This window comes from Bos grunniens, chromosome X, assembly GCF_055505025.1.
Source record: "Bos grunniens cultivar Pamir isolate PY7600 chromosome X, Bosgru_T2T1.0, whole genome shotgun sequence".
Classification (NCBI taxonomy): domain Eukaryota; kingdom Metazoa; phylum Chordata; class Mammalia; order Artiodactyla; family Bovidae; genus Bos; species Bos grunniens.
The window spans coordinates 19163172-20007500 of NC_141194.1; the positions used below are offsets into that span (position 1 = coordinate 19163172).

General features: G+C 38.3%; 1 protein-coding gene and 1 long non-coding RNA gene across 45 annotated transcripts; one reads left to right on the forward strand and one right to left on the reverse strand.

The window, feature by feature from the left end:
• Positions 1–11271: 11271 nt before the first annotated feature.
• Positions 11272–795384, reverse strand: LOC147339896 (uncharacterized). 44 transcript variants are annotated; one of them, XR_015159691.1, is made up of 12 exons: positions 795157–795380; positions 761124–761253; positions 759219–759287; positions 753032–753139; positions 751364–751479; positions 728488–728577; positions 718377–718569; positions 667796–667874; positions 575987–576079; positions 258341–258482; positions 254185–254345; positions 245683–247471 (listed from the first exon to the last, which is right to left on the reverse strand). It is a non-coding gene; the product is annotated as an uncharacterized LOC147339896 (long non-coding RNA). The 44 variants fall into 44 exon arrangements; XR_015159683.1 differs by lacking the exons at positions 245683–247471; positions 753032–753139; positions 761124–761253 and adding exons at positions 11272–11372; positions 151877–152058 and having other exon boundaries at positions 795157–795350; XR_015159703.1 differs by lacking the exons at positions 753032–753139; positions 761124–761253 and adding an exon at positions 727335–727385 and having other exon boundaries at positions 245721–247471; positions 795157–795371.
• Positions 492303–497016, forward strand: DDX53 (DEAD-box helicase 53). The gene has a single exon (XM_086389328.1). It carries the CDS (start codon positions 493884–493886, stop codon positions 496551–496553), a length of 2670 nt encoding a protein of 889 aa, XP_086245454.1. The 5' UTR covers positions 492303–493883; the 3' UTR covers positions 496554–497016.
• Positions 795385–844329: the final 48945 nt, after the last annotated feature.

Genomic DNA, 844329 nt, shown 5'->3' on the forward strand with positions numbered 1-844329 from the left:
TCAACAAAAGAGATGTTATCCTTGTAACTTCAATTGCCAAAGGGACTGCATGTGGATTCTTAAAAAATGAAAGAAAACAAAATTCACAAAAGACATTCCTGAATTATCAGTATAAGAAAATGAACATTGGCTCAATGTTAAAGTTGGTTAAAGGTACAGCACAAAAATAATGTTTTCCCCACTTGATTTCATTTTATAGGACAAAGAAAGATTGTTCTCCATTGCTTCACTTGCTGCCATACTGTTTCAGTTCCCATTTTGTTGATCTTCAGTAGCCACCACTTCTGCATATATGAAGACAAAAACAAACTCAATACTACAATTCTTGTTTCCAATAAACTGCTACCAAGAATAGGACAGCATGGAAGACAACAGTGAATTAAGAGATGGGATTGCTTAGCTTTTCACTTTGAGGGAAATTTCTCAAAACATTGTTTTTATGAACCTTAGTTTTGAGGTGGGCTTCCCTGGTGGCTCAGATTGTAAAGAATCTGCCTGTAATGAAGGAAACCCGGGTTCGATTCCTGGGTCTGCAAGATCTCTTGGAGGAGGGTATGGCAACTCCCTCAATATTCTTGTCTGGAGAATTCCATGGACAGAGTAGCATGGCAGGCTACAGTCCATGGGGTCACATAGAGTCATTTTAACACATGTATTCTAAAGTTTAAAACAATTTCTTACCACTGCTTCCCACCTCACAAGATCGTATGGATAGATTGATATTGGTATTGCACAGGGGAGTCTGTAACTGGCCTAAAAATGGATTTAATGGTTTTTGTTTGTTTGTTTTGGCTGTAAGGACATCAAGAAGATAGGCAGAAACCTATTTTCTATGATTTTTACCTGTTTCTTATTTTCTAAGCTATACTTTTTATTTTCCAACCATAATTATGTTAATCACCAAAATTTTAGGGAATTTAACTTCTTAAACCTATGGTGGGCTTCCCAGTAAGAAATTCAGGTTTCATCCCTGGGTTGGCAAGATCCCCTGGAGTAGGAAATGGCATCCTGTTCCAATATTCTTGCATGAGAAATCGCATGGACAGAGGAGCCTGGCAGGCTACAGACCAGGGGGGTTACAAAGAGTAGGACAGGCAATAACCTCAGATATGCAGATGACACCACGCTTATGGCAGAAAGTGAAGAGGAACTAAAAAGCCTCTTGACGAAAGTGAAAGAGGAGAGTGAAAACGTTGGCTTAAAGCTCAACATTCAGAAAACTAAGATCATGGCATCTGGTCCCATCAATTCATGGGAAATAGATGGGGAAACAGTGGAAACAGTGTCAGACTTTATCATTTTGGGCTCCAAAATCACTGCAGATGGTAATTGCAGCCATGAAATTAAAAGACCCTTACTCTTTGGAAGGAAAGTTATGACCAACCTAGACAGCATATTCAAAATCAGAGACATTACTTTGCCAACAAAGGTCCATCTAGTCAAGGCTATGGTTTTTTCAGTGGTCATGTATGGATGTGAGAGTTGGACTGTGAAGAAAGCTGAGTGCTGAAGGATTGATGCTTTTGAGCTGTGGTGTTGGAGAAGACTCTTGAGAGTCCCTTGGACTGCAAGGAGATCCAACCAGTCCATCCTAAAGGACATCAGTCCTGGGTGTTCTTTGGAAGGAATGATGCTAAAGCTGAAACTCCAGTACTTTGGCCACCATGAGTCATTGGAAAAGACTCTGATGCTTTGCATGAGTCATTGGAAAAGACTCTGATGCTGGGAGGGATTGGGGGCAGGAGGAGAAGGGGACGACAGAGGATGAGATGGCTGGATGGCATCACTGACTCGATGGACATGAGTCTGATGAACTCCGGGAGTTGGTGATGGACAGGGAGGCCTGGCGTGCTGTGATTCATGGGGTTGCAAAGAGTCAGACACGACTGAGTGACTAAAGTGAACTGAAGCACACACACAAGCCTATGGTAAGAAAGATGCTGCAAAAAAAACCCTTTGTATTTTCCTGTTTAATAAGGTCACCATACATTTTTTTTTCTTATGGATTTCCCCCTACTGAACACCAGTTCTGGAGTAGTGGGAGGCTCTATGCTTCTTTGCTGAGAATACCTGAAATGAATAGTACACATTAACTAACACCTTAAAGATGATATGAACACAGGGACTGCAATAATATAATACAAGAATAACTCACTACAGTAAAGCAGGGCTTATCTCACAAATGCAGGAATGATAAAATGTAAGGACATGCATTACTATAATTATGTTGATAATACAATAGTGGCAGGAAGGCATGTATGAAAATTGAACACTTGAAGGTAGTTTTAAAAAAGGAATGGAAGGTTTTTCCACTAATATATATAATTAATAGTTCTTATCATAAACTTGTCATCATTATAGTCAATAGCAGAAGTCTTAGAGAAAGTCCCTGTAGACTTAGGAACAATGATAACAAATATCTATGTTAACTGTTTATATAGTAGCATTTTGGAAAATTTCAGCAATGCAGTAAGTAGTGTCAAAGAAATTGGAGTAAAGGAAAATAATACGTAAAAATTATTATTTTTTAGGTGACTTGATTATATTCTTAGAAGTCCAAGGCATTCAGCTAAAAATAATGATCTCTAGTATTAATGAATGTTTAATCAGGGTAACAGTATCTGATACATACTCAGAAGTCAGTAGTACTCTGTACCTTTATAAAAAAAGAAAACTAAAACATAATTTTAAGAAGGTCCATTCATAGAAATATAATGCCCTAAAAGCCGAAGAAACAAACATAAAATGTATCGAAGTTGACTAAATAAAAATGCAAAATTTTATTTGTACATTGAAAAGAGGACCTGAAAAAATGGCTAATTGTAACATATTATCAGATGGAAAGACTGAATACTTTCTCATTGTTCTCTCCAAGTTACATTTTAGATGACCTGGAATTCAATTTTTAATCTTAAATGATTTTTTTTCTGGGAGTTGAAAATTATATTCTATAGTTCCACCATGAGAACAAATAGCTAACATTTGTAGATATACACTTGGAAATAGGAATCCTCACAAAGGGACAAAGAGCTCTAGAAATGTTAACTGTATAGGTGAATACAGAAGATTTTAAAATTTAAATCATAATTTAAATTTTTATTTAAATATTTTCAAAAGATTAACTGTTTTTCATAGAATTTCTATGTAATCCAACAACTCTACTTCTAGGTATATACCCAAAGATATTGAAAGCAGGAACTCAAACAGGTATTTATATACCAATGTTCAGAGCAGCATTATTCACGATAGCTGAAAGAAACAACCCAAGTGCCCATTGTTAAGTGAGTGGGTAAACACCATTTGATATATACAAACAGTGGGATATTATTCAGCCTTAGAAAGGAAGGAAATTCTGGTACATGCTACAATATGGATGAACCTTGACAAGAGTATGATAATGTCAGTGACATAAGCCAGACACAAAAAGGACAAGTATTGTATGATTCCATTTACATGAGGACTCTAGGGTAGTCAAATTCACATACAAAAAATAGAATAGTGGTTACCAGGGTCTGAGAATTTAAGGAACGGAAGTTATTACTTAACAGGTATTGAGTTTCAGTTTGGGATGATATTTTAAAAAGCTCTGGATATGGATAGTGGTGAGTATTGCACAACAATATGAATGCACTTAATGCCACTGAAATGTGCACTTAAAATGGTTAAGAAAGGATTTCTCTGGTGGTCCAGGGGTTAAGAACTTGCCTGCCAATGCAAGGGATATGGGTTCTATCGCTGCTCTGGGAAGATTCCACATGCCTTGGGGCAGCAAAGCCCATGCTCCACAACTATTAAGCCCACACTCTGCAGCCCCTGTGCCTCAACTACTGAAGCCCATGCATCCTAGAGCCTGTGCTCTGCAACAGGAGAAGCCACCACAATAAGAAGCCTGTCCCCAAGTAGAGAGTAGCTCCTGCCCAGCACAAGTAGAGAAAGTCTGCGTGGCAACAAAGACCCAGTGCAGCCAAAAATAAACATACAAAATTAATACATTTTAAAAAGTGGTTAAGGGAGTTAATTTGATGTTACACATATTTTCTACAATAAAAAGAGTATTGTTTTAAAGATAACAACATATTATGGAAACACACACAGATCTGGAGGGGGAAAATGTAAATATAGTATGGTAAGGTTTTTATATTCTATGTGTGAGGTTTTGCACAGTTACACAAGTAGTATACAGTTGAAATTTAACAGAGGTAAGTTAAAGATCTATATTATAACCTCTAAGTTCAGTTCAGTTCAGTCGCTCAGTCACATCCGACTCTTTGTGACCCCATGGACTGCAGCACGCCAGGCCTCCCTGCCCATCACCAACTCCCGGAGTTTACTCAAACTGATGTCCATTGAGTCAGTGATGCCATACAGCCATCTCACCCTCAGTCATCCCCTTCTCTTCCTGCCTTCAATCTTTCCCAGCATCCCAGTCTTTTCAAATGAGTCAGTTCTTCGCATCAGGTGGCCAAAGTATTGGAGCTTCACCATCAGTCTTTCCAATGAATATTCAGGGTTGATTTCCTTTAGGATGGACTGGTTGGATCTCTTTGCTGTTCAATGGACTCTCAAGAGTCTTCTCCAAAACCACAAAAAAAGTAATTACTAAAATAAGAAAACAGAGTTATAAGCTAATAATCTAACAAAGTGTTAGTCGGTCATCATGTCTGACTCTCTGCAACCCCATGGCCTAGAGCCCATCAGGCTCCTCTGTTCATGGGATTACCCAGGCAAGAATAGAGGAGTGGGTAGCCATTTCCTTCTCCAAGGAATCCTCCTGACCCAGGGATTGAACCTGAGTCTCCTGCATTTCAGGCAGATTCCTTACCATCTGAGCCACCAGGGGACATAACAAAGGAGATAAAACAGAATAAAAATATTCAATTAATCCAAAAGAAAGAAGAAAATGAGGGAAAAGAGGACAAAGAATAGTTTTGACAAATAGAAAACAAGAAGTAAGATAAAAGGTTTCAACCTAACTGGATCAATAATTATGTAAAATATAAAGTTCTAATTGTTCCAAATAAAAGTTAGAGATTGTTACAGTGGATAAAAATTCAAAAGTCTATAAGAAATATACTATACATATAAAGACAGATGTTAACAGTAAGGGAATGAGAAAGTATACCATGCTAACACTACTCAAAACTTGAGTGGCTATGTTACTATCAAAGATTGCAAAGGAAATAATATTACAAAGGAAAGAGATGATTATTTCATAATAAGAACAGGGTCAATTCATCAAGAGAACATTATTATTCTAAACTTTTGTACACAGATGGCAAATAAGCACATGAAAGGATGCTCAACGTTATTAATTATTAGGGAAATGCAAATTAAAGCCACAATGAGATACTGTTATACACCCACTAATAATGACTAAAATTAAAAAGACTAATCATATCACATATTAGTGAAGCTATGAAACAACAAAAAGTTTCATACATGGCTGGTGGAATATAATATGAAACAACTGATTTTGAAAATGGTTTGACAGTTTCTTAAAAAGTTAGACATACACTGACAATATGATTCAGCCATTCCACTCTTAAATATTTACCTGTGAGAAATGAAAGCATATGCCCACACAAAGACTAGAACACCGATGACCATAACAGTTTTATCTTTAATAGAAAAAAAAAATGAAATGAACCTAATGGGGTCGCACAGAGTCGGACACGACTGACGCAACTTAGCAGCTGCAATGTACATCAACAGAAGAATGGATAAACCATCTAGGGTATATCCATCTAATGGAATGCTACTCAGCAGTAAACTGAATGAACTATTGAAACACACTATAATATGGATGAATCTCAAAATATTTACGTTAAGTGAAATGACCCAGGACAAAAGGGTAGGTTCTGTATGGTACAATGTATATAGAATTCTAAAAAATGAGATCTAATCTATAGTGGCTGGTAGTTGCCTGGGGTTGGTAGAGACTATGAAGGACAGGTGGGGAAAGAGGGAGAGCATAAAATAAGGCAAGAGAAAACTGGGGGTAATGAAAATATTCATTATTTTGATTATGATGGTGGTATATTTCATGTATGCGACATGTATTATGTGTAAGTATACCTCAGTAAAGCTACTAAAACATATAGAACATATTGTATATATATTTAAATATAAAGTCATTTCATATCTTTAAGACAGGAAAAGAAGGCTAGGCAAAGGTAGGCAATATATAAAATTGGAATAACTCATCAAATGGACAATAAAATGAATATACCTCACACTAAATATGAATAAAAAGTTATATATAAATAAACTTCTAATATAAATAAAGGAATAAAATCTAGCAAACATAAAATGGAAAGAAATTGAATTGTACTGATCATTTATCAAGAACTGCAGAGTATGCTGAATTTCTAAGTATACAAGAGAAACAGTCACAAAGTAAAAGATGGACGAATAAGTCCATATATTCTGTATAAAAGAAATAATGGCATCTGGGAAACATATTTGCAGAAGAAATACCTGAGGGTGAACATCTCTAAAGGATCCAAAAAATGGATCAACCCTAAGATCAAGCAAGTAAACAGGAAAAGCATGTGAACAGATAATTCACAAAAGAGAAAATTCAACAAATAAATGTCCAGTTAAAAGCAGGTAACATTTTCACCCACTTAATTACTAAAATCTGATATCCTTCTATATTACTCCTACCCTGAATATTAGCCTACACTTTAGTCAATGTAACAGCTTTAGCTTTTTAAGAACTATAAAATTACTCAAATCCTTTGATATAGCAATTTTCCTTCTGGGACTTTAGCCTAAGGAAATAATCCAAACTCTGGAACAGTCTTGCATTAATATAGTTTTCAAATAACAATGAAAATTAAAAACAGCCCAAATAGCTAAAATAGGAGACTTGTTAATTAAATTAGTGTATAACTGCTCAATGGAATATTTTATAGGTATTAAACAAAACATAGGCACTATATAGCAATATGGAAAAGGCATATAATACTGGGTTTAAAAGTATGATGTTAAATTTTATGCACTTAGTGATTAAAATAATGTGAATATTTGAATGCACCAAATGTGAATGATAAATCTAAAACCGACAGCACTAGATTGATGGGTAGTTTATTTTCCTATTTTTAACTTAAATGTTCTCAGTTTAAAAAATTTTGAAACAGTTCATGATAAATTGTTTTACAGTAAGTAAGATATAAATGTCAAGAATCTTGAAAAATGTCTATGTGTAAGTAGCCATATAAACACAAGCGCTTTTCGTGTACAATTTGAACATTTTGGGGTTAATTTTCTGGAACTCATTTTCTTCCTGAGTACACTGATTTCTAAAGGCCCTGTAAATCTCAAATTTTATGTTTCTTAGGGCTCCATCAATATTAAGTTAAGCTTGGTTTCCACTGATTTTCATTGTCTATTTGTGGACCACAAAATGCTAAACCAATCAGTTTATACAAACTGATCAGTTCAATGAAAAAAGTCAAACTGCTAATTGTGCATTATATTGTCCCTAAGAAAGCTAAATGGATCTTGGTTCTTTAAGGGATTCTCCACACTTTGGTTAAACCTAGAGGGATGTGCAGGCATGGAGGAGGATCTGGTTATCCCTAAAAGCTTAAAAATGAACCTTTTGGAGCTCACAGGGCCACTGTGTATTGCAAACCACACTAATTTCTAGTAGTATAATTCTGGATGGTTCGGATGGAAAGAATTATTAGATCTCTGCTTAATGTACTTATTAACCTTTAGAGGGGCTTCCTTTGACCATCCTTTGCAAAAAAAAATCTCCTGCTCTAATGTCACATCCCATATGCTTAATTTTATTTTTGTACAGCACTTACTGCTATCTGAAATTATTTTATCAACGTGTTCACTTTTTATTGATCTTTAACCACATGATCTTATCTGTCTTATTGACTGAAATATCCCTTGGGTCTAGAACACTGTATAGTAAATGAAAGGTGCTCAATTAATAGTTGCTGAATGAATAAGTGAATGAATCTGACACCAGTAATGGTAAGGACTTAGACATAAGAGGACTGAAACCTAACATCCAGAACAAGATGAAGATGAAGGAGGACACTCAAACCCAGAGTTGGACCAAAGAGGACAGCCCAATGGGGTAAAACAATCCCAATCCTCACTGCGGAAAAAGGTTGGCAGCAGGGTATTCAACAAGATGGTCTTAATGGGAAGTCTATACTATTGGGAAATCTATCCTATTCTGTGATTAAGGAGTAGAGTAAGGGGGTAAAGCTGTTTGATCATCACAATTTTACGCTCATTTTGGAAATTCTCAGAAATCACCAAATCTTAGAGGGTAGGTAAGGATTGGTGTCTCTACTACAGCTTGGTAATAAAAAAAAGACTCAGACCAAATCCTAGTACACACACAGACATTTATTAACAAGCATGCCAAAAGAGCCATATACTCCCAAACTAAAGAAATCCTAGATTCTCTCCTTTCTGGTGGTCCATAAGTAACATGCATAAAATGTTCACCTGAGACAAATAGAATATTATTGTAGCAGTGGGTGTAAGCATCCACTCTAAAAGGATGATCAGGAACATTCCAGAACAATAACAGGGTTCTGGGTTTTGGGTTAAGCATGTGCCAAAACTAATGATCAATGTAAAGAGCTTGTTTTGTGACCCCATGGACTGTAGCCTGCCAGGCTCTTCTGTCTGTGGAATTATCCAAGCAAGAATACTGGAGTGGGTAGCCATTCCCTTCTCCAGGAGATCTTCCTTACCCAGGGATCGAACCGGGGTTTCCTGATGGCAGGTAAATTCTTTACTATCTGAGCCATCAGGGAAGCCCCTGCAAAACTCCATACCTATTTACTCAAAGACAGGTGGTGTCTTTAAAGTATTTAGCTAATAAATACATCTCGAATACCACCAATTGTACCTATGACAACCCATTTCTAACATTCTTTAATCAAATAAGCAAGCTATAAATTTCACTGAAGAAAATATAGTTCTACCATTAATTATGCTAAGCAGCAAAACTTTCAGCAAAGTCATTTGTATTAGCCATCCCTGGAATGGCTTTTCATAGTCACTGTTACCTCATATTTCCTAGGATATAGATCCTTGATTAGGATCATTGATTGCTCCTAAGGCTAGATTAAAAGTGATACATTTGTATCAAGCAGTCTATGCTGAAGTATTTTAAAGAAAGTTACAGATATTTCAAATGGTATCTCTCTTCCTAACCAAGAGGGCCTAAGTCAGGGAAGCTAGAGATACAATGAGGAAGTCTAATGGCACCCCACTCCAGTACTTTTGCCTGGAAAATCCCATGGACAGAGGAGCCTGGTAGGCTGCAGTCCATGGGGTCGCTAAGAGTTGGACACGACTGAGCGACTTCACTTTCACTTTTCGCTTTCATGCGTTGGAGAAGGAAGTGGCAACCCACTCCAGTGTTCTTGCCTTGAGAATCCCAGGGACGGGGGAGCCTGGTGGGCTTCCATCTATGGGGTCGCACAGAGTCAGACACGACTGAAGCAACTTAGTAGCAGCAGCAGCAGCAGCATACTGACAAAATATTGAAAGATATGAAGCCACAAGGACCAAGTAGGGATTTAAAGCAGGCAACAATTACACTTAAGAGAAGAAAGTTACTCAGTTGACTGAGCAATCCACAGAGGTGGGACTAATAAGTGGGTCTGCCTACAAGTGGGAAAAAAAGGCAGAGGTGAGACATTTAACCAGGAGCAACATGGGTAAAGCAGAACTTCTCTCCTGGAGGCACAAAGTCTTTACAGTCCTCCGATCTTGGCACGGGTGAGCCTGAAGACTCCTGAAAGTCAGCAACTGTGTGAAACCATGGTTTAATAAGTCCCAAAGCTTTATGAGGGAAATGAAGAGAAATGATAAGGCCCACATTTCCTTAGGCTTAGATGTACATAAGAATATATTCTTATCTAGAGTCCAGGTTACAAATAATATTTCATTGTAACTTTCTTTTCATCTGTAATCCAATATACTGGGTTGGCCAAAAAGTTTATTCAGGTTTTTCCATAACATGGTACAGAAAAATCTGAACAAACTTCTTGGCCAACCCAATACTTAATTCTATGAATTTAAAAACATCCTGATATGTGTCCACAGGATGTCAAGGATTTTATAGCATAAAAATGCTAATAATCTGTGTATGTGTGTTAGAAAACCTCTATGAGGACTCAGAAGTTGACAGAAGTTAATCTAGGAGTAGGTTAGGGTTCATTATAAGGAGATCCGTGATTGTGCAAAAGGCAGAGACTAAGCAGATGCTGACATATGAGGCAGGAGCCAATTCCCCATTTAGATCCAAATGAAATCAAGTAAAATTTAATCATAAGGGGAAAAGCTGCCATAAGATGCTAATAGCCATTGGTGGAGGTATATAAAAGAGATTGGACTGAATGAATATGAACCTTATGTGACAAAGCAGCTCATCTTCTGCTTTTAGAGTCCACATGCCAAAACCATGTCTTTGAAGCCAGCCCATAGACACAAATTCCAGTGCAAGTAGTTTATTTAGGGTATAATCTCAGGAGACACAGTAGAGGAGCGGGGAAATGAAAAGAATGGAATCCAGACAATAAAATGTTGTATTATTATGACTGTGGGCAATTGGAACTTAACCTCACTGGGGGACTCTGGGACCCAGAGTAGGAAACACCTCAGAGATAATCCCATCTGAGGGACAAGGGCACTGAGATATTTATGCACCAACTTCAGTTAGTTGCTGGTCAAAGGTTATTCTTATAGGAAGGCATTTATTTCTTGGCATTTCTGGCCACATTTTTCTATGGCAGAGTAGAAGTGCTGAGGAGTTTGAGTTCAGAGAAAGCCCAAAGACAGGCAGATGCTGGCAGTTGGCAGGGAACTGAAATGGGAAGAGCTGAGCAGATATGAGTGTGGTGGCAGTGATGGGGCAGATCTGCCATACTTGATGAGTAACAGTTGCAATTCACTCTGCATGATGGAATGGCCAAAGTCAGATTAAGGGGGAATTCAGAATTGTGTGTACCTTCCCCTCCTTGTTTCAACTTTCTTAACCACTACTACGGTTTTCCTCCTCTGTGGCAAAAAGAAAGAGGTAGAGTCCAAAATTTCTTCTCCAAAATGACTTTCATAGTTTCCAGAGTCTGAGCAGCAGATCCTTGTCTGTAACCAGAAGTAAACATGGAGGCTGTACCCAAAGACTGCAGTGCTATTTGTCTTTATTACCAGTGCGGGTAGAGGGTGAGTGGAATTAACTGAAGGTTGAACATATAAGGCACTTAGAGAACCGCTTCCCCTTACCAGGCAGAGGACGGAGAGTCTTCAGTCTAGCTCCAAGCTCACACTGTTCATCCTCTTGGATGACTCAGGACAATGCATCTTTTCAAAGGCATTAAAAGGACCTGTGGAAAGAAAGATGGTTTTAAAAGTATGATGAAATTAAGAGAAAAACTCCTGGCATCTGTGCCCTGAAATATCATCCAACTCCTCTGACAAGTGTGTCAAGCACAGCCTTTCACTTGGGAGTGCTTGTGGTCCTGGCATTCTTCCCTCCTTGAAACTAGAGAGAACCATCTCTATGCCCAGGTCATTGAAAAATAAAGATTATGTTGCTACTGTTGACACTGATTTTGCCCTGACCACAAAATGTGGGAAAGAGCCAGATTTCTGTGAGAAGCCACAAAGATTTGAATGTAGTAGATGAAAGGTTTTTTTTTTTGAATGATACATTATTATTATTACCCAAATTGCTGTTTCCTGGATAAGTGTATAAAGCCTAGAAAACATTTTAAAGCTGTACTCATAGAAGGCTGGTCCATGCTAAATGGAAGATGGTGAGTCTCTTGCTGGAGCTGGGCCTCCATAGTTTTAATCAGGTCAGAAGAGAAGGAATTAACCCTTTATAATCTGAAAATTGGTTTTTGAAGATGATCCTTGCCTTTTAAAAAATATTTTTGTCTTCAAAACTATCCAGAAAAGTCTTTAGAATATATATGGGCTCAGAAGTAAGGTTTCTTGCGACTGTATGTGTCTAAGTGTTTCTATTGACCCCTTCCAGTCAAGGATCACTAGAGAGAAGAACATCTTAACCAGAAGTGACAGTGATGACTCACAAATACAAATGGAGGGCTTCTTCTCAGTAAGTAATTGAAAATAATTTTTATAGTCATCACTGAAACTCTTCTTTCAGTTGAGGTCAGAGTTCACCTGCTAGTATTCCCTAGGAAAGTACCTCATACTTTTAGTAGGCTCTTTGATTTGAAATGATAAGAAGACTCATCCTTTTAAAGAAGAAGAATCACTGATGATTTATTGGGGATTAGGTAGGCTTCGTTTATCTGGATGGTAATACTGAAATGGGGCAAGAACGGGAGATATATTTCATTCCAAATGGCCTCTGATAATGTTCAACAAAGTAAACACCTGTCCTTCTAGTGGCCCAGTGAAATTTCACAATGGTTTTATTCTGAAATTTTTGTCGTGGCTTTGATTTGAGTCAGCTTCTGAGAACGTGCCAACATGGATCTGACTCAATTGAAGTGGCTCAACCTGGCCTTGGAGAAGTCACCAGGTAACTGAGAAAAAGTGAGTTTATCTATAAAACGATGGCTTCTCTGAAGTCCTTTCCTCAATTATAGCCAGGGTTATGTCTATATTATTTACCTTTGCACCTATCTGCTGGTGAATAAACTAGTCAGAAAGAAGAGGGAGACTCTGAAAAGGAGGAAGAAAGAAAAATAGAAATAAGGAGTATTTCAGTGCTTTCTTCTAGAAAGTTTTTTTTTTTTTCCTGCTGAACCCTGATTTATAGCTTAAAAAAAGAGTGGCTAATCTACTTCATTATTTCTTTTATACTTAATAAGGCTATATGAACATTGCTTCTCAGGCTCATAAAGGAAAAAAGAAGAAAAAGTGTCTCTCTATTTCTATCTCATTTTCCTCAACAGCTGAAACATTTTCTCTAGGATTCCAGACCAGCATACAAATGTGAATTCGAGAGGAAGATGTATTTGGAAGGGATACCGGCAACCTTACTACAGGGCTAGACCTGCAGGGATGTGTATCTCCTCTCCTTTAATCCTCAAAAAATAGAGTGTTGGATGTTAAAGATAAATTTCTGGTGTACTCTATCAGCATGGTAATGATTCAGCTGACTGGGTCAATATATATTTCTTCTTACAGACTAGGCAGGTACTTTTAGTTTCAGGACAACTAGTTAAATGGTTTTCTATTACCTCTATGCCAGAAGGCTCTATGCAAGGACCCTTAAGTTAGTCACACATAAGCACACATGCTTCTTTTCCATAGGTTCCTTCCTTATAAGTAAAATTTGGGTAGGTATTTGGGTAGGGAAGTCACCAGGACCTCCCTGGTGGCTCAGCTGGTAAAGAATCCACCTGCAATGTGGGAGACCTGGATTTGATTCTTGGGTTGGGAAGATCCCCTGGAGAAGGGAATGGCTCCCCACTCCAGTATTCTGGCCTGGAGAATTCCATGGATTTTATAGTCCATGGGGTTGCAAAGAGTCAGATACGACTAAGCAACTTTCACTTTCACTTCAAGCCTACAGATTGTTATGAAAAAGTTTTGCAATTGCCATTTGGCACAGTTGAGAGTGGCACGCTATGTGAACAACAGAAAAATAATCACTTTTTCAATAAATAATCAATAACCAACTTTTATCATACTTTCAGAACTCACAGAGAAATGTAATTTCAAGTATTGGGCCCTTAATGAAGACTAAGTTTTTCAGTATTAAAACTCAACATAGTTGAAAATAGTACCCCATTAAGGTTTTAAACTGTCATTCTTGATCCTTTTCAATATGAGTTGTTTTTCTTTCAGTATATAATATAAAAGCAATGTTATCATTAATATTCACTCATCTGAGGCCTGCAGTGTAGCCTGATGCTGGCAGAGCAGTATCTCCGTAGAACCGAACACTCTCTGTATTAAGAAAACTGTCCATGATGAGTCTAGCTAAATAGCAGATAAAACGTAACCTCATCTCACATAGACTTAGCATTTACAGGAAAATTCATTAAATGAGCTCCAGCAAGAAAGGCAAAAGGGCACATTTCTCTACATTGATAGAACTGGTAGATTTTTTTTTTTTTTTTTTAATGAAGACTCTTAGAGCCAGGGGTGGATGAGATCCCAGTTTCCAAATGTCTATACACTGGAGACAGGATTGATAGTCTTATTAGTCTGTCCTTTGTGTACTTAAAACATCCCAAGTCTCTGGTGCTGAAAGATTTATACATCATTTTATATTTATAACTCATTTCTATTCATTACTCTTCAGGGTAGATGCAAGCAGGTTGTTCCGGTACTGGCCCCAGGTTTCAGAGAAGATGACAGCTGCCACTGAGAGATTATGTGATGGTTTAGAAGCTTGCAAGTGGCAGCAATACGATTATAACTGAGTTTTTATTGTCTCTTAGAATATGTGGTCAGAAGTGAAAGAGAAGTTTTGGAGATTCAGAAGATTTTGCTCAGGTTAGATAGATACCCTCAAACTTTGGTAGCTAGAACTTTACCCAGTATGGTTAGATCCTTAGAAATCTACACTGGCCCTTAGACCCCTCCTCGGGACACTGCGTTGTGGTTACTAAATTAGCAGAGTTAGGTAGAGGAGACGGTTGCTCTTGACCAGCCCCGAACCTTCTCTCCATGTCTTCATTCCCTGACACCATATATTTAAAGATGGAGAGAAGAGACCAACATAATAATATATTAGGAGTTACCTATCAGGAAACAAAATGTAACTGTGATTTTCACCCACTCTCAATTAAGAGGAAACGAGTGGGTGTTCCATTACATTGATTATCTTAAGAATTATATGCTGGAAATTTCACAGAAAAGGAAAGTTAGCCATCACCATTTCTTCCTATAAGAATGGCTTTGCTCCCATGTACGTGCCTTTGGGAGCAACATATCATGAAATTGTTTTGGCATTGTTTCTAAAAATATTTTTTTTAATTTAAATTTATTTATTTTAATTGGAGGCTAATTACTTTACTGATAATACTGTTCTGTGGAGTTAAAAATTTTTCACTGTGGTAAAATACACATAAAATTTACTATGTTAACCATTTTAACAGTTCATTGGTGTCAAGTAAATTTACATTGCTGTGCAACCAATCTCCAGAACTCATCTTATAAAACCGGAACTCTATGTTCATTAAAATACAACTGCCCATTCCTGTCTCCTCCCAGGGCCTGACAACCACCATGGTATTTTTTGACTGAGTTTCCTTGCTGGCTCAGCAATAAAAAAAAAAAAAAATCTACCTGCCTATGCAGGAGACGTGAGTTCCATCCCTGGGTTGGAAAGATCCCCTGGAGGAGGGCATGGCAACCCATTTCAGTATTCTTGCCTGGAGAATCCCATGGTCAGAGGAGCCTGGTGGGCTACAGTCCATGGGATCACAAAGCGTTGGACATGACTGAGCAACTAAACAACCAGGACAATGAATTTGGTTATTCTAGATACCTCATGTAAATAGACTCATACAGTATTTTTTTTTTTTTTTTGGTGACTGTCTTATTTCACTTCGCATAATGTCATCAAGTTTCATTCACGCTGTAATATATGTCAGAATTTCCTTCCTTGTTAAGGCTTTATAATAGTCTACTGTATGTTTATACGACATTTTGTTTATCCATTCATTCGCAGATGGACAGTTGGCTTGCTCCCACCTTTTGGCTACTGTGAATAATACTGCTATGAACAGGACTATACAAATATCTTTTTGAAACTCTGCTTTCAATTATTTTGGATATATACTCAGAAGTGGAATTTCTGGATATATTGTACTTTTATTTTTAATTTTTTGATAAACTGCACATCTGTTTTCCATAATGACTGTACCATTTTGCATTCCTACCAATGATCCTACCACTTCCTCTACATCCTTATCAGTATTTGTTATTTACTGTTTTTTAAATAGTAACCATCCCAATGGTTGTGAAGTGGTATTTCCTTGTGGTTTTAATTGGCATTCAACTAATTATTAATGATGCTGAGCATCTTTTTATATGCTTGTTGGTTTTTTATATGTCCTCTTGGGAGAAATGTTTATTCTAGTCCTTTGTATGTTTTTAAGTCAGGTTTTCTGTTGTTATTGCTGTTATCTGTGAAATTTTGTGGTAAAGGACCTCATGGTCAAAGAGTATGGAAACCCTGATTGTTTTATCACCTTCTGAAAGATTGCAGTAAACCTGTATCATTTTAAAGGCTCTGAGAATTACTACAGTAAAGAAAGTTGCTAACTCTGCATAATACAGTATTTTCCATACATAACTACTGTGGAATCATTCTGCACTGAACACTTATTCCCATCTTGAGCCAGTGGGTAGCCACTGAATGCAATTTGTGAAAAGCTCTTCTAAGGGCTTAAAAAAATAGTCCATGAAGAGACATTTCCATATGAGGAGGAAAAGCTGTTATAGCAGGCTTCATCATGCTGTGTCTCCCACCCAGTCAAGCTTTTCTCTTTCATCACTTTGCAGATATTTATTGAGTGCTGACTCAGTGCTGGGGATATGAAAAAAAACACATTTTAGCCACTTACTTTGAGAATCTCAATGGGGAGGTAAATAATTACAGTCGAATTTGGTAAAGGTGCTGTGATAATGGTAAGACACATTATCTTAGGTTGTTTGGTCACAAGTAACAGAAAGCAAATCAAACTAGCTTTTGCAAAAGAGAGGCATGTGTTACAAAGGATACAGAGCTGTCGCATGAAACTCAAGGGCAGGAATGCAGCCAGTTTGAGGAAGGATCTGGAAAGCAGCCCAAATTCTCTATTTGTCCTTTCTTCTCTTTGAGGATCTGGATAGATGTTTCTACTATGCACAATATTCTTTTTATATGACTGCCTCAAAGCTTTTTTTGCTTTACATATTATAGTTGTACGCACCTGCAGAGAATATTTTGCATTTTTGTAAATCCTAATTCTAAATTCCAGGGAAAAGAGAGTAAGTGACTCTTGGAACAAGTACCTATACATGGTCCAGTCAACTGTGGCCAGGGTGATGGAATCACTTATCAAAACATGACTGCTATGGACCTAACATCTCTTACTTCTTCTCCTGTCACTTTCAGCATCCAGTTCCTGCTCTGCTGATACTGATAATGATTGTCTATTGAGAAAACCAAATATAATTAACATAAAAGTTTAATACTGATAAGGTAATTCTGAATAAACATTAGAAGACTTACCTACATACCAGCAATGAATAATTAAAGCATGTAATGGAAAAGTACAACCCATTTAAATCATAAAAAGACAATGTAAATAAATATTATTCTTAACAAGAGTGTTGTTTAGTCGCTAAATCAAGTCTGACTCTTTGTGATCCCATGGACTACAGCGTGTCAGCCTCCTCTGTCCTCCACTACCTCCTGGAGTCTACTCAAATTCTTGTCCATTGAGTTGGTACAGGAATTATTGGATACAGGAATTAACAAGAATACACAAGACTAAACATTTTAAAATTTAAATGAAAAACTGGGATTTCCCTGGTAGTCCAGTGGGTAAGGCTGAACTTCCAATGCTGGGGACCAGGCTTTGATCCCTGGTCAGGGAACTAGTTTCCACATGCCTCAACTAAGAGTTCACATGCCAAAACTAAAGATCCCACATGCTGCGACAAAGCTGGAAGATCCCATGTGCCTCACCTAAGACCTGACACAGCCAAATTAAAAGAAAATTTAAATGAGAAGCCATTGATCTTGAACAAAATATCTTAATTGGGCTTTCCAGAAGTTGACTTTTGAAACTCAGTTACTGTCATCCTTTAAGCCTCTCTCTTTTATACCAACTTGGACAAAAAGTAAGAGTAGTCATTGAAGTGAACCACCTAGTTTCAATGAGACAGACAGTGGATATTCATTTGCTGATTTACACTCCTTACCTGCCTTTACATATGTTAGCAACTTGCACTAATTGTTGAGGTAATGAATGAGTAAGAGAGGACTTAGGCCATTTCAAGAAAGATAGATTAGCTGCCAGAAGCCAGAGAACGATAAATCAAAGTGGCATCCATGTCTAAGAAGTTGGCAGAGACCAAATTCATCACATACATAAAATATTTTAGTTAAATACTACTCACCTGAGGTTCTGTCTTTTCCAGATTTTCAATATGAGGAAAATTTTGTAGATTCAGAAAGGGAAATGTTTGGGGATAATGGTTTATATATTTTCACAGGGAAGCATCTTCATCTTACAGGTTTTTAGAATATTTATTCTATGAATGATTTCCCAAAATACTATATTTTTACCATAGCTATTAGAGTATTTTATCTTAGGTAATAAAAATCCTAAATTGGGATTACCCTGTTTTTTAAAACCTATTCTTTAAATCCCATTCTTTAAACCTATTATATTACTTTGTTCTGCTAAAATTTATATGCTTTTCATTCACATAACTCTTCCTCTTCAAATAGTTTAAATTTGTGAGGCTAGGTAGTACTGTTTTTCTCTTATCCTGTGAACCTTTAACTCTTTAACCCTGTGAAGACCTCTTATTTTTTTTAAGATGATAATTTCTTGAGGAATACAGTTTCTTTAATCCTAGGTGCTTTAGATTTTATTATAATACATTTCTTACTGAAGAGATTGGAAAATTATCATTTTCAAATGGTAATTAAGTGGAAATAGCTCATTGTTTGCCTTGTATTATTTAGATTCAAATATTATTATTTTTTTTTGCCAGGTAGAGAATAAAATGGAGAAGGCAATGGCACCCCATTCCAGCACTCTTGCCTGGAAAATCCCATGGACAGAGGAGCCTGGTGGGCTGCAGTCCATGGGGTCGCTAAGAGTCGGACATGACTGAGCGACTTCACTTTCACTTTTCACTTTCATGCATTGGAGAAGGAAATGGCAACCCACTCCAGTGTTCTTGCCTGGAGAATCCCAGGGACGGGGGAGCCTGGTGGGCTGCCGTCTATGGGGTCGCACAGAGTCAGACATGACTGAAGCGACTTAGCAGCAGCAGAGAATAAAAGAAATTTCAAGAGCAAACTAAGTGACTTTTTCCCCTTTTCATCTGAACTTCGGATACTGATACATAGTAACTCCAATGATTAAGGCTCCAACAGCCGGAGTGCATAGGTTATTAAAATTCTGCTAATTGACACTTTTAACAGAGAAGCACATGATTGGCATCATCAAATATCTTGAAGACATTTTAACATGCAGACAGAATCATTCACTTATTGATCTGCTCAACAAATTAGACAGTCAACTAATTCCAGCATTGAGGATTTTCCATGTATTCTTTAAATAGGAGTCAGCAAACTATGGCCTGCAGGACAAATCCATCCAATTTCTTGTTTTGGTAAATTAAGTTTTTGTGGAACACTGCTATCACTAAACTCATTCATTTACATATTGTCTCTGGTTGCTTTGATGCTGCAACAAAAGAGGTGATTAGTTACAACAGTGACCATATGGCCTGCAAAGCTGAAAATATTTATTATATGGCCCTTTACAGAAAAACTCTGCAAGGAATTCCAGTTTTGGGCCCCAAATGTAAAGATCTTGGAAGCTGTCATTTCTGTCCTTATAACTCTTACCCTTTCAGCTGAGCGAACTAAAAGTCAATTATTTTTAAAGGATGCATTAGAAAACAAGGCCACACAGCAAACTGCCATTCCAAAATCTGGGGGGACCGGTGAGTGCAGAAAGTCACCATCAAGATTTGCTCACCTGGATCAGAAGCCACTGGATCATTAACTAGTAGGAACACTCGCATAGTTATCTTCATTAAGTGCTTCAGCTTGAGTATGGGCTAGCCTGAGCATAGGTAAATCCTAGAGTCTTTGGGGACCTCCAACACTTTCATGGAATTTACCTCCAAAAATATCACCAGTGTTAAATGCCGAGAAAAATGCATGAGGAACAGAAATTCTCTCATTCAAGGTATCTTTAGCCTTTCTGTCTCACCCAAGGAGGGCAAACTAAGGAACACCTGTGGAGATCACAACCTAGGGACACAGGTCCAATAAAAGACTGAGATTTAATCATAAGGTTATAGCATGCTTTCCCTCACCCACCCCTATCACCACACCAAACAGGAATCCAGTGTAACAGCAGTGAGTCACCCAAATGAGCTATAAGACAGATTCTGAGAAGGAGTATTTAGGGAAGTAAAGTCTAGAGGAGAGACAAAGACAAGGACACAAGAGGAATTTGAAACCTCTGGCCTCTACTGCTGCAGGAAACATTAAACACAGTGCAACTCCTAAACAGATGAGCATAAAATATCATACTAAAGGCCTATTTCCCTCAGTTTCTATTACTTGGTAAATCATGTCCTGCTTTCAACAAAAAAATTAAAAAGGCATTCTAAAAGGCAAAAAAAGAAAATGTTCTGAAAAGACTAGGCAAGTATCAGAACTACATTCAGAAATGACAGAAATGTTGGAACTATCAAACAGGGAATTTAAAATAATTATGATACTGTAAAGGTTTAATGAAAAGAGTAGATAACATGCAGGAACATGGGTAATGTAAGCAGAGAGATAGAAATGCTTGGAAAGAACAAAAATACTAGAAAAAAATTAAACCAAACCACAGATCCAGGAAGCTCAGAGAACATTAAGCAAACGAATACCCAAAATACCATATCTATTTATACTATATTTAAACTGCAGAAAACCAAGACAAAGAAAATTTGAAAGAAACCACAGGGGAAAAATATTTTATCTACAGAGAAACAAGGATAAGAATTACAGTATGCATCTTGTCAGAAACCATGCACTCTAATGGAAATTAAATGTCTTTGTCAAGGCTGAGTAGAGAATCAATGAACTTGAAGACAGGTCCATAGACACTTCCCTAGTGAAAACAGAATATCCAAAAACTGTGCGACAATTTCAAAAAGTATAACATACGTGTAATAAGAAAACCAAAAGGGGAAGAGAGAACAGAGCAGAATAAACATGTCAAGTAAGAAAACCAAGAATTATGCTCTTCTCTTATAAAAATTCATCATCAGCTGAGTGCCTTGCAAGAAATATTTTAACAAGTTCTTCAGGGAGAAGGGAAATTATGTAAATCAGAAACTCGGATCAAAATAAAGAAAGGAAATATTTCATAGAAGGAATAAATGAAGGAAAATAAAATGTTATAATTTTCAATTCTTTATGGAACTAAAATATGACGTTGCATAAATTACTACTAGTAACTGGATAGGTGAACTGAATGACAGCAATATCATAAGGAGTGATGTGAAGGAAGAATTGGGAATTCTCAGTTACAGTGTACCTATACTACAACTGAAGCATTATAGTGTTATTTGAAGGTGGGTTTATATCAGTTAAAAATATATATTGCAAACTCTAGAAAAACTGCTAACATTTAAACAAGTAAGTATAATTGATATGTTAAGAGTGGAGATAAAATACAATCACAAGAAATAATAAAACCAGAAAAGGCAGAAAAAAAAAGATGAACCAAAAAAAAGAGGAAATCAATAAAAGCAATTATACAATAGATATTAACCCAACTATATCAATAATCACTTTAAATATGAAAGTTATAAATACAATCAATTAAAAGACAGACATTGTCAACCTGTAGTGAAATACCATGTTTAACATACAACTGGTAAAATCTAAAAGATTGAGAAAATGCTCCATAGAGACAGTTCTTAGAAAACAAATGCTCTCATTCATTTACAGTAACTTAAAATGATGCATTCTTATGTAGGATAATTTAAAAATATTTATCTACATATTGATATTAGCCTTTGATTTTTGGATCACATCTGTAGATTCTGGCAAATATACAAAATATACTATAAGCAAGGCTATTAGTTGTGGCATTAAAGATCTATCAATAAGGAACTGGTTAAATAGTCTATTATACACTCACTCAAAGCAGTAGTATGCATCTTTAAAGAATAATGAGATAGATGTCTATATCTTGATAGATGACTCTAGAATACATTTTAAGTGAAAAAAGTACTGAATACTATTTATAGACTGATACTATGTATATAAGAAAAAGGATGTTGTATATGTACATATACACATGTATGTATTTTATTAAAATTTCAAAATACATGCCATGTAAATATACAACAAAAAACAATAAAATTTTGCTTATGCAGAGAGTAGGGGGGAAGGATTAATAGACCAGGAAAAGAAACGAGAATTCAGTGACTTTTTCCTAGTTTGACTTGGAACTATGTAAATATTTTACATAATTTAAAATTATACTTCAAAAAAACTTAAATATCTAAAACTGTAAAACATCGTATAACAACAGCTGTCACAGTGAGTGAGTGTCAGTTTATATACCAGCTAAAAGAGAGTGAGCTGTTTAGGTTCTCTGCACCCTCAGTGGTGATCTTGTATATTTTCCACGTGAACCTGTAAAACTTTCATATTACATATTAGAAATTAAAGGCTTTAAAAAATAAAATAAAGAACAACAGATTTGCAGAGTGGATTAGAAAAAAAGATTCAACACTATGTTGTCTGTACGAAATCCACTTTAAAAATGAAGACCCAGATAATTTAAAGGCAAAGGGATGGGGAAAGATATACTATGTGAACACTAACAGAAAAAGATTAAGTAGCTACATTATTTTTACATAAAGCAGACTTCAGTATAAGAAAATTATAAAGGATAAAAAAGGGCGCTATCTAATGATAAAGGAATAAATTCTCTAAGACACAGGAATACTAAATGTCTGTTCACCTAATAGGAGCGTGTCAAATATATGAGGCAAAAACTGGCAGAACTGAAAGAAGAAATAGAGAAATCCAATATTGTAGTTGGAGACTTTGACATCTGCCTCCATAAGTCATTGATAGCTCAAGCAGTCAGAAAATAGATAAGGAGAGATTGATCAAGTTGATCTAACTGGCATTTATGAAATACTTCCAACAAAAGCAGAAAATGCATTCTTCTAAAGCTCACATGGAACTCAGTAAAACAACAGATTTGGGGCCATAAAACACACATTAACAAATTTAAAAGAATTGGTATCATATTCTGAGTTATTCAGACTACAATGGGATTGAAATAGAAATCAATAACAAAAATATTGGAAAATAACAAAAAGATACTGGAAAATCCTCCAGTATTATGAAATTAAACAACATACATCTCAATACCACAGAGGTTAAAGAAGACTCAAGAGAAATGAAAAATTATTTTGAACTAAATGGAAATAAAAATATAACTTATCAAAATTTGTGAGATATAGCAAAAGCAATACTTAGTGGGAAATTTATAGCATTAAAAGCACATATTAGAAAAGAATAAAATGCTAAAAATCAATCATCTAAATATGACTGTAGCTCGCCAGGCTTCTCTGTCCATGGAATTCTCCAGGCTAGAATACTGGAGTGGGTAGCTGTTCCCTTCTTCAGTGGATCTTCCCAACCCAGGGATCAAACCCAGGTCTCCCTCATTCTTTACCACCTGAGCCACCAGAGAAGCCCAAATAAGCATATACCTTTAGGAAACTGAGAAAGAAGAACAATTTAGACCTAAAGCAAGAAGAAAAGAAATAATACAAACTAGGAAAAGATGGAATAACTAGGCATAAATCTGAAAAAAGTTATGTAAGTTGTAGATGTAGAAAACTATAAAACTCTAATTAAATAAATGAAAATGATTTAAATAAAGGGAGAGATAATTACATCCCAACATTCAGAAAACTAAGATCATGGCATCTGGTCCCATCACTTCATGGCAAATAGATGGAGAAACAGTGGAAACAGTGACAGATTTTATTTTTGGGGGGCTCCAAAATTACGGCAGATGGTGACTGCAGCCACGAATTTAAAAGACACTTGCTCCTTGGGAGAAAAGTTATGACCAACCTAGACAACATATTAAAAAGCAGAGACATTACTTTGCCAACAAAGGTTCGTCTAGTCAAAGCTATGGTTTTTCCAGTAGTCATGTATGGATGTGAGAGTTGGACTATAAAGAAAGCTGAGCACCGAAGAATTGATGCTTTTGAACTGTGGCTTGGAGAAGACTCTTGAGAGTCCCTTGGATTGCAAGGAGATCCAACCAGTCCATCCTAAAGGAAATCAGTCCTGAATATTCATTGGAAGGACTGATGCTGAAGCTGAAACTCCAATACTTTGGCCACCTGATGCAAAGAACTGACTCATCTGAAAAGACCCTGATGTTGGGAAAGATTGAGGGCAGGAGAAAGGGACAACAGAGGATGAGATGGTTGGATGGCATCACCGACTCAATGGACATGAGTTTGAGTAAACTGGCAATGGATAGGGAGGCCTGGCGTGCTGCAGTCCATGGGGTCGCAAAGAGTCGGACATGAATGAGTGACTGAACTGAGAAATATTCCACGTTCATGGACTAGAAGACAGCATATTATTAAGATGTCACTTCTCAAATTGATCTATAGATTCAATACAGTCCCCATCAAGATCCCCCAAAGCCATTTTGTAGATACTGATAATTTGTTTCTGAAGTTTATATAGAATACAGAAGACCTAGAATAGCTGACACAATACTGATTAAGAAGAACAACTGGAAGACTCACACTAACTTCAAGATTTACTCTAAAGCTACAGTAATGAAGAGAGCGTGGTATTGGCAAAATATTATAATAAACAGATAGATGAATGGAACATAATAGAGATCCCAGAAATAGACCCATACCAATGTAGTCCATCGATCTTTGACAAAGGGTTTAAAGCAATTCAATGAAGACAGTATAGTTTTTTTTTTTTTTTTAACAAATGGTGATGGAATAACTGGGTACCCATATGCACAATTATGATGATGATAACAAAAGAAATCATCTACTCACTGACCCAATAACTTTCACAAAAATTAAATCAAATTGGATCATTAGTTCAGTTCAGTTTCTCAGGAGCCTTGCGGGCTACAGTCCATGGGGTCGCAGAGAGCTGGACAGGACTTAGCCACTGAGCATACAACAGCAACATTCAAAAGGCTTAATGTAGGCTCAGTTCAGTTCAGTCACTCAGTCGTGTCTCTTTGCGATCACATGGACTGCAGCACACCAGGCCTCCCTGTCCATCACCAACTCCCAGAGTTTACTCAAACTCATGTCCATTGAGTCGGTGATGCCATCCAACCATCTCATCCTCTGAGACTGGATCATACACAAATATAAAACAGAAAACTATGAAACTTCTAGAAGGAAATATAGGAGAAAATCTAAGTGATCTTGGGTTTGGTGATAAATTTTTAGATACAATCTAAAAGCATAATCTATAATATAAAAGCAAAAATTGGTAAGTTGTATTTAATTGAAATTAAAAACCTCTGCTGGGCTAAAGATCTGAAGAGACAACAAAGATGATACACAGTTGGCAAATAAGCACATGAAAAGATGCTCTCATTAGGGAAACTGCAAATTAAAATAAAAATGTGATACCACTATACACCAGTTAGAATGACTAGATGAGTAAGTTCTGGTGACATAATGTGTAGCATGGTTAAATTACTCAACAATATTGTATTGTACACTTGAAAATTACTAACAGAGTAGATCTTAAATGTTCTCATTACACATACAAAAAAGGTAACTATGTGAGGTAATGGATATGTGAACTAACCTTATTGTGTTAATCATTTCACAATATAAATGTATATCAAATCACTGCATTTACACTTTAAACTTACACAGTGTTATATGTCAAATATATCCCAATCTGGCAAAAGTAGCTAGAATAAAAAAAATGATAATCCTAACAGCTGGTGAGGATGTGGAATCATAGGAACTCAGTTATCGCTGACTAATGTTACAGCCAGCTTTGAAAAGAGTGTCCTGCAAAGCTAAACATAGTCTTATGACCCAGCTCTTGTACAGCTAGGTATTTATAAAATTAATTTGAAAACTTATATCTACACATAAATGAGCATGTGAAGGTTTATAGTGGTTTTATTCACACCTGCCAAAAAAACTGGAAATAATCAGGATGTTTTTCAATAGGTGAATGGATAAACAAACCTTGAGACATCCATATAATAAAATACTATTCAATGACAAAAAGAATGAGCTATCAAATCATGAAAATGTTTGCATTTCATTAAATGTATATGGGAATCTATAAGGAGCCAAGCTTATTCCATTCCTATTTAATTTCCAAATATATTACTTTCTGAAAAAGGCGAAACTATAGAGACATTAAACTTTCCAGTGGTTTCCAAGGTTGAATACATAAAGCACAGGCAGTTTTTCTTTTTTAGGGAAGTGAAATTATTCTATAGTTATTATGGTTACTATAATAGTGGGTTTGTGACACACAAGCTTGTCAAAATTCATAGAAATTTGCAGCACAGAGTGAACCTTAATGTATCCAAATTAAAAACAAAATCATTTAGGAGGTCAGAGAACCCCAGGAGAGAATGCATAATGTGACAAGATAATCTAACCACATTACAAACGTGTGAAACAATTTCACTAAAAGTGGGTAGAGGGGATGGTAGTGACCTGAGTAACTTTGGAAATGAGTAGAATCTTTAAGACTATAGGCAAAAGAAACTGTACATACTTACTCCACTTTAGTTGATAAACATTTTTTACTATGGAAGTATAGATTAAAAATTCTGATACCACTATACATTTATACTGGTATTGAACAATGAAGTAAATTAACAGTAGATGGTGGAAGCCAGGTTTTTTAATGTTGGAGGGGGAGTTTATAGTTAATCACTGGGAGGAGGTTAGAATGATTTTTCTGGTAACTGATTAGAGCTGGGGATATCAGTATGAACTATGTTCAACTTAATATAGAGACAGATGGTTGCACACAGAAATGGTGATAGATATGTGTATATGCCCAGACTAGGGATACACATATATTCTCTTATTCTATCAGTCGAGAGAACATAGGAGCAATGATACCTGAGCAGCAATGAGCACATCTAGCACCCAGCTCTTGGTTTCTAATACCATTTCCCAGTCAAAGGAACCAAGGCTCCTTAGAGAAATAGCTGATTCTAGGACTTGGTCAGGCAAAATAGAAGATTAGGGGGGAGGATCGTATAGTTCCAGAAAGTAATTGAGTACTAAAAAATAAAAAAGTAACCGGTAATGATTTGTATATATCAAAGGGACATAAGAGCCAGAGTCATTTTCAAAAAGACATTTGGTAGAGCTTCAAATGGCCAAAACTGAAAAAATTCAAGCAAATACATAAATATACACATAAATATTGGATTAGAATCCAAAATACATAGATATCCACAAGTTCAATATACATATTGAATAACTAACTAACTAAATGGAGGAAGTAAGACAAATCTCCCATGTAGAAGAATTTTAAATAATTTATGTAAATATTACATCCTCAATTAACATAGTGTTATTCTCCACTCTTTAAGTATGGGCTGCACATGATGACTTTCTCCCAAAAATCATAGTACAGAGAAAGAGGGAAAAAAGAGTAACTTCAGAGTGCAAACACTACTTCAGTCAAGTGATCAAGGTCAGTACCAACAATGATGTCATGCTGATATTAATAGTATATTGTAGCCATGATACTATGTGATGAAAATCACAGTTTACCTCTGTGACCTTCCTTCTGAAAAGCTGTAACCCCAGACTAATCTTAAGAAAACATCAGATAAACCCCAATTGAGGAACATTATATAAATAAAATATCTAATTGATAGTTTTCAAAATTCTCAAGGTCACCAAAAACAAGGACAATCTGAGGAACTATCATATCTCAGAGAAGCCCAGAGAGACATGACTAAATGCCTAAATGCAATGTGGTACCCCAGATGGGATCCTGGAACGGAAATAGGACCTTATATACAAATTAAAGAAATCCAAATGAAGTTTCAACTTTAATAATAACGTGGCAATAGTTGTCCATTAATTATAATAAATCTACCATATAATGTAATATGTTAATAACAAGAAAAACTGGGTATAGTGTATATGGGAACTCTCTGTACTCCATAATTTTTCTGTAAATCTAAAATTGTTCTAAAATTAAAAGCAAAAAAAAAAAAAAAGAAACTTTGCTGATCCTACTTTAAGTGAAAGAAAAATGGAAGTGATTGGTTTATACACTGTTTTATGAGAGGACAAAAAAGCGAATTTGTTAAAGGAAGAAAACAAGATGGTTTCAGATTGTTCCCATCTACTGAAGACTCAGTTTGCACTGATTCCCCTCAGTGCAAAATTAACTATCTTCCAGCGTGGGAAGACAGCATATTGCATGGCATAGGAAACTGGAAAGAAATATACAAAATATTGTGATGTTCAACACAAAACAGTTACTTGCAAATATTTGATAGGGATTCATTACATATGTCCTTTACTTAAAAAATTACAATTTAAATTCCCAATTTTATTATATTTAGAGAGGGAAGTATTTGTTTGTAGAAATGAATTCTTGTCAACAAATGAAATGAAATGTGAATAAGGGACCCTTCTGGAAAAAAATATTATTGCATAAGGTAAAAGCAATGGAAAATTCATTACTTGTTTTTTGAAGCAGCCACACAGAGTTAATTTCTTCGGGGTGCTGAAGGCTTTTGCTTTGAAATTCATTTTATTGACCTAAAGCTTAAACTGCAGGGTGACTCAAGGATAATTGACAGGAGGGAGAGAACACCATGCTCGCACTGTCACGAATGCTCTCACTCATTCTCTTGTTAACAGATGCATTATGTAAATGGATCCTCCACAGCAATTTGCTAGCATTTTTTTGGTCCTTGGTAAAGTACTACCCATGTTTGTCAAGGAGGAAGAGTAAAATCTACCCTTTCAAAGGGTTCAGTGATTATGTCCCTACACTTTAATTTCTGCCTGAAATTCAAAGTCCACATAAAGGTTTCAAACCCTAAAGGTAGTTTTACTCAGTACCTGACTTATGTGTATAATGTGGGTTTAGGAAAAACAAAGCCTATGTAGAAGCAGGAAATAGATGTAATTAGACTCTGAGACATATTTCTTTAGAGAAGTACTTTTCCAGATGTAACTCATAGCTGCAGAATCCATCTCTATCACACCAGCCAAATAAGTGATCAGTTTTCCATCCAGTTATGTGTATGTCAATCAAAGCATAGACAAACCCGACTGATGCGTGAAGCATAGAGAGTAGCAACAGCCTGTTAGGCTACTCGTTAATCAGAGTTCAGATTATTTTCCAATTAAACACTGTGGAAATTACAGGTGAAGGCAAGGTCTTCTATCTTTGATGGAGTGGTTAAAATCTTTCTCAGTGAAACATTATTCCTATGGATGGTTCTCATAAAGCATATAAGAAAGCACTGTTGGAAGGAATAAAAAGAGTAGGGGGCTTTTATGAAAAACAGTTATGACTGATGAATAAATAATAAATGTCTTTAGTTCACCTTTGTGCTGATGTTATCCATGCTTTAATATCAGCCTTTACTAATAGGAGCCTCTGAGAATTTGATTCTCCCTTTTAAGGCCATAAAGAGTACCCAATTAATGCAGAGGGACACATAAAAACTGATCCGAAAAAAACCTCTATGTCCTTGGGTTTGGGAAATAAAAATTAGCTTTAAGTTTTTAATTTGCAGTGTATTTTTCTAGCATTAATGGAAAAAAGGGACTCTCATTTGATAGTCTTAAAATCTCTCATATCTGTTCTTTTAGTATCAGTGTATTTGAAGAGAAAATAATTTGAGCAAAATAAATTATGGCCCTGATCTTCACTGACTTTTAGCCTGTGTTTCCCAGAATCCAGAGCTGCTCGGCAAGCCTGTTTCCTCTTAAACCTGAGCCTGGGCCATGTAAAAAAGCTCGTTATACATGAATCAGAAGTGTATCCCTCCAGGACTTACACATTTTGGAGAGGGACATCAAAATGAAGATCCTGCCTACAACTTGTGGCAGCTTTCATTTCTATTGGACCATTCATTTGAAACACTTTGTGACAGCGAAAGAGTAATCGAACCTCTTTATCTTCCCTTTAAAAAAAGTGCGTGGGGGATTGACTCAACGTAGGTACATGCTTGGTGTCAAAACTTAGTCATGCAAGGAGGGTAGGACTTCTTAACCAGAGGAAATCAATACCGGCATTAGTGTCACAGAGCTATGGAGGCAAGCAATCCTCAAGCCTTTCTTTTTTTTTTTCCTCTAATTTTATTTTATTTTTAAACTTTACATAATTGTATTAGTTTTGCCAAATATCAAAATGAATCCGCCACAGGTTTTTATTAATATTACTTTATTATTTTTTTTAACCCTGTATGTGAGAGAGCAAAAGAGACACAGACGTATAGAACTCAAGCCTTTCTTGAACAGACTTCCCCATCTCACCATGCAGGACGTTAGGATGCAATGGGAAAATGCCAGCACAGAGCGTACCAAAGCAAACCAAGAAACAACTCAAGGGAGATTTAAACTCCATGACTATACATATTCCCATTCAGTTTAAAGAACACGACCACTCACTGCAGGTCAAAGCCCCACAGTTTTCTTTTAGGGAAACAATTCCTATTGCCCCTGTGGCTAGAAGGATGAGAAAATCGAAGTACCTGCAGAATGGTGGTGATATCCTTGGTCAAAAAATGGAAGCATGTTTTTGTATCCATTCAGCCAGTCTTTGTCTTTTGGTTGGGGCATTCAACCCCTTTACGTTTAAGGTAATTATTGATAAGTATGATCCCATTGTCATTTACTTTATTGTTTTGGGTTTGAGTTTATACATCATTTTTGTGTCTCCTGTCTAGAGAAGAACCTTTAGCATTTGTTGGAGAGCTGGTTTGGTGGTGCTGAATTCTCTCAGCTTTTGCTTATCTGTAAAGCTTTTGATTTCTCCTTCATATTTGAATGAGATCCTTGCTGTGTAAAATATCATACAAGAAACGAATCACCAGTCCAGGTTCGATACAGGATACTAGAAGCTTGGGGCTGGTGCACTGGGATGACCCAGAGGGATGGTATGGGGAGGGAGGTGGGAGGGGGATTCAGGATGGGGAGCACATGTACACCCATGGCGGATGCATGTTGATGTATGGCAAAACCAATACAATATTGTAAAGTAAAAAATAATAATAATAATAATAAAAATTTAAAAAAAAGATTGACTTAAAAAACAAAAGCATGGAATCCCTTCCATCGTCTCAGATCTATCGCTTGTTCTGATACAAAGTGGCCTACTGAGGTACTGACTGTAACATCAGACTGGAGGCCTGGTTGTGGGCTGATAGCTACATGTCTTAATCCCAACTGTTTCTCTGCACTACAAGTAAAGCAGAAGATGGGGCCATTCGCAGAATGTTGAAATTAATTCACAGTGCCAATCTTACTTCGTCTGATATTGTGAGAAAAAGTATTATCTTTGTTTCAAAACATTAGCATTAACAGTTACCAAGAATTGCAAGTATTGCATGCTAATATGCACCAGGCTGTGTGCTATGGGCTTTAGGTACATAATTCATCTAATCCTCAAATAGGTCTAAGAGGAAGATATTATGATAGATATGTTAAATATGAGGAAACAGAGGCTCACAGGGGTTAACCTTCTTTGTCACATGTTTCACACTTAGATGGGGCATAAATTTACTAAATCCCAGGTTTATGTGTCTCTGTGCTTGCATTCAACATTCTTCATTATACAGGCTTACCTAGTTGCCTAAATTCTTCACATTTTACCAGTTATATGCACATCTGTAGTGGAAGATGCATTTGTTGTAACTTGGTCTGGACAACTTAGGGCTGGACAATAGCTTGATAGTAACAGCGACATGTTTGATCTCCAGAAATACTGATTGACATGACTGGAAATAACCTCTGGCAAAGTCATTCAGTTGACTTTTGTGATACCATGATCTCATTTTTGAAGATCATTTTGCATTAACCTCTTACTCACGGATTGTATCCAGAATGCAGCCACATTGCTTCACCTAAACAATGAGAAAACCCTGACCTGTCTTCTCCTATTTCATTTCCTTGGAATGACTCTAGATTTGTTTATTTCCCCAGATTACAAAGAGAAAGGGACAAGACATTTTCATTGGTGACCAAGTCAATTACATTTAGGAATAAATGAATAATCCAAATATGAATCAATAAGGGCTGAGGGCTTTTTTGGAGCAATAAGCAAATCATTTCCAATTTAATAGGAAAAAACTTGGCTTTAGTTATCCAAGTTCGTGACTAGGTTATTTTAATCAAATTCACTACATAATGACTTGCTTGTCCTCTATTTTGCTGGCAGCATTATTAGAGCACCTATCAATAGAAAACTTGGGAAAGTTACAAAATTAGCAGAGATATTACAAGTTCATGGGAAGAAACTCATTCATTCATTACACAAATACATTTGAGTTCTTTCTGTATAGCGGGCACTGCTTTAGGTACTGAGGCTACACTAGTAAATAAAACAGGATAACCTCTATCCTCATGGAGCTTACATTCTGGTAATGGAGGGCATATATACAATATGTGAGATAATATTAATACTTGGTAGAAAATAAAAAGAGATGAGGAATATTGAGGGTGAGAGTAATTTTAGATAGAGTAGTCTGGTAGTTTTAAAACATGTCTGCAAATTCTTTGACACCTTTCCCATGGAGAGAAGGAACCATCCCCCTGAATCTGGGCTAGTTTCTGTGACTTGCTTGTAACCAAGAGAGTTCAGTGAAAATGAAGTTGCATGACTGAGATGAGACCATACATAACAAGCAATGTGGCTTATGATGGAGTCACAAGTGTTTTCCCAAATGTACCCTACAAGGTGGTAGAACCTACCCCACTTTTCAGAATCACTGGTCTAAAACTTCTATTAGCTTGAATACACTGTAGGTGATTTCTTCCTGGCTTAAGTGAGGACAGCTGGTTTTCACCCACTTAAAGTAAGGATATGATGACTGTATGTTCTTATCTACTCATTTTTATTTAATTCCAAATCCTGGGAGAGGACAATAAGGAAAACCTAGGAAGAGCTGGCAGTGGTTTAGTTCTTGGGGGAAACTTGTGTTCTATATTCTCTTCATTATCCTTTGCTACATATTCAGGGTTTCTTCCATCTGCTCAGTGGTCTTCTCCACTCCTGTAGAGTTTGACTTATGCTCCAGACATAGATCAGCATTTTTAAAGTTCAATGTCAAGTGCCAACAGTACTTTCTTCTTTCTTCTTCCAGCCAAGAAAAAAGAAGTTGCTCTATGTATTTCAAGTATGAAAGGTTTTAATACAGGAAATGAAAAACTTATGTAAATTTTAGAAGATCTAGGGGAGCAAAGTTCAGGGAAGTGGCCAGCAAAAACCTTGGTACGAAGCATCCAAGCAGGTGGTTCTTAAGAAGTAATTTGGAGACTGCTGCAAATTAAACAGTCCTTGGTAAAGAATCTACCTGCAATGCAGGAGAAAGTGAAAGTGAAGTCGCTCAATCCTGTCTGATTCTTTGCAACCCCATGGACTGTAGCCTATCAGGCTCCTCCATCCATGGGATTTTCCAGGCAATAGTACTGGAGTGGGTTGCCATCAGTTCCTGGGTCAGGAAGATCTGCTGGAGAAGGAATAGGGTATCCACTCCAGTATTCTTGGGCTTCCCTTGTGGCTCAGTTGGTAAAGAATCTGCCCAATGTGGGAGACCTGGGTTTGATCCCTGGGTTGGGAAGATCTCCTGGAGAAGGGAAAGGCTACCCACTCCAGTATTCTGGCCAGAGAATTCCATGAACTGTATAGTCCATGGGGTTGCAAAGAGTCGGACACGACAGAGTGACTTTCCCTTACTTGGGAGATAAGCAACAAATACCTTAACCTGCATCAGTGGTGAATGGTCCTCAAGGGATCCCCCTAGAAGCTCTGCAAACTTCATGTTTGTTCACACATCTCCCCAAATCTCCCACATCTTTCTCCTTTTGGCAGAATCAACCCTGGAGCCAAGTATAAAGAGGGTAACCTGGAAAACGTAGTTCCCTTTTTCTCCTCTGCAATGACGGAGAAGTTGGAAGCGAGTGGTGATGGGCAAGTTGACAACAGACAATCCAGCCCACCTGCTTGATAGAGCCTTTGTGATGATTAAATGAAATGATGCATATGAAATGATGGAAGAGCATGCAACTGGAATACATGTTATCTATTATTAGCATTAGTATATTGTTATTGGCATTTGCATGCTTAAGGAGAAAGATATGATCCTGTTATGTACTGATATCTTTACTTAGAAATAGAAATTTCACCCCACAACTCAGATTCCTTGTCTCTTAGAATTATACCTTCCCTTTTGCCCAGACTGAGGTTCCTTTCCAGAAGAGGATTATGAGGTACATGTATACATGAATTAAATGTAACTCTCACAGGAAATTAAAATACCATCATCCAAAACTCTAAGCTGGTATAGCTTAGGACTCTGCATACTAATTTGGAGATATGGAAACCTTTCAAGAGTCGACAAAAATAAGAGAGGCAGTTGGAAAGTTATAATTGGAAAATTATAATATCACTTTTACTGACACAGAAAATATTTTCTAGTGTCTCTTTCAAACTAACAAATACGTATTTGATATAAAGGGTTTAAACTCTTGAGATATTTTGTGTTTTTTTTTGAGTTGGGGAAATAAAATTAAAGAAACAAATAAATGTTACTTTTCAACTATAAAGGAGAAGATAAGAATGAGCAGGTTGTTTATCTGAAACTGCACACTTTTATGATAATGAATATATTTCATATTTCTTCATTCATATGAGGTAAGCATTAACTGAGGGGTTTTTTTCATTTTTTTTAATTGAAGGATAATAGCTTTACAGAATTTTATTGTTTTCTGTCAAACCTTAACGTGAATCAGCCATAGATATACATACATCCCCTCCCTAACTCAGGGTTTTGATTGGAACTTTCAGAATGCTTCAGTGAACACTTCATACATAATTTAAAGGTAATTATGTAATCAAGCTTTGCATCAGAATTGTTCCCTCTTAGTGCTAACAAGGGCATGATCTGACATATTGTTTGGGCAAAATGACCAGAATGGTCAATACAGTTGTTGCTACCTCTGCTCTCTTGAATCCCTTTGTTACTGTGTTAGAATATTCAAAGCAACAAGCAAATAAAATAAATGAAGGCAGCTTGAGAGTTCCAGGAAACTCTTCTACTTTGGTAACTGAAAGCAGATGATGTTTTTCCTTCATGCAGTCTCTTACAGATACCTTCAGTCTCTACAGATACGCTTTTAATGAATGGAGAACAGGGACTAGATTTCATCAGTCTTCTGGGATTAAAAAACATCCGTAGCATGTCAGCAGAGTCAGGAGAGCCAGTCTCAAAGATTATTCTGTAGGTAGCCAAAGAGGCACTTTTTTGTTACTTTTCCATCTTGAAAAAATATCTATATATGATATATAAAATAAAAGGTGATGCGGAATGCTGCATTTATTTAAAAAATCTTTAAAAAATATTGGAACTTCATGTTCTTCATTTAGTTAAGTGCAGAAACACTGCTTGGAGGGAACTATGGTCTAAAGCTGCTTATGTTCACCTCATCTGCTTTCGCAAATAATACCTCTTTGAAGTTGGTGGTTATTTCCAGAGCTGAAGGAAGGGGATGTCTGTGAAAAGGGATAAACATGCAGGGAGCTTCACTTGCTTGATAATATTCATTTTATTAAGCTGGATCGTGCGTGGTTTTCATTATTGTATTTTTACCATATGTAGAAGCATGTAATTTTCTATGTTGGAAATGTTTTTATGATAAAGTTTCTGGGCTGTTGGTTTTAGACATCTCCCAATTTAATACTGTTTTCTAAAGCAGTAATACTAATTAATACTAATATTTATGTACTAATACATATTTACTAACTTGTATTTGTATTTATACTAATGTATACTGTCATGAGCAATGTATAAATGTTCCAACTATATTAGTTTCACCAAAACTGGGCATAATCAAACTTTAATTTTATTTTTGGTGGCAACTTGGAGAGTGGAAAATTGTGTTTCCAGATGTCCCAGTAAAATGGCAGACTGAACATGACCCTTTACTTCTACTTTTACCCAAAACTTTGGGTAAAACTTAAATAGCAGGGGAGGATTTTAGAGGCACAAACCCAAAAAGATAAAGGAAATTAGAGAAGACAACAGAAACGAACTTTTGAAATGGGAAACCAGATAGATGACTAGAATCTTTCCCAGCAGACCCAGGAAAGCTGAACTATAGGCTCATAATGGGAGAAGCTAATAAGGAACAGACTTATAGTGAGTAATAAGCAATGCTGGTATTTCTAGAACCAGAAGTGTAGATGAGACAGAAAAAAGAAGAATATGTGAAATAGAAAGCACTTATATTCCCTAGATATATTCCAGGTCATTAGGGCTAGTGAAGAATTCCTTTGGCATTCTGGGAGAAAATTAAACAGATAATTATCTAGGATTTGAAGAAAACAAAATAGAGGACCTGGAAGACATGAGGTATAACCAAGGGCAAAGAAGGAATACAAAACAATAATACTGCAGGTCAATTAAGTGAATTTCTAGTAGCTGAAAATGGAACTCCCAGTCATTTCCCCAAATTTTGGCATCAAGGCCTATATCCTCAATACACTAGATTAAAGAGTTATTTTCTAGCATTTGGGGCCAGGAAAAGAAGAAAGAACATAAAATCATGACATTAAGGTTTCTCCACCTAACTGGTCCAACTTACACGTGCCTACATTGAGGCTTACAGTCAATAACTGCCAGCGTACTCCATCAAAACCTTTAGTTACTTCAGATGACCAAGAAGCACAAAGATTACAAGATACTTGGGAAAAGTCTCTATCATGAAAGAGACAAAATGAATAAATGAAAATGGCTTGTAGAAAATGAATATACAAGCAGAAGAAAAGCTAAATAGATATTATATTTTGTATATATGAAAAAAAATAGGCTGTTTAAAAAATTCAAGAACATTCACAAAACAAAAATGAACTTATGGAATTAAAAATATGATAGCAGGAAGGAAAAAAAAAACTGAACAGTTGATAGTTCAGGCCAAGAAAAAAAAAAAAGAAGAAAATGAAAAGAAATACTCAAAAGTGATCAAGGAATTTTTGTCAGAACAGAAGAACATGAGTTTCCAGATTGAAAGGATCAACAGAGGGCCCAGCAGACTGGGTGAACACCAACCTACACAACTGTGACATTTTGCAACAGTAACATAGGGATCACCACAAACTGGAAGATTCTTAAAGAGAATTTTAAGACCACCTGACCTGCCTCTTGAGAAATCTGTATGCAGGTCAGGAAGCAACAGTTAGAACTGGACATGGAACAACAGACTGGTTCCAAATAGGAAAAGGAGAATGTCAAGGTTGTATATTTTCACCCTGCTTATTTAACTTATATTCAGAGTACATAATGAGAAACGCTGGGCTGGATAAGCACGAGCTGAAATCAAGATTGCCAGGAGAAATATCAATAACCTCAGATATGCAGATGACACCACCCTTACGGCAGAAAGTGAAGAAGAACTAGAGAGCCTCTTGATGAAAGTGAAAGAGGAGAGTGAAAAAGTTGGCTTAAAATTCAACATTCAGAAAACTAAGATCATGGCATCTGGTCCCATCACTTCATGGGAAATAGATGGGGGAACAGTGGAAACAGCGACAGACTTTATTTTTTGGGGCTCCAAAATCACTGCAGATGGTGACTGCAGCCATGAAATCAAATGGCTTTTTCCTTGGATGAAAAGATATGACTAACTGAGACAGCATATTAAAAAGTAGAAACAATACTTTGCTAACAAAGGTCTGTCTAGTCAAGACTGTTTATCTAGTAGTCATGTATGGATGTGAGAGTTGGACTATAAAGAAAGCTGAGCACCGAAGAACTGATGCTTTTGAACTGTGGAGAAGGCTCTTGAGAATCCCTTGAACTGCAAGGAGATCCAACCAGTCCGTCCTAAAGGAAATCAGTCCTGAATATTCATGGAAGGACTGATGCTGAAGCTGAAACTCCAATACTTTGGCCATCTGATGCAAAGAGCTGATTCATTGGAAAAGACCCTGATGCTGGGAAAGATTGAAGGTGGTAGGAGAAGGGGATGACAGAAAATGAGATTGTTGGATGGCATCACCGACTCAATGGACATGAGTTTGAGTAAACTCCAGGAGTTGGTGATGGACAGGGAGGCCTGGAATGCTGCAGTCCTTGGGGTTGCAAAGAGTCGGACATGACTGAGCAGCTGAACTGAACTAAACATAGGGACGATCTCATCATCTTTCAGATAGAGAAGAAGTAAAAGTGAAAGTGTTCAGTCGTGTCAGACTCTTTGTAACCCCATGGACTAGTCCATGGAATTCTCCAGGCCAGAATACTGGAGTGGGTAGCCTATCAAACTGGGGATCAGATGCGGATCTGCATGGCCTTTGGTTTTTTACATGTGGGAGTGGAAATTTGAAAATAAATGAAAAAAATGGCTTCAGTTTGCTTTAACTTTTTATTCTTAGATGGTTGTAGATGTATTTACATGTGGTTTTGAGAAATGATACAAAGAGATACTGTGTACCATTTAGCCAGCTGCCGCGGTGATAACAACTTATAACATTATAGTGGAATATCACAACCAGGATATGGACATCGGTAGGATTTATCAATCTTATTCAGATTTCTTGTTTTAATTTTTTACTTGTACTCATTTGTGTGTGCGTGTGTGTATGCGTGTATTTACTTCTATTCAAATTTATCATGTGTAGCTTTGTGTATCCTTCACCATAATCAAGATATAGTACACATCTATCAGCACAAGTTTCTGTTGTTTTCATTGCATTTTTATAACTACATTAATCTTTTTCCTATCTGCCCCTCAGTCCCTGATCCATTAAAATCACTAATCTGTTCTCCATTTCTTTAATTTTATCATTTGAGGAGCATTATATAAATAGGATCTTATAGCATGTAACATTTTTGGATTGACTTTTTCACTCTGCATGATTCTTTAAAGATCTAAGTTGTTGAGTATGATAATAGTTTGCTTTAAAAAAAAATTGCTGATTAGAACTCCATGGCATGAATGTATCATAGTTTGTTTACCCATTCACTTGTTAAAGGACATTTGGGTTATACACAATTTTTGTTATTACAAATAAAGCTCCTGTGAATATTTGTGTATACAGGTTTTTGTGTGAGCATAGATTTCCATTTCTCTGAAGTAAATGGCAAAGAGTTCAACTGTTGAGTCATACAGTAATTTCATCAGATTTGTAAAAAAATGCTGAACTGCTTTCCAGAGTGGCTCTGCCATTTTATTTTCCCAGTAGCCATGTATGAGACATGCAGTTTCTCCAAATATTTACCAGCATTCGGTGCGGCACTTTAAAAATGTTTTTTTTTTTTTTTTTTTAAGTATCTTAAAAATACACTTTTAAAGTGTATAGGTCTATCTCATTATGAGTTTAATTTTCATTTCTCTAATGACTAATGAAGTTGAACATTTTTTCATGTTCTGATTTACCATCTGTATATCTTTGTCAATGTAATGTCTGTTCATGTCTTTTGCCCATTTTATAACTGGACTGTTTGTTTTTTAATGTTGAGTTTTGAAAAATTCTACATAGTCTAGATACTAATCCTTCATCAAAATAGGGTTTAAAAATTTTTAACCAGCCTGTAGTTTGTCTCTTAATCCTCTTCACAGGGTCTTTTGTAGAGCTTCATTTCTAAGGTTGATAAGGTCCTATGCATCATCTTTTCCTTTTACAACTTATGCGTTTTGTGTCAAGGCTAAGAACTCTGTGGTTAATACCTGGAGATTTTCTCTGTTTTTATTCCTTGAAATTTTTCATAGTTTTAGGTTTTATAGTTAAGTCTGTAACTCATTTTGAGTTAATATTTGTATAAAATATAAGGTTTAAGTTGATGTTCTTTTTGTGTGTTTTTTTTTTTACATATGAATATCTGACTGTTCTAGTACCATTTGTTGAAAAGGCTGTTCTTTCTTCATTCAATTGTCCTTGCCCTATTTCACAAAATTATCTTAGGCACATTTGTGTGGTTTTGTTTTTAGGTTCTCTTTTCTATTCTGTCGATATATGTTTCTATTCCTAAGCTATTTCCACACTGTTTTGCTTACTGTACACATGGTAAGCCTTAAAATCAGGTAGAATGAGTCTTGTTTTCCAAGACTAGTTTAGGTAATTTACTGCCTGTGCCTCTCCATCTCAATTTTAGAATAAGCTTGTCTACACTTACCTTGCTGATATTCAGAAAAGAATTGATTTTAACCAATAGATCAGTTTTGGGAGAGTTGACATTGAGTTTTCCAATCCATGGATAATGGTGTGTCTGACTTCAAGTGTTTGATGGGAAATATTTACAACCTAGAAGCCTATGTCCAGCTATACATTAGAATACAAAGATATTTTTAGACTTCTGGTTTCTGGTTCTGCACGTAAGGAATTTGGAAGACACTACTCTGTCCTAGCAACAAATAAAAAAGTGAACAAACGAAAAAGATCAGTAATTCTCAGATTTGCAAGAGAAGTTAGGTCACAGGGCAAACTGTAGACCCCAACACTGGAGAGATTGACAGGCAAATACAAAGAATCACAACTTATCAAAGCAGAAGATTATAAGCTAAGACCTCCATGGGGACCAATGCTGAGGTATGAAAACCAGAACTATAATTGATGAACTGCTGAAAGCTCAGAGTAGACAAGACTGCGAGTTAAAACTCCAGGGGACCCAGTCATAGGAGGCTTTCCACACTTTAGTGAGTTTAACTTCAATCAGGTTCTCACAGTAAATATCACAGTGAAAAATACCCTTGAGCTTCTGGCAGGGGAGGAGAAAAGGAAGCATTTTGAAATATAGCATTTTGAAAGATACATCGTTCAAAATATACTCTATTTTTAAAAATAAGGTCTGTCCTCAGGACAAACTACTTAACCAGAACTTAACCCACTGTGATGTTATCATAGCCTAACTGACCTGGAGGAAGGGAAATAACCAACTTCAGTCCAGTCTAACCATCTTATCCTACCTAAGGGCGGGGGCACTGAGAAGCACTGGTGAAATTTACAGCCCATAGGCACAGGCTCAGTAAAAGACTGAGGCATAATCAAAGAATTATTAAACACTATCCTGCCCCTATATCTTACCACAACATTATTAAAGGTCCATTTACAACAGTTCCTTCTATCGAGTACATCGTGTTTGGCTATAAAGAAAAAAATTATATACAAAAAGGGATAAAAATACACTTTGAAGAAACAGAACAAGCATCAAAGCCAAACATGACAGGGATGTTGGATTATCAGATCAGGAGGTAAAAACAACTATGATTAATATATGAAGGTTTCTAATGGATAAAGTAGACATCAAGCAATGTAATGCATGTAAGATGTGCAATGTAAGCAGAAGGTTGAGAATACTAAAACATACTTTTACAAGTGCTAGAAATTTAAAAACACTTATAACAGAAATGAAGAATGCCTTTGATGGGCTCATTTGTAGACTGCTAAGAATCTCTGAGCTTGAGGACATCTCTAAAAATCTCTAAAACTGAAAAGCAAACAGAAAAAAATGACAAAATACCCAGAAGAGAATACCCAAGAACTGTGACACAGGTACAGAATTTTAATATACGTGTAATGATAAAGCCAGAAGGAGAAGAGAGAAAGGAACAGAAGAAATAGTTGATATAATATTTAATATTGAGACATTATATATCAATATTTGATATAATGTACAATGAAACAATAATGACTGAGAATTTCCCTAAATTAATGTCAGACACCAAGCCATAGATTAAGGAAGCTCACAGAACACCAAGCATGATAAATGCCAAGAAAAACCATACCTAGGCATATTATAGTCAAGTTAGGATATCAAAGATAAAGAAAAATCCTGAAAAAACCACAAGGGAAAAATTTATCTATTAATATATAGGAACAAAGATAAGAATTATATCAAAAGCCTCCTTGGAAACCATGAGAGCAAGGAGAGAGTGGAATGAAATATATATAGTGTTGATATAGAGAAGCCACCAATCTAGAAATCTGTACTTGTGAAATCCTCATTCAAAAGTGGAGGAGAAATAAAGATGTTCTCAGACAAGCAAAAATTGAGGGAATCTGTTGCCAGTAGACCTGTCATGCAAGAAATGCCAAAATAAGGTTTTTAGAGAGAAGGAAAATAATATAAGTCAGAAACTCAGATCCACATAAAGAAAAGAGGATCACTGCAGAAGAAGTAAGTGAAAATATAGTAATAATTATTTTACTCATTCTTAATTGATATAACAGATAAGTTTCACTCAAAATAAGAATAGTAATGTATTCAATTATATATATGTATCTCATGTGTGTGTGTATATATATATATAAATACATACATATAAATATGTATGTGTTTTATATATAAGTGACATGAATGGCAACAATGTTACAAGGGACTGGAGGGAGAAATTGGGATTATTATAAGGTACTGAAACTACCCACAAAGTGGTAAAGTGTATTTAAAAATAGAATTGGAATAGTTGTAAATGTATACCACAAACTCTAGAATAACCACTGAAAAAAGTAAAATGGAAAGTACAATTGATATGCTAAGAAAGGAGAAAAAAAGGAATCATGTAAATGCCCAGTTAAAATCAGAGTAGAACACAAAAATAAGAACAAAGAACAAGAGCAACAAATAGAAAATAGTCACAAGTATGGTTAATTTTATCCAAGTACATTAATAATCACTTTGAATATCAGTGTTCTAAATGTCCTAATTCAGAGATCAATGGAACAAATTAGAAAGTCCAGAAATAGAACCCAATGCGTATATGGCCAATTAATTTGCAACAAAGGAGCCAAGAATATACAATGGAGGAAAGGATAGTATCTTCACTAAATAGTGCTGAGAAAACTGGACAGACACATACAAACGAATAAAACTGGAGTACTATCTTCCACCATACACAAATATCAGTCCAAAAGAGATTAAAGAGTTGAAGGTAAGGCCACAAACCATGGAAGTCCTAGAAGAAAATATATGAGGCAATCTCTTTGACATCAGTCTTGGAAATGATTTTTTTGATCTGACAACAAAAGCAAAAATAAATAACTGGAATTATATCAAACTAAAAAGCTTCTGTATAGCAAAGGAAACCATCAATAAAATGAAAAGGCAACCTACAGAATGGGAGAAAATATTTGCTATTCCTATAACTGGATAAGGGGGTAATATCCAGAATATATATAAAAAACTCATATAACTCAATAGCAAAAAACCTAACAATCCAGTTTAATAATGGCAAGGGAACTGAATATACATCTTTTCAAAGAAGACATACAAATGAGCAACAGGTACATAAAAAGGTGCTCAATATCACTCATCATCAGGGAAATGCAAATCAAAACCACAATGAAATATCATGTCAAACCTGTTAGAATGGCAATCATCAAAAACACGTGAGATAACAGGTATTGGTGAGGATGTGGAGAAAAGGGAACCCTCAGGCATTGTTTGTGGGAATGTAAATTGGAACAGCCACTATGAAAATCATCCAATTGTGTACATAACAAGGCAGAATTTGCTTAATTCTTTAATGCCTATCAAGAATATTGGAACATTGCAGATCTGAGAACTCCTGCTTCTCTACACCCTTGCAAACGTGTATCCTCTTACTGGATAAAACTAATGGGGCTTTGATGTAAAATTACAATCTGAGAAATTTAAGGCTCTGAAAAAAATCACTCTGGCATTGCATGAATTTTACGTTAATAAGTGAGTAATTTCAAAAATATCTGGCCTTATATAGAGTGAAAGTGTTAGTCACTCAGTTATGTCCAACTCTTTGAGATCTCAAGGACGGTAGCCCACCAGGCTCTTCTGTCCATGAAATTCTCCAGGCAAGAATACAGGAGTGGGTAGCCACTCCCTTCTCCAGGGGATCTTCCAGACCCAGGGATCAAATCAGGTCTCCTGCAATGCAGGTAGATTCTTAACCATCTGAGCCACCAGGGAATATATAGAGTGAGGAGACATTATCATCAGTATTTGTACTTTCCTGGTAATTTGTTTTCTTTTTATTGAAATAATATTTAAGTCCTGTTGATACATGAAACAAAATAGGAGGGTGATTGAGAGGCTGTTTAAAACCTTGAGTTCTAAAGTACACTGACTTGAGTTTGAACTCTCGATTTGCAACTACTAGCTAGATGAACAAAGGAGTATAACTCAACCATTCTGAGGCTCCGAGTTCTAAAATGTTCACAGATTTCTTACACCATCAACTGGAAAATAAAATGCAATTGAGGAGTAAGTCCTAAATTTTCTTTAGAATACTGACAGATTATTCTACCTTAGTATTTTTATTTATACAGAGAAAATAGTTAGCAGAGACAGAACAATTTATACCTTTGTTTCTAAAGATTAATTATCAACAAACAAGATAGACACGTGTACCTATATTGTTTCAAAGTCCCTTTGTACATTAATTATAACAGTAAGATTTTTTTTCTGATTGTCAAATCCCCTCAATATTTTCTACTTGCATTTATCTCTCATAGATTCATTCATGAGGTATTTGTAAATCTTTTAAAAATGATTCACAGCTCAAGTGGTATGATTCCCAACAGCATATGCTTGGGCAAGAATGCCATACAAGTCTAAATAATGGGGTTCCCTTCCCAATGAGACTCCTTCCCTAGCCCAACAGGCAGCATTTTCTAAGTTTGCAAACTTTTTGAAACTAAACACAGGTTGTGTGACAGCTTCTATTATTTGCCCAATAACAGCTCTTGTGTGCCCCTCCTTCTTAGGAGCTGTGCCAATGTTTGATCACAGCTGTGAGCAATTTGAGTCAAAAAGGAAGATGATTAATTGGGGGAACCAAGTCATGGAGCATTGGGTGCCTGCCAGAGAACTGATGAAGGACTCAGATTAATACCTGTGAATCACAGCTTTATCTAATGCTTAGAAAACCCAAGGCATAAAATATGCAAAATATGACATGTTCCATGGCTGCAATGATCCCTCCCAGCCAAAAAGCATATTAAGACCTCTTAAAGTAGGCTACACTCAGCATGGCTGGCCCTTATTGTAGCAGGTGTGATGTCCCTTTGTGAGTTAACTCCAGGGCAAACTGGGTTTGGACCTGACTTGATGCTACATACTAATTACCTCTTTATTTTTTCATGAGATAAACTTTAAAAATCTTACTGATATCGGAATGGGGTGAACACTATTAAAAATTCACAAGATTGTTGAGTCATTTGGCAGGTGAAGTCCTTGTTTTACACTGTGGAGATTAGGCCAAAACTCATGTTGTTCCCCAGTAATGGTCCCATGTAACATCACCAAGTTAAAAATGGCATCACCACTTCTCAATTCCCCATTTGAATTACACTCTTCGTGTACTGGATAAATTAACTGTGATACAGATGTCAGTCAGAGCCTAGAGAAGTTTGTTAACCTGTTAATTTCATGTCTGGTATTAATAGAAAGTTCCATGCCATTTTCTAAGTTTCTGCATATTCTCAGGCCATGCTCATGATTGCTTGTTTATTTTGAATTAGTCATCATATAAAGTGTTTTATTATCCAGGGTATTGTGCATAGCATCACTTACTCACTTATTTATTTATCAAATATTTATTGATGACCTATTATTTGTTAGGTCAAGTTATATGTCAGACATTGGGCTGGTTTTAGGAGAAACATTAGGCTAGTATGTGGAGGAGACATTTGTTAAATGATGATACAAATAATTAGAACACTGTGAATGATAAGTGCTATGATGGAGGGGAGAATGTGGACAGAAACACTTATTTTTATCTAGCCTAGGAGGCTGTGTGTGTTAGTTGCTCAGTCATGGCCGACTCTTTGCGATCCCATGGACTGTAGTCAGCCAACCTCCTCTGTCCATGGTATTTTCCAAGCAAGAATACTGGAGTGAGTAGTCATTCCCTTCTCCAGGGGATTTTCCTGACCCAGGGATCAAACCCAGGTCTCCTGCATTGCAGACAGATTCTTTATGGTCTGAGACACCAGGGAAGCCCATAGAGACAATTTTCCTGGAGAAAAAAAGGCCATTAATATGTGATCCGAAAGAATGGTAGGAGTTAATTAAAGGAGAGGGTAAGAAAACTCCATGTTTAATTTAATGACTTAATGGCTTGAGAGCCCTCATGTAAAGGATTCAGTTCCATGAGAGAGTTTGGAATATGAGAGCAATAAAGGGATTCAGTTCCATGAGAGAGTTTGGAATATGACAGTAATAAAGTTACCAAAGGGTAACAGAAAATGTACACTTCATGAGGTGGAAGAATTTACCTTATGTAGGAGGAGAGGTGGCCCTCTCTTTTCAGAGAAGCAGAAGAGGATGCCCCAGAGTTCCTTGATTGGTATGTTGGAGGGCAGGGAGATACGGGAGTTACCATTTGATGCAAATGGAGTTCCATATAGGAAGGCCCATGGTGAAAAGGAAACCATAAAGGAAGGTCATTGTGGCTGAAGTACACAAATCAGTAGGGACTGTGGTATGGAATGACATTGGAAAAATAGCAATGGCATGTATGAAGTTGTAGGCGATGTTATAAACCTTGGTCACTGTCCAAACAAACAACACCGATGTAATGAAGATATGGTCTCATCAGTTTGCATTACAAATCATCACCTTGGTCATTCCAATTTGGAGTATGAATGAGTGAAGAGGCCAAGAATTAAAGTAGGCTCTTGCAGTAGTCTGGGCTTCCCAAGTGACTCAGTGGTAAACAATCCACCTGCCAGTGCAGGAGATGAGAGTTCGATCGTTGGGTTGGGAATATCTCATGGAGGAGGAAACTGCAATTCACTCCTGTATGCTTGTCTGGGAAATCCCATGTACAGAGGAGCCTGGCAGGGTACAATCCATGGGGTCACAAAAGAGTCAGACACAACTGAGCACGCATGTGTGCGTTCGTGCACACACACACTGCAGCAGTCCAGTTGACAGCTGGAGATAGCTTCCTTAGGCTAGAATGGTGGCAGTAGATGTGGAAAGGCATGAGAAATTTGTCTATATATTTAGAAGGTAAAATTGATAGCCTCAGGACTTCCTTGGTGGTCCCATGGTTAAGAGTCTGCCTTCCAATGCAGGAGATGCAGGTTTGATCTTTAGTTGGGGAACAAAGATCCCACATGCCATGGGGCAAATGAGCCTGCACGCCACAACTAGAGAGATGCCAGCAAACTGCAAGAAGATCCTGTGTGCCATGACTAAGACCTGATATGGTAAAAAATAAATGCATAAGTAAATATTTTTCAAAAATTGATAGCCTTGTGATGAACTGGATATGAGGGCTGAAGTTCAAGGAAGAGTCATGGGTTATTCTTAAGTTTCTTCCTAATATAAGTAGTTAGATGGTGATACCATTCACTCTTCAATAAGAGGACCAGGTTCAGTTCAGTCGCTCAGTTGTGTTTGACTCTTTGCAACCCCACGGACTGCAGCACACCAGCCTTCCCTAACCATCACCAAATTCCAGAGCTTGCTCAAACTCATGTCCATTGAGTCGGTGAGGCCATCCAACCATCTCATCCTCTGTCATTCCCTTCTCCTCCTGCCTTCGATCTTTCCCAGCATCAGGGTCTTTTCCAGTGACTCACATCAGGTGGCCAAAGTATTGGAGTTTCAGCCTCAGCATCAGTCCTTCTAATGAATATTCAGGACTGATTTCCTTTAGGATAGACTGGTTGGATCTCCTTGCAGTCGAAGGGACTCTCAAGAGTCTTCTCCAACACCACAGTTCAAAAGCATCAATTCTTTGGTGCTCAGCTTTCTTTATGGTCCAACTCTCATATCCATGCATGACTACTGGAAAAACCATACCTTTGATTGGGCAGAAAAACCATAGCATTTCTTTCTGCTCCTCCACCTTGCTCTCACCAAGAGGACCAGATAGGATATCAAAAATTTGATTTCTGACATGGATTTGAAGCCATCTAAAAAGAAATGTTAAACAGGTGTTTGAAATTGTGGTCTAGAGTTCCAAGGTGATTTTGGTTTGTGAAAGAAAATTGTGAATCACCAGATTATGGGTGCTAAATGAAACCCTGAATGACAATAAGATCACTTAATAGGAGAACACAGAGTAAGAAGAAAAGAGAACTTAAGTTTTAGTTTTGAGGAACTTCAACACTTATTATCCTGGGAGCAGAAGAGTATGAACTACAAATAAGGCAGCCAGTGAGAAGTTAGAACAGAGGGGAAAAAAGAGAGGGTGATGACTTCCAAGCCAAAGGATGAAAGTTTTTAAAGAAGGGAGCAGTCAACCATGTCAAGAGCTGTGGAAATATTGAATAAGGTAAGAATTTAAATTTGCCATTGGATTTAGTGAGATGAAGGTATTGGGAATAGTCCAGATTAGAGGGGTTTGAGAAGTAAGGGAATGAGGACAATTTTGCCAACAACTCTTTCAAGAAGTTAAGTGGTGAAGGAGAGAAAGGGCAGTAGATGATAGTGGCATGTGGGTAAAGGTGAGTTTTGTTTTTGCCTCTTTTTTTAAATGATAATGATTTAAGCACTGATGTGGAGAATTCAGTTCCACAGAGAGTCTGCTGTATGAGAGTGATGATGGATAACAAACAGTATACAGTTTGTTCAACTCTATACTGAACAAACAGTTCATGAGGCAGAAGTCTCTACCTTACATAGGAGGAGAGAAAGCCCTTTGTCTCTTTTTGAAGAAGGGAAGGAGGATACTCCAAAGTTAGAGGCTCCTTGATTAGTATGTTAGGTGGGAGGAAGATAAGGGAGTCACCATCTGATGCTTTCTCTTTCCATCTAAAATGCCTGGTTATCATATGGTAAGTGGAGGGGAGGAGGGGGAAGGCTTGATGCTTTGAGTAGAGTGGATAAGGTTTGAAATAACTGTCGTCAACAGACCATGGGCACTGTTGAGGGCCACACTGAGGTTAAAGTTTTAGTTCTTAAATTTATAACTGGACCAACATGGCCTGTTAACAGAACCTTCCCTCGTATTGTTTAACTATAAGGACAGAGAAAACAGATGATCGAGCTATCGAAGGTTGGGATTTAATTAAATGCCACACATACAGCAAGAATTGGCTCAGACAAAACTCAGCTTCCTGACTGAATTCCTCCCCCTCCAACAGACACATCTTTAAAAGCCCATTCATAAAACGCCTTTGAATTGTGCATCAGTCTTTTCTATAATTTTTGAGAACAATAGAGGGTTTGCACTGCAACAATACAGTTGATAAAAAATTGACCAGACGTATATTTCTTAACATGTGTTCTTCTACCATGGTGTTCCATCAACTGACTCTTCTCTCTTTCCCTTTCTCTACCTTCCCTTTTTTGCAGAGCCACTGAATCATCCTTTTTATTTCATGGCTTCCTATTAAATTCTGCCTTCAGCGTGTCACCTTCTGCCAGAAGGAGCTTACCAATATGTTTTCCTAAACAAAGACAGTTCCTTCCCTAAAAGAAATTCAGGTGCCAACAGCTAGGTGGATAGTTTTTTTCACCCATCATAGACTACTGTTTATTTATCTATGTCCCTTGTCTGTGACAATCAGCTCTGAAGATGTCTGTTGTTTCTGAAGACAGCAGAAATATTTTTGTCCTCTCTGCTGTCATTAACTATCAAATGTGTGACCCTGGGAAAGTCATTTCATTGTTCCAGATTAGGAATTGGAAAACTGCAGACTGTGGGACAAATCTTATCTATGGCCTGCTATTTCTTTTTGAATTTTCATTGGAGTACAGTTGCTTTACAATGCTGTGTTCAACACTGTACAGCAATGTACAGCAAAGTGAATCAGTCATATGATACATATATCCCCTCTTTTCTGGGTTTCCTTCCCATTTAGATCAAAGCTATGGTTTTTCCAGTAGTCATGTATGGATGTGAGAGTTGAAATATAAAGAAAGCTGAGCGCTGAAGAATTGATGCTTTTGAACTGTGGTGTTGGAGAAGACTCTTGAGAGTCCCTTCGACTGCAGGGAGATCCAACCAGTCCATTCTAAAGGAGATCAGTCCTCAATATTCATTGGAAGGAGTGATGCTGAAGCTGAAACTCCAATAATTTGGCCACGTGATGGAAGAACTGAGTCATTGGAAAAGACTGATGCTGGGAAAGATTGAAGGCAGGAGAAGGGGACGACAGAGGATGACGTGGTTGGATGGCCTCACCGACTCAATGGACATGAGTTTGAGTAAACTCCTGGAGTTGGTGATGGACAGGGAGGCCTGGTGTGCTGCAGTCCATGGGGTCGCAAAGAGTCGGACACGACTGAGCAACTGAACTGACTAGGTCACCACGGAGCAGTAAGTAGAGTTCCCTGTGCTATACAGTAGGTTCTCATTTCACTGCCTGTGTTGCAAACTAAGTTTTGTTAGAACACACCCACACTCTTCATTTATGTACTATTTATGGCTGTTTTTTGTACTATAACAGTAGAGTAGTTATGACACTGACACAGGTTGTCTAGTGAACAAAACAGAAATATTTACTGCTGGGCTCTTTAAAGAAAAATGTTTGCCAACCTCTATTTTAGATCCCAGTTTATGCTTCTGTGAAATGAAGGAATCTGAAAATATGTTCTCTCATTATCTTTTCAGTTATAATATTTGAAGATGTAAAAGCTTTAAGTATTAGGTCTTTGCATAAAAGTCACCTCATCTGAGAGGATTTATTTGACTCCTATTGAAAATTAGAAATTCTGGCCCTCATCATTCTCTATACTTTTAATATGCTTTATTTTTATTAAGATAACCTATTACTTTGGCATAATATATATCTATTAAAACATAAATTTTGTGAAGGAAGGACATTTGTTTTGTTCATTGACTTACCTCAGGGCCTAGAATAACATGGCACATAACAGATGCTTAATAAATATGAGTTAAGTAAGTGAATAAGTGAATGGATGAAATACTTACTGAATTGTTCTTTCTTTTCAGTCTTGTGTGTGTGTGTGTGTATATATATATATATATATATATATATATAGACATGAAAGGCTTGGGAATAAATGGAAGTGAGTACTTATTATTAAAGCTTTCTTAAATTGCTCAAGGCTCCTAGGAGATGGCTATGGGTCAAGAGTTTGTATCTCTCTGAAATTCATATGCTAAAGCTCTAACCCCCAATGTGTCTATTTTTAGAGACAGGGCTTTTGAGGAGGTGATAAAGGCTAAGTGAAGACATAATGGTGGAGATCTAATCTGATAGGGGAAGTGCTATTATAAGAAGAGAAGGAGGGGACTTCCCAGGTGGTCCCATGGCTAAGACTCAGCATTTCCAATGCAGGGTGCCCAGGTTCTATCCCTGGTTGAGGAACTAGATCCCGCATGCCACAGCTAAGAGTTCACATCCTGCAACTAATACCCAACACAGCCAAATAAATAAAAGAGTAAATATTTTTTTAAAAAAAGAAAAAAAAGAGACACACACACTCTTTCTCTGCTATGTGAGGACACAGTGAGAAAGTGGTTGTCTACAAGCCAGGAAGAGTCCTCACCAGGAACCAAATGGGCCGGCACTTTGATTCTGGACTTCCCTGCCTCCAGAATTGTGAGAAAATTTAGAAAATACCTCAGTCTGTGCTATCATGTTAGGGCAGCTTGACCTGACTAATGGAGGGATGTTTGCACATGATCTCTGGAGATATGCTTTGGTGACCTCTTAATACTCTTTTTGTTTCTGAGGACAACAACATTCAGGCATATCCTACAGGATTAATAAGCAGTGGGCTGTAGGCACGTGAAAGTGAAAGTCGCTCAGTCATGTACAATTCTTTGCGACCCCATGGACTGTAGCCCATCAGGCTCCTCTGAATCAAGGAATTCTCCAGGCCAGGATATTGGAATGGGTAGCTGTTCCCTTCTCCAGGTGATCTTCCCAACCCAGGCATTGAACCCAGGTCTCCCACATTGCAGGTGGATTCTTTACCAGCTGAGCTACCAGGGAAGCCATATGCATGTGAAAGTGATTTGTAAATACTAAAAATATGTCCAGGTTAAATGAATTAATATAATCACCTCTCTATGCTTAGAAATTAAGTTCAGGGTTCCACATTATGTTAGTGGACATTCCTTCTTCACAATAAGTATATTACCCACAGTTACATATAAAATGAGTGATGGAGTGAGACTTCTTGGTTTGACTTGAGTTAAATTCTATTTAACTTGTGGTGTCATCTGGACAAATAACTTATCCCTATTTTCCTCCTTTGTAAATTGAAGAAGACAGTAAAAGTAATTATCTATGTCAGTCAGAATGGACTTGGCTATGTTGCAATAACAGTCCTCAAAATCTCAATGGTTTAACATGAAGTTTCTCTCTCACTCCCTTTATATTTTCATTGTAAGGCAGCAAGAAACTGTGCCTCAGTGGTTCTCACTCTAAGATGGAGGGTAAGAGAATACCACCTCTGAAACATTGTTAATTGTAATAGCACAGCAGAGATCTGGATGAACTGTACATTGGCTCTTATGACACACATCATTTCTGCTTACATTTTATTGGCTAAAAGTAAGATATATGATCATATCTAACTCTAAGAGGGGAGAGAAGAGCTTCTTATCACTGCCCGAGAGAACAAGAAATATTTGTGATTAGTTTTAGTGAGTAGCATGTTATCTCATAGGGTTTCTGAGAGTATCAATTAAAAAGCTTACAAAACATGAAGTACAGTTCTTCTCTCTCTCTCTTTCACACACACACACACACACACACACACACACAAGAGCACACTAAATGCTAGCAATTGCTTTTATCCAATATTGAATTACACAGAAAACTCATACTATGAAAAATGGCTATTTTTAACCTTGCAAGGAAACTTGCACCCCAGAAAATATAAGAGATTAAAGATGGGGTTAGTGAGAGAAAACTTGCTTTCTTTCTCTAACTACCTTTATAATTCTCCATAAGAGAACTCAATCACCTGGCTGCAACCAATATTTTCATTGTCCCCCCCTCAAATAGATTTCTTGGAGAACACAATATAAAAAGAATACAATGGAGAGGCATTATTCTGTTATCTGATTTTGATAAGATGCCTTACCTCTTTTCTCCTAAGTCCAAGATTTTGTTTGTTTCTAAAAGCTACATGGATTATTGCTCTTTGTTGGGCTATATAATATTATATCTCTCTTACATTAACATTATTTACAAGTCTTGGCTTTCCCATACATTTAATTCCTATCAGTTTTCTGAAAAAGCAAGTAGCAAGTTAAATAGTTATGTGACCACTATTTTTAAATAAAAAATATAAAACTAGTGGCTTGTATATTGACACAAGACTTAAACCAGTTTGGTTCCAGCTCTTGATTTAATTAACTACTCAAACTATTTAGATCAAGTAACTTAATGTCTTCTAAACTAAGATTCTTTACCTGAAGAATTAAGGGAGTTAGTTGAAACTTCACTTACTTCTACCACACCATCTGGGAACACTGGAGATAATCTTTAAACTCTTCTTTAAATTCAAATATTAGCTAATGATGCTGAACCCTTGGCCCATAGTTATTCTACCACATGATATGCATAAATTCAATTAGAACTCTCAACGTCATATCAAGCCACTTTTCTAGAAGCTTAGTTGATTGGAATGAATTTAATTGCTCAATTGTTTGACTTTTCTTATTCATGTGAAACCAAATTTCACAATCCTGTGCAACTCACTCATCAATAATTATTAGCAGCATAATTTGAAATATATTCAGTCTGCAATTAAAAAAGAAAATGCTCTGTAAGTAACAAAGTCAAAGAATGAGAATGATTCATGCAAACCATAGAAGCTTGATTGATTGTTCGAGCCATCCTCATTAGAAATCTAATGATTATAGATTCCAATAACATCCAGTTAATTTCTCAAATCTCTATTTACCACATTACTTTTCAAACAATGACATTAGTCTTTCTTTTTTAACTTTTGAAAATTTTGGTCAAGAGCTTATACAGCTGATTTTTAAGTTAAAAAGGAATAAATTCCAGTAATTTTCTCAAAATCTCTTTTTAGGATTTATTTTTTTATCTTTCACAGAATGACTGACATTTGTAATAAGTCACTTTTAATTCATGGTAATTTTTAACCAACTCAAAGATTTATATATAGAAAGAATAGTTTATCATGATAAACCTCTGCAGGAAGTTTTCTCCCACCATGCCAGTTTTCATGAATTTATCTTCTAGAGTCACAAGATGGTATGTGAGACAAGGATTTGTAAAACCCAATTAATTTAATTTGTGTATCAAATACTCATGGTTATCTAAGCTAATAGTCATCCAAACCCACCACCCTTCCTTTTTTCTCACTATAAAGGATAAAAATACCAGAGAATCAGTTTAACAACTTTCATGAAGCTGGAAGTGACCATATGACCCATCTTCAAGCAATGAGCTTTAAGGGGCTATGTGCTAAAGTCATTCTAAGAATATTTTGCTTTTGTGATAAAAGGGATATGCGAGACAGTATGAGCTATTACCCCTCTTCCTGTATTGATCGTACACTTCTCGATGGAGCCATGAAAACTCCATTGGCATCATGATGTCAGAGTATAAAGGCCAAATGGCAACACACCCAAGATGGTAGAAGAGAAAAAGAGAAGCAATCTCAGCCTTGAATGACATTGGGGGGCAGCTGTGTCAGGGGACATTTAAGGAATCCAGTATGCTGCACTTTTCTTCCTTTGTGTGCCAGTTCTCAAGGATTCTCTGTTCCTTATCAGTTCCTATTCGAGGAATGAGTAGAGCTGCATGCAGTTCTCAGGACTGAGATCATGGGAAAGGGTACCTGCTTGGATTCCTTTCAGTAACTCCCTTCAGTGACTCTTTTCAGCGTCAGCAACCTTGTATATATCAGACTATCCATTTTGTTGCAACTGATGGAATTTCATTCTTTGTAATAGCTGAGTAATCATCTTACTGCTGCTAAGTCACTTCAGTCGTGTCCGAGTCTGCGACTCCATAGACGGCAGCCCACCAGGCTCCCCCATCCCTGGGATTCTCCAAGCAAGAACACTGGAGTGGGTTGCCATTTCCTTCTCCAATGCATGAAAATGAAAAGTCAAAGTGAAGTCGCTCAGTGGTGTCTGACTCCTAGTGACCCCATGGACTGCAGCCCACCAGGCTCCTCTGTCCATGGGATTTGCCAGGCAAGAGTACTGGAGTGGGGTGCCATTGCCTTCTCCGAATCATCTTACTAAAGATATATAAGCCTGCATTTCTGCTAATAAAATACCCTTGCTCCACTAGAGACTGGGGTCCCCTGTATCCTTTTTGTCTTCATTCTTGTCGGAGCATGGAAACCTGCTGAGCTCACTTTCTTGCCCAGGCTTTCAAGACCTCCTTGAGAGGATGCCCTGTGCCTTCGTGAGAGGTAAAAGTCCTGTGTATGGGCTTTATTGATTTCCCAAGTAACATGAGAGATACTGCTCTCTCTCTCTGTCTCCTTTTCCCTCTTTCTTTTCGTCCACTCCAGTCCACCAGGCCCTGGTCTGTAAAGAAGACCACACAGCTGTACCAAAAATATCTACTATTATCACACATCTTCTTGTGTGAAACCTTCATTTCCTTTGGCCAAAAGCATCTCTTGCCAAGATAGTTGACATGTTAGCTTGCTTTGATTTCCATGCTTAAAAAGTTTATGACATTCCACTTGCTAAATTTATAATTCTCTCTCTTCCAGGATTTTAATTAAAAATGTTTTTATAGTCATTGGACAAAACGTCCTTATAGATTACTTAGATCTTTGTACCCTCATATATAAGCTAGGAAGTCCCTCACACATGGTTATTTCACTCCACATTTAACAGGAAAAACATTCTACATCCTTTATCACTAACCTCTTCCAATGACTTTTGGGAACATGAAGAATATGGAAGAGGAAGTGGAGAATAGCCTGGAAAAATATCAGTTGGCTTCTGGCAGTTGCTGTAAATCCTAAGAGAATAGTACAAAGTCAGGCAGTGTGAATTTAATAGCATCTCTGGGTATCCTGGGAATCTCCCATAGCGCCTCAATATGGCAGGCAGGTTTTGTTGTCAGTGCCCTTTATGCTTCCACTTATTTTACCTCTGGACATTCCCTTTATTTTTTTCTCTAAAGTTGTTTCTCTCACCTTTTATGAGACATATCCTATATTGGGTTATTAGATCAATAAAATTTGATGGGTGAGATATGAAAAAATCACAATGAATAAAAGTAAGAAGAAAGGAAAGGGGCAACACTCAGTGTTCCATCAGCCATGTTTAACATTCAATTTTACAGATAATCTAGTCAGGCATGCATATATCTGATATGATCAATTGGATGGAAAACAGAATCTTCTGGTTTCAAATAAATGAATGAGAAAACCTATACAAGAATCTTACATTATTCTGATGTAACTTCTCCTAGGACCTTCCGTAAATTTTTTCTCAGAATAGGGCAATCTGATAATGAAATCTGGGACTATATTGAAAAGAATAACTTGGGTTGGGGATAAGGTGACAGCTGTGAGAAAAGTGGGCTTAGAGTTCCTAAGACAACCATCTACTGACAGTTATATTCTGTAAATGTGGAAAAGAACTACAGATATATGTTCATAATATTTCACTGACGTGGAAGATTTAAACATTTTTTTTAATAATGTTTTTTTTTTATAACCTTCTTTCCCAAATTTGTTATTTTGTGGAACAGTGCTACGTACACCATCAAGGAAACTATATTTTAATATTTCCCCTCAGAGTCAGCAACAATGATTTTGTCCTATATTCATTTTTACTTCAACAAGACCTGCCAGACTGAGGAAAATAAATATACTTATATACTCTGAATATGCTATGCAAAGATAAGTTGGTATGAATAGAAAAGTTAATCAGATATACAGATGGGAATGGGTGAGGAAGCTGTAGATGAATATGTGTACATAAAATAAAAATATGTTACAGTGGCATTACAAGAAGTTGAAAGTCTGGGAAGCAAGAACGAGGGTTTGAGTGACATATACTTGACATTTTGTTGCCTGTTGTCATGTTCATATCGTTTTCACTGAGATATTAATTTCATAATACAAAGTACCACAATAAACATTATCAGTAACTCACCCTCAGAATTATTGTTCCAGTTTTCTATTCACTTAAAAAAATGTTATGTCCCTCATGTTCTCAGAACTCTTTCTTTAAAATTGGGGAACATAAATACTAGACATTTTGCAACAGGCAGGACAGTCTACAAAACAGTTGGTCACCCAACATGCCCACAGCACCTCCACTGAGAAAAACTGGTTTCAGTTTAGGGATGGATTTTGTTAGTTTCTCTGCTCACACTCTTTCTGGTATCTGATGCTATCCTCTTCTATGAACTCTTTTTTAGTTTTGCTGGACCATATCTTTCAGTCATATTATTTTTCAGGAAAAGACAACATGCACCTAGTATATTTCCCAAATGCCTTTCATGCTTAAGAATCTCTTTTTCCCCTGTGATTTAACAGGTCTAGAGTTCAAGGTACAGAAACCTGTTGCCTTCATACTTTTGAAGACATTTCATCTTTGCCAACTAGTATCCCCTATTGGGAAAAAAAGGTTGATTTCTCTTTTATTTTATAGCTATCCTCCCCTCCTTTTTTATAGGAAGTTATATTTTAGGTTCAGAAACATCTCTAGCATGTGTCTAAATGCAGTTCTTATTTTGTTACTTCTTCCGTATTCAGAACCTGTATCCTTGAACTTTTATATTGGTATTAGAACAAATAAACTCATGGAAACATGAAAATGTCTCAATAATGCCAATGCTAGAGTGTTAGGGAAAGGATCGATCAGGAAAGTAGATGGATAAGATTTAAATTCAGTTAATTTTAATTATTTATTATAATTGTAAAGAAAATGCAGTTATTTTTTTAAGTTTCTTTTTAGCCAGTGATACCTAGTCTTTCACCAGGGCTTCCCTGGTGGCTCAGACAGTAAATAATCTGCCTGCGATGTGGGAGACCTGGGTCCAATCCCTGAGTTGGGAAGATTCCCTGAAGAAGGAACTGGCAACCCACTCCAGTATTCTTGCCTGGAAAATTCCATGGACAGTCCATGGGTCACAAAGAGTTGGATATGACTGAGCGACTAACAAACACACCTAGTCTCTCAAGGGTAAGAATTTCACTCCTCTCAGAATGGGAGTTTCCAAAAGCAATGATCTGTTTTTTTGCAGTTTATTTAATTGCCTAGAGATTTAATTGAGAAAATTATCTGACAGAACCTGCAATGCCTTGGTTTCTCATAGGAATGGGCAAATCTGCAAATGAGTCAACTTGTGCAAAAGAATTAATGGACATTTGAAGACTTCTGTAATAACACTTTTAATTCAGTCCAGCTATCTTTACCAAAGCAATTTGAGACAATTTCAGAAATTTTATCCAAATAAATGAAGGTTCAACTGGTTATCATTTGTGTGATAAATCCCATCACCAGGATGGCACCCATTTCTACTTGCTTCTTAACAAGTATATTTCACTTTATTAATATTCACCCATTCGTGTATCATATTCTGGGGAGAATGAAACAAATCCTTTCCTCACCATTTTGTAGAAAATTGGATTCAAATCCAAAGGAAAATAAATGATAATCTGGTTTTCATTCATTTTCTATTTTCTCAGATGTTTCTTGAGCTCATACTAAATCCAGGCACTACCATAGTTACTGATGATGCAAAGATGAGCAAAGGGTTTTTTAGTGTATTAAGACAGGCATATAAAGAAATTACCACAATACAATGTCTACAGAGTTAGAGAGTATTTCCAAATTAAACAGAACTTTCCCTTGTATCAAAATCTGTGCTATGGGGACTTCCCTGGTGGTCCAGTGGTTAAGACTTAATGCTCCCAATGCAGAGGACCCGGGTTCAATCCCTGATCCAGGAACTAGATTCCACATGCCACAACTAAGTTCATATATCACATCTGAAGACCCCCCATGCCACAACTAAGATCCAGCACAGCTTAATAAATAAATAGATAAATATTTTAGAAAATCTACAGTATCCCAGTCTATTAGTCTCTCTCTTTGCATCCACCCTTTCTATTTGTCACCATGTTTTTCCTCCCAATGATATTCCACAATGATACTTCTGAGGCTCAAGTCTAATCATGTTCTTGCCTGATAGAAACACTCAAATCACCCTCTCAACCCCAGGAAAAAGGTATGTGAGATTACACATAAGGCCAAGTCTCATTATTTGTTCAATCGTATCCCTTTAGTGTCTCCACTTCATTCAACACTTAAACCATACCCCAAACCTACCAATTCCCTACAAACCCCAAACATTAGATTTCTGTGGTCTTCAGTTCAGTTCATTTCAGTTGCTCAGTCATGTCCGACTCTTTGTGACCCCATGAATTGCAGCACGCCAGGCCTCCCTGTCCATCACTAACTCCCGGAGTTCACTCAAACTCATGTCCATCGAGTCGGTGATGCCATCCAGCCATCTCATCCTCTGTCATCCCCTTTTCCTCCTGCCCCCAATCCCTCCCAGCATCAGAGTCTTTTCCAATGAGTCAACTCATCCCATGAGGTGGCCAAAGTACTGGAGTTTCAGCTTTAGCATCATTCCAAAGAACACCCAGGACTGATCTCCTTTAGAATGGACTAGTTGGATCTCCTTGCAGTCTGTGGTCTTAACACACTTCAAATTGCCTAGAATTGACCATTTGCACCTCCTCCAAAGGCTCCTTATAACTGTTACCTCCACTTAATAAAGTCTGATGTAATCTGTAGAAAAAAGAAGTAACCACAACTTCTTTGTCTCCTGGCCATATCTTATGTTCCCACTGTCATAGTGTATCATGCATTTATTCATCTATATACATGTCTCCTACTAAGCCATGAATTCCTTGAAATCATGGATACAAACTTCTTTATCTTTTTATACACACTACCTATAAATGCACTGAGATATGGCAGATGGTTTTAGTAAACTGTCAAATGACTGAGTTCTCAACAAGAGTACTATGAGATACAAATGTGGGTAGAGGGGCTTTCTTTTCTACTCAGTCTGAGGCAGTGGTTTTCAAAGTGTGGTCTCTGGAACTCTAGTAGAAACATCATCTGGGAATGTGTTAGAAGAACAGAGTCTCAGGACTTGCTTGACTCCTGTTCCAAGACCTGTAAAATCAGAAATTCTGGGGGTGAGGCTCAACATTCTGTGTTTTTACCAGTCCTTTATGTTTTTATAAAGGTTGAGGACTGCTCTAAGGAAATAGTCCTCCTGTGAGCACAGTGCCTGGTGGTGACTGTATTGCTCCCCATATGAAAGAGACAGAGTAGATGAAAAATAAGTAAATCCTTAACTTTTTAGAAGATTAATTATGGATAGGTTCTAAGAATTGGCCCATAGAAGAGAAGGCAAATTTGCATGGGCATGAAGGTCACAGAACAATTGCATGAAACGTAATGTCAAAAAAATAGAATGTGTCAAGCATGAAGTGATAGAAATGGAGCACCGTGTATCAGGAAGCTACAGCAGTAATGACCAGAAGATGATCAGTCATCAGGAGACAGAAACTCCAGAATAGAAGAGCATGTGAGCAAGCGCTGGAAGCAAAGGGAGTTAGCAGCAGAGTCTCAATAACTAGAAACAGAAAACTAGAGACTAGGTTACTGCAAAAAGACTGTTTAAGTCTTTACCATACCTGGAAGAAGACTGCAGCAGATAAAAGAGGGAAAGTAGTAACACATAAAGGGAAAAGACCACTGAAAGACAGACTGAAGAATTTCTGGTTACAGGTAAGTTATTAACCTCCTCTGTGAAGGATTGGGAGTCAGTGACAGACCCATATCTACCATAATATTTGCAACATTCTAGTTGTGTAACACAGCCAAGTTGTCAGGGAATGAATGGGCTTTAGCACTCTACACATTGAGATTCTAATCCTGTCTTCCCTGATTATCACCTGTGGTGGTCTGAACTTGAGTATTCTTATTTAAAAAATAGGAATAAATGGATTTCCCTGGTGATATAGTGGATAAGAATCCACCTGCCAATGCAGGGGACATGGGTTCGATCCCTGGTCCAGGAAGATTTCACATGCCACAGGTCAATTGAGCCTGTGTGCCACAACTATTCAGCCCACGGCCTAGAGCCTGCAAGCCACAACTACTGAGCCTGCAAGCCACAACTACTGAAGCCCGTGTGCTCTAGAGCCTGTGCTGTTCAACAAGAAAAGCCCCTGCAGTGAGAAGCCTGCGCACCTCTATGCAGAGTAGCCTCCACTTGCCACAACTAGAGAAACCCCGGGCGCAGCAAGGAAAACCCAGAACAGCCATAAATAAAAAGATAAAAAGACTTAAGAATTGGAATAAATATGTACATCACAATAGATTAATTTTAATAATAGATGATAAAATGGCAGCAAAGCATTGTGTGTTCTAGATAAACATGTAAGATAGATACTCAATACATGATAGTGATTATTATATTTACATTAAGAATTTGATCAAAAGTTGGTCATAAGGCCGTTTTATAATTATCTATGTAAAAATTCCCATAATATGATAGTGATTCTCACTGAAATCCCCTTGTGTCATAAGTGCTAATTAGTAGCCTTAGCCTACAGTGGCAGTAGTGGGTATACAGGCAAATTCTCCAATACCTGATTCCCCTTCAGTTCTTTCCTACCTACTTTTGGGTTTATATTTATCCCTATTCCCACAACAAAAGAAGTTACCTGGTCGCTACAGTGAAACAATTGATTAGATAACATTGGAGGCAAAATAATTCTGTGGTATCAGGTTATTAATTTGGCCAAACTAGATTTAATACATTATAGTGTGGTCTACTCAAAAAGAGAACATGGGCCTTCCCTGGTGGTTCAGTGGTTAAGACTCTGCGCTCCCAATGCAGGAGGCGCAGATTTGATCCCTAGTCTAGGGATCCCATATGCCTCATGGCGTGGCCCAAAATATAACAACAAAACAGAATGTATTTTTTTTTTTTTACTAAAACAACACAATAAAGGGCTCCACATTGCGTCTTCCATCTTTTATTAAAACCCTTCAAGGAATAAAGTGGGAATGGATTTCCTTTACTTTGCCATATGTTCATATTGATTTGATTAAGCCCTGAGAGATTCTAGCAAAAATCTAATTTGTAGGGCTTTAATCACATTGTGGTGGAAAACGCACTATGCAGGATTTGAGTATTAACTGCCAGCTTATTAGCTGTGAGATCTTAGGCAAGTCACTTCATCTCTTTGAATGGCACTGTAAAGTGAGGGTGAGGTGACACGCCCACTCTCTTTCACAGGGTTATTTTGAGATGCAAATCCATGTGAATACACTGTTTAAAATGTGCAAATGTAAGCTATTCTCTATTCTTAGTTGCTCTATTAGGCAGTATTTCTTCATACTTCACCAAAGGTTTCATATAACTCTGCCTGGATCCTGACTGTTTTGACTTGCTAGGACACAGATGTAGATGTATGCTGCTTTTGATTTGTAATCAATTCATGCACAGAATAAACATGATAATCATCACCTTGCTTTGCTCTATAATCAGACATTTTAGTTCCATCCTGTTAGAGAAATAAAAATTCCCTATTCTCTCAAATTGTCTACTGATGAGTAAACTGCTTGCTACCCCCCTCCCCCAAATGCTATGGTCTTTAAAAAATGAATATACTGAGCATAGTGTTTATTATTAATACAAGAGGCATTAATAACAGCCTGTCAAATAAAGGCTGTCTGTTATATGTCAAGTGGTCCTAGAGTACTATGCCTTGCAGTTCAGAAAATAAAGCTAACCTAAAAAGCAGGTGGTGAATCGTAATTCAAGGAAAGATATTGGTTGTAACAGGTTGTTCTTAGAGCTAAGGAAAGTCTTTATCATCTGTCTGAGCATAAGGTGTTCTGGTATTTGGGAAATGGGTAAATAAAGAGTTACTATGTAAGTTGTAGAGGGCTGGCCAATTACAAAAATAGAATATAGGATGTGAGCTAGCATTAAAACTGTATAGAGGCAGCACTGGGTGGAGGAAGACTGGTTTCAAATGTGATCTAGAGAGGTTCAATTCCTAGTTCTCTGCCTTCCTGCATATGGTGTGCGTGTGTGTATGTCAGTTGCTCAATCATGTCTGACTCTGTGACCCCACGGACTGTAGCTCTCCAGGCTCCTCTGTCCATGCAATTCTCCAGGCAAGAATACTGGACTGGATAGCCATTCCCTTCTCCATGGGATCTTCCCAACTCAGGGATCGAATCCAGGTCTCCTGCACTAGAGGTAGATTCTTTACTAGAGAAGCAGAGGATGGAGCAAGTCAATGAAATCTTGAAGCTCTGCTTTCTTATCTATAAAGTGACAATCATTATCTCTACCCTGAGAAATGGTTGCAGAGATACAATGAGAAGTTATGTGTGAAACTATTTTGGTGCCTGACAAAGAAAAGGTACTAAAAAAGTCTGTTTCTATGACTTTTCTTTTTTTTTCTTTTCCTTTTCTTGCTCTCCTTTTTGTCATCTCTTATCTTCCTAGGGTCTACGTCATCCTTTTGGAGGGATTTAGAAGGCATTTTAGAAACTTTTATAGTGACTTCAAGCTAGGTTAGTGAGTTTTGATTTTCACTTTAGTAGTTGTGAAAATGGCTGCTTAATAGAGATTTCTAGATATTAAGTTACCTGTATTATTCATCTGCATATATGCAGAAAAATAAGACCTGGTGAGTGGTCAGAAAGAGATGTTAAGAACAAAAACCAACCTCAGAAAAATGAATGATCCCATGGCTGAAGCTGGGAAAGTATAAGGGTAGACCTGGAATATTTTGTGGTATCAAAAAGTAAATGCTCAAAAGATGATCAAGACCTATTCATAGAAAACAGGAACAAGCACAAAGGGGATCAGTTCAGTTCAGTCACTCAGTCATGTCCAACTTTTTGTGACCCCATGGACTGCAGCACACCAGGCCTCCCTGTCCATCACCAACTCCCAGAGCTTGCTCAAACTCATGTCCATTGAGTCTGTGATGCCATCCAACCATCTCATCCTGTGTCGTCCCCTTCTCCTCCCGCCTTCAATCTTTCCCAGCATCAGGGTCTTTTCCAGTGAGTCAGTTCTTCACATTAGGTGGCCAAAGTGTTAGAGTTTCAGCTTCAGCATCAGTCCTTCCAATAAATATTCAGGACTGATTTCCTTTAGGATCCACTGGTTTGATCTCCTTGCAGTCCAAGGGACTCTCAAGAGTTGTCTCCAACACCACAGTTTAAAAGCACTGAGACAATTACCATAATGTTAATAAGGTCTATTGATTAGATAATAGTATTGTATCAATGTTAGTTTCCTGATTTTGGTAGTCATAATGTAATTATATAGGAGAGGGTCCTTGTCATTTTGGAAATAAACCCTAAAGTGTTTGGCAACTTAGTATGTTCAGGCATCTATGATAAAAATATTATAACAAAAGAGGTTTATTTCTTACAGTTCTAGAGGCTGGGAATTCCAAGGCCAAGGCATTAGCCAATTTGGTGCCCGGTGAGACATACTGGGCATTAATATTTAATGTATGAATTTGGGAGGGACACAAACATTCACTCTATAGCAGAGATAAGGGGGCATCATGCCTGAAACTTACTATTAATTGATGCACAGGAAAAATTATCAATCCATCAATCTACTACCTATTGAGAGGGTGAAGAGAATGATGAAGTAAACATAATCAAATATTACCACTGGGGAACCTAGCTAAGGATATATGGGAATTCTCTGTACTATTCGTTCAATGTTTCTTTAAGAGTAAAATTATTTCAAAACAAAATGTAAAAGTTAAAAAAATTAAGAAAACAAACCACTGTGAAAATGGAAATATTTTTTGACCCAAGTTTTGGCTTCACTGATGGGCAATGTGCCAGTGAGCTCCACACTCAAGTTTTCTGATGTGTAAATGGAGGGAATGATAGTATTTGTCTCCTGGGTCATTACAATAATTAAACAAAATAAATCATATTAGGTGCTTAGCACTGTGTGTGAAATGTATTAAGTACTCGATGAATTGCAGCTACGGTTGTGATTGTTATATTACAGACCTAAAACAAATTTAGCATGTCATTTCTCTTTTAGACTGTTCTTTGGTTCTCCTCCATGTGCTCATGAAGCCTTATACCTAACTTCATTTTACTACCAGTTAATACTTGGTTATAATTATTTGTTAGCATGTCTGTCTTTCTCACTATACAGGTAGCTCCTTGAGGATGGAAAACCTGTTTTGTCACCTGTATGGTTCTAGTGCTTAGCGTCCAACAAGATGCCTTTACTCTGAGGAATCTAACAAAAGGCAACACACTAGCGTATAGGTGCTTTATGAGTATGGTCGACTAAATGACAGTGGTGGGGGTTGGTTTGCACAGGGAGAGCAAGGAAAGAAGTCTTATAATCCAAAATGTATAAGCTGTTGATTTATTTGCACCAAGCAAATGTTTCTTACGTTCTGTAAGGCTCCATACATTCAACTGTGATTGAATTTGAGATTCTCAGTTCATTAGGATAACCAATCACAGACGATTAACTTTGGTTTGCAAAAGAGGGGAAAAAAGGAAGCAAATGAATGGATGCATTGAGAATATTGTCCTTTGAAATTTGGCAGCTTGGACTTAGAAAATTATTCACCAAGACTGTTCAAGCCATCATGATCAGTTATAACTCAACACAAATGAGAACAAAGACTGCTTACCTACTACCCATGAGAAATTCCAATTCTTTAGGTTCTTTATAGCTCAACATACAAAAAATTTGTGCCAGGTTATAGAGTGGTTTTGTAAAGGAGACAGATGGGTCCATTACAAAACCATTTATTTAGAATTTTGCCTTGATTCTGCCAAGGTACCCATTTCCACACTAATATTACTGTGATTGTTTAATTTGCCTTTTTTAAAATTATTGTGTTTTGCTTTTCTCCCAGATCCATTCAAGTATCGCAGGGTGATGAAATTGAAAAGGATTTTTTTTTCCCCCAACAGATCGATTTTCAGGGATGACTTTTCTTCTTCCTTAGATTACTCAAAAGATTCTCAATATTTGCTCAAGAGTTAAACTGCTCTTCAAAAGCCCTTTTTCATTCTGAAACATAGGCACTGAAAACATTTCCCATAATAATTATTCTTCAGTTTTTGGAAGAAATTTGTCATTCAATTTGAAGGCAGACTAAAAATGGTCAAATGTTTGTGCATCCAAATATGGTAAATGCCCTACAAATAAATATGAGCTTCATTTTCACTTGACATATTTGCTGAGCTGCTTGAAATTGCTTTGCCTCTCTTTCCAAAACATACAAAAGGCCTTTAAGGGAGCTGTTTCAAAGGATTAACATTTAATGCCAGTTACCAGAGACCCTTGAGTGTGTTTGTGTTCGTTGTCTGTTTTTGCTGTGTGTTTCTTCCTACATATGCACAACACAGTAGAAGAATATAGCTAGAAAAGAAGGTGTGGTTACATGTTATTTTAATAAGTATAAAGTCAGAAGATGAAAATATGACTGAAAAATATTAAGGAAAAGAGAAAACTAAAATTCTTTAAAATGAACAGAAACTGGCAAAATGAATGACAGAAATAATGCATAAATCTTTAAGACAAAGGAAATCTTCTACTATTTGGTTGGATATTAGAGAGACATGGAAATAGCCAGTTACTAGTTTAAGATCATCAATGAACTAATAAGTATTTTATTTCTAGGGATTAAAACAATCATTACTTTGGTTGTATCCTTGCAGGGAGTGTGAAATATACTCTAAGGAATCTTAAAAAAGATAAGCAAATAACATTAAACACAAGTTTGTCTTAGGTCATTTTTAGCTATCATATGTGTCTGCTATCTTTTAAATGAATATTTTGAATAAAAGGAGAAAATAAAAAGCCCCAGATAATTCCCCTGTTGGATATGAGTAACTATCCACATACCTTCTGAGAAGGACAAGTAAATGAAGTAACCATTAAGAAATACTGAGTTTAAGTAGATGCTTAAGAGGGTGTAAGGGAACCCTTTTGCATTCTTAGTAGGAATGTAAATTGATATAGCCACTATGGAGAACAGTATGGAGGTTCCTTAAAAAACTAAAAATAGAACTACCATATGGCCCAGCAATCCCACTACTGGGCATATACTCTGAGAAAACCATAATTTAAAAAGACACACATACCCCAATGTTCACTGCAGCACTATATATGATAGCCAGGACATGGATGGCCCTTGACACATGACTAGATAAAGAAAATGTGGGACATATATACAATGGAATATTCAGTTCAGTTCAGTTCAGTTGCTCAGTCATGTCTGACTCTTTGCAACCCCATGGACTGCAGCATGCCAGGCCTCCCTGTCCTTCACCAACTCCCAGAATTGACTCAAACTCATGTCCATTGAGTTGGTGATGCCATCAAACATGTCATACTCTGTCATCCCCTTCTCCTCCCACCTTCAATCTTTCCCAGCATCAAGGTCTTTTCAAATGAATCAGCTCTTCGCATCAGGTGGCCAAAGTATTGGAGTTTCAGCTTCAGCATCAGTCCTTCCAATGAACACCCAGGACTGATTTCCTTTAGGATGGACTGATTGGATCTCCTTGCTGTCCAAGGGACTCCAACACCACAATTCAAAAGCATTAATTCTTCAGTGCTCAGCTTTCTTTATAGTCCAACTCTCACGTACATACATGACTACTAGAAAAACCACAGCCTTGACTAGACGGACCTTTGTTGGCAAAGTAATGTCTCTGCTTCTTAATATGCTGTCTAGGTTGGTCATAACTTTCCTTCCAAGGAGTAAGCATCTTTTAATTTCATGGCTGCAGTCACCATCTGCAGTGATTTTGGAGCCCCCCAAAATAAAGTCTGTCACTAAAAGGAATGAAATGGGTCATTTGTGGTAATGAGGATGGACCTAGAGTCTGTCATACAGAGTGAGGTAAGTCAGAAAGAGGAAAACAAATACCACCATATATTAACACACATATATGTGTGTGTGTGTGTGTGTGTGTGTGTGTGTGTATGAAATCCAGAAAAATGGTCTGATGAACCTATTTGCAGGGTAGCAATACAGATGCAGACATAGCAAATGGACTTGTGGACACTGGGAGGGGAAGGAGAGTGTGGGATGAATTGAGAGAATAGCACTGACGTATATACACTCTCATGTGTAAAATGGATAGCTAGTAGGATGCTGCTGCATAGTACAGGCAGCTCAGCCCGGTGTTCTGTGATGACCTACCTGGGTGAGATGACGATTTTGGAGGGAGGATCAAAATGGAGAGGATATATATGTACATGTCGCTGATTCACTGTTATACAGAAAAAATTCCTCCAAAACTGTAAAACAATTATACTACAATAAAGAATGAAGTAGAGTTTAGGAATTAAAACTGTCTGAACAACATGGTTTCATTCACAATTCAGTTGTGTTTCCAAGACCACAGTATGACCTCAAAAGGCATCATGCTCCCTGAACTGTCTTACATCTAGATCTAAGATGAAAGCATATATTCTCCATCAGATAGTGGACTTGAGGGCTTGCGGGGAGCTTCAGTTGGCTCTCTACCTAGGGAGTATTTTATCATCATGTTGGTTAAGATCTAGTAGGGGAATAAACACAACATTCTTTTGCAAAGTAATAACTACTTACATTATATGGTCTTTTCATGTCAGACAGAAGTCTGAATTTCTGGCTAGCTGCATGCAGACCTTAGTATATTTGAAAGTTGAATTGAGGAAGCAATGAGTAACTCAACACAAAGACCATTCTGTAATCCTTGGAAGCCCAAGATCATCCTCAACGATTGTTATTTTGAGAAATTTACGGGAACTGAAGCAGGACCTATGTAAAGGGTCAGCTTGTTAAGATTTTAAAAATCTATAAACTCAAATAGCTTCTGAGAATCAAGACATCCGCCCTGAGTCATCTTATCTTCATTTTGCATAGTGGAATATTTTCCTGGGCAATAATGCCTACTAGATAATCTATTATGTTTTATCCATACAAGGGAATTTCTTAGCTCAGAATTGAGCTTGAACATTATATATACAAACACAAGATTACGACAGAGAAATGCAAAGTCACTTTAAAGCATAGAGTAGAGTTTCTTGATCAGAAAAATATAGTTTCAAAGGAAAGAGGAAATAGATTTAAAAAGAGGCTATCATTTGAAGAGGCCATTCATTAATTCATTTTAAGCAGTACTGAGATTGTCTTTGAGCCTCAGGATATGCTAGCCAGGCACTGGGAATACAAGGAGAAAAAGGAATGTGAGAAGCTAGTGTTATTCAAGCTTTTCCAAATGCTAAACAACAGAGCCTTGCCCCTCTGGCAGGAATATCCCTGTTATGGGCCATCTGAGACTGCTGCAGGAAATTTTTGAATCGCTTCTTCTCTCCTTGCTCTGATTCTTTACTCACAAAGAAGCCTGATAATAGTAATTTGCTTTCTTATGTAATATGGCAACAAGGAGAAAATGCATTTGCTCTGTGATCACAGCCAAGTAGCTACTGAGGTCGGGCTGGAAAGTGATATTTCATACTGCAATCTAATAGACTGGCATTGCAGTTTATAGACCCCAGGCTTATGTAGGATCACTCTGAGCAAGTCTCACCAAATGTTCTACTTGAACGCTTTTACTAATGTAGTTTCTGCATCTTCAAGGCTGAGGACCACAACCTAAAGTTGCTCTTGGTTTACTGATACCTTTCTTCATGTGTTCTGCACACAACACTAGCTCTTTTCTAAGGTTTCTGTATCACCTTTATCCTCATTTCTTCTTGGTGAAACATAATGAAAGACAATGGGTTTTCTGCCATCTTTTTTTTTCTGGTATGATATTGTAACTAAATAAGCTTATTCTTATTTCTGCCTTGGAGTTGTAGTATTTATTATTTTCCCTGGGATGTTCTTGGTGCCTTCTTCTCATTCAGGTCTCAGCCCAAGTGCCACTTCTTAGAAAGACCTTTCAAGACCATCCCATCTAAGGTACCTCAGCCATCACTCTTTTTTAAAAAATAATGTTATTTATTTATTGGTTGTGTTGGCCCTTCATTGCATGGGCTTTTCTCTCATTGTGGCGAGCAGGGGTTACTCTCTCGTTGCAGTGCATGGGCTTCGCAACTGTGGTGGCTTCTCTGGTTGCAGAGCACAGGCTCGAGGGCACGTGGGCTCAGCAGTTGCAGCTCCCGGGCTCTAGAGCACGGGCTCAATAGTTGTGGCTCAAGGGCTTAGTCACTCTGCAGCATGTGGTATCCTCCTGGACCAGGGATGGAACCCATGTGTCAAACATTAGCAGGTGATTCTTACCACTTAGCCACCAGGGAAGTCCCATCATCACTCTTCATTGTATTCATCTTATTTATACTTTTTATGAACTTATTTTCTGTCTCCTCCCACTACAACATAAGCTCCCTAGGGGCAGGGGCCTTGTTTGTTTTGACCACTATTCACTCCTCAAGACCTAGAACAACACAGAAGCTAAGTAAACATTTGTTTCTATGAATAAATGACTGAGTGAATTAATGAATGAACAAACATAGCTCACAGATTTGGGTCGGAATCTGACATCCTGAAGGAAGTTACTTGAGGGTAACTTAACTTTTCTGAACCTATCTTCCCATCTGTAAAATGAGGATAATATCTCCTTTCAGAGAAGATTAAATGAGATGATTTATGTATGTGTACAACAAGATACTTGTCAATAAATATTTTTGATTTCTTTTCTAGTCCCCTTTAATATACTTTTGTAAAACAAAGCAAAGAAAGTTGTTTTCAAATTCATCTAATTAGTAACTAACAATATTATTTTGCATTTTTCCCCTGCACACTTTAAATTTCTGGGCTGTAGTCTCACATATCTTGATTTATAATTCCTTTTCTGTTCTAATACAGTATTCTCACTTCAATGGAAGTGAGCCTAGAACAGTGACTTTTTTTTTAATCACTGATTCATTTTTTGGCTCTTCATCCTGAGGAATATACAACAGCGCAACTTTCTTTCCTCAAATATTTGCTGTACTAATACAAAGAGCTATAACATACTAAGTACTCTTAACACTATGTGCTTGGCAGTGTGCTAAATATTTTACATATATGATTTTATTTAATTCTATCTGATAAATATAATGTTTAGGTGAGGATTATAATAATCATTGGAGATGTTAAGATTAAAATGCAAAAGGATGCTGATGGTCACACAATTGGTGAGTAGAAGAGAAAGGAGTTGAAGTCAACCTTCTGACTCCAGAGCCTTTTCTCTTCATGATTGGACTATATTGCCTTCTCTGGCACCTACTGGGTCTTTGAGATCCAAAGATCAATAAGACTGAATCTTTGTCCTTGAGATGCAAGGAGTCCACAGTTGCAGGTGGAAATGAACATGAGCAATTAACACATATATGATGAGTATGAGGATGAATGACTCTGTATATGGAAGTCTTGGCAAAGCTTTAAAGAGTACTAAAACTTTCATATAAAAGCAACTGACAAACAACTAATCTCAAAAATATACAAGCAACTCCTACAGCTCAACTCCAGAAAAATAAATGACCCAATCAAAAAATGGGCCAAAGAACTAAATAGACATTTCTCCAAACAAGACATACAGATGGCTAACAAACACATGAAAAGATGCTCAACATCACTCATTATCAGAGAAATGCAAATCAAGACCACTATGAGGTACCATTTCACACCAGTCAGAATGGCTGCGATCCAAAAGTCTACAAATAATAAATGCTGGAGAGGGTGTGGAGAAAAGGGAACCCTCTTACACTGTTGGTGGGAATGCAAACTAGTACAGCCACTATGGAGAACAGTGTGGAGGTTCCTTAAAAAACTGGAAATAGAACTGCCTTATGATCCAGCAATCCCACTGCTGGGCATACACACTGAGGAAACCAGAAGGGAAAGAGACATGTGTACCCCAATGTTCATCGCAGCACTGTTTATAATAGCCAGGACATGGAAGCAACCTAGATGCCCATCAGCAGATGAATGGATAAGAAAGCAGTGGTACATATACACAATGGAGTATTACTCAGCCATTAAAAAGAATACATTTGAATCAGTTCTAATGAGGTGGATGAAACTGGAGCCTATTATACAGAGTGAAGTAAGCCAGAAGGAAAAACACCAATACAGTATACTAACGCATATATATGGAATTTAGAAAGATGATAACAATAACCCTGTGTACGAGACAGCAAAAGTGACGCTGATGTATGGAACAGTCTTATGGACTCTGTGGGAGAGGGAGAGGGTGGGAAGATTTGGGAGAATGGCATTGAAACGTGTAAAATATCATGTATGAAACGAGATGCCAGTCCAGGTTCAATGCACAATACTGGATGCTTGGGGCTAGTGCACTGGGAAGACCCAGAGGGATGGTATGGGGAGGGAGGAGGGAGGAGGGTTCAGGATGGGGAGCACATGTATACCTGTGATGGATTCATTTTGATATTTGGCAAAACTAATACAATTATGTAAAGTTTAAAAATAAAATAAAATTAAAAAAAAAAAAGAAAAAAAATGGATGAAGGGAGGGGGGGTTTTGAAACCACTCGACCATTAGGTGCCAAGCTTAGAGGCATGGGATAGCACAGTGTGCTGAGAAAAGACTAAACGTCTATGAAGCTGAAACCCAGAGTCAATCTGTAGGATTTGGGGAGGAAAATGGGAGCAAAATGCAGGAAAAGAGGTGTGGACCTGAGAATCAAGTTTTGAGGTAGACTGTCAAGGAGTCTGGACTCGACCCAGTTTTAATTCAGAGAAGAATATCATTAGATCTGCATTTCAGAAAGATCACCTAATTCTGGCCTCTCTCATACACATTTGAGTGGTAAGAGCAAAGCCTTATTTATAATGTCATCACTACTCAAAATGCAAATCCAGCCCCTTTCCAAATGTGTACTTCATCATTGTTTTCAGACTCTACTGACCCAAACCAACCCACTTTCCTCTTTTTCTTTCTCTGGATTCCCCTTAAAAATAGATGATAATTCATTAGGAAAGAAAAAAAAAAAAAAAAAACAACTCATCTCTAACATTCCAAAAACAGTAGTGTTTCTTTAAACAACTATTCTATTTAAATTTGTAATTGTATATACTATATATATATATGTATGTATATATACACACACACACACACACACACACACACACACACACATATATATATATATATATATATATATAGGAATTGTCCCTCCTTTATCCCTATGCCCTCCTACCTTAGCTACCTTTAGGTAAATTGAGGCTTTGAATATTTCTTTGGCAATAACTTCTGAAAAGACTTTCTCCTTATTTAAAAAGAAGTCCCCTCTCCCCATCCCCCTAAAATTACTCCAAATTAGTTTTAATTTTTTTCTTAATCAGGTCTGTACAATAGGTTGAACACATGGTGGTCTGAACCCTTCTGGTTTTTGGCATGCCATGGACATAGACCTGACAGGCACTCCATGTCCTTGATTAGGTGGTTGCTAACCACCAAAGGAGAACATTCCAATTGTGCTCTCCCATGACACTGATATTTGTGCTCAGGAAGAAACTTATTTTTTGCCTCCTCTGTCCCTTCAGTGATCACTTCCAAGTTATTTTCCAATTCTTGTTGCTGTCTGCTACCCATACTAAATGAATACTAATAGTGTTTATAAAAACCTTTGTACCCATCTAAGCTGATAGCCTATTCAGGTCATTTTCTTTAGAAACATTTTCCTCTTTCAGTCTTATGTTTTGCCCTCATTATTCTGTCCTTGTCTGTTTTCAAAATGTACTATCTTTTTTTGGCATGTTCAAAGGCAAGGAAGTCTCTTTATTAGTTAGATGCGGTCATTATAGGTATGGACGGATCCACTGGCATTAAGGTAATCATCAAGGATCCAGAGAAACACCTGAAAAATGAACAGCTTCTTTGCCTTGGGACAAAAACAAAACTACACAAATCCCACCAACTTAAATGCTCTGAGACAAGGCTAGACATATTTTCCCTTGAGAAAACTCTTGATCAGTCTCCAAGATGCCCCGGATATCAGGGCAGCAGTGGAGAAACAGACTTATGGACACAGGTGAGAGGGGAGAGAGGGTGAGCTGTATGGAGAGAGTAACATGGAAACTTACATTACCATATGTAAAATAGACAGCCAATGGGAATTTTCTGTATGACTGAGGGAACTCAAACAGGGGCTCTGTATCAACCTAGAGGAGTGGGATGGGGAGGGAGATGGGAGGGAGTTTCAAGAGGGAGGGGACATATGTGTACTTATGGCTGATGCATGTTGATGTTTGACAGATAACAACAAAATTCTGTAAAGCAATTTTCCTTCAATTAAAAAACAAATTAATTAAAAAAAAAGATTATCTAGGTAAACTTTTATATTACAAGTCACTTCAGGACCTGAAATCAACCAGCTGGTACTTGTCACAAACTTTATCCAATAATACTTTTCATGTAAACGATCCTGCAAAAGTTCACATCTTACTGAAGGATGTACCACTGGGGATTACTATCTCTGATGTAGAAGGGGAACAGGGCAACAGGTCGCCTGTGCACTGTCATCGTTGGGACTCATGCCAAGTACATTCTAGAAAGCCTCAACTGTTGATTGATGGCAAGTACAGCAGCTTGTTTAAAATACCATGGGGAAAAAAAAAAAAGAAAAAAAAATACCATGGGGTTCTCCAGGCATTTCATTTCTTAATTGTGAACAATTATTTGCATTTAATTTAGATCTCGTCTTGCTGCCTGCAAGTCAGATGGCAACACCACCAGAGCCAGAGGAAGTAATTACATAATCTCGAATATCTTTCCATCAATTAATTTATTTGGATGAGTTTAAATGGTAACATAAGGAAGTGCTTGATAGTGTTAGCTATGAGCAGGCAAGAGAGGTGGTGATTGTAAAATGTAAAATGAGTCATCTACATTCTCCAGCTCAGCCATATTATGGTTAGCTTATGTTTATTAAAGCAACATTGCAATCTTAAATTTGCTTTTCAGTGAAGATTAATGGAAGTTCTAGTAGGGTTTTGGGATATAGTAAACATTTTTTTCTGATAATTTACCAATGTTTTTATGCAGTTTATCTAATTACAATCAGAAAGTCATGAGTTAAGGATAATAATAACCTCTTTGAAAGTTGTTCTCAGTCTAAAATAAGATTATATATGAAAAATTACTTCAGTTATTGGCCAATGGCTGCAATTTCTTAATGCATGAAAGTCATTGTTTTTGTTACTATTAACGTCAATTTATTTTGAGAAAATAGAAGGCAGCAACTTATCAAGATAAAATATCTCAGTAACGAAATCCTTTTACTAGAAATGAGTCAGAAAGAAGGAAGAGTTACTCCCTCTCATTCTTTCAAATGGTAAGAGGGAGAAAAGAGGCTCATGTGACTAATCTTGGTTTTGATTAGTTATTGCACATTTCATGGAATAGTGGTTCTCATACTTCTGGTATCTGTAGTCTGTTTTGTTGAGACAAAAGACCATACAGACATCTAGTCAACCTACTCCCAGATGCCAACCCCAAATAAACCAACCTTGGAAGTTGGAGTTTAGAAAGAACAGGAGTGGATAAGAAAGAAAGAAAACTGGTGTCTTGTGTACCAACAATGTACTTGGAGTTGAGCTAGACTCTTGACATAAATCCATGTGCAGATTTGAGAATTCATCTCAATGCTATGAAGCACATCATCTCTTTTTCTTAGTCAGCTATGTTACCAACTCTCACACTTGTGCACTAAGATGGGTAAGGAGGACAGGGGAATGGTGTTGGGAATAAGGTCAGAGTAATAAATGGTGGTAAAGATAGACTGTCAGCAGAGATATTCTCAGAGGCTTCTTGCCCAGCCTCTTTCCCCTTTCACTCACTGCCTGCTGGTGGCTCTCCAACAGTTACCCTGAGATGATGGAAATAAACTGCATTGCTTATCAGCACCGTGTGAGAGGCAGCGTGGTAGCTTGTCCAGACCTTCCCAGCTGTACTGGTGCGTTTACAGTCACAAAGTAATTCAGATTAAAGGGACTTTCTTCTTTCTCTTCTCCTTCTGTTGTCGGGAATCATCATCCTGATACCACAGGCGTATTATCTCATCTGCTTTTCAAAAAGAAAACCTTTCTAGCTTACTGAGGATTATGAGGCAACCATATTAATTCTATCCTTCTTAAGTGGTTTATCTCTATCATTATGGAATGTGAGTGGGGGTGAATTCTTCCATGTACATCCATTTGCTTATGGTGGCCAAGAATTGAGAAGGAACACAAAACGGACGTATCTGCGTGTGTTTGTGTAAGAGGCAGCATCGCTACATGCATCCCCCAACAAGGACAAAATGAACATTTTGTTTTGAATTATATTTTATATTTTTAATAGAACTTTGGGTTGATTTACAATTTTGTGTGGTTTTGAATTATTAAATCATTAACTTTCCCTCTGGTAAGAAAAGCATTTATAGATTGACTATCTTTCCTTAAGCCCCTTTTAATCCAGAATGTTCTTAAGCCTAATGACATTTCTCCATGGAAACTGTAAATAGTTAAGCATGCTCCACTTTAAAAAATATTCTTCCTTTATGCCTTCCTCCCATTGTAGACATATTTTTTTCTCCTCTGCCTCTATTTCTGATTTTTCTGACCTCTTTCCTATTCCATTTCACCTCTCTTATTTTTACTGCATTGTATTGTCCTTGCTGCTGCTAAGTCGCTTCAGTCGTGTTTGACTCTGTGTGACCCTATAGACGGCAGCCCACTAGGCTCCTCTGTCCCTGGGATTCTCCAGGCAAGAACACTGGAGTGGGTTGCCATTTCCAAGACTCCTCATGTTCCATACAGATTATATAGTCCTAGCTTCTTTTAATTCATGAAAATAAGTTTTGGTAAACAAAAATGTCTACATGCAGATGGCATCATGAAACCAGTTTGCTTTTAAACTAAAAAGGGAAACCCTTATCATATTTAGAAGTGCAAATGATGAGCTTCAGAATCTCTGGGGGCTTATTTGAGCCTCTCCATCAATGTCTAATAAATATGTCATTTGCAAATTCTATTAAGTGACAATCACACATCAAGCCCTACATGCAATCTGGAATACATAAACAGCCATGATGCCTTGACACATGTTTTCAGGCATTTAAATCCCCACCTGTAAAGTGGTAGTGGGCTTTCAAAATCACAGAGACCCGAGCAACTCAACTATCTTTGGCTTGCCAACAACTCTGACTGATTTCAAGAGTTGTTAATGCACCTCACAGAGTCTGTTCTCATAATTTCCCCCCTTTTTCAAGTTCGCTTTCCTGGCAGTGACAGTAATGCAGTATCTACAGGCAAATAGCCACCATGAGGCTGTTTCCCATTTCATGCTGCCTCTGTCAGCCCCCTCTCTGTGGCAGAGTAAGATTTATAAAAATGCGGAGAATGTGGCAGGGAAGCACTGGAATTGTTCCAAGCACTGGCTCTAGTTAGAATTAATTTCCACTAAAGTGACTTGTTCCTGGAAGCTGGAAAGTTGAGTCATGCACCACAGTTCATAGGATGAAATCTGGAGAAAGAAGAACCTGAGTTCAAGTCATGTCATTTGCTCTAGAATTTTATTAATAATTCAGTTTCTTGTTATTGATAGACTTCAGATTCCTCATACAGAGATGGTGATGATTAAACAGTACCGCTTTCATAGCGTCGCTATGAGCAACTCAGTCAATAGGCCAGAAACATTACTTGGCACATTGCCAGCTAAGTAATAGGGGCTCAATTTATGATAGTTGCTATTCTTTCTACAGAGTTACCTCATATTCTCTTTCAACCTACATCCCCCTAAACTGCTGGTCATCTGTGAAAATACAATTAAATAAAAACAGGAAAAAAAAAAAAAAAAAAACAACTTCTAAGTCACGTCTTCCAGTTCCTGACACTGCCTTCTACGACATTTACTGATGATGGCAATGATCAGAATAGGTGAGGTTATGTTGCTTTGATTAAAAAAAAAGAAGAAAACAAAACTCTAGAATCTAGGTGACTTTCTAGAAAAAAGGTTTATCTCTCAGTTATTTCTCAGCCCAGTGTCAGTTGGGCAACTGATCTCTTGCTAGTTTAACTCTGGGATCCAGGCTCCTTTCATCTTACAGCCATCTCTGGGGATTTTCATGGACAATTACATATGGGGAGGCCTTGGAAAGGGATACAGCTCACCTGCTCATCTTCTACTTGTCAGAATCAGTCACATGGCACTCAAATAACACAGATGGATAGGCACGTGGGCTACCTATGCTACTGTGATGATCATAGTGAGGAGCGAATGATGGAATGCTAAGAAATTTTTGTTATTGCTAGGTTAAGATTATGCAAACGTTGGGCTGCTTTCTCATCCAGACACTTAGGAACTTATGTCAGAGATTCAAGTGTTTGGACTTCAGTCCTTCAGAACTGCAGGATGAGCACATTTGCTCATTCTTCTTTACTTATGGATAATAAATGCTTTTAAATCAGTTTCAGATTGTTTTTTTTATTTTTTTGCTTTGACCCTTTGCTGGTTCATATTCTGTGAAAACTTGAGGCAAGTGAACATGCAGCATTTGTTTTCCATTAACTTAATTAATTGGAATAAGAGCTGTATAAAAGGGGAAGGCAAGAACTACAGCTACACATTAACATGGATACACCTCAAAAACACACATTTGAAAAAAAATTAAAAACATACATTTGAGCAGAACTAACTGGCCAAAATACATACATAAACACATAAAATCCCACATTGTATGTTTCCATGCTCACAACCTGGCAAAATAAACGATACATTGTTTCAGGAAGTGTATGTGAGCTGAAAACTACACAGATAAGTAAACAAATGAAAAATTCAAATTTTGGCACAACAATTACCTTTGGGATAGAGGAAAGGAGGCAATTCAGGAAGACGAACTTAGGGGAGACTTTAAAGGTGCTAGCTATACTAAGTTTTTGTAGTTGGGTGGCAAATGAGTACACAAATATTCATTCTGTTACCAGTCTTTAAACAGATATATTTATATATTAATTTCTAGACATATTTAACACAAATAATGAAGAGGTAAAATGAGATCTGAAAGAAAAGCAAAGAATTTATCCCTTGGTACATTTTTTTTAAACAAATTACATTATTTTGCAAATTTATCTTCCAATGAGAAGTTCTTAGATGTACCATTTACATAAAGTCTCAAGATCATGAGTGAGTTTTGGATAGTTAATTCAAAATCTGCTGCCTAGTTTCAAATTCAAGACAAGGTTAGTGGACAAATCCAATACAAGGTAGCACTACAAGTTTATTTTGTATGATCTGAATCCCACAGCGTTCCATTTACCTTGTGCCTTGTCACAAATCACCCCCAAACCTAGTGCTTAAAAACACTGCATTATCTCTCACGTTTTCTGTGGATCAGGATCTCTCATGTAGTTGCAGTCTAAGGATATCTAGAGGGACTTCCCTGGTGGTCCAGTGGCTAAGACTCTGAGCTCCCAATGCAGTGGCCCTGGGTTTGATCTCTGGTCAGGGAACTAGATCCCACATGTCGCAACTAAGAGTTCATATGGTACAACCAGAGATCCTGCGTGTCACCGTGAAGATCAAAGGTCCGGCATGCTGCAATGAAGACCCAGCACAGCTAGACAGCTAATCAATCAATCAATTCATCAATCTATAAATAATGATATCTACAGCTGGAGCATCTGGGAGCTGGCTGGGCATCTCTCCTAAGTAGTTTCTGGGCTTCTCCATATGATCTCCTTACACATGCAAGTTTGGGCTTACTCACAGTATGGCAGAAAATCAGAGTGCTTACATGGTAACTAGGCTCCAGTGTGGACTTTCCACTGAGTAATGTTGCAGCAGAATGGCTTATGTCCTCAGCTGGGAAGTCCAGCCGTGTCTCTTCTATTGTATTCTGTGGGTGAGAGGTGGATCACAGGCCCTTCACCTTTCCAAGGGACAGAAATTAGACTCCATCTCCTGATGGAAGAGTGGCATGTGGATAGGAGGCACTGCTGCAACTCCTTTGGAAAAAGATAGTCTGCCACACATGGGTAATTGGGATGGTGACTATATAATTTATCATTCAAAATGGTACTATATTTTAAGACTAAAGGGAGATATTATTAGTAATTACACAGAAATAATAGGTGCAAATCTAGATGGTACTAGGCATACCATGACATATGGTCATTCTGGTAACAAAGCTTAAGACTTGGATTGGGCATTTCCTACCTGAAGATATGATTTAAAACATAACACCTTTGGGAGGTACCTCATCAAAATTCAGCGCCTTTATCTCACAGAGACAAAATGCACAGACATCAGAAGATTTTTTTTTTAAAAAGAGTAATCAGAATGGAAAAATGCTTTGTAATTGCTCTTTGTTCTCTCTCTCATTTTATCATGGCTAGGTCACCCTTCCCTCCCACAGAGAGTCAAATATTTAAAACTGCAAGTTGAGAATATTATCAGTGACACACACAACAGAAATTTCAATGTCTCTGAACAACAGGCCTTTAAGCTCTACGCAGATATTCTTCTTGCTATTAATCATCCTACTCTTGCTAGGGTTTTAACCCAGTGTTTCCCATATTGTATCTCAGGGAACACGACTGCTGCTACATAGCTGACACAAGATATTTTCCATGGTGAAAGCAGCTTGAAGTCCCCGAAAATTATACCCCTTCTCAGGGGATCCACAACTCGTAGTATTAAAGGTTCTAAGAAGTCCCACAAGAAGAAACTTGTTAAACTTTGTTCCTGGTCTAATTGAGCATTTCCAGGATTCATTTGACCGTGCAAACAGTTTTTCTTCCCTTGAACACCATCAATTAACACTTGCAAAATTAGTATTCTGTGAAATTCTTTGCGGAACACTGCTTTCACCTAAGCCAGAACATGAGTCTTTTCAACATTTATCAAGAAACCTGGAATGATCAAATACAATTAAATCAACCATTTTAAATATAGAAGAACTGAGAAGGAGGACTTTGAACTCTTTTACTAACACATTGATTAAATGTTTAAAAAAGTTTGTTGCTTCCAAATGGAAGGGCTTAGATTAATAAATTTGCCCTGGGCTAAATTTTAATGAACAAGTTCATCAAATAAAACTTATTGTTCAAAAGAGGAGCTTATTAACACCAAGTACTGAGGAGGACACAGATGAATGTTATTCATATTCTACTGATATGTTGCCATGTGGAAAGTGGAGCACAGGTTTAAGGACAACTGTAGACTCTGCATTCTTCTGCACATTTTAAGATTTTACAAGATAAAAATTTGCCAGCATCCGCTGGATCATAGAAAAAGCAAGAGAATTCCAGAAAAACATCAACTTCCGCTTCATTGACTATGCTAAAGCCTTTAACTGTGTGGATCACAACAAACTGTGGAAAATTCTTCAAGAGATGGGAATACCAGACCACTGTACCTACCTCCTAAGAAACCTGTATGCAGGTCAAGAAGCAATAGTTAGAACCAGACATGGAAAAACAGACTGGTTCCAAATTGGGAAAGGAGTATGTCAAGGCTATATATTGTCACCCTGCTTATTTAACTTATATGTAGTATACATCATGCGAAATGCCAGGCTGGATGAAGCACAAGCTGGAATCAAGATTGGCAGGAGAAATGTCAATAACTTCACATATGCATATGACACCACCCTTATGGCAGAAAGTGAAGAGGAACTAAAGAGCCTCTTGAAAGTGAAAGAGGAGAGTGAAAAAGTTGGCTTAAAACTCAACATTCAAAAAATGAAGATCATGGCACCTTATCCCATCACTTCATGGCAAATAAATGCAGAAACAATGGAAACAGTGAGAAACTTTATTTTGGGGGGCTTCAAAATCACTGCAGATGGTGACTGCAACCATGAAATTAAAAGATGCTTGCTCCTCAGAAGAAATCTATAACCAACCTAGACAGCATATTAAAAAGCAGAGACATTACCTTGCCAACAAAAGTCCATCTAGTCAAAGCCATGGTTTTTCCAGTAGCCATGTATGGATGTGAGAGTTGGACCATAAAGAAAGCTGAGCACCAAAGAATTGATGCTTTTGAACTGTGGTGTTGGAGAAGACTCTTGAGAGTCCCTTGGACTGCAAGGAGATCAAACAAGTCAATGCTTAAATAAATCAGTCCTGAATATTCATTGGAAGGACTGATGCTAAGGCTGAAGCTCAAAAACTTTGGTCACCTGGTGTGAAGTACTGACTCACTGGAAAAGACCCAGATTCTGGGAAATATTGAGTGCAAGAGGAGAAGGGGAAAACAGAGGACAAGATGACTGGATAGCATCACCGACTCGATGGACATGAGTTTGAGCAAGTTCTGGGCATTGCTGATGGACAGGGAAGCCTGGCATGCTGCAATCCATAGGGTAGCAAAGTGTTGGACACGAATGAGTGACTGAACAGAACTGAAATACAGAGCCTTCCAATGTCAGTTTTAGATGTCTAAACTGAGGAGGGTACTGGAAGAGGAAAGAAAATCCCACTGTCTGGAACAGCAGTAAGGGAGTAGAGCTTTTAACACTCAGAGAAGAATTCTAGAAAGTTTAATGACATAGGGTATTTTAAAATTTTAGATACCAAAAGAATAGACAGTTTTTAAAGATAGAGATTGAGCAAACTACTCTTACATATCTGTAAGTACAATTTCAGTTTCAGTTCAGTTGCTCAGTCGTGTCCGACTCTTTGCGACCCCATGAACCGCAGCACACCAGGTCGCCCTGTCCATCACCAACTCCCGGAATTCACCCAAACTCATGTCCATCAAGTCGGTGATGTTGTCCAACCATCTCATCCTCTGTCGTCCCCTTCTCCTCCTGCCCTCATTTTTTCCCAGCATCAGGGTCTTTTCAAATGAGTCAGCTCTTCGCATCAGGTGGCCAAAGTATTGGAGTTTCAGCTTCAACATCAGTCCTTCCAATGAACACCCAGGACTGACTTCCTTTAGGATGGACTGGTTGGATCTCCTTGCAGTTCAAGGGACTCTCAAGAGTCTTCTTCAACACCACAGTTCAAAAGCATCAATTCTTTAGCACTCAGCTTTCTTTGTAGTCCAACTCTCACATCTATACATGACTAGACGGACCTTTCTTGGCAAAGTAATGTCTCTGCTTTTTAATATGCTGTCTAGGTTGGTCATAACTTTCCTTCCAAGGAGTAAGTGTCTTTTAATTTCATGGCTGCAATCACCATCTGTAGTGATTTTGGAGCACAGAAAAATAAAGTCAGCCACTGTTTCCCCATCTATTTGCCATGAAGTGATGGGACCGGAGGAGTTACCTGGGGCGTGGCTGTGCGGGCACAGGAGGGCCTAGAGGAGCTATCCCACACTGAAGGTCAGGAAGGGCGGTGGTGAGGAGATACCCCTCGTCCAAGGTAAGGAGCAATGGCTGTGCTTTGCTGGAACAGCTGTGAAGAGATACCCCACGCCCAAGGTAAGAGAAACCCGAGTAAAACGGTAGGTGTTGCAAGAGGGCATCAGAGGGCAAACACACTGAAACCATATTCACAGAAAACTAGTCAATCTAATCACACTTGGACCACAGCCTTGTCTAACTCAATGAAACTAAGCCATGCCCATAGGGCAACCCAAGACGGGTGGGTCATGGTGGAGAGATCTGACAGAATGTGGTCCACTGGAGAAGGGAATGGCAAACCACTTCAGTATTCTTGCCTTGAGAACCCCATGAACAGTATGAAAAGGCAAAATGATAGGATACTGAAAGAGAAACTCCCCAGGTCAGTAGGTGCCCAATATGCTACTGGAGATCAGTGGAGAAATAACTCCAGAAAGAATGAAGGGATGGAGCCAAAGCAAAAAGAATACCCAGCTGTGGATGTGACTGTTGATAGAAGCAAGGTCCAATGCTGTAAAGAGCAATATTGCATAGGAACCTGGAATGTCAGGTCCATGAATCAAGGCAAATTGGAAGTGGTCAAACAAGAGATGGCAAGAGTAAATGTCGACATTCTAGGAATCAGTGAACTGAAATGGACTGGAATGGGTGGATTTAACTCAGATGGCCATTATATCTACTACTGGGGCAGGAATCCCTCAGAAGAAATGGAGTGGCCATCATGGTCAACAAAATGCAGTACTTGGATGCAATCTCAAAAACGACAGAATGATCTCTGTTCGTTTCCAAGGCAAACCATTCAATATCACAGTAATCCAAGTCTATGTCCCAACCAGTAATGCGAAGAAGCTGAAGTTGAATGGTTCTATGAAGACCTACAAGACCTTTTAGAACTAACACCCAAAAAAGATGTCCTTTTCATTATAGGTGACTGGAATGCAAAAGTAGGAAGTCAAGAAACGCCTGGAGTAACAGGCAAATTTGGCCTTGGAATACAGAATGAAGCAGAGCAAAGACTGATAGAGTTTTGCCAAGAAAATGCACTGGTCTTAACAAACACCCTCTTCCAACAACACAAGAGAAGACTCTATATATGGACATCACCAGATGGTCAACACCGAAATCAGATTGATTATATTCTTTGCAGCCAAAGATGGAGAAGCTCTATACAGTCAGCAAAAACAAGACCACGAGCTGACTGTAGCTCAGACCATGAACTCCTTATTACCAAATTCAGACTTAAATTGAAGAAAGTAGGGAAAACCACTAGACCATTCAGGTATGACCTAAATCAAATCCCTTATGATTATACAGTGGAAGTGAGAAATAGATTTAAGGGCCTAGATATGATAGATAGACTGCCTGATGAACTATGGAATGAGGTTTGCGACATTGTAAAGGAGACAGGGATCAAGACCATTCCCATAGAAAAGAAATGCAAAAAAGCAAAATGGCTGTCTGGGGAGGCCTTACAAATAGCTGTGAAAAGAAGAGAAGCAAAAAGCAAAGGAAAAAAGGAAAGATATAAACATCTGAATGCAGAGTTCCAAAGAATAGCAAGAAGAGATAAGAAAGCCTTCTTCAGCAATCAATGCAAAGAAATAGAGGAAAACAACAGAATGGGAAAGATTAGGGATCTCTTCAAGAAAATCAGAGATACCAAAGGAACATTTCATGCAAAGATGAGCTCGATAAAGGACAGAAATGGTAGGGACCTAAGAGAAGCAGAAGATATTAAGAAGAGGTGGCAAGAATATACAGAAGAACTGTACAAAAAAGATCTTCACGACCCAGAAAATCACAATGGTGTGATCACTCACCTAGAGCCAGACATCCTGGAATGTGAAGTCAAGTGGGCCTTAGAAAGCATCACTACGAACAAAGCTAGTGGAGGTGATGGAATTCTAGTTGAGCTATTCCAAATCTTGAAAGATGATGCTGTGAAAGTGCTGCACTCAATTTGCCAGCAAATTTGGAAAACTCAGCAGTGGCCACAGGACTGGAAAAGGTCAGTTTTCATTCCAATCCCCCAAAAAAAGGCAATGCCGAAGAATGCTCAAACTACCGCACAATTGCACTCATCTCACACGTTAGTAAAGTAATGCTCAAAATTCTCCAAGCCAGGCTTCAGCAACATGTCAACCATGAACATCCTGATGTTCAAGCTCGTTTTAGAAAAGGCAGAGGAACCAGAGATCAAGTTGCCAACATCTGCTGGATCATAGAAAAAGCAAGAGAGTTCCAGAAAAACATCTATTTCTGCTTTATTAACTCTGCCAAAGCCTTTGACTGTGTGGATCACAATAAACTGTGGAAAATTCTGAAAGAGATGGGAATACCAGACCACCTGATCTGCCTCTTGAGAAATTTGTATGCAGGTCAGGAAGCAACAGTTAGAACTGGACATGGAACAACAGACTGGTTCCAAATAGGAAAAGGAATTCGTCAAGGCTGTATACTGTCACCCTGTTTATTTAACGTATATGCAGAGTACATCATGAGAAACACTGGACTGGAAGAAACACAAGCTGGAATCAAGATTGCTGGGAGAAATATCAATAACCTCAGATATGCAGATGATACCACCCTTATGGCAGAAAGTGAAGAGGAACTAAAAAGCCTCTTGATGAAAGTGAAAGAGGAGAGTGAAAAAGTTGGCTTAAAGCTCAACATTCAGAAAACGAAGATCATGGCATCCAGTCCCACCACTTCATGGGAAATAGATGGTGAAACAGTGGAAACAGTGTCAGACTTTATTTTTCTGGGCTCCAAAATCACTGCAGATGGTGACTGCAGGCATCAAATTAAAAGACGCTTACTCCTTGGAAGGAAAGTTATGACCAACCTAGATAGCATATTCAAAAGCAGAGACATTACTTTGCCAACAAAGTTTCGTCTAGTCAAGGCTATGGTTTTTCCTGTGGTCATGTATGGATGTTAGAGTTGGACTGTGAAGAAGGCTGAGTGCCGAAGAATTGATGCTTTTGAACTGTGGTGTTGGAGAAGACTCTTGAGAGTCCCTTGGACTGCAAGGAGATCCAACCTGTCCATTCTGAAGGAGATCAGCCCTGGGATTTCTTTGGAAGGACTGATGATAAACCTGAAACTCCAGTACTTTGGCCATCTCATGTGAAGAGTTGACTCATTGGAAAAGACTCTGATGCTGGGAGGGATTGGGGGCAGGAGGAGAAAGGGACGACAGAGGATGAGATGGCTGGATGGCATCACTGACTCGATGGACATGAGTCTGAGTGAACTCCGGGAGTTGGTGATGGACAGGGAGGCCTGGCGTGCTGCGATTCATGGGGTGGCAAAGAGTCGGACATGAGTGAGCGACTGATCTGATCTGATCTGATCTGATGGGACTGGATGCCATGATCTTAGTTTTCTGAATGTTGAGCTTTAAGCTAACTTTTTCACTCCCCTCTTTCACTTGCATCAAGAGGCTCTTTAGTTCTTCTTCACTTTCTGCCATAAGGGTGGTGTCATTTGCATATCTGAGGTGATTGATATTTCTCCTAGCAATCTTGATTCCAGCTTGTGCTTCATCCAGCCCAGCATTTCTCATGATGTACTCTGCATATGTTAAATAAGCAGGATGACAATATACAGCCTTGACATACTCCTTTTCCTGTTTGGAACTAATCTGTTATTCCATGTCCAGTTCTAATTGTTGCTTCCTGACCTGCATACAAATTTCTCAAGAGGCAGATCAGGTGGTCTGGTATTCCCATCTCTTGAAGAATTTTTCACAGTTTGTTGTGATTCACATAGTCAAAGGCTTTGGCATAGTCAAAAAAGCAGAAATAGATGTTTTTCTGGAACTCTCTTGCTTTTTCTATGATCCAGCGGATGTTGGCAATTTGGTCTCTGGTTCCTCTGCCTTTTCTAAAACCAGCTTGAACATCTGGAAGTTCACAGTTCACATATTGCTGAAGCCTGGCTTGGAGAATTTTGAGCATTACTTTACTAGTGTCTGAGATGAGTGCAATTGTGCAGTAATTTAAGCATTCTTCGGCATTGCCTTTTTTGGGGGGATTGGAATGAAAACTGACCTTTTCCAGTCCTGTGGCCACTGCTGAGTTTTCCAAATTTGCTGGCAAATTGAGTGCAGCACTTTCACAGCATCACCTTTCAGGATTTGGAATAGCTCCACTGGAATTCCATCACCTCCACTAGCTTTGTTCGTAGTGATGCTTTCTAAGGCCGACTTGACTTCACATTCCAGGATGTCTGGCTCTAGGTCAGTGATCACACCATCGTGATTATCTGGGTCATGAAGATCTTTTCTGTACAGTTCTTCTGTGTATTCTTGCCACCTCTTCTTAATATCTTCTGCTTCTGTTAGGTCCCTACCATTTCTGTCCTTTACTGAGCCCATCTTTGCATGAAATGTTCCCTTGGTACCTCTACTTTTCTTGAAGAGATATCTAGTCTTTCCCATTCTACTGCTTTCCTCTATTTCTTTGCATTGATCGCTGAGGATGACTTTCTTATCTCACTTATACCAAAATTATGAAAGTCCAAATGAGCTTTAACCAGTCTATTTCCTTAAATACAAAATGATGCTAACAAGGAATTAATAAGAAATTCTACAGAATACTCAGTGTCAAAGACAATCTCGTGAAATAGTGAATTGTATGTTCTACATGATTAAAAAAAGTGAATTCTAAGTTCTAATTAAAATACTATATGCTTACCTCACCTATAATGCATACATTCTGTAGCAGCACATTACTGTATATACAGAAATAAAACTGCCTTGAGAAATTTGCAGTGATAATAAGATAAACCAGATAATGGTGAATTTATTAATAACTCCAAAAGGAAATTTTACTGCCAAAGAAAAAAGTTCACCATATCACAGATGACCTGGCTTTACTGAATTGAATATTTAACTTCTAGAAAGAGTTGAACCATGATTAGACTTGGCAAAGAATTTTGTTTAAGTGTATTCAAAATTTATCTGTCAAGAAACATCCTTGAACTTCTGAGAGGCAGTTCAATATAAGGGTTAAGAGTGTTGTCTCTGGAATCAGATTGCCTGGGTCTTATTCACTCATTCAGTGAATATTTGTTGTGGGCCTAAAATATGTTTAGTGCTGTTCTAGGTATTGTGGATGGAGTAGTGAAGAAAGGAGGCTGCAAAGTCCGTGCCTTCATGGACCTTACATTCCAGTGATGGAGGCAGAACAGGAGACACATGAGAAAGTCAAATACAAAATGTGTTGATGAACAATATGTGCTAAGGAGAAAAAGAGCTCAGCAGCAAGAAATAGGAAAGGTCATTAGGTGGGGGCCATTGTAGTTTTAGCTAAGTGATCTGGGAAGGTCTCATTGAGAAGAGATGTTTGAGGAAGGATCTGATGCTAATTAGAGGGTGAGTCCTGTGTGCATATTGGAGAAGGGCATCTCAGGTAGAACAACAGTAACTGCTAAGTCTTCAAGGCAGGAATATATCTGAAATATTTGAGGAACTGGGGGGAGTCTGTGTAACTGGAGGTGAATAAGAAAAAAGAAGAAGGAAGTGAGGCCCTGTGGTTGGGGGAAGGTAGCTCGTCAAGAACTGTGTGTACTTTGGCTTTTCCTCTAAGATGGGAAGCCTCTGCAGGGTTTTGAGCAGAGGGATAACTTCATCTACTTATGTTTTAACAGGATCATCCTGGCTTATAGTTTGAGAGCAGACCAAAGGAAGGCAAAGCAAGACTCAGGGGGTCTAGTTAGGAGGCAACTGCATTAGTCATGAGACGTAGTGATTTGGACCAGGGGTAGTGAGGAGCGATCAGATACTGCATATGTTTAGAAAGAACCTTGGATGTGATGTGTGGAAGGTTCAGTTGATACCATGCAGGGCCCTGTGGAGCTCCTGGGCACAAGGCCTCTCTGTGTCCCCCATTTCTTTGATTATAGGAAACAGCCTTCATTCAGCCTCCATGACCTTCCCTGAGTTCCACTGGGCAGATTCAGTTATTAATTAGAGAAAGGAGGGTGGACCAGGGAGAAACAGTCAAGAGCAGCCTTGGTGTGAGGTTCTGTTTCCCCATCAAGTGATTCACACAACAATATCTTTGAGCTGTTTTGCAGACACTGAAGCCCCCTCCAGTGGGAGAAGTTGACGATTCATGATGGTATGCTGCCCACAAGCACGGAGATCCCAGACCCATTGGACCTGAAGGTTGATGAGGCTGACTCCCACTTACCTCGCCACCAACCCATTAGAAGAATGTCCACAAGTAAATCATACCCTCTTGGAACAATTTCTATAAAACTTCTCACTGTCTTCCCCAAGTGGGGACACATGGCTTTGGGGGTATTAGCCCACTGTGGCCCCCTTTGTCTGGCAAAGCAATAAAGCTATCCTTTTCTACTGCATCTAAAACTCTGCCTCCGAGATCTGATTTGGCACCAGTGTCCAGAGAAGCTGAGCTTTCAGCATCACAGTCATGGGTGTAAACAAAAGCAAAGGAATGGCAGAAATGCCTACAGCACAGGCCTTAGACTCGGACATGTGTGTCTTTGAATCTAGTTCCATAATAACATCTTGAACAACTTACAGAGCCCCCCTTTAGCATCATTTACTCCTCTTTAGAATGAGCATCACAATATCCACCACCCAGAGTTGTCATGAGTATTCAATATAATACTATAAAATAACATATAAAAATCTCTTACCACCACACCTGATACATGATCAGCTTCTCTCAGGGTAAGTGTAACTTCTCTCAGGGTCAGTTCGTACTCAGCTTTTTCTCTCTTTATTTTCCAGACATCTGTCTTCCCCTCCAGCCAGACCAGTTTACTACTGTGGGTCCTAAGCACTCCATGCTCCTTCTCTACTCGAAGACTTGGCTCAGACCCTCACCACTGTCTGGAATTCAGTCCTACTTCCTTTCTTCTCCTCCTAACTCCAGGTTAAAACCTATCTCCTATCTCCTCCCTGAAATTCTTCCCTTCCTCTCTTGAAAGCCCATAATACCTTCTTCCTTCTCTAAAATTTCATGTTTCTCCCTGTATACATTACCCATTTCACACACATTCGCTACCTTTTCAGGAAGGTGAGAGAATATAGAGGAAATTGGAGTGTTAACCAATAGTCCAGGCTATGAATAAAGGCCCTACCTATTTGGGCTGGGTTGCCCTGCCTTGGTCAAGTTATCTCATTTTTTCCTCCTGTAAGACAATGACAGCAGCAGCTCTGTGTCTGAGACTGTCAGGAGAACTAGATGGAATAACCTGTGCACCTTGATTGTGCTGAGTGGTGAATAAAACAGTTGTTTCTTTTTCCTTCATGTTTCTTATTTCTAACTAGATTTTAAGATTCCAAAGGACAGCTGTATATATGTGCTTGATATTTATTTGTATCTTTCTTAGGATCTACATCAATGGCTTTCAAACTCTTTTGATAAGGTACAGTAAAACAATGCATTTATATCGTGTCTTAATCTATTTATCTCATATATAAAATAAATTTACATATACATCTACTTATAAATGGATATATACCTATAGACACATCTTCACATATGTATGCTAGACATGCATGCACACAACTGATACAAGTTGCATGAAATTATATCCTGACAATCTGCTATATTTTATTTTCTTCCACTCTAGTCTATTCTTTTTTTTTTAATTTTATGTCATTAAAAATCCAGTGGATACTGGTAAAATTGATTCCATGACCCACTAATAGGCTTGTGAGTTTTAAACAATGAAAAACACTGGAATGTCACATAGTAGGCACTATATATTATATAATTGAATGAGTACTTGTGACACAGAAATTTTCCTCATAGTCCCTCTCCCACTCTCTTGGGCAATCTCCCTGCCAAAAAGGACAAGACAAAAGTGTTTGTCATTTGATAACTTAGACGCTGGGTCACTCTTTATTTGGGATGTGCCCTTTCCTATAAGCCACACTGAAGACATATGCTATGGACTCTGACATGTTGCTTACAATTTCAGCAGGTGTCATTACACACCAGCCTTCTGCTGGCATATGACATTGTACCTCTGAAGCCAGCTACATAAAGCCCTTAGGGTTCTGGACCAGTAACGGGCCCTTTGTCCTCTGTACATGCATTTGGCTTTTTTGTTTTCCCAGAACCGTCACTGGCCCCCTGCTTCTCCTCTTGTCTATATTAGAGTTCTGACAGGCACAGAATAAATTGGCTCTCTTTAACTCCAACTCAAACTGAGAATCAATATTCCTTAAAAAAAAAAAAGCACAGGAGAGAAACAGTACCATGTGTGGCCAGTACACTCTCCACATCATCTCAGGAACATGGTACCCCTTCTCAATTCCAATGACTAAACTCCAAGGGAAAACATCTGAGTTTTTCTCCAGAGTTCATCCAAAATCGACCACTATCTCCAAATGAAACTACCTCCCAAAGCTTCCTCCTGAGGCTTTTTGCACAGAACAAAGTGAGATAGAAAGCACTGCAGGCATGCCTACTCATCTCTCCCACACATTTTCTAGAGTTCTACTCTTATAAAATTATAGCCCCTGGCAGGAGGACCCTGGTACTGTACTGAAAAATGATTGGACTAACAGAAATTAAAGCAATATGTGCCTGGAAATTAACTGCTTCTTGCTGTGCAGTGGAAATATGTAGAAAATTACTACCCACCTGGCCTGTAGCCAATGAGGTATATCAGCAGCTGAAGGAAGCACTGGCAACAAACTGTAAATAAGCTTTTGGCATGTATTTGAATTAGGTTCATTTTGACATCAGAAATAGATAACCTTACAAAATGTAGAATCTTAGAACCAGGTATTCAAACACAGCTCAAGCTTGTATAAAAATTAAAAAGATTTCACCGTTTACCTGTTCCTTGGTGTTTATCACACCCAAATAAAATGAGATTAAAAAGAGAGACTGCTTTCTTTCTCAAGATCCATAGGAGTTATAAAAATGTAATCAAACCTTGGTTGACTGGGTGGAAATCTTGGAAAAGAGATAAATACGCTTACACATATAACTGTGCCTTCCAGCGGCATTTATTTTCCTATTTTGATTTCTGTGTTTCTTTCTTGCTTAGCACATAGTAGGACATCTATCAATACTGGCTGCCTTGAATGGGTAAATGACTGCCACTTTAAACTTCTATTAAAAAAAAAAACAGGCATTAGCATTTATTTTATTGACAATAATCGAGGGTCTCCTGTGTGTAGATCCTTTGCTGGGGGGAGAGGATATAAAATGAAGAAATGAACTCCTCTATAACTCAAGAAATTCTCAGTCAGTAAGAAGGGTGAATAAGAACAATTGCAATAAGATGTGATAACTGTTCTTGCAGAGCTATAAAGAAGGATCCATGGCATTATACAGGAAAAAATGATGACAGAATCAGGGAGTACTTTAGAGAAGGAAGGGATTTATGTCAGGTTTTCCCCACCCACTTGGTATCGCATCATGTAGAAGTGCAGGGTTTAACGATATGGTCTATTTTGTCACAGTCATGTGAGTCCTAATCCATCATTTATAAATAGGAAAAAAAAATTTTTTTTAACTTTGATTACGAAGAGTCAATGGGGCTTCCCTGGTGGTCCAGTGGTTGAAAACACACCACCAATGCAGGGGACATGGGTTTGATCCCTGGTCCAGGAAGATCCCACATGACATGGAGCAACTAAGCCTGTGTGTCAAAACTACTGAAGCCCACATGCCCTAGAGCCCATGCTCCACAACAAGAGAAGCCACTGCAATGAGAACCCACACACTGCAACTAGAGAGTAGTCCTCACTATCCACAACTAGGGAAAGCCCGCTCGCAATAAAGAAGACCCAGCACAGCCAAAAATAAATAAGTAAATCAGATCAGATCAGATCAGTCACTCAGTCGTGCCCGACTCTTTGTGACCCCATGAATTGCAGCACGCCAGGCCTCCCTGTCCATCACCAACTCCCAGAGTTCACTTAGACTCACGTCCATCGAGTCAGTGATGCCATCCAGCCATCTCATCCTCTGTCGTCCCCTTCTCCTCTTGCCCCCAATTCCTCCCAGCATCAGAGTCTTTTCCAATGAGTCAACTCTTCGCATGAGATGGCCAAAGTACTGGAGTTTCAGCTTTATCATCAGTCCTTCCAAAGAAATCCCAGGGCTGATCTCCTTCAGAATGGACTGGTTGGATCTCCTTGCAGTCCAAGGGACTCTCAAGAGTCTTCTCCAACACCACAGTTCAAAAGCATCAATTCTTTGGCGCTCAGCCTTCTTCACAGTCCAACTCTCACATCCAAAGAGTCAATGACTTTCCCATGATAACATAGCCAGTGAATTTCTTCTGTGACTCTTTGTCTGGGACTCACACAGACAGTCAAACCAGATATGTTGCCACACTGTTCCACATTCTCTTTGATCACTATCATGGTCCCCATTGTTTCTCTACCTTTCTTTTTTTTCTATTTAAGATGATCAATCTGTGGATGTTTCCCTTTCCTCCCTCAGATCTGTTTTTAGAAAATGGCCTAAGATCATTCACAGTGAAAATGACTGTAACAGCTTCTACTGTGACACTCATCAAGGATATTTTTATTTCATTTCAGAAATTCACTTGTGATCAGGGGATGGAAGGGAGGTAAACAGGATTGCTCTTTGCAAGTCTGAAAATACCTTCATTTATTACATTCTCTGAGTATGTGGCCCAATGTTAGACCTACTATGCTTCAACAGTAATTCTATGAGATAATGCCGATAAGACATTTAACATGACCCACGAAGTGCAAAAGGAAGCTTGAATGGAGCATCCATTTCCATCCCTCCTCCTAAGTGGGAAGTGACCTTTGCTCCAATGTTTCTTCAATGTTATTACCAAAGTTCATAAAACAGGACTCCTGAAAAGAAACTCCACCAAAGAGAATGCAGACACTTTCAATATATAACAGAACTGCTGATAACAGGAAGAAATGAAGGTGGCAGGAAACGCACAGACCCCAGACAGGAAAGGCCTGAGTTCCTGCACGGCCCCTTAACATTTTTTAAGCTTTAGTTTTCTCATCTGGCAATTTGTGCTACTCAGCTTTGCCTTCTTGAGCTCACAGGCATGTGGCAAGGATGTCATTAGTTAAAGGATGAGAAGATAAGGTATACATATTATCTATATATGAGTAGCCATATAGGGTATATATTTGTCCTGTTTTCTGCAAATAGGTTTTTAAGGGCTTTTCAAGGTATATAATGAATAATGTATTGTTTTTTTTAAGGTCTAACTTTGCCATCAAAAAATGAAGAAACTCAAAACTGGAACTATATGCTGGGAAAGAATGCACTATGTGATTTCCCACTACCATTGATTTTGTGCATTCTCATTGTCAAAGTTTTTAGTTTGGAAAGGTGGTAAGAAAACTACAAATTGGTTACTAGTGCCAGTTATATATTCCAGATACCTCTCTTCAAGTTCAAAGGAGAGGGGGGGGAAACATTAAAATAATAGAATTTTATATCTGGAAGGAAGCTTTGTCAAATTCTGCCATTTATTACATGAGACAGTACGTAGTTGGCTGACCTTCCTGAGGTTAACAACTATGTGTTATTTTGGGTTCCCCCAGAAGGAAAAGAGAAGTAGGGAAATGAGACATGGGAAGCGGGGGAAGCCAATCCAAGGGTGCTTTATCAAGGCACCCCACCATGGGAGAGTGGGGATGAATTCTGCTGGGAAAACTCTGGGAGCTAGAGTAGACCATGTGTCTCAGTTGTCCTGCTTAGGCTGAGGGAGGTGGAGTTTGTATACCCTCATTGTTTGAGGGTTGCTCCCAGGAGGCAATTATACTTCACTCAGCATGTCCAGCCTGCTTCACTGGCAGCGAGGTGAGCATCAGTGCACGAGCATTCTCTTAAACAGGTACAGGTGCTGGTAAGCCGAAGTCAGGGCTCAGCCATATAGATACCCTCTATAGGGACTCATACACACACAACATGTGCACCTTACATGGTCACCTTTGTCATCCTTGCAACACCCGTTGAGGCACAGAGGGCAGAGCCGAGCACCCCCAATTGCCAGAGCGAGGAGACACAAGCTGGGCCCTGAGAGTACCTGCTACACACTGTCAAGCAGCTCAGTCAGAACTTGAATCCAGGACTACAGGTGCCTTGTGTTGCTGTTCAGTTGCTAAGTCATGTCCAACTCTTTGTGACCCCATGGATGGTAGCCTGACAGGCTCCTCTGTTCATGGGATTTCCCAAGCAAAAATACTACAGTGGGTTGCCATTTCCTTCTCCACAGTATCTTCCCAACCCAGTGATCGAACTTGCATCTCCTGTACTGGCAGACGGATTCTTTATTGCTGAGCCACTTGGGAAGCCTCCTTTAGATGCCTATACCAGGCATGGCATAAGCCAGCCTAGCATGCTGTCTTCTACTATACCTCATCCCTCTTGCCTACCAGTCATGTTAGGTTCTGTATTAAACGCTTGCAAGAAAGCAGGGAATGTGTAAACAATTTCATGAAAACAGTGAAAATATGGAGTGATGGTTATGCATTGGTGTTAGCATGATTTTTTTTACATATTATTTATTTTTTCTTGCCTTTTTTTTTTGCTTTTTCCTTTTTTAGCATGATGTTTTAAGGCATTTATTTTTGAAAGTGACATTAGTTCAGTTCCACTGTTTGGAATTTTATAACTGAATTGAATAAACAAGTCTCTGATTGCTCTCTTGACTAGAGAGTATATTTTTGTTTCTTTAAAAGAATGTTATGCTTATATAAAAATAGGCTTGAGAAATTTGGTAAAGCTTCAACTGTATTTCAGGAACATACACAATTTAAAAAAAATACATATTTCTGCCAATGTCAGTGAGCTTCCTGCTGAGACCAGTGAGCCCCTAGGCTGCATCAACAAGCCCAACTCCACTACTGTTTATAAGGGGAATTTATCATCTACATTCTGTAGAGAAATAGTACAAACCTGTGGATTTATGCTGCTTAATTCATCATACAGCTCGAAGCCCCAAATCATTTTCCTACAGGGGGTTTAGATGAAATGACAACTTAAAGCTCAACAAGGTTAAAAGTCATGCAAATGGGTCATATACTGACTTAATAACGGGCCTGAAATAATAACAATATAGAACAGTCTTATGGACTCTGTGGGAGAGGGAGAGGGTGGGAAGATTTGGGAGAATGACATTGAAACATGTAAAATATCATGTAAGAAACGAGTTGCCAGTCCAGGTTCGATGCACGATACTGGATGCTTGGGGCTAGTGCACTGGGATGACCCAGAGGGATGGTATGGGGAGGGAGGAGGGGGGAGGGTTCAGGATGGGGAACACATGTATACCTGTGGCGGATTCATTTTGATATTTGGCAAAACTAATACAATTATGTAAAGTTTAAAAATAAAATAAAATTAAAAAAAAGAGGTTATAATTTTAACTATCATAATTTAATATTATTATTCTCTCTCTGATGAGCAACATGAGTGATTTTTTGGTATTAATATTTTCAATTATTGATGGCCTCATGGTTACTTAAGAAGAAAGAAGGTGTCTTTATGTGTATGAGTCCACCCTTCCCCACAAGGTGATTGTCTAAGTTAGAACAAACATTTCACTGAAACTAAGATACAATCCCCATGGTGAAAGGGCATCTCCTTGGGCTTCTCCCCAAGCCATGCAGAGAGTAAACTGTCCCAAGGGTTGAAGAAGCCCTGAGCATGAAGCTCAAGCACGTCCTGGTTGTATCTCTTTTCTTCAGTCCAACAAGCCACCCAGAAACAATTTATGATAAAGAAGTGACTCCTTCTCTTGCCCTTCTCTAACTTTCCCAGAAGCTCAGGCAGATGCTTATTCTCTAAGGAGAGCAAGGTATCAATACTCACAGAATGGAGGACACTGGCCAAGAAAATAATGTATGTCCCTTTGAAGTGCTGAATGATAATGATGCAAAATCCTAAAGCAGACAGTGCCAAGGATGATTTCATTATTTTTTTAATGTAAAACTAATCCAACCTCATAAACAAATATTGAGAGTTTTATCCTTTCAGAACATCCTTTCTTTCTTTAAATTAGAGTACAGTTGATTTACAGTGTTGTGTTAATTTCAGGTGTACAGTGTATGAATTCAGTTATTTTTTCCAGATTATATTCCATTATAGGTTATTACAAAATTTGAACATAATTCCCTGTGCTATACAGCAAATCCTTGTTGCTTATCTATTTTATGTAGAGTAGTTTATATCTATTAATCTCATATTCCCAATTTGTCTCTCTCCGCTCCCTCTTCCCTTTGGTAGCCATATGTTTGTTTTCCATGTCTGCGAGCCTGTTTCTATTTTGTATATAGATCTATTTTTATCCCTTCTTAAAGTTGCTGTAAATTTATTTACCACTTGGTGGTGCCGTGCTTACTTGTGTCTGACTCTGCGACCCCACGGACTGTAGCCCACCAGCCTCCTCTGTCCAGATAATTTTCTAGACAAGAATACTGGAGTGGGTTGCCATTTCCTCGTCCAGGGGATTTTCCTGACTCAGGGATCAAACCTGCATCTCTTGTGTCTCCTGCATTGGCAGGCAGATTCTTTACTACTAATGCAGTTACTTACTTTTAAAAAATAGATTACATCTCTGCCAATGAGTAACCCTATTTTCCTAAGCTTGCACCTTCTATTCTGAACTGTTGATTCTATTTAAAATGATACTGTGGACTGTCTTTGAAGGACGGAAAAGAGACTTCGAAAAACCAAGTTCTGTCACACAAATCCAGGTGACTTTCTCCTCAGCTTTTGACAGCATCAATAGTCCAGAGTGCACATCCCTTAAAAGAAGACAGAAACCACTGAACTTAAACTCTGCTGCTCTGGGGAATGTTTTCTGCTTAAAAAGATGCTGTGGAATTGGCAATGAGCAACATAAGGCTGTTTTAAATGGGGCAAAGCAAAGGTGGGAAGTGGAACAACTATATGGATAATTCAGACCAACTAGATAATTGGAGCATAATTAGCTGCTAACTTTGAGGCATTATTTAGCTGAAAAATTGGATCTGTTTCCAGCAATCCCTCAAATCTAATACATCCATCATTTAAAAAATTTTAATTGGTTTTAAATAAAAATAAGTCACATTAGCATCATTTCACATTAAAATAAAAACACCCTACCTATTCCCTCTTCTTCATATATTCTCCTACCAAGGCCAATTAATTCTGCCATGAAAAGGTTTAGGAGGAGGTTTCTTATTTGTCCTCTATCCCCTTGGTTTGGAGAAGGCAATGGCACCCCGCTCCAGTACTCTTGCCTGGAAAATCCCATGGACGGAAGAGCCTGGTGGGCTGCAGTCCATGGGGTCGCTAAGAGTCAGGCACGACTGAGCGACTTCACTTTGACTTTTCACTTTCATGCATTGGAGAAGGAAATGGCAACCACTCCAGTGTCCTTGCCTGGAGAATCCCAGGGATGGGGGAGCCTGGTGGGCTGCCGTCTATGGGGTCGCACAGAGTCCGACACGACTGAAGCGACTTAGCAGCAGCAGCAGCATCCCTTTGGTTACCACCACTGTCTGCCTCTCCTCTTACTTAGCATCATTATTATTGTGTTAAAGTCCTAGTTGCCTATCTCTTTAGATTCCTACCCTTACTTTGTAGTCTCCTGAGACCAAATTTCTTAAGGTATTTTTTTCACTAAAACCACCCCTTTATTTAAGAACCTATTTCCTACTACATCAAATCCAAATTTCTTACAATTAAATGTTATTCAAAACATTATCCCTCTCTAGCCAACCTTGATCTCCTCTATACAGAACATATCATTTTTCACTTAGGGTTTCACATTCAAATGCTCATTCAAAACTAATTTGTGAGATTTTAAAGGTAGCTAAGACATAGAAATGAGTTAGAGAAATAAACTGGGGTGTATGGATGCCAAGGGAGAAAAAGGAGGAGTGGGATGAACTGGGAGATTGGGATTGACATATATACACTATTGATACTACGTTGAAAATAGATAACTAATGAGAACCTACTGTATAGCACAGGGAATTCTACTTCAGTGCTCTCTGGTGAACTATATGGGAAGGAAATCCAAAAAAGAGGAGATATATGTATATATATATATAGCTGATTCTGTGAAGAAAGCTGAGCGCCAAACAATTGATGCTTTTGAACTGTGGTGTTGGAGAAGACTCTTGAGAGTCCGTTGGACTGCAAGGAGATCCAACCAGTCCATTCTGAAGGAGATCAGTCCTGGGTGTTCATTGGAAGGAATGATGCTAAAGCTGAAGCTCCAGTACTTTGGCCACCTCATGGGAAGAGTTGACTCATTGGAAAAGACTCTGATGCTGGGACAGATTGGGGCAGGAGGAGAAGGGGACGACAGAGGATGAGATGGCTGGATGGCATCACCGACTCAATGGACATGAGTTTGAGTGAACTCTGGGAGTTGGTGATGGACAGGGAGGCCTGGCATGCTGCGATTCATGGGGTCACAAAGAGTCGGACATGACTGAGTGATTGAACTGAACTGAATTGCTGATTCACTTTGCTGTACAGCAGAAATTAACACAACACTGTAAAGCAACTAGACTCCAATAAAAATTAATTTTAAAAAAGCTGGGGCAAGATCATATAAGGGTCTTGTGAATAATATTAAGGCATTTATTTTTTTTCATCCTAAAAGGAATGAGAAACTATTAAGGAGTTTTAAGCCAAGAGTGATATGATCAAATTTTAATAGAAAGATCTGGCTACATTTTAGAGAGCAGAATTAAAGGGTAAGAGAGATTATCTATTGACAACTCAGTATCACCACAACCTCTTCTCCAATTCTCTTCTCCATTACCTTTCCCAGAGTACTCTTCGACTTATTGTTTTACATTACAGTTGATTAATGAGAGGCAGTCATGCAAGATTTTTAAGGCAGAAAAGAAGGCAAAGCCATTATTTTCTTCAAGGAGTTGCACTAAGACCCAAGGGAAAATGTGACATTCACAGCATCTTCCTGGTGAGCTTATTGCTTCAGGATGAGTCTTTAGGTGTCAGCCTCCCTGATCTAATATCAGCTTCCTTATTCTCTGCTCTCCCAGTTTTCCAGCACTTATGCAGCATCATTTCCTACATGAAACCCTTTATACCTGGCATAAATAGAGCAACTTCTGCTTCCCTAACCTCTCCCTGACTGATAAACAGGAGGCCAAACAATGACATTGAGAGCTCTGTTAGAACGTTGAAGGCATGATCCAGGTGAGACGAGACGGACGTGTGAATTGGTTCAACAGCAATGGGAGTGGTGGGGGCAGTGACACATGTGGGAAGTGGACTGGCCTGAGCTTGCTGGTTGGGTAGAAGGATGTGTCGTGTGTTGGTGTTAGTCGCTCAGTCGTGCCCAACTCTTTGCAAGCCCGTGGACTGTAGCCCACAAAGCTTCTCTGTCCATGGAATTCTCCAGGCAAGAATACTGGAGTGAGTTGCCATTTCCTTTTCCAGGAGATCTTCTCGACCCAGGGATCGAACCTGGGTCTCCTGCATTGCAGGTGGGTGCTTTACCTTCTGAGCTACTATGAAAGCCCTGGGTGGAAGAGTGAGGCCAGTAGTTCCTCAGTGTGAATTGTCCTCCCAGTAGACACAGTGCTGTGGTGCCTGAGTGGGGATGTCATCACTAACATGGAGGAAACAGGTGTAGAATTCAGAAGAGGAAAGATACAAAAATCAATATTTCAATTTGGTTCTGATGCTGGAGTCAGTAGTGACCCCAGAGTGAGCACCTTGCATACATGACATGCAGACATGCACAGGATTCATATGCATGTCACAGAACCACAGAACAATAAGCTTCCACAGCTGGGAGGTTTTACACAGCATATGACCAAGTACCTCTTTGTGCAGATGGGGAAATTGAGGTCTGAGGTAGCCCAACCCCACATAGGTGGTAGATGGCAGACTTGGTTCCAGAACTTGGTTTTCCATTCCCCTAGTCTGCTTCCTCATATTCAATGCTGTCTCATGTGCATTTTCTTTAATGGATGCTATTAATTCTTCAAGGGCAAACCCAGCCTTCTTTAAGGATCCCAGTAAAGCATACCCTTGCAGAGGGCCTGGGCTTCCTTCTAGATTTCATTCTAAAGAGGTTAAATAGAGGGTTTCACTTTCAAATGTTCTCTTATCAAACTCTAGGCACAAGCCAGATCTCCCCTACCACCAACAACAGTTAATATTTAGCTACTTGGAAAGTTACATATTCTGTTGTTATCCAGCCAGTAGATGAATGATTGCCAACAGATAATGTTCTTTTCAGCACCTAGTTCCTCAGTTTGCATCATCTGACAGTGATTTTTGTCCATCATTCTTGGTTTTCAACCCTGTAATTGCTCTCAAGCCATTTATTTAATGCCATGTAAATGTGTACATGATTGTCATCACATATTAATCTTTTGGGTGGAATGGCATTAAGCTTTTAGGGGAAATGAATGAGGTCCCTTAATTTGCTTTTATCTTGCTTCTTGCATTGTACTTATTAAAATAACACAGGCTTATCAAATTGGGACTCCTTTTTATAAATCAGTAATGATTTGTTAACCATTATGCATTTCCAATGCTCTATATCCTTTCCCTGAACACTGCTCCACATCTCTTTATGGTTTAGGATGGGTTTCCTGATCTCTAAATCTCCTGAATTTGCTTTTGAACTTTCACTGATGTGATGAATTCCAGTCCTTTCAAATGTTGTATTGTTCTATCATGCCCTGTTTGGTGTTATACTGTGGTCCCAGTGTTACAGCCCAGACACCATATCTGACCTCCTGCAGGGCACAGAGAAGGGTCAGGCAGCATAGGGAAGGGCTGCAGGAAATAACCAAGGCCTATGTAACTAAATAAAGCAGCCAGGATAGAATTAAGAGCCATTAAGTTGTGAGGTTAGACGAGCCTGGGGTTCAAGTAAGGAAGAAGGAATAGGGGTCAGCTTAACGAGGATGTTTGTCAGCCTGTGGTCTCACAGTAGCAACTGCAGATAGAATGGTGGTAGCATGCACCTCTCTTACAGACCACAGTCTCAAGGAGGAAAGGGGTGAATCAACAAAGGATTCTAGATTCCTGCTAGGAAAACAAGCAGGACCCAAAGCAGAGACCTAGACATCAAATGATGAAACCGGCGATTATTAATTAAACAAGAGTCTGAAGCCAAGATTCTCAAGCTTTGATCCAAGGTCAGAGTGGCACACAAAGTCAAACAACATGGAGCTTCCAAACTCATGATCTGGGATCCTTAATTTGTCCCTGACTTGAGAACATTTCGCTTTCCGCCTCCAAGTGAGTGCCCAGGCTTGGCTGAGTTTGTTGGTCAGAGTTAGGAGGCTCCAGCTGTGAGACCGGGATGACTGCCCAAGAGAGAATAGGGCTGGCTGCGATGAAGAGTTATAAAAGGACTCTAAGTCGGATGTTCTTTAGCCTCCCTCAGTGCATTCTTTACTTTCACGGAGGTAATTCATCTGGATTCAATGGCTTATTGGCCTCTGATAGTTTCATATGGTTAACTATCTTGTCCAAAGTAAATAAAAAGCCTTTAATATCTTTTACAGAGGAGAAAGTAATTCTGAAAACCCAGGTGTAACCTTCTGTGTTTTTTCTTCCTCTCTTCCTCCCTTCTTCCCTTCCTTCCCTTTTTTAAAATCCTTCTTTCTCTTCCTCTTTCATTCTTCCTGCCTTCCTTTGCTTTTCTTTTTTCCTTTCTGGTAATTCTATAGCAAACGTCTCAGTGGCTCAGCCTCTCTGTATTAGACGTTCTTTGAATTTTATGATGTCTCAGGAGCCATGAGATCTTTGATTGGAGCGCTTCTAAAAGGACATCTAGATGACTAACAATGGTCACTGCAACTATGTACCACTTGTGTGTAGGATATATTTTCTGGAAAGTGTTATTAAGATTTTACTATTTCATTTCTGGGCTTCCCAGGTGGTTCAGTGGTAAATAACCCACCTGCCAGTGCAGGAGAAACAGGAGACATGGGTTTGATCCCTGGCTCCAGAAGATCCCTTGGAGGAGAAAATGGCAACCCACTCCAGTATTCTTGCCTGGGAAATCCCATGGACAGAGGAGCCTGGTGGGCTACAGTCCATAGGGTCACAAAGAGTTGGACACAACTGAGTGACTGAGTAGGCATTTCATTTCTACCTCTCTTAGCTTGATACCTGGTGAAATAGCTAGGTTGTTAGAGGAAGAAGAGATTAAAGAGGCTTCATCAGAGATTTTAGCTTTTTGTGGGTCAAGGAACACTTTTGGAACCTGGTCCTTTCTTATCTAAAGATGCACATATGGACACCACATGTACAGACATTTACGGAGCTTCAAAGTAACTCTGGTCCCTGTCCATGGACACTATGTTAAGGATCTCTTCCTGGGCAAAACATGTCAAATGAAGATAGTGAAACTGGGGACCACAAAGATTAAATGCTTTGAAAACCTTGAATTCCACAGTTGCTGAGTCGTTCCTTGTCTGGGCTCCATCGTACTCTGGGCATGACAGTGCAAGTGTTAGTTGCTCTGTAACCCACCAAGCTCCTCTGTCATAGGACTCTCCGGGCAAGAATATTGGAGAGGGAAGCCATTCCCGCAGCCTTGCCTTTATCCTACCATACAATACTGACCCATTTCCTTGCTGGACTGTAAGCATCTTAAGGCCAAAATCCACATATCAGTTATTTGTATAGCTCCAGCACATACAAGGCCTGGCACACAGAAAGCCCAGTTAACTGATAAATAAAGTCCAGATCCGACAATCTGTAAGTGAGAACTCAAAGGGCTGTACTCTCTGACCAGGATGATTATCATTTTCTTGTGTTGCCACCATCAGAAGGCAGGTTCTGGGGTCCCCTCTGGCTCCCTCACTTTCTCAATACTTTTGTTCATATCACTTAACATTCTGGTTTTCAGTCTCGTCCTCTTATAAATAGTGATAGGAGCATGTAGTTGTACTGTTGCCATGAATACAAAATGAATACTGCATGTAAAGCCCTGTGCACATGGTAATTATCTTTTTTACAATATAGCAATTAAACATTTGGAATGCAGTCTATGTCTGAGAGGCTCCACTGTGTGGTCTGAGAGCCCAAGCTTCAAGTCGAAATAAACAGCATGGAGATTGGTGAAAAGGAGAAAGAATATCTATCTTGTGGATGACTTTTGGAGGTTTCTGAGCCAAGCATCAATACCAGGCTAAGAGCAGAATTGGGTCTTGGAGGCTCTAACTCCTATTCCTTCAGCCTTTCTGGTGGCCAGAGTACTCCTTGAGCTTTTCGTCACCACTGTTTCTGTATTTGTCCTGCAGCTTGTAAACCTCATCTCATTGATGTAAGCAGAAGGAAATAAAAAATGATGAGACCTGACACTTACGCAGCATTCAAAAGTTTCCTATCTACTGAACTACTTTTAAAAAAGCACCTTCTAACAAGCACTGAGGAAATGAAACCGCAGGGATAGTTATTAGGTTAGGGATGTGGGAAAAGGTAAGTCCCCTCACCCCATCTCATCATATTAATTGATCCAAACGATAGCTTTTGCTCCTGTATCATCCATCACAGACCTGGTGGCTGGCAATGCTGAAAAGGGGTGCCAGCCAATCAGATGCGTCTGCCTGTGTACTTCAGCATCTGTGACTCATCAACGACCAATTAGATGCCTTCAGTTGGGGAAAATTCTCCTCACCAGGGTAGAAACAAGCTCTGCACGCTGCTGACCTTTACATCAGCAGCTTCTGTTTCTGATCACGATGGTGAAAGGCCAGTGCGGGCCTGGAAGCCCCACCCTGCCACATGAAAAGAAAGCCTGTGCTTTCCTTTTGTGCAAGAGAGTTATTGTATTTGGTGCTGTTTGTGCTTGGCTCTCTGCCTTAGAAGCAGCTCTGAGCTCTGTCTCAGAAATCCTAATGACTCTTGTGGGGTAGATTTGTTGGCTGCCTTTTTCCCTGGGGAGTCCACAGCTATTCCACAGTGTTTAAAGTTGGGACTCACTGTGCCTTTCAAGAGAAATTTTTCTGCTCATCCCATTAGAGACTGCATAACCTCCATCTACTCTGTGGCCTGGGTTGAATGAGGTAACTGAGACTTTTGTATAAAGCACTGGGATTGTAGCCGCTATCCTAGCATTTGTGAATCTGTGTGCTTTTCTATCCTCTGCCACCCTTGAATGTGTGAATGAGACAGAGACAGAGAGATTCTAAGTCTAAGCCATCTGCATTTTGTCTTGGTCAGAGAATAAAAACCAGAGCTTTTACTGTGGAACTGTAGTCCTTCCAGAGTTTTCTTTTCACTGTGTCTTGACCTTGCTGTTGTTATTCAGTCGCTCAGTCATGTCTGACTCTCTGCAATCCCCTGGACTGCAGCACACCAGGCTTCCCTGTCCTTCACTATCTCTTGGAGTCTGCTCAAACTCATGTCCATTGTGTTGATGATGCCATCCAACCATCTCATCCTCTGTTGTCCCCTTCTCCTCCTGCCCTCACTTTTTCCCAGAATCAGGGTCTTTTCTAATGAGCCAGCTCTTTGCATCAGGTGGCCAAGGTACTGGAGCTTCAGCTTCAGCATCAGTCCTTCCAGTGAATATTTAGGGTTGATGTCCTTTGGGACTGACTGGTTTGGTCTCCTTGCTGTCCTAGGGACTCTCACGAGTCTTCTCCATCATCATAGTTCAAAAGCCATCAATTCCTTGGTGCTCAGCTTTCTTTACAGTCCAAGTCTCACATCTGTACATGACTACAGGAGAAACCATAGCTTTGACTATAAAGACCATTGTTGGCAAAGTGATGTCTCTACTTTTTAATATGCCATCTAGGAGAAGGAAATGGCAAACTACTCCAGTATTCTTGGCTGAAGAATTTCATGGACAGAGGAGCCTGGCAGGCTCCATGGGGTCACAAAGAGCGACTAATATTATACACCAGGTTTGTCATAGCTTTTCTCCCAAGGAGCAAACATCTTTTAATTTCATGGCTGCAGTCATCGCCTGAAGTGATTTTGGAGCCCAAGAAAATAAAGTCTGCTACTGTTTCCACTTTTCCCCCATCTATTTGCCATGAAGTGAAGGGATCAGATGCCGTGATCTTAGTTTTTTGAACCTAGGGCCCCTTATCAGCAGCCATGCATTTTGTGGTGGTGGTTTAGTTGCTCAGTCATATCCGACTCTTTGTGACCCCATGGACTGTAGCCCACGAGGTTCCTCTGTCCTTGGGATTTCCCAGGCAAGAATACTGGAGTGGGTGACTATTTCCTTCTCCAGGGGATCTTCCCAACCCAGGGATCTAACCCACATCTCCTGTGTTGCAGATAATCTCCTGCATTGCAGGTGGATTGTTTACTGACTTAGACACCAGGGAAGCCCTCAGTCCTAAAGTAATGCAGAATGTTCAAAGATAAACATGATTCAGAGAATCTTAGCAAGTTTTATTGATGTCCTGCCTCATCCTGAACTTTTCTGATCCAAACGTTTCTGATCAAACTCATATAACTTACAGGAAAATACCTTCCTATAAATACTGCAAGGCAGTATTTCACTATGTTTGCTAGTTTTTCCTCTTCTCCTCACCATAATAATCAGGCCTGTCACTGTGAAAGGAAGAGAAAGGGAGCTGTATTGTATGTTATGTGCTTTCTGATATCACCCAAAGCATAAGTAGGCCCTCAAGCAATGCTTATTTATTAACTGATGGGTATAATGTAAATTTATTAAACTTTTCCCCCCAAGTCAACTGCATTAGTCAGGGTTCTCCAAAGAAACAGAACCAATAGGATATGCATGTATGTGTAATTTTTTGAAAGAAATTGTCTCATGTAATTGTGTAAGTTTGGCAAGTACAAAATCTGACAGCAGAGGCTAGCAGACTGGAGACACAGGAGAAGCCAGTGCTTCAGTTTAAGTCTGAAAGCAGTCTGCTGCAGAATTTTCTGTTGTGTGGCTTAGTTCAGTCTTTTGTTCTATTCATGACTTCATCTGATTGGATGAGGCCCACCCACATTAAGGAGAGCAATTTACTTTACCCAAAGTCCAATATTTTAAATATTAATCTCATCAAAACTACCCTCAAAGTAATATCCAGAATAATGTTTGATCTATCCAGGTACCATGACTCAGCCAGGTTGACACATGAAATTAACCATCACAGTCACCAATTTGAAATTTATCATAAATCAAAGATTAGCATGGTTCCAAATATCTACATATTCCACACAGTTCAGTTCAGTTGCTCAGTTGTGTCTGACTCTTTGCAACCCCATGGACTACAGCACCCCAGGCCTCCCTGGCCATCACCAACTCCTGGAGGTTACTCAAACTCATGTCCATTGAGTCGGTGATGACATCAAACCATCTCATCCTCTGTCATCCCCTTCTCCTCCCACCTTCAATATTTCCAAGCATCAGAGTCTTTTCCAATTAGTCAGTTCTTTGCATCATTGGCCAAACTGTTGGACTTTCAGCTTCAGCATCATCCGTTCCAATGAATATTCAGGACTGATTTCCTTCAGGATGGACTAGTCGGATCTCCTTGTTGTCCAAGGGACTCTGAAGAGTCTTTTCCAACACCACAGTTCAAAAGCATCAACTCTTCAGTGCTCAGCTTTCTTTATAGTGCAACTCTTACATCTGTACATGACTACTGGAAAAACCATAGCTTTGACTAGACGGACCTTTGTTGGCAAAATAATGTCTCTGCTTTTTAATATGCTGTCAAGGTTGGTCATAACTTATCTTCCAAGGAGCAAGTGTCTTTTTTCATGGCTGCAGTCACTATCTGCAGTGATTTTGGAGCCCCCCAAAATAAAGTCTGTCAATGTTTCCAATGTTTCTCCATCTATTTGCCATGAAGTGATGGGACCTGATGCCATGATCTTCGTTTTCTGAATGTTGAGTTTTAAGCTAACTTTTCCACTCTCCTCTTTCACTTTTTTCAAGAGGTTCTTTAAGTTCTTCTTCACTTTCTGCCATAAGGGTGGTGTCATCAGCATGTCTGAAGTTATTGATATTTCTCCCAGCAATCTTGACTCCAGCTTATGCTTCATCCAGTCCAACATTTCTCATGATGTAGTCGGCATATAAATTAAATAAGCAGGGTGACTCTATACAGCCTTGACATACTCCTTTCCTGATATGGAACCAGTCTGCTGTTCCATGTCCAGTTCTAACTGGTGCTTCTTGACCTGCATACAGATTTCTCAGGAGGCAGGTCAGATGGTCTGGTATTCCCATCTCTTGAAGAATTTTCCACAGTTTGTTGTGATCCACATAGTCAAAGGCTTTGACAGAGTCAATAAAGCAGAAGTAGATGTTTCTCTGTAACTCTCTTGCTTTTTTGATGATCCAATGGATGTTGGCAATTTGATCTCTTGTCCCTCTGCCTTTCCTAAATCCAGCTTGAACATCTGGAAGTTCATGGTTCATGTATTGCTGAAGCCTGGCTTGGAGAATTTTGAGCATTACTTTGCTAGCGTGTGAGATGAGTGCAATTGTGCGGTAGTTTGAACATTCTTTGGCATTGCCTTTCTTTGGGATTGGAATGAAAACTGACCTTTTCCAGTCCTGTGGCCACTGCTGAGTTTTCCAAATTTGCTGCCATATTGAGTGCAGCACTTACACAGCATATGCCACACAGCTTCCCCTTATTAGTTTTATATTAATGTTAACTGGAAAATAGGGAAAGATGAAGTGAACCAATTAAAAAAGGTAGACAATAATGATAGATATCAGTTTTCCATCTGGAAACACCCTAAACTACAACTTGTGCCATAATTTTATGTTTCCCAATGTGTGATGATTCCAGGTGGTTCACAGACAAACATTTAAATTGAATATAACTAGCATGTAAAAACCATGACAATAGATATTCTTCCTCAGGGTAAAGCTAAATATAAAAAAGTAGCCATTAAAATATATTATGCAGATACCAGTTTTTTTTTAATTAAATTTATTTATTTTAATCAGCAGCTTCCTTTTGGGGCTTCCCAGGTGGCACATTAGTCAAGAATCTGCCTGCCAATGCAGGAGACACAAGAGGTAAAAGATGCGGGTTCAGCCTCTGGGTCAGAAGATCCCTTGGAGTACAAAATGGTAATCCACTCCAGTATTCTTGCCTGGAAACTTCCATGGACAGAGGAGCCTAGTGGGATACAGTCCACGGGGTCACAAAGAGTTGGACACGACTGAGCACAGCACATCCCAATAATACAGGACTTATAAAACACCCAATCATTCTACCAAATATTTAAGGAAGAATTCCTAACAATCCTCTCAAACTGTTCCAAAAATAGATGAGGAGGGAACACTTCTGGAATAACTTTTATGAGTCCAGAATTACCCTAATGTTAAAACCAGACAAGGATGGCACAGGAAAAGAAAATTATAGGCCAATATACCCAATGAACATAAGGGCAAAATCCTCAACAAAATATTAGCAAACCAAATTCAACACTACATTAAAAGGACCATACACCATAACTAAGTGGGAATTATTTCAGAGATATAAGGACGGTTCAGTATCTGCAAATCAATTAACATGATATATCATATTAACAAATGATAAAAAATTATATGATCATCTCAACAGATGTAGAAAAAGCATTTTGCAAAATTCAACACTCATTTATGATAAAAACTCCTGACAAAGTGGGTATAGAGAAAACATATCTCAACATAATAAAGGCCATATATGACAAGCCAACAGCTAACATTACATTCAACAGTGAAAAGCTGAAAACATTTCTACTAAGATCAGTAAGAAGACAAGGATTCCACTCTTTCTTTATCACTATTATACAACATAGTATTCAAACTCCTAGCCAGAGCAAATTACCACCTTTATATAACATAGTGATGCAAGTCCTAGCCAGAGCAATTAGGCAAAAAGAAACAAAATGCATCCAAATTGGAAAGGAAGAAGTAAAACTGTCACTACTTCCAGATGACATGATATGTGATACTACATTTAGAAAATCCTAAAGACTTCACATAAAACCTGCTAAAAGTAATAGATTTAGTAAAGTTATAGAATACAAAATCAATATGCAAAAATCTGTTGGTTTCTATTCACTAATAATGAACCATCAGAAAGAGAAATTAAAATAATCCCATTTACAAATGCATCAAAAAGAATAAAATACCTAGAAATAAACTTAATCAAGGAGGTGAAATGTCTATATACTGAAAACTATAAGACATTAATGAAAGAAATGAAAGAAGACACAAATAAATGAAAAGATATCTCATGCTCATGGGTTGCTGCTGCTGCTGCTGCTAAGTCACTTCAGTCATGTCCGACTCTGTGAGATCCCAGAGACAGCAGCCCACTAATCTCCTCTGTCCCTGGGATTCTCCAGGCAAGAATACTGGAGTGGGTTGCCATTTCTTTCTCCAATGCATGAAAGTGAAAAGTGAAAGCGAAGTCGCTCAGTCGTGCCTGACTCTTAGCGACCCCATGGATTGCAGCCCACCAGGCTCCTCCGTCCATGGGATTTTCCAGGCAAGAGTACTGGAGAGGGGTGCCATTGCCTTCTCCTGCTCATGGGTTGGAAGAATTCATATTGTTAAAATGTCCGTAATACTCACAGCTTGTATAGGTTCAATGGAATTCTGATCAAAATTTCAAGGACACTCTTTACAGAAACAGGACAAACAATCCTAAAATGCATATGGAACCACAAAAGACCCTGAATAGCCCAAGAATTCTTGAGAAAGAAGAGCAAAGCTGGAAGTATCATGTTCCTTTAAACTATATTACATAGCTATAATAATGAAAATAGTATGGCACTGGCATAAAAAATAGACACATGGATCAGTGAAACAGAATATAGAGCCCAGAAATAAACCCACATATATATAGTCAATTAATTCATGACAACGATGGCAAGAACATATGATGGGCAAAGGACAGACTCTTTTGCCCTTGCAAAAACTGGAAAAATTGCAGAGGCATATGCAAAAGAATGAAATGAAATCACTATCTTATACCATTCACAAAAATCAACTCAAAATGAGTTAAAGACTTGAATGCAATATCTGAAACTATAAAACTAGATGTAATCATAGTCAGTAAATTCCTTCTCATTGGTATTGGAGATGATTTTCTTGGATCTGACATCAAAAGCAAAGGCCGGAAAAGCAAAAATAAACAGGTGGGACTATGAAAACCTGAAACACTTCTGCATGGCAAAGGAAACCATCAGCAAAATGAAAAGGCAACCTACAGAATGGGAGAAAATATTTGCAAATCCTATATATGAATAAGGGGTTAATAGCCAAAATATGTAAAGAAATCATACAACTCAGGGGGGAAAAAATCTGATTTAAAAATGGGTAGACATTTTCCCAAAGAAAACATACAGAATGCCAACAGGTATATGAAAAGGTGTTCAACATCACTAGTCATGAGGGAAATGGAAATCAAAACCACATTGAGATATTACCTTACACCTGTTAAAATAGCTATTATATGAAAGACAAAAATAACAAGTCTTGGTGAGGATGTGGAGAAAAGGAAACTCTTGTGCACTGATGGTGGGAACATAAATTGATGCAACCACTGTGGAAACCAGCATGGAGGTTTCTCAAAGAATTAAAAATAGAACTACCATTCAATCTAGCAAATCTACTTCTAGGTATTTATTTGAAGAAAATGAAAATATTAATTTGAAAAGGCATATGCACCCCCATGTTCATTGAAGCATTATTTACAATAACCAAGATCTGAAAACAACCTAAATGTCCATGAATAGATGAATGGATAAAGAAAATGTGGTCTATATATACAATGGAATATTATCCAACCATAAGAAATGATGAAACCTTGCTAAATGAAATAAATCAGATGAAAAAAGATAAGCACTATCGTATGATTTAGATTCCACATATCAAATTTAAAAGATAAGCAAAACAAAACTGAACTCAGAGACACAGAGAACAGTTTGGTGGTTTCCAGAGGTGGCGGTGAGAGGAAGGCAAAATGCGAAATGGGTGAAGGGAGTCAAAAGGTACACATTTCCAGTTATAAAATGAATAATCTATAGGGATATAATATACAACATGGTTATGACAGTTAATAATACTGTATTTCATATTTTAAAATAGCTAGGATATTGGCTCTTGGAAGTTCTCATCACAAGGGAAATATTTTAACTATGAATGATGACAGATGTTAACTGGACTTATTGTGGTGGTCATTTTACAATCTATCTAAGTATTGAATCATTATATTATACACCTGAAAAAAAAAAAAAAACAACAATTACTGTTCAACAGAAAGTCAAGACTCTGGACTCAAAGAGTGAACCCTGCATGAAAATGTTCCTGCCTAGGAGGGAACTTCATTAAGCACAGGGCTTATGGTTTGAGGAATGAGGCTTGCAGAAGGAAATCTGGGATACTTTTTTCTCTTTTAACTGAAAACTGAAAAGTCTGTGTGGCCTATATTGAGAAAACAAAGTAGTCTCTGAGGTCCTCTGACTGGCTGGCATCATCTCGGCTAATCTCTTTGGCCATGCATAAGTGCTGAACTAGTTTTTAGTGGGTTTTCCAAGGAGTGGTCTTTGCTGTGGGACAGATTCAAGATTGTGCTGCAGTAGGTATTCTCACTAGACACTTGTGCCTCCTGACAGGCTTAGGGTGATCAAGAGTCCCTTTAGAGAGAAAAGGGAATAGGGATAAAATAGGAGCTTGGAATTAACATATACACACTACATATTTAAGATGGATAACCAACCAGGGCCTACTGTATAGCACAGGGAACTCTACTCATTATCTTGTAATAACCTATAGTGTAAAGTGAAAGTGAAGTTGCTCAGTTGTGTCCAACTCTTTGTAACCCCATGGACTGCAGCCTACCAGGCTCCTCTGTCCATGGGATTTTCCAGGAAAGAGCACTGGAGTGGGTTGCCATTGCCTTCTCCAGGGGATCTTCCCAACCCAGGGATCGAACCCGGGTCTCCCACATTGCAGGCAGACACTTTATCATCTGAGCCACCTATAGTGGAAGAGAATACAAATATCTATCTATCTATATTACTTTGCTATACACCTGAAACGAATACAACATTGTAAATTAACTATATTTCAATGCATTTTTATTTTAAAAGAGGCCCTTAGCACAAGCCAGGCCTGTGCCACTGTCAGGAGGCTAGGCAGCCTCATCAGGATTTATCATTGCCCTCTGCATATCCCTTCCCAAGATACTTTTTAGCTGTGTACACCCACCTTTGCCTGTCTTTATAACTTTTGGTAAATTTATTGGGTGGTGAAGACTGTACCATGTATCACTTCATGGGAAATAGATGGGGAAACAGTGGAAACAGTGTCAGACTTTATTTTTTGGGGCTGCAAAATCACTGCAGATGGTGACTGCAGCCATGAAGTTAAAAGACGCTTACTCCTTGGAAGAAAAGTTATGGCCAACCTAGATAGCATATTGAAAAACAGAGACATTACTTTGCCAACAAAGGTCCATCTAGTCAAGGCTATGGTTTTTCCAGTGTTCATGTATGGATGTTGAGAGTTGGACTGTGAAGAAAGCTGAGGGCCGAAGAATTGATGCTTTTGAACTGTGGTGTTGGAGAAGACTCTTGAGAGTCCCTTGGACTGCAAGGAGATCCAACCAGTCCATTCTGAAGGAGATCAGCCCTGGGATTTCTTTGGAAGGAATGATGCTTAAACTGAAACTCCAATACTTTGGCTACCTCATGTGAAGAGTTGACTCATTGGAAAAGACTCTGATGCTGGGAGGGATTGGGGGCAGGAGGAGAAGGGGATGACAGAGGATGAGATGGCTGGATGGCATCACTGACTCGATGGATGTGAGTCTCAGTGAACTCCGGGAGTTGGTGATGGACAGGAAGGCGTGGCGTGCTGAGAGATTCATGGGGTCACGAAGAGTCGGACACGACTGAGCGAATGAACTGAACTGAACTGAAGACTGTACCAAAACCTTCTCCACTACATGAGATATACCAAGAAATCCTTCTGGAAAAGATGAGGGCTGAAAAGCAGAGAATGATTGTGCTCAGGGCAGGATCTCCATGTTGGGCTATATGACCTATGAATCAGTTTTCTTTATTTTGAATGCTAATCCTTCTAACTCTGCTCCTTCCAATCCCCCTAGGCCTAGGTAGCAGGAACAAATTTTATAGTTCCAGACATTAAGTGTGCAAATTGTGATATTCTCATATAATTTACTAAAATTAAACTTATTTTTTATCTTGAACCTCTATTATAGCTAGTGGCAAAATCTTAATATTAGATATTTAGAGTAACTGAGTCATTTCAATACTTTTAAAGCCAATTTAGAATTTTCCCCCTTCTCTCCTCTCTTCCTGAAATGGCAGCTAAGGTCTAGAAACAGAGAGGGGAATGTTTATGTGGCTTTCAGACATTAGGTAGAGTAGGCGTTTTGTTGGCGGCCATCTTCTATCGTTATCTTTTGCTGGTCTATAATTCTTTTCCTCTGACTTTGGGCACCTGGTCAGGTGGTGGGTTAAGGCAATGGTGGGTTAAAAGCAGGCCTTTAACCCTGCTTCATCTCTCTGCTGCTCTTCTGGGCTCTGATTCTTAATCTGAGTTTTCTAAATACATCTGACTGTCAGGTCCCACGGCTGGCTAGCTGGCTGGCTGGCTCTTATTCTTGTGCCTTCTCTTTCTCTTTCTCTCCATCTCACTCTTGCTCTCTCTCTTTGTTACATCCACACCCTTTGGAAGGAAGGACTTAGGAAGCATTTACATGTTTTTTCATGAATGCTGCTCCATACAGAGAGAGGGGCCACCCTTTCAGGCCCCTTTCACCCAGACCTGCATGGGCATCAAATCTACTCTCAGGCTGATAGACCATTTTAGCACCAATTCTTCCCCCAAACTGCCATCCATTCACCTCCATGATCTCTGTTCAATGAATTAAACACAGATTATATACACATATACAAGGACTCCTTCAATCCACCTTATCTGGAATGTCCTCCAATTGAACTTGTCTGAGATTTCTGTAATCCATCCTTCTGTGACAATGAGTTTACAGGGGTGAGGGTAATGGGCCTCTACTTAGGTAGGCTATCAAGTCAGCTTTCAGGGAAAACATCAGTTGGAAGATGGGGTTTAGGATTTTTATGCAAACTCATAGTTCCACAATGCATTTTTTTTCTTTGCTGCTGGTTTTGCCATAGGGCAGGAAAAAATAAATGGGAGTCAAAGGAGGTGCTCCAAAAGCTACTGGGAGCAATAAGGAAATATAATAGCTTCTCTGTAATAACTGCAAGCAGGCAGTTCAAATAAGTGAAACAGAAAAAAAGGATAGGCCAAGAATTCTAAAGCCCTAAACTGGAACAACTGAAAACCACTGCTGTCTGTGTAGCAGAATAGGCTTCTGGCTTTTAAAATGTTTTTGGGTGACAGAGAAATGTGACTTGTAGTCTAATCTGGAAAGAGAATGAGAACCAAATTAAGCAGCAATGAAAGTGATTAAGAGTTAATGAGAAAAGTTGCTCCTAGATTTCATATTTCCTTCATGTTGTTCTGTATCTTGTCATGAAATTTAAACCTTCTATATTATATTTTGATAGTTATATTTTTGGATATAAAAACAGATTGATGTGTGAGTTTAGCACCAATAAAAAAAGTTTACCTATTTATGCTCAGGGATGGCAAACTCTGGCCAATGGGACAAATGTGGCCCATCACCTGCTTTGGTAAATAAAAGGTTATTGGAACAGTCACCTCAATTTGTTTACAGATTGTCTATGGCAGCCATGGCAGAATTGAATAATTGCAACCAACTGTATGGTTCACAAAGCCTCAAATATTTACTGTCTGGCCCTTTACAGGAATAATTTCTTGGCCCCTGCTTTAAATGATGAGGCCATAATCCAGGCATCATTATCCACTTGGTGGCAATTTATATGAATCACTAGCATAATGCTTGTGAAAATTTAAGAAGTTCTTCAGGACTGGCCTAATGACATTACACTTCAAATTGATGATAGGAAATACAATTTGTTAGACAGGAAACAATCATTCATCTCTTTCTTTCCCCACTCCTAATGGAATACACTAGTTAATAAGAAAATATCATAGTCTCCTTTTCCTTAGTCAGCTGATCATATTGAAAAGATGAATCTTTTAAAATGATCAAAGTGAGACCTGTGAAAAATAGTTAAATCCTTGTTTCCCTTAATGAGCACTTGCTCTGGGCACCAGCACTGCTTGTGATTATTATCATTTTCTTTGAAGTTTTCCATTGCCGTCACTATTTAATAGTATTGGCATGGTATGGTATGAAGAGCTCATTTCTCAAGTTTACTTTTTTCTTCCTTGTAAATACTACATGATGCTATTATCTGATATTGTGCCTGCTATGTCTGCACCATTGGTTCTCAATCCTGGCTATGCATGAAAATCATTTGCAGTTTTCCAAAAGTGCCAAAGCTCCAGCACCACCCCCTTTTCATAAAATGAAAATTTGGGGACTTCCTTGGTGGTCCACTGGCTAAGACTCTGTGCTCCCAATGCAGGGGGCCCAGGTTCGATCTGTGGTTGGGGAACTAGATCCCCCATGCTGCAACTAAAGATCCTGCATGCAAATAAATCAATTCAAAAAAAGAGTTCATCCAAGAGGCCCTCTTTGCTTAAAATAAATGAACATTTATCAGGAAGAGGACAAAGTCACCAGTAAAATATGCCTCAGATGATTCTAAGTTATAGCATCCAATGAGAGCCAGAGACCTAAATATAAGCAAGCTGTGCTTCCCACAAGTGTATTTCCTAAGTTAGAAGATCACGTTTGGTCTTTCTCAGAAAAAGCAAACCAACCTCAAATCTAGGAAGTCACAGATTCATTCTGTAGTACTCCCAACAGCAAACCAGATGGATCCTCAGACACACTAATATGAAAACCTAAGTACTGAGGAAAAGACTCTAGGACATCATCAATTAGAAGTGAAAATGAGAAAAGCGTTTCCTTGAATAAGTAACTTTCCTGGAAAGGGAGGCAGACATGCTTGTCTGGTTTCCTCCCATAATTGTGAACATTCAAGACAAACAGCCTGACTTGGAGGTCAAGCTTTTTTGGTCTGTTTTTAATTGCAGATGTGGCTGGGCCCAGCCTGGCTGTGGCCCCCTTCACCAAGGGCCCCTCTCAGTCCTCTTGGGCACTTGAGGCAGTTGTCAGATAAGGTCTCCAGCCTGTCTGTAAGCGGTGGTTGTAGAAACAGGGACTCATCCGCCCTGAGTCAAGAGCTCTTGAAATCACTTGTGCCATGGGTACCTGAAGCTTTCCTTTGCACGTTTTCCTTTCCTCTCTTTGCACTTCAGTGGTTCTGTGCCAGCGCTTCTCGAAGTCTCTCTTTACCCAGGCCTCATTCAGATTCACTTGGAGGTTCCTGCTGTCAGCCTCCTGGCTTGCCTGCTTATTTCTCTAGCTCATCTCCCTCCAAACGCATTCTGATGTGCTTTACCTTATCTCAAAGTGGTAAATAGTTTTCTTCAGATCTTTCAGCCTCATCAGAGTTTTGTTTCTTTTTTTTTTCACTCTGAAATGAGTATTTTCTATCATATGTACATCTGATTATATTTTTTAACTTTCCTCTAAGTAAGTCCCAGGCTCATCTTCAATTTATAGGAATCTGTCTTGTAATTGATAGTGACATCTGGTCAAGAAACATCTTAATTGCTTTCTATTATTTGCATAAATCTTCCATAAAATACAAAATGGGTTTTTAACCTTACTAATGAATAAACATGTTAGCCCATACAGGTGAAGTGTTAATTGCTTTTTTCAGTTAACATTTTGAATGACAGCCCAATACAGGTGAGCTGTCAAATTTGGGCGTGTCTCTAAAATTTGGCTTCTTTACCCATTCAATCTCTCATTTTCCAAATGATCTAACTTGTCACAATAGCAGCTTTGAAAATTTTCATTCTTAAGGACAGATTTTTTTCCACAGAGATGAGTTAAATTTATTCAAGTATATTAATAAATTAGTCATATATCTTTGCTCATACAATTCAATATAGAAAGATCTTAAGGCCTTGATTAAGGGTTCAAAATTGTTAAAAGGTATAACATTACAAACCCATATTTTTTCTTGCAGAAATTACACACACAAACATACACACCTATACCCATACCACGTATATAAATTCCAAGTAGCTGCTAATTAATTAAAAATATAATTTGACTCTGAAGTACTCTTTACTGTGTTTCTTTAAGATGACATAAAACTAATCAATGATCTAAAGACACATACGAACTGAGAATGGAGGAAAGCAACCCAAAACATAATGGAGGATAAATGAGTTTCCAGAGGATCATCCACAAAATAGGTTATGTACAGATAATGGAAAGCTGATAGTAAGTTATTAAGTTTTTCTGTTTAGAACACGTGAAAAATACAATGCCTGCCATAACTGCAGAAACTTAGGGCTGGGAACATTTACGTGTTTATTAGCCAGTACTGAATTTATTACTCTGGGTGCAATGTGCCCACATCTCTCAGCTCACATATTTGAGTGGTCACATTGCATCACACTCTACTTGAAATAAAACAAAATGCATTAAATGTTTCTTCACTTGTACTTCCCCAAAACGAATTTTTTCCCATCCTGATTTTGTGCAGTTGATTGAATGGTCCCTGGGGCTATCTTCTCTTTTTTTTCTAACAAGCATCATTATTAGCCTCTAGGGGGAGCTCTTCTACCCTACGTCCTTGCCACTCAACATGTGGTCTGGAGAAGCAGAGCATCAGTATCAACAGATAGAAATGCAGAACATCTGGACCCACTCCAGTCCAACAGAATCAGGATTTGCATTTTTAGTTAAGATCCCCAGATAATTTTCATATTAAATTTGGAAAAACATTGCTGTCTACACTCCACCATTTTCCTCTCTCTCAAGAGAAGACAGTTTAAGAGCCAAAGAGCATTTGATTGGCTAGTCCAATATTAGAATTTTTCAATGACAAGAGCAAAATAACTGAAGATTAACATCTCACATGATAATACTCTCTTTTTAGATGAACTTCTTTTAATGGCAGTAAGATAGCTTAGCTATGTGACAATTAGATTCTGAGTTTCAGTTAAACTCCTTCCATTATCTTATTGTGTAATTTTAGGCAGGGGTACTTTGTGGGGTGGGACTTCCTTGTAGCTCAGATATTAAAGACTCTGCCTGCAATACAGGAGAAGTGGGTTTGATCCCTGGGTCAGGAAGACCACCTGGAGAAGGCAATGGCCACTCACTCCAGTATTCTTGCCTGGAGAATCCCATGGAAGAGAAGCCTGGTGGGCTATCGTCCATGGGGTCACAAAGAGTTGGACACAAGCGAGGAACTAACACTACTACTACTACTACTTTGCAGGGTTCCTGCGCCAAACAAAAAATGAAATGAAGAGATGCAGTTAATGAAGTGAATTTATGTTAAGATATAGTCTATCATAGTAAGTAAGAGCATGATCTCTGAAGAAAGACTTCTGGACTCAAAATCTTGGCTCCATCATTCATTAGCTGTGTGACGACTTTCTATGCATAATGGGGATGATACTGATGGCATCTACTTCGTGGGTCTGTTATTAAGAATAAAGGAGTTGATGTATAAAATATATAGAACCATTGTCTTGTACATGATAATTACTTAAATTAAAAAAAAAAAACTATTACTATTATTGGGCATTAGGTAATCTCTATGTCCAAGAGGGCAAATACAAAACTATAAAACACTTCCAGTTGAACACTGAGTTTTCTTAAGAAAAGTACGGTTTAAAGTCATATCAGAGTGTATTAATGTCAGCTGCCTATACCATAGGGCTAAGCTTTAGTTTACAATATATTTACTTCCATATAGACTGGGTTAGATTTGTTCCACCCCAAGGTCACCAACCATAGTCTAAAACCCCACGCAACCATCTTGATAGTGTACATGGAGGCTCATAACTGCAGCATGAGGACATAGCCACTCCCATCCCTGAGAATGTTAACACGGAGTGCAGGCCTTAGTGGCTGTGTGTTGTGTGACAAACATACCCAGGTCAGTGTTGGTATTTCCAGATTCTCCTACCCTGCCTACAATACACGGCTTCTTAAAACTAGTACATGGCAAAGGGGTAAAAGCATTTGGAAGAGAATATACATTTGCCCTGCATCCTGAGCACTTCAGAATCCAAAATTTTAAACCCTGTATTTATCCTCCAGTGAGGTGGCAGCAACTTGTTAATGAGGACGGACAACCGATCCACTGATGGTACAGAACGGGGTCCGCCTGCAGTGCTGAGAATCTGTTTTCATAAAGAGTGATGCTCCACTCTTCTCAATTTATTTTCAGTTTTAACCTGATCAGTTCACTGATTTGAGTTCAATGTTAGACTATTTTGTGAATTCGCCCTCATGCCCAAATTGCTAAAAGCCACAAGAAAACATTAACAGTAGCAAAAATCTAAGCCTACACTCTGTGATTAAATTTTTTCCAGTGCTTTTCTAGCAAAAATAGTTCTCCAGTGACATAGTCGCCAACAACCTCGAGGCATAATCCAGAAGTATCCACAATCCTCATGGAGTCCCCAAAAGAGGTTAACTTATTTTCCTTTGTCTGCTCCTAACTGAGCTCAGTGTGGGTTCACCACACTCAGTCATCTGTTCCCTGCTCAGTTAACTTCTCCAGCTTGTGAGTCATCATTTGGCAACTTAAATGCATCAAAGGCTCTTTAAATTCTGTTTCAGTAGAAAACCAACAGAATCACTATTGTGGTGGATTCCTCGTAACCCCAGCTGCTGTTAGTGCCGTCAGAACACAGCCTTCCATCCTCAGCCCCTTTAGTATAGCTGCATTTCAGGGATATGCCTCACTCAAAATCAAACTCCTTTTTTGGGGTAGCAATGGTGTTCTGGTAAATGTTTAACAATGGTGTCACCAATAAAACAAGCAAACAGACTCAGATTTGTAATCTTTGTTGATTGATTTTTTAATTTTCATGAAGTAAATACTCCTTCCAGTTCTGATCTCAAGCTACAGATGTGACTGACTTCACTGAATGTTGAGCTGTGAACACATACAATCAGCTCGTGGGAGCCGGAGTGAGCACACTCCAGCACAGTACTGCATGGTGGCCCATATCCAACAGCTGATTATGTGGGAGTAGAAAGACCTGGCTAACTCAGGACAACTCAGAAGGCACTTTCCTGGGGTTGGTTGAGGCGACTGTCAGGCCAACAGCATAACTCATTGTTTCCATCCACCCAACTATTCCTTCCTTCCACAGGGACTGGTCCCAAGGACACTCCTTAATAAGCATTATGCATCCTAAATTCTGTCTATTTCTTAGGGAACCCAACCTGTGCCAGTAATTTTTTTTTTATTTCTGTGTCTGCTGCCATAGATTCCCTTCTGTTTTAAAGAAAAAAAAATACTTTGTATGCTTTTATACTTTTTGTAAAACAGAGACCCAATTTAAATATTAATAAAGGACCTCCTTCATGGTCCAGTGGTTGGGAGTTCACCATACAATGCAGGAGATGACCTGGGTTCAATCCCTGGTTGGGGAACTGGAATCCCGCATGTCAGTGAGTGGCTGGGCCCCTGTGCCGCAGCTACTGAGACCATACGCCACAACTGGAGAGTTTGGGCATCACAATGAGGATGCGCGTGCTGCAGCTGAGACCCAGCACAGCCAACTAAATAAATACATATTAAAAATATTAATGGCAAGGCATCAGATTTGCAAAAAGATCATCAGGATTATAATTACAAATTTTTGTAAGTTAATGAAAACCTTCAGAGGACATGGCAACATTCTCTAAACTTGAGTGTCTTTTTTGAGACTCCTGAGTCACAAATAACACTTACAGGATACATTATAATGCAAAATGCTGTCTGCATTTCTGCAACTTCAGGAAAGAAGAACCAGTTTTTTTCCCTTCCCATTCTGATAAAATTTATTTCATAGACTGTTAGAAGTGATTGCTATGTCAAGGCAAAACCACTGGAAGTATATACTAACTAACATAATGGAGAAGGATATCAGGCTGGAGTAGCCCAAAACTTTTCATACAAAATAAAGGGCAGAAAAAGAATTTTTAACAAAAGATCTGTGGTACACCTAGTGTTCTGTATCTACACTTTGATCTCATTCACAGTACTCTTTTGGACCTGGTGCCAAATCCTGCCATACCCATGTCACCTTTGAAGGCACAGATGACTCACTCCCAGGAAATACCTTGAGATTGTTTCAGGTTCTCTCTACCTAGGCTTACCCTGAAGCCCCTTGTACTTCCATGTCACTCATGAGCACACAAGTGGCATTCTGGAATCTCTGTTCAGCTGTGACCTCACAACATTAAACATATTCCAAATCTCTATATACAACCCAGAGTCACTTCTAATCTGGTGGTTTGCTTCCTTGTTTGCTAGGACCCATGAGGCATAAGTACCCCCAGACTCATGGATTCCCCTAGGTTTGTTCACAATGCCACTCATCCTCCACTCCACTCAATCACACTGTTAAAAATGGGGCTGTCTTCAGAACACCAGGACATAAAGTGGCGTAAGAAAGAAAGTTGGAGGACTAGTTGAGCTCAGACAGTGCCTGTGTTGAGACACTATAGTAAAAGAATAGGTTATCGTCATTGTAATAATAAGTTATAATAATAGTCTTAATGATGGTTGCTATTTGTAGGTGACCCAGTGGGTATCTGAATACTTCCTAATTTGGCTTTTACACAATGATAAGTTTCCTAAGGGCACAATTCATATCTGATTCTGTATGATAAAACAACAGCATAAAAAATAAAACAATGGCAGTGGTGATTCAGGTGATTGCAGCTCAGTTGTGGGGAGTGGCACGGAGAGGAGAATCTCATAACTAAGGTGCAAAGCACTTTTTTCCTTAAGATGTAAGTACTGGAGCACAATGCCTTAAAGTGGAGTTTCCATTGGAAATGAACCATGCACATCAAGAAGTCTATAAACAAGAAATGCTGGACAGGGTGTAGAGAGAAGGGAACCTGCCTATGCTGTAGGTGGGATTATAAATTGGTTCAACCATTATGGAGGTTCCTTAAAAAAAAAAAAAATAGAACTACCATATGACCTAGCAATCCCACTCCTGGGCATATATCCAGTCAGGAAGAGCTCCTGGAGAAGGAAATGGCAACCCACTCCAGTATTCTTGCCTAGAAAATCGCTTGGACAGAGGAACCTGGTAGGCTATCGTCCATGGGGTCGCAAAGAGTCAGACATGACTGAGCGACTTCACTTTCCTTTCCTTTCCAGGGTAAGCCAGACAGAGATAGGCAAATGCCATATGCTATTGCTTATATGTGGAATCTAAAAGAATGATACAAATGATTTATTTCCAAAACAGAAATAGAGTCACAAATACAGAAAACAAACTCATGGTTACCAGGGGTGAAGGCGGGTTGAGTGATAAACTTGGAGATTGGGATTGACATACACTCACTACTATATATGAAATATATAACTAATCAAGATCGACTGTATAGCACAGGGAACTCTACTCAATACTATGTGATATATGGGAAAATAAAAAAGAGTGGATATATGTATATGTATAACTGATTCACTTTCCTGTACACCTGAAACTAACACAACATTGTAAATCAACTATACTCCAATAAAAATTAAACAAAAAAAGAAATGAACCATGCAAATGTTGAAGTCCTGTGTCAGTTTGAGTTCTAAAATTTTGACACGGATTAATTTTTTGACTTATTTACTAATGATGGAAAACTAAAAAAAGTACTTGCACACTATATGAACTGATAAAGAATGCAATTAATTCCATGATTATCCATTTTAAAAAAGTAAAAAGGGAGGATAATATTAGTAATAATAGCAACAGCAACCATGTGGCCATCTGCTTTGAGTATCTGCAATGTGCTAGACAATTGACATTCATTTATTAACGGTCAATAAAGTTATTGTTGTTTATCTATTAATAGAAACACGATATCGTAGACATGATGGCTTCAGTTTGTAACAGAAAAGTTTACAAAGAGAAAAGGAATCTGGATTACTAATGAAATACTGTCTCATTGCCCTCCCTCTGGCATTTGTCTGCAACCAGCCTGCCTTGTGGGGTGAACAGACTACGCTGAACTTGGGAGGAGCAATACAATTCCAACAGAAACTCTGCTTCCTACAAGCTCTACGATTTCACTTTGAATAAGATGCATAAGTCAATCCTACACAAACAAATCAGACACAGCAGGATTGTGTGTGGATAACTGAGAGGCAAGAGGATATAACAATACATATGCGTCCAGTTTATTTAGATCAAAACTAATAAATTGTGTTCAGCTTACAGACCTGAATATATCCATAGAAACATAAGAGCTAATAGAAGACTTCTAGGAATAATCAATATTCTTTGCTGTTAAAGGCTTTATGATGACTTTTCTAGTTATTTTGTATGTTTATTCCCTGGATGGTTTACTGCCAGTTTGTTTCTGTTCAGCCTTGACCCCATTGCTCCTGCTTATACTGTGCTGCTTTTTGAAATGTTAGCTATTATCACCAATTTTACAACCTTCTACCATTTATCTCCTTGGTACTGAAGCAGTTCCTCATTTTTTTTTTTTACCTCAGTCAATTCTGTTTCCTCACATCCAAAAAATGATTGAAGTAGCCTGATTTGTTTTCTGTCTTCCTACCATAGCCATGAGAAGGTGATCGTGACACACATAATGTGGTGAGTCATTGTGACGGTTTGGTGAGGTACAGTATGTGACTGACACTGAGGCACTTAACAAATGTTAATCTCCCCTCCCACACCCTCATTTTTCTGTTATATAAGTTATAGTTGTTATTATTACAGTATCTGGCTCTGGCTAATCTCCTTTGGAACAAAATTCTTTAGGTGAACAATTCATTCCTGTTGAACTGGTTGCACCCATCAAACAGAACAAGACCTAAAACAAACAGCTTTGTATTTACTTAAGCAGAACAAGACCTAAAACAGCTTTGTGTTTCCATCATTTCCACAGGGCTCAAGAGCCTAGACGTCATTTTCTTCTGCACTTTTCATTTGCACCTCATGACGAGCCTCTGAGGGAGGTAATAATCTAAGGAAAACTGAGGCACAAGATAGTAATGGCTTGTTAATGTCACCCACCCAATTAGTAGAAGAGGTGGGCTATGCTGTTTTCCTGTTTCTCAACTATTCTGTCCATGAGACTGTGATGTTTCCCAAGGAAATGATTGCAAACAACCCTTTGCAATTAAAAATACACATAACAGATACAAAATCTCCTAACTTAGTCTATATGGGGCATGAGGATCTCTGTTCTCAGCTGGAAAGACTCCATTTTGCAAAAGACCTGCACGGCATTTAGTATAAACCTACTTTCAAACACACACACACACACACACACATACCCCTTAAGAGTTCTCAGTCAGAAACAGCCAGGCAACAGCCCACTTGACCCAAAGCCAATTTCAAGAGCCAACTTTTCCCCGGCCACAGCAAGGCAGGATGGAGCAGCCATAATTATTTCTATGAGATAATCCTACCACCTCAGGTCTGCTAAGGTACAAGTGAATGCACTTAATTGCTCATCTGTGTATTTGCTTGAATATAATCAACCACTTACTGGGAGTTGCTGTCTAACTATTAGGATATTGGCACAAGAAAAGCTAAATAAATTAGAGAGAGTTCACTTACTATAAAAGCTGCCTCTGGAAGCAAAGGCATGAACATTCCCCCGTGTTCAGAGGCAGGGGGGACTGAAAGAGATTGAGGCTGGAAGTCAGGCTACAGTCATAACCAAATGCTTCCTCCTCATGGGCCCTGCCTCCTCTCTGTTAATGCAGGCAGGGCCCAGAAGTGCTGACCTCTGGAGACTGCACATGGGTCACGCCGGAGCAACGACCAGTTGATCGAATGTACCTATTACCCCCGGAGCCAGCACCAGCCTGAAATGAGCTGTGCTTGATGAGCAGAGAGCCAAAGGCTGGCTTTTTATAGCACTGTATAGGATGAATAACAGCTGTTACTTCAAGCATGAATACGACAACAAGGGGAGGAGAAGGCTAGACAAGGCAGAAAAACAAACAGCATGATGTTTGGTCTCTGGAGTAATTATGTTGATATCTGGGTGTTTGTCTTTTGTCCCCAGGGTCTCCCGCATTGGGCTTGACCATGTTCCGCCCCAGGGCTGGAGCTCTGAGAAAAGTGGCAAGCCCACGGGCTGCTGCAGAAAAGATTCCATGTGCTCCTTGAAAACAGGATAAAAGGATAATTGGGCCCTCTCTCCCCCAAAGAGACCTTTCTGAGCAAAGACTAGAGGGAGATGTCCCCTCAGGTAACAGCCACATTTAAAAGAAAGATTACCTGTGAAATGATGGGTCCTCGAAGATTAAAGGACCCACAGCTGAGGTTTTCTTCTTAGATCTTAAGTGACTCTTTGATGTTTTGAAGGTTCTATCAAATGCCACCTTCCTTCACCTATTGTCCCAGCCTCTGGTTCCTCTCTATTTATTGTACCCGATCCACTGCTCTGGAACTTCAGGTACAGTTTTGTGGGCTCTTTGCTTGTTTGCCTGCATGCACATTTGCATTTAGAATGAAATCAGTATTTAAGAGTGAAGTCCGAAAGAGAAAAACAAATATTGTATATTAACACATACATATGGATTCTAGAAAAATGATACCAGTGAACCTATTCACAGGGCAGAAATAGAGACATAGACATAGGGAACAGACTTGTGGACACAGGGGGAAGGGAGAGGGTGGGGTAGATTGGGAGAGTAGCATTGACATATATACGCTATCATGTGTAAAAGAGTTAGTTCATGGGAAGCTTCTGTATGGCACAGGGAGCTCAGCTCAGTGTTCCGTGATGACTTAGAGGGATAGGATGGCAGCATGGGAGGGAGGTGATATATGTATACATAAGATTCATTCACGATATTGTACAGCAGAAACTAACACAACATTGTAAAGCAATTATATTCCAATAAAAAATGAAAATTAAAAATGTATAATGATATCAGTATTTAAAACAGTATCATTTGTATGCATTATAACACATAGGAAGAATTCATCTATTGCTATAGGAAGTGCCAGTCCTCTTGGCTTTTGTAATAGATTGCACTCTTTCCAGTGTGACCTTCAAAGATCACGTGTTCACATCCTCTTCTCTCCAATCCAATCATGTGTTGTTTCCTAATTTGTTTTAGCCCAGAAATGCACCTCTATGTTCCTTGCTATTTTCTACCCTCAAGCAGAACTACCTACAATTTATGGGGCCCAGTGAAAAATGAAAGTGTGGGATATTCTGTTTACAAAGCAGAGGAAAAAATGCCATGAAAGGCAATAAAATATAAAGCCATTCCTTTCTTCTGTGGTCTCTTACTCTCTCTAAACGTGGCAGTGTGTTTAATTAGCTATTTAATGTTATTCAAAGTTAAGCAAAATTAAAAATTTTAATCATTAGCATACACTTAACCGTTCATCGTTATATGGTGCAATGCCATTTTTAAATGCAAATAGAGGAGCACTTAACTTGTTTACAGAATCACAGAAATTATACAATTCATTTTCATAGCTTATACAAGCTTTTACCACAAGAGAGGAAATGCTGCACACAACCAACCCAGTTGATTTTGCTTCATTTCTTGATAAAAGCACATTTACCAATCTCGTCTACCTTCAGCTTACCGATGAGTAAAGAAGACCATGTAAAATATCATGTATGAAACGAGATGCCAGTCCAGGTTCAATGCATGATACTGGATGCTTGGGGCTAGTGCACTGGGACGACCCAGAGGGATGGTATGGGGAGGGAGGAGGGAAGAGGGTTCAGGATGGGGAGCACATGTATACCTGTGATGGATTCATTTTGATATTTGGCAAAATTAATACAATTATGTAAAGTTTAAAAATAAAATACAATTTAAAAAAAATAAAAAATAAAGGAGCTGGAACCAGAGGTCCTCCTATCTTTCCCTTTCCTTTTATGTCATCATCTCAGTGACAGTGGTTGGCTAGTACAGGAAAGTAAATGAATAAAAAAGTTTATGATAAGGTTCTCTGCTTCCACGTGGTTCCTAGAACATTCTTAGCTTCTTTCTGTGTGTTAGAAGTAAGTTTCATTAAAAGAAGACAGCAAAATACATGTCCAGTGTGACCTAATTTTGGTAAAGAGTAGCTATGGATAGGGGCTTCCCTGGTGGCTCCGTGGTAAAGAGTCTGCCTACAAATGCAGAAGATGAGGGTTCAATCCTTGGGCCTGGAAGATCCCCTAGAGAAGGAAATGATAACCCACTCAAGTATTCTTGCCTGGGAAATCACATGGACAGAGGAGCCTGGCAGACCACAGTCCATGGGGTTGCAAAAGAGTCAGACACGACTGAGTGACTAAACAATAACAGACATGGATATAAGTAGATATAGGTGGAACCTATTCTGGAAAGATATGCACTAAAAGGTTAATAGTGATAATCTCAGTTATAGAAATAAAATGCCTTTCTTATTTTTGCTTATCTGTGTTCTCTAAGTTTCTACAGTGCATATACACTGCTTCTGTAATGATGAATATTATTCTGTTGTTGTTGTTTAGTATTATTTTTAAATAAAATAATTCTGGAAGGTATGTTCTAAGGGAAGGAGGATATATGAAACTGTTTAATAAGATTTCTTTGTATGGTGGTATTTTTCCAGATCTCAGTGCAATAACCCTTTATCCTTTTCTCTTATTTGATACTCCTTGGGTCCCCAGCCCCTGCAGATAGCCCAGTAGATACTGGGATCCATCTCTATTTTGACATAAATTTCTCTTGTTCAGCCTGTCTTGTCTCCCAGCCAGCTCTTATAATTGTGACTCTGGTTCTGCAAGCACTTAGTCCTTCAGCGTAACTGTCCTTGGGGCTTTGGGCTTTCCCTCTGTCGGCACTGGTGCTGCCTGTTCAGGATGGCATTGGCCTTGATAATGTCTTTTTTTGTTCCTCCAGCAGTCCCAGCTCAAGGCCTGGAGGGAAGTGTCTTTGCAAAGACACACACGCACACACAATTCAATTATCTGTGGCAGAATAGGCAAATGCATAGAGACAGAAAGTAGATTAGTGGCTGCCAGGGGCTGGGAGAGTAGCTTCTCATGTGTGTGGGTTTTCTTTGGTGTTAATGAAAAATTTTAAATTAAATTGTGGTCATGACTGCACAACTTTGAATATACCAACAGCCACCAAATTGTACACTTTAAATGGGTGAATGGTATACATATCAATAAATTTGTAAACAAATATCTGTGGCACTAATTTTTTAAGATGAATCAACTTCCCCTGAAATCAACATGCTTCTTGTTCGCCTCCTGATACTGTTAATTAACTTCAAGAATACACACTGAGGTTGGTCTAACGGTCCTTATGCACTCTTCTGTTTCTAAAATTATTAATATTAGCTTAAAGGAAGTATCGCTTTTCAGAGAATTCAAGGATCTTCCCAAAGGAAATAGATATTTGTAGGTATATTTAGCGTTGCATTGTGGAAAGAACAAGGACAAGAAGTAAGCAATTCTGAGTTCCTCTACTGACCCTACTACTCACAATTTGTGTGAGTTTTACCAAGTCATTGCACCCCTTGGGCCTTGCTTTTCTATCTGTAAAATGGGTGGATCAGATGACATGACTGCCAATGTTGCTTTCAACTTTAAAGGTCAGTGATTCTATACACCTGGCCAGGTATTTGACTATTTTTGGAAATTAGATTAACCTACTAGGACATCACTACTAAGTTCTTTCTAAATAAAATCTTTTTGAAAAGTTTAGACCTTATTGTCAAGTCTTGAATAACCTCACATATCTCAGTTAGAGCTTAAAACATGATTAGTCACAAATGTGTGTGGGAAATAGTAACATAAGTGTGTGTGTGTGTGTGTGTGTGTGTGTGTATTCTTGCTTTTAATTATGAAATGTCTGGCATCTCTCCAGAAAGCATCTATCTGCTTTCACCTAATGGAAAGGATTTTAAAAACCAAGCTGTGTTTCTCCTGCCTCCCCTCCAAGAGACAGGAGGCAGCAGCCAGCTCAGCAGGGCTAACCTCAGCTGGCCGGTCCAGTAGTTTGTGATCACGGGCAATGGAAAGCCAAGGCTGCAGAAGCCGCAGGAGATGTCAGTTCTGACACATGGGCCCCCATGGTGTCCAGTGCCTGTACTGGCTGACGCAGCCATGCAGGTGCCCTTGATTATGAAGGCAGAAGCTGAACTCTCAGAAGCAGTTTGTGTTTTCAAGCCCCCTCTGAGGACCCTGAGGTAGTGCAGCCAGGATGAGGCTGGAGATGGAAATTGTGGAAGGAACAAGGGGTAAAGGAGCAGCCCTTTTCAGCATTTCTGCTGGACAGCTTAGTATTTTGAATGGTTCCGACACTTCCAAAATAAGATTCCCATGTTTTCCTTGCCAGAGCTCTTAAACATTTTAAGCAAAAGTGCATTTGATTCTGAGATTGAGTTCATCCTGTTCAAAGGATTAAGTAATGGAGCACTGCCAAAGAATGGAAAGGAATCCTAAAACCAGCCAAACTAAAATTCTATGCCTTTCTTTTTCATCTCCCCATCTCCCATCCTTTCCAGTTTTGATTAAAGCTATTTGTAAATAAAACAAAATAAAACAGATCTGACCTATTCAAACTGTCTTTTGACAATATACAAAGTGTATTTTGCCCCTCAAATGGTCTTTGGTACTCCGCTTGGTCTGCGACTTTCTAACATATTCCATTAAAATCTTGGTATTATTCCTTTTCCCTCCTCTAACAAGCTCTCTCTTGGTGAAAATAATTCCTGATGACAGCAGCTCTGGTAGCATGTTGGCGAGCCTGCCGAATTCAATTTCTAGGCCTTCTAGAGCAAGGCACAAAACGTTCAGGGATACAGAGTTACAGGTATGAAAATTTAAACCTTTGATAGCTTTAAAATATGGAATCAAGATAATTACTATATTAAAACAGACAGAGAAAGACAAATATCACATGATATCACTTACATGTGGAATCTTAAAAAATGATGCAAATGAATTTATTTACAAAACAGAAACAGACTCACAGACAGAGAATCAATTTAGTGTTAGCAGAGGGGAAGGGAAAAGGGGGGAATAAATTGGTAGACTGGGACTGATACATACACACTACTATATTTAAAATAGATAACCAACAAAGACCTAATGTACAGCACAGGGAACTCTGCTTAATATTTTATAATAACCTAAATGGGAAAATAATTTGAAAAAGAATATATACATATTTATGTATAACCAAATCACTTTCCTGTCCACCTGAAACTAATGCAACATTGTAAATCAACTATAGTCCAATATAAAATAAAAATTTAAAAAGATAATACCTATATTGATACTCAAAGGTCAACTTATACAATGGTCCAAATTTATTGCAATTACTTTGCTTGATTCCTCAAAAAGGGGGAAAAATTATTTCAAAGTTCATTGAATCATCATCACTTTTGGTCAAATGGATACTTAGACTTTTGACTTTGCTTCTCTGCGTCTATTACCAGTTGCACAGAAATGTAATTTGGTTTACAACAATCTCATAGAGACATGTTAGTGGGTAGGAAGAATTGTAAGGCAGACCACCAGGTCAAGAAGTTAGTAATGTCTTAAAGAAAAAATATCCAAATTATTCCTGTAGCGAATTATCTGTACTTTTGAAGACACTGGTGGTCATTGTATGCAGAGAACTACTCTTAGTAGTTCCATGTAAAGATTTAATAAAGATAAAAAGCACCATTTGGAATACAATGTGTTATTGTTCACAAATAATGCCAACCCCTACCTATAGGACAGTTACATATTCCTACACACTGAACTCGGGCATGGCTGTGTGAGTTACTTTGGCCAGTAAAATACCATAAGTGACTTGTATCTCTTATGGACAGAAACTTTAAAAGCCAGAACATGGTTCTCTAGTTTCTTTTTTCCTTCCCTCTGGAATTACATAAGCAAGTATCTGGAAGCCTCCATCAACCTGGATCAGTGAGAAAAGACAAGCAAAGTCTTATCTCCGCCCCCTCACCTCCACTGCTGACCTCCACTGCAACAGACATGAAATATGAGTGATAAATAAACACCATTCCTTTAAGTTGTTGCTCTTTGAAAGTTGTTTGCTACTGAGCCCTAACCTTATTTGGCATGACTGATACATCAAGCCTGCCTTTAAGACTTTTAACTAATGTAGTATGGAGGACAAATACACATACTGATGCTTGCATAAATAATACATACAAAAATGCTTAAAGGTACAAATTCAAATCTTACGGTCCAGGGACGCAGATCAAATTATGAAAGAATCAGGAAGGGAACATGCACATAGAGCAAAATTTCTAGATGACCTGGAACCCGATGCAGCTACTTCAGGAAATCCTAGATGTGAATCTTGAACAAAGTTCTGAAGATGAAGAGGTAATTGATTCGTGGGAGAGGCTGCTTCAAGGAGGTGACAGTTTGTAGGAATGATAGCAATAATTTCAATAACTTCTTCACCATGTTACTGTGTTCCCATTCCTTCTTCCCTGGGAACTTCAGATCTACGGATTCTTTCTGTTCTCTCTCACTAGTGGCCATGTCAGGTCAAATCACATACCTTCATTAAATTTAATCCCGATTGCTGCCCTATAAAAAAGTAAATCTTCCTGAAAACTTAAAGAAAGGTGTTTATCCAATTAACAAAATTGTGCATCCCTCGGCCTACCCCAAAACATAGAGTGAAACAACTGAAGACGATTTTCATCAGCAACAGAAAGAAGTAATCCTGCTCATCTGCTACCATCAGGCTTACTGTGGGGGCTAGCTTTGGCACCTTAATGCTGTAAGTTTCTCTCCCCATCTTGCTCTATCATATTTCCTCATCTATATTACAGAAACTTTCATTTCAGTCTATTATTTCCTTCAGCCCTAATTTATTTTCTCACTTTTAAATTCACCATTAAAATGAAAAGCAAAGGCACGCATATTTGCCAGACAGTTTCTCTGAGGTTCTTAGAGCCCTAATTATGATATGAAAACATGATTTCCAACTTTGCAGATGATGCTAAATTGAGAGAGAATAAAAACAAATGAGGAATAATTAGGTAGTGCAGCCAGATATAAAAGGATGTACAGCATTTACATTTCTGGACTAATAGATGGCAAATGCAGGGCTATACAGATAAATGGAAGATAATTAGCACCCCCCCAAGTAGTAACAGAAATGGGGATCTCTACTAAATCAGAAGCTGCTGACGAAAAGTGGTGTGAGTGAGAAGAAACACAGCGGGATGTGGGGGTCAGAGAGGGTGACTCCAGCCTGGCAATGATTGCATCATGGAAAAACTCCAGCGATCTGGCCTATTCTCCAGCCACCCTTGTAGTCTGCAGCCCTCCCTCCCTCTATCACAGAGAGGCATTCTGCTGTTAACAATGTGCTTCTTTAGAGCCTTACATAGAGCCTGGCTCTCTGCAGTCTTTGCATGGCAGGCAAGCTCTGTAAGAAGAAGCATAACTTCAGAGGAAGAGCATTTTCTTTAGTCAAGAAATTTTACTTGGCAGTACATATACAGCACACAATTTCTAGTAGTTGTTAAAGGATTCTTCTGGTGGATTAAAACGGAAATCCCATTCTGACTGCCTTGACAATGCAAAAGAAAACACATGCACATTATCTGCTTAATTCTTGTTGCAGGAGTCACTTTCCTCCAATGGTCAGTCTCTCATGCTCTCTGAGTGGGCTCTTGGCTCGAGTTTCTATTCCTAGACCTACAATGAAATCCAACTTATCATCATCTCCCTTTCCACTTGCAACTACTCTAGCTTTGGTTTTCTAATGACAACTAAACAACACTGGCTGACATTCTAGAACAATAACAATAATCGATCATTAAAGAACCATGGCATGCATATCCAAAGACAAGGGCTGGCCAGTCACTGAGAATTCCTCCTTCCTCACTGCTCTTGACCCTTTTATGGCGTAAGGTATCATTTACCAAACATTCATGGATCTCTTTCATTTTTAGCTTTGTACTATATGATGTGATCACTCACCTAAAGCCAGACATCCTGGAATGCGAAGTCAAGTGGGCCTTAGAAAGCATCACTACGAACAAAGCTACTGGAAATAATAGAATTCCAGCTGAGCTATTTCAAATCCTAAAAGATGATGCTGTGAAAGTGCTGCACTCAATATGCCAGCAAATTTGGAAAACTAAGCACTGGCCACAGGACTGGAAAAGGTCAGTTTTCATTCCAATCCCAAAGAAAGGCAATGCCAAAGAATGTTCAAACTACCGCACAATTGCACTCATCTCACACGCTAGTAAAGTAATGCACAAAAATCTCCAAGCCATGCTTCAAATAGTACGTGAACTGTGAACTTCCAGATGTTCAAGCTGGATTTAGAAAAGGTAGAGGAACCAGAGATCAAATTTTGAACATCCATCGGATCATTGGAAAAGCAAGAGAGTTCTAGAAAAACATCTATTTCTGCTTTATTGACTATGCCAAAGCCTTTGACTGTGTAGATCACACCAAACTGTGAAAAATTCTTCAAGAGATGGGAATACGAGACCACCTCTTGAGAAATCTGTATGCAGGTCAAGAAGAAACAGTTAGAACTGGACATGAAACAACAGACTGGTTCCAAATCAGGAAAGGAGTACGTCAAGGCTATATTTGTCACCCTGCTTATTTAACTTTTATGCAGAGTACATCATGTGAAATGCTGGGCTGGATGAAGCACAAGCTGGAATCAAGATTGCTGGGAGAAATATCAATCACCTCAGATATGCTGATGACACCACCCTTATGGCAGAAAGTGAAGAAGAACTAAAGAGCCTCTTGATGAAAGTGAAAGAGGAGAGTGAAAAAGATGGCTTAAAAGTCAACATTCAGAAAATGAAGATCATGGCATCTGGTCCCATCACTTCATGGCAAATAGATGGGGAAACAATGGAAACAGTGTCAGACTTTATTTTGGGGGGCTCCAAAATCACTGCAGATGGTGATTGCAGCCATGAAATTAAAAGACATTTGCTCCTTGGAAGAAAAGCTATGACCAACCTAGACAGCATATTAAAAAGCAGAGACATTACTTTGCCAACAAAGATATGTCTAGTCAAAGCTCTGGTTTTTCCAGTAGTCATGTATGGATTTAAGAGTCGGATTATAAAAAAAGCTGAATGCTAAAGAATTGATGCTTTTGAACTGTGGTGTTGGAGAAGACTCTTGAGAGTCCCTTGGACTGTAAGGAGATCAAACCCGTCAATCTTAAAGGAAATCAGTCCTGAATATTCATTGGAAGGACTGATGCTGAAGCTGAAAATCCAATACTTTGGCCACCTGATGTGAAGAAATGACTCATTGGAAAAGACCCTGATGCTGGGAAAGACTGTAGGTGGGAGAAGGGGACGACAGAATATGAAATGGTTGGGTGGCATCATTGACTCAATGTACATGAGTTTGAGTAAGCTCCGGGAGCTGGTGATGGATAGGGAAGCCTGGCATGCTGCAGTCTATGGGGTCACAAAGAGTCGGACATGACTGAGTGACTGAATTGACTGACTGATTATATCATGACCTGTTCCACTCCTTCTCTCTTGTGCTTTTCTTCCCACTCACCTTGTGGTCCTCAGTGGACCTTCATAAAAATACAGCCCTTCACCCATAGCCTTTTTATATACTCTATCTCATAGATACTATCCATTCTCTTATTTCCAGCTATCACACCGCTACACTATACTTTGAGTTTCAATTCTAATTCTTTGTGATCCATGAATCCTTTTTGTTTTTTCCCCCAAAGTGATTTCTTGTTGCATTAAACTTCTCTGATCCTCAAGCTATACTTCATAGCCATTTTTTTTTTAAACTTTACAATATTGTATTAGTTTTGCCAAATATCGAAATAAATCTGCCACAGGTATACCCGCGTTCCCCATCCTGAACCCACCTCCCTCCTCCCTCCCCTACCCTCCCTCTGGGTCGTCCCAGTGCACCAGCCCCAAGCATCCAGTACCGTGCATCGAACCTGGACTGGCGACTCGTTTCATACATGATATTATACATGTTTCAATGCTATTCTCCCAAATCTCCCCACCCTCTCCCTCTCCCACAGAGACCATAAGACTGATCTATACATCGGTGTCTCTTTTGCTGTCTCGTACACAGGGTTATACAGAGTGAAGTAAGCCAGAAAGAAAAACACCAATACAGTATACTAACACATATATATGGAATTTAGAAAGATGGTAACAGTAACATAGCCATTTTTATACCTAAAATGTAAAACACATCATTATAATAGAATGAAATCTTGGAGATATGATAATGAACAGACTGGTTCTCCTTTCCTTCTGTTAATTTAATATCTAAATAGGTTCCTGTTCCAGGAGCACAGCTGCTTCTCAGAGCTTATCTCCTATTGCACCATCTAAAAGTCTTTAATGGGCAAAGAATTAAGCTTTCCCAATCTCTTTCTACTCTCCTCCCATTGGTTTCTACATGCCACATAAAAGAGTGACTCACTTGGAGTATCTCTATGCTTATCTACCCCAGTCCCTCATCAGGGTTAGGCTAACTTTTTTTCTCAGTGTAGTAATTTATTTTCATATCTTGGCACTTCCTCATTAGATCAACTGTCTAGCTTTATTCCTTTAGGATGGGTGTCTACTACAACCCACTGAAGGGGCCCAGCCTCTTCTCATCCCATCCCCTCTATGTCCAGCTAACTCTGAAGCTTCTTGACATTTTCTGCCTACTCCTTTCTAACACCACTGCTGGTCTCCTTGCTATCAGCACCGCTACTACTCCTATTCTCTTCCAGAGATGACAAAACATCTAGTCTACTCACCTTTTTCAGAAGAGCAGACAACACATAAACATACATACATCTCATTGCCATCAATTTCACCAGTACTCCAACCCAAACCAACAGTTCCGAGACATACACCAGAGTACTGTCACCTCTATTCATACTCAGCCCCTCAGGCAGTTGATAAAATAAGGTATTCCTTGTTTTATAAAATTTCTGTTGACTGTTCCTATGGAGGAGGGGAACGAACACAGGCAGGTCAGCTCTCAGCACAGGAAGGCAAAGCAAAGGTTTCTCGCATTTGCAGCACAGCAGATGCAGGGACCACTTGGGGTCTAATGCAGACTTAGGGCATCTATTTGGTAGATTCCCTTTATATACTAAAATGTGAACCTGTTTTTTTTTCACCCAAACTGCCCAGTATTTCAGCAGGAGGAGAAATGCCCTTGCCACCTACAGTCACTCAGGTTCTATAGTCCCTTGGCATATGTGGATAACCAGAGGACTTCCATCTGAAAAAGATCTAAATCTTTGGGTTCCTGGCATGCTACTTTTCATTAGAGTTATTTCAGGATGATTCTTATCTTCCTAAGCCATTGTAAGGTCCTAGAAGTCAGGATGTTGTATTATATTGATACATTTAATAAGCCTGTCTGCTGTTAGTTTGGCACCCCACTCCAGTACTCTTGCCTGGAAAATCCCATGGATGGAGGAGCCTAGTAGGCTGCAGTCCATGGGGTCGCTGAGGGTCGGGCACGACTGAGCGACTTCACTTTCACTTTTCACTTTCATGCATTGGAGAAGGAAATGGCAACCCACTCCAGTCTTCTTGCCTGGAGAATCCCAGGGACGGGGGAGCCTGGTGGGCTGCCGTCTATGGGGTCGCACAGAGTCGGACACGACTGAAGTGACTTAGCAGCAGCAGCTGTTAGTTTAAGTTCTTAAAGGTATCAATAGTTACCATAAAGAGCATTAGGCTTACAAGTGCTGGGTTGGCATTCTGCTAATAGGATGTGCCTTCTTTTACTCATGTTTTACTTATTTTTCTATTTTTTATCATGACAATTTAAAAACATATACAAAAGTACCCATGACCCAGCTTCAATATTTAGAAACAATTTGCCAGTCTTGTCTCATCTATACACTGTATTTTTTCCTCCCACTTGAATAGTGTGAAGCAAACAAGAAATATCAGATGTCTGTTCCTCAAACAGACGCTTTTTAAAACTAGGTTTCTAAAAATTATTAAGATATAATCTACATACAGAAGGAAGATTCATTCATTTTAGTAAGAATGTTTTTTTTAACATACATCAGTATAATTATAATCCAACTAAAATTAACAATAATTTCTAAGTGGCATCTAATACTTGATTCACATTCAAATTCCCATAACTGGGTCCAAATTGTCTTTTTCAGTTGATTTGTTCAAATGAAGATCTCAACAAGGCCCACACATTGCATTTTTTTTTTTTTAGATTTTTTAAAATGTGGACCATTTTTAAAGTTTTTATTGAATTTGTTACAATATTGCTTCTGTTGTTTGTTTATGTTCTGGCTTTTTGGCCATGACGATATGGGATCTTAGCTTCTCCACCAGGAACTGAACACATACCCCCTGCATTGGAAGACAAAGACTTAACAACTGGACTGCCACAGAAGTCCCTGTATTTGTTTTTTATGTCTCTTAAGCTTCTTTTTATTTTACAATAGTTCCTCCATTCCTTTTTTTCCCAACATGAAACAAATTTGTTACAGAATACAGACCATTTTTTCCCTGTATATTTAACTATATTCTGGATTTGGCTGATTGTATCATCCTGGTAGAGACCTCATAGACACAGAAGAGATCAAGAAGAGATGGAAAGAATAAACGGAAGAACTATACAAAAAAAGATTTTAATGAACTGGATAACTACAATGGTGTGGTCAGTCACCCAGAGCCAGACATTCTGGAGTGTGAAGTCAAGTGGGCCTTAGGAAGCACTGCCGTCAATAAAGCTAGTGGATGCGATGGAATTCCAGGAGAGCTATTCAAAACCCTAAAGGATGATTTTATCAAAGTATTGAACTCAATATGTCAGCAAATCTGGAAGACCCAGGATTGGCCACAGGACTTAAAAAAGTCAATCTTCATTCCAATTCCCAAGAAGGATAGTACTAAAGCATGTTCTAACCATTAGACAATTGCACTCATCTCCCATGCTAGTAAGGTTATGCTTAAAATCTTACATGCTAGGCTTCAGCATAATGCAAACCAAGAACTTCCAGATGTCCAAGCTAGGTTTAGGAAAAGCAGAGGAACCAGAGACCAAATTGCCACCATTCGCTGGATCATAGAGAAAACAAGGGAATTCTAGAAAAATCTACCTCTGTTGCATCAACTATGCTAAAGCCTTTGACTGTGTGGATCCTAACAAACTGTGGAAAGTTCTTAAAAGAGATGGGAATATTAGACCAGATACCATCTTATCTACCTCCTGAGAAACGTGTAGGTGGGTTAAGAAGCAACAGTTAGAACCCTGTATGGAACAACTGATTGGTTCAGGATTGAGAAAGGAGTACAACAAAGTTGTCTGCTGTTACCCTGTTTATTTAATCTATACAGTGAGCACATCATGAGAAATGCTAGGCTGGATGAGTTACAAGCTGGAATCAAGATAGGCGGGAGAAACATCAACAGACTGCAGATGATACCACTCTAATGGCAGAAAGTGAAGAGGAACTAAAGAGCCTCTTGATGAGGGTGAAGAAGGAGAGTAAAAGAGCTGGCTTCAAACTAAATATTAAAAAAACTAAGATCATAGCATCCGACCCCATTACTTCATGGCAAATAGAAGCAAAAAAGGTGGAAGCAGTGACAGATTTCCTCTTCTTAGGCTCTAAAACCACTGCAGATGGTGACTGCAGCCATGAAATCAGAATGATTTCTTCTTGACAGGAAAGCAATGACAAACCTAGATAGTGTGTTGAAAAGCAGACATTACTCTGCAACAAAGGTTCATATAGTCAAGTCTATGGTTTTCCCAGTGGTCGTGTATGGTTGTGAGAGCTGGACTGTAAAGAAGGTGGAACACCAAAGAATCGATGCCTTCAAACTGTGGTGTTGGAGAAGACTCCTGAGAGTGTCTTGGAAAACAAGGAGATCAAACAAGTCAATCTTAAGGGAAATCAACCCTGAATACTCATTGGTAGGACTGATGCTGAAGCTGAAGCTCCAATATTTTGATCACCTGATGTAAACAGGTGACTCACTGGAAAAGTCCTTGATGCTGGAAAGATTGAAGGCAGAAGGAGAAGAGGGTGTCAGAGGATGAGATGGCTGGATGGTATCACCAGTACAAAGGACATGAACTTGGGCAAACTTGGGAGATAGTGAGGGACAGGGAGGCCTGGCATGCTGTAGACCACAGGGTTGCAAACAGTTGGACATGACTGGGTGACTGAAAAACAACATCATCCTGGTATCATTTAACATGTTTCTCCATCCTTTGTATTTCCTGTTAGGATATTACTTCCCACTGCATCCCTTCAGGCGGTACATGAAGACTGGCTGCCTCCTTTTGGTCATGCTAAGATGGATCAGTGGGTTCAGGTACTTTCAGCCTCATCTATTCATTTTAAATTTCTTCATCCACTTTTCAATGAATAATCTTAGCAGCCTGAGATGACTGCTGCCTGGATCTAGAATTTTATTGTAATTACACAATTGTGATTTTTGTAATATTATCATTCCTTATGAATTTATTACTTGGCATTCTAAAAAGGATGTTCTTACAGGCTATTCAGTGACTCTAAAATACAGTTCAAACACAAATAGTAGGTTAAATGTTGCATTCATTTACATTATTTACCAATTTTGAGAATGGGAAGTTGATTCTTTAATAAACTCTGAAAGAGCTAGATTGATTTTAGTACTATTATTAATCCTCTTATGTTCACAGGCCCACTATGTTTATTAGTCTTAAGTGAGTGAAATTGCTCAGTCGTGTCTGACACTCTGTGATCCCATGGACTGTAGCCTACCAGGCTCCTCCATCCATGGGATTTTCCAGGCAAGAATACTGGAGTGGGTTGCCATTTCCTTCTCCAGGAGATCTTCCTGACCCAGGGATTGAACCCGGGTCTCTTGCATTGTAGGCAGATGCTTTACTGTCTGAGCCACCAGGGAGTCCTTCTTAGTCTTACTACGCTTAAATTATTCCAAATCTGACAGTAGGATTTTTCTGTGTTCCTTTAACAGGACAGTAATGACACTACCTTTTATATTTCTGGAACTAGATGCCCCAAAGTTCATCTTGTACATTTCCTGCCTCAGAACTGAAATCACCCATTTCTCTAAGGAACTCTGGTTCATTTAATAGGACTTCATATTTAAAGATGACAACTTAGATGCTAGGGGTAATCATTAGTTCTATGCTTCTCTTCAGAGAATTGAGGAATTGAGGTAGGAGATTTGCAGTCTACAGAAAAGAAAACTAAACCTTTAGTTTATAGTGATGTTTCAAATTCACATGTAAGATTACAGGGACTATATTTAACTCCTTTGATTTCATAGTTTTATCTTCTTTTGTTCATGACCCAAATCTTAGTTCTTAAGGACATTTATATAAATCACCCCATATAGATTCAAAATAACAATACCATATTATTTCTTACATAGGTGTTTGATTGCAGTCTAATATTTATTTGACTCTTTTTGTCCTTTGAATAGATAATATAGCAGATACAGTGTCAAAACTCTGTCTTTTAAAGTCACTTAAAATAATTCTTCCTTATGTGCTTATCCTGCGGCCTGATACATAAAATATTTTAAAGTAAATTTTAAATTTGTGAGGATTAATTTTATGCTTTATTTTGTTTTAAAATAATATAAACCACTTAGATATTTCCCAATTCAAAACTATAGTAAAAGATAGTTACAGATAAATACAGAGTTGATCTTTTTCCCTTCCAAGCTGTACTCTTTCTTTTCTCTTACAGGTAAACATTTTTATTAGTTGGTTTAGTCTCCATTGTTTCTATCAAAAAATAAAAATAACACTGGAATATTACTCAGCCATAAAAAGACCCAAATAATGCCATTTACAGAAACATAAATGTACCTGGAGGTTATCATACTAAGGGAAGTAGTTCAGAAAGAGAAAGACAAATACTATATGATCTCACTTATATGTGGAATCTAATATAGACACAATGAACCTATCTTTGAAGCAGAAACAGGCTCATAGATATAGAAAACAGAGTTGTGGTTGCCAAGGGGAAGTGGGCTGAGGGAGGGATGGACTGGGAGTTTGAGGTTAGCAGCTGCAAACTATTATGTAAAGAATAGATAAACAACAAGGTCCTATCGTATAACACAGGGAACTATATTCAACATCTTGAGATAAACCATAATGAAAAAGAATATAGAAAAGAATATATAAATATAACTTGAGTCACTTTGCTGTGCAGCAGAAATTAACACAACACCAGGAAAATAATCGGGTTGGCTGAAAAGTTCATAAATCTACTATACTTAAAAAATAAATCAATATTTATAATAAAAAATTTATATATATATATATATATATGCATGAAATATATCATATGGAGTATTCTTCTCCTTACATTTAACAGTATGTCCCGGAGAGACCATTTCATAGGACATTGACATCTTTCTTTTTCCTTTTTACAGCAGCATAGTACTCCTTTGGGTGGATGCCCTATAGTTAATTTATTCAGTTTCCTCTTGATAAACACTGGTTTATTTCTAACTTCCTGCTATTATAAATAGTGTTATAATTAATAGCTGTTTACAAGGATCATTTCATATTTTGCCACTTCTGTCTTGAGACAGATTTCTAGGAGTGAAGTTGCTGGCAAGGGATAAATATTTATATAATTTTGTCAGATACTGAGAAATTGCTATGTGCAGTCTTAGGAAACTCATGTACATGTCCCTGGTCCTTCATTTGCAAAATATAAGTAATACCTCCTTCCCAAAATATTGTAGGATCAAACCGACAGTGGAACTCAAAGCACCTTTAAAAAAAACATAAAGCAATAAACAATTGTAAGTGATTAGAATTAATGAATAACAATTCATTGTTAGAGGAGATTCATGTAGCCATGCCAGTGTCTGGAAATGATCTCATTGGCTGAAGTAGAGAATCAATCTAAGACATAGGGAGAAAGACACAGAAAATCTTGAGATCTATGTAAGATGCTATGTGACAATAAGAGAACAATTATTTCCCCATGTATGAAGACGTTGAGGAAGCCAACAGCAGAGCTGAATTTTGAAGCAGACAAGGAGATTACTAGATGGAGATAATTGGGCATTACAGAGTAATGGGTCGGGGGAGAGACTGCACCAATAATAGAGGAAGGAAATTTTACTGGGAGAATAAGAATTCTGGTATAGGGGATCTTAGTGAACATGTGCTGGGGATTGTATGAGATATTAGAGAAATAGGTCAAAGTCAGGATGTAAAGGGTATTTATGCCATGCAAAGAATGTTTTGCTTTATAATATATATTGATACAATATGTGTGTGTGTGTCATGGGTGGTTGACCTAGAAGTTTTCTCAAATCTCCTATTTTATATATTCTTTGTAAATGTGAAAGTAAGTTACTGATAATTATTAAATACATGCATTATCTATTATATAAAATGAAGTGATATTCCAAACTATTAATATTGAGTTCATTTTGAAACAAATGTTTGAAAGGCCAACTGCAGAAAAAGAATCCTTATTATACTAAGTCACATTTTGTCTTTGGTGATACTTTCCAAACACAGAAGGATAACACAAAACCATATTCCCCTGTCTTCTTGCTATCTGGGTGAGTCAACAGAATCAGGGTAGTTGCCTACCAATTCTATTACCATTTACCTAGCTAAGCCATCTTATGGGTGTATGTGGATTTCCAGAATACTAACCGGAAGGAAGAGAGGAACCTGACAGGGCAGCCAAAAACAAGCTCTGCTTTCCCCAAAGCTCCAATGCATTCTTCCTTCTGGGGCTCTGCAGTCTGTGACTATCTAAACCCTGACTATGTAAAAAAAAAAATCAGCGATATACTGGGTTGGCCAAAAACTTTGTTCAGGTTTTTCCTGTAACAACATCTTCTTTTTGGCCCATCCAATATGTGTTGGGAGCTGGAATTTTAGGATGTATTTTTTAAAATATTCATTTATTTGGCTGCTTTGGGTCTTAGTTGCAGCATGCAGAATTCAGTTCCTTGACCAGGGATGGAACCTGGGTCCCCTGCATTGGGAGCACAGAGTCCCAGCCACTGGACCGAGGGAAGTCCTTGTATTTGTTTTAATAGTTTCATATAGTTAAGTTTTGGTAGTGAAGTAAATCTTTAGTTCCAATGTCAAGAGTAAACTTGTAATACCAGGAATAGTTGTTTGTCTCTGTAAATGTGGTTTCATGAGTTGCATGACTCATATAATCAATTATTCCCTCTCTGCTTCAAATGGCAAGAAGCTTACACCCAAATTCATGGTCTTCTCCAACTAGACTTCTTATATTTGAGATTCTGTTGTTGTTCAGTCACTAGGTCATGTCCAACTCTGTGACCCCATTGACTGCAGCTCGCCAGGCTTCCCTGTCCTTCACTATCTTCTGGAGTTTGCTCAAATTCATATCCATTAAGTCGGTGATGCCATCCAACCATCTCATCCTCTGTGGTCCCCTTCTCCTCCTGCCCCCAATCTTTCCCAGAATCAGGGTCTTTTCCAATGAGTCGGCTCTTCGAATCAGGTGGCCACCAAGTATTGGAACTTCAGCTTCAGCATCAGTCCTTCCAATGCATATTCAGGGTTGATGTCCTTTAGGATTGATTGGTTTGGTTCATATTTATTGGGTTGGCCCACAAGTTTGTTTGACTTTTTCCATAACATCTTATGGAAAAACCTGAATGAACTTTTGGGCCAAACCAATATTTGTGACTGCATGTAGTGTGTGTGTATATCTATATATATTAATACATTCCTCTATTCTCCAATCTCTAGGCATTTGGATCGTTTCTGGCTTTAGACTGCTACAAACAGTATGTCTATGAAGATTCCTATATGGTTCTCTTGGTGAAAATGTGTAAGAGTTTTTCTAAATCACATTCCTAGATATGAAAGTATTTGGTCATAGGATATGTAAATACCCTGCTTTGAGAGAGACAGAAAATTCATTTTCCAAAGTCACTCTAATTTATATTCCTACTAGCTGAGCATAACAGTATTTCTGTTGATACACATCCTCTGTCAAGCTTCTCAATATTTTGCCATTCTGGTGGGTGTGTAGTGCTATATTATTTCACTCTTAATTTGCATTTGCATTAGTAAAAGATTTATGAATCTTTCCATCTGCTCATTGGCTATGGATATTTCTTTATTTTGGTGAATTGCTCGGTTTCTGAATTTATTCTAATTTACTTTTGGGCTGTCTTTTTCTTATTCAGTTGTATTTTTAACATACTCTGGTCACTAATCCTTTGTTAGTTACATGCTTTACGAATAACTTCACCCAGTTGTTGGCTTCAATTTCCTTTTCTTTCTAGTATGTTTTAATGCATAATGGTACTTAACTATAAAGCAGTTAAATTTATACATCTCTGGTTTTATGCACAGATCTTTTGTGTCTTAAAAATACCCTTTTCTATACAGAGGTCAGAAAGATTTTCCTATATTTTCTTCTAAAAGTTTTAGTTTTGCATTTCACAAATGAGTCCTCAAAGCTTCTAGAATTGATTTTATGAATTGTGCAATTTAAGGATTTATCTAAACGCTTTAAATTTTCTACATGGAAAGATGATTGTTCCCAGTATCATTTACCCAAGAGTCCTCCTGTATTCCACAGTGGTAAGCAACACAACATCTGTCATACAATCAAAGTTTTGTACACACACGCACATTTCCTAGATCTCTATTCTAATTTATTGCTCAGTTTGTTTTCATTATGTCCACTAACATACTGTGTTAATTATAAGAGCTTTAAAATCTTGGTATCTGGAAAAGACTGCTCACCCCAGACCGACAAATATTTGACTGTTAAATTTAAAAACTGACTTCATGTACTATAGTCTTTATAAGTTATATAGTATCATACAGTATGTATTATTTTATGTTTGTTTTCTTTTACTCATCATTACGTTTGTGAGCTATGTACATACTGTTGATGCAGCTATCGCTCATTTATTTTCAGAGCTGTCATAGCTGTACAGCATTCTATTTTATGATTCTATCATATTTTTTCTCTGTTTTACTATTAAATGAATATTTGGGTTGTTTCCAGTTTTCTTTCATTATACTTGATAATTAAAAATTCTTGAGTTTATTGAGAAAGGTGTGTTAAAATTTTCCACCAAGTTTCTTAATGGTGAATGTATGAATTTACCCATACAATTGTATCAATTTCTTGCCACACCAAATTTGACACATATATTAGATTCATGCAAGTTTAGAATTATGTTATCTTCCTGGTGGACTGATCTTTTTTCAACTTTATGTAGTGACCTTCTTTATTTCTAATGCTTTTGGTCTTAAAGACTTTTTGGTCAGATATCAATATAATGATCCCAGAATTCTTTTCCTTTTAGTCAATATTTACCCAGTTTATTTTCTCATGTCCTTTGGTTTTCTAGCTTCTGCACTGCATGCTTTTGGCTTGCCTATTATAAAGATCATACAGTCAGTTGATTTTTTTTCTATTTTAACCCAATACGATAATCTGTTTTTCACTGGTAAGTTTAGTTTATTTATATTTATTGAATATATGTTAAGACTTACTTATATTATCTTACTTTAAAGTTTATATTTATATTTATCATGCTTTTAAAAATTCTTTTTATTCCTTTCAATTTTGGGTTGATTTTTTTTTCTCTAATGTGCTTTTTGTCTTTACTGTTTTGTTAATTATATTTCTTAACCTTCACCCTTGAAATTTTACCTTATGTATTTAACTAAACAATATCATTGGAATATGTTAATTCTAAATATGACTTTCCAAAATTACATGCTGTTTTGTTTTCCAGCATTATAAATCTGTTATTGTTATTATATTGCTTACTCTGTGGTTAATATTTGTTTTTACCTTCTTATTTGCTCAGATTGTCTTTCTGTGATAATATAACTCTTTCCTGAAGAACATCCTTTAGCAGCTCCTTTAGCAAAAGTGATGGCTCAGACGGTAAAGCGTCTGTCTACAATGCGGGAAACCCAGGTTCAATCTCTGGGTTGGGAAGATCCCCTGGAGAAGGAAATGGCAATCCACTCCAGTACTATTGCCTGGAAAGTCCCATGTACAGAGGAGCCTGGTAGGCTACAGTCCATGCGGTTGCAAAGAGTCGGACACGACTGAGCGATTTCACTTTCACTTAGCAAAAGTCATTGGTGGTGAAGGTATCATAATTTATGGTGTTCTTCAAGAATCTTCATTTCATTTTAGAGGTAGTTTACTGAATACACATTTCTAGGTTGTGATTCATTATTTTTAAGCACACTTTCTAGTTTTGATCTTGCTAATTAGTAGTCTGCTACCAATCTAATTGTCTTTCTTTTATGGGTAATCATTCCTACTCCTAGGAGGATACCTTTTAATACATTTTTGTCTTTGAAATTCTGCAGGTTCTCTACAATGTGTCTTGGCATGAGTCTGTTTTACTTATTGTGCTTGAGATTCATTGTGTTTCCTGTATATGTGGATTCACATTTTCCATCACTCTGGAAAATTCGCACCCTGATCAGAATCTCAGAAGAAGTAATAGAATCAAGAAAGGCAAATTGGTGATGTGGCTGTTGTTCATATGTTTTCATAGCTTAATATAATTTCACTTTATGAATATATTATCACCTTTTTATTCTATTAGTTAAAACTTTTTACAAGTTCTCATTTCATTTACAAACATTTCCAGTCTCTTCTCAATGGGCTCTTATTGTTTGCAAATGTTTCTTTAAAAAAAAAAAAACATTTCAAACATAATGGTTTTGTATTATGTGCCTTCCAATCTGTGTATCAGTGATTTGGGGAGTCTTAATGTGTGGTGGTTGTTTCTCCTTACTTTCATTCATTTCAGTTTCCTTCTCTATTCTTGGGTGCTATTTGATTGTGAGGCCATCACTTGATACTACTGTGTGGGAGTGCTACCTAAGTTAAGAACATTTTCCCCAAAGAGGATTTGCTTTTGTTGCTGATGACCAATGGCCACCACCAAGCTGAGTCCACTTTTACTTCCCTTTAATGTTGCAGTTTACCCTCCTTTCTTTGTGGGACAAATCGAAAGTGGCATTGACATATATACAACACGGTGTGTAAAATGGATGGCTAGTGGGAAGCTGCTGTATAGCACAGGGACCTCAGCTTGGTGCTCTATGATGAGGGAGGGGATATATGTATACTTATAGCTGATGTGCCCTGGAATAGGAAATAGCAACCCACTCCAGTATTCTTACCTGGAGAACTCTAAGGACAGAGGGGTCCATGGAGGTGCAAAGAGCTGGACATGACTGTGAGCGCGTGCGCGAGCACACACACACACACACACACACACACACACACCTGATTTGCATTGTTGTATGGCAGAAAACAAAACAATATTGTAAAGTGATTATCTTTTAATTAAAAAAAAATAAAATAAAATTTCACCTTAGTACAAAATCATACCTTTAATTTCCCTACTTTGCTTCTGGATCAAAGCTCACAGTATCCATACAGACAGTACTTCTATTCTCATCCATATTCAGGATCCCTCTTTTTCCCAGCTATCCTCCATTTTATACTCCCAGCTCATACTTCAGACCTCTTTTTTGGGTTAGAGGGCTTATTGGGATACTCTCTTGCCTTCTTTAAGTCCACTACTATGCGGTGGATCCATATGTGAATATGCTTTACTCCCTCGGAACACTTAGTCTGCTATAACACTAGAAGCAATGCCATAAAAGAAGAGTTAAATAAAGCCATATGCAGCAACACAGATGGACCTAGAGACTGTCATACTAAGTGAAGTAAGCCAAGCAAAGACAAGTATCATATGATATCACTTGGAATCTAATTTTTAAAAAATGATACAAATGAACTTATTTACAAAAGAGAAACAGACTTACAGATTTCAAAAACAAACTTATGGTTACCAAAGGGGAAAAGTGGGGGGAGGAGGGATAAATTAGGAGTTTGAGGTTAATGTATGCACGCTACTATATTATAAGACAGATAACCAACAAGGACTCTTAATATTCCGTAATAACCTATATAGGTAAAGCATCTGAAAAAAGAATAAATGTGTGTATATGTGTAACTGAATCATTTTGCTGTACACCGGAAAGTAACACAACATTGCAAATCAACTACACTCTAAAATTTTTTTTAAATAAATAAAAAGGAGAGATATATACTGTAAAACTAAGAAACAGAAAAGGTACAATGACCATAGTTTCTCACTCCTTACCTCACTCCTCAGTACCACTTTCACAACACAACTTATTTAAGTGTTTCTGCTCAGAGAATTTATGATGGTAATCTCCATATCTCTAAATAATATCAATATATTTTCTTACCTTTGAAACATGTGGATTTAGTTTATTAATTTTCCCTTTTCTCTTTCCTCCTCTATTTTTTTTTTTTTACTGAGCTTAATTCTCTAATTAGTCACATTTGTAGCATTAAACAGAATATTCCACTAGCTCTTCTTCTAACCTCCATCAGTATCTCCATCCTATTTTTCTGGCCTGGGAAATCCCATGGACAGAGGAGCTTGGCGGGCTACAGTCTATGCAGTCACAAAGAGTTGGACACAACTGAGCTCATGTGCACAAATTCCCTGACTTTGAGGATATGAGCATACTGACCCTTTCTTCCATGTATCCCAGGATCCTCCACTCGTGTTCTAACTAATTTGAATTATGTACTTACTTTTATATTACCAGATTGTTAACATTTAAATTGTTTGCAACCAAAGTCAACATTTCAATAATTGTTTCATAGAATGATTGTAAAACCTCAAAATCAATAAAGAACATTTTCATTTTTGGGACAACATAAATACCTTCAGTACAGGCCAAGTTCTATTTTGAGACTGCATTCCCTTCACCCTGAGCTCAATACTACGATCCTCAAGCCACATGAAGAGGATTGGTTCAAGTGCAAATAAGTATTGTCTTCTATATATATATATATATATATTTTTTTTTTTTTTTAACTCCTGAACATCATAGTACAATTTGTTTCACAGTTACATCATTCATGACTTTTTATATAGTTTTCAGGCTTTCTTTTCCCCTCTGGAGTTTCAAATGGCCTTTGCTTATTTCTTGCATGATTTAACTTTATAATTCCATTCTTTTTTTCCAAGTGCTGAATTACACATTCTAGTCTATCAATTTCTTCCACCACCACCCCCATCCTACTACCTGGAAGCCTTCCTCCTAGAGTCTCTATCGACTAGATCCAAACTGGCTTGGTTGTTCTGCAAGCCTGCCAAACTGCTGTCATGTTGAGATGTCACTTCAGCACTTACTTGAATTGGAGCCATCGTTTCCCAGTTCCCATTGATTCCTTTTGCTTGGTTTACCTCAAAAAAATTGTTTTTTTGGGCAGAGTTCATCCTTGAGATATTCTTTAGAAAAGGTGTGTAAGAGATAAAATTTACAAATCCTTGGATGTTTTCATTCTTTCTTTACATCTATGTTTTTTTCTCACTATAGGAACATGGACTATAATTTTGAAGCAGTTGCTCCATTATCACATAGGATGCATGCTGTGCTGCTCAGTAATCTTAATACTATTCTGATTATTCACATGCCCACTTATGTAACCTTTGTGTTGTTGTTGTTGCTTAGTTGCTATATCATGCTCAACTCTTTCACAACCCCATGGACAGTATCCTTCCAGGCTCCTCTGTCCATTAGATTTCCCAGGCAAGAATACTGGAGTGGGTTGTCATTTCCTTCTCCAGGAGATTTTCCCAACCCAGGGACCGAACCTATGTCCCCTGTATTGGCAGGCAGATTCTTTGCCACTGAGCCACTTGGGAAACCCAGGTAATCTTTATAAGTACCCTTTAAAACTCTCTCCCTTTGGCACACCTTCATGAAGTCATTTTTTGAAATCTCTCAGTTTTTCATGGCCTGCTCTCCCACTTTCTTCACTCTTACCCTTGGATAACTTTTTTCCTTCTTATTTTAGAAAGAAATCTAGAAGGGTATGAGGCAAATATGAATTCCATAGTCTTTCATCTCAAGTCTCCATCACTTATTTTCAATATATTATATTGTCATATTGTATTTACCTTGTCAGGTGCCCAAACTTCTTTTTGGAACAGATAAGGATAAAATATTTATGCAATCATTCAATAACATTCTAAAAGTTGAGGGCAGCTGAAATGTTCCTTAATTCAGACTAATACATTTTTAATTCTATAATCTTGGAAAATATTGGAGTATCGATTCCCTGGGCTAGCTAAGAATAAATGCAGACCCATGGGACTCAGAGTCTAACATCTAACAGTTCAACCTCCAGAGGGATGAATGGGATCAAACAGCTGCAAGCAGGGAAAAATCTTAAAAGCACCAAGGTAACTGTGATGATGGAAAGTGTTGTTGCAGAGAGAGCCAAAAGAATAATTTGGGGTAAATATAGTTGTGAATTATTTTGCCCAAGGCTGCTCTTGGACTGACAGTCAGATCCTGTATTGCCTGAGGCGAATAGATAATTAGCAATGGCCAGAGATACTTGAGCAACAACCTATAGTGAGAAGGAAGGAAGGAACACCCAAAGGAAATAAAAAGGCCCATTAAAAGTTTCTGGTTTATGAAATACAAGTTACATGGCCTGGAATATCTAATTAGCTCCCACAGCGATAGACCTCATTACTTTTCACATAGTGTCTAAAGTCACCATACTTGGCATTCAAAGAATTGTTAAAACGTCCAAGACAGCTGGTTTCACTTCCTACCTTTGGCACCCCGGCAGGCCACCACAGAGAACTGCCAGTTTACATTCTCACAGGAAGCTGTACACCTTGAATCCTTGCATTGTGGAAGTCAATATCAAGTATGGGTGTGAACATGGCCACCAACCACCCCCATTCTGCTTGTTTCAGGGGAGGAAGATCTTTTGCCGAGGTGACGAGTAGTCCTGTGGGAACAGAAAGAATCAGTTGTCCTAGCTTTCTTTCTTTTACCAATTTTTTGAGTACTACGTCATTAGTTTTAGGCTTTGTACAAGGCATTGGGAAGAAAACAGTGGAGACATGGATAGGTCATTAGACCATGCCCTTTGTATACATGTAGTAGCTTAGCTTTTTATGCATCCTTTCCAGAAGAAAGAGAATACCCTAATTTAATAGAACCCATAGCTTCTATCTTTTTAAAACAAGACAGCTGCAAGGCCAGGATAGACATTCCCATATTCCCTTTAGCATAATCAACAGGGTTGTCTTTGCATTTGGTTTATCTTTGAGATAAAGTTTCCCAGAAACTTACAACCCTGGTAAAAGATAGGTCCTTTTATTCTATAGCCCCACTTGGGAAGAAAGGGAGAAAAGAGGTAGAAAGGGCATAGGGAAGAAAAAGTTGCATACACTAAACCAGACACAGCAGATTCAAATTAATTTATTTATCTGGCAAATATTGACTGAAATCTCACTTTGTATCAGTCCCTGTTTTGGCATATGGCTTTAGAAGTTAAAATAGACAAACATTTCTGTCTTCACGGAGCTAGTATTCTAGTTGGGGAAAGGCAGATAATATAAATAAATATAGGCAAAATATGCATTATATAAGACAATGATCAGGATTTAAAAGGAAAACTAAGAGAGACAGGAAGTGCCGAGGAGAGAAAGGTTCAATTTTTTTATATGTGTTCAAGAAAACTGTCAGTGAGAAGATGATATTCAAGAGACATGGGAGGAAGGGAAGCAGTGTATGTAAATAATATAAATAGGTGGCAGTAAAATGTTCTAGGTAGTTTGATAAAAACAAGTGTAAAGGCTCAGAGGCATTTTCAAGGGATGCTGAGTAAGTGTAACTATATTAGAATGAGAGCAGGTGAGAGAAATAGATGATGGGGTCAGATAGGGAATGAAAACCTAGATCATGTAGGGTCTTGTAAGTCCTTTTAAGTACTCATACTCTGAAATAAGCAAGAGCCATTGAATTTGAAGAGCTTCATGATCTATCTGATCTAGGTTTTAAGGGATTATTGTGTAAGGGTGGAAAGTCAAATGCAAATGAACATACTGGAAAGTAGCACCATAAGGACAATAGCAAGAAGACAAACATTTCAACATGAAATGTTTATGCCTTCTCAAGAGAACTGTGAAATTTGACACCATTTACAAATCTTTGATGCCCAGAGAATATTATTCTGGGTTCCTAAGAGATATAAAAATTAATGATAAGTGAGGCCAAAATAGACCATTCAAGTATGACCTAAATCAAATCCCTTACGATTATTCAGTGGAAGTGAGAAATAGATTTAAGGGACTAGATCTAACAGAGTGCCTGATGAACTATGGACGGAGGTTCATGACATTGTACAGGAGACAGGGAGCAAGACCATCCCCAAGAAAAAGAAGTGCAAAAAAGCAAAATGGCTGTCTGAGGAGGCCTTACAAATAGCTATGAAAAGAAGAGAAGTGAAAGGCAAAGGAGAAAAGAAAAGATACACCCATTTGAATGCAGAGTTCCAAAGAATAGCAAGGAGAGATAAGGAAGCCTTCCTCAGGGATCAGTGCAAAGAAATAAAGGAAAACCATAAAATAGGAAAGACTAGAGTTCTCTTCAAGAAAATTAGAGCTACCAAGGGAACATTTCATGCAAACATGGTCACAAGAAAGGACAGAAATGATAGGGACCTAACAGAAGCAGAATATATTAAGAAGAGGTGACAAGAATACATAAAGAACTATACAAAAAAGATCTTCATGACCCAGATAATCATGATGATGTGATCACTGACCTAGAGCCAGACATCCTGCAATGTGAAGTCAAGTGGGCCTTAGGAAGCATCACTATGAAGAACACTAGCACACGTGATGGAATTGCAGTTGAGCTATTTCAAATCCTAAAAGATGATGCTGTGAAAGTGCTGCACTCAATATGCCAGCAAATTTGGAAAACTCAGCAGTGGCCACAGGACTGGAAAAGGTCAGTTTTCATTCCAATCCCAAAGAAAGGCAATGCCAAAGAATGCTCAAACTACTGCACAATTGCACTCATCTCACACGCTAGCAAAGTAATGCTCAAAATTCTCCAAGTCAGGCCTCAACAGTATGTGAACCATGAACTTCCAGATGTTCAAGCTGGTTTTAGAAAAGGCAGAGAAACCAGAGATCAAATTATCAACATCTGTTGGATCATTGATAAAGCAAGAGAGTTCCAGAAAAACATCTATTTCTGCTTTATTGACTATGCCAAAGCCTTTGACTATGTGGATCACAACAAACTATGGAAAAGTCTTCAAGAAATAGGAATGCCAGACCACCTGACCTATCTCCTGAGAAATCTGTATGCAGGTCAGGAAGCAACAGTTAGAACTGGACATGGAACAACAGACTGGTTCCAAATAGGAAAAAGAATATGTCAAGGCTGTATACTGTCACCCTGTTTATTTAACTTATATGCAGAGTACATCATGATAAATGCTGGACTGGATGAATCACAAGCTGGAATCAACATTGCCAGGAGAAATATCAGATATGCAGATGATACCACCCTTATGGCAGAAAGTGAAGAAGAACTGAAGAGACTCTTGATGAAAGTGAAAGAGGAGAGTGAAAAAGTTGACTTAAAGTTCAACATTCAGAATACTAAGATCATGGCATCTGGTCCCATCACTTCATGGAAAATAGATGGGGAAGCAGTAGAAACAGTGGCAGACTTATTTTTCTGTACTCCAAAATCACTGCAGATGATGACTGCAGCCATGAAATTAAAAGATGCTTACTCCTTAGAAGCAAAGTTATGACCAATCTAGACAGCATATTAAAAAGCAGAGACATTACTTTGTCAATGAAGGCCCATCTAGTCAAGGCTATGGTTTTTCCAGTAGTTACGTATGGATGTGAGAGTTGGACTGCAAAGAAAGCTAAGCGCTGAAGAATTGATGCTTTCGAACTGTGGTGTTGGAGAAGACTCTTGGACTGCAAGGAGATCCAACCAGTCCATCCTAAAGGAAATCATTCCTGAATATTCATTGGAAGGAATGATGTTGAAGCTGAAACTCCAATACTTTGGCCATCTGGTGCAAAGAACTGACTCATTTGAAAAGAAAGATTGAAGGCAGGAGGAGAAGGAGATGACAGAGGATGAGATGGTTGAATGGCATCACTGACTCAATGGACATGAGTTTGAGTAAATGCTGGGAGTTGGTGATGGACAGGGAGGCCTGTCATGCTGCAGTCCATGGGGTCGCAAAGAGTCAGAACCGACTGAGTGACTGAACTGAACTGAAGTCAATATGGCTGAACTTGGACCCATGGATAGATAGCCTTTCCAAAAAGCCACGTTAATTTGTACCTCAGACTTAATTTGCTCCTTCAGCATATGATGAAGCACATCTTTAATAGGGTGTGACAACTGACAAGAGAATTAAATTGATGCAAATTAAAACTTTAACAATAACATTATATGAAGCTTAAAATCCTTTGCACTTTTGACACTGAATTTATGCTAGCTGCTAAAAAGCACTAGAATAAAGGGTCCTTACAGAACTACCAGTCAAGGACAATCTATTGTCTTTATAAGAAAAACAATACAGAAACGCTTAGTATCAGTTATAGACTGAGTTGATAAGCTGAGGATGGAAGCATTTTATCTCTTTGATCAAACCATTGGATAAAGTTTAAAATTACAATTCATTACTAGGAAATATAGCAATTCTGACTGAATCAGGAATGAAGCACATATCTGGTTTTTATAGTATCCAAGGAACATATGTATGACTTGCCTTTACCTTGTTATCCATGAAGAAATTAGAATTTATCTCTTTCAAAACAGAACAATAAACAATAACTAGTATTAGGAGCTGAAATGTTACATGTAAGGCAATGTTTCCTTCACCTCCTATTTTATTCCAGTGGTAACAACCCTGCCAGTGCTCAATTTGTTGCCATATTTGAATCAGTATTGCAGTTTGAAATTACTTTTTCATTTTGTTACTAATGTTAAACTTATCACCATGGCTTTCATCAATCTATAGAAAATGCAGGGCCAAGACAGAGGTATCAAGGTACTAATAGGAGAGCTACTATTTTGCCTGAGCTTCACTTTCCTATTGCCAGCTACCAAATGGACACTTCCATGTAGAATTCTCACAAATATATCAACTCAACAGCATATCCCAAAGTGCCCTAGCTTCAGTTAATGGGATTGCCAATCTCAAAGTTAGCATCGCCTTTCTTGACATCACAACAAATAAGCCATTATATTCTGTCAACTTCATCTCAAAAATATCTTTAAAATTCCTACTGGCTTCATAATGACTCATCAAGACAATAGTAATAGCATATATTTACTTCCTTGTCCATATTTCAGAAGTTACTGCTTTTATAGTCACACATTTGATTGTTACTTTGCCTCTCAGAAACTTTGTCTTTGTTTATCACCTTAATAACAGAATCAGTGTCCCTTAATCTTGGGTTCAAAACTCTTTAGAGCTTGACCCTAAAGACTTTTCCATCCTTTATATCTGTCCTTGGTAAACGATACCCAGACACCCTCATTTTTTCCCCACAGTAGTTCTTCAGTCTTCTTTTCCTTACTTATCTCTGAAGCTTGTCTACAAATTCATTTCAGTAAAGGGCCAGATAGTAAATATTTTAGGCTCTGTGGGCCATGTGGTCTCTGTCGCAATTACTCTGCTCTGCTCCTGTGATATGAAAACAGCCAAAGATAATACATAAACAAATTAGCATGGCTGTATCCCAATAAAGCTTTAATTACAAAAGTAGGCACAGGCTAGAATTAGGCCCACGGGTCCTGATTTGCTGGCCAATGACCTAGATCATAGTACAAAGTGACATTGTTTTATCAGGCAAGCATCAAATGAGCTTTCTGTTGCTCACACATCATGAGAAGTTACAAAATCTCTAATACTTTGGAAATGTCAAACATATTTTGGATACATTTACTTTCATTAAAAATAGAAACAAGAAGGCAAGGTAGGGAGGAAAGTACATCCAATATTGTTAGTAACTATGCATCTGAAAATTCCTTTTCCCCAAACTCTACAGAAAGCTATTTCTCAGAAATATTTAACAAAATACATTGCAAGTGAAGAGATTAATTTGCCAATAAACATATTTAAATTAGTTTTGGAATCTAAGACAGTAGTTGTGGTCCCTGAGGTTCTCCGTTACATTTGTGTAGATATCTTTGATTTATAGTTCCTTAAAATTTTCTCTCCTATGCCCTTTTAATTGGTTCACTAGGTTTAAAAGGATTTTAATTTGTATAAACAAATACATTTGCATTGTTTGTATTGCTCTTAATAATCTGTGAATTTCTATAGCCTACACATTATTTGAATTTTACAGTTTAAAAATGATGTGTGGAGAAACAAGGAATCAGAAGAACAGAAACAACTTTGTAAAAGAGGAACAAGTTGGATGACTACCTCATTTCAAGATTAAAGTTAGAGTAGTTAAGACTTGTGGCATTGTTGTAATGTTAGACATAAAAATCAATGGAGAGTACAGAAATAGACTGACACATATATGATAAATTGATTTTTGACAAAGATTCAAAGGTAATTCAATGGGTAATTGATGACATTTTCAACAAATGGAAGAATAGTGTAGGATTAATTGGACATGTGTGAGACAAAAAGAGGAAGCAGGAGGCGAGGGAAGAAAGGAGGGAAGAAGAAGGAAGGAAAGAGAGAGAGAGAGAGACTTGCAGGGTAGCAATGGAGAAACAGACACAGAGAACAGACTTATGGACATGGGGAGGGGGGAGGAGAGGGTGAGATGTATGGAGAGAATAACATGGAAACTTACATCATCATATGGAAAATAGACAGCTAATGCGAATTTGCTGTTATGTCTCACGGAACTCAAACAGGGGCTCTGTATCAACCTAGATGGGTGGGATGGGGAGGGAGATGAGAGGGAGGTTCAAAAGGGAGGGGATATATATATATATATACACTTATGGCTTATTCATATTGAGGTTTGACAGAAAACAACGAAATTCTGTAAAGCAATTATTCTTCAATTAAAAAATTTTTAAAAATCAAAAAAAGAGAAACTTCAGTCATTTTCTCATACATTATTAAAAAAAAAAAAAAAACTTGAAATGGATCGTAGACCTAAATGTAACCCTTCAAAATATGAAGGTTCTATGTGAAAACATAGAAGACATATTTCTGCCTTTGACTTAAGTAAAGATCTGTTATATAAAAAATAAAAAAAATAACAAAATTCTCTGCAAGAATTAAGAGATAGATAGTTTGGAAGAAAATATTTACAAACACCTATCTGACAAAAGATATATCCAGAATATATAAAGACCTGTCAAAACTTAATAATAAGACAATGAATAAACCTGATTAAAAATGTTCAAAAATTTGAATAAACATTTCACTGAAAAAGAGGTATGGGGAAGAAATAAGCACATGCAACATTAGTCACCAGGGAAATGCAAAACACAACCACAATGTGATACCATTACAGCCCTATTAGAATGGCTATAATTAATACAAAAGAAAACCAAAAAAGCCAACAAAACCTCACAAATGCTGAAGGAAATGTGGAGCAAATAGAATTATCTAGATGTGGAGCAACAGGAATTCTCATACTTTGCTAAAATGAACGCAAAATGGTACAACTACTTTAGAAAACAGATTGGCAGTATCTCACTTTTAGGTATTTACCCCGAAAAGTTAAAATGTGTCTACACACAGATTCATATTGAAAAGTTTATAACAGTTTTATCTGTAACCACAAAATGCTGGAAACAATCCCACTGTTGGGCATACACACTGAGGAAACCAGAAGGGAAAGAGACACGTGTACCCCAATGTTCATCGCAGCACTGTTTATAATAGCCAGGACATGGAAGCAGCCTAGATGTCCATCAGCAGATGAATGGATAAGAAAGCTATGGTACATATACACAATGGAGTATTACTCAGCCATTAAAAAGAAAACATTTGAATCAGTTCTAATGAGGTGGATGAAACTGGAGCCTATTATACAGAATGAAGTAAGCCAGAAGGAAAAACACCAATACAGTATAATAACACATACATATGGAATTTAGAAAGATGGTAACAATAACCCTGTGTACGAGACAGCAAAAGAGACACTGATGTATAGAACAGTCTTATGGACTCTATGGGAGAGGGAGAGGGTGGGAAGATTTGGGAGAATGGCACTGAAACATGTAAAATATCATGTATGAAACAAGATGCCAGTCCAGGTTCGATGCACGATACTGGATGCTTGGGGTTAGTGCACTGGGACGACCCAGAGGGATGGTATGGGGAGGGAGGAGGGATGAGGGTTCAGGATGGGGAACACATGTATGCCTGTGGTGGATTCACTTTGATATTTGGCAAAACTAATACAATTATGTAAAGTTTAAAAATAAAATAAAATTTAAAAAAAAGTCTATTTCCAGTTTTTTAAGGAATCTCCACACTGTTCTCCATAGTGGCTGTACTAGTTTGCATTCCCACCAACAGTGTAAGAGGGTTCCCTTTTCTCCACACCCTCTCCAGCATTTATTATTTGTAGACTTTTGGATTGCAGCCATTCTGACTGGTGTGAAATGGTACCTCATAGTGGTTTTGATTTGCATTTCTCTGATAATGAGTGATGTTGAGCATTTTTTCATGTGTTTGTTAGCCATCTGTATCTCTTCTTTGGAGAAATGTCTATTTAGATCTTTGGCCCATTTTTTGATTGGGTCATTTATTTTTCTGGAGTTGAGCTGTAGGAGTTGCTTGTATATTTTTGAGATTAGTTCCAGCAATCCCACTGCTGGGCATACACACTGAGGAAACCAGAAGGGAAAGAGACACATGTACCCCAATGTTCATCGCAGCACTGTTTATAATAGCCAGGACATGGAAGCAACCTAGATGTCCATCAGCAGATGAATGGATAAGAAAGCTATGGTACATATCCACAATGGAGTATTACTCAGCCATTAAAAAGAATACATTTGAATCAGTTCTAATGAGGTGGATGAAACTGGAGCCTATTATACAGAGTGAAGTAAGCCAGAAGGAAAAACACCAATACAGTATACTAACGCATATATATGGAATTTAGAAAGATGGTAACGATAACCCTGTATACGAGACAGCAAAAGAGACACTGACGTATAGAACAGTCTTATGGACTCTATGGGAGAGGGAGAGGGTGGGAAGATTTGGGAGAATGGCATTGAAACATGTAAAATATCATGTATGAAACGAGATGCCAGTCCAGGTTCAATGCACGATACTGGATGCTTGGGGCTGGTGCACTGGGACGACCCAGAGGGATGGTGTGGGGAGGGAGGAGGGAGGGGGGTTCAGGATGGGGAACACATGTATACCCGTGGTGGATTCATTTTGATGTTTGGCAGAACTAATACAATTATGTAAAGTTTGAGAATAGAATAAAATTAATTAAAAAAAAAAAGTCTATCAGTCAGTGAATGGATACATTCATGCAATGGAATGATAGCAATAAAAATACATGAAATACTGATACAGGCAACAACATGGGTGGATGTCAAAAGCATTCCACTCAGTGAAAATACAAAAGGCTATATAACCATGATCCTATTTATATGACATTTTGGTAAAGGTGAAGATATAAGGACAGAAATCAGATCAGTGGTTGCCTCAAGCTGTGGGTGGGAATAGGGAACTGAATATGAAAGAAAAGAACTTCTTGGAGTGATGAAAAGATTCCCTATCTGGAACGTGGTGGTGGTGGTTACATAATGAATATATTTCTCAAAACTCACTGAACTGTTTATCTAAAAAGGATGAGTCTTACTATATGTAAATTATACCTCAATAAACCCAACTACAAAAAGATGATATTACTCTGAGGCAAACTCTATCCCTAAACCTTTATGAATATCCTCTGAATTTTTATACATTCATGAATCTCTTTCTTGAGTCCCTAATCCACCCATGGTTTCATTCTATACCCATGCTTCAGTGATCAGACATAATTTCCTTCCATTAATTTTTCTTTCATTGTAGTATCCTGAATCACTTTTTGAAATTTCCCATGACTAAACTCAGGAAATTACATATTTACTTTACAGGTAAGTTGTAAATTTAGAGTTTGCTTCTCAGTCTGTACCTAAGCATTAAAGTAAAAGGCTCACATCATAAAACTCCCTCTCATACATCCCAAATCTAACTGCAGAACTGCATTCTTTTACACTTACAGACTTAGAGAATAAATGTATGGTTGGGGTAGAGGGAAGGATGAGGGAAAGAGATAGTTAGGGAGTTTGGAAGGAATGTGTACACACTGCTGTATTCAGAATGGATAACCAACAAGAACCTACTGTACAGCACAGGAAGCACTGCTCAGTGTTACATGGCGGCTTGGATAGGAGGGGAGCTTGGGGGAGAATGGTTACATGTATACGTATGGCTGAGTCCCTTTGCTGTTCACCTGAAATGACCCAAAACTATCACAACATTGTTAATCGGCTATACCACAATACAAAATAAGAAGTTAAAAACAAATTGCATTCTTTAAGCATGCCCTCAGATAATAAAGTGCTTTTGGCAATTCAGTTATTAAAATACATGGTTTGAGGAGAATTTAATATAGACTTTGCTAATACTTAATATCCCACTTTATATTTAATAATCCAAGTTCAAAGATATTGTTGGCTGTTGGAAAATTACAAGCCAACTTGAGGACCCAGAATCTGGACTCTCTCCCTTCACTGAAGAATTCTAAATGACAGCTATAGTCAGAAGGGTTTACAATGTGTCACATCTTCTTTTTTTTTTTTTTTCACATCTTCTTTAGAACAGAACATTGTTAGTAAGGACATCACTTTCAGAAATAAAGGAGACAAACCTCGTTATTGTGCATTGAAAATATTTGCATTCCATCCATGTTACAGTCAGGATTAAAGAACTTTGGCACCGACATTACTCTTTGCAAACCTGAACCTAATTTCCCAAACAGTTAGAGTGACAAAGTACAAAGGATAGGATTTGTAGTTCATTTGCTCTGTCAACAGATCTAGGTCTCTATGTAAAGTCTGCAAAATTAAAAGCACAATTAAAGTAGATGTTTAAAGAGTAATGGTGCATGCTATATCTCTGAGATGCCACATAAAATCAAGGCCCTTGGGAAAGTTGAGTTGTTAAGTAAGGAGTATTGATTTAAATTACTTCACAACAGCAAGGGTACACAGACTTTTATCTCAAGGAGTTTTTTTTTTTTTTTTTCTTTTCAAAATAAAAAGTCACAGTGATTTGCCAATAGACTCATTTCAAAGATTTAAATGTCAACAATATCAACAGTATAAACATGAATGTAATATATCTTTCAGAAAAATATTCTTTGTATACACTTTGGAATGGTTATGATTTTGTCTGACACACACACACATAAAAGCACTTCTGGGATTCTTGAAAAAGATTAATAGGAACTCTACGAGTTTTTTAACCAAAGTGAATGATGGAATAACAGTTCGTATTTATTGAGGAACTTTTATTGTCAGTTCAGTTCAGTTCAGTTGCTCAGTCGTGTCTGGCTCTCTGCGACCCCATGAATTGCAGCACACCAGGCCTCCCTGTCCGTCACCAACTCCCGGAGTTCACTCAGACTCACGTCCATCGAGTCAGTGATGCCATCCAGCCATCTCATCCTCTGTCGTCCCCTTCTCTTCCTGCCCCTAATCCCTCCCAGCGTCAAATCTTTTCCAATGAGTCAACTCTTCGCATGAGGTGGCCAAAGTATTGGAGTTTCAGCTTCAGCATCATTCCTTCCAAAGAAATCCCAGGGCTGATCTCCTTCAGAAGGGACTGGTTGGATCTCTTTGCAGTCCAAGGGACTCTCAAGAGTCTTCTCCAACACCACAGTTCAAAAGCATCAATTCTTTGGCGCTCAGCTTTATTCACAGTTCAACTCTCACATCCATACATGACCACTGGAAAAACCATAGCCTTGACTAGACTTTTATTGTAGATTAATATTAATCAATACTATTACAGAATTAGAAAATAAGGAGACAAAAAATTTGTAATTCAGTGGTTAGATATAGCCATGTATTTATTCATTAATTCTACAGATATCTACTGACTGTGTCTATGCACCAGGCAGTGTTTCAGGCACTTCAGGTTCAGCAGTAAACAGAATATATTAAAAAATTTCCTGTCCTCATGGTGTTTGCAGTAACCTTTACCATTTTATTGCACAGTGTTCAAGAATTTAGATGTATATATATTACATACACACACATACATATACACAGAGAGGAGAAAACAAGGTGTTATTTGGAAGATATTATTTGTAACCTGTTTTTTAAGACCGCACATGACTGTGATCATTTAAATATTTTTTACTCTTGTAAAAACACATGAGATCTACTTTTCTGACAAAATTTTAAGTGTACAATATAGTAATGTTAAGGGCTTTCCTGGTGACTCAGTGGTAAAGAATCCACTTGACAATGCAGGAGATGTGGGTTCGATCCATGGGTCAGGAAGATCCCCTGGAGAATGAAATGGAAACCTCCTCCAGTATTCTTGCCTTGGAAATCCCATGGACAGAGGAGGCTGATGGGCTACAGTCCATGGGGTCACAAAGAGTGGGATATGACTTGGGAACTAAAGAGCAACAACAGTACCGTTAACTATAGGCACTACATTGTACAGCAGATCTCTGGAATCTGTTCATCTTGAATTACTGAAACTGTAAACTTATTGATTAGCAACTTCTTTTTTTTTTTTGATTTTATGAAATTTTTTTTCCTTTTTTAAATTTTATTTTATTTTTAAACTTTACATAATTGTATTAGTTTTGCCAAATATCAAAATGCAACTTCTTTTCTTAGCACCAAAAATACACTGATACATTTTCAGTGACCTCTTTATATACTATTATATGGGTTATCCTCAATTATTTAACAATCCCCCTTGTTAGACATTTAGTTTGTTTATTTTTTGCATTATAAATGGTAATAGGTAATATAAAGTATGACTATAATAGCATATATTATAATCCTATATATATAATTACACACTTATCCTTTTTTTTTTTTAAACAGGGTCAATTCCTAGAAGTGAAAATGTTGTTTCAATAGGGCATTAAGAAGTTGAAGGCTTGTATGACTTTTCTCTATGACTGGTTCTTTTCTAAAACAGAAAAGAAGTAAGCAAAGTATAGCATATGTGCTTCATTCAAGGTGTGAAAACAAGGCTATCGACCTCTAGAGTAGGGTTTATCCTCTGAGGTTGTCATGCTGGTGGCAGTGTGTTAGAATGTTGGCAAGACGATCAAAAGGGCAGATCAGGAATGAAAACCAGTGGTTATGAGGTTCTTTTCCACAAGCAAAACCAAGCTTAGGAACAAAAAACCAAATTAATTGAGATGTTTTTAATATTTCCACATATTTTCCCATTGAAACCTCATTAGACTTATATTCCAAATAATATCCTTGAATTCTTCTTTGCTTTAACAGCAGGGAAGCATCCCAGCTTTTAAAATTAGTTTGTTTTCCTATAATCATTCTTGAAATGCCTATAAACTGTTTTAGTAACCAAAATATTTATAAAACATTAACTATAATCACTGGAAAAGGAAATGGCAACCCACTTCAGTATTCCTGCCTGGAGAATCCCACAGACAAAGGAGCCTGGTGGGCTACAGTCCATGGGGTCGCAAAGAGTTGGACATGACTGAGCAACTAACACACACAACTATGCTATGCTATGCTAAGTCGCTTCAGTCGTGTCCAACTCTGTGCGACCCCACAGACGGCAGCCCACCAGGCTCCCCCGTCCCTGGGATTCTCCAGGCAAGAACACTGGAGTGGGTTGCCATTTCCCTCTCCAATGCATGAAAGTGAAAAGTGAAAGTGAAGACGCTCAGTCGTATCCGAATCTTAGCGACCCCGTGGACTGCAGCCTACCAGGGTCCTCCGTCCACGGGATTTTCCAGGCAAGAGTACTGGAGTGGGGTGCCATTGCCTTCTCCGACACACAACTATAATCACAAATAAAAATGACATGAGATTTTTCTTTCGGGCATTTTAAAAATACCTGTAGAAATTTTAGAATAAAATTTGGTAGCTCTAACATAATGTTTTATTCTGCCTACAAGATGTAATCTTATTATACATGATTTTAAGAGACAAATTGATCAATCTTTTTTTTCTGTTAAATTTTCTAGTTCCACATACATAAATTCTGTATTTAATTTATGGGGAAATAAGTCATTAGTCATACACAATCAACAAACACAGGTTTATAATAAGGAACTAAGATATGCCAGATTTGAGAAATGTTTGATTTCATATGACAGTTAAATACATTTGTAATGGAATAGATTTGTTTTTGAATACAGATTTATAGTAAGAAATCAGCTACAATCAATGACAATATAATAAATTATTGTACTTGTTTTAATTCAATGCAATAAAATGGATAAGTAAGAATTACATTGATCCTTAAATTCAACTTGATGATCTTTCAAGATGTTCAACATTCCCTTACTCCTCACCTGGGTCACAGTAGGTGTAACTGCGTGTCTCCTATTCCTCTAGTTTACAGTGTTGCTTATTCCGTGTCCTATGTATTTATTAGATTTTGTAACACACAGTTCCTCACCTCATTTAAGAGCTGCCTGCCAAGTAACATCAGAAGGATTCCAGGACCAAAAGCATTCCTTCTTCACAGAGAATTAATTTTTTGCCTTATATGACCTACGAGTTAATAGTCTTTCAATTGAGTTGGTTCTCGATTGAGTTAGCATCATTGACTCAATGGACATGAATTTGAGCAAACTCTGAGAGACAGTGGAGGACAGAGCCTGGTGTGTTTCAGTCCATGGGGTCACAAAGAGTCAGACATGACTTAAGCAACTGAGTAACAACATTGAGTTGAACAAAAATGTGGTTTGGGAGAGACATGCTCAAAAATAATGAGGAATTTTAAAATTATTATTAGGTGCTGAGAACTACTCTCGGGATATCTGCAGGAAAAAACAAACAAACAAACAAACTCTAGGATTCCTTTTCATAGTGTGGGCTCTGCAGGCTGATTAGATCCAGGCTTAATTTTCTTTTTTTGGTGAGAATATTCATAGGTGCTGCTGTGTCCTGATGGCATCACCTGGAAGGCAATTCTAGTGATAATATTGGTAAGTGGGCTAAGATTTCACAAGCCTGATTTATCTATTATAAAGTTCCCATCATTTATCTAGTAGTTTTAGCATTATCAATAATTTTGACAGACATCTATTATTCCGGAGTAGTACAAAGTAGGGACTTGTAAATTTTATTGTTTTTTTGAAAAGCATGTATTAGCTAGGATTCTTCAGTCAAGGAGAATGGTCATCAGTTATTCTGTTATCTTGAAATGCACATAAAAAGCAGTACAAATATTGATTCTTACTGCTGACCATTATTTCGAATACTGAGTTGATGTAACAACTTCCAAAAGGGACCAATGAAGTTTACATATTTTTAGTACCTCTATGAAGTCATGGAATTTTTACAATTGATGATATTTTACAAACTACCACATTAATGATTTGAGTTTTGGTACTCAAATTTTCCTATGTTAGGGTGTACTCTTTTGACACAATCCCTTAGTCTTTTTATTCATACTGTTATTTTTAATTTAAAGTTTCTAGACTTTTTATTTATAACTTCTTTGATTTTCTGAATCTTTTTTCTTATGCTTAAAATCTTGTTTCCTATATGACATGAGCATAATTATTTATATGCTCTGTCCTGCTATATTTCTAACTACGTACCATAGTTTCATAATAACAGCTAAAACTGTTACTAATAATAAAGCTTCTGACCACATTTAAGATTTATTTATAGTTATTTATTCTAGTAGAATCAAAAATATTGTATTTTAATCACTTGGAATAATTCTTCTCATCATTGTTATATTACCAATTAGATCAACATTTGGAGCTCATTTGTTTTAGTTTTTCATTTGAGAGATTCTTTTCCTGACTTAACTTTGTTTGACAATTATGAAAACCATTTATATGGTTGCAAAGTCAAAATTATACAGCAAGGTACGTTCAGAGAGATCTGGCTTCTAATTCTGTCTCCTTTTCTATCTCCCCTCCATTCCCCATACACAGCCATTAGAAAAAAAATGCTTTTGCTTATTCTTCTATTGTTTCTTTTAAAATAAAACCAAATCCCATATTTTTCTATTACAATCAGTGCTGCAATCAACTTTGGGCATAGATGAGTTCATATTTTTTCCCAATCTTTGGGGGAGATTCCTACCTGGGTATAAACTCTGAATCAAAAGTTAAAAAAGAAAAAAATAAACAATATGGTTAGATATTGCCAACTTCTCTTCCATACGAGAAGCATCATTATCAGCAGCAATGTAAGAGAGCCCTTGTTTTCACACAGTCTGGTTACAGATTATGTTGAATTTTGCCAGGTAGGGAATATGAAACACTATTTGTGTAGTTTTAATTACACCTCTATTATCATGATTGAAACTGAGAACATTTTACAAGGTAAGGATCATTTGTACTTATTTTTCTGTGAACTATTGTTTATATCTTTTGCTCTTTTTATAAAATCAGACTCAATATTTTTCCACTCAATTTTTAGAAACTCTTTAAATGTTAGAGATATCGTTTGTGATATTTGCACATATTTTCCCCAATTTATATTTTGCTTGTGGTTTTTATTTCTTTCTGTTCAACAGCTTTGTAATATATTTGTATATATATCTTTAACTCTCTTACTAATCAAATTATCAGTATTTCCTTTTATTGCTTCTGTATTTTTAACCATTGGAAATGTCTCAGGTTAGGTTCCCCAGAAAACTGACTCTGACTTGGAAACTATAGTGTTGGACTTTATTAAAGAATCCGTCTTAGCTCTGGCTGTTATAATAAATACCACAGACTGGGTGGCTTAAATAACAAACACTTTTTTCTCAGAGTTCTGGAAGCTGGGAAGTTCCAGATCATGGTGCCAGACAACTTGGTTCTTGGTGAGAGTCCTGTACCTGGCTTGCAGATGGCTGCCATCTCTGTACTCACATGACCTCCTTGTATGCATGCAGAAAGAAAGCTCTGTCCTATCTTCCTCTTTCATACTGTTAGTAATACCATTCTGGGACTCCACTCTTACAACCTCATCTAAACTTACTTATTTCTCAGAGCCTCCATCTCTCCATACCATAGTGTTAGAGGTTAAAGATTCAATATATGAATCATAGAAGGGACACAAGCATTCAGTCCATAACAGAATCCTTGGGACTAATAGGTGTAGACCAAAGGACTCCCAATGCTAGGGTAGTACACTCTTTATTCCTGAAGAGGATCTAGGTGGCACATCAAAGCATTTACCATGGGAAATTTTCTCTACTCCAAGAAATGAAACAAAGGGATAACAACACAGTTAATAAGGTATCCATCTATGGCTTCTTATACTACTTTAATAGTTTTATTTGGTACATTAAATCTCTGATCCATTTGAAATGGTGTGACAAACTGAGCTGATGTTATATTTTTATACTTTCAGTGGTCCCAATAACATATTAAAAAGATGATTTCCCCACTGATTTGAAAAAACTTATTATTTTTCAAAAAGTGGAAATTTCTATATATGTTTAGGTGTGTTTCAGGATTTCTTTTTTGGGTTTATTTGTATATCTATTCAAGTGCTAATAACACATCGTTTTAATTATTTAGGCATTGTTAATGTGTTTTACACAGAAGAACTGTAGAAAAAAGATCTTCATGACCCATATAATCACGATGGTGTGATCACTCACCTAGAGCCAGACATCCTGGAATGTGAAATCAAGTGGGCCTTAGGAAGAATCACTATGAACAAAGCTAGTGGAGGTGATGGAATTCTAGTTGAGTTATTTCAAATCCTGAAAGATGACATTATGAAAGTGCTGCACTCAATATGTCAGCAAATTTGGAAAACTCAGCAGTGGCCACAGGACTGGAAAAGATCAGTTTTCATTCCAATCCCTAAGAAAGGCAATCCCAAAGAATGCTCAAACTACAGCACAATTGCACTCATCTCACATGCTAGCAAAGGAATGTTCAATATTCTCCAAGCCATGCTTCAGCAATACGTGAACCGTGAACTTCCAGATGTTCAAGCTGGTTTTAGAAAAGGCAGAGGAACCAGAGATCAAATTGCCAACATCCACTGGATCATAGAAAAAGCAAGAGAGTTCCAGAAAAACATTTCTGCTTTGTTGACTCTGTCAAAGCCTTTGACTATGTGGATCACGATAAACTGTGGAAAATTCTGAAAGAGGTGGGAATACCAGACCACCTGACCTGCCTCTTGAGAAGCCTGTATGCAGGTCAGGAAGAAAGAGTTAGAACTGGACATGGAACAACACACTAGTTCCAAATAGGAAAAGGAGTACGTCAAGGCTATATACTGTTACCTGGCATATTTAACTTATATGCAGAGTACATCATGAGAAACGCTGGGCTGGAAGAAGCACAAACTGGAATCAAGATTGTCGGGAGAAATATCAATAACCTCAGATATGCAGACGACATCATCCTTATGGCAGAAAGTGAAGAAGAACTAAAGAGCCTCTTGATGAAAGTGAAAGAGGAGAGTGAAAAAGTTGGCTTAAAGCTCAACTTTCAGAAAACTAAGATCATGGCATCTGGTCCCATCACTTCATGGCAAATAGATGGGGAAACAGTGGAAACAGTGGCTGCCTTTATTTTTCTGTACTCCAAAATCACTGCAGATGGTGACTGCAGCCATGAAATTAAAAGACACTTACTCCTTGGAAGGAAAGTTATGACCAACCTAGACAGCATATTCAAAAGCAGAGACATTACTTTGCCAACAAAGGTCCATCTAGTCAAGACTATGTTCATGTATGGATGTGAGAGTTGGACTGTGAATAAAGCTGAGCACCGAAGAATTGATGCTTTTGAACTGTGGTGTTGGAGAAGACTCTTGAGAGTCCCCTGGACTGCAAGGAGATCCAACCAGTCCATCCTAAAGGAGATCAGTGCTGGGTGTTCATTGGAAGGGCTGATGTTTAAGCTGAAACTCCAATACTTTGGCCACCCGATGCGAAGAGCTGACTCATTTGAAAAGACCCTGATACTGGGGAAGATTGAGGGCAGGACGAGAAGGGGACAACAGAGGATGAGATGGTTGGATGGTATCACCGACTCAATGGACATGGGTTTGGGTGAACTCCGGGAGTTGGTGATGGACAGGGAGGCCTGGTGTGCTACAGTCCATGGGGTCACAAAGAGTCGGACAGGATTGAGGGACTGAATGGACCTGGATTATAAATGTAATCTGCTCTTACACCATATTCTAACTGTTTTTCATTCAGGTTCCTTTAGGATGGACTTGTTGGATCTCCTTGCAGTCCAAGGGACTCTCAAGAGTCTTCTCTAACACCATAGTTCTAAAGCATAAATTCTTTGGCACTCAGCTTTCTTTATAGTCCACCTCTCACATCCATACATGACTACTGGAAATACCATAGCTTTGACTAGACGGACCTTTGTTCACAATACTTTGGCCACCTGATGCAAAGAGCTTACTCATTTGAAAAGACCCTGATGCTGGGGAAGATTGAGGGCAGGAGGAGAAGGGGACGACAGAGGATGAGACGGTTGGATGGCATCACCGAGTCAATGGACATGAGTTTGAGTAAACTCTGGGAGTTGGTGATTGGCAGCAAGGCCTGGCTTGCTCCAGTCCATCAGGTCGCAAATAGTCAGACACGACTGAGTGACTGAACTGAACTGAATTGATTCAGGTTCCCTGCTTTATTAAGTAATTAAGAATTTAAATCTCTTTTAAAATTATATTAGTTCTTTTAAAATTTTATAGTATAAAAAAATCTCTGACATATACAAAATTGAGAAAAGTGAATGAAAAATCTCTATATGCCCGTTACTAGATGCAACAATTATTGCTTCATACTAATCTTATTTCATCTAAAATCCAACCTACTTCCTCTCTTCTAGACTATACTGAAGCAAACCCATGGTATCATATCATGTAATGCCTATGTATTTCACTACATATTTCCAAAAGACAAGTACTCTATCTAAAACATAGCTTCAATGCTGTTATTGCACCCAAAACCCCAAACCATAATAATTCTGTATTATCATATTATCATAAAATATTTAATCAATGGTGGCTCTGTCAGTAAAGTTTCTGCCTGCAATGCAGGAGACCTGGGTTTGATCCCTGGGTTGGGAAGATGCCCTGGAGGAGGGCATGGCAATCCACTCTAGTATTCTTGCCTGGAGAATCCCCATGGGCAGAGGTGCCTAGCAGGCTGCAGAGTCGGACACGACTGAGCAACTAAGCACAGCTCATTGCCTCATCAATTCTTTTAAAGTCCTGTTTATGCTAATCAGTACACATATAATGTGCACACATTGCAATTGATTATCTCATTTAATCTATAGGTTACCTCTCCATCTCCTCTTTTTCTTCCTTTGACTTTATTTCTTGAAGAAACTAGATCATCTGTCCTGTACAGTTTTTCATAGTTTTGCTGACTGCATTCCTGTAGCATTTTAAAACATGTTCCTCTTTTCACTGAATTTACTGTAAATTAGTAGTAGGAACAAGAGGCTTCATTAGACTCAGATTTTTTTCTTTTCTTTTTTGGTTAAGAATACTTCCTAAGTGTTATAGTAAATTTCCATGAGGGAGCACATAAGGTCTGATTGTATCTGCTGTAAATCTAATAATGCATTAGGGTTTGCAAACTGATGATATTCTAATTTTACCAGCCTTTTATTTATTGGCTAGAACTCTTCTATAATGAGAAACTTATCTTTATAATCTATCTGATTACCCGAAATACAGTTCATAGAGGAAAAGTAGAATAAATGCTTGATTCTTCTTCTGTATAATAGCTTTTAAAATTATGTGCTATATTTGTAGTATGCTCCAAAGGTCACAATATGCTTTTCTTATTACCATTATGGAGTCATGCATTAAATATAGTTGATGTATTAAGATCACTTGTAAATTTCCCATTTGGGTGGTCAGTGGGAGACTTCAAGTTAGCTCTTTTTGATATGACCCTAATAGTGATTCTATAGCTTCCTTGTTTTCTTGAAAATATGTTCCTAACTGTCTTTCACATTCCCTGTTCTAAACCAGGGATCAAGCTCTTCTCCCAGAAGCGGTGGTTCCTTTAGTAGGAAGCAGTATTTTGAGATCACAGTCTAGGTACTTAAAATGCTCTTTGTTATTGTTTTTCCATTGTTCCTAGACCTTTTCTTGTTGCAGAGCTAGGAAATGTGTTTTTTGTTGCTATTGAGATAAAATAGATCTTGCATACTCACAGATAATTCTAATTCAGATATAGCACAATATAGCATTTTTATTTAATCTCATCAAACTTATGTATGCTTCTCCTTTTTCATGTCACAGGTATCTGGGTTCTCAGTGACATCAATATAATTATTAATTTGCTTAATCCCACAGCACATACAGGATAGTTTCAGGATAATAGGAAAACACCATTACATTGAAACACCATTACATTCATTTCTTTCATTTTATTTTGATGTTTATTGATTACCTTTTAAAACGATTCTTTATAATTATGCAGAATATTTACGTAGTTTCAAGATCAAACCTAGAAAATATGTCTAGCCACCTACAATTTCTTCTCTCCTGTGTGAAAGTGAAAGTTAGCCTCTCAATTGTGTCTGACTCTTTGTGACCCCACAGACTACAGCCTGCCAGGCTCCTCTGTCCCTGAAATTCTCCAGGCATGAATACTGGAATAGGTTGCCATTCCCTTCTTCAGGGATCTTCTGGACCCAGGGATCGAACCTGAGTCTCCTGCATTGCAGGCAGATTCTTTACCATCTGAGTTTCTAGAGAAGCCCATTTTCTCCCCTTTCCTTCTATAAATATTTAGACACATAATTTGAGACAAAAGAGAGAAGGGAACTAAAGGAAAAAAAAAAAAAACACTTGAACTCAGAGGTTATTAAAGTGCAATCTTTGCATGGAATTTGTGGATCAAGAGTTGAAAATATTCATATTACAAAGTTAGAGGGGTTATTTAAGATATTTCATTGGATTGGCTAAAAGAGAATAATGATGGAACATTCTTCAAAATATGAGGAAAAAACGTGCGAGAGGAAATAGTTAACAATGCCAAAGTCAGCAGAAAATCTTGATAAAAGTTGACAGAAATTAAGCTATTGGATTTTTCAGTAATAAAGCCTTTCAAAAAAAATTTCAGAGAGGGAAGTTTCTTTGATTGAACAAAGCAGAGTTTCAGAGTAATAAGGGAATGAGTGCAAAGGAAATGGAGAATGGCAGCCTAAAAACTTCCTTGTTGATGCCAGATGTCTGAAAGGTAGGAATAAGAAACACACAGGGCTATAGCTAGCTTGAGAAATACAGTGAAATGAAGATTATTTTCCAACAATGAAAATATTCAAGTCAAAGAAGGAGCTATCAGAAGGAGAAGCCAGAATGAGTGAGGTAGGAGACAGATGGGCCTCTGGGCAGAGCAGCTGGAGTTTGTCAAGCAGAGTAAATTGGAGTTTTGCTTTGCCTAGAAATTCCAAGGACAAAGTTAATGGCAGGAGCTGAGTGCTGCTTGAGTAAAGAAGTAAGAGGACCACATCTATCACTCTTGAGGTAAAGGAAACCTCTCTGATTGCACATGGTCCTTGGGGATCAAAAAGGGAGGGGGTGCCACCCCATAATAAGTGTGAACATACTCCCTTTAGCCTTTGCACTGGAATTCATCTTGGCAAAATGTGCACACATGTTGGGAGGGATTTGGACAGGCCAAGTATGCCAAAGAACTGAGATAACTGGTCAGAGGAGAACAAAGACCCGGAAGAAGTGCCCTGTGTAAGTGATTTAAATCACCTCTATGGCATACTCCTCCTCATTAGGGCGGATGCCCACACCCTTTCTCTCCAAGTGTATACTTCTGCCTTGCTCCTGTCTCAAATAAACAAACTACTTCTCTGTGTGCTTTTCCATATGTTGTGCTGTGCTAATAATAATAAACTTTTTTTTTTTTTTTTTTTTTTTTACAGTTTTTGCCTCCTTGAAACATTCTTGCTTTCAAACCGGGACAAGAGCCAGGACAACTTCTAGCCTCTAGCCCCTGGTGGACTAGGGGTTAGGATTCCTGGTTTTCATCCAGGCTACTCAGGTCAAATTGCTGGGCAGGGAACTAAGATCCTGCTTCAAGACTGCTCCCTGCTGTCTCCCCAAGAACATGAGAGCATGGATATGCTGGAACAAATCTCTCAAGAGTAAGGAAGGAATGAATTTAAGGATAGAGAACAGTCAGCAATTTGGCCTCTGTGTACAGAGACCAGGGCACTAAGTGAGAATTTTGGGACATGCAGCATATTCCAAGGAAGCATGTAATAAATTTAGACTATTGACTCCACACCAGAGTTGAATTTTTCCACAGAAGTGGATTCTACTTCTCATTCTAGATCCCTGCAAATAAAAATATTTGCATGGCAGACTTATTTCCCTGAGTTAGAATTCCCTGTGAAACAAAATTAATCGAGTCCACTGCTAGTTTATTCTGAGTGCAGAAACCACACTTTCTACTCTACTCTGAATACACTGTACTTGATTCTTTTGGAAGCCTGGAACTTACCATGGTCACATCTTTGTTATCTTCAGTCACTGTCCAGGTTGGACAATCTTTCAGTTCAGTTCAGTTCAGTTCAGTCGCTCAGTTGTGTCCGACTCTTTGCAACCCCATGAATCACAGCACACCAGGCCTCCCTGTCCATCACCAACTCCCGGAGTTCACTCAGACTCATGTCCATTGAGTCGGTGATTCCATCCAGCCATCTCATCCTCTGTTGTCCCCTTCTCCTCCTGCCCCCAATCCCTCCCAGCATCAGAGTCTTTTCCAATGAGTCAACTCTATGCATGAGGTGGCCAAAGTATTGGAGTTTTAGCTTTAGCATCATTCCTTCCAAAGAAATCCCAGGGCTGAACTCCTTCAGAATGGACTGGTTGGATCTCCTTGCAGTCCAAGGGACTCTCAAGAGTCTTCTCCAACACCACAGTTCAAAAGCATCAATTCTTTGGCACTCAGCTTTCTTCACAGTCCAACTCTCACATCCATACATGACCACTGGAAAAACCATAGCCTTGACTAGGCGGACAATCTTTAGATCATCCCAATTCTTGCAAACTCTTATTTCCATACTGCTCCATTTAAGCTTACTGTGCCCATATCCCACCTTTCTTCTTCCTCTTGAACCTTCCTACTGTGTACTATGGTAACTCTTGTTTCATGGTAAACTATCTTATATTTCAACTTCTTCGTCAGATGTTCCTGTTACCTCCTATCCCTAATCTGTATTCATCACTGCTATTTCTAAACCATTATTCGTTTTCTTTCTGACAACTGTTCTTTTGAGGCAAATAGTGTCCCACTGAATCTGTCAGTCATTAATGTCTCATCTTGTGTCAATTTCTCAGCTTGGTTTGTCAGTCACTTGACAGGGTCAAGAAGAAAAAACTGGATATACAGCAGCTAAATTGCTAAGGAAGAGTATGGAGTGTCTGAGGAGCAGAATTAGACCAGACACAGGAAAGGTGGTTTGAGGGGGTAGGCAGAATGTGTGAACCACATAAAATCCTTAAATAATGGATAAGGTATGTGGTATGTTGGGGCTGGCTCATCTCAGTTTACCAAAACCAGTTGTTAAGTTTTCAGAAATTTTGCAAGCTATTATGTTGGTAGCTTGAAATGGGACATCATGAGAATATTTATACCATGGAAATCTGCAAACACTACTAATCAGGACTCCTTTTCCTTCTGGGAGTCAGTTCTTAAATATTTACCAGCATGCCACTGGCTGATAGGGAGGAAGAGGAAATGAAATACTGAGTGGATAGCAGGTCAGGGAAATTGAAGACAGATTTTACCTAATTCAAAAATTATGTCTAGGACCACTATCACCAAGAAATAAAGAAGCAGAAGGTCAAAAAAGAAAAAAAAAAAAAAAACAGGAAGATTTAAATGGTAGATCCCCAAAAGGAAACATTAAAGACAGATTCCAAAGAAAAATAACTGGAACATATCCTCCTTTAAGCTTAAAAACAGGTTTCATCTTCATTAATGAGGCTGAACCACAATTGTATGGAAATGAATGGAGATGATACTGGCAGGTTCTCCTATATCATTGAATACTCTGCTGTTCACCTCAGCAGACAGCATTTGTTTATTCTGTGCTTAACTAGGCTACTGGGTATAGCTTCAGTTCCTCAAAATTAGATGGGTCAAGAATCTAAAAATGGACAAGAATAATGAGAATATGGAGAAGATATGACTCTTATGAGCGTCTATACAGTGAAAATAAAAAGAGTGGAGTTTATATCCTGTCTACCCTTATCCATTGAAAGATATCATGCAAGTCATATAACCTCTCCAAACTCATTTCCTAGGCTATGATATAGCAATGGAGATTCCTATCTCTTAGTGTAGCTGTGAAAATTCCTCAAGTGTATGCAGTTTCAAGTGCTGAGTCTGGTGCCATGCTGATAGCAGACACTAAAACGTTTCTTCCCATCTCATTCCTGAACCTTTCTTCCCCACGAGATAATAAGGCTAAATACATATTCTTGAGAAGATGAAAATAAGAAGTCAGACCAAAGTGCGTGTGGGAGTTTCTCAGTTTTCTTTTTTTCCCACATGGTTGGAAAGTTCTAATCCAGGGCATGGCAAACTTTCTGTAAAGGGCCAGAGAGCAAGGCTTTGTGGTCCATATATTCTCTGTCCCACTGATTCAACTCTTCTGTTTTAGTGCAAAAGAAGCCACAGACAATACCTAAACAAACCTGTGTGTGGCTGTGTTGTAATAAAACTGTATGTATTAACACTGAAATTTAAATGTCAAATAATTGTTCATGTTGTGAATATCTTTTGCTTTTCGTTTCAACCACTTAATATATAAAAATCATTCTGAGCTCACAGATCATACAAAAACATATGGAAGGCTGAATTTTGCCTGTAGGCTGCAGTATGCTGACACCCACTCTCATCTCATTCTTCAGGAATAAATGGGGATAGGCCAAGAGTTTGGAAACATATTTTAAAATCTTGGAAACCTTTGTTCAAAGAAAATCTTGCCTGATAATCACTTGTTCCCAGAGTTTCTGTGAGGATGGGAATCTAGCATTCCTCCCATTTCCTCAAAAACCTACATTTCCACCAATATTAACACTCATAGACACACACACTCACACAGACACACATATACAGAGTCTCTAGAACGGATTTTATGGGACACTTTTCTGAAAGTCTTACGATGAAACATCAAAAAGAAATACTGAAAATTTTGCACTATTTGACCCCTTTTTAAGGCAAACAAGATCCAAACAACAAAACAAAAGACAAGGCACAGGAATTCAGAGAGCCCTCCAAAGGCTAGGCATCCTTAAAGCTGTTTTCTCCTTCCCCTCCATCAGACTTCTTATTAATGCTTTCAGATACTTATCACTTGACTGAATCTTTCTCTCCTCTGATGAGAACCTCCATCAACTGAACACTCTAGTTTATCTAACTTGTCTGCATGGTGGTTTGCTCCTCTCTCCTTTCTGGGCTGTACTGGTCTCTGTTATTGGGATGTGGCCTCTGCTGTGGTCCTGAGCACATGACACATGCATTCACTCTGCTATCCCAGATCCCTGGCCACAACAGCCAGATCTTAGTTATGAGAAATGCCCTCTAGACAAACATCAGAAAAATCTCAACTGAGGGACATTCCAAAAAATGCCTGACGGGTACTCCTCAAAGATATCAAGGTCATCAAAAATAAGGAGAGCGTGAGAAACTGCCATAACCACGAAGAGCCTGGGATCAACGAGACCTGACAACTAAATGCAATCTGGTACCTGTACAGGATTCTTGAACCGGAAAAGGACATGAGGCAAAAAGGGAAATCTGAATAAAGGGGTTTTAGTCAATAATAATTGACTCTATTTGGTTCACTATTTCTGACAAATGTGCCATAGGAATAGAAAATGTTAATAATAAGCAAAGGTGAATGTGAAGTCTATGAGAACTTGCTGTACTATCTTTACAGTAATTCTATACATTTAATTGTTTATGGCTCAGACAGTAAAGAGTCTGCCTGCAGCTCGGGACAGCCGAGTATGATCCTTGGGTTGGGAAGATCCCCTGGAGAAGGAAATGGCAACCCACTCCAGTATTCTTGCCTGGAAAATCCCAAGGGTGGAGGAGCCTGGCAGGCTACAGTCCATGGGGCCGCAAAGAGTTGGACACGACTGAGCCACTTCACTTGCTTCCTTCCAGTCAATTCAGTTCAGTTCAGTTGCTCAGTCATGTTCAGCTCTTTGTGACCCCATGGACCGCAGCATGCCAGGCTACCCTATTCATCACCAACTCCCGGCTCTGGCTCAAATTCATGTCCATCGAGTCAGTGATGCCATCCAACCATCTCATCCTCTGTTGTCCCCTTATCCTCCTGCCTCCAATCTTTCCCAGAATCAGGGTCTTTTCCAAGGAGTCAGTTCTTCACATCAGGTGGCCAAAGTATTGGAGTTTCAGCTTCAGCATCAGTCCTTCCAATGAATATTCAGGACTGATTTCCTTTAGGACGGACTTGCTTGATCACCTTGCAGTCCAAGGGACTCTCAAGAGTCTTCTCCAACTCCATAGTTCAAAAGTATGAATTCTTCGGCACTCAGCCTTCTTTATGGTCTAACTCTCACATCTATACATGACTACTGAAAAAAAACATAGCTTTGACTAGATGGACCTTTGTTGGCAAAGGAATATCTCTGCTGTTTAATATGCTGTTTAGGTTTGTCATAGCTTTTCTTCCAAGGAGCAAGCGTGTTTGAATTTCATAGCTGCTGTCACCATCTGCCATGATTTTGGAGCCCAAGAAAATACAGTCTCTCACTGTTTCTATTGTTTCCCCACCTATTTGCCATGAAGTGATGGGACTGGATGCCATGATCTTTGTTTTTTGAATGTTGAGTTTTAAGCCAGCTTTTTCACTCTCCTCTTTCACTTTCATCAAGACGCTCTTACTGTTCTAAAATAAAAGTCTATTTTTAAAAATTTCCCTCTAGTCAATTCAGTAGGAAGAAAATCCATGAGAGCAAAATCTCTGTAAAGACATCCCTGGAGAACTGTCAAATGACAGACTTTATGTTAATAAAAGTTGTAAGGAAGGAAACAAACATTTAGTGATGTCTGCTGTGTGCCCAGTGATGTGCTCATCATTCACGTTAAAATTAAGAAAAATCTGACAAGCATTTTATGAATGGCGTAAAGTGCAACTCAATCTTAGGAAAGAAGTTATTAATAAAATGAATGATTTTCTAAGTCCTCCCCCTTCAGGTGAAGTATGAGTTCCTTCCTTCATCCAGCTCTGTAGATACATTTTCTAGTAAGGACAGATACCTGCAGAAAAAAGAGATTCAAGAAAAAACTGTTTTGAAAGACCATTAAAGGCTTTCACTGGCATCTGGGAAAATCAGACTACTGTTTGTACAAATACAAATAGAGACATTGAAAAGAAAAATAGGAATAGAATATGTTAAAGAAAAAAAAAACTCATCCTCTATCACTAACACTAGCTGATAGATGAACAGACTTTCCTACGCACACAGCCCACTACGTGGTTGAAAGTGAACGTGTTAGTGGCTCGGTTGTGTTCAACTCTTTGTGACCCCATGGATTGTAGCCTGCCAGGCTCCTCTGTCCATGGCATTCTCCAAACAAAAATACTGGAGTGGGTTGCATTCCATTCACCTAGGGATTTTCCCAACCCAGGGACTGAACCCAGGTCTCCTGCACTGCAGGCAGAGTCTTTACTATCTGAGCCACCAAGGAAGCTCAGCTGCATAGTTAGGAGCTCTTATAAAGGAGTATTTCAAGATGCCATTGTTTGGTTTGAAAATAAAGAAACCAACAAAACAAAAACATAAAGAAAACTTTTGGCTTGAGGGTTAATTCCAGAGTGGCCATGTTATACCATACACATAATCTCAGATATTATGGGTCAAGTGAAATAAAACGACTGAGTATTTACATTGAGAGTGTGCTTTAGCTCCTATAAAAATTCAAATACATTTTCTTCCAGGCAATATTTAAAAGTCACTGCTTCTAATCTTTCATTACAAACTTCTGGTCTGTACTAGAATAAAAGAATACATACCAACTGAGACTTGAGACAAACCAAATGACCTGCATGTACTAATTAACTACCATGTGTCTCCTTTTCTAGGACTTGTAGATCTACTTTCTAACTTTCCCCACACTGCTTTATAACCTGGGGAAAGAGTTTTAGGGACTGCATCAAATGAGCTTCCGAGCCCTCTACTTTGAGTTGGGTGCCACCAATGAAAAGAATTGGGTTGGCCAAAAAGGTCATTCAGGTTTTTCCATAAGATGGCATGAAAAACACGAATGAACTTTTTGGCCAACCCAATACCTCTCAGAGATCAGCAAGGACCATGAGGTGAAGGTTTTTATTTCTCTGGCTCTTTCCTTGTTTGACAAAAGTAACAAGGGCTCCGTTTCTCTCCTGAATGCTGACACTCATGTGTGCCAGAAACCATTCTCTGTCCCTTGTATCTTCAGGCCAAGGGGTGATAATGGCTCCCTATGTTACCAATCTGTGGGTATTTTATTGTGCCTTGTTAGTTTCCCTTAACTCTGCTCACACATTTGCAGGTAGTACATTCATTAAGCTCTGCTCAATTCTTCCCATAGGGTTACCATCTATTTCCTGTGCTGATCCTGAGGGATAATGTCCCTATTTTTCACTATTATTTATGGCTGAACAAAGAGAATCATATTCACTTTTGTCCAGCCAACATTGCATATTGGTATTCTTTATCATACACCTGTTGCACTAAGTTCTAAGGAGTGAAAAGGGGCATACAGGAGGCCCACAGAGCCTTCAAATGTTGCATTTTTCAAGCATACCAGTTCAGGAAGACTTATGTTACCATCTTTGGATATCTTGCATGTATTCTTTTTGCATGTGAAACAATTCATCATAAAAATACAACAGTGAGACAAAGTTATTTGCAGCAAGTAAAGCTTTTCTATTTATATATGCATAGGAAAGGCTTTGAAAGGAATTAGAAGATAATATTAGTTTCATTAGGTCATGAGATTCTGAGTGATTATTTTCTTTGATTTTTCTATCTTAAATCAAAATAGATAGCCAATAATTAGCAGTAAACACTTGGAACAAACAGGAAGAGCTTCAGATAAGTTCTAGACCAGTACTGAATCATTTTGCTGATGATTGGATCCACGCAAAAGAGGAGACCCCAAATAAAAGTTCAGACATATAACTAAAAGACAAAAAGAAAATGCCCCAGGAGCCAATGAGAGTGTCACCTGTTACAACGATTATGTCATAGGGGAAAGATTTCAGGAGACTATTAGAATGTGAACTTGCTTAGGAAGCTGCCAAAGGTGACCTTAATCGTTCAGTCATGTTCTGTTCAGAACCATTATTTGGCTTTCAGTTGCTATGAATAGTAGCTGTGTGATACAGTCATGTTTAAGGGGATAGTGGCTGTTCATTTTAATCAGCAGTCTCTCCTTTAGGCTGTTATTAAGATTTCATGGAGTTTGCAGAATGTCTGTCCTTGGAGACCTTGCGAAAAGAGTGGCAAGTATAAAGACTTTTCACGCTCAATGTCATGAGGACGATTCACTTGGCTGTGCTACAGCCCAGCAACACCAAGACCTGTTATTAAGATGATATTTCATAACAAACATGCCAATTATTGAACTTTCACTAACTGTGTAAGTGAAGTATAGATATAGCAAAAATGGTGTTTGGTACCATCATGTTGATTCAGTAAGGTCTTGCCAGCATTATTCATTATAACACAGTATGCAATTTTGAAATTTAGATTTGAGTCAGGTAGTATGATTTTAACCTATGGTCTACTATCATAACCTTTTCCTAGTGTCTCTCAAAAAAATAAATTAGGCCGAGGTTCTTGCTTAGCTTGACCCCTTTCCACTGTCAGCACAAATGTCTAGATCTTTCTTTAACCTTTTATATCATTTTTTTTGTACTAAACATATTAATAATTAAAAATTCCAATCACTAGTGTTTTTCCTGATGGTTTTAAGTACATTTAAAAAATCTGGTCCCTTAATCAAATTAAACTAAACATTCTCCCTATATATCATGGCATGAGACAATGAGAAGCATGCTAGGATAATTATTTGTGGACATAACATAATTAACTTTGAGTAGGAAACCAAGAAGCTTTTTATAAGAGGCTGCATAGACGGTGTCATAAACTCACAGAATATTTGATTTGGAAATGATGTTAAAGATCAGCTAGTCCAACCATCCGTTCAGTGCTTGAACCCCTTCTAAAACATCTCCATCTATCTGTCTCTGTCATTCTTAAAGTGCTCCAGAAAAGAAGATTTATTTTTCCTAAGCAACTGAATTGAAACAGGCGGTACTAATTCTGCAGTCATCTGTCAATATCTACAGGGGATTGGTTCCAGGATCCCTGTGGATACCAAAATCCATGGTGCTCAAGTCCCTTATATAAAATGGGTGCTAAAGTCCCTGACATAAAATGATACAGTACAGTCAGCATTCCATATCTGTAGGTTCACATCTACTGATATGAAGGGCCAGCTGCACATATGTATATAAAAAATACTACTCCAAACATGTTTATTACTTACTTTAAATTTAGTATGAAATATGTAACTGGGAAAAAGAGAAGAAAAAGTTCTTTTTTGGTTTTCTTACATGTATTCCTTTCAAAAACAAATTTGACAAATCCTGGAGGACTCAGAGCTTTCCTCCTCTTTGACCCATAAAATGAAATGGTTAAACAATGGTAAGGACCCTAGTTTCTAGGACACGTGCAAAGATCTAAAACAATACGTCAAATGAAACATGACTTTCATTTTTAAAATTGATTTTGCCCACCTGTGTTTCATCCAAGCCAGTCAAGTCAAATGGGCTTCTTGCCAAGATTATACTTCAAACAAGAGACACAGTGAAAAACTCACACAGTCCTCAAAAAGTTGTACTGTACAGGAATGTGAGATAACCACCAGAAAATCATTATCAGCTGTTAAGAGTTCACAGGATACTTTTAAGTTTTGTGGGTCAAAGAAAGTTTTATGAAGAAGTGATTTTAGAAATCTTCTGACTCTAGCTATAAAATGTGTTTGGCAAATCTTGGAACACAAAATGCCTTATTTCCTTAAAAATGTGATTTGCTGCAATGCCTGAAATCCCTCCCTCCACACCCTGCATTAGAGAAGCATGGCTTTGGGGTTTAAAGGCCTCATCATTTTCAGGATCCCCTGGCACAAAGGCCCTAACACAGACTCATTATAGTATAAAGCCTTAGTGAAAAGGTGACTGGTCTGTAATGAGATACTGAACAGGCTTTTGGCAGATAGCAGGGATCTCAGAAGCTGAAAGATACAGAAAGAGGAAAAGGGAGGTGAAATAAAGATACACTTGACCCCCTCCTCAACTTTCTCAGGGCTAGGCCTGCCACTGTGCATGTGTGCTCAGTGCTCAGTCGCGTCTGACTCTTTGTGACCCCGTGGACTGTGGCCCGCCAGGCTCCTCTGTCCATGGGATTCTCCAGGCAAGACTACTGGAGTGGGGTGCCATTTCCTCCTCCAGGGGATCCTCCCCACCCAGGGATCAAACCCTCATCTTTGTATTTTTTGCACTGGCAGGCTGATTCTTTACCACTGTGCCACCTACATTACCTTATTTACTCTTATATTTTGGGTTGTATTGCAAGTCTTCTTATAGACTTATCTAAGGCCAGGGGAAAGACTGTCAAGCACTTTTGTTGAGCCAAATGCATGGAACTAAATTTTTTTCAGAAATCAAATCTGTCCCTAAATCTTGGGAGGTATCTTTGCAAAATCATAAACAGTCTGAAGGATTAAAGCTCTTTCTTATTTAACATTGTGCTGGGTACCTATTAGGTGATTCATAAAAGTACTTTATTGAGAATAACTGAAGAGCATCTCTAACGATAAAGCAAGTTCCATTATGAATCATTTACTGAGCTACTTTCTAGTCTGAGGAATTAAGTAAGAGTCATTAAGACTTAATCAATTTCTCTATATACTTTCACCTTCTAAACTGGCAAAAGAATCTCAGCTAAAGAACAGATTTAAAGTGAGTACATTAAAAGAAATAAATAATCTGTTTATTTTATATTCAGTTATGACTATTGCAAATAAATTCATCTAAAAGCTGAAAGACATTACTTAAGTGCATGGAATAATCAAAAGTAAAGTGGGTACAATTCATAAAAATGAGAGCAGGGAGAAGAAACCAGAAAAAAAGGCTTCATTAACGGTAAAATATTGCAAAATACAAATGAAACTACGTAGCACCTTTGAAAAGGTGAACTAAATTGATAAAACTTTAACCAGAATCATCAAGAAAAAAAAGTAGAGGACCCAAATTAATAAAATCAGAAATAAAAAGAAGTTACAACAAACATGACAGAAATAAAAAGGATCATAAGAAACTATTATGAACAACTAAATACCAATACAGTGGAAACCCCAGAAGAAATGGACAGATTCTTAGAAAGGTACACTTTCCAAAGACTAAACCAGGAAGAAAGAGAAAATATGAACAAATCAATTACTGGTAATGAAATCCAATCAGTAATTTTAAAACTCCCAACAAACAAAAGACCAGATGGTTCTATTGGTGAATTCTACCAAACACTCAGAGAAGATTTAACACCTATTCTTCTCAAATTATTCCAAAGAATTGCAGGGGTGGAATACTTCCAAACTCATTTTATGAGACCAGCATCACCCTGATACCAAAATCAGAAAAAGATATCACAAGAAAAGAAAATATCTTTTCTTTTCAGGCCAATATCACTGATGAATCTGAATGCACAAATCCTCAACAAAATACTAGCAAACCAAATCTAACAATGCATTAAAAGGATCATATAACATGATCAAGTGCGATTTATCCTAGGGATGCAAGGATTTTTCAATATTCACAAATCAATCAATGTGATACAGCGCAGTAACAAACTGAAGAATAAAAACCATACAGTCATCCCAATAGATACAGAAAAGGCTTTTGACAAAATTCAACACCTACCTATGATAAAAACTCTCTAGAAAGTAGACACAGAGGAAACATAACATAATAAACGCCACATATGACAAACCTATAGCTAACATCATACTCAGCAGTGAAAAGCTGAAAGCATTTCCTCTAACATCAGGAACAAGACAAGGATGCCCATTTTCAACACTTTCATTTAACATGATTTTGGAAATTCTAGCCATAGCAATCAAAAAAAAATTAAAAGTGATCAAATTGTAAAGGAAAAACTAAAACTGTTACTGTTTGCAGATCTAACTACCAAGTATCAGGAAGAGAACATAAGGAAACAATTCCATTTACCATCACATCAAAAAGAATTAAATACCTAGGAATAAAGCTTAGGCGGCAAAAGACCAGTACCAGGAAAACTATAGGACACTGATGAAAGAAACTGAACATGACACAAACAGATGGAAAAAGATACTGTTTTCCTAGATTGGAAGAACACTGTTAAATGAACATACTATTCAAGTCAATCTTCAGATTCAATGCAATTTCTCTCAAAGTATCACTGGTAGTTTTCACAGAACTAGAACAAATAATTTTAAAATTTGTATGGAAACACAGAAGACCTTGAATAGGCAAAATAGTTTTGAGAAAGAAGAACAGAGCTAGAGGAATCATATTTCCTGACTTCAGACTATATGACAAAGTACAGTAAACAAAACAGTGTGGTACTTGCACAAAACCAGACACATTGATCAATGGAACAGGGTAGAAAGGCCAGAAATAAACTCACGCTTATGGTCAAGTAATCTATGACAAAGAAGGCAAGCGTACACAATTGAGAAAAGACAGTCCCTTCAAACAAGTGGTGTTAGGAAAACTGAACAGCTACATGTAAAAGAATGAAACTAAAACATTCTCTAACACCATATACAAAACTAAACTCAACATGGATTACAGACCTAAATGTAAGATTGGATACTATAGAACTCCTAGAGGAAAATATAAGCAGAACACTCTTTTATATAAATTGCAGTAATATTTTTTTGGATCTGTCTCCTAATGCAAAGAAGATAAAAGCAAAATTAAACCAATGGACCTAAATAAACTTCAAAGTTTTTGCACATCAGAAGGAAGCACGGACAAAATGAAAAGACAACGTAATGAATGGGAGAAAATATTTGCAAATGACATGACGAGTAAGGTGTGAATATCCAATATATGCAAACAGCTCATATAATTCAACACCAAAAAAGAAACGATCCAATTAAAAATTGGGCAGAAGTACTAAATGGATTATTTCAAAGAGGAAATGCACATTGCCAACAGTCTCATGAAAAGATGCTCAACATTGCTAATCATCAGGGAAATGCAAATCAAAACCACAATGAGACATAACCTATACCTGTCAGGGGGCCTATCATTAAAAAGAACACAAATAACAAATATTGGTGAGGACGTGGAGAAAGGGGAACCCTCTTGCCTTATTGGTGGGAATGTAAATTGGTGTAGTCACTGTGGAAAACAGTATGGAGGTTTCTCAAAATGCACTTCAACGTTCATAGCAGCATTATTTACAATAGCCAAGATATGGAAGCAACCTAATTGTCCATCAACAGATGAATGAATAAAGATGAAGTGGCATGTATATACAAAGGAATAATACTCAGTCATAAAAAAGAATGAAATCTCCCCACTTGCAACAGCATGGATGGACTTGGAGGGCATTATGCTGAGTGAAATAAGTCAGACAGAGAAAGACAAATACTGTATGACATCACTTATATGTGGAATCTAAAAAATACAACAAACTAGTGACTATAACAAAAAGAAGCAGGCTCACAGACATAGAGAACAAACTAGCAGAGAAGGAATGGAGGAGGGGTAAGATAGAAGGGGATCAGGACATACACATTATTCGGTATGAAATAAGCTACAAGGATATATTGTACAACATGGGGAATGTAGCCAATACTTTATAATAACTATAAAGGGTGTATAATCTTTAAATATTGTGCAATAAGTGCACAATACATTGTACACCTGTAACTTACATATTATTGCATAGCAACTATACTTTAATAGAAAAGAATTTTCAGCAACAACAAAAAAAGCAGTGCTAGTCTGAGGATAAAGTCCTCAAAGTACATTCCAAACAAAGTTATATACTGGTAAGAGAGAGTTCCTGGGAGGGTACAGGTATTAGAGAGATGAATGCAGCTGCACTGAAGGAATAAGGCAATCCTGTACAGGAGGGAGAAACACTAAAGATTCCCACTTCCAGAGAAAAGCTTTTCTTATTTTAGCACCTGGGAACTCCCACTTGCCTGCCTGAGTAAAAAAAAAAAAAAATACATAGGCTTTTCTAAATCATAAAATCTTCAGTGAATTCAAACTTTCAAGCACAAAGGAATAGGTAAATATCAAGTAGTTTTTGATTGCATTGGCCAGAAAGGAAATAATTAATAACACAATAAAGTGAATTGGTTTTTACCTTTATCACTGTCTTATTCTGGGGTTCCCCAATACCCAAGTTAGAGACAAAGATCACCTTTCTTCTATAGGTTAAGTGTTGCTATTGGCCTCTGCATCCCAGAATCTTCCTCTTTTCCCCATGGGTATTAGGAAGCCCATTTCCATGGCAGTATCTCCTTCTATCAATCCTGGCCTTCACGGGATACCACTGAGCATCTTAATGATGTCACTGCTTATTGCCAGGACATTTCTTATTGCTTTAACGAAGGAACAGTCCCATGGCCCTTCTGTGGAACATAGTCAAGTAATGGGTTTACTAGTCTCGCAAAATAAATCAGTTCTAATATTCCACCTCCTTAATTCTTCTGTTGCCTTCCTCACTATGATGCTCAGGTGCCTGACATCACTACCTCATTTACTGCAGGCCATTATTATGACAAAACTTCAAAAAGCCACCCCAGAGTATATGAGAGCAAAATTCAAGAAAGCAGACGTCTGTGCTAATATTTTGAACCTCAAATCACAGGTGAGTGGTTGGAGTTCAATGATCCCCTGGTCCAATACCCTTATTATTCACCCCCACATGAGATCCCCTGGTCCCTGACAATACAAATTACCTGGTCCTGCAATTCCTTCAGAGGTAAGTTATTTGCTTACACAACAGACACCGTGTTTCTACACCTGGGCTGGGCTACAACCTAACCTTGGTTCCTACTCTTGAAGTATGAGAATGGTAGCACAGTTTTTGAGAAAGACAGACATCATATTTCAGTAACATGCCTCAGATAAGGTCTTTCCAGTGTATCCAAGCAACAGAAAGTTCTCTCTTTCAGCAAATAGCAGGGTAAGCCTACCAGCTGGAAAGCTTTAGTGGAATCTGGGGTTCGATATTCTAAGGCTGTTCCATCCATATGTGTCCACCCAAGTCCCATAATCACACTCGCTTCTTCTCACAGCACTGACTCTTATATAGGATACCTGTCAAGACTGTACTTTTAATTTTCACTGCATTTCTGCCTTCTTTAAAATTAGTTCTTGGGTCTGGTTTCTAGCATAGTTTTCTCAGAAGCTGCAGGAGACTCAGGTCTCCTTATTTGCTTCCATAGGGACAAGTTTCCATAGGGCTTTCAGTTTCTTGAGCTGCTGTTTGGCTGACCTTATCCTGCCATTTTTAAAAACATATTTCTGTGTCTCTTTTGCTCTCTCGCATACCGGGTTATCGTTACCATCTTTCTAAATTCCGTATACACCCGTGGCGGATTCATGTTGATGTATGGCAAAACCAATACAATATTGTAAAGTAAAAAATAATAATAATAATAAATAAATAATAAAAAACAATAAAATTTGCCACATCCAAAAAAACCACAAACATATTTCTGAAGTAATACATTAAAAAAACTTTATTTTGTATTGGGGTGTACCAATAACAATGTGACAGTTTCAGGTGAACAGCAAAGGGACTCAGCCATACATATGTGTGTGTCCAGTCTTCCCAAAACTCCCCTCCCATCCAGCCTGCACATAACATTGAGCAGAGTTCCCTGCCCTATACAGTAGGTCCTTGCTGGTTATCCATTCTAAATATAGCATTATTCATTTACCTTCATCATATCATTATAACTATCGTTTGCTCCCATACTTTTCTTGTTATATTGCTATCACATGCCCAACCTTTCACCTTTCACCTGCACTTTACCCCAAACTAAGGCTAAAGTCTTAGTAAGTAAGATGCTTCTAGAAGCAAGGTGAATAATATTATTACTGCACTCTAGCATCAACTCGTTTAGTCTGGTTCCCTTAAAAGCAGAATCTGAAAGAAAGGCCTTTGTGCAAATAGTTTATTTGAGAATATAATCTCATGGAAAGGTGGTTCAACAACAGATGAGGGTCCTTATCCTGAAAAGGAAGGAAAGCTGATACAGGGAGGTATTATCAAAGTTGGCCACCAGTAGTATAACTTGAACTTGATCCTAATGTGCCTTGAGAAACATTATGAATTCCATCTCAGAACCCTCTTTTTTTTTCCTTGAAGATGAAAAGAGAAGGAAATTATCCTTTGGCTTCTGTTTCCCATTGTTTAATGTGGTTTGGTGGGTCGAGGCTTTCTGGGTGGTGTATTCTTGAGTGCTGAGCAGTTTCCTGTGGTTGACTCACTGTCTCAAGCCCCACAGCAAAAAGCCAGCCTGAGGCAAGGCACAGTCAGATTACACCTGTCAGACTGAAGTCTCTGGTGAACCAGTCACTACACCAGTAGTATATGGTGAGCTGATAGGATTTGAGGCAGATATAAGAGGATATAACTGTCAGCCATGGCTAGCATTTATTGTGAGTTCTTCATTGACACAGCACTGTGGTAAATACTGAGGATTACTATGTTCTATGAACCTGCATGCAAATTACAATCTGGTTGGGAGGATCAGTTCAGTCACTCAGTCGTGTCTGACTCTGCGACCCCATGGACTGCAGCATGCCAGAATTCCCTGCCCATCACAGTTGGTGACAACTCCCAGAGCTTGCTCAAACTCATGTCCATTGAGTTGGTGAGGCCATCCAACCATCTCATCCTCCATCGTCCCCTTCTCTTCCTGCCTTCAATCTTTCCCTGCACCAGGGTCTTTTCCAATGAATCAGTTCTTTGCATCAGGTGGCCAAAGTATTGGAGATTCAGCTTCAGCATCAGTCCTTCCAATGAATATTTGGGACTGATTTCCTTTAGGATTGACTGGTTGGATCTCCTTGCAGTCCAAGGGACTCTCAAGAGTCCTCTCCAATACGACAGTTCAAAACCATCAATTTTTTGGTGCTCAGCTTTCTTTATAGTCCAATTCTCATATCCATATATGACTACTGGAAAAACCATAGCCTTGACTAGATGGACCTTTGTTGGCAAAGTAATGTCTCTGCTTTTTAATATGCTGTCTAGGTTGGTCATAATTTTTCTTCCAAGGAGCAAGTGTCTTTTAATTTCATGGCTGAAGTCATCATCTGCAATGATTTTGGAGCCCAAAAAATAAAGTCTCTCATTGTTTCCCCATCTATTTTGCATGAAGTGATGGGATCAGATGCCATGATCTTAGTTTCCTGAATATTGAGCTTTAAGCCAACTTTTTCACTCTCCTCTTTCACTTTCATCAAGAGGTTCTTTAGTTCTTCATTTTCTGACATAAGGGTGGTATCATCTGCATATCTGAGGTTATTGATATTTCTCCTGGCAATCTTAATTCCAGCTTGTGATTCATCTAGCCCAGCATTTCACATGATGTACTCTGTATATAAGTTAACTAAGCATGGTGACAATATACAGCCTTGATGTACTCCTTTTCCTATTTGGAACCAGTCTGTTGTTCCATGTCCAGTTCTAACTGTTGCTTCTTGACTTGCATACAGATTTCTGAGGAGGCAGGTCAGGTGGTCTGGTATTCCCATCTCTTTAAGACTTTTTCCACAGTTTGTTGTGACCCACATAGTCAAAGGCTTTGGCGTAGTCAATAAAGAAGAAGTAGATGTTTTTCTGGAACTCTCTTGCTTTTTTGATGATCCAACGGATGTTAACCATTTGATCTCTTGTTCCTCTGCCTTTTCTAAATCCAGCTTGAACATCTGAAAGTTAACAGTTCACGGTTCATGAACTGTGAAGTTCGTGAAATGAATGAAAAGTTCACATTTGAAACCTGGCTTGGACAATTTTGAGCATCATTTTGCTAGCATATGAGATGAATGCAATTGAGTAGTAGTTTGAGCATTCTTTGGCATTGCCTTTCTTTGGGATTGGAATGAAAACTGACCTTTTCCAGTCCTGTGGCCACTGCTGAGTTTTCTAAATTTGCTGGCATATTGAGTGCAGCACTTCCACAGCATCATCTTTCAGGATTTGAAATAGCTCCACTGGAATTCCATCACCTCCGCTAGCTTTGTTCGTAGTGATGCTTTCCAAGGCCCACTTGACTTCACACTCCAGAATGTCTGGCTCTAGGTGAGTGATCACACCATCATGATTATCTTGGTCATGAAAATCTTTTTTGTATAGTTCTTCTGTGTATTCTTGCCACCTCTTCTTAATATCTTCTGCTTCTATTAGGTCCATACTGTTTCAGCCCATCTTTGCATGAGATGTTCCCTTGGTATCTCTAATTTTCTTGTAGAGATCTCTAGTCTCCCCCATTCTATTGTTTTCTTCTATTTCTTTGCACTGATCACTGAGGAAGGCTTTCTTATCTCTCCTTGCTCTTCTTTGGAACTCTGCATTCAAATGGATATATCTTTCCTTTTCTCTTTGCTTTTGTCTTCTCTTCTTTTCACAGCTATCTGTAAGGCCTCCTCAGACAGTCATTTTGCTTTTTTGCATTTCTTTTTCTTGGGGATGGTCTTGCTCCCTGTCTCCTGTACAATGTCATGAACCTCCATCCATAGTTCATCAGGCACTCTGTCTATCAGATCTAGTCCCTTAAATCTATTTCTCACTTCCACTGTATAATCAGAAGGGATTTGATTTAGGTGTTGTTTCAAATTATAATAAAGTCCTAAAAGAAAGTATAAGCACCAATTTTATTCCATATGTCTCATTTGCTGCTTAACTATTTGGATCAGATAACTTTTCTTACTTCAACCTATTTCTGAAGAGTTCTAACACTGAGGCTACAATACGAGTTTATTTATTAATTGAAACAATTCAATTTAAAACTGTCAAATGCATTATCCTGGCACCTAACAGAATTACCCCTATGTTGCAACAAAATCAAACTTATTTAAAAAAATCCTATGACATAAATGTTATAGCAAAACATACCCAAATGGGGGTAGTATCAGAATGATTGGCCTAAGATGGAAGCTCTGTTGAAACACCACAGTGCAGTCAGTTAGCATATCTTCAGGATTAAAAACTATGAATGAGGCAAAGAAATATAAATAAAGATCATGAATTAAGGGAGTAGAGGATAGAAAACAATGTACACATAATTATCTGAATATTAGAACACTCTCAACACTGAAAATCTGAATCATCTTGTAGGATGATGCAAGAATATTCCAATCTGAGAATGGATGTATTAAATAAAATCTCACAGGGCTCATTCCGCAGTAGGGGTTCACTCCTAGGAGAAATGATGAGCTCCATGCAACAATTAGTGACAGTTATGAGCATAAGGTTATAATCGCATTTTTGTGACAAATACAGAAAGAAAAAGTGCCTTTGGCAGCTGCCTGCCCTGCTAATTGTATCAATGAATGAGAAGTCAAATATAAACCCATCCTACAACCCTGTGGTGAAACTACTTCCTAGCTATTCACAAACACCTAGACTGGCTGGGGCAAAAAGACAGTAGCAGCTAAGGCACTGATGCTTCTGTGTCTTTGAAAAGAATATTGAAAGTAAATTATCAGTGTGCTCGATATGAGGGTCTATAAGTCACCACAGATCCAACAGGAAATCTAGTCATTTTCAAGATAAATACGACTAATTTTAAAATCTTAACCATCTATCTGTAGCAGTTTTGAGGGGGAAAAGCAAATTTGTAAGAAGTAATAAATAATATATTTAAAAATACATGTTTCATGGTAGTAGTCATGTGAGCAGCTAGTTCATCTAAGGATTCATCAGTTATTCTGGAAGAGGTGGGTTATACAGGGATAGAATTCTGATAAACAAAGAATTATTTATTAAACTGTTCTATTCTTGATGGGCTAAACTTGCTTATAGTAATCAGAAATTTATGGAGCACTTACCACATGCTAAGACATGCTTTCATGTGGCATTCATTCATTTAATAATCATAGCACTGTAAAGTAGGTATTATTATTATTCCCATTTAAAAAATTAGGAAACAGTGGCTTCCAGTGGTTAAGTGCATGTCCAGTTTATAGGACCAGACAGCGGTAGAGTTGGGATGAAAGTATGCCTTTGTCGACAGAGCCCAAACACATAACCATTTACGTGGTTACTTCTATGGATGCTGCCAATGAAGATAGGTTTAATCTCTTCAGTTGTGTCCAACTCTTGCGACCTCATGGAGGGTAGCCTGCCAGGCTCCTCTGTTCATGGGATTTCCCAGGCAAGAATACTGGAGTGGGTTGCCATTTCCTTCTCCAGGGGATTTTCCCAACCCAGGGATTAAAGCCAAGTCTCCTGCATTGTAGGCAGACTCTTTACTGACTTAGCCACCAGGGAAGTCCTACAAATTCTGAAACTATTCTTGAATTAATCCTCCAGGGGGTTGAATCTTGCTCCTTGAAAAGTTCCAGTCACATACTAGGTGTTCTATTCTAATGCATAAGCTTCTGCACACTTCCAAAGGAAAAAGGCATGATTTATAATTTTGTACATGGGAGGCATCTTCTTACCTAGCATCTAAGATAACATCTGCTTCTCTTCTTTCCTTCCTCTCCTCTTATCTGGTCTTCTCATTCTTTTAAAATGAGTAAACCAGAGCCCAAAGGGGTTCAATTACCCATAATTGGTTGGGAGGGCTCCCCAATGTCTGGAATCCCCATTGAGTGCTTTTTCCTATTATGTTACAGTAACTTCCATTGCTGACTCATGTTTTTCCAGCCACCTGATGCAGGAAAGGTATCATGAAATCATGTTTTTCAGTCTCAGAAAAGAGAGGATTTACCACTGGTATTTGGACTATTCTCATGTTATAATAGAAACAATGAAAGAGGCTTTACTGAGCTTCTCTATTACATCCACAGGCTAACTGTGACACTGGACACAAACAGTCCTGAAAACCAATCTCAATTTCCTATTTGAACTAAAAGGAAGAAAGTAAACACGTGAATGTGTCAGACTGGGGATTTAACTTGGAGAAGAAATAAAAAGCCAGGCAGAAATAGAAAAGCAAGAAAGAACATAGGAAATACAAAGGAAAATATCAGCTGTATAAAGTAGATTAACACTAGGCCCCCCGGTCAATGTCAAGGTTTCACATTTCTGGTACATCAGAGAGTTTTCCTGTCTCCATTTCCTCTGCCTCTCAACAGCCCTTGTTTCTGGCACAAATTGGAAAAATAATCTATAAACTAATTAGTAATTGACACAAAATTAACTAAAAAGGGTGGTTATACACACACAGATGCACACACATACACATGTATTCCTAGAACCTCTACACTACCTACAAAGTCATGTTAACAATTATTTACACATATTCGAGCAGCAGTCCCCAACTTTTTTGGCACCAGAGACCGGTTTCATGGCACGCAATTCTTCCATGGACCAGGGTAGTAGGGGATGGTTTTGGGATGACTCAAGCACATCACATTTATCGTTTATTTTATTTCTATTGATATTACATCAGCTCCACGTCAGATCATCAGGCATTAGATCCTGGAGGTTGGGAACCTCTGGATTAGAGGCTTATTATTAAAATGCATTATCTTTCTTGTGGTGTTTTTCAGGGTGTTACTGACATTTTGAGTGAAACAGTTATTCCTTGGTTAGACTGTCCTATACATTGGACAATTCTTAGCATCTCTGCCTCCTTCTGCCACCAAATCCTAGTAGCTCACTTAGTCATTGTGATAACCTGAACACACCCTTGAAAGTGAAAGAGAAAGTGAAGTCGCTCAGTCATGTCTGACTCGTTGCGACCCCATGGACTGCAGCCCACCAGGCTCTTCCATCCATGGGATTCTCCAGGAAGAATACTGGAGTGGGGTGCCATTGCCTTCTCCCACATTGCAGGCAGATGCTTTAACCTCTGAGCCACCAGGGAAGCCACCCTTAGGCATTTCAAAACCCGCCCCCTGCAATGGGATGGGATTGTATTTCCCCAATTAAGGAAGAGTGGGACTCAGAATAACACCCTAGGTCCAACTCAGAGAAATTATTCACATCCTAGATTCATAGATTTTATTTAAGACTTCTTTATTGAGTGTCTGCCACACACAAGGCCCTAGGCTAGTTGCTGGGAGGTATGCATGAGTCCAAAAAGATTTTGCTGTAATGGAGCATGTAGGATGGTGTGAGAAACAGATAATGATTAAATCTTCACACATACATAAACACACATAAATATATACATTCAGAATTCTGATAATAGCAACAAAGACACATGGTGTTATTAGAGCCTCTAACAGGAAGATTTGCTGAGATTAGTTAGTGAAGAGTCCCCAAGGAGTCTTTAGCTTGAGCTGAGATCTGAAGCATAAGTCAGAATTTACTTGATGATGGTGAAATGGGAAAAATGTTCTTAGTAGAGGAAATAGCATGTGCAAAGTTGCCCTAATAAGACCAAGCATGTCAAGTATAAGAGATGGACATGAGGTGCATGTGACTAGACCTGAGAGAATGAGGGAGAGTGTCCTGTGACATGAGGTTACAGAGACAAATAAGGGTGAATCCACATATGCTCTTGTAGCCTATGTCAATAAGTTTAATTTTCAGACATAACTAAGCAAGTGAAATGTGGTCTAAGGCAGAAGAAGGAGGTGGAAGAGCACGTGAGACACAAATCAACTGATAGGTGTCACCCCATGAAACTGCTAATCAAATCAATCCACATCTGAATGGAAGTCAAGTTAGCACAGATAAAAAGACCTCCAGCATGTCATAATTGTGTGGAATTTACCCAGTGAATAAATTTGGTGTCATGCCAGGTTCTATGGAGGCTGCAATATATAAGAGCAGAAGAGCAGATGTCTGTCCAGGAATGTTGGGGGAACCTGGAGACAACTTAGAGAGGGCAAGTGTTACAGGGGAATAAGCACTGAAATTGAAGGGCCAGCAATTGGTTTTTACTCCCAGACTTCCCTGCCACATAGAAAGTTTGCCAGTCCCTGATCAGGGCTTTTATTAGTAAAATAAGGACAATAACACCCCCAGGTTTCTGAGTAGGATAAGTTGAAATATCCTGAGGAAGAAAGTCTAACCTACTGTCTGGCATATTCCAAGTGCACAACTCATGCTTTTAATGAAACTAAGTTTCTTCAGTTGTAAAATGAACTCAGTAATAACTGATTTGACATTCCAAGTCTGTCATAAGGGCAAATGGGATAAGTTAGTGAAGAAGCAAAGGGTATTATTATCATCAATAAAGGAATGTGGCATGAAATCCAATCTGAATTCATCATCCCTTAATTGTTTTGTCAGTGGGCTACATTCATAGAAGCAAACTGCTCCGTGGAATATCTCTCCTCCTTTAGTCCTCAGAAAACTCAGGGATGGGGGAAAGAAGAAATAATAATATGTAATTTTTTTGTCCTGATATAATAAGAATAACTGTGATAAGCTGAAGCCCTATAAACATATGTGTACAGAATTTTTCTTTGGATGTGCTAAAGAAAATGAAGTGAATTTTGGACCAGCTGATGGACCAAAATTTTGTGAAATATTGACTGACCAGGGTTCTTTTTCAAGAAAATACAGTTTATAGCAATGCATTCTCAACACATACACATTCTGTGCATGCTCCGCCTCTTCTCCCCTCAGCCCACTTTTAAACGAACCTGCAGTTCTGATGACCAGTTACCAGTGCACTGACAATTTCCACTTAAGTTGCCTGTTCTCACTGTTTATCTATCCAAGAGCTTTCTCTGGAGCCATGAGTTCTTGCTCAGTCTGCTTGCTTGGAAGCTTAGAACTTACTTTGTCCTTTGAGGGAGCTTCCCATGTGGCTCACTGGTAAAGAGTCCACCTGACAATGCAGGAGACATGAGAGAGGAGGGTTCAGTTTCTGGGTTGAGAAGATCCTTTGGAGGAGAAAATGGCAACCCACTCTAGTATTCTTGCATGGGAAATCCCATGCCTGACGGGCTACGGTCCATGGGGTTGCAAAGAGTCAGACATGACTGAGCACACGCATGCACGCACACACACACACACACACACATGCACACTTGTTATCCTTTGAGAGATTAATTCAGAAACTTGTTTCACATGGTTCCTCAGAGAGTCTCTAATGATTTGACACCCAGTTGGCCATGGTGATAACCTGCCCATTAAAACTCTTTTAGAAGGTTTGCCCTTTCTCTGCTTCGCTTTTTCTACTTTGTTTCATGTTCTTATTACAATTCTCTCTCAAATCAACACCCTGCAACCACATCATGTCTCATGATGTACTTTTGGGGAAACTCTAATTTAGATATAGGATTCCTGAACTGTCCAGTACATGATCTGCATTTCTAATGACAAGATGGTGTGTAGTCTGAAAAAACTCATGGCTCCATGGAAAGAGGAAATCACTGTTCTGTAATGCCTCTTAAAAGAAAAGAAAACAAAGTCATGGAAATATTCCCTAGGAGAGAAAGTAGGCCTACTTTTAAGAGCTCGCCCTACTGGCAAGCCTTTTCAATAAGTCTGTTGGCCTTTCTAGGTCATTGGCTTCTAAAGCCACTTTGCCTCTGCTCAGGAGAAGACTCTTGAGAGTCCCTTGGACAGCAAGGAGATCAAACTAGTCAATCCTAAAAGAAATCAACTGTGAATATTCATTGGAAGGACTGATGCAGAAGATGAAGCTCCAATACTTTGGCCACCTGATACAAAGAATTGACTCATTGGAAAAGACCCTGGTGCAGGGAAAGATTGAAGGCAGGAAGAGAAGGGGATGACAGAGGATGAGATGATTGGATGGGATCACCGACTCGATAGACATGAGTTTGAGCAAACTCAGGGAGACAGTGAAAGACAGAAGCCTGGCGTGCTGCAGTTCAGGGGGATGCAAAGACTTGGGCATGACTTAGTGACTGAACAACAACAACCACAACAACAGGAGCACTCTCTACGATTCCTTAAGGCCCCAATCATATCACATTTATAGAATAGGAGCAGAAATTTAGCCTTTCACCATTTACTTGCCACAACAGATTGCTTTATTAAGAACATCTCAAATACTCAGAATTATAAGAGGCAGCCCAAATCCATTTCAGGGGATACTGAAAGTACAGAAATATTGCTTCACAGGAAATAAAAAGCTTCTCCTTCAGTATCTGTACCCAGCAAGGTCAAGCACCTTGTTTTTCCCTTGTATGATCTAACACAATTATGTAATAAACAAATATGATGTTAATAGGTAGCAACATTGGCAACATTTTAGGATTCTTAAAAGTGCTTTTAAGAAGAGTAACAGAGAAAGGATAAATGCTCAAAGTTGTACACTAGCACACAAGTAGGCATGCTTTGCATAATAATTGCATTTCTACAGAACACAGTATCTTCTCATTATGTAGGAAATCAGTCCTTACTCAGTCCAAGAATACTTACATATTCTTTGAAAAAAAAGTAGAATTTCTGAAGCTGATGAAATGAGATCTTAGGAGGGGAAGGAACAGAATATCACCAATGATTAATGAGATGAGTTTTTAGGACTATTATCAAACATTGCAAATATGAATAGTTTGATTTTGTTTCATAATCCTTTGCTGAATGAACATGTAACAAATTTATTTATGTCTATATAAAAAGTCATTCTGTTCATAAGTTCAGAAATGGAACAATACTCTAAATGGTAATAATTATGTGAAAACCACAGAACTGGAAACCAGAAAATCTGTATTTAAGTTAGGTCCCAAACTCTCTCGGGGCCTTTGTGTAAGTCACTTCGTGGGGCCTCATTACCCTATTTGAAAGAGGCAAAGTTGATCAATTCTAAGGTCTTTTGGAACTAGACAGTTTGGTAACTCTACCATTATTATATAATAAAAGAGTAGCTTATAAAAGAACAGATCCCAAGACATTGTTTTTACTCTATCTTAACTCAAGGTCCCTAAAAGTAGAGCCTAAGATGAGGATTCTGTAGCAGGAATTTCCTGAAGAAGAGTTCCCAGAAGAAACCTGTAAGGGAGTGAGGGCAGCAAGATGGTAGAGGAAAGAGCTAAGCACAGATAAAGTTTCGGGAGCCTGATCCTATAGGGAGCTCTGGAGCCTCAAGTGTAACACCAAGGTTTTCTCATTCAGAACCAAGGATCCTGAGCTTTTATATTTCCATGTTATTAAGACATTAACCAGCAAACAGCTTGGGAAATGGAAGCATACCCTTTCCTGGATGGGGCAAACTTCTGGAGAGGAGGATATATGAGCTGGTAGCAGCCAACACCACAGCGGCCATGGGATGCTTGGACTGGTATGGTAAAGAGAATCTGGATGGGGGCCAGTGATATCTTTATATACGAGTTCTTCTTTGTGTGTGCTCAGTTGCTCAGGGACATCCAACTCTTTGTGACCTCATGGACTGCAGCCTGCCAGGCTCCTCTGTCCATGGAATTTTCCAGGCAATAAAACTGGAGTGGCTTGCCATTTTTTACTCCAGGGATTCCTTCTTTACTCTAGTTTTTATATTGAAGTGGCATTACTAGGTTACAAAATATTCACATTATTTATCTCATCGGACTTTGATAATTTTTCACATTATCAGTCTTTGATAAATACACATAAAAGACAGGTTACTATGTTCTACAGAAAGGAAAAGCTCATGTAGCAGTAATTGTTTTGTTAGTATCTCACTTAGATAGTATAGGGTATGAAATGGTTAGTAGATGAGAAAATAAAAAAATGGAACTCAACAATTAAGGCTTCTTGGACAAAAAGTACTCTTGAATTTTATTTTACTTCTGTCAAGTGGCCTTGTTTCAGAAATTCATACTACATTTTGAACTGACTGAATACTGGATAAGGATAGCTTATGAGAACCTAAAACAGAGCATATGTAAGGCTGATAGTATTTGCTTTTGTTTAAAAAGTCTGCTGTCCGTGGTAGAGACTAGGTTTCTACCTACAAAGTGTTCCCTTCAAAGGGATTACCATTTGAAATATGGTATAGGGGTTTAATTTTTTAACACCCAGATAACCATTAACAATAGAATAATTAACCTTTTAAGCTATTAGTAGCACACTCCTCATACTGAAGCAACACTAAAGAACACATTTTTTAAAAGGAAATTTAGTGGGTATGTCTTGCCATTCCCTCCTGGCTTGAAGAGTTTCTATTGAAAGATCAGCTGTTATCCTACAGGTATACCTGTGGCGGATTCATTTCAATATTTGGCAAAACTTAATACAATATTGTAAAGTTTAAAAATAAAATAAAATTTAAAAAAAAAGGAAATTTAGCAGAGATCACAAGAAAATCGTGGACTTGAAAAAAAGCTGGGCAAAGGGGAAATGCACATATTAAAGACAAATGTTGTTGATTTCACCATGTTGTCTTGGAAAGTCTTAAAGGATGCTCTAGAGTAATGGTCTTTAATCTTTTTCAGGTCATGGACCTCTCTGAGAACTTGATGAAAGTTATGGACTTTCTCCCCAAATGGGAAAAGACATATGCATATGAAGTTTTGCAATCAGTTTAGGGTAATTATAGAATATTGACTCCCTCAAAGAAACACTACTTTAAAAATAAATGGAAGTACATTTGAGACTATGAAGAAGAAATGACAATAACAGGCCAGAAGAAAACTTCTGTTTCGAATATCTATTTCCTGTTGCTTTCACTTAGAGAAAGTGCATCTCAGGTTTAATGATGCTAATGAAGCTTAAGTGAATAAGAAATACACTTAAGAATATCTAATACAATATTCACAGAGATTTTGTGCGTGTGAGGAAAAGAAAGTAACTATGGTTAGAATTTCATTAGGAGGACTGAGGAGGTGTTTTATGACTGACTAGGCTGAGATTAGATTTCTGAACCAATAACAACTACCCATTAAACTTATTTTCATAGCAAAATTTTACCTTCCTTTTTACATTATCAAATGAGATTCTATTTAATTACTTACTCTCCTGACATCATTACAGCCTCTCTGTTAACTCAGGATGCAGTCTGACAGGAAGCCCTTTGCAAACCAAGTACTTTTCTAACTCTCCCACTTTTGAGAAATGTAAGTGAGATTAGTCTGATGGAGATTGATGCTGATTTTTATGTATTTCAGCTCCATTTTTAACCACTGGTTTTGGGGGACCTCCAAGGTCCATCCCTTGCTTCTTCTTAGAACCTGTCCTATTATACAGAGTGAAGTAAGCCAGAAAGAAGAACACCAATACAGTGTACTAACACATAAATATGAAATTTAGAAAGATGGTAACGATAACCCTGTATGCGAGACAACAAAAGAGACACAGATGTATGGACTCTGTGGGAGAAGGCGAGGGCGGGATGATATGGGAGAATGGCATTGAAACATGTAAATTATCACATGTGAAACGAATCGCCAGTCCAGGTTCAATGCATGATACAGGGTGCTCAGGGCTGGTGCACTGGGATGACCCAGAGGGATGGGATGGGGAAGGAGGTGGGAGGGGGTTCAGGATGGGGAACACATGTACACCCATGGTGGATTCATGTCAATGTATGGCAAAACCAATAAAATATTGTAATGTAAGATAAATAAGTAAAACTAAAAATAAAATAAAATAAAACCTATCTATTGCTTTGGTTTCACAGAACGTGGCTGTCTTCTGTGTATTTATAATTCACCACCATCTACTTTCTTTGGGGGTTTTTATTGACCTCTGTTCTCCAGTAAGATCTTCATGTAGGTTTCTGGAAACAGAATGGGCCATCTAAAGTGCTCCAATTCAAGAGTTTAAAAAATCACATCATACTCTTAAAGTACAGTGTTCACAGTTAAAGAAAATTTAGTTGCTTCAGATTTTCATTTCTATTCGAATTGCATGTAAGTGGAGCACTTAATCATTGTGAGATTCACTTATACGCTCCACAGTGCTCACGCACTCCATGTGCAGATTAGGACAGACTAATTCATCTTTCCTCCTAAATTATTAAAACAGGTAATGCACTTTTATTAATGTTATAACCAAGTGAAATAATTCTGGAAAATTAATGCCCCCAATGAATGCAATTTCAGAGCTCGGTGAGTACATTATAGGCTTATTATTCTTACTCTGTATGGGATGTGATATTCAGCAGTTTTGATTTCTATAGAAAACTAGGAATAATTTCTCTGTCTCTTCTCCATGATAACCTGATGACCTAGCACTTTTCCTGAAATGAAAAGGTATCATTGTAGCTTGGGATGCCATAATCTTTTAAGAGCTATTCAGTTAAAATATCAGAGGGCAACGGAAGAGGATTTGGGTTGTTAAATTTTCTGACATAAGCCTGGAGATATGGCATGCATGCACCAGTTTTTTCTATCTTTGTCCCTCTCACAAGCACACACATACAAATATGAATGATATACATAGATGTATATTAATCAAGCATTTAACAAGGTATAAGGCATATCAGTGGTAAAAACAGACTAGACAATATATGCCCTTGTGGGAGGTTATTTTCTAGTGGATGAAACAAAGAACATATGCAGAGGACCTGTTTATTCAGTAAGAGGCAAGACTCTCCCTAAGACTTAGAGAGCAGAGGAAGTAGGTTCATAATTTGGTAGTGGTAAGTGCTTTCTTGATACTTATCATTTTCCTCCATGAAGTGTGAGATAAGATCATATGGTCAGAGGAAGGAGAAAAGATTCAAATTAAGAGATTTAAACAGAGAGGAGAAAGGTTAAACTTGTTATTTTGGAGACTAGGTAACTATCAAGTTACTGGGCAGTGCTAAGGATACATTTAGGTTTGTGCTAATGAAGTGAAGGTGAAAACAACTTGCCATTGTGTGGTTCTTTGCAGTAAAATTAAGTAGCTGGCAAGCAAGTGTGGAAAAGGCAAATGGTTGGTTTAAACAGAGGATAGACTTTTCAAGGAAAAATACAATGGAGTAAAATGGGGAAAGAAACAAGAGGGTATTTTCAAGACAGGACCAATGAGATTCAGCTTATCATGAAGGAAGTGGATGAAAAGAGGAATGGTGGATAAAGAAACAATGGATTGGAAGTAATCACTGCTCTAATGTGAGTATTAGAGAGAGGAACTCAGAAAGAAGGCCGTGTTGAAGGAGCAGAATGTTTGCATGTTGGATGTTGAAGGTAGTGTGGTTTATGGGGACTTGGTTCCGGCTGATGAGAAATGGAGGAACAGCTGAGTGGTGGTGGGGAGAAGTCAAAGAATTCAGAGTGAGCTTTTGGTTACGTGGTTGTTAAAAGTGCCATGAATGATAATAGTTTGAGTGTGAAGAAAGAATATAAACCAGATGGTAAGTTCTTCAGTGAATGAAAGAGAGATGGTGAAGAACTCTAAAGAGCATATAGAATGCCTCAGGGTGGGGGTGGGGGGAGCTCCTCAAAGAAACATTTGCTTTTAAACAAAAGTGTAAGAGGAGCATCATGAGCAATAATTACAAATGGAGAGAAAGGGGAGATATCTGTCCTGAAATACTGGAGGAGGGTAATAAAGCTTTGTTTTAAAGGAATTTAGTGATCAATATCCTCTGAAGATAGTCAAGTTTCAATAAAGGTAAACAGATAATATAGGTAATGAGTCTGAGGAAGTTTTAGCTGTGCTCAATATGTATATGTTTGTGTGTACACATATCTGTATAAATACACATGGCCTTTTAATCATGGCTACATCCTTTTTGTTTCCAAGAATTTGGTAGATAAGAATATTATTTCACTAGTGAAAAACTATTTCTTGAATACATTTGCATATGTTTCAAGCAAGAATCATCAGGCTTATCTGTAGACAGACTATGGATTTCAATCCTTTAGGATCTTATACTGAAAATCAAAGCAAATATACCTAGGGCTCAAAAAAAACTTTTTAAAAATTGTTCTTACTTATCTGCAAAGTGGTAGACTTTGCACCTTCTGGCAGACTTTGTACCTTCATTGAAACAAACCAGTGGTTTTCAAACTGCACACCAAGGTTCTTAGAGACACGAGTACTTTATGGACCACTCTGGAAGAGCACTGGGGTGAGATGGAATGTCATACAAGTTGGTGTTGGGATCCACTCCATTTGTATTTAACCCAAAAGGCTACTTGATTCATTTATTGAGTTTCAAAATTTTAAGAATGATTACTCTTAAAAAAAGGCTTGAAAATTTTAGGCTGGTGTACTAAGTCTCAGAAAATGCTACTAGTTTGTCTAGAATGTGAACCCCAGCCTTTATTGTCTATTACTTGGGACTGAAACACTTCCTATCTCATCACTGCAATTTTTTAAAAAATAAATTTATAAAATGGTGAGAATAATGTTCGCCCAGGGTTGTTAAGAGGTCTGTTGGGGTGGTACATGGAAAAGTACTTTGTGATGTATATACAATGGAATTTCCTAATTACTGTCCAGGAGAAAGGCTTTATTCACTGACTAATGAGTTGGTGGTCTCTAAGAGACCTGGACATAATGAGGGCCAATGATGAATCACAATATTGGTTCATCTTTTGAGATTTTTATTATTTATTAGATAGGGACAGAAATAACTCTGAAATAAAATCTCTCCAAATTACGTATTTTTAATAAAGTATGCTTTAATGCTGTGTCTTTGGCTTTAGTCCAATATTCACATAAGAAACAGTGAAATGAGGACCACCATACACTTTGTCCAGACAATTACTGGCAATATTATCAATTCTGTTGCTCTATATTCCCTGTATAAGGCCTTATTACAGTTCTTTCAGTACTAGGGAAAAGGCTTGCCTGTTATGAAAAAAGAGTACGTATCTTTTGATCAGACTATATATTCTATTGTGTCCTGCTTTTTGCTTTAACTGCTTGCAAATCCAGAACACTGCCTAATGCTCTGAAACAATATCTATATTAGCCTAGGGACTTGATATTATAAGTCTCTCTCTCTCCAACACAAGCGAGAGTACACATGTAGTCTCTCGCATATACACATACACACATACACAAGCACACACAATTTCAATATCACTTTCTAGGAATACAGAAAAAGGTTCACAGATTAAAGAACTAAATATAAGGCTAGACACTATAAAAATCTTAGAGGAAAACACAGGCAGAACACTCTTTGACATAAATCACAGCACGATTTTTTGACCCACCTCCTAGGGTAATGAAAGTGAAAATTAACAAATGGGACTTAATTAAATGGAAATGCTTTTGCGTAGAAAAGGAAACCATAAACAAGATGAAAAGACAATGTTCAGAATGGGATAAAATATTTGCTAATAAACCAACTGACAAAGGATTAATATCCAAAATATACAAACAGCTCACACAGCTCAATAACAAAAAGACAAACAACTCAATCCAAAACTGGGTGGAAGACCTAAGCAGATATTTCTCAAAGAGGACATACAGATGGTCAACAAACACATGAAACAATGCTCAAAATCATGAATTTATTAGAGAAATGCAAACCAAAACTACAATGAGATAACACCTCACTCCCTTCAGAATGGCCATCATTAAAGAATTTACAAGCAATAAATGCTGGCAAGAGTGTGGAGAAAAGGGAATCCTCTTGCACTGTTGGTGGGAGTATAAATTGGTACAGCCACTATTGAGAACAGTATGGCTATTCCTTAAAAACCTAAAAATAGAAATACCATATGACCCAGCAAACCTACTCCCAGGCATGTGCTTGAAAGAAACCATAATTCAAAAAGACATGTACCCCAATGTTCACTGCAGCACTATTTACAATAGCCAGGACATAGAAGAAACCTAAATGTCCATCAACAGAGGAATAGATAAAGAAAATGTGGTCCTTATACACAATGAAGTATTACTCTGCCATAAAAAGGAATGAAGTTGGGTCATGTGTAGACATGTGGATGGACCTAGAGACTGTCTTACAAAGTGAAGTAAATTAGAAAAACAAGTATATATTAATGCATACATGTGGGATCTAGAAAACTGTATACATGATCTTATTTGCAAAACAGAAATAGACACACAGATGTAGAGAACAAACATATGGACACCAAGAGGGGAAGGGGGGGTTGAATTGGGAGATTGGGATCGATGCATATACATCATTGATATTATGTATAAAATAGGTAACTAATGAGAACCTACTGTATAGCTCAGGGAACTCTTCTCAGAGCTCTGTGGTGACCTAAATGAGAAGGAAATCCAAAAACAGGGGTCATACACACACACACACACACACACACACACACACACACACATATATATATCGCTGGTTCACGTTGCTGTACAGTAGTAATTAACACAACATTGTAAAGTACATATACTCTAATAAAAATTAATTTTTAAAAGCTCACTTATTTTCAGTCATCGCTCATTATTTTTTTAATTAAATTCATTTATATATTAATTTGACCTATTACACATTTTAATTTTTACACAGGCAAAGATAATTATATTATGTGTTCAGTTTAGTTCAGTTGCTCAGTCGTGTCTGACTCTTTGTGACCCCATGGATGGCAGCACACCAGGCTTCCCTGTCCATCGCCAACTATCGGAGCTTATTCAAACTCATGTCCATCAAGTTGGTGATGCCATCTAACCATCTTATACTCTGTCGTCCTGACCTTCTCCTCCTGCCTTCAATCTTTCCTTGCACCAGGGTCTTTTCCAATAAGTCAGTTCTTCACATCAGGTGGCCAAAGTATTGGAGTTTCAGCTTCAGAATCAGTCTTTCCAATAAATATTTGGGACTGATTTCCTTTAGAATTGACTGGTTGGATCTCCTTGCAGTGCAAGGACTCTAGAGTCTTTTCAAACACTGCAGTTCAAAAGCATCAATTCTTCGGTGCTCAGCTTTCTTTTTAGTCCAACTCTCACATCCTTACATGACTACTGGAAAAAAACATAGCTTTGACTAGATGGACCTTTGTTGGCAAAGTAATGTCTCTGCTTTTTAACATGCAGTCTAGGTTGGTTGTAGCTTTTCTTCCAAGGAGCAAGCGTGTTTTAATTTCATGGCTGCAGTGATTTTGGAGCCCAAAAATATAGTCATGAAGTGTATGAAGTGATGGGACCAGATGCCATGATCTTAGTTTTCTGAATGTTGAATTTTAAGCCAACTTTTTCACTTTCTACCTTCACTTTCATCAAGAGGCTCTTTAGTTCTTCACTTTTTGCCATAAGGGTGGTGTCATCTGCATATCTGAGGTTATTGATATTTCTCCCAGCAATGTTGATTCCGGCTTGTGATTCATCCAGGCTATTTCACATGATGTACTCTGCATATAAGTTAAATAAGCAGGGTGACCATATATAGCCTTCATGTACTCCTTTCGCGATTTGGAACCAGTCTGTTGTTCCATGACCACTTCTAACTGTTGCTTCTTGACCTGCATACAGATTTCTCAGGAGGCAGGTCAGGTCGTCTGGTGTTCCCATCTCTTTCAGAATTTTCCACAGTTTATTGTGATCCACACAGTCAAAGGCTTTGGCAGAGTCAATAAAGCAGAAATAGATGTTTTTCTGGAACTCTCTTGCTTTTTCCATGATCCAGCGGATGTTGGCAATTTGATCTCTGGTTCCTCTGCCTTTTCTAAATTCAGCTTGAACATCTGGAAGTTCACAATTCAGATACTTTTGAAGTCTGTCTTGGAGAATTTTGAGCATTACTTTGCTAGTGTCTGTGATGAGTGCAATTGTGTGGTAGTTTGAGCATTCTTTGGCATTGCCTTTCTTTGGGATTGGAACGAAAACTGACCTTTTCCAGTTCTGTGGCCACTGCTGTTTTCCAAATTTGCTGGCATATTGAGTGCAGCACTTTCACAGCATCCTCTTTCAGGATTTGAAATAGCTCAACTGGAATTCCATCACCTCCACTAGTTTGTTTGTAGTGACGCTTTCTAAGGCCCACTTGACTTCACATTCCAGGATGTCTGGTTCTAGGTGAGTGATCACACCATTGTGGTTATCTGGATCATGAAGATATTTTTTGTATAGTTCTTCTGTGTATTCTTGCCACATGTTCTTAATATCTTCTGCTTCTGTTAGGTCCATAGCATTTTTTTCCTGTCCTTTATTCAAGGGATTATATTTGATAGACAGAGTGCCTGAAGAACTATGGATGGAGGTTCGTGACATTGTACAGGGAGGCAGTGACCAAGACCATCCCTGAGATAAAGAAATGCAAAAAGCCAAAATGGTTGTCTGAGGAGGCCTTACAAATAGCTGAGAAAAGAAAAGAAGCTAAAGGCAAAGGAGAAATGGAAAGATATACTCATTTGAGTGCAGAGTTCCAAAGAATACCAAGGAGAGATAAGAAAGCCTTCCTCAGTGATCAATGTTGTGTGTGTATATATATATATATATAATTCATAACTTATCAAGAAAGAATTTACTGAGCTATTTAATATAATTTTTCCATCATTAACTTATTTGTCCAGAAAATTATCTATTGAACCCCAACTATATGTGTGTGTATTTATAAATATATTACAGAGACCAGTAAGACTTGGCCTTACTGAGGCCTCAATGAGTTCAGAGCTTGGTTCAATACAAAACAGAAGTAATATACAACCATTATATAAGCTCTTGAACAAGAGTCAGTGAACTATGGCCCACTTTTTTCTCTAAAAATAAAGTTTTATTATAAAGTATTCGAACTCATTTATTTATATATTGCCTGCAACTACTTTAGCACTACAAGAACAGATAGTTGTGACACAGATCTTACCATCCACAGTCTCTAAAATTGTTACTGTCACTCTACCGATAAGTTTTGCTAAAGCCCTGATATACAGACATTTGTTGGTGTATATATTTTTATCCCCAGGAACAATGAAAAACACCTCTTCAGAAGCTGATTAGACAATGACTTCTGGGTCTTAGTCTTTGTGTCACATGTTCAAGATTGAGTAAAAATCAGTTTTTCACTGAGCAGATGATGTGGCGTTGGTGGAACGGGGTGCTGTACCTAGTTTCCCCAAGGTTGGATTGGTAAGGGCAGTGAGTGAGGGGTTAATTTCAGTGGACTGTCTGAAGTACAAAAAACTGCTTTGACATAGCTGGTAAGAACAGTTGCAGTAAAAGTAGCTACTAATTTTGAGCACTTACCATATGTTAGGTGCTCTTCTAAATGTACGCAACCTGGATTTATTCCATGCTCAGAACAGTCATATGACATATCTAGTACTATTTACATTTAGGAGATGAGAAAAGGGAAGTTCCAGGAGATTCTGTACCTTGCTCATGGTTATGCAGCCAGTTAGTGGTAGAAACCAGATTTAAACCTGAGTATTTCTGACTTCACACCTCAAGTTCAGACTTCCCTGGTGGTTCAGTGGTGGAGAATCTGGTTGCCAATGCAGGAGACACGGGTTCCATCCCTAATCTGGGAAGATCTCACGTGCCACAGAGTAACTAAGCCCATGTGCCACAGCTATTGAGCCCGTGCTCTAGAGCCTAGGAGCCACAACTACCGAGCCCACATGCTGCAACTACTGAAGCCCTAGAGTCCAAGCTCTACAGCAAGAGAAGCCACTGCAATGAGAAGCCAGAGCACCACATCTAGAGAGTAGCCCTCACTTGGCACAACTAAGCCTGCACAGCAACGAAGACTCAGCGCAGGCAAAACAAACAAACAAAAACCCATAAATAAATAAACTGTAAAGAAAAAATCTCAAGCTCTTACCTACTAAGTTATATGGTTTCTCTGCTGGAAGAATTCAGTGTGTGATCTTATTGGGACTTCTCTAAGACCTTCTGAATAATGCCTGCTGCTGCTAAGTCACTTCAGTAGTGTCTGGCTCTTTGTGACCCCATAGACCGCAGCCCACCAGCCTCCGCCATCCCTGGGATTCTCCAGGCAAGAACACTGGAGTGGGTTGCCATTTCCTTCTCCAATGCATGAAAGTGAAACGTGAAAGTGAAGTCACTCAGTCGTGTCTGACTCTTAGCGACCCCATGGACCGCAGCTCACCAGGCTCCTCTGTCCATGGGATTTTCCAGGCAAGAGTACTGGAGTGGGTTGCCATTGCCTTCTCCCTGAATAATGCCTACCATATTATTATAATTATCATCATCATTTACTCCCTGTATCTGTGAGCACCTGGAGTTATGACACTCTAATATTCATCTTGGTATATCTAACACTTAGCACAGTGATTCTTGACAAAAATGGTTCATGGGGGATGAATAAGGAAAGTTTTCTGGGGAAATGTGGGCTGAATTTGGCTGAAGGGAATGTAAGACTCACTTTCCTAGCCATATCACCTTGTAAAGAGAGAACCAGAGTAACTCAAAGAAAGTGGAGAGGGAAAGCATTCTGCATCCTGTAACACACTATGAGTCCTTCTCAAAAACTTCTAACCATGGTTAGAAAATTTCTACCCATAAATCATACAGTTGGAAGCTACTCCCTGTATTAATTACCATAATGTTATTTATTCTTATGCCCACAACTCTTCTGCTGATTAAATAGAATTCCAGATGAAAATAAACTTGACATAATAATGAATATTTTAGTCAACTTTATATTGGAATTATAAACTATTCCCAACTGTATTTTACATCATGGTAATTTGCATACACAACGAGAATACAGTGCAATCAATTATATTCTTCTACAAAGAAAATGTTCAGTTTAAAACACTATTTCCAAATGTCACCATATAAGATTCCATATTCAATAAGAACTTCAGTATTTTCTCATGCACTTGTGAAAATAAATAATTCAGATCAGATCAGATTAGATCAGTCGCTCAGTTGTGTCCGACTCTTTGTGACCCCATGAATCATAGCACGCCAGGCCTCCCTGTCCACCACCAACTGCCCGAGTTCACCCAGACTCACGTCCATCAAGTCAGTGATGCCATCCAGCCATCTCATCCTCTGTCATCCCGTTCTCCTCTTGCCCCCAATCCCTCCCAGCATCAGAGTCTTTTCCAATGAGTCAACTCTTCGCATGAGGTGGCCAAAGTACTGGAGTTTGAGCTTCAACATCATTCCTTCCAAAGAAATCCCAGGGCTGATCTCCTTGCAGTCCAAGGGACTCTCAAGAGTCTTCTCCAACACCACAGTTCAAAAGCATCAATTCTTTGGTGCTCAGCCTTCTTTTTTTTTTGGGGGGGGGGCTTTATTTATTTATTTTACATTTTTTTTAAAATTTTATTTTATTTTTAAACTTTACAATATTGCATTAGTTTTGCCAAATATCGAAATGAATCCGCCACAGGTATACATGTGTTCCCCATCCTGAACCCTCCTCCCTCCTCCCTCCCCATACCATCCCTCTGGGTCGTCCCAGTGCACCAGCCCCAAGCATCCAGTATCGTGCATCAAACCTGGACTGGCAACTCGTTTCATATGTGATATTATACATGCTTCAATGCCATTTTCCCAAATCTTCCCACCCTTTCCCTCTCCCACAGAGTCCATAAGACTGTTCTATACATCAGTGTCTCTTTTGCTGTCTCGAACACAGGGTTATTGTTACCATCTTTCTAAATTCCATATATATGAGTTAGTATACTGTATTGGTGTTTTTCTTTCTGGCTTACTTCACTCTGTATAATAGGCTCCATTTTCATCCACCTCATTAGAACTGATTCAAATGTATTCTTTTTAATGGCTGAGTAATACTCCATTGTGTATATGTACCACAGCTTTCTTATCCATTCATCTGCTGACGGACATCTAGGTTGCTTCCATGTCCTGGCTATTATAAACAGTGCTGTGATGAACATTGGGGTACACGTGTCTCTTTCCCTTCTGGTTTCCTCAGTGTGTATGCCCAGCAGTGGGATTGCTGGATCATAAGGTAGTTTTATTTCCAGTTTTTTAAGGAATCTCCACACTGTTCTCCATAGTGGCTGTACTAGTTTGCATTCCCACCAGCAGTGTAAGAGGGTTCCCTTTTCTCCACACCCTCTCCAGCATTTATTGCTTGTAGACTTTTGGATTGCAACCATTCTGACTGGCGTGAAATGGTACCTCATAGTGGTTTTGATTTGCATTTCTCTGATAATGAGTGATGTTGAGCATCTTTTCATGTGTTTGTTAGCCATCTGTATGTCTTCTTTGGAGAAATGTCTATTTAGTTCTTTGACCCATTTTTTGATTGGGTCATTTATTTTTCTGGAGTTGAGCTATAGGAGTTGCTTGTATATTTTTGAGATTAAAAACAAACAACTAATCTCAAAAATATACAAGCAACTCCTACGGTGCTCAGCCTTCTTCACAGTCCAACTCTCACATCCATACATGACCACAGGAAAAACCATAGCCTTGACTAGACGGACCTTTGTTGGCAAAGTAATGTCTCTGTTTTTGAATATGCTATCTAGGTTGGTCATAACTTTTCTTCCAAAAGTAAGCATCTTTTAATTTCATGGCTGCAGTCACCATCTGCAGTGATTTTGGAGCCCAGAAAAATAAAGTCTGACACTGTTTCCCCATCTATTTCCCATGAAGTGATGGGACTGGATGCCATGATCTTCGTTTTCTGAATGTTGAGCTTTAAGCCAACTTTTTCTCTCTCCACTTTCACTTTCATCAAGAGGCTTTTTAGTTCCTCTTCACTTTCTGCCATAAGGGTGGTATCATCTGCATATCTGAGGTTATTGATATTTCTCCCAGCAATCGTGATTCCAGCTTGTGCTTCTTCCAGTCCAGCGTTTCTCATGATGTACTCTGCATATAAGTTAAATAAACAGGGTGACAATATACAGCCTTGACGTACTCCTTTTCCTATTTGGAACCAGTCTGTTGTTCCACGTCCAATTCTAACTGTTGCTTCCTGACCTGCATACAGATTTCTCAAGAGGCAGATCACGTGTTCTGGTATTCCCATCTCTTTCAGAATTTTCCACAGTTTATTGAGATCCACAAAGTCAAAGGCTTTGGCAGAGTCAATAAAGCAGAAATAGATGTTTTTCTGGAACTCTCTTGCTTTTTCCATGATCCAGCGGATGTTGGCAATCTGATCTCTGGTTCCTCTGCCTTTTCGAAAACCAGCTTGAACATCAGGAAGTTCATGGTTCACATATTGCTGAAGCCTGGCTTGGAGAATTTTGAGCATTACTTTACTAGTGTGTGAGATGAGTGCAATTGTGCGGTAGTTTGAGCATTCTTTGGCATTGCCTTTCTTTGGGATTGGAATGAAAACTGACCTTTTCCAGTCCTCTGGCCACTGCTGAGTTTTCCAAATTTGCTGGCATATTGAGTGCAGCACTTTCACAGCATCATCTTTCAGGATTTGGAATAGCTCAACTGGAATTCTATCACCTCCACTAGCTTTGTTCGTAGTGATGCTTTCTAAGGCCCACTTGACTTCACATTCCAGGATGTCTGGCTCTAGGTCAGTGATCACACCATCGTGATTATCTGGGTCGTGAAGATCTTTTTTGTACAGTTCTTCTGTGTATTCTTGCCATCTCTACTTAATATCTTCTGCTTCTGTTAGGTCCATACCATTTCTGTCCTTTATCGAGCCCATCTTTGCATGAAATATTCCTTTGGTATCTCTGATTTTCTTGAAGAGATCCCTAATCTTTCCCATTCTGTTGTTTTCCTCTATTTCTTTGCATTCATCGCTGAAGAAGGCTTTCTTGTCTCTTCTTGCTATTCTTTGGAACTCTGCATTCAGATGTTAATATCTTTCCTTTTCTCCTTTGCTTTTCGCTTCTCTTCTTTTCACAGCTACTTGTAAGGCCTCCCCAGACAACCATTTTGCTTTTTTGCATTTCTTTTCCACGGGGATGGTCTTGATCCCTGTCTCCTGTACAATGTCACAAACCTCATTCCATAGTTCATCAGGCTCTATCAGATCTAGTCCCTTAAATCTATTTCTCACTTCCACTGTATAATCATAAGGGATTTGATTTAGGTCATACCTGAATGGTCTAGTGGTTTTCCCTACTTTCTTCAATTTAAGTCTGAATTTATTTTTTTTATAAATAAATAATTATATATACTTAAATATATACACAAATTTGTATAGAATCATTAAGGAATGTATAAAACAATATGCTAAGTCCTTTTTAAGTGATTCTATAAATGATATACATCTGGTTCAATAAAACTTTATATTCTATGAAAAGAATTCAAATCATATTTGATGCATTCATTTTAGAGACAGTACACTTATTTGATATGGTTCCTAGCTACTGCAAACTGCTTCTAATATCATGGTTGGAAAATAACCATTAGTATCTTTTCTCAGGAGCTCATTATTGTGCTTTATTGTGCTTCAAATGTGCTTTATTTGGAAATAGAGTCATTGCAGATATATTAGTTGAAGCTATGATGAGGTCATACTGGATTAGGACGGGTCTAATATGACTGGTATCCTTATTAAAAAAAAAGATATTGTAAAGTAAAATAAATTAATAAAAAAAAAAGAAATCTTGAACATGGAACTATAGAGAGGAGAATGTCATGTGAAGATGGAAGCAAAGATTGGGTTGTTATACCTGCAAGTCGAGGAGCATCAAGAATTACCAGCAACCATGAGCAACAACAAAGGCAGGGAACAGATCCTTTCCTAGAGCCCACAGAGGGAGCACTGCCCTACTGAAAAATTCATTTTAGACTTCTAGCCTCCAGAACTGTGAGAGAATAAATTGCTGTTGTTTTATGCCACTCAGTTTGTGGTATTTTATTTTAGCAGTCCTAGAAACTAATGCATTCTCCTTTCAGTTAATCAATGTAACTTAATCTCCCCTTTACCTCTGCCTGCCCTTACAATTTTCTTTATCTGATCAAAATAATAGCATCCAGCTGGGGTGGGGAGGAAGATAAGAGAAAAGGGAATAGATGTGAAACAGGTAAGTGTACCTTTCATCCTGGCGCTATGCAGCAATTACAAGTAAAACACTGAAGGATGGAATAAAGATAGGAAAGCTTTGGTACAGGTGCATGCTGGGAACATTGCCTTTCCTCAGCACACTCTGCATTCTCAGTCTGCACCACTATGGGGAATTATGCAGAAGAAAATAATTCTACTTCATTCCACTATAATCAAAGGAAGGGTGTGGTACAGTAATGTCACTTTTAAAAAAAATTTTTAATTTAAATTTATTTATTTTAATTGGAGGTTAATTACTTTACAATATTGTATTGGTCTTGCCATACATCAACATGAATCTGCCACGGGTGTACATGTGCTCCCCATCCTGAACCCCCCTCCCACCTCCCTCCCCATACCATCCCTCTAGGTCATCCCAGTGCACCAGCCCCGAGCATCCTGCATCCTGCAGTATAATATCATATAAGTAATGTCACTTTTTATGTTATAAACCATGACAGATTTTGAAAGACACTTATATACCCCAGTCATCATTTTGTACCATGCTCTTTCACATTGGCAGACAGTTTTCCAAAGTGGCTACACCATTTTACATTCTCACCAGTGATGGGTGAGGGTTCCAATTTCTCCACATCCTCATAAAAAAGTGCATATTGTTCGCTTTGATTATAGCAATCCTAATGGGTGTGAAGTGGTATCCATTGTGGTTTTGATTTATATTTCCCTTATGACTAATGATGTTGAGAATTTTTCAATGTATTTGTCCATTTACATATCTTCTTTGGAAAAATATCTTTTCAAGTCATTTGCCCATTTATACAGTGGATTATTTATCTTTTTATTATTGTAAGAATTCTTTATATACTCTGGATAAAGGTCTCCTATGAGAGACATGATTTTAAAATATTTTTTCCCATTCTTTGGGTTGTCTTTTCTCTTGTTTGATAGTATCATTTGCAATAAATAAGTTTATAAGGCTGTGAAATTTATCTATTTTTTTACTTTTTTCATTCACGCTTTTAGGGTCATATCTAAGAAACTACACGTTAAGCCAAGAAAATATCTTCTTCTTAAGAGTGTAGTGTTACCTCTTATGTTTAGTTCTATGATCTATATTGAGTTAAGTTTGGAGTATGGAGTGAGGTGAGAGTCCAAATTCATTCTTTTGTATGTGGATCTCTAGTTGTATCAAATACTATGTGTTGCAAAAACTAGTCTTTCTCAATTTTATTTTCTTGGTACCCTTGTCAAATATACTTAATTGACTATAAGCGTAAAGATTCATTCATATACTTTCAACTACTGTGCTGATTTATATGCCTGTCCTTATACCAGTACTATACTGTCTTGATTACTATAGCTTTATAGTAAGTTTTGAAATTAGGAAGCATGAGTCCTCTAATGTTGTTTGTTTTCAATATGGTATGGGCTACTCTGGGCTTTGATTTATTTTAAATGCCCTTTCTCATGCTGAATGAGTTATCTTCTATTTCGAGTTAGTTGGGTGTTTTAATCACAAAAATGCATGGAATGTTATCAAAGCTTTTTTCTGTATCTTTTCAGATGATTGTGTGTTTTATCTTTTCTTCTATTAACATGGTATATTAATTAATTATTGGATGCTAAATTAGCCTTGCATTACTGAGATAAACATCATTTGGTCATGGTGTATAATTCTTTTTACATGCTACTTGGTTAGGTTTGCTAATATTCTGATGAGGATCTTTGCCATCTATATTCATAAGATCTTTTAGTGTTTATTTTTCTTTCATTGTGATATTTTCTCTTGTTTTGGTATAAAAGTAATGCTGACTTCACAGAATAGTCACTCATCTCCGAATTTTGGAAAAGTTTATGAAGAACTGGGATTAATTTTTCTTTAAATGGAAGAATCACTTATTCATAAGACCAGGAGAACTTGGGGTCTAATTATACTATTTATGGAGACTTACTTAGAATGTCAAAACATTCTTTTAGCCAGGAATATACTTAACATTATAAATATAATTTATATTTAATTATATATTATGAAAAAACACCAAGAGCAAAGCTTAGCTTTTATGTATCTTCTTCAAATGAGAGAATAATAACAATATTTCATAGAATATTTTGGTATATAGAATAACAATTTACTATCCATGTTTAATGAAAATAATCAGTGAGAAGCTTAAGAAATGCCCTGACACAGAACAAAGGTATTCCACATGCTCTATTTCTGATAGGAGATAATCAAGAAGGAGTATATGATGATCAGATTTATTTAGCTACTTAAAGAAATAAAGTGTAAGTACAATAACAGGAAACCATTCAATCTAAAGGCATCTGATATTGTAATGTACTTCAGTTGGTTATACTGAGTATATGTTGATTGTTACTTTCTTTTGAGGTTCCAACTTCTGTTTTCTCAGGGTTGACTTGATCCTTTAAAAACAGGGGTGAGACAATGACCCAAACATGCATTGTGACTTACATTGGACCAATAAAATGTCTGTTTTATTGTGGTTAGGACAATTTGGGAAAGAGAAAACATTGTGGGCTAAAAGACATATAAATGAGAGCTTATGAATGCGATTATCTTTGCTACTCACTTTGCATGGGAAAAGCCCACCTGAGAATGAAGCAAACATGAAGGAGGAATAGAGAGCTAAGGGCTGAAAAGGGTTAGATATGTGATGACACCAATCAAACCTTGGACTGAGCCATACCTACAGCTAGTTGATTCTAGGATGTTCAATTATGTGCTAAGTTGCTCAGTTGCTAAGTCATGTCCAACTCTTTGCCACCCCATGGACTGTAGCCCTCCAGGCTCCTCTGTCCATGTGATTCTCCAGGCAATAATACTGGAGTGGGTTACCAGTTCCTTCTCCAAGGGATCTTCCAGACCTAGGGATTGAACCCATGTCTCCTGAATTGTAGGTTGATTCTTTACCACTGAGCCACCATGGAAGCCCTTGCTCTAAATTATGCTAGCTAATAAATACTCTGTTTGGTGTAAGCATTTTGAAATTGATTTTCTGTCATCTACAGCAAAACAGTTATTATCAATATAGGAATACAGAATTTTAAAAGCCAGATCAAGGGTTTCTCTACTTATTTATATTCAAGCATAAATGATCATTAAATCACATGAGGATTAGACTGTAGTCAAAGTATTTGAAAAACCATCCTATGTAAATTTGAAGGTGAAGATTAAAGAATAGTGCTATGGGGTTTAAAGGTACTATTAGGAAAAAAATGTCATTATAGAATTATATTGTTTTAACTAATTATACAATTCTATTTAGCTTCAAATTTAGGACACATATAAATCAAATTTAATGTGACATAAATGGAATATGAATTATTAAAATAAGATGTAAACTATCTCAACACTCTCAAGAAAGCTAAAATAATCGATTCATTTATTTAAACTTATAGTATCACAAAATCATTGATTTTTAACAAAGGATTAAGAAGAAACATGAACAAATTGCAACAACTGCTAAGGAAAATGCTAATCATAGCAGTGCCTTATAGAGTTAGAATTAAGAGATTAAAAAGATTTCTTTTAAAAATTGTACTGTCAAACTCCTTGCAGGACAGGAATAGAGGTACAGATGTGGAGAACGGACATGTGTACATGGGGGAAGGGGTGGGTGGGACGAATATGACACTGACATATATACACTACTATGTGTAAAATAAATAGTTAGCAGGAAGTTGCAATATCACACAGGGAGCTCAAGCCGGTGCTTTGTGATGACCTAGAGGGGTGGGATGGGGTAGGTGGGAGGGAGGCTCAAAAGGGAGGGGATATATGTATACACACAGTTGATTCACGATAATGTAGAGTAAAAGTGAAAACAACGTTGTAAAGCAAGTATGTTTCAGTTTAAATTTTTTTCAATTAAAAAAATTCTGTTAAATAATACTTAATTTAAAGCATTTCTACAAAGAGATTTTAAGTTAGGAAACTTCATTAGGAAAATGAAGGAAAAGAGAATGTCATAGACTGTTCCATTTTTACAGGTTTTTGCCTAAGGACAGGTCCAGGCACAGTGTGGGGCATCCAGAATTCAGACAAAATTCCACAATTTATGAGTTCAATAAATTAGATGACAGAATTTTGGGAAACCACAGCAGCTGAAAAGTAAAAGTTAAAATCTCAGAAAATACAGAGCCAGAGATGGGAAGGCCCAGATTCTGCATATAAATCTCTACATCAATTTCTGATTGATTCTTTTTTTGCTTTTTAATCAGAGGAAAATTGCTTTACAATGTTTTGTTAGTTTCTGCTGGAGAACAACATAAATTAGCTATAATTATATATATATTTATAATTTATATAAATATATATATATCTCCCCTCTCTCTTGAGTTTCCCTTCTACCTCCCTCATCCCACCCCCTTAATGGTACTGATGAACCTGTTTGCAGGGCAGGAATAGAGATGCAGACATACAGAAGAGACTAGTGGACACAGGGGAGGAAGGAGAGGGTGGGGTGCATTCAGAGAGCAACACTGACATATACACACTGCCAAGTGTAAAATGGCTAGCGGTAAGCTGCTGCATAACACAGGGAGCTCAGCTTGGTGCTCTCTGGTTGATTCTTGAATCACATGTCCTACACATGTGCAAGGCCTGCCCATCACCAGTGATGCTCAATCAAGTCCACTGCCTATTTAAAGCAAAAACAGTCAACACTATTCAGGGAAACATGACAGGCAACAAGTTTATGAAACATATCAATAAAACTTCCATGATGCAATTCAAAATTAAATGACTTAAAGTACAGAAGCTCCTATAACTACATTGAATGAAGTATATGAAAATATGCTCATAATAAACAGGCCCAAAGGACATTTCAACAGAGAAATAAAAACTACTTAAAACCAGAAACAGAGTTTCTAGGACTGAAAATTATAATATCTGAGCTACAAAAATTCACTTAATAGAAGACTGGAGATGACAGAAAAAGAGTAAGTAAATTCAGTGATAGGTGAATGGGAATTTTCCAGTATCATTAATTACCTGAAGAATAATACAAGATAATACAAAAATCTAATTTTTGTGGATGTGGAGGTCTGGAGAGACAGGAAAGAAAGAATGGCACAAAAAAATATTTGAAGGGACTTCAAGAAATATGTGACAATATATTCCTTTTCAAAATTTTTAGGGCTTCCCTGATAGCTCAGTTGGTAAAGAATCCACCTGCAATTCAGGAGACCTGGTTCAATTCCTGGGTCGGGAAGATACCCTGGAGAAGGGATAGGCTACCCACTCCAGTATTCTTGGGTTTCCCTTGTGGCTCAGCTGGTAAAGAATCTGCCTGCAATATGGGAGACCTGGGTTCAATCCCTGGGTTGAGAAGATCCCCTGGAGAAGGGAATGGCTACCCACGCCAGTATTCTGGCCTGGAGAATTCCATGGACTATACAGTCCACGGGGTCGCAAAGAGTTGGACATGACTGAGCGACTTTCACTCACTTTTGGCTATTCTAGTTCATGTACAGTTTAGAATTATCTTATCTATATCTACAAAATAACCTTGGTGGGATTTTGATAGGAATTGCATTAAGCCTATATATCGGAGAAGGCAATGGCAACCTACTGCCTTCTCCGATATATAGGCTTAATGCAATTCCTATCAAAATCCCTATATATAAATTTGGAGAGAACCGAGCTTACTATGTTGATCTACAGTCAAAGTGGTTTATCCTTCCACTTAGTTGCTCTTCTTTGATTCTTTAATCAGACTTGTAGAGCTCTCCTTATACAAATTCTGTACATTTATTGTTAAATTTATATACAAGTATCTCATTTTGGAATGAATATAAAATGTACTCTTCCAAATTTATCTTTTACATGTTCATTGCTCATCCATAGAAATGCAGCTAACTCATTTTTGTGTGTTGATCTTGCATTTCTTGACTTTGTGGAAATGATTTATTCTAGTAGCTTTTTCTTCTCCTTTTGGGAGATTCCCTGGATTTTTCTATGTAGATAATCATCTCATTTGCAACTAGGGAGAGTTTTACTTCTTTATTTCCCAACTGCATGCCTTTTAAATTTCCTTTTCTTGCCTCATTTTTCTCTCTAGGATTTCCTGTACCATGCTAAATAAAAATGGTGAGAGAGGACATCTGTTTACTGCTCCCTTCTTAGGGGTAAAATATTCAGTCTTTGGCATTAAGTATGATACTGGTTTAGGTTTTAGATAGACACTGTTTATCAACTTGAAAAAATTTCATTCTAAGTTGCTGAGATTATTTTATAGCAGGAATGTGTGTTTAATTTTGTCAAATCATTATTCTGTATCATTTGGTATAATTGTAACATTTTTTAGGTTGTTAATAATTGGATGACATTGATTGATTTTTTAATTAATGTACAGCTGATTTAAAATGTTGTGTGATTGACTTTTGAATCTGGAACCAGTCTAGCGTTCCTAAAATAAATCTCACTTGGTCACTGTATATATTTTAAAATACACTACTGCATTTCATTTACTAATATATGTTGAGGATACCTGGATCTATGGTCATCAGAAATGTTGGTCTTTGATTTTTGTTTTTGTTCTTGAGTTTTGTCTTGTTTTGGTATCAAAGTAATACTGGCCTCATAAAGAGAAATGGTGTTACTTCCTCCTCTTCTGTTTTCTGAAAGGTAGTCTGTTGAATTGGTATTAATATCTCTTTAAATATTTGGTAGACTTTGCCGAGAAAAGTACTTGAGGTTGAAGATACTTTTTCAGGAGGTTTTAAATTATGAATTAATTTTCTTTATTTGCTACTGCACTATTCAAATTTATTTCATTTTAAGTGTATTATAGTTGGTGTCTATTTTAAGGTAGGGAATTTTACTACCTTTGCACTTTCTTTCATGGCTTTGACTATTACTGTTTCTACATTTTCTCCTGTCAAGTTGGGGTAACACATTTGCCTGGAAGATTTATCTATTCAATCCCATCTACTTTCCATTTTTCAGCTTTCTCCAAATTTTCTTGTATACTGGTCATCATCTAAGTTCTAGTGGTATGTGTGTGTGTGTCTACATTTAATTTGATTTATTTTCATTCACAATGACATTTCATGCACACACACACATACACGGAGATGAACATGTATATACATATATTATATATGGTGGTTTAGTCGCTAAGTTGTGTCCGACTTTTGCAACCCCATGGACTGTAGCCTGCCAGGCTCCTCTGTCCATGGGATTCTCTAGGCAAGAATACTGGAGTGGGTTGCCATTTCCTTCTCCAGGGGATCTTCCCAACCCAGGAATCGAACCTAGGTTTCCTGCTTTGTAGGCAGATGATTTACTGACTGAGCTATTAGGGAAGCCCTTATATTATATATATTTGGTGCCATATATTTTATATATTTTGTTCCAATGTTCAGGATTTTTAATCCTAAGTAGAAAGGTAGCTTAATTAGCCTAGTCTGCTATTTGATAAAATACTCTCTATACTTGTTCTTATTGTTTTCTCACTTGTTGTTTTCTCACTATTACTGTCCTACCTCTTCCTCTATGGTGAAATCTAAGTCCTATGGGCAATCCCCAGCATTGTCTCTTTGCTGAAGACCTTTCTGATTTCCCTGGAAGTTGATTGCTCCCTTATGATTTTGACACCATCATTATTACATTTTTCACATTGTAATACAATGATGCTTTCCCACTCTGGTGTCCTCATTAGGGTTTGAACACCTTGGTAGCAAGAATCATGCAGTTTCCAATTTGGGATTCCTAAGTACAGTTCTTTTAAGATCCCAAGAAGCCAGTCACTGTATTTATTATGCTATGCATAAATGATATACTTTTTTAAAGTTTTCATATAATGTTTCATAGAAACATGCTTTTATATAGATTGATTCATTTTAATATTATTTCATAGATTTTAAACTTAATTTATTAAATGTTATTCCTTTCTTATGCTGAATAACTATAATTAAAGTAGTTTCCACTAAAATGATTCTCTTTGAAATGTGGATTATTTTCTTGTTCGTGTAATACAAGTGTTTCAAAACCAGTAATAAAGACTTAATACACTAGGAAGGATATTTACACAGTAATAGCATTAAGACTGGAATTAAGTACATGTATTTGATTTCTCCATGAACCATATGCTCTCAGTTATGACTGGAACTGGCTCCATCACTAGGTATGCCTAATTAGGCATTTGCTTAGTCACTTTAGAGTCCTGTGAAATCCTAGGACTCACATACTTTACTTACATAAGAATTAGACTCTATGGTCATTTTCTTATTTCTGTATCCCATTATCCCTAATGTTTAGTTCTACCTGGAGCATTTCATCTCATTATATTTGATGGTCATTGTGAATGAAAATAAATCAAATTAAATGTAAATTTCATTAATTTTGACAAAGTGGCAGAAAACTAGATCTAGATTTCTGAAAAGACCAGAACATAAGTTTTGAGAAAAAAAAAAAGGCAATCAAATATTCTTACTGTGCTGATTTTAATGAGGTTAACAAAGTTGGGCAATTAAAGGGTTTTGAGCCCCTGCATTTATACATATATATGAAAAAAACATGTAAATGGTACTAGTAAGATGTTGGAAACAAATTAGTGTCTCAAGCAGGTTAAAAGATGCTCCCTGTATCAATTTATTTGTTAATACATTTTTATCATTAGAGAACATTTAAACAGTCTAGGCAGGCCTTCATTTAAATTACCAAAAAGCATGACTTTGAGGAATTCAAAAGATAAACATGTCAGTATGTTATGTCTATTAAAAAGTATACTAGTTTATCTCACAGAGAAGGCAATGGCACCCACTCCAGTATTCTTTCCTGGAAAATCCCATGGATGGAGGAGCCTGGTAGGCTGCAGTCCATGCGGTCGCTAAGAGTTGGACACAACTGAGTGACTTCACTTTCACTTTCATGCATTGGAGAAGGAAATGGCAACCCACTCCAGTGTTCTTGCCTGGAGAATCCCAGGGATGCGGGAGCCTGGTGGGCTGCCATCTATGGGGTCACACAGAGTCAGACACGACTGAAGCAACTTAGCAGCAGCAGCAGCAGTTTATCTCATCTTTATCTGTTTTAAACATGTATAAACTCTAGTAAACAGAGATAATGAAGCGAACAGCACAGGAACGCTTACAATAGCAGGTAAAATCAATACTAACAAAAAATTTCTAATTAATAAGGGTTTAATAAAATAAGAACCTGCCTAGCCTAAAATCTGATGGAATAGTCTTGCAGAGCACTCACATTAGACTGCGGTTAAAGTCCTTACTTCTATTAATATTTACAGCTGCTGAAGCATAAAGCATTCCAGTGAATAAAAACAGCTTTATTTAGCTCCCCAGTCACCTTCAACAAGGAAACAAATCACTTCAACCTAATAGAAATTAGTAGTTTTCTTTTAAATAAACATAATATGGAAACCTTTTATTAGGTTTGTTCTAATTGACATTTCTTCTTATAATTCCCTGAGAGAAACTCTTCTGTTCCAATATTAAGAAATGTTGCAGAGTCTAGAGGTATGGTGGAATTAACAAATGCCTTAAAGACTAATTGGGTTTGAATGTTGCTGGTTCACTAATATATTCAGTGAGTGCCCATGGCCACATTAGTTGACCTCCCTAAAACTTAGTTTATTCAGCTGTGAAATGGGGTTGTAAAAATACCTGACCTATTGGATTATGGTGAGCATTTAGTGAGAAAATATTTCATTTGTGGTGAATACATTTTTCATCTAGTGACTGCCTAACCTTGGTAAGGGTAGAGCAGGAATGAGGAGAGAAAATTAAAATTGAATCATGTATTGGCTTGTTTATACTTTCCCACCTTTCAAGTGGCTTATTCCATATGTTGAAAAAATAGAAGAATTTTCAGATAACAACACACTGCTTTGAATCTAAGATGCCAATTATTAAATATTTCCCAATTTTAGAGAAGTCAAAATGTGATTAAATGTGCATCTCAGAATTCATGATTTTTGGTAATACAGTAGTGCCCCCATTATCCATGAGGGATACATGTCAAGATCCCCAGTAGATGCCTGAAACCATGGGTAGTACCGGATTCTCTCTCTCTACATATATACACACACACACACATATAAATATGAGATAAAGTTTAATTCATAAATTAGGTACAGTAAGAGATTAACAATAACTAAAAATAGAATTACTAATAATATACTTTAATATGCTGCAGTTATAACAATATACTGTTAAGTTTTAGAAGTACTATAATAAGTTATATGAATGTGGTCTGTCAAAAAAAATCTAATTGTAAACTTTAATGCTTTTCCATCCTAACTAAGCATTTAGCATGCACTATGGCCATAACTTTGGCACTTCGAGGCGTGACAGTAAAACTAGCATGTGTTTTTTTCTTCCTTTAGATTTTCATGGATAGAAGATTTGTTCTTACTGATTATCTTAGCAAACTCAGCATATAATTTTTTTCTTTCCTTTATAAGATGATAACTTCCACCTTTTCACTTAATGGGAGCACTTTCCAACTTGACTGGCATATTTGAATTGCCAGCATCATTTTGCACAGCAAAGAAAACCATAAAGAAAGCAAACAGACAACACACAGAATGGGAGAAAATGTTTGCAAACAAAGCGACTGACAAAGGATTAATCTCCAAACTATAAGGGATTAATCTACAAACTATACAAAGAGCTCATACAACTCAATATCAAAAAACCAAACAACCCAATCAAAACATGAGCAGTACTAAATAGACATTTTTACAAAGCAGACAGACATTTGGCCAAAAGCCACATGAAAAAAAAAATTTCAATATCGCTAATTCTTAGAGAAATGCAAATTGAAATGACAATGTGATATCACCTCACATAAATCAGAATGGCCATTATGAAAAAATAAACAATAAATGCTGGAGAGACTGTGGAGGAAGGGAACCCTCCTACTCTGCTGGTGGGAATGTAAATTGGTACAACCACTACAGAGAACAGTAAGGAGGTTCCTTTAAAAACTAAATATAGAATTACCATATGATCCAGCAATCTCACTCCCAGGCATATATCTGGAGAAAACCAGAATTCGAAAAGATACAGGCACCCCAGTGTTCAGTGCAGCAATTTACAACAGCCAAGACATGGAAGCAACCTAGATATCCGTCAGCAGATGAATGGGTAAAGAAGACGTGCTACACACACACACACACATATACGTATACATATATATACACAATGGGATATCACTTAGTTGTAAAAAAAAAAAAAAGAACAAAATACCATTTTCAGCAACATGGATAGACCTAGAGATTAACAAACTAAGTGAAGTAAGTCGAAGATAAATATATGACTCTAATAAAAAAAAATTGAACTTTTTGACAAAACGGAAACAGACTCACAGATTTTGAAATCAAACTTACGGTTACCAGAAGGGAAATGTGTGGGGAGGGATAAATTAGGAGACTGGGATTAACATATACACACTACCATATATAAAATATATAACTAACAAGGACATCCTGTATAGCACAGGGGACTACTCAATATTCTATAATAACCTATATGTGAAAATAATCTGAAAAAGTGGCAAGAATGGCTATATATATGTGTGTGTATGTGTGTGTGTATATATATTTGTGTGTGTACATATATATGTATATGACTCAATTGGCTGTACAACCGAAACTCACACCCTGGAAGCCATTTTCAAGTAAAATTAGGGTTACTTGAACACAAGCACTATGACTGTTTTTGTTGTTGCTTAGTCGCTAAGTTGTGTCCGACTCTTTGGGACCCCATGGACTGTAGCCCACCAGGATCCTCCATCCATGGGATTTCCCAGGCAAGAATACAGGAGTGTGTTGCCATTTCATTCTCCAAGGGATCTGATCTTCTCAAGCCAGGGATAGAATATACATCACCTGCATTGGCAGGCATATTCTTTACTGCTGAGCCATCATGAAGTCCAAGCACCATGCTACCCATACTGATATCATAATAGTCAATCTGATAATGGAGATAGCCTGACTAAAAGGTGGATTACACTGGACAAACAGATGTTTCATGTTTTTGGCAGAAATGAGCAGGAAGGTACATGATTTCGTTACACTACACAAAAAGGTATGCAATTTTTAAATTAGGAATTATTTATTTCTGTAATTTTCCATTTAATATTTTCAGACTGTGAGTGATCATGGGGAATTGAGGTCGCAAAAAGTGAAACAATGGAAAAGGGAGGACTACAATAGCTAATAACTATGAGCACTTACAATATGCTAGGCACTATTCCAAATGCCAAAGGACTGGAAAAGGTCAGTTTTCATTCCAGTCCCAAAGAAGGGCAATGCCAAAGAATGTTCAAACTACCACATGATTACACTAATTTCTGCTGCTGCTGCTGCTAAGTCACTTCAGTCGTGTCCGACTCTGTGTGACCCCATAGATGGCAGCCCACCAGGCTCCCCCGTCCCTGGGATTCTCCAGGCAAGAACACTGGAGTGGGCTGCCATGTCCTTCTCTAACACTCATTTCACATGTTAGCAAAGTAATGCTCAAAATTCTCCAAGCTAGGTTTCAACAGTACATGAACTGAGAACTTCCAGATGTTCAAGCTGGATTTAGAAAAGACACAGGAACAAGAGATCAAATTGCCAGCTTCCACTGGATCATAGAAAAGGCAAGAGAATTCCACAAAAACATTTACTTCTGCTTCACTGACTATGCTAAAGTGTTTGACTGTGTGGATCACAACAAACTGTAGAAAATTCTTCAAGAGATGGGAATATCAGACCACCTTAACTGCCTCCTGAGAAACCTGTATGCAGGTCAAGAAGAAACAGTTTGAACTGGACATGGAACAATGGACTGGTTCAAAATTGGGAAAAGATTATGTCAAAGCTGTATATCATCACCCTGGTTATTTAACTTATATGAAGAGAACATCATGGGAAATGCCAGGATGGATGAAGCACAAGCTGGAATCAAGATTGCCAAGAGAAATATCAATAACCTCAGATACACAGATGACACCACTCTAATGGTAGAAAGAGAAGAGGAACTAAAGAGCCTCTTGATGAAGGTGAAAGAGGAGAGTGAAAAGCTGGCTCAAAACTCAACATTCAAAAAACTAAGATCATGACATCTGGTCCTATCACTTCATATCAAATAGATGTGAAAACAAGCGAAATGGTAAGAGATTTTATTTTCTTGGGCTCCAAAATCACTGCAGATAGTGACTGCAGCCATGAAGTTAAAAGACATTTGCTCCTTGGAAGGAAAGCTATGACCAACCTAGACAGCATATTAAAAATCAGAGACATTACTTTACCAACAAAGGTTTATATAGTCAAATCTATGGTGTTTCCAGTAGTAATGTATGGATGTGAGTTGGACCATAAAGAAGACTGAGCATTGAAGAATTGATGCTTTTGAACTGTGGTGTTGGAGAAGACTCTTGAGAGTCCCTTGGACTGCAAGGAGTTCCAACCAGTCCATCCTAAAGGAGATCAGTCCTGAATATTCATTGGAAGGACTGATGCTGAAGCTGAAACTCCAATACTTTGGCCACCTGATGCAAAGAGCCGATTCATTAGAAAAGACCCCGATACTGGAAAAGATTGAAGGCAGAAGGAGAAGGGGATACCAGAGGATGAGATTGTTGGGTGGCATCACTGTCTTGACGGACATGACTCTGAGCAAGCTTCGGGAGATGGTGATGGACAGGGAAGCCTGGTGTGCTGCAGTCCATGGGTTCTCAAAGAGTCAGAAACAACTGAGCAATTGGACAACAAAATTCCAAATGCTGTACACACATTAACTTACTCTTTATTTAAAAAATCAAGTAGTGACTATTATTATCTTTATTTTGCAGAGATAAAGTAACCTCTCAGCTAGTATAAACAGCTGAGCCTTAACTAGGGAGGATGGATCCCTATACTGAATCTACCTACACCAATCCATGGTCACTCCCAAGAGAAACACACATGACCATGAGATTCTTTTGTGTAAGAGCCAAAGGTGGTGGGACTTCCTGGGCAGTTCAGTGGTTAATACTTCATGCTCCCAATGCAGGGACACAGATTCAACCCCTGGTTGAGGAAGTAAGATCCTGCATGCTGTGCAGTGTAGCCAAATAAAATAAACGTTCTTTTTTTTTTTTTTTTTTTTAGATTCAAGGGTGGAGAATTGATGAAAGCAGTAAAGGGAAATAGGAACTGTTATCATGTAAGTCTTCCACCATGCTCATGTCTGTTATTTATTAATGTTACCTAATGTTAGTGCTGAAATAAGTATAACCTTATAAGTGAGTTAGGGAGACTTGAAACAAGAATCAAATGTTAAAGTTTTTCAAGTGAAGCTATTCTGGGGAACAAAAGAAGAAAAAAACCTCACTGACGTGCAGTTACAAAACCCCTGGAAATCACTAGTTTGTTTACTGTCACTATACTTTTATCTTTTCCAAGATGTCATATAAGTCAAATCAGACAGTAGGTAGCCTTTTCGGATTGTCTTCTTTCACTCCAGTTCAGTTCAGTTCAGTCGCTCAGTCGTGTCCGACTCTTTGTGACCCCATGAATCGCAGCACGCCAGGCCTCCCTGTCCATCACCAACTCCCGGAGTTCACTCAGATTCACGTCCATCGAGTCAGTGATGCCATCCAGCCATCTCATCCTCTGTCATCCCCTTCTCCTCTTGCCCTCAATCCCTCCCAGCATCAGAGTCTTTTCCAATGAGTCAACTCTTCGCATGAGGTGGCCAAAGTACTGGAGTTTCAGCTTTAGCATAATTCCTTCCAAAGAAATCCCAGGGCTGATCTCCTTCAGAATGGACTGGTTGGATCTCCTTGCAGTCCAAGGGACTCTCAAGAGTCTTCTCCAACACCACAGTTTAAAAGCATCAATTCTTTGGCACTCAGCCTTCTTCACAGTCCAAATCTCACATCCATACATGACTACTGGAAAAACCATAGCCTTGACTAGACCGATCTTTGCTGGCAAAGTAATGTCTCTGCTTTTGAATATGCTATCTAGGTTGGTCATAACTTTCCTTCCAAGGAGTAAGCGTCTTTTAATTTCATGGCTGCAGTCACCATCTGCAGTGAAATTGGAGCCCAGAAAAATAAAGTCTGACACTGTTTCCACTGTTTCCCCATCTATTTCCCATGAAGTGATGGGACTGGATGCCATGATCTTCGTTTTCTGAATGTTGAGCTTTAAGCCAACTTTTTCACTCTCCACTTTCACTTTCATCAAGAGGCTTTTTAGTTTCTCTTCACTTTCTGCCATAAGGGTGGTGTCATCTGCATATCTGAGGTTATTGATATTTCTCCCAGCAATCTTGATTCCAGCTTGTGCTTCTTCCAGTCCAGCGTTTCTCATGATGTACTCTGCATATAAGTTAAATAAACAGGGTGACAATATACAGCCTTGATGTACTCCTTTTCCTATTTGGAACCAGTCTGTTGTTCCATGTCCAGTTCTAACTGTTGCTTCCTGACCTGCACACAGTTTTCTCAAGAGGCAGATCAGGTGGTCTGGTGTTCCCATCTCTTTCAGAATTTTCCACAGTTTATTGTGATCCACACAGTCAAAGGCTTTGGCAGAGTCAATAAAGCAGAAATAGATGTTTTTCTGGAACTCTCTTGCTTTTTCCATGATCCAGTGGATGTTGGAAATTTGATTTCTGGTTCCTCTGCCTTTTCTAAAACCAGCTTGAACATCAGGAATTTCACAGTTCACATATTGCTGAAGTCTGGCTTGGAGAATTTTGAGCATTACTTTACTAGTGTGTGAGATGAGTGCAATTGTGCAGTAGTTTGAGCATTGTTTGGCATTGCCTTTCTTTGGGATTGGAATGAAAACTGACCTTTTCCAGTCCTGTGGCCACTGCTGAGTTTTCCAAATTTGCTGGCATATTGAGTGCAGCACTTTCACAGCATCATCTTTGAGGATTTTAAATAGCTCAATAGGAATTCCATCACCTCCACTATCTTTGTTCGTGTGATGCTTCCTAAGGCCCACTTGACTTCACATTCCAGGATGTCTGGCTCTAGGTCAGTGATCACACCATCGTGATTATCTGGGCCGTGAAGATCTTTTTTGTACAGTTCTTCTGTATTCTTGCCACCTCTTCTTAATATCTTCTGCTTCTGTTAGGTCCACACCATTTCTGTCCTTTATTGAGCCCATCTTTGCATGAAATGTTCCCTTGGTATCTCTAATTTTCTTGAAGAGATCTCTAGTCTTTCCCATTCTGTTGTTTTCCTCTATTTCTTTGCATTGATCGCTGAGGAAGGCTTTCTTATCTCTCCTTGCTATTCTGTGGAACTCTGCATTCAGATGCTTATATCTTTCCTTTTCTCCTTTGCTTTTCACTTCTCTTCTTTTCACAGCTATTTGTAAGGCCTCCCCAGATAACCATTTTGCTTTTTTTGCATTTCTTTTCCATGGGGATGGTCTTGATCCCTGTCTCCTGTACAATGTCACGAACCTCATTCCATAGTTCATCAGGCAGTCTATCTATCATATCTAGGCCCTTAAATCTATTTCTCACTTCCACTGTATAATCATAAGGGATTTGATTTAGGTCATACCTGAATGGTCTAGTGGTTTTCCCTACTTTCTTCAATTTAAGTCTGAATTTGGCAATAAGGAGTTCATGGTCTGAACCACAGTCAGCTCCTGGTCTTGTTTTTGCTGACTATATAGAGCTTCTCCATCTTTGGCTGCAAAGAATATAATCAATCTGATTTCGGTGTTGACCATCTGGTGATGTCCATGTATAGAGTCTTCTCTTGTGTTGTTGGAAGAGGGTGTTTGTTATGACCAGTGCATTTTCTTGGCAAAACTCTATTAGTCTTTGCCCTGCTTCATCTTTCACTTAGCAATATGCAATTAGGAATCATTCTTGTCTTTGGTTGGCTTGATGGTTCATTACTTTTTATCACTGAGTATTACTGAATTGTATAAATAAACCATGGTTTGTGTATTCATTCACCTGTCAAAGGGTATGTTGGTTGCCTGCACTTTTGGGTGTTTATGAATGAAGCTGATATATTTATTTTCAGGTATTTGTGTAGATATATTTTTAAAACAGTTGAATAAATATCTGGAGGTGTGATTGCTAAATTGCATGGTAAGGTTATGTTTAGCTTTGCATTGGCTTCATTCTTTTAGCTTGGTAACTTAAAGTAAATCATCAAGCCTTAGTTTCTTCATCTGTAAGAAGGAAGCAAATTTTTAATAACTCCAAAAGCTGTTGTGATATTTAAGAGAACATTTAACATTGTTCTTCACTCAGCAGGATTAATAAGTGCTAGGTTAAGTGTATTTATTATTATCTTTGACTCTATTTTTAAAAGCTAAATATAAATTGGTCCTTGTTATTCAATCCAGAAACCAAAACTTGTCCTTACATCACTCTCTCCTAAACTGATCAGTCAAGGAGTCTCAGTAAGTCCATATCTCAAATATCTCTTAAATTCTTTTTATATTCTTCCTTTTGCTGAGTCAATGGTTTGCCTCTAACTTCCATTGTTTTTCATATGGAATACTATAGTTCCTAAAAATCCTCTCTCGGCTTTCTTCTCATCATTTTCCCATCTATTGTCTATACTACTTGTTCCCAAATGCTGATCATATGCACCTAGAATAGTGACTGATGTATTGTAGGCACTCAATAAATATTTACTGAATAAATGAAAAGCATCCAACTAGTGTTCAAAGTGATAAAATGTCCAACACTCCTTTGTAAATAATGAAAATTAATGACTCGTCTGTACTTGTATATATAAATATCTGCCAATAATTTTACACATTTTCACCTCTGCATCTTGTGTTATCACCACTTCAAATGTATTTTAATTCTTCTGTGACATTGCCTATGCTGTTTGTTTATCTCTGTCTGGATCTTGCCATATACATACCTTTACTCTACTGCACACCTTACCCACAGCCAGATTCTACTGGGTGCTCTTCTCATATCTGTCTATACTACTGCTTACCAAGCTTTAATATGCATATTAGACACCTGCAGATCTTTTTCAAACTGCAGAGCATGATTCACTAGGTCTGGCATGGTACCTAAGATGTCTGCACTTCTAAACAATTCTTAGGCAATGCTGATGCTGATGATACATAACACACGGTCTTATAGCTGCTTTTCTTGTCTATTTCCACGAGACAAGGAAATCCTCTAATATTATTTTTTATCATTCAGTTCAGTCACGCAGTCACGTCTGAATCTTTGTCACCCCATGGACTGCAGCACATCAGGCCTCCCTGTCCATCACCAACACTCGGAGCCTGCTCAAACTCATGTCCATCGAGCTGGTGATGCCATCCAACCATCTCAACCTCTGTCATCCCTTCTCCTCCAGCCTCCAATATTTCCCACCATCAGGGTCTTTTCAAATGAGTCAGTTCTTTGCATCAGGTGGCCAAAGTATTGGAGTTTCAGCTTCAGTATCAGTCCTTCCAATGAATATTTAGGACTGATTTCCTATAGGATGGACTGGTTGGATCCCCTTGCTCTCCAAGGGACTCTCAAGACTCTTCTCCAATACCACAGTTCAAAAGCATCAATTCTTTGGTGCTCAGCTTTCTTCACAGTTCAACTCTCACATCCATACATGACTACTGGAAAAACCATAGTTTTGACTAGAAAGACCTTTGTCAGAAAAGTAATGTTTCTGGTTTTTAAGATGCTGCCTAAGTTTGTCATAGCTTTCCTTCCAAGGAGCAAGTGTCTTTTAATTTCATGGCTGCAGTCAGCATCTGCAGTGATTTTGGAGCCCAAGAAAATAAAGTCTGTTACTGTTTCCACTATTTCTGTATCTATTTTCCATGAAGTAATGGGACTGGATGCCATTATCTTTGTTTTTTGAATGCTGAGCTTTAAGCTAGCTTTTCAAAAAACACCATTTTCACTTATATTTTTCATATGTTGCTCATAAGGTTCTGGTTTTATTTATAATGTATTTTACTTCATCACTATCAGCATCATCACTAAATGACTAAAATTTTGGCAACATAGTAAAGAGTATATATAACAGGGCTAGAATCACAAATTATGTCTAGGGATTAAGCTACAGAGGTCCTATAATAGAAGTTGATGAGAACTGATTAAGATTTATATTGTAAGAGAGAGAGGCAAAAGACAAAACCATCAAACAAAATAGAAATTTGAGTATCACCTCCTTCCTTCACAAACAAACAGCCATCATTTCTAGAAATACAATAAGATTCCTTTAATGCCAAGATCATGATATGGATTTATTTTAATTTATACACAGACTTGCTTTTTTGACTTCAGAAAAAAGATGCATAAAGCAGCAGAATTCTCTCTTTGGGATGATGATACACAGCATAACCCATGTTAGAGGTACAAAAGAAAAAAAATCATAATTTTTAAGTTAGAGTTTTAAGCCTTTTTCTTATTAGTCACCAATTTACTTGAACACCAACCTAACAAATAGATCTTTCTAAAATGCTTTTTCCTGGTATATTTTGCACCTCTAGGATGCCCTATCACTCTTATATTTTTTTCAGGTTATACTAAATGACTTTGTATTCTCCCACTCAGAATTCCCACAGGCTCGGGGACAGTCCTAAGAGGGCAGAGGAATAGGACAGGGAGATCACTTTCTCCCCCACAAATTCATTGAAAGATCATTTGAATGCTGAGCAAATACCACCAGACAACTTCTGAACGCTGGCAGAGGACACCAGGCACCCAGAAAGGCAGCCCATTGTCTTCGAAAGGAGGTAGGACAAAAGATATCTTTAATAAAAGATAAAAAGAGAGACAAAAGAGTTAGGTACAGATACCCGTCCTGGGGAGGGAGTCTTAAAAGAGAAAACTCTCTCACCGGCGGGTCTGTGGGGAGTTTTGGAATCTCAGAGGGCAAAATAACTGGCAGGAAAAAATAAATAAATAAAACCCACAGATAATGTGCCTAACCACAATTCCCAGTGGAGAAGTAGCCCAGACATTCATGTCCACCACCAGCAAGCGGGGGAAGAACAGGGAGGCATGGGCTGCATTGCTTAGGGTCAGGACTGGGCCTGAATGCCCTGAGAGCAATCTGAGGGAGCTAACTTGAGATAGCAACCCAAACCCTAGGATAGCCACAGGCGGGGGGGTGGGGTGGGGAGAGAGAGAGAGAACTTTCCTGTGCAAAGCTCTAACCTAAGGCACTGCCAGGCCCGCTCACAGAACAAAAATGAAAAGTGAAATCGCTCAGTTGTGTCCGACTCTTTTCAACCCCGTGGACTGTAGCCTGCCAGGCTCTTCTGTCCATGGGATTCTCCAGGCAAGAATACTGGAGTAGGTTGTCATTTCCTTTTCCAAAGGACTGAGCAAATACCAGAGGAGAGCTAGCCAGCTGTGGACCGACCCATCCCCCACTGGAGGCAGGAAGGCAGGCAGGCGGCAGCCTGAGCCAGAAAGGGGCAAATTCGGCCCCAGAGACGGCATCCCCTAGCAAAATGCAAGCAGGCTTCCAGTTGCTAACTAAGTCTACCTGGGATCCTGGATGGTTGACATCCGCCGGGAGGGTTACAGCCAGAGATCAGCTCTCCAGAGGAGACCCACAGCACACCTGAGACGGCACTCCCGCTGTGCACCCAGGAAACCGAGCGGCTGGGACTAAGGAGGTGATAAGATGCACTGTACCTGGGGAGAGTTTACTCGCCAAGCACCTGGTCGCCTGAGCTGCTTGGATCTGGGTAGGGCACAAAACGCAGGTCCAACCGAGTCTGTGCCTTTGTGGAGTACCCAAGAACCTGAACCTGAGCAGCGTAGATCTGGGAAGTGCACGCAACCCAGGGCCTGCCTTAGTTCCCCAGCAGAACAAACTGGAACCTGAGCAGTGTAGATCGAGAAAGCACACACACCATGAGCGAGGTCAACCCAGTACGGTCCAGTCACTGTGAGCACTCCCCACACACGCCAGTGATATTTGTTTGCAGTGTTCATCCCTCCCCTCAGCACAATTGAACAAGTGAGCCTAAATAAATGACCACCTTCACCCCCTTGTGTGAGGGCAGAAGTTAGGTACTGAAGAGACTTGCAATCAGAGGAAGCCAAAATAAAGAAGAGGGAAGGGCTTTGTAAGTGACAGGAGCAACAGATTAAAACCCTGTAGTTAGCACTGGCTACATAGGAAGGGACCTATAGACCTTGAGAAGTATAAGGTGGAACAAGGAACTATCTAAACTGAACTGACCACACACTGCCCTCAATAGTGCCAGAGAAATTCCTAGATATATTTTACTATTATCATTTTTTATTTTTTTAATTTTTAAGTTCTTTATTACTATTTTAAGTTTCATTTTAAAAACCTACTATTATCTTGGGAAAAAAAAAGACCCTATTTTTAAAGCAAATTTCTTATTTTTTTATATACATAACTTGTAATTTTGTTTTGTTTTTTTTTTAATATTGTATTTTTGAAAGTCTAACCTCTACTCTAGACTTTTAATCTTTGCTTTTTGGTATTTGTTATCAATTCTGTACCTTTAAGAATCTAATCTTCAGTACCCATTTTTACTTAGGAATATGATTACTGGCTAGATTGCTCTCTCCCGCTTTTGACTCTCCTTTTTCTTCCCCAGATCACCTCTATCTCCTTCCTCCCCCTTCTCTTCTCTACTTAACTCTGTGAATCCCAGGCTGTGGAGAAAACTTAGGGTACTGATCACAGGCTAGATTGGTCTCTCTCTTTTTGATTACTGGCTAGACTGCTCTCTCCCTTATTGATTCCCCCCTTCTCCTCCTGGTCACCACTATCTCCTTCCTCCCTTTTCTCTTCCTCATGTAACTCTGTGAATCTCTCTGGGTGTACCTCACTGTGGAGAATATTTTCACCATTAACCTCGATGTTTTATCATCGGTGCTGTATGGATGGAGAAGTCTTGAGGCTTCTATAAGAATAAGACTGAAAGCCAGAAGAGGAGGCCTAAATCCAAAACTTGAGAACACCAGAAAACTCCTGACTCCAGGGACCATTGATCGACAAAAGCTCATCCAAAAGCCTCCATACCTACACTGAAACCAACCTCCACCCAAGAGCCAACAAGTTCAAAGCAAGACATACCAAGCTAATTCTCCAACAAAGCAGGAACATAACCCTGAGCACAAAAATATAGGCAGCCAAAAGTCACATCAAACCCATAGACAACTCAAAACTCACTACTGGACACTTCATTGTACTCCAGAGAGAAGAGATCCAGCTCCACCCACCAGAACACCAACACAAGCTTCCCTAACCAAAAAAACCTTGACAAGCCACTCGTCCAACCCTACCCAAAAGGAGGAACCTCCACAATAAAGAGGAACCACAAACTTCCAGCATACAGAAAGGACACCCCAAACACAGCAATCTAAACAAGATAAAAAGGCAGAGAAATATTCAGCAGGTAAAGGAACATGATAAAAGCCCACCAAACCAAACCAAAGAGGAGGAGGTAGGGAGTCTAACTGAAAAAGAATCCAGAATAATGATAGTAAAAATGATCCAAAATTTGAAAACAAAATGGAGTTACAGATAAACAGACTGGAGACAAGGATTGAGAAGATGAAAGAAAAGTTTAACAAGGACTAGAAGAAATAAAAAATCAATCAATAATGAATAATGTAATAAATGAGATCAAAAGCACTCTGGAGGGAACAAACAGTAGAATAACTGAGGCAGAAGATAGGATAAGTGAGGCAGAAGATAAAATAGTGGAAATAAATGAAGCAGAGAGGAAAAAAGAATTACAAGAAGTGAGGACAACCCCAGAGATCTCTGGGACAATGTTAAATGCCACAACATTCAAATCATAGGAGTCCCAGAAGAAGAAGACAAAAAGAAAGGACATGAGAAAACACCTGAGGAGATAATAGTTGAAAACTTCCCTAAAATGGGGAAGGAAATAGCCGCCCAAGCCCAAGAAACCCAGAGAATCCCAAACAGGAGAAACCCAAGGTGAAATACCCCAAGACACATATTAATCAAATTAATGAAGATCAAACATAAATAACAGATATTAAAAGCAGCAAGGGAAAAACAACAAATAACCCACAAGGGGATCCCCATAAGGATAACAGCTGATCTTTCAGTAGAAACTCTTCAGGCCAGAAGGGAATGGCAGGACATACTTAAAGTGATGAAAAAGAACAACCCACAACCCAGATTACTGTACCCAGCAAGGATCTCATTCAAATATGAAGGAGAAATCAGAAGCTTTACAGACAAGCAAAAGCTCAGAGAATTCAGCACCACCAAACCAGCTCTTCAACAAATGCTAAAGGATCTTCTCTGGACAGGAAACACAGAAAAGGTTTATAAACTCAAACTCAAAACAACAAGTTAATGGCAATGGGATCATACTTACCAATAATTACCTTAAATGTAAATGGGTTGAATGCCCCAACCAAAAGACAAAGACTGGCTGAATGGATACAGAAACAATACCCCTATATATGCTGTCTACAAGAGACCCACCTCAAACCTAGGGACACATACAGACTGAAAGTGAAGGGATGAAAAAAGTTACTTCACGCAAATGGAGACCAAAAGAGAACAGGAGTAGCAATACTCATATCAGATAAAATAGACTTTGAAATAAAGGCCATGAAAAGAGACAAAGAAGGATACTACATAATGATCAAAGGATCAGTCCAAGAAGAAGATATAACAATTATAAACATATATGCACCCAACATAGGAACACCACAATATGTAAGGCAAATGCTAACAAATATGAAAGGTGAAATTAACAGTAACACAATAATAGTGGGAGACTTTAATACCCCACTCACACCTATGGATAGATCAACTAAACAGAAAATTGGCAAGGAAACACAAACTTTAAATGATAGAATTGACCAGTTAGACCTAAATGATATCTATAGGACATTTCACCCTAAAGCAATGAATTTCAACTTTTTCTCAAGTGTACACGGAACCTTCTCCAGGATAGATCACATCCTGGGCCATAAATATTGTCTTGGTAAATTCAAAAAAAAAATGAAATCATTCCAAGCATCTTTTCTGATCACAATGTAGTAAGATTAGATGTCAACTACAGGGAAAAAAAACTATTAAAAATACAACAACATGCTTCTGAATAAACAACAAATCACAGAAGAAATGAAAATATGCAGAAACAAATGAAAATGAAAATGCAACAACCCAAAACCTATGGGACACTGTAAAAGCAGTGCTAAGGGGAAGGTTCATAGCAATACAAGCCTACCTCAAGAAACAGGAGAGAAATCAAATAACCTAACTCTACACAAAGCAAGTAGAAAAGGAAGAAATGAAAAGCCTCAGAGTTAGTAGAAGGAAAGAAAATTTTAAAATTAGGGAAGAAATAAATGCAGAAGAAACAAAAGAGACCATAGCAAAAATCAACAAAGCTAGAAGTGGGTTCTTTGAGAAGATTAATAAAATTGACAAGCCATTAGCCAGACTCATCAAGAAACAAAGGGAGAAGAATCAAATCAACAAAATTAGAAATGAAAATGGAGATATCACAACAGACAACACAGAAATGCAAAGGATCATAAGATACTACTATCAGCAACTATAGCCAATAAAATGGACAACTTGGAAGAAATGGAGAAATTCTTTAAAAAGTATAACTTTCCAAAACTGAACCAGGAAGAAATAGAAAATCTTAACAGACACATCAAGCACAGAAGTCCAAACTGTAATCAGAAATCTTCCAGCAAGCAAGCCCAGAACCAGACAGCTTCACAGCTGAATTTTACCAAAAATTTAGAGAAGAGCTAACACCTATCCTACTCAAATTCTTCCAGAAACCTGAAGAGGAAGGTAAACTTCCAAACTCATTCTATGGAGCCATCATCACCCTAATACGAAAACCAGACAAAGATGCCACAATAAAAGAAAACTACAGGCCAATATCACTGATGAACATAGATGCAAAAATCCTTAACAAAATTCTAGCAAACAGAATCCAACAACATATTAAAAAGATCATACATCATGACCAAGTGGGCTTTATCCCAGGGATCAAGGATTCTTCAATATTCACAAATGAATCAATGTGATACTCCACGTTAACAAATTAAAAGCTAAAACCACATGATTATCTCAATAGATGCAGAGAAAGCCTTTGACAAATTCAACATCCATTTATGATAAAAACCCTCCAAAAAGCAGGAATAGAAGGAACATACCTCAATATAATAAAAGCCATGTATGATAAACCCACAGCAAACATTATTCTCAATGGTGAAAAACTGAAAGCATTTCCCCTAACATCAGGAATAAGACAAGGATGCCCCCCCTCACCACTGCTATTCAACATAGTTTTGGAAGTTTTGGCCACAGCAATCAGAACAGAAAAAGAAATAAAAGGAGTCCAGATTGGAAAAGAAGAAGTAAAACACTGACTGTTTGCAGATGACATGATCCTCTACATAGAAAACCCTAAAAATCCCACCAGAAAATTACTCAAGCTAATCAATGAATACAGTAAAGTAGCAGGATATAAAATTAACACATAGAAATCCCTTGCATTCTTACACACTAACAATGAGAAAACAGAAAGAGAAATTAAGGAAACAATTCCATTCACCATTGCAATGAAAAGAATAAAATACTTAAGAATAAATCTACCTAAAGAAACAAAAGACCTATATATAGAAAACTATAAAACAATGATGAAAGAAATCAAAGATGACACAAATAGATGGAGAAATATACCATGTTCATGGATCTGAAGGATCAACATAGTGAAAATGAGTATACTACCCTAAGCAATCTATAGATTCAATGCAATCCCTATCAAGCTACCAATGGTATTTTTCAGAGAATTAAAACAAATAATTTCACAATTTGTATGGCCAAAGCAATCTTGAGAAAGAAGAATGGAACTGGAGGAATCACCCTGCCTGACTTCAGGCTATATTACAAAGCAACAGTCATCAAGACAGTGTGGTACTGGCACAAAGACAGAAACATAGATCAATGGAACAAAATAGAAAGCCCAGAGATAAATCCATGCACCTATGGACACCTTATCTTTGACAGAGGAGACAAGACACCTTATCTTTGACAGAAGAGGCAAGACTATACAATGGAGAAAAGGCAATCTCTTTAAGAAGGTTGCTGGGAATACTGGTCAACCACTTGTAAAAGAATGAAACTAGAACACTTTCTAACACCACACACAAAAATTAAACTCAAAATGGATTAAAGATCTAAACGTAAGACCAGAAACTATAAAACTCCTAGAGGAAAACATAGGCAAAACATTCTGACATAAATCACAGCAGGATCCTCTATGACCCACCTCCTAGAGTAATGGAAATAAAAGCAAAAATAAATAAATGGGACCTAGTTGGACTGTGAAGAAATCTGAACACCAAAGAATTGATGCTTTTGAACTATGGTGTTGGAGAAGACTCCTGAGAGTCCCTTGGACTGCAAGGAGATCCAACCAGTCCATTCTGAAGGAGATCAGTGCTGGGTGTTCTTTGGAAGGAATGATGCTAAAACTGAAACTCCAATACTTTGGCCACCTCATGCAAAGAGTTGACTCATTGGAAAAGACTCTGATGCTGGGAGGGATTGGGGGAAGGAGGAGAAGGGGACGACAGAGGATGAGATGGCTGGATGGCATCACTGACTCGATGGACGTGAGTCTGAGTGAACTCCGGGAGTTGGTGATGGACAGGGAGGCCTGGCGTGCTGTGATTCATGGGGTCACAAAGAGTCGGACACGACTGAGCAACTGAACTGAACTGAACTGAATTAAACTTAAAAGCTTTTGCACAATGAAAGAAACTATAAGCATGGTGAAAAGACAGCCTTCAGAATGGGAGAAAATAAAAGCAAATGAAGCAACTGACAAGGAATTAATCTCAAAAATATACAAGCACCTCCTGTAGCTCAATTCCAGAAAAATAAGCTACCCAATCAAAAATTGGGCCAAAGAACTAAACAGACATTTCTCCAAAGAAGACATACAGATGGCTAACAAACACATGAAAAGATGCTCAACATCACTCATTATCAGAGAAATGCAAATAAAAACCATAATGAGGTACCATCTCATGCCGGTCAGAATGGCTGCTATCAAAAAGTCTATAAACAATAAATTCTAGAGAGGGTGTGGGAAAAAGGAACCCTCTTACACTGTTGGTGGGAATGCAAACTAGTACAACCACTATGGAGAATAATGTGGAGATTCCTTAAAACCTGGAAATAGAACTGCCATATGATCCAGCAATCCCACTTCTGGGCATACACACTGAGGAAACCAGAACTGAAAGAGACATGTGTACCCCAATGTTCATCACAGCACTGTTTACAATATCCAGGACATGGAAGCAACCTAGATGCCCATTGGCAGACGAATGGATAATAAAATTGTGGTACATATACACAATGGAATATTACTCAGCTATTAAAAAGAGTGCATTTGAATCAGTTCTAATGAGGTGGATGAAACTGGAGCCTATTATACAGAGTGAAGTAAGTCAGAAAGAAAAACACCAATACAGTATATTAATGCATATATATGGAATTTAGAAAGATGGTAACAATGACCCTATATGGGAGACAGCAAAAGAGACACAGATATAAAGAACAGACTGTTGGACTCTGTGGGAGAAGGCAAGGGTGGGATGATGTGAGAGAATAGCATTGAAACATGTTTATTATCATATGTGAAATAGATCCCCAGTCCAGGTGTGATGCATGAGGCGGGGTGCTTAGTGTTGGTGCACTGGGATGACCCTGAGCGATGCGATGGGGAGGGAGAGTCAGGACAGGGAACACATGTACACCCATGGCTGATTCATGTGAATGTATGGCAAAAACCACCACAATATTATAAAGTAATTAGCTTCCATTTAAAAAAAAATGAATTCCCACAGGCTAATGTTGACCAGTTAGTTTGTATTCCTGCCTTGAAAGAATTTCTAATAAGGAATCCATATTAATTTATTAATTCACTCAACAAATATTATGGGGCATCAAGAACACGTCCAGGAGTGTGGAAGGTACTGGAGACATGTTGTTGTTGTTGTTTAGTTGCTATGTCATGTCCGACTCTTTCATGACCCCATGGACTGTAGCCTGCAAGGCTCGTCTGTTCATGAGATTTCCCAGACAAGAATATTGTAGTCGGAAGTCATTTCCTTCTCCAAGTAATCCTCCTAACCCAAGGATTGAACGGGCATCTCCTGCATTGGCAGGTGGATTCTTTACTGTTGAGCCACCTAGGAAGCCCACTGGAGACATAGCAGCGGAGAAAATAAAGTCCCCACCCACCTGAAACTTAAACTGTAGCAACATTCTTAATAGGTCTTAAGTAGAGTGCAGGTAGCTTTCAGCTCTTCCTTAGGTATGGAAGGAGTACCATAAAGATCATAGTTCTACATAACCTATCCATTGTAGTTTTGGAAAAAGAATCTAGTGATCATAGGCACTAGTGTCTGAGTTTACAAATCTAGCCACTACTCTCGTCCCAAATTTGTTCGTGGTGGTATGGAAAGAACATACTGTCTGATTATAGATTCATGGATATTTCTTACATTTCCTTTCAAATTACTCACCTTCTGCCATTAAAGTAATCCTAGCTGCTTAATGTTTTTAATCAACACAGTGCAATTCTCCTAACATAATCATATGTCTTTTTCACATTTTTTCTGGGTTTGATTAGAAAACCCTTGACCATATATACCATCAGTTAGCTTCATAAAGCTACAGTTAAGGAATTTCATAATGTTTTAGAAAGGCTACTAAGCAGTTTTTTCACCTCTTACATATTCAATGAAATTATCATAGACAATTCCCAGTTCTGTCGTGGTTCTGAATACAGTTGAGAGCTTAAATCAAAACATGTCATAGAATAATTAATCCACTACTGAAAAGGACAGAGGATTCTCATGACTACTTCTTACTATGTATATTCAAATTAGTCAAGGGTCATTATAGGGGTTCTACTAAGATTCTCCAAATAGGGACCCATTAGATTTTATGTATGTCTCTCTTAGCATAAATTCAGTGTTTCTGATCACCCAGAAAACTCCCTAGCTTTTTGTTTTAGCTTGTAAAACAGAGGATAATTTCATAGTTCTGAATTGTATCAGCTAATTAGTCTCTGTTTCATTTAACCCTGACATGGGCTCTTCTTGGCCATAATCTTTATTTTAAACAGAAGGCTTACAGTTTTTTAATTAAGAAATAACACTAAGAATTGGATTTCTTAAAAAATTGAATGTTTTTTCCAAATACGTGAACTTAAGAAATGTTGGTGTCACTTCATCTTCTATAATCAATAAAATGCACATTCCATTACCATAATATAGATAGTGATGTAAGAGAACATAGGATTACTAAGAATTCTTGGATTTAAATTCAGCATAAAAATACTGACATGTGCCTATTTGTAACAGTTTCTTAAATGTACATTAGAGTTTATGGTAATTGCTAATACTAACTGGTTTATAGAAAATAACTTCATTATTCTTCTCATTCTCATACAGCTACCCTCAGTAGCTATACTTAGTTAACAATCATTGACAATCAAATTACAGAAGCATTTTAAGGAAGAAAAAGCAGGTATAATTTTAAGAAATGTCACTCCCAAGTATGCCATATATACAAAGACATCAGGAAGAAAGTTTGTGTCTACAACATGTACCTCTGTCTTTCATAGGCCTGAAATTCAAAATTATATATTCTATTCTCATCAGCTAAATCTTTATGTCTGTCTTCTACTAAATACTGCACATCTTTTGAATAAAACATATTAACCCTAGTTGGTCAATACTAACACTGTGGCTAAGACTTAGATTATTTTCTGTGCAAAGTTTTGACCATTACTAAATAAAGGCAACATTAAAAATGCATCTATCTTGGTCCTTGTTCATGTTAAGGGTTTAACAAATATTTGCTCAATGAATTCAGCAAACTCTTATTACCTGCCAGCTCTGTGCCTGGCATAATAGTAAGAACCAAGGAAACAAAGTTATTTAAAGGATAAGCCTTGATATTAAACTCTAGAGGCAGATGTATGTACAACTAAGTGGATTAGTCTAGAAATATACACAGGATTCTACTCCAAAAAAGGAATTCTTCTGCGATAGATGTCAGAGAAAACAGTAATTAACTTGGGCCTTGAATTATCACTGGACAAGTTTATTAAGGCTGAATTCATAGTTAAAATAAAGACAGGAGAATTCTAATCCATATTCAAACTAATTTTCATATCTAAAATTAGTCTTGTTAGAAGTAATAATGCTTAACTCCTTTGTTTTTTAATCATCAGACTATAAAAATTTGCAAAGAAATGTGACCTACCTCTAAGTAGCAGATTTATATACATTAAAAAAAATCAACTGTGGTACAATACACATAACAAAATATGAATTAGGTTTAAGTTGTATAGTTTAGTAGTATTAAGAATATTCACATTTTTGTGCAACCAATCTTTTAACCTTGCAAAACTAAAACTCTATACCCACTAAACAACAACTTCCCATCTTCCTCTCCCCCTAGTCTCTGGCAACCACCATTCCACTTGATATTTCTATGATTCTGACTACTCTAAGTACCTAATACATGTGGAATAACACACTATTTATCTTTTTGTGACAGACACAGATCAAATGACTTCACTGGTGAATTCTACCAAACATTTAAAGAAGAATTAATACCAATCCCTTTTCAAATGTTTCCCAAAAATTCAAGAGGAGGGAAGACATAATTCCAAACTCATTTTATGAATCCAGCACTACCCTGAAACTAAAGCCAGACAAAGACACCATGAAAAGCAAAACTATAAGAAAATAATCCTGGTGAATATAGTTGGAAAAATCCTCAATAAAATACAAAGTGAGTCCAACAGCACATTAAAAGGATTATACATGTATACCTGTGGCGGATTCATTTTGATATTTGGCAAAACTAATACAATTATGTAAAGTTTAAAAATAAAATAAAATTAAAAAAAAAGGATTATACAATGTAACCAAGAGGGATTTGCCTCATGGATGTAAGTATGGTTCAAAATATGAAAACCAATTAATGTGACACATCATGTTAACAGAACAAAGGATTAAAATCATAATATCATCTCAATAGATGCAATAAAACAAGTGTTTGACAAAATAAGGAGCCCTGTCATAACAAAAACTCTCAAAAAATTAGGAAAGGAGGGAAAATTCCTCAACATAATGAAGGTCATACATGAAAAGCCCACAGCTAGCATCACATTCAACTGTGAAAACCTGAAAGCTTTCCCTCTAAGATTGCACACAAGACAATGATGTGTACTCACACCACTTTTATTTAACATAGTAGTGAACATCCTAGCCAGAGTAATTGAGCAAGAAAAAGAAATAAAAGGTATCTGAATCAGAAAGGAAGAAGTAAAACTGTCACTGTTTGTAGACAAACATCTTATATATTGAAAATCGTAAAGATTTCATATAAAAATTATTACTACTAAAAAAAAATTCAATAAAGGTGCAGGGTACAAAATCAAAATGCAAAAATCAGTTATACTGACTACAAACTAGCTGCAAAGGAAATTAGGAAAATAATCCCCAAAACAATAGCACCAAAAATAATAAAATACTTAGGAATATATTTGATTAAAGAGTTGAAAGACTTGTATACTGAAAACTACAAAGTAATTTGATGAAAGAAGATGGAAACAAATGGAATGGCATCTTCATATCCATAGGTTGGAAGACTTAATAGTGTTTAAATACATACTATCTGAAGTGATCTACATATTCAGTGCAAACTCCATAAAAACTCCAATGTTGTTTTTCATAAAAATAAAAAAAATCTAAAATTCATATAGAACCATAAAAGAGCACAAACAGCCAAGTCAATCTTGGGAAAGTAAAACAAAGATGGAAGCATCACACTTTCTGATTTCAAAATATATAACAAGCTCACAGTAATCAACAAGGTACAGAACTGCCATAAACATATAATAATTGTAGCCATTATATACAATTTGCTATTTCATAAGGATTTAGATAAATTAACATATGTAAAGACATAGAATGATTTCTGATATAGTGTAAGTAGACAGCAATTATTTGTTTTTATAGTCACAGACTTGTAACAAGAACTAAATTAGATTTTCCATTTTTCCTTCATTCAAATATTTGTCACTGAGCACCTACTATGTGTCAGGTACTGTTTTAATCTCTGTAAAGAAAACAGGAAATAAGAAAAGACAAATTCCTCGCTCTCATGGAGATCACCTTCGGAACAAACCTCCCTTGTACCACATTACTATTTAAATGCTTCTCTCTTTCAATGCATGGAGATTCCGATTTAAATGGATTTCCGTTGCAATTCACCCTTTGGGTTACAAGAAATGAAGTAAGCTAGAGTTAATTATTACTCTACCCACAGATTTCTGCCACGTATTAAACCATTTTCCAAATAATGACATGCTTCAATCTCACTCAGTAGCATTATTGACACTTGCTCCTGTAAAATCTACCATACTAAGAATGATTCTCAAAATATACCCATGTTGACTCATCTTTCAGCTAACTGTACAGTTTTATATTATTCAACAATTATGTTAAGGCTCATTATCTTATCTTTGGAGAAACAATTAGGCTTGTATAAACTGACAAACATTCTAAAACTTATACTGATGTAAAGAATACTCTCAATATCTTTGAAAAATTAAATGAAATGGATAAATAATCTACAAACTATAAATACCAAAAGTAACTCAAGAATAAATAGAAAATGGTCAAATACCAGTAACGTTTGAAGAAAGTGAACCATAGGGGAAAAGAAATAAAAATACCAATTTCTATTTCATAAATGATAACAAGGCAAGATGACTCTGCAGGCAAATCTTTACTGAATATTCAGGAAATGTTACAAGCCCTATCTTATACAAAAATTTTAAAGAACAAAAACGAGAGAAAACTAATTATATCCTTTCTGTGGCTCATACAACCTTAATAGCAAAACTGAACAAGAACAGTAAGAGAAAAAATATTTATAAACATTGGTAAAAAATCCTAAATATACTTTCAGCAAAGGGAATTTGGGCAGTGTGTTTAACTTCTTGAGAGGCTAAGACATCACAGTTATTTGGGATTTCTTGTGCAAATAGGTACAATAAGCTTCTCCTCACTATGTGTTACTCTGGGCATGAAAGCAGGGCTTTTTCAACCCCAGTGTTTTCTGGAGTGACAGTCTATTTCAAAATAGTCTCTTAGAAGTAAACTGTCAAATCTGGGTATTGCTAGCCTCCTGCAGCTCCACAATTCAATTAAAGTCATCTCTCCCTATCTCCCAATGTTAGACTCTCATTTTTCCAGCTTGAATCAATTCCTAGAACTGTAACAGCTTATCTTCCTTAACCCAAATTCCAACTTCAAACTCTGATCCTCACTTCTGACCCACACAATGCCATCAGTCTCTCAACCTAACATCAGTATCACGTTTCACACAGCAGACATACACAACATAAAAATGTCCACAAGGCTCAGGTTTCTTTCTATTAAAAAATGAGACAAAAACAAAAAACAGGAAGAGAAATGAACCCAGAGGCCACTGATAGTTTTTTTTTTTTTTTTTAAGGTCTTGGTTTCCTAAAATCCTCCAGGTCAGGACTCAGTTTCTAATTTTTCAATATAACAAATGAACAAACTAATGAGAAAGCTGGTTTTCTTTTACAGAGGTTTTTCATCACAGTTTTAAAATTTTGAAATCAACCAGGTTTTAGAGTAGCCCTTCAAAAGATTTTTATTTGAAAGTTAAAAATCTCCTGATTTAAAGAAGAAATATAACGGTCTGTAGTTCTTATCTCTTGAACCCCATGCCAGTTAGCACAGATATTAGTCGGTTCCCTCCGTATGTTCTCATTCTCTTAATTTTTCTAAGTTTTCTTCAAGTATCTATCTACTCTGCTTCACAGGGCCATATGTTTTGGTAACCAGCCCCTAAAGACGGCTCTTGACTGGACTGATTCTGTAGTGGCAGCACCGTTTTCTTTGCTTTGGGCTTGTGGCATAATTCTGATCAATTAAATCGTGAGAGGAAGTCTTCTGAGTGGCAAAGAGAATGCAACTTTGGGGAAAGTGTTACTTGTTTTTTTAAAGGAGACAAAAGAAGGCCAAGGGATGTTTTTCTTGACATTGTCATGTTTGGCTGTGATGCTTGGAACTGTGGGAGCCATGTTTCTGTTTTGAGGCAAATTAGCCTGAGAACCTCCTTAAAACAGGAAGGATGGCAAAAAGATATTGGAAAAAATGTGATCATTAAAGGTGTCATTAAGATCATGGAGATGTCTTTTTGGTCTTCTTGAAATCAGTGAAATAAAATATTTCCTTACTTTTAAAATTTGAGTTTATTCTTGTTCTATTTACCATCAAAGACAGTCACATCAAAACAGCAGTTTTAGAATAGAAATATTATTCTGCCTTCCTCTCTTCATGTGTGCATACAGATTACTGACAATGATACATATTTAGTTTTCATACAAGGATGTCTGATATAAAATATTCGGGTTTTCACTTAAGTGATTTTGTTTTTATTCAACAATAGAAGCAAGAATAAGAATTTGATGTCTGGAAAAAAAGGCATGATTAATAACCCTGCCTGATGTTAGGCTATCTTCCCAAAGCAGGCCAGGGAAATTCCCTCTGGATAGTTCAGGTTTCATCTATTTCTTTCTCAGTAACTCACTATCAAAGACAGAATTCTTGATTAAAAAATAAAAATGGATTCTGCTGTTAACAAGATCAGAGGCACTAACTAAAATGACACCAGGAACATTCAAAGCAAATGAACACTATTTAGATGTATGGGTCACCAGAAAAATATGAATAAAGAAGAGTTTATTCTGTTTATTCATGTTTATTCCCAACTTTTAAAAAGTTATCATGGAAAACAAAACCATTAAAGTAAGATCAAATTTAGAGCCTGCAGAAGACCATCTTTTTTTCATCTTGGCTTAGAACACTAAATCAAAAATGACAATTACTTCTGCCTGTGCTTATCTCAAAGCCAGCCAAGTAATGTGATTGAATGTAAGCTTATTCACTCTCAGGAATGTAAATCCAAGATGTAGAGATACTGTACTGTCGTGTGCATTTGTATCCTCTTAAGGTGGTAGTCTGGTCAATTTCACAAATTTGTACCTAATATCTACAACATTTGAGTTTCTGTGCTAAGGTTTTGAGGGGCAGAGAGAAGGATAGAAACAAGGCAAAGACAAACAAGGTGATTGATGTGTGAGAAAGGTGCTTCTAAGCTGTCCGCAAAGTTCATTAGAGTGTTAGTTTCTGATGCTCTTTAAAATTGTATCTAAAGAAGACATCAAAGGGCAGAAAGAAGTAAGACGCTACCTCAGCAGAGGAAGGAGGAAAATAATCCAAGAAAAGACAGAGTTTGAACCTGGGAAAAATATTTAGAGTTCCAGTAAGTAAAAACTTGAGTCAAGTATTTTCTTATTTGAAGAAACAGGTAAAAGATTACATTTGGGAAAAAATATTCATCATCAAGAAACTTCTTAAAGCCTAATGCTTCATCTGCATCCCAAACCAGAATCTCCAAGGGGTGGAGCGGGGGAAGCAGGCAACAGAATTTTACAAAAGTCTAAGTGATTCCAATGCAAGGGGCAAGACCACGATTCTTTTCACTCTAAGGACTTCCCTGATCCAGCCTCCACTATCTTCTGAGCATTTATCACCTGCCACTCCTGTCACTCAGTGTGCTCCACATACATGGGCTTGCTTTCTGCTTCAGAATTATCTTTTATTTCCTTTTCTCAAAGCATCAAAAGTGCTTCTCCCCCCTGCCTAAAGTGCTTTCCCTCTGGGACTCAAATATCAATTCTGAAAGCATTCTTAACTTCGGAATCAAAATTAAATCCTGCTGTTAAATACCCAGAGTTTCCCATTCAGTTCCTCCTTAGTACTGAGTACCTGCATGTGCGCTCTGTCGCTTCAGTCGTGTCTGACTCTTTGCGACCCTATGGACTGTAGCCCACCAGGTTCCTTTGTCCATGGGATTCTCCAGGCAGGAATATTGGAGTGGGTTGCCATCCCTCCTTCAGGGGATCTTCCCGACCCAGGGATCGAACCTGTGTCTCTTATGTCTCCTGCATTGGCAGGCTGGTTCTTTACCACTACTGCCACCTGGAAAGCCTTAGTACTGAGCACAATTTACCACTATAAGTGCAGTTGTATGATTGCTGGTTCATGGTTTCTTCTTTGACCTAACTATTAAAACCATGACAGCGGGGAGTATGTGAGTTTCACCCACTCTTTCCTCACCAGTTGCTAAAACCATGTCTAGTGGATAGCAGGAGTTGCAACAAAACTTGTGGGGTTAATTAATACATTAATGAACATAAGAAGAAATGAACTGACTATTTTAGGGGACTTGAGGAGATATGCAAGCTATTAATTGTAGAATTATATGAAGAATTTCCATCAGAGAGAATGCCCTGTTCTTATATAGAAACACTGCCTACTCACTACCTACTTCTTCACTCTCTCTTTTATTTTTCTTCACTGCAGATAACACCACTGAAATAAATATATATTTATGTTTATATGTGTGTGTATGTGTTATACAGAGAGAGAGAGAGAGGCACAGAGAGAGAGAGAGGAAAAAAAAAGGAATAGACTGTTTCAGTTGGAATAGACTATCACCTTAAGAGGAGACAAATGCACGTGACAGTATATCCATCTCTCTGTCTCTTTCTCTCATTTATTTACGTAACATCCTATTAGAACTTTGGGCTTCCCTGGTGGCTCAGCTGGTAAAATATCCACCTGCAATGTGGGAGACCTGGGTTCAATCCCTGGGTTGGGAAGATCTGCTGGAGAAGGGAACAGCTACCCACTCTGGTATTCTGGCCTGGAGAATTCCATGGACTGTATAGTCCATGGGTTCACAAAGACTAGGACACAACTGAGCGACTTTCACTTCACATTAGAACTTTGAGGCCTACAAGAAAAGATCTTGCCTTTTTGTTCACTGCTGTATCTTTAGTATCCAGAAAAGTGCCTGGTACATATTACGTTCTCAGTAACTATTTATCAAATACATTATGTGGTATAGGGGGGCATGTGTATTTATGAGGTTGAGTGACCAACCATCCAGATTTGCCTGGAACTGATACAAGACTTTCATTGTTAAAACCTGGAAAATCCAGGCAAACTGGTGTGAACTGGTCAGTTTAGACTGTGAGTATGTTACGAGGGGTTGGGAGATTTAACTAGGGGGAAAAGGAAGGATCCAGAATAAAGCCAGGCTATGCAGAACTGCACACAGTTTTGGACTTGCCTGTATTTATGTGTTTGGGGGGAGGAGGTTGATTAGACTACAGGAATAGGATACAGGACAGATTTGATTAGATGAGTAGGGTGAGGGGAGAGGTTCTCTTGAGGGAATTTTTTCAATAGCGCAAGAAATGATAATGAGGACCCAAGCCTGAGAAAGGGGCTGGAATGCACAAGGGATGCACTGAGAGAATAGATACGCAATGACTGAAGGTCAAGGCTGAAGGAGAGAAAATGGCCTGATGAGTAACTCCTGCCTTCTGTGATTGGGCTGGGAAGGGCAGTGAGATTTGGCAGCGTTGCAGAACACGGTATGATACCCATAGTTCTGGGAGGTTTGGTGATTTATCTGAGCTCTGAAAAATTGGAAGTGTCACACTGGCAATGTTAAAGAGTGACTCAGGTAACTGAGAAAGGCTGGGTAGAGATTTCCTTAGCAGCATTCACTTATCTCTTCACAATACATTGATTCTGAGAAAGAAATGCCTACTGAGCATGTGGGCTTTTTTCCCTCTATGGTGCTGATTTATTCAAAGCAATTTTCCAATGCCATTTCTGAAACAACTGAAATTTATTTTATCTTTTTTTTTTTGGTAAAAAGAAGGAGGATTATCCATATGCCAGATATATTCAAAGACACTACTGAAAAATGTCTTATCTAAGAAGGTTATTTGGTTGCTTGAATACTTTCAAATGTCCTATTCTTATGCACTACAACTTCAAATACAGGTGTGTGGGCATGTGTGGGTGAGAGAGAAGGGAAGGGAAGGAAATCCTCTGTTCACAAGAATTGATTCAGATTGTGTGGCTAGTTTGTCTGCTGCTGTCTTCCTCCATTTCCAATTACTTTCCTCTCAAAGTTGAAAAAAATGACATTTCTACATAAGAAAGATACTGTGTGTGTGTGTGTGTGTGTGTGTGTGTGTTATCCTTATGTATACCTATGTATGTATATGGAGAAGACATGTGATATTTGAGTTTACAACATAAGGTAGATCACATTAATGGCTCCAATTCTTCTTCCCTCTTTGATTCCAGGCCACTTTTCACATGACTTCATCTTCCCTTTGTTAAAGTCTTTTTCCCTAACCCTTTATTTTACATTAGACCCTGTGACTTCTTCCGGCCAAAGAAATGATAGCAGAATTTACGCATGCAAAGTCTTGACAAGCGCCTTGTAATTGAGCTTACTCTCTTGCACTTCTGCTATTATGAGAAAACATGCCCAGGTAAGCATGCAGACCTCAGAAAGGAGATGAAAGACATATGGTACAGAGTTGCCCCAGAAAAATTACAACAGTTATTATATCAGCCAACCTATTGCCTACCCTCAGACATGTGACAAAAAAAATGCTTATTATCACATGCTATTAAGATATTTGTGGTTGGTTGTTATGCTTCATATTGCTGTAATATTTGACCAATCAAGAAAATATAGTGGTTTTAAGAGAGAGTTAATAATTTGAATCAACCAAATAAAAAATACTAACTCTAGATGTTTACAATTCATATAAAAGAACAGAAGAAGATGCAGTAATCTACTTTTATTTTCATGTATCAAGTGTACTTTATAGAAATACAGGTAAATTCCAAAATATTTCCTGACAGCTAAGAGCATTACAATTTCAATTCACCTGGAGGAAAAATTATAGAAAAGGTTTTTGTGAAGGATTTTAATTTTAAAAAGAAAATAGGATGTTTGATAGCAAAATGCCTAAGAGCCAGTTCCCCATACATAATTAATTTGCTTACCAGGGATGTGTCAACAAAATCATTGTTTCCATGTCAGCTAGGAATTTCCTTTTCTTCCTTCCCTTTTCCTGCTTTTGCAGTTGATCTCACTAGAATATGGATACCCACAGGGTCATGAATTTCCACATAAATCACTTAAGTCTGGTATGTGTCAATAAAATCTGAAAGTGACAAAAATAAAAGCAGTGATGACTGAAGGGGAAAAAGCAGGTGGTAAAAATGAAGACAAAGCTCCACTTGATTACCAGCCCCCATTTCTTTTCATCAGTGTTCCTAAGTTGCCCTGCTCATTTCCACTTTTTTCTCCCCAACCCCCCACCCCCTGCTTTGTTTCTAGTTTGGCCCCTTATTCTTCTACACCTTACCCTTAAGTCCATATCTCAGACACGGAAGCCATCTCAAGAGGCTTAGAAATGAGAAGATGAGTTCACCGCCTATTGTAGTTGGTGTTGACACATTTTTGAAATAGAACTCAAATTTACTTTCCTATCAGTTGAGTTCAGTTCAGTCGCTCAGTCATGTCTGACTCTTTGCAACCCCATGGACTACAGCATGGCAGGCTTCCCTGTCCATCACCAAATCCTGGAGTTTACTCAAACTCATGTCCATTGAGTCGGTGATGCCATCCAACCATCTCATCCTCTGTCATCCCCTTCTCCTCCCACCCTCAATATTTCCCACCATCAGGGTCTTTTCAAACGAGTCAGTTCTTCATATCAGGTGGCCAAAGTATTGGAATTTCAGCCTCAGCATGAGTCCTTCCACTGAATATTCAGGACTGATTTCCTTTAGGATGGACTGGTTGGATCTCCTAGCAAGGATTCTAGCAAGGATCCAAGGGACTCTCAAGATTCTTCTCCAACACCACAGTTCAAAAGCATCAATTCTTTGGTGCTCACCTTTCTTTATAGTCCAACTCTCGCATTCATACACAACGACTGGAAAAACCATAACTTTGACTAGACGAACCTTTGCTGGCAAAGTAATGTTTTTGCTTTTTAATATGCTGTCTAGGTTGGTCATAACTTTTCTTCCAAGGTGCAAGCGTCTTTTAATTTCATGCAGGCACCATCTGCAGTGATTCTGGAGGCCCCCAAAATAAAGTCTGTCACTGTTTCCATTGCTTCCCCATCTATTTGCCATGAAGTGATGGGACCAGATGCCATGATCTTAGTTTTCTGAACGTTGAGTTTTAAGCCAACTTTTTCACTCTCCTCTTTCACTTTCATCAAGAGGTTCTTTAGTTCTTCTTCACTTTCTACCATAAGGGTGGTGTCATCTGTGTATCTGAGGTTACTGATATTTCTCCTGGCAATCTTGACTCCAGGCTTGTGCTTCATCCAGCCCAGCGTTTCTCACGATGTACTCTGCATATAAGTTAAATAAGCAGGGTGACAATATACAGCCTTCATGTACTCCTTTCCTGATTTGGAACCAGTCTGTCGTTCCATGTCTAGTTCTAACGGTTGCTTCCTGACTTGTATACAGATTTCTCAGGAGGCAGGTAAGGTGGTCTGGTTTTCCCATCTCTCTAAGAATTTTCCACAGTTTCTTGTGATCCACACAGTCAAAGCTTTGGCATAGTCAATAAAGCAGATGTTTTTCTGGAACTCTCTTGCTTTTTCGATGATCCAATGGATGTTGGTCATTTGGTCTCTGGTTCCTCTGCCTTTTCTAAATCCAGCTTGAACATCTGGAAGTTCACAGTTCATGTACTGTTGAAGCCTGGCTTGGAGAATTTTGAGCTGAGTGCAATTGTGTGGTAGTTTGAGCATTCTTTGGCATTGCCTTTCTTTGGGATTGGAATGAAAACTGACCTTTTCCAGTGTTGTGGTCACTGCTGAGTTTTCCAAATTTGCTGGCGTATTTAGCACAGCACTTTCACAGCATCATCTTTTAGGATTTGAAATAGCTCAACTGGGAATTCCATCAGCTCCACTAGCTTTGTTCGTGGTGATGCTTCCTAAGGCCCACTTGACTTCGTATTCCAGGATGTCTGGCTCTAGGTGAGTGATCACACCATCGTGATTATCTGGGCCTTTGCTTTCCTGTACTTTTTGGCTATTTGACTATCTAATAGCCAAATCCATATACTATTTGGCTATTGTGTCTGAAGTCAGAAATCCAGAAAGTATACAAATACTACATTGACTTTCAGATATACTGTTTCTGATATGGTATGAAAATGGAATGCAGATTATTACAAAAACAAAAGTAAAAAATGAGAAACATAAAAGCTCTCTGGGAAGATCTAGGTTACTCACATTCCCAAATAGACTGAAAGGTGCCTAGAGGGTCAACGTGTACCACAGTTTCAAGTGTACACGGGATTTTCCAATGATAGACAATTACTTGAATGTGAGATGTTATTTTTGTGAGGATGGCCTTTAATGTCTGCCCTGAATCTTAGCAGATACAATATTATAATTACTTGATTGCCTATGGTTGCAAGCTACATAACATGAACAATAAGAAATGTTTTTCTTTGTAAATCCAGAATATACACTGGCTTCTACTTAAATATAAGCATTATATGAGGATATTAATTGAAATCTAAAAATGGATGAAGTATTCTTGTGTTATTCTTATTTCCCTATGCATTCTATTAGAGATTAGGGAATACACCAAGTTCAAAAAATTTGTCAGCTCCAATTGAATTGGCATTAGTGATATCCATATTTATGAAAGCAAAGTCTCTTACTACAGCTAACATATTCTATTGCCTCTCCTTACATTTAGCTGAATATCAGTATGCAACTGATATACTCTACTGTCAAACATGCATTTCAATGAAAGCCTTAAAAACTAAGAAAAATTGACAAAGACAAGCCCATTTTATAGGTCCATGACATACCCACCTTTTTAGAACCCTGTTTTCAGTCTTAACTGGGATCTAAACTATGAGTTAGAATGCAAGGGTACCATAACCAGTTAGTCCACAATAGAAGGTCTATGTTAGGGACTTCCAATACTAAGTTGTTTTAGTGAAAATTATTCTTTCTTACTGTGAACTCTGCTAATACACCAATATAAAATTAAATCTTCTTATGCATGAAGGAAGATACTAACAAAAGTTACAATGCCATACAGTGCCACAGACCTAGAGTTTCCTGAGTTCAAAGCCGTTTTATGCTCTCAAGGAAGGTTCTTGTCAACAAAAAATTCTGGTGATAGTTCCTGTCAGTGAACTGTTCTCAAAAGCAGTAGTTCGTATAAGTATCTGTGATTCTCAGTACGTTCATTCATCTTGGAGTGGCTTTTATCATCAATATTTCTGGTGAGTCACAGTTTTCAAGACCGTTACATAAAGGAAGCTCCTAGTATAGAGAATACCATACACCATTTTCTTTTCTATGTATGAATTAAAAAAAAAAAAACTGAAGTGTAGTTGATTTACATTTTGGTTAGTTTCAGCTAAACAGAAAAGTGATTCATAGATACACAGACACACACACATATTTCAAATTACTGCCAACTGTGAATTATTGTAAGACATTGAATATAGCTCAATATAGCTCCCTGTGTATATAGTAAATCCTGGTTGCTTATCTATTTAATGTATAGTAGTACATATCTGCTAATCCCAAACTCCCCATTCCCCTTTGGTAACCATAAGTTTGTTTTCTATGTTTATGACTTTGTTTCTGCTTTGTATTGTTGTATTTTTTAGACTCCCCATATAAGTGATAGCAAATAATATTCATCTTTCTCTCACTTACTTTACTGGTGGGCACTTGGGTTTTTCCCATGTCTTGGCTATTGTAAGTAGTGCTGCTATGAACATTGGGGTGCATGTATCTTTTTGAATTACAGTTTTCATCTTTTTTGGAATAAATGCCTAGGAGCGGGATTGCTGAATCATACTGTAGCTCTATTTTTAGTTTTTAAGAGAACTCCATACTGTTTTCCATGGTGGCTACACCAAGTCACTTCCCACCAACAGTCTAGGAGGGTTCCCTTTTTTCCAGATCCTCTCTAGCATTTATTATTTCTAGACTTTTTGATGATGGTCATTCTGATTGCTGTTGAGGTGAAACCTCATTGTGGTTTTAATTTGGATTTGTCTAATTATTAGTGTGTTGAGCATCTTTTCATGTGCTTGTTGGCTAAGTGTATGTCTTGTTTGGAAAAATGTCTGTTTAGGTCTTCTGCTCACCTTTTGATTGGGTTGCTTTTTGGTATTGAGTTTTATGAGCTGCTTGTATATTTTGGCTATAACGCCTCGTCAATTGCATCATTTGCAAGTATTTCTTCCCATTCCATATGTTGTCTTTTCGTTTTCTCAGTGGTTTTCTTTGCTGTGGAAAAGTTTAAGTTTGATTAGATCCCATTTATTTTTACTTTTATTTCTTTTGCTTTGGGAAACCAAGAAAATATTGTTACAATTCATGTCTGAGAATGATTTGCCTAAGTTTTAGGAGTTTTATGGTGTCATTCCTTACAAGGAATTCTTCAAACTTCTGTATTGTTGCAATTGGAGATCTTGGGAGACACCATAGAGGATTACCACATCACTTACTGTTGTCTTATTCCCCCATTTTCTCTGCTTTGTAATGTGGCATAGGTAAATTTTCAAAACCTTAGGATAGGATGAAGATTTCATACTTGCAAAGGTTGGACTCACTGGTGGTCACAATTATTGGGCTGGCCAAAAAGTCTGTTTGAGTTTTTCCATAAGATACTACAGAAAAACCTGAAGGTGCTGTTTTGCCAAGCCAATATATTCCTTATTTATGTAAAAATATTAATACAAGCCTGGGTAGCTATGTCACCTATACCACTGCTGCTTCTACACTTGCTTCTGGACATTCTGCACTTGAAATAAAGATACTCCACTACTATACTCTATACAGTGTATGCATACTCAGTCACTCAGTGTTCAACTCTTTGTGACCCTATGGACTTTAACCTTCCAAGCTCCTCTATAGGATTCTTCAGATAAGAATACTGGAGTGGCTGTCATTTTCTCCTCCAGGGGATCTTCCTGACCCAGAGATCAAACCTGCATCTCCTGCATTGCCGGCAGATTCTTTGGTGCTGAGCTATCATGGTAGCCCTTCATGCCACACATTACTGTACAGTAAAGTACATAAAAGCACAACCACTTGTGGAGGATGCATGCGTATGACAATTTATGCCAGACACATGAACTAACTTACATGAACAGATGTGAAAAATAGCCTGAGCAACATGTTTTCTTATCACATAATGAAAATCCTAAAGCCCGAGGCTTTAAAGAAAAATTCTTCAATTTAAGTCTAGATCTTTGCAATCCCACACCTGGGCTTCCCAGGCAGCGCTAGTGGTAAAGAAACTGCCCTCACCCCCGCGCCCCCTGCCACCTCCTCGTGAATGTAGGAGACACAAGAGATATAGGTTTCAGTCCTGGGTTGGGAATATCCCCTGGAGAAGGAAATTGCAACCCACTCCAATATTCTTGCCTGGGAAATCCCATGGATAGAGGAGTCTGGTGGGCTACAGTCCATGGGGTCACAAAGAGTCATACACAGGACAAAACCACCACCACCAAAGAAAAGTAAGTGAATTCTGATAGCTATGTTCTGCCTTGGGAATAAACTAAAGAGCAGAATTATATACATCCCTAAATAATCAAAATGCTCCTTCCTTTACAGAGAGAGGGAGGGCATGAGATGGCTCTATGTGACTGAGTTTCAAATAAACTCTAAAAACATACAACAACAACAAAACATTAGGAACCTCACTATATATTGAGGGATAAAGGTCCATCTAGTCAAGGCTATGGTTTTTCCTGTGGTCATGTATGGATGTGAGAGTTGGACTGTGAAGAAGTCTGAGCACCAAAGAATTGATGCTTTTGAACTGTGGTGTTGGAGAAGACTCTTGAGAATCCCTTGGAGAGCAAAGAGATCCAACCAGTCCATTCTGAAGGAGATCAGCCCTGGGATTTCTTTGGAAGGAATGATGCTAAAGCTGAAACTCCAGTACTCTGGCCACCTCATGCGAAGAGTTGACTCATTGGAAAAGACTCTGATGCTGGGAGGGACTGGGGGCAGGAGGAGAAGGGGACGACAGAGGATGAGATGGCTGGATGGCATCACTGACTCGATGGACGTGAGTCTGGGTGAACTCCGGGAGTCGGTGATGGACAGGGAGGCCTGGTGTGCTGAGATTCATGGGATCGCAAAGAGTCGGACATGACTGAGTGACTGATCTGATCTGATCTGATACTGTGTTCATTGGTGAAAAGTGAAAGCTGCTCAGTTGTGTCCAAGTCTTTGTGACCCCATGGACTATACAGTTCATGGAACTCTCCAGGCCAGAATACTGGAGTGGGTAGCATTTCCCTTCTCCAGGGGATCTTCCCAACCCAGGGATTGAACCCAGGTCTTCCACATTGCAGGTGGATTCTTTACCAGCTGAGCCACATTGGTAGAAAGAGTCAGTATTGCTTAGATGTCAATTGTCCTCAAATTGACCTACAGAAAAAGTCCCTGGTTTACTTCAATATATGTCATCAAGGTGATTCAGTCGGGCAATATGATCTTACATTCACTTTACCAAGAGGCTTCCTACAATTTTTATTAAAAACTCAAGATCCTCATGTAGTAGACTTCATCATTGGCTCTAATGCTTAACTCTTCCTGGTAGCCAAACCCTTTGCCATGTGACTTTGCAGTTCCTACCCAGCAGGTATGTGATTCAGCAGCACAGATTAGTGAAAATAAATGCTGTTTTGAGTCACTGAGGTTTGGGGTGGGTTTTTAAGCAACATCATTGTAGCAACAGTTAACTAACTGATTACCCCCATGAAGAATGTCTAGATGACACAATTAACAGTTAACTACCCCCATGAAGAATGTCTAGATGACACAATTTTGGCTTATATTAAACTGGGGAGTGTTTTAACACATGTATGTCTAACATTATCACAGAGGCCATGCTATGTGAAATGCAAGAAAAATTCCTATACTTGATGAACCTTTTATCTGAAGGTAAGCATCTTTCTTAATCTAACCATTACTTATAATATAGAGATGGCAGTTTTCTGTGCTATTTCATGTGATGGTTCATGAATACTGCTGTCTGGCTGTTTTAAATATTTCAATTAGTTACCCACTTTACTGTACTCCTGCCCTGAGGCTTAAAGCTAGCAGCATAATTTAAAGAGAGAAAAAAGACACTAAAACACTACTCTTGCTGAAGCAATGATAGAGATCATCATAACTGTGCCAAGGTCATTACTGTCATATATTCTGAATTCTAACCATACAGCCTTAAGGCAGTTGGAACAACCCTGGGGAGGAAAGTAATCGCCATATAATGTTTATCAGTGTGCACTTTCTTTTGTGAACTTTTCTCTGCCAATATCTAGTGTTCAAAAAATTAGTTATTTTTGGAAAAGCGTGACTTGCTCCCTATGTCTTTGACATATATATATAATGTTGGTGAGGTTTTAAATGGCCCAGAATGTTTTTTCAAATTTCAAAATTCATGAGGCCAATAAATGGTTCAATAATAGTCTCAGTAATAGTAATTTGCTGAGGTATAATATACATAAAACAGAGATCATAATTATTTAGTTTGATGAGTCTTAACAAGTGCATAAATCCATATATATATATATATATATATATATATATAAATTCAAAACAAAATACAGAAATTTGCTATTATTCCCAAATCTCCTCTTCTGTCCCTTTGGACACAACCATCCTAGAAGTAACCATTTCTGCTTTCAATCAACATAGCTTAGTTTTGCTATTCTTGGATTTCAAATTCGTGAAATGATAGAATCTGTACTTTTCATTTCTGATTTTGCTAGATCTTATGTTTTTGTTTTTAGGTTCATTCATGTTTTTGTCTTTCAGCAATTTTCTCCTTTTACATTGATAGATTAGTATACCATTATAAGAATGTATCATACTTCTCCACTCACCTAGATAGACAGGTGAGTTCTTCCAGATTTGGGCTATCATAGGAAGTGAAAGTGTCCAACTTTTTGCAACCCCATGGACTATACAGTCCATGGAATTCCCCAGGCCAGAATACTGAAGTAGCTTTTCCCTTACCCAGGGGATCTTTCCAACCCAGGGATCGAACCCAGATCTCCCACATTGCAGGCAGATTCTTTACCAGCTGAGCTATCAGGGAAGCCCTAGGAAAGGCTACCAATATTCTTAAATGTCCACCAACAGAGGAATGGGTACAGATGTGGTACATGTATACAATGAAACATTACTCAGCCATTAAAAAAGAACAAAATAATGTCATTTGCAGCAACACAGATTGACCTAGAGATTCTCATTCTAGTTAAAGTAAGTCAGACAGAGAAAGACAAATATATGATATTTCTTATATGTGGAATCTAAAAATAGGGTACAAATAAACTTATGGACAAAACAGAAACAGAGTTACAGATGTAGAAAATAAACTTATGGGTATCAGAAGGTAAGAGGGGAAAGATAAATTGGGAGACTGGGATTGACATATACACACTATTATATATACAATAGACAATAAGGACTGTACAACACAGAGAACTCTACTCAAAAATCTGTAACAGTCTACATGGGAAAAAAATCTTATATAGAGTAGATATATGTATAAAGAATTAAAAAATCTCATCTAAACATCAAAAATTCTTCTACAAGTCATTCTGTACATATAATTTTCAGTGTATGTATATGTACACAAACAGATACTCCTAAGTTAATTTTTGATTGTGGATGTGCTGCATATATAGATAAATTTAGAAAGAAGGGACATCTCAGAAATGTTGATTCTCCAAAATGATGAATGTGGTATTTTCTCCCATTTATTTGGATGTACTTTCCCTGGTGACTCAGATGGCAAAGAATCTGCCTGCAATGCAGGAAACTCAGCTTTGATCCTTGGGTCGGGAAGATTCCCTGGAGTAGGGAATGACAATCCACTCCAGTATTCTTGCCTGGAAAAGTCCATGGACAGAGGAACATGACAGGCTACAGTCCATGGGGTTGCAAAGAGTTGGACATGACTGAGCGACTAACACTTCACTTCTCTTAGGAACTGAGAGAAATACATTTCTTTCATTAAATATATTCTAGGTATTTTTTATCACTTATGACCTTGTGGATTTTTAAAAAATATTTCTCAAATGTCTGTTTATAGTACACAGAAATGCAATGGCTGTATATAATGGGTTCATATACTGTTACTTTAATAAATTATTAGTTCAAGGAATTTTCTTTGAAGATTCTATAGTTTTTTCTACATACATAATCCTATCATCTGTAAATAATGACAGTTTTCTCATTTCTAATAATTATGTTGTTTCTTTGTATTGTCTCACTATGGATGATGTTGTGAAAGTGCTGCACACAATATGCCAGCAAATTTGGAAAACTCAGCAGTGGCCACAGGACTGGAAAAGGTCAGTTTTCATTCCAATCCCAAAGAAAGGCAATGCCAAAGAATGCTCAAACTACCGCACAATTGCACTCATCTCACACACTAGTAAAGTAATGCTCAAAATTCTCCAAGCCAGGCTTCAACAATATGTGAACCATGAACTTCCTGATGTTCAAGCTGGTTTTAGAAAAGGCAGAGGAACCAGAGATCAAATTTCCAACATCCACTGGATCATGGAAAAAGCAAGAGAGTTCCAGAAAAACATCTATTTCTGCTTTATTGACAATGCCAAAGCCTTTGACTGTGTGGGTCACAATAAACTGGAAAATTCTGAAAGAGATGGGAATACCAGAACACGTGATCTGCCTCTTGAGAAATCTGTATGCAGGTCAGGAAGCAACAGTTAGAACTGGACATGGAACAACAGACTGGTTCCAAATAGGAAAAGGAGTTCGTCAAGGCTGTATATTGTCACCCTGTTTATTTAACTTATATGCAGAGTACATCATGAGAAACGCTGGACTGGAAGAAGCACAAGCTGGAATCCAGATTGCTGGGAGAAATATCAATAACCTCAGATATGCAGATGACACCACCCTTATGGCAGAAAGTGAAGAGGAACTCAAAAGCCTCTTGATGAAAGTGAAAGTGGAGAGTGAAAAAGTTGGCTTAAAGCTCAACTTTCAGAAAATGAAGATCATGGCATCCGGTTCCACCACTTCATGGGAAATAGATGGGGAAATAGTGGAAACAGTGTCAGACTTTATTTTTCTGGGCTCCAAAATCACGACAGATGGTGACTGCAGCCATGAAATTAAAAGATGCTTACTCCTTGGAAGGAAAGTTATGACCAACCTAGATAGCATATTCAAAAGCAGAGACATTACTTTGCCAACAAAGGTTCATCTAGTCAAGGCTATAGTTTTTCCTGTGGTCATGTATGGATGTGAGAGTTGGACTGTGAAGAAGGCTGAACGCCAAAGAATTGATGCTTTTGAACTGTGGTGTTGGAGAAGACTCTTGAGAGTCCCTTGGACTGCAAGGAGATCCAACCAGTCCATTCTGAAGGAGATCAGCCCTGGGATTTCTTTGGAAGGAATGATGCTAAAGCTGAAACTCCAGTACTTTGGCCACCTCATGCGAAGAGTTGACTCATTGGAAAAGACTCTGATGCTGGGAGGGACTGGGGGCAGGAGGAGAAGGGGACAACAGAGGATGAGATGGCTGGATGGCATCACTGACTCGATGGACGTGAGTCTGAGTGAACTCCAGGAGCTGGTGATAGACAGGGAGGCCTGGCGTGCTGCGATTCATGGCGTCGCAAAGAGTCGGACACGACTGAGTTACTGATCTGATCTGATCTGATGGTGCCTAAGATCTCTAGTACAAAGTTAAATAGAAATGTTGAAAGCTGATATCCTGCCTTCCTCCCTACCTTAGGGGAAAATATTTAATTTTTCATCAGTAAGCATTATGTTAGCTATGAGTTTTTCATAAGTGCCCTTCATCAGGTTAAGAACATTTCCTTCTATTCTTAGTGTGTAGAGGATTTCTTTTTAAAAAAATCTTGTATATTTGTTGAATCTTTTGAAATACATTTCTACATCTTTCATGTGATGATATGGGTTTTCTCCTTTATTTGACAATATGGTTCTTATATTGAATTTTCCCAAATATAAAACCAACTTTGCATTCCTAGCATCAGAACAATTAATATTATTAGGTACAAAGACAGAGATTACCTAGAAACAAAGGAATTGCTCTGTCAAGAATTATCAATCTCCAATTTGCATGTACCTAACAGCAGAACTTCAAATTATCAACCAATTTGGATTAACTGATATGTTTAAAACTCTCCATTCAATCATTAATGTGACAATGACTATACTACTCAAAGCAATCTACAGACTCAACGCCATCCCTATCAAATTACTAATGGTGTTTTTCACAGAATTAGAACAAAAAAGTTTGCAATTTGTATGGAAACACAAAAGACCTTGAATAGCCAAAGCAATCTTAAGAAAGAAAAATTGACCCATAGGAGTCAGGCTCCCTGACTTCAGGCATGTGTGCTCAGTCATGTCCGACTCTCTCAGAACTCACTGACTGTAGCCAGCCAGGATCCTCTGTCCATGGAATTTTCCAGGCAAGAATACTTGAGTGGGTTGCCATTTCCTTCTCCAGGGAATCTTCCTGACCCAGGGATTGAACCCACATCTCTTGCATCGCCTGTATAGGCAGGAGATTCTTTACCAGCTGAGCCACTGGGGATCTACATTAGTTAAAATAGTATAGTACTGGCACAAAAAACAGAAACAGAGATCAGTGGAAAAGGATAGAAGGTCCAGAGATAAACCCATGCACCTATGGTCTCCTACTTTATGACAAAAGAGGCAAGAATATACAACAAAGAAAAGACCATCTTGTCAGTAAGTGGTGCTGAGAAAACTGGACAGCTACATATAAAAGAATGAAGTTAGAACATTCCCTAACACCATACACAAAAATAAACTCAAAATGGATTAAAGACCTAAATGTAAAGCTGAACACTATAAAACTTGCTGATTTTCTGTATAGTCATTCTATTAGTTGTTGAAAGACAGAGGTACTGAAATCTCTAATTATAATTGTACTTTGATGGCATCATCAACTCAATGGACATGAGTTTGAGCAAACTCTGGGAGACAGTAAAGGACAGGGAAGCCTGACATGCTGCTGTTCATGGGATCACAAGAAGTCAGACACGACTGAGCAAATGAACAACTTTCTCCTTTGAGTTCCATCACTTTCTGCTTCACGTAGGCAGGTATTATTTTCCTATTTAAACTTAGGGGTTAAAAATCCACAAGTCAATTTTCTTATAATTCTGGATGTCGGAATTCCAAAATAGGTCTTATTGGATTATAATCAAGATGTTAGCAAGACTTAGTTCCTTTTTGAGGTTGTAGAGGATAATCCATTTGCTTGACTTTTCCAGCTTCTAAAGGCTTCCCTAATTCCTTGGCTTGTGGTCCTCAGTTAGCAATCCTATCACTCTAACTTCTGTTTCCATCACATCTTCATCTTTCACTTTAATTTTCCTGCATCCCTCTTTCCCTTATACAGACTCATTGTGATGACAAAGGGTCCACTCAGAAAATCAGAATTATCTCCTCATTAAAAAGTCCTTTATTCAACCTATTCTGCAAAAGTCTCTTTTGCCATGTAACGTAAGATGTTAACACACTAGGGGCAAAAGAACTTGGACCTCTTTGGAGAGCAATTATTCTATCTATCATAGTCCACCCTCTAGCCACCAAAGATACATAACCCTATACACAAAATACATTCACCCTATCCCTGGGGCCCCCAAAGTTTCAATCCACTACAGCAGTACTCAAGCCCAAATTCTGATCTAAATCTTATTAGCTTGAAAGTCCAAATTCTCATTATCTAAAACTAAATTAGGTATGGGCGAGACTGTGGGTATAATCCCTCCTCTGATTTTTAAAAATCTGCACCTGTTAGTATTTCTGGGTTGCCAGCTTCTTCAGCTCCAACTCAGGAATATATGAGGCAAAAACAAAACAAACCAAGGAACTCACCACTATGGTTTTCCTCAGGTCCTGAGATCCCTAGCAGATCCTTTTTCTTTCATTCTTAATGAGTCTTATTATATTTTTTAATATATAATATCCAGAGTTTTTTAGTTGAGTTTAGTGGGGAAAATGGGCTTCCCAGGTGGCACTAGTGGTAAAGAATCACTCTGTCAATGCAGGAGATTTAAGAGATGTGGGTTTGATCCCTGGGTCGGGGAGATTCCCTGGAGGAGGGCATGACAACCCACTTCAGTGTTCTTGCCTGGAGAAGCCATGGACAGAGGAGCCTGGTGGGTTACAGTCTGTAAGGTCACAAAGAGTTGGACACAACTGAAGCAACCTAGCATGCATGCACACAGTGGGAAGTAGATTTACTCCATATTCCAGGAGTCATTCAATAGAGACAGTATATGTGTAAAGGCTATACAACACACTTTAAATATTAGTATCTATTCCTGTAATTTTCCTGTCCCATTCTATGTAGCTATATTACTTTTCTAACAAAGAGTTCAAGTTTGTTCTATTAGTCATCAGTATCTAAATATATATTAAAATTTTGATCAATAGGATAAAAAACATTTTATTTTGTCATAAATATACTTCAGAGCATTTTCAAAAAGCTTCTGTAGATGGTAAGCAAATCATATTTAATTCATCTAAGTCTTTAATTTAAAGCATCTTGCTTAATGGAGATTAAATTAATTTTGAGAAATCTATGTTATCTTTTTAATCTGTCTGGATTTTACTCTGTAAATTAATTTTAAAATAATTAGGGCCAATACCAACTAACAGCTCCTCTAATCATTCATCATTAATTGAAAAAATTATAAAAGTAGAATTACTGATCAAAGTAAGTATCCCAATTTAAAGAGAAATTTATGTTTTTAAAAGTTCAGCAAAAGTTAGGCATATACGCTTGAGGAATAACCTTTATTTGGGCTCATATTCCAAGAATGGATGCATGAGTCACAAAATTAGGCCAATTAGAGAATATTTGGCTCAAATTATTTTTCTCATTCTTTAGGAATCCTAGGATGTGCCAATTATTACAGAATGCATGAAGTCCAAAACATAGTGTTTGAGTGTGTTTCAAAAAGCATTGAGAACTTTTTGAAAGAAAAGATTCAAACTATTCAGATAAATTCAGATAAAATATACAGATTAATTTGTCTCAGAATTATTTTCTTCTAATTTCTAAGAAACTGAAGCTGAGCATCAAAGAACTGATGCTTTTGAACTGTGGTATTGGAGAAGATTCTTGAGAGTCCCTTGGACTGCAAGGAGATCCAACCAGTCAATCATAAAGGAAATCAGTCCTGAATGTTCACTGGAAGGACTCATGCTGAAGCTGAAAGTCCAATTCTTTGGCCACCTGATGTGAAGAACTGATTCATCAGAAAAGACACTGATGCTGGGGAAGATTGAAGGCAGGAGGAGAAGCAGATGTCAGAGGATGAGATGGTTGGATGGCATCACTGACTCAATGGACATGAGTTTGAGTCAACTCTGGGAGTTGGTGATGGACAGGGAAACCTGGCGTACTGCAGTATACGGGGTCTCAAAGAGTCGGACGCTACTGAGTGACTGAACTGAATGACTTTATCACACATAACATATAGCCTTAAGCAAAAGCACCTTTTCTTAACAGTACTATCATCAGATTTGAAACTTTTATACTAAAGCAGTACTGTTAGCTAATATATTGTACATGTGTCCATATTAAAACTTTGACAACTGTACAAACAATATTATTTATATTGTTTTTCCTCCAAGATCCAGGACATTGTCCAGGATTACTACTGCATTTAGTTGTCATGTCTTTTTAGTCTCTTTTTAGATGGAAAGGCTCCCCAGGGGACAGGCCAATTATTTTGTATAATGAACCTCTTCTTATGTTTACCTGAGGCTTTCTCTGCTCACTGAATAGTCCAGGCAAAATACTGGAGTGGGTAGACATTCCCTTCTCCAGGGGATCTTCCCAACCCAGGGATCAAACCCATGTCTCCTGCACTGCAGGGAGATTCTTTATCGTCTGAGCCACAAGGGAAGGTCTTCTCATGTTTAGATTCAGGTTATGTATTTTTGGCAGGGGACAGTATATGGATATTGTCCTGTTCCTGGTGTTTCGTATCAGGAGCCGCATAAAGTCTGCTTGTCTCATTATTAGTGATGTTAACCGTAATTTGAAAAGATACATACACCCCAATATTCACTGCAGCACTATTTACAGTAGCCAAGACATGCAAGCAACATAAATGGCCATCGACAGAGGAATGGATAAAGCAGATGTGGTATACATATTCAATGGAATATTCCTGAGCCATAAAAAAGAATGAAATAATGCCATTTGCAGTGACGTGGATAGACCTAGAGACCATTATACTGAGTGAAGTCAGACAGAGAAAGACAAATATCACATGATATGGCTTATATGTGGAATCTAAAATGATATGGTACAAAAGAACTTATTTACAAAACAGAAATAGAGTCACATATAGGAAACAAATGTATGGTTACTGGGGTGGGGGACAGGGAGGGATAAATTGGACTATTGGAACTGACATATACACACGACTGTATGTAAAATAGATAAATAATAAAGACCTACTGTAGCACAGGGAACTTTGGCATCCCACTCCAGTACTCTTGCCTGGAAAATCCCGTGGATGGCGGAGCCTGGTAGGCTGCAGTCCATGGGGTCGCCAAGAGTCGGACACGACTGAACGACTTCCCTTTCACTTTTCACTTTCACGCATTAGAGAAGGAAATGGCAACTCACTCCAGTACTCTTGCCTGGAGAATCCCAGGGATGGGGCAGCCTGGTGGGCCTCCATCTATGGGGTCTCACAGAGTCAGACACGACTGAAGTGACTTAGCAGCAGCAGCAGCAGCACAGGGAACTTTACTCAATACTCTGTAATGACCTATGTGGGGGAAAAAAACCTTAAAACCCAGTGGATATATGTATATGCATAACTGATTCACTCTGCTGTGCATCTGACACTAACACAGCATTGTAAAGATGAACTCTACCCAATAAAAATTTTCAAAAAACTTTGATGACTTGGAAATGGTGTATGAGGATGCCAAGTTTCTCTACTGTAAATTTCTTCTGTAATTAAGGAACCAGTAACAAAATATTCTTAGACTGTGTAAATATCCTAATGTCCATCTAATTTTTAGCTAATAGCCTTAATATCCAGTGATGATTCTTATCTGAATTAGTGATTCCAATAAGAAAAATTGTCATTGTCATTTCCTCAGCATTTAGTAGTTGGTATTCTCCTGCACAGAAGAGCTTTCCCTCCTCCCCATGTATTTGTTTTTTGCATGTGAAAGTATTTTTATGGACTCAAATTCTCATCCTGTACAATGGATTATACTTAATTTCTGTCTTCATTCATTTTATTACTTTATTTACCCAAATTTGGTTAGCATGAGCCCCTTCAGATTGGCTTCTATGTCTTTTTGACATGTCATTCTCTTTTTTGAGTGCTTCCTTAATTTCTGGCACAAAATGATGGTACAGATGCATCTTAGACACAAAAAAATTCATGACACTGAATTTGAGTTAGAAATATCAATGGGACGGAGTGGCCCTAAGATGACAGAGGAATAGGATAGGGAAACCACTTTCTCCCCCACAAATTCATTGAAAGACCATTTGAACGCTGAGAAAATTCCACAAAACAACTTCTGAACACTGGTGGAGGACACCAGGCACCCACAAAGACCGCCCATTGTCTTTGAAAGGAGGTAGGACAAAATATAAAAAATAAAAAGAGAGACAAAAGAGTGAGGGACAGAGACCTGTCCCAGGGAGGGAGTCGTGAAAGGGGAAAAGTTTCCAAACACCAGGAAACCCTCTCACTGGCGGGTCTGTGGGGAGTTTTGGAATCTCAGAGGGCAACATAACTGGGAGGAAAAAATAAATAAATGAAACCCCACAGATTACATGCCTAACCACAACTCCCAGCAGAGAGGTAGCACAGATGCTCGTGTCTGCCACCAGCAAGTGGGGGCTGAACAGGGAGGCACGGGCTGCATTGCTTAGGGTAAGAACCGGGCCTGAATGCCCTGAGGACAAGCTGAGGGAGCTAACATGAGATAGCAACCCAAACTGTGGGATAGCCAGAGAGAGGGAAAAAAAAAAAAAAAAAGAGAGAGAGAGAAAGAGAACTTTCCCACAAAAAGCTTTAACCTAAGGCACTCCTGGGCCCACTTACAAAACAAAGGACTGAGTGAATTCAAGAGGAGAGCTAGCGGGCTGTGGGCCGGCCCATCCCCTGCAGAGGCAGAGAGGCAGACAGGTGACAGCCAGAGCCGAAAGGTGAGGGGCAATCTCACCCCAGAGATGGCATCCTCTACCAAACTGTGAGCAGGCTCCCACTTGCTAACCAAGTCTTCCTGGGATCCTGAACAGTTGACATCTGCCAGGAGGGTCACAGCCAGAGATCAGCTCCCCAGAGGAGACACATGACACATCTGAGATGGCACTCCCTCTGCACATCCAGGAAACTGAGCAGCTGGGACAGGGGATTTGATAAGATGCACTGCCCACCTGGGGAGAGTGCAGTCGCCAAGCACCTGGTTGCCTGAGCTGCTTGGACCTGGAAAGGGCACAAAACGCCTGCCCAACATTGTCTGTGCCTTTGTGGAGCACCTGAACCTGAACCTGAGTGGCTTAGACCTGGGAAGTGCATACAACCCAGGGCCCACTTTAGACAGTTCCCCCGCAGAGCAACCTGGAACCTGAGCAGTGTAGATTGGGAAAGCACATACACTGTGAGTAGGGGCAAACCCAGTGGGGCTCAGACACTGCCAGCACTCCCCACACACACCAGTGATATTTGTTTGCAGTGCTCCTCCCTCCCCACAGTACAACTGCACAAGTGAGCCTAAGTAAGTGACCACATTGGCCCCCTTGTGTCAGGGCGGAAATTAGACACTGAAGATACTTGCAAACAGAAGAAGCCAAAATAAACAGAGGGAACTGCTTTGGGAGTAACAGGTGCAACAGATTAAAATCCTGTACTTAGTAATGACTACACTGGAAGGGGCCTATAGACCTCGAGATGAAGTATAAGCTGGAACAACGAACTATCTGAAACTGAACTGATCCCACATTGCCTGCAACAGCTCCAGAGAAATTCCTAGATATATTTTACTATTATCATTTTTTTTTAATTTTAAGTCTGTTAATACTCTTTTAATTTTCATTTTTATAACCTATTATCTTGAAAAAAACACTATTTTTAAAGCAAATTTCATATATATCTTTTTATAATTTTGTGATTTTGTTTACTTTTTTTAATATTGTATTTTTGAGAGTCCATCCTCTACTCTAGATTTTTAACCTTTGCTTTTTGGTATTTATTGTCAATTTTGCACCTTTAAGAATCCAATCTTCAGTACCCATTTTTACAAAGGAGTATGATTACTGGCTTGACTGTCCTCTCCCACTTTTGACTCTCCTTTTTCTCCATCAGGTCACCTCTATCTCCTTCCTCCCCTTTCTCTTCTCTACACAACTCTGTGAATCTCTTTGGGTATTGCTGGCTGTGAAGAGCACTTCAGTTCAGTTCAGTCGCTCAGTCGTGTCCGACTCTTTGTGACCCCATGAATCACAGCACGCCAGGCCTCCCTGTCCATTACCAACTCCTGGAGTTCACTCAGACTCACGTCCATTGAGTCAGTGATGCCATCCAACCATCTCATCCTGTCGTCCTCTTCTGCTCCTGCCCCCAATCCCTCCCAGCATCAGAGTCTTTTCCAATGAGTCAACTCTTTGCATGAGGTGGCCAAAGTACTGGAGTTTCAGCTTTAGCATCATTCCTTCCAAAGAAATCCCAGGGCTGATCTCCTTCAGAAGGGACTGGTTGGATCTCCTTGCAGTCCAAGGGACTCTCAAGAGTCTTCTCCAACACCACAGTTCAAAAGCATCAATTCTTCGGTGCTCAGCTTTCTTGACAGTCCAACTCTCACATCCATACATGACCACTGGAAAAACCATAGCTTTGTCTAGACGGACATTTGTTGGCAAAGTAATGTCTCTGCTTTTCAATATGCTGTCTAGGTTGGTCATAACTTTCCTTCCAAGGAGTAAGCGTCTTTTAATTTCATGGCTGCAGTCGCCATCTGCAGTGATTTTGGAGCCCAGAAAAATAAAGTCTGACACTGTTTCCCCTGTTTCCCCATCTATTTCCCATGAAGTGATGGGACCAGATGCCATGATTTTCGTTTTCTGAATGTTGAGTTTTAAGCCAACTTTTTCACTCTCCTCTTTCACACTTAGGGAATTGATTACTGGCTAGATCTGTCTCTCTCGTTTTGACTCCCCCTCTTCTGCTCCTGGTCACCTCTATCTCCCTCCTCCCTGTTCTCTTCTCCATGTAACTCTGCGAACCTCTCTGGGTGTCCCTCACTGTGGAGAATCCTTTCTCCATTAACCTGGATATTTTATAATTGGTGCAGTATGGATGGAGAAGTCTTGAGGCTACTGTAAGAATAAGACTGAAAACCAGAGGCAGGAGGCTTAAATCCAAAACTTGAGAACACCAGAAAACTCCTGACTCCAGGGAACATTAATTGACAAAAGCTCATCCGAAAGCCTCCATACCTACACTGGAAGCAAGCTCCACCCAGATCCATCAAGTTCTGGAGCAAGATATATGATGCTAATTCTTCAATAACCCAGGAACATAGCCCTGACCATTAATGTACAGGCTGCCTAAAGTCACACCAAACCCACAGACACCTCAAAACTCACTACTGGACACTTACTTGCACTCCAGAGAGAAGAGATCCAGCTCCACCCACCAGAACACTGATGCAAGCTTCCCTAACCAGGAGCCACTCACCCAACCCCACCCACAAGGAAGAGCCTCATAATAAAGAGGAACCACAAACTTCCAGCATATAGAAAGGCAACCCCAAACACAGCAATCTAAACAAGATGAAAAGGCAGAGAAATACTCAGCAGGTAAAGGAACATGATAGATGCCCAACAAACCAAACAAAAGAGGAGGAGATAGGGAGTCTAACTGAAAAAGAATTCAGAATAATGATAGTAAAAATGATCCAAAATCTTGAAAACAAAATGGAGTTATAGATAAATAGTCTGGAGACAAGGATTGAGAAGATGGAAGAAAAGTTTAACAAAGACCTAGAAGAAGTAAAAAAAAAAGAGTCAATCAATAATGAATAATGCAATAACTGAGATCAAAAACACTATGGGGGCAACCAACAGTAGAATAACTGAAACAGAAGACAGGATACCTGAGGTGCAAGACAGAATTGTGGAAATAAATGAAGCAGAAAGGAAAAAAGAAGAAAGAATTAAAAGAAATGAGGACAACCTCAGAGACCTCTGGGACAATGTCAAATGCCCCAACATTAGAATCATAGGAGTCACCCAGAAGAAGAAGACAAAAAGAAAGGACATGAGAAAAGACTTGAGGAGATAACAGTTGAAAACTTCTCTAAAATGGGGAAGGAAATAGTCATCAAGTCCAAGAAACCCAGAGAGTTCCAAACAGAATAAACCCAAGGTGACACACTGCAAGACACATATTAATCAAATTAACGAAGATCAAACGCAAAGAACAGATATTAAAAGCAGCAAGGGAAAAACAACAAATAATCCACAAGGGGATCCCCATAAGGATAACAGCTGATCTTTCAGTAGAAACTCTTCAGGCCAGAAGGGAATGGCAGGACATACTTAAAGTGATGAAAAAGAACAACCTACAACCCAGATTACTGTACCCAGCAAGGATCTCATTCAAATATGAAAGAGAAATCAAAAGCTTTACAGACAAGCAAAAGCTCAGAGAATTCAGCACCACCAAACCAGCTTTTCAACAAATGCTAAAGGATCTTCTCTAGACAGGAAACACAGAAAAGGTGTATAAACTCGAACCTAAAACAATAAAGTAAATGGCAATGGTTTCATACTTATTGATAATTATCTTAAATGTAAATGGGTTGAATGCCCCAACCAAAAGACAAAACTGGCTGAATGGATACCAAAATAAGACCCCTATATATGCTGCCTACAAGAGACCCACCTCAAAACAAGGGACACATACAGACTGAAAGTGAAGGGCTGAAGAAAGATATTTCACGCAAATGGAGACCAAAAAAAGCAGGAGTAGCAATACTCATATCAGATAAAATAGACTTTGAAATAAAGGATGTGAAAAGAGACAAAGAAGGATACTACAGAATGATCAAAGGATCAATCTAAAAAGAAGATATAACATTTATAAATATATATGCACCCAACATAGCAGCACCACAATATGTAAGGAAAATGCTAACAAATATGAAAGGGGAAATTAACAGTAACACCTATGGATAGATCACTCACACCAATGGATAGATCAACTAGACAGAAACTTATCAAGGAAACAAAAAATTCAAATGATAAAGTGGACCAGTTAGACCTAATTAACATCTATAGGACATTTCACCCCAAAACAATGAATTTCAACTTTTTCTCAAGTGTACATGGAACCTTCTCCAGGATAGATCACATCCTGGGCCCTAAATCTAGCCTTGGTAAATTAAAAAAAAAAAATGAAATCATTCAAAGCATCTTTTTGATCACAATGTAGTAAGATTAGATGTAAACTACAGGGGAAAAAACCTATTAAAAATACAATAATATGGAGGCTAAACAACACGTTTCTGAATAACCAACAAATCACGGAATAAATGAAAATATGCATAAACGAATGAAAATGAAAACACAACAACCCAAAACCTATGGGACACTGTAAAAGCAGTGGTAAGGGGAAGGTTCAAAGCAGTACAAGCTTACCTCAAGAAACAAGAGAAAAATCAAATAAATAACCTAACTCTACACCTAAAGCAACTAGAAAAGGAAGAAATGAAGAACCTCAGGGTTAGTAGAAGGAAAGAAATCTTAAAAATTAGGTCAGAAATAAGTGAAAAAGAAACAAAGGACTTACCACTGCTTTTACAGTATCCCATAGGTTTTGGGTTGTTGTGCTTTAATTTTCATTCGTTTCTGCATATTTTCATTTCTTCTGTGATTTGTTGGTTATTCAGAAACATGTTGTTTAGCCTCCATATTATTGTACTTTTAATAGTTTTTTTTTCCTGTAGTTGACATCTAATCTTACTACATTGTGATCAGAAAAGATGCTTTGAATGATTTCAATTTTTTTTTAATTTACCAAGGCTAGATTTAGAAAAAGAAACAAAGGATACCATAGCAAAAATTAACAAAGCTAAAAGCTGGTTCTTTGAGAAGATAAATAAAATTGACAAACCATTAGCCAGACTCATCAAGAAACAAAGGGAGAAGAATCAAATCAATAAAAATAGAAATGAAAATGGATAAATCACAACAGACAATACAGAAATACAAAGCATCATAAAAAACTACTATCAGCAACTAAATGCCAATAAAATGGACAACTTGGAAGAAATGGACAAATTCTTAAAAAAGTATAACTTTCCAAAACTGAACCAGGAAGAAATAGAAAATGTTAAAAGACCCATCACAAGCACGGAAATTGAAACTGTAATCAGAAATCTTCCAGCAAACAAAAGCCCAGGACCAGACGGCTTCACAGCTGAATTCTACCAAAAATTAAGAGAAGAGTTAACATCTATCCTACTCAAACTCTTCCAGAAACTTTCACAGGAAGGTTTGGAAGAGAAACTTCCAAACACTTTCTATGAGGCCACCATCACCCTAATACCAAAACCAGACAAAGATGCCACAAAAAAGAAAACTACAGGCCAATATCACTGATGAACTTAGATGCAAAAATCCTTAACAAAATTCTAGCAAACAGAATCCAACAATATATTAAAAAGATCATACATCATGACCAAGTGGTCTTTATCCCAGGGATGCAAGGATTCTTTAATATCCCCAAATCAATCAATGTGATACTCTACATTAACAAATTGAAAGATAAAAACCATATGATTATCTCAATAGATGCAGAGAAAGCATTTGACAAAATTCAACATCCATTTATGATAGAAACCCTCCAGAAAGCAAGAATAGAAGGAACATACCTCAACATAATAAAAGCCATATATGATAAACCCACAGCAAACATTATCCTCAATGGTGAAAAATTGAAAGCATTTCCCCTAAAGTCAGGAATAAGACAAAGGTGCCCACTCTCACCACTACTATTCAACATGGTTTTGGAAGTTTTGACCCCAGCAATTAGAGCAGAAAAGAAATAAAAGGAATTCAGATTGGAAAAGAAGAAGTAAAACTCTCACTGTTTGGAGATGACATGATCCCTTACATAGAAAATCCTAAACACTTCACCAGAAAATTACTAGAGCTAATCAATGAATACAGTAAAGTATCAGGATATAAAATTGACATGCAGAAATCCCTTGCATTCCTATACACTAACAATGAGAAGACAGAAAGAGAAATTAAGGAAACAATTCCATTCACCATTGCAACGAAAAGAATAAAATACTTAGGAATAAAACTACCTAAAGAAACAAAAGACCTATAGATGGAAAACTATAAAACACTGCTGAAAGAAATCAAACAGGACACACACAGATGGAGAAATATACCATGTTCATGGATTGGAAGAATCAATATAGTGAAAATGATTATACTACCCAAAACAGATTCATGCAATCCCTATCAAGCTACCAACAGTATTTTTCACAAAACTAGAACAAAGAATTTCACAATTTGTATGGAAATACAAAAAACCTCGAATAGTCAAAGCAATCTTGAGAAAGAAGAATGGAACTGGAGGAATCAACCTGCCTGACTTCAGGCTCTACTACAAAGCCACAGTCATCAAGACAGTATGGTACTGGCACAAAGACAGAAATATAGATCAATGGAACAAAATAGGAAGCCCAGAGATAAATCCATGTACCTATGGACACCTTATCTTTGACAAAGGAGGCAAGAATATACAATGGAGAAAAGAGAATCTCTTGAACAAGTGGTGCTGGGAAAACTGCTCAACCACTTGTAAAAGAATGAAACTAACACACTTTCTAACACCATACACAAAAATAAACTCAAAATGGATTAAAGGTCTAAACGTAAGACCAGAAACTATAAAACTCCTAGAGGAAAACAGGCAAAACACTCTCCAACATAAATCACAGCAGGATCCTCTATGACCCATCTCCCAGAGTATTGGAAATAAAAGCAAAAATAAACAAATGGGACCTAATTAAACTTAAAAGCTTTTGCACAACAAAGGAAATTTTAATCAAGGTGGAAAGACAGCCTTCAGAATGGGAGAAAATAATAGCAAATGAAGCAACTGACAAATAATTAATCTCAAAAATATACAAGCAACTCCTACAGCAGCTCAATTCCAGAAAAATAAATGACCCAATCAAAAAATGGGCCAAAGAACTACACAGACATTTCTCCAAAGAAGACATACAGATGGCTAACAAACACATGAAAAGATGCTCAACATCACTCATTATCAGAGAAACGCAAATCAAAACCACAATGAGGTACCATGTCACTCCAGTCAGAATGGCTGCGATCCAAAAATCTACAAGCAATAAATGCTGGAGAGGGTGTGGAGAAAAGGGAACCCTCTTATACTGTTGGTGGGAATGCAAACTAGTATAGACACTATGGAGAACAGTGTGGTAATTCCTTTAAAAACTGGAAATAGAACTGCCATACGACCCAGCAATCCCACTTCTGGGCATACACACTGAGGAAACCAGAATTGAAAGAGACATGTGTACCCCAATGTTCATTGCAGCACTGTTTATAAAGCCAGGACATGGAAGCAACCTAGATGTCAGCTGATGAATGGATAAGAAAGCAGTGGTACATATACACAATGGAATTTTACTCAACCATTAAAAAGAATGCATTTGAATCAGTTCTAACTAGTTGGATGAAACTGTAGCCTATTACACAGAGTGAAGTAAGAAAGAAAATCACCAATACAGTATATTAACACATATATATGGAGTTTAGAAAGATGGTAATGATGACCCTATATGCGAGACAGCAAAAAAGACAGATGTAAAGAAGTCTTTTGGATTCTGTGGCAGAATGCTAGGGTGGGATAATTTGAGAGAATAGAAATGAAACATGTATATTATCATATGTGAAATAGATCACCAGTCCAGATTTGATGCATGAGACAGGGTGCTCAGGGCTGGTGCACTGGGATGACCCTGAGGGATAGGATGGTGAGGGATGTGGGAGGGGGTTCAGGATGGGGAACACATGTATACCCATGGCTGATTCATGTCAATGTACAGTAAAAATACTACAATATTGTAAAGTAATTAGCCTCCAATTAAAATAAATTAATTTTTAAATAAAATAAATATCAATGGGACAATTAATGCACAAGTGTGTGTGTGTGTGTGTATATATATATATATATATATATACACATATACATATACATATAAAATTTTCCTTAAGCAGGCATTTCCCCTTGTAGTGTGGAATGTTATTTAGAAACCACAATCTGGGCATTTCTAGCTCAAATTTAATGCTATGATTTTTTTTTTTTTTTGTCTTGCCTACTCCTAATTCATGTTATATTTCTTTCATCTTAAAATGAGAGAACTCTGGCTTCCTAAAACAGTTTCTTTTTCATTTCTAAAGTACATATAAAATAGTTTCAGAATTGCTATACCCATGTCAGTATGGAAAACAAACATACAATGAGGAGTTCAAGATTTCTTTCCAGTTCTTTTTAGTAATTCAATTGATGACTTACAGTCAAATTACTCTGTTCAAACTTATTTGAATAGTTTTTTCTTCTCCGTGTAAATTATGTTATTCACCTGAAAAACAGTTATGTTTGTTTCTGTTTACTTTTAGCTGTTTTATTCAACCTAACCTTGTTGCCTCAATTTTATTTTCCAATATGTAATTCATTAACAAATTTCTAAAAGTGAAAACTATACAAAAACAAATTCAAAGAGATCTCTCTCCTATCCATTCCACCCTGTTATCACCTACCCTCATAAGTAACTAATTTCCTTAGTTTTTGTTCACTATTTCTTGCAAAAATAAGCAGATATATACTTACCTCTGCTCTTATTCAAAATTATCATATAACATATGCCCTTTTATTTTTTGTGTGTTTAACTTAACAACATATCCTCAAATCCATACCATATCAATTCATGGAGATAATCCTTGTTCTTTTCTATGGCTTCAGAGTTTTCCATTTTGTAGATGTACTGTACTTAATTTATTCAGCCACCTCCTATGGGTGTGAATTTATTGCTCAAAATATTTTATACTTGTAGATAACGCTGGAGTAATTAACCTATCATATACATTTATTTTTGTAATTCTATAAGTATAAAATAATTTAAAAATCAGTTTAGTTACATAATCTATAACAATTAGAAATAAATCTTGGGTTACTACTGTTAGAATTTTAAGAAATCCAAGCCAAATAACACTACTCACCCTCTTGAAATCCTAAATCAACTCAAAAATAGATAAGAAAAGATAAGGTATATGGAGACTAAAATATCAGCTTTATTACTGATAAATCTGATATTGGAGAAGGTGATCAAAGCAGAGGCATTTGGTGCCCTAAACCAAATCACTTCAGCCTACTTCCAATTTTAACTGCACCAGTTACAAGTTAATTTGAACAACTTGGGATTGAACTGTGCAGTTGACTTACACAGAGATATTTTTCAATAGTAAATACTACAATACTATGCTATCTGCAGTTGGTTTAATCTGTGGATATGGAGGAACCACAGATACAGAAGTGAAGTGAAAGTTGTTCAGTCATGTCCAAATCTTAGGGACCCCGTGGGCTGTAGCCTGCCAGGCTCCACTGTCCATGGAATTCTCCAGGCCAGAATACTGGAGTGGGTAGCCTTTCCCTTCCTCAGGGGATCATCGCAACCCAGGGATCTAACCCATGTCTCCCACATTGCAGGCAGATTCTTTACTGTCTGAGCCACCAGGGAAGCCCAAGAATACTGGAGTAGGTAGCCTATCCCTTCTCCAGAAGATCTTCCTGACCCAGAAATCAAACCAGGGTCTCCTGAATTGCAGGTAGATTCTATATCAGCTGAACTACTGGGGAAGTCCTACAGGTATAGAGGAACCATATGTATGCAGAGCCTACTATACATCACATACAGATTTTCAACTCTGTACAGTTGATGCCCCTAACATCTGTGCTGTTCAAGGGGGTACTTGTATTTTTCTGTGTCTTAACATCATCCTGCCTTAATAAGTCACATTTTATACAAAGCCCCAAGAGCTTAATCAGCAGTCCAGTAGAGCAGTCAGGAGGAGTGGCAGTGTCTGGAGTAAACACTTGGCCAACTAAGACAGGAGTGGGTGAATAAATGCTGCATCTCAGAGGGACAACTCCAAATATATTCTACATGGTTTCCCAAAGGGATTGAGCCTCAGTGGCCCCAATCAGTTACCAGTTCAGTATCATATTCTTTAGTGATGTTTTTCCTTCGCTGTTCCATTCTACTCATTCCTTCACTCTTGCTTCCTGGAGCCAATCCCAGATAAACTATCTGTACACAAGTCCTTGTCTGAGACTTTTCCTTGGGAGAGAAACTGAATTAAGACACTCAATTAGATGTGCAGCAACTAGATGGAATGCCAATATCAGAGTGATTCACCTACCCAAGCAGGCAGTGCTGAATCATACCATACCAGTGATGTGAGTTGTTAACCCCTGTAAGACATTCGGCATGGACAAAAAGAACACAATGTGTGCAGCAGGTCACTTAGCTGAAAAGAGAAGAGCCTGAAATGTTCCCACACTGTTTCTTTCCCAAAGCCTACAGTCTAGACATACCTCTTTGGGTAAGTGTAAGTGTGGAAGAGGAAAGCAGTAAGTTTAACGAACATCCTCACAGTGAAAATCAGAACACTGGAGGTGTAACATTCCCCTCCCCCCATTAATAACTTCTCATCAAAATCTTAGGGAATAAGACACTTAACATGTACAAGATACTAATAAATATGATGAATTTTACCCTTAAAAAGCTTAAGCAGGAGGTACAACTTTAAGTTTTTTAAAAATAAACTTTCCTACAAGTATACAGACACGAATTTTTCATAAAGGAAAGCAAGCCCACAAAACAGTCATCCAGATCCAGATGTAGAAACCTGGAAGCCCCTGTCATTGCTCTACCATCCTAGCTGCTATGGCCGAGACATACCTACTAGGTCAGCTGATGCTGGGAATTCTGAACCTAGAAGGACTCTTGGAAATTGTGACCAGTTGGGGTAGGACGGGCTTCCCTGACAGCTCAGATGGTAAAGAATCTGCCTGCAATGCCAGGGTAGGATGGATTGGGAGACTGAGATTGACATATATATATTACTGATACTATGCATAAAATAGGCAACTAATGAGAACCTGCTGTGTAGCACAGGAAACTATGTTCAGTGCTCTGTGGTGACCTAAATGGGAAGGAAATCCAAAAAAGAGGGGATATATGTTTACATATAGAGCAGATTCACTTTGCTGTACAACAGAAATTGACATAGCAGTGTAAAGCAACTGTAATCTAACGAAAAAAAAAAAAAAAAAAAGAACCCCTTCAGTTGGTGAAGAGGGCTGGGCCCTTACATCTCCTCCTCAATTAGTCATTGGATGTGGCCAAGGTGGCTCTCTTCAGCAAAGTCATCCTTGCAGGAGTATGATAACTGAGGACTTCCTACAGTCAGCACTTTCACAGCTGAGGGTATTCATTTTTTCATTTTTAAACCAAGATCTCAGTAGTGTATCACCCTATTGGCTACAAACCAGATATACTTGGATCAATGAGATTTTAAAAAACAACAATCACTTATTCTTCTTTGCCTCAAATCTCTCTTTTTTTTTTTTTTTTGAGACTTTAAAGCTTTTTATACTTCTCTATCATAACAAATGCCTATTGAATTAATCTGGTTTCTTGTCTGTTTGCTCTGAGTCTTTGAGCTAGGGAAACACATTTTATTAGTTGTATACCCAATACCTACCTCAGTCCCTGGCTGAGAGACAGTGTCCAATTATTATTTGATGAAAGAATAAATTCAAATGTATAACTGTTGGAATGATCTTCTGAAATGATTAATGATTACATATACCTGTCTGCATGTAGATTTTAGTGCCTAGCTCTAGGCTCTGTCTTCATGCCTATCCCAAACTATAGTTTTACCAGTGATAAAGAGTAAGGTATGGGGTAGCAAGTAAATGTTCCACGTGTGAATGGTGTAAGACTAAGGATTAAAACCTCACTGGATGAGAGAGTAAAGATTCAAAAAGAATGAAAATAGGCTGAAATAACGGTCTGAATCTAATGAGGTGAAATTTAAGAGGAAATGGTGTAAGGCACTGTCAGTAGATTCAATAAACCATCTGGACAGGTTTTCAATTGGCTGTAGTAAAGAATCAGGGCTTTAGATGATGATAATACTAATAAAAGCCAACACAATTACGTGGCTATGAGAAAAAGCCAATATCATCGTAGACCTTATCAGCAGAAATATATAATCTGTAAGCCAGGAAGAAATAACCCTGTTCTAGGTCAGATTGTCATCATCAACCCTGTAGTTTCTAGCACTGCCATTGGAGTATAAAGACCAGACAATTTAGAATGCATCTGGAGGTGAGCAAGTCAGGGATGGAAATACTCTACAACTTGCAAGATAACCAATATCTTAATAGAAAACCAAACAAATATGAAAAAAATAATTAATAACCCTCATTAATATAGCTGAAGAAATCCTAAAAGTGGTATATTGAATCTAGCAACATGTTAAAAAAAAACACCACTACATATCATATACTTTTTGGCAGAATGTAATGTGATTCAGTATTAGAAAGGCTATGGGTCACATCATTATGTCAGAGAAATATTATGAGTTTTCAACAGGAGACTTAAATGGCGATTGGTGAGATGAAAGTTACATTCATTTTTGAAAATTTAAAAATGCAAAACTCATTAAATTAGGAATAGATGGGCAGGTTATAAACATGATCATTTATATGTTTCTCATTTACATATATTTACATACTTGTATGTATTTATTATATATGTCATATATACTTCTTATGCTAAATGGTAAAGCCATATCTTTTCTTTATTTTCTTGGGCTCCAAAATCACTGCAGATAATGAACGCAGCCATGAAATTAAAAGATGCTTGCTCCTTGGAAGCAAAGCTATGACAAACCTAGACAGCATATTAAAAAGCAGAGATATTACTTTGCCAGCAAAGGTCCATCTAGTCAAAGCTATGGTGCTTCCAGTGGTCATATATGGATGTGAGAGTTGGACCATAAATCAGGTTGAACAGCAAAGAATCAATGCTTTTTTATTGTGGTGTTGGAGAAGACTCTTGACAGGCCCTTGGAGTGCTAGGAGATCAAACCAGTCATTCTTAAAGGAAATCATTCCTGAATATTCATTGGAAGAACTGATGCTGAAGCTGAAGCTCCAAAACTTTGGCCACCTGATGCAAAGAGCCAACTCGTTAGAAAAGAACTTGATGCTGGGAAAAACTGAAGGACTTGCCTAATAAGATAACAAAATGTGTTCAAAAGACAAGCCAAAGAAACATGGTGAAAATTCTAGGGGAATTGTACATTTAAGAATTTATGATATTAGTATAAACTGATCCAATAAAGAAATAAAAGATACTATAATAAATGTTGCTGAAGAAGCAACGTTGGAGAAAAATCACTTAATTTCTACTTAGCCCCAAAATAAATTACAGATGAACAAGTGATTTACATTTTTAAACAGAATCTTACAATTTCCAGAAAAATATTGTATCATCTCTCACCCAGGTGGATCTTTCTCAGCGTTAAAAAAAGAGAGAAAGCAGGATAGGGAACACATGTATACCTGTGGCAGATTCATGTTGATGTATAGCAAAACCAATACAATATTGTAAAGAAAAAAAAACATGTTTTAGATGTCTGAAAAAATAAAAAAAAATAAATAAACTTCTTTGATGCCAAAAAAATATCAATTTAACTTTACAATATTCATTTTTAATTTATAAGAAAAAGTAAGCAGAAATTAAAACCAAAAATGATGCCAGGGAAGTATTTCAAAAATGACAAAGGGTAAACAGCTTTCCACATAAATAATTCTTAAAAACAAAAAGGTAAATACCCATAAACAGAAAAAAAAAGGCAAATAACATTCATGGATGATCAACAAAAGAAAAACTACAATGGCCAATAAAAAACACATAAAATTATTTCAACTCACTAATATTGAAATAAATTAAGGTGTTTTACCTACATTCACTCATTCATCCAAAATATATTTATTTATATTCAATGTTATTTCAGGACTTTTGTGTGCCAGTAACCTGGTGGCTCAGGGGTAAAGAATCCACCTGCCAATGCAGGAGATGCAGGTTCAATCCCTAGGTTGGGAAGATCCCTTGGAGGAGAAAATGGCAACCCACTACAGTATTTTTGTCTGGGAAATCCCATGGTCAGAGGAGCCTGGCACGCCACAGTCCATGAGGTTAAAAAGAGTTGGACATGACTTAGTGACTGAGGGTGCACACACACACACATACACACACACACACACACATACACACGAAATACTGCATCTACTCTCATGAAAAAGAGGTAGACAGTAATCAGATAAAAGAATAATAGCATGATTTCAGATACTGATAAATGTATGAGGAAGATAAAATAGGCTAAATGGCTCTCTAGCCATTAGGGGATACTATTCAAATGGGAGAAAATCGACATGATATTCTTAAAAAGTATTTTGGCAATATGTATCCATAAATTACGAATGTTTATACCTTTTGAAAAATTTTTACCTTGAAATAGTATAAGACTCACAAGAAGTGGCAAATATAGGAGAGAATTCCTATAGTGGATTCACCTGCCTTTCCTCAATGACAGCATCTTATATTTGTTGTTGTTGTTACATAGTCAAAGTAAAATACCAAAACTCGGAAATTGACATTGGCACGATACTATTAACTAAACTGCAGACCTTGAGTCATTTTCTTCAGTTTTTACATGGACTTCTCTGTGGGCTTGGTGTGTAGTCCTGTGAGATTTTTTTCATATGTGTAGATTCGTGTAACGGAAGTATTCCATTGTCACAAAACACTGTCATCACAGCCCTGTATAGTTTTATCTCCTCTAACTCTAACCTTTGACAACCACTGATCCATTTTTCATCACTATAATTTTATCATTTTGAGACTGTTATATAAATGGAATCATAGAGTATGTAATCTTATGAGATTGGCTTTTCTTCCCCCTCACTCGGCATAATGCCCTGGAGATTCATCCAAGTTTCTGTGGGCATTAGTAATTGGTTTCTCTTCATGGCTGAGCAATATTCCCATTACATGGATGAACAAGTTTCTTTATCCATTCACCCATCAAAGGGCATTTGAGTTATTCCCAGTTTGGGGCTATTACAAATAAAGCTGCTATGAACATTTGTATACAGACTTCTGTGTGGATATCTGTTTTCAGTTCAGTGAGATAAACACCCATAATTGTAATTGTTGGATCCTATGGCAACTACAGAGAAGGCAATGGCACCCCACTCCAGTACTCTTGCCTAGAAAATCCCATGGATGGAGGAGCCTGGTAGGCTGCAGTCCATGGGGTCGCTAGGAGTTGGACACGACTGAGCGACTTCACTTTCACTTTTCACTTTCATGCATTGGAGAAGGAAATGGCAACCCACTCCAGTGTTCTTGCCTGGAGAATCCCAGGGACGGGGGAGCCTGGTGGGCTGCCATCTCTGGGGTCGCACAGAGTCAGACACGACTGAAGCGACTTAGCAGCAGTAGCAGTATGGCAACTATATGGTATAACTTTGTCAGAAACTACCAAACTGTTTTCAGAAGTTTGTAGCATTTTACATTTCCACCAGGAATGTATGATGGATCCAATTTGTCCACATTCCAAAAGCATTTGGTATTGTCACTGTCTTCTGTTTTAGCCATTACAATAGATGTGTACTGGCTTCAGGCCTTCAATTTGCCTTTATCTAATGGCTAATGGCATTGAACATACTTTTAGTGTCTACTTACTCTCTGTACATTCCCTTTGGTTGTATATCTGGTTCAGACTTTGGCCTGCTTTATAATGGGAATGTCTTACTATTGAATGTTCTGGATTCAAGTCTTATGTTGAATATGTGACTTATGAATATTTCTTATAATCAGTGGCTTGTCTTCTCATCCTCGTAATAGATTCTCTCATAAAGCAAAGTTCAAAGCTTCTGACAAAGATCAGTTTGTCATTTTTTTTCTCCCATGGATTGTACTTTTGGTATCATGTATAAAAACTCTACCTAACACAAATCATAAAGGTTTTCTCCCATGCTTTTCTATAAAAATTTAATAGCTTTACAGTTTACATTTTTTAAGTTAATTTTGATGTAAGGTGGAAGGTTGAGGTGTTTTTTTTTTTTGTTTTTGTTTTTTTTGATCTGCAGATGTTCAATTGTCACAGCATGATTTATTGAAAAGATCATCCTTTCTCCATTAAATTCAGTTGCATGTACTTTCCTGGGTCAATTTCTAGACTCTACTCTGTTCCATTGATTTATATGTCTATTCATTTTTCTATAAGACACTTTGTTGTGTTCATATATTTTTGATTCAACAGTTTTATTTCTAGGAATTTATCCATAAGAGATAAAGAGAAGAACTAGCCATAAAAGATAGGGTATACATGGGAAAATGCACATATAAGGATGTTCACTGAAGCATTAATGTAATGAATAACTGAAAACAATCTAATATTTAATGACAGAAAAAAAGTTAAAGACATCACGATAGATTTCAGATTACAGAAAGATGATTCACTTGACTGGTGCAGAAACTCTCCCTGTAAAACCTAGTTGTTAAATAAACATAATATCTTTTACTGTATACAGTAGCTGACTTCAAAAAGTGTGAGCTCTCCAGGAACCTGAATTAGAGTTTCCTGACAGCCATAATTCCAAGAGTACATGCTGATTTTGCTGTAGCCTTGAACATGTTGCATGTGTGTGTGTGTATGTGTGTGTGTGTGTGCTCAGTCGCACACTCATATCTGACTCTTTGCGACCCCATGGACTGACATTTTACTAGCCCAATATTAGTAGGATCTTGATTTGAATACACACAAAGGCACAGATGATAAGAGCTTTGCTCATTCATGGTAGGACACTAAAACTAATACCTGGGAATAAGGCTGAGCCCCTCAAAAGGGAATGGAAAATAAAAATGTTCCATGTACCTACGCACTGTGATGGAAATAAACATTATATAAATACAATGTATTAATATAAAGAAGTATGTATATGAGGTGTTATATGAAATTATAGGAAATAAGTATTATAAAATCAGTGATGTGGCTCATTCATTCAACTATGACTCACTGGGCACCTACTATGTATGAGAAACTACGAAACTGCAGTGCACTGAACAAAGTCTCTGTATTCCTGTAGCTTAAGTAGTAATGTGTGTGGAAGAGGGAAGCAGCTATCGAGAAACAGGTAATTAGCAAGAAAACCTATATTATGCTAGGTGGTGATATGTGCTATAGGGAAAAGAAATAAAGCAAGGAAACAAAGATAAGGAGGGCTCCTGTGTGTGTGTGTGTGTGTGTGTGTGTGTGTGTGTAGCAGAGGGGTATTATTTAACGGGCAATGAATGAAGGTCTCACTAATCGGGTAATATTTAAGCAGAGACATGCAAACCAAGAACCAAATACTGGTATATAGAATATCTGCTAACAAATATAGTCACGGAGATTTTAAAACAACTCAGTGCATGGATTAAACAGGGGATTAGACATAGCTGAAGAAAGGATTAGGATTCAACTTAGAAAATACAGAATAAATATTTTGAAAGTTTTTTCAGCTACAGAGTAGCTATACTGTATATAGATATCTACAAATAGCCTTTGAAATTTATGAGCTTATTTTAAGAAAATGTACATCAGCACTGTCTAAATATAATACAAGAAATACAAATATTAGTATATTTTACACATGGAATCTAAATAAAAAGTCAAACCCATAGAAAGAGAGTAGAAAAGTGGATTCCAGGGGCTGATGAGTAGGAGAAATAGGGAGAGATTAATAAAAGGGAATTAACTTTCAACTACAAGATAAATAAGGGAGAGGATCTAATGTAAGATATAATGACTACAGTTGAAAACAATGTATTTTTAAAATAAAAATAAACATAATATGAACTACACATGTAATTTTTTTTTTGGAATCACATTAAAAATTTAAAAATAATAAGGAAATTATTCTGATAATGCACTGTTAGTAAATGAATAATTGTTTAATTCAACACATCCAAAATATTATTTCAACATGTGGAATCAGCCACCTTTCACACGCTTAGTAGCCACAATAGCTACCGTATTAGACAGCACAGCCCTTGATATAGCATATATTACTGCAGGCAGCTTTTCCATGCTTTGCAAAACTCGAGGTATATTTAACCAAAAAAAAAAAAAGAAACTGATACTGTGGAAATCCTAGGAATTTTGCCTTCCTTAGGTACTTCTACTCCTTGGGGTTTTATGGCCATGCAGAGTCAAGGGACATGACCTTGGGATAACCCAGGACAGACATCCAGAAAGAGATGCAAAGGGAGATAAAGAGAAACACTGAGAGCAAGAGACAGAAAAAAAGTGTATGTGTGTGCACATGCATGCTCATGTATACACACACAAGGGAGAATGATAAGGGGATTGGGAGACAGAAGAGGCTCTTCCCTTCAGTCCAGATTAGAAACTCAGCACGGAGCCTCCTTCCCCCTCCTTGAATCAGGAGGGCCCTCCACTTCAAGTTGTGCCTCTGTGAGTACCGCTCCACAGTAGGGGACACCACTGGCTACAGAGACCATGGCTAAAGCTTAAAACCCATGAATCTGAGCTCATTCACTTCAACCTTCAACCAAGGCTCTACTTCTCCAGAGAGAACAGGCTTGAGATCAGTGACTCCAGAAAGCAAATAAGCTGAATTCAGCAGAGACATGGAGGTGGTAGCAAAGGTACCCTACCAGGTCTTTAAAATGTAGAGTGTGATGAACTGTTTTTGCCTGAGAACTCTCTAAAAAGAAAGGACAGATCTTATACCCCGGGTTTCTCAGCACCATTTGTACACTAAAATGAGGGACACACACACGGTATAAGCCTGTTTCTTATCTCAGTTACATTTTGACAACTACCAACTGAATCAACAAGTACATGCCACTTTGATATCATTCGAAAGTGTGATGGAGGTTTTGGCTAGTAATCCTAAAATGCTACTACTCTAAGCAAGGACCTTATTTGAAGAGACAAAGTAACACTATAGTAATAGCCCATGGACTGTGAATCTGAAGTCTGTATCTCAGATCTGGTCCTACCATTAAATAGCAACATGACACTATCAGCCAATTATCCTTCCGTGTAAAGCCTTCCTCTGTTTCCTTACTTATGAAAGCATCACACTGGATCATAAAGTCACTCTCATTCTACAATGTATTGCTTCACTTTTATAGAGAAAAAAATGATGAAACTGACTGTTTTTATTTAACAATGAAACAGAATGAGAATTGTTGGATTCCTAAGGACTGTCTAGATTATTCCAGGTCTGTTCATGGCAAGGCCACAAGGTAATTTCACAGGAAGTGGATTCTCAGGAAATTAAGTGAACTCCAATTCCCCCACTTCTATCAATATCCCTATGAGAGTGGAATTTATGTGAGTCTGTGCATGTTGGTTTTTTAGAGAAGGGTGATTCTTAAATAATGTACAAATAGAAAATTTCACAATTATTTAGTTTTGAAACACCAGTGGTCAAGTAACATCATAATGAATTTGGAGGAAATTAAAATATTTGTATGTATAGAATCAAGTTTTTCAGTTTCCTACCATTATTCATAGTGAACACACATCTTAAGTTCAAGTGTCTGCTTTCATGAGACCACATGCTACCAGGCCATGCCTTGCAGTTAAGTCATCCTCAGCTTTTCTCTTATATCAGAAAAATTTTGGACCTAAAATGTCACTAACACATATTAATAGATACTTGATCATGGAGTAGTTTTGTTTACCAACTTCCTAGGAGACAAAAGCTGGGATACACATTTCATTTATAGAATTTTGTTCTTGCAGCTGCTCAATACCAAATACAATGACATATGCAATTTGGTGACGTGTTTCAATTTGCAGACTTCACAGAAGCCTCTGCCTAGAACCAGTAATCAGCAGGACCAGCAACAACACTGCCAAAGATTCTACAAAAGCCATTCAAACAACCCTATAATTTAACTTTCATTTTTATCTAATAATGTTTGTGTATTATTTCAAATTGAAATGCAATTAGTTTAGAGGCTTACTATACAGATTTTGGGGTAAGCATCACTGATTTTACAAAGACAGGCCAAGGCCACCTAATATTGTTCACTATAATTAGTTTTCTGATTGACAGTTAAATCCTCCCATTGACTCAGGTTTTTGACACTTCCACATGTCAAGCTGAAATACTGTTATTCTCTGAACCATAAAATTTCAATGAGATTTTTTTGACTCTGCAACCAAATAACCAAATTAAATAAGAACACTTGAAAGCTACCTGCTTTATTTCCCAAACTCACAATTTCTTGAGTTTGGTTTAAGTGCAACTCCTGATAATGGGTAATAATACTGTAAATATTTTATCACTCTACACTGCTGGAAAGCAGTCTGATATCTATGGGTTTTGGCGTTAAGCAGCTGGAGTTTGAATCTTAGCTCCAAGCCTACTCTGCACGATGTTGCATATAGAGTATATGCTCAGTAAATAATGCTTTCCTCTCCTTATTGGTTTCCACTAAAGTCAACTAGGGGAATGAATTTGGAATTCATTTCATGAGCAATGAGGAACTATGTAAAATGCTGCTTTAAATTGGGGAAATTAATATGAACTTTTAGATAAGTGATAAAGAAAGAGATAGAGGCAAGGAGATTGGATATGAACCTGTTTCAGTAGGCTAGATAGAAATACCCTATTCATTGATCAATTGATAGGATCATAACTAAGATGTGGGCAGGAAGCAAGATTTCAGATTATCTCCTTACTTACCTATCTGCCTATTCATTTATCAATAATCATTTGTTTGTTCAAAAAGAACATTCACATCACCAAAAAGGAGTCTAAGAAATAGCTATCATTACTTAATTTTCACAGATGAGAAAAGTGATGCTCAAAGAGGTCATGTATTTTCCCCAAGGATAACATAACTATCTAGCTGGTTAGTGTTGGACCCAGAATTTGAAGATGAATTATCTGTGATCATTTCTATCATATACTCCATCTCACGAAAACATCAGAAAGTATGAGATTATTTATTGGAGAAATATTGGAGACCAAAGGAAGAATCAAACAATAGTAAAAGTTTAATAGTGATAACATTAAAAGAAAGAGTAAAGTCAGAGAAAGAATTGATACAGTATGGGACCAGGACACTGATCAAATATGTAGCTTGGATATGCTGATTTTAGAGTGGGATTGAACATTCAAATAGAACTTCCACTAGATATCTGGAAATGTGGGAAAGTTAGAGTGTCTGGCCTGGCTCTATAAAGGTGCTGAGTGAGAGAGGAGACCTTAAGAATAAATATAAACAGAGAGAGAAACATTTTGAAATAGAAGCTTGCTAACAGCACCTATGGAACAGCCCTATTCTGGCTATGAGATGCAGTATATTAACTGACCAGAAAGATAGTGATGAAGCAAGCAAAGGTATAACCAAACATGTGCAGCTCAGAAAACAAGAGAACAATCAGAGGATTGTCATTTTGAACATCCATTGCCAGATATTCAATACTTTATGTGTTAGCATTCAACTCAAAAATAGATTCATATGCTATATTATTTCCATTATTTAAGGAGTAGACACTAAGGCCAAAGAAGAAACCTAACTTGTTCAAGAACACACAAGAAGGAAATAACAAAATCAGGATTCTAAGTTAGTTCTGGGAGGCTCCAAATCTCTGTTCTTTGCATTGTAAGGAAGAGGGAATAGTCACTAGTGATTAAATGCTGCTATATTATCAAGAAGCAATGTTGTACAGCAAAAACTAACACAATGTTAGCAGTTATACTCCAGTAATGGAGAAAGAAATGGCAACCCACTCCAGTATTCTTGCCTGGAAAATCCCATGGACAGAGAAGCCTGGCAGACTATAGTCCATGGGGTCACAGAGTCGGACATGACTGAGTGACTTCACTGATCACTGATGCTCCAATAATAAAAATAAAATAGATTATCAACAAAGACCTTCTGTATAGAATAGAGAACTCTACTCAATATTCTACTATAATCTAAATGGGAAAAGAACTTGAAAAAGAATAGATACATGTATATGTATAACTGAATCACTTCACAGTACACCTGAAACTAACACAATTTTGTTAATCAACTATATGCCAATAAAAAACAAAATAATCAACAAAGACCTACTGTATAGCACAGGGAACTCTACTCAATATTCTATAACAATGTAAATGGGAGAAGAATTTGAAAAAGAACAGATACATGTATATGTATAACTGAATCACTATGCTGAACACTTGAAACTAACACAAATTTGTTCATCAATTATACTCTAATACTAAATAAAAATTAGGGAAAAAAAGCAATGTCAAAGGGTTTGGCAATTAGAAGGTTTTGAGAGAGATTTTGGAATGTGGCTAAAATTTCAAGTAGAAAGGATTGAGTAGGAGGTGAGAAAGTGGAAACTGTGCTGGGGACCACTCTCCAGAGCAGTTGGGCACTGCCAGCAAGGGGAAAGAAGATTCGAAATGAAGGAGAAATCTGATCTGAAGATGCCTCCACTCACTACTTTCTCAGGTGGGCATTCCAGTTCTTTTGTAATTTTATGACTTACTGAAACTTTTCAAGTTGGAAGGTACTCGCCAATCATCTGAACCCCTCAGGTGATAGATAAGGAAAACAGTTCTAGAGAAGTAAAATGGCAGGCCCAGACAGTCCAGTCCCCTGCAAAACTGAATCTATAAACCCAAGTCTCTTGACTCCTCATTTAATGCTCATTTGGAAGGTACTGACTTGAGCATGATAATTTATCCATTTTTGTTTATGCTAGATGCAGCTCACACTTGCTTAACACGTACTTTGCCTGAAAGTCCTCTGGCCTACATGTCCATCTAACTGTAGTCCAGATATTGGAAACAGAGATTTCCTTTAAAAAGTAGCAGAGGAAAATGATTAAAACTATATATTAATACCTTTGAAAATGAATATTTCAGTTAACTTTCAGAATTACATCATTCTCTTCTCTGAACTTCAATATGAATAGAATCCATTAAGTTATTTAGCAAATAACTACCACAATTTTTCTACTATGGCCAAGTACTTATCATTTTTCTTCTTTAGGACTTGAACTTCCTCAAAGGTAGAGATGATTTTATGTGTGTATTTGTTACAAGAGATAGCACAGTGTAGAGTATATGGTGGACAATGAATATATAGTTGTTGAAAGAGAAGTCTGCACTAATATACAGATTTAAAAATTCTTTGGAACAAAATTTTCAAAAGCATGTTTTTAAGCAGTCATGATTCAATTGCCCCATGGAAAATGTTGTGTGAAATCCAATTACTTTCCCATTTGGGAATCAGCTTCTTACTTGATGACTCAAATGGCCAATTCCAAATGTACTGAGACAAGGTCAAGGAGGAATTTGGTAAAATTCGTAATATATTATCTATTTCTTTAGTTTATCATTTTCTACTAATAAAAATAAAACATGGTCATTATAGATAATGTGAGCAATCTAAGACTAAAACAAAGAAGAAAATAGTCACTGAGAAAACCATCAACCGTGGAGAACTGTAGCTGGTATTTTATTTCCTTTTATTAAAAACACACATATTTTTACATAATAAGGGTGAAAATGAATGTAAATATTGTATATATTTAATTTAATATTGCATAGTGTTTTTCTATGAATATTCATGGGAAGGACTGATGCTGAAGCTCCAATACTTTGGCCACCTGATGCAAAGAAAGACTGAAGGCAGGAGGAGAAGGGGACGACAGAGGATGAGATGGTTTGATGGCATCACTGACTTGACGGACATGAGTTTGGGCAAGCTCTGGGACTTGGTGATGGACAGGGAAGCTTGGCATGCTGCAGTCCACAGGGTTGCAGAGCGTCAGACACGACTGAGAAACTGAACTGATTTGTATTTTTCTATGTCACTAAACATCTCTCAATGACATCATTTTAAAATATGAATAATGTAGTATGAATGACATCATTTAAACTATTTTGCTATTGGTTATTCAAGCTGCTATCAAGTTTTCATTGTTCCAAATACTTCTGTGAGTAAAATTTTTGTGCCTAATAAGGTTGCTAAAATTTATGGCCATTTCCTTAGACTAGATGCTGAGAGGCTGAATTATGAGATCAGTTCAGTTCAGTTCAGTTGCTCAGTTGTGTCCGACTCTTTGTGACCCCATGAATCGCAGCACGCCAGGCCTCCCTGTCCATCACCAAATCCCGGAGTCCACCCAAACCCATGTCCATTGAGTCGGTGATACCATCCAACCATCTCACCCTCTGTTGTCCCCTTCTCTTCCTGCCCGCAACCTTTCCCAGCATCGGGGTCTTTTCCAATGAGTAAGCTCTTCACATCACTGGAACTTAATTCTATTTGCTGTTTGTGTAACTACATAAAAAAAGGATTTTTCCATTCAAATACCTCATACCCAGAAGAGTCAAACAAAATATGTGAATGGTTTTCTCCAATCAACATGACAAAACCTGATCATTCATTTGACACCTACAACATAGGTGGTATCTTAAAATTCTTTTAAATTATCTTGTAATTATGCTAATTCTTATTGTGTTATTTTGTTATTAGCAATGGGAAGGATGGGTATAAGGTGGTGGATCTGGACTGATGAGCTCTTCTCACAAGTATTGGGCTGGCCAAAATACAACAGGACTATGACATTAGAGAAGTAGGCTGTGGCTAAGAAACTGTCTCTCCATATGTTTTGTATCCATATCCCACAAACCTCATTGCTTGAGCCTTCTTCAGGGTCATTCTTAATAATTTATCACTGTCTACAGTGTTGGCAGTACTAAGAAGATGATGTTACCATAAGAAATAGTATACACAGCATACAAACAGGTCAATAACCAGCTCATTTTGATATATGTCAGAAGCCTATTTTATCCAGGGACACAGTTTCTCTGCCTGCAAAAATCCATTTTCAGGGGAATCCTACAGGCTAAATCACAACATCATTCCAGTTAGGTAGAGAAAATAACTTTAGCTGCAGTCTGCCTTATCACATTCAAAGCACATACATGTTTGCAATCAAATTCTCCCAAAGATTATACATATTTCTACTCTCAGAAAAAGAAATGTGGGATGCTCTTACACATAACTGCTAGATTTAGAATCTAACTTGCAATTACATATAAAAAACCAATGAAATTTCAGGTTGGAAAGTATCACTATTACAATTGGTTAATTTTGTTTTAAAATTGAACTTAATGATTTTTTTGGTTATAAAAATAATGTTCATTGCATAAAATTTAGGTAAGTATTAATAAGGGAATTTAAATTACCTCCGTACCTATAACCAAGTGATAACTACTGTTAATTATTTTGTGCAATAGTTCAGCCACTTTTCTTATCTCTGCATGTGTGTGTGTGTGTGTGTGTGTGTGTGTGCATAATTGGGGTTATACTGCATATTATCTTTTACAACTTGTTCTATGCTTATTAATGCACCACAGACAGTCTACACAACCTTTATATAATACATATGTAATTAATCATAATCATGTTTTCTATTAACTGTATATTATTTAGTTAAAATATATGGAACTTATTTAAGTGTTACTCTGTTTTCAGAATTAGGTTGTTCTTTATGGTGTACAATACACAATAATGTTACATTTAGTATCTTACTTATCCCTATTTCCTTAAGTAAATTTCCAGAAGCTTAATTGCAAAGTTAACAGGATATAACCTATGTAAAGAATTTTCATACATATTCCTATATTATCATTATGTATATATATTTAGGTATATAAACTAAACTATGCCCTACTGTACACACTGTACTGCCAGCTATAGCAGATGGTGTTGGTCCCCCGTTCAGAACCCATTGCTTACACAAGAGACAGTTTTCATGCACAGGCTCTTCTCCTGCCTCAGAATCCTGCTCAGTCCCCATTGGTGAAGCAAGCGGGAAGTGTGGAGAGGGTACCATCCTGAGAATTGTTCTCAACCATTAAGGGGTAGGAGTCTGAATATAAGCACCCTAGATTTCTGACCTCTTTGTGGGGCAACTGAGTTGTGCTCTAGTTTCTTAAAGGTCCCCAGCAGGGTGACCTTCAGTTGCCCACAAACAAGTACTTATTGACATTCTCTATACTGACTTTATTCCCTTCCCTGTCTCACTTTCTTACTCTCTCATAGTCCTTACTGGGAATATCTCCCAAATAAACTACCATATCCAAATCCTTGACTCATATTCCGCTTTTAAAGAAAACCAAACTAGCATAAGATTCCATTTTCTCTTACTTTTAGTTGCAGGATTATTTTTAGACTGGGGAAAGATTAAGATAGAACTGATAACATCTCTAAAATATATGTAAGACTTAATAGTAAAATTTCAGAGAACTATTTGAGAGTAGAGCAGGGAGGGGGACTGCAATGATCAGATAGGATAACAACAAAATAATTTTAATTAACCTGAACTTGAACAAAATTGCCCTCTACTTTCAATGGAAAAGTTCAATTCAGATATTTCTAAGTCTCTACCTTTGTATTTATTTATTTATTTCTGGCCATGCCACAGCACCTGTGTGATTTCAGTTCCCTGACCAGAGATCGAACCCATGTCCCCTGCAATGGAAGCATGGAGTCCTAACCACCAGACCACCAGGGAAGTCCTCATAATTCTCTATTGATTAAAAAATGCAAAATTTAACAACTTGAATATCTAGACACTATGATGAAAATTCTCAGTGCTCTTTCCTTGCTTCAGAGAGGAGTTAAGAGTGTCCAGTTCAAAGAGAAGTATCTTGCTTATGTTCAGCAAATCCATCTCGTTATAAAGTGAGAAATTCATAGACGCCAATACACTGTGAGCGAGAGAAGACTTGCAGGAGAGTCAAGTGGGAAGGATTGCAGATGCACCTTTTGACCAGGTAGATTTACATGATGATCTGGACAGAAATGAGTGGCACTGTTTATTACACAGGAGGAAAGAATACACAGAGCATCAGAATCTTGGTCATTAGCACTGTCCAAAGAGCTTTCTGCAGTAATGGAAATGTTTTATATTTGTGCCACTTAATGCAGTAAATACTTATTACATGCGACTATCAAACACATGAAATGTGGCTATTGTGACTAGCACAACTAAAAATTTAAATTTTTTAATTTTAATTAATTTAAATAGCCACATTTGGCTAGCAGTTACCCTTTTGGACAGTGTAAATCTAGGTCCTACACTGATTGCACTACACCATGGTAACTCTCCAAAGGTCTAAATTTCAGTTGTTAACTTAATTACAATCAACTACTGGAAAAAATAGTGTCTTTTTAAGTTCTAGTCTACAAAGGGCTACTTTAAATTCTGATATTGTTTGGGGGGAGCTAAAATGGGGAAAGACATTAATAATATCAAGTATTTACATGGTACTATTATCAGTCACTCTTCTAAGCACTTGTATTTTAACTGGTTTTAAACTCACCACAACAGCATCAAAAATATTTAGGAATAAATTTTAACCAAGGAGATAACAGAAATGTATAATGAAAGGTGTAAGAGACAGATGAAAGAAACTGAAAACACAAATAAATAGATATCCTCTGCTTACGAATCAGAAGAATTAATATTGTTAAAATGTCCATACCACCCAACGTCATCTATAGATTCAATGCAATCCTTATCAAAATACCAACAGCATTTTTCACAGAAATAGAACAAACAATCCTAAAACTTGTAGAGAACTATGAGAGACTCAATAGCCCAAGCAACCCCAAGAAAGAAGAATGAAGTTGGAGGCATCACAATTTCTGATTTTCAAACTTTATTACAAAGGTATAGTAATTAGAACAAGTATGATTATGGCAGAAAAGCAGAAACATACACCAAGGGAAAATACCCAAATTTCCCAATGGGAAAATACCTACCCAAAATAAAGTATTCACATGTAGTCAACTAATACTTGATAAGGAACCAAGAATACTCAAATAGTTTATGGTCTCACTTATAGGCAGAATCTAAAAAATCAGAATTCACAGAAATAGATGGTACAATGTTGGTTGCTAGGGGCTAAGGGTGGGGTGAAATTGGGAGGTTTGATCAAAAGGATATAAACTTACAGCTATAAGTCTTGGGGATCTAATGTACAGTATGGTGACTATAGTTAACAATTAACTTGAAAGTTGTTAAGAGAACAGATCTTAAATATTATCATCACACTAAAAGAGTTGATTGTGTGTGGGGATGGAGGTGTTAACTAACCTTTGTGTAGCAATAATTTTGCAATATACAAGCCAAATCATCACATTGTATACCTTAAACTTACATGTGTTGTATTTCAAAAATAGATCAATAAAGCTAGAATAAAACAAAAAAACTATCACAACCTTATGAAGTATATACTGTTATTGTCTCCATTTAACCCTTAAAGAAAATGAGGCATAGAGAGGTTAAATGATTTACCCACCCAGCTAGGTAATTGAAGAGCTGGGAATTAAACCTGAGTCTGTGCTCTCAAACATGACACTACACTAGCTCTTAGGATTTCAGGGTTTTTAGGGAGGACTGTTATTCCCAGTCACCTAACATATGCTAATAAAAAAGCTAAGTCATGTGTCTCCACACAATAAAAGAAAGTCTTTATGAGTCTTTTCCGGTAAAAAAAAAAAAAAAAAAAAAATTTGGAAAACATTGGATACTTTGGTATTCTAAATAGACCAGTTCTGCCTAAAAACATTTTCCAGCATCATATGTGAAAGAAGTCTTTCTTTCTGATCCTAAGTGATGTGTTCCTAGATGAATGATACCTATTTTTATTACTCTCGCTGGAAAAATAAAAGATAACTTAGACACAGAGTTCTTTGTCTGATCTCTGTTCTGTTCTTCTATCACACATTTTTTGTTTCAACTTTCATGGAACAAATGCAGAATTAGCAATGGAAATCCACAAAGAGATTCACAAAGAAAGAAATGTTACATTTCTTTTGAAGGGTGAGAAGATGGTATGGTAAGAAAAGGATCTTCCAATTTAAAAGAAAATACAGTGTTAATGATGGGATATTATTTGAGCAAAAGTGAAATACATTTGTAAAATCTGGATATCTCACTGTTGAGTAGATTACAGATTTTAAATTTGAACTCTGTAAATTATGGATTTTAATGTTTGAACTCTGGCCATAGTTACTAACCGAGATCAAGAGAGAAAAATATCCTTTCACATAAGTATAATGAAGTACTTCAATATAAATACTCAGGTAATCCTAATAACTCACAAGGGAAGATATGATACATTTTTCACACTGAGCTTGACACTAGCATCAGCAGATGAACTCCATACTAGACTTTAATCTCTAAACCAGGTTTTCTAAGAATAATAAGGTACCTACTGTTAAGCATAGATTCAGTTCAGTTCAGTCACTCAGTCGTGTCCGACTCTTTGCGACCCCATGAATCGCAGCACGCCAGGCCTCCCTGTCCATCACCAACTCCCCGAGTTCACTCAGACTCACGTCCATTGAGTCAGCAGACTTGCTTTAAAGGTTGAAGATTTGTTGGCCATGGAAAGAAAAGTCAGAGGACCACTGAGACCAGAGATTTTCTTCAGGGTCTCAGTGTTTGAGATTATTTACCAACACATACCAAGCTCATTAATGGAAAAAAATCACAGCCAACAAATTTCCATATTCACCTTTCTTGATGAAGAGAGATGCTTGACAAAATGACAAGGTGAGAAGAGGAAAGGGAATAGCAAAATCATAAGGCTAGAGTTTAGAGTCTGCGTCAGGTTGTGTGCCTAGTGTTGATACCAGACACACAGGCTGAAGCTGCATTATGGAAATCTTTGTGGCCCATGTTAAAAGGTTTTATCCTTTATCCTGAAGATGGAAGAAATACTCAAAGGGTTTAAACAGAATACAATTTACTTAGATTTGCAGTTGAGAATATAATTGTGGCAGAATTTTGAGAGCTAATGCTGGATTCAGAGAAGTGGATTAAAAAAGTTTTTTTCCAATGAGATTTAAGTACTGCTCAGTTATTACACTACTAAAATTGAAAACCCTTTCTAAACTGAATATGCTTGGGTCCAGGTGACACACTTGGGCATAGTCGCTAAATAATCTTCACTATCCAACTAGTTTTTGACATGCAAGAATCACTTATAAGTCAATTCAATATACAGAATTTTGCTTTAAGTGGTAAATCAGGTAAAAGGTACTAAACCTAAAAAGTATCCAATGTAAGAACTATTTAAATACAGATTATCTGTGTTTGCTGCACTTAGTGCAAAAGCAAAAATGCTTCCCAAGTCTTTAAGACACTGAAAAAGTCCCAGTATGGAAAGGACCTGCCATTTTTCCTGAGCGTCTGCATTTGGGGTTGCACAAGGCATGTCAGTTTAAAGCTACTGGCCACTATGTACAGGGATTAAGAAGGTGATTTACTGAGGTTCAAAGAAAATAAACTCTGTACTAGATGAAGATAATGTAAGATGTTTCTTGGAACAGTGTAGGTGTAATCAAAATGTATCCTAAAAAAAATTTACAAAAACACCACAATATTCAGAGACAAGTTAATATATCTCAGTATATGTCAGTGAGAAAGTAGGACAAGAGAAAAACAACTTTGGTTAGTCACGGGAGGTGGTCTGGATGGGGAGATTTGGTGCAAAGAGTGAGCAATAAATAGGAGGGGAAGACTTAAAAAAATGTATTATTAAATTTGGAGGTTGCTTTTTCTTTTGTCAACTTGACGGCAGGACATAACCCTTCCTACTTACTAAAGTCCAGAGAAGAACATGTAAAGCATTGAAACACAAAACAAGCAGCAGTTAGGAAATATAGAGAAGGAACAGCCCTTCCTCGGTTAATGGGCAATAAATGGTTTTTTCCAAGGACACAATGGAAGATCCAGCAGTGGATGAAGGATCTCTGGATTAGAAAATTCAGACCAGCAATAGCTGGAGCTATAGAAAATCAGGTGAGGATTATGTATTAAAGAGCAAGTTTTTGCGAAAAACTGGATTTGGATATGAGAACCTTTGCAGTAGGTTTTGTTGTTGTTCAGTCGCTCAGTTGTGTCTGATTCTTTGCAGCCCTGTGGACTGCAGCAGGTCATCTCATTCTCTGTCACCCCCTTCTCCTCAGTAGGTGCAAAACATGCTAAAAGGAAGAAGCAATCTGACACAGATCAGTGAGGACACTGGAACGGCAAAGAAAATCTGTAGAACACTAGACTGGAGACATTTTCCTTCAATAATTTTCAGGAATTCACCAAGAGTTTAGTGGGAGTGATTTAAAGGAAGTGTCAGAACCAACAGGTATGCTGTTTATAGTTTGTAATATTTTTTAATGTAATCCTATGGATATGTTCATTACACACATACTCCCCCAACCACTACTTTTCAACATGGACCATGTCATTTTAACTCCATCAATGTGGACAGTATCATTATTACTAGTTCTCTCTGTTGTCTTTGTTGCTGTTGTTCAGTCACTAAGTTGGGTCTGACTCTTTGGGACCCCATGGACTGCAGCATGCCAGACTTCCCTGTCCTTCACTATCTCCCAGAGTTTCCTCCAATTCATGTCCATTGAGTCAGTGATGCCATCCATTCATCTCATCCTCTGTTGCCTGCTTCTCCTCTTGCCCTCAATCTTTCCCAGCATCAGGGTCTTTTCCAATGAGTCAACTCTTCACATCAGGGGGCCAAAGTTTTGAAGCTTCAGCCTCTGCATCAGTCCTTCCAATGAATAGTCAGGGTTTATTTCCTTTAGGATTGACTGGTTTGATCTCCTTGCAGTCCAAGGGGACTCTCAAGAGTTTGCTCCAGCACCACACTTTGAAAGCATCAATTCTTCAGTGCACAGCCTTCTTTATGGTCCAACTTTCATATCCATACATGACTACTGGAAAAAACATAGCTTTGACTATATGAACCTTATCAGCAAAGTGATGTCTCTGATTTTTATTACTCTGTCTAGGTTTGTCATGTTTTTCCTTCCAGAGAGCAAGCATCTTTTAATTTCATGGCTGCAGTCACCATCCGCAGTGATTTTGAAGCCCAAGAAAATAAAATCTGTCACTCTAATTCCCCTCCTTCTATTTTCCATGAAGTGATGGGACTGGATGCCATGATCTTAATTTTTTGAATATTGAGTTTTAAGCCTGCTTTTTCACTCTCCTCTTTCACCTTCATCAAGAGGCTCTTGAGTTTCTCTTCGCTTTCAGCCATTAGAGTGGTATCATCTGCATGTGGGGTTGTTGATATTTCTCCTGGCAATCTTGATTTCAGGTTGTGAGTCATCCAGCCCAGCATTCCACATATTGTACTCTGCCTATAAGTTAAATAAGCAGGGTGACAATATATAGCTTTGATGAACTCATTTCTTAATTTGGAACCAGTCCATTGTTCCATGTCCAGTTCTAACTATTGCTTCTTGACCTACATACAGGTTTCTCAGAAGATAGGTAAGGTGGTCTGGTATTCCCATCTCTTTAAGAATTTTCCAGTGTTTGTTGTGATCCACACTGTCAAAGGCTTTAGCATAGTCAATGAAGAAGTAGATGTTTTTCTGAAATTTCCTTGCTTTCTCCATGATCCAATGGATGTTGGCAATTTGATCTCTGGTTCCTCTGCCTTTTCTAAATCCAGCTGGTACACCTGGAAGTTTTCAGTTCACATACTGCTGAAGCCTACCTTGAAGGATTTTGAGCATTACCCTGCTAACATGTGAAATGAGTGCAATTGTACAGTAGTTTGAACATTATTTGGCATTGCCCTTCTTTGGGATTGGAATGAAAACTGTCCTTTTCCAGTCCTGTGACCACTGCTGAGTTTTCCAAATTTGCTGACTTACAGAGTATAGCACTTTCACAGCATCATCTTTTAGGATTTGAAATAGCTCAGTTGGAATTCCATCACCTCCACTAGCTTTGTTTGTAGTGATGCTTCCTAAGGCCCACTTGACTTCACACTCCAGGATGTCTGGCTCTAGACGAATGACCACACCATCGTAGTTATCCGGGTCCTTAAGACCTTTCTTGTATAGTTCTTCTGTATATTCTTGTCAGCTCTTCTTAATCTCTTCTGCTTCTGTTAGGTCCTTGCCATTTCTGTCTTAAAGGACAGAAATATGCCAATTTCTGTGCCCATCCTTGCATGAAATGTTCCCTCGATATCTCTAAATTTCTTGAAGGGATCTCTAGCCTTTCCCATTCTACTGTTTTCCTCTATTTCTTTGCAACATTCACATAAGAAGGCTTTCTTGTTTCTCCTTGCTATTCTTTGGAACTCTGCATTCAGTTTGGGTGTATCTTTCCTTTCTCTTTTGCTTCTCTTCATTTCTCAGCTATTTGTAAGGCCTAGTCAGACAGTCACTTGCCTTTTTGTAATCTTTTTCTTTGGGATGGTTTTGGCACTGCCTCCTGTAAAATGTTATGAACTTCTGTCCATAGTTCTTCAGGCACCCTGTCTACCAGATCTAATCCCTTGAATCTGTCACTTCCACTGTATAATCATAAGGGAGTTGATTTAGTTTATACCTGAATGGCCTGGTTGTTTTCCCTCCTCCCTTCAATTTAAGTCTGAATTTTGCAGTAAGGAGCTCATGATCTGAACCACAGTGAGTTCTAGGTTTTATTTTTGCTGACTATACAGAGTTTCTCCACCTTTGGCTGCAAAGAATATAATCAGTATGTATACTTATCTGTTGTCTTTACCTGGTCCTTTATTTAAAGAATATGATGAGGGGCTATTATGGTAAATATTCAGACTAAAGGACTTCATTGTTCATGGCCTTCAAGATTCTGTTTGCCAGAGAGGACACAAAGGTGAGCAGTAAATCTTCAATTCATTGACATTTCTCCAGTGTCTGGAATAGTGCCTGCCACATGCTAAGTTCTCAAGATAACTTCCCAATGAATGAATGAATCTGTTAACGAATGGTACTTTAATAAAGCTTATTCTTGGCCAATTGTGCCATGTAAGCTATTTAAGCATGGCACATTACAACCAGCCCCTGGGGAGAGTCACAGAGAATATTTTATTCCTCATTTAAATAAAAATCCATTATTTTGTATCTACTTAAAATAAGGGACATGCCAGCATTCAAATCCTAGAAGTCACATCAACCTGACTGAATGTCTGATCTGAAGTTGTGCCATTATGCTCTTTGACCTGAAAAGTAGATTTTCTTTCACTTTTCATAAGGGTCAAGACCCTTGAAATATCCTTCAGCATGAAACATGAATTCTTCATCAGAGTTGTAGATCTTCCAGAGATAATATAATGCAAGAGTAGGAAATAGCTTACAAAGGTAATAATGATGCTTTAAATAGTATCAATAAACATAATGTGTTAAAAATATGAGAGACATTGTCCTACTGGGCAATATATTAATACTATCTCCACTTTGAGTCAGGAGGATCCTCTGGAGGAGCAAATGGCAACCCATTCCAGTATTCTTGTCTGGGAAATTCCATGCATAGTCCATGGGATCGCAAAACAGTCATAGACAACTGAGCAAGTAGAACAACAACAACTACTACCATTTCTGGACAAGAAACTTTAAAGGGGAAAATGACAAATTGGAGTTTGTGGGGGAAAATGTGGCCAGATATCAAGGAGACTTTAAATCTTGTCATATGTATAAAACTTTGAAGAACTCATAATTTGCACCCCCCAAAAAATTTCCTTATCAGTTTGCCATATCTTTCTGTAAAAGATACATCTATTTACCAAAATACTAAAAGTCTAAGAATCAATCAGAATTTTCTTCCCCTCAACTGAATTATCAATATTAATACCAATTACAATATTAATGCTAATGCAATTATTTCTAATAAGCTGAGTATTACTGAGTATTTATGCTTTGTCAGGCACAGTGCTAAGAGGTTTGCATGTATTCTCTTGGTTAATTTTCATAACAATTTTACCTTTCATCTTTCAGATGATGAATCTGAAATGTAGAATTATTAACACAAGTGCATATAGTCATAAATGGTACAGTCAGGATTTAAACCTAAGTTTGTCAAATTTCACAAGCTGAACCAAATCCTGTCATGCCAATCTCCCAAAATATTTACCTCTTCCCACATCTGCCCTTCTTCACTGCTGCTAGTCTCATGAAAACCAGCATCATCTCTTATCTTATACTACTCCAGTAGTATCTTACTCCAGGTTGTGTTAAGTGTCTACATAGTATTATTCCAATGAACTCTGTGTTTGAGTATTATATCATGCAAAGGTGAGAAAACTTAAATCAAAGAGGTTAAATAAGACACTGAATGTAATATAACTACTGAACAGAAGAAAGAAGTGAATATGCCATGTACTACTCACTTAAATTCACTTTGGAGAGGGTCAATGGGATTAGCAGAGTGGAATGAAAGTAAATTAGTTTCCTCTTCCAACAATTAATCAAATTAATTAAAATAACAGTAAATATCAGCAAAAAAAAAAAATAGTTTCAATTCCAAAGAAAGAAAGGAATGGGACTTAAAGTTCTGAGATTCAAAACTGTTGTCAAAGGGAAAAGGCAGAATCTATAAGAGTGGTAATGAAAGTTTACTGACCGGAGATCAACCCCTGAGCCAAATGGATGAGTTGGCAAAGTAACAAAAAATCTCAAAAATACCCCTGATCTGGGAAAGAAGCAAACTTAATAGATGTTCTTATCGTCTTCCTCTCTGACTGGGGGCAAGGGATGAAATTAAGGAAGTATAAAATAGAATTTAAAACTCTTTCTAAAGAAAACAAAGTTTCCAGGACTCATACATTTGGAGAAGTGAAGTGAAACTTAAATCTGTCTCTCCAAGGAAGCAGACACAACCCCAAGTGGAGAAAACTAATCCTGACTTAAGAAGGTGAAGGAAATCTGAAGAATGAGAAATTAAAAAAAGACCATGTTTCTAAAAAAGACTGCAGAGTCTCAACTGAACTTTTCTGTCCTCCAAGATACCACATATCTTCAATATCTAGTCCTCAAATGGATGCTTAGATATTGTAAAAAGAGTCAGGCAAAGCAAAAATGCAAGTCTGCATTGCATGTCTAAACATGCATGTCTAAACATGGGAAAGACAAAAAGAAAAAAAAATCCAGATACATGAAACATGTAAAAACAAACATATTCCTAAGCTGAACAGACTGCATACTGTATGATTGCCAGTACATGACATTCTGAAAAAGGTAAAAGTATAAAGACTGTAAAAACATCAGTAGTTGTCAAGGGTTAGAGGAGAGGGAGGGATAAATAGGCAGAGAATGGAGGATTTTTGTGGCAGTGAAACTATCCTGTATACATGTTATTATATATTTGTAAAACTCTACAGAATGGACAACACCAGAAGTGAACTCCAATGTAAAGTGAATTTCAGGTGATAATGCTGTGTCAATGTAGGGTTACTGATTGGAACAAATGTGTGTATGTGTGTATGTGTGTGTGTGTGTGTGTGTGTGTGTGTGTAAGATACATAGGGGATCTTTCTACTTCCTGCTCAGTTTTGTTGTGAACCTAAAATTTCTCTAAAAAATAAAATCTTAAAATGAATGTGATAAACTCAACAAGTGGAGTATTTATCAGTATCATAAAAATCCTCTGAACTGTAGACATAATTGAATCTAGATTAAATGTGCAAGAAAATTTCTAGGAAAGCACAAAAGATCACACCTTGGTAAAATGACTGAATTTCAACTATAAATAAAGAATCTGAAGTATCTAGCAAAAGTACCTCATTTCAGGGAAAGACAACATTCTCAAGTCTCTCAACAACAGTCTAATGCCAGAAGACAATGGGGCATGGGCACTCATTTTGGGGGAAAGAAATTATGTCCCAAGAACATCACAGTAAATCAAAAAGTTTTAAAAATATACAGGCAACAAGCACTAGTTTTCAGAGTAATGATCTAGAGAAGACAGGACTCTGAGCTCTTCTTGAAAGAACTACTTGACAACATAATCCAGACAATTAAGAAATCACTCAGAACAAAGAATTCCATACTGGTCATGGCAAAAGTCCAGGTAATGAACACTGCATTCATGTCAGTATAGAATAATACTAAACAGATGCCAAAATTACTGGTACTGAACAGAATAAAATTGTTATGAACTGTAACATGTTTTTAGACAGGAATATTTAATGAAGAATAAATCAAAAAATAGGGAAGGTGTAGGGGAAAATGTGAGAGAACAAATGAACTATTTCTCTCATGCTATAAATTTCATCAGCTCTGACTAAAATTTAAACATATAGTTAAATAAAAGACCATAGCTCTAACTCTTCAATGCATTCAACATTTGGGTAAACTCTAAATAGAGCATTTAGAAAATAAAATATACTGTACTGAAGAAATTTTCATCTGAATTGCTTCAGTTTCTTTTTCTTCTATTCAAGAAAAATAAAATTGAATACTCTATTCTAAAATCACATTTGTAATATAATTCTGTTTTATAAATACTTTGTAGTGCTTTATACTGTGTCAACTTGGTTAAGCTAGACATATATTTCCCAGAACTCCCCTCCTTGTATGGTCTGGCTCCTGGTGGGTTCTAGTTGTCCAAACAATGGATCTGCACAAGATTCAGAAGACATAACTGATGCAGAAGCCACTACTCTGATTTTGATTCTATAGCTGAACCCTGTCTGATACAAATATTTTCTATCTTTCTTCAAAAACATCTAGAACAATAGTCTCCTATTAGGGAACATGGTTATTTCTGATTAGCTTAATTTTATGATTTTCAAGAATTTTTGTTATTTTATACATTTCTTTTGGGGGGGGCTTTGTCGCAGAAACAGACCACCACTCAACCTGGTTCTTTCTGAAAAGAGCGCTACTCAAAATAAAATGTGTGGAATCTCTTCCCCAAGAAATATTATCTGCCTCTGTTCTAGCTTCTCAGGATTTTATTCAGGGATTAGGAAGCTAATTCTGCCTAAGCTATAATAATTATAGAGCCTAATATATTATTCCTCCTGGATAACATTCTTGCAATTAGTGTCAACTAACTTTCAGCATCTTAACCCAAAGAAAAACTAGACAGGATTCCAGATAAAATAGTTGGCAAGTAGTTCACTTATGAAAGCACTTGCTTAGAAATTCAGAACAAGGCAGATCCTTCGTAAACTCTGAGGAGGATGCACGGGCATGAGTGCAACGAGGTAATTGGTTCTCAGAATTTGATGCCTTGAAAATTTTGCTATGATGATTTTGAAAGTCAGAGAATGAACATAAATAGTGACCAGTTTCTTAAAAGCAGTTTGTCATAGTTTGGTGCTCAATCAATATTTGTTGACTTCATAGATGAAACTAGTTAGAAGTCAGACATTCAAGGTTTGTTAACTCTGCATACCTCAGAGTCAGCACTTCCTAAACTATAAGCATGAAAGTGGTGCTTTGCCTGAACAAACTGTCAATTAAAAAAAATAATGAAACATTCAGTTAAACACAATTTAACAGGTAGTTTTAAATAGGGATTTTCAGTATTCCTGAGGTTGTTGTTGCTATTTAGTTGCTAAGTCATGTCCAACTTTTTCGTGACCCCATGGACTGTAGCCCACCAGGCTCCTCTGCCCTTGGGATATCCCAGGCAAAAATACCGGAGTAGGTTGCGATTTCCTTCTCCAGGGGATCTTCCCAACCCAGGGATCAAACCAGCATATCCTACTTGGCAGGCAGATTCTTTACCACTGAGCCACCTGAGAAGCCCCATTTCCAAGGTAGAGTTTCTAAATTTGGTTACAATGGGGTAGAGAAATGAGTTTTTGCATGCATTTGTGTTATTTTTCTAAAGATCTATAAAATATTTTTAAATGAATTTTTATTGGAGTGTAGTTGCTTTGCAATGTTGTGTTACTCTCTCAGATCAGACCAGTCGCTTAGTCATGTCCAACTCTTTGCGACCCCATGAATCGCAGCACGCCAGGCCTCCCTGTCCATCACCAACTCCCGGAGTTCACTCAGACTCACGTCCATCGAGTCAGTGATGCCATCCAGCCAACTCATCCTCTGTCATCCCCTTCTCCTCCTGCCCCCAATCCCTCCCAGCATCAGAGTCTTTTCCAATGAGTCAACTCTTCGCATGAAGTGGCCAAAGTACTGGAGTTTCAGCTTTAGCATCATTCCTTCCAAAGAAATCCCAGGGCTGATCTCCTTCAGAATGGACTGGTTGGATCTCCTTGCCATCCAAGGGACTCTCAAGAGTCTTCTCCAACACCACAGTTCAAAAGCATCAATTCTTTGGCGCTCAGCCTTCTTCACAGTCCAACTCTCACATCCATACATGACCACAGGAAAAACCATCATGGCAAAATAAATCAGCCAAACATATACATATATTCCCTCTCTTTTGGAGTTCATTGTGCTATACAGTATATTCTCATTAGATATCTATTTTATATACAGTATCAATAGTGTATATGTGTCAATCCTAATCTCCCAAGGGACCTATAAAGTCTTGAAGTAGTTCACAGAGCAAAATTTGGCACAGGAATTCTGTTTATCTTTGTAGGTGGTTTTGTGGGCATTTCCATTGTTATGTTAACACTGCAAGTTGGAGGAACTGTTTTGCAAGTATTATAGTCTACACATATGTCCACAGGGATAAAATTAACATTCAATTATTGTTTTACTTTAAAAAATATATATTACAATTTTTATCATAAGTTTTAGATGTCAAGGGATATTTCATAAACATAAGAATGAGCAGAGCCATCTATCTTGCCTCCTGTAAAATGAAATTACATTTTCTAATTTCTTTGTAAACTAAAAATAATCATAGATATCATTTTTGACAGAAGCTAGAAGTGTCTTCTGCCTGCTCAAGAAGTATGAAAGCAAGACCATTATATATTATTCTGAGAAAAACTTGATATTTTAATAAAAACTTTCTCAATTCTTACTTTTCAATAATGTTCTGTGCTGTGGGAGCAAAGATCATTTCACCAGCATATAAGTAAACATGAGCTACATTCCTATTTGCTCAACACAAACATATTTTGTATTTATACTCTTGATATACAAACAGCTAGACTTCTTTCCTTTCCATGCCCAAAATTTATCAAGGAAATGGTAGCATCATTAAATTAAATTACAAATGGCAAAAATAATTATTTATTTTTTACAATCTATTTTATAGAAATAATTATATGAAAGCATTTGACCACATCATACAATTAGAACATTTGCTTTAGAAACTAGCTCTGATTTTGACATTATTTGTGTCTTAAATTGAGTTTTTCTCTCTGCATCTAATCATTAGTATCAGTTTTATCACAGAGAGCTCTTACCCCTTAGGGGAAAATAAAATGGCATTATTGGCATTATTAATCACTAAGGTATAAGTCTGGACTTTTATAGTTTTATATTTTGTCAGTTCAGTTTAGTCACTCAGTCATGTCCAACTCTTTGCAACCCCATGGACTGCAGCACGCCAGGCTTTCTTGTCCACCACCAACTCCCGGAACTTGCTCAAACTCATGTTCATGGAGTTGGTGATGCCATCCAGCTATCTTATCCTCAGTCGTCCCCTTCTCCTCCTGCCTTCAATCTTTCCCAGCATCAGGGTCTTTTCCAATGAGTCAGTTCTTTGCATCAGGTAGCCAAAGTATTGGAGTTTCAGCTTCAGCATCAGTCCTTCCAATGAATATTTAGGACTGATTTCCTTTAGGATTGACTGGTTGGATCTTCTTGCAGTCCAAGACACTCTCAAGACTTCCCCAACACCACAGTTCAAAACTGTTATATTTTATAAACTGTATAAAACTGCTATATTTTATAGGGCAAACTGTATAAAACTGTTATATTTTATAGAGTAAACATAAAGTTGAAATATTATAAGAGTTTCTTTTTCTGTAATCATTTAAAATGCTTAACTTTAATTTTTATAACCTGGTAACAAAATTGGTCTCTAAAAATCAATCAATCAATTGCCATATCCACATTCACCAAATTTAACCCAAAATCTGTTTATAGATGTGTTTTAGGGTCAAAAAATGAACTGTCATAACCTGAAAGTGTCTCCTGAGATACTGGGGTCAAGTAAAACAAACACCATAGCTTGGAGTTGAATGACTAATTTGCAACTTAGCACTAACTGGTGACTTTTAAAAAGGCACTAAACCTCTAAGGCATTCATTTTCCTTATTTGTGCAATTAGGGGGTTTGAGTTTGTTATTATGTTTAAGATTCCATTCAACTGTAACATGATTAGTTCTGTTAAAGATACTTATTAAAAAAGCAAACATTGTGCTGTATAGTCTATGGGTTTGGACAACGGTATAAGGACATATGTCCAGTATTATAATACCATATAGAATATTTTCTCTGTCCTAAAAAACTCCTCTGTGCTCTGCCTATTCATATCCAAGGCACTACCCTTGGGAACCGCTTATCTTTTTAATGTTTCCATAGTTTTACCTTTTCCAGAATGTCAAACTGAAGAGCACTTTGATTTCTATCAGCGTTGAATAGGAGTTCCTGTTGTTCTAGCTTCTCCAAGCAAGTGGTGGTGTAAGTGTTTTGGATTTGGCTGCCTAGAATTGTTCCTTCTGGTATTTCATTTTGGTCTTAATTAGTAATTCTCTAATAACATATGATATTGAATATATTTTATCTGCTTGCTTGCCATCTGTATATTTTATTTCATGAGATGTCTGTTCAAGTCTTAGGCCCATTTTTTAATTCGGTTGTTCATTTTCTTATTGTTGTTAAGACTTCTTTATGTATTTTGATTAATAGTTCTTTATTAGAATGACTTTTGCAAATATTTTCTTCCAGTCTATAGCTTGTATTCTCATATTCTTGATACTGTATTTGATAGAGCAGAAGTTTTTAATTTTCATGAAGTCTAGCTTCGTGAAATCAAGTCCAGCCTCATCAGTTCATTCTTCTATGGATTGCGCCTTTGGCGTTGTATATAAAATGTCATTGCACTAAACTTGGTTATTAATTTTAATAGTTTCTTGATTCTTTAGGAATTTCTATATGTAAGATTATGTCATATGCAATTAGAGATAGTTTACTCCTTCCTTTTCATTCTCAGTCTCTGTTTTCTTCCCTAATGAGAACAACCTTTGGTACAATACTGAGTAGAAGTAGAAAGAGTAAACATTCTATTTTTTGTTCTTGATCTTAGCTTTCTGTCCTTTGCCATAAAGTATGTTAGCTATGGGTTTTTCATAGATGTCCTTTTCAGGAGTTACCTTCTATTTTTACTTTGTTGAGTACTTTTTATCAAGAAAGGGTGTTAGATTATAACAATACTTTTTCTGCATCTATAATGCATCTGTAATGTGATTTTAGTCCTTTATTGTTTGTGATTTACCAAAATCATTGATTTTCGTACATTGAGCCAACCTTGAATTTTTGGACTAATTCTCATTTGTTCATGGTGTACTGTGTGTGTGTGTGTGTGTGTTGCTGAATTTAGTTTTCTAGTATTGTGTATAAATTTTTGTATCTTTTGAACATATTTGTAAGGGAAATAATTCTATAGATTTCCTTTAATGTGATATCTTTGCCGAATTTTGTCAGCAGAATAATACTGGCTTCATAAAATTAGCTGCCATGTGTTCTTTTTTTGGAAGTTTGCCAAGGACTGGTGTTAACCCTTTAGATGTTTGGTAGAATTCTAGAGTCCTGGGCATTTCATTGTGGGAAGTTTTTGTTTACTAACTCAGTCTCTTTGTTATTGTTATTAAGTCAACTAGGATTTTTCATTTATTCTTGAATTAGATTCAGTAGTTTGTGTCTTTCTCACAATTTTTCCATTTCCTCTAGGTAATCTAATTTTTTGGCATACAACTGTTCATAGTATACCTTACAATACCTTATTTCTGTAAGGCTAGTAATCATGCCTCCTCTTTCACTCCAGATTTTAAAATTTGATCATCTATTTTCCTTAGTAAAGCTGAAGGTTTGTCAATTTTATTGATATTTCAAAGAACAAACTTGAGGTTTTGTTGATTTTCTCCATTGTTTCCCTGCTCTGCATTTCATTTATTTATACACTAATCCACATTTCCTTCCTTCTGCTTGCTTTGTTTTTTTCTTTTTCTATTTCTGTAAGGTTAGGTTATGAAGTTGAAATCTTTCTTCTATAATATAGGCATTTATAGCTATGTATTTCCTTCTGAACTATGCATTAGCTGCATTTAGTGAGCTTTTCTATATGTTTTTTTCCATAGCTTCAAAGCATTTCCTAATTTATCTTGTCATTTCTTCTTTTCCTCCAGATTACTTAAGATTGTTCTTAATTTCTACCTATTTGTGAGTTTCTCCAAAGACTATTGTTGATCACAGTAAAACTGATCTCATTATGTTTTATCTCATTATTTATGTAAGTGCAACAGGAGTAATAATTAATCATAAAGTTCCTTGAGCATATAGCATTTAGAAATTACATCCTAAGTTTTTTTGTCTAGATATTTTCAAAAGGAATTTGGGGTTGGGCTTGTAAAACTATCTATTTTTGTCATTATAACCTAAGGCTAGGAAACTAAGCCTAACATACTCTCCTACGAATTTCACTGACAGTATCTATACATTTGAGTTATATCCTCTCTCTTTAGGTTCCCCAAATTTTCTAACATCTACTGCCTGACAGAAATGGATCTTTTTCAGCACTTATGAGACCGAGACCCTATATAAGCCAAGTACTAAACTGGTTTTATTGAGACGACTCTGTAAGCTTTGGCTCTATTTATATAAAGTCAATTTTTATAATGAGATTTCCATATTTGATCAGATTAGTATAATATTTAAATGTAACACTCAAAATAGGGTATGGCCTTGGTCAAACAATTGATATATTCAATTACATCCTGGTAAAAATGAGGACGGGTTCCATTTAAGCCTATACACATAATTAAATTACCATGAAAAGTTTCAGTAAAAATGTTATTTGAATTAAGAAAGGGAGTCAATGAGATGTAAATATCATTAGCAGTATTTTCAGTTTACACAGTCGTATCTACTAAATTTAGAGTTAAGAACAGTTTATAAGAAATGGAGGCTTCTCTAGTGGCTTCCCTTGTGGCTCAGCTGGTAAAAAATCTGCTTGCAATGTGTGAGACCTGGGTTGGGATCCCCTGAAGAAGGGAAAGGCTACCCCTCCAGTATTCTGGCCTGGAGAATTCCATGGACTGTATAGTTCATGGGGTCTCAAAGAGTCGTACACGACTGAATGACTTTCACTAGTGGTAAAGGATGCATCTGCCAATGCAGGAGACACAGGTTGGATCCCTGGGTCAGGAAGATCCCCTGGAGAAGGAAATGGTAGTCCACTCCAGTATTCTTGCCTGGGAGATCCCATGGAGAGGGGAGCCTGGTGGGCTACAGTCCACAGAGTCACAAAAGAGTTGATTCAGTGACTAAACAACAACAACAACAAATGGCTGGAAAAAACAAAAAGACAGAAAACCCAAAATCATATCAACATCATTCCAAACACATAACCACAGTTATAGTTTCCTCAAAAGATTTAGTCCTGTGTCATTAATTATTTTTATTCTTATCAGTAATCTGTGTTCATGAAATATGCCCACTTACAGACTAAAAATACCCCTATTAATTCCTAGCAGTCCATAGCACATCTTGAAAGTTGTCCAAGTATCATCAGCTTGAAGTCGTACCCAAGAGTGTATTCTCTGGAGTATCAATAGTTCATGGTACATGGTAACATCCTTTCCGCAGGCCCTGAGACTGTTTTGTTTTGCTTTCTACAAATTTTAGCCTGAAGCATTAATACCAGAGCCTTCATGAATACATCAGGGGTAAGGATAAAGCTGATAATAAACATGTATGGTTATGGTTAATTTATCAAAGTTACCAATATTATAAGAATGTAGAAGAGTAAAATTCTCTATTGGGGTGCAGTAAATAACTATTTTGTAAAGGTTTGATCAAGGATTTCCTTGAAAGTAACATTATATTGCAGACTATTGAAGGCATTGACAAATCTCTGAAATATTGCTATTAATAAAATTTACTTATACAAACTTAACCTTGGAAAGACTGAACATCTCTTCTTATTTGGAAATTCTTCCCATAAAATTTTTACAGTAATGTTAAGCTAAAGAAGAAATATGGAGTTACCAAAAAAAAAAAAGAAAGAAAGAAGCTAATTACTTCTGGCAGCCCTTTTTGATAAGGTGAAATAGCAAATTTCTACCTTTCCAGGGACCATCTGGGAAATCTCAAAGATAGTTTTAAGTGTTGAAGGCATCCTAAAATTTTAATTTATTTTTAATGTAGGTTTTGATCTTGCAAAGTCACAACTGAAAAAGTTTTCAAAGGAGATACGGTCAGTCTATTAAGATAGAATCATGGATTCCTGAGAAACAATGCTTTTTATTGAAAGAGGCAAAATATAAACAAATAAATACAGAAAAAGACAGCATGATTGTAAGGAAACTCAGCTCTTTCACAACTGAGGACTCTTAGTATTTTGCTAAAAAAAATAATGATCATTTTCATTGACACAAATCATACCTCAAGTCAAGCAATCCATCCAGACTGTTCTTACAACTAACATGGACAAAACTAGGTTTTATAGATGGGGGACAAATGCTGTAAATCTGTTTTTCCTCCAGCCTCTCTTCCCTAGCCCCTTCCTTCCTCCCTTTCTTTGTCTCTTTCACAAAAGTACTTATTATACAAAGTAATAATAATAAAGATTATAGTCAAGTCAACAAAATCAAGTAATATTATGGTGAGATTTGGAAACTGCTATCTGGAGAGATTATAAGTAGGATAAAGAATAACATCTAATAACATTCTTATGACTCATTTGAAAAGACCCTGATGCTGGGAAAGACTGAAGGCAGGAGGAGAAGGGGACAATGGAGGATGAGATGGTTGGATGGCATCACCAACTCAATGGACATGAGTTTGAGTAAACTCCGGGAGCTGGCAATGGACAGGGAGGCCTAGTGTGCTGCAGTCCATGGGGTTGCAAATAGTCAGACATGATTGAGTGACTGAACTGAACTGAACTGAAGGAGTTTTAAGACAAATCTGGATGGCATCACTGACTCAATGTACCTGAGTTTGAGCAAACTCCAGGAGATGGTGAAGGAGAGGGAAGTCTGGCGTGCTGCAGTCCTTAGGGTTGCACAGAGTTGGACGCGACTTAGTGACTCAAGAACAAAGACAAATTTATCATTGAAACAGACAGAAAGCCAAATTCTAGCTTTCCATTAAGATATTATTTAGCAATAAAGGTTTAATAGACTTTTTTTTCCCTTAAAATTAAAACCACTCAAATCAAGCCAACTTTGTAAAAATTTAAATACATTTTGTTGCCTTTTTTGTATTCATGCAAAGTCTGAACCACAGACAATAACCAAAGAAACTAATATGTATTTTTATAGAAAAATTAAAAATGGATAGATATTCAAGGACATTGTATATTATGTAAGCATGTTAGCTGGAGGAGGAAATGGCAACCCATTCCAATATTCTTGCCTGGAGAACCCCACGGACTGAGGAATCCGTCAGGTCCTAGTCTATGGGGTCACAAAGAGTTGGACATGGCTGAAGTGACTTAGCATGCACACAAGCATGTTAGCAAACTAAATACAAATTGTACAACTCTCTGCAGTCACTCAGATATCTTTTACATCTAGTTAAAATGGCAAAAAGGAATATTAGTGGTAAGGAATCTGCCTTCCAATGCAGAAGACATGGGTTCAATCCCTGATCCAGAAAGATCCTACATGCCCTGGAGCAATTAAGCCCATGCACCACAACTATGGAACCTGTGCTCTGAGCCCCAGAGCTGCAACTACTGAATCCCTCACACCTAGAGACCGTGCTCCACCACAAGACAAGCCACCTCAATGAGAAGCCCGCTCACCGCAACTAGAAAGTAGTCCCCACTCACTGCAACTGGAGAAAATCAATGCAGCAAGGAGACCCAGCACAGCCAAAAATAAATAAATAAAATTATTAAAAAAAAAACATTAAAATGACTCATTGTTCATGTTCATTAAAATGACTCAAAGATAAGGCCACTCTCGAGTGTAGTAGAAGAAAATGTTTCAAAAATAGAAGCATATAAGCTTTGTAATAATATTTTCAATATTCATTCTTAAAAATTGTCTTGATATTTAATAATCCATAAAAATTCAATTTAAGATTAGTCCAAGATGTTATGGCTCAGCTGGTAAAGAATCTGCCTGCAATACAGGAGACATGGGTTCGATCCCTGGGTTGGGGAGATCTCCTGGAGAAAGGAAAGGCTATCCACTCCAGTATTCTGGCCTGGAGAATTCCATGGACTGTATAGTCCATGGGGTCGCAAAGAGTTGGATGTGACTGAGCGACTTTCACTTCAAGGATGTTTAAAATTATGTAATTATGCTTAAGCTTTCAAACTTGAAATATAATAAATTTTAACTTAAAAAGTTTGTGAGAATAAAGAAATAATTTAGTTGAATATAAATTTGTATTTTTCATAATTTTCATTATTATGGAGGAGTAATATAAGTTGATTTGATTATTAAACCAAGATTAAAAGTTAAGAGAGTTCAGAATAACTATTCTCTTTAAGAAGGAACACAAATCAAAATCTTATTAAATATATATGATGCCATATGATGTAAGGGGAAGGGGTAAATTAGGAGGTTGAGGTTAACATATACACTACTAAATATAAAATAACCAACAAGGATCTACTGTATAGCACAGGGAGCTGTGCACTTGAAACTAAGACAACATTGTAAATCAACTATACTCCAATATAAAGTTAAAAATTAAAAATACACAGTATACCACATTTTGATAAACTCAAGGAAAAGGTTCATATCTATCATTTTTAAACCAAAATTATTTAGTCAAATGTGTCAGAAGAGTAATCTTTATGATGTGAACTTGGATTTTTTTAAGTGTTTCTGGACTAGCAATTTCTAAAATTTTAGAGGTTTGATTTCTGTTTTTCCTGTGTATTTGAGGGAAATAAGGACTTATTTTCAAAAGAAAATAGATATCCACTATTCATCCCATTGACATCACCAAATGCTCAAATGATAAAACCAAAGTCCCAATTAATGCTGCCACAAATGAGAGTAACTTATTGGCCATATATTAACTGGAAACAAGAACAAACAGTAGGAAAAAAAAGAAAGCTAAACAAAAGCAAATAAAAAAGTAAACAAATATAAAGCTCTGTTGTTGCTTGGGACTTATTTTGAGAACTAAGAGAAGACCTAACTGGGATGAATGTCTTCATGAGGTATGTATTCTTTCTCAGCAATGCAGTTTACTTGGTTCATGGGATGAGGCCACACGGGCATCTCAGTGGATGATCCACAAAACTGGTAGGTATATTTTTCCAAAAGAGCAATCAAGACCCAAAACAAATATGTGTCAAATATTTCCTGTCATTCCTTCATTACTTAGGAAAACAGTAAGATGATAACCAGTCCACAGAGCATCTGAGAAGCTAAGTATTAATAGGTCATGTTATGATGAGACTTCTGAGTTAGAAACCAAACTGGCTAACGACCTACATGGTCATAAACTGAAACTTCAGGGATGGAATCACCAAATAAAATACAGGATGCAGAGCTAAACATGAATTTCAGATGAACAGTGAACAATTTTTTCAATATAAATAAGTCCCAGATATTGCATGCATATTTATTTGTTAAATCTGGCAACTCTCTAATGGTATTATCTGTTTCATTAGACAAATTATTTGCATTTCTTTTTGATAAAAATTTACAAATCAGTCTCTACTTCTCTAGAGATATAAATGACCCAGATAATAAAAAGTTAAGCCTAGAATTACAGGATATAGGAAGCTTGGGGCTGGTGCACTGGGATGACCCAGAGGGATGGTATGGGGAGGAGGTGGGAGGGGGGTTCAGGATTGGGAACACGTGTACAACCGTGGCGGATTCATGTTGATGTATGGCAAAACCAATACAATGTTGTAAAGTAATTAGCCTCTAGTTAAAATAAATAAATTTAATTTTAAAAAAGAATAATAATAATCTCTTTTATCAAAATTTAGTGAACTTGAGTTTTCCAAGTTGTAGACAATTTTCCCAGTGAAGCACAAGTAAAAAACTTACACTGGAAAATACTATTTCTTACAAAATAACATTAGGAATTAAGATATAAAACAACAAGCATATAGACTGCCTCCTTAAGTCTCTTCATATTCAATCTGAGAACACTTTGGTCATTTTTTTTTTTCTAGAGTACTATTTCATGCAGGAGGCACTCTGTTATTATCACAAACACAGGTTGGAAAGGTTATTTTTAGACTTATGATGTTTTCAACTGCAGAAAAAAATTTACTTCCAGAAAAGAAACCAAAACAAACCATACAATCAGATAACAGGGCAAAAATTGTTCACAAGTATCACTTGACTAAGGTCAGGATCTGTATTCCCCTGCTGTGCTCACCTCTCTCTAAAGCAGATCAAGATAAGTCATTCTACATTTCTGAAATACAAGTCTATCCCTCAAGGAATTATTTTAACCACCAGGAAGCTGTATAAAAACAATACAAATTATATTAAACTTTTTATATTATAATGTAATTTAGCAATTAACAATGCTATGATCATTTTAGGTGAACAGTGAAAGGACTCAGCCATACATATACGTGTTTCCATTCTCCCCCAAACTCCCCTCCCATCCAGGCTGCCACATAACATTGAGCAGAGTTCCCAGTGCCATATAGTAGGTCCTTGCTGGTTATCCATTTTAAATATATGCATGTCCATCCCAAACTCCCTAACTATCCCTTCCCCCATCCTACCCCCCCACAAAAAATAAGCTCATTTTCTAAGTCTGTGAGACTATTTCTGTTTTTTGAATAAAGGAACTATATAAACTTGATTTTGAAGGAAAAATTAGTGAGTAAATGATCTTAGTTGCAAATCTTCAGCAAAGAAGAAATTTCCCCAAGAGCTAGGCAGGTAGCTATATATGTTAACTATATAAAATACAATCTATTGTTATATATTCATTCATTTATTAAAGACATTGAGCTCCACATATTTGTTGATTCAGGTTATATCAATACAAACAACAAACAAGCTGGATCTCTATCTTTGTGAGAGTATGTTTACTTGGCATTTGTATGAAAAAACAAAACAACTGAAAAACTGAAACTAAGCCACCCAACTAAAATGAATTTTCTCTACAAAAGGATTTTAAAACTTAAAGTTTAATTATATATTTTGAAATACTGACAGTTTAGTGAAATGCTGGTATTAGCTTGACAATGGAATTATGATTTTTGTTCATTGGTTTAAACTTCTGCAATTCAGGAAGCAATGTCAAAAACAATAACATCAGACAAAGGGCCACTTGGGAGAGACAAAGAATGAAAATAAATATGAACCTAAAAAGAGAAGGAGAAACTTTAAATATTAGAAAGGCAACAATGTTTGAATTCACAATTATAAAAGTATTGATTAGTACTGAATGATCTTATAATTATCAGCAGATAAGAATGAGTCTTGTTTACATACCATTATTCAAGAAATGATGAATATGGTAAAGCAAGCACTTACCAGAAGCAATATCCCTACTATATAGCACAGGGAACTCTGCTCAATGTTATGAGAAAATTTTTTCAAAATAAATAGAAGTACGTCATCCTCCAGATTCAAATACATTTTTGGTGGCTGTAACACCTAGCTGCCTATCCAAAATGGATTCTCCCCTTATGAGAATACGGATTTTATTGACAGAGCACTGTGTCCATTAATTCTCCCCTCTCCAGACTTCTATAGTTATACTTGACCCTCTGACTCAGTGAAAGGGAAAGTTGCTCAGCTGTGTCCCACTGTTTGCGACCCCATGGACTATACAGTCCGTGGAATTTTCGAGCCAGAATACTAGACTGGGTAGTCTTTCCCTTCTCCAGGGGATCTTCCCAACCCAGGGACTGAACCCAGGTCTCCTGCATTGCAGGCAGATTCTTTACCAGCTGAGCCACCAGGGAAGCCCTCTGTGACTCAGTGGAAGTGGAAGTGAAGTCTCTCAGTCGTGTCTGACTCTTTGCAACCCCATGGACTGTAGCCCACCAGGCTTCTACGTCCATGGGATTTTCCAGGCAAGAATACTGGAGTAGGTTACCATTTCCTTCTCCAGGAGATCTTCCCAACCCAGGGACTGAACCCGTGTCTCCCACATTGTAGGCAGACACTTTACTGTCTGAGCCACCAGGGAAGTACCTTATGAAATAAAAATAGAAATGTGCTGAGTGAAATTTACAGTTTTCCTGAAAAGAGAGACAAATCTATCTGATGTGTTTTTCTCTTTACCATTCTCCCTTTTTCTTGCCTGCAGTGGGGAATAATAACTTTCAAAGGGTATGCCAATGACTTTCCACCATGAGGAACCAAGCTTTCCTCTAAGACTGGAGGATATGAGGCAAAAAGGAGCCTGAGTCACAGTCACTTCCTGGAGCAGCTGCACTTCCCCTAGGTAGACTATCTCTCAATTTCTTGGTTAGCAAGAAAAAAACAGGTTAACTCCTATTTAGGCAAGTCACATAATTTGGTTTCTCTTACCCAGGCCTCTTACACTGCAGGCAGATTCTTTGCATCTGAGCCACCAAGAAAGCCCTACTTGCAGCGAAATCCAACCCTAAACGTATGACAGAAGCAGAGGGAGAAGAAGGGGGAACCTGAATAAGCATATTTTGAAATTTCTCCATGGGAAATTCTAATGGGAACCTTATTTCGCTCTATAAAGAAGGGTGTTCACCTCCATGTCATTGAGATGCATGCACATGTGTCAACTGTATCCGAAAGTTCCTTCTAAACCAAGGTCTTAAAATGAAAGTGGAATCTAACTCATGGGAAAAATTACTCAGTGTCCTAAATAATGTGCATTTTCTCTCTCTCTCTTTCCCTCTTCTTCTCTCTCTCTCTCTTGATTTTTCTATCCATACACATATTACTAAAGTATACTTTTCAAAATTTTAAAATTATAACTCTCATGTCAAACATTTCATTTAAAAAATTAATGAAGGAACCAATAAAACATTAAGACTGATTTCAAAAACATTTGAGGAGCTAATTGTAGGCAGTGTAATAAAGAATGCTAGGATAAGATTGTTGGGTTAAATACAGAACTGGTAATTGTCTACAGAGTAATAAATTATAATTTGTGGCATCACTCTTTCTACATGATAGAAATTATTTGCACCTCTACTGGATAAAAATGTGCAATTGAATATGTAACCTCACTACATTCAGATTCTTTAATCGATAGTCTTGATTTGTGTACATAATATACAAACTATATCTCATATAAGTATATATTTAAATATAATAAGTCTATAACATAAATATAATACATACATATTACCATGCATGTGTGGCTACTCAGTTGCTTCAGTCGTGTCCGACTCTTTGTGACTCTACGGACAGTAGCCCACCAGGCTCCTCTGTCCATGGGATTTCCCAGGCAAAAATACTGAATGGGTTGCCATGCCCTCCTCCAGGGGATCTTCCTGACCCAGGGATTGAACCTGCATCTCCTGTGTCTCTTGCACTGGCAGACAGATTCTTTACTGCTGAACCACCAGGGAAGTCTCATATTTTAATATAATAAATACATATTTAAATTTAAAATCTATAATAAATAAATATGTAATGAACATATGAGATATAATTATTAACAAATACTGTTGTGATGTGAATGGTATTAACTCCAACCCACACTTTCTGGGAGCTAGAAAAAGCCTTAGCTATGAGTAGCTGAAGGAAACGGTAGGTTCTGATTTGCTTCTATTCTTGTTCTGGTTCTTTGTTATCCACTGATCTTTATCTTATCACAGCTCAGTTTACCATCCATGACATTCTACCGGGAAAATACCTCTTTAGTTGCCTCAGAGAAAATCCCATTGACATCTTAGTTGTACAAGGAAATGGCAGCCCAATCCAGTATTCTTGCCTGGAAAATCCCATGGATGGCAGAGCCTGGTAGGCTACTGTCCATGGGGTCACAGAGTCAGACACAACTGAGCGACTTCACTTTAAGCAACTACTCAAAAGTGGAGACTAAATAGCAGAGACTATGCCCATTGCATTTTTCTTTTTTTTTAAATTTTATTTTATTTTTAAAACTTTACATAATTGTATTAGTTTTGCCAAATATCAAAATGAATCCATCACAGGTATACATGTGTTCCTCATCCTGAACCCTCCTCCCTTCTCCCTCCCCATACCATCCCTCTGGGTCGTCCCAGTGCACTAGCCCCAAGCATCCAGTATCGTGCATCAAACTGCATTTTTCTATACAATTTTTTATTACTCTTGTAGCTCAACTACTAATTGTTACTTAGCACACACATATAAAAATTCTGTATAATTAATACAGAATATGTCAATACCAGTGCACACTTTGCAAAACAGGCTAACTATAGTTACATTTTACATATAGGTGGGTGATTTCTTCTCTCAGTTGTTGGTGCAGAACTTGAAGAGATGACCCTGGATTTTGAGGAACAAAATTTTTTAAGGGAGCACAGCCTTCAAACTTTCCCACTTATTGTTGAAAATATCCTAGCCCCAGATAAACCTCTGGTGATGGCTGAGTGAGGAGTCTGGCAAATCCTCTCCCCCAAAAGCAGCTAAAAAGCTGAAGAAAATTGACAAAAACAATCTTTTCAGTACTATGGCAGTAGTCCAAAGGCATATAACAATGTAAGAAGTATTTATGCTTGAACAATTGCTGAATATTGAGTAGAAATAGTAGGAGTCTATGGCATTTTTGCCTGGGATGCTACCAAGAGCCCTCCAGCTCCATTGGCACAGATGTTCTGCCAGAGCAGAGCAGGCCATAAGGGCCGACAGCTTCACTGATGCGATCAAAATAGAGTGTGGCTCTTAACTGGCGGTAATGGAATATACATTCTTTCCAAGAGAACAGGGGACATTTACAAAGATAGACAGTACTTGAGGTCATAAAATGAGCCTCAAAAGCATTAAAAAAATTCAAGTCACATTAAATATATTCTCTGACCACTATGAAACTAAATTAAAAATCAATAACAAAATGATTTCTATAAAATCTCCCAGTATTTGCAAAATAAATACTCTATTTCTTTAAGCTCATAGATCTAAGAGGCAAACCAAAAGTTAAATTAGAAGTCTTTTGAAGTGGATGCAAATGAAAACAGAATATATTAAAATGCGTAGGATGCCTCTAAATATGCAGTCAAGACAAAATGCCCACATGAGAAAATAAGAACATTTCAAATCAATGATTTCAATATCCACCTTCTGAAACTAAGAAAAAATAGCAAGTTGCATCCATAATTAATAAATATCAAACAATAAAGATTGTGGTAGAAATTGGTGAAATAATAACAGAAAACAATAGACAAAGATCAGTAACTGAAAAGTGATTCTTTGACAAGTTCAGCAAAATTGATAAGCCTTTAGCTGAATTGGCTAATGAAAAAATATACAAATTATTGGGAGTTGGTGATGGACAGGGAAGCCTGTCACAGAGAGTCGGACACAACTAAGCAACTGAATTGAACTATGAATATTAGGGATGAAAGGAGTGACATCACTATAGAGTATAGAAAATTTTAAAGAATCATGAAATACTTTGAAGTACTTTGTGCCAAAATGTTTTAAAACTTTGATAAAATGGACAGATTGCTTGACAGCTCAAACTATCGGAGCTCCCTGAAAAATAAATAGCCTGAATAACCTTATATTTATTAAAAAATGATATTGTAGCTAAAATCCTTTCAACAAAGATAACTTCAGAATCAGATGGCTTCAGTGGTGAATATCCAAACAGTTAAGGAATGAATGATACCAATTCTATACACACTATTCCAGAAATTGAAGAGGAGGGAATCTTTTCCAGTTCACCCACTAATACCAACATTATGCTACTACCAAAACAAGCTAAACTGTTATAAGAAAAGAAAACTAAGGACCAATATTCCTCACGGACATAAATGCAATAATTCTAAACAAAGGTTTGGCAAATCTAATCCAATACTAACAATAATAACGAAAGAACAGGCAAAGAATTAACAAAAACTTCATCAAAAAAGACATAGGGATGGTAACTAATCACATGAAATTACCCTCAACATCATTAGTCATGAGGCGAATAAGAATTAGAATCAAAGTGAGAAACCATTCACATGCTAGCAAAGCAATTCTCAAAATTCTCCAAGCCAGGCTTCCACAGTACATGAACCATGAACTTCCAGATGATCAAGCTGGATTTAGAAAGGGCAGAGGAACCACAGATCAAATTGCCAACATCCATTGGATAATCAAAAAAGCAAGAGTTCCAGAAAAGCATCTACTTATGTTTTATTGACTATGCCAAAGCCTTTGACTATGTGGATCACAATAAACTGTGGAAAATTCTTAAAGGAATAGGAATGCCAGACCACCTGACCTGCCTCCTGAGAAATCTGTATACAGGCCAAGAAGCAACATTTAGAACTGGACATGAAACAGACTGGTTCCAAATCGGGGAAGGAGTAAGTCAAGGTTGTATATTGTCACCCTGCTTATTTAACTTATATACAGAGTACATCATGTGAAATGCCAGGCTGGGTAAAGCACAAGCTGGAATCAAGATTGCCAGAGAAATATCAATAACCTCAGATATGCAGATGACACCACCCTTAAGGCAGAAAGTAAAGAACTAAAGAGCCTCTTGATGCAAGTGAAAGAAGAGAGTGAAAAAGTTGGCTTAAAGCTCAACATTCAGAAGACTAAGATCATGGCATCTGGTCCCATCACTTCATGGCAAATAGATGGTGAATCAAAGGAAACAGTGACAGACTTCATTTTGGGGAGCTCTAAAATCACTGCAGATGCTGACTGAAGCCATGAAATTAAAAGACACTTGCTCCTTGGAAGAAAAATTATGACCAACCTAGACAGTATATTAAAAAGCAGAGACATTACTTTGCCAACAAGGTCCATCTAGTCACAGCTATGGTTTTTCCAGTAGTCATGTATGGATGTGAGAGTTGGAGTATAAAGAAAGCTGAGTGCCAAAGAGTTAATGCTTTTGAACTGTGGTGTTGGAGAAGACTCTTGAGAGTCCCTTGGGCTGCAAGGAGATCACACCAATCAATCCTAAAGGAAATCAGTCCTGAATATTCATTGGAAAGACTGAGGCTGAGGCTGAAACTCCAATATTTGGCCACCTGATGCAAAGAATTGACTCATTGGAAAAGACCCTGATGCTGGGAATGATTAAAGGAAGGAAGAGAAGGGAACATCAGAGGGTGAGATGGTTGGATGGCATCACCAACTTGATGGACATGAGTGAGAAATCTCCAGGAATTTGTGAAGGACAGGGAATCCTCGCATGCTGCAGTCCATGGGGTTGCAAAGAGTCAGACATGACTGAACGACTGAAGAGAACTGAGAAACCACTACAGACCAATGAGGAAGTCTAAAATTAAAAAGACTGACAATAGCAAGTATTAGCAAGGATTTGGAACAACTGTAATTCTCATCCACTGATGGTTGGGGTGTAAAATGGTGTGGTTACTTTGGTAAAGAGTTATAGTTTGGCATTCACCTACTACATGATTTGGCCATCCCCTCAGAGGTATAACCCAAGAGAAACAAAAGCATATGTCCGTACAAATACTTGTGTGTGACTATTTATAACAGTATTATTTATAATGGCCAAAACCAAGAAGGAGATCTGAACTGTACATCAACAGATGAATGAATTAAAACAAAACAAATCTCTGCTACAGTCATACAATAGAACACTTCTCAGCAGTAACAAAACAATGAACTACTAATACATGCTATAATAGAGATAAACCTCAATGTAAATGTGCTGAGTGAAATAAATCGTGCCAAAAAAGAAAGAAAATGTATGGGACTTTCTTGATGGCTCAGTAATAAAGAGTCTGCCTGCCAATGCAGGAGACAAGGGTTTGATCTCTGATTTTTGAAGATCAAACATGCCATGAGGCAACTAAGCCCATGTGGTACAACTGCTGAGCCTGTGCTCCAGAGCCCGGGGGCCGCAACTACTGAGCCCACATGCTGCAACTACTGAGCCCACATGCTGCAACTACTGACGCCTGTGTGCCCTAGAGCCCATGCTTCACAGCAAGAGAAGCCATGGCAACGAGAAGCCAGCACATCACAACTAGAGAGTAGTCCCTACTTGCCACAACTAGAGAAAACCCCACGTGCCGCAGTGAAGACCTAACATAGCCAAAAACAAAATTTTTAAATGAAAGATGATGTATTATTCAATTTGTATAAAGTTAAAAAAATGGAAACTAATCTATAGTGACAGAGAGAAGAGCAGTGGATTCTAGGAGATCTGGGGTCAGAGAGGAATGGACAGAATCATGAAGACAATTATATTGTGGAGGTAATGTATATGTTTATTATTGTGATAATAGTTTAAATATATGTGAAAACTTATTGAATTATAGGATTTAAATATTTCAGTTTATCGTACATCAACTATTGCAAAATAAGGGTTTTTTTTTTAATCCCACAAAAAAGGCCAGGTAGAAATGATTGGTGAATTACATCAAATATTTAATGAAAAAAATCCAAATTTTTGCAAGCTCTTTCAGTAGATAGAGAAGGAGGGAATATACTTTATAATCCATTCTATGAGGCCAGTATTAATCTGATATCAAAGCCAGAAAAAGACATCACCAAAAAAACTACAAACCAATATCCCTCATTAACATAGTCAAAAAGATTGCTTGACAAAAATTCATTCAAGTGGACCCTAAACCAAAATATAAAATGCAAAACTATAGAAGTTTCAGAATATAGCACAAGTGAAAATCTAGGTGACCTTGGGTTTGACACTAACTTTTCAAATGCAACTCCAACAGTGTGATCTAAGAAAGAAAAAATGATAAGATGGGCTTCATTAAAATGAAAAACTTCTGCTCTTTTAAAGACACCAGTAAGAGAATGTAGGGTAAGCCATGGGCTGGAAGACAAATTTTGTAAAACATCTCATAAAGGACTAGTATCCAAAGTATGCAAAGAACTTTTAACACTCAGCAATAAGAAAACAATGTAATTACAAATGGGCAAAAGATTTAAAAAGACACATCACCAAAGAAAACTGGTGACAGAAAATATACATATGACAGATACTCAACATCAAATGTCATCAGGGAATTGCAAATTAAAACAGCAGTAAGATAACACCACACACCTATTAGAATGCCTGAAGTGGGAAAACACTGACAATATTAAAGGCTCACAAGAATGGGGAGCAATAATTCTCATTCACTGCTGGTGGGAATAAAAAGGATACAGACATGCTGGAAGACACCTGAACTGTTTCTTACAAAACTAAGCATACTTTTACCACAGGATCCATCAATCATGCTCCTTGGTAGGTACACAAATGAATTAAGAACATAGGTCCTCACAAGGTCTGCACACAAATGTTTATAGGACCTTTATTAATAAGTGCCAAAACTTGGAAACAACCAAGATATCTTTCAACAGGTGAATGGATATACAAATTGTGGTACCTCCATACAATGGAATGTTACTCAGTGCTAAATAAATATGAGATACCAAGGACAAAAAGACACAGAGGAAATTTAAATGAAAATTTACAAGTGAAGAAGTCAATCTGAGAAGGCTATATATACTATTTTATTCCCATGATATGGCCTTCTAGTAAAGGCAAAACTATGGAGACAGTAAAAAGATCAGTGGTTTCTAAGCGTTTGAGAAGGATGGAAGGAAGGTGGAACATGGGTTTTTTTTTTTTTTTTTTTTTTAGGGCAGTGAAACTGTTCCATATGTTACTATAATAGTAGACAAATATTACTAAACACCTGTCAAAATCTAGAGTATGTACAACACAAAGAGTGAACTCTAATGTAAACTATGGACTTTGTTAAGAATAATGTATTAATGTTAGTTCATCAACTGTCACAAAAGTACCACACTAATGCAGGACATTAATAAGAGGGAAAACTGTAGGAGAGGGAAGAAGGAGGTGTATGGGAACTGTGTACTTTTAGCTTAAGTTTCCTTTAAATCTAAAACTGCTTAAAAAATAAAGCATTACACACACACACATAAGTATTTATCTTCAAACTATTTATGTAACCCTTGTAAAGTTCAATGTATATGGTTCCCCACTTAAAATTGTGGCTTTAGCTTTAAATATCAAATTGTCAAAATAAAATAAAATAAATAGAGGTGAAGGTAATATTCTCATTTCCAGGATTATTCTGCTATAGTCACTCATTCACTTTGCTATACTAAATTGCACTTAACTTTTAAGAGTTAATTGATATCATATTTAATTCCCTAATAAACCTCATCATTTGTTCTTACACTGAGCCTATGCCATGTATTTTGGACCCTAGTTTGTTGCTTGAAGCATAGCATTATCTTCTTAACTAGTACTTCTTATCATAAGAGAATAGGATCTCTTATTCAGTATTTCTGACAGACCTCAGTACCATGTGGAATATAAAGAATGTTTTAAAATATTGCTTTACTTTCATGCTTATAACAAATGTATTATAGTTTAAGAATTCTGAATAGCATGCATTTACTCTTGACTATTAGCTCAACATCACTAATCATATGGGAAATGCAAAACAAAACCACAATGAGATATCACCTCACACCTGTCAGAATAGCCATCATCAAAAAGTCTACAAATAAAACATTGGAGAGGGTGTTGAGAAAAGGGAACTCTCCAACACTGTTGGTGGGAATGCAAATTGGTGCAGCCACTATGGAAAATAGTATGCAGGTTTCTCAAAAAATAAAATAAAATAAAAATAGAACTACAATATGACACAGCAATTCCACTTATGAGTATATATCAAAAAAACCCAGAAACACTAATTTGAAAAGGTACATGGACTCCAATGTTCATAGCAGCATTACAATTGCTAAGACATGGAAGCAACATAAATGTCCATAAACAAATGAGTGCATAAAGAAGATGTGATAGACACACATACACACACACACACACACACACACACACACACACTGAAATACTGCTCAGTCATAAAAAAAAAAAAAAATTTTGGCACTGGCAGCAACATGGATGGACTTGGAGGGCATTATGCTAAGGGAAATAAGTCAGACAAAGACAAATACAGTATAAAATCACTTACATGCAAAATATATATTAAAAAAATACTACATCTTAGTGAACAAAAAGGAATCAAACTTACAGAAATAGAGAACAAACCAATGAGGGTAAAGAAGGGAGAAGTTGCAATATAAGGGTGGGAGATTAAGAGGTACAAACTAGAATATAAAATAAGCTATAGGGATATACTCTACAACATGAGGAATATAGCCAATATTTTTAAAATACACATTAAACTATCAAAAAATAAATAAAATTTTAAAATTTAAAATGCCTCTTTATAGATATGTCCCTTAAGGGGTTTCCCTGATGGTTCAGTGTTTAAAGAGTCCACCTTTCAATGCAAGGAACACTGGTCCAGGAAGATCCCATGTGCCATGGGGCAACTAAGCCCGTGTGCCACAACTACTGAGCCAGCACTCTAAAGCCCATGAGCTACAAGTACTGAGCCCACACGCAGCAACTACTAAAGCCCTCACGCATTAGAGCCCATGTTCCTCAATGAGAAGCCACTGCAATGAGAAAGCCTGTGCACTGCAACCAGAGACTAGCCCCCACTCTCCACAAATAGAGAAAGCTTGCATACAGCAACCAGGATTCAGCACAGCCAAAAATAAATAAATAATTTTTTTATAAATAGAGATTTTTTTTAAATCTCTCTGGAAAAGAATGAATTGATACTTCATAATTTTCCAAAGTTATGTAAACCCCAACAGCTTCTATCATCTCCAGCTGGGGCCATGAAACTAATACTATCTCAACCAAAAGAAACAAAACTAAGACAGCTCTTCTTTCTCTGTTCTGCATTCTCTCTTTCATCTTCCAACCTCAAGGAAGTATGGAAAAAATATGGATAAGGTGCAGCAGCCCATGGAATTAGGAAAGGAGAGAAATCACATAAAGAGTGACAACCATGCTAGATATGAGGAGAAATGACCTAGGATATCCTGGGTTGGGCAAGCCATGGGTCACCTCCATGTGATGGGCCTAAGTAAAAAATGCAAATGAGTGAACAAGGAAATGGAAGGACTACACTGAAAGAAAAGGAAGAGACTCTTAAAAGTTAATTTTTTATTTTACTTATTTAAAACATTCATATAGTTTTAAAATCAACTCTATAAAGAAGCAATATTCTGAAAAGTTTGGCTTCTAATCTGTTCCTTTTCCTTATCCCCTTCCTCCAACATAGTAGGGCTTCTAGTTTAAAATAAATAGAATCTGGTTATAAGCCTCTATTTCAGTTTTACTTAATCTTCAATGAAGGTAACTTGGATGATATGAAAAAAAAGACAACTCAAAACAACAAAACACTAGCCTATAGATTTGTTTGCAGAACATCAGAGGAATTTCGACTAAGACAAGGCTCATGGAAAGAGATTGAAAACACTGTTCCTGGTATACTATGCTGCTGCTACTGCTACTGCTAAGTCGCTTCAGTCGTGTCCGACTCTGTGCGACCCCATGGACTGCAGCCTACCAGGGTCCTCCATCCATGGGATTTTCCGGGCAACAGTACTGGAGTGGGGTGCCATTGCCTTCTCCCGCTATACTATGCTAAGCTCTTCTAAAAGTTAGTTGGAGACCCACTGTTCCTCTGAATTCTTCATTCAGAAACTTAAAGTCTATATCAATTAGAGAGCTGGGTATCCATCCCTCTACTGACTTCTTTCTGTCTCCATCTCTTTCATCAACTAGTACACTATCTTGCTACAATCAGAGATTAAAATTTCCAGAAGGCTACAGGACCAAACATGGATAGCAAGCTTTCAAAAGCATACTGAAATCTAAAACATAGGGTATTTACATGTAAAACACCAAAGAGAGTATTAAATGAGAGTCCAAAAGGAGTATACAAAGGAATGATAGTATTCTCTAAATTATGTATTAATTTCCCCAGATAATGAGGATAGAATATTCTAAACCAGTCCAATAACATATTAGAAAATAATATTATAAGTGCTAAGAACTGGTCTGTAGACATCAACTAGTCTTCTAGCTTTTGGTATAAAAAGGACAAAGGCATTCATAATAGTGTAGTGCATACATGCTCAGTCGTGTCCAACTCTTTGCAATCCCCTGGACTGTAGCCCACCAGGCTCCTCTGTCCATGGGATTTCCCAGACAAGAAGATTGGAATGGGTTGCAATTTCTTTCTCAAGGGGATCTTTTTGACTCAGGGATTGAACCTGTGTTTCCTGCATTGGCAGGTGGATTCTTAACCAGTGAGCCACCTGGGAAGCCCAAACACATTCATATATTGTACCTTGTCAATTCACAAACATCATCTCAGGATCTCTCCTTAGTTATGTGAAGAGAAGCAAACAGAAATACAAACCAACATACCACCTATGAAATATTAGGGAAAGGCACACCATCTGTAACATTCAGGAAAGGCAAAGTTGAAATTCTCAAAGGATTACAAGAGGATACCAACTCAATAGAGTAACAGTACAGGCAGAGGATAAAAGATAGGAAAACAATATACAAAGGAAATTGGATGAGACAAGAAAAAACTGGAGTAAAATTTAAAGCAACATAAAATTAAACTCCATTGGAGATAGTAAAGAATGTACTTCATCTTGAAGAATATCAAATTACCGAAGTGGACACTAACTTAATTGGTGGATACGTTTGGGAAGTTCTCACAGAAAGCAGAGAAAAGGGAAACAAGTATAAACTATCTGATAATGTATAAAATACAGACTGAAGAGCCAATTTAATAATTAAAGTCTTTTTCAGGAAAACGGGAAGTAGAAGAGAAGTAATGATCAAAATCATAATTTTTAAAAAATGATTACGAGAAAAAATGCACAAAGCAAATTAAAAGGGCTCACCATATACCAGGCAAAAGTGATTTCAAGAATTCCAACTTCAGACATACTGACTGACAAAAATGCTCAACTTTAAAGATACTGAAAAAAAGCTAATAATTAACCATGTTGTATAACACAGATTAACTACAAAAGAGTAAGATTGGGCTACATTTTTCTGCTGTAACTAAAACAACACCTGGTACTTATCCAAAACTCACTAAATCTTTATTGAATGAATGAATAAAATAATGAATGAATGTGTAATGACAACAAAAAACAGCATTCATAACATAAAATATCTATGGCCTTTGTTAAAAAAAAAAAGTGATGACATTAGCATAGCTTCCTACAATATTATTCATGTAAATCTCCCAGATATTGGGAAGTTTTGGTAGAAAAACCCTGGTAGACCTCACTATGGGACTATGTGATTATAAAATGGTCAAGTAGACAGAAGACACCACAGGAGAGAAATATTTACTTTGAATATTGTCAGTGTCATGGCTACTAGAGAAGAGTGAGCTTCAGGGGGGATTGGAGTACGTGACTGATTGCAAACTAAAATAGAACTAGAGCTAAATATAAATTGTTTGAAAATTTTAGAAAGAAGGGAACAACTACAATTATATGCGTATAACCCCTCTTCCTGCTGTCTTAGGCAACTTTTCCCTTTCTCTTGGAGATACTAGATATGGAGCATGCTTCTGCTAGTACCTATAATGGGGTGGAGTGGAGGATAATTATAAGGGAGCTTTTAGGAACACTTAGAATAGAATAGCTGAGGGACTTGTAAGTTCTTAAATGGCCTGTAAGAACATGTACAGCCACTTCACTGACTGCTCTCAAGTGGCAAATAAAGATAGCATCTTTAAAACATATTGATCACTGTCTTACTCCAGTAAACCCAGAAGACTTAGTTTTTAGGGGCAAGGAGAATATTCAGGACTGATACTATCATGGAAGTCGCAAGTATAAGCTCATAGCAAGAGATAGGAGGAGAATCTTTAACTAAATAAACATGCAATACATTAATGACACTGATTACTTAATCATAATTATGTAACTAAATACACTGAGAGGCTTTTTGTATCAGTCATCTATCACCACATTAATGCTGCATAACAAACTATTTCAGGGTGGTCCTAAGATGGCAGAGGAACAGGACAGGGAGACCACTTTCTCCCAAACAAATTCATCAAAAGATCATTTGAACGCTGAGCAAATTCCACAAAACAACCTCTGAACGCTGGCAGAGGACACCAGGCACCCGGAAAGGCAGCCCATTGTCTTCAAAAGGAGGTAGGACAATATATAAAAAATAAAAAGAGAGACAAAAGAGTTAGGGATGGAGACCTGTCCTGAGGAGGGAGTCTTAAAAGGGGAGAAGTTTTCAAACACCAGGAAACCCTCTCACCAGCAGGTCTGTGGGGAGTTTTGGAATTTCAAAGGGCAACATAACCAGGAGGAAAAATAAATAAATAAACCCCACAGATTATGTGCCTAATGGCAACTCCCAGCAAAGAAGGAGCCCAGACACTCACATCTGCCACCAGCAAGTTGGGGGCTAAATAGGGAGGCGTGGGCTGCATTGCTTAGGGTAAGGACTGGGCCTGAATGGCCTGAGAGCAATCTGAGGGAGCTAACGTGAGATAGCAACCCAAATTGTGGGATAGCCAGAGAGAGAGAAAAAAAAAGGAGGGTGGAGAGAGAACTATGCCTCGAAAGCCTTAACCTAAGCCACTAACAGGCCTGCTCACAGAACAAAGGACTGAGGGAATACCAGAGGAGAGCTAGCCAGAAGCAGACAGGCCCATCCCCCGCCAGAGGCAGTGAAACAGGCCAGAGGCAGCCAGAGCCAGAAAGGGGCAAACCCCAGAGGCATCCTTTACCAAACTGCAAGCAGGCTTCCAGTTGCTAACCAAGACTTCTTGGGATTCTGGATGGTTGACATCTGCTGGGAGGGTTGCAGCTAGAGATGAGCTCCTCAGAAGAGACACACAGCACACCTGAGAGTGTGCACCCACTGCCACCCAGGAAACTGAGCGGCTGGGACCAGGGAGGTGATAAGACGCACCGCCTACCTGGGGAGAGTGTGCTCGCTAAGCACCTGGTCGCCTGAGCTGCTCAGACCTGGGAAAGGCATAAAATGCCTGCCCAACCGAGTCTGCGCCTTTGTGGAGTACCCGAGCACCTGAACCTGAGCGGCTTAGACCTGGCAAGTGCACGCAACCCAGGGCCCGCTTCAGACAGTTCCACTGCAGAGCAACCTAAAGCCTGAGCAGTGTAAACTGGAAAAGCACACACGCCATGAGTGGATGCAAACCCAATGTGGCTGAGACACTGCGAGCACTCCCCACACACGCCAGTGATATTTGTTTACAGTGGTCTTCCCTCCGAACAGCACGATTGAACAAGTGAGCCTAAATAAGTGACCACCTTGGCCCCCTTGTGTCAGGGTGGAAATTACACACTGAAGAGGTCAGCAAACAGAAGAAGCCAAAATAAACAGAGGGAACTGCTTCGGAAGTGACAGGTGCAACAGATTAAAACCCTGTAGTTAGCACCAACTACATAGGAAGGGGCCTATAGATATTGAGAAGTATAAACTGGAACAAGGAACTATCTGAAATTGAACTGACCCCACACTGCCCACAACAGCTACAGAGAAATTTCTAGATATATTTTTACTATTATCTTTTTTAAAAAATTTTTAAGTCCTCTATTACTCCTTAAATTTTCATTTTTATAACCTATTACCTTGCAAAAAAAAGACCCTATTTTTAAAGCAAACTTCATATATATTTTTTTATAATTTTTGTGATTTTGTTTTGTTTTTTTAATATTGTATTTTTGAGAGTGTAACCTCTACTTTAGATTTTTAATCTTTGCTTTTTGGTATTTGTTATCAAATCTGTACCTTTAAGAATCCAATCTTCAGGGCCCATTTTTACTTAGGAGTGTGATTACTGGCTTGACTGCTTTCTCCCTCTTTTGACTCTCCTTTTTCTCCCCCAGGTCACCTCTATCTCCTCCCTCCCCCTTCTCTTCTCTGACCAACCCTGTGAATCTCTGTGTGTGTTCCGGGCTGTGGAGAACACTTAGGGAACTGATTACTGCCTAGATTTGTCTCTCTCCTTTTGATTCCACTTTTCTCCTCCTGGTAACATCTATCTCCTTCCTTCCACTTCTCTTCCCTATGTAACTCCGTGAACCTCTCTGAGGGTTCCAGATTGTGGAGAGCACATAGGGAATTGATTACTGGCTAGACTGCTCTCTCCCCTTTTGAATCCCCCTCTTCTCCTCCTGGTCACCTCTATCTCCCTCATCCCTCTTCTCTTCTCCACATAACTCTGTGAACCTCTCTGCGTGTCCCTCAGTGTAGAAAATCTTTTCACCATTAACCTAGATGTTTTATCATCAGTGCTTTGTGGATGGAGCAGTCTTGAGGCTACTGTAAGAATAAGACTGAAAGACAGAGGCAGGAGGCTTAAGCCCAAAATGTGAGAATACCAGAGAACTCCTGAATCCAGGGAACATTAATCAATTAGAGATCATCCAAAACCCCCGTAACTACACTGAAACCAAGCACCACCCAAGAGCCAACAAGTTCCAGAGCAAGACATAACACACAAATTTTCCAGCAATGCAGGAACATAGCCCTGAGCTTCAATAAACAGGCTGCCCAAAGTCACACCAAACCCACTGACATCTCAAAACTCAGTACTGGACACTTTATTGCACCCCAGAGAGAAGAAATCCACCTCCACCCACCAGAACACCAATGCAAGCTTCCCTAACCAGGAAACCTTGACAAGCCACTCCTTCAACCCCACCCACAGTGAGGAACCTTCACAATAAAAAGGAACCACAAACTTCCAGAATACAGAATACAGAAAGGCCACCCCAAACACAGCAACCTAAACAAGATGAAAAGGCAGAGAAATACTCAGCAGGTAAGGAAACATGATAAATGCCCACCAAACCAAATAAAAGAGGAGGAGATATCCCTATCTACCTGAAAAAGAATTCAGAATACTGATAGTAAAGATGATCCAAAATCTTGAAAACAAGATGGAGTTACAGATAAATAGCCTGGAGACAAGGATTGAGAAGATGCAAGAAAGGTTTAACAAGGACCTAGAAGAAATAAAAAAGAGTAAATATATAATGAATAATGTAATAAATTATACAAAAACATGCTGGAGGGAAAAAACAGTAGAATAATGAAGGCAGAAGATAGGATAAGTGAGGTAGAAGATAGACTGGTAGAAATAAACGAAGCAGAGAGGAAAAAAGAAAAAAGAAAAGAAATAAAGACAACCTCAGGGACCTCTGGGACAATGTTAAACGCCCCAACATTTGAATCATAGGAGTTCCAGAAAAAGACAAAAAGAAAGGCCATGAGAAAATACTTGAGGAGATAATAGTTGAAAACTTCCATAAAATGGGGAAGGAAATAGCCACCCAAGTCCAAGAAACCCAGAGAATCCCAAATAGGAGAAACCCAAGGTGAAATGCCCCAAGACACATATTAATCAAATTAACAAAGATCAAACACAAAGAACAAATATTAAAACCAGCAAGGGAAAAACAACAAATAGCACACAAGGGGATTCCCATAAGGATAACAGCTGATTGTTCAATAGAAACTCTTCAGGCCAGAAGGTGATGGCAGGACAAACGTAAAGTGATGAAAGAGAAAAACCTACAACCCAGATTACTATATCCAGCAAGGATCTCATTCAAATATGAAGGAGAAATCAGAAGCTTTACAGACAAGCAAAAGCTCAGAGAATTCAGCACCACCAAACCAGCTCTTCAACAAATGCTAAAGGATCTTCTTTAGACAGGAAACACAGAAAGGGTGTATAGACTCAAACCCAAAACAACAAAGTAAATGGAAACGGGATCATACTTATCAATAATTACCTTAAATGTAAATGGGTTGAATGCCCCAACCAAAAGACAAAGACTGGCTGAATGGATTAAAAAACAAGACCCCTATATATGCTGTCTAGAAGAGACCCACCTCAAAACAAGGGACACACACAGACTGAAAGTGAAGGTCTGGAAAAAGATATTTCACACAAATGGAGACCAAAAAAAAAAAAAAAAAAAAGCAGGAGTAGCAATACTCATATCAGATGAAATAGACTTTAAAATAAAGGCTGTGAAAAGAGGCAAAGAAGGACACTACATAATGATCAAAGGATCAATCCAAGAAGAAGATATAGCAATCATAAATATAATGCACCCAACATAGCAGCACCTAAATATGTAAGGCAAATGCTAACAAGTATGAAAGGGGAAATTAACAACACAATAATAGTGAGAGACTTTAATACCCCACTCACACCTATGGATAGATCAACTAAACAGAAAATTAACAAGAAAACACAAACTTTAAATGATACAATGGACCAGTTAGACCTAATTGATATCTACAGGACATTTCACCCCAAAATAATGAATTTCACCTTTTTCTCAAGTGCACATGGAACCTTCTCCAGGATAGATCACATTTTGGGCCATAAATCTAGCCTTGGTAAATTCAAAAAAACTGAAATCATTCAAAGCATCTTTTCTGACCACAATGCAGTAAGATTAGATCTCAATTACAGGGAAAAAAAAAAAACTATTAAAAATTCCCATATATAGAGGCTAAATAACTCACTTCTGAATAACCAACAAATCACAGAAGAAATAAAAAAAGAAATCAAAATATGCATAGAAATGAATGAAAATGAAAACACAACAACCCAAAACCTGTGGGACACTGTAAAAGGAGTGCTAAGGGGAACGTTCATAGCAATACAGGCTTACCTCAAGAAACAAGAAAAAAGTAAAATAAATAACCTAACTCTACAACTAAAGCAACTAGAAAAGGAAGAAATGAAGAATCCCAGGGTTAATAGAAGGAAAGAAATTTTAAAAATTAGGGCAGAAATAAATTCAAAAGAAACAAAAGAGACCATAGCAAAAATCAACAAAGCTAAAAGCTGGTTCTTTGAGAAGATAAATAAAATTGACAAACCATTAGCCAAACTCATCAAGAAACAAAGGGAGAAGAATCAAATCAATAAAATTAGAAATGAAAATGGAGAAATCACAACAGACAACACAGAAATACAAAGGATCATAAGAGACTACTATCAGCAACTATATGCCAATAAAATGGACAACTTGGAAGAAATGGACAAATTCCTAGAAAAGCATAACTTTCCAAAACTGGACCAGGAAGAAATAGAAAATCTTAACAGACCCATCACAAGCACAGAAATTGAAACTGTAATCAGAAATCCTCCAGCAAACAGAAGCCCAGACGGCTTCACAGTTGAATTCTACCAAAAATTTAGAGAAGAGCTAACACCCATTTTACTCAAACTCTTCCAGAAAATTGCAGAGGAAGGTAAACTTCCAAACTCATTCTATGAGGCCACCATCACCCTAATACCAAAACCAGACAAAGATTCCACAAAAAAAGAAAACTACAGGCCAATCTCACTGATGAACATAGGTGCGAAAATCCTTAACAAAATTCTAGCAAACAGAATCCAATAACATGAAGAAGATCATACATCATGACCAAGTGGGCTTTATCCCAGGAATGCAAGGATTCTTCAATATCTGCAAATCAATCAGTGTTAATACACCACATTAACAAATTGAAAGATAAAAACCATATGATTATTTCAATAGATGCAGAGAAAGCCTCTGACAAAATTCAACATCCATTTATGATAAAAACTCTCCAGAAAGCAGGAATAGAAGGAACATACCTCAACACAATAAAAGCTATATATTACAAACCCACAGAAAACATTATCCTCAATGGTGAAAAATTGAAAGCATTTCCCCTAAAGTCAGGAACAAGACAAGGGTGTGCACTCATCACTACTATTCAATATAATTTTGGAAGTTTTGGCCACAGCAATCAGAGCAGAAAAAGAAATAAAAGGAATCCAAATTGGAAAAGAAGAAGTAAAATTCTCACTGTTTGCAGATGACATGATCCTCTACATAGAAAACCCTAAAGACTCCACCAGAAAATTACTAGAGCTAATCAATGAATATAGTAAAATTGCAGGATATAAAATTAACACACAGAACTCCCGTGCATTCCTATACACTAACAATGAGAAAACAGAAAGAGAAATTAAGGAAACAATTCCATCTACCATTGCAACGAAAAGAATAAAATACTTAGGAATATATCTACCTAAAGAAACAAAAGACCTATAAATAGAAAACTATAAAACACTGATGAAAGAAATCAAAGGTGACACGAAGAGATGGAGAAACATACCATGTTCATGGATTGGAAGAATCAATATATTGAAAATGAGTATACTACCCAAAGCAATCTATAGATTCAATGCAATCCCTATCAAGCTACCAACAGTTTTTTTCACAGAACTAGAAGAAATAATTTCACAATTTGTATGGAAATACAAAAAAACCTCGAATAGCCAAAGCAATCTTGAGAAAGAAGAATGGAACTGGAGGAATCAACCTGCCTGACTTCAGGCTCTACTACAAAGCTACAGTCATCAAGACAGTATGGTACTGGCACAAAGACAGAAATATAGATCAATGGAACAAAATAGAAAGCCCAGAGATAAATCCATGTACCTATGGACACCTTATCTTTGACAAAGGAGGCAAGAATATACAATGGAGAAAAGACAATCTCTTTAACAAGTGGTGCTGGGAAAACTGGTCAACCACTTGTAAAAGAATGAAAGTAGAACACTTTCTAACACCATACACAAAAATAAACTCAAAATGGATTAAAGGTCTAAACTTAAGACCAGAAACTATGAAACTCCTAGAGGAAAACATAGGCAAAACACTCTCTGACATAAATCACAGCAGGATCATATATGACCCACCTCCCAGAGTAATGGAAATAAAAGAAAAAATAAACAAATGGCACCTAATTAAACTTAAAAGCTTTTGCACAACAAAGGAAACTATAAGCAAGGTGAAAAGACAGCCTTCAGAATGGAAGAAAATAATAGCAAATGAAGCAACTGACAAGGAATTAATCTCAAAAATATACAAGCAACTTCTGCAGCTCAATTCCAGAACAATAAATGACCCAATCAAAAAATGGGCCAAAGAAATAAACAGACATTTCTCTAAGGAGGACATACTAATGGCTAACAAACACACGAAAAGATGCCCAACATCACTCATTATCAGAGAAATGCAAATCGAAGCCACAATGAGGTACCATCTCACGCAGGTCAGAATGGCTGCTATCCAAAAATCTACAAACAATAAATGCTGGAGAGGGTGTGGAGAAAAGGGAACCCTCTTACACTGTTGATGGGATGCAAACTAGTACAGCCGCTATGGAGAACAGTGTGGAAATTCCTTAAAAAACTGGAAATAGAACTGTCATACGACCCAGCAATCCCACTGCTGAGCATACACACCGAGGAAACCAGGATTGAAAGAGACACATGTACCCCAATGTTCATCGCAGCACTGTTTATAATAGCCAGGATATGGAAGCAACCTAGATGTCCATCAGCAGACGAATGGATAAGAAAGCTGTGGTACCTATACATAATGCAATATTACTCAGCCATTAAAAATAATACATTAAATTAAAATTGAAAAAAAAAAAGAAATACAATTGAAAAAAAAAATTATCTAACACCTTTTTCTTCAGTGCTGTGGTCTGCAAACAAAAATAAATCAATGAAACCACATTAAAAAAAATAATACATTTGAATCAGTTCTAATGAGGTGGATGAAACTGGAGCCTATTATACAGAGTGAATTAAGTCAGAAAGAAAAACACCAATACAGTATAATAACACATATATATGGAATTTAGAAAGATGGTAATGATAACCCTATATGTTGGACAGTGAAGGAGACACAGATGTATAGAACAGTCTATTGGACTCTGTGGGAGAGGGCGAGGGTGGGATGATCTGAGAAAATAGCATTGAAACATGTATATTATCATATGTGAAACAGACCGCCAGTCCAGGTTCAATGCATGAGACAGAGTGCTCAGGGCTGGTGCACTGGGATGACCCAGAGGGATGGGATGGGGAGGGATATGGGAGGGGGGTTCAGGATGGGGAACACATGTACAATCATGGCTGATTCATATCAATGTATGGCAAAAAACACTAAAAAAAAAAAAGCTTTCAAGTCAAAAAAGAATAAATGTATAGTGATTTTTAAGAAACTTGATTTAATAAACATATCAAACTTTGTACATTGAAAATAAAAACAAGCTATTTCAGAACTCAGTGGTCAGGGAAAAGGATGGTGGAAGGGATAGTTAGGGAGTTAGGGATGGACATATACACACTGCTATATTTAGAATGGATAACCAACAAGGACCTACAGTATAGCACATGGAACTCTGCTCAAAATGTTATATGGCAGCTTCCAGGGGAGGGAAGTTTGGGGGAGAACAGGTACATGTATATGTATGACTGAGTCTCCCTTCACTGTTCACCTAAAACTATCACAACATTGTTAGTCGGCTATATCCCGATACAAAATAAAAAGTTTAAAAAAAAAAACTCAGTGGCTGAAAAAATAACATTTATTATTTCTCAGGAGTCTATGGTCTGGCTGGGTGGTTCTGGTGATCTGATCCAGACTCAGCTGATCTTGCTGGGGCTTGTTCACATGTCTTTGCTCAGCTGGCAGTCTAAATGAGGTCTAGCTGAGCTAAGATGACTTTGGCTGAGATGACACAGCTTTACTCCATGTATCTCTCCTAATATTTCAGGAGGCTGTACTAGGCAGGCTCTTGTGGTAGAGAGAGAGGAACATAAAAGGAAGCCAATGTGTGCAAATCACTTCTCAAGACTGCTTACGTCAAGTTTGCTACTGTTTCAATGAATAAATTAAGTCATGTGTCAAGCCCAAACCCAGTATGTAGGTAGGTACGACCAAAATGTGAGACTATAGAAAGGTGTAAAATGGCAACACAACCATCCTACCATACTATGGAAATGGACAGACGGCATTACTCTAGTAGTTTCCTCTAGACAGAGTTCATCACCAGTAAGCGAAAAGCAATTAAACCTGATTATAGCCATGCTAGGGCTTCCCAGATGGTGCTAGTGGTAAGGACCCACATGCCAATGCAGGAGACATAACAGACTTGGGATCGATCCCTGGGTCAGAAAAATCCCCTGGAGGAGGAAGTGGCAACCCAGTCTACTATCCTTGGCTGGAGAAACCCATGGACAGAGGTGCCTGGCAGGCTCACAAAGACTCAGACATGACAAGCAACTAAGCACACATAGCCATGCTAACAAATATATAGAAATAAGACTAATAGGAAGTGTAATATGATATTGTGGTCTTGGGGGGCACTATCTTTAGTTTTTTTCAGTAGTTTTTTGGTGATTTCCAAGCTTCCTTTCCAGATGAAATATATATTGCAAAAAACACATTCATTTTCTTTAGTTTCTCCATTTTGATGTATTATTATGCTACCTCCTTTTTTTTAATCACACAGATTTTCCCTCAAAACTCCTAATTTTATTACTGTAAAAGAATCCAAATATACAAAGATACCACACACACACACACACACACACATACTCCCATGCAAACACCTACCTACATGTATACACACACTCTCCTTCCACAGCTGAGTCCCTAAAACAGCAATATTTTCTTAAGAATTAGTACATTCTATGGAATACTTAAAGAAGTGGTTCTCAGCAATCTCTGCTTAATTGGAATCACTTGGGAACATGAAAACACTGATGTTTGGGTCTCACTTACAAACGTTCTGATATAGCTGGTCTGAGATATGGCCTGCACATAAGGCTTTTATAAGTCCTCCAAAAGACTGGTCACTAGTTAAGAATAAATGTTTATAGCGATGGCAAAATGATTGAGTAGTAGCAAAAACTCTAAGTCAGTGGTTCTCCAACCTATTTGTGCATTAGACTTGGTCAGAGAAGGCAATGGCACCCCACTCCAGTACTCTTGCCTGGAAAATCCCATGGATGGAGGAGCCTGGTAGGCTGCAGTCCATGGGGTCGCTAAGAGTTGGACACGACTGAGCAACTTCACTTTCACTTTTCACTTTCATGCGTTGGAGAAGGAAATGGCAACCCACTTCAGTGTTCTTGCCTGGAGAATCCCAGGGACGGGGGAGCCTGGTGGCTGCCGTCTATGGGGTCACACAGAGTCGGACACGACTGAAGTGACTTAGCATAGCATAGCATAGTATGTTTTGATACGGTATTTTAAAACAAGAGTCAAACATAATTTTTCAGAGCAATGACCCATACTAGAAAATGATGACAATGGAAACAATGAAGTAAATACACATCTACTCTTGAAATTTCCTTCTAAGCACAACATTAACAAGCAGCAAGATTAAGAAAACTTTCTAGAAGGGACACATGAATTAGTACCAATTAAATCTTCTATAAATTTAAGGAGATCGTACTAAGTCATGAAGACCCAAAATGGAGTACCAGTATCTTGAAGTCAGATGATATATTCATGATATAACAGGATGATGAGTTAGTTTTAGCTAATTAAGATCCAGTGGAATACCAATTGATCTATGGTAAATGCCTCACTGTATAGCTCTTAAGTAATGAGAATTCCATGAGCATCTAGAAAACGTTTTCAAATAACTGAAGGATTAACTGGTTGGTCTCAAAGTTCCAAAAGTCTTTTAAAACTGAAGACCAGAGTTGATTATTTAGAAGAAATTACTCAAGTTTATATAACATTGTTGTTATAAGACTAGGACCAGTCCATCTGCCATCATTACATATACTATCATTAGGGTAACCATATGTCTGTCTTTCCTAAGACTGTTTCTCTTTATGGGCTTCCCAGGTGGCACTAGTGGTAAAGAACCTGCCTGCCAGTGCAGGAGATGAAGGAGATGTTTGATCCCTGGGTCAGGAAGATCCCCTGGAGGAGGACACGGGCAACCCACTCCAGTATTCTTGCCTGGAGAATCTCATGGACGGTGGATCTTGGCAGGCTGTGGTCCATGGGGTCACAAAAGGGTCAGACATGACTGAAGTGACTTAACACGCACATTCCTGTTTATATATGCTGTAGATCAATCAATGCCTGCTACTTATATTTAATTTCTATATATAATTTTCTCTTTCATTCTCAAAAATGTCCAGGCTTGGATAATAAAGTAGAACACATATGTAAATAATGTCTTAAAATGTCTTCAAATGTAATTTAATTACACACAATTGCAGGAGAATCTTAAATTTGGTCAATACATTCTTAGTGTTGCCCAAAGCTAGACTTAAGCTCTTATTTTAAGCCAACACATTATATTCTAGACACCAATTTATATTTGACATAGCTCTATAGCTTTCCAAAAGGCTTTCATAAGCAACATTTAATTTTACTTCACAAGAACTGTATCAGATTGTAGAGTAGAAATATGTATAGATTTTCACAAAATTTGCTTTCACATCACAGGGAAAGATCTGTAAAGCAAGATCTCTAAAATCTGGCTATTCCTTTCCAGAAACTACAAGGCAGAATTCTCTTATGTCAAACATCAAGCCTTCAATCCTACAGTTGATTACTCTGATATAGCTGGTGCCTCCTGCCTCCTTCAGAGTCATTTGGAAAGCTGGTAGCAGATGGAGAACAGTTCCCGTTAAGGGCAATTAAGTCATTTTATGTGTGACTATTTAAAAGGCAGAAGCTTTAAAACACATATGCCTGTCAGTTATTTTCTATAAAATGTCTTAAGGACTATTATAGAGAGAAAAGGAAGCCCAGTAGCTCTGTCTGAGCCTCCCGCTTAGACTCCGTCCTGGGATTCTGCAATTTTATCTCCTGGCAGGTTAAGTTTCTTGTAGGCTTTTAGCAAGGGAAATGTGTGAAAACTAGAGGTTTTGTTCAAACTACTAATTTCACAGGTAAGAAAACTCTGGTTCAGAAAGTTCAAATGCCTTTCAAAGAGCATTTAAATATTGCTTTTCTGTTTTCAGTCCACAGCCAAGTCAAAAAATAAAAATCCTTCCTCATGCTAAATGTTAAATACCATCAACAAACAATTTTTATCTTAAACTTAACCTGAATTTTTTTCAGAGCAGTACTTTCTCAGACTTTGATTGTTAAACAATAATCTGTCCATCTCTGATGGGTCAAGTATATATATAAATGAGAGGTACCACTTTCACCTACCTGGTTCAGCTCATCAAGCAAAAACAGCATTTCCTTAGAAGTGTGTTTATCTTTGTGGGTAGAACAGAGTTCATCCAAATGCCAAATCCCCCCTTTATATCCCCGTTTATTATTTTCTTTACTTGGGAAAAGTCTCTAAGGAAACATGGCCTTGTGTAGCCTCTTAGACTATCTTGAGTTCCAGTAGGGAAAAAGTGTTATCAGTTACCATGACAACTTTATTTTTCCAGAGCTCCCTGCTGCACCTCATTTGTACTAAATATAAGGAATCATTATTATTCAATGTAGGCTCTGATAAAGACTTTCAATAGTTTGCAATACTTCTTGAAGCCCTCCTTTCTACAAAGTGAAATACATTTAATTTTCCAAAGACAATGTTACCTTTGCTACCTATCCATCAAGCACATATAGCACTAAGCTCAGCCCACAGCATCTCTACCTTCTAGGCATTTTCAGTGATTTCTACTGTGAGATGGAGAAGACTCTTGAGAGTCCCTTGGACTGCAAGGAGATCCAACCAGTCCATCCTAAAGGAGATCAGTCCTGGGTGTTCATTGGAAGGACTGATGTTGAAGCTGAAACTCCAACAGTTTGGCCACCTGATGTGAAGAGCTGACTCATTGGAAAAGACCCTGATGCTGGGAAAGATTGAGGGCAGGAGGAGAAGGGGACGACAGAGGATGAGATGGTTGGATGGCATCACGGACTCAATGGACACGGGTTTGGGTGGACTCTGTGAGTTGGTGATGGACAGGGAGGCCTGGCGTGCTGTGGTTCATGGGGTCACAAAGAGTTGGACACGACTGAGTGACTGAACTGAACTGAACTACTATGAGTAGAATTTGATTTAATTAGAAATTCACGTGAGATTTCTGATCTTTGTTAACTAACCAAGTTCTCTCACTTCTCTATATCTACTTCCTTCAAAGGTTACTTCTCCTTAATGACACACAATATCAGCCTTTAGCTTCTACAAACTCCATAACTTTTGTGCATGAAATAAATACATCTTATGTAGCTTTAACCAACATCTCCCCATTTCCCCACCTCCATACCCTGGTAACCACCAATCCCTCTGTTTTTATGATTTCCGATTTTTAGATTTAACATATGATATTGTGCAGTGTTTGTTTTCTCTGACTTATTTCACTTAGCAGAATGCCCTCAAGGTTCACCAAAAAAATCTTTGAAAACTAGGCAGTGAATTCAGCAAAGTTGCAGGATACAAAATCAACATACAGAAAACAGTTACATCTCTTTACATTAGCAATGAAATATCTAAATATCAACTACAATCAGAGAGCAAAAGTTTACTTCCGGGCTCTCAGTTCTGTTCCATCACCATATATGCCTATTTTTAGGCCAGTACCATACTATTTTGATCACTAGAGCTTTGCATTATAGCTTGAAATCAGGGAGTATGGTGCCTCCAGTTTTTTTCTTTCTGAAACGTTGTGACAATTAGGGGTCTTTTGTGATTCCAGAGAAATTTCAGGATTTTTTTTTTTTTTTTTTACTATTTCTGTAAAAGAATGCCATTGAGATTTTAATAGGTATTGCACTGAATCTACAGATGGCTTTGGGTAGTATGGACATTTCAAAATCAATTCCTCTGATCAATGAACATGGAATATCTTTCCATTTGTTTGTGCCTTCGATTTCTTTCATCAAAGTCTTGTTTTCAGTATACAAATCCTTCACTTACTTTGTTGTATTTATTCCTAAGTATTTTATTATTTTTGATGCTATTGTGAGTACAATTTTTTATTTCTTTTTTAGATATTTCATTGCTAATATAAAGAAATGTAACTGTTTTCTGTATGTTGATTTTGTATCCTGCAACTTTGCTAAATCCACTGCCTAGTTCTCAAAGATTTTTTTTGGTGAACCTTGAGGGCATTCTGCTAAGTGAAATAAGTCAGACAGAGAAAAACTGCACAATATCATATGTGAAATCTAAACATCTGAAATAATAAAAACTGAGGGAATGGTGGTTAACAGGGTATGGTGGTGGGGAAAGGAGAAGATGTTAAAGGGGACAGGCTTCTAGTTATAAGATTAATGAGTTCTGGGGATCTAATACCTCATAGTGATCATAATTAATACTGATTGTATACTAGAAAGATGCAAAAAAAAGTACAGATCATAAATATTCTCATCACAGAAAAAGAAATGACAATAAGGCTATGGTGCTAGTCATTTTGCAATATAGTAAGTGTATCAAATCAACACATGCACTTTTTTTATTTTTTAATGAAGCAGTTGATTTATAATGTGTTAGATTCTGCTACATAGAAAAGTAATTGTCATTTATCTATATGTGTACACATACATATATAATATTCATATGATATATACATGAAAATATGTGTGTGTATATATATATATATACTTATATTCTTTTCCAGATAACTTTACATTATAGTTTATTACAAGATACTGAATAATATAGTTACCTGTGCTATATCGTAGGGCCTTGCTGTTTATCTACTTTATAATACTAGTTTGTATTTGCTAATCCCAAACTCCTAATTTATCCCTCCCTGCTTTTCCCCCTTGTTGAACATAAATTTGTTTTCTATCAATGTGAATCTGTTTTATAAATAAACTCATCTATATCATTTTTAGACAGCACATGTATTTAAATCTTCCAGCTTTATCACACACACACGTGTGCATGCACATGTTTCAGTCTCATCCAAAACCCAGTTTATAAGTGAACAAATCAAGACCCAGATATGACCATGATTATAAAGCCTCTTTAGGTACTGGTTCCTTGACCAGCAGTCTGGTCTCCTGTCCCTGGACCCAGCTCATTCTTGAAATAGAGCAATAGAAGTAGAAATGCAAAGAAATAAAAGTATTCCAGAATTGTTCAAATGCCACAAAGCCAATCATTCTTAATTTTATCTTAGGTAATACATTGGAAAAGATCAAAGGTAATGCTGGGAAAGATCAAAGGCCAAAGGAGAAGGGGGCGCAGAGGATGAGATGGTTAGATAGCATGACCGACTCAATGGACATGAATTTGAGCAAACTCTGGGGGACAGAGGAAGACAGAGAAGCCTGGCATTCTGCAGTCTATGGGGTTGCAACTAGTTGGACATGACTTAGAGGCTGAACAACTACAACAAATGCATCACTCTGTCTCTTTTTCCTGCCTACTTCCCTCCCTCTCTCTCACCCCTGCTGCCATTTTTCCTCTGGCTTTTGGGACAGAGTTAGTTTGCTATATCACACCATGCATTCTTAAAAGCTCATCTCTAATATTGATATTACTCTTATAGTACTGTCATTATTCTTATAATATTTTTATTACACATAACTTTGGTATTATTTTTATTTTGGCATTATTATTGGTTGCAACTACTGTTGATATTATTTTAATACTGTTATTATTCTTAAAGGCTCATTTTTCTAATATTGGTCTATGCAATTTCTAATATTGTGCTATTAAAGTCTCTTTGTCTTCCTGCTTTGCCCTCTTCAATTCTACATGGTACCTCTGGCTGGTCCTACTTTGCTTCTGCCCTTAGAGCATTTGCTTCTCTGCCCTAATCCAAGACTGCTCCCTAGTCTGTGCTGCCACTTTCAGTCTTAACTTGCTGTGATTCCCCCAAATGTTCAGGATTATAGTTTCTTTTCTGGACTTGGGCTTTGATCTATGGCTGTCGACTTCATCCTCTTTCCTGTCCTTTGCTCCAGTAGCTAGCTCCAGGTTGAAGCTGTATTTTCTAATAACCTTAAGCTAAAGATCTACCACAGGCAGTGTTCAAAATTGACTCTTTTTGGCCCTGGAAGCCGAAATGCAAGGCAGAGAAAACAACTGAACAGAAGAGTAAATCAAACAAATGCAGTCATGTTGGTGAGCATTGAGTTTAGTTCATTAGCTTCTGCTCACCACCACATCAGCTGGAAACTGTATAAACTTCCCCAGAAAGACAACTGCAAGCCTATAAAACACTAGGCTTTAATGTGCAGTGAGAACAAATTTAATGGAGAAACTCATAATATTCTCCCCATCCTAGGTTCTATGAGATTATCCAAAAACAATAATTACCTAAGAAACAAAGCACTTTAATTTGTCTTTTGGGATTATTACTGGAAAGTTCTTCAATGCTATGATTTGGACTTTTTCACTAGAGATATTTTATTCCAGTTTAAAAAATAACTGGAGTCAAGTATTTGTTTTTAATGCTAAAATTTTCCAAAACAGTAAGCCTTTTCCAGTACAAATTTCATTAGAGACCAAACAAGAAACTGAGCATATATTTCACTGAAATTTTCTCCTTCCCACTGAGACTAAGAGGATAAATTAGATTAAAAACAAACACTTATAAAATTAAGTAGCTTGGAAGCTCTGAAGCTCTGCTTAGAGTTGAGGCAGAGATTTGTCAATATGCAGTTAATCTTATTAAAGCTGAGCAATCTTGATGCAGGTACCCACATTCACACAGTGCTATGTGCTTAGGACATCAGGAAAGAAAGGCCCTGAGAAGATATTTGCTGGAAAAATTTCAAATTATATTTTAAAGAAAGCCTTAGTTATAATCTTCATAACAAAAATCAGAATTTTCTATCATTTAATATTGTTCTTGTTTTGAATTCTATTTAGAGGTAGCCATAAAGCTTTTCAGGAATAGGGTTTCCAAGAATCTTATTTTGACCCAGCTCACACATGTGCACACATGCACACACACACATACCTAAGTAAAACTTATACCTTCAATTTTTTATTCATCAGAATTTAAAGCCATCCAATTAAAAGAATCACATTTCCAATTTTTCTAGTCCAATTACAATACAACTCAATTAAAAAATAAACACAGCTCTTTGGGAACACTTCTGTTACACGAAGAAAGAAATATTGATATTATACTTTGCTTTATTAATAACTTTAATCCTATTGAGTATTTGGGACCACATTTTCAATTTGCTTCATGACTTTTACTTCAAAAAATAAAGCCATGAGCCAGGTTGATATGATCCAGGTTGATAACTGGCTAGTTTAAGAAGAGAGATGGGAATTTCAGATGTGAACTGACAAAAATGCCCACATACAGGCCCATGACCCAACCAGGATTAAGCACTTTTTCAGAACTGGAAACATTCAAAAAAAAATATTTTCAGTGCATACAAATAATTAATCTCTAACATCAGACATGGAATCAAAAAAGAAAACTTCTGAAGAGACTAAAGTGGAAGATCATGACATGAAAATTCAAGTAGCTTTATGTTGTGTTATCATGAGATTAACAACTTTCAGCCCTTAATGTTTTATCACAAAAGAATAGAGAATCCAGGGACTTCGCTGATGGTCCACTGGCTAAGACTGTACTTCCCAGGTAGGGCACCCAGGTTCAATCCCTGGTCAGGGAACTAGGTTCCACATGCCACAACTAAGAGTTCACAGAGCCCAACAAAGATGGAAGATCCTACATGCCACAGCTAAGACCCGGCACAGTCAAATAGAGAATCCAGTGGTCCAGGACGAGCTATCAGATCTAACTTTCACTTCTGACTTACCCATGTTAAGCAGTCTGGTAAATTACTGAAAACAATTCTGTTTATACATCAAGATCATGAGTTGCATCTGATAGTTTTCTATTTCATTTCAGGGAAAGAGCTTCTAAAAGAGTCATCTGATTAAGTATGAAAACATAAACAGTATTGTTTCTTCTGTTTATCTTGATACATGACGATAGAGTCAGAAGCAACATTCACTTTCAGTAAGTATTTGAATAAAATAATGGAGACATATCTAGAAGATTCTTCTTACAAATTTCTGGATGATCATGTCCAGTATCTCATGACTATGTGAAAGTCCTAATAATCTGAGATGCACTTGTGTTTCTCACACATATATTGTACTAAAGCCATAAATAGTGGCTGAGATTCTGGGAGAATTATATGAAAAGCCTATGGTACATTTGATCTACTTTTTTTTTCTGACAGCACTACTAAGCATGTGTATTCTTTTAAACATACACTTCAGATAATTTATTCAAATATACTCAAATGTGCCCATTTATTTATATGTCCTGTAATGGAATCTAAAATCTCCAGATAATCATTATATATTTCAAGGTGTGCTCTCCATTATTCTTTAAATTATTGGTTCCTTTCACAATGTTTAAAGTGAAAATAACAGGGGCAGGGAAAAATTGCCTTGCCTTTCATTCCCTATTTTCTGATCAATGTGCCTTTTTCTCCATGTGAAAAATGTTCCCCTTCTCTTGCTTCTCTCCCCCAACTGCTCTCCCTACACCATCGCCTTGTTAAATAGGATGTTCCTGAAATTGAAAAGAGGAATGACTAAGCCTAGTGACCCAGGAGCTGCCAGCAGGTTCTCAAAGGGTAGGACTGTCAAGGGAAAGAAAAGAGTACCATCCTTTCTTTTCACATTCCCCTCTACAATTTAAGTGTTTCCTCTTTTTAATTTTCCTGCCCAGATGAAATACTAGATAGTACTTCTTTTCACTCCATTTTCTGCTTCTGTTGCCTAGTGCTACTTCAGCTGAGGTCAAAGAGATGAATGCCTAGGCTATTAATCTAGTACAAGGAGCAGCAAGTCCCCTCTCTAATGATGATGTATAATAACTATGAGTTAAGAGGAAATCTTCTGCTTTATGCTTTATTAACTACACTTCATTTTTTATACTTACCAAACTTAGTCCAACTTAGAAATTTATCAGTATTTCTTTCCCTGTTATCTCCTCTTCCTTTTAACTAATGGGGTAACCACTTAAGATAATTAATTGTTGGAAATTGGCTTGGAATATGTCTAGTTGCTCTAAGCTTAGTTTCAGTTCAGTTTTATCTTCAAATGCATGAGCTTTCCTAAGGCTTAGGACTGTGGACCTGACTGAAATTAAGTGAGGGGCATTATTCTAGAAGTCTACCAGTCTACTTACTCCATGAAGAGAGAGACGATCCCCATCTCATTCAGCATTGTATTTCCAAGACCTAGTACTGTTCAGGCTGAATGAATAAATAAAGGCTCTTTTCCCAGAAAGCCATCAAAAAATTATTCAAACTAGTGTTTGTGTTTGTCTTTATAATCTTACTACACAGAATTAAATAAATAGCTGACTTAAATTTGAGTGATGTTCTACAGGAAACTGAGGATTGGAACATTCACAGAGGATTATGTGTGATTATTACTATTATTATTCTTACAAATGTTTCTGTGACAAGAAGGCATTACTTTCTCAACTAAATCATAATCTACATCAGGAAATGAAAGCAGAATAGTATTACTGGTGTTCTACCTTTGAACAATATCCATATCCAACTTCTACTTTACTATGACAGTAGAGAGTTATTAGTACTCTGATTTTAATGAATGTTCGATCCTGGAAACATATTCCTAAGAGGCTTACTATTCAGTCACTGTTAAGGGTAAATTATGTCTGTTTCCATAAGCATTTATTGACCACCATTTTGTGTAGGATAATGTGCTAGGTCCCATGAAATCTATCCAAAAATTGGGAAAGAAACAAGCGAGTCATCAAAGTAAGTAAAGAAAGAGAAAATGAAACTCTCCACAACAAAAACTGCTCCACTTTCTTCAATACATTTTGGAATACTTTTATTCCAACTGATTCCTGCAATAGCTGAAAAACTTGTAGGAAGGGGAAAATGAAAAGTTTGGAAAAGTTTATTGTTATTCAGTTAGAATATGCAAGCATGTTTATGTTAATGCAGCAACTACCTGTAACTATAGGTAAGGTTAAAGGTAAGTTTAAACTATTCATCATTCTCTTATTTTAGCTCTTTTGTTCCCGCCTAAGGCTTTCGTGTGATCATGTCCTAGAATTCCTTCCAGGTGTAGCATGAAACATAGCCATCTTCCTCACAGAGACAGGAGTCCTCACCGTTGGTCCATTTTTCATTGTCCATGTTACCGTCCTCAAGTTCTCCCTAGTCCGAGCTCCAGTTATCTTCTGGTCCAAATTTGACTGCAGTTCTTTTTCATACTTTATTGTATTACAAAGTCCAGCACATGATTAGTTCTGTCTCAACTATGTAAAAATTAGTAGAGAACCACAAATCAAAACCATAATGAGATACTACCTCACACCTGTCAGAATGGCAATCATCAAAAAGTCTACAAATAACAAATGTTGCACAGCATCTGAAGAAAAGGGAACCCTCCTACACTGTTTTTGGGAATGCAAATCAGTGCAGTCACTGTGGAAAACAGTATGGAGGTTTTTTTTTTTTTTTTTTTTTTATTCTTCCAATTTTATTTTATTTTTAAACTTAACATAATTGTATTAGTTTTGCCAAATATCAAAATGAATCCGCCACAGGTATACATGTGTTCCCCATCCCGAACCCTCCTCCCTCCTCCCTCCCCATACCATCCCTCTGGGCCGTCCCAGTGCACCAGCCCCAAGCATCCAGCATCATGCATCGAACCTGGACTGGCAACTCGTTTCCTACATGATATTTTACATGTTTCATTGCCATTCTCCCAAATCTTCCCACCCTCTCCCTCTCCCACAGAGTCCATAAGACTGTTCTATACATCAGTGTCTCTTTTGCTGTCTCGTACACCGGGTTATTGTTACCATCTTTCTAAATTCCATATATATGCGTTAGTATACTGTATTTATGTTTTTCCTTCTGGCTTACTTCACTCTGTATAATAGGCTCCAGTTTCATCCACCTCATTAGAACTGATTCAAATGTATTCTTTTTAATGGCTGAGTAATACTCCATTGTGTATATGTACCACAGCTTTCTTATCCATTCATCTGCTGATGGACATCTAGGTTGCTTCCATGTCTTGGCTATTATAAACAGTGCTGCGATGAACATTGGGGTACACGTGTCTCTTTCCCTTCTGGTTTCCTCAGTGTGTATGCCTAGCAGTGGGGTTGCTGGATCATAAGGCAGTTCTATTTCCAGTTTTTTAAGGAATCTCCACACTGTTCTCCATAGTGGCTGTACTAGTTTGCATTCCCACCAACAGTGTAGGAGGGTTCCCTTTTCTCCACACCCTCTCCAGCATTTATTATTTGTAGACTTTTGGATCGCAGCCATTCTGACTGGTGTGAAATGGTACCTCATAGTGGTTTTGATTTGCATTTCTCTGATAATGAGTGATGTTGAGCATCTTTTCATGTGTTTGTTAGCCATCTGTATGTCTTCTTTGGAGAAATGTCTATTTAGTTCTTCGGCCCATTTTTTGATTGGGTCGTTTATTTTTCTGGAGTTGAGCTGTAGGAGTTGCTTGTATATTTTTGAGATTAGTTGTTTGTCAGTTGCTTCATTTGCTATTATTTTCTCCCATTCTGAAGGCTGTCTTTTCACCTTGCTAATAGTTTCCTTTGATGTGCAGAAGCTTTTAAGGTTAATTAGGTCCCATTTGTTTATTTTTGCTTTTATTTCCAATATTCTGGGAGGTGGGTCATAGAGGATCCTGCTGTGATGTATGTCGGAGAGTGTTTTGCCTATGTTCTCCTCTAGGAGTTTTATAGTTTCTGGTCTTACGTTTAGATCTTTAATCCATTTTGAGTTTATTTTTGTGTATGGTGTTAGAAAGTGGTCCAGTTTCATTCTTTTACAAGTGATTGACCAGATTTCCCAGCACCACTTGTTAAAGAGATTGTCTTTAATCCATTGTATATTCTTGCCTCCTTTGTCGAAGATAAGGTGTCTATATGTGTGTGGATTTATCTCCGGGCTTTCTATTTTATTCCATTGATCAATATTTCTGTCTTTGTGCCAGTACCATACTGTCTTGATAACTGTGGCTTTGTAGTAGATCCTGAAGTCAGGTAGGTTGATTCCTCCAGTTCCATTCTTCTTTCTCAAGATCACTTTGGCTATTCGAGGTTTTTTGTATTTCCATACAAATTGTGAAATTATTTGTTCTAGCTCTGTGAAGAATACTGTTGGTAGCTTGATAGGGATTGCGTTGAATCTATAAATTGCTTTGGGCAGTATACTCATTTTCACTATATTGATTCTTCCAATCCATGAACATGGTATATTTCTCCATCTATTAGTGTCCTCTTTGATTTCTTTCACCAGTGTTTTATAGTTTTCTATATATAGGTCTTTAGTTTCTTTAGGTAGATATATTCCTAAGTATTTTATTCTTTCCGTTGCAATGGTGAATGGAATTGTTTCCTTAATTTCTCTTTCTGTTTTCTCATTATTAGTGTATAGGAATGCAAGGGATTTCTGTGTGTTGATTTTATATCCTGCAACTTTACTGTAGTCATTGATTATTTCTAGTAATTTTCTGGTGGACTCTTTAGGGTTTTCTATGTAGAGGATCATGTCATCTGCAAATAGTGAGAGTTTTACTTCTTCTTTTCCAATTTGGATTCCTTTTATTTCTTTTTCTGCTCTGATTGCTGTGGCCAAAACTTCCAAAACTATGTTGAATAGTAATGGTGAAAGTGGGCACCCTTGTCTTGTTCCTGACTTTAGAGGAAATGCTTTCAAATTTTCACCATTGAGGATAATGTTTGCAGTGGGTTTGTCATATATAGCTTTTATTATGTTGAGGTATGTTCCTTCTATTCCTGCTTTCTGGAGAGTTTTTATCATAAATGGATGTTGAATTTTGTCAAAGGCTTTCTCTGCATCTATTGAGATAATCATATGGTTTTTATTTTTCAATTTGTTAATGTGGTGTATTACATTGATTGATTTGCGGATATTGAAGAATCCTTGCATCCCTGGGATAAAGCCCACTTGATCATGGTGTATGATCTTTTTAATGTGTTGTTGGATTCTGATTGCTAGAATTTTGTTAAGGATTTTTGCATCTATGTTCATCAGTGATATTGGCCTGTAGTTTTCTTTTTTTGTGGGATCTTTGTCAGGTTTTGGTATTAGGGTGATGGTGGCCTCATAGAATGAGTTTGGAAGTTTACCTTCCTCTGCAATTTTCTGGAAGAGTTTGAGCAGGATAGGTGTTAGCTCTTCTCTAAATTTTTGGTAGAATTCAGCTGTGAAGCCGTCTGGACCGGGGCTTTTGTTTGCTGGAAGATTTTTGATTACAGTTTCAATTTCCATGCTTGTGATGGGTCTGTTAAGATTTTCTATTTCTTCCTGGTCCAGTTTTGGAAAGTTGTACTTTTCTAAGAATTTGTCCATTTCTTCCACGTTGTCCATTTTATTGGCATATAATTGTTGATAGTAGTCTCTTATGATCCTTTGTATTTCTGTGTTGTCTGTTGTGATCTCTCCATTTTCGTTTCTAATTTTGTTGATTTGATTTTTCTCCCTTTGTTTCTTGATGAGTCTGGCTAATGGTTTGTCAATTTTATTTATCCTTTCAAAGAACCAGCTTTTGGTTTTGTTGATTTTTGCTATGGTCTCTTTTGTTTCTTTTGCATTTATTTCTGCTCTAATTTTTAAGATTTCTTTCCTTCTACTAACCCTGGGGTTCTTCATTTCTTCCTTTTCTAGTTGCTTTAGGTGTAGAGTTAGGTTATTTATTTGACTTTTTTCTTGTTTCTTGAGGTGTGCCTGTATTGCTATGAACTTTCCCCTTAGGACTGCTTTTACCGTGTCCCACAGGTTTTGGGTTGTTGTGTTTTCATTTTCATTCGTTTCTATGCAAATTTTGATTTCTTTTTTGATTTCTTCTGTGATTTGTTGGTTATTCAGCAGCGTGTTGTTCAGCCTCCATATGTTGGAATTTTTAATAGTTTTTCTCCTGTAATTGAGATCTAATCTTACTGCATTGTGGTCAGAAAAAATGCTTGGAATGATTTCTATTTTTTTGAATTTACCAAAGCTAGCTTTATGGCCCAGGATGTGATCTATCCTGGAGAAGGTTCCATGTGCGCTTGAGAAAAAGGTGAAATTCATTGTTTTGGGATGAAATGACCTATAGATATCAATTAGGTCTAACTGGTCTATTGTATCGTTTAAAGTTTGTGTTTCCTTGTTAATTTTCTGTTTAGTTGATCTATCCATAGGTGTAAGTGGGGTATTAAAGTCTCCCACTATTATTGTGTTATTGTTAATTTCTCCTTTCATACTTGTTAGCATTTGTCTTACGTACTGTGGTGCTCCCGTGTTGGGTGCATATATATTTATAATTGTTATATCTTCTTCTTGGATTGATCCTTTGATCATTATGTAGTGACCTTCTTTGTCTCTTTTCACAGCCTTTGTTTTAAAGTCTATTTTATCTGATATGAGTATTGCTACTCCTGCTTTCTTTTGGTCCCTATTTGCATGGAAAATCTTTTTCCAGCCCTTCACTTTCAGTCTGTATGTGTCCCCTGTTTTGAGGTGGGTCTCCTGTAGACAACATATGTAGGGGTCTTGTTTTTGTATCCATTCAGCCAGTCTTTGTCTTTTGGTTGGGGCATTCAACCCATTTACATTTAAGGTAATTACTGATAAGTATGTTCCCGTTGCCATTTACTTTATTGTTTTGGGTTCGAGTTTATACACCGTTTTTGTGTTTCCTGTCTAGAGAATATCCTTTAGTATTTGTTGGAGAGCTGGTTTGGTGGTGCAGAATTCTCTCAGCTTTTGCTTGTCTGAAAAGCTTTTGATTTCTCCTTCATACTTGAATGAGATCCTTGCTGGGTACAATAATCTGGGCTGTAGGTTATTTTCTTTCATCATTTTAAGTATGTCTTGCCATTCCCTCCTGGCTTGAAGAGTTTCTATTGAAAGATCAGCTGTTATCCTTATGGGAATTCCCTTGTGTGTTATTTGTTGTTTTTCCCTTGCTGCTTTTAATATTTGTTCTTTGTGTTTGATCTTTGTTAATTTGATTAATATGTGTCTTGGGGTGTTTCTCCTTGGGTTTATCCTGTTTGGTACTCTCTGGGTTTCTTGGACTTGGGTGATTATTTCCTTCCCCAGTTTAGGCAAGTTTTCCACTATTATCTCCTCAAGTATTTTCTCATGGTCTTTCTTTTTGTCTTCTTCTTCTGGAACCCCTATGATTCGAATGTTGTAGCGTTTAATATTGTCCTGGAGGTCTCTGAGATTGTCCTCATTTCTTTTAATTCGTTTTTCTTTTATCCTCTCTGATTCATTTATTTCTACCATTCTATCTTCTAATTCACTAATCCTGTCTTCTGCCTCTGTTATTCTACTATTTGTTGCCTCCAGAGTGTTTTTAATTTCACTTATTGCATTATTCATTATATATTGACTCTTTTTTATTTCTTCTAGGTCCTTGTTAAACCTTTCTTGCATCTTCTCAATCCTTGTCTCCAGGCTATTTATCTGTGATTCCATTTTAGTTTCAAGATTTTGGATCAATTTCACTATCAATATTCGGAATTCTTTATCAGGTAGATTCCCTATCTCTTCCTCTTTTGTTTGGTTTGGTGGGCATTTATCCTGTTCCTTTATCTGCTGAGTATTCCTCTGTCTCTTCATCTTGTTTAAATTGCTGAGTTTGGGGTGTCCTTTCTGTATTCTGGCAGTTTGTGGAGTTCTCTTTATTATGGCGTTTCCTCACTGTGTGTGGGTTTGTACAGGTGGCTTGTCAAGGTTTCCTGGTTAGGGAAGCTTGTGTCGGTGTTCTGGTGGGTGGAGCTGTATTTCTTCTCTCTGGAGTGCAATGAAATGTCCAGTAATGAGTTATGAGATGTCTATAGTTTTGGGGTGACTTTGGGCAGCCTGTATCTTGAAGCTCAGGGCTGTGTTCCTTTGTTGCTGGAGAATTTGCTTGGTATGTCTTGCCCTGGAACTTATTGGCCCTTGTGTGGTGCTTGGTTTCAGTGTCGGTATGGAGGCATTTGATGAGCTCCTGTCAATGAATGTTCCTTGGAGTCAGGAGTTCCCTGGAGTCAGGGTTTGGACTTAAGTCTCCTGCTTCCGATTATCGGTCTTATTTTTACAGTAGTTTCAAAACTTCTCCTTCTATACAGCACCATTGATAAAACATCTACATTAAAGATGATAAGTTTCTCTACAGTGAGGGTCACTCAGAGAGGTTCACAGGGTTACATGGAGAAGAGAAGAGGGAGGAGGGAGTTAGAGGTGACCCAAATGAGATGAGGTGAATCAATAGTGGAGAGAGTGGGCTAGCCAGTAGTCACTTCCTTATGTGCACTCCACAACTGGACCACTCAGAGATGTTCACGGGGTTATACAGAGAAGAGAAGAAGGAGGAAGGTAACAGAGGTGGCCAGAAGGATAAAAGGGGGGAATGAAAAGGAGGGAGACAGATCCAGCCAGTAATCAGTTCCCTAAGTGTTCTCCACCGTCTGGAACACACAGAAATTCACAGAGTTGGGTAGAGTAGAGAGGGGTTAGGGAGGAGACACAGGCGACCTGGTGGAGAAAAAGGAGGGTCCAAAGGGAGAGAGAGCAGTCAAGCCAGTAATCTCACTCCCTAGTGAAAAATGGGTCCTGAAGATTGGGTCCTTAAAGGTACAAAATTGGTAACAAATACATAAAAGCAAAAATTAAAAATCTAGAGTAGAGTTTGGAATTTCAAAAATACGATGTTAAAGAAAAGAAGAAGGAAAAGAAAGAGAGAAAGAACGAACAAACAAAAACAAACAAGGTCGCGAAAATTATAAAGAAAGTACAGGTGCAAAATTGATAACTAATACCAGAAAGCAAAAATTAAAAATCTAGAGTAGAGTTTGGAATTTCAAAAATACGATGTTAAAGAAAAGAAGAAGGAAAAGAAAGAGAGAAAAAACGAACAAACAAAAACAAACAAGGTCGCGAAAATTATAAAGAAAGTACAGGTACAAAATTGATAACTAATACCAGAAAGCAAAAATTAAAAATCTAGAGTAGAGTTTGGAATTTCAAAAATACAATGTTAAAAAAAAAAAAAGAAGAAGAAGAAGAAGAAAAATAAAGAGAGAAAACAAACAAACAAATACGAACAATGTCACAAAAATTATAAAGAAAATACAGGTACAAAATTGATATCAAATACCAAAAAGCATAAATTAAAAATCTAGAGTAAAGTTTGGAATTTCAGATAAACAATGTTATATAAAAGAAGAAGAGAAAGAAACAGAGAAGAAGAAAAGAAAAAAAAAAAAGTCACAGAAATTATATAAAAAAAAACTATAGGTACAAAATTGATAACATATACCAAAAAGCGAAAATTAAAAATCTAGAGTAGAGTTTGGAATTTCAAAAATACAATGTTAAAGAAAAGAAGAAAAAAACAAAAACAAAACAAAAAAAAAAAACAAGGTCAAAAAATTATAAAATATATATATATGAAGTTTGCTGAAGAAGAAAAAAATAGGGTCTTTTTTTTTTTTTTTGCAAAGTAATAGGTTATAAAAGTGAAAATTAAAGGAACAATAGAGGACTTAAATTTTTTTTTTTTTAATTAAAAAAAAAAGAAAGAATGATCGTAAAAATAATAAAAATATATCTAGGACTTTTCTGGGGTTTTTTTGTGGGTGTTGTGGGTTCAGTTCATTTTTGGCTAGTTCCTTGGTCAGATTTATATTTCTCAAGATCTATAGGCCCCTTCCTATGTAGTCCGTAGTAACCACAGGGTTTTGATCTATTGCCTGTAGCTTCCAAGGCGTTTCCCTCTGTTATATCTTCTTCTGTTTGCTAGTCTCTTCAGTATCTGGTTTCTGCCCTGACTCAAAGGGCACGGTGGAGGACACTTTTTTTTTTTTTTTTTTAGGCTTACTTGTTCAGTCGCGCTGTGGGGATGGAGGGAGGGATGCTGCAAACAAATAACACTGGCGTGGGCTCGCAGTGCCTCAGCCACCCTGGGTCTGCCCCCGCTCACGGCGCGTGTAGCCTCCCTGTCCACACTGCTCGGACTCTAGGTTGTTCCGCCAGGAACAATCCGAGGCTGGCCCTGGGCTGCATGCACCTCCCAGGTCCAAGCCGCTCAGGTTCAGGCACTCGGGTAGTCCTCAGAGGCGCAGACTCAGTTGGGCCTGCGTTTTGTGCTCTTCCCAGGTCCGCGCGCCAATTTGCTCTTCCCAGGCGAGCGCCAATGCTGCGACTTATCGCCTCCCCGCCACTCGGTTATCTGGATGTAAAACCGGCGCACCTTCTCAGGCAGATGTTGACCGTCCAGACCCCCAAAAAGTTTTAGTTAGCAAAGAAGCCTGCTTCCAATTTTATAGATAATGTCTCTCTGGGGCTGCGATTGCCCCCTTCCGGCTCTGGCTGCCTGTCACCGGAGGGGGAAGGTCTGCAGCCGGCTATCTCTGTTCAGTCCTTTGTTCCGTGCGCGGGCCTGGCGGTCTTAGGTTAGGGCTGGCTTTTCGCGTGGTAGGTATCCCACAGTCTGGTTTGCTAGCCCAAATTATTTCGCTCAGATAGCGCTCAGGGTATTCAGGCCAGATTCTTACTCTCAGCGATGCAGCCCACGCCGCGCCTCCCTGCCCAGCCCCGATTTGCTAATGGCGGATGCAGGCGTCTGCGCTGCTTCTCTGCTGGGGGAGTTACCGTAGGGCTCGCAATCTGCGAGTTTTAAATTGTTTATTTATTTTTTCTCCCTGTTATGTTGCCTTCTGTGCTTCCAAAGCTCGGCACAGATTCGGCAGTGAGAAGGTTTCCTGATGTTTGGAAACTTCTCTCTTTTTAAGATTCCCTTCCCGGGACGGACCTCCGTCCCTCCCTCTTTTGTCTCTTTTTTTTTGTTTGTTTTTAATATTTTTTCCTACCTCCTTTCGAAGAGTTGGGTTGCTTTTCTGGGTGCCTGATGTCCTCTGCCGGCATTCAGAAGTTGTTTTGTGGAATTTACTCGACGTTTAAATGCTCTTTTGATGAATTTGTGGGGAAGAAAGTGTTCTCCCCGTCCTACTCCTCCGCCATCTTGGCTCCTCCCCAGTATGGAGGTTCTTCAACAAACTGAAAAGAGAACTACCACATGATCCAGCAATTCAACTCCTGCATATATATCCAAAACAAACAAAGACACTAATTTGAAGAGATATATGCATCCCAATGCTCATAGCAGCATGGAAACCAAGACATGGAAACAACCTAAGTGCCCATCAACAGATGATTGGATCAGGAGATGTGGTACATATATATGATGGAATATTATTCAGCATCAAGAATGAAATACTGCCATTTGTAGCAAGGTGGATGGACCTAGAGAATATTAGGCTTAGTGAAATAAGTCAGACAGAGAAAGACAAATGTTGCGTGACTCCACTTATATGCGGAATCAAAAAAAAAAAAAACACAAATAAATGTATATGCAAAACAGAAACAGACTTAAAGACAGAGAAAACAAATCTGTGGTTACCAAAGGTGGGAGGAAAGCAGGGAAGGACAATTCAGGGGGGTTGAATTAATAGATATGAACTACTATATATAAAAGAGCTAAGTAACAAGGATATATTGTATAGTACAGGGAATTATGCTCATTACCTTGTAATAATCTATAATGGAGTGTAATCTGTAAAAATACCGAATCACTATGCTATGTACCTAAAACTAACACAATGTTAATCAACTATACTTCAGTATAAAATAAAGTAAAATGCCGAAGGAAAAGTGGTTTCTTTCGTACATTTCTGCTCTCTGAGGTAGGGCTAATTTCATGGGAGTGTAATCAGTCCGAGCAGTCATACAGGCCCATACACTTGGGCTCTTGTTTTCACCATCTTGAAATTCTTAATTTTATCTTTGAACTTGTGTTTTGCATGTATACTTCAATAGGACAAGGGAGCATGCATAAGAGCAAAGAGAATATATGGAGGAAAGAAAAACTCTTTAGATTTTAGTGCCATTATAGCACAGTCTTTGTTCTTCATGAAAAAGAGGCCCAGTACTTTGATTACGAATTGAGTTCTGCAAATTATGTAGTCTTGCTCTGAGGAGAAATATCTGAAAGGGATCCAAACTGTAATTTCTCAGAGGAAAAAATAAAAAAGAACAAAACAAAAAATGCCTTCATAGAACTGAATTTTCAAAACTGCTTTTGAGTACCCTCAAAAAGTTTTGCTACAGTGAATCTTTATGATAAATACAGTACCTATCTGGTAGAGCAATTTAATTATCAAAGGCTGTATTAATTACCATAATAATCTCCACTCCAGTAGGACTCTAGGTAGACAAGTCTTCTAGCCTCAGGCCTCTCCTCATTAAACTGCAATTAGCATGATAAATGGGGAGTATGATTTTGCTGCAGCCAGTATCAGCCCTACTTACTCATGAGGTGACAGAGGAAGCCATCAGAGACAAGAATTAAAGATATTTAAATAAAAATGAAAATGGTAGGGTTTCCTGTCACAGAGCCATTAGGCCTACTTTGGCGTGCAGGGATACTTTACACATTTCAGCCGTAAATGATAAAGACCTCAAGTAAGTACCAGTGTCAGTATCAGTTAGTGCAAACTGATGACTAAATGCAGTCTCTCCTAGGAAGGTCCTAAGTTGTGTGAGAATTCAAAATGACGATCATCTTCCTAAGCATAAATGGGCAATCTTACTAAATAAGATGGCTGTTAAGGATGCCCTCTGACACAGTGTGTGCTCAGTCAAGTAATGATATATTTCACAATTGCCAATGGTATAGCTTCAATAGCACTGCACTACTGCCTGTGTTTTGTTGTTGCTGTTCTTTAGTTGCTAAGTCATGTTTGACTCTTCTGTGACCCCATGGATGTAGCCCACCAGGCTCCTCTGTCCATGGGATTTCCCAAGCAAGGATACTGGAGTGGGTTTCCATTCCCTGAATTTCCATTCTGCCAGGGGATCTTCCCAACCCAGGGATCGAACCTGTGTCCCCTGCATTGGCAGGCAGATTCTTTACCATTGAGCCACCAGGGAAGCCCACTGTAAGTATTAACATGTGTTTAATTTAGAAATCATACCTTAAGAAGATGACTTCCAAGTTTATTGAAACCTAAAGCAAAGACAAATGACAACATCTGATTTTAAGTTGGGGCAATATGTTTTAACATGGGATGATATGCTATAATTTTAATAATCAGATTCCAGGAGAATCCCTGTATCCTTGAGGAACACTCACTTTTAACCCAAGTGTCTTTAAATGAGTTTCATTTCCCTCATATTAAATAGTCTACAAGACAAGATGTTTCAAAAATTGCCATTTTAATGAATGAATTCTCAGGGGAAGGATACCTCACACAAAATACTATATCATGCTCTGCTAGCATTTTAAATTATTTAAAAATAAGTACTATCTACTGTATTTATTTTACCTAAAAAGGATGATTATTTTTACTTCTCTGTTCTCATCTACATATTCCATTACCTTCAATCAAGGAAGAGAAGTATCTATACTGAAAATCATAAAACACTGAGGAAAGAAATTAAAGACAGAAATAAATGGAATAATATTCCACATTTATGGATTGGAAGAGTTAATATTTTTCAATGTCCATACTACTGAATGCCATTTATATATTCAGTGCAACCTGTATCAAAATCCCAATGGCATTTTTAAAATAACTAGAAAATATAATCCTAAAATTCATATTAAACCACAAAAAAAGTGAATAGTCAAAACAATCTTAAGAAAGAAGAAAGATGGTGGCACACTTCCTGATTTCAAACCATATTACAAAATAGTAGGGTACTGGCCTAAAAACAGACACACACACCAATGGAAGAGAATCAAGAACTTAGAAATAAACTATGCATATGTAGTCAACTAATATTTGACAAGACAGCCAAGCATATTCAATGGGGAGAGGATGGTCAGTTCAATAAATGGTGTTGATGGAATTGGATATTCACATGGAGAAGAATGAAATTAGATCACCGTCTTACATCATTCATAAAAATTAACTGAAAATAGGTTAAGAACTTTAATGTAAGACCTGAAACTACGAAACTACTAAAAGATAACACAAGGGAAGAGCTCCTTGACGTTGGTCTTGATGATGACTTCTTGGATACGATGACAAAACCACAAGCAGAAAAGGAAAACAAGCAGGACTACAGAAACTACAAAGTTTTTGCACACAGAAATAGAAACAATCAACAACACAAGAAGGTAACCTACAGAAAGGGAGAAAATGTTGGCAAACCATCTATCTGGTAAGGGGTTAATATCCAAGATATATAAGGAACTCATACAACTCAAGAGCAAAAAAAAAATATGATTTTAAAATGATAAGAAGATGAACAGGCATTTTTCCAAGCAAGACATACAAATAGCCAACAAGTACATGAAAAGGTGCTCAATATTACTAACCATCAGGGAAATGTAAATCAAAACCACAATGAGATAGCACCTTACACTTGTTGGGAATCTATTGTCAAAAAGACGAGAGATAAATGCTGGCAAGGATGTGTAGAAAAGGGAAGCCTGGTGCACTTTTGGTGGAAATATAAAGCCACTATAGAAAACCATATGAAATTTCTTCAAACAAATAAAAATAGAACTTCCATATGATCCAGAAATTCCATTCCTGGGTATATATCTGAGAAGATGAAATCACTGCCTCAAACAGATATCTGCACTTTCATGCCCATGGTAGCATTATTCACAATAACCAAGATAGGGAAGCAATCAAGAGTTCATCATAGGATGAAAGAAAATATCACTCACTCATACACACACACAGAATAAAGAAGCATGAAATCCTGCTAGTTGGGACAATGTAGATGGACCTTAGGAGACTTATGCTGTGTGAAATAAGTTGTACAAGGAAAAACAAATACTACATGATCTCAATTTTATATGGAATTTAAAAACATAGAACCTACAGAAACAAGGAGTAGAAGGGTGGTTACCAGGGCCTGAGGGGTGGGGAAAATGAGATGTTGATTAAAGTGTATTAACTTTCGATCATAAGATGAATAAGTTTCCAGGATCTAAGATACATCATGGTGACTGTAGTCTATGGTATTGTACTGTATACTTGAAAGATGTTAAGAGGGTAGAGCTTTAATGACTTCACCATAACAACAAAAACAAAATGGTCATTGAGTGAGATGACAGAGGTGTTAACTTACCTCAATGTGGTAAACATTTCACAATATATACATGTATCAAATTAAATACAACTTCAAGGTTAACATATAGATTGTTTAATTGCATTATTACTTAGGTTTTATAAATATCATCAGAATATATAAAATATTTATCAATTAGAAAAATTTCTGTACCTATTGATACTATGTCTTACTGTGAGTCTCAACTCCTAAAATATTAAAAACAGCAAAAAAAAGATAGTAGAATATGAAGAATAAGATGGTAACTATTAAGCATGAGAAGCACTTGCTTTGGGCCAGGCACTGTGCTGACTTTAAATGTATTATTTCATGTAACCTTCATAAAAATTCCATGGAGGTTATCAATCAAGTGCACATTTTAACTATAATTTTTCTTCTACACATGAGAAAACACTTGCTCATTTGAAACATTAGACCATGTTTTAAAAATTTGCCACTTCTGGTGCCAAACATCTGTAATCACACACTTCCTATAATTACTCTAGCTAGGGTCCTATCTCTCTATATCCTGCTGGCCTTAGTGAAGCAAAGTTTCTGCCAGAAACCAACTAGTTGTGTGTGTGTGTGTGTGTGTGTGTGTACACACGTGCTTAGTTATTTTAAAAAATTTACTGGGTTATATAATTGATTTACAATGTTGTATTAGTTTCAGGTGTACAACAAAATGAATCAGCTCTACATATACATATATCCACTCTCTTTTTAGATTCTTTTCCCATATAGATCATTGCAGAGTATTGAGTAGAGTTCCCTGTGCTATACAGCAGGTCCTTATTAGTTTATCTATTTTACATATGTGTGTGTGCTAAGTCACTTCAGTTGTGTCCAACTCTGTGCAACCCTATGGACTGTAGCCTGCCAGTTTCCTCTGTCCATGCCAACCCACTCCAGTATTCTTGCCTGGAGAATTCCATGGACAGAGGAGCCTGGTGGGCTATATAGTCCATGGGGTCGTGCAGAGTCAGACATGACTAAAGCAACTTAACATGCACATACAGTGTGTATATGTGAATCCCAGTCTTCCAATGTATCCCCCTCCTCTTACCCCCTTGGTAACCATAAGTTTGTTTGCTACATCTGTGACTATTTCTATTTTGTGGATAAGTTCATTTGTTCCATAAACTGGCTTTCTTTGTATGTCTTCCTTCCATGAGCTCTCACATCCTACTTTTTCTCTGGTAGTACAAGTGGGGTTAAAAAAAGAGGAGGACATGGTGCCAGGCATATGGTATCATTCATCCTCTGAGAGCTGTGTTTTGCTAAGTGCATGGCTTGGCACTACAGAAAATTTGCAGCTGTCACTTGTTCCTTAATCTCCATAAGGGTGATGAACCTGCATAGATGTATCTCTTGCTGCAGCAGGCCTAGAACATATGATTTTTCTTTTTTTTTCTTTCCCAATTTGCTTCAATGATTTTTTACTTTTTATCTTTTTGAACATGCTACAAGACAATATGAACAGAATAAGTTCAAACATGCTTTATCAATGTTTCCTTCTGGTCTCAAATGCATGATGCCTACCCATGTCCTATGACCATCTTTAGAAGATCTGTCACTACATCGTGCCAGGGGACAGCTCTTAGTATTGATTACAGGCACAAATGTATTGGGAAACAAACAGAGTGGAAAGGGAAGAAAATAGTGACTATGGTTGATGGCTAGCCCTCCCTCTCAATGTTCCTTAAGCCAACCTTGAGTAGATTCTGGGCCCTGAGTAAAAGGTTATACACTGTACTTGATTTTCTGTTTATTGTCCTTCACATGTTACCCTCTAAGGACACTGCGCTGCTTACAGTTTTTCTAACATGTCAAGCTACTTTGCATTTTGCTGCCTTGGCACATACTATTTCCTTTTTCTGGGATTTTCTTTCATCCCCCTGTTCACTTAACAAAATTAACAATACTTCAAAACCTAGTGCAGCTGACCTCCTGTTAATCTACTTCACCTTGCAACATCACTCCCCTTTTCAGTTATCAGTTGTATATCTAGTGCGACTGCTGCATTGATCACACTGGTTCTAACTGCCCTTTTCGTAGTTATATTTCTATTTCTCCCAGAGAGTAGAATCCATACCTAGCATAACTTCCTAGCACTTAGTAGTTTCAAGGTTTATGAAAACATAGTTGTTGATTATTAACTAAAAACTTCTCCACTTACATCAATTTTAGGTTACATATTCTTCTGTTCCTGTGGATAATATAACCTTTTTCAATGTGGGGACTCCGTTCCCCCTACTAGCCACACTCACTAGAACTAAAGTACATGCAATGTCCAAGAGAACTGGTGATGGGTAATTACTCTTGTCAGATGCTTTTGACTAGCATCAAAATTGGGCCCTTTATAGCACAGTCACATAAATGACAGCATGAGTCAAACCTGTCTATTTCCCTAAATAGATGGAACCATTTCCCACCCTTCAAACATTCTTTTCTCTCTTCTAAGGTTATGTCAAAAATCATCATGATTAATAGTCAACATGTCCACTCCACTCAATGCAACTTCTGAAGAATTTGTTATCTTTCTTTTAGAATTCTCTAGGTAATAAAATCTTTCCAAAGCAACTCTATGGCTCCAAAGAAATCTTCAAGGAAAATATAGCTGTAATTAGTAGATATCTAATAAAATTATCAGTAGCATTATCATCATTACCTTCACATAATACAGCCCTCTGTGATCAATCTATTTTGAGTACAAAATCACTCAGTGGAAAAAAAAAAAAAAAGGTCACTCATTGCACTTCAGAAATCTGTCTCACAAGCTCTTTCAACATAAGCAAATAGACCTAACTCTGACTCATTCAAGAGCATATGTATGTATACTGATATGTTTCATGGTATTTTTTCCCTACTTTTTGACTGTATACAAAGCAAGAAAAAAGGTAAAGTAATAATTTATATCATTTAGATATGCTACATATGTATTATATATATTACATATGTGCTATACACATATTATATATCACATATATTTATTATATATAAAATATACATATTGTACATGTGTGTCTGTGTGTGTCCAGTCAGGAGACAGAAAGCACAACAGCTATTTTGAACTGAGAGAATATAAATATTATCTAAGATAAAGAAATGTTAACTAGGTATAAAATCATTAACTAGGTAACTGACAGAAAATTCTAACATATGGCAGAGGTAAAAAGTTCAGGAGTTGCCATCCATAGGACTGGAGGAACAAAGAAGAGCCTGAAACTCTGAAAACAGTTGCTTAGTGGAGGATGCTCAGAGAGCTCAGCTTGTGTTGATGTCTGTAACAGTGGTAGGATGAAGCTGGCTCTACTTGAGCACTGAAAAAATAGCACTCGAGTTTCAGCTGCTCCTATAGGTAGGCGCTAATGCTATTAGGGTAAAGAAGAGTTGTCGCACTGATGTTGTCAGAAAAATAGCAAATGGACCGAAGTTCCTTCCCCCTGACCCAGCCTTGTAGGCAGGCAGAGGCCATCAGTCTCCCTCCCCTATAGATCAGAGAGCAGCTGGCAACAGAGAAATGTGTTTTTGCAGAGTCCCAGCTCTGGCTAAGAGAGTAGAGCATGGAATGGCAGGTGAAGAGCTATGAGACGATAACTTGATACCTGGCATGCTTCCTCTTTTTCTCAGGAAGACACTGAGGCATTCCACAGATTATTTTGATAAAACAACCAAAGTTTTTGTATGCTTAAGAATCTCAATAGATTTAATATTAATATAGGATCTTCTTTTAAATATTTGGCCTAGAATATTCTTTCCCAAAAGGAATTATTAGCCTTGGAAGATCACATCTATAAGATTTTCAACAGGCAATATTTAAAGTAAAGGATGTGATTTCCCTATGTATTTCAATGCCTATTTTCTTCCTTCCTTCCCTTCCCTTCTGTTTTCTTTCTTTTTTTTTTTTTTTTGATTCATTTTAGGAAGGGAGATCACTTGCTGTATGTCCCAGGTATAAATGTTATCTGTATCTCAGGTCAGAATGAATAGGAGGACCTTGTAAAAAGAAGTAAGTGAAAATCAAGCTGATGAAGAATAGAGGTACAAATGGGTAGATAGAATGTTAAAATTCAGTGCTGGTGAAAAGCAAACATTTGGACTATGAAATGCATTTCTGGAATTCTGCAAAGTCTCTGTAAGATGTAACATAATCAAGCAAGACTCTCAAGAACCAAACAGAATATTTAGTGAAGGGAGAAGATGCATCTTTATAAAATGGGAAGACTGACATTATATCTACTGATTAAATAGTATTTCCTATTGTAAGAGCCGATGTTATTCTAAGAGAAAGAAATGAAAATTAGCACTCATCTTTTATCATGAACAAACTAATATTTATGGGGGGTGGGAGATGTTCCTTCACATTCTCCTAATCAATTTCCCCCAGAAATATTTCCACTACACAGAAAAACTGCACTTTAAAAAGGCAATTTGAGTAAGGCTGAAATTCTGCTATGTTGTGGCTTCTGTGATTTCTCAGATCAGCAACCATGCACAGAAGAGAGTGCTAAATGTGAACTGTTCTCTTCCGCACCCTCATCCATATCTCTCTCTACTATTTAGGAGCTGACAGACAGTAAATATCCACACAACAGAGCAACAGCAAATGATAGATTGACTAGAGATGAGTTTCTCTCACTTGCCAGGGAAGATTTAGAAAATGTACCATAATTCTGTGTAATACTAGAGCAGCAGGTGAACCTAGAAAATAATTTTATATTTTTATTTCAAACAGAATTCCACTTTATACTGGCACATTACTACTCTTCTAAAGAAGGCCCTCAAAATTCCTTAAAAGATCATTTTTCCTTTTCCCCTGACTCTTTTCCTGTCTTGCTAAATTTTATGATTGCTCTCCAACATTCTACTAAAAGTATTGTCAATTTTGTATATCTACAAATCAAGAAGGAAAAGACACACCACCTAATAGCAAATTGGGCAAGTATTTAAACAGGCATGAAAAGCGACATCTAAACATCCAATGTGAAAGTGAAGTGAAAGTCGCTCAGTTGTGTCCGACTCTTTGTGACCCCATGGACTGTATAGTCCATGGAATTCTCCAGGCCAGAATGCTGGAGTGGGTAGCCTTTCCCTTTTCCAGGGGATCTTCCCAACCCAGAAATCGAACCTGGGTCTCCTGCATTGCAAGTGGATTCTTTACCAACTAAGCTGTGAGACAAGCCAATAAATATATGGAAAAGCGTTCTACCTTATTAGAGAAACACAAATTAAAAACACCATAAAATATTATTACATAAGCAAGAGAATGACAAATTTTTTAAAACACTAACAATATAAAATATGATGAAGACATGGAACAAGTAGGATTTCTAGAAACTCTTGGTACGAGTGTATGTAAATAAACTACTTTGTGAAACTGATAGTGTTTATACAAGTGGATGGCAGGCATGAAATATATGCCCCCCAAATCCAGGTACTAGAGTGTTCATAGTAGCTTCATTTGTGATGAGCAAAAAAGCCTTTTAGTTGATAGAGATAGTGCCATCGCTATGGAAAACAGCACGGAGATTCACCACCAAATGTAAGAAAAGAACTAATATATGATCCAGCAATTCCAGTTATGGGCAAAAATTCAAAATAATTAAAATCAGGATATAGGAGAGACATCCAAACGCCAATGTTCACTGCCACATTATTCACAATAGCCAAGATATGGAAATAACCTAAATGTCTATCGATAGATGAATGGATAAAGAAAACATGGTATGGACTTACAATGGAATATCATTCAGCCTTAACAAAAGAAGGTAATCCTGCAATGTATGACAACATAAATGAAACTGGATGACATTATGCTAAGTGAAATAAGCCAGTCACTGAAGTAGAAATACTTCATGATTCCACTTATGAAGCATCTAAAATAGTCAAATTCATAGAAACAGGGTAAAACAATAGTGATCATGGGCTGGGGTGAGGGGGAAATGGAAAGTTGTTTAATGACTATAAAGTTTCAGTAAGATGAATGAGTTAAGAAATCTGCTGTACAAAATAAGGCCTACAATTAAGTATTGTACACTGAAAAATTTGTTAAGAGGGTAGATCTCTATGTAAATATCCTTACCACAAAAAGAGGGACAGAAATCAGGAGGAATCTTTTTGAAGTGATGGATATGTTTATTATATTGATCATGGCGATGTTTTCATGGGTGTATCAGTTCACTTCAGTTCAGTCGCTCAGTCGTGTCTGACTCTTTGCGACCCCATGGACTGTAGCCTACCAGGCTCCTCAGTCCATGGAATTTTCCAGGCAAGAGTACTGGAGTGGGTTGCCATTTCCTTCTCCAAGGGATCTTCACAACCCAGGGATCGAACCCGGGTCTCCCGCATTGCAGGCAGACACTTTACCATCTGAGCCACCAGGGTATGGATATCACCAAACTCATCAAATTGTAAATATTAAATATGTCTTGTGTTTTGTATGTCAATTATACCCTGATACAGCGTCTTTAAAAAATATTTCAAAAAGAGAAAGTGAATGAGAGAACATGATAAGCAGTATTTATGCATCCAGTTTCTTGAAAATAACTTTTTTATGTGACTCAGGCTGTCATCATTTCTCCCCTTGCAGCAGGCTCCAGCCCAACCAGTCTTTCTGCCTCTTCGGTCTGCTCTTGCTTCCATTCATTCTTTCCTTTTTTAATAACATATTTGTGTTTTAAAACATACCATTTATACAAAATAGTATGCTAATAAATGAACAGCTCACAGGATATGAACAAAAAAAAATTGTAAAACTGAACACCCATATACTTATACCACTCTGATTAAGAAGTAGACATTAGTTTGGAGTCTTTTCTAGTCCCTCACCAATCCCAAACCCCCCTCCATCAGAGATAATCATTGTACTTAATTTTATGTTAAACATATCCTTGCATGTATTTAGATTTACAACACTGCAATGTTATAAAATGAACATGAACTAAAAATAATTTTAGTGGCATTCTGTTAGGTTTCTCTTGTTTTAAAATTTAAATGAATGGGATCATACTAATTTATTCTACTGTGAACTTTTTCATTTTGATATGTTACTAAGATTCATCTACACAGATGCCTGTATCTTTACATCATTTTGGTTTTCAGTGTTGAATAATAGCCATTGTATATCAGATGTCATTTATTCTATTTTTGATAGAAACTTGCACTGTTCATGGTTCTTTTGTTACTCCAAAGACTAATCTTAAGAGCATTCTTCTGTATATCTCTTGTATATGTATGAGAGTTTTTAGGGAATATATCTAGGAGTGGAGCCACTGGGTCATGGGGAATGTATATTTTAAAATTTACTAGGTACTGCCAAAATATATTTCAAGGTAACCAAAAAATTTCCTTCTATTTTATACCTTTACTTAGTCCTGTCATTAATTGTACTCATTCAAGCTAATGTGTAATTTTATCTTAACATTTTCATATGTTTCAATGGCCATGTTATTTCTTCTTCCATGAAAATATAGACCATGTCATTTGCTCATTTTTTTTAGGGTCAGTGTCTTTTTCTTACTGATTTCTGATAGGCTTTATATACTCTGAACTCTACAGGTTTCCTTTTAGTAATCAGTGTTGCAAATATCATTAATTTCCCACTTGCCTTTTATAGCTTGCCTTTTACTCTCTTTTTGTATCTTTTGATGAAGGGAAGTTCTTGAATTTCATATAGACCTGTGCTTAGTCACTCAGTCGTGTCCAACTCTTTGCTACCCCATGGGCTGAGGAACCTGGTGGGCTACAGCCCATGGGGATTCTCCAGGCAAGAATACTGTAGTGAGTTGCCATGTCCTCCTCCAGGGGATTTTCCCAGCCCATTTCCCAACCCATACATTTTCTCTCCTCCAGGGAAGACCAGGAGAATCCTGGTCTCCTACATTGCAGGTGGATCCTTTACCATCTGAACCACCAGGGAATCCCTCATATAGACTTAATTACCAATATTTTCCTATATAGTTTATGCTTTTTATTTATTTTTTTGCTTTTTATATTTTAAGTCCTTCCCTACCCAAAGGTCATAAAGATTTCTCTTCTATTTAAAAAAAAATAAAACATTTTCTTCCCTATTTAAGATCTTGATCGGTCTGGAATTGATTTTTGTATATGGAGGAAGTAGTTGTCTACTTTTATGTACTTCTTTTCACATATAGATAACTGCCTCTCTTTATCATTTAATGAATGGCCCATCCTTGTTCCATTGTGTTAAAATGATTCTTTGTCATATATCAAGTTTCCAAACACATGTGGAACCTTCTTTGGCTCATCCATAACTGAATCAATTCCATGGTGTTTTAAAGCATTGCCTTTATAAAAGAGAAATTACAAATATTTTTATTCATTCAGTTAAGCCAAAGTAGAATTATTAAGCAATAATTCAGTAATTAAAAATCTGTGTTCTGCAGTGAAGACCTATGGAACAAACAATAACAATGAAATAAAAAAAAAAAACATGAAAACAGTTCCTTAAGCAGTACAGTTTATCAGAAAAAGTTTCATTGTATACAAGAAGTTCTCTCTAATCATTTAGAAACTCAGGTAATTACACCTTTGGAGAGCTTTCAGTGCTCCTGTATAAACTTCATAACCTAGGACACTTTTTCCTACAATATGTATTATGGTTTTGTTAAAATTATTTCTGGGTCAACTTATACTTTGATTAAGCCAAGACATATCCAATTAGAAAATAAATGAAAATATATACATATTTAGTTCTTATTTATCAAATTTGTATCTTTGGGCCCATCTTCATCAATCATTAATCTTTAACAATCTTTATTTCTATGAAATCTGTAGTTGTTTTAGATAAATATCCTATGGAGTGTATCCCTGGAGAATTTTGAAAATACAATGATTAAAAAGTACTTCTTTTAGGATTTTGTTTTTCCTGAGGTTGAAAACAGAATAATGTAAAACTTCTCTATTTATGGAGAAGAATTTTGCACCCATGCATTACATTTCAATAGTAAACATGCAGCCAAGCTAGGAGTTCATCATTGAAAAACTAACACTGACTCATTCAGAAATCAAGTTAGTTAATTGGCCAAACTATTGATTCTAGCCAAATTGCAACCTCCCTGTAAATTAAGGACAACTGATCCAAAGAAATATCTTGTGGCTATGGCAACATAATTTTCACAATGATGTAAATATAAATGCATTTTTAAAAAGAATAAATTTTCTTCATATCATCAGATATACAGTAACAGGTATGTGATGCTATCAGTCTAACATACCTCTCTCTCTCACACACACACACACACACACACACACACAGACACACACGAAATAAAGAACACTGAGTATAACAGTAAAGCTTCACTTGTGTGGCATTTTTCTTTGTAATTAATTTAAAAAATCAGAATCTAAGGTTATAACATCCAGGGCCTTTTATATACTATTTCCTCAAAGAAATCGAGTCATCATCCCTCAGTTTATGTGGGGAATTTGTTCCAGGACTCCTATGGATATCAAAATCTGTAGATACTCAAGCCCTCATAGGACAGTCTGTCCTCAGTACCTATGGGCTCTGCATCTAAGGTGGACTGTGCTACGACTTTGCTTTACAGCATTAGTCAGACTTAGAACAATTTGGGTGACAAGTTTTTAATGGTCCCTCTTGCCAAATCTAAATTCTATGAGAGTAGGGGCTGTGTCCCTTATGTTTTGTTCAAGACATTGTCCCTATTTACTGGGACAGTATAAGCTCTCAATGGGAAGTTTGTTGGATGATTAAGTCCCTGTATAATCTGGCCAAAACATTTTTGACAATGGTCATAATTCCTTGTTTTTATCTTCTCAACTATTTATACTCCAATGGACAGAGGGGCCTGATGGGCTACAGTCCATAGGGTCACAAAGAGTGGGATATGACTGAAGCAACTTAGCACACATGCATATTAATTAATACATCAATATTTTCAAGAAAAAAATGGGGCTTTGGGTCTATTAACATATTACAACTCTACTGAGTATAGAAAAGGTTAATCTGTAGGAAAGCAGAGTGTTTAATATCTACCCTTGTGGTGCCTCAGATGCCATCATCTAAGGATTTCTTTCTGTTTTCCTGTATTGCTTTTCCCAATAGTCTTATTTTAGAATGCAGATTCTCTAGGGAGTGAATGTTCAGAGTCTAGCATATAGTAGTATAATTTAGTTTCGCCATTTCACTTTGCAATTGGGTTTCCCTGACAAAAACTCTAGACTGAAATGATCTTGGTGTGAATTTTAATCTCTTAATTGGTACTATATATACATGAGATACAGAGGATACAGAAAATAAAAGACTCAACTAGGGGTCATCAAAGAGGAGGGGAGAGTCATCAAAGTTTTAGGCACTTTATATTTGATTGACAACTCTCTACCTTAATGATTTTATTCAAAAACATTTAAAAATATGTAATCTTCTCTCATATTATTATATCCTGGAGGTGATTACAGTTGTTGTAGCTTAAATTTTCTGATGTATTTTTTTGGTTAAAAAAATTTGATCAACATACAACATAAACACAGAAAAGTACTCAACTCACAAGTGTACAGCTTCAGTGAATTTTTACAGCTAACATAGTCATTAACCCAGCACCCAAAACACTAGCACCCCAGAAAAGCTCCCCTCATGCCCCCTTCCAATTTTTTTTCACACCAAACATGAGTTTGCTGAAATATTTTCAGCTAACAGCTCTTTATAGAAAGTGTGAGCACTTATAACCTATTTTATTTTGCTTCTGAGATTTAGCCAAAATTCTGAGAAACTAAAAACAATCCCATTTGACATCCTCTGACATATCTTTAAGATTACAAAGCCAAATCTCTTAGGATAATTTTGAGAAAGGAGAAATACTCTAATTTATACATTTATTGTTTGACATGTTTCCTTAAAACTGTATCAAGGAATCAATTTCATTTGTTCTTATTACTTTTTGACTTTAAGGATGGCAACAAACTTTTCTCCTAGAAGTAACTCTTTTTAGAGACAGGTTCCAGTCAATACTTCCCTTCCACTGAGTTAAGGAGAAAGGACATCCGCATTTTCAAAGATCTGCAGATTTAGAGGACTAAATCTGCAAAAGACCTTATTCACCATTTCATCCAGACAACCCAATTTACAGATGAGAAAGTCAAGGCTCAGGAAAGCAAAGTGTTATATCACTGTATTAAGTAAGGCAGACCTGTACTAGGAACTAATCCCTCCATATCGAGTGCATACTACTACTACTACTACTACTACTACTACTACTACTAAGTCACTTCAGTTGTGTCCAACTCTGTGCGACCCCATAGACGGCAGCCCACTAGGCTCCCCTGTCCTGGGACTCTCCAGGCAAGAACACTGGAGTGGGTTGCCATTTCCTTCTCCAATGCATGAAAGTGAAAAGTGAAAGTGAAGCCGCTCAGTTGTGTCTGACCCTTTGCGACCCCATGGACTGCAGCCTACCAGGCTCTTCTGTCCATGGGATTTTCCAGGCAAGAGTACTGGAGTGGGGTGCCATTGCCTTATAGCTCTTTCCAAACTATAAACAGAGCTGCTTCTAAAGAGTGTGATGGCCTGAATGTCAGCTCTAATTCCACCTCTGACTGGTTGGGTGACCTTAGGCATACTGCTCATGTCTCTAAGGCTTAGTTGACTCAAGTTCATGGTTATTGTGTGTACTTGGCAAATAATCAACTACACATAGTTACAGTCATGATAGTTAATGCTACTACTGTTGATGACAGAGGGAAGGAAATGCAGATGTGATCCCAGTGCATACACTCTCATAAATATGGGACATCCAACATTTCACAAAACTCTTATGGATGCCTTAATGGGGATGGAACTTGTTGCCTGGCAGCCTTCTGGAATATTTTGTAGTTACCTCTGCAAAAGTAGTTTGATTGAAGAACAGTAAAATGAGACCAACAAATGTGTTCCTAGGTCACTTGTCCTGACCAACAGTTAGATACTTACATATGACTGCCAGGATATCTCAGAAGGGTACCTTTGGGAGATACAGTAAAAATTGGGTATTAATGGATTGATTAGAGTATGGATGATCATCACAAAGAGAGAATACATCTCCCCTGCTACTTCACATATAAAGAGCTGTAAGACTCTGCTCTCCCTTGATTTGGACACCAGCACAAGGTAGCCAAAATGGAACTGACTTTATGAGTAGACACATTCCATCATCAAATCATTTTGTTCTCAGAGTCAGTTATTCTGCAAAAGTTCCATGATTAAATATTATCCCCCATATTTCTCTTTTGTATTTACCCCACTAAAATTCATTTTGATTAACTCTTATCACTCTAAATTATCAAGGTGATTTTAGACACTGGCTTGACATCCAGTGTTAGCCGTTTATCCCCAGTTTTTAACAACTGAGAAGTCGTCATCGTATCTTTTGTGCTTCCCTTTGAGTTTTATATATTGAAAAGACTAGAAGAGAAGGTTGGAATACTCTGGGATGTCTAAATATATTTCCATCACAAAAATACTGATACAGTCCATTGTCCAATGTACTTTGAACATAGCCATTTAAAACACCTGCGAATCAACTCAAGCATACAATTATCTAGTTCTTACATTATCCTCTTTTTCATCAAGACTAAGTGATAAAGATTTTGGGTTTAACCCTATAGAAATAACAGGATCCAAATACATGCGCAACTGCTAAAATATTAACCAATTGATAATAGCCAATCACCTTAAGTTACCACAGGTTAGGTTCCTTTTACCAAGATCCTTTAGTTACTCTCAATATTTGTTTCACTGACTTGGAAAAGCAGAAGTTTACTAAACTCGTTTAGCTTTTTTTTAAATTGAAATCCATATATATACTCCCTGGAATAAGGAAATCATTGTAGTATTACTTGTCAGGTTTGCATACTGGAAATAATTTTATACTCCATTCAGTCTAGCTGCCCAACAGAACACTAGATTATTCAGTGTAGTAGACATCAGGAAAATGGCCTAAGATTCTGTTACACAGTTCTCAAAGGAAATATTTGCATGCCTCAACATCATTCTTATTCAGTAAATAAATAAGAGTCCTAATCTGAGAACTTTCCTGCTCACAGGGAAGCTTGCTTGTTCAACAATTTCTCTGGGAGTTTCAAGACACCCATCTGCAGCTGTTCTTTTAACTGGACTTTATTAAACACATGCTTTACAAAGAAAACTCAATCTGCTCATTCAGAGGCAGAGTAATACTGGAACACATTTCATTTGGGAAGGGGAAAAGAAAGTGACCACTAGAAAAGGATGTGGTTTCATAGGGGTCAGTGTAAGAGTTATGTAAAAACCCATTTTCTGTCATCATTATAGACCTCAATTCATGTAAGAAATGCAACTTATTCATCACATACTGATGATTTGAATGGACTTCAGAAAGGATATTTGAAACTCAAAGGAATTTTTGCAGTTACTGTCATTTTTTTAGCTATATATTCCAGTTATTTATATTTTGTCTCTCAGTTGCAAATGGAGCATTTTGTATTCTACAAATGCAAGGGCTGAACTCTGAAAACTGTTATTTTCCAGACTCCTTTGCCAGTTGGCTTCCTGTTAGATTCAACTAATAGAAGACATTAGAATGAGACTGGAAAGCTGGGGTAAAGACTGTGGTTTTGTTTCAGGTCCAGCATCAGCAGTTTCTTTCAGTTGACTTTCTTTTCAGCATTCCCATAACACCAGTCTCATTGTGCCTACTCAGAGATACCACAAGCAGCCAAGTGTCCCTATCCCCTCAGAAGTGTGAACTCCAGCTATGTACACTCCCTTCTCTAAGATCCTAAGTTACTAGATGGAAATGTAAATTGGTATGACCGCTAAGGAGAACAGTATGGAGGTCCCTTTAAAAACTAAAAATAGAGCTACTATATGGTTGGATGGCATCACAGACTCGATGGACATGAGTTTGAGCAAACTATGGGAGATGGTGATGGACAGGGAAGCCTGTTGTGCTGCAGTCCATGGGGTCACAAAGAGTCAAACACAACTGAGCAACTGAACTGAATTGATGTGATCCAACAATCCCACTCCTGGGCATATGCCCAGAGAAAACCATAATTCCAAAAGATGCATGCACCTCAGTGTTCACTGAAGCACTATTTACAATATCCAGGACATGGAAGCAACCTAAATGTCCACAACAGAGGAATGGATAAAGAAGACGTGGCACATATATATGATGGAATATTACTCAGCCATAAAAAGGAACAGAACTGTGCCATTTGCAGAGGCATGGATGGACCTACAGGCTGTCATACTAAGTGAAATAAGTCAGAAAGAGAAAAACAAATATCATATATTAACACATATATGTATAATCTATTTGTGAAGCAGAAATAAAGACACAGATGCAGAGAATAAATGCATGGACACCAAGGGGGTAAAAGAAGAGCTGGATGAACGGGAATATTGGGATTGAGATATGTATATATACATATACACACACACCTTTGTATAAAATAAGTAACTAATGATCACCTACTGTATAGCACAGGGAACTCTATTCAGTGCTCTGCGGCGACCTAAATGGGAAGAAAATTCAAAACTGAGTGGATATATGTATACATACATCTGGTTCATTTTGCTGTACAGCAGAAAGTAACACAACACTGTACAGCAACTATGAGCATGTGTGCTGAGTCTCTCAGTCATGTCTGACTCTTTGTGAATCTATGGACTGTATGTAGCCTGCCTGGCTCCTCTGTCCATGAGACTGAGATTCTCCAGGCAAGAACACTGGAGTGGGTTGCCATTTCCTTCTCCAGGGGTCTTCCTGACCTAGGGATTGAACTCGCATCTCCTGAATCTTCTGGATTGGTAGACAGGTGCTTTACCACTGAATCACCAGGGAAACAACTATACTCCAACAAAAATGTTAAAAGAAAGATCCTAGTTTACCAGAATTCGCTGGATGGTAACCTAAGTCTGAGATCCAATTCAGCCAGTCTCCTCCTCCCAGGTCCTAGGTTCTGGCTACCCTTAATTTCTTCCCTTTAATACTCTCAGACTTAGAGCTGGTAGATGTCTCTCACAGTTATTATCTTTGGGTCACCAGTCTTCCTTTTGCTCTTTCAGCAAAATGGATAAAGAAGATGTGGCACATATATATGATGGAATATTACTCATAAATAAAGTTTATTTATGTTACATAAATAAAGTTGCACATATATATGATGGAATATTACTCATAAATAAAGTTTATTTATGTAACATAAATAAAGTTTATTTATGTAACATAAATAAAGTTACATAAAGGTATACCAATCCCTTATGTTAAATTCCTTCTGCTGAATACCTAGTGTGGTTTCTATTTAACTAAATGGATCATAACTGATAAATTATAAATGACTATTTTCCCCAAAATGTTCTTTAATAAAATTTTTAAAGTATTGCTTGTTAATAAGTAGTTGCTTTGTGCATATTTTTCTCTTGAAAAAAAAATTAAGACATTCAACATTTGAAAGTGACCAAGCTGCTGTAATGATTCAGTTCAGTTCACTCACTCAGTCGTGTCTGACTCTTTGCGACCCCATGAATCGCAGCACGCCAGGCCTCCAGTCCATCACCAACTCCCGGAGTTCACTCAGACTCACGTCCATTGACTCAGTGGTGCCATCCAGCCATCACATCCTCTGTCATCCCCTTCTCCTCCTGCCCCCAATCCCTCCCAGCATCAGAGTCTTTTCCAATAAGTCAACTCTCCACATGAGGTGCCCAAAGTACTGGAGTTTCAGCTTTAGCATCATTTCTTCCAAAGAAATCCCAGGGCTGATCTCATTCAGAATGGACTGGTTGGATCTCCTTGCAGTCCAAGGGACTCTCAAGAGTCTTCTCCAACCCCACAGTTCAAAAGCATCAATTCTTCGGCACTCAGCCTTCTTCACAGTCCAACTCTCACATCCATACATGACCACTGGAAAAACCATAGCCTTGACTAGACGGACCTTTGTTGGCAAAGTAATGTCTCTGCTTTTGAATATGCTATCTAGGTTGGTCATAACTTTCCTTCCAAGGAGTAAGTGTCTTTAAATTTCATGGCTGCAATCACCATCTGCAGTGATTTTGGAGCCCAAAAAATAAAGTCTGACACTGTTTCCACTGTTTCCCCATCTATTTCCTATGAAGTGATAGGACCAGATGCCATGATCTTAGTTTTCTGAATGTTGAGCTTTAAGCCAACTTTTTCACTCTCCACCTTCACTTTTATCAAGAGGCCTTTTAGTTCTTCTTCACTTTCTGCCATAACGGTGGTGTCATCTGCATATCTGAGGTTATTGATATTTCTCCCAGCAATCTTGATTCTAGCTTGTGCTTCTTCCAGTCCAGCATTTCTCATGATGTACTCTGCATATAAGTTAAATGAGCAGAGTGACAATATACAGTCTTGACATACTCCTTTTCCTATTTGGAACCAGTCTGTTGGTCCATGTCCAGTTCTAACTGTTGCTTCCTGACCTGCATATAGGTTTCTCAAGAGGCAGGTCAGGTGGTCTGGTATTCCCATCTCTTTCAGAATTTTCCACAGTTTATTGTGATCCACACAGTCAAAGGCTTTGGCAGAGTCAATAAAGCAGAAATAGATGTTTTTCTGGAACTCTCTTGATTTTTCCATGATCCAGCAGATGTTGGCAATTTGATCTCTGGTTCCTCTGCCTTTTCTAAAACCAGCTTGAACATCAGGAAGTTCATGGTTCACTTATTGCTGAAGCGTGGCTTGGAGAATTTTGAGCATTACTTTACTAGTGTGTGAGATGAGTGCAATTGTGCAGTAGTTTGAGCATTCTTTGGCATTGCCTTTCTTTGGGATTGGAATGAAAACTGACCTTTTCCAGTCCTGTGGCCACTGCTGAATTTTCCAAATTTGCTGGCACATTGAGTGCAGCACTTTCACAGCATTATCTTTCAGGATTTGAAATAGCTCCACTGGAATTCCATCACCTCCACTAGATTTGTTCGTAGTGATGCTTCCTAAGGCCCACTTGACTACACATTCCAGGATGTCTGGCTCTAGGTCAGTGATCACACCATCGTGATTATCTGGGTCGTGAAGATCTTTTTTGTACAGTTCTTCTGTGTATTCTTGCCACCAATTCTTAATATATTCTGCTTCTGTTAGGTCCATACCATTTCTGTCCTTTATCGAGCTCATCTTTGCATGAAATGTTCCCTTGGTATCTCTAATTTTCTTGAAGAGATCTCTAGTCTTTCCCATTCTGTTGTTTTCCTCTATTTCTTTGCATTGATTGCTGAGGAAGGCTTTCTTATCTCTTCTTGCTATTCTTTGGAACTCTGCATTCAGATGCTTATATCTTTCCTTTTCTCCTTTGCTTTTCACTTCTCTTCTTTTCACAGATATTTGTAAGGCCTGCCCAGACAGCCATTTTGCTTTTTTGCATTTCTTTTCCATGGGGATGGTCTTGATCCCTGTTTCCTGTACAATGTCACGAACCTCATTCCATAGTTCATCAGGCACTCTGTCTATCAGATCTAGTCCCTTAAATCTATTTCTCACTTCCACTGTATAATCATAAGGGATTTGATTTAGGTCATACCTGAATGGGCTAGTGGTTTTCCCTACTTTCTTCAATTTAAGTCTGAATTTGGTAATAAGGAGTAATGATTATGTGAACCTTAAAAATGTAAACACACAAACTTGTTCAATAACTATAAATATTTGATTCAGGGAAATAAATTTTGTTAAAGAAGACTCTGAAATAAAGCTTATTCCTCATGATTATGCAAATATGTTGCCAATAAACAAAGTTTGCTGGTCACCTATCATGAGTAGTAAGTCAGTCCCAAACTGACAGTCTGGGTCTATAGGAGCAATTAGAAGATGAGACTGATGGAGACTGATGTTTGTTAAAGGCCTATGTAGTAGACAAGTACTTTTAACACATTTTTCTTTGGTTTATCATCACAGAAATGAATAAGATAACTATTATCTCTATGTTGTGGAAAAGGAATACAGGCTAAAGAGGATAAACTACTACTTGGGTCAGTAGCTCAGTCATGTCTGACTCTTTGCGACCCTATGGACTGCAGCCAGGCTCCTCTGTCCATAGGATTCTCCAGGCAAGAATACTGGAGTGGGTTGCCATTTCCTTCTCCAAACTATTGCTTCAGTTTAGTTCAGTCACTCAGTCATGTCCAACTCTTTGCGACCCCATAAACCACAGCATGCCAGGCCTCCCTGTCCATCACCAACTCCCGGAGTCCACCCAAACCCATGTCCATTGAGCCGGTGATGCCATCCAACCATCTCATCCTCTGTTGTCCCCTTCTCCTCCTGCCCTCAATCTTTCCCAGCATCAGGGTCTTTTCCAATGAGTCAGCTCTTTGCATCAGGTGGCCAAAGTTTTGGAGTTTCAGCTTCAACATCAGTCCTTCCAATGAACACCCAGGACTGATTTCCCTTAGGATGGTCTGGTTGGATCTCCTTGCAGTCCAAGGGACTCTCAAGAGTCTTCTCCAACACCACAGTTCAAAAGCATCAATTCTTTGGTGCTCCGCTTTCTTTATAGTCCAACTCTCACATCCATACATGACCACTGGAAAAACCATAGCCCTGACTAGATGCACCTTTGTTGGCAAAGTAATGTCTCTGCTTTTTAATATGCTGTCTAGGTTGGTCATAACTTTCCTTCCAAGGAGTAAGTGTCTTTAAATTTCATGGCTGCAATCACCATCTGCAGTTATTTTGGAGCCCAGGAAAATAAAGTCAGCCATTGTTTCTGCTGTTTCCCCATCTATTTGCCATGAAGTGATGGGACTGGATGCCATGATCTTAGTTTTCTGAATGTTGAGCTTTAAGCCAACGTTTTCACTCTCCTCTTTCACTTTCATCAAGAGGCTCTTTAGTTCTTCTTCACTTTCTGCCATAAGGGTGGTGTCATCTGCATATCTGAGGTTATTGCTTAATGTCATATAATTGGTATGAGACAGACATAACTTTAATCCAAAGGTCTGTCATCACTTATACCATACTCCATTCCTGCTTAGAGGTCATGATTCTCTAGTTTTAATAACTGTATACACACACCATCACAAAAATGACTTAATATTTACACAACTAAATATAAATATATATTATGGAAAGTAACAACTTGATCATTTAGCTTGTCATCACCATACATTACATATTTTAAAATCTAATTTTGCTATATAAAATAAAATGAAGTGTTCAAAAGGTATAAAGAAGTAATTCAATGAATCCTTCTGCTATTAGACAAGTCTTCACCTAGTGCCCATGATAAAGTTACATAAATAAAAAAGAAATAATTAGTATGGGAGAAGGGAGATAAAACACTGAACAATTTAATTGGATTTTGTTGAAGTAAGAAATGACAGACTAAACTATAAATAGGGAAATGGTACAGTTATCTGGGTAGAACAGAAATAATAGCTGATCAGGGACAAAGACATAGGGATTTCAAATCCCATTTTACCACTGACTCACTTCGTAACATTTGACAAGTTATAAACTGGCTGATTTTTACTTCTCCCATAAGAAAACAGAGGGAAGATGATATGACAGTAAAGCTCTATATCATAGGATCATTGTAAGAAATAACTATTCAAAGAAATTATCATAAGGTACTCAGACAATATCAAATACTGCATAATAATACAGTTAAGTAGACAAAATGACTCAAATTCACAGATTAATATAGTGACTAAGCTTTCATGTGACCCTCTGAAAACAGGACAAGAAGCTATTTATGAAATTAAGGGTGGAATTTATTGCTATATACATTCCAGTCATCCCAATGAAAAGGTTGGCTTATATAGGTGTGAACATACAGCAATTGTGCAAACATTCAATTGATCTAGTTCTACAGGGGCCAATCACCTAAGTTTCAGTGAATCAGATCCCTTGAATGTTAAATTTTGTCCAACTCAGATACCTTTCTAGAAACAACGCCAAAGGCTATAGACAGACACCAAGAATATAGTGTCTATGAAAGTTTCACAAGGGAGCTCCAACATACTGCAGCCAGCCCGTAGCATGCTCGCAGAGAAGTACCAAACTATAGGGAATGCATTAGTTGGCATGCAGGGAAGTCCTTGACAAAAATAGTAACCCCCAAGTAATGGATAATTATAATCCAGACAGGAATATCAACAAGCCTTAACTGAAATGTAAGCCTAAAGCAAAATGTAAGATTCAACACTCAATACAACTCACAGGGCTGAGAATCTAGTACAATTTTAGTCAGATATTGAAATTAAACAGGTGATATAATCTGGAAGAATGGGCTAATGGCATGAACTTATATATAATAGAATATCTTGAGAAGTAAGGTTGCATTTAGGGCAATTTATCCAAGATATAAGAGGAAGATGTGGAGCTAAGAACTCAGTTCTGTGAAATAAATCTCACTTTCTAAAGAAAATCAGGCTCTGATTAGTAAGCCAGGAGCCTTTGTCCCCTTCTAGGCTCTAGAAAGGAAGAGACAGAAGTAGACAGGGAGATAAACCTCTAACCTCTCAGTGGGGGCTCAAAGAGATTATATTCCAAAAGTGTCCCTAGGGTACAGAGAATATCTAGGGTTAGTTTCTCCCCAGTCCCCTCAAACCCCCATCCCCTGAATTTCTGAGGACCACTATAAGCCTTCCTTTTATCCTCGCACCAGGTATTTAGAAGAATTGCCTAATGATTTCTCAGTCTGGGCTGCACTGATACCAAGGTCAAGGAGAGTAAGGCTGCAGATTACTGGAAGATTAATTTGTTCAAGGGAGCTGCACAAGGCAATGAAAAGGAGATTGACATACAGGATTCTTCTGTAAGTGAAGTAAACATTTATAAAATCATTTAAGTGTTCCATTGAGTTCTGAATCTCAAAATGAGAAAGTATTACCTTAAATTTATCAGAGCTTTTTACAAAGAATTAACACAATTGATCTAGCAATTGGCCAAGAGGAAAGCAACATGTACCTATGGGAAATGAATGCATACAATTAATTACAACCAGAAAAGGATTGCTAGCTGAAATCATTTGAGCAAGTTCATGAGAAGTTTGAATAAAAATATATTATAGAGGGCTCACTTTTAGCCACAGGAGAGGTCATGGTACAGAAAAATAGAAGGCAAATATCTCTTAACAAAGGAAGTTAAGATGCTAACATAGTGTGTATTTACTGTGTGCCAAGAATTTTTATATTTTTCACAAGTGCTAATTTAACAAATCCTCAAAACCACCCTTGGAGAAGGCAATGGCACCCCACTCCACTATTCTTGTCTAGAAAATCCCATGGATGGAGGAGCCTGGAAGGCTGCAGTCCATGGGGTCACTAAGAGTCGGACATGACTGAGCGACTTCACTTTCACTTTTCACTTTCATGCATTGGAGAAGGAAATGGCAACCCACTCCAGTGTTCTTGCCTGGAGAACCCCAGGGACAGGGGAGCCTGGTCCCCATAGGGCTGCCATCTATGGGGTCACACGAGTCGGACACGACTGAAGTGACGCAGCAGCAGCAGCAAAACCACCCTATGAGAGGGTATCATTTGTATTCCCATATTACAGGTGAACAGACTGGATCATAGAAAGGTTATGTGACTGGCCCAAGGTCACACAGTTTATACATTGTGGTACTAAAGTTCCAACTCAGGCAGCCTGACCCCAGAGTTCATTTTCTTAACCAATACATGGTTCGGCCTATTCAAGAGCTGACTCCAGACTGACGATTCTAGCTGTAAGGCAAGTTTCTTTAATACCTGACTCCATGCTGATTATTCTTGTTCTGGAGCAAGGAGAAGCCCACACACCCCAGCTAGAGAGTAGGTCCCACTCACAACTAGCGAAAAGCCTGAGAAGCAATGAAGACTCAGCACAACCAAAAATAAATAAATAAAATTATTAAAAAAAAAAATAAATTGACTGAAAATCGATCAGGGCAAATGCTCACGGGTGTTCAGGATTCACATGCCAACGTAACCAGTAAGTATAGTGTTAAGGTCACATGGGATTCTGTGTCTCATGCGGAAAGAGTATCAGTGTCCTCATTTTTCAGATACAAAAACAGCCTGAGAATGAGGGACTGACCATCTGAGGTCACACAAGCGGTTAGGAGCTGGGCTGCAGACCTCAAGGCAAGCATCTGATCTCTGTTCTTTGACTCTCAAGTCCATTGCCCCACTCACTTAAATTCAATTTAAGGTTGGCAAACAGTGATGCCAAAAGAAGGAATGGAGATAAAAACATCAGAAGAAATTCTTCGTAGAACAAACTTTTCCACTGAAAGCTAGATGGTAAGAGCACTTTTTAGCTCATGATTTAAAGAAAAACTCTATTTAATACCATCTTTGACAATACTAACGATTTACAACTATGCAGTTGCAGTTATCCAGTGTAAATAATTCACTGGTGTAAGATTTACCCTGTAAACTGCAGGGACAACAAGGGGAAAAAAAACTGTTGCTGTGAAGTTATTTATAATTTGTGTTTATATAAGTCAGGATTCCTAGCAGGAAACACAAATCACTGTAGTTATTCTAAGAAAGAAAAGACTTAAATCAGGGATTTAGTGATACAGAACCATTGAAAGCCAGAAAGGACCAGAAATCAGGGGCCATCACTTAAATTCTTGGGTTTAAAAACCTGCCACCATAGATGTGATCCAAGGATTAGGAGGTTGCCTCTGGACAAATGCCTCTGCATACCAATAAAATTGGTTATTTAATTCTGAAACCCTGATTTTGACTGTCATAGCTTTTTCTAGACACTCTTGGCTTCACCACCTCTGCAGGCCAGGAGAAGGAGCATGTAGAATTTGGCCTCTGCCTAAAGTCTGCATTCTAAATCTCTTAATGAATGAATCTAGTTGAAGGGAGTTAACTCATAGTTGTCTAGGAAATAGTGTTTAGTTTCTAGTCTCTGTAGAATTAGATAGTACATAGAAAAATGTGGGGATTATTGGAGTGCTCCAATCATGTTCATCATGGTGTCAGCTGTTTATAATTTAATAACAGGAAAAACACACCTTAAAGTTTTGAGAAACCGAAGTGTTAGAGTAAGACTCTTTTTGTTCAACCTTTTAACGTGAGGAGAGAGGGTAGAGGAAGAATGAAGAAGGAAAACACAGTCTGAGTGTTATTCCTTTCATTCCTGTTGTCCTGCTGTGTAGCAAGGCAGAGAGCCAAAACTTAAATGATGGTCTTCATAAATTACTAACTTTTTAAAATATTAACATCCCTGGATAGGGCCATGTTTTAAGCACCTATCTTTTAATAGTTTGAAAGTTATTAGCAGGATTGATGGCATGGTTCATGGGTGGGTTTCTGAGACAGATTTTATCCATTTTACATTTTTGCCCAAAAGGAAATTTAAAGCTAAGTGTAACTCAGACTCAGGTTTGAATAACAGCTCCTCTACTTTTTGTGATCTTAAGCAAGTTGCTTGAATTGCCAATGTCATAATGATTTTGTATAAGAATGAAAACTGCATATTTACAGGGTTTTGGGATGATTAAGTTAATTTCACAGTGCTTCCAATGCTAAATGACAAGATGAAGACAACAAAGGTTTGAATCATAATTAAAAACTCAGAGAATTTACCAGGAATTAGAATAAAAGGGCCATCATAGAGCAATTAGGACTGAGGTTGGGATTTTATAGGTAGTAAAATTGGCAGAGACTTTGTAGGCAGAGGAAGTAAGTGTCAGACTTGGTAGATGGAAAGGAGATGGTGAGGGTCTGGTCTCAGAACATCTTCAGGAGTAAAGGGACGAAAAAGAAGGGGCCACTGAAACCTTCTGGTAAATGTTCATCTAATAAGACCTCATGACGGTACTGAATAGAGGAGAAATAATGGTGAATTCTTTTCTGTGGGAAGTTTTTATTAGGATATACCTGGTCTAAGTTGCTTATAGTAAATAAACCTGGATTTTTTTTTTTTTAATGAGGCATGGCATACTGGAAAAAGTCAGTATTAACTATGTAAATACCATAGTGTTTAATGGAGATGTTTATGACTAAAAAACCAAAAAACTCACTCTGTGTAACTGGTACCTCCTATGGATTACTCAGACAACTCATGTAAAATCTGATCCAGAGCCAACACCAATATAGAAAAGAAGAACTTGGCAGTTGCACTGGCAGTCTATGATTCCATGCTTCACCTGTGTCTAGTAATTCCCATGTCCTTAGAATTATTAGTTTGAAACAGGGTAAAATCTCTAGTTCTAGAGAGTGTGATTTAAAAATCCAACCCTTTAATTTACCGCCATGGCATAGATGATTCATACAGAAGACAGTGAGTAGAACACATCCATTGAGGCAAGGACTTGATTTGACTTATGAAAGGCAGTCTTTGGAAAAGGGAGTTGTAATTTAATTTGAGAGTTTAAAACAAGAGGTTTTGGAATTTGGATTTCATGTTATAAGGGAATGATAGTGGTGGATTTAAATAGGATGAAATAGGTGTGTTAATCCAGTAAAACAGTACATAGGAGAACAGGAAAGAAATGAGCTTTTTGGTAAAAGATCTTGTAGATGAGTGTGGTAATGCAGGCAAAAGTGGTGAGAAGACTGTAACAGCTTGAACAGATGCTTGAGAAACTATAATGAAAATAAAGTGTTCTTAGAGATTTATTAGTTATAAAAAATAAGGAGTTAAATGTAGTAGTTTTTAGGCTGACTGACAGATGCTGTCTCAGACAGAAACAGTTAAGTCTGGAGTTAGTTTGACATAGGATGAATTTTATGGAGCTAGTAGAATACACAGGCACATACCCAAACTGTCTCGCGCATATACACACACACATAATCCATGTCTGGAGGTGTAAAGACATACAGACATGTAGTTGATCTCGGAGTGTAAATCAGTTACCAAAGTAATTATTAAGTCCTCTGAGAGTGATGAGGATATATAAAGAATTTATGCCCAATTGAAAGGATAACCAAAAAAAAAAAAAAAAATCACAGAAGTGGTCCCAATGATCCCTCTCCTGTTCTCCATCCTCTAGTCACAAAGTGTGACAAATGTGTAGAATGACCAATGTCACATTCTTGATCCATTTAGAACCATGACTTTTCAGTGAAAAGACTTCGGTACATTGTTTCCTTGGCTTGTATCAGGGGAGAAATATCTGGGGTTTAGGTTGAGATTCAAACCATCACGTGAAGCAAGCTATACATTACAGTAACTCCACAACTCTGACTAGGGCATCTTTTTCTTCACTCTCTTTGTGACCATTCTTGTCTATCAAAAGCACAAATCATACTTCCCAAAGTTGTTTCATCAGAAGTGGGTTTCTCTTCACTTGGTGTATGAGGTCCAGTCAGAGGAGTTCATCATTGTGGTAAGTTGAATAATGTTCACCCAAAGATGGCCATGTCCTAATCGCTGGTACCTATGAATATGGTATCTTACGTGGACAAAGGAACTTCACAGATGAGACTATGGAAAGGGTTTTGATCTGGGGAGCATGTCCTAGATTTTCCAGGTGAATCAAATGTAATCACAAGGGTCCTTAAGACAGGAAAGCAGGAGAGTTAAAGTGATAGAGAAGACGTGCTGATGGAAGCACAGACTGGAGTAATGCATTGAGGGGAAGGAGCCATGAACCAAGGAAAGCTCGTGGGCTGTAGAAGCTGTGAAAGTCAAGGAAAAAGATTCTCCTGTTTAGCTCAGTGAGATTGATTTTAGACATCTGATGTCCAGACTGTAAGATTTGAAATTTCTCTTGTTTAAAGTCAATAAAAGTGTGGTAATTTCTATAGCAGTGATAGGAAACTAATGCAGGCTTCTAATCATTTTTGGAGCACCTATGTCATCATAGTTAGGAAGATAGTATTTAGGTAACTTACAAAAAAGGAGGAAAATTTGTATAGACAGATTGTTCTGATGCAGAGAATGTTCTATCTGATCTAGGGTGCACTTTACGTGCCAAATACTCACATTTTAAGCCCCAAATTTAACATAATCCCTGCCACTTCCCTCAAGAGGAGGAGAACATGGCATTTTTCTATAAGAAAGTTCCCAATTCACAGACTAACCCACATTTATCTTTTAGAATTGCAGCCCCCTATGTGATTATCACGAATTGAAACTTCTTCAAAATATCCTCTGGGATAAATCAGAGGCATTAAGAGAAAAAGACCCAAGAAAGTATCATTAATATGGCAATTGAAATTGTACTGATTACTTTAGAGAGAATAGTTCCAGTTAGGTTGAGGTTGAAAGATCACCTCAATCGAGAAGTGGTTCTCAGTCAGGAACAATCTATCCCCCAGGAGACCCTCAGCAAAATCTGGAAACACGTTTGGTTGTCACAAGTCTGGGAATGCTGCTCGCATCTAGTGGATAGAGGCCAGGGATGCTACTGGACATCCCACCGTAGACACAAGACAGTTCTCTCCCCAACCAGGCAAGAATTATACAGTCCAAAACGTCAGTGGTGCTGAGGTTGGAAACCCTGCATAGAATAAATAAGAAAATCTGTGTGACTATGTTTATTTTTCAGAAAATAAAACTGGAACTAAGAGAAAAGAAATGATCAAATGTATGCCATCTGAGTCCTAGCTAGATACCTTTCAATAACATACCCTGTCTAAAATTAATCTCAATCAATAGAGAAGAATGCATATGTTCTCATATATACTGAAGGTATGTAAATGTTAAGGCCCTTTCAAGTATAAAATAAATCTCAGTGTAACCCTTCAAGAAGTTCTAATGGAAATTTATAACTTACAGAAAGAATAAGCCTTTGTAAGTAATTCAAGTCATCTGTATCATTAGTTTATACAAACAAATAGCTTTCATTTAAATATAAGCCTACCTTCAGAAGGAAATAAGAAGCCCAACTTCAGAAAGAAATCACTTCATCACCGGAAGATTTTATTCCAGAGGAAAAAATTAACTTCTTTGTTCATATGGATTTTGAAATTTTATTCCTATGTGGATCATTTATTTTAATCTTAGATGAATAAATTCAATGTTATCCAGTTAATTATATTTGAGGGGAAAGCAGAATCATTGTGATATATTGTACACACTGCTATAAAACTAATACTGGGTATAAGAACATTTCATAAGCTAATGATAGCATATAAGCCCATAGAAATGATAAAGAGAAAAATAGACCAAATTTACTTTCTTATCCAATTAGAATAAAAGAATATTCTTCCATTCATTTAGGAAATACTTATTGATCATTAACTCAGTGTCAGGGCCTATGCTAAATGTTTAGGAAATAAAAAATGGGTATCGAGGTGCCATCCTAAAGAACTTCACAGTTAAGCGAATAAAGCAGTGGGGGAGAATAAAAATTACATTTAATAAGCCTTAATAGTGATATTGCAGGATAGTTTCCATGTGATGCTGGCTCTGAGAAGCTTAATTATGCAGGATTTCTTTTGAGGGAGTGTTCTATGGATCAACACCTATGGAGGAAGGGAAGGAAGAGACATTTGACACAGGGAAAGGCTGGCTGCACACAGATGAATTGATGCTGTCAGACTGTGGTGCTGGAGAAGACTCTTGAGAGTCCCCTGGACAGCAGGGAGATCAAACCAGTCAGTCCTAAAGGAAATCAACCCTGAATATTCATTGGAAGGACTGATGCTGAAGTTAATGTGCCAATACTTTGGCCACCTGATGTGAAGAGCTGACTCACTGGAAAAGACCCTGATGCTGGGAAAGATCGAGGGCAAAAGGAGAAGGGGACAACAGAAGATGAGATGGTTAGAAAGCATCACCGATTCATTGGACATGAATTTGAGCAAACGCCAGGAGATAGTGGAGGATAGGGAAGCCTGGCATACTTACAGTCCATGGGGTCACAAAGAGTCAGACACAACAAAGGCTGGTCTGTCATGTAGTCTCAACAATGTCCTCAGATGACCCCAGGGGGAACTCTAAAGATGACATGGCCTTTCAGAGTTGTTCTACTTTGGGACAAGTGCACATGCTCAGTCACTTCAGTCATGCCCGACTCTTTGCAGCCCCATGGACTGTAGCCCACCAGGCTCCTCTGTCCATGGGATTCTCTAGGCAAGACTACTGGAGTGGGTTGCCATGTCCTCCTCCAAGGGATCTTCCTGAATGAGGGATTGAACCTGAGTCTCTTATGTCTCCTTCATAGGCAGGCAGGTTCTTTACCATTAGCACCACCTGGGAAACCCAAGCTGGGACAAGAGAGTGGATCTTTATAACCTGAGTATCAATAAGTCACTGGATACTGTCTGTCCCTGAAAAGAGTGCAAGAGTTTCGATGGGGCAGCTCTTGCAGATAAGGGGAATTCCCAAAGAGAGGTGAGGGCTGAAGGCTGTCCATGGCAGCATTCTCCACAGATAGGGGAAATTCAGTCCTAAATAGACTGAATAGACTCCCCACAGATAGAGTCATTCAATCCTAAATGAGAATCTAAGCAAAAAGCACAGCCTCCATAAATGGTATGCACAGAGAGTCCTAGGGAGCTAGTTGAAGGGCATGAACTAACTGAGTGATATGGGTAGAACATATTTGTTGTTGATCAGTTGCTCGGTGGTGTCTGATTCATTGTGACCCCATGGATTGCAGCACGCCAGACGTTTCTGTCCATGGGATTTCCCAGGCAAGAGTACTGAAGTGGGTAGCCATTCCCTTCTCCAGGGGATCTTCCTGAACTAGGGGTCAAACCCGGGTCTCCTGCATTGACAGGCGGATTCTTCACCACTAAGCCATCAGTAGAAAGAGCCAAGTAGAAAGTACAGGATGGGTATAATGCTACTGAACTGGAATTTGAACTGAAACTTGGACTATGATGAGGATTGTTCCAAGTAAAAAAGCTAGGGAATCACCTTCCAGGCAGAGGGAACAACATGTATAAAGTAATGGAGCCAAAAGGGCAAAGCATATATAATTATTAGAGAAATGCAAAATCAAAAGTAGCATGAGACATCACCTCACACCAGTCAGAATGGCCATTATCAAAAAATCTACAAACAATAAATGCTGGAGAGGGTATGGAGAAAAAGGAACCACCTACACCATTGGTGGGGATGTAAATTGGTATAGCCACTATGGAGAAGAGCATGGAGGTTCCTTTAAAAACTAAAAATAGACCATATGACCCAGCAAGCCCACTTCTGGGCTGATATCTGGACAAAACTATAAACTGAAAAGATACATGCACACTAATGTTCACTGCAACACTATTTACAAAAACTAACGCATGGAAGCACCCTGTGTCCACTGAGAGAAGAATGGATAAGGAAGATGTATATGTGTATCACACACACACACACACACACACACAATGGAATGTCAGTCAGCCATGAAAATCAATGAAATAATGTCACTTACAGTTACATGGATGGACCTAGAGATTATCATATTGAGTGAAGTATGTCAAATAAATAGAAACATCATATGGTATCACTTTTATGTGAAATCTTTAAAAAATGATACAAATGAACTTATTTACAAAACAAAAACAGGCTTACAGACTTACAGAAAGAACTTATGGTTACCAGAGGGGAGGGTGGGGTAGAGGATAGTTAAGGAGTTTGGGATGGACATGTACACACCACATTTAAAATGGATAACCAATATGGGCCTACTGTAGAGCACAGGGAACTCTGCTTAATATTATGTAACAGCCTAATTGGGAAAAGAATTTGAAAAAGAATAGATACATGTATATGTTAAAAAAAAGTTCTGGTTGTGATACCATACTAGACTTTTTCAAGGTGTTACCACTAAGAGAAAGTAATACAGAGGAATAGGTGGATCTCCCATTTATTTCTTACAACTGCTTGCAACTCTACTATTATGTCAAAATAAAAGTTTAATTAAAAAAAGAAAAAGCAAAGCCTAATCAGAGGAAGGTCAAAGTTTAATTAAATTGGAGCTTAGCATAAATGTTAGAGGAGAAGCAGGCCTAAAGAAGGGACCTGAGGAATCATTTTAAAGTAAACTAGAATAAAAGATACAGGATTTATCCTATTGAGAAATCTAGATCTAACAAGGGCTTTAGGGGAGGAACTAATAGGATTTTATTTGAAGAAGACAATTCTGCAAGTATGGAGTATGGGTGATTGAAACAGAGGGAAACAGAGCAGGAGAATGTACTTTCAGTGACTTGAACACTGAACTGTGATAATGAACTGAAATTATTTTCTCTTCCAGGAGAGAAAAGCGTCTAATAGAAGATAAAAAATGAACCTTAGACTCCATGAAATTAATAAGAAATTTACCCCCTTCTACCTACATATACCTCATATGTCACTACCTAAGGACCAGGTGCACTTCTAGTTATTATTTCATACCAACATGAAATAATGACTGTTACCATTGAAGAACTCAAGAAGTTTTGAATATACAGATGCCTTCTAATTTAGACCAGAAGGGTAGTTTCGAATGGCAACCAGATGAACATGGAGGGCAACCAGTGATGATCCATCAACCCTATTAAATGGCAATTAATGGCATGGACTGAATGTCTTCCATGTAAACAAGCTAACAAAATCTCCCAGTATGGGACACAAGAATATTCTATACTAGCTTGAACACTTGGGAAGCAGAAAAATATTTGCTATTATAATAAGTATACTATATAATGAATTCTCTTGTGACTTTAATAAAATAAAAAATAGTCTTTAAAACAAGAGATAAAATGAGTTGGAATAACAGTATAAGAAGAGTGGGATGACAGAAAAATTTATTAATTGATTCAATATTTATTGAACAGTCTAAGGTTGGCAGATGTAAGAGGCAGATCTTGAAATAAGGATTTCCAAGTGAGTTTTTTTTTTAAATTAATTTATTTATTTTAATTGGAGGCTAATTACTTCACAATATTGTAGTGGTTTTTGCCATACATTCACATGAATCAGCCATGGGTGTACATGTGTCCCCCATCCTGAACTCCCCCTCCCACCTTCCTCCCATCCCATCACTCAGAGTCATCCCAGCGCACCAGCTCTGAACGCCCTGCCTCATGCATCGAACCTGGACTAGTGATCTATTTCACATATGGTAATATACATGTTTCAATGCTATTGCTTCCAGAAAAGACCAGTGAACAAAGTGGTAGAGACCAGAGATGGAAAGGTGAGCACTCAAGCAAGATGTGAGCTTCAGGGTGAAGTGTAAGTTACACCTGCATTATTCTCAGAGTCTTTGGCTGAAATCCACCCAGAGTGGCTATATCAAATCCCAAGCTGTTACAACCCTGTGTGTGCAGAAAAGCAGCTCCAGTAGCCAAAGGTTCAGACATTATGCAGGTGTTAGAAACAAAGCCTGGAGTAGCAGGCACCCAGAAAAATAGCAGAAGGTATTCTAGGGGATCTGAGCACCCACTGTGAAGTCACCACTGAGACGGGTACTAGGACTACAAGGGTAAACAAGGCAGAAAGGGTCCCTGCACTAATAGAACTTATATTCTAGGTTGGGAAATGCTGACTATATCAAAGGGAAAAAAGAAAAAAACATGAACAGGATAATGAAAGTCTACCTGAAGTATGATAAAGTGAATTAAAATGTAAAAGAAAGAATGAGGAGAGGGCATTTTGTATGATGAGCTCACAAAAGGCCTCTTAGACAAAGGAATATTTGTTCAGACACATGAAGCTTGAGTATTAATGGGAAAAAAAAAAAGATACCAAGGAAATATTGGGGGAAAATGAAAGAAATAAAACTCCTATTAAAAGCATAAAAGAAAAAAAATCAGCTGAACAAAACATAGACCTCCAAGTCTAACATGACAAGCTCCTGTGGATAGTGACTTAAAGCCTGAGTTTTAATGGTTAAATGTGTGGGAATAGGAAATAAAGCCTGAGATCCAAGAAGGCTAGGGATTTAGATCAAAGATCCCTCATATATATACAGTTCCTTAAAGGGCACACCTTTAGTGAGAAAATTAGCTAAAAAAGTGATATTCTCTGTATTAGTCACAACTTTGCATAGAATAGGGGGGACAAACAAAACCCCCAAATGCTTAACCACTTGTTGGTATCAGGTGGGCTTGGAGTCTTAATTTAAACTATCTGTATGACTCAAAAAATCTAGGATGAAAAACTAGACTATATAATCCTAGGATGATAGAGTCTCTAGGGTCCCGGCAAAAGAAAATACAAATTCTCATTGGAACAATGTGCCATAGAAATAGGTGTCAAATTCCCGCAAAACATGAGCTCACAATCAAAAGGAAATATATGAGTAAGACGAGTAAACCATGAAGAACTAAGATACAGCAAAGGGCAAAAGTAGACCCACTGAGTTTGAAGATTTTGGTTTTATCAAATATAGAATATAATGTATATTTGCTTATTATATTTATAGGACTGAAAGATTAACAATAAAAAGAGATTATAAAAATCACCAGTACTTCTGATGCTGTCCAGTTTGATAAACACAGGCTTATTTAGTTGCTTCCCAAATATATTTTGAATGACTGAGCAGAAACACTATTGATATACTTGCAAACCAGATATCGTTTGTTGAATTTAGGACCAACTCCCATCTCTCTTTAACTCTCCCTTTTATGATAGAGGCATAAAACCTGGAAGCTACATTTCCCATACCCCACTGCCAGCAGAGTTTCATCTAGTCAATGAAAGACCTCTGCAGAAGCCTTGGACAGTACAAGGCAAAGAGCATTATTTTTCTCTGGAAACTGCATCTAGAAACATAGACATCAGGAGAGAGTAGATTTCCTGAAATCTACCCTCCTGACTTTTCTTACCACAAGATCCAGTGGTTGCGTGAGCCTCTAATTTCCAATATTAAACCTCTTCCTGCTGGAAATACCTAGAGTAGCTACTGTTGTCCTGAGCAAGGCTTGGCCAGTGACTATGAGGCATAGCTGACAGGAAGTAAGAATGAATAACATTATCCACACGAGCTTTGAAGGGAGTCCTGACAACAGTGATTTATAGCCAGAGCTGAGTTTTGACAATTGGATTAAATACTGAGATTTAGAAACATGGGATCAGTAATGGGACAGCTGAACAAACTGCTGAATATCTTCTGGCTGCCAAGGCAAAACAAGGATAAAGAGACAAATTCTGCAATGTAATTAGTGGAATTTTTCTACTTATAAAAATGGATCAACATAAATATTGCAAAACCTGGACAAGATGTCAGACCCCCACATCAAATTAACGCAATCACAAACACAATGATAAATTAGGCAAATGGCAAGCATAAAGCCTAACGCACCACCAAACTAGGCTTATTCTTATAATGAAGGACTCTGGTGGTCATGTTAACTGCTGACTCCCTTGTGATTATTTCATTTCAAGGTATTGATTATTTGTAGTCTTTCAGATTTCAGGAAATGGAAACTATTTTTAGATGCTGCAAACGTTGCTGAACATGGAACCTGGAACCTTAGGGAATACACTCAAGTTTTCCTTAATACATTCACTGACAGAAACAACTCAGCTCCATAGTATTCAGGCTGCAGAGGTGTTTTTTTTTTTAAACAAAGAAACAGTAAAATATCTTAAGCTATTAGAGTCTTCAGTTACAAAGGACATAGAAATCACTCAGCAATAGAGTAACGAAAATCTAGGTAGGCTCAAAGCATCTTATTTTAGAGTTTCCATCCCACATTAAACCAAATTTCTTAGAATGTACTCATATCCCACAATTAATATAAATGTTTTACTATATAATATTTAAAGACTTTTTGCAGGTTAGGTTTTGAAATTGTATGTATTTGCATAATTTTTTTAATTTATAATTGGACATAACATCTTAGAAATCATGCTGCACACTCAAGAACTCTAGCAAAGTGAGGGCTTTCTTTTCCTATTTATTTATTTTTTAGATTCTTTTTTAAAGAAAATATTATTTTAATATAAATTTATTTAATTGGAGGCTAATTACAATATTTCATTGGTTTTGCCATACATTGATATGAATCTGCCACAGGTGTACATCTGTTCCCGATCCTGAACCCCCCTCCCACCTCCCTCCGCATACCATCCCTCTGGGTCATTCCAGTGCACCAACCCTGAGCATCCTGTCTCATGCATCAAACCTGGACTGGCGATTCGTTTCACATATGATAATATTCATGTTTCAATTCCATTCTCCCAAATCATCCCACCCTCACCCTCTCCCCCAGAGTCCAAAAGACTGTTCTATATATCTGTGTCTCTTTTGCTGTCTTGCATACAGGGTTATCATTACTATCTTTCTAAATTCAATATATACGCGTTAGTATACTGTATTGGTGTTTTTCTTTCTGGCTTACTTCACTCTGTATAATAGGCTCCAGTTTCATCCAGCTCATTAGAACTGATTCAAATGTATTCTTTTCAATGGCTGAGTAATACTCCATTGTGTATATGTACCATAGCTTTCTTATCCATTCGTCTGCTGATGGACATCTAGGTTGTTTCCATGTCCTGGCTATTATAAACAGTGCTGCAATGAACACGGGGGTACACGTGTCTCTTTTCCCTTCTGGTTTCCTCAGTGTGTATGCCCAGCAGTGGGATTGCTGGATCATAAGGCAGTTCTATTTCCAGTTTTTTAAGGAATTTCCACACTGTTCTCCATAGTGGCTGTACTAGTTTGCATTCCCACCAACAGTGTAAGAATGTTCTCTTTTCTCCACACCCTCTCCAGCACTTATTGCTTGTAGACTTTTGGATAGCAGCCATTCTGACTGGCATGAAATGGTACCTCATTGTGATTTTGAGTTTCATTTCTCTGATAATGAGTGATGTTGAGCATCTTTTCATGTGTTTGTTAGCCATCTGTATGTCTTCTTTGGAGAAATGTCTGTTTAGTTCTTTGGCCCATTTTTTGATTGGGTCATTTATTTTTCTGGAATTGAGCTGTAGGAGTTGCTTGTATATTTTTGAGATTAGTTGTTTGTCAGTTGCTTCATTTGCTATTATTTTCCCCCAATTCTGAAGGCTGTCTTTTCACCTTGCTTATAGTTTCCTTTGTTGTGGAGAAGCTTTTAATTTTAATTAGGTCCCATTTCTTTATTTTTGCTTTTATTTCCAATATTCTGGGAGGTGGGTCATAGAGGATCCTGCTGTGATGTATGTCAGAGAGTGTTTTGCCTATGTTCTCCTCTAGGAGTTTTATAGTTTCTGGTCTTACATTTAGACCTTTAATCCATTTTGAGTTTATTTTTGTGTATGGTGTTAGAAAGTGTTCTAGTTTCATTCTTTTACAAGTGGTTGACCAGTTTTCCCAGCACCACTTGTTAAAGAGATTGTCTTTTCTCCGTTGTATATTCTTGCTTCCTTTGTCAAAGATAAGGTGTCCATATGTGTGTGGATTTATCTCTGGGCTTCCTATTTTGTTCCATCGATCTATGTTTCTGTCTTTGTGCCAGTACCATACTGTTTTGACGACTGTGGCTTTGTAGTAGAGCCTGAAGTCAGGTAGGTTGATTCCTCCAGTTCCATTCTTCTTTCTCAAGATTGCTTTGGCTATTCGAGGTTTTTTGTATTTCCATACACATTGTGAAATTATTTGTTCTGGTTCTGTGAAAAATACCATTGGTAGCTTGATAAGGATTGCATTGAATCTATAGATTGCTTTGGGTAGTATACTCATTTTCACTATATTGATTCTTCCAATCTATGACCACGGTATATTTCTCCATCTATTAGTGTCCTCTTTGATTTCTTTCATCAGTGTTTTATAGTTTTCTATATATAGGTCTTTTGTTTCTTTAGGTAGATATATTCCTAAGTATTTTATTATTTTCGTTGCAATGGTGAATGGAATTGTTTCCTTAATTTCTCTATTTTCTCATTATTAGTGTATAGGAATGCAAGGGAGTTCTGTGTGTTAATTTTATATCCTGCAACTTTACTATATTCATTGATTAGCTGTAGTAGTTTTCTGGTGGAGTCTTTAGGGTTTTCTATGTAGAGGATCATGTCATCTGCAAACAGTGAGAATTTTACTTCTTCTTTTCCAATTTGGATTCCTTTTATTTCTTTTTCTGCTCTGATTGCTGTGGCCAAAACTTCCAAAACTATGTTGAATAGTAGTGGTGAGAGTGGGCACCCTTGTCTTGTTCCTGACTTTAGAGGAAATGCTTTCAATTTTTCACCATTGAGGATAGTGTTTGCTGTGGGTTTGTCATATATAGCTTTTATTATGTTGAGGTATGCTCCTTCTATTCCTGCTTTCTGGAGGGTTTTTATCATAAATGGATGTTAAATTTTGTCAAAGGTTTTCTCTGCATCTATTGAGATAGTCATATAGCTTTTATTTTTCAATTTGTTAATGTGATGTATTACATTGATTGATTTGTGGATATTGAAGAATTCTTGCATTCCTGGGATAAAGCCCACTTGGTCATGAAGTATGATCTTTTTCATATGTTGTTGGATTCTGATTGCTTGAATTTTGTTAAGGACTTTTGCATCTGTGTTCATCAGTGATATTGGCCTGTGCTGCTGCTGCTGCTGCTAAGTCACTTCAGTCGTGTCCAACTCTGTGGAACCCCATAGACGGCAGCCCACCAGGCTCCCCATCCCTGGAATTCTCCAGGCAAGAACACTGGAGTGGGTTGTCATTTCCTTCTCCAATGCATGAAAGTGAAAAGTGAAAGTGAAGTCACTCAGTCGTGTCCAACTCTCAGCGATCCCATGGACTGCAGCCTACCAGGCTCCTCTGTCCATGGGAGTTTCCAAGCAAGAGTACTGGAGTGGGGTGCCATTGCCTTCTCTGATATTGGCCTGTAGTTTTGTTTTTTTTGTGGCATCTTTGTCTGGTTTTGGTATTAGGGTGATGGTGGCCTCATAGAATGAGTTTGGAAGTTTACCTTCCCCTGAAGTTTTCTGGAAGAGTTTGAGTAGGATAGGTGTTAGCTCTTCTCTAAATTTTTGGTAGAATTCAGCTGTGAAGCCGTCTGGACCTGGGCTTTTCCTATTTTAGAGCCAGTAATCCGTTTTTTCCATATCTCAGACAATTTCATAAGCCCTTGAGAAGCTATGATTGGTATGAAACATGAGACCATCAATAAGCAATTTGCAACTTGGGCTGAGACTATGAATTCATATGGTCATCTGACTGTTGACAAGTTTTCTTCTTCCCAATACAAGATAACAGAAAGGAATAAGAAGACAGACCTTGATTTATCTGTCCAACACCCTTTGAATTTAGAAGACCACCTAGACTCTGCTATTGTCAATCCACCAATCTCTCCACCTCACATCCCATAAGAGGTGCTCTGCATCCTACCTGACTACTATCTGACACCCAGCAATTTTGTGGCTACTTCCACAAGGTTTCCACAGGCTTTAGTCACTGAGCCCAGTATGGCTATTAAGACTACTAAAGTCATCACCAATGGTCTGGAGTCCAGAACATTGTCACTGCTCAGACAAAAGTGCCTGATTTAGTTAACAGCCTGGATAAGACCACTCACTTTTTCTTCTATTTACCCTTAGAGAGAAGGTGTTTTGTTAAGTGTCTTTCAGGGTAGGATAAACTGGTCTCTTCCTCTAGTAATCATGGCTTTTGAAGGAAGAATACCTACATGAAGATCAGTTTCAAAGGGCAATGTTCTTCTTCTCCATCAATTTACAGAACTTTCCAGCACAACAGGTGCTGATAGGATGTCTATTCCTTTGTGAGAGAGAACTAACTTTTATCAAAAAGCTACCTTGTGCCATATACATTCTAATCTAATTAACATTGTTACATAAAATAGGTGCTTCATTGTCCCTATTTAAAAAAAAAAAAAAAACAACAACAACAAAGTTATGAGCGCTTACCAGAAGCTATTTTGTCAATCCCTGGTTATGAATTCAAATCCTCTGATATTAAAGCCTGTCTGTGGCCCACTACCACGTCCAGTGCCTCCAAAGTGAATGCACTTTCACATGCACTCTGTCTTTTTACCACAAAGCCAAGTCCATCATTTAAAAAGGTTGGGAGTAATTAAAACAGTAGTTTTTAATTAACCTTTTAAGATGTTCTGACATAAAAGGTACTGCACAGACTCCACACAAGTGTCCATTAAAAACCTCTAGACTGATACAGTACATTACAGGGTAATTTCCTTCCTGAACATTGTTTAGTCAGATACAGAGAAAATTTAAATAGAGTCTGAGCCAAAGAAAAATGTTTTGCTCTTCAGTAAGTCAAGGTGCTATAATAACCTCATAAACCCTTAGAAAGATAGCACTGCCATACTCATATGCTATATGAGAAACAAAGAAACTGACTTGATGACGTCTATTTTAAAATTATGATTAGTGGATGAAACCAATATGTGCTACTGGAAGGCACTTATTAAGAAGCCTTGCCCACCTTTTTTTTAAAGTTATTAAAATAGCATGTCTGCAAGTTATCTGCAGACATGCTATTTTACCATTTATGAATTAACCTCTTGTTTATATAACAACAATAGCAACATTTCTGACGTGATCCTGATGGATGTAAGAATCTTGGTTTCAAAGATGTGTAAATAAATGGTTAAAAAAAAAAAAAAAAGAGCCCACTGCCTTAAAAAAGTGGTGAAAGCAGCAAAGGTGAGTTTTGAAATCCATGAGGGCCATCAGCTTAACTCTTAGTATTATTTTAGTATATTTATATTATTATCCATGAGATACTTTAAAATATCTTGCAAACTTGTTTCTAAATATTTACATATAATGAAATATATCAGGCTAGCCTCAGGCATATCTGTCACACCAAACAGTAAAAGACAAAGAAGTAATTTATACTATGTTTTATGGAAAAACATTCTGATTTCAAATTTTATAGCCCACTAAACTTGACTTATGGTAAGGGCATCAGAAAGATGTTTGCAGGTATTCAAAGGCAGACAACATAGACTATTTCATGCCATTTCTGAAGAAAACATTTTGTCCTTTTTTCAACTTATGAAAAATTAACTAAAAATTAGAAGTTCAAGAAGAAGGAAAACATGGAATAAAGCATTTGAAAATGAAAATCTAGTTAATACAGAAATATATAATCATTTACAATAGTTATAAACTGAAACTTAAAAGTCAATGATAACTCTTGAAAGAAAATACTTTATGTAATGTAAAAATATACCAATAACTTCATACTTAAGATGCTTTTAACAAAAACCAAGAATGTAAACAAGTAGGAAAAGTGAAGCATATTAAAAATTTAATCTTGGGACTTCCCTGGTGGTCCTAGATTCCATGCTCCAAATGCAAGGGAGCTGGGTTTGACCCATGGTCAGGGAACTAGGCTTCCCTCATGGCTCAGCTGGTAAAGAATCTGCCTGAAATGTGGGAGACCTGGGTTCGATCCCTGGGTTGGGAAGATCCCCTGGAGGAGGGAATGGCCACCCACTCCATTATTCTGGCCTGGAGAATTTCATGGACTGTATAGTCCATGGGGTTGCAAAGAGTTGGATACGACTGAGTGACTCTCACTTTCAGGGAACTAGATTCCACATGTGGCAACTAACAGTTTGCAGGCCACAATTAAAACATCTTGTATACCACAACTAAGACCTGGCAGACAAATAAAAAAAAAAAAATTAAGTCTAGTCTCAAAGACATGTGAGTAAAACACACACACACACACACACACATGCACACAATCAGCTCACCATGACTAATAAATTGAAAGAAATAATTTAAGGAATGATTATGAAATAGCTGAAATTAAGTACTAGAAAAACTGGAATGAAAAATAATTTTCAATGTAATTTGTTACATAAACAATATTTGAAGCCAAACATACAAAATAATAGGTATTTTAAAATAAAAGGTTCACAATTTATAATGTTATTATAAATGTTATGAACCTTTAATGGAAATTCTAACTTGGAGCTCCATATGTGTCTGGATAGGACATACAAATTGTCCACCTTTACTTTAAAATACTGAAAAAGAAGCACATGTTAGTCTTAGGAACCTCCATGTGCTACAGTTGAGACTGACTTGCATTAGTGTCAGCAACATGAAGCCCCTAACACATTACTCAGTTTCATCAGACAAGTCTTCCAGTACCTTTCTTTACATCAAACACTAGCCCTCACCCGAAAAGAACGTGTTCAACTCACCATCCCCTAAATAAATCCTATAAGCTACTTCAGTTCAACTCAGTTCAGTCGCTCAGTCGTGCCCAACTCTACGGACACGACTGAGTGACTGAACTGAACTTAGATCTCTTAAGTGATTCCCTATTTGTCCTTCATTCATATTCCTATTCTCTCTCTCTACCCCTCTCCTTTCCCTTCCTACTCTATATGTGTGTGGGTGAGGGAAGTGTGTGTTGGGGAGGAGAGATTAGGTAAAGTATCTTCAATTGTTCTTCAGTTAATTCCCCAATTTTCATACCCACATTTTGCTTTTGCCCTCTACTCTGTCTGCTGATGCCAAGTCCCGGGTTTGCCTGCTAATCCTTGGAAGCCCCTTACAGCATATTATTGTCTGCTTATTTCATCTTTTGACTTATTCCCATCTGCTTTCAGATTCTCACATGTTCCTGGATATCCAGCCAGTTTCTCCCTCCCTCCCTTGTTTCTACCTCCCTCTATATATACTCATCTATCAAATCTTTGTAGATAGAAAGACATCATGGATGAGGAATGATGCTGTCCAAGTGTTAAACATTTTTCACCAAGTATTGGAATTTTTGTTAATTTCCTGCTTTTATTTTTCTTCTCTTAAAATGATGATGTATTTGTTCAATAAAATATTGAAATAATTATTATTAAAACAAGAAATCCTGCAAAGACCCTCTCAGCTGGCAATTTTGCTCAGTAACTTATTCTTAAGAATAGTAAAATAAATATCCACAAGGATAGTTTTGGCAGTTGATTTTTATAATATAAAAAAATCAGAGAAAAGGAAATAATTATTAATAGAGGATTGATTAAATTATGGTATAGCTGATCAATGCAATACTACATAGTCACTGAAAATTATAATCCAATTATATACTGGCATAATTTGAAAAGGTCAATTGTAATATGATGTGTTTTTCAGTATTTGGAAGTATATGCTTAGAAAATATCTGGAATTATAAATACCAAAACATTAGCAAAGATATTGCATGGGCAATTGTTTCTTTTTCTTCCTTATTTTCTCTATTTTCTTTTTTTTTTTAATATAACAAGCATGTATTACTCACGTACACTCAGAAAACAAATCTATTTCTAGCTTGAAAAATACAGAGGAAGAGAGAGGGAGAATGAGAGGGAGAATGAGAGATTGACAGCAAGCTGAAATAAATGATAATATTTACAATGATGATGATGATAAATGATGATTTTTATGACTAAACAATATTATTGTAAAAGATGCTAGCACCTTAGTATTTGTCTTTACAACATACATTGAATATCTGACATTTTTAAACTGCTTTTACAAGGGCCATTATTTCTATTTTTTGCCATTGTTTTTCCATTAGCACTACAGATATCACTGGACATATTCCGCCTTATTTGCTGGTACTTAAAAACACATTGAAGCACCTTAACTTTTTTGCTATATTGACTATATATCAAATGTTTTACAAAATAATATTTCTTGTAGAGACCATAGTTTTACAATTAGTTAAATCACAAAAATTTCACATGATCTCAGCATTCAGATTAATTCAATTTCATTTTGTGAGTATTCTTTTCTGGGCTTTGTTACCAGATATTGGTTCTACTCCTACTTTGGTATCAGACTGCTCATCTTATTCATATATGCATCAGTGACAACAGCAATATCACAGGGGTTAATGAGCTTTTCACCAGTCATCTGAATTTTCTTCATATATTTGATACCATAACTTTATCTGAATGATTTTTAACATGTATTTTCATCTTCATTATCTTTGCTGAAATACTAAAGAATGTCTAAAAATCTTAGAACTCTAATAGAACAGAGCTTGGAAACTAAAAAGGCCTTCACAAATTTTTCATAATCTCTTCATTTCTGGAATAAATGGTTTTTAGAGGTCCAGTTCATTTCAGTTCAGTTGCTCAGTCCTGTCTGACTCTTTGTGACCCCATGGACTGCAGCACGCCAGGCTTCCCTGTCGATGACCAACTCTTGGAGCTTACTCAAACCCATGTCCACTGAGTCAGTGATGCCATCCAACCATCTCATCCTCTGTCATCCCCTTCTCCTCCTGTCTTCAATCTTTCCCAGCATCAAGGTCTTTTCCAATAAGTCAGTTCTTTGCATCAGGTGGCCAAAGGATTGCAGCTTCAGCCTCAGCATCAGTCCTTCCAATGAATATTCAGGACTGATTTCCTTTAGGATTGACTGATTTGATCTCCTTGCAGTGCAAGGGACTCTCAAGAGCCTTCTCCAACACCACCGTTCAAAGGCATCAATTCTTCAGCACTCAGCTCTCTTTATGGTCCAGCTCTCCCATCCATATATGACTAATGGAAAAACCATAGCTTTGAAGTCCACTCTTCCTTTAAGTGTTCAGGATATTGTCCTTCACTTATTTGGCAGTGTATTTTCTGTAAGTGCCATCTGTATTATTTTTCAATTCATTCAGGCCCCTGCCATCTAGAGTGTATGTGGCTTTTCTTTGGCTGTATAATCTGTCCCTTTTCTTTGGCTGTATAATCTGTAGCCTATCCCTTCTCCAGTGAATCTTCCCTACCTAGGAATAGAACTGGGGTCTCTCACATTGCAGGCGGATTCTTTACCAACTGAGCTATGAGGGACCCCATAATCTGTCCACATGAGTGCTATTCAAAATTTTATCTCATGTCTACAGCTGGAATGGCAAACTATGCTGATAGTCCTTCATCTTGGAGTCTTCTTCTAGTGTTTCTGTGCTTAGTGACCAAAATCTATTTTTTCCCCATTGTTGCCACTCCCTGGTAACTTTGAAAATAAATGAATAGTACTAACAACAGTATCAATAAATTATAATTTTTAATATATATTGCCATGATCAATCCCTATTTCAGGCCTAGCTTTGCCCATGCAGTCTGTATTTCAAAGGATGTGTGAGTTACTGCCACCACTCCACTCGCTACTCAATCATTCTCTTAAAGTTGTAGGATTAGAAGAGATTGGGATTAACATATATACACTATGTATAAAACAGGTAACTAATGAGAATCTAATGTATAGCACAAAGAACCCCACTTAATGCTTTGTGGAGACCTAAATTGGAAGGAAATGCCAAAAAGAGGGAATATATGTATACATATGGCTGATTCACACTTTACTGTATAGCAGAAACTAACATGCCATTGTAAAGCAAATGTACTCCAATAAAAATGTTTAAGAATATGAAGAAAGGTACAAACAGGAATGGGGAGCAGCGATAGCAGCCCCCTGCAGAAGAGCACCCTCATTTCTAATCACTATTAATCTTGAGCTTCTGGGTAGTGAATGAGTGGGAGGGGAGATTCAGATTGTACCGAGTCAAGGAGTTTTTCTACCCCTCTGCACTTGCTGACTTGGATCTTGCCTATTTTTCCAGCATCACCTTCTACCACCACCCCCACTCAAATGTCTCATGACTCAATTATCTTGAATTGCAAGTCCTTCCTTGACAGGGTACCCTATTTCCTGCTAGAGAAGCCCCTTGAAAGCTTCTGTCTTGTTTACCACTATATCTAGCACTCAGAATGTGCCTGGTATATATTAGGAGCACCACAAGTATATGTTAAAGAAATAAATGAATGCCTCTATGTCTCTTCTCTTGTACGTTTTTTCTGTAATACCTGTTTTCTCACTTTTCTACCATACACAAGCCTTCTCTTTCTGAATATCACCTTATGTCATTTCCTATGAAGGACATACTGAAAGTTTCCAACAATGTTACATGTTTTCTAATCTATTGTAATTCATTTCACAGTATTATAATTGCTTATTTGCAAACCTAATTTCCCACTAGCCTATCAGCATCAGAGCAGTAATCGTATTCTTTTCATATTTATAAACCCAAGTATGATGATACCAGGTAAGTGCTTAGTAACTGACTATTGGATAGAAAGTATTCTAACCCCAGATATAATAGTATTATTTATAATAATAATAAAATAGTAAATGTTTATAGCATAGTGGTTAAGAGCCACTCAGTCAGAGAATGAATCCCAGCCCTACTCTTTTTTGTTTTAAGGAATACATTTTGATTTATTTTAAAATTTTGAACATAATTGTTTTCCAAAATATTTTTGATGTGAGTTACAGAATTTCTCTTCATGAAACTGTGGTTCCTAACCTGAAATGCTACACTTTTCTGTGAGACTGAATGTGCCCCCAAAGGATCAGGCACATCATGCCCTTTTCACAAGGCTGTGCAAGTACTAATAAATCAACCCTTTTGGGATTGAACATACATTTGGTATGCACTTTAATTTTCATAGATATATAGAATACTCTTTCAATTTTGTCCTTTAATACTAAAGGAAAGGAGGAAACCTATACATGAGTACTAAAATATCTAATCATCTCCAGAAATCAAAACAGTATCAAATAATAGTTGTCCTTCAGAACCAAATATGTGACTGTTAGCTGGTGAGTTTTTTTTTTTTTTCTCATTCTTTCTTTTGAAAGTGAAAGTCACTCACTCATATCCAACTTTTGCAATCACATGGACTGCAGCCTGCCAGACTCCTCTGTCCATGGAATTTTCCAGGCAAGAATACTGGAGAGGGCTGCCATTTCCTACTCCACAAGCCCTACTCTTAATTAAATTTTAGGCCCTGGGATCTTATTTACTCTCTCTGCTCTTCAATTTTCTCACATATAAACCAGAAGTAATAACAGTATTTGTCTAATAGGATTAAATTAGGTAATAATATACAAAGAGTGGTTAGAATAGTGCCTGATATCTACTGAAGAAAACCTTCAGTATCTGTTAGCTATAATGTTAAATGAATTCTTACAATATAATAGACCCAATGCAAGACACTTCATTATATAATTTATTCCTCACAACAATGTTAAGAGGCTTTTCTTTAAAGATCAGGAAACTGAGGCAAAGAGAGATTAATCAATTTGCTTAAAATCATAGAATATTTTATTGTGGTATATTTTTTTTTGTGGTATATTTAATTTACAATATAGTACACAGAGAATTTACTGGAAAAGGTCAGTTTTCATTCCAATCCCAAAGAAAGGCAATGCCAAAGAATGCTCAAACTACTGCACAATTGTACTCATCTCACACGCTAGGAAAGTAATGCTCAAAATTCTCAAAGCCAGGCTTCAGCAATACATGAACCATGAACTTCCAGATGTTCAAGCTGGTTTTAGAAAAGGCAGAGGAACCAGAGACCAAATTGCCAACATCCGCTGGATCATCGAAAAATCAAGAGAGTTCCAGAAAAACATCTATTTCTGCTTTATTGACTATGCCAAAGCCTTTGACTGTGTGGATCACAATAAACTGTGGAAAATTCTGAAAGAGATGGGAATACCAGACCACCTGATCTGCCTCTTGAGAAACCTGTATGCAAGTCAGGAAGCAACAGTTAGAACTGGACATGGAACAACAGACTGGTTCCAAATAGGAAAAGGAGTATGTCAAGGCTGTATATGGTCACCCAGGTTATTTAACTTATATGCAGAGTACATCATGAGAAACGCTGGGCTGGGAGAAGCACAAGCTGGAATCAAGATTGCTGGGAGAAATATCAATAACCTCAGCTATGCAGATGACACCACCCTTATGGCAGAAAGTGAAGAGGAACTAAAAAGCCTCTTGATGAAGGTGAAAGAGGACAGTGAAAAAGTTGGCTTAAAGCTCAACATTCAGAAAACTAAGATCATGGCATCCGGTCCCATCACTTCATGGGAAATAGATGGGGAAACAGTGGAAACAGTGTCAGACTTTATTTTTGGGGGCTCCAAAATCACTGCAGATGGTGACTGCAGCCATGAAATTAAAAGACGCTTACTCCTTGGATGAAAAGTTATGACCAACCTAGACAGCATATTCAAAAGCAGAGACATTACTTTGCCAACAAAGTCCATCTACTCAAGGCTATGGTTTTTCCAGTGGTCATGCATGGATGTGAGAGTTGGACTGTGAAGAAAGCTGAGTGCCGAAGAATTGATGCTTTTGAACTGTGGTGTTGGAGAAGACTCTTGAGAGTCCCTTGGACTGCAAGGAGATCCAACCAGTCCATTCTGAAGGAGATCAGCCCTGGGATTTCTTTGGAAGGAATGATGCTAAAGCTGAAACTCCAGTACTTTGGCCACCTCATGCGAAGAGTTGACTCATTGGAAAAGACTCTGATGCTGGGAGGGATTGGGGGCAGGAGGAGAAGGGGACGACAGAGGATGAGATGGCTGGATGGCATCACTGACTTGATGGACGTGAGTCTGAATGAACTCCGGGAGTTGGTGATGGACAGGGAGGCCTGGAGTGCTGCGATTCATGGGGTTACAAAGAGTTGGACACGACTGAGTGACTGAACTGAACTGAACACAGAGAATTGGGAGCTTCCCTGGTGGCTCAGATCATGAAGAATCTGCATGCAAGGGGAGATCTGCATGCAGGTTTGATCCCTGGGTTAGAAGATCCCCTGGAGAAGGGAATGGCAACACATTCCAGTATTCTTGCCTGGAGAATCCCATGGACAGAGGAGCCTGACGGCTACAGTCCACAGGGTCACAAAGAGTCAGAAACAACTGAGCAACAACAGATAATATTGTACAACACAGAATATTAAGTGTTAAAGTCTGCAAAAATTTTCACCTGATACCATACAAGATCCCACAAGAGTCTGAACATGTGATAATTAATTGTCTCAGAGCTTATAGTCTATGAGTAATAAACTATTTTATTTGAAAAGTGCTCTTGTGTCACGTCCATTATACTTGCCACACAGACAGCAAGCATCGTGTTTAAGAGCTGATTGGAGGGGCAGCAGTCACACTAACACAGGTTCTAACCCTAGCTTTAACATTTTACTACCGTGGAAAATTGCTTAACCTCTTTAAGTTTTGGGTTCCCTTTGTAAAATGAGCATAATATCATCAACCTCAGAGGGTTATTTATTCTGAGAATCAAATGAAATCAAATATGGGTAAAATGCTTAGCAAAATACCTACTGCATTCAAAGCTCAATAAAAGGAAGCTCTTATCCACCATTGGTTGTCAATTTTATTTATTTTATTAGTTTCTGTTTTGCATTGTACAATTTTTAATCTTATTCAGAAACTTGGGGGAGGTTATTTCCCTGAATAGTAATATTTCTCTCTTAAGCTGAGTTAGGCATACCTTTCTCCATGCTCCCACTACATTTAAAATATACCTCTATTTAGAAGCAGATCCTTGGATTTCTCCCTTTATCTATGACACAGGAAGGAGAAAAAACATTTTTAAGCACCTAAATGCATAATGAGGCATCCACGTGCCATTTCAATAGCTCTAATCTGTGTCCTTGGAACTTGGGCTGCTTGTCCTAGGGAACAAGCCTACGTGCTCAGTCGTGTCCAACTTTGTGTGACTCTATGGACTGTAGCCCACCAGTGTCCTCTGTCCATGAGATTTTCCAGGCAAGAATACTGGAGAGGGTTGTCATTTCCTACTCCAGGGGATTTTCCCAACCCAGAGATCAAGCCTGAATCTCTTACATCTCCTGCTTGGCAGGATGATTCTTTACCAGTGTATCACCTGGGAATCCAGCCCTAGGGAATCTGGTACCAGCAATACTGCAGTCTCTGTATTAATATGCAGACAACCATGGGAGACATGTGTGCTGGTAAACATGTGAAAAAATCTCTCAAGAAGAAAAGAAAGCCCAGTTTGTTGCTTACCAATTTTTATGGTGTAAACATTCTTACCACAGCCAAGTTCAAGTTCTTGATATGATGTCAGTGTACAGAGTTGAAATGTACAATCACTCCATTATATAGTATTTCTACCACACAGGTAAGAGAGACCTAAATAGCCTTCAGAGTACAGATAATAGTAAAATGTAATCCAGTAATTAGTAATTCATTATTTCTGAACAGTCATTATATTTTATAATACAATTAATTGTAAGTTAATATAATTTCATTCTTATTGGCTATGTTTACAACCTCCTTGCAAAATTCTTGGTAATGTCACATCAGCTCTCGTAAGATATAAAAACTGACCCTGGCATACTACTGCCTTTAGAGGTAAGAATGAAGCATGCCGGGCAAAGGAAGATTGAGGTTATACAATGGAGAGGGTTCTCTTTAAGGAAAAAGAATGCCTACATGGATGCAAAATGAGTATTTAGAAGAGAATCTTTATGTTTAATGACCACAGCCACTCCAAAACCCCTAACATAAGGGAGTATGTAGGAAAGGAACTACAAATGGAAAGAGACAGTATTAACCTACTGTAGTTAAAAGAGCTGAATTTCCAAAGGTTTTCAAAGATATATAATGTGAACACATTGTTAGAACCTTTCCTAGAGGGGGAAGTCGCACAAGAGAGGATCCTAAAGCTAAAGCTTCATCAGTTTAATGCTAAGTCTGTCTCTGCTTCTGTGTGACCAGGACAAAGCTACTTCAGTTATTTAGACATCTGTGATGCTACTACATACCCTAATAAATAATGGCCCACTTGGGAACGTTGCACTCTTAGCAAAAGCAGGTTGCAAAAGTGACATACCTACAAGGGCCACCAGGTCACCTGAATGAGTGAGGCATGTCTGCTGGGTCCTGTTGTTAACAGAAGGGCCCCTGTCCTTAAAGCTGCTCAACTCAGGGTGAGTTTGTTAGGGTCTACTATGGGTCCAATATTACCAGATGTTCTAGTTTTTTAGAAGAAACCAGAAATGCGGATTTTTATGAAAAATGTGATTTTTATATGCTGGCAACTAATTAACAAAACCCTGAAGGTCAAACAAAACTGAGGCCACCATTTTGTAATAATATAGGTCACCATTTTCGATAATATAGGTATATTACTTGAGTGCCTTGTTTATATATTTCACCCTGACTATCCCCACTCCTCACCACTAGCATTTGGTAAAATAAACCATGTATCAGCAATTACTGAGGAGTATCATAATTGCTTGTCAGTGAGTTTGTCTCTCAATTACATCTTGTATTCTTGGAGGTCACGGTTCATATATTCTCTTCTTTGTTGTCCTGATGTACCCAATACCTGGCAGATAGCATCGGGCATGTTGAGCTGCACATGTCATCTAGGATCACATACAGAGGCAGTGTAGCATAGAGGTAATGAATATAGATCCTAGGACCAAATTGCCTGGGTTATAAATCCAGCTATTAGTCAACTGTAAAACAAACAAACAAAAAAAAAACATCTTTTTTTTATATTGGAGTATAGCTGATTAACAATGCTGTGACAGGTAGACAACAAAGGGACTTAGTCATACATATACATGTATCCATTCTCCCCGAAACTCCCCTCCCATCCAGACTGCCACATATCATTGAGCAGAGTTCCCTGTGCTGTACAGTAAGTCCTTGTTGGTTATCCATTCTAAATATAGCAGAGTGTACCTGTCCATCCCAAACTCCCTGTCTCTTCCCCTCCTTCTTCGCATCCAACAATCATAAGTTTGATTTCTAAATCTGTGAGTTTGTTTTGGTTTTGTGAATAAGTTTATACCATTTCTTTTTAGATTCCACATATAAGTGATGTCATACAATATTTCTTATTCTCTGTCTCACTTCACTCAGCATCACAGTCTCTGGGTCCAGCCACATTTAGCTGACTGTTTTTTGACAAGTTACTTTACCTCTCAGTGGTTCAGTTTCCTCACATAAAATGGAAATAATCATAATAGTCTTCTCCCAGGATAGATATGTGGATTAAGGGAGCTAACACAAATAAAGCACTTTATAGATGGAAGGACTGATGCTGAAGCTGAAGCTCAAGTACTTTGGCCACCTAATGCAAAGAGCTGACGCACTGGAAAAGACCCTGATGCTGGGAAAGATTGAAGGCAGGAGAAGAAGAGGACAACAGAGGATGACATGGTTGGATGGCATCACCGACTCGATGGATATGAGTTTGAGCAGGCTCTGGGAGTTGGTGATGGACAGGGAAGCCTGGTGTGCTGCAGTCCAAAGGGCCACAAAGAGTCGGACACGACTGAGTGACTGAACTGAACTGATTAGGTTGTTTACATGTTTGTTTCTAAAATGACCATATTACTTTTACACTGTGGATCAAACATGAAGAGGCTGTTTTTTTCTAAAACACAAATATCCCTCATAATGCTATTATTACTAATATAGTAGGTTCTCAATCAATATTGTAGATTCATGCTTTTAAGTTTCTACCTGGTGTTACTTGTTTATATTTATATATTTTTTCATACAGAATTATATACTTCCTCTAATGTGTTTTATGTGGAGTTGGTCTACCAATTGGTATTTGTAGCTTTATTTGTATTGAACTATGGCACCTATAAATTGACCTGAATAAAAGATTCAATTGAACTATAAAAACATCCTCACTGGGCATGTCTATGGCTCCTTTTAAATCTCCTGCTTGCCTGATTAATCTGGGACATGATCAAAATCTTCCTCCAATGATGCTAAGGCTGCTGCTAAGTTGCCTCAGTCATGTCCGACTCTGTGCAATCCCATAGACGGCAGCCCACCAGGCTCCCCTGTCCCTGGTATTCTCCAGGCAAGAACACTGGAGTGGGTTGCCATTTCCTTCTCCAATGCATGAAAGTGAAAAGTGAAAGTGAAGTCGCTCATTCATGTCCAACTCTGTGTGACCCCATGGACTGCAGCCTTCCAGGCTCCTCCATCCATGGGATTTTCCAGGCAAGAGTACTGGAGTGGGGTGCCATCGCCTTTTCTGGATGCTAAGGCAAAAGGTGGCTATTCTTTGCCCTGCAATGGAAGGCTAAGAATTGGAGAAGAAAAACATTATCTTATTTTTTTAATATAATACATCTTTCTATCTCACTAGGCTGAGTTTTATGGCAGGTGCTAATTCATATTCCCTCCTTTAATTCCTTACAAGCATGATGTTCATCATGTGGTAGTTCCTACTATGTTTTTGATATAAACTAAAGGGAAACACCAAATGGTTTCCATTTCCCACTAAAGAGAAAAGAGCCTTTGAAGAAGGAGAAAAGGAACCAATATTTATTGAGCCCATACTGTGGGTGAGATCATTTGCTAGATATTTTACAAAAAGGCATTTAAATCCTTACAAAAACTCTGATTTATTGTCTCCATTTTCCAGAAGGGAGGCTGAAGCAGAGAGAGGTCAAATGAATTACTCAAGCCTTCACTGTTAACAATTAAGGAGCTACTGTGCACTTTCCAATGAACTTGGCTGTTCTTTCATCCTAACTCAGCACTGAAACATTTTACTGATCAGCAACTGTGTTTAAAAAAAAAAAAAAACATTATTGAGGGTATGAGGAAGTTAATTACAAAGATAATTAGAGGCACTAACTTTTTTCAATTTGCAACGATGCTTCTTCAAACAGTTATGCTTCTTCAAACAGTTATGGTCCATCCCTGATGAAAAACACTAAAATGTGTCAGAGTTGGTTAGGAGTCTCTATCTATAAAATGTTTAAGTCAGATACAAATTATCTTAGATTATGATAGAAATGTGTGTTAATATTTTGATGGTGGGAACAGAAAACATGAAAGGACTATTGAAGTATTTTTGAAAATATACAAATATGATCACGTCATCCCTCCCACCTGGCTTCTCTGGTGGTCAAATGTTAAAGAATCTGCTTGCAATGTGGGAGACTCAGGTTCAATCCCTGGGTTGGGAAGATCTCCCAGAGAAGGAACTGGCAACCCATTCCAGTACTCTTGCCTGGAGAATCCCATGGACAGAGGAGCCTGGCGGGCTACAGTGCATGGGGTGGTGAAGAGGCGGACACAGCTGAGTGACTAACACACACACACATCCCTCCTATCCTCTAGTGACTTTCACATGCCTTTAACATAAGTTCTAACATTCTTTAAAAGCATGATGCTGAGCCCATCTCTATACATCATGTCTCAACTCCAAATCTCACTCAAAATCTTCAATCTCACTGCAGACCTAACTGAAATTCCTTCAGTATCCATGCTGTCTCCTACTGTAGGATCTTTTCACAGACTGTCCTGCTGCTGCCCACCTCACCTGGTTGACCCATCCTATCCCTTCAAGTCATCTTGGATCAAGTACCACTAGGAAACCAGTCTTCCAGAAGCCCATGAGACAGGAAGAGGTGGGCACATAACTGAGTCCCCACTCCCAGCACAGTCTTCATCTCATTTTGCAGTTACTGTTTAATTATCCATCTTTATTTATTCATTGCTAATCATCTGTAGGCTTTCAGAAGGTGAGAACTATGTCTACATTGCTCATTTGTAAGGAACTCTTCAGCATCTCCTAAAATACCTGGCCCACAGTATGTGTGTATTGAATATGTGCTGAAATAGTTTTATGGATAGTTGGATGAATTAAGTAATGTGCTGGTTTTACAGTTAAGAAAAATACCAGCTCTATGTATAATAATATATGATTATGGATATTAATAGTACTTTTATTCCATCCAGTAAAATACAAGCAAATTAAAGACTTAATTAAGATCCTCAGGGCAAGAAAAGGCCTTAGAAGTTTCCAAGTTTAACTTTGTCATTTTCCAAAAAGGGAAACTGGGTCTGAAGAAGTAAAACAATTGAGCCTAATTACATGGTCCCTTAGACCAGCAACAAGTATGTATTCACAGGACACTTATAGCTGCCTACTAATTCCATTGGACATGGATAGATGAGCAGAGAGTAGACAAGACAAGAATAAAGTCCCTGCCCTTAGGGAGAATACAGTCTGGTTGGGAAAAGACGACTTTCACTTATCAAACAATTAGAGGACAATGAGAAACTATGTTATTAGGTGCTAAATTAGGCAGAACATATGATAAATGCCACAGCCATTCAAAGTGAAGGGAAAGATAAATTAACAAATGAGCTCAGATTGATCACTTATTCTTGCTTGTGTTTATGATTGACTATCTCCCATGTCATGGCCAGCTCCTTTGGAGCAGGGACATTTTTGTTGCCTTAATACTTCCTTTGCCATGGATAATTATCAGTTGAAGGAAGCGAACTTATACTGTCACTTGGATTTGCTGAAGGAACCTTTCAGAAATCACAATATTCTCTCCCCTTTAATGATGTTAAAAATTTATCAAAATAAATGAATAAACTATAGCATTAATGTTGTATTCAAGTTTTCTGAATCTTTCAAAGCACCACCACTGAGATGATTTTATTCTTATTTCCTACACACAGACATGCATTCCTGCACACACACACACACACACACACACACACACACACACTCCTCTTGCAAGCCTGGGAATCCTTTTTTACATGCAAAACAGTTTATGACTAAACTAAATGTTCATCACTGTAACTAATGGCATTAATTATAATAGCTCATATAAGAAGTAACTTGTGTCCAGCACAGAATAGTTCAATTATGGTGAATCTGTAAAAGATTCATCTTTTAAAAGATCACAGTGACTGGCTACTTTTGTCTACTTAACTAATACACTGTTCTTTAGGGCTGTCACCTCAAATTCTTCTGAAGACTTCTTCTACCTGATCTTTCACTGGGAATATTTCACTATCCTCAGGAAGCTCTGGACAGTATACCTGATCATTCTAATTTCCCAGGAGTCCTGTAAAAGTGAAATTCACTCAGTCCTGTCCGACTCTTTGCAATCCCATGGACTATACAGTCCATGGAATTGTCCAGGCCAGAATCCTGGAGTGGGTAGCCTTTCCCTTCTCCAAGGGATCTTCCCAACCCAGGGATCAAACCCATGTCTCTCACATTGCAGGCAGATTCTTTACCAGCTAAGCCACCAGGAAGCCCAAGAATACTGGAGTGGGTAGCCTATCCCTTCTCCAGCAGATCTTCCTGACCCAGGAATTGAACATGGGTCTCCTGCATTGCCAGAGAAGGCAATGACACCCCACTCCAGTACTCTTGCCTGGAAAATCCCATGGATGGAGGAGCCTGGTAGGCTGCAGTCCATGGGGTCGCTAAGAGTCGGACACGACTGAGCAACTTCACTTTCACTTTTCACTTTCATGCATTGGAGAAGGAAATGGCAACCCACTCCAGTGTTCTTGCCTGGAGAATCCCAGGGACGGGGGAGCCTGGTGGGCTGCCATCTCTGGGGTCGCACAGAGTCGGACACGACTGAAGCAACTTAGCAGCAGCAGCAGCTCCTGCATTGCAGGCAGATTCTTTATCAACTGAGCTATCAGGGAACCCCAGGAGTCCAGTAGGTGTTTCCATCTCTTCCAGAAGCCATGGCAGGTGGGGAAAGACCAGGGTGGTACCAAACTGTATCTTCTGTGTGTGTGTGCGTGATTCCTCCATGCTTCACACTATCTCAAAGCCAAACAAGAAAATGGCTTAATACTCTACTGGCTCTTAAGCCCAGTTCTTCTCTTCCACCTTTCCTAAAGTTCCCAGGCAGTATGAGTCATTTCCTGTGCTGTGCATCTCCAGCTCTCTATGGAAACATCTAAAGTCTGTCACTATAGAACCAAACTGTAATAATTTGTCATCGAGTTTATCCTTCACCTATCACTTCTTCAAAGAGGATCTCTGCAGTTTTTCTATTTTACTCCAGCTAACTTCCTGACACATAGTAGGCCCCAAAGATGTTTTGTATGCATGACCCTAGAGGTCATTAAAACTTAATTTTCATTCAGTGTGTTTATCTAATTTTTAAGCAAATTTCTCAAAACAGTGGTCCAAGCTAACTGCTTTTCTGACCTAGGCCACCTACTCTGGAATGGATCATATTCCTTCTCAGAAAAGTATTTTTAAAGGGTACTATAACATGGGTAGTTAAACTAAGATAAAATGAGAGTTCTCAAATTATGAGCCCTAGGCCACCAGTAAAAATGGTACAAGTTTATAGACTGAACCAGATTTTATCTAAGCTTTTCCTTGGAAGATATTGGCTTCTTTCTCTCCTAGAAACTCTGTTCAGTGGCCTGGTACCTTGAACACGGGCTTGGCCTATTTTGAGTTGTTAGTCTGACCCTGAAGTATAGCCAATAAAATATTCATAACCTCCTTTAAGGTACATAGATTTTTATTAGTCTTCTATGGTATATATACAGCACACAGGAAAAAATACAATGGCGTGATTCAGATGGATTAGTGCCTCATGGTGACTTGACCAATAAACCAATAATGCAGTTTAATGCAGATAAATGTAAAATAATAAGTCTAGAGACAATGAACCAAAACAAAGGATCCACATAAAGTGGTAGCAATGCAATGCAATGAACAGGAAAATGATTTAGGGATTCTTGCGTAATAATGCTAGAAGCTCAGTACTGGTTGCTTGCTGAGCAAAAGGCTTAGGTGATGCATAGAATACAAATCAAGTTATATGGCGCAAAATTGTGAAAATAAGAGTAGTAACATACCGAAACCTCCAAATGTGACTGTCACCGTTTTATCAGAGAGAAATAAACACAACCAATTTCAACTTGGTTAGTTACAGAGAGCTATGGCAAACGAATACATGTCAGTCAGATATTAGGAAGAACTTCTTGCCCCTACAGGCCATAAAGCACGACCATTATTTAGAACAATAGCAATGTTTCATTTTTATGTGGAATTTCTCAGAGTGTTTCATATTAACAACCTCATTTGCTCCTCAACATAAAGCCATGAGATGCACAGGAGAAATAGTATTTCATTTAACAAAGAGTTAAACTGAGACACAGAAGCCAAAGATACTGGCAAGGATGGGTCATAACCACAAAGTTTTTGAATATGAATCTAGTACTCTTTTTTACCATAAAACCTCTTATCTACATATCACCAAAGGAAACTCTGGAGCCCGAATTTTAGAAGATTTTTTAAGGATCATATAGAAAGCTGTGTTTCCTCAACAGAGGCATGAAAAACTGATTTCAATTTTAAAGACACCCCCTACAAGAGGTTTTTCACTCTGTGTACTGACTTACACACTTTGAATCCAGAAGAGTTGAAATTTTCTAACTGTAGAGAGAAAGTATAGCAGTGTCTATATTCCAAGATGGCCACAACAATATTTCCCACCTCATGTGGCTTTTTGCAACATGATTTTGATGCTCTTACCATTGAGAAATAGATCATCTATCTCACCTCCTGGAAACTGAGGAGGCTTATAACTTGCTTATAACCACTAGAATGTGGTAGAATAACAATAACACTGAATGTAGTTCACAGAAGGCAATGAAACTTCTAACTTGTCAACTGGAATATTCTCTGATGAAGACTTAGAGCATCTTGAGACTGCCATGCTATAAGGACCAGACCAGTTCATGAATAGAGACCAAACAGAGAAACCTGAGACCACATGAAGCTATTCCTGAGAAGCCCCTAATTGGTCCAGTCCCCATTGTTTCAGCTCCATCTGATCGCAAACATGAGAACAGAGCCAGAACCACTCAACCAATCTCTTTCTAAATTCTTGATGCACATGGGAAATAATAAGGTGATCTGTTGTGCTAAGCTATTAAGTTTAGGAGTGGTGTATTATACACCAATCTACTGAAAACACATTTGTTGAAACTCACAGAAAGTATTAACAAGAGTGAACCCTAATGTAAGCTATGGACTTTGGGTGACCATGATGTGCCAATGTAGGTTCACCAATAACAAAAATACCACTCTGGTAGAGGATCTTTCTAAAGGAACAGGATATATGTGTTGGGGGAGGGGTAGGAAAAATATGGAAATCTGACCTTCCTTCCCTTAATTTTGTTATAAATCTAAAATTGCTCTTAAAAAAGTCTTAATTTTTAAGAGTGGGTTGATATCCAATCAGTCATCTTTAAATGTCTCATACTGCAAAAATCAGTGCCGTGATGGTAGTGTTCCCCATAACTGAAGGGTGGGAAGCACCAAACTCAAAGGACATATTGGAATTCATGTCCAATTTATTTCTCTGTATAATTGTTTATAAAGATTAATTTAAAATAAAATGTTCTTGTTCATTAAAAAAACATAACCTATGTCAAAAAACTAATGAATTTTAAAAGTGATTGCTTCTTGGTAGTGAGTCAGAATAATTTGTTTTCTTTCTAGTTTTCTAGCATTATCCAAATGGCCTATAATAAGTATATATTAATATTGCAGTGAAAATTACTATATTAACTTATTTCCATTTTAAAAACATTGTGTTCAAGTAGTTCTGTTCAGTTATTAATGAATTAATATTGTGCTGTGCTTAGTCGCTCAGTTGTGTCTGCTTCTTTGCGAGCCCGTAGACTGTAGCCCACCAGGCTCCTCTGTCCATGGGGATTCTCCAGGTAAGAACACTGGAGTGGGTTGCCATGCCTTCCTCCAGGGGATCTTTCCAACCCAGGGATCAATCTCTCACAATGCAGGCGAATTCTTTACCAGCTGGGCTACCAAGGAAGCCCAAATTAATATTAATCCCACAAGAAAAGAATAGCAACCAGAACAGAAAACCAAAGTCCTTTAGTGGCAGACATTTGATTTTTACCATATTCAGCATTCCATCTTCTTTCCTATAACACTCTAATTTCATCTAAAAATTAGCTATAGTCTGTCTCCCCCAGCCAATGGGAATATTCCTCTCTGGCATCTTACTTTTTAACGGAATAATAATGATAAATATCCATTATCCCATTTCCCCAGTCTGAAAATGGTAGAATCTATTCATTAAGCAGAAGAGACTCCCTAACCAGATGTTGTCAGGCATGAGGTGCTTCTTTCTGTTTCCTTAGTCTCTGAAGTTGCCTTATGTCCTGCTCCATGCCAGATCTGGCTCTTTCAGCCTTCCTAAACAGTTCTGTTAAATTCCCCATGTCTTTGCCATGAATTCTCTTTAATTTATACCAAGGCTTTCTATGGCTTACAACCAATGAGTCATGACTGATATATTCAGTCTCATCCAAGGAAAACTATGTCTTTAAAACTTTTGTGAGCTATAACTGACATAGAATAAACTGCACATATTTAAAATGTACAACTGAACAAATTTTTGTGTATGTACATACTTATGAGACTGTCACTGAAAAGGAGGATATCAAACATGTCCATCAACCCCAAGTTTCTGCATATCTCTTAGTAATACTTCCATCCTGTATTTCTACAACTCAAACTCCTAGCACCACTGTGTATTTCTACAACTCAAACTCCTAGCACCACTGTGTTTTCAGTAGAGATTAGTTTGCATTTTCTAGGATGTTTTATGAATGAAATTACACACTATATAATCTTTCCTAGGGCTTCCCTTGTGGCTCAGCTGGTAAAGAATCTGCCTGCAATGCAGGAGACTGGGGTTCGATCCCTGGGTTGGGAAGATCCCCTGCAGAAGAGAAAGGCTGCCCACTCCAGTATTCTGGCCTGGAGAATCCCATGGACTGTATAGTCCATGGGGTCGCAAAGAGTTGGACACGACTGAGCAACTTTCACTTTCACACTATGGCTTCTCTCAGGCAGCATAAATATCATGAAATTTATACAAATTGTTTTGTGTATTCCATTGTATGGATGTACCACAGTAGTAGAGGTTGAATACTTATGTATCCCCAGAATTCTTATGTTGAGAATCTAATGCCCAAGGTGATTATATTAAAAGTAGGAACTTTGGGAGATAATTATGTCATGAGGGCAGAGCCCTCCTGAATGGGATTAATGTTCTCATGAAAGAGGCCTGAAAGAATTCTCTAGTCCTTTTCACCACATGAAGAAACAACATAAAGCCTATGACCCAGAAGAGAGCCCTCACCTGACCATGATAGCATCCTGCCTGACTCCATGAAATGGATACAACTTAAACTATGACTTTTGTTATGGATCTACATAAGGCAACACACAGAAAAAGAACAAGAGAAAAAAAATGCCAAAAGTGATAAATTATTACCTCTACATGTTAGAATTATACGCAAGTCTTTTTTTTTTTCTGCTTCTTTAAACTTTTCTGCTTCTCCTTAATATTTATATTGAGAATGTATTATTGTGCTCTACAGATAAAATAATCAAATGGGGATAAATGTAGCTATAATTTGCCCTTGGATATACAAATGGCCCAACTGTGGACATGTTTTTGCTGTTCCTTTTCCACCACGAAGAAATCAGAGAATGACCATGTGTTAGTCAATGCATACTCGTTTCCATAGCCAGTCACCTATAATCAGGGCAACATTGGGCAGAAAATGCTTTTCTCCTGGAGAATTGGATGGTGGGTGTGGGGTTCAGTTTTTTAACAAATATCTCAGATTAGATGAGGTTTCAATGAGTGGGTGTTAACACCAACTCTTCTACGTGGAAGAGTTTCAGTCTGAAGGCAATCATCATATTTAAAAATTATCAAAGCAAGGAACTGGGACCTCAGACATGTGCACATAATATGTATGCTGCATACATATCTCAACAGAGATGTGACATTCTTCTCTACTACAAATATTCAAAACGGTCTCCTGAGACTAGCTTTCAGAAGATGCTACACTTGAAGATTATTTAGAATATTTCACACATGCTTAGCTAAATACTGAACCAAATAACTCTTTAATGGACTGTTGAGTAATTTCAACCCAAAGTTGCACAGGGATAGGCAGGCATTTGACTTTCTTGGTTTTGCAAGTACAGCTTTCAAGGAAAAGCTTTCTACTCTCTACAGATCCAGATTGTATGGTTTGATTGTCATCCCCTAAAGGGGAGGTGGATCACTGAAATGCAGATTGTTAGTAATGAGGCAAATGCATTCTAAAATGAATATGAAATTTTCTAAGATAAAATTGTGACCTACTTTTCTGCTGGATATCACTTGAATTATGAAGGGAAAAATAGTTGCCTGAGCAAAATTAAAATATATTTTCATTTATTTAGAACCCATATATACAGAATTGGATTTATTATAACCCTTCCTTCATGCAACATTCACATAACTGGCCACCTAATATTTATAATTTATCAGTATTTTGGTTATTTCCAATTATGTCATAAGCATGCAAATCTACCACCCATTCCTAAAACAATTTTTCACATGAATCCAGAAATATGAAAATATGATAGTATCAGCACTGAAGGTTATAGTAAATGAAGGATCAAAATTGGTGAGTCAAGAACAGAAATTGGTGTTGGGGAATGGTCATAAGTCAAATTTATGGATGAAAATTTATTACCTACATGAAGAGAAAAACAGAAAGTAAATCTAATCTAAGAAAACAGGCAGAGCTAGATCCATAAATGGGTCAACAAAAACCATGTCAGCATACAGTTTAGCTGGAAGCTCCTTCAAACCCTGCTGCTGCTGCTGCTAAGTCGCTTCAGTCATGTCTGACTCTGTGCGACCCCACAGACGGCAGCCCACCAGGCTCCCCCGTCCCTGGGATTCTCCAGGCAAGAACACTGGAGTGGGTTGCCATCCCTCCCTCTAGCATGTAGAAAAGGAATGAGTCCCTGCCCTAGAAGCTAGGTAAACTCCCTTAGTTTGGAGATAATTCACAGATGAAGGAGAACAATCAAGTAGGAGGTATACTGATAGTGCTGGGTTTCCCTGGTGGCTCAGACAGTAAAGAATCTGTTGCAATGTGGGAGACCAGGGTTCAATTCCTGCATCAGTAAGATCCCCTGGAGAAGGGAATGGCTACTCATTCCAGTATTCTTGCCTGGAGAATTCCATGGACAGAAGAGCATGGTGAGCTACAATCCATGGGGTCGCAAAGAGTTGGACTCAACTGAGTGACTAACACTTGCACTTCACTTTCATACCGACAGTGTGAATACTTGTGGATCTACAAAACTTACTTGGAGAAAAATTAATGAGATATGGATTGACGTATACTTTGTGTAGGTGTAAGAAGCCATAGCACTAAAGCAAGCTCTGGGAGAATTACCAGAATCATGCAATTTAGTACTGCTACCTCAGCAAAGCCCCAAGGCTCTTGATAAAAATACTACTATCTGTTTCCTGCCAAAATAGAACAACTCCCCTAGCACGGGGTCATGACACAATTGGCCAGTCTGCAGTCCCCATGTCACTGACCTCCAAGTTAGTCACTGGGGTTGCATTTCTCTGTAACAAGTTCAACTGCAAGTTATGGGGAAAAAGCTGGATAATTGAAGAACTGGGTTTAGAGGACACAATATAGCCATGTTGTGTGTGCATGTCTGCGTTTGTGGACAGCACTGACTAGTGGTGTAAATTTCAGTGTCCAAAAGAGCTGGGCTGGTGGTCATAGGTGACATCTGTATCTAGGTAGGGTGAACTGACTCTGCAGTTGGTTAAATCATAAGACAGAAGAAAAATGAGATTTCAAACCAAGTATAGAGATGAATTTAATTTTACATGCTGAGCACACACAGTGAGATTAGGAGGGGGTAGGAACAGGGAGAGGGGAACATATTGGCAGGCACACAGGGCTCAGAGCTCACACCAGGCTGAGTTCATGTCAATATTAATTCCAGACATGAATATATGGTGGGTGTGATGTTAATATAAGCTGTTTGCCTTGGTCAAGACTGAATATGAAAATAAATAAGGCTACATTTACCAGATGAAGATACTAGTGACTACTGCTGAAAAGGATAAAGGAGAACAGGTGCTGGCACTCTCTCACCAAGCTTATTCATTTATGTATTCTGCTTTTTGTCTTTTAAATAGAAATTCTAATACCTGCAAAGTAAAGTGCTCTGTGGATACAGAAATGAATGAGGCATGGTTATTGCACTCAGGAGCTTTAAATGTAGTAGTTTCTCAGGTACCTGAGTCACTAAAAAGGAAATGAAAGCACTGTTTTATGAGAGTGGTATGACAAACAGAGCATCAGCGCTATGAAGAAGGAAAGGGCCCTTATAGTCAAAGGTGGGAAAATTAGTAAAGAATTCAGGATAAAAATATTTGAATGAAGGCTTGAAGGGTGGATCAAAAGAGAAAGGGGAAGAGTTGACATGCATAGAAAGATCAAGGTGTAAGGAGAAGCAGAAAAAAGGTGGAAAGAGTTAGAACAAAGTTCTTATACTTTAATGTGCCTATGAATCAACTGTAGAATCTCATTAAAAGGCAGACTGGGATGAAGTTAGGCCCATGGGTGAAACCTGAAATTCTGCATCTCTAACAAGCTCCAAGGGTATTCCAATGCAACAGGTTCATGGTGGACCACCTTTTTGGGTGGCAATATAATAGTAGAGAAAATGTATATTAGCATTGCTCTACTGTCAGGCACAGGGTTTTAGAGTATGTGATAAGGCTGGCAACAGAGGTTAAGATTGGATCACAAGTAACCTAGAGAACCATGCTAAGGAATGTGAAGGTTGTGAGTCCAGGGGAACTGCTTATACATGGAGTAGTTTTCACTTGCTTCATCAAACTCTCTTTCATATTGTCACCAGAAGTATTTTTGTGTAATACACACCTGAGACAACCACTTCTCTTCAAAAAAAATCCTCTGGATTTAAAGAGTGCTAGGTTAGAAAGTATGAAATGATTAAGGTAGCTAGCTTGACTGACTGGGCAAATAAAGAAATATAGTTGCCTGAGATGAGAGCAGGGAAAGGGAGAGGGAGGAAGGGAAAAATCAACCTACATCCTCAAAATTCTGTGGTTTCTAAACTTGGCTGTACATTGGAAGCCACCTGGGGTGGGGGGTGGTTTAAAAAGTATTGGATGAAAATCACCTGCAGAGATTCTGCTATAATTAATATAGGGAAGGGACTGCACATGAAGATGTCTTAAAGTTCTTCAGTTCCAATATGTATCCAAGCTTGATAACCACTATAATAACTATGCAGCATTTCTTAAGTATCAGAATCACGAAAATTATTCCCATTTTATTTTCATAATAACCTTATATAGGAACCAATCTCAAAAGGGCTTCCCATTGATGAAAAATAAGATAATATAAGTCTCAGAAAAATATTAAAAGGGATTGAAACAAAAATACATTATAAAAATTCTGTGTATTCATAACAATTATTTTTGAGATGATGGAAATTAGATTGCAGTGATTGATGGCACAACTCTGTAAATATACAAAAAACCATTGAACTGTACATTTTAAAAGGGTCAATATATGGTATATAAACTAGATTTAAATAAAACTGTTAAAAACAATTCAGGCATTCATATGATAGTTAAAAAGTCCAATGGTTACTTTGGAAATATTAGTGAAACTATTGATTATTCTGAAAGTGGGAACTAAAGGGACAGAATCATTCATTCATCTAGCCTTTCTTTCACAAAACTGTCCAGTTCAGTCACTCAGTCGTGTCTGACTCTTTGCGACCCCATGAATCGCAGCACGCCAGGCCTCCCTGTCCATCACCAACTCCCGGAGTTCACTCAGACTCATGTCCATCGAGTCAGTGATGCCATCCAGCCATCTCATCCTCTGTCGTCCCCTTCTCCTCCTGCCCCCAATCCCTCCCAGCATCAGAGTCTTTTCCAATGAGTCAACTCTTCACATGAGGTGGCCAAAGTACTGGAGTTTCAGCTTTAGTATCATTCCTTCCAAAGAAATCCCAGGGCTGAACTCCTTCAGAATTGACTGGTTGGATCTCCTTGCAGTCCAAGGGACTCTCAAGAGTCTTCTCCAACACCACAGTTCAAAAGCATCAATTCTTCGGCACTCAGCCTTCTTCACAGTCCAACTCTCACATCCATACATGACCACAGGAAAAAATATAGCTTTGACTAGACGGACCTTTGTTGGCAAAATAACGTCTCTGCTTTTGAATATGCTATCTAGGTTGGTCATAACTTACTTTCCAAGGAGTAAGTGTCTTTTAATCTCATGGCTGCAGTCACCATCTGCAGTGATTTTGGAGCCCAGAAAAATAAAGTCTGACACTGTTTCCACTGCTTCCCCATCTATTTCCCATGAAATGATGGGACCAGATGCCATGATCTTCGTTTTCTGAATGTTGACTTTTAAGCCAACTTTTTCACTCTCCACTTTCACTTTCATCAAGAGACTCTTTAGTTCCTCTTCACTTTCTGCCATAAGGGTGGTGTCATCTGCATAGCTGAGGTTATTGATATTTCTCCCAGCAATCTTGATTCCAGCTTGTGCTTCTTCCAGTCCAGCGTTTCTCATGATGTCCTCTGCATATAAGTTAAATAAGCAAGGTGACAATATACAGCCTTGACATACTCCTTTTCCTATTTGGAACCAGTCTGTTGTTCCATGTCTAGTTCTAACTGTTGCTTCCTGACCTGCATAGAGGTTTCTCAAGAGGCAGGTCAGGTGGTCTGGTATGCCCATCTCTTTCAGAATTTTCCACAGTTTATTGTGATCCACACAGTCAAAGGCTTTGGCATCGTCAACAAAGCAGAAATAGATGTTTTTCTGGAAGTCTCTTGCTTTTTTGATGATCCAGTGGATGTTGGCAATTTGATCTCTGGTTCCTCTGCCTTTTCTAAAACCAGCTTGAACATCTGGAAGTTTGCTTTTCACGTATTGCTGAAGCCTGGCCTGGAGAATTTTGAGCATTACCTTATTAACATGTGAGATGAGTGCAACTATGCGGTAGTTTGAGCATTCTTTGGCATTGCCTTTCTTTGGGATTGGAATGAAAACTGACCTTTTCCAGTCCTGTGGCCACTGCTGAGTTTTCCAAATTTGCTGGCATATTGAGTGCAGCACTTTCACATATAAAAGAGTAGTAGCAAATAAACTGAATGATAAAATTACTATATAATCATTTTCTAAAGCCTAATGAACAGTATGAAAGGGCAAAAAGATATGACACTGAAAGATGAACTCCCCAGGTCAGTAGGTGCCCGAAATGCTACTGGAGAAGAGCAGAGAAATAGCTCCAGAAGGAATGAAGAGGCTGAGCCAAAATGGAAACAATGCCCATTTGTGGATGTGACTGGTGATGGAAGTAAAGTCCGATGCTATAAAGAGCAATATTGCATAGGAACCTGGAATGTTAGGTCCATGAATCAAAGCAAATAGGAAGTGGTCAAACAGGAGATGGCAAGAGTGAACGTCGACATTCTAGGAAATCAGTGAACTAAAATGGACTCAAATGGGCGAACTTAATTCAGATGACCATTGTATCTACTACGTGGGCAAAAATCCCTTAGAAGAAATGGAGTAGCCATCATAGTCAACGAAAGAGTCTGAAATGCAGTACTTGGGTACAATCTCAAAAACCACAGAATGATCTCTGTTCATTTCCAAGGCAAACCATTCAACATCACCGTAATCCAAGTCTATGCTCTGACGAGTAATGCCAAAGAAGCTGAAGTTGAATGATTCTATGAAGACCTACAAGACCTTCTAGAACTAACACCAGAAAAAGATGTCCTTTTCATCATGGGGGACTGGAATGCAAAAGTATAAAGGCAAGTGATACATAGAGTAACAGGCAAGTTTGGCCTTGAAATACAAAACAAAGCAGGTCAAAGGCTAATAGGGTTTTGCCAAGAGAACGCACTGGTCATAGCATACAACCTCTTCCAACAACACAAGAGACGACTCCACACATGGACACCACTAGATGGTCATTACTGAAATCAGATTGACTATATTCTTTGCAGCCAAAAATGGAGAGGCTCTATACAGTCACCAAAAACAAAACCAGGAGCTGACTGTGGCTCAGATCATGAACTCCTTGTTGCAAAATTCAGATTTAAATTGAAGAAAGTGGGGAAAACCACTAAACCATTCAGGTATGACCTAAATCAAATCCCTTACAATTATACAGTGGAAGTGACAAATAGATTAAAGGGATTAGATCTGATAGACAGAGTGCCTGAAGAACTATGGACGGAGGTTCGTGACATTGTACAGGAGGCACGGATCAAGACCATCCCCAAGAAAAAGAAATGCAAAAAGGTAAAATGGTTGTCTGAGGAGGCCTTACAAATAGTTGAGAAGAGAAGAGAAGCAAAAGGCAAAGGAGAAAAGGAAAGATATACCCACCTGAATGCAGAGTTTGAAAGAATATCAAGGGGAGAAAAGAAAGCCTTCCTCAATGATCAATGCAAAGAAATAGAGGAAAACAATTGAATGGGAAAGACTAGAGGTCTCTTCAAGAAAATACCAAGAGAATATTACATGCAAAGATGGGCACAATAAAGGACAGAAATGGTATGGACATAACAGAGGCAGAAGATATTAAAAAGAGGTGGCAAGAATATACAGAAGAACTATAAAAAAAGATCATAATGACCCAGATAACCATGGTGGTGTGATCACTCACCTAGAGCCAGACATCTCGGAATGTGAACTCAAGTGGGCCTTAGGAAGCATCACTACGAACAAAGCTAGTAGAGGTAATGGAATTCTGGCTGAGCTATTTCAAACCCTAAAAGATGATGTTGTGAAAGTGCTGCACTCAGTATGCCAGCAAATTTGGAAAATTCAGCAGTGATCAAAGAACTGGAAAAGGTCAGTTTTCATTACAATCCTAAAGAAAGGCAATGCCAAAAATGTTCATACTACCACACAGTTCCACTCATCTCACATGCTAGCAAAGTAATGCTCAAAATTCTCAAAGCAGGGCTTCAACAGTATGTGAACCGAGAACTTCCAGATATTCAGCTGGATTTAGAAAAGGCAGAGGAGCCAGAGATCATATTGCCAACATGTGTTGGATCATAGAAAAAGCAAGAGAGTTCCAGAAAAAAACATCTTTTTTGCTTTATTGACTACACCAAAGCCACTGACTGTGTGGATCACAACAAACTGTGGAAAATTCTTCAAGAGACGGAAATACCAGACCACCTTACCTGCCTCCCGAGAAATCTGTATGCAGGTCAGGAAGCAACAGTTAGAACTGGACATGGAACAACAGACTGGTTCTGGATTGGGAAAAGAGTATGTCACAGCTGTATATTGCCACCCTGCTTATTTAACTTATGTCTAGAGTACATCATGCAAAATGCTGGGCTGGATGAAGCACAAGCTGGAATCAAGATTTCTGGGAGAAATATCAATAACTCAGATATGCAGATGACACCACTCTTATAGCAGAAAGCGAAGAGGAACTAAAGAGCCTCTTGATGAAAGTGAAAGAGGAGAGTGAAAAAATTGGCTTAAAACTCAATGTTCAAAAAAACAAAAATCATGTCATCTGGTTCCATCACTTCATGGCAAGTAGATGGGTAAACAATGGAAACATGTGACAGACTTTATTTTCTTGGGCTCCAGAATCACTGCAGATGGTCAGTTCAGCCATGAAATTAAAAGACACTTGCTCCTTGGAAGGAATGCTATGACCAACCTAGATAGCATATTAAAAAGCAGACATTACTTTGCTGGCAAAGGTCTGTCTAGTCCAAGCTATGGTTTTTCCAGTAGCCATGTATGGATGTGAGAGTTGGACTATAAAGAAAGCTGAGTGCCAAAGAATTGATGGTTTTGAACTGTGGTGTTAGAGAAGACTCTTGAGAATCCCTTGGACTGCAAGGGGGCCAAACCAATCAATCCTAAAGGAAATCAGTCCTGAATATTCATTGGAAGGACTGATGCTGAAGCTGAAGCTCCAATACTTTGGCCACCTGATGCAAAGAACTGACTCATTGGAAAATACCCTGATGCTGGGAAAGATTGAAGACAGGAGGAGAAGGGGACGACAGAGGATGAGACGGTTGGATGGCATCACCGACTCAATGGACATGAGTTTGAGTCATCTCCGGGAGTTGTTGATGGACAGGGAGGCCTGGTTGCTGCAGTCCACAGGGTTGCAAAGAGTTGGACATGACTGAGCAACTGAACTGAACTGAACGAAACAATGAATCAAGGCAATGATGATTAATAGCTATTAAAATCATTAGGTGAAAACATGGTTATAAACTTGAAAAGAGATGGATCTGACTGATAAAACTTGAATCCAGTAATCAAATGTTGCCAAGTATTGAAACTGAATCTGTTCAGCCCCTTTTGTTTGGTCTGTGTATGGGTATATAAGAAGTACAGAGGACAGAGGAACATGATAAATAACAATGGGGAGGGATACAATCATCAAAATGTAGAATATGGAGAAACTCTGGAGGAAAGATGACCTGGTTTCTTCAACAAATATATTCAAAGAAAAAATAGGACAGGGGACATATAGAGGCAAGGGCTTAGCAAACATTTTCTGTAAAGGAACAAAAACTATCTTTCTTTGCAGGCCTTATATTACACAAAATAACCACTCAACTCCACTGTTGTAGTTGGAAAACAGTTATGAACAATTTTAAATGAATGAGTACGGCTATATTCCAATAAAACTTTATTTACAGATACAGGATATGGATCATAGTTGTAGACCCTTACAGTGGAGATAAGAATTAAGAGGTGAATCAACCAAATACATTGTGCAGAGCTTATTTGGATTGAATGACCAATTGCAAAAGTATTTATGAAACAATCAGACAAATTTGAGTACTAACTAGCTATTCAATGATATTAGAATAATATTTTATGAGAAAACGGCATAAGTATGTTTTACAAAATCCTTACATTCTGGGTTACACATTGAGTATTTAAAGATAAAATAATGATACCTGAGATTTATTTGCCTTTCAAAATAATGAAGCAGAAGTGGGAAAGCTGATGTAGGAGGAGGTAATAGGTCGGTGGTCCTCAAAGTGTGGTTCCCCGGACCAACAGAAGCATCTGGAACCTTGTTAAGAGATGTGAATTCTCTGGGCACCAATCCTGATTTACAAAATCATAAACTCTAAGGTGAAGTTCAGAAATCCATTTTAACAAGGCCTCAAAGTGATTCTCATGCATGTTAAAATTTGAAACCACCCACATAGATAAAACAAGAATGAGCATGATATGTGATAAAGTTTTGTGCTGAATACATGAGGATTGACTGTATTATTTTGAATATTTTTATATGCTTGAAATTTTCCAAATACAATAGTAAAATAAAAGGGACAACTAGGAAGATTGGGAATGCGAAGGAAAGCCTAGGCCCAACATTCAGATAAGTGAACACTTACAGGAGGACCAAAATAGGAGTCAGCACCCAAAAACATCAGGAGATGAAATGACCTGGTTTCCCTCCCCTGTTGATCCATCCCCACTTCCACCCACTTGTACTCCTCTGTAAGCCTGCACAGTATTCCAGCTACACAACTATGACCAACTAGTCACTTCCTTAAGGGAGACCTCTTAAGGTTTGTGGATAAATCATCAACCTAATAAATGTTCAGTCAAACAGCCCGTTTTTGGCCTCAAGGAGAAACTCTTTAACTTCCTTATCCCTAGTGGAAAATGCTTTTTAAGTGTTTCCTCAAGGACTTTCACCCATTAAGGATCACCTCTCTTTCTGTCTGCCTCTAGCCCAGTGGTTCTAAATCTGATTGCATGTAACAGTTACCTGGGAAATCATTGAAAGTTCTTGATGCCCAGAACATACCTAGATATATCAATTGTAATTTGTGGGGATAAGATGAGTATTTTTAAAAACTCCTCAGTGATTCCAAGGTGCAGCCAACATTGAGAACCACACACTGTTGATCCTTCTCAAACAAGCTTCTAGCTAGACTAGTCCACACTAGCCACACCTACGTCCAAACTTCTCACTCATCCTCAGACATTACCTCCTGTTTTTCCCATTATTCCTTCTTTGGGAATGACCTCAGCTTCTGGATTCAAAAAAAAAAAAAGAAAATCTTGAGGGTTTTTTCCTTAAATGTTCTGTAACACTTACTTATCTACACCCTTTCTAAATGCATCACTTTTTTGTCACTATACTCCTTTTCCTTGTTTTTATCATGCCTATGATTGCCCTGTTCCCTTTCTTTTGCAAGACTCTTCTTCATCACATCCTTAAATGTTCTTTTCTATAAGCCCTGCACTAAAGATTCCTCATCATCTCATTCTATGCACTTAATTTGGGTCATCTTGTCTTCTCCTCTACCTTCAACTGTCTGTACACTGAAGACCCACAAATACATTATTTCCACCCCAAATCCAGCTATGTACTTCAGACCCACATGGCAAATTCCCTGGTAAACCTCTCCTGCATTGCCTGTAGATACTCCACCTCACTCTGTTAAGAAGTAAATCTACCCCTGCTCTCCAATCTGCTAGTGTGTCACTGTAAGCACAGCCTCAGGGCCAGATTGCTTGGGTTTGAAATCTTGATTCATTCATATAATAAATTTGGATGAATGAATTAACCTTTTTGCAACTGTCTTTCCTCATTTGTAAAATAGATAAAATAATGATAACTTCCTCATAAGATTATTATTAGTATGAAGATTAACTAAATTAATATGTATAAAGGGCTTAAAGCTGTGCCTGGCAAATCATAAGCATCCTATTTGCTACTACTACTACTTTTTCATCAATATTATCATTATTCTAAATTCCCTATCTCAGTGAAGGGTGCTATCACCTAATTAGATACAGAAGGGAAATATTTGAGTGTCATTTTTTTGCCTCATTACATTTACTCAGTTTTTCTTCAGACACTTTCCTTATTTTTCACCACAGCTTCAGGCCAGGCCCATTGTGTGCTGGACTGAAAGCTGATTCTGCACATCTCCTCTCGGCTTTAGTAGCTCTAAACTGGCTATTATGAAAGTTTTTATACCATGGGAATCAGCAAACTCTACAAATGAGGAATCTTTTTTTTTGAAAAGCCAGTTGTTAAAAATGCAGGCCCTCATGATTTCTCCTCCAAGTTTCTGCAAAACATCCCAATTGTCTTATTTCTACCACTGTTGTGCCACTCTGGTCCACTCTTAGTCTTGACACTAGGAAAAAAATTCTAAAATACAAATCTCATCATATGACCACTCTCCAGATGACAATAATTCAGTAGCTCCCATTTTCCTCAGGCTAAAAGCCTCAATCCTTAGCATGGCACACACGGTCAGTAGTAGAGGCCACACGTGTCCCTGTAAATCCCTTGAGGGCTTTCTTCAGTCTCAGGGCAAAGCCCAAAGAGCCATGAAGTTAACTCTCCTGGGAGCAGGGCATGAGAGATGGCTGGCATACATCCCAGCTCCCACCACCAGACAGGACAACTCAGATGGAGTCACTCCAGACAGCCCCACTGAACTGAGCCCAATCGCCCACAACAGTAATCTGCTCTCATCACCCTCTCCTCTACCAGTGTTCCCTGCCATCACCTCCCAAATTAACCACTGGCCCTCAAGTCCTTATCACAGGGTCTGTGTCTGGGGGGAACTCAACCTAATACATGGCCATTCATGGCCTTTTCTCCACTTCAGCCTTGCCATTTCTCCCTTCAAGCTGCAGCTCTACTGAACATTTTACATATAGTTCTCCAAAGGTCACATGGTGTCTCACACTTTGTTCTCTTGCAGACGCTGCTCACTTTATATGGAATAAGCCCTATTAATTCCATGTTCTGTACCCAGAAAATTCTAACCTGTTCTTCAAAATGCAATTCAGTATCCACCTTTCCCCCTAATCATTGCCATCCTCCTCCTTCAATGGAAGGGTCTCTCATGTGTTCTTATGCCATCAAGTACTTACAGATCTGCTTTCTCTAATCCAATAAGGGCTCCCTCAGGTCCTTCTCCAGTCATATACCCATCCCCCACGCAACCAACAGCCCTGGCATGATGCATACTGTTTGTTGTAGTGCTTAGTCGCTCAGTCAGGTCCAGCTCTTTTGTGACCCCATGGACTATAGCCCACCAGGCTCCTGTGTCCATGGGATTTCCCAGGCAAGAATACTGGAGTGGGTTGTCATGCTCTACTCCAGGGGATCGTCCCACCTAGGAGACCTGAACAGGTCTCCTGCACTGCAGATGGATTCTTTACTGACTGACCCACCAGGGAAGCCCCAAGAATACTGGAGTGGGTTGCCATTTCCTACTCCAGGGGATCTTTTCAACCAAGGATCAAACCTACCTCTCCTGCATCTTTACCACTGAGTCACTAGGGAAGCCCATGATGTATATTATCAAGTCAATAAGGGTGTGTTGAAGGGACATAGTTTGCATGGCCTATTATCCCTTATGTTTTCATCCCTGGAGGATATGTTCAATGAGGAGTTTACCATCTAGTTTGAGAGACAAATCTGTTTTCTCCTATTTCCCAATAATCGCTGTATAACTACAAGCATTATCAGAAACTAAGCTATTTGCATAAATATAGCCAGACACCAATTTTGGTGTAGCCCTGTTGGTGTTTCACCAAGATCCTTAGCTTTCTAGCCCTGACATTTTCTTATTATCTCTGCATTTCAATGTTACCTTCCAGGCTCTGCAATTAAGCAAATTCTTCGGATTTTAAGCAAATAAGCTTGCACTGTTTTTCAAGTGCCAAAACACCCTGGGGGCACTACTTAATCCTCTGATTCTCCCTTTCGAAGGGGATTCTCAGCTGCAGCTGACAGCTTTGTGAGTGCAGAGCCTCTGTGTCCAACAGGGCTGGGCTCTCTCTCATCTGCAACACAGTACGCTGCGTCCTCTGCAGAATATATTTATTTGCAGCATTTCAGCAGGGAGACCCTGGGAGGATGAGTCATCGTCCTGATCCAGAGAGCTGCCCTTGAAGCCACACTGAAAAAATTCTCTCCCTCTTATTGTATCGAACAGGCCCTAATTGGAAAGCAAGTGCTCTGTTTACAGAAAAGTTTCCCACCTAGGCAGGAAATGACACTTAGGAAATGCTGAAAAATAAATGCAGGGGGAATAGCACGTAATTTCTTGGACCCAAATGCATTGCAAGGTAATAAATTCAGTTTTAAATGCACTGAGCACCCACTACATGTATGAATCTATGGTTAAGTATGAGGTCCCTGCACCTGGCCCTCAACCCTGGGGGAAATTATTCCTTTAATGTTTTAAGGATATTTAGGATTTGCAAGGAGAGAGTTTACATCAAATGCCTGTACATAAAACTCTAGCACTCTCATGCTTGAATTTAAGTGGACACATGTGTGAACACCTGACTCTATCTCTGTATTCTATACTTATATAAGGACTTCCCAGGTGGCTCAGCGGTAAAGAATCTGCCTGCCAATGCAGGAGACACAGGAGACCCAGATTCGATCACTGGGTTGGGAAGATCCCCTGGAGGACGGCATGGCAACCCACTCCAGTATTCTTACCTGGAGAATCACATGGACAGAGGAGTCTGGCGGGCTATGGTCCATAGGGTTGCAAAGAGACATGACTGAGCCACTAAGTATATATACTCATATGACCCTAACAGTTTGGTGTGCTAGTCAGAATGCCTTGGGGGGACTTTTCTAGGAATCCCACTGTTACAAGTCCTTCCTGGTATCATTATCAGTATCTAGAACATGGAGACAACAAATGAACTATAAGGGGGAAGCAGAAGTCAGACAAAGGAAGTTAAGATAAGGCTGAGGATAAGCTGATGGGGAGTTCAGTTCAGTTCAGTCACTCATTCATGTCCGGCTCTTTGCAACCCCATGGACTGTAGCACGCCAGGTTTCCCTGTCCATCACCAACCTCTGGGGCTTACTCAAATTCATGTCCATCGAGTCGGTGATGCCACGCAACCATCTCATCCTCTGTCATCCCCTTCTCCTGTCTTCAATCTTTCCCAGCATCAGGGTCTTTTCCAATGAGTCAGTTCTTTGCATCAGGTGGCCAAAGTATTGGAGTTTCAGCTTCAGCATCAGTCCTTCAATGAATATGGGGAGTTAGCTACAGGGAATGGAAGGAGGGCAGGCCTGAGGCTTGACCCAGGACTTCAAGAGCCTGGAGCAGCAGAGCAAATGTTTACAGCACACAGGTATCAATGATACAAGGTACAGACAAATCCAGGAAGTTAGCTAACCTAAGAAAGCTTAGAGCAGCCAAATGTGCCAGAATTCAGACAGCTTGAGAAACAAGAGTAAGTGAGACAGTCCGTTGTGGAGTTTGTGGGGAGCTTACAGCAGTCTGAGCCACTGGGTGTGAGCCAAAACTCTGGAGCCAAATCATCTGGTTTCAAACGTTTATTCTACCAACTAGTAGTTGTGAGTTATTTAATATCTCACCACGTCAGGTCTCTCACCTATAAACAACACTCAATTTTCTCACCTATAAATGACAACAAAACAGTATATTATTTATTCAGTTCTACAATCCCCTTGGGGCTTCCCCCATGGCTCAGTGGTAAAGAACTTGCCTGCCAATGCCAGAGACACAGGTTCGATCTCTGGATTGGGACAATCCCCTAGAGGAGGGCATGGCAACTAACTCCAGTATTCTTGCCTGCAGAATTCCATGGATAGAGGAACCTGGGAGGCTGAGGCCCAAAGGGTCACAAAGAGTTGGACATGACCGAGTGACATGCATGCAAGCAAGCAACATCCCCCTGATTGTAAGATGCATTATCTTGCAGCTTTATCTATTCTTCAAAATATTCAAAAATAGATAATTCCCAGGATACATAAGCTATTCCAAATGACAGAAAAGGAACACAGAGCTACCCAATTCATCTCATAATGTGAGACAACTCTCATACTTAAACCTGAAAAAGGCAGCACAAAAGAGAACTAAAGCCCAACTCTACCTGTGAAAATTATACAAATTCTATATTAAGTACTTAGCAAAAAGTTTAATAACAACTTCAAACCTTATACAATATGACAAGTAGAATTATCACTAGGATGTACTGTAACTTAAGACAAATATTAAATATATGCTACACCAAAGAGTCAAAGAAGAAACACTATATATGTGAAAGTGGTATTTAATAAAATTCAGTATCTATTTCTAAGATTTTTGTTAAATAAAAATTAGAATAATGTGACCTCACATAAGTAATTTAATTTTTCACCTTTACCTAAACAATGAACACAAAAATAATCCCATTAATTCCTAAATAGAAGTGTCATTTAAAATCATATTCCTACTTTTGTCAGTAATCTGGAAGTGCTGGACAATGCAGGAAAACAGAAAACAATAACAATCATATCACTTAGGGAAAAAGAGACAAAAATTTCCTTATAAAACTCAAGATACTCCATTGAAAAGTCACAAAATGCAGAAAAACACAAAATGTTTTATTTACCAAAAATTAATAGATATATGATAACAGCAACAAAACACATATGTACTTCAGATAATCTTGGGTATATGTACTCTGGAAAACCAAAAAAGATTATTTGCATAAATGGTGATCGGTACTACAATCCACCTATAATGAGTAAAGTAAACCAATTGCTTCAAGTTAATTTATAAATTTAAGTAATCATAATATAGATTTTATTCTGAACAAAGTGAAGTGGACATGGAAGAATATACTATGAAGTAATTATTCTTTTGGTAAAAGAATGATTTCAAAAAAAGATAATGCTGTATACTTAACACATTATAAAACTTTATCAGTTGAAAGTGTGTCCAGCTCATAATAGGCATTCTATAAATTTGTTTTAAAATAAGGAGAACACAAATCAATGCATGGAACAATGAAAGAATTCATTTAAAATGAACCTTAAAATACATAAGAATGCAGTATTTTTCTAATGAAAATTTAACAGGCAGTATAAGTGCTTGAAAAGTATAAGTGCTTAAAAGAAGCATAAGTGTTGAAAAGTTAGTGGAAAGGTATCAATATATAGTTACATAAATATGGTGAATATATAAAGCAAATACTAACAGAACTAAAAGGAAATAAACAGCAATACAATAATAGTTGGAGGTTTTAATATCCCACTCTCAACAATGAATATCTCATCCAGACAGAGAATCAATAAGGAAATAGTGGAACTACACGAAACTATAGACCAAATAATCCTAAAAGATATATACAGAATATTCCATCCAACAGCAGGAATATACATGTTTTTTCTCAAGAGCACATGGAACATTTTCAAGGATGAATCATATGATAGGGCAAAAATCAAGTCACAAAATATTCAAAAAGAAATAAATTATATCAAGTATCTTTTCATGCCATGATGGTATAAAACTAAAAATCAAAACAGAAGGAAAACTGAAAAATACAGAAATAATTTGAAATTAAACAGTTCAACCTATACAACTATTGGGATAAAAAAATAAATCAAAAAAATATTTTGAGAAAAACAAAAATGTAAATACAACATATCAATACTTATGGGATGAAACAAAAGCAACATAATTTATAGCTATAAATGCATAAATTAAGAAGATCTCAAATAAAGAATCTAACATTATAATGAAAGAAACTAAAAAAAAAAACTAAGCCAAAACTTGGCAGAAGGAAGGAAATAAGAAAGGTGACAGCAGAAATAAATGAAATATAGACTAGAAAAGCAATAAATAAAATGAACAAACCTTAGAGCTGGCTTTCTGAAAAGATAAAGAAAACTGACAAATCTTTGACTAGATTAATCAAGAAAATAAGAGATCTCAAATATATAAAACTATAAATGAAAGAGGAGATATTAAAATCAAGACCGGAGAAATACAAAGGATCATAAGAGACTACTATGAACAGTTTTTTGCCAACAAACTGAACAACCTAATGTATAAATTCCTATAAATATACAAACTGCCAAGATTGAATCATGAAGATATACATAATCTGAAAAGACTTATAATGAATAGAGATTGAGTCAGTAATCAATAATCTCCCAATGGAGAAAAAGCACAGACTCAAATGACTGCACAGATGAATTCTACCAAATATTTCAAGAGAAATTAACACTAATTCTTCTCAAACTCTTTACAAAAATTGAAGAGAATATCTCCAAACTCAATCTACAATGCCAGCATTACCCAACATCAAAGACAGATACAAGTAATGAAATCCAAAGGCTAAATATTCCTCATAAATATAGAGGCAAAATTTCCCAACAGAATATTAGTAAATCAAAGTGTATTAAAAGGATGGTATACCATGATGAAGTGGGACTCATCCCTGGGACATGATGATGGCTCAAAATATGCAAATTTAATAAAATTGATAAACCACATTAATGAAATGAAAGATAAGTATCATTTATGATCATCTCAATAGATAAAGAAAAACCATTCAACAAAATCCATTCATGATAAAAATTCAACAAAATGAGTTTAGAAGAAATGTAACAACATAATAAAGTTAATACATGACAAGCTCCCAGCTACCAACTTACTCAGTGGTCAAAGCCTGAAAAAAATTTCTCTAGGATTAAGGTGTCTACTCTCACTACTCCAATTCAGCATAGTACTGAAAGTCCTAGCCAGAGCAATCAGGCAAGAAAAATGAAAGTACTGAAATGAGAAAGGATCTGTTTTCTCTATTTGAAGATGATGTATATACATAAAACTCTAACGACTAGATAAAAATCTATTAGAACCAATGAATTTAGTAAAGCTTCAGGATTCAAAACCAACATGCAAAAATGAGTTGAATTTGTATACACTAACAACAAACTAGATGGAAAAGAAATAAACAATCCTTTTTATAATGACATCAAAAATATTTAGGAACACTATAATCAAGGTGAACTATCTGTACACTGAAACCATAAGACACTGAAGAATAAAAAATGAAGATACAAATAAATGGAAATATATGCCATGTTTATGCATCAGGAGAATTAACATTGTTAAAATTTCCATACTACCCGAGTCCATCCATGAATTCAATGCAATTTCCACCAAAATTCCAATAGGATTTTTTTTTTTACAGTAGAAAAAAATCCTATAGTCCATATGGAACTATAAAAGCCCTGAAGTTGCCAAAGCAATGATGGGCATGAACAAATATGGAGGCATCACACTTCCTGGCTTTGAATTATACTACAAAACTAAGTAACCAAAACAGCGCAGCACTAAGACAAGTGGAACATACTTGAAAGTTCCTAATAAAGCTATGCGTGCCTAGTCCACTAATATTTGACAAGAAAGTAAAAAGTAGTTCATAGGAAAAGATATTCTCTTCAACAAATTACATTTTGAGAACTGGATATTCAAATGCTAAAGAATGAAACTGGACCCCTATCTTACACATACAAAATTAACACAAAATTGACTAAAGACTTACTGTAAGAGTGCAAAGTGTAAAATTCCTTGAAAAAAATAGGGGAAATTTTCTTTTACATTGGTCTTGGTAATGATATTTGGATGTGACACCAAAAGCACAAGCATCAGAAGCAAAAATCAACAAGTAGAGTTACACCAAACTAAAATGTTTCTACACAGCAAAATATGCAATCAGCAAAATGAAAAGGCAACAATAAAGAATGGCAGAAGATATCTGCAAACCATATATCTGATAAGGAATTCATACTCAAAATATTTAAGGAACTCATATAATAGCAAAAAAAATGTGAAAAAACAAATAATCATATTGAAAAATTAGCAAAGAACAGCCTGAATGGCATTTTTTTCCCAAAGAAAATATATATACAAATGGCCAACAACTACATGAAAACATGCTCAATGTCACTAATCATCAGGGAAATACAAACCCAAACCATAATGAGAATCACCTCACCTTTGTTAGAATGGCTATTATCAGAGACAAGAGATAAAATGTTCTAGTGAGAATGTGGAGAAAAGGGAATCCTTGTACATTGTTGGAGGGAATTCAAACTCGTATAGCCACTATGGAAACAGGATGGCAATTCCTCAATAAACTAAAAATAGAGCTACCATATGATACAGCAATAAACTTCTGGGTATACATCCAAAGAAAATGAAACCACTATTTCAAAGAGATATCTGCACTCCATGTTACTGCAGCATTATTTATAATAGCCAAGACATACAAATGTCTGTAGAAAGATGGACAGATAAAGAAAATGTGTGTGTACACATACATACACACACGTACACAATGGAATATTATTACACTTTCTGATGAGGATACTCTAGCATGGAGATATTAAGTAATTACCCTAGGTCATATGGTTATTACATAATTAAAAGAGGATATAATTCCAATATATTAGGCTTTGAGGTTTGCAGTTTTGTTGTATCTTGACTATAGAGGGAAATGCTGAAGAGAGGGTAGATGAAATGAAATGTCAAGTGATAATTTTACTGGTTATTTTCTTAATTCTTTTGTGAATGTCTAAAAGGTTTATTTGATGACTGTTTAAGAATGAGAATGATAAAAGAAAGCTCAAATGTTACCAGCATGTACTACATCAACTCTTGCTGCAGACAAGAGATTTGACTTGTTTGTAATTCTGCATTTATGCATAATTTATTATGCATTATCTAAAGAAATGTTAGCTGTACTATGGCTGCCCACGGGAAAGGGGAAAAGCATATCTCCCACTTCACTGTTAAGTTATGATTCTAATATTCTAATCAAAATGCTTGACAGATAATAACTGTGGCTATTCATAAACACATGCATTTACTATACCAATACCCAGTGTCCTGAGTGTAGAACATTTGTGGTGTCAGATGAATGACAAGTTAATGAATTTTTCTCCTGAGTAGTTGACATCACATCCAATAAACTTTTTTTTTTTTTGCACAGTGCAGAACACATAGTAGGCCTGTGATACCTATATGCTGAATAAAAAAGAATCAAGTCCTATGAATTTCAATTTGGGATTTCTGCTATGCTGCATAATTTAAAAATGGCAATAGTATTTCATTCCACCAACATTTTTGAGCATAGGCTTTGTGTCAGGGTTAAAGAACCAAGAGTGAAACCAAGACAAGGACCTCACAGTGGCTCATCAGCAATTCAAATTCTGGAGGAGGAGTTGGCAAGCTATGACAGGCAGGGCAAATCCAACACATTGTTTTTCTACATCCCATGAGCTAAGAATGATTCTTACAAGGTTAAATCACTGAAAATTTTTTTTTATAAAAGAATATTTCATGAAAATTGAGAAATACATGAAGTTCAAATTTTACCCATAAGTAAAGTTGTATTGGATGCCCTTCTGTTTACATACTGTTAGTGGCTTCTTCCATTCTACAAAGATGAGTAGCTGTAGCACAGACCACGTGGCCCAGAAAGCCTCAAATGTTTGGAACCTGGCTCTTTACAGAAAAGGTTTGACTGACCCTTGGATCTGTTTTAGTCAAAGACCTATGAGGACTGACTCTTATTGTTGTTTGGGGGGCTTTTTGTTTCATTTTACCAATGTAAAACAAAAAAAAAGTAGTAAATGGAGTACCAGTCCTGCTTCTCAGACTTTATTATGTACATGAATCTCCTGAGGTTCTTATTAAAATGCAGATTCAGGTACAACTGTGGCTAAAGCACAGATTCTGCATTTCTAACCAGCTCCTAGGCAGAGATTTCTAGCTAGGTCTAGAGAGTGGGTCCTGTGAAATTGTTCAGGAACTTGATGGATAAGAAAGCTGTGGTACATATACACAATGGAGTATTACTCAGCCATTGAAAAGAATACATTTGAATCAGTTCTAATGAGCTGGATGAAACTGGAGCCTATTATACAGAGTGAAGTAAGCCAGAAAGAAAAACACCAATACAGTATACTAACGCATATATATGGAATTTAGAAAGATGGTAATAATAACCCTGTATACGAGACAGCAAAAGAGACACTGATGTATAGAACAGTCTTTTGGACTCTGTAGGAGAGGGAGAGGGTGGGATGATTTGGGAGAATGGCATTGAAATACGGATAATATCACATATGGAACGAGTCGCCAGTCCAGGTTCGATGCACGATACTGGATGCTTGGGGCTGGTGCACTGGGATGACCCAGAGGGATGATATGGGGAGGGAGGAGGGTTCAGGATGGGGAACACATGTATACCTGTGGCAGATTCATTTCGATATTTGGCAAAACCAATACAATATTGTAAAGTTTAAAAATAAAATTAAATTAAAAAAAAAAAAGACATCATAGCAGAAAAAAAAAGTAGCTCTGGAAACTAGCTTAATGCAATAGGCGATTTTCTGTCACAGGTTTTAGGGCAAAGATAAACAATAGACATGTTAATGTTCATTTCTCAATTATCTTTGGTACTTTCTTGGCAAAGCTTACGTGAATCATTTTCCAAAGAGTAAAGAGGAACAGCAGTTGGTTATTTGTTACTATTAACTATTTGTGAAGCAAATATTGGGGAAAACTAATACTAGTGTCTGAATTCTGTTCAGAGGAAAGAAAAAAAGATAAAATCAGATAAACACTGATATTTTTTTTTTCTTTTTTTGGCCACACCTCGAGACATGCAGGATTTTAGTTTCATGACGAGGAATCAAACTTGAGCACCCAGCATTGGAAGCACAGAGACTCAACTACTAGATCACCAGGGAAGTCCCAACACTATTAATTTTTGAAATAACTTCTTTGCCTCTTTAATAAGAATGGAATATTAGGAAAGTATCTAGCTTTATGTCCTCTGATTAAACATAACTAATAAAAAGATTATTTAAATTTCCCAGAACATACTGCCCCCAAATCTTTTGATTTTTAAAATAATCCAAAATTTTTGAATCTTGATTATTTCCTATAAACAAAAGCTAAATGTTCAGTATCAAGCATTGCCAAGGACATGGAACAACTAGAACCCTCGTTTCTTGCTTTCCAGAGTGTAAGTTGGTATAATCACTTTGAAAAACTGTATCTACCAAAGCTTAATACGGGCATTCCTCATGACTCAATAATTCTACACCTAGTGAAGAGGAAAAGTTAAAATATTTACATATTCTCCTTCTTCTGCCTCTGTAACTCAGTTTGCCCCTTGCAAAGTCTAGATCATGTAGGTAACATAGTCTTAGAAAGTGGGGACTTGCAATACTAGGAACTGGAGTTTATCTCACTCACCCTTGTCCTGCTCTTTGCAATTGCCCAGCCCCTGCAAACCTGCTTAATCATGCCTGTCCAGGCCAGGCATCCCCCTCCCCATCTTGACTGCTGTTCCCACACCGGTGAAACCCATCAGTTTAAACCAGCCTATTAACAGCTAGTGTTGCCCACTACAGTCTGTCTACAAAAACTCTGTTCGGGGCTCAGAGCTTAGAGTGTTAACTCCTCTGGGCCCACCAGCAGAATAAACCTGAGTTCTCCAACTCTCCAAGCGTGGTGCTTGGTTTCTCGAGTACTGGTTTCTGTAACATTAGTATATATTCAACAAAAAGGCACATATATTTGATGTCAAAGCCTATAGGCATTTTTACTGCAGCCTTATTCTTAAGAAACTCAAAACTAGGAAAAAACCTAAATGTTCACCAATAGTATAATGAAAAAAATGTGATGTTATTTACAATATAATATACACAGCAATGAGAGTGAAAAAAGAAAACTGTGCTCAAAAATATGGATTAACCTTACAAATATAGTACTGGGCAAGACAATCCTGACACAAAAAAGAACAAACTCCATAAAGTTTCAAAAATATAAAATCTATCTCTGCTATTAAAAGTCAGATAGTGGTTACCTGGGTAGAGGGATTAGTGTCTGGAAGTGGAAGCAATGGAGGCTTCTGGGGTGCTGCTGATGTTGTTTTTGGACTTATCTAAGAAGCCTTTTTAGAAAAAAAAGTTATGAAGCCAACAAATTTTAATAAATTTATCTATACAACCATAGGAATGTGAAGGGCACATGTCAGGACTCCCCACCACAAACCCATTTGCCACCTTATGAACTGAGGAAGGCTTGTGTCAAAAGGGTCCTCATTTTTAAACAATAATCTAGGAAGGAGGAGTGGTATTCCCACCACAGTTTTAAGATTAGTATAGAGAGACTGTCAGGCTGAGTAAAGTAAATCGGACAGAGAATGAAATATCATGTGGTATGGCTTGCATGTGGAGTCTGAAATTTGCAGAAGAGAGGTGGAGTCATAGATGTAGAGAGCAAACCTGTGGTTGGAGGGGGGAGGGATACACTGGGAGACTGGGATTGATATATGCATACTGCTGTATATGGAATAAATAGCTAACAGGTACCTGCTATATCGCACAGAGAACTCTACAATGTTCTGTAGCGACCTACGTGGGAAGACATTCTAGAAAAGAGTATCTGTGTGTATACTGTAAAAACTAGGATAACATTATAGATCAACTATACTCCAATAAAAATTATTAAAAAAGAAAAAGATTAGAGAAGACTTCAGTTTGTTTTCTATGCTGGGTCTTCCCAGACTGTTGTCATCAGTGTGAAATAAACTATTGCCTGCTATATCAGTAAACAAAGGATATCACAGTCAACAGCAATTACAGCCACCTCCTCTGGTGAGCCCTGAGGGAACACAGGAAGAAAACAAAGAATCCCTGCCATCTAGCAGCCATCAGGCTGCAGCCACACACAATGGTGAGCCCTGAGGGAACTTGGGCTGGGAAAAAACACAGGATTTCATGCAAAGATGGGCTTGATAAAGGACAGAAATGGTATGGACCTAACAGAAGCAGAAGATATTAAGAAGAGGTGGAAGAATACACAGAAGAACTGTACAAAAAAGAGCTTCACGATCCAGATAATGACAATGGTGTGATCACTCACCTAGAGCCAGACATCCTGGAATGTGAAGTCAAGTGGGCCTTAGAAAGCATCACTATGAACAAAGCTAGTGGAGGTGATGGAATACCAGTTGAGCTATTTCAAATCCTGGAAGATGATGCTGTGAAAGTGCTACACTCAATATGCCAGCAAATTTGGAAAACTCAGCAGTGGCCACAGGACTGGAAAAGGTCAGTTTTCATTCCAATCCCAAAGAAAGGCAATGCCAAAGAATGCTCAAACTACCACACAATTGCACTCATCTCACACGCTAGTAAAGTAATGCTCAAAATGCTCCAAGCCAGGCTTCAACAATACGTGAACCGTGAACTTCCAGATGTTCAAGCTGGTTTTAGAAAAGGCAGAGGAACCAGAGATCAAATTGCCAACATCTGCTGGATCATGGAAAAATCAAGAGAGTTCCAGAAAAACATCTATTTCTGCTTTATTGACTATGCCAAAGCCTTTGACTGTGGATCACAATAAACTGTGGAAAATTCTGAAAGAGATGGGAATACCAGACCACCTGACCTGCCTCTTGAGAAACCTCTATGCAGGTCAGGAAGCAACAGTTAGAACTGGACATGGAACAACAGACTGGTTCCAAATAGGAAAAGGAGTACTCCAAGGCTGTATATTGTCACCCAGGTTATTTAACTTATATGCAGAGTATATCACGAGAAACGCTGGGCTGGAAGAAGCACAAGCTGGAATCAAGATTGCCAGGAGAAATATCAATAACCTCAGATACGCAGATGACACCACCCTTATGGCAGAAAGTGAAGAGGAACTAAAGAGTCTCTTGATGAAAGTGAAAGAGGAGAGTGAAAAAGTTGGCTTAAAGCTCAACATTCAGAAAACAAAGATCATGGCATCTGGTCCCATCACTTCATGGGAAATAGATGGGGAAACAGGGGAAACAGTGTCAGACTTTATTTTTGGGGGCTCCAAAATCACTGCAGATGGTGACTGCAGACATGAAATTAAAAGACACTTACTCCTTGGAAGGAAAGTTATGACTAACTTAGATAGTATATTCAAAAGTAGAGATATTACTTTGCCAACAAAGGTCCGTCTAGTCAAGGCTATGGTTTTTCCGGTGGTCATATATGGATGTGAGAGTTGAACTGTGAAGAAAGCTTAGTGCTGAAGAATTGATGCTTTTGGTGTTGGAGAAGACTCTTGAGAGTCCCTTGGACTGTAAGGAGATCCCACCAGTCCATCCTAAAGGAGACCAGTCCTGGGTGTTCATTGGAAGGACTGATGCTGAAGCTGAAACTCTTGGCCACCTCATGTGAAGAGTTGACTCATTGGAAAAGACCCTGATGCTCGGAGGGATTGGAGGCAGGAGGAGATGGGAACGACAGAGGATGAGATGGCTGGATGGCATCACTGACTTGATGGACATGAGTTTGAGTGAACTCTGGGAGTTGGTGATGGACAGGGATGCCTGGTGTGCTGTGATTCATGAGGTCAAAAAGAGTCGGACATGACTGAGCGACTGAACTGAACTGACTGACTGGCCCCAGATAGCTGAGGTACATATCAAAGAAATGATTTCAGTGAGCCCACACTCTTGTATTTTTCAATACAAAGAAAAGTGCTGCTGCTGCTGCTAAGTTGCTTCAGTCGTGTCCAACTCTGTGTGACCCCATAGACAGCAGCCCACCAGGCTCCCCCGTCCCTGGGATTCTCCAGGCAAGAACACTGGAGTGGATTGCCATTTCCTTCTCCAATGCATGAAAGTGAAAAGTGAAAGTGAAGTCGCTCAGTCGTGTCCGACTCTTCACGTTCCCATGGACTGCAGCCTACCAGTCTCCTCCATCCATGGGATGCCTTAAATTGAGATAATCTGGTTTTCTTTAATTAACAAGAATCTTTTGACTTTAAGACTACCTGCCTTTTGTTGCCAAACTCCTGTATATTCACCTGCCCCCTTGCCTCCTCAGAGTAGTTTTCTAAGGGTTACTTGAGATGTTGCCTCCCAGACTTGAAGTCCTAAGTGTTTCCCTCGAATAAAACCTAACTGTCAACTTTTAGGTTGCCTATATTTTCTCAGTCGACATCAGCAAGTTAGCATGACCTCCTTTTTGGTTATTCCAATTTACAAAGCAGTTAAAGGAGGAAAGTCCAGGACAAAACACTTCTGATTTACCCCTCTGCACTCAGTAGTATTATGGGCTTCCCTGGTGGCTCAGACAGTAAAGAATCTGCCTGCAATGCAGGAAATCCTGGGTTGGGAAGATTCCCCTGGAGAAAGGAATGGCAACCCACTCTAGTATTCTTGCCTGCAAAATCCCATGGACAGAGGAGCCTGGTGGGCTACAGTCCAAAGGATCACAAAGACTCAGACACGACTGAGCGACTACTACTTTCACTTTCATACATTGCAAACAATACTTAATTCAAGAGTGAAGCCACGGTCAATGAGACACCATTGGGAACAATCTATAATTCCAATAATACTTAAGATATTGAGCCCTAATGGCATAATCCTCAAGAAAGAAAGTGGCTCTGTCTTGTTGACATCTGTAACTTCAGAATGTAGCCAAGTGCCAGACACATAACAGAAAGCAGCTAAGTGAAATGGTATTTTGTCATTAAAAAAAAAAAATCATGTTTTTGAAAACTAATGATTTGAGGAAATGCTCACAACATAAAATTAAGTGAAACAAGTTAGGGAACATACATAATAAATAAACAGGTGTATATATTTTATGATACCACTGTTTTAAAACCCCAAACAGCATGTATAAGTACCAAAAGAGAAAAAACAGGAAAAATAATGAACTAAAAAAAACATGGGATTATTGGTGATTTGCTGACTTGTTTTTGCTTATCCATATTCACCAAATCTTTAATCATTAAACGTATTACTTTTAAAAATAATTTTAAAAGAAGATGAAAGCACAAAACTTTGAAGATAATGTCAACAACAGAGAAGAATAAAAGGTGAAAGACATCATGCATCTGACACATTCACTGACTCAAAGTTGACTTTTGAGCCACTATCCTGGGTCCCTTCCTACTCATGCTAACAAGTGCTCTCCATTTCTCCCCATTTTCAGCCACTAGCCTGAGGCCAGGTCTCTATCTGGACACCTGTTTCTCTTCCTTTCTAGGAGAACAAGCAGGTCACTGCTAGCATTTTCCTCCTCCCATGTTGGAGGCAATGGTTTTGAGAGAGTTAATTCTTAGGTAAGTTGATAAGAAGTCCAGCATCCCCAAGGAGGAGAAAGAGGTCTGGGACTCTCAAGGAGGAGAAAAGAACAAACTTTTTTTTTCTACATTGCTTTGTCTTAGTCACATAAGACATTATTTTCTTTAAGCCCAGAGCTAATGATTACGTAACAAAACAGCTCGTCTTAAAACAACTCCATACTAAGGATTCCATCCCCCTTCTGATGTCTATGTCAGAAGCTTTCTCTGCCCTTTTTCACTGTAATAAAACTTTTGCCACACCAAAGTTCTGAGTAATCAAGCCTGGTCCCTGATTCTGAAGCTAAATCTTCTTGGGAGATCACGAGTCTGACATCGTTCACTGTAAGGTATCATCTTGGGGGCTCATCCAAGATCTTCAGGACAAGGAAGAACACTCAGAGCTCTAGCCTCTGCTTTCTCAGTATACATGTTTCCTGATTTATTTTTACTAACTACGGTGTAGCTGTGTGTGAGAGTGATTGAAAGCATGTGGACGTAACTTTCCTTTCTCAGTCAGCTTTTTTGGTCTCTTTGACCATTCCATAACTGCCTGGGGAATTAGAACTACTAACCTAATCTGTTGGATCATAGACTTTTGAGGGACTTGTGATCCATGTCATTACTGTGTACTTTTACTTAGATGAGCACCCCGCCCCCGCCCCCATCAAGCTTGGGTTTCCCTTGTGGCTTTGAGGGTAAAGAAATTGCCTGCCATGCCTTAGACCTGGCTTCAGTCCCTGGGTCAGGAAGACCCCTTGGTGGAGGAAATGGCAACCCACCCCAGTATTCTTGCCTAGAGAATCACATGGACAGAGAAGCCTGGTGGGCTACAGTCCGTGGTGTTACAAAGCCTGGTGGGCTACAGTCCATGGGCTTGCAAAGAGTTGGACAAGACTGAGCAACTAACAGGAAGGACTATATAACAACAAAGTATCTTGCTTGATACACTATCTTTCATGGTGACTGCAACCTTAAAAGACCCTTACTCCTTAGAAGAAAAGTTGACCAACCTAGACAGCACATTAAAAAGGAGAGACATTACTTTGCCAACAAAGGTCCATCTAGTCAACACTATGGTATTTCCAGTAATCATGTATGGATGTGAGAGTTGGACTATAAAGCAAGTTGACCACCGAAGAATTGATGCTTTTGAACTGTGGTTTGGAGAAGACTCTTGAGAGTCCCTTGGACTGCAAGGAGATCCAACCAGTCCATCCTAAAGGAGATCAATCCTGGGTGTTCATTGGAAGGACTGATGTTGAAGCTGAAACTCCAATACTTTTGCCACCTGATGCGAAGAACTGATTCATTTGAAAAGACCCTGATGCTGGGAAAGATTGAAGGCAAGAGGAGAAGGGGACGACAGAGGATGAGATGGCTGGATGGCATCACCGACTCGATGCATATGAGTTTGAGTGAACTCCAGGAGTTGGTGATGGACAGGGAGGCCTGGCGTGCTACAGTCCATGGGGTTGAAAAGAGTCAGACAGGACTGAGACTGAACTGGATTGATTTTGCTTGAGGACATATTTCTCCTTTTCAATAAGAACCTTCTGACTAATCTTGTTATCTTATGTGGGAGTGGGTCTGGTAAGACCTTTCTATTGTTAATTCTAATCTGTTAATTTAAGATGTATGTTGTAGGAGTGGGTCTGGTAAAAGTATATAAGGCTTTGATAAGACTAGGGAGGGGGGCACTCTCCATCCCCCTTTATAGGTCTATGTCAGAAGCTTTCTCTGTCCCTTTTATACTTTAATAAAACTCTGCTACACAAAAGCTCTTGAGTGATTAAGCTGGTCCTTTAGCTAAATCATCTTCTTTGGAGCTCCAACACCATTCACTGTAAGCTATTGGTTTTGGCACTCTGGTAGACTTCCAGGGCATTGTGTTACCTGTTTGCCTATAAGTCTATAAATAAATTTCTTTTGTCTCTTTGCTTTACATTTCTGAAACTCAGTTTACTAAGCAAGGAAAAGTGGTTCAGCCTCAGAACACCTCAGTTTTGGGCCTTTCCTGAATCCACATCATCTGCCTCCTCCTTATCTCCCAGAGAAACAGGCTTCTGGGTCAGGGTTTCTTTGCCTCAACTTTGCTTTTCTTCTGGAACCAACTCCTGGGCTCTCCTTGGGCCCCATGTCCCACTTAACTCTTAACCAACTCAGCAAGATTCTACCAAAGGACTCTGATATACAACTTGAAAATGCCATCATCATATCACCTTAAAGAAATATCGCCTGCACCCATGTCACAGATGAAAGGATGAGAAAGGGCTGGAAGAAGCACAAGCTGGAATCAAGATTGCTGGGAGAAATATCAATAACCTCAGATATGCAGATGACACCATCATTATGGCAGAAAGTGAAGAGGAACCAAAAAGCCTCTTGATGAAAGTGAAAGAGGAGAGTGAAAAAGTTGGCTTAAAGCTCAACATTCAGAAAACAAAGATCATGGCATCTGGTCCCATCACTTCATGGGAAATAGATGGGGAAACAGTGGAAACAGTGTCAGACTTTATTTTTGGGGGCTCCAAAATCACTGCAGATGGTGACTGCAGCCATGAAATTAAAAGACGCTTACTCCTTGGAAGGAAAGTTATGACCAACCTAGATAGCATATTCAAAAGCAGAGACATTACTTTGCCTACAAAGGTCCATCTAGTCAAGGCTATGGTTTTTCCAATGGTCATGTATGGATGTGAGATTTGGACTGTGAAGAAAGCTGAGTGCCAAAGAATTGATGATTTTGAACTGTGGTGTTGGAGAAGACTCTTGAGAGTCCCTTGGACTGCAAGGAGATCCAACCAGTCCATTCTAAAGGAGATCAGTCCTGGGTGGTCTTTGGAAGGAATGATGCTAAAGCTGAAACTCCAATACTTTGGCCACCTCATGTGAAGAGTTGACTCATTGGAAAAGACTCTGATGCTGGGAGGGATTGGGGGCAGGAGGAGAAGGGGACGACAGAGGATAAGATGGCTGAATGGCATCACCGACTTGATGGACATGAGTTTGGGTGAACTCCGGAAGTTGGTGATGGACAGGGAGGCCTGGTGTGCTGCAATTCATGGGGTCGCAAAGAGTCGGACACGACCGAGCAGCTGAACTGAACTGAACTGAAGAGATGTTCATGCTCATGTCCTCAGAATGGATATGTTTATTAGGAAAAAGAGCAGAATAGGGTTTAAGGTAGGCCTTAGAAAAGCAAAAATACATGAAAAGGAAAGATGAAAGGCCACCAAAGACAGATTCTAATGTTTTACAATCTGAGAGACCTTGAAGCCAGAGACATCAAAGGTAATTAGACCTGCGAAGAAGCCTCTGAGCTCACTGTCACCATTGCTTTATTCAGAAGGGGTTAACGGATTTTCTCACAAATATATAGCTAGCAATCATTGAAATATCTATACACTTTTTATGTCTTTGCATCTTCCATGACAACTGTGCTCTAAGACTTTTAGATTTTTACAGACAAGCTCAATTTTAGAAAAGGAAAATTGCTGGTTTCTGGGTTTATTACATAGTTGCCAACCTATCATTCACTGAGTAATTTTATTTTTAAAAAGGAAAAAAAGCCATCTATTGTGAATATCATTTTATAAAAGACAAACTCAGAGGAAAGGCCATTCATTTAAATTGTAGAAATTGTAGAAATGTGAAAAACTGTTAGTGTATCCTGCCCCAGTTTATCAGCCAATTGCTATGCATATGGCATATTCTATCTGAATACTAAGACCTGGGAATACTGGTACTGCCTCCATGGGCACATTTTAATAATCCAGTAGGAAATTACATTGACTGTCCATGTCTGTTTCTAGTCAATGTCTTAGTTTGACTTTCCCAGAAATAGACCCCAAGACAAGGATCTAAAGATAGTTTATTAGGGAGGTGAGCCCAGGAAGCACTGGAAGGTCAGTGGGGAGATAAGTCAGGGAAGGAAAGAAGCAAGTACAAGCAGGCACTATGCCCAACTGGGCACAACAAAGAACTGCTGGAGACTTCTAGGAACACCAAAGATACGTGTCAATTCACTCCCTATCCGCCATTTGTGGAGTACCATTCCCAGGAGCATTGACTCTTAGTACCACCGGTCTACAATCACGGGTCAAGCCTGCTCTTGTGACCATATCAAGTCCTCAAGGAAATATATACAACCACCAGTGTGAGAGTCCTCTGGCACATAGAACGCTTGGGGAAAGTATGGTCCTGGCAACAAGAGCATCTGCCACAGCACTTTGTTAAGCATTCTCAAGCACAGTGGTTAATTAACTTCACATTGAGACCATTTCTTTATTCACTGTTGGCATCAAATAAAGATATAGAAAAGAATTTGTAGGTTTCAAAATAAGAGCATTTCCTGTTTTCTCTGGAGATTCCTAAAAGCATTCTAGACACTCTGTGATCTCTTTTTTAGTAAGGACTTGACACATCCAAGAGAAAACAGGAGTAAGAACTATGGAAGCCTCTAGAGCACAGATGGTGATAGGACTGACTTATGCCGTGTTTTGCCTCCTCAGGCAGTTAGACAACGGGAAAAAAACACTTAGTATATGAGGGATTTAGGAACTGTCAGAAAAAGTTTGTAAAAAAACAAAAAAGTTAAATTTATTCACCATCCTAATAAGCTAAAATTAGTCACCACTGAATAAATCACAAAGGATACTGGAATCTCTTCTCAGAAGCTTGCCAAGTTATGATGTGTAAGACTTTGTTATTTTGTGTTTTATTTTAACTTTGGATTCATATTTGTTTATAACATACTTTTATCCATGCTATTTCTTCAAATAGCCATCTATAGTTATGTAGATAGACATGTTAAGACTTGCTGGGCCAGATCCTGGGAGAAGATTTAGTTATTCCTTTACCCCAGAGATATTTGCTGATCCTCTGATATCTGGCCCAGAGCGCAGGCTCAAGATTCAAAGATCAGGAAGATGTTTCTTTGCCCTCTAAGGAGCTTACAGGGTAACAGCCATAAAATGCGGAAACAACACAGAAAATGAGGAATCAGAATATCCACTGGTGTAAAATCAAGCCAAGGGTTTTGGAACCAGAAGTCCAACTCAGGTATAGGAAAAGGATAACAAGATTCACTGCTTAAGGAAAGAGCTTGGGTCAAGTTAGGAAACAGAAACATCAATGAGAATATAGGGATGAGCCTAAAACTTGGCCAGAAATTAGACCCTTGTCTTCAACAGTCTTCATGAAGGGTTTTCTCCTGGCAACCAGTCCCCAAACCAGGTCTCAAACAGACTCCAGCTGTGGCAGGAACAACAGTCCCACCATCTGGACTTGAAGGTGGTTCTGTTGTAGATTCCATAGCAGGTAGGCACGAGGTGAGTTCTGGATACCCATCTTGCCATCACTCTTGCTATGTTCATTCATCTTGTAGGATTGAGTTTTTACCTTTTTACCATATAGATATTAAGCATTTCTCTAGACTTTAGCCCTCTGGATCAGAATCCTATTTCTTTTTCAGACATCTTCCCTACACAAATAGAGCATCTTGCCACATGTCTCCTGGTACATCCCCCACAACCTTCTGTAAGGTTCCTGGATCTTTTCCTAATTACTCATCTTGTACTACATACACTTGGATGATTCTAAGTACCAAACAGTGCCCATGTACCCCACTCCTATGCCCCATCCAACATACTGGGATATCAGCATCAGCAAGGATAAGAAAGATATTCAACTGACATTTATTCATACCTAGGTACTGGACTATTTCATTTCATCCTCAGTCTTTGAGGAAAGCATTCTTGCTAATCCCTTTATAATTATTGTCATTTAATCACTAACTCATGTCCAGCTCTTGGTGACCCCATGGACTTCAGCCCACAGGGCTCCACTGTCCATGGGATTCTCCAGGTAAGAATACTGGAGGGGGTTGCCATTCCCTTCTCCAGAGGATCTTTCCAACCCAGGGATTGAACCCATGTCTTCTCACTGGCAGGTGGATTCTTTACCACGGAGTCACCAGGGAAACCAAATCCCTTTTTATAGAAGAGGAAACAAGGTTTAAAGGACTTAAGGTGACAGCTGATAAGGTGAACAACCAAGTATGGGATCCAGTTCTACTGAAGGCCTCTGTCATGTTTTAAGTGTCTAACCCCTGCTATGCTGAGCACTATTTAGGCACCATGGAGAGGGATGATGTTAACTTGCCTTTTAGGAATGAACCCTCAGATCCTCAGGCCCAGGCCCATAAGGCCAATGCTTTCTCTTTCCTTCTACAAGTCCATGTACTATTACTAAAGCCCCAAGAAGCTTCACAGAGGAGCTCCACTGACATATGACACTGGGCTTAATTTCCAAGTTATTTCTTCCCAATGAGATAGGAAGTGCTCTCAGGTTACGAAAATAAAGGGGCCTGCTTGTAAGTGAGAAATGAATGCAGCTGATTACAGAAACAATAGAGCTGTCATTGCTGCAGATGTGTCTCTGTAAAGAGATAAGTCTCTTGAAGACAGAGAAAATATTTTCTCATGAATTTAACAAGGCAGTTACTCACCTATTTAAAGTGATGATGGTACTGAGTTTCCCATTTTCTGATAATTCTTCTAACATTAGTGATCTTAACCAAACATCCAGTATTGACACTGGATATATCTTGTGTTTTGAACTGAGGTCACAATAGATATATGAGCAGCATAACCCAGTGGCAAGAACAAGTGCAAATCTCACAATTCATGCTGGAACCATTTCTACCACTTCCTCTCCAGTCACCTTCTAGTTGAAGCTATAGAGATTAGATGGAATCTATAAAAGTTTCAGCAGCTGCTGGCACACAAATGCCATGCTATTATTTTGAAATTTTAGCTATTGCTCCACCACACTATAAGTCCAAAACAGGCCTCTCTGGACCAGCTGGCTGGCTGCTTGACCTTGAGGCCTGCTGGTAAGGCTCCAGCAGAATTTGCTTCTCCCAGGATTTCCCCAATGCTCTACAAACAATCTCCCTCCATTCCAATTGCCTTATCTTGGTTTCCCATCTCTGAGTTTCACCAACTAAACAGATTTGGCACCACTGTCCATTAAAAAGAATGATGTACAGGACTTCCCTGGTGGTCCAGTGGTTAAGGGTCCACCTTCCAATACAGGGAACTCGGGTTCAATTCCTGATCAGGAAATTAAAATCCCACATGCCTTGAGGAAACTAAGCCCTCGTGCCACAACTAGAGAAGCCTGTGTGCCACGACAAAAACCCAGTGCAGTCAAAAAAAAAAATTTTAATTAAAAAAAGACATAAATAAAAAGAATGATGTATAGAGACAAATCTCATGTAAGGATTGAGTGAACAACTTGGTACTTCTCAGGACCATGATGTGAATCATTGGACAGTAATTTATTCTAGGCTTTCTCTTCCACTGATCTTGGGCCTTATTCTTAAATTGTAACCATTTAAAAAATACGGTGCATTGACAACAATTCTGATATTGATATTTACTTGAAGCTCTTAATACAACTGTCAAAAAGGTAATTTATATGATTACTATCAATCACAGTTTGTCTGTGTGTGTGCTAAGTCGCTTCAGTCATGTCCGACTCTTTGTGACCCCATTCCTTTTCGGGATGATGATATTTAAGTGTATGCAATGATCTATATGATCATATTCTGCTAATATTTCTCTATTCCATATATCTTCCAGTCCTCTGTAGCCGCCTCTAAGAAAATGAGAGCAATTCATTGGTCCCTAAACACCAGGGGAAAACAGCAACACAAGAAGTAAACCATCACTGGATTTAGGGACTGAAGGGAGTTGAGGGAATGAAACAAGCATTTGAACATGACAGCAAGATGACTTTGCTTTGTGACGCACACATACCCTCTCCCTCCCCACCCTACACTCCCTCCCCCATATACACATACTCCAAAAACAACTGTGTGAGCAGTCTTGAGGCCATAATCCTACTTGCCTACAGGATAGCACAGAGAACAAAGCAATTTTTCCTGTCTTAGCTGCACTGACAGTACTTAGAGAGGTTCCAGAGGCAACCTCAACCCTGCTGCTACAGATAGTTCAACTTATAATTTAATATTACAAGCAAAGGATTTCCCTGGCAGTCCAGTATTTAGGACTCTGCATGGGTTTGATCCCTGGTTGAGGAATTAAGATATTGCATGCCATGTGACACAGTCAAAAATAAATAAAGAAAAGTGGTTCTTACTTTCTAAAAAAAGAATCCAAACAAGATCTCCTTTTAGTGTACTTTCCTTTTCACTATAGTCTACAACAACAAGTTAAAAGCATTAAAATAGTCATAACATCCTTCCATTCTTGAATTGCTCATGGCCACAGTGGATACAGTGTATAATATAAATTTTAAATTTTAAATTCTTTTAAAATAGGACTTCCCAGCATTTCCCCCTCACCTTATTATTAGCACATGACACATGCAAACACACACACACACATACATGTTCACCCATTCTCATCCCCTTGAATACACACAGACAAGTTCAAGAGAACACACCTACCCTCCATGGCTTCCACCACACTCACGTGCTTGGAGGAAAGATTAGGAAGTGTCAGAGAAATAGCAATTTATCAGAAGAATCTGGTCTTTTGGAGATTTGAATTCCAAAGAGTATCAGAGAGAAAATGTGATCTAATAGTAAGTAAAGGAATATTTAGGACTAAGGAAACATTATTATAAAAATAGAAAGATACAAGTATATGTTTTAGTTTGGGCTCCCTATAAGCAGAACCTGAGTAAGAATTTGAGGGTAGGTAGTTTCTTTGGGAGGGAACTAGAAATGACTGGGGAAGGAAGACAGCCAGTAAAGAGTACATGAATGACTAGGTCTACCATATAAGACACTGGAGCTTGAGCCCTCTGGAAAAATCAGTGATGGGCAATTCAGAATTATCACCCCTCACCTAGCAGTGAAGGAGGTAGAGGATTTATACATTAATTCCCTTCAGCCATTGGTTGAGGGTTAGGGGTGGGAAGTGAGTAATCCCATGACACTTTTTATGGCCTGGTACAAGTGGCCATACAAGACCCTGGAAGGCAGAGAGAACCCTCAGACCAATAAACTCAGTTGATGTCAGCTTGTATGAAATGGTGAGGAACACAAATGATGTACGCTACCTAAAAGGTTTGCTTCTGTCTGTATTTTAGTATATTCGAGTGTGTGAGTTTTAGTATATTGGTATGTGAGAAAAATGTTCATATAAATGTGTACCACAGAAAACAAGAGCAGACCAACAGTGAAATGAAAAAGGCTCTCCAAATGGCAAGGGAAAAACTGATTGAAAAGAAAAACAGAGTGACTAAGCTGTACAGCATGAACACCAGATGTTGGCTTGAAAAATGCCACAGTGATAAAATGTTTCTGCAGTAGACAGGAATAGCCTTAGTTCATTCCACTCATGGCCATGACAAAAAACACATGCCAGCATCACTTTGAAGAGACAGCTATCTGGATTTAAAATATCTTGCATGTTTCAAAATTAATTAACAAAAAAGATCAGGTTAAAAAAAATATCAGAGCCATCGGTGATGTCGAGCAGTTTTAGAGAGAGACATGACCTTCCATAGAATAGTATAAAAAGTTTGTACTAGATAATATTCAGATGGAGAAGATAGTTTACTGAGTAGAAATAGTCATGTGGCTCAATAAAAGAGAGACCAATCAACTAGACGAGAAAGAACCAAGGGCAGTGGTAGATTGCAAAAATGGCCACAACTTCTCCCCTCCTTATCACTGTTGCTGCTGTTACTGTTAAGTCGCTTCAGTCGTGTCCAACTCTGTGAGACCCCATAGACGGCAGCCCACCAGCCTCCCCCGTCCCTGGGATCCTCCAGGCAAGAGTACTGGAGTGGGTGCCAATCAAAGTGTTTTTGTAATTCTACCCACCTTGGACTGGAATCCAGTGGTCCATCACTAAAACCTGGGTGGATTCTCAGAATCTTGACCAATAGGAGAGAAACCTAAGCCAAGCTGAAGCCTGCAGGATGAAGACCAGCAATGAACCAACTTATCTTCTCACATGGCCCCAATTCCAAACAGTCAGACATAGCAGACACACCTATGTTGAAAGCTCAAGAAATATGCTGAGCCTGGCCCAGATCAGACAAATAACCTGGCAGATAGTGGTCACTATGTCACTAAGATTTGGGATGGGTTTCTCATACAGCAAAAGCTCGCCAATCTCCAGAACCTGACAGAACTTGGGGGTCAACATACATTTTGTGCTTTACAAATATGTGTTAATTGCTTATCATGGCTTGCTACTGTTCTGGGTTTAGGGAAGATATAAATGAGAAAAGAATAAAAGTATCTAGTATCATATTCAGATGTGAAGAAACATCTAAGCAGATAATAAACATAGAACATGCCAGAGAGTGGTTAAGTACCAGGAAGTAAAGAAAAAGGGATATAAGAGTTAGCGAGTGGCAGAGGTTGGGGTCATCATTCTAGATAAGGGTTGGAAAGGGCTCTCTGTGGATGTGGCACTTGTTCTGGCCTCCAGCTGCCTCCTTGCTCCATCTCTCACTTGTCTCCCTGTAGATTACTTCCCTCCAGTCACACTGGCTTCCTCTTGTAACCAGCTGGGTACCCTGCTGCCTCAGGACCTTTGTGCTCACCATGGCTTCTATTAACACTTCAGCCAAGGAGCTGTCTTATAGAGCCTTCTGAATGGAGGGAATAGTGAGTGGAGTTGCTATTCCCTGAGATGGGGAAACTGGTGAGGAGTGACTAACAACGGTTTCCCTTGTTCTCTTCTCTAGAGTCTAAGCTTAAATGTCTGGCAAGCAGGGAAGATTGCACAAAAAGCCTTAACTCTGAACATGAAGCAATATCCCCCTGGCCACACGGGCAACAGAGATGGCATGAAATCACCCCATTTCTGAAGGTGAATATGGATGCTTTCAGTATGCGTGCATGCGTGTGTGCTAAGTCACTTCAGTCGTGTCTGACTCTTTGCGACCCCATGGAGCACAGCCCACCAGGCTCCTCTGTCCATGGGGATTCTCCAGGTGAGAATACTGGAGTGGGTTGCTATGCTCTCCTCTGGGGGATCTTCCTGACCTAGGGACTGAACCCATATCTCTTATGTCTCCTGAACTGGCAGGCAGGTTTTTTATCACTAGCGCCACCTGGGAACCCCATTTGCAGTATACCCACCTTCTTACAGTACAGAAATCTTGAGCCAGAAATGGATTCTCTTGATCAAAAGAATCTGCTATGCAATACATTCTACAGACTGAAGCTCTATTTAAACACAGAGCATTACAGTCTTTCCTTCACAAGGTGACCAAGGCCATTATTTATAGTCTTCAGTCATTATACAGTTTGGGAAGGGGGATAAAATTCTGTATTCTATATGTTTAGCCCCAGGAGGTAGCACTATTATTCCTTTTTCAAAAAGAAAAGCCCAAGCCCAGAAAAGTTTACATAGTAAATTATCTGTTTAAGATTCCAAGTCATGTTCGTCTCATTCCAACTATACTGTGAGTGTTAAATTCCTTCTCTGGAGCCCCTGATCAGTCCTTCTTTGGCTGAACAATTCAAAATCAACCCACTTTGTCTTTTACGATTAGAGGACAGCTCTGATGTTTTACATTTTCTTTTCTTTTACAGAATGAATGTCTCCAATTCCCTTAACACTTTTTTGGGTAACATGGTGTCCATATCTTTTCATCTCACTCAGTGATGTTTTTCCTACAGCAAGGGGCCTGGTCTGACTCACACCTAAAGCCTGAATGATAATAAGTGTAAAACCTTACTTGATCAGAACACTAGTTTTCCATTTTTGGAATCTGAGATGGGAATAATTTCCTCTCCCACATCACAAGGACTCCCTGTGAGCACAACTGTGCTCCCTGATCTCCCTCTCAGTCTCCTCACTGTGTTTTGTTTTTTTTTTTTTAATTGACATGTGTCTTTTGCTTGCTGCTGTTGCTGCTAAGTCGCTTCAGTCGTGTCCGACTCTGTGCGACCCCATAGATGGCAGCCCACCAGGCTCCCCGTCCCTGGGATTCTCCAGGCAAGAACACTGGAGTGGGTTGACATTTCCTTCTCCAATACATGAAAGTGAAAAGTGAAAGTAAAGTCGCTCAGTCTTTTGCTTGGGTTCCTCTAAAAGCAGATGCATTTTAGTTCCTCTAAAAACAGAAGCATTCCCTGGTGATGACCAGGAAGCCTGGAGTGCTGCAGTTCGTGGGGTAGCAAAGAGTCGGGCATGACTGAGCAACTGAACTGAACTGGAAAGAGACTCTGCAACAGGCATGGAAGCATGAGTGGTGTTGTAGGAGGTGATCCCAGGAAACCTTGGTAGTAGAATGAGGAAATTAGCAGAGAAAGGAAAGTATGTAATAAAACATTATCGATCACATTTCCTCTTGGGCAACCCAAGCAAAACCCCGCTAGGGAACTCCAGGAGTGCCCTACAGAAAATATTTCAGAAGTATGGTGGCTCAGCACTGAGGAACTGCATCATCTGTCTCCCAACAACTCTTCATGTGACAAATAGATCACTATGTAATACCTCCACCCCAGCCTCTGACAAAATGTCCACAAGGGCATGCATAAAGCACTGAGCTATTCCATCCAGGCCATGGGAGTTTCATATTCCCAAATGCTATCAAGTAAATTCAAGTTAGCTCCTTCCTTAAGCACAGCCCCAATGATGCCTACTTTTTTAAAATGCCTTTTTCTCCTGAATTCCTTATTGTTCTGAATTATACAGACTACTAGAACACTTTCTTCTGGTGAATTAGAATTAGTACCTGCTGGCCATAAGTCATCATCTAATCCCCTTCGCCAGGAAAGTGACCCTGAGTTCAAGAAAACATTGTCGTGGAGCCTGCTTCCTTCTGGCATGAAGATTTCAGCTGGGAATCTTTACTGCCTCATGTCCGGAGAACTTTACACACATTTACCAATACTTCAAGAACAGAGTTACTTTGTGGTGTAACTGTAGGGAGGCACAAAGGGGTTTACTGGGAAAATTTTGTTCTCACTAAGCTTTTAGAAAAGGGCTTTTAACTTTGTCCTATTTCCTCTGCTGGATGGTTTTCTGATATTCAAAGGGCACATTGGCAAGACAAACATTAACAGGATCAACGCCTTTCCTTCGACAAGACAAGGATTCTTCTTTCTCAAGGAAAGACAAGGCTAGATAGCAGCTTAGTTTCATCAGGACCTGCATTCCAATTCAGTGAAGAAGCTGCATCATTGCAAGCCAAGGAGGACAAACCTCTGCCACTGCCTTTTCTAGGTGCCCCTTCACATTTTCATAAAAGTATTAGATCGTTATACAAATCAGAATATTAGACAGCATTCAATCATGTGTGTATGTGTGTGCAATAGCTCACTCATGTCTGACTTTTTGTGACCCTATGGGCTGCAGCTCACCAGGTTTATTTGTCCATGGAATTTCCCAGGCAAGAGTACTGAGGCAGATTGCCATTTCCTACTCCAGAGGATCTTCCAAACCCAGGGATCGAACCTACACCTCTTGCGCCTCCTGCATTGGCAAGCAGATTGTTTACCATTACACCATGGTTGTAATGGGTGTACATTGGGTACACCCATTGAATGGGAAACCCCATTCAATCACATACTGGGATTTAAAAGTTTTTTCAGTGAACTATGGGTCTCCATTGGAGAAGGCAATGGCATCCTACTCCAGTACTCTTGCCTGGAAAATCCCATGGACAGAGAAGCCTGGTGGGCTGCAGTCCATGGGGTTACGAAGAGTTGGACACAACTGAGCAACTTCACTTTCACTTTTCACTTTCATGCATTGGGGAAGGAAATGGCAACCCACTCCAGTGTTCTTGCCTGGAGAATCCCAGGGACGGGGGAGCCTGGTGGGCTGCCATCTATGGGGTCGCACAGAGTCAGACACGACTGAAGTGACTTAGCAGCTTAGCATGGGTCTCCATGAACACTAAGCTTTGAAAATATCAAATCCCCATGAGGTATTTTGTGGTTTGAGTTCTTTCATGCAAGTACTTTTTTCCTAGAGCAACACATTTCTTGGTTCCTTTCAGATATTTTAGTCATTAACTTTTATCTCCTTTGCAATAGGGTTAAAAATTATTGGGCCATGATGGCACTAGGTAGGATTGTTCAATGAACAGTTGTTTAAAATATTGATGGTATCTTCACGTCCCATAATATCCAGAGAACAAGGCAGCAGTGTAGCTGGAAGAACACTTACCAAGTTGATATAATACTTCAGCAGCTGGACTTTTATCAAATTGTCTAACTTAAATGATTTCCTTAAGACAGAAATGGGAGATACACGTTTTCCATGGGCTATCTCCCCTTACCAACATATGACAGATACCATAAATCAATCAGAGCCCTAATAATTTTTCTCAATTAGCCCTGTAGGCAGCCACAACTAATGGACCCCTGTGGGCAACAAAATGAAATCAGTAGATCCCTGTTTATGGTGGTGTGATCCAATATCTAGATATATTTCCTAGTTTCCTGATAGGAAACATATTCACTTTCAAGTCAAATGCACTCAGTCTATAAAGTCAAGGTACTGGTTATATATGGTGCTCAAACACTTCATCCATTTAGGAAAATATGAACTAAGAATTGTGAAGGTGTTGAGCAACTGACTCAGCTTCACAGGTGTCTCATCAACTACAGAATATAAAATACAATTACGGCTCCACAACTTCTTCTTGGATGGAGAACTTGACATTCACTAGCATAAGCCTAAGCACATAGTCAACATCAATAATATTTTTTAGTCAATGAGTAACTGAAAAATTCATCCTAAGATTTGAAGGACAAGGTATGCCATCTCTCCATAAAACAAGTGAGACTTAACCTCGTCCTGCCTGGCGTATACAGTGGAGCTAAAACTGACAAAATCTACATAATTTTACATGTGTCCCTTCATAAAGAAATCTAAATTGGTCCCTTGCTCTTTGAATGATATGCACTTGTATTTTTTATATGGGTTCACATCATCTTATAATCCTTGGTGGGCTTGACCTCAAGACTTCAAACATCTTGTCATGACTCTTCTTAAAGAGCTCTCTGCATATCTAACAGCCTGTGGAAATCCACTCTGCCTTAGTTCCCATTGCTGCCTATCAGCTAACATTGTCAAGAAACAGGCAAATCTGCAGAGAAAATTGTGCTCTTTTGACACTTTTCTCCTCCTACTTCTGTCCAACAGTTTTTCTTTACAACACCATGTCACAAAATAAAAAATGTTTGTCTCTACTCTGTCTACCCTTCTGTAGTTTTCATCCCTCCCCCCCCCCCCACAATGATCTAAACCAGTAATTCCTAACCATTTCAGGCAATCTTAACCGTTCAGCCAACCAACTGATGGTACATAACCTTTTTGTTTTTCATTTCAAGAATGACACTTCATATGACAGACCAAACTTGCGATTATTACACTGGCCTGCATATTGCTGCTTCCCTTGGAAACTGCATTTTCCATTGCTGACATCATTTGTACTCTTAACAATTTCAGAGAGTCTTTTCATGTGGTTCTGAAAAAATGCTCCCAAGCTTTAGCAGAACAAGGGGACACAAGGTGAATCAAAAGTTCCTAATATTTAAAAGGCTGCTACTTCTTTCCCAATTTTGCAGGTAGCCGCACAGATCACTGATGCAATGCAGTATGATATTTGGCAGATTGATAGTAAATAGATATGACTTAGATATTGTTCTATAGGGGGCAATTATTACTTGGTGTAATCATTCAGGGCATCAGAACTTAACTGCAACTGGCATTGGTGACAGCACAGGCATGCAGCTACTCTTCCTTGAGCTTATTTTGAAATAAGAGGGATGATTTAAGAAATGTCTGATGCTACTCCTCCAACAGCTGTTGGGGCAGGGATCCACAGGAACAGGCATGTACTCCTTACCTCTTGTCACAGCTCAGAGGAGACAACCAAGAAGGGCTCCTGTCTGAAAAGGGTCAGTTAGGTAATAAAAGCCAGGAGTGATCAGCAGTGATGAGTGATAAGGAAAATCATGATGCAGAGCCAACTAGAATTGAGGAAGTCAGCATATAGTAAGAGGAGCTGTAATTACAACACAGGAGAAAATATGAATCTGAACGTATTCCACTGGAAAGTAATTTATCTCAACTCATAGAATGACTTTTCAAAGGATAAGCTAGATGTCTTGAAAGGCAAAGGATGAGGTAAAGAACAATAGGCTGGGCAATTAACAATGTCTGATTTATAAAACAATTTTTATAACCAAATAACATCCATTCTAATAACAAATAATACACACTGTAAATCTTGCATCACTTCTAATTGTTCCTCAGAAAGAAAAGGTGAGAACCTCAGCCAGTGCTATCTTAAGTCTTCCTCTTCTAGCTCTGGCTTCTATGATTCATTCGTTACCCTACTTCTGTGTCCTTTGCTTATTTACACAGCAATTTAGAATGGTCTCATCTCTGAGATAATTGAAAGCTCTACAAAACTCTCATTCTATCATCAATAGGCTTACCTTCTCCAACTCTTGCATTTCCATCTGGCTCCAACTTAGTTCTGTCCTCTAAGCAGGTTTTCTCTCTTTCAATGTATTACCTGCAAATATGGGCTGCAAATAACCTCAGTTATCTCAGGATGGTTCCTCCACCTAAGCATTAGCATATGAAATGGACTTCTCCCTCTCATTAGCCTGAATTTCTGAAAGAGGTAGAATGCGTTCTAGCATGTGTGTTACAAGAACCCCCAGCAAATATTGCTGCCTCTGATTCTCCTGTCACAGAATCAAATGTGTCCTCTGGCTACACTGAGGTTCATGTGTAGCTAAAACTACCAGATCATGGTTACGCTAAAGCAGCATGTATGGTATTTTCTGAAAAAAAAAGCTAGAAAATCCTGTTGTTGTCTTCATTCCCATCACCAGGAACAGAGAACTCAAGAGCCCTCCTTTCATCACTCACTCGATCCACAGCTCCCTGAGCCCCCAGCATGACATTCTCTGTGTAAGTGCCTACTGCTTCTTTACTGGTAAGATGTACTGTGATACCCACATACAGAAGTGTCCTCTATTTCTCAAAGCACCAAATACAGAATACACTATGTTTGGACTCTCCCATATATCACCCATCCAAAGGCTAAGTTCTACAATGAGTCTTTCTTATAACCTCTTATTAAAATGGTCCATGGGTGTACACATGTTCCCACATGTACACCCATGGCAGATTCATGTTGATGTATGGCAAAACCAATACAACATTGTAAAGTAATTAGCTTCTAATTAAAATAAATAAATTTAAATTAAAATGGTCCATGGTTCCCCATGCTGTACCTTCCCCTTCTCCGCAGAAAGTTAACCAAACTTTATTGATTACTGGTGTATTCCTGGAGACTATGGACCAAGATGGAGATTCACCATCAAGATTCAGCTGAAGAAATCACTGCCTTGGAATGGAACGTTCCACTCTATACTTGGATGAACATTTCATCTCTCTTGTGTTTCTACTTATTCAAGGTGTCAACTGAGCTTGATTGGGACATAAGTTCAACTTGAACTGTGTTCTGATATTTCCCTGAAACCCTTCAACATAGGATTAATTTTGCTGGCCTAAGAGGAAGGTCCCTTGGAAGTCTGTTTTGTTTTGTTTTGTTTTTTAATTGTATGATCAGATTCCCATTGTTCCTTGTTGAGATTGTTTTTCTAGCTTTCTAACACCTGCTCCTATGGTCTTTCTGCTTGTCTGGTTTCTTAAATGCTGTTTGTCTAAAAGATGAAAATTATATATTAGAGAGAACGGACATAGGTCCAGAAGTCCACCTTTGGGCCAGCTGTGGGGGCTGAGGACTTCAGAAACCCTCCTCAGACCAATGTCGATTGAACAAATTTCACCCTGAATCACCTTTTCAAAATGTTATAAAGACTTCTTCCTCAGTCTTATCTTTATGCTGCCAAGAAGTGCTTTGTTTACTTTCATCTGCCCGGAATTAAAAGGTTTTGTCCAGCACTTGATCGGTGACAACTGGCTTGTGGCCAAGTTCTGAGGATAAAAAAAGTCACCCAAGTGCTCAGGGACTGTTTCAGTTTTCATGATGCATTCTCAGTATAAAGGGGCACCTCTTCCAGGCTAAATATCGGTTTCCTTCATATTTTCTCACCATAACACTAACCTGTCCACTTAGCTCTCTAACTGGCATGATTTTACCACAGAAAATTAGGAACTGCAGTGGTCACTATCAGGAAATTTTGATATAAATAAGAGTATTCATTTAAGAGTAATCTTAAAACAAAAAATTTAAAAAGCCCCGTGAGGAGATTCTTTGTTTAATCTGTCTAACAAACAAATTGTCTTTTTAACCTGGGAAATATCTTTGCCTTCAATTCCATACTTAAGGGATGAGTTAGTGCTGGCATTTTTATCATACAGTTTTATAAAGTCATATCTGTATCATGTCAAAACCAGCTGTATGTCACTCTCTGGTGTCCATTTCAAAACCTTTCCCACATTAATTTTTTTTCCCTTTCCTTACAGAAAGAACATAATGAGCTTTTACAATGATCATTATGTATTTGTCTAAAGATATCATCTAAAGTCATTTAAAGATAACTCTCATTTCTTCTGGTTCATTCCCTATCTTTTTCCCTCTCCCAGGAAACTTTTAAAAGTCACTAATGATAAAAATCAATGAGTTACTATGCATATACACTAGGAATATCTAGTCCACATGAACTGTCAAAAATGTTTAAAAGAAAGGGTTCTTAAACTGTGCTTTTTTGTGGACAGAAAAGTATATTTCCATAATAGCTTTTATTAATGTAATGACAAAATTATAAGGGAAAGTTTGTGTTTCAAGATAAAAGAATTTTGGTCTGATTTTTAGACTTTAAAATTAGTTTTCTATATGAAAACAAGGTTGGCCAATGATTTGGTTTGTTCAAGAACAGTTTGTGCAAAGTCACTTTAGTAGTGTCCAAATCTTTGCGACCCTATAGACTGTAGCCCACCAGTTTCCTCTGTCCATGGTATTCTCCAGATAAGAATACTCAAGTGGGTTGCCATGCCCTCCTCCAGGGGATCCTCCCAACCCAGGGATTGAACCTGACTCTGTTACATCTCCTGCTTTGGCAGGCAGGTTCTTTACCACTAGCGCCACCTGAGAAGCCCCTTTGAATGCCTACACACCTTAAAAAAGAAAATACAACATACAGGTTACTAAATATAATATTAACTGGCCATTATTCCCTAAAATGTCAAGAGAACATTTGGAAGATAATATAAAAAATATTTATTTTTACCATTTAAAAATAAGTACTTGGGAGACTGAGATTGACATAAGGACCTACTGTACAGCACAGGGAACTCTACTCAATACTCTGTAATGATCTATATGTGATAAGACTCTAAAAAAAGAATGGCTATATGTATGTGTACAGTTGATTCACTTTGCTGCACAGCAGAAAGGAACACAACATGGGAAATCAACTATACTCCAGTAGGGCTTCCCAAGTGGCGCTAGTGGTAAAGAATCTACCTGCCAAAGTAGGAGACTTAAGAGGCTCAGCTTCGATCCTCGGGTCAGTGAGATCCCATGGAGGAGGAAATCGCAACTCACTCCAGTATTCTTCCTGGAGAATTCCATGGACAGAGGAGCCTGGCGGGCTATAGTCCATAGGGTTGCAAAGAGTCAGACATGACTGAAGTCACTTCACACACATATACACTTTCCAGCAAAAAGCTTTTTTAAAAAGAAGTTATGAAAACAATACCTAATTTTTTTGTGCTTCTGCCCTCTTATTTTCCCTTACGCCTAGAGAAAAGTTGGTACTTTGACTAAGGATAATAAATGACATTAAATTTTAATTATATAAGGTACGGTAATTTCAGAGAAATATAAATATTTACAAATAGGAAAAGGAGTACGTCAAGGCTGTATATTATTACCCTGCTTATTTAACTTAAATGCAGAGTACATTATGAGAAATGCTGGGCTGGAGGAAGCCCAAGCTGGAATCAAGATTGCTGGGAGAAATATCAATAACCTCAGATATGCAGATGACATCACCCTTATGGCAGAAAGTGAAGAAGAACTAAAGAGCCTCTTGATGAAGTGAAAGAGGAGAGTGAAAAAGTTGGCTTAAAGCTCAACATTCAGAAAATGAAGATCATGGCATCTGGTCCCATCATTTCATGGGAAATAGATGGGGAAACAGTGGAAACAGTGGCTGACTTTATTTTTCTGTACTCCAAAATCACTGTAGATGGTGACTGCAGCCATGAAATTAAAAGACGCTTACTCCTTGGAAGGAAAGTTATGACCAAACTAGACAGCACATTAAAAAGCAGAGACATTACTTTGCCAACAAAGGTCCATCTAGTCAAGGCTATGGTTTTTCCAGTGGTCATGAATGGATGTGAGAGTTGGACTATAAAGAAAGCTGAGCACCAAAGAATTGATGCTTTTGGACTGTGGTGTTGGAGAAGACTCTTGAGAGTCCTTTGGACTGCAAGGAGATCCAACCAGTCCATCCTAAAGGAGATCAGTCCTGGGTGTTCAATGGAGGGACTGATGTTGAAACTGAAACTCCAATACTTTGGCCACCTGATGCGAAGTGCTGACTCATTTGAAAAGACCCTGATGCTGGGAAAGATTGAGGGCAGGAGGAAAAGGGGACGACAGAGGATGAGATGGTTGGATGGCATCACCGACTCAATGGACGTGGGTTTGGGTGGACTCCGGGAGTTGGTGATGGACAGGGAGGCCTGGCGTGCTGCGGTTCATGGGGTTGCAAAGAGTCAGACACAACTGAGTGACTGAACTAAACTGAACACAAAATAAAGGATGCAGTTTGGGGTTTATTTTAAATTGTTGCAGTCCATGATGTTGTAAATATAGTTTTATTTAATATACTGATATGTTATTATTTTAGGCTATTTAAAAGTTAATTATCTTAAGGTAATTTGGCTAAGTTTTAAATAATTTACTACTGAAACTTATATAACTCTGCATGCATAAATGTATTCTATACAGGTATTAATAAATATCTCCAATAAAATATTACATAAGGAATATATCAAAAAAAGTAAAATCAGAATTTGGCATTGTTATATAAAACAGCATGTGTTTTATGCCTAGATTTGTAAAGGGTCCTACAACACATAACTAAATTATTCTGTTAATTATTCTGTTAATTCTCAGTGCTTTTGGACATGCATTTAAATCATATTTTAAAAGTTCCTAGTAGTCACTGTTGTTTATTTAGTTTTGACTGTAAATAGTTCTTGCTTCAGATACTCATGACATATCTTGCTGTCTCTTCTAACAAGTATTATTGGTTTGCATTTCCGAATTTTGAATGGTAAAATGATTAAGAAGTCTTTTATGCTTAAATTCACTTCTTGTTTCCTAAAATGTCCCTAAAGGAACAAAAAGACTTTCTTTTTTAATCTATTTTTAAAAACACACAAAAGGACAATACAAATATCAGTTTTTCTGAAATTCTCTAAATACTAGGTTAAATTCATTATGAAAGTGTTTGTCTAACAAATAACTTTTTAAAGACAAAATAAAAGAAAGCTCACCTGCCTACTTAATTGTACCTAAAGAAATTAACATAATGCTCTTGTAATAACTCAGAATGGAGCCTTGCAGAAATTCAAAGAGCTTATTGTTAACTATCAAAGAAAAGCTCCCAATTCCAGGAAAAAAAAAAAAAAACAGGAAGCATTGAAAAAAAATTAAATGTGTCATGATGATCCCAGGAGAAGGGAATGGCAACTCACTCCATGGGTTGCATAGATTTGCACACTATTGAGCAACTAACACTGCATAAAGATAAAATGTTGTGCTCTTAGAATGCCAACTAGTAGCACCTAATCATTTAGAGTTTTTTTTTAAAAAGCTCCATGATATTAGCCACAATAAGAGATAAATACTCAGCCATATTAAAGTAACATCAGTAAGGGATTTTCCAGTTATTGACTAAGATGTTTCTAACACATGTTCTATAGTCCTGTTGAAATGGTAAAGATGAAACTCAGGGAGGGACCAAACCTCTAGGGTCCTTTGACCACCTCCAGTGGATTACAGACTAATGTCTCCTAAAATGAGCTAGGATAATACAATTCTTCTTTCTTTATTCTCAGGGTGTAAGAAGAGTATTTTTCTTGCTGGAGAGATATGGCCCTAAATCTATCTAACCTATTTCTCTCTGTCTCTAATACACACACCCTACTTGATTTTGTCAACCTTGGGGAATTCCAGTTTGACTCAAGTGACAATCATTGTATTGACACTGCTATTAAAGAATTATTTAAATTTCTACCTTTTACTTAGAAACTATACTCCCTTCATCCACAGTCCTTAGGAAAAATGAAACCAGGCTGGCTAAAAATACAATTTTAAAATGTATTTTAAAATGTAAAATAATAATTTTATATTTATATTTATAAAATTTATATTATTTTAAAATAATTTTAAATAAAAAGATATTATTTTTAAATAATAAAAGATATTATTTTCTAATACCTCAAAACATGATTCATCCATTTTGCCGGTATTATATGATTTATACACAATGCAGATAAACACACATGCACTCACCCTTCCTCAGCCCCTTATACTCATACATATGATAAACCCTTCTCAAACTGCTACACATACAAGCACCATACATAGACACAAATGTCAAATGCACATCATCCACCACCACCCCAACCACACACAGATGTGCTCACATGCACATACACTCACTCCTCCTCAACTGCACTGACAAAGACACATTGAGAAGGACTCACCCCTTCTCACCACAACCCCAACACACACAGATTCTCATACACACACCACACACACACTCCTCCCCATTGAAACTCTTGCAAACAAACACATACATGTGCTCAAACACACTAACATTTCTTCAAACATTTACACACATAGTTGTATTCTGAAACATCCCTCCTCATAACCACCCACCCCACACAAGCACATACATACAGGTTTACACACAAATATACATCTCTTTCCCTGCCACCACCCATATCCACCCCCACACACATGCTCATCTACAAACATATACTTGTCCTCCACACTCCTGCCACTATGAAATGAACATGCGCTCACACAATACTTATCCCCACCAACCACAACTCTACACGCACACATCCATACATGCTCATATTCACTCACACCTTCATTCCACCTCACCAGAATACACAGACACAATCACCATGCCATACACCTCTAAACGCACACACACACTAATATATACACATTGGTATATTAGCCCATCCTACCACCACCCCCTACACACATGCACACACATACACACACCTGTGGCTGAGCCTCCACCACTACAAACACACCAGAGATGCAGGGATAGAAACAGTGCCAATATGGACTGCTAATAATCTCTGTTATCTCAGGATGGTTACTCTCTTTGCACAGTAATACAGGAAATGAAGCTCTGACTGTCCTAAATTTCTGAAAGAAGTAGAACCCATTCTAGCACATGTGTTGTTCTAAATAACTATGCGGGGCTTCCCTGGTAGCTTGGTGGTAAAGAATACACCTGCCAATGCAAGGGAACACAGGAGATATGGGTTCAATCCCAGGGTCAGGAAGATGCCCTGGAGAAGGAAATGGCAACCCGCTCTGGTATTCTTGCCTGGAGCATCCCATGGACAGAGAAGCCTGGAGGGCTACAGTCCATGTGGTCACAAAAGAGTGGGTCATGACTTAGTGACTGAACAACAACAAAGAACTGCCCAGCAGAAATCACTGCCTCTGATGCTCTTGTCACAGAATCAAACCTGTCCTTTGGCTACACTGAAGTTCGCCATACAGTCATTTCCTACCAGACCATGCGTGGGCTAAAGCTACATGCGTTGTATTTTCTGGAAAAAAGATAAAGCTAGAAAATCCTGTCTTTGTCTTCACTCCCATCACCTGGAGTGTAGAATTCGGGAGCCCTCCTTTCATCTTGTCATTCACTCACTCGATCCACAGCTCCCTGAGCCCCCAGCATGGGATTCTCTGTGGATCACCTGTGAGTGCTGGGGAGGGAGGAGGACAAGGAACAGGGAAGGTGCTCCTGAGTTCATGTCTCACCTCACTGGACAGACAGGCCCGGCAAACCCACACAGCTTGTCCCAGATCAGCAGGCGAGCGCTGTGGGGTTTTCATCTATGGTCTCTGGGTCCTAATGGCCCCCCTTCCTGGACCTGCTTTGAGACATGGGGGCTCGGACTCAGGCCTTATTTCTGCTTTGCTGGCTGGAGACCTTTTCGGCTCTAGAGGGAACTGCAGGGCTGGAGGAAGCAGGAGGGATGTACCATTCCTGTCTTCTTCCTGGGAGGATGCCTACACTAACCCTCCCTTCTTCCCCACTGAGGTGCCAGGGCATCTTATGACAGCAGTGGAATGCCATTTGAGGTTTTTCCACCCCTGGTAGAACAAGCTTTATCACTCTCAGGAACAACAGAACTCCTCATCTTCGGAGATCTGGGTTTAACTCCATGGAGATCCTCCTCTGAGCTGCTAAATTTTAAAAATAAACTTCAAGGATTTCCACCTCTTCTTTTTGTTCCCCTAGCTCCAGAGGTGGCTGGTGTTTCCTGGAGTTTCTCCTTCCCTGATTCCCTAGTGTTTTCTATTTTTGCTGTTCAGTTTCTTCATTAGCTGTGTTATACATTAAAAAAAAATTCTTTATAACTCAGTACAGATTTTTTCCTGTTAAAATACTGAGGCTCCTCACTGGATGGAACCTGACTGATACACAATTCAAAGAGCACCCAGTCTTTATAACAGAACAGGTCCTTGGAAACCCTCTGAAGAGTCAGAATGCCACAAAAGGCCTCTGGCCACTCACACAGCTGAATTTCTTTTTTTCTTAACAAACACAAAGTCCTCAGCAATCTTTGAATGAATTGGCAAAGTCATGAGACTTAAAATCTACGTAGTTACTTGTGGCATCCAGTAATGCACACTCAACATGATGTGTGCAAATCTGGGACTCTGTGCCAGCCGGCTCCAAATTGATACTCCCATGCCCCACAGGGGACACAGATGCCTTACAACCTTTCTTCAGTGAGAATATGCTTGACGGTGGTACTAGGAGCCTCCAAGAGCCACAGCTGCTCCCTGGCTCCCACCCCTCTCTATCCCTGGGCTTCTGCTCCAGTACTGGGCTGGCCTCATCCTGGCTTGGTGCCAAATCCCTTGCCAGCTTCCTTTCCTGAAGAGCTGTAGCCTGGTCTTTCCACTTGCTCAGATTCCACCTCAATCTCAATCAACTTCCCTGGAAAGAAAAGTTACAACCCAGAGGTTCCTGCTGCTAAGACCCTACCGACTCTCTAATCTCTCCAGGTACAATGGCAGTTCAACTCTTAACAGAGATTTATAAAAGCCTAAGATAATGACTCTGATTCTTAAGAATCTTCCTGCCAGTGCAGGAAATGCAGCAGACATGGGTTAGATCCCTGGGTCGGGAAGATTCCCTGAAGAGCATGGCAACCCACTCCAGTATTCTTGCCTGGAGAATCCCATGGACAGAGGAGTGTGGTGGGCTGCAGTCCATAGAGTCACAAAGAGTTGGACATGACTGAGCACACACACGTGCAAGACACTGACTCTCCAGCTAGGTCAATCCATTAAGGGCCCTCAGGTCTCTGTTTAGCTTTGAATAGGAAAGGACAGAGGCAGAGGCCCAGTGGGCCTGCCAACTGGAAACACACAGTTTATAACACACTCCTTTGCTCAGTTTCCCCTTCAAATCAAAGATGTATATTTGGAGCCACTAAGATCTGTAGGGTGGGGCCATGGAAAAATTATGGATCATCTATGATCCATGCTGTTAAAAGACTGCTTTCGGGGAATATGATGTGACTCTGGCAAGTTTTTACTGGAGTAATTTTAGCACAAGCAAACACTGAATGAGGAGGCATTGTCCTGGGAAGAGATCCAGTCCCAAACACAATCATACGGTAACTGAGAAGCAATGCTCATCTCACCCAAAAGATCTCCTCATCCCACACTTAGCTCAGACAGACAGCCAATGCTATCATATCTCTGCTTACTTCCTAGGTCCCCAAAGACTTTGAGGGAAAAGCTTGGAAGGACCTTCAAGAGCTGTCTCAAATTTCCCTTTTGTTTCCTTATAATCTGATCAACCATACTGCCTGTTTTGTACATTTCCCCCCGCCAGAACACAGCCATGCATATTCATTAACATAATGTCTGTAGCTCCTTTCTGACTAAAAGGGCAGAGTAGAGTAGTCCCAACAAAAATAGTCACTATCTGGCCCTTACAGAAAAAGTTTGCCAACTCCTATTTATCATCACTTTGGAATATATATTCACTATGTGAGGCAATATATTCACTATGTGAGTGTGTTAACTAACTTGACTCTGGTAATCATTGCACAGTATAAACGTGTATCAAATCATCATATTGTATACCTTAAGTATATACAGTTTTGTCAATTATACTTCAGTAAAACTAGAACACATAGGAATTAGTTTATTTAGTTCACTAAAGCTGTGCTGCTGTTTTAGGATCATGGTGTGGGACATATAAAGTCAAAGGCATGGCAATAGCTGACCACATCTGAAACCCTACAAATTATTACTTGTCATTAGTATTTCCTAGAAATCAGAGATTGCATTGCATGTACCTTGTTAGAGTACTATAAAGTATGCTAACATGTTATTTCCTACACTCTTTCACAACCACAGGGCTTCCCTGGTGGCTCAGACAGTAAAGAATCCCCCTGCATTGTGGGAGACCTGGGTTCGATCCCTGGTTGGGAAGATCCCCTGGAGGAGGGCATGGCAACCCACTCTAGTACTGTTGCTTGGTTCACAATCATAATACATATTTATTATTCTATTTTTAGAGATAAGAAATTAGAACAGTTAAGTAACTTGAACAACTTTATATAGGTAGTTAAGTGGTGAAAGCAGGTTACAAAATCTTAAGGTAACCCATTCTCAAATCTCTTTTTCCCAGTTTTAATGAGATATAATTGAGATCTAGTGCTATGTAAGTCTGAGGTATATAGCACAATGACTTGACTTACATTCATTATGAAATGATGACCACAATAAGTTTAGTGAACATCCATCATGTCTACTGTTACAAAACTTTAGAAATAGAAAAAAAAAATCTTTGTGATGAGAACTCTCATAACAACTTTTATATACAATACACAGGAGTATTATTTACATTTATCATGGTGTTCATTACATCTCTATTATTTATCTTATACCTTGAAGTTTATATCTTTTGATTGCCCTCGTCCAATTCCTGCTCCCTCAGCCCCGTCACAAATCTGATCTCTTTTTCTATGAGTTCCTTTGTTTTTGAAGTATAATTGATGTACACTATGTTAGTTCCTGGTACACAACACAGTAATTCAGTATTTCCATATATTTCAAAATGATCACCATGATAAGTCTAACTACTGTCACCACACAAATATATTATAGAATTACTGACTGTATTACCCATACTGTACATTCCATACCCATAACTGATTTATTTTTCAACTAGAAGTTTGTATGGCTTAAACACCCTCACCTATTTTTCTCCTCTTCCATCCCCTCTGCTCTGGTAACCACCTGCTTGTTCTTTGTGTCTATGACTCTGTTTCTTAGTTATGTCTGTTCATTTGTTTTGTTTAAGATTCCATATATAACAGAAATCATATGGTATTTGTCTTTCTCTGTATGATTTATTTCACTTAGCATATAGCCTCTAGGTCCACGCATGTTGTTGCAAATGACAATACTGCATTCTTTTTTATGGCTAAGTGATATTCCATTGTGTGTATGTGTGAGTATATATGCACACATGCATTTTCCTTTGCCATTCATCTATTGATGGGCACTGAGGTTGTTTCCACATCTTGGCTATTGTAAATAATGATGCTGTTAACATAGGGGTGCATAAATCTTTTCAAATTAGTGTCTTCATTTTCTTTGGATAAATACTCAGGAGTGGAATTGCTGGATCAAATGTGAGTTCTGTTTTCAATTTTCTGAGGCATATCCGTACTGGAGATTTATAGTCTCAACAATAGTGTATAAGGATTCTCCTTTTTCCACAGGATCACCAACACTTGTTATTTGTTATCTTTGGACTTCCCTGGTGGCTCAGATGGTAAAGTGTCTGCCTACAATGTGGGAGACCTGGGTTTGATCCCTGGGTTGGGAAGATCCTCCGGAGAAGGAAATGAGAACCCACTTGAGTACTCTTGCCTGGAAAATCCCATGGACAGAGGAGCGTGGTAGCTTACAGTCCATGGGGTCGCAAAGAGTCTGACACGACTGAGCGACTTCACTTTCACTTTATTGATAATAACCACTCTGCCAGGTGTAAGGTGATATCTCATTGTGGCTTTGCTTTGCATTTCCCTAGTGATTAATGATGTTGAACATTTTTCATATGCCTGTTGGCCACCTGTGTATCTTCTCTGGAAAAATTTCTATTCAGATCCTCTGCCCATTTTTTCATCAGGTTGTTTTCTAACACTGAGTTGTATGAGTTATCAGATAAATTGTTTGCAAATATCTTGGTCTTTTTTGTTGATAGTTTCCTTCACTGTGCAAGAGGTTCTGTAGTTTGATGTAGTTACTTTATTTTCTTGGACTCCAAAATCACTGCAGACAGTGACTGCAGCCATGAAATTAAAAGACATTTGCCCCTTGGAAGAAATGCTATGATAAACCTAGGCACCACATTAAAAAGCAGAGACATCACTTTGCTAATAAAGGTCCATATAGTCAAAGCCATTGTTTTTCCCATAGCCATGTATGAATGTGAGGGACCATAAAGAAGGCTGAGTGCTAAAGAATTGATTCTTTCAAACTGTGGTGCTGGAGAAGACTCTTGAGAGTTCCTTGAACAGCAAGGAGATCAAACCAGTCAATCATAAAGGAAATCAACCCAGAATATTCATTGGAAGGACTGATGCTGGAGCTCCAATACTTTGGCTACCTGATGTAAAGAGCCGACTCATTGGAAAAGACCCTGATGCTGGGAAGATTGAATGCAAGAGGAGAAGAGGGTGACAGGATGAGATGGTTGGGTGGCATAACCAATTCAATGGACATGAGTTTGAGCAAGCTCCAGGAGCTAGTGAAGGACAGGGAAGCCTGGTATGCTGCAGCCCATGGGGTCACAAAGAGCAACTGAACAACAACAACAGTCCCATTTGTTTATTTTTCATTTTGCTTCCCTTACCTAAGAAGACACAGTCAAAAAGCTACTACTAAGAGCAATGTTAAGAGGATAGTGTCTATATTTTCTTTTAGAAGTTTTATGGCTTCAGGTCTTACATTTTAAGTTGTTCATCCATTCTGAATTTATTTTTGTGCATGGTGTGAGAAAGTAATTCAGTTTTATTATTTTGTATGCAGCTCTCCAGTTTTCCCAACATCGTTTAGTGAAGAGGCTATCTTTCCCTCACTGTATATTCTAGCCTCCTCTGTCATAGATCTTCTCAAACCTTAATGTACATAGGAATTATCTGGTGGACCTTATTCAAATGCAGATTCTGATTGAGGAAGACGAGGATGGAGTCAGATTCGGCCTCTTTAACAAGTTCTCAGGTGACATTGTTGGTTTGTCTACCAGACTGAGTAGCAAGGCATTCTATCAGAGTATACCATGCTGACCTGCTTTAATTAAAGAAATTCCATCCTTCCAGATAGATCAAAGCCTGAGTGACAAGATCAGTGTCCACAATTGGAAGGACTGATTTAATAACTGCAGCAGTAAGAATAGCTAACATTTACTGGCATGCTATTATGTGCACATAATGTGAATTGTCTCATTTTACCCTCACAACCCCCCTAAGAAATAAATATCATTTTTAACTCCATTTTACGAAATAAAACTGAAGCACAGAGAAGTTAAGTAATTTACCCAATGTCATACAAATAGTAAGTAGAAGAGGTGAAACTCAGATTTCAAGTCTCTGCTCATGATCAGTACACTCTTTTGGGTCTTACTGCATATGTCTGGCTACATAATAGTGATGATTGTTGATGATATCTGTGGGTGGGTATCAGCCCCTGTCTTTCCCTCACACTCCTACCTGGACTCACCAAAAGATGGCTCCTCCTTAGGTCCTGATCATGGCATGAACTTTACCACCAACATTGGCTCACCTCCTTCCACTGGGGCTGGAATTAGCCTTGCTGTCATTGAGATAGTATCATGTACCACATGGGCTTGGCCTCACATAAGCCCCACCCCATGCTGCAACGGTCTACACAATCAACTTTCATCCTATTTCCTTCTGTCCAATATTTCCATTTTACATCAGCAACAAAATCCCACCCTGAAACATAGCCTCCTTGGGTGGGATCCTGACACTTCACCAATTACTTGTTACTGCTGCTGCTGCTTCTGCTAAGTCACTTTAGTCATGTCCGACTCTGTGCGACCCCAGAGACAGCAGCCCACCAGGCTCCACCATCCCCGGGATACTGAGAACTAGATAATCTCAAAGGCTCTCTGCCTGGCAACTTGCCTGAAACACAGTAGCCTCTTAGACTGCTGTACTGCCAGCTGCAAAATTACAGCTATGGTATTAGAAGACCTTTGTCTACCATGGAACTGGACGGGGTCTGATAAGCATGCTTTTTGGACACTGCATATTAGAAAGGCTGATTCTCTTTTGGAGTCATCCTCAATGACCAAGCGAGTTTCCCTCACCTCCACCCCACTTCCTCTCAGCTTCTTCCCCTTCCCACTGGTCCATCCGTGAGGATCCCAGTCTGCTGGAGCTAATACATAAAAATCTCAAAAGTTTCCAGATTTTGACTCACAGCTGCCATCCAAAAAAATCTGTGTCATTCCAAGTAGAGACTATTCAGATCAAACAGTCTAGAAAATACCACTTGATGTTCTCCCTGAATGATCTTTAAATAGCCCCACACGTCAATTAGTTTTCTGCCATACTTCACTGGGGTTGTAATCCTTTTCAGCAAATTGAGACAGAGACTCCATAATGAGAACAAAACTACATCAAACACCATTTCAGCAAAAATTGAAAAATCAAAAGTGATAATATTTCTGAAGCAATGGCTTTGTTGAAAAGAGTAAATGCCATCAAATGCATCTATTTTCCTGTCAAGTACTATAATGAGACTGACAGAAAAACAAGATGCCAAATTAATCCACCCTTGAATGCTATTGCCTTTTCTTCCATCAATTTTCTATGCCTATCATTTAGGAATATCAATAAACTCCCCAAAAGAAGTTTTAGCAGTTGTTAACATTGTCATTTGTGTTTCTCTTCCCCTACAGTGATTCGTACTAAAGACTTAAGTCACCTGCTATCTCCTTCAATGGTAATGCACACTGCAAAGAATTGAGCATAAGCCCTTGCCCCAAATCCTTAGTCTGAATGGTTTTATCAACTACAAGCAGTCCTGAAGCCCAGAAGGAAGGCAATAAAAACTACTGTCACACTGGATTGCCTTTTTTATCCCAGATTATCACAACTGAATATGTTTATTGGAAATGGTTTCCATGTCTTGCCTTCCCCAGATTTCCCCAGCCTATTGTTAATCGCCCTTGTGTGTAGTCAGGAAATGTTTGTGTTTGCTTCGTGGAGCTCAGGAGTTAGCCGGGTCAACTTGGGAAAATAACAAATGCTTTGTGCCTCGGTTTTCTCACGTGTAAAGTGTATTGCCTTCAGAGGGGAAAATTAGATGATAAAATTAAATAACATAAGAAGGGAAACAAGGTGCTTAGAAACCTCAAAGTCATGTAGTTCCACATATTATTTAATAATTTATTGAGATACAAGTCCATACCATGCTATTTGTGGTCCAGTGGTTAAGACTCTGCCTTCTAATGCTGGGGGTGTGGTCTCAATCCCTGGTCAGGGAACTAAGGTCCCACATGCCATGGGGTGTGGCAAAAAAAAAAAAAATTAATGGTTTTTAGTATATTTAGAGAGTTTCAAAACCATCACAACTGAATTTTAGAATATTTTGTCACTCAAAAAGAACCTCTGTAGCAGTCACTCCCCATTATCCCTCCCATCTCGCAAGTTCACCTCACCTTCTGCTGCCATCCTCAGCCCTAGAAAACCACTCATCGACTTTCTCTACATGTATTTACCTATTCTAGACATTTCATATAAATGGAATAATAAAGTAAGTGGCCTTTTGAGACTGGCTTCTTTTCCCATAATGCTTTCAAAGACCATCTACATTATACCATTTATCAGTATCTCACTCATTTTTTATTGCTGAATAGTATTCCATTATATGGATATAACATTTTGTTTATCCACCCACCAGCTGATGAACATTAGGGTTATTTTCACTTTCTGATTACTATGAATAATACTGTTCACATCTATGTACAAGTTTGTGTGAACACGTTTCCATTTCTTTTGGATAGATACTCAAGAGGGAAAACGCTGGGTCATATGGTAATTTATTTTTAAGGTGGTTTTAGGTTAAGCATTTTGAAAAACTGCAAAAATGTTTTCCAAAATGATTGTACTATTTTACATTCCTATTAACAATGCCTGAGAATTCAAATTTCTCCTTTTACATCCTCACCAATACTTGCTATTATGTATCTATTTTATTTTAGCCATCCTAGTTGGTGTGAAGTGCTATCTTATTGTGGATTTGATTTCTATTATCCTTATGACTAAAAATTTTGAGCATGTCTTCAGGTGTGTATATCCTGTGGTTAGCTGAAAACTTTTTCAGAACTCCATTTTAGTTTATCTGTAGTGCTTTTTAAAATTTTACTAAAAAAATAAAAAATAAAAAAAAATAAAATTTTACTAAGATTGTTTGCAGCATCATGTAAGTTTCACATGTACAACATTATATTTGGACTTCTGTATACACTTACTTGTGGTTCTTTTGAGTATATATATTTGTATGGCTGTTTAGTGGTTGTTCCAGATATTGCTTTATCTATAACTTATCATAGTATACTGGTATCACTGATGAAATTTAGAAACCTTACCTTTCTGTATGTCTCTTTACTCTCCCCTATAACTGCTTTAACTATTGGTATTTTCTCTAAACACATTTAAAATCATATTGGACGTTGTTATAATTTTGGTTCAATTGTCAAAAAAACAATTTAGAAAACTCCAGAAGAAAAGGATGCTCTTGTATTTACCTATATTTTTGCTTATTGTTTTCTTTCCTTCTTCCTAATATTCCAAAGTTCCTTCTGTTATCATTCCCTTTCCATTTAGAAAAAGTGCTTTAGCCATTATTTTAGGTTAAAACTCCTAGCAAAAACTTTTCTTAGTTTCCCTTCACTTGAGAATACCTAGATTTCATTTTCATTTCTGAAGGTATTTTTCTCTGGATATGGAATTCTGGGTTGATCATTCTTTCCTTTCAGCATTTGAAAAATATTATGCATCTTCCTTCTGGCCTCCATTTGAACTGGAATTCCCCCTAGAAAATGTGTCCTTTCTATCTGCTGTTTAAGAATTTTCTATTGTCCTTAGATTACAGAAGTTTGATCTTGATATGTCACGGCATGGATTTCCTTGGGATTATTATGTTTTGGGTTTACTTATTTTCTTGAATCTGTAGGTTTATACCTTTTGTGCAATGGGAGATTTCCAGTCCTTATTCTATTAAATAATTGCTCATACCTATATTTGTTGTCCTCTTCTGGAACTCCAATGATACGAATATTCAAATTTTTTATACTGTGCACAGGTTTCTGAAGCTCTATTAATTTTGTCTCCATCTATTTTCTCCAGCTTATTAAGACTGGGTAGTGTTTAATGTTATATCTTTATGTTCCCTGCTTTATTACTATCTCTTTTCTATTCATTTTTTAAAATTTATTTATTTTATACATGCAGGAATTTTGAGTATTGTATTTTTCAGTTCTAAAATATCTATTTGATTCCTCTTTGTATCTTCTTATTCTTGCTAGTACTTTTCTTCTCATTTGCTTCAAGTATGCTTATAACTGCTCACTAAAGCTCTTTTTCCCCCCCTAAGAATGGTTGCATTCAAATTCTTTTCAGATAATTTCAATGTCTGTTTCTTTTCAGTGTTGGCATCTATTTTTCCCCCTAATTCAAGCTGAGACTGTTTCAGTTCTCAAGAGGATGAGTGATTTTTCAACTCTTAGACATTTTGTATATCATGAGACTTCGGATATTATTTAAATCTTTGTTTTAGCAGACCGCCAATGACACTATGCTGGTGTGGCAAGTTGAGCTCTGCTTCATTACTTCCAGGCAGATGTGAAGTCCTGTCTCCCTATTTGGACATCTCATGCACTGTGGAGAAAGTGAGGTATGCCTCATTACTGATAGGTGAGGGTAGAAGTCCAGGCTCCCCATGTGTGTCATGGGTTTCCAGTGACATGATGAGGGGGGTGGGGATGCAGAAGGAATCTCATTCCCTCTGGCCAGTGTTTAAAACATAGACTAAGAGACTTGGCCTCCTTGGACCCACCCCAGTAGTGGAGGAAGTGTATCTCATTACCAATGGATGAGGATGGAAATTTAGGCTTTACTCTTGGCCTTTGTTGATGGAGCCAGAAGTACACTGTGGTTACTATCAAAACGATTTTTTCCCCAGCTGCTCCTTTCCTGGTCATTTGGCTAAAAAACAAACAAACAAAACATTCCCACTCCCAAACAAAACAAAATGAAACAAACAAAAAAGTTTTTCTTGGAACTTTTTTTTTTTTTTTTTATTGTGCTTGTTTCTGGGTTGCAGACTCTTCCAGCATAGAATCCAAGATATAAAGGAGAAAAAAACAAACTCCAAGAACTCACCATTTTGTCATTCCTCAAATCATTCCTTAGTTGGTCTGCTTTCTCTCCAGAATTCAGAGACTTATTGTTTGTCTTACATGTAAAATAAATAAAAGAGGAGGAATAGGGAGGTGTGTCTACACCACCTTGTCCAGAATCAGAAGTCTTCCCTTATTCTTTTTATAATGTGGCCACTAGAAAATATAAAATTGTATCTGTGACTCCCATCATCCTTCCAGTGGAGAGAGCCACTGTAGACTTTAGCTTTCTCACTTGTAAATGAGAGGGTTATAAGAGATGCTCTCCACAGTCAGTCCTTTCCACCTCTAAAACACCATGATTCTAAGGGTTCTTGTGGTTCTGTATATAAAGCAAATACTGTAGATAATGCTGTTGTTCTTTCCATTTACCTCCACCATAGATATCAGAATTGAAACAGTCCTGGAAAGCCCTTCAAATGCCTCAAAATAGAGCCAAGGGATTAACTGAAGGTTATTATTATTTTAAAAATGAATGCCAATATGTTAAATTTCCATAGGAAATAGTTGGTAAGCAAGAATTCCTCCAAAGACGCTTATTGCAGGTGCTAATCAGCTTACAATATTTTTTCTTTACTGTTTGTGCTGAAAGAAGAATTAATTACCTCTATAGCCTCACTTCATATACCTAAATAATGCATTCCCTCACTCTGTGGAGAATAAACTAAATTTGATACAGAAAGGCTTAATGGGCAGCTAAAAATAGCACTGTAATCTCCTTGAAAGAACTCCCAGCACTCTCTCTCTTTTAGAAAGACTTTCCTTTTCTAAAACAGCTAATGAATGGTGCTTGTTTCCTTGTGATTCTCTCCCTCATCCTATCCTCTCACACATTTTGAAAGACTATTAAAATGCATTTTCTTACAATATTCATGATAAGCCATCTTCTCGAAATCCACTGGATCATTCAGAGAACAATCCCAGTAACTTGTCCAGGAAATCCTAGTTTCCTAGACTCCTTATTTAAACATTGTGACACTGCTTTTCAGACTTTCAGTACGAGATATACAGTTCTCTCCCCAACCCTGCAAAGTTCCCCAGGCATCCAGCCATGTCTCATCCCAATTTCTTTCTGTGAAATATGTGTTTCTCCATCACTCCACAAAAAGGGACTTCTTGAAAGTCATTGCTAATTTCCTTCTCCCAAATTCAGTAGTCTATTTACCTCCTGTCCTCTATGAAGCATTTTACACTATTTCCCAGGCCTCGTCAACATGTTCTCCTGCCTTCTGTCCTATTATCATGCTTTCTTTGGATTCTCTTGAAGTTCTCTTGCTTCTTCACTGGGCTTTCTGTCCTCCTAGTCTCATTATCTAACTATATGAATTCTGATGCCTAAAGGTATTTGTAAACCTGTCTTTCATTACTCTCTATTTCTTGGAAAGAATAGCTAAGTTATTTGTCATACCTTGCATGAACTTGACTATATTCTATAGCATCTACCAGTTTCAGTGTTTCCACATGAAAGAGGAGGAAAATACCTACTATGAACTTGCTATGATGTAATACATTTTAAGCGTTTCATATACAGTGAGACTAAAAGATATTAGCTTCTTGGATCTCTTTTCCTTCTAGCTATTATTTTCTATGAATTACTACTGCCACAGTCTGTTCACATCTCAGTCCAGTGTACTTAAAGTACCACAAACACAGTCCTATCCTTTACTTCACTGCATCTTGCTTTCACCATATGGACCTAATTAATACTGACAGTGTCATATGACTCCTTCACTTTAGGTGCACTCCTTTTTAAACCATATTAAATTGAAACTCATTTGAATGTCTTTATGGCCCCGAGAGTTCCCTTCTCCTGATCCAAACTATCTTTCTCCAAATCCCCTTTTTCTTAACCTGAGTCTTCTGTCCGAGTCCTTCAGGCCACCTTCATTATTTTCCCAAGGCCACACTGGTTTCGTCCCCTGAAACTCAAAACATCTTTTGATCTTTAGTTCTACCCTCAGAGTGGCAGATCAGGCCTACATCCTTTACAGGACTTTGTCTCAATTTTCAGTCTCCCAGACCTTCTTGCTTGCCATCATGAGCAATAACTGAATTATCTATATTTGCTACTGTGCTAGATGACTGCTTCTATTAATAGTTTGCAGGGTTTCACATACCAATAACAATTGAAAACCAAATTTAACTTCTGGTACTAGTTTAATACTTTCTGCCCAAGTAAAGACCCTTAAAAATCATTTGTGACTCTCATTTCCTTTCTAAAAGGATATTTTACAAAAGAAAATCAGAGGGTACAATGCTAGAATAAAAAAGTTTAAATTGAATAAATTTAATTTATGAAAAAATGTAAGGCCCTTATTTTTATTTTATTTTTTTTTCATTTGGATATGAACCAGAGAAAACTTTCAGGGAAATTCTTGAACAGGCATTTGAGAATCTTTCTATAAATCTAAAATTATTCCCATAAAAAGTTTAATGAAAATACTGAGAAGAGGTTCCACTGGCAAATTCTTTTGATAAATTTGGGTTAAACAAGGCCCAATTGTTGTACACTTGAAACTAACACAACATTATAAATCAACTACACTTCAATAAAAATTCAAAAAAAAAAAAAAAAAACAATGCCCAACTGAGTTTCTCAACTCCTGTAATCATCAGAGCTTCTGAGATACCTAATACATACTGTGACTCTAAGAAGATACAAAGTGCTATATTTCCCAAACATATTTGGCCAGTAACCTTTCTTTTTTCTTTAAAAAGCATCTTTGCAGGAGAAATACTGAAACAGAGAAGCCTTTTCCCAATGTATCACAGACTTGTACCTGATATGCAACCATGTTCAAATCTTAATCAGCAACTTTGGCTTGAAGAGAGATCATACCATGAACATTTAATTGGCAGAACATGAAACTACAGGGTAATATGACAGATGAGAGAATTACCATTAAAACTGCATTTACTATTCTGTTTCAATTGCCCAAAGTTAACAGGACAAATATTAAAGGATAAATATTTAGTGTATTTTAGTCAAACAAGGGGGAAAAAAAATCAACCATGTAAGTACGGGATGAGGAAGAAGAGACTTAAGTGTCCATAATGTGCCTATGAGCAGTTATGTGTCTTGAGTTTGTAGGTCATGGTCAGTGAAGAGGATCTAACGGGAAAGGTTAGGTCATTTCTTTGTTTAGTTTATGGCTACATCTTAAAAGGTCCACAATGAATCCTTTCCAAAGGAGAAGGAACAAGATGGGAGGCATTTTGGAAACTACATCATATCTAGAAATGTTGAAAACACTAGAAATTTTACCCTGTTGAATAGGAAAATTAAGGGGATTTGAGAGTGGCCATTAATTATAAAAGGATACAATGAAAATTCGGGTGACTTTTACACTGCACCTAATAAACTGCTTTTACATAGCCTTAATGGCACCCCACTCCAGTACTCTTGCCTGGAAAATCCATGGATGGAGGAGCCTGGTAGGCTGCAGTCCATGGGGTCGCTAGGAGTCAGACACAACTGAGCGACTTCACCTTCACTTTTCTCTTTCATGCACTGGAGAAGGAAATGGCAACCCACTCCAGTATTCTTGCCTGGAGAACCCCAGGGACAGCGGAGCCTGGTGGGCTGCCGTCTATGGGGTTGCACAGAGTTGGATACGACTGCAGCGACTTAGCAGCAGCAGCAGCTAGTGCTAATATCCCCGAATCTATGAGACTACACAGAAAGGGGAAAATTAAGAGGCAATGACAAGAGTGGGAAAGTATTTAAAACACCTTCGAATTTAACGGAGACCCTAACAGAGATTTCTCTTCTAAGCAGCATCCCTGATATAATAATCAGAAACTGCCTGAACAAATGTTGGAGTTTAGCTGAAGAATCAGAGGCAAAAATGCCATCCCTCACAATGAACCTAAGAGATTTCTGAAGGTATAAATTAAGAAAACAGGGAATTGATGAATTTATTTAGATCCAGTACTGTTGTTGCTCAAAAAGAAATTTACTGAAATAAACACACAAATCTATAAACAAGTAAGTTGATTTTCAAAATTCACTTTTTTCCTCCTAGGTAAATAACTGGATCACAAGAAAAGACTTGGGTAAGTTCAAGGCGTGCTTCAAGTCTGCTCCCACACTAAGCCAAAACCAGCATGAGCCCAGAGACTGAGGCACCTGTGACACTGAAGCTGGGCAAACACTCTCAGGGCCCTTTAAGCATAGGTAGGGTCAGCCCCTGAGAGTGACTGTTGCTTTAAATTTTACCTCACAGGCACCTGCTTACCTCACAGTAGGCCCAGCCCTGTGATTGGTCAGCCTATCCAAAGCCCCGCCCCAACTGACACTATATCAAAGACAAACTTCCTAGGCAACAGCAGTATAGCTGCAGACCAGCTGGCTGTCAGTTGGTCTCCAGCCGGAGGAGATGAGAAAGGAGCCAGATGATACCTCTTTTTCCAGCCCAAGTTAGACGAGAGGCCAGCACTTACTTTACCATTGCCCACAAATGGCGTGGGCGCCAGAGCAGAAGACAATAGAACCTACTTTGAGAGATCTGCGAGATCGCCAGGTCAGTCGGGATGGCCGGGGTGGCAGAGGCTGTGGCTGGAGCCACACCTCTGGCCGCGCAGAGTCTAGGGCGTCCAATTACCGAGAACCACCACTCTGCTTTCTTATCAAGAGCAGCATGATTGGTGCGGTGATTGGTCGTGGGGGATCAAAAATAAAAGATATCCAGGATTCTACCAGTACAAAAATACAGATCGTAAAAGGTGGTCCTGAAGCTGAGGTAAAAATTTTTGGCAGGAAAGACATGAAGGCCAAGGCCAAAGCGGCTATAGAAACTCTTGTTAAGAAACAAGAAAGAACCTACAGTTCAGAATGCAGTGTTGATAGTGATGCCTCTCAAGCTTTGGCCGAGAGAGGCTGGAGCAGAAATAACACCACCAGAGCCACTCAGCCCAAAGATGACACCACCAAAGCAACCCAGCCCAGAGACTATGCGGCCATCGTGGCCCAGCCCAGAGGCTATGCGGCCATCGTGGCCCAGCCCGGAGATGACAATGCTGTCAGAAGGGCCCAGCCAGGAGACGACATGGCCAGAGAGGCCCAGGCTGAAGACGACAACACCACCAGAGGGGACCAGCCCAGAGAGACTGCCTCCAGAGCTTCCCAGCCCAGAGACGAGGATGCGGACAGAGACCATGCAGCCAGAGAGGCCCAGGCCAAAGACAACGACATCACCAAAGAGGCCCAGCCCAGAGACTATGCGGCCATAGTGGCTCAGCCCAGAAACTATGCGGCCGTAGTGGCCCAGCCCAGAGACTATGCGGCCATACTGGCCCAGCCCAAAGACAACGCTACCAGAAGGGCCCACCATGGAGACCATGAGGCCAGAGACCCCCAAGTCAAAGACGATGATGCTGCCAGAGCAGCGCAGTCCAGAGATGATAATGCCACCAAAGGGGTCCAGCCCAGAGACTCCATAGCCAGAGAAACTCAGTCCAAAGATGACACCACCACAGTGGCTCAGCCCAGAGATGATGATGCCATCAGAGGGGCCCAGCCCAGAGACCCCACAGCCAGAGAAACTCAGGCCAAAGATGACACCACCACAGTGGCCCAGCCCAGAGATGATGATGCCACCAGAGGGACGGAGCCCAGAGACCATGGGGCCAGAGAGGCTCAGGCCAAAGACACCAGAATGGCCCAGCCTAGAGACTATGCGGCCATAGTGGCCCAGCCCAGAGCCGCCCAGCCAAAAGATGTCACTGCTAGAGCAGCTCAGCCACGGATAGACTGGGATCAAGTAAAAGCTGGAGTGGTAGAGTGGAAGAAAAGAAAATGGGCAGATTTACCACCAATTAAGAAAAACTTATACATAGAATCCAAAGCAACACACTCATTGTCTGAAGCCCAAGTGGAAATTTGGAGAAAGGAAAATTTCAACATAAGGTGTGATGACTTGACAGAGGGTGAGAAACGTCCCATACCCAAGCCCACCTGTACATTCGAAGATGCTTTCCAACAATATCCTGAGATTATGCAAAGCATTAGGAGAGCTGGTTTTCAAAAGCCAACGCCAATTCAGTCTCAGTCATGGCCAATAATTCTACAAGGAATAGATCTTATAGGGATTGCGCAAACTGGAACAGGCAAAACACTATCCTATTTAATGCCTGGGTTTATACATATTCATTCTCAACCAGTATCCAGAAAGCAAAGGAATGGACCTGGCATGCTAGTCCTTACACCCACTAGAGAATTAGCTCTGCAAGTAGAAGCTGAATGTTCTAAGTACTTATATAAAGGTCTTAAAAGTGTTTGTATATATGGTGGTGGAAACAGAAAAGGACAAATACAAGATGTTACCAAAGGTGTAGACATCATTATTGCAACTCCCGGAAGACTGAATGATCTACAAATGAATAATTTTGTCAACCTAAGAAGCATAACCTACTTGGTCTTGGATGAGGCAGATAAAATGCTGGATCTGGGGTTTGAACACCAAATAATGAAGATCTTATTAGATGTGCGCCCAGATAGACAGACTGTTATGACAACCGCATCTTGGCCAGACTCTACCCGTAGATTGGCCCAGTCTTATTTGAAACAGCCTATGATTGTTTATGTTGGTACTCTGGATCTAGTTACTGTAAATACTGTGAAGCAAAACATAATTGTTACCACTGAAGAGGAAAAACGATCTCTGGTCAAAGAATTCCTACAGAGTCTGTCACCCAAAGACAAAGTCATCGTGTTTGTCAGCAGAAAACTTGTGGCTGATGACTTGTCAAGTGATTTAAGTATTCAAGGCATACCTGTCCAGTCCCTGCATGGTGACAGGGAACAGAGTGATCGAGACCAAGCATTAGAAGACTTCAGAACTGGGAGAGTGAAAATACTGATTGCTACCGATTTAGCAGCCAGAGGTCTTGATGTCAGTGATGTCACACACGTATATAATTACAATTTTCCACGCAATATTGAAGAATATGTACACCGAGTTGGTCGTACTGGAAGAGCAGGGAAAACAGGTGAATCAATCACCCTTGTGACCCAAGATGATTGGAAAATTGCCGATGAGTTGATTAAAATTCTCCAAAGAGCCAACCAGATTGTGCCACCCAACCTCCGATCAATGGCTGATCGGTTTAAGAAGCGTAAGCAAAATTAGGAGATAGGAAAAAGATCAAAGAAATCTCAGGAAAAATGCACTGAGTTTTATTAACATCCACACCTTGAAAAATTTCACCTACTAGAATATCTAAGAATTGGATTTATTAACATCTGCACCTTGAAAAATTGTACCTACAAGAATATCCAAGACTGAGTTTAATTGATGTTTCCACCTTGACAAGTTGAACCTAAGAGAAGATCCAAGATTGAATTTTACTGATGTCTTCCACCTTGAAAAGTTGCATCTACAAGAAGATCTAAGATCAAGTTTTATCATGTCTACAACTTGAAAACTTGTAGCTACCAGAAGATCCAAGATATGTTCAAGTTACGCAGTACTCAAGTTACCTAAGAAAGTAATGGGAACATACTGTCAGTTATAGGACATTTAGCTAATTCTTAAACCATACCACTAAGCTTTCAACGTATGTTCCTTAATAAAATCAAAAGTGCTTTGAAAATGAGAGTGTTATGTGTTTGTTAAAGTCTGCTTTCTTTTATAGCCTGCCATGTCCAGCTGTGTCTTCTCAAAAAGACTTGGTAGACAATAACAATGGTGCTTTTCTTGCTTTAAAATAGTTGTACTGAATTGGAAACTAGTTTTCATCAAGCTTAACCCAGTCAAAATATTTTATTTACCCCCAGTGGTTGGTGACAGAATTCCTAAAACTATCTCCACTATCATTCCCTACTTTTAAAAAATTCATTAGGTACCAGAAACCAATAAGACAATTTTTCCATGGATGGGCAAAGTGGGGGTGGGGATGGTTTGGGGATGATTCAAGCACATTACATTTATTGTGCTCTTTATCTCTATTATTGCGTCAGCCCCATCTCATATCATAAGGCATTAGATCCTGGAGGTTGAGGGCCCCTGATTTACAGGACAGCGCCAACAAAACAGAGGATTACTTGGTCCAAAACATCCATAGCACTGAGATGGACAATCCCTGAGACAGCATAAGCAAAAAAACCAACCTCATAGTAACCAAGAAAGAACTTCAGGGGAAGAAATAGAGGATTTTAAAATTATATCATGCAGGTTGTACAGAATATGACCTTACAACTTTCCTATCCTTGGTATAGTCTGTATCAGTGGTTCTCCACCAAGGCCAACTTTGCCGGATGTGGCGGTCACAATTCAAGGGGAGGGCTGCTGTCATCTCTTGGGTAGATGCCATTCATGCTGCTAAACATTTCAGTGTGCAGTATAATCCCTCTAAAGAGAGAATTATGTGGTTAAAATGTCAGTAATGTCATAGTTAAAACTTGCAATAGCCTAAGCAAAGCATCTTCTGTGCTAAAGTCAATTGCAGAAAAACCAAGAAGGGACTTCAGCCAGGGAAACAAAAAAAGGATATATACTTTGTGTAAACTGTTCAATGGCTTCTCAGGTGACACAGCTTGGTAAAGAATCCACCTGCCAATGCAGGAGACACAGGAAGACATGATCCGTGGGTAGGGAATATTCCCTGGAAGAGGAAATGGCAACCCACTCCAGGATGCTTGCCTGGGAAATTCTATGGACAGAGGAGCCTGGCATGCTATATAGTCCATAGAGTTTCAAGAAGTCTGACATGACTGAGCAACTGAGCACACAAGCAAATACACTGTTCAATAAAAGACTCTCCATCAGCTTTCATTATCTTTCAGTTCAGTTCAGTTCAGTTCAGTCACTCAGTCGTGTCCGACTCGTTGCAACCCCATGAACTGCAGCACGCCAGGCCTCCCTGTCCATCACCAACTTCCAGAGTTCACTCAAACTGATGTCCATTGAGTTGGTGATGCCATCAAGCCATCTCATCCTCTGTTGTCCCCTTTTCCTGCCCTAAATCCCTCGCAGCATCAGAGTCTTTTCCAATGAGTCAACTCTTCGCATGAGGTGGCCAAAGTATTGGAGTTTCAGCTCCAGCATCAGTCCTTCCAATGAACACCCAGGACTGATCTCCTTTAGGATGGACTGGTTGGACCTCCTTGCAGTCCAAAGGACTCTCAAGAGTCTTCTCCAACACCACAGTTCAAAAGCATCAATTCTTTGGCACTCAGCTTTCTTCACAGTCCAACTCTCACATCCATACATGACCACTGGAAAAACCATAGGCTTGACTAGATGGACCTTTGTTGGCAAAGTAACGTCTCTGCTTTTGAATATGCCATCTAGATTGGTCATAACTTTCCTTCCAAGGAGTAAATGTCTTTTAATTTCATGGCTGCAATCACCATTGGCAGTGATTTTGGAGTCCCCCAAAATAAAGTCTGACACTGTTTCCACTGTTTCCCCATCTATTTCCCATGAAGTAATGGGACCAGATGCCATGATCTTTGTTTTCTGAATGTTAAGCTTTAAGCCAACTTTTTCACTCTCCTCTTTCACTTCATCAAGAGGCTTTTTAGTTCCTTTTCACTTTCTGCCATAAGGGTGATGTCATCTGCATATCTGAGGTTATTGATATTTCTCCTGGCAATCTTGACTCCAGCTTGTGCTTCTTCCAGCCCAGCGTTTCTCATGATGTACTCTGCATATAAGTTAAATAAACAGGGTGACAATATACAGCCTTGATGTATTCCTTTTCCTATTTGGAACCAGTCTGTTGTTCCATGTCCAGTTCTAACTATTGCTTCCTGACCTGCATACACATTTCTCAAGAGGCAGGTCAGGTGGTCTGGTATGCCCATCTCTTTCAGAATTTTCCACAGTTTATTGTGATCCACACAGTCAAAGGCTTTGGCATAGTCAATAAAGCAGAAATAGATGTTTTTATGGAACTCTCTTGCTTTTTTGATGATCCAGTGAATGTTGGCAATTTGATCTCTGGTTCCTCTGCCTTCTCTAAAACCAGCTTGAACATCTGGAAGTTCACGGTTCATGTATTTCTGAAGCCTGGCTTGGAGAATTTTGAGCATTACTTTACTAGAGTGTGAGATGAATGCAATTGTGCAGTAGTTTGAGCATTCTTTGGCATTGCCTTTCTTTGGGATTGGAATGAAAACTGACCTTTTCCAGTCCTGTGGCCACTGCTGAGTTTTCCAAATTTGCTGGCATATTGAGTACAGCACTTTCACAGCATCATCTTTCAGGATTTGAAATAGCTTGATGGGAATTCCATCACCTCCACTAGCTTTGTTTGTAGTGATGCTTTCTAAGGCCCACTTGACTTCACATTCCAGGATGTCTGGCTCTAGGTGAGTGATCACACCATCATGATTATATTGGTCGTGAAGATCTTTTTGGTATAGTTCTTCTGTGCATTCTTGCCACCTCTTCTTAATATCTTCTGCTTCTGTTAGGTCCATACCATTTCTGTCCTTTATTGAGCCCATCTTTGCATGAAATGTTCCCGTGGTATCTCTAATTTTCTTGAGGAGATCTCTAGACTTTCCCATTCTGTTGTTTTCCTCTATTTCTTTACACTGATCACCAAGGAAGGCTTTCTTATCTCTCCTTGCTATTCTTTGGAACTCTACATCAGATGCTTATCTTTCCTTTTCTCCTTTGCTTTTTGCTTCTCTTCTTTTCACAGCTATTTGTAAGGCCTCCCCAGACAGCCATTTTGCTTTTAATAGAATCTGTATCAATGACTATCAATCGGAGTTGATTTTGCCTCCTGGAGGATACTTTGCAATGTCTGGGAACATTTTTGGTTGTCCCACCTATGCAGCAAGATTGCTACTGTCATCTAGAAATCAGGACAAACATCCTTCAATGAACAGGACAACACCTTACAACACTGGATTTCTTTTTTTTTTTAGACCCAAAGTCTATAGCATTAAAGTCAAGAAAATGTGGTTTACATTGACCAACAAAATTTTGTGAGTGAGTGACTCAAATCAATATTGAGTTTTGTGTCCATTAGAATAGAGTGAAACAAATTAGAATATGCGCTGACACCGGAGACAAACTGTCTGAGGATTCAACTGATCTCAGAGTCATGCCTGCAAAATTCTTAGCATGATGATTTACATTCAGTAGGTACTTAACAAATGTTAGATCCCTTCTACCCTGTCTCTCCTATCACCCATTATGTAATGCTTGTTTACAATTCTGGATGCCATTACTCACACTGTTTCCCCCATCTGGAATGCCCTTTCTCTGTCCTCTCTGCCAGGTCAAATCAGAGTCATCATGCTGGGTCCAGCCCAAGTGCTATATCTCTCCCAAGATCCTATCTGCTCTCTTTCACCTCAAAACTTCTGTAGCTTTTGCTATCTACCAACCATGCTGACATCAGTACCACAATAGTTTGCATACCTACAGAGACAATTTTGAAAAATTCCAATTAATTAAGATGAATGTCACTATCAAATATTTAAGTGAAAGTGAAAGTCGCTCAGTCTTGTCTGACTCTTTGCGACCCCATGGACTATAAAGTCCATGGAATTCTCCAGGCCAGAATACTGGAGTGGGCAGCCTTTCCCTTCTCCAAGGGATCTTCCCAACCCAGGGATTGAACCCAGGTCTCCTGCTTTGCAGGCAGATTCTTTACCAGGTGAGCCACAAGGGAAGCCCTATCAAATATTTAAATAAACTACAAAAATCTAACAGTTTAAACAGTTTTATCCTAAGTATTGATAAATCATGAGAGAAACATCCAGAGCTAAATCTGCATAAAAAGCAATTATAAAGATGGAATTTTTTAATCGGTGAAGAACAATCTACCCCCCACCAAAATTGTGGGGGTGGGGGGAGGGTCATGCCTCACAGCTTTTAAGATCTTAGTTCGCTGACCAGGGATCGAACCCATGCCCCTTGCATTGGAAGTGTGGAGTATTAACCACTAAAGTGCCAGGGAAGTTCTCCAAAAAAATTTTTTTAATTAAAAAATATATCATACATACAAACATACCAAGACAACTGATCAACCATAACTCTCCTACTATATTAAAATATTTTGCTTTTTATAAGAAATACAATAACTTCAAACTTGTAAAGAATATAATTTCTGGTATCAAGATGGAAAAAATTTAAACATAGAAGAAAGCACAGAAAATTCTAGGTAAATATCAATAGGTTTAGCAATGTAAACATGAAATGCTAAAAATACTAAAATAGGCAAAGGAAACATGAGAAAAATGATTTAAAATATCACATATATTTTATTCACAGTTACATATATATATATATTCATAGTTACTTATTTTTAATATACAGAGGTTTTTTACAAATGAAAAATAAAGAATGAATTCCCAAATAGAAATAAGGACAGAAATGTAAAATACAATTTACCAAACAGATAAGTGAAAAATACACATGTAAAAAAGTTCTTAACTTCTCTATAATCAAATGAATGAAAATTAAACCAGTGAGAGAACATTTTTCTCTAGAAAAATTAGCTGCAATAAGGAAAAAACTGGGATCTTAGTTCGCCAACCAGGAATTCAACCTGGGCCCTCCTCAGTGAAAGTGATGAGGCCTAACAACTGGACTGCCAGGGAATTTCCAGGGAATACCTAATAATAGTAGTGATGCAGGAAAATAAACATTCAGTTCAGTTCAGTTGCTCAGTCGTGTCCTTGAAGTAAGAATGCCTGAGTGACTTGGAAGTTCTAGGATCTGGTTTATTCTTCACACCTTTTCTTCTTTACGACACCATGAACTGCGGCATGCCAGGCCTCCCTGTCCATCACCAACTCCCGGAGTTGACTCAAACTCATGTCCATCAAGTCAGTGATGCCATCCAGCCATCTCATCCTCTGTCATCCCCTTTTCCTCCTGCCCCCAATCCCTCCCAGCATCAGGGCCTTTTCCAATGAGTCAACTCTTTGCATGAGGTGGCCAAAGTATTGGAGTTTCAGCTTCAGCATCAGTCCTTCCAATGAACACCCAGGACTGATCTCCTTTAGAATGGAATGGTTAGATCTCCTTGCAGTCCAAGGGACTCTCAAGAGTCTTCTCCAACACATTTCAAAAGTATCAATTCTTCAGTGCTCAGCTTTATTTATAGTCCAACTCTCACATCCATACATGACCACTGGAAAAACCATAGGCTTGACTAGATGGACCTTTGTTGGCAAAGTAACGTCTCTGCTTTTGAATATGCCATCTAGATTGGTCATAACTTTCCTTCCAAGGAGTGTCTTTTAATTTCATGGCTGCAATCACCATCTGTAGTGATTTTGGAGCCCCCAAAAATAAAGTCTGACATTGTTTCCACTGTTTCCCCATCTATTTCCCATGAAGTGATGGGACCAGGTGCCATGCTCTTAGTTTTCTGAATGTTGAGCCTTAAGCCAACATTTTCACTCTCCTCTTTCACTTTCACCAACAGGCTTTTTAGTTCCTCTTCACTTTCTGCCATAAGGGTGGTGTCATTTGCATATCTGAGGTTATTGATATTTCTCCTGGCAATCTTGATTCCAGCTTGTGCTTCTTCCAGTCCAGCGTTTCTCATGATGTACACTGCATATAAGTTAAATAAACAGGGTGACAATATACAGCCTTGATGTATTCCTTTTCCTATTTGGAATCAGTCTGTTGTTCCACGTCCAGTTCTAACTGTTGCTTCCTGACCTGCATACACATTTCTCAAGAGGCAGGTCAGGTGGTCTGGTATGCCCATCTCTTGAAGAATTTTCCACAGTTTATTATGATCCACACAGTCAAAGGCTTTGGCATAGTCAATAAAGCAGAAATAGATGTTTTTATGGAACTCTCTTGCTTTTTTGATGATCCAGTGGATGTTGGCAATTTGATCTCTGGTTCCTCTGCCTTTTCTAAAACCAGCTTGAACATCAGGAAGTTCACAGTTCACGTACTCTTGAAGTCTGGCTTGGAGAATTTTGAGCATTAATTTACTAGTGTGTGAGATGAGTGCAATTGTGTGGTAGTTTGAACATTCTTTGGCATTGCCTTTCTTTGGGATTGGAATGAAAACTGACCTTTTCCAGTCCTGTGGCCACTGCTGAGTTTTCCAAATTTGCTGGCATATTGAGTGCAGAACTTGCACAGCATCATCTTTCAGGATTTGAAATCGCTCAACTTGCATCACCTCTACTAGCTTTGTTCATAGTGATGCTTTCTAAGGCCCACTTGACTTCACATTCCAGGATGTCTGGCTCTAGGTCAGTGATCACACTGTCGTGATTATCTGGGTCGTGAAGATCTTTTTGGTATAGTTCTTCTGTGCATTCTTGCCACCTCTTCTTAATATCTTCTGCTTCTATTAGGTCCATACCATTTCTGTCCTTTATCGAGCCCATCTTTACATGAAATGTTCCCGTGGTATCTCTAATTTTATTGAAGAGATCTCTAGTCTTTCCCATTCTGTTGTTTTCCTCTATTTCTTTGCATTGATCGCTGAGGAAGGCTTTCTTATCTCTTCTTGCTATTCTTTGGACCTCTGCATTCAGATGCTTATATCTTTCCTTTTCTCCTTTGCTTTTCACTTCTCTTCTTTTCACAGATATTTGTAAGGCCTCCCCAGACAGCCATTTTGCTTTTTTGCATTTCTTTTTTGCAAATTATATTCCTTGGAGGGATAGTTGAAATTATGCATAAAAAGTGTATATGCTTTAATAGACTTGGACCCAGTAATATCAAATCTAGGCATTTACCATAAGGAAATAATTTTATATATAAATACACACACACACACACACACACACACACACACACACACACACCAAGATGTATATACAAGGCTATTTGCCATATTAATTAAAATAGTTAATTTTTGAAAAATCTTTCAAGTCCAATGATAGGGTCCTAGTTAAACAAACTGCAGTATATCTATTCCTGACTTGGAATAGCAGAAATCATGCTCTTAAAGAATATTTGAAGGAAAGTAGTTTATAAAATCATCTCTTTTGTTTTAGAAAGTTATATCTGTCCAGTTATCAATATAGAATAAAACAGATGAGCTGGATACATGCAGGCACACATAAATGATAGTAATAGTTTTATATATTATATAGCTATAACTGGTTTTAATTATTTTATTTCTAAAATTTCTACAAAATAACATTGCCTTCATTATAATAAAAATTATTTTGATATATCTGGAGAAAATGCTAATTCAAAAAGACATATGCAGCCAGTGTTCATAGGATCACTATTTACAATAGCCAAGCCATGTCAAAGGTATGGTTTTTCCAACAGTCATGTATGGATGTGAGAGATGGATCATAAAGAAGGCTGAGCACTGAAGAATTTATGCTTTTGAACTGTGGTGTTGGACAAGACTCTGGAGAGTCCCTTAGACTGCAAGGAGATCCAACCAGTCCTTTCTAAAGAAGATCAGTCCTAGGTGTTCATTGGAAGGACTGATGCTGAAGCTGAAACTCCAATACTTTGGTGACCTGATGCGAAAAACTGACTCATTGGAAAAGATCCTGATGCTGGGAAAGATTGAAGGCAGGAGGAGAAGGGGACAACAGAGGATGAGATGGCTGGATGGCATTACCGACACAATGGACATGAGTTTGAGTCAGACTCCAGGAGTTGGCTATGGACAGGGAGGACTGGTGTGCTGCAGTCCATAGGGTCGCAAAGAGTCAGACACGACTGAGCGACTGAACTGAACTGAAGGTATGTAAGCAGTCTAGATGAATGGATGAAGAAGATGTGATACATATATACAATGGAATATCACTCAGCCATAAAAAGAAATAATACCATCGGCAGCAACATGGATGGACCTGAGGTTATCATACTTAGTGAAGAAGTCAGAGAAAGACAAATATCATATGATATCACTTATATGTGGACTCTAAAAATGGTCCAAATGATCCTATTTATAAAACAGAAATAGAGTCACAGATGTAGAAAACAAATTTATGGTTGCCAGAGGGGAAAGGGGGAGATAAGAGTTTGGGGTTAAAAGAAACACACTACTATATATAAAATAGATAAACAATTAGGTCCTAGTGTATAGCACAAGCAACTATATTAAATATCCTGTAATAAACCATAATAGATAAGAATATAAAAATATATGTATAACTGAATCACTTTGCTACACACCACAAGCTAACAAAACACTGTAAATCAACTATATTTCAATGAAGCTTTTTAAATGATGTTGACATAATTTTTCAATAATTGAAGAAATCAGTTCAAGTAGCATTGTAGTGAAGGTGTTCTAATATAAGCATCTCTTGTTTCACCTGCTAAAATGTAAAAATTATTAATAAGAAACTTGTCCCTTTTCCACCACTGCCTCTTAAATGCTAAAAACAATGTCTATGGAACATAGTAGGAGCACAATAATTATCTAAATGAATTAATAAGGGAATGAAGAAAGGAAGAAAAGAATGAAGGGAAATAAGTACATTGTTTTATTTTCATTGATCAAAAGTAAGCATTTCTGTTGCTTGCTTTGTCTGGTAACATCTACTGGCCTACACCTCACCTTCTGTTCAATAATAAGAAAAATGTTAAGTATTCTTACCACAGACAAAACAAAAAAACAAATAAACAAAGGAACATAGGAAAGTTTAGTTGTTGGATGTGTCTATTTCCTTGTTTGTGATGAGAGTATAATGGGTGTTTGCATATATCCAAACTCAAATTGTACACATTAAACATGTGCCATTCTTTGTATATAAATAATACCTCATTAAAACCATTCATTCAAAAAATAAAGGAAAGAACAGAGCAAGGCTTTCAACTCGGAGATCTCTTTTTGTCATACTTTTACATGTGAATAATGGGAACTCCAGTTCTTGGTTTTTGTTTGTATCATTACATAGATTTCACCATCAGGTTTTCTAACTTGTATCAAGATAAAAAGTCAAAAATTATTAGATGGTATTCTTAAAAGAAAAAAATAATGATGTTGCAGTACTGCTGAAGAATATGATTGCAGTTTTATTTAAAACCACTGACTATAATTGTGTATAAATATCTCATTCATGTTGTCAGTACTTAGGGACAAATTTGCCAGAATACACCAAAACATTAATAATGGCTGTCTCTGGGGAGAAAATTTGGGGAGAACAATCAATTATGAAGTTCTCCTACTTTTATAATAAAAACTATTTGATTTATGAATAATATAGATGGTATATGTATTACATCCAAGACCTGAACACTTTACCTTCTTTTTCAAGAAACTGGAGAATATCACAGAAATCTGCACTTGTATAGAATTAAAATTTGTGAGTTCTTTTGTCTTACTTGCAAAATTCAGAATTGTCTTCTTTTTAGGAAAAGACAGATATCTACATGAAAATGTTAAAAGAGAAAGACATAATTAGTTAGACAGGTATGATTAATTCTGCACATGGAAAAAATTTCTTTCTTGTGCCATTAGTAAATGACCAGGAAAGAGGAGGAAGAGGAAAGGGAAGAGGAGGAGGTGGTTATGATTTGTTGTTTGTGCATGGCACCCACATGAACACCTATGAAAGAAAAAGAGTAGAGGATCAAGAGTAGTCAGAGAAATCCTTGACCACTTCTCACAGCTAATACATTTAAGAGAAAAAAGGAGGATTGGGTAGGAAGAACCGAAGATTACTCTTCATGTTTCATATGTGTTATGTCCAGAAAATACTGGAACCAACAAGAACACCCAGGAATCTCCTATCTCTGAGCACTGTACAATATGAAATAATAAATATTTAAGTCATTATTTGCTGAGTATTATATTATCCAAAGCATCTTAACTGGTAAATAGGAAAAATTGACTGACAGAACCTCCTATCGGGGCAGTGAATTTTCCCTTATTCAGAAGAGCCTCCAATGAGAAGCACTTTACTAGGATGAGAGCTGACTATAATAAGCAAATTAAACACTTCCTCTAGATGTTTATTTAATGGGGACGCTAAAAACACAGGTTTCTACAGGGAATGGATGTAATTTTATTTTTTTTTAATTGGAAGCATATCAAACAAGGCCAGCTTTTGAACAGTCAGCAGCAATTAGAGAAAGCAGTAAGAAATCAGAAGAGTAGAGAACTTGAGCATCAGTCATAAAGAGACCCAATATCAAGGTCATCTGAGCCAATAGTTTTAACAGCTTTCACACTCGGATGCACCTGGAATACATCACTGGCACTAACAGATTTCAAATGTAGCCGACCAGATGATTTCTTACAATGAACAACCTTGAGGGGCTCAGAGTGAATAATTCTACCTTAATGGAAATACATTGGAAACAATGGAAACAGTGACAGATTTTATTTTGGGGGGCTCCAAAATCACTGCAGATGATGACTACAGCCATGAAATTAAGACGCTTGCTCCTTGGAAGAAAAGCTATGCCCAATCTAGACAGTATATTAAAAAGCAGAGACATTACTTTGCTAACAAAGGTCCATCTAGTCAAATCTATGGTTTTTCCAGTAGTCATATATGGATGTGAGAGTTGGACTATAAAGAAAGCTGAGTGCCAAAGAATTGATGCTTTTGAACTGTGGTGTTGGAGAAGACTCTTGAGATTCCCTTGGACTGCAAGGAGGTCCAACCAATCCATCCTAAAGGAAATCAGTACTGAATATTCATTGTAAGGACTGATGCTGAAGCTGAAGCTCCAGTACTTTGGCCACCTGATGCAAAGAACTGACTCACTGGAAAAGACCCTGATGCTGGGAAAGACTGAAGGTGGGAGGAGAAGGGGACAACAGAGGATGAGATGGTTGGATGGCATCACCGACTTGATGGACATGAGTTTGAGTAAGCTCTGGGAGATGGTGATGGACAGGGAAGCCTGGCTTGCTGCAGTCCATGGGGTCACAAACAGTTGGACATGACTGAGGGACTGAACTGAACTGAATGGAAATACATAGCCAAAAGCAATGGGAATCTTCTCTTGAATACAAGGAATTCTTCAAAAGTTTTTTCACACAGAAGGGAATAAGGAGAGAGGAACTGATGGACCATCTTGGCTTTTCCACCCGAGTTTGAAAATTCAATTAAAAAAAAAAGCAAAGAGCGAGTATTTTCTAAAGGATGAAGAAAGTCAGCAAAACATTTCTATCCTCTCCTTCTCTTCCTGTAACCCAAGTGCTTTGCCCTTAATTAAAAAAAATAATTGGGGATTTCTTGGCATATTGTATTGATTGGATAAAAATCTATAATTACGTGGAGAGATGCAAGAACTGGTCCTCTCTCTTTATGCTGACAACTCCATTTCACTTCCCAGGTATTGCTGAAGCGGGTCAGTGCCATTCAAGTTCACAAAACTAATCCTTGAAATTTCCTCCTTACCCAGGACACAAACAATAGTGCAAGCCTGTTACTGCTGACCACTACCTGTAAGTATTCCCTTTCAGCTCCCTTCTACAGCAAACTTCTATTTCCTTTGAGCCCTTCCAAAAGGGTAAAATGTAAAATGTCTGTAATGAGGTTTCCCCAGGTTAAGTAAAGTACATGCAAACATCCAAAGCTTGCAATTTGTGGTGAACTTTCAGCAGTAAGTTTACTGATATGTTTCAGGGCCCCAAATAAATTTTCAACTGGAACCCATTCCTCAGAGTCAGTAAAATCTCTATGAAGCCTGAACTAACTGCTTTTAGGCTTGTGTCCTCTGATGAACCATATGGTGTTTTACATAAATATTTTAACTTCCTCTGGAATCAATATATGTAGCCTTGTGGCATCTCTTCCTAGGCATTTATTTTTGCTCTTTGTAGGCCTTTCCTATAACACAAACACTCTTTTACAATGCCTTCCTATGAAGCACTATATGACATTCCATTTTAATTTTACTATCTCATGGATAGGATGGAGTAAAATGATGTTAACTACATCATGAGAAATGCTGGGCTGGAGGAAGCACAAGCTGGAATCAAGATTGCTGAGAGAAATATCAATAACCTCAGATACGCAGATGACACCACCCTTATGGCACAAAGTGAAGAGGAACTAAAGAGCCTCTTAATGAAAGTGAAAGAGGAGAGAGAAAAAGTTGGCTTAAAGCTCAACATTCAGAAAACTAAGATCATGGCATCCAGTCCCATCACTTCATGGCAAATAGATGGGGAAACAGTGACTGACTTTATTTTTCTGGGCTCCAAAATCACTGCAGATGGTGACTGCAGCCATGAAATTAAAAGACGCTTGTTCCTTGGAAGGAAAGTTATGACCAACCTAAATAGTATATTAAAAAGCAGAGACATTACTTTGTCAACAAATGTCCATCTAGTCAAGGCTATGGTTTTTCCAGTAGTCATGTATGGATGTGAAAGTTGGACTATAAGGAGAGCTGAGCACAGAATTGATGCTTTTGAACTGTGGTGTTGGAGTAGACTCTTGAGAGTCCCTTGGACTGCAAGGAGATCCAACCCGTCCATCCTAAAGGAGATCAGCTCTGGGTGTTCATTGGAAGGACTGATGTTGAAGCTGAAACTCCAATACTTTGGCCACCTGATGCGAAGAGTTGACTCATTTGAAAAGACCCTGATGCTGGGAGGAATTGGGGGCAGGAGGAGAAGAAGACAACAGAGGATAAGATGGTTGGATGGCATCACTGACTCAATGGACATGAGTTTGGGTGGACTCCAGGCGTTGGTGATGGACAGGGAGGCCTGGCATGCTGTGGTTCATGGGGTCACAAAAAGTTGGACACGACTGCGTGACTGAACTGAATTGAAAGGGAATAAGCATTTTCTGCTTCTGCAAAACAGTCCTCCTTACACCCTCTTCTATAGTATACACACATGTGTATCTCTGTGTGTGTTTATGTCCAGTTTTGCTGAGAACACACAGCCTGCCTGATCACTACCTACTCCAGACCTCATGCTGTAAATCAGAGCTCAGAACACCACGCATAATATGCAGAGTAAGCTGAACTTACTGTTACTATAGATGAGGGACAAACATCTTCCCTTTATGGAAGATACTGGTTGCTACCCCAGATTCAAGTACAACATAATGGTTAAGGGTGAAGTCTTAGGAATCTGAAGGAGTCTCAGTTTGGCCACTTACAATCAGTTCCATGAATTTGGGTGAGTCCTATAAAGGCCCTAAATCTTTGTTTCATCAGCTGTAAAAGATGAATGGTGATTTTAATTTCTACTTTAGGAAGATTAGATGATATGCACATAAAGCACTAAGGATAAAAAGAATATTAAGATCACACTCAATGGTTTTTTAAAATAAATAAAATGGTATGGGGAAATGATAGTCACACTCAGGCCCATTCAACCTGTCAGTCTTACAAATCGATGTTAATGTATTACAAACGAATTTTTAAAATGTGGTAAATGAATTTCAAAATGTGTTTAGGGAAGTGCTTCCATGGGGAGGATACCTGCTGGGTCTACCTGGGGAACATGTATATTCTTGATCATTGTCTCCCACTGCATGTATGTTCCACTCTTCTCCCTCCATAGGCTGCCTTTTACTGTTTTTCCATGGACATGCTGGAAGGTGGCTGATTTCACAACTCTCTGGTTTAAATTACATTTGTTCATGATATCAGTGTAGATTGAGCTACGCTGTCTTAGCTCCCAGTTTACAGTTCTATAAGACATGCTCTGATAGGTCCAATTTGGATCAGGCATCCCCTATGGTCCAAACAAATGTTGCAGGTAGGAGGGCAGCAGTAACAGGACTCTATCAAAAACAGAGCTGCTAGAACCCCATCCTTGTCTTTGAGGGAAGGTAAACTTCAGAGAAAAGGAACCTTCAAGACTACGGTGTTAAGGTGTTTTCCTCATAAAGCAAGCTCGTGTATTTATCATGTTACAGATACAGTTGCTGCTGCTGCTAAGTCGCTTCAGTCGTGTCCGACTCTGTGCGACCCCATAGACAGCAGCCCACCAGGCTCCCCCGTCCCTGGGATTCTCCAGGCAAGAACACTGGAGTGGGTTGCCATTTCCTTCTCCAATGCATGAAAGTGAAAAGTGAAAGTGAAGTCGCTCAGTCGTGTCCAACTCTTCGCGATCCCATGGACTGCAGCCTACCAGGCTCCTCTGTCCATGGGATTTTCCAGGCAAAAGTAATAGAGTGGGGTGCCATTGCCTTCTCCACAGATACAGTTAGCAGTTCCAATTGTCATGCAGAGACTATCAAAGTTCTTTTTAGACATTTCTTTAAAATATGAACATTTTCCTATTATTTAGGGAATCAACTCATTTATATATTCATTATTATTTACTTTATCACATATTTTATCTATCTCATTTCTGGAAACTTTAAGATAATCTGATGAGCAATATCTACTTCTAATGAATTTTAATAACTGTTTTCAAGGAGAGTACTCACAGTTAACTTTTACATCATCACTTCCTAAGCCTGTTCTCTGTAAAATCTTAAAGTGTTCAATTAATAAATTTTCATGTCTAAAATAAGACAACTCATATCACTTAAATTTATCTGGCCCCAAAACATTTACATGAAACTTAGCTTCATTATCTTAGGTTCACACTTAGATATTTATATATTAGCACCAAAAATATATGTTGAGCTTTACACTGGTGATTTAGACAAAACAAAGATGTTTCTTGGCACTATCTACTTTTTACATCATTCTCAACCACAAATAAATTGATTTAGGGTAACTCTCTCAAATACAACATAGATTTTTTTTCTTATTTACTACAGATCGAATTCATTATCATATCTCATTCATTTATTATTGATGTGTTAGCTCAATATATCAGTTTGCTATGCTGAGATTTTAGTAGTCTATGTAGAAAACTAAATAAATATTAATCACACACACTGACTGCTTCAGAAAATATCTTAAAGCATAACATTGGATGTGCCAGAAAATATAAATCTTAAGATCACAAAAGGTATTACGTGAGGTCAAAAAGCCATGAAAATAAAGAAAATAAACTATGTGGTTAAATGTGGATTAAACCACTGAAGGAATGGTGTTTCAAAGCAAAACTGGTTGGTTCAGAACAAAAGTTTCATGGAATTTTTCTTGCCAGTTATTTTCTTTGCTAGCTTATATATTTTTTGAGATATTCAATCACACAAAGTATTATGGTAGGGCTAGGAGTTGAAGAGCATTTTCCTAGCTTTATTAAGATGTAACTGGCATACAGCATCATGTAAGTTTAAGGTGTACAACATGTTGACTTGATACACTTAAATACACTGCAAAATGATTACCACCATAGCAACAGCTAACACTCTAATTCATCACATAATCATTTCTTTTCTATGGTGAGTACATTAAAGATCCACTCTCTTAGCAACTTTCAGGTATATTATACATTATTAACTACAATCACTGTGCTCTACATTAGCTGCTCAGTTGCTCCATTTCTCTGACCCTAAAGATTTGATATACATCCTGTCCGTCCCAACTCTGAACAGAGACTCCTAACTCAACCAAAATTTTGTGTAAAGAAGAAATGACCTAGATCACTGGGTTGACGTGCTTAGATTGCCAAGGCAAATGATCTCCATCACTGGGGGCAAGGCCCACTGTTAATTCAGAAACCTAACTCTGTAAGTTTTCATGGCAAACCATAATATCTCCTGAACCCTCAATCATGAGCTGGTATAGCTGGTATAGCTGCTTTACCTAGCAGCACAGTGAGAAAATGAATGTGCACAGAAAAAGCCCTGTGTTTAGACTGATGACAAAACTGAAATATGGAGTCTCTGGCAAGTATACACATCCCAATCCAGCACCTGAGCCCTAATTCCTCTGACTCTGGAATGTACACAGAAAGCCATGTAAAATCATTATTCATTATTCTGCCAGCAATTCCACCACTTGACCACCTGAACTCCCCTTGGATAGCAGGCACCACCACAGAGATTATCACTAAAAACACTACCATTGTGACAGTGGGATCTAACCATGTTCCTAACAGTACTGGGAAGACACAGCTGCAACTGTGAGGTCAAGGCAGGGTCTTTCTTCTGGAGCTTAGGTCATGAAAAGCTCTCTGGCTTTGAAAGCCAACAGATCTGGGTCCAGTATAAGCTCTACCATATTACATACATATCTTAAAAAAAATAAAACATATATAAAATTTTAAAATAGCAGATATTGACACTTAAATTCAGCAAATATTAATTTCTGTCATGTTTATTCTGTTAAGAAATTAAAGATTATAGAGTGCTACAACTCTTCTCCTTTATCCTACTTTCCTTCTTTGTACTCCAGGGTAACTATTTGAAGTTGGTGTGTATTCTTCCCATGTATATTTTATATGTTTACTACATATCTACATGCTCATAACCAGTATATAGTATTTTCTTCATGTTTTAAATTTTACATAAATGGTGTCATACCATATGAATTCTTTCGAATTCTTTTTCTCATTGTGTAGTAAAGTTTAGCAAAGCTGATTTATGTAGATCTGGTCCTTTCATCGAAACTGCTGAATAGCATGCTATTCTATGACTATGAGACAATTTATGCATTACTCTAGGGACAGACATATAGGTTATTTGCAGAGGGTTTTTTTTGGTATTACAAACAATGCTGTTTTGAATATTCTTAGACATGTCTCTTCATGCATGTGTGTAGGAGCTCCTCTAAGGTATATACAGGACTATTACTCAAATAAAATACACCAATATGACAAAGTCAGTCATTTGTAGCATATGTTTAATTCTGATTGGTTGGTGCCTCTGATAGCAATCATCAAATACTTTGAATATCACCTAGAAGAGAAGAATATCACCTAAAAGAGAATATCACCTAGAGGTATTTTGAATATCACCTATATCACCGAGGTCATAAACTATGCACAACTTCACCTTCACCATACCAATAGCTCTTCAAAATTATTAAACCAACTTACAACCAAACTAGTAGTTTGTGTATTCTTGTTTCCCCACAATTGATATGGTTAGGCTTTCTAATTTTCAGTGGTCCAATGAATATGAAATGTTATCTTGTTTTGATTTGTAGTTTCCTGATTACTAATCAGGTGAAACATCTGTTTTTCAGCCAGTCAGAATTCTTCTCTTGTAAATTGCCTCTCCTTTTGTAAAATGGAGCCTTTACTCCATCTTCTATGGGGCTATACTTCTCTTCAAGAGGATTACAAAAGTAGAGGGGTATAACTTCTAATTAGGGGGCCATAGAAACCCCATTAGGAAGGTGATCAAAGCTGAAACCTGGAAGAATTGAGGAAGGGGGCCATATAGGGAAGTATGTACAAAGACCTTGAGACATATTTGTCAATTAAGGAGAACAAGGACAGAGTGAGGGAAAGAAATAATAAGAGTGATAGGAGTAATCAGAGACCTAACAATGATATTGGAGGTCATGATAAGAATTCTGAATTTTATTTTAAGTATGATAGAATGACCCAGGAGGATTTTCAGCAGAGGAATGGCATGTTACAATTTCAGTTCAGTTCAGTTCAGTCGCTCAGTCATGTCTGACTCTTTGCAACCCCATGGATCACAGCATGCTAGGCCTCCCTGTCCATCACCAACTCCTGGAGTTTACCCAAACTCATGGCCATTGAGTTGGTGATGCCATCCAACCATCTCATCCTCTGTCATCCCCTTCTCCTCTTGCCCCCAATGCCTCCCAGCATCAGGGTCTTTTCCAATGAGTCAACTCTTCGCATCAGGTGGCCAAAGTATTGGAGCTTCAGTCTCAACATCTGTCCTTCCAAAGAACACTCAGGACTGATCTCCTTTAGGATGGACGGGTTGGATCTCCTTGCAGTCCAAGGGACTCTCAAGAGTCTACTCCAACACCACAGTTCAAAAGCATCAATTCTTCAGCGCTCAGCTTTCTCTAGAGTCCAACTCTCACATCCATACATGACTACTGGAAAAACCGTAATTTTGACTAGATGGACCTTTGCTGGCAAAGTAATGTCTCTTTTTAATATGCTGTCTAGGTTGGTCATAACTTTCCTTCCAAGGAGTAAGCATCTTTTAATTTCATGGCTGCAGTCACCATCTGCAGTGATTTTGGAGCCCCCCCAAAAAAGTCTGCCACTGTTTTCACTGTTTCCCCATCTATTTCCCATGAAGTGATGGGACCAGATGCCATGATCTTAGTTTTCTGATTGTTGAGCTTTAAGCCAACTTTTCCACTCTCCTCTTTCACTTTCATCAAGAGGCTCTTTAGTTCTTCTTCACTTTGTGCCATAAGGGTGGTGTCATCTGCATATCTGAGGTTATTGATATTTCTCTCAGCAATCTTGATTCCAGTTTGTGCTTCATCCAGCCCAGCATTTCTCATGATGTACTCTGCATATAAGTTAAATAAGCAGGGTGACAATATACAGCCTTGATGTACTCCTTTCCCAATTTGGAACCAGTCTTTTCTGTGTCCAGTTCTAAGTGTTGCTTCCCGACCTGCATACAGATTTCTCAAGAGGCAGGTCAGATGGTCTGGTATTCCCATCTCTTTCAGAATTTTCCACAGTTTATTGTGATCCACACAGTCAAAGGCTTTGGCATAGTCAATAAAGCAGAAATAGATGTTTTTTCTGAAACTCTCTTACATCCCTCCAGATGGATTGGGAGTCTGAAATTAGCAGATGCAAACCATTATATACAGAATGGATAAACAACAAGGTCTTACTATAAAACACAGGAAACTATATTTAATATCCTATAATAAATCATAATGGGAAAAAATTTTTAAGATAAAAAGGACCAAAAAAGACAGTAAAAGTTTCCCTCCAACTACAGAATGAAGAGAGGGCTGTATGAGTAGAGGAGAAGTAGGGAGACCATAACAGGCTCTTTGTCTTTGTCACATTGAAGGTTTGTAAAGTTACGAAGCCATTGCGATAATTTCCTGGGACTCATAAAAATATGCTACTCTGAACTGAAATCTCAAATGCAACAAATGGTGTTCTTTCTACTTACTTTTATTGGACAAGCCACATTTAACCCCAAACCCAGCAAAACATAAGAAACAGTGGAAAAAACAAGTGATGTTAAAAGTGTTGCTAAACTTGTTTACCTCTGTTTGTACTGGCCGGTTTGTGCATTTTTCTTTAACTCAAAAGAAATCAAGGCCTATTGAGGACAGTTACTATCTGTGGATAAAATGGTGTCAAATGGCTCAGGTGAAAGCAGTAGTTCTCCCTAGATTGCTGTATGAGCACTACTCCTCAGTGATGTTGAGGGGTCATAACTTGCCTTCCCTCTCAAGACACGCTGGCTATCTGATAATGAATTTTCCCAATCCTGTCTCACTCTCCAAGGTGTTCTAATTGATTTTTCTCTCTGTTGTTTAGAATCTAAGGCTATTTCATTAATGGGATTCTTTTACACAAACAGAAAAACTCAGCATGACCAAAGTCAGAGTGGTCAACAGCTCAGTGCTTTCCTGCCTCCCAGCTCTAACACCTTATTAGGTCTGATAACCCCAGCCTGCCTGCCAGTCCACAGCTGCTTCATGTTGTGTTCTTCAAACACATTCTGCTTCTGCATGGAAATCACCAGTTTGATGTGTTATGTGTTATTCCTTAGAACTGATTTCCCCAAACTGTGATGTGAAAATGAATCACCTAGAGACCTTGGTAAAATGCAGATTTGAATTTAGTCCATCTGGGGCAGGGCCTAGGATTGAGCATGTACCAGGGGATGCTGATGCTGGTGATCTGAGGACCAGATTTCAGTAATGAGGTCCAAGGCTGAAGTCAACCACAGTTTAAAACATTATTAAATTTGTTCCATATATATATATAAAACATATATATGGTATATATACAACATATGCATATATAATATATGAAATAACATATATGTGAGATATATATATATATATATATATATATATATATATAACAAAAAGAAGGCTGAGTGTCAAAGAATTGATGCTTTCAAACTGTGGTGCTGGAGAAGACTCTTGAGAGTCCCTTGGACAGCAAGGAGATCAAACCAGTCAATCCTAAAGGAAATCAACCCTGAATATTCATTGGAGAGACTGATGCTGAAGCTGAAGCTCCAATACTTTGGCCACCTGATGGGAGGAGCCGACTCATTGGAAAAGACCCTTATGCTGGGAAAGATTGAAGGAAGGGGGAGAAGAGGATGACAGAGGATGAGATGGTTGGATGGCATCACTAACTCAGTTGACATGAGTTTAAGCAAACTCAGGGAAATAGTGAAAGACAGGGAAGCCTGGTGTCCATGGGGTTGCAGAGAGTCAGACATGACAGCGACTGAAAACCAAATAGATAACATATATATATATATATGATGCATATATATATATAAAATATACACTTATATAAAAAGAATGTATTTAAAACAGTTACAACTCATGGATAAAGAAGTGTCAAATGGCTTGGGTGGTAGTTATCACCATGACTTTTTCTTAGAGGATTATTTGGTAAAAGAAATTTTGAAAACATATCTAGGTATGGTATACATAATAATGACATACCATCTTGCATTGATAGCCTAAATACTATCTCCCGTATGTAGTAAGATCTTTTTTTATGAAAGGGGGGATGTATACTCATCTTTGGTAGAATTTCTTCAAGGTCAATAGCTCACAATGCTGAATGCATGAAACCCTCAGCCCTGGCTATCAAAGTACACCCTCAAGACCAGCAGCAACAGAATCACCTGGAAACTTGTTAAAATTCCAAACTTGGGGCTTCACCCAAAATTTACTTAATCAGAAATGCTCTTCATAGAGCCTAGCTATCCTCTTTGAACAAATCCTCCAAGTGATTCTGAATTTTCAGAACTATAGCTCTAGAGGACTAGTTGCTTTATTTCCATTTCTAAATATATAGCATTCATATGATTTTCTTAAATATACAGAAAGGGTAAAAAGAAAATATGACTCCCATAAACTTCATCTTAATAGTGCTTTGCACATATAAATGAATTAATAAATACAAACCAGGCAAAAGGGGGAAGATTAGTATAATTTTCCTCATAATTTACAGTATATCTTCCTTCTTTACTAATGCAACTATTAACTATTCATTGCACAAATGAGGAAACCCAAAATGTGATACAGATATTAACATTTTAAATTTTAGGCAATTTATAGCCAGCAGTAAGCTCTCTGGAGGCCAGCTTGATATTGCTTTGAGGGCCACTTCTCAATTTCTTATACAAAGAGTATCTAGTCATTGTTCTTTTCTCATCTCAAAGTTTATTCCTCCTGGGAAGAATCCATCTGAACCATCCCCTCAATATAATTGACTATTTATATGCAGCTATTACTGGCAAACTTCACCCTCTTGAGGGCCACTAACCATGCCTGGGCCTGACTGTGGGATACTTTTATGATGAAATGTCACCAGAAGATGTGAATCTAACTATGGAAAAACTTCAGGCTGGCTTTCTAAAGTGTTCTATGGAAAAATTACATCAGGTGGCACGCATGGGTCCACTTCAGTCCAGGGCCCTATTATTAATTTAAAAAAAAAATGCTTCTCAGAAGTAACTGGTAAATTCTAATCAATTTCTCAGTGAGAGCATTCCCCTGAGTTTTCATCATAACATCTAGTGCTGGCAGTGGCCCTAAAAGAGCGAGAAGTAATTTCATGTCATCATTGAGGATTAGAATCTGTAACATTTCAACAGCAAATACACTTCATAAATCACAAATATCTCTGCACTGCATTTTAATCAAGACTTCTTGGAAAAGTTACATTTCATATCATAACTTTTGCTCACCTTTTACATGGTATGTTTTCAATATTTTTTTAACCAGTATGTAACTACTCATTTAAAAAACAATATTTTAATGTCCTGAAAATCAATGTTATCTAACAAAAGAATAAATCAAGCTAATAGCTTTGTAATAATATACAAAATATTAATGAAAAATTTAGGCAAAATTATTAATAAACTTACAATGGTTAATTTTATATGTCAATTTGGCTAGGCTACAGGACCCAAATATTTGGTCAAACATTACTCTGGATGTTTCTGTGAAGGTGGGTTTCAGATACGATTGATGTTTAAATAGATGGTCTTTGAAGAAAACAGATTAATTCCATAGTGTAAGTGGGTCTCATTCAATAAGTTGAACGCCTTTAATAAAAAAGAATCTGAATGTTCCTCAAGCAAGAAGGAATTGTGCCAGCACACCTCCTTTGTACCAAAGTACACTCTTCCTTGCGTCTCCAGACGGCTAGAGTAACCTATCAGGTTTTAGACTTGCCAAGCCTCCACAACCATGTGAGCCAATTCCTTGATCTCTCTCTCTCTCTCTGATGTGCACAATCTACGCATATGTGTTTGTATATAAAAATAAATGCTACACAACTATATTCAATAACCTATTATAAACCATAATGCAAAATACTATTAAAGCCAGAATATATATATGTATAAATGAATCACCTTGCTGTACAGCAGAAATTAAAAAAACACTGCAAATCAACTAAACTTCAACAAAAATATTTTTAATTCAATGCTAGATACAATGTGTATCCTATATATATAGAATATATATATATATATATAGGATGTATATATATATAGGATTATATATCAGAGAAGGCAATGGCACCCCACTCCAGTACTCTTGCCTGGAAAATCCCATGGACGGAGGAGCCTGGGAGGCTGCAGTCCATGGGGTCCTCTAAGAGTCGGACGACTGAGCGACTTCACTTTCACTTTTCACTTTCATGCTTTGGAGAAGGAAATGGCAGCCCACTCCAGTGTTCTTGCCTGGAGAATTCCAGGGACGGGGGAGCCTGGTGGGCTGCCGTCTATGGGGTCGCACAGAGTCGGACACGACTGAAGCGACTTAGCAGCAGCAGTAGCACGGTTATATATATATAGGATATATATATATATATATGGACATATATATATCTGTGTGTATACAAATGGTATTAACAGAAAATTGTATGTAAAACCACATATTTTATCATTTAATGAAAACCAATCAGAAAAGTTTATCTGATAGAATTCCCAAAGAGAAAATACTGTCTCTAAAGCAGCCACTCTGGTGTGCTTATTTACTAACCCAGGGACAATGTCTCCCCACCCCTCCCCCCCAGGGAAATTCTTCCTGGAAGAAGAAATAGGCCTTTAAAAATTAGATAGGCTCTTATCTGTCTGGCACATGCCCAGCATGGGACAGTTGGAAGAAAGGATCTGTAAGGATTCTGCCTCCCCTTCAGTGCAGCAATAGTTAATTTCTTGGGTTAGAACCTACCATTTCCAAGAATAAGGTCCCTCATCTTCCTTGGCAATAAAAGATAACCTCAACGGTCCATTCAGGACTGCTCCAGCTCTGGAAGACGGGAAACTAGAACTTTATCTTCTTGACACATGTTGTTTTAGCACTTAATGAAATAAATGGCTTCTAGATTGCACATCATTATTCACATACTAAAACTGTTTTAAAAGATTTTCAATTTGGACCATCTCTTATCATTTTGATTTTTTCAGCTATGTTGAGGGAGTTCCATGTATTAAAAAATCATAAATATCCAGCATTAAGTCTGCAAGAAGAACAGATGAAAAATTAATAGTATGTCATTGACAAGTTCAAATTAAAGTAACTGTGCCCTGTGTTCACCTCAGGTAGCAGTTTTAAGAGGTCAGTGTCAATTAAAAAATTAACTATTCTTAAAACTGGTAAAATATCCCTTTTCTCATGAAAGTTCAGGCTTTTTTTTTTTTATTAACTAAAAACACATGGGCTTTACGTTTGTGTTCTTTGAACTTGCAACCAAATATATTGGTTATTATGCACCACCTCAGGTAGGATTTCTCATAAAATTCCAAGTCTTGTTCAAGGCTGCACAACAGAGAGGAAGCTGGAGAATCATCAAAGAGTCCAGATAAAAGAACGATAATGATGGAAACAGGGTTGCAAAATAAGGTCTTCCCAGAGAAAGAAAATTGAAAAACTAAGGAAAAATTTAATAACCAACTTCAATTGCTAAAAATGACGATGAGCAACCAAGGCATAGTGACTTCATTTGAAATGTAGACCAAGCTAAAATAATAGCATAAGCTTGCAACAAGTATATCAGGTAAGACAAAAAAATAATGTTTTTTAATTTTCTCTCCAAGTTAAAGATTAATAAATCTTAACATATATTGTAGAAGATAGATGATGGAAGTTTTTTCTATACATTCATTGGCACTTTCACCAAGCAAACCTGTCCCTGCCACCTGTTACTCCAGGTTACTCATCTCCTCCCTCCATGTCGTTTGCTCTGTCTTAAACCTCCAGACAGATGTATTTCTACTTTAGACCTCTGCGTTTATGATTTCTTCTGACTGAAAATTTCTTCCTACAGGAAGACACTTGGGTCATTTCCTCTTCTCCTTCACATATTTCCTCTAAAGCTACAGTCTCACTGAAATCTGCCCTGACCACCCTCCCTTTCAACTGCTTCTATTACTATTCCTTGACTCACTTATTGTCTTTAGTAGTCTGTCTCTCTCTCTCTCTCTCAGGAAACAAGTTGCCATGTTGGAAAAGCCCACATGGTAAAGAAAAGAGGATAGTCTCCAGGAGACAACCACAAAGAAGGTGAGGCCCTTAGTCTGTCTCACAGCCCACCAAGAAGAGAATCCCACTAACAACTGCATAAGCTTAGAAGTGAATCCTTCTCCACTCAAGACTTAGATGACAACAGACTACCTCTCAATTAAAGCGTCTGAGAGACCCATAAAAATGAAGCCAGATAACCTCTGTCCAAATTCCTGATTTACAGAAACTGTGAGGTAATAAATGCACATTTTAAGTCACATTTTGGGTACACAATAATAGAAAGCCAATACACATAATTTCTGTAGGCATTTTTAGTGGGGCTGTGTTAAATACAGAGATCAATACTATAGGGGAAAATAGAATCTTTGCTATGTGGAATCTTCCAATCTTTGTACACAGTATGTTCTCCATTTATTTCAGTTTTCTTTGATTTTGTTAATCAGTACTTTATGGTTTTCAGCATACATATCCTTTACATATTTTGTTAGATTTATACAAATGCATTTCAATTTTGGAGTGATTAAAATTTCAGTTTCCATTATTCATCGCTAATATATAGAAATATAACTGATTTTTTGTCTTTTTACCTCATTACATTCATTTATTAGTTCTAGGAAGTGTTGGTAGATATAGGGGTATTATCCATAAAGAATTGTGCTGTTTGGAAATAAATAGTCGTATTTATTTCTTTCCTTTCCATTTATACACTTTTTCTTTTTTGTTCCTTATTACATTATCCAGGACTTCTAGTACAATATTGAACAGTAGTGGTAAGAATGGGTATCTTTGCCTTGTTCCTAACCTTACAGGGAAAGTGTCCAGTCTCTCAAGAGTAAGCAATGTCAGCACTGGGAGTTTTGTAGCTGCCCTTTACCAGGATATTCCCTTCTATTTCTAGTTGATTCTAGTTGTTTTCTTGTTGATTCTTTTATTTACTTTCTTGACAACTTTCATAATGGATGTTGAATTTTGTCAAATGCTTTTTCTATGACAACTGATACAATCACTGTGAGGTTTCTAAACTTAGATTGTCAATATGGTAGAATTTATCAGTTGATTTTCAAATATTAAAACAGCCTTTCATTCTTGAAACACACCCTCACTTGAACTGTGATGTATTATTCTTTTTATATGTTGGTATATATTTTTAGCTAATATTTTGTCAAGGATCTTTAGGTCTCTGGTCATGAGGAATATTGGTCTATAAGTTTATTTTTTAGTATTGCCTTTATATGGTTTTGATATCAAGGTACTGGTGGTCTCATAAGATAAGTTTGGAAGTGTTCCCTCCTCTTCAATTTCCTGGAAGACACTGTGTAGAATTGGTATTATTTTCTCCTTAAATGTTTAGTAGAGTTTGTGAAATGATCTTGGCCTTTAGATTTCCTTTTTTGAAGAATTTAATTATGACTTCAAGAGTCATGGAATTACTTGGAATATCTATTTCATCTTCCCCAAAAATGTTTAGAGTTTTTGATGTTTGAAGAATTCTCCACTCCACTGAAGATGTTGAAAGCACATTTGGAAAATTATTCATAGTATTATCTTATTACTTTTTTGGGTTTTTTCAACTTTATTGAGGTATAATTATAAGATAAATGTTTTAAATATTTCAAATAAAATTTTAAATATTTAAAGTGTACAGCATTATTTGATATTCATATACATTGTGAAAGAATTCCCATAATCAAGTTAACATGTCTATCACTTTATATATTTATATCTTTTTGGTATTTACCTGTTTTGTGTTAACATTTAATTTCTACTTTCTTAGGAGATTTCAATTTTACAAAACAGTGTTCTCAACTGTAGTCATCATGTTATACATATTTTATATGACATTCTCAGAATTTATTCATCCTGTAACAGAAAGTTTGTATCCTTTTACTCACCTCTCCTTATTTCCCCCAGCAACCACTTTCTACTCTGTTTCAATGAGTTTTTTTAATATTCCACATATAAATGATATCATGCAGTATTTGTCTTATTTCACTTAGCATAGTGACTTTATTTCCTTCATATATATATATATATGTAGAAGTGGGGATGATGGACCATATAGTAGTTTTATTTTTATTTCTTGAGGAACCTCCATACTCTTTTCCATAGTGGCTACACTAATTTACATTCCCACGAACAGTGTATAAGGGTTCCCTTTTCTCTACATTCTCACCAACATTTATCATCTCTTGGCTTTTTGATAATGGACAATCTAACAGGTGGAGGTGTTATCTCATTGTGGTTTCGATTTGCATTTCCTTGATGATTTGAGATGTTGAGCACCCTTCAATGAACCTGTGGGCTATTTGTATGTCTTCCTTGGGAAAATGTCTATGCAGGTCCTTTGCCCATTTAAAAAATGGGGTTAATTTTTTTGCCATTGAGTTGTATCAATTTGATTCCTATGTCAGAGAATATAGTAGCATACATTTTATGATTTCAATCTTTTTAAATTTAGGTTTTGTTTTATGCCCTATAAGGCAGTCTCTCCGGATGAATGTTCCGTGTGCAGTTGAGAAGATTGTGTATTCTGCTGTGGATTGGTTGACTGGTATATAAATGTCAATTATATTCAGTTTACTGATGACATTGCACATTCTTCTACATCTTTGCTGAAGACTTTCTATCAGTTTTTATTAATTACAGAGAGGAGAGTATTGAGGTTTCCAACTATAAATGTGGTTGGTTTTCAGTCCTTCCATCTATTTTTCATTCCTCTGATCTCTTTTGTGCTTTTAGTTATTTTTAACACTTTTAGTGTTTCATTTAACGTTTTTCTTTCTTTTTTAACTACATCTCCTTATGCAGGGTTTAAGGAATATACATACTGAAAATTTTTTTAATTTTTTATTGAATGATAATTGCTTTACAAAATTTTGTTGTTTTCTGTCAAACCTCAACATGAATCAGCCATAGGTGTACGTATATCCCCTCCCATCTCCTGTCCCATCCCAACCCTCCAGGTTGATACAGAGCCCCTGTTTGAGTTTCCTGAGCCATACAGCAAATACACATTGCCTATTTGACATACGGAAATGTAAGTTTCCATGTTACTCTTTCTATACATCTCACTCTCTCCTCCCCTCTCCTCATGTCCATAAGGCTATTCTCTGTCTGTTTCTCCATTTCTGCCCTGTAAATAAATTCTTCAGTACCATTTTTCTAGATTCTGTATATGTGCATTAGAATATGATATTTAACTTTCTCATTCTGACTCACTTCACTCTGTATAATAGGTTCTAGGTTCATCCACCTCATCAGAACTGACTCAAATATGTTGCTTTTTATAACTGAGTAATATTCCATTGTGTATATGTACCACAACTTCTTTATCCATTCACCTGTCAATGGACAACTAGGTTGCTTCCATGTTCTAGCTACTGTAAATAGTGCTTCAATGAACAATGGGATATATGTCTTTTTCAATTTTGGTTTCCTCAGAGTATATGCCTAGGAGTGAGATTGCTGGGTCATATGGTGGTTTTATTCCTAGTTTTTTAAGGAGTCTCCATACTGTCTTCCATACTGTACCAATTGATACATTGGCTGTATCAATTTACATTCCCACCCACAGTGCAAGAATATTCCCTTTTCTCCACATTTTCTCCAGCTTTTATTGTTTGTATATTTTGATGATGAATATTCTAACCAGTGTGAGGTGATATCTCACTGTAATTTTGATTGGCATTTCTCTAATAATGAGCAATGTTGAGCATCTTTTCATGTGTTTGTTAGCCATCTGTATGTCTTCTTTGGACAAATGCCTATTTAGGTCTTTTTCCCACTTTTTGATTTGGTTGTCTGTTTCTCTGGCATTGAGTTGTATGAGCTGCTTGTATATTTTGGAAATTAATCCTTTGTCAGTTGTTTAATTTGCTATTGTTTTCTCCCATTCTGAGGGTTGTCTTTTCATGTCATCTGCAAACAGTGAGAGCTTTACTTCTTCTTTTCTGATCTGGATCTTTTAATTTATTTTTCTTCTCTGATTGCTGAACTAAGGACTTACAGAACTATGCTGAATAATAGTGGGGAAAGTGGACATCCTTGTCTTCTTCCTGATCTTAGGGGGAATGCTTTCAGGTTTTCACCATTGAGAATAATGTTTGCTGTAGGCTTATCATATATGGCCTTTACTGTGTTGAGGTATGTTCCTTCTTTTGTAGAGTTCTAATCATAAATAGGTGCTGAATTTTGTCAAAGACTTTTTCTGCATCTATTGAGATGATTATATGGTTTTTATCTTTCAATTTGTTAATATGGGGTATCACATTGATTGATTTGCATATATTGAAGAATCCTTGCATTCCTGGGATAAACCCAACTTGATCATTGTGTATGAGCTTTTTGAAGTGTTGCTGAATTCTGTTTGCTAAAATTTTCTTCAGGATTTTAAAATCTGTGTTCATCAGTGACATTGGCATGTAGTTTTCTTTTTTTGTGCTGTCTTTTTTCTGGTTTTGGTATCAAGGTGATGGTGGCTTCATAGAATGAGTTTGGAAGTGTTCCTTCCTCTGCAATTTTTTGCAAGAGTTTTAGAAGGATAGGCATTAGCTCTTCTCTAAATGTTTGATAGAATTCTCCTGTGAAGCCATCTGGTCTTGGACTTTTGTTTCTTGGGAGATTTTTGATCACAGCTTCAATTTCAGTGCTTGTAATTGGGTTGCTCATAATTTCTAATTCTTCCTGGTTCAGTCTTGGAAGATCAATCTTTTCTAAGAATCTGTCCATTTCTTCAAGGTTATCCATTTTATTGCCATATAGTTCTTCATAATAGTCTCTTATAATACTTTGTATTTCTGCATTGTCTGTTGTAACATCTCCTTTTTCATTCCTAATTTTGTTGATTTGATTCTTCTCTCTTTTTTTCTTCATGAGTCTGGCTAAAGACTTGTCAATTTTGTTTATCTTCTCAAAGAAATAGCTTTTAGTTTTATTAATCCTTACTATTTTTTCTTTCATTTCCTTTTCATTTATTTCTGTTCAGATCTTTATGATTTCTTTCTTTCTACTAATTTTGTGGGTTTTTGTTCTTCTTTTTCCAGTTGTTTTAGGTGTAAAGTGACGTTGTCTACTTGATGTTATTCTTGTTTACTGAGGTAGGATTGTATTGCTATAAACTTCCCTCTTGGAACTGCTTTTGCTGCATCCTATAGGTTTGTCATGTTTTCATTGTCATTTGTTTCTAGAAATTTTTTGATTTCCCTTTTGATTTCTTCAGTTACCTGTTGGTTATTTAGAAACGGGTTGTGTAATCTCCACGTGTTTGTATTTCTTACAGTTTTTTCTTGTAATTGATATCTAGTCTCATAGCATTGTGGTCTGAGAAGATGCTTGATATGGTCTCAATTTTCTTAAATTTACTGAGGTTTGGTTTGTGACCCAAAATGTGGTCTATCCTTGAGAATGTTCCATGTGCACTTGACAAGAAGGTGTACTCTTCTGGATTTGGATGAATGTCCTGAAGATATCAATGAGATCCATCTCATCTAATGTATCATTTAAGACTTGTGTTACCTTATTAATTTTCTGTTTTGATGATTTGTCCATTGGTGTGAGTGGGCTGTTAAAGTCTCCTACTATTATTGTGTTACTGTCAATTTCTCCTTTTATGTCTGTTAGTGTTTGTCTTATGTATTGAGGTGCTCCTATGTTGGGTGCATAGATATTTACAATTGTTATGTCTTTCTCTTAGATTGATCCCTATAGTGTCCTTCCTTATCTCTTGTAATCTTCTTTATTTTAAGGTCTATTTTGTCTGACATAAGAATTGCTACTTCCAGCTTTCTTTTCCTTCCCATTTGCATGGAATATGTTTTTCCATCCTCTCACTTTCAGTCTATATGTGTCTTGAGGTCTGAAGTGCGTTTCTTGTAGACAGCATATATATGGGTCTTGTTTTTGTATCCATTCAGTTAGACTGTCTTTTGGTTGGAGCATTTAATCCATTTACACTTAAAGTAATTATTGATATATATACTCCTGTTGCCATTTTCTTAATTGCTTGGGGTTGGTTTTGTAGATTTTTTTCTTCTTTTGTATTTCCTGACTACATAAATCCCTTTAACATTTGTTGTAAAGCTGGTTTGATGTGCTAAATTCTCTTAACTTTTGCTTGCCTGAAAAGCTTTTTATTTCTCCATCAATTTTGAATGAGATCCTTGCCAAGTACTCTAATCTTGGTTGTAGATTTTTCCCTTTCAGTACTTTAAATATATTTTGCCATTCCCTTCTGGCCTGCAAAGTTTCTGCTAAAAGATCAGCTGTTAAGCATATGGGCTTACCCTTGTATGTTACTTGTTGCTTCTCTCTTGCTACTTCTAATATTCATTCTTTGTGTTTAGTCTTTGTTAGTTTGATTATTATGTGTCTTGGCATGTTTCTCTTTTGGTTTATCCTGTAAGGGACTCCTTGTGCCTCTTGGACTTGACTATTTTCTTTTCCATGTTGGGGAAATTTTCAACTATTGTCTCTTTAAAAAATTTCTCATACCCTTTCTTTTTCTCTTCTTTTTCTGGGACCCCTATAATTCGAATGTTGGTCCATTTGATATTGCCCCAAGGTCTGTGAGACTATCCTCAGTTCTTTTCATTCTTTTTACTTTATTCTGCCCTTCAGAAGTTCAGTTCAGTTCTGCCACTCAGTCGTATCTAACTCTTTGTGACCCCCATGGACTGCAGCACACCAAGCCTCCCTGACCACCACAACCTCCTGGAGTTTACCCAAACTCATATCCATTGAGTTAGTGCTGCTATCCAACCATCTCATCCTCTGTCATCCCCTTCTCCTCCTGCCCTCAATCATTCCCAGCATCAGGGTCTTTTCAAATGAGTCAGCTCTTCACATCAGGTGGCCAAAGTACTGAAGTTTCAGCTTCAACATCAGTCCTTCCAATGAACATTCAGGACTTATCTCCTTGCAGTCCAAGGGACTCTCAAGAGTCTTCTCCAACACCACAGTTCAAAAGCATCAATTCTTTGGCGCTCAGCTTTCTCTACAGTCCAACTCTCACATCCATACATGACCACTGAAAGAACCATAGCCTTGACTAGATGGACCTTTGTTGGCAAAGTAATGTCTCTGCTTTTGAATATGCTGTCTAGGTTGGTCATAACTTTCCTTCCAAGGAGTAAGTGTCTTTTAATTTCATGGCTTCAGTCAGCATCCACAGTGATTCTGGAGCCCCAAAAAATAAAGTCGTTACTGGTTGGGGCACAGACTTGGATTACCGTGATATTGAATGGTTTGCCTTGAAAGTGAACAGAGATCATTCTGTCACTTTTGAGATTGCATCCAATCTTCAGAAGTTATTTCTACCATTTTATCTTCCAGCTCACTGATTTGTTCTTCTGCTTCAGATATTCTGCTATTGATTCCTTCTAGAGTATTTTTAATTTCAGTAATTGTGTTGTTTTTCTCTGTATGTTTATTCTTTAATTCTTCTAGGTCTTTGTTAATTGATTCTTGTATTTTCTCCATTTTGTTTTCAAGGTTTTTGATCATCTTTACTATCATTATTCTGAACTCTTTTTCAGGTAGTTTGCCTGCTTCCTCTTCATTTATTTGGACTTCAGTGCTTCTAGTTTGTTCCTTCATTTGTGCAACACTTCTCTGCCTTTTCTCTCTCTCTTTTTTTTTTAAACTTATTGTGTTTGAGGTCTCCTTTTCTCAAACTTCAAGGTTGAATTCTTTCTTCTTTTTGGTTTCTGCCCTCATAAGGTTGATCCAGTGGTTTGTGTAAGCTTCATATAGGGTGAGATTTGTCCTGAGTTTTTGTTTGTTTGTTTGTTTGTTTGTTTTTCTTCTGATGGGCAAGGCTGCTGCTGCTCGTAAGTCACTTCAGTCATGTCCGACTCTGTGTGACCCCATAGACGACAGCCCACCAGGCTCCACCATCCCTGGGATTCTCCAGGCAAGAACACTGGAATGGGTTGCCATTTCCTTCTCCAAAGCATGAAAGTGAAGTCGCTCAGTCGTGTCCGACTCTTTGCAACCCCGTGGACTGCAGCCTACCAGGCTCCTCCATCCATGGGATTTTCCAGGAAAGAGTACTGGAGTGGACTGCCATTACCTTCTCAGAGGGCAAGGCTGAGTGAGGTGGTAATCCTGTCTGCAGGTGATTGGATTTGTATTTTTGTTTGTTTGTTGTTTAGATGAGGTGTCCTCCACAGGGTGCTACTGGGTCTTGTATTCAAGTTGTTTCCTTTGTGTGAACTCTCACTATTTGATACTCCCTAGGGTTAGTTCTTGCCTGGAGAATCCCAGGGACGGGGGAGACTGGTGGGCTGCCATCTCTGGGGTCACACAGAGTCGGACACGACTGAAGTGACGCAGCAGCAGCAGCAGCAGGGTTAGTTCTCTGGTAATCTAGGGTCTTAGAATCAGTGTGGGAGTCTTGGAGTGTTCTTGATCTCTGGTCAAGAACAAAAATTCCACAGGTGGCTTGTTATGGCATTAAGTGAGATTAAAACAAATATTTGGAAACGAGAAACCAAAGATGAACCCCAGATAAATGGCAGTTACAAAATCAGGCAAATAATAATTAAAATAATAGAATATATACAATTCATATAAACCCATGAGCAAAGTCAGAACAGTCCAACAAAAATAAAGTACAGTAGGTTGAACCTGTGAACAAAGAAAATAAAAAATTACATTTACCAATTAAGAACAAAACTAACTAAAGCACAAATGGAAAACAAAACTAAAGCAAGGTGCCGAGTGGGGAATAAAGCAATGAAAACAAACCTAACAAATATGTTGAGAGGAAAGGAAAGGAAAGAAAGAATAGATATGCAAAGTTAGATAGAGATAGATGAAGAAGATTTATATACATTAAAGTTTAACTACAAGGGGAAAAGAACAGTAGGAAAGGCAAACAAAGGAATAAATGCAGAAAAATATAATAGGTTTAAAAAATTAAAATTATAAAAAAGAGAAAAGAAAAAAAAAAAAAACAAACAGAAAAAGAAAGAGAAAAGGAAAAAAAAGAACTCCACACAGCTGCAAAGCCCAGTGTAGAGGCAGAGGTTGATAGCAACAATAAAAAGTGTTACTGAATATACACATATACATATACACCCATAAGCAAAATCAAAATAGTCCACCAAAAATAAAGTACAATAGATTAACCTGGCCAACAAAGGAAACCAAAAATTGTATCTACCAGAACAAAATTAACTAAAGCAGAAACTGTAAAACAAAACTAAAGCAAGGTGCCAAGTGGGGAATAAAGCAATGAAAATAAAACTAACACATATATTGAGTGGAAAGGAAGGAAAGAAAAGAAAGAAAGAATAGATATGCAAAGTTAAATAGAGGTAGATGAAGAAGATTTATATACATTAAAGATTAACTGCAAGGTGAAAAGAATAGTAGGAAAAGCAAACAAAGCACGTCAGGCCCATAGAGGGGCTCCCCTAACTGGGGTCTTACTCTGTAGTTCAGCGCATCAGTCACTTAAAGGAGTACCCTGGGTGGGGTCCTGCTCTGTAGTTCAGTGTCAGGTGTTTGATGGGCCAGCTTCTCTATTGTTCAGCTGCAGATGCTGGCGTGTGGGGGGAGAGAGGCTATGGTGATGGCTCCAACCCCTACGCATGACTCAGCAGTATCACCTTGCTTCTATGTGTGCCCAACTTTCCCCCACAGGTATTTCCCACCACAATCTCCTCCCTCACTTCCCCTGGATCTGTCTCTCTGCAGTCAACAGCAGCCCTCGCCCTGGGATTACTCCACAATCCCTAAATTTCAGCTCCAAGCCACTGCACCTTCCATGAGACTTGTGTCTCTGTCCGAGTTATGTATGGCTGTGGCAAGGACTGTCTGATTCTCATTCCATTTAGGCTATCAAAGGTTAGCTGTTTCACCCTCAGCCTTAAATGTTTCTCCTCTGATTCAGACAAGTGCCTCGATGTGGGGATCAGACCCCTGTTTCAGTTCCCCTACTGGCCAAGGGCAGGTCCAGTCCTACTAACACTCCTGTTTTCCCCCCTCATTCCTTTGTCCTACCGAGTTTTGCATGGTTCTGTATATTCTTTTCCTCTGGTCAGGTACTCCTGTCTACTCTCGGCTGGTGTTCTGCTTGCACTTCTGTGTCTGACGATGTATTCCTGATGTATCAGTGGAGAGGGCTATACTCCACGTCTACCTACTCCTCCACCATCTTGTTCTCTGTCCCATACCGAACATTTTGTCTATACAGAATCCATATTTTGGCACTTAAAGTGCTACAGAAAACTCCATTATATATGCTCCTTTATCCTCTGCCTTTATGTTGTATTTGTTTTATGTTTAACACTGATTAACATTGGAAACCAATCAGACAGCATTATAATTTTTGCTTTCAATCATCAAACATTTTAAATAACTCAATGGGAAAAGACTGGCTTATTACATCGACCCAAATATTTACCATTTATGTTTCTCTTCATCCCTGATGTTTCAGGCCTTTATATGGAATGTCTTTCCTTTCTGAACATCTTCCTTTATTAATGCTTTCATAGTAGGTTTTCTGGCCACAAATTTTCTTAGTTTTCCTTTATCTGAGGGTGTCTTTATTCCATTTTATTGCTGAAGAATTATTTTTGCTAGATATAGAATTATGGATTGTACAATTATTTTATCACTTTAAAAATGTTCTAATTCCTTCTGCCACCATGGTTTCTAATGAGAAATCAGCTCTCAAATGAATAATTGTTCCTGAGTGTTATGTTTTTCTCTGGGTACTTTCAAGATTCTTTCTTTGACTTTAGCTTTCAGCAGTTTGATTATGATATGTCTGGGGTTGTATTTCTTTGACTATCTTGTTTTAAGTTTCCTGAACTTCTGAATCTATAGGAGGTTCATGTCTTTTGACAAATCTGGGAAGTTTCTAACCATTATTTCCTCAAACGTTTTTATGCACCTCATTATTTTTTCATTCCTTCTGGGCTTCCAATGACATAAAAACTCTTCTTTTATTATCTCAGAGATTTCTGACATTCTGTTTACTTTTTCATCTTTTTTGAAACTTAACTGCTCAAATTGGATAATTTTTACTGACCTATCTAAAAATTAAGATTTTTTCTAATTTTCATTCTATTAAACTCTTCCAGTTATTTTAAATTTCAATTCTAAAATTTCCATCTGTTCCTCAATTCCATTTGTTTGCTGTCATTTCTGTCTTTCTATTTTTCTTCAAGAGTGGCCATCCAACTAATTAAAGCAGTTATATAACAGTTGCTTTAAAGTAACTGTCAGAGAATTCTAACAATTGTGTAATATCAATGTCAGTGTCTGTTGATTCTGTTTTCTTAGGCAAGTAAGATTTTCCTGTTTCTTTGGATGCTGTGTAATTTTTCATTTTATCCTAAACATTTGGAATATCATGTTATAGGACTTCAGATCATGTTTCCATCATACAGAGAACTTTTGTTATTGCTTTAGGAGGTAATCGACCCAGTTGGGTTCAGGCCACAAGTTTTGATTAGCCTTCTATAGACTGCAGTTTCAACAGCTATTTCAATTTCAAAGACTTTTCCGTGCTGTTTGGACCTGTCCTTCATGTGCACCACCCAGTGGCCAGTCTGGGACCTAGGCAGTGGTCTACCTGTTCAGTCTTCCAAGTCTATGGCATGCTACACAGATTAGATGTGTGCACACACAGTCATGGATGAGTCTGGGAACTCAGTGAACATTAAGAGACTACTTTCCCAAATTCCTGTCTCTATCATCTCCCCAGGACTTTCTGGTGTCCTGGTGCTCTTTTTTGATGGTACTGTAGCCAGAAAACTGTGGGTTTATTCATCTTACTTTGCCACACATTTCCTGCCACCTCTGTTGCATTTTAGGGCCAAGTGACAGAAGTACAAAGAAAGAAAAATGTCAAAAAGAGTTTACTCCCAACCTCTTGGGATCTTGGCTCTTTCCATCAGAGACAAAGAATCCCCTTTCTCAATGTTTTAGTGTGTTCTTGTTGTTAGGCTCACATCTGCTGCTCTAGGATTGCTTGGGCTGAGGCATGAGAGAATGGAGGAAAGAAAAAATAAGTGGGAGACTGCCCAGTGCTGAGCATTAAGAGACCTGTTTCCTGCTCCTAGAGTCAAAAACAGAGGTCCTCACATAGAGCTCTCCCTCTTCACCCCGAGTTTGCTTCTGGGTCTTAAGGTGCATTATCTTCATACTGGGGAATACTCAAGAAGAAACAGTTGTAAACTAACTGCCAGTTCTGTGCCACTTTTAATTCTGATCTTCCTTCCCCTTCTGCACACTACTGTTTATATTTTAGAGCCCTCAAATAACTGCTCTACATTATGTCCAAGTTTTATAGCTGTATTCAGCAGGAGACACAGAGTGGAGCTGCTTATTCAATCCTACCTCATACCAGAACTCCCCAGATATTTTATGGTCTCTAGGTCATGGCTTTTTTATGAGTTAAGCTAAAAAGACAGTGGGATCACAGATTTTGTCTTTTTCACTACTGTATCTCCAAACTGACACATAGTAGGCTTAATACAAATTTTGATGACTTACTGAATAAATAAATAATTAATTTGGATTATTAGTCTCTTAAATCCTAAGGCTATTATTTTATTAAGTAATAAATTTTTTCATTTTCTTTAAGGAGATAGATATAATACCTTATTGACTCATATTGCATTCAGATGTATAATTATACCTCCACATGAAAAAACATTTTACATAGTTGAATAGAAATATTCAACTATGTAAGCTAATTTCATCTGCCCCAGTTCCCACTGAAGAAAGTGCTAATTTAACTACAAAATATCTTGTATTTGAAAGTGAAATAACCACAAACATTTCAGCTAGGCAGAAAAAATAAACCCAGTAAACCTTAATAAAAAAAACTATTTGAAGAGATAAAAATTAATCTGTCCCTTAGAGACAAATGTTTTTCTTTCCTTGTATTCAGGAACATATTCACATCATTGCGAACTTAAGAGACAGACCTTGGTGGAAATTTGCCTGTCTGATGGGTTACACAGACATTCCAATTAGTTAGTAGGTAGACTTGGGCTCCCTACCATGTGACCTGTGTGTGACAATCATTTTGTATAAGTTAAAGTGTAACAAGGCAAGAGGGGGACAAGGGAAGTAATTTTTTAAATGCTGCTGCTGTCTGAAAATAAATTTAATAGATCTATAGGCTATTAAAATGCTCAAAAGGGGGCGGTACTAAGATGGTAGAGGAATAGGACGGGGAGACCACTTTCTCCCCCACAAATTCATCAAAAGATCATCTGAATGCTGAGCAACTTCCACAAAATAACTTCTGAACACTGGCAGAGGACACCAGGCATCCAGAAAGGCAGCCCATTCTCTTCAAAAGGAGGTAGGAAAAAATATAAAAGACAAAAAGAGAGTCAAAAGAGTTAAGGACAGAGACCCATCCCAGAGAGGGAGTCATGAAGGAGGAGAAGTTTCCAAACACAGGAAACCCTCTCATCAGCGGGTCTGTGGGGAGTTTTGGACTCTCAGAGGGCAACATAACTGGGAGGGAAAAAAAAAAAGAATATGTACCTTAACCACAACTCCCAGTGGAGAAATAGCCCAGACACTCGTGTCTGCCACCAGTGAGCGGGGGGAGGCATGGGTTGCATACTTAGGGTACGGACTGGGCCTGAATGTCTTGAGGACAATCTGAAGGACCTAACGAGGGATAACAACCCAAACTGTGGGATAGCCAGAGAGAGAGGAAAAAAAAAAAAAAGAGAGAGAGAGAGAAAGAACTTTCCCGCAAAAAGCTCTAACCTAAGGAACAGCTTGGCCAGCGCAGCACTGTTTATAATAGCCAGGACATGGAAGCAACCTAGATGCCCATCAGCAGATGAATGGATAAGAAAGCTGTGGTACATATACACAATGGAGTATTACTCAGCCATTAAAAAGAATACATTTGATCAGTTCTAATGAGGTGGATGAAACTGGAGCCTATTATACAGAGTGAAGTAAGCCAGAAAGAAAAACACCAATACAGTATACTAACACATATATATGGAATTTAGAAAGATGGTAACAATAACCCTGTATATGAGACAGCAAAAGAGACACTGATGTATAGAACAGTCTTTTGGACTCTGTGGGAGAGGGAGAGGGTGGGATAATTTGGGAGAATGGCATTGAAATATGTATAATATCATATATGAAATAAGTTGCCAGTCCAGGTTCAATGCACGATACTGGATGCTTGGGGCTGGTGCACTGGGACGACCCAGAGGGAGGGTATGGGGAGGGAGGAGGGAGGAGGGTTCAGGATAGGGAACACATGTATACCTGTGGCAGATTCATTTCGATATTTGGCAAAACCAATACAATATTGTAAAGTTTAAAAATAAAATAAAATTAAAAAAAAAAAGAATAGAGAATTGAGCAAATACCAAAGGAGAGCTAGCTGGCTGCAGACTGGCCCATTCCCCCCACCAGAGGCAGAGAAGCAGGCAGGCAATAGCAAGAGCCGGAAGGCAAGAGGCAATCTCAGCCCCAGAGATGGTATCCTCCACCAAACTGTGAGCAGGCTCCCAGTTGCTAACCAAGTCTTCCTGGGATCCTAGACAGTTGACATCTGCCAGGAGGGTCACAGACTGAGATCATCCCCCCAGAGGAGACACACAGCACACCTGAGACAGCACTCTTGCGGTGCACCCAGGAAACAGAGTGGCTGAGACAGGAGAGGTGATCAGATGCACCACACACCTGGGATAGTGCACTCACCAAACACCTGGTCACCTGAGCTCCTCAGACCTGGGAAGGGCACAAAACACAGACCCAACTGAGTCTGTGCCTTTGTGGAGTACCCAAGAACCTGAACTTGAGCAGCTTAGATCTGGGAAGTGCATGCAACCCAGGGCATGCTTTGGACAGTTGCCCTTCAGAGGAACATGGAGCCTGAGCAGTGTAGACTGGGAAAGCACAGGTGCCATAAGCTAGGTCAAACCCAGTGTGGTCCATACACTGTGAGCACTCCCCAAACACACCAGTGATATTTATTTGCAGTGTTCCTCCCTTCTCACAGCACAACTGAACAAGTGAGCCTAAATAAGTGACCACTTTTGCCCTCTTGTTTCAGGGCAGAAATTAGACACCGAAGAGGTTGCAGACAGACGAAGGCAAAATAAACAAAGAAGAGCGAGCCACTCTGGAAGTAACAGGTGCAACAGAGTAAAATCCTGTAGTTAGCATTGACTAAGCATTGGAAGGGGCCTATAGACCTTGAGAAGAAATATAAGCTGGAATAAGGAACTATCTGAAACTGACCCCACACTGCCCTCAACAGCTCCAGAGAAATTTCTAGATACATTTTTACTATTATGATTTTTAAATTCCTTTCATTTTTAAGTTCTTTATTACTCCATTAATTTTCATTTTTATAACGTACTGCTGCTGCTGCTGCTGCTAAGTAGCTTCAGTCATGTCTGACTCTGTGCGACTCCATAGATGGCAGCCCACCAGGTTCTGCCGTCCCTGGGATTCTCCAGGCAAGAACATTGGAGTGGGATGCCATTTCCTTCTCCAATGCATGAAAGTGAAAAGTGAAAGTGAAGTCGCTCAGTAGTGTCTGACTCTTCATGACCCCATGGACTGCAGCCTACCAGGCTCCTCTGTCCATGGGATTTTCCAGGCAAGAGTACTGGAGTGGGTTGCCATTGCTTTCTCTGTTTATAACCTACTATTACCTTGCAAAACAAGACCCTGTTTTTAAAGCAAATTTCACATATATATTTCTTACAGTTTTTGTGACTGATTTCATTTTGTATTTTCAATATTGTATTTTTGAGAGTCTAACCTCTACTCTAGATTTTTAATCTTTACTTTTTGGTATTTGTTATCATTTTTGTACCTTTAAGAATCTAATCTTCAGTACCCATTTTTACTAAGGGATGTGATAACTGGCTTGATTGCTGTCTCCCCTTTTGACTCTCCCTTTTCTCCCCCAGGTCACCTCTATTTCCTCCCTCCCCCTTCTCTTCTCTACTTAACTCTGTGAATCTCTCTGGGTGTTCTGGGGTGTGGAGAACACTTAGGGAACTGATTACCGGCTAGATTGGTCTCTCCCCTTTTGACTGCCCCTCTTCTCCTCCTGGTTACCTCTATCTCCCTCCTCCCTCTTCTCTTCTCCATTAAACTCTGGATTATATGAGTTAATCACATAACTTCTCCATATAACTCTGATTATATGTGAACCTCTCTGGGTATCCCTAACTGTGGAGAATCTTTTCACCATTAACCTAGATATTTTATCATCAGTGTTGTATGGATGGAGAAATCTTGAGGCCACTGTAAGAATAAGACTGAAAGCCAGAGGCAGGAGGCTTAAGCCCAAAACTTGAGAACACCAGAGAACTCCTGACTCCAGGGCACATTAATAGACAAAAGCTCATCCCAAAGCCTCCATACCTAGACTGAAACCAACCTCCACCCAAGAGCCAACAAGTTTCAGAGCAAGATATACCATGCAATTTCTCCAACAATACAGGAACATAACCCTAAGCATTAAAACACAGGCTGCCCAAAGTCACACCAAACCCATAGACACCTCAAAACTCACTACTGGACACTTCATTGCACTCCGGAGAGAAAAGATCGAGCTCCACCCACCAGAACACAGATGCAAGCTTCCCTAACCAGGAAACCTTGACAAGCCACTCGTCCAACCCCACCCACAGCGAGGAACCTCCACAATAAAGAGGAACTACAAACTTCCAACATACAGAAAGGCCAACCCAAACACAGCAATCTAAACAAAATGAAAAGGCAGAAAAATATTCAGCAGGTAAAAGAACATGATAAAGGCCCACAAAACCAAACAAAAGAGGAGGAGATATGGAGTCTACCTGAAAAGGAATTCAGAATAATGATAGTAAAGATGATCCAGAATCTTGAAAACAAAATGGAGTCACAGATAAATAGACTAGAGACAAGGATTGAGAAGATGCAAAAAAAAAATGTTTAAGAAGAACCTAGAAGAAATAAAAAAGAGTCAATCAATAATGAATATTTAAATAACTGAGATCAAAAGCACTCTGGAGGCAATGAACAGTAGAATAACTGAGGCAGAAGATGGGATAAGTGAGGTGGAAGATAGAATGCTGGAAATAAAAGAAGCACAGAGGTAAAAAGAAAAAAGAATTTAAAAAAATGAGGACAACCTCAGAGACATCTGGGACAATGTTAAATGTCCCAACATTCAAACCACAGGAGTCTAGAAGAAGAACACAAAAAGAAAGACCATGAGAAAATACTTGAGGAGATAAAAGTTGAAAACTTCCCTAAAATGGGAAAGGAAATAGCCACCCAAGTCCAAGAAACCCAGAGAGTCCCAAACAGGATAAACCCTAGGTGAAACACCCCAAGACACATATTAATCAAATTAACGAAGATCAAACACAAAGAACAAATATTAAAAGCAACAAGGGAAAAGCAACAAATAACACACAAGGGGGTTCCCATAAAGATAACAGCTGATCTTTTGACAGAAACTCTCCAGGTCAGAAGAGAATAGCAGGGCATACTTAAAGTGATGAAAGAGAAAAACCTACAACCCAGATTACTGTACCCAGCAAAGATCTCATTCAAATATGAAAATGAAAGAAAGAAAGTGAAGTCGCTCAGTCATGCCCGACTCTTTGTGACCCCGTGGACAGTAGCCTGCACCAAGCTTCTCCGTCCATGGGATTTTCAATGCAAGAGTACTGGAGTGGGTTGCCATTTGAAGGAGAAATCAAAGCTTTACAGACAAGCAAAAGCTCAGAGAATTCAGCACTACCAAACTAGCTCTTCAACAAATGCTAAAGGATCTTCTCTAGACAGGAAACACAGAAAAGGTGTATAAACTCGAACCCAAAACAACAAAGTAAATGGCAACAGGATCATACTATTATCAATAATTACCCTAAATGTAAATTGGTTGAATGCCCCAACCAAAGGACAAAGACTGGCTGAATGGATACAGAAACAACACCCTTATATATGCTATCTACAAGAAACCCACGTCAAAACAAGGGACACATACAGACTGAAAGTGAAGGGCTGAAAAAGATATTTCACACAAATGGAGACCAAAAGAAAGCAGGAGTAGCAATACTCATATCAGATGAAATAGACTTTGAAATAAAGGCCGTGAAAAGAGACAAAGAAGGACACTACATAATAATCAAAGGATCAATCCAAGAAGAAGATATAACAACTATAAATATATATGCACCCAACATAGGAGCACTACAATATGTAAGGAAAATGCTAAAAAGTATGAAAGGGGAAATTAACAATAACACAATAATAGTGGGAGACTTTAATACCCCACTCACACCTATGGATAGATCAACTAAACAGAAAATTAGCAAGGAAACACAAACTTTAAATGATATGATGGACCAGTTAGACCTAATTGATATCTATAGGACATTTCACCCCAAAGCAATGAATTTCACCTTTTTCTCAAGTGCACACAGAAACTTCTCCAAGATAAACCACATCCTGGGCTATAAATCTAGCCTTGGTAAATTCAAAAAAATTGAAATCATTCCAAGTATCTTTTTTGATCATAATGCAGTAAGATTAGATGTCAACTATAGGAAAAAAAAATACAAATATATTGAGGCTAAACAACATGCTTCTGGATAACCAATAAATCTGAGAACAAATCAAAAAAGAAATCAAAATATGCATAGAAATGAATGAAAATGAAAACACGACAACCCAAAACCTATGGGATTCAGTAAAAGCAGTCCTAAGGGGATGGTTCATAGCAATACAAGCTTACCTCAAGAAACAAAAGAAAAATCAAATATATAACCTAACTCTACACCTAAAGCAACTAGAAAAAGAAGAACTGAAGAACCCCAGGGTTAATAGAAGGAAAGAAGTCATAAAAATTAGGGCAGAAATAAATGAAAAAGAAACAAAGGAGACTATAGCAAACAGCAACAAAACTAAAAGCTGGTTCTCTGAGAAAATAAATAGACAAACCATTAGCCAGAATCATCAAGAAACAAAGGGAGAAGAATCAAATCAACAAAATTAGAAATGAAAATGGAGAAATCACAACAGACAACACAAAAATACAAAGGATCATAAGAGACTACTATCAGCAACTATATGCCAATAAAATGGACAACTTGGAAGAAATGGACAAATTCTTAGAAAAGTATAATCTTCCAAAATTGAACCAGGAAGAAACATAAAATTTTAACAGACCCATCACAAGCACAGAAATCAATACTGTAATCAGAGATTTTCCAACAAACAAAAGCCCAGGACCAGATGGCTTCACAGCTGAATTCTACCAAAAATTGAGAGAAGAGCTAACACCTATCCTACTCAAACTCTTCCAGAAAATTGCAGAGGAAGGTAAACTTCCAAACTCATTCTATGAGGCCACCATCACCCTAATACCAAAACCAGACAAAGATGCCACAAAAAAAGAAAACTACATGCCAATATCACTGATGAACACAGACGCAAAAATCCTTAACAACATTCTAACAAGCAGAATCCAACAACATATTAAAAAGGTCATACATCATGACCAAGTGGGCTTTATCCCAGGGAAGAAAGGATTCTTCAATATTTGCAAATATACACCACATCACAAACTGAAAGATAAAATCCATATGATTATCTCAACAGATGCAGAGAAAGACTTTGACAAAATTCAACATCCATTTATGATAAAAACCCTCCAGAAAGCAGGCATAGAAGGAATATATCTCAACATAATAAAAGCCATATATGATAAACCCACAGCAAACATTATCCTCAATGGTGAAAAATTGAAAGCATTTCCCCTAAAGTCAGGAACAAGGCAAGGGTGCCCACTCTCACCACTACTATTCAACATAATTTTGGAAGTTTTAACCACAGCAAGCAGAGAAGAAAAAGAAATAAAAGGAATCCAGATTGGAAAAGAAGAAGTACAACTCACTGTTTGCAGATGACATGATCCTCTTCATAGAAAACCCTAAAGGCACCACCAGAAAATTACTAGAGCTAATCAATATAGTAAAGTTGCAGGACATAAAATTAACAGAGAAATTCCTTGCATTCCTATACAATAAAAATGAGAAAACAGATAAATTAAGGAAACAATTCCACTCACAATTGTAATGAAAAGAATAAAATACTTAGGAATAAATCTACATAAGGAAACAAAAAACCTATATATAGAAAACTATAAAACACTGGTGAAAGAAATCAAAGAGGACACAAATAGATGGAGAAATATACCATGTTCATGAATCAGAAGAGTCAATATAGTGAAAATGAGTACACTACCCAAAGCAATCTATAGATTCAATGCAATCCCTATCAAGCTACCAATGGTATTTTTCAAAGAACTAGAACAAATAATTTCACAATGTGTATGGAAATACAAAAAACCTTGAATGGCCAAAGCAATCTTGAGAAAGAAGAATGGAACTGGAGGAATCAACGTACCTGACTTCAGACTATACTACAAAGCTACAGTCATTAAGACACTACATGCTGGCACAAAGACAGAAATATAGATCAATGGAACAAAATAGAAAGCCCAGAGATATTTTCATGCACCTATGGACACCTTATCTTTGACAGAGGAGGCAAGAATATACAATGGAGAAAAGACAATCTCTTTAACAAGTGGTGCTGGGAAAACTGGTCAACCACTTGTAAAAGAATGAAACTAGAACACTTTCTAACACCATACATAACCGTAAACTCAAAATGGATTAAATATCTAAATGTAAGACTAGAAACTATAAAATTTCTAGAGGAAAACATAGGCAAAACACTCAGACATAAATCACAGCAGGATCCTCTATGACCCACCTCCCAGAGTAATGGAAATAAAAGCAAAAATAAACAAATGGGACCTAATTAAACTTAACAGCTTTTGCACAATGAAGGAAACTATAAGCAAGGTGAAAAGACAGCCTTCAGAAGGGGAGAAAATAATAGCAAATGAATCAATTGACAAAAAATTAATCTCAAAAATATACAAGCTGCTCATGCAGCTCAATTCCAGAAAATAAACGACCCAATCAAAAAGTGGGCCAAAGAACTAAACAGACACTTCTCCAAAGAAGACATACAGATGGCTAACAAACATGCGAAAAGATGCTCAACATCACTCATTATCAGAGAAATACAAATCAAAACCACAATGAGGTACCATCTCACGCAGGTCAGAATGGCTGCTATCAAAAAGTCTACAAACAATAAGTGCTGGAGAGGGTGTGGAGAAAAGGGAACCCTCTTACACTGTTGGTGGGAATGCAAACTAGTACAGCCACTATGGAGAACAGTGTGGAAATTCCTTAAAAAACTGAAATTAGAACTGCCATATGACCAAGCAGTCCCACTGCTGGGCACACACACTGAGGAAACCAGACTTGAAAGAGACACGTGTACTCCAGTGTTCATCGCAGCACTGTTTACAATAGCCAGGACATGGAAGCAACCTAGATGTCCATCGGCAGACAAATGGATAAGAAAGCAGTGGTACATATACACAATGGAGTGAAAAGAATGCATTTGAATCAGTTCTAATGAGGTGCATGAAATTGCAGCCTATTATACATAGTGAAGTATTTCAGAAAGAAAAACACCAATACAGTAATATTAATACATATATATGAAATTTAGAAAGATGGTAATGATGACCCTAGACTTTTGGACTCTGTGGGAGAAGACGAAGGTGGGATGATTTGAGAGAATAGCATTGAAACATGTATATTACCATATGTGAAATAGATCGGCAGTCCAGGTTTGATGCATGAGACAGGGCACTCAGGGCCGGTGCACTGGGATGACCCTGAAGGATGGGGTGGGGAGGGATGTGGGATGGGGGTTTAGGATGGGGGACACATGTACACACATGACTTATTCATGTCAATGTATGGCAAAAGCCACTACAATATTGTAAAATAATTAGCCTCCAATTAAAATAAATAAATTAATGTAAAAATAAAATAAAATGCTCAAAGAATGCAAAGGCAATACTCAAAACACAATCCATGGTTGGTTAGTGAGAATTAGCACTTTGCTATTTTTCTTAATTTCAGATCAGAAATTCTGCAACAGAGACTTAACAGCAACTTGCAAATAACCAGGAAGATCTAATGTCAATGGGTAAATGAAGTCTGGGAGGGTTAGCACAGAAATACCTGTAACTATAATTTCAGCTTGCTTCACAGTATTATGTTCTTATGTTCTCTAAGGCAACTAACATAACTGGATCATTACATAAACAGAGGCTTGAAAAAATAATATAAAATGAATACAGCTTTTCTTGCATGCTGAAATTTTTCCATTTAATTTGAGAGCTTTTATTTCCATAGTTTCACTATTCAGAGGGTCTTAGAAGGTTGACCATGGGCATTCTGCTAGGTCAAACTCTACTGTCCATGCCTCTGACACTGAATTGCAGGTACCTTTTCTGGTCACAACTCTTACCCAGAAATAGTTATGAACACAGAGTGTCTAGGTAGGCACCAACTTTCCAGATAAACATGAGTTTTCACTCTATGCGTGTGTGTTAAGTCGCTTCAGTCATGTCCGACCCTTCTGCAACCCATGGATTGTACCCACCAGTCTCCTCTGTCCATGGGATTCTCCAAGCGAGAATACTGGAGTGGGTTGCCATGCCCTCCTCCATTCACTGTATAGTTGACTATAATGCTCATAATGACTTTCCTGGAAGATGAGGGCAAAGGGAATCAATACTGAACTAAGATACAGAATAAAGAAAAAAACATTATGGTACTTTGCGTTTGTGAAAGAGATACACATTTGGTGGTCCACATTCTTGGCCACAAATCAGAATATTTAATTTCTACTATAAACTCTACTATTGACTACACCACCACAAGTATGTAATGTGCTTTCCCTACACTAATTTTTTCATTCTTAAAACTGAAAGGAACGAAGTCAATCTTTTTATTTTTATAAAGAAATCACTACTTCATGAATAATAGTAGCAATTTCAAGTACAGAACTCATGTTTCACAGTTCCCATGTCTTGTTTTCTTTTTAATTATATAAATATAAATGTAAGGTTCACAAATACTGATTTAATGACATATACTTTGTAATGATCTCAGTTATAGAAATTATTAAGTTGAAGAGCGATGGTTTATAATTGCCAATAGATTAATTACAAGTGACCATATGCATATGATTGTATATATGCATATTTACTATATAAATAATAAAAAAATAAGATTCATTTGTAAAATATCTTAAGATAAATATTTTAAGGAAAAAAAAAATGCTCCAGAAATTCTATGAGGCATCTCTGATGTGCATAGGGCTCCATGAGGACTGGAGCTGAGTGCTTTACTGCATTCTTTGTAGGGTTCTGCACACCAATGATCTGTACATGCATTGACACCCAGATGCAAGGTGAAGAAACAGAAAAATGCTTACATATGGTTTCTCAACACATATGGTTTCTCGCACTCACCCCCAAACCCATCCCTCCTCTGCTGGTTAGTCCTGTCTTTGTCCCTCTTCCACAACTGTAACCGAGGTATTAAAATGTTTTCACTTACCTTTTCTTCCTTTGAACTCTGATGTTGCTATTCTTCCTAAGGAGCTATTCTCAGGGTCTGTCCTGTTATATTGGATTGTCATGCAGTTTTTTGGTCCAAAACAAACTATGAACATTCGTTCCTGTAAATTCAACCTGTCTAATGTCCATTCCCATGTAACATCTTGAGCAAAGAAGGTTAGAAGGAAATTGAGGGTAACACTTGACTACAGGGAGTCAAGGGTACCTGGAGAGCCTGGGTATCTATGGCACCACCTTCATTTTGAGATTAAAACCATTTTATAATATTTCTTACTACAAATAATTCATTAAAAGTTTTCAAAGTAGAAAACTGAAATATTAAAAATAATGAATAAAAGCCATATGTCACCTTAAGATAAAAACCCTGATGTGCCTAGTGGCAGTCTTGTTCTATAAACTAGGAATAATATAGTAAGGACATTTGAAAACCTTTCACCGCATAATATAATATTGATAATATAACATTAGTAATAAGTAGTCATGCACAATCTTATTACTAACAGGTGATTATAATTTGATTGCATAGGCTGTATCATAATTTATTAGGTTGATTTCTACTAATAGGTCTTTTGGGCTATTTTGAGAGTTTTGTATTACAATTGCTTAACACATTTTTCAATTATTCTATTCAGCTGATTTGTACAAAGTAGACTGCATTAAAAGTTATAAATATTTTTAAGACTTTATGACAAGGCCTTGTTATAAATAAATGAATTATAAAATGAAGTATATCTATATAATTTTTAAAGTAATAATTTTTTTAACCAAAACATGTATTTTGCTAACATTTAAAAAACCAAGCAATGCTTTAATAAGCAATTAAACTAAAATGCCATCACCCAGATAGCTAGTCTCATCATTTATGAGCATCTCCTTGTACACATACATGGATACAACGAGAGATAAATAGTACACCTGAAACTAATGCAACACCGTTAATCAACTATCAGTTCGGTTCGGTTCAGTCACTCAGTCATGTCCAACTCTTTGCGACCCCATGTATTGCAGCACACCAGGCCTCCCTGTCCATCACCAACTCCCAGAGTTCACTCAAACTCATGTCCATCGAGTCAGTGATGCCATCCAGCCATCTCATCCTCTGTCGTCCCCTTCTCCTCCTGCCCCCAATCCCTCCCAGCATCACAGTCTTGTCCAATGAGTCAACTCTTCGCATGAGGTAGCCAAAGTACTGGAGTTTCAGCTTCAGCATCATTCCTTCCAAAGAACACCCAGGACTGATCTCCTAACAGAAGCAGAAGATATTAAGAAGAGGTAGCAAGAATACACAGAAGAACTGTTCAAAAAAGATCTTCACAACCAAGATAATCACGATGGTGTGATCACTCACCTAGAGCCAGACATCCTGGAATGTGAAGTCAAGTGGGCCTTGGAAAGCATCACTACGAACAAAGCTAGTGGAGATGATGGAATTCCAGTTGAGCTATTTCAAATCCTGAAAGACGATGCTGTGAAAGTGCTGCACTCAATATGCCAGCAAATTTGGAAAACTCAGCAGTGGCCACAGGACTGGAAAAGGTCAGTTTTCATTCCAATCCCAAAGAAAGGCAATGCCAAAGAATGCTCAAACTACCGCACAATTGCACTCATCTCACATGCTAGTAAAGTTAATCAACTATACTCTAATATAAAGTAAAAAGTTGAAAAAAGAGATAATAAATGATTGCTTGATAGCCATAGATAAGGAGTCAAAATTACTTTAACAAAAGATTCATATATACAATAAGCTACTTTTTTGAAATACTAAATTTAATTCCACTAAAATATAACAGGACAAAAGTGAATCTCAAGGAAATGCTGAGTATAATTGTTCCTTTGTCACAAAAATCTTTCTTTCTAAAAGACCCACCTAATGCAATAGTTCTCAAATAGAAGAAATTTTGTCCCCTAGGGAACATCTGACAACATTCTGACAACATTGCTGGACATCACAACTAGGTCTTACTGGCATCTAGTGGGTAGAAGCCAAGGAGGCTGCTAAACATGCTACAGGGCAAAAGAGAGCTCCACAACCAAGAATCACCCAGCAGAAGATGTCAATAGTGCCAAACTTGAAAATATTAAGGGAAAAAAAATTAGAAAACATTTGACGTTTGGAATCATTATTTTTTCATGTACCTGCTTCAATTTTAGATGTGACCAGATGCTATGAAAGGTAAGGTGGTTATCACACTTAATACTTCTCTCTTCCCACTGCCCCTAAGCATTCCATCTGCAGGCCTAATCCCTAATATATTTAATCTAATTTTTGTATACTATTTCTGCAAGTTTTTGTTTTGATGTCTAAGAACTTCTCAAGTTCTTTCCAGTCTGGGAGTGGTGTTCATCGCAGCACTGTTTATAATAGCCAGGACATGGAAGCAACCTAGATGTTCATCAGCAGCTGAATGGATAAGAAAGCTGTGGTACATATACACAATGGAGTATTACTCAGCCATTAAAAAGAATTCATTTGAATCAGTTCTAGTGAGGTGGATGAAACTGGAGCCTATTATACAGAGTGAAGTAAGCCAGAAGGAAAAACACCAATACAGTATACTAACGCATATATATGGAATTTAGAAAGATGATAACAATAACCCTGTGTACGAGACAGCAAAAGAGACACTGATGTATGGAACAGTCTTATGGACTCTGTGGGAGAGGGAGAGGGTGGGAAGATTTGGGAGAATGGCATTGAAACATGTAAAATATCATGTATGAAACGAGATGCCAGCCCAGGTTCAATGCACGATACTGGATGCTTGGGGCTGGTGCACTGGGATGACCCAGAGGGATGGTATGGGGAGGGAGGAGGGAGCAGGGTTCAGGATGGGGAGCACATGTATACCTGTGATGGATTCATTTTGATATTTGGCAAAACTAATACAATTATGTAAAGTTTAAAAATAAAATAAAATTAAAAAAAAAATAAAATAAATAATTAAAAAAAAAAATTACCTGGCTATGTGTCGTATTCTAAGGTTCCACTTTCTTTTCTCTTGGAAACTTTAGGAATCTCACCACTGTCTCAAGGCATTAAATATTACCATGAAGAACTATGAGACTGCCTTGATTTTTTCTACCTGTGAATTAATTTTTCTGCCTGAGTATATGCAGAATTGTGACTCTTTAAGAATTGCGTCTTTATCCTTCAGTACAATGGGTTAACCGGAATGTCTCAGTTTCATTGATTCTAAATAATTTTTCTTGCTATGAGGTATACTCCTTTAAGTTTTAGTTTTTGTCTTTATTTGTGATTTTCCTCTATACTATATCTAAATATTTTTCTTATCTAGATTTTATACTATAATTTCCTTTTATGCTGAATCTTTCTCATTTATTTATAAGCTAGGAATGTGATATCTTTGTTCTCAATTTGCTTACTCAATCTTTTTTGGCATCTTATTCATCTTCTGATCCTTCTGCGCTGCTTGTACTTGGTCAATATTCTTTGTAAATTCTTCCATAGCATGAAGAATTTTGAAATACTTTCACCTTTATTTTAGTGTTTTTTTTTTTTTTTCAAGATTGGGTTCCTTTGGTTTTCCTTTTACAATTTGCACTCATTATTTCCCTCTTTCATTTCTTTTCTGTTTTTGTTCCACTATATTATCACAGCTGATATTTTACTTTATATCATCTGTATTATACTTGGTGTATTTCACATTTTGTCTGTTAAGATATACATGTGAGTCAATTCTCCTGGACAGCATTCACAATTTATTTGAGATTATTTTTTCCTATTCTTCTAAGCTTCAGTTTGAGCACTTCACTTCTTGCCTGAGTTATGGGGAGTGGAGGAGGAGTCAACATTTGGCTTCAACTTTATGAAATACTTGAGAAATTTAAGTTCCTCCTTCTCTTCTGAAATCCTGTACCAAGGCCTAGTGTATCCAAATTGTTTTCTGAACTTTGCACTTTTCCTTGGAAAACAAGATTTGCAGTCTTCTTGCCCTTGAATGTAAGAGCATGTTGTCACAAAGATTTATTTCTCCCAGTACTGTTTATTTATACCCTTACAACGTTTTCCTCCAAATTCAGTGGTATCAAGGGGAATTCTTAGGATTTTACTGAATCCTCCTTTGCTAAGTGTTCTTTTCTGCACTAGAACATGATTTTTCAACTAAACACCACTTTTTAAGTTGATTTCATAAACTCATATGTTAGTTTCCTTGCCTGGTTTCTGCTTATTTATTTTTGACCCTGTTTTGGACAAATAAATTGCTTTCTCTGTGTAATTAATAAAGCTTCAGGAGGAATTTTCTGTGATCTTGCCCCCTTTAGCAATTGTTTAATAGTTTTCTATGTGTGTGTCATTATGTTATTTACTATTACTGCAAGCTTTCATTTGTTTTGTATAGTACAATACTGTCGATATTACAATCAACAACATTGCCAAATTTATAATTTTTTAATAATAATTTGGGCTGTCTATATGGAGGTAATCATATGTATTAATGTAAAGAACTATTAAGGGCTCTATGAGGAGCAATATGGAGGGCATAAATTGACTATAAACCTGTCAGATGTAATGTCAAAGCTTAAATGCATGGAACTTTTCACATTTTATATATAAACTGTGGCTGTATTACCTGCAAAGTTTAATGTGTTCTGATATGTCTTATTATAATGCTAGACATCATCCACCCTGAGCACAGAAAGAGGATGGATTCATGGAATAGAGGTGGGATTTCCAGATTTCTGACCACCTTTCTGAATTGACACATCACATCATGGCTCTTCCTATCCCCCAACTATTGGATACCCCTTCATCACCCTCTGGCTCAGCCCTGAATCCTTAGGGCTAAATAAATGATTTCTGCCAAAATTCAAGTGAGCATCAACATGTATCAATCAGGTTGTTCTTGTTCAGTTCAGGTACAATATCTTAAAACTCAAAAGCAAAGGGAAGTCACCTCAGCCCCCCGAGAATATTGTCTTCTTTCTTAGAGTGAATATAAATCTGGGCCATAGAAAACACCTAAAAGGAGGCCTTCATGTTGGAACATGTTGGATCTGAGTCTAGGAAAAGATGCAAGAGAGTTACCTTTCTGAAATTACCCAGAACTTGTGACTTCATCCAGCGCTCACCAAGATGCCAGGCTCTGGATGCATTTGAACTTTAGAAAGGTTGTAGTTGCCCATTCTTCTGAATTTTCTATACTATGTCTTTTAGAAATTCTCCATATAAGACTGAAATTTATACTGTGAAGGAGATGAATGGATGGCAGTAATACACTGGTACTGTTTAACAATGGGTTCCCCTGGGATAGAATGGGGCAAGTCCTGATTCTTTTCACTTTTGCATTGGTGTAAATACTCCTGCCACAGCTAATTTTGCTACCAATATGATGCTCCTGGACACAACATTGAGAACAAATGTGCCCAAGTCAACTCTCTCAAGGTGGTAGGAAGCAGCTCCAGCACACCACTGATAGATAGCTTAAAATATAGTCTTGCAATGACTTCAAGAATAGTTTAGACACATGCAAGATTACTCCTACCCTGCCAACCCTGACATGCAGTTCTTTCCTGTTCTAAAGAAGGCAATCTTCTTGGGAGCTAAAGTAAACAGCGAGAAACCCTTTTCTATCCCCAGATGACTTTGGAATAATTCCTTCTATCCAAAAGCCTACAAAAAACCCAAATAACAGAAGTTTTGACCTTTAGAATTCTTTTTCTTTTCCACCAAATACTTCAGGTACTAGTATGAATGGTGTTATTAAAAAGTAAACTCTTATTATAACTTTTAACTTCTGGAATTACAGTTATTAATGAGGATTATACAATGTCTTCTATAAGTTAAGGCAAAGCCTACATACAATTAAACCCAACCACAGTAAGAATAAATAACAGTTACTACTCCAAGGTTATTTCATACACTGTTCAACGACAACTGCAGCTGTGCCACTATTTAAAGTATAGCTGTGAAATTAATATAATGTATTATGAAAAATGCTATGTACAGCTCGTGGAGATGAAGAACTCTGAGTGGGTGGTAGAAAAAAGAGAAAGTAACAGCAAAACACAGTCTAAATGTAAACTTCAGCTATTTTGATTTATTTGTAAAGAATCTGTAAAGTCTCCTTAACTTGATACTTCTCCATGTTCAGTATAAACTCCCATCTTTCTTTTATTCCCCAAACAAAACTTATCTACCATATATATCAGTCCCTCAGAATTCTAGGCTCTTCCTTTCAGTTTCCAGTTGTATGATTGAGAACTATGTCAACCTTGATGTGATAATGTCTAAGAGCAAAACCTAGCTCTACCTCCTAGGAATAACATGGGATTTCTGAAAACAAAATGCCTTCATTCAGCCTTTAAATGGAATGGATCATATATAAAATAAAACTGTTTGCATAGCACCTGGGATAAGTGGTCAAGGTATTGGATGACACCAGGGCTCCCACTGGCTCTAAACCACGCCTGGTCATGCTTCAAGACTGATAGCTCTATACAATTTCATCTTCATGGCAGACCAGGGTCCCACATTACACTGGTTGGGGAACTGACTTAACCTAAAAGAAAAGATCTTGGTGTAATTTGGGTTCCTTAGGAATCACCTTCTGAGATAAGGTTTTGGTGACTGTGTGGTGTTTATTTAAGGAGTATCCTTGGTACCAACACTTTAGGAGGGAAGGATGGCAGCACGAGTGGGCAGAGAGGTCAAACTACAATCTAGGCCAAATGGCAGACTCAGCCAAATCCACTCTGAACTCTGGAGCTCTAATGGCCCCACAAAGTGATCCTAAGGTAGGCCAAGGTGGTTATGTCTTTGTATTTTCATGTCAATCAGTCAATGGATGTAGCCCATCTGAGGAAAGGGTGTGACTGTAGAAAAGACTGTCCTCTACAACTGTGATAATTCCTGAAGGAGCTGGAAATTGAAGGCTTTTTGATAGCAGTGCTCAGAGCAACTGATGAAACCTATCTTTCAAGGCAAAGAGGTCTGGCACGAGCGTTACACTGTCTACTGAAGATCTCCAAACTGGATTTTTTACACATTGGTCTGCCTCAGCACCATCCACTTGCAACACACTCTTGTTCAGAGAATGTCTCAGTAGATACAGTGGAGACATGGACAGGGAAAGACATACTTGCATGACTGCAGGCAGAGCTGCCTCTCCCACCAATATGATAGCCAGGAAGGTTCAAGCCCAAGAGAAGAATCCATTCAACTGATCTCTTGTCTCAAAAACACACTGCATGTGATACCCATTCTTAATTGGACTAACCACTGCCTCCAATTTAAGTACAGATGTCTAGCTTACTTGCCTTATTCAAAGCTGAGGTTGATTTTCACCAAAGTACAATACTTTAAGTCGTACTGATTTATCATCTAAGACAGGGTCTACTGAGTAGGGTTTGATGTGTCTTCCTGACCCGACTCTGAAAATGCCAAAACTCCCTGAATGCTATTACATTTATGGCTAGTCATTTGGGTTTAATGAGATTCATTTATCAAATTGCTTTAACAGAGGGGGAGAGCACAGGCAAGGCACAACAGAAAGCTACTACTAGATAAAAGGAATAACTATAAGCACTGGGGAAGGGGGACCCTAGGAGAAGAATGGGCCAAAGAAACCCTGTTGCAGACGACTTCCACTTTCCAAATTTTGCTTCCATTTGGTCTGTTGTGATTGCTTTCTTGGCAGTCCCGGGGATGGCGCCATAGCATATTTTCACCCAGTACTTGCTGGGAAACAGTGAATGTGTTCATCAGTCAAAATCTGGAAATTGCCTGGTGGTCCAGTTGTTGGAAATCCACCTTGCAATGCAGGGGACATGACTTCGATCCCTGATCTGGGAACATTCCTCATGCTGAGGAGCAACTAAGCCCACATACTACCGAGCCTGAGTTCTACAACTACTGAAGCCCACGTGCCTAGAGCCTGTGCCCCACAACAAGAGAAGCCACTGCAGTGAGAAACCTGTGCTCCACAATGAAGAGTAGCTCCCACTCACTGAAACTAGAGAAAGCCTGTGCGGCCCAAAGAAGACCTCGACCCAGAGATCGAACCTGCATCTCTTACATCTCCTGCATGGGCAGGCAGGCTCTTTACCACTAGCACCACCTGGGAACCCCCAAAAAAGACCCATCACAGCCAAATAAATAAATAAAATCAATGTTAGAGAAAATTTACATTAAAAAATCTGAACATGACCATGCAGATAAGAAAATACAAACATAGATTAAAAATAAAACAGTTCAGTTCTATCAATTGAGATTTAAAAAAGGTCAAATTGAGAGGGAAACAAATCAACTGGGAAGATAGCTACATATTTCCTTCACCTAAAATACTTCCCTTGCTTCCATACCTTGGAAGCATGCCTACCTGTTCAAGTCTAAGTTTAAGTCCTACTTCATCCATGTCTTCCCCCAATCACTCCAATTCCTTTTCCCACCCAAGTGTGTAATGCTCAGTATCTCTGTAAAACATGCAAATGTCATTATTTTTGTTGTAGTCCATTGAATACCCTCCCCATGTCAAGTACAGCATTTATAAAGTTTACATACTATTGGGTTGGCCAAAAAAATTCATTGGGTTTTTCAGTAAGAGTGTATGGAAAAACCAGAATGAACTTTCTGGCCAATTTAATATTTTATCAGATGGATCCTCGCATGTACACTCTTAGCCAGCTTTGAGTATCCCCATTTGACATCTAAGAAAACAGAGGTCCAGAGAGGTGAATTAGGACTGTAGATAAACTGAGAGAAGGTGTTAAACCCAGCTTAGCTACACTACAATGTCTAATGTGTTTCTACTAATATGCTGCCCATGTTGTGTGTGCTTCTCATTTCCCCCAAGTAGACTTGAGAAGGAACTGAGTCTAATACCCCTTCCTTGTCCTTCTCTGTACCCCACCTCCAACATCATCTTGAATAACAAAGAGCACATAACATCATACATATGCTTGAGAAGAACTCAGGAGATAGGGAAGCCATGAGAAGATTCCCACAAGTATCCCAGATTGCTCCTGATGAATTACAAACATAACAGAAGGACATGTGGTTTATAAAAAGGTTACCAAGAATTGTGCATCAGTCTTTCTCCATTTCCCTGTGCTAGTACCAATTTGTGACTTAGTTAAGCCTTTGGCTTTCTCACACAGTAATACAGAAAGCAAGTGATTGGGAAAATCGATTAAGAGCGCAGGTTATCAAAGACATAAAGCAGATTAACACAGATACATGTCTGTTTGCCTTTTATTAAAATAAATTGGAATGATTTATCTTCAAATGATAACAATACAAATGGAAACACTTGGCAGTTCCCTTGAATATATAATGAAGGATTACCCTCACACCCACATTTATATGCTGTAGTGAGCATAGCACTGAGAGAAGGCCAGGAAAGTGACAACTCCTTAATTAGTTAGCACTCGGTGACAAATTGGGGAAACTTGCTCTGGAATCTGTAGGGAGGGAGGAGATGGGAGACTGGTTTGAAAGTCTCTCTCTCTCTCTTCTTTATTATATGTTTCACAAAGCATACGTTTTTATTTCATTGTTAAAGTACAAACCCAGGGAAATAAGATTCACTAAGTACCATGCTAAAAACCAAATGAAGGGTTTTACTTCATTTCTTACCTGAATCAACACTACTTTACCTATCAAGGCAGACCTGAAACCTCATTTATCCAATTTTTCTTGTGATAGGAGCAAAGCAATTAGAACCAGTACCAAATTTTACTCCTCAGCGCCCCTCACAGCTGTATATAAATAGTTTATGTAATTTTCCCTAAAACATTACCCTTTAAGCAGTTGCACCTCCTTCTAGAGCTATGACTCAAATTATTTATTGAATTACATCAAATGTCATACAAAATTTAGTAATGATAGCTGTATGCAATAATTACATGCTACATTGCCTCCATTTGGAAACCATGGTAACCAATCAGTTACTTTTCAGCCTGCCGCCATAGCTTAGAGTGGCACAGAGGAGAAAAGGTACTCTAGCCATAATCACATACATTCCATCTTGAGATAACAGCAGAAGGGCTATTTATTTGTGATTAAGCTAATATACCATTTTAATTGCAGCCACAATTTACCCTGGGGTTGATTTATACTTGCAATTATGAGAGGGCATGGGGAGAGAGAGATAAATACTACTAATAAAGATAATAATAAAGACATTTTAAAATACCAACTTTGGGGGACTTCCCTGGTGATCCAGTGGCTAAGACTGTGCTCCCAATGCAGGAGGCCTGGGTTCGATCCCTGGTCAGAGAACAAGACCCCACATGTCACAACTAAGAGTTCAGATGCCTCAATTAAAGATCCCATGTACCACAACTAAGAACCACCACAGACAAACAAATAAATAAAAATAAAAAATAAATATTTAAAATAGCAATTGGTTTTCTTTTCTAGGAAGAGCTATAGCGATAAGGAACAAAAATACTTCTTTACCATCCTATGTGATTTTTAGGATGGTTAAGACTTGGAGAACATCCCCTCCAATGTCTTACTTGTAAAATTCTTCTCTGTACCTTCCCTGATGAGTCACCTGGCCTGCATGGGAATGTATGTGTGATGAGGGGCTCACTCTCCCTTTCATTGCTGTATGTTGCCATTGGTAGGAAGGTCCTCCAAAATCCGTGAATCACAATCTACCTTTGGACATCTGGCCTTTTCATCCTCATGGTCCCCATTTCATACCATCCTAGACCACACCTGGCTCACTCCTTCCTCACAGTCTTTGCATCTACTCTTCCTTTTACCTGGAATGCTCTTCCATTAGCTCATCATATAGCTAGGGCCATGTTGTCACTCAGACTTTAGCTCAAAGGCCTTTCCTGACCACTTGATGCTTTCAAACTAAACTAGCTTCCCCCAAGTCTATTATCTATAGATTACTTAAAAGTTTCTGAAATAATATTGGCAAATGTTTACTTAATGAATATTACCTGTACACTTAGTGAACTATGTACCACATTATCACTGTATTGTTACCTCCTTTAGGACAGCCACTTTCTTTTTCTTACTCACACATAGTAATCTTTTATTTATTTATTTTGGCTGCACTATATGACATGCAGGATCTTAGTTCCCCAACCAGGGATCGAACCTGCACCCCCTGCAAGTGAAAGCTCAGAGTCTTAACCACTGAATCACCAGGGAAGTCCCCACAACAGGAATCTTAATGCCTAGCTCCTTACCAACACCCATGTGCAGTCTTTCTTTTTTTATTCTAACAAATAAAAAATAGAATATATCTGCTCTTGTTGGTCTTATCCTACTTAATATTTTAATGATAGGCATATTTCAATGCCATATACACAGTAGGTGCTCAATAAATATTTGGTGAAACAAAAAATGGAAAAGATGAATCACTGAACTGTTAACATTCTTTTCTCCTAAAGACATTGCCCCAAAATACTTTTTAAAAAATGATCCTACCTTATCTAAGATGTCTCTCAAAGTTGTACATTCATGATTTCTTCATTTCTTCTTAGGATCGGTTTCTAAAATCTCTCATTACTTAATTCTGTCTCCTGGACCTGCCAGTTTATTAGCACTCCATCTTAAAATCTGACATATGGAAATTAGGAGGATTTCTCAGATATTATCTAACCAGTGCAGACATGGTTACTTACAAATGTGATAAAATAAAAAAGAATAATAATGCCATCCCATGAGGTCCACTCAAGCCACTAGCCAACCAGCCAGCCTTCTCCCCAAATGATGTTACTTTTTTGTCTCTATAATGCTAACCTGAGGCAGGTGTGCTTCTCAAGTTTTACTGTGCAGACAGTTCCCCTCAGGATCCAGTTAAAATGCAAATTCTGATTATGATCCAGGAGGTCTATGCCAAACCTGGCACTAGGAGAAGTAAATTTGAATTGCAGTTCTAACATTTAGTAGCAGCATACAGATGAACAAATTAATTTGGTTTTTTATCTGTAAACTAGGAATAAGTATAACTATCTTGGAGAGATACTAATATAAGAGTTAAATAATATAATGAATGTAGTTGGCACTTAGTGGGGCTATAACAAATACTTTTTCAATCAACTGTCTTCTATCAATGGAAGTTGGAGGCTCACATTGAGATTATAAGCCAAAAAATAACTGACTTTTCACCCCACAGAAATGGCCTCTAAGCCAAATTTCCTCTCATCCAGTATTTGTACAGTTGGGTTTTTTTGAACCTAAACACAGGACTTAACATTTATATCTATTAAACTTCATCTTGTTAGCTTTGGCCAGAGTTCCAGCCTGTCAAGATTGTTTTGAATTAAGATTCAGTTACTCAGTGTATTAGCTATTGCTCCAAGCTTTATGTCATCTGCAAATTTGATAAGTATGCCTTCTGTGTCATTATACATATCATTAAAATGTTGAGTAGGACAAGACCAAGAGCAGAAATATTGCACATTTTATTTGTTTTGAAATAAGGACTGTGCATGGGGTGGGGGTAGGAGCTGAAATGATTTGATAAACTGTAAATCCATTTTGCTGAATATCATCCAATCTACATTTCTCCATTTTTCTCTATAAATAGATGTCACAAAATATTTTTGAAATATATTAATTAAATCAAAATACATTATATCTATGGACTTTTTTCCGTATCTTTCCACTTACAATTCAAAGTAAAAAGTGAAAAAATATGAATTTGCCATTTCTTAGTGTTAAGGAACCTATGCTATCTCTTAGTAATCATTATTTTGTTTACTAAGTGCTCAATCTAGCAATCTATTAACAATCTGGCAATTTCAACAAGCAAGAATTAGTTTTATAGTCATTGGTAGCATATGCATTCTGTGACTGGAGACTGTTAGACACAGTTTTTACACAATTCTCAGAAAGGTTCCATATATTTTTATCATATACAAACACCTGTTCCTATATCTTTGTAGGTAATTCATCTAGTTCTGAAAATAGATTCATTCATCTAAAGCAGCTCGGTATCCCTTATTCCTTAGATATCTTTTTGTTTACTTGCCTTTTAGTCATTTTCATCCTACTTGCTATGCTTTTAGTACCATGATACTTAAAATTAAAAAAAAAAAAAAACTAACACAGTATGTAAATATGGTTCTTGTTTCTTCTATAATCCACTTTAATTTTGGAAACGATTTTTAAAAATCTAGACTGATAAGAGACCTCCCTGCATAGTCACCATAGTCTCTATAGATGGCTGACTCTCCAACAGTATACTGTGGATTCCTGTCCCTTGGCAATTATATTTCAACTCTGCTTTAAAATCACTGACAATGAGATAAAACCTTTCTCTTGCCTTTCTGAAAACACTTTAGGAATAAATAATATCTGCTTTATTTTTTAAAGTTCCTTCTATTTTGACACTGTAAAACACCATACCTTCCCCATACATACTTATATGAATTCATATATAATACATCAGCTCAGACAAATGCAGAGACTTCCTTGGTGGTCCACTGGCTAAGACTCTGCACTCCCAATGTAGGGGCCCAGGTTTGATCCCTGGTCACGGAACTAGATTCCACATGCCACAATTAAGAGTTTGCATGCCACAGCTAAGGCCCAGCATGGACAAATATATAATTTTTTTAAATGGGTATCTTAATATGAATTATCCTGATGTGCCATCAAATCAAAGGAAACTGAAGCATCTTTCACACATATGTGCATGCACACACATTAACACACACAGAGATCATGCCGCTATCAGATTCCTTGCTTCTCCTCTGGTCTTCTCATCATTCCTTCATTGGCTCCTTTTTAAGAGCCTCTGTGGTAAACAAATACTCAAGGTGATATTGGCTTTTCCTGAAACCAGTGATAGACATTATAAGGGGCCTGGGATTAGCAAGTACTTCCAAGTTACAGGTTTCAAACACAATTTACATCAGCTTCAACAGACAACCAAGGAACCCAACACAGTCAGACATGTGTGTTGTCAGACATTGTGTGTCTGTGTGCACACATGCATGTGTGGACACACAGATGTGCAAGATGGTTGAGTGAACTCTGTTTTGATATAGCAGGGCAACTAAAAAAATTAATTTCCTATGTGTTTTAACTGATTCATTTAATAGAAACAACATAATTATATGTAGATATGAACAGGGAAAGTGAAGTATTATCATGTGGGCTCAGGAGGGCTGATGACAAGCCAAAGGTCACATAGATAGTAGAAAGTGGAGCCCAGATGCTACTTAAAGGACTTCAAGTAGCTTGTGGATGTAAGACATGAGCACTAGAGACAGATCCACAGACAAGAGCAGAGGGCGATGGCACATGGAGTTTAGGGTGAGGTAGAGAAGTATATGGAAAATGCACTTTCATCTTTTCAAAATATTTATATTCATGTTCACTATACCCCTTTTCTCCATAGAATCCTTCTTAGAAAGGTGTCCTGGGTGCTAAATTTTCCTTCTAACCTGTAGATGCCAAAGGTTTTAAGAAGTTTGGGAAGGACCTGAGCAAATGAGTTTGGATGACACGTAGCCAATAGCCATCCCAGCAAAAGAAATTCCAATCACATCACAGGAGTATCCCAGGACAAATCCTATAAGTTTTGGCTACTGCTCTCTACTTGACACCAATGAAACTAGGACTGGACATTAAAACTTCTCCACACATGCCTCAGAAGAGTCAAATGACTTCATCACCACACCTATCAAAAGAATTGCTGGTCTGTGCCATGTGTTACTTGCTTTTGCCTTACTGATCTCCTGTGTGTGTATACATACAGATCCCTTTGGCAGAAGCTAGATCACATAAGAAACATCATCTTCAAGAGAATTGGGAATGTAATCTTTAACATTCCCATGTTTGGGGCACTGGAAGACAACTAGAAGCAGATTGGGATGGTGTTTAAGCAGTCTGTTGTGTGATACACAAGCAGGGAACTACTGCCTAGATTCCCATTGTCCTTTTTAAGGAATTCAATTCACACTTCATGCAAATTAATGGGACTGCTCCTGTATGCACTCCCCAAGGAAATATTTGATCAAAACTGGTGACATCTTAAGGTGTTTGTTCTCTTCTACTGATGTTACAGAGCAACGAATGTTCATTGTATACATCATCCATCTTGTCTTTCCTACAGCTTGTTTCAACTGCAATTAAGGGTTTGATAGTTTTTGGCTACGTTTCTCATGCTTATAAAAATTCTGGTGGTGTTCAAAGAACAGATGAACACACTTTCTAAGTGCACAGGAAAAGCAAAAACAAAACTTTCAGTTCCATAAAGCATCACACCAACTGTCCTTTATGGCCAGCATAAGCTGCTGCTGGCTTTACAAAACAATAACTGTATCTTTTCACTTCTCTCTCCTAAAATATTATTCGCCCCTGTTCTCAAGGAGACAAATTTTCATTTTTCTCTGATTTTAAGGATTTATTAATCTCAGAAGTCAATTCCTAGAAGCAAAAGGATGTCAATGAAAGAAAACATGAAGTACAGATCTGGGAGATAAATGAGCAGAGGGAAACTCAAGGGTATTTTAAAGTTATTACTGATGCCTTCTCCAGCATGGAAACCAAAAGTTTACAATTTCTAAATTAAGGCCTTGAGGTAACATTAAATATTGTAATTTTATCTGTACAACCGAAGAAGCCACATGTGGCTGAATCCTAAGATGATCACTATAATGGAGGTTTATACTTTAGGTGTCTCTGCCTAACGTGAATGGCATCATCCTAAAGCTATTTTTAACAACAAAAGATATGAGAATGTGGGCCAAAATACTTGTGTTGTACAGGCATCTATCCATATGTCTTCAGAGATACTGGGTACCTCTGGGTAGAAAGCACTTGCTTGCCTTTTGAAAATGCACAGAGCTAGCCAGTCCTCAAAGAATAACTTGACCAATGCATTGCCCATTGGTTAATAGATACACAGTGAAAACATAAGACTTAAATCACATAGAAGACATTACTATCTATGCTTGCATATTACACAAGTCATTTTTTCCACAAATTACTTCTCCTTCACATTCAGTCACTTCAGTTCAGTTGCTCAATTGTGTCCAACTCTCTGTGACCCCATGGACTATAGCACACCAGGTCTCCCTGTCCATCACCAACTCCAGGAGTTGAGTCAAACTCATGTCCATTGAGTCAGTGATGCCATCCAACCATCTAATCCTCTGTTGTGCCCTTCTCCTGCCTTCAATCTTTCCCAGCATCAGGGTCTTTTCAAATGAGTCAGTTCTTCCCATCAGGTGGCCAAAGTACTGGAGTTTCAGCTTCAACATCAGTCATTCCAATGAACATTCAGGACTGATTTCCTTTAGGATGGACTGGATGGATCTCCTTGCAGTCCAAGGGACTCTCAAGAGTCCCCTCCAACACCACAGTTCAAAAGCATCAATTCTTTGGCGCTCAGCTTTCTTTGTAGTCCAACTCTCACATCCACACATGACTACTGGAAAAACCATAGCTTTGACTAGATGGACCTTTGTTGGCAAAGTAATGTCTCTGCTTTTCAATATGTTACCTAGGTTGGTCATAACTTTTCTTCCAAGGAGTCAAGGTCTTTTAATTCTATGGCTGCAGTCACCATTTGCAGTGATTTTGGAGCCCAAAAAAATAAAGTCTGACACCGTTTCCACTGTTTTCCCATCTATTTGCCATGAAGTGATGGGACCAGATGCCATGGTCTTCATTTTCTGAATGTTGAGCTTTAAGCCAACTTTTTCACTCTCCTCTTTCACTTTCATCAAGAGGCTCATTAGTTCTTCACTTTCTGCCATAAGGGTGGTATCATTTGCATATCTGAGGTTATTGATATTTCTCCCAGCAATCTAGATTCCAGCTTGTGCTTTATCCAGCCCAGGGTTTCTTATGATGTACTCTGCATGTAAGTTAAATAAGCAGGGTGACAATATACAGCCTTGACGGACTCCTTTTCCTGTTTGGAACCAGTCTGTTTTTCCATGTCCAGTTCTAACTGGTGCTTCCTGACCTGCATACAGATTTCTCAAGAGACAGGTCAGGTGGTCTGGTATTCCCATCTCTTTCAGAATTTTCCACAGTTTATCATGATCCACACAGTCAAAGGCTTTGGCATAGTCAATAAAGCAGAAGTAGATGTTTTTCTGGAACTCTCTTGCTTTTTCGATGATCCAGCAGATGTTGGCAATTTGATCTCTGGTTCCTCTGCCTTTTCTAAAACCAGCTTGAACATCTGGAAGTTCACGGTTCACGTATTGCTGAAGCCTGGCTTGGAGAATGTTGAGCATTACTTTACTAGCGTGTGAGATGACTGAAATTGTGCAGTAGTTTGAGCATTCTTTGGCATTGCCTTTCTTTGGGATTGGAATGAAAACTGACCTTTTCCAGTCCTGTGGCCACTGCTGAGTTTTCCAAATTTGCTGGCATATTGAGTGCAGCACTTTCACAGCATCGTCTTTCAGGATTTGAAATAGCTCAATAGGAATTCCATCACCTCCACTAGCTTTGTTTGTAGTGATGCTTCCTAAGGCCCACTTGACTTCACATTCCAGGATGTCTGGCTCTAGGTGAGTGATCACACCATTGTGATTATCTGGGTCATGAAGATCTGTTTTGTACAGTTCTTCTGTGTATTCTTGCCACCTTTTCTTAATATCTTCTGCTTCTCTTAGGTCCATACATTTCTGTCCTTTATTGAGCCCATCTTTGCATGAAATGTTCCCTTGGTATCTCTAATTTTCTTGAAGAGATCTCTTCACATTAGATTCCTTATAAATTTGCTATGCTACATACTATTCTGTCAATTAATTTCATTTGAAAACATGCTATTCAAGGAAGACATATGAGCCAGATAAGTAGGTTTCCACTTAAATGTATCACCAGGAGGGCCTGTTAAAGTCCAGAATGCTGAGCTTCACCCCTGGAGTTTCTGATTTAGTGTGTCTAGGGTGGAGCCCAAGAACTTGCATTTCTAACAAATATCCAGGTGATGCTGTTGTTGCTGACCTGAGGACCTCAGTTTGAGAACCACTACTCTAGCAATGCTAGTGGGTTAGATCAGCAGTTCTCAACTCTGGATGCACATTTGAATCATCTCGAGACCTTTCAAAAACGAAATTTTGGGTTCCATCACAGAGAAAATAAATTATAATATTAGGGAAGAGCCCACTAGAATCCCCACTTGTAGTTATTAATGCTTTTCTGGTGATTCAAGGATAAATCCAGAGTTGAAAACAAAAGTTTTAGATAAATGCCAATTAATTTCAGCTAAAGAGTTTCTTAAAGAAGCAAATACATTTGACCCACATTCAGTAATTCTTCCTAGAGCGTGTGACCTTACATTTGCAAATGATAATACATGGTTAATCTGTGGAAATTACTTTCCTGAGCCTAAAGGAAAGAATGGAAAATAAAGAAATAAAACATTGTTCTCATCCCACAGTCATGGGTTTTTGCAGCTTGGATTATTTTCCAATAACAGCACCACATGAAGTAAGCTTGAGCAACACAGGAAGTAGAGAAGATGGTATCTTCTGGAAAACGATGTTAGAGAACCAAAAGGGCTAACTACAGTGATCATAAAACAGTGATACTTAAGGTATAGATGCAAGTTTGAACAAAATTTTTTAAAAAAATGTTAGAGACAACCAGTGATGTCTTTCTGGGGGAGATGGCCTCTGAACTTGCCTTCATACAATAACTAGGTATTCATCAAATAATTCAAGAGTAGAAAGTCCCTATAGGCAGAAAAAACCACAGAGGTGAAGAAATGCTAGTAAGAAAGTAAAAGGTAACTTCTGGGGATATGAAGAAGAAAGGTAATACACTACAAGATTATGGAGCCTTTAACATCAGGATAAGGACATTTTCCTTTTAATTAGAAAAGTTTCTAAAAACTGTCTCTTCCAGTATTAGAAACCTGCTTATTTCTTCTCACCCCTCTTCATCCTTTCCTCCTATTCAAAAATGAGTCCAAATGATGGCCTAATATCTGTATTGCTAGTCCTCATTTGAAATTACAGAACTTTACAGTCATAGTTTATTTTGGGGGCTCCAAAATCACTGCAAATGGTTACTGCAGCCATGAAATAAAAAGACGCTTACTCCTTGGAAGGAAAATTATGACCAACCTAGACAGCATATTCAAAAGCAGAGACATTACTGTGCCAACAAAGGTCCATCTAGTCAAGGCTATGGTTTTTCCAGTAGTCATGTATGGATGTGAGAGTTGGGCTATAAAGAAAGCTGAGTGCTGAAGAATTGATGCTTTTGAACTGTGGTGTTGGAGAAGACTCTTGAGAGTCCCTTGAACTGCAAGGAGATCCAACCAGTCCATCCTAAATGAAATCAGTCCTGGGCGTTCATTGGAAGGACTGATGTTGAAGCTGAAACTCCAATCCTTTGGCCACCTGATGCGAAGAATTGACTCATTTGAAAAGACTGATGCTGGGAAAGATTGAAGGCAGGAGGAGAAGGGGACAACAGAGGATAAGATGGTTGGATCACATCACTGACTAAATGGACATGAGTTTGACTCAACTCCTGGAGTTGGTGATGGACAGGGAGGCCTGGTGTGCTGCAGTCCATGGGGTCGCAAAGAGTTAAACACAACTGAGTGACTAAACTGAACAGTTACAGATGACCATGGGCAGTTAGAGATCCTGAAGAAATAAATTATCTGTCACATGAACTGAGTATTTCAATTATCTAGTGGTGTGTAGCAAGCATCCCAACATTAGGTGGCTTACAAAAACAATTTCTTATCTTGCATGATTCTGTGAACTGACCAGGCATTTCTTTTGCTTCAGATGATGTTGGCTGAGAGACGTGAGAGCTAAAAATGGCTGCAATCACATGGCCACCAGCCAGATGGTTGTAAAGCCTGCACTTTCAGCTGGATGATTTACTTCTCCTCCAGACAGGATTCTCCACAGAGCTACTTGGGCTTTTTCACAATATGGCATATGGGTTTTAAGTAGGAACATTCCCAAAGGTTAATGAGGAAGCTGCAGATCTCTTAAAGTTCATCCTTGGATGTTACACAATATCACTTCAGTTGTGTTCCATTCCAAACAAGTTAGAGGGATAGACCAGACTCAAATAGAGGGAAAATAAAGTCTACCTGTTGGTGGAGTGGCAAGATCACATTGCAAAAGAGTAGATGAGATAGGAGATAGAGCTGAGGCCATCTTTGAAAATATAATCTACCACACTTATTACACAAGTCTATATACTAACCCACACACAGAGACATCAAGGCTCAACAGTAAATGTGATGAAAAACTTATACAAAACAATACAACCTTTATACGCTGTCTTAAAAACTAATAAGAAATTTAAAATTTGATTGAGAAAATAAATATCTACCCTGATATTCATCAGGATGGAATAGCAGATACAGATAAAACCAGCTGCAAAGCTAGCAGCTAAATAGTAGATCCTAAATCATAACAAATTCCAAGTAGATTTGAGTTTTAATGAATAATTGTGGTATCTATACTTTTTGTGAACACCTTTATTCTTCAACTTGATTATGGTACTGATGGTGATAGTAGAAGGATCAGAAGTAGAAACAAAAAGAAAAACATCATTTATTGAATTCTTCTCTACTGGAACTGCTGCTGCTGCTGCTGCTAAGTTGCTTCAGTCGTGTCTGACTCTGCAACCCCATAGATGGCAGCCCACTAGGCTCCTCTCTCCCTGGGATTCTCCAGGCAAGAATACTGGAGTGAAGACATCATCTAATCCTCATCCAACATTTAATTCTCACAACCATCCTTTGAGAAAAGTACTACCATCTAAATTTTGCAAAGACAAAAGGGAAGCTTGAAGAAATTATATATTTTCCCAAAGGGACACTGCAAGTTGGAAAGACAGGGTTCCAATTCAGGGGTTGACAATTCTTTTTTTCTATAAAAGGCCAGAAAATAAACATTTTTGGCTGTGTGGGTCACATGGTCTCTGTTGCTGTTATTAACCTCTGTGGTTTTATCACAGAAGCAGCCATAGGGCTTCCCTGATGGCTCAGTGGTAAAGAATTTGCTTGCCAATGCAGGAGACAGGGGTTCGACCCCTGGTTCAAGAAGATCCCACAAGCCGTGGAGCAACTAAGTCTGTACACCACAACTATTGAGTCTGAGCTCTAGAGCCCTGGAGCCACAACTACTGAAGCCTCACCCTACAACAAGAAGTCACTGCAGTGAGAACCTCATGCACAGCAATGAAGAGTAGAGCACTCTTGCCAAAACTAGAGAAAAGCCCACACAGCAATGAAGACTCAGCAGAGACAAAAGTAAATAAATAGAAATTATTTCTTAAAAAGCACCCATAGATACTATGTAAACTAGTGAGCATAGTTGTTTTTTTAAAAAGTCATTTACAGAAAGAGATAGTGGGCCAAATTTGGCCTCCAGGCAAGAGTTTTCTGACCCCTGTTATTACTGAAGACTGATATAAACTTCTTGACTCAGATTTTATGAAAAAAGAGTCTCTATATCTTTACAGCTGATGCAACATCTAGCACAGAATCATGTGTTCACATGTACTCAATAAATATATATGTTGGAATGACCAATAAATAATTCGACTATGTGAGTGTCTATTATTTCCTGCTGCTGCTGCTGCTAAGTCGCTTCAGTCGTGTCCAACTCTGTGCGACCCCACAGACAGCAGCCCACCAGGCTCCCCCATCCCTGGGATTCTCCAGGCAAGAACACTGGAGTGGGTTGCCATTTCCTTCTCCAATGCATGAAAGTGAAAAGTGAATGTGAAGTCGCTCAGTCGTGTCTGACTCTTAGCGACCCCATGGACTGCAGCCTACCAGCTCCTCCATCCATGGGATTTTCCAGGCAAGAGCACTGGGTGCCATCGCCTTCTCCACTAGGCATTATTATAAGCACTTGTTGTATATCACTGAACAAAATATAGAAATCCTGGTCTATGAGTGGTTTAAAAATCTATAAAGTGCTCAAATTATATGGTGTGTCTGTATTCTACTGCTGCCATAGCAAAATACCACAAACACAATGGCCTAAAACAACAAATTTATTATCTTACTATTCTGTAGGTCAGAAGTCCAACATGAGTCTCATCAGACTAAAACGAAGCCCTTGGCATACCTGTGTTACTTTCTAGAGGATCTGTTTTCTAGCTGATGATGATTCTTGGCACAATGCAATCCCTTAAACACAGATCCCCACATCTCAGAATGAGCAAACTTCACTGAGTCATTCTCCTGCTGCCATTTTTCTTTCTGACTACACCCAAATGTAGTGAGGGGGTTCTCTGATTTTAAGGACTCATGTGATCAGATTCAGCCCACCTAGATAAATCAGGACAATCTCCTTACCTTAATCACATCTTCAAAGTCCCTTCTACCATGTAAGGTAACATATTTACAGGTTCTGGAGATTAGGACCTGAACATCTTTAAGTAACCATTATCTGTCTACTACAAATATCATCACATAATTTTATACTCAATCTGATTAATTTGATTTTTGCCAGTGGACAATATTTCCAGTGAGCTGATACATAATACAAATGCTATTGACATGTGTGGTAATCCATTTATATTCAATAGAACAAATTATACCTTCTCTAGCTTTGCCCAAACCTGATAGATTTAGGCCTAATGATTGAGTCAGTCCTAAATGAGATCAGAGTGTTTCAAAAATTCTTACCTAACATTAAAAACATTAAAAGCAAAGTATTTTTTACCATAAGCCTGACACATTGGGTAGGTTTGTTCCGTTTTGAACACATACATTGCCCTGGGTCCTGCCTAAAAATAGGATTCCTACGTGTGCCTGACAGTGACATGTTAGCCCAGGCCATTTGACTAGGACTCTGCTTTGGTTTCAGAGAAGGCAAAGGCACCCCACTCCAGTACTCTTGCCTGGAAAATCCCATGGACGGAGGGGCCTGGTAGGCTGCAGTCCATGGGGTCGCTAGGAGTCGGACACGACTGAGCGACTTCACTTTCACTTTTCACTTTCATGCATTGGAGAAGGAAATGGCAACCCACTCCAGTGTTCTTGCCTAGAGAACCTCAGGGACGGGGGAGCCTGGTGGGCTGCTGTCTATGGGGTCGCACAGAGTCGGACACGACTGAAGCGACTTAGCAGCAGCAGCAGCTGCTTTGGTTTTCTGATTTACCTTTCAATCCCATTCATTGATTAGAACGTTAACTGAAACATTAGATAGAATAAATCTGACATCTTCCTTGACCCTTGCCAATCTATCCAACTGTGCTTATGTTCCAGGCACTCAGGTCCTCTTCCAACTGAGATGGACCACACCCAACCATAACCCAACTCTCAGCTCCAGGAAAGCCACTTACTCAAGATTCCTGATGACAGTTCAGTTCAGTTTAGTCACTCAGTCGTGTCCAACTCTTTGTGACCCCATGAACCGCAGCATGCCAGGCCTCCCTGTCCATCACCAACTCCCAGAGTCCACTCAAACCCATATCCATTGAGTCAGTGATGCCATCCAACCATCTTATCCTCTGCCGTCCCCTTCTCCTCCTGCCCTCAATCTTTCCCAGCATCAGGGTCTTTTCAAAAGAGTCAGTTCTTCACATCAGGTGGCCAAAGGATTGGAGTTTCAGCTTCAACATCAGTCCTTCCAAAGAATACCCAGGACTGATCTCCTTTAGGATGGACAGGTTGGATCTCCTTGCAGTCCAAGGGACTCTCAAGAGTCTTCTTCAACACCGCAGTTCAAAAGCATCAATTCTTTGGTGCTCAGCTTTCTTTATAGTCCAACTCTCACAAGCACTATCTAAATTAGCTTTAATTCCACAATTTTGCAGTATTATGGTTTGGTTTGTGCTCCAAACCCAACTTTCTCTATACCATCTACATCTCCCTTAAAAAGTCCATAATTCACCCATGCTCAAGTTAAAAACTTTGCAGTCATTTTCAATTCCACTCTGCCTTTATCCACCACTATTCAATCACCCTATTGTTCTGGTTACCAGAAACAAATGACACAGAAGGCGGACAGGATTGGCAGGAGAAATAAGTTTCTGTTTTAGAGGAAAAAAAACAACTTTCAATGTTCGCCTTTCAGAAACATTTGCCAATGAAGCTCCCCCAGGTCAGGGGAGAAGTTTCTATGCAAGATCCAGAATGAAGAGAGACTTCTATTGATATCTGAAAGCTCTAGGTCTATATGAAAGAAAATTCATCTTGGAGTTTTAAAGACTTGGTGTCTGATCAAAGCTCTGCAACATACTTTGACAATTTGTTTTCAACTAGGAAATGCAAATAACACCTACCTCATGGGGTTGTTGGAAAAATTAAATGAGATCATGAGTACGAAGGCACTTTGTAAACTGCAGATATTAACTGTTACCATTATGATTATCCCACAAGTGCCCTCCTATCTCTACTGCAGCAAATATTACAACTGTTCAGGGTAAAGAGTGAATATCTTAATGCTAATCATTCAGATTCATGCAGGAGGCAATTTACTTTTGTTCTATGGTGTTAGCAAAGGTCATTTCATTCTAATCCTGTCCATCAAGTTACATTTTGGACAAAGTTCAGTTTCATCAAAACTGCCAATATTAGGCTTGGCTCAACTTAAAGACTCATTCAACTACTTTCTCTGAAAACACAAGCCAATATTTGTGTATATTTGTATCATAAATCACATACTAATGAAATACCAAAAGCAGTCACCTCTTTTACAATCACTCTCTGATTCCCAAGGCTGAATTAGCCCCTTCTTCTCTACTTCCTATTATGTGTTGCCAACACTACTATAGCACTGATGCTATGACATGATAATGGTGTTTCTGATCTTCTTCCCCATGAGACTGTGAGCAGTAGGGTGGATATTCAGTCTATGCATTCTCACACATGGTAGACAGTGGATAAACAATACAGGTTTATTGAAGCAAAAGGGGAAACACAGGAAGTTCAAGCTATAGGGAACTTTGCTTCTTAGAGAGTTATACTTCACTAGCTAATTTAAGGAAATCAGGGATATCAAATAAAGGAAAAACATGCTAAGGAAAAACTAATCTTTTCAAAAATCCCCCATTAATCTTTCTACAGCATGTTTAAAAGGTGTTAGCAGTTATTTTAAGTGCAATGTAAATTAGATTAATTATTCTAAACAATTCATATTTGAGACTTGGGAAAAGAGAAACATTTTATTTGACTCTCTCAGCCCCTAAATGTGATGCCCTGTGCTTTCTGGAGAAACTCAGTATTACAAATAAAGCATAAATGCACTGATCTGAGAGGATAGGGAGGAAGTTTTCCCATTTAGAAAGTTGTTCCGTTGTCGAAGATAAAGTGTACATAAGTGTGTGGATTTATCTCTTGGCTTTCTATTTTGTTCCATTGACCTATATTTCTGTCTTTGTGCCAGTACCACACTGTCTTGATGACTGTGGCTTTGTAGTATAGTCTGTAGTCAGGCAGGTTGATTCCTCCAGTTCCATTCTTCTTTCTCAAGATTGCTTTGGCTATTTGAGGTTTTTTATATTTCCATACAAATTGTGAAATTATTTCCTCTAGTTCTCTGAAAAATACCATTGGTACCTTGATAGGGATTGCACTGAATCTATAGACTGCTTTGGGTAGTATACTCATTTCCACTATATCGATTCTTCCAATCCATGGATATGCAATTCTTTCAATTCCATATCCAATTCATGAGATGTTTCTCCATCTCTTTGTGTCACCTTTGATTTCTTTCATCAGTGTTTTATAGTTTTCTATATATAGGTCTTTAGTTTCTTTAGGTAGATTTATTCCTAAGTATTTTACTCTTTATGTTGCAATAGTGAATGGAATGGTTTCCTTAATTTATCTGTTTTCTCATTGTTAGTACATAGGAATGCAAGGGATTTCTCTGCATTAATTTTATATCCTGCAACTTTACTATATTCATTGATTAGCTCTAGCAATTTTCTGGTGGAGTCTTTAGGGTTTTCTATGTAGAGGATCATGTCATCTGCAAACAGTGAGAGTTTTACTTCTTCTTTTCCAATCTGGATTCCTTTTATTTCTGTTTCTTCTCTGATTGCTGTGGCTATCTCTTTAACAAGTGCTGCTGGGAAAACTGGTCAACCACCAGTAAAAGAATGAAACTAGAACACTTTCTAACACCATACACAAAAATAAACTTAAAATGGATTAAAGATCTAAATGTAAGACCAGAAACTGTAAAACTACTAGAGGAAAACATAGACAAAAGACTCTGACATAAATCACAGCAGGATCCTATATGACCCACCTCCCACAGAAATGGAAATAAAAGCAAAAATAAACAAATGAGACCTAATTAAACTAAAAAGCTTTTGCACAATGAAGGAAACTATAAGCAAGGTGAAAAGACAGCCTCAGAATGGGAGAAAATAATAGCAAATGAAGCAACTGACAAAGAATTAATCTCAAAAATACAGAAGCAGCTCTTGCAGCTCAATTCCAGAGAAATAAATGACCCAATCAAAAAATGGGCTAAAGAACTAAACAGACATTGCTCCAAAGAAGACATACAGATGGCTAACAAACATATGAAAAAATGCTCAACATCACTCATTATCTGCTGCTGCTGCTGCTGCTGCTAAGTCGCTTCAGTCGTGTCCGACTCTGTGTGACCCCATAGACGGCAGCCCACCAGGCGTCCCTGTCCCTGGGATTCTCCAGGCAAGAACACTGGAGTGGGTTGCCATTATCAGAGAAATGCAAATCAAAACCACAATGAGGTACCATCTCACGCAAGTCAGAATGGCTGCAATCCAAAAGTCTACAAATAATAAATGCTGGAGAGGGTGTGGAGAAAAGGGAACCCCCTTACACTGTTGGTGGGAATGCAAACTAGTACAGCCACTATGGAGGACAGTGTGGAGATTCCTTAAAAAACTGGAAATAGAACTGCCATACGACTCAACAATCCCACTGATGGGTATACACACCGAGGAAACCAGACTTGAAAGAGACACGTGTACCCCAATGTTCATTGCAGCACTGTTTATAATAGCCAGGACATGCAAGCAACCTAGATGTCCATTGGCAGATGAATGGATAAGAAAGCTGTGGTACTTATACACAATGGAATATTCAGTTCAGCTCAGTTTCTCAGTCGTGTCCAACTCTTTGCAACCCCATGAATTGCAGGACACCAGGCCTCCCTGTTCATCACCAGCTCCCGGAGTTCACCCAAACTCATGTGCATCGAGTTGGTGACGCCATCCAGCCATCTCATCCTCTGTTGTCCCCTTCTCCTCCTGCCCCCAATCCCTGCCAGCATCAGGGTCTTTTCCAACTAGTCAGCTCTTCGCATGAGGTGGCCAAAGTATTAGCGTTTCAGCCTCAGCATCAGTCCTTCCAATGAATGCCCAGGACTGATCTCCTTTAGAATGGACTGGTTGGATCTCCTTGCAGTCCAAGGGACTCTCAAGAGTCTTCTCAAACACTACAGTTCAAAAGCATCAATTCTTTGGTGCTCAGCTTTCTTCACAGTCCAACTCTCACATCCATTCATGACCACTGGAAAAACCATAGCTTTGACTAGATGGACCTTTGTTGGCAAAGTAATGTCTCTGCTTTTGAATATGCTATCTAGGTTGGTCATAACTTTCCTTCCAAGGAGTAAGTGTCTTTTAATTTCATGGCTGCAATCACCATCTGCAGTGATTTTGGAGCCCCAAAACGTAAAGTCTGACACTGTTTCCACTGTTTCCCCATCTATTTCCCATGAAGTGATGGGACCAGATGCCATGATCTTTGTTTTCTGAATGTTGAGCTTTAAGCCAACTTTTTCACTCTCTTCTTTCACTTTCATCAAGAGGCTTTTTAGTTCCTCTCCACTTTCTGCCATAAGGGTGGTGTCATCCGCATATCTGAGGTTATTGATATTTCCCCCGACAATCTTGATTCCAGCTTGTGCTTCTTCCAGCCCAGTGTTTCTCATGATGTACTCTGCATATAAGCTAAATAAGCAGGGTGACAATATACAGCCTTGACTTACTCCTTTTCCTATTTAGAACCAGTCTGTTTTTGCATGTCCAGTTCTAATTGTTGCTTCCTGACCTGCATATAGGTTTCTCAAGAGGCAGGTGAGGTGGTCTGCTATGCCCATCTCTTTCAAAATTTTCCACAGTTTATTGTGATCCACACAAAAACTTTGGCATAGTCAATAAAGCAGAAATAGATGTTTTTCTGGAACTCTCTTGCTTTTTCGATGATTCAGCCAATCTTGGCAATTTGATCTCTGGTTCCTCTGCCTTTTCTGAAACCAGCTTGAACATTTGGAAATTCACAGTTCACATATTGCTGAAGCCTGGCTTGGAGAATTTTGAGTATTACTTTACTATCGTAATGGAATACTATTCCGCCATTAAAAAGAATGCATTTGAATCAGTTCTAATGAGGTGGATGAAACTGGAGCCTATTATACAGAGTGAAGTAAGTCAGAAAGAAAAACACCAATACAGTATATTAATGCATATATATGGAACTTTAAAAGATGGTAATGATGACCCTTTATGCAAGACAGCAAAAGAGACACAGATGTAAAAAACAGTGCTTTGGACTCTGGGAGAAGGTGAGGGTGGGATGATTTGGGAGAATAACATTGAAACATGTATATTACCATATGTGAAATAGATCACTGGTCCAGGTTCAATGCATGAGACAGGGCACTCAGGGCTGGTGCACTGGGATGACCCTGAGGGATGGGATGGGGAGGGATGTGGGAGGGGGGTTCAGAATGGGGGACACATGTACACCCATGGCTGATTCATGTCAATGTATGGCAAAAACCACTACAATATTATAAAGTAATTAGCCTCCAATTAAAATAAATAATTTTTAAAAAAGAAAGTTGTTCCTGTAAGAATTTTAACTATACATTTTCAAAATTCTATGATCATCTACCAGCATATCACGTAATCCCTTCTTAGTGTATCTTTATTAATAGTTTAATTAAAAATTAGCCATGTAACCCTTGGATTAAAGGCAAGAAAGAAAGTCTGTGAGATACTTTCCATGCTTTTTTTTAGAAAGCATGGCTACCATTGGAAAATATGCTCTTTTTGAGCCAGATGAGAAGGTTTCAACAGAGTTTCAATGACCATGAAACTACACTTTAATCTCATGCTTCTCAAATTTTAACCTGCACACAAATCCTTCAAGAGTTTTGTTCAAAATTCACATTCTGATTCCATAATTGTAGGATGGGTCCTGAAAGTGGATTTCTAACAATTTCCCAGGTGATGCTCAAGCTACTAGTCTGCAGATCATATCTTGGGTGCCAAGGTTTTAGTAGACATTGCAAATATCTTCAGTGAAATTTCTAATGTAAGCTGCCACTGTGTTTCTCCTATGCCAATAGTTTTAGAGATTTTTCCTATTAATACCTTTTACTCAAGAGGATAATTGCTTTGATAACCAGTTTTTAAAGAGACTGAACCCTGTAGTTAGTTTGAATTTAATCACTATATAAAATGTGGCTTATGCAATGATTAAGAAATGATAATATCCCTGGAAGACAGAGAAACTATGTTTAACCTACACTTTCCCTTTAAAAATTCCTTTTTCTAAGACTCAATTGACATACAGCTTTTGAGAAATGTTATTGAAGACATCATAGCCTGTTAGTGATACAGTGTAGAGTCCAATAGTCCCACTCAAAGCAAAGCTGATGTGTCCAAAGGAATAAAACAGATTCTCATCTCATGTGAGCATCTCCCAGTAATGAGATAGCTCTTGGGATAATCTGCCTGACCAGGAGAGCCAATCCTGACAGCCCTTAATTGGTAATGACAAATTGAAGAGCCTTAAAAGCAAAAGAAGCTGTGTTTTTCCAGTGCTTGCCCTATTAGATTTTAGACATGCCCTAGATGTATGAAACTGCATTCTCACCAATCCATTTCATGCACCTAAAATCACTTATTTGGGCTAAGGATTCAAGAGTATAATTTCTAAACCAAAATGATAGATGTACAGTCATTACACAGCAAAATGTCATCTATAGCAGTATTCAAAATCTGCCAGCCCTCACAAAAAAATTTAAAAATTTTCCCCTTTACTTTTCCCGCTGCCATTAATCTTTGTTCTCAGTTTCTCCCTGCTTTAATCATTTGATATACTGTATAAAGTTGTGCATATACTAAATTTCAATGAGAGAAATCTTATTTTAAATGCACTTAAAATAAGTTAGTGTTTTCTGTGATGAATTCTATGTAAAGAAATAAATTCTTCTTTATGAATAGTCATCTGCAAACACCTGCTAACATATTTTGCAAGTTCTATGTTCATATATCTCTTTATTTCCATGTAGACTATATCTGTACATTCACTTTACACATGACTCTAAATATCTCTTTTATGTTCCAGTCAAGGAAAGGGAAACTAACACCCATGGTATGGAGAAGTACCTGGGCTAGCAAGAGCATGAGGTGGCTACAGGCCGCAGGACTCCAAGGGCAAGGGAAGAGATCAATTACCTAGAATCCAGGAAGACCAGTGGTTGTACACAAGGGCCACTCTATGCCCTTTAATATGGAAATATAGTCACTTCCCTCCCACTGGTCAAATCTCATCTCAACTGATGATATCCACAGAGGTCAGGCTTCTAAAGCACAGAGCACAGTACATAAGCATGGACATGGAACTTGTGGGACCACACAAAGAATACCAGGCACAGTGGAAGGTACAAGTAGTATACAGGAAATATGGTAATTAAAGGAAAATTCGCTTACGGAATGTTGAGAACACTGATCTCCCCGTCAGCAACTCCAGAAGGTCAGCAGCCAGAGTTTGATGCTCCAGTCAGGAGACTGGATGGTTGATCTCTGTAGAATGACAATGAAATGAAAAGCTAGATTAAAAACTTGGAAGATAAAATTGAGAAAAATTTTCCAAATGTAAAGCAAAAGACAGAAATTTAGAATGACAGAAGAAAAGTAAATCAAGCCAAGAGTTTCAACATACAACATGACTAACCATAATACACCTCTAGAAAGAAAACTTAAACTCAGGAGAATTTTTCCAGAAGGATTTTCAGATTGAAAGCACTCACCAAATACCAACACAATAAATTAAACCAGGCCCTCATCAAAGGAATATTACAATGGAATTTAAGAACACCAGGAGACAGAATTTCCTGATGGTCCAGTGGATAGGACTCCACTCTTTCACTGCTGAGGGCCCAGGTTCAATGCTTGGTCCCTACTTGGGGAACTAAGATCTAACAAGTCCCATGGTACAGCCAAGAAAAGGAACACTGGGAGATAGTGAATATTCTTCTAGAGGAAGGGTTGGGGGGTAACCAGGTCCCATACAAAGGATCAGAAATCAGACCACTTCTAACCTTTTAACATCAACACAAGAAGCTAGAAGGCAATGGAGTAATGACTCCAAAACTTTGGGGAATATGATATCCAACCTATAACCCTACCTTCAAGCAAACTTCAAACCAAATAAAACATTTTTCAGGTGTGCAAGATCTTAAAAATTTATCTCTAAGCATCTTTTTTTTTCATTTAGCTACTGAAATAAGTGTTGTACCAAAATGGAAGGGGTAAACCAGAACAGAGGAGGAAACAGGAGTAGGAAATACAGATCTCAGAGACAAAGGTACCTCAGAACAATTCATATGCACCAGGCACAGAAAGCGTTAATAACCAGTTCAATTTACAACTTAACAAAATATCTCATGTGTTTGAATACATTAAGGGGAGATTTAGATAATTTGGGAAAGGAACTGAACTAGTGAGAAGTACATGAAAAATAAGTAACCATAACACAAGGCAATTATTAGGTTCAGGGTAAAATATTCTGCAAGAAACAAAAAATGATTCACAATATATTATGTAATTCAGCTATGGATAATGTTTACATAGTTACACTAATGTGAAGATTGCACTAATGTAACCTATCATATAACTATATTGCCAGGACAGAATGACAGGCAATCTTAATATATGTGCATGGAGAGAAAAGAAAGCTAAATTATTTTCCTTTCTAAGATGTCAATCAGCATATTCAAATCTTGGAAATCAAAAAGTCGAAATGAAAAAATGCTATTAAAAAATGGAAATAAATACCCAAAGATGCAACTAAAATACTATTGATTTTTTCTGTAATAATGTATACAGAATTAATGTGTGGAAATATATTTTTGTATTTGAAATTTAGTGAAAATTTTAAAGTAAGTTAAAATATGAAACATGATTTTCAATATTTTAAGTTTAAATATCACTATAAAGAATGTGCTTCTGTCATTTTTGAGGTATGGCATCTCACAAATTACAGTATGCAATTCTCATCTTTCTTTTAATGATTATTTTTTAATATGCTTACCAGAAAGGGGAAATGTCTGTTATTCTTGCTGTTTAATTAAAAAAACTAAAGTGATTCTTCCTATTGTTATGGTTAATAAAACAAATGCAAAACCTAGAAGCATCTTTGTGAATTTGTACAATTTGTATCATACTGATGAATCTCTGTATTAGAATTATACTGTCATGATTGAAACTCCTTCTGAAAATAGATATACTCCCTACTGAAATGCTGGAATTTTGAAATAACTGAAACTCAGTGCTATATAATAGATGAAAATTATAAACCTTATTTTGCAAGACTAACATTCTGTATGAAGATTCTGATGACTAAGTTCTAATAATGATATTTTTCCTAGGACAATTTAAAGACTGTACTTTAGAATTCAAGTAATGTTGCTTCAATATGCCAACACTATAGTACATCACCAATACAATTTTCAGGACTTCCCTGGTGGTCTAGTGGCTAAGACTCCAGGCTCCTAATATAGGGGGCCCAGATGCGAACCCAGGTCAGGGAGCTAGATCCCAAACAACACAACTAAAAGTTCACATGCCACAACTAAGATTGTCCATGCTGCAATTTTGATACTGGATGCTTGGGGCTGGTGCACTGGGATGACCCAGAGGGATGGTATGGGGAGGGAAGAGGGAGTGGGGTTCAGGATGGGGAACGTGTGTATACCCATGGTGGATTCATTTTGATGTGTGGCAAAACCAATACAATATTTTAAAGTAATTAACCTCCAATTAAAATAAATAAATTTATATTAAAAAAAAAGATCCCACATACTGTCGCTAAGACCCAGCACAGTCAAATAAATAAATAGATACTTTTTGAAATGTGATTTTTCTCATCCACTTTGTATGCATGCCTGCATGCTCAGTCACTAAGTCGTACATAACTCTTTGTGACCCCCATGGACTGTAGTTCTCCAGGCTCCTCTCTCCATGTGACTTCCTAGGCAAGAATACTGGAGTGGGTTGCCATTTCCTCCTATAGGTGATCTTCCCAACCCAGGGATCCAACCAGTGTCTCCTACATGACAGGTGGATTCTTTACACTGAACTGCCTGGGAAGCCACTCCACTTTGTATAATGTCTTTCAAAAATCTATGATAGTAAAAATTTATCTTGCTCATTTCAACATTCACCTAATTAGGACAAAAGAAGTGGATGATGGGCACATATTTAGTTAAGTGAGTGGATATAATATAAGAACTATGCTAACAAAATACAAAGGTTTACCTGCAATTCATTTGCACAGTAATTTGAAAAGAATCTGTTACTGCTTTCATCATGCAAAACAAAAAGGAAAACCAAAGTGGTAAAACATTATGATAAATTCATACATTTTACAGTGAAAAACAGTAGTATCAGGTTCTTTGATGCATTTTTAATCCTGAAACATATCATATTTAACTTTTAGCTAATGCTGATATTCAAAATGATGATAGTATTTGTGTGTGGCAATTGATCTTGCACCTGGTTTACTTTCAGTTTCAAAGCACTATTTCCAATGTTTGTAATCCAATCCCAACCTGGTTTCTTAACAAATAGAACAAATGAGGGGATGGATCCAGTAAAAAAAAAAAAAAAAAACCTCCCAACAAAGAAATGTCCAGGTCTGGATGGCTTTACTGGTGAACACTACCAAATACTTAAATAAGAATTAATATGAATCCTACTTGAACTCTTCCAAATTTAAAGAGAAGGCATGATCCTTCCAAACTCATTCTATGAGGCCACCATTACCCTGATCCCAAATTCAGACGACACTACAAAAAAAAAAAAAAAAAAGAAAGAAAGAAAATCACAGACCAATATCTCAAAATGAACATAGATGCAAAAATATTCAAAACAACAGCAAACTAAATTCAACAGTATATTAAAGTATCATAAACCAAAATAAAGTGTGGCCTACCCCTAAGATGCAATGAGAGTTCAACACATACAAATGAATATAACACACTACAGTAACAAAATGAAGTGTAAAAACCATATGATCATCTCAATAGATACAGTAAAAGTATTTGACAAAATTCAGCATTCATTCATGATAAAAAAAAAAAACTCTCAACAAATTAGGTATAGAAGAAATATAACTCAACATAATAAAGGCCATGCATGACAAGCCCACAGCTCACATCATACTTAACAGTGAAAAGCTGAACATTCTTACCATAAAATCAGGAATAATGCAAGTATGTATGACCTTATCACTTTTATTCAGCATGAAGTCACAGCCAGAGTAATTAGGCAAGGAAAACATAAAAGGCATCCAAATCAAAAAGGTAGAAGAAAAATTGTCAGTGTTTGCAGATGACATAATCTTCTACATAGAAAACCGTAAAGAGTCCATCAAAGATTGTTAGAATTTAATAAACAAATTTAGTAAACTCATAAGATACAATATCAGCATGCAGAAACAAATTTTGTTTCTATATGCTAACAGTGAACTGTACAAAAAAGACCTAAATAAAACAACTCCATTTAAAATAGCAAAAAAAAAAACCAAAAACAATACTTAGGAATAAACTTAGCAGATGAAAGATCTGCATAAGATTTGTGCTATAAATGGCAAGATTTTATTCTTTTTTATGCTTTAGCAGTAGTCTATTGTGTGTATCTATGTGTGTGTGTATGTATACACACACCACATCTTTTGTATCCAACTGTTAATGATGCTTGAGTGGTTTCCATGTCTTGGCTATTGTAAATAATGCTGTGACACTGGGGTACATGAATCCATTCAAATTACTGTTTTAGTTCTTTTGGATATATACTCAGGAGTGGAATTGCAGAATCAAATGGTAACGCTGTTTTTAGCTTTTTTGAGGAAGCTGCATACTGTTTTCCGCATTGGCTGTACAAATTTAGATTTCTACTACCAGTGTACGTGAGTTCCCTTTTTCACATATCCTCACCAACATTTGTTATTTGTGTTCTTTTTTTTTAATTTATTTTTTACTGTGGGATAATTGCTTTACAGAATTTTGCTGTTTTCTGTCAAACCTCAACATGAATCAGCCATAGGTATACATATATCCCCCCCGTTTTGAATCTCCCTCCCATCTCCTTCCCCATCCCACCCCTCTAGGTTGATACAGACCCCTGTTTGAGTTTCCTGAGCCATAGAGCAAATCCCCATTGACTATCTATTTTACACATGGTAATGTAAGTTTCCATGTTACTCTTTCCATACATCTCACCCTCTCCTCCCCTCTCCCCATGTCCACAAGTCTAATCTCTATGTCTGTTTCTCCATTGTTGCCCTGTCAGTAAACCACAGCACGCCAGGCATCCCTGTGCATCACCAACTCCCAGAGTTCACGCAAACTCATGTCCATTGAGTCGGTGATGCCATTCAACCATCTCATACTCTGTCGTCCCCTTCTCCTCCTGCCTTCAATCTTTCCCAGCATCAGGGTCTTTTCAAATGAGTCAGCTCTTCACATCAGGTGGCCAAAGTATTGGAGTTTCAGCTTCAACATCAGCCCTTCCAATGAACACAGGAGTGATCTCCTTTAGGATGGACAGGTTTAATCTCATTGCAGTCCAAGGATAGGCATTAGCTCTTCTCTAAATGTTTGACAGAATTCCCCTGTGAAGCTATCTGGTCCTGGGCTTTTGTTTTTTGGGGAGATTTTTGATCACAGCTTCAATTTCAGTGCTTGTAATTGAGTTGTTCATAATTTCTATTTCTTCCTGGTTCAGTCTTGGAAGATTCAACTTTTCTAAGGATGTATCCATTTCTTCCAGGTTATCCATTTTATTGTCAAATAGTTGTTTATAATAGTCTCTCATAATCTTTTGTATTTCTGCAATGTCTGATGTAACCTCTCTTTTTTCATTTCTAATTTTGCTGATTTGATTCTTCTCTCTTTTTTTCTTGATGAGTCTGGCTAAAGGCTTGTCAATTTTGTGTATCTTCTAGTACAACCAGCTTTTAGTTTTATTAATCTTCACTATTGTTTCTTTCATTTATTGTTTGTTTCTGCTTGGATCTTTATGATTTCTTTCCTTCTACTAATTTTGGGGGTTTTTTGTTCTTTTTCCAGTTGTTTTAGGTGTAAATTTAGGTTGTCTATTAGATGTTTTTCTTGTTTCTTGAGGTAGGATTGCATTGCTATAAACTTCCCTCTTAGAACTGCTTTTGCTTATCCTATCCGAGGTCGACTCATTGGAAAAGACTCTGATGCTGGGAGGGATTGGGGGCAGGAGGAGAAGGGGATGACAGAGGATGAGATGGCTGGATGGCATCACTGACTCGATGGACGTGAGTCTGAGTGAACTCCGGGAGTTGGTGATGGGCAGGGAGGCCTGGCGTGCTGAGATTCATGGGGTCGCAAAGAGTCGGACACGACTGAGCGACTGAACTGAACTGAATCCGAGGTCAGGGGCGACGGCCGAGAGGAGTTACCCCACATCCGAGGTCAGGGGCGGCGGTTGAGAGGAGCAACCCCACATCCGAGGAGCGGCGGCTGTGTGGGTGCAGGAGGGCCAAGAGGAGATACTCCACATTCAAGGTCAGAAGGGATGACCTCGTCCAAGGTAAGGAGCAGCAGTTGTGCTTTGCTGGAGCAGCCATGAAGAGATACCCCACATCCAAGGTAGGAGAAACCCAAGTAAGACAGTAGGTGTTGCAAGAGGGCATCAGAGGGCTGCTGCTGCTAAGTCACTTCAGTCGTGTCCGACTGTGTGCGACCCCATAGACGGCAGCCCACCAGGCTCCCCTGTCCCTGGGATTCTCCAGGCAAGAACACTGGAGTGGGTTGCCATTTCCTTCTCCAATGCATGAAAGTGAAACGTGAAAGTGGAGTTGCTCAGTCACATCTGACTCTTAGCGACTCCATGGACTGCAGCCCGCCAGGCTCCTCCATCCATGGGATTTTCCAGGCAAGAGTACTGGAGTGGGGTGCCATTGCCTTCTCCAGGCATCAGAGGGCAGACACACTGAAACCATAATCACAGAAAACTAGCCAATCTGACCACATGGACCACAACCTTGTCTAACTCAATGAAACTAAGCCATGTTGTGTGGGGCCACCCAAGATGGATGGGTCATGGTGGACAGGTCTGACAGAATGTGATCCGCTGGAGAAGGGAATGGCAAACCACTTCAGTATTCTTGCCTTGAGAACCCCATGAACAGTATGAAAAGGCAAAATGATAGGATACTGAAAGAGGAACTCCCCAGGTTGGTAAGTGGCCAATATGCTACTGGAGAAATAAATCCAGAAAGAATGAAGAGACAGAGACAAAGCAAAAACAACACCCAGTTGTGTATGTGACTGGTGATGGAAGCAAGGTCTGATGCTGTAAAGAGCAATACTGCATAGAAACTTGGAATGTTAGGTCCATGAATCAAGGCAAGTTGGAAGTGGTCAAACAGGAGTTGGCAAGAGTGAACGTCGACATTCTAGGAATCAGTGAACTAAAGTGGACTGGAATGGGTGAATTTAACTCAGATGACCATTATATCTACAACTGTGGGCAGGAATCCCTTAGAAGAAATGGAGTAGCCATCATGGTCAACAAAAGAGTCTGAAATGCAGTACCTGGATGCAATCTCAAAAATGACACAATGATCCCTATTCATTCCCAAGGCAAACCATTCACTATCACGATAATCCAAGCCTATGCCCCAACCAGTAATGCTGAAGAAGCTGAAGTTGAATGGTTCTATGAATACCTACAAGACCTTTTAGAAAGTGAAAGTGAAGTCGCTCAGTCGTGTCCGACTCTTTGCGACCCCATGGACTGCAGCCTACCAGGCTCCTCCATCCATGGGATTTTCCAGGCAAGAGTACTGGAGTGGGTTGCCACTTCCTTCTCCAGGGAATCTTCCCAACTCAGGGATAGAATCCTGGTCTCCCGCATTGCAGGCAGATGCTTTTAACCTCTGAGCTACCAGGGAAGCAACTAACACCCCAAAAAGATGTCCTTTTCATTATAGGGGACTGGAATGCGAAAGTAGGAAGTCGGGAAACACCTGGAGCAATAGGCAAATTTGGCCTTGGAGTACAGAATGAAGCAGGGCAAAGAATAATAGAGTTTTGTCAAGAATGCACTGGTCATGCCAAACACCCTCTTCTAACAACACAAGAGATGATTCTACACATGGACATCACCAGATGGTCAATACCAAAATCAGACTGATTATATTCTTTGCAGCAGAAGATAGAGAAGCTCTATACATTCAGCAAAAACATGACTGGGAGCTTACTGTGGCTCAGATCATGAGCTACTTATGGCCAAATTCAGACTTACTTGAAGAAAGTAGGGAAAACCACTAGACCATTCAGGTATGACCTAAATCAAATCCCTTATGATGATAAAGTGGAAGTGAGAAATAGATTTAAGGAACTAGATCTGATAGAGTGCCAGATGAACTATGGACGGGGGTTCGTGACATTGTACAGGAGACAGGGATCAAGAACATCCCCATGGAAAAGAAATGCAAAAAAGCAAAATGGCTGTCTGAGGAGGCCTTACAAATAGCTGTGAAAAGAAGAGAAGCAAAAAGCAAAGGAGAAAAGGAAAGATATAAGCATCTGAGTTCCAAACAATAGCAAGGAGAGATAAGAAAGCCTTCCTCCACATCAATGCAAAGAAATAGAGGAAAACAACAGAATGGGAAAGACTAGAGATCTCTTCAAGAAAATTAGAGAGAGATACCAAGGGAACATTTCATGCAAAGATGGGCTCAATAAACGACAGAAATGGTATGGACCTAACAGAAGCAGAAGATATTAAGAAGAGGTGGCAAGAATGCACAGAAGAACTGTATAAAAAAGATCTTCACGACCCAGATAATCACGATGGTGTGATCACTCACCTAGAGCCAGACATCCTGGAATGTGAAGTCAAGTGGGCCTTGGAAAGCATCACTACGAACAAAGCTAGTAGAGGTGATGGAATTCCAGTTGAGCTATTTCAAATCCTGAAAGATGATGCTGTGAAAGTGCTGCACTCAATATGGAAATTTGGAAAACTCAGCAGTGGCCACAGGACTGGAAAAGGTCAGTTTTCATTCCAATCCCAAAGAAAGGCAATGCCAAAGAATGCTCAAACTACTGTACAGTTGCACTCATCTCACATGCTAGTAAAGTAACGCTCAAAATTCTCCAAGCCAGGCTTCAGAAATACATGAACCGTGAACTTCCAGATGTTCAAGCTGGTTTTAGAAAAGGCAGAGGAACCAGAGATCAAATTGCCAACATTTGCTGGATCATCGAAAAAGCAAGAGAGTTCCAGAAAAACATCTATTTCTGCTTTACTGACTATGCCAAAGCCTTTGATTGTGCAGATCACAATAAACTGTGGAAAATTTTGAAAGAGATGGGCATACCAGACCACCTCACCTGCCTCTTGAGAAACCTATACGCAGGTCAGGAAGCAACAGTTAGAACTGGACATGGAACAACAGACTGGTTCCAAATAGGAAAAGGAGTACGTCAAGGCTGTATATTGTCACCCTGCTCATTTAACTTATATGCAGAGGACATCATGAGAAATGCTGGGCTGGAAGAAGCACAAGCTGGAATCAAGATTGCTGGGAGAAATATCAATAACCTCAGATATGCAGATGACACCACCCTTATGGCAGAAAGTGAAAAGGAACTAAAAAGCCTCTTGATGAAAGTGAAAGAGGAAAGTGAAAAGTTGGCTTAAAGCTCAACATTCAGAAAATGAAGATCATGGCATCTGGTCCCATCACTTTATGGGAAATAGATGGGGAAACAGTGGAAACAGTGTCAGACTTTATGTTTTTGGGCTGCAAAATCACTGCAGATGGTGATTGCAGCCATGAAATTAAAAGACACTTACTCCTTGGAAGGAAAGTTATGACCAACCTAGATAGCATATTCAAAAGCAGAGACATTACTTTGCCAACAAAGGTTCATCTAGTCAAGACTATGGTTTTCCAATGGTCATGTATGGATGTGAAATTTGGACTGTGAAGAAAGCTGAGCAACGAAGAATTGATGCTTTGAACTGTGGTGTTGGAGAAGACTCTTGAGAGTCCCTTGGTGGACTGCAAGGAGATCCAACCAGTCCATTCTAAAGGAGATCAGTCCTGGGTGTTCTTTGGAAGGACTGATGCTGAAGCTGAAACTCCAATACTTTGGCCACCTTATGCGAAGAGTTGACTCACTGGAAAAGACCCTCATGCTGGGAGGGATTGGGGGCAGGAGGAGAAGGGGATGACAGAGGATGAGATGGCTGGATAGCATCACCAACTTGATGGACATGAGTTTGGGTGAACTCTGGGAGTTAGTGATGGATAGGGAGGCCTGGTGTGCTGCAATTCATGGGGTCGCAGAGAGTCAGACACGACTGAGCGACTGAACTGAACTGATGCTCCTATTGCCATTTTCTTAATTGCTTGGGGTTGATTTTGTAGATATTTTTTCTTCTCTTGTATTTCTTGACTATATAAATTCCTTTAATATTTTTTGTAAAGCTGGTTTGGTGGTACTGAATTCTCTTAACTTTTGCTTATCTGAAAAACTTTTTATTTCTCTATCAATTTTGAATTAGATCCTTGCTGGGTACTGTAATCTTGGTTGTAGATTTTTCCCTTTCATTACTTTAAATATATCCTACCATTCCCTTCTGGCCTGCAGAGTTTCTGCTGAAGGATCAGCTGCTAAGCCTATGGCTTTCCCTTGTATGTTACCTGTTGCTTCTCCCTTGATGCTTTTAATATTCTTTCTTTGTGTTTAGTCTTTTTTAATTTGATTAGTATGTGTCTTGGCATGTTTCTCCTTGCGTTTATGTGTGTATGTGACTCTTTGTGCCTCTTGGACTGGATTGACTATTTCCTTTTCCATATTGAGGAAATTTTTCAACTATAATCTCTTCAAAATTTTTTTCTCATACCCTTTCTTTTTCTCTTCTTCTTCTGGGACCTCTATAATTCGAATGTCAGTGTGTTTGATATTGTCCCATTGGTCTCTGAGACTATCCTCAGTTCTTTTCATTCTTTTACTTTATTCTGCTCTTTAGAAGTTATTTCCACCATTTTGTCTTCCAGCTCACTGATTAGTTTTTCTGCTTCAGATATTCTGCTGTTGATTCCTTCTAGAGTATTTTTAATTTCAGTAATTGTGTTGTTTGTCTCTGTATGTTTATTCTTTAATTCTTCAAGCTCTATGTTAATTGATTCTTGCATTTTCTCCGTTTTGTTTTCAAGGTTTTTGATCATCTTTACTACCATTATTCTGAATTCTTTTGCAGGTAGTTTGCCTATTTCCTCTTCATTTATTTGGACTTCTATGTTTCTATTTTGTTCCTTGGTTTATGTAGTATTTCTCTGCCTTTTCATTATATTTTTTAAATTATTGTGTTTTAGGTCTCCTTTTCCCAGGCTTCAAGGTTGAATGCTTTCTTCCTTTTGGTTTCTGCCCAATTAAGGTTGGTTTGTGTAAGCTTCTTATAGTGTGAGATTTGTTCTGAGTTTTTGTTTGTTTTTCCCTCTGATGGGCAAGGCTGAATGAGGTGGTAATCCTGTCTGCTGATGATTGTGTTTGTATTTTTATTTATTGTTTATATGAGTTGTCCTGTAAAGGGTGCTACTGGTGGTGGTAATGCCGGGTCTTATATTCAAGTTGTATCCTTTGTGTGAGTTCTCACTATTTGATACTCCCAAGGGTTAGTTCTCTGGTAGTCTAGGGTCTTGGAGTCAGTGCTCCCACTCCAAAGGTTCAGAGCTTGATCTCAAATCTAATTTGGATCCACTTGTCAGTCCTGCAGTAAAGTTGGTTTACTGCCTCCAGGTTGTGTGAGGGGAAAATACAGCATTTATTGCAGAGTATGGATGGAGGAGAAGGGGTGGCTCAACCCGAAAGACCACAACTCCCCTATTTGTGTGTTTTTTTTTTTAAATGACAGTCATTCTGCCAGGTGTGAGGTGATTTGGGGTTTCTGATTTGCATTTCCCTGAGATAAATTGTGTTTTACTTGTAAAGAGATATCATAGACAAAGGAGACAGATAGTCTAAACATCTTACAACTATACTACATATAATTCGTATGTTACATGTGTATTACATAGGGCATATAGTTAAATTCGCAGTGATTGGTAATTTGATCTTGATTCTAAAGTTGTTATAACTGGCTTTAAAAAGTATTATTACTTTGAGTCTATTTGTAAATTTTCTCCCCCTGATATAATCACACTGTAAGAAATAAATTTCTATTCAAACTCTGACTCTAGATAAGTAGTTGTTTTTTACAAAGCTTATTTACAAGATCATCTAAATGTAGATACAGTTGTTCAATGAGCATTTTTTTGTTTCTAATTCATTATAGTTCTGTCCTTTCAAAGTAAAGATAGAAATGTAGATTGAGAACTGTTCAAAGGACATTGTTCCTTTCTTTATATAATTTACAATCTTTTCATTATACACCCAACATTGTTATCATTCATGTGCTCTGCTCCAAGCATTTTGGTAAGAGTCGCTTCATAAACAAAATGTAGCAATGTCTGTAAAATTTTTAAGAAATATACCTCAGACATACTTGAAATAGAGCACATTTTTGACATGTCACACCAATAATAATTCATAATCTAGGGGCCTTTTTTCAATCTTATACATCAGAAAGCTAGAAACTATCTACAGACAGGATGAGTAAACTTCCCAAGCCTGTGTGCCACGTTTCCAAAAGAAGTGAGCTAGGGCTGCTCCCTCTAAACATATGACATTTTCAAAAAATCCATATCAACTAATGGCCCCTCAAGCAAACCCTTGCTATTTAGTGATGCTGTGACATGGCATGAGAGTTCTCACACATCTCACTAGGGCACATTACTGTTGCTGCTGCTGCTAAGTTGCTTCAGTCGTGTCCAACTCTGTGCGACCTCATAGACGGCAGCCCACCAGGCTCCTCTGTCCCTGGGATTCTCCAGGCAAGAATACTGGAGTGGGTTGCCATTTCCTTCTCCGATGCATGCATGCATGCTAAGTCGCTTCCGTCATGTCCAACTCTGTGCAACCCCATGGACAGTACCCCACCAGGCTCCTCTGTCCACAGGATTCTCTAGGCAAGAATACTGGAATGGGTTGCCATTTCCTTCTCCCAGGCACATTACTAGCAGTGCCAAAGGGAGAAGAATTGCCTGCCTTTAAGTTATGTCCAGCTTTTGAAAATCTGCTAAAGAATAACAATACAGGTTTTCAAAATAAACTAGTATTGCAAGAAATGTGTTTTTAATGTGAAGACAAAGTATAGAATTCTCATCTTCTCCAAATTGAACATTAATTAAGCCAAAATGAATATGTGAAGTACTTCTTAAACACCGTCCCTCATGCCTCATGATTTTTCCAAAATTCCATACTTTATGTTATCTTAATTTACAATTCAAAGCACCACAAATACTATATATATATTGAAATACACCTGCTTTTGCTGAAGACACTGATAACTCTCTCTAGTTGCAGAAACTATCTGTTATTTTATCTTATCTTGCTTAAATACTCTCTCTAGTATTTGAAGATACTGAGCTATTTCTTTCACTCACTCAAAAAAAATTATTGTGCACTTATTTGATCTCTGGCAGTGGAATACAATAGTTATTTTTTTTAAGTCTCTAAGCTCAGTGGAGTTTAGAATATCGTTCAAAAAAGAGTAATTACCAGATAATTATAATGCCGAGTGGTAACATCACAAAATAGCAATAAAACATTTCAATAATGAAGGGCTCCAGTCCCACACTTTGGACACTGGTAAAGACTCCAACAGCAAGTATCATTCAAACTGAGTCTGGAAGAATTAGTCAAGTCATCGAGGAAGGGGTTTGAGGAAGGAGTTCCAGAAAAGGGGTCAGTATGTACATGAGCTGAGAAGCAAGAAATAATAGAGATCATGGGTAACTTTCAGTAGCTGAGGATGGTGAGAGCTCAAAGTGTCAGGTGCAAAGGCAATGAGAGAAGAGGATGCGAAGTCTGAGGACACTTCGCATGTCATGCTGGGGAATTCTGGATTATTTTGCAAAGAAATGGAGAGCTTTGAACTGCTTTCAGCAGGACATATGATCAATGTGGCTGTCTGTTAGAGCACTGCTTAAAGGGGTCAAAAGTTTGGAGACCTTTTGTAATGGTGGTGAGTGAAGTCGCTCAGTCGTGTCTGACTCTTTGCAACCCCATGGACTGTAGCCTACCAGGCTCCTCTGTCCATGGGATTTTCCAAGCAATAGTACTAGAGTGGATTGCCATTTCCTTCTCCAGGGGATCTTCCCAACCCAGGGATTGAACCTGGGTCTCCAGCATTGTAGACAGACGCTTTACCATCTGAGCCACCAGAGAAGTAGTAAAGAATAAAGAGAAAGGGATGACTCCATTTAATAGCTATGTGACATGTAGAAGCATTAGTTTTTGTGGGTTTTATTTTTTATTTTATATATTTTAAATGGAGGATAATTGCTTTACAATATTGTGATGGTTTATGCCATACATCAACATGAATCAGTCATAGTTATACATGTGTACCCCCTCATCCTGAAACCCCCTCCCACTTCTCTCCCCATCCTATCCCTCTAGGGTATCCCAGAGCACCAGCTTTGAGTGCCCTGCTTCATGTATAGAACTCACACTATTCCTCTGTTTTACATATGATAATATATATGTTTTAATGGTATTCTCTCAAATTATCCCACCCTCTCCTTCTCCCACTGAGTCCAAAATTCTGTAGGATATGCACAGTAACTGAGACAGAGAAGTTAAGGATGACCTTGGGTTGTTTCACAGAAATCTTCATGTTCAAGTTGAGTTGCCCAAAAAGTGGCTGGATAGATAAGCCAGGGTTGCAACTGGGTTGCAAAGTAGGACTGATCTGGTTTTCATTCTGCCTCTCTGGCTTCTGCTTTTCTGAACTTATTTTATTTGACACACAACTATACATCATATTTCCCATGCCTCCACCTCAGACATTATTCTCTTTCACTTCACATACTCTCTCCTGATGATTTCATGTATGCACTCAGTTTTAACTACCGACCTTGTCTTTGGATTCTCTATGGAAGCAATTTGTTTGGGACGTGATCCTGGTAAACATAAAAGAAGAGCAAAGTAAGATAGGGAGAGGAAAAGAGCCCCAAAAGGTGAATTTTCCAAGCAGTCATTGGTCAGGGTTGCTGGTTTGGCTCTTCTAGCTTACTAAGAACATGGATCCATAAATAGAGCATTCTTTGGACACTAGGAAAAATCTTTAGTCATTAAAAAATACAACTGGAAGTGTGGACTAGAAATAAGGGTCAAGGACATATGGGCAGGATACCTATAGAATCTGCTCCAACACATGCAAAGAGACTACCAAATCTCTCATTTTAAAAGAAGGACAATACTGAAAAGTTGAGTTCCACTGTGAGGCCATAAATTGTCATTTAAAATCAGCTATTCATCAAAGGGACCCAGAAAAGAGAACAAAGAGACAAGATATAGTATCAAACAAACACAAGAGAGGACTTCCCTGGTGGCACAGTGGTAAAGCATCAGTCTGCCAATGTAGGGGACACAGGTTTGATCCCTGATCTGGGAAGATCCCACATGCCATGGAACAACTAAGCCCAGGTGCCACAAGTACTGAACCCAGGCTCTAGGGCCTGAGAGTTGCCACTACCGAAGCCCACGTGCCATGGAGCCCGTGCTCTGCAATAGGAGAAGCCACCACAATGAGAAGCCTGTGCACTGCAACAAAGATTAGTCCCACTAACCACAACTAGAGAAAGCCTGCACAAAGCAACAAAGACTCAGCAAAGCCAAAAATAAAACAAACACAAGAGAACCAAAGAAAGTGAAAATGAAGATGAAACATTCAGAGTGCAGTGGATGGCTAGAACTTTGCCACTCAAAGTGAGTTCTGAGCACCAATAGCATCACCATCTCTTAAGAAAATGTTAGAAATGCAGACCTATTGAATTAGAATCCATGCTATCAACATGCTCAGTTATTATATATTCACATGAAAATTTTGAGAAATTCTTTTCTATCTTCTTTAAAGCTTGCCTCATCATAACAAAGGCTTTTTTAATTTACTCAAAGCTTATATTTAGGTGAGCATCCATATTCATTGTATGGATGCCTTAAGTATTTTAATTAGCCCTTAAATCTACTAAGTGTCTAAGCCAAAATCCAGAGTCCTTTTCTCTATTATCCCCCTGGTAAGGTGACTATTTTTAAGACTCTCTGCTGATGTCACAGGTCAAATCTGTATCCTTTCTAAAAGATTAATATAATATTCTTTACAGTGATCTTATTAAGTTCTGAGTCGTCCCACTCCAATTTTTCCTCCAAAATGACACCGGGCAATTTTCAAAGTACAAATTACCAGACCATTCCCTCACTTGAATAATACAGTGGTTGCCCATCAACTTCAGGAAAAATCCTAACCACTTAGTCTATCACCATGGGATAGTCCACGATCTGGTATCCACTTACCTTCTTGTAAATATACTGGTCTAATGTAGTTACTATTGTTTGAGCATTAAATTTAGTAAACTTCCTGTCAATCAAAGCATGAAGGGCATGAGGGATGCATAATCATTATTGTTAAAAGTTTGGCACTTTAAAATTTCCTTTTCTGCTACATTTACAAAAGCAGACATTCTATAGAAGACCCTCTCTCTCCAAGTATGATGCCTCATGGATTATTTTCAAGTTCTAGCCTATAAATAAGTATTGTATTTCTACATTGAAAATACAAAGTGTTATGTTTAAGACTTTTTCTGTATTTCCAGATATCCTTCACCTGGGATATAGACAACAGTTGCCCTTATTCTTGAACACAGGTCGTAAATTTATCCTGTTGCCTACCACACATAACCCCAGCTAGGGGAGCATCATCCTAGGCAGAAATCATGAGGACCTTTTTCAAATATGAGGACAAATCAGGCAACAATCATACTGTGATAGATTTTTTAAGGGATAAATATATTACTGGTATTCAACTGAATGACTTTATTACCAGGGCCATAACATAAGGGGACTCAAACTACATGATGAACAATGTCTTTAAGACTGTTTACAATAATAAAACTATGTTCATATTTTAATTTTATGAATTATCTGTCAGTGTTACAGATGTGATAAATTTCAACCTCAAAAAAACCTGGAATTGGAATCAGAAGCCTTGGTTTATACTCCAGATTGCAATTTGTTGCCAGCAGGAACCAAAGTCAGTCAATTAATGTCAGTTTCCTCACATAAAAATGTGGATAATAATACTTAGTCTAAATGTTGGTAGAGAGCTGAATTCACCACCAGATGTGAAAGCATTTAGAAGAGCGCCCTGCTGCTGCTACTGCTGCTAAGTCACTTCAGCCGTGTCTGAGTCTATGCGATCCCATAGATGGCAGCCTACTAGGCTCCTCTGTCCCTGGGATTCTCCAGGCAAGAATACGGGACTGGGTTGCCATTTCCTTCTCCAATGCATGAGAGTGAAAAGTGAAAGTGAAGTCGCTCAGTCGTGCCCAACTCTTAGGGATCCCTTGGACTGCAGCCTACCAGGCTCCTCCGTCCATGGGATTTTCCAGGCAAGAGTACTAGAGTGGGTTGCCATTGCCTTCTCCAAGAAGAGTGCCCCAAAACAATAAATACAAAATAAATATTACTGTTCTCAGTGTATTTCTCAAATATCAAATATCCATAATCAAGGATATTTTTCAGGGGGGGAAGCTAATTCCCATGATACATTCACCATTTAGAAAACCAAACAATTTCTAGAACTAGCAATATGACTGATGTGAAATTGCTCTTGCAGTAGCCTCTCAGTTTAGTTCAGTCACTCAGTCATGTCTGACTCTTTGCAACCCCATGAACTGCAGCACGCCAGGCCTCCCTGTCCATCACCAACTCCCAGAGTTCACCCAAACTCATGTGCATTGAGTCGGTGATGCCATCCAGCCATCTCATCCTCTGTTGTCTCCTTCTCCTCCTGCCCCCAATCCCTCCCAGCATCAGGGTCTTTTCCAATGAGTCAACTCTTCTCATGAGGTGGCCAAAGTATTGGAGTTTCAGCTTCAGCATCAGTCCTTCCAAAGAACACCCAGGACTGATCTCCTTTAGAATGGACTGGTTGGATCTCCTTGCAGTCCACCAAGGGACTCTCAAGAGTCTTCTCCAACACCACAGTTCAAAAGCATCAGTTCTTCGGCACTCAGCTTTCTTCACAGTCCAAATTTCACATCCATACATGACTACTGGAAAAACCATAGCTTTGACTAGATGGACCTTTGTTGGCAAAATAATGTCTCTGCTTTTTAATATGCTATCTAGGTTGGTCATAACTTTCCTTCCAAGGAGTAAGTGTCTTTTAACTTCATGGCTGCAATCACCGTCTGCAGTGATTTTGGAGCCCCAAAACATAAAGTCTGACACTGTTTCTACTGTTTCCCCATCTATTTCCCATGAAGTGATGGGACCAGATGCCGTGATCTTAGTTTTCTGAATGTTGAGCTTTAAGCCAACTTTTTCACTCTCCTCTTTCACTTCATCAAGAGGCTTTTTAGTTCCTCTTCACTTAGTTCCACACAACCATAAGGGTGGTGTCATCTGCATATCTGAGGTTATTGGTATTTCTCCCAGCAATCTTGATTCCAGCTTGTGCTTCTCCCAGCCCAGCATTTCTCATGATGTACTCTGCATATAAGTTAAATGAGCAGGGTGACAATATACAGCCTTGACATACTCCTTTTCCTATTTGGAACCAGTCTGTTGTTCCATGTCCAGTTCTAACTGTTGCTTCCTGACCCGCATATAGGTTTCTCAAGAGGAAGGTCAGGTGGTCTGGTATGCCCATCTCTTTCAGAATTTTCCATAGTTTATTGTGATCTGCACAGTCAAAGGCTTTGGCACAGTCAATAAAGCAGAAATAGATGTTTTTCTGGAACTCTCTTGCTTTTTCGATGATCCAGCAAATGTTGGCAATTTGATCTCTGGTTCCTCTGCCTTTTCTAAAACCAGCTTGAACATCTGGAAGTTCACAGTTCATGTATTTCTGAAGCCTGGCTTGGAGAATTTTGAGCATTACTTTACTAGCATGTGAGAGGAGTGCAACTGTGCAGTAGTTTGAACATTCTTTGGCATTGTCTTTCTTTGGGATGGGCATGAAAACTGACCTTTTCCAGTCCCGTGGCCACTGCTGAGTTTTCCAAATTTTCTGACATATTGAGTGCAGCACTTTCACAGCATCATCTTTCAGGATTTGAAATAGCTCAATAGGAATTCCATCACCTCCACTAGCTTTGTTCATAGTGATGCTCTAAGGCCTATTTGACTTCACATTCCAGGATGTCTGGCTCTAGGTGAGTGATCACACTATCGTGATTATCTTTGTCATGAAGATCTTTTTGGTACAGTTCTTCTGTCTAGTGATGCTCAAATAAAAAACATTTCTAAACTAATAACAATATTGCTGAAAAAAATAAAGAAAAAATCCCATTCACTATAGCATTATAAAAATTAGTAATAATTTAAACCAAAGAGGTGAAGGATTTGTACACTGAAAACTACAAGGGTTTGTTGAAAGAAATTGAAGACAGAAAAGAAATGTAAAGATAATCTTGTGTTCTTGTACTGTGAGAACTAATACTGTTAAAAATGTCCAACTATCCAAAACCATCTAAAGTTTAATGTCTATGAAAATTCCAATGATATTTTAAACAGAAATAGGAAAAAATGCCTAAAATTCAAATGACTCCCAATAGTCAAAGTAATCTTGAGAAAGAAGAAAGGTGGAGACAGAACAACTTCTGATTTCAAACTATACTACAAAGATAAAGTAATCAAAACAGTATGGTATTGGCATTAAAATAGACACATAGACCAAAGGAACAAATCAAGAGACCAGAAATAAACCTTCACAGACACCATCAACTAACATTTGACAAAGGAACAAAGAACAATGGAGATATGACAGTCTCTTAAATACATGGTGGTAGGGAAACTTGAGAACTAATGCAGAAGAATGAAACTAAACCCCTATCTTACACCACAGACAAAAAATAACTCAAAATTGTTTAAAGACTTAAACCTAAGACTGGGAACTATAAAACTCCTATAAGAAATCAAAGGGAAAAATCTATTTGTTATTGGTATTGGCAATAATTTTTTGGATATGACCCAAAAGTGGAAGCAACAAAAGCAAACAATCAACACGTGGGACTTATTCAAACTGAAAAATGTCTGTGTAGCAAAACAATCAACAAAATGAAAAGGCCATCTATGGAATAGGAGAAAATATTTGCAAAGCATATATCTGACAAGAGGTTAAATCCAAAATAAATAAATAATTCAAACAAATAAATAGCAAAATTCTTATTTTAAATTAAACAGAAGAGAGACTTCCCTGGCAGTCCAGCAATTAAGACTCTGTGCTGCCAGTGCAAGGAGTGCAGGTTTGATCCCTGATCAAGGAACTAAGATCTCACATGCCGCATGATGGAGCAAATAAATAAATTAGTTAAATAAAAATGACAGAATAACAGAACAGACATTTTTTTCTGAAGAAGACACACAACTGATTAACAGGTACATGAAAAGATGCTCAATGTCATCAATCACCAAGGAAATGTAAATCAATATCAAAATGAGATAGCACTTCACACCTGTTAGAATGGCTTTTATCAAAAAGACAAGAGATTAAAAAAAAAAAAAAAGACAAGCAATAACATGCAATGGAAAGAATGGGGAGAAAGGGGAACCTTTATGCATCAGTGGTAGGAATGTAGATTGATACAGCCAGTATGGAAAGTAGCATGGAGATTCTTCAGTAAATTAAAAATAGAGTTACCACATGATCCAGCAATTCCACATCTGGGTATATATATGAAGGAAATGAAAACATGATTCCAAAGATATATTTGCACTCTTGTGTTCACTGCAGCATTATTCACAATAGCCAAGACACAGAAATAACCTAAGTGTCCACAGATGGATGAATAGATAAAGAAAATATGGTTAGATAAAGAATAGATAAAGAAAATATGGAATAGGAGAAAATATTTGCAAAGCATATATCTGACAAGGGATTAAATCCCAAATAAATAAATAATTCATACAAATCAATGGCAAAAATCCTATTTTAAATTAAGCAGAAGAGAGACTTCCCTGGCAGTCCAGCAATTAAGACTCTCTGCTGCCAGTGCAAGGGGTGCTATTATCCAGCCATGAGAAAAGGAAACCTTGTTATGTGCAACAACATAAAGGGAGTCTGACAGCATTAAGTCAGATGGGGAAAGACAAATATTGTATAGTATTACTTACATGTGGAAATTAAGGCAAAGTCATAGAAAGAGAGAGTCACAGTTGTTACGACAGATTCGGGGTTGGATAAAATGGAAAGATGTTGATCAAACAGTAAAAACTTCCAGTTTTAAGATAACTAAATTCTGGAAACCTAGTGTACAACATCAGTAGAAAATTAAATTAAAGATTTATTGAGCATGGCCCCACCAACCAGAGCAAGATTCAGTTTCCCCACAGCCTTTCCCTCCCATCAGGAAGCTTCCACAAGCCTCTTATCCTCATCCATCAGAGGGCAGACAGAATGAAAACCACAATCACAGAAAACTAACAGAACTGATCACATGGATCACAGCTTTGTCTAACTCAATGAAACTATGAGCCATGTCATGTACGGCCACCCAAGAAGGATGGGTCATGTTGGAGAGTTCTGACAAAACGTGGTCCACTGGAGAAGGGAATGGCAAACCACTTCAGCATTCTTGCCTTGAGAACCCCATGAACAGTATGAAAAGATAAAAAGATATAACACTGAGGGATGAACTTCCCAAGTCGGTAGGTGCCCAATATGCTCCTGGAGAAGAGCAGAGAAATATCTCGAGAAGGAATGAAGAGGCTGAGCCAAAGCAGAAACAACACTCAATCGTGGATGTGTTTGGTGGTGAAAGTAAAGTACTATGCTGTAAACAACAATACTGCAAAGGAACCTGGAATGTTAGCTCCATGAATCAAAGTAAATTGAAAGTGGTCAAACAGGAGATGGCAAGAGTGAACATTGAGAATTTAGGAATCAGTAAACTAAAATGGACTGGAATGGGTGAATTTAATTCAGATGACCATCATATCTACTACTGTGGGCAAGAATCCCTTAGAAGAAATAGAGTAGCCCTCATAGTCAACAAAGGAGTCCAAAATGCAGTACTTGGGTGCAATCTCAAAAATTATAGAATGATTTCTGTTCATTTCGAAGGCGAACCATTCAATACCACAGTAATCCAAGTCTATGTCCCAACCACTAATGCTGAAGAAGCTAAAGTTGAGCAGTTCTATGAAACTTACATGACCTTTCAGAACACCAGAAAAAGATATCATTTTCATCACTGGGGACTACAATGCAAAAGTAGGAACTCAAGAGATACCTGGAATAACAGGCAACTTTGACCTTAGAGTACAAAATGAATAGGGCAAAGGCTAACAGAGTTTTGCCAAGAGAATGCACTGGTCATAGCAAACACTCTCTTCCAACAACACAAGAGATGATTCTACACATGGACATCACCAGATGGTCAATACCAAAATCAGACTGATTATATTCTTTGCAGCAGAAGACAGAGAAGCTCTATATAGTCAGCAAAAACAAGACAGGGAGCAGACTATGCCTCAGATCATGAGCTACTTATGGCCAAATTCAGACTTACTTGAACAAAGGATGGAAAACCAGAAGGCTATTCAGGTATGACCTATATCAAATCCCTTACAATTATACAGTAGAAGTGAGAAATAGATTCAAGGGATTAGATCTAATAGACAGAGTGCCTGAAGAACTATGGACAGAGGTTTGTGACAGTGTACAGGAGGTAGTGATTAAAACCAGCCCAAGAAAAATAAATTCAAGAAGACAAAACAGTTGTCTGAAGAGGCCTTACAGATGCTGAGAAAAGAAGAGAAGCTAAAGGCAAAGGAGAAAGGGAAAGATATACCCATCTGAATACAGAGTTCCAAATAATAGCAAGGAGAGATAAGAAAGCCCTCTTAAGTGATCAATGCAAAGAAATACAGGAAAACAATAGAATGGGAAAGACTAGAGATCTCTTCAAGAAAATTAGAGATACCAAGGGAACATTTCATGCAAACATGCATACAATAAAGGACAGAAATGGTATGGACCTAACAGAAGCAGAATATATTAAGAAGCGGTGGCAAGAATATACAGAACTATACAAAAGATTTCTTAATGACCCAGATAACCACGATGGTGTGCTCACTCACTTAGAGCCAGACACCCTGGAGTGCAAAGTCAAGTGGGCCTTAGGAAGTATCACTATGAACAAAGCTAATGGAGGTTGAACTATTTCAAATCCTGAAAGATGATGCTGTGAAACTGTTGCACTCAGTATGCCAGCAAATTTGGAAAATTCAGCAGTGGCCACAGGACTGGAAAAGGTCAACTTTCATTTCAGTTCCAAAGAAAGGCAATGCCAAAGAATGTCATTTCAGTTCCAAAGAAAGGCAATGCCAAAGAATGTTCAAACTACTACACAATTGCACTTGTCTCACATGCTAGCAAAGTAATGCTCAAAATTCTGCAAGCTAGGCTTCAACAGTACTTGAACCTAGAACTTCCAGATGCTCGAGTTGGCTTTAGAAAAGACAGAGGAATGAGAGATTGAATTGCCAATGTCTATTGGATCATAGAAAAAGCAAGAGAATTCCAGAAAAACAACTCCTTCTGCTTCATTGACTTTGCTAAATCTTTTGACTGCATGGATCACAACAAACTGTGGAAAATTTTCAAGAAATGGGAATACCAGACCACCTTACCTGCCTCCTGAGAAACCTGTATGCAGGTCAAAAAGCAACCATTAGAACTAGACATAGAACAAAGGACTGGTCCCAAATTGGGAAAGGAATATGTCAAACTGTATATTGTCACCCTGCTTATTCAACTTACATGCAGAGGACATCATGTGAAATGCCGGGTTGGATGAAGCACAAGCAGGAATCAAGATTTACAGGAGAAATATCAATAATTTCAGATATGCAGATGACATAATCCTTATGGCAGAAAGTGAAGAAGAACTAAAGAGTCTCTTGATGAAAGTGAAAGAGGAAAGTGAAAAAGCTGGCTTAAAACTCAACATTCAAAAAACTAAGATCTTGGCATCAGCTCCCATTACTTCTTGGCAAACAGATGAGGAAACAATGGAAACAGTGAGAGACTTTATTTGGGGGGGGGCTCCAAAATCACTGCAGATGGTGACCCCAGCCATGAAATTAAAAGATATCTGCTCCTTGGAAAAAAAGCTAAGACAAACCTAGACAGCATATTATAAAGTAGAGACATTACTTTGCCGACAAAAGGTCCATTTAGTCAAAGCTACGATTTTTCCAGTACTCATGTATGGATGTGAGAGTTGGACCAGAATGAAGGCTGAGTGCCCAAGAATTGATGCTCTTGAGCTTTGGTGTTGGACAGGACTCTTGAGAAAAGAGATCAAACCAGTCAATCCTAAATGTAATCAACCTTGAAAACTCATTGGAAGAACTGATGCTGAAGCTCCAATACTTTAGCCACCTGATGCAAAGAGTCAACTCATTTGAAAAGACCCTGATCCTGGGAAAGATTGAAGGCAGGAGGAGAAGAGGACAACAGAGGGCGAGATGGTTGGATGGCATCACTGACTCAATGGCCATGAGTTTGAGCAGTTCCAGGAGATGGTGAAGGATAGGGAAGCCTGGAGTGCTTCAGTCCCTGGGGTCACAAATAGTCAGACACAAATGAGCGACTGAACAATGAAAAACAACATTGTACAACAAAGTGATAATAGTTAACAATACTGTATTATATACTTGTTAAGTTGCTTCAGTCGTGTCCAACTCTGTGTGACCCCATAGACGGCAGCCCACCAGGCTTCTCCATCACTGGGATTCTCTAGGCAAGAACACTGGAGTAGGGTGCCATTGCCTTCTCCGATTATATACTTGAAAGTGGGCAGAAGAATAAATCTTAAACGTTCTTGCCACACACACACAAAGACAACTATGTGAAGTGATGGAGCTGTTAACTAACCTTATAGTGGTAATCAGTGCTAATTATATCAAATCAATACAGTGTAGACATTAAACATATGCAATGTTGTATGTCAATTATATCTCAGTAAAGCTAAAGAAAATGACAATGCAGAAGAAGAAAAACAGAAAAATATTATGTGCCAGAAATGCGGGACTTGAAAGTGAAAGTAGTACACTAGCTGATATGCTAGCCATGCCAGGGGATGTTATCTTTGTTTTATATTTTTAATAACACTTGATACAGTTTACATATGATTAAAATGCATTTATTTTGCAGTGCAATCCAGTGCATTTTGTTCAATGTACATGCCATGTAGCCACCATGATATTCAAGCTATAGAGCATATTCAAATCCCCAAAAAGCGCCTCTACCCAGTCTAGACTATCACCAATGCAGCTTAGCCTTTTCTAAAATTTTATAAATAGTATATTACTCCATGTACTCTTTTATGTTTAGCTTCTTTCACTTAGCATGTGTTTTAGATTCCTTAATAAAGAATGTATCAGTAGTTCATTCTTTTTTATTGCTGAGTAATATTCCACTGTATAAATACGCACTACTTTGTTAATCCATTCACCTCTTAATGTCCATTTGGGGTGCTTCCATAGAGTAGCATTTTTGTGGAGATATATTTTCAACTTTCTTGGGAAAATATTAAGGAATAGGATTGTTGGGTTACATGTAAGTATATGATTGCCTTTCTCACAAACTGCTAGATTGTTCACTAAAGATGCTGTACCATTTTACCTTTTACAAACAATAGCTAAAACTTTCAGTTGTTCTGCATGCTTATCAACACTTGGTCTTGACTGCCTTCTGAATTTTAGCCTAAAAGGTGTGATTTTAATTTGCACTTTCCTGATTAGTAATGACTTGAGCACATTTTCATAGGCCATTTGTGTATCTCCTTTTGTAAAGTGTTATTTTAAATACTCCACTAATTTTTTGTTTTTACAGTGGGTTGTTCAGGTTTTAAATTTTTAAGATTTTTTTATATATTCTTGATACGGAATTTTTGTTCTAATCAACAAAAAAAGATAATAAATGAAGGCTTAGATGGGTACAAAACAAGAATTTGGTGTTGAGACATTTTTCTTAAAACCAGAACCCTCAAAAGAAGGGTTGCATATATAGTGAAAGACATACTCCACCAGCTCAATAAAATGGCAAAAAAAATTGAGCCTTTTGTCTCTAAATTGGGCTTCCCTGGTGGCTCAGACGGTAAAGCGTCTGCAATGCGGGAGACCCAGGTTCAATCCCTGGGTCAGGAAGATTCCCTGGAGAAGGAAATGGCAACCCACTCCAGTACTCTTGCCTGAAAAATTCCATGGACTGAGGAGCCTGGCAGGCCACAGTCCACAGGGTCGCAAAGAGTCAGACATGCCTGAGCAACTTCACTTTCACTTTGTCTCTAAATGTAAAACAAATCTCATGAGGAAGTGAAAATTCAAGATGGTGTCACATACCAATTTAGAATTGAAATGTGCCCTCTTTAGTGATGCTGAATTTTTTTTTTTTCTTCCAATTTTATTTTATTTTTAAACTTTACATAATTGTATTAGTTTTGCCAAATATCAAAATGAATCCGCCACAGGTATACTTAAGTTGAGATATTAACCAAAAAATTAATCCTGAGCTAGTAATACTCCTGGAGTAACTAGAATAAGCAACCAGAAAACCCCTCTGTATATGTTTCAATAACTCAGGCACATTAATTCCTACTGGGAAAAAAAAAAAAAAAAACCCTGCTAAAGATGTTGAGAAGATTTTTTTTAAAAAATGAAGACATGATTCATCACAAAAACTTCATATAACAAAAAAAATGGCAGGAAATATGACATGAAAGAGGAGGAATGGGTCACAAAATCTTTGAATTAATACAAAAAAATTCATAAAGGACACTAGAAGGAAAGAACACTATTCTATGGAGGGAAAAAAAAAAAAACAACTGTCAGATGTAAAAATAAACTGAATGACTTTTATAATGAGAAATACAGCTTTGAGGCCTATGATCTGCCTGACTGGAAGGTGAGTTTAGATGGTCTTTTAAATCACATTTATTGCTATCATTCTTTGATTCCACAGAGTGGCTGCCATTTTCAGATTCTGTCAATCATACCAGGTGGATGAAGGAGGTCTATACTTGCTTGTTGTCCCACAGGTTGAAGACATGAAACAACACAGTTTTGACCTGCAATACTAAGTTGAGCCTTGAAAATATCTTATTTACATATGAGAAGGTGTGAATGAGGAAATACATAACAATGAAGAACAAGTCTCCTTAGAAACACTAAAAGTAATAACAATCTCCTCATCCTACCTTTGAGCCAATGCTTGAATTCTTTCATAGTAGCCTGAAAGTAAAAGTGAAGTTGCTCAGTCATGTCTGACTCTTTGCGACCCCATAGACTGTAGCCTACCAGGCTCCTCTGTCCATGGGATTTTCCAGGCAATAGTACTGGAGTGGATTGCCATTTCCTTCTCCAGGGGATCTTCCCAACCCAGGGTTCGAACCCAGGTCTCCTGCATTGCAGACAGACGCTTTACCATCTGGGAAGTCCACCAGGGAAGTCCCATAGTAGCCTGGTAAGTAGTAATTTAGCCTCTGCTAGCCTAGCTCAGTGACAGCAATTTCACCACCTCCAGCAGCTTTCAGCTTCATTTCAGAACAACTTTATCAGAATACCGTCCTTATTATTTTTCCAAACTTTTTCCAGTTCTGCTATTTGAAGTTATTCAGATCAACCTTAACTTCACTGTCCAATGGCATATCAAAAAGTTATACCCATTTAACATACAAATGAAATGCCCCAGTTCCTTTTACTAGTCACCAAGTGACATGACTTCAGTTCTTTGATCACTCTGATCACTTTTTTTATTTTTAGCTATGATCCATAGTCTGTTTTCCTTAAAAGTGACAACCAGAACTAAATACAATTTCCATCTGTAGTCAGCCAGTGGAAAAGTAGGATTGAATATTTTAAGATATATGAAGCAAAAATATGAGAAATGAAAAGTTTAAAAATAAAACAGTCATGATAGAGAATTCAATATATCTCTCTAAGAAACCGGCAAATCAAATAAGCAAGCCAGAAAAAGAGTAACAGTGACTTCAAATACTATAAATAATGAGACTAGCTTAAACTACCAGGGTCAAGAATGTTATCCTACAAAGAAGTAATAAAAAAAAGAAGTAATAAAAAATATCTTATTTTTCAAAATGCATTCAACATTTACAAAAAATAAACAGATGGGACCTTCAAAAATCTACTATACAACTTTAATAGAACTGGATATTAATAACAAAGAATAAAGAGTTCTAGCCATTGGGAAATGTAAATACTCTATTTGGAATGACTGCAATTTAAAAAAAACCTAAATTTCATATGTAAACTGTTTACAAATTAATGACACTAAGCCTATATATGAAATTCAGGCAAAGCTTGCTCAGATAACTATAGAATTAAAAGATGTTTAAGGCTATACAAAATGTGAAAATAAATGAACTAAGAAGTCAAATTCAAGAATTTTGAAAAATCACAGTACAATAAATTAAAAGAAGAAGGAAGGATTTTTAAACTAGGAAGCAAAATAAAATAGCAAAGACTAGAAATGATGAAACCAAGAGCTAGTACTTCTAAAGGACTAATAAAAATTGCCTGCCTCCTGAAAATCTGAGAGAAAAGAGAAACTGCAAATATGCAACATGAGTCAGAAACAAGATTTAACGATAAGAATGGAGATTTTATATAAATACATTTATTCTAATAAATTTGAAAATCTTCATGAAATGAACAGCTTTTCAAGAAAAACTATCAATATGCAAAATTAACCAAGGAAAGAAAAAACTTTAATAAAACAACATTCACTGAAGAGATCAGTTTGGAATTCAGATGTCCTATCAGAGAATGGAAGGATTATCTATCTAATATTAAAGGAAAAAAATGTTTTGTGTAATTTAACTTCCTTGGTGGCTCAGATGGTAAAGAATCTGCCTGCCGATTCAGGAGGACCCAGGTTTGATCCCTGAGTGAGGAAGATCCACTGGAGAAGGGAATGGCTACACACTCCAATATTCTTACTTGGAGAATTCCATGGACAGAGGAGTCTCACGGGCTAGTCCATGGGGTTGCAAAGAGTCAGACACAAGTGAGTGACTAACACTTTCACTTTCAAACATAATAAAAGTGAGCTGTCCAATTTAATTCATGAAGTTAGCAAAACCATAATACTGAACCTTAAAAAGTATAACATAAACTGAGGCCAGAACACACACAAGCAGGGAAGCAAAAATCTAAAACTAATTGCAGGGTCAACCCATCAGAAAATTTTAAAGTAATTCACCATGACCAAAATTGGTTTACTTCAGAAATGCAAATTGGTTTAACTTCTGGATATCTATTAATGTATGATCAGCCTGATAGAAGTTGACAGGCCATCTGATAAAATTCAACAAGCATTCATGATTGTAAAATAATAAAATCTCCTTGTCTATTAGAAATTAGAGGGTACCTGCTTAACATTGAAAATATATCTATCAAAACCAACAGCTGCCCACATCATTATGGTGAAAGGTAAAATAAGAGGCACTACCATCATCATTAAATGGAAAGAGACTAGACAATAAGCAGTAAGTGATAGGGCTACTATTGTATTCATTGTATCTAGCAAAGGACCGGATACTTGTAGTTTTCCTTCTGTCTCACTAGCTTCTCCTTATCTTCCCAGTTCTGTTTCCCTTGGACACTTCATGGTCTTTATATATGCTCCCTGGGTGACATCATCCAGTCCCATGGCTTTAAAGGTCTTCTGTATGATGATTCAACCTTCTCATTTTGCTATTTAACACTTCTAGAAAAGAACTATTGGCCTTTGTCCTTAATATGCACTCCTCCTCAAGCCGCCCCCATCTCAGGAAGTGGTGCTACTGTACAACCAGTCATTTAGGCTGCAGTTCTATGCACCTGCCATCAGTGCACCCTAACTTGCCACCTATTAACTGTAACTAGTCACCTATCAGCATATTTCACTGTCATAATACCAAAATGTTTGCTGAGTCTGACCATCTTTCATATTAGCATCGCTTACAACCTAGCATAAGCCACCAACCTTTCTCACACTTGGCTAATTACAAAAACCTCAGTCTCCCTGTCTCCACTCTAGATTCTCTATTGTCATCCACTCAGCATCCAGAGTATTCTTAAAGTTCAATTTGTATCTTGCCCTTGCTTACCAATTTCCAGTGGCTTCCCTGTAGTTAGAAGGGCACTGAGCACCTGCACCCCACCTCTATGACCCTAAAGTCTACCTCTTTCACACTGACCAATTACATCCAGCCACAGGAACCTCCTGGTGCCTTCAACATGACAAGCTTGTTCAATCTCAGAGTTTCTGCACATACTGTCCTCATTCCAGCAACACTCTTGCACCAGATTTTCATATGACTGCCTTTTCCTCTTACAAATCTCATCTCAAATGCTACCTCTTCTGAAAGGTTTTTCCAATTACAAAACAGCACCCTGTAGCTCATGTGCTTAGTTGCTCAGTTGTGTCCGACTCTGCAATTCCTATGGACCTAAGCTTGCCAGGCTTCTCTGTCCACGGTATTTCCCAGGCAAGAATACTAGTGGATTGCCTCTTCCTTCTCCAGCGGATATTTCTGACTGATTGAACCCGAATCTCTTACAGCTCCTACATTGACAGGTGGGTTCTTTACCACTAGTATCACTCATGCTGCTGCTGCTGCTGCTAAGTGGCTTCAGTCGTCTCCGACTCTGTGCGACCCCATAGACGGCAGCCCACCAGGCTCCCCCATCCCTGGGATTCTCCAGGCAAGAACACTGGAGTGGGTTGCCATTTCCTTCTCCAATGCATGAAAGTGCAAAGTGAAAGGGAAGTCACTCAGTTGTGTCCGACTCTTAGTGACCCCACGGACTGCAGCCTACCAGGCTCCTCCATCCATGGGATTTTCCAGGCAAGAGTACTGGAGTGGGGTGCCATTGCCTTCTCCATATCACTTATAGTCTCTATCTATTGAGATACTCAATTATGTTTTCTTCATAATCTTCACATTAATATGCAAATCTGTATTTCCTGTTTACTTATTTGTTGGCTGCTTCCCTCTGTTAGAATTTAAGTTCCTTCTACGGTGAAAGTGGAAGTAAAAGTTGCTCAATCGTGTCTGACTCTCTGCAACCCCATGGACTATACAGTCCATGGAATTCTTCAGGCCAGAACACTAGAGTGGGTAGCCTTTCCCTTCTCCAGAGGATCTTCCCAATTCAGGGATTGAACCCAGGTCTCCTGCATTGCAGGCAGATTCTTTACCAGCTGAGACACCAGGGAAGCCCAAGAATATTGGAGTGGGTAGCCTATCCCTTCTCCAGTGGATCTTCCTGACCCAGGAATCAAACTGGGGTCTCCTGCATTGCAGGTGGATTCTTCACCAGCTGAGCTGCCAGGTAATGCATGCATTAAAGGAAATATTTTGTGTTTTAATCAGTTACATTCCCTTGTGGCCTTGTGCATTTATTCTTTGATATGACCTTTAAAGTAATTTGGTCAATATGAAAAATATTGTTGGAATTTTATTGGAATTGCATTAACCTTATAGACTAGAATATAGTAGGCACTTAATGAATCTTTTGAATAAGTGAATGAGAGAATTTATCAAGAACACAGGGCTAATAATTATCTTTATTCAATACTGTTTCAGAAGTTCTAGAAAAATGCCATGTGATAAATAAAAGCACTAGAGATTTAAATATTTCAGAAACAAAATAGTAATTAAAGTGATATGATTATCTTACTAGACATTCCAAGAGAATCATCTTAAAACAATTAAAACTATTAAGAGATTCAATAGGGTGGCAAGTTGCAAGTTATTTTTAAAAATCTCTTCTATATACTAGAAATAACCAGATAGAAATATTGTGAATATAACATTGAATTCTCTTTAATGATAAAATATATACAATAGTTAGGAAAGAGACTTAACAAAAACATGTAAAATGTATATGAAAAGAATTACAATTCTTTACTCAGGAATACAAATGAATACTGAATAAACAGAAAGTTATACCATGACGAAGAACTAAAGAGCCTCTTCATGAAAGGGAAAGAGGAGAGTGAAAAAGTTGGCTTAAAGCTCAACATTCAGAAAACTAAGATCAAGGCATCCAGTCCCATCACTTCATGGCAAATAGATGGGGAAACAGTGGAAAACTTTATTTTGGGGGGCTCCAAAATCACTGCAGATGGTAATTGCAGCCATGAAATTAAAAGATGCTTATTCTTTGGAAGGAAAGTTATGACCAACCTAGACAGTATATTAAAAAGCAGAGACATTACTTTGCCAACAAAGGTCCATCTAGTCAGGGCTATGGTTTTTCCAGTAGTCATGTATGGATATGAGAGTTGGACTGTGAAGAAAGCTGAGCACCAAAGAATTGATGCTTTTGAACTGTGGTGTTGGAGAAGACTCTTGAGAGTCCCTTGGACTACAAGGAGATCCAACCAGTCTATCGTAAAGGAGATCAGTCCTGAATATTCATTGGAAGGAGTGATGCTGAAGCTGAAACTCCAATACTTTGGCCACCTGATGGGAAGAACTGACTCATTTGAAAAGACCCTGATGCTGGGAAAGATTGAGGGCAGGAGGAGAAGGGGACGACACAGGATGAGATGGTTGGATGGCATCACTGACTCAATGGATATGGGTTTGGGTGGACTCCTGTAGTTGGTGATGGAGAGGGAAGCCTGGCATGCTGTGGTTCATGGGGTCACAAAGAGCCGGACACGACTGAGTGACTGAACTGAACTGATACCATGACCCTCTATAGGAATATTCAAAGTTTCAATATTATTATTTCCTCAAATGAACATGTAAGTTTAATATAATTATACTAAAAATCCCAGTAGCATGTTTTTATATTGAGGAAATGACTTTAGGACCAGTTCAAAGGACAAATGCACACTGAAAGTCAAGGATCTCCTGATAGGGAAGGATAAGAACGGACTGCTACTGCTAAGTCGCTTCAGTCATGTCTGACTCTGTGCGACCGCATAGACGGCAGCCCACCAGGCTCCCCCGTTCCTGGGATTCTCCAGGCAGGAACACTGGAGTGGGTTGCCATTTCCTTCTCCAATCCATGAAAGTGAAAAGTGAAAGGGAAGTTGCTCAGTTGTGTCCAACCCTCAGCGACCCCATGGACTGCAGCCCTCCAGGCTCCTCCATCCATGGGATTTTCCAGGCAAGAGTACTGGAGTGGGGTGCCATTGCCTTCTCCGAAGAATGGACTTCATCCTATCAATTATTTAAACATAAAACCACATCAGTTAAAAATCCAGCCATTGCTCATTTATACACACGGATCGAGGAAGATCCATTCCTACACAGAATAGCAAGCTCAGAAATACCAAAATATATAATATTTTATATATGTTAAAGAGGGTATTTTACTATTACTTCCCTAAATTTATTTTATTATTTAAAGTGATCAAGAATCCATCTGCCAACGCAGGAAATGAAAGAGATGTAGGTTTGATCCCTGGGTCAGGAAGATCCCCTGGAGTACGAAATGGCAACCCACTCCAGTATTCTTGCCTGGAAAATTCCATGGACAGAGGAGCCTGGTGGGCTACAGTCCATGGAGTCACAAAGTCAGACATGACTGAACACGTACATACGAAGAGGGTATTTTAATATCTTGTGGAAAGAATGAATTATATACTAAATGATGTCAGGAAAACTAATGATATTTTTTTAAAAAATCAATTCCTCTTCTCACTTCTTTGACTAAAGTAAATTTCAAAATATTAAAAAAATAAATATAAACGGCATATCATAATAATTAGCTGTACAATTTAAAATGATATTTACTTTACTATCTATATACAAAATATCTTTTCTGACTCCAGTTATATCTATGCTAGTAGTTTTCACCATTTCCTAATATGCCTCTTACATTTTCATCTTCATATTTCATATTTTTTGTCTGTGTGCTCAGTCTTCATATTTTCTCCAGAGCCATCCAACAGTTCTGTAACATGCCTTTTTATTGTTATTTGTAATTCTCCCTTTTATTTTTTGTTTGTCATAACTTAGGACAATAATACTATCAACAATAAGAATGAGGAGGACTTGTGGGGAGGAGACAAGAGACTTTTAGAGGCTTGAATTCTCAGTAAATGATACCCAGCAGGACCCTGTGGGGCTCCTGGGCACAAAACTATTTCTGTGTCCCCCATTTTTTGACTACAGGAAATAAGCTTCATTCAGTCTCCCTGATCTTCCCTGAGTTCCAAAGAGCAGGTTCAAACAGATGCTAACTAGGGAAGGGAGGGGTTGCAGAGACCGGGGAGGAGTCTTCAGAAGAAAAGAACAGCCTTGGGGCAGGGTCCTGGTCCCCTCTCAAAGAATACACACAAAAAATTATCTTTGCACTGTTTGCAGAGAATGAAACCCTCACCAAGTGGGAGAAGTTAACTGTGTGCTGCCCACAAGCACTATACCCCAGTCTGGCTGGAATCAGAACACTGATGATACTGATGCCCACATACCTCATCACCAACCAGTCAAAAGAATGTCCAAGAGCTGATCATGCCCTCTTTGAACCATTACTATAAAACTTCTTACTACCCTCTTCTGATGGGGACACACAGTTTTGAGGGCATTCGCCCACTGTGGCCCCCTTTGCCTGGCAAAGCAATAAAGCTATTCTTTTCTACTTCACTCCAAACTCTTGTCTCTGAGATTTAATTCGGTGTTGGGTTACAGAGGCCAGATTCAGCTTCATAACCTCAGCAGGGATTAGGAGATTGTTCAAAACACCAAGAGGTCAAGTGTATTTCACTGTCTTTGGTGATAGGCCCTATTTCACCATCTAAATAACCTGGCTATCATCAGAGACTTGCTCAAAGGCTCTGCTGAAATTCATATGTACTTAATTCATAGCACTACACTGACCTAAGAGTAGTTTTTACATGAATTTGTCATGTTGAGGAATATCTTTTTAGAAGTACTTATTTGATACGGAATTTAATACTGGTCTCAGCAATAAGGAAGATATCTAGAAAGAAAAGAATATCAGCAATTAATTTTACTTTAAGTCAGGACTAATGAAAACTATGCCATTTTTATTCTCTGCTCATGTAAGAAACAAAGGAAGGATATTTAAAAGTTCACTAATTAAAGGGCAAACAGCTTATAGTCCCCTCTTTAAAACCATAGAATCAGAGTTTTCATGTCACTAACACTTAGATATTATGCAGATAAAATATTAAGAAATTAGAAGAAGCTGACTCAAAAGAATATATGGATCTTATAAAAATCCAGAGAAACATATCAATGTTTTTGAACACACAGGAAAATGCCTAAAGGCAAACCAGGTGGCAATAAATTATTTTTGGAAAAAAAAATAATATAAGTTGCAAGGAAGTGGCCATTTACTGTCAAAGGGTCAAATCAAAATAATATGGAATGTTTCCACATGTGTTTTAATGATTTACTAGTTAAAGTAGGGCCGAGTACTCTTCTCAAAAATTGCTCCTGGGAATATTACATATTTAATTTAGTCCAGTTGAGAAAGGTTATAGCATGTAGTCCTCAATTTGAGTGACTACGTGCACTCTTAAAATTCTGTTTTGGCTCAAAGTGAGGAACGGTTTTGATTGCAAATGATTCAATTAAAACACTTTCCTCAGTGAAAACAAAATGATCAACTTCTTGAAATCTGAAGCAGCTGATTGGGGGACGGAAAGGTTGCTGCTGGTTTCTGAGATGATGTCAACCAATCAGCAGGGCTTGCTGAGAGCTGAGTGAGGGTAGTCCTCATACCAGCCCAGGGATTTGTGAAGGAGCATGTATACATGTATTCTTTAACACATACACATAAAGAACTACAGCCTTATTTTCTGGCTGAATGACCACCATGAAAACTGTGACCAATAGCCATTATGTGGGTAAATGTGCATTTAGTTACATGTACATTAGGTGGGGAATTTAATCTGTGTAAATGATAACCCAGAACATCCCTATTTAAATTACGTTAATAAAACATAATGCCATATATGGAGGAGACTGCTATGGTTAAGGTTGAAAAGCCAATTGCCTACTAAATGCCATATGTTTATTGTAGCTGAAATTAATTTCTCCCACCTCCATGAAGCTGTTCTGAAACAGCTATAGCAAAGACTATTTCCTTTAAGCAGAGAGTTGTCTAAGTTAAAAGGTTGGAAGTTTTAAAAGAAAATAACCTAGCATCTGGATTTTTAAACAATATACCAAATTTGTTCAATTCCTCTTTTAAAGTATAGTATATTTGAATGAGGGAAGCACCTACTTTGCATAAAATTTTATAAAAACTACATTATCCTAAAGGCAGCCTGTTGCAAACAAGAATCACAGTGACCTCTAGTTTTTATTCTTTACAATTACCTAAATTTTAAAATTTTTTATGTTTTCTGATTTGTCTAGTTAATTCTTACTAAGAATTTCAAGTTTGCTTTCAAAGATAACAGACATTATGAGATGAGACAATCTATGAAAGCTAAAAATACTGGCATGTATGATGCTTTCAAACTGTCATAGGTCAATGACCTAAACTAGACTAAATAAATCTTGTTTTAAGGCATCAGTACTTGAAAAAGCTAAATCATCCTGGACCCCTTCCCTGAAATGCAAAACAAACACTTCAAAAGCATTATTCTTTACTCCTGGGTATCAATGTGCTGATTTAATAAAAGAAGAAATGGACCCAGGGTTCTAATAAAGAATTGCTAATTGGTTGCTAGTTCTTGGTTTGTAATTGTTCTTTATGTCTAAGTGTCCTTACACATAAGGACACTGTGAGAGTGCTCACTTGTTCTTGCTTTTACACTCACAACAAGGGAAGAGTATCTTAATTTACCTACTTAAAAAATAACTGTAATACATAGTGGAACTATTATGTAAACTTGTTCTGTATTTTTCAAGTCTCCTGTAAATGTGTTATCATACTTTCATAATTTATAAAAATAAAAAAATTTAAAAAGTAAGGGAAGAGTAGAAAATACTCACATTGCTCTTATCCAACAATCAACCAACTAGCATCCAACATAAAATCCTTGGTTCACAAAGGAGCAAACACTAGCTATTATGAAGGCAATCATTTTTCATGGTTTTTTAATGGTAGAATAAAATGTGTTGGCCTAATCTGGAAACCTGGAGAAGGCAATGGCATCCCACTCCAGTACTCCTGCCTGGAAAATCCCATGGATGATGAGCCTGAGAGGCTGCAGTCCATGGGGTCGCTGAGGGTTGGACACGACTGAGCGACTTCACTTTCACTTTTCAGTTCTATGCATTGGAGAAGGAAATGGCAACCCACTCCAGTGTTCTTGCCTGGAGAATCCCAGCAGCCTAGTGGGCTGCTGTCTATGGGGTCGCACAGAGTCAGACATGACTGAAGTGACAGCAGCAGCAGCAATCGGAAAACCAAAGTGAAGTCTATGTTGTTTTACTAAAAGTTCTCAGTGGAACTACCCTCTCCAGAATTATTTTCCACATAGGATCAAAGTGAACAGTTGCCCTTAGGACCAATGGTATAATTTAGAAATCTCTTCTCTCAGGGATCTATAAGCAAAGCCCAATGGCACCCCACTCCAGTACTCTTGCCTGGAAAATCCCATGGATGGAGGAGCCTGGTAGGCTGCAGTCCATGCGGTTGCGAAGAGTCGGACATGACTGAGTGACTTCCCTTTCACCTTTCACTTTCATGCATTGGAGAAGGAAATGGCAACCCACTCCAGTATTCTTGCCTGGAGAATCCCAGGGACGGGGGAGCCTGGTGGGCTGCCGTCTATGGGGTCACACAGAGTGGGACACGACTGAAGCGACATAGCAGTAGCAGCAGCAGCAACATAACTACATCTACAAGCAATTCTGATTCAGGCATTGCCAACACACAACCCTGAAGTCATCATACCACTGACCTACTAAAGAAGTGATTCCTAACCAGTGAGGATTCTCTCTGCCCCCTCTCCTTCAACATACACACATACACAAAACAGACACCATTTTACATATTCTTTCTGGTTTCTAGAACTTTGATGATTCCATATACACTAATGAAATACAGGTATCTATGTCCATGCTTGTCACGCTGTAATATTCTTACTACAGTATTGTTTGGTTAATCCTAACCAAATCAGGACTGCTTTTTTATATTATTCAGAATCACAACTGTAGCCATACAAAGTGTGCTTACTGATCTAATATATACTCATCTGACAGATAAATAGAAAAGAGAATATAAATTTGATAAAAATCTATATATTGGCAGCAATCCAGGCATCATTTAATTTAGGACTCACCACAGGCTCAAACTATATTATTTTAGCACATTTGCTTTCCTAGACACATAAATACTTTGCAAATAATGAAGACTGTGATATGTCTGTGTGTTTAATCTCAGGGTTATTTACAATGAAGTCAAATCTTAAAATTAACAAATGATTTAATAAAGTAAATGGATTTTACAAATAAATGCCATTTTAATACAACCCTTTTCCAAATGTAGTCCCAAACTTGAGATAACTGCAGTATAATGCTTAATGCTCCATGTTCTAGCTTTAGGTGACCTAAAATTGTGCTTATAAATATAGTAATAATATAAACATATAGACTCACAAAAGATAAATGTCAAAAAAACACAACTGGAAAGAAAAGAACTGCTTAGATGGAACATAGTCCCATATTTTGACCATTAAAATGTAGTAGATAATTTGGGCTTCCCTAATGGCTCGGTGGTGAAGAATTCACTTGCCAATGCAGAAGACACAGGTTTGATCCCTGGGTAGGGAAGATCCCCTGGAGAGGCAACCCACTCCAGTATTCTTGCCTGGAGAATTTCATGGACAGAGGAGCTTGGCTGGCTACAATCCATGGGGTCACAGGAGTCAGACACAACTTAGCAACTAAAACACCAACCACCACCACCATTTAATATGTGGTTGAGAGACCCAAGAGTTATGTTTTTCCCAAAAATATCCTCATTTGCCTTCTATGCTGCTCTGTATCAATCATAATTCACTCATCATTTGAAAAATCTTTACTGTGTATTTCAAACAGAAGCAAATGTAGTGGTGATTGTTAGCCCCAGTAATACAGGAGATTGGATTTTAATCCTCATGTAGAAAAAGGAGGTAAGCCCTAGTCTCTATGAAGAGCAAGATGGCACTGAGACTCAAAGAAGTCCCAGAACAAGAGACTACACCTTTGGGGAAGGGATTAGCAAGAAAAAGTTTGCCCATCGGTAAAGAAGTTTAAAGAGGAAGATCCCTCTGCCAGAGTTCTGCATCTCATAAAGGTTTAAGTTAAAATTTTCACAACCTACATGGGCTAGAAACTCTCAAACTGGGAAAATAACAATAAATATTTGTCATATGATGGTGATATGCTGGGACTCCTGGCAAAAGCAAAACTACTTTGGAGTAATACTTCCATTACCCCAAATCCTGGTATCACAGGATTTTCATGAGGGACCAGGAGATGGGGGAGACAAGACAAAATCCCATCACCATCAGTGAGAATTAGCAATAACACAGCAGAGAAATGAAAATCCAATAACCTAACATACTAGCAATCAGAAAGAATCTTTAAAGTACATGTATTTAAAGTTATGAATTCCCCTAAATTTTTAAAAGCCATAAGAAATAAATATCATGACAAAGGTACATTTAAAAAAAGAATGAATTAGAACTTTCAGAAATAAAAGTTACTGAAATGAATAAAAAAGAAGTAAACAGCATTTAAAAAAATAAAAAGAGAAAATAAAAAAACAAGATACAAAGCAATATAGAGATTTTTATATATTATATATATGTATATGTAATATATAGAGATTTATATATTATATATTTATGTATATGTAATATAGAGAAATTATAAATAAATAGAAAATATTAGAGGTTAAAGGGGCTTGCCGGAGAAGGCAATGGCACCCCACTCCAGTACTCCTGCCTGGAAAATCCCATGGATGATGAGCCTGAGAGGCTGCAGTCCATGAGGTCACTGAGGGTCAGACACGACTGAGTGACTTCCCTTTCACTTTTCACTTTCATGCATTGGAGAAGGAAATGGCAACCCACTCCAGTGTTCTTGCCTGGAGAATCCCAGGGACGGGGGAGCCTGGTGGGCTGCTGTCTATGGGGTCACACAGAGTCGGACACAACTGAAGTGACTTAGCAGCAGCAGCAGCAGCAAAGGGGCTTTCCAGGTGGTGCTAGTGGTAAAGAATCTGCCTACCAAGGCAGGAGATGCAAGAGATGCATGTTTGATCCCTGGGTCAGGAAGATCTCTTGTAGGAGAAAATGGCACCCCTCTTCAGTATTCTTGCCTGGAGAATCTCATGGACAGAGAAGCCTGGTGGGCTATAGTCCATGGGGTTGCAAAGAGTTGGACATGACTGAGCATTAAAAGACTTGGAGGTTAGAGGTTAAAAGACTTGAAGAGTGTAATTAAGAGATCCAACATGTATCCAATAGTAATTCCATAAGAAAGAAGCAAATTAATTCACTGCCACCACCTTGGCCTACCGTCATTGCTGCCTTTCCACAGGGCTCGAGGATTCTCTTCTGAACACTTTGAAGCAGTGCTGTAGTCCTATAGGTTGATAGGGTAGCAGTGGAGATTCCCCCAAGAGATCCTGAGAGAGTTGCCATAATTTTCATCTGTTCCTCACCCTCCAGCAGTGCTATGGTGCTGCCATAATACTTCCATACAAAGGCCACATCTGATGAGCCACTTCTGACTTTTGTCTTGAGGTAGATGGAACAAGCAATTTTACTCTCCAGGCGTTGTGAGAGAAGCACGAAGTAAACCCAAAAGCTGTCTCCTGCAAGTTCGGTCCATCACTGTATCTGCTTGCCCTCGCTCCAGTCTACCATCACCCAACCAATAGCTTTCAGATTCCCCAGGGAAAGCCCACAGATTTTCTGTTAGTCACTCTGATCCAGGCTTGCTTCCATTTCTGTGGTTTGTATAGGTCTGAGTTTGAGGGAGGGAACTATCCACCTGTGCTCCTTCACCAAGTTTGAAAACTTGTAAGTTGCTATCTCTTATTTCATATTATTTTATATTCTGTTTGTTGCAGTGTATTTAAATGCAGCTGTCACCCTGCTAAACATCCTTCTTTGTTTCAAATGTGTTTCTGCATGTTCTTCTATGTCTTTTCTAGGTAGAAAACCACATCAACTGAGAATGGTAACTGGGCTTCTTCAGTTACAATCTTTGCATCTTCTTTTGCCTGAGTTGTCACAAATGGATGGCCTACGACCCCATTACAACACTGAATGAGAATGGGCAGTCTTGTCTGGACATAATGACTAAGCAAGCCCTTGATATTCTGTACTACACTTTATTGGGATAGGAAATTCCCTTTGTTACCTATTTTGCTAGGTTTTTTTTTTTTTTAATCATGAATTGTTGGATTTTATTAAATCTATTTTCTTCCTCTACTGAGATGGTTGTTTTCTCATTTTTTTATGTGCTAATGTGGCGAATTACATTATTAGATGTTTCCAATGTTGAAACAACCTTGCATTCCTAAAATAACCCAACTTAGTCATGACATATTATGAATACTGTGCATTGTTAGTTTCCTTGCTAATAACTTGTTTACAGTTTTCACATCCATATTCATGAGTGAGGTTGCCCTGTAATTTTCCTTTCTTACACAGTCCTGATTTAGTAATGGGTAGCCAGGTTACACCTGCCACATAAAATGAGTTGAAGAATTTGGGGGGAGTTTGTATAAGATTAGATTTATCAGTCCCTGCCATGCTTGGTAGATCATCTGGACCTTGTGTTTGCAGTAGGAATTTTTGGATTTAATGATTCAACTTTTTTTTAAAAGGCTATAGAACCACTGATGTGTTTCTTTTTTTTTTTTTTTTTTGTGGTTGTTATTTTTATTTTTATTTTTTTAATTAGTTTTATTTTTTTTTCTAATTTTATTTTATTTTTAATCTTTACATAATTGTATTAGTTTTGCCAAATATCAAAATGAATCCGCCACAGGTATACATGTGTTCCCCATCCCGAACCCTCCTCCCTCCTCCCTCCTCATACCAACCCTCTGGGTCGTCCCAGTGCACCAGCCCCAAGCATCCAGCATCGTGCATCGAACCTGGACTGGCAACTCGTTTCCTACATGATATTTTACATGTTTCAATGCCATTCTCCCAAATCTTCCCACCCTCTCCCTCTCCCACAGAGTCCATAAGACTGTTCTATACATCAGTGTCTCTTTTGCTGTCTCGCATACAGAGTTATTGTTACCATCTTTCTAAATTCCATATATATGCGTTAGTATACTGTATTTATGTTTTTCCTTCTGGCTTACTTCACTCTGTATAATAGGCTCCAGTTTCATCCACCTCATTAGAACTGATTCAAATGTATTCTTTTTAATGGCTGAGTAATACTCCATTGTGTATATGTACCACAGCTGTCTTATCCATTCATCTGCTGATGGACATCTAGGTTGCTTCCATGTCCTGGCTATTATAAACAGTGCTGTGATGAACACTGGGGTACACGTGTCTCTTTCCCTTCTGGTTTCCTCAGTGTGTATGCCCAGCAGTGGGATTGCTGGATCATAAGGCAGTTCTATTTCCAGTTTTTTAAGGAATCTCCACACTGTTCTCCATAGTGGCTGTACTAGGTTGCATTCCCACCAACAGTGTAAGAGGGTTCCCTTTTCTCCACACCCTCTCCAGCATTTATTATTTGTAGACTTTTGGATCGCAGCCATTCTGACTGGTGTGAAATGGTACCTCATAGTGGTTTTGATTTGCATTTCTCTGATAATGAGTGATGTTGAGCATCTTTTCATGTGTTTGTTAGCCATCTGTATGTCTTCTTTGGAGAAATGTCTATTTAGTTCTTTGGCCCATTTTTTGATTGGGTCGTTTATTTTTCTGGAGTTGAGCTGTAGGAGTTGCTTGTATATTTTTGAGATTAGTTGTTTGTCGGTTGCTTCATTTGCTATTATTTTCTCCCATTCTGAAGGCTGTCTTTTCACCTTGCTAATAGTTTCCTTTGATGTGCAGAAGCTTTTAAGGTTAATTAGGTCCCATTTGTTTATTTTTGCTTTTATTTCCAATATTCTGGGAGGTGGGTCATAGAGGATCCTGCTGTGATGTATGTCAGAGAGTGTTTTGCCTATGTTCTCCTCTAGGAGTTTTATAGTTTCTGGTCTTACGTTTAGATCTTTAATCCATTTTGAGTTTATTTTTGTGTATGGTGTTAGAAAGTGGTCCAGTTTCATTTTTTTACAAGTGGTTGACCAGATTTCCCAGCACCACTTGTTAAAGAGATTGTCTTTAATCCACTGATGTGTTTCTGACTCACTTTTAGTAATATTTTTCTAGCAGTTTGTCCATTTTACATAAATTTTCAAACTTTCTGGCACTTATAGTTATTTGTAGTCTCCAATTTATTTCTTTTTTGTATCCTCTTTCTTCATCAGTCTTGCCAGAGGTTTGTAAATTTTGTTATTCTTTTAAAAAACACAATATATGGCTTTTGGCTACTACATGTTTTTTCCTGTTTAATTCTGCTTTCTGTATTTATTTTCATCCTGCATCATCTGAGCTTACTCTGTTCTTTTATTAACATCTTAAGTTGGAGGCTTAAATCATTTTGCTTTTTCTCATTTACTATACATATTTAAGGTTATAAATGTTTCTCTATTATTTTAGCTGTATGACACAAATTTTTATATATACAGTATTATAATTATGATTTGGTTTTATTTTATATCTACTATGATTTCTTCTTTCATGCACAAGCAATTTAGAGGTGCTATTAAATGTAAAAATCTAGTTCTTTTGAAACTTAATTCTACTGTGATAGGACAATGTGGTCTAGGAGATATCAATTCATTAATATTTGGTAAGAGACAAATTCACATATATTTTTGAAGAACGCAAAATACATTCCTCAGTTTGGAGTATAGATTATTTTTTTTGCTTAGTTGAAAAAGTATTCAAGGAATATTAGTTGTTGACATAATGCTTTATATATTTGAAGCTATGCTTTTAGCAGCATGCAACTAAAAATAAGTCATATTTCCCTGCTGAGCTCACCCATCTATTAATTATTTATTAAAGGTATTGAATTTATTCATATCTAGTAATACTTTTTACCTGAAAATATTCAGAGAGCCAATGTTCAGAGAGCTAGATCAATCTTCTTGTCATTGGTGTTTCCATGGTATGTTTTTCCACCCTTTGACTTTCAAGGCTCAACAGTTTTTTTTGAGATAGATATGCTTCTCATGATTTACCTGGATGATTTTTTAAAATTCAATCTTACTCTTTGAACTGAAAAGATTAAAAGATTAGTCAATTTACATCAAGTTTGTGATACACATATATAGTCACATATGGAGTTCACCGCCAGGCTCCTTTGCCCATGGGATTTCCCAGGCAAGGATATTGGAGTGGGTTGCCATTTCCTTCTCCAGGGGATCTTCCTGACCCAGGGATCAAACCCAAGATTCCTGCATTGCAAGTGGATTCTTTACCGCTGAGTCACCAGGGCTGACTTGCTGTATAATCCAACTCACAATGTCCTACAAAACCCTATTTGATATTGTCTTACCACTCTTCCCTGGTGGCTCAGACGGTAAAGGGTCTGCCTACAATACAGGAGACCCGGGTTCGATCCCTGGGTCGGGAAGATCCCCTGGAGAAGGAAATGGCAACCCACTCCAGTATTCTTCCCTGGAAAATCCCATGGACGGAGGAGCCTGGTTGGCTACTGTCTATGGGGTCGCAAAGAGTCAGACACGACTGAGTGACTTCACTTCACTTCACTTACCACTCTAAGAGAAAGGCCTAACTACCTACCTTGTTTGAAATTGTAATCCTTCTTCTCCCAGCATCCCACTACTCCTTACCCTGTTCTAACTAATTCTTTTCATAGCTCTTACCACTTCCTTAGACAGTCTAATTTACTAAATTAGTATTATATATTGTCTGTCTTCCCTACTAGAATGCAAACACCACAAAGAGAGGGATCTCTGTTTTGTTCTCTGGCATCTCAAGTGCCCAGAGTGCCCGGCATGCAATAGGCATTTAATCAACATGTGTTAAATAAATGAATGTGAATGATTTTGTGGTACTCGACTATGAACAGAATGATGTGTCCAACATCCTCGTAAGTACAGAACAATGTGCCTCCACTTCTCTTTCCTGTTCTCCAGGCTGAAACAAGGACCTAGAACTGGGAAGAAAATTGTTTTCATACAAATAAGAACAGCGCTCCAGGAGATGGCAACATGGTATGATGAATAGAACCTGAACTTGTCTGCAAAAGTGGTATTGCTTGCTTTTGGAGTCCATGAAGGTCATTATCAAGGAGACAATTAGAGTGCTGGTTCTTTTCCATTTGCCTCTTTAAATCCACTCTCTTCTCCACACTACTCCCAGGATGCTGACCTTTGTGGATTATCAGCAAGGCTTCCTTGTCCTCTGGCTTCCAGGTTAAGTCTGGTTAGAGAGAAGCACCAGCAGGAGATCAGAGAACAGAGAGAATCTGAAGTGTTCATTCCCCTGCTTTCTCTCAGTGCAGTTCAGGAACTCAACTACCTTTGACCACAGACCCTGTCAGGCAGGTTTACGGGCACAGTCATAGTTCTCACTGGGTTCTAGTAACAACTTCTTCCCCTCTCCCTTTAAGGCCCAGGGGTAGGGATGGTTTCCTGCTGTTACTAAGTATTTGACCATCCAACAATGTTCCTTTAACCCTTCCCGCTGCTGCTTCTGCTACTGCTAAGTCGCTTCAGTCATGTCCGACTGTGCGACCTCATAGACGGCAGCCCACCAGGCTCACCTGTCCCTGGGATTCTCCAGGTAAGAACACTGGAGTGGGTTGCCATTTCCTTCTCCAATGCAGGAAAGTGAAAAATGAAAGTGAAGTAGCTCAGTCATGTCTGACTCTTAGCGACCCCATGGACTGCACCCTTCCAGGCTCCTCCGTCTATGGGATTTTCCAGGCAAGAGTCCTGGAGTGGGTTGCCATTCCTTCTCCGAACCCTGCCTAGTCCTCTGTAAATACTCACTTCCTTTTTAAAAAGCATACACAAAAACTCTTCAGTTATTCCTTGGGACATGTCACCTATGTCCTGCTGTGATCTTGAGCAATATAAACAGAAAGCTCCAACACACTTTCCACTCTTACATTTCTCTAGCCATGAAGGTTTTCAGCCATATGTTCTATTTTCCTCTACTACCACTCAAATATTCTTTTGAAAATAACTCTGTAAATGCTTAGTATTTTTTACCATACCATGGGGCATCTTGAGTGAGAAGGGAGTTTGAAGTTATTGGACACTTTTCAGCAGTCTAATTGTCATTATCTTTTTTAGTTATCCTTCCCATTTGAAGAGAGATCATGGCTCTAATTGCAGCATAAAGAGAGCATTTTGGAGGCCCATTTTTCTTCCTCTTCTTCTTCTTCTTCTTTTTTTTTTTTTTTTGCCAAGGAAATCAGATTGTAAATCAAGTCTTGGACCTCCTCCACTTCCTTATAAAGAATTTTAACAATAGTTAATCTAATCTTGTCTCTGCTGAAATACTGCAGGCACCTAAGGCTGTCAGAATGCCACACAGAAAAAATATTGGTTAAGCATTCTACTCCCAGCAGTAGGAAAAATGTGGCATTTTCTAAGTAGGATCTTAGGATTACTGTACCTAACAGCTTATGCTATCATCACACAAAATCTAGAATTCCCTAGAATCATAGAATTTTAGACTTAGAAATATAGAGGTAACTGGTTCAGTTTTTATTTTTTATAAGAAAGAATTTTTTTCTCCTAAGATGTAGGAAGATAACGAGGCAGTCACTGATTAAGCAAACCACTTCAGTATTCTTGCCTTGAGAACACCATGAACAGTATGAACAGGCAAAGTGATAGGACACTGAAAGGGGAACTCCCCGGGTTGGTAGGTGCCCAATATGCTGGAGATCAGTGGAGAAATAACTCCAGAAAGAATGAAGGGATGGAGCCAAAGCAAAAACAATACCCAGTTGTGGATGTGACTGGTGATAGAAGCAAGGTCCGATGCTGTAAAGAGCAGTATTGCACAGGAACCTGGAATGTCAGGTCTGTGAATCAAGGCAAATTGGAAGTGGTCAAACAGGAGATGGCAAGAGTGAACGTTGGCATTCTAGGAATCAGCGAACTAAAGTGGACTGGAATGGATGAATTTAACTCAGATGACCATTATATCTACTACTGTGGGCAGGAATCCCTTAGAAGGGATGGAGTAGACATCATAGTCAGCAAAAGAATAAAAAATGCAGCATGTGGATGCAATCTCAAAAACGACAGAATGATCTCTGTTCATTTCCAAGGCACACCATTCAATATCACGGCAATCCAAGCTTATGCCCCAACCAGTAATGCTGAAGAAGCTGAAGTTGAATGGTTCTATGAAGACCTACAAGAGCTTTTAGAACACCCAAAAGAGATGCCCTTTTCATTATAGGGGACTGGAATGCAAAAGTAGGAAGTCAAGAAACACTTGGAGTAACAGGCAAATTTGGCCTTGGAGTACGAAATGAAGCAGGGCAAAGGCTAATAGAGTTAAGCCAAGAGAACGCACTGGTCATAACAAACACTCTCTTCCAACAACACAAGAGAAGACTCTACACATGGACATCACCAGATGGTCAACACCGAAATCAGACTGATTATATTCTTTGCAGCCAAAGATGGAGAAGCTTTATACAGTTAGCAAAATCAAGACCGGGAGCTGACTGTGGCTCAGATCATGAGCTCCTTATTGCCAAATTTAGACTTAAATTGAAGAAAGTGGGGAAAGCCACTAGACCATTCAGGTATGACCTAAATCAAATCCCTTATGATTATACAGTGGAAGTGAGAAATAGATTGAAGGGACCAGATCTGATAGACAGAGTGCCTGATGAACTACAGACAGAGGTTCATGACACTGTACAGGAGACAGGGATGAAGACCATCCCCAAGAAAAAGAAATGCAAAAAAGCAAATTGGCTGTCTGAGGAGGCCTTACAAATAACTGTGAAAAGAAGAGAAGCGAAAAGCAAAGGAGAAAAAGAAAGATATAAGCATCTGAATGCAAAGTTCCAAAGAACAGCAGAGAGAGATAGCAAAGCCTTCCTCAGTGATCAATGCAAAGAAATAGAGGAAAACAACAGAATGGGAAAGACTAGGGATCTCTTCAAGAAAATTAGAATACCGAGGGAACATTTCATGCAAAGATGGGCTCGATAAACGACAGAAATGGTAGGGACCTAACAGAAGCAGAAGATATTAAGAAGACGTGGCAAGAATACACAGAAGAACTATACAAAAAAGAGCTTCATGATCCAGATAATCACTAGGGTGTGATCACTCACCTAGAGCCAGACATCCTGGAATGTGAAGTCAAGTGGGCCTTGGAAAGCATCACTATGAACAAAGCTAGTGGAGGTGATGGAATTCCAGTTGAGCTATTTCAAATCCTAAAAGATGATGCTGTGAAAGTGCTGCACTCAATATGTCAGAAAATTTGGAAAACTCAGCAGTGGCCACAGGACTGGAAAATGTCAGTTTTCATTTCAGTCCCAAAGAAAGGCAATGCCAAAGAATGCTCAAACTACCGCACAATTGCACTCATCTCACACGCTAGTAAAGTAATGCTCAAAATTCTCCAAGCCAGGCTCCAGCAGTACGTGAACCGTGAATTTCCAGATGTTCAAGCTGGTTTTAGAAAAGGCAGAGGAACCAGAGATCAAATTGCCAACATCTGCTGGATCATCAAAAAAGCAAGAGAGTTCCAGAAAAACATTTATTTCTGCTTTATTGACAATGCCAAAGCCTTTGACTGTGTGGATCACAATAAACTGTGGAAAATTCTAAAACAGATGGAAATACCAGACCACCTGACCTGCCTCTTGAGAAACCTATATGCAGGTCAGGAAGCAACAGTTAGAACTGGACATGGAACATACCGGTTCCAAATAGGAAAAGGAGTCCGTCAAGGCTGTATATTGTCACCCTGCTTACTTAACTTATATGCAGAGTACATCATGAGAAATGCTGGACTGGAAGAAGCACAAGCTGGAATCAAGATTGCTGGGAGAAATATCAATAACCTCAGATATGCAGATGACCCCACCCTTATGGCAGAAAGTGAAGAGGAAGTAAAAAGCCTCTTGATGAAAGTGAAAGAGGAGAGTGAAAAAGTTGGCTTAAAGCTCAACATTCAGAAAATGAAGATCATGGTATCTGGTCCCATTACTCCAAGGGAAATAGATGGGGAAACAGTGGAAACAGTGACAGACTTTATGTTTTGGGGCTCCAAAATCACTGCAGATGGTGTTTGTAGCCATGAAATTAAAAGACGCTTACTCCTTGGAAGGAAAGTTATGACCAACGTAGATAGTATATTGAAAAGGAGAGATATTACTTTGCCAACAAAGGTCCTTCTAGTCAAGGCTATGGTTTTTCCAGTGGTCATGTATGGATGTGAGAGTTGGACTGTGAAGAAAGCTGAGCACCAAAGAATTGATGCTTTTGAACTGTGGTGTTGGAGAAGACTCTTGAGAGTCCCTTGGACTGCAAGGAGATTCAACCAGTCCATCCTAAAGGAGATCAGTCCTGGGTGTTCATTGGAAGGACTGATGCTGAAGCTGAAACTCCAGTACTTTGGCCACCTTATGTGAAGAGTTGAGTCATTGGAAAAGACCCTGATGCTGGGAGGGATTGGGGGCAGGAGGAGAAGGGGATGACAGAGGATGAGATGGCTGGATGGCATCACCAACTCAATGGACATGAGTTTGAGTGAACTCCGGGAGTTGGTGATGGACAGGGAGGCTTGGCGTGCTGTGATTCATGGGGTCGCAAAGAGTCGGACACGACTTAGTGACTGAACTGAACTGAACTGAGGGAACCCAATGTCAGCTTTTAAATATTCCTTTAAGTGTTTGTTATAAAAAATTTGTTTTATTACATTAAATCAAAATCTTCACAACTAAAACTTCCACAAATTAAAGCCAATAACACTTGTAGGAGGAAAAAGAAATCTTTACCTCATTCATGTGTTTACTTTTTTCATTTCCAGGACTGAGCACAGTACTTGGCACATCACAGGCTATCAAAGTTATTGGAGAACTTAAATGAGCCAAATACTTAAAAGCCATTTATCAAGATCTCCCCAAGTCTTCAGGACAATCATGCCCAGTTCCCTTAATTTCCAATTGATGGCTTCTAAATACATTATAATTGATTGCATTCATTTAGACAAATTCAATTTTTACATGAACATCTAAAAACGTGGTAATCAGGATTAACAAATAGCTCCAGAAGTTGGTTGGTAAGACAATGGCCAAATCAGTCTATTCTTTTTTTTTTTCCTTTATTTAAGGGAATGTATTTCTGTTAATGGAATGTAAGTATGTGTTAGCATATCTGATAACCCCACTACTGGCTCACACAGAACTTGCACTTATTTAAAACAACCAGACTATCTATTCCTTCACTAACTTACTTTTCAGACTGTTGCAGACAATGAGAGTACAGGATGAATAAGACAAACCAAACATGTACTGTTACGAATGTGCATTTTTTTCAAAGCTTGAAATCATTATCATGATTAATAAAAAGTACTATTAAAAAAATGAAGCAGAGTAAAGAGTTAAAAAGGGATTAAAAAGAAGCCACAATAAATTGAGGTTCAGGGAAGACCTCTTTTAGGAAATGATATTTGAACAAACATCTGACATATATAAAGTAAGAAGCCATGAAAAGATTGGAGAGAGAGCTTCTGAGGCAAAGTATTGGGTTGGCCAAGAAGTTTATTCTGGAACTCGAACAAATTTTTTAGCCAACCCAATAATGGCTCTGTTATATACCAGACATTTGAATACTTGAGAAACAAGAAGCCACTACAGCCGGGAACGAGAAAATAAGAGGAAGGATGGTAGGAGATGAGTTGTAGGAAATGAGTGACCAGATCATGTAGGATTTTATATACCATGGTCAAGGGTTTGGATTTTATCTGAGGTATTATGGAAAGACACTCTAAGGTTGTGGGGCAGAAAAATGTGATAGGATTGACACTAGGAAAAATTTCTCTGGCTCCTCTGTGGAGAGGAGATGAAGAATGGGAACACAAAGACTGAATTGAAGACTTCAGTGATAAAGAATGAGCATTAGGATTAGAGTGTTAATCCAAGTACAGAGGGTTGGTATTCATCTCTATTAGATTTTTTAAATTTTAGGATGCTTTTAAATTTCAAGAGAAATTGCAAAGACAGTACAGAGAGATCCCATATGCTCTAGACCCAGTCTCCCTTATTAACATCTTACACAAGTATGGTACTTTCATAACAACAAATGAAAAATATTGATACAGAAACCTTCAGTTCAGTTCAGTCACTCAGTCATGTCCAACTCTTTGCGACCCCATGGACTGCAGCACGCCAGGCCTCCCTGTCCATCACCAACTCCCACAGTTCACTCAAACGTGTGTCCATTGAGTGGGTAATGCCACCCAACCATCTCATCCTGTCGTCCCCTTCCCCTCCCACCTTCAATCTTTCCCAGCATCAGGGTCTTTTCAAATGAGTCAGTTCCTCACATCAGGTGGCCAAAGTATTGGAGCTTCAGCTTCAGTATCAGTCCTTCCAATGAATATTCAGGACTGATTTCCTTTAGGATCGACTGGTTTGATCTCCTTGCAGTCCAAGGGACTCTCACACCACAGTTCAAAAGTATCAGTACTTCGGCACTCAGATTTCTTTATGGTCCAACTCTCACATCCAGACACGAATACTGGAAAAACTATAGCTTTGACTAGATGGACCTTTGTTGGCAAAGTAATGTCCCTGCTTTTTTTTTTTTTTTAATTGTCTTCAGTTCCATGTCTGGGGGTAGTTTTTTTTTAATTAATTTATTTTTTAATTGAAGAATAATTGCTTTACAGAATTTTGGTGTTTTCTGTCAAACATCAACATGAATCAGCCATAGGTGTACATATGTCACCTCCCTCTTGAACCTCAATCCCATCTCCCTCCCCATCCCACCCCTCTTGGTTGATACAGAGCCCCTGTTTGAGTTCTGCTTTTTAATATGCTGTCTAGGTTGGTCATAGCTTTTCTTCCAAGGAGTAATCATCTTTTAATTTCATAGTTGCAGTCACCATCCATGGTAATTTTGGAGCCCTTGAAAATAAAGTCTCTCACTGTTTCCATTGTTTCCCCATCTATTTGCCATGAAGTGATGGGACCAGATGCCATGATCTTAGTTTTTTGAATGTTGAGTTTTAAGCCAGGTTTTTCACTCTGCTCTTTCACTTTCATCAAGAGGCTCTTTAGTTCCTCTTTGCTTTCTGCCATAAGAGTGGTGTCATCTGCATATCTGAGCTTATTGATATTCTCCTGGAAATCTTGATTCCAGCTTGTGCTTCATCCAGCCCGGCATTTCACATGATATACTCTGCATATAAGTTAAATAAGCAGAGTGACAATATACAGCCTTGACGTACTCCTTTTCCTATTTGGAACCAGTCCATTGTTTCATGTCCGGTTCTAACTATTGCTTTTTGACCTGCATACAGATTCCTCAGGAGGCAGGTAAGGTGGTCTGGTATTTCCATCTCTTTAAGAATTTTCCACAGTTTGTTGTGATCCACACAGTCAAAGGTGTTAGCGTAGTCAATGAAGCAGAAGTAGATGTTTTTCTGGAATTCTCTTGCTTTTTTGATGATCCAACAGATGTTGGCAATTTGATCTCTGGTGCCTTTTCTAAAGCCACCTTGAACATCTGGAAGTTCTCGGTTCACATACTGCTGAAGCCTAGCTTGGAGAATTTTGAACATTTCTTTGCTAGCATATGAGATGTGTGCAATTGTGTGCTAGTTTAAAAATTCTTTGGCATTGCTTTTCTTTGGGATTGGAATAAAAACTGACCTTTTCCAGTCCTGTGGCCACTGCTGAGTTTTCCAAATTTGCTGGCATATTGAGTGCAGCACTTTCACAGCATCATGTTTTAGGATTTGAAATAGCTCAGCTGGAATTCCATCACCTCCACTAGCTTTGTTCGTAGTGATGCTTCCTAAGGCCCACTGACTTCACACTCCAGGATATCTGGCTTTAGGTGAGTGATCACACCATTATGGCTATCTGGGTCACTCTTTTTTGTATAGTTTTTCTGTGTATTCTTGCCACCTCTTCTTAATATTCTGCTTCTGTAAGATCCATACCATTTCTGTCCTTTATTGTGTCCATCTTTGCATGAAATGTCCCCTTGACTCTTTTGGGACCCCATGGACTATAGCCTGCCAGGCTCCACTGTCCACAGAATTCTCCAGGTATGAATAGTGGAGTGGGTAGGCATTCCTCTTCTCCAGGGGATCTTCCTAACCCAAGGGTTGAACCCAGGTCTCCTGCATTGCAGGCAGATTCTTTACCATGTGAGCCACCTGGAGTCATTACATATATCTGTAGATATTTCAAAATCATCAATATGTATCTATATTAAGCTAAATGTGAGGTCATACAGATGTCCCCAAATATAATCCATTACAACATAGTTCATGCTATGAATAACTGTAACCTTTGCACCTTTATTTAAAAAATACTCTCATTATAATTTCTACTGTTAATTTTGACCCATCATTCCATCTCATCAAAACAGTCTTATGCCTTCATTTTGTCAGATAGTATATCATTTATCCCAAGATCGACAATAACTGAGTAAGTATATTCTCCAAGAAATACTTAACAAGCATGTTGAACACTTCAGTACTGTGGACAGTGCTCAGAAGCATTCCACTAGAAACTTCCTCCAGGTAGGTACTGATTTAAGAATCAAGGCTTTCATTTAGCTTCTCTACTGTTTTCCATAATTCTTCAAAATAAACAATGATGATATACAGTGCATGCATATTTTGACAGTTTCCCAGAGGTAATTCATCTGGACAAAGTTTAATTCATTTGATATTGCAAAATACTCTGTAATTATCTTCTCTTATATCTGAGGTTTCAGTCTGCCCTAAATGGAGTTTTTGTTACCCTTTCCAACTTGCAATGGTATTGCGCCCTCTTTTCTCCACATCATAGGTTATCATTATATCACCTTTCTGAAGTTCCCCTTTATTCATGTGGCATAGAAGATAACTAAACACATTGTGTAAACAAATAAACCCAGAGTATTTGTATCAGAGTATTGAGAGCCTGGAAACAAACCACATAAATATAGTCAACTGATCTTTGACATAGGAGCAGAGGCAATACAAAGGGGCAAAGATAGTTTCTACAATAAATAGTGCTGGAAAAACTGAACACTCACATACTAGAAAAAAAATGGTAGACCACAGACCTTACATCCTTCACAAAAATAACTCAAAATCGATCATAGAACTAAATGTAAAATGCAAAACTATAAAACTATTAGAAGGTAACACAGAAGAAAGCTTAGATGATACTGGGTATTGGTATGACATTTTAGATACAACATCAAAGGCACAAACCAAGACAGAAATAAATAATAAGCACAGACTTCATTAGAATTAAAAAATTCTACTCTGTGAAAGTCGATGTTAAAAGAAGATGACAAGCCACAGACCAGGAGAAAAGTATTTGTGGAAGACAAATCTGATCAAGAACTGTTACACAAAACATAGAAACAACACTTGCAAGAAAACCACCTGCTCAAAAAATGGGTCAAAGACCTTAACAGACACTTCACTAAAGACGACACACAGGTGGAAAGCAAACATATGAAAAGATGCTCCATATCACATGTCATCAGGGAATTGTAAGTTAAAACAACACCAAGATACCACTGCACACTTATTAAAATGGCCAAAATCTGGAACACTGACAACAGAAAACACTGGCAAGGATGTAGAGCAATAGGAACCCTCATATAATGCTGGTGGAAATGCAAAATAATACGGGCATATGGAAGACAGTTCTTACACAACCAAATATGCTGTTAACATACAATCCAGCAGTAACACTCTTTGGTATGTACCCAAAAGAGTTGAAAGTTTATGTCCACACAACAAGCTGTACCCAGATGTTTAAAACAGCTTTATTCATAATTGCCCAAACTTGGAAGCAACCAAGATGTCTTTCAGTAGATGAACAGATAAACTGTAGTATATCCACACAATGACATTTCAGTGCTAAAAAGAAATGAGTTATCAAGCCATGAGAAGACATGGAGGAAACTAAAATGCAGATTACTAAGTGAAAGGAGCCAATATGAGAAGGCTATATCTTATACAATTCTAACTGTATGATACTCCAGAAAAGGCAAAACTATGAAGACTATGAAAAGTTCGGTGGTTCCCAGGGGTGGTGGGAAGAGATGAATGTGATATTAAAATGGATACGTGTCATTATACATTTGTCCAAACCCATTGAATGTATACCACCAATAGTGAACTCTTGGATAAACTATGGACTCCAGGTAATTATGATGTGTCAATACAGGTTCATCACTGGTTAATTAAAAAAAATAAAAATAAAAGATATCCTGGTGACTGGCAAGTTGACAACAGTAGAATACTTGCATATGCTAGAACAGGGGGTATACTGGAAGTCTCCTTACCTTACTTGCAATTTTCTGTCAACTTAAAAATGCACTAAAAAAGTCTTTTAAAAAATCATTTTGTTGCTTGTGTTTCTGGGTTTAATCTTCCCTTTGGGATTTTATCACTCATAAACTTGTCCTTGGTCATATATCCATTCTTTCACAGTCTAGAATATGTCTTTTTAAATCTGAGCTCATCAGTCTGAAGAAGAACATATGGCAATTAAATGCACTGCATGATTCTGTACTGGATCTTTTTTGCTATTAAAAACATTGGGACAACTGGTGAAACGTGAATGAGGTCTAAGCATTAGATGGTAGTAACGTGTCAGTGTTAATAGTGTTGATTTCATCATTTTAATGGCTGTATAGGAGATATGTAGGAGAATATCTTTGTCTTTAGGAAATCTGTATTTAAGTGTTCAGGAAGGATAGAACATCATGCTGTCAATATACTCTCAAAGGATTCTAGAAAAAAGGTTCTTTGTACTGAACTTGCAACTTTTCTGAAAGTTTGAGATTGTTTTATGATAAAAAGGTATTGATTTGTGTCGATGCGTGGCAGGTGCCACCACAGTGTTGTGAAGTGACTGTCCTCCAATTAAAATAAATAAATAAAATTAAAATATATATATATATATATATATATATATATAGATGAACACAGTTTTTTAACATGCACTTAGACAAAATTTAAGGGTATTAACATTAGCTTCTTAAAATATCCCTTCTCCCTTTTCTTCCCTGAAGGAAACATAATCATGAAATTGAAAATGCAGTTTTCAGAGCTTCGCAACGCCTTTGATCCATATTCCCCTTTCAAGTTTCTGTACAAGTTTTATGTTATTTCCTTGTTTTTGGAAATCATCTTTCCTTGTCTAACCATGCTGATGAATTTTCAGACCCCACGTTCAATCTTTAGCCTCAAACGCCCCATTCCCTATGTATCAGCAACTATCTCTGGACCACTAGTTAAACAAAAGCCCAGCATGGCACTCCCCTATCTCTTCACCACCTCATAGGAAAGGAAATTATCAGGAGAAGTAGGGCAATATTTTTTGGATATTCTGGGCTTTTTGTTTCTCCTTTTACCCTCACTCTTTCCTGTGTTTTCCTTCCTCCTGACTGGAGCTTTTGGAAAAGCATATAGATGTGTGCCATATGCATATAGATGTGTGCCTTCCTAATTTAAAAGAACCTAGTTCTTACCTGGAGAATCCCATGAACAGAGGAGCCTGGCAGGCTACAGTCCATGGGATCACAAAGAGTCAGACATGACTGAGGGATTGAGCAGTCAATGTATCATCAAAATTCCTACAGATCACATGATTGAGGAAGTTGAAATCCAGAGGTCTACTTGAGACCAAGAAGGTGTGATGGGCAAGCCTGCTTAAGCCTCCATGATCTTCCAATCAAAGGGCCTAGGATATTTCTGAGCAACAGATTTTCTGACACTTCCTGCTCACTCTGAGTAATTATTCTCAGCAAGGAAAATGGTCACCGTCACAGTATGTCCTATTCTTTCTTGACTCCAGTTTCTGAATAGCTACTTCCTTTCAAACCTTAGGAAGAAGAAATGAAGCCATGACTACTAGCCTTCGTGTTATCTGCCTCCCTCCCTTCCTCTCTCTGTATATACGTATATTTTTTTCTCTGTGCATATCATTTCTGGCAATTTATATTTTACTCATAATTTAGGAACCTAACTGGAGACCTTGTAATCATTTAATCTAAGAATTTATTTTCTGTCCTGTTATGTGAAAAAAAAAAAAAACTTCAACTCCATGTCACTTCTACTTTGACTTTATTTTCTGTCATAGAAGAATCATTTTGATATGTGTACTGAGAAGGGGAATAAGTTCCAAACACTGACAGCAAAATTGTGCCAAGAGGCTTTGACATTAGGCATTACACAACAATCCAGGTTGCATAAAACTTTCTGTTTAACACAGGGATTACATGGTCATTCTTCTAGAAAGCGAAATTCCATTATATCAGGCCTATATGTAATGAGTGTTCCACAATAATAATAGATTAATGTATTAATCAAATTGGAAAGCCTTGGCCAATGGCCTATAAAGCCATTTCCCCCACGTTTCACATCATCCAACTTTAAAATCCATATGTATTTACTTTAAGGCCTTTAAAAAACCTATTGGTGATTTCTTTTATCTGTAAGGTACATGGTGTTGGTATTTTTATCATATACATAATGCACAGAATTAAGCAACCATGTTTACAAGACAGTAAAGAGGAACAAATTAATAACAGTCAATTAAAACAAAAACTTAACCACAATATGTTATGGTTTAAAAGGTCTCGACAGGCAATGAGATAATGCAAAGATAGTGAGGCAATAAGCTGAAAGCAACCACTGTATAAAAGAGGCACTAACTAAATATTAATTCATAGAGAACTACCCTATTGATGCAAGCTGAGAAGAATTGCCTCTCAGGCACTCTGTTATGAGATAGGGAAATGCTGTCACATCTCTCAACCAAGCTCTATTTCCTGGAAGCCTGACTTTCAAAATAGTTCCGATTGCCTCTCATACTACTCACTAGCAAGTGACAATCTTTAACCCTTGCCATGCAATCACAGGATGTGAGAGTTGGGTCATAAAGAAGGCTGAGCGCCGAAGAATTGATGCTTTCTAATTGTCATGCTGGGAAGACTCTTGAGAGCCCCTTGGACTGCAAGAAGATCAAACCAGTCAATCCTAAAGGAAATCAACCCTGAGTATTCACTGGAAGGACTGATGTTGAATGTTGAAGCTGAAGCTCCAATACTTTGGCTACCTGATGCAAACAGCTGACTTGTTGGAAAAGACCCTGATGCTGGGAAAGATTGAGAGCAAGAGAAGGAGACAACAGAGGATGAGCCAGTTAGATAGTATCACTGACTCAACAGACATCAAGTTGAGCAAACTCTGAGAGAGAGTGGAGGACACCCTGGTGTGCTGCAGTTCATGGGGCTGCAAAGAGTCAGACATAAGTTAGAGGCTGAACAACAGCAGCAGCAGCAACAACATGCTTTTTGAGTATGAGGGAGCGATCCCATTGAGCCAGAACTCTAGATCTAAATTCAGGTTCTCTTTGCAGAGGCTGAAGTGTTTATGATTTAACCTGGACCTGAGTTGGAAAAAATGCACCCCATGTCTAAAAGAAATGGTGAGTTGACCATCCATTTCTTCTTCCTAGATACCCACCTAGACTGTTTCCTAGCTGTCCTTAGAGGTGGGTGCAGCCTTTGATTGATTTTTTATCCAATAACAGGCAAGTAAATGAGACATTAGGCCACTTCCAAGCTTAGCCCATAAAAGCCATCCCACACATCATCTTTCCTGCTCTGTCCTTTTTCCTGCATGGCCTTGGAAGCTAAGAACAGAACATGATGGAAGCACAAGGTGAAAGGAGTCCAAGCATCAACACCATCACAGAAGTTCAGCTGCCTGCTCATGAGTAGCACCGTGAATGAGAAATACATTTTTATTGTGTTAAGAGATTGAGAGTGGGAGGTTTCTCTTCCAGCAGCTGGCATTACCTTACTGAATACACTACAGTTGTCATCATTATTTGCAGGGGCTCAGAGGTAGAGGCATCCCTCATTACAGAGTTGTCAGAGTCACAATCTTACCAAGACTGAAACTGCCTAAGACTCACACAGTTAGGCAAGGGCAGAGCGAGAGAAAGTTTTGCTTGTGCTGGGAACCAACGAGGAAATAGAATTCTGCATCAAGGAAAGAGACTTAGTGTGGGTCATCTGTCCTTTTCCACATCAGACACTCCAGCAGGTTCATGCTCCCAGCAGAGAATAAATGCTGTACTGAACGTGTACAACTAAGACGACAGATTTACTGGAACACACACACACATACACACACTCTTTCCAATCTTTTCATTACTTCCTTTCACATGGTATCAAACTTTCATTCACTCACTCGACAAAATATTCATTAAGCAATTAGGAAATGGAAAATATTTCATCAGAAGTGACATGCAAACCATTGCCTCCAGCTGTTGAATCAATTTACTGAGAAAAGATGAGAGCTACAAAATTCTTGGGAGTGAACCCCAGGCAAAAACTACATTTTATAAAGGAGATTGAAATTTTGATATTTCGACTAAATGACAGACTCTGTCAAATAATATTTCTGTTTTTGAATGAGAAAATATTCTGACTATATTCACAATCCACATACAATATGGAAAGAGTTCTTCATTTTGGGTAGAAATGGACATCTGGGCCCAACATGACTGGAATAATCAATAAATATTAGCATTTGTCAGTAAGTACTCAGTCTATGTAACCAACACAAATCTAGGAAAGTTTCCCCCATATCACACCAGAGAAACAAAATAGCTCTTAGCACAGACATACGGGAAGCTTCAAGGAAAGATATAATCTAACTGGACTTTGAATTACAGGTCTATGTAGACAAAGCAAAGTGAGGACAAATTTCAAGAAGACAATGAAATTCCATGATACCAAATTGGTGGAAGAATCAGGAGGGCAGATCTCTATAAAAAATAGTACTGGTCTTGGTTTGTACAAAGGGATCCTGTTAGAGAAAGTCCATATTTGTTCCCTCCTCTGTGTATCATCTATGTTTGGTTCTTGCCTGCCTGAACACTTCCTGTTGAACTACACTGATAGCAGCCACCATCTCTTGTTCATTTTTATCCCCAGCATTTAGCTAGAATAAGCACAAGCCCAGTAAATGCTATTTGGAAGGGACGGATGGATGAATGGATGACAAATATTTGTGGCCAGGCATAAGCACTCTCCTCCCCGCAACCAAGCAGCACAAACACCAAGTAAACACAGAAATACTCTTCAGTGTGGTCCAGCCCTGATAGGAAAACGGCTACCTTGTTAGCATCTTCTTAAATTCAGAAAGGACTTATTCCATTATTGAGCCAAATATACCTATCATGCATTGGAGAAGGAAATGACAACCCACTCCAGTGTTCTTGCCTGGAGAATCCCAGGGACTGCGGAGCCTGGTGGGCTGCTGTCTATGGGGTCGCACAGTCAGACACGACTGAAGCGACTTAGCAGCAGCAGCAGCGGCAGACCTATCTTTTCTCCTACACTAAGTATTTCCAGGTTCTTTCTCTGAGATCACCATTGTTGACTAAAACATAATTTCATCCATTAGGGCTCTCTTATTCTAATCATACAACTATTTTCAAATCTAACTTCTGAGAACTATATACCTAATATGGGTAAGTAATTCATCTTATTATAAATTACCTGTAGATAACAGGCCCAGTTCAATAAATGGGCTTCTAAAAAAATATACTATTTTAGTAATCAGGGTATTTGTTATGAGAATCTGTCAGAGTTGCCCCAGCCAAATTATCCTTGACACCTGCTATTTCAGACATGAAAATGATCTCCAGGCACAATTCTGGAGAATCCATTAGGGTTCTAAAGTAGTTATCATGGTATTAAAACTCTCCAAAAATGATAAATTCTGCCATTTGCCTCAGATCCAAAAAGAGAATCTGGAGATATTTTAAACATGATTTTTAGCCCTAACTGCATTAGGAAGAAAAAACTGCTCAACTTTAACTATTTAATCAAAGTAATTTTTAGATTTCTTCCAAAACTGAAACAGAGGAAGATACAGACTAAATTTTTGTCACTGGAATGCATTGTGCAACGTGTTTTAAGTTTAGAGATTTGTTTCTATATTAGAGTTTCTAAATTGAATAGTTAAACTCCAGAGAAATACAGAAACATTCAAGTACCGTCTTTTTCCATATTAAGAAAAAAATTAAATAGCTTCGTGGATATATTAAAAGAAATAGCCTTACTTCCCTAGAGCTATCTGGTAAAAATCCATTTTTATGAACTCAATTGACTTAAAAGAAAGAAATCTTATGAACATTACATTTCATTTCTACAATTTCTGTTATTTGTGCTACACATATAAATTACTTTTACTTGGTTTAACTGATGTTTATATAATTTTTAATTTTTTTTTTAATTTGAGTGATTAGTCAACACATTTCCATGGATCAACTTGATGCTTATCACTTTAATGTTTGTGCATCATTCTTTGTATTAGTGGACCAGAGATTTTGTCATTCCAACACTAGTGGGCATTTTTATCCAACTAGTACACAATTTAATTCTTTCTTAATTTGAGTTTTTTCATCTGTTTTTGTTCCCTAAAGTATATATATCAAGTCAAAGTATCATGACTCTTGTAATAGATTCCTAGGCTGTTCCCCACAGACAAAAATCAGTGTACAGTTCAGGTGGCAGTGCCTACCATATTTAATCAAATCTAAGATACCATCAGTTGTAAAGCACACCATTGTTTTCTATAGGACTTAGAAAGTAAAAAAAAAAAAAAAAAGCTGCCAATTCAATGGTGACTCACTGTTACAAAAACATTTATCATAGGTGACATCCTTATTTCAAGAAATTAAAATGTTAAGAGATGTGCATCTTACTATCATTTAAAAGCAGAATTTTTTCAGTGCTCCACTAATACTGATTATATCAACATTTTTCTTCTGATAGTTTAAATTTAATGTCTATATGATGTTCCTGAAGTGTTTAAATTTGCATTCTAATTACTACTAAAGCTGAGCATTTCTATTTCCATGGGATGATTTCCTCATATTCAAATTGGCTTCTCATATCCATTTTTTAGCAGGGGGAGAATTTTATGAATGGTTATCCATATTAAGAGAATTTACCAGGTATGTTGGACACATACTGAGCTTCTCTCACTCTGTTCTGCTTCTTTCCCTTTGCAGCTGCTGTCGTACATTTTGAAGAGTGAAAACTACTTAGTTTTATATGTTTAAGTTGTTCTGTAATCAAAATCTCCATTTCTTCAATAATCAGAAATGCATGTCTGAATAGTATTAAGATATGATAAGGAATTTTCTACCTTTATATGTATTATTTTACATTAATCCTTCATTCCAAATAGAAAATACTGTAATGTACAGTCTGAGATTTGGCATGTGTTTATGTTGACGAGTCCCCATATTGCCTTCCAGTTTTCCCAACCAGATATGTTAACTTTGTGTTTTTTTCCCCATAGCTCAGTTGCTTCTAGCTTTTCAAATATATATATTTCTTACAAGTTACAGAAGTACATAAATTATATGGTTGATATGTGGCTTATGATGCATATCACAATCTCATACAATAACAAAAGCTCTTTGGGAGAAAGCAGAAATTCCCCATTTTGCAAATGAAAAACCTGAATTCATAAATACTAAGTAAAATGCCCAAAGTTAATACCAACAATGCACCACAGAGCCATGACAAGAACCATGTTTCTTGTCCTGATTTAGAATCTTTCGAATACCCCACCCTAATAAATACAGTGATTTGAGTATTTTTCAGGAAGCTCTACTCCACTCTTTCAATGGTTTTATAGCTAACTCGGTACCAATCAGTTCTCACATGCGTCTAGTTAGAATACATTCTGAAGTTTGAACAAATTCATTAAATCTGATGGAGACCACCCACCATCATTACATTTTTAAATGTTTATTAGTATTATTAGAGATGTATTCTTCCAGATGAAAATCACTACTTTCAAAATGTATTAATAAAACTACAAAGGTATTAGATTACATTAAATCTATAAAATACCCTAGAGAAACTACCATCTCTGTTTTAGTTAAGTAAGATGTATCACCTTATTTGTACATCTTTCTTCAATCTCCCATAATTTTAATTATACTACTACTAAGTCGCTTCAGTTGTGTCCGACTCTGTGCGACCTCATAGACAGCAGCCCACCAGGCTCCCCCGTCCCTGGGATTCTCCAGGCAAGAACACTGGAGTGGGTTGCCATTTCCTTCTCCAATGCATGAAAGTGAAAAGTGAAAGTGAAGTCGCTCAGTCGTGTCCGACTCTTCGCGACCGCATGTACTGCAGCCTACCAGGCTCCTCCATCCATGGGATTTTCCAGGCAAGAGTACTAGAGTGGGGTGCCATTGCCTTCTCTGAATTTTAATTACATCCTGTAATAAATTCCATGTGCCCTGAATTATATTAACACAAAATTATTTTAAAGTTATTGTGACTAGATTCTGTATTCATTGCATCTTCCAGCTGTCTTTCATTAATATATCAGTGTGAAATGCTTGTGAATTCATTTTATACCCTGAGACTTTCCTACACCATCTTACTGCCTCGTAATTTCTTTTGTCTGCTAAGACAGTCTTAGCAGATAATTGGCTCCTTTTAAAAAATAGGACATATTTTCTATCCCTTTTTAGATGTAACCTTATGTTTTTTGGAGGGTTATTTCAAAGAGCAACTTCAAAATTTTCTGTTTTTAAGGCAATAATTCCACTGTTTTCTGTTATTCTTTAGTTTTAAATAAATTATGTGGATATTTGATTTTTAGTTTAAATTAATACTTTCTTATATGACATCTTGGCATCTCTGAAGTAATGTGATAAACTATAAAAATAGACCATAAAGAATACCTGGGTTCATTCATGTATTCACTCAACAAACTTTTGTTGAGATCTGTTGTCAGCCCTGGTAAAGATACATTGGTGAACAAAGCACATGAAGTTATTGCTTTCATCAAACTTGATTTTCACTAGGATGGTAACTACTAAGTTCAAATAGAAAATTATTCTAACTATAAAATTATTCTATAACATAATCTGTATGCTGAAAGTATACTGAAGAATTCTAGATCCTTAGTAGGGAAGAGAACTATTAACAATGGGTCTGTAACTTGATTCCTTCTTCCTTGGGGGCCATCTAAATCCATTTAGATCTCAACCAATATATATATAAAATATAAAAATTTACTAGATATAAAACAAAGCAAACTCTTCCAGTACTTGTATAAGGAGTCCATTTCCCAGGGTATATATGATCTGTTTGGATTATTTATTGAAAATAACTCTGCAATTTATGGATAAATGAGCCAACTGGAGAATGGAAGTCAGTTACCTAGGCACTTTGGCTACATGGGTAGTAAGGTCTAAAAATGAGAGATTCCTGAACTGAGTGGATCTCCTGATCTAACTTTCACTACTCACAGATTCCTCCTTTTCCCCAGCACAAACATTCTGATATGGAAAGAGGATTAGGAAGCCAAAGCTCATGGATTTGGGCATCCTGGATAGCAATGTGGATTTGCCAAGGCTCTTTTCATGTATTCTTTGCTAAGTACTGGCAAATTATAGTTCTGGGTAAGATTTCTGCTTGCATGAATCTGATTGACCATAGAGCCCTGAATGTAGCCCTAAGTAAAGTGTGTCATTCTGGGCTTTTCCCATCCCCTTTCTGCAGATTGAGCCCCATCTGGTTCCTAATCAAAGCAATACCAACCAATTCAGTTCAACAGACACAAATCAAGTGTCTGGGCACGTGTCAGACACTGACTCAGCACTGAAAACACAAGGGCAAATCAACTCTATTTCTGGCCTTCCTTCAGTTATAGTCCATTGAGTTAGGAGATTCAGGCCCTTGAAAGCTAGAGAATGAAATCTGTCTTGCTGACATGAGTCTGGTATGAGGTGTGCCTCAGATGAATGTATGTAGCCCACTCGGTAAACTGCAGTTTTGGGTTGAAATTCAATCCTACCACCACCAATGTCTCCACCATTCACGTAACTGAGATTCTGGCATCATTTATGTCTCTGGACTCTCTTCCTTAATGAAAGAGGAATATTACCCAGGGCTGGAGATCTTTCACCGGCCTTTCAGAAGCTGTCAGTAGTCCCAGAACACCCCTGGGGACCTCCTACAGTGAGTTCCTATACCAACCACGTGCTGTGTCTTGCCTGCAGGTATGGTCTGGCTGTAGGGTCTGCTCTGCCTGCCCCCGGGGCAGCCCCAAAGAGTAGCATTACAAGACAGACCTCAACCAGTGAGGGATGAGAGTTGCTGGATAAATACCCCAGTTTCCTTCCAGCTTGGTAGGTCCATCGATTCTAAAGGACGTTCCCCCTGTTCTCTCAGAGCACCCCACCCCGCCAGAGTAGCAGTTCAATTGACTACAGGCTTCCCATTTTATTGAATTTCTTCCTTCCCCTCATTTTCTCAATCTCTTACCATACTTGGGATCATCTCCCAAATAAACCATGTGCACATGCAGCCTCATCTCAGGATCTGTCTTGGAAGAATCCGAACTAAGACAATAGGAATTTTTTTTGCAATTTTCTTAGCTGTGGTCATCTTTCTCCAGGGTTACACTCCATTCCAGGCCCCTTAGGCAACACCCAAAGATCTGCTAGAAGTGAGGACAAAGAGACCAGTTATAATGTCCTGTGTTCCTCTCAATAGATTAGTTAAGTGAGGTGTTTACATCAGACTCTTATCTCACAGATTCTGTAGGTACTACACATTAGACGAATGATTAACAGATGTCAAGGCCATTTCTAAAGCTAGATGAATTCACCCCAATACCCCTCTGCAAGTTCCCCACAACTCACTACACAAAAGGGAGACCAATATTGTTAGCATTTTTAGCAGTACATTGTTTATATGGGTCAATTCTTTGTCTCTTTTACATAATAATTTTGAGGGTACAGACAATTTCGTATTTAGTGCCTGACACAAAGAGGCATTCAAAAAAAGTTTCGGTATAAAGGAATAAATAGCCAATATCTCACTAGATACAGTCAGACAGACAGTCCATTTGGCTTTTCAAACTCAGCATATTAAAAACTGAATTCAACATTTCTCACCCAACTTTCTGCTCTCTGTTTTTACTTCATATCTCACAGATTATCACTGTTTTTATCTTATTGATATGTGTTGAAACAATTTCTATAATGTGGAAATTATTCCTTAATGATTTGGTAGAACTTGTATACAAACACTATGAATCTGGTGGCTGTTTTAGGGGTAGAACTTTGACAAATTCTTCAGTTTTTTTCTATGGCATTACACTAGAATTAAGATATTTTTATATTTTTATCTGCGATATTACTAACTTATGCTTTCAATTAATTGAGCCAACAATATAAATATATTTTGTCAATTTTGATCATAAAGTATCTGCTGATTATCAATCCTTTCATAGTTTCTTTCACTTATTGAAGCATAAATTTCCCTTTTTATTCTTTGTTCATATTTATTTTTGTGTGTTTTAGCCTAATTTTTTAATTAATATATATTCAAAGAGAAAGGAATAAACCTACTTACAGTTTTGACTGAAACACATTATTTTTTATGTTACACTTTAATTTTTTATTGTTAGTAGTGTACTAGATTTTCTTCCTGATTGACACATTATTTAGAAAATACTCTTATTTCTATGTGGATGCCCGATTTTAAAACATAAATTTTTTTACTTATCTTAATATGTGATAGATTATCTCAGCATCTCTGTGTCCACACCTTTCATTATTTTCCATAAGAAAAGTTATGTAGACTTTAAAAAATACATTTTCTACTCAGTAACACAAAATTTTCTTCTTTTTCACACTGCTGAATAACAATTTCTAGTTTGAGTCTTTTTTTTTAAGTTTGTTCTATTCTGATGTAAACATGGAAACCAACTGTGGGTTTCCAGGATTAGACAGAAGGAGTAATGTCACAACGAGGTGGATTTCTGGGTATAGCATCAAGTGACAATACAGTGGCTTAAAAAATGTCAGGGTCAAAGAGGAAAGGGAAATGTGAGCAGGATGGAACTCTGATGACCATCTGTCCATATAGGAGCAAAGTTTTTTATTTTGTTTTTTAGACACTATTTATTTTGTAATCTTCACTGTTTATGTAACTTCAAAAACCCTTCAACTTGAAGAAAAATGTGTTTTTTTAATTATTCACTGTGTAAGGATTCTGGATTCTGCTGTTTCACTGTAAGTTCTAACAAAGTTATATGGAATATTTGTGAGTTTTTTTTTTTTTTTCTATACCATCAAAATGCACGGCCAGAAAAGGTTATACAGGCAAAACATACTTTCTTGGAGGGAGGAGACAAATTGTTTAAAATTTCTCATTATAATTTGTGAGCAACAAACCTGTTTGTATAGGTTTTTTTTTTAATAAAAAATACCTATTTTGAAAAAAATATAATATGGTATGACAGCTATTATACATGAATTCGACATTAGGGTTTGGGTTGCTTAATTTATCTTTTATTGTGGTGATCAATTTGTTTGCAAAATTTACCTTCTTTAATACCAAAATAACAACTCCTAGTTGTATATTCTGCATTAATAGAATAGGCCTCACATGATCTAATTATTTGTAAATGCATATTAGTTTTATATGTCTTGTTTTGATTCAATGTCTAATATAGTTGTTGACCTTTCTTGTTCACATTTAATGTTATGATTGATTTTTATATTATTCTCTATCACTCTGGGTTCATTTTTTATATTTTTATTGACTTGCTCTTTGAATTAACCTGTTTCTGCAGATGATTTCACAATCCTTAGCCTCAGTCAGAAGATAATTTCATTTAGTTTTCTATATCCTTATATCCACTAACATTTGTCTGAGGCTTTACATTTCATAAAATACTTTTATGGGGCATTACTTACTGTATGCATGTTAATTATTTCCAATATTCCCTATGGAAATATCAATTGCCATTCCCAATACTTGTCCTATCTTAAGTTTGCATCTAAGTAAGTAGGAAACATCACTAATGTGGGTAGGTCTTATCCAATCAATTGAAGATCTGAATAGAACAAAAAGGACGAGTAAGATAAAACTTGGGGCTTCCCTAGTAACTCAGCTGGTAAAGAATCTGCCTGCAATGCAGTGGACCCCAGTTGGATTCCTGAGTCAGGAAGATCTGCTGGAGAAGGGAGAGGCTACCCACTCCAGTATTCTTGGGCTTCTCTAATGGCTCAGCTGGTAAAGAATCTGCCTGCAATGTGGAAGAACTGGGTTTGATCCCTGGGTTGGGAAGATGACTTGGACAAGTGAAGACCAAGTTTCCCTCTCAGTCAGTCTCTCCCATCAGGAAGCTTCCATAAGCCTCTTATCATTATACATCAGAGGGCAGATAGAATGAAAACCACAATCACAGAAAACTAATCAAACTGATCACATGGACCACAGCCTCCTGTAACTCAAAGAAACTATGAGCCATATCCTATAGGGCCATCCAAGATGGACAGGTCATAGAGGAGAGTTCTGATGAAACGTGGTCCACTGGAGAAGAGAATGGCAAACCACTTCAGTATTCTTGCCTTGAGAACGCCATGAACAGTATGAAAAGGCAAAAAAAATATGACACTGAAAGATGAACTCCCCAGGTTGGTAGGTGCCCAATATGCTACTGGAGAAGAGCAGAGAAATAACTCCAAAAGAATGAAGAGATGGAGCCAAAGTGAAAACAACACCCAGATGTGGGTGTGACTGGTGATAGATGTAAAGTCCAATGCTGTAAGAACAATATTGCATAGAAACCTGGAACATTAGGTCCACAATTCAAGGTAAATTGGAGGTGGTAAAACAGAAGATGGCAAGAGTGAACATCAACATTTTAGGAATCAGTGAACTACAATGGACTCGAATGGGTAAATTTAATTCAGATGACCATTGTATCTACTACTGAGGGCAAGAATACCTTAGAAGAAATGGACTAGCCCTCATAGTCAACAAAAGAGTCCAAAATGAAGTACTTGGGTGCAGTCTCAAAAATTACAGTATGATCTCTGTTTCCAAAGCAAACCATTCAAATATCACAGTAATCCAAGTCTATGCCCCAACCACTAATGCCAAAGAAGCTGAAGTTGAAAGGTTCTATGAAGACTTACAAGACCTTCTAAAACTAACACCAAAAAAAGATGTCCTTTTCATGATAGGGGACTACAATGCAAAAGTAGGAAGTCAAGAGATACCTGGAGTAACAGGCAAATTTGGCCTTGGAGTACAGAATGAAGCAGGGCAAAGGCTAACAGAGTTTTGCCAAGAGAACACACTGGTCATAGCAAACACTCTCTTCCAACAATACAAGAGACAACTCTACATATGGACATCACCAGATGGTCAATACCAAAATCAAATTGATTATATTCTTTGCAGCCAAAGATGGAGAAGCTCTATATGGACAGCAAAAACAAGACCAGGAGCTGACTGTGGCTCAGATCATGAACTCCTTGTTGCAAAATTTACACTTAAATTTAATAAAGTAGGGGAAACCACGAGACCATTCAGGTATGACCTATATCAAACCCCCTATGATTATACAGTGGAAGTGACAAATAGATTCAACATATTAGATTTGATAGACAAAATTCCTGAAGAACTATGGACAGAGGTTCATGACTTTGTACAGGAGGCAGTGATCAAGACCATCCTCAATAAAAAGAAATGCAAAAAGGCAAAATGATTGCCTGATGAAACCTTACAAATAGCTGAGAAAAGAAGAGAAGCTAAAGGCAAAAGAGAAAAGGAAAGATATATCCACCTAAATGCAGAGTTCAAAATAACATCAAGAGGAGAAAAGAAAGCCTTCCTCAGTGATCAGTGCAAAGAAATAGAGGAAAACAACAGAATGGGAAAGACTAGAGATCTCTTTAAGAAAACTAGAAATTCCAAAGGAACATTTCATACAAAGATGGGCACAATAAAGGACAGAAATGGTATGGACCTAACAGAAGCAGAAGATATTAAGAAGACGTGGCAAGAATACACAGAAGAACTACACAAAAGACATCTTAATGACCCAGATAACCATGATGCTGTGATCACTCACCTAGAGCCAGACATCCTGGAATGTGAAGTCAAGTGAGCGTTAGGAAGCATCACTACAAACAAAGCTAGTGGAGGTGATGGAATTCTGCCTGAGGTATTTAAAATCCCCAAAGATGATGCTGTTAAACTGCTTCACTCAATATGCGAACAAATTTGGAAAACTCAGCAGTGGCCACAGGACTGGGAAAGGTCAGTTTTCATTCCAGTCTATAAGAAAGGCAATGCCAAACAATATTAAAATTACTGTGCAATTGCACTGACTTCACATGCTAGCAAGATTATGTTCAAAATCCTCCAAGCTAGGCTTCAACAGTACATAAATCAAGAACTTTCAGATGTACAATCTGGAAATGAGAGGAACCAGAGATCAAATTGCCAGAGTCTACTGGATCATAGAAAAAGCAAGGGAATTCCAAAAAAGAAAAAAACATCTACTTCTGCTTCATTGACTATGCTATAGTTTTTTACTGTGTGGATCACAACAAACTGTGGGGAATTCTTAAAGAGATGGGAATACCAGACCACCTTAACTGTCTGCTGAGAAACCTGTATGCAGGACCAGAAGCAACAGTTAGAACCGGACACAGAACAAGAGACTGGCTCAAAATTGGGAAAGGAGTATGTCAAGGCTATTGTCTCCCTGCTTATTTAACTTGTATGCAGAGTACATTATGCAAAATGCTGGGCTGAATGACTCACAAGTTGGAATCAAGACTGCTGGGAGAAATATCAACAACCTGAGAAATGCAGATGATACCTCTTTAATGGCAGAAAGCAAGTAGGAACAGAAACTAAAAAGCCTCTTGATGAAGGTTAAAGAAGAGAGTGAAAAAGCTGCCCTAAAACTTAACATTCAAAAAAACTAGGATCATGGCATCTTGTCCCATTACTTCATGGCAAATAGATGGGGAGAAACTGGAAGCAGTGACAGATTTTATTTTAGGGGTTTCCAAAATCACTGCAGATGGTGACTGCAGCCACAAAATTAAAAGATGCTTGCTCCTTGGAAGAAAAGCTATGGCAAACCTAGACGGCATACTAAAAAGCAGAGACATCACTTTGCTCACAAAGTTCTGTATAATCAAAGCTATGATTTTTCCAGTAGTCATGTATGGCTGTGAAAGTTGGACCATAAAGAAGGCTGAGCGCCAAAGAATTGATGCTTTCAAATTGTGGGGGTAGAGAAAACTCCTGAGAGTCTCTTAGACTGCAAGGAGATCAAATGAGTCAATCTTAAAGGAAATTAACACTGAATATTCATTTTGTGGTCTAACGCTGAAGCTAAAGCTCCAATCCTTTGGCCACCTGATGTGTACAGATGACTCACTGGAAAAGACCCTGATGCTGGGAAAGAAAGAAGGCAAAAGGAGAAGGGGGTGACGAGGAAGAGATGTTTAGATAACATCACCGAATCAACGGACATAAATTTCAGCATATTTCAGGAGATCGTGAAGGACAGTGATGGCTGGCATGCTGTGGTCCATGGGGCTGAAAAAGCGGGACAGGACTTAGCAACTGAGTAACAAAAACGCTGTACTTAACCCTGATTGGCTGACTCCTATCCTGTACTTAGTCCTGACTATCTGACTCCTAGCCTGTACATTGTCCTGATTGGCTGACTCCCAGCCTGTACATTGTCCTGATTGTCTGACTCTTAGCCTGTATTTTGCCCTGAGTGGCTAACTTCTAGCCTGTCTTTGCTCTGAATGGCCAAATCCTAGCCTCTATGTGGCTCTGTTTGACTGATTTCTAGCCTGCACGTTGCCCTGATTGGCTGACTCCTAGCCTGTACTTTGCTGTGATTGGCTGAATCCTAGTCTGTACTTTGCCCTGATTGGATGACTCCAAGCTTGTACTTAGTCCTGGCTGGCTTACTGCTAGCCCGTACTTTAATTGAATAAAATAGAGAAAACACTAGGCCATTCAGATATGACCTAAGTCAAATCCCTTATGATTATACAGTAGAGGTGATGAATAGATTCAAGGAATTAGATCTAGTAGACAGAGTGCCTAAAGAACTATGGACAGAAGTTTGTAACACTGTACAGGAGGCAGTGATCAAAACCACCCCAAAGAAAAATAACTGCAAGAATGCAAAGTGGTGGTCTGAGAAGGCTTTACAAATAACTGAGGAATGAAGAAAAGTGAAAAGCAAGGGAGAACAGAAAAGATATATCCACTTAAAGCAGGATTCCAGAGAATAGCAAGGAGAGATAAGAAGGCCTTCTTCAATGAACAATGCAAGTAAGTAGAGTAAAACAACATAATGAGAAAGACTAGAGATTTCTTCAAGAAAATTGGATAGCAAGGGAACATTTCATGCAAGGATGGCCATGATAAAGGACAGAAATTGTAAGGACCTATAAGAAGCAGAAGAGATTAAGAAGAGGTAACAAGAATACACAGAACTATCAAAAAATGTTTTCATTACTGGGGATAACCACAATGGTGTGGTCACGCACCAAGATCCAGACACCCTGGAATGTGAAGTCAGCTGGGCCTGAGAAAGCATCACTACAAACAAAGCCAGTGGAGGTGATGGAATTTCAGCTGAGCTATTTCAAATCCTAAAAGATGATGCTGTTAAAGTGCTGCATTCAATATGACAACAAATTTGGAAAATTCAACAGTGGCCACAAGATTGGAAAAGGTCAGTTTTCATTCCAGTCCCAAAGAAGGGCAGTGCCAAAGAACGTTCAAACTACTGGACAGTTTCTCTCATTTCTCATGCTAGCAAGGTTATGCTCAAAATCCTTCAAGGTAGGCTTCAGCAGTACATGAGCCGAGACCTTTCAGATGTACAAGCTTGATTTAGAAAAGGCAGAGGAACCAGAGATCAAATTGCTGACATCCACTGGATGACAGAAAAAGCAAGGAAATTTCACAAAAATACCTACTTCTGCTTCATTGACTATGCTAAAGCCTTTGGCTGCTTTGACTGTGTGGATAACAACAAACTGTGGAAAATTCTTCAAGAGATGGGAATACCAGACCACCTTACCTGTCTCCTGAGAAAGCTGTATGCACGACAAGAAGCAACAGTTAGAACTGGACATGGAACAATAGAATGGTTCAATATTGGGAAAAGAGTACATCAAGGCTATATATTGTTGCCCTGCTTATTTAACTTGTATGCAGAGTACATTATGCAAAATGCTGGGCTGGATGACTCACAAGCTAAAATCATAACCGCAGGGAGAAATATTAACCTCAGACATGCACATGATACCTCTTTAATGGCAGAAAGCAAAGAGGAACTAAAGAGCCTCTTAATGAAGGTGAAAAAAGAGAATGAAAAAGCTGACTTGAAACTCAACATTCAAAAAACGAAGATCATGTCATCTGGTCCCATCACTTCATGGCAAATAGATGGGGAAAATGTAAAAGCAGTGACAGATTTTCTTGGGCTCTAAAAATCACTGTGAATGGTAACTGCAGCCATGAAATTAAGACACTTGCTCCTTGGAAGAAAAGCTATGACAAACCTAGACAGCATATTAAAAAGCAGTGACATCACTTTGCCAACTAAGGCTCATATAGTCAAAAGTCTGATTTTTTCAGTAGTCAGGATGGATGTGAGAGATGGACCATAAAGAAGGCTAAACACCTAAGAATTGATGCTTTCAAATTGTGGTACTGGAGAAGATTCTTGGGAATCCCTTGGATAGTAAGGAGATCAAGCCAGTCAATCCTAAAGGAAATCAACCCTGAATACTCATTGGAAGGACTGATTTGAAGCTCCAATACTTTGGCCACCTGATGCGTACAGCTGACTCATTGGAAAAGACTCTGATTCTGCAAAAGATTGAGGGCAGGAGGAGAAGAGGGTGAGAGAAGATGAGATAGTTGGATGGCATCACTGACTCAATGGACGTGAGTTTGAGCAAACTCTGGGAGATAGTGAAGGACACGGAAGCCTGGCATGCTGAAGTTCACGCGGTCGCAAAGATTTAGACATGACTTAGGGACTAAACAACAACAATCTGAAGCACCTTCTTCAGGAAAACAGATGCCAGTTCATAGTCATCCGCCATTTACAGCATCACCTCCATTTCTATGAGCTTTCCTTCAATCAACTGAAACTACTCTTTCAGCCTCTCTTTCATTTACCAAACTATCTCTCTGTCACAGAAAGAAATTAGGTTTGTGAGTGTTTACTTGTTCAGAAGCTACACTAGTTTCTGATCAACATAGTCTATATTCCAGGGTACATATAATTTGATACTACAATAAAGCATCTGCTTATTCTGGCATATAAAAAAGCTCATTTATTGATTTCAGGTTTCCTCTTAATACTGGCACTGCCTATATTCATCTATATTTGTACACTTTATGAGTTCTCCAAATTATACTAAGCCTTGAGCCCACTTATTGTAGGCAGAAAAGAAAAATACTTCTCTAACCTGACTCCAGGTTTCCTATATTGCTAAGCAGATGAGCTTAAAAGAACTGGGGAAAGGGCTGTTGTCATTGATAGCAACAGCTAGTTCTGCACTATAATTCTTAAAGATTTTTTTTCTAAAACAGGCAGCTATTTCAGCCAATGTTTCCTTAATGGAAGAATTCACAACAAAAAGTGTGTGTTCATCATCCATGTTATCTTAAAGCTACAGTCCTTTTTCAGTGGCAAAGGAATTTTGGATTTTGTTTATTCCTTCTTGATTTTAGAAAAATAATGTGTACTTTGTAAAAAAAAATAATCTGAAGGATTTATTATGAAGAACTTCAATCCCATACACACTAAAATCAGTCCAGCTCTTCAGAAGCAAACTATTTGTGATAGATTGAATTTTTACTTTTTCTGGTAGTTATCTTCCCAAATTTATATAAAATTTCACATCTATCCCCCTTCCAATTTGGGGTAGTATTATTTCTAGTCATCTTGGTAGTGCATATCATTCTAAGTTTAAACTGGTTTTCTCTTCAATTTCTCCCTCCATTGTCTCCTATCTTCTAGAGTGCCAAAGAGAAATCTGATGCAAATCTGATTCTGTAATGTTTGGCAGGTAAGCTCCTACCCCTGCCCTCAAAGCTTTTATGATCTTTTATCAGTTGTGCCCTGACATTGCATAACATGTCCACCTCTGTCTTCTTCTATTCCTTCACTCCAGAATTCCTTGGATTCCTTCAGTAAACATTTCCTTTTTCAGCTTTAGGAAATGTATTTCTAGTACGTCTTCAATGATTTCTTCCCCTTTGTTTTCCATTATCCTTCTCAAACTCCTCTTAGCCAATGTGAGCCCTCCCATAAATCCTTTGTGTCATTTTTTCTCTCATATTTTCTACAAATTTTCTATTATCAGAGTTCTCCTTGACTTCATGTTCTAAAACTTCTATGCAAAATTACATTCTGGTAATTGTATGTTTAATTCCCATTAATACTCTTTAATTTTCTTTGCCATATTTTTCTGTTCTTGTGTGGTAGTATCTTCTCATCACTCGTAAGATACCTATTTTTGTTGTGTTATTCTATTTCCAAAACTACCACTTACTTCTAGGGTCAATTGGTCTTTTTATCTCCTATCTGTTGCTCTTTTCGTTACATGTCTGGTGGTCTTTGGTTAAACTTTCATAATTAAAAGCAATAGCTGCTCTACATGTAGATCTTATCTTGCTAGACTTCTCCTTAGATAAACAACTCTTTGACATAGTTGGGGCTTATTAATGGGTAGGTAAATTAACGGGTAGGTAAATTAATTTATTTTACAAGGCTCCAAAATTCAACAATGAGGATACCAGCATCTACCACAGTAATCCTACTTCCTCCCAGGAAATCTATACATTTTCCTTAAATAAAAGCCTTTCAAGTCTTTGTGGTTTGTTCATATGATTTTCTTTGGTTTGTTTTCATTTTTGCCTCAGAGTGAAATGCTGGGTGACCTACTTTCTGCCTACTGTGCATTCTGAAGGGGGGATTGGATTATGAGGAGCCAATTACTCTGCACGTAATGTTTCATGTAATCATCTCCTGCAGTCTTGTCCCCCATTTAAAATTACCCTTCTAACTTCCATTGTCCACTGTTGCTGGCAACTTTGAGCCTGAAGCTGTCCAGCAATCATCTGAGAGAATGATACAGATCTTCTCTATTAATACATATCCTAGCTTGCTGCTTCCCATTTTATTTTATCCATTAACATCCATAAATCCTCTTCCTTGGATGTCATACATTTCCTTCTTCAAGAAATGAGATTCTCTTCCATATTTGGTGGTGTTTTTTAAATATTTTTATTGCCTTCTAAGGACAGAGAGAAGAAAACCACAAGGACCTGGTCTGTCTTCTTGAACCAGAAGCCAGAAAAGATTATTCTGCTGTTCCTTCAATAAATGAAATAGCATTTGTCTATACAAGTGATAGTCAAAGCATGATCCCTAGAACATAGACATCACCATCACCTAGAAACATTTCAGAAATGCCAATTCTCTCATGCTAAGCCTACTGAATCAGAAACTCTGGGGGTGGAACCTGGCATTCTGTGTTTTCACAAGACCTCTAGATGATTCGCTGCATGATCACATTTGAGAATCTCTGCACTCAACACCTGCGATGTGCTTCCGTATGACTAAGGACACCTATTTGCAGCTCCAGTGGCCAGGGCCTCTCAGATCCAGCATGATTCCCAACAGTTCCACCCCTCCTCCATCTTCAGTTTAAGGCCACTGATTCTCATATGAGAACTAAGACATCCCCCAAGTCCTGGGTGCAAAAAGCATTACAGCAGACAAGTCCAGCTGGGATACTAGAATCAAGTCTAGAGCTCTGTGATTCACCTTGTCTCAGCTCCCATATTAATATCCCATGTATTATGTGAATATCTGCATTTATCCTTGCTTTGATGACCATTCTAATATCCAAGGACCTCCAAGAGGCTGTCCTAATTTCCACCACAATGACTCTGGTTATTTCTGGCATAAAATTCAGCAAATAGGCTGGAAACCCTGCTTGATTTTGGATTCTCTATTACAGTGCTCAGCCCACTTGTCAGAACGCCTTAGATACTGTGTTTTCCTGCAGTACTGAAGTGTATCTTCTATTTGCACTTGTCCTTGGGTCTGACAACTCAGGCCTGATGGGGATCCAGTATGTAACCACAAAGGAGGAATCAACCAGTAACCCAGTAACCTTGTTCGCATTTACTCTGCATCCTAATCAAAGATGCTGACTGGTCACCCACAAAATCGATTGGCAACTGACACAAGCAATTATATGTGGCATGCCATTTTCAAAGTGTCAGTTGTGAGAACATTTAGACTCGATGTAAAGAGGAAAAGTGCATTTGCTAGGTGACCTACAGAGCAGCTTGCTGAGGAAGACTAAATAAAGGGAGTACTGACCATTTGGTCCCAGGAAATGACACCTTGGCTTCCCCTCATGGGAGTTTCTCTGATTTACTTTGATGGAGGCCATCCTTCTCCATCTGCAGTGATCTCAACAGGGATCCACACAGTGTAATGCAAACAGTGATGAGCAATCAACTCATGCCAGCAAATCAAAGGTAAAGAGCTTGAGAGATGAGGAAAGGAAACCTAGGGGGAAACTTGCAGGCTTCTTGGAACCTAGCAAAACCATGACCCAAATGCTGATTTCACTCAACTGATGCCTCCCAACTTGGATCCCAAAGAGCAGAGGTGACTTCTTGATCAAATCATATTTTGTTCCTGGTTGTATTTATAGAGCAAACAAATAAAACAAATTTCTAATTCTAGGGCATGTAATTTTGTAAATCAATTAAAAGTATAATAAACATTATGGATAAAAATCCTTGACTCATATTTTGTATAATTTATTACTAAAGTGATAGATGAACAATTGAAAGAATGCTTTTGCAAATAAAATTTACAAATGGAATTATGGAATTTTTTGAGAATTCACCCAATCAAGCTTTGCTAAAACAATTAACATCAGTAATATAGTAAGGTGCCAGAAAAAAAATAATGAGAGAGAGGGGGATAATATACCATTTAGCATAATGAATTTTTGTCAAGGTGACAATGGCCTAGAGAAATCTGGTATGTAGAATAAATATGAGTTATAAAAGTGAATATATTTTTATTTTGAATGAGATCATTGAGCTCTTTCTGATGAAAAATACATGGAAACATGGAAAAGAATCCATAAAGCACTGTGGTCTCTCATTGTGTTGTACACAACTCCCTTTGCCCCCATGCATAATTTCCTCAAAACTCATCAATACAAAGAGAGTCAGGTGAATGTGATGAGTGTAATGTTAAATATTTTTCATTGCACCTCACCTGACCATCCAGTTAATACTTAAATTGTTTGCATTTTTAATTGTCTGCAATAACATTAGAAAAAAATAGAAGATTGCACACTAGTAGATATATCTCTGTTTTTTGTATTCCTAGTATTTTTGTATATGGAAATTGAAGGAACTTAAATAAAACCATTTTAATTCTGGATGCTATTTTTTGTTGCTATGCTTATGAGAAAACATATCTAATCATTGTAAATACAGCAATGTATAGATCTTCAATCCCCCAAGGTATTGAGCATTTCAAAGGATTTGTATAACAAAGTACAAAGGGTCACTATGAACCGTTGTATAAGCTGTGCACTATGCAAATCTAGAACACAGCATCTACCTAGTCTAGGATATGAATGGGGAGCCTTTGGTCTAGAGTATGAATGTGAAGCCTTTAGAATCACACATTTCTGCACTCCTGAAAGCTGCTTAACTTCCAAGAGGTAATTTAGAGTCACATGTATGTGATCTTAACAGAATGCCTGGCCACTACATTATATGCATCCATATGCCTGAAAAGGCATCAAATGGCATTGTTTTCATTCTATCAGACATTACCATCATAACTTGCTGCTGTTCAAATGGCAATGCCCCATTAGAAACATTCAATATTTTAGTCTCTCACCCTCCAGCTACCTATCATGCATGATGGGTTCAAAAGTGCCATGTGACTCAAATGGTATGCTTGGCTTAACTCTAGTATAATTAGAGACACTGGAACTATTTCATGAAAACAGACAACCATATTTATAACCATACTCTACTTCATGCCTGGAAGGAAGAAAACACAATGTGCAGTATGATGAAGAAGAGGATGCCTTTCATAAACACCATCTCATATTCCAGGAAAACATAAAAGCACACTCCAGAAATTTCCAGGAAATAGATGCAAAGTATGCCATACACATACTGAAGGTGAGTTTAGTGAAGATCATCTCTTAAATTTGTTTCCCATGACTAGAAGTAGTGTTTTATCATCTCTCAGTCCCTGTCCTCTTTTGACAGTCAACTTCTGATTGACAATGAGAGGAGTGTTAGCACAAATGCAAAACACAGTTCAATCCCTATCTTTTCCTTGATTCCTGAAGTGGCATTTAAAGCCAGTATTCCAATTACAAGCAGGAGTCAGAGAGCTGGAAGATCGTTCCAAGTAGGCTTGAGAAGATTGATTTTACTTCCACCCTTTGGTAAGAGAGCAATCCAGTAGTTATCTGTTCTTCTCAGCAAGAAACATAATCCACTATGCCAGTAAAAGCCTTTGAAACATGGTCATCTCCATGGAACATGCCAGGGGAAATGACATAGGTCATAAGTTCATCCAGCAATTCCCCTGGCCAGGCCTAATTTCAGACATTTCACACAGTATAATTTTTAGCCAAGCCCTGATCTTCTTTGGTCCTGTCCCTGTGAACTGGCAAAATACATAAATAGCTAGAGGAATCAAAGTTCTTAACGAAATATCAGCACTCCAAGTCTATCTCAAAAGTTCATGTTCAGGATTAGTGGACCACAGTCTTCAGTTACGTCACAAAAATGACATGGTCTGAGAGACAACAATGTGGGCTGTGGGGAAGTACAGGAAGCTCAGCAACTAGTAGTTACCACTAAGGAGCAGCAAAGGAAGCAACTGGGACAAGCCACATGGAAGACCTGTCAAAAACGAAATGACTGGATGTCTTGGAAACAGGGGTGAACTTAAAGATGGAGTCACTTGTTACAAATACCAGGTCTTTTTACTGCTACTTATTAGCTAGATGCCCTTGAGTGACCACTAAAACTCTGAGACTTGGTGTCCTCAGCTATAAAATTGGAAAGATAATTTTTATCCTGCTAGCTCCAGGATGGCAGGATTGTTGAGAGGAAAATTAGACAATAAACATGAATGTATTTTAGGAACAACCAAGAATGAAACTAAGGCATTCATTTTTCTGGGAGACACTAGTCATAGGACAAGAAAAAAAATCCCTGAAGTGTAGTAATAATACAAAGAGAGAATTAAAAAAAAGAGAAAGGAAATTTAAAAAAGAAAAACCAATGACACCTAGCAATCCGAACCCAAGATGTATCGAGAACACATACACGTCTTCAGTCGCAATGGAGTTGTTACAAAAACTTCAGAGAAATCATTTTCTCTCATCATGTGTAAACTTTATTATGCGTTAAGGTTTAAAAGAAGCTATAATTTATGAAATAAAGGTCTATCTGTAGAGGAAACTGCCAGTTCATTCTTCTTCTCCTTCTTATAGATTGTAGCAATACAGGAAGGAAAAAAGAGAGGGAGGTATGGAGAGATTGAGGGAAGGGAAAAGGAGGCAGTAAGGGAGACTACAGTCCTCAGCCTACTATAGAGTGATAGCGAATGAGATGGAAGCAGAAGTCTGTAGGTGTAGCTTCTAAGAACCCTTTAAAGGGGACTGATTGAAGTGGGGTCACATATCCTTCCTTCTTCCTTTGTCTGGAACATGGCTATAAAGACTGAAATGGAGATAGCCATCTTTTCCACATGGAAGCAAAGAACTAATGTGACAAGGTGAAGATAGCACGCCTCTCCTGGAATGCAACCCCCAAGCCTCTATTTACACTGTTTTTATAATGGTAACATAATTTCCAGACTTTAGTATATAATAAAGGCTTACAATTCATGAATAAGGTCCTGTTTTATAAAACTAAACTTGGGTTAAATAAGATATCATATCATTACTTCCAAGGCTATTTCACATCAAACTCCCTGTCCCATTATCTTAATTAACATCCATAAGTGTAGCTTTGTTTTTCTATTTTTTTAATATTCCAGGCAAAGCCAGAACACATTCTTTTGGCTTCTACAGGAATTAATGTTGCCAAGACAGCTGGATAAGACTATGAAAGCTCGTTGGACCATGCAGTCAAGCTTTGTGTGTATTGAGGGAAAACAGCTGAGAACTCTGAGTCCTAATTTACATAATAAGGACAAACTTGCATTTCAAAGCCACATTTAGTTCAAGCACCCAGTCTTCATACAGTGATAACAATATCTAGCAACAGCTAGTCCAATTTCTTCTCTAAATATTTATACTAGATTTCAATGGGAAGCTACTCATTACACTGGGCTAGAATTAGTTTAAGCGCACCAGCAAACTCAGCCAGAGTCCCACTCATTTTCAGACACAAGAGCATCATTCTTAATGTGATGAGCTGGCATCTATGTGAATAGAGTACAAATGATTCCATTTTTTCCCTCGATCCAAAGGGCTATCATTACATACATGGGGTTTCTAATTGATATTATTTAAAAATTGAATAAATCAAGTCACTTGCATGATATCTCACTATTGTGCCTTTGATTGAGGTTACTTGAATGTCACTCCCTTTCTCTTCAAACTTATAAGATCATTAAAGACAGAAAGAGGATCTGAATAATCTTTTTTTAATCCCCCAAAGCATCTAAAATGCTGCCTTGTAGATACATTCAGTAAAAGTTGGTTCAGTTGAATTCAATCAATTGTTCAGGATATTTATGGGGTGACTTCTGAGAGAGAGACATGGTTTAAGGGTACAGAGAATCTGCCACTCTCTACCATGTGAGCTGAGGTGTATCAACCTCTCTCAGCTTTGGTTTCTCATTGATAAAAACTCAACATTTTTTGCCCAGCCTATTATTTGGTGTCATTGGGTAGGTCGAATGAGGTAAACCTCTGAAATACTTTTTGTTATTCTTTGTTATCTTGCAGTGCAATATATTCAAGATGCTTTTTGTTTTGAAGCTTTTTGTGACAATATTAGTTTTTCCCTTTATTTATCCCTAGTGAATCTTTGCTTTGTTTGTGAAATTATGCCATCCAACAAAGTGCTACCCTGCAGCACTGTCTCTGTGTCAATTCCACCCACGCTCAATTGTGGTCACTTGTCCAGTGATGCTCTTCCAGCAGAAAAAAGGAATTTAGAATTCCTCCTTACATAACCACCACTTCTTTTGGATATAAAGTGAGCTCAAAGACAAAGCGAAGACATTATACACATTTTCTGCAGAGGCCCTTAGCCTCAGAAATCAAGATCAGCAGCAAGAAAGGGAGAAATGTGAGAGGGGACTAGGTGGGTTTCCTAACTCTCACATATGATTGTTTCAGAAATGAATGTAAAACCACTCTGTAAACTGCATATCTAAAGCAGCTGGGCTGCTTCCATCAGTATGTCTGTGACAGGTGGAGGGTTTAGAATTCTGGCCTGCTGCTGCTAAGTCGCCTCAGTCGTGTCCGACTCTGTGCAACCCCATAGACGGCAGCCCACTAGGCTCCTCTGTCCCTGGGATTCTCCAGGCAAGAATACTGGAGTGGGTTGCCATTTCCTTCTCCAACGCATGAAAGTGAAAAATGAAAGTGAAGTCGCTCAGTCGTGCCCAACTCTTAGCGACCCCATGGACTGCAGCCTACCAGCTCCTCCGTCCATGGGATTTTCCAGGCAAGAGTACTGGAGTGGGTTGCCACTGCCTTCTCCAAGAATTCTGGCCTACCAATACCCAAATATAAGTACAAATTCCAAGACAAAAAGGAACTTGCATTTGGATTAGAAACCATTTGGAATTATCAACAACATAGAAAACATGGGAACTACACTTACACATATTCTAAATTAAAGGCCTCACTTTGGAATTTTTGTTAAGCTTATAGACCATAATATGATTGAGAAAACTGAATTCCTTTATACCACAACTCATCTCCCTGAATCATTTGAAATATGCTCACCAATTCAAGATCAAACTAGAGAACAGCCATAATACAACAAATACACATTCCATGACACTATGGATACTCCCAAGAGAGTGACATATTCTGTCCTCAAATATAGCCCTATGGGCCTCCAGTAACCTAATAAAAGTGAAATTAGAAAAGGCAGAAAAATATTTAAGACTGTTCCTCCTCCCTCATTTTTCCATGGGGAAAAACAAAAAATTAAAAAGTGTATATCATCTTAATCATCATTTTACTTAACATTTCTTGAGCATGAGTTAACACAAAGAATGAGATTACCAAATCAGACCAAATATGAGTCAGAGCTACTAGCTAGTAACAGGCTTTACTAATCATTTCAAGGATACAGGCACCGGGAGGCAGATGTGAAGCTGGGACACCCAGGACAGGGTTCCCTGCCCCTTGCTTCCCACATAAGAGATGCACTCTCTGACCTGTGTTCAAAGATGAGTTCTCTAGGTTGGGTGTACAGTTACCTTGCACAGAAGGCAGTATTTTACGTTATGAAACATCTCCATTTACAGCCAGATAATTACATAGCTTATGTGACATTTTCCAGAGAGCCATGCCCCATAAATCCACAGACCCTAGGTGTGTTTACCATAAGCAACCCTAAACCAAAGACACTGTGTCAAAAGCAGTCTGAAGACATGACCTCTCTTCCTCAACAATGTCATTAGTCTATTCACCAGATCATTTATTAGCATTTGGGGGGGGCATGCTGTATGCCTTTTGATATCTTAGTTCCCTGACCAGGGATCAAACCCCGACCCTCAGCAGTGAAAGCATGGAGTCCTAAGCACTGGACCACCCGGGGATTCCCTATTAGCTTGTTCATAAGGAGATGAGGCCAGGTCTTTCGCCTTCCTGTTTTCTATGAATGTTCCCCCAGTAACAAGAGAGAAATGGATTACAGACTAGTTGCTGAACCCATTCCTTCCCACAACATTCATCATGTTCCAAGTACAATTACAACATTCTCTACATGTACTACTTTATGCAATCCTCTCAACTGTATAAAGTAAGTACTATCATTTCATTCCTCAAAATGAAGAAAATCATGAGATTATGCAACTGGTTGCAAGTCCCACAGCTAAATGAGGCAGAACCAGGATTTGAGACCTAATCAGTTCAGTTCAGTCGCTCAGTTGTGTTCGACTCTTTGTGACCCTGTGGACTGCAGCACGCCAGGCCTCCCTGTCTATCACCAACTTCCGAAGCTTGCTCAAATGCATGTCCATAGAGTCAGTGATGCCATCCAGCCATTTCATCCTCTGTCATCCCCTTCTCCTCCTGCCTTCAAACTTTCCCAGCATCAGGGTCTTTTCTAATGAGTCAGTTCTTCACACCAGGTGGCCAAAATATTGGAGTTTCAGCTTCAGCATCAGTCCTTCCAATGAATATTCAGGACTGATTTCCTTTAGGATGGACTGGTTGGATCTCCTTGCAGTCCAAGGGACTCTCAAGAGTCTTCTCCAACACCACAGTTCAAAACCATCAATTCTTCGGTGCTCGGCTTTCCTTATGGTCCAACTCTCACATCCATACATGATTGCTGGAAAAACAATAGCTTTGACTACACAGACCTTTGTTGGCAAAGTAATGTCTCTGATTTTTAAAATGTTGTCTAGGTTGTCCATAGCTTTTCTTCCAAGGACCAAGAGTCTTTTAATTTCATGGCTTGCAGTCACCATCTGCAGTGATTTTGAAGTCCATGAAAATAAAGATCTAACTGAGTGTATTAAGATCTAATATTGTACTGAGACCTAATACAGTGTATTGAGACCTTATACACTGGCTTAAAATTCTATTTTCTATGGCAAGATATGATTCATTTCTGTAATTAGAAATCTTTCTAATAAAAAAAGAGATCTTTCTGTGATCTTTCTTTTAAGACTTACACTACAGATTTAGGCTTAAGAAGAACAAAGATTCTAATAGTGGATTTTATACCTTCAACTATGATGGATTAAAGATTGATGAGAATTATTTTACATTTCTCCCACTGAGAGATGGGATCTATTTCTACCACCCTTGAATCTAAGCAAGCCTGGGCCTATTTTAACATATCACAAAAATGGGGGAAGTGATAATGTGTTAATTCTTGGCTCAGCCACTAAGAGACCTGGGAGTTTCCATCTCTGTCTCTTGGTGCCCTAAGCCATCATGGAAGAAGTCTGACTACTGTGATGGGGAGACCACATGAAGTTGCACTGAGAATGGAGAGGGAAAGTGACTCAGCTGAGCCCATGTTTCCAAACATTCCTACCAAGTCGCCAGGCATGAGTGAAGTTGTCTTGAACCCTCCAGACAAAACTAGCTACCAGCTTGGTATCACTGAGTGACCTCAATCAACATGTAAGCAGAAGAATACTCCAGTTAAGCCGTGCCTCAATTCCTGACCCATAAAATCATGCAGAAAGAGACACTGCCTCCCATCCACCATGATGTGCCTTGGTCATGGAAATGGAACCCCTAGAAGAGCATGAAATAATATGCTCCAAGGAAAAGTGAGAAAATAAAGAAAATGGAGAACTTGCCTTTTTAAACCATCTTGTTGATTTTTTTTTTTAGGTACCAGAAGTGAAAGTGAAAAGTTGTATTGAAAAAACAGTACTTTCTTGTCATAAAAGTTAAGGACATTCAAAGGGCTAAGAGTTCAGGAAGATGACTTCAGAGGTTGCAAAATGAGTCTGCAAGAGTCTGAAGCACAAGCAATGAGTGTGGGTGAGAATTTTGAGAGGGTCACATGTTTGTGTTTTCAAAGGAAAACTGTGTGGGTGGTTTAAATTACACCAAAGTGCATTTAAATTGGTGAAGCTATTTAATATTAACCACATTTACACTGTGCTAAATTTCTCAGAATGAAGATGTATCCATCTCTCTCCAGAGAGGAGCTGTTGGTATATGGCTCCATGCTAATAAACCTATTTGCCTCTTTCACACCTAAACCCTATGACCTTCTTCAATTGCAGATGGAGGATTTGTATCTGCAATTGAACAGCACACACCTCACCCCTATTCTACCTGTAAGATTTTCTTCTTTTCTCTGCCTGGTTTTATCTCATCCTTTCTTCTCTTTTCAATACACAACAGCATATAAGCCATGCATACACACATGCATGTACATACCCACCCCCCTGACACACACATAATCACACAGGCAATAACAACGGTAGCTAAAATGGCAGGATCATTCTTTCAAGCCTGTTTCTAGTGTTAAAACATCAGTTCAGTTCAGTTCAGTCGTTCAGTCATGTCTGACTTTTTGTGACCCCATGAATTGCAGCACGCCAGGCCTCCCTGTCCATCACCAACTCCCGGAGTTCACTGAGACTCACGTCCATCGAGTCGGTGATGCCATCCAGCCATCTCATCCTCTGTCATCCCCTTCTCCTCTTGCCCTCAGTCCCTCCCAGCATCATAGTCTTTTCCAATGAGTCAACTCTTCGCATGAGGTGGCCAAAGTACTGGAGTTTCAGCTTTAGCATCATTCCTTCCAAAGAACACCCAGGAGTTATCTCCTTCAGAATGGACTGGTTGGATCTCCTTGCAGTCCAAGGGACTTTCAAGAGTCTTCTCCAACACCACAGTTCAAAAGCACAAATTCTTCGGTGCTCAGCTTTCTTCACAGTCCAACTCTCACATCCATACATGACCACTGGAAAAACCATACCCTTGACTAGACGGACCTTTGTTGGCAAAGTAATGTCTCTGCTTTTGAATATGCTATCTAGGTTGGTCATAGCTTTCCTTCCAAGGAGTAAGCATCTTTTAATTTCATGGCTTCAATCATCATCTGCAGTGATTTTGGAGCCCAAAAACATAAAGTCTGACACTGTTTCCACTGTTTCCCCATCTATTTCCCATAAAGTGATGGGACCAGATGCCATGATCTTCGTTTTCTGAATGTTGAGCTTTAAGCCAACTTTTTCACTCTCCTCTTTCACTTTCATCAAGAGGCTTTTTAATTCCTCTTCACTTTCTGCCATAAGGGTGGTGTCATCTGCATATCTGAGGTTATTGATATTTCTCCCAGCAATCTTGATTCCAGCTTGTGCTTCTTCCAGCCCAGCGTTTCTCATGATGTACTCTGCATATAAGTAAAGTAAACAGGGTGACAATATACAGCTTTGACGGACTCCTTTTCCTATCTTGAACCAGTCTGTTTTTCCACGTCCAGTTCTAACTGTTGCTTCCTGACCTGCATATAGGTTTCTCAAGAGGCAGGTCAGGTGGTCTAGTATTCCCATCCCTTTCAGAATTTTCCACAGTGTATTGTGATCCACACAGTCAAAGGCTTTGGCATAGTCAATAACAGAAATAGATGTTTTTCTGGAACTCTCTTGCTTTTTCCATGATCCAGCAGATGTTGGCAATTTGATCTCTGGCTCCTCCGCCTTTTCTAAAACCAGCTTGAGCATCTGGAAGTTCACAGTTCATGTACTGCTGAAGCCTGACTTGGAGAATTTTGAGCATTACTTTACTAGTGTGTGAGATGAGTGCAATTGTGCGGTAGTTTGAGCATTCTTTGGCATTGCTTTTCTTTGGGATTGAAATGAAAACTGATCTTTTCCAGTCCTGTGGCCACTGCTGAGTTTTCCAAATTTGCTGGCATATTGAGTGCAGCACTTTCACAGCATCATCTTTCAGGATTTGAAATAGCTCGTCACTAAGCATTCAAAACTGTTATTAATAGCCAAATCTCTTTACTTAAAACCTTCCGCTCCAAATGTCATACACATTAAAGGTAAATCTAGCGCACTGAAATATGAAAATCAGGCATATTGACCATTACATTGAACCTAAGCACAAGAAACCATAAACATTTTTAAAATGCTACTTACTGGATAAATTATTCTATCATTTCTCCATCTGACATTTATCACGTATTTTCATGTTGCCAGAACTGGGCAAGTGTCATTGTCATCTGATACAGTGCTCATAAAAGCTCTGTGAAGTAGGTATCATTTTATCCATTAGCCAGATGAGGAAACATAAGTTCCAAGAGGGTAAATGACTTACACAAGATTACTCAGATATTCCCAAGTAATAATCAAGAGTATGACCCTATCTTGTATTCACAGTCTTTTTAATATGCCCAACATTAGCCAAGTTCTAGCTAGAGATTTATTACTTATAATGGCAAAAGATTCTTCTTATTCACATGAAAGGGAAAGTAATTTTTAACAAGTTTGTAGAATTTTATGACTATAGAGAATCCCCACTGCAATCCAGAACTAAGCCCTCTGATAACTCTGGTGTTATCAGATCATATTCTTGTTAACACTCAAGTATAATATGGAAAAATACCAGTAGGAAGGGCCTAAATTGATTATGTATCAACTTTATGATCCACATCACAAAATAAAGCCTGTAATGAGATACTATTCTGTGGGGAACTAGGAAAAGTTTCAGCAGCTGAAGCTGTTGACATCTCATCCATCACCCTCAGGCCCACCACAGAAGTCACCTACAGCTTTGTGGATGGTCCCCACATGTGGCAACAGCTTCCTACATCAAGCAGCTGTGTCACTCAGTCTAAGGAATTCTTCTGGCTACCCAAGTATCCTCCACACTCTGCAAGGTGGACGTGAAGAGCTGAGGAGCTCACAGCCCAAGAGCAGCCCTGAAGCAATGAGGGACAGGACTTGGTCCGTGAATATTTCATCTACCCTTCAGGGAGGCAATCCCTGTTTGTGTTCCACACAGATTTTAAAAGGTTCTGGGTGGGACAGCACCCAGTCACAGTAATAACCTGCTCACAGACATATCCATTAGTGGCTTTTCTCACTTCCCATCTCACTTCCCAAACTTGGCAGGATTTCTGGGACCATCTCTCAAATACACTACATGCACCTTGTGCGCGGGTGCTGAGTCACAGAGTCATGTCCGACTCTTTGTGACCCTCTGGACGATAGACCACCAGGTACCTCTATCCATGGGATTCTACAGGCAAGAATGCTGGAGTGGGTTGCCATGCCCTCCTCCAGGGGATCTTCCTGACCCAGGGATGGAACCCAGGTCTCTTAGGTCTCCAGCACTGGCAGGCAGATTCTTTACCACTAATGCCACCTGGGAAGCCCACATGCACCTTTTAGTATTTTCTAAAGGTGACTGCATCCATATATACTAGCCCACATACTTTTCTTACAATATGACATTGACAGTTTTCCACCAAGAGGTGAGATTTTATGTCCCTTCCCTTTGAATCCAGGTGGGTCTGTAATTATGGCAGAAGACACATAATATGACTGCTGAGGCTAGCTGATATAGGCAGGACAGCTTCCACCTGGCTCTTTCCAGAGGCTCACTCTTAAAACACAGCCACTGCACTGAGGAAGCCAAATGGTGACATGGGAAGACCAGGAGGAGGAGCTCCAGATGACAGCCCAGCAGTTCCCAGCCAGCACTGATACTGGACACATGGGGGAGTCTTCAAATGAGTCTAGCCCCAGGTAGAAGCTAAGGAGAACAGGGAGGAGATGTTCCTGTTGGATCATGCCGAAATTAGAGATTTGGGAGCAAAACAAATGCTCTCATGGTCTTACAACACTAAGTTTTAGAGTGGCTTGTTACTCAGGACATAACTGGAACACACTCAGACTCTTGTCTCAGGGTCTGCATTAGGAGAAATTCCAAACTAAGACAGTTGCGGCTGCTGCTGCTGCTGTCGCTTCAGTCGTGTCTGACTCTGTGCGACCCCATAGACAGCAGCCCACTAGGCTGCTGGGATTCTCCAGGCAAGAACACTGGAGTGGGTTGCCATTTCCTTCTCCAATGCGTGAAAGTGAAGTCGCTCAGTCGTGTCCGACTCTTAGTGACTCCATGGACTGCAGCCTACCACACTCCTCCGTCCATGGGATTCTCCAGGCAAGAGTACTAGAGTGGGGTGCCATTGCCTTCTCCAACTAAGACAGTATTCAAGGTAAGTTGACTAGTAAATGGTAAGTGAATGTGTGTGAATTCAAACTGCCTATTCAAGCCCATGCCATGTCCACTTCACTCTATCATCTACCCATTCAGCCGAGTAACTCTTAGGTTTCTTAAATATAGAGGTCCCTATATCTCTAAGAGAAGACAAAAAGGTAGCATGTTCCTTATAGTCCTTGCTATGTAATGGATCCTAAACATGAAGAGAAAAATAGCCCTGAATGATTGTGCCTCAATTATTTTCAGTGGTCTTATCTCCACATTCCAAGTCTTATCTATTATTCTGAGTACTTTTGCCAGTTTCAAACCAGGAGAAAACTTATAGGACATTACTGCAAAAGAGGAGAAAAATATAAATAGCTAATTACAGGCTTTAATGTTTTGCTTTTCATCAGTATTCTCAGCAGAGCAGTAAAAACTAGGCACATTTTCAACAAATTACAGATTAAAAAAAAAAAAAGTGAAGAATGATTCACCTAGATTTCTGTCCAATGTAGAGTTTGGGATGAATGTTGCTAACAAAAGGGTATGGATGTGGAAACAAATCATATTCTCTTAAGAAATCTGCACTCAATATATTTATCTTAAGAAAAGTAGATTGCTAAAAAGTCATTGGTCATAATAAAATTCAGAACCAGATCCAAAATATGATCTTAACCTTCACTGTGCTAAGTTGCTTCAGTCGTGTCTGACTCTTTGCAACTCTATGGACTGTAGCCCACCAGGCTCCTCTGTCCATGGGATTCTCCAGGCAAAAATACTGGAATGAGTTGCCATGTCCTCCTCCAGGGGATCTTCCTGACCCAGGGATCAAACCCACATTTCCTGTGGTTCCTGCACTGCAGGCAGATAATTACCACTGAGCCACAGGGGAAGCTCTTAACCCTCATTACTGATAAAATTAAAAGGTAATTTCAAAATTGTTATGCCTTAAAAAAAATTACCGATAGATAAAATCTATTGCAGAACATTCAAATAAAGACCTGCTAAAGTAATTAGCACATGAAAAGAATAAATCTCTACTTTCCTAAAGTTCTCTGTAGCATTATGAACACAGAACTATTGTTACTTACAAGAGGTTAACTATAAGAACACCCGTTTCAAAGGCACAAAACACCAACTCTATCAAACTCTTCAATCTGTCATTGTGACTTTCTTTGTAAAATATGCTGTTGCAGCTATTTTGGTGGCTATATCTGACTTAACTGGATTTCTTTTGATAAAATTTATTTACTGAAATAAGATATGTTTTAACTCCATCACTCAACCTTTGCCATTTGTCTGCCTCATCCATGATTAATTTAAGACTCAGCTGACATTCTTTTTAAATATGTTTGCTTAATAAAATATACCTTAAAACTGGTTTCTAGCTTACTTTTCCATTTTGAAACAAAATGATCAATAAGATCTATCTTTTGAAAATGTTAATCTATCTTTTGAAAATGTTAATGGATTTCAACTAAATCTAGTTAGAGGTAGAGTTTGAGAGAAGAGATTTCACTATGTGAAGGCCGGTCCACTTCTCCCTTTTACAGCAGTGATGAAAACAGTTCTTCAACATATACAGTTAATTTCAAGAATCATTTATTAAGCTCTGAATCTCATAGACAGTATGAATCCTTTGTCAGCCTAGGAACATGCTCTCTATTGGGTCTTGGATGTTGTTCAGAGTATTTTGTAAGATAGAATCTAAAGTACTAAAGTCTCTCAGATGCATGCAATTCATCAACTGTTCCCTAAGACCTTTGAAATTCAAGGAAGTTACCACAGAAGAGGGCTTATTTTACATCCAAAAGACATAGAAGCTTTTTATGCTATTACTGTTTTTTCTGACTTCCTCTAGAATATTAACATATAGGACTGTTCTCAGACTTGGCACTTCTAGATTTCTTATCTGGACCATGGTAGTAGAGTAAAAGGAAATAACATCTGGGAGTTAGAGGCTTAGTAATGGTGGTTATTATCTGATGACTTACGGTTAATGAGCACTTGGCAGGCCTGCCTTTCCTCAGTTCTAAAAAGGGACAATCATTTCGTTTTCTTCTCCGAGGTGACCTATGAGAATCAAGCATTGGTAAGAGTTACATATGAGCAGTAAAGCACTATACAACAAAGAACATATTGGTTTGGCAAAAATGATCATTCAGGTTCTTCCGTAGCATTTTATGGAAAAATCCAAACAAATGTTTTGGTCAACCCAACATAAGTTCCCTCCCTGCTTGTCCCCTTGGACAAGTGGCATTCAATGTATCCCTACATCCTAAACTTGGAGGGATCTTTTGGTTTTATAACCTAATTTCCTACTGTGTCAGAATCTCCCTACTACATTAGTTCCAACAACAACGGAATTCCTGCTGTGAAAAGTCTGTAATTTCTGTACCCCCAAGTGCTCTTGGCACTGGCAACCAGCCACTAACAGCTGAGAAAGAGACATCCCCCAAGCTTGTAACTGGTTGAATCAAGAAGCAGTAGGCAAAGGAGAGAAGCAGATATTAAAACTCTTGACCTTTCTTCCTATTCACGTTTACTCTGGAAGTCTTAATTGTAATATAGATCTCAGAGATAATATATTGTCCATCATATAGCACAGGCCCTGGAACACAATAGGTGTTCAATATATTTTGAATGTTGACTAGGTCAAGTTAAGGTCCTTTCACCTTCCCAAACTCCCTTTACAGGAGACAGGCTAAAATATAAACATAGTGAGAACTAAGAGTTCAAAATGAACAGGAGACTGGAAGAGCTGACCTTTTAGGATCATTCATTTCAGTCATAACACAAGTCACAAGTATCAGACATTTTTTCTTGATGAATGATGGGGGAAGGGTTGGAGAAGGAAAAAGGAAATAGTTGAAGACACCGGCTTTATTTCTTTTTATTTAGTGAGAATGCAGTTCAGAGCAATTTGAGGTGAGATTCATTTAGAAATGTGGTTGGGTTTTTGTCAGTCCAGGGAGAACATGCAAAGAGAAGAGCAATGAGGCAGAACTACAAGGAGGAAGCAGTATCACAGGAACTGATCTGTGAGAAAGTATCATCATCTTCTTTCAAGACTAATAGTGTGCCAAACTCTAGGAGAGTTAAAGAAGATAAAGGCGTACATATTACCTGGAACTCATAAGGCAGCACTGAGTGATATCTCTGGAAACCCCGAGAGATCACTGTGATGTCTAACTGCTAGAAGCAGCTCTTGGCTGAGGCCCCAAGAGGTAATTCATGGCAACAAGAATCCCTTTCTTCTCTCCCATTCTCCTTCCCTCCCTACTACTTCCTTTCTCCCCTTCCTCCCTCATCAGCAAATGTGAAATAGATGTATTTCACTTTATGCAGTTCAGTTCAGTTGCTCAGTTGTGTTCGACTCTTTGTGACCCCATGGACTGCAGCACACCAGGCTTTTCTGTCCATCACCAACTCCCAGAGCTTGCTCAAACTCATCTTCATTGAGTCAGTGATGCCATCCAACCATCTCATCCTCTGTCGTCCCCTTCTCTTCCTGCCTTCAATCTTTTCCAGCATCAGGGTCTTTTCAAATTAGTCAGTTCTTCCCATCAGGTGGCCAAAGTATTGGAATTTCAGCTTCAGCATCAGTCCTTCCAATGAACGTTCAGGACTGATTTCCTTTAGGATGGACTGGTTGGATCTCCTTGCAGTCCAAGGGACTCTCAAGAGTCTTCTCCAACACCACAGTTCAAAAGCGAGTCCCTTTATTCAAGTCCATAATATTTGGAAACAAGGGTAGGACTAAGTCCTAGTCTATCAGAAATAAAACTGTCCTATGAAGTCATACATACAACTGGAGATACTAGCACAATATATGTTCTCAATTTTTCCAACAGACTCACCCATCAGCCCACAGAGAGCCCATCTTAACCAAGGTAGCCTGGAGTCCCTCTCTTCAATTTCCTTCCCCTCAACCTTCAATTCCCTGTGTAAAGGTTTCCTGAAATAATATTAATGCTCTGGTTTCTGTCAGTTGACGGGTTCAATCTGGTTTTACCCTGTATGGAGCTGGAGGAGGGATTGGGTACTTCAAAATAGAGTGAATGAAGCCACTAAGTGACTACTTGGAGTATCCATAAGCCAGACATGCAATAGAATGAATTTTATCAACCTCATATTGAACAAAATAAGCTAGCTACAAAAGGGCACATGCTGTATGATTCTATTTCATATAAATTTCAAAAATGGGCAAGATGAAGCATATTGTTAGAAGCTAGGATGGTGCTAACCTTGGGGCAGGAGGAAGTAGTGAGTAGGGGGGATGTCTGGAATCTAGGTAATATTTCTAGATCTGGTTTCTGGTTACAAAAATGCATTCCCTTTCAGAAATGTGAGGATTTATCATTTATAGGTATGCATATTATACTTCATTAAAAAGTAAAATTAAACAAAGGGAAATCAGCAGCATTTGTGATGTATAGAAACTAGCATTAAAAATAGTTACAGTGAAACAAAACAATCAGATTAAATGCTAGCTATATTCTTTGGTCTGCTGAAGGCTCCTAGTTTGAAGCCTCCTTTCTCTTTGCTAAATATGGAAGCTAGCAAGTACAAGACAAGCTGTAAAGATCCACTAGCTTCAAACAGAGACTGCTTCCTTGAGGCAATTAGATGGATTGAAGGAAAATAGTAAAGAGGCTGTCTCATCATGTAATTCAATACTATTTCATACCCTGTCTAGAGTCTATTTGCATACCGCATGCTAAGTCACTTCAGTTGTGTTTGACTCTGTATGATCCTATGGACTGTGTCCCTCCAGGCTCCTCTATCATGGGATTCTCCAGTCAAGAGTCAGTTGTCATGCCCTCCTCCAGGGGATCTTCCCAACCCAGGGATCGAACCCACGCCTCTGACGTCTCCTGCATCAGTAGGCGGGTTCTTTACCACTAGCACCACCTGGGAAACTCCAGAGTCTTATTTAAACTCACCCTTTTTCCTCCCTTGGATTCAGTGCCATATGATGCACAGTTATGTGAAAAACAATAAGCAACTTAGATGCCCTCCTGAAGGCAAGAGTTTCCCAAATTAATGCATGCTCCAATTCCTTTAACAATAACAATAACCCTTTAACAATAACCCTCAAACAACACTGCAAATTCTGGTCTAACAAGCATTCATATACTCCCTTGGATCTAGCACTGGTACTCTAGCACTTTCTAGAAGTCAGTTCTTCCACACCTACTACTATGTCAAGATTCTGCTGACCTTCAGTCTCAGGTCACTTTCTCCTGTCCCTACAACATAAAGGTGCTATTGACATGCATACTCTACGCAAGCATGCAGAAAGATTAAATTTGTAAAATTTATTTCTAAATCTATAAAGAAAAGCCTGATTAAGTAAGCACTGCCAATAATGTGGAGAGTTAATAAAGAAACTAAAATAATAGCCAGCATTCCCAGAAACATCTTTAAATAGGATTGCAACGTCTGTCTGGTTAGGTTTAAGCTTAGTATACCTATGGGCAAGGAACGTTCAACAAGTTCAGAAGTTTGTTGGTCATTTTGGCATCTAAATAAATCTGATTTAGTATTTTAAAATGGGAAACATTAGCATGTCAAAATGAAACATGTGAAACTCAAAGGTACTGGCTACAGCTGATAGTCTTCCAAGTGTATTAAAACATGTTTTCTCTGCGCTTTTAATGAAAAATAGTTTCTAGTCTAAATAGATTTCCTCCATCATCACTTCATCCATAAGCCTTCATCCTAACAAGTAGCTTTGGCACAACAATAACTCAGTATTTTCCAATCTATTAATTCATGGCTATGCTTTTATAAGAGCTGGGTAATAGAAAGGGTTATTTTTATTTTGTAACGTTGATGCATCCTTTTATATCTGTCTTCAGGTAGTTTGTCCATTTTTTTTTCAGAGTTGGTAAGATTGTGGAGGTTCTCTAAGTCCTTATTGTCATAAATTAAAACTGCATTTTTTTCTGATTGTGTAAATTAAATAATTTATGCTTGTTGAACAATTTTCAGAAAATAAAAGTTAAAAATAAGTCAACAAATACAGGTAATATATGTAAGGAAGTAAAATAGCCCCCACTTGGTATTCCCAAAGCTAACTTACAAAGAGGGTAACTGATTCAACTATTCCCCTGGGGGTAGGTCTCCAGCCTCTTTGCTCTTCAACCAAAAGGTAGTTTGTCAAATTATCCTAAAACATGCTGTACAATCTTTGGGCTTTTCTCTGTTCAAGTTCAGCAGAGGTTAAGTATGTTAATGATTTTCATCTTCCTTTCCAGGACATTAAAAAATGGGGCAAGTAATAACATAAGTCTTCAAATATAAATTCTACTCACATATATCCCCATTTTACACTCTAATATCAAATATTCTACAAAATATCAAGTACATGAGATACCTAAAGTACATGAGAAAGCTTTAATTCTATTGAAAGATGAAAGGGGGAGGATTCCATATTTTGTTTTTATCACAGTGGTTCCAATTTCTGACTATTGACTGAACATCCTACAATCTGGTGTATCAAATTAGTATTTTATTACAATTTGAGATATAATGATAGTAACAATGCTATTTCTTTTTAAAAGTCTCTCTCAGACAAAAATGAGAACAGAAATAGCTACAACTATCTCAAGGGGGGGGAAAAAAAAAACAGTATCTATCATATGTCACTAGTTTGGAATTTTAAACAAAGAAGAGTATTATAATTTTAATTTTGGCTCAATCCGAGGAATAAAAATCTTAAGAACCAGAGCTGCCACTGATAGAATGGGTTTTCTTGTGAATTAATGAGTTCTCCACCATGAGAGGGGGCTTCCCTGGTGGCTCAGACAGTAAAGAATCTGCCCACAATGCAAGGAGACCTGGGTTCGATCCCTGGTTCAGGAAGATCCCTTGGAGAAGGAAATGACAACCCACTCCAGTATTCTTGTCTGGAGAATTCCTTGGACAGAGGAGCCTGGCAGGCTACTGTCCATGGGTTCGTAAAGAGGTGGAAACGACTAGGCAATTAACACACACACACACCATGAGAGAAATTCAAACCAGCCTTATAGAGCCATTTTCTGTAAGATTTTAGTTATATCTTACATGAAAAAGATCGAACAAACTTTTTAGCCAATTTAATCCAATAGTATGGGTGGTAAAGATACAAGGTCATTTACTATCAATTTCTATTTAAATTGGTCAGTGCCCAAACTTCACAATTCTTAAATGGTTTGACCATCACCTTTGCCTCTAGAGAAACTTGAAGAATTAACTTTCTCATCATTCTCTACTTCTTTAAGGAAAAGTTATACTTCAGAGAAGTAGAACATGAGATCTTTGTTATCTCCTTAGAAATACAGGAAATTCAGAACTATTCTTTGCTAAGTAAAGTGAAAGTCTCTCAATTGTGTCCAACTCTTTGTGAACTCATGGACTATATAGTCCATGGAATTCTCCAAGCCAGAATACTACAGTGGGTAGCCATTCGCTGCTCCAGGAGATCTACCCAAACCAGGGATCGAACCTAGGTCTCCGCATTGCAGGTGGATTCTTCACCAGCTGAGCCACCAGGGAACCCTTATTCTTTGATAAAGTAACTAGCAAAAGGACAGAAGCATTAGATTTAAACCCTGTCTCTTAATATTTACACTCAATTCAAATACAACAAATAGGCATAAACATCTCAGAAGCTGGTCCTAAACTGTAGAAGCCACCAGATCTAAGCTCTTCAACTCTAGTCTCCAATCTTTTGTGATCATTCACAAAATTTATTTACTCACTGGACAGATGTTTATTGATCACCCACAATGTTTTGAGCATGCTTTTAGACTAGAGGTCAGCAAATTTTTTTCTATAAGAGGCCACTTAGTAAGTTACCAACTTTTCAGGTCCCATTGTCTCTTTCACACCTATTCAACTCCCCTATTATAATGTGAAGGCAACCACAGACAATACATGAAAGAGTAAGTGTAGCTGTGTTCCTATAAAATATTATTCACAAAAACAGTAGGCAGGCTGGTTCGGGCCTGTGGATAGTAATTTGCTAACCCTCGGCCTTGACTCTTGAGATATGTCAATGAACAAAACAGAAGAAATTTTCTTTCTTCTTAGAGCTTATAGTCTTATAAACTCAGTAAAAAATTATCATGCACTTCAAATACATATACATGTATTTATTTTCTACTTTATGTGTGTATAACAGCATATAAATACATTTTACATGCTATAAAATTTAGGTAATATTATAAATTATGTCAAATATTTTAAGATAAATGGTATATTTTAATTTTTAATACTTTTTAAATTTTTCACTACAATTATCACTCACCATTGCATTTCAATGAGAGCAATATTTTTTTAAAATCTTGGTTGAATATTCTGTGACTCAGTTTTAAGCCAGCTGCTTCAGATATTTGGTTTGTAATGACTGTCATAGTGGAAAATTCCTCTCACAAAGTTACATAGCTCTAAAAGGAAGCACTGCATTATTGGCTGTGCTTATTTAACCATGATTACTATTTTTACATCTCATCCTTCAATTATGCAAAGAATTTCATTAAGTTTTTGGCTTATACATTTATATCTTTCTCAGTGTAAATGAGGTGTTACTGCCAACTAATTGGAAGGTAAATATTGGAAGGTAAATAAACATTTGTCGACTGACTGAATATATGCATAAAAATTCATTGAAAGCATTTGGAAGATTTGTAAAGATGTTTCCAAGTTCATGCGAAGTACACTAATAAATGTTTTTTATATATGACATACAGGGTTTTAAGTACTAATCTAACATTACTAAAATTAAAGGCACATAAATACCTAAGAGTACACTGCGGGAAGGAACCATGAGGAGGCCACTGCCAAGCTCTCCAGGTGGTGGAATGCCCACAGTTCCCCAAAGGAAACTCATGTGTAAGTGATGAAACATGGGAACATTCAGCAATTAGAACAAATGAGTGCTTCAAGGTCAATTCTAAGGTTTAATACTCGTAAAGTTTTGTTTTTAGAAAATTTGGAAAATCACAGGGGGTACAGGTGTTTAGGACTCTGCACTTCCACTACAAGGGGTACAGGTCTGACCCCTGGTCATGGAACTAAGACCTCACAAACCACATAGTGTGGCTCCCTGCTTCCCCAAATTTAAAAAAAAAATTACAGGGTTGACTAAACTCAATGGATCATTTGCTGCATTCTTTGGTATGAGTTTTGGAGATAATTATTCTGCAGAGCTATCTATTTTTTTCTTCAGTTTGCATTTGGAGAGTTCCCTTTCCTACACTATTTTCTATTCATATAGGGTTTCAATTTGTAACCTAAATTGTTAGGTGTAACTGATAGATTCCACCAATCTAGTTCACTTTGTCTGCATATTCCTAAGTAACATCTTACATCATAGCACATTTGGTAGAATAATGCAGATAAAATTCCAATTAAATAAATCTTTCACCCATACCTAACCCAATCACAATCATCTAGTTGGCTATTTTAGGTTTCTAACTTCTGTATCTGGTCCAGTTTGGAAGTTAAGTATCAGTAAACTATCTGAACTGTTTGGCAGAACCTTCAAAACTTCAGATGAACTCTAGCCAAGTTTACTCCATCTCTAATGAGAGGTCATTAATCAATAGTATGTTTGTAGTCATGAAAGGGCTGTTTAGAATTTTAATAAATGTCATCTAGAAAATTAACAAAAAAGTAATTAAGAAGATTTATTATTTGATTCCCTATCACCTTCATGGTCAAACCAAAAGAAAATGTGATTAAAAATGAGGATTGTGAAAACCTGAACATTTTATAAATATGCCCTCAAAACCCTCCTTAAATAGCAGAAAGTCTGGCATCCTTTTGGGTTCAGGTAACACCCTATAGTGTTTTTCACAATGTTAGGCAAGTGTTTAATTATTTGTTTCTCCAACTTCTCCCTCAAGTGTGGAAACAATTTTAGAACAGGGAATTTTATCCTTTTGTGTGTGTGTCCTCTAATACATAGTAGTGTTCAATTAGCATCTGCTGAAATCAAATAAAATGTTGTGGAAATTCCAAAGTATATTTTAAATTTCCACAGTTTGTAACTGAAGAAAATCTCAGAATAGTCAATTTTATCCTTTGTTCCTGAAAAATAGATAGGAAATATGTCTTTCCTCATGTAACAGCTTTGATTCAGAAAAACTCTCGTCTGAGTACCATTAAGCTCTGGAGCAATCAACATTCTTCTTGAAATGTATTTCAAATGAAAAGTTAAAGTGTTAGTCGCTCAGTCGGTTCTGACTCTTGGTGACCCCATGGACTGTAGCCTGCCAGGCTCCTCTGTCGAGATTTTTCAGGCAAGAATACTGGAGTGGGTTGCAATTTCCTTCTCCAGGGGGTCTTCCCAACTCAGGGATCAAACCTGGGTCTCCCACACTGCAGGCAGATTGTTAACACTCTGAGTCACCAGGGAAGGAGTTTTAAAATGTCAAATTAATTTGGCCCATCTTCTCATAAAGCAAACAGCTAAAACTATCATTGTTTGCTGTTGATATGATCAATCTCATAACCTTACAAAAATACAAAGAACTGTTACAGGAAAAATTTTTGTAACTCAATGAAAGAATACAAAAGAAAATCTGAGTAAATGAAAACCTATCTGCACTCTTGAAGGCATCATTTAACATTATAAATATGTCTATTTTCCCAAAAATGATCTGTATTGAAATCAACTCTCATCAAAATTCCAGCTGGATTTATTTTGATGAACCTGATAAACCTCTTCTAAAACGTGCATAGAAGTTTAACGGTCTATAAACAGCTACGTCAAATTTGAAAATGACGACAGAAGACTAAGGAATTGCTTTACTAGGTATTAAGACAAACTAAATGTCAGAATAAAAATCACAAATTGGTCTTGGTGCAAGAATGTACAAATACAGTAGTGTAACAAATGAGAGTCATAAGAGAGCTAAGTCCTTAATATACCATAAAGATGACACCATACACAAATCAAAGAAAAAAGGATGAACCAGTTAGTACACAGTATTGGAAAAATATTTCCTAAAAGAATTAAACTGAATTCCTATATAACACCTTATAAAAGTTTGACTCTAAGAATAAACAACCTAAATTTGAAAGGTAAACTGTAACGTAATAAATGATAATGCAGAAAAACAGCCTAATAACCTGGGATGGGCAGGCATTTAAACAAAACCCAAAAAGCACACTCTATAAGGTAAAATACTTGTAAATATTGTATCAAAATGAAGGATTCTGAAAGGAGCTCAAAATGGAGTAGGATGGTGCTGAGCTCACCTCTTCTCACAAAACACATCAATAATACATCAACATGTGGAGCAATTCTCACTGAAAACAAACTGGAAGCTGCCAGAAAGACGTACACAAGTGAGCCTGGAAAGAAAGATTCGTGGAGCCAAGTAAGAGGGGAGGAGAAGGGATCGGCTCAGGACCTGTGCTCTTGAGAGGGAATGCAGAAGAGGAGGGGGACACCACAGCTTGGTGATCCCTCCTGGGGCGTGAGCAGTTGGACCCACATATTGGGCATGCCAGCCCTGGGGCCTCACACTGGGAAGATGAATCCACTTGGCTGACTGAAGATCAGTGGGGCCCGCAGGAGGGCTGGGAGAGACCTAGAGCCCACTCACAAAGAGCAAGCACATGCTTAGTGGTTGGCAAAACAACACAGAGGAAGCCAACTGAAACTGCTGGGGATTCCAGCCAATTTGCCCCAACTGGTCCAGCACTCACCCCAGCCATGCTGAACACCCACTCCAACCCCTCTTGCTCTGTGCAACTTTCTACTAGGGCAAAGTCATACACTGCTGAGGAGAGTATGCAGCCATGTGGGACAAAGCCAGCTCTGACCCAGCACAGTACCCGAATGGGGAGAGGGTAGCCATTGCTGGTGCTGGCAGAGGCGGAGGAACAGGAGCTGTTGAGAGCTCTGATGGGTGCTGGGACCAATATGTGCCCTGGTCCACAGTAGGTGCCAGCTCCAGCCTTGCTTGCTCCCATGCTGCTCCCCTCCAGGGCAAAAGTGCCTATGCTGGGAGGTGGGAGAACACACACTTGCAATGGAACCAGCTTAGACCTGACTCTCAGGGCTTCTTCTCCCACAACTTGGCACCCAAACCTAGCCCCCAGCAGGGCATTGTAGGTCACCAAGCAGAGGAGAAGCCCAGGTTCAGGCATGGCTCTGGCTTTAGCCCCTCCATCCCCACCTCTCACCAAGGTGATAGCTGCCAACACACCCTGAGGGAAGACGTGACTTATGCCCACTTCAGATCCAGGTCTCCCACCAAAGCCACTGGGCATACACAGACCATATAAGATGTGCCCACACAAGGACACCCTCTCAAGACCAGGATAGGTAACTGTTTCCCCTAATTTCATAGAGAGAGAAAGTTAAGCAAAATGAGATGATCGAGGAAGTTGCTTCAAACCAAAGAATAAGAAAAAAAAAGTCCAAGCAAATAATTAATCAAACAGAGAGAAGTAATTTACCATAGAGTTCAAAGCATTAGCAATAAGAATGCTAACAGAACTATGGAAAAGAACAGATGAACACAATTAGAGTTTTAACAAGGAGCCAGAAAATATAAAAAATAACTAGTCAGAGAAGAAAAATACAATAACCAAAGTGAAAAACACACTAGAAGGAATTACTAGCAGATCAGGTAATACAGAGGAGCCTGGCAGGCAACAATCCATGAGATCTCAAAAGAGTTGGACGTGACCTGGCAACTAAATAATAATAAGGGGATAAAGAAGAATGTGTAAGTGATCTGAAGATAGAATAATGGAAAAATGACACAGTCACACTGTTGTTCACTCACTCAGTCATGTCTGACTCTTTGCAACCCCATGGACTGCAGCACGCCAGGCTTCCCTGTCCTTCACTATCTCCCAGAGTTTGCTTAAACTCAGGTCCATTGAGTCAGTGATGCCATCCAACCATCTCATCCTCTGCCACCCCCTTTGCCACTTGCTCTCAATCTTTCCCAGCATCAGAGTCTTTTCCAATGCATCAGCTCTTTGTATCAGGTGGCCAAAGTATTGGAGTTTCAGCTTCAGCATTAATCCTTCCAATGAATATTCAGGGTTGATTTCCTTTAGGATTGACCAGCTTGATCTCCTTGCTGTCCAAAGGACTCTCAAGACGCAATCACATAATCAGAAACAAATTTTTAAAACTGAGAAGAGTTTAAGGGGGCTCTGTTACATCATCAAGCATAGCAACATTTGCATTGTAGCAATCCAACAAGGAAAAGTGTTGAAAATATATTTGATGAAATTATGGCTGAAAATTTCCTAAACGTGAAGAAGAAAAGAGATATCCAAGTACAAGAAACAGAGAGAGTTCCAAACAAGATGAACCCAGAGACCCACACCAAGATATATCATAATTAAAGTGGCAAAAGTACAGATTTTTTTAAGGCAAGAAAAAACAGTCACATACAAAGGAACCCCCATAAGACTATCAGTTGATTTTTTTTTTTTTTTGGCAGAAACATTGCAGGCCAGAAGGGAGTGGCATGATATATTTAAAGCACTTAAAGGGAAAAACCTGCAACCTAGAATATTCTACCCAGCAAAGCTATCATTTCAAATTGACGGAATTCCTAATATTGTAACATTGTACAGAACTATACTTGTACAACAACAGAAGGATTTTGTTCAATGACAGAGTTAGCAGACAGATGACAGAAGAGCAGAAAATAAAATGTCTAAAATTAACAGGACTAACAGCTAGAACATGAAAGGAACACCTTCTAAATAAGTACCCAAAAGAAAATGGGCAAATAAATTGAGCGGGCAATTAATTCAAGAAAACAATTAAGTGAAGCATGAGATGCTCAAGCTCCCTAGTAATTACAGAAATTAAACACTTTACATTTATATCAGATTAGCAAAAATTAGAAAACTGTCATTCCTGTTACTATTGCTATATAACAATTTACCACAAAAATTAGTTGCTCCAAACAATGACAACCATTTTATTATTTTTCACAGTCTTTGTGGTACAGGGATTCAGGAACCAATTTGGCTGAGAGGTTCTGGCCTAGGGTCAAAAGGTGTCTGGAACTAGAGAAACCAGGAGATGAGACATCTCACTCTTTCCTCATATGGCCTTCTCCCTTGTGGTCTATAACCTGGGCGAGTTTGAGATTCCTCACAGCATGGCCTCAGGGAAGTCAGATGATATACATGGTAAGCTCAAGGATCCATGGCATGTCTTCTACCAACCCAGAGAAGCTGAATCATCTTTCATAATCTGATCTCAAAACTCACATTTTTTAATATAAAAGTTACTTTTAATATGTTATTAATAAAAATAATAAAAATATTACTTTTAAAATATTACTTTTGACCAAAACACTCACAAAACCTCCCTACATTGAAGGGGAGGCAAACTGGACTTTTTGACGTTAAGTGTCCAGTTTCTAGACAGGAATGTGGGATAGGAGATACTACTGCAATCTATGGAAAACACAATATGCCACAGCTGGATAGTTCCATGTATTGATGGACATAGGGTAATAGAGAGTATAGACAAGCATGACTATTCTAGAAAGGAATCTGGCAGTGCTGAGAATGATCAAGTATACTGATACTACTTGATTCACAATTCTCACTCATGGCTATAAGTCCCAGAGAAACTCTCTTACCATCTCTAAGAAGACATGTATAAGAATGTTTATCACAACATTGTTCAAGGTAGCAAGGAGTTAGAGATAATCTTTGTTTCATAACCAGGGAAATGAGTAAGTAAAATATGATGAATGCTTACAATGGATTATGCAGCAGTTTGAAGCAGTAGAGTAGATATACACATGCTAATGCTAATGCTAAGTTGCTTCAGTCGTGTCCGACTCTGTGCGACCCCATAGACAGCAGCCCACCAGGCTCCACTGTCCCTGGGATTCTCCAGGCAAGAACACTGGAGTGGGTCGCCATTTCCTTCTCCAATGCATGAAAGATAAAAGTAAAAGTGAAGTCGCTCAGTCGTGTCCGACTCTTAGCGATCCCATGGACTGCAGCCTACCAGGCTCCTCTGTCCATGGATTCTCCAGGCAAGATGTACACATAGCAACATGAATAGAATGTTAAAAAGTATGGTGCTGAAAAAGAGGAAACAAAATGAGATGCATCATGTTATTAATATTTCTATTAAAAATTCATACACACAAAACAATGTAAGTTTTGTAGAGCACACAGAAAGAAAGGGTAGATCTTACCAATTCAATGTGCCCAGTGGAAAAGTTTGGGAGTAGAAACTGGAGAGAAAAAAGGAAAATAACGAGACCAAAAAAAACAAGTGAGGGACAGTAATTGGCCAATTGTGTGCCTTGACCTGAGGAGTATAGTTAACTCTACCCTTAACAAATGATTTAATACCAATCTCCAAGGGCTTCTCTGGTGGCTCAGATGGTAAAGAATCTACCTCCAATGCATGAGACCTGGGTTTGATTCCTGGGTCAGAAAGATCTCCTGAAGAAAGGAATGGCTACCCACTCCAGTATTCTTGCCTGGAGAATTCCATGGACAGAGGAGCCTGACAGGCTATAGTCCATGGGGTCACAAGGAGTTGGACACAACTGAGTGACTTTCACTTTCAAAGGCAAGGGGAGAATGTTTGTCCTAGATATAACTTTAGTCAATTAATATTCTATAAACAGAGGGAAACTTAGACCAAGTTACAGATGTTTCTGTAACTTGGTTTCTTCATCTTTCAAAATATGATTTGAAATAAAGTCGATTATTGGGCATCAGTGAAAGTTGTATTTTCAGGCAGGAAAGGTTTTTCAGAAATCTTCAACAGATTACATAGATTTCACTTTAATAAGGACTAGAATGTGAGAATTTGAAAAAAAAATATTTTGACAACATGAAGGTTTCTAAATATATGGTGCTGGAGAAAAAATAAATGATTTAGATTTTTAAATAATCTTTATAATAAATTAAATTGACATATGCAAAGAGCACTACAGACTGCAAAAAAAGAAAAAAACACATTAAAATGGCTGCCTATGGGGTAATGAGAGAGGAGTATGGGGGAATAACAGTTCATTCACCAGTAAGCTGTCATACCTACATTTGGAAGTGAGATGAGGCAAATAAGTATTTTACCAAAATAATTACAATTCTAAGAGGAAAAAAATTTTTTAAACATTCAATCATTCATATTATTAAAATATTTCAATTTGTATAATGTCTCAGTGATTAAATATGATTTAACACAGTAAGAAAACAACCACAGGCCCAAGGACAAAACAACTGGGAAATAGTCAAAGACCTTATTTCATTTCCTTGCTATAACTTTGACATCTGAGTTCAGTGTCACTTTGACTGGCATGTGCCTCTCTTTGCTTGGCATTCTCATTTAATAATGTAGTCACAGCTGTAAAACTTGAGATACTGTCACAAGAGGCAGAGAGAGCTGAGGCTGAACTAAAATGCTGTGAGAATATTAGCCCTTTGGGGTCAAAGAAATATTAAAAAGTCAACCATGGCCCTAGATTTCCATACCAGAATTTTTCACAGATTGAACAAAAGGCTATTTTAATTTGCAACCCCCAGAAGACACTCTTAATGAGACTGGAAAAGAAAAACTGTCTTGCGTCCCTCCTCCTCTTCCATTTGGAACTGGAGAAAATTTGAGCAATTTGCATTTAACCTCTTTCTCAAGGTCACTGACAATAACATTTGTTTATCAGGTTTTACTTTCTAGGATTCTAAAGGGGAGGGAGAGGAGAAATAAAATCATAGATCTGAATTAGCCATATTAGCAAAATTATTTTAAAAATGCCATTGTAGCCCAATGCTTCTAAGTGCTCATTTTTGAACATTTGTGATGGACTCAACTGAACACAAGCAGATAGCAATCCAGGAGATCCAACTACTTCTGTTCCCAATTAAAGCTTATCTTTTTTTTTAATGTGACCTCACACTTGGGTCATCTCTTAAGACGTATTAATATTTAACATTTTCTTCAAAATAGCAAAATAATTTGAGTTGATATAAGAAATATATTTTAAAAGAATCTCCCCAAATAAAATAGTTTTCATAAATCTGTTTTTCAAGTATGAATAATGTTACCTTCTTTCTTTAGCCTTTCCTTGAGTGAAAAATGTATATATTAGGGTCTCCTCAAGAAAAGATGCATCAAAAGGTAGGCAAAGTGAGATTCAGCAACATAGATTTTTCTCCTGGTTCATAGTTACAATTAGAGTGGGAATTCCAATGGTAATAATATGAATGAATAAATATGTATTAACTTCAGTAAGTACTTAATTATGTGCTAGACACTTTTAAGTATTTCAATATATTAACTCATTTAACCATTACAACAACCAGTGTTATCCCCATTTTAAAGAAACTTAGGAACTAAGATAAAGTAACTTGCTCTAGGTTGCAGAGTTAGTAAGTGGTAGAATAGGGAGGCAACTCTAGGTAGTCCAGCTCCTGTACTTTTTGTTAAAATGGAGGATAATTGCTTTACAATGTTGTGTTGGTTTCAGCCATACAACAGTGTGATTCAGCCATAAGTATACATATATCCTCCCCTCCCTCTTGAGCCCCCTCCCACCAAACCAACCTGCCCCTACATCCCAACTCCTCTAGGTTCTCATAGAGCATTGGGTTGAGCTCCCCACGTTACACAGCAACTTCCCACTAGCTATCTATTTTACATGTGGTAAGGTATATGTTTCAAAGTTGTGCTCTCAATTCGTCCCACCGTCTCCTTTTCCTGCTGTGTCCACAAGTCTGTTCTCAGCTCTTGTACACTTAATCACAATTCAGTACTACTCCAGTAAAAAAAAAAAAAAAAAGAAAATAGTATTACCAGAACAGACTGAATTGGCTAAGTCAGGTTATTTGTATGGTAGTTTTTGATTGGTCAATAATATTCTTAATTTTTCCTCATCTTCTATAATCACTACCTGAATCATGTATCCCTTTTCCAAGAAGCTAAGAGAGCTCCTAACCAGTAAATTATTGGATTTTCCAACATTTTCATTCGTTTAGTGAGCACATTGTTCAATAAGTGTGCGTTAGTCACTCAGTTGTGTCCAACTCCCTGCGACCCCATGGACTGTAACCAGGGTCCTCTGTCCATGGTATTCTCTAGGCAAGAATACTGGAGCGGGTTGCCATTCTCTCCTCCAATTGTTCAATAAAGTTCTTACTCAAAATGAAAAATAGGTCTTATATCTGTACTCCAAAATGAAAGAACTTTTTGGCCAATCCAATACTTAAAAGCCCCAGGCTTTCATTTTCTTATCTATAAAAGTATCACAGACTCCTAATCTCTAGTCCACAATTCCCAAATTCAAAATGCTCTAGAAATCAAAAGTATTTTTTCATCCAACTGATTCATGTGACCTGATCTCATTCAACGGTCTCCTCACCTTTGCTCCCTTGTCCTCCTGTCCAATCTTATTTTGTGAAGCTTTCTCTGGAGCCGCCTGCTCTTTCCAAGTTGACTCAAAAGTGTTCCTCTCCTGTGCTCCAATCACATTTCAGATTACATTCTGACAAGGTGAAAGGGTGTTTTAGTTAACCATCCTCTTCATCTACCTACTCTCCTCCTTTCTTCATCCTTTTGGTTAGAAATCATCCACAATGGGGCTTCCCTGGTGACCCAGGGGTAAAGAATCCACCTGCCAATGCAGGAGATGTGGGTTTCATCCCAAATCTAGGAGGATCCCACATGCTATGCAGCAACTAAGCCTGTGTGCCACAACTACTGTGCTCTAGAGATGAGGAGTCACAACTATTGAGCCCATTTGCCACAACTACTGAAGCCCACATGCCTTGACACTATGCTCTGCAACAAAAGAAGTCACTGCAATAAGTCCATGCACTGCAACTAGAGAGTAACCACTGCTTGCCACAACTCGAGAAAAAGCCCGTGCAGCAAAGATCCAGCACAGCCAAAATAAGTACATAAAATTATTGAAAAGGAAAAAAAATCATTCACAATATTCTCCTCAGAGATAAACAATATTCATATTCAGAGTTTAAGCTATTCAAAGTACAACAATTGTTCAAGTGTAAGTAAGGCAAAATGTGGTCTTAGAGACCCCTAATAAAATATTCTGGGATGCAAGGTTATGTAGGGAAAACATGGCTTCTATTTCTCAAACTAGCAGTAATTACTTTCAATGTTTAATAAGGTAAGAAGCCAGGGCACAAAATTCATGCCGGCACATTTCTACAACTTATACCAGATTGTTGGACATTGATGAGAAGGATGGCTATAAGCTTTGGAAATTTTTACAGAAGAATACAATACTGAATATTAAATAAGTCAAGGTAGGTGACAACATTTCATTGAGAAATAGTTTTAATTTTTCCTAGAAAAAATTACTCACAATTGACATTATTAACCAAAAGAAAATGCAAAACATCACATGTTGCTAAAGTTTCATTTGTGGACTATATGACACTTAAAATGTATTTTTTTTTCTAGAAGTGCAGTGATTTTAAGATGGCAATTTGTTTTACAACCTGTAAGTTTTGTCAGTTAATACAGGGTAGTTTGAATTTTCATTTCTCAGCATAAGAGACTGAAGAGAATGAACTATCAGATTTTGAAATTGTGAGTTTATTGTGGTTCACTATGCCTTTCTATTTTCCTTTCCAATTCTGAAACAGTGAGACAAGCTAGTTTGCTTTTGTTTTTTAAGTACAGCATCAGCTCATAAGTGATGCTGGTTCATGAGAAATTGCATGTAACACAAATAGCATAAGCAGTTTAGTTTGAAAAGGCCTTTAAGGGGTTGAACACTGAATTTTTCTGCAAGGTACAAAATGACTCAGGTAGTTAGGTTTCCCTTAGGGAACAGGCATTCAAAGTTAGCATCACATAACAAATCTCTAAGATATGGTGGCATATGAATTCAATCCTTTTAATACTGTTTCATTAATGACAACATGCTATCCAAGGGTTCATCGCATTTTGAAATTTGGTTTGCACAGCATGAGAAACAAATGGAAATAAATCAGACAAATCTCCTTAATGAATTCAGTGGTCTTTTCTAATTGAGAGCTTTCCTTCATTATGATAAAATTACTTTGGTGCTACAGTTTCCTAAGTAATCTCAGTTCAGTCAGTTCAGTCACTCAGTCATGTCCAACTCTCTGCAACCCCATGGACTGCACCACACCAGGCCTCCCTGTCCATCACCAACTCTGGGAGTTTACTCAAACTCATGTCCATTGAGTTGGTGATGCCATCCAACCATCTCATCCTCTGTCATCCCCTTCTCCTCCTGCCTTCAATCTTTCCCAGCATCAGGGTCTTTTCAAATGAGTCAGTTCTTCACATCAGGTGGCCAAAGTATTGGAGTGTCAGCTTCAGCATCAGTCCTTCCAATGAATATTCAGGAGTGATTTCCTTAAGGATGGAATGGTTGGATCTCCTTGCAGTCCAAGGGACTCTCAAGAGTCTTCTCCAAAATCACAGTTCAACAGCATCAATTCTTCAGCACTCAGCTTTCTTTATAGTCCAACTCTCATATCCATACATGACTACTGGAAAAACCATAGCCTTGACTAGACGGACCTTTGTTGGCAAGTAATCTAGCCAGTATCTAACCAATACAGTGGTTCTACTCACTAATTGGCTTACCTGTCTTGAAGAAGTAATCTTAGAGTCTCTTTTCTCCTTGCTTCTACTCATTTTTCCCACAGTGGTGGGGAAAAGTCTTTGCAGCAGAATGCCAATTTTCAAATGCCTTTGTTTATATCTTTATGCACATTTGTTTTTTTCATTTACATCATAGTTCATCCACCACTATCTTCTCGTTTCTGCCATGACTTATTTTCTCTTCTCTGGTCATGCTTCAATGTGTCATATGGGTGACACAGAGCGGAAGTGACTTAGTTTATAGACCATAAAATTTTGATGATGGTAAAGTTAATTTTGCATGAAGATCAAGGAGCCAAAGCTGCAGAAGTCATTTATAGAAAACAACTCTGCAAGTGGTAGGTTACTGTCTAGTTAAAGTGGGCTAGGCTCTATGCCCAATATTATTTCAAATTGTATTATTCACAGTGTATCTCCTGTTTGTGACAGAGTTAGCCTTTCTAAAACTTTTATGGTTTAAAAATAAGTTTCTGTATGATTGATTCATTTATTCAGTCATTGAAAATATAATACCCCTCTCTAAAATAAAGTCTGGATCTAATTAGCTAGTCAAGCAGGTAAAAATCTTGGGTTTTCTTCTTACAATTACCAATTTTACTTATTTCTAAATACTCATAGGCTCATGACTTTCCCAAAGACTCTGTATAATTAAGTCTAAGAGAACCAGTAATTCCAGGATAGTGGTGCTCAGTTCAGTTCAGTTCAGTCGCTCAGTCATGTCCAACTCTTTGCGACCCCATGAATAGCGCACACCAGGCCTCCTTATCCATCACCAACTCCCGGAGTTCACTCAGACTCATGTCCATCGAGTCAGTGATGCCATCCAGCCATCTCATCCTCTGTCATCCCCTTCTCCTCCTGCCCCCAATCCCTCCCAGCATCAGAGTCTTTTCCAATGAGTCAACTCTTCGCATGAGGTGGCCAAAGTACTGGAGTTTCAGCTTCAGCATCATTCCCTCCAAAGAAATCCCAGGGCTGATCTCCTTCAGAATGGACTGGTTGGATCTCCTTGCAGTCCAAGGGACTCTCAAGAGTCTTCTCCAACACCAAAGTTCAAAAGCATCAATTCTTCGGCGCTCAGCTTTCAGATACACTCAAATCAGTGATTCATTTATTCACCTATTTATTCCCAAAACTGTGGATATAAGGTAGTAAAAGGAACACAAATAATGTCCTTGGGGAAGCAGCACCCTAGTGTGGGTATTTTTTATCTGTCACATATGTAAAATCTTTTACTGAGTATTTATTGCTGTATAACAAGTTACTTGGAGAAGGCAATGGCAACCCACTCCAGTGTTCTTGCCTGGAGAATCCCAGGGACGGGGGAGCCTGGTGGGCTACCGTCTATGGGATCGCACAGAGTTGGACACGACTGAAGCGACTTAGCAGCAGCAGCAGCAACAAGTTACTTTAAAACCTACCAACTTAAAAGTAAACATTTATTATCTCACAGTCTCTTTGGGTAAGGAATTCAAGACTGGCTTAGCTAGATGTTTTTGACTCAGAGTCTCTCATGAGGTTGAGGTCAAGATGTCACCCAGGGCTGCAGTCATTTGTTAGGTTGACTAGAGATTCCAATTTAGCTGAGACAATCCTGGTTATGCCCATTTTCCTGGCATAATTATAATTAGCATTCCATTTCATTTTCAAAAGTGTCCTAGATTGTATAATACATTCATCACTGAACTAATTAAGAAGCTATATCCAGAGCAGGCTATTCCTAATATAAAAAAATGTCTGCTGTTTCAATTTCCTATCTTTTCACCCCCTCTACGTCCCAAACACATACAGAGTAGCTTTCCTTCCTTTCTGATTTCAAGTTATTTCATCTTTCCATCAATTCTGAGGGCATTATATATTCATTTCATAAATTTCCACTTGTTTAAGTGAACCCAAGTCAAGCTCTGTTGCTTGCAACTAAAGAAACCTAAACTGATGTGACCAGGTTGTGGTGATTCTGTTTTATGGTAACAGTAATGTACATTTATGAAAAGGCTTTAATCTGTTGAGGTGAGGGGAAGAATTATATGTCCATTTTAAAACAGTTACTTATTTGCTATAGTGCAAAGAATTAGAAGGATGTGACCAGACAGCAAGTAGGAGCTATTGCTCTAATCTGCTTGATACCAGATGTTGCTGTACACTAGGATATGGGTTATGAAGATAGGAAGATACAATGGATTTAAGAGATGAAACTGGCAGGACTTAATGGTGGAATAGATATAGAAACAAAAGGAGACATAGATACAAAAACATGATTCCTATGTTTTTGACCTGTCTATGGGATGTGTGATGAGTCTATTAATTCTGCTGCTGCTGCTGCTGCTAAGTCGCTTCAGTAGTGTCTGATCTTGTGCGACCCCATAGATGGCAGCCCACCAGGTTCCCCCGTCCCTAGGATTCTCCAGGCAAGAACCCTGGAGTGGGTTGCCATTTTCTTCTCCAACAGAAGACAAAGGAAGAAAATCAGATATGTGAGTTTGAGGTTGCTTTGAGACATTCTAGAAGGGAAATTGAGTAGGCAGTTGAACACATGTAAGGGGGAGCATTAAAGGGTGGTCTGGGCTAGAGAAATACTTTCATGTCATCCTACTACAGAGAGTGAAAAAAAAAAAATCCAAGAACGGAGTGAGATCACCTAGATTAGTGATCAGCTTAACCCTGGCTGAACATTAGAATGATCTGAGTTTTTTCGGTTTGTGTTTTTTAAAATCTCACGCCCAGGCTCAGCAATTCTGATTTAATTGGTCGTGATGGGACTGCTACATTTAAATACCTCTAGATGAATAAACACTAGAGTAGAAATAAACGATATAGATAACAGGAAAACAATATCAAAGACTAAAAAAAAAAAAGAGGTGGGCTCTTTGAAAAGATAAACAAAATTGGCCAACCTTTAACTGGACAATCCAGGGGGAGAAAAGGACCAAAATCAATAAAATTATAAATGAAAGAAGAGACATTACAACTGATATCAAAAAAATATAAAGGATTGTAAGAGACTTGTGAACAACTACAGCTAACTCAAACAACACAGCTTTGAACTACACAGGTCCACTTATACATGTATTTTCAATAAATATATTGGAAAAAATTTTGGAGACTTGTGACACCTTGCAAAACCTCACATATGAACCACATAGCCTAGAAATACAAAAAAAAAATATTAAGAGAAGTTAGGTATGTCATGAATGCATAAAATGTATGTAGATACTAATCTATCCTTACATAGGAATAAGATGAGTAGTGAGTAACTTAATATAAAACAAATAATGGGTTAGTTTTCTTACTGTTTTATAACTTTGCTTTCAAAGCACTACTTTACCATACAGAACGCGTCTTTCTCATAATTGGAGAAAATGTGTATCAGCGTATCATCACAGGTGTTTTTTTTTTAATATAACAATGTTTCCAATACTGTACTATGAATATAGTTATAGCACTGTATATCATAAAAATTTTGTAATGATTCATTCACTAGTAAATGGGCTAGGTTACCATGAAGCAATATTGTTGCTTCTATGTTATCACTGCATGTATCATTAGATGTGTAAATCAGCATAAATTTCTTTTTCACATTACCTTTCCATTCTGATGTCTAGTGTTAGTGATATTCAAAACACTGCAGATGTTATATATAAGAAAATATTGATGTAGTTATTGACAGATTGTTCATCTTGTAAACCTTCAACATAAGCTTACAATATCAATAAATACAATACAGTACTATACATGTATTTTCTCTTATGACTTTCTTAATAACATTTTCTTTTCTCTATCTTACTTTATTGTAAGAATACAGTATACAGTACATGTAACATACAAACTACATGTCAATGAACTGTGTATGCTATCAGCAAGGCTTTCAGTCAATAGTAAGCTATTAATAGTTCAGGTTGAGGGGAGTCAAAATTTATTTGTAGATTTTTTTGTACTGTGTGAGGGGGGTTCAATGCCCCTAATTTGCACTTTGTTCGAGGATCAACTGCACATGTCAACAAACTGAATCTGAAAGAAATGTATAAATTCCTAGTAACATACTATCAACCAAGACTGGATCATAAAGAATTAGAACGTCTCAACACACCAGTAATTATTCAAGAGACTGAATCAGTAACCAAGAAGCTCCCAAGAAATAAAAGCCCAAGGTAAGAATTCTTTTCTGGTAAATTTGACCAAACATGTAAAGTATTAATACCAGTCTTTAGCAAACTATTTCAAAACACCAAAGAAGAGGGAACAATCACAATCTCATTTTACAAGGCCTGGATTTCCCTGATAACAAAGTCAGCTAACATCACAAGAAAAAATTACAGGTCTAATATGATGAATATTAGAGGCAAAAGTTATCAAGCAAATACTAGAAAATGAAATTAAGCAGCACATCAAAAGGATCATATGCCATTTTCAAGTGGGATTTATCCATGGATAAATTAACAGGATGGTTCAGCATACATAAGTCAGTGTGATGTATCTTTAATAGAATGAAAGATAAAAATCACAAAATCATAATAGATACAGAAAAAGCATTTGACAAGACTGAACAGATCCATGATAAAAATTGTCAACAATTTAAGCACATAAGGAATGTACCTTAACATAATAAAGACCATATATAATAAGCCCACAGTTAACATCATATTCACATGGTGAAAGATTGAAAGCATTTCCTGTAAGTTCAGGAAGAAGAAAGGGTGCCCACACTCACCACTACTATAACATTGTAGTCGAAAACCTCTACCCAGAGCAATCAGTCAAGAAATAAAAGGACATCAGAATTGGAAAGGAAGATGTAAAATTGTTTGTCTCCAGACAACATGATTTTGTATATAGAAAATCCCAAAGACCCCACTCAAAAACTGTTAGATCTAATCAACAAACAGTAAAATTGCAGGATGCAAAATCAACATGCAAAAAGCAATATAATTTCTATACATTAAGTATGAATTAACTGAAACAGAAATAAAGAAAAGAATCCCATTTACTACAGCCTCAGAAACATTAAAAAACTCAGGAATTAAAAAAAAAAAAAAAACTCAGGAATATATTTAACCAGAGGTGAAATAATCTATACACTGAAAACTACAAAATGTTGATAAAAGGAACTGAAGAAAAGTAATAAATGGAAAGATATCCCATGTTCATGGATTCAAATTAATATTGTTAAAAAGCTCATTCTACTCAAAGCCATCTATAGATTTAATGCAATCCCTATCAAGAGATCCAATGGCATTTTTATAGAAATAGGAAAAATAATGCTAAAATTTGTATGGAACCCAAAAAAACTTCAAAGAGCCAAAGCAATCCTAAGAAAGAACAATGCTGGAGGCATCACACTTTCTGATTTAAAACTAGATTACAAAGCTTTAGTAATCAGTATGGTATTGGCATAAAAACAGACACAGACCAATTGAGTAGAATCAATAGCACAGAAATAAATGCATTCATATACAGTCAAACAATATTTGGGAAGGGAGCCAAAAATACTCCACAGAGAAAAGACATTCTCTTCAATAAATAGTACTGGGAAAATTGGATGTTCACAAGCGAAAGGATGAAACTAGACCCCTTGCTTATATCACTCACAAAAATTAACTAGAAATGGGTTAAAGACTTAAAGTTAAGACCTGAAACCATGTAACTCCTAAAAGAAAACACAGGGGAAAACTTCTTGGCATGGGTATTGGCAATGATTTTTGGGATGTGATACCTAAAGCACAAACAAAAAACAAACAATGCTGGAGAGAGTGTGGAGAAAAGGGAACCCTCTTACACTGTTGGTGGGAATGCAAACTAGTACAGCCACTATGGAGAACAGTGTGGAGATTCCTTAAAAAACTGGAAAAAGAACTGCCTTATGACCCAGCAATCCCACTGCTGGGCATACACACTGAGGAAACCAGAAGGGAAAGAGACAAGTGTACCCCAATGTTCATTGCAGCACTGTTTATAATAGCCAGGACATGGAAGCAACCTAGATGTCCATCAGCAGATGAATGGATAAGAAAGCAGTGGTACATATACACAATGGAGTATTACTCAGCCATTAAAAAGAATACATTTGAATCGGTTCTAATGAGGTGGATGAAACTGGAGTTATACAGACTGAAGTAAGCCAGAAAGAAAAACACCAATACAGTATACTAATGCATATATATGGAATTTAGAAAGATGGTAACAATAACTCTGTATGCGAGACAGCAAAAGAGACACAGATGTATTGAACAGTCTTTTGGACTCTGTGGGAGAGGGAGAGGGTGGAATGATTTGGAGGAATGGCATGGAAACATGTATAATATCATATAAGAAACGAATCGCCAGTCCAGGTTTGATACAGGATGCTTGGGGCTGGTGCACTGGGATGACCCGGAGGGATGGTACAGGGAGGGAGGTGGGAGGGGGGTTCAGGATGGGGAACACGTGTACACCTGTGGCAGATTCATGTCGATGTGTGGCAGAATCAATACAATATTGTAAAGTAATTAGTCTCCAATTTAAATTTAAAAAAAAAGAAACAAGTGGGACTACATCAAATTAAAAGGCCTCTGCACAGCAAAATAAAAAATCAACAAAATGAAAAGACAATATATGGAAGAAAATACTTGCAAACCACATATTGAATTAGGGTTACTATTATAGAAATTATAGAAAGGCACTCATATGACTTAATAGCAACAAATAATCAAAATTAACAAAACAATCCAAATTAAAAATGAGCAAAGGACCTGACTAGAAATAGAAAATTTTCCAAAGAAAATCTTCAAACGGTGTACATGAAATGTACATTGCAATATACATAAAATGGCGCTCAAAATCACTAATCATTAGGCAAAAGCAAACCAAATCCACAATGAGATATCGCCTCACAACTGTTACAATGGCTGTCATCTAAAAGACAAGAGTTAATAAATGAGTACAAGGCTGTGGAAGAAAAGCATCCCCTTGAGGACTGTTGGTGGGAATGCAAACTGGTACAGGTAGTATGGAAAACAGTACACAAATTTCTCAGAAAATTAAAAATAGAAGTACCATATGATCTAGAAATTCTACTTCAGGGTATATATACAAAGGAAACAAAACTATCTCAGATGTTTATCTTCACCCCATGTTCACTGCAGTATTGTTTACAATACCCAAGACAGATGTGTTCATTGACAAATGAATGGATAAAGAAAACGTGGTTGCGCACACACACACACACAGGTACAGATACACAGTTCAGCCTTAAAGAAAGAAATCCTGCCAATTGTGCCAAAATAAGTCAGACAAATACATTATTTCTCACTTATATGTGGAATCTAGAGAAATCAAATTAATGGAAACAGTGGTTGTTTGTGGTTGTCAGAGGTGGCAAGTGGCAGGTAGGGGCGGGGGTACTGAGTAAAGGTGGTCAAAAGATACAAACTTCCAGTTTTACAATAAGTAAGTTCTGGTGGTGTAACATACAATATGATGACTAAAACTATACTATTTTTATGTTAAAAACTATTTTCTAACTACTTGAGGTAATGGATGTTATATACACTTACTTTGGTAATCATTTCATAACACATACATATATCAAATAATCACATTAGGCATCTTAAACCAATACAGTATTGTGTCAATTATTTCTCAATAAAACTGTAAAAAGTCTCTATATAATTCTAACAATTATTCGAGGCTGAGAACCATTATATAGTAAGCATATGGGATGAAAAAAGGGCCAAGACTGAACCTTGATAAACCTCAACATTTACTGGCCAGTTAAGATGAGCTGGGAAGTGAGACAGAGAGGAAGCAGTCAGAGATACAGGGGGGAAACAAACAGGAGGTGTCACCCTGAAAACCTGAAAACTAAAGCATGGATATTTAAACAGGGAGCAAATGGTCAATTTTGCCAAGTGCAAAACTGAGGCATAAGCTCAGGTGACAACTAAGAAATGTCCAGATTGATAGTATTGCCCTTATGGACAAAAATGTTAGTTTACTGATAACACTGAAAACCAGATTGAAGTGGAGTAGGAATAAGCTGGTGGTAAAAACTGGAGAATGAGGGTAGAGACAACTCTGACTTGGAGAGTGAGCCAGAGGTAACAGTAGTCAAGTAAGGCGCTTTGCTTATTACATAAAATAGATATGAATTAGTTTAAAAGTCAATGGAATGTCTTCAACTGACAGGAAAAAAAATATGCAAAAGGATAAATACAAGAGAGCATAAAGATCCTGAAAGTATGAGATCCTAAGAACAAGTGGAGGATTCACCTTAAATAACGAGAACATCTTTTTCATGAATCCAGGAGAGAGCAAATACCAGTGAATATATTTGCAGTAGAAAGATAAAGTTCCAATCTCGTAACATTTTTTCTCTAGAGTAGAAGGCAAAGTATGGGTTAGGAATAGAGTGAGAGGGACAACGTGATGGGCTAAAGTTTGTCGAGAGTAGCAAACTACTTGAATGGTTTTTATGAAGAGTGAGGAATTGAGATGATCTTGCAGTCCATGGGGTCACAAAGAGTCAGACACAGCTGAGCGACTGAACTGAACTGAGAAATAGAGTGGAAGAGCCAAGCAGTGTGGAAGATTCTTTTCAAGAAAAATTATAATTAATTTATAGAGAAACAAGTACAAGAACTAAGTTAATCCAGAGTTTTTTTTTTTTTTTTTCGCCAGATAGAAGCAACAAAAAATGGGGACATGAGAGTTCCACTATGGAACAGAGCTATGCGCAATGGAAATTAAGTTGGATGAGGAGAGAAAGAAAGAGAAGACAAGTGGTGGATGGGGGAAAAAATAGAAGCCCTGATAGGGTCTAAGAATAGACAAGATCCATATGGCTGTTTTGGATAACTTTTTAATTATAAACCTCAGTGATATTTCATTGACAATACTAAAATTTAGTTCACAGAAGAGCTTTCCTGTTTTGTTTTGACTATGGCAGTGTGGGGAAGGAATGAAGCAAAGAGTCTTCATTTCCTTTCATCCAAAGGTCCATCTAGTCAAGACTATGGTTTTTCCAGTGGTCATGTATGGATGTGAGAGTTGGACTATAAACAAAGCTGAGCGCTGGAGAATTGATGCTTTTAAACTGTGGTGTTGGAAAAGACTCTTGAGAGTCCCTTGGACTGCAAGGAGATGCAACCAGTCCATCCTAAAGGAGATCAGACCTGGGTGTTCATTCAAAGGACTGTTGTTGAAGCTGAAACTCCAATACTTTGGCCACCTGATGCGAAGAGCTGACTCATTTGAAAAGACCCTGATGCTGGGAAAGATTGAGGCCAGGAGGAGAAGGGGACGACAGAGGATGAGATGGTTGGATGGCATCACTGACTCAGTGGACATTGGTTTGGGTGGACTCCGGGAGTTGATGATGGACAGGGAGGCCTGGTGTGCTGCAGTTCATGGGGTCGCAAAGAGTCAGACACGACTGAGCGACTTCACTTTCTCTTTTCACTTTCATGCATTGGAGAAGGAAATGGCAACCCACTCCAGTGTTCTTGCCTGGAGAATCCCAGGGACTGGGGAGCCTGGTGGGCTGCCATCTATGGGATCGCATAGAGTTGGACACGACTGAAGCTCTTAGCAGCAGCAGCAGAATAAAATATTGTCTTGCTGCAAGCAGTCAAATTGATACTAAACATGTGTGATGCTCCTATGGAGCTCCTACTCAGGGACTCTGCTGTACAGGAACATCCCATCCTGAAAGGGACACAGTGTGGGTACTGTTCAGGAACCTAGAGATCGGAAGGCATTCCAGGGCTGCTATCACTCCCAGTGAGTGTCTGTAAGATCCAGGATAACTTTGGAGCTTCATAGCTGTTTTTTCCCTGGATAATTAGATGTGATAAATATAAGGGAACCTAGAAAAAGGTAGGTCAATCGTTAGTTGATAAATTTTTTCACAAAATTTTCTGTGTTCCAGTTTTTTTATTTTATTTTTAAACTTTATAATATTGTATTGGTTTTGCCAAATATCGAAATGAATCCACCACAGGTATACATGTGTTCCCCATTCTGAACCCTCCTCCCTCCCCGTACCATCCTTCTGGGTCATCCCAGTGCACCAGCCCCAAGCATCCAGTATCATGCATCGAACCTGGACTGGCGACTCGTTCCATATATATTATATGTATTTCAATGCCATTCTCCCAAATCATCCCACCCTCTCCCTCTCCCACAGAGTCCAAAAGACTGTTCTATACATCAGTGTCTCTTTTGCTGTCTCATATTGTTACCATCTTTCTAAATTCCATATATATGTGTTAGTATACTGTATTGGTGTTTTTCTTTCTGGCTTACTTCAGTCTGTATAATAAGCTCCAATTTCATCCACCTCATTAGAACTGATTCAAATGTATTCTTTTTAATGGCTGAGTAATACTCCATTGTGTATACGTACCACTGCTTTCTTATCCATTCATCTGCTGATGGACATCTAGGTTGCTTCCATGTCCTGGCTATTATAAACAGTGCTGCGATGAACATTGGGGTACACTTGTCTCTTTCAATTCTGGTTTCCTCAGTATGTATGCCCAGCAGTGGGATTGCTGGAACATAAGGCAGTTCTATTTCTAGTTTTTTAAGGAATCTCCACACTGTTCTCCATAGTGGCTGTACTAGTTTGCATTCCCACCAGCAGTGTAAGAGGGTTCCCTTTTCTCCACACCCTCTCCAGCATTTATTGCTTGTAGACTTTTGGATCGCAGCCATTCTGACTGGCGTGAAATGGTACCTCATAGTGGTTTTGATTTGCATTTCTCTGATAATGAGTGATGTTGAGCATCTTTTCATGTCTTCTTTGGAGAAATGTCTATTTAGTTCTTTGGCCCATTTTTTGATTGGGTCATTTATTTTTCTGGAATTGAGCTGTAGGAGTTGCTTGTATATTTTTGAGATTAGTTGTTTGTCAGTTGCTTCATTTGCTATTATTTTCTCCCATTCTGAAGGCTGTCTTTTCACCTTGCTTATAGTTTCCTTTGTTGTGCAGAAGCTTTAAGTTTAATTAGGTCCCATTTGTTTATTTTTGCTTTTATTTCCAATATTCTGCGAGGTGGGTCATAGAGGATCCTGCTGTGATGTATGTCAGAGAGTGTTTTGCCTATGTTCTCCTCTAGGAGTTTTATAGTTTCTGGTCTTACATTTAGATCTTTAATCCATTTTGAGTTTATTTTTGTGTATGGTGTTAGAAAGTGCTCTAGTTTCATTCTTTTACAAGTGGTTGACCAGTTTTCCCAGCACCACTTGTTAAAGAGATTGTCTTTAATCCATTGTATATTCTTGCCTCCTTTGTCAAAGATAAGGTGTCCATAGGTGCATGGATTTATCTCTGGGCTTTCTATTTTGTTCCATTGATCTATATTTCTGTCTTTGTTCCAGTACCATACTGTCTTGATGACTGTGGCTTTGTAGTAGAGCCCGAAGTCAGGTAGGTTGATTCCTCCAGTTCCATTCTTCTTTCTCAAGATTGCTTTGGCTATTCGAGGTTTTTTGTATTTCCATACAAATTGTGAAATTATTTGTTCTAACTCTGTGAAGAATACCATTGGTAGCTTGATAGGGATTGCATTGAATCTATAAATTGCTTTGGGTAGTATACTCATTTTCACTATATTGATTCTTCCAATCCATGAACATGGTATATTTCTCCATCTATTAGTGTCCTCTTTGATTTCTTTCACCAGTGTTTTATAGTTTCCTATATATAGGTCTTTAGTTTCTTTAGGTAGATATATTCCTCAGTATTTTATTCTTTCTGTTGCAATGGTGAATGGAATTGTTTCCTTAATTTCTCTTTCTGTTTTCTCATTATTAGTGTATAGGAATGCAAGGGATTTCTGTGTGTTGATTTTATATCCTGCAACTTTACTATGATCATTGACTAGTTCTAGTAATTTTCTGGTGGAGTCTCTAGGGTTTTCTATGTAGAGGATCATGTCATCTGCAAACAGTGAGAGTTTTACTTCTTCTTTTCCAATTTGGATTCCTTTTATTTCTTTTTCTGCTCTGATTGCTGTGGCCAAAACTTCCAAAACTATGTTGAATAGTAATGGTGAAAGTGGGCACCCTTGTCTTGTTCCTGACGTTAGAGGAAATGCTTTCAATTTTTCACCATTGAGGATAATGTTTGCTGTGGGTTTGTCATATATAGCTTTTATTATGTTGAGGTATGTTCCTTCTATTCCTGCTTTCTGGAGAGTTTTTATCATAAATGGATGTTGAATTTTGTCAAAGGCTTTCTCTGCATCTATTTAGATAATCATATGGTTTTTGTTTTTCAATTTGTTAATGTGGTGTATTACATTGATTTGTGGATATTGAAGAATCCTTGCATCCCTGGGATAAAGCCCACTTGGTCATGATGTATGATCTTCTTCATATGTTATTGGATTCTGTTTGCTAGAATGTTGTTAAGGATTTTTGCATCTATGTTCATCAGTGATATTGGCCTGTAGTTTTCTTTTTTTGTGGGATCTTTGTCAGGTTTTGGTATTAGGGTGATGGTGGCCTCATAGAATGAGTTTGGAAGTTTACTTTCCTCTGAAATTTTCTGGAAGAGTTTGAGCAGGATAGGTGTTAGCTCTTCTCTGAATTTTTGGTAGAATTCAGCTGTGAAGCCGTCTGGACCTGGGTTTTTGTTTGCTGGAAGATTTTTGATTACAGTTTCAATTTCCGTGCTTGTGATGGGTCTGTTAAGATTTTCTATTTCTTTCTGGTCCAGTTTTGGAAAGATGTACTTTTCTAAGAATTTGTCCATTTCTTCCACATTGTCCATTTTATTGGCATATAATTGTTGATAGTAGTCTCTTATGATCCTTTGTATTTCTGTGTTGTCTGTTGTGATCGCTCCATTTTCATTTCTAATTTTATTGATTTGATTTTTCTCCCTTGGTTTCTTGATGAGTCTGGCTAATGGTTTGTCAATTTTATTTATCCTTTCAAAGAACCAGCTTTTGGCTTTGTTGAGTTTTGCTATGGTCTCTTTTGTTTCTTTTGCATTTATTTCTGCCCTAATTTTTAAGATTTCTTTCCTTCTACTAACCCTGGGATTCTTCATTTCTTCCTTTTCTAGTTGCTTTAGGTGTAGAGTTAGGTTATTTATTTGACTTTTTTCTTGTTTCTTGAGGTATGCCTGTATTGCTATGAACTTTCCCCTTAGGACTGCTTTCACAGTGTCCTACAGGTTTTGGGTTGTTGTGTTTTCATTTTCATTCATTTCTATACAAATTTTGATTTCTTTTTTGATTTCTTCTGTGATTTGTTGGTTATGCAGCAGCGTGTTGTTCAGCCTCCATATGTTGGAATTTTTAATAGTTTTTCTCCTGTAATTGAGATCTAATCTTACTGCATTGTGGTCAGAAAAGATGCTTGGAATGATTTCAATTTTTTTGAATTTACCAAGACTAGATTTATGGCCCAAGATGTGATCTATCCTGGAGAAGGTTCCATGTGCGCTTGAGAAAAAGCTTAAATTCATTGTTTTGGGATGAAATGTTCTATAGATATCAATTAGGTCTAACTGGTCTATTTTATCGTTTAAAGTTTGTGTTTCCTTGTTAATTTTCTGTTTAGTTGATCTATCCATAGGTGTGAGTGGGGTATTAAAGTCTCCCACTACTATTGTGTTATTGTTAATTTCTCCTTTCATACTTGTTAGCGTTTGTCTTACATATTGCGGTGCTCCCATCTGTGTTCCAGTCTTAACACTAGGTGCTAACAATTCTACAGCTGACAAAACAGACATGGTTACTTTCTTCATGGAGCCTAAGAAATACACATGAAGACAAATATTAAATAATCACTAATATTAAAGTAAATACTTAAGCTGTCCAAAGGGGTACAGTGAAAGAAGATGTACATTCACATGTATTTAAGCATATTGAGGATTTATTAGTCCTGGTGTAAGTGGAGGAGGTACTAGGAAGGATTCAACAAGATGCCCAGATTCGGGGATCAGGCAACTTGATGGTGTGGTGGCATTTACTAACATAATCAATCTAAAAGAAGAGCCAATTAGGGAAAGGATAGTGCTGAATTCAACTCTGAACATCTTATATTTGAGATGACTGTTAAACAACCTAGTGAAGATATACAGTAAGCGGTTGGATGAAAGGATCCAGAGCTCAGCATAATGATCTGGGCTGGAAAGATAGATTTTCTCATTTCCACTCTGCTCAAAGGAGCCTCCCATGTAACTCCTGCTACTGTGAATGGACAAATGATGAAGGCAGCATGGGCAAAGAAGGAAGAGGTTGTCTTTCAGAATTCTTTTTACTACATAACGGTCCAGTTTAATAATCACAGCTGCTCTTCAGGAAAATTATAACAGAGGTAACAGGTGTCTCTATACATCCTCCATGCCTTACCATGGTAATCTTTCCAAAACATAAGTTTAAGATGTTACCTTCCCTCTAAGACACAAAATAAAAATGAAGCTCCTAAATCCTGGTTTCAGAATCTTTTATCAGCTGGCTTATTTCCTTCCATGTTCCCCCAGATTCTCTAGGACCCATTTCATGTCACACACTTTTTTCCTCCAAGCACATCCACCTCACCGCAGTCCATGTAACAATCCAGGCTGTCTTATGCCTCTTTACCTTGTTCATGTTGGTATTTCTCAAGTAACTTTTGTCCCTTTGTCCTGCCTGGAAAACTTCTAGTCTTCCCTTAAGTTCCTGATTTATTTACGATTTCAAAGAACATTTTTAGCCCTTCCAGTATGTCCTACAGTCTGTTAGATCTTTGGTATATAGAGTTATACACAAGAATGATATTACCCACCAATCTTATGTTGTATGTAACCTACCAGAAAAGGACACACACAAGACATATGTTATATACTTAACTTTTTCCCATTGGGAGATGGTAAAAATTTTATATGTTCAGAAGCTTATTTTATTGTATTGTTTGCTCATACATTCTGGATCTGTCTTCTCCTTGCCTTGTCCAAATTCTGGTGATATTTTTTGTTTTTTCCACAAGTTTTTGACTTATGCTGTTCTGCCAAGCTTTAACATTGTATTTTACAAGGTCAGTTAATCCTATTATTTTCTTTTTTAATTGCTCAAAGTCCACTTTGACTCCTCTGAAGGTTTATTGACACAAACACAAGTAATAAAATGCCTGCCACCACTTACCAGGGCTGGCCTTTTTTTCTCCCCACTCTGTTGGTCAGATAGCACTGACCAAAATCTCTCTCTCAATCTCTCTCCCTGTGTGTGTGCCCATCTGTCTCTCTCTCCTAGGTATTCTGAATTATTTCCTCATTGGACAGACACATGGACTATATACATTTTCCTATAACATCAATAGCCCAGAATTTCCAGTTCAATCGTTCAATGTCCTGTCAGCTATGTTCTCATACAGGTCACTACTTTCTTCACCTTCTAGTAACACTAGCCTTATCAGTGTTGGGCAATTCAACTCACCTTGAACCCCCATCTCTCCACCTCTCAACTACCTATACAGGCCATAGACATACTATGCTTCCTGACATCAACAACTGGAATCTGGGGCTTCCCTGGTGAGTCGGCGGCAAAGAATCTGCCTGCCAATGCAGGGGAAACAGGTTTGATCCCTGATTAAGGAAGACGCCACATGTCACAGAGCAACTAAGCCCATGTACCACAACTACTGAGCCTGTGCTCTAGAGCCCGGGAGCCAGAACTATTGAGCCCATGTGCCACAACTACTGCAGCTTGTGCACTCTATAGCCTGTATCCTCAATAAGAGAAACCACCGCAACGAGAAGCCTGAGCATCACAACTAGAGTGTAGCACCAACTCACTGCAACTACAGAAAAAGCCTACACAGCAATGAAGATTCAGCACAGCAAAATAAATATATATAGATATAGATATATAGATAAAAATAGATAAATTTTTAAAAAATTGGAATCTGTACCACACTGTAGAGAACCCCACTTCAGCATACCAACCATGGGAAAAATCCAAATGGAAAGTGAAAAACTGACTTTATTCTGTTTTAAAATTGTCACATATTAAAATTATTTGTCTCTTGGTTGCTTGAGAAGCCCTGAATCAGATAAATGAGCTACCTGAAATGTAACAAAAAACCATGTTATTCATGCACATTAAGGACTCAAAGTCTGAATGTCATCACACAGGCTTCTGGGAATTTTAATAACATTTATATTTCAATGATCTTGACATTATGTCTCTTTGAAGATGCATGGAAATAAAACTACTACAGAGCTGAACTTATAGAATTTACTTACAGATTACAGCTCTTCCTCCCAGTCTGGTTATGTTAGCAACTTAAGAAATGGCAGTTGCAGGAAAACTGTAAACATAGGTAATTTGTAGGAGGGGTGAATGACAATTTTGAAGGTCAAAACGTGGCCCTTCCTAAGTAAGTGAGATATAGAAAAAAGAGGAAAGGATGTATCTAGACAAGGGGTTTGTTTAATGCCAATGCCAAGTCTCTACATGAAACTCAAAAATTTATTTCCTTAAGTCTCTGGTTCTCAGTATGACCAATAATTTTTATTTTTTAAAAATCTAATGCTGATAAATTAGTTAGAAGAGACATTATTGTTGTCAGTGTCACGTAATCAAGCTCCTGAGATGAAGACAAATTTCATTCTGTTTCAAAGTTATAACCCTCATTGAGTCAGCCATCTTGAAATTACCTATCTGAATGATCTGAATCCAAATCATTCTGGCTGAGCTGGGAAAATGATCAAAAGTACCCACTCTTCAAAGCATTTTTTTTAATGGAATTTTCTTTTATTTTGTTTTTTGTTTTGTTTTGTTTTTGGCTGCACCACACGGCATGAAGGATCTTAGTTCTGCACTAAGCCCCCTGTCAGGGTCTCCTGCATTGCAGGTGGATTCTTTACCAGATGAGCTACCAGGGAAGCCCATATTCGAAGCACATAGTCTTAACCACTGTACCACCAAGGAAGTTCCAAAGCAGTGTTTTTTTTTAATAATAGAGAAAAACACATCAAAAACTAGTCTATCTACTAGTTGGTCATTTTAAACTAAGTGGTCATTTTTTTAAAAAGCAATTAAAATAAAAATATACTCAACAACATAAAATGCATATCATGCAAAGCAACAGCAACATCAAAAATTGATTCTCAACATCACTCATTATCAAAGAAATGCAAATCAAAACCACTATGAGGCACCATTTCACGCCAGTCAGAATGGCTGCGATCCAAAAGTCTACAAGCAATAAATGCTGGAGAGGGTGTGGAGAAAAGGGAACTCTCTTACACTGCTGGTGGGAATGCAATCTAGTACTGCCACTATGGAGAACAGTGTGGAGATTCCTTAAAAAAATGGAAATAGAACTGCCTTATGACCCAGCAATCCCACTGCTGGGCATACACACTGAGGAAACCAGAATTGAAAGAGACACATATACCCCAATGTTCATCGCAGCACTGTTTATAATAGCCAGGACATGGAAGCAACCTAGATGTCCATCAGCAGATGAATGGATAAGAAAGCTGTGGTACATATACACAATGGAGTATTACTCAGCCATTAAAAAGAATACATTTGAATCAGTTCTAATGAGGTGGATGAAACTGGAGCCTATTATACAGAGTGAAGTAAGCCAGAAAGAAAAATACCAATACAGTATACTAACACATATATATGGAATTTAGAAAGGTGGTAACAATAACCCTGTATATGAGACAGCAAAAGAGACACTGATGTATAGAACAGTCTTTTGGACTCTGTGGGAGAGGGAGAGGGTGGGATGATTTGGGAGAATGGCATTGAAACATGTATAATATCATATATGAAACAAGTCACCAGTCCAGGTTCAATTCATGATACTGGATGCTTGGGGCTGGCGCACTGGGATGACCCAGAGGGATGGTAGGGGGAGGGAGGAGGGTTCAGAATGGGAAACACATATATACTTGTGGCAGATTCATTTTGATATATGGCAAAACCAATACAATATTGTAAAGTTAAAAAATAAAATAAAATTTTAAAAAGTTGAATATATACTAGGATCATTCACAATTATTTTTAAAGTTTTTTTTATAAATTCAGGTAAACACTGAAAAGACATATACAAATATGACAATGTAAGTTACAGTATTAAGGAGGGCAAAATTATGGCAAAATATCCTCTACTTTCCAAAATGTTTGTAGTGTTGTTACTTCATCTATACAGAAATGAGTAAAGGCGTGCCAAACTGACAGGGCTTCAGGGATGATATCTTTATATGCCACAGACAGTACTTTATTATTACCAAGGGGAGCAGTGCTGTCATTCTATTTCCTCCTAAACTTTATTTTAATTAAAACCGGAGAGTGATCCTGCAACAGTCCAAGACCAAATAAATGTCAGCTCAGCATTTGTGGAAAATGCGAAGACTAAAGGAGAACGATGAATTAGCCTAATTCAGAGACTAATAACATTATGAAGTGAACTGTCATCTTGGTGCTTACATGTAATCTCTCTCAGAGAAGCAAATGTGGATGGATGCAGTGGAGGATTTCTACCTCCACTACCAAAATGGTTGAGGTGTTGGTGACACTTTATAATCAGAGACCAGATTTTATGAGCTTTAGTTATCCCAAGGGGCTAGGAAATACTTTATTTTTTATATTTTTTTAAGATTTTATTTTTAAACTTTACAATATTGTATTAGTTTTGCCAAATATCGAAATGAATCCGCCACAGGTATACCTGTGTTCCCCATCCTGAACCCTCCTCCCTCCCCATACCCTCCCTCTGGATCGTCCCAGTGCACCAGCCCCAAGCATCCAGTATCGTGCATCGAACCTGTACTGGCCTTATGATCCAGCAATCCCACTGCTGGGCATACACACTGAGGAAATACTTTAAAGCTCACTGTTAAATTGAAAGATGCAAAATTAAAGCAGTAAAAATGAGGATTCTAGGTTTTGGTGGAAAAAGAAAAAAACAATGGAAAAGTGACCACAAGATCACAATTTTCATAGTCTACATAAACTTAATAGAATGTGTATAGTTGTGGGAAATCAATAGAAATAATTGTATCACTCTGCACACTTAATGTGGCCTCCCAGGTGGCTCTAGTGGTAAAGAACCCACCTGCCAATGCAGGAGGCATAAGAGATGCAAGTTCGATCCCTGGGTCAGGAAGATTCCCTGGAAAAGGGCATGGCAAACCACTCCAGTATTCTTGCCTGGAGAATCCCATGGAGAGAGGAGGCTGGTGGGCTACTGTCCATAGGGTCACAAAGAGTCAGACACCACTGAAGTGGCTTAGCACACACACATGCCACACTTAATATTCTTGATGGTATTTAACATCTTAGATTAGTGCCCACAAAACTTACATTTTTTTAAAATCATTTTTTACATTTACAATGGTTCTATAACTACATTTTATCTAATACTTTGTGTGCACACATGCTCAATCACTCAGTCGTGTCTGACTCTTTGTGACCCCATGGACTGTAGCCTGACTGACTCCATGGGATTTCCCAGGCAAGAATACTGGAGTGGGTTGCCATTTCCTTCTCCAGGAGATCTTCCCAACCCAGGCATTGAACCCACATCTCCTGCACTGGCAGACGGATTCTTTACCACTGTGCCACCTGGGAATTTCATATAGAATAGCTTACAGTGCTCCAATATAATCATTTATTTTATCCTATATGATCATCTCATGAACAGTTGAGGACCTAGGGTAAGCATTCACATTTGTCTCTCACACAGGAGAGAAAAAGAAGTTAACTGATGGACTGCCCCTCAGCTTCAAAGTGGCAGAATTCAAAGTTAAATCCAAAGTTTAATCTGCCTCCCACACAGCACATTAAAGTAAATTAGAGAAGAAAGCAAATTTCCAGAAAAATTCATATTTTTAAAACACAGATTTGATGCTCCTCTCTGTTCTTTTCCCACCCAGAATTCCTGTATGCTCAAGTGAGGCTCCTCCCTCTGTGAGAGAAGAAAACTCATTCACACAAATGTGTTAGAAAGATACAGACTATGTCTCCAAGTTGGCCTTGACGCTGGGAACACTCAGAAAGAACATCCTTTAAAAGAATGAACTGATGGTGGAATTTGTAGAACTGCTAAAGACAGGAAAACCACTTTGGGAGCCTTCAAACCATTCAACTGCACGATCATTTGTTCTACTTATGAAACTGACCCTGTAGAGCATGGTCATCAATTTGGGATGCCAGCTGTGATAAAGTGCCAAAAAGAAAATAAAGTTTAGCCCTACCACATACAAGCTGTGTGACCAAGAATAAACAAAATCAAGTGACTCCCAGCCTCCATTTACACATCTAAAAAATGGAAGTTTTTATTTACGGTGCTGGAGTGAAGATGAAATGAGATAAAACGTCATCTCAGGACAGGAGTGATCATTAATATTTTCAGTTGGTGGTTTTTAGAGGCTTTTATCCTCTAAAATCAAGTTACTTCCTCTACCAATGTTGTTATTCTAGAAGCAGCCTCATAAATTTTACAATTTACTGTTAGCATTACAAAGAAAAAGCAACTCATCTAATATAACAAATGTGTTATAAAATTCATTTTTATAACTTTGAGAATTATCTAGGAAGCTTGGGAATTTTCAAGACTTCAAAGTATTCAAAATAAGGGTTGTTTTTTTTTGCAGCATTTCCTTATCACAAAGAAGGCACCTAGCTTATTTAGAATAACGTAGTGCTATTGATTTATATAGATAAGTGGAGTTATTATTATCTGTATGTATCATACATACATTCAACCTCTAAAGTATAAACCCATCAAGCTTTTTATTAAACAACTCCATCCCATTACCCCTTCCCCCCAGTGATTACCATGTTTCAACAGTTCTTAGGGCACACATCTGGCAATTTGTCTTATAATATTAATGTTCTCCAATTTTGATGGTATGTCCTCATCTGCCTGTTTGCTGGAGATCTGAGGACCCCCGAATAGTATGTTCTATCATATAATTCCTTCCATCACCTGGCCAGCATAAGCCTCGTACCTTGGGTTAAACATACATCATGTCTAACTACAATCTACATAAAAATGCAAATATTCCTTGGAGATATCATTTTTATTATATCTTGTCCTTAACTCCCACGGCTTTTTCAACTCTTAACTAACAGAGAGGTCCTGTGAAGATGGGCCACAGAGAGGTACTCTTGAAATTTGTGAGATCAGTGAGTTAGGTCTAGAATGTAGGACACTTGAAAGACTGGGTACATATAGGTGTTTTAGTAAGAGGGCAGCAAAAGAGAAGGTATTGTTAAAGGTTATAATAGACAGTGTTGCCTTCCTGCTCAGCATCTACTCTTTAGTCCACCCTCCAAACAGCCCCCTGGTTTGGTCCCGTCCCCTTGGATACTCCAGTGTGCCTCATGAGGAGCCAATTCCACCTCACACTCAGGTATTGAAATAGGCCTAACTGAATTAAAGTCATCTTCCTTGCAAGTAACTGGCCCAGAAATGTATACATGACTCATTGAGAGCCAATGAGATTTCCAATGAAGGGCCTTTGTGGGCAGATGGGTGTCTCAAGATAATTGTTTTTCATTTTTCTGGGACCGCTTTCAAAGGAACACTTTCTTCTTTTCCTTTTGCAATCTATCATGCACAAAGATCTCAGGTCCAGGAAGAAGTCAACACTTAGAAGGAATCAGAGTGAAGAAAATCACAGGGAAGTGGCACCAAAGACACTGGAGGAAGTGTCCCTGAAGCCCATCTCACCTTTGCATTTCTCTGTGCATGAGCTAGTATGTTTCCTCATAGTATATACCCAGTGGAGCTGGATTTTCTGTGACTTGCTGCTTGTGTGGCCCAAATGATAGGGAGCCAAAGACAGAATGTTCTGTTGTTTGGGTCCCACAACCACCATCTTCTGAACAGGCAGGATTTTAAAAAATCACAGCTATCTATACCATTTGTCACTTGTTATAAGAGCTAGACAGAAAAGACACATGACTGTCCAAAGCATTGCTGTGCAACTGACAAAAATCTAGATTGAAATATTCCTGTGTCTCGTATCCTAACACTTTCCATCCCCTGGGATTACATTTTTTTATCACTAATATCATCTATAAATCAGCAAAATGTTCTACAAAAATGTCACCTTCATTTCGCAGTACTTTGAATATACACTCACTCACCTAAGAAAAACAATCCATTTTAGAAAATTAATTATTGAATATATAAAGTGCTTTCATTATTAGAATCCATAATGTGAATTGGCTGGATCATAATTAATGCTTTCTAGCATTATTCTTATAAAGGTATCTCTCCAATCAGACCTGACAGACTACTTGCCCAACTTGGCTCTAATGCCTTCAAGATCTTCATAAAACAGAAATGAACTTGAAAGTTGTTACAAATAGGAATGTAAAATTAAATATAGTATTCCTACTTGATACATAATATTTTAATTTATGTGATATTTCCAATGTCAGAAGAGGAAAAAACAGAATTATTTTAAGGTGTTTTTGCCACAGAGCTATACATTAATCCCTTACTGAAGAAACAGTTAGATCTTGAATGGGATAACCTTAACACAACTGCATTTTGCAATCTCTACTTTTTTTTTTTACTGTATTATTTATGTATGGCTTTATTTTTATAGTAAAATAACATTTATAATGGCTGTATTAAATAACAGTTTGAAGCCAAAACATATAATAAATTACTAATAGTATAAAAAAATACACAGAACTCTCTCTTGGCCCACATCCAGTGGACTTTATTAAGCTATTTAAATTGATTATATAAGACAGGATTTCTGAGTAGCTGATATTCTCTAGTCTATGTTAACCATTTGGGAAAAGACAAGCAATATCTCAATATGTATCTGTAATTCATAAATTTTCAAAGTATTTTTTTAGTTTTGTATAAATACCTGCTAATAAAATGGGCTTCCCTGGTAGCTCAGCTGATAAAGAATCCGCCTGCAATGTAGGGAGACCCTGTTATGACTCCTGGTTTGGGAAGTTTCCCTGGAGAAGGGATAGGCTACCCACGCCAGTATTCTGGCCTGGAGAATTCCATGGACTGTATAGTCCATGGGGTTGCAAAGAGTTTAACATGACTGAGAGACTTTCACTTGCTACTAAAATATTACAGTTCATTCCCATTACCTCTAGATAGAAGCCTACATTTGGAGTCTCTAAATGCCTTTTCTGCAGGCAATTCCATCTGAGAGTGTCTTTTCCACACTTAGAGTAAACTCTTCAACTAACATGGCTCATGTGCATTTGTGTTAAGGTTCTGGTGACCCAATCTGCTACCTGGGCTAATTGGGATTTCTCTCCATCTGTTGATGCAGGTTCTTTTTGTCTGGTTGCCTGTTCAGGTAAGGACATCATCTTCCATCATGTTAAGAGACAGATGTGGGTGCTCTGAAAGGTCAACCAAGAAGTGTGAACTCATGAGGATACACCCAAACAGGTCCTCTATATCTTTAAAACACAGCGAGTCAATAACAAATACAGTAATTTACGTGGCTAGGTATCAATGTCATCCTTAGGCCAAGAACAAGGCCATGGTGGCCTTAAGCAGTTCAATTTCTCCCATTTGCTTACAGTTTTCACTCACTAGTTGCATTATTTGGGAGACATGCTCAGATAGACATACTGACTTCACCACAGCAGTGAGTTAGTGAATGAGGCTGATGGATACTGCAAGACACAACTTGGGATTTAATGGATTTGCTTTCCAGATCTGAAAGTCCAAAGTAAATGCCTACAGGCAAGGGCCTCATTCCACATTATTTCAGGGGTTAAGGGAAACAATCAGGGAAGAAAATCTTAGTTATTTAAAACTTATCTTTTAAACATATAGCTAAAGGTTTATCCTCCAGAGATATAAAACATTAATTGCTACTGCTCTCCAACCACCACCATCAAAATGACTGACAAAATTATTGCAGTAAGAGAATCTAATTAATCTAAAACCAGAGGGATTGTGAGTTGGGTGTAAAAGAGGATCTGCTGACCTATGATTTTAAACACTCAAGATATTTAAAAGGAAGAGCTTTAAAGATAAAGATATAAAATTACCTATCCTCTAAGAGTTGGGTCAATACTACTGTAAGAAATAATAAATGAAATAGGATTCAAGAAAGATCCAGAGACACTGCTTATGAAAACAAAACAAAAAAAAAGGAAACAACTTTTCCTATTTCTATGATACCTCCGAAAGTTTCTACTTGGTATCAACCAGTACATTATCATCACTGTAAAATAAGATTAGGGGGATTTGCAAAGAAAACGATACCAACCCTTTAAGAAGTGAAGTGGATGTCAAAAAGATTTAGATACTCTGTAAACACAGAACATTTGCCTTTCTATTAAAAACTCTACCTTGACATAATGCATTAGCATGAATGCAGAAACCAAAAAAGTATTTTCAGACTCATGCATCAAATCAAATTATGTTCTTTGGACAAAAAAGGTTTAGGAAAGTCTTCTGAAAAAGGCCAAAAAAAAAAAAAAAGACAAAAAAAGGTTTGTGGAAACAAACCTTATTTTCACTTGAAACACAAACAGAAAAAAAAAAACATTTTTGAAGACAAATGTTGGAAACCTGATACCTTTACAATACAGAGGAATTCTGAGACAGCCAGCCCTCCAAGTGTTTTATTTTTAAAGTAATCCAATGGTACCAAAACCCATCAAAACACTGGCTTCCATAGCATATGGAATTCCATACCATATACCACTCTCCTAATACTGGAAAGTTAAAGTTCTCTCCACCTGCTTCAAGTCTTGCCTGAAATTAGACCACAGAGAAAGAAGCAAGGGAGGAGTCATAAATCACTTCTCTGTCAAGTCCAAGCCGAAAGGCAAGCGTGTAAATCACTCTGAGGCTAAAAAAGATTCCTCCCTAAGGCAGAAGAAGAATGTTTGCTTACACCTTTATAAATAAAGTTCTGTCAAGCTGCGAGGCAAATATACTCATATCCATAGGGGTAACCGGGGAGACAGCTCTGTGAATCTCCAACACAATCCATTTCCACACAAAGGACACTCTTACCAGCTTCCTCTTGGGACAGTAAATAATCGCTAATCATCCCAGATGGTGTGAATCTAAACTTATCAGTGACAGATAATAAATCAGAGCATTCTGATATGTGCCATGCTATTACAGTTCCAATGATTTCACACCAATGGGACATTCAAACTGCTAAGTAGCATAATTAGTTACAGATAATTCCAAGACATTAGTCATGCTTGGGATAAATCCTTGGAACAAACACTGGAAATATTCTTTATTGTAGATAGTACTATATGCCTAAAGGGACTAATTTGGTACCAGGCTTATAAGTATGCGGGCATATAAGATGAACAGCACCTTTTCATACCCAGAAGTGATATTCCACTGTACATTTTATAAAACAAAGTACCCTCCCACAACCGCCTTTTTCACTTCTCAAGTTTTGCTCAAACAAGACATTTAATTTTATATTCAAGAGAATTTTAATTCTTATTTTATTCATCTCAACTGTTTCTCTTTAAAAATGCAACTGTTCTATCAAGGAATGCAATACTTACTTTGGGAATAAATGTGAAGCAAGTGAGTTTTGTTCTGGGATCTTTTCCTCGTGCTAGCTTCAACATTTTAGCTTACTTTTTTCATATTTCTTTTATTATTTTCATTTTTTAAAATTGCAATATAATTGCATTACAATGTTTTGTTAGTTTCTTCTGTACAACACCATGAATCAGCTATATGTATACATATATTCCCTTCCTCTTGAGCCTCTCTCCCACCCCCCACCCCATCACACACCTCAAGGTCATCACAGAGCACTGTGATGAGCTCCCTGTTTTACACACCAGCTTCCCACTGGCTATCTGTTGTAAACACAGTAGTGTATATATGTCAGCGCTACTCTCTCAATTTGTCATGTTCCCTTCTCTCAGAATCTAGATCTTCACTAGCTACTCCCAGTAACCAAGCCATAGGGTATTAACAACTGAGAACAACTTAATGAAAGCACATCTTCCAATATTATAGCTGCATTTGAAACTGTTAGGCTTGAGAATGAGCAGGGAGTTTGGGCTATGTTATATGCAAAGTACACTGTGCAAAATGCCAGGCTGGATGAATCCCAAGCTGGAATCAAGATTACTGGGGAAAATATCAATAACTTCATATGCAGATGACAGGCTCTAACTAAAGAGTCTCTTGATGAAGGTGAAAGAGGAGAGTGGAAAGCTGGCTTAAAACTCAACATTCAAAAAACGAAGATCATGACATCCAGTCCCATCACTTCATGGCAAATAGATGGGGAAACAATGGAAACAGGGACAGACTTTATTTTCTTGGGCTCCAAAATCACTGTAGATGGTGACTGCAGCCATGAAATTCAAAGATGTTTGCTTCTTGGAAGGAAATGCTCAGACAAACCTACAGAACATATTAAAAAGCAGAGATATCACTTTGCCAACAAAGGTCCATATAGTCAAAGCATGGTTTTCTCAGTAGTCACGTACAGATGTGAGAGTTGGACCATAAAGAAGGCTGAGCGTGGAAAAACTGATTCTTTAGAACTGTGGTGCTGGAGAAACCTCTTGAGAGTCCCTTGGTCAGCAAGGAGATCAAACTGGTCAATCCTAAAGGAAATCAGCCCTGAATATTCACTGGAAGGACTAATGCTGAAACTGAAGCTCCAGTACTTTGGCCACCTGATGCAAAGAGCCAACTCACTGGAAAAGACCCTAATGCTGGGAAGATTGAAAGCAAGAGGAGAAGGGGGTGACAGAGGATGAGATGGTTGAATGGCATCACTGATTCAATGGACATGAGTTTGAGCAAACTCTGGGCTATACTGAAGGACAGGAAAGCCTGGCGTGCTGTAGTCCATGGGGTTGCAAAGAGTCGGACATGACTGAGAGACTGAACAACAACAGGAACCCCATAAATCATGATATATAAGCAACCAGCTGATGTCTTGAATTGTTCACGAGGTTATAGGCAAACCCAGGCTATATGAGCCACCAATATAAGTTGTTGCAAACATTCAAATACACTATAAGCAGAGAATGCCATAGAGGACTTATATGTGTTTCCTCTACACGTTCCATAAATTGTCTACCATTCAAAATCCTCAACCTACTCTCCCAGATTATGTATCCTTTCATATAATTTATGGTGATTCCCTACTCCAGAACATTTTAATTTTTATGAAATTAAATCTGTTGATTTGTTCATTTTCTTCAAAGTTTGGTATTTTAAGTAACTACTGTAAAGTCTCCCATAAATTAATAGAAATAATCCCTTGAGTCATTTTCTAGAACTTTTACTTTTGCAATTAATATTTAAATCTTTCATCTATCTGGAATTTATTTTAACTTTGTAACTTCGTATTTTTTTTCAAATTTGTAACATATTATTTTAACACCATTAATTTAAAAAGTCAACCCCTTGTTCCAAATTTCCATCAATAAAATATAGAGTAAGTTAATAAAAACATATCTACATGATGAACTACTATGTAGCTCTTTAAAACAATGAGGTTGCTCTGTATGTAATAATGCCAACAATGTATAGATTAAACAGTTACAATGAGAAAAACAAATTGAAGAAAAGTATGTATGCTATAGGGCTTCCCGGGTGACACTGATGGTAAAGAACCTGCCTGCCAATGCAGGAGACGTAAGAGACACAGGTTTGATTCCTGGGTTGGGAAGATCCCCTGGAGGAGGGCATGGCAGCCCACTTCAGTATTCTTGCCTGGAGAATCCCATGAACAGAGGAGCCTGGCAGGCTAAAGTTCATAGGGTCTCAAAGAGTCAGACATGACTGAAGCAAGTTAGCACACAAAAAACTATGCATACAATTGTATAAATGCTGAAAAAATTCTAAATATAAACTGTGAATAGTTGTATCTGAGGATTAGGATTGGGGACGGAGGAGAGTTTTTTCCAACTACTTAAACTTACATAATTTTTTAAATGCATTTATACAAGCATATACACCTTTTGCATTTTAATGTCAATCTTGCAAACCAGAACAATTCTTTAAAGTTAACTACTAGTATAGTCAAAACATGTATACACTCCAAATCACTAAATGCATAGAACATTTGGTAAGAATCTCCTATCTCTTTTTTCCTCTGCTGGGCTCTGATGTGAACAAGAAATCCACCTTTATCAAGTTTAGTCTCAGAGGTTTTGGAGTTGTTACTTCAGTTAGCCTAAGGTAACTACTTAAATACTAGTTAGGCAAATAAGATATGATATAAAAAGCTAAGAGATCAAAGTAGTATATGTGTACAACACTTTTGATAGTAAGTGAAGACTGTAGGAATGAAATTAAGAAAAAAGGCCCAGAAGAGTTTCTTTAGGGTGGGATAGAGCTGGTCAAGTTTTGGTGACGAAGAACTATAGAGAAAGTGTGTGAGTCAAGTTCAGAATCAGGGAAGTAAACATTAAATAGATATGTACATGTATAACTGAATCACTCTGCTGTACATCTGAAAATAACATGACATTGTAAATCAACTATAGTTCAATAAAGAATAAAATTTTTTTAAAATAAAAATAAAAAATGGTAAAACAAAAAATAAAACCTCCATAGCTTCCTTTATATATTTCAAATAAAAAATATGAAACAAGTCACCAGTCCAGGTTCGATGCATGATACTGGATGCTTGGGGCTGGTGCACTGGGATGACCCAGAGGGATGGTATGGGGAGGGAGGAGGGAGGAGGGTTCACGATGGGGAACACATGTATACCTGTGGCAGATTCATTTTGATATATGGCAAAACCAAATAAAATAAAATTTTAAAAAAAATTCAAATTTCTTAATAAGAAAAAAATAGATGAGTCTCATTGGAGTATTGTTAAGAACCAGTGAAGGCAGTTTCAAAAATGTAGGTTAGAACTTACTTATGGAGAACCCTCAGTGTCAGCCTAAGGTTGTTTGTCATACAGGACCAGTATGACAAATAGGTATTATTTTTTTTTTCATGTAAATGTAAATTGTTGGGTATTGGGGGGGGTCTACCTTTCAACTAGGTTGGGAAAGATTCTCAAGTTATAACTCAGTATCAGGAAGGATTAGCAATGGATTAGCTGATGGATTAGAAATGTCTGATATGGACTAATGATTGAGGCACTGTTCTGTGCAGGGTATTTGCAGACTCCGCTAGAGGTAAGGAGGTTTGTGAGATATGGGGAAATAGATGTGACAGTGTTTTTAAAAAATAAGATAAAAAAGACCTATAGATGATGAGCCAAGGAAGAAAGATGGTATAATAGAACTTTACGAGGCTTGGGGAATCAAAGGTGAGCCTAAGGTTCTGAGCCTCGAGTCCTAGAACATTGGCACTGTTTTCAAAAATAGATAATTTAAAAAGAGTTCATTTTCAGGGGGAAGGCAAATGAATTTATGGTTTTTGATCTGGTGACCATATGATAATTTCTTGCAAGAAGTTTGGTGTGAGATATTGAAAATGCAGAATAAAGAAAAAGAGCTCTTTTTTTTCTTTCCTCTTCAGGAAGGCAGATTGCTGGAAGAGGGAAAAAAAAACTTCACAACCTACTTACAAATCATCCCAATTCTGAGTTCCAAGAAGGGAATGGTTTAACAATCCACTGGGGAGAACACAGTAAAAGATGGTGTATTTTTCCCCCTCAAGGCAATGATAGTTCTTTTTAAACTTTACTACCTAAATTACAAATAAGCTCTTTTTATCATTTCCAAAGTGCACATTACTTAAGTTTAGCTTGACTTCCTCTTAATCAAACTGAAGCTTTATTTCCATTTTAAGTTTATATTTGGTAGAATAATTTGCCTTGAAAATCTACCTGTAGTTAGGCCATATATGTGCACAGTACATGGTGCAGTTTAAAGTCCTTCCACAACTGCTCGTGCAAGCTTCACAGCTCTCCAGTGAGGGAATAAGACTGGAGTTTGAACCTCCACTCTACAGATGGATTCAAGCGGTACCTTGAAAGGTGATGTGCTTTACCTCAAGTCTACAAAATAAGTTAGCAATGGAATCAGGCTAAGAATTGAGGTCTTCTAACTCCAAATTCAGTGTTGCTTATAGAGCATCACAGACTTTCTTCCACAGTGAAATATTCACTTTCATATCGGCCTTTTAAATGGCACATACTCTTATTTTTCATAAATAGGTGATAGTGAGTTTCTCTTCTAATTTTTCTGTTAAATTGTGTTTACTTGTCCCCACAAGAACAAGGTTATGCCCTTTATGAAAGCTTGAGGCACAGACTATAATACTCAAGAAAGATTTATGATCTCACAATATTTTTCTGCTGTCATTAAAAACAAGTGGTGAGATAAAGCAGTTTCAATTATACCATGAAAGAGCTGCCCTATTTCACAGGCTGACTGAATTCAAAATACTTGAAATAATTGAGTTACTGTTTTCTCTTCTGTTCCAAAATATCTAACACAATGAGAATCATTTTCTTTTTTTGTTTCTGCTATTGTTTATAGTCAACAAATACTGCATATACTGGAAAAATAATAATTCACTACCAAAGCATGCTTTTTCTTCTTTTTTTTCTTTTGCAATTCTACCACTGCTCCATGGCTAAATAGTACATTTAGGAATCTCCAAGGTTGTTTTTCTACAGGTTTTTACATGGTGTGCTTTCCTCATATCACAAGGTTTATTTAAAATCTCTTGTTCTTTACCTGACAGGATGTGACCTAGGGTGAAGGATAGAAAAGCTGATTGAAATTATACACCTCTGAGACCTCCAGAAGATTGACACCTATTTTCAGATTTGTTTACAGTTTACTCTGAGAAATAAAATGCTTCCATTTTATACGGGGCTTAAAAATGTCATCTGCAAGGGCAAAGACTGTTATGAGTGTGCCTTTGGGGCTTATTTTTAATTTCTAATAGAGTCCTAAACATATTGTGTGTGTGTGTGCTCAGTCTCTGTCATATCCAACTCTTCGTGACCCCATGGACTGTAGCCCACCAGGCTCCTCTGTCCATGAGATTTCCCTGCAGGAATACTGGAGTTGGTTGACGTTTCCTTCTACAGGGGATCTTCCCAGATCAGAGATCAAATCTGCGCCTCCTGCAGTGGCAGGTGGATTCGTTACCACTGAGCCATCTGGGAAGACCCAACACAAAGTGACCATTCAACAAATGCGTATTTAATTGAATTCAATAAAATTAATATATACATAGGTTCAGGGTAGTAGCATACTCTACGGGGTAGAGATGGCACTGTTTGGGACTGGTATTAATAGATCGCATGTAGAAACAGCCTCACATCTTTTTAACTCTATTCCCACTATTTGCAACGTGGTTTGGAAGCATCTCCAATCCACAGGTGTGTCTATTTCCCTACCTTTGGAATACGAGTTGCCCCTGTGACTGGACTTGGCAAACAGAATGTGGCAGAAGTGTCATTGTGCCAGCTCTGAGCCTAGGCCTTGCTGTCTTGAAGTAGTCGCCATTTGAGCAATCCTGGGAGATGAGAGACCTCATGGAGCAGAGACAAGCTGTCCCAATGGATGCCCTCTCAGACCAGCCAGCAATCACCCAGCTGACCCAACAGCTACCACAGACACATGAGGAAACTCACCTGAGACCAACCCAAAATGCTGAACCACAAAATCATGGGTTTTGCTTTAAGCTACTATATTTGGAAGTGGTTTGTTACATGGGAAAAACTAATTAATACACAGGAGAAAGACTGGTATAGGAAGAATCCAATATTCCTGTTCAGAAAAGAGACTCTGCCAAGAATTGGACAATTTTGCAAAGTTCTTATGGAGAAAACTACCACCTTTCTCTTTATCCTTCATTCCTTCTTTCCCAACAGGTGTAGCTAGCCTGATTGGTAAAAGCTTGACATTCCTTGGGCTACATTTTCTGGAAACAAGAATAAGAAAGTTAAAGATGGTGGGTCTGCACCATTGCTCTCACCAACTTCCTCTCAAGCAGAACTCCTCCTCCTTCTCTTCTCTTCCCTCATGCTTTATGACAGATCTGTCTGTGTTTGTGGGTAAGGGCAGGGCTCCACCATTGTCACTTACTGTCCTGCTGGTTATGGTGCGTGAGGCAGGCCTATGGTCCTTCTCAGTGGCCTCTATCTACAACTGCCCTACAGATCCAGGTCTCTTCACAGGCAAGTCCAGATTCAGCATGGATGCAGGAGTGACCATTAAACTTCAGATTCAAGCTAAATTTGCCAACAAACAGCAGCAGCTGGATGCCATTAAGTCCATTCTGACCAACAAAACCACAAGAGGAGAAGAAATGGGTTTTAGTGTTTCTTCTGCATCATCCAATAGCTGTGACTATCAACTGGCAAGTTTTAAATGTATAATGAAAGAGAATTTCTCTCTTGGATAGCTTACAATTTCACTGTTTTTCATTTTAAGTTTTATGGGATTGTTATTATTATAATTAGAATATAACTTTAATTCTTTTATATTCAATTTTTCTATCAAATGTCTAGGCAAGAACCACACAAATTTCAAATCACTCTATTTTGGTCCTTTTATATGTAGAGATGAGAAGTTACTTCAATCAAACAACAGCAGGTTTTCCTTTCCAATTGTCAGATTTTCTGCTCTATTTTAAAACTCAGCACTTGGTAGTGTAACTGGATTTTTTTCCCCATAAAGAGAATAGCATATAAAATTAGATAATGGATAGCAACTCAATTTAGCACGTTAAAAATGTTTGTTTCACACAGAAGCACACACACATACAGCCACACAGAGTTCTTTTGGAAAGTGTATTAATGAACAACACAAACATGAACATTTATGTATTTTTGTTTCACCTTCCAAAAAGTTTAAGGATGTAAGGAAATGTGAAAAAAATTGTGTGGAATAGTTGACACCAATAGTAGGGGGAAAGTAGCCTAGATTCCCACTTCATGTTCAATTCAAGATGAGATTTTTTTTAATATAAATTTATTTTAATTGGAGGCTAATTACTTTACAACACTGCATTGGTTCTGCCACACATCAACATGAATCCGCCATGGATACACACGCGCTCCCCACCCTGAACCCCGCTCCTACCTCCCGCCTGCCCAACACCACCCCTCTGGGTCATCCCAGTGCACCAGGCCCGAGCATCCCGTATCATGCATCGAACCTGGACTGGCGATTCATTTCACATATGATATTATACATGCTTCAATGCCATTCTCCCAAATCATCCCACCCTCGTCCTCTCCCACAGAGTCCAAGAGACTGCTCTATACATCTGTGTCTCTCCTGCTGTCTCCCATACAGGGCCATCGTTACCATTCCTCCAAACTCCATATATATGTGTCAGCATACTGTACTGGTGTTTTTCCTTCTGGCCCACTTCACTCTGTATAATAGGCTCCAGTTTCATTTTCTACATCCCAAGAGACCCTACTTTTAGTCTCCCTAATCTCTATGCATATGAATTCAAAATAGAGCCATCAGAATTTCCTTTTCAGAAAGTAGCTGCATTTGCAAAACCAACCTACCCATGCCCATTTCTATCTACTGTTTACATTTCTTTAGTACTGACTGGCCTTGTTATTTTTTTTTCTATTTCTCCCTCAGTCTTGGAAAACTTTTTAAGTTTTTCATTTTATCTAATGGATGAACTTATTGACAAAATTGTTCAAGTATACTTTAATGTAGTCTCAATATTAGTAATTTTTTCTTTTTTCTTTCCTAATATGATGGATTTAGATTTTTCTCTTATTATTTTTGTCATTCCTGAGGTTCATATATCTATTAATCTTTCAAGGAACTTTGGATTTTTATTCATCCCTAATATATTGTTGTTTTCTGTTTCAGTAAATCATGCAGCCATCCATGTATTACTTCTTTCATTCTACTTTTTATAAGATTATTCTTTTTAAAAAATTTTATATTGTCTGTAGATGCTTAGCTCATTGATTCTCAGCCTTTTCACTATCTACACAGGTGCATCTCATATTTTTTATGTAACTAAATTTTTATTATATTTTAAGTATTTGTAAGTTTTATTTATAATTCTTTTTTAAACCATTAATTATTTAGATGGATATTTAAAATATTGAAATATGAGGGTTTTTAAAATTATCTGTTTATTAATCATTAATGGCATTGTGATCAGGCTTGCTTTATGAATTAGTAGACAGTCATATTTTGTTTAAATTGTATTCTGTAGGACTATATTCTGTGGTTTTTGGGTGCAGGATTTTATATATATCTGCTAGATCAAGACTGTTCATTGTGACATTAAAAATTCTCATTAACAATTTTATCTATCAATTACTGAGAGATTTGCGTTTGCCAACTTGTGGAATTTTCATTGCATTTCTACCCACTTTTGCTATATTGAGGTCACACTGTTAACTGTATATATTGAGTCTTGTTATATATTCCAGATGAACTGAACATTTATGCTTATGTAATCATCTTCTTCACTTAAGGCTTTTTGTTTCAAACTCTATCAGATATTAATATACATACCATCGAATTATTTTAGTTTATATATGTCTTATGTCAGGTAGTAGTACATGCTATGGAAATAAAACAGGCTAAGAGAACAGAGTAATGGAAGCATGCTCTGGAGAGCCCCTCTGCTAAGGTGAGTTTTGAGCAAAAAATCTGAACGTGGTGAGAATAAAAGCCCTGGGAATATTAGAGAATAAAGGGTTTCAGGCAGAGAGAATAGCATAAAGAACTGCTAGAACATGCTTGGTGTGTTTACAAACCAGCAAGGAGGGTGCTGTGGATGCAAAGGAATGAACAAGGTGAAGATGACATCAGAAAGGGAAGTGGGCTGGATCAAGTAGGGAGTTGTAGGCAACAGGAAGATTGGAGAATTTCTTCTAAGAGGGAAAGCTATTAGACTGTTCTGAGCGAAGAACAGACATGACCTGACCTACATTTCCATATTATCAATGTGACTGTCATGTTTAGAAAAAAAGATGAGGCTGAGTCAGAGTAGCATCAGATTAACTAGTTGGAAGAATTTTGAAATAATTCAAACGTGAGATGATAGTAGTTTTTATCAACCCTGTAGCATCAGAGAAGAGGAATAGTCTAATTTGGGGGGAAAAGATATTTTGAAAGTTAGAACTGGTTAGACTAGATGATGGGCAGATATGGAGTATAAGAGACAAAGAAATCAGTCCTCTGTGCTTGATATGAACAATGACCACCATATGAGATTGACAGTGACTAAAATAAGGCTGACTATAACAGGAACTGGTTTGCATAGTGGAAAATCAAGAGTTTATTTTATAACCTGTAAGTCTGAGATGCTTATTAGTCATCCAAACGGGGATGTCTGGTTCACATTGGAGTTCAGTCTAGAGGTGAGTCCAAAGATATAATTTGGGAGTCATCACATATAGGAACAGTCTTTAAAACTGTGAAATGTGTTAAGAGCACCTAGGGAGTGAGGGAAGATGGAGAAAAGAAGAGATCTAACAATGGAGCCCTGGGGCACGCCAATGTTTAAAAGTAGGAAGATGAAAAGAACACAAAGGCAAGCGAGAGAAAGCCATGTCATGAAGGCCAAGGGGAGAAAGTGATTTAAGAAAGAGACTCCACTGCATCTGAACGGAGATGACAGGTCAAGTCAGACATGAACTGAGAATGTTTAATTCTCGAGCTGGTGATGTGAAAGTCACTCAGGGAACTTGAACAAAGTCACTTCAGAGGAATGATTAGGAATGAATGCCATACTGCAATGTGTTCAAGTGAGAATGAAGAGAGAAAGGAAGGGCAGAAAAGAGAGAAAACTCCCGTGTTTATTTTTGGTCAAGGAGAATAGAAAAATGGATGGAGAGGAATCAAGACAGGTATTTTCATTTTGTTATGTTTTCAGACAGAAGATACTATACATGCTGTTGATAATGATGGGAAAATTTATTACACAGAAAGAAAGATAATTACATAAGTGAAGTCTTTCTCTTCCTAAGGTCCAACTTTTTTCTGTAGAGGACCAAACAGTAAGTATTGAAGGCTTTATGGGTCATACTAGTCAACTCTGTCATGGCAACCCACAAAAGCAGCCACATACAATACGTAAACAAATCAGCATGGTGGAATTCCAAGCCCACCTTATTTTCAAAAACAGAAACCAGCTCAAATTGGGAGTAGTTTGCTAACCCCTTCTCTCATCAACAAATATTTTCTGGATTGGAATAAAATTTGTTAGCATAAAATGGAAAACTATTTACTATAATATAAGATGAAACTGAACTCTGTTTTATAACATGATTCTAGGTTAATGAGTTGTTGTCACCCTACAGGGAGGTTCCAAGGTCTGGACCTCATCACTCTCAGTCTAATTCTATATAAATCTCAACACTATCTATCATAAAGATAAAGACTAAGGCCACATACAGCTGAGAAGAGATTTTCATGACAATACAAATATAAAGAAGTCAATTAAGTGGGATACTAGGGTGGAAACTAACGCTGTAGAATAAAACTTAGAATAAAAAATAAATCACACAATCTCAGTAGACTTAACATGGAAACCCATATACAAAATACATGAAGGTCTCAGTTGACTGGAATTTAAGCTCCATATTAAAGAGTGACCTGATTTCCAAAACAGCTTAAATAAAAAATTAGCCTACACTGACAAGTATCTGACACTGACAGTGGCAGACTTTATTTTTGGGGTCTCCAAAATCACTGCAGATGGTGACTGCAGCCATGAAATAAAAAGACGCTTACTCCTTGGAAGACAAGTTATGACCAACCTAGACAGCATATTAAAAAGCAGAGACATTACTTTGCCAACAAAGGTCCATCTAGTCAAGGCTATGGTTTTTCCAGTGGTCATGTATGGATGTGAGAGTTGGACTATAAAGAAAGCTGAGTGCTGAAGAATTGATGCTTTTGACCTGTGGTGTTGGAGAAGACTCTCGAGAGTCCCTTGGACTGCAAGGAGATCCAACCAGTCCATCCTAAAGGAAATCAGTCCTGGGTGTTTATTGGAAGGACTGATGCTGAAGCTGAAACTCTAATACTTTGGCCACCTGATGCAAAGAAGTGAACCACTGGAAAAGACCTTGATGCTGGGAAAGATTGAAGGCAGGAGGAGAAGGGGATGACAGAGGATGAGATGGTTGTATGGCATCACCGACTCAATGGACATGAGTTTGGGTAAACTCCAGGAGTTGGTGATGGACAGGGAGGCCTGGCATGCTGCAGTCCATGGGGTCACAAAGGGTCAGACACAACTGAGCAACTGAACTGAACTGACAAGTATCTAGCATCCAGGACGAAAGAGAATCATTCCAATGTGGAGACTTACACAATATTACAGGAAATACATTGGGGGTGGGAGGAGTCCCAGGTGGCTCAGTGGTAAAGAATCTGTCTGCCAATTCAGGAGACACAGGTTCCATCCCTGGGTCAGGAAGATTCTCTAGAGAAGGAAATGGCAACCCACTCCAGTACTCTTGCCTGGGAAATCCCATGGACAGAGAAGCGTAGTGGGCTACAGTCCATGGGGTCACAGAGAGTAGGACAGGGCTTACCGACTAAACAAACAACATTTTAAGGGGAAAATCAGGTCAGTTAGAACTCATTCAGAGGTGAGTGAGCTGGAATGGTGAGAGGTAATAGGTGCACAACAAATGTTTATAGCACTAAGATTAAAAACAGGAACAATATATACCATCTACCTCTTAAAAATTTTGCTAGTTAATTTGCAGAGGCTCTTTTCATTTTTAAAAAGAACTCTAGAAAGGTTAAGATGGATTTAGGCAGCCCCTAGAAAGTAATGCAGAAGGCAACGGCAACCCACTCCAGTACTCTTGCCTGGAAAATCCCATGGATGGAGGAGCCTGGTAGGCTGCAGTCCATGGGGTCGCTAACAGTCAGGCACGACTGAGCGACTTCACTTTCACTTTTCCCTTTCATGCATTGGAGAAGGAAATGGCAACCCACTCCAGTGTTCTTGCCTGGAGAATCCCAAGGACGGGGGAGCCTGGTGGGCTGCCGTCTATGGGGTCACACAGAGTCAGACACGACTGAAGTGACTTAGCAGCAGCAGCAGTAGGAAGTAAACGAACCATGGAAAATAAAGCACTCAAAAAAATTTTTTTTTTTTTTTGTCATTCACGAAGGTCTTCCATCATGATTCTGTTCTTGTTTTTTTTTTTCAGATCTTTCTGGAATACTCCACTGGCGACAGCTCTGCCTGAGCTGTCAGCCGTAGGGTTCAGCAATGCAACCACCATGCCATTATTTTTCCAACTCATTAGACCATATTATTAGAGCCATTGACACTATGGCCTTTATAGCTCAGGGCATAAATGTCTAAGCTTAGGTTTGGGGACTTAGAACTTTATCCTTTGTTTTCTTCTATTTTATTTTATAACACAATCAAGAAGGATATTCTCTCAAAGGCTTAGATTATGAGCCGTTCTGCCTTAACATGTTTTTGCATAACCAGACTATTTCTAGGAGACGCAGCAGCAACACCTTCTGGGTGCTTCTCCAGTAAAGAAAAGGGCAGGTCATGTATTGCTGGTAGCCTAAGGTGGCTCTGAGATCATCTGTCAAGCACGCACAATGGCCAGCTTTGACTGGTTTAACATCACAGAAAAGCAAAGCTCCAGTGTGCTTGGTTGGGCATTTTCCTGTTCTAAATGCTTTTCTGACCAGTTTCTTTTACAGATGAATTTTATAACAAGATACAATTGTAAGGGCTGACTGTTTTCTTGAGGGGACTTGCTCAGATGTTCACGCCTCACCATTATTTGCTTGGCCCCTGGAATCACACAGGGTAAAAATCTAATTATGCTTGTTGACATTCCTCTGACCACTTAGTTTTCAGGTCCACAATTATAAAACTGTACTGATAACACAATGGTATCTAACAATTGTATGGGATTTTATTGTTGCTCAAGTACTTTAATGTACATCATGTCATGGAGAATCCCAGAGGCTGGAACTGATTCAATCAATGTTACCATCAGAAGAGCATTTGTTAGAAGCCCCCACAACAGAAACAGTGGAGAGTATTTTCAGGACAAGGTTATGAGATGAGATCTGTACTATCTGTCTTACTAATTCACATTAAACAACACATAAAAGGCCAATGTGCCCAGACAGACTCCGAGTCAAGGCCAGTTTTTATTTTATGTGTGTCAGACATATGCCCCAGCTGTCTTGGTTTCCTAGAGCTGCAGTCATGAAATACCACAGACTAGGTGGCTTAAAACAACAGAAATTTGTTTTCTCACAGTTCTGGATTCCAGAAGTCTGAAATCTGGGTGTCACCACTGTGGGCTCTTTCTGGAGGTTGAGGGACAGTATAGTCCATGCCTCTCTTAGCTTCTGGTGGGTGCCAGCAATCCTTGGCACTCTTTAGCTTTCAGATGAACCACTGGCATCTCTGGCATTGTCCTCACATGGCATTCTTCTGGTATATATCCGTCCTTCTTATAAAGGATGCAAGACCTATCAGATTAGGGCCCACTCTAATGGAGAACCACCTCAATTTGTTTAGATCTGCAAACACCTTCTTTCTTAACAAGGTCACGTTCACAGGTACACAATTTGGGACTTCATCATATCTTTTTATTGTTATTTAGTTGCTAAGTCATGTTCAACTCTTTTATAATCTCATGGACTGCAGCCCGCCAGGCTCCTCTGTCCATGGGATTTCCCAGGCAAGAATACTGGAGTGGGTTGCCATTTCCTTCTCCAGGGGATCTTCCTGACCCAGGGATCAAACCCGTGTCTCCTGCATTGGCTGGTAGATTCTTTACCACTGAGCCACCTGGGAAGCCCATCATGTCTTCTGAGGAGATACAATTCAACCTACCACACCAGCCTTACCAGTAACAAAAAAGTTCTCTCTCTCTCTCTTTATACTCCAAGGGTTAGAATCCCTACTTGCCACAGACCTACTTCTTGTGGCCTGGTCCCTAGAGCCTGCAATCTTTGTGTTCTTCTGGAACACAGAGGACTCTACAAAGAGCCCTCGCTGTACTTCTGCTCTGGCCTTCCCATCCCGTTCCCATTTGGGAACCCTACCCAGGGTTCTGATGGTGTTTGTGAGAACACCATTCTGTGCCACCCAGCTCCATATGCTGGTGATTGCTACCAAGTCTCATTTTATCTCAGGTTTGAGAATACTGTTGATACCACTGGATCTGAGATGCACCTGCTTGAGGCTCCAAATGTTCTGCCTTGTGGGCATATTGCTACTACTGCTATTACTACTTTCATCTTCAGTGACAAAGGGAGGTGAAAGGTTGACCAGACTAACCTGGATCTGTCTCCCTATGTCCAAGGCAATGATGGACAGCACTGAAATGACACCTGCCCTCTCTATACTTTAGAATCTAGGGAAATTTAAGGTTCTTTATACACTAGAACCAGAGAAGGCAATGGTACCCACTCCAGTACTCTTGCCTGGACAATCCCATGGACAGAGGAGCCTGGTAGGCTGCAGTCCATGGGGTCGCTAAGAGTCGGACATGACTGAGCAACTTCACTTTCACTTTTCACTTTCCTGCATTGGAGAAGGAAATGGCAACCCACTCCAGTGTTCTTGCCTGGAGAATCCCAGGGACAGGGAAGCCTGGTGGGCTCGTCTATGGGGTCACACAGCGTCAGACACGACTGAAACGACTGAGCAGCATCAGCAGCATACACCAGAACAATAACCCACCCTCCTTTCCTGTCCTAGGATAAACATCTTTTCAGGGGGACAGACAGTGTGAAGATCAGCTGCCCCTGGAAGAAGCCACCACTCCTCATCAGGATGCAATCTTCTCCCATGGTCTCAACAATCAGAAATAGATCTGCTATTTTGTGACTTAGCGACTTGGCTATGCAGTATACATTTTTCTCCTTTTCCTGTTAACAGAACAATTATTTTGTCAGGTGTGGAAATAGGACCAGCAATAAAACGTGTCCACCCTTCCATTACAGATAAAAGTGGCCAATGAGATATAGTACCAAGTCTTTAAGCACAGTTGTTGAGAAATGTTTTTACAGGGGCTTGAGACAGCTTATTTTCCTCACCTGGATTATATGGCTGGAGCTGTGGCAGCCATCTTCCCACTATGAGGCAACCTTGAAGATGAAAGTACCACATTAAGGATGACACAGTAATACACACACACACGGAAATTGATTATCATTGACATTGTGGAGCCACAAAAAGGAGCCGTAGACTTCATGCATATTGTCCCCCAGGGCACCTTTAGCAATGTCTGTTAATATTTAACAATATTTTAATTGCCACAACTGGCGGGAGGGGCGTGTGTTATTGGCATCTAGTGGTAGAGGTCAAGGATGAGGCTAAACATTCTACAGTACACAGGACAGCCCACACAACAAAGATTCATCCAGCCAAACTGTCAGTAATTCAGAGGTTGAGAGGCTTGCATTTAAGGATGAAAAACCACTGTAATTTCAAGCCTATGTTGTTAGCAGTCAAACGTAATTCCTGGTATGCACTGGAACAATTCTCAAAATCAAGGTCATTTCATCTTTCTTACTGTTATACTGTCACATATATAAGAACTAGTGTGAATGTTAAAATGCTTGCATTGTGTGACTCAAGCTTCCTTTATTTAAATTTAGTATTTCTACTGTCAAGAAAGAACAATAATTATGAACAATTTAAGGTGCTGCCAGGCAAGGCATCATTAATAAAGTTATTGTATCACTGTGCTGAGTTAAAAGGAATAGGCTTGGTTCTTCAAAAAGTTAAACATAGGAGTGGAATGGGGAGGGCAATGGGAGGGAGGTTCAAAAGGGAGGGGATATATATATATCTATGGCTGATTCATATTGAGGTTTGACAGAGAACAATAAAATTCTGTAAAGCAATTATCCTTCAATAAAAATAAATAAATTATATATATATATATATATATATATATTTATATATAAAGTTAAACATAGAATTAACATACAATCCAAGAATTCCATTCCTAGGTTTACACCCTGAAAAACTGAAAACAGGTACTCAAAAAAAATACTTATACACAAATGTTCACAGCAGCATTGTCCACAATAGCTAAAAGGCAGAAACAATCCAAATGTCTATCAATGGGTGACTGGATAAAGAAAACTTGATATATACAAAAAGTATTGACACATGCTACAACATGGATGAACATAAAAAAAAACATGCTAAGCAATAGCTGGACATATACTGCACACTTACACTTGTATGAAATGTCCAAATTTCATAACCCATGAAGATGAAATGTCCAAAATCCATGGAGACAGAAAGCAGATCAGTGTTTGCTAAGGGCTAGAGGAAAGAGGAATAGGGAGTCACTGATTAATAAGGTATGGATCACCTTTTAGGGTGATGAAAATGCATTGTTACTAGATAGAGGTGATGGCTGTACAACATTGTGAGTGTACTAAAGGTCACTGAATTGTATACTTTAAAGTAGTTAAAACTTCCTACTATATAGCACGGGGGAATTATTAAATATATTCAATATCATGTGATAAATCATAATGGAAAAGAGCATTAAAAATAATATGTATAACTGAATCACTCACTGTACAGCAGAAATTAACACTGTAAAACATCTATACTACTTCAATAAAATTTTTAAAAGGTCAAAGAGTTCAGATGCTCATATTTATGTTATGTGTGTTTTACCAGTTTTTAAAAAGCAATAGCCTAATACTGGTTGTCTCTGGTTCTCAGAAACAGTTCTTTGGGACCCACAAATTTCCTGAGAGAGCAGAGTCTTTGCCTAAAAATTAGACTGAGTGAAAATTCAAAGTCATGGCATTTCAATTTGGGAAAATTTAAAGCTGTATAATGTCAGTAATTTGTAAAGTTTGGGAATTGGTCATCTCTAATTCCCAAACCTTATTACAATAACTGCTTCTTCACTGAAGGACTGATGGGCCAAAAATGGTGGAGTGGAAATTCTAAACCTGAAACATTAGCAACAGAATCTCTGAAGGGAGACTGAGTGTGAGTCCCAGGGCACGTTTAAAGCACCTGCTGCTAGAAGGGTCTTCCAAATTCCAGTAGAACCACACTGTGACTCGATGATATTAAGGTCATCTCAATTTAAATTATGCTTATCATTCTGGTAAAATTCTTTCATATTATAAGAGCTCTATTTAAAGGTTCTGTTGAGCACATTTCAGAAATCTATGAATAAGCTAGGTTTGCATGTCAATCTATTTGAAACTAGAATTAAATTCACTTTTCAAAGAGCTTTTTTCCAACTAGGTTGTTGGCATAACTCTTAATTTGAACTGAAGTGGAAAAATGCATAAACCTTCTAACTTCTTTTAGTTATTTATGGAGAAAGAATCATGGAAGGAATGTTCATTTCTTCCAACTCTACAGAAAAAAAAATCTCCATGTTGATCTCAGGATTTATTAACTGATTTATATTTCTCTTCTTGAAGAATTTGAGTTCAAACAGGAACACTTTGCATTTTTTTCTGCCTTTATCCAATGACTGGTTATGGCTACATTCACACAGAAACAATTAAATAGAGCAATGCTCATTTAAATGTAGTTTTTAAACTAGTCCACATGAATCACACAATTGAGCAAGTATTGCTATTACTTATAATTCTTGGAAAGAATTTAATTGATCGTGCTAAAAATAGTATATAGATGTATATGTATGTATGTATTTCTAAGCTTAAAAAGTTTTAACTTTATCAAACTACATTATAAGCTGGAGCTGAGTCAGCAATTAGTTACTTTAATAAAGTTTAAAAAAAATAAAGAACCAATAAACCATCAAACATAAAACTAAATCAGAGATACTTTTTACCACCCAATCCTTTGAAAATTCCTTTTAAGTAACTCATAATTAAATCTGTTAGCACTTTGCACCCATCCTCATTTAAGTAAAGCATGTGGACCCAGATTCAAATTTTTAAGTTTAATTTTTGCTATACGACTGGTCACTTTCATTTTAAAACCAAGAGTTTTTATGATTTGAGGTTAAGGGCAGAATATGTATTTGTTTCTTCACTATTTTTGCTACATGAATGGCTGGTAGTTGATAGAGGAAAGCTATAAAATCAATGGTTTGCCAACAACTTGGGAAGTAAAATGCTGTACCAGATGTTGTTGGTGTCCCACCAATATCACCCACCCTTACCAGTTCCAAGTGCCAGCATCTACATGTCTTTGCCTGAACACTTTCATTGGCCTCCAAAGCTCACTCTTGCCACATGCAGAAAACAAGTCATAAATGCCAAGGAATTAGCACCTAACCAGGAACAGCCCTCAAGTAATGACTATTCCGAGTACCCCCTGCTCTCTTGCCTCTTGAATGGCAAAACTTGGAGTCATGTTCTTGTACTGCTAGTTACACACGTGCACAAACATGACTTGCCACAATACAGTCCACATTCCCCACTCTCCTTTGTAGATAAGTGTGGCTATGTTTTCACAAGTTCTTTGTCTGTCTTCCTTCCTACACATAGTAACACGGATGATTCAGAACTCAGCTTCAGCCATGCAGATGTGGACCATGTTTTAGATGAATAAAGAAGAATGATATTGAAGGTCCCTGAATGATGACCTAGAACAAGGATGCCTTGCAACTGTATTTTGTTCTCTTTGTTATAGTCACTTTTATTTTACCTAACATTCAAAGAAGAGCAGAAGAAATCTTCATCCATAAGATAGTATGTCAGGTTAAATCATCACTATAGATGAACCTCTAAGCAAATGCCGCATCTACACAATAATACCATCAGCTCTGAGATCCCAATTTCTCACTGTCATCACATCCTGATTCTTCAGCAGTCTCCTAAGTTTCATCTCTAACTCTCATGAGCTTTGACATACTGAGGGAAGCATGAGGCCCTTTGTACTGAGTGGCTGAAGTTCCTGCAGAATTTAGACTTGCTTACAACCCCCCAGGGAGCTAAGCACAAGTAAGGGGACAATATGGAAATGTACTTGAACTTGTTAAGCACTTCCCTAATGTGCTCATAATGTCAGTTCAACCGAATTAGCCACATGCTAACACTGACATCATCTTAAATGATGTCATTCTCCCCACTAAAAGCCTGCCCCTGAGTGAAAGGCTATACTCATCAAGATAGATGGGTCAAGGAGGAGAGAAGAAACATTCATCAATGAAACTGTTTTCTAACCTAGACCAGAATACTTTTGGTTGCCCAAAAGAGGAGAACTACAAAAGGTAATAAGGAAGGATATGTGAAATATGCCAAGTGGGCACAGTACTCTTCTGTAAAGTAAGGATGTAGTTCACAATTGACCTAGTGGAGTAACAGCTTTAAAACTGATAAATTGTGTAGTGATCTCTCTTCCAACGGAAGAAAATAGCCAAACCAGTTTGACAAACTATAAATACTTAATAATACTCAACTAAGAAACTTAAGTTATAGTTCTTCCCAAGATTCAGTGTCACCCTTTATTCTCTTGACCAAACCGATGCTTTTCAACAGTTACTCTGTATGACTGTTACCAAAAAAAAAACAAAAAAACAAAAACAAAAAAAATAGAACATACTTGCTTTCTACAAATACCAAATATTTCAAGAGTGTATGGACATTCAAACTTAGCCCCAGTACCACTGTATTATGGCTCGTTATGTACTAATGAGACTTCAGATTATACTCCTGAGTGGTTTCAATTTTGCTTATCCTGGGACCTAGTAATTCAATTATTCAAACAGCTTTTTGGAAGATTATTTCTAGTGCAACAGTTCTTAACCTTGGCTGTACATTAGAATCACCTGGAGGAAATTTAAATTTCTACTGCCCAGATCTTACCCTATTTTCATTAAGCAAAACTTCTATGGGTGACAGCAGCCAGGTATGAGTGTTATGTTTTTTTTCAATATCTTCCCAAAGGTTCCCAATATACAGTAAAGGCTAAGGATGGCTTGAATGGGTGAAGTTCTGTATTTAGTTAGCTGTACCTCCTGAGCTTCCTAACATTTCTAAACGAGGCCTTTAGACTAGATCTCCAAGCACTGAGAAACAATTTATCAGTCAATAAATATTCATAAAGTTCCAAGTATCCTTAAGGCTCTGTGTTCAGTGCTAGAAATGCAAGAATGAAAAAGACATCTGGATGAGACAGAAAGAACAGAGCTTCTCAAACTTTAGTGTGTACTTGAACTTGGGGAACTTGTTAAAATGTGGGTTCTGAATCAGTAGGCCTAGGGTGGAGCCTGATAATTTATTTCTACAAGCTCTCAGGTGACATGCCAGTGCTACCAGTCCATCGACCCCACTTTGAGTGACATGTAAAACTGCAATGTGAAGTAATGAGTACTATAAAAACCACAGGGTGCTCCCTCCCAGTGGGCCAGTGGTTAAGACACCATATTGCCAATGCAGCAGACGTGGGTTCAGTCCCTGGTTGGGGAACTAAGATCCCACATGCCACAGTACATGGCCAAGTGGTGTTTAAAAGAAGAATGAGCGAAGTCTACAATTCTGTAAAATGCTGGCCTCCTGCAGTTATCATCATCTTTACCTTTATAGAGTTTTCAAATCTTTCCTAAAATTAATTTATATACTATCTCTGGTCACCTTTAGAGAAGGTTCTAAGAATTTTATGAGTTGTTCAACAATAAATTCACATACATTTCCTCAAGGAATATTTTAGTAAAGTGTAAGAAGATTTGCCAAAGCCAACATTTGTGGAATTCAAAAAGGAAAGGCAAGCAGGCCAGATTTGGACAGAGGAAATGTGAGTCAGAGAAACACAGAGTTGAAAGACAGCTGGAAAATCAACCTGCCCATTTCCTTGTCCTGTTGGTGACTCCATAACTCACGCTTTCCCCTTAGTCTAAGGGAAATGAAAGGTCATTTGCACTTGAAAGCAACACTTGAAGAGAAATGTGCCTTCAAAATCTCCAACACCTAGAGCTTCACAGGAACTTCAAAGTGATTCAAACCTTCCAAGAGATCAAACTAACATTTCAATTAGAATGAGAATTCTTAATAAAGATCCACATTTTTATATTGATTCTCCAACATAATTTGAAGAGAAAAATGCATTCTTTGTTCTTGGGAATAGTTCTCCTTTCTTAATGGTAAAGTAAAATGTACAGTAAATTCTTCAAGTATTTCAAGAGTCCTATGACACCAGTACATTCTACTCTGATCAAATATCCAAGTCACCTCAATGTTCTTCCAGCAGCAATGGAAGCGTGACATGTTAGTATAAGTAAGTGGGACTAGGATCCCCTGCAATGTAGTGATTGACAGCACTGGATCCCTAGTATCAAAAACTAAAAGCCAGATGGAAAAGGAAAAGGAGGAAGGGGAAAGAGGAAGAGTCCAAGAAGATGACACCCTCAATAGGAATGAAGAACTCTGCAAGGAAAAAGATTCTCACAGTGCTTAGGTTGCAGAGTTCTCTTCTGGCACACAGACTTGCAGGTTTATAATAAATTCTTGTAACTTATTCCCTTATCTGCAAGGAGATCCAACCAGTCCATCCTAAAGGAAATCAGTCCTAAATATTCATTGGAAGGACTGATGCTGAAACTCCAATACTTTGGCCACCTGATGGGAAGAACTGACTCATTTGAAAAGACCCTGATGCTGGGAAAGATTGAGGGCAGGAGGAGAAGAGGATGACAGAGGACGAGATGGTTGGATGGCATCACCGACTCAATGGACATGAGTTTGAGTAAACTCCGAGAGTTGGTGATGGACAGGGAGGCCTGGTGTGCTGCAGTCCGTGGGGTCTCAAATAGTGGGACATGACCGAGCCACTGAACTGAACTTATTCCCAGGTGGTGCTAGTGGTAAAGAACCCACCTGCCAATGCATGAAAGGTAAGAAATGCAGGATCGATTCCTGGGTTGGAAGATCCCCTGGAAGAGGAAATGGCAACCCACTCCAGTATTCTTGCCTGGAGAATCCCATGGACAGAGGAGCCTGGTGGGCTACTGCCCATAGGGTCGCAAAGAGTCAGACATGTGTGCAAGGATGCACAAACACATACATATATCATTACTGAAAAGAGATTCCTTCCTAACTTGTACTTATCCACTGGATGGAGTTTTAGTGTCATGGGCAATGTGAAGTTGTAGAAAGTAAGTGCTCTCTGGTTCTAATTCCAGCTCTGTGACTTCCTAGATGTATCGATCTGCACTTGGACAAATTAATTAAATTAATTCCCTGAGCTTTACTCTCCTCCTAAGACATGCTTGGATTTGAATTGATAGATGAATAAAAGAACTAACAATTCTACATTTAAGGTGCTGGACACTTTAAGTTCTTTAAAATTGTTATTACTTTATAATAAAGATCATAAGCTTGTTTGGTTTTTCATTGTAATGTCCTGTGCATCAGGTGAACTTAAGGAATTAATGATACTGATGATGCAAGCATTTGTCTAAATATGATACCATCATATTGCCTCTCCACTCTGACAAAAAACATGTAGGCACCAAAGCAGACCACGAGAGGCTTGTGGGTCCAGGGCAATAAATAAATAGGCTTTATTTGATTTGCATAGTGCTCATTACAAGTGTTAAGTTAGTTCATGATATTTGAAAATCAGAAGATTTATTATAAACAACCAGATTTCCAGCTTCTTTTGAAAAACCAGAAAATCTCCAACAATCATGCTTGGCCACCATCAGTTGGAGCTGAAAAGTAACTACTGCCCCTTTGAGATAGGACATGGTTTCTCCAATTTGCCAATCTCCACTTGCTTGATTTTATTTGTTAGGTAAGTGGTCACTACAGTCATTTGAGTTTAAGACCCTAAGTCTTACAGGGAAAAGTAAATATTCAAAGAATCTATGAGACAATTTGACACAAAATTGCTTCTTTGAAACCATAACCCAGTTTTAGGTTGAGTTTGGAAACATGGAGAATTTTGTAGGAGAATCCTTTAAGAGGAACTAAGGAGTTCCAAAACAATAGGCATAGAGACTTGAGTATTGTCTATCAATTCAAATTATCCTCCTTGGCCTTCTATCTCTATACTTACATCACACCTTGGAGTGAAGATTGTTCATAAAAAGAGGGAACTAGTAAAAGAGCTGCAGAGCAGGCTGTCTGTCAGCTGTTTTGATGCCATTAGTCTCAGTAGCAACAGGGGTTAATGCTCTTGGTATAGATGACAGCACCTCAACAGCTATCACGGCCACCCTTGAGGTAGACACCTGCCAGAACTAGAAGGCTGTGACCTCTTTGTGGGCACCAGAAGCTGCAGAGCCTTCAATGAACCTTGTCAGCAATAGCTTCTGACATTATCCACAGTGGCTATAAATGAGAGAGGACAAAGAAAATGGCGATGGGACAGCAAAGTCAGTGGGTGTGCATTTGGTGCACACAATTGACATCTTGAACCATTTCAGAATTATTTGGGCTGAATCGGAGAGCTCGATGGCATGTGCCTGGAGAGTGGACTGGAGCTAGAGAAATGCTGCTCAGTGATTCTGATCCAGGCCCTAGGCTCACCCACAGGATAGGGTATAAAATTAAGATGCTGTTCAGCAAATTTCATCAGTTGCAGTTGCTTTGCTAACTTGTCAGTTGATAATTACCAATCTCCTTTGTTTTTAAGTGTATTTAATGAGGAGTGACTTAAATGTATTAATCAGAAAAATGCTGATTTTCAATGCCTAATGGTCCAACCTAGATAACCAACACACTGAAGGGTTTTTCCTTGTTCTTTATTGGGCTCCACTTGGATTTTGGTCAAGTTCAAAAGTAAACACCATTCCCTTTTCTTCTAGCTCTTTCCTTAAGTGGAAATAAACGAAGAAAAGGTTTGAGTCCCATTGTTTTGTAGGAAATCTGGTTGGTGTGATTCCTGAGTTTCCTTTTAAACAAGTCTCTTTGACACGAGTGTGCCTGATTTATTATGATCAGCATCCATAGAAACTCTAGGAAGAGGAATAACTAAAGGGTCAGGAGGAGGAGGAGGCAAGAGAGGATGAGGTGGTTGGATGGCATCACTGACTCAATGGACACAGAGTTTGAGCAAACTCCAGGAGATGGTGAAGGACAGGGAAGCCAGGCATGCTGCAGTCCATGGGGTCACAAAGAGTCTGACACAACAACTGAACAACAGCTTCACAAGGTGGGTAAATGGTATAGAGGAACTCATTGTAACTATCTTTTCTAAGCTTGCAACTCTTCTGTAAATCTAAAACTATTTCAAAACAAAGTTTCCCCCCCCGCTCCCAAAACTTCAGTTACTTCTTATGTTGGTGAGGATAAAATTTACAGCAATGGAGAGACTAAAGAAGTTGCTTAGTAATGTTTTCCCAAATCAATATTTAAACCATGTATTTTCATTGTCTCACCACAAAAATGTATCTGTGACTATCACTCTCAATATTATATTTTAAAATTTACTACAACTCAGTCTTTGAGACACCATTATAAAGCCAACTTCCTGTGGTTGATGAGTTTCACAATAAATCAACCCCCAATTCAGGGAACCAGGGATTGGGGTTCAGTCAGTTCAGTTCAGTCACTCAGTCGTGTCCAACTCTTTGCAACCTCATGAATCGCAGCATGCCAGGCCTCCCTGTCCATCACCAACTCCCGGAGTTGACTCAGACTCACAGTCATCAAGTCAGTGATGCCATCCAGCCATCTCATCCTCTGTTGGCCCCTTCTCCTCCTGCCCCCAATCCCTCCCAGCATCAGAGTCTTTTCCAATGAGTCAACTCTTCGCATGAGGTGGCCAAAGTACTGGAGTTTCAGCTTTAGGATCATTCCTTCCAAAGAAATCCCAGGGCTGATCTCCTTCAGAATGGACTGGTTGCATCTCCTTGCAGTCCAAGGGACTCTCAAGAGTCTTCTCCAACACCACAGTTCAGAAGCATCAATTCTTTGGCACTCAGCCTTCTTCACAGTCCAACTCTCACATCCATACATGACCACTTGAAAAACCATAGCCTTGACTAGACGGACCTTTGTTGGCAAAGTAATGTCTCTGCTTTTGAATATGTTATCTAAGTTGGTCATAACTTTCCTTCCAAGGAGTAAGCATCTTTTAATTTCATGGCTGCAGTCACCATCTGCAGTGATTTTGGAGCCCCCAAAAATAAAGTCTGACACTGTTTCCCCATCTATTTCCCAAGAAGTGATGGGACCAGATGCCATGATCTTTGTTTTCTGAATGTTGAGCTTTAAGCCAAATTTTTCACTCTCCACTTTCACTTTCATCAAGAGGGATTGGGGTGGGAGGAGGCAATTCTAAGTTACGGGGGGATGTTTGATTGTATGGCTTGCTGGCACTCCTAGCCCCCATAGTGTTCAAGGGTCGACTGTGCAATATTTAGAAAAGCCTTACACAGAAACTTTTGTCCTTTTGGACTCTTCGCAGATACCCTCATATTTTCAAAGGAAATACTGGAGGGGCTTATATTCATTTAATGCTGGAGCCACTGGTGCATTACTCCTTGCAGCAAACTATGCAAATTTCTTCTCTATCTGGGCCCAGGGCAAGGGCTGGAAGGGCCAAGAATTAAGATCCAGAAAAGACTGAAGCTGTGGAAGGAAAGTGCTGGATACGACAATTTTATTTTAAAGTAGCTGTTCTAAGGATAGTTCTAAGGATATTCTGAAATTTCTATTTAGCATTCCCCTCATCCTGATGATGAGAGACATATTTGAACTCTTACGTATTAAGGGATAGGCATTGTGCTAATTGTGTCAACTACATAATTTCATTTAGTTCTTGAGACAAACTATGAAGTCAGTAATGTTTACTGTTTCTATTTTATCTAGTAAGAAATTGAGTCTGAGATTTTGTTGCATGACACCTATGTGCAAGAATGTGACATTCCTTTATTTCTCTAAATCAAAGGAAATCTAGTTCTGAATGCCCATCCATAAGGTCAATTTGGGGGTCCACTGAGACTTAAGTGGAGCCAGGAGAGAAAAAGAAGTTCCGGCAATTTCATCCACTGTGGTGGTATCTATGATTGTCAGTGCTACCTCCACTTCAGTGTGTGTTAGTCGCTCAGTCATGTCCGACTCTTTGCAACCCCATGTACTGTAGCCCGCCAGGCTCCTCCATCCCTGGGATTTTCCAGGCAAGAATACTGGAGTGGGTTGCCATTTCCTTCTCCAGGGGATCTTCCCAACCCAAAAATCGTACCCAGGTCTCCTGCATTGCAGGCAGATTCTTTACTTTTTGAGCCACCAGGGAAGCTCTCCACTTCAGTCCTGGGCCAGCTGCTGACTACTGCAGAGATGGCTCTGTTGACCACAGGCTCCCACAGAGTTCTCAGCACAGAGTTGGCAGGTTAATCAAAAACAATACAGAATGCCTGGTTAAATTTCAATTTCAGATAAACAATAAGTACTTTTTAGCATAGGCACATCACATGCAATAGTTGCAACAGTGACTTATTGTTTATATGAAATTTAAATTTAACTGGGCAACTTGTATTTTATGGAGCAACCCTGTCTGTCAGTAGCCATCAAGGCCATAACGCTTAGTTTCCAGCCTCCTCCTCATTCATGTCTCAGCCATTTCCCATCCGGAGACAGGTGCAGGAAAGGGCCATGTGATTTGGAAAATACCCTGGTTGTACCCAGTCCTCTGTCCCCACTAGCACAGTCATGAGGAGATCGAAGGTCTGATCAATACTGACTAGCCTGCTGAGTGCTAAGAAAACAAAGAAGCAGTGGAAGGAAAATCCCTCTGTTGAAGCTCAGTGTCAAGGGGTTAATTCTGTGACCTTACAGAGGCCACACACCAGAGAATTCAGATGGACATGCCCGAACCAGATTCAGGTCCAGTCCCCTAAAGACTCTGTGCTGGTGGCTCTCAGACTAGGAACATTCAGTGTAGCCTCCATTCACTCACTCGGACAGCGCACCTAGAGCCTCAATCCTATAAATGCACTTGCTTAAGACCCCAGCTGGCCATTTAAAGCTGTAACAACTCAAAACAAAATCTGTTTACTATTGCACAAGTAGTAAGTGTGTGAATGTTTTTAGTATTTGGGTTCTATCATGTTATTCTTTTATCCCTGTGTGTGTTCTTTTAGCATTCCTTTAAAAAGATTTTGATGGTAACAATAACCCTGTGTACGAGACAGCAAAAGAGACACTGATGTATAGAACAGTCTTATGGACTCTATGGGAGAGGGAGAGGGTGGGAAGATTTGGGAGAATGGCATTGAAACATGTAAAATATCATGTATGAAACGAGATGCCAGTCCAGGTTCGATGCACGATACTGGATGCTTGGGGCTAGTGCACTGGGACGACCCAGAGGGATGGTATGGGGAGGGAGGAGGGAGGAGGGTTCAGGATGGGGAACACATGTATACCTGTGGCAGATTCATTTTGATATTTGGCAAAACTAATACAATTATGTAAAGTTTAAAAATTAAAAAAAATAAAAATAAAAAATAAAAAGATTTTGCCTTTCGCATTGAAGTTGGCCCAACCAAAAGTACTTACATAAAGGACCCATGAGAGGGATGCTCATCAAGGGAAATTAAAGAAATACTTTCCCCCATGTTGTTCATGGGTGCTGCTCCAGGACCATGACAACCCCATCCCTAGAAAAATACACTGGCACTGCGACTAACCTTCAAGGAGAGGCCAACAGGATCACAATAAGAATCACCTTTACTTAGTAATCTATAAAGGGAAGCCCCAGATTTCACACTAAGTCATGATAACAATGCTTTAAATGAAACTTCACTGATTTCTTAACTATTAATAAATATATTGACCAGATAGCTCTAGCTATAGGACAAATATTGTAGCCACTCTCTCCTTAAAAACAACCTAGATCATAGTGTATCGACTGTTGATCTAGTTATCTCAATTTGCTTAACCAAAATAGAAAACTTTGCAATTATCTGGTCAACCGTTCATATAAACTATTTCCAGAAAATATGATCTGAACAACCATAAATTATTGTATGCAGGGAATGTGCCTCTAAGTACTTGATTCAATCTCCTTCTTAATCAGGTTCTTTAAACATTTATGAGGAAAAACTGGTCAATAGTAATGAAATCTTTCCCTTATAACAGAAAAAATCATCTTCTATTTTGTCTCTTTGATATTATTTTTGGCCTTTTCAGTTGAAGAACAATGGCAGGTAAAAGGAGGCAAGTTGGCAACTTGAGCATGTAATGTATATATTATGCATTTATAGGCCCCTTTCACCTGTGTGCTCTGGTTTTGAATCAGACATGGGTGACTGTTCATGTATAAGCGACAGGACATCTGTGCTAGGTTTTCTTCCCAGAGATAGTCATTTGAGACATTATCCATCCTTGCTATTCTGTTCTAGATTCAAAATGGCAACTTCAAACAAAACACGAGAGTAAATTGGAGGGCAGCAGAAGGACAAGTTAAGAAATTCAGCTATTAAAGATTTCACCACATTTTTTCCTTAGCCTTCCTCCTCTCTTAGCCATGGTGGGAGCTGAATGAAGTCCATTATTTGCTGTCAATCACAAAACCTTTGTTAAAATTATTAATTAGGTAAGAAACAAAAGATAGGGGGAAGATGGAAGGAATCAGAGAAATACTTGGATAAGTTGCATACCATAAATCCTTCCAATTTCATCTCTTAGCAGAAATACTCTGGCAACTTTCTGAACTAAATTTCTAACTGTTGATCCTCATGCTTCATGATAATATAACAAAACGCAGAAGGGCACCCCAGTTAATCATTAGAATTCATTGATTTGACAATTTCACCATAATCGGTCATGTCATGATCATTTAGTATAATAGAGGAATCAAGACCTGAACTATTAGTCTCTGTAATGATATTTATTGACTTGAAATCTGTTCTAGAAAAAAGTCTGGGCATTATACTAAACATTTACCACTTGGTACATACTCAAGATTATTGCTACTAGACTTGTTTCTTTCAGTAACAACTACGTTTCCAACTAATGGCAGCCTGAGAAAATGAACTTGTCCTCTAATAGTTGGCCAACTTCCCCCAGAGTTTGCCAAATTCTAAATGCCTGAGGGATAAGCAGTCTTTCAAAAATCAGAAAGAGAAGTCAAGGAAACAATCCAATTCACCACTGCAACAAAAAGAACAAAATACCTAGGAATAAATCTACCCAGAGAGACAAAAGGCTTTAATGCAGAAAACTGTAAGACTCTGATGAAAGAGATCAAACATGACACAAACAGATGGAGCAATATACCATGTTCTTGGACTGGAAGAATCAATATTATGAAAATGACTATACCACTCAAAGTGATCTACAAATTTAAAGTAACCCCTATTAAACTTACAGTGCTATTTTTCAGAGAACTAGAAAAATAATCTCACAATTTGCATGGAAACACAAAAGACACCAAAGCTAAAGCAATCTTGAGAAAGAAAAACAGAGATGGAGGAATCAGGCATCCTGACTTTAGACTATACTACAAAATTACAATAATCAAGACAGGATGTTACTGACACAAAAACAGAAATATAGACCAATGGAATAAGATAAAAGTCCAGAGATAAAGCCATGCAACTATGGGAAACTTATCTTTGACAAAGGAGGCAAGAATATATAATGGAGAAGACAGCCTCTTCAATAAGTGGTGCTGGGAAAACCGGACACCTACATGCAAAAGAATAAAACTAGAACAATGTCTAACACCATACACAAAGATAAACTCGAAATGGATTGAAGACCTAAATGTAAGACCAGAAACTAGAAAACCCTTAGAGGAAAACATAGGGAGAATACTCGATGACATAAATCAAAGCAAGATCCTCTATCACCCACCTCCTAGAGTAATGGAAATAAAAACGAAAGTGAACAAGTGGGACCTGATTAAACTTAAAAGCTTTTGCAGAGCAAAGGAAACTATAAGCGAGGTGAAAATACAACCCTCGGAATGGGAGAAAATAATAGCAAATCAAAAAACTGACAAAGGATTAATTTCCAAAATATACAAGCAGCTCATACAACTCAATGCCAGAAAAACAAACAACCCAATCAAAAAGTGGGAGAAAGACTTAAGCAGACATTTCTCCAAAGAAGACATACAGATGGCTAACAAACACATGAAAAGATGCTCAACATCGCTCATTACTAGAGAAATGCAAATCAAAATCACAATGAGATATCACCTCATACCGTAGGTCAGAATGGCCATCATCAAAAAGTCTACAAACAATAAATGCTGGAGAGGGTGTGGAGAAAAGGGAATGGTCTTGCACTGTTGGTAGGAATGTAAATTGATATAACCACTATGGAAGACAGTATGGAGATTCCTTAAAAAACTAGGAATAAAACCACCATATGACCCAGCAATCCCATTCCTAGGCATATACGCTGAGGAAACCAGGGTTGAAAAAGACACATGTATCCCATTGTTCATTGCAGCACTATTTACAATAGCTAGAACATGGAAGCAACCTAGATGTCCATCGACAGAGGAATGGATAAAGAAGTTGTGATACATATACCCAATGGAATATTACTCAGCCATAAAAAGGAACGCCTTTGAGTCAGTTCTGATGAGGTGAATGAACCTAGAACCTATTTACAGAGTGAAGTGAGTCAGAAAGAGAAAGATAAATATCATATTCTAACATATATACGGAATCTAGAAAAATGTTTCTGAAGAATTTATTTACAGGGCTGCAATGGAGAAACAGACAGAAAATAGACTTATGGACATGGGGAGAGGGGAGGAGAGGGTGCAATGTATGGAAAGAGTAACATGGAAACTTACATTACCATATGTAAAGTAGACAGCCAAGGGGGATTTGCTGTATGGCTCAGGAAACTCAAACGGGGGCTCTGTATCAACCTAGAGGGGTGGGATAGGGAGGGATGTGGGAAGGAGATTTAAAAGGGAGGGGATATATGTGTACCTACAGCTGATTCATGTTGAGATTTGACAGAAAACAACAAAATTCTGTAAAGCAATTTCCTTCAATTAAAAAATAAATTAAAAAAAAAGAAGTTGTGGTATATGTATACAATGGAATATCACTCAGCCATAAAGAGGAACACATTTGTGTCAGTTCTAATGAGGTGGATGAATGTAGAGCCTATTATACAGAGTAAAGTAAGTCAGAGGAAGACTAATATCGTTTATCAATGCATATATGTGGAGTCTAGCAATATGGCACTGATGAACCTATCTGCAAGACAGCAAGGGAGACACAGACAGAGAATGGACTTGTGGACACAGGGCAAGGGGAGGAGAAGGTGGGAAGAATTAAGAGAGTCACATTAAAACATACACATTACCATGTGTAAAATTAGATAGCCAGTGGAAATTTGCTGTATGTCGGTGCAGGGAGCTCTGTGTGATCAGGGACACAGGGTCTGGTCCACAGTAAATCTGGTGCTTATTAAATAAATAATTGAATCAATCTGGGGAGGGGAGGGAAGAAGAGGGAGGCTCAACAGGGAGGGGATATATGTGTAATTATAGCTGATTTGTGTGGTTGTATGGCAGAAACCAACACAACATTATAAAGCAATTATTCTCCAATTAAGAAATAAATTTAAAAAATAATTGAATCAAATGCTATTCATCTCCAGCACCAGCACCACTAAACCGCAATCTCACGAACATCTCAATCACGTATTTTCCCTTGAATCGCTTGTCCTGGCTACGATCAAATCACACGTTCTAACATTCAAACCCTCAATTACTGGTCTGGGTAGTATGACTCTTGGGATGATGTGTCAGCAGGCAATTATTTGAAACCAGACTTCTATGTATCACTAATGCATTTCTGCCACTCCCCAATTTGTATAAGTCCTTTCCATAAGACTCTCCAAGACAAATGTCCCATTGCTATCTTTGGCTCAATTGTCCCAGCCCTGGTAAGATGGAAGAGTATTGGTTAACTATGATTCCAGGACATTATTCTTGCCCAAGCTTTACTAGCACATAGTCTAGTACAGACCCTTGACCCTATGTCAATTCCTGACATGCTCAGGTGGGACACAAAACACAAATACTAAATGCATTTTGTGCTTTAATACCATCAAATCCCATCTCCCTTTCTTAGGATAAATGAGCTTTCATCCTTCAATTCTTGATGTCTCTGGTGATTACAGTATTGTAGTCAAAGGCAACAAAAGGCCACTAATAGTGTTAAGCTTTACCTGACATTCAAATTCCTAATAATACAATGGTGAAGAAAAGAGGAGGAAAAGGGCCAAAGGAAGGCATGAATGAGCAAGGAATAATGAAACATTTTCTCAAGTTGAAAATGAGTTCGAACTCTAATATTTAAGTTCACGATTCAAATAGTGCTCAATTTTATTTCTTGATGACAAATTCTGCCTCTTCAAATTAAGGATAAAAGCTGGAAAAGGTTTTTCACAAGTCAATTGCCTATACAAAACATTCTGATGAGCAGTTAAGCATGTATTAATTAGAAACATATGGGGATTAATTTCCTTCAAATAAATGTAGTTATGAAACTTGAGAGTAAAGGAGAATCACTTAGCAAAACACTCTCAAATCATGCTGAATATATAAGATTAAGCAAGATATATTTATTCAAATTTAAAATACGTTTTTTTGTTTGTTTGTTTGTTTGTTTTGCATCTAGCCAGTGGGCCAACTAGGCAATAAAGTCTTCATTAGCAAGAGTATCATTTTTACATATATATATATATATATATTCATTATTTGACTCATGGATTCCTTGTTTCAAAAAATATCAGGAAAATATGGAAGAGAAAGGGCTAGGGGAGAGGGTTTTAGCTGTATCTGTGATGTTTTATTTCTTGAAAAAAGAGATTTGAAATAAGAATGGCAAAATAGTAACACCATCAAATCTGGCTGATGGGTATGTGTGTTTCTATTTTATTTTTTTCTATATGCTTGAGAAGAACAAGTTTTTGATAAAAGTGTGCAGGCAGTATGTGATGGTAAATGAGAACATGGGATTCGGTTTGAGGTATCTGGTTTGGCTGTTTACTAGTTCCACGACCTTGGCAATCTAAATTTCAGTTTCCAAACATACGAAATAAGGAAAATATGAACTAGTTCCCATCCGAAGGATGAGAACTCTGTATTATTTGGAGAAAAGATGTGTGTTCTTAAGCCTTAGGTTCAGTTCCTCTGAAAACAGACTTTCAGACAGATTTGTGTGGAGCTTTCACTAGGCAGTGCTCTCAGAAATGGCACCAGTGGAAGCACCAAGGATACCAGAGGAAGAGGGAGAAGCTGAGCTGCGATGTTATCACAACAGAGGCCTCAGCCAGTCACATGGGGGTACACTGGAGCTGAAACGGCCCTTCACAATTAGCTAGAATCAAGGGAAGGAGGCCATAACTTTGTAACTCTATGTCAACCACCAAATCATTGGCTAAAGACTACCTGTAGGGAAAGGACATAGCCTTGGGTGAGGCAGAGCCTATCAGCCAAGGTCAGTACCTAGGGAGGAAGTAAGACGGCAAACATCGGCAAACATCAGCAACCACCAGATGAGGAACGAGGGCCTTAACCCTGAAGGGAGAAGCTATGTTAAGCACAACATCCACTACAGTCAGGGACGGAGACTCATCCTTGGGAATGGAAAGAACATGGTGCAGAAGTGGAAGAACGAAAAATCAAAGGATTATAGGGCCAGGGATTCCCTGGTGGCTCAGACAGTAAAGAGTCTGCCTGCAATGCGGGAGACCTGGATTCGATCCCTGGGTCAGGAAGATTTCCTGGAGAAGGAAATGGCAACCCACTCCAGTGTTCTTCCCTGGAGAATCCCATGGACGGAGGAGCCTGGCGGGCTACAGTCCATGGGGTGGCAAAGGGTTAGACATGACTGAGTGACCTCACTTTCACTTTCTTTTTCACAGGGCCAGGCAGTTAGGTCCCTGGGCTCTAGGTGAGATGGGCTGGGATCTGAAAGCCTGCAGTAGAATGTTAGCTGTGACAGGATCATAGCCTTTTGTAAGTCACAGTCTTCACACTCTGTGGATCTGGGTTATGTCCCTGCTGTTCTCTAGTATACTATTTATATGCAAATGGGCTTCCCAGATGGGTCAAGCTGTAAAGAATCCACCTGCAGTGAAGGAGACGTAGGTTTGATCCCTGGGGTGGGAAGACCCCCTGGAGAAGGAAATGACAATCCACTCCAGTATTCTTGCCTGGGAAATTCCATGGACAGAGGAGCCTGGCAGGCTATAGTCCATGGGGTTGCAAAGAGTGGGACGTGACTGAAGCAACTGAGCACGCACTTAATTGTGTATGTATCCAGTCCGATGCTACCCAGGGCACAGATTTGAAGAAAGAGCACCATGAACACTTAGTGTTACTGTAATAGTGTTAACCAGAATCCAAACCAAAGAATCGAAGAGAAAGGTGAAATTCAGATGACCAAATCAGGTCACCAAGTTAGGAGGGATGGAGTATTTCTCATTTTTTAAACCACTTTGAAACATTCATCCTTTTCAGAAAAGAAAAAGATATTTAAAATTTAACGCTAGACTATATTTAGCCAAAACCCCTTTTTAAAAGTCAAGGCCACTTTCTCCAGCAGACTGTGGAATCAAAGACAAACAGCATGGCTTCCAAGGAAATCATTTGTACACAAAATTCAGAGATCACACTGAGCTAGGTTTTTAAGCATATTTGAACCTACCAGTTTTATTGTATCCACTAATGCCGGTCACTTATTTATAGACCAATGTCACATGCTCATTTGACTGCACAGAAGTTGATGATTCAATTTGGATTCAATAGGCTTTATTTATTTGCAAGGTCGCTGAGAACTTTGGAATTAAAATAATGAAGCATCTGAGAGAAGGGGCACTGTGTACACAGCTGTATAATGGGAAGACTTCTGTTTTGGCTTTTTCCTTTGACCAAATCCTTAAGCCTATTTGCATTTCAGAGTTTTTATAAGGAGTGTTATAGATGGAAGGGTGCCATGGAATAAAGAAGAGGTTTTGAACCAGTCAACTAACGTGCAATGTTTCCAGGGGCATTTAACTAACTATGCAGTCTATTCAATCCACATGACTGAAAACATGGCTGTTAGCCTGTCACCCAGCTTGGATGACTTCACTGCCTATACAGTTCAAAGCCAAATACACTGTGTGCCTGTTCCTGTAATTCATTCATACAAATGAGAGGAAACAAATATAGGCCACCATAAATTTAACTTTCTCAAGACGACCCATCTACTACCCCTCCCCCCTCCACCGGGAGAAGCTAGACAAATCCACAGTAACGCTTTTGTCATAGAGAACTATGCTTTCCAGCACTGCTGCAGCTAAACTGCACATGTACACACAAGACTATCTGAAAAGAAACACACTGGAAAATTCCTTCCTCTCCTTTCGCTTTGCAAAAGCTTTGCAAGAGCTATTGTTCTTTCTTCTTATACTCAATTATGCTTCTGTTTTTGCGAAGAGAAAGCAAGGGTGTGGGTAGGTCGCTTTTACTCATCTTTTCAACATTAAGTGTCTGACCTGACATGCTAGTAGACAATCAAATATAGTGACCATAAAATCAGTTACCACACTGTCCTTTTCCCTAGGAGCTAGTCTTGTAGGACCACTGATCAGAGAGAGCTGTCATCAAGTAATATTCTTCCTGGGCTCTCTTTTTTTCAACCATTTGGAATTGTAAAAACCACTCCTAGTTTGCAGGTTATCCAAAGACAGGCAGGCAACGGACCAGATTTGGCCCCCCAAGCCATAATTTGCCAATTCCTGTTTTAGACTGGTGGTTCCCAAGTTGTTTCCCCTAGAATTACCCAGGGAATGTTTTAAAGTAAACACTCAAGTCACACTTCAAACCAATTACAACACAATCTCTGGGGGATACAAGCAAGCGTCAGTCATTTTGGAAGCTCCTCAAGTGGATTCCAGGGTACAAACACTTTGGGACTTGCTGATGGCTTGATGGTCCCTTCCAGTGCTAACCATGCAAACTCTTTGCTTGTCATTCCTAGAATCATGAGCAGAAGACCATATGTTACTGGAAGGGTAGGTTTCACATCAAAATGTCATAGTAGTGACTTCCCTGGTCGTTCAGTGGTTAGGACACCACACTTCCAATGCAAGGGGTGTGGGTTTGATCCCTGGTTGGGGGACTAAGATTCTATATGCTGTGGGTGTGGCCAAAAACAATTAAAAAAGGGGGGGGGGATAAAGCTTTAAAAAGTCATAGTTACAGTGTAAACTCAGCCCTGTTTGAGAGATTGTAGGTGGGAAGGCTGGCACAGTGTCTTAGCCTAGCTGTCCCTCCCCAGCACCCCTCAGAGAACAGACTCTGAGACAAAGTAGAAATTCATTTAGGGGTATCATTACAGGCATCATGCAAGGGGGATCGAGAAGAGTACAACAGGAAAGGAAAAAGACAATACACTCCATGTAGGCTTACTACAATGCAATCTTAGTTAAATCTTCTTTCTCTAAAAGAAAAAACAATGTCAACAATGATACATCTCCAACTTTAACAGGAAAAAATGTAACGTCAGACACAATTTATCTGAGTTGAATATAAACTCTTCCCTAAATGCCCCTGTCCACTGTCATTATTCCACTTAACAGTCATATCAAGCCGAGGTCCACATCAGCTCACCAAGTGAGAAGAATACAAAACACACACTCAAAATCCTTGCACATAAAAAGAACTACTGTCAACATTTTGGCCTTTTTTTTCCTTCCAGTCTTTGTCCAGATATGTTTACATGGTTGAGATAATTGTGTTTCTGTATACATTTTTGTTGTTGATTTCCATTTCAAAACGTAATTAAAGTTCTTAACTTCTGGGCTTGGCAGACGCGCCATTTCTCTGGGCACTTCCTAACTGGCCCCTCCCAAACCTCCCAGCATGTTGACCACTCCCTCCTCGACACCAAATCCACACCTATTTGGACTCCTACCTCCCTTACAAGACCCAGATAAACTCTTAATTTTCTTCCTCCTCTTTGGTTATTCTCTCTCCTTTTCATTCTCACCATCTTTTCAACTTTCCAGTTTTTATACTTCTATTCCAGTCACAGAACAAATAAGAGAGATGTATACATTATAGTGTTTGTGGCCTGTGTCCTCTTCCCATGCCCAGTCCCTGATCTGCAACTTAATTGAATTGCATTTTGTGAGGGCAGGACTGATATTATCTATCTCTTTCTCCCCCCACAGGGCTTAGTGCAGCATCTTGCCCATCAAAGCACCTCCACAATTCCTTGCTGAATTAATGAATGCATGTTAAAATTGTCTCAGCTGTGGGCCAGGCATCACCAGTCTTAATACTTGCTAACTATGCCCAGGCAAATATTAAAACTCCGAGGGATAGTATCTGTGTGTCCATGTAGATATGAAAAGCCACAGGGTTTCCAAATGCATTTCACTTAAGAGTTCTACTGTGGTAATATCACAGTATGCCACAGATGCCATTGGGAAGAAAGCATTCAGAGCTATGCTTCTGGTGCCTCTCTTAAATGAACTATTTCCCCCAGCCTAAGGCCTGTATGTACAAGTGCACTCTTTACAGATTTCAAATAAGCAACTGTACTGGCAAGACCACTCTCACTTCCTGCCTTCCAGCCTGCTGTGGGGGCCTGTCTTTCTTTATAGTCCAACTCTCACATCCATACATGACTACTGGAAAAACCATAGCTTTGACTAGATGGACCTTTGTTGGCAAAGTAATGTCTCTGCTTTGTAATATGCTGCTAGGTTGGTCATAGTTTTTCTTTCAAGGAGTAAGCGTCTTTTAATTTCATGCCTGCAGTCACCATCTGCAGTGATTTTGGAGCCCATGAAAATAAAGTCAGCCACTTTTTCCACTGTTTCCCCATCTATTTGCCATGAAGTGATGGGACCAGATGCCATGATCTTAGTTTTCTGAATGTTGAGTTTTAAGCTAACTTTTTCACTCTCCTCTTTCACTTGAGGGATCACAGCCTTCTAATACCATGCACTCTGAAGATGCTTTGTTGACTCATCAGTAAACCACATGAGCTCTTGCCTTTCCAGAGTCATTGTCATTTTGGGGGAGGCATTAAGGAGCAGGAGACATGGAAGGCTCCAGTGGTCCTCTATTTACATATGATATGGCGCTTGTCTAGAAGGCACAAACCTCTGTGGGGACAGACTAAGTCAGTTCCCATGTACACCATTTCTTCTTGGTCACAGAAGCCATTTGGGTCTGGTCAACACTGAGTATTAGAACAGTCCTGCACTGCCTAACCCAGAATGGAAATATCCAACTGAAATGTTATGGCATACCAGTAGTATTCCTTTCCATAGCGGTCCATGACCAACAATATATTAAACAGCTCTCTCAAAATCTTCTAAGATGTGTCAGACTTAGAACTGTAGGGGTCATTGGTTTAGATCTCCTTATTGAATTTGCCAAAAAGTCAAAGAGGCCTGACTGATATCCATTTAGACCTGTGAAGTCATGGTGTACATGTATGTATGTGTTGGTTGCTCAGTCATGTCCCACTCTTCACGACCCCATGGACTGTAGCCCACCAGGCTCCACGGAGTTCCCCAGGCAAGAATACTGGAGTGGGTTGCCATGCCCTTCTCCATATATGCATGTATACTCTGCTTAAATTTTTTTCTTGAGCAGTGACTATCAGATTCAGATTTATGTCTTTTCAATACATCTTAGTGATGGTACCCAGAAGTTTCCCAAATGAGGATATATGTTCTCCAGAACTCAGAATCACTCATGTTTTAAGGTGGATACTTTTAAAGCTGTTCATTTATTTCAGTTGGCAATAGTTTGTTTTTCTTATCCATTGTATTTCAAAGAATGTAACAAAGCTTGAATTTAATTTTCCATTCTCCGCACTGCATATGATCCACCACTGTGTTTAGGCTGTGAGACACCATTACCTCCACCTCTGTTGATTAGAAGTTCACTGGTGTGGTGGTGGACCTATCTAATGGGGAGTAGTTTGTGTCCTCTAAGTGTCAAAGAATGTTCTGCCACTAGGAGGCAAGTGTTCCTAATAGTGTCGCATAGTGATAAAAAGTATATTGTATACTTTTCAATTTAAAGGCAAAGAGAGGCTATCTGGCCTCTATCACTGGGACAGAGTAAACATTTGCCAAAGCAATTACTTCAGGCTGTGTACCCAGGTTGAAAGACCTGGTTCTCAACAAAGATCAGGTTGTCTCCGCAATTAACAACATACCTGAGCAGAAGATGAGATCAGCAATACATCCTTTCTTTCCAACTTGTCCATCTGTTAACTCAACAGCCACTTTATCTTCCTTCCATTCAGGCTAATGAAATTTAAGCCAGTTACTCCTGGGCAGAGAGAAGAATGTGTATTTTCAAAGTTTTCTGTGAATACTGGAGTCTTCATTACATAAACCACTTGAAATCACTGGTTTTCTATGTTAAAGTGTCTGAATACTAGCAATTACATTTGATTCCACTATGCTCTCATCACAGAAGACTTACTACTCCACCCAACATACAGGGAAGTATTACGAGAATGGATTTGTTCCTGAGATAAAGTTAGGATTAAGCTCATGGGTCCTGTTCCAAGCCCCATGTTTTAAATATATCACTTTTTTTTTTTAAATAAGTGTTGGGAAGAGGGGATGCTTTTTGAAGAGGGAAATACAGATAGTCACCACAAACTAGATAGTGATTATAAAAGGGTAGAAAATCCCTAAGCAGAACTTTTTCTTCAACAGTAATTTGGTCTTTGGTTATTCTATATAGTTGAAGTTATTAAATCTGATCAAATACATATTTGGGGGACTTCCCTGGAAGTCCAGAGCTTAGGGCTCCACACTTCCACTTCAGAGGGCACAGGTTCAATTTCTGGTTGGGCAACTAAGATCCCACAAGCTGTGCAGTAAGGTCAAAAAAATATATGTATTTTGGTCTTAGCAAATGTATGAAACTTATATTATGCTGCATTATATCAAAGTGTATTGGCTCCGTTCAGCCCATATGTGCATTTTTCTCACTGGAACAGTGATTTTACTAATTTTGACTTTGCACACCTTTAGGTGGGGAATCCATTTTCCACTGACCTACAGTCCCTACCTCTCCCTATTGCCTTATATGTAGCCACTTTCCATACTTGTTAAATGTATGATCCCAGGAAAGCATGTCAATTTGAAATCCCTGCTATTCATAATGATGTACAAATTATGTAGCAACTATTCACTTGATTAAAGTGCTGATGCTATTCACTCAGCCAAGGAAAATATGAAGAACTTCTCTTTAAACAGCAAACTCCTCCACTGATTTCTGAACTAATTCAACCTGAAAATTTCTTTTACACAGAACTTTAGAATCAACTACTGCATGAAATAAAATACTTGGGAAATTTAATCAAGAGAAGAAATAAATTTGAAAGGCAGAATTGATGTGATATCCAAAATAAGAGTGAAAGACAAAGGCATTTAGAAAATAAAAATTTACTTGCAATGAAATACAAGTCAGTCAGACTTCAGAAGGAATGCTTTGAAGGTGTGTGTGTGTGTGTGTGTGTTAACGAGAATAAAAAAATTGCCAATAGTCTGGTTATGGTAGAAAAATAGCATCTTTCTCATGTGATTATCATATCCACAAAGGTTGTATCATTTCTTCACATGTCACTGTTACTCAAGACAAGGCTCAAGTTTTGGCCAGATGAGTCCAGTCTGACAGGTAATGTGCAAGACGCCATTCACTGGGGATCAGAACTAGACAGGTAATCTTATTTTTTCCCCATTACTGCAAAACATGTTGCACAGGTTTTTTTATAAGGGAGTCAGGGCAAAAATGTCAGTTTTGGCTTCACAATCAAGAGGGCTTTTGAATTAGATAACTGAGTTTGGGTGCCAACCCTTCTGCTTACAAGCTGCTAGTACTCAACAATCTCTGCGTTCTCCTCTTCTTCCCAAGTCCCATGTCTAGACTGCATTCCTCAGCCTCTATCAGTTCTGTGTGGCCTTGTGATCAAGTTCTGGAATAAAAGTGATGGGTCCTGTTACAAGCCTGGCCCATCAAGACCTTCCAAGGGCCAGAGGAGGGTGGAGACATGAAGGAAGGAAGCCTGACAGCTGCATGAACTAGAACTCCATTTCCCACTGTCCCCCCATCCCCACTAGCCTGCATGAGACTGGATATGAGCAAAAAGTGAACCTTAAGCCCACAGACATACTAGAGTTATGGTTATAGCTTTTGGCCTATACTGACAAATATGCCATGTGATAGCTGTAGAATTACTGACCTTCTCTAAACCCAGCATCATCATCAATAAACTGAGAACAACAATGTATCTAATTTAGGGGCTGGATGAGGATTTAATAAGAAATTGTGTAACACTGAGCACAACACTTGGCACACTTAATAACCAGTAAATACTACCTACTAGAAAGCTTCTAGATAGTTATTAGCTATTACAATGTTAGATGAACTGCAAAAAGAAAAGAAAAGGACATCATTTATTCTGCTTGGTAATCTCTATACTTGGTCACATAGAGAAGCTACTCCTTACATGTAGCCAGTTGTTTTACACACACACACACACACACACACACACACACACACAGATTAAGCACTCCTTTGAAGATCGAGTTGTCCCACAGGGCTGGGATTAACTTGAACTGGATAAGTCACCATTACAACAGCTGCTTGAACCACCAGAGTACACACAATCACTCTCCAAATGGAAAACCAAGAGATCACTATTAGGCATTATATCCTCAAGCACAAAAATCCCCATAAGCTTCAGGCCACCACAGAGTGAACAGAATACCAAGTTACCCTGAGACAGCACCAACTGAAAGATGCTGCCTCTGCTGTCATCAATTACACTGTATTAAGGTCCCACAGGGTGCAGTACTTAATAAATGGCCTTGCTTAATAGATGTTAACTAATTACACCTAGAAAATCCCTGTCCACCCAAGACAAGTAATACAATATGCCAGGTGGGGAAGGCTGGCTTTCTCATTCGGATCTTTTGAAGGCCTCTGGCTGTCCTTGAGGTAGGGAATGGACACAAAGGAAGGGCTTTACTTCTTTGAAGGCTGCCTTAATCCAATCTGTAAGTCAGTCACCTGCATACCTTGACTCTAAAATCTCACAGCCAGGCTCTAAGATAAGTTTTTAGAGAATGGAATCAGGTTAAATTTCTCAAAGAGAAGGGAAATAGGGCAGACCCCAACTTGAGGTGGTTCCTAGCTTGATTTCATCTGAGTTTTCAGGCTGTTCTTGGTGGCTAGAATGCAGAGCACAAAAGAATAAATTTGACTTCAGCATAGGGTTCTGCTCCTCCTACTGTAGAACATAAGTGAATGTTTTTTTAGTTTTTAGCAGGTAACAGGATCAGATTTTTTTTTTTTTTTTGAGCACTTGATGAAAGTGTGTCTCTCCGGAAAAAAAATCAAGTTTACAGACCCTCCCTTTCTCATGGTAAGTCAGCAGAAGAAGCCTAAGCATGAATGCGAATGAAAATCCCTGCTGGGCTTCTTACAACAGAGGGCTGGGACCCACCCCAAGTTCCTGAGTGACTGGTGGGGGCTGATCATTTGCACCTCTGAGTTCTCAGAGCTACTGTTGCAGCTACAGCCCTGGGAACCATCCCTCTGGGACTCTGCAGTCCAGGGTGAAAACAGCTGCTCCAAGGGGCCCTCTTGAGAGCATTCCAAATGCTGAGAGAATAGACCTATCAAAAGTAAGTCACAAGGCAGAAGAGAGAAAACAAAACCCCCAGCAACACTAAGCTCTGATTGGTGACCTTATGGCAACACTCCCCTTAGTGAAAGCTGAAATCCGTGTCTTCACCTCTGATTCCCATTCATCTTTCCCTGCTTCTTGCCCTCCACATTTCCTCCCCCTTTTCTGCATCAGGGCCTTCTCCTCCCCCATCTGTCCCAGTGCAGTGCCTGTGTGGGCATCTAAACGACTGAGTTTGCATCTGTCCCTCACTTCTTTCCCTCTGCACACTATTATAATAGGAAATGAGTTTCAGATTTTACAGTTTGTTGTAGCTATTCAATAAAATTTTATGACTCATATTCTTAATTTTGAAGCAAGTAAATGGAATATTTTATATTTCCCTCCAAGGATATAAAATTCTACAGGCTCTTGACATTTTTCCTAGGCTAACTCATAGATTGCTTCATGGAGAAAAATACTCCCAACTCTCTCTATCCAAGCACTAGCCAATAGAAAATTCTGTGATGGCAGAAATGTTTTGATTCTGCTCTCTTTAGTCTAGTAGCCATTGGTCACATGTGGCTACTAAGCACTTGAAATATGGCAGGTGTGACTTGAGGAAGTGAATTTTTAATTGTAAGTGATGTTAAGTAAGCCACATGTTGCTGCTGCTGCTGCTGCTGCTGCTACTAAGTCGCTTCAGTCGTGTCTGACTCTGTGCGACCCCATAGACGGCAGCCCACCAGGCTCCCCCGTCCCTGGGATTCTCCAGGCAAGAACACTGGAGTGGGTTGCCATTTCCTTCTCCAATGCATGAAAGTGAAAAGTGAAAGCGAAGTCGCTGAGTCTTGTCCGACTCTTAGCGACCCCATGGACTGCAGCCCACCAGGCTCCTCTGTCCATGGGATTTTCCAGGCAAGAGTACTAGAGTGGGGTGCCATTGCCTTCTCCACCACATGTTGCTAATAGCTACCATATTGAACACTGCAACTCTGAACTATAAACCTTGAACATTATAAAAAGTATACATACAGCATGTAGATGCCATTTAAAACCTCTCCAGTATGCTCCATCACCTTGACATGAAAAGAAAAATTAGAAGTGCATCCATTTCTGTAACATTTTCATGTTATGAATCTCATTCATAATTGCACAAGGAGTTGTTCTTTGATTTAACATAAAATTAGTAGAAGGAATACTAATAATGTAGCTGTAAATAAAGGCTATAAATCTACCCAGAATATGCATTGTAAGGACTGATGCTGAAGCTCCAATACTTTGGCCACCTGATGCGAAGAGCCAACTCATTGGAAAAGATCCTGATGTTGGGAAAGGTTGAGGACAACAGAAGGGGGTGGCAGAAGATGAGATGGTTAGATAGCAATGCCAACTCAATGGACATGAATTTAAGCAAACTCCAAGAGATAGTGAAAGGACAGGGAGGCCTGATGTGCTACAGTCCATGGGGTCGCAAAGTGTCGGACACAACCTAGTGACTGAACAAAAATAGTCATATCACATGATAAAGAGAACTTTGTACCAGCCACACAGGAGCTGAAATTGTTTTCTCTAGGGAGTAATATAACCTTGTGTGTGCATCAGTTGAGCCAGCTCTGATTGTTCCACTTGAACAGGGCTGGGGAAATCGCAGCACAAGCAGCCCAGTCATCCATTAGTACACACAGCCAATCACTTTGTAACCCACTCTCAGTTACCAGCGAGTCTTGTTGTAGCCTCCAAATAAATGATCTCAGTTTATGTTTTTGTGATGCCTTGGGCTTTCAAGGTAAGTCAAAAATTCCCTGGTGGCTCAGACGGTAAAGCATCTGTCTACAATGCAGGGGACCCAGGTTCAATCCCTGGGTTGGAAAGATCCCCTGGAAAAGGAAATGGCAATCCACTCCAGTACTATTGCCTGGAAAACCCCATGGACAGAGGAGCCTGGTAGGCTATAGTCCATGGGGTTGCAAATTTTAGCTCATTTTTAATTTCAAGGTAAATAAGTATATGCCATGCAGTCCCTTTTCAAAAGTAATGTGAGAAATTAAGTCTACCAAAAAGATGTTATAATGTCAAAAGGATAATGGAAAGAAACACTGTCCAGTCTCTCACTTAAAAACCCCTCAAAAAGGCATCCAAATCAGGAAGGAAGCAGTAACACTATCACTATTTGCAAATGATTGATGTTATATACAGAAACACCTAAATATTCCAAAAATGGTTAGAATAAATGGACTCAGTAAAGCTGAAGAGTACAAAATCAACAGACAAAAATCTGATGAATTTCTATACACTAACCATGAACTCTCAGAAAGAATTAAGAAAACAATCCAATTCATTAATACAATGGCATTGAAAGAATAAAATATCTAGGAATAAACTTAACCAAGAGGATAAAAAACCTGCATACTGAAAACTGTAAGACACTAAAGAAATAAACAAACAAATGGAATAATATTCCATGTTGATGGACAGGGTAACTTAATACTGTTAAAAATTACCCTGCTACCCAGAAACAACTACATATTCAATGCAGTCCCTGTCAAAATTTCAATGGTATTTTTCATATAAAAACTATCTTAAAATTTGTGTGAACTAACAAGAGACTCCTAATAGCCAAAGCAAGACTGAGAAAGAAAAACAAAGCTGGAGGCATCACACTCTATGATTTCATATCATTAATATATCACAAAGCTATAGTAGTCAAAACAGCATGGTATTGGTACAAACACAGACTTATAGATAAATGAAACAGACTCAAGAACTCAGAATTAAATCCACACATACATGATCAGTTAATCTACAACACAGGATCAAAGAATATACAATGGGGGAAAATGCAAGCTCTTTAATAAATGGTGTTGGGAAAACTGGACAGCCACAAGCAAAAGAATGAAATGGGACCCCTATCTTACACCATCAACAAAAAATTAAGTCAAAATGGGTTATTAAAGACTTGCACATAAGACCTGAAACCATAAAACCCCTAGAAGTAAACATAGGCAGGAAATCCCTTCACATTGGTCTATACCAAACTAAATAGCTCCTGCATGGCAAAGGAAACCAACAAAATGAAGAGACAGCCTTCCAAATGGGAAAAAAATATTTGCAAATTATGTATCTGATAAGGTGTTAATATCCTATATATAGAGGCTTCCCTGGTGGCTCAGACGGTAAAGTATCTGCCTGCAATGCTGGAGATCCGAGTTCGATCACTGGGTCAGGAAGATCCCCTGGAGAAGGAAATGGCAACCCACTCTAGTACTCTTGCCTGGAAAATCCCATGGACAGAGGAGCCCGGTAGGTTACGGTCCATGGGGTCAGAGAGTCAGACATGACTGAGTGACTTCACTTCACTTCATCATATATATATATAAAGAACATGGAGAACTCAATAGAAAAAACTGATTAAAAATGAGTAGAGGATTAGAGTAGTTTTCTAAAAACATACAGGTGGCCAATGGGTACATGGAAAGATGCTCAACATCACTAATCACCAGGAAAATGCAAATCAAAGTCACAATGATCCCCTCACACCTGCTAGAATAGCTATCACCCAAAAGACAAGAAAGAAGTCTTGATAAGGATATGGGGGAAAAAAGGAATCCTGGTGTACTGTTAGAATGTAAACTGATGCAGCCACTAAGGAAAGCAGTATGGAGATTTCTTTAAAAAAAAATGAAAATAGAACATATGATCCAGCAATTCCACTTCTACATTCTTTATTCAAAGCAAACAAAAACACTAACTCAAAGATATGGGCACCTCCACGTTCATTACAGCATTATTTACAATACCTAAGACGTGCAAACAACCTAAGTGCCCACTGATGGATAGATGGGTAAAGAAACTGTGGTTATATATATAATGGAATATTATTTAGCCATAAAAAAGAAGGAAATCTTGATGTTGCAACAACATGGATGGATCTTGAGAGCATTTTGCTAAATGAAATATGTCAGAGAAAGACAAATACTAAATGATCTCACTTACATATGAAATCATTAAAAAACCCAACAAACTGATATATAGAGAACAGATTGGTGGCCGCCTGAGGCATGGGGTGGGGGGGTGGGCAAAACCAGTGAAGGAGGTCAAAAGGTACAAACTTTTAATTACAAAATAAATCCTAGGGCCATAAAGGTACAGCATGATGACTATAGTTAATAATACTCAATTCTGTATTGAAAAGTTGCTTAGAGAATAGATCTTATAGTTCTCAGCACAAGAAAAACTTTGTAACTATGTACACAATGGATGTTAACTTGACTTTTTGTGGCAATGATTTCAATATCAAATCACTATGCTGTATGCCTGAAATAAATAATTTTGTATGTCAATTATACCTCAATGTAAAAATTAATTTTAAAAAAGGGAATACCTCTCAGATAGTGCAGCTTCAGATTCCTATTCAAACAACTGCCATTCTTTCCGTCTCTCGAGTTTGGAGCTGGTTTAGAAAAGGTAAAAATTAAACCTTGTTAGAGACTACATCTACCTGTGAAGGCCTTGAAATCCATGCCATGAAAACAAAAAACAAATCTCACTCCCTGTCTTTAATTGTTGTCCAAGAGTTCTACCCTCACCAAGGGCAAGGATTCACACCATGGACCAAAATTATCTGGGGGAAAGCTGATTTTCCAAATGCTTATCAGAACATTTGTGTTTATGATAAGACCTTCTATTTGCATGGCACTTAATGTATTGATCACTTTCTTCTCTACTGACTTTCAATCCTCAACATAAAACTTGGAGGTGGGTATTACAGTTTCACTTTACACAAATGAGAAAATTTAGGCTCAGGGGGTCTAATGAATAGGGAAATGATCCAATGAAACGGGCTGGTAATTAGAAAAGAAATCTAGTTCTAATTTACGGAAATCTACATGTGGGTTAGAGGGCTGAGGAATCATACCAAACTTCTCACTGTCTTAAAGATAATACATTTTGAGAAGTGGAATTGCCATTTCACATTGAATTAACCACATGGAACCCAGCCCAGGCTATCCCAAGGCAGATTAATGGAAGCAAAATTTGATAAAATGCCTCTGAGCTTTCTTGAAATACATGGGATTGTATGTGAAGCTTTTACAGATTTTGGCTTTTAGTTTTTGGGGCTTTTTTTTTTTGAATCAAAGGTTGGCACATTATATGAGCTTTATATAGAGGCAGGGCTCTTTTCTCTGAGAAGAGTTAGAAGCCTGAAACTTCATTAAATATTTACCGTAATAAATCACCTTACTATATCTCAGTTTGCTAAGTTGCTATCAATTAGTGCAGTGTAAGCCAAGTCTGTGGAAGGAGGTAGCTGAACTCAGTTTAAACCTAATAAGAAAATTTACTTAACCCAGAATTGACCTGTTTTGAACACTGAGCCATATTTTCGGAAACAGACAACGAAACAGATTCCAGCCTGAATATAGCAGACTTTTTCCTTTAAGTGAAATCTATGTAAGAAGCATAGAACTTTTACAGCCTTTATTTGAAGTTGCAACATGAAGTGATATTCTGTTGAACATTTTTCGGGTAGCTATGGCAACAATAATTATCACCACATACTACCAACCAAAATACCACCTGCATCCACGTCTATTCTAAACCCTTAATTAAACAGAAAAGCCCAGTTCAAATTTTCAGCTGGTAAATTTGGGAGAAAACTTAAAAAAAAAAAAGTTGGGAAATCTATTTAGGTTTTGCTTCTGTGTTTGGTTCATAGAGTTTTTTTTCCCCATCCCCTGTCCCTTTTGGGACAACTTAAGTCTGACTATCTCTTCCTACCCACATCAGAACCACCCACACTGTTAAATTTCTGGAGAAATAGAGGTTTCAGCATTTCCTTTTTATAAGGAGTTAATCAGTAATGAGAGCTCCAGGGACCAAAAAAAAAAAAAAAAAAACCACTCCTTTCAAACAATTATCTATGTGCATGAGAATGTTAGGTTTGTTTTTAGTTTCTCTGTAGGAAGGAAGGAGAGAAGGTACAGGAATGGAGAAAAGGAGAAGGAGGTGAAGACAAGAGAAAGGAAGCTGGGAAGAGGAAAACAGAAGGAAACTGGGTGAAGGAAACAAGGAAAATGATTTCATGATCAAAAAAGGGAGCAAGCTGTTTAAATCCCCAAGGGCAGGGCAAGGGGCAGAGATTGCATGATCCATGGAAAGTAAAAACAGGTTTCAGCCAGGCTGAGAATGGAAGATTCTGAAGACTGAGTGCAGAAACTGGATCCCGTTCTTAACCCTCCATGCCCTTCGCCCTGTAAGTTTTCAGCATCCACTCACTCCTACTCACTTTGACTTGCATTGGCCAAGAGGATATTAGCCAATATGATGCAAACAGAGGCTTGACAAGTGCTTGTGCAAGTAGACCTGCTTGTTTCTGTCCTTTGCCACGGCTTCGAGGACATTCTTGGGCCAGCCTGCTGGAGAATGAAAGATACATCGAGCAGAGCTGACTTGCTCCTGTCTTTCCAGCCAAGACCATCTTAGATCAGCTAACAGTTGCCACAGCAAGATAGCTCTGAGCAAGCCCAGCCACCCAGGTTAAATGTCACCTGACTAAAGACAGGGGAGCAAGCCCTGTCTGGATCAGCTAAATAACTGTGTGGTGTTGTATGTCACCAAAACCTGTATTATGCAGCATTTCTGTGGCAACAGATAACTGATACAGGTACCTACCCCGTTAACCAAGGACTTTCATTCTGTCCCCAGTACATTAAAAGTTCATGGGGGAAAGAAACAGAAAACAGAATAATCCTAAAATAAACAGAGTGAATGCAAAATTTTGAACATGATAGGTGTTAGTGTAGCCTATCAAATACTGTCTATCAAAATAAAACCCAAGGCATTCTCCAAAGGAAGGTCATTGAGATTCTAGAACTACCCCAAACTTGGAAAGAATCCAGCTAATTCTGTTACCGGATAAACTGAATTTAAGTAATTAAAAAGATACAAACAACCTTTACTCCCAGACACTAATGCTGCACCAACTAATGGACTGAAGAGTTTGCAAATTCTCAGGTGCCCTCTTAATTGCAACTGAATAGCTTTAACAATAAAAGCTGTTTTCTCCAACTGTGGGCTTGAGGATAAACAGGGTAGGTGATCTCTGGTGAATGTGTGCTGCCAAGTGCAAGAACAGAGGGTAACAGCTGTGATCAACACTACACTCCCTGGCTTACCATAAAAATAACAAATGAATTGTCATCAGAACAAAAAAAAATACCTTGAAAATATATGTGGAAGAGCACTTGCATTCACCTTCTGGAAACTATGCTGAACAAACATAACTGAAAAACAGACAATAAGACAAGTAGGATGAAAATGTTTCTATTCCAATAAAGCCATGTTACATTTTCTTTCCAGAGAGAAGTACTTCCAGAGGTTGGGAGCGAATATGAGGGTCATTTGCAAAGGGGAGATCTGTGTACAAAGCACTCAAGACAATATTCACCAAATCCCAGACCACGTGTTTAATCAAAGACTCTGTTAGGCATGCGGCTGAATAAACCAAGTATCATCATGCTGAAATAACCTAAAATGGATTTTTGATTGACTGCAGTAATCAGGTAACAGTGGAATGAACAATTCGTATCATTTTATTATGACATTGGAATGCACTTTTGATCGACAATAACTTGAAAGAAAAAGCATCTTCAGAGAATCTAAAGGATGTCTAATTTTGTATTCTGATCCTCGTCCAGCACATCTGTGGCCCCCGTGACATGGCAGAAATCACCAGTTGGAACCCTATCCTGCTTTACACCTTCCGTGGGTGGGTGGTAGAGGAAGGAGAAGCTACCTGTTGGGTTTACAAGGCTTCTTCTAAAGTGTGACAGGTGGGAAGATGGCCGACTCTCACCCCTTGAACCTCTCCCTTCTTCCCCAGTTCTTCATGGTTTCCAGATGCTAGCACGGTAGTGCAGGGACTGTGAGGAAGTGAGAGGAGTCCACTGAAGCAGTGAAGCTTCAAACCCCTAAAGATGTGTTCATTCTACCATCCATGCATTCAGCAAACTCGACTCAAACATAGAATGCCTACTGTGTGCCTGCCACGTGTTAAGCACTGTGGAAACACTGATGAACAAAGTTTACGACCTTCCTAGAAGAGATACCAGACATGTGTGTGAGAGAGAAAGAACAAACTAAATACCTACAATACAGCACTGGGATACCACAGTAGAGACTGCACAAGCACCATGGGAGCATTGGGGAAGGAGTGACCCAATGCACCTGAGGAATGGGATTGGGGAGTCTTCAATGAGGAAAAGAGGGTGGGCCCTTCTTAAAGAGTATGCAATAGACTCAAGCAGACAATGAAAAGTTGACATAAATGATAGTGTGTCTGGCCTCAGAAATTCAACCAATCAACCCATATAGTCCTTGCTGCTGCTGCTGCTGCTAAGTCACTTCAGTCGTGTCTGACTCTCTGCGACCCCATAGACAGCAGCCCACCAGGCTCCCCCGTCCCTGGGACTCTCCAGGCAAGAACACTGGAGTGGGTTGCCATTTCCATCTCCAATGCATGAAAGCGAAAGTGAAAGTGAAGTCGGACACTCTTAGCGACCACATGGACTGCAGCCTACCAGGCTCCTCTGTCCATGGGATTGTCCAGGCAAGAGTACTGGAGTAGGGTGCCATATAGTCCTTAGATCTCCATTCACTTCAGTTCAGTTGCTCAATCATGTCCAACCCTTTGTGACCCCATGAATTGCAGTACACCAGGCCTCCCTATCCATCACCATCTCCCAGAGTTCACTCAAATTCATGTGATAGACTTGGTGATGCCATCCAGCCATCTCATCCTCAGTCGTCCCCTTCTCCTCCTGCCCCCAATCCCTCCCAGCATGAGAGTCTTTTCCAATGAGTCAACTCTTCTCATGAGGTGGCCAAAGTACTGGAGTTTCAGCTTTAGCATCATTCCTTCCAAAGAACACCCAGGGCTGATCTCCTTTAGAATGGACTGGTTGGATCTCCTTACAGTCCAAGGGACTCTCACGAGTCTTCAACACCACAGTTCAAAACCATCAATTCTTCAGCACTCAGCTTTCTTCACAGTCCAACTCTCACATCCATACATGACCACTGGAAAAACCATAGCCTTGACTAGACGGACATTTGTTGGCAAAGTAATGTCTCTGCTTTTAAATATGCTATCTAGGTTGGTCATAACTTTTCTTCCAAGGAGTAAGTGTCTTTTAATTTCATGGCTGCAATCACCATCTGCAGTGATTTTGGGGCCCAAAAACATAAAGTCTAACACCGTTTCCACTGTTTCCCCATCTTTTTCCCATGAAGTGATGGGACCAGATGCCATGATCTTTGTTTTCTGAATGTTGAGCTTTAAGCCAACTGTTTTCACTCTCCACTTTCACTTTCATCAAGAGGCTTTTTAGTTCCCCTTCACTTTCTGCCATAAGGGTGGTGTCATCTGCATATCTGAGGTTATTGATATTTCTCCCAGCAATCTTGATTCCAGCTTGTGCTTCTTCCAGCCCAGCGTTTCTCATGATGTACTCTGCATATAAGTTAAATGAGCAGGGTGACAATATACAGCCTTGACGTACTCCTTTTCCTATTTGGATCCAGTCTGTTGTTCCATGTCCAGTTCTACCTGTTGCTTCCTGACCTGCATATAAGTTTCTCAAGAGGCAGGTCAGGTAGTCTGGTATTACCATCTCTTTCGGAATTTTCCACAGTTTATTGTGATCCACACAGTCAAAGGCTTTGGCATAGTCAATAAAGCAGAAATAAATGTTTTTTCTGGAACTCTCTTGCTTTTTTGATGATCCAGTGGATGTTGGCAATTTGATCTCTGGTTCCTCTGCCTTTTCTAAAGCCAGCTTGAACCTCTGGAAGTTCATGGTTCATGTATTGCTGAAGCCTAGCTTGGAGAATTTTGAGCATTACTTTACTAGCATGTCTAAAAATCTCACATTTAAAACTTAGAACTATGGATACATGGGAATTAATCCACAAGCCTTTGCATGAACAACTGCTACAATTAACATGGGCTTGATATATCTGTTGGAGATCTGTTAGAGTCCAGAAACTGTGCTACGCATGGTGCCTTATTTGTTTAAAAGAAGGGCGGGTGCTTTGTTATATTTTCTTCAGTTCATATGAACTGGATAATTACAATGATAGATTTAGCAACCTTTGTATTTAAACAATGAAATACTTTGGATTTACATTTTGCTCTGTAAAAATAAAATATTGCTTTTATTTGGGGGGATAAGGGTATATTAGTAAAGAAAACTAAATGGGGTAATTTCTTGCCACACAGTGTATAACTTCAAAAATGTTATAGTGCTAATAAGGAAGACTTTGAACCCCAAATATTTCTTTTTTCCTCAGGGAGTAAGTTTTATTATTTTGCCCTTAATAAAAGCCAAGGAAACTCGCCAATGGCTATGGAGAAGGGACATAGACTCAAATACAGTGATTCTCTTAAATGAGTTCCTTGGATTGATGGGTTAAGTGCATCAGAGGGCAAGGTACGTGCATTTTGTCATTACCACCTGACTTTTCTGTCACTTCACTTTGTGGAGAGCAAATTCAAAGCAGACTACTGAAAAGAAGTCAATTGCGACATTTTCAAGAACATTCTCAAAACACACTATGGTCCATAAAGAATCTTAAGCCGAGAAAAGGCTAAGAGGCCATATTTTACAGACAAGAGAGACTACAATTTATAGTGTTTATGGGATTTCTCTGAAGTTGAAAATGAAGAGCAGTCAATTTGTGGATCTCATGTAATCCTTCTAATAATCCCACAAAGTAGGCATTCTTACCATGTTACAAGTGAGGAAACTAAGGCTCAGCCAATTTTAGGAGAAAGCTGTAACTCAAGCAGCCAAGACTGAGTTTTTGGACTGTTAGAAAAGTAATGGTTTTTGAAGTCTAACATTACATATGATTAATCCATTTTCTGTTTGATTTTGTAATTAAAATGCTAGATTCTGTTGATGCAATTGAACTAGCCCTAAGACAGCTGAATCTGTAGGTGGATAAAGCTACCAAAACACAGACCTACCATTGACTGAAGCAGGAGATAACAATTCCCTTCATGGAAAGAGAAATGAAAAGAGCAAACATCTTCTCTTTACTATCAAGTATTTGTCTGGGGAAGGATAAGTTATCAAATCAAACTGGAAAAGACAAGACAAAAACAATAGTTTCTGTGTATGTGAAAGAAACTAAACCCTAGATACATACAGCCCTTAAGACAAAGCACCAGTTAGATCTTTTTCTTTCTCCCACAGAGAATGTTTGAGTCAGAAGTAGAATACCTTTGAATTTTCAAGCATTTCATATTGTGCTTTCACATATATTATTGCATTTGATCTTCATAACTACTCTACCAAGTAGAATTTATTAATGTCCCCATTTGATAGATGGGGATACCAAGTTCAGGGTACATAAGCAACTTGTTGAAGCACATAAACTGTGATCAAGACAACATTCAATGCTGAGCCTTCTGATCTTAAGGCTTTCTTTGGGAAAAAACACAGCTTCTCCCTCCCGCTTTGAGCCAAAGGAAAACAACTTCAAAAGTAGCAGAGGGAAAAAAAAGAAAGAAAATCATGTAACTCTTAAGATGAATTATTCAAAAGCTGAGGTCAGCTCATGCCCAGATGCATTTGGTATCCAATTAGTATTCAAGCTGATTTCTAAAAGGTAAATCTTTGATCAGCTTATGTATAAAAGTTAGAGTTAAAAATAAAGTATGTGAGGGTTAGTAATCAAGTGAGAAAAAATACTTCATTGTATTTTATTTCAGAATATGATTAATATTTTTCTCTAAAACCCATTTTCTGCTTCCACATTGCTTGATGTTAGATTTAATACAGTACTAAACATGTGGCAGATACTTAATGTGTCCATTGAGAATGAGGCCCTAAAAAGGCCTGTGTAAGATTTTTATTATTATATTTAGACAAGCTTGAATCTGCCATCTATATTATTAGGCAAAATTCCTATGGTTCAGAATTGTACAATACCATGAGGAAATCTCAGTTTCAGTAGTTTACAATAACAAAATTTATTTTTCTTGCCCATGGGTTTATGGGCAAGAGTTTATGGGCCCATGGGTTTATGAGTAGGCTGCATTTCTTGACTAGGCTTGGCTAAGCAATTTAGACTCCAGGCTTCATATCAAGTTCATGTGTCTAACGCAAGTCTTCACCTTTTTGGGGCCAGAAACTCCATGTGAAATGATCTTCTCATAGTAGATAGCAGAATTACAAGAGTCAAAACCAAACTATCTGAGCACACTGAAATCTTCTTACATATCAGCTGATATTTCACTGTTCAAAGGAAGACAAATGGCCTAACATCAATGGTGCATATGTGCTAAATCACATCAGTCATGTCTGACTCTTTGTGACCCTATGGACCATAGCCCACCAGGCTCCTCTGTCCATGAGATTCCCCAGGCATGAATACTGGAGTGGGTTGCCATGCCTTCCTCCAGGGGATCTTCCCAACCCAGGGATCAAACCGCATCTCTTATGACTCCTGCATTGGCAGGTGGGTTCTTTACCAGTAGCATCACCAGACATCAATGGAGGGGGAAATAAACTGTTTCTTCCACTGGGAAGTACCACAAAGTAACCTCACTGACATCTCACTGATGTCAATTAAGTTGGGAAATTTAACTCTATCTACAATATGAGAAATTCTGTATGTCAAAGTTGTATTAACTAAAGATATTTAATAACTTTGTTTACATATAACTTTGTTTAAAAAAAAAATGTATTTCAAAATGTGTTGTTAGAGTGTTTCTATGGAATGTGAGGGAAGGTCCCCGGAAATGAAGTTACAAAAATTTAGAGACTGATTGTGAAAGATCTTGAGTACCATGCCAAAAAACCAAGCCTTTGTCTAAGAACAATGGTACCACTGAAGTTACTTGTACTTTTGTACTCAGAGGTCCCAGCACCACCATCTCCTATAGCTCCTAATAATACAACCAGAGGGATACATCCCAACCAAGCTTGTTTCATCCTCCTTGTTCATACTTGGACCTGGTGGGGCTTTCAGCATACTGGGATGATAGCAGTTACACAGCAAATTTTGCTGGTTTATTTTCACTAGAATTAAAATAGTAAAATGAAAGAAAAGGTAATTATTTAACCATTAATATTTAATTTAATTATAAGTTTTTTTAAACAATTTTAAGTGGTTTAATTAAAGCCGAGTGGTAGAATTGAGAAAAATGAGGTTTTGAATGGTGTGTGCCCCGTTTCTATTGAGATCTTGCCTCAGAGGACATGATTTTTTACTATGTCTTTTTTTCCCTCCTTTTATCTGTTCCGTTTTGACTGTCTTCATTCTCTTTCTCATTTCATTATTGCCTGTTATATAAACAAGCTGATGTACATGACTTAGGAAGTCTCTAGAGCCCAACAACCAAGCATCTCATTGTTCCTATCTACATGAATGCAACAGCATGATAGAAAACAGCAAAAACAGTACACCAAACTGTTGCCATTTTGAGCCATGAAGTTTTAGAATGATTTGTGTGCAGTAGTAGCTAAACACAAAAGCTGCTTTGATTGGGACGGACACATACACACTACTATATATAAAACAGGTAATCAACAAGCACCTACTGTAGAGCACAGGAACTCTACTCAGTACCACGTAATGGCCTATATGGGACTAGAATCTGATAGAGTGGATATATGTGTATGTATTACCGATTCACTTTGCTGCACAGCAGAAATTAACACAACACTGTAAATCTATACTCCAATAACAATTAAAAAAATAAAGAATAGTACACCAACTACATGTGGCATACTCTCTATGCCAGTAATACTCCTTCTGTCTTCTCCTGATATCCTGACAAATATAGTCTCTTTGCTTCCCTAAAATTGTGCTGAGGACATGGGTGAAAATGAATTTGCTGCGTTTAATCCTCATAAAATAGAATGGATTTTGATTGGAAGAGCAAAACTGGGAAGGTCTGACAATGCAAGTGTCTACTCATGTTAAGCTGAACAGATTAGGAAAGATTTGACCCTCTAACTAGATATATTTCTTGAGGAATTATTCAGTCATTCAACATATTAATTAAATGTCTACAATGTTTCGGGCATGGCAGTCCCAGGCTAAGACCTAAAAATTCTATTATGACCCCAAGGAGACACTTTTGTAACCATGGGACCAAAGCAATTGGTATAGAAGATTGAAAAAAAAGGACTTGAGCCAATATGAACAATGGTCTCTCAATACTGGCCAATTGAGCTTAAGGAAATCATTTTACCTCCCTGATATTCTATTTTCTAGTGTATAAAATGGAAATAATGATATGTAGCCTATGTTCCTACCAGGGTAAACTATCTCAATTGATATTTATGTGCAAGCACAGAACAAATGCCTTATATCAATATTTTTTTGAATTTTGAACAACAGAATGCCTCATGGAGATCACTCTAAGGACTTAAATGTAATATCCATCACTATTTCTATGCAACAAGAGACCACAATATCTCAACAGAACATAACATGACTATTCATATTTATTCTCATAGTACTACAGGTCAGCTAGGTTTGCTCTACTTCAAGCTGCAGGTCTGCATGCTGACCAGAATGATTCTGTTCCATGTATCTCTTACTGTACTGTGGCCAGTGGGCTACTAGGATAGCATGTTGTTTTCAACGCAGCAGCAGAAGCATGATAAAGATAAGGCAAAACACAAGACGCTTCTTAAGGCTTAGGCTCAGAAATAGTGCACTGTCATTTATGCCCACATTGCACTGCTCAAAGACAACCATGTGGCCAGACCCAACATCAGTAAGGTAGAGAAATACATGACCACAGTGGCAGAGAGAAAGGAGTACATGTTTCCTGAACAATAATCTAAATCATCCCAAGTATTCTTTTCCCTAGTTATGACTTTGCTGAGAACAACCTTGAGTAGGTTATATGCTTTCACCATGCTATTTTCCTGCTCAAGAAGCAGGATTTCATGTAGCACGTGTTTATGAACTAGCCCAGCAGCCATTACTAATCCCCTTCTAGTTTGACATCTCCATTAAAGAGGCTGAAAAGCCCAATACATCCTTCTCCAGCTTCCTTTGTCCCTAATGGTAAGCATGAAACCCAGTTATGTCCAATGAAACAAAACCAAAAGTCTTTGATCCCTTTAAAAAGGGACAGGTATGAGGTAAGAGTTGGCTGGTACTACCATTTCCATTTTCCCAATATGAATGCAGAAGTGATGCCTGGACCTATAGTAGCCATCTTATGACTAGGAGGTGGCAAGCATGAAAACAAAGCCAACATGTTCAGGACTGGTTCCCTGATGGCATCATTGGGCATCTTATCATGTAAGATAAATAAACCTTTATTTGTCAAAGTCACTTTTGTGTTACTTGCAAGTGAATTCACCCTATACATGCTCCAAACTGTCTATTAGATAAAATGCAAACTCTTCTGCCTGGCTTTCTATAGCCTTACTAACTTGGTCCACATATGCCTATCCACCTTTGACATACATGCTCCCTCAACTTGAGCCAGAATGATCTCTTCACACATCTCACTTAGCATTTGTCAGTTATAATCCATCAATACCAAGTTCATATCCAACTTTCTCCATGAAGTTTCAGTGCAAAGTGAACTTCCCTTTTCTGAAATCACTGTGCACTGATTTTCTAGCAAAGACCCAGCTTAGCTTTTATGTTCTCAACATTAGGTGAGTGTTTCTTAATACATAAGAAAAGTGAGCATTTATGGATGGATCCCCATGGTTTCAAATGGTACACGTCTTACAACATGGCACAATATACATGGATTATTATGAATAGGACATAGTCCCTAATTTACAAATGGGCTGGTATCCAACTAGTGTTTGGTTGGTCAGTTGTAAGTTAGAATATATTCTCCATAAAATATCCAACGACTATACTTACCTGGAGATGCAAAGAGAAGAGCATCTCATATTTCCTTTGCCCTGGGCCAGCCCTAAGCAATATTCACCTGTTGTCAGTACCTATACCATGGGCAACTTATTTTGATAAGCTATCTTAATGTATATCTATCTCACTCTCCACCACTTTCTAGAACAACAGCCTTTTACTGCCATCCTAAATTACAACTCAGAGTTCCTATCTTTACTGCTTCCACACTGCCAAAATGATCTACATGCCCTACCCTACCGGGCCTTTTTCTTCATACAGTGATCTTGGTTACATATTAGGAAAAAAAGCACTATAACTGCTGACTCATATCAGCTATGAATCACTGAGCGCCCCTTATGGGTCCCCTGTGCTCCAGCCTTTTTTGTTCATATAAAATAACCTTTCAATTTTGAAGAATTTCACTCCAGATATAAGTTGAGAAAGTTCAGACTATGTGGAAGAAGTCATCAGGAAGCAGGTAAAATACCTCCTCTCTGAACCCAGGGGCATGTAAAGCATCTATTATGCTTTATGCTTTATGTAAAGCAGGTAAAATACCTCCACTTCTGAACCCAAGATTAGGTATGGCTGACATACAATAACCAGCCCCTATTTAAAGTGTATAGTGATTAAGTCTGATGTGTAAATACTCATAAAATCAACAAGATATGAACATTTCCATCACCTCTAAGTATCTGTTGCTTATGTTTTGGGTTAGCCAGAAAGTTCTTTCAGGTTTTTCCATAGGATGTTATGGAAAAGCATGAATGAACTTTTTTGCCAACCCAATAATTAACTGGTCTGCTTTCGGCCACAATAAATTAGTTTGCATTTAAGTCTTTACATAAATGGAATCAAATAGCATAAACGGATGCAGGTACAGATGTTTTTTACTTCTTTCCTTAAGCACAGTCATCTTGATATCCATTCACCATGCTTTCAAATGTACCAATAGCTCATTCCTATATATTGCTGAGTACTACTACTATAGACAGTCTTTTTTTTTTTTTTTTATCCATTCACCTATTGATTGACATTTGGGTTTTTACCAGTCTTTACTAGCAGCAGAGAAAGTTGCTATGGATAGTCATGTAATAGTCTTTGTGTGAACATATACTTTAATTTTTCTTAAATATATAGGAGTGGAATGGCTGAGTCACGTGGGAACTTAAAATATCTTTGAAAACTAAAAGTTTTCTCAATTTCCAGTGTATTAACATCAGCAGCCCTGTTAACAGATGTGTTTTAACTAGGGGATTTCTTACGGCTGGGAAACCATTCTCCATGTGGATTTCACATTCCAGCATGTCCTCTGAGCAAAGCAAAGACACTGACAGCTTCCGTTCCACACTATCTTTTCAGGGATGTTTGTCTATCACAGAGCCAGGACATGATGAGGCTAATGGAACACCTAGGATTCCAAGTTGAAAGAAACGCTAGCTCTCAGCACTGTGCAAGTGTAGAGTCAGCACTTGAGCAAGTACTTCCTTAAATGTTGTGCCACAAGCACCTCACTTGGCTCACCCTAGCCCTGGAACAATTTAGCAGACAGTCTTAGAAGCTAAGAGACAACCTCTACCTCCTTACTCTCCAGGAAAATAAAGGCATTATCTGCCTTTGGGGAAAAGGCTGGACAAGTTTGCTAACAGATCCCTTTCAAAGATTTTGCTTTGTCTGTCCAGGGCTCCTAGACTGGCATGCCAACCCACTGTGTGTGCAGCATCTACTCAGGCCCACTTCTGTGTCACCTCTATGAGAGTTCAGGGAACTGGGGCAGACGTGAAGCTCGTCCTGACAACTGTACCATGACTCATGATGGCCCGCGTCTCTGGCTGAGGAGCCAGATATTTTCTTGGGCATCCTGCAACTACGGCAGGCTCACTTCTTAGCCTGCAAGCAGGAAAAAAAACCTCAGACCCTTCAGTTTTGATATCTATTCCCATAGTGACACCAAATCCATTATCTTGATCTTCAACCAAGAGAGAACTTCTAGGGAGTATGAGCAGAGAAGACTCTTGAGAGTCCCTTGGACTGCACCAGTCCACCAGTCAATCCTAAAGGAAATCAGTCCTGAATATTCATTGGAAGGACTGATGCTGAAGCTCCAAAACTTTGGCCACCTGATGCAAAGAACTGACTCATTGGAAAAGACCTTGATGCTAGGAAAGATTGAAGGCAGGAGAAGGGGGCAACAGAGGATGAGATGGTTGGATATCATCACCAACTGAATGGACATGAGTTTGAGCAAGCTCCGGGAGTTGGTGATGGACAGGGAAGCCTGGTGTACTGCAGTCCATGGGGTCACAAAGAGTCAGACAGGACTGAGTGACTGAACTGAACTGATGAGCACCAGCTGCATGCTCTTGGGCAAGAAGCTTGACAGAATTCACCCTAACCCCTCTGTGTACCCCATTACTGCCTTCTATTGGCTATTTCAGCAAGCATTTAGTAAGCTCTATTCCAAACACTGCTAGACAGTGATAGAAAATGAATATGACTTCTGCCTTCCTGGATTTACAGCCTAGCAGAGATGTCAGACAAGCAAACAAAAATATCATAATTTAAGATCACTGCTGTAATCAAGATGAGTAGTCGGGGAACGCTTTAGAGAAGAAGTTTGAGTTGCGTCCTGAAAGAACCATAGGCACTCACTGGAATTTAAGATGGGAGAACAGGCAAAGTCATAAACGATAGAGAAAGTTAAGTTCAGGAAAAGATGAGAGGATTACTGTGGGTAAAGAAGAGTTTGTGTGCTGAGGCAAAAGAGAGAGGCGCCACGGTAGCGTGGAGTGTTGGGAAAGCAACTCTAAACAGATATGAAAAGGGTCTGAAATGCCAAACTAAGGCATTGGGGCTTTAATTAAGATGGATGCCCCAAAGTTGGCATTCACTTAACTGTTTTGCTTTTAAGTGGGGCATCTAGGGGATTTATGTTTATCACATTGAATTACGGCCCTTTGCATCTATAAAAGTTTCTCCTGCTGGATCTAAGCTCCTTGTGGAACTGAGGGACCCTGCCTTTGCCCTCCAATTCCACTCCAGGAACAAAGTCACCACTCAAAAGTTACTTGAACTCATTAATACATATTAACAAATTAGTCAGCAAAAATTAACTTCCCCTCTCAGATAATCCATATGTATTACACATTTCAAAAGATCCCCTGTAAATAAGTAGGACATATAATTTGTTCAAAAACATCTCAATTCTTCATTTATCACTGCAGGTTATATCCTACAATCTTTCTCTCACTTTCTGTGACTTTATTCATGAGGCAGCATATTTTCTAACTACTTTGTGCAGAATACTAAGACCGTACTTACCTCTTCTCTAAAATAAATTTCATATTCTTTTCATTAAATGTATTTCTTTCAAATTTATAAAGTGTCATATATTATTCACTAGCAAGTCTTGGCTCACATTACTGATTATATAGAACTTTTTCCATGTGTCATAAGTGGCCATTTCAATGGAAATAAAAATTATATTTAACTGAAATCATAGCTAGTGAATTATTCTCTCATTCCAAACATTTTCTGGCCACTTGTCTCTGTTAAATGTTATAGATGAAAAATCTTTCATTAGGACACATAATAAAAAACTCATATACCAATATTTATTTTCTCTTAAAATGTTTTCTTGAGTCTAAAAAGTGGTATGTTAATAGACTATGAACAACTCTGGAGTCAAAACATTTCCTTTATTCACAAAAGAAGTGAGATTATATGTAGGCATATGGCCCAGTGAAACATTACCAAACTCTAAATGCAGTTTTAATTCTGCCCTTTTTCCCCCAAAGCTCTTTGTTCAAACAATGTACAATTATAGAGAACTTCTTAATCAAAATTATTGCTTTCCCTTAAATGCATTATAATTTTTTAATTTGTTATTTGGTTATACATGTATAATAAATCTATGTTCATTTTTTACATCTATGCATAACCAAATCATTTCCTGTATACCTGAAACTAGCACAACTTTGTAAAACAACTATATTTTCAATTTAAAATTTTAAAAGCTTTTTAGTTTTGTATAGCCCTACATGTTCATTTTTGCTTTTATTTCCCTTGCCAGAAGCCACATATCCCCAGAAAAACATTGCTAAGACCCACATCAAAGAACATACTGTTTATGTTTTCTTCTAAAAGTTTCCTTCTCTCAAGTCTTATAGTTGTGTGTGTCTAGTCCATTTTGAGTTTATTTTTGCCTGTCATATAGAAAGTAGTTCAGTTTGATTTTTTGCATGTAGCTATCCAGTTTTCTCAACACCATTTATTGAAAAGGCTATCTTTTCCCCAGTATATTCTTCCCTTTGTCATAGATTAATCGCCCATATAAGTTGGTAATTAATGCCTATTTCTAAAGGCACTGTAGAGCTCAAATGACAATGCAAGGAAAAGCAACTTGTAAATTTAATCTAGTTCTGATTTTGCATTTTCTCCTAAGCATATGAATTTTCACCATGCCAAAATCATATTAATACATACCTTCTTTTAAAGACACAAACACAAAATCCCCTTGGCCCTCCAGCCTCAGTCACATTCATTAACTTCTCTTTCAGTGAGCAACCATTAGTCTGAGCTCACTGTAAAGCATGATTTTGGCATCTGAACACACTAATTGTATGGAAAGATCTATTTCTTTACCCTTTCCAGTTTCTTCTTCCATTTTGTAAAAAGACTAAACTTTATTTATTTTTCTATCCACAGATATTTATGGAGTTTCCTATTTTCTTTGTATAAATGGGCCTGAGAGTAACATCCTTCCTTGGTCCCTCCTTGTACCCCAGTTTGAGTGTGTAGGGCACACACTTTGAGGAGGAACTTCTAAGTCATTAAAGTACCAGTATTTTACACTTGTAACTCATGCTGGAAAAAGCCTTCACCCAGAAGTGAAGCTCAGAGGACCCTTTTCCTCATATCCTAAGGATTGTCACACTTAATAGTTTGTTCATTCTGATGAAGAAATGACAGTTGACTGGTTGTTAGTGAATATTAATTTTTCACACATTGATTAAACACTTGAATTTCGCTTTGTTTCTGTTTCATTTGCATTTTGTTCTTTGTATTTTGGATACTAATCCTTTGTTAAATAGGTTAAAAACAGTTTCTCCCCATCTGCTGCCTGTGAATTTTGTGTGTAATAGAGTCCTTTGACTTACTAAAGTCTATGTTGATGTAGCTGAATTTATTTTTCTATGCTTCGTGCTTTTTGGTAACTTACAGTTTTAAAAGTCTTCCAGTCTCCTTGGACATAGAGATATGATTCTACAGTTTCTTGCCAATATTTTAACAATTCTGTAACTTAAACATTTGGTTAGTCTGAAATTATTTATATGAACAATTTTTATGAATTTTTATGAGGCAATTTTTCTCATATAAAAGTAATTTTCCCAGCATGATTTACTGAATGACCCATCATTTCTCCTTTGATTTTCTATGTCACTTCCCTCATAGAACAATTTTCCATTTCTTTCTAGATTCTATGATCTATTTGTCACTTCCTGCACCAACAGCATGCTATGCTAATTACTATAGCTACACAACATGTCCTAATGTTTGGTGAGTTCCTTTCACAAATATCTTTTCTGTTCATTCACTATCCTAGGAGGATTTCAAAATCTGTTTGGTGAGTTCAATTAAAAAGCTCAGTGGGATTTTTGGTATTACAATGAATTCATAGATTAATCTGTAGAGAATTGACATCTTTAACAATACTGAGTGCTCCAACTGAGTAATGTTGCTTGTATCTGCATTTATTTAGAGTTTCATAACCTTCAATAAAGTTTATTTTTCCTTAAAGATCTTCAATATATTTTATTACAAGTGTAGTTTTAACAGGTTTGTGGTATTACCAGCTTTGTATTTGTCATACTGAATAGGATATTTTGTTTCATTGGTTATTGCTGGTATACATGCATAGTATTAGTTCTTTTTATTTTTCTTATCTCAAGAAATCTAACTTAATTATTAATAGTTTTAAGTATGGGTTTGTTGTCTACAAATGCAGATTATCCCTGACTTATAATGGTTCAACTCAGTCTTTTAACTTCAGAATGGTATGAAAGCAAACAAACTCAGTAGAAACCTTACTTTCAGTTTTGATCTTTTCCTAGGCTAGCAAAATGCAATACCATACTGTCTCATGGGGTTCCCAAGACAAGAATACTGAAGTGGTTTGCCATTCCCTTCTCAAGTGGACCACGTTTTGTCAGAACTCGACACCATGACCCGTCCATCTTCAGTGGCCCTACACAACATGGCTCATAGCTTCATTGAGTTAGACAAGGCTGCGGTCCATGTGATCAGATTCCACAGGACTGGAAAAGGTCAGTTTTCATTCTAATCCCAAAGAAAGGCAATGCCAAAGAATGCTCAAACTACCGCACAATTGCACTCATCTCACACGCTAGCAAAGTAATGCTCAAAATTCTCCAAGTTAGGCTTCAACAGTATGTGAACTGTGAACTTCCAGATGTTCAAGCTGGTTTTAGAAAAGGCAGAGGAACCAGAGATCAAATTACCAACATCTGCTGGATCATCAAAAAAGCAAAAGATTTCCCTAAAAACATCTACTTCTGCTTTATTGACTATGCCAAAGCCTTTGACTGTGTGGATCACAACAAACTGGAAAATTCTTAAAGAGATGGGAATACCAGACCACCTGATCTGCCTCCTGAGAAATCCTGTTATAGGTCAAGAAGCAACAATTAGAACAGGACATGGAACAACAAACTGGTTCCAAATCGGGAAAGGAGTATGTCAAGGCTGTATACTGTCATCCTGCCTATTTAACTTCTATGCAGAGTACATCATGAGAAATGCTGGGCTGGATGAAGCACAAGCTGGAATCAAGATTGCTGTGAGAAATATCAATAACCTCAGATATGCAGATGACACCACCCTTATGGCAGAAAGTGAAGAACTAAAGAGCCTCTTGATGAAAGTGAAAGAGGAGAGTGAAAAACTTGGCTTAAAACTCAACATTCAGAAAAGTAAGATCATGGCAATTGGTCCCATCACTTCATGGCAAATACATGGGGAAATAATGGAAACAGTCAGAGACTTTACTTTGGGGGGCTCCAAAATCACTGCAGATGGTGATGGCAGCCATGAAATTAAAAGATGCTTGCTTCCTTGGGAGAAAAGTTATGACCAACCTAGATAGCATATTAAAAAGCAGAGACATTACTTTGCCAACAAAGGTCCGTCTAGTCAAAGCTATGGTTTTTCCAGTAGTCATGTATGGATGTGAGAGTTGGATTATAAAGAAAGCTGAGCACTGAAGAATTGATGCTTTTGAACTGTGACATTGGAGAAGACTCTTGAGAGTCCCTTGGACTGCAAGGAGATCCAACCAGTCCTTCCTAAAGGAAATCAGTTCTGGGTGTTCATTGGAAGGACTGATGCTGAAGCTGAAGCTCCAACATTTTGGCCACCTGATGTGCAGAGCTAACTCATTTGAAAAGACCCTGATGCTGGGAAAGATTGAGGTCAGGAGGAGAAGGGGACGACAGAGGATGAGATAGTTGGATGCCATCACCAACTCAATGGACATGGGTTTGGGTGGACTCCAGGTGTTGGTGATAGACAGGGAGGCCTGGTGTGCTGTGGTTTGTGGGGTCGCAAAGAGTCGGACATGATGAGCGACTGAACTGACTGACTGATATGCTTACTTCTAGAAAATCCATGCTGTCCAGATTTAAGTTCATTGAAAAATTTCTCTTCTGAATAATTTAGATTTCTGTTGTCACTGTGGTTATAACCCATTTTTTAATTCCAACGATTTTTCTAATTTTCTATATCAATCTTGCCTAAGATTCACCTGTATCATTTTTTCTAAAGATTTAGCTTTTGGTTGTATACATCTAAAATGACTTAAAATCCATTTATCTTTATTTACTTCTTTGCTTTGGCTTTACTCTTTTTCTTTTACCAGTTTCTACACTGTATCTTAAACCCTTCCATTATTTATGAAAGACCATGAACTTCCTTCTCAGAGTTTCTTTGGCTGTATTCCATAAGTTATGAAATATAGGGCTTCTATTATTACCCTTCTAAATACTTGAGTTTAGAGGAGCAATATTTACTGAAGTTAATTAGAAATGAAGATGGTTTTGTTTTCAGATGTATCTGCTATTTTTTTTTTTTTTGAGCTGTAAAACAGTCTATCAGATACCACTTTTAGGAATTTGTTCAGACTTAGATTTTAGCCTTGCCTATCATCTGTTTCTCAGAGTATCCTATGTGCATTCTGAAGAATGCATATTCTTTGTTAGGTACAAAATTCTGTTGTATATGTTGAGGCTGTGCTGTAAGATGTACTTAAGTTTATGATTGCTGAATTTCATGAATTAGTGCTATAAGTTCTAAATGTCTCCGTTTGTGCCCTTTGATGTTTTTGTTCTTGTAATCATATTTTATCCAATTAATCTCACTAAGGCAGTTTTATTTGGATTAATATTTTCCTGCTATATTTTAAATACTGTAGTTTAAGCCTACCCTTATTTTTACATCTTCTCTTGTAAACTTCATATAATTGCATTTTATATTCTTGAGACTCTTAACTGAGGATCTTACTCGACTTGCGTTTTTGAGATTACTATATTTGAACTCAATTGTACCATCGAATTCTTTTTTTTTTTTATGATTTCTAAAACTGCTTAGTTGATATGATTGATTTTTCTTATTTTTTTATTTTTTAAATTATGAAAGTATGTTAACACATTTACAGGAGACTTGGAAAATATAGAACAAAGTTACATACCATTCCACTATATATTACAATTATTTTTAGTAGATAAATTTTTAGTTGGAGATGCAATATCAAACTCTAAAAAATTAATAGAATGAATAGACAGAAAAGTAGAAGGATATAGTAGACCTAAAAAGCACTGTGAACCAATTCAACCTAATTAAGATTTACACAATCTTCACACAATAGCCAGATACAGAATCTATTCAAGTTTCCATAGACTATAAACCAGGAGACACTAGGACATATCCACAGACATAAAACAAGGTGCAAAAATTTCATGGTCTAAAGATATTGAAATCATACAAAAGCAGTTCTCTGAGCACTGTGGAATTATATTAGAAATGAATATCAAAGTGTATTAGAAAATAACCCACATAGTTTCAAGTGCAATGTGACATTTACCAAGAGACATCTTTAACTTAGCCATTGAAAGCCTCAATAAAGCTAAAAGATTGAAAAAACAAAGAGGGTGATTGCAGAGAAGAAAGCATTTAAATGAGAATTTAATATCAAAATAAGAAATTAATATCAAAGATACAAAAACACATGTATCTGGAAATTAAATGTCCACTTTTAAATGATGGGTGTATCTAAGAAGCCGTAACAAGGAAAATTAGAAAATATTTGTAACAAAAACGGAGAATTTATTAGAATTTGTTGCATACAGCTAAAGCTGCTCAATCCAACTAAATATAATGTGTAATCTTGAATAAGGTGTGAAAACAATAATGGACACTAGCATATAATTTTGTGAAATTTGAACAAAATCTGTACTTCAGTTAATAACACCGTATCACATGTTAATTTTCTGTGTTTTTTTTAACATAGTATATTTCTTTTTTTTAATTTTATTTTTAAACTTTACATAATTGTATTAGTTTTGCCAAATATCAAAATGAATCCTCCACAGGTATATTTCTTTATATTCTCAGAATTGGATTAGAAGTTTCAAGCCTCATTCAATTTTTTTAATCACTAAGAAACTTTCTAGACTCCTAGCAGTAATACTAACTGCCAGAATAAATGGAACTATATCAAAGTTTTGAGTGAATATAAATTAGAAATCTAGCATTCTATTCATATTAAGCCAAACAAATTGTACCATCTTATTTAATTTGCTCTGTTTTCCCTTTATTTTTATTATCCTGCCTTCACTTGAATTGACCCCATTTTTTCATGTTTTCCTCCTTCATGATAGCTAATAGCCACAGTCCATTTGCTTACTTTTAGTGGTGACCCTTACAGTTTTAAAAAGTACATACTTGAATTTGTTTTTCTACCAAATATTAAGTTAAACATTATTTCTGCACCACAAGGCAAGAAATTTAACCATACTTTTCCTTTGCATTCCACTGGGATTCAAAGATTTATTGTTGCTTTGTTGGCAATTATTCCTTTGTAGATAATGTCTGATGTCTTTCCCTCTCTCTGGTAGCTTTTGTGCTTTTTCATCTGAGATCTTCTAAAGTTTTATTTCAATGGGTGTGGATATTTTTTAAAGTCCTTCTCAAAACTGAAAATGTTCCTAAGAATTGTATCCTTCAGTTCTTTCTTCAACTATTACTCCCTATACCAGTTCTGCTTTTGGAAAACCTGTGGTAAGTTAGAATTTATTCTCCATCTCTTTATTACTGTGTTGTATTTGGTCTATTGATTACCCCCACACTGGTTATGCAAGTCCTTACAGTGGCCTCCTCTAGGTGACTCAGTTTGGGGCTTATATTTGACCTAATTCCACTTATTGTGGTGCATACAAAAATCAGCTTCAGAATTGGAAAAAAAAATTTTTTTCCCAAATACTCGAGGATTTTAATGGTAAGAGAAGGCATGATTTATTCAAGTAGTACAAATTAAGAAGCGATCTTAGGTGCAGATGGTGGATAGAACACTAAATTTTCATTTATCAAAAATTATAAAATACCTCTACCTGTCTCTATCAGTCACAGAAAAGAGTTCACCTATAAATGCTTCAAAACATAAAAGTCAGTCATTACATGAATACAAATTCTGTCTGTGAAAAGTGCATTTTGCAAATCTTCATCCATTGCTTTGGGAACCATTATCTTTCCAATCTGTCATCATGCATATCCTTATCTTAAAGGCAATTTCCTTCAATATGAGAATTAACACTTGCCAAATGTCAATGCAATCATGTCCTGAAAACACCCATCTCAGAAAACAGTTTTATGTGCTTTATTGTGCGTGACATGTTTTTCACTCTTTTTTAAAGAGAGCTGCTGCTGCTGCTAAGTCGCTTCAGTCGTGCCCGACTCTGTGCGACCCCATAGACGGCAGCCCACAAGGCTTCCGAGTCCCCGGGATTCTCCAAGCAAGAACACTGGAGTGGGCTGCCATTTCCTTCTCCATTAAAGAAGGCAGCGAGGCTTAAAACAATCACAGTCACATGAATATAGCAAAAGCCTTTAAACTAAGTTGACTTGAGCACAACAAAGTAGAGTCTTAGAGGGGTTAACTTCACAACATGAGAGTTCTAATTGTTAAAACATCTCATTTTTATTAAAATTTAGTTCTTTTAGTTTTAAAAAAAGAAGGTTCTAATCACTGTTGGATCAAGATTAACTCACTCTCAGCCATATTAAGAGGGCTCACTCTTGCGAAAGTTTATAGGTTGCAGCGTGCTTTCATACATACTAAGGCATTTAATCTTGCCAAAAAGCCTGTATTGTTTTGCTGAGATTAAGTGAGGTTAAGTGACCTGTGCAGCCACACAGCTAGTCATTGGCTGAACCAAGACTACCATTTATGCCGCTCAACCCTAGGTGTTTGCTGCCTCTAAGTCCGGCTCCTTAAGTTACTTCAGTGAAAAAGAAAAAAAGAAAAAAACCAATGCAGCAGACAAGATCTGTGAGATTCACTTAATGGCCCTTAGTTTACAGTTTGCTATAAGACTGCACTACCACAAAACATCTAGATTTTATTATAATCAGATCTGACCTGTATTTAAACAGACAAGCTATGGTTCACGACTTAAGAGATATTCTACCCCAATGAGGTAACTTTGTTGAAGTATCAGCAACAATCAAAACTCAGTTCTAAAACATTTCTATCCCTTCAATAAAATGTCTTGCCCATTGACACTTATTCCCTTCACTTCCCGCACCTCCATGCCTAGCCAACTACTTGCCTACTTTGTGTGTGTGTGTGTTCAGTCATGTCCAACTCTTTGCAACCCCATGGACTGTAGCCCACCAGGTTCCTTTGTCCATGGGATTCTCCAGGCAAGAATACTGGAGTGGATTGCCGTTTCCTACTCCAGGGGATCTTCCCGACCCAGGGATGGAACCCACCTCTCTAGTGTCTCCTGCACTGGCAGGTGACTCTTTACCACTGCACCACCTGGGAGGTCCCTACCTTCTATAGATTTACCTTTTTCTGGACATTTCATATAAACAGAATTATATAATAAAATGTGGCCTCTTATGTCTGGCTTCTCTTAAAATAATGTTTGGGGTTTATCCATGTTTTAGGGATTCCCTGATAGCTCAGTTGGTAAAGAATCTGCCTGCAATGCAGGAGACCCTAGTTCAATTCCTGGGCTGGGAAGATCCTCTGGGAAAGGGATAGGCTACCCACTCCAGTATTCTGGCCTGGAGAATTCCATGGACTATCCATGGGGTTGCAAAGAGTCGGACACAACTGAGCAACTTTCATCACTTACTCATGTTTTAAAATGGAACAAACTGACACATGCTAATTGTTGAATAGTATGTCATAGTGTTAAATACCTCATTTAACTACTCCCCAGTTTGCGAACACTTGGGTTGCTTCCACAATTTTGCAACTCAATTTTACTGCAGTTTGGTCCATGTTCTAGGTCTTCTCTAGAACGCCAACTTTGTGAATGGCCAAGTGTGTCTGTAGAACACCAAACCTAATGTCTTGGCTCTTTCTGCTATCTCTGACTCTCCTCACCCCCCAATCCAATGGGTTACAACAAAGCCAGCTTTTAAGGATCATAAAGGCCATTATACAACTATCTTGATTCTTTGCAAGCAAATAGGGTTATTTAAGGCATTTCTCTAGCCTCTAAGACTGTGGTTATGACCATGCAACTCAATTTAACTAAAAGGCATTGAATTGTGCACTTAAAATGGGTAAATTTTATAGTATATAGATTATCTCAGCAAATTCAAAAGTGAAGGTTAGGGATGGCAGATGACAAAACTAGGGTTTAGGAACCTAACTAAGGTTTAAGTTGTCAACCTGAACAGACACCACATCCAAGGCCCACAGACCATCCTGAAAGAGTCATTCAGGAGTTCGTTAGTTGCTGGGTAATCTTGCTGGCATAAACCAAGTATCTGCTCAGAGCTCTGGACACTCACATGCCAAGCCTTCACTTCTCCCACATTGTCCAAATCCACACAACACAAATAAAAGGTCAACAGCATACAAGGTTAAAAGCACAAGCTTTGAACTCTGTCAGAACTACTTTCAAATTCTGTATTTTGCTACATTTTGAGCAAAGTAAGTTACCCAAAGTTAGGGCCAATTTAACTAATAAAAAATATGATAACCAACTACATTTGAATTTCAGATAAATCATTTGTATATATCTGTCACATGCAGTATTGAGGCATACTAATATGGTACCTTATACTTATATGATACATTCTTTTAAAAATTTATTGACATTGCTTGCTGTATATCTGAAATGTAAATATAACAAGGTGCCCTTTATTTTATCCAAAAACACAATGAAACTTGCATATCCCCTTAGTAATATGAGATTGTGAGTAACCCAAATTATAGGATTGTGAGATTATATAAACTAGCAAGTGATCTTGAAGAATTAGCCTGTCATATAGTGGTGCTTCTGCCTTGACTAACTCTTTAGAAGCTCAGTCATCCTGTGAGTGTGCAGCCTCAGCCTGAACAACAGCTGGCTTTGATGGGATATTAACAAATCACTCAAGTCTTGGTTAACTTCATCTCCTAATGGATGTAACCCTACCACAAACCACCTGTATACCACAACTAGTCGTCCATAATGGACCGAGTCCTGGGTATTTCACAAGGCTTCCCTGGTGGCTCAGATGGTAAAGAATCTGCCTATAAATGAAGGAGGCCCAGGTTTGATCCCTGGGTCAGGAAGATCCCCTGGAGAAGGGAATGGCTACCTACTCCAGTACTCTTGCCTGGGAAATCCCATGGACAGAGGAGACTAGTGGGCTACAGTCCATGGGGTCACAAAGAGTCATACACGACTGAAGTGACTAACACTTTCACAGTTCCTGTCAAGACACAGGATCTAGTCTGGTATGGAGGGAGAAAAGAACTATTGAGAAACACAGAAGGTGAATACAAAACCATGGAAGATGAATTCAGAAAGACAGGTAAATACATGGATAACAGCATAGAAAAATTAAAGAAGCAGTCCTTAGATACTGAGTACAGTTCTAAAACCAGAACCCTCACCTGGTATCTTTGAGGCCACCTCCCTGTTATACTTCCACTGTTCTGTAATGCCTTCCCTTCATGGTGACACCAGCCTAAATCAAACCCATATATGCCAGGTTTTAGCCACTGTAACTGAACCATCACTCCTAGGCAGTAGAATAGCAACAATTCAAGGCTATATTTATTTACCTGTCTGGACAGTAAAAGCCTCAGTCAAGGCATCAAATCATTCAATAAATTTTATAACTTTCTGATTCTAAAAGCAATAAAAAAGTACAGTAAATGGAGATGACAAGACAGAGGACCCCAATCGTACTACCCAATAACAACCTCTAAGAGAGAAAAAAAATGCCCCATGGGGTTTTATACAACTAGGGTCAGGCTCTACTTTTCTGTCTTCCTTTTTTTATAATAACATGATTATTTTCCCAAATATTTTCAAAATATGACTGTTAATGAGTACCCAATACTCCATAGAGTACTATAGGACAATTGTTCTATTTGTTTGTTGCTCACTTCTCATTATTATCTATAATAATAAAGCCAGCCATGTACAGATACTTTCATTGGTATTAATATAATTTCCTTTATAACAAGTTCCTGGGAAGGGAGTAGATAGGATGACTGGCAGATTTCTTTCTAGGTACATTCTACTAATTTACATTCCCAGGAGTACTCAGAACACACAGAAGGCATATATTCTAGGTCCTACACTCCCTACCATAAAACTTCTTCACATTTTAAGGGGAAAATAGTTTATGGTTATTTTTAAAGTATAATTGATTGCTCTTTACCCCTGCCCCCAGAATAGCCTTTAGACTAGCTGAGAGGAGGGACCACTATGACTTGAAAAGCTTGAGGCAAATGTCTGCTCTCCATCATCTGGTGGCCTACAGAGTCCTGTGAACATCAAATAAAACTTAGGTAAACTTATCATTGGACTTAGTCTCTGAAGTTCAAAGCAGACATATCATTAGGAGTCTGAGAGTATGGCCAACTATGTGCTCAGATACTGGAGCTCCAAGAATCTATCACCAGGTGGCCCATTCCCACTGGGCTCTGTCCATTGGAGGATGGGCTATAGGTAAACCTGAACAGCATGGAGCTCAGAAAGTTTTAAGCCTGAGAGGCTTAGAGAATGAAAGGAGTCAAAACCCATAGTTTGGTCATAGAAGAAACTAGTTCGGGGGAGGAAGCATTTTGGGAGTTTTGTTGGAGTGGCAAAGCAGCAGGCATATTTCAGTCTCCAACTAATTTATTGTATATGACCAACCAAACTACAGACAGACGTAGATTTGTTTGAAGGACAAGATAAAGAATCTTCTAGAATGACAAGGAACAGGTGATTTTACTTAATGAAGACTTGTTTAAAAAGTCTTAAGAACCAAAAAAATTAAAGCATGAAACATGGGTCCTAAAAATTAGAGGAGGCCTTGGAACAGGATAAACCCCTTGTTAGAAAGTATAATCAACTACTTAGATGATGTCTGAGCTTCTAGAATAAGGGAAATTCAATATCAAAACACTAACACTGGGATACAGTAGCTCAGAAGTCTAAGGAAGACAGTAAATACTGAAAAACACCTTATGATTGATCCGAACACCTTTGGGAAGCATATAGCTATCACATGTAGTCACATAGTACTCTCCAGTAAGGCTGGCTCAAGGCGACCAGAAGACTTTCAAGATCAGCTACACAATTCTATACAGCACCAGACACAGCACACACAGTTGTGTGACATCAAGATAGAACATACTGATCCTGGTGGCCCTAGCCAGCAAGTAGTTCTGCCTGACAGAGAAGAGTTTTAGGTACATACTTTCTAAACTTAGGGTTCTGCCCTCTACCAGTCTGAAGTATTCAGCCTATTTTTTTAATGGAAATTTTAAAACTTCTCTATACTTTGTAAATTGAGTGTCAAGAGTTGTAAAAAGTATGATCTCTTGGCCAATGATTTAAGAAATGCATAATATCACCCACTTATGCTGACATGTGTGGGTTTGAGTGTTAGAGTTCTTAAGGACAAGTAAATGTGTGTGTGTTAGTCACTCAGTCATGTACGTCTCTTTGCAGCTGTGGACTGTGGCCAACTAGCTCCTCTGTCCATGAAATTCTCCAGGCCAGAATACTGGAGTGGGTAGCTATGCCCTTCTCCAGGGACTCCTCCCAACCCATGGATCGAACCTGGGTCTCCTGCATTGCAGGTAGATTCTTTACTAAACCACAAAGGAAGCCAAGGATATGTAGGGAAGGGTTCAAATCTTGAGCCAGTAACTTTTGAAGAGTTATTGGACTTTAACATGTCTCTGCTGCATATTCTGGAGATTTCCATATTATTTAACAACATTTAACAGAAATGTGAAAATGATTAATCTTTTTCCCTTTTCAGGCTACAGGGTCCTAGAGCAGCACAGACAAGGCAACAGGAGTAGCAAGGGTATTATTTACCTTTTAATGTATCTTTCATCCAGTTGAAGTTTGTATTTTGCTTTCTCCTTACCCCTTACCTCCCTCTTTTGCTTTCAGTGTTTTGGAATAATGAGTCAACATTATTGCAAGAGAAAAGCAGCAGTGCCTACAATTTAGACTCATAGTCATTCACTAGATTTACTCATTGTTGTTCAGTGGTGTTCACTCTTCACTTTCCTAGGCTTGAGATAGTGTCATAGATTTGTATTAATACCATATGCCATTAGTATCCGTGGGTTACATTATTTCATTTTAATGTAACTGCTAGCAGAAAAAGCAGCAGCCAAAGAGTACCCAATATAGAATATACATATGTAGATCCATTTCTGCACCGAGCTTGGAGCAGAACCCTAAGTTCTATTTTAATGTTCATTAAAATCTCTGTTGTTGGATCATTATCTGTTGCTTAAGACATAAGTAAAGCCAAGTTGGGAAACTGGATCAAAAGCCTCTGAAACAATAGCAATTTCACAGTGATAAATAGTTGTCAGTAGTCAATAAACTGTTTAATTCCTTGCTCAATTTGTCATAGTGTAGAAGTGATAATGGCTTCTCAAGTGGCTCAGTGGTAAAGAATCCACCTGCAATGTAGGAGACACAGGAGATGTGGTTTCGATCCCTGGGTCGGGAAGATCCCCTGGAATAGGAAGTGGCAGCCCACTCCAGTATTCTTGCTGGAGAATCCCCATGGACAGAGGAGCCTGGCAAGCTGCAGTCCATGGGTCACAAAGAGTTGGACACGACTGAGCACGCATGCACACACTGCAAAGTCAAAATTAGGTCTTTATAGGCCAAATTCAACCTAAATAGGTACTGAAAACATCTGACAACTTTTCAAAATGCTTGTTGCATCACGCTAAGGCATAGGGGAGGGGTATCCTAGCTTTGACTTCTGAAAGCCTGTTAGCTCCAGGCTATCCTTTTCTGGGCCACCAGTCTGCTGGGCCTCCTGGCTGCTGCACTCTCAACAGAACACATGGGCTCACACTGACTGACCACAGTCTTCACTTTCCAACCATCACTCCTTCCCCATTCCCCTTATTTATGTATCACTTGGTCAACACCATAGGTATCTGAAGTAGCTACTCACTGTCCTAGGCAGACAGGGCCGCAAGCTTCCTGCTTCTCCAATACAAGGGGACTTTTAGCCCTTAAGAGCCCCCTACCAAGACAATGGGGCTAGATGACACCTTAAGCCTAAGATTTACAAAGTACCAGTCAACAGATCACCCTGCACTCCACCTACCTGTCTGGCTGAGACAAGAAATCGAACTCCCAGGTTTAGAACAAGTACAGAGAAAAAAAGAAGGAGCCAGAAAGGTGAGGAAACCAGCCCAAGGTCACACAGCTATTCAACAGGCTGTTTTGGTCTAGGATCTAGGTTTATTACTTTGGGAATCTACTCAGAGGGCCACAAGGCAGTGAGAAATCTTTCCAAAATGTATTAGAATGGTTGCTCAGAGGATTCATGGCTTATATTTAGGGAGACCATTTGCCCCACCATGGAGTATTCTGCAGCATTCAATCCCATCTCATTGGCGAGCTCCCACTGGGGTACAACAGGTTACATAGCAAGGTGAAGAAACCAGTTGGGAGGAAAATGTCTAAGAGACTGAAGTTTGGTATTTGTCACTTTTTATTTTTTACTTTCGGTTCCAACAAAGGGATTTAAGATGTGAGCAACAAATCAAGCAAACATCTGGTGGTTGGGTTGTCTACTGATGCTTTCATCTAGCCCCCAGGATGTTAAAAGGGGAGACTCCTAAGGTTGGGCATAAAGAAGCCTCTTTATTTTCCACAATCAAAATTGCCTTTATCCAGAAAGACATCTAAGCCATGAGGCCTTCAGAGTAAGGGATAAATCCAGTCTAGTCTGACAGCAGGGTCACCTCGGCCATTTCTTCCTTTACCTTACAGAAGATAGGTAAGGGAAAAGGAAAGGTGACAATCTTGATTGATGGGGTGCCACGAAACATGAGAGGATAATCACACTACAGAAAACGATGTAGTGGAAGCAGCCTACTGCTCTGTTACTCCAACTTGGTCCACAGGCCAACATTAGTATTACCTGGGAACTTGCTGGAAATGCAAATTTTCAGGCCCTACCCCAGATCCACACAGAGGATGGGGTCTTGGAGTTAAGTTCAAAGAGCCCTTCACACGATACTTATGCATAACCTGAAGAATTAGAAGCACTAACCAAACATCTCAATAGCAGGCACATTAAAATACATAGGACTTCAGGACACTTGGAAGACCCCCATCTGGTCCCTGGGTGACATTTGGTCTTCTTCTATCTGCACAGGGTTCTGGCACCCACACAAGCCAGGCAAGTTCACTGGCAAAATAGATCCCATACAGGAAGACCCTGCTCATGAAAAAGGATGTTATATATCTAAGAATTGTTTAAAAAAAAAACAACAACACTTCAGTCTCCTTTCAAACTGAAACCTTCACCTGGAGGATCTCAGCTTAAAAAAGACATTAATAGTCCCTTTCAGCCCAGTTGCTACCAAAATCTTGAGATTCTGTAACAGGTCCTTCTAAGGTTTAAGATCACAGATAAGACTCAACTTTGACTCAGCCTTAGTCTATCTCCCTCATCACCATGGTTCAAGCTCATTGATTGCCTGAAGACCCGAGTTTAGATGGTAAGGCTGCACTTGGATTTTTATGTAAGTCTATAAGTAGCCATATTTTTTTCCTTTTTTTAAATGTATTTATTTTAATTAGAGGCTAATTACTTTACAATATTGTATTGGTAGCCATATTTTAAAAGGCTACATACAATCATGAAAATACTAATTAACGGAGAACTCCTGGTAAAGTCCCTATTATATAAGGGACACCTAAAGAATGCCATTATCTGCAGGGATATCTAATTTTAATTCTTCTGTTTACAAGAAATTGAGGCCCACAGAAATATGCCTACTTGCCAAAAGACAGACCTCAACAGCAGCCTAAGTGTAGAATCTAGCCTTGCTGACCACCAGTGGCCCCACACATCTCAGTGATTTTTTTAGTGCAGACAATTGTATAACAAATAACTTTCTACAGTAAATTTAATTGTCAACACCTGTGATCAGGAAGATTATCACCTTCCCTGATAGTTCAGTTGGTAAAGAATCTGCCTGCAATGCAGGAGACCCCGGTTTAATTCCTGGGTCGGGAAGATCCGCTCGAGAAGGGATAGGCTACCCACTCCAATATACTTGGGCTTCCCTTGTGGCTCAGCTGGTAAAGAATCTGCCTACAGTGTGGGAGACCTGGGTTCAATCCCTGGGTTGGGAAGATCCCCTGGAGAAGGGAAAGGTTACCCACTCCAGTATTCTGACCTGAAGAATTCCATGGACTGTGTAGTCCATGGGGTTGTAAAGAGTCAGACACGACTGAGCAACTTTCACTTCCACTTTCTTATTTCACATCCTAAAAGATGATGCTGTGAAAGTGCTTCACTCAATATCCCAGCAAATTTAGAAAACTCAGCAGTGGCCACAGGACTACAAAAGGTCAGTTTTCACTTCAATCCCAAAGAAAGGCAGTGCCAAAGAAAATTCGAACTACCACACAATTGCACTCATTTCACATGCTAGCAAAGTAATGCTCAAAATTCTCCAAGCTATGCTTCAACAGTATGTGAACTGAGAACTTCCAGATGTTCAGGCTGGATTTAGAAATGGCAGAGGAACCAGAGATCAAATTGCCAACATCTGTTGGATCATAGAAAAAGCAAGAGAATTCCAGAAAAACATGTGCTTAATTGACTACACTGAAGCCTTTGACTGTGTGGATCACAACAAACTGTGGAAAATTAATAGAGCGATGGGAATACCAGACCACCCTACCTGCCTCCTGAGAAACCTGTACACAGGTCAAGAAGCAACAATTAGGACCAAACATGGAACAACAGGCTGGTTCCAAATTGGGAAAGGAGTACATCAAGGCTGTATATTGTCACCCGGCCTATTTAACTTATATGCAGAGTACATCATGCAAAATACCAGGCTAGATGAAGCACAAGCTGGAATCAAGATTGTTGGGAGAAATATCAATAACCTCAGATATGCAGATGACACTACCCTTATGGCAGAAAGCAAAGAGGAACTAAAGAGCCTCTTGAGGAAGGTGAAAGAGGAGAGTGAAAAAGCTAGCTTAAAACTTAACATTCAGAAAACTAAGTTCATGGCATCTGGTCCCATCACTTGATGGCAAATAGATGGGGAAACAATGGAAACAGTGAGAGACTATTTTCTTGGGCTCCAAAATCATGGCAGAAGGTAACTGCAGCCATGAAATTAAAAGATGCTTGCTCTTTGGAAGAAAGGTTATGACAAACCTAGACTGCTTATTAAAAAGCAAAGACATTACTTTGCCAACAAAGATCCATATAGTCAATGCTATGGTTTTTCCATAGTCACATATGGATGTGAGATTTGGACCATAACAAAGACTGAGTGTCAAAGAATTGATGCTTTTGAATTGTGTTGAAGACAACTCTTGAGAGTCCCTTGGACTGCAAGGAGATCACACCAGTCAATCCTAAAGGAAATAAGCCCTGAATATTCATTGGAAGGATGGAAGCTGAAGCTCCAATCCTTTGGCCACCTAATGCAAAGAGTCAACTCATCAGAAAAGACCCTGTTGCTGAAAAAGATGGAAGGTAGGAGGAGAAGGGGACAACAGAGGACGAGATGCTTGGATGGCATCACCAACTCAATGGACATGAGTTTGAGCGAGCTCTGGGAGATGGTGAAGTACAGGGAAGCCTGGCGTGCTGCAGTCTATGGAGTCTCAAAGAGTCAGACATGACTGAGCAACAACAGCACCTGTGATTTGAGCGTGCATGCTCCATCCTGCCCAGATACTGGCCAACCAAGAAATATAATACATTAAATACCCAACCCTCCAACCAATCAGGTCTAAATTAGCCTTGTTGCTCTTACCACGGGAATTCAAAGAACCTAAATAGCTCTGAGGTCTATATTCCTCTAATTTTAATAAGCATAATAGCAACTACCATTTGATTAAGCATCTCTTATTTGAAACCTTCTATACCAGCAGTTCCCAACCTTTTTGGCACCACGGACCAGTTTCATGGAAGACAATTTTTCCACAAACCTGGGTGGGGGATGGTTGAGATGATTCAAGTGCATTACATTTATTGTCCATTTTATTTCTATTATTATTACATTAGCTCCACCTCAGATCTTCAGGCATTAGATCCCAGAGGTGGAGGACCCATGCTCCCTAAGACCCTTTACATGCAGTTTCATTTGATGAGGAAGACCATCTGAGGTTTAGTTAATTAAGTCACATGGTGAGAAGAGACAGGCCTGTGATCCTAACTCGGGCTGGATTTTAGAGCCCATGTTCCTTCTACTGCACTGCTTATGAATAAAGGCCTTTCCACCTGGGTCTCCAGGTTGATGTTCAACTTTCCTCCCTTTGGGGCTGGGGCCCTCATCTTGAACTGAGGCAGTCTTAACTGAGGCCCTGACATCAGGTGTGTCTTAACAGCCCTCTCCCTGCAATGGTTGTACCTGACTTCTGTTCTTTGAGTCACTGGCTGGAGTCTGGCTCCTAGAAGGAAGGGCATCTGGCAATAAGGCCAGTCACTTGTCACTGTGCAGACCACAACTGCTGGCCCCACTCACTACACAAGCTCTGAGGCAGAGTGAGTTCACCTAGCCTGATCCCCTTTCAACACTTTGCCAGTGGTTACCTACTATGGGCTAGCATTACATTAAGTACCTGAAATGTAGCATTATAGTATTCATTCACCCTGGACTTGTAGCCTGCCTCTAATCCAAGCCCACATAAGATCCTAGACAAAAAAGCATGCTGAAAAAGAAAGAACAGATTTGTATTACCAGAGGAGAGGGGGTTGGGGAGAGGCGAGATTGGATGAAGGTGGTCAAAAGGTACCAACTCCCAGTTATAAGATAACTAAGTACTAAGGATGCAGTGGACAACATGATAAATACAATTAACAACTCTCATATGACATACAACAGTGTTAAGACAGTAAATCCTAAGTGTTCTCATCACAAGGAAAAATTCATTCTATTTCTTTAAGTTTGTATCTATACACAATAATGGCTGTTCATTAAACTTACTGTGGTAAGCATTTCATGATGTAGGTAGGTCAAATTCTGCTGTTCAGCTTAAACTTGTATAGTGCTGTATGTCAATTATATTTCAATACAACTGGAAAAAACATATTCAAGCAGTATTCCTTTGGTAGACTCACATAATTGGAAATATTTTGCCAAAGAGACAGCCCAAGAAATAACAAATCTCATACACAGTAAGTTCCTGGGTTCCTACAGCATCATGGGTTGTTCATCATTGTTCATACTGTCAGAGGGAAACAACCAGCATAGGTTTGTAGTTATTACATCAGTAGTGATAAGAAGCTGGAAAACCAGTGACATGCTAAGATTGTGAGTCATGTCTAGTCAAGTGGTAGCAGTTCATCCTATGGGAGCTGTACCATAGATCATTTCTTTCCTCTATGCATAGGTAGTCACCTGTGGCTCTTGTTAAAAATGCGAATTTTATCCCACTCCTGAGCATGTATCCAGAAAATATGAACATTATAATTCCAAAAGACACATGCACCCCAATGTTCATAGCAGAACTATTTACAATCACCATGATATGTAAGCAACCTAAATGCCCATCAACAAACAACAGGTTTAAGAGGGGAATATCACTCAGCCATAAAGAAAGAATGCCATTTGCAGGTCCATGGATGAACCTGGAGCTTATTGTACTAAGTGAAGTAAGCCAGACAGAGAAAGACAAAAACTATATGATGCCACTCATTTGTACAATATAAAAAGTACAAATTAACCTATAAACAGAACAGAAACAGACTCACAGAGAAAACAAACTTATGGTTATCAAAGAGGAAAGTGGGGGAGAGGGAGGGAATAATTAAGGATAGGCAATTAACAGATACAAGCTACTATATATAAGATAGATTAGCAATAAAGATTTAGTGCATAGCATAGAGAACTATATTCAATATCTTATAATAACCTATAATAGAAAACAATATGAAAAAGAATATATGTAAAATTGAATCACTTTGCCTTACACCTGAAGCACAATATGGTAAATCAACTATATTTCAATAAAAATCTAAAATGTGGATTTTAATGTGCTAAGTCTGAGGTGGCACATTTCTAACCAGTTCCCCTAATGTGCTAATACAGCTGACCCTCAGACTGTGCTTTGAATAGCAAGCTCATAGACCTCACTGACACAAGTTTAAAAGGGAGAGAAAATAATTTTACCTTAAGTTATGTGTGTAGATGGCACTAGAACCTTACAGTCAAGTTGCATGGTCTTACCATAAAAGTAATTGTTTATATAGGGGAAAAAACAAGCCAGCATTGAGTCTCAGGGTGTAAGGGAGGAGGTGGTTGCGGTGTCTGGAAACACAGAGAGAAATCAAAAGGGGGAAAGAAGAAGCAACAATCATAAATTAAGCAACCAGGTGGTACTCGTAAGTAAATATTCAATGTTTAAGAAAGCAAACAAGGAGGTACTCGTGGAAGTCTGGCCGAGCCAACACTGAGGAACAGTGGATAAGAACCAGGCTTGACATCCCAGCTCATGGGCACAGAGCAGGCAAACCCCAAAGTCTTAATAAACAATAAGAAGAAATCAGCACAGGTAAACCAACAACACCAGGATAAGCACAGAATCAAGAATCGAGACCAAGGCAGCAGAGAGATGCCCATAAGGTGGAAAGAAACTTACCTTCTCCCCTTCAGCTTCCAAAAGAAAGTGAGCCAGGAAAACCCAAGTCCCCTAGTCCCACAGGAAGCAGTGAGTGCAGTGAAGAGCCCAGGAAGGGACAAAGCATGGGAGCCAGAGCGCCGAGCAAAGGCCCAAGTCTAGGCCCCTCCTTGACCCCGGCCTGAAGGCCCATGACTCTGAGCCTATGGAAGGCCTTATATGCCTTCTGGAGCAGGGCTGGCTCAACATGAGTTAAGTGGATACAGCTATGAAAACTGCCGACCAGCACTGGGCATGCTAGCAGAGCAGTGAATCTCAGTGTGATCAGTATCACCTGGGAGCCTGTTAGGACACGAATCAGCCCCACTCCAAACCTACCCAACAGGAAGCTCTGTGCTTGGAGCCCAGCAGCCTGTGTTTTAAGAAGTCTTCTAGGTGATTTTGCTTCAAGTTTAGGAAGCAGAATAGAAAATCTATGGGAAGCCCAAGTGGAACAACAAGGCCAGGTCACAGAGGAAAGTCATTATAAGCAGCCCTAATGATGGTGCTATTATAAAGCTGAAGACTAAACCCAATTTACAGTGGGGAGAAAACCCAGTAGAGAGAACATGACAGAATAATTAAGAAAACCTGCTCAGAGATCAACAAAGTTGAGCGATGAATTTAAATGGTAGTTTTACCAATGTTGAAGAATCATCTAGCCATGTGTATGATACTCATATTTTAATTGTGGTGAGAGAAACTCGGAATGTCAAGACAGGTAAACATGTAATATGTGTTTGAAAATCTGCTCTTGCTATATTTTCAAGAGACTCTCCTAAAAGAAGTGCTATTTGGTGCCAATGCTTGTGGAGGTATCTTCTGAGAGGGCAAGAAACAGACTTGAGAAAAATCAACACAGTGATAATGTGATTTATTAAACAAAACAAAAAGAGAAAGAATTTTGTTTTAAATATGAACATAGGTGTAAGACAAAAAAAAACATGTGGAGGTTTTTTATTATAGTGATTGATTCAGAAAATATGTGTTGAACATCTACTCTGTTCAAACACTAAGGATGCAAGGCTGAATAAAACTTAATCTCTTTCAAAATACTTGCAGTATGGGGACCACCCTAGCAGGGAGGAAAGACTCTGTGCTTCCACTGCAGAGAACGCAGGTCTGATCCCTGGTCAGGGAATTAAAACCCCACATGCTACAGAAAGTGAAAGTGTTAGCTGCTCAGTCATGTCCGACTCTGCGACCCCATCGACTGTAGCCTGCCAGGCTCCTCTGTCTATGGGATTTCCCAGGCAAGAATACTGGAGTGGGTACCCATTCCCTTCTCCAAGGGGTATTCCCAACCCAGAGTTTAAACCTGGGTCTTCTGCATTGCAGGCAGACTCTTTACCATCTGAGCCACCAATGAAGGCCACATGCCACAAATCATGGCTTTAAAAAATAGAAAAAAGACCCCACAAAATACTTGCAGTATGGTGATAAGGGTGGGGTGGAGGAGAAAATAATGAATTAACAGTTGATAGAGCTGTAGTAGAGGTTCATCCAAGGAGCTGGGGGAGCACAGAGTTTCTCCACAAAGAATCAAAGAACTCTTTTCAAAAGGGAGGATGGCTTAGTTTCACTCTGGAGAACATTCTAGCAGAGGGAATGATGTATGGGAAGATGTGAAAACAGGAAATACATTCTGGGAAATAATGGAGGCTGAGGATGGCTGGGGAAGAGGACACGAAGCTAGAGAACTGAACCTAGGTGCCATCTGGGTAATACTGGCCAGCCAGAGAGAACCAGGAAGAGATCAACCCTTCAGAAAGACCACTCTCTCTCAGTCATATGGTCAATGGATTAGAGAGAGTGCTGGAAAGGAGGCTGGCAAGATCAGGAAGGGAAAGAGAGTCACGATTCAAGTGATGGACTAGAACAGAAATGCAGAAATTATGCTGTTCAAAGGGATCTAACAAAGCTGAGACACACTGATGTGCCAGGATCAATTAGGGGATGGGCCCTAGCAATCTGTAACCCATATTAGAAACAAGTTGGCAATCAGTTTCATTATTTTCATAAACTAGGGATGATGCAAAGTGAGTCCTGTAATAATGTCAGTGTAACATTTTAATCTGCTCTCTGGAGTAGAAGAAATGCTCAAGAAAGCCCACATTAACTGCTGAGCATCTCTGAGCAACACATCAGAGCACACAGCAGTAAAGAACAGGAATGCCTGCCCTCACTCCCAGAGCGCAGCAGATGCTGGCCGGGGCTGAGGGGGGTGGGTCATGTTACATACCTCACAGGCCAGGAATGGAGTCTGCATCACCTGCAGGCCAGCTTACCTGGGTTCCAGCACATCACTGATGGGAAGGAAAGGCCAGCAGGCCACAGTTGTCTTATCTTCCCTCTGACCTCAATGGGAAAGGTCTGGCAGACGTGGAAGAAGGTCACCTTTAGGATCCAGGAGACCAGTTTTCTGGCAGTTGAGGCTTCCCTAAAAGGAACAACACAAGGTAACCTTTTTCTTTCTCCCATTGCAGGCTCCCTTCTCCCTTGGTGGGATTAGTATCAAGAGATGAAAGTTATGGGTGACTTCATATTGGGAGGGGAGCAGCCTGACCTTGGAAGGTTAAGCGGGGCCAGGAAGGGGTTCTCAGGAAGGGATGTCAGCTTGGGGTATCCCTGTCCTGAGTCTTGGGGAAAAGTAAAGGTGGGGGAAGATATAAAGTGATTTAGTGAGATTTCTGTAAATTCTGGATCAGCTCATCAGTGAGGAAAGAAGATGGGCAGATGCACAGGACAGAAGTCTGAACCACAGCAATAAAGGGAGCATATAGCTCAGGGTCATACCTCAGCCCCTCCAGCACAGGACAGACACTCTGACTCTGCTCCTATGGACATGACTACCACTGAGCAAGGTCTAGAGGATGGACAGCTTTATATTGAGGAATAGAAAGCTCAAATGCTCAAAATAAAAAAAAAAAAGTTCAAGTGTTCAAAAGGCCCCGGGGAGATTTACAATAAAATTACATATTTAATAAAATGAAGTCACTCAGTCGTGTCCGACTCTTTGCGACCCCATGGACTGTAGCCCACCAGGCTCCGTCCATGGAATTTTCCAGGCAAGAGTACTGGAGTGGATTGCCATTTCCTTCTCCAGAGGCTCTTCCTGACCCAGGGATCGAACCTGGGTCTCCTGCATTACAGGCAGATGCTTTACTGTCTAAGCCACCAAGGAATCCCAATATTTAATATTAAAATATTAAATATTCCTGTGTGGCAGGATTTCAGGTGATTTTTCAATTTTCTTCTCTTTGTTCACTGAAAACTTCTATAAGGAGTATGATTTCCATTAGTAATAATGGAAATTAAAATTATTTAAAATATTATTATCATATAATAATAACGGTTGGACAAAGAACCTGATGTTAAAAAATTGATACCATCCCACAAATATAGGATAGGTTTATGAGTACATAAGAAAAAAGGAGATGGAAAGTGATGAATCTATGACAGAAAGAGATTTTAGAATAACGGGTCATAATTGAAAATACCATCCATTCTGTGATTCAAAGATACATAAAGCCAACCCAAATGATACTAACAAGATTACTATCCACAGCTGAGAATATTCTGAAATGTAAATTCTCACATGTAAAATCTGATATGCTAGAATTTCATTTCAATGAATTGAATTATATCAGCTTCTTTAGGTGTAGAAGATACAATAGAAAATCAGCACTTCAAAATCTAACAAACGTAAGTTCAAAATGGAGAGAATGGAATAATAATGATTAAATAAACTCTGGTCCATCTATACAACGGAATCAGTTCAGTTCAGTTGCTCAGTTGTGTCCGACTCATTGCAACCCCATGAATCACAGCACGCCAGGCCTCCCTGTCCATCACCAACTCCCGGAGTTCACCCAGACTAACGTCCATTGAGTCAATGATGCCATCCAGCCATCTCATCCTCTGTCGTCCCCTTCTCTTCCTGCCCCTAATCCCTCCCAGCATCAGAGTCTTTTCCAATGAGTCAACTCTTCTCATGAGGTGGCCAAAGTACTGGAGTTTCAGCTTTAGCATCATTCCTTCCAAAGAAATCCCAGGGCTGATCTCCTTCAGAATGGACTGGTTGGACCTCCTTGCAGTCCAAGGGACTCTCAAGAGTCTTCTCCAACACCACAGTTCAAAAGCATCAATTCTTCAGCACTCAGCCTTCTTCACAGTCCAACTCTCACATCCATACATGACCACAGGAAAAACCATAGCCTTGACTAGACGAACCTTTGTTGGCAAAGTAATGTCTCTGCTTTTGAATATGCTGTCTAGGTTGGTCATAACTTTCCTTCCAAGGAGTAAGCGTCTTTAAATTTCATGGCTGCAGTCACCATCTGCAGTGATTTTGGAGCCCAAAAAAATTAAGTGTGACAATGTTTCCACTGTTTCCCCATCTATTTCCCATGAAGTGATGGGACCAGATACCATGATCTTCGTTTCCTGAATGTTGAGCTTTAAGCCAACTTTTTCACTGTCCACCTTCACTTTCATCAAGAGGCTTCTTAGTTCCTCTTCACCTTCTGTCATAAGGGTGCTGTCATCTGCATATCTGAGGTTATTGATATTTCTCCCGGCAATCTGGATTCCAGCTTGTGTTTCTTCCAGTCCAGCGTTTCTCATGATGTACTCTGCATATAAGTTAAATAAGTAGGGTGACAATATACAGCCTTGACGTACTCCTTTTCCTATTTGGAACCAGCCTGTTGTTCCATGTCCAATTCTAACTGTTGCTTCCTGACCTACATACACATTTCTCAAGAGGCAGATCAGGTGGTCTGGTATTTCCATCTCTTTCAGAATTTTCCACAGTTTATTGTGATCCACACAGTCAAAGGCTTTGGCATAGTCAATAAAGCAGAAATAGATGTTTTTCTGGAACTCTCTTGCTTTTCCCATGATCCAGCAGATGTTGGCAATTTGATCTCTGGTTCCTCTGCCTTTTCTAAAACCAGCTTGAACATCTGGAAGTTCATGGTTAACATATTGCTGAAGCCTGGCTTGGAGAATTTTGAGCATTACTTTACTAGCGTGTGAGATGAGTGCAATTGTGAGGTAGTTTGAGCATTCTTTGGCATTGCCTTTCTTTGGGATTGGAATGAAAACTGACCTTTTCCAGTCCTGTGGCCACTGCTGGGTTTTCCAAATTTGCTGGCATATTGAGTGCAGCACTTTCACAGCATCATCTTTCAGGATTTGGAATTGCTCAACTGGAATTCCATCACCTCCACTAGCTTTGTTCGTAGTGATGCTTTCTAAGGCCCACTTGACTTCACATTCCAGGATGTCTGGCTCTAGGTCAGTGATCACACCATCATGATTATCTGGGTCATGAAGATCTTTTTTGTATAGTTCTTCTGTGTATTCTTGCCACTTCTTAATATCTTCTGCTTCTGTTAGGTCCATACCATTTCTGTCCTTTACTGTGCCCATCTTTGCACGGAATGTTCCCTTGGTATCTCTAATTTTCTTGAAGAGATCTCTAGTTTTCCCATTCTGTTGTTTTCCTCTATTTCTTTGCATTGATTGCTGAAGAAGGCTTTCTTATCTCTTCTTGCTATTCTTTGGAACTCTGCATTCAGATGCTTATGTCTTTCCTTTGCTCCTTTGCTTTTCGCTTCTCTTCTTTTCACAGCTATTTGTAAGGCCTCCCCAGACAGCCATTTTGCTTTTTTGCATTTCTTTTTCACGGGGATGGTCTTGATCCCTGTCTCCTGTACAATGTCACAAACCTCATTTCATAGTTCATCAGGCAGTCTATCTATCAGATCTAGGCCCTTAAATCTATTTCTCACTTCCACTGTATAATCATAAGGGATTCGATTTAGGTCATACCTGAATGGTCTAGTGGTTTTCCCTACTTTCTTCAATTTAAGTCTGAATTTGGCAATAAGGAGTTCATGATCTGAGCCACAGTCAGCTCCTGGTCTTGTTTTTGCTGACTGTATACAGCTTCTCCATCTTTGGCTGCAAAGAATATAATCAATCTGATTTCGGAATATTATTCCACAATAAAAAAGGTACCGACTACACATGCAATACCTGAAATGTATTTAAAGGGTATTATGCTTAATGAAAAAAAAAGCCACTCTTAAATAGTTATATACTGTGTGCTTTCATTTACATAATATTCTCAACATGATAAAACTAGAGAGATGCAGAGCAGATTGGCAGTTGCCGGGCATGCAAATATAAAAGGTAGCACAAGGGAGTTACTTTGTGGGGATGGACTGGTTCTGCATCTTGATTGTGATGGCAGTTACATGAACCTACACATGAAATAAATTTGAATAGAACTATGCATGCACGCATGGAGAAGGTGATGGCATCCCACTCCAGTACTCTTGCCTGGAAAATCCCATGGACAGAGGAGCCTGGTGGGCTGCAGTCCCTGGGGTCGCTAAGAGTCGGACACGACTGAGCTACTTCACTTTCACTTTCACTATGCATGCACACACACACATGTTACAGATGTTGAAAACTGAAGATCTGGAGTCTAGTTAATGATGTTACACCAATGTCCATTTCCTAGTTTGATATTGTACTCCAGCTGTGTAATATGTCACCAGTGGGGAAAGCTGAAGGAAGGGTACATGGGATTCTGTACTATTTTTGCAACTTTGTGTGAGTCTATAATTATTTCAAGATTAAAAAAAAACTTTAAACATGTCTAAATTGGTACATGAATACCATAGATATATTTTATCTTTCTTCTTTAGCAAATGGGAAATTTCTCATATTTAATTTTAAACTAATACCATATAAGGGTGACTACCATAGTAAATTTAGTATTATAACATAAGAAATGCTCCTTTAAGAATTGGTATATGAGATGGACTTCCCTGGTAGCCAGTGGCTAAGACTCTGCACTCCCAATGCAAGAGACCCGGGTTTGATCCCTGGTCAGGGAACTAGTAGAGAAGGCAATGGCACCCCAGTCTAGTACTCTTGCTTGGAAAATCCCATGGACGGAGGAGCCTGGTAGGCTGCAGTCCATGGGGTTGCTAGGAGTTGGAAATGACTGAGCGACTTCACTTTCACTTTTCACTTTCATGCATTGGAGAAGGAAATGGCAACCCGCTCCAGTGTTCTTGCCTGGAGAATCCCAGGGACAGGGGAGCCTGGTGGGCTGCCTTCTCTGGGGTCACACAGAGTCAGACACGACTGAAGAGACTTAGCAACAACAGCAGCAGCAGACTACTAGAGAACTAACCCTGCTGCTGCTAAGTGGCCTCAGTCGTGTCTGACACCTAAACAACATACAAAACAAAAATACAAACCTAATCATCAGCAGACAGGATAACCACCTCACTCAGCCTTGCCCATTTTAGGAAAAACAAACACACAAGCAAACAAACAAACAAAAAACAAACTCAGCACAAATCTCACCCTCTACAGGCTTACACAAACCACAGGACCAACCTTGCTGCTGCTGCTGCTGCTAAGTTGCTTCAGTCGTGTCCAACTCTGTGCGACCCCATAGACAGCAGCCCACCAGGCTCCCCCGTCCCTGGGATTCTCCAGGCAAGAACACTGGAGTGGGTTGCCATTTCCTTCTCCAATGCATGAAAGTGAAAAGTGAAAGTGAAGTCACTCAGTCGTGTCTGACTGGTAGCGACCCCATGAACTGCCTACCAGGCTCCTCCATCCATGGGATTTTCCAGGCAAGAGTACTGGAGTGGGCTGCCATTGCCTTCTCCGGGACCAACCTTAGGAGGGCAGAAACCAAAAGGAAGAAACAATTCAAATTTAAAGCCTGGGAAAAGGAAATCTCAAACACAATAAGTTTTTTTAAATTAATAATGAAAAGGCAGAGAAAGACTACACAAATGAAGGAACAAATTAGAAACACAGAAATCCAAATAAATGAAGAGGATACAGACAACTACCTAAAAAAGAATTCAGAATAATGATAGTAAAAATTATCAAAAACCTTGAAAACATAATGGAGAAAATGCAAGAATCAATTAACAAAGACCTAGAAGAATTAAAGAATAAACATACACAGACAAACAACACAATTACTGAAATTAAGAATACTCTGGAAGGAATCAATAGCAGAATATCTGAAGCAGAAGAATGAATCAGTGAGCTGGAAGATAAAATGGTGGAAATAACTTCTAAAGAGCAGAATAAAGTAAAAAGAATCAAAAGAACTGAGGATAATCTCAGAGACTTCCGGGACAATATCAAATGCACCAACATTCAAAAACGACAGAATGATATCTGTTCATTTCCAAGGGAAACCATTCAATATTGCAGTAATCCAAGTCTATGACCCGACCAGTAATGCTGAAGAAACTGAAGTTGAATGGTTCTATGAAGACCTACAAGACCTTCTAGAACTAACACACAAAAAAGATGTCCTTTTCTTTATCGAGGACTGGAGTGGAAAAGTAGGAAGTCAGGAAACATCTGGAGTAACAGGCAAATTTGGCCTTGGAATACGGACTGAAGCAGGGCAAAGGCTAATAGAGTTTTGCCAAGAAAACATGCTGGTCATGGGAAACACCCTCTTGCAACAACACAGGAGAAGACTCTACACATGGACATCACCAGATGGTCAATACCAAAATCAGACTGATTACATTCTTTGTAGCCAAAGAAGGAAAAGCTCTATATAGTTAGCAAAAACAAGACCAGGAGCTGACTGTGGCTCAGATCATGAACTCCTTATTGCCAAATTCAGACTTAAACTGAAGAAAGTAGGGAAAACCACTAGACCATACAGGTATGACCTAAATCAAATCCCTTATGATTATACAGTGGAAGTGACAAATAGATTCAAGGGATTAGATCTTATAGACGGAGTGCCTGAAAAACTATGGGCAGAGGTTCATAACATTGTACAGAAGGCAAGGATCAAGACCATCCCCAAGAAAAAGAAATGCAAAAAGGCAAAATGGTTGTCTGAGGAGGATTTACAAATAGCTGTGAAAAAAAGAGAAGCAAAAGGCAAAGGCAAAAAGGAAAGATATACCCATTTGAATGCAGAGTTCCAAGGAATAGCAAGGAGAGATAAGAAAGCCTTCCTCAGCAATCAATGCAAAGGAATAGAGAAAAACAATAGAATGGGAAAGACTAGAGATCTCTTCAAGAAAATTAGAGATACCAAGGGAACTTTTCATGCAAAAATGGGCACAATGAAGGACAGAAATGGTCTGGACCTAACAGAAGCTGAAGATATTAAGAAGAGGTGGCAAGAATACAATGTAAGAACTATTCAAAAAAGATCTTCATGACCCAGATAATCATGATGGTGTGATCATTCACCTAGAGCCAGATATTCTGGAATGTGAAGTCAAGTGGGCCTTAGGAAGCATCACGACGAGCAAAGCTAGTGGAGGTGATGGAATTCCAGTTGACCTATCTTAAATGCTAAAAGATGATGCTGTGAAATTACTATACTCAATATACCAGCAAATTTGGAAAACTCAGCAGTAGCCACAGGACTGGAAAAGGTCAGTTTTCATTCCAATCCCTAAGAAAGGCAATGCCAATGAATGTTGAAACCACTGCACAATTATACTCATCTCACAGGCTAGCAAAGTAATGCTCAAAATTCTCCAAGCCAGGCTTCAACCGTATGTTAACTGTGAAATTCCAGATGTTCAAGCTTGATTTACAAAAGGCAGAGGAACCAGAGATCAAATTGCCAACATCTGCTGGATCATTGAAAAAGCAAGAGAGTTCCAGAAAAACATCTATTTCTGCTTTATTGACTATGCCTAAGCCTTTGACTGTGGGGATCACAGCAAACTGTGGGAAAAAAAATTTTTTTTTAATTTCTTTTAATTGGAGGCTAATTACAATATTGTAGTGGTTTTGCCACACATTGACATGAATCAGCCATGGGTGTACATGTGTTCCCCATTCTGAAACCCTCTCCCACCTCCCTCCCCATCCCATCCCACAGTGTTGTCCCAGTGTACCAGCCCTGAGCACCCTGTCTCATGCATCAAACCTGGACTGGTGATCTATTTCACATATGATAATATACATGGTTCAATGCTATTTTCTCAAATCATTCCACCCTCACCTTCTCCCACAGAGTCCAAAAGTCTGTTCTTTACATCTGTGTCTCTTTTGCAGTCTCACATATAGGGTTATCATTACCATCTTTCTAAATTCCATATATATGTGTTAATGTACTGTATTGGTGTTTTTCTTTCTGACTTACTTCACACTGTATAATAGGCTCCAGTTTCATCCACCTCATTAGAACTGATTCAAATGCATTCTTTTTAATTGCTGAATAATATTCCATTGTGTATATGTACCACTGCTTTCTTATCCATTCGTCTGCTGATGGACATCTGGGTTGCTTCCATGTCCTATATTGTAAACAGTGCTGCGATGAACATTGGGGTACACGTGTCTCTTTCAATTCTGGTTTCCTCAGTGTGTATGCCCAGCAGTGGGATTGCTGGGTCATATGGCAGTTCTATTTCCAGTTTTTTAAGAAATCTCCACACTGTTCTCCATAGTGGCTGTACTAGTTTACATTCCCACCAACAGTGTAAGAGGGTTCCCTTTTCTCTGCACCCTCTTCAGCATTTATTGCTTGTAGACTTTTGGATAGCAGCCATTCTGACTGGCATGAGATGGTACCTCATTATGGTTTTGATTTGCATTTATCTGATAATGAGTGATGTTGAGAATCTTTTCACATGTTTGTTAGCCGTCTGTATGTCTTCTTTGGAGCAATGTCTGTTTAGTTCTTTGGCCCATTTTTTGATTGGGTCGTTTATTTTTCTGGAATGAGCTGCATGAGCTGCTTCTGTATTTTTGAGATTAATTCTTTGTCAGTTGCTTCATTTGCTATTATTTTCTCCCATTCTGAAGGCTGTCTTTTCACCTTGCTTATAGTTTTCTTCATTGTGCAAAAGCTTTTAAGTTTAATTAGGTCCCATTTGTTTATTTTTGCTTTTATTTCCATTACTCTGGGAGGTGGGTCATAGAGGATCCTGCTATGATTTATGTCAGAGAGTGTTTTGCCTATGTTTTCCTCTGCTGCTGCTGCTGCTAAGTCACTTCAGTCGTGTCCGATTCTGTGCGACCCCATAGACGGCAGCCCACCAGGCCCCACCGTCCCTGGGATTCTCCAGGCAAGAACACTGGAGTGGGTTGCCATTTCCTCCTCCAATGCATGAAAGTGAAAAGTGAAAGTGAATGCTGCTGCTGCTGCTAAGTCGCTTCAGTCATGTCCGACTCTGTGAGACCCCATAGACTGCAGCCTACCAGGCTCCTCCATCCATGGGATTTTCCAGGCAAGAGTACTGGAGTGGGTTGCCATTGCCTTCTCCGATGTTTTCCTCTAGGAGCTTTATATTTTCTGGTCTTACATTTAGATCTTTAATCCATTTTGAGTTTATTTTTGTGTATGGTGTTAGAAAGTGTTTTAGTTTCATTCTTTCACAAATGGTTGACCAGTTTTACCAGCACCACTTGTTAAAAAGATTGTGTTTTCTCCATTGTATATTCTTGCCTCCTTTGTCAAAGATAAGGTAGCCATAGGTGCATGGATTTATCTCTGCAAACTGTGGAAAATTCTTAAAGAGATGGGAAAACCAGACCACCTGACCTGCCTCCTGGGAAATCTGTATGCAGCTGAGAAAGCAACACTTAGAATTGGACATGGAACAACAAACTGGTTCCAAATAAGGAAAGGAGTACGTTAAGGCTGTATATTATCACCCTGCCTATTTAACTTATATGCAGAGTACATCATGAGAAATGCTGGGCTGGATGAAGCACAAGCTGGAATCAAGATTGCCGGGAGAAATAGCAATAACCTCAGATGTGCAGATGACACCACCCTTATGGCAGAAAATGAAGAAGAACTAAAGAGACTCTTGATTAAAGTGAAAGAAGAGAGTTAAAAAGTTGACTTAAAACTCAACATTCAGAAAACTAAGATCATGGCATCTGGTCCCATCACTTCATGGCAAATGGGGAAGCAATGGAAACAGTGAGAGACTTTATTTTGGGGGGCTCCAAAATCACTGCAGATGGTGATGGCAGCCATGAAATTAAAAGACACTTACTCCTTGGAAGAAAAGCGATGACCAACCTAGCCAGCATTTTAAAAAGCAGAGCATTACTTTGCCAACAAAGATTCGTCTAGTCAAAGCTATGGTTTTTCCTGTGGTCATGTATGGATGTGAGAGTTGGACTATGAAGAAGGCTAAATGCCGAAGAATTGATGCTTTTGAACTGTGGTGTTGGAGAAGACTCTTGAGAGTCCCTTGGACTGCAAGGAGATCCAACCAGTCCATTCTGAAGGAGATCAGCCCTGGGATTTCTTTGGAAGGAATGATGCTAAAGCTGAAACTCCAGTACTTTGGCCACCTCATGAGAAGAGTTGACTCATTGGAAAAGACTCTGATGCTGGGAGGGATTGGGGGCAGGAGGAGAAGGGGACGATAGAGGATGAGATGGTTGGATGTCATCACTGACTCAAGGGACATGAGTTTGAGCAAACTCTGGGAGTTGGTGATGGATATGGAGGCCTGGCATGCCGTAGTCCATGGAGTCATAAAGACTTGGACACGACTGAGCAACTGAACTGAACTGAAGAAGAGAGAACGAAAGGGTATGAGAAAATTTTTGAAAAGATTATAGTTGAAAATTTCTCCAACGTGGAAAACGAAATAGTCAATCAAGTCCAATATGTGCAAAGAGTCCCATAAGGATAAACTCAAGAAGAAACATGCCAAGACACATGCTAATCAAATTAACAAAGACTAAACACAAAGAAAGAATATTAAAAGCAGCAAGGGAAAAGCAACAAGTAACATACAAGGGAAATCCCATACATTTAACAGCTAATTTCTCCTCAGAATCTCTGTAGGCCAGAAGGGAATGGCAGGATATATTTTAAGTACTGAAAGGGAAAAATCTACAACCAAGATTACTGTACCCAGCAAGGATCTCATTCAAAACTGATGAAGAAATAAAAAGCTTTTCAGACAAGCAAAAGTTAAGAGAATTCAGTGTCATCAAGCCAGCCTCACAACAACTGTTAAAGGCATTTATATAGACAAGAAATACAAGAGAAGGAAAAACATCTACAAAATCAATCCCAAAAAATTAAGAAAATTGCAATAGGAACATATATACCAATAATTACTTTAAATTTAAATGCATTAAATGCTCCAACAAAAAGACACAGACTGGCTGAAGGGATAAAAAAAAAAAAAAAAGACCAATATATAAGCTGTATACAAGAAACCCACTTCAGACCTAAAGACACATATAGATTGAAAGTGAGAGGATGGAAAATATATATTTCATGCAAATGGGAAGCAAAAGAAAGCTGGAGTAGCAATCCTCATGTCAGACAAAATAGATTACAATCCTTAAAATAAAGATTACAAGAGAAAAGGAAGGACACTACATAATGATCAAGGGATCAATCCAAGAAGAAGTCATAACAATTGTAAATATCTATGCATCCAACATAGGAGTACCTCAATGCATAAGACAAACACTAACAGACATAAAAGGAGAAATTGACAGTAACACAATAATAGTAGGAGACTTTAACAGCCCACTCACACCAATGGACAGATCATCAAAACAAAATTAATAAGGAAACATAAGTCTTAAATGATATGTTAGATGAGATGGATCTCATTGATATCTTCAGGATATTCCATCCAAATGCAGAAGAATACACCTTCTTCTCAAGTACACATGGAACATTCTCCAGGATAGACCACATCTTGGGTCACAAATCAAACCTCATTAAATTTAAGAAAATTGAAATTGTATCAAGCATCTTCTCCAACCACAATGCTGTGAAACTAGATATCAATTACAAGAAAAAGCTGTAAGAAACACAAACACATGGAGATTAAACAATACATGTCTAAATAACCAACAGGTTACTGAAGAAATCAAAAGGGAAATAAAAAAATTTCTAGAAACAAATGACAATGAAAACATGGCAACTCAAAACCTATGGAATTCTGCAAAAGCAGTTCTAAGAGGGAAGTTTATAGCAACACAATCCTACCTCAAGAAACAAGAAATATACCAAATAGACAACCTAACTTTACACCTAAAACAACTGGAAAAAGAACAACAACAACAACAAAAAATTACTAGAAGGATAGAAATAATAAAGATCTGAGCAGGAATAAATGAAAAAGGAATGAAAGAAGCAAAAGTAAAAACTAATAAAACTAAAAGTTGGTTCTTTGAGAAGATAAACAAAATTGACAAACCTCTAGGCAGACTCATCAAGAAAGAAGAATCAAATCAACAAAATTAGAAATGAAAAATGAGAGGTTACAATAGACAATGCAGATATAAAAAGGAGTATAAGAGATTGTTATGAAGAACTATACGACAATAAAATGGATAACCTGGAAGAAATGGACAGATTCTTAGAAAAGTTCAATCTTCCACGACTAAACCAGGAAGAAATAGAAATTATGAACAACCCAAGTACAAGCACTGAAATTGAAGCTGTGATCAAAAATCTCCCAAAAAACAAAAGCCCAGGACCAGATGGCTTCACAGGAGAATTCTATCAGACATTTAGAGAAGAGCTAATGCCTATCCTTCTAAAACTCTTTCAAAAAATTGCAGAGGAAGGAACACCTTCAATCTCATTCTGAGGCAACCATCACCCTGATACCAAAACCAGACAAATACAACACAAAAAAGAAAACTATAGGCCAATATCACTGATGAACATAGATGCAAAAATCCTCAACAAAATTTTAGCAAACAGAATTCAGAAACACATCCAAAAGATCTTACACCATGATCAAGTTGGGTTTATTCCAGGAGTGCAAGGGTTCTTCAATATATGCAAATCAATCAATGTGATACACTATATTAACAAGTTGAAAGATAAAAACCATATGATAAGCTCAACTGATGCAGAAAAAGCCTTTGACAAAATTCAGCACCCATTTATGATTAAAACTCTTCAAAAAATGGGCATAGAAGGAACTTACCTCAACATAATAAAGGCCATATATGATAAGCCTATGGCAAGCATCATTCTCAATGGTGAAAACCTGAAAGCATTCCCCCTAAGATCACAAACAAGACAAGGGTGTCCACTTTCCCCACTATTATTCAACATAGTTCTGGAAGTCCTAGCTGCAGAAATCAGAGAAGAAAAAGAAATAAAAGGAATCCAGGTAGGAAAAGAAGTAAAGCTCTCCCTATTTGTAGATGACATGCTACTGTACATAGGAAACCCTAAAGATAGTATCAAAAAATTACTAGAGCTAATCAGTGAACTTAGCAAAGTTGCAGGTTACAAAATCAATACACAGAAATCACTTTCACTCCCCATATACTAACAATGAAAAATCAGAAAGAGAAATTAAGGAGTCAATCCTATTCACCATTGCAACAAAAATAATTAAATATCTAGGAATAAACCTACCTAAGGAGACAGAAGAACTGTACACAGAAGATTATAAGACACTAATGAAAGAATCAAAGATGATATAAACAGATGGAAAGAAATTCCATGTTCCTGGGTAGGAAGAATCAATATTGTGAAAATGACTATACTACCAAACACAATCTACAGATTCAGTGCAGTCCCTATCAAATTACCAATGACATTTTTCACAGAACTAGAACAAAAAATTTCACAGTTAATATGGAAATACAAAAGACCCCAAATAGTCAAAGCAGTCTTGAGAAATAAGAATGGAGCTGGAGGAATCAACCTTCCTGACTTCAGGTTATACTACAAAGCTACAGTCATCAAGACCATATGGTACCGGCACAAAAACAGAAATATAGACCAATGGAACAAGATAGAAAGCCCAGAAATAAACCCATGGACCTATGGGTACCTTATTTTTGACAAAGGAGGCAAGACTATAGAATGAGGCAAAGACAGCCTCTTCAATAAATGGCACTGGGAAAACTGGACATCTACATGTAAAAGAATGAAATTAAAATACTTCCTAACACCATACACAAAGATACATACACAAAGATAAACCCAAAATAAATTAATCCATAAATATAAGACCAGAAACTATAAAAGTCTTAGAAGAAAACATAGGCCGAACACTTGATGACATAAAGCAAGATTCTCTATGACGCACCTCCTAGAGGAACAGAAATAAAAACAAAAGTAAACAAGTGGGACCTGATTAAACTTAAAAGTTTTTGCAGAGCAAAGGAAACTATAAGCAAGGTGAAAAGACAACCCTCAGAATGGGAGAAAATAATAGCAAGTGAAACTGTGAAACTGACAAAGGATTAATTTCCAAAATATACAAGCAGCTCATACAACTCAATACCAGGAAAACAAACAACCCAATCAAAAACTGGGGTAAAGACCTAAACAGACATTTCTCCAAAGAAGCCATAGAGATGGCTAACAAATACATGAAAAGATACTCAACATCACTCATTATTAGAGAAATGCAAATCAAAACCACAATAAGATATCATCTCATACCAGTCAGAATGGCTATCGTCAAAAAGTCTACAAACAATAAATGCCAGAGAGGGTGTGGAGAAAAGGGAATGCTCTTGCACTGTTGGTGGGAATGTAAATTGATACAGCCACTATGGAAGATGGTATGGAGATTCCTTAAAAAACTAGGAATAAAACCACCAGCAATCCCACTCCTAGGCATATACCCTGAGGAAACCAAAATTGAAAAAGACACATGTATCCCATTGTTCATTGCAGCACTATTTACAATAGCTAGAGCTAAGAGTTGGACACGACTGAGCGCCTTCATTTTCACTTTTCACTTTCATGCATTGGAGAAGGAAATAGCAACCCGCTCCAGTGTTCTTGCCTGGAAAATCCCAGGGACGGTGGAGCCTGATGGGCTGCCGTCTGTGGGGTCGCACAGAGTCGGACATGACCGAAGCGACTTAGCAGCAGCAGCAGCAGCAGCAGAACATGGAAGCAACCTAGATGTCCATTGACAGAGGAATGGATAAAGAAGTTGTGGTACATATACCCAATGGAATATTACTCAGCCGTAAAAAGGAATACCTTTGAGTCAGTTCTAATGAGGTGGATGAACCTAGAACCTATTTACAGAGTGAAGTAAGTCAGAAAGAGAAGGACAAATATCATATTTTAATGCATATATACAGAATCTAGAAAAATGGTACTGAAGAAATTACACACAGGGCAGCAATGGAGAAACAGACATAGAGAATAGACTTATGAACATGGGGAGAAGGGAGGAGAGGGTGAGATGTATGGAAAGAGTAACATGGAAACTTACATCACCATATGTAAAATAGCCAATGGGAATTTGCTATATGGCTCAGGAAGCTCAAACAGGGGTCTGTGTCAACCCAGAGAGGGGGGATGGGGAAGGAGATGGGAGGGAAGTTCAAAATGGAGCAGATATGTGCATCAGATCAGATCAGATCAGATCAGTCGCTCAGTCGTGTCCGACTCTTTGGGACCCCATGAATCGCAGCACGTCAGGCCTCCCTGTCCATCACTAACTCCCAGAGTTCACTGAGACTCACGTCCATCAAGTCAGTGATGCCATCCAGCCATCTCATCCTCTGTCGTCCCCTTCTCCTCTTGCCCCCAATCCCTCCCAGCATCAGAGTCTTCTCCAATGAGTCAACTCTTCTCATGAGGTGGCCAAAGTACTGGAGTTTCAGCTTTAGCATCATTCCTTCCAAAGAAATCCCAGGGCTGATCTCCTTCAGAATGGACTGGTTGCATCTCCTTGCAGTCCAAGGGACTCTCAAGAGTCTTCTCCAACACCACAGTTCAAAAGCATCAATTCTTTGGCGCTCAGCCTTCTTCACAGTCCAACTCTCACATCCATACACGACCACAGGAAAAACCATAGCCTTGACTAGACGAACCTTTGTTGGCAAAGTAATGTCTCTGCTTACCTATGACTGATTCGTGTTGAGGTTTGAAAGAAAACATCAAAATTCTGTAAAGCAATTATCTTTCAATAAAAATTAACTTAAAAATTATATAGTATACCAATCCTCCCTATTTCTAACATAGTCCATATATCAAATCCGTGGTTTTGTTTCTGTGTACAGAAACAGATATACATATATATATATATATATATATATATATATCTTCCTAGCAGACAATGGGTAATAAATATACATCTTTTAAAAAGGAAACTTGGGGTTACAAAGAGAACATAGTTAAAGTGGATGACGTCTCGTACACAGGGTTTTTTATGGTGTGGGGAGGGAGGAGGGAGGAGGGTTTAGGATGGGGAACACATGTATACCTGTGGTGGATTCATTTTGATTTTGGCAAAACTAATACAATTATGTAAAGTTTAAAAATTAAATAAAATTTAAAAATAAATAAATTATAAAAAAAATAAATAAAGTGGATGACGTGTTTTTAAGTGTTTTATACTGAAAAAGAGAAGCCCAAATCAACTAAAAGTGTCAGGTAAGGTAAACACCCAGGCAAGAGGAGACTTGTGAAAGGATGTTCTCTTCAACACTGTTCGTAACAGTGAAAACCTGGAAACAACATAAAGGTCCACTGATAGGAGGATAGATAATGCACACTATGGTGTTATGTCTATAACACCCAGTGTAGAGAAATTAAAAGGATATATAAGCATTCATGAGCATATGTCAAAAGCACTCTGTGATGATCTGGAAGTATGAGATGGGGGAGGCAAGGGAGGGAAGGGATGTATGTATGCTGCTGCTGCTCCTGCTAAGTCACTTCAGTCGTGTCCAACTCTGTGTGACCCCATAGACGGCAGCCCACTAGGCTTCCCTGTCCCTGGGATTCTCCAGGCAAGAACACTGGAGTGGGTTGCCACTGCCTTCTCCGGGATGTATGTATAATTATGGCTGATTGGCATTGTTGTGTGGCAGAAATCAACATATCACTGTAAAAAATATTTTTTAGTATTTAAATAAAACATAGAAAAATAAAAGTAATTTCCTGAAACTATATGGCAGAATAATGTTAATATTTACCTTTTGCTATATATGGTAAATTAAAAACCATAACCACTGGGAAAAAAAGTGGATGGCAAAGCAGGAGTGGGGGGCTTCACTGTGAAGCTGAGGACACATAAGCTGAAGGCAGGGACCTGGACCCTCTGGCAGCATCTGGGAAGGAGGGAGTAGAGGTGTGCTTCGAGGCCTGCCTGCTAGATGCTCAGGTGGTTTCTGTGCAACCACAGTGGGACCCTGAAGGAATCAGACAGGCAACAAGCCTTTGGAGGGAGAATCTGCATATAGTCTGCAGTAAAGCAAAATGGAAAACCAACATCTTATTGAAATTCAGGTTCCACCTCAGAAGCAGTCCCTATCCCAACTCCATACACAGTGTCCAGGTAGTTCTCACCTAGGCCCTTCTGCCAAGACCTGGGAAGGGGATGAGGAGTGAGGCATTGGTCTCCTCTGGGAAAGTTCTGGAGAATCAATACAGGTGGTCTGGCCCACCATTCTGACTCAGTTTCACATTGCCCTTGGTTGACTATAGGTTCTGTTTCTAAACTTCAATCCCTAGTTTCTAAACATCATATGTTTGTAAGAAGTATTAGCAGTATCTATGAAAGGGGTTTAATTTCATATTAGATCTTTATGAGGCCCTGATTCTTTTTTAATTAATCTTGACAGAATCTACTGGTCTTTAGCCTGAACATCAAATAGAAAGGCAACAGACATACAAAGAGGAATAAGAGATTTTAAAAGTATGATGGAAAAACATAATAGCAGGAACATTCATTTAGCACTTTGTAGGTTTCCAGTTCTAAGTGTTTTCACGTGTCAACTTTGTTAATCATCATAACAACACTGTGAGGAAGGTAGTGTTATTATCACCATCCCCATTTTACAGATGAGGCAAGTGGAAACAGAAAGGTTAAGTAACTTCCCTAGGTCACATAATCAAGAAGGGAAAGTTTTAATTCAAATCCCATCTCAATGGAAATAGAAATGCAACAAAGAACTAGGAAAGGGGGATTCTCTCCCAAAGGAATATTGTCTTCAATCATGTATTTGTCTCTGTTCTAGTGCTGGTATTTCCTACTTAATCCCACATTTTGAATTCACAAGAACACTTTTCAATAAAATGTTTTCTGCTCAGAAAATGACTTCAAAGAAACATGAGTGCAATAAGCCAAAAATATAGGTCAGGGGCAAGGTAACCAACATAAAAGGAGACATAAAATTGTATTTTCCCACTTTGAATCATTCAGCTTCAAACAAGGCAAAGTCTCTTGAAATCAGATATCCTGTAGCAGGTCCTTTTCCACATTCCAGAAAGAAAACAGAGAAAATAGCTGAACCACCATACATGTCACACGGCTGGCCCTGTGCATCCACAGGTTCTGCATGCAGATACAGAGGGCTCTGGTCTCCACCATTTTCTAGAAGGACTTCAGCATCTGTGGATTTTGGCATCTGCAGGATGGGGTGGGGGTGTCTGTGGCCCCAATCCCCTACAGGGACAGCTGTGCTACATCCAGTGAAATGGTGTGCTATTGGCCCACAGGAATGGTTCTCAAACATAGATTTGTGTCAGAATCGCATACAGAGATGATGAAGGACACAAAAGCCCATTCTTGTCAATGTGAACAGGGCCTGGGCCTTGGTATGTGACTAAGTTTCCAGGTAATTCTTATACCCAGCAACATTTGAGAATCACTGGTCTACAGAATTCTGGGTTCTGGTAACTGGTAGAAAAGAGTCCAGGACAGGAAACGTGCTCTTTTAGCAGACACAAGCTTCATGCCACATAGCTCCCCACCACCTCTCCAGTGTGTGTGTTCGCCATGGCTCTCATCAGCCCCACAGAATTACAGTTTCCCTGTCTTCGCCTCCCAGAATCAGCTGTCTTGCCCAGGGTTGTGTCTCCAGAATGGAATTCACTGTCTACACATAATAATTACAAAAGAAATAAGTGTGCAGAGAATCAACTGATGAAAACCTACCAGCATTAAAATTACAGAATGGGAGTATTGAGAACAGTATCGAATTGTCTGTCAACCTAACTCCAAAAAGCATAAAATTCAAGTATTTGAACAGTTTTGCAATGTGTGCAGCTACTCCAGGGGTTATTCCCATTCAGTCCCAAGGAACTGGTTGGATATAACTAGTTGGTGACACTGAATTTGAAGCCTGCATTATCTCTTTCAGTGGGGAACCTGGGTACATATTAACCTCCTAGGGTTTCCTTAACTTCTCCCTAAAACATAGGTTATTCTATTACTCCCTCACCACATAAAGAGTATTTGAACTAATCAATTAATGGTTTAGCCATTTTTAAAAAAAATACTGAGTGCTTTTCAAATGTTTATTATATGGTCCTGGGCCTAATAATGCTGCTCTGAGAATTTCTTTTGTTGAATTATGTGCTGTTTAAATATAAAAAGAATGACTTTTTAATCATGAAACAAACGAATCACCATCAATTGAACAGGAGTGATTTTTTCCACAACTTGAAATAAGCCAGTCTAAATAACCAAATACAAGGAATGCATACAAAAAATACTATCACAATGCTCTGAACATGGTTTCTACTCAACAACAGATCAGTTCCCAGCTCTCCTGCCATACTGGCATTGTGGTCCACCAATGGTGAGGCTGTGGAGGGGTGGTTTAAGGGCATGGGATTGTAAACAATGAGATCTGAGCTTGCTTCAAACTTGGAAAGTCACTGAACTAAATTGCAACTTCGATTTCTTCATCTCTAAAATGGGGGAACTAATTGTATCTTCTTTAATGGTTATCAGAAGAGATGATGCATGAAAAGTGTTGAGCTTAACGCCTCGCACCAAGTAAGTGTTTGATAAATGTTGCCCTGTTGTCACCGTCATTCTTTCCACGACAATTTTTGTCTAGGGCTTGGATAATAATCTATCTCTCTGCCTGTTCATTCCTTTCTATTCTGTCACAACCCTAAGTCAGTTCTATCCTACTGACCTAGACACTTAGGGAAAGTTTTCTGTAAATGGTAACAATTGAATTAGATCTTAAAAGATAAGCAAGATGGACTAAAGGGCCCCAGCTTTCATGCTCATCCATGGTCTAGTCAGCTGTAGCCAAGGAAAACTGGGGACGCATGGGGCAGAATGTGGCCACCTAAGTAGAGTTTCCTTTGAGTGGGACCAGTGTCCCTCATAGGATAATTTAGTTATAACCCTGACCTGCCCAGAATGCCCAGCTCAGGTAGCCTAACATTCTTACCAGTCTTTAAGCTTAGTTAGCTTTCCACATGTCCTTGGCACACTGGTGTGCCTGTGTATGTAATGAACTGAAAAAAAATTCTGGTAGCTGATCCCTTTATGTTTTACACAGACTTAAAGACTTTCCTTGGATCTGTAGCAGCAGGACACATTTCCATTTTCGTTTCTTTTTAAAAGACTTATTTTATTTATTTGTTTGGCTGTACCGGGTCTTCGTTGCAGCATGCAGGATTTAGTTTCCTGACCAGGGATCAAACCCAGGCCCCCTGCATTGGAAACACAGAGTCTTAGGCACTGGACCACCAGGGAAGTCCCCTCTGTTTTCAATATGGGCCTGCCATCAGTCCGAATACTGGCTTTCAAAGCACCACCTTCTCTTCACTGCTCTTTCTTTTTACCACACAGGTATATTCTCGACATTGTTTTCCACAGCACCATGGGAAATAATAACTGCTACTTTCTGGGTACCTACTGGAAACCAGGCACTTTACATACGATCTCTTGAGGTCTGGATACATATCCCATTTTACAGATGAAGAAATCAAAGGCTCTGAGAGGTCAGGAAATTTGCAAGATCATCAGACCTGGTAAAGCTGAGATGGGATTTGAACTGAGAGCTGTCTGACACAGTAGCAAGATGCTTTTCTCTCCCCAGTGCTTCTGGTAGGGTAGGGAAAGTTTTCCTTTGAGTTATGTTTAAAGCACTTTTTCAGCCAGCTGTGTTCTGCTCATATCACTTGGTTTCACCAAAGCCACGTAAGCAGAAATTACTCCAGAACCTGCTGTCCCTAGGCTGGGCTTACATCCAGCTCCAAGCTGCACTGGGAGGGAGCAGTGTTTCTATTAAATTAATGTGCTCCAACACGAGTGCATCATTCCAGTCACCTGAGAAAAGGAAAAGCCTTATCAAGAACTTGCTACTCATTTTAAGCCATTTTAATACCCTCTGGTTTGATGCAAATTCATTTCATTAATAATTAACGGTACTTGGCAACGTTTTCTCTCAGTCTCAGTTCTCGTTCGGCATTCCACTTTGCTGAACCTGAGAGAAATCAGGGTCGAACCAAGGGAGAAAAGAAAACCAGAGAGCCAGCATCCAGCATTAACCTACCCACCCTGACCCCCATGGAAATGGCAAGCTAACTATTGAAGCCGCAGATATTAGCATTATCTGGGAGGCTATTTGGATGATCCGTGCAGTTCATCTTCTTAACATTACATGTTTAATGAGCTCATCCATGCTTTGATAGTGTGGCTTTAAACCTTCCTTTTGGGTAGATATGATAGATCAGTGGTTTTCAGCCTTGGCCAGGAATCAGAATCACCTCTAGAGCTTAAAAAATGCACATAAAATCTACTAAAGCTGAACATCTGCATACCTTATGACCCAGCGATTCCACTCAGGCATATGCCCAACAAAAATACACACGTGTGTGCACCAGAATATGGATTAGAATACTCAGAGCGGCACATTGTAGCTCCAAGTTGGAATTCACCCAAATGCGCATTGACAATAGAAGGAAAAATATTTTTTCACACACACAAAAAATAATATACAGCATGTGAATGAATAATATACAACTACACACAATAATATAGAGAATCTCACATACCTAATATTGAGGATAAAAGCCAGAAATAAAGGAGTATATACTGCATCACTTTATCTGACTGAACAGCAAAAATATGCAAAACTAATCTACGGTGTTAGAAATCAATATGGTGATTCAAGATGGGGGATTACTGATGGGAAAGGGTTTCTGGACTGCTGGTTATGTTCTATTTCTTACTTGGGTGTGTTCACTCTTGAAAATTCAACTTGTACACTTATGATGTGTATGTGCCTTTCTGTGTATATATTACCCTCCAGTACAAAGTGTAAAATATATACACATAAACCTATTACTCCCAGCTCAGTAGCTTCCACACCCCCAAAACACACATACACAACCACTCACTTCCCCTGGGGAACCTAATCCAGCAGCCTTGGGGCCACTCACATCTTCTTCTTAAAGTTTCCCAGATAATTTGATACTATCAATGACATCACAGTATCCTTAGTTTTCACTGACTTTTCAGCATTTACAATAAATTTTGGTGGGAAAACAACATAATTCCATTGTCATCTGCATGATATTAAAATGTGGGAACTGAAAAAAAAATCAAATCAATGTATTGAGAAAAAAATATCAACTGAGAACATTGTGAGGTTTATTTTCAAGTTAACAAGAAAGGAGCCATGGAGGAACTTGAACATTTTTGTTCATAGCCTCTCCTTTTTCCTAATAACAGTCACATAATAATGACAGCTAACACTTACACAAGGCATTGCTATAAAATGAGTTTACCTATTTATATAAATTTACTTATTTACAACTCATAGCATTATTTGAGGCAGGAATCATTATCCTCATTTCAAAAATGAGTAACCAGGCACAGAGAGGTTAAATAATTTGCATATGGCCTTACAGTAAGTAAGCTCCAGTACCATAATTTGAATACAAATAGTTTGGTTTCAGAATCCATGCTCTTAACCAGTTCACTATATTCCTGTATATTTTATGTTGTTTAGTATCTTGTTCCCATTTTAAATGGGCAATATTTAATATATTTATTATAAGTGGAAAACTATGTCCACTTGGATATTGGCATCTCTGCTAAAAATTACATGTGAGATAGAAATCAATAATACAGATTTTACCATAATTTCAAAGGTACATACACCCCAGTGTTCACTGCAGCACTATTTACAATAGCCAGGACATGGAGGCAACCTAAATGTACATCAACAGATGAATGCATAAAGAAGATGTGGGGTATATTTACAATGGAATATTACTCAGCCATCAAAAGGAATGAAATAGTGCCATTTGTAGAGACGTGGATGGACCTAGAGAGTGTCATACAGAATGAAGTGAGTCAGAAAGAGAAAAGTGAATATCGTATATTAATGCATATATGTGGAATCCAGGAAAATGGTATAAATGAATCTATTTTGCAAAGCAGAAATAGAGACACAGACATAGAGAACAAACATATGAATACCAAAGGAGGAAGGAGGTGGGTGGGATGGATTGGGAGACTGGGATTGACATATATATACTATTATGCATAAAATAGATAATTAATGAGAACCAACTGTATAGCACAGGAAATTCTACTCAGCGCTCTGTAGTGACCTAAACGGGAAGGAAATCTAAACAAGAGAGGATATATGTATATGCATAGTTGATTCACTTTCCTGTGCAGAAACTACCACAACACTTTAAAGCAACTACACTTAAAAAAGGAGAGAGAAATAATAGAGGTTTTACATCAATTCTTTTTTTTTTGCAGTTTCACTGACATGTTATTTACATATAACATATGTCATTGAAGGTATACCATATGATGACTTGATACACATATATAATATGAAACATTTACCAAACTAAGGTTAGTTAGCACCTCCTTCATCTCACATAATTACCATTTTATTGTGGTGATAACATTTAAGGTATACTCCCATAGAAGGTTTTAAGAATATAAATAATATAGTATTATTAATTATAATTACCATATACTGTACTTTAGATCCCCCAAACTTATTCAACTTAAAGTTGCAATTTGTTCTCTTTGACCAATATTTCCCCAATCCCTAAGTCCCTCGCAATCATTATGGTACTCTGTTTTTATGAATTTAGTTTTTTTAGGTTCCAGGTATAGGTGAAAACATACAGTGTTTGTGTTTCTCCATCTGACATTTCACTTAGCATAATGCCCTCAAGGTCCACCCATAGTGTCCCAAAAGACAGGATTCCTTCCTTTTTATGGCTGAATAATATTCCATTGTAGATATATACTATGTTTTCTGTGTCCATTCATCTATTGATACACAGAAGCTAAGTCACGTCAGTCGTGTCCTACGCTGTGTGACCCCATAGACGGCAGCCCACCAGGCTCCCCCATCTCTGGGATTCTCCAGGCAAGAACACTGGAGTGGTTTGCCATTTCCTTCTCCAATGCATGAAAGTGAAAAGCGAAAGTGAAGTCTCTCAGTCGTGTCTGACTCTCAGCGACCCCATGGACTGCAGCCTACCAGGCTCCTCCCTCCATGGGATTTTCCAGGCAAGAGAGTACTAGAGTGGGGTGCCATTGCCTTCTCCACTATTGATGCACACTTAGGTTATTTCCATGTCTTCACAACTGTGACTAATGTTGCAATGAACATAGGGGTGCAGATAAATCTTCACAATAGTGATTTCTTTTCCTTCAACTATATATCCAGAAATGGGATTGATGGATCATATGGTAGTTCTATTTTTAATTGAGAAGTCTCCAATCTGGTTTCATAGTGGCTGCACAAACTTACAGTCCCACCAACAGTACACAAGGGTTTACTTTTCTCCACATCCTCGTCAACACTTGTTATCTCTTGACTTTTTGATAACAGCCATTCTAACAGATGTGAGGTGATGTTTCATTATATTTTTGATTGGCATTTCCCTGATGATTAATGATGTTGAGCAATCTTCTGATTTACCTGTTGGCCATTTGTATGTCTTTTTTGGAAAAAAGTTTATTCAAATCCTTTGCCCATTTTTTAGTCAGATTGTGTGTTTGTGGTTTGTTTGTTTGTTTGTTTGCTGTTGAGTTCTATGAGTTCCTTATATAACTTGGATATTAACCCCTTATCAAATAGATAGATTGCAAGTATTTTCTCCTATTCTGTGGAGTGACTTTTCATTTCCTTAAAATAAAGAATTTCCTTTGGTGGTGTCATGGCTCCCTGATTTTTCATGATTCATGTGGCCTTACACTGGTGTCTCTATGTTTGAGAGGGTAAATGACTCTCAGTTTTTATGAACTGGCTTGGCAGGCAAAGCCCTAACCCGTCAGCCTGTCCAGAGATTCTGGTTGGGCCATCTGGTGGTCTGGATGGGCATTCTTGCTGCTAAAGTCCTTGGACAGGCAAGTCTGGTGCCTGTCAATAGGTAGGCAGGCCTGGTACATGGGTACAGGGACCAGCCTAATGACTGGGTCCATGGAATAGGCTTAGTGCTAGGCCTGCACAGGAGCCTGGGTTCACAGGGGCTGATTGGGAACCTGGGGAACTTCCCAGGGCCACAGAGGCTGGGAAGTCCTGGGATATGCCAGAAGCCCAGTGGCATGAGTGAGGCCTTGGCAACCATCCAGTGCCAGAACCCAGCTGGGAGCCTGGTAACGCAGGGGTTATAGAGGAACCTTAGTTTTCAAGAGCTTTGTAACCACCAGGAGCCTGGAGCCAGGGATGCTACCTGGGACTACAGGAGACACCTGGAGCTGCAGTAGCTGCCAGAGCCAACATGCACCAAAGTGGGGTGGGGGCTGGTTTCCCAGGAGCCTGCTGGAAGCTTACAGCAATTCTTCAACTGTTGAGAGAAACAAGCAGGTCAACCATGAAGCGAAAATTCCCTGACCTCAAGGACATTCATGTAGGTGTCCTTGTTCATTCATTAGCAAATACTGAGTGCCTCTGTGCCAGGCATTGTGCTCGGGGCAGTGGACCCAATGGTGGGCACAGTCAAGGGCAAGACTCAAGCCTCCAACAACCTCCCCATCCAGCAGGCACACTGTTCACATAGCAGAGGAGTTAGTATAAGTGATCACAGTGCCACAAAAGTGTATAAAATAGGAAAGCATCCTAGTCAGAGAGGTCAGGGAAGCCTTCTCTGAAGAAGTGATGATAACATGAAATCTGAAGGATGAGTAGGAGGTGAAAGGGAAGGCAAGTGGAGCTGCAGAAAGAGCTTAATATGACTGTATAAATAACTATAATGCAAATGAGAATGAACAAGCATGGTAATAGACACACAGAAAAGCACAATAGAACCTTTGGATCTTTTTCCTTTTTATTATATAAATCACCTGAAATTATCGTATTTCAAGCATGAACCCAGAAACCCTTGTATTAAATCTGGAGTTGCTCTCAAAGCCTGGAACACAATAAGGCAAAAAATCTGCAGGACAGGAATTTGAAATAGTACTTTCAAATCAGCATATGTTAGAAGGATTCAAGATATCAAAGTGAAAAATAAAATAATGGTGTCTACTATTTCTGGAGAAAACTAGCAACAAAAAAGGAAAAAGAAAAGACCCTAAGATACTAAAATCATCACTCACAGAAAGTATTACTGCTACACTGTAGGCCAGAATCCCCTCATTCCCCACCCACCTACTACTGCTGTCCTTAGTTCTATCAAAAAACTAAGAGCATCCCATTAGGCCAAAAGACCATGCAATATATGAAAAATATGGTTAAGGGCAAGTTCTCAGGTTGCCCAACTGCCTCAGAATAAATCCAGGTACAAAAAATAAATATTAAACCAGCTCCACACCACCTCCTGATATGACCACCTTTCAAACGTCTCTCTATTCACCACAGTCAACCAATGTGCTCTTTTGAAAATATAATTCTGTCCTGGGTTGCAACCCCGACCAAGAACCTTTCAATGACATCCACTGCTCACAAGGTGAAAATGCTGCTGCTGCTAAGTCGCTTCAGTTGTATCTGACTCTGTGCGACCCCATAGACGGCAGCCCACCAGGCTCCCCCATCCCTGGGATCCTCCAGGCAAGGATACTGGAGTGAGCTGCCATCTCCTTCTCCAACACGGTGAAAATATATCTCCTTAAATTAGCCTGCAGGTGTGGCCTGGTCTAGCTCCTGCCAACCTCTCCAACCCTATGTTGCACCCAACTCACTTTCTCTTTGTGCTTCCCCAATAACAGTCTTCTTTCAGTCTCTCCCACTGACCATGCTCCATGCTAACTCACAGACTTTGCACATGCTGTTCCTTCTAACTAGAATGTTCTCTTCATTCTGTCTTTCACCTACTCAGTTCCTACTCATCCTCTAGCTCTTAGCTCTTGGCCCCTATTCAAGACAAACCATCCCTGGTCTCCTTGACTACATCAACTTTCCCTAATACAAACCCAGGTAACTCTTCCTCCATGGCACCTGCGAAGATGAAATTGTATATGTGTGCATGCTAAGTTTCTTCAGTTGTGGCCAACTCTGTGCAACCCTATGGACTGTAGCCTGCCAGGCTCCTCTGTCAATGGGGACTCTCCAGGCAAGAATACTGAAGTAGGTTGCCATGCCCTCCTTCAGGGGATATTCCCAATACAGAGATCAAACCTGTGACTCTTATGTCTCCTGCATTGGCAGGCAGATTCTTAATTATTTGATTAATATCTGTCAGCTCCTTAAACATAAGTGCAGAAATTTTACATGGTCTTGCTGCCTTTGTATACACGGTCCAAAGCATACTTTTGACTCATATTAAGGGCTTCACAAATATCCATGATATGAATAAAGAGGTTTCATGGAACTTGTCAGGCCTATGGATCTTTGGTTAGCATACCACTATGCTTCCAGATCACTCTCATAAGAACAATGTATAAAGCAAATACATTCTTTAAATACCAGTATATTATATCCCTGTAAGAGGCAAGAAGGAAGGCAAACAAAAGTTTAGGAAGATTTGGTACTCTAGTCAATTAGCATATTCTAACTAGCTTGGTTACTCACAAGTACAGTCCAAAGTCTTACAGTGGAAAAGAGAAGGAAATACTTATTTAATTGTTTTAACCAAATGTTAATCAAGAGGCTTTTTAGTTCCTCTTCACTTTCTGCCTTAAGGGTGGTATCATCTGCATATCTGAGGTTATTGCTATTTCTCCCAGCAATCTCGATTCCAGCTTGTGCTTCTTCCAGCCCAGCGTTTCTCATGATGCACTCTGTATATAGGTTAAATAAACAGGGGGACAGTATACAGCCTTGATGTACTCCTTTTCCTATTTGGAACCAGTCTGTTGTTCCATGTCCAGTTCTAACTGTTGCTTCCTGACCTGCATACAGATTTCTCAAGAGGCAGGTCAGGTGCTCTGGTATTCCCATCTCTTTCAGAATTTTCCACAGTTGATTGTGATCCACACAGTCAAAGGCTTTGCATAGCCAATAAAGCAGAAATAGATGTTTTTCTGGAATTCTCTTGCCTTTTCCATGATCCAACAGATATTGGCCATTTGATCTCTGGTTCCTCTGCCTTTTCTAAAACCAGCTTGAACATCTGGAAGTTCACGGTTCACGTATTGCTGAAACCTGGCTTGGAGAATTTTGAGCATTACTTTACTAGCATGTGAGATGAGTGCAACTGTGCAGTAGTTTGAGCATTCTTTGGCATTGCCTTTCTTTGGGATTGGAATGAAAACTGACCTTTTCCAGTCCTGTGGCCACTGCTGGGTTTTCCAAATTTGCTGGCATAATGAGTGCAGCACTTTCACAGCATCATCTTGATGAAAGTGAAAGAGGAGAGTGAAAAAGTTGGCTTAAAGCTCAACATTCAGAAAACAAAGATCATGGCATCTGGTCCCATCATTTCACGGGAAGTAGATGGGGAAACAGTGGAAACAGTGTCAAACTTTATTTTGGGGGGCTCCAAAATCACTGCAGATGGTGATTGCAGCCATGAAATTAAAAGACGCTTACTCCTTGGAAGGAAAGTTATGACCAACCTAGATAGCATATTCAAAAGCAGAGATATTACTTTGCCAACAAAGGTCCGTCTAGTCAAGGCTATAGTTTTTCCAGTGGTCATGTGTGGATGTGAGAGTTGGATTGTGAAGAAAGCTGAGCGCCGAAGAATTGATGCTTTTGAACTGTGGTGTTGGAGAAGACTCTTGAGAGTCCCTTGGACTGCAAGGAGATCCAACCAGTCCATCCTAAAGGAGAACAGTCCTGGGTGTTCATTGGAAGGACTGATGCTAAAGCTGAAACTCCAATACTTTGGCCACCTCATGTGAAGAGTTGACTCATTGGAAAAGACCGTGATGCTGGGAGGGATTGGGGGCAGGAGGAGAAGGGGACGACAGAGCATGAGATGGCTGGATTGCATCACCGACTCAATGCACATGAGTTTGGGTGAACTCTGGGAGTTGGTGATGGACAGGGAGGCCTGGCGTGCTGTGATTCATGGGGTCACAGAGTCAGACACAACTGAGAGACTGAACTGAACTGAATTGAATTAATCAAATAATGCTCTACCTATAACTGGATGTGACAGGTTTTTCATTTAATCATAACATGTCTGAGGAATCTTTTTTCTGACATGAGAAAATACTAAGTTCTTGCTATAAAGGACAAAGAAAGTAAAGAAGACAACAGTGGGATTCCAGAAGGGCCTTTGCTGCTAATAATTTACATTTTAGGCTAGTGTTTGTTTTCCTCTTTTATAAAATTAAACATAATTATCTGTACTCCTCACCTGTCCCATTGGGAGTTTGGTGGAATTAATGAGATGATGTTTGTGAAGTGCTCAGAGCCCCTTAGATACACTATTATTAGAACTGTTAAGCAAAACATTGCCTCTGATAATCCATGGGGTGACTTCCAGATGAGCAAGGCTGACATCAGAAAAAAACAAAAGTGAAACATTAAAGGCAAAATTTCTATTTGGTGATTCTTCAGTAATGAAAATCATCGCTTCTTTCTGAACTCCTAACAGCACTCTAATCCAATAGCCACTAGCTACCTATGGCCATTTCATATAAACCAAGGAAATACATTTTAAATTAATTTTAATTTATTAAAATGACAATAACCTCATGTGCATCTTCCTCATCGGCTAGTACAAATGTAGAACATTTCCATCATTGAAGAAAATTCTGTTGGACAGAGCCATGAATCTAGGAGGGTTGTTTCCTTTCAACTCTTTGCCTGGGACTCCTGTTATTTCACACTTTTTTTAATCCTTAACCCAGAGTAGTGATTTGGAACTTTATCAGCCAGAAGAGAAATTACTCCTAAAGCTGAAGAGAGATCATTCTTGAAAGACAAATGGTTTCCTTTCAAAATCATTTGTTTTACCTTTTTTTGTGCTGCCATTGCCTGGTTAGTGCTAAGACTATCAGCAGAGTAGGATGAGTTAAATGTTGCTCATTTTCCCCTCTCATATTTCTCAGTGTCCAGAGAGGACAATAAGTGCTGAAGTCTAGGCAGAGAGTCAACAATCTGAGTGACCATGAAAACAGTTTCATAGCTAGAACCTGCTATGTTCGGTTATCCATAAGCTAAAATACAGGTCACTAACATGTCCTCATAAGGAACAAATCCCCTCTTGCATGAAATGTGGCTGCCTTTCATTTTTCTCCGTATACTATTTTAATCTTGTTGGATTGGGGGGTGGGGGTGGGGTAGGGAACAGAAATGAGCCCAATGCATTCTAACTTTGTGTGGGTGTCTCTCTCTGGCTTGGTTACCAAAGAAACCATTATGTTCCATACTATTCGAATAATGGCTTTACTAGTGCTCTAAATACTTTCTTCTTTTCTAACCTGACTGCACTGCAGATTTAGAGTCACCATCTGTCAGTAGCCAAAAAGAAGGGTTTCTGGAAATGCTATGGCCCTTTCCACACTGTTTTAAACCTGGGTCTCAAGATTCCAACCTGAGAAGTCGGCTTCCAAGGCCAATATTTTCCCAGCAAACCCAGGCCAGCGTCTCCACGCACCACTGCACTGCCAAACTGTGGAAGTGAGAGGTATTTGCTGATGTCCCATTAGGCTGCCAAGCCTCCGGCCACCCATGCTGTGAGGTTCCTGTCTTGCTGCAGTTACAAGAGCAATGCAGCTCTGGCCCAGAAGTGTGGAGGGGAGCTGGTTGTCACAAGTGTCTGTCTGTCACTCTTGGCGCTGGACTCAATCATGTCATCCACCCACGGATCTGATTTCCAGAGTAATCAGTGCATAGAGCAGCTGAGGCCACTTCTCCTCTTAGCTGCCAGGTTGTGACCTCCAGAACCTCTAATCCCACAGCAGAATTCTACAAGGAGCCCAGGAAGTTTATGCCCTCGTGAGGGGTTTTGTAGAAAAGTACTTGGTTTTTACCCTCTATCGACGTTTGCCCTTCCCCACCCACATTTTCCCCTAAGTTTATTGAGATGTAATTGACATAATACTGGGTAAGTTTAAGGTGTGCAATGTGATGATGTACATGTACAACAATATGTACAACATGTACATATTGTGAAATGATTACTGCATTGTTAACACCTCCATCACCTCACATATGTAAACTTTTGGGGAGATGGGGGCATGAAAACATGTAAGATTTACTCTCTGAGTAAATTCCAAGTATATACTACAGTATTGTTAACTATAATCATCATGCTATACCTGAGGTCCCCAGAGCTTATTCATCTTATGACTGTAAATTTGTATCCTGTGACCAACTCTTTATGTGGATAGAGGCACAGTGCATTTAGCAAATTTCCTATGAATCTGATGCAACCAGAAACTAAGGAATGAGGTCTTCTTGCAAATCTCCAGGTCTTTGCAACAAAGGGTTCTAAGTTTCTCTTCCAAGCAGCCTGGCTTCTCTTTTGGAGATTTTACATAGATATTAAAGGGCTTCCAAATTTCTCTCCCTTGGGCATCCAAGTATAAATCTGGTGAAATTTTTTAGTTGGTCCAACCACAAGAGTGTTATTGATTGCAAATTAAAAATACACAAGCTTGAGGCTTTCCCAGTGGTCCAGGAGCTAACACCCCACACTCCCAATGCAGGGGGCCTAGTTTCCATCCCTGATGAGGGAACTAGATCCCACATGCTGTAACTAAGAGTTTGCATGCCTCAATGAAAATTGAAGATCCCATGTACTGAAACAAAGACCTGGCACATCCAAATAAATAAATAAATATTTGCTTTAAATAAAAATAAGCAAGTTTTCCTAAGGCTAGTAGCTATGTCCACTAAGACTAGTAGTTATTTGCACTACGACAAACCCACACTACCACCACCCCTTTCTAAAATAGTACTTTAAGCCAGGGGTCTCCAAACTACTTGGATCAAGCATACAAAAATTGTTTACACAGTGTGGGTTTCCCTGGTGGCTCATCTGGTAAAGAATACACCTGCAATGGAGGAGGCCTGGGTTCAATCTCTTGGTCAGGAAGATACTCTGGAGAAGGAGATGGCAACCCACTCCAGTATTCTTGCCTGGAGAATCCCATGGACAGAGGAGCCTGGTGGGCTATAGTCTTTGGGGTTGCAAAGAGTCAGACACAACTGAGCAACTAACACTTTCACTTTCAAGTATGGTGGTGGTTTAGTTACTAAGTCATGCTCAAGTATATGTACCTTTATTTATAAAGTACTTATACTAATATATTATCACATTGCAAAGCAGGCTCCCAAGATGTAAATATTAAAAGCATTAAAAATGAAAATGCAATGTTATTTTAAAATGAAGCTCAATTTTGTTTCATTTATTAAAAGTACAAAAGTTGCTTTTGCTATTACTGGGAAAATATGAAATTTGGGGGAGCAATATGATCAAGCATGCTTTTAAGCTTTTTTTTTAATTTAGCTTAGTTCAAAAGTCTTGTGTTGAGTCCAGTTGATTTTGATACTTGGATTTTAAAGCTATGGCAGCTAAAAAAGAAGAGAGAAAGAGAAAGATTCAAAAGAGATACACAGATCCAAAGGGAAGAAATAAGAGTAACTGTATAATAAAACTTGATAATACATGCTGTAAAAATCTAATAACTTTATAATTAAATATGTATAATAATAATACATTTAGAAAACAGATAATATCTGTAAATCCCTTAACAAGGTACATATAAATGTCAGTAAGTGACAACTCCTGAAAAAACATACATGAATCATGGGACCACTCTCAACTCCTCTTTCCTTTCAGGACATATGACAAGTGACCAAGTAACATATAGGCAGAGTGTGGGCATCTATGTCCATTTAGATATTAAATACTAGTAGAGTTGTCATATTTTGACTATAAAATTGTCAGGTGCCTAGCTAAAGTTGAATTTCAGATAAGCAACACAACTATTTTACCCCATTGGGACTTGTTTATACGAAAGAATTATTGTTTGTCTGAAATTAAAATTTAACTGAGCATCCTATTTTATCTGGTAACCCTGTGTGTGTGTGTGTGTGTGCACGCGCGTGCGTGCACATCGCATGCGTGTTAGTTGCTCAGTTGTGCCCAACTCTTTGCAATCTCATGGACTATAGCCCACCAGGCTCCTCTGTCCATGGAATTCTCGAGGCAAGAATACTGGAGTGGATAGCCATTCCTTTCTCCAGGAGATCTTCCCGACCCAGGGATCAAACTCAGGTCTCCTGCATTGCAGTTGGATTCTTTACCATCAGAGCCACTGAGGAAGCCCATCTGGAAACCCTAAATACTAGGAAAGCTTAATCTGTTTCTTCTTTTTTTTTCTTTTTTACCATAAGTAAATAGAAATAGGAGTTCTAGCAATGGAGATCACTTCTAAGAAGCAATACCACCAGAACAAACCAGTTACCTTCCTCAAATAGCTAATACAGCCAAGTGCTAATAAGAAAAACACACCCTCCTTTCATTTAAGTTTCTAAAACTACTCCCTTCTCAATCCCTTCACTATATTTTAATAAAATCCCAGGTCAGTGGTATCACAGAAGCTTGAGCCACATGTGAGGGTACATGTGTCCTCCCTGATCCCTGACCTACATCTGGTTTACAAGAGTAGCAGCAGGCACACTCTGTCCTCTCCACCCCCACCACTGACATCCAAGATGTTATCAACATTGATAGAGATCACTCTAGGAATGCAGTGATTATGGCCTGGAAAGTTAAATAGAACACATGGTTGGACAATGTGTCTTTGTGCCCTTGTACTATAAAATTCTGAAAAGTAAATTTGACATGAGTGACTTATTCACTTTCCTGCATAGTTTGAATAAGTCTGTTCAGCATCAACAAATATGGTACACAACATCTGACAGAGTCACTGGAAGCCAATATTTATGGCAGCATGACAGCTGATGCAGCATCATGGGTAAGGAAATAGCCAGCATTAAGGAAAGGGTTCTAGGGAGGGAACTACAGGCCAATAAGATCTAAGTTGTTCCAGTATAAACAGGTTCCAAAGAGTCACGGCACTCAGAGTCTCTCTTTCTCGTGAAGGGAGGAGGAGGATGGGAAGGTGATATTATCCAGACATGGTGTATCTGACAATAAAACACACTAATAGATGGTACCTAGACCTGAGCAAGTGGAGATTATAGCTGGACATGAAAAAGAATCTTCATGCGTATTGATTTGACAATAAGCAAATATGTATATACTCCATTTCTACTAATTATCCTAGGTCTTCACCAATAAACTGCTATAGCTCACATGGGCCTATGAATTTTCTAAAGGCTTTACTCTTTTTAAAATTTTTTACTTATTTATTTATGGCTGCACTGGGTCTTTGTTGGCACACGCAAGCTTTCTCTAGTTGTGGCGAGCAGGGTCTACTCTTTAGTTGCAGTGAACAGGCTTCTCATTGCTGTGCATTCTCTTGTTGAGGAGCACGGGCTCTACAGTGCTCAGTAGTTGTGGTGCACGGACTTAGCTGCCTCACAGCACGTGGAATCTTCCCAAACCAGGGATTGAACCTGAGTCCCCTGCACTGGCAGGTAGATTCTCACCGGCTGGACCACCAGGGAAGTCTGGGTCTGTGAATTTTTATAATACATTTTACACTGAATCACTTACATAAATAGAGGTCCCCCACAAAATATCTGTCAGGGCCCCACACACTTTATGGGGGACCCTAGTGCCAGGTAGTCTCGAAATTCTCCTGTGTTGCTCCACTGTGTAACCTGGAAATGGCACACAGCCTCAGGACATTCTCATCTTCCACATTCTAAGGGTTAATACTTATTGAGTGCCAACTTTGTGCCTGGATTTGGGCTCGGGGCTATGCATACGTTAACTCATTTTATAATCTCATTAAATCATGGGAAAGAATAAGTTGCTTTCTTTTAAGCTACTACATCTCAGAATAGTGTTAAGCAAGCAATATATCATTGAAATAGGTTAATTTGAGTTTTTTGTTTGATTCATCTCCCCCAACTGCCATGGAGCAGGCAGATCTCAGACCTTTTCATCTCCCTTTTACAACTGCAATAAGTGAGTCCTAAGAAGGAACAGGCAGAGAAGGCAATGGCACCCCACTCCAGTACTCTTGCCTGGAAAATTCCATGGACAGAGGAGCCTGGTAGACTGCAGTCCATGGGGTCGCTAGGAGTCGGACACGACTGAGCGACTTCACTTTCACTTTTCACTTTCATGCATTGGAGAAGGAAATGGCAACCCACTCCAGTGTTCTTGCCTGGAGAATCCCAGGGACGGGGGAGCCTGGTGGGCTGCTGTCTATGGGGTCACACAGAGTCGGACACAACTGAAGTGACTTAGCAGCAGCAGCAGCAGCAAAGGGGCTTTCCAGGTGGTGCTAGTGGTAAAGAATCTGCCTACCAAGGCAGGAGATGCAAGAGATGCATGTTTGATCCCTGGGTCAGGAAGATCTCTTGTAGGAGAAAATGGCACCCCTCTTCAGTATTCTTGCCTGGAGAATCTCATGGACAGAGAAGCCTGGTGGGCTATAGTCCATGGGGTCGCAAAGAGCCGGACACGACTGAGCGACTTCACTTTCACTTTTTGCTTTAATGCATTAGAGAAGGAAATGGCAACCCACTCCAGTGTTCTTGCCTGGAGAATCCCAGGGACAGGGGAGCCTGGTGGGCTGCCGTCTATGGGGTCACACAGAGTCGGACACGACTGAAGTGACTTAGCAGTAGCAGCAGCAGCAGCAGCAGCAGCAGCTATAAGCAAACCTGCCAATGTATTTTAGCCAGAATGTGAATTCTCATAATAAGACTAAGCTTTTTTTAACCAACTTAAAAGAATGGCAATTAGCCATATGGCTCAGGAAAGAAGGAGGGTAAGGTGGAAGAAGTGTTCCAGTCTACTAAATGGGCACTTTCTGTTTAAATAAGGTGATTCATAGATCAGTAGCACAACTGTGGAGCCCCTGGTACCTATGGGAGCCTATGGTTAAAGCTTTATAGGACAGTGCCTCCAAGAGCAAGGTCACCTTCTCCCCATCACTTGGATCAATGCCCCACCCAGTTCCTATTTTGTCTTTCATCACGTCACTGACTCTGAATTTTTAAGGAACCCTAAAGTTCCCCATCCAACACTTGAATCCCCCATCAACATTCCAAAAAGATTTCCATCCAGGAGTTCACACTAAAAACCTAGGAGTAATATGGATTCCTCTTCCTCTAATAACACCCAACCTCCAAAAAGCATTCACAAAACATCATTTCTTTTCCTCCTGGTATATAGCTGGATTACCATTAGGAGGGACTGCATCATTAAGTTCTTGATAATGAAATGATAGTGAAATGTTGTGGTTAGTCTATACCACAAGACAGAAGGGAACTAGATCCCTGAATGACTGAGTGGAGAACAGTCACCAACACTCCTTACCTGAGTTGGAATGTGACATGAGTGAGAAATAAACTCTCGCAGTAAGCCACTGAGATTTTCTAAATGGTTTGTTTTGACACTTATCCTATCTTGATTTATACCAAGAATAAAATAAAGACCTTGTGATATTAATACTGTTAAATTTTCAAAGAGACAATTCAACTTTCGGCAATCTCAGCCATTTTGGGCTGTTACAAATTATGTAGTTTTAACATCAGTGGGTGACAAGCAAAAAGCTAGCGGCTTCTTAGATGACATAAACATACTGTATTTGCTTTTCAAGTGCTGGAAATGTTTCTAACTAAAACATGAAAGAAATTTCTTAACAGGCTGACTTGGGGAAAATGTTCAACATGAAGAGACCAAAATGTTTTCTAAAAAGGGAAACAACTCAATATGGTCCCAAAGCCCTGCCCGGGCTTTAATAGAGGGGCATCCAAAGTAAAGTAAAATAGCTGAAACTTAAGGGAAATTTTCTCATGAGGGTAGGATGTTATTATCATTTAATTTAATATTTATTTTTCTAAAGTGATTTTTTTTTAAATTAAGGGAACTCTCCAAAGTCTCTATCGTGACCTCCTGGGGATTCATAGGATGAAACTGAATCACTCTTCTACACCACCACCCTTCAGCTATTTCTTGCTAACACTGTGTATTCAGGCCATTACATATTCCTAATAATCAGGAGACATTTTTTTCTGTGTAATTTTAGTTTTTCCTATCTTGGATTCCTCTCTATATATTAAGAAAAATAGTAATTAACAGTAATACTAATGGCATCTGCAGTGGACATTATACTTGACAGAAAGCTTTCACCTCCATTATCAACTTATAATACTTGGTAATTCTCAAAATAATCCATTTCTTTTTATAGTCTACATGTGGCATTTATAAAATTGTAATTTCCCGCTTCCTAATGTTCCCTGAACTACCACAGTCCTACCAATTATATACAGTAGTTAGAGGCATTATAATGTATTTTATTTGTAAAATATGGATATGTTTTACCAGAAAAACAAAAGGATCAATTATCTCTAACAAAACTGAACTTGGACTATTTTCTAAACACACTCATCACAATCCTACAGATCCATTTCTTTAAATCTTTTGTTTCTCTTATCATTTTCATTATGCCCCATTCTCTCATGCAATAGTCTCAAGTTTCCAGCTTCATGGATTTCTGGTTTGAAATCCATGGCCTGTAAATGTTTTAACTAAAGCAGAACTATAGAAAAATATACTAAATGGATACAGATGAGAAGATTGTCTTTGGGTAGTGTGATGGCTTTCTGATAAGTTTTCATCTGGGCTTTCTAAGTTTTTGGCATGGAGCATATAATTCATTTTGTAATTAGAGAAAAAGTGAAAAATTAACAGACATAAAGTATTTCTTTCAGTCACTTAGTTTTTGATACATAATTATATATAAAAATGGGTTTTGGTTCATAGTGGTTTTAGGAGTCTCTTGTCCTCAACTTCATATTGAAAACAGTGATACAGCAAAATGCACTATATCAAGTGGAATTCTTTCCCTCTAAAGAAGACTGTTTAGAAATGAACATCTTTTTGAGGCACCTGTTCCCTTTCAACGGGGATGACAGATAAAGTTTGATCGAGAGAAATGCCAAATGTGTTATGAGGCAGATGGATTAACTTTCTAATGTTTCTTTCCTGACAGTAAATCTCCAGTTTTACTCCTATGCTTAGCAAAATATTTTTAGAAATATCATTTGTTCAATAGAGATGATGCATTTTACTACTTCTTAGAGCAAATCATTGATCCCTATCACCATGGCATTAGGTGGGCCTCACAAATCACCCAAGCATCTGCTCTTAGCCTCAAATAAATCACTGACAGAGCAGTAAAGAAAAAGGAAATGCTAATCAGAACTAGGTCCGAGTCAAGAGGAAAAGATTTTACGCTATCCCTATTTATGACATTTCCTTTCTCTTAAAGACTTTGCTTATTCTAATTTTTTTTTTTTTTGCAATTTCCTCTTGAGGATCTCCCTCATGAAGTGTATTTTAGCCTAGGACAAATTTTCCTAGCAGGTATTTTTGAGTTCCTGAAAAATTCTATGTTGAATATCATCCAAGGTGACTTTGAAATTAATAGGTCAAGCAATGATAAAATGTATAAACTTTACCCACATACACACACACACACACACACACACACACATATATATATATATATATATATATATATATATATACCTACGCTGGTGGGCTTCCCTGGTGGCTCAGAGGTTAAAGCGTTTGCCTGCAAGGCGGGAGACACGGGTTCAGTCCCTGGGTCGGGAAGTTCCCCTGGAGAAGGAAATGGCAACCCACTCCAGTATTCTTGCCTGGAGAATCCCATGGACAGAGGAGCCTGATGGGCTACAGTCCATGGGGTCCCAAACAGTCGGACATGACTGAGCGATTTCACTTTCACTTTCACTTTCATACCTACACACCTCTCAGCATGTAATGATTCAATTTTAAAGTTCCTATTTTGAAAAACTATCAATTCTCCAACCTAAAAATTCTCATCTACTTTGTTTACATTCATTTTATTATCAAGAAGAAGAGATCCAGCTGAAGTTGCAATCTTTCTCACCTCCCACCAGTACCTTGCTGTTGAGACTTCCTTACTAAGCTGGCGGCCCTCTTGGAGGATACCAACAAGAAAGTTTATGTTCTAGCCATCTTCTGTGGTACCCACTCAGGCACAGGGAAAGGCCCACACTCTTGTCATGCCAAAGGGTGGGAATGCTGGCTGCACTTGACACTCTGCCTCTCAGTTCCGACTTTTCACCCTTGCCATTACTGTGTGCCCAGAAACAGCAGCCCAGCACATCATGCACCCTGCCGGCTGGGTGGCTCAGCAATCTTGGTACAGCAGATAATCTTATAGTCAGATTTGATGGCAGTTCTGCTACCTTCAATCTTATAGAAGGAATAGATAAGTTAAATGCCCCACAGGAAGAGGAGGAGGAGGGGATGGTTGTCACTCCATGAATCTCTAATCCTCCCCCACAAGATGGCTTCACATTCTATAGTCACACTGTACTTGAAGGAGGGGGAGGCAAGTACATGGGGAGGAATGGTGGTGCCTGTTATGCTGAAATGGTACCTCTCCGCAGGCAGGCTCAGGAGGGATATGACTGAGCCTACAGATTGGCAATTCTCTGAACTTGAAACGCAGCGGACTTGGCGACTTTTGTTCTCAGATGTGAGTTCTAGTCAAAATTTCATGGAAAGCCTACTTTGCACTTCACACCATGACTCTAAAATTATTTCTTTGTCAACTGAAGCTTTGACATTTTGGAGCATTTTAACTTGATTTCTGGCTGCCTAATCGGTGGGGTATCTCTGAAAGAAAGATAACATTACCTTATCAAAAACACTAACTATTCTGGACATATCATTTCTACTGTCCCATCCAGGAAAATCACAGCAAAAAACAAAATTTAGAGCATTTTTACTCTTGAAGTCTTATCTGGGATAAACGTAGAAACTGCTATGTATTTTCCATGTGCTTAGCACGTGCTCAGAAAATGATATGAAAGAATAGCATTAAAACATGTATATTACCATATGTAAAATAGATGACCAGTGCAAGTTTGATGCATGAAGCAGGGCACTCAAAGCTGGTGCTCTGGGACAACCCAGAGGGATGGGGTGGGGAGGGAGGTGGGAGAGGGGTTCAGGATGGGGGGACACCTGTATACTCGTGGCTGATTCATGTTGATGGTGAAAACCACCACAACACTGTAAAGTAATTAGCCCACAATTAAAGTAAATACATTTTTAAAAAAAGAATGAGTCTCATTTTATAGATAAAGAAAATGCTTAAGGAAATTTATTTGTTTAAGTTTACACAGCAAGTAAATGTAACAATCTGTTTTAAAACTTAAAAAAAAGAAAATGTCATTGAATTGAGCTAAATTATTTTGAAGAAATGAGGCTTTTAATTGCTCTATATAATTTTACTATCAACTCTCCCCGCCGCCAGTCCTTTGGGAAGATACTTGCTTTAAAAATGTGTTAATACTTTGCTCCAAAACAGGGTCTAGAAAACCCCAAGTGGGGTCCAAAATCTGAGGTTCTAATCAGAGTTTCTTTGGGAAATGCCCATTTTATAGAATAACATGGAATGGAACAGATAAACACATCCCTCCCACATAGACACACAATATATTGGGTTGTCCAAAAAATTCATATGTATTTTTCTGTACAATGTTACAGAAAAATCTGAATGAACTTTTTGGCCAAACTAATACATGCATTTATATATTAACAATAGTTCTCTGAGTAGTAGAATTCTGTTATTTTAAGCTTTCTTTATGGCATTTCATATCTTATGAATTTCTATAATTAATATATATTAATAATGAGATAAACATTGGTAACATTTATTAAATTCTTATATTTGTCCATCACTGTGATGCACTTTTTACATATATCTTGTTTAAACCTCAAAACAGGACAAAAAGTAGAAAAAAAGATTCATCTTACTTTACTGATGGGAAAGCTACAACTTGGAGGTTTTTCACTGCACATCTGAAAAGATGGAACAACTAAGAGGGGGAAAAGTCTGTATACGAATCCATGTCTATCTGAATCTACACATGCATTCCTGCCACTACACCATGTGATATAACTGATATGGGAGAACCTTCACTGGACCACACATCAGAAGTGCCTCACTGTGATCAACATGTCCATGCTGATTTTCATGAGTTGGGATGTAAAATGTTGCCCTCCATCTGAAGGCAGAGCAGCAGATAGGCAGAAGGCATGTTTCGCCTAGCAAGCATATAAAGCAATGTGGAGTGAAGGGAGAGAGATGAATTCAGTACACACTCAAGACTATACGAACGCAGTTATGAATGGGAGGCCAACAATTCAAGAAAACCTCAACCCAGAGGTCCAGCTTGCAGCAGCCTCAACCAGCTGTAACCAAGGAGACCCCAAAATTAAAGGACATTTGGGTTTCACTGATACCTCAAAGAGCTATGAAGGCAATAATATCAGAAATATGTACAGATACTACTGGTCTCATCCAGATAAGCATGTGTGTGAAAACAACAACGGACTAACTAGATACAGACCACACTGAGAGCTAAAGAAAGTCTACCAGTGGCAAGGAATAAGAGATTAGCACAGAGGCAGAACAAGCAAGAGTGTCCAAGCAGAGCAGTTGGGTGAAGGTGGACATTTGGTAGAGGGACCATCTGAGTCCTCCAAGCTTCAATAGCCCCTAAAGATACTGCAATATTAGGTAAGAAAGGACACTGGAGGTTATCGACAGTCACCTTAGGACATCCCCCCTCCCCATTATTTGACAATGGAGTTGATAAAGTGACAAAACTACTGCTGCTAAAAATTATAATCTAAGATCATTAGGAAGAAATAAGGATCATGTCAAAATACTATGTATAAGAAGGCTATGGGAGACTTCCTTGGTGGCCCAGTGGCTAAGACTCCCCATTCCCAATGCAGGGGGCCCAAGTTTGATCCCTGGTCAGGAAATTGGATCCTGAGTGCTGCAACAAAGACACAATAAAGCCAAATAAATACGTTTAAAAAAAAAATTTAAAGAAGGCTACAAAAAGTATAAATAGATGTAATGCCATTTACCCATTCAGTTCAGTTCAGTTCAGTCACTCAGTCGTGTCCGACTCTGTGACCCCATGAACCGCAGCATGCCAGGCCTCCCTGTTCATCAACAACTCCCAGAGTTCACCCAAACTCATGTTCATTGAGCCGGTGATGCCATCTCATCTTCTGCTGTCCCCTTCTCCTCCTGCCCTCAATCTTTCCCAGCATCAGGGTCTTTTCAAATGAGTCAGTTCTTCGCATCAGGTGGCCAAAGTACTGGAGTTTCAGCTTCAGCATCAGTCCTTCCAATGAATATTCAGGGCTGATTTCCTTTAGGATGGACTGGTTGGATCTCCTTGAAGTCCAAGGGACTCTCAAGAGTCTTCTCCAACACCACAGTTCAGAAGCATCAGTTCTTCGGCACTCAGCTTCTTCACAGTCCAACTCTCACATCCATACATGACCACTGGAAAAACCATAGCCTTGACTAGACAGACCTTTGTTGGCAAAGTAATGTCTCTGCTTTTTAATATGCTGTCTAGGTTGGTCATAACTTTCCTTCCAAGGAGTAAGCGTCTTTTAATTTCATGGCTGCAATCACCACCTGCAGTGATTTTGGAGCCCAGAAAAATAAAGTCAGCCACTGTTTCCACTGTTTCCCCATCTATTTGCCATGAAGTAATGGAACCAGATGCCATGATCTTAGTTTTCTTTTTTTTAATTTTATTTTATTTTTAAACTTTACAATATTGTGTTAGTTTTGCCAAATATCAAAATGAATCTGCCACAGGTATACATGTGTTCCCCATCCTGAACCCTCCTCCCTCCTCCCTCCCCATACCATCCCTCTGGGTCGTCCCAGTGCACCAGCCCCAAGCATCCAGCATCATGCATCGAACCTGGACTGGTGACTCGTTTCACACATGATATTATACATGCTTCAATGCCATTCTCCCAAATCTTCCCACCCTCTCCCTCTCCCACAGAGTCCATAAGACTGTTCTATACATCAGTGTCTCTTTTGCTGTCTCGTATACAGGGTTATTTGTTACCATCTTTCTAAATTCCATATATATGCGTTAGTATACTGTATTGGTGTTTTCCTTTCTGGTTTACTTCACTCTGTATAATAGGCTCCAGTTTCATCCACCTCATTAGAACTGATTCAAATGTATTCTTTTTAATGGCTGAGTAATACTCCATTGTGTATATGTACCACTGCTTTCTTATCCATTCATCTGCTGATGGACATCTAGGTTGCTTCCATGTCCTGGCTATTATAAACAGTGCTGTGATGAACATTGGGGTACACGTGTCTCTTTCCCTTCTGGTTTCCTCAGTGTGTATGCCCAGCAGTGGGATTGCTGGATCATAAGGTAGTTTTATTTCCAGTTTTTTAAGGAATCTCCACACTGTTCTCCATAGTGGCTGTACTAGTTTGCATTCCCACCAGCAGTGTAAGAGGGTTCCCTTTTCTCCACACCCTCTCCAGCATTTATTGCTTGTAGACTTTTGGATTTCAGCCATTCTGACTGGTGTGAAATGGTACCTCATAGTGGTTTTGATTTGCATTTTTCTGATAATGAGTGATGTTGAGCATCTTTTCATGTGTTTGTTAGCCATCTGTATGTCTTCTTTGGAGAAATGTCTATTTAGTTCTTTGGCCCATTTTTTGATTGGGTCGTTTATTTTTCTGGAGTTGAGCTGTAGGAGTTGCTTGTATATTTTTGAGATTAGTTGTTTGTCAGTTGCTTCATTTGCTATTATTTTCTCCCATTCTGAAGGCTGCCTTTTCACCTTGCTAATAGTTTGAATGTTGAGCTTTAAGCCAAATTTTTCACTCTCCTCTTTCACTTTCATCAAGAGGCTCTTTAGTTCTTTTATTTTCAAAAAATGTTCTTTTGTGAAATATCTTATTCTCTGATGAGGTCAGATATATTTGTCATTATGATAAAACCTAGTAATAATATTAGTGGAGGACATTCAGTTTTTCTTGGTTTACCATCTCTTTTCATACCCTCCCTATGAAATTGTCAAGATAAGTATTTGGTACAATTATCCTCACTTTACACATTTGTCTCAGTGAAGCCATTTAAGGTTGGCAAAGCCACTATTAAAACCTGGAACCTCCTAATTTACAGTTCTGGGCACTTTCTTCCATTTTTCATTGCCTGCAAGCTTCTGAGGAGATATGCTAGAAAAAATAAATATCTAAGAACAGGTGGCTATGTAATATCATTTATATACTTATTTTTTCAACAAATCAATTAGCCATTACCATAAAAATACTAGAAAAAACACCCCAAGCTAAGTGGCTTTAAACCACAGTCATTATACTGTCACAAATTTATGTGCTGGTTTAGGGATAGATAATTTAGGACAGGTTCTGCTGGGCAGTTCTGCTGGTTTCGGGTATGGACTAACTGACCCAGCCAGGGCTTGGCTGTGGTAGTGGTTGATACAGCTCTCCTCCATAATTTTCATCCTCCTTTTGGGGCTGGAGAGCAACCCCAGGCACATATCTCTCATGGCAACAGTAGAGGTACAGGAAGATAAGCCTCATTTCCAAGTTCTTTCCAAGCCTTTGGTCTGCCCTCCAAGCCTTTGACCCACAAATATTCCATTGACCAAAGTAAGTCACATAACCAAAGTCAAAGCTAAGAGGCAGGAAAAAAGTATTCTTTGTCTTTAATGGTACACACTGCAAAGTCAGATGGAAAAGGATATGGATATGGGAGGGAAGAACTGAGCCCATGAATGTCATAGGTAAGTTTACAGTCAACCTGCTCAGTCCAGGCACTGTGCTAGGCACTGGGGAAACAGTGCTGATCATGATGGGAAACTGGCCTCCTGAAGCTTACAGTCAAAAATTCACAATTAAACATCCATCCACAGACTTCACTGAAGTCTGCTACAACTATAATCAAAATTTAACAGGGAAGGTAAATCTGTTACCCTTGTCATATCTTACACTTTCAGGAGGATTAAGTGCTTGAAGAGATTATCCATTATCCTGAAATCCTTTCACCATTGCTCCCCTTCTACTGTCATGCATATATTATATGATATATTCTTTCAAGAAAATCATTGAATTGATTTAGAGAACCAATGGAATAGCCTTTCTATGCTCTTCTAGCTATGGATCTGTATGAGAATTTGTAGGTAGGATGAAAAACTCTCAGTTTAAGAAGCTGAGAGGAGACTTCCCTGGTGATCCAGTGGCCAAGACTCTGCACTCCCAGTGCAGAGTGTCTGGGTTCAGTCCCTGGTCAGAGAACTAGATCCCACATGCTGCAACTAAGAAAGATCCTGCATGCCACAATGAAGATAAAAGATCCCGCATGCTGCAACTAAGACTTTGTGTAGCCAAATAAATAAATACTTTAAAAAAAAACAAAAGAAGTTGAAGACCTGCATTCTTGGGCTTCATCCCTTACAAGCATCGTATTGAAATCACAAAGTTGTGACTTAATTCCAAAACATTTACTGAGAGCCATCTATGTACCAGGCTCAGTGATCAGGGTTGTTCCATTTAATGACTCATCTAATCCTCAAGATAATGCTGTGAGTAAAACTAGTAGAAAATGCTCCCTATATTCAACAAATGGTTATTAAAGCACCAATTATATGCCAGGCACCCAGCCTGCCACATGAGAAACACATATATTTCTGGCCTTCGGAGAGACAGACGTGTAAATAATACAATTAAAATATAACAAGGTAAGAGCCTTTACAGGAGACAATGCACTTTAAAACATTATGCAAATATACTGTATTATAATTAAGCATAGCTGTAGGTCTCAAAGACCGCATCCCATTTTCAGAAGTGCCTAATTTATAAACAGGGAAATCTGTGGCACTGAGATGATATGAAGTGAATGGAGGAATATCCTGACCCCATGTGCCACCACTGTTTCCATCATCCTGAGAAAATCCAATTAAAAGAGGGGGAAAAGCATGATGTTTGCCAGCCCAGCAGTAAAGTAACAATCTTTGCAGATTCAAAAGAATACTGAAGAAATATATGTGCCCAGGACAGGAGTAAACACTTCAAAATTCATATAGATAGAGGGAACTCAGGGCATAAACGTAAACACTGAGAGTGTGGAGTGATCTTATTTAGGCATTGGTTCCAACTGCCTTGATATGAAATCAATGTCCATGAGTTCCAGACACAAAAAGAGTTTATCAGCTTCAGTACTTCACAAAAACTTGTTTAAGCAGATAATTAACCTAAATATGTATCCATCTCCCTATAAACTTTTTCTCTACTTCCTTCCTTCCCCAAATATTTTCTAAAGTGGAAGTGAAAGTAGCTCAGTCATGTAGCTCTTTGCAGTCCATGGAATTCTCCAGGCCAGAATACTGGAGAGAGTAGCCTTTCCCTTCTCCAAGGGATCTTCCCAACCCAGGGATCGAACCCAGGTCTCCTACATTGCAGTCGGATTCTTTACTAGCTTAGCTACCAGGGAAGCCCATTTCCTAAAGTAAAGCATGCTAAGTTCTGGAAGGCACATGATGACATCAGCCACTGAGTTGGCTTATCTTACCAAAACTTTCACTGACAAATAGAAAATATTTTTCATAAAACATGCACCCTCAGACATAAAAGGAGTTATTTATCACAAATTTAAAAGCCCCATAAAGCCCAATCACTGATGACTAGAAATGTTATTGTACTTAGAATATCAGGACCTCGATCTCAATACTGCTTTCATTAAATGCTTTTGCCAAAGTTATGAAACCTTCATAATTCCATGAAAAATGGGTGTCTCTAACAATACCATATATAATTAAGTATATATTGCTGTGCAGTTGGAAAATTCCATTGTCACCTGCATCAGCCTCAAAGACCAATTTGCATACACAGATCAAAGGGACCCTTACAGCTTGCTGGTTCATTTAAAAGTGAACCAGGACAATTTTAAGACCTTATTAAATCCCTCAAATTAATCAGAATAAGAATGCTTTGACGTGTAAACAGCAAAGGACTTTATGAGGGATTATGAAGGAGTGTACTCATCTATTGCTTGAGTTGAACTTTTCTG

Excerpts from the sequence above, each read along its gene's own strand:
- DDX53 (XM_086389328.1), top strand. The coding sequence starts at position 493,884 with ATGGCGTGGGCGCCAGAGCAGAAGACAATAGAACCTACTTTGAGAGAT.